This window comes from Mauremys reevesii, linkage group 19 (assembly GCF_016161935.1).
Source record: "Mauremys reevesii isolate NIE-2019 linkage group 19, ASM1616193v1, whole genome shotgun sequence".
NCBI lineage: Eukaryota > Metazoa > Chordata > Testudines > Geoemydidae > Mauremys > Mauremys reevesii.
In genome coordinates this window covers 2,427,838-3,538,872 of record NC_052641.1, presented here as the reverse complement: position 1 = coordinate 3,538,872, position 1,111,035 = coordinate 2,427,838, and the positions used below count along the sequence as shown (strand labels likewise).

At 48.0% G+C, this 1,111,035-nt stretch overlaps 8 protein-coding genes and 1 long non-coding RNA gene across 26 annotated transcripts; 3 read left to right on the top strand and 6 right to left on the bottom strand.

The window, feature by feature from the left end:
* Positions 1-16,310: 16,310 nt before the first annotated feature.
* Positions 16,311-34,692, bottom strand: LOC120386921 (alpha-1-microglobulin/bikunin precursor). The gene is made up of 10 exons (XM_039506968.1): positions 34,451-34,692; positions 32,310-32,452; positions 31,272-31,348; positions 30,388-30,501; positions 29,744-29,845; positions 24,599-24,636; positions 22,662-22,740; positions 21,848-22,015; positions 19,853-20,026; positions 16,311-16,485 (listed from the first exon to the last, which is right to left on the bottom strand). The coding sequence occupies exons 1-10, from the start codon at positions 34,568-34,570 to the stop codon at positions 16,454-16,456; spliced, it is 1,047 nt and encodes a 348-aa protein (XP_039362902.1). The 5' UTR covers positions 34,571-34,692; the 3' UTR covers positions 16,311-16,453.
* A 76,347-nt stretch (positions 34,693-111,039) lies between these two features.
* Positions 111,040-115,570, bottom strand: LOC120387025 (NOTCH regulated ankyrin repeat protein). Its single transcript, XM_039507207.1, has one exon. It carries the CDS (start codon positions 114,836-114,838, stop codon positions 114,494-114,496), a length of 345 nt encoding a protein of 114 aa, XP_039363141.1. The 5' UTR covers positions 114,839-115,570; the 3' UTR covers positions 111,040-114,493.
* Positions 115,571-174,412: 58,842 nt separating this feature from the next.
* EXD3 (exonuclease 3'-5' domain containing 3) lies at positions 174,413-755,403 on the bottom strand. Of its 4 annotated transcripts, XM_039506698.1 has the most exons (24): positions 755,291-755,403; positions 751,057-751,123; positions 647,783-647,861; positions 644,059-644,158; positions 591,418-591,482; positions 586,713-586,883; positions 583,864-584,031; positions 569,688-569,741; positions 568,738-568,877; positions 566,587-566,678; positions 548,512-548,585; positions 547,414-547,452; positions 503,148-503,314; positions 498,980-499,121; positions 498,130-498,331; positions 497,048-497,157; positions 495,405-495,606; positions 494,058-494,224; positions 492,551-492,721; positions 477,047-477,100; positions 474,502-474,633; positions 222,959-222,997; positions 192,863-192,956; positions 174,413-174,961 (listed from the first exon to the last, which is right to left on the bottom strand). In XM_039506698.1, the coding sequence occupies exons 4-24, from the start codon at positions 644,093-644,095 to the stop codon at positions 174,627-174,629; spliced, it is 2,655 nt and encodes an 884-aa protein (XP_039362632.1). In that variant the 5' UTR covers positions 644,096-644,158; positions 647,783-647,861; positions 751,057-751,123; positions 755,291-755,403; the 3' UTR covers positions 174,413-174,626. The 4 variants fall into 4 exon arrangements, with proteins under 4 accessions (XP_039362632.1, XP_039362633.1, XP_039362634.1 ...); XM_039506699.1 differs by lacking the exons at positions 222,959-222,997; positions 647,783-647,861; XM_039506700.1 differs by lacking the exons at positions 222,959-222,997; positions 647,783-647,861 and having other exon boundaries at positions 586,713-586,880.
* A 2,472-nt stretch (positions 755,404-757,875) lies between these two features.
* NOXA1 (NADPH oxidase activator 1) lies at positions 757,876-798,757 on the top strand. 5 transcript variants are annotated; one of them, XM_039506706.1, is made up of 15 exons: positions 757,876-758,113; positions 765,627-765,709; positions 775,097-775,205; positions 782,469-782,603; positions 785,251-785,358; positions 787,631-787,690; positions 788,867-788,904; positions 791,136-791,277; positions 792,810-792,869; positions 793,939-794,023; positions 794,628-794,743; positions 796,689-796,855; positions 797,836-797,941; positions 798,035-798,158; positions 798,417-798,757. In XM_039506706.1, the coding sequence occupies exons 1-15, from the start codon at positions 757,940-757,942 to the stop codon at positions 798,512-798,514; spliced, it is 1,605 nt and encodes a 534-aa protein (XP_039362640.1). In that variant the 5' UTR covers positions 757,876-757,939; the 3' UTR covers positions 798,515-798,757. The 5 variants fall into 5 exon arrangements, with proteins under 5 accessions (XP_039362640.1, XP_039362641.1, XP_039362644.1 ...); XM_039506707.1 differs by having other exon boundaries at positions 757,879-758,113; positions 796,692-796,855; XM_039506710.1 differs by lacking the exon at positions 757,876-758,113 and adding an exon at positions 762,246-762,263.
* A 3,842-nt stretch (positions 798,758-802,599) lies between these two features.
* Positions 802,600-836,831, bottom strand: LOC120386589 (ectonucleoside triphosphate diphosphohydrolase 8-like). The gene is made up of 10 exons (XM_039505998.1): positions 836,738-836,831; positions 832,748-832,879; positions 832,101-832,218; positions 829,192-829,342; positions 827,702-827,861; positions 826,488-826,718; positions 821,557-821,823; positions 819,758-819,868; positions 819,123-819,263; positions 802,600-802,851 (listed from the first exon to the last, which is right to left on the bottom strand). The coding sequence occupies exons 2-10, from the start codon at positions 832,871-832,873 to the stop codon at positions 802,660-802,662; spliced, it is 1,497 nt and encodes a 498-aa protein (XP_039361932.1). The 5' UTR covers positions 832,874-832,879; positions 836,738-836,831; the 3' UTR covers positions 802,600-802,659.
* A 14,429-nt stretch (positions 836,832-851,260) lies between these two features.
* Positions 851,261-873,809, top strand: LOC120386878 (ectonucleoside triphosphate diphosphohydrolase 8-like). 3 transcript variants are annotated; one of them, XM_039506873.1, is made up of 10 exons: positions 851,261-851,375; positions 859,532-859,657; positions 860,294-860,411; positions 861,299-861,449; positions 862,162-862,321; positions 862,967-863,197; positions 865,355-865,621; positions 867,892-868,002; positions 869,684-869,821; positions 873,215-873,809. In XM_039506873.1, exons 2-10 carry the CDS (start codon positions 859,544-859,546, stop codon positions 873,425-873,427), a joined length of 1,503 nt encoding a protein of 500 aa, XP_039362807.1. In that variant the 5' UTR covers positions 851,261-851,375; positions 859,532-859,543; the 3' UTR covers positions 873,428-873,809. The 3 variants fall into 3 exon arrangements, with proteins under 3 accessions (XP_039362807.1, XP_039362806.1, XP_039362808.1); XM_039506872.1 differs by lacking the exon at positions 851,261-851,375 and adding an exon at positions 851,427-851,598; XM_039506874.1 differs by lacking the exon at positions 851,261-851,375 and adding an exon at positions 851,816-852,002.
* Positions 873,810-883,120: 9,311 nt separating this feature from the next.
* On the bottom strand, positions 883,121-950,732 carry LOC120386571 (ectonucleoside triphosphate diphosphohydrolase 8-like). 3 transcript variants are annotated; one of them, XM_039505953.1, is made up of 10 exons: positions 950,665-950,732; positions 904,144-904,278; positions 900,951-901,068; positions 897,017-897,167; positions 894,960-895,119; positions 893,992-894,225; positions 892,716-892,988; positions 885,598-885,708; positions 884,443-884,580; positions 883,121-883,615 (listed from the first exon to the last, which is right to left on the bottom strand). In XM_039505953.1, the coding sequence occupies exons 2-10, from the start codon at positions 904,264-904,266 to the stop codon at positions 883,433-883,435; spliced, it is 1,491 nt and encodes a 496-aa protein (XP_039361887.1). In that variant the 5' UTR covers positions 904,267-904,278; positions 950,665-950,732; the 3' UTR covers positions 883,121-883,432. The 3 variants fall into 3 exon arrangements, with proteins under 3 accessions (XP_039361887.1, XP_039361888.1, XP_039361889.1); XM_039505954.1 differs by lacking the exon at positions 904,144-904,278 and having other exon boundaries at positions 950,665-950,719; XM_039505955.1 differs by lacking the exons at positions 904,144-904,278; positions 950,665-950,732 and adding an exon at positions 924,756-924,768.
* Positions 950,733-987,538: 36,806 nt separating this feature from the next.
* Positions 987,539-1,062,315, bottom strand: NSMF (NMDA receptor synaptonuclear signaling and neuronal migration factor). 7 transcript variants are annotated; one of them, XM_039507090.1, is made up of 17 exons: positions 1,062,246-1,062,315; positions 1,060,711-1,061,022; positions 1,046,829-1,046,890; positions 1,030,434-1,030,913; positions 1,021,949-1,022,024; positions 1,015,248-1,015,253; positions 1,014,436-1,014,504; positions 1,009,416-1,009,468; positions 1,006,866-1,006,955; positions 1,004,360-1,004,481; positions 1,002,822-1,002,905; positions 1,001,975-1,002,008; positions 1,001,557-1,001,627; positions 997,633-997,712; positions 996,361-996,463; positions 994,586-994,661; positions 987,544-990,401 (listed from the first exon to the last, which is right to left on the bottom strand). In XM_039507090.1, exons 2-17 carry the CDS (start codon positions 1,060,941-1,060,943, stop codon positions 990,304-990,306), a joined length of 1,737 nt encoding a protein of 578 aa, XP_039363024.1. In that variant the 5' UTR covers positions 1,060,944-1,061,022; positions 1,062,246-1,062,315; the 3' UTR covers positions 987,544-990,303. The 7 variants fall into 7 exon arrangements, with proteins under 7 accessions (XP_039363029.1, XP_039363026.1, XP_039363027.1 ...); XM_039507089.1 differs by lacking the exon at positions 1,062,246-1,062,315 and adding an exon at positions 1,061,373-1,061,534; XM_039507091.1 differs by lacking the exon at positions 1,062,246-1,062,315 and adding an exon at positions 1,061,393-1,061,534.
* Positions 990,373-1,002,247, top strand: LOC120386988. Its single transcript, XR_005589993.1, has 3 exons — positions 990,373-990,739; positions 992,199-992,355; positions 1,001,634-1,002,247. It is a non-coding gene; the product is annotated as an uncharacterized LOC120386988 (long non-coding RNA).
* Positions 1,062,316-1,111,035: the final 48,720 nt, after the last annotated feature.

The window sequence follows — 1,111,035 nt, the reverse complement described above, 5'->3', positions numbered from 1 at the left end:
AGTTGTTTGTTGGGTATAAAGGTAAGCCCATCTGGCCATGTAAGGTGTGTCTCTTTCTCTGGCACAAGCCGAGAGGAACACCCGCTCAGCTGACCGATCAATAAAGGGTGTGGTACTCGTCTTCCTGTCTCCGTGCCTCCTTGGTGTAATTAGGTAAGCTCCAGGGAAACGAGGAGGCCCTTTGGCTAACAAATGGCGACTCGCCGGGACTTCTCTCCTGTTGGGGCGCTGACCGGAGGGCGGCTCAGGAGAGTGGCCACCTTGAGCTATTGGTTTGCTCGAGCTCCGGTCGCCGCAATCGGCCGGGACGCCTCCATAGAGAACTCCAAACGACACGGAGGCAAGACAGTACCAGAAGAGGAGTCCACCTGCCAGACGTGGCCACTCCGGGCGTGGTAAGTGCGTTACCTCCTGGGTTTGATTGGGACCTTGGGCCCTAACGGTAAAGGAACCCACAAATAGGAAGGTGTGTGGGTAAAAGCTTAGGTTCAGACACGGCTAATGAATAATTCCATTAACTCCACGAGTCCGTGGGCCGTGCTGAACAATTACTGGGACTTAGAGCAGCCCCAGGGCTGGCTTTTCTTTTGGTAGGGTACTTTTGTTTCTTGTTCTATTGGTATGCTGGAAGCCAAATCGGGTCTAGGAGCGTGTGAACCCATCTTCTCTTCCCCCCCCCTTCTTTTCCGTGTGGGTAAGGGACAGTCTAAACATTCCACCTCACCCCCTAAGGGTACCCCAGAATATTATATGTACGTACATTATGGTTCTAAAACCTGCAGGTATTTAGAGAATTGGAATCTTTATACGCGTGAAGATCCATCTAAACAATGCCCATTAAAAGGTACCTTTAATCTAGATAAGATCATATATCTCAGAGGAGCTTTTAATCACCAAAGAAAAGCCTCTGACACAGTGTGAGCAATTTGTCTAGAAACGGGTTAATTTAAAACTCAGCTTCGCCCAGAGATAAAAAGAGAAAGTTGTTTTATGCTCAAGGTCAAGCAAACCAAAGGCAGTACAAGTTACAGAACTGGGATTACATTTGCAAAGCTTAACTGTTTGGTGAGATCCAACAGTCTGACTTTGTGACGGATGCCGGTGTTGGTGTGGCTTGGTGACACTGGAGAAGCCACAGGTAGCTGACCTGGACTAGAATCTCTGAAAGAGACACCGCAGGAGATTCCAGGGTGTAAAAGAACAGCCTTCCCAAGAGCGAAAGCATGTTGGAAATTCTGAACAAGCTGTATACAGGATAATCTCCCGTCCACCTATTCCCCTTTTCTGAATGTTATATACAGACGTGGCCAGTCTGGATATGTGTAAGTATGGGGCATTTATATCTTTCTTGAGTGATGTGGAAGCGTTCCCAACGCTCTCCATTGTTGTTTTATCATTTTAATGAAGCTTTAAAATTTGGTTATATGGTGTATTTTCTCTATCCTCCTGCAACGTCCTGCAGTGTCAGTTTGATCACCTGACATGAGGCATAAATTGGTAACAGAAATTTGTCACAGTTTGGTGAGCAATAGAGAATGGGGGAACCCTGTAGAATTTACACCATCTATTTGTTTTACCCTTGTTGTTTTATGTTTGTTTTATTTGGTTCTGTTGGTGTTATATGTTGAGGATTGCATAATTAAAGATGTGCCCATTCTCAGCTGCAGTAAGTCTGAGAACTGGAGAAGGGTTTAGCATTCCTCTCCACCCTGGTTGACCAGGAAGGGTGGCAGGTGAAAGGATCTACCCCAGTCGTAGCAGGACTGGGCAATAGAGTAGTTGGAGAAGCAAGTACCAGTCCTTCAGGGACTTGTTAAAATGTAACCATTCGTGCTCAGCATACCCGTAACAGCAGTGTGTTTGCTACAAGAGGCAATTAAATAGTTGCCCAGGTGGCAAGCCTCACGAGGAGGACTCGGGTCGTCTTGTGAATAAAATGTTTTAGGAAAAAACCCAGAAGGGTGGGGCAGAAGCCCATGAAGTTCAGTGCAAAAAAAAAAAAAAAAGGCAACAGACAGAGAGCTTGGAGAACAGGTTGGAAACTTTGAGGGTCTCGTGGAAGGAAGAAGTAAGTGAGTATAAGCATGGGGATTTCAAATACTCAGGAGGATATTTGGAATGGCGATTTGAATTGGTAAGTGGCTGTTGAAAGACAAAGCAAGTGATATAAGGAAAGAGCAAGTGATTTGAAGGAGAGTGAAGAGTTAACTCTGTAGTTGCTGGAGGGAATAGTAGTTGAACTTTGTAAAAATGCTAAAGAGAAAAGTTCTTGGTGTTTTTTTATTAAATGTTTGTAAATAAATTCAGGCAAAGAAATTATTAGACTGCAATCATTTGGCTATGAACAATTTTGTTAAATTAGCTAAAGAATGTATACAGTGCTGTGTAAATGAAAATTTATTAGGCTCTAAGGCACTATCAGTGGTGATGTTTTCTTTCAGTGTTTAAAAGCAGGAGTTAAAAGTAAAAGCAAGCCAGAAAGCATCTGTATTAATGCAAATTATCTAACTGATAAGGTAAAGCCACTGAAACCTGGGCTGCCTATAAAACATATACAAGAAAATATGGGGTAATTCCCCTGTTTTGCCTAAAATCAACAAGGGTATTTGTATATTTTAAGCAATAATTGACTGCCCAAAAGGGGTAGACCTCTGTTTTTGTCTTTCAGATAATCAAAGAAAACTAATGCCAGCTAAACAGCATACAACATACCATGATTTACTGGCAGAGTAAAAATTATGTTTTGTGTTCTATGTTCTGTCTTGTGGTGTCTGTCTCAAGTGGCCAGAATGTGTTTAATATTTTCATGGGATGGTCTGGTTTGAAATAAAGCAGAAGGCTTGAATTGAAATGCAGATATTTGTTTTGTTCAACTTAAAATACAAAGTGTTTGGATACATCAGAAAAATGTGATATACTAAAGTCTTATGTATTTTCTTAAGTAAAAGAAAAAAACTGCATTGGCCAAATTGCATACTAACAGTCTTTGGAAGCAAGGACATAAAAAGTTAACCCACTCCCCATATTGTACATGGGATCCTTCTGGCTACCTCAGATTTCTAGCCAGAGGGCTGGGGATGGTGGGAAGCTATTGAACTAGAGCTTGTATTAAATGAACTCCTCAAAGTGGGTGTGCTTGTCCTGGCTTGTTGTTCCAAAGCTCTGTAATAAGGTTATTTTAGTAGAAGGGTATATGTGGCATACATTAAATAATAAGACTAATGTACTGTATAACAGCAATGTGTATGTGTTCATTGTTAACAAAAGGTGTATAAGTAAAAAGTAAACGTTTCCTTTGTAGGTTAAAAAAGGAAGCCAAAAAGGGGAAAAGGAAAAAGAACGAGTTAAATGAGAAAAACTTGCTCAGTCCAAAAAAAAAAATACACTGACTTCGTTCAAGGACACTTGGCTAACAACCAGAAAAGGGGGCTGTACAATCTGCAAAGACACTAATGCAATGTGTTAGGTTTCCTTTTACACAGGTAAACACTACCCGAAGACCCTAGCAGCCCTGCCACTCCATGGAACCTGGAGACCGGATCAATGTACAGGTCCACCAACAAAAGACTGCTTTGGCTCCACGCTGGAAAGGCCCTTATTGAGTCCTGCTGATTACCAACACCGCTGTGAAGTGCCAAAGACTGACTGCTTGGGCCCATGATTCTCACTTCAAAAAGACCCGTCCACATAAGGAGAACTCTCCTATATGATTAGCCTATTCCTTCTTCTAGCTCCACTGTGCCTTCTGGACAGCAGGGAAAAAGGACAAGGTGACGTGCTAGCTAACCTCTCCCTTGTCCGCTGACAGACCTACTGTGCCTTTGAACTTTTCTAGAAGAATCAAAAACCATTACAGGCTGGTGTATTCCTAATCCCTCCCCTGTAGAATGCTGAACTACAACTGTTTGGGGAAAGAAGAAAAAAACCACTCACTCCACTGACATTGCTAAAGTCCAGGAATTCCTGACTAAAAAGGACATTGAGAACTGACCCTGGTGAAGAAACCCGAGGAATTATACACTGGCAGAAAAAAACTTGTGGGACCCATGTTTGGGAATGTGGAATTACTTGGATTTTGGGGTTTATTCTACAGGCTGCGCCCTGTGTTTTGGATAAATCCTTTAGTATGTATTGCCCTTCCTAATTGGATTTTAAATGACATTGTCTTTATCCAGTTTTCAGATCACTTTTACATACCCAGATTGCTCACAAGGGGCTGCCATTAGCTTAGCACAACAAAGAGCCTGGGTTATTTCCTCTGGAGAAAGGGGAATTGACCAGATCCCTGTGGGCTGGGGCCAATAGTGTTGCAGTCATCTGAATTATTTTTCAAAGCCAAGAATATGCTAAGAAATTGGGCCAACTAGAAAAGGCCACTAGCCTTATTTTTGAAGACAGAGATGGTATTAAATATCACTAAGACTGGGAAGGCATTGCAGTGGGATCTAGTATGTTTAGAAATCCAGGATTTCCTGAATGACCAGCTGATGGCCATTTGGAGTAATCTTGAGTACCAGACTTGGCCCACTGCCCTTACAGACACATCTGAAGTACCATCTGATCTGTGGTCATGGAAACATATTCGGACACTTTCTGGATGAAAGTGTGTACATTTACAGTGCTCCTTCCAAGCATATGGACCGGTTGGGGTGGGTGGAATCCGGCCGGGTCCATGGGGAGGATGCATATGGGACTAAATTATTCACTGAGGCATCTGGGAAATTAAACCATTGAGTATGCCTACCTGAGTTATAGTCAGTGCCCCAATCCCTTAGTTGTTCAATGAACAAGGTTCCACTCTTTTGTCCATGCATTCATTCCTGGGTTGGGGGTGACTAAGCTTAAAAGAGCAGTTGTAAATATTTCTGCAGAGCTTCATTGCTTTTTGGCCTCAAAGTGTGAGAAAACTCAGCCAAAAGGTTTGGTGAGTATTCTCAAAGGGGGGAGTTGTTGGAAAAATCATAGTGCTAATGAAGCCTTTCCGTATTAGGCCTGAGTAAACCAAAGTTATGTTATGCTTGTCCAAACTGTGTTGGAAAGCTTACAGAACTCATTAGACTGAAGGCCGTGTATCTACCTAAGTCAGCTATTTCGCTTATCAGTTTTGTTTGGCTCCCCAAGTATATGTTGGCTCCCCAAGTGTATGCAGCTGCGTTCACATGTATGCATCCAAAGTATCTAGTACAAAGGGTCAATGGATGTATCTTGTGTCCCCTTCATAATGACAAATGTATCCTCAACAGATGTATCTTGTAGCCCCCACAAAATGATATATGTATCCTGCATATCCAATTATCCCCTAACAGATGCATGTACAGGTTCTACAGGTCAACCAAATAGGCTAAGTTGTTTGTTTCGGGGTATAAAGGTAAGCCCATCTGGCCATGTAAGGTGTGTCTCTTTCTCTGGCACTAGCCGAGAGGAACACCCGCTCAGCTGACCGATCAATAAAGGGTGTGGTACTCGTCTTCCTGTCTCCGTGCCTCCTTGGTGTAATTAGGTAAGCTCCAGGGGGAAACGAGCCCTTTTGGCTAACACATACATCAATACAAACAAGATCATCCTGTCATAGAATCATAGAATTTCAGGGTTGGAAGGGACCTCAGGAGATCATCTAGTCCAACCCCCTGCTCAAAGCAGGACCAATCCCCAAATCCCTAAATGGCCCCCTCAAGGATTGAACTCACAACCCTGGGTTTAGCAGGCCAATGCTCAAACCACTGAGCTATCCCTCCCCCTGTCCTCCCACCCTTGTCTTACTTGGGATCATGTGTTCCTGTGCCAGCTCCCAGGATTGTGCTTATATTGCACCTCTGTGCTGGGGTGGACCTGAGCTTTCCTTCTGGAATGTGTTTACATGAATACCCAGGGCCTAGAACTTCCTGGGAGTGCCTGTGTTTCAGTAACACTAGCTATGCCTTTGCCAAGTTCATGTGCAGGACAATGAACTTCTAAGCAAGCATCTGCTTTATGATGATTAGCAATCCCTCGGTTAGAGGATGATCTATAACACAGATTTGTATATGGGTCCTGAGATGATTCAGGAGTCTGATCCTGGAACCGCAAATCCACCTGCAGTAGGTACGGACATTTTGTGGGAGGCCAGCGGCCTGCTGGGAGAAAGTTCTTTCTTTTTCCTTCCTCTTCTCTCTTTTCAGCTTCCAGGGCAAGGTGCTTCTCCGCGAAGCGGGCCACTGCCTGATGGAGGATACGGCGCCACTGGGGTCAGTTGGTGGCTTGCTCTTCCCAGGTTGTGATGTCCACATCAGTTTTCTTAAGATATACTTTCAGTGTGTCTTTGTAGTGTTTCCTCTGACCACCCCGGGTGAGCTGAGAGTAGAGGACTTGTGTTGGGAGGCGAGAGTCTGGCATCCACACACAACGTCCAGCCCAGCGAAGTTGGTGCTTTAGGATCATTGCTTCAATGCTGGTGACATTGGCTTCAGTGAAGGATGCTGGCGTTAGTGTGGTGATCTTGCCATTTGATGCGAAGGATCTTCCAGAGGCATCGTTGGTGATACCTCTCCAGACTCTTGCGGTGCTGTTGAATGGTCACCCAGGTTTCTCATCCATAGAGGAGCGTAGGAACAACAATTGTCTTATAGATTTGGATCTTGGTGCCCTGCCGTAGGTCATGGTCCGTGAAAATGCGTCGGAGCAATTTCCCAAAGGAAGCACTTGCACACTGGATCCTTTGCTGGATCTCACTCTTGATTTTTGCATTTTGAGAAAGTTGGCTACAGAGGTAGCAAAAGTGCTCAACTGTCTCCAAAGTCTGACCCTCAGTGGTGATTTGTGGTGGGTCATGTGCAGGCCTGAAGCAGGTTGATAGAGCACTTTAGTCTTCCCAATATTGAGTGAGACAGTCTTCACTTGAAGTCTAAAGTCTTCAGGGTGTTGGGATATCTATCTATCTACCTATCTATCTATCTATCTACATACACCCTATCTATCTGTCTATCTATCTACATTGTGATTCATATATCCATGTAATATGTTATGTTATTCATTGAGGCCTGGTATGAATGACGCGTGCTTGACATGAATGTGTGCGTTGCAAGTTAGCAACCGAAGCAAGGACTTACGGTCCAGGACTTTTAGAACTCTTTGTACAAAAACAATCTTAAGTTCTGAGAAAAATACAGAAAATCATCAGAAAAGGAAATAACACCAGCTGGACTGATATAAAATTGTATAAGAAATAGAGGAAATGGCATGCCTGGGATCATGGCAGCCCACCCAGGATTGTCTCTTTGGAATTGTGTGGGTAGAAGGCCTAGTAAACAAAGGCAAAGAACCAAGGATGCAACGAAATGGACTATAAATGATGCCTATGATTTCTGCAAATCGGTGTCGTTTATTGATCCAGAGTCCCATGTGGATATAGATGTGGTTTTCGCCAGCTCCCCGTATCTTATGATCTTATCCTGACAGAAGAAACCTTGACTGGCCATCGGGACCATTCTGACCTTTGTACTCTGGTATAGTATGTTTGGGGTGTGAATAAGGTTTGTTTTGTAATCAATAAAGAACATTTAGAGTATTATATACCAATACTGTGTCCAGTATCTGCTTGCTCCCCATCCTGTAGGGAGATCTCTATTGTGGGTCTAACAAGAGTGTCCATTACTGATCTTCAATATGCTGAAGACTGTGTCATCCTCGTGCACACTGAGAATGACCTTCAGTCCATACTGGATTTTCTTGCAAAAGGTTACCGAAGCCCAGGACTCTCACTCAATATTGAGAGGACTAAAGCTTTATGACAGGGCCTGGCTGGCTCACAGCCTGGCTTTTGCTACGTTTGGTTCAGGCCTCAGGTCCTGCTCCAGGCCCAGCACTCCAGGCTCTATCTCTGTATGCCCCTCAGCAGCACCACCTGCCTGAGGCGAGCATGGCAATGACAGGCCGGTAGCCTAACTTCAGTCCCAGGCAATTGGCTGAAGCTATAGAGAAGAACAGAATTCTAGGACACATAAATGAACACGGTTTGTTGGGGAAGAGTTAACATGGCTTCTGTAAAGGAAAATCATGCCTCACCAATCTATTAGAATTCTCTGAGAGGGTCAATAGGCATGTAGACAAGGGTGACTGTTGGGAATAGAATGTGAAATGCTGAGATTGTTTAGGCTTCTGGGACGAGCCGATTACGCTGGGAACTGTGTGTAAAGGGCTGGCCTTGGGCCCGTTCTCATCGGCCAGCTAACTGTAAATAGGATGATAAGTCAAACAGGTGTTAGGATGATAATTACCCTATGGGGTTACAGCTGCGGCTGTGTAAATTTAATTAACCAATTAGCAACTGTTTGATTGCTTGCCATAATTGTATATAAGAGCATGCTGGAAATGAATAAAGAACTCTCTGCTTATGATCACATGGGTTGTCAGACTCTGTCCATGCTCTCCTGCGATGCAACAGGTGACCCAAGTGGATATAGTGTATTTGGACTTTCAGAAAGACTTAGCAGAGGCTCTTAAGCAAAGTAAGCACTCAAGGGGTAAGAGGGAAAGTCCTCTGCTGGATCAGTCACTGGTTAAAAGATAGGAAATAAGGGTAGGAATAAATGGTTAGTTTTCAGAATGGAGAGAAGTAAATAGCAGGGTCCCCCAAGGGTTTGTACTAGGCCCCATGCTGTTCAACATATTCATAAATGATCTGGAGAAAGGGGTAAACAGTGAAGTGGCAAAATCTGCAGATGATACTAAATTACTCAAGATAGTTAGGTCCAAAGCAGACTGCGAAGAGTTACAAAGGGATCTCACAAAACTGGGTGATTGGACAAGAAAATGGCAGATGAAATTCAATGTTGATAAATGCAAAGTAATGCACATTGGGAAACATAATCCCAACTCTACATTCAAAATGATGGGGTCTAAATTAGCTGTTACCACTCAAGAAAGGGATCTTGGAGTCATTGTGGATAGTTCTCTGAAAACATCCACTCAATGGGCAGCAGCCGTCAAAAAGGCGAACAGAATGTTGGGAATCATTAAAAAAGGGATAGATAATAAGACAGAAAAAATCATATTGCCTCTATATAAATCCATGGTACGCCCACATCTTGAATACTGCGTGCAGATGTCGTCGCCTCACCTCAAAAAAGATCTATTGGAATTGGAAAAGGTTCAGAAAAGGGCAACAAAAATGATTAGGGGTATGGAATGGCTTCCGTATGAAGAGAGATTAATAAGACTGGGACTTTTCAGCTTGGAAAAGAGACGGCAAACGGGGGATATGATAGAGGGCTATAAAATCATGACTAGTGTGGAGAAAGTGAATAGGGAAGTGTTATTTACTCCTTCACATAACACAAGAACTAGGGGTCACCAAAGGAAATTAATAGGAAGCAGGTTTAAAACAAACACAAGGAAGTGTTTCTTCACACAGCGCACAGTCACCCTGTGGAACTTGGTGCCAGGGGATGTTGTGAAGGCCAAAAGTATAAGTGGGTTCAAAAAAGACCTAGGTAAGTTCATGGGGACAGGTCCATCAACGGCTATTAGGCAGAATGGTCAGGGGCACAACCCCATGCTCTGAGTGTCCCTAGCCTCTGTTTGCCAGAAGCTGGGAGTGGACAACAGGGATGTCACTCAATGATTGCCTGCTCTGTTCAGTCCCTCTGAAGCACCTGGCCACTGTCGGAAGACAGGATCAGGGGCAGCTCTAGACATTTCGCTGCCCCAAGCACGGCGGTATACCGCGGGGGGCGCTCTGCCGGTCGCCGGTCTCGCGGCTCCCCCCCACCCCCCGCGGCATGCCGCCCCAAGCACGTGCTTGGCGTGCTGGGGCCTGGAGCCGCCCCTGGACAGGATACTGAACAAGATGGACCTTTGGTCTGACCCAGCATGGCTGTTCTTATTTTCTCATGCCTGTCCTCATCCAGATTCTTTCATCTCCTGGAGCCTTTTTCCCACTACAAACAGCAAACCTTCCTAAGCTTCTAGTGTATAAAGCAGTGCACTGGCACTATTCCTGCCACTGGTTCTGCCAGTGACTTACTGTGTGCCTCAGTTTCCCCTGCTGTACAATGGGGATCATGATCCTGCCCTCCTGTGTAAAGCCCTTTGAGCTGTATGGATGAAAAGCCCTGGAGAAGAGCTAGGTGATATTATTACTCTGTCACCTGCTGCAGGTTTCCCGGCACACGAGTGATAAGTGGGGAGTGTGATATGCTCACAACACAACTCTCAGCAGCTGTGATGCTGCTCGTGCCCTCTGGTGTAAATCCCGAGCAGCAGAATTCTGGCAGATGGCGAAGGGCCCGTACAGATTGGGTCTGTGGGAGAAGGGCCCTGTCACATTCTGTCTTGTCTGGCTCAGCGAGCAGCTCCGCTCCCTCAGAGTTAGCCCATCCTATGCACTCCTTTGATCCCTCCACCTCTTGCTGGGAGGCTTTCTGCATGCCCTTGGAACAGCCCCCCAACCCCGACGCGCCAAGCTCCTTTCCTCTACTGGCCATCCTCCCCAGAGCTCAACACTGAGCCGCCTTGCACTGCTGCCATTGGCCTACACCTTGAATCTGCAGTGCAGTGTCGCTCCAGGCCTCTGGACTACTGTGTGCCCTGCCAGTGTCTGCAAATAAAAGGGCCTCCAGCTTCTGAATTCTGCAGACCAGAGAGAGAGACCATCATCTCACTGTCCACTGCTCGGGGAGCCACAGGTTTCCTTCCGCAGCCCCCAATCTGAAAACCACCAGGAAATGGGCCAAACCCCAAAGCTCCATATGGTGGGGGTTTGGATAAAACAGCAGCCAGCACCAAATCATCCCATCATGTAATTCTGCAAAATCAGAGAGAGGAGATTTTGGGGGGAAGAGGCAGGACAGGTGGTTGGAGGCTGATGCGTAGGACTGGAGATTGGGACCATTTCTATTCCCACTTCTGCCACTGACTCGCTCTGTGACCTTGGGGAAATAATTCCATTGCTCTGTGCCTCGGTTTCCCCTTTTGTGAGATGGGGAGAATACTTCCCATGCTCACAAGAGGGTGGCAGGCTAGCTCCATCCTTTCTACACCGTTTGAGATCTTCCCGTGGAAAGAGCTTGAGAAATATTAGTAGTGGGTTAAACACAACCTCAGTTCGAATCATCCCAGTTTGCCAATGACAGAGACAGCCCCGAACCAAACCTCTTACCCGCCCTCCTGTCCCTCCAGCCACAAACCCGGGTGGTTCTCATGCAAGGGAACCTGCCTCCAAAGCAATTCTGGGTTGGTTTTGGAAAAAATAGAACGGCTGCCTCAGCCCTTTAAAACGCTCTCGGCTCCTGTGGGAGGAGCATCTGGCTCATGTGCCCCCAGCCCCTTCTGGCTGCAGGGTTTTATCAGAGACTCTTTAGCAGGAGTCTGCAGGGTGACCCAGGCCCAGAGCAGGGGCTGGGGCAGGGCTCAGCTGGAATGAAATGCCCCAACAGGGAGAGGAGCCAGGCCAGCTGCTAGAGAGCAGTGTGCTCCCCTTCGGGATGCACCCAGGGCGTCACTGAGAAACCTGTTGCTTCGTTAGTTGGTTCCAGGCTGTGGGAAGCCCTTTGGTTTTTCCCATCTGGCCCAGCCTCCTGCACTCAGCTGGCGGGATCTCATCCCTGAACTGAGCCGAGGTTTGCTGTACCTGGCACGCTGCTTTCATACTCAGGACTTCCTTTCTCATGTGCAGGGAGAGCCTCTGGGGGCAAGCCGGGGAGAAGGATTATTCATCTGCAGAACTGACACCCAGATCGTCCCAGTTCACCCATTACAGAGACGGCACCAGCACTTGTTTCCACATTCACCCTCCCCCCACTTCCACTCCAGCTGAGCTTCGATGGCTCGGAGCCCAGATCCAAACCGAACTGGGGTTGGTTTGGAAAAACCAAATGGCATCTCCTGTGGTCCTGCACGGAGAGTGAACAGTAAGGAATGTAAGGTGAACAGCTGGGCAATCCCCTGTAAGCTGCTGGAGAGTGGCCTGGTCTCCAGCGATGTGGTGGAAGCCCCATGGCTAGTGTCACTTACAGTGAGATCCAGCAAAGCCTGGCAGACTACACTGGTGGGGGGGGGGGGGGGAGCCTGCCTGGTAAGAGGGCAGAATTACCTGTGAGCTCACAGACCTTGCCCCAGCTCCAAAGCTCGTCTTCACCAGAACAACTACTTTGAGTGTCATTTCCGCCCCGTGGCATCAGGGTGTGGCTGCTGCTATCTCCAGCTGAGCATCTCCTCTTTCAGTTTAATTTGAATCAGGTGAATTAGTTCGGCTGCAGTTTGCGGGGACAAGCCCTGGCTCCCGGCTGTCACTGATCTCCTGGGATCTCGAGTCTGCAGCTCGAGGGCTTCATCTGAGAAAAGCAGAGTGGGAAATGAAAACCGCGGGGTTGCTGCAGATAATTCCCCAAGCTTTAATTTCTCACCATGGCTGTCTTCGATGAAGCACTAGAACTGCCACTTTGACTGACAGGAAACAGCTGTGCCCAGTATTCAACATACCACAGTGACACCCCCTCCCGTGAGTGCTCTCCTTGGCCTGGCAGTGGCTGTGGTCCCATTGTGCAATGCCCATCCGTCTGCTGGCGAAAGGCACTGGCTTGACAGGCCAGGAGAGGGACTCTTAGGTCCCGAGACAAGGGCCCTGTGAATGGTAACGACCTGCTGCTGGTGAGTCAAAGGACGGAAAGATGGAGGAGAGCGTGGCCAGCGTGAAACCAGAACGGAGGCCTGCCCTGAAAGCTCTGCTCTCTCTGCTGGGAGATGATTAGCGCACGGTCCAGCAGGCTGCTTGCTGAAAAGAACAGAGCCCATTTAATGTCACCTGGGCACACCTCCTTCTTTCTGGGCCTCTGGAGCTAGATCGCTACCCAGCACTCTTAAACTGATTCAACTGTGTCCACACACACTGCTGCCACTCAGTCCCCAACACCCTGCCCTTGGGTCTGGACCCCCACCGCATACCTCAGCTACCCCCTCACCCCAGACCCGCCCTCCCCTCCCCCTCTTGGGGGTGCTTTTCATAGAATCATAGAATCATAGACTTTAACGTCAGACGGGACATTATGGTCATCTAGTCTGACCTCCTGCACAATGCAGGCCACAGAATCTCACCCACCCACTCCTGTAACAAACCTGTTGTCTGAGCCATTGAAGTCCTCAAATCATGATTTAAAGACTTCAAGCTGCAGAGAATCCCCCAGCAAGTGACCCGTGCCCCATGCTGCAGAGGAAAGCGAAACACTCCCAGGGCCTCTGCCAATCTGCCCTGGAGGAAAATTCCTCTTTTGCTTAGTAGATTCGCAGCCTTCCTTCGTACAAATGAGATGATTCTTGTGGTTATAACCTAGATAAGGTGAACCATGTGCAAGGCCTGTCTGTGTGTGCACAGCACCTGTGCAATAGCTCTGGTCTCATCTGCCCTGTGCAGGGCCCTGGGGACTCTGGGATTTGTCAGCCATTGGGGTGGGGCTTATTCCAAGAGCCCACAAAAAAGTTAACCTTTTTGCTACAGAATTTGCCACTCGGTGACAGCCAGGTGCCTGGATTTTGTTTCCGGCTCCCTACCCAGCCAGGACCTGCCTGCAGCTGCCTCTCTAGCTTTCACCACCCAGGGGTATTAAACAGGCTCACAATGCATATTCCCTGCCAGGGCTGGCTCCAGACACCAGCGGAGCAAGCACGTGCCTGGGGTGGCACATGCTAAGGGGGCAGCATTCCGGCTATTCTTGGGGTGGCACAGTCCAGCCGCCCTTTTTTTTTGCGCTTCAGCAGTTCGGGCGAGGCACAAGCGTTTTGGGGGGTGTTTTTGGTTTTTTTTTGCTTGGGGCGGCAAAAATGGTAGAGCCAGCCCTGCTCCCTGCCCAGTCCCAAGGAGCCAGGAAGCAGGGGCTGGAGGGCCAGAACTAAAATTCACTGCCCAATACTTCATTAATGCAGCAATCAACTTGAGTGGCAGCACCTTGCACCTCGCCAGAGCATTCGTGCACCTCCACTTGACCCTCTGAAAGGCAGGAACTACCCACCAGGCCTCCCCACTCCCTGTCACACTGGCCTCCCCTCTCCCCCATCTCCATCCCCAGCCTCCCCCACCCATCACCATCCACAAGCCCTTTCGGTCCTATTGCCACCTCCAACCCCATCCCTAATCCACCCCGACCCCATGGGCTGGGAGTCAGGGCTTCTGAGTTCTATTCCCAGCTCTGGGAATGGGTATGGGGGGACCCTGGGCTCCAGGCCTGCCTGTTACTGGCTCATGTGTGATGCTGGGCCAGTCACATTCCCTCGCTGAGCCTCGCTTTCCCAGCTGTGACGTGGGTAACCATACCCACTCCTCCCTGGAAAGCACTGTGGGGATCTAGATGAAAAGCCACCAGTGAGTCCTGAGAACAACCGGTGTGGGCTAGCGCCGCAGGCCACGCCTCAGCTGCACGGCACAAGCCCAGGTCTTCACACGCCACTGGGAAGGTTTGCTCCTAACCCAGGTGTGTGGATTGTCCTGGCTCCCCCAGTAGCAGGGCTTTGAGAGCCCGGCTCTCACTGCTGGGTTTCATTGTCGTGGCCCACAAGGTGGAAGCACCTCGAATCTCTGCAGGGTCTGAGAGTTGACAGGTCTGTTGCTCCTCTGCGGCTCTGGGCCCTGCTGGCAAGAGCTGCATTCCCACACCTCCTGCTGTGGGGCCCTGTCAGCTAGTCCCGGGGCTGTGAGCCTCTCGCCCGGGGCTTTAGAACGTGCGGGGCCCGATTCGAAAGAGCTGCCGCCGAAATGCTGGCAGCAACTGAGCTGCTGCTGAAGATAGCGGCGGCAATTCGGTGGTAGCTCAATCGGTTGCCACTGTTTCCGGTGGCATTTCGGCGGAGGGTGCGGGGCCCCTCTTCCGGACGCTGCGGGGCCCGATTCCCGGGACTCGGTGGAATCGCCCTAAAGCCGGCCCAGGACTCTGCACATTGGGCACATCACCAGGGGAACTCAGGGGCCTACAGGGTCAGGCGACAGCTGAGAGGTGTTTGGAGAATCACAGAAATGAGCTGGAAGGGACCTTCAGAGTTCAGGTCCATCCCCCCGATGCTCCAGCAGGACCAAGTCAGCTTAGCCTAGCAGTTCTCAAACTGGGGTCGGGACCCCATTGTAATGGGGTCACCAGGGCTGGCATTAGACTTGCTGGGGCCCAGGGTCGAACCTCGAGCCCCATTGCCAAGGGTGGAAACCAAAGCCTGAGCCCCACCGCTTGGGGCCAAAGCCCAAGGGATTCAGACCTGAATGATGGGGCTCAGGCTTTGGGCTTCCGCCCCCCCACCTCCCGGGACAGTGCAGCTCAGGCTTCAGGCCACCCTCCCGGGGTCATGGAGTAATTTTTGTTGTCTGAAGGGGGTTGCAGTGCAATGAACTTTGAGAACCCCTGGCCTAGCCCATCCCTGCCAGGTGTTTGTCAAACCTGTTCTTAGAAACTTCCCATGATGGCGATTCCACAACTGCCCTAGGTAATCAAATGTCAACAGCACAAAACGCTGCACTTCGGTGCACAGGCGCCGGCTTCTAATTTTCCCCAGGGGTGCTCAACCCTCACTCAGCCTCAGGCCCTGCCCCCACTCCACCCCTGCCCCCCCAGATCCCATCCTGCCTCTTCCCCACCACTTTCCATCCCCTCCCCCAAGTGTGCCCCATCCCCCCTCCTCTGCCTCCCTCCCAGCGCCTCCTGCACCCTGCGGAACAGCTGATCACAGCGAGCAGGAAGCGCTCGGAGGGAGGGGGCAGAGTTGACTGGCTGCCAAATTTAACTTCTGATTCATATTTTCTGTGTTTTACCCATTTCTCTTAGTTCATCAAGTATCTAATCAGAGTTCTGCCCAAAACCAGTGTTTTGGGTTCTTAGGGGCCTATTGCCCACTCTTAAATTAGAACGGCCTGCCTGGAACATCCCAGTTCAGGACCATGGGAAGAAGCCTGAATCCGAAGGGTGTAGGCCTTGTTCAGAAACACAGGTCCTGGTTTCATGCTAACAGCCCCAGGTCTATCAAAGAGCAGAGACTCGGGAAACAAAAGGAGACACAGAAACAGAATCTTACTCCAAGTTCTCCAGAAGCATCAAATGCTGCGCAAGGCTGGAGGTGAAACCAGGCCTGCTTAGATAAAGACCAGGAAGCGCGACTTTGCTGGCTGCACAGGACCCAGTGAAGGGAGCCTGGCAGCAGAGGGCGGTGGGGAAAAGGACTCAGAAATGATGGATGAATTGCATCAAAGAAGATGGGGAGCTGGGGGCTCTTAGTGCTGCATTGGACAGCTGATGGTGGCAGATGCTTACACACCCTGGTGCTGGGATAAGGGGAAGCCCAAGGGACGGGCACACACACTACGCTCATTTTTAGAGACATTTACTGTTCATTAAACCTGATCTACACACAATCAGCACAAACATTATTCCAAATGCTCTCCTAGCAGGGGCCTCCTGCTGGGGCTTTTTAGCGATTCCAGCTGTCACTCCCCGTCCCCGGGTCCCCTTCAGTTGGACAAACCCAGAAACTCCTCCTCTCCTATAAGAAAAGAGAGAAAACGTGTCACCACAGGCTGTGCACAGAGCTACGCACGCACTTCAGGGAGGCACCCAGAGACCGTGGCAGTGCGCATGGTGTGAGTGCTGAGATGACAGCTGGACAGGCAGCCATGGAGATTGCACCAACTGCAGTCCCACAAACACCAGAGCGGGTTGATCAATACAGACATAGAATTAGGAAACAATTTCTTTCAGGGGGTCACAGGTCTGCACCCCCTGGGAGGGTGCTTCCCAGCATGCTAGAGCCAGCGTGCTAAATAGCAGTGTGGCCAAGGGTAGCACAGACACTAGCTCAGGCCAGCCGCCTGGCTACAAACCCGCCCGGACCCCAAGCTGCCCCCCAGCCACCCTGCTATTTTTAGTGTGCGAGCTCAAGCAGACCTAGCACCTGTCTGCCAGCCCATGCTGGGCGGCACAGCCCTAGCTCCTGGGGGAGGGATAGCTCAGTGGTTTGAGCCTTGGCCTGCTAAACCCCGGTTGCGAGTTCAATCCCTGAGGGGGCCACTTAGGGATCTGGGGCAAAAATCTGTCTAGGGATTGCTTCCCCCTTTGAGCAGCGGGTTGGACTAGATAACCTCCTGAGATTCAATGCTGCTTACTGAGATCATCAGCCCCAGAGTCTGTACACTGCAGCAGGCACTGTCCCCTCCAACTGCTTCTCAGGTACTTTCAAATGTCTTCATTGTTTGCTCATCTATGGGATTTCTAATGGGCCCATCGCCATAGGTACACATGGGCAGATTCTGCGTTCCCGACTTAGACCAAACACTCTGAGCTCAAGGAGAGCAAGGCCTGAATGCCAGGGCCTCCACTGCAGAAAGGCAATAGCAACAGCAGGCTGACAGTCGCTAGGCATGTGAAACTCCTGAGCACTAGCACAGCTGCTTTCCAGTGGCTGGAGCCCTCACCCAGCCCAAGGTGCACTCAGTGGGGAACAGGTGACCTGCAGGACCCTCCCCTCCACTACAGACATGGCTTCATTAATCCTTGACTCACACAGCTAGCACAAGTATCAGAGGGGTAGCTGTGTTAGTCTGGATCTGTAAAAGCAGCAAAGAGTCCTGTGGCACCTTATAGACTAACAGACGTTTTGGAGCATGAGCTTTCGTGGGTGAATACCCACCTCGTCGGATGCAAGTAGAAGTGGGGATTCACCCACGAAAGCTCATGCTCCAAAACGTCTGTTAGTCTACAGGATATAACCCCAGAATTAGTCCTTCTTCCCACCAGAGCTCAGGGAATGCCAACGTTCCCTTGAGATACCAGCACTGGACTGGGTACCTGGCAGCTCTGGGATGTACCTGTGACAGGAGGCAGAAGCCAAGTGGTTAATGGAAACCTTTTTGCCAATAGCAGCTCAAAGCTAAGTGCATTGTGTAGCAGAGCTGTTGACACATTCAGGACCACCCCAGAGGGGAGTAGCGCCTACTGGCTAGAGTAGGGAACTGGCCAAAAAGGATACCTAAGTTCTGTTCCTGCTTCTGCCACTGACTCGGGTGATCGAGAAAGACACTTAGGAAAACACTTTCCAAGGTGGGTGCCTGCAGTGAGCACCTAGAGCCATAAACCAGGCACATTGTGACTAGAACCAGCCGGATTGTCCAGCGTGTGGCCTTTGCTTGGAGCTGCAGGGACTCAGGGCCTCTGAAATCCTGGCTGCTGCCTTAGGAGGTCTGGATTTAGAGCCTTATATATGGATTTAGATACTTAACTGTAGGCACCAACTTTGAAAATGTTGGCACTAGCCTGTCTTTGTGGCGTGCCTCAGTTTCCCTGCCTCTTAAAAAGGAGCAACCCATTCTCCACAGGTGTAAAGGACTGGTGAAAAGTGCTGCATGGCAGGAAGCAGGGCCTGCCACAGAGCCAGTCTCCGGGCCCCCTAACAAGCACAGCTGGCCTGTAGCCAACGAGAAAAGCCAGCAGACCACTCTTAAGCCCAGCAGCATCAGTTTAGTGGCTGCTCAAAGCACTCACTCCCGGCTGTGGTAGCTCTTGTTCATTGCCAGCCCTGCTCCTGCCTTGTCTCCCTCCAGGGAACCCCCTTCTGACTTCAGACTTTGGCTCTGACCCTCGGCTCTGGCCCCTTCAAGGCGCCGCCCCGCTCACGCCATCCCTCCCTGTCACTTGCTCTCCCTCACCCGTGCTTGCTCATTTTCACTGGGCTGGGGTAGGGGCTTGGGGTGCAGGAAGGGGTGAGACCTCCGGCTGGGGATGCAGGCTCTGGTGTAGGGCCAGGGATGAGGGGTTTGGGGTGCAGGAGGGGGCTCAGGACTGGGGTAGGAGGTTGGGGTGCAGGGGAGATGAGGGATCTGGCTGGGGGTGTGGGCTCTGGGGTGGGGCCAGGGATGAGGGGTTTGGGGTGCAGGAGGGGGCTGGGATGTGGGAGGGGGTGAGGGCTCTGGCTGAGGGTGTGGGCTCTGGGGTGGGGCCAGGGATGAGGGGTTTGGGGTGCAGGAGGGGGCTGGGATGTGGGAGGGGGTGAGGGCTCTGGGGTGGGGCCAGGGATGAGGGGTTTGGGATGCAGGAGGGGGCTGGGATGTGGGAGGGGGTGAGGGCTCTGGCTGAGGGTGTGGGCTCTGGGGTGGGGCCAGGGATGAGGGGTTTGGGGTGCAGGAGGAGGTGGGGAGGAGGCTCTGGGCTCCAGTTTGGGTGCAGGAGGGGGCTCAGGGCTGGGGCAGGGGTGCAGGAGGAGGTTCAGGGTGCAGGCTCCAGCCCCGGAAGCAGCTGGTATGTCCCCGCAGTCCCTAGGCAGTGGAGCGGCCGCATGGCTCTGTGCGCTGCCTCCGCTCCCAGGTGCTGCCCCTGCAGCTCCCATTGGCCACAGCACCCTGCCTGCCCCGCTGCGAGTGGCCAACCAGACTTTTAACAGCCCGGAGCCATCAGTTCCCTTTTCAACCGGACGTAAGGAAACCCTAAGCGGCAGCCAAGCTCCCCCCTCCCTTCCAGGACCTCCCACCCAGTGCGATCAGCTGTTCCGTGGTGTGCAGGAGGCGCTGGGGGAAGAGGGCAGAACTGGGCAGGAAGAGGTAGAGGGGGATGGGGGCTTGGGAGAAGGGGTGGAGTGGGGCTGGGAGAGGCAGGGCAGGGGTGGGAGCTTGGGGGAAGGGGGCAAGAGGGGGGAGGCCTGGGATGGAGCGGGGAGGTGCAGGGGACTGAGCACCCCCAGGACCCAGAGAATCTGGCAGCAGGGCTGAGGGGGTAGAGAGCAAATTTGTCTGCTGTGTCATGTTATGTCCTTCCTGGAAGAACCAACTTCCCCGAGCTGCAAATGCTGGTGGGCCGAGAGGGCCGGAGCCGATGGCTGCTGAAGGAGCGCTAGCTCTGTGATAGTAGCGGGCGCGCCGTACCGTCTGCTGGGACCCCGCAGTATTCCTTGCATTCCTTCTCCGAGTAGAACTTGTTCCCGTTGCCCTGGCAGCCTCCATAGTTGAAGGTGGTGCACTTGCCCTGGGTTGCATCAAAGGCCCAGAGTATCACTGGTTGCTGACAGGGCCCTGGAACTATGGGTAACCTGCAGGCCGCTGGGAGAGGGAGAAGGAGACAAGAGGGGAGAAAGTGGAGTCCTTCAGTTATGGGCACCGGGAGCCAGTGGAAGGAAAAGGATTCGTGCAGTGGGCAAGCAGCAGAATCTGCTACGCTGGCATATCTGGTGGGTGGAGAGAGGAGTGGGACTGTCAGGGGCAGGCTTGTCTGCACCCAAGTGGTAGTGCTTTAAGTGCACCGGGCTAGGTAAACCAGCAGAATGCCCCCCCCTCACACACACACACACACACACACACACACGTTATACTGATATACGTGTGCTTGTACTGGAACAGCTGGTCCTGTACAGGGAATTTGCCAGACCAGCAAAGCCCCCTTGGAGAGCTTATACTGGCCAAAGGATTCTTTTACCCATAGAAGTTGCAGCCACACCCCTATTTGCCAGAGCTCTGCTGGCCAAATTTGTAGTGTAGCCCTGGCCTGGGAATGGGAGTAACTATAGCAGTGTGCAGCACCTGTACCCCGCTCGAACTGCCCCACACTACAGGTGGTACCAATCTAATGATATCAGGAAAGGCCACCCCTGACCAGCACGGTTATACTGGGACAAACACCGGACCTGAGGCCTTTCTAGAGAGCCCATCACCGTAGTATCTAGGCATGTTCTCTCCATCCCCTCATGTCACTCCACAGAGATGGGCTTGAACAGGTTTCCCTCCGTTGCTCTGAGCCAGGCACAGAGGTTGGAAAGGTGCAAGACCCCACAACAGTGCAGCAGTCGGGGCACTGACACAAGAGCAAACCCACAATTCCCTGACCGCAATCAGCCAGGTTCGCCACTGGGCTTGATTGGTTAGGCCCATTGTGCCGCCTGCCCAGACACAACGTATTTTATATTGATTGTTGGTGATAGCTGTGGCTGAAGGCCCCGGGGTAACCCAGGGAAGTGACTTGGGAAGTTAACCGGGTCAGTTCTTTTATGGCGAATAGACAGAGTTGGGTGACATTTTTCAGGCAAACAGTAAATTTCACTGAAAAATGCATTTTGGGGGGTACTGAAACGATTTGCAAACTTGGGTCAAATTCAGTGAATAGTTTCAACCCCCCAAAAAAAAAGAAAGGAAAAAGGAAAAAAATGTTAGAAAACAACAAAACAATTTGTTTCAGCCATTTCAATATGAAACGTTTCCAGTTTTATTTTAAACCAGCATTTCCTTTAGAAATTTAACTAATATTAAAAAAAAGGTGAAAACCACCCAAAAATGACCCAAAATGAAACACCAAAAATAATTTCATTTTGGGTCAAAGGAATCGTTTTGTTGGATCCAAAACTAGGGTGACCAGGTGTCCTGATTTTATAGGGACAGTCCTGATATCTGGGGCTCTCTCTTATATAGGCTCCTATTACCCCCCACCCTCTGTCCCGATTTTTCACACTTGCTGTCTAGTCACCCTATGCAAAACGAATGGTTTTTGCTTTGGCCCCTGAATCACAGAAAGCAGCGACTCACTCAGTTCTAGCCACCTCTCCATTTTCAAGTCACCTCCTGCAGCCAGGCCTTGGGCATGGACACTGTTTGGTCTCATTTTGGCCCCTGACTGATTTCTCAGAGCTCTCCCCACTGCGCTGGGCTCCCTCCACACTGGCAGCACGTGAGCATGTCGCTTCCCCACAGCACTGAGCCTGGGTCACTTGCACAAGGAAAGGGCTTTGAAGCAGGAAGCCTCGACCACACAGGAAGAGCAGAAGGCTGGTGGAGCACAGATCAGAGGGACAGCGAAATCTGAGCCTGCCCCTCCTGCGCTGGCCAGGGACTGCCCAGATGGTTGCTGGGACTTTGAAGGGCTGCCCCCCTTACCCTCGGTTCTGCAGGTCTGAAGACACTCCTTTTCCGAAGGGAAGTTGTTCCCGTTCCCAAGGCAGCCGCCATAGTGGAAGGTCTCGCAGGCCATAGAAGAGGAGTTGTAGAAGAACCGAACGTTCATCCCCATGCAGGGGCCCACATCTTTATTCAGCCGGCAGAAATCTGAGCACATCAAGAGGGTTGAGCCTAGTGAGTTGCCTTTTACACCGACAGAACCACATGGCATGTGGTGGTGACATCCAGGGGCTACATGGCCGTGTCCCCTGCCCTCTGAGCCATCTCCCCGGGGACATAGCCTGCCCCCAAACCTCTGAGGAGATTCAAACATCTCCCACTTCCATGTGCTGCTCTCCCCCCACCTATGGGATTTCCCGTGGAGATCACCCAGCTCTGTGGGGCAGCGGGGGCAGGCGATGTCCCCGGGGAGATGGCTCAGAGGGCAGGGGACTAGGGACAGGTTTGTAGCATAGGGAGCTGTGTCCCACTGGAAAAGGCAGAGGGTCCCAGCTCTCTGGTGGCCACATTGCAGTTGCCAGTAGCCCTGGAAGGTCTCGAGGCAGGAGGCTTAAAGTGATAGCACCTGGCCAGTAGCCCTCGAGGCAGGAGGCTTAAAGTGATAGCACCTGGCTGCCTAGAAAAGCTATGGCAGGTAAAAATTGAGGTTTTCAACATGAATTTATTCTGTGTTTCTGCTCCCGCTGAGGTCTGTGCACAGCCATCCCTTTTCCAGGCAGATGGAGGAGGAGAGTCCCAGGGGGAGTACTCCAGCCATCCCCAGAGTGTGGTGAGACCCCATCTTAGTACAGACCTTCCTTTTTGCTGATGAGTGACGGCAGGGGACCTACAGCTGAGCCCTCTTCCTCAGGCAGGACAGCTCTCCGATCCCTCTGCACACAGAAGAAAGAGCAGCTCGTTAGGTGAGCAAGTTTCCATCGACAATGCAGTGGAACAACCATGAGCCATAAATCCCAGAGTCTCTCCTAAGATGGCAATGAACGCAGAGATTCCACAGGCCTATAAGATGGGGGACACACAACGCCCCTGGGAGCAGGCTCAAGAGGAGCGGGTCCCTGGGCAGAACATATTCTCCCAAGTGAAGGATGGGCCCGGGAAATCACTGGGATTCTAACAGAGCTTCTGCAGCCTTCTGCAGCGTTCCGCTCCCTCTTCACCCCTGGGAACGGCTGGGGGTGTCAGTCCCAGCTGGGGTAGATGTATGGGGGGCAGTTAGGGGGTGTCAGTCCCAGCTCGGGTAGGTGTATGGGGGCAGTTAGGGGTGTCAGTCCCAGCTCGGGTAGGTGTGTGGGGGCAGTTAGGGGTGTCAGTCCCAGCTGGGGTAGGTGTGTGGGGGGGCAGTTAGGGGGTGTCAGTCCCAGCTGGGGTAGGTGTATGGGGGGCAGTTAGGGGGTGTCAGTCCCAGCTCGGGTAGGTGTATGGGGGGCAGTTAGGGGGTGTCAGTCCCAGCTCGGGTAGGTGTATGGGGGGCAGTTAGGGGGTGTCAGTCCCAGCTGGGGTAGCTGTATAGCACTCTCTCTGCTCATGGCAGGTGGGCTCCAGCTGGCTGCTCAAGTCCGTACCCGGGGAGCCCATCAGACTGTACTCCAGCGGCTAGTCCATCCATGTCACAGTGGCTTGAGCAGAGCTAGCCCGGCTACTGTGCTGCGCAGAGGTACTCACTGAGCCTCTTCCTTCAGCAAACCCGAACAGCGCAGTCAGTAACGAAGCAAGCAGCTGTCGTCCATCAGGCAAAGCAGTATGTGCACCCCTAGGAACGGATTGCCAGGGCCGTCCGGGGGCGGGGAGGGAGCAGAACAAAAGCTGCAGCTTGCACTGGGTGCCCCATTAGAGGGCCCACAAGCCAAGTGGCACGACCTGGAGTCACAGTGCCAGTCAGTGAAGTTTGGCTCTGCTCTTGGCCTCTGTGATATCTTGTAGCAGTGAGTTCCACAGACTAAGTATGTGTTGTGTGAAAAAGTACATTAGGTCATCCTGCGATTTGGCAGGAGCTGGACTCCTGGGACAGGTAATGAGGCATGAGGCCTTTCACCTCTTCGTCACCTAAAAGTTACTGGCCATTTGATAGCCCCTGTTTGCCATGAGTTTGGTGGTCTCAGACCACTTCCCAGTGAGCACGTGTTTCACAAATAACCTCCACTACATCTGAGACTAATTGAAGGGCTGTTGGCACCAATTGGCACCAATTTACCCAGTGGAAGGCCTGGCCCCAAGGTTTAAACAGGCCACAGATATTGACATGCCTTCTCCCTCTTCGAAGGGGGTCCCTCTGAGTCCAGGTGGGGCACACAGGTGGACGGGGGTGGACTCCCAGCTCCAGAACTGGCTACTTGCACCAAACATGGAACATTAAAGTAAAATCAAATGCAACAAAGCGGCATCTTCATGGGGTCTTGCCTCGGCTTAGAAGCTAACCCCTTGCGCCCATTTCGTTCCACTGTACCCTAGGCTCCTTACAAGGTCTACTGTCATCACAGACACAAGCACATCAAGAGACATCAGCGCTGGTGAAGGGCCATCTGCCAAGGTGGCTGAGAAAGGCAGGCTGGGCCCTTCTGAAGAACTGCCAGCCTGAGCAGCATGCGCCTCCTTAATCCAGTGGCCTAGATACCACAACGAATGTGGAGTTCCAGACTGCACTTTCTGGAGGGATGCCTAACGCGCCAGCGCAACTCTCTGGAGACCCAGGAAATTCAGCTTGTGAGGTTCCTTCCAGCCCCATCAACTCACCTTGGGTTCAGGTTGGGTCTCACTAGGCACACATTCACCTGCACCAAGGGACAGGACAGGAGAGCGTTAGTAGGATGGGAGATGGGAGATGGAAGCTGTTGGTGGAGAGAGGCAGCTCCTAACGGGCCTGCCCAACTCTGTCCAGTTTACCTCTATCATCGCCGGACACGTGCACTCTGTCTACAGGGATAAACACTACTGACCTCCAGGAGACTCCACGCTCCCCCCCGGTCTGCATGCAGAGCGAAGCTTAGGAATCCCACCACTCTTCCATGCTATCTCCATGGCCCCTTGGTGGGGGCTGATCTGAACTACATGGAACTGGCAAGGGCAAGAGCGGGCAGAGTGAGGGCAGGAGGAATGGGCAGGTGCAGCTGGTTGGGCCCTAGGATTCTCTCCCACCACCCCAAGACCTATGTGACAGAAGTTAAGGCAGCCCCAGGCTGTAGTACCAGGCATTGCTAGAGAATAGGCTGGCAAGGCTCTCATGGACCATGCTGCGTATCTGTGTCAATACTGCCCTGTACCCATAGTGCCCATGAACAGAAAGGCTGAGACCTGCCCTGCCTGCCCCCGTCAGGAGAGTTTCCTGCATAGAATGGCTGTCATTTCCTCACGCTCCTCTCCCGGCCTTTTACTCACCCATCAGTCACCCAATTCTTACACTTCTGTTTGGATGGCATCACCCTGAAATTGCAAGCCCACCTCCACGACCACAGCTGTACAGTGCCTGGCGAGAGCAGGTTATAGAACCAGAGAAGTGAGGGGCTGGAAGGGACCTAGAGAGGCCACCTCATCCAGCCAAGCAGGACCAAGTAACCCTACCCCATCTCTGAAGGGGTCTGTCCAACCTCTTCTTAATCCCGCCAAAGACAGGTGTAACGGTGCCCCCCATAAGGCTTTATGGAATATGCTTATGATTGTATATGTGACATAACTGGAATATGTTTTAGGCTACAGATGCCATGTAACATATCTGTGTAAGGTTATGATCTACTGAATCATAGAATCTCAGGGTTGGAAGGGACCTCAGGAGGTATCTAGTCCAACCCCCTGCTCAAAACAGGACCAATCCCCAGACAGATTTTTACTCCAGTTCCCTAACTGACCCCCTCAAGGATTAAACTCAAAACCCTGGGGTTAGAAGGCTGTGCATACGTCTCTATCAGTGTTATAGAGAGCGAACAATTTATGAGTTTACCCTCTAGAAGCGTTATACAGGGTAAAATGGATTTATTTGGGGTTAGACCTCATTGGGAGTTGGGCATCTGAGTGTTAAAGACAGGAACACTTCTGTGAGCTGCTTTCAGCTAAGTCTGCAGCTTTGGGGCATGTGGTTCAGACCCTGGGTCTGTGTTGGAGCAGACGGGTGTGTCTGGCTCAACAAGACAGGGTGCTGGAGTCCCAGGCTGGCAGGGAAAGCAGGGGCAGAAGTAGTCTTGGCACATCAGTTGACGGTTCCCAAAGGGGGTTCTGTGATCCAACCCGTCACAACAGGGATTCCGCAACCTCCCTCACTAACCTGCTCAAGTGCTTCACTGTCCTAACATCCAGCCTAAATCCCCTTTGCTGCAGGTTACCCCCATCCCTTCGCAGACACTGAACTTTGTAACAGCCCTTAGCATATTTGAAGCCTGTTATCAGGTCCCCCCTCAGTGTTCATTTCTCAAGACTAAGCAGGCCCAGTTTTCTGAACCTCTCTCACAGATCAGGTTTTCTAGACCTTTCAGCATGTTTCTTCCTCTCCTCTGGCCTCTCTCCAATTTGTCCACATCTTTCCTAAAGTGCAGCGCCCAGAACTGCACACAGCACTGCAGTCGCGGCCTCTCCAGTGCCAAGCGGGGCAGGGCAGTTACCTCCTGTGTCCTTAGGGGGCTCTCCATCAAGTGATTCAAATGCAGAGTGACCATGTGTCCTCGTTCAGCCCTTCCAATGCCACAGCCCATGCCCCCCCTTGGGGCCTACGATCACACTACAGATACCCAGCCTCAGTTTCCCCTCTTGGGAACCGGGTTCAGAGACGGCTACTAGGATGATCCGAGGAATGGAAAACCTGTCTTGTGAAAGGAGACTCAAAGAGCTTGGCTTGTTTAGCCTAACCAAAAGAAGGTTGAGGGGAGATATGATTGCTCTTTATAAATATAACAGAGGAATAAATACTAGGGAGGGAGAGGAATTATTTAAGTTCAGTACCAGTGTGGACATAAGAACAAATGTATGTAAACTGGCTATCAGGAAGTTTAGACTTGAAATTAGACGACGGTTTCTAACCATTAGAGGAGTGAAGTTCTGGAACAGCCTTCCAAGGGGAGTAGTGGGGGCAAAAGACATATCTGGCTTTAAGACTAAGCTTGATAAGTTTATGGAGGGGATGGTATGATGGGATAGCCTAATTTTGGCAATTAATTTGGCAATTGATCTTTGATTATCAGCAGGTAAGTATGCCCAGTGGTCTGTGATGGGATGTTAGATGGGTTGGGATCTGAGTTACTGCAGAGAATTCTTTCCTGGGTGCTGGCTGGTGAGTCTTGCCCACATGCTCAGGGTTTAACTGGTCACCATATCTGGGGTCGGGAAGGAATTTTCCTCTGGGGCAGATTGGCAGAGGCCCCGGAGGTTTTTCGCCTTCCTCTGCAGCATGGGGCACGGGTCACTTGCTGGAGGATTCTCTGCAGCTTGAGGTCTTCAAACCACAATTTGAGGACTTCAATAACTCAGACATAGGTTAGGGGTTTGTTACAGGAGTGGGTGGGTGAGATTCTGTGGCCTGCATTGTGCAGGAGGTCAGACTAGATGATCATAATGGTCCCTTCTGACCTTAAAGTCTATGAGTCTATGAGTGTTCAAATAAAACGTCCCCCAGGCTTTCCCTTGGCCAGAAGGACTCCTCCTTGGGGACTGGGTTTATTCATATGAAATAAACTACAAATAAAACTCAAAGTTTAAGAACTCCACCTCCTGGTTTCTCTTCCTCCTCCTGGGCTCCCTGCCTAGGGCAGCTGCCTGGTCTCCAGCGTCTCTCTGCAGAAGCCTTTCATCACACACTGCAACAGCTTCCCCCACTGCAGCCTCTTGCTCTCCCCAGGCACTCCCCCTGCCCGCACTGTGCACTCCGTGGTGGCGAGCCGCCCTGGTACAGCCATGGGGGCAGTTCAGTCCCTGGTTCTTGCCTTTTCCTGCTCCACCGTGGGGGCTCAGCAGAGCAGGGTGGGGTGCGGGTGGACTGTCGTTCACCAGGGACCTCTCTGGCCAACTAGCCCATGAGGTCATGGAGGGGATTCTGGCTAACGCGCCAGTGGAAACGCATGCAGCCTCACTGGTAGGGAGTGCAAGTGGGAGTAGTGGGAGGAACTCCCCCTCCCTGCCGGGGGACTCCTGGCATTCAGGAGCTGGGCAGCACGTGTGGGGCAATGACCCAGCGGCCGAGCGAGGGTGCTGGTGACACGTCAGGGCTGGGAATGGTGACAAGGGTTCCCATTCTCCACACGAGTGGGAAATGATGCTGCTTGGGGGTGCACTATGCCTAAGCCTCCTGGAGGCCTGCAGCTGGCTGTCTAACCCACGCCCATCATCACAGCATCCGGGCACCTTTGAGCCCATCATGCGGCTCTGTTCTGGACTGTAGCTGAAGGTGCGTGGGGCCTGGGAGCCTGATCCATTCAGAGACGGCCCCGTCGCCTTGTCTCCACACAGCTCCTCTCTGCTACTTCTTACTCACCACAGAGCTCTCTTCCTTTCTCCCACTTTCCTGCCTCTTGTCCATCCCTTCAAGCCCCTGGCTGACTGCTCTTCCAGCCTGCCTGGGGCGCTACACCCCTTATTCCTCATAGTAATATTATTATGCTATGATTTTGGCAGAATTAGGATGTATTTTGTGCAAGATAAGGCATGTGAGATATCATTGGAAAGGTTATGATTTACTGAATATGATTATCCTATTTGTATGCACGTATCATTTTGGTATCTGAAGTTAGGAATATTGTTTGTGCATCTATTACAAATGTGTTTGCATTCTGTCTAGTGGACGTTCCCCAGATGTAATCAGTCTAGATGGGTGGCTGGGAAGGGCCATTAGGGAAAACAAAAGGTCTTAGAAGATGCTAATCTCCCATGGCTGCTGTGTCCCTACAGGGGCATGTGACCAAATCACCTGGTACTGGACTCCATCTTGAAATACCAGTGTTTTTCCACTGACCAGGTGTGGGAACTAAGAGAAGAGACAAAAAGGTTCCCGCCCTATACAAAAGCTATTTAAGGCAGGGGAGTGACACAATTGTGATTCTCCACTGACTTCCTGCCCAAGAAGATTGCTAGAAACAACTGAGAAACGAAGACTGGACTAGGGGAAAAGTGCTGAACCCAGGCTAGAGGGATTTCTAGCCGGTGAAATGAATACCTGGAATTTTAAGCTGCAAACAAGTGTAGCTTGCCCTCAAGAATCTCTACAAACTGCCTAAAACACAACTTAGGGTGAGAATTTGCTACTCACATCCAATCTCTTTAGTATATTAGGCTTAGATTGTGTTGTAGTTTCTTTGCTAGGTAATCTGCTTTGATCTGATTGCTCCCTCATAATCACTTAAAATCTATCTTTTGTAGTTAATAAACTTGGTTTTGTTTTGTCTAAAACCAGTGCATGGGACTCATAACTGGGGCTAGTAAGCTGTTGCATATCTTCCTCCACATTGAGGGCGGGGGGGGAGAATTTCATAAGCTTGTGCTGTACAGTTCCCTGTGCAGCGTGAGATGGTATAATTTGGGGTTTACACTCCAAAGGGGGGGGTGCATATCTTAGGAACTGTGAGGTGCCTCAGTTGAGCCTTCCCATGCAGCGAATCCCTAGATGTCAGCGTGTGTGTGTAGCTGCAGCTGGGTGTGTCCCTACCTGTCTGTGTGTTGGAGGGGGTTTGAGGGCCTGTCACAGCAATACAGTGTAAAGGGCACCCAGGCTTGTGGGTCAGGCAGACTTAGTGGTACCCTGGGGGGAACCCATCACACAGCCAGGCTGCATTCTCCCTCCCTGCTGTCCGGCTGGAGCGGACAGTGTGGTCTGGAAAGAGCGGGCGAGTCTCAGAACATACAGACCACGGAGGTGCCTGAGGCCGAGGGGGCCCTGCAGTGACACTCTGATCATAGCTGGGTTACCTTTATTAATCATGATGAAGATGGAGTCCTCAGGAATCCCCATCTCCTGAGCAAACTGCCTGAAATCCACAATAAGGCCTTCTCGCAGCTCCGGGCTCCTGCCTGGAGAGAACCCAAACTTCAGCAGGTGAGTGAGTGGTGTATGGGTTGGGAGAGGGTCTGAAATCCCACCCCCACTTCCCTCCCACAAAGCTCCTGCAGCTAAAGGCAGGCCCACTCTGGGCAGGCTTCCCCTTCCCAGCTCAGTGTGTGGAACACACCATTTAGCGAACCAGGTCAGATCTTTGCTCCATGAGCCTGTCCCCAGCAGTGGCCAAGTACTTGTAAGGACCAATATTTGTATTGCACCTCAATCCTGATGAGACGCAACCCTTGACATTCCAGCCCTGGTCCTCTCCTGAGCAGACCCTGCCAAAGCCAGACCAAATGACCCCTAATTGGGGGGATAATTGTGTGGGGACTCAGGCCTCTTGTGACCAAAGTTGGGCTGGTCCAGACTCTCCGGTTTGGAACAGGTGTTGAGCCCCCCACAGGGCAGATCACACAGCACCAGGGCAACAGCCTCACTATCACCCCGTGATGGATGCAGGGGCCTGAGCGCTTTGCTAATGGCACAGCCAGATGCCATGGTCACAGACACATACCATAGAGTTTGGCTGTAATTGTCAGTCCGAAGCTACTTTTCTTCTGCATGAGAATGATGGCGTATTCCTCATAGTTGGTGTGCACCACATAGGAGTCAATGGTCACGTCCCAGCCTGCAGAAAAGGAAATACACACACAGCCGCCAGTGGGCACTTCTCTAAACGGACGTGAATAGGGGATAATCTGCCCTTTGAAAATGGGCTAGGTGAAATGTGGCAGCTGGGCCAGGGTCCTAGCCTGTGCTATTTGCTGAACCTGGCTGCTTCTGTCTAAACCGTGGTGGCTTTCAAGTAGCCACAGCTTGAGCTAATCTGGCCTCACTGCAGGGAGCTGTCCCATCCATGCAGGGCCCCAAGGCTACCCCACAGTGTATGCGCTGCACGGACGTGACCTGATTTCACTGGCCATGATTCACTGCTGCATTACTCTCATTTTATAGCCAGGTAACTTCACTGCATCTAAGAGAGTTAAAAACCCTGAGCGATAATAAACAACTTAAACTGATTCAAAAGAGAAACTGACAAGGCTCTTTTAATTACGACTGCTGTTGGGGGATCTTCAAAGTTAGAGGAGGAAGAGATCTGAACAGGATGGCCCCTGCACTAACTTTCTTCAGGCCTTTATCCCAAAGTCTGGATTTAAATGTCCTAAGCCACCGAGCTGCTACAACTCCCATTAGTAGAGACTGTGAAACAGTCTCCACTAGATTTCCATGTTAGACTTTACTTCCCAGGTAGCTGGTTACATTTTCCTTCCCTTTGTTTCATCCCCTTACTCCTCACTGGGCTGTCATCCCTTCTCTTTTCCCATCAAGTTCTGCATGCAATGGTTCTAAGTGCATGCAGCTCTAGGAGGAAAGCAGAGTTGTCCTTCCCACACTTACTGGGGTTATAGTAGGTGTATTTTCCAGGTATGTTGGTTTTTTGGTACTCTCCAGAAACCTGCGTGCAGACACCTTGCCTGGGAAGGAGAGAGAAAACCTCTAATAACTGCAGCTATTCCCAGTCCCGCTCCAATGATGGGCCACCAGAGTTCTTTAGTCACTGTAGGCCCCAGGGCTGTGGATCCATTGGCCCTGCCCTCACCCCAGCACCCATCACAAGAACCTCCAGCTCCCCCCCACACTTTCGGCCCCAGTGAGTCTGGTGGACCTGGGCCTCCACAGATGAAGAGGAAGGAGCAGGGTGTGACCCTGCATGACTAGGATAGTGGGACAGTAACGAGCAGTTTTGCCTCCTTTTATTTTGTACTGTCATTTTAAGGCTTTTGAGGCTTTGGTGCTGGAAGCAGGGAGGAGCCCGTGTAAACATCTTTTGATGCTGCCAAGTCAAAAGGTCCCAGGCACCTTCAGTAACATCAGCATTAGTCAAAGCTAGACTTGCTCCTCAGCTGGAGTAGATAACGGGTCTGCAGTGAACTTGTGTGTCTGTCAGGGGCCCTTGAACAATCACGTGGGTAGGTTCTGAAGGTCTGTATTTCCATTGAAATCCATTCCCTCCTTCCAGGTTGCAATTCCAACCAAGAGATGCCTGGGATTCAGAATTAATTTCTCCTTTAGCTCCTTCCCGTTGTGCCCAGACTCTCCTCTCATTTCACCCCCAGATCTCAAAGGGTTTCATGAATAGGCTGTCTAGTGATACCCCCATTTTGTAGCTGGTTAATATCAGGCATAGATGGGGGAGCGCTGTGTGCAGCATTGCAGCAGGCGGTATGTAAGCAGACCCCCCGCAATACTGAATCGCAATGGGCCTGATTTTCAGGACCGTCCAACTGAAGCCAGTGGGACCTGCAGGGGGCAGCAGCTCTGAAAATCAGGCCCACTGGAGACAGCTGCAGCTCTGAGTCTCCTGGATGCACAGTATGTCCGGGTTGCGTTCCTGTGTTTTGGGTAACTGGGGAACGGTAGTTCCTGGGAGCCTACCTGAGTCTGGTGCTGGTGGTGCTGATCTGATTACTGGTCAGCCCTGGTCCCAGCACCAGCGTGCCCATGTTGAATTTATCCTTGTATTGCTTCATCCAGTTGCATGTTGTGCCGGTGGCAATGTCATACCATTTCCCATATACCTAGGAGAAAGGAAAGCACAGCCTGTGACTGCCCCACCCTGCGCCCCAGACAGGCAGGCCAGGGCCATTCCACCTCTGCTGGGGATTTGGGGAATTTTCAGGGTTTTCTGCAGAGTTTAAACTTTCATTGCAAAATACTGATGAGCTTGATCTTGTGGGGCACCAAGGGTCAGCTCAGCTGCCCAAATAGGTCTGGGAGTGACCCCCACAAATCCCACGGACTCCAGCGGGGTTAGAGACTTTTCAGGAGCAGGTCCCAGGGCTTCTGGCTGCACAGCTTTGTGAGCGTGAAGCTGCGGGGGCCAGCCTGCACTAATGACAATGCCAAGCCGGGGGAGCTGCCCCAGACATCTCCAAGGTATGTGAATTCCGAAATCTAATGATTGCAATTTAAATGTTAACATCATTAACTATTTCACTGTTGGTTGTCCAGAAACATCTGGCTAATGCACTTCTACTTGCCCTCCCAACTTAGTGTCAGACCCACTGCCTCCTGACTCCGCTGCTGCTGAACGCTAGCTGGTCCTTCCCTGCTGGGCTCAAGCTCCAAACCCCTGTTCTCACATACAGCACTGGGCCAGCCCTATAGCCATGTCTCTGACCAACAGCTTGGGCCAAGGCTGAAGAAAGCAGATGAGACAAAGTAGTTAATGCACAGTACAAAGCCTAGATCAGAGGTCCCCAGACTGTGGGGCATGCCCCCGGGGGGAGGGCAGAAGAACGTTGGGGGGGGGCAGCTGGGGCCTGGGCCAGCCCCATGGGAAGAGGGGAGGGAGCGCCACCCAGCTCTGCTCCTGGCCCCAGCCTTGGCTGCTTGCCCCACGCCCGAGGCTCCACTCCCAGCCCTGTGCCCGGGGCCCCAGCCGCCAGCACCGTGCTCAGGGCGCCTGGCCCCACCGCCGGCCGCCAGCACCGTGCTCAGGGCGCCTGGCCCCACCGCCGGCCGCCAGCACCGTGCTCAGGGCGCCTGGCCCCACCGCCGGCCGCCAGCACCGTGCTCAGGGCGCCTGGCCCCACCGCCGGCTGAGGCCCCAGCATTGGCCTCCTTACCCATATCCATGTCCCCCCTGCTCCTGGAGCTGCAGCCCCCTCCTGGCCCTGGCTCTGGGGGGAGGGGCACAGACAGGGGTAAGGGGGGGCCTGAGGTAAAACGTTTGGGGACCACTGGCCTAGATAGATACCTAGGTTATGTTTACACTACAGCCCGTGTTGGCAAAACTTATGTCGCTCAAGGGTGTGAATATTCCACCCCCCAAATGACAGAAGCATTCATGTGCACAGCACTACGCTGGCGGGAGCTTCTTCTGCCAACACAGCTTCTGCCGCTCGCGGAGGTGGTTCTGCTGTGCCAACGGAGAGTTCTCTTCCCCACCCGCGCGGGTACCCTGACTCCATGCCCCGGCTCAGTAAGCAGTCTCGTTCCTTCTCAGGGTGGCCTTTGAAAAGTTTTGTCTATTCAATGCCACTTAAAAGAAATCTGACGAGGAACCACTTGGCTCCAGAGTCTGGCACTGGTTCATGTGACAGCTCTGCCCACAAGATAGTTTCCCCTCAGATTCCCTTGACTGGTTGCTCCCACTGCAGTCTGTGCTGATTCTTTTCCACATAACAAATTGTTCCCTGTCTGATACAAATCCTACAGCCCCCCAGCCATGCACATGGGTACCCTACATGGGAAAGGTGCATTGTCCATATCTGTTATATCACCCAGACTCACTCATTCACTTCCCCCTCTGAACACACTTAAGCCCTTCCTATCAGGGTGTCTTCAGTGAGATGCAGCACCTAGCACAATACACATTCATCACAGGAGCACCCCAGCTCTGTATCCCTCTAAATTGATGTGGATCAGAGCAAGACCCTTCCAGCTCTGGCCCAGCTCTTCTTGGAAGAGGACCTGAGATGGTGATTGAAAATATTGACATTTTTAGAGACAAAACGCACTTCACTTTTCTAATCTGCTCCTGAGAGTGAATGTAAGCGCTAGAGAGTTGTTACCCGTTCAGGCTCGAAATTCTCCTGCACTTGGATATCCTGGGCTTGGCTCCCAGTCGGGGTCCCTCTGGCTGTGGGCAGGTTGGCAAGAAGGAGAAGGAAGAAGAACTCCTGGAACTTCATGGCCCCCGAGGTCGGTTGTGCCCCTCAGCTTCAGAATGGACAGACTCAGCCCTGGAATGTGGACGTTGCAAAATGTGAACTCCAAACCCCTGGCCACGGCAAGAGGTGAATGGCCATGGGTGGGCAGAGCACATCAGAGTATATCCCAGGCAGCCAATCAAACAGAGAACGCAGCCCTGATGGATCCAGATAGTGCAGGCTCGGGGAAATGGAGACTTCTGGACCAAGCTTCTGTGAGGCATCACAGAACTGCTTGCGCCTTTCAGGTGGCTGACCCAGTCACATTGTCTGGTGGGCTATTTTGCTGCCAAACAGAAATGAGCTTGTTTCCCTGGCAAAGCAGCAACAGGGTTAACACAAAAACCTGCAGCATTTTAGATGTTGTTAGCAGCAGTCACTGTCAAATACCTTTGTGTGACTGCAAGTGTCTTGAAAATAAGGGACTGATTGTCCCGGATAGAACAAAGCTTGCTCCTCACAGCTCTGCCTGTGCCCGTTGTTCAGCCCTGAGATCTCTCCATGCCCAGCTCTGCCAATGCCCCTCAGTCCTGCCCCCCTACCACCACCATGGCTGATCCAGCCCTGGGATCTCCACATGCAGCTCTGCCAGTGCACCTCAGTCCAGCTCTGGGCTTCTCTCTCAGACTGAGAAGCATGTTGAACTAAGTTGTATTTTGGTGATTTGAACCACTGTCCACTAAAGACTCGGAGGAGAAATCTTGGTGCTATTTTTGTTTTTGCCCTGAGACAGAATGTATGTTTACAAGTGCTGAGCTAAAAGGCTGGTCAGAATAACACTGTGCTGAGCCCTAAACGCCCCCTCTGACTGGGATGATGGAAGCCTCCTCCTGCCACTATGATGTAGGTGCAGTGAGACGTGCTTGCAGGAATGCCGTCCAGCCACTCGATGCCTCGGTGCTGTCGTAAGGGTCCAGAAAAGTGAGGGGTCTCCAGGAACAAAGCCAGGAGCTCGCTTTATTGGTCTGTGGCTCATGGCTCCCAAATAAAAGCCCATTGTTTAAGAAGGTCTGTGGCTCTGTATGTTATGACAGCAGGGAAGCAGCGTTGTGTCCACTTTTCAGATGGGGAAACTGAGGCACAGAGTCGTGAAGTGAACAGCCTAAAGTCACAGAGTGAGTCTGTGACAGAGCCAGGAACAGATCCCAGGTCTTTTAATCCTACACCCTGATGTTTAACTATAAGACTTTCCTTCTCTAGGACTAACCCACCATCCAGTGAACAACGGAATCATCACAGAAGAAGCCTTCTCTCCCTTGGTTACTTAAAAGCCATAGAGAATGGAAAGACAGACAACGTTTTCCATGTGTAGCTCCCTGATTGTATCTATAACTTAGATTGGATTTGATGGGTTACTGCAATCAACAAACGGCCCAACTTCCTCTTTCCTCCTCCACAGATAGAGTCAGAGATTGCGACAAACATTGTGTTTGCATCAGCTCCCACTGCAATCTCTTCTGGAAGCCATCATGTAACCATCAGCCATCATTAACTTGCTGTCAGCATGGCCACACCGCAATAAATCTTAGCAACTCACAAGGAACCATTAACTTCCAGCCCCACAGAGGCTCTTTCACTATCCTACGGTAGTAATGAAAAGGGTTTAATCCAGATCAGCCATGCAAGGCCAGGTTGACTTCATGTTCCCCTTGCTGTTCCCCATGACTGTTTGTCTTCAAAGACTGATTAACTAAACCAAACAGTGAGAGCGAAATTGCAAACAGAGCAAAGGACAAAACCAAAAAAAGTTTAAAATCACGGTTTTTAACCTCATATTTGCAAATAAAGGAGCAGAACCAAAGAAGCTGGCTGCAAACCCTACCCTGACCTTTTCCTCCACCCCCGCAGAATTTTCCAATATCATCTTCTGGATCCCAAGCCAATGGGTGTTTTGCCGGAGAGAGGCATGAGTAACCAGCTGACTTCACTCCCTCACCTTTGTACTGAGAACACCTGCAATTATTAGAGCTGAAAGAATGTTTAACTAAACACTGAATTCAGCCTTCACCTGGGATGCCATTTGCTAGTGCAAGATCTTCCACTGTCCTTCTCAAGTGTGGAGCTGTGTGGGAGAGGGCACTAGCTTCCCACACCTGGCTGCATGTCACTGGCCAATAAAGCTGAGCATATACATTTCTGTGTTGCCAAGAGTGATCCAGAAGAACAGCATGCCTCAGAGTGACTGTCAGCAGAGAGATGTTGCATTGACATGATGCTGAGGTCTATGACAACAGCCACAAACATTTGGGAGCTTCTCTCCTAAGCACTGTTTTAACAACTGGCTGCTTGTAATGGTGAGCAACTGCCTGGCCACTCCCAAATGAGCTCTGTCCTGATGCATAGAATCAGAGAATCTCAGGGTTGGAAGGGACCTCAGGAGGTCTCTAGTCCAACCCCCTGCTCAAAGCAGGACCAAACCCAACTAAATCATCCCAGCCAGAGCTTTGTCAAGCCTGACCTTAAAAACCCCTAAGGAAGGAGATTCCACCACCTCCCTAGGTAACCCATTCCAGTTCTTCACCACCCTACTAGTGAATAAGTTTTTCCTAATGTCCAACCTAAACCTCCCCCTCTGCAACTTGAGACCATTGCTCCTTGTTCTGTCATCTTCTCCCTCTGAGAACAGTCTAGATCCATCCTCTTTGGAACCCCCTTTCAGGTAGTTGAAAGCAGCTATCAAATCCCCCCTCATTCTTCTCTTCTGCAGGCTAAACAATCTCAGTTCCCTCAGCCTCTCCTCATAAGTCACGTGTGCTCCAGCCCCCTAATCATTTTTGTTGCCCTCCGCTGGACTCTCTCCAATTTATCCACATCCTTCTTGTAGTGTGTGGCCCAAAACTGGGCACAGTACTCCAAATGAGGCCTCACCTGTGCTGAATAGAGGGGAATGATCACATCCCTCGATCTGCTGGAAATGCCCCTACTTATACAACCCAAAATGCCATTAGCCTTCTTGGCAACAAGGGCACACTGTTGACTCATATTCAGCTTCTCGTCCACCGTAACCCCTAGGTCCTTTTCTGCAGAACTGCTGCCCAGCCATTCGGTCCCTAGTCTGTAGCAGTGCATGGGATTCTTCCGTCCTAAGTGCAGGACGCTGATCCCAGGCAAACTCCTTCTAAGTGCATGGACCAATCCAGCCTTGATGGAGGCCTAGGAGATAAGCTGGAGCCTGTACTTCCATGTGTCATTTTGAACTGACCTTGTTTGGAGTCTGTTATACTTGAGGAATCCAGAGATGTTCTACAAACACTAGAGCTCAATGCCTGTAGTGAAATGGAGCTACCACTGTCTGCACAAGAACAGCTGCACAATGCTGTGGAACAGGTGTATTAGCGGGGAAATATTGGTGGGCCACTTCAGCAAGTGCTTGGGGTTTTAACTTCCACATGCACACCCCCTGGCAAACAGCAGCTTGGTTCAGCATCTGACCCAAAGGGCAGCGTCTCCAAAAGCAGCCTAAACCTGGAGTGGGAATAGAACCAAAGAACGGCCAGACTGGGTCAGACCAATGGTCCATCTAGCCCAGTATCCTGTCTTCTGACAGTGGCCAGTGCCAGGTGCCCCAGAGGGAGTAAACAGGAGCATGGCAATCATCGAGTGATCCATCCACTCTCACTCATCCCTAACTTCTGGCAGTAAGAGGCTAGGGGTGCACCCAGAGGATGGGGTTGCATCCCTGACCATCTTGGCTAATTGCCATTGCTGGACCTATCCTCCATGAACTTATCTAGTTCTTTTTCTAACCCAGTTATACTTTTGGCCTTCATAATGTCCCATGGCAAGGAGTTCCACAGGTTGACTGTGCGTTGTGTGAAGAAGTACTTTGCTTATGTTAGTTTTAAACCTATTGCCTATTAATTTCACTGGCTGACCCCCGGTTCTTGTGTTATGTGAAGAGGAAAATAACCCTACATTATTCATTTTACACACACACACATACACACACACACACGGCAGTTGAGTTGAAGGTGTGTGGCCCACCATTGATTTTTTTGGTGGGTCAATGGCCCCGATACCAAAAAAGTTTCCCCACCCCTGGCTTTGGTGGGGGACCTTGTTAAAGGCTTTCTGAAAGTCCAAGTATACTATGTCCACTGGATTATCCTTCTCAACATGCCTATTGACCCCCTCAAAGAATTCTAATAGATTAGGGAGGCATGGTTTCCCTTTATAAAAGCCGTGTTGACTCTTCCCCAAGACGGCATGTCTTCCCCGAGTGCCCCTTTAGCACCTCGATTTTCAAGTGGCCCCACTTCTTGTTCAGCAGGCTTCTTGCTTCTGATGTACTTAAACAAATGTTGCTGTTAGTTTTTTGTGTTGCTCTTCAAATTCTGTTTTCACCATCTTCCACTTGAGTTGCCAGAGTTCATGCTAATAATAATAATAGGAGATATACCAATCTCCTAGAACTGGAAGGGACCTTGAAAGGTCATTGAGCCCAGCCTGCTGCCTTCACTAGCAGGACCAAGTACTGATTTTGCCCCAGATCCCTATGTGGCCCCCTCTAGGATTGAACTCACAACCCTGGGTTTAGCAGGCCAATGCTCAAACCACTGAGCTCTCTCCCCCCAAACGGTCTTAATGTTTTCTCTGAATACTGTGTGTGCCTCAGTTTCCCCTATGTATCATTCAAGTATCTAGGTGGTGGGATAAGGGTGTGTGATCATTACAGAGACACCCTTGAGGGCAGGTGTGACTGCTGAATGTCTGCCTGGGCACAGCAAATGACTGACAGTTGCTTGGCAACTGACATGGTTGCTTGGCAACTGATGGCCGGAGCCCATCCTCTGCAAAGAGCCAGTCAAAGGTGTTAGAGAACAAAGAGACCAGGTGACCTATTTGCCTGGGAAAGAGGCTGCTAGAAGGAGTCAGGGCTCTGGATCCGCCCCCCATGGGCTTTGCTGTAACTTCCTGCTCTGTGTGCTAACACAATCTGTTCTACGCTATGTTTCCGTCAACTAATAAACCTTCTGTTTTATTACATTGGCTGAGTCACTGCTGACTGAGGTGCTGGGGTGCAGGGCCCTTTGGTCCCATCCAGGTGGACTTACTGCCGGGAGCTCATGGTGTGAACAGGGGGGCTGAATGCTCCAAGGTCAGACCCAGGAAGCGCTGAAGCCCAGAAGGCTCTTGCCCTGGTGAGAGTGGCCCTGAGGGGAGACACTGTCTAGACCTGGAGTCCTACTTGACTTCATTCAGAGCGGTTCCAGAGCACCGAGCTGTGACAGCGGGACACCTCTCTTGACGCTCTATAAGGACCTCTTGGGGGCATCTCCACTGTGAAGAAGCCAGCAGTGGATGTCCTTGGGTGATCATGAACCCTCCCAATAGCAGCTTCTCTGGGCTTTTGATACTCACGAGGGATACATCTGCCAGCATCTCTGTCTCTAACCCCTAAAATTTAACAACAGCTCAGTCTGGCTGTGTAACCGTGACCTTGTCTGGGGTGTTCTGGAGACCTGTCCCTTGTACACTTGCTGAGAGTCTTATCATGATAAGGAGGAAATTAGAAATGGACAAGAGAAGACACACTCAGAACTGGTTCAGGCTGCTGACTCTGGACAACGGACTGAGATGAAAGACAGAAGTTCTGAGGAGTGCAACAAGATATCCTCAGGCAACACAAACAGGTGCTTTAGGGAATGCAGCACTCAAAGAGGAACACTGCAGAGCCAATACAATGTGTGCACAGCAAAGCTTTCTTCATGGGGCCATCTACCTCCTTCCACTCATCCCCATAAGGAGAATTGCTGTGAACACACTACACTGACCTGGGATGCAGCTCCGAGCCACCAGCCTTTGTTAGTACTGCACAATAAAGTTCTGTTTGTGAAAACCAGGATTGATTTTCTTTGCCTTACAATAGAGAGATGCAGCCCCCCTAAATGAACAGCCCCCCTCCAAAAACCCAGTGAGTAAACCAGCCAATCTGTGTGTGTGAAATAACACAATGTAACACACTGGCCTCAGCAAAGTGCGCTCTTCTGGTTTCCCTCTGCCACACAGCACCACAATGGACTCCAGAAACTGATCTTGTGTCAGGCTGCAGAAAACCAGCAGACAGCTGCCCACCTCTCCCCTCCTGCTAGGGGCAGCATATCCCTCCTGGCTTCCCAGATACTGTGCCAAACACCACATGCAACAACAACAGGAATATCTGCCGCTGTGACGGAGCCTAGCGGCATGATATCACCACCTCCCCTTTAGTCTGCCAGAGGCACCACGGACATCCTACACCTGCTTAAGTGAGAGCTACATCTTTCCTTGCTGCCGTCACTGTATGGATTCCTGAGTCAGGAAGCAAAGGGCAGCCTGGGTTCCTGAGGCTCACTGGACATTGCAATCCCACCAATGTCAATAGGACAGTCTGGGGGAAAATGTCCCTGACTGCAGTTTGTCAGAAAGTCCTGTCTTCCCAAAGATGCAGGCACCATGGACATGCCCTGCTGGCCAGCGTTAATGTCAGTGAAATGTCCATAGTGATCCATCAGCACTTCCAGACCCCTGGGGACATGCCCCTTTTTGTTCTGTCCTCAGAGGCATGGTGAGGGCAGAATCAGGCTACACGTCCCCTCTATCACCCTGCCCCGGTTAGGGAAGCCCATTTCAATCAATCCGTGCATTATCCCCTGTGCATTGTCCAGTGTCACAATCCTGTGCAGCTTAATGGCCTTGCACACCTGGATGACAACTGCCCCCACTGGAGATTTTCCAAGACCAAGTTGATTGCCCACAGAGTGATCGCCATCCAGGGCTGTTGGGTTGTGATCAAAAGCAATTTCTCCACTGTCAGAACCACTCTCACTGTGGTGTCTCTGGGCTGCAGGGTGTGGGCAAGGCTGGCACACACATCTAGATGTTCTCTCCAGGCTGGTTGTTCCAGGTTTGCATCACATCTTGGTGCTCATTTCATGGGCCCAGAACTGCCACTCCTCTGTTAGCTATGGGGCAGGGAATACCTGCAGCAACTGGCCAGTTCCATTCACTGTCTGTGTCAGCCATTCCTCAGGATCCTTTCTATATGGCCAGCTACTGTGACAGCTGCAGTGGTTCTGCACATACAAGAGAATCAGTTGCCCTTTCCTTAAAGGGGTCAAGAGAGCGCCACTGGTGTGTGCAGCATCCATGTCTTTGGTAGAGAGATGACAGAGGATTTGAAAGACAGCATGAAAAAGGAAAGGAGAGTGTCCGGATATCAGAATAAGGTGTGATTGGCAAATCAGCAGGCAAACTCCACCCCCCTAGAGTGTAGTATCCCCTCAGAATACCACAGAAAAAGCTTCTGGGCACAGTGGATTTAAACTTAAAGATGAAACATTGTAGAGGAGAGGGCCATGACCAGGGGGTGATGGGTACAGGTATCAGGTGGTGGTACCAGATACATTGAAAAAGGAGGTGCTGAGGTTGTCACATTTTGGGGTTACAAAAGCCTTGGCCAAGCTAAGAAAGAATTTCCATTGGGTCAAATCCAGGCAGGATGCAGCAAACTGATACAGGAAATGTCATGCTTGCACAGCAAAGAAGCGTTTCCCTACGGCAGGGAGTACGCCAATGCAGCAGGACCTCGGGACGGCACGAGTGGAATGCTTTGCGGTTGGTGTGCTTGGGCCTTTCCCTGGAGTGGAGTCTGGAAACCAATCTTTCCTGGTGGCCATGGACTGCTTTTCCAGATGGCCTGAGGCTTACCCAACAGGGAACCAGGAGGCTGGGACAGTAGCAGGAGTCCCAATGACTGGATTTTTCACCAGATTTGGAGTCCCAGGAGAGTTACGCTGAGATCAAGGGAGAAACTGACTCCAAAGTGTTTCAGCAGGTTTCTGAGAGTCTGTGGATCCACAAAACCCTCCTCCAAGCCCAGTACACCCCCATCTGAGGTTCAGTAGGACCTGGGGGTTGAGCTGGCTACATTGGTGGAACAGCATCTTAGAGAGGCGATTAAGAAAAAGCAGAAAGCCTACAATGAGTGGAAGATGGGTGGGATTAGCAAGGAAAGCTACCTTATTGAGGTCAGAACGTATAGGAATAAAGTGAGAAAGGCCAAAAGCCATGTAGAGTTGGACCTTGCAAAGGGAATTAAAACCAGTAGTAAAAGGTTCTATAACCATATAAATAAGAAAACAAAGAAAGAAGAAGTGGGACCACTAAACACTGAGGCTGGAATGGAGGTTAAGGATAATCTAGGCATGGCCCAATATCTAAACAAATACTTTGCCTCGGTCTTTAATGAGGATCTTGGGGATAATGGTAGGATGACAAATGGGAATAAGGCTATGGAGGTAGATATTACCACATCCGAGGTAGAAGCCAAACTCGAACAGCTTAATGGGACGAAATCAGGGGGCACAGATAATCTTCATCCAAGAATATTAAAGGAACTGGCACATGAAATTGCAAGCCCGTTAGCAAGAATTTTAAATGAATCAGTAAACTCAGGGGTTGTACCGTATGACTGGAGAATTGCTAACATAGTTCCTATCTTTAAGAAAGGGGAAAAAAGTGATCCGAGTAACTATAGGCCTGTTAGTTTGACATCTGTAGTATGTAAGGTCTTGGAAAAAATTTTGAAGGAGAAAGTAGTCAAGGACATTGAGGTCAATGGTAATTGGGACAAAATACAACATGGTTTTACAAGAGGTAGATCGTGCCAAACCAACCTGATCTCCTTCTTTGAGAAGGAAACAGATTTTCTAGACAAAGGAAACACAGTTTATCTAATTTACCTCGATTTCAGTAAGGCATTTGATACGGTTCCACATGGGGAATTATTAGTTAAATGGGAAAAGATGGGGATCAATATGAAAATTGAAAGGTGGATAAAAGAACTGGTTAAAGGGGAGACTACAACAGGTCGTACTGAAGGGTGAACTGTCAGGCTGGAAGGAGGTTACTAGTGGAGTTCTAGAGGGATCTGTTTTGGGGCCAATCTTATTTAATCTTTTTATTACTGACCTTGGCACAAAAAGCGGGAATGTGCTAATAAAGTTTGCGGATGACACAAAGCTGGGAGGTATTGCTAACACAGAGAAGGACCGGGATATCATACAGGAAGATCTGGATGACCTTGTAAACTGGAGTAATAGTAATAGGATGAAATTTAATAGTGAAAAGTGCAAGGTCATGCATTTAGGGATTAATAACAAGAATTTTAGTTATAAATTGGGGACACATCAGTTGGAAGTAACAGAGGAGGAGAAGGACCTCAGAGTATTGGTTGATCACAGGAGGACTATGAGCCGCCAATGTGATACGGCCGTTAAAAAAGCTAATGCGGTTTTAGGATGCATCAGGCGAGGTATTTCCAGCAAAGATAAGGAGGTGTTAGTACCGTTACACAAGGCACTGGTGAGACCTCATCTGGAATACTGTGTGCAGTTCTGGTCTCCCATGTTTAAGAAGGATGAATTCAAACTGGAACAGGTACAGAGAAGGGCTACTAGGATGATCTGAGGAATGGAAAACCTGTGTTATGAAAGGAGACTCAAAGAGCTTGGCTTGTTTAGTCTAACCAAAAGAAGACTGAGGGGGGATATGATTGCTCTCTATAAATATACCAGAGGGATAAATATCAGGGAGGGAGAGGAATTATTTCAGCTCAGTACCAATGTGGACACAAGAACAAATGGATATAAATGACACTAGGAAGTTTAGACTTGAAATTAGACGAAGGTTTCTAACCATCAGAGGAGTGAAGTTCTGCAACAGCCTTCCAAGGGGAGTAGTGGGGGCAAAAGACATATCTGGCTTTAAGACTAAGCTTGATAAGTTTATGGAGGGGATGGTATGATGGGATAGCCTAATTTTGGTAATTAATTTGGCAACTGATCTTTGATTATCAGCAGGTCAGTATGCCCAGTGGTCTGTGATGGGATGTTAGATGGGGTGGGATCTGAGTTACTACAGAGAATTCTTTCCTGGGTGCTGGCTGGTGAGTCTTGCCCACATGCTCAGGGTTTAACTGGTCGCCATATTTGGGGTCGGGAAGGAATTTTCCTCCAGGGCAGATTGGCAGAGGCCCTGGAGGTTTTTCGCCTTCCTCTGCAGCATGGGGCACAGGTCACTTGCTGGAGGATTCTCTGCAGCTTGGGGTCTTTAAACCACAATTTGAGGACTTCAATAACTCAGACATAGGTTAGGGGTTTGTTACAGGAGTGGGTGGATGGGTGAGATTCTGTGGCCTGCACTGTGCAGGAGGTGAGACTAGATGATCATAATGGTCCCTTCTGACCTTAAAGTCTATGAGTCTATGAGCACCAAAGGAACGTGGAGTAGCCTGGTGATGGCTGATAGAGCAGCAGTCAGTGAGAGTGCAAAGTGTACTGCAGCGTTCCTCACGTTTGGCCATGAACTATGGACCCCAGCAAACCTCTTATATGGGATTCTGAGGAGGAACAAGAGAATTTGGACCACATGGAAACCCTACAATCCAAAATTGAAGGTGCAAACACTTTTGCTAGAGAACATTTAAGGATAGTCTCTGGTAAAATGAAAAAACTCTATGGTGCAAGGTCAGACAGGGAACTGTTAAAAGAGGGGATCTGGTCAGGTGCCACAATCCTAGGGGAAGGCAGAGTAGGAGCCCTAAGCTGGATAAACCATGGGAGAGACCCCATATGGTACAGGCTTGAATAAAAAGTGGTGGAAAGGGTATAGTTGGGTCCCAAGACTATACCCAAAGTTACTCAGAAAGACCACCTGAGAAGGTAGCAGGGGCCCAGGATTTCAGCATGGCTGTCTTCACCAGCTGATGGAACTGGGGCTGGAAAAGTTGTGAGAGATGAATTTCCCATTAGAACAAAATGGGCAAAGTCTGTCCCAGCCAGCATATTTCACAAAAACCGGAGACTCCTCGAACCTCCTCTGCAAAGCAGGCAGCCTGCCAGGGTGCTAAGGGGTCCTCCCTGCCCAGAACCCCTACTCTCTCTCCCACCCATGCAGCCCCAGCCCCAGCGACTGGTCTGGAGGGTTGGAGCGGAGCAGGGCTAGACCCATAAACGCAGGGTGCTAGGCTGAGTGGGACACAGGCAGGTTTGGTTGGTGGGGTAGTGCCAGAGCAGCCATTGGCACAGAGGAGCTAAGTCCTGCCATGGCCCCTTCCCAGCCTAAACAAGCTGAGCAGGGACCTGCTGGAGATGGTTTCCTCTGGGAGGAAGCAAAGGTGGAACCGGGCAGGCTGCCTGCCGCGATGGCAGTACAGGCAGTGGAGAGCAGGGAGCTCCATGAGGAGCAGCTCCATGGTCAGGCACTTGCTACAGCTGTCTGAAGAGGAACTAAGCCTGAATCTTAGAGTCATCGACATGCCAGGGATCTCCAGAGGTCATTGAGTCCAGCCTCCTGCACTGAGGCAGGACCAAGTAAGCTTAGACCATCCCGGCCAGGTGTTTGTCCAGCCTGTTCTTAAAACCCTGCAGTGATGGGGATTCCACAGCCTCCCTGGGCAGCCTGTTCCAGAGCTGAACTACCCTGAGAGTCAAAGTTTTTCCTAACATCTCACCTAACTCTCCCTGCTGCAGACTAAGCTGATTCTGTCTTGTCCTGCCTCCAGTGGACCTGGAGAACAGTAGATTCCTGTGCTCTTTATAACAGTCCACATCTTATTTGGAGACTGCTCTCAGATTCCCATCCCATCCCCCCGGTCTTCTTTTCTGAAGACTAAGCAGGCCCAGTTTTTTTTAACCTTTCCTCACAGATCAGGTTTTCTAACCCGTTGATCATTTTTGTTGCTCTCCTCTGGACTCCCTCCACTTTATCCACATCTTTGCTGAAGTGTAGTGCCCAGAACTGCACACAAACAATGCTCCAGCTGAGGCCTCACCAGCACTGAGTAGAGCAGGACAATTACCTCCTGTGTCTTACCTACAACAATCCTCTTAATGCACCCACAATGTTATTAACTTTTTTTTGCAAATGCTTCACTTTGGCGACTCATATTCAGTGGGATCCACTATAACCCCCAGATTGGCTAGGTAGTAGTACTGCTAAAAACAGTTATTCCCTATTGTGATTGTTCCCTCCTAAGTGAAGTACTTTGCACTTGCCTTTGTTGAATTTCATCTTGTTGAATTCAGACCAGTTCTCCAACTTGTCACGGTCATTTTCAATTCTAATCCTGTCCTCCAAAGTTCTTGCAACCTCTTCCAGCTTGGTATCATCTGAAAATTTTATATCAGACTCTCCACTCCATTATCAAAGTAATTAATGAAAATCTGGACTAGTACCAGACCCAGGTGTGAAGAGGGGTGTGCCCCAAACAAGGCAAAACAGGCTCAGTTTAGTTAGTTAACCTGGGGTAGAGCTGGGGGGTGAGAGAGGCTGGTTGATAATGGAGCCCAGCGGAGAAGGAACAGGGGGAGCTGGCATAAAGCCAGGGACTTGGCTGCAGAGGCAGTAATCTGCACTTAGTCCCTAGGCGAAGGGAGGGGTGTTTGGGCAGCGACTCCCTGGGAGGGGGGCAGGTGTGGACAGACAGCTCCTGAAAGGCTCTTCTGGGACTGAGACCTAGTCTACACTACAGCATTAGGTGACCGTAAGGCAGCTTACATCAACCTATGTCAGTGTCCACACTCCAGCCTTCCTCTTGCTGACGTAAGTGCCCTACTACACTGACATAACTCCATGTGATGGGGTGCGACTCACCACTGCAGCACCTCCTGCTGGCTGTCCTGGGGATTAGCTCTGTTTGCCAGTGCACTCTTCTGGTGATGTCTTGCCACCATCACTTCTTTTGCTCCTGGGCCCAGGTCACTCCTAGGACCACGGCATTCTCTTCATGACACAGCCCTCCGGCTGTGCCACACTCTGTGCTCCTCCCTTCCGGGGGAATATCCTAGTCCCTTAGTCCTGTCACTTCCTCAGTGGTGAGTGGGGGCACTGCCCACTCCTGCCCACTACTCTGGGTCTTGGCCCAGGGACCATGTACATAGCAGCCACATGCTGTGTCCCCTCCAACACCTCAGTCTACTTCCCTGGGCCCCTTCCTTGTAGCCACAGCACTTTCTCCACCCTTGTCTCAGGGCCTTAGCATGCCAGCAGCTCACTCTCACTCCCCTGATCCTGCCCAACACCGCTCTGTCCCAGGTGCTAGCTTTCTTCCTCCTGCAAGGCAGCCAGTCCTCCCTTCTTGAGCTCCAGGGACCAACTGCTGCTGCTCTGCTCCATAGTCCTCCTTATATGGGCCAGCCCAGCCCTGATTGGCTGCTCCTTGCAGCCCCCTTCTAATTGGCTGCCTCCTGCACAGACTCCCTAGGGCTCTATTAACCCCTTATGGGCCAGTGTGGGGCCATCACACTCCACTTCCACGAGAGGGGTGGAGCCTATGTCAGTATCTGTGTAGATGCTGCCTTACTTACATCAGCTGTTGGCTGTCATTCTTGTCAATTTCATAGCTCCTTGCCAGAGGCATCATTTTGAGGGGTAGGGGGGCTCCTGACACTCCCTGAGTTTCATACAGGAGGTCTGGGAGCTCCCAGGCGGAGCTCTTCCCTTCAGCACAGCATCAACATGGGATGGGAGTTCTGCAGAGAAGAGGTGCCCAGGGGCAGGGAACCAGTATTTTATTTACAAACAGAGGCAGGGAGATTAAGATAAGAAAGGGCTGGTGATTAAATTAAGGATCTGGACATAGATAGATGAGCCTGTAAAACAGGGGGCCCTCTGCAAAGGTTTGGGGGGGGTGTTGAAGAGAGAATGCAAGGGACTTGGAAGAAATACAACCAAGCCCTCTGAGCCAAGGTTATATTCAGAAAAGAAGGAGTTTAGGGGTATAGGTGAAAAGAAGGGGCCAAAACCCAGGGAATAGAGAGGTTCCCACTCTACCTGTGGTATTTATGTGGCCCCATCACCGTAGTATCTGAGCACCTCAGAAGGTCTAAGCTATTTCTTCTCCCAGCCCCTCGGTGGGACAGAGCAGGGACGTTATCTCCATTGTACAGATGGGGCACTGAGGCACACACAGACTAAAGTCCAGACTTTCAAAGGTATTTAGGCACCTAGTGGGATTTTCAAAAGCACCTACAAGGTTAAGTTCTTTGTAAACCCCACTAGATGCCTAGCTGCATCTCTGGGTGCCTAAAAAGGCTTTGAAACTCTGTCCCTAGGCACTTGTCTGAGGTCATACAGGAAGTCCATGGGGGAAAATAGCACCCAGGTCTCTCAGGGCTAGCTCCCCATCCACTGGACCAGCCTCTCTTTGCTGCATGTTGCATAAAAGGAGGACTCAAATAGATGGGAGCAAAACCAAGAAGGGCAGTTCTCTGTGTCTACAGCAAACGGTCCCAGGAGATTGGGAAGGATGTCATGGTTGACAGCATGAAAAGCAGCATGGAGTTCAGGAAGGATGAAGAATGAGAGTCAAATGAGAGATTATTTAACCCCCAATGGGTGGCAGGTTCTGCCCCAGGCTGGGTTGTACAGTGTCAAAGTTAGACTCAGGACTCAGTTTGTCAGACCACTCTGTTTTATTAGCACAGCGCTCTGCTAATAACACCCAGATAATGTGAGCACCATGCAAGACACAAACTATCTTATTTATACAGATAAAAGGGTGAGAACTTAACAAGATAACAAAGGAAGCAGAATCTGAGAAGTTTACCTGGGCTAGGCATGCATATCTTATTTCCTTACTAACTATTACCCATCTTCTGTTAATGTTTCGCCATTAGCACCATTGTTTATGCCTAATGTTTCTTTTCCCGGCACCTGTATTTCAACATTTCTTATTTCTGCTTAAAGGTACATACAACATTTCTTTAATCTATTCTTATTTTTACAATATAATTCATTCTACTTTCACAACAGCAATGGCTGCCGTGCAATTTTAGATTTTAACTGAAAGCCATTTTGTTTTGTCATATTTTGTTCTGAGTTGGAGAAAAGGAAGGAAAGAGAAAGTGTCATCTGAGTATCAGCTGTGATTATACATCAAATTCTTAGGGTTTCAGCTGTATCCAGGCCAATTCCAGAACAAAGAACAAAAACTGCACCCACAGAGTCCATAAAGTCAATGATCAGTGTCAGGATTTGTATTATTCCCTGGGCACCATCTCTGTGCTCAGCACTGTCCAGAATATGCCAGAAAATGTACTCCCTGAGCCAATGCTATAAAATGTGTAGCCCGGGATAAGATGGCTCAGATATTTAAGTATGAAGTGTAGAGCTGAGCACTTGCTAATATCTATGAGTGGAGGCACTGATGGGAATAGAAGTTTTACTTGACTAAGGACTAGAAGATTTGACCCTCCAACTCTCTTTCAAGAGGAAGAGCTGCCCAGAGCTCCTGTGTCTGTTTATTTTCCTTTCCTGCCTTCAGTGGCCCTGATATAGCTCAGAAGTCTCAATTTTTTTCTCAACTTTAAAATGTGTTTGGTTTTACATATTCTCCTGTGAGAACTGCAATTCAGTCACTGTAGTGTTGTGTTTAAGAGCCTTCTGGAAAGTAACTAGCCTTTTAAACAGAAGTGAAAGCAGTGTTACCAGCTCTCATGATTTTGTCATGAGTCTCATGATAATTGTTTTCCTTAAAGCCCCTGCTCCTGGAGTCAAGTGACATGTGATGATTTAAGCCTTCATTCTTAAAGAAAAATGAAGTTTCTAGCCCTCGTGGCCATGGAGAAAGCTTCAAAATGTGACCCTGTAGAGGAGTGGACTCACCCCTGTGGCACCTCCTGCTGGTGACTCCTGGGAATTAGTTCATTCCAGCTCTAGACCCTCTGCAGGCCAGTGATCCACCTGTCCTCTGGCCCCCATGTCCCTCCCTGGACCCCGGTGCCCTTTTACATGGGGTGCTGCCCCCCCCAGCAGTAACCCCTTTCTCTCAGGGTCTCCCCTCCCCAGGGAACCCCCACCCTCTATCCCCACCTTGCCTCAGTATATGGCTACTGCCAGTCATTGTCTAGCCCCACGTCCTGGGGCAGACTGCAGTATCAGCCACTCATCACTGGCAAGGAGGGTTTGGACCTGCTGCCTTGGCCTACCCCTGGGCTGCCCTTGCAGTACCTTTTAGTCCAATGCTAGGCCACAGCCTGGGGCTTTCCAGGCTGGAGCTCCCCAGCTCCCTCTGCCTTTCCCCAGCCCTGCTCCACTCAAGTACCCTGTCTCTAGTGCCCTGCAGCCAAATCCTTTTCCCTCTACAGGCAGAGGGAGACTCTGTGGGCTTCTGGCTCACAGCCTCTTATAGGGGCCTGCTGGGCCTGATTGGGGCTTGGCCATAGCTGAGGCTGCTTTCCCCAATCAGCCCAGGCTTACTGCCCCAGCCTCAGCCATCTCCCAGGGCTGATCCAAGCCCCGAAGGGCAGGAGCAGGAGACCACCCTGCTACAGACCCCAGTGCGGCCCTGTGGATCCTCCCCTTAGGCTGGGGGGGGATCCGTTAGCATGGGGCGGGCTTCCGCCCGCCCCCTCTCCCGGATAACCCAATAGTACAGACCCCAGTGCACCCTAAAGATTAAAAAAAGCAGAAGGCAAAGAACAAGAACACCACAGCTATTATATTTACATAATCTCATGACTTTAAAGCTAATCTCATGATTTTTTGGTGAGTCTGATTCATGATTTTTGAACATTTGGGGTTGCAGTACTATGAAAGTGACTTGAAACTGTCAGTTTCACTCCTGTTTAAGGTCAGTTTCTAGTCTATTATTTGTAGTGAAGTAACACCCCTAGAGCTCCAGGCAGGTGCAGTATGAACTCATGGGGCACTGCCCTAGTAGGATATTTCCAAGAGTTAAATGATCTATTCCAAAGCATGGGGAACTGCAAAAGGGTGATAGAAAGTAACCTAGATTGTTCACAATTGTTTCAATTGTTGTATTCAAGAGTTAGTCGCAAAGTAAGAATATACATTAAATTTTTAAATGTAACCAGTGTCCCTTAAGTGACTTGACACAAGATGTCAGAACATAGACTATCAGGGTTGGAAGAGACCTCAGGAGGTATCTAGTCCAACCCCTTGCTCAAAGCAGAACCAATCCCTAGATTTTTACCCCAGCTCCCTAAATGGCCCCCTCAAGGATTGAACTCACAATGCTAGGTTTAGGAGGCCAATGCCCAAACCACTGAGCTATCCCTCCCCCCATTGCATGTTAGTATTAGAGCTGAGTGGGTCTAATACTTGTTTATTTTTCTTTATATAGTAATTAGATAAAGTGCTCCTGTCAGCTAATTTCCAATTTAATATCTGCAAAAAAAAAAAAAAAAAAAGAAAGAAAGAAACCCCTAGAGTTTTCAGGTACCTAAATAGCTCCTGGAGTTTAAAGTTTTCTCCCCACACCAAATCTGAAGTGACGCCCCTGCAGCTGGAGCTGTGAAACTGACAAAGGCTGGTATGCTCCCTGCTGTGAACCCTGTGCCGGGGGGGGGCTCCAGCTAGAGCCCGGCTACCCCCCGCCCCTCCCGGGCTCTCTGCTCCCTGCTGGGAGTCCAGCTGCCAGCCTGACTGTCTCCCCTTGGCTTCTCTGCTCCCTGCCAGGAGCCCAGGTGCCCCACAGGCTCCTGGCACAGAGTTCCGAGCCTGGTCTGCTGCTGGGCTCCTGGCAGGGAGTTGAGGGCCCAGAAGGAGGGCGTCAGGCTCCCAGTGGGGAGCAGAGAGACCGGGGGGAGGGGCTGCCGGGATCTCAGTGGAGAGATCTGAGCAGAGCTGAGAGCTGGGGCTCTCAGCCCCCCACATAGGGTGACCAGATGTCCCAATTTTATAGGGACAATACCGATTTTTGGGGCTTTTTCTTATATAGTCACCTATTACCCCCCACCCCCTGTCCTGATTTTTCACACTTGCTATCTGGTCACCTACCCCCACCCACTGCCCTCTGAAGTCAGTGGAAGCGCTGCTGTCGAGGATGTGCACCGCGACAGAAGGAGGGTAGCGCGGACATGAAAAACCACACTAATTACTGTGGTGTCTGCAAGTCGACCTAATGGGTCTATTTACGTTTGTAATGTAGACGTGCCCTGAGAGACAAAGGGGGCAGCGTGGGATGGAGCTCAAGGAAGCAGGGACGAGTGAAGCCCAGGCTTAGAATCAGAGAACTGCAGGGTTGGAAGGAACTGCAAGGACCATAGAGTCCTACCCCCTGCCAAGATGCAGGGTTTGTTGTGGCTAAACCGTCCAAGACAGATGGCTCCAGCCTCCTCTTGACAGCCTCCAGGGAAGGAGCTTCCACAACCTCCCTATAGGGCCAGATTAATCTTCTGTGGGCCCCAGCACCCAGACTGTGGCCCTGCCCCACACTCTGCCCATGTTCCCCCCAAGGCCCTGCCCATGCTGCGCCCGAAATCCCCCATCTCTGCTCAGCATCTTCCCTCTGATGCCAACACTTTGGAGGCTAAAGGTAAAATTCAGCGGGATCTTGATAAGTTGGAGAATTGGGCTACAGACAGAATGAAATGGAGAGAGATAAATCGTGGTGTCCCCCAGGGGTCTGTACTGGGCCCAGTCCTATTCAACATATTCATAAATGATCTGGGAAAAGGGGTAAACAGTGAGGTGGCAAAATTTGCAGACAATGTAAAATTACTCAGGATAGTTAAGTCCAAAGCAGACTGCGAGGAGTTATAAAGGGATCCCCTGCAAGGGTAATAGGAAGGGGAAAGGAATGCAGGAGAGCTGGTATCAGAGGGGTCGCCGTGTTAGTCTGGATCTGTAAAAGCAGCAAAGAGTCCTGTGGCACCTTATAAACTAACAGACGTATTGGAGCATGAGCTTTCGTGGGTGAATCCCCACTTCGTCGGATGCATGTATTCACTCACGAAAGCTCATGCTCCAATATGTCTGTTAGTCTATAAGGTGCCACAGGACTCTTTGCTGCTTTTACAGGAGAGCTGGCTGTATTTTAAAGAAGCCTTATTGAGGGCGCAGGAATAAACCATCCTGATGTGCAGAAAGAATAGCAAATATGGTAGGTGACCAGCTTGGCTTAACAGAGAAATCTTCAGTGAGCTTAAACACAAAAAGGAAGCTCACAAGAAGTGGAAACTTGGACAGATGACTAGGGAGGAGTATAAAAATATTGCTCGAGCATGCAGGGGTGTAATCAGGAAGGCTGAAGCACAATTGGAGTTGCAGCTAGCCAGGGATGGGACGGGTAACTGTGACATATGTCCAGAAAGGGTTAAACATGGTCTCTTAATGCCCCTACTCTACTTGATGACATCTTCATCATCTGGACCCATGGAAAAGAAGCCCTTAAGGAATTCCACCAGGATTTCAACAATTTCCATCCCACCATCAACCTCAGCCTGGACCAGTCCACACAAGAGATCCACTTCCTGGACACTACAGTGCAAATAAATGATGATCACATAAATACCACCCTATACTGGAAACCTACTGACAGCTATACTTACCTACATGCCTCCAGCCTTCATCCAGACCACATCACACGATCCATTGTCTACAGCCAAGCTCTAAGATACAACCATATTTGCTCCAATCCCTCAGACAGAGACAAACACCTACAGGATCTCTATCAAGTGTTCCTAAAACTACAATACCCACCTGCTGAAGTGAAGAAACAGAATGACAGAGCCAGAAGAATACCCAGAAGTCACCTACTCCAGGACAGGCCCAACAAAGAAAGTAACAGAACGACACTAGCCCAAATAAATCTGTTAGTCTTTAAGGTGCCACCGGACTCCTTGTTGTTTTTGTGGATACAGACTAACACTGCTACCCCCTGATACTTGACTAGCCGTCACCTTCAGCCCCCAACTAAAACCTCTCCATCGCATCATCAAGGATCTACAACCTATCCTGAAGGACGATCCCTCACTCTTACAGATCTTGGGAGACAGGCCAGTCCTCACTTACAGACAGCTTACAGACAACCTGAAGCAAATATTCACCAGCAACCACACACCACACAACAAAAACACTAACCCAGGAACCTATCCTTGCAATAAAGCCCGTTGCCAACTCTGTCCACATATCTATTCAAGGGACACCATCATAGGACCTAATCATATCAGCTACACTTTCAGGGGCTCGTTCACCTGCACATCTACCAATGTGATATATGCCACAGGAAAAATTAAATAAAATAAAAACTGAAAATGAAGGGTCCTATTTATACATTGCTCTAGTAACTTCCCAGCTATCGAAGTTCCCCGGCTCCTCCTTTCCACCCTTTTTTAAGACTGGCATTACAATAGCCCTTCTCCTGTCTTACGGAACCTCTTCTGTCACGAATTTGCAAATATTATTGCCAGTGGCTTTGAGATTTCTTCAGCTAATTCCTTCAGTTCCCTGGTGAATTGCATCCAGCTCTGCTGACTTGAATTCATTCAGGTTGGTCAGAAGATCTCTGAACTATCCTGAGCTGCATCCCTTCCCCTTTATTGTCTATGTAACTTCACTAGTTGGCTTTAATCCAGCTCCTGGGAAAAATTCTCTCTCTTTAGAAACATCTCTAAACTCAACTCAGACTCCAAGCAAATGGTAAGTCCATCCCGTCCCTGGTAAGGGCTGGTGTACACTTGGGGCGGTGGGCGGGGAGGGGATCGATCTAAGATACACAACTTCAGCTATGCAAATAGCGTAGCTGAAGTCGAAGTATCTTAGTTTGACTTACCTGGCCGTCCTCACGGTGGTGAGTCGACCGCCGCGGCTCCCCCGTCGATGCTGCTTACTCCTCCTGCCGAGGTGGAGTATGGGCATCGATTCGCGGATCGATTTATCGCATCTAGATGAGACACGATAAATCGATCCCCAATAGACCGATTACTACCCGCCGATCCGGCAGGTAGTATAGAGGTACCCTAAGTTAGTCAATGTTCCATTCTCCTCACTGCACTTTGCGGCATGGCCACAGGGATAACATGGTGTCTGCTGGCCAAGAGAGAACTGACTCCCAACACTCAGACCTTCCCATCAAATGCCCCTACCAGCAGCCCCCTCCTTTTCCCCGGGGGATATTTAGCAGGCGCTGGTTCAGGAGTTATGGAAATGATTTGCTGGTGACTCCGTGTAGCTGTCCCAGTAGGACGGTTCAGAGTCCAGCCTGCCCATGCTGAGGTTTCATTAATCATACTGTGAGATGAGATGTGGCTCCTCACACTGTGAAAAGAGGCTCTGGGCCTCTAAGGACACTCGCCACTGCTCCCATTTGTCCCTAATCACTGGGGTATTCAGTGGATGCTACACTAGGCAATCGGCTTCCACCACCTGGGGCCGCGTCACTGCACAGCCTCACTCTGCCTCCTAAGCCAAGACTCCTGGGATCAGTTTCTTGCAGCTCAGACCTGCTCATCTTGTGTCTCTGCTGCCTCCTGGCAGCGCAAGGACAGACATAGCCAAGATTGACAATCAGCAGGAATAAACCACAGGGTCAAAGGGTGAGGGAGCTGGAGCACTGCAGAGGAAAGTGGGTGCTTCTACTCCACAGAATCTAGACTCCAAGAGCTGAGAGTTACTTTGAACCCTGAGGTGATTCTGAGAACAGCCAGCAGGAGGATGCTGCGGTTAATGGGATAATTAGATGTTACTGTGGGCACCCCACAGCGAGGGCTCAACCGTCAGAGCTCTCTCGCATGGCCTAAGGCTTAACTCCTTAATCACTACACTGCTCATTAAACCTTTTATAATTGACTTACACCGCTAGGGACAAGCTGCCAATTGCCAAAGCAGTGTTTGTGTCCTACCCCTTAAACGCTGGCCACGGTGACTGGATGCTCCCCAACATCCCCAGCCTGCTCACAAAGCTGTTCACTCTGCTTTTAGAGTAGCAGCCGTGTTAGTCTGTATCCGCAAAAAGAACAGGAGTCCTTGTGGCACCTTCGAGACACATTTATTTACAGCCCACTTCATCAGATGCACAGAATGGAACATATAGTAAGAAGATATATGTACATACAGAGAACATGAAAAAGTGGAAGTAGGCAGACCAACTGTAAGAGGCTAATTAATTAAGATGAGCTATTATCAGCAGGGGAAAAAAAACTTTTGTACTGATAGTCAAGATAGCCCATTCCAGACAGTTGACAAGAAGCTGTGAGGATACTTAACATGGGGAAATAGATTCAATGTGTGTAATGACTACAGCCCACTTCATCAGATGCACAGAATGGAACATATAGTAAGAAGATATATGTACATACAGAGAACATGAAAAAGTGGAAGTAGGCAGACCAACTTTAAGAGGCTAATTAATTAAGATGAGCTATTATCAGCAGGAGAAAAAAAACTTTTGTACTGATAGTCAAGATAGCCCATTCCAGACAGTTGACAAGAAGCTGTGAGGATACTTAACATGGGGAAATAGATTCAATGTGTGTAATGACCCAGCCACTCCCAGTCTCTATTCAAACCCAAGTTAATGGTATCTAGACAGACCAGTCCTTGCTTAAAGACAGCACCCCAACCTGAAGCAAATACTCACCAGCAACCACACACCACACCACAGAAACACTATCCCAGGAAACCATCCTTGCAACAAAGCCTGATGCCAACTCTGTCCACATATTTATTCAAATGACACCATCATAGGACCTAATCACATCAGCCATGCCATGAGGGGCTCATTCATCTGCACATCTACCAGTGTGATATATGCCACCATGTGCCAGCAATGCCCCTCTGCCATGTACATTGGCCAAACCGGACAGTCTCTACGCAAAAGAATAAATGGACACAAATCAGACATCAGGAATCATAACATTAAAAAACCTCTCTGGCCCTTCAGTAACAGATTTAAAGGTGGCAATTTTGCAACAGAAAAGCTTCAGAAACAGACTCCAATGAGAAACTGCTGAGCTTGAATTAATATGCAAACTAGATCCCATTAACTTTGGTTTGAATAGAGACGGGGAGTGGCTGGGTCATTACACAGATTGAATCTATTTCCTCATGTTGAAGCAGCAAAGAATCCTGTGGCACCTTATAGACTAACAGATGTTTTGCAGCATGAGCTTTCGTGGGTGAATACCCACTTCTTCGGATGCAAGCAGTGGAAATTTCCAGGGGCAGGTGTGTATATATAAGCAAGCAAGAAGCAAGCTAGAGATAACGAGGTTAGATCAATCAGGGAGGATGGGGCCCTGTTCCAGCAGCTGAGGTGTGAAAACCAAGGGAGGAGAAACTGGTTCTGTAATTGGCAAGCCATTCATGTTAAGTATCCTCACACCTTCTTCTGAACTGTCTAAAATGGGCCATCTTGATTATCACTACAAAAGTTTTTTTCTCCTGCTGATAATAGCTCATCTTAATCAATTAGCCTCTTACAGTTGGTCTGCCTATTTCCGCTTTTTCAGGTTCTCTGTAGCCCATGAAAGCTTATGCTCAAATAAATTTGTTAGTCTCTAAGGTGCCACAAGTCCTCCTGTTCACTTAGCTTTTGTGCAGTTTGAGCACCCCAGAGACATTTCAAAACACCCATAATCCTTCCAGCTCTCTCCAAAGGCCTGTCCACAGCATGGTATAACAGCAGCCAGGCTTGCATCCTAGACCACAGGAGAAAGGGAGGGTCCCCTTTGCAATCCTCTTCCATTCCTCCCCAACTTACTAGGGTTATAGCTGTGTTTCTACACACTGGGGCCTGTGCTGCATTTTAAAAAGACTGCTCCCAATAGGCAGATGATTGTAGGCAATGAGTTCACATGCTCACCCCTGTCCAGAGAATCACTGAAATGTATACTCCTGGCGGAGTCCTGCTCCACTGTGCAATGCAGAATTTGCACAGAAATTAACGTTCTGCTCAGAATTTCCTTTTTCCTCTACAGAAATGGGCCACAGTGCTGCTGGCCACCAGGGCCAGCTGGTCTTGGCAGAGCCCAGCTCGCAGATGCTGCTGGATGTTGGGGGGAGGAGCTGGAGGGTACCCAGCAGTTGCAGTTCTCAGCATGCCCTGAAGGAAGCAGGGGTCATGCCAGAAATTCCACACAAGCCTGGGACTAAGCATCTATGAGTTGTGTTGAGTGTCTCATCACCATTAACCTTTTTAGTGAAGACTGAAGCAAAATACGCATTAAATACCTCAAGCTTCTTGATGTTACAGTTCTTAGCTCTGCTTTGCCACTAAGTAGAGGATCCACACTTGCCTTCATCTTTTTCTTGCTCCTAATGTATTCAAAGAACCTCTTATTGCCTTTCTATCCCTTGCTAGGTGTAACTCATTTCGTGTCTTTGCCTTTCTGATTTTGTGCTGTTCTATTATCCTCAGAAATTTATCCAGGTTTCCACTTTGTGTATCATTCCGCTTTGATTTTCAGGTCATTAGAAAGCTCCTGATGGAGCCACATTGGCCTCTTACTATATGGCCCATCGTTCCTTCGCATTGGGTTAGTTTGCAGTTGTGCCTTTAATATTGTCTCCTTGAACAGCGCTCCTCTCCTGAACTCCTTTTTTCCTTAGATTTTCTTCCCGTGGGACCTCACTTCTTCAGAGAAATATTGTTGTGATATGAATAGGGCATAGCTACGATATGTTTTATGCAAGATGGGTCACGTAAGGTATCACCGAAAAGGTTATGATCTATTGAATGTGTTTATCCAATTTGTATGCTTGTATCATTTCTGTATCTGAAGTTAGGAATATTGACTATGTAACAATTACGTCTGTGTGTATTTGGGGGAACGCCCACCAGACAGTAGGCAATCAGCCACAATGGGCCATTAGGAAGAACAATAAGCTTTGGAAGGTACTAATCTCCCGCCTTCCTGAGAAGCTCCTGGGGTTGCTGCTTTTACACTGCAGGCTCAGGTGACAGTGTCACCTGGCACTAGACCTCTATCTTGGGCTTTCAGTGTTTTTCCATTAAGAGGGGGTGGGGGAGGGCAGAATGGGAAACAAAAGATTCCTGCCTTATATAAATTCTATGTAAGGCTGGGCAGTAAGTCAATCAGGACTCTCTCCATTGCCTCCCTGTCCAAGAAGGAAGATTTCTAAAAACCTCTGAAGGGAAAGGCAGGGGCTGAGTCCAGGCTGAGACAGGGGCCCAGTTTGTAAAGAGAAATAACTGGAACTCTAAGCTACGGAAACGCTGCAACCTGCCTAAAGCAACATTTAGGGTGAGAAATTACATTATGTAACCTGTTTCTTGAGTGTATTAAGCTTAGTTTGCATGTTTTGTTTTGTTTGCTCAGTAATCTGCTTTGTTCTGTTTGCTATCCCCTATAACACATCTGGGAATCGAAATTGCATGGTGGGCCATGAATGCTCAGAAAATTGGGGTTGGAGTGTGGGAGGGGGTGAGGGCTCTGGTTGGGGATGCGGGCTCTGGGGTGGGACCAGAAATGAGGAGTTCAGGGTGAGGGAGGGGGCTCCGGGCTCTGGGGTGGGGTTGGGGATGAGGGGTTGGGGGTGCAGGAGGCTGCTCTGGGCTGGGATCAAAGGATTTGGAGGGCAGAAGGGGGATCAGGGCTGGGCCAGGGGGTTGGGGTGCAGGGAGAGGTTCAGAGGTGCAGGCTCTGAGTGGGGCTTACCTCAAGCAGCTCCCAGAAGCAGCAGCATGTTCCTTCTCTGGTTCCTACGCAGAGGTGTGGCCAGGCAGGTCTGTGCTCTGCCCCGTCTGCCGGCACCGCCCCTGCAGCTCCCATTGGCTGCGGTTCATGGCCAAGGGGATCTGCAGGAGTGGCACTTGGGATGGGGGCAGCGTGCAGAGCGGAGCCCCATGGCTGCCCTTACACATAGGAACTGGAGGGGAGCCATGCCACTGCTTCTGGGAGCCATGTGGAATGGCCCCCGACCCTGCTCCCCGGCTGGAACGCTGTAGCACCGGAGCTGGGCAAGCCTCAGACCCTACTCCCTAGCGGGAGCGCAAGGGCCAGATTAAAACAGCTGGTGGATAGTTTGCCCACCGCTGCCTTAGAATCATGTAAAATTTACTTTTTGTAGTTAATAAACTTATTTCTTGTTTATTTCAAAACCCAGTTTGTGCAGTGGGTGGGGGAGGGCAAAAAGCTGGGCATATCTCTCTCCACATTGAGGGAGAGGGCACATTTTTATGCGCGTCCGCTGTGCAGATCTTTCTATACCCGTGCAAGACAATATTATTTTGGGTTTATACCCCAAAGGAGGAGTGCACGTGAGTGCTGGCCATTCTCCTAGCTACGTCATCCCACACGCAGTTGATTTCAGTCTGTGTCTGCAGCTGGGTGTGGCCATACCTGGGGTGTGCTGGAGAAGGCTTGAGAGCCTGGCACAGCAAGAACAGGGGCAGGAAACCCAGGCTGGTGGAACGAGCAGGACTCAGTGAGACCCCAGCACTTCAGGAGTGGGGTCCAACCCACCACACTCACCTACCAGTTTGAGTTTGTTCCATCTGTCCTTATTTTGCTGCTCACTCTTTCCTTTCCTTAGACTCATGAAATCTATCACCTATCCATGCCCCAGAAGATCACGAAGGAGGCTCATGTTCAGCTGCAGGTCACAAGAAGGCCTTAGTCTTCTGACCCTCACTATCTCTCCCACTTGCTTGTTGACAACACTAGATGAGGCACTCTTGATTACCTGGAGGTTACCTGGCAACAAGATGGCGTGGGTCCAGTGTGTCGATTTGGTCACTACAAATTAATCCTGCCAAACTGGAAATGTCTCTCCCCACCAAACACCAATGCTTGGCTCAGTGATGTGGCTGACCTCACATCTAACCAATGACTGGCATTCTGCAGGAGGAGAATGCCTGAAAAATTCAAAGCAATGTGGGCTGAAGATATATATGTTGCTTCCCTCCCTTTATTGTAACCTTCTTTACTTATATTGTATATTGTGATGACTCCGGTATTTTTGTGTATCTGTTGGGTTTGGAAAAAATAGTAAATGATACATACCCCCAAAAACCACTAGATGGTGCAATAGACTAAGGCATGAGCCAAGTTCAGCAAACAGCTAGTGAAATCTTCACAATATATTTGGGGGATTTGGCAGCTTTTCCTCTCTGGGAACTGATCCCAGCTTCCCCCAAACTGTATATTATCCTTCTGTTTGCTGAACAGCTTGTGGGAACACATTCGACCCCGTAGGTTTACACAAACTCTCTTAGCAGAGTACTCGTTCCAGTACTCTGTATCTATGTGAATGGTCACCCTAAGCCATAGGGGACAGCTTCTGTTCTGTAACTGGGTGAGTTAAGGAGAAATTATTGGGAGCTGAATCTCTCATGGACGAGGTGGAGAGCATCTAAGAGAAAGACTTGGTCAACAGCTAAACATTAGATTGACCTAGCAACATTGCTCCAGGCTGAATAAACAACCAACCAAACAAAAAACACACCATGTGCGACAGATCAGCCTAATCCTCTGTGTAGACACAGCTAGGTTGACAGAAGGATTCCTAGCTACTGCCTCTAGAGAGCACCTACATCAATGGAAAGGACCCTCCATTGATGCAGGAAGCCTCTACATAGCACTACGCCTGCAGCGCCAGAGCTGTGCTGGTGGAGTGTAGACATACCCAGAGACTCAGGAGGCAGCAGGCCTAGGCCATGATTAAGCCTGTCCAGTCCTCTTTCGCACAGGAAAATACACTCTATTTGGCAACATCTGTGGACTCCAGATTGCAAAATAGCCGGGCTCCATGCCGACAGAGCGAAAGCTGTAAACTAACTGGATTGACTACAGAGTCTTATATTTACTGTTCCCTTGTCACATGTACCCATACAAATATGCAGTGCATGTGTGCACAGTCCCATTTGAAGAGGTGGTGCTCAGGTCTTCACCTGGCTCTTTGAATTGCCTACCTAAAATGTAAGATCTCGTGTGCAGTCCACCCTTTTACTGTGAGCCAAAGGCAGGGATGGAATCCATGGTCTTCACTATATGTCACATTGTCATTCCCAACATCTTCTCCCACTTACTTGAATGCACATCCCAGACAATTCCCCCACACATACGCACCATGTATAGTGAGCCAGGTCCCCACCAAGCAGTTTACATTCACCCAGTCTCCATCAATCAGGCTTCTGTGCCCAGGACACAGACTTTCAGTTATAATGTGAATAGCAGCTAAAACCCACCCTAAATCCAACATTTACAAAGTCAGTCCCTGGCTGTGGTGGACCCAGTCATGCCCCACCCTTTTGCCAAACATGGTCTTAGCAAGTGTATCATAGAATCATAGGGCTAGAGGGGACTGAATGGGTTATCTAGTCTAACCTCCTGCCAAGATGCAGGATTTGTTGTGTCTAAACAATCCAAGACAGATGGTTCTCTAGCCTGCTTTTGAAAACCTCCAGTGAAGGCGCTTCCACTACCTCCCGAGGCGTCTGTTCCATTGTCCTACTGTTCTGACAGGTAGGAAGTTTTTCCTGATATTTCATCTAAGTCTGCTATGCTGTAGTTTGAACCTATTGCCTCTTATCTTGCTTCTGTGGCAAGAGAGAATAAGTTTTCCCCATCTTTTTATGGCAACCTTTCAAACATTTGCTAATGGGGGGAGGGATAGCTCAGTGGTTTGAGCATTGCCCTGCTATTAAACCCAGGGTTGTGAGTTTAATACTTGAGGGAGCCACTTAAGCATCTGGGGCAAAAATCAGTACTTGGTCCTGCTAGTGAAGGCAGGGGGCTGGACTCAATGACCTTTTGGGGTCCCTTCCAGTTCTAGGAGATACAGCTATCATGTCCCCCCTTAGTCTCCTCTTTTCCAAACTAAACATACCCAGCTCCTTCAGCCTTTGCTCATATGGCTTGTGTTCCATCCCCCTGACTCTGGATCCTTTCCAGTTTCTCTGCATCCTTTCTATACATTGGTGACCTCCAGCTGAAGCCTAACCAGCACCGAGTAGAGTGGTACTATCGCCTCCCACGCCTTGCATGTTATGCCTCTTTTAATGCAACCTAAAATTGCATGTGCTTTTTTTTGCAATAGCATCACACTGCTGACACATGTTGAGGTTGTGATCCACCACAGCTGCCAGATCCTTCTCAACAGTGCTGCTGCCAAGCCAGTTATCTCCCATTCTCTATTTGTGCATTTGGTTTTTCTTCTCTACATGTAGCACCTGACATTTGTCTTTGTGGAATTTCATTTTGTTGTCTATAGCAGCATTTCTCAAACTGGGGTCCGCAAGGGTATTCCAGGGGTCTGATCAACTACTTCCCCTCCCTCCCAGCACCTCCTACACACCGGGGGGGAACATGCCACATGCAGGCAGTGCTGGGCGGGAGGTGGAGGAGCAGGGATGGGGTGCACTCAGAGGAGGAGGCAGAATCATGTCCGGGGCTGCCAGCACCACTGATCAACTCCTCCTCCTCCCTCCCATTGCCTCCTGCATGCCACAGAACAGCTGTTCAGTGGTGTGCAGGCAGCACTGGGAGGGAGGGGGAGGAGCGGGGATGGGGCTCACTCAGGGGAGGGGGCAGAAAGAGGCAGTGAAGAGGAGGGGCAGGGGTAGAGCAGGGGCGGGAAGAGGTGGGGCAGGGTGGGGTCTTGGGGGAAGGGGTGGAGTGGGGGTGGGGGCTGAGGATCAGGCTTGGGGCTCTGTGGAAAGTTTTAAATCAAAATGGGGGTCCTTGGGCTGCTAAAGTTTGAGAACCACTGGTCTCTAGCCCACTTCTGCAATTTATCAAGATCCCACTGATTTAGCTCTAGCCTCCAATGTGCTGGCACAGCCCCCTCCCCAGCTTTGTGTTATCTGCAGATTTGACCCGTATGCTCTCTACACCTACATCCAGATCAGGAATAAAGATGTTAAACCACATGGGACCCAGAACAGATCCCTGTGGAACCCCAGTGGAGACCTCCCGCCAATCCACCTTCATTCCATTAATCATTACTTTTTGTTTGTGGATGTTTCCCAATTGCATATCCACTTAATGGTAGTTCCGCCAAGCCCACGTTTCTCCTGCTTACTTATCAGAATGTCATGTGGGATGTGTCAAAAGCCTTGCTGAAATCCTGGTATATTCTGTCTACTGCATTCCCTCTATCCACCAAATCAGTTACCTTGTCAAAGAAGGAAATCAAGCTGGTTTGGCATGATTTGTTCTTGGTAAATACATGCTGGCTGCTAGTGATAGTCTGAAGAAGAGAAGAATGAGGGGGGATTTGATAGCTGCTTCCAACTACCTGAAAGGGGGTTCCAAAGAGGCTGGAGCTAGACTGTTCTCAGTGGTACCAGATGACAGAACAAGGAGCAATGGTCTCAAGTTGCAGTGGGAGAGGTTTAGGTTGGATATTAGGAAACACTATTTCACTAGGACGGTGGTGAAGCATGGGAATAGGTTACCTAGGGAGGCAGTGGAATCTCCATCCTTAGAGGTTTTTACGGCCCGGTTTGACAAAGCCCTGGCTGGGATGATTTAGTTGGGGTTGGTGTGACGTTCCCCAGTGTTATCTGGACCAGTGATCTGCTAGGTCACTTGACTCTGGGAGCCAACCTTACCCTGCTCTGCTGTGAGAACCCCTGGGCTGTTCATGCACAGCCTCTAGCATGTAAGCTGCTCCTTGGATTGTGCAACCAAATGACATTAACCAATATCTCCGGTCCCAGACGCAACCCTAGGAACCTCCGTCTTGCAGTGTAAAGTTATGCCTGCTGGACGCTGCAAGCTTATATGATTTCGTCAATTTAACAAAGAAATTGATATGTACCAGGCTTGTTATCCCAAGGGGAGTCTCTGACACACTTCAAACCAAATGCACTGCTTCAGGTAGAATAAACAAACAGATTAATTAACTATAAAGATAGATTTTAAGTGATTGTAAGTCAAAACATAAGTCAGATTTGGTCAAATGAAATAAAAGCAAAACACATTCTAAGCTGATTTTAACACTTTCAGTGCCCTTAAAAACTTAGGTGCTTCTCACCACAGGATGGCTGGTTGCCCCTTTGATCAGCGCTTCAGTCACTTGGTGGTGGTGTCTGTACCAGCTCAGCACCTCCACTGAGCAGCAGACCCACACCATCCTTGATGTTCCCTTTTTGTCTGACGTATTTGAAGAACCCCTTCCTGTTGTCTCTAACATTTCTTGCCAGCTGTAACTCGTTCTTTGCCTTCGCTTTTCCTGGTTGTGTCCCTGTATGCTCATGCTATTCCCATGTATAGTTCCTGGATGGATCCCTTCTGGTTTGTAGAGAGCTAAAAAGCGACTTGTGCAGCCACATTGGTCTCCTGTGGCTCTTCTTATCGTCCCTCTGTGTGGGACTAGCTTGGTGTTGAGCCTCTAGTATCACATCTTTTAGGAACCATTTGGCTCCTTTTCTTCCTGATTGGTCTTTCCATGGGACCTTGCCTGCTATTTCTCTGGGTACGTCTACACACACTATCTATACAATTTGCATAAATTTATTAATAAGAAAAAATAAAAAAAAAACAAAAAATAAACACACTAAACACATTAAACACACATTAGGTGGGGGGTCGAGTGCGTCGATTTCTGGTAGGCTGCTGCACTGTGGGCTATGTGCTATCCTCTATCCCCCGCCCCCCTCCTTTCCCCCCCGCCCCCTGCCCAGTGAGATCCCAGTGCCTGATGGGGCAAAAATGGTCAAATGTGGTGTTGGTGGGGTTCTGTCAGTTCTGGTCACTCCAACGGCAGACAAGCATTTCACTTTTTTTTTTTTGGATTTTTTTTTCCGCTGCTGGCTGGCAAGCATGCATGGCATTTTGCTTTTTTTGCTTTTTTTTGATGTGTACTAGATATGTGTGACAGAGGCGATTCAGCACAGCTATACAGCACAGCAGCATGCAGCTTTTTTTTGCTTTTGCAGAGAGATGGAGATGGTTATCAGCCACCACCTACCACCTACCATTACATAATATGGTAATAAGATGGGCATGGCTACCAGTCCTTTCCATTTGTTCCATTTGCTAGTGCCATAGCTGCTGCTGGCTGCTAAAAGCCAAAAAAAAAAAAAAAAACTGAGTCAATTCCCAGTTCCTTCCTTCCTTTAAAAAAAAAAAAATCAGTCTGCCCTAGAATATGGGCAAGTGTACTAGAGAACCACTGTATCAGAGAGAGAGAGAGAGCACAGCTGCCTGTGTCAGATCCTGCCAGAAATTATGAGCTGTATTATTCACAGGGGGTGCTCCTGCAACAAACCACCCCTGTTGATTTTTTCTTCCCTCAGCCTTCCTGGGCTACCGTATCCCCCCCCCCCCACTTGTGTGATGAATAAAGTAAAGAGGAATGGACACATAATGACTTGTGTTAGATGAGAGAGTGGGAAGGCAGCTCCAGCAGCTATGATAGTCCAGACAGGACAGTAAGGAGTGTGTAGGAGAGGAGCAGCATCCCTCCTCTTCAGGTAGGGCACTTGAATTTTTTCTTACATGAAGAAGTGGGGGGCTGATGGAGCTCAGCCCCTGTTGCTATGATGACGAGGGTTATCAGCCATACTGTACCATCTACCAGGAAAAGAGTCTGTTGAAATCCACCTTTCTGAAGTCCAGTGTCCTTGTTTTGCTGTTCTCGTGTCCTCCTTTCCATAGGATCTTGAATTCTATCAGATCATGATGACTTCCTCCCATGAACCGCCAGCTGAGGGAGGCTAGCCCCCAGCCTCGCCCTTTCTGCCCGAGGCGCTGTCCCTTCTGTGCCCCCCGCCGGGACTCTGGGAAGGCGAGCGGCACAGCCCGAGCTGAGGCCACCCCACAGGGAGACTGGAGCCGCACCGAGAGGGAAATGGGGGAGGTGCTGGGGACAGAGCACGGGCAGGGGCATGCCTGGAGGTTTGAGGAGGCACAGCTTTCCCCAGCCAATGGTACCTGCTACCCATGCTTCCTTCACCTTCACATTCTCAATGAATTCATCCCTCTTGGTCAAAACCAAATCCAAAATTGATATCCCCCAGGTTGTTTCTACACATGCTAAGACTTTGCAGGACATATTCTCTTTTGCTGTAATTGTCATCCAACAGACAGCAGGGAAGTTATACAGGTTATCTAAGCGTCTATAAAACCATATTCTGCGGAGTGCACCAGGCAGCAGGATCCGGCTGCCCTGGTATGATGTCTGCCTGAGGGTGCAGTTAACTGTTAAATCCAAGCACTGTGGGCCTTAGTGAGTCACGCTACACCAGGATCTCCTGCTCACCAGAGGGGCTATTACTGGCATCCTGCCAGGGCTCCACTGTGCTTGGCACTGCCCTACCCCCACAGAGGAATGTGGCCAAAATCCACCTCCGGGGGTTAAGCACCAGAGCCCACTCCCACCCACCTCAGTGGAAGGAGCCTCACTGGAGTCAGAGGGAGTTGAAGCAGGTGCTAAACAGGTCGAGGGAGGAACAGGGAGAGAATGTCTCTGGGGAGCTCCATTCCCGATCACCTGGAGTGAGTGCCCCACAGCCCAGTACCACCAGGGGGAGCCCCTTCCACCCAGCCCCTAGCCTAGGCACCTGGGCTGCTTGGAGCTGAACAGGAGAGCAGAAGAGACTCGGAGGAAGTGAGTGGCGGGGTGTCTGGTTTGTTACGTCTGTATGTGGCGCTGGCAGAGCAGTTCCCAGCATGGGTCGATGTACGTGCATCATCGTGAGTATGAGCTCACCTGGGTGGTTAGTACGTCCTGCCACCCACGCTGCACTGCTGCTTTCAGCACACTCGCTGGTCTGCCCCAGCTGGGAACCTCACTCCAGCTCGAAATGTAGGTGCACCTTCTGTGTCAGCACGTCTGGCTGGGTCTGTTAGTGTGTGTGTGTGTGTGTGTGTGTGTGTGTGGCAGTCGGCTCTGTGGGTTTGTGTGTGGCAGCAGGTGTCCCGATGTCTCTTTCAGAGTGCGTGTGTGGGGGGGAGGGGGGCAAGAAAACAGCTCTTTGTCTGGGCATGTCAGTGTGTGCACGGCTGCATGTGTTAGTGTGCATGTGTGTCAGGTGCCCCGTGTGTCTGCGTGTGTGAGTGACTCTTTGTCTACCTGTTGGGGTGAGCGTCCCCCTCTGGCTGGCTGGCTTCAGGGCCGGATTAAGGCAGGGGCTTTAGGGGCTGCAGCCCAGGGCCCCTGCTCAAGAAATAAATCACAGGCAGGGATCTCCAGGGTGCGCAGGCTGCCTGGCCCGGCCCCAGGCTGCTCCCAGAAGAGGCTGGCTGCTGTCATGTCTCTGCGGCCCCTGGCGGGAGTGGGGGAGGTGGCTCCGCACGCTGCCCCTGCCTCCAGCACTATCCCTGCAGCGCCCATTGGCCAGTTCCCTAAGTCCGTCCCAGCCCCAGCACTCGCTCCTGCTCCCCAGTCCCCTGCCCCAGCCCCTCCTGCACCAAACGCCCTCCCAGACCCCACACCTCCTCATCCACCCCAACCCCCTGCCCCAGATCAGAATCCCCTGCCCCAGCCCCTCCTGCACCAAACCATCCACCCCAACCCCCTGCCCCAGATCAGAATCCCCTGCCCCAGCCCCTCCTGCACCAAACTCCCTCCCCAGAAAAAGACTTGCACACGGGGGGCCCACAACATCGATTGGCCCCAGGCCCCCAGGAGAGTTAACCCAGCCGTGGCTGCCTGGGCCAGTGTCCCGCTCTGGCTGGCTGGCTAGGTGTTAAGGAGGCCCAGGTCCCCCATTCAGGGATTGTCTGTGAGCGCTGCCCCTGGGCTGGGAAGAGCCCGGAGTCAGAGCGCTACTCTCCCTGCGCCTTTCCCAGTGTCGCCTGGCCCTGCAGATGGCTCCAAACCAGCCCCACAGGCTACAGTTTTAACCCTGACATGCAACTTCTTTTTGTTGCTTTTCCTTCTGTGTCGCCCTCGCCCCTCGGTCCCCGCCCCCCCGCCCGATTCAAACCACACACACAAGTGAACTTCGCTGCATTTTCCAGCAATTAAAAAGAATAAAGCAACAGTTGTCTGCAGGCAGGGCATGGATCCTGGTGACCCTGATTTTCTGTGTGGCTGGGCAGGGTGAATGGGGCCATTGAGAACCTGACGACTGGCACCTCCAAGAAGGGATTGTCTCCCCTTCTCCCCACCCCCTGCCTTTCCCCTCCTGCCCACCCTCCTTCTCGCTTTCAATTCCTTCCCGGGGAGACATGCTCATTGGCCAAGGGCCTGAAAAGGAACAGAGGAGACAAGGGCAGGATTAAAGGCACACTGGTTAGGAACAGGCAGCCTGAATGCAAGATGCACCGGCTGGGAAAGAATGGGGGCTCAGTGGGGCACCAGATCAGCGCGCCGCCCCCCATTCAGGCCTGCCCGCATTCCTGCATCGCTAAGCAGGGCCTTTTCTCCCCACAGCCAGGCCTGCCAGCCTTGTAGTGCACCTGCCATTGCAGGTAGGCGTGGGGGGAGGGTCCTTTCTGTGCTGACTGCACATAGTCCATTGGTATTTGGGTTTATAATACAATATATGGAGCTATACCAATCTCCTAGAACTGGGAGGGACCCTGAAAGGTCATCGAGTCCAGCCCCCTGCCTTCACTAGCAGGACCAAGTACTGATTTTGCCCCAGATCCCTAAGGTGCCAGGCCCAGTGAACGCGGGGGGAGTGTCAGAGGGATGGGGGACAGAAGAAAAGGAGCAAAGACATTTTGCTAGGGAATAGTTCCCTTCCCCCCTCCCCCCACTGCTCACACGGTGACCTCTCAGCGCAGGGCCGTGCCCCCTGCCTGCGGGCAGTCACTCTGCTTCTGATGGGGACGTGAATAACATTTGCAGAGGACACCAAGCTGGGAGGGGAGGCTACCGCTCTGGGAGACAGCGTTAGACTCTGGCAAACTGGGGAAATGGGCTGAAATCAACAAGATGAAATTCAGTAAAGGCAGGTGCTAAGTACTGCACTTAGGAAGGAAAAATCAAATGCACAGCTACAAAGTGGGCAGTAACTGACGAGGCAGCAGCATTGCTGAGATGGATCTGGGGGTTATAGTGGGTCACAAATTGAATGACACCAATGTGATGCGGTTGCAAGAAAGGCTGGTGTTTGGGGCTGTATTAACAGGAGTGTTGTAACACACAGGAGGTAACCGTCCTGCTCTGCTCAGCACTTGTGAGCCCTCAGCTGGTGCATTGTGTCCAGTTCTGGGCACTGCACTTCAGGAAAGAGGTGGAGAAATTGAAGAATACACAGGAGAGCAACAAAAATGGTAAAAGATTCAGAAAATCTGATCTATGGGGAAAGGGCTAAAAAAACCTGGGCATGTTTAGTCTTGAGAACAGAAGACTGAGGGGGACCTGATAGTCTTCAAATCTGTTAGGGGCTGTTATAAAAAGGGTGGGAATCATTGTTCTCTGTGACCACTGCCAGTAGGACAAGAAGGGTGTAATCTGCAGCAAGGGAGATTTAGGTCAAGTTTTAGGAAAACCTTTCAAACTCAGAGGCGCCAAACTCTGGAACAGGCTTCCCAGGGCGGTTGTGGAATCTGCGTCCTTGGAGGTTTTTAAGAACAGGTGGGACAAGCACGTGGCCAGGCAGGTCTCTGTTTCCTTGGTCCAGCCTCAGCGCAGGGGGCTGGACTAGATGGCCTCTGGAGGTCCCTTCCAGCCCATGTCTGTGGCCTGAGGCTTGGCCTGGCACCGTGTGCCAGGCTGATCAGTGCTGAGGTGACCTGTGAAGTCCTGGGCAGGTGCTAGCAACGGAATCCCCAGAGTCTCCATTTCACAGGTCACAGCACAAAGGGATGAAATATCTCAGCTGAAGCAACAATGCGCTGACAGATGCGGGGGCCTGGCTGCCAGCCGGATGCTTCATTTACTAGCCTCCATGTAGGAGTGATAAATACTTGGGACCGAAAGGCAGCCACACAGCCTTGCCACTGCCCTCAGTCTCCTCTTGCTAGTCCAGCACCAGGCTTTGCAGTTGTGACTTAAATCAGGCCTTGACCCCAGGCCTTGGCCCCCATGAAAACCTTAGGCACTACTGACCCCCGTCCCCCACTCACAAGGCTGAGGCTGCGCCCAGTGGAGCAGTGGGACTGGCCGCAGGGACTGAGGACACCTCTAGGTCAAGGCACGTGGCCCTTTCCCTGATCCCACTGTGCCTAGCCTGGGCGGAGAAGCAGGGCTCACAGTAGCTCTGCTGTGGGAGCCCAGCGCAGTGGTGGGCAGTGCCCCTCACTGTCTGTCACTAACCCAAACCAGCACTGTCCAGGAGGAGACACCTGGCCTGTGGGATGGAGCTGCCTTTGCTGGAATCTGCTCCGTGGCTCTTGCCAAGGTGCTGAGGATCAGCAGCTCCCTGTCCTGTCCATGGTCCCAGTGGGAGGCCCTGGGAACGGAGCGGTGGTATCTGCCTACGGGACACCGTGGCAGCTGTGCTGTGCCCTTGGACAGTGGAAGGCCGAATGCTCTGGCAGGTGAGAGCCAGGAACACAGTCTGGGTTCTTCCAGGACCCCATCGCCATGGGGCCAGCTCAGCACTCAGCAGCTCCCACTGCAACACTGATGCTGAGCTTTCGGGAACCTCTAGCTGTGGTGCTCACATGCTCCCAAACAGCCAGATATTTATCCTCCCAGCACCATAGTACCTAGGCTCCACAGATCCCCCGGGGAAGGAAAGAGCCTTCACCTGACTCCCTCTACATGTCTGAGCCCTGTTCCAGGCGAGCCAGGACTGGACCTTGCTCACCTCCCTCCGACGGCACACACAGGGTCATGCCACCACACTGGCCCAGCCCCCAGTGCCCAGCAGGAAGTGCTGTACGTGTGCCCTGGGTGAGGACTGAAGCCTGCCTGTGTGTGCAGGTGCACGCCTGCCCCCTTACTGACAGGGCGAGAAGCGGCCGGGGCTGAGCAAGAGCCCTCGTCCCCCATGGGGAGCTCAGCTGCCCATGCAGCAGTGTCACCCCAGGGCTGTGTGTGCAGGGGCCGGGAGCTGCCCGAGGCCACAGCAACTGCTTGGAGGCTCTGGCAGGTGCATTGGCATCACCTGCTGGCTTGTTTTGAGGCTAAAGGAGCCATTTATGGGGCAGCAATGACAATGCTTTGCATTTCTGTGGTGCCCTCTACTCTCAGACCGGAGGGTGCTAGATGGGCAAACAGTGACGGCCAGGGCTGGGACTGCCCAACGGGGCTCAGCATGAGGCACCCAATTCCCACCGACTTGCTCCGACTCCTGTGAAAACCCCAGCCTGAGGGTTCAGCCCAAAGTAACGTGAAAAGCTGGGGAAAGGGCTCAGCTCTCCTCAGAGTGGGGCCCGAGCTGTCTGCTCGGAGCAGCCTCCCTCCCCAGTGCCAGAGCACGTCTGGCTGCGGCTAGCAGAGCTCGCATCGCCAAACCAGCTCGCACACATCTGCACTGCGCTCACGGCATGTGGAGCAGCTCGAGCAGATGCTCCCAGACTTGGCATGTGGGGGCATCCGGGCTGCACAGGCCCGCCCAGAGCTGGGGAATTACTCACAGAACTAGCCCACGCTGAAGAATGGACTTCCATGCACGGCTTCACTGCTATTGGTAGCCGGGCTCGCTAGGTGGGTTTGCCAACTTTCTAATTGCACAAAACTGAACACCCTTGCCCCACATCCTGCCTGGGGCCCTGCCCCCATCCTGCCCCTTCTCTGAGGCCCTGGCTCTGCTCACGCCACCCCCCCTCCTTCCTTCACTTGCTCTCCCTTACCCTCACTCACTTTCACGGGGCTGGGGCAGGGGGTTGGGGTGCAGAAGCAGGTTAGGGCTCCAGCTGGGGGTGTGGGCTCTGGCATGTGGCCGGGGATGAGGAATTTGGGATGCAGGAGGGGGCTCAGGGCTGGGGCAGGGGGTTGCAGTGTGTGAGGGGAAGCGGGATGTGGGCTCCAGCAGGGAGTTTGGGTGTGGGAGGGGGCTGAGTGCTGGGGCAGGGAGTGCAGGAGGGGGTTCTGACCAGGGCAGGGGATTGGGGTGCAAGAGGGGGGTTGGGGGATGGGTTCCGGCTAGACAGTGCTTACCTCAGGTGGGTCCCGGAAGCAGTGACATGTCCCTCCAACTCCTAGGCGCAGTGGCAACCATGGGGGCAACCCTCAGGTTCCACCCCCATAGCTCCCATTGGCTGCGGTTCCTGGCCAATGGGAGCTGCGGAGCCAGCACTGGGGGTGGGGGCAGCACGTGGCACCATCATGGCCACCCCTGCACCTAGGAGCCAGAGGGACATGTCGGCAGATTCTCGGGAGCCGCACAAAGCCAGGGCAGGCAGGCAGGGAGCCTCTCTTGGCCCCGCTGTGCCACCAACTGGACTTTTAGTGGCCTGGTTAGCCACCAGGGTCCCTTTTCAACTGGGCGTTCCAGTCGAAAACCAGAAGCCTGGCAACCGTGCCGCTAGGTTACAGCGAGCTTGGGCTGCCATCCCCCCCGCCATCAATGCAGACACGCCCTTGGTTAACTGCCAGAGCAAAACACCCCCAATGTCGGGGAAAAACAAGTTGAAATCCAGAGCTCTTTGGGTTCTGCACAGCCCCTGTCCCCACTCAGAGGGCAGAGGAGAAGCTTGCTGGGAGAAGCTCAGCTGGGCCCTGACTGACGGCAGCTGGTCAGGAAAAGTCCATTCATCGAACTTGAAACTTTTTGTGGGAAGGGGTTGGGTTCAACTCAACTTATATTGGGAAGGTCTCTCATGGCCAGGGTCTCTGGTCATGACAGACAGACAGGCAGGCAGAGAGACAAACAGGCGGACAGACAGGCAGAGAAATAGGCAGTCAGACAGACTGGTAGAGAGACAGGTCTCTCAGGGCCAGGGTCTTTGGTCATGACAGACAGACAGGCAGAGAGACAGACAGACAGAGAGACAGACAGGCGGGCAGAGTGACAGGCAGGCAAAGAGACAGACAGGCGGACAGACACCACCTTGCCACCTTTCCCAGACTTGTCAATAGGCCAATGGTTAGAGACAACACCTGTAATGGAGGAGGCCGCGTTTTAAGTCCCTAATCTGACTCAACAGGCTGGGGAAACTGTTGCCTGGCCAGCTCTAGTTCTGACGTTCCAGGGTTGAAGTTCTCATAATTCACACCCTGATTGCATACGGTTTTACATAGAGCACCAGAGGCCCCAGAGTTGGAGTCTGTGCTTTGAGTCTGGGTCTGCACTACAATTGCTTAGGGGTTTGGGCCGCCATACTGATGCTAGCTGTGATCTAGCTAGTGTGACTGAAGATGCAGCTACCCAGGCTAGCAGTGTGAGAAGGGCCTGCATGGTTTGTGCTGCTGTGACTTCACGGCTATACTAGCTGGGTTAAAGCTATGGTATGTCTACCCAGGCTGCAATTACCCCGCCCATTGCCAGGGAGACGTCCCTTGGGCGGGCAGTGTTTGCTGGCTGCCCAGAAGAGTTGGCAGCTGAGCTGGTTGAAAAATGAAGAATTAGTTTCACACAAAGTTTTTTAGTCATTATGGTTTTCCAAACAAGCCCATTTGCCCATTTTCCGCTTTTTAAAAAGCTTTTATTTCAGTTTCTCTCCCACAGTGTTTTATTGCAAACGTGATCAGAGCTGAGGTTTTGGTAAATGAAAAATGTCAATAACATTTTTGAAAACTGTAGTGAAAAAAAGGCTCGATTCTGTTATCAAACAGTGGGGAAGGTGGGTGTCAATAGCATTCCATGGAAAATTCCATTGGCCACTGTCGGAAGACAGGATACTGGGCAAGATGGACTTTTGGTCTGACCCAGTATGGCCGTTTTTATGTTCTTTATGCAAAAAAAAAGAGGCCATTTTTCATCCCTAAAGCTTTTTGACCAGCCTAGTTGGCAAGGAAAGGGAGGGTTAAAACACATGAGCATTCATGAGGGGGGAGGGATAGCTCAGTGGTTTGAGCATTGGCCTGCTAAACCCAGGGTTGTGAGTTCAATCCTTTAGGGGGCCATTTGGGGATTAGTCCTGCTTTGAGCAGGGGGTTGGACTAGATGATCTCCCAAGGTCCCTTCCAACCCTAATAATCTATGATTCAAATATGCCACAAGGACCAACAAATGCTGAGAGGGTAACACTGTGAGCACTGACTCAGTAGAGACCCTCAGGGATTGTGTAACACTAGGAATAAACTGGGGAAACCCACCACACACAGAGCAAGCTGCTGGAACCCAATGTCAATTTCCCAGTTACTCTGATTTACTATCTCCCTTGCAGTAGTGCCCATTCACACCAGCCAGGATCAGGACCCTAGTGTGCCAAGTGCTGCATGTACCTGAGAAAGGTGGGGGGGCAGGGATGCAACATACCTGCAAGTGATCAGAGGGAGGCTGGCAGATATCATGTGAGTTACATGATTTTTATTTCCAGGTGGGTTTCTCTAGCTCTGTAAGTACACAGGCGCACAGGCGCACACGCACACACAATATATAAAAGTTGAAGCTGCCTTAGGAATTTAGATGCTCTTTTCCTGTTAAACTCTTATGGGAGCCGGGTGTCAAACTCCCGCCAGTAACTGTGAATGTTGGCTAGTTGTCCTCTGGGGCTGGCTCTCCTGGGAATCTCACTACCAGAGGTGCCTGTGTGCCCCTTTTTGTGCTGTGTGATTGGGTGTCTCCCACAGAAGTGGAGATCAGAGAAGGCCCTAGTGGCCCAGGGGGCCCAGAGTGCAGAGCCACCAAGGAAGAATGGGAAAAGAATAGCAAGTCTTTCCTCAAAGTTTGGGCTCCTGGGCTAGATTAAATAGTATAAACTGAGCTACTTGCTTTCCTAACCCTTGCTGGGCTTAACTGGCAGTGCTGCTAAAAGTGCCGGTTGCAGGATTTGCTACAATGCTCTTTGGATTCTCATTCCAGCACAGCAGTGTTTGGGTTTTTTTACAAGGAGCCTCCTTGAATGTGCAAAGCTGAGCTGCCAACTGGCCGAGGGTTTGTCCACATGATGCTTTAGTCCACACTGGAGTGGTATAAATCCTAGTACCCACTGGCATGCTGCTCACTGACTGGCCCAGGCGCCCCCTGCTGGCACTCACTAAAAGTTCCCTAGTGCACATAATGGCGTCCTGTGTCAAACAGGCCTCCCCTACTGAGAACTAGGGAGCTTTTAGTGTGTCCCACCAGGGTCCACTCGGGCCAGCTAGTGTGCAACACACTAGTGCACAGTAGAATTTACACTCTGCAGTGCAGACTAGCACCACACATAGACAAGCCCCTGGTGTGTTTTTTGGTCACTCCTGAGTCAATAGGTTTTGAGGTCTTCAAGGGCCATATCACCACAGCCACAAGGCTCCATGACTAAGCCCATCCTGGGTCAGTTCCAGCCCATACTTTTCTTTCAACTCTCTGTGTTTTCTGAACTCCTCCAACCTCTCCAGCCCTCAGCAACTGTAAGCGGGATGGCACTGTGAATGGGGAGCAAGTGTGCCCAAGGAGTAGAAGGCTTTGGCCCAGATATTCCCTTCAAACGACATCCCCAGACTGGATTAAGGATACTGGTGTGACCTCACCTTGCAGCCCCCACAGAAGGAATTGGGTGGACTAAATGGACAGTGCCCCTCTCTATCTGAAGCCTGGCAAGGGAGGTACATGGCTCCCACTAGAATTTAAAATGAAAAGTAAGGGAGTGGAGGCTCTGGACCTGGGCAGCTTTAGATACAGTACCAGGCACGTAGGAGGATTTCCACTTCTGAGCCATGGAAGCAGAAATTGACTTTTCCTTTCCAGATTTAGCTAATATTCAGAAAGGGAATCTAGCACCTGCCTTCCAAATTTGAACACCTCAAAATTCAGGAGTGCTCAAGCTCAATTTGGGCAGCTGTTACTTCATTTCTCCCAAATCAAATATACTGATCCACTGTAACTTGCTGTAGAAAAAGTGGGATAAAATTGAGCAAGAAATGCTTCCCAGTGGTTTTTAGGACTGGAATTGCCATTTTCAACAGCCATTGCCATTTTTTTTTTCAGTTTTATTTGTTGAAAAGGAAGACAGTGCTATTGCATTGGCAAATTCCCCATAGAAACAAAGAGTGGAACAAAAGAATAATAAAGGCACCTCAACTTTTCCTCATTTATGGAGGACAGTCTTATAATACGCATCCAGATATCCTCCAACCACACAAGCTGAAAATTGTTCCACTTTACTGCAGCTCTGTAACCATATGGGAACCAATCCTGTCTGTGTTCTGTGCACATCCAAAATTCCCACTGAATGACCTGCCCTGGGAGTGAGTTACCAGTGACCCAGGGCTGGGGCAGAAGGAGGGTGCTGGTGGGAGGGGGAAGCCCAGGGCTGGGGTGGCAGGGGGTGCGGGTGGAGGGGGCAGAGCCCAGGGCTGGGGCACCAGGGGGTGTGTGGGTGGGGGGGCACTGGTGGAGGGGAAGGTGGGAGCCCAGAGCTGGGGCAGCACGGGGTGTGTTTGTGGGGGGAGAGCCCAGGGCTGGGGTGGCTGGGGGTGCGGGTGGGGTGGGGAGAGCCCAGGGCTGGGGCAGTGGGGGGTGGGGGTGTGCCCAGGGCTGGGGTAGGGGCAGCCAAAATTTTTTTTGCTTGGGGTGGCAAAAAAACCTAGAGTCGGCCCTGGCTTCAAGTTATGCCTGTGCTTACAAACCTTGCTGAATCGGGCCCCAGGCAGAGCACTGGGAATCAGGATATCTGGCTTCTAATTGTGTTCTGCCAACTGCTGCGTGAACACACGCAAGTCACATGGGGCCAGATTTTCAGAAGAGCTCTAAGACAGATTCTCAAGTGCTTGGCATCCACAGTCATATTGCTAAGAGCAGCATGCAGAGGGCTGAGTGCTTCCGAACTTCTAGCCCTTAAAGAGACACTGTCAGGGACCTGGGGTTCGCAAATAGGGTTGTGGGTTTTTTGTTTTGTTTTGGGGGGGGGGAGATTTTTAAAACATACGTGAATACCGATATTTTCATGCGTCTGTTTGTGCGCCAGTGGACAGAGTATTTCATATGGATTTGAGCTTTCTCCTACAGTCTAAACAGTGCAACATTGGGCTAGTGTGTGAGAACGTGGAAGGAAAACTAACTAGGAAGTGAGAAGGAATTTGGGTGTTGGGAAGAGCTGGGTTTTGCTGATATAGTTATACCGATGTAGTTAAACCAGCAATAACCGCCGCTGTGCCCAGTCCTAGCAGGATAAGGGTATGTCTACACTACAGCAAATACAGCTCCAGCGTAGACAGTGAAGCACGTTAGTGTAGCTGCTTCCTAAATCAACACAAGGGGGTTTCTGTCGATGGAGGGAACTATCTCGCTGAGAGGCGGTAGTTTGGTAGATGGAAGATTTCGTCCGTCATCCTGGCAGTGTCTACGCAGGGAGGAAGATCAACCTAACTACACCTGGCACAAGGTATGGCATTTCAACAGCTCTGAGCAATGCAGCACATTTATCCTGGTAGAACTGCACCCACCCTGGGGGTTGTTCTATAACTATATAAGTATAATTAGCTGAGTCAGAAATCCTACCCCTACCGATGTCACTGTACCAGGACAAACACTGTGTGTAACCCAGGCCTATGAGACACATGCAAGGTCAGCAATTTGTTGGACAAGGTGGGTGAGGTTCTGTGGCCGATGCTGTGCAGGAACTCAGGCTAGACAAACACAATGGTCCCATCTCTCATTCCTCTCGGCTAGTTTGGGGCCTGTGTCCCTCAGTCTGGGGGTGTTTGTTCCACTTTTGGCAAGCAGAGAGTTCTGAATGACAGACAGACACGTCAGCTGGTGCCTCACTAGCACAGAGCAGAGCCCCTTGCTGCAGTGACTCCTCCAGCGTACAGGAGATGGGGAGCTCCCCCCTCGCTCTGCTCCAGCCAGTGCAAAGCCTGAGTGTTTACATCTGATTTCCTAACAAAACCAGCAGCTGCGCACGTCGCTCGGCAGAAACCTGAACACTGCAAAGAACAAAATCTCCGTGGAGGAGTAGAGGCCTCGGCCACCAAAGAAAAATGAAATTAGCAACACAGGTGAAAGAAAATAATCTGCCTATGGGCTGCTCAGGGCCCTTTGTCCCCCATCCTGCTCGGACGAGGGGCTGAGAAGTGTGGCATGTCCAAACTCCGCAGCAGACACAAGCCCGGAGCCGCGAAGCCCCACATCTGGGAGCCCTGCCTTACTGGGGGAGAGACGCAGCGTGGTTTGGTTTTTATGCAGTGCTATGAATACCCCGGGCCTTTCTGCTCACTGTTTAATGGATTTGAATGTGAAAAGGTGGGGAGCTTGGGGAGAGGGCAAGGGGGAGGGGAGGGGGGCTGCCCTCTTTGTTCGGGAATGCCGCTCCCGCGGTGGATTTATTTAGCTTTTGGAGGGCTCGGGGTCTTTCTCTCTCCCCCTCGCAGAGGCTCTCTTCCTTTCTGCCTTGCGCTCATTAGCATAGCAGCTGCTCCATGAGAAGGGCTAGTCAAGAGAAAAGGACAGAGGCGTCCTGGGAATGAATAGGGGGAAAATAGCTGAAAAGGACGGAGGCTTTGAATGGGGGGGAGGCTGAAAGATGTGCTATAGCTTTGAATTTGTTCAGAGCGAAAGAAGAGGGCGCTCTCAAAGGGGCAGCCATGGAAGGGGAGGGGTGGGAGGGGCAGCCCCCCGAGGGTGACTGAGGCTGGAGGGAAGGAGAAAGCAGGAATAACAGCTAGAGAGTGCTGGGGGAGGGGGCGGAATGAGGGGCTCCAACCCTGGAGAGCAGAGTGCCTCCCTTCAGGCAGGGGAAGGTGCTGAAACCCACCCAGAGAGGCTTGTGCGCATGGCATCCACCTCTGTCAGCAGCCCTTGGGCCACCTCTGTCCCGCAGACCAGCCCCACAGGCCAAAAGGCCTCCTGCCTCAATTCGCCACTGGAGCGGGGTGCTGTTACGCTAGCCAGCTTCCCAGCAGAGGGTGCTGTAGTGTGCTTATGTGTCGGGTCTTGTCTAGGAACACGGTACCTGTGGAGGCAGGAATAAAGATGGAATGATGCACTTTCTTGGCTCTGCCTTCATGCTCACGAGTCAGCTCTCGCAGGCATGTGAAATCAGAAACTAGGACTACTGCAAAAACAAAACAAAAAACCCCAGAGAGTAAACAGTAATCCTGGCAGCACTCCTGATCCCTCTCCCTGAGCAGATGGGCAGGAAAGAGGATGTGTTCAGCAACTGGACAGTCTTTAGAGTATAATGGGAAAACTACAAAATTGCAACAGGTCTGGATAAAAGGGAAAAGAAAATAAGAGCAGCCCCAGTCTAGCAGGAATGGGCAAAGACTGTCACATGCTTCAGCAGCACCTGGAGATGTCAGGGGCAGACTGAGAGGTCAAATCCTAGAAATGCTCCAAAAACACTTTCAACCCACAAAAGATGGCATATCCAAAAGGAACACTTTTAATAATTGAAACACAAATCTGGAGAAACAACACAGCCGTATCCTGCCCAACTGTGTGAAATGGCTGACTCATGTGATTGTCAAATCTTAAAACATGAACTGATTCATGAGAGCTTAGTAATAGGGACGAAAGACTCAGGTTCTCGAATCAGAATGCATAGAAAACCCACTCTAACTCTGCCAAGAGCTATAGACCTGCATAGCTAGTGAACAAACTCCCATCCCAATGCAGAGCATAAGTGGAGCATAAGACAGAAATAATTCATCAAGTAGCACAAGGAAAGCATAAAAATACACCAAAAGTTGTGCAAAAACAAATGCACAAATACAAAGCAAAGGAAATAAGCAAAATGCAAAGGAAGACCTGTGGGTGCTGTGTGAGAAAAACGTGATACTGGCAAATGCCCTGCCTATGGGGTCATGTGTAATTATTGTGACAAGAGAAATCATTATGCTAAAGCTTGCCGGCAAGTAAAGCAAAGAAAAAAATGCACCCAATTGAGGACACAAGCAATGACTCAAAGAACGAGATTGTGCATGTGCATGACGTTAATATAGTACAGCTCAGACTAGCACCAAATGCAAAGCCAAGGCAGCAGCCCACAACCAAACAGGAAATTGAATGCCATTGAGAGAGTGGGGCATCCCGGAACGTGTGAGGCTGCAAAGACTTCCTCAGGAAGAGGAGAAAGCAAAATTGCACCCAAGCAAAGCCAGATTGAAATTAGACGCTGGAATGTTTGGAATGCCATTAAATGACAGTGTAAATTACAAGCAGAAATTTCAGGTAACACAGACAACACAGAAGCTACTGCATTCAGCTAAAGCAATTTCTAAACCTTGGACAGACAATCCTTACAATAGAATCATAGAACCACTGGGTTAGGAGAGACCGCAAGGGTCATCTAGTCCAACCCCCTGCCAAGGTGCAGGATTTGTTGTGTCTAAACCATCCAAGGCAGATGGCTCCAGCCTCCTTTTGAAAACCTCCAGTGAAGGAGCTTCCACAACCTCCCAAGGCATCTGTGGCACTGTCCTACTGTTCTTACCGTTAGGATATTTTTCTTGAGATTTCATCTAAATCTGCTGTGCTGTAGTTTGAGCCCATTGTCTCTTGTCCTGTCCTCTGTGGCAAGAGAGAACAACTTTTCTCCATCTTTTTTATGGTGCCTTTCAAGTATTTGAAGACCGCTACCATGTACCCCCTTAATCTCCTCTTTTCCAAACTAAACATACCCAGCTCCTTCAGCCTTTGCTTGTATGGCTTGTGTTCCATCCCTTTGATCATCTTTGTCACTCGCATCTGGATCCTCTCCAGTTTCCCTACATCCTTTCTAACTGTTGGTGACCAAAATTGGACGCAGTCCTCCAGCTGAGGCCTAACCATCGCCGAGTAGAGTGATACTATCATCTCCCATGACTTACATGCTATGCCTCTGATAACACAACATACAATTGCATTTGCTTTCTTTGCAACAGCATCACATTGCTGACTCATGTTGAGGTGTGATCCATCCCAACTCCCAGATCCTTCTCAGCAATGCTGCTGTGAAGCCAGTTATCTGCCATTCTGCATTAAGAGAAAAAAATAATGGGAGCAATAAAGCAAATGGAAAAAGAAGTCACAGAGCCCACAAATTGGATAAACAACATAGTAGCCATTGAGTGGCCAGGAAAGTTGTATATTTGCATAGAGCCAAGCAAGTTAAACAAAGCACTAAAAAGAGATCACTACCAAATAATTATAATTGAAGAACTATTACCTGACTTGGCAAAAGCAAAAATCTTGTCAGTACTGAAGACAAAGACAGATATTGGCAAGTGCTACTGGATTAAAAAAAGCAGCTGTTGCTCCACATTCTGGACGTTAGCAGGTAGCTACAGAGGCTTAGAATCCCATTTGGGATCAAACCTGTGATGGAAGAATATCAAAACCACCCACAAGATGTGCAAACTGGACTTGCAGGGATCAGCCCATAGCTCAGTGGTCCCCAACCTTTTCATCTGGCGGACGCCAGATGAAGGACCATGGCGGCGGTCGAGCATCCGCTGAAATGCTGGCGAAATTCGGCGGCATTTCGGCAGTGATGCCTCTTGATGACATCGCTTGTCGGTGGCAAGCGGCATCATCGAGAGGCATCGCTGCAGAAATGCTGCCGAATTTCAGCGACATTTCGGCGGATGCTCGACCGCCAGCCAGGATGTGGGCGCATTTAGATGCCCCCGCGGGCGCCATGGTGCCCGCGGGCACCGCATTGGGGACCCCTGCCATAGCTTATGACACTTAGTGTAGAGATGCGGAGGCAGAGATCATGACCACAACCTCATCTGTCTGCTACAAACAGACACAGACAAACATCTAAAACTGAATATTGTGACTGGCTGCCGTCCTACACATGGAACTCGTGCTACGACCTGACCCTGGAAAGAGAAAAGCAATACAGCAGATGCCCAGACTTAGCGATATTAAATCAGTTCAGAGACTACTGGAATTTGTAAACAAAACTTCTTCCAAGTCTCTCAGCTGTATGCGAACTCCTGAGGTGACTACTGGACAAAGATGCAGCATGCACCTGGTCACTTCAGAATGATGCAGCCATCACACGTACCAAGGAGCTGGCGGCAAACTACCCTACTCTGAAATATTACAGGTCGAATGAAGAGGTAACTGACACAATGTGATGCCAATGTGATGGGGCTGGGGACATTATTCCTACAGAAGGGACAGCTTGTAGCTTTCTCATCAAAGTTACTGTCACCAACAGAACAAAGATGCACCCAAATGTAAAAGGAATGTCTTGCAATAGAGTTTGCATGTGACAAGTTTGGCCAGGCCAGGATGGGAACCATTCGAGTAGATAGTGCTCATAAACCACTAGAGAGCATTTTTTAAAAGCTACTGCTGATAACTCCTAAGCATCTTCAGTGCATGATACTGAATCAGCAAAGCTACATCTTATCTGTATGCTACAAGGAAGGGACTGAAATGTACATAGCTGACTTCTTATCCAGAGCAGCCTTGTTGCATGAAAATACAACAACTGGACAAGAATATCAGATCCTCAACATGCTAGAAACACAGAAAACACAGAAAGATACAGAAATCATCACCCAAGCCAGATATGTGCTGATTTCACAGGAGGGGCTTGAATAAATCTGAAAACAAATGATCCGAGACAAAGCTTTACAAGTGCTAATATCTGCCATTCTGTCAGGATGGCCTGGCATCCAAGAAGAAGCCCTGCCAGCCTCTCAGGGATATTGGAACTATCAAGATGAACTCAACTACTATGTAGCATCAGATATAAAGGCAATCAAATCAAAATATCTAGATAATTGAGAACAGAACTTCATTCAAGAATACATCGGAGCCATTCTGCAATAGAAGCATGTATCTGGGAGGCCTATGATACCAAACGTATATGGGCCAAACATAACCATGGGTCTCCAAGGACGGGTGAGCAGTTGTGATCGATGTGGGGAAATGCAGGCAGCAGCAAAAGGGAAACAATGAAAATACACACCCTCCTCAACAGACCTTGGAAAGTAGGAACGGACCTTTTCACCACAAGCCACATAGACTACCCCATCTTGTAGATGACTATTCAGACTTCTGGGAAATAGATGAACTGTCAGACAATACTGCAGCAACCATCACGGACAAAGCAAGGAAGCATATCGGCAGGCATGGTATCCTGAGCTGTATAGGTTCAGAAAATGGACCCCAGTTGACTTGCAGTGAGTTTGTGCAATTTACCTGGGGATGGGAATTCAGTCATAGAATCACAGAATCATAGAATATCAGGGTTGGAAGGGACCTCAAGAGGTAATTTAGTCCAACCCCCTGCTCAAAGCAGGACCAATTCCCAACTAAATCATCCCAGCCAGGGCTTTGTCAAGCCTGATCTTAAAAACCTCTAAGGAAGGAGATTCCACCACCTCCCTAGGTAACCCATTCCAGTGCTTCACCACTCTCTGAGTGAAAAAGGTTTTCCTAATATCCAGCCTAAACCTCCCCCACTGCAACTTCAGACCATTACTCCTTGTTCTTTCATCAACTACCACTGAGAACAGTCTAGATACATCCTCTTTGGAACCTCCTTTCAGGTAGTTGAAAACAGCTATCAAATCCCCCCTCATTCTTCTCTTCTGCAGACTAAACAATCCCAGTTCCCTCAGCCTCTCCTCATAAGTCATGTGCTCCAGCCCCTTAATCATTTTTGTTGCCCTCTTGGACTCTTTCCAAGTTTTCCACATCCTTTTTGTAGTGTGGGGCCCAAAACTGGATGCAGTACTCCAGAGGAGGCCTCACCAATGTCGAATAGAGAGGAACGTTATTATTAACGATCACATCCCTCGATCTGCTGGTAATGCCCCTACTATAGAGCCCAAAATGCCATTAGCCTTCTTGGCAACAAGAGCACACTGTTGACTCATATCCAGCTTCTCGTCCACTGTAACCCCTAGGTCCTTTTCTGCAAAACTGCTTTCTAGCCATTCGGTCCCTAGTCTGTAACAGTGAATGGGATTCTTCCGTCCTAAGTGCAGGACTCTGCACTTGTCCTTGTTGAACCTCATCAGGTTTCTTTTGGACTCTAAATTTGTCTAGGTCCCTCTGGATCCTATCCCTACCCTCCAGCATATCTACCACTCCTCCAAGTTTAGTGTCATCTGAGAACTTGCTGAGAGTGCAGTCCACACCATCCTCTGGATCATTAATGAAGATATTGAACAAAACCGGCCCCAGGACTGACCCTTGGGGCACTCCACTTGAAACCGGCTGCCAACTAGACATGGAGCCGTTGATCACTACCCGTTGAGCCTGATGATCTAGCCAGCTTTCTATCCACCTTATAGTCCAATCGTCCAGCCCATACTTCTTTAACTTGCTGGCAAGAGTAATGTAGGAGATCATATCAAAAGCTTTGCTAAAGTCAAAGAACAACACATCCACTGCTTTCCCCTCATCCACACAGCCAGTTATCTCCTCATAGAAGACAATTAGGTTAGTCAGGCATGACTTGCCCTTGGTGAATCCATGCTGACTGTTCCTGATCACTTTCCTCTCCTCTAAGTGCTTCAGAATTGATTCCTTGAGGACCTGCTCCATGATTTTTCCAGGGACTGAGGTGAGGCTGACTGGCCTGTAGTTCACCAGATCCTCTTTCTTCCCTTTTTTAAAGATGGGCACTACAGTAGCCTTTTTCCAGTCATCCGGGACCTCCCCCGTTTGCCATGAGTTTTGAAAGATAATGGCCAATGGCTCTGCAATCACATCCGCCACCTCCTTTAGCACCCTCGGATGCAGCGCATCCGGCCCCATGGACTTGTGCTCATCCAGTTTTTCTAAATAGTCCTGAACCACTTCTTTCTCCACAGAGGGCTGGTCACCTTCTCCCCATACTGTGCTGCCCAGTGCAGCAGTCTGGGAGCTGACCTTGTTTGTGAAGACAGGGGCAAAAAAAGCATTGAGTACTTCAGCTTTTTCCACATCCTCTGTCACTAGGTTGCCTCCCCCATTCAGTAAGGGGCCCACACTTTCCTTGACTTTCGTCTTGTTGCTAACATACCTGAAGAAACCCTTCTTATTACTCTTAACATCTCTTGCTAGCTGCAACTCCAAGTGTGATTTGACCTTCCTGATTTCACTCCTGCATGCCTGAGCAATATTTTTATACTCCTCCCTGGTCATTTGTCCAATCTTCCATTTCTTGTAAGCTTCTTTTTTGCGTTTAAGATCAGCAAGGATTTCACTGTTAAGCCAAGCTGGTCGCCTGCCATATTTACTATTCTTCCTACACATTGGGATGGTTTGTTCCTGCAACCTCAATAAGGATTCTTTAAAATACAGCCAGCTCTCCTGGACTCCTTTGCCCCTCATGTTATTTTCCCAGGGGATCCTGCCCATCAGCTCCCTGAGGGAGTCAAGTCAGTCATATCAGATCATCAGCATATCATGGCCAATCAAATGGCAATGCCAAATCAGCAGTTAAAATTGCTAAGATTATCTTAAAGAAAGTTGAAAAAGCAAAGACAATGCCTGGCCAGCCTTTAATGGGGAAACACTCCTCTAGAAGGCACGAATAGCAGCCCTGTACAGCGCTGGACGTCAGGATGCACAGGTTGCCTCTGGGTTTGGGAAGGTTGTTCTTTCACACCTGAGTATTGTGTCAATAGCCTCAGCAGAACTACAAGCGGCAGTGGTGTAAGAAGTACCAGACAAAAAGAAGAGAGAAACACAAAAGCCAACGTCTACCATGATTGATGAGCTGAAGACCTCCCAGAAATACAATAAGGAGATCCAGTAAGAATCAAATTATTTCCTCAGCATAAATCATGCACTCGGAAACAAGCTCCACATGTTAAACAGATCAATCCTGGCTTATATAACGGCATATATTACACTGGAAACAATTATATACGCCCACTATGAACACAAGATAAATATAATGATGTGGAGGACAGTGACATACATCCGCCGCTGAGACTTGATCAGCAGGACCCAGAAGGAACCCAAGCTGATGAGTGAGGAATAGGTCTTGGAACAGACTGTCAGAACTACCCCACCAGGAGAAAGAAGTGGAAGGAAGTCTTCTGTCATCATAAGAAAGACTCACACATGCTCCAACATAGAATCATAGGACTGGAAGAGACCTCAAGAGGTCATCTAATCTAGTCCACTACACTCAAGTCAGGACTAAGTATTATCTAAACCATCCCTGACAGGTGTTTGTCTAGCCTGCTCTTAAAAATCTCCAATGATGGAGATTCCACAACCTCCCTGTGCTATATATCCCAGTGCTTAACTACCTCGACAGGCAGTTTTTCCTAATGTCCAACTTAACTTCGACCTGTCTGCAAAGTACATGCAAGACTATATAATACAAAGATATGAAATAACAACCGACCCAATTCCAGAGGAAAATGCCTTAGTTCCCAAGAAAGTTAAGATTTATTTAATTTAAAAAAAAAAGAGTTGGTGTTAAGTTGTGTTAAATGTTATATGCACACACACACACACACACACTCTTAATGGGGATATAATAGAAAGTTAAGTATGGAAGCAGGTTATGATATTCATTTTTAATTTTGCTTTCTCCAATCAATTCATAAGAACATAAGAATGGCCGTACCGGGTCAGACCAAAGGTCCATCTAGCCCAGTATCTGTTTACCGACAGTGGCCAATGCCAGGTGCCCCAGAGGGAGTGAACCTAACAGGCAATGATCAAGTGATCTCTCTCCAGCCATCCATCTCCATCCTCTGACGAACAGAGGCTAGGGACACCATTCTTACCCATCCTAGCTAATAGCCATTTATGGACTTAGCCACCATGAATTTATCCAGTCCCCTTTTAAACATTGTTATAGTCCTAGCCTTCACAACCTCCTCAGGTAAGGAGTTCCACAAGTTGACTGTGCGCTGCGTAAAGAAGAATTTCCTTTTATTTGTTTTAAACCTGCTGCCTATTAATTTCATTTGGTGACCCCTAGTTCTTGTATTATGGGAATAAGTAAATAACTTTTCCTTATCCACTTTCTCAACATCACTCATGATTTTATATACCTCTATCATATCCCCCCTTAGTCTCCCCTTTTCCAAGCTGAAGCCTCTTTAATCTTTAGCCTCTTTAATCTTTCCTCGTATGGGACCCTCTCTCAACCTCTAATCATTTTAGTTGTCCTTTTCTGAACCTTTTCTAGTGCTAGAATATCTTTTTTGAGGTGAGGAGACCACATCTGTACACAGTATTCGAGATGTGGGCGTACCATGGATTTATATAAGGGCAATAATATATTCTCAGTCTTATTCTCTATCTCCTTTTTAATGATTCCTAACATCCTGTTTGCTTTTTTGACCGCCTCTGCACACTGTGTGGACATCTTCAGAGAACTATACACGATGACTCCAAGATCTTTTTCCTGACTCGTTGTAGCTAAATTAGCCCCCATCATGTTGTATGTATAGTTGGGATTATTTTTTCCAATGTGCATTACTTTACATTTATCCACATTAAATTTCATTTGCCATTTTGTTGCCCAATCACTTAGTTTTGTGAGATCTTTTTGAAGTTCTTCACAATCTGCTTTGGTCTTAACTATCTGGAGTAGTTTAGTATCATCTGCAAACTTTGCCACCTCACTGTTTACCCCTTTCTCCAGACATTTATGAATAAATTGAATAGGATTGGTCCTAGGACTGACCCTTGGGGAACACCACTAGTTACCCCTCTCCATTCTGAGAATGTACCATTAATTCCTACCCTTTGTTCCCTGTCTTTTAACCAGTTCTCAGTCCATGAAAGGACCTTCCCTTTTATCCCATGACAGCTTAATTTACGTAAGAGCCTTTGGTGAGGGACCTTGTCAAAGGCTTTCTGGAAATCTAAGTACACTATGTCCACCGGATCCCCCTTGTCCACATGTTTGTTGACCCCTTCAAAGAACTCTAATAGATTAGTAGGACACGATTTCCCTTTACAGAAACCATGTTGACTATTGCTCAACAGTTTATGTTTTTCTATGTGTCTGACAATTCTATTCTTAACTATTGTTTCGACTAATTTGCCCGTTACCGACGTTAGACTTACCAGTCTGTAATTGCCGGGATCACCTCTTGAGCCCTTTTTAAATATTGGCGTTACATTAGCTAACTTCCAGTCATTGGGTACCAACGCCAATTTAAAGGACAGGTTACAAACCTTAGGGCAGGTCTACACTAAGGGCGGGGGTCGAACTAGGGTACGCAAGTTCAGCTACGTGAATACCGTAGCTGAACTCGAAGTACCCTAGTTTGAACTACTTACCCATCCAGATGCCGCGGGATCGAAGTCCGCGGCTCCAACGTCGACTCCGCCACCGCCGTTTGCAGTGGTGGAGTACCGGAGTCGACCGGAGCGCGCAGGCAGTTCGAACTATCGCGTCCAGATTAGACGCGATAGTTCGAACTCCGAGAAGTCGAACTCACCGCGTCGACCCAGCACGTAAGTGTAGACTAGCCCTTAGTTAATAGTTCTGCAACTTCACATTTGAGTTCTTTCAGAACTCTTGGGTGAATGCCATCTGGTCCCGGTGACTTGTTAATGTTGAGTTTATCAATTAATTCCAAAACCTCCTCTAGTGACACTTCAATCTGTGACAGTTCCTCAGATTTGTCACCTACAAAAGCCAGCTCAGGTTTGGGAATCTCCCTAACATCCTCAGCCATGAAGACTGAAGCAAAGAATCCATTTAGTTTCTCTGCAATGACTTTATCGTCTTTAAGCGCTCCTTTTGTATTTCGATCGTCAAGGGGCCCCACTGGTTGTTTAGCAGGCTTCCTGCTTCTGATGTACTTAAAAAACATTTTGTTATTACCTTTGGAGTTTTTGGCTAGCCGTTCTTCAAACTCCTCTTTGGCTTTTCTTATTACACTCTTGCACTTATGTTGGCAGTGTTTGTGCTCCTTTCTATTTGCCTCACTAGGATTTGACTTCCACTTTTTAAAGGAAGTCTTTTTATCTCTCACTGCTTCTTTTATATGGTTGTTAAGCCACTGTGGCTCTTTTTTAGTTCTTTTACTGTTTTTCTTAATTTGGGGTATACATTGAAGTTGGGCCTCTACCATGGTGTCTTTAAAAAGGGCCCATGCAACTTGCAGGGATTTCACTTTAGTCACTGTACCTTTTAACTTTTGTCTAACTAACCCCCTCATTTTTGTATAGTTCCCCCTTTTGAAATTAAAGGCCACAGTGTTGGGCTGTTGAGGTGTTCTTCCCACCACAGAGATGTTGAATGCTATTGTATTATGGTCACTATTTCCAAGCGGTCCTGCTATAGTTACCTCTTGGACCAGCTCCTGCGCTCCACTCAGGATTAAATCTAGAGTCGCCTCTCCCCTTGTGGGTTCCCGTACCAGCTGCTCCATGAAGCAGTCATTTAAAGTATCGAGAAATTTTATCTCTGCATTTCGTCTTGAAGTGAAATGTTCCCAATCAATATGGGGATAATTGAAATCCCCCACTATTATTGGGTTCTTAATTTTGATAGCCTCTCTAATTTCCCTTAGCATTTCATCATCACTATTACTGTCCTGGTCAGGTGGTCGATAATAGATCCCTAATGTTATATTTTTACTAGAGCATGAAATTTCTATCCATAGAGATACTATGGAATATGTGGATTCGCTTAAGATTTTTACTTCATTTGAATCTACACTTTCTTTCAATATAGTGCCACTCCCCCCACTGCACGACCTGTTCTGTCCTTCCGATATATTTTGTACCCCGGAATGATTGTGTCCCATTGATTGCTCTCAGTCCACCAGGTTTCTGTGATGCCTATTATATCAATATCCTCCTTTATCACAAGGCACTCTAGTTCACCCATCTTATTATTTAGACTTCTGGCATTTGTGTACAAGCACTTTAAAAACTTGTCTCTGTTTATTAGCCTGCCTTTTTCTGATGTGCCAGATTCTTTTTTATGTGACTGTTTATCATCTGATCCGGCCCTTACATTATACTCTTCAGTCCTCTGCTCCTGACTATAACCTGGAGATTCTCTATCATTAGACTCTCCTCTAAGAGAAGTCTGTGTCCCATCCACATGCTCCTCTGCAGCAGTCGGCTTTCCCCCATCTCCTAGTTTAAAAACTGCTCTACAACCTTTTTAATGTTTAGTGCCAGCAGTCTGGTTCCACTTTGGTTTAGGTGGAGCCCATCTCTCCTGTATAGGCTCCTCCATTCCCAGAAGTTTCCCCAGTTCCTAATGAACGTGAACCCCTCCTCTCTACACCATCGTCTCATCCACGCGTTGAGACTCCGAAGCTCTGCCTGCCTACCTGGCCCTGCGCGTGGAACTGGGAGCATTTCTGAAAATGCCACCATAGAGGTCCTGGATTTCAGTCTCTTCCCTAGCACCTAAATTTGGCTTCCAGGACATCTCTCCTACCCTTCCTTATGTCATTGGTACCTACATATACCACGACCACCGGCTCCTCCCCAGCACTACACATAAGTCTGTCTAGATGCCTCGAGAGATCCGCAACCTTTGCACCAGGCAGGCAAGTCACCATACGGTTCTCCCGGTCATCACAAACCCAGCTATCTACGTTTCTAATAATCGAATCTCCCATTACTAACACCTGCCTTTTCCTAGAAACTGGAGTTCCCTCCCCCCGGAGAGGCAACCTCAGTGTGAGAGGCAACCCCAGCACCATCTGGAAGGAGGGTCCCAACTACAGAGGGTCCCTCTGCTCCCATTGACTGCTCTGTTTCCCTGGGCCGTTCTTCCTCCTCAACAGCACAGGGCTGTCTGAGCGGAGGTGGGACAATTCTACAGTGTCCCGGAAAGCCTCATCAACATACCTCTCTGCCTCTCTTAGCTCCTCCAGTTCCGCCACCCTGGCCTCCAAAGCCCGTACATGGTCTCTGAGGGCCAGGAGCTCCTTGCACCGACTGCACACATATGCCACCCGCCCACAGGGCAGGTAATCATACATGCAACACTCAGTGCAATAAACTGGATAGCTCCCACTCTGCTGCTGGGCCTCTGCCTGCATTGTCTCCTAGTTAATGGAAGGGTGGTTTACAGAAAGAGGTTTTGGAATGTAGTTTGGTTTATAGGTTTTAAGGGGACTACAGGGAAGGGGTTAGGGCCGACAAGGGACTCCCACTCCCTTCCCACTCCCCTTCTAAACTCCCTTGCGAAACTCCCTGTTAGCAGCCCCTGTTCGCAAAGGTCGCTTGTGCGCGGCTTTATAAAGCCCTGGCCTGAGTGAATGCCCCGCCCACTGATTAAGGCTCAGCCAATTACCAGAGGCTTCGAGCTTTCAAACCTTCCTTTGAAGCTCACGGCCTCCAACTGCCAGCCACAGCACACGGTCCTTCAAACAAGCAAACAAACAAACAGACTGACAAACACAAGCTCAGCACACAGCAAGTAACCCCCAAACACAAACAAACACACACTCCAGACAGTCACTTACCCCACAGATGCTGTATTTGCTCCTCCTTCACCTGGAGAACTCCCTTGCGAAACTCCCTGTTAGTAGCCCCTGGTCGCAAAGCGATAAAGGGATGCTATCATAGCTAATTAGCTTCCCAGCAGGTGGCACTACACTGTGATGATGTACAGGGGCAGGTCTCGGAACTTGGAGAACTCACTTTCGGTAAGTGCTTGATGAGGGAGGATAGTAAATATGGAGGAAGGAATAAAGGGGGAATATCGCAGAGTCTTGGCTTTCTCTCTCTTTGTGCTGGCATGCAGAACGGGCTGTGTGTGGCACAAAGGATAATGCCCTGTGACTACTGTCTCTCTTTACGAGAGATTTGGAGGATATTTTCATGGGAAGGGGAGGTTTGTCACGATTCCATAACCAATGAACTGCTGCTCCCGCCTTCCCTGCCCCGTACAACTGGGGCCTGGATCAAAGGAGCGGCTCCCTGTGCTCTCACGTAGCATTGGTCTGCTGAGCCTTGTGGCAGCAGAATGCCTCCTGGGAGGGTTTACAGCCACTTAGTGGCAGCTTTTCAAAGAGTGCCCATCAGTGCTGAGTTCACCACAAAACTGAGCTCTGATTATGGGTGCTGAGCCCTTGGAAATCTGGCCTGAGCTCTTGGGAAAACCCGGTTGTGATGGGTTAGCCCCCAACTCCAGGGTGCCACCTGATATACTGGGGTACCACTGAGTCAGCCTGTTCCATCAGCCTGGGCTCCCTCAGTCTGCCCTGATGAGCCAGGCCCCCCAGCCTCCTCCAGCACACACAGGCAGGGCCCCACCCAGCGGTAGAGAGACACAGACACTGAGATCAGCTCTGCCTGGAAAGACTCAGCTCGGGGACTGCTCAGCACTCAAGTGCACACCCCCCCCCTCTGCGGTGCAAACCCCAAATTGTCTTGTCTGGCACTGCACAGAGACCTGTACGGCATCATCTCATGAAATCTGCCCCCCCCCACCCAGTGGGGAGGGAGGGAGATCTGCACAGCTTCCCCTCACCCCACCCCACCCCACCCCACCCCCGTTATGAATCACACAAACTGGGTTTTAGAAAACAAAACACATTTATTAACTACAAAGGACAGATTTTAAGTGATTATTAGGGTTAGCAAACAGACCAAAGCAGATCACTGGTCAGAGCAAATAAAACAAATGCAAATTAGGCTCAATACACTAAAGACACTGGCTACAAGTAGTAATTTCTCACCCTAAATGTTGTTTTAGGCATTTCTTTCACAGGTCAGACACCTTTTCTGGCCCCGGGCTCAGTTCTTCTCTGCTACCCCCAGCCTCAGTCCCAGTCCTTGTTTCTTAGATCTTCTCAGCAGTCATCCTGGGCAGGGATTCAGTGAAGAAGGAGCCCTGATTAACTCACTTCCCTGCCTTAAATAGGATTTACATATGGCAGGAAACCTTTGTTTCCCAGTTTGGGCTCCACCCCTTTTGTGGAAAAATACTAGCAGGTCAAGGGTCCAGTACCAGGTGACATGATCACATGACCCTGAAGTGTCAAAGCAGCATCCCGGGAAGCTTCTCAGGAAGGTGGGAGATTAGCATCTTCACCTAATGGCCCATACAGGCTGATTGCCTACTGTCTGGTGAGCCTTCCAGGTGCATACACTTTAGTAATTGATACAGAGTCAATATTGCTAACTGCAGATACAGAAATGATACCTGCATACAAATAGGATAATCATAGGCAGTACATCATGACCTTTCCAATGATACATCACGAGACCCAGCCGGCATAAAACATTTCTTAGTTATGCCATATTCCTATCATAACAATGTCTCTGTGAAGAATATGGGGCATAGTGTCACCCTGGTGTCATTGCCTTTTGTACTGTTATTGTTTTGTCACCTCTTTTCTGGTTGGGGGTGTGAATACGGGGGCACCAGAAGAGGGAAATCATTCCAGGGCTGTATTTTCTTCCCAGTCACCGTGCATTGTCACTAGAGCTTCACGAAATTCTTCCTCTAATCTATCTGTTTGTCTGCCTGTCCTTGGGGTATTTATATCATACCAAAGAGATGCTGATTGAGCACACCTGTTTACTAAGGAGGATGCTGTCAAGTAGTATAGGCCCACAATGTTGTCTTCTTCCTTGTCTTTATTTTTTAATTTATTTTTTGTAACTAAACGAAAATAAGGGAAGGTCAGAGCCTTGGGTGGTATGAACAGAGCTAGGGTGAGTTACACCTGCTGGGAATCTAGCCTGGTGTTTGGAGAAACTAATCGGAATGTTTTCAGTAAATAAATAAAAGTTTAGAGTGAAGATGGGTCTAAATTCTCTTTCCCTCCCCCAACCCTACTGCCACCCCCACCCCAAGTTCTGTTTAATCTTTTGCCTGCAACCTAAACACAACTGCATCTCAAGACATGGAAAATGCAATGGAGGAGATGCAGAACATGAAACTGACCTGATTACCCTGACCAATCTAGGTCATTGTCCAGATTGAGTGAAATCCCCTAAAAGTAAATGGTGGAAAGCAGAGGAGACTAGCAAAATCTGTTTGGTCTTAAATCAACTCATGTGTTAGCAACAGAAGGTAGGATTTTGTTTTAAATATATGGTTTATTTTAATCTTGATATTGTCCCTTTAACGTACCACAAAAAATATACTGTCCTCCTTTTTTTCCCTATTTTTATCATCGGCTTTTTAATGAGATTTCCTGGGTAAGGGAAATGATTATTAACAGACTGGCAATTAACAGGGTTCCTACAATGAAATGCTGGTGGGTTTAGAGCTCAAGTCAAATAAATGAATAAATAAACAAAGCACCAAAGTTCCAATTGAGAAAAGCTGCGTGGAGCCCAGCCAGTGTTTGGCGTGGGCCGGACATAGAAGGGGGAGATGTGAGACCTCAGATTTGTATCAAAGGTGATTCCCATTTTAGATCAGCATAAATTAAGGCCTCAATCCTGCAACAAAACCTATCTGGGAAAAGTCTGGCTCCCGTGTGGAGCCCCAATGGGACACTAGGCTCTGCTTAATCCTACTCCTTTGTATCTGACTCTGTCACTTTTTCATAGACTCATAGAATCATAGACTATCAGGGTTGGAAGGGACCTCAGGAGGTATCTAGACCAACCCCCTGCTCAAAGCAAGACCAATCCCCAACTAAATCATCCCAGCCAGGGCTTTGTCAAACCTGACCTTAAAAACCTCTAAGGAAGGAGATTCCACCACCTCCCTAGGTAACCCATTCCAGTGCTTCACCACCCTCCTAGTGAAAAAGTTTTTCCGAATATCCAACCTAAACCTCCCCTGCTGCAACTTGAGACCATTACTCCTTGTTCTGTCATCTTCTACCACTGAGAACAGCCTAGATTCATCCTCTTTGGAACCCCCTTTCAGGTAGTTGAAAGCAGCTATCAAATCCCCCCTCATTCTTCTCTTCTGCAGACTAAACAATCCCAGTTCCCTCAGCCTCTCCTCGTAAGTCATGTGCCCCAGCTCCCTAATCTTTTTTGTTGCCCTCCGCTAGACTCATTCCAATTTTTCCACATCCTTCTTGTAGTGTGGGGCCCAAAACTGGACACAGTACTCCAGATGAGGCCTCACCAATGTCGAATAGAGGGGAATGATCATGTCCCTCGATCTGCTGGCAATGCCCCTACTTATACAGCCCAAAATGCCATTAGCCTTCTTGGCAACAAGGGCACACTGTCGACTCCTGTCCAGTTTCTCATCCACTGTAATCCCCTGGTCCTTTTCTGCAGAACTGCTGCCTAGCCATTCAGTCCCTAGTCTGTAGCAGTGCATGGGATTCTTCCGTCCTAAGTGAAGGACTCTGCTCTTGTCCTTGTTGAACCTCATCATGTTTCTTTTGGCCCAGTCCTCTAATTTGTCTAGGTCCCTCTGGATCCTATCCCTACCCTCCAGCATATCTACCACTCTTCCCAGTTTAGTGACATCTGAGAACTCGCTGAGGGTTCAGTCCACACCATCCTCTGGATCATTAATGAAGATATTGAACAAAACTGGCCCCAGGACCGACTCTTGGGGCACTCCACTTGATACCGGCTGCCAACTAGACATGGAGCCATTGATCACTACCCATTGAGCCTGACAATCTAGCCAGCTTTCTATCCACCTTATAGTCCATTCATCCAGCCCATACTTCTTTAACTTGCTGGCAAGAATACTGTGGGAGACCATATCAAAAGCTTTGCTAAAGTCAAGGAATAACACATCCACTGCTTTCCCCTCATCCACAGAGCCGGTTATCTCCTCATAGAAGGCAATTAGGTTAGTCATACATGACTTGCCCTTCATGAATCCTCCTTCTTCCCTTTTTAAAAGATAGGTACTACATTAGCCTTTTTCCAGTCATCCGGGACCTCCCCCGTTCGCCATAAGTTTTCAAAGATAATGGCCAATGGCTCTGCAATCACATCCGCCAACTCCTTTAGCACCCTCAGATGCAGCGCATCCGGCCCCATGGACTTGTGCTCGTCCAGTTTTTCGAAATAGACCCGAACCACTTCTTTCTCCACTGAGGGCTGGTCACCTCCTCCCCTGGCTGTGCTCCCCAGTGCAGCAGTGTGGGAGCTGACCTTGTTCGTGAAGACAGGGGCAAAAAAAGCATTGAGTACATTAACTTTTTCCACATCCTTGGTCACTAGGTTGCCTCCCTCATTCAGTAAGGGGCCCACACTTTCCTTGACTTTCTTCTTGTTGCTAACATACCTGAAGAAACCATTCTTGTTACTCTTAACATCTCTTGCTAGCTGCAACTCCAAGTGTGATTTGGCCTTCCTGATTTCACTCCTGCATGCCTGAGCAATATTTTTATACTCCTCCCTGGTCATTTGTCCAATCTTCCACTTCTTGTAAGCTTTTTTTTGTGTTTAAGATCAGCAAGGATTTCACTGTTAAGCAAGCTGGTCGCCTGCCATATTGGTTTGTTCCTGCAACCTCAATAAGGATTCTTTAAAATACAGCCCGCTCTCCTGGACTCCTTTCTCCCTCATGTTATTCTCCCAGGGGATCATAAACTTCAAGGTCAGAAGGGAACATTATGATCATCCAGTCTGACCTCCTGCATAATGCAGGCCACAGAATCTCATCCACCCACTCCTGTATCAAACCTGTGTCGGAGCCATTGAAGTCCTCAAATCATGGTTTTAAAGACTTCAAGGTGCAGAGAACCTTCCAGCAAGTGACCCATGCCCATGGTTACAGAGGAAGGCAAAAAATACCCAGGGCTTCTGCCAATCTGCCCTGGAGGAAAATTCCTTCCCAACCCCAAATATGGTGATCAGCTAAACCCTGAGCATGTGGGCAAGACTCACCAGCCAGACACCCAGGAAAGAATTCTCTGTAGTAACTCAGAGCCCACCCCAGCTAACATCCCATCACAAGCCATTGGGCATATTTACCGCTAGTAGTCAAAGATGAATTGATTGCCAAAATTAAGCTATCCCATTATACCATCCCCTCCATAAACTTATCAAGCTTAGTCTTGAAGCCAGATATGTCTTTTGCCCCCACAACTCCCCTTGGAAGGCTGTTGCAGAACTTCACTCCTCTAATGGTTAGAAACCTTCGTCTAATTTCAAGTCTAAACTTCCTGATAGCCAGTTTATATCCATTTGTTCTTGTCTCCACATCGGTACTGAGCTGAAATAATTCCTCTCTCTCCCTGGTATTTATTCCTCTGTTATATTTATAGAGAGCAATCATATCTCCCCTCAGCCTTCTTTTGGTTAGGCTAAACAAGCCAAGCTCTTTGAGTCTCTTTTCATAGGACAGGTTTTCCATTCCTCGGATCATCCTAGTAGCCCTTCTCTGAACCTTTTCCAGTTTGAATTCATCCTTCTTAAACATGGGAGACCAGAACTGCACACAGTATTCCAGATGAGGTCTCACCAGTGCCTTGTATAACGGTACTAACATCTCCTTATCTCTACTCGAAATACCTTGCCTGATGCATCCCAAGACCATGTTAGCTTTTTTTCACAGCCATATCACATTGGCGGCTCATAGTCATCCTGTGATCAACCAATACACCGAGGTCCTTCTCCTCCTCTGTTACTTCCAACTGATGCCTCCCCAGCTTATAACAATAGCTCTTGTTATTAATCCCTAAATGCATGACCTTGCACTTTTTACTATTAAATTTCATCCTATTACTATTACTCCAGTTTACAAGGTCATCCAGATCTTCCTGTATGATATCCCAGTCCTTCTCTGTATTGGCAATACCTCCCAGCTTTGTGTCATCCGCAAACTTTATTAGCACATTCCCACTTTTTGTGCCCAGGTCAGTAATAAAAAGATTAAATAAGATTGGTCCCAAAACTGATCCCTGAGGAACTCCACTAGTAACCTCCCTCCAGCCTGACAATTCACCTTTCAATACGACCCGTTGTAGTCTCCACTTTAACCAGTTCCTCATCCACCTTTCAATTTTCATATTCATCCCCATCTTTTCCAATTTAGCTAATAATTCCCCATGTGGAACCGTATCAAATGCCTTACTGAAATCGAGGTGAATTAGATCCACTGCATTTCCTTTGTCTAAAAAATCTGTTACCTTCTCAAAGAAGGAGATCAGGTTGGTTTGGCACGATCTACCTTTTGTAAAACCATGTTGTATTTTGTCCCAATTACCATTGACCTCAATGTCCTTGACTACTTTTTCCTTTAACAATTTTTACAAGACCTTGCATACTGCAGATGTCAAACTGACAGGCCTGTAGTCGCCCAGATCACTTTTTCCCCCCTTTCTTAAAGATAGGAACTATGTTAGCAATTCTCCAGTCATACAGTACAACCCCTGAGTTTACAGATTCATTAAAAATTCCTGCTAATGGGCTTGCAATTTCATGTGCCAGTTCCTTTAATATTCTTGGATGAAGATTATCTGGGCCCCCTGATTTCGTCCCATTAAGCTGTTCGTGTTTGGCTTCTACCTCAGATGTGGCAATATCTACCTCCCTATCCTCATTCCTATTTGTTATCCTACCATTATCCCTAAGCTCCTCATTAGCCTCATTAAAGACTGAGGCAAAGTATTTGTTTAGATATTGGGCCATGCCTAGATTATCCTTAACCTCCACTCCATCCTCAGTGTTTAGTGGTCCCACTTCTTCTTTCTTTGTTTTCTTCTTATTTATATGGCTATAGAACCTTTTTCTATTGGTTTTAATTCCCTTTGCAAGGTCCAACTCTACATGGCTTTTGGCCTTTCTCACTTTATCCCTACATGTTCTGACCTCAATAAGGTAGCTTTCCTTGCTAATCCTGCCCATCTTCCATTCCTTGTAGACTTTCTGCTTTTTCTTAATCACCTCTTTGAGATGCTTGCTCATCCAGCTTGGCCTACAATTCCTGCCTATGAATTTTTTCCCCTTTCTTGGGATGCAGGCTTCTGATAGTTTCTGCAACTTTGACTTGAAGTAATTCCAGGCTTCCTCCACCTTTAGATCCCCAAGTTCTTCAGTCCAATCCACTTCCCTAACTAATTTCCTTAATTCTTTAAAGTTAGCCCTTTTGAAATCAAAAACCCTACTCACAGATCTATTTTTGTTTATCCTTCCATTTAGTTTAAACTGAATTAGCTCATGATCGCTCGAACCAAGGTTGTCCCCTACAACCATTTCTTCTATGAGGTCCTCACTACTCACCAAAACCAAATCTAAAATGGCATCCCCCCTTGTTGGCTCTTCAACTACTTGATGAAGAAATCCATCAGCTATCACATCCAGAAAAATCTGAGCCCTATTACTACTACTAGCACTTGTCCTCCAGTCTATATCTGGGAAGTTAAAGTCTCCCATGATCACACAATTCCCATTAGTATTTATTTCATTAAAAACATTAAAAAGGTCTCTATCCATATCCAAATCAGATCCCGGCGGTCTGTAGCACACTCCAAGCACTATCTCAGGGGAGGCTCTAGTAGCTTTCTTCCCCAGTGTGATTTTTGCCAAGACAGACTCTGTCTTATCCATTCCATCACTTCTTATTTCTTTACAGTTAACCTCATCATTGATATACAATGCTACTCCACCACCTTTGCCTTTATTTCTGTCTTTCCTAAACAGCACATAGCCTTCAATACCTGTACTCCAGTCATGACTACTATTCCACCATGTTTCTGTTATCCCTACAATATCTGGTTTCACTTCCTGCACCAGTAAATCGAGTTCCTCCATTTTGTTACGTAGGCTCCTCACATTGGTATACAAACATCTTAATTCTTGCTGTTTGGCTTCACTCACATTCTTTACCCGATTAGGCCCAGACGTTCTACTACCAGTATCACCTATTAGAATTGTATCTACAGTATCTTTCCTCTGTATGTCCATTCTCCTACCCACAACAGTATCCTTTCTTGCTTCATTTTCTTCCCGCTCAATGTTAAAATACAGCGTGGAGATTACCTGGACATCTCCCAACCAACTCCCCCCAATTCCTAGTTTAAAGCTCTCTTAATCAGTTGTGCCAGCCTCCAACCTAGAAGTCTATTTCCCTCCCTACTCAGGTGAAATCCATCCTGAGCGAACAGTCCTCTGTCCATGAATGCCTCCTAGTGGCCATATATCCCAAAGCCCTCCTTATAGCACCACTGCCTGAGCCATCTGTTGATCACCATAATCTTGTCACACCTTTGTTGCCCTTCTCTAGGAACAGGCAGAATCCCACTGAAGATCACCTGAGCCTCGATTTCCTTAAGTGTTTTCCCCATCCTGGCACAGTCTCCCTTGATACGTTCCAGTGAGAATCTAGCCGTATCATTCGTTCCCACATGAAGGACAATCAGTGGGTTTTTCCCACTCCCGTTAGGATCCTCTTCAGCCTACATGTTAGTGTTGTGCCCATGCAAGATGGTGCAGATAAGCCAGGGCTTGTCTCACAATAAGCATGAGCTCTGCTGAGTACAACTGAGACTTGCTGGATCAGTCACGTATCAGAGGGGAAGGCCAGATGCCAAAGAACAAGCATGTACAGTGGGGAAAGGAAAAGCAAATTCCAGAGAGGGCCCACAAGCAAGGGCAATGCGAGGCAGACAGACCCCAGCAGCAGCAGCAGCACTCCAGCTCCACAAGAGCACAGCCCCTGAAGGGATCTGCCCAGAGAGCTGCAGCAGCGTATGGGATGGGCATGTGATCGTTCACACTAGGCTCTCCGGAACCATCCCTGGCTATGGAGCGATGGCGTGTGCATGCGGGAGGCCTGGGGCAGACTGCAGGATGAGGCCTTAGAACGAGCAGTAGCCTAGCAGGGTATTTTGAGCCAGACACGGACACTGCACAGGCCTGCCTGGAAAATGTGAGCTGCCTGGTTTGTGACTCCGGGTCTTGCTTGGTTCGAAGAGTCCCTGCTTTGAAGCCTCCTGCACCCGTTTCCCAGCATGCCCATGTGCTCAGAGCCCCAGTGCTCCCTTTGAACCCTGTGATTTTAGACCAGGTCCCTGTGGGAAACATGCAGCTGACCCTCCCCCTCCCCCCCCCCACACACACACTGGGATGAGACCTTGACAACCTGTCCTGGAAGGGAACGTTTTACCTAGGATGCCAACTAATGACCAGAAGGGTTCCAAGCGTTGCTTGTGTCCCCACCCTGCTGATGGGGATGAGTCACGCTCACAGGCAGGACTGGACTAGGTTCCCCCCTTCTGCCGTGTGTGGGCACAGAAGGGGGAAGGACTGCAGGGATTGCCATGCGGGGGGAGGTGTAAGTGGAGCTGAGCTGGCCAAGGTCTCCAACATATTCCCACCCCACTGGAGCAAGGGGGGACCAGAGAAATAATTATGCTTCTTAGGCTCCAAAATTCATGCCCAGCTCTTAATCTGGGAGGTCCTAGCTAGTCTCACCTCACCGTTGTTTCTATTGCTCATACAGATCCTGGCAGCATGCTGGGCCCAGCCCGGAACAAGCCCAGAGCCCCAAGGAGCTTCCAGGCTAATCTGAGCTCTGCGGTGAGGGTGAGAATACCGACCTGGGGAGGCAGCACAGGGATGTCAGAGGGAGACGGTGACGTATCAGGGCTGTGCACGTTTCAGTGCACACTGAAGCTGATAGCAAATTAGCTCACTCGTTAGAGTCATCGACTTTAAGGCCAGAAGGGATCATCATGGTCACCTAGTGCAGTGTTTCTCAAATGCGCACTAGGGGCTTTTCTTGTGGCCACGGCTGCCTGGGCTGTGATGTGGAGGAGGGGGGTGGTTGGGCCCTGCCCCACTCTGGAGAGACAAAAGCTGGAGGAGCAGGCAGCCAGTGAGTTCCTCACCTTCCCAGGGTCGGTGGGGTCGGGGTTCAGCCCTTGGGTGGCAAGCGGCAGGCTTCAGCCATGGTGCTTCTGGCTCCGTTCCCTGGCCGTGCGGTGGCAGGCTCTGGCCCCAGTCTCACCCCTCTCCTCCATCACCGTGGCCCTTGCTACCTCCCCCAGTGCTCCCACTGTCTCTGTACCCACCTCCCCATCCAGGGCTTAATTTGTCCCCAGGCTTGCCGGGACTGAGTGAGTCTGCTGTGAAAAGTGATATTTGTGTGTTTGTTCAGATCATTTTTCACAACAGACGTACTCTAGCAAGTCTTGAAAAAAAGCAAAAGAAACAACAAGAAAAAAGACAGGAATGTGCAAAGCACCTTATTTGTGTTTCTATTCTGTTTAGGTCCAGTAAAGAATAGAATCATAGAATCATAGAATCTCAGGGTTGGAAGGGACCTCAGGAGGTATCTAGTCCAACCCCCTGCTCAATAGAGACAACTGTACATTATTTTTAATACTGAGTCTGCAAAAAAAATCCTACATAAACAAATTACGATGATTTTGGCATGTATATGTGCATATTTATTTGTTTTTCCTCAAGTTAATTACGTATTTTAGGGAAAATGGTGAGAGCAACCCCCAGCAAGAGTTGGTAGCCGCACTCTGAGGCTACCAAAATTTTTTGTTGTGAGAACCCCTCATCTAGTCTGACCTCCTGCTCAGCGCGGGCCACAGAACCTCACCCACCCACTCCTGTGATGGACCCCTAACCTCTGGCTGAGTCACTGAAGTCCTCAATCATGATTTAAAGACTTCAAGTGGCAGAGAAGTCACCATTTACACTAGTTTAAACCTGCCAGTAACCCATGCCCCATGCTGCAGAGGAAGATGAAAAATGCCCCAGGGTCTCTGCCAATCTGTTCTGGGGGGAAATTCCTTCCTGACCCCAAATATGGTGATCAGTTAGACCCTGAGCATGTGGACAAGACCCACCAGCCAGACACCTGGGAAAGAATTCTCTGTAGTAACTCAGAGCCCTCCCCATCTAGTGTCCCATCTCCGGGCGTTAGAGATATTTGCTAATAGCAGTCGCAGATGGGCCATATGCCATTGAGGGCAATTCATCATATAACTTATCAAGCTCAGTCTTGAAGCCAGTTAGGTTTTTTTGCCCCCACTGCTCCCCTTGGAAGGCTGTTCCAGAACTTCACTGCTCTGATGGTTAGAAACCTTCATCTAATTTCAAGGCTAAGCTTGTTGATGGCCTTGTAGCAACACAGATGTTTTAGGAAGGGTTTGACTGAGGAGAAGGCAGTGGTGTGGTGAACTGGAATTGGTGGGGGAGGGCACGCACTGGGACGGTATGGGATGTCCCTGTGGTTAGGCCTGGGTGTCAGGGAAGCTCTAAGGCCAGGTGTCTCTTGGACTTCCTGCAGACGGGGTTTATCTTTTTGAGGAGGTTAGCAATTGGCAGGGGAGTCCAGGCTGGGAGCCCCTCCCCCCAGGACTCCCTCCCTAGTTTGGTCTTGGGCCTTTTTCGGGAAAGAACTGAAAACGGAGCTGAGAACTAGTGTCCCATTTTGAATTGATTTGGGGCTCCTCACAAATGAGGCCCAGGATGAAACCAAGCTGGCTCAGCTCACTCAGGCCCTAGCGCAGAATGTGAACCCACCCTTTACGCTCCAAGCACCAGCTCCATGAGCCTTTGGTCTCACTTTCATAGTAGCTCAACAGCAAAACTGTCACATTTTCCACTAGTACCACATGGTGGGCATTTCCCCAAGCACTGGGATTAAGTACTGAAGGCATAGGGAAGCAGAGGCAAAAGCGTAAGCCTGGAACCATAGCTGCCTTGAACTTCTGTACTTAAACCCTCTTCCTCCCCGCAACCCTAAACAGTAGTCAATTGTGTTTTTTAAAAAGGTAACTCCTATTCTGAGCTCCAGTCTGGTGCATTATCATAGTCATACAAACTCCCAACAAAGCATCTATTTAAAATGTGCTGAATTTTGATTACAGACCTTCCCCTCTCTCTCACAGGCTTTCTTTCTCATTCATTACTTACTGTGTTAAGCTCCCTGAAATTCAAACAAAATCCCACCTCCCTTCCCCCCCCACCCCTATATGTGTTGTTTGATTCAACCCTGATGTCTAAGCTTGACGAATGAAGGGGAATCTGACAGAAGACAAAGCTGTGGGCTATGTTGACTTCCCATCACCCCTGAGGACTGGGGAGACTGATCCATCTGTTTTGGAGTCAGTAGTACAAACAAAAGCAAGAGACAATGGCAGGAAACACTTGAAAGTTCAGATTCTTTCTTTGGTTTCTCTTGGAACAGCAGAGTCTACGTAATGTGGCCGGTGGACAATAACATGCAGCCAGGGAGGCACAAAAATACCAGAAGAATGTGCTTACGACACGAAACAAAGACATTTTGGAACAAAAATAGAAAAGGGGAGAAAAAACCCTTTGGAGTTCCTAGATTTCTTGGATTTGCTTTTTATAGAGCAGAGGACTGCAAATCAACATAGCCGTGTGAAACCTCTGCTAATAATTCTGATAGAGGAAAATCTTTTATGGCACCTGATCGTGTTTTTCCTTAAAGCAGTGCAACGTAGTCTAGAAAACAACTTTCCACTCCTGCAGTTGTGATTACTTTGTATTCTCTTCCATTGCCATCTCTACAGCAAGATGCAAAACGTTACCATGATATTGTGAGTTTCTCCTGAATTTCTTGCCCATGCAGATGCAGGAGATGTGATGGAGTTTATCATGTACTGGGCCACTTTCATATTTGTTGCCTGAAAAGGTTCTATGTCCATGGTCATATCCTGCTTGCCTTATTCACACAGGTCATGCCACTGGAGGGTGAGTAGGAGCTGCAGGATCAGACACACTGCCCCACTGAACAGCTGAGCTTTACTGCCTTGATTTGGCTGTAGAGCTACAAAGCACTGGATTCAGAGGCAAGATTTACAGTGGTATAAGATATATGGTGATATATGGTAATCTGATGAGGTTCAACAAGGACAAGTGCAGAGTCCTGCACTTAGGACAGAAGAATCCCATGCACCGCTACAGGCTGGGGACCGACTGGCTAAGCAGCAGTTCTGCAGAAAAGGACCGGGGGATTACAGTGGATGAGAAGCTGGATTTGAGTCAGCAGTGTGCCCTTGTTGCCAAGAAGGCTAATGGCATTTTGGGCTGCATTATGAGGAGCATTGCCAGCAGATCGAGGGAAGTGATTATTCCCCTCTGTTTGGCACTGGTGAGGCCACATCTCGAGTATTGCGTCCAGTTTTGGGACCCCCACTACAAAAAGGATGTGGATAAATTGGAGAGAGTCCTGCGGAAGGCAACAAAAATTATTAGGGAGCTGGGGCACATGATTTACGAGAGGCTGAGGGAACTGGTCTTATTTAGTCCGCAGAAGAGATGACTGAGGGGGGATTCGATAGCAGCCTTCAACTACCTGAAGTTCCAAAGAGGATGGAGCTCAGTTGTTCTCAGTGGTGACAAACGACAGAACAAGAAGCAATAGTCTCAAGTTGCAGTGGGAGAGGTCTAGGTTGGATATTAGGAAAAACAATTTCACTAGGAGGGTGATGAAACCAGGGGGGGCAGGCAGGCACAAGCAAGCTGCTGTGCCTAGGGGGGTAATCTAGGGGCGCCCCTGGGCCGCGGGGGGGCGGGGGCGGGGGCAGGGCCTGCGGGGCAGTCGCCTGCGCGGGAGTCCGGAGGAGCCCGGGGCGCCTGGACCTGCGCCAGGCATGACGCTGGCGGGGCTGCGGGGGGCGGGCGGGGCTGGACCTGCCGCCGCGCGCACGCGCCGCAGAGCGCGAGCGCCGGACCCGCCCACCCACCCGCCCGCCGTCCCAGCCAGCGAAGCCAGCAGCCAGCACGCGCGCAGTCCTCCTGCTCATGCCCGCGGGAGTCCCCGCGCTGGCTCCGCGCGGGCGGGCGCTCGCATGACTGCTTGGGGCCAAAAAAAAAACGAGCGCCCCTGGATGAAACACTGGAATGGGTTACCTAGGGAGGTGATGGAATCTCCTTATAGAATCATAGAATATCAGGGTTGGAAGGAGATTCCACCACCTCCCTAGGGAACCCATTCCAGTGCTTCACCACCCTCCTAGTGAAAAAGTTTTTCCTAATATCCAACCTAAACCTCCCCCACTGCAACTTGAGACCATTACTCCTTGTTCTGTCATCTGGTACCTTCCTTAGAGGTTTTTAAGGTCAGGTTTGACAAAGCCCTGGCTGGGATTATTTAGCTGGGGATTGGTCCTGCTTTGAGCAGGGGGTTGGACTAGATGACCTCCTGAGGTCCCTTCCAACCCTGAGATTCTATGATTCTATATGGTGCTAGGGAATTGACAAATCCAATCCATTTCCAATTACAGTTAATGGAATAACTTCCAAGGGAGCTGAAGAGAGTGGGAGTTGCAGGAAAAGCAGCTAGCAGGAGAGTGCAGGAAGGTGGAAGGTAAAATAGGCCAGTACTTCCAATAGCAACTCTTCTGGGTGCTCAGCATAGAAACGACAGCAGTGGAGACTCCCTGGCCAGCATGTAAATAACTCCATGGCTGAGTTTGGCCCAAAGTTTTTGGCCTTATAAGACATTTGGGCTTTTAAAATGTATTTTTCTGACTGACTTATCCCAGTGCACCCTCGTCAACTGTGCCTCTCAGAGAGGAGCTAGTGGGGACAGAGCAAAGGTTATGGCTGATAACTAGAAGCCAGGATAAGGAAACTGAACTGTTATAGACAGAGGCACGAAGGGGTATGTGAAAGATGTGCCTGAGTAGGGTGAGCAGACAGCAAATCTGAAAAGTCAGGACACAGGGGGAGGGGGGGTGTAATAGGAGCCTATATAGGAAAAAGACCCAAAAATCAGGACTGTCCCTATAAAATCAGGACATCTGGTCACCCTATGCCTGAGGCCGTGGAGGGAGCTCAGGACTGGATTAGAGCTGACCCTATGATCAGCACACAAGGCCAGTGGTTTTCCAACCTGTGATCCCTGGACCCCTTGGGGTCCACAGACTATGTCTAAGATTTCCAAAGGGATCTGCACCTCCATTTGAAATGTTTTAGGGGTCTGCAGGTGGAAAAGGGTTGAAAAGCACGGCACTGGCCCACAGCTATACACTCACATTACATTTCTGCCTGGCACTGGGTAGTGACCATGGCAGTGTCCATGCGAGGCAGTTCAGATTTGCTCATACTCCAGGCACGTGTCCTCACTCCATAAGGGACAGCAGTGCATTTACCTTTTGCATTCTACATGGTCTGTAAGATGTGAAGTAGGCTAGTAGTTGGATTTGGGCATGTTTCTAAGAGCCTTGATTACAATGTGGGCTAAAGGTGCTCAGTGTGCCTCCATTTCCCTCGCTGTAGTGGGGAAAATGCCCCTTGTGCCGCAAAGGGGGATTGTTGAGCAGTATTAGTCAGGTGTGTCAGGTTTGGTACAGATTCTACCCAGTGCTTAGGCTCTGGGCCGAGCTCTCTGCCTCTCTCCCACAAACAGGAGCATGTAAGACCAAAGGCAGAAGCCAGTTCTGCAAGTGCTGTGCACCGGGCGCTCTCTGTGAAGCCAATGGGAGCGCTGTGCTGGAGAGGCTTCCAGCCTAGTCCCATTGATACGTCTGTGCTAGTGACAGTGGCTCTCATGGGTTTGGATTTGTTAACGTTTCAAAATAAAGCTGGGACGCAGGTCAGAGTCACAGAGTTTAAGGCCAGAAGGGACCACCAGCGCCCCCGGATGTCACACGCCACCGCCCTCTCCTGCACACTAACCCAGCACTTTGGATTCTTTACTCTTTTGCCCCTAGAAGGCTGGAGCTGGAGAAGGCTCTGTCCTGGAACGCCTAAGCTAGGCCTCACCAAACCCAGCCTCGGCCCCTTTGCTATTGCTAGGGGGAGCAGAGGGGGCGTCTAGTGGCAGTTTCCTCAAGAGCAGAGCAGCACCTGAGCCTGGCCACTGCTGCTTCCCAGGCGCTCACAGTCTGCGAGCACTAGCCCCATCGAATCGGCCTGCTGCTCAGAGCTTCATGCAATACAAATGCGTTGAGACAAAATGTTATGACTGATGGTTTTGGAAGGATTTTTCCTGATAAAAACAGAGGGATTAGTAATGTGCTGCTCTTCCACCCGAGCCATACACAAGGGCTGTAAGCTGCAAGCAGCCTGTGTGTAAACAGCAGACAGCAGCTGCAACTGCATGCCCAGCTCACCTGCCGCTCCTGAGGCTGTTGCAGGCTGCAGTTTCCTAGTGACCTGACTCTTTCCTGGCTAAACTCCTGGTGGCTTCAATGGAAGCAGGATTGGGCCCTAATGGTTTGTAGATGACTCCCCACACACCCAGCTGGAATGACCTGTGGCATTTTTCTATGCTACTCTTCAGCATAGCTCAGTTTCCCAATAGCTCAAGAGCCAACACCCACGCAGGAGCCATTGCAAGAACGAGCCTCATTAAGGTAGGAAGCTCTGGAGGAAATTAATTACCTGTGGACACAGCTATTGTTCCTCCTCTAAGGGTTGTGAGCTTTGTAATTAGACATTTTCAGTGCCAGCAAAATTATCATGAAAAATGCTCCAAAAGCAAAGGCCTGGTCCTGACTCAGCCAAACCAGCAATTGTCTTCCCTGTGAACGCTGCCTGAGCAAAGCTCCACAAGTGGACAACTGACGCAGAGTGGGATCCTGCTTCCATGTGCTGGGCCTTTGCTGCTCTCTCCACTCCTCCTGCCCAGGGAAGACGCTTCCAAGTGTGGGCCCAACCTCACACCATCACAGCCTACGGGTGCCCACTGGGAGCAAAGCAATGGAGTTAAGGGGCTGACCCCTTTTCAGGGGTTCATAAGTGTTTGCTCTAGGCTGAAGCCTGGGCTGCAATTAGTTTTATGCAGCTTTCAAAATAAAAATCATTTGCTTGTTGTAGTCAAGGGATTGGCAGCATTCTAGAGGGAGCTGGGGAGTTTCTGCCCCTTCCTGGCATTTAACTGAAATATGTTTCTAAATAAAACGTACAGGGTCTTACTTCATAATGCATATCAGCCTGTGCTGGTATCACACCAGTACTGCATCCAGGCTGGTAGCACACAGATGTGACCCAGACAATGCTGAATGTTTCCCAGCACAGTTGGGCAGTCAGCTTGCTAGGGTTACATATGCTTATATTGGCAAACCACGCTCAGGGCTCTGGTAACGTGCTCTCTCACCAGCCTAGGTGTGGGGTCCAAAGTTGTTAGCCTGGAGCTCGATCCGGCATTCATTGAGGCCAACAGCAAAACTCCCATGGATATCCATGGGTGCAGGATTGCGCATTTATAGAAAGATGGGGCAACCCCAAACCTGGAGCTAATCTCCACCAGCCCTTGGAAATGTTCAGCGTAGGGTCCTATGCTTTGCATGATGTATGGCCCGGTCCTGCTCCCATTGAAATCAACAGCAAAACATCCACTGACTTACAAGCTCGGGCCCACAGTTCCAGTAAGAAGAGCCTTTATCAAGACGGGTACATGAACAGATCTTGCCACAGCGCAGAGGAGCCTCCTGCAGAATCCTGAGCACCGACAAGGCCAGAAGGGCAGGGCAGGGCAGCTACACAGGTAGCTTACACCTCTCACACATTGCCACAGAACTTGGGTTTTTCCATTTAACTTTATTTTCAGCACATTAAACCCAAAACACTCTACTCTAAAGCACCCTCATCAGCCTGTGTGGCTCGGGGACAATGGGGTTTACGAAATAGCGTGCTGAGCGTTTGATGGGGAATACCTACAAGCCCATTAGCCTGATCCAGGAGGTGCTCCCATAGACTTCACAGGGGAGCGAAGGATGCCCAGCACCTCACAGGATCAGAACCTAGATACTGGGACTGAACGATGACACTGCCTTGCAACCCGCTGAATGACACCTCTGGGGTTTGTTTGATGCAAGAAGGCGGCTATATTTATTTTTCTATACAAATGAATGGAGACAGCAGTTTAATAACTGAGACATGGGATTTAAAATCTAGGGGATGTAACTGTATTGAAGCCATGGCTAGAGAAAGACAGTATTTGCTCATCATCCTTATCTAAACCAGCATATTCAAGGAATAATTAGTACAAAGGAAAATGCTACATGTGATTAAAAGAGAGAGAGAGAGAGAGACTAACTAGTTCACTGTCAGAAAATGTGACTACAATCCTGTAGCTTTTACAAGCCTGAGATTTATTCCACTCTCTGTTGCTTGGAAACACTTCACAAATCTTTATTTACTCCAGAGTTCAACAAATGTGTTGGCTTTCCATGTTCTGGGTTTTCAAATACATTCAAGGGCACTTGGATGAAAGGCAGTGTACAACACAAGCTTCTGATCAACATTTTTAACACTGGATGGGAGCAATCCCTTTGCAATGTAGCGAACTGCTTTCTTGTCCCAGGCACGTGAGGAGTTGTCACTACCACGCCTGTAACTTCACTGATGTACGTGTGGGAAAGAACAAACCAAAAAGCCACTTTTTTTTTTATAAAAAGATCAATGAAAAATTTATTTATAAATTTCTCACTCTGGGGCTACAAGTCTATATCATACACTCAGGAATATGCTGTACTGTACAGACTTTATCCAGTTAGAAATGATCATATAGTGACCCACATACAGCTTCAATATAAGCCTAAAAATTCTTAACATTAATTAACATAATTAAAAAAGGTATTCGCATCTAGAGAAAAATCTACAGAAAAACTCCTTTCTGGAGCAATCTGTGCATCAGCTTCAATGTCTGCTTATTTCACTGACATTAGCAATATATTCTTCTTACAAAAATAATAACAACAAAGATGACTGCCAAAAGGTGTCCAGTCATGCACAAAAGAGCCTCCCCCCAACCTGTCTTTTTTCTTGTACTCGCCATTTTGGCATGAAGGGTCAGCAGCACTATGAGCCAAACAAGAGGGGGGGAGAAAAACCTCATTTAAATTTGAATAAATCAGCATCCCTTTTATTTCTCAGGATAACAAAATATATATGGGGTTTGTGGGGTTGCATAGAAAATTGAAACTATAGGGACTAGGAAAGGCAGCAGCTTTTCAGTAAAATAAATTTTTTAAAAAGTGATGCAAAAATACATCAACGCACAATTTCAGAGCAAACCCCCTTCCCCAATGTACAATTTTCAAATTCTAATCATGCCTAAAGCTCCAAGAAGCTGAAGAGGAACAACACTTTTCTTAAACTCACTTAGCAATTCACACAAGAGATTCACAGTCTTAATAGGTATTTTATAAAAATATAAATATGGGTTACATTATGTTGTCTTTACAACACTGGACAGAACTCCCTTTAGAATTGGGTTTATAACCAAGATTTCTTTAAAAAAAAATCAATCTAGAACTTGGCTTTAAAATACACTATTTTTTTTAATATTATGTCATAAATGTTATGACATTATTGTGGCAAATCCATTTATTTTAAAAAAATGTGCAACCATCTGGTAACTATAATAAAACCTCATCAGAAAAGATATTGTTCCCCCCTATAACAGAGAAGCACCAACAAAAGTGCTTAACACCATCTTCAACGCTCACAGAGAAAGTTTGCAAACTAAGAAGTTCCTTGTAAATTACAGCATTAACAATAGACACTTTCAAAGGACTTTTTTTTTTAATCTGGAGCTTTTTAATCATATAAATTGTTTAAGAGAGAAAAAACTGCAGGTGAAACCATCATAGACAAAGCAGAATATTCAGTGCAATGAAAAACAAAACAAAACAAAAAAACCATGGCAGACTCAAGTTTAGTTTTAAGACTAGAAAAAATGCATATTTTCCAAACCGTACTTTTGAACCACTCACAGATAGCTTCAAACAAAACCAGGCACACAAACATCACCCACAAATATATACATATATGATAAATAGTTATAACACAACAAAAAAAAGTAGATAACTATTTTTTTAACTGTAAGGGTTTGGATAAGGGGAATAAGAGAGGATAGCGAGGAGATGGCAGTGATAAGGGTTTTTAGTGCAGACAAACAGAGGGATAAAAGATCAACAGTGGAAAGGAGACTTCTGAAATTTTCTGCATTTTTTAAAATGGATGTTGTTGTGCCATGGCAACAAAAAGCAGCATTGCAATTATATGTGCAGTCACTTCCAAATGCAGTTTAAGATGGGTTCCTCTTCTTCCTCCCTTTCATTTATATAAAGTCAGATGGAATCATTCTGCATTGAGAAGTGTTAGCCAAGTTTCACCAAAAAAAAAATTAAAAAAAAAAATAATAATCCCAAATTATTTCTCAGTAGTTTTCGGGTTGTTCTTGAAACTTTCCTCCTAGACTGCAGGGGGTGCTCACACTCTTTTTCTGTGCAAAAGCAATTCCTCTGCCTCTAGCGTTTATTTCATTTCACTTTTATTTTATTGTTTTAAATCCAGGATTTCCTAATCCCGCCAGTATTATATTTTAAAAAGAAAAATATAAAATGATCAAAAGTCTTTCCTGTGATTTTAGCAGGCCTAGGCCTAGGCTGGATCATACACTCAAAAGGAAATTTAAAAAAAGAAGAGAGATCAGGTGGGGGAAATAGTGTGTCATATTCCAATATAGAGCCTCAAAAATTAAAGATCAGTTACTGTGTAAAAACAATGGGAGAAGACTGCAAAAGAGACACTTTTACACTCTTTGCTACAGGGAAATATAGGTCAGCTTAGCCACCCACCCCACTCATGAAAGACAGAACCTTTGCTCATGCTACAGTTTAGAACTTGCATTTTTTTTGGGAAAAAAAAAAGCACCGATTGGTTTTAAACAAATTACATTTTGATCTGTTAAAAATGCTGAAATGACGTCACTTCTGAGCCAGAATACTTTAAAATCGGGGACAGCTTCCAAGGACTGACAAGCCACCAAATTTGGGGGGGAGGGGAAAATGTGAGTGCACTTTAAAGCATCTGACCAGATCTCTGACTGAAACCGTGAATACTGTGAGCGCAGCCGAGGTAGATGGCAAAAAAAAAAAAAAAAAAAAGATAGAAAAATTACAGTAGGAGAAAAAACCCTTGAAAGACAAAACCCCTTTGAAAGCAGTTAAATGGTTTTTCAGTAAAATCTTTGTGGGCCCCAGATTTCTTTGCAAAAAACATGGAGTCCAAGCAGCTTTGTCATTTAAACAAAAATAAACAATCAGCCCAACCCCCACGTCTCCCCTGGGTCCGGCGATGCGGCTGAGTGCCCGCCCCGAGTCGGCGTGTCTGGCAGCCGGGGCCCCAGGCGGGTCAGTCACTGCTCCCGCACCCCGCAGCGGCCGGCCAACCCCACCTGGGGAGGGGCCGCCCGCAGCTCGTGCCAGCGGACTCGATTTAGGAAGGCACCTTTGTCCCGGGCCAGGCAGCCGGGGCTGAGGAAGGGCCCAGCCCGCCCCTCGGAGAGGTCCCCCATCTCCCGGAGGGCCGGGTCCTGCCCCCCGCCTCACCCGCGGCAGCCCAGGGCGGCCCCTGCGGCAGCCCGAGGCTGGAGTCCGCAGGGCGCCCAGCGTGGGGCAGGACGCAGCCCCGGGCGGGGAGCCGTGTGCGTGCGCCCCGGGGCACGATCCGCTCCCCGACCCGAGCGGTCGGAGCAGACGCGGCCCCGGTCCTCGCCCCGCCAGCCCAGCCTGTCCTGCGGAGCGCGCCGCTCCCCGGGGCCCGGAGCAGCGTCACCGGCTGCCCGCCGAGTACTTGGCCTTGGTGATCAGGTAGAGCACGATGTCCTGGTGGCCCCCGAAGGCGGCGATGTGCAGCGCGCTCCAGCCGTCGCGGTTGGCCAGGCGGATGTCCGCGCCGAACTTGACGAGCAGCTTGACGAGCTCCAGGTTGCCGTCGATGACGGACTGGTGCAGCGCCGTCTGCCCCTCGGGCCCGAACGAGTTCACGTTGAACTCGCAGTTCGTCATGTTCTGCAGCAGCGACTGCAGCTCCTTGGTGTTGCCCTTGCGCACCGCCTCCTGGAAGATGCGCTGGCTCTGCGGGGCCGAGCAGGTGGACAGCTCCGTCTGGCTCATGGCCGCGGCCGGGCAGCTGGATCCGGGCGCAGCGGTGCCGGGCGGGCGCAGGTCTCCGTGCCCCGCTCCGCCTCACCCAGCTCGGCACGGGCGCTCCGCGAGCCCCAAGCTAGGGGCGGGGGCTCGGCGCGCAAGCGGGGCACCCTGCGGCTGAGAGCGCGGCCTCCGGACAAGTCCCTGGGCGCGGACGCTCATGGAAGCCAGCAAAGATCCGAGCGTGGCGGCGGCGGGGGGCCGGGGCGCGGGGCAGCTCGGATCAGGCCCGGCTAAGAGACCCCCTGGGCACCGAGCTCCCCCGCGGTACAGCTGCGCGCCCCCCCGCCGAGCGCGGCCCAGCAGCTTCCGTGCGGCTCCCAGGGTGCGTGAGGCTGGCGGCCGGCCGGCAAGCGCCCTGCTGCTGCCGCCGCTGCTGCTATCCGCCCCGGCTGCGGATCCAGCCGGAGCCCGGCTTGCCTGGCTCCCGGTGCTCGGAGTCTCTGGTGCTGCGCCCGGAGCCAGGGGGAAGCTCCGTGCTTATCCCAGAGAGGGGCTCTCGTCTCGTAGCAGATCCCCCCGGTTCCTTAGTGCTCCCTCCGGGCGAACCCCCCTCCCCTCAGCCACTTCCCTGGGCGTCTTTAGCGGGCAGGATACCCTGGGCAGCTCCTTTTAGGCAGCCTTTTATTTGCATAACAATAGCACGTCTGTGACGCTTCCCCGTATCCACAGGGGCGGGGAAGAAAGACGGTGATTGGATTCCACCCAACGGGGAAGGGGGGGATCGGGGATGGGACATTGATACATTGCAGAGGGAGGAGCTACCCCCTCCTCCCCCAGGCCCACGCTGGGGGGAGGGGCGGTGATCGATGGAATGTTGAGACATTAAAACAACAAAACAACAACCGCCCCCCCGCAACTGGCCGCCGTGGGGAGCTGAGCTGGGCAGAGCGGGCGTGGGGTGGGCGCGCTGTGCAGCACGTTGCCATGGCCAGTTCGGAGCAGCCGGAGATGCTGTTTGGGACAGAAACAGAGCACTTGACGGGCCTGGTAAAGCGTGTTAAGCGCCACAGACCATCACGTGCAGAGTGCAATCCTGAGCTACACGCCGTGCTTTCCTTTCGGTGCCCCCTAATGCAAAGGATCCGTGGCCTATGTACTTGAAAATACTCAATTCAGCTCGCTTGATCTGAAATAATCAGTGGAAAGAATTCAAACCATGTAGGATTAGTGCGCTCGCTAAAGGTAGGGGTCGCTAGTGGACAAAAATGGAAACGAGAAGGCTCTGAATTTCTGCGCTTCTCAAGGAAACAGCCTACAAAGGGTGAAATGGATAAGCAACGTGACCCGGTGTCGGTTACTTACAGTGTGAAGAGGCAAAAACTCGGACCAGGGTCCTGAACTGCTTTTCTGCCTTTGTAAAACATCAAGGAGAGTTGTAATAATTCTCCCCACACACCCAGCACACCTTTCGCTAAATAAATATCCATCAGATTTGTAAGTGACACACAACATCAATTATAAACAGGTCTACAGTTTTTAACATACAAAAATGAGGGGAGGGGCATTTATTTAGAAGATAAGACAGTCTCTTCTTCTCACTCCTTTGTTGATCGCTGCAGGAAATGGGTTCCTTTTAACCACAGACTTGTACAGTATTTTATAGGGGGGGCGGGGGGGGTGGTTGCCGTTTGTTGCTGTTGCCTGTCATAATCTCCAGATCAGCTCATTATAGTTATTCAAACCTTAGTCTTTTCTGAAAGGGAAAGGTGCCTTGAGTACCAGTCAGATGCAGATGGCGGACTTTAATACAACGAAGGAAATGCTGCCAATTTACTACTAACATATTATTTCCCAATCCTCTAAAACCAACAATCTGGTGAAGACTGAAGATTGGTCATTAAGGAGACTACAAGTAAGGAACCGCTTAGCCCCAGAAAAGCCAGGATAGGCTGTTGCACAAGATCCAGTAGAATCCTGTGATTACTCTGGTTTCTTTGGAGCACTCCCAAATCAGTGTGAGATCTCTGATCATATTAATAAAAGCAAAAATGCCTTAAGAATATGGGTGCTGAAGAGATGCTGGGGGTGGAGAAACAGGAGATTTTGCAACTAAGGCTAATGGCATTTTGGGCTGTATAAGTAGGGACATTGCCAGCAGATCGAGGGATGTGATCATTCCCCTCTATTCAGCACTGGTGAGGCCTCATTTGGAGTACTGTGTCCAGTTTTGGGCCCCACACTACAAGAGGGATGTGGATATATTGGAGAGAGTCCAGCGGAGGGCAACAAAAATGATTAGGGGGCTGGAGCACATGACTTACGAGGAGAGGCTGAGGGAACTGAGATTGTTTAGCCTGTAGAAGAGAAGAATGAGGGGGGATTTGATAGCTGCTTTCAGCTATCTGAAAGGGGGTTCCAAAGAGGATGGATCTAGACTGTTCTCAGTGGTAGAAGAGGACAGAACAAGGAGTAATGGTCTTAAGTTGCAGTGGGGGAGGTTTAGATTGGACATTAGGAAAAACTTTTTCACTAGTAGGGTGGTGAAGCACTGGAATGGGTTACCTAGGGAGGTGGTGGAATCTCCTTCCTTAAAGGTTTTTAAGGTCAGGCTTGACAAAGCCCTGGCTGGGATGATTTAGTTGGGTTTGATCCTGCTTTGAGCAGGGGGTTGGACTAGATGACCTCCTGAGGTCCCTTCCAATCCTGAGATTCTATGATTCTATAATTTGAGGAGGACTCACCAGGATAGTAAAAACATGACAAAGCCATATCCTCGTTCCTTCTGACAGTGCTAGCTAGCTATCAGTATGTTTAGTGCTTTTAAAAGCCTCACTCCTTCTCTACAAATAAAAGGTATCACTTCTCCTTATATCAGGTAATGGCAATTTTGAGATGTACCTTTGTCTTAAACATGGGTGGAGTTCTGCACTCAGTTAGACTGCTATGTGACTGACATAAGTGCCTGATCCTGGGAAGTGCCAAGCACCCAAACTCCAGGGTAAAAATTTGTAGGAACACTGCATTGTACTCCCTGTATAGCTGAGAGCAGAACCTAGCCCCATATTTTTAAATTAATGACTGCACCTTTTCTAATACATTTTTCAGCAGCAACCTCCAGCCATCAGGTATCCTCTTAGTTTTTTATAGGGTTTTTTTTTATACAGTTTATGGCCTGTGGTTGCTGGAAATTAAAAATAAATAATTCTTGATAGTTTACAGAACAAGATACACATCCTTGCATCATATGGCATGTTACAACTTGTGTCCCCTTTGAAATAGTCCTGCTGGCATTCAGATTTGTGAGGGAATTCTCTCAACTTCCAGTGTGGGGCTGCAGTCAGTGAAAGGGGAAGAAAATTTATGATTGCATAAATATCTGAGCAGACTGCAAGCATGACTCCTCATACAGACCCCTCCTCCAAACAACAGCATCAGCAAAGCCAAGACCTGGAAAAAAGACATTTGGCCATGTACAGACTGTTGGCCATCAGTGCTTTATAGCCAGGTGGATAACATGGCCTAACAGCCTGAGTCAATGCTAGTTAATATACAGATTCAGCAAACAAAAACCTGAAAATCAGATAGAGTTTCTGAGCAACATTACACTACAGACATAGCTAACAGCAAATGCAGTGAGGGAAGCACAGGCCAGGCCTGCTTTGGAGCTGTATTTGGAGCTCAAGTGAAACTAGTTGAGGGCATTTCATATGGAGCTTTCAATGGTTGAAATGTTGCTGTAGAGGATTTTCATTAGGACTCTCAATCACGCGATTAACTCAAAAATTAATCGCGATTAATTGCAGTTTAATCGCACTGTTAAACAATAGAATACCAATTGAAATGTATTAAATATTGTGGATGTTTTTCTACATTTTCATATACACCTCTACCCCGATATAACGCAACCTGACATAACATGAATTTGGAAATAACGCGGTAAAGCAGTGCTCGGGGCGGGGGCAGGGCTGCGCACTCCGGCGGATCAAAGCAAGTTTGATATAACACGGTTTCACCTATAACGCAGTAAGATTTTTTGGCTCCCAAGGACAGCGTTATATCGGGGTAGAGGTGTACTCTGTGTTATAATTGAAATCAAAGTATATATTATTTTTTATTACAAATATTTGCATTATAAAAATGATAAACAAAAGAAATAGTATTGTTCAATTCTCCTCATACAACTACTGTAGTGCAATCTCTTTGTCGTGAAAGTGCAACTTACAAATGTAGATTTTTTTTTACATAACTGCACTAAAAAACAAAACAATGTACAACTTCAGAGCCTACAAGTCCACTCAGTCTTACTTCTCATTCAGTCAATCACCAAGACTAACACGGCTTACATTTACAGGAGATAATGCTGCCCACTTCTTATTTACAATGTCACCAGAGAGTGAGAACAGGCATTTGCATGGTACATATGTAGCTGGCATTGCAAGGTATTTACATGCCAGAGATGCTAAACATTTGTATGCTCCTTCATGCTTCAGCCACCATTCCACAGGACATGCTTTAATGCTGATGACACTCGTTAAAAAAAAAAAGCGTTAATTAAATTTATGACTGAACTCCTTGTTGGGAGAATTGCATGTCCCCTGCTCTGTTTTACCCACATTCTGCCACATATTTCATGTTCTCGCAGTCTCGGATGATGACCCAGCACATGTTGTTCATTTTAAGAACAATTTCACTGCAGATTTGACGAAACACAAAGAAGGTACCAATGTGAGATTTCTAAAGATAGCTGCAGCACTCGCCCCAAGGTTTAAGAATCTGAAGTGCCTTCCAAAATCTGAGAGGGACGAGGTGTGGAGCATGCTTTCAGACATCTTAAAGGACCAGCACTCCGATGCAGAAACTACAGAACCTGAACCACCAAAAAAGAAAATCAACCTTCTGCTAGTGGCATCTGACTCAGATAATGAAAATGAACGTGCATTGGTGCGTACTGCTTTGGATTGTTATCGAGCAGAACCCATCATCAGCATGGACGCATGTCCCTGGAATGGTGGTTGAAGCATGAAGGGACACGTGAATCCTTAGTGTATCTGGCATGTAAATATCATGCGATGCTGGCTAAAACACTGCCATGAGTACACCTGTTCTCACTTTCAGGTGACATTGTAAACAAGAAGTGGGCAGCAGTATCTCCTGCAAATGTAAGCAAGCTTGTTTGTCTGAGCAATTGTCTGAACAAGAAGTAGGACTGAGTGAATTTGCAGGCTTTAAAATTTTACATTGTTTATTTTAGAATGCAGCTTTTTGTACAAAATTCTACATTTGTAAGTTCGAATTTAATGATAAACAGATTGTGCTACAGTACTTGTATTAGGTGAATTGAAAAATACTACCAGTATTTCTTTTGTTTTTTTACAGTGCAAATACTTGTAATAAAAAATAAATATAAAGTGAGCACTGTACACTTTGTATTCTGTGTTGTAATTGAAATCAAAATATTTGAAAATGTAGAAAGCATCCAAAAATATTTAAATAAATGGTATTCTATTATTAACAGTGCAATTAATCACGACTGATTTTTGTTAATCACTTGACAGCTCTAATTTTCATTAATGTACTGTAAGATTTATAGGATTTTGCTTCCCTGGAAAAGGAAAGTATAATTAGGCAGACCAAAAAAGAATACATAAAAATTAACAGCAGGGCTTTATTTTAAAGTACAACAGAAGCAGGAAGCCTGGCACACAATCAGTGAGGATACTGGATGATTCAGGTGTTAAAGAAGCACCTGAGAAACACTAGGCCATTCATGGAGAAGCTAAATGAATTATTTGCACCTGTCTTCGCTGCAGAGGACATGAGGGAGATTCCCACACATAAGCCATTCTTTTTTGGTGACAAATCTGAGGAACTGTCCCAGATGGAGGTGTCACGAGAGGAGATTTTGGAACAAATTGATAAATGAAACAGTAATGTCACCAGGACCAGCTGGTATTTACCCAAGAGTTCTGAAGGAACTCAGACATGAAATTGCAAAACTGCTAACTGTGCTATGTAATCTATCATTTAAATCAACCACTGTACCAGATGACTGGACGGTAGCTAATGAAAGATCCCTTTTTTAAAAAGGCTCCAGAGGTGATCCTGGCAATTGAAGGGCAGAAAGCCTGACTTCAGTACTGGGCAAATTGGTTGAAACTCTAGGAAAGAACAGAATTATCGGACACAGAGATGAACACAGTTTATTGGGGAAGAGTCAACACATCTTTTGTAAATGCCTCACCAATATATTAGAATCCTTTGAGGGAGTCAGCAAGCATGTGGACAAGGGTAATGCAATCGACATAGTGTACCTGAACTTTCAGAGAGCCTTTGACAAGGTCCCTCACCAAAGGCTCTTACACAAAGTAAGCTGTCATGGGATAAGAGGGAAGGTGCTCTCGTGGATTAGTAACTGGTTAAAAGATAGGAAACAAAGGGTAGGAATAAATGGTCAGTGTTCAGAATGGAGAGAGGTAAATAGTGGTGTCCCCCAGGGGTCTGTTCTGGGACCAGTCCTATTCAGTATTGTAACCGGGTCCTTTCCTGGCCTGCCTTCCTGCTGCTCTGGGCTCCTTCAATAAAGCACCTTCAGGCTTCTCTTTTGCAGCACCCGTGGTTTTTATTCACAACTAGTACCCACCACCAGCAACACTATATACAAAGTTTATAAGGCTTTCGTCTCCCCTTGGCAGGGTTTCTCCCTTCCCTCTGGAGACTACCCCTTCCCTGGCCAATCCCACCCCTTGCACTGGCTGCCAGCAGCCTTTATAGCTCTTCTCTGAGCAGGCCCACAGGTGCAGCCAGTTCCTGAGGCCAGGCACCAGCCTTTTCCCCAGCCCCAATCTTTTTCCCCTGATTGAGGCTGGCTGAGCAGGGGCTAATTAGGTGCTTGTGCACCAGCACCCTGCTACAAGTATATTCATAAATGATCTGGAAAAAGGGAAAAACAGTGAGGTGGCAAACTTTGCAGATGATACAAAACTACTCAAGATAGTTAAGTCCCAGGCCGGCTGCAAAGAGCTACAAAAGAATCTCTCAAAATTGGGTGACTGGGCAACAAAATGGCAGATGAAATTCAATGTTGATAAATGCAAAGTGATGCAGATTGGAAAAATGATGGGGTCTAAATTAGCTGTTACCACTCAAGCAAGAGAGTGTGGAGTCATTGTGGATAGTTCTCTGAAAACATCCACTCAATGGGCAGTGGTAGTCAAAAAAGCAAACAAAATATTGGGAATCATTAAGAAAGGGATAGATAATAAGACAGAAAATATCATATTGCCTCTATATAAATCCATGGTACGCCCACACCTTGAATACTGCGTGCAGATGTGGTCACCTCATTTAAAAAAAGATACATTGGAATTGTAAAAGATTCAGAAAAGGGCAACAAAAATGATTAGGGGTGTGGAACGGCTGCCGTCTGAGGACAGATTAATCAGCCTGGGACTTTTCAGCTTGGAAAAGAGATGGCTAAGGGGGGATATGATTGAAGTCTATAAAATCATGACTGGCATGGAGAAAGTAAATAAGGAAATGTTATTTACTCCTTCTCATAACACAATTGTGAAGGCCAAGACTATAACGGTTCAAAAAAGAACTAGATAAATTCATGGAGGATAGGTCCATCAATGGCTATTAGCCAGGATGGGCAGGGATGGTGTCCCTGGCCTCTGTTTGCCAGAAGCTGGGAATGGGCGACAGGGAATGGATCGCTTGACGATTACCTGTTCTGTTCATTCCCTCTGGGGCACCTGGCCTTGGACACTGTCGGAAGACAAGATACTGCACTAGATGGAGCTTTAGTCTGACCCAGTATGGCCATTGTTATGTTCTTATGTTCTTCTTATGTACTAAAAATGCCCATGACAAAATCTTAACTTTAATAAGACAGAAAATATCATAATACCACTATATAAATCCATGGCACACCCACCCACACCTTCAATACTGTGTGCAGTTCTGGTCACCCCATCTCCAAAAAGATATATTAGAATTGGGGAAAAGTACAGAGAAGGGGAACAAAAATTATGAAGGGTACAGAACAGCTTCTGTACAAGGAGAGATTAAAAAGACTGGGACTGTTCATCTAAGAAATGACTAACAGGGGATATCAGAAGTCTATAAAAACATGACAAGTGTGGAGAAGTGAATAAGGAAGAGGAAGTTACTCACCTTGTGCAGTAACGATGGTTCTTCAAGATGTGTGTGCAATGTAGTGTGTCTGCGTCCTTGCACTGCTGATTGGAGAACTTTGGTAGCGGTGTCCATTGGGCCTGCACATGCACCATCTCTCCTCATGGTGTGCCATGAAGCTAGCCAGCAAGTGGGAGCTAACCATCCTCAGGTCCTTTTCTACCCAGAATCATAGTGAGAACTCCGAAGTAGAGGGGAGGAGGGCGGGTTGTGAAGCACCCACAGAGTCAGGGACACACATCTCGAAGAACCATCGTTACTGCACAAGGTGAGTAACTTCCTTTTCTTTGAGTACTGTCCCTCAGGTGACTCCTGAGCAGTGTCCCCCTTGGAAGGCTGAGACTTCAGAGTCACGTCAGTCACAGATGACAGTTCTGTGGAGCTAAAGATGGTATCGGAGGCAGAGTCCCCAGTGATCACATAGTGTTCTGCAAAGGTGTGGGCTGACACCCACCTCACTGCTCTGCAAATATCTGAGATGGGGACGTCCTTGAGGAAGGTGACAGATGAGATCGACCTCATGGTCAGTGACCCAAGAAGGGTCACATTATGAATTTGGTAGCTGCCTGATGCAATTCAAGACCCACTTGGAGAGTCTTTGGGCTGGTTAGGTTGAATTTAGCCACGTTAGGTCGATTTTATAAGCAATGCATCTACACAACCAACCCCGTTCCATCGACCTAAAGGGCTCTTAAAATCGACTGCTGTACTCCTCCCCAGTGAGGGGAGTAGCACTAAAATCAGCCTTGCTGGGTCAAATTTGGGGTATGCAGACGCAATTTGATGGTATTGGCCTCCGGGAGCTATCCCAGAGTGCTCCAATGTGACCGCTCTGGACAGCACTCTCAACTCCGATGCACTAGCCAGGGACACAGGAAAAGCCCCGGGAAATTTTGAATTTCATTTCCTGTTTCGTCAGCGTGGCGAGCTCAGCAGCACAGGTGAGCATGCAGTCTCAGAATCACAAACAAGCTCCAGCATGGACCGAATGGGAGACAGTGGATCTGATTGCTGTATGGGGAGAAGAATCTGTGCAGGCCAAACTCTAATAAAAAAGAAGAAATGCTAATCTATATGCCAAAATCACACAGGGCATGGTGGAGAGAGGCTACTACAGGGACACACAGCAGTGCCGCATGAAAGTCAAGGAGCTCAGGCAACCCTACCAAAAGACAAAGGAGGCAAACGGTCCCTCCAGGTCAGAGACCCATACATGCCACTTCTATGATCAGCTGCATGCATTCGGGGTGGGGGGGGAGGACCCAACCACTACCCCACCACTATCCATGGACACCTGCAAAGGGGGAATCTCACGTGACAGAGAGGAGGATTTTGTGGATGAGGAAGAGGATGAGGAGGAGAATGCACAGCAGGAAAACAGAGAATCCGTTCTCCCTGGCAGCCAGGACTTTTTCATCACCTTGGAGCCAATACCCTCCAAAGGCAGGTTCCTGGACCCTGAAGCCGGAGAAGGCACCTCTGGTGAGTGCACATTTGTAACTACAGTACAGGGTTTAAAAACAATTGTGTTTAATGTTTGATTTGCCCTGAAGACTTGGGATGCATTCGCAGCCAGTACAGCTACTGGAAAAGTCTGTTAACGTGTCTGGGGATGGAGCGGGAATCCTCCAGGGACCAGGGCCGCCCAGAGGGGGGGGCAAGAGGGGCAATTTGCCCCAAGCCCCACAGGGGCCCCCACGAGAGTTTTTCGGGGCCCCTGGAGCGGGGTCCCTCACTCGCTCCAGGGGCCCCGGAAAAGTCTTGCAGGGCCGGGTGCAGGAGCTTCTTCGCTCCCGGTCTTCGCCGGCGGGGGGGTCCTTCCGCTCCGGGGCGGAAGGACCCCCCGCTGGCAAATTACGGCCGAAGATGGAGCGGGACCCGCCGCCGAACTGCAGCCCGGTCTTCGGCGGTAATTCGGCGGCGGGGGGCCCTTCCCTTCCGGGACCCACCGCCGAAGTGCCCCGAAGACCCGCGGCGGGGCCCCCCCGCTGCCGAAATACCGCCGAAGACCGGGCTGCACTTCGGCGGCGGGTCCCGCTTCGGCGGTAATTCGGCAGCGGGGGGCGCCGTGGGTCTTTGGGGCACTTCGGCGGCGGGTCCCGGAAGGGAAGGGCCCCCCATCGCCGAAGACCCCGGGCCCCTGGAATTCTCTGGGCGGCCCTGCCAGGGACATCTCCATGAAGCTCTCCTGGAGGTACTCTGAAAGCCTTTACAGAAGGTTTCTGGGGAGGGCTGCCTTATTTTGTTCTCCACAGTACGACACTTTACCATGCCAAGCCAGTAGCAAGTAGTCTGGAATCATTGCAGCACAAAGCATGGCAGGAAATGATCCTGGGTTTGGTCACATTCAAGCAACATTCGGTCTATATCTTTCTGTGTTAGCCTCAGGAGAGTGATATCATTCATGGTCACCTAGTTGAAATAGGGGAATTTTTGTAAGGGAACAGTAAAAGGACCGTGTTAATGCTGGGCTGTTTGCGCTTGGCTAAAAGGGATCATCCCTGAGAATAGCCACGTGGTGGGGGGAGGGGTGAAGGGATCATCCCGGAGAATAGCCATGCGGTGGGGCGTGGGGAGGGATGTGCTGCACATCCACCTGAAAACCACAGCCCCTCCTTTTAAATGGCAAACCCAACCGGCATTGCTTGCTATGGGAAAGGAGGGCACTGCAGTTTGAAACCAAATTCAAATTGGAACGGGTTCAGAGATGGGCTACTAGGATGATCCGAGGAATGGAAAACCTGTCTTATGAAAGGAGACTGAAAGAGCTTGGCTTGTTTAGCCTAACCAAAAGAAGGTTGAGGGGGGATATGATTGCTCTCTATAAATATATCAGAGGGATTAATATTAGGGAGGGAGAGGAATTATTTAAGCTCAGTACCAATGTGGACACAAGAACAAATGGATATAAACTGGCTATCAGGAAGTTTAGACTTGAAATTAGACAAAGGTTTCTAACTATCAGAGGAGTGAAGTTCTGGAACAGCCTTCCAAGGGGAGTAGTGGGGGCAAAAGACATATCTGGCTTCAAGACTAAGCTTGATAAGTTTATGGAGGGGATGGTATGATGGGATAGCCTAATTTTGGCAATTAATTTGGCAATTGATCTTTGATTATCAGCAGGTAAGTATGCCCAGCGGTCTGTGATGGGATGTTAGATGGGGTGGGATCTGAGATACTGCAGAGAATTCTTTCCTGGGTGCTGGCTGGTGAGTCTTGCCCACATGCTCAGGGTTTAACTGATCGCCAGATTTGGGGTCAGAAAAGAATTTTCCTCCAGGGCAGATTGGCAGAGGCCCTGGAGGTTTTTTGCCTTCCTCTGCAGCATGGGGCACGGGTCACTTGCTGGAGGATTCTCTGCAGCTTGAGGTCTTCAAACCACAATTTGAGGACTTCAATAACTCAGACTTAGGTTAGGGGTTTGTTATAGAAGTGGATGGGTGAGATTGTGTGGCCTGCATTGTGCAGGAGGTCAGACTAGATGATCATAATGGTCCCTTCTGACCTTAAAGTCTATGAGTCTATGAGCCTATGTTATGAAGGCGGAAGAAGCCAACCCCGCATACCTTAGGTTTACCATGTCTGCCTGGAAACCGAATTCTGTTGCCCAGCCATGAATGATGTGTCACCATAATGGCAGGTACTCAATATAAAAGGCAAAATGTGACTTTGTACCTAAAGCACATGTGCTGTCTGCTGTGAATTGCTTGATTCACTTTGAAAGAGTCCCCCTTTTGTTCTCAAAAATGTATCTTCTTAAATTCTACTCTCCCTTTTTATCCCCCCACAGGTGCAAATGTTTCTATGCTCCCCCATCATCTCCGTCTCAGAGGTTATCGCAGATTAGAAAGCGAAAAAAACGCACTCGCAACTACATGTTTTCCGAGCTCATGCAGTCCTCCCACACTGATAGGGCACAGCTGAATGCATGGAGGCATACGGTGACAGAGCCCACGAAAGCATTAAGTGAACATGATGAGAAGAGGCAGGATGCAATGCTGAAGCTAATGGGGGAGCAAACGGACATGCTCAGGCGTCTGGTGGAGCTGCAGGAAAGGCAACAAGAGCACAGACCACCGCTGTATCCACTGTATAACCACCTGCCCTCCTCCCCAAGTTCCATTGCCTCCTCACCCAGATGCCCCTGAACACGGGGGGTTGGGGGGGAGAGAAGACTCTGTGCACCCAGCCACTCCACTCCAGAGGGTGGCCCAAGCAACAGAAGGCTGTCATTCAAACAGTTTTGATTTGTAGTGTGGCTACAATAAGCAATGTGGCCTTCCCTCCTCCCCTCCTCCCACACACCACCTGTGTTACCTTGTCAGTTATCTCACTTTTTTTTAATTAATAAAGAAACAATGCATGGTTTCAAAACAATAGTGACTTTATTTCCTTTGCTAGCTGTGATCAAAGGGGGGAGGGTGGTTGGCTTACAGGGAATTAAAATCAACAAAGGGGGGTGAGTTTGCATCAAGGAGAAACACACAAAAACTGTCATACCGTAGCCTGGCCAGTCATGAAACTGGTTTTCAAAGCTTCTCTGATGTGCAGCTCACCCTGCTGTGCTCTTCTAATCGCCCTGGTGTCTGGTTGCTCAAAATCGGCTGCCAGGCGATTAGCCTCAACCTCCCACCCTGCCATAAACATCTCCCCCTTACTCTCACAGATATTATGGAGCACAAAGCAAGCAGCAATAACAATGGGAATATTGGTTGCGCTGAGGTCTAACCTAGTCAGCAAACAGCGCCAGCGAGCTTTTAAACATCCAAAGGCACATTCTACCACCATTCTGCACTTGCTCAGGTTAGTTGAGCTGCTCCTTACTACTGTCCAGGCTGCCGGTGTATGGCTTCATGAGCCATGGGAGCAAGGGGTAGGCAGGATCTCCAAGGATAACTATAGGCATTTCAACATCCCCAACAGTAATTTTCTGGTCTGGGAAGTAAGTCCCTTCTTGCAGCTGTTCAAACAGCCTGGAGTTCCTAAAGATGCAAGTGTCATGCACCTTTCCCGGCCATCCCACGTTGATATCAGTGAAACATCCCTTGTGATCCACCAGTGCTTGCAGCACCATTGAGAAGTACCCTTGGTGGTTTACGTACTGGTTGGCAAGGTGGTCCGGTGCCAAGATAGGGATATGTGTTCCGTCTATCACCTCACCACAGTTAGGGAACCCCATTGCAGCAAAGCCATCCACTATGACCTGCACATTTCCCAGAGTCACTACCCTTGCTAGCAGAAGGTTAGTGATTGCCTTGGCTACTTACATCACAGCAGCCCCCACAATAGATTTGCCCACACCAAATTGATTCCTGACAGACCGGTAGCAGTCAGGCATTGCAAGAATCATAGAATCATAGAATGTCAGGGTTAGAAGTAGGGTGACCAGACGTCCCGATTTTATCGGGACTGTCCCAATATTTGCTTGTTTGTCCCACGTCCCAACCAATGTTAGATCGGGACACTGGACAAACAAGCAAAGGCTCCGGAGCCCGGAAGGGCTCGCGCCCTCCCCCGCCCCGCCTCCGCCTCCTCCTCCTCCCATTGGATCCCTCCCCAAATCCCCGCCCCCATCCCCGCCCCCTCACTGCCCCATTGGCTCCCTCCCCTAATCCTCGCCTCTTGCCAAGCACGCCATGCCCAGGAGACGTAGGGGAGCGCGGGGCTGGGGTGAGTGTGAGTCCGGCCAGGCCCCGAGCAGGCAGGACTCGGGCGCGGTACCTGGAGGGAGAGTAGGGGGTGGCCCGCGGGGCCAGGCGGCGGCTGTTCTCCCCACCTGGGCAGCAGGACTCGGGAGTAGCCACTGATGCAGCTCCCACTGCCACGGGGGGAGGAAGCGGCCGCTGGCCAAGCTCGGCGGCTGCGGCTCTGGCGCCCACGAACCCCCCGAGCCCGGGCCTGCTGCGGGGACCTAGCGTACACGCTGCATCCAGCCCCTGGCCAGTCACGTCTGGGCTGGCTGCCCAGCTGGTGCAATCCCGTGGCGGAGGCATCGGCAGCCCAGCCCCGTTCATTCCCCTGCGGGACCCGAGCGGGATGCGGGGGCTGGGGCCTGCTGTCCCCACTCCGGGGCCGCCCATGGGATTGAGCCCAGGTGGGGAGAACAGCTGCTGCCTGGCCCCGCGGGCCGCCCCCTACTCTCCCTCCAGGCACCGCGCCCGAGTCCTGCCTGCTCGGGGCCAGGCCGGACTCACACTCACCCCAGCCCCGCGCTCCCCTGAGTCTCCCGGGCCTCCCTCCAGCACTTGCGGAGGGAGGAGAAATTGGGGGTGGGGGATTTTATTTTATTTTTTTTTTGCTCTGCCGCCATTTTTTTCCCCTCTGCCCCTACCCCTGCCCATCCCCCCCCCGTGTCCCGATATTTGACGGGGGTGATCTGGTCACCCTAGTTAGAAGGGACCTCAGGAGGTCATCTAGTCCAACCCCCTGCTCAAAGCAGGACCAAACCCAACTAAATCATCCCAGCCAGGGCTTTGTCAAGCCTGACCTTAAAAACCTCTAAGGAAGGAGATTCCACCACCTCCCTAGGTAACCCATTCCAGTGCTTCACCACCCTCCTGGTGAAAAAGTTTTTCCTAATGTCCAACCTAAACCTCCCCCTCTGCAACTTGAGACCATTACTCCCTGTTCTGTCATCTTCTACCACTGAGAACAGTCTAGATCCATCCTCTTTGGAACCTCCTTTCAGTTAGTTGAAAGCAGCTATCAAATCCCCCCCTCATTCTTCTCTTCTGCAGACTAAACAATCCCAGGTCCCTCAGCCTCTCCTCATAAGTCATGTGCTCCAGCCCCCTAATCATTTCTGTTGCCCTCCGCTGGACTCTTTCCAATTTTCCACATCCTTCTTGTAGTGTGGGGCCCAAAACTGGACACAGTACTCCAGATGAGGCCTCACCAATGTCGAATAGAGGGGAATGATCACATCCCTCAATCTGATGGCAATGCTCCTCCTTATACAGCCAAAAATGCCGTTAGCCTTCTTGGCAACAAGGGCACACTGTTGACTCATATCCAGCTTCTCGTCCACTGTAACCCCTAGGTGCTTTTCTGCAGAACTGCTGCCCAGCCATTCGGTCCCTAGTCTGTAACAGTGAATGGGATTCTTCCATCCTAAGTGCAGGACTCTGCACTTGTCCTTATTGAACCTGATCAGGTTTCTTTTGGCCTCATCCTCTAATTTGTCTAGGTCCCTCTGTATCCTATTCCTACCCTCCAGCGTATCTACCACTCCTCCCAGTTTAGTGTCGTGCAAGCTCCACTCGCTTCTCAGCTGTCAGGGCTGCTCTCATCTTGGTATTTCTGCGCTTCGGGGTGGGGGAAAGCAACTCACAAAGTTTCAGGAAAGTGCCCTTACGCATGCAAAAGTTTTGCAGCCACTGGGTATCATCCCAGAGCTGCAACACTATGCGGTCCCACCAGTCTGTGCTTGTTTGCCAGGCCAAGAATTAGGATTCTGCTGTATCAACCTGCCCCACTGCCACCATGATGTCCCAATTTCCACCTCCCATGCTTTCAGGAACCAGGGCTTTGGAACGGATCCCGGAGCTGGACCGCAGAGCAGCTCCGGAGCAGTGGAGCTGCAGGTTTTTGCCTGGAGCTGGACCAGAGCCAGGGCACAGCTCCAAAGCCCTGTCAAGAACGTCTGTGTCCATGTCCTCCTCACAATCATCCTCATGCTGGCGGCTCCTAGCCAGGTTCTGCACATACTGCAGGACAATGCGCGAGGTGTTTACAATGCTCACAACAGCAGCGGTGAGCTGAACGGGCTTCATGCTTGCCATGCTATGGCATCTGCACGGGTAACCCAGGAAAAAAGGTGCAAAATGATTGCTGCTGTTGCTTTCACGGGGGGGGCCAGGAGAGACGGATGACATGTACCCAAAACCACCTGCAACAATGTTTTTGCCCCATCAGGCATTGGGAGCTTAACCCAGAAATCCAATGGGCAGCGGAGACTGCGGGGACTGTGGGATAGCTACCCACAGTGCATTGCTCCATGAGTCGATGCTAGCCATGGTATTGAGGACGCACTCCGCCGACTTAATGCGCTTAGTGGGGACACACATAATCGACTGTATAAAATCGATTTCTAAAGATTGACTTCTATAAAATCAACCTAATTTCATAGTGTAGACATACCCTTAGAGCTTTCCACCATAGAGAGAAATAGTCTATGGGACTTCCTGAAGGCCTTTGTCCTATGGAGGTAGAATACAAGAGCTCTCCTAACATGTGAGGTGTGTAGTATGGTCTCCCTATTGTCTTGGTGAGGTGTGGAGTAGAAGGCAGGAAGGTGAATAGATTGATTCATGTGAAACAAGGAGGTCACTTTAGAGATGAACGTGGGATGCCACCTAAGTGTAACCTTGTCAGGGAGGAATACTATATACGGGGGATGTGCCAGCAAAGCTGCTATTTCCCCTATTCTTCTAGCTGCCATAATTGCAAACAGAAAGACCATTTTCATCTCTAGGCCTGCTAGCGAAGAGGTGGCCACAGGTTCGAAGGGGGGGGCCTAGTTAGCCCTTTCAGCGCTAGGTTTAGGTCCCACGAAGGGGAAGGAAGTTGAGGTTGAGAGAAGAGGTTTGTCATTCCCTTAAGGAACCATTTAGTGGCTGGGTGCGATAGTATTGAGCACCTAAGTTCCCTGGAAGCTGTGCAGCTGTGCAGCAGGCTATAAAGGGCCACGCAGTCACAAGGGCCTGGAGAGTTAGGGGTGGGCGGGGGCTGGCGAGGGGAGCAAGCTGGGGCGTGCAGGGCTGCCGCAGGCCTCTCTCCCAGCCCTGGAGCTCCTGACACTGAGGAGGCACCTCGGCCCCAGCCCCAGAGCTCCTGCTGGTGGGGAGAGGGCTGGGGAGAGTCGTTTGGCCCCAGCCCGAAACTCCTCATCCCCAGCCCCACCCCAGAGCCCTCATGCCCAGCTAGAGCCCTCACTCCCACACCCCAATCCTCTGCCCCAGACTTGAGTCCCCTCCCACACTCTTCATCCCAGCCCCACCCCAGAGTCTGCACCCCCAGCCAGAGCCATCACCCCCCTGCACACCAAGCCCAAACATCTTCCCCAGCCCGTAGCCCCATCCCACACTCCAAATCCTTGGCCCCACCCCCACCACATATCATCTCCATATTGGCGCACATAACAAAATTCATTCCGCACGTGGATGTAAAATATTAGAGGGAACATTGCTGAGTACCCTTCTAAGGTTTGGTGAAATGCTGTCATAACCCCAATTTTTAAGGGTCAGGACATATTCCAGAATATGTGGAAGAATTGCTGACAGCAGAGAGATCTGTTGGGACATGCACCAAATCTAGAACCTGGACCATTTCTGCAGGTAAGTGCGCCGTGTGGCGGATTTTCTGCTGTGCAGTAGAACCTCTTGCACTTCCTCTGAGCATGAGCTGTCTAGGTGCTAGAACCACATAGGAGCCATGCCTTGAGGCAAAGGATCCCCAAGTTGGGATGTATGGTGTGCCCTTTGTCCTGAGAGAGAAGGTGCGGAGTGGCCAGAAGGGAGATCAGTGGGCACATCACAAGCTGCATCAGGCAAGGGTACCAGGTCTGTCTTGGACACAGAGGAGCAATCAGAATTACACGAGCTCTGTCCCTCTTTATCTTCAGCAGGACTTTCAGCAGAAGAGGAAACAGAGGGAAGGCGTAAAGACAGTCCTTGTCCTGGGGAGAAGCAAAGCATTGCCAAGAGAGTGTCCAATCCCCCCCAACCCGGAACAGCATCATGGACACTTCTTCTTCTGGTACGTGGTGAACAGGTTTGTGGATGGTGTTCCCAACCACATGAATAAGTCATGAAGTACTGATGAGTGCATCTCCCACTGGTGGTCATGCGGGAATGTGTGACTGAGTTTGTTCACTATCTTGTTGTGCAAGCCACTTACAAGGAGACATTGTGAGAAATGCACAGTTCTGCAGTTTCATTGCCTCCATGCAAAGAGAGGGCAATCTGGCTCCTCTGCGGTGATTGAAATAACACATACAGGCTATGTTGCCCATTAGGATCTTTGTATGTGACCCTGTTATCAGTGGGAGGAAATGGGCGCAGGTGTTCCTGCATGCTCTGAACTCGAGGAGATTGATATACAGGGATATCTCCATTTGCCTTGCACTGTGAGGCAATTTAAGTGCGTGCCCCATCCTAAGAGGGATGCGTTGGTGGTAAGGAGCAACAATGATGGTTCCTGAAAAAAGGAGATCCCTTTGCCTACAATGGCTGTGTTCTTCCACCAGTCCAAGGAGATCCTGATCCAGGTGGGCAGTGACAGGGGTCTGGCCAGACTGTCCCTGTTCGGTCTGTGAACCAAGCTGAACCACAGCTGTAGACATTGCATGTAAAGTCTGGCATATGAAATCACCGCTGTGTCAGTTGCCATATGCCCCAGGAGCTGGAGACAGATGCTAGCTGGCACTTGAGGGCTGCATTGAGCTATTTCTATAACTGATACCAGGGATAGAAACCTGTCCTGAGGTAGGAAGGCTTTGGCCTGTCATGCGTCTTAGGTCAGCCCCTATGAATTCCAGGTGTTGCATTGGTGTGAAGATTGGCTTCTAGGAATTGGTCTGTAAGCCCAGCTCTGTGAACAAGTGTATCATGTCCTTGGTGGCTTGACAAGCCTCCAGAAGCAACTGGACTCTGAGGAGACAATCGTCCAGGTAAGGGTAGATCATTATCCCTTGGAATTGTAGATGGGTGACTACCACAGAGAGAACTTTGGAAAATACTCTCGGGATGATGAAAGTCCGAATGGGAGGACCCTGTATTGGTAGTGGTCATTTCCCAGAGTGAACCTGAAGAAACATCTGTGATCCAGTAGTATTGAAAGTAGATGTCTTGTGGGTCAAGGGCCAAAAACCAGTCTCCCTGTTCCAGTGACAAAATGATCATCGATAATCTGGCCATCTTGAACTTCTGAGCTTTAATGAACTTGTTGAGAACTCTGAGGTCCAGGGTGGGTGTCTAACATCCCTTCCTTTTGTGTATTAGGAAGTAGCAAGGGTAGAACCCTTTGCCTCGTAGATGTTGAGGTACTGGTTCTATGGCTCCTAACTGCAGGAAGCGATCTGTCTCCTGTGTGGTAGACTCTCATGAGAAGTGTCCCTGAAGAGGGACGGGGAAGGGTGTTGTGGAGGGGGTAGTAAGGTGAAGTGGATGGAATAGCTGGATCTGATGATCTCTAGGACCTATCTGTCTGAGGTTATGCACTCCCAGGCACTGCAGAATGCTGTCAAACAGTGGCCAAATGGGTGCATGGTCACAGATAGTAGTGGGGAGTGCTTTCGTGGAGCCTCAACCTGCCCGTCAGAAATGGACAGTGCAGCAGGAAGAGAGACAGCGAATGTATTGACCCAACTGACACTGTTACCAAAGTTCTCTGATCGGCAGTGCAGGGACACAGACGTACCTACAATGGAGCTAGGGTGACCAGACAGCAAATGTAAAAAATCGGGATGGGGTCGGGGGTAATAGGAGCCTATATAAGAAAAAGACCCAAAAAATCGGGACTGTCCCTATAAAATTGGGACATCTGGTCACCCTAAATGGAGCACTCACAGGGGCACTACTCAAATAAGAAGTTATTTTCCCCTTCTCATAACACTCGAACCAGGGGTCAGCCAATGAAATTAACAGGCAGCAGGTTTAAAACAAACTAAAGGAAGTATTTCTTCACACAGCACACAATCAACCTGTGGGACTTGTCAGGGGATGTTGTGAAGGCCAAAATGTAATGGGGTTCAAAAACGAATTCAGTAAGTTCATGGAGGATAGGTCTAGTTTCCTGGTTCTGCTGGTAGCCTAGGGGAATCTGTAGGGAAGAAGCAAGTGATTACTTACAGCTGCAAAGAGTTGGCCTCTAGGGTGGGGTGAGCTGTGTTTCTCTGCTTTGGGGTGCAACCTGCTTGGTTTCTCTCTGTTTTTGTTTCTTGTGGGATAGAGTTCTGGATTCTAAGAAATAAAATTGTGTTATGTTGCAACTTCCAGAAAGAGTATTTTAGGTTTTCATCTACCTTTTCGATGTGTGTGCAATGAACATAACATATCTAAATTCCTATTTCTCTGTCCCTGAGTTCCTTGGCAGCTCCTTCTAGATCTCTAACTGTAAAGGGCCCCCGGGGAGAGTAGTGGACCTTGAATCTGTCTGTGCTTGCAAGGGAACATAGTACATGTTACAATGGCTGCTGACTTTCTGGCTCATTAGGGCTGATGGGAGGCAGATTCTGGTCCTGTGAGAGCATATAGTGGAGAGGGAAGTGCTTCCCCATGGGGAGGAAAGGGAGTAAGCTGGAAAACTGTCGTGTACTTAGGTGTACTTGTCTCCACTGAGCTTTTTGCTGCCACCAGACCAGCTCCTTGGTTGGTAGCAATGGTGGGGGAGCTGGTTAGTGTAAAGAACAAGATGTTTTTTTCACCACAGTGCTATGAATATGGCTAGACACATGTGCATGGTCTGCTCCAGAGCTCGTACCACTAATGGCACTGCCATGGGGGTAGATTCTAGGAACAAGGCTTGGGGGCAGACACAGCCTTTCAGTTACAGCGCCTGGTGAACTAGAGACCATTTCTGGGCTGTACAGATGAGTGATCATTAATCAAGAGAGAAACCAGTATGAAGTGTGGACTATTTCTGGGTGAATATTGTCCTTTATTGCATATGTGCCTTCTGCTTGGGGTCCAGGGACAGCAAGGGGCACATAACTGGGTGCTTTGGATTACTGCGCCCACTATTTTGAACAAGCGATAAAGGTTTACAGGCAAACAGCATGATCAGAAACCTGGGATACTTTAGCCCAGTGGAATCTTGCCTTCCCTTCAGGAATGTTAATTGCTGTTTAACTCTTCATGTGCCAAAGTGTTCTGTGCCCATCTAAAAGCTCCAAGTGTGATTTATATTGTGTAGAGATGATCTAAACCAGGGATCTCAAACTCAAATCACCACGAGGGCCACATGAGGACAAGTACATTGGCCCAAGCAGGGCCAAGCGCGTGCTTGGGGCGGCGTGCCGCGGGGGGCGCTCTGCCTGTCGCCGGGAGGGTGGCAGGCGGCTCCGGTGGACCTCCCGCAGACATGCCTGCGGAGGGTGCGCTAGTCTCACGGCTCCGGTGGACCTCCTGCAGACATGCCTGCGGATGATCCACTGGAGCCGCGGGACCAGCGAACCCTCCGCAGGCATGTCTGCAGGAGGTCCAGTGGGACCGGCGACCGCCAGAGTGCCCCCCGCAGAGTGCCGCTGTGCTTGGGGCAGTGAAATTGCTAGAGCCGCCCCTGGGCCCAAGGGCCACATTACTGACACCTCCTCCCCGCCCCCACTCCACCCCTTCCATGAGGTCCCGCCCCTGCGCTGCCTCATCCCACCCCTTCCCTGCCCCCATTCCAACCCCTTCCCCGAAATCCCACCCTGACTCCGCCCTTTCTGTCCCCAGGGGGTGCAGGAGGGGTGTGGGGTGTGGCAGGGGCTCAGGGCAGGGAGTTGGGGTGTGGGGTGCAGGAGGGATGAGAGGTGTAGCAGGGGGTCAGGGCAGGGGGTCAGAGTGCAGGAGGGGTGTGGCAGGGGCTCAGGGCAGGGAGTTGGGGTGTGGGGTGCAGGAGGGATGAGAGTTATAGCAGGGGGTCAGGGCAGGGGGTCAGAGTGCAGGAGGGGTGCGGCAGGGGGCTCAGGGCAGGGAGTTGGGGTGTGGGGTGCAGGAGGAGTGAGGTGTGTGGCAGGGGGTTCAGGGCAGGGGGTCAGGTGCAGGGTGCGCCAAGCGGCTCAGGGAAGGGGGTTGGGGTGCAGGAGGGGTGCAAGGCACAGCAGGGGCTCAGGGCAGGGGATCGGGGTGCAGGAGGTGTGTGGCAGGGGGTCAGGGCAGGGGATCAGGTGCAGGAGGGGTGCAGGGTGCAGCAGGGGTTCAGGCAGGGGTTGGGGGGCAGGAGGGGTTCGGGGGGTCAGGGCAGGGGATCGGGGTGCAGGAGGGGTGCAGGGTGCAGCAGGGGGTTCAGGGCAGGGGATCGGGGTGCAGGAGGGGTGCAGGGTGCATCAGGGGTTCAGGCAGGGGTTGGGGAGGAGGTGTGGCAGGGGTCAGGGCAGGGGATCGGGGTGCAGGGTGCGGCAGGGGTTCAGGCAGGGGGTTGGGGTGCAGGAGGGGTGTGGCAGGGGTCAGGGCAGGGGTTGGGGTGCAGGAGGGGTGCAGGGTGCAGCAGGGGGTCAGGCAGGGGTTGGGGTGCAGGAGGGGGTGTGGCAGGGGTTGGGGTGCAGGATGTGGCAGGGGGCTCAGGGCAGGGGTTCAACTACAGGAGGGGCTCGGGGTGGGCTCTGGCCCGGCGCACACTCAGGGACAGGGCAGGGCTCCTGACTGCCTGCCCCTGCGCTGCTCTGGGTAGTGGCTGGAACATGGGGGAGCAAAGGCACAGGGGCGTGTTGGTGTTACTTCCGGCACCCCCCCCAGCAACTCCCCATGGCCCGGCAGGGGGCACCGGGGCCAATGGGAGCTGCTGGGGGCAGTGCCTGAAGCAACAGCAACACACGCCCCTGCACCTCTCCTCCCCCAGGTTCTGTCCGCTTCCCGGAGCAGCGCGGGGGCAGGGCAGGCAGGCAGGGAGCCGGTCTAGGTAAACGCTGGGGGAGGGCAGGGGGGCCGCAAGGAGCTCGCAGGCCGCAGAAAATAACCTCGCTGGCTGCATGCGGCACGTGGGCCGCGTGTTTGAGACTCCTGAGCTAAACTCACATTAGAGGCTGCTTGTTTTCCCCAGTGAGCATGGTGGCTGACCCAGACCACCACCCTGCCCAGAGAGGCCTCACGCAATATAATTCAGTCACAATGTGCTTTATCTAGGATCAAATCTCTTTCAAAGCAAATCATTGAATTGCTGAAGACAAAAGTGCAGGAATTGCTGACTATAAATGTTTCTGGGAACAATGTGCAAGAATGGAAACTGAACGTGGATGGAAAGCATGGGGAAAATGTACCTAAAATATTACATCATACTGAGTAACAAAACTGTGTTTGAATAACTGGTGTTTTGGCATTTCATTCTGGGGCTATCCCTATTCTTACCAACTCATTCCCAAAACAAAACATCCCAAACTCCTCTAATTCCCAGCATTAGTCACCTCTGACACCACCTCGTGTTGTTCTAATGTCTTCCATTGGCCCAGGTCTAGAGCAAATGGTGAAACCTGGGTGGGAAATGTAAAGCTGGCTACCATATTGGAAATGTCAGGTGGCAGTTATGTCCACTGAAACAGGCAGCATAAAAATACATACATCCAAATAAAGGATCATATGATCAAATCTTACTGGTAAAGACAGCGTAGTATCAGCATAGCGCTAAACTCCTGTGTTCTGGAATCACCATGGAAACAGCGCTGCTCATGCTAATGGCAGTGAGAATAGCCGAGCTGCCTGCAGGTTGCTTTCAGAGGATATTTTTCCTGCCTGGCATTGCTAGGCCAGGATTCTGTGATTAGGAGAGGTACAGTAAAAACCAGGTCAAACCCCAAATGAAATCTCCTGAACTAAATATACTAGGACCTAAACAGCAGGCTGATGCTTGGAGCTACAATATCACCACTCCTAAGACAACAACACATGTCAAATGGCCTTTCCATTACCCCAAGCCACCCGGAATGTGCTCTTCACACAGTGGAGTCGGTTGGAGTTAACTTTCTGCGACCTAACTATCCAGAGTGGGCATTGGGTGCCATGGGCACACTTGCAATGTGGTTCTCTGTGCTCTAGATCCCTTGAGCTGGATTTCCACTAGCCATCCCCACTTAGGAAGGAAAGCCCTTTTCATGCCAGAGTACTACTCAGACCATAATATGGCCTGCAAGGGGCTTGCCATAGGACCACTCAGCAAAGGAGTTCCATGACTTGGGAAGATAGCTGTAGGTAGAGGGACCAGACAGCAAGTGTGAAAAATCAGGACAGGGGTTGGGGGGATAATAGGAGCCTATGATAAAGCCCCAAATATCGGGACTGTCCCTATAAAATGGGGCCATCTGGTCACCCTAGCTGTAGGTCAGATGCAATCCAAGAAATATGTTTCCAGGAGCATTCTACATCAACTGAGATTTAGCCAGCACCTCTCAAAACTATTCCATACCCTGAGTTTTGCTGGCCATCATTGATTTCATATTGTTTGTGATTTAGCCTTTCCCACTCCTGTCTCCTCCCCACCAAGGCCACATCCCCTCCCACCCTCCCAAACACAGCATCTCCCACCCCTGCCCATGCCCTGCCTCATGAGTGCAGCCTCTCCTTCCCTGCTCCTCCCTCCCACGGCCATTCCCTCCACTCTGCTCACAAGCACGGCCCCTTTTGTGGGCATTAAGATACAGCCTTTCTTTACACCAGCACAGACTATTTTTTCCACCTGCTGTGGCGGTGGCACAGGGTTGAGTACTGAGGGAGGCTGTTGGATTTAGGACCTCTGTGCTTCATTTGCTGCAGTACAGAAGTTAGAAAGTGTGTAGTGAACAAAGCAGGTGATTGTGGGGAGAGAGAGGATGTATCCATGGTTCAGGCAGTTAATAGCCACCCTGGAGAATTTGGGTCTAGAGTTCCTGTGTGACGTTGGGCAAGTTTCTTAGACCAACTTGTTCATAGGTGGTCACCCTGTGACCCAGTGTGAGACCCTGGGGGCTGATTGCCCTGGGGGGCACCAGAGAAAAGCCTGTGAGGAAATAAATAATTCTGTCTTGAGAGGATGGTTTGAATAGTAAATGAGAGCACGGGGCCATCCATTGAAGACTGAGTGTCATAAACAGATAGTTAAGGGTTAAGGTCTCTTTTACCTGTAAAGGGTTAAAATGCAGTACCTGATGACCACCTGACCAGAGGATCAATCAGAGACAAGATAATTTCAAATCTCTGTGGAGGGAAGCCTTTGTCTGTGTTCTTTGTTAGAGAGTTCTCTTTTTGGATCTAAGAGAGGCCAGACATGTCTCCAAGTTCTCCTGGAGTAGTTCCTACTATTCAATAGTGAGTATTAATTAGAAAGGCGGATTAGTCTTATAATTTGATTTCTACATTTGCAATTGTGTGTTTGCTGAAGGAAATTCTTTATTCCTGTTTGCTGTTACTTTGCTTTTACTGAGAAAGAAAGGAGGGGGGATTCTCTCCAGAGATTGATAAGTTTAGACCCTGTATATTGTTCCATCTAGGTCACAGAGACAGTGACTTTCTTCTTTATTCTTTAATAAATTCTTTTCTATTAAGGACTTGGTTGGTCTTTCCTTGGGTGGATTCTCAGGGAAAGAGGAGGAGGGAGGTATCCCTCTGTAGAGATCTAAACTAGGATTTTAGTTTAGAGATAAATTCATGCAGGTCCCCATATTGGAACCCAACAGCTCTAAGTGGGGGTGAGACCTATGACACTGAGGATAAAACAAAATACCAAATAGTTGCTCATTAAGTGAGCATCATCCATCCTGTGCACTGAATGAGGCAGGGGTCCTATGGGAAAAAATAGCATGTGATCATGTAATTAAAAACTGTATCCAATGCATACACACCAAGGGGAGCAAATGAAGGCAGCACAGGCAATCTTAACTCTGGCATTACATCATTTTTGACTGCTTGACTTTGTTACCTTAATAATGTTCTTTGAACATAGTTGTGTGTGTGTAATAGAACTATAAATCTTAGGGGTTGTCTGCACATGGACTGGCACTGAATAACAAAAGGTGAATTTCAGACTTGTTATTTCAGTGCCTGTCTGAGTGTGGACTCTCTGAGTTTTCTATTCCGATTTAACTGAAATTGTTTAAGACCCTGAAAGGTGTGAATGACTCACCACCATGTTGGCAAAGGTGTGAATACAACTGTCATTGCTAGTGTGTGCCTTAGCGAATGCTCTTTTTCTATAGCACAGACTATGCGGGATGTGCAGCATTGCTGGCCTGTGTCGTCCCACACTCCCGTGTTCCTTTGCATGCGCAAGCCCGCTTTGCTTAACAAAGGTAACAAATACTTTTAATTGTTCCCTTTCCACCATTTCCTCTGCACAGGAGCCTTTACTGCGGAGTTGTACAGACAGGGCCTAATGCCACAGGCAAAGAATTGACGACATGCAAGTCTGGGACTGAATTAACCCCAGCCCCCTGAGCATGCACAACAGGGGTTTGGAATGAGCTCGCTTTGGCCCACTCAGGCTCCCTCCCCCAGTGGAAAGAGCCACGATGATTAGGGCTAGGCTGGGACCTGGACTCCATGCCTCTGCCCAGGAATAATGGGGACTAAGATCTCCTAACATACCCTGGTGCAGACACCTGGCCCTTTGGACTTGGTGCGCCAAAGGAAGCATGGGGGCGAGAGAACAGAGTGGTGGGGAGCGGCTGTGACTCAGCCCCTTGGCCAGCTGAGCTGGCCTGGGGTGGCTGCTGCCACTTGCTGATGGTCTAGGCCGGCCGCAAATGTTATTTCCCCTCCCTCTCCTCCTCCCCTGTCCGTGGAACAAGGGGGCAGCAAGGAGGGAACTGTGGCTTGGGGGCAGGGGGCAGATCTCTGACTCACAAAGCCTCCAGCCTGTCCCTGGCTTAGAGCCGTGTTGAAAGGCTTCCTAACCACGCTATGCAACAAACCAAACTGCAATGGTTGGGCTGAGTCTTTATACCACAGGAGGCCATGCAATAAGGAAGGAAAGCAGAAAGCTAGGCTGCAATGACAGCTAAGCGAGACAGGGTGTTTGGCATGAGCTGACTGGAGCACTGTCAGTGCTTCCCTTCTGCCTTTGAAGTGCTGCATTATTTAACCTGTGGCTCGTAGTGTGTTTCTGCTTCCCACAGATGCACAAGTTATTACATTCAGCACAGATCCACAGCTAAAGGGAAACCCCTTAAAACAGAGAATTTCCCACAGGGGTATTACTCAGGAGAAACTTGTCTCCTTCCTTTCAGGAGGTAGCAAGCAAAAGCTGGAAAAAGGGGGAAATGGCTTTTGTTGTGTGCATCTGGCGTTTGACAGACACAGTGTGAGCAGACCAAGGCCACTCTGTGATACCCAATGTGGGGAAAGTGGCACTGATAATTCCACAAACCTAGTGTTATTAAATCCCTGTCCGCTTCCTGCTGCAGCTGCAGTGAGCTGGAGTTGAACCATGCAAGCTGTGAATTCCTTGGCGCAAGGAGACCCTCTGCTCCAAAAGGGGCTGATTCTGCCACATTTTCTCTGGCTGAGCACCCGACTGCGCAAACAGTTCCCTGGAAGCCAAAGGGGCCGCTTGTGGAGTAAACTGTTACTCAAGTAAGGGTATCTGAGTCTGGCCAAAGGTGGCAGAATCAAGCCCAAAGTAAGCTCCTTCCAAGGACCTGTGTCAATCAGCTACTCACATCACCTCATTGTGTTCTTTTTCTGCCCTATCTTTAAATATTCCAGATCAGCTGATTTTGCTACAAGAAAGCTGCCCACCCTGTGATGTGCTGAACACCCTCAAATTTCCATGGCAAACATGGGAGCTGGATCTGCTTAGCACCTTGCTGGATTGGGCCCTGACTGTGGGAGTATTGCCACTGCAAGCAAACTGGGGAGCAAAATAACTAATCAGCCAGGAAAAGCCCAGTACAAATGTTAATTACTGGCAGAGGGGCTGGAATCCATGTTGGGAAAAGGCCAGAAAAAACTCCAGTTTAACACACAGCAGTATTTGAAGCTTCGATTTTTGAATGAAGGCAAACCATGTGAGGTGTTTCTGGGTCTCTCCCAAGCCCAGGTTGGCTTTCTGACACCAGTTAGAGTTCAGGGAGTTGAGAGCTGGGATTGTAGACAAACTGGTGGCAATAACTTTCAAAAGCCCAACAGACATTCCACCTCCCCCAACTCTTGGGCTTTCCTTGCAAAACCAGTAGTGGCACCCAGTGATTTATCTGTTATGCTCTAGGACTGCAGCGGGTGGGGGGATGTCACACAAAGGTCTGGATGCTGCAGACATGGGCGTGGGGGCGGGGGATGAACAGTGCACTGTGATATGGTTAGCAAATGACCATGCAAAACAACAGAGAAAAACAGAGAGTGGGAGAGAGAGACGATTCCCTGTTTAGGAAAGTTTAGCGCCAGAGATCAGGGGCCGATGTTCCCCTGGCTTCTCCTTAATCCCAGTTGCACTGACTGAGAATGTGTTGAATCCTTGGGATTAAATGTGCTTTACAACACTCAGCGCCGTGGACTGGGCGAGCTGGATTTCTGCTTGCAAAGAGCAGCAGCCAGGCACGGTCCTTTGGGGAAGGAGGCACAAGAGAGCCCAGCAACCCTCCGAGGCCTCCTTAAAGGGAGCCGAGGAACCCGGGGGAGGGGCCAGAGGCAATCAGGATGGGGGCGGGGCCCCCAGTTAATTCATTGAAATGTGTCAGAGAGAGCGTGGGAAAGACCAGAGCTTTTCTTCCCAGCGCTGGAGGAGAAAGAGAGGGAGAGTGGATAGCGATCAAACAACAGACAGGCTCAGGGCAAGCTGAGAGGAAGCACTGGGCCTAGTGCAGGAACTGAGGCAGACAGGCACTGGGCAGGACAGGGCTTCGGCCTTCCCCCCCAATCAGTCCTTATAGCAGCAACATGCAAGTCAATCAGAATTTCTGACTGAAGACGGATTTGGGAGGGGGAAGGGATATTGACTGACGCCCTGGCCCGGGGCAGGAGGCCGTCTTGGTTGCCCTGACTGAGCTCTTGGGCATTTTCCTTTGCTGCTGGTTTTTTTTCTTGTGATTTAAAAAAAAATGCAAAAACTGTTCAATTATCATTGTTGGCTGCAGGAGACAGCTCCAGATTCCGAAATCACTGGCAGTTTGCATCCCTATAATATAAATAACAAGGGCTGGAGATGGAGTGCATGGGGGGAGACAAGTGCTGGCCATGGATTTAGCAATCTAGGGGTTTACCCTGGAAGCTGCCGAGTACCCCCCTGGCCCCCTGGCTTCAATGGAACTGGGAGGTGGTGAATACCATGCAGGGCAGTGGCTTCTCATCCAATCCCTGCATCACGTTTATACAGCACCCAGTGTGAACAAACCAGCCACCTCACAGCACTGCCAGAGAATACACAGTGCGGTTCTGGGCATCAGAGCTGCTGCTGCACAAAATCCCATTCTAGCTGGAGCAGCCCTACCAGCCATATGCAAAAGGAAGAGTTCAGAGAGTACAGCCAATGAAGGGAAATCATTCGCCACTCAGAGGCCTACAACGGCCCATTGGAACAGATGGGGCTACTCAGGGAGTAAAGACTACTCACACGGGGAAGACTTTTCAGGATCAATCTTGTCTGAGTCAGGGAGTGCGAGTTCTAAACCCCGCTTAGAACCAGGCCCAGGGTGAGTCAGGCCCCAGTTCAGCTCAGAACTTCTGCATGTGCATAAATCCCACTGATTTGGGAGGAGCTGAGATATTCAGCGCCTTACTAGCTCCAGCCTAAAGTTGGCAAGTGCTTGGAGGAATCATGTGGCCAGTGCATTCCAGAGCCCTTGAAGAATTGCAGGGAAGGCCTAGCTGATACACAGCAAAGGCTGCCACTCCTGCTGCTAACCCCTTCGCACACAGAAAGGTGGGAGAGAAAGGCATGGGACAGCTTTGGTCACAGGTGCTGTCTGAATGACACTTCAGCCTTTTAAAGTCTCATGGGAAACTAGACATTGTATATTCCTGGTTACCCTGGAATCCATAGAGAGCCTGGTCAAACCCAGGCCCTGATCCTGGAAGACTCATGCACATACTCACATCAGTGGGATTAGTCACAGTGCATAAAGTTAAGCAGGGCCATAGGTGCGGATCCTGCAATGGGCTCCAAGCCAGGGGGCCCTTAGGCCTACCCGGGGACCCATGGACCCCAAGCAGGTGTCTGCACCGGCACGGAGAGGAGCCGAGCAGAGCCAAGTGCCCTCCCAGAGTGTTTGCAAACGGCCTTTCACAGCCATGGAGAGGAGACTCCTGCTTTGAAGTTTAATACATCAGGTGTTTCCATTTCCTCTCCATGGCAACAGTCCTGAGGCCACATGACGAGCCGTCTCAGTCAAACACCATCAGAATGGATTTGGCTTAGCCAGGAACAGACATTTGTCAAAAATGGTAAACAGGGACTGTTGGCACCAGTATAAATGTAAGAGAAACGGTTTCTGTTTCGGTGGTTTAATTTGCTCTGGAGTTCATGCCATATATTAGCTTGAAAATCATTGTATGGCCTGTTTAATACTCGATCCCTGACGCTAAAGGTTGATAATGGCAACCTGCAATCTGACAGCAGGAAAATGCTTCTAGGCCAGTGGTTCTCAACCTATTTACCATTGTGGGCTGCACATGCAACTCTCTATTTATTTATTTATTCTATACGTTAGGCAGGCCACATCCACACAATATATTACTACCTGCATGGCCCTGAGGATGTCACATGGTCACAGCTGTGTGCTGTTTGGGCTGCAAGTGGCCCACGGCCTGAGAACCTCTGTTCTAGGCTCATGGGCTTCATGGTTTTACTACAGTTACATATGGAGAAATCTCCCCCCTTATTCCTTGGCTAGGATCTGTGTCCAGTGGATCCTTCAGTAGCTCTCTGATCTCTGGTAGCCATGTTCAGTGGATCCCCTGGCAGCTCTCTGATCCCTGGGAGCTAGGTTCAGTGGATCCCCTGGCAGCTCTCTGATCCCTGGGAGCTAGGTTCAGTGGATCCCCTGGCAGCTCTCTGATCCCTGGGAGCAGGGCCGGCTCCAGGGGTTTTGCCGCCCCAAGCAGCCAAAAAAAAAAAAAGCCACGATTGCGATCTGCGGCAATTCAGCGGGGGGTCCTTCGCTCCAAGCGGGAGTGAGGGACCCTCCGCCGAATTGCTGCCAAATATCTGAAAGTGCTGCCCCCACCACTCCGGAGTTGCCGCCCCAAGCACCTGCTTGATAAGCTGGTGCCTGGAGCCGGCCCTGCCTGGGAGCCAAGTTCAGTGGATCCCCTGGCAGCTCTCTGATCCCTGGGAGCTATTATATAGACATCAAATGGTAACAACTTTTTGTCACTACCAGCCAGGCTGAATTCAGGGCCTTCTGAGTGGTCTCTTGAGCGAGCTAAGCCCCAGACATTGTTCATTTTATACAGGGAACGTTTGATTCCTAACCAGGCCTTTGTCCCGTGAAACCTCCATTCCAGGCTTTGCCGTGAGCCCAGGGCAAGTTAGGACAGCACTGGTCTGTATGAAGCCGAGGCGTGGCTTGTGAGGGAGATATTTCATTGCCTAAGTCAGTGCCTTGATTTGAGGCTCTCTCCTGTGCTCTGGGATGTAACCCTAACCCTCCGTCAGAGACACCCCGAAGGGAAGCCCTGACGCGGGGGCATGCTCGTGGCTGAGTGAGGATGGTTAATAGACCAAAAGCTGTTTGCGCCTGTAGTTGGCCTATGAGAAGTACTGCCTTGCCTTCAACCTAAGTACCGGGGGCAAATATCCACTTTGCACACGAAAATACCCCCACAACCAGCCACTAACTGCCCCCCCCCAGCTGGCAGCCAAACCAAGGAGAACACCCCACCCGAGCGGGTCCGCATGTCAGCACAATGTGGGGCAGCGTGCACTGCCACTGCCTCTGCTGGAGCCCCCGGTGGGTCCATAGACGGAGTGGCTCTGCCCAGCGCTGCTGTTAGCATTCGTTTAAAAGGCTGCCAAGGCCATCCGGGGACTCAAGCACTGCACCTTGTTCTTGAACCCACCCAGCCAGGAGTCAAGTAAAGGAAGCAAAAATCTGTAGCTATACGTGCTGCCTCTGCTCAGCGCTCTGAGCCCAGAGATAGTTCCCAAGGACAGGGCTTAGTCAAACCCTCTGCTCCACAGACGTGTCCCCAGTATGGGTCTGACCTCCCCCAGCCCGGCTTGAATTCAAGCCACAAAGTCACGGCATGGACAGCCAAGCTGCTCGCTCGCCGAGCCAGTCAAATATGCAGCATGGTTTCCGCTCCAGAATTCACCAGGAAGGAAGTTCGCTCGGAAGGGGATGGGGCTGAGGTGGGGGGGAGAAGGGAGGGAAGCACATTCCTGGCTGGTGAGGAATAGTGTTTATATATTCATTTGTACACTGAAGTTAGCTAGAGTGCCAAACACCTTGTCCCCATCAAACTCATAAGGCTAGGCAGGGACTACTCCAGGGGGAAACGGGACTCAAGCAGTATAAGAAGTAGCATGCAATTGGTCAGTGTTTGCAATTCAGCTGGGCAAATTGTGTTAATCAAAGCAAGGAATCCAGCTTTGGGCTGCTCACTCAGTGTCAACAGTGCAGTGTCACTGCTACACAACAGTGCTTAGTTCTAAAACAAATCTAGACCATGAACCCTGCTCAGACCCCCGGGAGGCACAGCAATTTTCAAGACAATCCCTGTCAGAATGTGGATTTCAGAGCACTTTGAAAAATCAGCTGCTCCACAGTCAGCTAGTCTGAGCCTTACGTCTACTGGTGCTACTGCCCCACTGGAATAAAAACCAGCCGGGCCAAACGGTACGGGTGAGCAATCAAGCTATTTGCTCAGTGTAGGCCAAGGAGTGTGTGATCATGGTTCTAGCTCAGGACTGGGAGTCAGTGACACCGGGTCTCAGCTGGCTGTGTCTTAGGCCTTGTCTACACTACAAGACTATTTCGAATCTACTTAAGTCGAATTTGTGGATTGAAGTCGAATTTGTGTATCCACACTAAATACAGTAATTCGAATTTCTGAGTCCACATTAACGGGGCTGGCGTCGACTTTGGAAGCGGTGCATTCTGGGCAGCTATCCCACAGTTCCCGCAGTCCCCGCTGCCCATTGGAATGCTGGGTAGAGCCCCCAATGCCTGCTGGGGGGAGAAATGTGTCGAGGGTGGTTTTGGGTAACTGTCGTCATTGAACCGTCAATCACGCCATCCCTCCCTCCCTCCCTTAAAGCGCCTGCGGGCAATCTCTTCGTGCACTGTTCTGGTCAGTGATAGCGCAGACGCCACATCACTGCAAGCATGGAGCCCGCTGCTATCATCGCCGTTTTCTCCTCCTCGCACTTTATCGTCCACCTCTTCCACAGTCAGCTGCTGAGCAATTGGGCTACTTTTCAATGGTGCTGCAAGCACTGGGGGACCATAGGGGACGTTTTACCAACATGAATGTCGGGTGGCTGGGCAAGGTTCGTCATGCGTGTGTTCTCAGGAACTGTGGGCTGCGCATATGCCTGCAGGAAGGTAGTTTCTTCCCGGACCACGAAATAACTGTTGGGGATGTGCAGACGCCTATAGTCATCCTAGGTGACCCAGCCTGCCCGCTAATGCACTTGCTCATGAAGCCCTATACAGGCGCCTGGGACAGCGACAAGGAACTCTTCTAATCCCAGCGATCAGCGAGCAGCGTGACCTGTGGCTGGTCAGTTTTTTTACAGAGAAGCTGAATGTGCCCCTGTTTCTTTACCCAGTTACTGTTGACTCTCCTCTTCGGTTACATACCCCGTTCACCCCGTTTCCCCCACTTCCAACACACGTGTAAAAATAAAATACATGTCACACTGTTACTTAAGAGAGGTTTCTTTATTCATGACTTTTCATTAAAGGCTTGACACTGGGACGCAGACTGTGTTGGCTAGGGTGTGCGCTGATGTAAAGACCGCCTCTAAACTCAAGAAATGACAGGCTCCTGCTCCTACAGCGGTCCGCAGTGCCGGAATGCTTCTTTCAACGGAGCCTGCCATCCCTCTTTTTCTAATTCTGTGTGCGGGGGGCTATGTGACCTTGTGGCGGAGGAGGACGGATACAGATTCCTCTGCTGCGTGACTCTGCGGTCCAGGACAAGGACCGCTGTATAAGATCTGTAACTGCCCTCCCCCGCTACAAAGTCACATCCCCACCGCCCACTCAGAACCTGGAAACCACCTCCCATACCGACCATGGTGCCTACTGACTGCACTGTGTGTGTGACCCGCTGCTGATCCTTCCCCCGTGTCTGTACCGTGGGAAAGGTGCCTGTCCTATGCAATTAACAACCCCCTTTCCCCCGCCCCCCATTCAAACACAGTCTTCTGTGAAAAAAAAAATCGGAAACATTAATTAACAGCAAAGTATTTTTATTACTTAAGTAGACAGTTAGGTGATGGGACTAGGATTGGGACTTGTGTGAGTCAGGAAGGGAAGGACTTCTGAAAATGTAGGGTATGAGAGCTTTTGGGTACTTGAGCACTCTGCTGGGGTGCACTGACAGTATTGACGGCCCCGGGCACCCCTCCTCCTGGTTATTTTGGGTGAGGGGGGTATGTGACTTTGTGGCAGGGGAGGGCGGTTGAAGATACACTGCAGGGGGGCTCTGTCCTCCTGCGGTCCTGCAGAACATCCACAAGGCGCCGGAGCGTGTCCGTCTGCTCCCTCACTAGTCCAAGCAGCGTTTGAGTCGCCTGCTTGTGTTCCTCACGCCACCTCTCCTCCCGTTCGCTGTGTGATCGCTGGTACTGAGAGACAGTCTCCCTCCACTGGCTCTGCTGGTCCGCCTTGGCTAGGTAGCAGCCCATACGTTCATCGACTATCTTGTCCCTTGTCTTTTTCTTTCTCCGCCTAATCTTTGCCAGCCTCTGCGAGGTGGATGCTGTGGCAGGTCTGGAGACAGTGGAAGCTGTGAGATGGGAAACAGCGAGTGAATTCCTTGCAAAGATACATTTTTGCGAACAAATAACTGAGTCTAGGCTGTCTCTGTGAATTCTGTGTTGAGACCCCTGTGCCTGGTGGGGCACAAATCATTTTCGCGATGAATTCTGGGTAAATGTCGTGATTCAATCCTTCCTCCGGGAAAGCAACGGCAGACAATCTTATCGAGCCCCTTTTCCCGGAATTGCCCTTGCACACGCCATAGCGTGGCAACCATGGACCCTGTTTTGCCTTTTGTGTATGTCACCGTATGTGTACTAGATGCCGCTGACAGAGGCGGGCCAGCAGCGCTACACAGCAGCATGCTTTTGCTTTTGCATGACAGCAGGGATGGTTACCAGGCATACTGCACCGTCTACCATACCATGAATTGGTAAGAAGATGGTAATAAAATGCTCATGGTTACCTGTCCTTTTGCACTGCACCATGTGGTGCTGTCATAAGTGCCCCTGGCCGATCAGCCAGGGGCGCAAAAGCCAAAATCGGGAATGACTTCCTGAGTCAATTCCTCCTTTTTGGTATCTAAAAATAGAATCAGTCCTGCCTAGAATATGGGCAAGTGTACTAGAGAACCTCTGTATCATAGAACCAGAGAGCACAGCTGCTCTGTGTCTGATAATACATAAATTTTGAGCTGAATGCTATTCACAGTGGGTGATCCTGAAACAACCCCACCTGCTCATTCCGGCCTTCCCGCAGCCTTCCTGGGCTACCATACCATTGTCCCACCACTTGTGTGATGAAGTCATAAAGAGTGCAGGAATAAGACACAGGGACTTGTTTGTGAGAAATGAGTGGAAGGAAGCCTCCAGCTGCAATGATAGTCCAGGCAGGACATTAATTACTGTGGATGAAGGAGACCATGATCCTGCTGCTAGTCCAGGGGCAATTGAATCTTTTCTTTACACATGAAGGGTGGGGGCTGATGAAGCTCAGCCCCCTGTTGCTATGATGAGGACGGGTACCAGCCATACTGCACTATCTACCAGGAAAAATTAGGGCCAGGCACCCTTGATTGACCTAACCGATGCTAGTACGCATGGTTACCAGTCCTTTTGCACTGCCCCATGTGCTAATGGGCTGAGGATGACAATGGATATCAGTCGTACTGCACCGTCAGCCACCCATGGTGAGGGGGGAGTGAGGATGTCATTGTTCAGTGCTGCAGCATCGCATGTATCTGCAGCATTCATTACGGATACGGTGACATGTAACAGAGTCAACACAGGACCGTTTCCCCTTTCACTTCTGGGGGTGGGGGGGGTGCGTAAATTGCCGAGCTATGCCCTGAGCCACCGCGGACACTGTGTTAGACCCTAGAAGCATTTGGAGCTCAGCCAAGAATGCAAATGCTTAGCGGAGACAGCAGGAACTGTGGGATACCTTGCGTCCTCATTCCCCCCTCCCTCCATGAGCGTCCATGATATTCTTTGGCTTTCCGTTACGCTCGTCACGCAGCTGCGTGCTGTCTCTCTGCTATGCCATCTGTCTGGAGATTTTTTAAACATACTTTGGACCAGGCGTAAAATTACAGTAATTACCCTAAATAGATGCAGGAGTCTCCGAGCGAGATCGCCCTGAGGACGGTCACTGAAGGAGATAGAGAGCGCATGCTGCGTGAAAGCTAGCACGAACCAGGGCCCGATGCAGCCGTGCTCGGGGAGGCAGTGCTCCATGAGTAATTAATGAAAGCCTCGCGCGGAAAAGTGTGCTACCACGGAGCACCCAATAAGGCAGCTCTCCCCAGGAACCTCCTGCTGATGCTTTTCGAGTAACCCCAGGAGAGCTTCGTGGAGATCTCCCTGGAGGATTTCTGTTCTATCCCCATATATAGAGAGACCTCCTTTTCACACACTTAAGATTCCTGTTACATTAATAATAAAAGTTAACATGGTTAAAGCACTTACCGACTGCTCCTTCCCCTGATTCAGGATCCGGGTTCATGGCCGGGGAGGGTTGGTAGGGGATCTCCGTGATGGTGATGAAGAGATCCTGGCTCTCCGGGAAACCAGCGTTGTAAGCGCTGTCGCCTGCCTCGTCCTCCATAAACCCTTCCTCATCTTCCCCGTCCGTGAACATCGTCGAGGAACTGTCCGTCGACACTGTCCCATCATCAGAGTCCATGGTCACTGGTGGGCCACTGGTGGCAGGCTCCGTAGCATCCGTTTGCCGCTTTGATTTTTTCGTAGCCTTGTCTGGGGTCCTTGATTTTCACGCGGAACTGCGTTGCATCCCGGCTGTATCCTCTCTCTGTATCATGGCTTTGGAGACCTTCTCGTAGGTCTTTGCATTCCGTGCTTTGGAGCGCAGCTCCAAAAGCACAGACTCCTCGCCCCACACACTGATCAGATCGAAGAGTTCCCGGTCACTCTATGCTGGGTCCCTCTTTCTATTCAGAGATTACATGAACTCCTCTGCTGGAGAGCTCGGCATTGCTGCCGGTGCTGCTGAGCTTGCCCCGATGTCCAACCACAAAATGAGATTCTAACTGTCCAGAAAGGAAAAGGAATTCAAATTTTCCCGGGTCGTTTCCTGTGTGGCTGGTCAGAGCATCGAAGCTCGGACTGCTGTCCAGAGCGTCAACAGAGTGGTGCAGTGTGGGATAGGTCCTGGAGCTACTAAGTTCGATTAGCATCCATACCTAGCCTAATTCGAGCTAGCCATGTCGAATTTAGCGCTACTCCACCTGTCGGGGTGGAGTACCAAATTCGAACTAAAGAGCCCTCTAGTTCGAATTAAATGGCTTCCTGGTGTGGACGGTTGACCGGTTAGTTCGAATTAACGCTGCTAAATTCGACTTAAAGTCCTAGTGTAGACCAGGCCTTAATCACTTCCCATTTCTGGGCTTCAGTTTCCTCAAAAGTAAGAAATGCCATCGCAATAGCTCCTTCCCTCTCTGCCAGGGTGTTACACGTTGTCACCGAGCACACAGTTAGCCTGGGGAACTCACTGCCTCACTGAGTTTCAAGTTTCAAAAAGAGATTGGCCACTGAGATGGCTGGCAAGCCAGTCCAGTGTCAGAATAGTAGAACAAGAGCTTTTCAGAGGCCCATTCTGCTCCTCAGTCTGACCTCTGGCAGAGCACTGGCAAGGGACCCTGCTGCTTCAGGGCCTGAGCCACCCTCACACAGAGGGGATCCTCAGAGGCAGATTATCTCACTGCTGCCAGCTGTAGGGTCCTTGCAGCTTCCATCCAGCACTAAGCACAGGCAGAGCCATGCTGCTGGAGCAGCTAAACTGGACTGGCCAGTCCTGGGTGCCTGGGCTGTTATGTGCTTTGCGGTATTTGGGCAATAGGCTCTACAGGAGGGGGCGGTACTATTACAGCTGGTAGCCGTGGGGGGAAGGGATTCCGACCATGAGTGTTAACAGGAGCTTTTACAAAGGGGCTTTTCAATGGCAAAAGGCCTCCCTTCCCAGGCCCAGTGCAGGGCCAGCCGTCTCTCCGCCAGAAAGGAAACAACGTCCCTGGGCAGCCAGTGTCCCTCAGGTGAGCGCCTTCCACCTCATGCCTTCATCTATGCAGCACATTCCCTAACACGCCCGGGCTGCCTTTGCCACATAGGCTCAAACAACAAAGGGCAAGGGCTCATTACCGTGCTAATCAATGTTAAACATTAGTGCGGCAGCAACAATGGCTTCAAAAAAAGCGCCGCCAATTAGGAAACCAGTATTTTTGTCTGATTAAAAAGCTGTGTTGAATTCTCTTTGATGTCTACCCGCCATTCAAACCTGGCCAGTTTATGACTTCCTGGGTGCTGCTCAAGGCCGGTTCGGCAAGGAGCTGGGCTTTGAATCCACCTTTATTGCTAGAGATAAGCTTGGCGCGCAGATGACATCTCCAGCAGCGTGGCCTTTGTGCAAGGTGGAGCCAAGCCCCCAGGCCCTGGGAGCGAGCGCACAGGTGCTCTTGCTGGGAACCTCTGCCACTGCACAGAGCCCGCAGTGCCACGCGGAGGCTTCCAGCTGACTGCAGCGGGTCTGGCTCAGCCCTTCGTGTCCTGCACTGGGAGATGTGACACTAGCACTAGCTCTGCTCATGCCAGCAGCTCCAAAAGAGCAGTGTGGCCCATGCTGCACAAGGGTGGCTCAGACTAGCCACCTGAGGACAAGCCTGCTGGACCCTCCCCCGCCAGGTCTGCGCTTGGGTGGCTAATCTGAGCCACCCTTGAGCTCACGCAGGAAGGTCTGTGCTGCTATTGTACGTGTACTAGCTCGAGCTGCCCCGTGCTGGGAATCACACCGCTCAGCCGCAGTGTAGCTGTTCCCTTGGTGATTGAGTTCTCCTGCCCCATAGACAGCGTCTTCCAAAGCCATCAGGCAGGACCACGGCCTGGCGCCAATTTAATCAAGGCACCTGACTCATCACCTGACCGTGTGGTCCCTGGGCTAAGGAATGTTTCCCATGCGCAGTTGGCTAAACGTAGTCTAGGGACTTTTCATCTTCCTCTAAAGCCTGTGGACTGGGCCTGTGCTGGAGGAAGGAGGCCAGAATCGCTGGACCAGTCCTGTGCTCTGGTCGGGCCTGAGCTGGGGGAGGGCATGTTTGTGCACAGCCAACCTGCACTGTAGCTGCCCCCCCGCCACCCCCAGAGCTTTGTGGGACTGCAAGGCTGGATAAGGAACAAATGAAGCTACACCTGTGAACACCCAGTCTTGTCCTCCTGGCTGAACCCCTCGAAGGGCCCCAGTGGGCCTGGGCACGGAGTGCAGACAAAGCAGGGCCGAACGCAGGGGCTTTCTCACAAAGTGGGCTGAACTGAACAGCAGCACTGACGCGATGCCCATTTGGTGCTGAAGTTGGAAGGGACAGAAGAAACTGGCTGCATCCTGGAGACCAGGAAAGGGACCATGCTGTCCTAGCAAAGGGCCAGCAGGTTTGGCATAATGGTTTAATCAGGCTCCTAAACCCGACAGCTGCAGAGGGCAAGCCCAAGGCTTGGGCACCATTCAACTCCCACTCAGCTTTCAGTGGGATTTGCTGGTGCCCAGGGGAATTTCACCCTATGAGGCCAGACATGTACCCTACCTCCCCGGTTCCATGGATCTGTTTGCAGGCCATGCTGCTCTGATGTTTGTATGGGGGATGCAAAGCCAATGTATGTGATAATCAGACAGCACCAAGTGACCTTGCAATGACAAACCAAGGCAGGGACAGGCACTGCACATAACCCTTCCAGTCCAGTGAATCCTTTTGCTCCACAGCAAGCTGCTAGTCACAAACATCCCACTCACTTCAAGTGTAGTGCTCCAAGGGTCAGTCCTGGGGCCGGTTTTGTTCAATATCCTCATTCATGATCTGGAGGATGGCGTGAACTCCACCCTCAGTAAGTTTGCAGATGATACTAAACAGGGAGGAGTGGTAGATACGCTGGAGGGTAGGGATAGGATACAGAGGGACCTAGACAAATTAGAGGATTGGGCCAAAAGAAACCTGATAAGGTTCAACAAGGACAAGTGCAGAGTCCTGCACTTAGGATGGAAGAATCCCATGCACTGCTACAGACTAGGGACCGAATGGCTGGGCAGCAGTTCTGCAGAAAAGCACCTAGGGGTTACAGTGCACGAGAAGCTGGATATGAGTCAACAGTGTGCCCTTGTTGCCAAGAAGGCTAATGGCATTTTGGGTTGTATAAGTAGGGGCATTTCCAGCAGATCGAGGGATGTGATCATTCCCCTCTACTCAGCACTGGTGAGGCCTCATCTGGAGTACTGTGTCCAGTTTTGGGCCCCACACTGCAAGAAGGATGTGGAAAAATTGGAGAGAGTCCAGCAGAGGGCAACAAAAATGATTAGGGGGCTGGAGCACATGACTGATGAGGAGAGGCCGAGGGAACTGGGATTGTTTAGTCTGCTGACAAGCAGAATGATGGGGATAGCTCAGTGGTTTGAGCATTGGCCTGCTAAACCCAGGGTTATGAGTTCAATCCTTGAGGGGGCCACTTAGGGATCTGGGGCAAAATCAGTACTTGGTCCTGCTAGTGAAGGCAGGGGGCTGGACTCAATGACCTTTCAGGGTCCCTTCCAGCTCTAGGAGATAGGTAGAGCTCCATACATATAACCCTGATATTCTACGATTCACTTCTAAAAATGAACACTTGCCCATACAAAGTAATTCTACCTCCCACTCCAGGTTTTTACACTAACTTCTAGAGCCACCATCTGCAGATCACAGCCTAGGCTGCTTCCACTTCAGCCATCAGTATAACTGGTGAGGTGGAAAAAAAGACGCTGCCATTCTCTTTGTGGGCCAGTCCATACAGGGAGCCAATGCACAGGTCTACCAGGGGGTTGCACAAGGATGTGTGATCTAGCAGAAATCTGGCTTCTAGCCCTCTGGGAGCTGTAAGGCCTAGTGGTTACAGACACTATAGCTCCATGTAACAATGATCTGCAACCAGGCCATTTGGCTGTGAACAGGGGAGCTGTTACTACTTAAGCTGACAGCATTAGCAGAGCCACAAACTTTTATAGGTGACTGGGTGGGGGAGGGACACAGAGCCAGCGTTTTCATGTGGGTTACACAAGCACATGCTGAATGACTGTACGGCAGTGGCTCTCAAACTTTTGTACTGGTGACCCCTTTCACACAGCAAGCCTCTGAGTGCAACCCTCCTTATAAATTAAAAACACTTTTTAATATATTTAACACCATTATAAATGCTGGAGGCAAGCAGGGTTTGGGGTGGAGGCTGACAGCTCACAACCCCCATGTAATAACCTCGTGACCCCCTGAGGGGTCCTGACCCCCAGTTTGAGAACTCCTGCTGTAAGGTAAAGTGGCTGGAAGACGGGGCTCTTATATTAGAGATTTGGATTCTCATTTCAGTGCTGCCTGATGTGGCTTTGTGCAAATGCACTTTAGCTGTGAAAAGGATGATGGACAGGAAACGTGGCACATGCTCAGTGGCAGGACGAGCGCAGCGATAGTCACACTAATCAGGGAACGCGCAGGGACCAGACGAGCGGGGCTACAGACTGGGCGGTTAATGCCCCTTCCCCAGGCCATCGTCTTGCATTCACTCAGCTCTTCCTTCCCCCCACGTCATGCCGTGACTCGGGCCTCTGCAGCCAGGGCTGCCCGCACCGCGCCAGCCAGAGCAGCACGGGCGTCAGCAATGCTTAGCTCGGCTTTCTATGGCAAGCTTTTGTTTTAGCCTGTGTGCGGCGGGGAAGAGTGCAGCGGGCCTGACCCACTCACCAAGCACATTATGCCCTGGCTGCTGGGGTAAGTACTGAGGGGGGGGGCTTGCTGCCTGTGCCCTCTCTGCCTCTCTGGGGGTGGCGAGAGGACCTGCTGTGGCTCCTGAGGGGAGGGGCTCTGGTGCCATGACTGGGGAGAAAAGGGCAGTCCCCAGGCCGCTTCAAGAGGGGGATGGCACCATGGGTTGGGGGTGGGGCCCTGTGTCATGGGGTGCCTTAATTCGTCCCCAGGCCTGACCAGCCCCAACAGGAGCTGTAAAAACTGCCTCTGAAAGGCTGTGGGAGAGATTCTGACCCAGTTATGCTGGTGTAAAGCTGGAGCCACTGCAGTCAAGTTAAAAGATTTTTCTGACGTCCCTGCAAGGCGTCTGAGACCCAGCCACTCTGGCTCTCTGTCCCAAGGAAGACAAAGAGAATTTTCTTCCAGAATCACCGAGCTGGCTTGCCAAGAAAGCCTTGTAGCACTGCCACCACGGCATTCCCACTGCGAATTTGACTTCCCTCCCTTCTTGCCCTAACACAGCCAAAGGTTTGGCTACAGGAAACAGGGTCCCCGTCTCTTACAGCTGTCCATGCCTGCACTGGGCCCTGGGCCAGACGCTGGGGTCTGTGCCTAGCAGCTCCTAGCCACGGCTTTGTTTAGTTGTCACAGACGAGGAGCTTGGCAGAGTGTGAGAAGTAGCTAAGGGCTGGTCTGCAAATGGAGAGGCACCGAAATGACATCAAGTCCCAGCCATGGTCAGCTCAGTGCGAGGTTGGGGGTGGACACGCATATTTGGGGGTAAAAGTGGCCTGTTGCAATTTACTTTACAGATTAATTCTGTAAATTCCAGGCTAGGTGTGTCCACATCTGAGCTGATCGGCAGGGCTGCTGGTGGGTGCTGAGCACCCACTATATTTTTTCTGTGAGTCTCCAGCCCTGGAGCACCCATAGAGTCAGCGCCTATGGCTGAGAACATCTGAGAACATCTGTCCTCGCCCTCTGCTATTCAACAGCTGAGCACTGCGCTGCTGTCTGGTGTTGCTCATCTCACATGAGGCTGGGTGATGTAGAGCTCAACACAGCTACAAGCATTGTTACCGGGCCTGCCGATACTTAGTCACAGAGCACCCACCCATATTCGCTGGGAGGGGGCTTCCAGCTACGATCCGTGAGAACAGTGACCTGCCTTTGGACGCAGACCTCTTCAACTATCCGCCAGGTCGCCTGACTTCCAGAGGTCCTTTGTGGTCACTTAGAAGACCACGGTGAAATCAGCTGCGATAGGCCTTAATCACTCTCTGGTCACTGACCCTATTGTCAGCCCACCAGGTTTTGACCTGCCAAGGCACCTGCCGTCATCCCTGAACCAGCGTCAAACAGGACAGGGCAATTGTGTGGCCTATTGCTTCAAAGGGGGTTTCTCTAATGCCCCGTGCTGCAGCTGCAGTCAGCTTCAGAGTGCGTTGCTTAGCCTTGACGAGTGCCTGCTGGCTTATTCCTACAGCAGGCTACCGGCTCTCCGCCTGGCCGATGAGGCTATCAAATGGCTGAACACTTTGTGCATATGCTGAAGCCCATCCCATGACCCGACCTCAGAGAAGAAGGATGAGGGAATAGCCTCACCCTCACTCTGGGGGTTTATGAGAAGGAGAATGATGACACGTCTGGCTCGTCTGCTCTGAAAGCACCATTGGTTTGATGTGGGAGGCACAGAAGGGACGTCAACCACAAGTCTCTTGCCCCGTATGCAGCTCCCCAAAGGGTAACAACAGGCTGAGGGGGTAAAATCACTGGCAGCTTTTTAGACCAAAGGCTGCTCAGAGTGGCTAGTCCCCCCCAAGCTGTAGGCTGCCCCGGAGTAGCCAAACCAACGGCATCACTGAGCCTTTGGGCCAGCTTGGCTCACCTCCCTCTCTGTAGCCCTGCCCCGCTGCAGGCTGGCCATGAATCCAGTGCTGGGCCAGAGCCTTGTGCCCCACAGGCCAGTAGGAGGCATCTGGGCACTGGCCCCACACTGAGAAGGGGCCCATTATGGACCCATCTAACCCCTCCTCACAGCTGGGTCTGGCCCCTCACCCATGGCAGTCCAGCGCCCAGGCCTTGCTGTGTGAGCACTCGCAGCCAGCAGTTCCCGCTGACCTGTAGGGCCACCCAGCAGCTGGGCTCTGCCATGTGGGCTGGGCAGGGCTGCTGGCCAGCCAGGCAGGCTCGTGGGGGGTTGCGTCCCAAGGGTCTGCCCCGCTCCCCAGCATGGCTCCAAGCAATCTCTGCCGCCCGCCACCTGTGGGGCCCCACCCACCTCCCTGGGGCTGAGCCACCTGGGACTGGGGCAGAGGTCTGGCCTGTCTCGGACAGTAGGAGGGGCTCGGGCAGGCCCCACAAGGCAAGTGGGTCCTGAGGGAGCCCAGCCTGGCCAGGCCCCAGCCTGCTCTGGCCTGTCTGATCGCACTGTTCCCGAGGGGCTGACGCGATCCCCTCCCCACTGCCCCCAGCCAGCCCATCGCTCTGGGGACCGACCCTCCCCCCTGCCCCATTTTCCCCATGGGAGCCCACAGATCTGTTTGGTGCCAGGCCCACAAAAGGTTAATGGGCCCTGGCTGTATTGTCCTGTGAGATGAGAGGCTGCAGGGCTGGGACTGACTCTTGCTCATACTAACTAGATTTGCTGAGGGCTTGACTCCATGGTCCTGTCCCTCAGGGCTGCAATTACCCACACAGCGTACGTAGCAAGGAGCCACCCGAACGGCAAGGGCACGTGTTCAGCCCTTCTGTGTCCAGATGGGGGCATGAGCACAACTCCCCTCCTCCCTCCCCTTTGAGGGGATCCCATCAGCAACTGACCCCGTGTCACTGCCTGAGAGCGGAGACAGCATTTTCGGAGCAGCAGTAAAGCCCAGGGACACCCGTTAACTACCAGCTCTGCTTCAGGGACACAGCAGAGAGGACAAATGTATCCGTCCAGCAGGCAGAGCAGGGCAGGGTCCTGTCTGATCAGCTGGCAGTTGGGGGCTTTCCAGTGTTTACCCCATTAGTTCATGCAATGGGACAAATTCAACCCACAATTTTCAATTCTACTCAACAAACTGTAGAAGGCTCAGGCTGGCATCCATGGAATCTACCAAGGAGGAAAGCGAAGCCCGTACCTTTTGCCCAGGCAACTGATTTATCACAGCTGATTGCTGCCATGCCTCACTTTCCACTGGCCAGAGCTATCCCAAGGCACTTGGGGAGTTCGTCGAAGGAAACCCAGGAGAATGTCAGACAGTTCTGTGGCAGTCATTCTAAGCACGGTCACCCTAAGACCTGGGAGACTCCGGTCCCCTATCCTGCCACAGACTGTATGTGTGTCCAGGGGCACGTCACTTAGCTGCTCTGTGCCCAAGAATGAGATAATACGATTTCGTTAGCTCACAGGGTGCTGGGTGGATAAATACATTAAAGCTTGTGAAGTGCTGTGAGCACGACTGATGAATGCGCTCGGTAAGAGATTGGGATGATTATTATTTCTACAGTGCCTTTCAGTCCACAGGAGTCCAAGCCTTTTACAAACACAGCATGCTGAAATGTGTATTATTGGCAGGGATTATGGCACCCACCATTTAAAATGCAGCCATCTCTGGGGTGGAACACAGCAGCTGTTTAACAGCATAGGGCAACACTACACAATAGGTCAGTGCTGGAAGCTAAGACAAATCTTGTAATCACTTGATACTGCTGGGAGACAGGAATGGAATTACAGACGTGGGAATTCAGCCATGACACTCAGGCACATCTCTACCTTTATTAAAAAATGCCACACGATGTTCATTATCGTACCTGGCCAGGGCCTGGCTTTTACATCTTTTCTCAAAGATGGCACCTCCAGCATCACAATTAACTTCAGCCTTGGTGCAGCACGGGGTCAGAGGACAGAATGTTTTCTCCCATACCATGAACACTGCTCTGTGCAGCACACTGGGGCTGTTTCTTGGAGGTCCCATGCAAGGTCTGACCAGTGTGAGCTGGGTTAGCCTGTGAGCTCTAGGACTGGCATCGGGCCCTTCAGAGTTCAGGTTGTCTTAGCCAGTGTTTCCCAAAGGGTTGAAAGCTGAGCCCTGCTTCAGAAAATCATGCTCCCCTTCAATCCTGCCATGTGTGGGTAAAGGCCTGCACATCACCCCGCCCTGTGGGAAACGCTGGAGGCGTGTGTTTTATAGTCATGTAATCCACTAGTCTTAATACTAACACATTGCTAGTAACTGAATAACAAGAGTTAACATCTAGCCAGAGCGTCTTAACTGTGGTCACTGCCAGACTAAGGAAAACCCAACAGCACTGTCTGCTCCGGCACTCTGGAGATTCTTGTCATTTTCTTAAAGCCACAGTAATGCCACATTAATTTATTTACATTTAGCTATATATCTATAGCTCAGAATTAGCTTAACAGCACTCTGTAAGTCTTGCCACAAGTTTTCTTTGACCCAATGACCATCGAGCTTCTATATTTGCTGTATTACTGAAATTGTTCTTGTTACTTGGAGGAATGATGAATTTTCTTGCAGCTCTTGGGGAGCTACTGTATCATTCCATCTTTCAGCTGACTCTAGCCTTGCAGGTGACGCTTGCCAATGTCTCTGATTTTGTCTAGACACTTCTCCATTAGTAGCCATGACATCAGAAGCTAGTGGTGCTACCGTTTTCCCCGTAGTGGCTTTCTGAGCCCAATTTCTACTAGTTCAGAACATATTCTATCATTTGGTTTCAAATAAGGCAGTTCATGTGATTCCCAATCATAATAATTCTTTTGATACAAACTTGACTAATATTTAGTCCTTTCCCTATAGCCTTCTTGAAAAACCCTAGGTGATCTGTTACTAAGCTTTCCGTTAGGTAACAACTGTGCAGGTGATAAACCTGCTTGTAATGGTGATGATCTATAATTTAATAATGCCAGATATAAATCGTATTTGTGTCTTCAGCTTTTGTTAGTAATCTTACTAGTTTAACACTATTTTCAGCGAGCCCATTAGCTTGTGGGTAACCTGGACTTGATGTACTATGTCCGAAATCCTGTGACATGGCAAAACTTTTATAGACTCAAAGACATTAATGTCAGAAGGTCATGATCATCTGTGTGACCTCCTGGTCAGCGCAGGCCACAGCACCTCACCCACCCACTCCTGTAATAGACTCCTAACCTCTGGCTTTTAAATCCTTGAGTGTGAAACTGAAATCTTCTTTTTGGTAAACAGTATTCCTCACATTTTTTAAGACAAACTCATAGTCAACTTGTACTCTAAGCTTAAGCTCAAAAGAATTTTTTATTAAAGCTAATGTGCTCTGATACTTCTGTTAGGGTACGTCTACACTACCCGCTGGATCGGCAGGTAGTGATCGATCTATCAGGGATCGATTTATCACGTGTAGTGTAGCTGCGATAAATCGATCCCCGATCGCTCTCCTGTTGACTGCTGAACTCCAGCTCAGTGAGAGGCAGAAGCAAAGTTGACGGGGGAGCCGCGGTGCGCCGCGAGGATGTGAAGTAAGTAATTTTAATTTGATCTAAGATACGTCGACTTCAGCTAGGCTAGTCTCGTAGCTGAAATTGCGTATCTTAGATCAATCGTTTCCGCCCCTCCCCCAGTGTAGACCAGGCCTTAGTCTATAAGGTGCCACAAGACTCTTTGTCGCTTGTTAAAAATGAGGTTAATGTTAAGGAAGGAGTGTCTGTACATCTGGGCATAGTGCTTAGTTCTTCGGTCCCTCTACTGGTTTAAGCATTCCCAGTCCAACAGGTCATTTTCAGTTTCTTATAACTCTCTCCAAGGTTTGAAGTTGGCAGTATGTTCATTCTTAGCACTCTCACACTTGTTCTCAGTACGCTCAACTTCAACACAACTGATTGAAGGGCTAGTCTACAGGACCGCGCTCCATCGCCACAGCTGGAGCTGCAGCCGGGTTGCTGTCGTGCATCTGGTGAAGGCACGCTATGCCGACAGGAGAGTGGTCTCCTATCAGCATAATTACTGCACCTCAACGAGAGCCTCTTCCACCAACATAGCACAGTGTGGACACCACTCTAAGAGCATGTCTACACTTACCTCTGGAGCGATCGATCCAGCAGGGGTCGATTTATTGCGTCTCGTGAAGACACGATAAATCGACTGCCAAGCGCTCTCCCATCGACTCTGGTACTCCACCGGAGTGAGAGGTGCAGCAGGAGTCGACGGGAGAGTGTCAGCAGTCAACTTACCACAGTGAAGACACCGCAGTGAGTAGACCTAAGTATGTCGGCTTCAGCTACGTTATTCACGTAGCTGAAGTTGCGTAACTTAGACCGATATCCCCCCAGTGTAGACCAGGCCTAAGTCAATGTAATGTACGTCGCTTGGGGGGGGGGTCTTTTTTACCCCCCTGAGCAAAATAACATACATTGACTTAAGCAGTAGCGTAGACAATCCCTTGCTACCAGCATGCTTTTTAGCAGTCCCATTGCTCGCAACATGCCTGCTTTCAAAATGCTTATTGTTAGCGTGCGTGTGCTCAGCAGCACAGGTCTCGTGTGTGCAGCACGCTCACTCACCGTACACTTGTGCTCAGCATGGTCACATGTTGCATGCGTGAGCTCCGCATGCTCAGTCACAGCACGCTCACTCTTGCCATGCTAATGCTCAGCATGCCCACTCACTAGCCGCTTGCTCTCGGCATGCTTGCGTTTAGTCAGGGACAGGGGCGGCTCTAGGCACCAGCAAACCAAGCTGTTGCCTAGGGCGGCCAAATCTAGGGGGCGGCAGGCTGGGCCGGTGGACCTGCCGCAGTCATGCCTGCGGGAGGTCCACCGGAGCCGCGGACGACCGGACCTGCCGCGGGCATGACTGCGGAGGGGGGCTCGTCTCGCGGCTCGGCTGGACCTCCCGCAGGCATGACTGCGGCAGCTCAAGCGGAGCCGCCGGACCCGCGGGAGGTTCGCTGTTCCCGCGGCTCCGGTGGAGCTCCCGCAGTCATGCCTGCGGCAGGTCCGCTCGTCCCGGGGCTCCAGTGGACCTGCCGCAGGAGCTCAACCGGAGCCGCGGGAAGAGGGGACCCGCTGCGGGACCGGGGAAGGGCGGCGCAGCACACCGCGCTGCCTGGGGCAGCCTAATTTCTAGAGCCGCCCCTGGTCAGGGAGCCGTTGTTCTCTGAAAATGGCTCCAATTGGCTGAGCTGTTGTCAAGTACAGAAACTGAAAAAGCAAACAAATGCCATTTTTCTGCTAACATAAAAAATGCTGGGAGCATTTTTGACCAGCTCTTGTGCCCCAGTGAGGGCGGATGGACGCTGTGAGAGGGATGAAGGACCAGCCCAACATGCACTTCAACTTTCAGCCTGTGGATAGTCCTAGGGACTCATCGGTTACTCTGGTGCATAACATGGCTGAGATGCTGTGCTGGCTGCGGGAGCCATCGTCCCCAGGTCGCCTACAGACCTGTTGGCAGGCTGAGTTCGCTGAGCCTAAACAAATGTACTTCACGCAGGCAACGCCCACCTTTGCTTTGTCACTTCCGAATGATTCACTTGACACCCTTATCGCGTAGTCAGTGTGTCTGGAATACACTAGCGCGTGCGCTGCCGCTGTGCTAATGACACTGGCATTTGCAATAGGAACAGAAAAGTTGTGGTTTATTTTAGCTGCACTGATGAGGAGCAGAATGGCCAGGGGCAGAGCTATTGCTCTACCCTCAGCCGGCCGGGACCTGAGCATGTTACACTTGCCTAGAAGTCGAATGCACAAGACTCTCAGGGCTGGGGTGGTGGGTTTGAGCTGGCTGCCTTGTGCTGGCTCTGGTCTCCTACTGCTGTACTCAGCTACATGCAATCTGGACCCACTTAAACCTGGGACGAGCCCCCTAAACCATCCTATCTTCCTGTATTTGAGCTAATCTCTGTTCCCAGCATGGCAGCCCCGGGGTGTGAGCCTAGGTTTGAACTACACAGACTCTCTGGAGGCCCAGGACTCAGTCTGAGCTGGGTCAACAAATCTCTTCACCCTTGCAAAGTGCTGGACAGCAGGGGGTCCCAACCTTTCCCTTTCTGAGGCCCCCTCAACATGCTATAAAAACTCCATGGCCCACCTGTGCCACAACAACTGGTTTTCTGCCTATAAAAGCCAGAGGCAGAGTTAGGGGGCAGCAAACAGGGCAGTTGCCCAGGCCTCACGCCACAGGGGGGCCCCCATGAAGCTACATTGTTCAGGCTTCGGCTTCAACCCTGAGTGACAGGGTTCAGGGCCCCCCCTCCCCCCATGCAATGGGGTTTTGGCTTTCCGCCCTGGACCCGTGTGGCTAACGCTAGGCCTGCTTGGCGGACCCCTGAAGCCTGCTCGCAGCCCCCCCAGGAGTCCCCAGACCCCTGGTTGAGAACCACTGCTGTAGAGAACCCAAGTACCATGCAGTCAGTTACATGGGGGGGGGGGTGTCTTTCAGATGAGCCTTTACAGCCCTGTTCGAGATAGACCCTGAAGCCCCCAGGGCATTTCTGAGAAAGCAGCGATGTTTCCCCCATAACTGTTGTGTGTCTTGTCTGCGGGGCTGCCACCCCCACCCTTGCAAAGTGGGGGCTGCTAGTTTGGGGCACTTCCCGCTGGGACTCACTATGGAACTCAAAGAGAAACTGGCTGTTTCCTCCACCACCCAATGGGCAATCAAGCCCCAAACGCAGTATCATCACCCCTGCAATTGTCACTGCTGCGCCGGGGAGCTAAGAGACTGGGACAGCCTTGTCAGCACGATTGGGGTGGGGGGGGAGGTCTGCAAGCTACTGAGGCCCTGGACAAGCCAAGCTGTTTGCTGTGTTCCTAGGCAGTGTGGCCATCCCCAGTCTTAGACCAGAGGAGCACGGGCTCCTTGCAAAGGGCAGGTTTAGTAATCACCAGTGGGGACTCGAACAGGGACGAATGACTAAATAAAGCCAGGGCCAGCTCCAGGCACCAGCGGACGTGCCTGGGGCGGCACATGCTACGGGGCAGCTTCCGTCCAGTCTTGGGGGCGGCACAATCCAGGCAGCTCTTTTTTTTTGCTTCGGCAGGTCGGGCAGGCTGAGCGGCTTTTCTTTTTTTTTTTTTTGCTTGCTTGGGCCGGCCCTGACTAAAGCAGCACAGGTCATTGGAGGGTCATTGCCCCAGCCGGCTCAGCACTGTGGGTGAACACTGCCTGCCCGAAGGCTGTGGCCTTGGGGGCGAGAGAGGGCGCAGTAGCATGGTGAGAAGCGTTTGGAAGACATGTCTGGGAGTGCAGCGTGAGCTGCCTGTGCAGGAATTCCACTGGCCCGTAAATGTCATGCTGAAGCCAAGAGCCCCTCAGGCCCTGTTAGCAAGAACAGCAGTGCCTGGCAGTTAACGAGGATTAAGCGAGGATTTCTGCAAATGCTCCTTCCATAAACGAGGGTGGAGCTTTTCCAGCCTGCCATGAGTGTGAGCAGCACAAAGCCACCAGTGCCTTAACGCTGAGAATAACACTGGCAGGTCACAGCTCCTCTGGCTGAGGGCCTCCCAGTGACGCTGGCACTATGGCAATGTCACGGTTACCTCTGTGCCTTCCAGTAGGGCCCCTGCTCTGGGTCCCCTAACACTGGCCTCCCGGAGGAGGCCACTTGACCACAAGGAGACTCTCTGTGGCTGGCAGGGGTGTGCCCAGGGCCCTCCTTCGCTCACAGAGCTCTGCCATTGGGCTCCCATAACTCCCTCAATTGCTCCTGAGCACCAGGGTGCGGAGCTCAGTGTCCCCCATCAGCAGCCCATCCCCCTTCCTCAGCCCTTCACCTTTGTTTTCATTTCAGTTGGCTTTGAGGACCTCCTAGTGCACTGATGAATGGGCCATTGCTGCTCTCCTGGGCAGGGCCTGGCCTGGCATCCACTTAGGGCAGTAAGCCCGCACCCCTGCCTACCTTGATGCATGCTTTGCCCATGGGCACCCGAGTAAGGCAATTCAGCCATCGGCTGGCTAGCTCCAAGCCCAAGAGAGGCTGCTGTGGAGTGCCCTCGGGCAATGGCTTGCAGGCATGTGTGGTTCGAGGGCTTTAAACTAGGTTCGACGGGGGCAGGTGACCAAAGCCCACAGGTAATTCAAAAACATGGAGGCGTGGGAGAAGGGTTGGCATTGGGGGGCAGCATGGGCTGTTATAGCAGGGATAAGGGAGAGACAAGACAGAACTGGGGGGAAATCAAATCAGTATCGTAGATGGCTGTATACTAATGTGAGAAGTATGGGGAATAAGCAGGAAGAACTCAAAATGTTAGTAAATAAGCACAACTATGACACAGTTGGCATCCTGGAGACTTGGTGGGATAATACGCATGACTGGAATATTGGTAGAGAAGGGTACAGCTTGCTCAGGAAGGACAAGCAGGGAAAAAAGGGAGGAGGTGTTGCCTTATATATTAAAAAGGTACACACTTGGACTGAGGTTGAGATAGAAATAGGAGACAGACTTGTTGAAAGTCTCTGGTTAAGGATAAAAAGGGTAAAAAACGCAGGTGATGTCGTGGTAGGGGACTACTACAGACCATCAAACCAGGTGGAAGAGGTGGATGAGGCTTTTTTTAAACAACGAACAAAATCATCCAAAGCCCAGGACTTGGCGGTGATGGGGGATTTCAACTTCCCAGACATCTGTTGGGATAATAACACTGCAGGGCACAGATTATCCAACAAGTTCTTGGAATGTATTGGAGACAATTTTTTATTCCAGAAGGTGGAGAAAGCTACTGGGGGGTGGCTATTCTAGATCTGATTTTGACAAATAGGGAGTGCAGTGGGGCAGCTGCCCCACTCCTGGAGAACAGGATAAAAGCAGCCAAGCTGGGCTGATTGGGGAAGCAGCCACAGCTGTGGCCAGCTCAGTTAGGGCCCAGCTGGCCCTGATAAGAGGGCTGTGGCCAGAAGCTGAGGGAGTCTGACTCTAGCCCTAGAGTGGGAAGGGCAGCGGCCTGGGAGCAAGGTACCTGGAGCAGAGCAGGGGGATAGGGCTGGGGAGCTCCAGCCTGGTAAACCTGCAGGCTTGAGGAAGGCCTATGAAAAAGTATTGGGGCTGCAGAGGGGCAGCCTGAGGCTAGGCAAAGGCAGCAAGTCCCAACCCTTGCCAGTGATGAGTGGCCATGACAGGCTGCGTCTGCCCCAGTGAGCGGGGGCTAGATGGTGACTGGCAGTAGCCACTGAGGCAAGATGGGGATAGAGGGTTGGAGGTTGCCCTGGGAGGGGAGACCCAGAGAGTGAGGGTCCTGTTGGGGCAAAACCCCAAGGTAAGGGGTACTGGGGTCTGGGAGGGACACGAGGGCCCTAAGGCAGGCGAGACACCGGCTTGCAGAGAGCTCTCTGGCCTGGACAAGAACTAATTCCCAGGACAACCAGCAGGAGGTGCTGTGCCGGTGAGCCTTCGCTTAGCTACAGGGAGGAACTGGTTGAGAATTTCCAAGTGGAAGGCAGCTTGGGTGAAAGTGATCATGGCACTGGTGAGACCTCATCTGGAATCCTGTGTGCAGTTCTGGTCTCTCATGTTTAAGAAGGATGAATTCAAACTGGAACAGGTTCAGAGAAGGGCTACTAGGATCATCCGAGGAATGGAAAACCTGTCTTATGAAAGGAGACTGAAAGAGCTTGGCTTGTTTAACCTAACCAAAACCAGGCTGAGGGGGGATACGATTGCTCTTTATAAATATATCAGAGGGATAAATATCAGGGAGGGAGAGGAATTATTTAAGCTCAGTACCAATGTGGACACAAGAACAAATGGATATAAACTGGACACTAGGAAGTTTAGACTTGAAATTAGACGACGGTTTATAACCATTAAAGGAGTGAAGTTCTGGAACAACCTTCCAAGGGGAGTAGTGGGGGCAAAAGACATATCTGGCTTTAAGACTAAGCTTGATAAGTTTATGGAGGGGATGGTATGATGGGATAGCCTAATTTTGGCAATTAATTGATCTTTGATTATTAGCAGGTAAATAGGCCCAATGGTCTGTGATGGGATGTTAGATGGGGTGAGATCTGAGTTGCTACAGAGAATTCTTCCCTGGGTGCTGGCTGGTGAGTCTTGCCCACATGCTCAGGGTTTAGCTGATCGCCATATTTGGGGCCGAGAAGGAATTTTCCTCCAGGGCAGATTGGCAGAGGCCCTGGAGGTTTTTCACCTTCCTCTGCAGCATGGGGCACGGGTCACTTGCTGGAGGATTCTCTGCACCTTGAGGTCTTTGAACCACGATTTAAGGACTTCAATAACTCAGACATAGGTTAGGGGTTTGTTACAGGAGTGGGCGGGTGAAATTCTGTGGCCTGCATTGTGCAGGAGGTCAGACTAGATGACCATAATGGTCCCTTCTGACCTTAAGTCGATGAATCTATGACATGATAGAGTTCATGATTCTAAGGAATGGTAGGAGGGAGAACAGCACAATAAAGACAATGGATTTCAAGAAGGCAGATTTAGCAAACTCAAGGAGTTGGTAGGTAAAATCCCATGTGAAACAAATCTAAGGGGAAAAACAATTGAAGACAGTCGGCAGTTTTTCAGAGACATTATTAAGGGCACAAGAGCAAACTATGCCACTGTGTAGGAAAGATAGGAAGTATGGCAAGAGACCACCCTGGCTTAACCAGGAGATCTTCAGTGATCTGAAACTCAGAAAAGAGTCCTACAAAAAGTGGAAACTCGGTCAAATTACAAAGGATGAATATAAACAAATAACACAAGTATGTAGGGGCAAAATTAGAAAAGCCAAGGCACAAAACAAGATCAAACTAGCTAGGGACATAAAAGGAAACAAGAAAACATTCTATAGATGCATTAGAAGCAAGAGGAAGACCAAGGATAGAGTCGGCTCGTTACTCAATGAGGGGGGAAAGACGACAACAGAAAATGTGGAAATGGCAGAGGTGAATAATGACTTATTTTTTTTCTGTTTTCACCAAAGTTGGTGGCGACTGGACGTCTAACATAGTGAATGCCAGTGAAAATGAGGTAGGATCAGAGTCTAAAATAGGGAAAGAACAAGTCAAAAATTACTCAGACAAGTTAGATGTCTTCAAATAACCAGGGCCTGATGAAATGCATCCTAGAATACTCAAGGAGCTGACTGAGGAGATATCTGAACCATTAGCAACTATCTTTGAAAAGTCATGGAAGACAGGAGAGATTCCAGAAGACTGGAAAAAGGCAAACCATAGAATATTAGGGTTGGAAGGGACCTCAGGAGGTCATCTAGTCCAACCCCCTGCTCAAAGCAGGACTAATCCCCAGATTTTTACCCCAGTTCTCCAAATGAACTCACAATCCTAGGTTCAGCAGGCCAATGCTCAAACCACTGAGCTATCCCTCCCCCCAAATCTAGTGCCCATCTCTAAAAAGGGAAATAAGGACAACCCAGGGAATTACAGACCAGTCAGCTTAACTTCTGTACCCGGAAAGATAATGGAGCAAATAATTAAGCAATCAATTTGCAAACACCTAGAAGATAATAAGATGATAAATTACAGTCAGCATGGATTTGCAAAAACAACTCATGTCAAACTGACCTGATAGCTTTCGTTGACAGGGTAATAAGCCTTGTGGATAGAGGGGAAGCGGTAGGTGTGGTATATCTTGACTTTAGTAAAGCTTTTGATACTGTCTCGCATGACCTTCTCATAAACAAACCAGGGAAATACAACCTAGATGGAGCTACTATAAGGTGGGTGAATAACTGGTTGGAAAATCGTTCCCAGAGAGTAGTTATCAGTGGTTCACAGTCATGCTGGAAGGGCATAACGAGTGGGGTCCCACAGGGATTAGTTCTGGGTCTGGTTCTGTTCAATATCTTCATCATTTAGATATTTAGATAATGGCATAGAGAGTACACTTACAAAGTTTGCGGACGATAGTAAGCTGGGAGGGGTTGCAAGTGCTTTGGAGGATAGGATTAAAATTCAAAATGATCTGGACAAACTCGAGAAATGGACTGAAGTAAACAGGATGAAATTCAATAAGGACAAATGCAGAGGACTCCACTTAGGAAGGAACAATCAGTTGCACACATACAAAATGGGAAATGACTGCCTAGGAAGCAGTACTGCCGAAAGGGATCTGGGGGTCATAGTTGATCACAAGCTCAATATGAGACAACAATGCAACGCTGTTGCAAAAAAAGCGAACATCATTCTGGGATGTATTAGTAGGAGTGTTGTAAGCAAGACACATGAAGTAATTCTTCCGCTCTACTCCACGCTGATTAGGCCTCAGCTGGAGTATTGTGTCCAGTTCTGGGCGCCACATTTCAGGAAAGATGTGGACAAACTGGAGAGAGTCCAGAGAAGAGCAACAAGAATGATGACAGGTCTAGAAAACATGACCTATGAGGGAAGATTGAAAAAATTGGGTTTGTTTAGTCTGGAAAAGAGAAGACTGAGAGGGGACATGATAACAGTTTTCAAGTACATAAAAGGTTGTTACAAGGAGGAGGGAGAAAAATTGTTCTTAACCTCTGAGGATAGGACAAGAAGTAATGGGCTTACTTTGCAGCAAGGGTGGTTTTAGGTTGGACATTAGGAAAAACTTCCTAACAGTCAGGGTGGTAAAGCACTGGAATAAATTGCCTAGGGAGGTTGTGGAATCTCCATCATTGGGGGTTTTTAAGAGCAGGTTGGACAAAAATCTGTCAGGGATGGTCTACATAACACTTAGACCTGCCTTGAGTGCAGGGGACTGGACTAGCTGACCTCTCGAGGTCCCTTCCAGTTCTATGATTGAAAACTGGGACCACTGGAAGAAGGAAGGTAGAGCTGGTCTGGGGGAAATTCTGCCACTTGGTGCCAACAGGTGGCGTAATGTGGACAGAGGGTTTTGATTTCTGCTGTCAGCAGCATTCAGAACTGCTGAGGTGCGAGGCTGGTATCTGGCCATAGATTCAAGGCACATCCCACATCCTTTCCCTCCCTCCCGCCACAACCAGCACTGCCTTAACTGGGGTAGCAAAGGGCTGGCTGAGAACACAGAGCAGCTCGCCTTTAATCGGCCCACCGTGTTCCACTGGGGCCTGACAGAGGCAGCACCACTTTGCGCAGCAAAGTGCATTCAAAGAGGGGTTTGCATACAGCTTTAACGCCCATGGCCATTGCCAAGGCTTCTGCCGCCCACCGGGAGCCTAGCTGGCACAGGGCACGGTTTCTGCTGCTGGAATGTCAGAGCCTATGACATGGTTTCTATCTAGCTTTGCTAGTGGCACAGCAACCCGGTCCGGAGCGCCAGTCCAGTGCCTCCTGGTGTCTGCTTTGGGCACCAGCACTGGTACTCTAGGGTGCATGAGTCCCTCTCCCGCAGACCCACACTGTCCAACCGTGTTGGCGATGGAGGGAGGGAGCAGGGGAAAGCTCACCAGAGACAGACAGGGGCTTCGCAGCCTTGCACGGCCACTGCACTGTGCCCTCTGAGGCGTGGGGCCGATGGTAATGTAGAGCAGGGCCTCCGAAACCCCGTATGGCCCACGGCCCCTTGAGTTACAGGGGGCGCAACTCAGAGTGCCCTTTGCTTCAGTGTTGCCCCAGTCCCTCCACGGCGGGGCAGAGCAGCTAGGGGGGGCCATGCTGCCAGCTGTGAGCCTCCAAGCCGGGGTCATGGGATGTGATACAGCTGGGTAGATATTACGGGTTGGGCTGGAGCTTGGGCTCTGGAGCCCCCCTCTCTGTAGGCTTCAGAGCCCCCCACTACAGCCATTGCTTTCCATGTCCACTGAAGGTTGGACAAGAAACCGTCTTAATCTGCAGCAAGGGAGATTTAGGTTTGATAGTAGGAAAAACGTTCTGACTCCAAGGCTAGTTCAGCTCTGGAACAGGCTTCCCAGGGAGGCTGTGGAATCCCCGTCACTGGAGGGTTTAAGCACAGGCTGGGCTAGGGTCACTGGGCCTGGACTCGATGGCCTCTCGAGGGCCCTACTGATCTCTGATTTTATGCTGAATTAGCTGGTCAGCATTTGGCTCCCACTGCCTGAGAACAAAGGCAGCGGAGCCCCGAGTAGCCGTGCCAGGAGCCTCTAGCTGTGCTGGCGGGAGCCCATTCCAGGAGGCAGGAAGGAGCAGTCACCAAGAACCTCACCACCACAAAGCCTGGGGGAAAAGACAGAGCCTCTCCTCCTAGCAGCTGGGTGTGAAGCACATTCCCCTCCTCCCACCCATCTCAGAAACAGCAAGGGGACAGTGCTGGTGGGGGCCTGTCCTTCAATTCTGGGGGGACCTGGGCCTCACCCCTGCTTATAACCGTCGCCTCCATGGCTGCCCTGTGGAATCCAACTGGAGCTTGCTGGCTGCTTCTCACCAGTCCTTTACCTGTCTCCTACAGAGCCCCGTTCTGCCAGGGGGACCACCATGTTCTGTAAGGTGACCTGTGACCCTTGGCTCTGCACAAGGCCAGGCAGTGTGGCCACAGTTGGTTCTTGGTGTGATGCTGGCAGACCAGGTCTGATCAGGGCCACAGGCCAATTCACTTGTGTATTAGTCCAAATAAAATGAGTGTAAATGTAGGAGTGTGTTCAGGTGTGAAAACTAGTGGAATGTTACTTGTATTATTTTCACTTATCTGTTCCTGTTACAGTGTAATAGCAAACATCTACATTGTGTACACCTCTGTAACTTAATAACCCATCAAAGAAATCTTGTGAAATGCTAAAGAAGGAGTTAAGGACTTTAACAGAAAATGCTAATTTCAAAGCAAGTGGCCATTATGTCTGATGGTTCAAGGTCAAAAGATTAAGTGCATTCCCCACTCTCCATCACCAAAGGAAAAGCCCACAGGGGAACAGACTTGTCTTCTGTCAGAAGATATAAGAATGGATTCAGGGAAAGATCCTTCATGTCTGGACTGTTTGGACTCTTACAGGGAAGTGTACTGGATGCAAAGCAGAGATCCCCAGAGACAATCTGGGTTCCCTGAAAGACTTTGGGGAAACCGGCAGTTTATTACATCACTGGCACCATTTGGAGTTACAAACTGTGACTCACCTGTGCATATATTTTACCTGCTTTAACCTCAATAACTCTCATTTCCCTTTCCTAGCTAGTTTACTATAGAATTGGCTGCCAGCCTTGTCTTTGGTGTAAGATCTGGAGTACCAGTTGATCTGGGGGTGACTGGTCTCTTGGGACTGGGAGAAACCTGATGTGATGTGGTTTTGGATTTAAAGAATCTTTTATCACAAAGTTGAGCTTGCCTGGGTGGCAAGACAGACTGGAGAGTCTAAGGGGACTGTCTGTGGGTAGGTCTATACTTACCTGCCGGGTCGACTAGACGCGATAGTTCGAACTCCGAACGCGCTCCCGTCGACTCCGGAACTCCACCACTGCGGCGTCTGGATGGATAAGAAGTTTGAACTAAGGTAGTTCGACTTCAGCTACGCTATTCGCGTAGCTGAAGTCGCGTACCTTAGTTCGACCCCCCACCCTAGTGTAGACCAGGCCTGTGATTCCATGGTGAACAGTTCCTCACCTCACACACACGCCCCCCTCTGGAGCTGGAGGGAGCTGCTCTGTGGCAGGAGGGCTGTGTGGATGGTTGTTCTCTGAGGGAGGCATGGACATGGCTCCATGGGTGGTTAGGGAGCAACACCCCTTCCCCCAGCGATACCAGTGCAACAGAGGACAGGGATCGGTCCCGGAACGTCTCAGATTTAATGATCTCCTTGGAGGCCATTTGATATCAGCCTGTAGGTACCATGGCCCATTACAGTATCATGAGCACCCTTTGCCCCAAACTCCCAGCCCTTAACATCAAACCAAAGTCCATTTCCTGTTAAAGCCGCAGTGGCTCATCGGGGAATCAGGATCCAGCTGAGATTCCCAGTCCCTAGTCAGGAACCCTCTGCCTCAGCTCAGCTCGTAAAAGCTTTGGCTTCCCTCGGCGGTGCCCAAAGCCTCCTTAAACTGAGAGACCACTCGCCCAAAGTGCGAGCCCTCCCAGAACACTTTGCCACACTGGGTGCAACAGTAGAAGTAAGATAGGTCCGCTTTGCCCAGCACCCCAGGCGGGATGGCTGCTAGCTGAAGGGAGGCACCTGTGGCCAGCGTCAGGGTCTCCACATTGAGGCCTGACTCCTCTAGCCACTGGCAGTTTGGATTATAAACTGGCTGCGGGGAGTCGGATTCTGAGGTGTCAGATGCTGGGTTTGTCTCTTGTTTCTCTTCAGACTTTACCAGCCAATCTGTGGAAACAGGAGAGAACAAACAGACACTGAATACTGAGTAACAAGTGTGATGAGCTGGGTTGGTGCTCAACAACCTCCCCGCATGTGACCTTTACTCTAGGTTAATCAGCCACCCAAGGAACCAGGACTGCGGGGAGAGGGCTGGGAAGTCCGTAAGCCTTTCCGATTCTGGGCTGCTGCATGGGCCGCCTGCAACTCTGGAGGCTGCTTTCAGGGTCTGTCTCTCCTGCAGTCAGGGGTGTGACTGCAGCACGGGCGGATGCCCCCAAGCTGGCTTTGATCTAGCTAGCTCTGATAACAACAGCAGTGAAGCCACAGCAGCATGGACTAGCTGCTTGAATACATATCCAGAGTCCTGGCTGGCCCTGTCCACATTGCAAGGGAATGTGCAGGCAGGCATAGCCATGCTAGCTTTACTCTAACTGGCCTGGGTAAATACAGTAGTGAAGATAAGGTGGCGCAGGCTTCAGAGCAGGGTAGAAACCCAAATATGTGCCCAGGGTCCTGGTAGGCTTGTGATGTGATTGGTAGCCCAGGCTAAAGCCCTTGCCACCAATGCTAGCCTGGCTAAGATGACCTGTGCTACATCACACCTTCCCTTGCAGTGTAGACATAGCTTACGTGTAGGGCCCCATGTAAATCACAATTTCATGGAGGGCACAGAAATTGTGGTAATGCCTCCAAACCATGATATTTACAATATATTTTAAATGGAAACTGTCTACAATGAAGTATATAACAGAAGAGATGACCTCAGCTTACAGTGCTGTGCACATGCAGGGGCAATCCCTGGAATGAGGAACAAGCGAAGCGACTAATGATGCTTAACTTTAATTCACAAATAAAACAGAAATAAATGAACATTTAGGGGATTGCAGATGTTTGTGTTTGCTGCAGATTTTAGTTGTAAAAAATCATTGACATTCAATTGTAAAATTCATTCCATGCATTCGCCTTGAAATTGATTAACTTTACTTGTAAACTTCGTTCTGGAAACTCTGTGAAATTCAAGATTTTTGCCATTTACACTGCTGTGAATTTTCTAAAAAAATAAATTGTGACTCAGCCAGGGTGTCAGTTACAGCAGCCTCTCTGGTGCTGGTTCCATAAAGGAGAACAGCTGTAGGCATGGGCACTGCTTCCTAGGCACTGGCTCCACCTCCCGCATGCTCCTGCCCAGGGGGAAGTGTAGGGTGTGTGCCCACAGCAGTGCCTACGCCAAAGGAATTCTCCCTTGGCCTCAATGGCAAGCAGGGGCCAGAGTATCATCTGCAGCTGCTCTATACTGTCTGGTATTGGGGAACTCTGCTGATTGCTATGGCCAAATGAGGACACACAGAGCCCCCAAGTTAAGCTTCAGCAATTGCTGCTCATCCAGGCGGCCTGCAGCCATGTCACTTTGGGTTGCCTGGATGTGCTTGGATAAGAAACCACGAAGGAAAACGCAGGTCCTCGTGATCAGAGGCAGGGTCTCTACTGAACCAATGGCAAAATGTGTTGCTGTGGGTCGAGTGCTCATGGCAGTGCTGTCTGTTATGTGTACTTTGAAACGGAGGTCCAAACAATTGGAGCTCATTAAATATCAGATTGCACATTCCACAAGAGGAGGGATATTAACTAATGTCTTGGATAAATGCCAGTTTGGGCAATACATTCTGTAATTCCCTCTAAAGTGTATGCGGATATGGTATCCTTCACTGATATGAGATGTTGTGTAGTTGCTGTGTACTTTCAAACTGCTGTGGCACTCCACCCCAGAGGTGGCTGCATTTCAAAGGTCACAGACAGAGAGAGAAAGCAGAAAGATTGCAAAGTATTTTGTGATCTGTGAGGATGAAAGGAGCTGTGGAAATGTTAGATATCATATGAATAGTTATCCGGATTAGTGATCAGCTTTGGAAAAGTAATTCACTCAGTTATCCTCTACACTGGATTGTTCTAGATTCAGGTCCTAAAGGCATCGGGCACTAGATGGTTTAGGGGTTGTGTTTTGCAGAAACCTAGAATTGGAGCACAGTTATGCAGCCCTCTTGTTCTTCTCCTCTGCCCCCCAACAACAAGGTGATGTTTGTTCTGAGGTGAAAGAAGCCAAAGAGACATGCTCCTCTGATTCCAGATGAGGTGATCCTGCATGGCTAGCTCCCTGGGGAGTTCAGTTTGTGCACCTGTTCCCGGCAGGCAGCTTTGGCTGGGCACTTCCTAGAATCCCATTGTGGGCACAGGGACCGATGCCAACAAAGCTACACCACCTATTGGTTTTTTGGCACTGCAGTGCAGGTTCTCATTGCCGAGGGCATGGCTGGGTCCAGGAGGCAAAAGTCCAAGACTGACTTGACTGTCATCCCTCAGGAAGTCTGGCAGAAAGTGACGCAGGAAGGCGGACTGAGTATATTAGCAGCGGCTGATTCATCCTTGGCATGGGGAGCTCTCTTGCCTAGACAAAAGTTATACAACAAAAGGCAACTTACATCTATCTAGTATGACATCATTGGGGCTGTTCCTCTCCAGGGCACGAGAGCTCCGTCAGGAGGTGTCTCAATGTTCCAGGGAGTGCAATAGAGTAATACAGGAATTGTCCTTAGCTCTTCAGCTCTGGATCTCAAAGCACTCTGCACAGAGCACTCTGTGCCATTGGCAAGTGATGAAGTGACCTGCCTGAGGTCACAAAGCAGAGCTGGGACTGACTCCTGGGCCAGCTACTCCTCCACTGGCCCATAATGCCCCGCGTGGGTGGAGACTGGAATTCAAACACAAGGCAGTGTCACCGGGGAAAAATCCTAGGGTTGAAACCAGGAGGGTTCTAGAGGCGTATGTAATATGTTCTGCAGAAATGGCTCTGAAATCCTTTGGGGATAAATTCTGTTCTGTCTCCTGGGAGCCACAGCCCAGGTGGGGGTGGGGAGTTTTAAATCACGTTTACACCCTCCAGCGTCTGTGCTGCTGTGAGGACTGCATGGCTGCTAAAGCAGCCCCAGGGACAGCCAAGAATCCCCCTGGCCCCAGCACTCAGTGCACTGATACTCCCCCTGCTGAGCCCAGCGTGCCCTAAGCCAGAAGCTTGGGGGGTGGGGGGCTGTGCCCAGCTGGAGGAATCTTTCCCCTGCCTCTTCCAGCTCCCTCTGTGGCCCAGGAATGCCCCAGAGCGGCATGCAGGAGTGGAGCAGAATCAGCTCTGTGGAAGGTCCAGACGCGGGTCCGTCCTTCGGGCTGCTTAACCCTTGCTTAGAGTCCATGGCAGGGAGAGTTCTTGATTGCCTGCCCCACAGCGCTGGGTGACCCTGCAGGGAAAGATGAAGGGCCACTGTGCAAAACTGTGTTTCAGCTCCCACCGTGCTGTGCTCGGGCCCCATTCAACAGAGATGTATTCCCAAGCCAGGGGCGCTGCTAAGCATATGCCGAGTGCCTGGCTATGTAGTGCCTGTACCATGTGTACGCAGGAGGCTGTGAATTGCTATCAGACCAGAGGCTGGGTGGTCAAAGCACACGGCTGGCACTCAAGGGCCCAGGTGCCTGGTTCCAACTCCGACAGAGCTGACCTTGGAGAAGCCAATTCCTCTTTTGTGTCTCAGTTTCTCCATCTGTAAAACTGGTGTAATAATCCCTCCCTCCCTATCCCACAATGGCATTCAGAGGCTTCACAAATTCATGTATAAAGTACATTCAGATCCTTCGATGGAAGGTGCTGGAGAAGGATCCAGTACTATTATTCTAAAATAACAGGGGTTTCTCAGCACGTGCCTATTATCCTGGCCCCAAGGTATGTGAGAGTCACGACAGACAGAGCTACCATGTTAGCAGATACATTTTAAAACGTCTAAGCACCCTGTGACCAGCTCCAAGCCCTGCTGATCAGGAAGACGGGAATGCCCTGGGAATGTATTATATGCCTTTTCTAACATCCCAGGTGGGATCGCTTTCCTAAACTATCCGACCACCACAGAAAGGAAACAAAGAACAGGGTAAATGTGATGACAGACCCTGACCAAAATGTAAAGACATGAGGGCTGTCACTCAAACCAACACCACCCAGGAAGATTTCAGGACACAGTCTATGGCTGTCTTAAGACACCCCCAGTTCAAGTCCATCCATGGAGTCGTTAAGTCAAGGCCGGATGTCTTTTGAAGGGAGCCATGTGCTGTTAAATTCAGTGCAGGAGTCACTAGGGCAGTTCTCTGACCGGTGCTATGCAGGAGCTCAGCCTAGATGATCACAATGGTCCCTTCTGGCTTTAAAATCTGCAAATCTAGGTAGGGACTTTTCAGATTATTTTGCCTGTTTGACAAGGGGCAGGCAAAGCCGAGGGAGGCACCGATTCCCCAGGCCAGAAGAGACCACTGTGAACAACTAGACAGAGCTCCTGCACAGCACAGGCCAGAGACCTGCCCCAGAGTCATTCCTACAGCAGAACTTTTAGAAAAACATCCAGTCTTTGATTTTAAAACTGCCAGTGATGGAGAATCCACTAGGACCTTGGTAAGTGGTTCTAGTGGTTAATTACTCTGACTATTAAACATTTCCCCCTTATTTCCAGTCTGAAACACAGAGTGACTGTGTGACCCAGGACAAGTGATTACTGCCCTGGGCCTCTCTTCTGCAGGATGGAGAGAATAATCCTTCCTTTCTCCTGCCCACCCTTTTTCTGTCCTGCCAATTTAGATTGTAAGCTCCTGGGGGTGGAGACTGGCTCTCACTATGTATCTGTGCAGCACCCAGCACGACGGGGCCTTGTACCTTGGCTGGAGCCAGTCTAAATGCTACTGTAATACCAATAATCAGGGGTCACCCAATGAAATTAACAGGCAGCAGGTTTAAAATAAACAAAAGGAAGAACTGCTCACACAACGCTCAGTCAACCTGTGGAATGCATTGCCAGGGGATGCTGTGCAGGCCAAGGCTATAACAGGGTTCAAAAAAGAACTAGGTAAATTGATGGAGAATAGGTCCATCAATGGCTATTAGCCAAGATGGTCAGGGACGTAATCCCACGCTCTGGGTTTCCTAAGCCTCTGCCAGATGCTGGTACTGGATGACAGGGGATGGATCACTCGATAATTGTCCTGTTCTGTTCATTCCCTCTGAAGCACCTGGCTCTGGCCAGTGTCAGAAGACAGGATAGGGGCTAGATGGACCATTGGTCTGGCCCAGTATGGCTGTTCTTATATTCTAATAATGACCAATAATAATGATAACCTCAAACACAGCAGTGTGGAGCCCCCAGCAGTATCGCGCTGGGCTGAGGACACCTGAGCGAATCACTGATTTTCAGGTCAGTGGCTGAACTCAAAAATAAAATAAAAAAAAAGACAAACTGAATTTTGGTCTGTTTGTCTCACTGAAATGAAAACCCACAAAAATGTCATTTGGGCTGAACGAGACAACATCTCAAAGTGTACGATCTGCCAAAAAAATCCACCAGCTCTAGTGCTGGGGTGTGGAAAAATCCCCTGGTTTGCCCTACGGTACTGCCCCCCTTCTGTCTTTGACAATGCATGTCCAGCCCTGAAATGCTTCAATACAATCACCCCTTTCTGTTCTTTTCTTCTCTGAAGGTACCAAGGTGTCATGGCTGGGCTTTACTGAGAGTCCCTTGAGCTTTTGTGCTCTTCCAGGAATGCCTGGCATTTCCCCCTCTCTTTGGAAATCTCCCTGTCTGTCAGCCCTGGTGCAGCTCTGCGAGCTCTCAGCCACGGGGCCTTCACAACTAGGGTGACCAGAGGCCTTATTTTATAGGGACAGTCCTGATATTTGGGGCTTTTTCTTATATAGGCTCCTATTACCACCCACCCTCTGTCCCAATTTTTCACACTTGCTGTCTGGTCACCCTATTCCCATCTCTCCCACCGGCATAGTGGATAGTGTGTGGGATTTAAAAAAAATTCTTCAAGGCACCTTGTAAAGCGTGAAGTACCAACCCCCGCCCGGCCACACTCCCCTTCCCCTGTGGGATGGGGCTGTTGGGGGGGGGGGGTCATGTTACAAAGAAAAGGAGAGAAAGGCTTGTGACACCCAGCATTTTGCCTTTCGATCGGCCCCAGCCCCCTCTTAATTGTGGTGCTTCAATGGGTTGAAAATGCAACATCACTTCAAAGTAACAATTTTTCAATGGGAGCTTGTAAAGCTACTCCCCCCCCCAATGGAATTCGGTTCAAAGGCTTTTGAAGATGCCTGTGTCCCTGTGGCAGTCTGTCTGAAAAGGCCACTGGGAGCCAGTAAGCAGGGTGCCAACTCGGCAAACAATCTTAGAAAAAAGTCACAGTGAAAAGGTCATCTCCGTGGTGGCTATGGAGAGAAAGGGGCTGGGGGAGGAGAGGGGAAGATTTCTTTAAGGAGGGATTTTTCTCCCCACTCCTTTCCTAAAGCAGGGTAAATGTGGTGCCTTATCTTGTGAGAGTGCTAAAATCCACAGCATGGCTCCAAGCTGGGGCGCCCACACAGGGAATTCTGGTTTCCAGCGATCATGTGCTGCTGCGCTGGGGCCTCTGGGAATGCAGCGTGCACAGAAACAAAGAGCCACACCTTGACTGCAGGGCAAACTGGCTGGACCCGGGCACACGCGCGTGCACGCGCACGGGCACCTTTCACAGTTCAAAGGCAGAGGACAGCTCATTGTGAGCCCCATTCGTGCTGCAATCTCCTTGGCACTGTGCATTGCTGACGCCCCGCCAGACAAGGCTGCAAATGGACGGTCTGTGGTGGGCGTGCAGCAGTGTGGCTGAGGGTGCTGGCGCCTGCTATGTATCTGGGACAGCTGTCTAAGCCCTGCGGCGAATCCCAGCGCAGAGCACTGAGACCAAGCAATGGCCAGGGGGCCTGGGAGGCCGAAGGGAGCCAAGAGCGTCATTACAACATCCCAGGAGATTCTTACAGCTGCATTTTCAAGGGACCTGCCTGTAACCAGCCATGCCAGTGCCTGGATTCCCACTGCCACCCTCTGAGGGGCAGAAATGAATTTTGTTCCCTATCAAATCAATTAGAAACGCCTCTTGGGAACTAATAATCCCATTACAAAACATCTTTAAATTAAAAAGGCCTTTTCCTCCCCTCCTCCTTCCCCCCCGCCCGCCGGGATCACTCTGGGACGACGGAGTCCAACAGCCCTTGTGCAAAGGGATTTCTGACATTTTATTCTGTATAGCCAACCAAGGGCTTCTCCCTGCTTTGAACACCTCAAAAGTGCGCTAAAAGCAGGGGTGGAATTGGGGAGTCCCAAGTAGAGCTATTCGTCCAAACTCCTCCCACAAACCAAGCTCCGCCCACTGGAGCTGCGAAAATGAGATGCTACAGACAGCACAGGGTGCACAGATCTTCACAATATGCATGCCCTTCCCCCACGCTCTTTGTGCCACAACTGCCGTGGCATTGGCAATGCTGACTTTCCCCTCAGGACACAGGTCACCTCGTGAGACTCTCTTGGGCACTGGCTGGCAGACGCCTTCACGCACACCCACTGATGTGGGTCTCATTACCCCACTGCGCACAGCAACCAAACGTCTGCTGTCCAAACTCAACCGTGCTGGCTCAGCCTAGGAAACTGAATCAGCCAAGCGATGGCCATGTCCTATGCCCATGAAAAAAGAGAAACTGACAGGACCTGAAATCCTCATTTCCCTCCAATCTTTATCTAAGAGTCTTCCCCCAGTCATCTCTGCCAGGGCTGCGACCTGGTGCTTGGGTTCCAGGATCCAAATGCAGCTGCAGCGGCTGCTCTGACACTTAGCAGCAGCAGTAAATATTTATGAGGGTAGCACTGGAACGACGGGACAGTCTCCATGACGGCAGGTGTTGCTAGTGCCGTAGAATCCAGATTAGCCAAACTGCCAGAGTGGCTCTGCTATTGGGAGGCAGTAAGTGGATCACAAAGAGACTGTGGGAGGGCTGGAAGAGTGGCACTCCAGCTTCCTGCGTCCCACTGTAACAATCTTCATGGCCTATTGCAGGGCCTCGCTTTCACACTGGCAGCAGTGCTTCATCCCACGCCACTTCAGGGGAAATGGGACTTCTTGCCGGTTGTGACACACCCAGTGCTGGAGGGAGTCAACTAATCTCCATGAAGAGGAGTTGGGGCTCTGGAGAGAGGGACATGTCTACACCTTGTGAGGACAGCTGAATGCCCAGGCAGCTCGGAGGCCGTGAGGGGTAAAAAGAAAGGTGGTTACTGTATTGTTACTGAGGAGGTTCCTTCTTGGGGAAATGAAGCCGCCCAGACAGGGGAAACAATGCTGGTGGCAATCCAACTTGGAGTGTGAGGGGGTGCTTCTCTGACCTGCTTTCTCCCCGAATGAATGCTCCCCACCTGGACAAACACATAAATAACAACCCCCTCTCACTGTTCAGCTCCAGATCCCAAAGCACTCTGCTGCGTGTGTGTGTGTGTGGGGGGGCATCATTAAGTCCATTTTACAGACAGGGCAACCAGGCCCTGTGAGGTTAAGTAACTTGCAAGTGAGTGTCAGAGCTGGGACCACCAGACCCCAGAGCCCTGACTCCTATCCCATGCTCTTTGCCCTCTGTGTAAAGTGGTGGCTAATGAGGAGCCAGGTTGGAGGCTGGCCCAGCTTGAGGGGGATTTGTCTGGGAGACGGAGGACTGGCAGGGGGAGAGCTGGTGATCAGCAGCACTGAATTCTCCCTACAGACCGTGGCACATTCTACCCACCCTCGTTAAGGATGCCAGTGGAAGGCATGAGCTGACCAGTCCCTGCAATGTCCTTTATTCACTACAGGGCACTCGGCAGAGCCAGGTCCTGGCGAGCCTGCGTGATCCCCCACACACCAGCACTGAGTTGGGCACAGGGCTGGGGAATTCCTCGTGAGAAGAGCAATGGGCCAGAAGCAGGGGAAAGGTGGTTTTCAAGGATGGGGTTTTTTAATGGGGTTTGCTCCTCCATCACTTAGGCATTTTGAAAGCCCCACCCTTAAATGTTTGCTTAGGGCAAACAATGTTAGAAACCGCGCTTTAAAAAGACTCTCCATATGTCGTGTGAGTTCCAGGCCGGGTTAGGAGGCTCTCCCAACTTGGACCCTGTCAGAGGGTATTAACATAGTCTCACTTGGGATGCTAATGCCACCCCAGCAAAGGGTCCATCTCCTGTTCTCTTCTCGTATAGGCCCACCTGTGGCAGACAGCCTGCATTCCTGCTGGGCACCAATGCTCTTGTGTCTGTACTGGCTGGGGAGCAGCAGCAGCAGGTCCCTAGGGAAGTGTGATCCTTGAGGAATAATGGACACCTGCCATATCCTGAGACACACAACGTTCTGCCAGGAGGTTCTGACATGCTCACAGCCACGCCCGGCTCTCAGGGCTGTCACCGTGAGCACTTCCCTCACGCTGGCATTATACTCCCCTGTCATTTGGCAATTAAGAGCTAGGTGTTCTGAAGAAAGCACTTGTCATAAAGACTTTGCACAAGTCTGAAAACACACCCGGGAGCATTCTTGGAGGACAAAGGTCCATGGGAAACCTTCCCTTGGTGAGAGATGGCTCCTGATAAGGGAAGTTACGAGCCTGAGAAACACACTCTATTACAGGGAACTGAAGATGCCTGATTATCTTTTCCTTCCAGATAACTGTGATAAGTAAAGGACAAAGGACTCTGGATTGTGCAACCAGTTCAACACAGGAGGGGCCAAGTTCTTAGGGCTTTCTCGGAGCTGGGTAGGACGGAGATTGGGAGCTAAGCCCTGTGCCCCCCTTTGCTCTGCTGATGCAAAGCAACAAGGCAAAAACTGGCATGAAGCAATCCAAGACTCTCCTTGCTCTCTATAGGGCTTCATGGAAGGGAAAGGGATCCTGTTGGATTCTCTGCCTTCCCCCCAGCCTCCCCAGCAAGCCTGTCTGGCACCTCCTGCCCCCAGTAAGTGAGCACAATGTTTTGTTTTGCTGGGTTTTACTCTTGCATCAGCAAAGGATACAGTTGGCTCTTGCTTATTCTCTGCTCCCCATCAGTATAATACTGATGTGATGTCTGCACGCTCTGGGAATCCCTGCCTACTACCTGTCAGCGTATCTGCACCATGGGAGAGGGAAGGGGGCTGACAGACATTTCTGCTGAACATCCAGCCTCTGAGACAGCTCTAGGTCTATCCCCAGCTCTGCCCCTGACCTGTTTTCCGGGGCAGGGACTCTCTCACTGTGTGTGTACAGCGCCTGGCACAGTTCAATGCCATTACTATTTGACATTTATATTGTGGTAGTACCTAGAGGTCTAAAACAGGCCTGGACCACATTGTGCTAGGTGCTGTATAAACCTATAGGAAAAAATGGGGCCCCACTCTCATTTGGGGCCATTAGGTGAGCCTGTAATAAATAATAATAATTCAGAACAATATATTATGGTTATGGGGTTGCTCTTTCTAGTGTACACTCAACCTTGCATTAAATGCTTATCTTTCTGAGGCAGCTTGGTCTAACGGTTGAGTATGGGAGTGAAAATCAGGACTTCTGGCTTCTACCCCTGGCTCTGCCACTCACTGCCAGACCTCATGGAAGCTCCATTGCCTAACCGTGCCTCAGTTTCCCCATGTCCAAAGCAGGGATAATAGTGCTCACCCACTTTTGCAGTCTATGGGTGAAAAAAAGCTACGTGGCTCCTTCAGCTGGAGATCCCTGAGCACTGCTCCTTGGAGTCATTATCCTAAGCCCACTGCAAATGCTCATGGAAGTCTGGGTTGTGTTACTGCATGTTCATTCTTATGTGGCAATCGGATTGGCACAACATTCAATACGGAGGGCCAAAGTGCTGGGTCCTACGCCTTATAGTGGAGTGAGCCGAAGTAGCATGCAAGGGTCAGGCATGAGATTCTGTAGCCCTCTCATGAGACCTCAAGCCTGCCTTATTTTAAAGTGACAGCTCCAGCCCAGCTTCAAGTGTAATTAACTGAGGCTCTAAACAGACTGATAACTCTTTAGCTGCAGACTTGAGTCCATGGCTAAGGAGCTGTGGGGTTCACCAAGGTGTGAGGAAGTGTCGGTGAGTTTTGTGCATTGCCCTGGCAGCCCCTAGCCTCAGAATCACTGGCCTGGCCCCAGAGAGCTTTGGTGGAGAAGGGGGTGGGATGTAGAAAGACCCCAACTCTTCCCTGGGAGACATGGGGCTTAAACCTCAGCACAGAACAATTGATAGCTGCAACGCTTTCCCTGGTTGGCTGCTTCCTCCCCCCCTTCCTGAGATCACAGGCCACACCGCAGAGTGAAGGGCTGAGAAAATTCTCACGCTGTAATCAGCAGAGCAGTGAAGAGTGACCTTAAGAAGCTGTGGGGAGGAAGGGAAAGGAATACTGAGTCACTTCTGCAGGCAAGTGAGTGGGAAACGTGCTGAACAAACAGGTGTTCAGGGTCACAGCCAGGGGAGCGCTCCTGGGCTGTATACACAGCAGCCTATCTGCAGCAACCCCATCTTAACAGTCATTTTTCCCATGCTGTTCATGTGACACAAACAAGGATCCTTCATCCACCCTCTTGCCATTTGCACTGTCCCACGCCAAGGGTGCCTTTGGAGCTCATCACACTGCACAGTGCTGTGTTCACAACCACCAGACCTTTTAATGAACAGCCCTGGGTCTCTCCAGGGATTTATTCCCAGCTCTGCTGCTACACGGAGCAAAATCCGGGCGGAACGGAAGGCTCAGTAGCATCAGCTTGAGCCTGGCTCAGTGCAGGAATCTCAATCTTGACCTGCAGCATCCTCTGCTAGTCCAGTCCTGGGCCTCCACATCACATCAATCTTGAGATGAACTATCCCTGTTTGTCTAATGTCAGAGCGCCACAGCCTCTGCCAACACCCCTCAGTGCTGTCACACAACACCCCCAGCTAGTCCAGCCCGGGCTGCCCGGAGTTCTGGCAATGCCTGCCAGTCCTGACCTACAACTCCCCACCCCTCTGCCTGCCATGCCGCCCCCGGCTATTCCACATCTGGACAACCCTTCAGAAAAGACTCCCACCCCAGCCAAAGGAACTATGGCACAATATACAAGCGAGGTGGAAAAACACCCACTGCAGATGAGGACGAGGTCACCAAGCTTGTTTTGCTACTGACCTAGAGAGGATTGGAACCCGTTAGGAGTGAATGCCAAGTAGATGAACCCATTGTGAATCCCTGGGCCAAGAGCCTTAGCCACGATCTTCCATTTCACGTTGGGGTCACCATCACTGGTAGAGGAGAAGAGCCATGGTCTGCCACCTCCTCCTCCTCCCCCTGCAATCTCAGCCATCAGAATGAGGCCCCACAATGCACTGACTTCTCTCTCTGGGGCACACCCGTCAGAGGATGACAGCACCTTATGCAGCAGCTGCAGGGCGGATGCGGTAGCTCAGAGGACAGCCATCCCCAGCTGGGCCAACCATGGCAGTACAGTCAGATTTGTCACATGGCAGCCCTCTTCACTGGGCAGCAGGTGAGAGTCACACCCCTCTAGTGAGAGAGGCAGAAACCCAGTTCTGTTCTATTACAGCTGGTTGAGCTTGGGGGGCACAGATGAGTCTCTCAGAAAGGTCTGACCTATTTCCCTTCCATGGGCTTTCAGTGAAGCTGTGAGGAAGAGGGCGGTGGAGATCCAGTCAAAACGCAACAGAGTAAGTTATTATTGTTACAAGTGCTCTGCAGTTTGCTTACACTAGTGCATCACATAGATTCAGAACTTCATAGATTCCCAGGCCAGAAGGGATCATCTAGTCTGATCCCCTGCATAGCATAGGCCACAGAACATCCCCAAAACAATTCACTGTGAACTAGAGCAGCTCTTTTAGAAAAACAGCCAATCTTGCTACAGCGATGGAGAATCCACCATGACCCTGGGTAAGTGGTTCCAATGGTTAATTGCAGCTTCAACATGCTTTACAAGTCCTGGCTCATTGCACCTCCAGCCCCCTGTGAGGCAGGCCAGTATTATTCCCATTTTTCAGATAAGGAAACTGAGGCACAGAGCAATCAAGTGATTGACCTACGGGTAGCCAGCATCAGAGCTGGAATCTGCAGCTGGTTCCAGATTCCCAATCCCGTAGCTAAGCCACTTGACCACACATCTCATATGAGCAACTGCAAATCCTGAATGTGGCAACCTCTTGTGATGAAGATTGTAATGCAAGTTGGAAACACTGCACACCAGCTATCAGCTAAGACAAAAATTCTGCACACAACATCCCCAAATATTTGCACTCTGTTCTCAGATCTAGGATACCCGCTCTGCATGCTATGAAACAGCTGTGAGCTTGAGATCCAACACGTCAGCAACACATCCATCCCAGAGTGCCCATAGCCTGGCTCTGCACGGCTTTGCAATCAGGAATAGGGCATCCCAAGGTAACAGTCTGGTCCCTCTCATATGTCCTAGCTTGATAGATCTGATCCTCCACCGTTCTCTAGCTTGGAATGGCAAAAGGAGCCCTAGACTGCTTAGGAAAATCACAGGTGCAGTACGGAAACCGGACTCCCATTTGAAGGCCAGACAGGATCTGCTGATCATCTAGTCTGACCAACTACATAACTTAGGGCCTAGAATTTCTCCCATCAAATCCTTTATCAAGGCCATAACTCCTGCTGGAGCTAGAGCATGTTTTTAAAGGAAGAAGAATATCAAAGGCCATGAAAAGATGCTACTGGGAGGCAGAACAAGGCTGGCTGTTTGTGTTTGCTCCTGTTTTGTTGTGAAGCCATTACCAGAGCTTGCCAGAATGAAGACAGTCAGACATGAATGTTTCTAAGTGCATGACATAGATGGGACACAGCCCAGGCATGTCTACAAAAGTCGGCAAAAATAGTGACCATTTTTCACAAAAAAATTCAGATTTTTAATCTAAAGTGCCCAAGCATGGCCTGTGTCTGGGTTTTCACACTGTCTGATTTCTCCTGCTACAGCCCTACTAAGATATCAACGACCAGAGCTGGCCCCATTACAGTGAGACTAGGCAAGTAATATTTTTGATGTTCCCTGGCCTGGTTAGAATGACCTATGTGATGGTCTCCCACTCCACACTGTGGCTGAAACAAGGCTGGCCAGCTGATGGCATGTCAGAGCCCAGGCTCCGCTTTAGTGTCTCTGGAAACGTGGTGACCTAGGTGCGGACATGTGTTGCCTGGCCCACGTTGCCCCATTAAGGACCCCGTTCCATCCCATGTAATTTTTAGGTATCTTATCATTTCAGTCTTGTTTTTGCAAAATCATTTTTGCAGCAGAATCCTCCCCAGTGACATTCTTGGGGTTCATAGCGATGGGGTGGGGTGCAGCACAAAACTAAGGGAAGGCACAGCTCCGTGAGCCTGTGACACCAACTCACAAACCCAAAACTGACTTGCTCATTGTTTCCCCTGTGTCATGGGTGCATAAACCACCCCTGGGAAAGCTGTGGGGCCCACCATGCTGGGAATTCCATCTGAGGCAGTTCTGTTTGGGCTTGTGAGCAATTTCTGGAAAATCTGGATAAGCCCTAAACCGACTGGATTGGAAAATGTGCCCAAACCTTGGGAAACCTGTACAAAGCCCAAGGTAAAAATTCAAATGAGTTATTATACAATGATTAATCGTCCATTAATAACACACAAGCCCGGCCATAAAAAGGAATGGAAACAAGTCAAACAGAACGGCACAGAAAAATCCCTTCCTAGAGACGTATCCAACATGGCAAGCACCAAGAGGTTCTTGTCATTCACCGCCAGGACCTCCCCCAAAAGTGATCAGCCTTAGCAAATGGCCTTTTGCAGCTTCAGGCCCATCTGGGTGCAGAGGACCAAAACCGTGCTAGCTGCAGCCTTCAGTTGCATTTCAGTCCCTCGGGCATGCTCTCCATCCATATGTGACTCACACAGATAGTTGCTTTGGCATCACATACTCCATTATCTCACTGTTCAGTCCCATAGCTGAAAACATCTGAGGAGACAGTCCCCAGCCTTGCTTGGAGAGACTGGACGGGATGCATGGGTTATTGTGGAGAAACTGGAGATCATTCTCCTTCCAAGTAACTGTGGGATGCAAAGGGATGGAGTGGCTGCTTTGTGCTGCACTGTCAGCATAATCTGGCTACAACCACAACCCAAGAAATATTGCCCCAGTGCAAAGGTGACTTTGCAGTGACACAGAGCTAATGCCGCATGCCCTCTCTGGTCCTAAAATCTATGAATCAAGCTTCCCCTAAAATCTCTCAGCCAGAATTGCTGGCATGTGATTCAGATTGTTGGCTTAGCAAAGTGAGGTCCTATGCTCAACTCAGTGGCCTTTCTCTGCCTGCCTACCTGCCTGTCCGGATGTAATGCAATAACTTTTGGACACAGCATCTGATCAGCTCCAAAATTTCAGGCATGTTCTAGGCATAGGTGCTGGAACTAGGGTGCTGTGGGTGCTCTCGCACCCTCTGGCTTGAAGTGGTTTCCATTGTATTCAGGGTTTACAGTTTGGTTCCATGGCTCTCAGCACCCTCACTCTACAATTTGTTCCAGCACCACTGGTTCTAGGAATCACTGTGCAGAACCTATCGATTGCAATAAAAAACAGAAAAGCAGATCTCCCAGACAGAAAAAAATAAAATAAGAATGGAAAGAAGGGGGGGCACAGTACGGGGGAGGGGCACCTAGGGGACACACAGAGCCCCTGGTACCTGGAACACACATAGAGCTCTGGCATGGGGAGGAATGGGGGACCCAGGCATGAGGAGAGAGCGAATGGGGGGCACAGAACATGGCACATGTGTGGGTCAATGGTATGAGGGAGGGGACACACAAAGTGGTTGCAGGGAGTCCCTGAAAGAGGGGGAGGGGAGGACACAGGGAGTTTGGTGGGGGAGAACGGGGGAATGCAGTAAGCCCCAGGTGTGTGCAATGAGCTCAGCTGGCAGAAGCAATGACCTGTGAGACTCTCTAGTCACATCCCATTCCCTGTGCATTGTGCTCTGGAGAGAAAGGGGCACCTATCACAGCATTTCTGCTTTCCCATCCAGGACTTGCGGGGAGGGACAGCTCAGTGTTTTGCGCATTGGCCTGCTAAACCCAGGGTTGTGAGTTCAATCCTTGAGGGGGCCATTTGGGGAACTGGGGCAAAAAATCTATCTGGGGATTGGTCCTGCTTTGAGCAGCAGGTTGGACTAGATACCTCCTGAGATTCTATGACTCTGAAACAGGCTGGGCCAGTCTTGGGCTACCGTGGAACAGGAACAGCTCTCAGCACGGAAAGCTCTGATAGGACAATTCCCCCCAGCCAGGCACAGTACTGGGAATGGCAGTCACACATCTACTGCATCTTCCCTTCAGCCCAAAGGTCCTTGCACTTAATCAATAGTAAATCCTTTGCATTTATAGCGCTCCAAATGGTTCACAAAATACAGGAATGATCGTTGTCTACACCCTACACAGACAGGGAAACTGAGGGAAGGCCAGGTTAAGTGGCTTGCTTAAGGTTATGCTGCAGGTCAGTGGCAGATCCAGCAATGGACTCAGATCTCCAGACTACTATTCCAGTGCACTGCCCACTGCACCACACTGCCTCTGTGTCACTCACTGAAATGCTGCCACAACTGGGGTGAAGCATGGCAGCTGTAGCCAACACCAGACCAGAGCAGACTCAGACAGAAAATGAAGAATACCTCCCCACCATGTCTCTAAGGGCAGTTCTAGTTAGACTGTAATCACTCCAGCTGCAATCTGACCCAGTTTAAGAGTAGCCATGGAGGCAGCATATGGGGCATTAGAGACACTAGCAATGAGAAGCCACTTTGCAGCCTGTGGTTGACACAGTTTGCAGAGAGTTAGATGGGGAAGTCCTTAGACTGTAACTAATGCACCTACGGGAAATCACTACACCCAGCGTTCAAAACAGCCCTCTCCACCCAGAGGACGAATTCTTCATCCTAATCATAGTGCAAAGGCAAAGAATCAGCGTGGCTGGACTACTATAGCTGTGCTTAGAGGTCCTGGAGTTTTGCTGATCAGGGTCTTTGTTTGCAAGCTCAGAAGGGCCTTGTCTATGGTGCAAGTCCATGGCAAACCTACACCAGGTCTGGAAATGCTCTTTGCTGGCTGAGCCTGATTCCCTGGCACCCCGCACCCTGTGCAGTCAGGTACACCAGCACAAAGGGGGGTGAAAGACTCTGAGTCTGATCTGGTAAAGTTTTACATGCTGCACCACAAGGTGCAGACTGGAGAATCAGACCCTTCCTGTCTACAAAGGGCTAGAATATTGTCTGTCTGGGCTGGGTTTTTCCAAAGGGGGAGCTAGCCCCCCAACTCCCATTGGCTTTGAGTTGGGTGCCTAACTCCTTTTGGAAAGCCCAGCTGTAGTTCTTGGTGCAACATTTATATTTTATGGAGCTGCAATCTCTGTACAAAGAATCTGGAAATGAGTCCTTCAATTAAAAAGGCCACACAAATAACAACGGGCTTTAGGAACGGCTCCTGCTACTATCTTCACAATACCCAGCTGCATGGAAATTACTGGGGAGAAGAGATGATCGAGGAATTGCAACATAGTGTTGACTTCACCTATTGCACCTCTGCACCTGAACACTGTCTACACACCAATACGATTGTGCGGGTCTAAAACCTTGTAACTTATTTTTGCACTGAAGTCAAATGACCAACAAATCACACACACAAAAAAGCTGCTATAAAATGTCCGCTTTAAGCACAATCATCATCCCTGTTATTAGGGCTGGCCTCTCAGCTGGTGTGTACTGACATCAGTGCCCTGCATCTGATGGAGCTACACTGATTTACCCCACCCGAGGAACTGGCCCACAGAGCCTCAGGTGGCTGAGATGTTTTACAAATTAGGAGTTGGTCCTTGGGCTATTGTAAATCCTGCCGACAGAGTGCAAAGGTGCTCCCAGTGCAGGAATACAGTCCACTCACCAGCTCAGGCAGGAACGCAACCCCCTGGCCAGGCTGCATTAACCTGTTAGGTGCCCACTCAGTTACCTGCATTATCTTCCTCTGTTAAGAGTCCACTGAGCTGCATCAGTTGCTTCATTTGGTCTTTGGAGATCTTCAAGTATTTGTCACAATTACACAACTGGCAAAAGGAAGAGAGAGGAAGATTAGCAAGAGGGTGGTAGCTGAGTCCTCTGCCGCTCTATAGCACCTTCTGTCCAAGGATCTCACTGCATTTTGCAAACCAATGAATTCAGCCTCACAATGGCCCTCTGAGGTTGGTCAGCATCATCAGCATGTTACATCTGGGGAACCTGTGGCACGGGGTCACAGACTGAGGCTGTGCCAGCACTAGGGTAGGACACAGATCTCTGGAGTCCCAGACTTTGACCCTCCTTCCTGTAGTAGAGGGCAATAGGGAAACCCACAAGAGAGTTACGAGATCGGGGGGAAAAAGCAACACCCCACCCCAACAATTGCTGCTCACACTGGCTATGCAGCCGGGGTGGCACTCCCAGCCTGCTGCCCGGGTCACCGGGCTGCCACACACTCCTCCAGTGACACTGCATCCCCAGACCAGCGTCAGCCACAGAGATGAGCTGTGCCCTGTGCCAGGCCTGCAGCAACATGCTGCCTGTGCTCACTTTGGGTTCTGCCATGGCATCCGCAGCCAGCTGGCTAGGTGGAATGTGAACTCTTAACCCTTCTCACAGTGCAGCCCCAGCCCAGGGATTTCAAGGGATCTGTTCAGGCTTCCCCAGAAGCCAGCCAGCTCCAAGAGAAGAGTGGGGTGTCTGTGTGGGTCTGGAGGGAGGTAGCTGGGGGAGGCACTCTGCCCCAGCTAGTCACTTACAGCTTCTGATCCACTCCTTGGCAAACCCAGTTTATAGCCTGAACTCTGGGTCAAAGTCTCAAGAGAAAAACTAGCTGCCCAGCTTTATTGTGTAACGCTCCCATAAAGAATAATGGACTGAGATGCCCATTAAAAGCCCATGATAGGGCTTATTCATTAAGAGCCCATAACTTAACATGGCAAATCCAGCAGTGCTCTCTAGGAATCTCCATCCTGCCCCCCCAAGAAATGAATGCCTTCACCCTTTCATGGCTAGCCAACTCCAGCCCCGCTCAGCACTGGGAGGACAGACACCTGCTGCTTCGTACCCTGGGGTACAGCTCGCGCAGCTGGGACCTGGATGCTGCCATAAAGCACCAGAAGCTGAGACTGTCTGTAAATGTCAGCAGGACCCCAAGAGCCTGAGTTACAGCTTTGAAACTCACTCTTTGCCTCTCCCTATTTGCATAAACAGGCACAGAACTGAAAAGCTTGCTGAGGTAATGAGCTTTCTGAATGGGGCACCGTTGCCTTGCAAATCACTCCTCTGGGACAGATTTTACTTATCACGAGTAACACACATGGACCTACATTCTCCAAAATGACTAGTGATTTAGGGGTCCCAATCTGAGACATCTTAAAGGGGCCTGGTTTTCAGAAAGTGCTGAGCACTGTGAAAATCGGACCCCTTCCTAGCGTGCCGGGGTTGGGCCTCAGGAAGTGAACACCACCGGGTCCCTCTGCCAAGACTCCTAGCACTGACACTGGAGGAAAAAATATTTCTCTCTCTTTTCCAGTAGGATGCGACTACAGGTAAAAATCCTGGCACAAGTGAAGTCAATGCTCAATCTCCCACTGACCTCAATGGGGCGTGGATTTCGCCCAGGGCCTTCAGTAGCGCTCTGTCGCATCAGTTTCACTATTCTCCCTTGTACTGGCAGTTAGTGTAGGTCTTCCACACAGCAAAAGGGGGAGAGAGAATCTATTTAAAACTCAGGACGATGTGACTAATGCCACAAAAATGTACAGGGGGACTCGGGTGTGATTCCTCAAGTGTCCTGTAACTCACTAAAAATCCCCACAGGACTAGGCTTCAGGTCGACCAGTCCCTTGAAAGAGCTGCAGCCAAGGCAAGTGATTAGAATGGTGCATGTCTTTTAAATGCAGCGAGTTACCTGCAGGGGCGGCTCTATGTTCTTTGCTGCCCCAAGCATGGCAGTCAGGCGGCGTTTCTGTGGGTGATCTGCCGGTCCTGCGTCTTCAGCGAAGCTGCGGGACCGGCGGACCTCCTGCAGGCATGCTGCCAAGGGCAGCCTGACTCCCACCCTCACGTGACTGGCACGCCGCCCCCCATGCTTGCCGCCCCAGGCACGAGCTTGCTGTGTTGGTGCCTGGAGCCGCCCCTGGTTACCTCGTTGGGGTCTGATCCAAAGTCTACTGTAGGAAGTGAGAGTCTCACTGACTTCAAAGGGCTTTGGATCAGATCTTTAGCACTTTTGATATGTTTGTGGAGCACTAACTGGATGTGGCAGAGAGGTCACAGCCGGGGGCTATGGTTCCCCTTCCCCATAAGTGGGAGAATTAGAGAGGAAAGTGGGACAACTATTGGTTAGAAAAAAATATACAACCACAAGCAGGGAGGGATGGGGCAGAGCTGTCCCCAGTCTGGGCAATAACTTGGCAGTCAGGCACTCCAAGAAATGACTGCAAATGACGCAGCCTGTAAAAGATCTCTGCCTTCTGCTCTCTGAAGCTGCACCTCAAGCAAAGCCTGAGACAGCGGGTAACACGGAAAGCCCCAGAGACGGCCATGCAATCGGAGATGAAAACTCTTCAGAGAACTCACTTTCCACGCACTGTGGCAAATGCTTTGAGTTCTCTGATCAGCCACTTCCTTCCAGCCCTGCATGGCTGTTTTGCAGAGTACAAGGTGCCCTGAATGCAGTCACATCAATTTCCCCCATCCCCTCCTCAGTGCATGGGTCTTGCCACATGGCTGGATCAGATTAGACTGGCTTGGAATCCAGCAGCAACCAAAACCTTTGCAAAGGAAGGAGAATGCCCCCAGGGTTGCTGGCCCATTGAACTGTGCTGTACAGGGAGGGCTGGAAGGAAGTCTCCCCTCAGACCTTGCTTATGCCCTTCAGTTGGAAAGCTGATTAGGTTATTATAATTTTAAGGCCAGATTCTGGGATTCTCCCTGGGTGGGGGAGAGAGGAAGCAGGGAGCTCCCTTGCACACCTGGTCCGTGACAAAGCTCTCACTGACTAACCCCAAGTGAGTGCACTGGGGAAGTCAGATGCCCCAAAGGGGGTGTGGCTGAGTAAGGATGGCACCGGGGCCACACCCCTTTCTGCACCAGCTAGTGGCTCAAAAAGGAGTGTGGGAACCACACCTCTGTGCCCTGGAGGCCTGGTGCAGGGAGCCTCCCACCCACTGCCAGTGTTGGGGGCTCCCCAAACCTCTCCCTACCGTGGCAGTGACTCTAGGGACCATGATAATGGCCTTGGTTTGCAAAGCTACCCAGGGTATTATCCACTGAACCCAGAGCTGTGGGAAGGGAAGAGTGCAGCCCCAGACTGCTCCTTGGGGATAACCACAGAACAGCCTGACAGGCAAGCGCTCTGCAGACGTGAGGCCTTGTATGGACTCCAATGCACACAACCTGCCAGTGCCCTGCAGCTTCGTCTCTTGTCGGCAGGCTCAGACAATGCTGTCAGCCAGTGGCCACAGGGCCTGAGAGAGCAGCACATGGACGACCTAGGCATAGCCTGGGGCCAGCTGAGGTGATGCGGCAGGAAGAGGAGCTCACTTTGAGGAGCTTGCAGGGGTATTAACCTGTCCAGCCATCGGAGGTCTCTGCCCTCCAGCCAGCCAGGTAGTGGACAGCCTTGGACTCAGCACTGATCTGCGACTCTCAGATTACAACAGTGTTATGAAATGCTGGCTTCCCATTCTGCCTGGTCCCCTCTTCTCAGGCAGGGCCTGACCACCCTTCAATACCTCCAAGCCAGCCTGCAACAGATCACTCTGCCTGGCATGAAGGCAAAGGCCACAGAGGAATGACAGCTTACAGAGCCCAGCGAATCCTGTCTCCTACACAACAAGGGCAGAGGAGGGCGCATCACCACAGTGCTTAACCCACGGCTCTAGTTCCTCATTCAACACTTGCTCACAATCTAGGACCTGCTCCTGATATTTAAGGCCTTCAACGGACTCAGGCCTAGCTACAACCAGAGATGGGAGGGGCCAGGGAAAAACAGAAACTTGGGAGGGAGGCGGGGGGACATTTTTTCCGTTTTTTTCAGAGGCCTAGTATGGAAGAACTGGACATTTTGGGACAAATGTAAAAGAAGCTGTTATATAAAATATTTTCTCTCAGAATGAGCAGTGAAAGGACTTTTAGAGTAATGTTGAAAACAATGTTCCTGCTGCCCTTCTGATGCTTTCTAACACTGGTAAGTATTGAAAATGAAGATACGTTAGGAATTACAGTATTAGAAGTAAAGAAAGTTTAGTTTTGATAAGCAAGTAACTACTGCAGATATTTCAATCTTCCCCAGAATTTGGGGGTGGGGGGGTTCTGAAAACCCCCAGAAACACACATTTCTTTTCTATGCCTTCAAAATTTTCTGAAATTTTACATCCCTAGTAATAGCACCTCAGAGACTGCTGCTTCATCTGTGACCCAACTGCTCTCCAGGGGGCTCTGCCGATGATACGGTTTGTGGGGCAGGATATTCTCAGGGAAAGGCCCTCAGCTGTGGAACTTCACACCAATGGAAATCAGATTGGACTCGAACCAGACTCCACTTACACTCCGTGTAAGACCTCCCTTTTCACGCAGCCTGATCCCAACAACTAGGGCTGGCTTGGCAATGAGGATGGAGAAAGGAGACAGAATAAGCGAAAGAAGGAAATCTAAGTAATGACACCTGATTCCGAGAGCACAGGGGAGAAAAGAGACCTATGCAGGCTAGTGTCACTAAGTATTCAGAGCCTACATACAGTACTTCATTAGCGAGAGAGTGAGATAGAAACATGGTGATGATAGACAGACAGACAGACAGACTTAATAGCCGCCTCCCCTCCTAAGTACAGTTCTAAATCAACAATTCCAGGATCACTTTTTGATGCCACACGATTTGCAAGCTGTCAGCACACATGGGAAGAGGGACCCTGCAATTTGATTCCTCATTTCTTGTTATATGCTCTGTATTAAAACATGAGGCTTCCCAATTGTTCCAGTTCTCAGATGCTGCAGAACAAGCAGCTTTCGTTCCTTTCCCAAGCATTCATTTCCCTGAAAACCTGCACAGGCTCGTTGCTTTTGGGGTTGGGTTTTTTTTGTTCGTTTTTTGGACATTTTCATGGAATGGATCTGGTGCAGTGGATGATGCCCAAGTGACTGTCCACAGCAGTAGGAACACAAATGGTCAGACGTGACCCAGAGCTCCTGCCGCAGTCTGAGAAACACACAGCCCAGGGAGGGAGTGGTGCCGTTGCAGCTGGTTGGAAAAGGGCAAAAATGCTTTGCAAAAAATTTAAGGAAACATTTTCAAATTCACCTAAATGATGTAGGAGCCTGAGCCCCGTTTTCCAATGTTACCTAAACCCCACAGATTTTCAGTGGCACTTAGGCTCCAAATGCCCATAGCACTTTTGAAAATGGTGCTTTGGCTCCTAGGTCATTTAGACCCAGATCCTCAAAGGTATTTATGCTCCTAACATCTATGGATTTCACTGGGCCAATCTGGGCCATAGGCACTTTGGAAATGTTACCCTTAATCAATATTTCTCTGTCTTTTCTTTCTTGACATTTCAAGAAATGTTGGCCAACTCAGGCACCAGCAAATGCATGGGGAGCGTGAGAGCTAAGTGTGCTCATGATTACCAACAGGAGCAAAATCTAGGTCCAGCTCTGGGCCAGGTGAGAAATGCCTGCAAGTCTCCCATTCCAAGGAACCAGGTCTGCCCACTGAAAACAAACATTTCTCCTTCACTCTCTTTTTAAAAGACTCAACCAATGAAAAAGTGACAGCGAATGCGCTCTTCCGAAACACCAGGAACTCAGGGGGGAACCTGGTTGGGAGAACCAGAATTCTCAGAGAAGCCAGGTCTGCACTATGAAGAATCACGAGGGAGGAGTCACTTCTGATTTCCCGAGGAACAAAACATAAGGCAGAGTTAAATTATAACTTCAGGAGGTTATCGGATCTGATCTTCTCAGGGTTTAACTGTCTTGAGTAAACACAGACCTTAACTCTCATGATTGTCTTACTTTTCATTTGCGTGCCACTCCTGCATTTTAACTGCATCTCTTCAAGGTGTAACCATGCTAGGGCTTAGACAGAAACTCTGAAATGCTTCTGCACAACTTGCAGGTGAGGTTGAGATGGGGCCAATTTACTGAAATGCCCTGAAAAATGTTTGGGAAAAACAGGTGCATTTTTGGCCACAGGGGAAGAGACTGTTTTTCTTTTCATTGAACATGAGCTCCGTCTGCACGGCAGCTGGGAATCGACGTGGACTCCCATCAGTATTTCCCATCTCTGAGGCCATATGAAATGCTGATTTCCAAGCTCTTGATAACAGAAGCTCTGGGCTGACTGAAGGTTAGTTAGGGTTTACTGTCTGAAGCTCAGCTCCTGCACTGTGCAAGATCAGGGCTTATGATAATCTCCAGAATCTCCAAGAGCAGAGACCTACTGCAGCTTCTTTCCCGAGAAGTTCAGGAGCCCCTCAAACCAGTTCACTCCCCTCTACCCTCCTTATTGCTCTGACACTCCTGGGTATGACACTGGGGTCCATTTACACATAATGGAGACCTGTTCTCCCACTCATGGGTTGGAGGCAAGTCCTCTCCTAATTCTCATGAATTTTATTGTGAGTTAGGCCCATCACTGGCTCCTCCCTGCCGTGGGCGAGCAGACCCCTTTGTGGGGAGGTTCTACAGCCTTCTCACGTATGCATCTCCTGCCTTTGCACACTCCACTTGCACGGGAGACTGCTGGAGCAAGGCCTCTTTTGGTTGATGCTGCCCCCTACAGGCTAGGAAATTTTCTCCTGGGCAAGATTTGCATTTGATGCTGAACAGAGCTACAAAGGCTGCTGCTCTGCAGGGCACCTGTGACTTACCTAAGGTCCTTGTATGTCTCACAAGCCGCCTTGGGACATCTGGCATGGAAGGTGCCTTATAAATTGTATTGGATTGCAACACAGCAGACAAAGGTGAATTGGCCGCATTTATTGCATTCCCTTCCTTGTCACACAAGCAGCTCAGGAAGCTTATGCCAAAGTCTGCACGAGGCAGCCTCCCTCACTATACAGCTCCCAGCTCCATCCAGAAGGAAAGAGCACCTTGTTTGATTTGTTCAGAAGGGATTACAAGGTGACTGAGCCAGATCTGTGCCTGGGAGAGCAAACAGTCAGGCTTCTGGGTGTGTTTTCCATCGATCAGTATCATTCTTCCAGAACACGGAGTGCCCCAAGTGCACACAGCACTGCACAAACATGGATAAGGAAACGTTCCCTGCCCCGAAGAGCTGCCAGTTTAAATCAGACAAGCAAACCTAAGCCATTCCACAGGTGAGGAACGCAGGGGAGGGTGGTGTACATCTAGAAAAAAGGAGATGAGGTGCTCAGAAAGGAGGCGAGATAAAGGCTCTTGGCAGACGAGTGAGAGAGAGTCTTGCAGGCGTACGGGGCAGTGTGATGGCAGCCATGGGCCTGAGGTTGGAAGAGGAGACAAAGGAGGAGGAAGGGGACAGGGCTGGGAAGAGGCCAGATCTCCTGGCTCCCAGCCCAGTGCACTGTCTACTTGTTCATCCCAGCACTTGCTGGTCCCTGCTGTTAATAGTCTCAATAAGAGGCCAAGGGCTGGATAGGCCATGGAGGAGTAACTTCCTTCCGGACTCAAGAAGTGGTCAGACCTGAAACACATTGGTGGGAGGAGGCGGCTGATGTTCCTGTTGTGAGGATATGCACAGACCGGCCATCTCTAGATTACAAAATCACATTAGCAATGATTCCGGCTGTTCAGAATGAAATCTCGCCTCGCTGTTTGGCAATGGACTAGGACTCCTGGGTTCTATCCCCAGCTTGGCCACAGATCAACTGGGTGACCTGGTGTGGCCTATAGGGGGAATAAGGTTTATCTCCTAGTCCTAGACCCTCTCTTGCTATAAGGCTACCCTCCCTTCTGCGACACCCCCACCGCCCGAGCCTTTAATGCCATGACCAACAAAGCCATCACCAGGCCCCAGCTCCCAAAGGAGTGGGGCAGGCACAGCAGACATATAACCACTTAGGGGCAAAGACAATTAGTCATCATAAACATTTCAATGAAAATGGTTTTAATATCCCCCCTAAACATGGTGGAACTCATCGAACGGTGCGGGCAACCCCCCGTCAGGAACACTGCCCCGATCAGAGCTCACCAGCCATCTCCCGTAAAGGGGTGAGATGAGCCTGTTGGGGTGGGAGGGGCAGACAGCTGCACTGGCAATGTTCTCCCAGAGCAGCCTTCTCAGCCTGAGCTCTGCTAATGGGGAGTTTTAAAGGGGTACTGGTGGGGAAGGAATGAGCCTCTCGATGGGAAAAGGACTGACTTCCCCCTCCTTGCATACGTCTGTTTTCCCTGGACCTGTTGTGCTAGGTTAGAAAAAAAACAGGGCACAGAAAAGGTGGTGCAGATATAATTAAAGCCAAAATTCATGGGAACATTCTTCAGCCCTTAATGATGATGACACAGCTAACACGAGACCTGCAATTCCGATGGGAAAATATTCAGAGGGGTTGAGACAGCTAAGGCGGAATACAACTGCCTGGTCACATGACTCTCCTCAGCCAATGGGACTGGGAAGGGGTTGCATTTGAACAGGGGCTGTCGAGCAGTTCATCAGGTAGCAAAGGGAGAGACAATGTCTCCTTTGGAGCAGCAGCGAGAGGGCATCAGTCAGAGCTGCCTGAGCGTGAGTGATGGGCTGGAGTTCAGCCTGGAGAGCTGCTTGGCTTCCCGGCACACGACACCTGCTAGAGCTTGCAGCTGCTTCAGGAGCCTCTGCAACAGCCGCACACAGCGATGAGCTGACCTGCTGACTCCAAACCCCTGACACATGCCCAGCGAATGGGCAGGAGCAGGGCAGCCAATGGCTCACCTCTTCCTCCATGCAAAACATCTCAGGTGAAGTTAATGCCCCATAAACACAAGCCCCTATAAAGCAGGGAGCGCATCATCTCCCCAGGCACCCCAGCCCTGTCCTGGGGGCTCTGGGAGCTCTCTACTCAGATGGCTGCCAGCTACTGTTAACTGGATGTTGTTCCACGGGCCGAGGGCAGACGGCAGGGGATCGATACCCTGTGGCGATTGCCAGCTGGGGCTGGCTTCACTTTGCTGATCTGAAGGTGAAAAACTCTGCCCCAAACCCCGCAGGTCTCCAGAAACACAGGGCTCCGGGTCTGGGACATGTGAGTAGAGCAGTGCCTAGAGAGAGAGGGCTGGCACCAAGCATGGGCAGAGAAATGCCGGTCGCCGCAGAGCCTTTATTCCAGGTGAGCACACAGCAGAGGAGGAGCCCTCCCTTTCTCACGCTAGGGCAGCCCTTGCCAGCTCATGCTTAGTCACCGGCAAATCCCAGGCTAGCTTCGTTCTGCCCCCTGTGAAATGGATCTTGGCTGCGCCCCTGCTGAGGCAATCCCAGACCTCGGGAGCCGTGGCAGGTGTGTGTTCCCACGGCAGCCCTGCTTCCAGCTGCCAATTGCTAGGCACAAAGGCTGAGCAGAGTGCACAGCACTAGTCCCAGCGGGCACAGGAATCAGGCACCTCATGCATGGCCTGTCTGCCTGACAAGGGCTAGGTCAGAAGCCGGGAAAGCCAAGTTTCCTGGCTTGGAAGGTGATTTTGGGGGAATGAATAATTTCCCAGCTCATTAGAAAGAGAAAAAATAGGGGTGACAGCCTTCCCCTCTGCCCCACCACAGCCTCTCAGCCTCCTCCTGTAGAAACTCCCCTTTTTTCAACCAAACCTGCTTCTCCTGACTGGCTTGCTCCATGATGTCAAAACTCAGTGTTTACGACACTGAGGTGCTGGCGAATGTGATGTCACCAACGCTGGATTGTGACACCACAGAGTGAGTCATGCAGGAGGAGTGGCTGTTTCCAGCCAGCTATCTTACAGACTCAGTGAGGATCTGGCCGTGTCACATGGTTAGTGTCTTTGCCTAGGCTGGCTGGAGCACGTCAGAGGTTCTTTAAGACCTCTGACTATGGCCACTGCTGTGAGCTCCCTGAAATCTGTTAGGACAGAGATCAAGTTGCAAGCATGCCCAGTGCAAACTAGAGATCTCCAGAAGTCTGAGCAGACTCAGTCAGAGCTGAATGCTGGGACTGCCCTGTTTAGTGCATACTGAATATGACACAGTTCAAAGGAATTAATGAGCCAAACTGAGCCAGGGGAAACACCCCCGATGGTCAGATTTTTTCGGTATATATTGGACAGGGAGGAGAATGCAGGTGAGGACGCCTTTGGAATGGCAGGACCAACTGGGTAGCTGGTTTGGTACTGGCTCTTCTGGATCCTGTTTGTGCAGAACGAAACCTACCTTCTCTCTCCCACCTGGGTGGGGAATTGACCCACAGGTTATTTCAGATAGGGAAGGTGATGCAAATCACAGATGATGTTCTTCCCTTCCCAGAGCTAAATGCCTGAACAAGTGACAGTTGAAACTTCAAAAAGCACCAAGCTTTGGATGCTCTGAGCTGGAATCCTGACAGTTTCAGTGAACTCTCCAGCTCCTCTCTGACTCACAAGGGAACAGCTCCTCTATCTGGGCTTTCATCTCAGCTCCAACCCAGGAAGCTGAGAAGCTTAATGAAAAACTTACAAGACACAACGTTAACAGCCAAACTTTCTGGAATTCTGCAAAGCTCCCAGGGGCCAGGGTGAGCTCAGCTGAAGTTCTGGGGGTTGGTTGGTTCATACTTAGGTCAAGGTTCTGGTGGTTCATATTTTAACAATCCGACAATGGCCGTCTCAAGCATTGAACTCACAACCCTGGGTTTGGCAAGCCAATGCCCCAACCACTGAGCTATCCCTCCCCCACTGAATATGAGAACCTGGTTTGGCTGGATCTACACTGGTGAAGTGTCACCTCCTTGCTCCCCCTGGGACTTTCTGGCTTGGAAAACCCTCAGTAAGTCAAAAGAAATTGTAAATGTCAAATAAGTTTCCAAGTGCAATGAATTAACTCCTAGTAGCACCTGATGTCAGCGCAACACAACAGGGGTCTTTTACTCAGCATATCTCTTTTCCTACTCACTTCCCAATCTCTTCCATTCCTTTCCTTCCCCATCATCACTATATGGCTGAGACAGATGCAATCTGGTGGAGTGATATGGAGAAAGGGCCACTCCCTGACGAATGCATTTTGCAGGTCTCATTTCAGCTGTTACAATCAATGGGCCTGCCGTTAAACACAGGGCCCTTGGCATCCAAAGCTTAATTCAGTTGTGTATCCAGATTAGAAAATTCACCAGAATGGAAATGAAGTGGACCTGAAAAGCTTGGCTAAGCTTCCTCATTCTAACAGCTCACCAGAGCAAACTGTCTTCCACTACCAGAGGCAATACAGGGAGAAGAACAAGGGTTTCTCTTGAGAGTTTGGTACTTCTGCTCCTGCTCAAAAGCAGGAAGTGTAGAGACATGGGGAAAATTAAGTCAAAAAACGGGTAACAAGATTTTACAAATTTCAAATAAAGGTTTGCGTTTTGGTTTGGTCTCAGTTTGGGTTGAAGGTTTGTGCCTGGTTTTATTTGAACTATATTGGTTTGCCCAGCCCCGTGTGTGTGCGAGTGTGTTTGTTTATTAGTGTCGGTGTATGAAAGCGTGTGTGTGTGTACCATTGTGTATATTTTCCATCACTCTTTTCCCAAGGTTTCAGCTCCTCCTTGTGACATACACAGTTCAGACAATCCCATCTTGTTCTCATAAGCTCACTGGGCCTGATTCCTGCTGCCACCATGCACCTTGTGGGGTCATTTACACCAGTGTAAATGATGTCTGCAAGTGCAGAGGAGGGAGAGTCAGCCTATGGACAGCCACTCCTTCCCTTGGAGAGAATGGCCGTCACTCAGACACGGCTTCAGAGAACAACACATTTCTGAGCACCCTGAGGTGTCTCTATTTTCCCTTTGCACTAGGCAACTTTTATCTTGAGCTACTGACATCCTGGTAGCCGGGAATTCTACAGCTGATGTCAACATGTGGCACTCAGGCAAGATTTAATACCATCCCAGTGTAGGCAGCGGTGGGGCAGTGAAGAGATGGCATGCTCTTTGCTCTCGTTTTCTCTTGTTGCTTTTAAAATGATCTTACATCTTTCCATCCCCTCTCCCCTGAAGGAGCCCAACGTGCTCTACACTGACAGTCTACATCTGACTGATCAGAGATCACATGCAAGGCTTTGCTAGCTCACCACAGAAAAGCAGCAAAGATTTGACAGCACACAACAGCTCAAGTGAACCATTGAGGACAAACACTGATGAGCATTGTATCCTGTTTGTTTATATGACAGGGTGGCCTGTGAGAGCAAGGACCAGGATTCAGTGACCCAGGAGGTCCCTTAGTCCTAAATTAAATCTGCAGGGGGAATTTAGGGAGGCAGAATGTGACGTCCTAAGCTGGAATTTGGCCAGGACTAACATCCCTATTTGTTCAAGGAACGATGGTATTGTTATGACCGTAAGAGGCAGGTCCCTGCCTGTCACTGGGGAAATGGGAGAGGCAAGGGAAAGGGGGGTTGTGTTGGGGCAGTGGTACACTATTTACTGATTCATCAGCATCGCTTCCCCCACTGGCAACCAGGCGTTCCTTAGAGGTCTCTCATGCAAGTACCGAGCTAGCCCAACCCGCTCAGCTGGTACATTTGGTGGGATCACAGCCCATGGCAATCCAGCATTCCCACTGCTTTCTCTGCTCCCTCTTCACTATTAGTCATAGGGTTCTGGAAAGTTTCTCATGCATAAGAAAGTGCTTCAACTTATATCAGCCAAATACTCCTATTGTGAGTGACCCACTCCAGCTACCGTGAAATACAGAGTTGAAACATGATGTTTCTATTCCCCTTGGAGGTAAAAGGTGTGGGAAATCAAACATATAAGGAATGTCTTTAATTAGTCTCATTTGCATAGCAGTGGGAGAGGCTCATCTGATTGCTAAAAGGGCCTCATTTGTTTGGGAGCAGGAAACAAGAACCACAGTGCATTCAAATGGAGCAGATTAGCAGAGGTTCCCTGATGACAAGATTGGGAGATACAGCTGGAGGGAGGTCATCCATGGGTCAGAATAAAGCTGGCCAGAACTGAAGGCGACATGTTGGGTGACTTTATAAGGTACCATATCCAGCTGCATTTTATTTTCAGCACTCTGAGGAATTGCCCCTTTGAAGGCATCTCCTCCTGCTTTATACTGGCTTTTTTTTTTTTTACAGCTGCCCATATCAAGAGGTTAATATCAAGAGGCCTGATCCTGTGAGGTGCTGAGCATATTCTGGGACCTACAACTCTCCGAGGTGCTCAGACACCCTGGGGATGGACATGTGTAAGAACCTAGATGGAACAGAACAGAAATGACGTCAATGGGAGTTCAGAGCTTCGGGCACCCCCCAAAAAAGTGCTCAGCACCTTGCAAGATCAGGGTCTATAGTGGTTGCTGCCCAAGTCAGCTGTGCCCTGAGAATCCAGTAGCCAAGGCAGCTGTTTCACTCAGTTACAACGTTGTTGGTAAGATCTCACTTCCGGCACACATTGGTTATTCTAGGGCTATCTGAGTGTGCTACAGGAGACACTCAGAGCAGCTAGCACAGGCCACGCCATTGTCATTCGTGAGCTTTATTTTGGGAGCTTTAGAAATACATGAAGGAACTTTGCTTTCAATGACCATAGTGCTGTTCCAGTGCTCAGAGGGTGGGGGAAGTACATGGACCTGGGGAATGGTACTGAGTTCTTTGAGGAATGCAAAGCTCTTTGCACGCTCTGTATACGTGACACCCACAATATTGTCCCTAGCCTGTCACGTTCAGACACTTGCTGAGCATGCACACAGCCTGGGATACATGGGGCAGCCCTGCCTGGCACACCCACCTGCTTCACTTTCCCCTCTCTGGCTTTCTCGTCTCATTACTACCCCTCCTTGCGGCTGGTTTATTACAACAGCATAGTCCAAATAGTCCATAACGAAAGGCCCCACCCTGCAGTCCATTCCTCACCCCAGTGCAGACAGTCACTAAAACTCCAGACATCTCATCCCTTAATGCCCTACCTCTGGCACCAGCGCCTTGGCCACACCTGGCTGGACTCACTGTCAGTCCTCCCCTCCCCTGGTACCAGTACAGCCGCCCCAGCCCTTTCAACTGAAGTGCAACCGCGCTTTACCCAGTATGAGCCCCAAAGCCTCTGCTGGGAGCATCCCTTGCCCTCTCGCTGTCTCCCTGGGTCGGGCTCTCTGTCTCCTGGAGATGGCAGTGGACAAACGTCCCCTGCCTGCAGCCCTCTTTAGCCCTTGGCACCAGCTCTCCAGCTTACAGCCAGCAGGCAAGGCCCTCTGCTGCTACTTCTGCCTTAGCCCTCTCTGGCTTGGGGACGTCGGCCAGCAAACCCCTCTTCCTGCCTGCCTGCTTCAGCCTTCCTCCAGGAACCACCGTCTGCTTCCTTCCAGGACTCCTTCAGTTCCCTGGTCTCTGGCAGCTTTCACTTCCTCTTCCTGGCTGAACCAGTCTCCTCTGATGCACTGGAACCTCCCCCTGGCCCCTATTTCACCAAGTCTCTCCTCTACCAGGTTTTGTCTTCACCGATCCTTCGTAGCCCCAAGGTGCGGCCACACTGGCGAGCTGGGAGCACTGCTCTGTCACAGGAGAGCTGGACCTACTGCACTTCATTTACTGGGGCCAGCCACACTGTGACACACACCCAATTCCTCAGTGTGCACCATGTACACACAACAGCATGCACACGCCACACATAGCCATTCCCAGCATGCACCTGCCACATGCATCCCCGTGTGCAGCACATTCATGGGTTCACGGTGCATGCCACCCACACCCAGACCCACAGAACACCCCAACCAAGCACATCCCCAGGGTGCACTGATGACACTCACCTACAGCCTGTGAAGCATGATACACTCGCGGCATGCACTGGACACCCTGATCCACAACATCCCCAGCATGTGCACCCACCACCCCCAGCGATGCTACACTGCAATCCGTGAATGAGCCAACATCCCACTGAGCTCAGAACAGAATGTATTGCTGAACCTGGCACACAGGGCTTTGTCTGACATGCCTGGCACATCCAGCAATGAAGCATTTAACCCTCCAGGACCAGATCCATGGCAATGGCATGCAGTACATTTCCATTTCTATGTATATCTACGCTATCCTGCAAACCATGCACACAGCAGTGCTGCTCACTGACCACTGGGCCCCCCTCATTCTACTGCCTTAATATTGCATTGCCTTGGCTATATAAAACTGAACTTCCTGGGCGTGAGTCTCACTGACATGAAGGATTTCATGGCAATGAGACTCTGTCCCTATCTTGCACTAAAACCACATGCGGAATTTAATTTCCAGAGGAAAACACAGATCTCAAACTGCATGTCTTTATTTTTCTGTTATTCTCCTTCTGCACACCAATAAGCAGCCAAATCAATAAGCATCCAAACTTGCATCCGTCCTGACATCTTGCCAGCTAAAGTTTGGTCCAAATCAGAACACATGCAGAACAGCTGTGGTCTAAACCCTTTAGAAAGCTGGGTCTGCAGAAGCCCTAACACAACCTTAATCACAAGAGCAGAGCCCAGCAAATGCTGCAGTGGGAGTACTGTTTGTACAGCACCTAGCACATGATAGCTGGGGCTTCTATGGGGCTATGGGAACACAAACAATAAAGGAAGAAAGAGTGTTGCCTAGCATCACCCAGGCTTTAGTTTAAAGAGTACCATGCCCCATTAGCTGTGGATGGTCATCACTGTGAGGCAGCCAGGAGGGCGGGTGAAGGGCTGGTCTCAGCCAGACTGTAGGAACATCTCGCTCTGTACTTGGTTCGAGAAAAAGAAACCAGCTCATTTCCATTCTCATTCCTGCTGCACCTGGTTGCACCCTGCCCATGCACATAACATGCCTTGCACCAGCTCAGCACGTCGCATTCATGCCCGGCTGAGAGCAACCTCATGATGCCTACAGCTCCCAGAACAGGATGGCCCTTTCCTGTGTGTGTGAATGTGCAACGTGACACCATCAAACGCTGGAAATGTGAAACACACAAGTCTGTTCCTGTCGATTCACATGACTGACAGCAGCAGGACCACCTTCAAAAAGTGTGCTGCTCTACTTGCCAGTACAGCCTGGCAGAAGGGTCATGTATCTACCGGTAATTACTGTTACTCTTAATCATGCTGAGTTTTACCTATCTAGCTATACCTCTGTGTCTGAAGACAGGGATCCGTTCTATTTAGACTGAAGATGTTCTGGCCTGGTGAATTTGGATTTGTTTTGTTTCTTCTTTTTAATACGTTTTAGCTAAAATTGACCCAGATGCTTTAGAGTTATTAATGTGTGACAAAAATCAGGGTTCTGCCCCTCAGCTCCAACTGGAAACGTTCTGTTCAGAAAACTAAAACACAACCTAAGCTCTAGTGAAAACCATTGAAGTTGGCTTGTTCTGCAGATCTCACTGAGACCAAAAGTTCAAGAATGTTGCGTACTGAGGGCACCACGACAGAAATTCTGACCACAGAAATTATGCGTCCTGGGACGCTGCAAAGCTCTGGGTGTCTTACTTCTTAAAAAATAGAAACCCTAGTTTTATTAATACTAACAGTCATAATTAATATAAATACTATCATATATTTATTTATATAACAAAACTACTGCAAAGTTCAGGTCAAAGTTCAGGAAATCAAGCTTTGAAATATCAGGTAATTCCAAAAATGAAGACTGAATTATCACCCTTAACTCTGCCCTCTAAAGTATGCATGGACATCGAACGATGGTCTCGCCTTTCACACTGTATCTTATTAATCAGATAATGTGAAGCATGATACAAACAAAACTGGAATTTCCATACAGCAGGCACATTTCTGATTACCACATAACACAGACTCTGTGTCTAACAGTCCCAAAGGCCAGCCCCCTCTGACGTCAAAAGCTTTCAGAACAGGAGCAGTGGAATTTCCCTAAAGGTGGGTGGGCCACCAGAGCCTGAATCATGGCCCCACCCCAGCATTGCCCATTCCCCCCGAAGCCCTGCCCTCACGTCACCCCATCTCCCCAAGCTCCTGCCTTCAGACCGCCCCTTCCCCCAAAGCCCTGCCCCCACACCACCCCATATCCCCGAGGCCCTGCCCTCACACCGCCCCATATCCCCGAGGCCCTGCCTTCACACCATCCCTTCCCCCAAAGCCCAGCCCCCACACCGCCCCATATCCCCGAGGCCCAGCCCGCACACCATCCTGCCCCACACCACCCCATATCCCCGAGGCCCTGCCTTCACACCATCCCTTCCCCCAACGCCCTGCCCCCACACCACCCCATATCCCCGAGGCCCTGCCCTCACACCGCCCCATATCCCCGAGGCCCTGCCTTCACACTATCCCTTCCCCCAAAGCCCTGCCCTCACACTGCCCCATATCCCCGAGGCCCTGCCCTCACACCGCCCCATATCCCCGAGGCCCTGCCCTCACACCGCCCCATATCCCCGAGGCCCTGCCCTCACACCGCCCCATATCCCCGAGGCCCTGCCTTCAGACCGCCCCTTCCCCCAAAGCCCTGCCCCCACACCGCCTCTTCCTCCCACCCCCAGTGCTGTGGCTGTGACTGAGGCAGGCCAGAAGGGTCAGGCTCCCTTTCAACCTGACTCATTACAGCCGAGTCCCCACTGGTGCAGTGACCTGTCTGGAAGGGGCAGCAGCGTGTTGGGGGGCACAAGCAGGCGCTGGGGAGTGGGAGGGGAGGGATCATGTTTCAGCTGTTGTTTGAAGTTGGGAACACAAGCTCCTGTATGGTGCAATATGGAGTTCCAAGGGGACACTCTGCCCTGCACATCTGAATTGGATCCCAGCTGATCTCTGCCTGCTGCTGTGTGTTTGCTCCAAGCTCACCTTTCCACATCAGCCAGCATGCTGATGGCAGCTGCTGCCAAGGAGCTTGTTTCCTAGGCATCGCTAAGTTGGGCGTGTCCCCCTCCCGTGTGACATTAGGGGCAGACTGGGTGTGTTTCCCTCCCACTTTGCACTGCTGTGAATGCCTGTGCAAGGTGCAGGGCAATGGGGAATCAGGCAGCAAACAAGGAAAAAACTGAAGATCCTTCTAGACACGGAAGAGGAGCCTACACCAATACATGAGCCAGGCTTTGGATTAGGCAGGGTACATCAGCGCTGGAGTCTAACGGTCTGTCCCTCTGCACCCCCAGTCAGAAGTATCTACGGCTTGGCTCTGGCATGCCCCCAACAATGCTCAGACCCCTTCGCTACAACACAGGGGTGGCCCAAAGCAGTGCAGTCTATGGCCCCCCTCATCTTGGTTAGGAGGTGTGGCCATGGACAGGAGCCAGAGAGAGCAAGACATGCTGGGACTCAGGCTCCATAGGCCGTAGCCAAGATGAGGACAGCTGCTAGGCAAATGAAGTGTAGCCCACTGGATCCTAGCGAGCGGTTAAGATGGCTCCTGGCTACGCAGAGGTTAGGCAGCCCCCTGCGTCCTGAACACAGTAACATAAAGCCTAAAGCAGCGGCTCTCAAACGTTTGTACTGGTGACCCCTTTCACACAGCAACCTCTGAGTGTGACCCCCTTCTGAATTAAAAACTCTCTTTTTTTATATTTAACACTATTATCAATGCTGGAGTTTGGGGTGGAGGCTGACAGCTCACGACCCCCCATGTAATAAACTTGTGACCCCCTGAGCAGTCACGACCCCCAGTTTGAGAACCCCTGGCCTAAAGACTCATTACTCAGAGTGTCAGCTCTTCCGGGCAGGGCCTGTCTTTCTGTTCTGCGTCTGTGCCAGACCTGTCCTGGGGCTCCTACCACTCACACAGAGAAGGCAAACAAGGAACCCAACATTTATTATTGTTATGACTCTCTCAGTGTTCAAGCCAATCTCTTGATCTTTAAGGTTTGCAGTTTGGTGGCCCTGTAACCATTCGTCTTCAGGCCTTGTGGGACGGATGGCATCAGGGGAGAGCATGGCACCTCACCCACCCCAAGTACTAGGATCCTTAGGGGTGTTTCAGATCCTGCTTTTTCTAGTGAGACTTAAACAGAAGCTGCAGTAGAAAATGGGAATTACAAAAAAAAAAAAAAAAAAAGCGTGAGAAAGGAAATGTGAGCCAGGCCCGAAGCGATGTAACCAATCCAGCAGAAACAATAGCCCGGGAAGAAAAACCAGTTCCTACACACAAGGTGGAATAGGCAGGGAGAGGGAGGGGGAAGGGCACGGAAAGGCAAACCTAGTGCACTTTCAAGCACTGCAAAACAACAAGGCGATTATTAGCCTGAGAGCTGCTAAGGGCAACGCTCCCCCCTTCCCTGGGGGCCCATGTGAAATCAAGATGGATAGCATGGCGAATGTGCCTTCCCAGACGGCAGGGCTGCAGGGCGCCCCCGGCCACTTCCCAAACTGGCTAAGCAGCTGGGGTGCCAGGATTTCTGGGGTCTGAGGGCAGATCTCCACAGCAGAAAACACCCTGCGCAGTGAGGCTTAGAGCCTGGCTCAACTCTGGTAGACGTGCAGGCTCAGGAGCCAGGACTGCTGTATGCAGCCCTGCAGCACGCTCAAGTCAACTGACCGAGGCTCTCAGACTTGGTGCTGAGGGTTTTCTTTCACTGTGTAGACGTATCCCTAAGCCGCTTGTCATGGACCTGACCGGAAACAGCTGCTACTCGTGGGCAAGACACTGACATCCCAAAGTCTCTGCCTTCCCGTCACTATGATGGGAGGTCTGGCTGTCCCTGCTGGGTAGGCGGAATGACACAATAGCTGCCCTCGAGGTCCCACCACGGGGCCAGATTGTCAAAAGAGCTCCCATTGAGGAACCTAACTAAGGGATCCGAGTTTCAAAGGGTCCCTGGGGAGAGTGTGTGTGCATGTACGTGGGTGTGCATTCATGTGCCTGTGTGAGCGTGTACATGCACGTGTGTGTGTATATGTGCCAGTGTGTGCACGAGTGTGTGCATGCATGTGTACATGTGTGAGTATGTATATGTGCATGGGCATGCATGTTCAAGTGTGTTTGAGGGTGCGCATGTATAATTGTGCATGGGTGTGCATGTCTATGTGTTCTGGTGTGTGTGCGTGTGTGTGTGTGTGTGCGCGCGTGTGCACATGTCGGGCATTGAACCCTGGGGAACAGGTAGCCCTGATTTAGGAGCCTAAATGAGTGCTGACCTCCTTTAAGCATCTGGCCCCATCTCGGGATGTATTTCTATCAAAGCAGATCATCTGCTACTAACTCCTAATGCACAGGTTTTGGGTCCACCAGGAACCTTGCTTTGGGAGAGACAAAGATGGTCCTTTGGGGAGATGGAAAGGGACACGCTGAACATCATTGAATTCTGGTGGATGGGGGGTTGGACTGGACAGAGCGTAGGAACGTCTTCTCATCAGCATGTTTCAGAAATCATCATCAATAAATGACAGAGGTGATCTGTCCACCTGTCTCTCCATGGCACATAAGCCAATAGGGTCCAGCAGAGTATAAACTGTTCGCCAGGTCAGTTAATGGGGTTATCTACTTGGTCTGTTTTTTCTTCAAGGGCCAGTAAGGATACAAACTATTGCTTCCTATTGACCTATACTCAGGACAACCAGCCAATGAGCTCCATAGATTGGCTCCAAGTTGCTAATGTTCTCAGCCACCTCCTTGAGGAGCGCCCATGGCATGTGGCGAGTGCAGCGTGAAGGCCTAGCAAGCTAGGGTGTAACAAATGCCTCACACTGGCAAACGAACTACTCCTGCCCAAGGGGGCCTTGCTATTTATCCAGTAGTGCTGCCCAAGCTTTGCCCAGCCTGGGAGTGCACTGGCAACTTTCCAGAGCCTGATGGCTGCAACGGAGCCAACTGCAGGGGCTTTCATCGGACACAATGGGCGATGGGTCTCCAAGGAAGGAGGAGGAATCTGTCACAGGACTAAAGCCAGATTTCCTCTCTGTTGTGAGATCAACCACCAACCTGAGAAGATCGACAAGACTATTGGCCACCAGAACTGCTGAAGGGGAACGCCGATGGCGGGGCTAATGGAACGTCTGGCTCTACTGATGCCATCTATATTCTTGGAGGACTGATTGTGTCCTGAAATGCCTCAACCTCCTCTTCAGGTCCAGGCTACTGGTTATTACACCAGGATTCCTACTGCTCCTTGTCAATAAATGGGAGCAGTGTGAAGTGCCTTCCTCCCTGGCATTGTCTCATCAGCACTCGCCAGGAACTCATACAGCAAGCGGATGCTGTTTGGCCATGTCTGTGCTAGGGACACTTCCCCACTGATACCATCTCCAGTCCAGCTCTGAGGTCCACAGTGCAAGGGGATAGCTGGCTGCCAGAGGTAACAGGTGTGCTCTACATGCCTGAGAAAGTCACATCGATGGATCCCCTAGTTCCCAAAGTCCTGGCTGGCTGACTCGGCCTGGGATGCTCTCCACTAAGCAGTGTGCACCACAGCTTGCTCCCTCAGGTTTATACAGTCTTGCGGAGGAGCCAGGAGCAAGCACCTGCCCCTCCACCTGCAGTTTCTGCAGCAGATCTGCACTGGCCTGGACCTCACACTGAGATTCCAAGTCAGTTGTTACCATCACTAGCCCTGCTTTTATACACAGAGAGGAGAGGGGATTCGAACAAGGTCACACAAAGTGTCACTGGGCGAGCTCAGAACAGACCTCCTGCGTGTCGATTCACAGCCCCCTGGGCTAACCACTAGACACATGGCTTCTGCGTTTCAGTCCGGAGTGAAGTCAAAGCCCAGTGGCTCACACACTCGATGGTACCTCAGCAACCAGAAGGGGAAGAGACTTTTGTTTTTAGAAGAGAAGCTTAGACTCTGTAGAAAACATCACGATATGCAAAAAATCTGCAGGGACTTTTCTTACCCTGTTGATTTCAATTGCCCCGGTCATTAGTACACACCTGCATGAATGTTTCTTCCTTGGTTTGAACGCAGAGCCCATGGCCATGGGATCTGAGCATCATTCCAGGATCCTCTCAGTTAGCTATGACCAATTCATGGGTAGTCAAATCAATGTGGGGACAGTGAAATGACATCATGTTTCCATAGACCATGCTGAGTTTGTCTTTCAGGTCAGTGAGCTGATATAAACAGCATGGGAAGGCACAGTCCTAGCCCTTCCTTCTGGCTATTACAAGCCAAGCAAGAGTTCAGCACTACACAAAAATCCTTCTGCCTCACAAGCTGGGACAGTATGCAGTGCTGTAGCCTGTCGGCCCCAGGATATTAGAGAGACAAGGTGGATGAGGCAATATCTTTTTATTGCACCAACTGCTGTTACCTCACCCACCTTGTCTCTCTAAACGAGGGCAGAAACAGCCAGCGAACCCTGCAGCGGCCAGCTCCAAAACCTAGCCAGGAGGCAGAGCTCTCTGCATACAGCAGGATTTGCTTCTAGTTCCAAGTGCACTTCTCCAGTTTTTGCTGAGGCTCAGAAGAGAGTGAGGATGTAGCTCTGTTCTCAGCAGATTTTTCTGCTTTGCCACGCTGTGAGCCCTCAGAACACTGCAGCTGGACTGCTGCTTCCCATCATGCTGAGTCGGCTTTCCAGGAGGCAGAGCTCTCTCCTCACAGAGACCAACAAAGGGGGCCCTGGATTCTCAAAATACCTGTCTGAATGCAACAGAAGACGGCTGTCCAGGATGTGTGTGTGTGGGGGGTGTTTTTAAATAATTGGAATCAGCATCTTGATAGCCCAGGGGGACCAGATGTCCTGATTTTATAGGGACAGTCCTGATTTTTGGGTCTTTTTCTTATATAGGCTCCTATTACCACCCACCCCCTGTTCTGATTTTTCACATTTGCTGTCTGGTCACCCTATGATAGCCTGAAGTTCTCACAGTTACTCCTGTAACCTGTCAATTTTAGCAGTTATTGATAACTCACACTTGGCTTGGAATCTTGGCCACACTGTGATCGGCTGCTGTGTGACTGCAGCTTGTCCGAGACACATGCAGATCCGTGACCTGGGTACCTGACATCCAAATTCAGCCCTTCAGTTAATAAAGGAATAAAGATCCGAGGGCAGGGATCCCAAATTTGCAACACTTGTGGGCTCCACATGCAGCTTTCCAGTAGCTGGAGGGTGGCATGGATGTTGCACACTCACATAATGTGGTCTACCCCAGAAATAAACCCAAATGGCCATTCCATGTGATGGGGGTAGCTGTGCCTGTACAGGGTGGAGTACGGGATCCACCTCACCCTGCTCTGCAGGGCGCTCCTTCTCCGCATGGCACTTTGGACTCGTAGCTCCACAAGTATGATACCTTGGCTCTCTAAAGACAGAGGCAGAGTGAAGGGGTCGCAGATGCATTCTGGGCTTGCAGGTTGCACTCTCAGCAGCCCAGCAAAAGTAGACTAAAAGGCAACAAGAAAACACTGGAGGCTGGGAACAATTCACAGAGAAGCCTCACAGTAGAGTTTTCCTCTGTGTCAATGGCCTGGGGAGTCCAAGCTTCTTGGTCAATGACTCCAGCTCAGCTCTGCTCAGCTCATGGTTTTTCTATTTGCTGCTCCTCCAAACTGAGCCTGGGTGGCCTCACACATCCTCAACACTAAAGCATCTCCAATTGGAGCGTTGTTCTCAGTGAGCTGGAACTGAACCCACTTCCCTCTCCCCAAGCCATGCTGTTGTCTCCGCAGCACTACTGCAGTGAGGAGAGCCAGCAGATACAGCTCGGATTCAGACAGGAGCCAACTGTGAGAAGACGCCATTGTGTGCAATCACATTTCAGAGTAGAACGGTTGCTGTCTACTGTAATACCGAGTGCTTCTCATGTACTGACCCTTGTATCTCATTTTGGAATCTCCATTTCGAAAGTCTCATTTACTTACCGTGATCAAATGCGCCCAGTTTCCGTAATATAGTATTGGCTAAAGAGTGCCATTCAGGCCAAATAACCAACCTCAACTTGAATGCAAAGGTGTGCAGTAAGACCCACAGACTACAGCTCCAAGCATGCAATTCTCCTCCTTAATCAAAGTGACTAGAACTTTTGGATCAGAGGAGTACACTTCCCGATGGGATTTCTCTGCAATGAATGTTTTGAGTGACACACTTGCAAAAGGGTTGCTTTTATTGTACACCTGACCTCAGCCCCTCGTGCTATAGAGCTTTGTGTGAGATTGTGATCATCTCCACATTTGTTGCAAGCTAATCTTTTCTCTGCCATTTGTTTCCCCATATGTTCTATCTTTGTGCCTTGGGATGCATTTTCAATTAGATGCACTTCAGTGCTTTCACTGCTTGCTGATGCTTTCACTTAAGCAGATTTCCCAAGCTCTCCCAATACCCACTCTTCTTTCCAAAGCCAGGTCTTATTTCTCATAATAACCCTTGTTATCAGTTATGCCACAACAAAATTAGTTCTCTCATCAGACCTTCTGTGAACTGTTCAAACTCACGTAAGTTCGCTTTATTCCATAGGTTGTAACATACTGGCCAATCTTCTCACCTAACACCTGGTTTCTGGTGAAAAAAACGTGCCTTTTCCACGTGACGTCCTTGTATGGGTCACAGGACCTTTGCCTCCGCCTGGCAGTCTGCAGTCCTTCCTGGCCTTGTGGACGTGCTATCGCTCTCCAGTGCCTCTGGACCTACTGTACGCAGCACTGCGGAGAATTTCACCCTCCCAGAGTTGCCAACACACACTATTTTATCAGAAGCTGGGAACTGGCGACGAGATGGATCACTTGATGATTTCCTGTTCCGTTCATTCCCTCTGGGGCACCTGGCACTGGCCACTGTCGGAAGACAGGATGGACCTTTGACCGTTCTTATGGTCTTATGAGTCTCCTGACATTTGGCATTTGCTCCTGGAGTTAAATGATTACCCAAGAATTTCAGTTTTCATTAGAAAAAAATTGTAGCTTCCTTGGTTGTGGAGTAAAGCTTAGAAACATGAGGCCTGAAGGCTCAAAACCCAGGAGGCAAATGAGCAGAACCCTCAATGTATGATTTTTTAAAAATCTTGTGGTTTTTGTGAGCCTGATGTGATCTGTGAACTCGTGGAGTTGGCAATACTGGATTTCGCTTTGATGCCACTCTGGCTGGGCTGCAGCCACCTGCTCCCGTTCTCTGCCAGGTTCCCTTCCAGACAGGGATTCGGCTGGCTTTGATCAGAGCTGTCATTTACATGTGAGACCATGTAATACCGGTGCGACACACAGGAATGACAGTATGTCAGACGGGTATTGACTTCCTACTCACAAGCCTCATGACCCAGGTCAGGCTAATACCCCTGTGCCTCATGGCAGGGCCAGTATATGCTGCTTGCAGTGGTTGCTGTTCCAGCCCTTGGTTTTCCAATGTCCCCTTCAGAGGGCAGGAGCTGGCAGGGAGGCTCAGCTGATGAGCTCACGGCTGCAATCCACGACAATAACAGGAGACTGAAGGCTCAACACAAACATGTTGTTTCTCTATCTGCTGACCCAACCATACAGCTCTGATTGTGCAATCAACCAAGCCCAAAGCCATCCTGTGGCACTCAGCACAGACGTGCTGTCACCCCCTGCCTCTAGGCCTGCCGGGTTCCCTGGAATCTCTGACTTCTCTGGGGCCACGTTTTGTGAGCTGCGGCACAGAAGGTGAAGCCCAGGAGGAGCAGGGGAAAAGGCAGCTTTAAAGGTGCATTGTGCCACCTGGATTGTGGGCTGGTACAGGAGCGAAAGTGGCTTAAATCAGAGCAGCCTTTCCTGGGTGCCCATGGGCTGTATCACAGCCCACAATGCCCAGCACTATGGCTGCTCTCCCTCCTGCCACTGGCAGAACATGCACTGGTGAGTGCAGCATAATGCAGCTTGCACTGCTCCCATGCTGGTCACCTCTATCTGCCACCGGAGCAATTTATAACTGGGGCGGCGTGGGGGGCAGAACCAGCCCCTGGACATTTTAAGAGATTGTTTCCTTGGATTAATACAACCATAGAACCAAGGCGCGTCATGAGGATAAGTGTGAAACTGACCAAATCCCCAGTGTTTTTCTCCTGTTTCTATGGAATTCTTTATATATTTCCCCACAACAAATGGTTCAGTGCATTTTTTCCTTAAAGCACCCAAATAGCTAGCAACCCACGGGCAACCCCACAATAATAAATAGGACCCTGCAATACTAAACTAGTATGTTTAACCCACCATCTATACGAAACCCTACAAGAATAAACCAATATGGAGAAAAAGGGTGCAAGAAAATACATTTCAGTTTCCAGCATCCACAGGCTGTGATTCACATATGACTGATCTCTGGCAATACCTTGAGGCATCAAACTTTGATGAGATGTCAGAGAAAGACTCCCTCTGTCTCCAACAGCTGGGGTGAGGAGAAGGAATCTAAGGGGATCTCCTAGCACAATCCCTGCCAAGCTCACAGAAAACAGATCTGCTCTCCATCCAGGCGAGCTGTTACCAGCGATGGGGCTGGAGCCAGATGGGTAGGAATGCCTGATGTCTGAGCAATATAAGCGAGACATGATGAGTGTGTGGCAGGGAAAGGTCTTGTTCCACCATGTGGGAGATGTAGAAAGAGACAGGCACGGTGCCCCAGCACGCTATTTTCTTGGGATGCTGTCGATTGAGAGGCCCAATCTCCACTGCAGAGAGAGCCGGAAGAGACTGAAACACTCACTGGAGGGAAAAGGTAAAAGGGAGAGCTATGTGGAAGCTGCTGGATCCTGCCATTTATTGTACCCCAAATCTCGCTGCCTATATAAAGAACATGCACCCAAGGAGTCCAGTCCCTGGCATTCTGTAGCAAAACAACACCACAGATCTTGGGCATGGATCCCTGCTGGGTTCTGCACCCATGCCCCTGAAATTCCACCGTGAAACTGACCCGGGTCCTGCTAATACGGTATAGCATGGCCATGCCGCAGGGTGCCCCCAGCACAGCTGTGATGGATGGCCTCTGCACCTACACCTTGCCTGACCAGCTGTGCTTGTACCAGTGCATTCTGGGAAACAGTCTTAGCTGCTGGAGTGGGGGACAGAGGCTTGTGGGGTGTCTCCCCACTGCACAGGCCTGAGGCTGGTAACCTATTTACGCAAGGCACAGGTGGAAGGACCCATCCTGACACCTGGGTTACAGCCATCTGTTGACCATGAACATCGCACTGCTCAGTAAAAACAGCGAGAGAAAGTGTCTTGGGAAGGATTTGCTCCACCCAGCCCGGCTCCGTGTGCTCCTGCAGCAGCATACGTGAACTGAGGAAGCCCCTTATAACTCCTGGTGCAGGCACTGCATAAGGCTTCAATGCCTCTGGTAAATCACAGCTTTGGGGTGCAGCACGTAGACCCTGGGTGGGGCAGCCAGGGACGGGTTAGCTAAATTGTATCAGGAGCTGTGCCAGCCCCTGGGACAGTCTAGGATTGAAAGGGCACAACGCTGTTAAAAGCCACCCCTAGGCTGCATGCACAATCCTGCCCCCAGCATTCAGGCACAGCTCTCCAGGTGCGGTGGGGCAGGAGGCTGTCGGGCCGAGTGGAGTCTCCTGGTATGACTCAGAGTTGAGTTTAGCCCATGGGCAGAGGCGGATTGCAATTTATTGGGGCCCTGGGCACAAAGAACATTTGGGTCCCCCACATCCTGGGGGCCCAGGGGCACCAGAACCAGGCCAGCCATGGCCCCCCACTTTTGAACATGGGCTCAGTAGCCTCGGGCAGGTGTGGAACAGCATTGGCATGGGCACAGGGGGGACGCTGCCTTCCCAAACGGCAAGGCTCAGGCCAGAGGGGACAGGAGGAGTGGTGCCTCACTTGGTGCACAAAGCCCAGGTGGCAGCAGGGGCAGCCTGTCACCGGGAGCAGGAAGGACCTGGTGGGGGCCGCCTGGCAGTGGGAGCAGGGCACAGGCACTGACCGAGTTTGGGTGGAGTGCGGCAGCCTCTATAGCTGAGCCAGAAGCAATGGGAGTTGCTCCAGAAGAGCCCTCCCTGCCTGTGACCTTCCCGGGGCTCCCCACTGCCTCCCAGCCAGGGCAGGGCCTCCTCTCCCCACAGAGCATGTCTGCAGGCCCTGGGAAGGGGGCAGGAAGCCAGACTGGAGCCCCCACCCTGCGTCCCACCGGCAGCAGTGTGCCTGGGGGTTGGGGACACAGGCTGGGGCCTGCTCTAAGGTCCAGGGCAGGTGGTGGGTGTGGGGCTCCCCACAGCGGCCCTGGCTCTTACCACTGCCTGGCTTTGGCTTCTGGCCTGGCCAACAGGTAGAGCCCTGGGGGAAAGAGGAGAAGCAGGGAGCGGGGCCTCAGTTCTGGCGTTGGTGGCCCCTCCACTGCTACCCAGGTTCCGGTGCTTCTGTGGAGGCCCCCAAACTGGCTGGGGGCCCAGGAATTAATCCACCACTGCCATGGGCTGTCTATTTCTGGGCTGGGGGCAAATCTGTAGCACTCAGGGCCTCCCTGGTATCATGCTGCCCTGTGAAAAAGTCCCTATAAGTCATCACAGCCAGGCCGCTGTTGGACACGCCCAGCAGAGGGGAGATGGGTCAAGCAGGCTGTGGAGAGAAAACTCCCCTCTGACCATATAGGGGGTAGGTCTGGGGTGGGGGTGAAGCTCAGTCTTAGGGTACCTGGGGGAACCGTGCACTGCCACTAGCCACACTGTCCATGAGCTTGGAGTGCCGGGCTCCAGGGCTTGCAGCTCAACACACAAGAATCCCTTGTAATTCAGCCCAGCCAACACTGCTTTGGCACGAACTGTCACTGTGGCCCAGCACTGGGCACTCTCCTTCACCATGGCTAAGCTCCTGTGCAGGACATCCCTCATAGGAAACGAATCCTGAATGAACCCTGCGCAAAAGCAACTCATATCAATTCCCCCACTTCACCCCACTTCTCGGCGGGCCTCTCCCAGCAGAGGGGTGACCTCCTGTGGACTGTCTGAATACACAGGGATTGCCTGGCTGTCTCATGCCAGCACTGAATCTCTGGCTTTACTGCAGGGACCACTAGGCAAATGGCATTCTGAGGAGTTTGCAGCCTTGGTGCAGTCTCTGTTGGTTGCAGGTTCACACCCACAACCAGCCCACTCAGTCTGCAGTTTAGGAAGCTCCTGGATTCCTCACCAACACAAAGCTCACATCTAGCAGCATCCATAAGCAATGCTTTCGATCACCTCTGGATGGTTAGGAGACTCCATCCCCTCCTGGCCTCAGTTATACCCATTGTCATAACCTCTCAGCTGGGCTACAGCCATGCCACATACCTGGGCATGCCGCCATCAGTGTTTAGGAATCTCCAACTAGTTCAGAACACTGCAGCACATCTCAGCAACGCAGCACACCTGTTCTCCGCTCCCTACGCTGGCTTCCCACAGAACAGCCAATCCAGCTGAAGGTCTCCATCCTTATCTACAAGGTGCTCCATGGGGTGAGGCCAGGATAGCGAAAAGATTACCTCCAGCTGCGGGATGAAGACTATGGCCAACAACTCCACTCTTCTGGCCCAGTGGGAGTCTCAACAATAAGAGTAAAGCTCATGTCTGCAGGAGACAGAAGCTTCTTGGGGACAGGTCCGAGAACACGGAATGAACTCCCCCAGGAGCTAACGACCATCACAAATCAACCTAGCTTCTACTGCAAGTGCCAGGAACACGTCCTGTACTGGCCTTCTCTAACATACTGTGTGTAGAGAATATATATACCTACAAATCCACCACAAGACACTCCACAGAGAACAGGGCCAGGGAATGACATTTCTCCTCTGCACTTAGGGCCTGAGCCAAAGCCCTTGGAAGTTAATGGAATCTTTGTACTGGGCTTGACTGGCCTTTGGATCAGGTTCTAAGAATTGACCAGTCGCGTCTCAGGGCTTTTCCTGCACCTTTTTCGCGGCACAGAGACCCAGGCCGAGGGGTTGCATGGCTCATCCCCAGCAGGTCAGGAGCTGCACTCCGCTGGAAGGGCACGCTTTGCGGGGTTCTATCTGGTCATTCGTCACAAAACTCAGGAGGTCTCTGGGGTGGGGAGGGAAATTATGGGAACAGGAAACAATGGGAAGGGAAAGAAAGGGCCAGTGAATTTCTAAGCGACATCCCATTTACCTGCACTGCTTGGATCTGTAGCTTGAGGAGTTCACTTTGCTGCAGAATAAAGAAAGGACGGACCCATGAATATCTGAAGTCCCTAAATCCTGTTGTAATGTGAGTAATTCAGTGTCTTTTACTGTACCATTCAAATCCAGAATTAGCCCTTCAGTCGGGCTCCAATCAGGCGAATTCTCCCATGCCTGTGCGCTAAGGGCTGCCTCCCCCAATGACCTTTAGTCATCATCAACCTATGAAGCCCATACTAGCCATCAGATGGCAAAGATGCTTGGAGTGGAATCCCCATTATCCCCTGTCAAGCTGAAACCATTTCCTCTGCAATGGGAACATGATCCCAAGGTGCAATTCCATGGCTGTTGATTTCATAGGGCATCCAGATCCCAAGGCAACGAACCACAAAGCTCTCTTCTGATAACAAATCCATGCAGGGAGCAAGGATAGGTGGCCTCCAGTGCAGCTGTCTGCTGGAGCTCTGCACTGCATGGGATGGGGAATTAGAGACATAGGAGCCAAGGTTGACCTAGGAAGGCAAATGGAAGCCAAAGGGCTTTATGGTGGAGACCAGATGTGAGCATCCACCTGGGCGAAGAAGAGGGCAATGTCTGGTCACATCCCTGCATGGGCTGGGAGCTGTACTTGGAGTAGGAATAGGGAGGGATATAGGTTGGGAAAGGGCACGGAGCCCACAGTTCCCAGCAAACCTTGCCAAACAGACCTTCTGGGGTTGGTTTTTGCTCAGGGACCAACTCATGACCTGATCCATATGCCACCAAAGTAAATGGAAAGACGCCCCCAGACTTTGGGTCTGTCCCTATGCACAGGAGCCTGGATCATATTGACACAACATTAAACCACCACAGTACTCCAAAGCTACTGAGCTCTGGGGCCCTGTCTTGCTAGGGACCTTCACTGCTCCTTCCTGAACCTAGGCAGGGGAGAACCTGCTTGATAGACTTCGTCACCAACAGAGCTTTCCTATACCTGTCCCCAAGACCTATCTCTGGGATTCCACTTGTCTGCTCACACTAGGACTGGCAACTTGGTTGGGAAAGAAGGAGGATTCACTTTCCTGGCCTGGCTCTGCTCTCTCTTACATCAGTTTTACCCAGTGTCACTTCACTGCCTGCAGAGGGGTTGTTCTGGATTCATGGAGGAGAGCAGAAAAGGGCCTTTATGTCAAGTCCCTGTGTGGTTTATCATCCTGTACAATTCAGTTCCAATTGCTCTGGTCTCTCTCTCACACTCACATACTCTATCACAGGGGTGGGCAAACTACGGCTTGGGGCCACATCTGGCCCTTCAGATGTTTTAATCTGGCCCTCGAGCTCCCGCTGGGGAGCAGGGTCGGGGGCTTGCCCCACTCCATGCAGCTCCTGGAAGCAGCAGCATGTCCCCCTCCCCACGCTGTCCCTGCCCCAAGTGCCACCCTCGCAGCACCCATTGGCTGGGAACTGTGGCCAATGGGAGCTGAAGGTGCGGTGCCTGTAGACAGGGCAGTGCACAGAACCACCTGGCCACGCCTCTGCACAGGAGCTGGTGGGGACATGCTGCTGCTTCCGGGAGCTGCTTGAGGTAAGCACTGCCCAGAGCCTGCACCCCTGACCCTCTCCTGCACCCCAACTCCCTGCCCTAGCCCTGATCTCCCTCCTGCCATCTGAGACCCTTGGTCCCAGCCCAGAGCCCCCTCCTGCACCCCCAACCCCTCATCCCCAGCCCCACCCCAGAGCCCGCACCCCCAGCTGGAGCCCTCCCCCCTCACACACCCCCAACTCCCTGCCCCAGTCCAGAGCCCCCCCCCGCACCCCAACCCCCAATTTCGTGAGCATTCATGGCCCGTCATACAATTTCCATACCCAGATGTGGCCCTCGGGCCAAAAAGTTTGCCCACTCCTGCTCTATCTCCTACTCACCCACCTGGTTGCACACTGCATCTCATGCCTACGTTAAATAAGAGCACAGTAGCCAGCCTGTGGGCAGGCTGGAAAGCGAGGAGGAAGGGAGGGTACATTCGCAGATTCATACATTTCAGGGCCACAGCGGACTATTGTGATCATAGTCTGATCTCCTGCACAGCACAGGCCTGAGGACTTCCCACAATAATTCCTACAGCAGATCTTTCAGAAAAACATCCAGTCTTCATTTAACAATCGTCAGTGACTTGGTAAATTGTTCCAGTGCTTCATTACTCTCCAGGTTAAGAATGTATGCCTTATTTCCAATCTGAATTCGTCTAGCTTCAACTTCCAGCCATTGAAGCGTGTTACACTGCTCTGTGCTAGACTGAAGAGCCCAGTATTAAATATTTGTTCCCCTGTAGTTGCTTATAGACTGTGATCAGGTCACCCCTTCCTCGTCAGCACTGTGCTGCTGCAGTTAGAGCTGGGGAGATGCAGCACTCTGCTGTGCAATGTGCCAATGAACTCAGGGAGCGGGACTAGCTTGGGCTGAACTGGCTGCCACATGAAGGCTGGGCTGAGAGACACCCCACTGTCTATCCCTCACAGGCAGCCAGATGCCTCATTCCCACTGGAAGTCAATGGACATTGTGCACCGCTCTCTCATCTGTGCCTTGGAAGGTCTTCCCCAAACGACCATCTGGACAGGAATGGTTTCATGATTGTTTCAGATGGGGCTTTCCCCTTGTGGATTGGGAAGCCAAACCCCACAACACTGTGCTACTGAGAACCAGAGCCCGAAACTGATGACAGACACAAAGTGAAACTCAACTGGTTGCAAACAGATCAGGGCAGCGTCTCTCCTCCAGCTGATGAAACCCCCAGAGCCCACAAGCAGCAGGACACCGCAGAAGCATGCTGAAATGGGAGCACTCTTCCAGTAGGGGTAAGCAAGGCTGTTGTTACTAACACAGGCAAGAAAATGTTTGGGACAGAATTTGCAAATGGGGGAGCCTAGAGCTAGGTACCTACACCCACACCTGGTTCCCACCCTCTGGGAGATGTGTTGCACAGCCCCACTGAAAAGCACCTTCACCCTGGAGTTAGGCCTTGCATCCGGATTTAGGCACCTGAATACAAGCGGATGATTTTCAGAGGTGCTCAGCAGCTACAGCTGGCTACAATGGAAGTCAGGTTTGCCCAAGGCGCAGGGCAGCAACTAGATGGTGACTCTGAGGGTCTCAATCTGCTCAGGGGACTGTGCCAGCCCTTTGGTGCTTACTCCCTATTCTGTGCCAGCTCAGCTGTCCTGGCCAGTGGGTGCCTAGGGCAGGCAGAGCCAACTCCCTGCCCACTGTCACTCTGAAAGAGAGGTAACAGCACGGAGGCAGCTGTTGTTCCTCCACCCAGGCTCTGGTGAAGCGCGTGGCCTGTACGGGGGTGTAAAGGGCTCCTTTCACCTTGCCTGCTGTGTGGGCCCAGCCAGACTCACTGCGGAGCCCAGCATGCACTGGGGATGCTCAGCACCTCTCAGAATCAGGCAGGGGGCTCAGCACCCCTAACTCACAGCGCTCGCCAACTGGCAGAACTGGGCCCTCATTTAAGGGCCTCAGAGGTGTGGCCGCCTCACTGTGCCCCCTAGTGTCCTAAGGACAGCCCTCCACCTCAGTTTCCCTTCTTATTTGGGACCCACAAATAAATTCCTCTCAGGGTTTTCCAGTCTGGTCCCAGTTCTTTCTGTAACTCTCCACCCATGTTTGTATCCATTCCACTATTGCTCTTTTTGCAACAGGGCACGCTGCGGTTCTTGTTCCCCATGTTACAGGACCGTCCCCCAGCACTCGCCAACTGGCAGAACTGGGCCCTCATTTAAGGGCCTCAGAGGTGTGGCCGCCTCACCCAGTGTCCTAGGGGACGGGGCAGGAAAAACCACAGGAAGCTTTCTGAATCCAATGCCCTGGATCATTTTTTTTGCCAGGTTCAGATAAAGATCCTCCTTCTGGGGAATGGGGTGCCCTGTGGGACTGGAATCAAGATTTTGAGGATGGGGAATGGGCAGTGGAAAAAGGCAGGAAAAATAGTAACCTTTGCACCGAACGCACTGGGTCCTGATTTTTATGGGGACTATTTTACACTCTGCTCCACTTGCTGCCATTTCACCCAGCAAAGCAGCAGAGGTCAGCTCGATAAAAGGAGCGTTTCTCTGCTATCTGGCAATCCAGCAGGCTCATTCCTGTATGTTTCCCTTTGCCCATCTAAACACACACATTCCCTTACTAACTCAGTGATGGCAAACGACAGAGTTCATGGGAGTGAATGACTCTCTCCCTTCTTATTTACCTCTCCTCAGGATGCTTCCTCACCGGCCCCAACCTCCTCCCCATGCTCAGGAGCTGGGCCCATGGTGACAATGCTATTTACTCACAAAACAGAAGCCCACTTGCCAATTTGTCCTGACAAGAGGACTGTTCACTTGCCAATTTAAACAGCTGTCCAGAAAGCTAGTAAAACCGGCTGACTGTCTGTAAATGGACACAGCATCTGGCAGGACTGGGACAATGCCGAGACAAACAGCTCAGCAATCAGGGCTTGTGCTCCATTGGTGGCAGGAGGCAGAGAAGATGCCCTCAGCTCATCCAGCTGCATGGAAAGGTCTCTCTCTTCTACTCACACCTGGGATCTTCCACAAGACGGGGCCAAATCGGCCCTGGACCAAAGAGCTGCAGGGCTCCACAGGGCAGCCACGCTGGTTGTGTTTTGCTGCTGTCAGGCCCTGATGTGCTCCTGGCACATTCCCACCTGCTTGGGAGGCAGCACCCCAGGCTGGAGCCCACCAGCTGAGGGAGTTGGGGAAGTGACACTCCTGAGGACATTTAACAGGATGCACTGAGCAACGGTCTGCAAGGGACAATCAGGAGATGGACGCCATGGGACCTAGGAGGGATATTTCCACTTCCAAGGTGGCTTTAAGTCGCCCGTGCACTGCAGCTGTCTGGGTTTGCCTGCCAGCCAGCATCACTCAGAGCAGCCACTGCACAATGCGTTCTAGTCATGGCGCCCCTCCCCTCCCCCACCCCAAGGCAAGGCCTGGACCACGGCAGGTGCTGGTGGAGAGCTCCCTTGCCCCAGGGCTATTCCCTAGGGCCATTTCCAAGGGATCAACTGAGCCCTTGGATCTATGGGCAGGAGCGGGAGAGAATGAGGCTGTGACCATGGAGGGCCTCGATCCGCCAGCCCTGCTCTGGGAAGGGGATCAGGACGTCAGTCTGTCAGCACTTTCTCCCTTCTTCTAAATCTTTCCAGGTGTTTATACTGTGCCTCTCACTGTGGCATCGGGGCTGCGCTCTGGGCGAATGACCAGCTGAGTAGCGTGTGAGGCCAGCTATTAAGTTCAGCCCAGTGGGGCAGCCCCTCCTTGGCCTGCCTGCTCTTGGCTCAGATGCAGCTCCTCTGAGCTTGCACACCTTGCCTTCCACATAGTGCTAGAGGAGTTTGAATGGGCTTTTCTCCCTCAAGGTAACTGAGCTCACGCAGCCCAAAGAAAACCCCAACCCAGCTATGCGGAATATCCTGACTGGCTGAGAAACTGACAAGAGCCAACCAGCCCCATCTCTGAATGTACTTCAGAGCCGTCTGCTTCTGGCAGGCAGGCAGTCGGGGCGTGCACACCATGTGACTTGCTCTGTCACTGCCAGACACCCAGCAAACATAGTCAGTTCCCGGGAGGCGCAGGAGCTGTTTTCCCAGAGAAAGCCAGAGCGACTAGTGGTGGTGAGGATTGTGTGGTTTCCCCTTGGCTGTGTCTCCCATTCAGCATGGCAGCCCCATTTCTCACTGCTCTTGGTGCCACCTCCCAGCTTACGTCGCCCTTCTTCAGTGAGTTGCTGATGGTCCTTCTTCACCTCATCTCTCTCCCAGAACTGTCCAATGAGTGTGGGCCCTCCCCAGAGGTGTGGGAAGTACTGGGACAGCTATTGGAATGCTCTCTTTCCCATCAGCCAGCTGGCAGCCGAGGGCCTAGCGTAGCCTCTCGTTTTTACCGGAGTCCTTTTTGGTGCAGAAGTAACTCCAGGGCATCAGCACTCTGCATCACAGCTTCCATTACTGCCCCATGCTCGGCTACCCGAGGCAGGCAGCACAGGCGTCCTGGTACTGAACTGCCAGGCATCTGGAGCCAAATTCGCTGCAGTTGTTTGGATCTCAAGTCTGCCGAACCTGGACATGCCCAGCACTCCTAAGAGTCCAGTTTAGCTGTGCATGTATTTCCCTTTGCATCTTGCATCACCCTGATGAATTTTAGTGCTTGTGACAGTAGCGGGGTGTACACACCACTGTAGGCACACTGTGGGCAGCACCTCAGTTGTTAGCAGCATCCTCTGCTATTCCCATAATGGACATCTCCTGAGTGCTTCACGATGCAGACAAAACCCACCAAGGGTCTAGTCTGAGCCCAGCAAACCCCAGTCCTTCCACTTAGCATAAACTTTACTTTTGTGTTGGATGCAGTGAAAAGGGTTAACAAGCATACATGGGATGCACTCATACACACTCACACTCACACACACACACACACTGGGATGTACTCACACGTACATACATGGGATGCACTCACACACACACACACACACACACACACACACACTGGTATGTACTCACACGTACATACATGGGATGCACTCACACACACACACATGGTATGCACTCACACACATATATGGGTTTGGACGCACACATATACACATGGGAAGCACTCGCACACGTACATGGCAATGCACTCACACGTACATATATGGGACGCGGAGGGCAACAAAAATGATTAGGGGGCTGGAGCACATGACTTATGAGGAGAGGCTGAGGGAACTGGGATTGTTTAGCCTGCAGAAGAGAAGAATGAGGGGGGATTTGATAGCTGCTTTCAACTACCTGAAAGGGGGTTCCAAAGAGGATGGATCTAGACTGTTCTCAGTGGTAGCAGATGACAGAACAAGGAGTAATGGTCTCAAGTTGCAGTGGGGGAGATTTAGGTTGGATATTAAGAAAAACTTTTTCACTCAGAGAGTGGTGAAGCACTGGAATGGGTTACCTAGGGAGGTGGTGGAATCTCCTTCCTTAGAGGTTTTTAAGGTCAGGCTTGACAAAGCCCTGGCTGGGATGATTTAGTTGGGATTGGTCCTGCTCTGAGCAGGGGGTTGGACTAGATACCTCCTGAGGTCTCTTCCAACCCTGAGATTCTATGATTCTATTCTATGATTCTATGACGCACTCACACACACACATACATACATGGGACGCACTCACACGCACACATATGGGACGCACTCACACACATATGGGATGCACTCACATATACACATGGGATGCACACACACATACATGGGGATGCACTTACACACATAACAGGGATATGCAACCACATACATATACATCCATGGGTAAGCACTCACATTTGTGGGCATACACACGGGCTCGCACCCAGACTCCTACACATTCACATGTGCACACATACACACTCACATACATAGGTGCAGAATGGGACTCCTTAGGTTAAAGTTAGGTACCTGCTAAAGCACTTTGCTGGACTGGGGTCGTGGTGCTCAGCTCCTTGCAGGATCAAGCCCTTTCTCTGCCCCTGGATATTTTAACCATTCAGGGCACTACAGCACAACTCCTTTCACTACACATTGCACTCGCAACAGATGCCTTATCCCACACCGGACAAGGGCTGTTAATCTCATTAGACTGGCTGCCCTTCTGTAAACACCCCCCCACACGCACGCACACCTACACACACTCATTAGTGAGCAGAGGAGTTTGCACTAACTGACCTGGAGGGAGGCAGATCAAAGCTCTTAGTTTGCCAACAACTATTAGCTAAACTGTCTGTGGGTTTTGGTGGCTTTGCTGAGAAGGAGGCATTCTCTGACTCAGCCCCCACTCTGCTAAGAGGTGTCCCGGGCAACACTTCCTTCTTCATTCACTGCCGAAGCACGAAGCACGGCTGTGTGCAGCATGTCTGGGCCCCACCTCTCCCTCCTGCCAAGGTAAAGGGAGCGAGTGAGAGGTCAGAGACCAGTGTCTGAGCTTTCTACAAAACCGTCACTAACAAGAATGTTGCTATCACTTTGGGAAGCCCTTGAGCTGCTTATAAACTAAAAATACTCTCCCAGGACCTTTCAGAATCTGCCCTCCTTCCCCTGGGAGCAGGCTAACCCTTGCCACGCCTTCAACAGCCTGCAACAAAGACAAGATATGTTTATTTGGAGCCCAGAATTTGGCATTCACTGTGCTGTGTCCTATTTGCTAACTCCCTTTCCTTGCTCTCTGTTTATCTGCACCTGCCTCCCACATACCTGAAGTGGTTTTCATTTAAGACTAGCGCACTGCAGCTGCTAACCCTCTCAATGACCCTGTAGAAATGCTGGTGCCATTAGATCCTTGCTCATTAATCCTTGACCCAAGGAAAGCCAGTGGAGTGTGTGCAGGTACAGTCAGACAGCACACATGGGAGCCACGTGATATACTGTGATCACCTGCACTCTGCTCACCAGCACTATGCCGCACGTTCCCAGCTCCGCGCAGCCTCGCACAGCAGCTATGGGAGAAAATAACTGAGCTGCGCCAGGAATGCCAGTGATGTGCTGCTGCCTTGTTCCGAGCTGTCTCGATTCTGGAGAGTCTCTGCCCCCCTTACCTCCCTTCTGTGATTTCCGTTCCCCCAGTATGTGGCCAGCCTGCTCCCTCCCCCGCTGGCTATAGAGAGGTGCACACATGGTGTTAGATCTCAGCAGCGTGGCTTGGCAGAGCCCTGCTGTGCCTGGGAGACAGGGACAGAGCAGAGAGCCAAGTGCTGACCGGAGGAGCACTCCGAGCTGTTAAGCAGGGCAAGGAGGGGACCCCTCCCCAGTGCCCAGCTCCCTGCTCTGGCCAGGCAGCCTGGGAAGCACTGGTGAGCAGAGTGGCTGAGGGAAAGCAGCAGCAGGCTGTGGTGAAGGTCTCCCCCACTGGCAAGGCTTCTCATTGCTTCCATGTGCTCTCCCATCCCCGTTTTCTCTTGTCTCAGACTGTAGTTCTTTGAGGGAGGGGCTCTCTTTGTTCTGTGTCTGTTCGGCACCTAGCGCTGGGGGTACTGGGCCATGGCGGAGGCCCCAGGTGCTATGGCAATACGAATTCATACACAATAATAGTAATAATGTAATCACAGGTTGAGGTTGAGCAACTTCTCCTTGAAAATGGACAGCAACAGGAGTCTACAATCCCCAGCAAATTCCAGTTCCATCCCAGCTTTTCCAGCCTGGCTCGGTTCCTTTGTGCCAGGGAGTGTTCAGAATGGTTCACTGCCTGCTTGACTAATGAGAAGAGAGATTTCCCTGGGCCACTAAAAAGAGGTCGCCTCCCGGGGCACTCCTGCCTCTGAGAGCCCTGTCCTAAGCTGTGCATGGGTGAGAGAGCAAGGACCCTGCACACCATGACGCCAGCTGGGAGCACTCTAAAGTCAGCAGCAGTGACTCTGACCTAGGCTGTAGGCAGCAATCAGGGCAAAGAGCTCTTCCCCCGGCAAAGGGCTTGGGGTTACGGAGGGGCTGCCAACGGTAGCCCACTGGAGCAATCTGCTATACACTGCTTTGTAAGCAGTACTGTGTAAAGACCATTTCAAGCAAGGCAGACAAATGGCATCTTGAACTTTTAGCAAGAAAAATTCAAAGGGCTCCAAATTACAGTATCAGCTCTGCCACCCCTTGGAAAACACTCTGCAATGTCTGCAGTGCAGAGCCAGTCTGGGATCAGCTAGCTAACTGTGCAGCTCTCAAATGAGTCTTGTGCTGCTGGTCATTGTGGCTTGACCAATGCTTTAGCATGTGAACAGCAGGTTCCCAACCACCCAAACTGGGTAACATGACGTCCCGCCATCAAATCCTCAAAGATTTCGAATGATCAGTTTCCTGCTAAAATGCATTTCCCCTTGTGCACTGTGCTGGTGGAGGAGCACACAGACACTGGGGTCTTGGCTCCGGTTTTAGCAGGATTTTTGTTTAAAAAATCACAATCGCAATCTTACACTTTCACAGAACCTTTTACCCTAAAGCAGGAGCTCTCAGGTTGTGCTCCACATAGCACTTCCAGGTGGCTTCTGCTGGGGATGTCAGAACTACAGAGGGAGCCAACCTTTGCCTGGGATTCCTCCCTAAGGCCAAGGGATTCCTCCCTGCTCTAAACCTTGTGAACAATTTTGAACACACATGGCCAGTTTCTCAGCTGGTGTAAATGAGTGTAGCTGCACTGACCTCAATGGAGTGACCCCACTTTACACCAGCTGGCCCACATCAATGCACTCACTCAGACTCAGCTAAATATTCATTGCTGAATAGACTGAGCTGCTGCCCACACTGCTCAGTTACAGAGATGTAGAAAGCAGAGAAAGGACCCAGGTGCCTCTTCCCCATCCCCTGCAGACACAGGACATTTATCATGTAGCTAGACCCTGCTCGCCCTGACAGACTGTCATCCCTGCTCAGTACCGCAGATGGACCAAAGCCTTCAAGCCTCCGGCCAACAAGCCATGTCTTCCAGAGCCCATAATGTGCTGATCAATTCACACTTGGGCAAGAATCCTCGGGTTACGTGTCTAATCCCATTCAGACCCGTGGAGACCTTTGACCAGGCACAATTGTAAGTGAAAAGGATCCTGCATGGAAGAAACCAAATTCCTTTCCCCTCTGCATTTCCTGGACTTGCTCACAGCCCACTGCTCCCCCTCCAGGAGTCACCAGCATTTCCCTAGGGAGATCAGCCTCCTGGTTCAGCCAACAGTGCCCTGGAGGAGCTGCCTCAGTGGGTCAGCACATGCTGTCAGCCGGCACCAAAGGAGCTCTCCAGGAGACATGTTATCATACACAGCCTTGTTATTAAGACCCTTTGACAGCTGTTGTATTGGAGATGGGCTTGCACACTTCCAGGGTTAGCTCTGGATCGGAGCCGTCTCTAGGATCCATGCTGAACTGAAGGCTCACGTGCCAGGAATTGTCAACCAGATTAGATGTTTCTACTGAACCCTTAGAAGAGCAAGTAGAAAACGCAGGACATTTCAATCAGGAGCGTGGTAATGCCAAGCAGCTTTCGAAAGCTCGGGGGATCTGAGATAATGCTGCTTTCACCGGTAAGACTAATGGGAGGGAAGATCAGTGACAGTACAAAGGGGAGAGGGCTTGGTATGAACGAAGGGCATTGTCCTGGCACCCTTCGGAGATGCACGAGCTCCCGGAGGCTCCACCTGAAGCTATGCTTGAGGTGTAAACGTGCATCGTATCCCTGGGAAAAACAAGTCTTAGAAAGGCTTTAAATGCTTTACCAATAAACCCTTTGGAGACAGGAGAAAGTGGAGGCAGATGATTAGTTCCTGGAAGAGGGGAAACACGTGGCAGCCCAGGTTGGCTCTGCTTTGGTGCTTATCTTGCCAGGGCATTTTGAAACCTGCTTCGCCCTATGCCTGGCAATAGGGGAGGGTTTGGGAGTTCATGGGCAGTCCCTTTACTGGCATGGCAGAAGCAAAGCACAGAGCAATGTAGGTCCTCCAGAAACAGTGATTGTTGCCTTACTTTTTAATTCAGAGACAGAGTGGTGGATTTGTTGTTTTTAACCGCATGGACAATCAGTTTTAGTGGAGATCGAATTCCGGGCAAAGGAGCACTGAATGCTCCAGGGATCAAGAGTGGAATATGGACATATTCAAATCAAGCCCAGGTTGGCAATGACCAAAAACTACGCTTGGTGGAAAGAGGGGGGCGACTCTCCAGTGTCAGTGAGAGTTGGTGTCCATAGCACAAAAACCCCATCGCAGTAGGCACTAATTGGTGATCATTTCATCAGGCCCTGAACAGGCTCCAGCTTGGGGTGCAGGCTCTGGGGTGGGGCCAGGGATGAGGGCTTTGAGGTGCAGGAGGGGGCTCAGAGCTCGGGGGTAGAGGCGAGGGGTTCGACGTATGGGAGGGGGCTCTGGGCTGAGGCAGGGGGTTGGGGTATGGAAGCAGGTACAGGGGGTACAGGTTCGGGGCTGGGGGTGCGGGTTCTGGGGTGGGGCCAGAAATGAGGGGTTCAGAGTATGGAAGGCAGCTCTGGGCTGCAGCAGGTGGTTGGGGTGCAGGGAGGGCTCTGGCTGGGGGTGCGAGCTCTGGGGTGGGGCTGGGGATGAGGGGTTTGAGGTGCAGGGGGGGCTCCAATCTGGGGCTGAGAGGTTCAGAGTGTGGGAGAGGGCTCTGGGCTGCAGCAGGTGGTTGGGGTGCAGGGAGGGCTCTGGCTGGGGGTGCGAGCTCGGGGGTGGGGCTGGGGATGAGGGGTTTGGAGTGTAGGAGGTGCCCCGGGATGGGACCGAGGGATTCGGATGGCGGGAGCAGGATTGGGGATGGGAGCCCTGTGGCTTGCCCAGGTGATTTAAAAGGGTCCAGAGTTCTCGGCTGCTGCCACCACTACCGCAGCAGCAGCACTCAGGGGCCCATGGCAATTGCCCCCACTGTGGTGGGCCTGGCTGGATTAAATGGGCTGGAGTGGGGCTACTGGGAGCACGGCCTGCCCAGGAAGATCAGGGATGGAAGAAGATCAAGGCTGGCAGGAGGAGAAAACTGGCCCCACCTCTCCTAGTCCCACAAGCACAGCTTTCCAGTCTGGGAGTGGAGCCTAAATCACAATCAGGGCTGGGATTCACATCTAGGACACAGGGTCCAGGTCCAGTTCAGAGCTACCAAACACCCTTGAAACACCAGTGTGCTCCAATCACCCTCCGTGCTCGTTTGGGCAAAGTATTCTTCCGGGTAAAGCTCTGTCACAGCCCACGTCTCATGCAGCTGACAGAAGCCACACCAGCCCTGGCCTGGCTCCCAGCTCCTCAGCCCAGCCCGCCTGAAGCTGGGCCGGAGCAGTGCATGCATACAGTGCATGGCTGCGCCGTCCATGCACACACTCTGGCCAGTGGCCATGCACAGTGTGCGTGCAGTCAGCATGGCCCTGCCTCGGGAAGGCTGCGGCTCTGCAGGAGGAAGCCAGGCAATGGCTGGTGTGGGTCTGTCGAGCTGCACAGGACCAAGCAGCACTGTGCAGCCACGCGAAAGAGGCCTGATGTCCTACTTCCACCCCGAGGATATCATCTGAATATGTTTTTCTGCAGAGTGAGGCAGAGGCTGGCTGCTGGTGCTGAACTCTGGATACCACTTCACAGAAGAGAATCTCTGCTCTGTGTGAACGGCTAAGCCCCTCTGAAAGAGCCAGAGTCCTGCCACTCAGTTCGGAGTAGTCCCCTAATGCCAGCCATGCACGCTGACAGCCTGGAGAGTCCAGCAATGCCACTGCCTAAGGGGAACCAGCTTGGCAGCCAAGCTATTCTGTGACACCTGGACCACGCCTGCTGGGAGCCGAGCTGTGCTAGCTGTTCCCGTTCAAACACGGCAGGCGTCTAGTCCAGATTCCCTGACCAGTGTAGCCAGGAATTGTGTTTGGGAACCATGTTACGAAGCCGTATAGGCCACCCTGTGGAGTGCGCTCTGCACACCTTGATTCGGAGGAAAACCCTCTCCACAGTGACGTCACACAGAGGTTTAAGACAGGAAGTGAAGAATAGCACAGCCACTGGGAACCACCCGAGGAATTTCAGGCAGGAAGGACATGACTGCTAGGAATGGAGTTTGCTGGGCTCTAGGGTCAACACCCTTCTCTAGCCAAGGGGCTCTGCTGTCTACAGGGGCATGGGGACATTGGCTTCCCCTATCATCCAGCAGCAGCTCAGAGGGAAGAGTGCCCCTCACTGAGTCACCGTCCCGGGATCAGCAGCTTTCCTGGAGCGCTGTCCCCAGGCATCATGTTGAGTGAGTTTTGGGGGGTTCTGTCATCCCAGCCCCCTGTGTTGCTCTCATGGAGGGAATTTGCTCTCTGGGCCCGCAGCTCTTGCAGTGGGAGACAGCAGGGCTCCCATTCGACCCATGGGGCCCTCCCGGCAACACCACTCCACAGCAACGCCTGCTGGCAGGGCAAGGGATCCACCCATCCCGGCTCCAGAGCAACGCTCCCTCCTGGGCACAGTGCCAGCAACTAATGGGAAAGGTCAGGGGGTGAGGAGGGCAATGGGGATAGGCACATAAAGGGCTCATTGTGCGGCCGGGCCCTCTCAGCCGTATTCATACAGGGCTAGTGGTTAAAAAACAAAACGCAGCCCAGAAATCTGACAAGACACCTCTTTCCCAGGCTGCTGTTCAATTCTAATTGAACATTTCAGCACGCTTGAGCCGAGGGACGCCTGCTTCTCAGGCCCAGACACTCAGCTGGAAAACATCCCCTCAGCCTCCCCTCCAGTGGGAACGAGCTTGCACGAGTACTGACCCCGAGAGCTGCCTGGGGCTGACGAGGCTCCAGGCCTCGGGTCCCCGTTGGGAGAGAGGGCTAATGACACTGCCCAGCCCGGGAGCAGCCTGAGGAGGGGTCAGTCTCTGGCACTCATGGGACACACACAATAAACTCCTCAGTCACCCGCAGCAAGTCTTTAGCCTGACCCGGTGCCCAGCGGAGTGATCAGGGTGGCGGGGAATCTGTGATGTGGGGGGGATGCCAAGGCGAGCTCTGCTCCTCGTTATCCAATCAATGCCTGTAACAATGTATACAACAGAGCTTTAGCAGCTGCCCTAGGGTGGGCAGCTGGCTCCCTTTTCTTAGTGATTTATATTACCCCATTGTTCTGGCGCTGTTTATTAGATGTATTACGGTAGCAGGCAGGAGCCCCAGGCCTGGCCCAGGCCCCACAGTGCGAGGCGCTGTACATTATTAGGTTTTGTAGCAGGCCACACACCAGAAACCACTCCAACTACAGGGGCTGTGTAGCCAGACCTTGCCGTTTACTTATGTTCCCTCCACCAACACCTTCAGTCCCAAGCAGCAGTGCTGGTTACAGCTTCCCCGTTGCTTTTGGCTCTTTCTCCAGGGCCTGAGAGGAACAGATGTCTCCCTTCACTGAGGTCTCTGTGAGACTGGCTCAGCTAGCCCTAGGCCTGTCCCTCACTTCCTTTCTGTGCCCTTCTGAGCAGTCGTGAGCTGATGGGCTAATGGCTCTTCAGCACAACCAGACCAGTTAATTACATCCCAGTCCCAATCTACCCTCTCTGGGGAAACCAATTAGTGCCATCTCCAGGCACTGTCACGGGAGGATTACATTAGCGCAGGGGTAGGCAACCTATGGCACGTGTGCTGAAGGCGGCGCGCAAGCTGATTTTCAGTGGCACTCACACTGCCCGGGTCCTGGCCACCAGTCCGGGGGGGGGGGGGGGGGCTCGGCATTTTAATTTAATTTAATTTAATTTCAAATGAAGCTTCTTAAACATTTTTAAAACCTTATTTACTTTACATACAACAATAGTTTAGTTATATATTATAGACTTCTAGAAAGAGACCTTCTAAAAACGTTAAAATGTATGACTGCCAAGCAAAACCTTAAATTAGAGTGAATAAATAAAGACTCGGCACAGCACTTCTGAAAGGTTGCCGACCCCTGCGTTATCACCTAGCAGCCCCGGTCATGGCCCAGGACCCCATCGTGCTCGGTGCTGTACAAACACCCAACTGCTGCTACGAAGTAGCACACAAATCATTTGTGTAATCACAAGGCCTGTACCTTGTCCTGACTCTGCATTGCCAACCTCCAATATTCATAAATCACGAGTGTCTCGCCCCCCGCAATAATCAGACTAACTTTAAACTCATGAGATGTTTTTAAAAAAATAATCAGTATTGGGTTCTTTTTCTTTGCCTGCTGGGGCTGGAGCCTTGAGGAGTCTTGTTGTCAAACTTCTGTCCACAACCAGGAGGGGTAGACGCTTCGTGTTTGTTCGTTTGTTTGTAAATGAAAGCTGAGATTATTATATAATTACATGACTCCAGAAGCTGCGGCTTTAAGGGAAACAGCAAATAGCATGAGATCTGTGATAAAATCGCAGCGTCTGTAACACAGTGACACTGGGCTACATCTACAGGGCTCAGTCTTGTGTTTCGAGAGCTCGTAAGCACCCTCTTGGTTTCCATTCACAAAGAATGCAGCACATTATTGGGCCCTGACTCCTAGTCGCATCTGAACTATTAACAACAAATAATAATAAATTAACACTAGAGCCAGCAGGAGAATTTTCATTCAAAACAAATTGTTAATAGTGAGCAGGTTTCCAGGACCATTTTCACATGCCTCCTGAAACCTCCTCCCACCATTTTCTGAAGTAAAACAAAATGGATATCGTGCACCTTTTCTGCTTTTTCGTAGTGGACAGAGGGACCCTGAAAGGTGGTGTGTGTTGTTTTTTTTAAACAAAAATGCCTAAGGCTCAGCAGAGTGGGGTGATCTGCAGAATTGCACAGCTTGGTCTAACTTCACATTCAACAAGGACAGAGTTAGGCCAACAATGAGTCATTCTGAAAACTCTCACCCTTAGGTCTCATCTAGACTTTAAGATCACGTTGACTGGAGAACTAGTGAAATGATGGCACAGCAAGAGGCGAAAGATGTGGTTATGCTGAGTTGGAGTTTGACTCACACTATTCAAAACTCTTTGTTGTTAATGTCTGTGTAACTTCAACAATTACTTATCACTCTGGAGAAAGGAAGACTTTGCTAAAGATTTAATGGGCTAATTGGCTCTTCCAATCAAGGTGTGATTGCTTACAAGGAACCGACTTCAGCAAGTGACAGAACAAGGAGTAATGGTCTCAAGTTGCCGTGGGGGAAGTTTAGATTGGATATTAGGAAAAACTTTTTCACTAGGAGGGTGGTGAAGCACTGGAATGGGTTCCCTAGGGAGGTGGTGGAATCTCCTTCCTTAGAGGTTTCTAAGGTCAGGCTTGACAAAGCCCTGGCTGGGATGATTTAGTTGGGTTTGGTCCTGCTTTGAGCAGGGGGTTGGACTAGATGACCTCCTGATATTCTATGATTCTAAGTGCTTCAGAAGAACCAGGCAAGAGCAGAGCTGACAATCCTGATATTTTTAAGATAAAAACAAGCAGAAAAAACAAAACAAAACTGATGGAGAAAAGGTGTGAGTGCTTTTTTATCCACTAGAAGGAAGCAAAAAACAGGGCAAACCCCCAATATTTTAATTGATTTGGAGGTCACCTTTAATACATAGAAATAGTACAATAATTGGTAGAGATAAAAAAAGAAGAGTTAAAACATCTGAGGAACCAACACCTATCTAACTGCCAACTCTCAGCTGGTTTTTTTTTATTATTATTATTATTTGCACAGCTCTCTAGATTTATTAAACACAGGTGGAGGCTTGAATATTAGTTGCAATAATATATTACTGTATCTGTTCCCAGACACTTAGAGACAATGAAAACACAACAACTCACATGGACTCCATATTGTGTCTATATTAATCAGTTTGTTACTGGATTAAATTATAAGACTATGCAAAGCATGTCTCTAAAAGGCTCTTTTAAAGAGTAACAGGCTGAATCCACATGAAAAGTTGTATCTCCACTTTGCAGGCCAAAGTAGCTGCCCCCAGACTGTTCTTTTGCTGAGCTATTTTTTGCCTGAGTTTCCAGTACCTGCTTGTGCCATTTTTAAGAGACAGTAACATTCCACTGCCCTGACTTCGGTAAGTAACTGAGCTGTAATGTTTTGGCACTACGTCATGTTGTTTGCCTGGGTGTATTCTGTAGGGAGCAGCTTTGCACCTGAGGCGGGATTCAATCAGAGAGGCTGTGGCAGAGAAAACCAACTGTACAGAACTTTCCCATCTTTGGAAGAGAGCTGCCGGAGTACCGCTCTACAGCACAGCATTCTCCAAGAGCTGTGTGTGCCTATGCATGGAGGGGCTGTCTGCTCTTCGAGCTGGAGGTGTGATTCCCAGCTCGCATAGACATGCTTGTGCTAGCTCTCATCACACTGTCGCGCTATAGGTGCATAGCTGCAGTAGCCCAGGCAGTGGTGACACAGGCGAGCCACCCCAAGTGCGTGCCCAGAGTCCAGGTGGGTGCCTGTGCTTTAGTGTGCTAGGTGCTGAGAGAACGAGTACGTCTGCACAAGCATCCCACCCCCAGCTCCAAGTGGAGACGTAGCTGTGTGAAGCAGAACTTTTAAGGGCTTGTCTTCACTGCAGTGCTAGCTCAAGGTAGAACCCAGCTCAACTCCTGTCCACACAATAATCTCTAGCTTGAGTTATGTGCTGCTTTAAATTCAAGCTAGCTGGCTTGTTGGGGGCAGGGCTGAAGCTTGAGCACCACTGACACTAGAGCTACTAACGCAGTGGGGACTCAGCTAATCCAATGGCCCTGTGCAGCTCCAGCACTGCTTTGCAGGTGACACTCTCAGTCGAGCTGGGCTAACTCGAGAGGAGTTAACGCCAATGTGGATAACTTGAACTAACGCAGCAGTGAAGACAAGCCCAAAGACTATTTGTGATATCGCCATCTGGTGGCTCCCAACAATATGACACAGTTGACCATTGCAATGTGTTGAAAAAGTAGAAAAACTAAACCCACCAAAAAATGAGGAAAATCCTTGAAAGCTTCCATCAAGCCTGGCAATGTGATACAGTGGCCTTTACCTGCAGATCACTGGCTCAGCTCTGGACCAGCTTGCAACCCAAAGTCATTCGCACTAGACAGTTCTTTGCTAGCCAATGTGAAATAAGATCCGGTTTCAGCCCACGCCTTATGCATAGATATCCATGTAATAAAAACCACCACTACAGCGAACAGCCCCAGCCCCTGGAAAGAGTTACTATGTAAATCCATCATTCCAAAACTGCAAGGCCCTAGAACCCTGTCCTGCCCCGTCGGGCACAGATCAGACAGTGACAGTTTGTTCCGGGGATGCAATGGGTCTAATTTAGAATCTTGGGAGGGGGAGGGTGGAATTCGGTGGAACGGGTCTCTCCTGCTCTGAGAGCATTCCATCCTCCCTGCTTGCGTAACTGGAATTAAACTCCCCTAGGAAATAGAGTTGGTCTTTCCTAATTCACCTTAGAGCTTATTAAATATTGCTCCAACACACAACAGCCCCCCAGCACAACAGGCAACTGAACTTCCCTCTCCCCCAGAGAGGCTCCGGCCCGTTCAGAGTTGAGACACACCAGTTGAGGGCACTGTGGGAGTCTTGCATTGCTGCTATCCATGCTATACCTCTTTCATGCACTCAAGACTGCACTCTCTGGTGCTAGTAATGCGGCATTTTTCACCAGCATGGAATTCCCATAAGAAAAAGAGAAAAACCACCCTCAATCTGTGCCAATCCATGTGAACAGCAGGAAGGAATCCTTCCCCACAGCCCAGGGACTCTGTGGGGTGCACAATCCCCCATCACGGCAGTTGCGCAAGGAGTCACAGGACTCCCTACATTTTTAATAAGTTGCTGCAACAGAATGGCTGGCAATACAATTGAAGAGCAGAGAGCCACAGGCCAGATCTTTACTTGGAAGCTGCAAGTTCTGTATTTGCAGGCATAATTTGCACCATTCATTTCTGTTACGATGTGACTCTGTGTATATCCTTCAGTCGGGCTATTAAGGTAGCCAAGCGAAAGTGGACCTCACTGGAAAGCAGTGGTTGTTGGTTAATTTCAACCTCACCTGTAGAGATGTTGTTGCACACAAATCTTAGTCACAATATCAGAGCTTTGGAACAGTCTCCCCAGGGAAGAGAGGTGCATGCTCCATGCATGGGCCATTGAGAACTAGGTTATGCAAATCACTGGAGGATTTACTGTTGGCACAATCCTGGGGAATGGACCCCATAGAACCTAACAGATCTTTTCCGACGCTGACTTCTTGTGTTCTGTGTTAATTTGCATCCCCTCGAGCCTGGAGGGGACAGCGAGACACAGCTTCCACCCTGAATCCCATTCTTCAGGGGTGGGAAGTTTATAACTGCACTGTTTTAACATGCACTGGACTGAACTGCAGAAGTACATCTCCCCTTAGCCTGGGCCTGAAAGCACAGGGCTGCTACTGTGGTTGTATGGCAGGGGTCCAGGGATGGGAATCAAGAGAGCTAGTTCCCAGCTTTACCACACACTTGTTGAGTGACCGTGGGTGATCTTTGTGCCTCCGTTTCCCCACCTGTACAAAATGGCTAGGGACATTTACCTGCTCCTCTGAAGCGCTTTGATGTCCTCAGATGAAAAGGCAATTTGTAAGTGCTAAGGGGCAGAGTTATTGCTGCAAATGGTCCCAGCTGTGCCTGGCTCCCACTCTCCCCTTCTCTCTCTGCCTTGGGTCATGAGTGGTTCTCATGGTCCTGGGGACACCATTGTGTAAAAGATCTGCTCCGATACAAACTGGATTAGTTCAGGGAAGCCCTGTGTCCGGTGCTCTGCCAGAGGTCAGACTAGATGATCACAGTGGTCCCTTCTGGCCTTAGAATCTGTGAATCTATAACTATAACTAGTGCGGCTAGTGCACACAAATGCAGGGGAACCTGTCGGCTGCTTTGTTACTTTCCCATCGTCGGTCAGCTCACACCTTCCTTTGCACCCATTAGTCACGACCAGCACAGAAGGAGGCTGCAGTTGACTGACATGCCGGCGAGCGGAGAGGGAGGATCAGAATTCCCTGGCCAGGCTAGAGTAACTGGGGTCAAGAGAGGGCAATACCGCAGTGCACACACGGGGCCCTGGGCAGCTGCTGAATGCCAACCTCCAACTGGTGCTAGGTACCCACCAGCTAGGTGGAGTGCAGATGGTGGGCGCATGCATCAGCATTCCCCGCCCGGGGCAGCTTGCTCCATGGTGGCCATGAGGCCAAACCCAGTGACCTCACTCATGTACTGGTCTCTGCACCCCATCATCCTGTTGCTGTTTGTTTTTAAACACCCTGCTGCAGAACCTCAGATCAGGTGACACCAGGCTGATCGCTGATTTATTTGCCAATTTCTCAGGCTTTCCACAGCCTGCCAAACCCCCCACCCCCTTGAGGAAGCGCACTCCTGATGAGAGAGTATCGGGAGTAAGAAAGAAAAGGAAACTGAGACAAAGACCCTGACATGTTCTGCCCTCCTGTCATCTTGACACGTAAGGAGGAACACTGGCAGGGAGGGAAGGGTTCCCAGAGGGTAGGTGTTCAATACCCTTCTCCCGGGCTGCTGTCACCTCCCAGTCCCCAGGGTGTGAGAATCAGACTCTTATCCCTTCATTAGGCACTAACATACTGTACTAACCTTTTCACATGAAAGCTACGGTCTGTTCTCCAACAAAAGCTCAGAGTTAGTTCCCAGGCATGGGGGGAAACCAACAATCCTGAGCAGGGGCTCTGGGGCAGGCAGGCTTTCCCTGTTAGCGCTCTGGCCAAGTGCTGACGGGAGCCCTCCAGTTCCCTCGCCCCCCTGCGCCAAGGGCTGTGTGTGATGCCTCTTTATGGGGGGCAGCACCCTCTGACAGCAGCCCTGGCCAGAGTAGGAGCCCGTGCTGATCTGTACTGACTTGGCTCAGGCTACCTCAACCCACTGAGCCAGAAGCTTGTGGTGCTATGGCTGAAAGCTGAGGCAGGAATTTGGAGGGACAGCAGCAGGGTCCCTGGTGAAGCTGAGACACATCTGTCTGGGAGAGCTGAACCCCAGTTCTAACTGCAATGGTGGGGTGAGAGGATGGGTCCTTTATTGTGAGCTGCTGGCCATGCAGATCATGGGCTTCTGTTGACTTCAGTAGCATCCCCTCTGATGCATGCTGGCTTAAGTGAGAACAGAGCCATATCCCAGAAGCTGGCTGGGCACCTCACCAGCAGAGATCCTCTCTCCTATTCCCTGCTGTCCAGTGGAGGTCAAGGGAACGGGTTACAGGGTCCCACTGGTGGGTGGATGCTGTGGTAACTGGCTTCCTAGCTAATTAATCACACAGCCAAGGAATACTGGGAACAGGCAGTTGAAGCACAGAGCCTGCATTGTGGGAGGGACAGTGATGCACTCTCCAGAGATGAGGCAGTGGCTGGGATACCTGCTGCAAGTGAAAGAATAAGCAGAGCCGCAACCTGCACTGAAGTGAACTGAGGGTTCAGGGGCTTGGCTTGTTTCTCTGAGTTGTTTTTGCCCATGTCCTCACTTCAGCCCAGATGGAAGCTGGAAGGACCAAAGCACCACACTTCTTCTGGCAATTCTGGCCAGCAAGATTCCCAGGCCACCAGATGAAAAAAAAACCCATATGGAGGCTTCCGCAGCTACTGTTCAGTGCAGCTGGGTAACTGTAACCACGCCCATTTTACCCACGGGGAACCCAAAGGCCCCATTTTCAGAAGGGCTCAGCTCCTGGTTAACCCATAAGTGGCCAGATCTTCGTGGGTGCTGAACTCTGGCGGGGAGGAACACGTCACACTGGATAGGAAATCCCTCTATGGTGCATAGCAGGAAGGAAGGTGAACACTGTTCATTTTCTGTGGGAACAGCTTTCCTTCTCAGGCTGTGTACTGAAGGTGGAAACCTGTGTATTGAAGATGTGCCTTTTTTTTTTGCTTCATGATGTAATAAAGTGGGCTCCAGAGGTAATTGAAAACAGGAGTATTTTTATGCTTTTTAAAACCTTGAACATAATCAGAAATGTCAAGTCTTGTCATCCCTGGTTTGGCTAGAGACCTCTTTGGATGACTTGGAGGAGTGGAGCTGAGCAGTTTCTCAGCCCTGAACTGAAGGAGCTGGGGTGCTGAATGCTTCACAAAGAGCTTCCCCCGGAGTGCTTGGGAACAAAAAGAGTTTTAAAGACTCTGAATAAAAATGGCTTTTCCCTTCTCACTCAATCGGGTGTCACAACCTCACTGCCTCTGCTGTTGGAAACAAACAAGTTCCCTGAGTGTCCCTAGGCTTCCAGAGTAGAGAAAACCTGAATTTCTAATGTGACAAACAAACACGCCCCCCCCCCCGGCCCTTCTTTCTTCACGATAGAGAAACAAAAAGGGCCATGATCCCATGTTATTTCTTTTGCAGATCTCCTGTAACTCACTTCTCGAGTTATTCATCTCTGTAACTGTACTTGTGTTAGCACTCATACATGATGGCAGCTTATGCTGAGAGCTGGTATCCCATACTTTAGGATGAGAAATGAGTGCCCACTATATGGTTCATTCAGCCCTTGACCGTACTGAGAAGGTAGGTTGGTGGGTTTTGTGCTGTGGACACATGTTCACTAGATCCTGGACTGAGACCACTGAGTCATTTCCCTAGGGCCAATGGAGAGCCAAGGGATGGTAACCATAGCCATAGTTTGACTTCTATACAGTAACTCCTCGCTTAACGCTGTAGTTCTGTTCCTGAAAAATGCGAAACGATGTTAAGCAAATCCAATTTCCCTATAAGAACTAATGTAAATGGGGGGGTTAGGTTCCAGGGAATTTTTTTTCACCAGACAAAAAACCATATCTTGTGTATTTATATACACACAGTATATGTTTTAAAGAAACAATTTAATACTGTTCACAGCTATGATGACTGTGAAGCTTGGTTGAGGTGGTGAAGTCAGAGGGTGGGATATTTCCCAGGGAATGCCTTATTGCTAAATGATGAACAAGCACTCGTCTGATCCCTCAAGGGTGAACACGTTGTTGTTAATGTAGCCTCTCACTCTACAAGGCAGCAGGAATGGAGGGGGGGGAGGGGAGACAGCACAGCAGACAGAGACAGACACACACCTTGTGTGTGGGAGAGAGAGAGAAATGCACCCTGCCCCTTTAAGGAAGCTGACCCACTCTTAATTCATTGTCTTTTTAAGTGGATCAGGAAGTTGAGAGAGCAGCTGCTGCCCCAGGCTCTCTCTGTCTCTCTCCATCCTTGTCCCCACCCTGCTCTATACGGAGAAGGGGTAAGCAGGGGGCAGGAGCAGGGGGACACCCTGACATTAGCCCCCCCCCCCCTTTACCCACCCTGCACAGCAAGCAGGAGGCTCGGGGAGCAGCTCCAAGGCAGAGGACAGGAGCAGCACATGGTAGTGGGGAGAGGGGGAGAAGGGACAGCTGAACTGCCCGGCAACTGATAGCCTGCTGGGCAGCTGCCGCACAGGGAACTTAGGGGACCGGGGAGCTGATGGGGGGCTGCCGGTCCACCCTGGTTCCAAGCCCCCACCAGCTAGCTCCAACGGGCTGCTCTTCCTGCAAGCAGTGGACAAAGCAGGCGGCTGCCAAACGACGTTAGAAGGGAGCATTGCACAACTTTAAACGAGCACGTTCCCTAATTGATCAGCAACATAACAACAAAACAACGTTAACTGGGATGACTTTAAGTGAGGAGTTACTGTATTTGGAGGGGCACAGGGCTTAATACCATTAATAATAGGTATAGGCCTAATTTCTGGATTTACTGATTGCTAGTGATACTTAAATTACAGTGTATGTGAAATCACAAATACAGTTTATGTTCATTATTTAATTACCCTTAATTTTTTATTTTAACCTCCCCACCCCCTGCGCCAGCTCAGCAGCTCCCATTGGCCAGGAACTGTGGCCAATGGGAGCTGAGGGGGCGATGCCTGCAGGCGGGGCAATGTGCAGAGCCACACGGCTGTGCCTCTGCCTAGGAACCAGAGGGAGATGTCACTGCTTCCCGGGAGCTGCCTGAGGTAAGCGCTACCCAGAGCCCGAACCCCCTCCTGCGCCCCAACCCCCTGCCCCAGCCCTGAGCCCCCTCCTGCACTCTGAACCCCTTGGCCCCAGCCTGGAGCCTCCTCCTACACCCCAAACCCTTCATTTCTGGTCGCACCCCAGAGCCCTCATCCCCTCCTGCACCCAACCCCCGGCCCAGCCCTGAGCCCCCTCCTGCACTCTGAACCCCTTGGCCCCAGCCTGGAGCCTCCTCCTACACCCAAACCCTTCATTTCTGGCCCCACCCCAGTGCCCTCATCCCCTCCTGCGCCCCAACCCCCTGCCCCAGCCCTGAGCCCCCTCCTGCACCCTGAACCCCTTGGCCCCAGCCTGGAGCCTCCTCCTACACCCCAAACCCTTCATTTCTGGCCGCACCCCAGAGCCCTCATCCCCTCCTGCACCCCAACCCCCAGCCCAGCCTGGAGCCCGCTCCTGAACCCCTCATTTCTGGCCCTATCCCAGAGCCTGTATCCCCTCCCACACCTCAAACCCTGCCCCAGCTGGAGCCCCTTCTCACACTCCGAACCCCTCGGCCCCACTCCCCAGGCCAGAGCTCCCTCGTGTACCCCAAACCCCTCATCTCTGGCCCCACCCCAGAGCCTGTTCCCCCCCAGCTGGAGCCCTCACCTCCTTTCACACCCCAACCGCCTGCCCCAGCCCAGTGAAAATGAGTGAATGAGAAAGGGTGGGGGAGAGCGAGTAACGGGGGGATGGAGATGGAGTGAGCAGGAGCCTAGGCCTCAGAGAAGGGGGGGCGCGGCCTTGGGGAAGGAGCAGGGCAATAGTAGTTGGTTTTCTGCAAATAGAAAGTTGGCAACCCTGCATGTTCCCCATCATGTGTCACCTCTGCGATGTATCCAGTTTCGGGGGGCAATTGATTTAGTTGGGGATTAGATCCTGCTTTGAGCAGAGGGTTGGACTAGATGATCTCCTGAGGTCCCTTCCAACCCTGAGATTCTATGATCTCTGCCCATGATGGTAACAGCTTCCAAGAGTTTCACTGCTAGTGTCACACAATACCATAATGGTATAATGTCACTCTGTAAAGTAGGGGTTGGCAACCTTTCAGAAGTGCTGTGCCGAGTCTTCATTTATTCACTTTAATTTAAGGTTTCGCCTGCCGGTCGTACATTTTAATGTTTTTAGAAGGTCTCTCTCTACAAGTCTATATATTATATAACTAAACTAGTGTTGTATTGTAAGGTTTTCAAAATGTTTAAGAAGCTTCATTTAAAATTAAATTAAAATGTTGATCTTACACCGCCAGCCGGCTCAGCCTGCTGCTGGTCTGGGGTTCTGTTCCCCTAGGCCGGCAGCGGGCTGAGCGGGGCCTGCGGCCAGGACTCCGGCTGGCAAGGGTCTGGCAGCCAGAACCCCAGACCAGCAGCGGGCTGAGCAGGGCCAGCGGCCGGGACCCCAGCTGGGAAGGGTCTGGCAGCCAGAACCCCAGACCGGCAATGGGCTGAGCAGCTCAGCCCACTGCCGCTCAGGGGTTCCATCTGCCGGCTCCTGCCAGCCGGGATCCCGGCTGCCAGATCCACTCAGCCCGCTGCCGGTCTGGGGTCCTGGCCCTGCCCACATACAGTGGGTACCTACCTTCTCCCTGGTTCTGGCCATTCTCTTCCTCTCTCTGCACTGAGCTGAGGGTGGGAGTGCACTGAGCACAGGGCTGGGGGTGAAGGGTCTGGCCAGGAGCTAGAATGAGGGAGGGGGCTTAGTTAAGCAGTCAGGTTCACTATGACTATGAAATGCTGGTCACACAAACCCGCTGAGAAACGCTGCATGAGTTTAACTCATTGTTCGGCACAGGTGCCTCAGGATCTGACAATGTGTGCAAACCCCACTGTATGCGTGGAATAAATATTTTAGCTAATATGCACTTCTTATTTACTATTTGTATTTCAGTAACATCAGAAGACCTCAAATGAGATCAGGGCCCCATTGTGCTGGGTGCCGTACAGAGAGTGAGAGACAGTCCCTATCTTAAAGAACTCACTGTCTAAATGGACAAGACACAAGGTGGGAAGGGAAACTGAGGCACAGAAACTTGCCCAAGGTCACATGGCAGGCCAGTGGCAGGGCCAGGGACAGAACTCAGGTAATCTCAGGTCAGTCAGGGAGTAGCTGCAGCCAGGTCTATACTAAAAGGTTAAGCTGACCCAGCAAAGTCGCTCAGGGGTGTTAAAAATCTCAGTCCAATGCCCTGCCCACTGGACGAATGTCCCCTCAGGAGCTCACAATGCTTTAACCAAAGGGGATGTGTTAAATCTCACAATGGTCCTGAGAAGTTGGCTTTCTCAGACCCATACTGCGGATGGCAAAACTAAGGCCCTGCAGGTGAAGCCATTTGCCCATGGTCCCACAGCTAAGTGAGGGGCACCACTAGGAATAGAACCCAGGCGTCCTGACCCCTAATAAAGAGTCCTGTGGCACGTTATAGACTAACAGACGTATTGGAGCATGAGCTTTCATGAGTGAGTATCCACTTCATCGGATGCATGCGACGAAGTGGGGATTCACCCACGAAAGCTCATGCTCCAATACGTCTGTTAGTCTACAACGTGCCACAGGACTCTTCGCTGCTTTTACAGATCCAGACTAAACTGGCTCCCCCTCTGATACCCGACCCCTAATGTTCAGCTGGCTTGCCCTGTTCTGATGCGCCACAGCATATGTTGGCAGCTTGGCACAGGACAGCCAATCTGAGACCTGAAGTGTCCTTTTAATCTAGAGGTTTAGGCCCAGATCCACAAAGGTATTTAGGCTCCTAACTTCCACTGACATCTAGGTTCCTAAGTACCTCTGAGGATGTGGGCCTAGGTTATGTCTGTCCTGGACGAGGGTGGATTTGGGTGTCTGAAAGGCCTCCCTGATGTTTGTTTAAGACAGGCTCCCATGCGGGCACCATGCTCTCTCTCTGTTTCGAATCTGCCATGGCCTTTGTGTTCCAGTCCTTTTCCCAGGCTGCTGATGCAGGTGGTCAAGGCAGGGCAAGAAGCCCGCACCCTGCAGCCCATTGCTTCCTTGAACAGGAACATCAGATGCCCCTGAGTTAGGAACCCTAGTGATGCCTTCTGGCTGAAATTACGGCCTGGCAGGATAGTTTCTTTTTGGATCAGAAATGTGTGAGAGATTCAGAGGGACATTCATGGGGCACTCTGCTTAGTTACAGGAATATACCCTATATCCTGTTTCCCTGAGCAGTAGGAGCATAGACACCAATCTCTGCAGAAATTCTCAGCCACACGTTCCAGCCCTGTGCCAAAGGGTAGCTGCATCCAGGTCCACACTAAAATGTTAAGCTGGCCCAGTGGTAACGCTCAGGGGTGTTAAAAATCCACCCACCTGAGCAATGTAGTTAAGCCAACCTAACCCCAGTGTAGACAACTATTGCCTCTTGGGGAGGTGTATTAACTACAGCGACAGGAGAACCCTGCCCATCACAACAGTGACTGGCTACACTGAAGCCTGGTTTAAGCGTAGAAATAGCCTCTGACTCTGCTCCTTTTCTTCAGAGACCCACTGCAACTGCCTCTGTCCACTCACACACAGCATGGATTCAACCCTGGCTGCATGGGCTGGTCACCTGGCTCCAGCATGAGCCCCCCTTCTTTGTGTCCAACTGTTCTGCACTACAAAACTCCCTGGGCTCCTACTGATGGGCTACGCACTGTACAGACTAGGGACCGAGTGGCTAGGCAGCAGTTCTGCAGAAAAGGACCTAGGGGTTACAGTGGACGAGAAGCTAGATGTGAGTCAACAGTGTGTCCTTGTTGCCAAGAAGGCTAATCGCATTTTGGGCTGTATAAGTAGGGGCATTGCCAGCAGATGGAGGGACGTGATCATTCCCCTCTATTTGACATTGGTGAGGCCTCATCTGGAGTACTGTGTCCAGTTTTGGGCCCCACACTGCAAGAAGGATGTGCAAAAATTGGAAAGAGTCCAGCGGAGGGCAACAAAAATGATTAGGGGGCTGGAGCACATGAGTTATGAGGAGAGGCTGAGGGAACTGGGATTGTTTAGTCTGCAGAAGAGAAGAATGAGGGAGGGTTTGATAGCTGTTTTCAACTACCTGAAAGGGGGTTCCAAAGAGGATGGATCTAGACTGTTCTCAGTGGTAGCAGATGACAGAACAAGGAGTAATGGTCTCAAGTTGCAGTGGGGGAGGTTTCAGTTGGATATTAGGAAAAACTTTTTCACTAGTAGGGTGGTGAAGCACTGGAATGGGTTACCTAGGGAGGTGTTGGAATCTCCTTCCTTAGAGGTTTTTAAGATCAGGCTTGACAAACCCCAGGCTGGGATGATTTAGTTGGGAATTGGTCCTGCTTTGAGCAGGGGGTTGGACTAGATGACCTCCTGAGGTCCCTTCCAACCCTGGATTCTATGATTCTATGAAGAACTAATCTCCCCACTTCACCCGCCCACACTGAGGCCAGTGATTGTCGTGCACAGAAGACCCCCGATGGGGGCCATTAGCACTTTTCAGCATAACAATACCAATGTCCTCAGGCTAAACTATCCTCTCCTCAGTTTCACCCATTCCTCCTCTTACAGACCTGATTCCCAGCCTCCTTGGGGTGCCTTCTGTGTATGAGTGGATGGAGCAAAATGTCTTTCTATGAGGCTAGTCCACCAGGGAGCTCCATTTCCTGTTGCTCTTTATCTGGCCAGGCATCCTGGAATGTACATATTCATGGTACTGACACAACTATTTGCCTTGTGACGCTGCCCCAACCCCAGGCATTTCAATGTGGTCTCTCACCAGCCACACTGGGGCCTGGCCTGAAGGCTGGCTTCCAGCCATGGACACGGCTGGAGCTGTTGACAGCCTCGCTCCAGCGGGGTAGCTCAGTAAGTGGCCTCCTGGGTCGCTGCTGCTAAGGCTGCAGTGGTTGAGAGTGATGCTCTCAGTAAGCACATGCTGTAACCGTAGCTGCACACATGTGCTTGGCGGATCAAGGAGCTAGCCCAGCTCCTGCACACTCAAGGAGAGACTCCGGCTCTCTCGTGCTCGTCTATGAGCTGAATACAGCACCCGTTGATGCTGAAGGTATCCGGCCTTTGAGAATCTCCAAGCTGTTCAGCAGGATCCACCTGGGCAATGCACATGGACATGATGTAACCCCATGCTCTGAGTGTCCCAGACCTCTGAGTGCCAGAGGCTGGGATTGGATGACAGGGGATGGATCACTCAAAATTGTCCTCTGCTGTTCATTCCTTTTGGGGCACCTGGCATTGGCCACTGTCGGCAGACAGGATACTGGGCTAGATGGGCCACTGGCCTGACTCAGTATGGCCGTTCTTATGCTCTGCATTGCTCCAAGCCAGCGCAACTCATCAGGGGCTCCGGAGGGAGGGGTCCAGGGAACAGGGTCTGCGCTGGCTGCCCCCTGCTGCACTCAGGAGAGATGGTGTGAGAGCTCAGTGGGACTGGGCCTTGATTATGTCAGTGCTGTTTCATGGGGCTGATGGGAGCCTCACTCCTGCCTTTCTCCTTTGGCTGGAAGTTCCTGTCGTCCTGTGATTACAGCCCCAGAGTGCTCCTGCAGCCAATCCCAGCCAGCCATGGATTTCACTGGGTTAACTGGAGCTGAAGAGATACACCACTCTAGCCCTGCACAGTGGCTACATGAATATAAGAATGGCCCTACTGGGTCAGACCAAAGGTCCATCTAGCCCAGTATCCTGTCTTCCGACAGTGGCCAGTGCCAGGTGCCCCAGAGGGAGTGAACCTAACAGGGAATCATCAAGTGATCCATCCCCTGATGCTCATTCCCAGCTTCTGGCAAACAGAAGTTGGGGACACCATCCCTGCCCATCCTGGCTAATAGCCATTGATGGACCTATTCTCCAAGAATGTATCTAGTTCTTTTTTGAACCCTGTTACAGGATTCATCCTCCCCTGCAGTGTTTATGCCGTCAAGCCTGGCCATTATTATTTCCAGGGGCAGATGTCTTTGCTCCCTCGAGTCACTGCAATCTGTTAGGAGGCTCCCAACTGGCTTGGACTGGCTTTGTGGAACCAGTGGTACCTGCACCGTACACAACAGGAATGGGCAGTTGGAGGTACAGTAAGTACCTCTGGTTTTAAGCATGGGAACTGAAACATACAAGGCAGGCTGAGCCCCTATTCAGCTCAGATTGCTCCTCCTCCAGGAACAAATAGCTGCAGCACTTTGCAGCGCTCTGTCCATCTCGCTCCCTGCCTCAGCAGTGGGTCTGACGTAGGAAATTCAAAGCAAACCTCTCTGAGGGAACTGTCCTCTTAAGACAGGAGTTGAAAGTCTGCTGTGGGAGCACTGCTATGGGAGTCTGAGCTGGTCAGCTCTAGGCTGTTGGGTCAAACCTACCTCAGCTGAGGGGGGCCAAAGGGCTGGGAGGAGAGCTGTTCCCAGTGAGCAAATGGCCACTATCCCTGAGGCTGAATACTGACCGGGCCATGGGGACCACGCTGGCCTTTTGGCCCTGGCAGGCATGCCTCAGGGGTCAGGCGCACTGGCAGAGCAGTGCAGGGGAAGCTTAGCCTGCCAATACTGCTCTGTCTGTTTTGTGTATCCCTAAAAGGCTGAAGCCCCCAAAGGCTGCCAGTCCAGGCCTTTCCCCAGCCCTCATGTTGCACGCAAAGGCGACATGAAAAGATCCACATCCAGGCCCTTGACTAGAGCCTAGCCGCTGTTTGTTTGTCAGAGGGTGGAGATGGATGGCAGGAGAGAGATCACTTGATCATTGCTTGTTAGGTTCACTCCCTCTGGGACACCTGGCATTGGCCACTGTCGGTAGACAGATCCTGGGCTGGATGGACCTTTGGTCTGACCCAGTATGGCCGTTCTTATGTTCTTATGAGACAGCAGTGTGCTTTGAGCTTTGTGACTGAGCTATTATCCAGGCCTTTCTGTGCAAGGCATGTCTGCAGCTCCCACACCAGCACCGGGCTCCCAGCCTGCGGTCTGCACTCACTCTACGAGACCCAGAAAAGCGAGAGTTCCAGGGAGTTCTGAAGCAGAACGCCCTTTGGCGGCCCATCTGCCAGAGACACATCTGCTTGCTCGTGTTTAGTCTGACTCCTCTCAGGATCGCTGCTACTCTGGCTTTTGTCTTGGCCAAAGGATCATTCATAATAAAAGGGCACCTCTGCCTCTGTGCCGTCTGCGCCCTGCTACAATTACAGAGTCCAAGTGGAACAACAGACAAGGCATCGAACATCTAGCTTGGCATGCAGCTGGGCCGCTGGAGAGCATCCAGGGCTAATTAGACGCTGATTAAAATACAGAGAGAAAGAGCAAAAGGGCCTGAGTTTGGGTTGTGAAAACACCGCAGACACCATCACTGTCTGTCACGTTTCCAGCAGCTCGGTGCGCAGTTTGTCAGCACAAGTGGGAAGAGGCTGCCTCCCAGCCACATTGCCAGGGCACTCGGATCACCTCCTGGAGCCAAGGAGCTGAGCCTGCTCCAGTTCAGTTCATTCCCTGGGGATAATCCATCCTGGCCACCGATCACCTGGCACAGTCCCAGCTAAACCCGAGGCAGTCCGGTGCTGCAGTCAATGGAGCCCATGACGCACTATGCTCGTAGTGGTGTGACCATCTCTTTCATTTGTGGGCTCTAACTGTCTGGCTGAAAACCCAGGGAAGGAATGACCTGGTCCCAGGGGCACAGAGAGCAACTTGAGGAGCCAGGGAGTGAAGAGGAGGCAGTAAGACCCATGCAGCTCTCAGGGGAGGAGAGGAGAGAGCGCTCGCGGTGCACCCGTTGGCAGCATGCATCCTTGGCTGGCAGTCAGCTGTTCATTTCCTTCTCCCCTCAGTCATGGGAAGCAGGTGCTTCAAAGGCCAGGAGCGAGAGGCAAGGGAGGCTCAGCTGCAGAAAGGGAAACGAGCTCTCAGGCAGAAGTGCAATCACCTGGCGCCTTCACCAAGGCTTGCCAGCGATGCTTTGGAAAGCACCACCAGAGCCGAGACTGGTGCAATCACACCATCCTGCCTCAGCTGAAGGTGTAAAGGCACCTTTCTCGGAGGGTCAAGGGCTGTGTGCAATGGGGTGACAGGGTCATGATCTCCCATTCATAGAGCTGTCACTCCTATGGTGAGAGCAGATCCAGAGTGCTGAGTTCTGTAGATTTGCTGCTACTAGAGATGAGGCAGTGAGTTCAGAATCCAGCCCTCCCCTGTGGACTGACCCTTTTGTAGGCTCAACCATGTCTTGATCAGGCACTCCTCTCTCTGCTGTGCTAGGTATTCTGGAGGGCAGGGGACCTTGAGGCCTGCTAGGTGGATGTACCTGGTGAGATCTCCAGGGGTTTGGATAAGAGTCTGAACTTTGGGATGCTTATCTAAACCAAACCCAAGCTCCAGTCATTTCAGGGTAAGGCCACTGTTCATTTCCAAGTGGAACAAGATGCCTGGGTACTGCTTTGGAGCAATAAGGAAAGGTCGAGCCACCAGGCAGGAGTGGGTGCTGAAGGGGTCTCTCATTTCACATGCCCCAGTAATTCTCCTTTTAGACTGGTCCTTAACTCATGTACACAGCTCCTAACCCCATCTGTACAGGGCTATTCACCCGCACCAGGAACCGCCTAGCTTAGAGACAGCATCTAGAGCAGGGGTGGGCAAACTTTTTGGCCCGAGGGCCACACTGGGGTTGCAAAACTGTATGGAGGGCCAGGTAGGGAAGGCTGTGCCCCACAAACAGCCTGGCCCCGCCCTCATCCGATCCCTCCCACTTCCCACCCCCTGACTGCCCCCTTCAGAACTCCTGACCCATCCAGCCCCCCTGCTTCTTGTCCCCTAACCGCCCCCTCCTGGGACCCCCTGCCCCTAACTGCCCCCCGGGACCCCACCCACTATCCAACCCCTATCCCCTGACTGTCCCACCCCCTAGCCACACCACCACCCCCTGACAGGCCCCCCAGGACTCCCACGCTTATCCTGTCCTCTCCGCCCCCCAGAACCTCCGCCCCATCCAACCACCTCCTGCTCCCTGTCCCCCAGGACCTCTTGCACTTTATCCAACCCCCCGGCCCCAGCCGCTTACCATGCCGCTCAGAGCAGCATGTCTGGTCGCTGCGCCACCTGGCCGGAGCCAGACATGCTGCCGCACTGCCCTGAAGGAGCGCCCAGCCCCGCCGCCCAGAGCGCTGCCCACGCGGTGGCGTGGCTGCAGGGGAGGGGGGACAGCAGGGGAGGGGCCAGGGGCTAGCTGCCCAGCCGGGAGCTCAAGGGCCAGGCCGGACGTGGCCCGCGGGCCGTACTTGCCCACTTCTGATCTAGAAAATCAAGAAAGCTGCTCAGCTGGAAAGCTCCTGAATTCCCCAACACCATCCCAAATCCCAATCCCTTCCCCACTCCCTGAACCCATCCAGCCTTTAGACTGGAGACTGCAACACTGGCCCTGCCGGAAGAGGCCTCCCCATCCAGCCCCACCAGTGCCAGACCCTGTTCCAGACACAGGAGCAAAACTCCATCTACAACTGCTGCCAACTGTGACTTTTCATGGCCGCTCAGCTGCCAAGACACCCCTTTGCTAGTGCTCTGGGGCGTGACAAACCCCTTACAGAAATAACAACACTGGGATCTGGCAGTATAATAAACGTTGACATTTAATTCCTCAAAGTCAGATTAGCAATTTCCTCTGCTGATGAACTGACATTAGTGTTAACATGTCCCCCAACAGTGTTAACTGTTGACTTACATTTGTGATCCACTATGACCCCAGAACCCTTGCCGCAGTGCTCCTTCCCAGGCAGTCATTGCCCATTTCGTATGTGAACTGATTTTTCCTTCCTAAGTGGGGTACTTTGCATTTGTCCTTATTGAATTTCATCCTGTTTACTTCAGACCATTTCTCCAGTTTGTCCAGATCATTCTGAATTTTAATCCTATCCTCCAAAGCACTCGCAACCCCTCCCAGCTTGGTATCGTCCATAAACTTTATAAGTGTTCTCTCTATGCCATTATCTAAATCATCGATGAAGATATTGAACAGAACTGGACCCAGAACTGATCCCTGCAGGACCCCACCTGTTATGCCCTTCCAGCTTGACTGTGAACCACTGATAACTAGGGCTATCAAGCAATTTAAAAAATTAATCGCGATTAATTGTGAGATGAATTGCACTGTCAAACAATAATAGAATACCATTTATTTAAATATTTTTGGATGTTTTCTACATTTTCAAATATGTTGGTTTCAATTATCCTCTAGCTGTCTTGCTTAATTATTTGCTCCATTATCTTTCTGGGTACTGAAGTTAAGATGACTGGTCTGTAACTCCCCGGATTGTGTTTATTCCCCATTTTATATACTGGCACCATATTGCCCTTTTCCAGCCCCCTGGAATCTCTCCCGTCTTCCATGAGTTTTCAAAGATAATCACCAGGGCCCTACCAAATTCACAGTCCATTCTGGTCAATTTCAGAGTCATAGGATTTTAAAAATCGTAAATTTCATGATTTCAGCTATTTAAATTTGAAATTTCAGGGTGTTGTAATTGTAGGGGTCCTGACCCAAAAAGGAGTTCTGGAGAGGATGCAAAGTTATTGTGGGGGGGGGGTTGCGGTACTGCTACCCTTATTTCTGCACTGCTGCTGGCGGCAGCGCTGCCTTCAAAGCTGAGCAGCTGGAAAGCGGCAGCTGCTGGCCGGGAGCCCCGCTCTGAAGGCAGAACCGCTGCCAGCAGCAGTGCAGAAGTAAGACTGGCCTGGGATGGTATTGCCACCCTTACTTCTGCACAGCTGCTGGTGAGCTGCTGTGTTCAGAGCTGGGCTCCCGGCCAGCAGCCACTGCTCCCTAGCTGCCCAGCTCTGAAGTCTGCACAGAAGTCAGGGTGGCAACACCGTGTCTCCTCCCTAAAATAACCTTGTGACCCCCCGCAACTCCCTTTTGGGTCAGGGCCCTCAATTTGAGAAACGCTGGTCTCCCCCATGAAATCCATATAGTACAGGGTAAAAGCACACAAAAGACCAGGTTTAACAGGGGCGAGACCGGATTTCATGGTCCGTGATGCATTTTTCATGGCCATGAATTTGGTAGCGCCTTAATAATCACTAATGGCTCAAATATTTCCACAGACAGCTCCTTGCGTGTTCTCGGATGTATTTCATCTGACCTTGGTGACTTGAAGACATCTAATTTGTCTAAGTAATTTTTAACTTGTTCTTTCCCTATTTGAGTCTCTGATCCTACCTCATTTTCATTGGCCTTCACTATGTTAGACGTCCAGTCGCTTTTGGTGAAAGATGAAACAAAAAGTCACTTAGTATGTCTGCCATTTTCACATTTTGTGTTATTATTTTTCTCCCCTCATTGAGTAATGGGCCTACCCAGTCCTTAGTCTTCCTCTTGCTTCTAATGTATTTGTAGAATGTTTTCTTGTTACCCTTTATGTCTCTAGCTGGTTTAATTTTGTTTTGTGCTTTGGCCTTTCTAATTTTATCTCTACATGCTTGCATTGTTTGTTTATATTCATCCTTTGTAATTTGACCTAGTTTCCACTTTGTGTAGACTCCTGTTTGAGTTTCAGATCACTGAAGATCTCCTGGTTATGCCACGGTTGTCTCTTGCCAGACTTCCTATCTTTCCTACTCAGTGGGATGGTTTGCTCTTGTGCCCCTAATAATGTCTTTCTGAAAACCTGCCAACTCTCTGGAACTATTTTCCCTTAGATTTGTTTCACATGGAATCTTATCTACCAAATCCTTGAGTTTGCTAAGTCTGCCTTCTTGAAATCCATTGTCTTTATTGTGCTGTTTTCCCTCCTACTGTTCCTTAAAATCATGAACTCTCTCATTTCATGATCACTTTCACCCAAGCTTCCTTCCACTTTCAAATTTTCAACCAGTTCCTCCCTATTTGTCAAACTCAAATCTAGAACAGCCTCTCTCCTAGTAACTTTCTTTACCTTCTGAAATAAAAAAAATTCTCTAATGGATTCCAAGAACTTGTTGGATAAGCTGTGCCCTACAGTGTTATTTTCCCAACAGCTGCCTGGGTAGTTGAAGTCCCCCGTCGCCGCCAAGTCCTGGGCTTTGAATGATTTTATAAAAAGCCTCCTCCACCTCTTGTTCCTGGTGGTCTGTAGTAGTCCTCTACCATGACATCATCCTTAGTTTTTACCCCTTTCATCCTTACCCAGAGTTTTTCAACAAGTCTGTCTCTCATTTCCATCTCAACCTCAGTCCAAGTATACACATTTCTTGATATATAATGCAACAGCTTCTCCCCTTTTTCCCTGCCTGTCCTTCCTGAGCAAGCTGTACTCTTCTCTACCAATATTCCAGTCATGTAGTTATGTGGGGCTAGCTTGCTGCAGTGGATTTGTGCACAGTTTGCATAGCTCACCTATTACACAGGCCCACTGAATGCTTGACCTGATAGGTTAGTTTACAAGATATCAACTCAAATATCCAATTGTCTCAGTGAAATTCAGCAGCCGAGCAACATTGATTCAAATATGCCCATTTATCCAGTGCACATTCCCACAGCTGCTGTCTGACCCATGCTCAAGGCCCTTCCATCTAAAGGCTTTTGCAAGTGCTGCTGCTTAGGCTTCTGCGTACATGGGGACAAAACAAGTGGTTTCATTCCTGGGCACTAAGCTCTCCCTGGCTCTGAATGACGACAGAGCCATATGAAATTTGGTGGTTTCTAGTCACTGTGGTTCCTGGATCATGAGCCACACAGGGTTCCAGTCTCACCATTCCCCATTGACTGAGGTGCGAATCCAAAGCCCAGTTCAGCCCAGACTGCCAAGTTTTGTCTGCTCTCACATCTGTGCAAAGCTGCAAGGTTCTCTTGCTTTCAACATGGAGCCATAATCTGGCTCAGATTGGCTTGAAGATGTCTGGGCTCTTGATGAGCTTGGGCTGGGTTCGGCATCTGGAATGAAACACAAGTTTTCCTGTGTCCGTAGTGAACATTTATGAGGTTGAGAGGCTGCCCTGCAGTCACTTGTTTCCTCAATGAATAGTTAGAGCACAGGAATCCCAGCGTCAAAGGAAGCATCTCTTCCCTCCCCCGCCCACTGGGCAAGTGGCTTTTCACAAAGCTTTAAAAAGTTCCGCTGACTTTAAGGGTTCACACACTTCCCACTTCCTGGTTTTGGCTGGGAAGGGAAGCTGAAGTACGGAAAGGCTCTAGTGAGAGTACTGATTCCTAGCCCTGAGGACACCAGGTGGTCCTTGAATATCATGGGAAAACCTCAGTCTCACATCCCCAGCCCAAGCAGATCCGCTAAATTCACATACACATCTGAAATTCTAGGGCTCACCCAAAGTGAACTAAACCCCCTTAATAATATGAGATGCAACCACTACATGTCACACTTGGGTGCATTTTTTGTCAGAGCTGTTCTTCCTTTTCTGCTCTGGTGCTTGTGAATCTGCCAAAGAGATCTGGTTTGTACAATATAGTCAATCTGGAAGTCCCACTCCACAAGCAGATGATTGTTTGGTTCTGCTCCAGCAGTGGTGCCATGGTGGGAGTTCTAGTGTAAGACAGGGCAGCCTCAGGTGTCTTAACTACAGCTGCTTTGCAAAAGACAACGATTTTTTTTGTGAGAAGACTGCAACTTTTTGTAGATAAACCAAAACCTGAAAACTTTTGATTTTGAAATTCTCTCTCGAAATGACATTGAACATTCCTGCATGGAAATGTTTCTTTGACATTTCTGGAACCAAACCAAAGTATTTATTAGTTTTGCCTTTGTTCGCTTTGAACTGTGTGTCACATGGTAAGTGGAAATGGGGACAGCCGCCAGCCACAGCTATGCCATCATTAATTAGATGCTTCCCAGTCTGATTGGGCAGGACTAAAGAGAGACAACTGGGCCTTACCGAAGGACTGAGAGCGCAGTCTGGGTATGGGGCCAAGGGCGCAGACAAGCTCCTGCAGACGGCCCTGAGCCAGGCTCTGCAGGTGGCTGGGTGCTCAAGGGGAGCCAGCCTGAGGGCCCTGGGCTCTATAGCAGAGCAGGGAAGGATGCAAGAAACAGAGCCTAGAAAGGGGCTGAGAATGGTACTCCAGGAAACCAGCCTGGGAGCCAAGTGCCCTATACCAGAGCAGGGGAAAGACTCTCCAAGGTAGCCCAGCAGGGGCTGGGAACAGGGCCCAGAGGGAGTAAAGACCCAAAGGGCTTTTTGTTCTTCAGTTGGACTTTTGCTACCCTGGAAGGGGTAATGTGTGTTTCTCATTTGATCAGAGGGCTAAGCTCCATCTCCAGCACAGACTGGTGTGTGGAAAACCAAGGGGGGAGGGAAACTGAGGCAGGGAGTGGTAGCCATGCTATGCTTACCCAGCCAAGGACACTACAGGGCAGCCATGACCTATGACATCGTGTCCTTCCGAGTCGCTGTGGTGCCTCATGGGAATTGTAATTTGGGTGCCTCATGCCCTCATTTTCTTCTATGGGCTGGGGACCCTAGCTGTACTACGTATCCCAAGATGCACTAAATCTTGCTGAACTGTTGTGGTACGTCATGGGAGATGTAGTCTGGCTGGGGGAGTCTGGCCCATAGAGGAGGATGGGAGCATGAGGCACCTGAACTACAACACCCCTGAGGCACATCAGAGGCATTGCCAAATCAAGCTTTTTGGTTTTCAGGTGTTTGTTTTCTCAACAAAAAAATCAATTTTTCCCCACAGAAAGCAGATATTTTTCATGAAAAAATTCATTTAGCTGCAAAGGCGATTTGTCATTGAAAACTGACTTTACAGATTTCTTTTGGTCGGCCCTAACATAACCATTGTGCCACCGAAGATGGTTCACAGCAAGGCTACCTGGCACACTGCTGGCTGCTGTTCCCTTGCCTATGCTAGCGCTCCGACATTCTGCTACTATTGGTGGAGCTGAGTCAGTGATCGCAACAATGGGAAAACTAGCAAAAGCAGCCTAAATACAATCAAGGTTAGGCTTTGCTAATCAGCTCCCCACAGCAGAATCTGGGCACCGGTTCTGATTGTCAAGCACCTTCCAACCAGCACTCGTGACTTGCCCAGTTATGATGCCGCACAAGTATCTCAGCCAAGGCATAACCCCAGGTAGTGCCATTCATTTGACTACAGCCATTCTCTACACAGGAGATTCTGGAGTGCTTCCAACCTGGAAGCAAAGTAGAAATGAAGACAGAGGAGCCTTCATAACGTATAAAGTGATTCACTGAGAAAAACGAGTCTGCATTGTTAATTGAGTGTATAAAATGTACATATAGTGCTGAGTAAGAGGCAAAAATTACAGCTGTAAAACTCCCCATGCAGCTTCCAAGATTCTCAAACGGGAACAGAAAATATCATAAAGCCACTATATAAATCCATGATACACAGCAACACCTTGAATACTGTGTGCAGTTCTGGTCATCTCATCTCAAAAAAGATATGTTAGAATTGGAAAAGTTACAGAGAAGGGCAACAAAAATGATTAAGGGTATGGAACAGCTTCCATATGAGGAGAAATTTTTAATCTGGGACTTTAGACTGGGACTTTTCAGCTTGGAAAAAAGACGACTGAAGGGGATACAAAAGACGTCTATAAAATTGTGACTGGTGCGGAGAAAGTGAATAAGGAAATACACAAGAACTAGGGGTCATCCAGTGAAATTAAGAGGTAGTAGGTTTAAAACAAACAAAACAAAGTGCTTCTTCACACAGCGCACAGTCAACGTGTGGAACTTGTTTCCAGGGATGTTGTGAAGGCCAAAAGGATAAGTGGGTTCAAAAAAGAACTAGATAAGCTCATGGATTTTTTGGCTATTAGGCAAGATGGTCAGGGATGCAACCCCATGCCAGAGTGTCCTGCCTCTGACTGCGAGAAGCTGGGAGTGGACAACAGGGGATGGATCACTTGACGACTGCCTGTTCTGTTCCTTCCCTCTGGGGCACCTGGCATTGGCCACTGTCAGAAGACAGGATACTGGGCTAGATGGACCTTTGGTCTGACCCAGTGGGGCCGTTCTTATGTTTGTTGAGCACTTGGCTCAGGTCACCAGCTCATTTCACATCAGCCACCAGCTGGTAGCAGTTTACAGTAATTACTAAGATCGGAGTCGGGGCCTTAGGGGAGGGAGAGTGAAAGGGTGTGTACCCCTGACTAATGCCATGAGCCATCCAGCCCTCCCAGCTCCACTTTAGCAGGCATGAAATCAACCAACATTCACTCCTTCTTCTTTGGCCCACCTGGATTTTTCTTCCCTCCCAATGTGACCTCTTTTCCTTTACCCCACCTAGGTTCCCTGCATAGATCCTCCTGATCATAGAATATCATCTAGTCCAACCCTCTGCTCAAAGCAGGACCATCCCCAGACAGATCTTTACCCCAGTTCCCTAAGTGGCCCCCTCAAGGATTGAACTCACAACCCTGGGTTTAGCAGGCCAATGCTCAAACCACTGAGCTACCCCCCAAATAAGGACCACCCTTTTTTTTTAATGAAACTCTGGGCACTCTTGTTGTTGAGCCAGCCAGACTTGAGAGAAATCCAACACCCCAGGCATATTTGATGGTGTACAGTGCTTCTGGGACAACTTTTACCAGGGCAAACCCTACCCCCATAATGCACTAGTGGCAAAGGCAGGGGCAAAGGCAGGGCATGGCAGTCAAATACAGAGCAGGAGTTTGATCAAACAACACAGGGGAGAGGAGTCACCAGGGAAAAGCGGTTGGGAGAATGGTTTTTGTTGAGGGAATCTGAGTTTGGAACAGGCAGAGAGGGCTTGGGATTAAGAGGGCATGTTGAAAATTATGTAAATTATCCTACAGCCAGTGCACTGGGCCACATCGCTTCTCTCTACAGCCCTGCTGGAAATCAACAGACCCCTGGACCATACTGATCAGAACCTCCTCCTGCTGAACCTTAACCAGGTCAAGAGAACTGCTGTATACATCCCTTTCACCAGTATTTTACCACAACATCTCGCTATACTCTGTTTGCAACGTACAAACCTTTTTATGACTGTACTGAACTGGCCAGTGCATGTGTGTTCATGCACATGTGTGTAGCACTCCCCACTGCTGGAGCCAGTCAGAATTCCTCAACTATGTTTCATAGTCGGTACCCTGCTGATAGCTAGGGACCAGTCTCCTATTTCAAGTGACAGAGCCTGTGCTGCGGGGGCAGGAGAACCTGAGCTCTCTCCCTCCTGTCACAGTGACGTCCTGAGTAGCCATGGCATGCAGCAGAGTGCAGTATGGGCTGCTACAGGAATTTCATGGATGTTTCTTTCCAAGAAAACCCAGTAAAGGTTATTTTGGTTTATAAAATGTGCAGAAAACCCAACTTGCTGGGATCCACATGGAGCCCTGACAAAGAAACATGGGTCCAATCTGACCTTTTCATGCAAGAGCTCTGCTCTGCACCACCTGCCTCCAGGCTGGATGGGATGAGCACATGCCCCCCTGGAGGCTTAGACCCCTTCAGCACTGCAGGGGCTGCGTGTCACAGGCCTCCTTCTGCAGTTGACAGAACGGCTGCTCTGAGCTTTGTATCTTGCTCCTGTGACAGCTGAAGCTGAGTGTCCACCTGTAGTTTTGCTCTGAAGAGGGCTGCAGTGCAGTCTGCTCCGGCCTGTCTCCGTGTGAGCAGTGAGTGTGCTATGCACAGCGAGGAAGCCTCTTCTGCTACCCTGGGAAAGTACGAAGTTCAGAGGATACCTTCACTCTGTGCTGAGAGCCACAAGGCGTAGTCAGCAGGGAAATGCTCGCTGAGCTTCCCCTGATCTCTCATCACCTCTGCACTTTTCAGCCCTGCTGCCTGCCGACTCTTTCATCTGAACGAGCAAGTGGCCCTTTCATCTCGAGCAAACTGCAGGGAGGTGAGAATCCACACAGCAGCTCCTCTCTGATTGCAGCAACATTTCACTCTTTGTAAACAGCGCTAGTGATTTCCATGGTACCTTGTCTGTTAATTGGATAAAAACCTCTGGGACCAAATGGCTTGTAGTCAAAACAACACCCCTTCCCCCATTTGTTCTCATCAGTCTGGGTCACTTGGCAAAACTGCTCATCTGCAAGGAACAGTTTCAGATGGGTGAGGAAGGAACATATCACTGGCCAAAGCTAGTGCCTGAACCCACCCGTAGGCACCTATTCAACGTAGTCAACACCTGCTTAGACTGCTCAGCTCCCTGAAAATCTGGCCCCTTTTACTTTGGTACCTACAGACAGGCGTAGGTTCCTAGCTCTCGGTAAGAACGGTTTGACATTTTTGGCCTTTCTATCACTGCTGTTGTGAAGCATAAGGCGATGTCAGGTTTGTTCTGGACTCACACCACTGTAAACCATTAATAATTCCACTCATCTCAATGGAGTCACACTGATGCAAACCCAACCTAAGTAAGAGCAGGACCAGCTATACCTGGGCTGGTGGATTTCTGCAACACACTTGGAAGGCCACTTTCAATGAGAATTGTCAGGTGATGCATAGATTTGCCCGCTAGAAGATACTAATATAATCATCTAGACCAGAGGTGGACAAACTACGGCCCGCAGGCAACATCCGGCCTGTGGGACCATCCTGCCCAGCCCCCGAGCTCCTGGCCCTGGAGGCTAGCCCCCTGTCCCTCCCCTGCTGTCCCCCCTCCCGCGCAGCCTCAGCTCGCTCAATGCTCTGGGGGGTGGGGTTGTGAACTCCTGGGGCAGCACAGCTGAAAAGCCCGGCCTGACCCGGTGCTCGGTGCTGCACGGCAGCGTGGCTATACTGGTGCTCCAGGCAGCGCAGTAAGGGGACAGAGGGCAGGGGAGTTCGGGGTGGTGGTTGGGGGGAAACGGGGTTGAATAGGGGCAGGAGTCTCAGGAGGCAGTCAGGAATGAGAGGAGGGGTTGGATGGGCGGCGGGGGTCCGGGGGCAGTCAGGGGACAGGGAGCGGGGTGTGTGTGGATGGGGCAGGGGTCCCAGAGGGGGCAGATAGGAGGTGGGGGCCAGGCGACGACCCCCTCCCCTAACCGGCCCACCATACAATTTATGAAACCCAATGCGGCCCTCAGGCCAAAAAGTTTGCACGCCCCGATCTACACTGACCTCCTGAGTAACACAGGCCAGAGAATTTCACCAGGGATTCTTTCAAGTAACCCAACAATTTATGTTGAATTAGAACACGTTTTTAGAAAGTCATCCCTTCTGCATTAAAGTATTCAAATCACTAGCCATACAGATATCACTAGCCATAGTCTTCAGCTTGCTAAACTCCACCACCCCAGGAAGGAAACTGAAGAAACAAAAACAAAAAACACAGGGGTGAGTGATTGCTGGACCAGGGCTAAAAGAGATTAGGCTGTAAAAGGGTAAATATCTGGGACTGAACCAGTTTCTCCCTCCTGGTTTTCACACCTCTGCTGCTGGAACAGGGCCCCATCCCCATCCTGATCCTCTAACCTCTATCTCTCCTCCTTGCTGCTGCTGCTTTATATACACACACCCCCCCTGGAAATTTCTGCTTCTTGCAAAGAAGTCGGTATTCACCCATCAGAGCATGCTGCCTCAAACAAAATGTTAGTCTATAAATAGCCCAGGATTCTTTGCTGCTTCTACAGAACCAGACTAACACGGCTACCCCTCTGATACTAGCCATAGAAAGTTGCCAGTTCTTTAACAAGAAGCCAGAATTCTCAGTAGCTCGCACATCTACCCACATAAATAAGAATAAAATTAATAATGATTCAGCAAACATCCTTAAACTATACAGCTTCCACCAGCAGAGCATTCCACAGCCAAGTTTTGCCAGTGTTGATACTCCCTAGCTAGCAGCACAAGGGACTCTGAACTGGTGAGCAGCAGAGGCTATTAATTCATAGCCAGCTGCTGGGAGCAAGGTGTGTGGTGACTTGAATTCAAGGTTACCCTTGCTGCACCTTGAAGAGACACAGAATGATCTTGTGCTTAATGAAAATTACTGGAAGGAAGAATGCCTGAATTCTATTCTTTGCTATCTGATGACTCTCTGTGTGACCACAGACATAGCATCAGCTTCCCTGTGCCTCAGTCTCCCTGGCTGTATTATACTTCCCCACACGACAGCAATGTTGTGAGGCCAAATTCGTCAATACTCATGAAGTGCTTTGAGATACTCCAAAAGGAAGAGGTTAGAGGAGGAAAGGTACCTATCTGCTGTTGGTATAACCCAGGCATGCCATTCATTCCCTAGGCTCCCTGAGATGAGGTGTCTCAGACTCTATGCTGTGCAGATGGTGAGGATGGAGGTTGAGAACTGCTTCTTCATCAGCCATATGCAAAAACCCGAAGGCATCAGGGATGGCACACTTGCTTCCCTTACGAAGGGGAGAATCCCCCAGCCAGTATCACCATTTCTCATTACCTATATCAGACTATACCAAACCCAGCACAGTACAGACAAGGGCCCTGCCCTAACAAGCGAGGCTGCACTGGGAGAACAGGAGAAGGCACAGTTTGTGGGAGGGAGAAGCAAAGGAGAAAGGCAGATGGGAGAGGAAACCAAAGAGGAGGTTGCACGTGGTTAGAAGCACAGCTGGACATTGGAGCAGGTATGCACAGAGGTGCAGAAGCAGTGACGATCTGGGGAGATGCTGGTTTAGCACAAGGCAGGACCAAGACTGAAAGAATCAATAATGCAAATATAGGCTGCACATGCCAGCAGAACAGTCACATTGCAGGAGGGAAGGCTCCCTGGCCACAGTCTCCAAGATCAGTCAGACTGGAGGCATGAAAACCACAAGAGGCCCTAAAATCAAACTCAAACCATGATCAAAATATATGTTGGGGTGACAAAGCAGGACCCAGGCCAGGCTGGATCCTAGCAGATACAAGAACAGAAGATACCACAGCTACTACCAGAGAACGCATGGGCAACCAAATGCTAGGAGCTCTTAAAATAGGGATGAAAACCTTTATAATGCAATGTCAACCAAGAGGGAGATGAGGGATTGACACTGAATACAAAATAAATATCTGGCTGGATCCTCTAAAAAGCTGTGTGAGCGTGTGAGGGTGTGTGGGACTGATGGCTCCACAACCCACTAACCTTGGAGAAAACACAATGGGTGGGATTTTCAACAGCATCTCAGTGATTTAAGAGCCTCAGTGAAAATCATTGGGATTTGCACTCCTCAATCACTTAGCCTCCACCCAATGGCTCTCAGCTTGGCTTTATAAAGTGTAAGTCAATCTTCCTCTGCAAGCCCTTCATAAAGCAGACAGATACCCTGTAGGGTCAATGTAAAGTACCAGTGTATACGTGTGTGCACACACAGACACGCATCACGGCCCAGATTCTCATCTCATTTACACCAGTGTCAAACCAGAGTAACTCAGCTGGCTTCAGTGAAGTTAGTGCAGAGACCAGTGGTGTCACTGAGTTCAGAATGTGGCCCTGAGTAACAAACCAGGCCACTCTCACCATGTGCAGCAGTATTTTATGAATACAGTCTAATAACAAGCTCGTACTGTACCCACCCTATAGACACTAAAGCTAAGCTAACAGCTAGGAGGCCGGAATGGCTCAGACCTGGCATCACCAGTCTGACCAAACAGGTTTTGTACCAAGCATAAGGCAAGTGTTTAATGTCACCCATCAGAACTTCCCTCCCCGCCATGTGAAATGAGCCAGCATTTGTTCTGGGACAGGGAGTGAATGGGATGTTGACCTAACGGGGAGCATGAGAATGGGCTGTAGGCACACTGGAGGAGGCAGAAGGGCATAAGGGAAGGCAAGCAGGTTAGACAAAAACAAAACAGTTTGTGACCAGTCAGTTGCTGCCTTCGTTTACAGCAGATGGCCCGGTCCAAGCCAGAGGTGACACTGCAAATTCAGGGGGCTTGGGAAGAAACTCAGCTGTGAAAAAAACATGGAGGTCACTTTGTACCTGGGCATGATCTGCCGAGTCAGGCCATGTCTACACTACCGGCTAAACTGGCACTGCTGCGCTCGATACAGTGGTGTCAATTTAGAGGCTCTAGTGAAGACACGCTAAGTCGATGGGAGAGCGCTCTCCCATCGATGTCTGTACCCCAGCTCCCCGAGAGGCGGCAGCTATCTTGGTGGGAGAGCTTTTCCCGTCGACACAGCACAGTGTAGACACCGCTCTAAGTCAACCATAGTTATGTCAACTTCAATTACATAACTTACATACCTGAACTAGTGTAACTGAGATCGACTTGCAGCGCTAGTGTAGACCAGCCCTTAGTGCTGCTGCTCGGGCGCAAATGCAGCCTTTAGCACTTTACACAGCCAGGCTGAGACCTAGCTACCTCCTAGCCTACAGCAGAATGTCTTGGGTCCCAGGTCAAAGACACTTACGAAGCAATTGAGATGCGGCTGAGAAAACACCAGGGGAGGACAAAGGAAGCCAGGATGAGGCTGTTTGGTCATGGTTAGCTGTAAACCTGTTGGGGTTGGCATCAAGAATCCTGGGGTGGAAGGAGGATGAATGGGAGGGGGAGTAAGAAAGGGGGAAAGGAGTGGGGGCTTAAAACATTTTCAGAAATACTTCCATGAAATCTATTTGCCTTTCTGATCGCTTTAAATTTAGTCATTTCAAAGTAAAACAACCCCTTGTCCCAGGCAATAGATCATCTCCTTCTCTGTCTTAGATCACGAGTCCTGACCCTGGAAGGAGATTTATGAATGGAATTGACTTGCTGTCATTCATGAGGTTTGTTTACCTTGTATGTGTCTAGTTTTTAGAACAAGAACCATAATGACACATAGGGACAGATCCTAAGCTGTGAGGGGATGGATGGAGCTCCACTGACTTTGATTTACATCAACTGTGATGCTGGTCCACTGGCCAAGGTTTTCCAAAGCAACTAATGATTTCGGATGCCCAACCTGAGGCACCTTAAAGGGACCTGCTTTTCAGAAAGTTTTGAACATCTGCCCTCTGAAAAATAGGCCCCTGTACAGTGCCCCAAGTAGGACATGCAAAATCACCTGTCATTCTGGAAGACCTTGTCTAAAAGGTACAAAATGGGTCTTGATGGTGGGGTTAGCGTTTCCTGCTTCTGCTGCAAATAGCCAAACTCTTAGTGAAGAACAGATTGAAAGCAGCTAATGAACCAAGCTCTCTTCAAACAAATCAGTGACTGGCATCTTCTCCTCCTTCACTCAGCCCTTGTGCCTGGTTCTCTATCTCACTCGGAGTGACCCTGCTTTCTGTCTTCCACCTTGCCTTCTTCACTTCCAGGCAATCTTCTCTCCACTCTTTCTGGTTGTTTCCCTCATGCTAATTTCCCAGCAGTTTTCATCCTTCTATAAGGGTCTCTCCCCCTCTTTGTTCCACCCCCACTTTTTTTCCTCATAACATCTCTTTGCTTTCCCAGCTGGAATTTCTCCTTCTAGCTCTTTTTACCTGGAACAATTTCTCTCTCTTCTCCCTTACTATTTTCTCCACCGTTCTTTTTCCCCTTTATTTCTCCTTCTCCCTTAGTTCTTTCCTTTCACTGTCTTCTGTTCCATCCTCAACTTGACCTCCATCTTCCCCTCACACCAGTTCCCCTCCCCATGTTCTCTTCCCGCATCCACCACTCACTCACTGCAGAAGACTCTAGTGTGAGCATTTTGCACTGTTGGTCCCATCAGTTCAGTTCTGCTGGGGGAAGCACTGGTGGGAGTGCAGTTATAAATTGTTCTAATTCCCATTTCATCTGGCCCTGTGCTGAGCAGGTTCAGTGGCATGTAACTTGAGATTCCAGCAGCTGGAATACACTAGCGTTCTCCCCATTGGTGACAGCCATACTGAGGAATTTTAAGAAGAAAGTCTAGTGGATGCAAAGCATGGAACATGTGCCAAGTCACTGAAGCTCAAGTTCTGACTCCGTTTCCCCACTGAAACCCATTCAACAGCTAGCTTTGTCCGATGAGTTGGCCCCACCAACTTATTCAGAGATTCCTCCCCACACACACTAGATGACGACTTGTGCCTCAGAAATAAATGAACTGCAGTTCAAGAAACTGAAAGCCACAAGGGCAGTTCTAGAGCTGTCCCACTTGATCAGTCAGAGGTTCCCTTGTCATTTCACTCCCCCCAGGTACCAGAGTAATTAGCTAGGACAATCTGAGGGCAGAGGGAGAGACAGACACATATTTGGTGGGAGTGGTTGGGGAAGAGGAGAAACTTGCCTTCGGTTGCTACTGATATGCCCTGGGCTCCATGAACTTTCTGGAGGGATAGAACGAATTAAAGCAAATAAACAAAGCAGGGAGTTCCCCCTCTTGGAGAGGGTCACTTGGGACGCCTGCACTTTTTCAATCCATTTCCAGTTTGGCTCCTGCTTCCGCCTTTATCTGAAACCAGTTTCCGTTGTTTATCCCCAGCGCAGCAGATTATGAATGAGACGCTATTAAAAGGATCATTCTTCTGGCTGTCAGGAACAGCAGAATTGCCCCAGCTTTAGTGTGAAAAGTCTGCACATCTCTTGGATGGAGATAAAGGTGTGTGTGGCTAGAGGAGTGTGTGTGTGTATGTGTAAGGAAGGGAATAAAGGTGTGAAATGGACGGCACAGCTATCTGCCTCCATGGATGCGCCTTCAAGGGCCTGGGATTTTTGTCACTCTGTATCCTGACTAACACCGCAGTGAAAGCCTTAGAGGCTCAGGATGGGAGGGCTGTGAGCAGAGGGGCTAGAGACAGCCAAAGCTGAAATGGTTGAAGAGGGTCAATGCTGTTTTCTTGCTCTGGAAAACCAGCTCTTACCTATTGAAATAAACAGTGCAGGAGGACAGTGGAGCGTTAGACCTGTTATTGAGCAAACAGGAAACAGCTGTATTAGATTAGTCCGGACTAATTTGGTGACTCCAATAGCCTGGGAAAAAAGCTCCCAATCCAGCGCTATTTCTTTTCTATAGAAAATCAAACAGAAAGTAAACACCCATGTCACATGGTGAGGAGAGCGCCAACATTTCCCTCACTCCCCTCCTAGGATCTGCAGGGAGGGGTTTGAGTGACAGCTCCTCCCAAAGCCCAATACCATGTGATTAATCTATGGGTCAGATAAGCCAAGGGAGCCAGTGGTTGTGGGGAGATGCCATGGCCTGTGGTGGTTCAGTGGCTGGTGTGATAGAGGCAGAATGTGATGGGCTGAGTAGGGGTCCTTCCAGCAGGGCTGGTGCCCTCTCCCCCCGCTGACCACCTGGAGATGACCCTGGGAGGAAGTGATTTGAGGAAATGACAGAAATCCTGGCCCCATCCACTAGCGAGGGTGCCTGCCCTCCAACCCCGAGGTGGTGCCCAGACGGCCGTACTGGAATTGTCACCTGAATAGCAGCAACGCCCAGGAACCTTCGCCTGCGTAGATGCCTAAGCGCTCTCCTTCTAGCTGCAGCCTTATCTGAGGCCAGTCGTGCCCCCATCACCTCTAGGCTGCCCTCTTGCATGGTGCTGTACCTAAGGCCGAGCATGGAAGCCAGACCAAAGCATCAGCCGCTAGAACACACAGAATCCCAGCTCCTGATCCTGGCCAGCTAGTTGGTTTTGTGCCGTCCCTCTGCCCCAGCCCCCAGCTCAGTCCTTTCGGTGGGTGGTGCAGGAAAGCCGAACAGTTTGTGTGCCCCCTCCACTCCCATGATCAGGAACCCCCTGCGCTTGCCAAGTGCTGACTCCTCCCCGACCACACTCCTGAGTCGCTGGTGGTGGCACACGGCAAGTGGATTCAGAAGGCTGGCTTCTCCCCTTCCAAATGCCAACCCAGGGCGCACTTGACAGGCCCCAGAAGCCCTGACTCAGCACTTTTAAGCTGCCCTGAAAATCAGGACAGGTGGTGACTCTCTCATTCCACCCTCCAGCAAGCCAAAATCCCACTTCTCGGAAGTCAGGCCTGTTTCCTTCACAGCTCCTTGAAAGAACTGGCTGTTGCCCAGCCTCAATAGATCCAAGCTGCCTCTTCAGCTCCTAGACTCCCAAGTGGCCTCTAAGAATATTTATACTGCTGCCCACACAGATTTCCCAGAGACGGTAACGTGTCTCCTCAGCGAGCTGTGCTGTGCTGGACGGCTCAGTGACGACCATATTCCCTGCTGGCCCAGTCACATACCAAGCTGCCTTGTTTCTCCAGTGTAATCCTGACTCTTAGAAGAGGCTTTTGTTTTTCATCCCTGAAATTTCTCGCCTGGAGAAGCACAACCAGAGGGTGGGGAGCAGCAAACATGTTCGTCGCTCTCCCACTTTGTCTCACAGCTGGAAAGCGAACGCAAAGTCCTGGGGTCACACATGCACGTGGCTTATTCAGACGCTTATGTATCAGCCTGTCTGAGCTTTCATTATACTGCAGCTCCAGCTGGCCAAGGCTTTGGAGTCATACCTTACTGGGATCTGTACTGAGAGCCACCAAGCCGATACGGAGAGTGAGAAGCTCAGAAGCAAGCTTGCATCCTCGCCTCTAGGCAAGTCTTTGCAAATATAACTCATCAGAATGACTCAGTTCCAACAACAGGAGTAAGAGCAAAGGAGAGAGGCAGGAGCTATCTCCTAAAGCGTCACCTGTTGACTGAGACATTAATCAAAGGCCCTGACCACTTGTGGTCATTAAAGGACCCGTGGCATTTTTCGTAAGGGTAGTTAATGCCGGTGCCCTTCAAAGGGACACAGTGTTCTTCACTGCCTGTTCTTCCCTGGGGTGTAGTGCTGCTGCAAGCTGCTAACATTGGCTGCTTTCGACCCCAAAGATGGATGCATTTGGGGTGCGTAAGTGTGTGTTTCCAAGCACTCACACCCAGAGCAGAAACCTGGTTGGAATCCTTTTGGATGAAGCATGCAATATTCCTAACAGAAATGTTTAGGCACCCCGCTGTGATTAGCTGCCTCTTGCCCTTGACCTATACCGAGTTTAAGATTGCCCGGGGGGTTCTTGCTGTCAGCTAGGGGGATTAAACACCCCATGACTGGTGGCAGGACTTAGTCAAGGGAATTTGCTCCCCTGGGTGCTTTGCTAGATTCCAGCAAGCATCACAGCCTGATGCAAAGACAGCTGAATTCGATTTAGCTTCCCTTTGGTTTGGGTTTTTTATTTGGTTAGTCAGTTAGCCAGACAAATGTGCACTGGGTTTTCAACGCTACCTGGTTTGGTGTGACGTGTACTTTCTATGGCAGTGTTGCCTTACTGCTAAGTTAAGGGTTAGGGAAGTTCTGATCTACATCTGAACTTCCTGCCTGGTTCTGAGCCCTAGAAACAAGAACCTGGACTTTGATGAAACTCAGATCCAGACCTGAGCTGTGCAGCTTCCAGGGCATTTCTCTAATATTCCCCCACAAAGGCAGCAGGTTGAAAATAGAGCATTTCCTGTCCAAGTTCATGTCTTGCTGTGACTTGATTGGTCAGATAAGAACCTTGCAGATGGAGGCAGTGCTGATCCCTCCCGCTCTGCCTGCTGTGGTTGCAGAGAGAGCAAAGGTTTCTGAGATATTCCCTGTACTTGAACTGGAAACACTGCTAGAGCCAGTAATATCCAGAATCAGGATGGTCTGTCTGAATGAGCCCTCTCTAGCGTTTCTGAGGATCGGCTGGTAATGGGAAAGGAAACCAACACCTGTTAGGTCTGTTTGTGTTACTCAGGGAGTGAACCTGCCCCATCCCCTCTGTCTGGGAAATGTTATTGCTACAGGGATATGACAAATGGCCAGGATAAAGGACAAAGCCTCTGACCAAACCTTCCCTCAGGCCTTTCCCGGAGGGCAGATAAAGTCTGAGTCACTTGTTTTCCAATTCACCTGCTTCAATCTGGGCTTCCTGCTTCCAGTGAGTCCCGCGGAGAGGCCACCAGGGAGGCTGTTCTGGTGAGACCTGTGCCTCGGCCACAAGCAGGAACATGTGGTTCCCATCCCAACACTGCAGCTCTAGAGATGTGGATTAGCACCCCAAACTCAGGATCCTCATGCAAATGGAAAGGCACCTCTTAGCCTTTGGAGAGTCCCCCCTCACTGCTCTGGGATTGCTCCTACAACCTTTCCTCGTCCTGAATACTATTGTACAGTGCATTATAGGCTGGCTTCTCACCAGTGTCACAGGCTGTGTCTCACCAGGCAACTGGCTAAAGCCCAAGAGGCTATTCTGTGCACAACACTCGAACCTCACGTGGAACTGATGAAGCACACGGTCTGTCAGCCAGCGCCTAACCTGAACGGGAATCTCAGCTTGCGCCAGTGAGGATCCCAGGGACAGTGGCCTAGGCCAGAGCGTGTGCTGAGCTCTGGGATGCTGGTTCCCACGTACTGCTATGACATAGCCAGCAGAACCCAAGAGAGAGGGAGTGAAAGAGGGGCCCTTTCAAGTGTGACAATAGAGCTTTCCCCCATCATCAATAGGCTGCAAGCTACATGCTGCGCTGACACGGAACTCTGCACAACAAAAGCCAGTGTCCGAACAAACCTTCTCAGGCACTGGGGTCCCCCGGGTGACCTGGGGTTAGCCTGGACTTTTGCTACTGCCTGGCCCTCTGGAGGAAGAATGTCCTTTTACACTGTGTGCCACGACCGGTTCCCACGGATTTCAACCTGCTCCTCTATTTATCAGCACCGATCCTCTAATCCCTTTTGTGAAGCTCTGATTCAAGCTCAGGACAATGTAGCAAAAAGGGAAGGGGGAAGAGAAACAGCCCCACTGAAGGAATTAAACCCCTTTACCTTAGCATGGCAATTCCCAGCCGCACTCCTAGGCCTCTCCCTTTGTTTGGAGAGCTAACCTGGGGAAATGAAGCCAGGAGGAATCTAAGCGGCCGGTGACTGGACTCTAGGCCGTGTTCATCAAAAGTGCCAGTTGTTTTCTCCCAGGTTAATCCAGCTTTGAGTCTCTTTCGTGTTCTTTCAGAGCCCAGCACATTCTAACTCCCAGTGACTTCCTTCAGCTTCGCTAAGAAATCAGCCCACTTGTATACAGGGCCCTAAATGTGGATCCAGGTTCCTACTTTAAGGCAACCACAGTTACAAATTTCCAGTCAGTGCAGAGCTGGGAGTAGAATCCAAGAGTTCTGACTCTCAGGCGCCTGTTCTAACCACTAGACCATAGTCCATCCTGGATAACACAATCTCTGCTAAGCAAATGTCTCGCTTCAGGAGCAGTGACAACTATACCCCAGAACATGCTTTCTGTGTGCAGACCGACCAAAGCTGGATGCTTGACTGGACACTGCCTACAGCTACCTTTTAACTAACACCATTCCTTCCCCCACTTAAACCCCTCTACTGACTCCTGTGTGCATTAACAGAGGATCCTTGAGCCCTTCCCGAGATAACTTGGGAACAAAACAGTTTCCATGGGTTGTGCTACTTACAAATGAGTGGTTTTCAACCCATTGTCCTAAATCCAATGCTGTTTTCTTTGCAAACCGCAGGGGAAAAAAAGGGAAAAGAGGAAGAGACAACCCCAAATGCTAATCTTGTTAGGTCAAACTGTTCTCTAAACAGATGGAGATATAAGGCAATGGGATTTTTGTCTTTTCTGGGAAGAGGTTAGATTTGCAGGGCACCAGAGGTCATTCCGGGCAAACTGGCAGCTTTGGTCTTTGTGTCACAAAAGCGAGCAGAAAGTAGAGTTCTAATAAATGCTCGGAGCTCAGCCCCTTATGTGGGGATCTGAGAGGCTGGTTAGGGATTTACTTGCTGCCATCATTGTCTCTCCAGAATAAAGCTATTGTGAGCCTTTGCTCCAGGTCCCACCTCCAGCAAGGCCCAGTAAAAGTTGGGAGACTAATGTGCGGAATGAAGGGCACCACGGGATGAAGACTCGGTAAAAAATCCCAGCGGTTCATTTCAGCAAAGAGCTCTACAAATGCACTTGCTCAAGGAGTGCCGTTCCCCAGCTGGAGAGTCCCTTCCTGATCGCAGCGTCGGGCTGGCCATGGGGAATGGCCAGGGAGCCACCAAAGAATTCATCCTCATTAGGATTTGCCACGGCTCCCGTGTCCACAGGCCTACGCCAGGTCCCTGTGCCGCTGTACGTACGGTATGGCCAGGCCCTGAGATGCCAAACATGCTGCTGATTTAAATAATGACCCTTAGTATGAGACCAGCTCTGCTTGAGAGCCACTCCCTCAAAGCTCAGCAGTACAGCACCAGTTCAAACACAGGGCCCCTGGCTCCCAGCACAAACACAAATGCCACCGCCCTGCACGCAACCATATGCATCCCCTAATATAGTGGGGAAAATTCCACAGGCCGCATGCAGGCAAAACCTTCATCGAAGGCAAACTGCTTCACAGTGACTGAGACCAGCTCCTGCCGGGGTTCTGCCCACAGGACAGGGCTGCAGGCCGCTGGTAGAGAAGAGTCTGGTTGTTGCACAGGGATCAACAGCAAAAAGTACCAACAACCCCCATTCTGCCTTGTCCCCAGCCTCCCTGGTGGGGAGATACATTGACTGAGAGCATCTCTCAGAATGTCTCCAAAGGCAGAACTTCTGTGGCACTCCAGCCAGTTTTAAAGCCACTCCACTGGGAGGAACCTCAGGAGGAGGGTCCTGGGGTCCCCCCTGGGGTGCAGCTCCCATCAGGAGCACAGGGAAGTGCAATCTGCATCTCCATGTGCTCAGAAACTGAGTTCATACAAGCACCTTAAGGCTGCAATTGTCAAAGGAGATTTGGACATGCAATTCCCATGAATTAATGTTAATAGGACTGGTGCACCTAAATCCCCTAGGAGGCTTGGCAAATCCCAGCCTAGGGTTCAGAAACTCCTGAGAATCTGCTGGGCAAAGCGAGCACAGCTGGCTGTGCAGTGAGACAGGCTCTCACATTAGATTTGCAGCACATGCTGCTCCCGCTGGGGTGGCAGAGGCACAAGAAAGGCTTCTGTGTCAGTGCATTCATTGCTGGGCCTGACCCAAGAGAGCGTCAAAAGGGAGCTCAGAACGGTTTAGTTTGAGGGGGGAGGTTTGTACTTTCCCCAGATTGGTTCATTGATCCCTTGCTCCTTCCCAAACTCAGCCAGCTCGAGGCAAACAGCTGGCTTAGGACGCTGGGAGCTTCAGAACCGCACAGGGAACGGCAATTATCCTGCAGCCATCCCCTCTCCCAGGCCACTTGGCTCTTGTGCCCTTGGCTGACCCTCATGCCCTGCCATTCGCTCACGAAGTGCTGACTCCAGCAGGCAGCGCCCCAAAGGAATCCCTTACATTTGCTGTCCAGATGGAGACCAGCACTACCTAGCCATAGGCTTGCCAGCTTTGTAATCACACAAACCCAAACACCCCTGCCCCGCCCCTTCTCCTCCCCACACTGCTGCTCCTCTGCCCCACGCACCCCTAGGGGGCTGTGAGGGGGCAGCAAGGAGCAACACCAGGGCTCCCTGCATCCAGGTCACTTTCCCCGCCTGAGACGCCTAAGGAGAGGGCAGGAGAGCAGCAGCTTCTGATGTCTCACAGCACAGTCCAGGTGGGGAAAGTGACCTGCATGCAGGAAGCCCTGGTGTGTGTGTGTGGGGGAACTGTGTGAGGGAGACTGTGTGTGTGGGTAAAACCAGCTAACAAAAGCCAAAGCTGCCCAAACACCAGCCATGTGCGGCTCCCACTAAACGGGAGCCATCGCACTATCTCATCCTTCACATTTCTCAGATGAACTACCAGGGCTTCAATTACATTTTTGTATGAAATTGGGGTGAATTTAAAAGCCGTTTAAAACATTTTAAAAATAAAAAATATGAAAAACGTTAATACCTTTTATTTACAGTGTCATTATCCATACTAGTCTTGCTAGTCCTTCCCCCCAGGCAGAGAGGGACAGAAACTAGGATCAGGACCAGCTGTGCCCCCAAAAGACCAGGCCAACCCTCCAAATCGGACCCAAGCCGCATCCCTCCCCAGACTGAACTCCCTGAAATGAACCAGACCCACATTCCTCCCCAGACCGAACCCCCTGAACTGAACCAGATCAGATTCGGGCTGAGGAGGGCTGGGCCAGGGGAGAGGAAGCAGTGCCAGTACCCTTCCACTTTCTCCCAATGGTGGGCGCTTTGCCCTCAAAAAGCCTCAATAGGGAGCAGTTTCTGTTCTCAGGAGAGCAGTCGGTCTGTACTGCTTTGGATCATTATCAAGCAGAACCCATCATCAGCATGAACGCATGTCCTCTGGAATGGTGATTGAAGCATGAAGGGACACATGAATCTTGGGGGCATCTGGCACATAAATATCTTGCCATGCCAGCCACAACAGTGCCATGCAGATGCCTGTTCTCACTTTCAGGTGACATTGTGAACATGAAGCAGGCAGCATTATCTCCTGCAAATGTAAAAACTTGTTTGTCTGAGAGATTGGCTGAACAAGAAGTAGGACTAAGTGGACTTGTAGGCTCTAAAGTTTTATATTGTTTTATTTTTGAATGCAGTTTTTTTTTTACATAATTCTACATTTGTAAGTTCAAATTTCATGATAAAGAGATTGTACTACAGTACTTGTATGACTTTCTTTTGTTTTTATACAGTGCAAATATTTGTAATAAAAAATAAATACAAAGTGAGTATTGTACACTTTGTATCCTGTGTTGTAACTGAAATCAGCATATTTGAAAATGTAGAAAACATCCACACATTTTTAAATACATGGTATTCTATTATTGTTTAACAGTATGATTAATCACATGATTAATTGTGATTAATTTTTTTAATCAGGCGATTAATTGTGCTTATTTTTTTTAATTGCTTGACAGTCCTACTATAAACCCAATCCCAAGGAGAATACTGCTGAAGTCTGGGGGAGTCAGCAAATGCAGCCCCTCCACTCTGCCTACTCCAGCCACAAGGATGCCCGCAAGAACCCTGTGCTCCCCCAGAGTGACACCAGCATGGCAGTGTCCCATTGCTGGGAATCCCAGCCCCGCTAGGACCAGCCTGGGAAGTGTCCCTTGAAGGATGTAGCAACACCGAGTTACTAATGGACTCTCAGAGAAAGATTCTGAAACGTGGGTGTCCGCACTTCGGTCCCTAAATCCATATACGGACGCCTAAGTAAGAAGCCTGATTTGAAATGGCCCTGACTTCACATGGGAGCTACCGTGCTCTGCGCTAAAACTCAGGCCACATATTTTGGTGTTTAACTTATAAAATCTTAGCATCCAATCTGAGCCACAGAAGTTGGGCTGTTGCCATCTGGGGATTTCAGTTCCAGCCACCTGTGGAATCAAATGCACTTGGCAAACAAGAGATAACTCTGCTCCTGACTTAGGGGAGAGCAAGGGGGTGTGTCTCCTATGCAGAAGGCCCCACACCCTACCTGACTCCTGCACTTGATTATGACTGCAAGAGAAAAACCGACCTGGCTAGGCAAGCGGCCTCTAATTGGGTTGAGATGTCACACTCTGCACATCCCAAAGCCCTCCCATACCCCAGACACTTTGGTTGCTTTACAAACAGAAGCAGAAGCATATAGTTTCCTTTCTGCCCCATCCCCATCCCACTGAATCCTGATGTTTGGAGATATTCCTAAAGGGCTCGAGCTGCGGCTACGATTATTTCTCTCTTGCTTTTTCATCGGGAGGGACAGAAAAGAAAAGTGTCAGCTCTGTGCTTAGCTGAGAGAAAGTGAGGCCCAGTTCCCAGACTCAGGGGAAGTTCTAGGCCAGGCGGACATGCCTGCCTGAGAGCAGACGTGGCCCCATGGGAGCTGAGTGTGAGAACCTGCTGATTGCTAAGCAGTGTGGGAACGTGGGAGGATGGGCAGGCCAAGCAGACTGGCTTTAGTCACAGTAAAGGCAGTGGGAAACAAACAGCCTGAGAGAGCAGGAAGGAGTGGCCAAGGCTGGGGATTTCTGTGTGCGCACGCACTGCACTACAGCAGAGCGGGGGGGCACTCGGATCAAAGCAGAGCCATCAAGAGATTCATAAGGAAACAACTAATCTGCAGGGATGCAGCATCCCCACTTCACTCACAGAGATGCAGCCTGGGGAGCTCCCTGTGTTCAAAGCTCCAAGACAGCCTGAAATGCTGCCCGGTGAGTCCACTGCTGGCACTGCCAGGGCATCAGGTGACCAGCATATAGAGAGAATTTTAATTTCTGACTCCCTAAAAACAAATGGGTGTTGCTAGAAAATGGTTTTTAGGTTTAGAAGGCCCCTGTTGTGTACTACAATATACCACAGCCCTCTGGGCAGCCTGGGCCACAATGATCTGCACACATATCTTCACCCTTTCCTCACTGCCCCCCCCAAATCAACTGCCATATGGGAGTGCAGGGGAAAGTGGTCAGACTCGGAGATTTCACACTGAAACAGGCTCCAAGGGGAACACCATGTTCTATGTTACTAGGGAAATAGTTGTGCTTTGTTACCACTGACCTTGTCTCCTGTCCAGTCTCCTGCTCTCACCTGGCTGTGCCCTGTCCTATTCAGGCCTCACTGCAGCCATCGCCGTGGTATCTACGGGTCTGTCCCCAGAAATAGGGTCTGATACAAAATAACCTGGTTGCACTTGTACAAGTGATTCAGTTTTGCAACTGACATTAAAATATTAAAGCCAAACCCTGAGGTCCTTACTGGTCCCTATTCAGAGAACCCCCCATTGGAGCTAGTGGGAGTGGGGGCTGAGTAGAAGCTGAGGAAAGAGGTTCGCCTTTGGCCTGTGGTGATTAAACCCCTTGGTGAGTGGGAGCAGCCTTTACTCCAGTGTGGTACCATTCACTCCCTGGGGCTCCGGTACAGAGACTATCACCCACTCTCCAGCTGACACGCAGGGAGCCCACATCTTCCCCAAGTGAGAGCCACACTGGAAACGTGCCCAGAGCTTGAGGGCAGTATGGTCCCTAGGACAAGCTGCATCAAACAGAGTAGACACAGTTGCTCTCATCTTTACTAGGGAAGCACCGCCCATGGAAACGAGGCCTCAGCATGCAACGCTCCCTGTTGACCCAATCATCCCTGCATGCTTGGCCCTGCAGCCTCCACAGACTCAGCTCTATACTAGAGACAAGAGCAGAGCCCTCTGGGCCACAGCCAGGGGCGGCTCTAGAAAGTAGGCTGCCCCAAGCAGCGCGGTGCGCTGCGCCGCCCTTCCTCGGTCCCGCGGCGGGTCCCCTCTTCCCGCGGCTCCGGTTGAGCTCCCGCGGCAGGTCCACCGGAGCCCCGGGACGAGCGGACCTGCCGCAGGCATGACTGCGGGAGCTGGAGCTCCACCGAGCCGGAAACCGCGGACCTCCGGCGGGCACGGCTGCGGTGGGTCGCGGGTCCGGCGGCGGCTTGAGCTGCCGCAGTCATGCCTGCGGCAGGTCCGATCGCGGCCCGTGGACCTCCCGCAGGCATGACTGCGGCAGGTCCACCGGCCCAGCCTGCCGCCCCCTAGATTTGGCCGCCCTAGGCACCAGCTTGGTTTGCTGGTGCCTAGAGCCGCCCCTGGCCACAGCCCTGCCCACCTATCTCCCAGCACAGAAGCATTTTCGTACTGGCACTGCCTTTAACCACAGGTCCCTGTGTTCATGGATAGTGATAAGTCAGGCTTACTCCATACCATGCATCTTCAGAACAGTGTAGATACAGGACAGGGAGGCCAGGCTGACACGACCCATTGCAGAAGATTGCTCTGATTACTGTCTTTCTTCCCTTTGAAATGAAGCCAGCTTTTCTCTGATATGAACGAGACAGGGGAGCAAATGATCCCATACAAAATCTTGCTTGGGAAGTATTGCTAAGCCACTCATTCCTTTGTACTTTAGCTGACAAATATTGCAGATCTTTGGCTATAAAATGCTGCTTTTACCCTTCCAAACTTGGCCTGCAAAGCTGTGTTACAATCCAGGGGATCCCTGGGAGTCCTGCAAAACCTAGTGTGCTGGTGCTAAATGTTTTCAAGATTTTCAGACTCTATTTAGACTTTGACGCTGCTGTCAAGAGGCTTAGCAAGTTGACTTCAATTGCCAAACCAGATGGCAGGCACTGGGAATGAGCTGGGCTTCTGAAAGTTAAGAAGATAGCAGAACTAGTGAGAGAGTGGAATTGGCACCCGTAGCATGATGCCCCTGACAGCTGTCCATCTGTCAGCTTGGCTGAGACAGGATACTGTGGACGGCAGACTGTGCTAATGTCAGCTGAAAAAGGTGGGGAGAAAGAGGGCAACTTCCGCAGCTTTCACTTTTCTGCCTGGATCTAGTCATGCAAGGTGCTGGGCTGGGTTTCCTGCCCCAAGCAGCAGCTCTGTGGAGCTCTGGAGAACAAGGGCAAGTTAATCAGCAGGTGGGGACGAGTGAAAACTGATGATGCTAAACGGCAGGGCTGGCATTGACTTGGAACTGCACAGTGCCAACCCCGTGCTCCCAATCTGCACACACAGCCATGTGCGACTGCACTTGCCCACACTGGTAATCTGGGACTGGGAGAAATAGGGCTGTGTGTTTTCCTCCCTCAGCTTGTTAGAGACTCAAGCCTGTCCTGGGAAGCAACACAGCTCTGGGCACAACCTGGGGCTCACATGCATAGGACCAGGAAGAGGCTGCAGTGTAGGAAAATCACTAAAGTGACAGGCATTGCTAGCTAATGAGGAACACTAGGACCCTTGGGCGTGATTTCAGACTCTGGGGATCCCAGGGGAGTAATGACTAGCCGCTGGTTTTACTTTAAATCCCTTCCGGTTTTCTCTATCTCTGCTACCCCTGCTATTATTTTTCTGTTAGTTTAATCAAATCCAATTAAAACCCCTTTCTAGCCACCCACATCTCCCCTCCTTGTAGCCCAGCCCCCTTTCTTGTCTTGCCTCTAGCAGACTTGAAAGAACGCCTGCCCTGGGCACTAACGCTTCGTCCACACTGCAGCTGTACAGGAGTCAATGGAGCCAAGTATGACCTGACCCAGTTCCAGAATAAAGATGGAGTGTAGATGGGACCCAGCCCACGTGCCTATGACTGGGTTAAAGCCCTGGACTACTCAGGGTTTTAACCCCAGTATTGTCTCTGTTTATACAACAGCTATTAACTGAGTTATACCCAGTTCAGGAGACAAATGTGGGGTACTCAAGTCTCCCACTTCAGCTGCAGTCACAGGGCCAGATCCAGTGGCCTGGCTGACACACCTCGGCTGGGTATATTGGCTGAGCTACACTGATGTTAACAGAGTGATCGGGATCTTCACCAGTTGAGGATCAGGCTTAATACTAACTCAGTGGACAGACAGATGCATTTGCAGGACACTCAGTTCAGACAACACAAAGAGCTACTGGTACTGGGTTAGCAGTGGCAGGCAACTGCAACAGCCACTAGAACAACAAGGAGTCCGGTGGCACCTTAAAGACTAACTCAACAAGTGGGATTTTTACCCACGAAAGCTTATGCCCAAATAAATCTGTTACTCTTTAAGGTGCCACCGGCCTCCTTGTTGTTTTTGTAGATACAGACTAACACTGCTACCCCCTGATTCTTAACAGCCACTAGATTTACTTTTCACATGTTGGTAACTGCTCTGGGGACAAAGGAAATCCATGTTATCAGCAAGAAGCTACAACTTCCCTGATGCTCAATAGCACTTCTGATCTTAGCCAGAGATAATAGACCAGCCAACTCCAGCCGCAAGGCACTGTGCAGCACCTTGGGCTGCAATGCTGAACTCCTGAAGTACTGTCATTTCCCTGTGGGGATTCCTCAGCTACCCTAATTGACTCATTCACCAGCATCAATTTATTCTCTGTGCTCAGGTACATGCACCAATGTATCCATGGAGAAAATATGTGAACGCACAATTATGTCTGATCATTTACATACTTAAACCACGGTTCCCACACAGCTGTAACTTCCTGTCCTGTGCATACTCTACACATACTGTTAAATGGATACCTGAGAGTAAGGATGTGGTTAGTGCCCAGGACTGGGTGCCAGGAGACCTTTGCTTCTAAACATTTTCCTGTGTGACTCTGGGAAAGTCACCACTCTGTGCCTCAGTTTCCCCTTACATATGATGGGGATAATATGTACTGTGATTGATTAGTTTGTACTACAGTAGTGCTTAGAATCGCCACATGAGATCAGAACCCCACTGTGCTAGGTGCTGTACAAAGACAAAACCATGGTCCCTCCCCCAAAGAGCCTGCATTCTAAGTAGACAAGACAGACAAAAGGTGTTAGGGGAAACAGAGGCACAGAAAGTGGAAGCCATCTGCTAGAGCTTGCACAGGAAATCAGTGGCAGAGCTGGGAACAGAACCCAGCTCTCCTGAACCTTAGCTCAGTGCCCTATCGACCAGACCATCTTGCCTTTCACTGAGGAAGAGAAACTTAAATAATGAATGTTTGTCAGGCACTTTGAGACCCTTGGATGGACACTGCTGTAGTAGGGCAAAGTGCTGTTACTTGGGCACGTTGCCCATGTTACAGTTATGGAAGGAGTCAGAGCCTTGAATTTCTTGCTTTTTGTATCTGCGTATTCTCAGCCATGGTGTTATTTCTATTTATTGCTGGATTGACATAGAAGGAACCTGTGACAAACCAGCTCAGTCCCTGAGCAATATTGAACAAAGCAGAAACTATTAAGAATCCGTCAAAAGAACCAATGATCTTAAATATACAGCCAGCTAGAAACAAGGAACGTCTCAGAGGATGACAGCGAGCAGGGTACACCACCTACGAACAGGATATTCTCCCAAATGGTACACAAAGAAATGGGGCTGGAAAGGGAGGGGCCCCTAAAACCGGTCAAGGAAAGGCCAGCTGGGACAGACAGGCTTTGCTGAGCAGCCAAGGGTTTTAGGAGATCTCCTCTGTGAAGGCATTCCATGCCAATGGGCTTTCGCTGAATATGCCTAGCCTGTCAGCCGGTGCTAAAGGACCACAGGAACTGAGCCAACCATAGGATCCAGAGACGTCAGGTGAGAGGTGAGTGTTCACATACTCAGATAGGGATTTGGAAGGGTGCTTTATGCGGGACAATAATGTGCTGTTGCCCCTGTGCTTGGCATTGAATTCCTTGGTATTATTTTAAAGGTGCTGGTGTGTTTCTCTGAGCAAGGGGCTGAGGCTCGCCCATCACTGTTCTTCCAGGCTGGTTTAAAGTCATCTAGAACCTGCAGGTCAATGAAATTAGACAAATTAGAGGATTGGGCCAAAAGAAACCTGATGAGTTTCAACAAGGACAAGTGCAGAGTCCTGCACTTAGGACAGAAGAATCCCAAGCACTGCTACAGACTAGGGACCGAATGGCTAGGAAGCAGTTCTGCAGAAAAGGACCTAGGGGTTATGGTGGACGAGAAGCTGGATATGAGTTGACAGTGTGCCCTTGTTGCCAAGAAGGCTAACGGCATTTGGGGCTGTATAAGTAGGGGCACTGCCAGCGGATCGAGGGACGTGATCATTTCCCTCTATTCGACATTGGTAAGGCCTCATTTGGAGTAGTGTGTCCAGTTTTGGGCCCCACACTACAAGAAAGATGTGGAAAAATTGGAAAGAGTCCAGCGGAGGGCAACAAAAATGATTAGGGGGCTGGAGCACATGACTTATGAGGAGAGGCTGAGGGAACTGAGATTGTTTAGCCTGCAGAAGAGAAGAATGAGGGGGGATTTGATAGCTGCTTTCAACTACCTGAAAGGGGATTCCAAAGAGGATGGATCTAGACTGTTCTCAGTGGTAGCAGATGACAGAACAAGGAGTAATGGTCTCAAGTTGCCGTGGGGGAGGTTTAGGTTGGATATTAGGAAAAACTTTTTCACTAGGAGGGTGGTGAAGCACTGGAATGGGTTACCTAGGGAGGTGGTGGAATCTCCTTCCTTAGAGGTTTTTAAGGTCAGGCTTGACAAAGCCCTGGCTGGGATGATTTAGTTGGGAATTGGTCCTGCTTTGAGCAGGGGGTTGGACTAGATGACCTCCTGAGGTCCCTTCCAACCCTGATATTCTATGATTCTATGAATGCAGTGAGGCAATCCATGCTTGGAGTAAGCGGGTACAGCTACCACTGGAACCTAATGTAAGCCAGGACTCATTTGGCTCAATACCTGAATGAATCAGAAATGATGGTCCTTGAGAACTATGACAGAATGGACATCTCCCTTGCTCAGTTCTGTATTCAGCTAATCCATCCTAACAGCTACCCCAACTTTTCTTTTCTTTTCCCATCTCCTCCTATTGGCTCATCTCACTGGCACGCCAAAAACTCAGACGCTGCACAGCTTTGATGGTGAAGACTTACAGATGTGCCTGGAGCAGCTGGGTGGTGGCTGAGCTCTATGGCATTGGAAGAGCCTGGTGAGCGGCTAGCCATCAACTTAACCAATATCAACTTGTTCTGACATCAACTTCATTCACAAATCCTGGACAGTTCTTGGGCTGAGCATTAGCTTCCCCATGTCTGCTATGAGCCCTTCTAGCTGCTCACACCTGTGGCAAGAATGGTCCTTCCTCTTTCCATTATTCTAGTACTGCAGAATCAAATAGATAAATCTCCAGCCTGTCTGCCTTGGGGGGTCACGTATGAGATTCCATCATGGTTGGCTTAGGAGAATTGCGTGAGTCAGGAGGCCTGCATAGCTAAAAGCATCTCCATTAAATTTGTTCCCATCCATTTGGTCTCCTCTGCCTTTCTGTCTTCACTGGGAGCTGGGTTCTGAAGCACTGGGTGATCCGTAGGCCAGTGCAGCAGTCCCAATTGGCTTCATATTTTTCTCTCTGCACCAGCAGCAGTTGCAACCACATGAATGGTTTGTTGGTTGCAGACGTCTGGCTTTCTTGCTACAGCATGAGCTTTTTCTCACCAGTCGCTCCCACACTACACTGTCTTGTGTCTCAAAGCGACAGTCACAGCATGGTCTAGCCTGGGAATCTGACAGTCTCTCCCTTGTCATTCAAAACAAACAGAGATGTAAAAAAGCTTCTCCGCAGCGTCCAGAGAGACGTGTGAACAAAGCAATGGAGAGATTAAGTGGGTGAAGTGCCAAGAAACCGAGATGTGGCCTACAGGAGTATAACAATAAATAAATAATGGTCATAGTGTGTGTATATATTTAACATCCTCTTTACACCCCACCAAGGGGCTTCGGAGGCCAAACACCACAATGGAAACAACCATGAGAGTAGAGTCCCAGCCTCTTAAAATACAACATATCAAAACAAACCAAGGGCCCCAGTTTTTAAAAATGCAACGAAAGGGACTGGAAGGCAAGGCAATAAATGTAGGTCAGTGGCGTGAGTTCAGACCCCCTCCAGTGCCAGGCTCACAGAGCAGACTGAGAATGAAGCTAGAGTTAACACCATTAAAGATTTTCCTTAAAGTCAATCCAGCCACTGTAGAAGAGCCAGGGCAGTTGTAAGAGAATCACAACACAGTAGCTCAGATCAGTGATCCCCCATGCTCCTGCACTCTGAGCATGCTGCACCACTCATCTTACCCTCAGTTCACACTACACACATGCTGTACCGAAGCCTCACTATAAGCAAACACAATGTTAAAATATGCCCTTGTCTGTGCACACCAGTTTTGCCACAAGAAGTGTATGAACGCAGGCAGGATCCACACTGGTTAGAAAATTTCCATTCCAGGCAACTGATCTGATGAGCTCACAGCCAGTCACTAGACACTGCGCTAGATATTTGCATTCATGCTGCAGGCAGAAATAATTGACTTTTCCACACTTTTCAGAACATCTGAAACTATGTCAGTAGGACGGGACAAAAATTAGCATTTATTCACACACAGAGTGGATATGCCTATGTCCACCCATTATATCACTGACCTTCCACCACACTGTGGATTGCAGAAGCACCAAACCGTAAGTCTGTTATGGAGGCAGCTCATGGAAAGCAGGAACCAAGTGAAAAGTATTGGTCAAGAATTCTTATCAGGCGCGGGTTAAGTGGAAGTGATCACATAAGGGAAGCTGGAGTTCGATAGCTGCAAGTGTGTGTGTGTGCACATGTAGATATACACATAGGTATGTGTACACACACCTCCACGTGGTTACATTTACACTCTTCCACATGACCATATACACATATATCCACCAGATGTGCATGCATGAGCAGGCACGCATACACACACACACATTTCCTGGAGACCAGCATTTTTAAACTACCCATTCAGTATTACATAGGTTTTAAATATGCCTTTCTAGCAGACAATTTCTCCACCACTGCCTTGAATGCATGAGATACAATCAAACAGGAAGAGACAGAAGTCCCAATCCCTAGGAGCCAGTTCTACTACCTCGACATAACTGTGTATTTTTCATTGATAATTACTGCAGCAGGATGAGGCCCATAAGGGGGTCATTTTCTTCTCCTGTATGGGAGAACCAACTTGAGACTTGTACACTACTGCACTACCTGAGCCACAGAATTCCTAGTCAGATTTCAAACTTCTACATTAAAAAGAAGTTCGGCGGGAGGTATGGGTCAGTGGTCTTGGTTTGGCTCATTACAGAGTTGGGGGCTGGACAAAGGTCAGGAGTGTTGAGATCCCAGGATTCGGGTTGGGACCATTTCTGCTATAAACATGGTTCCAATACTTCTGATTTTTCTGCCTCACTGTGTGTGAAATGTTGGAGGTCATGGAAATGATATATTTGTGATCAAATCAGGCGTGGCTTCTTCCGTATGGTAAATTTCCATCACCTGTTATCTTTAATAAACAGAATGCTGCTTTTTCCGCTGAGCTCTAAAACAGAGAAACTCTTGTCTTCTTTTATTATTTATTATTTTTCATTCTGTGAACATTTTCCCAGAGGGGAAAGCAGAAGTGACCTCCTGGAGAACCTCACTGGTGTGAAAGCATCATAAAAAGGAGAAATATCACCAGTTACCCTACAAAGCAAAAAAAGGGAGGATAACAATCACCTAAACCTCCCAGGGATGTTACATGCACCAAGACCAAAATTCCTATGCCTGGATGGCACCAGTTAAACACTTAAATATGGATCTAGGAGGGTAATATTGGGCACTCAAGTGTGAAGATGCTGGACTTCATCTCTGGGTTCTGTTTCAATCAATGAATTCCTGTTAAGATAGGAGCTTGGTGACAGTCACCTGGCTCTATAGTCCTGTTAAATGTGTTCTGTACTTTGTGTAATAAAATGCTCTTTAAGGTTGACTAGCTGGCTCAAGAGACTGTTAGTGGGATATTGTGTCTTTCATGTCTAGGTTGCCTGTGTGAGTCCAGTCCAGATACACAGGGGAGGTAAATCAGCTTTATTGCCACCCACTGGCTATTCAGTAACCCATATGAGGTGATTTTGAAGGATCTCAGTCCATGTCACAGCAGGCAGCATTTACATCACAAAAAAAAATATCCTCACAAGGTGCAGCATTGTTGGGTGTCTGCACAAAGGCCAAAGACTGATATTGGTTGCATGGATTCTGCTGTGTCTCAAATATAGGACCTTCAGGTCAGGGGTTAGTCACATCAGTGGGGCACCATGATGTACCAATCATGCCACACCTGTTAAATGGTGGTTCTCCATTCTCCAGAGCTGTCAGTCGAACACCTCTAATAGTAATGAGCTCGCTCACAAATTAAAACAGAACCACCAGTGATGTGGACTGAGAGTCACTCTCTGCTGACAATGATTATTATTTTTTCTCTTGCCTTGAAGAGGCAACTGTTGGAGCTTTGGTAAAAACAGGAGACCAAATACTCATCAGACTGCATGCTGCTTGTGCATGTACCTCGGACTCTTGTGCTGAAAGGTTCTTGCGTAACCACCTGTAGAATGCTTTTCCTTGGTGAATAGCAACAGATAACCCCTCCCTTCCTGTCTCCCTGGCAGCCATGCGCTAGGGAGTTAGACATCTTCATTCTCCAGCAGAAGAAGAACACTTACCAAACTTCACTAGTTGGCTACTCGAAGCAACAGATCCTCCACTTAGGGCAAACCACATGGAGGTTCCTTAGAAATGGAGCTGATATAGCTGAATGGGGGTGACTGCAAGAAGCCTTCATGCAGGGATCATGTAGGGTGTGCTTATCACCGAGATCAGCTGGCAGGTGTGAGCAGGACATGGTGGGCCAGAGGATAGATGGGGTCAGCCATCCTCCTCAGCCACATGATGTGGGACTGCTTAGAGGGCCATAATCAAGGCAGAAGACTTGCTTTATAAAGCACACTATCAAACAAGTGAAGTCTCTTTAGAATCCCTCCATGGCCAGGAACAAACCTGGCACCCAATCCCATGAGCACCCCACTTCCTAGCAGCAACAGAAGCTCCCACGCACAGCCTTGTGAGATCAGGCCATGGAGCATCAGATTTGGCCTGGAGATGGTGATGGTGTGGATCATTGAGTGAGGGTGACTGTTTCACTGACAGTGACAACTTCATGCCTGTGAGCACCACTCCAGAAACAGGACTGCTATTTTCTACATAACGGGAGGCTGAACTGCCCAGCAAATCATCGCACGGGCAGCTGGAATCTGTTTCATAGGGAGCTTAACACATGTTGGGAGGCTGGAATCAGAACTCAATAATCACTAAATATCCATCTTGGGAGAATTAAATGTTGGCTGACTGGTCAAGCTTGGCTCATGTGATCTTACAGGCCTGAGATGTTACCAGAACCCCCAACTGTGAGCAATTCTATTCGGACTTTACTGTTATCCAGAGTATCCCAACCACATGGCAGCAGGTTATAGGAGAAGTAAAATTAGATGATTCACCCATCCAGTCTGGGTACTTTGCCTTTTTATGTATATGATGCTGTATTATTACTTCTTTGTTACCATTCAATACAGAAACAAAGTATCAGTCACTTCACCTTAAATATGCATGGATTCTTGGTGCCTACAACCTTACTTAATCATCTAGCCAATGAAATGAATAATGACCATGCTACTTTGAAATCAGTTCTCTCTGCCCTCTAATAAAGAAAGACTTGACAAATCCTCTGTAATCATCTGTGCTTGACTGTCCTCGATTGTAAACAGATGCTGATGTCCATCATTTTCAACAGCACCAGCAGCATCTTGAGGTTTCCCCATTTGTACTAACACCTCTACTCTCTTCTGCTGTCATACTCTTCAGTTGATTATTCAACTGTTCAAAGAGCCCCTGAATCCTAGGTCAAGTTAGGTAACTGCCCTATGTGTTAGGTAGATCTGGTCCCAAATACACTGTTCTACTTGCCTATGTAGCTAATACTGATGCGCAGCAAATAGCTTCATTGGCCTGCTATGTTTTACAGGACAATTAAGGTCCTCACATGCGCCTGGAATAATTATACACAACAGGTCTAATTAAAGCTACATGCCCCAGTACTTCCTTTGACCACCTATGAGGGTCTGAGACCTTCAGGCTTCTCTGTAGACTCCTGCTTGCAGCAACAGGAAATTCAGAGGCTACAATCCTTTTTTAATGAAGTTCTTGTATCAGGTGATGCCATTGAAAGTCTCAGTAGTGAAGGCCTCTGTCCCCAGCACAAATACAGCACAGGCAGTGGCCTTACCAGCTTCTTCACCATGCTACCGCGTCTCACACCCGATCCAGAGAAACTAACTGCAGATCTGAGAGATCTACCTCCATGGCCCATTCAGCCCTTGGTCTCTCTGCTGGAATGCCAATGAGGGGGCAGTGTTATAATGGCACTTGCTCTGATGTGGAGAGCTACCCACTGGGGATTGGAATGAGACCATCAAGTCACTTTACACAGGCCACCTGTATCACATAGTAATAGCATACAGCCACTGCCAGCACTGGCTCTGCATCCCATGAGCATTCCTATGAGTCAGCCAATCCCTCTTCAAGAGCATTTCAAAGATATCTGTACATTAAGAAAAATCCCTGTAGGGATAGTTGGCTTTTATTCCCTGACTGGACTCTGCCGACCCAAATTGGACCCAAAAGATCATTGTTTGTCCCATCCCTAGAGCCGTATTTCACTGGCGTTTACAGGCAGGCTGCCGATGCTCCTCTCTTCTGTTCAGAAGCCGTTCGCCAACATTGTTTCAAAAAGGCCACTTCTGCTTTCCCATCTGGGAAAATTCTCACAGAAAGAAAAATAATAAATGAGAGACAACAAGAGTTTCTCTTTCTCTCTTTTTTTTTGGAGTGGGGGTGGGGGCAGAAATAGAGAGAAAAGCCAAGTTTTGTTTATTGAAGCTATCAAAGGTGATTTAAAATATATCCTGTGACAGACCCACAACGCCCTTCTAAAATAAACACCAATCACAGCCTTGTGGGTTGATGGCATCAGCTGATGAGCTCTCATGGGAAAAAACAGAGCAAAACAAGAACTCATCTTCTCCAACAGAGAGAAACTGAGCGAGTGAGAGGGAGCGATGGAGAACTGTTACTGAACTACACACAGAGAAGGCGCCTGGTGCGGCAGCTAGAGCCCATGTTGACGCCATCAGGCTGATTTCACCTTATGCCAATATTATCAAAGGGAAGAGAAACAATATCCATAGATTGTTTCCCTCCTAGCAACTCACACAGACTGGCAGCAAAAAATAAAAAGGCAGCCCTGACAAACCAGATTAGATTCTTTTCTTAGATGCATCCTCTGGAGATCACCCAAAGATACCCTGTCTCCTTCTATAGTCAAAAATGCAATCAACAATGTAGATGACCTATTTTTGCTTCCATTATTCCACTGTCTACCACCCTGATCACTCTCCTTTTGCTCTGTGGTCAATGGGTAACTCTCTGCACAGTTGTTGCCAATGCAGTTCTAAGAGCCAGTCTATGGAGGACACCATGGAACCTTTGTGTTTGCACCACTATCCCACAGGTCAACACAAAATCCACGGAAGATACTTGGCTTCCTTTGTCACTTGGTATGGAAGGTCATGTCCATTCCTGAGCTCCTACTCTGTAACAATTTCTGGCTGAGCCAAGGAGCCAGCTTGATATAGCATTTGGAATTACGTCTTGTTCAGCTGCCGGAATCCTAATGGTACTAGGCAGGATCTGCTCCTTATGTAAAAGACAGAACTGGCTAACCAATTTCTATGAGCCACACCAAATAGAGCATTATGTGGTAGCATGGTAGGATTGCTCAGGTTGTATATTAAATGCAGTTCAAATACTCTCAGCCACTGATCATCATTGATACAACACTAATAACAAGCCCACCACAATTATCCCAGAAACCGAGCATTAGAGATTTTGCAGGTAACTTCATGCAAATCTGGAATAGTTGCATGAAAACACGATCCTTGATGCTTATAATTCACTGGCGCCTACTGCCCAGGGAGTAGTTACCATCCTGTCTGTGATAGTGCATCACAGCTAGTTGCTGTGGGAATGATACTGACATCAGTGGATGACGGAAACATGGGGCAAGAGACATAGAAAAATTAATTTCTAAAAATCTGTTTTCATGCAAATATTCTGGTATTGTTTTAAAAAAAACACAGAGGCATGAATGAGACTCCATAATATTGGGGAAAATGCAGGAAAGACATTGTGCTATAGTCTCCCATTGAACAAATAGTACAAATGTAGACTCAGCCATAAAATCTGGATTATGGACCAGCTGCTCTAGCAACCCACTGTGAACTATCTCTGAACTTGTCACAGCTCAGATGTGGGTTACAATATGTGACAAAGACAAAAATGAAGGACATCAAAAATTATTCATGTAGAAAACTTAAAATGATATTAATTACTTTAGTATAAAGAACTTTCTATTAGATTTATGATTCCTTATTTCTGACCCAAATAATTTTTTACAATTAAAGTTAGGGGGACACCAAATGTGTGTAGAAAATAGGAACATAGGACATAGGCCTAGAAAGGTCCTCCTGGGTCACTCAGTCCAATGTCGCTGTTGCAGACAACCCTGTGATATCATCCTGTTCGTAAACGTATCACTTGAGGAATAGGTAAGAACTTTGGGATTAAAATGAGTGTCATCACTCAAAATGAGGTACCCTTGAAAGTTACGATTGTGAAATGTAATTTGCACTAGTCAGCCTGTTGCGAGGGGAGACTGGTACAAATTTGGTGTAGATTTCCAAATGGGAGGCTTTTTTTTTTTTTAATATTATTAAAGTTCCCTGCAAAGTCTCAGAAGGACCTAAAAGAAGTTAGGAATCTTTTTTTTTTTTTCATGGTTTGAAAAAGTTTTGCATCTCACTGCAAAGAAAAAGAATGAGACCTGCTGAATTAAAACCAGAGAAGATTACAGTCTGTAAAATAAAAAGGTGAGGAGTTCCCATCTGCAGTGAGAAATCATCATCATCTATCATGTAAGAGGAAGCTGGTTTGGTGGGAAAATGTTCAACTGTCAGAAGAGGAGAGAAATATTGGAACTAACCTTCTGAAACTGGAAGTCACTTTGGTGACAACTATAAACATTTCAATGAGGTCAAGTGAAAAAAGTCTGAGCCATGTTTGCTGTATCTGCACAAATGAGACCCCAAACCATCGAGTCTCCTAGTTACACCGAAGAGGAAGAGAACAGCTCTGTTTTCCTGCTGCACATTTTGGAGCCAAGAGCTCAGTTTCTGGTTCAGACACCTTTACAGCCTCCTCCTTCAAACACTACAGTGGAAACAGAATGATCCTGAAGGCCAATCCACAGGGCAATGGCAGTCCAAGCCACTCCAGTCACAGAATCATAGAAATATAGGGCTGGAAAGGACCTCATGAGGCCACTCCATCCCTCCATACTGAGCAGGATAAAGTAGATCTATTCTAGCCCATTCCTGACAGATGTTTCTCTCACCTTTTCAGGCGCAGAGGGACAGATAACAACAATAAGGGAATACTTTGACTGCTTCGGCATCATTGCCAGGAGAAAGCTAACAGTGTGATACTGCATCTTTCCAATTACAGTACCTGAACAACTCACTGCCCAATATTTCTTCCAGGTCCACTACCTTCCCAATCAAAGCTGCTACTCTGGCTTTACCAAGGGCACCAGTACAGCTGTTAGAACAACAGTCGTTTGAAGCAGTGCTTTATGCTGGTTACAAGGTGGATCTCAAATGGCGTGGGAGGGGTTTTAGTAGAGGCTGTTTTACACTAGCAGTGATATCAGCCTAGAGAAAGTATTATTTAGACACATGGCCTGATCCTCCTCTCAGGTTATGTCTACACAGGACCTGGGAATCTGTCTACCAGCTTGGGTAGACAGATGCACTAGCTCTACTCAAGCTAATGAGCTGAAAATAGCAGTATAGCCGGAGGTAGCATAGGCAGCAGCTTGGGTTACTGGCCTGAGTACACAGGGGGACCATACGGGTCTGTACTCTGATGGCTAGCCCGAGCTGCCGCCTGTGCTCCCTCAGCTACACTGCATTTAGTGCATTAGCTTGAACAGAGCTAGCCCAGCTGTCTACCTGTGCTGAGAAGCATGTTCCCAGCTGCAGTGTAGACAGAGCCTCAGAAACAAACAGAGCATTCCAAAGCATCTGATACCTTCCCTGCTAATAATCAAAAAGCCGTTTCCAACAATGAACACAGAGACGCATATTGGGGAGAATCAGACCCTCCCAACTGTATACCCATATGAGGTATAACATGCTCTGGGAATCCTCAGCTGACAGATGTTACAGAAATGAAAACCATTACTCCTTGTACTGAATTTCCTGGTTTTTGCCAGTTTTTGTCAAAATCCCCACACTATTGTTTTAATTTAATCGCATACACACACAGAGTTCCAATAAACTCAGTAATGTTGAAGGAATTTGATTTTTACCAACCCTTCTACCAAATCCATTGCGTGTACTTTGAGAAGGCAAAAGATGAAGAAGAATGTGTGGTTTGGGGAGGTGGAGAGACTTCACGTAGGTGTGGTTGAGAACAGCCCACACTGCAGCAGTGTTCTGATGGTTCCAGCTAAGATTTGACCAAACCAACAAAATATTCCCTTCCTCTTTGTAAAACACCCACCTTTCTTTGTTCTCTTTAACCATGGAACAGGGTAAACAGGGACTTTCTGGCTGCAGTGGAGTTGCAAAACAGGGAACATTTACAGCCTAATAGTTCACTTGGCTGGTAATGATCTCTGTTTTGTGCTATTTGTACTGGGTAGGACATGATGCCCCAACAGTCCTGCTGCTTTTCTGCTTGCTCCTGTAGTGAAGCCAAGATGCTGTGTTCATAGCATTAGTGTCTCCTCTGACTCTCAGGGATATCTGAGGTGTCACACACTGAACAGTGGGTGGGATTTTCAAAAGCACTCAGCACTGGCAAACTCAGCTCCCATTGGCTTGAACAGGAGCAATGCTAGACCAATGCTGATCACTTCTGAAAATCCAATCCTACATCTTCAAATGCAGAACCAAGTTAGAGAGAGAGAAAGAAAAAAAGGCTGATATCAGCATGGAGCTTCAAGAGTGAGTGAAACTGACTAAACAAAGAATTCCTCTGAATATGAAAGAAATATTACATATGGAAAAAAACATGAATGGACTGTATTGGGGCATCAGTCATGTCAATTAATTTTCCAGGGGATCTGTCATACAATTACCTCCAAATCCTTTCACAGGTAACAGTTCCAAAAAAGTGATTTCTTGTTATACATCTCTTGTGCATTAAAATTTAAATTCTCAATCAGGTCCAGCAGTTAACCCTCTGAATAAACTATTGCACTCCGGAGTGGATGATTCTGAACTGGACTTGCACTAAAGGTGAGTTATTAATAAAATAACAGTAATACTCTAAACTTACGTAGCAACTTTCATCCAAAGATCCCAGTGTGCTTTGCAAACACTGTCTCTTAATAACTTTGTGCAATAACCAATGTCATCTAATTTTACAGAAATGAGGCATGGAAGGGTGAAAAGACATATGAGGTCACACAGTGAGTCAATGGCAGAGCTTGGGCTAGAACTCATTAATCCTGAATCCCAGTATTCTGCTCTAACCCCAAGACTCAATTCAGTGATAGAAAGACTCATCAACACTGAATCTGAAATATTACAATTGCCTTTATGGAAAATAACAACCATTCCCCATATATGTGATCAAATATACTGCAAAGCTGTGAAAAACACGAGACACCTACAAAACATTATACTCTAAAGGTATCTAGAGTGTGTGGCCCTTGCTGAATGAGGGAGGGAACCGAAAATCATGGCGATCGGGGAGTCCCGGACGAATGAATGGACGGTAAGGTGGCAGGTATAAGTGGGGAGCCCCAAGGGTCGGTGCTGGGGCCGGTTTATCTAGTGTGAAGTTGGATAATCAACCTAATTAACATCTAAGGGCTAGACTTGCAAACTCTCACATAATCTATGTATTTAAAACCAGGAATTGGGTGCCCAGGTGTGGACAGCTTCCAGTTCTGCCAGGCAACATCAGACAAAGAGGTCAACTCTTAAGGATAGCCACATTTTATAACAAGTATATTAATGCCAGCAGAAAACCCCTGCTTCCTCCTTTAGCTGATGAAACACATATGGGGGAGTGGGGATGGGTTACAAGGAAGGGGAACCACACAGAGATCAGTAGACAATACCTCAGAGACCAAGGGCATACTTGTAGCAGTTGTAAATCGGTGAAATTCTACTGATTTTGATGGACAGATCTCAGTTTCCACCAGTTGAAGATCTGGCCCTGAATGTTTTAGGCCATGGTAATTGGATACAGAGTCTTCCATCTCTCTATCACTGGATCAAATATAACTGAGCTGTTGGCAACTAAAAATTACCATTTGACGAACATTCAGCAGTCAGAGTGAAATGAGCTTGGTTGTTTCCAGTCCGTTCGTAGTGGGCAACCATCTCTATTGCAAAGAACATTATGGCCCCCAGTGTTGGACGTCCCAGTACAGAGGCCAAGAGTTGGATGGCACTGGAAGCTCCAAGGCACTCAAAATCAGCTTTGGTTTAAGTTCAGCCTGCTATAGGGGTATCTGCAAATATTGTGCGGCGTCTCTCTGCCACCACATGGAGACTTTTCTCTGTGTTTATTGGAAAAGGCTTTCACATAAGGCAAGTCATGTAGGATTTTCCTGTATATCTGCTAGTGCCGGCTGGAGTTAGAGCAATCCAGAGAGCCGTAGGATGGATGATGGGCTAACGAGGGATTCATTCATGGGAGAATGAGGCTTTTCAAGCTTGTGGGACTGTGACTACACACAACCTCATCTCCAAAATGGAACATGCTGCAAACTCCTTTGGAACTGAAATGAAAAAGTTTGAGCAAACACAAATGGAGACTAAACCCAAATTATGGTAGACAAAAGGAATCTCTTCTCAGTGGACTGTTGTATGGGATGTGGCTGCTCCATATTTTCAGTTCACGTTCTGCCCGTATTTTTCTTATACCCTGGGAAAATTCTTCCCGACCCCCCAAATGGGGCGGTCAGCTGAACCCGAGCATGTTGTACAATTACCAGTGTGTGCATTTAATTGACCTATTGACTAAGCCCGTTATCTTTCCTTAGAGAAGGCAGTCCAGAATTGCACTCTCTGGATGGTTAACCCCTCGTCTAATTTCAAGCCTAAATTTCCTGATATGCCTGCATCTTTGCCATAATGAAGCAGTGGGCTTAAACTGCAGCAAGGGAGGTTTAGGTTGGACATTAGGAAAAAGTTCCTAACTGTCAGGATGGTTAAACACTGGAATAAATTGCCTAGGGAGGTTCTGGAATCTCCATCTCTGGAGATATTTAAGAGTAGGTTAGCTAAATGTCTATCAGGGGTGGTCTAGACAGTATTTGGTCCTGCCATGAGGGCAGGGGACTGGACTCGATGACCTCTCGAGGTCCCTTCCCATCCTAGAGTCTATGACTCTATGAATCTATAATATGCAAGTAGAGAAGATTTCAAATTAATTATAAGAACAGAGATTTGCGATATAAATGTGGCATCATATGGAGGAGATAGTTCCAAAAACCAGGGGCTAAGGATGCAGAGGGCTGGTCTTTGGAAATGGCCTACAATGGAGACAACATTACTAACAGTAAATTGGACAGCGAACAAAGAGGGAAAAGCAGAACACAGACATAAAGACACTGCAGTGTGAAGAACAGTGCTTTGCAGGCACAGCACCAAAGTCCCTGTAATTCTCAGGTGCACTGGAATCCTGGAGTGAGGAGTAACTTGAGAATGGTGGGAAGGGAAGGAATTAAGTCTGAGATTTTCAAAGCTGCGAGAGAGATTCAGATGCCTACATTAAAATTAATTGGAACTGTGTGCCCAAATCCCCTTGGCAGCTTTGAAAATCTCAGCCTAAATGCACACCAGAATTTTGACAGACTATTACCATATGGCAGACTCAGGGTGAGAGGCTGGCACAAAGGTCAAGGCAGGAAATGGGTACAGCAGGAATCAATCTCATCTTTTGCATGTGATTGCCTATGTATCTATGAAGCTTAAACAAATGATCCCCAGAAGGTTTCGCTAATGTCCCTAGACAATCGAGGAAAAAATATCAGAATCAAAATGTTGTATACACTGTTGTTGTAGCCGTGTTGGTCTGACAATATTACAGAGACAAGGTGGGTGCGGTAATATCTTTTATTGGACCAACTTTTTTGAGAGATAGAGACACACACAGAGAGCTGACCTGAAGACAAGTTGTGTGTGGCTCAAAAGCTTGTCTCTCTCACCAACAGAAGTTGGTCCAGTAACAGATATTACCTCACCCACCTTGTTTCTCTAGAATCAAAATGATCACCCAAGTAAGTGTCTAACCCAAAGGACAGGGAGTAGTTCATCTCAGTAAGAGTATCAAAACCATGACACTTTCTTCCTCTCTCTCCAACTACTTCTCATTTATGCATTTGCCTCAAATTTCTGACATTCGCTACCTTCACAGGAAGGCACAGGAGCCAGCAAACACAGCTGTAAACAGGGGAGTTTGAGTGGGAGTTCTGTTGGAGGAGAAGGTATTTGTATTATTTGTAGTTGTAGTTGTTTTTGTATGTGTGGAGGCTGGTAGAGGCAGTGTGCTGGGAGAGAAGCTGAGCCCTGATTAGGGGGTGGGGCTTCTCTGGCTAGGGGTCCTATAAAGGCAGCCAGCCAGTCAGGCAGCAGCCTAGACAGCTGAAACGGCACAGGAGCCAGCAAACAGAGCTGTAAATAGAGGAGTTTCAGTGGGAGTTTGGGAGAAGACTAAGGGTACGTCTATACTTACCGTCCGGGTCGGCGGCTAGCGTTCGACTTCTCGGAGTTCGATATATCTAGACGCGATATATCGAACTCCGAACGTGCTCCCGTCGACTCTGGAACTCCACCACCGCGAACGGCGGTGGCGGAGTCGACGGGGGAGTGGTGGACTTCGATCCCGCGGCGTCTGGATGGGTGAGTACTTCGAACTAAGGTAGTTCAAGTTCAGCTACGCTATTCGCGTAGCTGAACTTGCGTACCTTAGTTTGACCTCCCCCCCTTAGTGTAGACCATGCCTCAGAGAGGCAGACAGAGGAATACACAGGCTACTGAAGGGATTGTGCAGTGTTCTAGCAGTCTCTTGGTGATTGTTGGGGGTTTGTTTTGCTGTGGGTGGTGGTGTTTTGGGTTGGTTTGTGTTTCCCAGATATACAGGATTTAAGTGGGAAGCCTATGACAGATACAGAGGCAGCAGTTGTAGAGACCCAAGCAGTGGAAGACACAATGAGGATGACTGAATGTGGAAGCTGCGGCATGTACATGATCCTGGAGGGGGTACCTGAAAAGAGTTTTTTCTGCATGAAGTGCCGCATGATAGAGCTGATGGAAGAAAAGAATCAAGGATTGGAGATGCAGATGGAAACTCTGGTTGAGTTTAGAAGGGGGTTCGAGCGGATGATGGAGCAAAGACATGATGAGGCTGAAGGGAAAAGCTCAGACTTGCAGATGGAAGCAGGACCAAAGAACTCTGATGGGAGACCGCTGGGTGAGGAAAGTGAACGGTGGAAGCATGTGACTAAGTGAACCAGGCAGAGGAAAAGACGGGCCAGTGAAGGAGCAATAGAGCTCAGGAACAGGTTTGCAGAGTTGGAAAATGAAGAAGGGGCACAGCAGGTGGTCACTGAAGGTGAGAGGGCAAGGAAGAAGAGAAGAGCAGCTAGCCCTATAAGGAGAGGGGACGAGTCAATGGAGTTGACACCAAACATGAGCCCAGGAGGATATGGGATGGGCTGCAGAGGATTGCAAGGGTGAATAGGAATCGAGAGGACTTGCAGCCAGAGGGAACAGGGGATAGACCGGAGAATCGCACTATCACCAGGAAAAGGCAGGTCTACGTGATTGGGGACTCCTTACTGAGAAGAATAGACAGGCCTGTAACCAGAGCTGATCCAGAGAACAGAAGGGTGTGCTGTCTGCCGGGTGTTAAGATGCGGGATGTGGACCTGAGGCTGAAGAGGATCCTAACGGGAGCGGGAAAGAATCCGCTGATTGTCCTTCATGTGGGAACGAATGATATGGCTAGATTCTCACTGGAAAGTGTCAAAGGAGACTATGCCAGGCTGGGGAAGATGCTTAAGGAAATTGAGGCTCAGGTGATCTTCAGTGGGATTCTGCCTGTTCCTAGAGAAGGGCAACAAAGGTGTGACAAGATTATGGCGATCAACAGATGGCTCAGGCAGTGGTGGGGCTTTGGGATGTATGGCCACTGGGAAGCATTCATGGACAGAGGACTGTTCTCTCGGGATGGACTTCACCTGAGTAGGGAGGGAAATAGACTTCTAGGTTGGAGGCTGGCACAACTGATTAAGAGAGCTTTAAACTAGGAATTGGGGGGAGATGGTTGGGAGATGTCCAGGTAATCTTCACACCGGATTTTAACATTGAGAGGGAAGAAAACAAAGTAAGAAAGGATACTGTTGTGGGTAGGAGAATGGACATATGGAGGGAGGATACTGTAGATACAATTCTAATATGTGATACTGGCGGTAGAACGTCTGGGCCTAATCGGGTAAAGAATGTGAGTGAAGCCAAACAGCAAGAATTAAGATGTTTGTACACCAATGTGAGGAGCCTAGGTAACAAAATGGAGGAACTAGAGTTACTTGTGCAGGAAGTGAAACCGGATACTGTAACGCCTCACTTAAAGTCGTCCCACTTAACGTTGTTTCGTTGTTACGTTGCTGATCAATTAGGGAGCAGACTCATTTAAAGTTGTGCAATGTTCCTCTCTTACGTTGTTTGGCTGCCTGCTTTCTCCACAGCTGGCAGCCTCCCTACGGCTCCCTCTCCCCAGCGCCTCCTGCCCGCCAGCAGACTCTGCGGATCAGCCTTTCCCCTCCTCCCCCCGCCTCCTGCCTGCGGCAATCAGCTGGCTTGCGGCATTCGGGAGGCAGGGGAGGGAGGGGGGAAGTGCACCAAGTCCTCACTCCTCCCCCATCCCTCCTGCTCGGGGCAATTAGCTGGCTTGCCACGTTCTGGAGGCAGGGGAGGGAGGGGGAGCCTGCGCACCGAGTCCTCGCTTCTCCCCCCTCCCTCCTGCCTCCAAAACGCCACAAGCAAGCTGACTGCCCTGGGCTGTCTGGGCAAAAATCACATTGGGGAAGAAAGCTACTAGAGCCTCCCCTGAGATAGTGCTTGGGGTGCGCTACAGACCGCCGGGATCTGATTTGGATATGGATAGAGACCTTTTTAATGTTTTTAATGAAGTAAACACTAATGAGAATTGTGTGATCATGGGAGACTTTAACTTCCCAGATATAGACTGGAGGACAAGTGCTAGTAATAATAATAGGGCTCAGATTTTCCTAGATGCGATAGCTGATCGATTCCTTCACCAAGTAATTGCTGAACTGACAAGAGGGGATGCCATTTTAGATTTGGTTTTGGTGAGTAGTGAGGACCTCATAGAAGAAATGGTTGTAGGGGACAACCTTGGTTCGAGCGATCATGAGCTAATTCAGTTTAAACTAAATGGAAGGATTAACAAAAATAGATCTGTGAGTAGGGTTTTTGATTTCAAAAGGGCTAACTTTAAAGAATTAAGGAAATTAGTTAGGGAAGTGGATTGGACTGAAGAACTTGGGGATCTAAAGGTGGAGGAAGCCTGGAATTACTTCAAGTCAAAGTTGCAGAAACTATCAGAAGCCTGCATCCCAAGAAAGGGGAAAAAATTCATAGGCGGGAATTGTAGGCCAAGCTGGATGAGCAAGCATCTCAAAGAGGTGATTAAGAAAAAGCAGAAAGTCTACAAGGAATGGAAGATGGGAGTGAACAGCAAGGAAAGCTAATCTTCTTATTGAGGTCAGAACATGTAGGGATAAAGTTAGAAAGGCCAAAAGCCATGTAGAGTTGGACCTTGCAAAGGGAATTAAAACCAATAGGTTTTATAACCATAGGTTCTATAGCCATATAAATAAGAAGAAAACAAAGAAAGAAGAAGTGGGACCGCTAAACACTGAGGCTGGAATGGAGGTTAAGGATAATCTAGGCATAGCCCAATATCTAAACAAATACTTTGCCTCAGTCTTTAATGAGGCTAATGAGGAACTAGCCTCATAATGGTAGGATGACAAATGGGAATGAGGATATGGAGGTAGATATTACCACATCTGAGGTAGAAGCCAAACTCGAACAGCTTAATGGGACGAAATCAGGGGGCACAGATAATCTTCATCCAAGAATATTAAAGGAACTGGCACATGAAATTGCAAGCCCATTAGCAAGAATTTTTAATGAATCTGTAAACTCAGGGGTTGTACCGTATGACTGGAGAATTGCTAACATAGTTCTGATCTTCAAGAAAGGGGGAAAAAAGTGATCTGTGCAACTACAGGCCTGTCAGTTTGACATCTGTAGTATGTAAGGTCTTGGAAAAAATGTTGAAGGAAAAAGTAGTCAAGGACATTGAGGTCAATGGTAATTGGAACAAAATACAACATGGTTTTACAAAAGGTAGATCACGCCAAACCAACCTGATCTCCTTTGAGAAGGTAACAGATTTTTTAGACAAAGGAAATGCAGTGGATCTAATTTACCTCGATTTCAGTAAGGCATTTGATACGGTTCCACATGGGGAATTATTAGCTAAATTGGAAAAGATGGGGATCAATATGAAAATTGAAAGGTGGATAAAGAACTGGTTAAAGGGGAGACTACAATGGGTCATATTGAAAGGTGAATTGTCAGGCTGGAGGGAGGTTACTAGTGGAGTTCCTCAGGGATTGGTTTTGGGACCAATCTTATTTAATCTTTTTATTACTGACCTTGGCACAAAAAGTGGGAATGTGCTAATAAAGTTTGCGGAGGACACAAAGCTGGGAGGTATTGCCAATACAGAGAAGGACTGGGATATCATACAGGAAGATCTGGATGACCTTGTAAACTGGAGTAATAGTAATAGGATGAAATTTAATAGTGAAAAGTGCAAGGTCATGCATTTAGGGATTAATAACAAGAATTTTAGTTATAAATTGGGGACGCATCAGTTGGAAGTAACGGAGGAGGAGAAGGACCTCGGCGTATTGGTTGATCACAGGATGACTAAGCTACAAATGTGATATGGCTGTGAAAAAAGCTAATGCGGTCTTGGAATGCATCAGGCGAGGTATTTCCAGTAGAGATAATGAGGTGTTAGTACTGTTATACAAGGCACTGGTGAGACCTCATCTGGAATACTGTGTGCAGTTCTGGTCTCTCATGTTTAAGAAGGATGAATTCAAACTGGAACAGGTTCAGAGAAGGGCTACTAGGATGACCCGAGGAATGGAAAACTTGTCATATGAAAGGAGACTCAAAGAGCTTGGCTTGTTTAGCCTAACCAAAAGAAGGCTGAGGGGAGATATGATTTCTCTCTATAAATATACCAGAGGAATAAATACCAGGGAGGGAGAGGAATTATTTCAGCTCAGTACCAATGTGGTCACAAGAACAAATGGATATAAACTGGCTATCAGGAAGTTTAGACTTGAAATTAGACGAAGGTTTCTAACCATCAGAGGAGTGAAGTTCTGCAACAGCCTTCCAAGGGGAGTTGTGGGGGCAAAAGACATATCTGGCTTCAAGACTAAGCTTGATAAGTTTATGGAGGGGATGATATAATGGGATAGCCTAATTTTGGCAATTAATTCATCTTTGACTACTAGCGGTAAATGTGCCCAATGGCTTGTGATATGGTGAGATCTGAGTTACTACAGAGAATTCTTTCCTGGGTGTCTGGCTGGTGAGTCATGCCCACATGCTTAGGGTTTAGGTGATCACCGTATTTGGGGTTGGGAAGGAATTTTCCTCCAGGGCAGATTGGCAGAAGCCCTGCGGGGGGTTTGTCTTCCTCTGCAGCATGGGCACGGGTCACTTGCTGGAAGATTCTCTGCACCTTGAAGTCTTTAAACCATGATTTGAGGACTTCAATGACACAGGTCTGGTACAGGAATGGGTGGGTGAGATTCTGTGGCCTGCATTGTGCAGGAGGTCAGACTAGGTCATCATAATGGTTCCTTCTGACCATAAAATCTATGATTCTATGAAAGTCTATGATTCTATAATAGTCACTTTATATTGCTGGAACTTGGAAATGGAGTACTCTTCCCAGAGAGAGTGAATAGATACAAAGAGCTCCCTCCATAAGGATTATGGAAAAGTTAACTTGACCCCTTAGTGACAAATACCAACAGCATTTATGGTAATGGTTTGGACAACCTGTCGCTGTTGGCCATCCAGAGGTTATCTGTATCACTTGAATACAAACCCCATCAGAAAGGCAGTAGTGCCCAGTGGAGCTGGGGGAAAAATGGGACATTTTTTGCAAAACATTCATCCCCTTGTTTCCCCCGGGCACATACCCATGACATTTTTCATGGCAATTTTTACTTTTACAATTTTTCATCAACTCCAGAGCTGGATGAATTTTTCATGCAAACTGTGAAAAATTCATCATTTTTTTCCATTAAATGACCAAAAATTATGAAAAAGTGAAATACAGAATATTTTGATCAGCTCTGCTATTGGCATTTGTCAGTGAAACACAAGGGAAGTTTGCTACATCAGGAGACAACTGATCTCTTCTTTTTTGGGGTAATTTCTTAGTGAGATATGGCATTGTAGTTTTTACCTAGTTGAGGTAAATCCCAAGTAAAGGATATAGGGTTGATCTCAGCTGCCTACATCAAGGTAAAAACTACCTGTGATTTGTCTCCACTATGATTTTACCTCAAGATAGCTGTCTTAATGTAACACCACACCTTTCTTGCAGCGAGGACATAGCAGTGAGTTACTCTAATGTATATGCTATTTCTGGGTGGTCTCTCTTTCGTTTGAACACATCCTTGATCCTGCAAGAGCCTCCAGTAGGCCCTGCGCCTAAGCCCACTAAAGTCAAGAGAGCTCCATCCACACAGACCTTATTGTAGACTCCAAGCTTCAGTCTGGCCCTTGCTAAGAAAAACTTTCCTGGGGCCAGCATTACTCTGTGCTGGGTGCTTTGCAGTGCCACAACCTCCAGACACTTTTATAAAGTGCGATTAAAAAAACCAAAAATAAAGAATTGCTACAATGGGATTGGCATGGGAGTGTGAGCAGCATTGCAGTGATCAATCATCCCAAGGAAATGGTGCACTACAGAAGTGAGAGCAGACTTGCTGGTGACTCAAAGCACACTCAAGGCTGTACTGCAAACATCTCCGATTGCTTTTTTAATGTACAACTTGATGACCGTGTTCTCTATTCCAATGCAAAGAGAGCATGCTGTAAAACACCATATAGAATCACTGACTCATACGACCGGAAGGGACCTTGAGAGGTTTTCTAGTCCAGTCTCCTGCACTCAAGGCAGGACTAAGTATTATCTAGTCCATCTCTGACAGGTCATTGTCTAACCTGCTCTTAAAAACCTACAATTACATTCCACAACCTCCCGAGGCAATTTGTTCCTGTGCTTAACCACCCTGACAGTTAGGAAGTTTTTCCTAATGTCCAATTTAAACCTCCCTTGCTGCAATTTAATCCCAGTTTCTTGTCCTAGCCTCAGAGGTTAAGAAGAACAATCTTTCTCCCTCCTTCTTGTAACAACCTTTTATGTACTTCTCTTCTCCAGACTAAACACACTCATTTTTTTTCAATCTTTCCTCATAGATCATGTTTTCTAAACCTTTAATCATTTTTGTTGCTCTTCTCTGGACTTTCTCCAATTTGACCACATCTTTCCTGAAATGTGGTGCCCAGAACTGGACACAATACTCCAGTTGAGGCCATATCAGTGCAGAGTAAAGCAGAAGAATTAGTTCTCATGTCTTGTTTGAAACACTCCTGCTAATACATCCCAGAATGATGTTCGCCTTTTTTTTGCAACAGTGTTACACTGTTGACTCATATTTAGCTTGTGATCCACTATGCCCCTCAGATCCCTTGCTGCAATAGTCCTTCCTAGGCAGTCATTTCCCACTTTGTATGTGTGCAACTGATTGTTCCATCCTAAGTGGAGTCCTTTGCATTTGTCCTTATTGAATTTCATCCTATTTATTTTAGACCATTTCTCCAGTTTGTCTAGATCATTTTGAATTATAATCCTATCCTCCAAAGTACCTGAAACCCCTCCCAGCTTGGTATCATCCACAAACTTTATAAGTGTTCTCTCTATGCCATTATCTAAATCACTGATGAAGATATTGAACAGAACCGGACCCAGAACTGATCCCTGCAGGACCCCACTAGTCACCCCCTTCCAGCTTGACTGTGAACCACTGATAACTACTCTCTGGGAATGGTTTTCCAACCAGGTCTGCACCCACCTTACAGTAACTCCATCTAGGCTGTATTTCTGTATACAGGAGGCAAAAGGTATACATATGTTAGTGACTTCCACTCGGGGAGCGTGAAAATGACAGCACTGCGGAAGCATTGTGTGATGGGGGGGTACTCCGGAAGGAGCCATATGCTGGTCATCCCACATGAGAGTCATTACAACCATTCCACCCCAGCACAGCACCGGGGAGCGCGGGGGTACCGGACTCGATGGCCCAGCCGGTGCCGGAGTCAACGGTACTGCGCACGATCCGTGCACTGTCGTGGACGGTGCCGAAGCCGCCGCTGCTGGCTGCTGGACCGATGGCCTCGCTGTAGCAGTCTCGACAGCCTTGGGCTGAGGCTTCCGTTTCCCAGATGGCGAATGGGAACGGTGCCGGGGCTTCGGTGCCGGCTGCTTCTTAACAGTCTCGGTACCGGACCGGCCGGGGACCGCTGGAGCACTCCGCACGGAGGACGACGCCGGAGCCGGAGGAGTCGGCACCGCAGGGGTAAGCGCCGACTCCATAAGGAGCTGCCGCAACCTAATGTCCCGCTCCTTTTTAGTTCGCGGCTTGAACGACCTGCAAATGAGGCACTTGTCAGGTCGATGTCCCTCGCCGAGACAACGGAGGCAGGCGTCGTGGGGGTCCCCAACGGGCATATGCCGCTGGCAAGCCGCACAGGGCTTGAATCCCGGTGTCTTAGGCATACGCCCTCACCGGACGGGAAAAGAGGGGCTAAGCCCCCCTAATTCCCCTTAATCTACTACTAACTACTCAACTAACTCAGTTTAACAACTAACTATATACACTAAATACAAACTACAACCAAGGTGAGCTAGGTAAGTAGAGGACGACAAGCACTCCCCAGTTCCAACTGCCGTCACGGGCGGGAAGAAGGAACTGAGGAGCGGACGGGCCGGCTGGGGTATATAACTAGCGCTATAGCGGCGCCACTCCAGGGGGCGCCCAGCCGGCCCGCCGCAGTTGCTAGGCTAAAAATGTTCCGAAGAGCCGTGCACGCACGGCGCGCACACCTACATGGAATGCATAGGAGCAATCACTCGAAGAAGAATCCTGTGTTCTCTGGAGGCCACATCTTTCACAGTGTCACTATTGCAGAAGGGTCTAAGTTTTGAAAATGTTATTGGCATTCATTTTTGTATCCCTCCTCCAAGAAAGTTCCTGCAACCCCTGGAGTCCAACTATCCAGGCCTCACAAACCCTGTTTACACAAGGAGAAAAAGTGCTTTTAAAAATTAAATGAGCTCAATTGAGTTAGTTTAATAGGACTGGAAACTTCTCTTAGCAACATGTAGATATGGTTTAACACCTAACAATTCTAAGAGCTGGTCGTGTTCCCCTAATATTTCATAGCTACTGGAGGCATTGGGCTCTCAGCTGTGACTCCCTGAGCATGGCTGTATGAAGGGACCACAAACCCTATTTCAGCATAAGGGCCCAGACAATGAGACTAGGCAGTGTTACAATTAATGCACCAGCCATTCCACCAGAAGGGAAGGGAGGGCGAGACAGGCCATCTGCAATGAAGAGAAGGTTCTCAGCGTTATTTGGACACAATTATTTTGTACATTTCACGCATCACAGGAAAATCTTTCCCCGAAACAAACCGCGAGGTGCTCACTTTGTTCAAAACCCAGGAGGCCCAAGAACAGACAGTATTTCACTGGTCAGTCTCAGTGCAGTTAGCTCAGTGCTACTGTGGACACGAGGACAAACGGATATAAATTGTCAGTCAGGAAATTTAGGCTTGAAATTAGACGAAGGTTTCTAACCATCAGAGGAGTGCAATTCTGGAACAGCCTATCGAGGGAAACAGTGGGGGCGAAGGACCTCCATGACTTTAAGATTAAGCTGGATAAGTTTATGGAGGGGATGGTATGATAGGATAACGGGTTTAGTCAATAGGTCAATAACGTGCCACACTGGTAATTAGTACAAAGGGTCAATGTTGGGATACTGTTAGCCTTTTCCAGAGGGTCTCACTGGAGAGTCTTGCCCACATGCTCGGGGTTCAGCTGATCGCCATATTTGGGGTCGGGAAGGAATTTTCCTCCAGGGTAGATTGGCAGTGGCCCTGGAGGTTTTTCACCTTCCTCCGAAGCATGGGGCAGGGGTCTCTTGCTGGTGGATTATCTGCTACTTGAAGTCTTTAAATAATGATTTGGAGCATTCAACAGCAGAGTCAAGGGAGAGAATTAGTTCAGGAGTGGGTGGATCGGCTTATGTGGCCTGCATCTTGCAGGGGGTCAGACTAGATGATCATAATGGTCCCTTCTGATCTTGAATTCTATGATTCTATGATTCTTGGTGAGAGTTCCCATTGCCCAGCCTTCCCGGACACTGGGTGAGATCGGGGGATGGCACATCTACACACAAATCGCTTGAGTTAATGGGACAGCAGTTAGTTTTGGCCCAAAGGGAGTTCACACACTGTGTTGTTTTAGTAAATGACTGTAAATGGAGCTTGCGGTGCAGGGAACAGGATGGAGAGAGACGGATGGGAACCAATTCACTCAAGGTAGTGGGGGAAGAGCATCATGTTGCGCTGGTGTTAACAGGAAACCAACTGCTTCACATACATTAACACCTCATCGTAGTAACACTTCTATTGCCACCACATCCTTTAGCAGCCACATCACAGAGAGAGAGAGTGAGAGCGAGCGAGCGCGAGTGCCTCGGCTTTGCTGCAATAGTTCAACATGTCACCAAAGAAAGGGCCTTCTCCAGCACTGCAACACCACCAGTGAGAAGCAGCCCCCACTGGCACTGGGGGTGCTTCTAGATCTGTGCTGGGAAAGCAGGCTTCTGTGGTCCAAGCTTGCAGAGCTTTTATTTTATTTTAAATACCAAAGCTTTGGCATTATTGTCATTGGGACCCATCTGCTGACAACAATGGGCACCGCTTCTCTTGCCTGAGGAGTTTACAGAGCTTCATCACTTTAGTTAAGCCCCATCACACTCCTGAGGGGTAGGCCCATATTTTGCCCATGTTACAGATGGGGAAACTGAGGTACAGTGCAGGAAGTGACTTGCTCAAGGTTTCACAGAGGATCATTGGCAGATACAGAAATCCTGACTCCACATCACTTGCTCTCACCACTGGACCACACTCCTTCTCAGAGCTCAGAACAGAACCCAGCAGTCCTGACTCCCAGTCTCCTGCAGCAGTGCTCTAATAACAGGGAACAGATCTTTACAGTCTGGTCTCCTCCTACTCCTACAGTTTCCTTAAGCCTCAGTGCAAAAGTATGTTTCATGTTCCTATTTGGGAGCTCGCTGGAATGTTTTGGGCACAAAAGAGGGGCTGTTACAGTCCTCCAGAGCATCAGAGGTGGTCTACATCCTTGCCCAGAGCCGTAGGGCTCTGGATAGGCTGAGATGCAATACAAAGAGTTTCTTGACATCTGCATGTTTTTGGATGGAGTGATGACACTTGAAAGGAGTCCACTGAGAGGGGTTCTCAGTGCTAGGGGCGTACAAGAGGCGCAATGGCTGAAATGCTCTGACTGTGTCTCTGTACCACGGGATGCTGGGAATCTCATATACAAAAAGCACTTTAGTTGTGTAAATGCTAATTTCTAACCATGGGGGACACTCCGCTTGGTAAAAACAAGAACATTCAGAGTCCATCCCTAGCTCCCTTTGCACTGCCTGAAGACTGCCTCAGAACAGTGCTTCACATGTCTGTGACTGCAGGTCGAGCAGGGGTAAGTCAGGACAATCTCAGCCTTAAATCTGAATTTCCTTGCTTTTGTCAGTTTCAGTCAGGTAGCTAATGAGGTTTTATAGTGGGAATACTCACAAACCCTTCTTGGTAGCAGCATGGGAAGGTACAGCTATATCTGGAGAAGACAGCTCTAACACGACTGCATCTCCACACATTCTGCCAGGGCAAAAAGCCCAGCTCACTGGATCTCATCTCGCCTGATCTTACAGCATCTCCAGCTCCGGAGACGGCCAAACAAACATCCAGATGAAAGGAAATAGAAATGGTATCCTAAAGATCTTTTGGAACGCAGGCAGTGAAACTGCCCAGCATCTGGAGTGCAGGCAGCTCAGAAAGTAAATAACACATACAATTAAATAATCATCATCATAATTTACATGGGGGAGAGGAGATTGTGGGGCCGTGATGAGAGACAACACAGGTCTCTCCTTTGCGGAGCACCACAGTAATCGAGGAACTAACCACACATTTTAAATACTGCTGATGAGTACCCTGAACACTGCAGATGGGCATCTCCTCAATGTGTTTTTCAACAAGGAATGGCACTCAAGAAACTGAATGCTGCAGACGAAACCCTTTCTTTGGCTGTAGTGCCTCCCAGAATGTCTATTACATAACAAACCCGGATGCCAAACCCACGATCTTTTCATTTAAGTGTCTGTTGTGTTTTAAATCTGAACCAGTAGGTGAAGGGGGAAAGGCCATAGGTACAAATAGCACCCAACTCCCCTTGGAAATCAATGCATCTGACTGCCACATGTGCCTTTGAAAATCTCCCTCAAAGCCAAATAAATAAACAAACAAATAAATAAAAACAAACAAACAAATAAATAAAGCTCCCTAGCTCTTCTCTAGCACTTTGCACCGGTAGATCTCAAGGTGCTTCACAAAGGAGATCATGAATATTATCCCCATTTACAGTTGGGGAAACTAAGGCACAGAGCAATGAAGTGACTTGCCCGAGGTCACCCAGTAGGTTATGGGCAGATCCAGGAGTAGAACCCTCGTCTTCTGACTCCTAGTCTAGTGTGCTATCCCTTAGGCGACACTGCCTAAAATTGGGGGCATTACACTGGGTTGGAACAGCAAGTCAATTACCACAATGTCATTACTTGTTAAAGTTGGTCCAGTCGTAGCTTATTTAGTATGGAGATAGATGCCAGTCACTGCTCCATAGTGAAGGCTGCATGTATCCTGGGGCACTAACTCACACATATGCATGTGCCTCCCTTCTCCACAGTGTCGCCAACTGTCATGATTTTATCAGGAGGCTCAACGTTGGGTTTCTATTAGAGCTCAGCTGCTGCAATCATGTTATTACCCGAGAATCTCAGCCTCCATTTAAAAATAGCTTCTAGCCCTCACCACTCGAGAGAAAAACGTCAAACATGAACCGTAAACATTCCAGCACCAGAAGGCAACGACGAAGAACAAAACATTTCATATTTTTTAAATCTTATGATTTTTGGGGCGCTGATTTACAACTTTTTAACATTTGGAGTCTGTCTGTTATATCTGTCTGTCCCACAACTAGCCTCTTGTCTCCCTTCCTACCACTTGGGCAAAGCGCCCTGGGCATCTCCCCACCTAGCACATGAGGGGGCGAGAGACTTGTCTAATGCCACCCCCTGGGGAAAGGCACTACAGAGATACTGTGAAGCTCCTGCCACCAGCCAGACAGCTTCCCCAGGGCAGGCCCAGGTGCATGCTCACCCCAGGGAGTGAGAAGGGCCTTGTCTCCCCTACACATTCACTGGGGCTCCCTGAGCAGGGGCTGCTTTGATCCTCAGGAGTTGGTGGGGTAATGCAGGGGACAGGGAACGCATGAGAGAGAGTCTGGGGAAGAGGGTGAGGCTCAGAACCTCACACTGCCCCTTTTCCCCCATGGAGACCCCCCAGCCTCAGGTGGAAGAACTCCCTACCATTCTCACCGCCCCCCCATCCCATACTGGCCAATGCTCTGCACCTCTCAGCCCGCCCACCAATACCAGGTACCAGCCCAGGCCCTGGGCTCCGTGTCCCACAGATCCCACCCTCCCCAGTATCCGGTACCAGCCCAGGCCCCAGGGCTCCGTGTCCCACAGATCCCACCCTCCCCAGTACCTGGTACCAGCCCAGGCCCCAGGGCTCCGTGTCCCACAGATCCCACCCTCCCCAGTATCTGGTACCAGCCCAGGCCCCAGAGCTCCGTGTCCCACAGATCCCATCCTCCCCAGTAACTGGTACCAGCCCAGGTCCCAGGGCTCTGTGTCCCACAGATCCCATCCTCCCCAGTATCCGGTACCAGCCCAGGCCCCAGGGCTCCATGTCCCACAGATCCCATCCTCCCCAGTATCCTGTACCAGCCCAGGCCCCAGGGCTCCGTGTCCCACAGATCCCATCCTCCCCAGTATCCGGTACCAGCCCAGGCCCCAGGGCTCCGTGTCCCACAGATCCCACCCTCCCCAGTATCGAGTACCAGCCCAGGCCCCAGGGCTTCGTGTCCCATAGATCCCATCCTCCCCAGTATCTGGTACCAGCCCAGGTCCCAGGGCTCCATGTCCCACAGATCCCACCCTCCCCAGTATCCGGTACCAGCCCAGGCCCCAGGGCTCCGTGTCCCACAGATCCCACCCTCCCCAGTATTCGGTACCAGCCCAGGGCTCCATGTCCCATAGATCCCATCCTCCCCAGTATCCGGTACTAGCCCAGGCCCCAGGGCTCCATGTCCCATAGATCCCACCCTCCCCAGTATTCGGTACCAGCCCAGGGCTCCGTGTCCCATAGATCCCATCCTCCCCAGTATCCGGTACCAGCCCAGGCCCCAGGGCTCCGTGTCCCACAGATCCCACCCTCCCCAGTACCTGGTACCAGCCCAGGTCCCAGGGCTCCGTGTCCCACAGATCCCACCCTCCCCAGTATCCGGTACCAGCGCAGGTCCCAGGGCTCCGTGTCCTGCAGATCCCACCCTCCCCAGTATCCGGTACCAGCGCAGGTCCCAGGGCTCCGTGTCCTGCAGATCCTACCCTCCCCAGTATCCGGTACCAGCCCAGGCCCCAGGGCTCCGTGTCCCACAGATCCCACCCTCCCCAGTATCCGGTACCAGCCCAGGCCCCAGGGCTCCGTGTCCCACAGATCCCACCCTCCCCAGTACCTGGTACCAGCCCAGGTCCCAGGGCTCCGTGTCCCACAGATCCCATCCTCCCCAGTATCCGGTACCAGCCCAGGCCCCAGGGCTCTGTGTCCCATAGATCCCATCCTCCCCAGTATCCAGTACCAGCCCAGGCCCCAGGGCTCCGTGTCCCACAGATCCCACCCTCCCCAGTATCCGGTACCAGCCCAGGCCCCAGAGCTCCGTGTCCCACAGATCCCATCCTCCCCAGTACCTGGTACCAGCCCAGGTCCCAGGGCTCTGTGTCCCACAGATCCCATCCTCCCCAGTATCCGGTACCAGCCCAGGCCCCAGGGCTCCATGTCCCACAGATCCCATCCTCCCCAGTATCCAGTACCAGCCCAGGCCCCAGGGCTCCGTGTCCCACAGATCCCATCCTCCCCAGTATCCGGTACCAGCCCAGGCCCCAGGGCTCCGTGTCCCACAGATCCCACCCTCCCCAGTATCTGGTACCAGCCCAGGTCCCAGGGCTCCATGTCCCACAGATCCCACCCTCCCCAGTATCCGGTACCAGCCCAGGCCCCAGGGCTCCGTGTCCCATAGATCCCACCCTCCCCAGTATTCGGTACCAGCCCAGGGCTCCATGTCCCATAGATCCCATCCTCCCCAGTATCCGGTACCAGCCCAGGCCCCAGGGCTCCGTGTCCCATAGATCCCACCCTCCCCAGTATTCGGTCACCAGCCCAGGGCTCCGTGTCCCATAGATCCCATCCTCCCCAGTATCCGGTACCAGCCCAGGCCCCAGGGCTCCGTGTCCCATAGATCCCATCCTCCCCAGTATCCGGTACCAGCCCAGACCCCAGGGCTCCATGTCCCACAGATTCCACCCTCCCCAGTATCCAGTACCAGCGCAGGTCCCAGGGCTCCATGTCCTGCAGATCCCACCCTCCCCAGTATCCGGTACCAGCGCAGGTCCCAGGGCTCCGTGTCCTGCAGATCCTACCCTCCCCAGTATCCGGTACCAGCCCAGGCCCCAGGGCTCCGTGTCCCACAGATCCCACCCTCCCCAGTATCCGGTACCAGCCCAGGCCCCAGGGCTCCGTGTCCTGCAGATCCCACCCTCCCCAGTATCTGGTACCAGCGCAGGTCCCAGGGCTCCGTGTCCCGCAGATCCCACCCTCCCCAGTATCCGGTACCAGCCCAGGCCCCAGGGCTCCGTGTCCCGCAGATCCCACCCTCCCCAGTATCCGGTACCAGCCCAGCCCCAGGGCTCTGTGTCCTGCAGATCCCACCCTCCCCAGTATCTGGTACCAGCCCAGCCCCAGGGCTCTGTGTCCTGCAGATCCCACCCTCCCCAGTACCTAATGGGCTGGAGGCACCAAGCAGCAGGGCAGTGAGGAACCTGTTTGTTTTATAGAATACAATGATCCAGGTGCAAATCAACATGTGTCACTCCATGTTCCTGTTTTACCCACGTAGGCATGGGAAACAGGAGCCCTCTGATAAGCAGGGCCAGCCCCAATGTAATAGCTGCCCCGGTCGGTGGAGGGGGCTGAGGATAAATACACTAAAGCGTGTGAGGGGCTCAGATACAATGGTGAGGGGGGGCCATGACAGATAGGCAGGTAGATAAGTGTGTTTGGAGGTGAATGGATAACGTGCCCACCCTCTGACCCAGCAGAGTACACCATCCAGTGATGCTATGAGAGCAGAAACCCAGAGCGGATGCTCTGTAAGAAGCAGATTACAGGGGCTCAGCACGGGCCTGCTGATGCTAGCAAGGCTCCACACAGGCACAGAGGCCCTCCCACCTGGATCAGTTGGCCGGATTGAGGCCTACCTGGCTATATTTTAATCTGTGAGGCAGGGCAGTGCTATGACCTCCATTTTACTGATGGGGAACTGAGGCACAGAGAGACCAAGTGACTTGCCCAAGGTCACACAGTAAGTCAGTGGCAGAGAAGGGACCTGAATCAGGGTCTTGAATCCTAGGCTAGATCCCTAAGCATGCGGCCAACCTGCCTCTCTTCAGATCTGATTGCCAGAAGCACTCAATGACTGTTTATGATTTGTTTCAGAGTAGCAGCCGTGTTAGTCTGTATCCGCAAAAAGAACAGGAGTACTTGTGGCACCTTAAAGACTAACAAATTTATTTGAGCATGAGCTTTCGTGTTCTCCAGGCTTATAAGCTAGACCCTGTATATTTTATCCTGGTGATGTACTGCAGTAATGCCAAGAACCCTGGCTCCACTGTGCCCTCGAGGTGCTGTACACACAGAATGAAAAGATATGCCCTGTCCAAAGAGCTCACAATCTCAGTCTGAGACCAGAGACAACATGTGGACATGGCAAACAGACGAGGGGAGCACAACAAACCCGTGAGCCTGTTATGGTTAGCGGGATACGCAGAGATCACGCTGTACCAGCTGCCTAATCAGCAAGTGTGCTGTAGGCATCATGGCATAGGCAGGCTGTAAGAAGAGATTGTAATGACATGATGCATAATAACAAAGGTGCTTATTGGAAAATTTGACAAATGGGCAACTGAAGCCAGCATCGCTGGCAGAGATGGACATAAAAATCCACCTAGCCCTGCCCAATGGGAGACTGGCGCTTTAAAATCAGCCCAGCAATGCTACCAGGGCTGGGTTCTGGCAGGTGCCAGTTCTGACTGCCACTGGCTCTTCTGAATGACAGCGAGATGTTTTGGAGCTGAGAGAGAGAGAACGAGGCAGGGTTAGCTGCCTGGCAAAGAGAAAACAAAATAAAGCAAAATACAGCATTCCCTCTGTGGGGCGTGATATGAAAACAAGCCCTTGAGTGAAATAGTCACCTTGGGCAACGCCCCAGCCGCCAAGATCCAGGAGCCTAAAAGCCTTTTTCACACCAGATTTCAACCCTTTGGAAAGTGCCTGGGCGAGTTTGCAAAGGGGGCATATTCCCAGGCTCACACTCTGCTCCCTCTTTATTACTGATCCAGCTGCCTTGAAATAGGGACTTCGGGAATTCTGGTATAACTAGACTGAAATCCTGTCTGCAGCTTCTGTAGCGTGAATCAGGGAAGGGGCCTGTTTTGACACAGATGGCACTTAAAAGGCAGATCTAAATATGAGAGGACGGGCAGGTTTATGTTTAAGGGGCTATGGGCTTGATCCCGCTTCCACTCAACTCAATGGAAAAACTCCCATTGATGTGAATGGTGCAGGATCAAGCCTTGAATGAGGACTCAGGAGAGCTGAGATCAACTTTCTGCTCCGCCACAGATGCCCTGTGTGACCTTGGTCAAGTCATTTAAGGTATATTGACATGGCAAAACCACGCTGGCAACAGTGAGTCTCAGAGCCCAAGTCTACAGACTTGATCTTGTGCTACTGTGCTAAAAATAGCCATGCAGACATTGGAGGGGTGAAACCAATCAGCCTCACACCACCACTGCGCTTCCGAGCCTGCGCTCCAGCCCAAGCCCATGGCTATCTCTAGGGCTGTAGTGCAAGACCCAGGAGCCCAAGTGTGTAGACCGGCGCTCTGAGACTCACTGTCATGGGGGTTTTTTTTTGCTGTGTAGATGTACCCAAAGGGTCTGTCCTCACTGCAGAATTAACTCAGAAGCTGCTCCTAAGTTCCCTCTCATCCACACACAAACCGTTTCACCTGAGTTTGGTGGTGATCTCATAGAATCATAGAACTTAAGATCAGAAGGACCATTATGATCATCCAGTCTGACCTCCCGCAAAATGCAGGCCACAAAAGCTGACCCACCCACTCCTGAAATAATTCTCTCCCTTGACTCAGCTGTTGAAGTCCCCAAATCCTGATTTAAAGACTTCAAGTAGCAGATAATCCTCCAGCCAGCGACCCCTGCCCCATGCTGCGGAGGAAGGCGAAAAACCTCCAGGGCCACTGCCAATCTACCCTGGAGGAAAATTCCTTCCCGACCCCAAATATGGCGATCAGCTGAACCCCGAGCATGCGGGCAAGACTCTCCAGCCTGACACTCGGGAAAAAGACTTTCAATATCCCAACATTGACCCTCGGTACTAATTACCAGTGGTGGCACATTATTGACCTATTGACTAAATCGCATTATCCTATCAAACCATTCCCTCCATAAACTTATCAAGCTTAATCTTAAAGCCAGAGAGGTCCTTCGCCCCCACTGTTTCCCTCGGTAGGCTGTTCCAGAATTTCACTCCCCTGATGGTTAGAAACTTTTGTCTAATTTCAAGCCTAAACTTCCCGACTGCCAATTTATATCCATTTGTTCTCGTGTCCACATTAGTACTGAGCTGAAATAATTCCTCTCCCTCCCTGGTATTTATCCCTCTGATATATTTAAAGAGAGCAATCATATCTCCTCTCAACCTTCTTTTGGTTAAGGAAAACAAACCGAGCTCCTCAAGTCTCCTTTCATACGACAGGCTTTCCATTCCTCGGATCATTCTAGTGGCCCTTCTTTGTACCCAAGCTAGCTGGTCTGGCCTTCGGATACAGGTTAGCGCTTGGGTGCAGTTTTCACTCAGACTAGCACCCAGTGAGGATGCAGGCTAACCCACTCCAGTGCAGAGGGTCCCCCCATGTGTCTCCCACAATTAACTGGGAAAGAATCATAGAGTGACACAGCTCACTGCATCATAAAGACCCATGGGATATCCCCCATACATCCTAGCAGCATAAACAGGGAGCACAGCACCAATGAGGACAAAGTAATTCAGAGAGGGATTTGCAGTGTGGCTGCTCACATCTGGCCTAGGCCAACCCAATCACCTGAGTGAAGTTTGCATTGAAGGCATATCCTTAGCATCTCTGCGCCTCAGCTCCCCATCTTCATTTCTCCCACCCTTTGCCTGTCTTTTCTACTCAGACTGTGAGCTCAGAGCTGCACAATGGAGCCTTCATCTTGGTCTGGACCTGAAAGTGCCGTGGTAATACAAATAATAGTAATGAGCAACAATATAGTGATGGGAAGGTTTAGTTTTCCTTAGCGAGATCATGCTCAGGCCGCCTTGCTTTGCCCTGGCAGAATTAGCCAATACGATACTTATTCAGAGATATGCCTTTTCCCTAAGCTGGACCTCAGCGCAAGTCGACAGAAAGAGTAGAACTGGGGGAAAGCTTGAAGCGCTAGGAGAAGGCAGCTTTTGTTAGAGTAACCGTCTCAGGAAACCAGGCCTCTTGTTTGCTATGGCCATACACCCGTGGAGCTTTCTCCTGCGGAACACATACGCATGCAAATCCCTACTTTCACTTACAAAGTACAGTGCATGTCCTATGCACTGAGAACCCTCATGCATGCAAATATCACTGGACCGATGCACAAAGTGCCACTGTGCTGGTGCAGTTCAGGAGGCCAGTTCTGGCTGCATGCAGAGTCAAACTGAACTCAAACATTTGTGCAAGCTCAGTACAATCCTTCTGCAGCATGTCGAGCCAGCCTTAGACATGGACATGTCCTTCTAGGATGCCTGGTGTGATAATTGTATCTCGGTGATCGTTGCCGAAGATTCACGAGCAGAGTCCATTCATTCCCAGTATTATGGGAGGTTTGAAAGGAATTGGCTTTATCTGTTTCCCCCCCACCCGTCATGGATCTGCTGCTCTCTGATTATTGCCATGGGGACAGTGGGTCACCTTCGATGGATGAACTCCTCAAACCTTCCTTTTATTTGAGATACAAATCCTGAAAACATGGTGTCTGTAGACCCATAAAAACCTCCCTGGGGGAAAGATAAGAGCTGAAAGCAAATGACCTTAATGATGCTGAGAGGGATTTATGGGATCATCTTAAAAGGATTTATTGGGGATTCTTTTTTAATGAGAAAATAATTAGTAGTTTTATTTCTGCTTTTAGCAGCATTTACAGTTTTACTACCTTAAGCAAAAGGGTCGTGTGGGCTTTTGAATACAATAGTGACTTAGCCCTACCAGACAATCCTTTTCCTGCAAGGGAAAATGCATTTTAAAAAGCCCTTTGCAGGGTAGAATACACAACAGAGCCCTTGAGCAGATGGCATTGGTTAGGGCTATAACACCGAGCTGTTAACTAGCTAGTGCAAGTGTGTGTCTCAACTGCACTAAACTATTCTTCTCCTACCTATGGAGAGTGCGGAGCCCCAGTGGGCAAGTCTCAGAGTAGCAGCCGTGTTAGTCTGTATCCGCAAAAAGAACAGGAGTCCTTGTGGCACCTTAAAGACTAACAAATTTATTGTAGCATGAGCTTTCGTGAGCTACAGCTCACTTCTTCGGATGCATAGAATGGAACACACAGACAGGAGATATTTATACATACAGAGAACATGAAAAGGTGGAACACCTTGTATAAATATCTCCTGTCTGTGTGTTCCATTCTAGGCATCTGAAGAAGTGAGCTGCAGCCCACGAAAGCTCATGCTAAAATAAATGTGTTAGTCTTTAAGTGGGCAAGTCTGTATTCCACCCTGGTCCCACAGCCCCCTGGGGATATTAGTTGGCGTCTCCTTCACAGAGCGGTGGGCACGGGCATGTACCTGGCACGGTTCATCCCCCTTCCTGACACTTGCACCTTTTGCAGTGGGAGGGAGACCCTGGCACACATTTATATCGAGTGCACCAGGCTGCAGCCCCTTTTCCGGCTCCTCCAGAACCTTTCCCTTAGGTTCTGGCTGCACTTTTCCCCACACCTCCTGATCTACGCTCATTCCATCCGTGGCCCCACGAAGTCACAAGACCTCCTCATAAGCCCTCTCCTGGCACTGGCCAAAGTGGTCATCCACCATATCAGGAGGAGGATGCTGGATGGGGAGATGCTCTGTGACTGTGGGGCCTACAGTAACTCCTCACTTAACGTTGTAGTTCTGTTCCTGAAAAATGTGACTTTAAGCGAAATGATGTTAAGCAAATCCAATTTCCCCATAAGAATTAATATAAACGGGGGAGGGGGGGTGTTAGGTTCTGGGGAAATGTTTTTCACCAGACAAAAAACTATATTATATATACACACACACACACGCACACACAGTATACGTTTTAAACAAACAGTTTAATACTGTTCACAGCTATGATGACTGTGAAGCTTGGTTGAGGGAGTTAGAGGGTGGAAGAGGGTGGGATATTTCCCAGGGAATGTCTTGCTGCTAAATCAGTGGTTCTCAAACTTTTGTACTGGTGACCCCTTTCACACAGCAAGCCTCTGAGTGCCCCCCCATATAAATTAAAAATACTTTTTTATATATTTAACACCATTATAAATTCTGGAGGCAAAGCAAGGTCTGGGGTGGAGGCTGACAGCTTGCAACCCCCATGTAATAACCTCATGATCCCCTGAGGGGTCCTGACCCCCAGTTTGAGAACCCCTGTGCTAAATGATGAACTAGCCCTCAAGGGTTAATACATTGTTGTTAATGCAGCCTCACATTCTACAAGGTGCAGGAATGGAGGGGAGGGGAGACAGCACAGCATACAGAGACAGAGAGAAATGCACCCTGCCCCTTTAAGGAAGCTGACCCACTCTTAAGTGCATTGTCTTTTTAAGTGGATCAGGAAGTTGAGAGAGCAGCTGCTGCCCCAGGCGCTCTCCTCTGTGTCCCCACCCAGCTCTATATGGAGAAGGGGTAAGCGGGGTGTAGGAGCAGGGGGGAGGGGGACACCCTGACATTAGCCCCCCTTCCCCTCCCTCACCCAGCAAGCAGGAGGCTGGGGGAGCAGCTCCAAGGCAGAGGCCAGGAGCAGCACATGGCAGTGGGGGAGGGACAGCTGCTATTGCTAGCCTGCTGGCAGCTGCTGCACAGGGAACTTAGGGGAGTGGGGAGCTGATGGCTGCCGGTCCACCCTGGTTCCAAGCCCCCACCAGCTAGCTCCAACGGGCTGCTCTTCCTGCAAGCAGTGGACAAAGCAGGCGGCTGCCAAACAACTGAGGGAGCATTGCACAACTTTAAATGAGCATGTTCCCTAACTGATCAGCCACCTAACAAGGAAACAACTTTAACTGGGAGGACTTTAAGTGAGGAGTTACTGTATTTCTGTTCCTCCCTCAGGTCACGTATCTGGGCAGAGTTCTTCTGGGCCGCATCCACTAGCTTCCTGGATGCCTTTAAGGAGCAGTAGGCACTGTCCAGGGTTCTCTGCTTGGTGTCCCGCTCTGGCTCCCAGATTTTGACCCTATGACCTCACTTCTGTCTCTGTTTTTCATTAGCTGTCCCCTGACTTCATCTGAGCTCTGGACTCAGTGGCTCCTCCGCTTAGGCTGGAGAAGGGGCCTTTAGATGTGAGCAGGCTTCCAGCCACCCACTTCCCAGGAACTCAATAAGAGATGACAGGTCTGTATGCTGTGCATGGCATGTGCCCATTCCTGCTCACAGCACTGGGGTGCAATGGGGTATGTTCTGCAGGACCTGTGCTGGGGTGCAGTCCCATCACTCTCTGTTTTTGCATGCAGCACCAGCACAGCTAGTGGATCACATCACAGCCTGACACAGGGATCTGACCAGTTGTGGCAGTTCCAACACACGCTGGCCCTCAGTGAACCGAATCGTTTCCCAGTGTCAGTGACCTTCACACTGAATGCAATGGGATTGCTAACGGGCTGCTTCACCAAACCATCCCTTCCCAGAGCTCCTATGGCTCTGTAACAGGAAGAGGAGGTTGTTTCCTTACCAGGCATTTGCTGAACCATTACTGATGCTAGTGAAATTGGCCATCTGGGTTCTGGGTTGGTCTAGGTATACTTAATCCTGCCTCAGCGTAGTGGGGTTGGACTAGATGATCTCTTGAGGTCCCTTCCAGACTTACATTTCTCTGATTCTCTGATTTAAATGTATGGTTCCAACAGCAGGATACACAGTGTCTAGCACTATGATCTTTCAAGGAGCAGGATCTTGGGGATTTCTCTTTTTTCATTACAATAAAAGAGAGCTCCCAAGTCTGACATTCCAGGCCTATGTCATTAAAACACGGATGGTATCCTAGGATACTACTGGGTACTGGAAAAATTCCCCAAGCTTCCATGGGGCCAGATTGTGATCTGTCCTTCTGGGGGTGTGCGGAGGAGGGAGTAGAGGAGAGGAGGGAAATGTAAGAAATTTCTCTCCACTTGCCACAGCCAATACAAGGCCAGGGCATAGTAGCCGTCTCTGTGAGCAAGGACTGCTTGGTCTTTGCTTGCTCTGAGGGGCAACTCATCCAGCAAAGGGCAGGGAGAGTTCAAAGCACTGTCACTAGCGTCAGCAAAGCTGACTCTGGATACATATATGCAGCTGCCTCCTGGAGAAGGGGTGATTTTTCATAGGAGAACGGCACTTTCAGTTCCCTGAGGTCTCTGGCCTCTCCCTTAGCAACGTCAGTTCTTGTGAAGGAAACTTCCCTTCCAACTTGTCTGTTTGCCAAAAGGTCTCTTTTCTTCACCAGTTTCCAGAGTCCCTATGCCAGACTCAGCAGGTCACCAGTCAGGCTGAGCTGGCCTTCCTCACATCTGTCACAGTAACCTTTCCAGACCCTGGAGCTCCAGAGCTCCACATTGATTTTTATGCTGAAAAAACAACAGTCTCTAGTGCATGTTAGTGCTGGATAACAGTGCCTGACTGTCAGCTCTGGGTAGGGAGTTGACTTCATTTCTGTACAGATCAGATATAGCCTAAGTGTTGGCACAGCAAGCTTCTCCCAAGCTTCTCCCTTGCTGCTCCACTAACGACCTGGAACTCTGGAGCTCCCTGGCTTAGGCCCTTAGTCCCAGGTGGGACTGAGCTGGGCTGAGCCCTTGTTCTCATGCCCAAAGATGGATCAGACCCTTGGGAACTCTCTTTTATTGTAATGAAAAAAGAGAAATCCCCGGGAACCTGCTCCTCGAATGATTATATAGTATTTGCTTTACAGATGCTCTAGAGACACCCCTCTGGGATCAGCATCTCATAGTGCTAGACAGTGTGTATCCAGTCACTGCCCCAAGGAGCTTGCAAATTTAGCATATGTCGAGTGACAAAATTAAGAGCTCACCTCATTCTTATGTTGGAAAGTCTCTAGGGAAGGTGCCAACTTTTTGTGAAGTGTATGTACAGCAGAGTGAGGCCCTAAAACTGAGCAATGATCAGGTTTTGGCTGATTACTGTGAAATTCATAGCAGTTAGAGAGAGAAAAGACCCATTACCCCATCATATCCATCCCGTGGCCGGAGATCATAGTAGATTCAACTGGACTACACTGGAGCGTTGATAAAAGGCCAAAGAGAAGGTATAAGTCCCTAGATGATCTACCCAATATCTCAACTTGGGAAAAGTCAAGGGACGAAGGACATTACAGGATAAGTAGCTGACAGGGATAGGAGGAAGATGATACCTTCCCATAAGAAGGAACCAGACCCTGTTAGGAGGAGTCAGCCATGGATGAGAGGAGGGTTCACGCAGCTTGTATTTGAACCAGGGCTGTCTATTATTTGCAGGTAACTCACGCGATTAACTCAAAAAATTAATTGTGATTAAAAAAAATTAATCGCAGTTTTAATCACACTGTTAAACAATTGAAATGTATTAAATATTTTAGCTGTTTTAATACATTATCAAATATATTTATTTCAATTACAACACAGAATACAAATGTACAGAGCTCACTTTATATTATTTTTATTTCAAATATTTGCACTGTAAAAATGGTAAAAGAAATAGTATTTTTCAATTCTCCTCATACAAGTACTGTAGTGCAATCTCTTTACTGTGAAAGTGTAACTTACGAATGTAGTAGATTCTTTTTGTTACATAACTGCACTCAAAAACAAAACAATCTAAAACTTCAGAGCCTACAAGTCCACTCAGTCCTACTTCTTATGCAGCCAATTGCTAAGACAAACAAGTTTGTTTACATTTGCAGGAGATAATGCTGCCTGCTTCTTATTTACAATGTCACCTGAAAGTGAGAACAGACGTTCCCATGCCACTTTTGTAGCTGGCATTGCAAGGTATTTACATGCCAGATATACTAAACATTCGCATGCTCCTTCGTGCTTTGGCCACCATTCCAGAGGACATGCTTCCATGCCAATGATGTTCGTTAAAAAAAAGGCATTACTTAAATTTGTGACTGAACTCCTTTGGGGAGAATTGTATGTCTCCTGCTCTGTGGTTTTACCTGCATTCTGCCATATATTTCATGTTACAGCAGTCTCAAATTATGACCCAGCATGTTGTTCGTTTTAAGAACACTTTCACTGCAGATTTGACAAAATGCAAAGAAGGTACCAATGTGCGATTTCTAAAGATAGCTACAGCACTCCACCCAAGGTTTAAGAATCTGAAGTGCCTTCCAAAATCTGAGAGACGAGGTGTGGAGAATGCTTTCAGAAGTCTTAAAAGAGCAACTCTCTGATGCGGAAACTACAGAACCCGAACCACCAAAAAAAAAAAAAAAATCAATCTTCTGCTGGTGATATCTGACTCAGATGATGAAAATGAACATGCGTCGGTCTGCACTGCTTTGGGTTGTTATTGAGCAGAACCTGTCATCAGCATGGACTAATGTCCTCAGGAATGGTGGTTGAAGCATTAAGAGACATATGAATCTTTAGTGCATCTGGCACATAAATATCTTGCAATGCCGGTTACAACAGTGCCATGCCAACTCCTGTTCTCACTTTCAGGTGACACTGTAAACAAGAAGTGGGCAGCGTTATCTCCTCCAAATGTAAACAAACTTGTTTGTCTGAGCGATTGGCTGAACAAGAAGTAGGACTGGGTGGACTTGTAGGCGCTGAAGTTTTACATTGTTTTATTTTTGAATGCAGTTATTTTTTGTAAATAGCTATACATTTGTAAGTTCAACTTTCATGATAAAGAGATTACACTATAAATCTCTTTTATAGATTACGTTTATTAAATTAATTGAAAAATATTATTTCTTTTATTTTTACAGTACAAATATTTATAATAAAAATAAATATAAAGTGAGCAGTGTACACTTTGTATGCTGTGGTTGTAACTGAAATCAATAGATTTGAAAATGTGGAAAACATTCAAAAATATTTATATAAATGGTGTTCTATTATTGTTTAACAATGTGATTAATTTTTTTAATCATTTGACATCCCTACTTTGAACAATAAAGGCCTGAATCTGGAACTTTAATCAGAATCAGTAGCATCCTGGTCCCCCCCCTGACTTCAATGGGACTATTCAGAAAGAAAAATGATGTTCAACCTGAGTTAGAGCATCAGAATCTGGCCTTAAATGGATCGAATGCCCCGCCCCACCTCCCAGCACTGTGGCTTTCTGTGGGAATTCTGACATTTCACCAAGAGCTGGAATTAATACTAGAACTTTGAAAGCAACAACCAAGGAGCAACATTCTCTGTTATTCATAAACAATATATTTTAACTATTAAAGAGACGAACAGACACACCCAGCTGCCGTTACCCCTTGCCTGAGCGAGTTCAACACCAGATGCAAGCAGCCCAGTCTAAAGACCTACATTCCTCATTTCCTTTGATGTTTAATGAAGAAAAATCTAACTCCCATCAGAGGAGATGATGCAATTGGTTCTCCAGGTCTGGTTTGATTTAATATGGACCAGCCTTTCTGGTGAAGCTCTTTGGGAGCTTACAGACAAATCTCAGCAGCTCTACTCCAGGAAAGTTCCCTGCCTTCAGTAGCAGGATGCCCGACAGTCCCAACAGCTGCCCTTTCCCTTCTGAAATGGTTCAGATTCCACCAATGTATTTCTACTGGGCGAGATCATCAAGTGTCTTTCCTTTGCCAATGAATGGCGGCTGAAAGGAAAATATCAGCAGAGTTCATGGGGCCTGTGAGAATACTCAGAAGCCCAAGCTGCATATGCTGTGTCTTTACTGGCTTTTGCTGCTAATTGGGCACGCACTGCCAATCTGGACCGATTCCAGTCCAAAAAAGAATAGTTCCTTCTGGCTTCTTTCAAACAAGTCAAAGGTGAGATACCTTTAAACTCTGTACAACTGCTTAAAGATTTCTGCATTGTTGCACTTAAAAGCTCTAACATGGTGGGATAAAAAGGGCAGAAAAAACCACTCTCTTAGTAAAGCTCTCCCCTTGTAAAATCAGGCCACTAGAACCCGATTCCTCCCCAACCAAATCCTCATTGGCTTAGAATCATAGAATCTCAGGGTTGGAAGGGACCTCAGGAGGTATCTAGTCCAACCCCCTGCTCAAAGCAGGACCAAACCCAACTAAATCATCCCAGCCAGGGCTTTGTCAAGCCGGGCCTTAAAAACCTCTAAGGAAGGAGATTCCACCACCTCCCTAGGTAACCCATTCCAGTGCTTCACCACCCTAAAAGCTAACTCAGTTACAGTGACAATCCTTCCATTGTGGGGCTCACTGGTATGACACCTTTGCACTTCTGAGCATAGTTCAGGGTTAATTCTGCACAGCTCACGGCAGACTGGTCAATCCTTGAGCTGTTTATCTGAACCTCCTCCCCAGGACCATTAGACGTTCAGATAAAATCGAACCTGGATTCAAAGTGCCCTGGGATTTACAAAACCAACCCCTGTCTGTTGAGGTTTTACAACACAAAACGCACCCTGTTTTTTTGCCCATTTCTGCTGTTAACTGTCACTGGGCTGAGAAGTGACAACAAACAACAACGGTCCCGGCTAAGGTACAGTTACATACTGCCGGGACAGGATAATAGTGAAGATGAAAATAAATAATTTCTGATGGCTTTACACAGAAAATACATGCCCTCCATTTTTGTGACAGATAACAAATCATGCATTCTGGGTTTGTCCAGTTACTGCAACCGAGCAAAACAGCAAGCCCCAGGGTTATTCAGTATTGTCAACCCTTGTAATTTTATCACAAGTCTTGTAATATTTGGTGACTTTCTTAAAGCCCCAGCTCCTGGAGTCAGGTAACTAACCACCTGAGAATCTCAGCTTCCATTGAAAATTAAAAGTATGGTTCTAGTCGTTGTGGATGCAGAGAAAAGCCTGAGAAAATGACTCACGTGCGTCCTAAAGGGTCAGCAACCAGAAGGAAAAAAAAATCAACCTTTTAAAAAAAATCTTATGATTTTTAAGCCCATCTCATGATTTTTTGAGCCCCGACTCATGACATTGGAATGCACGGGTTTGGCAATGCTGGTTATGCATTAGGATAATGTAGAGGTGTCATTGCTGTTACTGTTGCATGAAAAGTCAGAGACAGAAGAGAATGAAAACAGATCAAACCAATTCAATGAAATGACTTTATAGTGTCTTTTAGCCAGCAGGATGCTGGTATTTTCCAGCGTGTCAGCCAGCAAAAGGCTTTAAGAGGCTGTAGGCCAGATTCTGAGCTCAATTATGTTAGTGTACATTTGAGTAGCTGAACTGGAGTCCATGGAGTTACTCTGGACTTTGACTTGTGTAGAAACTGGCTGTATGTGTGTCTCTCCTCAGCATCCAGAGGATGACGTAAAAAGCAAAACAAGGAGGGATCTGATTCTTAGAATTCCCAGCAAGCAGATGAAATAACAGAGCCATAGCACCTGCTAAACAGCTTGGGGGACACTGAAGTGTTTTTCAGATGCAGCCTTTCCAAACTGGCTAGCTAGAGCCCTAGGTGAGAGTGCTAATGCACTGTGCCCGATCACTCCTTAGCCCTCTTGCATTCTTCTCTTGGGCTCCTATTTTTGCTGTGCATGTAGGGGAAACTTTCAAAGCCCTGCATGAGGAATTTTGTGAGCAAGCCGGGTGAGTGATTTCAGTGGGAGCTGTGGCCCTAACTCTCTGTATGACACGTTGACTTTTAACCCTTCAGGGTTCACACGGCCAGAGCCTGTGCTGGTTTCTTAGCATCCCCACTCCACATACAAAATGGGGCTGCAGTGAAAACAGATGCAGAAGAGTCCTCCACATTTTGTGGGACTCCGACTCTCCAGCTCCATGTTTTATATTCACTGCCGAGCAGATAAGAATACCAGGTTGTTGTGGGAAACAGGAAGAATTTCTCTCTCATCCCATGCAGCTAGCATAGCCTCTCTTTTTTTCCATTGGCTTGTTTGATATAAAAAGATACACATTAGGCTGAGGTGGCTTTGTGTTTGTGCATTGTGATTGAGCCTCTGATAGCTCCTTCTGTATGAAGTGTCTGGATCTCGCTAGAGTAAACGTATAGGCAGCTTTACAAACATCTCTTAAAAGCCCAGAGATATTTGCATCCAGACTGTAAGGGGCTGTCCATACATTTCAGCTCCCCATCCTTTTGTGGAGGTGGGAGGCAAGCCTAGGTAATGACGGGGGATAGCAATCAGTTTTTGACCAGTTAATAAACCATTTTAATACCTGCTAATAAATAAACTGAATTATAGTCCATCAGGACTGTAAACCCTGCTTATATTCCCAAACAAAAATTGTTAACATACCTAAGACTGTTACAGTAAGTACTATCAGCATTTCATTACAGGCTAAAAAAGCCACCAAAACGTAACCATTAAGAAGAATGCAAATGCTAAATAAAGGTTATGTGTATAATGATTTGAATATCCTTACAAGTTCATAAATTTGCTAACAAAAATCTAGACATGTGAACACTAATATTAGATGTCCAAAAACAACCTTAATTCTGACTCCCTTTGTCCTTTATGTGCCACAGTTGCTGAGTCTTCTAATAGCTATTTCATAGAACAGAAAGTCAGTTGCATAAGGATGATTCATAATGTAAGTACAGAGCTGTATTTTAGGTATTATGGCCAAAGTTTTCAAATTTCAGTATCTAAAGTCAGGCATCTAAATCCATATTTAATCACCCATAGCTTCCATTGAAGTCAATTTTAACTGCAGGCACTAAGCACCTTAAAATGAGACCATTCTAATTAAGGTGTCTGGATATTAATTTATTATTATTACTACTGTGGTAGCACCTAGGAGCCCTGGTCATGGACAAAGACCCTAGTGTGCTAGGTGCTGTACAAATACAGAACAAAAAGATGGCCCCTGCCTCAGAGCACTTACAACCTAAGTGTAAGTAATGGGTGCCTAACTCTTCTAAGAATCCCAGCGTTAGAGCCCTAATTTTGGACAGCCAAGGTTGCAAGTTTGGACTGAAGATTCCCTGAAGGAACATGTCTTAGCTGCGTATCAGGGTTAGATCTCTAACAGCATTCTTTGTGTTTGAGCACATGTAATTCAACAGTCAGAATGTTAGTAATCTGCAGCGAGGTGTGTGCGCACTAGGCCTGGGTATTGTTTACACCTTCTGATGCAAGGCAGTTCTAGTTACAGTCGCAGGGTACGGGATTGTGTTTCAAGTCTTTTCCTTTTAGCTCAAGAGAGACTCAAGCCATATTTTGGTTCAGATCAGGACCCCACTGTATCCAACCCCCAAATTCGGCATGATTGTGCGCTCAGATAAACCCAGACTCAGAGGTAGTGGACAGGCCAGAGTGGGTAGGGTTGGTTTAGTAAAATATAAACCCTACCCACTCTGGCCTGTCCACTACCTCTGAGTCTGGGTTTATCTGAGCGCACAATCAAGTAAAGGGTGGTTCAGGGCATTTCATCCAGGCCAGCAAAATACAGGGAGAGACGTTCAGCTAGCAGGTTCTGGCTTGGGCCCAGCTGTGATTTCAGCATTTATCCAGTGAGGGGGATTACTTTGTTCTGCTGGCTTGTTGGCTGCGTGCACATCCTTCGGAAATTAACACCACAGAACAAGAATTTCTCATAAAAATAACAAATCATGCACAGTACCACTGCTACAGAAATGAGTGCTCTGGTGATAAGCAGCCCCAATCAATGCTGGACAACAATCAGGGATGGTTAATGCACACAGGGCTGGTTAACTGTATGGTTAATTCTAGCAAGGGCTGGTTAACCAGTCTGCATGAATATTTGTCTATACAAATATAGATGATGTAACATATGATATGGTTCTCATGCATTTGCTGGGTTTCTGTTTATGTCTTCCATCTTATGGGGCTTAGAAATCCCTTTGAGTGTGTATGTACAACTCATGTTAACAATATATACACATCTGACATGCATCTGACGAAGTGGGTATTCACCACGAAAGCTTATGCTCCAAAACGTCTGTTAGTCTATAAGGTGCCACAGGACTCTCTGTCAATATCTACACACACATCCCACAGAAGAGCAGAACCCTGAATTCACAGCAGCATCTTTAAAGTTCAGACAACACTTTATGGCGCCTGCCTCCCAGGAAGGTGCTACTCTGTGGGGAGGATGGAGACATCTGGACTTTGGGTCTGAACTTCAAAACCACCAAAAGGAACAGAGTCACTGAGGGGGAAAAAGATGATAAACACCCTGACCTGGAAGAGGAGAGGGGAGGGGAATTAAAGGGAGGGATTAGCTAGGGAGAAATTGAAGGTCATCTTCAGTGAGAAAGAAATGAGGTAACGCCAGCAGAGCCAGCTTTAAAAAAAAATTCTTGTGCTCCTCCCCATCACCCCTCCTCTTCCCTCCCCCAAAGTCCGATGAGCACAGCAGCTCTTTTTGTGTCTCCTGTGACCCAGTAATGATGAGTGTGGGAACGAGGTCTACCAGGGTACCCTGCACTGTTCTTTGGGCCTCGGTATCTGACAAAAGAGAGAACAAGTCTGGGGGGAAAAAAGCCAATGTGAAAACAGTTCAAGCTTGAGTTTTTTGAAAGGAGGAGCGGGGCTGGGGAGACAGAGGGGTTGCTGGAATATTGCTTTGCTTGTAGCTCCTTCCTCTCACTTGCTTTTCCATTTGGGGCAGAGATCAGAATTACAAATAGCAGAAATAGAGATGGGGTTTCCCTCCCCCTTGAAACATCCCAACAGAAGTCATTCCCATAAGGTCTGACACGGCTCACCTCTCCTGGCACACCCATTAAACATGGCCAGCATAACTCAGACAAATTTCAAAGACAGTTTTGCTCTACAACTCATTGTACACTTGAAATACAATTAAATGCATAGTTATGGCATAAAATAGTAAACAAAAGGACATATTAAGTCAGAGAATCAAAGATGAGTATAATCATATCCCAGTAACGCCAGGGAAGTCTGAGGAATACATATAAATACAAAATGCTCCTCATGGTAGTTGCTATGGTCACTAGGGTTGTCAACTTTCTAATCCCACAAAACCGAACACCCTTACCCCACCCCTGCCCCTTCTACGAGGCCTCACTCACTCCATCCCCCTTCCCTCAGTTACTCACAGGAGGGGGTGTGAGTTCCAGCTGGGGGTGCGGGGTGGGGCCAGAAATGAGGGGCTCAGGGTGCAGGAAGGGGCTGTGGGCTGGGGCAGACGGCAGACTATGGGGTGGGCCAGGGATGAGGGGTTTGGGGTGCAGGAGGGGGCTCCAGGTTGGGGGGTGGAGTGTGGGAGGCAGCTGGGGTGTGAGAGGGGGTACAGGCTCTGGGCTGCAGGTATGGGCTCCGGGGTGGGGCCAGAAATGAGTGGTTCAGGGTGCAGGAGGGGGTTCCAGGCTGGGCCAGGAGGTTGGGGCATGGGGGGAGGGGGAGGTGCAGGCTCCAGGAGGGAGTTTGGGTGCGGGAGGGGGCTCACGGCAGGGAAGGGGTGCAGGAGAGGGTGAGGGGTGCAGGCTCCAGGCTTACCTTGAGGGGCTCTCCGGAAGCTACAACATGTCCCTCAGCTCCTAGGTGGAGGCGCAGCCAAGCGGCTCTGCCTGCTGCCTCTGCCCACAGGTGCTGCCCCCGCAGCTCCCATTGGTCGTGGTTCCTGGCCAATGGGAGCTGCGGAGCCGGAACTTGGGGTGGGGACAGCGCACAGAGCCCTCTTGGCTGCGCCTCCACCTAGGAACAGGTCACTGCTTTCAAGGAACCACACAGAGCCAGGTAGGGAGCCTGCCAGCCCCACCAACTGGACTTTTAATGGCCTAGGGTCCGATTGAAAACTGGACACCTGGCAACCCTAATGGTCACTCTGGCTGACAATTCTGAAAGTGCTTACAGGATTAGGACACCCAACTCCCATTCATTTGGCTTTGATAATCTCAGTCTCTCTCTGATAACTTCTAAAATGTAGCACATATAATACAAGGACCGTGATTCTTCTTGAAGCTGCCCACAATCTTAGGCCTTGATCCCACTCAGATTTGTGTCCTGTGCTACTTTGTACATGTGAGCAGGCTCACTGAAGTCAAAGGCCTCACTCATGTGCACAAAGTTAACTTGGTATTTTTGCAGGAATGTGGCCCTAACGGTGAAACAGAATTTTACCACTGAAGACCTCAGTACCACAATGCAAAATCTGAACTAAAACCTTTCCTATCACACTCAATGAAGTTTGACTTTGACACTTAGTAAAGAAGCCAACTGCTGAAATTTAGTGAACATCCCAATTAAATACACCACATAACAAAACAACATTTTACATTTAGATACTGGTGCTAACATTTCCAAAAGCATCTTCATGATGTAGGAGCCCAAATCCCATTTCCAAAAATGACCTAAGCAATTAGGAACCTCATTTAAAGCCAATGGGACTTAGAAGCCTCAGGCCCAGATTCTCAATGGGAATTAGGTGCCTAAATACCTTTGAGGATCTGGGTCCTAGGGCCAGATTTTCAAAGGTATCTAGGAGTGTAAAGATGCAGACAGCTGTCTAGTGGAATTTTCAAAAAGGACCTCAGCAAGTTCGGCACCTAACTCCCATCCTATCTTCATCTAAATACCCTTGAAAATCTAGCTTTAAGTTATTTCTGCAAATGAGATTTAGGCTCTGTCTCTTTTATCCAAAAGGACCTAAGGGCGTCAGAACCAGCTGGAAGGTCAGAGTTAAGGCTGCCACCAGTGGTGAGCTGGAGCCAGTTCGTACCAGTTCGCGTGAACCAATTGTTACATTTTGAAGCAGTTTTAGAACCAGTTGTTAACCTGCTTCCCTGTGAGGGGGCGCTGCAACTTTGATGGGCTCTGGCTGGGAAGTGATGTAATTCCTCCTCTGGCCACCGGGGGCGCTGCGCTGTGGGAGCCATGTGGGCACGGGCCTTGTTGCTGCTGCTGCTCCCCTGACCCTGGGGCTCCCACTGCTGCCTGGTGGGTCCCTGGCTGCTCTGCTGGGCCTGGGCTGCATCCTGCTGCTTGGGCTGCTCCAAGCTGCTCTCCCCATGAGTACCTGCCACCCTGCCCGCAGCCAGCCCGTCTCCAGCCAGCCCCGCACTCCCTGCCTGCAGCCAGCCCCTGCCACACCCCCTGCCCTGTCCTAGGATGACCTGATTACATGAACAAAATATCAGGACACATGGGGGGGAAGGTCCGGAGCGCTGCCTAAGGGAAGAAAAAAAAAAGCCGAGCCAGAGCGCCGCACCCCCTGCCCTGCCTGCAGCCAGCCCCACACCCCCTGCCCTGTCTCCAGCCAAGCCCTGCCGCACCCCCCTGCCCTGCCTCCAGCCAGCCCCACGCCCCCTTGCCTCCAGCCAACCCTGCACCCTCCTGTCTCCAGCCCGCTCCACACCCCCTGCCCTGCCTGCAGCCAGCCCCGCACCCCCTGCCTCCAGCTAGCCCTGCCCCACGCCCCTGTGTGCAGCTGGCCCCACATCTACTGGTGCCCTGCAGTTCCCAGGGCAATAACCCTGCACACCTACTTCAATGAGGGGGGCAGGGAGCAACTGAGACCCACACATGTGCACACCCTAGGATGACCAGACAGCAAGTGTGAAAAATCGGGACAGGGGGTGGTGGGTAATAGGAGCCTATATAAGAAAAAGACCCCAAAATCAAGACATTTGGTCACCCTAGCACACCCCCAAGGAGTGGTGGGGACCCACACACGTGAAACGGAGCTCATTTCTAGATCAGGCCCATCTTTTTAAAAAAGAAATGTAGGTGGGGTTAACATACAGCTGTATTCTCCCGGACATGTCAGGCTTCTCGGTTCTTAAATCGCCATCCAGGAGGAATTTTTAAATTCGGAAAATACAGATGTATGGTAACCCTATTGGTACAAAAAATACATACTGTGGCACATCCCTTAAATCAGAACTTTTAATAGGCAACTGGTTGTTAAGATTTTGGCAGCTCATCACTGGTTGCCACTGGAATATGCTGAATGTGAGTTTTCACAGGTCTGCATTTTTAAAGAGAATGCAGGAGCTGCAAAGGCATGAGAAACTTTGGGGAGGATTTTCAGAAGGGTTCAGCACTGGCCTAACTCTGATTGACTCCAATGGGCGCACAGTTAGGCCAACCCTGTATTTATATAGTTTTAATTGGTCATTTCCATATTTTTAATGCTTTGGATTTATCAGATATAGCATTCATAGCATGTATTATTTTCTAGTGGGTAGATTACTTATTCTAATATACTTACTACTAAATTAAGTAATTTTTTGGTCTAGAAAATGCCTTTAAAAATACTAGTGTAAAGGTATATTAAAAGCAAAACAGACTCCTGCAAGCACTGGACTTTATCATATAAAACTGTATGCAGTGAAGTGTCCCAGTCTAGCTCTCACTCCATCCAGGTGAAACCCAGCATACTTTCTTTTCCCATCTCCTCTCAGGAGACCCAGATGTGTGATGCTTCTTTGGGTGTGTCTGCATGTTGACTTTAGGGTGTAAATCCCAGCTTGAGACAGACCTGTGGATGAGCTAACTGCCTTGACTACCCACCCATCTGAGATGCTAAGCACAGTCTCAGGCAGCTACCCCCTGACATTGCTCTATTTTTAGTGCATTAGCTCAATCAGAGCTAGCACAGACCTGTCTCCTCAGCAAAAAGTGTAGATTTACCCAGCTATGGCTCACAGACTGAGGGATGGGATTTTGAAGTGCATTAGCCCCAGCTGCATCTAGGAGATGCAGATCATAGAATATCAGGGTTGGAAGGGACCTCAGGAGATCATCTAGTCCAACCCCCTGCTCAAAGCGGGACCAATCCCCAGACAGATTTTTGCCCCAGATCCCTAAATGGCCCCCTCAAGGATTAAGCTCACAACCCTAGGTTTAGCAGGCCAATGCTCAAACCGCTGAGCTATTCCTCCTTAGAACTCTTCTTTGCCATGTTGCCTCCATAAAACCTTGACCATGGTTGGGCTGCTGGTGTGCAGAGGCCATTTCCTGCCTCATTGTTTATTTGCATTCCCCCATCTGTCTCATAGAATCATAGAATCTCAGGGTTGGAAAGGACCTCAGGAGGTCATCTAGTCCAACCCCCTGCTCAAAGCAGGACCAAACCCAACTAAATCATCCCAGCCAGGGCTTTGTCAAGCCTGACCTTAAAAACCTCTAAGGAAGGAGATTCCACTACCTCCCTAGGTAACCCATTCCAGTTCTTCACCACCCTACTAGTGAAAAAGTTTTTCCTAATATCCAACCTAAACCTCCCCCTCTGCAACTTGAGACCTTGTTCTGTCGTCATCTACCACTGAGAACAGTCTAGATCCATCCTCTTTGGAACCCCCTTTCAGGTAGTTGAAAGCAGCTATCAAATCCCCCCTCATTCTTCTCTTCTGCAGACTAAACAATCCCAGTTCCCTCAGCCTCTCCTCATAAGTCATGTGCTCCAGCCCCCTAATCATTTTTGTTGCCCTCCACTGGACTCTCTCCAATTTATCCACATCCTTCTTGTAGTGTGGGGCCCAAAACTGGACACAGTACTCCAAATGAGGCCTCACCAGTGCTGAGTAGAGGGGAATGATCACATCCCTCGATCTGCTGGAAATGCCCCTACTTATACAACCCAAAATGCCATTGGCCTTCTTGGCAACAAGGGCACACTGTTGACTCATATTCAGCTTTTCATCCACCATAACCCCTAGGTCCTTTTCTGCAGAACTGCTGCCCAGCCATTCGGTCCCTAGTCTGTAGCAGTGCATGGGATTCTTCCGTCCTAAGTGCAGGACTCTGCACTTGTCCTTGTTGAACCTCATCATATTTCTTTTGGCCCAATCCTCTAATTTGTCTAGGTCCCTCTGTATCCTATCCCTACCCTCCAGCGTATCAACCACTCCTCCCAGTTTAGTGTCATCTGCAAACTTGCTAAGGGTGCAGTCCACACCATCCTCCAGATCGTTAATGAAGATATTGAACAAAACCGGCCCCAGCACCGACCCTTGGTGTCCATCTGGTGTCTCTTGTCCTATACTTAGACTATGAGCCCCGGTGGGCAGGGACTGTCCCTTTGTACTGTACTGCCCCGATGGGGCACTGGGCCATGCCTAGGTCTCCTAGCTGGTACAGCAATAACAATAATAAATGTGTTGGGTGCTGTACAGACACAGAGTGAGAGACTGTCCCTGCCCTAAAGAGCTTTCAGTCTAAGCAGACAAAGGGCAGGAGGATAAACAGCAGCACCAAGGGGTAAAGTGATTTGCCCAAGGTCACACAGCAGATCAGCCACACAGCAGGGAAGAGGGCTGATGCAACGCCCTCCACATCTTAAGCTCTGCATAGGACCTATTCTGGCAATGGCCATGACAGCCTCATGTAGGCTAGTGTTAAAAAAACCTTAATGTTCCAGGGGTGTTCCAGAGGTGGACATGGAGAGGGGTTTAAATCCAGATTTATGTGGATCCAGTGACCCAGGAACTGATACAATCTGCTTGAAGGGGCTGTACCTACTCTTCCATCCCACAGCCTGGAAACAGTTGTAGGGGATGGCCTGTGCCTGGCGCCTGAGAAGTTTCACTTCTTCAAATGCCCTGCACTTCCCTAGCATAGACAGCAAATGCGGGTGAAGTTAATTTCACCCTAACAGCGAATTTGCTAATTTTTCCTATGTTTAAACAGCTTCCTTGGTTCATACCAGACTTTGTACAGGAGATTGTGATGGAGATCCCCACGTCAAATTTCATTGCACTAGAAATGTGGAGAGATGCAAAGGCCTTTTGATCATTGACACTTTCTGAAGGAGGACTGATCTGTCAGTTTGCAGTTCTGTAGGCCTGTCCTGCCACCAACTGGAGGAAAATCTCCATCCTGACACCTAACCTTCAAAATCTGGCAGTAGAGAGAGATGCATTTCATGGAGAACAAAGGGAGTTAAAATCACCACATGATGCAAACCAGTTGCAGCCTTAACTGTGCAGAAGCTCTGGGTCTGTCCATAATGCTTGCGAGTGTTAGTTCTCAGTGAATTACCTCTATGCCATGTAAGAAAAGCTAACATATAATTAATGACTAATTAGGAAATGTTTGTTGCTATTATTATTGTAATAATCCTGGTAAGGAAGGGTCCCAAACTCAGAAATATTGTTACTTTACTGTTCTGTATGGATGTCATTTCAAGTAGCCGGCAAACCTAACAATTCACAGTAGGAAAATTCAGACTTTTGTAAAAACAAACAGTCTCCTAATGTGCATGAGGTTGTTTTGTTTTGTTTTTAAATAATCTGATGCTAATGTAGTCATCCTTCATAAAATTCCATAAAATACAGGCCTCAGCAGAATTGGAGGGAAGGTTCCAAAAATCCGATTGCGATGGTTTTAGTAGCTGGCTTCTTTATAAAGAAATGGAAGCTACACTTTTCAATGCTACTGAAAGCCCCTGGTCCTCTCTAGTTCATCATTACAGCACCACAAGCTGGCCAAAACCCACCACAGATCTTCCATTCTAAAAAACAGAAGACAAAGCCATTTGGAATGGAGCTGACAAACTTCTCCATAATCAATGGATTTATTCTTCTCCTTTCCACTGGATTTTGCCAATAGATATTTGGGGTATTCATTGAAAAACTGCATTCACTTAACTCTCCTTTGACTTGCCTAAACATTGTTTTATTATGTTTCCAAAGTAACAGCCAATGCCAAAATTAGAATAAGTGCCCTAATTGGATAGTAAGTTGTTTAATTTAGCATTTCAGCAAATGGGAACCATTCTTTATTAAAGCTCTTTGGATAGTAGGAGAGTCATGTAACAGACCTAGGTGGTTAAATTAAAAACATCATCATCATATTTTAAATTCAACAGACGCTCTCTAGATCCCCCCAAATACATTACAGATGTTATCCAAAAGCAACTCTGAAGGCTTTGGGAGTGTATACACACCACTTTAATGCTTTCCATGAACTTCCATTAACTTCAAGGGACCCATAAAATAGATTGCTGATGTTTGTACTGTGCGCTGACAATGTAACATACTGTGTAAGTGGTAGGTATTATTTATTATTATTATTACTACTATCATGGGGGTATGGATCCGTGCTCAGGTTGTACTCCCCTTCAGTACCCAGCCCGTGCCGGGGAAGCTAATGACCCAACCAGCAGACCAAATTTGGTGATGAATCCTGGTCATGTGCCACCTGAGGGACATTGCACATATGCTCAAGAAGTTACTATCATTATTGTTATTGGGGAACTACGGTTTGCACGTCAAGGAAAAAATTGCTGAATATTTTACAGCCAAGACATCAGCCAGCTAACCTTTCTTCTGTCCAGCAAAAACTGCAGATACAGACCTAGCAACACAATTAGATAATTGCATACATTAATATGGCAGTTAAGTATAATCAGAAGAAACTCAGTCGCCAGAAAGTTTGGGGGAAAGTTACTAAGTAATCTGCAGTTCCAAAGTAGTTACTTGTTTTAAAGTGAATGGTATTTGGACATTTGCAACATTTCTAGTTAGTAGTGTCAAAGTTAGACTCAGGACTCACAGTTTGTCAGACCACTCTGTTTTATTTTATTTTTTGCTGCTAATATAACACCCAGATAAGAATATGAGCCCCATGCAGACAACACAACTACTTTTTTATATACAGAAAAAAGATGAGAAAAACAATATAACAAAAGGACAAGAGACAGAGACAAGTTTACCTGGGCTGGGCATTATTTTATTCCTTAACTACTACTACTATCTTCTCTTGTTGTGTTTGCATTTATAGCACCATTTTTTATATAATGTTTTTTTTTTCCTGGCACCTGTATTTCAACATTTCTTATTTCTGCTTAAAGGTACATACAACATTTCTTTAATCCATTCTTATTTTTACAATATAATTCATTCTACTTTCACAGTAGGTAGAACAGTTAGTGCATCACCTGCTTCTGCAACATGGGCATAGCCCAGGGCAGCACACAGCTCCAATCTGATCTCACAGGAGCACAGAGTCTGTGGGCCTTATTGCACACAATTCATGACTTGGAATTTAATTCTTCTCTAAAGCCCACCCTTTCCTACCGGTGTCCTACCATGTGGGACCTGCCATTCAGGAGTAGTCAGCTTTGGCATTCACCTATTCTGAAACTTGAAATCTGGCCTTTTTTCCCCATTCACATAAACAGCATGGGGGAGAGCGCAGTTCACTGGCCTGCTTCTCCCATCAAATCTTTGGGCTTTCTTCTGCGCTGGTCTTTACACATGAGACACCTTCCGTGAACTAATCCACATGGGCACTCCCCTCTCTTTTTGTTCTTGGTCACTTCATGTACCTTGCTACAAACTATGTTGCAAGTATTTTGGGGACAGACTGTTTCTTCTTGTGTCTGCACAGCACCCAGCACAACCAGTGCTATCACTGGTCATTTTAAAATCATGATGGGCAGGACTGGCTCCAGGCACCAGCTAAGGAAGCAGGTGCTTGGGCCGGCCAATACGAAGGGGCAACACTCCCTCAGGTATTGGGGCGGCATGTCCAGGTCTTTGGCGGGAATTCGGCAGCGGGTGCCTCAGTCCTTCTGTTCCTCTTTGTGCTGCCGCCGAAGAGGAAGAGAGGGAGTGAAGGACCCACTGCCGAACTGCTGCCGATCGGCCTTTTATTTTTTCCCCCGCTGCTTGGGGCGGCAGAAAACCTGGAGCCAGCCGTGACGATGGGATGTTTTTCTAAAAGATCTGCTCTAAATCAAACAGGAATTATTTCAGGAAAGTTCCCTGGCCTGTGCTATGCAGGTCAAACTAGATGATCACCGTGGTCCCTTCTGGAATCTAGGAATCTATCTTGGAGCTTGGGTATCGTGGCTACACAAACAAAAGTAACAGTAATAAATGTCTTCCAGATTTCTGTCTGTAACAGACTGGCACAGACATGGCCTTTCTCTATCCCAGTGGCCATAATTAGAAGAGCAGACTCTAAGGAAACTCAGCCATAGTCCATCTTGCTTTTTCTGTAGTAAATCTATGTGGCTCTCAGTGTTTTCCCACCATGACTTTCAATTCCCTGGAAGAGTTAACTTCATGCTCATTTGAAAGCCATGAACTATCTGTTTACTTCATTTCATAGATGGTGACTAATTCCATCATTCTAAGAGTTGACCATGATGAGAACAAGTGGAACGATCAAGAAGCAAATTAAAAATAGCCAGCATGTGGCACCGTGTCAAGGGTTCATGTTTAGATTTTTTTTTATTCCAAGTTTCTTTGATAAAATATTTTCCCATGCTGAAAAACACTTGGAATGTCCCCTTCACAATGGCATTCCTGATGGATGATCCAGGCTCCCAACAGATTGCATGCCAGCAGAACTGTATTCCCCATGCTCCAGAATTCTCACTCCCACATGCACACCTTAGAGCCGAGAAACTCGTATATTAATATGTACTAGATAAGAGGGATACGTCTTATGGTAAGAATGCCATTTTGGAAATAAATGGTGAAGAAAGGATGATGGTCTTGTAGTTAAGGCACTGGACTGAGACCCAGAAGATCTGAGTTCTAGTCTTGCCTCCACCACTGACTTCTAGCTGGCTTAAGGAGAGATTTTCAACAGCACAAATGCCTTTCAGTGGAAGTTGGATGCTTAATTGTCCTTTCTCCCTTTCAAAATATCCACCTCAATTTCTCTGTACCACAGTTTCCAATTTTCTGTTTGTATGTTGTATTCCTTTCTCCCATCCTTTGTCTGCCTTGTCTGCTTAGACTGTAAGTTCTTTGGGGTAGGGCTCTCCCTTCCTGTGTGGCTTTACAGCACCCAGCACAATGGGATCCCATATTGGTTGGGGCCAAAGCTGGTAAAAAAAAAAATTCTGTGAAAAATGTTGAAAATAGCTTCATTTGAAATTTTGTATTTTTCAAGGGGAAATTTTGAAACAAAACAAAAGTTGGATTTTGACTCCTTTGAAATAATTTTTTTTAAAAGAAAACTGATTTTTTTATTCTGAATTTGTTTCCATCCCTTTTCCCCCCTAGAATAAATGATGTCTAGGGCTCAGCTTTTTCAACCTACTTTTTCTTTTTTTCATCTTTCCTTTTCCCACTCAGTAACTTTTCAACACTTCTGCAACTTGGGAAAAGTTACAGAGTGGCAAAGTGATAGCATTTCACTTTGAAAAGTTACTGAGTGGGAAAAGGAAAAATTAAAACAAGAAAAAAGTGGGGAAAACATCTGCAATCCTAAAGACTGGATGTCATTCATTCTACTGTGTTCAGTAACAAATAAGGAAAAAAGAGGGGAAAACACATTCAAAATTTCTAAATGTAGAAAAAATTGGTTTAAAAACCCAAAATAAAAAGAAAATTTCATTTGAAATTAAATGAAACAAAAATTTTGTTTTGCTTTGTTTAGCAATTTCCCATAGGTGAAAAAAATGTCAGTTTCCTATGGAAAAAGTTTTTCATGAAACCCCATTTTTCAGCAGGAAAACATTTTGGTCAAAACATTTTAACCACTTCTACCAGGGCCAGTAGTTACGGTAATACAAATAGCAAATAATAAGCCATAAAGCAATGCTCCTCTTCTGTAACAGAGCGAATACACTTCCTTTACAAGAACCCTTCTTTTTGTTCCTGTTGGTGCAGATCCTTTTGACATAATTCAACCTCATTATTTACTAGGCTTTTTCTTTATTTTCTAATATTTTCATACAAGGATTGCCATTGAAAATCCAGCTCTTCCTAACAGTTGTCACTTAGTAGTTTGTGAAAAACTGCAGATTCCCCCTACACTGAGACCGGAAAATAGCTGTGGTCTCTCAGACATCACTGTGCAGCAGTTGTAGGTGAACTGACTTTTTAATGGTGACCACTGTGATTTTAAGTGAATTTAGTGCTGGATTGACAGGTCTTATTGTCACACCATTCTCTCTCTCTCCCCATCTCCCTCTGCTATCACTGTCCTATTTCTGTCCCTGTGATGTGACATTCCATATTCCTTATGAAAATATGGTTATGATATGAATATGACATAACTGAGATGTACTTTATGCAAGATGGCTCATGTGAGATATCATTGGAAAGGTTATGATTTACTGAATGTGATTATCCAATTTGTATGCACGTATCATTTCTGTATCTGAAATTAGGAATATTGACTATGTGTCTGTATTTCAACGATGCTACTTTGGGTGATGACCACTGCTCACACTTCAGGTAAAACAATGGAAAAGACAGACAGGGCTGATGGCCCATCAGTGAGGACAACAGCCTGTGAAAAGCTTGGCCTTCCTGTGGGCTCTCCATACTGCCAATGACTCATGGACGCTGTGATACTACAGAGTCAGGTGGTCTTGTCACCTGACACTAAACATTACCTGGGACTTCTTGTAACTTTCCATTGAAACGAGGGGTGTGAAGGATTCCTGCCTTATGTAAATCCTAGTGAAGGGTGGGAAGGAAGGCCTCTCTATGGCCTGTCTGCCCAAGAAGAAAGACTGCAAAAGCCACCTGAAGGCAAGGCAAGGGGGGAGTCCAGACTGAGACAGCGGGCCAGTCTGAAAAGGAATAGAACTGGAACTCTGAACCACAGCAACTTTGCAACCTGCCTGCAACAATATCTAGGTGAGAAATACTATCGGAAACCAATTTCTTTAGTGAAACTAGCTTAGTTTGCGTGTTTGATTCCATTGGCTTAGTAATCTGCTTTGTTCTGTTTGTTATCCCTTTTACTACTTAAAATCTGCGCCTTTTATAGTTAATACAATTTGTTTTGTTTATTATTAAACCCAGTTTCTGTAATTTCTAACTGGGGGCAGGGGTAAGAAGTGTGCACACCTCTCTCCACATTGAGGGAAAGAGCAAATTTCATAAAATCTTTGAGTTTGTACCCCTTAAAAGGAGTGAGCACCAGAGTGTTGGAGCAAGTCCCTCAGGATGAATCTTCCCAGAGCTGATCTGCAGCTGGGTGTGGCCCTGCCTGTGTGTGTGTTAGAGGAGGCTTTAATATAGGGCTTTGGTGCTGTGCTCCGGCTCCGCTCCAGCTCCAGGCAAAAACCTGCAGCTCCGCTGCTCCGGAGCTGCTCCGGGCTCCAGCTCCGGGCTCCGCTCCAAAGCCCTGCTTTAATAGCCTGGTTCAGCAAGACAGGTTACAGGGGGCCCATGCTGGCAGAACAGATAGACTCAGTGGTATCTCAGCACATCAGGTGGCTTCCTAAGGGACATAACCTGTCACAGTCCCCTTCTCCTCCCTGTCTCAAATCTCTGTCTCAGTCATATTCTCCCTGCATAGTCTCCTGTCTTCCATGTGAACCACAGCAAATATTTCCCCTACTTCTCTCTCCTGCCCCCTTATGCTCCCTCCTGCATCCCTTTACATTATTCTACACTCCTACACATATTCCCCCCCCCCCCATGTATTCACTTATTCTTTACAGTGCCTTTCTCTGCCTCCTGACAGCATCAAGGCTGCCATCTTCCCTTGGCTTCACTTCCGCGGGGACATTAAGAGATGGAGGCCATCTTTGCTAAGGGCAGCCTAAATGTCCTTCAGTCCAGGTTGTAGGGAAATGACAATGATGCAGACAGCCTCACTCTGCATTAGTTTCTGAGGAGAAGATTTTATGCCTCCACTTTGCTGCATGCAAAACAGTGTGTTGTGAAGAATGGCAAAAATCATGCTTAATCATAAATATTTCTTTTTTAAAAAGTCATTGTATTAGAGCTATCCAAGATTTGCCTCTGCAGAGCATGTTGTATTAAAGGAACATGGCAATAAAACATGAGAAAGCTTGATGAATACCAGCCAGACACCAATACCAAACACTTCCAATTAAACATTTTTAACACCAAAACAAACAAAAATGACAGAGGAAACTCGGAGGCTTGAAAACTAAAACAGTGTGAAAGTTCATGCTCAAAAATGTGATTTACATGATTTATATTCCATTCTAAGCTAACTTTGGAACACAACTTTAAGTATGTAGCCATGACTAGACCCTCCAAATATACCCACACATGCATGGGTGTGTGCATGTATGTGCGTAAGATTTTCCTTTTCTGTGGGACATGGTAAGCAACCAATTCTAGATGGCAACTTGCGCTTCTAATAGTAAACCCCTGGTTCCTCTACAAACTGCCCTCCTTCCCTCAACCACCCACACCCAGAAACAAATGTCCTCATTCAGTTGGCCTGTTACCATGACAGAGATAACTCTTACAGGCAGAGCTGGCATTTATCTTGAACAGAAAGGGTCAAATTCTATGCTCATTTCCATTTGTTCAGACACCACTGAACTGTGGCAGAATCTGGCCCTAAGTTAGAGCAGCCTGAGGGTCTGCGCCAGCCTTGGAGAAAGACTCTTTCAGGAGAAAAGCAATCCTCCCACTGGAGAGATTTATGCTTCTTTTGTCATGGGACATGTTACCATTAACCCACCCCCCCCAGAAAAAAAAGGAGGGGGGGAAGTTAGCCTTTCTGGTGGGAACACTGTACGAGCTCAGTAAGTTTCCCTTAGGGAATGGCACTAAAATATCAGAGGAAGGGGCGGGGGGGGAGAGGAAGAATCAAAAGTAAAAATGCTGCATAATTCTCCTAGGAAAAGAGCTCTTTCAACTACATTTGTGAGCTAGTCCATCTGATTGTCACAGTTCAGAGTAGTTCAGATGAACATGCAGGGGGAAGAGCAAACTGCTTCCACAGTATTTCTATCACAGCCTTATTTAAAAAATAAGTGGAAGTTCGGAGCCTGGACTGAGGGCAGGGGATGGCCTTTGAAGGAAGAAAGGCTATGGTAATGGCCAAAGGTTCAGAGTCCTCTCCAGTGTGTGAGCATGCACGGCTGTGCGTCTTAGAAAAACAGCTCCTGCTTTCACATACAGATTCTAGGCATTACACACAGGGCCCTACTTGCAGTTTGCCTTCCATGTTTTAGAATTCAGTGCTCCCAAAGACAAGTGTTTCAAAAAGCACTGAGGACATGGCAGACCTGGGAACAGAACCTTGGAATCTGGACCCCAAGCCTCGTGTTGTAATCATTGGACAAAACTCCCTGCATTTACATTGCACTTTTTGTTGCATTTCTCAGAGAACTGCATTGTAAGTGCAAGGCCCTTAGGGGACATTCCAAGACACAAGTATGGAGGGACAAAATTAGAAAGGCCAAGGCACAAAATGAGATTAATCTAGCTAGAGATATAAAGGGTAACAAGAAAACATTCTACAAATACATTAGAAGCAAGAGGAGGACCAAGGACAGGGTAGGCCCGTTACTCAATTGGGGAGGCGGGGGGCGGGGGGCAGGGGGGTATAACAACAGAAAATATGGAAATGGCAGAAGTGCTTAATGACTTTTTTGTTTCAGTTTTCACCAAAAAGGTCAGTAGCGATTGGACTTTTAACATAGTGAAGGCCAGTGAAAATGAGGTAGGCTCTGAGGCTAAAATAGGGAAAGAACAAGTTAAAAATTACTTAGACAAGTTAGATGTCTTCAAGTCACAGAGCCTGATGAAATACATCCTAGAATACTCAAGGAGCAGAATGAGGAGAGCTACTGAGCCATTAGCAATTATCTTAGAAAAGTCATGGATGATGGGAGAGATTCCAGAGGGCTGGAAAAGGGCAAATATAGTGCCCATCACACAAAAAGGGGAATAAGGACAATCCAGGAATTACAGACCAGTCATCTTAACTTCAGTACCTAGAAAGATAATGGAGCAAAAAATTAAGCAATTTGAATGCACCTAGAAGATAATAAGGTGATAAGTAACAGTGAGCATGGATTTGTCAAGAACAAATCGTGTCAAACCGACCTAATAGCTTTCTCTGACAGGGTAACAAGCCTCGTGGAGAGGGGGGAAGCAGTAGGTGTGTTATATCTTGACTTTAGTAAGGCTTTTGATACTGTTTAGGAGGAGTTGTAAGTGCTTTGGACGATAGGATTAAAATTCAAAATGATCTGAACAAACTGGAGAAATGGTCTGAAGTAAATAGGATGAAATTCAATAAGGACAAATGCAAAGTACTCCACTTCGGAAGGAACAATCAGTTGCATACATACAAAATGGGAAATGACTGCCTAGGAAGGAGTACTGCAGAAAGGGATCTGGGAATCACAGTGGATCACACTGTTGAAAAAAAAAGCAAACCACTCTGAGATGTATTAGTACAGTGGTTCTCAAACTTTTGTACTGGTGACCCCTTTCACATAGCAAGCCTCTGAGTGCGATCCCCGTAATAAATTAAAAACACTTTTTAATATATTTAACACCGTTATAAATGCTAGAGGCAAAGCAGGATTTGGGGTGGAGGCTGACAGCTCGTGACCCCCCAGATAATAACTCCTCACCCCCCGTTTGAGAACCCCTGTATTAGTAGGAGTGTTGTAAGCAAGACATGAGATGTAATTGCTCCATTCTACTCCATGCTGATTAGGCCTCAACTGGAGTATTGTGTCCAGTTCTGAGCTCCACATTTCAGGAAAGATGTGGACAAATAGGAGAAAGTCTCCATCATTGGAGATTTTTAAGAGCATACCTGTCAGGAATGGTCTAGATAATACTTAGTCCTGCCATGAGTGCAGGAGACTGGACTAGATGACCTCACAAGGTTCCTTCTAGCCTTATGACTGTGCTCTGCTGTACGTGATGTGTGTACATGAGCATGTGTGTAAACTTTTTGACTTGTGCTGCAATCAGCTGATGAACTGAAACATGAGAACTGAGTATACTAATCTTAGACTTCATAGATACTAATGTAATCATGGACGAGAAAATGATGCATCTGCTTTTAAAATATCTAAATGAGGAGAGGTTCCATTCTTTGTTCCACAACTTCAAGGAGTGATTCTGGGATGTAGTCTGAGAGACTAGGTGTAGCTTGGATCATGCAGAGAAGAGCATCAGAGTCTTACTGAATTCCTGTAGACTCACAAACAAGGACAAAGCCTCCCTTTTCTCTGGGATGCTTTTCCTCCCTTCCCACAGGCCTTCCCCAGTAGTGGGACTCGCACACAGCTCAGCCTTTCCTCTCATCCTCCTGAATTCAATTTTTCCATAAAGAAATGTTTCCCTAGGTGTGGAAGGAAAGTCTAATGGCACTGACAATCATAGAACCACAGAATCGTAGGACTGGAAGGGACCTCGAGAGGTCTTCTAGTCCAGTTCCTTGCACTCAAGGCAAGACTAAGTTTTATCTAGACCATCCCTGACAGGTGTTTGTCTAACCTGCTCTTAAAAATCTCCAGTGATGGAGATTCCACAACCTCCCTTGGCAATTTATTCCAGAACTTCACCACCCTGACAGTTAGGAAGTTTTTCCTAATGTCTAATCTACACCGCCCTTGCTGCAATTTAAGCTCCTTGCTTCTTCGACTATCCTCAGAGGCTAAGGAGAAAATTTTTTCTCCCTCCTCCTTGTAACAACCTTTTATGTATTTGAAAACTTATGTGTCCTCTCAGTCTTCTCTTCTCCAAACTAAACAAACCTATTTTTTTTTAATCTTCTCTCATAGGTCGTGTTTTTTAGACCTTTAATCATTTTGTTGCTCTTCTCTGGACTTTCTACAATTTGTCTACATCTTTCCTGAAATGTGGTGCCCAGAACTGGACACACTACTACAGTTGAGGTCTAATCAGCATGGAGTAGAGAAGAAGAATTACTTCACAGATTCAAAGGCCAATGACAGAAATTGCACTGACTGCCTTCTGTCTTTCCCTTTCTTCCTCCCTCTATCCACTACACCTTCTCAGGGAAGCACAACACATCTCAATGTCAATGTTCTGTTTTCAGCACTCAGCTCTGCATTCATAAATAGAGGAATGTTGTGACAAACAGGGCAACCTACTGCAATCTCCTGGACAAACTGTATTGAATTAAGTTAAGCCTTACTGAATTAAGTGTAAGTATTTAGGAGTTCACTGTATTACAAATGCAAATGTTTACGTATTCGTGCGGGATTGCATGGAACTTCTTTAGGAGGAACACATGATTAATGCAATCTCTGGGAAGCATTATTAACTTCAAAGAACTGCTTGGGACAACACGTGTGAAGTGAGTTTCCTAGGAGACACTTGGCAGGCCTTTAGAAGCTAAGCCCTGGAGAGAGAAACCCATTGTCTACTGATTACCTGCTCTTGGAAACTCTGGATCAAAGACCGCCCAAAATGTATAAAGGATGGACTAAACTTTGTAATGAGAGTTCTTGTTCTGAGAAAAGGGTTTTATGAACTTGAAACCAGTGGAAAACCCCTATGTGGGATTTGAAGGACTGCTCACCTGTCGGAGCCCATGCTGGAGTTGGGGTGATCTTTGGTAAACTTATTATCACGTGTGTAGGTTCTTTTATTGATTTTATGATGGTTTTCTCTGTATTGTTTTTACCTTACGAATAAAACATGCTTGCTTAGAAAGAGCTGTGTGGTAGATTAATTGTGGTAATTACACGGTTAACTATCTCTGAAGAGAAGTCAAAACAAGCCTGCTTAGGCTGCCTGTCTTTTGCTGGGGATATCACAGTGTAGGCAGAGAGTTGTGCAACCTGGAAATATCTTGGTCAAGAGGGAGAAAGATGTGTGTTTTAGCCCAGGAGAGGTGAGGCTGAGAAGCCAGAGCCTAGAGTGGGTGCCCTTGCTGGACAACAGAGGGGGAATTCAGGTGCAGTTGCTCTGAACTGTGACAAATGTATTGGAGTCAAGATAAAGCATGTGATTCTTAGAGAAGAATGATGCTGTGTTTCTATCCTTGTCAGTTAGGATGATCACTTAATTCTCATGTGCAATGAGATGAACCTAGGAGTTGGTTGAGTAGGGTTACTGCCGATGAATGGATGAGTGAATGGAGATTCGTATATTTAGTGTAGTCCCATGATTAGTCTCAGTTTACTTATACCTAATCAAGGAGTGAGCCTGCGGCCTCCTTTTTAAGAGTTGTTTTTTGTTTGTTTGTAATAAAAATAATGTGGGTGTGGATTGAGGAGACGGGAGTCACATTTTGCACAGAAAACTACAGCCAATGGAATGGATTGTCCTCTCATTCAGCACCGTGTACATCAGAAGGGCCTCTAGTGGGTCTGATTCTCCTCTGTGTAACAGTGGTGTACACCAGGAGTGACTCCGTTGAAGTCACCAGTGGGAGGAGAGGAGAATCAGGCCCACCAAGCCTAGTCTGGAGAAACAACAAGCTAGGGTTGGGCTGGTCTGTGAGTGATACTGCACACACTGTACAAACAGACAGGGCAAGCGGCACTGGGGAGCCCTTCTGGAATGCCCTTTCATCTCTGCCTGGCACATTGCATCGACTGTAAGTGCTATCTGAGAGCCCTCTACTCAAAAGCAAGGCTCTCTACAATGACAAAGAGTTAAGAAGCTCTCAGAGGCAGTTCTGTGAGAACATTTCTCAGAGGGCAGTGCACTTTATTTGAAACAATTTTCCATTCCATTTATATCTATATAATAGGAGGTGGCGCTGGGGTCCCAGTTTTCCACAAGACCCAGACTTCATTTCTCTGGCTGTGGATGACCCCCGGTCAGCTGCCCTAAGAATAACAGAGGAAAGTTCAATGGGAGAAAAAGAGCCGCTCTTTATGATGTAAACTCCCAAATGCTGTTTCATGATGCTGATGGCATAGAATTAGCACTTGGAAATTACTCAGACCTTATTTAAATGGATCCTAATATAATGAATAATAAATCAATCACATAATATAAATAGATATATCTCCCCAGAAATGTACTTCTGAGAGAATACTAGGGTTGGAAGGGATCTCAAATGGTGTTCTCCGGTTTTATCCCAGAAAGATAATTATTCATCAGTGATAAATATTGTGTTACCCAAAACTTCTTGGGAAATTATTTTTTTTCTGTTTGAAATATTTTGACAAAAATTATATATTTTTTCATTTTTGTTTATAGTTTTCCTCACAATGTTTTGAGGTATTGTCAAAAAACTACAATAGAAAGTACTTATTTTTTCAGTTTTAGGGTTCTGGTTTTTTGATGACAACCCACATTTTTAGACAAAAAATTTTTTTCACAAAAATCTCCATGTCAAAAAGCTGTTTTACACAGAAAGAGGAAGTTACTTACCTTGGGGTAAGTGGAGGTTCTTTGAGTTCTGTGTTCCACTGTGGGTGCATACATGCCCTCCAGGCACACAGTCGGAGAATTCTTGCAAAGAGTGTCTGATGGGCCATGTGTGTACCCTTGCCCACATCGTGTTTACAACTGAGGGCAAACAGAGCAAAGTGGACCAATCCTAGTTCCTTTGCTACCCACAAATCCAGTAAAGGTCTGAAACAGAGGAGAAATACAGCTAGGGACACACATCTCAAAAGGACCTCCACTGACCACAAGGCAAGTAACTTCCTCTTCTTTGAATACCAGTCCCTGTGTGTATTCCACTGTGGGTGACTGACAAGCAGTTTTCATGTAGGAGGATGCAGATGGAAGAGCCATTTGGAGGACTGCTGTACCAAACGACACATCAGTGCTGGAGTTCTGCACTGGAGCATAATGTCTCATGAACATGTGGGTGAAATTCCACTGTAGCTGCCCTGAAAAGGTCCAGTAAAGGTACTTCCTGAAGCAATGCCACTGAATTGCTTGGGCTTTTGTAGAATAAGCCATCACTCCATGAGGTGGAGGAAGACGCAACAACTGGTACAAGAGCAGGTGTGACAGGGTGCTGGGCAAAGGGTACAGGGATTCAGCCCTCTGTCAAGCCAGCTCCCATTTAGGGAAATAAATTGGCTGGAGATAATCTGGCCCTAATTGGGGAAGTAGAGACAGTTGCCATCTAATTAGCCTGGGGCTGTATAAAAGCCTCAGGAGAAGGAAGCCAAGGGGGAGCGGAAAGAAAGGGAAAAGGCAAGGAGGGAGCTAGCTCTTCCTTTCCTCCTGCCTGCAGATGGTGAAGGACCAACTGTATATAGTTCAATGGTGACTTTGTGAACGTAGCAGAGGCAGGGGCCACGGAGGCCCTGCCAAGCTCTGCTACAGCAAGATACAGTCCGAGATCCATTTAGAGATCCTCTGGGAGTAAACAGCTTGACCTTGAACTCATTCTGCTACAGCGTGAAAGTCTTGGTGATTTTCTGAGTGGTCTTGTCCTCTGTAGATAGAAGGTGAGATCATGTCGCATGCTGAGGGAATGAAGTCTCTTCTCCTTAGATGCATGTGGCTTTGTGAAAAAAAAACAGGTAAGTGGATAGGCTGGGTTATGTGAAAATCTGAAACTACTTCGGGGATGAATTTTGGATGTAGTGATATAGAGACTTTGTCCTTATGGAATATAGTGTATGGCAGATCTACCACTAGGGCACCCAGCTCACCTTCTCTGCTGGTTGATGTAATGGCCAGGAGGAATAAAACTTTCACTGATAAGTGAGACATGGAACATGTAGCTAATAGTATGAAGGGAAGGTTAGTGAACGCAAAAGTACAAGGATTAAGTCTGATGGTGGATGGCATGCACTGATGGCTGCGAGGTAGACATATAGAACTAAGGGAAAGCCCAGTCATTTTGTGAGAAAGAAGCAGCCCAAAACAAAAGCAATATTATAGAATCATAGAATCTCAGGGTTGGAAGGGACCTCAGGAGGTCATCTAGTCCAACCCCCTGCTCAAAGCAGGACCAATCCCCAACTAAATCATCCCAGCCAGGGCTTTGTCAAGCCTGACCTTAAAAACCTCTAAGGAAGGTGTCATAAACAGTTAGTTAAGGGTTAAGGTCTCTTTTACCTGTAAAGGGTTAACAAGCAGTACCTGATAAACACCTGACCAGAGGACCAATCAGGGACAAGATAATTTCAAATCTCTGTGGAGGGAAGTTTTTTTTCTGTGTTTTTTTGTTTGAGTTGAGTCTCTCTTGGGAGCTAAGGGAGTCCAGACATCTTAATCAAGTCCTCCCAGGTTTCTGCAGTATTTTTCATCTATTCAGTCTAGTGAGTATTAGAAAGGCGTACTAGTATTATAAGTTTATTTTTACATTTGCAATTGTGTGTTTTGCTGAAGGAATCTCTTTATTTCTGTTGCTGTTACTTTGCTTTTACTGAGAAAGAAAGGGGGAGCGGGAATTCTCTCCAGGTTATAAGTTAGACTCTGTGTATTGTTCCATCCTGGTATTACAGAGATAGTGTACTTTCTTTTTGTTCTTTTAATAAACTATTTTCTTTTTAGGACTTGATTGATTCTTCTCTTGTTTGCATTTTCAAAGGAAGGGGAGGGGGAGGTGAGTCCCTCTTTGTGTTGAGTCAAGGATTTGACTCGGTGTGTAATCTCTCCAGAGCAGGCTGGAGAGAGGGAAGGGGGGGAGGGGAACTGGCTGTTTCTCTCTCTCTGGTGAGATTCAAGGGGTTTGAATCTGGGTTCCCCAGGGGAAGTTTGGGGGACAGGCAGTGTGTTACCCATTTTAAACTTAACTGGTGGCAGCAGAACTGGATCTAGACTAAGGGCTAGTCTACTCTTACCAGCCGGGTCGACGCGGTGAGTTCGACTTCTCGGAGTTCGAACTATCACGTCTAATCTGGACGCGATAGTTCGAACTCCGGAAGCGCCGGGGTCGACTTCGGTACTCCACCACTGCAAAAGGCGGTGGCGGAGTCGACCTTGGAGCCGCGGACTTCGATTCCGCGGCGTCTGGACGGGTGAGTAGTTCGAACTAGGGTACTTCGAATTCAGCTACGCTATTCACGTAGCTGAACTTGCGTACCCTAGTTCGACACCCGCTCTTAGTGTAGACCTGCCCTAAGATTAGTTTAGAGGAGTCCATGCAGGTCCCCATCTTGGAACCCAAAAGCTCCAAGTGGGGGAGAAGACCTATGACATGGTGAGCAGCGGTGACGGATTTTTAAGAACCAGGAGTCATTGAGAGCTGTTTCTCCTACAGCAGGAATGCAGGCTAGAAGGGAGAGATAACCTGAAGGCAAACAGACAAGGTTTTTCTAACAAGGGATTGTTAGAAGGAATTTTCAGCTAGGCTGGCTGGAGGGAATGAGGTTTTTCTAACAAGGCTTTTGTTAGAAGAGACCCCTACTGAGAGGTACTTAGAATTTGCAAGAGGCACTTGCTAGACCGGTTTGTCTAGTTCTTGTGATTTAGTTTAGTACCCTCGGATGCAGCGCATCCGGCCCCATGGACTTGTGCTCGTCCAGCTTTTTGAAATAGTCCTGAACCACTTCTTTCTCCATAGAGGGCTGGTTATCTCCTTCGCATACTGTGTTGCCCAATGCAGCAGTCTGGGAGCAGACCTTGTTCGTGTAGACAGAGGCAAAAAAAGCATTGAGTACATTAGCTTTTTCCACATCCTCTGTCACGAGGTTGCCTCCCCCATTCAGCAAGGGGCCCACACTTTCCTTGACCTTCTTCTTATTGCTAACATACCTATAGAAACCCTTCTTGTTACTCTGCACATCCCTTGCTAGCTGGACTCCTTTCCCCCTCATGTTATTCTCCCAGGGGATCCTGCCCATCAGTTCTCTGAGGAAGTCAAAGTCTGCTTTTCTGAAGTCCAAGGAATATGAGTGGACTCAGGAGATACATGTTGCTACTGTGCCCAGATGGAAAAATGCTTCCACTTGGCTGAATAGCATTTCCTAGTGGAAACTTTTCTGCTATTATTAAGGATGATTTGTATGGTTTCAGAGCAGGAATGTTCTAGTCTTGATGCTCATCCAAAAACCAAGCCATGAGATAAAGCTCTTTGAGGTTGCCATGCTTGATCTTACCCTTCTCCTGGATCAAGAGATTGGGAAAGGGGTGGATGCTGATCAGAGGATGAGATGACAGTAATAGGAGATCTGGGAATCAAAACTGTCTGTACCAACTGGGGGTGATGAGGATGACTCATAGACTCAAAGATCAGAAGGGTCAATCGCAAAATCTAGTCTGACCTCCTGCACATTGCAGACCACAGAACCTCACTGTGACACAGGGCCAGAAAGGGGTACACAACTAGCAGGCTAATTGACCCAGATTCAACCTTTAGAGACATATTGATAGATAATGCTTGTGGTTTTGTGTGTTTACATATATATTGTTAAAGCTTGACAATGTAACCAAACAGTTCCTGTATTCTGTTAATTCAGAGATCAAAAGATGTTAACATTTAGATGAACTGTGAATGCAGGAACATCCCTGTCTTGATTTCTCTTTAAGTTAGTAGTAAACTATGTGTAAATGGCTGAAGATGGGTAATAACCTTATGCTAATCAATGTAGCTAATTATCGGTGATGCTTAGGTCTACTTCAAAGCCATAATGCTTCACCTGTTCTCACCCAAGGACTGCATACTGTCAAGAGGCTGCAAGAGAGCTATTAAAAGGACTCCTGGGCCCTGATCTTTTTTTACCTCAGATCTGCTTAAGCATCATCAGGGGAAGTTTGAGTCGCAAGACTGTGGTCTCCAGTTCCATTCTGGTTCGCCCGGCTATTGGATATTTGGACATAGGACTATAATCTAGTGAACTGATTCTGGGAAGAACTCTTTGCAACTCTAAAGTTCACCATCTCTACTTTGAAACTGACCTAAGAACTCTATTCATATTTGTATGTATAATGATCTTTTAAACAATACTCCCTCTCTTTTCTTTTTTAATAAATCTTAGTTTAGTTAATAAGAATTGGCTATAAATGTGTATTTGGGTAAGATCTGAGACATTCATTAACCCGGTGGGTAATGTGTCCAATTCTTTGGGATTGGTAGAACTTTTTATATGATGAACAAGATTTTCCGTAATCCTCATCATATTTGACTTGGCTGTCTGGCTGGAAGCCCAAGGCTGGGTTGCTTTGAGGGAACTGTATTCCTGGCTTCTGGGTAGCCAGTAAGGTATTGTGGATGCTGTTTTGTTGCTTACTTGGTGAATCTAAGTATTAGAATAACCACCAGTTTTGGGGATTGTCTGCCCCATTCTTTGAAAACAGTGTTGATGGTTGTTGCTGACCAAGCAGGAATGGGGGCAGGACACACAATGGGTACCAGGAGGGTGAGGCAGGGTTCCCTGAGGCAGAGACTCTATCTAACAAGGAAAACACTGCTAAAACCTTTTATATTATTAAAAACATACTAACTATAAAGAACTATATACAAAATGCACTAAAGGCAATCTTTGAAATATCAGATCTGGAGACTGGAGGTTCTGACCCAGGGCATGTGGTGGTAAGAAGGGACTGGAGAGGCTGCCCTTTATGCCCACAGTTGGAAACAAGAGGAGGGCAAGGACACATGTATGGACCAACGGACACTCCTTTCAAGAAGTCTCCGACTCTGGGTGCATGGAGCATGTGTGCACATCCACAGTGGAATACATATATGGACCTGCACTCAAAGAAAAAAAAAAGTTTTGATGGAAAATTTTTGAGCAGCGCCGGTGATCTCTAACTCAACAGTCTGTCCTGCCTCTGTTACATGCTTTTAAGTGACTCCTCTTATGCCAAGGGGACTGTGACTGGTGCTAATGGACACACTCCCAGGAAGGAGCCCATTGCACAATCACCTTGGGAAGGCCATTTTCAGACATGCCTTCTGAACATTAGAGTGCGATATTTTTCTTAATCTAACCACTGCCTTTCCTGGAGAAAACTTTCCCTTTCTGCAGCCTCCAAGCCTTACAAAATCACCTGGGTTCTTCATCTCACACAGAACACCACAGAATGCAAATGATTGCTTTAAGAACCACAGGGCATTTTGGTTTGTGAAATCTGAACAGGAACTTGTACATTTTGGTGGATTTCATCTAAAAGGCAGGAATTCTCAATACCACAATCAAAACCTGGAAGCAGAGGACCCAAACTAAACTGTGTAGAAGACTTTTGTGCTTACAAGTCTGAAATAATAATAGATCAAAATTACAGGAAAATCGCTTAGGGTGGAGTTTTCAAATACAGTCATTGTTGGTCTAACTCATCTCCACTGAAGTCAATGGAAGGTTTACCACTCTTAGCTTCCATTTCACTAGTATCTGTCTGGCAAGAGATGCTAAACAGCCCTTGCTCTCCACTCACTTCAGGCTTCTTTACAGGCTAAGGCTCCATGTAAAAATCTCACCTACACATCATATTCACTGTCATCCTCCTTGAGGGCTTGAAGGGCATGGGCTACATTTAACCAAAATGGCTTACATTAAAGTCTTGAGAAATAAAGCATCTAATGAGCACAACTGCTATTCTTGGCCACAGCGCTGTGAATATATCGCTTTCAGCTGGCAGGTTTTTAGTCATGAATGAATGCATTTTGGAGTCCCACCTTTGAAAACACCAGAAAAGATTCCAGTTGCACCGCAACGTGTGTTGCTTTGGTACTTGCCATTCGGGTCAATTAGCTGACTCTTTCTTTTCTTTCCCATAACCCTCTACAGCTGTCTCCAGTTTGTCTCCAAGAAGTTCTCAGAGAATGGAAACAGAATTGAGTTAATACGTCCTTCCCAGTGAACAGCCGGGAATGAAAAACAACTGTCCCTGGAAAACTACTCATCCAGGCACGTTTTATCCTCCTGATAATTTTCCTGAATTAAAACCAATTTTCTCACTAAGAAACACAGCACCTGACATTAGAAAACTTAGATTTATCACATTAAATCTGTTACACGCTTTATTAACAATTGTGTCTCACTCTTCCCCGTGTCAGCCAGGGTCCCTTCAATTCTGGACTCACTGAGCTAGGAAAGAGTCCCATCTGACCCTTCTAAGCGGAAAGGCATGGGTATTTATAGTGTGCATATACAGAGCACTTTACAAATACTTTATTCATTCTACTCTAGCTTTTCACTCATATGGGAAAATTTACTTTCATTCTACACAAACCTGGTGGAATCTCACATTTGTCACTCTGTCACGGACGCCAAAACTGCTGATTTTTGACTAGGGTAGGTCCATTTGGTTTTTGTAAGCAGCAGTAAGAATGTCTGATTCTGCTTAGGAGAAATTGTGAAAGGTAGAGTAGGAGAGAGAAAAACAAACAGAGTGAGGGTAAGAGGAAAAAAGGAGCAAAAATGGGGGAAAGAGAGAAAGTGAATGCAACACATAGACTATATGCTTTAAGACAGCCACGTGTCCCAACCAAAGGTTAGGTTTCCACTATCTTGATTACACAGCACAGGCTGTCCTCTTGCGTGAATATTTTGTTTAATTTAATCACTCTTGAAATTAACCATGTCATTAAAACACTTATTTTATGTATTAAAAATAGAGACATTAGCAAAACTTCCAACTCCACAAGATTTCTCCATCTTCTGATTGTGCAGATAATAAATTAAGTGTTGCCAATTCCAAAGCCACTTACTGGAAATACATTTCATAGAAAGGATTCTCAAAAAGGCAGAACTATACCCCAAATCATAGAATCATAGAAGATCAGGGTTGGAAGAGACCTCAGGAGGTCATCTAGTCCAACCCCCTGCTCAAAGCAGGATCAATCCCAACTAAATCATCCCAGCCAGGGCTTTGTCAAGCCAGATCCTTAAAAACTTCAAGGATGGAGATTCCACCATAGAATCATAGAATCTCACGGTTGGAAGGGACCTCAGGAGGTCATCTAGTCCAACCCCCTGCTCAAAGCAGGACCAAACCCAACTAAATCATCCAAGCCAGGGCTTTGTCAAGCCTGACCTTAAAAACCTCTAAGGAAGGAGATTCCACTACCTCCCTAGGTAACCCATTCCAGTTCTTCACCACCCTACTAGTGAAAAAGTTTTTCCTAATATCCAGCCTAAACCTCCCCCTCTGCAACTTGAGACCATTACTCCTTGTTCTGTCATCTTCTACCACTGAGAACAGTCTAGATCCATCCTCTTTGGAACCCCCTTTCAGGTAGTTGAAAGCAGCTATCAAATCCCCCCTCATTCTTCTCTTCTGCAGACTAAACAATCCCAGTTCCCTCAGCCTCTCCTCATAAGTCATGTGCTCCAGCCCCCTAATCATTTTTGTTGCCCTCCGCTGGACTCTCTCCAATTTATCCACATCCTTCTTGTAGTGTGGGGCCCAAAACTGGACACAGTACTCCAAATGAGGCCTCACCAGTGCTGAGTAGAGGGGAATGATCACATCCCTCGATCTGCTGGAAATGCCCCTACTTATACAACCCAAAATGCCATTAGCCTTCTTGGCAACAAGGGCAACCATCTCCCTAGGGAACCCATTCCAGTGCTTCACCACCCTCCTAGTGAAAAAGTTTTTCCTAATACCCAGCCTAGACCTCCCGCACTGCAACTTGAGACCATTACTCCTTGTTCTGTCATCTGGTACCATTGAAAACAGCCTAGCTCCATCCTCTGTGGAACCCTCCTTCAGGTAGCTGATGGCTCCTATCAAATCCCCCCTCACTCTTCTCTTCTGCAGACTAAATAACCCCAGTTCTCTCAGCCTCTCCTCATAAGTCATGTGTTTATCCCCCTAATCATTTTAGTTTCTCTCTGTTGGACTCTCTTCAATTTGTCCACATCCTTTCTGTAGTGGGGCGGTGGCCCAAAACTGGATGCAATACTACACATGTGGCCTCACCAGTGCCTAATAGAGGGGAATAATCACTTTCCTCGATCGGCTGGCAATGCTCCTCCTAATGCATCCCAATATGCCATTAGCCTTCTTGGCAACAAGGGCACACTGACTCATATCCAGCTTCTTGTCCACTGTAATCTCCAGGTCTTTTTCTGCAGAACTTGCACTTAGCCAGTTGGTCCCCAGCCTGTAGCAGTGTATGGGATTCCTCCATTCTAAGTGCAGGACTCTGCACTTGTCCTTGTTGAACCTCACCAGATTTCTTTTGGCCTAATCCTCCAACCTGTCTAGGTCAATCTGGACCCTATCCCTATCCTCCAGCTTATATACCTCTCCCCTGAGCTTAGTGTCATCTGCAAACTTGCTGAGGGTGCAATCCATCCCATTATCCAGATCATTAATGAAGTTGTTGAACAAAACCGGCCCCAGGACCGACCCCTGGGGCTCTCCGCTTGATACCGGCTGCCAACTAGACATCAAGCCGTTGATCACTACGCGTTGAGACTGACGATCTAGCCAACTTTCTACCCACCTTATAGTCAATTCATCCAATCCATACTTCTTTAACTTGCTGGCAAGAATACTGTGGGAGACCGTATCAAAAGCTTTACTCAAGTCAAAGTATATCATGTCCACCACTTTCCCCATATCCACAGAGCCAGTTATCTCATCATAGAAGATAATCAGGTTGGTCAGGTATGACTTGCCTTTGGTGAACCCATGCTGACTGTTCCTGATCACCTTCCTCTCCTCTAAGTGCTTCATAATGGGTTCCTTGAGGACCTTCTCTATAATTTTTCTGGGGACTGAGGTGAGGCTGACTGGCCTGTAGTTCCCCGGATATTCCTCCTTCCCTTTATACTCCTCCCTAGTCATCTGTTCAAGTTTCCACTTCTTGTAAGCTTCCTTTTTGTGTTTAAGCTCACCTAAGATTTCTCTGTTATGCCAAGCTGGTCATCTGCCATATTTGCTACTCTTTCTGCACATCGGGATGGTTTGTTCCTGCGCCCTCAATAAGGCTTCTTTAAAGTACAGCCAGCTCTCCTGGACTTCTCGTATTCTGCTGCTCTCCTTTCTTCCTTTTGTCAGGATCCTAAACTCAACCATCTCATGGTCACTGCTGCCCAGGTTGCCACCCACTTCTACTTCCCCTACCAATTCTTCCGTTTGTGAGCAGCAGTTCAAGAGGTGCATGGCCACTAGTTGGTTCCTCCAGCACTTGCACCAGAAAGTTTTCCCCAACACTCATCAAAAACTTCCTGGATTATCTGTGCACCGCTTTATTGCTCTCCCAGCAGACATCAGGGTGATGAAGTCCCCCATGAGAACCATGGCCTGTGATCTGGAAATTTCTGTTAGTTGTCTAAAGAAAGCCTTGTCTGCCTCATCCTCCTGGTCTAGTGGTCTATAGCACACGGCCACCATGACATCACCCTTGTTGCTCTCGTCTCTAAACTTAACCCAAAGACTCTCAACAGGCTTTTCTCCAGTTTCATACTGGAGCTCTGAGCAATCATACAGTAGAACTCGTCCACCTTTTCTCCCCCACTTGTCCTTCCTGAAAAGTTTATACTCATCCATGACAGCGCTCCAATCATGTGAGTTACCCCACCAAGTCTCTATTATTCCAATCACAATAGCCTTAATGTAAAGCAAACATTGTATAGAACAGATTGTAACAATTTGGTTTTGTACTGGTAAGGTTAGTTTTCATTTATAAGATTCTATGGGCTGATCCAGCTCCAGTGAGATCAATGGGAGTCTTTCTATTGTTCTTCAATGGGTATTGGGCCCAGTCCTTTATCAGCACTTGAGAATTCTCCTTGATCAATATGTTTGTTTCTCAGTGAGTAGAGGAAAGGATCCAAGCCCATATATGTCTGCAGATTCCCTTAACTTCTTTTTAGCTTTGTAATGAGTTATTTGTATTACGACAGTGCTCATATGTGCTAGGTACTATATAGATATATATAGTATATATATCTATATACTATAGATATATAGTCGGCAACCTTTCATAAGTGGTGTGCTGAGTCTTCATTTATTCACTCTAATTTAAGGTTTTGCATGCCAGTCATACATGTTAACGTTTTTAGAAGCTCTCTTTCTGTAAGTCTATAATGTATAACTAAACTAGTGTTGTATGTAAAGTAAATAAGGCTTTTAAAATGTTTAAGAAGCTTCATTTAAAATTAAATTAAAATGCAGAGCCTCCCAAACCAGTGGCCAGGACCCAGGCAGTGTGAGTGTCACTGAAAATCAGCTTGTGTGCCGCCTTCGGCACGTGTGCCATAGGCTGCCTACCCCTGATATATATAAAGATACAGTACATGCTCTGAAGCACGTAAAGTCTCTTTCCCTGCTCCAAAGAAATAATAGTCATTAAATCCTACATCTCACGTAGTTTTGGAGAAGCCTCTGGTTTCCAGTGTGTTGTTCATTATTTTTCTTTGCAACTGTAGGAATGTATCTTTTCTGCAAGGTTGTCAATATGTACAACAAATATAGGTTGGAAGAGAAAGCAGGATTTATTCATTTAATGCTGAATTTCAAAAGTGAGGTTGCAGAAAATGTTATACAGCATTTTTTGCACCATTAGTTTGGAAACGGATGTAGATAAATCTGTGCATGTCCTTAGTATAGCCACAGTTATATGCATATAAAGGTGCTTGTATAGCTATAGCTTATTACTTTAACGTAAGCTATGGCAGGTTAGTACTAATAGCTATGGTGACTGGTGGGTCCGACAGCAGTTACTTATTTGGTATTTGCTGCAATTCTGCGGAGCTCACAAAATGGATGATAAAAAGGTCAGGGTTCAGGGATATCGATGAAGTACTGTGGGGAATCTTGCAGAGCAGCTGCCCATGCTATAGCTGTTGTGTAGAATGTGTTCAGTCTTCGTGGTCCAGCAGCAAATTCACTTGGGGAACAGATAATTCTGAGCCTGTGTACATGGGGACATCCAGGAAAATTAATCGAAATTAACTAAAGGTGTGAATTCATTCAGAATTAAAGTTAAATTCCAACATGAATTAAATTAAACTGAATTAAGGCCCCTTTAATTCTGATCCAGACAGGGACTTAATGAGGATTAAGTAAAACACTTCAAATTCACATCTTAATTTGGATTAACTTTCCTGGATGTTGCCATATAGACAAGCCCTCTGTTACATGATGTAAAGGATGCATGAAACTGTTGCCTTAGGTAGGGGGCAGAGCTGCAAACAATTTCTGGGTTTCTCATTTTATGGTATCAAGTTGGCAAGAAAAGAAAAACATTCCGTAAAATGCTGTGAATTTTGTGAAAATATTTGCAGGACCAAATTCTGCCAAATCCATACAACATTCCACAGTGCACACACATACGCTTGCTGGCTGGCATGCTCTCTGTAATGATATTTATTAAACATTTGTGGATTTCCTGATTAAAAAACACGCGAAAGAGCAATGCCAAAGAGTGACTCTTGGGTGAAATTGACAAGATGCCAGAATTTGGAGAAACAGAGAGACTGCACATCCATTCCTTTGTTACCACGGCAATCCCTCCAAGTCAGGACTGAAATGCATTTGTGGGGGAAACTTACACTGACACTGCCAGCACCTATTCTAGAGATAAAGAGAGTCCTTTAGTCCTGCACTCAAGAACATTTCACCAGCACCAAATTAATATAAAACACTTCCCATGTATGTATTTTTTTTCTTTAAAATGGAATTGCTATGGTCTCTAATTTTCTCTAGACTGTAATCGTAACTGTGCAATGCTTCACAGCTGTTGAAATAGTGTGTTATGCATGGAAATGGGCTGACTTGTAGCTATAGTCCTGGTATATTTCCAGCACATACTGGAGTCATGCCATGATGCAACCAGAACACTTAAGAGCCTAGCCAGCTCTTAGATAAGGAACCCTGGTATCAGTATGTGCCTCAAAGAACTGACCCCACTTCTGCATAATGAGACATTACAAGTTTGTGTGACCCTATGCTGCATACAACCCTATAACCTCTTATATACATCCGCATGGGGTAGTGACCATTGCACCAATCTGTGTGTAGGAGGGCAGCAGTTTATAGCAGCATAATCCTTAATTTATTTCCAGACTCAGCTATCACACTTTAATGAAGGTTTTCTAATGAGCTGTTTAAATAGTAATTAGAGGCCAACACTGAAGAGGGAGATAAAGTCTGCGGGTATCTAACTCTGCAGGGAAGGACCTGATAAGAAAGAACTGAATGATTTTTCTTCTGGGATCAAATCCAAACAGCAATTATCCCCTTGATATCATGCTGCTTGAACAGGAACAGATTGAAAAAATATTTTACAGTGGCTGGTGATGAATGGGCTACTTTCCCATCATTTTACTAGAAAATGACTGTTTTTTTCACCAGAACCTTAGATACCGAATGTTTTTTCTGCATGCAATCAAACACTGCTTTTATGCTTACAAGAAGTGGAAATTTGGACAGATGACTAGCGAGGAGTAAAAAAATGCTGCTAGAGCATGCAGAGGTATAATCAGGAAGGCCAAGGCACAATTGGAGTTGCAGTTAGCAAGGGATGTGAAGGGTAGCAAGAAGGGTTTCTCCAGGTACGTTAGCAACAAGAAAGTGGTCAAGGAAAGTGTGGGACCCTTACTGAATGGGAGAGGCAAAATAGAGACAGAGGATGTGGAAAAAGCTGAAGTACTCAATGCTTTTTTTGCCTTGGTCTTCACAGACTCCCAGACTGCTGCACTAGGCAACATGGTATGGGGAGGAGGTGAGCAGCCCTCAGTGGTGAAAGAACAGGTTAAGGACTATTTAGAAAAGCTGGACATGCATGAGTCTATAGGTCCAGATCTAATGCATCTAAGGATGCTGAGGGAGTTGGCTGATGTGATGGCAGAGCCATTGGCCATTATCTTTGAAAATTTGTGGTGATTGGGGGAGGTCCCAGATGATTGGAAAAGGGCAAATATAGTGCCCATATTTAAAAAAGGGAAGAAAGAGAACCCAAGGAAGTACAGTCTCTGGCAAAATCATGGAGCAGGTTCTCAAGGAATCCATTTTGAAGCACTTGGGGGAGAGGGAGGTGATCAGGAACAGTCAACATGGAGTCACCAAAGGCAAGTCAGGCCTGACCAACCTGATTGCCTTCTATGATGAGATAACTGGCTCTGTGGATATGGGGAAAGCGGTGGATGTGATATACCTTGACTTTAGCAAAGCTTTTGATACGGGTTCCCACAGTATTCTTGCCAGCAAGTTAAAGAAGTATGGATTGGATGAATGGAGTATAAGGTGGAGAGAAAGCTGGCTAGATTGTCGGGCTCAACGGGCAGTGATCAACGGCTTGATGTCTAGTTGGCAGCTGGTATCAAGCGGAGTGCCCCAGAGGTCTATCCTGGCACCAGTTTTGTTGAACATCTTTATTAATGATCTGGATGATGCGATTAATTGCACCCTCAGCCATAGGCGCAGACTTCCACTCTACTGGTGGGTGCTCAATGTTCCCCCCGCCCCCGCCCCGTCCCGCCTCTTCTCACACCTGCACCACCCTCGCCCTGCCCCCATTCCACCCCCTTCCCCCAAGTTCCCACCCTCTCTGCCTCCTCCCCTGAGCGCAACGTGTCCACGCTCCTCCTCCCCCTCCCCCTGGGAAACTCCTAAGCTCCATCAAACAGCGGTAAGGCGGCAAGGAGGCAGAAAGTGCTGGGATGGAGGGGGAGGAGCGGGGACACAGCTTGCTTGGGAGGGGGGGTGGAGGCGAGGCCGGGGGAGCTTGGCTGACGGTGGGTGCTGAGCACCCGCTAATTTTTCCCCGTGGACGCTCCAGCCCGGAGCCTATGCCTTCAGCACGTCCGCAGATGACACTAAGCTGGAGGGAGAGAGAGATACGCTATAGGGTAGGGATAGGGTCCAGAGTGACCTAGACAAATTGGAGGTTTGGTCCAAAAGAAATCTGATGAGGTTCAACAAGGACAAGTGCAGAGGAAGGAAGAACCCCATGCACCACTACAGGCTGGGGACCAACTGGCTAAGCAGCAGTTCTGCAGAATAGGACCTGGGGATTGAGTCAGCAGTGGATCCTTGTTTTCAAGAAGGCCAATGGCATATTGGGCTGCATTAGTAGGAGCATTGCCAGCAGATTAAGGGAAGTGATTATTCCCCTCTATTAGGCACTGGTGAGGCCACACCTGGAGTACTGTGTCCAGTTTTGGTCCCCCCACTATAGAAGGGATGTGGACAAATGGGAGAGAGTCCAGCGGAAAATGACCAGGGGACTGGGGCACATGACTTATGAGGCGAGGCTGAGGGAACTGGGCTTGTTTAGTCTGCAGAAGAGAAGAGTGAGAGGGGATTTGATAGCAGCCTTCAATCCCTAAAGGGGGGTTCCAAAGAGAATGGAGCTCAGCTGTTCTCAGTGGTGACAGATGACAGAACAAGGAGCAATGGTCTCAAGTTGCAGTGGAGGTGGTCTAGGTTGGATAATAGGAAACACTATTTCACTAGGAGGGTGGTGAAGCACTGGAATGGGTTCCCTAGGGAGGTGGTGGAATCTCCATCCTCAGAGGTTTTTAAGGCCCGACTTGACAAAGCCCTGGCTGGGATGATTTAGTTGGGGTTGGTCCTGCTTTGAGCAGGGGGTTGGACTAGATACCTCCTGAGATCTCTTCCAACCCTAATATTCTATGATTCTATGTTTAGGATCAAGTGGCTTGACTTGGGTTACTAACACTCTCAGATCAGAGGTTGCCAGGTCACTGACCCTTCGCTGTTTTAAGTAAGAAGCATTAAACTTCACTAAAAATGAGTCTCTTTCCCCTAATTATCTCGACATTGTTCCCATCAAACACTGCTGCAATGAGCTGTGACATCCATGCAGGATGACATGACTCAGTCCTAAGACTCCCTCTCTGTCATCTGAAGTTGACTGTAAGTTAAATAAGCTTGAACATTTTAATCAGCAGATTTTCTCACCATTCTTCAGCCTCAGGTGATCCACTGTGCTGCAATACAAAATCATAATTTATGGCAGTGTCAAACTTGGGACGCTGCTTGTGTAGGGAAAGCCCCTGGCAGGCCAGGCCGGGGTGTTTACCTGCCCTGTCCACAGGTCCGGCCCATCGCGGCTCCCACTGGCCGCAGTTCGCTGCTCCAGGCCAATGGGGGTTGCTGGAAGCGGCGGCCAGCACATCCCTCGGCCCGCGCCGCTTCCAGCAGCTCCCATTGGCCTGGAGCAGCGAACCGCGGCCAGTGGGAGCCACGATGGGCCGGACCTGTGGACGCGGCAGGTAAACAAACCGGCCCTGCCTGCCAGGGGCTTTCCCTACATAAGCGGCGTCCCAAGTTTGGGAAACACTGCTTTATAGGATTATTCACAGTAAACAAAACAAAACAAAACAAAAAACAAAAAAAGGGAAAATGATCAAACTGACAATTTTCTACCATACTATGACAGCTCCGGGAGCTGCTAGGGGCTTGGCGCAAACTACTATTAAATTAAGCAAATCACGAAACAGTGTTCAATATAATATTCAGGGCAGATTTTCTTAGACATTTTATTACTTGTACCACGATAATGCCTTGGAGTCCCAATGGTCAGGAACCCATTGTGCTCAGTGCTGTATAGACACAGGACAAGAAGTCAGTTGCTGCCTCAAAGAGCTTCCAGTCTCAGTAATGCACAAATTCACAGAAATGTGCTAGTAGCCTCTGTGTCTGCAGAAGCCCACACACGCATGCAGCAAACATGGAATCACAAGCTTAAGGCTGTAACTCAAATAAGAAGACAAAAGAAAATTTGGAATCAAGGCACTCTCTCCATCCATCAGGGATGTCATTCCATGCCCATCGCTATTGTATCTGAGCACCTGTGTTCTCCCCATGGTGTTCAAACGTTGCAGGGGTTTCAGATGCTAGATATCACATGTGCTATGATGCCTTGACTCACAAAAGCAAAGTTAAAGACACTGGACAAAGATCATTCACCATTATCTAGTATTTGGTGGTAACACACATGAAATCAATATCCTCCATATCACTTCTGCTAACATACTAACCAGTCTATGGCTTGTACAGATCCTTGAGGTTCTGCAATACAGCCATTTTCATTGGATGGAGGGGGATGCTCCTGAGTTAGCATAATTCCCTTGATCCTGGTGATGAGGCCAATGACGTCAGCAATACTATCTCCTTTTGGCCCCCGGAGTGTGAGACTAGGGTTATGCCTACACTGCAATTAAAAACCCACAGCTTGCCCATGCCAGCTGACTTGGGTCACAGGACTCGGGCGGTGGGGCTGTTCAATTGCAGTTCTGGCTCAGGCTGAGGCCTGAGCTCTGGGACCCTCACAAGGTCTTAGAGCCTGGGCTTAAGCCTGAGCCCGAATGTCTACACAGCAATTAAACAGCCCCTTAGCCTGAGCCCTGTGAGCCTGAGTCAGCTGGCATAGGAATCTTGCAGCAGGAATCTGTTCTTGCATTAGCATGACTTGTCTGGAGGAAGGGTGTGCAGAGTGCCAACCGCTCAAGCTAATACAAGGACCATGGCAGGTCAGAGGGTGCCAGAGGGTTACACACTACAATTCCTTCTCTGGCTCACAGATTCAAAGGCTCATCCTGAGTAGTGTGCAAAGAATGGGTGCCAGGATTCAGGACCTGTTAACTCTGCAAAAGGTCACTCCCGGGAACATCTTTTAGAATCCATTGCCTTAGAACAGTTATTCCTTATAGCAGTAACACATCACAGAAACTTATTAGTCAGCTATACCACCGTCTAATAGTGTTGGCCAGAGGATGCTGGATGGGGCCCCAGGACTCAGTACTTTGCTACCTTGGAAGATTTGCAGTGAAGGGGAGAAAAGGAAAGTGTGCGCTTCAGAAAAAGACATAAAACACCCCAACCCTTGGAAACTGTCCAGCCTTCGCTGGGAAGTTGAGCCATGCCTTGGAGGGGATGGGAGTCCCCTTGGAAGATATTCAGAAATTTCAAGTCTCTGCTACTTCCTTTCACTTACAATGACAGCTAAATCCGAGAGCCGGTCCCTCACTCCCTGCATGTGACAGAGATTCCGTGCCAGCGGCTGGGAACCAGGGCTAGAGGAAGCAGTCAGAGCTGGGGAGCTCAGAGGAGAAGAGGGTGGGGAGAAGAATGGCATCCTCAAACAGTGTGTGAAATAGAAACATGTTGGATGTGTGGCAGATATTGGGAGTGCTTCCAAACTCCCACTGCAGCCAAGAACAGTCCAGTCCAATGTAACAATAGAGGGATTTCATTTCCTGAGGGCTGTTCCATCTTAGGAGGGGCACATTCCAGGTGCTACTGACATACTGGAGCAAAACCAGCCTTGGAAGCAGACTCACTTTCCAAGGTGAGTCTGCCTGTTAGCAAAATGTTTACTTTGTAAGTAACCTAGTCTGTGCATTTCACCTTGCAGTTCAGCTAGGAGTACCCAATCTCAGTGGCCTTTGAGGTAGTTTGACCCTAAACAGGTAGCTCGGCTGAGCAAGACTGCTATTCTGCAGCACTCTAAGGGAGAATTCACAAGTATTGGCGGGAAATAACTCGAAAGTCTGACAATATACTATTTTTATTGTGATGATTATGCAAAGCAATAGGGCTCACCCTCTGAGTAAACAGCTATGGTCTAATGGGTAAAGCACAGAATCAACAGTGAAGAGATACTGGTTGTAACCTTGACACTGCTAAAGACCTGGGACATTATCTCAGATCATTTAAGTGGTACATGCCTCACTTTTCCCCATTCTAAAATGAGGATTATACAGAATCATGTGCTTCACAGGGGTGTTGTGAGTGTTGACTTATTAATGTTAGAAAGGGCTTTGAGATCCTCGAATGGAAAGTACCAGAGAAGGGCAAGGGATTGCTATATGATAAGGTTTGGCATCAATGATTAGCTAAGAACGGAATTTAAATTCCTGTAGTTAACACTTGGCACAGTAAACAATGTGCCAGATAAGTATACTTTGGAATGGCGCTCACACTACAGCTGTGTTTTCTCTGGATTTTCCCTAATCCCATGGCTCTGTAATCAGGGGAACAATATGTAAGGAAATGTGTGAAGAGGATGAGAGGGACTCAGACCAGCAGCATATTTTCCTGGCCCAGCCACAGGAGGTTTCAAGCTCCGCTCACCGCTCCTGTTAGGAGATGACTTCCAGCTAATTGGCTGGTTAAGCATGGATGAGTAGACAAGGGACTGAAATCCAATGCAATTAAAGATCTAAACAGCACAACCTGAAAGCTGCTTTGACACTGACATTCCTCCCTTAATATCCCCATCAAAGGAACTAGAATGCTCACCCCCATAAACACACACACGCGCACCTCTCCCACCACAATGGATCACATAGAAACCTGTTTGTTTACTACTAGTCACGTCACTGTCTGCCCATTCCAATCAGCAGAGTAAGAAGACCCAGTGTGCTGTGTCCCTGAGTTGTTAGTAAGCAGTTAGACATGCGAATCTGTGCAAACGTGTGCACGTTGCAACAAGACGGAAACTGCCTGGCAGAGAACTGTGAAGCCTTTTATGAGTAGATTCAGAAGACAAGGTCAATGCACCTCCATGAAAAACAAGTGTCTCCAGGTGTTCATTTAAATTTCACATGCCTGGCAAGATTCCCAGCAAAACACACATGGCTTGGACTTGATGGGCCCAGAAGGTGGGACTCAGACACAGATCCAGGTAAGGCTGAACTTTGGGATGTCTCAGAGCTACAGATTCCGGTTTGACCAGACTGCTGAAAAAACCGCAGGGATCAGCCATTCTCACTCACAGTATTTCTGCTACATGAATGGCTGCTCTCGTGAGGCATCAGCTGCATGCACACCACTCCAAGCAGAACTCAGACTGGACCGAAACCACAGCAGTGAATCTGAAGCTGTTCTTTGCCCTTGCAACGTGAAGACTTTGAGAATATGGTTGTGGCTGCTCCCCAGCAGAAAGGAAGGCTGCCTGCTACAGCTCAAAGGGCACCCTACAGTCCCTTGACAGCTGGCCATTCTCTGGAGAAGCACTTTCAGGATTCTGGGTGGAGTTTTTTTCTGTCTTTCATTCAAATTGTTTCTTGCAATGATGCTAAACAGAAATACAATAGACACAGCTGAGGGCTCAGGGCTTTGGGTCACAGATGGCAGAGTCCTTCACTGTCTCTAAGCCACCAAGTCAAATAAGGGCCAGACATTTTGGGACCAAAAGCTTTGCTGTATGATGGTCTATGTGTAATGAGAAAATGGATCTTGGAAATTACCACTGATTAACAGATTTTAAGGCTAGAAGGGACTATTATGATCATCTAATCTGATCTCCTGCAGAATACATAACGAAGTATTTCACCCAATGATTCCTGAATTAAGTCCATAACTTCCAGATGAGCTAGAGTAGATCTTATAGAAAGAGACATCCAGTTTTGATATGAAGACATCAAATGATGAAGAATCCACGACATCCATAGGTAAGTAGTTCCAATAGTTAACTTCCCTCACTGTTAAAAAGAGAAAATTACTTACCCTATAGTAACTGGAGGTAGTCCAAAATAAGAGGAATATCCACAGCTCTGCCCAGACAAATACCTCCACTTGGCTAACATCCTGTTCTAGTGGATTTCTTTGTACTATTGGTAAAAATGTTTCATACAGCTTCAGAACATGACCATTCTAAGGTTGATGCTCATCCAAAAATCACTCAAAAATCACACAAAAAAACACAAAAGGAGATGGAGTGGTTAGGGATTGGGATGTCTGATTCTTCCCCTGATTCTTCCCCCAGGAAATTGGAAAAGGGTTGAATGATGATGGATCACTTGATGATTATCTGTTCTGTTCATTCCCTCTGGGGCACCTGACACTGGCCACTGTCAGAAGACAGGATACTGGGCTATATGAACCTTTGGTCTGACCCAGTATGGCCCTTCTTATGATCGGTGGTCATGATGCTATGCGGAAGTGGCTCATGAACCAAAACTGCCTAGGCCAGTTGGGGCGATGTGGATGACTCACGCCCTGTCCTGAGGAATATTCTGTAAGACCCGAGGTAGGAGTGGTTATGGATGGAAGGCATAGTTCAGATGGTCTGAGCATGGAATAAGTAGGGTATTGTCCTGAGAGTGGTGTCCTAGGTCTCCTCTGGAGCAGAATATGCTGCATTTTCTATTTGTCCGAGAGGTGAACAGGTCCCTTGTGGGGGTCCTCTATAGGGCAAAGACATTGTTCATGACAAGGTTGTATAACTCTCACTCGCGGTCGATAGCAAAGTGGCTACAGAGGGAACCCACTAGCAAGTTCTGGTTCCCTGGAAGTTAAACTGCCAACAGGTGATTTGATTGCTGATGCAGAATTCCATAGACTAACCACTTCTGCACCCGGGATGGATCTGATATTGAAGGTGGTCATGATATTGTCTGACATTATGAGGGTATGGTGACGGGAGAAAGGCCTTGCAAGCTTTTCAGACTGCCTGCAATTCCAAAATATTGACGTGAATCCTGGACTCTCGAGATGTCCAAGTACGCTGTGCTGTGCAGTTGTCCATGTGAGCTCCCTACCTAGAAGGGAGTTGTCTGTAATGACTGCCTTGTTCGGTGTGGAGGAAAGAGAGGGAACGCCTAAGCACTCCAGGTGAGGATCTTTCCACCATAGCAGAGAGGATATTTCTTTGGTGTGAACAATTACTGACACAGTTTGAAGCCACACTTGTAGGCAATGAAGATGGAGTCTGGGCAAGTGGTGTGATGCAAGTGCATGAAAACATATGATCCAGGAGGGAAACACAGATACTGACACGTGCTCAAGGGTTTCTTATGACTTGGTCTATGAGGTCGTTCTTCACCTGGAACTTGTCCATTGGCAGATAAGCTCTTGCCTTGATTTAATTTAGGGACTCTCCAATGAAATCTAAAATCTGCAGAGGTAAGGATGGACCAACAGACACTGCTTTCAAAATACTCTGGCTCTGGGTGCAGGGAGCACATGCATGCCCACAGCGGAATACACACAGGGACCAGCACTCGAAGAAGAATGGGCGCCTTACTTCTAGTTGAATTTGTCTATCTTTAGTTTCCAGCCATTAGATCCTGGATGCCCCCAGACCCTGCAACCTGGCAGTTCCATGCGGTCAGGGTTGCGGCACTGCATGGAGCAGGCAGTGCCTAGTCATGAGGGGGAAATCCCTCTAGCATAGTGAAATTCCACAGGAAAAGCTGCTTAAATGGGAGAACCACCTACATATGTCAATAGCAAAGCCCAAACACAAAACAAATCCCTTTAATATGTTTGGCAGAATCAGAGTTCAGTTTTTACCACAAGATTTCCTTTGGCCATGCTGGACATCTCAGCCATGGGGAGAACAACCCAGCCCCTTCTGTGAACAACAATCCACAGGCTGCTGTGGATACCCTGACACAACAGTGCTCAGCAGCCTACCCAGCGCCCACTTCAGAGGTGGATTCTGAGCTGTCCTTGGCTGCTCAGGTGCCAGCTTTTCTGGGCTGATAATTTTGAGAGACATTTCTATGGCACCCACCCTCGTGGTATCTCGTATCCTTCAGTAGCAGACTCCAGAGCTGAAGCCCTAATTCTAAGCCTGCATCATGTTTACAGAGGAATGTGAAGTGGCCAAACAGCTTCTCACACAACTAGCAGTGACAGGAGAGAGAAGTGACATGAGCAGGAAACGAGAAGGTAAGCATGGCATAATGGACTTGTCTTCAAGGAAAGCCTGGAAAAATCTGAGGAAATAAAAAGAGACAAGACACTGGGAATATGGAGCCAACCAACCACTCTTTTCCACTAAGACGTGAAACCCAAGTGAGGTGCAAGGGGAATCTAAAGTAAACTTACCATCAGGATACAAGGTCATGTTTAAACAGCAGTCAGAGACTACACTGCAGACTAGTGATGCCATGATCAATTTCAATTTGGTATTAGGCCCGTGATTGCCACAACTACAGAAATGCTTCAAAACAACACTACGATGTGGAAAATACTATGAGTAGGATCCCAGCGCCATCCAATCTGATGCACTTTGCATTCAGTGACCTGGGCCGAGGAAACAGGCTTCTTTTTATCTCATACTCCCATGAAACTCAGTGTATTTATAGTGAGTCAGCCGGAGTGACTGCCCTCGGACAGCATAAACAACAGCTCTGTGTGAGCCTCAGCTAGGCCCTGGATGTGAGAGAAAAGCAGGAGGAGACTTTAAAGCAAAGTTTCCTTTAATTTTTCCATGGCAAAAATCTAGCTACTCAACTTAAAAACTGAGACATTTTAAAAAATGTAACACTGCTCTCCTGTGACTTATGCTCCTGGTTTTTACCCAGATGAAGGCCAGCACAATCAGACCAACAGTTTCATGATCTGGGAATCTTTGTAGCTCAGCCATCTAGCGCAATGAACTGCAAACATCCCCTTCCCCAATTTGTTACGTATCTTCCTGTTACCTGTACTAACACCTTTGATTCTTCACAGCTGAACCAGGAACTTACACGTCTGCATAAATCCAGACAGAAGCCACTAGAAACACACGTCTTCCCATTTTAAAGTCAGAATATAACAAAACCTCAGTGAAGGGACATGACTGCCTAGATGCACTGAGCACCTAGACTGTTTGTGATAGGCACCATTTATACAAATCAAGTGCAGACAACTGCACACTGCATAGCCAGTGTTGCTCCTATCCCCCAGTTCTACGGAGGGGTGAGAAGATGGGGATCAAGGCCTGTTCGTGCTTCTGGGGCTGGGGACTGACTGGTTAAGTGGCAGTTCTGCAGAAAAGGACCTGGGGATTACAGTGGATGAGAAGCTGGATATGAGTTGACAGTGTGCCCTTGTTGCCAAGAAGGCTGGGGGAGAGGGATAGCTCAGTAGTTTGAGCATTGGCCTGCTAAACCCAGGGTTGTGAGTTCAATCTTTGAGAAGGCCATTTAGGGATTTGGAGCAAAAATCGGTCTGGGGATTGGTCCTGCTTTGAGCAGGGGGTTGGACTAGATGACCTGCTGAGGTCCCTTCCAACTCTGAGATTCTATGATTCTATATTGGGCTGTATTAGTAGGAGCATTGCCAGCAGATCAAGGGAAGTGATTATTCCCCTCTATTCAGCATTGGTGAGGCCACATCTGGAGTATTGCATCCAGTTTTGGTCCCCCCACTATAGAAGGGATGTGGACAAATGGGAGAGTCCAGCGGAGGGCAACAAAAATGATTAGGGGGCTGGAGCACATGACTTATGAGGCAAGGCTGAGGGAACTGGGCTTGTTTAGTCTGCAGAAGAGAAGAGTGAGGGGGGATTTGATAGCAGCCTTCAATTCCCCAAAGAGGATAGAACTAGGCTGTTCTCAGTGGTGGAAGATGACAGAACAAGGAGCAATGGTCTCAAGTTGCAGTGGAGGAGATCTAGGCTGGATATTAGGAAAAACTATTTCACTAGGAGGGTGGTGAAGCACTGGAATGGGTTACCTAGGGAGGTGGTGGAATCTCCTTCCTTAGAGGTTTTTAAGACCTGGCTTGACAGAGCCCTGGCTGGGATGATTTAGTTGGGGTTGGTCCTGCTTTGAGTAGGGAGTTGGACAAGATGACCTCCTGAGATCTCTTCCAACCCTGATATTCTATGATTCTTCTGCTTAGTTAGCCCAGCAAACCTGAAGCCATCTTTAATGACTCTGCACTGAACTACTTAAAGAACTGGTGGTGATTTCTCCCTGTTAGACCCCCAAAGGTCTGGGACACAGAAATACATTTCCTTCTCATGCTACTCTGACCCCAAGGAAGAGCCTGACTGATTCCAAGGAGCCCCAGGAAGTGTTCACAGGAAATATCAGGCTCAGACGGGAAAGTTGAGAAACATGGACATTGGAAACCAAACCCAGTCAGAACAATCCAGGCCCCAACATGTAAAGATGATGCAGACCGAACAGTAAGGATTGAAATCAATGAAAGGCAGGCACGGTCTGGAAAGGGCAGATTGCCCCCTCCATGGCTACACACTTCTGTATTTACTCGCTAGGATTTTGCAAGGGGACTATGAAATTCAATAGGAGTTGGGGTTCCCACTGACTTGGGATCCTTGGAAAAGCCTGCCAGAGACAAGGAAGATGAAGAATGCCAAGCAAGACAGGACAGCCCAAGGAAGGAATGGCTGTCAGCAGCACTGGGCCAGAGGGAGAGAGCTCAGCGGTTGTGCCTTCCCTGGCAGGAAGCTGTGTGTCTGAGAGGCGAGGAAACAAGAAGGCTTTGGAGACAGCAGTCCCATGCAGCTCCTCGCTGGCTTTCCCAGTGACCGATCCAAGAATGCCATGTTTACTTACAGCCTTCCTCTCCACTCAACTGCCAAGCAGCCTTAACGACCGGACGAGAACCGCTGGGCCAGGAAATGCACTGTATCACATCAGATAAAAAGGACATTACACAGGGATACCTTGCTGGCATTAACCCTGATTTACCTGGGCTCCAAGTGCTCTGCCCCGGGGCCATGGTTACTCCAGGACAAAAGAACTTTAGCTCCCTCTTGCTGTAATGAAGGCATGCACCTGGGGGAAGCATTCCCAACAGCAGCTTTTAGTTATCAGCATCAGAATTTTAACTCCATAGGGTGTTGCTGAAAGTGACATTGTTATAGCAGATGTGACTGAGTCCAATCAATGATAAAGACTTATCAGCATACAGGGCTAGAGATCTGGGTTTAAATCCTCTTATGATACGTGTGCTTGCTAGATTTTGCATTACTGCAACTGCGCTGAGAGTCTGGGGTAAAGTACAGAGATGGCCAGCAGAGTAAGATCTTCCAATTCAAGCTGGATTGATATTAAAACATTATGACAAACAGATGTATTGGAGCATAAGCTTTTGTGGGTGAATACCCACTTCGTCAGATGCATGTGGTGGAAATTTCCAGAGGCCGGTATAAATATGCAGGCCAGAATCAGTCTGGAGATAACGAGTTTAGTTCAATCAGGGAGGATGAAGCCCTCTTCCAGTAGTTGAGGTGTGAAAACCAAGGGAGGAGAAACTGCTTTTGTAGTTGGCAAGCCATTCACAGTCTTTGTTTAATCCTGAGCTGATGGTGTCAAATTTGCAAATGGTAGCCATCCTGCAGCAAAAAAACTTCAGGACCAGACTCCAAAGAGAAACTGCTGAACTTCAGTTCATTTGCAAATTTGACACCATCAGCTTATGCTCCAATACCTCTGTTAGTCTTTAAGGTGCCACAGGACTCTTTGTTGCTTTTTACACATTATGACAAAGTAGTTATTAAAATATGTGAAAGAGGTGAATGAGATTTAATCCTCTAGCTCACTGCCAGGGAGGAAGGGTAGCCTTGTAGCTCAGGCACTAGACTGAGACTCTGAAGATTAGGGTTTAACCCTTCCTGTATGACCTTCGGTGTGTCACTTAATCTCTTGGGCTTTGGTTCCTAACTGTAAAATGGGTATAGTAATCGTCCCTTTCTCCCTTGTTTATTTAGATTGTAAGCTCTTTGTGACAGGTCCTGTCTCTTATTATGTGTCTCACATAGCCCAGTAGGTCCTCAACCTCTGCTGGGGCATCTAGGCACTACCACAATACACATCAAAGTAAAATATAGACGAATGTATTGGAGAAAGCACGTTTTGTCTCTCTTGCCTTTGATTTAGAGCTGCACATACAAAACATGTCAAACAGTCAGCAAGGCAGGGCTGCAAATCTGTAGAAACAGTGCACAGTGCGGAATGCACCAATATTGAAGCATAAAGTCTTCTTCATGGTGACTTTCCAGCTAGGATGAGACTCAGAAATGCCCAGGAAAGTACCGGTTTTTCCATAAACAGCCATTCTGACTTGGTGTTCCTCAGTATGGTATATACTGTACTCAGTAAACATTATTTCAAATATAGCCCAAAGACACAATGTACAGTGCAATTGCACCCATGAGCTGACTTGAGCTGGTAATTCTGCAGCCCTTCTGTGGTGACTTCACCAGTTTCTACAGCATTTAACATTTCATTTAAATGTCTAACTCCTATGGCTGTGAAGGAAACCGTGTGTCTGTGACCTGGTGCAGTGCTGTCTGCCTGAGTCTGCGGATAGACACAGTAAAACACTAAGCGTTATGAGAGGTGTGAACTGACACATCCACCTCAATTGGTTGTTAACTCTGAAGACCAATGATGGCAACTGATAATTATTTCACTGCTGATCATTTTGGCAGATCAGCCAGCTATTCTGGGATTGTGGGCAGACCAGGAGTTATTTCTATAACTCATGATAACTAAGGCAACAAAACTGTGTAGGAGCAGAGAGACAAAAACAGCACCAATGTTACAAAAACATTAATGTAACAAAACGAAAACATTAAAATAATTAAAACAATTTCCTAAAATAGTGTTGTCTTAAAAATGTGTGGTGGCAGAAGTCTCTAGAAATTCCTTTCCCTATAAACCCCACTCACCTACTCCACTATCTTCTTCCAGTTACCTAACCTACTCCTTGCTGCTTAAACACCTGCCATATTGTCTCCTTGCCCTCTTTCTGGTAATGAACAGCTCACTGTTGGTGCTGAGTTGTCTGGAGCCAAAAGCTGAGGACAACATTTAACCATCTGAGGGAGCTATTTTAATCTGGCTGCATAAACCTGGCTGCGTTTGCATTTTACATCTAGGTCTCCTTTGCATTTACTTCCATCCTACAGTAGTGAACACTAGGACCTATTCAAAGAACGAAAACTCTTGCACATTCAAAACAAGACGTAGAGATGCAAGAGAGCCCCTTTTAAAGTGAACATCTGATGAAAATGGGTAAAAGTATTGTTCATTTTGCGTCTTTGTTAGATGTCTTTTAACTGAATTGCAAAACAGGACCCTTTCTGAAGCTCGAGGGCCCTGGCACTATTTTTTTAAATTATAATGTTTTATTATTTTTTTCAAATATAACAGATATACCAAAACACAAGATTCATCGTAACACCAAGAGTAAGTAAAGAGGGTTAGAATAAAGGCAGGGGAAGGAAAGCGAAATATCTATCTTCAGTGTCTGCATTAATCATGATAGGTCTCTAAAAAGGCAGCCCAAAGTGCTTTGAATTTTTGGGGCATTTCCTTTCTGTGGAAGGAGGACTAGATGACTAGGGGGTTGGACTAGATGACCTCCTGAGGTCCCTTCCAACCCTGAGATTCTATGATTCTATGAATGCAAGTGGTGCATGAGGAGGTCATATCACTGAGCCAGGCATGAGCGTTTGGGGATCTCTGGCACTGTTTAAAGAAGCATATTTACAAGGATATCCATCCAGCAGCCCCCTCCCACCTTATACAAGACCTGGCAGTAAAGCACAGCAGCAAAATATATCGCCACCACATTAAACACGAACTTTTGTCTTCACTTGTAAGGCCCATCAAAGCCCAATCCCACCCAATTTACCACCCTTTATATTGAGATATTGATTCCCACCTCTGCTCTTCCAATGGTACCAGTTTTCACTGCCCATGTGTTACATTTTTGAACAGTCACTTTGTGGTTTCTCTCATGCTGCTCATACACTTGCAAGGAGCTCCCTGTAACCTTCTGAAAGCCAACTCATTGTCCTCCTACAAATTCTCCCTTGCCATGATGTCTACAGAAAACCGCTCAATGGTTAGGCAGCTTGTGTGCCATGACTCCTACTTTTCATGCTGACCACGGTCATCTCACTGTTTCCTTGTTCTCCCCTCATCTGTTTGCTGTCCACAGTCTTACACTGCAAGCTCTTTGGGCAGGGAGTGTCTCTACAATATGCCAATTCGTGCCAAACACAATGGGGCCCTGCCTACTGTAATAATAATAGAATAATAATGTCCTACCCCAGCAAGGAAAAAAATTAAATCCACTCCAATTCTGTTAGGGCCCAAACCAACAGACAGTCTTTGCAGTGTGTCCTGAAGGTGAACATATTCAAGGAATTGTGGACTGGAAGCAGTGATTTCCAGAGCAAGGGATCCTCATAGTCCTACCTTCTCTTTTATACAGCCCCATGCGGTTCTTGGTGGCAACCTCACCACTACTCCAAAATGCTCCATAGATACCTCCCAGGAGCCGCAGGCGACCTCAAGCAACAACAAGGACATTGTTGACAAGGAAGAGGAGGAGGAGGAGAATGTGAGACAAGCAAGCAGAGGATCCGTTGTTCCTGACAGCCAAGAACTGCTTTTAACCCTGGAGTCCATCCACAGGACCAGCTGGCGGTAGAGCGTGATGCCAGGGAAGGCACCTCTGGTGAGTCCACATTTCCAATCAAACTGTAGAGGTTACATGCTATTATTTTTTATGTATAATCTGAACAAAAAATCAGAGGGGTAGCCGTGTTAGTCTGGATCTGTAAAAGCAGCAAAGAGTCCTGTGGCACCTTATAGACTAACAGATGTTTTGGAGCCAGGGCTGGCGCTTCCATTTAGGCGACCTAGGCAGTTGCCTAGGGCGCCAGGATTTGTGGGGGGGGGGCGGCATTTTGCCGGGAGGACGGCAGGCAGCGCCGGTGGACCTCCCGGAGGCGTCCCTGCGGAGGGTCCGCTGGTCCCGCGGCTCCGGTAGAGCATCCGCAGGCACGCCTGCGGCAGGTCCACCGGAGCCCCAGGACCAGCGGACCCTCCGCAGGGACGCTTGCCGGAGGTCCACCGGAGCCGCGGGACTGGCGGTGAAATGGGTAGAGCCGGCCCTGCACCTAGGGCGCCAAAAACCCTAGCGCCGCTCCTGTTTGGAGCATGAGCTTTCATGGGTGAATACCCACTTTCTCGGATGCATGTAGTGGAAATTTCCAGGGGCAGGTATATATATATATGCAAGCAAGAAGCAAGCTAGAGATAATGAGGTTAGTTCAATCAGGGAGGATGAGGCCCTCTTCTAGCAGTTGAGGTGTGAACACCAAGGGAGGAGAAACTGCTTTTATAGTTGGCTAGCCATTCACAGTCTTTGTTTAATCCTGAGCTGATGGTGTCAAATTTGCAGATGAACTGAAGCTCAGCAGTTTCTCTTTGAAGTCTGGTCCTGAAGTTTTTTTGCTGCAGGATGGCTACCTTTAAATCTGCTATGGTGTGGCCAGGGAGATTGAAGTGTTCTCCTACAGGTTTTTGTATATTGCCATTCCTGATATCTGATTTGTGTCCATTTATCCTTTTATGGAGGGACTGTCCAGTTTGGCCGATGTACATAGCAGAGGGGCATTGCTGGCATATGATGGCGTATATTACATTGGTGGACGTGCAGGTGAATGAACTGGTGATGGTGTGGCTGATCTGGTTAGGTCCTGTGATGGTGTCACTGGTGTGATTACGTTGTGGCTTGCAGGGAAGTGCATCGAGGGGTGTTTTTTTAATAAAAATATTAACCTTGAACAAGGGCCGGCTTTAGGCCGATTCGCCCGATTCCCGGGAATCAGGCCCCGCGCCTAAGAGGGCCCCGCACCTTAGGCACCTTTTTAATTTTTTTTTTTTACTTACCCCGGCTGCGGTCTGCTCCAGGGTCTTCCGTGGCCCCACTCCCCTGACCAAAGCGCCGGCGGGAGCGCGGCTGCCCCACAGCCCCGCTCTCCCAGCTGGGGCTCTGGCCGGCGCAGCAAGCCCTACTCTGCAGCCCCGCTCTCCCGGCTGGAGCTCCAGGCCCTTTAAATAGCCCCCAGAGCCCTGGGGTACTGGGGGGCTCCGGGGGCTATTTAAAGGGCCGGGGCTTCAGCTGCCTCTGCCACCCCGGTCCTTTAAATAGCCGCCGGAGCCCTGACGCCCCCATGCATTCCCCAGGGCTCCCGCGGCTATTTAAAAGGTCCGGGGCAGGGTAGAAGCAGGGGAGCCCAGGGCCCTTTAAATAGCCCCCAGAGCCCTGGGATAGCGGGGGGCTTGGCGGCTATTTAAAGGGCCGGGGCTCCAGCTGCCTCTGCTGCACCCCCTGCCCACAACCAGCCCCTGCCAAACCCCCTGCCCTGTCTCCAGCCAACCCCTGCAGCCCTGCCCAAAGCCAGCCAGCCCCACACACACCCCTGCCCGCACCAGCCCTGCACTGCCCGCCCTGCCTGCACCCAGCCCCACACCTCCTGCCCTGTCTCCAGCCAACCCCTGCTGCACCCCCCCTGCCTGAAGCCAGCCAGTCCCGCACTCCTCTGTCTCCAGCCCTGCCAACCTCTGCTGCATCCCCCTGCGGCCCTGCCTGAAGCCAGCCCGCCCCACACTCCCCTGTCTCCAGCCAGCCCCGCACCCCTTGCCCTGCCTGCAGCCAGACCCTACCTCCAGTCAGTCCCTACCCTGCCTCCAGCCAGCCCCATGTCCACTGGTGCCCTGCAGTTCCCAGGGCAGTAACCCTGCACACCTGCTTCAGTGAGGGGAGCAGGGAGCAGCTGGGACCCACACGTGCACACCCCCGGGAGTAGCGGGGACCCACCCATGTGAAATGGCAGTCATTAATAACCAATCAACAGCATATATGTATATAATTTTATTATTTATATAGTTATGGAAAGTAAATAATACATGGAAGAAATGAAAGGCTTTTTTTACACTTTTTTTTTTTTTTAGTCATCCCTGCCAGGGCCCCGCCGAAAATGTTCGAATTGGGCCCCGCACTTCCTAAAGCCGGCCCTGCCTTGCACCAGAAACAATGTCTGCACTGTCAATGCAACCCTTGTGCTTTGTATTCTTTACAGCTCAAACCTTGTCTTTCGGCGCATCCTCCATACTGGGACAGAGACTTTCCAGATTAGAAGGTAGAAAAAGAAGACTTGGGAGGACATGTTCAATGAATTAATGCATGCCTCCGAGAGTGACAAGACGGAGCTCAGAGCATGGAGGATTATGCTGTCCAAGAATCTGGACATGGACAGGAGAGCATGCAGGGAACAAGAGTGTGCCATGCAGGAAGAGATGCTGTGGATTATGAAGGAGCAAACAGGCATGTTGAGGAGTCTGGCTGAGGTTCAAGAAAGGCTGCTGGATGCTAGAGTCCCTCTGGAGCCAATGCTGAACCTGCTGCCATCATCGCCCAGTTCTACATCCTCCTCCCCAAAATGTCCTATGAGGCGGCGGCGGGTGGGGGCTGGAGTTAGGTATCCCTTGCACTCAATACCAGGGGAGAGGACCAGAAGATGCCCATTCCCACACCTTTGATTGCTACTGCAGTGCATCTGTAAGCAAGCTTTCCTTGTTTCTCCCCCCAGAGTGTTATCAGCCCTTTTGCCCCAGGTTATCTTACTTTTCTTTGCTGTCTCTCTGTGTTTGTGAGCATAATAAAACTTAACGGATTGAGGAGAAAAGGCTCTTTATTCATTCAGCACATGGTGGTTGGTGGGGGTGGAGTTTACAGAGGAGAAAATGCACTGGAGGGGACAATTTGGTAAGGAACCACACAGATAAGTGTCACATTACTCTGGCTCATTGCTGAAACTGGTTTTCAAAGCCACAGGGAGACGCGGAGCCCCTGGGACACAGCCTGGGTCAAGGTGTTTGCAGGAATTAGTCTCCTATGGCCCCAGAAGGTTAAATTATGACAGATCAGTCTCATGTCAGAGGAAAAGGTGAGCTAAATAAAAACAATTTCCTGTCCACTGCACCAATGCCTATTGCAGGGAACAATGGATGGTTCCCAAATGCAAACTGTCCCTGGTAACGAACCAAACATGCCAATGGGCTTCACACATCTACGCATGCAAGGAGCTATTCCTGGTGGCTGCGGATTCAGAGCGCAGCTGTGAGTCACAGGAAATGCTCTCTACCAAACTGGTCAGGAAATTTTGTTCCCTTTTTTCCCTGTTGTGATTCAAAAATTGAAAAATTCTGACCAGTTTTCTGAGAGGCTTTTCCTGCCTCACAGACTTATAACAAATGTACCTGAAAGCAAAACTAGAGAAAGGTTCAACTATTCCTAAAGTGACAGAAATCTAGCACTATTCAGTGCAGCTTCTCCATGGAAAATGACTGATTTCTACTGAGAATTATAACAGGTGGGGAATCTAAGAATGGCCTTCTTTTTCTCATCTCCTCAGACGCACAAAGCCCCAGAATCTTGCTTCCCTAAGGTTTAGGCTCTGTAAGCAAATATTTTTGACACACTCTAACCCTACTGCCAGCACAGTTCCTATTTGATTCCATTAATCTTTTCCACCCTTCCCCCCCAACCCCGTACACTTGCACAAAAGCCCCAGAAGCCCGAGAGGAAGTGATCGTACATTTGACATATTTGTTATTGTGTCGAGCTCTCTCTCACGGGGTTTGAACCCAGGCCAGGCAGCAGAAGGACGTAACCTTGAGCTGGGCTGAACCCTGCCTTTCCCAGCAATGGAAATGGGAGAGGGTCCGGAGCTGGAAAAACAAGGAGGCAGCTTTTCCCTTTCCTTTCTGCAGCAGTTCTCCCCTCCCTCCCACCACCCAGACATTCCTGTCACTGCACCAGGCGGGACGTTAGACAATTAAAACCATGGCATATTAGAGCAGAGTGAATGTCCCACCTGGGAGTAGGCGAAGTCACAGCAGCTGCTCAGAGGCCAGAAGGAAACTTGCAGGCTTGCTACTAAGGTTGATACAAGGTACTGACTCACTCACCCAGCATTAGCCAAACAGGCAACGTTTCTTCATAAACCATCCCCAAAAGTCCTTTTCCTTTAGGAAATCCCAGCAGAAATAGGCAGACATTTTGTTTTCTCTGTTATCATTATTTGTGCCAGTGGTTAATGTGAACTAAAACGGATGGCTCTATTGCCTTGTCTGTAATGGTGCTGTAAGCAGTGTGTCTATCCCACCGTGCAAGGAGCACAACACAAACACACGTTGTGATTCCTCTTCAAGCTCACAGCAAAGCCCTCCTTCGCCTTCACAAATCCCATGACCACTGTGGGCTCTGACTGGCCCCCTTCTGGGCAGTCTCAGCAGACAGAGCAACGAAGGAGCAGGTCATGAACTCTCCTCTCACCCTCTTAACTGGGCCCTCTGGGTCAAGATTGAGACATGTTGCTGGGCAGTGCTGGGGGAGCCCGCACTGCTACTGCCCATGTGGTGTGGATAAATAGAGGACTGAGGTCCTCAGGGCTGTCAATCCTGCACCTCCCACCAAAATACTGTTTACTCAAACTATTTAAAAAGAACACAAATCTTCCCTTTCTCTTTAGCGTATGCTGGACGCTCTCTGACAAATTCTGTTATAAGGGCACACTGTCTGAAGGAGCTTGTACTAAGGTCAACTAGATCTAGATGCCTTGGTGGAAACCCAATTAGGGTTCTGAGCTCACCTTGGAGGAAGTGTTATATATCGCTCTCCATCAGCTTCACCAGGACACATCAGGAGTGGTTCAATAAATACATTAATAATCAAGGACACGTCCAGCTAAAAATTATGGCTTCCCTGATGCATTTCTCTTCCAACAGTACAGATCAGTCTCCTTTCCTTCTTCTACTGAGCATGGTTAGTAAAAGCTACTTTGCCTTTATGTGTATGTTTGAGCTGCACAGAATCCTTAAAAGAGAATATACACAAGAAAAGCATCTTTCATATTTCTCTTTGCTACTCCCGATGAATCCTCCCAGACCAGCTACTTTAACTGCTGGATCGAGCGCTGAAATCATGACCTTGCCATATCCTATCACAAGTGAATGCAGGATCACAAACACACTACAGTGATTTCACTCCAGGATCAAGCAGGTAGAGAGGACTGGCTTAGAAGTAGCAGAAGTTGATAACTAGTCAATAAGGCAATGGGAGGGGAGAGGGGGGTGATAGAAAAAATGGGGAAAGAGTTGTGCTTTGCAGTCTGAGAGCTCTGAAGGTTCCCCAGTATTTAAGACCCTTTCTAACAGGTCAGCTTCTTGAACCTGGGCTCTTCTAGGAGATGGGGGACATGATGATTTACAATGGCAATGAGAGAGGGAAAACAGTCACTTCAGGTGTCAAAGATCCTCCTGAAAGATGCCCTCAACTCCCTGGACATAAACAGAGATTCAGAAAAAAATTGAACTGATCTTACTATACCCTGAATATCCAATAATGTAATTTTGCCAACGTGCAAGAAATACCTCATCAAGGTTTTGCCCAGCCTCATAACAGTGGTGTGTGTGTACCAACTGGCAGACAACTACGTGACTATGTCATGACTCAAAGATGCTTGTATCCTTGAGATTTCACACCCAGCATTAAATGGAACAAAGCCGCATTACCCATGCCCAGGCCTATTGTTATGAGGGTTCCAAGATACATGATACAAAATGAACCACCAAGGATTTTTCAAAGAAGATGCAAGAGTGGCCAGCAGTGATGGGGTTATCACCACAAAAAATACCCAGGGCTTGATCCCTCTCTGGTGTAGACTGCCATGGCTCCACTGAGCTCAGGGGAGAGAACCTTTGTTGGTGTAAATTGATATAGCTTCACTGACATTCAATTGAGCTACGCTGACTCATGCTATTTGAGGATCTGGCTCTCAGATTATGGATTAGCAGAAAACCCTGCTGGCTTCCCCCCTAGGGATGGAAAGTTGAGAGAAGGTGAGCATGCCTTACTTTACAACACAGTCACTTCTCAGTGACTTCACAACAGTCACCAGGAACATCTGGCTCTGCACCACCCTCCCAACGAGGCAAGGAGAGCACCGCATAGCAGATTTAAGATACCAGAAGTGTCAATCAGGAAAGAACTATCAGGAATGGATTAGACATATCACATAAACCCTTCCTCTCCAACGGTGTGCTCCCCCTGAACAAAGCCATCCATGGCTCTTTGCACAGCAAGGGCTGGGAAAGGAGAGAACACAGCAGATAATTTTCCTTTCCCACTGCCAGCACCTGCTTAGAAGTTGCTTTCTGGGATCTTTGCGAATAACCTTGTACCAAGGCTTTACTGTCTTGAAAGAGATGAGGATGATCATGCAGAGTAGAGGGGAAGACACCAGAGAAAGGGACCAGCCCCCTTGCTCTCTCCCTCTCTTTGTAATGCCTCCATCCCCTGTGGACACATGGCCTTTCTGAATGCTTTGGGTATGCGCAGTGTACTCAATCCCCTGAGGGCAGCGTGCGTGCACTCTCTCCCATCATACTAAAGACCAAGGGAGGAATAATATGAACATATATTTTTAGCAGCAGCAAAATTATTTCTCTTACAGAAGGAATATTTCCATGCTGGACTTTTTCCCTTCCCTTATCACAGACTGTATATTTATAGCGTGAGAATCCTACCTCACACAAACAAATGCTGCCAGGCCACTGTGCTCAGAAAGGGATCCAGTTCTGCACTCGTCTAAATGCCCCTTTTCAGACAACCCCAATCTCAGCTCCTCTCGTGGGAAACACTGAAGAACCAGATGTGTTTGGGGCACTCCCAAGAGATTTAAACCAGGGCCTCAAGCCTGGGAGTGCCTCTAGCATTGCCTGTAGGCAACTGAGCCAGATAAAAAGTCATTGGGCTAGATCCTGAGCCTCACTCCAGCAGCACAAAGCAGCCATAAAGCCGGAGCTGCAGACTGCTGTATATGGCAGGCTCGTTAGTGATGCAGAGCCACAGCAGTGATTACTACATCTCTCACCCTCCCAGCCCCTGATGTAAGGGGGACTTCATAGGGGAAAGAAAGATGGGCCGAGGCATCCCTGCCATTGGGAATTGCTGGCTGTTGGAACAGCCTCTTGGGGGGCTACACAGAGGAAAAGAACCTCAGCTGGTGTGTATTGGTGTCATGTTATTGATTTCAATGGAGCTACTCTTGTTTACTCCAGCTGGGGATCTGGCCCAGAAAATGAAAAGAAGGTGCTGGCTAAGCTTAGTTTCAGTGTCCAAACTGAGCACAGCACCATGACTAGCGGTGCTGGGCCATGAGGGCATGAAATTCCTTCCTGTTAACCAACAGCTTTTTAGTAGAACAGGAGACACGCAGTCCTACTCTACAATTTTTCTCTGGTTATTTGTCCCTATAACCAACAGGACACTGCTTGCTGTGATAGCTGGGGGTAAGAAAACTGCCACCTTGCTATAGACACTAGCCCCTGAGGCTACTGCCAGCAGCTGCCAACAGAAGGGGCACATCCCAACTCTGTACATCAGTGAACCATGGTGAGAGACTGTTTTTAATCCCTAGAAGAGGAGGTTGGGTTTACAGTTTGTCATGGATGAACAGGGGGGGAACATGTTGTAAATTACTGTGAATCTGAGATTTCTGCTTTGAAAAGGAGTGAAACAATACAATTCCTCTGGGCTGGCAGGGCCTGGGGCACCCCTCCCAAACTCAGATTTAACGCATTTCAGACAAAAAAGCATCCAATGTCCATTTCCGCACTGAACACGGGACTAGAATAGAAAGGGGGCTGCAGGTCTGGACTGGGATGCACTGGCAGCACTGTGGGGAAGGGGGTTCATGAATGGAACTGCAGGCAGAGCCTAAGAGCAGGATTGAGGTGCATTAGCAGAGCTGTCTGTGTGCTCAGGACCTGATCAGAAACAGTGAGGAACTTTAGGAATTAAGGAATCTCAAACAATCCCCAATGACTATAATTTTGTCCTCTACATTTTACAGCAGTGGCCCAATCAGTACACGGCTGCGGCTCATGTGACATCTTCAGGGCCATACAGGTAGTATATACACCTCTACCTCAATATAACGCTGTCCTTGGGAGCCAAAAAATCTTACTGCTTTACAGGTGAAACCGTGTTATATTGAACTTGCTTTGATCCGCTGGAGTGCGCAGCCCTGCCCCCCCCGGAGCACTGCTTTACCGCGTTATATCCAAATTTGTGCTGTATAGGGTAGCGTTATATCGAGGTAGTGGCGTATATTGTGTGGCTGCAGCTCACAAACACAGAGAGAGCTACATAGGTGACCCAGAATGGTAAACAGGTTGACAACCACTGTTTCACAGGCCTGCAAAGGGAAAAGGAAATTTTGGGTTACCCCGAAAAGTGTTAACACAAAAAAACAAAAGGAAAAAGAAATGGAACAGAGGCCTATTTCTGAAGCAGCATTTGACTTGACACCCTGGTGTGGTGGTAGGGAACATGCTAGTTTGACAGATACACTCCCTCCCCATATGACCCAGATGATTGGCTACACGCTACAGGAATCAAACCAACTTTTTTATCAGGTTTCTGCCTTGTTCAGCACTGGGAACAGGACTGCCCTTATCCATACGCAAACTATGCAGCTGAGTAGGGCACCAGGAAATGTGGGGCCCCAAATTTCCTGGTGCCCTACGCAGCTGCGTGCTGCTGCAGTGGCCAGCCTGATCCCCCGGTCAGCTGAGCCGGCCAGGAAAGCTGCCCCCACTCCTGCCCCATGCCCACTCCACCCCTTCCCCATAGCCCCCACCCTGGTTCCACTTCGCCTCTTCCCACCCCCACTCCACCCCTTCCCCTGAGCCAGGGCCGTCCCTAGCTATTCTGGGGCCCTATGCAGCTCCCCCATGGGGAGGGAGGCAGGCCTCCGTGGGGGGGGGGGGGGCTGGCTTAGGGGGTGGCGGGGAACTGCCCCCCAGTACTCACCGGCGCTGCGGCTGGCACCGGGTTGCTGCACTTCCCACCACCAGTGAGTGCAGGCTCGGCCCTGGTGCAGTCCTCAGGGGAGTGGGGGCAGAGCTGTAGTGGAGAAGGGCGGGGGATTTGGGGAACGGGTGGAGTGGGGGCGGGGTTGGGATGGAGGCCATGGGGAAGAGGCGGGGCAGGGGCTGGAGCAGCACACAGCTGCACAGGGCACCAGGAAATGTGGTGCCCCAAATGTCCTGGTGCCCTACGCAGCTGCGTACTTTGCGTATGGGTAGAGGTGGCCCTGCCCTGAGCTACGTCCCTGGGGACTGCAGCAGGGGTCGGGCCCACCCTGCAATCACGGGGCGGCAAGAAGTGGAGTAACATGGCCCCAACTCGCTCCGCTCTGCCGGCTCGTGCTTGGGGGTGGTTCCTCCCTGCCCCCCAAGCCTGCTCCTGTCCCCCACAGACCTTTGGTGCAGCCCCCCATGGGGGGGGGGCTGCGTAAGGCACCACAATGTCTAGGGATGGCCCTGATTGGGAGCAGCAGATCGACTACACACTGCGGCTGGGTATTTCTAAATCTGCTTTTCCTCCACTCATCCTCTGAAGGGGGAGGGAAGGCTGCTATAGACACTGTCCTCGTTTGCCCACTTCCACGCTGTACTATCCTCATGCCAAATACGTTTCAGGCCCTTTGGAATGCTCAGTATGTGGCACAAGCTCATGAAAATCAGGGTGGTCAGAGTGTCTCATCAGTCTCCGGAGAAAGGCCTGAGTGGCAGAGACCTACAAAGCACGACACAAAATGACCTGAAGGTTAGGGGGGGTGGATTTTATAAACTGAGAAACAAAGGACTGTGTTAATCTGCAGACATCAGGCCAGATTCCAGTATCCGCTACACAGGTGTAAAACTGGAGTAACTCCACAAAAGACTCCAATGTAAAGGAGAGGAGAATCTGATCCATCCTGTTTATTTCAGGCTTTTAGCTTGAAGAGCGCATGTCACCTGTGTAATTGCCAGACTGGGAAAAGGGAGGGAGTCAGCCTGGAAACACGACACAGCGCTGAGTGAACAGGATGCTATGTGTGCTACTGTTTAGAGTTCCTGAGCTTCAGTCTGCACAGCTGCAGAGTGTCAGCTGCAACAGAAACCATCTGCCTGCATGTTGCACTGGGCAACCGAGAGAGGAGAGCAGGCGGGATTTCAATGAGGAACTGGTCAAAAGGGAGCCAAGCTTCCCTTTGCAACAGAGGAAACTAGGTTTGGTGGAGACTTTATTAGGGCAGCCATCACTTCAGAACAGACGAATAGAGACTGAGCCCAGTCCAGCCCAGATGTGTATGGAGAAGGTGTTCCATCCTCTATGAGGAAGGATAAGAAAGGATCGAGACAGAGGAACCAGGACAGAAGCATTAGGAGAAAAGAAACAATTCCAGTAAACAGTCGCAGTTTAATTTATCAGGTGGAAATCCCAAAAGGAACAGCTGAGCTCATAGGAGCCAACAGATCTGCATGGAATGGATATGGGGGTCACTTTCAACTGAATAAACTGCTCTGGAAAGAGAGGATCTTTCTTTGCTCAATATCTTGTTGTTTCACCTGCCCTGTAATGGCAGGCGCTTTGATTAACGGATTGAAAGGTCACGTCCAGTAGTTTCACTTTGGCTTGGTAGTTTTCACACGAGTTTGCAGGTTGAGTTAAGGACTAGGCTCCGCCATCGTTTTTAACTCCATCTGTGAGCTCATGTGAAAACTACAAACGGCCTCGTCTTCCCTAGGATTGTGCTGTGAGTTAGTTAACCCAAGGGGGCTCAGTAGAGTTAAAAACACACCTTTATCCTAGCGAAGACATAGCCACAGTGGCAGAAAGAGAAGTGATGAATAAATATTTCTGTTCTCTATCTGGGGAAAAATAGATGATATCTCATCACATGGTGATGATAACACTCCATTCCAATAGTATCTTGGGAGGATGTTAAACAGAAGCTACTAAAATTAGACATTTTAAAATCACCATTGCCTCCAATGGTTTTAAAACAGCTGGCTGAGGAACTCCCTGGATGTTAATGTTGATTTTCAATAACTCTTGGAGCATCAGGGAAGTTACAGAAGACTAGAAGAGAGCTAATGTTTTACTAATTTTAAGGATAAATGGGGTGATCCAAGTAATTATAGGCCTGTCAGCTTGACATCGATCCTGGCCAAGATAACAGAGCAGCTGCTAAGGGACTCAATTAATAAAGAATTAAAGGATGGTAATGTAATTAATGCAAATGAATATGGGTTCATGAAAAAGAGATCCTGTCAAACTAACTTGATATCTTTTTTGATGAGATTACAGGTTTGGTGGATAAGGGTAAAAGTGTTGATGTAATATACTTAGACTTCTGTAAGGCGTTCAGCTTGGTACTGCATGACGTTTTGATTAAAAAAACAGCACGATATAAAATTAACATGGCACATATTGAATGGATTAAAAACTGGCTGGCTGACTGACTGAAAATGTAACTGTAAACAGGGAATCATCAGCAAGAGGACGTCTTTCCAGTGGGGTCTCACAGGGGTCATTTCTTGGCTATACTCTACACAACATTTTTATTAGGGCTGTCAAGCGATTAAAAAAATAATTGCACTGTTAAACAATAATAGAATGCCATTTATTTAAATATTTGTGGATGTTTTCCACATTTTCAACTATATTGATTTTAATTACAACACAGAATACAAAGTGTACAGTGCTTACTTTATATTTATTTTTATTATAAATATTTGCACTGTATAAAACAAAAGAAATAGTATTTTTCAATTCACCTAATACAAGTACTGTAGCGCAATCTCATTATCATGAAAGTTGAACTTACAAATGTAGAATTATGTACAAAAAATAACTGCATTAAAAAATAAAACAATGTAAAACTTTAGAGCCTACAAGTCCACTCAGTCCTATTTCTTGTTCAGCCAATCGCTCAGACAAACAAGTTTGCTTTCATTTGCAGGAGATAATGCTGCCCACTTCTTGTTCACAATGTCACTCAAAAGTGAGAACAGGTGTTCTCATGGCACTGTTGTAGCCAGAGTTGCAAGATATTTACATGCCAAATGGGCTAAAGATTCTTATATCCCTTCATGCTTCACCCACCATTCCAGAGGACGTGCGTCCATGCTTATGACAGGTTCTGCTCGATAACAATCCAAAGCAGCGCTGACCAACACATTTTCATTATCATCATCTAAGTCAGATGCCACCAGCAGTAGGTTGATTTTCTTTTTTGGTGGTTTGGGTTCTGTAGTTTCTGCATCAGAGTGTTGCTCTTTTAAGATTTCTGAAAGCATGCTCCACACCTCATCCCTCTCAGATTTTGGAAGGCTCTTCAGATTCTTAAAGCAAGTGCTGTAGCTATCTTTAGAAATCTCACATTGGTACCTTCTTTGCGTTTTGTCAAATCTGCAGTGAAAGTGTTCTTAAAATGAACATTTTCTGAGTCATCATCCGAGACTGCTATAACATGAAATATATGGCAGAAAGAAGGAAAAATAGAGCCAGAGACATACAATTCTCCCCCAAGGAGTTCAGTGATAAATGTAATTAACGCATTCTTTTGTTAACGAGTGTCATCAGCATGGAAGCATGTCCTCTGGAATGGCGGCTGAAGCATGAAGGGGCGTATGAATGTTTAGCATATCCGGCACATAAGCACCTTGCAATGCCAGCTACAGAAGTCTCATGCGAACAGCTGTTCTCACTGTCCGGTGACATTGTAAATAAGAAGTTGACAGCATCATCTCCTGTAAATGTAAACAAACTTGTTTGTCTTTTGGCTCTAACATTTTACATCGTTTTGTTTTTGAGTGCAGTTATGTAACAAAAAAATCTACATTTGTAAATTGCACTTTCACGATAAAGAGATTGCATTACAGTAATTGTATGAGGTGAACTGAAAAATACTGTTTCTTTTATCATTTTTATAGTGCAAATATTTGTAATAAAAATAATAATATAAAGTGAGCAGTGTACACTTTGTATTCTGTATTGTAATTTAAATAAATATATTTGAAAATGTAGAAAAACATTCAAAATATTTAATACATTTCAATTGGTATTCTATTATTTAATAATGCAATTAAAACTGAGATTAATCGCAATTACTTTTTTTGAGTTAATTGTGTGAGTTAGCTGCGATTAATCGACAGCCCTAATTTTTATCAATTACCTGGAAGAAAACATAAAATTATCACTGATAGAGTTTGCAGATGTCCCAAAAAATGGAGGAATGATAAATAATGAAGAGGACAAGTCACTGATTCTGAGCGATATGGATTGCTTGTGAAACTGGGCGCAAGCAAACAATATGCATTTTAACACAGCTAAATGTAAATACAGACATCTGGGAATCAAGAATGTAGGCCACGTTTATAGGATGAAGGACTCTATCCTAGGAAGCAGTGACTCTGAAAAAAGATTTGAGGGTCGGGAAACAGCCCAGAGACCTTCCCTTCTGGTAGAAGCCACAGTCCAGGTCAATTCCTCCTGTGTTTGATCAGGAGTTGGGAGGTTTGGGGGGGAACCCAGGCCCGCCCTCTACTCCGGGTTCCCTGTGGACTGCAGCTGTCTATAGTGCCTCCTGGTACAGTTGTGTGACAGCTACAACTCCCTGGGCTACTTCCCCATGGCCTCCTCCCAACACCTTCTTTGTCCTCATTAGCCTGGAGCAGCCCCTGCTCTGGTCACTCAGGAAACAGAAAACTGCTTATCCAGTGGCCAGTATATCTCCCTTCTACTACTCTCCTTTTCCCAGCTGGCCTGGGTCTATCACAGTATCTACATGTGGAACAAATATTTAATACTGGGCTCTTTAGTCTACCAGAGAAAGTTTTAACATAATCCGATGGCTGAAAGGTGAAGCTAAACAAATTCAATCTGGAAATAAGATGTAAATGTTTAACAGTGAGGGTAATTAACAATGAGAACAATTTCCCAAGAGTCCTGGTGGAGTCTGCATCACCAACAATTTTTAAATCAAAATTGGATGTTTTTCTAAAAAAATCTGCACTACAAATTATTTTTGGGCTGTTCTCTGGCTGTTCTCAGGAGGTCAGATTAGACTATAACAATGGTCCTTTTTGACCTTGGAATCTATGAAGTGAAGAGACCCAACACAACCCACAGAACGCACAGTTAACCAGTGAAACTTGTTGCCAGGAGATGTTATGAAAGTCAAAACTATAACTGGGTTCAAAAAAGAATTAGATAAGTTGAGGGAGGATAGATCCATCAGTGACTATTAGCCAAGATAGTCAAGGATGCAACCCCATGCTCTGGGGGTCCCTAATCCTCTGAGTGCCAGAACCTGGCACTGCTAGAGGATGGATCACTTGATGATTCTGTTCTGTTCATTTCCTTTGAAGCACCTGGCATTGACCATTGTCGGAAGACAGGATACTGGGCTAGATGGACCAATGGTCTGATCCAGAATGGCCGTTCTTATGTTCGTGGACTGGGGAGGGATCTGCATGGACCCTGTATAGTGCAGTGAATAGGGCTGGACAAAGGGCAGGGAGAGAGCTGCATGGCCCCTGCACGCCGGGCTGGATATGGGGAGAGAGTCTGCACGGCCCCCATCCCACTCAGGAAGAAGAAACAACAGGAGGAAGAGAAGAGAACTAATTCAGACAAAAGATAAACAGAGAAGCTATATAGTGAAGCCAGAAGTTGCTAATTAATATAAAATTGCCTTGGAGAGGATTCAAAGTGGAGAGCTCCCCTCAGAAACACAAGCAGACAGAGCTGGCTTGAAACGTCTGCTGCTGTGGCTCTGCATAGACAGCCTAAGCTCATGGTCAGAAATATTTGCAGCTGCTGCTGGCTGAGTCCAGTGGTAGCTGCTGCTGCTACTGACTTTTCACTTAACTCCCTGAATGTGCTGGGGAGCTGGAATCGGAGCAAGCAACCCACAAAGAGGCTTCCCTTCCGTTCCCTTCTTCTCACTAAGCCCTGAAACCACTAGCTTCAGTTCATCCAGACTGGGCTGGTCACTTACACCTTCCTGCCCTCACAGGTAGAGATTATTTATGTGTATTTCTCTAGTACCTGGGAGCCCTAGTCATGGGCAGGACCCCACGGGGCTAGAGAGCCTTTCTCCATATCCCTGGCCTGCTTTTAGCATTAGGCCATGGATGCGGCTGCTTATGGAGGGGCTGATGCGCCCAGTGTTTGGAACCATGCTACCCAGAGCTCAGGGAGGCTTTGCACAGACAAACACCCCCTCTGCTATGGGCAGTGGGTGAACGTGCAGTTGGGGAGGCTAGCCCCTCGCCCTCTGCCCCACACTTCCCCTTCCCCCGCTCACCGGAGACCGGAGAGCACACCCCCCCGCAGCCACCAGCCTTGTGTGCCCCCAGCCCCAGCGTGGCCAGAGCACCCCCAGCCCCAGCACTAGGTGGGCGGTGCATCCGGAGTGCCCTTAGCCATGGCCCCAGCTCCCCCAACCCTGGGCCTTGTGAACACTGGCCCCAGCCTCTCGGCCACACTGGGAAGGGAACTGGAAACAGGCAGATAGAGGCCTGGGGGCAGAGCATGGGCAGGGCCACGCCAGGCTGTTTGGGGTGGCACAACTTCAGTGATTTCCCTACACCCCCCCCGAATTTCCCCAACTCCCCCCCCCCCCAGTTTTGTGAACTAGTTACATGCCAAACCTGGTGACTGAACTTTGCGACTTTGTCCTCACCCACAACTATTTCACATTTGGGGACAATATAGACCTTCAAGTCAGCGGCACTGCTATGGGTACCCGCATGGCCCCACAGTGTGCCAACATCTTTATGGCTGACTTAGAACAATGCTTCCTCAGCTCCTAATGCCCCTACTCTACTTGCGCTACACTGATGACATCTTCATCATCTGGCCCCATGGAAAAGAAGCCCTCGAGGAATTCCACCAAGATTTCAACAATTTCCATTCCACCATCAACCTCAGCCTAGACCAATCCACACAAGGGGTCCATTTCCTTGACACTACTGTGCTAATAAGCGATGGTCACATAAACACCACCCTATACCGGAAACCCACTGACCACTATACTTACCTACATGCCTCCAGCTTCCATCCAGGACACACCACACGATCCATTGTCTACAGCCAAGCTCTAAAATACAACCGCACTTGCTCCAATCCCTCAGACAGAGACAAACACCTACAAGATCTCTATCAAGCATTCTTAAAACTACAATACCCACCTGTTGAAGTGAAAAAACAGATTGACAGAGCCAGAAGAGTACCCAGAAGCCACCTACTACAAGACAGGCCCAACATAGAAAATAACAGAACGCCACTAGCCGTTACCTTCAGCCCCCAACTAAAACCTCTCCAGCACATCAAAGATCTACTCTCCCAGATCTTCGGAGACAGGCCTGTCCTCGCTTACAGACAGCCCCTCAGCCTGAAGCAAATACTCACCAGAAACCACACACCACAGAACAAAAACACTAACCCAGGAAACTATCCTTGCAACAAAGCCCGATGCCAACTCTGTCCACATATCTATTCAAGTGACACCATAATAGGACCTAATCACATCAGCCACGCCATCAGAGGCTTGTTCACCTGCATATCTACCAATGTGATATATGGCATCATGTGCCAGCAATGCCCCTCTGTCATGTACATTGGCCAAACCGGACAGACTCTATGTAAAAGGATAAATGGACACAAATCTGACATCAGGAATCATAACATTCAAAAACCAGTAGGAGAACACTTCAACCTCTCTGGCCATTCAGTAACAGATTTAAAGGTGGCAATTTTGCAACAGAAAAGCTTCAGAAACAGACTCCAACTAGAAACGGCTGAACTTGAATATGCAAACTAGATACTATCAATTTAGGCTTAAATAGAGACTGGGAATGCCTGAGCCATTACACACATTGAATCTATTTCCCCATGTTAAGTATCCTCACACCTACTTGTCAAACTGTCTTAAATGGTCTATCTTGATTATCACTACAAAAGTTTTTTTTCTCCTGCGGACAATAGCTCATCTTAATTAATTAGCCTCTTAGAGTTGGTTGGGCCACTCCCACCTTTTCATGTTCTCTGTATGTATATATATCTCCTCACTATAAGTTCCATTCTATGCATTCGATGAAGTGGGCCCATGAAAGCTTATGCTCAAATACATTTGTTAGTCTCTAAGATGCCACAAGGACTCCTGTTCTTTTTGCAGATACAGACTAACACGGCTGCTACTCTGAAACATGCCAATTCAGTGACTGTTTGTTTGGAAATTTGAAATGAAATTGAAACATTAATACACACTTGAAAAGCAGATACAGTGTATGATAAATACATGTATCTGAAAGTATAATAGATTTGAAAAGTATTAATATAGACTAGCTTCCTTATACAGCCGTTGTTTTTTATGACAATGTCAGTGTATTCATTTCGGTGATGTTGGCCAACCTAATAATTTCAAATGATGATTTGTAAGCAAAGTCTAAATGAGCTCTCCCTGACAGCTAATGATGAGCTGGGGGGAAAGGCTTCAGGACCAGATTGTATTTACATTCACACCTAATCTACCTAGGTAGCCAGAAAACAGAGCTGTGCTGCCCAAGTGATAGATTTTGCCAGGGGTTGGGTTAAAAGTCACTTGAATGTGGGGTGGGGGTGGGGAATGAAATGTTGTTGTTCTTATTGTATGAGTAAAGGGCAGTAGAACTGTACCTAGCCTGTGCTGATTTGAGGGCATCAAGAGAGAGGGTGGGGACCTGTCCCTCTCCACTGTTTAAAGACAGAGCTGATTAGGCTCCATAGATAGTCTTTTATTCTGTTAAGTGACCACTGCAGCTGAAATCACTGATAATCAAGTCTAAGTGCTTAGTCCTGCTGTGGGGACAGTGTTCCTGTGGGTAGAGTGTTTTTGTGTAAGAGACAGCCCAGACTGCACTAGCAGCGAGGTTCCCCCACTGAGAGCTCAGCTGAAATCACTGAGAGCTGGTGGAACCTCAAGAGACCAACTCGCAGAGGTCACAGAGGCAGGTGGCAGCAGAAGGTGACAGTGCAGGGCCATTGGCAACAGAGTGGTGGAGCGAACGGTGGCACAACAAACAGCCGTGGCCAGAGTGAACAGTGAGCAGCTGGAGGAACGAGCAAGGTGCCTTCTTGCCCCCACCTGGGAGTTGAACTCATGTGAAAGCACCTCTGAACTCTGAGTCTCCACTGACCAAGGACAACACCGGTGAGTGGGGTGCGGTGGAGAGAAAAGTGAGGGGCACGTTAAATAAACATTTGTTGGTTGGACTATATTTTAGTGACTTTGCTCCAGAATGCTAGATTTGTGACTGGGAATGGAAACTTATATAAATGTTTCCTAGTAGGCCAAAATTTTTAAAATTACATTATTCGCCAAGGTTGTTATCTTACATTGTTGCTATCTTGAGAGATCATTATGTTGGGGAGTTTCTGTACTAAACATTTTTATTATTATAATTAATTTTTACATAAGAATGGTCATACTGGGTCAGACCAATGGTCCATCTAGCCCAGTCTCCTGTCTTCCGACAGTGGTCAATGCCAGGTGCTTCAGAGGGAATGAACAGAACAGGGAATCATCAAGTGATCCATCCCCTGTTGCCTATTCCCAGCTTCTGGCAAACAGGCTAGGGACACTCAGAGCATGGCGTTGCATCCCTCCCCATCCTGCCTAATAGCCACTGATGGACCTATTCTCCAGGAATTTATCTAGTTCTTTTTTAAATTCTGTTATAGTTTTGGTCTTCACAGCATCCCCTGGCAAAGAGTTCCCTGGGTTGACTTTATGTTGTGTGAAGAAGTACTTCCTTTTGTTTTTTTAAAGCCTGCTGCCTATTAATTTCATTGGGTGACTGCTAGTTCTTGTGTTATGTGAAGGTTAAATAACATTTCTTTATTCACTTTCTTCACACCAGTCAAGATTTTATCATATCCCCACTTAGTCGTCTCTTTTCTAAGATGAAAATTCCCAGTCATTTTAATTTCTCCTCCTGTTTCATACCCCTAATCATTTTAGTTGCCCATCTCTGTACCTTTTCCATTTCCGGTATATCTTTTTTGGGTTGAGGTGACTAGATCTGCACACAGTATTCAAGGTGTACACCTACCATGGATTTATACAGAGGCAATATGATATTTTCCTTCTTATTATCTATCCCTTTCTTAAAAAAAGCAAAGGTTTCAGAGTAGCAGCCGTGTTAGTCTGTATCCGCAAAAAGAACAGGAATACTTGTAGCACCTTAGAGATTAACAAATTTATTTGAGCATAAGCTTTCATGGGCTACATCCGATGAAGTGGGCTGGAGCCCACCAAAGCTTATGCTCAAATAAATTTGTTAGTCTCTAAGGTGCCACAAGTACTCCTGTTCTTTTTAAAAAAGCAAACAGAATGTTGGGAATCACTGACTGCCGCTGCACATTGAGTGGATGTTTTCAGAGAACTATCCACAATGACTCCAAGAACTCTTTCTTGAGAGGTGACAGCTAATTCAGACTCCTTCATTTGGTATGTATAGTTGAGATTGTTCTCCAATGTGCATTACTTTGCATTTATCAACACTGAATTTCATTTGCCATTTTTGTTGCCCAGTCACCCAGTTTTGTGAGATCCCTTTGTAACTCTTCGCAGTCTGCCTGGGACGTAACTATCTTGAATAGTTTTGTATCATCTGCAAATTTTGCCACCTCACTGTTTACCCATTTTTCCAGATCATTTATGAGTATGTTGAACAGTACTGGTCCCAGTACCAACCCCTCAGGGATACCACTATTTATCTCTCTCCATTCTGAAAACTGATAATTTATTCATACCCGTTGTTTCCCATCTTTTAACCAGTTACTGATCCATGAGAGGACTTCCCTCCTATCCCATGATGGCTCACTTTTCAAAAGTCATTTTAAATTAAATACATTTTTTTTAAAATATATATATATTTTTTAGAAATCTAGACCTGTTATGTTTTTTGGTGTAACTTGCATTATCCTTCTGTTAAATTTGCATTATCCTAACAAAATATTTACTTTATTCATATCTCTTTTATATATCTCATCGGTCCTGACACTCCCCCACCCCCGTAAATTCAAACATCCCCCCAATTTCAATTCCTGGGGAAACCACTGCACACCTTCCCCTGCCTTTGCTATCCGCCGCCCATGCCCTCTGCATTATTGTATCAGCACACCCAACAGGAGGTCAGCAAATAAATGAAGCTGCAGTAGCTGCTGAGTGTCTCTCATATGCTGTGCGATAAGGAGATTTAGTGGGGAGCGAGATGAAGAACAGCTCCAGCATCAAAGAAAATAAACTAAAGATAAGAATTAAACTCATTGTTCAAGCCCAAGGGCCAGTCAGGAACATTCTGGGCTCCTTAAGACCGGAAACGACACTCAGCGGTGCATGTGTGCACATGGTTGGATAGGCTCGATTACCAGTCAGGACATCAGCTTTACAAGTTGATTGTGTGTGGTGGGCACCAGCACTCTACTCCACACAGCCCATTACTAACAGTGCGCCCCCCCCGGGCACCTTCACACTGCTGACATTATCTTTCACTAAAACAGGTTCCCTTCCTCCCCAGTATGGAATTCCCCTCCTCTCCCACCCCGCTGAAGTGCAGAAATGTCAATATTCAGCTCTAAATCAGAGACAGTCTAAAAAAAAAAATTGGAGATATACCTATCTCCTAGAACTGGAAGGGTCATTGAGTCCAGCCCCCTGCCTTCACTAGCAAGACCAAGTACTGATTTTTGCCCCAGATCCCTAAGTGGTCCCCTAAAGGATTGAACTCACAACCCTGGGTTTAGCAAGCCAATGCTCAAACCACTGAGCTATCCCTCCCCCAGTCTAACACCTGGTGAACCAGCCAGGCCAGACACAGCTGTTTTACCCCACTGCTCAGCTGGGATTCCTGATTTTCTAAAGGGCTAAGGGACAGATCCTGCTGCTGTCGAAGACAGTGGTGAAATCTTAACCCCACTGAAGTCTATGGGAGTTTTATTGTTCACTAATATGAGGCCATGATTTCATCCTGGAAAGTTTCCCATTGACTGCAATGGAAGTACGACAGAGCTCTAAAGTATCTGCAACCAGCAGTGAAATCTATAGACCTATGACTTCCATAACATTGCCTGTTTACACCTCATACTGACAACTGGATAGTTTGTAGGGATTAGGGCAGTAAATACAATAAACCTGGAGAACTGCTGCAGGTTAAACATTATTCTTAGAATCAGTGAAATTAGTGTCTGTTTTTATTTTGTTATAAAGTCAGCATTGAGATGGGATGTATTGGATGAGGTAATTGGAAAATACCTTGTTCATCTGGATGTCTTTGACCAGAGCCTTCCATTCACTTATCATTCTAGCCAAGTGGTCTAAAATCACTGTCTGTTTTTCAGGTCTGTGTGTAATCATGGGCTATTTCTCTACTGGAGGAGCGGGACATACTTTTTATTGTCCTGATCCTTTGTACTACACCGCTACCTCGATAGAACAGCACCTGATACAACACAAATTTGGATATAACGCGGTAAAGCAGTGCTTCGGGGGGGGGGTGTGTGCACACTCCGGTGGATCAAAGCAAGTTGGATATAACGCGGTTTCACCTATAACACGGTAAGAGTTTTTGGCTCCCAAGGACAGCGTTATATCGAGGTAGAGGGGTATGTGGGATGCTGCCCAAGAAGATCTCAATGAAATTCTGCAGATTCCTCTGGTCAGTCTGTTTCATGAGAGCGTCTGAAGTAACTGGCTGGTTTGCTTGCTATTTTTGACTCTAGAAATGCAAGCGTAACCAACTTTTCAGCATTCTCCCACACCTTTCATGTGACAGCACTGTGCCCAATCATAGGACTCTGTTCTGAGGACTAAATGAATTCTCATAGTTTCACTTCCCTGGTATCCTTCTGGTTCCTTTTCATGGGATGCAAGGCCAGTTCTCTTTGCTACCCTAAAGGCTGTCTGGAAATGCATGTGACTAGTTGCTGCTTTCATTAAAATGTTGGGTTTTTTTTAAATGTGTTTGCTTTTAGTTGTCTTTTGTGGGCAAGTTATGCTGTTTGTATTACACCAAGGTGTTTGCATAATATTTACTTTGAAGTAATTGCTTTGTTTCTCTAAATACAGAATCTAATCCTTAGGTAAAGAGAGAAACATTTGTAGTTTTTGTACATAGCTTTCCTACTGCTGAAAACGAAGTTAAGATCAATATTTAAAAGCAACCAAATGCATAACTCTTTACAATGATAGGGAGAACTTGAAATCTAGTTAATTTTTAAAAATCAAGTACTATACCTATCCTGAGTCCCTTTGCTAGCTTTTTTTGGTTTTACTTTTACATATTCCTGTTTAATTTTTAAAATGTTTTCTCTAACCTGCTGCTGTGTGAAACACCCAAACAAACAACAGGGCAAACTACCTAGCAAATTAATCAAGGGAAACAGGGAAAGTGATGTGATACAAAGTGCTGTTAAATGCCCAATTACAAAATAAATAAAAGAGAAGCATTTTTCTCTAACTGTTTCACTCATAGACATCCTAGGGTTTACAAATCACAATAAGGAGTTAAAAAAATGTTCGGACAGAAGCATGAATTTTAAGTTGTCAGAGTACCTGTAATTCTAACATACTATTAAAATGCTAATTTAAAAGGCATACCAAAATTTAATACTGGTTAAAGACTCAAGGAACCCACCTTTGCAAGCAATATGGAACTCACTACAGGAAACTGCTGAGTAGAATTTTCCAAAGAAATTGCAGATAGAGGCTCTGTGTGAAGGAAAATCATGGAATTCAAACAAGCAGGAGGATTTTTCTGTGCTTCCACCAAGAAAGTCAGAAGGCCAAGAAGCAACACTCACCACAGGTGCTTACAATTTTCCTTGAAACTATTTTTCAATGGAAAACTGGGATTTCAGCTAAACAACATTCTTTGCAAAGAGTCAAATATCAGAGGGGTAGCCGTGTTAGTCTGGATCTGTAAAAGCGGCAAAGAGTTCTGTGGCACCTGAAAGACAAACATATTGGAGCATGAGCTTTCGTGGGTGAATACCCATTTCGTCGGATGCATGTAGTGCAAATTTCCAGAGGCAGGTATAAATATGCAAGCAAGAAGCAGGCTAGAGATAACGAGGTTAGTTCAATCAGGGAGGATGAGGCCCTCTTCTAGCAGTTGAGGTGTGAACACCAAGGGAGGAGAAACTGCTTTTATAGTTGGCAAGCCATTCACAGTCTTTGTTTAATCCTGAGCGGATGGTGTCAAATTTGCAGATGAACTGAAGCTCAGCAGTTTCTCTTTGAAGTCTGGTCCTGAAATTTTTTTGCTGCAGGATGGCTACCTTTAAATTTGCTATTGTGTGTCCAGGGAGATTGAAGTGTTCCCCCTCAGGTTTTTGTATATTGCCATTCCTAATATCTGATTTGTGTCCATTTATCCTTTTACGGAGGGACTGTCCAGTTTGACCAATGTACATGGCAGAGGAGCATTGCTGGCGTATGATGACGTATATTACATTGGTGGACATGCAGGTGAATGAACCGGTGATGGTGTGGCTGGTGTGGATATGTGGGCAGAGTTGGCATCGAGGTTTGTTGCATGGATTGGTTCCTGAGTTAGAGTTACTATGGTGCGGTGTGTAGTTTCTGGTAAGAATATGGTTCAGGTTGGCGGGTTGTCCGTGGGCAAGAACTGGCCTGCCACCCAAGGCCTGTGAAAGTGAGGGATCATTGTCCAGGATGGGTTGTAGATCACTGATGATGCGTTGGAGAGGTTTTAGCTGGGGACTGTATGTGATGGCCAGTGGAGTTCTGTTGGTTTCTTTCTTGGGCTTGTCTTACAGTATGAGGCTTCTGGGTACACGTCTGGCTCTGTTGATCTGTTTCCTTATTTCCTTGTGCGGGTATCGTAGTTTTGAGAATGCTTGGTGAAGATTTTGTAGGTGTTGGTCTCTGTCTGAGGGGTTGGAGCAGATGCGGTTGTACCTCAGTGCTTGGCTGTAGACAATGGATCATGTGGTGTGCCCAGGATGGAGGCTGGAGGCATGAAGGTAGGCATAGTGGTCGGTGTGTTTTTGGTATAGGGTGGTGTTAATGTGACCGTCACTTGCAAGGAGTATCTGCTTTCTATGGAAAATTTAGATTTTATGTTGAAAAACTGAACACCTGAAAACCAAAATATTTCAGTCCACAACTGAAATATTAAAATTTGGAAAACTTGCCGCAGTGCCTTATGAGAGTTGTAGTCCGGTTGCCTCATGTTCCCAATCTCCTCTATGTTCTTGGCTCTCTAGCCAGACTACATGATGCACCATGGCCAGGAACGCCATGATACACTCTCTCCAAGAGGAGAGACCATAGAGTATCACTGGATATGCAGTACAAGCAGGGAGCCCAACCTATAGAAGGGAATGGGAGCTTAAGGCACCTGAACTGAAACTCCCATGAGGCAATATGGCAGCATTTCTAAATCAAAATATTTCTGGTTTTGGATGAAATTTCTTGGTATTCAGAGTTATGCCAAAACACCAACGTTTTCCATTGGAACCTCCCTCCCGTCATTTTTGACTATCTGTAAACCTAGTTACTAATGCCTACGTACATTTAAATAAACAAATAGAGGCACCCTTAGCACTGACAAACACTTTTATGCCACTCTCCTCAGGTGAGCATGAAGGGTAATGGAAACCAGGACTGTGGGCATCTGGCTGACAGAAGCTCCGTAAACAATGCTGAATTTATTGGTGGCTTCTTTCTCTTGTATAAGTAGGAAGGATGGTCTCATGAATAGGCCATTTAATTGGGACTCTGGGGACCTGGATTCAATTCCTGGCTCAGCCACAGACTTTCTGTGAGAGCAAATCAGATAAACTACTCCATGCCTCAGCTTCTCATCTATAACATGGGGATAATACTTCCCTATTTCACAGGTGTGTTAAGGAGAAAAGTCCACTAATGGTACTATGTGGATGAGGGCCATATAGATACCTAGATAAATATTGAATGAATCTTAGCTTTGAGCAGTTTATTTTTTCAACCCTGACAATGGACTAGACTATCCACTGGTTAACAAGAAAGAGAACAACCTGTTCAAAGACTCAGCAGGCTGTGTGCTTGATGCATGACTTTACCGGGCATGCTCAGGTTGGTTACAAGACACGAGGCTTGATACTGCTTCAGAGAATGAAGCAAAAACTTTATTTAACCACGTTAAATATTTAAAAAAAAATTAAAAGGAGTCTGCTTCTGAGGCTGCTCCAAGGCTTGGAGTGTTTGGAAGGACCCACGGGAGTTGAGGTGGAAAAAGAGGCCTCACAAATGGCTATGACGGCTACACGTATTATGTGTCTGTGTCCAGAACAAACGAGAGTGGATTGTGATGGGATTTATCAACAGGAGTTGGGCTGGGACAAGTTACTCACAGATGGTGAAGCCGCATGAATTATGAAAATCATCACAAGCAAAAGCCTTTATACTCTGCCACATTACTGTGTACTTTGTATATGCTGCATATTTACAGGAAAAAAACCAATGTAGGAGTATTTAAAAGTGTCTGTTGTGACTATTTCTTGTATACTTCCACCTGTAAAGCTAAGTGCCTTAGTTAGCTGTGCAGGGCTAAGAGGGAGAACTCGGTTAAAGCTAATAAGTGTAATTTACTTCCCACGCAGCACAACCTAAAATAGCTTTTCTAGACCGAAAGATGTCATCCCTTTAAACTCCAGTATCCCAGGCCCGTTCCTGGCACGAATTGAGAGCCAGGCCCTCTTTCCACAGGACAAAACTCCCATTTACAGCCCTGCAGGATCCTGAGACATTGGACTTTAGAGTCTTGACATTTTTATGTATATGGAAAGGTGGGTTATCAGGGCAGAGTGTCTTCACTAAGTTCTTATGAGGATAATTAAAATGAAAACAAACCAAAAAAAGTAGTCTTCCAAATTGGTGTGATCCATTCAAAGAGCATGGCCAATGTGTCAGAAGATCAATCAAGCCATTTGAACTGGGATACAAAATCAAGATGAGGATTATAAATGTGTAAAGATACTGCATGTCTCTACCTATGGGGAAGACAAGCCCACCTGCTTCTGAGTCTCTCACATCTGGATTCCAGGGTTCCCATTTCTGGAGCACACTGATCAGTTTCTCTTCCTTATGAAGATACAGGTTTCCCACCCATAAGCCCTGGAAATGCCTTCCTGCTGGACCCACATTCACTACCACAAACCACAAAATACCACTGTATACTAACCTTATAACAAATAACAGCATAAGCAAGCCCCAGGGGCTAAAAGGAGCCCCCAGCTGCCCCAGGGCAGTAGGAACTTTTGGGAACTGCACTACACTACTTTTGGAAGTGTGCTCTCTCTTCCATGTCTGGCTGACCAGCATGGCTTTTGAGCATGCAATTTTGCAGAATTTGCAGCGAGGATGCGAGGGCGAGGGGGGAACAGTAATTCTCCATTATTTTATAAAAAAAAAATTAAAAAAAAAAAAAAAAAACAATACAATACACAGAAGAGTGAAGATAGTACTAAGACATCTAGTGCTTAGATAGATTACAAATAAAAAGTTTGTTTTTTTAAATATAATTTATACATATCATATATAATATATAATTTATAATTATAAAAATAAATTTAAAATTTAAAATTTAGATATTAGCATTTAAGTATTCAGTTCAATCTCATGTCAGTGAGAGTGGAGTAAGATATCATTTATAACATCATCATCTCTATCTATCTCTCATTCTCAGGAGGACTGGAGGAAGGTGGGAAGGGGAAGGATAAGAAATTAATCTGTTTCAGGGCCACACTGATCAACACACACACACAGATCACACCAGGACCTCCTCCCCCCACATCACTTCCCATAGCATTACATTGGCTGCTTGGTTTTTTTTGACTTTTTCCTTTCTCTCTAGCTATTGCTCTAAATTGAAAATGAAGATGAAATGTAATGGTAATGAAATGAATATCCTAGAGTCCTAAAGTCCCTATGTTCCTAAGCTTGAATGGACAGCTGAGTTGAAAACAATTGTTGGGCGTGATTCTGTATATGTATTTCAAAGGCAAGCAGGAAGGTTGAAGAGGGAGGAGGAGGAGGGAAGGTGGTGTGTTGGTCTGGAAAACTTACTGCGAACTGCCTCCTACTGCTGCCCCCCCTGGAAACCCTTGGTCTGTGAAACACTGATGATACAAGGAACAGGATAGAAGACTACTTGTGAACAATGTATGGCTATTTTCTATACTTTTTTCAGTCCCTTTGTAGCTGGCCTGCAACAAAGCATCCCCTTCCCATCCCCTTCAGCACACATCTGTGTCATTCTCTCTTCTCTTCATCTCTTTCTCTCTCTTTTTCTATTTTTTTCCTGTGCTGAGATTTGATTTTTTTGTGAATATGTGTGTGTTCAAAATATGAAAGGATAATGAGGAATGGGTAATTCTTTTTCCAGTGATCTCAGAACTATGGTTAAAAAAAGGAATACAGAAAAGCTTAGTGGTTTCAAATCTAGAAATTTCTACATTCCTTAGAAACACAACTTCAAAATGCACACACAAGTGCACACTTAATTTACATGCACAGATACCATGATAACTGAATGCAAAAATCATGTACTCATTGCTTGCACATTTTTGTCCAGGCAAGTCCATCTATGACAAGAGTATCAAGTTCAAAGGACATTCATGAATGAGTGAAGTCACTTGACAGAGTTGTGTGTTTCTGGAGAGAAGGAGAGTCACAAAGGATACGTCTACACAGCTGCTAGGACCGAGTCTCACAGACTTGCATTAGTGGGGCTCGCGCCAGCATGCTACAAATAGCAATGGGAATGTTTTGGCTCAGGCTGGAGCTTGGGATCTCACGTTTAGGAAGGGAGAGTGCTTCAGAGCCCAAATATCAGAGCAACGTCTACACAGCTATTTTTAGCGTGCTAGCAAGAGCCTGTCGCCCCAGGCTGTGAAACTCACTCTCAGCAGCTGTGTAGACACACCATAAGAGGCTTTGCTTTGTTTGGGGGTATTTAACAGTAAAAAGATGGTAAGTCATTGTCCTAAAACATTTCCCTAGAACTGTCTAGTCTACTTCCCTTATGTAGCTAAATATCTTCCAGTATCCTTGTTATTTACACTGTACTTGTATCTCCAACATGATAGTTAACGTACATGCATCCGACGAAGTGGGTATTCACCCACGAAAGCTCATGCTCCAATACGTCTGTCTATAAGGTGCCACAGGATTCTTTGTTGCTTCTATGATAGTTAACACTGAGTAAACTGTCTGCATGTGTTTACACAAACAATTCTCATTTTTCTTTTGTAGCAGGATTCTTGCAAGTAACTATCCCTGTCATCACTTCCATGCATCTGTCTTGCTTCTAAGAGGCTGCTCTTCTCTCTTACCAAACCAACTCTCTCAGATTTGCTCACTGAGTAATTAGATGAGTTTCAACAAACAATCATTCCCTCTGGTAATGGCAGAGTGCTAGTCTGGTATTTACCTATACTGAAAGCATCTCCTGGAAACCTCTGAGGATCATTCTAATTAGAGACCGTTTTGTTGATACATATTTACCCATTTCTTTCTTCCCCATATTATTCCAAGGGAAAGTGATTTGCATGGATGTAGGGTTTCATATCTACTCTGTGTGTCTGTGCTTGCTGCTTAGCCGCAGTCTGAAGTCAGGATCCATGGCCTAAGACACTCCAGTGAGCTGCTATTGAAATACTGGTCCACAATGTGGTACAGTGTGTTAAAATTGCAGGTGAGAAATAAGCACCAATAGCATAGAAGAGAGGATCTTGTTTTGATACGATATCCAGAAAAGAGCAGAAGATTTGTTTCCACATACAGGGTGAAATCCTGGCCACAATGAAGCCAATGGCAAAACTCCAGGGGACTTCAAACATTTCACTCAATGTTTTTAATATTTAAAATGTTTGTTCCACAAACCTGGACTCAGCCTGTGCATTTTCAAAGCACCTCATTCACATATGTGTCAAGTATCAGAGGGGTAGGTAGAAACATGCAGTATCTTTACACATTTATAATCCTCATCTTGATTTTGTATCCCAGTTCAAATGGCTTGATTGATCTTCTGACACATTGGCCATGCTCTTTAAATGGATCACACCAATTTGGAAGACTACTTTTTTTGGTTTGTTTTCATTTTAATTATCCTCATAAGAACTTAGTGAAGACACTCTGCCCTGATAACCCACCTTTCCATATACATAAAAATGTCAAGACTCTAAAGTCCAATGTCTCAGGATCCTGCAGGGCTATAAATGGGAGTTTTGTCCTGTGGAAAGAGGGCCTGGCTCTCAGTTGGTGCCAGGAACGGGCCTGGGATACTGGAGTTTAAAGGGATGACATCTTTCGGTCTAGAAAAGCTATTTTAGGTTGTGCTGCTTGGGAAGTAAATTACACTTATTAGCTTTAACCGAGTTCTCCCTCTTAGCCCTTCTAGCATGATTGTGAACCACTGATGATTACTCTCTGGAAACAGTTTTCCAATCAGTTATGCACCCACCTTATAGTAGCTCCATAGTATAGTATGCTCTGGAATTAACAACTGAAAAGTTGTTTCACTGCAGAGTAGGCTAGCTTGAAATTAGACCTTTAAGACCCTCTCAGCAAGTTTGCAGATGACACTAAACTGGGAGGAGTGGTAGATACACTGGAGGGTAGTGATAGTATCCAGAGGGGCCTAGACAAATTAGAGGACTGGGCCAAAAGAAACCTGATAAGGTTCAACAAGGACAAGTGCAGAGTCCTGCACTTAGGATGGAAGAATCCCATTCACTGTTACAGACTAGGGACCGAATGGCTAGGAAGCAGTTCTGCAGAAAAGGACCTAGGGGTTACAGTGGACGAGAAGCTGGATATGAGTCAACAGTGTGCCCTAGTTGCCAAGAAGGCTAACAGCATTTTGGGCTGTATAAGTAGGGGCATTGCCAGCAGATCGAGGGACCTGATCATTCCCGTCTATTCGACATTGGTGAGGCCTCATCTGGAGTACTGTGTCCAGTTTTGGGTCCCACACTACAAGGAGGATGTGGAAAAATTGGAAAGAGTCCAGTGGAGGGCAGCAAAAATGATTAGGGGGCTGGAGCACATGACCTACGAGGAGAGGCTGAGGGAACTGGGATTGTTTAGTCTGCAGAAGAGAAGGATGAGGTGGGATTTGATAGCTGCTTTCAACTACCTGAAAGGGGGTTCCAAAGAGGATGGATCTAGACTGTTCTCAGTGGTGGCAGATGACAGAACAAGGAGTAATGGTCTCAAGTTGCAGTGGGGGAGGTTTAGGTTGGATATTAAGAAAAACTTTTTCACTAGGAGGGTGGTGAAGCACTGGAATGGGTTACCTAGGGAGGTGGTGGAATCTCCTTCCTTAGAGGTTTTTAAGGTCAGGCTTGACAAAACCCTGGCTGGGATGATTTAGTTGGGAATTGGTCCTGCTTTGAGCAGGGGGTTAGACTAAATGACCTCCTGAGGTCCCTTCCAACCCTGACATTCTATGATTCTATGACCCAGCAGGCTGGATTCTCTTCCATGCAGCTGGGAGGAAAAATGGGGTAGCAAAAATAATCAGATGTGCACAATTCTTAGCCAAATGAGGAGCAGATACAGGTTCTGTATCCCTGACAGCACTTGAGAGAAGTTTATATCCCAACTGGGTGCCAGCTGGACTGTCCACTGCAACCACTTTTGAAATTACCTCCGAATTATAGCCAAAGCACCTCTGCAGATCAGACCCTAACCATCTCTAATCTCTGATTAATTTTTAGTCCTGCTCACCTTCCTCCCAGTCCATGTGATTTCTTTAAGCCAATGTGCTTAGATGATGTGCTGAATTGGAACGAAAAGTGTAGTTTAGTAAATTTCAATAAACATACACCTCTACCCCAATATAATGGGTCCCGATATAACACGAATTCGGATATAACGCGGTAAAGCAGTGCTCCGGGTGGGCGGGGGCTGTGCACTCCAGCGGATCAAAGCAAGTTCGATATAACGTGGTTTCACCTATAACACAGTAAGATTTTTTGGCTCCCGAGGACAGCGTTATATCGGGATAGAAGTGTATCTTACAAAACAAAGTGCTCAGTACAGACTTCATTCCACAAGCTAACAGAACAGCCCACCCTCCCTTCACAACAGCTTTATGGCCTCCAGCACTGAAAATAATCCAGCATAAACCTAAAAATATGAACTTTTCAGGATGGAGAGGTAAGATGCCAAAAGACTCCACATACACAAACAACTGGAGATTGGACTCCAAGTCAAATTTGCATTTTTCTATGGTTACCTAGTACTAGACCCAGCAATCTAATTTGAGCCACCTCTGGAATTTTTCTAATGCTGTCCTTAAGGATGGTCTTGGCATAAATCAGAGAAGTGCACATTTCCTTTCCTACTGGATGAGTTTATTATAAAAATGTGGTTTGACAACACAGTGCATTTGAAGCGTATTTCAAGGGCTGACCTGTGGACATGCCTGAGTTTAGCTGACACACTTCAACAGTGGAGGTGATCCTTAGGCACAGTGAGATGTGTGCAAGCACAATGCATCCACTCAAAAACCAGCATGCAGGAAATTAGCCAATTAGCCAGCAATGACATTTAGCAGAATTTGTACAAAGAGACACTGTTATGGACAACTAGGTGGTGGAAGGGACAGTCTTTATAATAGCCAATGGCAAGAATCAGAGGGGAAATGAGGAGGATGTTGAACTATGATCAAACATGTATGATGACCTTTTGAAAAGTTATCCTTGAATCTTGTTTATGATTAGAGACTGAATGTCAGAATTACTTAGGAGAACTTGTTAAAATATGAACAAACACTTGTTGCATAAAAACCATAGGATTTATAAATCTTAAGAACAAATTGTGTCAGAAGCTTAAATTAGTGGTACAATTTTCATCACTTTGCAGATCTCCCGATCCCCCAGGTTCCTGGGGATAGAAGCGGGGAGTATGGCAACCCCAGGAAGTGAAGCTTTTATTGCTCAGCAGGGAGCCTTCAAGACCATTAAGAGAGTTGATGGTGTGCTGTCAAGGGTGTCCTATCCAGTCCTCAGTAAATTGGTAATTAACCGTGGGAACAATTTACCCAAGGTTGTGGTGGATTCTCCATCAGTGGCATTTTTTAAATCAGGACTGGATGTCTTTCTAAAAAGTGGCTGCAATACAACCAGGAATTAATTCAGGGACGTCCTATGGCCTGTGTTAGGCAGCAGAACAGGCTATGGGATCACAGTGGTCCCTTTGGGCCTTATAATCCATGAATCAAAAGTGATGTGGAGGAACTTTAGGGCTCTCCATCATGCAGAGACATCCTGATCCTGGGGCAGACAGACATAGAGGGTTTATTACTACTTTTAATAAAACAAATGTGTTGATCAGAAAATATATGTTGTAAATCAAAATTCCATGCAGGAGACTCTTTAGGATAAGAATTGATAACTTCCAGCTCAGTATGTTTCACAAAGTTACTTTCAAAACAGTGAGAAGGAAGCTAATGTATTTGATCAGAATTCTCATTGAAGAGATTAATCAGTCGAGATTTATTCCCTCAGGAGTTGCAGATAAGGCACTGCTGGGCAATGCTAGGGGTTCTGGCTTCTGGACCCTGTCAGGAGTCTGACTTGCTGTCTGGATTTTTACTGTTGCCTAGTACTACAACAGTGGCCTAGAACTACATTTCTTGAACCAGTGTGGCCAGTGCTTCATGTCTGGATTCCTGATCTATTCCTGGCTCTGTCACTAACTTTGTAATGGGGCGCTGGACAAGTCATTTCACTTCACTACCTTGTTTTTTTCATCTGTAAAAAGGGGATGATAGAGACCTACTCAGAGGGATGCATGAGGATTAAACCATCATGATCATCTAGTTTGACCTCCTGCACACAACAGGTCACAACCTTCACCCATCCACTCCTGTAATAGGCCCATAACCTCAGGCTGAGTTACTGAAGTCCTCAAATCTTGATTTAAAGACTTCAAGTTACAAAGAATCCACCATTTACTCTACTTCAAACCAGCAAGTTCCCCATGTCCTATGCTGCAGAGGAAGACATAAAAATGGCCATACTGGGTCAGACCAAAGGTCCATCTAGCCCAGTATCCTGTCTTCTGACAGTGGCCAGTGCCAGGTGCCCCAGAGGGAATGAACAGAACAGGGAATCATCAAGTGATCCATCCCCTGTCACTGATTCCCAGCTTCTGGCAAACAGAGGCTAGGGACACCATTCCTGCCCCTCCTGGCTAATAGCCATTGATGGGCCTATCCTCCATGAATTTATCTAGGTCTTTTTTTAACCCAGTTATAGTCTTGGCCTTCACAACATCCTCTGTCAAGGAGTTCACAGGTTGACCGTGTGTTGTGTGAAAAAATACTTCCTTTTGTTTGTTTTAAACCTGCTGCCTAGTAATTTCATTTCATGTCCCCTAGTTCTTGTGTTATGAGAAGGAGTAAATAACGCTTCCTTATTTTTTTTCTCCACACCAGTCATGATTTTATAGACCTCTATCATATCCCCCCCCCTTAGTCATCTCTTTTCTAAACTGAAAAGTTCCAGTCTTATTAATGTCTCCTCATATGGCAGCCGTTCCACACCCCTAATCATTTTTGTTGCCCTTTTCTGAACCTTTTCCAATTCCAAAATATCCTCTTTGAGATGAGGCGACAACATCTGCACGCAGTATTCAAGATGTGGGTGTACGATGGATTTATATTGAGGCAATATGATATTTTCTGTCTTATTATATATCCCTTTCTTAATGATTCCCAACATTCTGTTCTCTTTTTTGACAGCCGCTGCACATTGAGTGGATGTTTTCAGAGAACTATCCACAATGACTCCAAGATCTCTTTCTTGAGTGGTAGCAGCTAATTTAGACCCCATCATTTTATATGTATAGTTGAGATTATGTTTCCCAATGTGCATTACTTAGCATTTATCAACACTGAATTTCATCTGCCATTTTGTTGCCCAGTCACCCAGTATTGTGAGATCCTTTTGTAGCTCTTCACAGTCTGCCTGGTACTTAACTATCTTCAGCAGTTTTGTATTATCTGCAAATTTTGCCACCTCACTGTTTACCCCTTTCTCCAGATCATTTATGAATATAATGAATAGGACTGGGCCCAGTACAGACTCCTGGGGGTCACCACTATTTACCTCTCTCCATTCTGAAAATGGACCATTTATTCCTACCCTTTGTTTCCTATCTTTTAACCAGTTACTAATCCATGAGAGGACCTTCCCTCTTATCCCATGACAGCTTACTTTGCTTAAGAGCCTTTGGTGAGGACCTTGACAAAGGCTTTCTGAAAATCTAAATCCACTGGATCCCCCTTGTCCACATGCCTGTTGACCTCCTCAAAGAATTCTAGTAGATTGGTGAGGCATGATTTCCCTTTACAAAAACCATGCTGACTCTTCCCCAACAAATTATGTTCATCTATGTGTATGACAATTTTGTTCTTTAGTTTCAACCAGTTAGCCAGGTACTGAAGTCAGTCTTACCGGCCTGTAATTGCCAGGATCACCTCTGAAGCCCTTTTTAAACACTGGCTTCACATTAGCTATCCTTCAGTCATTTGGTACAGAAGCTAATTTAAATGATAGATTACAGACTACAGTTAGTAGTTCTGCAATTTTACATTTGAGCTCCTTCAGAACTCTTGCGTGAATACCATCTTGTCCTGGTGACTTATTACTCTTTAGTTTATCAATTTGTTCCAAAATGTCCTCCAATGACTGTGACATTATCTGAGTAAAATATGACCATATAGATCAGGGGTCGGGAACCTTTCAGAAGTGGTGTGCCGAGTCTTCATTTATTCACTCTAATTTAAGGTTTCACGTGCCAGTAATACATTTAAATGTTTTTAGAAGGTCTGCTTCTATAAGTCTATAATGTATAACTAAACTATTGTATGTAAAGTAAATAAGGTTTTTAAAATGTTTAAGAAGCTTCATTTAAAATTAAAATGCAGAGCCCTCTGGACCAGTGGCAGGGACCCAGGCAGTGTGAGTGCCATTGAAAATCAGCTCGCGTGCCACCTTCGGCACGCGTGCCATAGGTTGCCTACCTCTGATATAGATCATTGTTGCAATCATTGTTATATATTTGCAACAAATCTAGTACAAATGTGGCATGTAAGATGTCTATGGAAAGGTTATGATTTGATGAATATGATTATGTTATCTGTATGCAAGTATCATTTTTGTATTTGAAGTTATGAGTATTGGCTCTATACCTGTATTTAAAATGTTTGTTCCTGGGGTAATGCCCACAAGGTAGTTAACCAGCACAAATTAAGTGGCTCATTGAGGAACACTTAACTAACAATGGACCATGGGAGATGCCCATCTACACTGAATGGACTGTCCTGTAGACGTTCTGCTGGGGTATAGGTAATGATTTCCTGCTGTGACTAAGCAAAATTATGCATGGACATGACTTGCCCATGTGACTCCAAACGTCCATCCTTTACCTGTAATTTTCCACTAGCTGTGCTGAGGGCTTTGTTTGAAACAATGGGTTTCCCTCCACATGGCAGAAGCTATAAACGGCCCTGGAAACACCTTCATTTGGCCTCTTTCCTCCTCTAGCCTCTGGACTATGGACTTATACTAATGGGAGCATTCTACCCAAGGGACTGAGGTCCTTCCAATGATATGGAAGCAACCAGAGACTTGACTTAAGCCAGCGGTTTACTCCATCACTGTGACAAGCCCTAACGAAGAACTTTACAATTACTGTATGTATTTGATTCCTTTAACCAATTTTAACTCTCACCTTTCTTTCTTTCTTTCAATGAATAAACCTTTAGATTTCAGATACTAAAGGATTGGCAACAGCGTGATTTTTGGGTAAGATCTGAGTTGTATATTGACCTGGGTATGTGGCTGGTCCTTTGGAATCAGAAGAATCTTATTTGAGGAGATTGGTTTTAAAGAACCACTCATCTCTGCGTCTAGTGTTTTTGGTGGTGATACAAGGACTGGAATACCCAAGGAAACTGCTTTTTATGGCTTCTTGTTAGCCAGTGTGGTGAAACAGAAGTTTACTTTTGTTGCGGGTTTGGTGTATCTCATGGGAGAATAACCTCCAGTTTTGTGGCGTGTCCGCCCTAGTTCTCAGCAGTTTGTCCTGAATTTGGTATTCTCAGTTGTGACCCACAAAGGCACGATTACAATGACACCTCAGTCTGGTACAGTTCCTCGAATTTGTCATCTAAGAAGAATGGCTCAGGTTTGGGAATCTCCCTCACATCCTCAGCCATGAAGACCAATGCAAATAATTAATTTAGTTTCTCCGCAATGGCTAAAAACCCCCATGGTCTCTGCCAATCTGACATGGGGGAAAACTCCTTCCCATCCCTAAATGTAGTGATCAGTTAGACCCTGAGCATGTGGGCAAGACCCACCAGCCAGACACCTGGGAAAAAATTCTCAGAGCCCTCCCCATCTAGTGTCTCATCTCCAGGCGCTAGAGATATTTGCTAATAGCAGTTGCAATTGGGCCATATGCTATTGTAGGCAACTCATCATACTATTCCTACCATAAACTTATCAAACTCAGTCTTGAAACAAGTTAGGTTTAACACAAGGAAAAAATCAATCAGGTTCTTAAAAAGAAAGCTCTTAATTAAAGAAAGAAAGGTAAAAATTATCTCTGTAAAATCAGGATGGAAAATACTTTACAGGGTAATTAGATTCATATAGCCCAGAGGAACCCCCTCTAGCCTTAGGTTCAAAGTTACAGCAAACAGAGGTAAAATCCTCTCAGCAAAAAGGAACATTTACAAGTTGAGAAAACAAAAATAAGACTAACACGCCTTGCCTGGCTATTACTTACAAGTTTGAAACATGAGAGACTGATTCAGAAAGATTTGGAGAGCCTGGATTGGTGTCTGGTCCCTCTTAGTCCCAAGAGCGAACAACCCCCAAAACAAAGAACACAAAACAAAGACTTCCCTCCACCAAGATTTGAAAGTATCTTGTCCCTTTATTGGTCCTTCGGGTCAGGTGTCAGCCAGGTTTACTGAGCTTCTTAACCCTTTACAGGTAAAAGAGACATTAACCCTTAACTATCTGTTTATGACAAATGGTAACACTTTTCTATCTCTATTGGAAATACCTCACCTGATGCATCCTAGGACTGCATTAGCCTTTTTCCACTGCCACAACACTTTGGCAGCTCATAGTCATTGTGGGATCGACCAATACACCCAGTAAAAAAATCAGTTATCTTCTCAAAGAAAAAGATCAGGATGATCTGACAGGATCTACCTTTTGTAAAATCATATTGTATTTTATCCCAGTTACTGTTTACCTCTATGTGTTTAGTTACCCTCTCCTTCAAATTTTGTTCTAAGACCTTGCATACAATTGAGATAATGAAAGATAACAAAAAGAAATTAAACCTTGCGCTTCAGGTTTAAACCAGTCTCTTACTTTAGAGATCATAGAATCATAGAATCTCAGGGTTGGAAGGGACCTCAGGAGGTCATCTAGTCCAACCCCCTGCTCAAAGCAGGACCAAACCCAACTAAATCAGGGTGAGACGTAATGGGAGGTTTAACTCACATCTGCTATTGTAGGGTCCCTACACCTTTCTCAGCAGCAGCTGGTTCTGGCCACTGCCAGAGACAGGATACTGGGCTAGACTGACCTTGGGTCTGATCCAGTCTGGCAATACCAAGTTCCTATGCAACAGTGCAGTGCCACCACCAAGCAGGTACAAATATGTTTGTATTTCATAACTTGTCCTTATGTGGCAGCTCAGATGGCTGTCAGTAAGAACGGAGCCATGAGAGACATTTACAACCTCACATCGCCAAGGCCTGGTCACTGGGCTTTTCCAACCATTTCCAACTACTAAGATTTATGAACAGATGAGTCTAAACTGACAGATGCATCTTGAGAAGGGCTAAGAAATTGTCGACAGCAAATGGAATGAAACTGGGTGAAAAACAGCTCAAATAGTATGTGAAATTCACTGTTTTCTTTTAAAACATCAATGATTTCCCTCCTATTTGAAAGTTAGAAGAGAACGTTTCAGAGCTTAGCTCTATTATTTTTATTCTAGAAAGCACTACACTACTTTATACTTTCTGAAAGACTGAAGTGACTTTTATCTAAGTATCCCTTGCAACGTGCACCCACACATCACATATGTTACAGTTTCAGAAACATTGTAAAATGGCAAATTCTTATTCATAGTTTTCTTTGTTTGGGTCCCCAGACATTAGTTTGAGTTCAGGAGAAGGAGGAATTTGCTCCTATGATAAACAGTAACATGAAAGACTGCAAAAATCTTGTCACGGAACAAGAAGATGTGAAGGACCAAGGTCTATCAATGCTCAAGACCCCTATAACTGAGGGATATCAGTCTTAAGGGAGGCAGCAGCCTGACACCAATGGACAATTCCTGAGTGCTCCCAAGGTAAGTGAAAAGTCCCATGGTCTGTGCCCATATTCTATGGGGAAAATGCCTTCCCAACTCCCCACTGGCTGAGGTTTCCAAATGTGTGCATATGAGCAAGAATCACCCGGTTTAAGTATCTGAACCCATTATACTCAGACAGTCATAGAATTTAAGGCCAGAAGGGACCACCAAATCATCTAGTCTGGCCTCCTGTACATCACAGGCTACCAACACCACCCACCACCCACACACTACACCCCACCAAACAAACCAGCCTGGCTTGTTTAAACCAAATGAAGTCACCAACCAAACTCTATTCATGTTTCCAGGGAGAAAACAGAGTACAGAGCTGAGGGAGAGCAGCGGGCACACAAACCAACCCCCGGCTGGGAGGTGCGATTATAGGCCTGTAAACCATCCAAGTGTCTTCTTGAATACTCTCCTTGTGGTTTACACCAGGAAAGGTCAGGCTGAGCAGGCACACTGCTATGTAATTTTCACATGAGGCATTCACCCTGGAGGGTGAAGTACCTGTATTAATTAATTAACACCTTTAAGGCTTTGTTATACTCCCACAATGACTATACCACACAAATGGAAATCTATACAACCAGAGGAAAGAGAGAGGAGATTATACTGATGTTGTAGGCACAATCTCCTGTTACCATCCCTGAAACATCACTAGGCATAACCTGTGTGGTATGTAACCTATGCAAAGGGGATAAACCATCCTTCTGAGCTAAGAAATTCTCTGACTGTGGCCTCACTTTATGGAGTAACAGGCAAAACACTTCACAGACATCAGCAGGTGCAAAGCACTGGCCCCCAAGGGACTCACACTAAGTTATCAGCTTGTTTAGCCAACATTACTATATTTACACTGGCTTTCCATTACAGTTTACACTGCACTGAAAATTGTTTTGACAACATGAAGGCTCCCTGGCCTGAGTATCTTAGTGACCTTCTGTTCACATTGACAACAACTGTGGTTTTCTCTGAAGTCTAGCAATGCTAGTCTTCTGGGGACTCCTAGAAACAAGCTCAAAACGCCTGGATTTTGAGCTTTAGCTGTCGTACCCCTTCAATCTGCAGTTCTCTTCCTTTGATCAAACTGATTTAGTCCTTTCTCCTTTAAGGCTTAACACCAGACAGCTCTCCTCCTCGGTAACTGATCAAGATCAAGAAGGTATTTAGGGTTCATTGGGATGCTTTGGGGGAAAGCTATAGGCGAACAGAAAGTACTGCACCAGGAAAATCTTTATTGTGCCGATAAAAGGTGTGTGCCCTGAGCCAAAGCACTTCAACGTTTGCTTAACTTTATCAGCAGTTCTCAGACTGTGGGTTGCGCCCACAAAGTGGGTCGTGACCCCATTTTAATCAGGTCACCAGGGCTGGCATTACACTTCTTGGGCTCTGGGGCCAAAGCCCAAGCCCCACCGCCCAGGGCTGAAGCCGAATCCTGAGGGCTGAAGCCCTGGGTAGTGAGGCTCAGGTTACAGGCCTCCCACCTGGGCCTGAAACCTTTGGGTTTCGGTGTTGGCGCCCCCTCCCCAGCCCATGGCATTGGGGCTCAGGCTTCAGTCCCCCCTCCTGGGGTTGTCAGAAGGGGGTCGTGGTGCAATGAAGTTTGAGAACCTTAAGTCAATGAGACTTAAGCAAGTGCTTAAATGCTTTGCTGAACTGCAGCCTAAATGACCATATTTGGTTGCAATATTACTACATATCGAAGTGGAAAGGGACATTTACTAATGTGACAACAAAGATTTAAGATCCTAAATCAGTCACAGAATGTAAGGTACAAAAACGCATAGACCTAAAAATGATTCTTGGCATTAGTTAAGCTATCAGGAAAACATGGCATCCACAAGCCACGTCCTGGTAGGTAAAGAAAGGAGAAAGTGAAATATCTTGTTTATTCTTTTTTTGGTAATTTTCAAAGCCTATTGTCACTGATTTGGCATCTTAAATAGTCAATTAATATAATGCATTTCTGGTGCACCAACTCAAAATGTGTGGAGAAGTGCAATGAAAACAAGCACAGAAAGAAACCAGTGAAATGAGTGCGCAATGCAGTGAAAAGTAAATGTAATTAGAAAGCTGAGCTGGCAAGTAACAACTAATTAACAATAACTAAACCCACTTTATTTTGAAAGTGCCTGGATGCTCGAAGCAGAGCAAATTCCACACTGTATGAGCCACCCTGGCAAGAGTTCAGCCACGCAGGTGCAAAGCTAGAACCACTAACAGTGGATGTTGATTGAACACAAAAAGCAAAAAATAAACCATCTCGAGAAATTCTTTTGAACTGAATACGTGAATATAAAATAGGCCTTTTCACGTTTTATTCTGTGCGAAAGGGTTGAGCTTCTATAAAGATGCCTCCTGCATATATAATAGTGATTTTGTCTATATAAAGTAACTTAATGATAGATCGTAAAAGGAAGGAATGATGGTCAAGCCCAGTGGATGATTCCTATAGAAACCATACCCTTGCTCTCCATAATGTGGGAATGTTTTGGAAGCTTTTAGCACAGCCTTGGAAAAAGTCAGTTACTTTTCCGTAACTGGTGTTCTTCGAGATGTGTTGCTCATGTCTATTCCACAGTAGTTGTGCGTGCTCACCTTGGAGTGGCGCTTGCCTGGCGTGGTATAAGGGGAGCTGCGCACTCCCCCCACCCTCAGTTCCTTCTTGCCAGACAACTTCGGAGAGGGGAAGGAGGGTGGGATGTCGAATAGACATGAGCAACACATCTCGAAGAACACCAGTTACGGAAAAGTAACTGTCTTTTCTTCTTCAAGTGATTGCTCACGTGTATTCAACAATAGCTGATTCCAAGCTGTACCTGCTGGAGGTGAGTAGGAGTTCACAAGTTCTTGGGACAGAGCACCACCCTGCCAAACCTGGCGTCATCCCTGGTTTGGGAGACTATCAGATAGTGTGAGGTGAACGTGTGAACTGAAGACCACGTGGCGGCCCTACAAATGTTCTGCATAGGGACATGGGCCACGAAGGCAGCCAACAAGGCCTGCGCCTGAGTCGAGTGCACCCTCACAATGGGTGGTGGGGGGACACTCACCAGCTCATAACAGGAGCCGATGAACGATGTGATCCGGTTGGAAAGCCACTGAGTGGAAATCGGCTGGCCCCTTGCGCGCTCAGCCAAGGCGATGAACAGTTGCAAGGACTTTCTGAACGGCTTGGCCCGCTTGAGTTAGAAAGCCAGAGCCCGCCTCACATTGAGTGTGTGGAGATGGCGCTCCTCACTAGTCACGTGAGGCTTGGGGCAGAGGACTGGTAGAAAAATATCCTGACCCATGTGCTAGGCGGAGACCACCTTCAGGAGGAACGCGGGGTGTGGGCAGAGCTGGACCATATCCTTATGAAAGACCGTGTACAGTGGCTTGGAGGTCAGGGCCCTGAGCTCCGAGACCCACCTGTCCGACGTGACAGTAACCAGAAAGGCCACCTTCCATGAGATGTGAGACCAGGAACACGTGGCCAATGGTTCAAACGGGGGTCCTGTAAGACAAGCCAGCACCAGATTCAGGTCCCATTGTGAGACCAGGGGCTTAGAATATGGGTAAAGCTGGTCCAAACCCTTAAGGAACCAGCCGGTCATAGCATGGGAGAACACAGTGTGTCCTTGCACTGGGGGATGGAAGGCCAATATGGCCACCAGGTGTACCCTAACTGACGAGGACGCCAGGCCCTGGGCTCTCAGGTGGAGAAGGTAATCAAGGATAAGCTGGTTCGGGGTAGCCGTCGGGGACATACCTTGGTTGCCGCCCACCTAGAAAAACGAGACCACTTTGCCATGTAGGAGCGGCGAGTGGAGGGCCGTCTACTTTCGAGGAGGACACCCTGAACCTGTTCTGAGCACGTCTTCTCCTTGCCAACAAGCCACTGAGCAGCCATGCCATGAGATGAAGAGCTGCCAGGTTGGGGTGGAGGAGGAGGCGGCCCTGGTCCTGAGAGAGCAGGCCCGGGCGGAGTGGCAACGGCTATGGCGGAGCCACTGCCAGGCCTGAGAGGGTCCCATACCAGTGCTGCCTGGGCCACACCGGGGCAATGAGGACGACCCTGGCTTTGTCTGTCTTTATCTTCTTCAGGACCCTGCTGATCAGCGGGAACGGGGGAAAGGTGTAAAGACGCTGGCCTGACCAGGACAGGATAAAGGTATTGGAGATAGCGCCCTTCCCTAGGCCCCCCCGGAGCAGAACCAAGGGCATCGTCAGTTCTGCCAGGTTGCGAACAGGTCCACCTGGGGAGTTCCCCACCTTCGGAAGAGCTGGTGGGCCACTTCCAGGTGTAGAGACCACTCGTGCTGAGAGAAGTCCCTACTCAAGTGATCCGCCCTCACATTCCAGGCGCCCAGCAGGTGAAAAGCTTTTAGGTGGATGTCGTGAACTATACAGAAGTCCCACAGACTGAGGGCTTCGTGACAGAGGGCAGAGGATCGAGCCCCGCCTTGCCTGTTGATATAGAACATTGGGGCCGTGTTGTCCATGAGAACCCTGACCACTCTGCAGTTCAGGTGCGAGCAGAAAGCCATACACACCAGCCGCACCGCCCTGAGTTCCTTGACGTTTATGTGAAGGGTCAGGTCTTGCGGAGACCACAGGCCTTGGGTCTGAAAATTCCCTACATGGGCCCCCCAACCCAGGTCCGATGCATCGGGCACCAACTCCAACAACGGGGCCCTGTCCCTGAACAGGACCCCTTGGAGCATGTTGCTTGGTGCGGACCACCACCGCAGGGAGGTGATCACCAAGCTCGGCACAGTGAGGACCTTGTCCATTCTGTCCGTGGCCTGGGAGAACTGCGAGGCCAGCCAGAGCTGGAAGGACCTCATCCTGAGTTTGGTGGACCACATACGTGCACACTGACATGTGACCTAGCAGCTGCAGGCAAGCCCTGGCTGTCGTCACCGGGAACCTTGCGATTGAGTTGATGAGACATTTCAGGGTCTCGAACCTGTCTCGGGGGAGAGAGACCCTGGCTGACATTGCGTCCATGAGCGCCCCGATAAACTCTATGTGTGGGACCAGGACTAACATGGACTTGGTGTTGTTTACCAACAGGCCCAGGGCGGTGCATGTGGACAGGAGGAGAGCCACGTGATCCCTCACCTGCAACCTGGAGGTGCCCTTGACCAGCCAGTCATCCAGATAGGGGAATATCTGGACCCCCCGGCACCTGAGGTAGGCCGCTACCACCGACATGCATTTTGTCAAGACCCTGGAGACAGTGGACAGGCCAAATGGGAGGACTGTAAATTGGTAGTGATTCTGTCCCACCACAAAACAGAGGAAGCGCCTGTGCCCATCAAATATGTGGATGTGGAAGTACGTGTCCTGTAGATCAAGGGCAGTGTACCGGTCCCTGGGATCCAGGGAGGGGATGATGGAGGTCGGGGAAACCATGCGGAACTTGAGTTTCACCATGTACTGGTTCAGGCCTCGCAGGTCCAGGATGGGCCTGAGCCCCCCTTTGACCTTCATGATAAGGAAATACTGGGAGTAATACCCCTTGCCCAGGAACTCCTTGGGCATGGCCTCTATCGCTCCTAGTTCCAGAAGCCTCCCAACCTCCTGCTCGAGTAGAGCCTCGTGCAATGGGTCCCCCTAGAGGGATGGGGGCAGGGGGTGGTTGGGCAGGTAGGAGGTAAACTGAAGGGTGTTACCTCGGGTGATGGTGTTGAGGACCCAGCGGTCCGAGGTGAGCCGTGACCATTCCAGGAGGAAAGCACACAATCGATTGGAAAAAGGGAGCTTTATTGGGGGTGGGTCCCTGCTGAGAACTGGCAGGGTACCCCCGAGTGTCCCATCAAAAATGCCTTTTACCTGCCTGCTTGCCCTTAGAGGACCCAGGCTTGGGGGAAAGCCGATACTGCCTTTGCGGCCATTTCCTATAGTCCCACTGGTTCTTCTGGGCGCCCTCGTATTTCGGGAGGGCAGCCTGCGCGGGAGCCTGCAGTGGCTTGAACTTGGGTTTTGCTGGAGCAGGGACATAAAGGCCCAAGGTCTGGAGGTCGTGCGGGAGTCTTTAATGCCGTGCAGCCTTGTGTCTGTCTCCTCCGCAAACAGCGCCTTCCCGTCGAAAGGGAGATCCTGCATTGATGACTGCGCTTCGCTGGATAGCCCAGAGAGCAGGAGCCATGGACACTGCCGAGACCATGGACCATGCAGCCGTGTCCGTTGCATCCGAAGTGGCCTGCAGGGATGCCCTTTGGCCACTGCCCCTTCGTCCACGAGCGCCTTAAACTCTTTTCTATCGTGCTCCCGGAGAGAGTCCTCAAACTTGGGGAGAGATCCCCAGAGATTAAACTCATAGTGACCCAGGAAAGCCTGATGGTTTGCTACTCTTAGCTGGAAGCTTGACAACAAATAAACTTTTCTCCCAAAAGCATCCAGTCTCCGAGAGTCTTTGTTCTTAGGGGTCAGGGCTGGCTGCCCCTGCCACTCCCTGTGTTGGGCGCCGGGTGGGTATACAAATACTTGTGTCCCTTAGTGGGTACAAAGTACTTGCGCTCCACTTTCTTAGAGATGGGAGCCAACGAGGCTGGTGTTTGCCACAGGGCTTTTGAAATTCTTGCCACCCCTTCATGGAGCAGCAAGGTCATCCTGCCCGGTGCTGAGGGGGACAGCACATTGAACAGGGAGTCCAAGGGCTCCTCCATCTCCTCTGCCTGGAGGTGGAGGCTCGCAGCCACCCTTTTTAAGAGTTCTTGGTGGACCTGGTAGTCCTCCTGCCGGATGGAGGGGGCGGGGCTGCAATCAGCTTCTCCGGACGGGGCGAGAAGGCTGGTGTTGGCCGGCACCAGAGGATCCACCAACTGGTCGGACTCCGGGCACGGCGCCTAAGATATAGGCGACTCCTTTCTTGGTGGTCTAGGGATGGAGGCCGACAGTGCTTCCGATGCCCCGGCCACAGAGCGAGTCCCCACCAGTGGAGCGAGTCTCCACTGGTACCACTGGGCCGGCCACGACACTCAGTGCCACTGCACTTGCTGAGGCACTGGCAGGGCCGGTTGATTGGGCTGGCTAGCCTGGCCTGTAGACAGGCGGCTGTGAGAGGAGCCCAGGCTGGCGTATGACCCACTGCTGCCTCTGGACCAGGAGTAGTGGCGGTGCCGGGATCTATGTCGACCACGGGACCGTGACCTTGAGGCAGAGGAACGGCACCAACGTCAGTAGCTGCTCCGTGAACAGTCTTGACGGGAGGACCCGTGATGGCGATATGCCGGCAATTGACGCCCGGAGCTACGGTGCCTTAGCGGAACGGTCCAAGCGGGAACGGTGTCGATGGTTGTGCCACGACCAACAGCGGTACTTCCTTCGAGATGAGGACTGTTGGCGACGTCTGCCACGGTCCTGTCGGTATTCGCTCCGCGAAGATGAGCGGTGCCAGGAGTTCCGATCGGACAGCACCCATCCAGACAGCCTGGCCGGTGTCAAGGGTGATCCACATGGACTGAGCCCTGAACGGCTGCTAGGTGGTGAGCGGTGTCAGGAACGTTCCCTCGACCGAGACCAAGACTAGGCCGGCAGCGACTGCACCTATCCCAGCAGCGGCTTGCTTCTGGAGCATGGGGCCGACATCGGCGGAGCTCCAGCCACCGGCCTGGAGGGCTTCGGGCGTAGATGGCATCCGGACATCCATAGAGACCTGCTCCGAAGGGGCTGGGCTACTCCGCTCAACGTGAGTCAGAGGCCTAGGGCCCAGTGGGGATTGAGGACTACCCGACATGGGCCTAGCCTCTATCCCAGACTTCCCTGGTGACATTGCGAAGAGGGAGTCTTTCCGGTCCTCTTGGCATGCCCCATGGAAGGGGAGCGATGCTGACTAGTCGAAGGTACCAGAGAGTCTCCACGTACTGACGCAGCGGTGCCGGGTACTGGATGGGAGCGGCGTGCCAGGGTCGGGGCCAGCGCCGACTCCATTGGGACGGCCCAGAGCCTAATGTCCCTTTCTTTTTTAGTCCGAGGTTTGAACGACTTGCAGATCCTGCATCTTTCGCTGATCTGGGTTTCTCCCAAGCAGCGCAGACAGTCTGTGTGCGGGTCACTCCTTGGCACAGAATGCCTACAAGAGCTGCATGACTTAAATCCCGGGGCTCGGGGCATGCCCTGGCCTGGGCTCACTAACTAACAAAACTTAACTGAAAAGTGAACTGACTACAGGTATTAATGAACTAACAACAGTTCTGGGGAGAAGCAGCAGCAAAGCTGGAGCTGAGTAGTTCTGACGCACCTTCACTGGCGACACGAAGGAACTGAGGGTGGGGGGCTCCCCTTATACCGTGCCAGGCAGGCGCCACTCCAGGGGTCGCGGAGAGAGTTCCCCCCTACAGGTACTGCTAGGGGAAAAACTTCCAGCACCGGTGCATATGGTGAGCACGCACAGCTATTGTGGAATACACATGAGCAATCACTCGAAGAAGAATCAAGCCAGAGAGTCTTGGAGAGCTGGGCTTATTCTGTTATTGGGCTCATTCTGTATGTGAATAACTCACATGCTTCTCACAGCTTGTTGGCTCAGGTGACATCACATTAATCCCATTGCAGCAGGAAGCAGAACTGATACATGGCTTACACAGCAATGAGAGTCTAGTAAAGGTAAAGGAATTGTGACCCAGCATGCGTCGTACTCTGCAAGAAGGAACAAATTACTTGAGACAAAACAGCACTTTCACTGACTAGCAGCTCCCAGCAACGAATGGTTGGGTCATTACACCAATTGATTCTATTGATAGCTCATCTCAATTGATTAGACTCTGCCTGTTGGTATGCATACTTCCACCTTTTCATGTTCTCTGTATGTATAAATATCTCCTGTCTGTGTGTTCCATTCTGTTTTTTGCGGATACAGACTAACACGGCTGCTACTCTGAAACCTGCTAATAGTTAGGCCACTGTTGTGCATGAATGATAACTTCTGCGTGGACTCTTCAGTAGAGATGGTTACACTAGTAAATGGAGTCTACTGTCTTGTATCTATTGGGTTTCCGGGAAACGGGGCGAGCAAAGCCCGCCCCATGCTAACGGATCCCCCCCCAGCCTAAGGGGAGGTTCCACAGGGCCTCAGAAACCCACTAACTGCGGGGGACAACTAATAAAAGAACAGGGACAGGAGTGCGGTCAAAGGGTCATAAGAAGGGAGCCTGACAGGGACACCGAGCAGAGAACCCCGGACAGCGCCCACTGCTCCTCGAAGGCATCAAGGGAGCCAGCGGACGCCGCCCAGAGGAACTCCGCCCGGAGACGTGAATGGACTAAGGATCGGAAACAAGCCCCACAGTCGCAGGAGTCTCCAGTGGCCAACCGCCTCTCCCTGGTCACGTAGATGGCCATTTTAGCCAGGGCGAGGAGGAGGTTGACCAGGAGGTCCCGCGACTTCGTGGGGCCACGGATAGGGAGTGCATGGAGAAGGAGGTGGGGGGAGAAGTGCAGCCAGAAACGCAATAGGATATTGGTGAGGAGCCGGTATAGGGGCTGCAGCCTGGCGCACTCTACGTAAACGTGTGCCAGGGTCTCCCTCACGCCGCAGAAGGGGCAGGTGTCTGGGACAGGGGTAAACCGTGCCAAGTACACACCCATGCTCACGGCCCCATGGAGGAGCCGCCAACTGATATCCCCGACGGGCCTCAGGACCAGGGTGGAGTACAGGCTGGCCCACCGGGGCTCCTCACCCTCCAGAGGTGGCAGGAGGTCCCGCCATTTGGTGTCGGGGCGGGACACGAGGGTGAGGAAGTGAAGATCGTGCAGATCGTGCAGCCGGCTTGCGGTGAAGGGGCGGGGGGGCCGGTCGGGTCCACGGGGCAGGGGCCCAATGAAGAGGTCCGGAGGGCTCGGGTAGCGGGGTGGTTACCCGTTCCAGCCCTGGGAGAGGGCTGGAGGGCTGGGAGAACAGCCCAGGCTGAGTGGGAAGCAGACTCAGCTGGGGCCAGGCCCCAATTAGGGCCCAGCTGGCCCTATAAAGGCTTGAGCCAGGAGCTCAAGCAAACAGTCTCTCTCTGGCTGTAGAGGGAGATGGGCCTGGCTGCAGGGAGCTGGAGACCAGGTACCTGAGGAGAGCAGGGCTGGGGAAAGGCTGAGGAGCTGGGGAACTCCAGCCTGGAAAGCCCCAGGCTACGGCTTAGCATTGGGCTAATAGGTACTGGGGGTTGCAGAGGGCAGCCCAGGGGTAGGCCAAGGCAGCAGGTCCAAACCCTCCTTGTCAGTGATGAGTGGCTGACACTGCAGTCTGCCCCAGGACGTGGGGCTAGACGATGACTGGCAGTAGCCTTATACTGAGGCGAGGTGGGGCTAGTGGGTGGGGGTTCCCTGGGGAGGGGAGGCCCTAAGACTGAGGGGCTACTGCCAGGGGGCAGCGCCCCAGAAAACAGGGCACCGGGTCTGGGAGGGACACGGGGGCCAAGCGGTAGTGGGACACTGGCCTGCAGAGGGCACTCCAACAGCTGGAGAGCTAATTCCCTCAGACGACCAGCAGGAGGTGCCGCAGGGGTGAGTCCCGTGGCCTTACATGTCTTTATACAAAAAGGCACACATCCGGCAAGACCATAAATTTGACATAGCTTTGTATTCTGTACCTCTGTAACTATCCGACAGAAAGCAACAATCAAGTTAGCACAATGATAACAGCAGTATTTAGAGTTTCCATATTATACTTCACAGCAGGATTTGCTTTGCACCCTGGGTTCAGCCCTGCAATTTTGCTCTCCAAAACCAACATCTCCTTTCTACATAATGGCTTGGTGCTAAACACAGTCCCTGTTCAGAGGAGTTTACAATTTGAAGGCCCAATCCCAAAAAGTGTTGAGCACCCATCTTCCATGGTGCTTAGCACCTTGTAGAGTGAGGCTTTTAATCAGTAAGTTGATGAAGGATTTGTCCCTTCCCCCTTTAAAAAAAAAAAAAAAGAGCTATATCCCCTGAATCCACATATCAAAATCAATCTCTCCCTGATAGTGAAAGTTTTCCCTGTGTGGCTGGATGCCATCTTCCCTGGGCTATTTGCTGCTGCTGCTGCTGCATTACCAATGGCCAGCTAGCAGGCCTATGGCTCAACTTACCACTGGTGGCCATCAGCCAGAGTGCAAATGGCACTGATTCTACAACTGCCGAGCCTGCTGCCACTGACAAAAACAACAGTGCCTAAGGATGTTGCTGTTGATTTTGCCCATGAGGAGCTGCCAGCCCCCAACTGCCCCCAAGCTGTGTGTAAACACTGTTAATAATTAGTGAAGACCTTGAAGGAAGCAAGGTGATGAAATCTGCTTGGGGGTTTGAATCTGCTCCCACTGGAGTAAAACCTCAGAACTACCCCTGAGTGCAGGGCCTTTGGTGAGGCACTGATGTGACAATGCTTCTCAACTCGCTTTAGTAAAAATTGAACTTGCAGAAATGATTAACTTCAAACCCTGAAACCTGCTCCTCCCCCCACACAAACCCCATCTTCAATTTGAAAAATAGATTTTTAGCCTGAAAAAATAAACCCACAAGTGCTATTTCACGGGATTTTTCGAAACCCACATTTGAACCTCCGCACCCCATCAGGAGTATCCCATCTCTGTTTGTCGCCTTTGACAGTTTGCTTTAACCAAGTATTATCTCTATCTGCACTGAGCTTCTGAAAATTGCCCCCTCCTGCCCCCACCACCCATTTCCTAGGACTGCTCCAGGGCTTCCTCCACAGTGGAGTTTTCAGAAACAGCTGAGTACAGATGCAGCCCTAGGAGCCAACAAGCAAAGTCTGCTCCAAGGCTGTAAGGCTTTTAAGCCCTTATGCAGACGCCAACCAGCAACTGTCAGGAGCAAGGAAGAAATTACCTCCTAGTTCACATCATTTTCTGTCAGGGGCTCTTGTGAACCTTCCTTCGGAGCACTTGCTACTGGTGGGTGTTGGAGGCAGGCTGCTGGACTTCCTGGCTCATTGGAGTGACCTGGTCTGGCAATACTATGTTCCTAACCTCCTCCTAGTGCATCCACACAGAGCTGCACATCGAGGGATGAAAGCCCCTCACCACACAGTCAGTACAGAGATAGCAATAACAACCTACAAAACACTGGCATTTCTCTGAATGTGCATATGATGAGGATCACAAGGTGCTTGATAGGAAGTCCTGCAGGGCCACCCTTTGGACTCATATCACTGTTTCTCATCCATCCTGTATCTTTAACAAACAGGACCCAATTCAGAATGTTTGTTTTCTCTCCCTTTAATAAATCCCCTCCGCTTCTCCCCATATCCCCCATATTATTATTTCTTGGAAGGTTTTCCTGTTTGTTTGCCTCTGATTCTTTGGGAGCAGAAGCCCAAGAGTGAATCACACCCAGTAAAATGGCAGAGAGACGGGTGACTGACATTCCAGAGCCGGCTGCAAGGAGATTGCTCCAATCCCTGTGACACTTGTCAGTGAACTCTGACCTTGGTCCTGAGGGCAGAGCGGGACCTGTGTCCTGGAATGGTGAAGGGATAAAAGCATTACTCAACCTTGACTGAGCTACAGCTGTTACTCACATTGCCACTTAGCCCAGGGAACAGCAGCCATGGGAAAGTGCTGCTTGTTACTGATGCCAGTAAAAGCCCAGCCTAGCCAACGGCCCCACCACATTTAAAAGTAATCCTAACAGCAAGGGGCCTTGGCAGGATTTCATTCAGAGACTATAACTTCTCTTCTTCCAAACCTCAGCTAAACTCGAGTGGTGTTTCACGGTCCTCTGTCCTGTAGGGTTTTTCATTTTAATTAAGGTAACTTGATAATACTGAGTGCAGGGGACTGGACTAGATCAGTGGTTTTCAAACTTTTTTTCTGGCAAGGCAGTTGAGAAAATTGTTGATGCCCGTGACCCAACACAGCTGGGGATGAGGGGTTTGGGGTGTGGGAGGGGCTCAGGGCTGGGGCAGAGGGTTGTGGTGTGTGCGTGAGGGGTACAGGGTGGAGCCAGGAATGAGGGGTTCGGGTTGGGGGGGGGCTCAGGGTGGGGGCAAGGGGTTGGGGTGCGGGAGGAGGTCAGGGCTCTGAGTTGGGGGTGCAGGCTCTTGGGTGAGGCTGGGGATGAGGAGTTTGTGGTGCAGGAAGGGGCTCAGGGTTTGGGAGGGGGCTCAGGGTGGGGGCAGCACACGAAGCCCCATGCCCTCCCCACCCTGCTTAGGAGCTGGACCTGCTGCTGGCTGCTTCCGGGGCGCAGCGCGGTGTCAGAACAGGTACGAACTAGCCTGCCTTAGCTGGGCAGCACCGCCAACGGGACTTTTAATGGCCCAGTCAGTGGTGCTTACCAGAGCCGCCGCAACCCAGTGCCTTACATTCCGCGACCCAGTACTGGGTCGCAATCCACAGTTTGAAAACCACTGGACTAGATGACCTCTCAAGGTCCCTTCCAGTCCTATGATTTGTTCCCTGAACTGGAAGATAGGATGCTGGTTACCTGGTAACTTGGACACTGACACAAGCCCAGCAGTGACAAGCCTGTGGTTTTCTTTTCAAAGCAGTGTGGTGTGAGTGTGTCACAGCTGGGTCATGGGCAGCCATACCCAGTTGTCAGAACCGGGGTCCACCATCATGGGACGGGAATCAAGAGTCGGCCGGATCAGGATACTGGGAGATCAGAAGCAGGAGACAAACTTGAGAGCAGAATCACAAATTGGTAACCAGAGTCAGGCTGGGTCGGGATACCAGGGGGTCAGAGGCAGGAGACAAACTGGAGATCAGAACCACAAGTCAGACACCAGGAGTCAAGCTGGGTTGGGATGCCAGGAAGTCAAGCGGCAGGAGCGGGAAGCACAAAGTTCAGAGCAGGCTGAATCCCAGCTGTATGAACAACTTCTTGTTCCTGTGATGGGTTTATATATAAGCTATGGACCAATCAGGACTCTCAGGATTCTGCCAATCAGGTTCCAGGACTGAAGTCCTCTGTTGGGATTCAGCTTCCACCCTAAGAACTGTTAGCATATCACTGGGTGGCAGGTTGGGGCTTCCTAGCTCCTAGGAGTTCTATGGACCTGGGTTCAAGACCCATAGTTCCCAATAGAGTGCACAGTGATGCAGCCAAAGGGCATTCCCATCCTCTTCAACCTGTCCTCACTTTGCATTGTCAGTGACATTTTGGGCTCCCACCTTTTACAGATGGTCAACAAGAAGGGCCATTAAGAGTGAGCTCCCAAGGGTATTTAAAAGTGGAAAGGATACTCTCAGCTGGTTTATGCTGCTCCTTTCACAGGCCTCACTGGGTAAAATACCAAGAGGAAGCAAGAGGCCCTCAAAGAAACGATCAACTAGCATCTAAATTCTCAGACCACCTCCTACTGGAAAGAGAAGGTGAATAACAAGAAACTGTGACCACTGGGCCACCCCCTGAAACAGGAAGAAACCTGCAGTAACAGACTGTGGACAAGAGCGATCGACTTAAACACCATGGGGTTGGGGACAGGTTATTTAGTCACAGTCAGCTGTTCCAGGGCAGGATGTCACCTTAGCCAATTGCTGGACATTTTGGGGGGCGGGGATGACTAGGAGACACTAGGCAGAACAGAAGGTGCATTCTGTCAGAAGAAGCTGGTATCTCAGACATCATTCAACATGTTAAATACTGTATTAAACTGCTCTGGCAATGTGCATACTGACATGCAGAGAGGCTCTGCCAGCCCAACACTCATTCCAATAAAAGAAGTTGCCTATTGCTCTTATTCTCTGAAGCTACCTAGAGAAATTACACACAAAAAACTACATTAAAAACATTATTACAATTGCAAAGTCAAACACTCAGGAGTTAGGAAATGCCAGAATGAAGATTACCCGTACAACCTTATTTCAACCCTCTTGTGCATAGCATTATGACAATCTTTAATTACATAAATAATTTTCTTTTAATGTGTTTTTGTGTGTATAATTTCCTAGATTTTTAGAACAGCAAATGGAAAAAATAAATAGAAATTCCATCATGTGGCATCACTCTGACATCCACATGGGTCATCTCCAGGGCTGGACCCTGTAAATCCACTGCACAGACCTCTGCCATTGATTTAATGGAGTAACTGAGAGCAGTAATAGGTTGTCATCCTCTATGTGGACCAGCAACACAAGAGGACAAGATACACACTTTGCCAGGAGGTTTCACAAGTATTTGCTGACGGTGGAGGAATGATGACACTCAAGAATCTTGGGTTCCTGCTTCTGCTTGTTCCCCCCAAGCTTAACCCCTTCAGCCTTGTCCTCGCCAACCTATCCCTGTCCCACTCCTGTCTCTTCCCTCCACATGGCCCCAGTCCCATTCACCTTGCCTACCTTGTTCCACTTTTCAGGTTCTGACCCCAACCCATTCTCTTTGACCAAACAATAGCCCTAATCTCCCCCTCTGGAGCCTTGTCGGAGTCCCAAAGTAGGGCAGATTTTCACAGGAACAGCAAAAGGCACAGCACCTATCAAGTCCTGCTCCAAAACCTGGGGGCACTAGAACTTCTCAAACAAAAGGTCACACTTTTAAAAAAAATATTGGAAAACAACGTATTATTCCCTAGCCTCTGTTCTTGGAAACAGCTGACCTGTTTTGGTTGAAACTTTACTGAAAATTGAACCTGAAGCACACCCTTGGAATGACAAATTTCTGCCCAAATGACTGAAGTAACCAAAAATAGGGTCTCTAATAGGAGAGGCAGATTAAGGTCTCCTAGGGCCCTGGGCCAGAGCAAGTGGGGAGGCCTGGCACCAGAACCGTGGCCCCACCCCCATTCTGCCCCTTCCCTCTTCGGTCCTGCTCCCATTCTGCCCCTTCATCCTGCAGCCCCACCCGTTTCACACACGGCCACCCCCTGTTCTGCCCCTTCCCCCACGGCCCTGCCCCTGCTCCACCCACAGTCCCATCCTATTCCACCCCTTCCCCCGTGGCCCTGCACCCATTCCACCCCCTTCCCCTGCAACCCAGCCCCCGTTTCACTCACGGTCCTGCCCTATTCTGCCCCCCCCACACTGCGGCCCCACCTCCTGTTTGCTCCTTTCTGCTTCCCACCAGTGCAGCCTCAAGACCGGAGAAGCTCTGTCCCCCTACCATGGCCTTGGGGCCACAGAGGGGAGTGAGAGCTCCTCCAGCCCTGAAGCTGCAGTAGGGAGTGAGAGGTCCTCCAGTCCTGGGGCTGCAGCGGGGGTCCAGAAATTGGGGCTTCCCCTGCCCGCCCCATGGCCAGTACCGGATTTACCATGGCGCTGGGCCCACAGTCCAAAGGGGACCCCCCCTCTCTTCTCCACCCCCTCCCCTGCTCTCTCCTGTGGGGGCAGAAGCTTGATGCTGCTGGCTCCTGCTGCAGCAGGGCAGGCTCTGCTGGCAGCCAAGCTCCTCCCCCACCTCTTCCCCGGAAGGTGCTACATTCCCTCCCCTCCCCCTGCCGCCAATCAGCTGTTTGCTGGCAGGAGGGAGGGGGAAGAGCGGAGCCTCAGCACACTCACCGCTCTGGGGGGGAGGAGAAGAGGCGGGGGTGGGGCCTTGGGGAAGGGGCTGGAATCAGGGCATACCCCTCCAGCTCCCTGCCGTGAGCACACCCACGACCCCAGCCCACACCCCCAGCCCTCTGCCCCCTCCACCCCTCTGCCCTGACTCCTGCACCCCACACCCAGCCCCTGCACCCTCCTCACACCTGCCCAGCCCACTGCCCTGACTCCTGCACACCCCACCTCCTCAGCCCTGACTCCTGCACCCCCCCACACCCCGCCCCCTGCACCCTCCTCACACCCGCCCAGCCCCCTGCCCTGACTCCTGCACCCCCCACCTCCTCAGCCCTGACTCCTGCACCCACACACATACCCAGGCCCCACACCCCATGCCCTGAGTCCTGCACCCCCATCCCCACCCCACCCTGAGCACCAAACAGGAGCTCCTGCAACCCCACCCCATTCCCATCTGCACCCTCGCACCAAACTGGAGCTTCCCCAAGTAAGCGCCCCACACCCAAACCTCCTGCCCCAAGCCTGAGCCCCCTCCCTCACCCTAGCTCCTGGCCAGACCTCGCACCCCAATGCTTTTTTACATTTTTTTCATAAAGCGCTCTTACCCAAAGCTATTTACAATAGTTAGCTAACGGTACAAACAATATTTGGAAAGATCATTAAGTGTCTGTCAAGACCCTCTGCGATTTTCAAGTGGTTGGTGGAAAAATAAGTTAGACTCAAGAACAATCAAGGTACCTCACTTTATTTTCATTTACTTGCTATTACTTATAGGAGGAGGATGAAGGAAAAAAAGAATGAAAACCAGGGGCAGCGGGAGGTAAGAGAGAATGTTCTTTTTCTTGGCTGGGTCCCAAGGAGGGGCTCCCAAAATGAAGCTGAGCACAGGGCCAGGGGGCCCCACTAACTCTAAATCCACCATTGGCTGTCACGTCACCTGGGCTGGGGATACTGTGTCGACTGATCCCCACAGTCTCCAACCTACCTGGGCAGTTCAGCAGACATGGCCATGCCCACTAGCTCCGCTCCGCTCCCCAGCTCACCCGACTTGCTCCACCCCCAGCTTAAAAATGATTGCTTCCCCCCTCCCCCCGCCACGCTTTGCTGGCAGCCCTGTTGCCAGGTATCCAGTTTTAGACTGGAAACTCCAGTAGAAAACGGGACCTGAGTGCTGTTGGCAGTGCTGGCTGGAAACAAAAAGTCCGGTTATAGGAGTAACCACATTAGCCTCTGCTCCTCCCACTTCCATCACCCACCCCAGAGGGCTGGAAGAGAACCTGTCCTGCTGCTGCGGGAGATGGGGCAGCTCAGTTCAGAGAGAGAGGAACAGAATGGGCTAGAACCAGGTAGGTACCCGCTCTGTGTGGGCAGCGGGGGAGGGAATGGGGATCTTGATTACCCCCTCCCCAGCCCTGCTGCGCTTGCAGTTTACCCCTGGCCCCTCCCTTGCTCCTGAGACCAAATCTAGCTCCTGCCCCACTGTGTTTTTGCCCCCAGCCCCTTTTACAATCACTCTCCAGGGGGGAGTGCCAGGCCCACAAAAAGTTAATCCGACCCTGCCCACGGCTTCTGCCAGGGACCGGGCTCAGGTACTGGGGCTTCCCTTGCCCGCCCCACAGCTTCTGGCAGCGACCGGGCTCAGGCAGTGGGGCTTCCCTTGTCCTGGGTGCTAGGGCTACCCTTGCCGACCCTGTGGCTTTAGCCAGGCTTTTGGGCTTTCGCCACTCTGCGGCAGCACCCATTTTCTGGGGCCCCCTGATTGGCCAGGGTCCAAGAGGCTTGTAGTTGGGGCAGCCCTCTCTCACTGCTCGGGCCACTACTGTAGAGAAGACTATGTGGGTGCTTTGCAAATGTCTTGGACTGAGGCCAATCTGAAGCTGGCAGCCAAAGCTGCTCTGCCCTGAACAGAATGAGACTTCACATGACTTCACACTGCAGGCCTTCTGGACTATGGCAGTGAGTGATGTAATTAGAGAGCCTCAACTCTTGTGACTATAACACAAGTCTCACAATATTTGGTGTTTTTCTTTAAGTTCCAGCTCCTAAAGTCATGTGCTTATATGATACTCTCAGCTTTCATTTAAAAAATAGCCAGTTTCTAGCCTTTGGGGTTATGGATAATAGCTTGAAAATCTGATCCTTAAAGGCTCAAAAACATTATTTTTAAAATCTCCTGATTTTTATGCCAGTCTCCTGATTGTTTGGGCCTGACTCATTAATTTTGAATGCTCGGGCTGACAGAACTAAGTTGTCCAGACATGATTTCTTGGTAAGAGCAGAATCTTTTGCATTGGTGTTGGAGGAAACAAAAAGCCAGGAGGACTTTCTAAAAATTGTATCCACTCCACGTAAAAGCAGAAGGATACTGCGGCCAGAGTGGGTTTCCTTGGCTTATGCACAACCCAAATCGCACATATACATATACTGATCATGGGAATTAAAGTTGGGATTTAAAGTACAATTCAAAGACTTCTCGTCCTTAACTCTGTCCTCACCCACCCTCTTGTTAGGTCATTCTTTCCTGACCCACCCTCCTGATAGGAGTAGAATATTCTACTCTGGCTCCACCTCCTGAAATGGGTCACACCTGTTATCCTGACCCACACGTCCCCTGCAGCATTAATCCTCCTCTCCCCATTGCTGCCCCATCTGAACATTTTGCACTCCCATTTATTTTAATGTTATCGTGGACTAGCTAAATCACTCGGTATTTGCTAATTATATTGGGAACATATTAAGCAAGGTTTTAACCTCTTGTGCCAATATTTAATTACTCAACCTTCAGAATGGATATAGTTAGACAGCTTTTCCAGACTTTGAGGAAGCAAATGATAAATTCCCCCAAATCAAAGAGTAAGCAAAGCCGTGGTGAAAGCCTCGCTCTGGTAACAAACAAAAAACAACCTATATGGTTCAAAAGCAAGATATCTTATAACCATCCTCCTCCTCCTCTCTGGTGTGCACAGAAAAGAAGTGCTTTCCTAGCTGATGATTACAGATGGACTTCAGCACAATAGAGCTGCATTATTCACTGTTCCAGGGGTAAGATAAACTGCAAGTGAACTGGAGATTAAGTATCCAGATGTAAACGAATTCATTACTATGCAACTGATAGGGCTCAGGCATACCATGGCCTGGTTTAGGGCAGGATGAAGTCAGGTTTGGATAGCTTTCTCAATGGCAAAAGAATTTATAACCTGTATTCATGGCACTCTCTGTAAAAGACCGCCTAACAATGGAGAAGCTTGGAGTCATTGTTTCTTTACAAGGGCTCACCACTATAGCCCTCACGCTCCTGCCCCCATTTTCTCCCCCAACCCGCCTGGTGACGCACCAATAGGCCTCCCTGGTGCCCTTCCCACACCCCACTGTCCCTCTGATCACACAGGAAGAATGCTGCAGGGGGAGGTGACCGCTGCCGCCGAATTAGCTATTCATGTTCCAGGCCCCCTTGCAAATCCTTAACTTCTTGTCTCTTTTTAATCTTTTTCTCTAGAGAAAGAAAAGATCAAAAGGCTTGGGGCTGATGCTTTCTGAACTAGACACTTCTTGCCATGGGAAACAAGCGACAGAGGAGGGCTACACAAAGATGCATTGGGGGTGGAGAGAGGCTTTCTTCTTGGGAAATCCTTTCTACAAGCCCTTCCCCACAACCTCTGAAAGCAAGTAGCAGCCTCCGAAACACATCACCAAGCCAGGCACTGAAAACCAAATGCCCAGTAGAGTTTTTTAAGGGGTCGCTGATTAATAATATTAATCTCCCACAACTAAGCTGGACTCCAAAGGAGCATCTGAGATGTGCAGGGAAATTCAGAGGGTGGCCTGCCGGGTCCAAGTGTGTCAAACAGCAACCAACACTCCATTGCTAGGTGTTACAGCAAGGGCACTAGGCTGGATTCGGAGCCTCTGCTCTACACCTCCTGCTTCTTCTGAGTTTAGAACAGACCTTTGGGAACAAATGTTCACAGGGAGGAGGAATGGGCACACCCACAAAAATGAAGACACGCCCCTTCTTCCCCCAAATTTACAACACCAGCACTGCTGCAAAGCAAAGAAAGCAAGGGTGAGTGTGCAGGCACCTCTGCATGCCATGCCCAGACCCGGGCACACTAATGCAGGGCTTCATCAGCACAACAGGCACCTGTACTTTGTTGCTGTACTCTTCTAGCATTACCGTGGTGCTGGGCCTTTATTTATTTTTAAGGCATGCTATAAGAGAGGCAATAGTACTTATGAGCCATACGTTCCCCATCAGCACCAACAGCCAGTGTGGAGGGGAGCTGAAAGGGCGGAGACAGGGAAAGAATGCAAGGAAGGCAAGGCGGTTATGCAGTATGCTTCCATCTAGCCACAAGTGCTGTGATGAAGCCCTGTTCCCTTTGGCTGTGGCAGGGGAAAGCTGCTCTTTGCAGCATGTTTCCCTTGAACTCCATATGAATTACACGGCATCATAAGGACCATTGACTACTCCCCTCCACAGCTTTTAAAGACTCAATAAGGGGGCTGAGAGCAACAAAAGGAAATGCCTCAGAGCAGGTGTGGGGGCAGGGAAACCCACAGATGCAGGGTCCTGCCACACACAAGACCAAGGATCTCGAAGTTTCTCTCCCAGGGTGTCCTGGATTTTGAAGCTTTTTGGCACCAGCTGTTTGCCGTCCTGCCCAGCTGCTTGCCTCACTTCTGCAAGGGGGAAGATGTGGTGAGGTGGCAGAAATCCAGGTATTGTGGATTTGCCCCAAATTAAGGATGATTTCACAGACTTTGCAGAAAGACCTGCCCCTGGACTGAGCTTCTGTGAGGTTCTAGTTGAACATGAAACTTCACCACAGTGACCGATACTTGAGACACTAGGTAGGTCAGGCGGGAAGGAATGCTGATAAATCTTTAACTTTACCTGCTGGCGAAGAGTTGTGCAGACTTGGTGTGATGAAACCTAATGCCAAGTCAAACGCGCCCACATTCAGGTTTTTTATTGCAAACCTGAAACTGTAGCAATAGGTGCTGACCCCATGGGTGTTCCAGGACTGAAGCACCATGGAGAAAAATTAGCAGATGCTGAGCACCCACCGGCAGCCAGCTTCCCTCCCCCTGCCACACTCCTGTCTACCAGCAGCCCTCACCCAGCATCTCCTGACCACTGTGGAACAGCTGTTTTGCTGCATGCAGGGAGCGCTGGGGGAGCAAAGGGGACAGGGTGCGCTCACGGGAGGGGGGCAGAACTGGGAGGGGAAGAGGCGGGGTGGGTGTGGGCGGAGTGGGGCAAGGGTGGGAAGACGCAGGGCAGGGGTAGGATCTTAAGAGAAGGGGTGGAGTGGGGGCGGGGCCTGGGACTGAGCAGGTGTTGAGTACCCCCCAGGGAAATTTGGAAGCCGGAGCCTGTGATAGCCAGGCTCAGCAGCCTGGAGGAGGAGGGCTGCAACCCTTTCAAGGATCCTGGGACCAGGTTCAGTCTTCTCTTCCTCTTGTTGCTTCTTTTGAGGGGAAGGCCTGCACTGCCTGTCTCCCCTGCAATGTATCTAGGGGTGATGCTAGCTCCCTCCTGGGGGTTCAGAGGGTGGCTGGGGGCCTGGCCTAGGCCCTGCACTCTGTGGAGGGCCTGGCCTGGCCACTATATAAATCCATGGTCACCCAATGAAATGAATAGGCAACAGGTTTAAAACAAAGAAAAAAAGTATTTCTCCACACAACGCACAGTCAGCCTGTGGAACTCATTGCCAGGGGACATTGTGAAGGCCAAAATTATAACTGGGTTCAAAAAATAAGTGATAAGTTCATGGAGGATAGGTCCATCAATGGCTATTAGCCAAGATTGTCACAGATACATCCCATGCTCTAGGTGCCCCTTAGCCTCTGGTGGCCAGAAGCTGGGACTGGATGACATGGGATGGATCATCCAATAATTGCCCTGTTCTGTTCATTCCCTCTGTGGCTCCTGGCACTGGCCACTGTTGGAAGACATTCTTATGTTCTTAAAAACTCCCTAATCGGTGTCTGTGGTGAGGGTGCAGGTCCTTTCCCCATTCTGCAGAAGCGGGAATGTACCTCTGGGCCCACTGTTGTACCTCATTCTGGGCTAGAGATGCCCCACTTAGATTATGTTAGTATGCTCCTTGGGTTCAGTCAGACACACGGCATTAGGAGGGCTCAGGCTTGTTTTATGTATTTGATGTTCCAACGTGTTGGGTCCAGTCCTGCACCTATTTTTCTCAACGGCAAAACTCCCATTAACCTCAATGGTATAGGACCAAATGCACTGGCTAAACCCCTAGTGGGAGAAGGCAGATGCCAGGATACTAGGATTCATGTTATGTAACCTGCTCAGAACATGCTGAAGTTCACCCCCATTACAGTTAAGGGGGCATCATTCCAAGTTCAGATGTAGGGATGCAACCTGTTTAGCTCCACGCTCTTACAGCCTCATGTCCCAACTATTTTATGCAGCATCTTCTAATTCAGCAGAGTGATACCAGACTAGACCCTATACTGTGTTAGACTGTACGTCCCTCGAGGCTGGGAACCATGTCACTGGTAAAGTGTCACCCACACCTATGGCTCTATAGCCAGAGCAAGCTATAGTTATTAACAAGAACTGAACCAACTGAAACTGAACACGTGGCCTTTCTTTTATCTGCTGTTTTAGAAGCTGGGTTTAACTGCTGTAGATTTTAAGCATATGTTTCCTCAGTAGAGTCAACAAATGCCAAAGCTCTCCTGAGCCAAAGACAACAGCTGCCCCTACTCACCCTTCTAGTGTGCTACTTTCACCAACACCTCCCCCCACAACTAAAAAAGCACAGGAGTTTTCCTATTATTGTACCAGCTAAGTGTTTGTGCTGAAAAAAAATTAAAACTGCCCTGGAAACAGATGCCAAATTAGCACAAGTCACCTACAAACAAAAATGCAGAAATTCTCCAGTAAAAAGATAAAATCCAGCTCAATTTGTTAGTAATTTAACCATCAGGCTGAGCTGATGGCAGGCGCAGGATCTGACGTCCGTCTCCCGTGGGTGTATAAATGTAAGATTCTTAAAAGTCATGCTTTCAGAATACTGTATTTCCACTGGGCACGAAACAAGCAGAAAATGCCTCCATCCTAAACCAGTCAAAGACTGTAAGTTCAATTAAACCATAAAGAGCTTCTCAGTTTTTCCTTAGATGGCAAAATCTCTCTCCCACTTCAAGTTTGACCTGTGACATCAACTCTTGTGCCCCTCTTGGATCCCTTTTGAGCAGTGACCAACAAATCTACTAAACTGAGGAGTGATACTGTAAAATGGACAACTGTCCAGTGGGAATAAGCATGACACTCAGATGCCTGTCTACCAGCAACCTAGACAAGGATTTTCATGCAGGTCTCCTATGAAGAAAGCCTAAGGTTTGCACAGAGCTTTGAAGACAAAGAACTTTACAAGTGCTAAGTATTCTATTTTTAGCCTCTCTCCTCCCTACTGATAACTTAGTGTTTGTCCCCAATATGTCCATGCATACAGGGAAAGGACTTTAGTGGTCCATAAGTATTTTTGATGGATGATTGTGCATCAAAAGTATTTTATCAGCAATTTGCCTTTTAAAACAAATACATTAAGAAATATGCCATGTAGTGTCTATCCAGCACTCAGATCCTGTAGCAGTTAGTGCTATAGAAAACCCTAAGAGAAATAGATAGACAGAATCCTGGTCACCTTAGTTAAAAACTAAATTTGTTTTCGCAGCTTAGTAAAAACTCCTCTATAACACTGTTGTAGGTCAGTGTGAGCTGGATCCTGGCGACTGAGTTGCCATTATGGTGATGATCTGCAGAATGAGAGGAGTTGGTGGAATACTGCAAAGAGATTTCCATTTTTTAAAACAAACCCCATGAATTCACATTCATAGAAGATTAGGGTTCGAAGACACAATAGCCGTGTCTGCACTCCTTTTATGTCTTCCCATCTCTAACAAATTAGTTTACTGGAAGGAGAACAGGAGTACTTGTAGCACCTTAAAGACTAACAAATTTATTTTAGCATGAGCTTTCGTGAGCTACAGCTCACTTCTTCGGATGCATAGAATGGAACATACAGACAGGAGATATTTATACATACAGAGAACATGAAAAGGTGGAAGTATGCATAACAACAGGAAAAGTCTAATCAATTGAGATGAGCTATCATCAGCAGGAGGAAAAAAAACTTTTTGAAGTGATAATTAAGATGGCCCATAGAAGGTGTGAGGAGAACTTAACATAGGGAAATAGATTCAATTAGTGTAATGACCCAACCATTCCCAGTCTCTGTTTAGGCCAGTGTTAATTGTATCTAATTTGCATATTAATTCGAGTTCAGCAGTTTCTCTTTGGAGTCTGTTTTTGAAGGTTTTTTGTTGCAAAACTGCCACCTTCAAGTCTGTCACTGAGTGGTTAGAGAGGTTGAAGTGTTCTCCCACTGGTTTTTGAATGTTATGATTCCTGATGTCAGATTTGTGTCCATTTATTCTTTTGCGTAGAGACTGTCCGGTTTGGCCAATGTACACGGCAGAGGGGCATTGCTGGCACATGATGGCATATATCACGTTGGTAGATGTGCAGGTGAACAAGCTCCGGATGGCATGGCTGATGTGATTAGGTCCTTTGATGGTGTCACTTGAATGGATATGTGGACAGAGCTGGCATCGGGCTTTGTTGCAAGGATAGGTTCCTGGGTTAGTGTTTATGTTGTATGGTGTGCATGTGCACAGACAATGAATTTTAAGGAAATTCTAGAGAATATTCCCAGAAATTGAATTTTGAAGCTGTAAATATGAGAATATGAATTGAAAACCTGGTTCTAACAGTTTTTCTCAACTAATCAGGGAACAGAAACATACCAATAAAACAATTCAGCAAGTCAAATTTCAGAATACTCCAATGAACTTCTTGGGCCAATATACAGACCAAGCACTATTGACTGAATCTGGGATTTTCAAAGGACCCTGAAGGAGTTTTGTGCTCTGATCCCATTGAAATGCAGTGTGAATTGGAATTGTAACTCTCACAGATCCCTTCAAAGATCCCAGACTGAAAATCATCAGAAAATAATTTCAAGTCGCATACAAATTACTGAATGGAAGAAAACTGTAAGCAGTTTGCAGGCAATTTCTGACAAGATTCAGAAGTGAAATTCATAAAGTATATTATTTTTTCATTATAATTTTCAGTATAACATCCTGAAGAACATATAGCAAGTCCCCAAGAAGTCTTGGTGTCCCTTTGAGTGTCAGGCAATATTCCTTACAGCCCAAAAATAGTATCAGCTTACTTAGCACTAACCTTCTCCCCTTTCTGATCTTAAAGCATGTACACTTCCTATGTGCCATCTATCACAAAGAAAATCTGAAGTACATATCCACAACCCCTCAGGTCTGCAGGACTTGCCCAGCCACACTGAATACAGATTTTAACAATGTACAAAGGGATTCCTCTCACTTTGACCATATGCAGGAACAAAAAGGCAAAGTAATGAATACTCAGCAACATAGGAAGAGCCTCCACCAATGCCCAAGAGGATTGGTTCCCCACAGCCTGCTTGTGCGGATTATCCCAAAGTGGTCACCTCTGAGGCCTGAGAACTGCTGCCACATCAGCTTCAGCTGTTACTGTCACTGAGTGCTGTCGCAAGTGGGGATAAGGGATAAGGCTGGAAGTTCATGCAACAACATTAGGAATTCCATTCAGATCTCCCAAAAGATAGAGCTCCTGGTGCAGATGCTCAGTAAACAGCTCTTCAAAGCATTTAAACACTCAGGATGCTAGGGAAGGGTGGCAAAATGTATGTCCAGGGCTTCTTGCCTCTTGCTCTCCACTTTGCTCATTCTCAGTCTGTCCACTTATATTCTTCCAGCAGTGTCCATCAAATGTGGCATCTGAGACTGCCCCAGGAAGATGGAAAGCCCCCAAAGTCCAAATTTCCTCCCTGCTTTGCTATTTTCTGTTTGTAATTTCATTTATTTTCATAACTATGAAACCATAAACATCACTGCAGAAGCTGAGCTGCAAGGGAGAAAGTTATTATTACAAACATACATTTTTCACTAATGGGAACTGGGAAAAAAACTGGCAGGAACTTCTTGTACTAATATGCTTTAGTGTACAGGCCTGTATATTGAATAGTTTCCCAAGGGTCTGCAGAAGGGTTTGGCTGAGTCTTATTCTCTCTTTAGCCTCCAAAACCCACGTAATAGTTCTCTTTGTGCATTTGCCACAACTGATACGGTTTTATTGGAAATGGAGCATGGTCAGTGGAGGATCAACAGGTAACAAAGGAAGACTCTTTCAAGCAGGGACCGGAACACTGAGCATTTGATTACTGGTCCACAATGCCCAAATGGCTTTGCAATATGGGAGTGAAGTGGCTCAGCACTGCCCAGAATGGAACCCAGGTCCACTTTGGGATAACAGCCTACAGAGATGTATAAACCGATGCAAAGAATGGTTATTACAGGCCCCAGACTGGGTACCTCTTTTCTTCCTCTTTCAGCTAGTATGATTTTCATCCAGTGGCAGCATTGTAAACTGAGGGCTTGTCTTTACTATGAGGGTAAGTCAACCTAAGTTACGCTACTCCAGCTACAGGAATAATATGATGTAGCTGGAGTTGATGTAGCTTAGACTGACTTACCCTGGTGTCTTCACCGCACTACGTCGACGGGAGACGCTCTCCAGTCGACTTTCCCTTGCTCTTCTTGGAGGGGTCCACTGGAGAGCGCTCTGCCGTAGATTTTGTGGGTCTTCACTAGACCCAATAAATTGACCCCTGCTGCATTGACTGCAGCAGCATCAATCTCCCCATAGTGGAGTCCAGCCCTTAGTCTTAGATGTGGCCTCACTGCAAGATTCCCTCTCCTCAGCTATAATTCTTTCATCCCAATAGCAACTTCAGAAAAATAACATGTAACAAAAACAGACAATCTCATTTTTTTCCATCACTCATTTTATTCTACTGAGCTACTGCACATAGAGTCGAATCTTTATTTTGGCTCATGTCCTCATGCAATATCATTACCTCTCTCACAAAGGAAAAGCCCTCTGGAGATTTCCAATGCAAACAGGCCCTTGTTTTATCTACAACTATTTGAGTACATGACCTCAGATAACCCCCTGGCCAACTCTGTGCCAATTTCTAACTGCAGCCATGGGAACTTTAAATACAGGGAAGATTTTCCAGCCTCTCTCAAAGGGGAAGACACTGGGTTTCTTGCTCGCTTTTGTTATTGAATGAGTACAGGTAAATTAGGGCCTTTGGTCTAAGGGAGGAAATCCCCCAGAACAAACAGTCTCAAAAGGATGCCATCAGATTGTCCCTCTGCAGCAGGAGGCTGTTCATTTAACACGGCAGCTCAACCGCGTGCCACCACTTCCAGGCACTGTCTCCATTGCTTCAGAATGCACTTGTTCAGCTTTAGGCTATTCCAAAGACAAAGTGTTGCATTTGGGCCAACAAACATATTAATGTCTAAGGCCTGGTCTACACTAAGGTGGGGGGGGGGGTCGAACTAAGGTACGCAAGTTCAGCTATAGCTGAACTCGAACTACCTTAGTTCGAACTACTCGCCCGTCCAGACGCCGCGGGATCGAAGTCCGCGGCTCCCCCGTCGACTCCGCCACCGCCGTTCGCGGTGGTGGAGTTCCGGAGTCGACGGGAGCGCGTCCGGAGTTCGACATATCGCGTCTAGATGAGACGCGATATATCGAACTCCGAGAAGTCGAACGCTACCCGCCGACCCGGGCGGGTAGTATAGACGTAGCCTAAGGCTGTGTTTGGATTATTCAAGGCTGAGGAGGGTTTTCATCTTTGTTAGTTGGCTGTTTATTTCTGTTTTTGGAGGCTGAGATGTGGTGCCTTGAGTACTGGATAGGGGTCTCAATTCCTTCCTGTATACACATCTCAATAAGGTAGTGTAATAAGGCTGGGAGTCTGAACAGCCCAAGGGATTTAGGTGCCCAGCTCCCATAGAAATTCAATGGGACTTGGGCACCTAACTCTTGTAGATTCCTTGCAAAATCCCAGCCCAACAAAATCAAATAACTAACATTGGAAGCAACAAAATGACAGCCCTATGATAGTGATAATTATCGGTCACTGGCACAGTCACAAACTGGGAACACATTTCCCTGCATTCACACTGTTATTGGAAGTAAATTAATAGGAACGAGGAGAGTCTCTCCTTGAGATGCACACACTGTGGTGGGAATGCAGGAGCAATCCTCACACTGACAAAACGGCCCAGCAATTCTGCCCACATGGCTCTCATTTCAATGAAGGATTTAGCTTGGGCTGGAGACCCACAGGGAGAGCTGATTTCCTTTTACTGACTAGTACTCCCAGAATCATGGAAAGTGCAATAGGGACATTTCCCCAGTAAGAGCTATAACATTAACAATGTAAAGGCAGCAGATTTAGAACAAACAAAAGGAAGTATTTCTTCACACAACACTCAGTCAACCTACGTAACTTCTTGCCAGAGGATGTTGTGAAGGCCAAGACTATAACAGGGTTCAAAAAAGACCTAGATAAATTCATGGAGGATAGGTCCATCAATGGCTATTAGCCAGGATGGGCAGGGATGGTGTCCCTAGCCTCTGTTTGCCAGAAGCTGGGAATGGGCGACAGGGGCTGGATCACTAGATGATTCCCTGTTCTGTTCATTCCCTCTGGGGCACCTGGCCTTGACCACTGTTGGAAGACAGGATACTGGCATTCAGCGTGTGTGTCACTGCTGGAGCCTTTCCCTGTGTGAAATTTACACCAATTTATAAATCTCTGGGGATTGATTTCACATCTTGGCTTAAACTGGTGTAACACTCATTGATTTCACATGTCAATACAACAGGAGCTGACCAATTTATGGCAGGGTTCAATGTGTCCCTCTGAGTTCTGGGGAAGGTACAGATGGATGTTACAGTGTATGGACTGTTTGCAGGTCTTTAAGCCTCATCTGATGCAACTCCTTCCCCTAGCGCTGTGTTAGGCCTTGTCTACACTGCCACTTTTTTGCTCAGGGGTGTGAAAAAACACCCCCCTGAGTGCTGCAACTTTCAGCACTGTAAAGTGGCAATGTAGACAGTGCACGAGTGCTGGGAGCCGCGCTCCCTGCACTGGAAGCTACTCCCCTCGTGGGGGTGGTTTTACAGTGCTGGTGCCGCAGCAGGGCTTTGACATTGCTAGTGAAGACATACCCTTAGTTACATTCATTTTGCACACCCACTGACTGTCAAAAAAATGCTAATTGCATTAATTCCACTTACACCTGCCTTCTGACCAACACGATGAGTAAGTTACACCACTGTTAATATCATCTTGGCATTTGGCCCAGACTCCCACGGGAGCTACCTCCACTTACCCCAGGACACTTGGGGCTGAATTTGGCTCACCTTGGTAAACTGGTGACATTCCTAAGCTCGTAGTTGTGGGGGTCATTCCTCTATTACGGTAGTGCCAGGGACTAAGGGCATGGCCCCAGTGCAAGGCATTGTACTCAAGTAAGAAGCAGCCCCTGTGGCAAAAGGCTTCAATATAAATAGAAAGAAAACCAATGTTAAGGGCCGAGACTGCCTGCAAGCTGCCTGATCAATGCGATGGCAGCCACCAGCATGCCAGTGTCACAGTTAAAAATACATTTTTGTCGGGTTTTGCTGGGAGGGAAGGTGCTTGTTGTTGCGGAGGATGCCTACACGTGGCAGGAGCCTTTCACTGCGCCAGCCTGCTCTCCCACAACTGACTGTTTTAAATCTAGGAGATTTTCTGAACAATATCTGAGCTAAGCAAGAGACTGACATTCACTGTCACTAAGGGCCACCAAACTTCAGACGTAAAGAAGAGACCCAAATGGAAGGAGAAAACCCACCTTCTTGGGAAAGCCATATTAGGAATAAGTTGAGTTGAGAGTAACGTTTTCAAAAGTACTTGAGTGACTTGGGAGCCTAAGACCCATTTTCCAAAGTGATTTAGCCACCGACTTTCAATGAGACTTGGGTTCCTAAGTGCTTATATCACTTTGAAAATGGGATCTGTGCTCCTAAGTCACTTAGACATTTTTGAAAATGTTACTCTCAGTCTATAAATATTACCATGCTATTGTTATACCATTAGAAAAAAAATAGTTATAGCTCTCATATAAGTTCAGTAATAATCCAATGTTTGAATGATTCAAGCTCTTGTGGTTTTGTTTGTTTGTCTTAGAGTAACAGTGACAGATTTTCAAAGTAATTAAACTTCAAGTTTTCTAAGGATTTCTGCCCAAATCTGCTTTATTTATTTATTATTATATAAATTTATTTGATATCCCCTACTGACACAGCTCTCCCTCTTCTGCTAAGCAACAGAATGAATTATTCTTTGCTTATAACTGAAAAAATAACCAGTCTGATCCTGCTTTGGTAGGAGAATCTGTCTCTGCCCATTCTTCCTGCCCTGGGGCTCTGGAAAAGGACATCTGCAACTTCTAAAGCTCGGTGGTCTTCAAGAGTTTGTCAGAAATCTCCCAGGAGGCCCATCATTAGCCATTTAAAACTATCTATAGTGTGGGTTTGAAGTGCAGAGTTTTACAAAGCTGTGTAGAGGTAGCTGTCAGGAGAAGCTCCTGTTATAGGCAGGGGCGCGTCACTTCACTGGGAATTCTCATTGGGGACTTTAAAGGGTCACTGAGGATGTGTTTTTGTTAACAAATAAGAAGGCAACTGAGTATTGTTTAGTATCAGAGAGGTAGCCGTGTTAGTCTGGTTCTGTAAAAGCAGCAAAGAATCCTGTGGCACCTTATAGACTAACAGACGTTTTGCAGCATGAGCTTTCGTGGGTGAATGCCCACTTCGTCGGATGCAAGAGTATTGTTTGTGATACTAAACTGAATATGAATGACACTGTATAAAGGCACGTAACACAGAAGGCATAAACCTTTGAAGTCTTTCAAATATATGTTCATTGTTTCCTGTTGTATTACCATTATTTCGTTTTTCACCTTTGGAAACTGTGATCATTGTAACAGAACGTGAACCCTCCCTCGCACCTATCATCAGTGGATCCTAAGGCAAGAACATAAGACCGGCCATACTGGGTCAAACCAAAGGTCCATCTAGCCCAGTATTCAGTCTTCCAACCGTGGCCAATGCCAGGTGCCCCAGAGGGAATGAACAGAACAGGGAATCATCAAATGATCCATCCCCTGTCACCCATTCCCAGCTTCTGGCAAACAGAGGCTAGGGACACCATTCCTGCCCATCCTGGCTAATAGCCATTGATTGACCTATCCTTCATGAACTCATCTAGTTCTTTTTTGAACCCTGTTATAATCTTGGCCTTCACAACAGTGTTCTGGTGCCTCTTGGGGGTTTGTTTTGGTTTTTGTTTCTTTGACTAACAGGTTTTCAGTGGGAAGGCTATGACCAATACAGAGGCAGCAGTGAAAGACACAATGAGGATGACCGGATGTGGAAGCTGTGGCATGTACATGATCCTGGAGGGGGTACCTGAAAAGAGTTTCGTCTGCATAAAGTGCCACCTGAGAGAGCTGATGGAAGAAAAGATCCGAGGACTGGAGATGCAGGTGGAAACTCAGGTCGAGTTTAGAAGGGGGTTCGAGCAGATGATGGAGCAAAGAAATGAGGCGGCTGAAGGGATAATCTCAGACTTGCAGATGGAAGCAGGACCAAAGAATTCTGAGGGGAGACTGCTGAGTGAGGAAAGTGGACGGTGGAAGCATGTAACTAAGAGAACCAGGCAGAGGAAAAGACTGGCCAGTGAAGGAGAAATAGAGCTCAGGAACAGGTTTGCAGAGTTGGAAAATGAAGAAGGGACACAGCAGGTGGTCGCTGAAGGTGAGAGGGCAAGGAAAAAGAGAAGAGCAGCTAGCCCTACAGGAAGAGGGGAAGAGTCAATGGAGACAACACCAAATATGAGCCCCAGGAGAATACCGGATGGGTGGCGGAGGATTGCAAGGGCGAACAGGAATCGAGAGGACTTGCAGCCAGTGGGAGCAGGGGATAGACCAGAGAATCATACTGTCACCAGGAAAAGGCAGGTCTACGTGATTGGTGACTCCTTACTGAGAAGAATAGACAGGCCTGTAACTAGAGCTGATCCAGAGAACAGAAGGGTGTGCTGTCTGCCGGGTGCTAAGATACGGGATGTGGACCTGAGGCTGAAAAGGATCTTAATGGGAGCAGGAAAGAATCCATTGATTATCCTTCATGTGGGAACGAATGATACGGCTAGGTTCTCGCTGGAACGTATCAAGGGAGACTATGCCAGGCTGGGGAAGACGCTTAAGGAAATCGAGGCTCAGGTGATCTTCAGTGGGGTTCTGCCTGTTCCTAGAGAAGGGCAACAAAGGTCTGACAAGATTATGGCGATCAACAGATGGCTCAGACAGTGGTGCTATAAGGAGGGCTTTGGGATGTACGGCCACTGGGAAGCATTCATGGACAGAGAACTGTTCTCTCGGGATGGACTTCACCTGAGTAAGGAGGGAAATAGACTTCTAGGTTGGAGGCTGGCACAACTGATTAAGAGAGCTTTAAACTAGGAATTTGGGGGAGATGGTTGGGAGATGTCCAGGTAATCTCCACGCCGGAATTTAACACCGAGAGGGAAGAAAACAAAGTAAGAGAGGATACAGCCATGAGCAGAAGAATGGACATAAGGAGGAAGGGTAGTGTAGATACCAGTCTAATAGGTGATACTGGTGGTAGAATGTCTGTGCCTAACCAGATAAAGAATGTCAATGAAGCCAAACGGCAAAAATTAAGCTGTCTGTACACTAATGTGAGGAGCCTAGGAAACAAAATGGAGGAACTAGAGCTACTGGTGCAGGAAGTGAAACCGGATATTATAGGGATAACAGAAACATGGTGGAATAGTAGTCATGACTGGAGTACAGGTATTGAAGGCTATTTGCTGTTTAGGAAAGACAGAAATAAAGGCAAAGGTGTTGGAGTAGCATTGTATGTCAATGATGAGTTTAACTGTAAAGAAATAAGAAGGGATGGAATGGATAAGACAGAGTCTGTCTGGGCAAAAATAACATTGGGAAAGAAAGCTACTAGAGCCTCCCCTGAGATAGTGCTTGGGGTGTGCTACAGACCACCGGGATCTGATTTGGAGATGGATAGAGACCTCTTTAATGTTTTTAATGAAGTAAACACTAATGGGAATTGTGTGATCATGGGAGAATTTAACTTCCCAGATATAGACTGGAGGACAAGTGCTAGTAGTAGTAATAGGGCTCAGATTTTTCTGGATGTGATAGCTGATGGATTTCTTCATCAAGTAGTTGAAGAGCCAACAAGGGGGGATGCCATTTTAGATTTGGTTTTGGTGAGTAGTGAGGACCTCATAGAAGAAATGGTTGTAGGGGACAACCTTGGTTCGAGTGATCATGAGTTAATTCAGTTCAAACTAGATGGAAGGATAAACAAAAATACATCTGGGACTAGGGTTTTTTATTTCAAAAGGGCTAACTTTAAAGAATTAAGGAAATTAGTTAGGCAAGTGGATTGGACTGAAGAACTTGTGGATCTAAAAGCAGAGGAGGCCTGGAATTACTTCAAGTCAAAGTTGCAGAAACTATCAGAAGCCTGCATCCCAAGAAAGGGGAAAAAAATCATAGGCAGGAATTGTAGGCCAAGCTGGATGAGCAAGCATCTCAGAGAGGTGATTAAGAAAAAGCAGAAAGCCTACAGGGAGTGGAAGATGGGCGGGATTAGCAAGGAAAGCTACCTTATTGAGGTCAGAACATGTAGGGATGAAGTGAGAAAGGCTAAAAGCCATGTAGAGTTGGACCTTGCAAAGGGAATTAAAACCAATAGTAAAAGGTTCTATAGCCATATAAATAAGAAGAAAACAAAGAAAGAAGAAGTGGGACCACTAAACACTGAGGATGGAGTGGAGGTTAAAGATAATCTAGGCATGGCCCAATATCTAAATAAATACTTTGCCTCGGCCTTTAATAAGGCTAATGAGGAGCTTAGGGATAATGGAAGGATGACAATTGGGAATGAGGATATGAAGGCAGATATTACCACATCTGAGGTAGAAGCCAAACTCGAACAGCTTAATGGGACTAAATCGGAGGGCCCAGATAATCTTCATCCAAGAATATTAAAGGAACTGGCACATGAAATTGCAAGCCCATTAGCAAGAATTTTTAATGAATTGGTAAACTCAGGGGTTGTACCGTACGACTGGAGAATTGCTAACATAGTTCCTATTTTTAAGAAAGGAAAAAAAAGTGATCCGAGTAACTATAGGCCTGTTAGTTTGACATCTGTAGTATGTAAGGTCTTGGAAAAATTTTTGGAGAGGGTAGTTAAGGACATTGAGGTCAATGGTAATTGGGACAAAATACAACATGGTTTCACAAAAGGTAGATCATGCCAAACCAACCTGATCTCCTTCTTTGAGAAAGTAACAGATTTTTTAGACAAAGGAAATGCAGTGGATCTAATTTACCTCGATTTCAGTAAGGCATTTGACACGGTTCCACATGGGGAATTATTACTTAAATTGGAAAAGATGGGGATAAATATGAAAATTGAAAGGTGGATAAGGAACTGGTTAAAGGGGAGACTACAACGGGTCATACTGAAGGGTGAACTGTCAGGCTGGAAGGAGGTTACTAGTGGAGTTCCTCAGGGATCAGTTTTGGGACCAATTTTATTTAACCTTTTTATTACTGACCTTGGCACAAAAAGCGGGAATGTGCTAATAAAGTTTGTGGATGACACAAAGCTGGGAGGTATTGCTAACACAGAGAAGGACCGGGATATCATACAGGAAGTTCTGGATGTCCTTGTAAACTGGAGTAATAGTAATAGAATGAAATTTAATAGTGAAAAGTGCAAGGTCATGCATTTAGGGATTAATAACAAGAATTTTAGTTATAAATTGGGGACGCATCAGTTGGAAGTAACAGAGGAGGAGAAGGACCTCGGAGTATTGGTTGATCACAGGATGACTATGAGCCGCCAATCTGATATGGCCGTAAAAAAAGCTAATGCGGTTTTAGGATGCATCAGGCGAGGTATTTCCAGCAAAGATAAGGAGGTGTTAGTACCGTTATACAAGGCACTGGTGAGACCTCACCTGGAATACTGTGTGCAGTTCTGGTCTCCCATGTTTAAGAAGGATGAATTCAAACTGGAACAGGTTCAGAGACGGGCTACTAGGATGATCCGAGGAATGGAAAACCTGTCTTATGAAAGGAGACTGAAAGAGCTTGGCTTGTTTAGCCTAACGAAAAGAAGGTTGAGGGGGGATATGATTGCTCTTTATAAATATATCAGAGGGATTAATATTAGGGAGGGAGAGGAATTATTTAAGCTTAGTACCAATGTGGACAGAAGAACAAATGGCTATAAACTGGACACTAGGAAGTTTAGACTTGAAATTAGACGAAGGTTTCTAACCATTAGAGGAGTGAAGTTCTGGAACAGCCTTCCAAGGGGAGTAGTGGGGGCAAAAGACATATCTGGCTTTAAGACTAAGCTTGATAAATTTCTGGAGGGGATGGTATGATGGGATAGCCTAATTTTGGCAATTAATTTGGCAATTGATCTTTGATTATCAGCAGGTAAGTATGCCCAGTGGTCTGTGATGGGATGTTAGATGGGTTGGGATCTGAGTTACTACAGAGAATTCTTTCCTGGGTGCTGGCTGGTGAGTCTTGCCCACATGCTCAGGGTTTAACTGATCGCCATATTTGGGGTCGGGAAGGAATTTTCCTCCAGGGCAGATTGGCAGAGGCCCTGGAGGTTTTTCGCCTTCCTCTGCAGCATGGGGCATGGGTCACTTTCTGGAGGATTCTCTGCAGCTTGAGGTCTTCAAACCGCAATTTGGGGACTTCGATAACTCAGACATAGGCTAGGGGTTTGTTATAGAAGTGGATGGGCGGGATTCTGTGGCCTGCGTTGTGCAGGAGGTCAGACTAGATGATCATAATGGTCCCTTCTGACCTTAAAGTCTATGAGTCTATAACATCCTTTTGGAAGGAGTTCCACAGGTTGACTGTGTGTTGCGTGAAGAAATACTTCCGTTTGTTTGTTTTAGACCAGCTGCTTATTAATTTCATTTGGTGACCCCTAGTTCTTGTAGGAGCAAATAACACTTCCTTATTTTCTTTCTCCACACCAGTCATGATTTTATAGACCTCTATCTTATCGTCCCCTTTTCCAAGCTGTAAAGTCCCAGTCTTATTAATCTCTCCTTAGATGGAAGCCATTCCACACCCCTAATAATTTTCGTTGGCCTTTTCTGAATCTTTTACAATTCCAGTGTATCTTTTTTTAAATGAGGCGACCACATCTGCACGCAGTATTCAAGGTGTGGACGTACCATAGATTTATATAGAGGCAATATGATATTTTCTGTCTTATTATTGATCCCTTTCTTAATAATTCCCAACATTCTGTTTGTTTTTTTGACTGTCACTGCACGTTGAGTGGATGTTTTCAGAGAACTATCCACAATGACTCCAAGATCTCTTTGTTGAGTGGTAACAGCTAATTTAGACCCAATCATTTTATATGTATAGTTGGGATTATGTTTTCCAATGTGCATTACTTTGCATTTATCAACATTGAATTTTATCTGCCATTTTGTTGCCCAGTCACCCAGTTTTGTGAGATCTTTTTGTAGCTCTTCGCAGTCTGCCTTAGACTTAACTATCGTGAGTAGTTTTGTATCATCGGCAAATTTTGCCACTTCGCTGTTTATCCCTTTTTCCAGATCATTTATGAATATACTGAATAGGGCTGGTCCCAGTGCAGACCCCTGGGGGACACCACTATTTACCTCTCTCCATTCTGAACACTGACCATTTATTCCTACCCTTTGTTTCCTATCTTTTAACCAGTTACCAGTCCATGAGAACACCTTCCCTCTTATCCCATGACAGCTTAAGGTTTAGCCGAACAGCCCCCTGTGGTGGTGGATCACTCTTGTTCCCGCACCCCACTCTCCCCCCCGAAGGAAAGAGACACACAGGGAGAGTAAGTGATTTTGCCCAAAGTCACCCAGTGTGTGAAGGACTGAGACCCAGGTAGAACCCAGGAATCTAGATTCCCAGTCCTCTGCTCTAAGCACTATACCAAACCAGAACAAATATTTTACTAACAACTCCAGAGCTAAAGGTGCAGAAAGCTCTCCACTCAGTTCAGTTAAGTCTTGCTATTCTAGATTTCATCCAGGTGATAACTTACATATATCCTTCCCCTTTGACCATATCACTTGCACTCTGTCCATAATCCATCACTATCATTTCACTCCTCTGAACATGCCAAACATCTGCCACTGAAGAAGAAAACCCCCACAAGTCCCCCCACCCCCACCCCCAGGCACAGGATGGGCACTAGAGACAGTTTTAAGGTCCAGTATTTTGAGAACAGCTAGTTCTAGAAATGGGTGTTTTATCCTTTTGGAGAATTGGGAACCCTCTTTCCCAATGGTAGAAGGTGGCCGATCTTTTGCTAGCCCTGACAGATTGTGCAACAGCAGGCATTAAGATGACACTGTGTATATGAAATCTCTTTTAATTAATGTTTTGAGTTTTGTAAATATATTGGTTATAATTTCTCTCTCTCTGAAGCCTCTTCGAGTCATGCCACTAAAGCAACTTGAGTTTACAGGGGGGAAGGAAACAATAAATAGTTCTACAAACATTGCTCAAGCAGTTTTTCTCGGAAGTGTGGGAGCTGACTGTTTTGCTGAGAATGCCTGAAGTAGAACAGAGACTGCTTCTTTCTCCCCTATTATCGTACTGGATCTACAGCGCTAACAGGAGAAAAGTCATGTTAGTGTCAGAGAAGTGAGTGGTGTGATCCCAAAAAGGAGCGTTTAACAATGCCTCCGGCTCTGTACTGCTCACCTAAGTGGGCAGCCAAGTGAGCCTGCGAGAGAAACGATCAGCCATCAGGTACTACTTCTGCGAAAAAGAACCTGGCCTAATCTGTGCAAGGCCCTGGGAATAACGGTCCGACACTTCTTAACTGAAATGACTAGGAAAGTCCTTGGGCCAAATGCCAGGCCCAAACCTCATCACTTCCTTTGGTTTGGTAGTTTATTCTTTCTTAAGGCTATTCTGGGCCTGTTTGGATTGCAGAGCAGTATTCTGCTGACATGCCAAGCCTCAGAGCATTGACGTAAACTGACCACCTGCATTTTGTTTTCCTTTGACTTGTATTGTAGGACCTGCTCCGTTCCCATGAGCCAAATTTAAAGGTATCATAAGGAGTTAGCATATACAAAATGGCCCCAGGCTTGCAGTGCAGATTAGCTTTCACTTTCACACCTCACTGGCCACAAATAAGAAACTAATCTAAATGGTGGAACTTTGCATAACCGATTATTTTCACTGAGGTAATATGAGCTTTCCAGTAAAAGCCATTATATGCTGCTGATACAGGGAAAGCCCTGTTTTGGGGAGGTATGACCTAACACCCGAACCTGGTGCAATGTGAGATCTGCCAGAGACATGGAGGGATAATGCAGGGTAAAGAGATGGGTTTGTCATCGGTAGGGAGTTCTGGATCATTCCATAGTCACAGCATCTTTTTCTCTGAATGGTGAAAAATTCATTGTGCTTTTTTACTTTTGGCTTATTACCCAACTTGTTTAAACAGTCAAAATCAGGAAGAATGCGAGAAAATATGGCAACAGCAGCAAACTAAATGAAATCAACGGTTAGCCCGGTGTGCAAAAAGCAAAACATCAGCATGTTTGGCCTTAGTGGTTTTTTACAGTCCTTTTCCATATAACATTAATCCTCAGGGATTTCAGTTTCCATGTTAACATCCCATCTGCCTGTTGTTCTCCCACATGGATCAACTCTCCCTGTCCAGCACATTATTTTACTGTCATCTGTTATATCACTTACAGCAGCTGCACCTTTTGGGAAGTACAGTAACTCCTCACTTAAAGTCATCCTGGTTAACGTTGTTACGTTGCTGATCAATTAGGGAACATGCTCGTTTAAAGTTGTGCAATGCTCCCTTCTAACATCGTTTGGCAACCACCTGCTTTGTCTGCTCCTTGCAGGAAGAGCAGCTCGTTGGAGCTAGCTGGTGGGGGCTTGGAACCAGGGTGGACCGGCAGCCCCCCATCAGCTCCCCACTCCCCTAAGTTCCCTGTGCAGCAGCTGCCCAGCAGGCTAGCAATTGCTGGGCAGTTCAGCCGTCCCTCCCCCACCCCCACTGCCATGTGCTGCTCCTGCCTTGGAGCTGCTCCCCGAGCCTCCTGCTTGCTGTGCAGGGGGGGAAAGGGAGTGGGCTAATGTCAGGGTGTCCCCTTCCCCCCTGCTCCTGCCCCCTGCTTACCCCTTCTCCGTATAGAACAGGGTGGGGACAAGGATGGAGAGAGACAGAGAGAGCCTGGGGCAGCAGCTGCTCTCTCAACTTCCTGATCCACTTAAAAAGACAATGAATTACGAGTGGGTCAGCTTCCTTAAAGGGGCAGGGTGCATTTCTCTCTCTCTCCCACACACAAGGTGTGTGTCTGTCTCTGTCTGCTGTGCTGTCTCCCCTCCCCCCACTCTACTCCACTCCATTCCTGCTGCCTTGTAGAGTGAGAGGCTACATTAACAACAACGTGTTCACCCTTGAGGGATCAGACGAGTGCTTGTTCAACATTTAGCAATAAGGAATTCCCTGGGAAATATCCCACCCTCTGACTTCACCACCTCAACCAAGCTTCACAGTCATCATAGCTGTGAACAGTATTAAACTGTTTGTTTAAAACGTATACTGTGTGTGTATATATATACACAATACGTAGTTTTTTGTCTGGTGAAAAAAATTTCCCTGGAACCTAACCCCTCCATTTACATTAATTCTTATAGGGAAATTGGATTTGCTTAACATCGTTTAGCTTAAAGTCACATTTTTCAGGAACAGAACTACAATGTTAAGCGAGGAGTTACTGTAAAGTCTCCCTGAAAGGCCCAAGCCCTGTATATGTTGCTCACTAATTTTAACTTCTATTAGCGTTTGACTGAGAATGCCTTCATATCAACAGATGAAATACACCTGCATCAAAAGACACACTATTTTGAATTATGGTACATAGCAACAAGGTTTTCTTTGATTTTGGGTATGATATACTTCATACAACCAACACTATGAGTGGTAGAAACTGTCCACTTTCTGGACAGCTGTGATTTAGTGTTTAAAATCCACAGATGAACATTGCTGTGCAAGTCCAAAGTAATAGTATTACAAAACAAATGCTCAATGCAAAACTCATGCTATCCAAAAATTACAGATCTGACAAAGTCTATGACTGGAATCAGTAGGTATGATATACTGTACTATATACACTGGCAGAACTGAGCACGGAATCATTAATATGACATGATGTGTGAATAATAAACATTATAAGGGCAACAATGGACACACAAAAAAGCTCTAAAGCTTACAGACGGAAAGAGAAATAGGAGTCAGAATTTTTACTTCTTGACATAGTCAACACACTGAACTCTGACCTTTAAGAGACACCAGGAACTAGAAACCAACAGAACTTAAACTGGCCTCAAATCTCCTGTTCTCTCATGACATTGGAGAGAAAACATAGGGGACAGTTTCTCTCAGACACATGGGAATTACAGCTGTGTCACTGCCTTCTACAGAGAATTCTGCATTTTCCTTACAGTCACTCTGTCACTGTCACCTTGTGACCTTTCCTTACTTTCTCCCAGTGCACCAGAATCATTGCTGACCAAAATACTTCACTGATCTGTCCAAAACCAAGAAAAGGGGAAAAGCCTCATGCAGAGCTCTATACAAGGAAGTTTAATTTGTGTTACATTGTGTCTCCTCTACTATGCTAGTCTAAATACATAAGCCATTTTCACTGGTTCTGTTTCCACTGGCTAAATCCAGCATATTTCCAACTGGCATTGCTCTCGGAAAAAAATGCACAACCATACCTTGAATGTATTTAGTGCAGCAGGACTAGTCTAGCTCCAAGAAATAAGGATGAGAGTCCTCAAATGAAAATATTTGCTTTGTAAGCTGAGGATAATTGAATTGTAATGGCTAATTTGGCTTTATCAGCACGCTGCATAACTAATGCTGTTATTTCAAAGTTTAATATTCACCTACAGCTTTGCAAGAGAAATGAGAAAAGGTATACAACTACACAAAACAGAACCTGGATAGACTCTCTCATACACACACACAAAAAGGATCTTCAGTCAAAACTCTGAATGGGAAATTTCACTGCAAGTGAAGCTTTTGCAGACACCGAAGAAGAAAATCTGCAACATCATATTGTCTTCCTTGAAGAAACACAGCTGATCTGCTGAATTCTCATATTTGACTTCCACTGGTCTGTGAAAAATATAAACTTCACGCTAACTCTATGAAAATAGTCAACATGCTAGAGAGACAACAGTCTGCTCATAGCTGGTAAAAGGGGAAAAAATCCCAGGCTGTCATTCTTCCCTTGCTGTGACCTTCATGCTCCACTGGATTTCTGAAGATACTGAAATCTTGGCAGGAAAGTGTACAGTCTGTGGGAACCAGGCACTATTCTCCAGGCTCGCTGCTAAGAATTAGGCCCAGTCAAGTCTTTTTTTTTCCCTTTTTTTTTTTTTTTTTGGCCTTGTGCTATACATGTAAGATAATGCAGTGGAATGCTAGTTTCACGCTGGAAATTATTCAGACCTTGTGCTCCAGGGCATAAGCTGATTGGCAGCAGAGGTCAGGAAGAGATTTTTTTCTACTTGTATATCACACTGCAGAACTGGTTGGTGCATTATGCTTCTTTCTTTGCAAGCATCAGGTGTTAATGCTGCTTACAACTTAGGTGAGGTTTTGATACACAAACAAGGAACCCCAAGGCGCTTTCTTACACTCACAGGGCTCACTGGAATCTTTATTCATTACATGTAAAGCTCACTGGAATGTGTTCCCAGTGCCCCAGAAAGAAGCAGAGGCCTTGGCTACACTGGTGCTTTACCGCACTGCAACTTTCTCGCTCAGGGGTGTGAAAAAACACCCCCCTGAGCGCAGCAAGTTACAGCACTGTAAAGCGCCAGTGTAAACAGTGCCCCAGTGCTGGGAGCTAATCCCCACAGGGAGGTGGAGTACCTGCAACGCTGGGAGAGCTCTCTCCCAGCACTGGCGCCGCGACCACACTCGCACTTCAAAGTGCTCCCGCGGCAGCGCTGTACAGCTGTAAGTGTAGCCATACCCAGAGTTGTCCCTGACTTTTCCCTCATCCTCAAATGAGCACCATTTCTGGAAGAGCTGGCAAAAGTGATTCCTATCACAATGAATTAGTGATTCCTATCACATGCTACAGCCTGAGAATAAAGGGACCTGTATTCATGACTGGTAGTCTCTAGTAGTTAGAACAGGAGACTGAGAGTCAGGACTTCTGGTTTCTAGCCCCACAGCTAACTAAATTTTTGACCCTGGACAAGGCATGTATCTTCTGGATGCCTGAGTTAACCTATCTATAAAATGGGTATGAACAACACCTGCCTATTATGAGATGTTATGAGGCTTAATTAAGGATTGTAAACCACTTGAGAACAACAAATACAGTACCTCAAATTAAGGTTCGAAATAAGTGCAATTTGCCCTTGATAAATTAGTACAAACCTGCTGTTGACTAAACATTGTTGTGTAAAATTGCTCACACTGAAAAGGAGGCCCACCTCTCAGAGACGTCCATATGGAGATTGAAGATGAAAACACTATGTAACTGCAAGGTATAATCATTGATGAAGCCTGCTAGCTCAAACTCAAAACAATCCCATTGAGATCAATTCACTCCTTCTGCTGCCCTAGAAAGAGAGAACAGTACCAGCTCTGCTTCCCAGTCAGAATCTAAGCGGTACAAGTTGCAGATTATATCTAAAGTGCAAGGCCCAGAATAAACAGTAAGAGGGACTCACCCTTTGTGTTGAACAATTACACTTTGAAGCAAGAAATCAAAAGCTCCACATTGGACAAGAATCAGACTGATTTTTCATCTCAGGATGAGAGGGTGGGAGGACTAAGCTCCTAACTCCCATCTGGGGAAACCATGAATGCTGTTAACCATAGGTCTTCTTCACCTGCAGGCGCTGACAAATTGCATCCAATGGATGAGCCTTTTATTAAACCACAGAGGGTTTCAAAGCGATATTACATTTTGCAAAGTTCTCAAGCTGGTAAAAAAGAGTGCATATGGTCTTTGTTATTTCTTTATGTACATAGTACTAGTCGCTTTACACACACAGCCCTTCCCAGAGAGATTACAGAGCCAAGAAGTAGGAATTGGAGACACAACAATGTACAGGCTTGATGGTGATGCTGCAATGTTGCGGCTTCTGTGAATTTCAGGTTTTTTACACTCTTTGCTGATCTTGTGGGTCATGTTTTAGTTAAAAAGATAACTGAGTGAGAATTGTTATTTCAAAAAGGTGGCACAGCCCCAGTGGGAGAATCCCTCTGTCCCGTGAGAAGAAGAAAGGCCTTATACAATTTGCATAATGGCAAGCACAACAGTTACATTAAAACCCCATGATTATTGCCCTTTTGTAACTTTTCTGTCAAGCCTCCCCAAGCTCAGAAAAGGGACCACAAAACAAAATTGCTCTGGTCCCGCTTCCAAAACACGATAAAATGGGGAGATAAGTACTCAGCTTACAAGTTTGTGAGAAAGGAGATGGCTGGATGTTCTCATCCTCATCTGGACCAACAGCACAACCCACATAAAAGGAACAAAAAAGCCTGCTGATCAGATTGCTGTGACAGAAGCTCATGAGAGACATGCACATTTTCAAGCTAAACTACAGCTTGAGGGATCTATATTATTACTTATCGACTAATATTGCCAGGGTTCCCAAGCTGGCTTCAAAGCTTCCTGCAAAGTGCCCCAAGCATAGGGTTTTTCATCTAATCATAAGGCCTTTATATTTGTCCCAGACAAACGGATTGCTCCGTGCCATGTTCACGCTGCAGAAATCAGAGCTTGCACATGATGAGCTTCACAGCCATGAGGTTTGTTACCTTAACCGCACAAAGATGGAAACATTTGCTGAAACTGCTGTACCATTTCACAGCTTCTAACTTGGTGGTTTCCTCTCACCCCCAGTCCCACACTAATGCCTTTCAAAAAGACTGGAGCAAGTCGCTTTGAAACTGAAAGGGCAAAGAACACTGGATATCAGATCTACAGACAATGAAATATAGCAGCTAACTCGCATCCTGCAGGACTTAGGCCAAGGTCATAAGCTAAACAGGACATCAGTAAAGATGAAGTGATTTGCTTATTGGGATCAGAGCATTCAGTGAAGGGAAAGAAACAAGCTATTAGAACATAGATAGTTGCACACTAAACAGAGGGAGGTTCTGCAGTAGGGGTCAGAGATGTGCTTTCCTTTTCTGCAGGTTTGATTTTGGAGGGGGTCTTACTTTTGTTTGTGATACAGTCGTGCCTACAAGCCCCAACTGAGATCAGGGCCCTATTGTGTTAGGTGCTGTACAAACATATTGCAGGAAACAGTACTGGCCCCGAACCGCTTCAGAGCTAAATAGGCGCAACAGACAAAAGGTGGGAAAGAAAACAGAGGCCCAAACAGGGGAAGTGACTTTCCCAAGGTGACCCAGTAGCTCAGTGGTAGAACCAGGAATAGAATCCAAGTCTCCTGAGTCCCACACAGTTATTTATCCACTGGACAATGCTGCCTTCCAAGCAGGTAGGGGGAGAATTCTTTCCACGTTCAATGGAAGAGCAACATTTCACCCAGACATTCAAATAGCAGCTTACAAGCACTTTGCCATTCCAATTCAAAGCTTGAACTTTGTATCCAAGGAGAACAAACCCAGCACATCTGGAGATGGACAGGCCCTCCTGGCTCAGAACATGTCTGTAGGCTCTCAGGCCAGCAAGATTTTACAGCCAAGTTATAAACCCTTACAGACTGTGTGCTTATATAACAAGAACAACTTTTTATCTGTTTGCTCTTGAGTCACAATGATGAGCACTTGCTGTACGAAGGTCACCAGGGCTCTGAAGCTAATAACTTCTGTTGCATATCTCCTCAGTTCATCACCATTGAAACTGCAACATTGCCTATAAGATATTGCATAGAGCAGTATTACTCACAGTGGAAAGTTTCCTGCTGCCCTGTCCTGAATTTAGCTCCACTGTCACAAGTGGTTTTTCACTGGCAAAAATTTGTTTAGTGCAGACATCATACCCGAGCCAGTAAAAGGAAATGATAGTCCTACGTACCTCAGTCCCATTGCAAAAGATCATTAAATAAACAAACTTAGCACTGTATAGTTAGAAATGTAAATGAAACTATCTGCAGCTGCTTCACTAGAGTTCATGTGAGATTTTATTGAGAGAGATTTCATAGAACCACAGAAGGCAGAGAAGAAAAACCTAGTAAGTCACCAGTCTCTGCCAGTACAGGTTTGTTCCCTACAGTACCTTTAGTGCTGTATCCAATCTAGTTTTAAATGTCCAAGCAGTGGAGTTCCTTCCCTTCAAAGATCATTCCATGTCTAGCAGATAATAATCTCACCCATCAAGGTGCTCGGGATGCTGTACAATAAGATGTTGGTGAAAGGTGGAAATGGGGTCTCAAACTTTAAAATTAATTTAGAATGTCCTAGATTTCAGCTATATGTACCTGTGTGGTCTGCTGAGGCATAATTTTACAACCTAAACTTCATAAACCTGGTTTGGTAACTGACCTTAAAAAATCCCAGGGCAGTCCCTAACAACTTCTCTAGGTTCTTCAAGATGAGCAAAGGCACCAGTATATGGATTGTATGATCTAAAATCCATCTTCTAAACTCAGAGACATGCACACCACTTCCACTCACTTCAGCTGCATATGTGTATCTGAGAGAAAAGTAAGTTGTACAGACAGGACTGTTCAAAAATATGTAGTACAGCCGATGGTCAGAAGAGACCCACTTTTCAAATGGCTGTAAATACCACATTTTTAACTTAAATGGTTAATTGCAAAGATGTTAATGTTTGGTAACATATAAGGTAATAATTGGAGACATACCAATCTCCTAGAACTGGAAGGGACCTTGAAAGGTCATCAAGTCCAGCCTCCTGCCTTCACTAGCAGGGCCAATTTTTGCCCCAGATCCCTAAGTGGCCCCCTCAAGGATTGAACTCACAACCCTGGGTTTAGCAGGCCAATGCTCAAACCACTGAGCTATCCTTCCCCCCCTTTGGTGGATTATCTCTGATGAGCTTTGAGGAACAAGGATTCTTCTTTGGTGTAAACACAAGGAATTCAACTGAAACCAGTGGAGTTGCCTCTGCTTATACAAGCAAGGTATCTGGCATGTGGGGAGTAAAACAGAGAAAAACTGGGGGACCCTTGGGGGTCTCTGATCATCCATAAAGAACGGGCCTTGAGTAGAAGCCATCTAGACTTCTCCAAGGGGGAGCTCACTGAAGGAGATCCCCGCACCTCTAAAGGCAGAACCTTCCATAGAACAGGCCTGACTAACAATACTAAGTGCTGATGGGTTATCCATGCTGGTCACACAGGCCTGAAGATGCAGTTCTCAACAGAGAGATGCAGTGGTAAGACTGAGAAAGACAGAAGGGCACTTAGTGACCTGCACCTGATGAGGGCTTATCATTTGCACAAATCAATAAATCCTTCAGAAATCAAAACACAAAGCAGAGCAGAGGAAGAAGAGCATGCAGGTGAACCTTTCCTTCAGCCTCCAGGGAGAAGTCACACAGAGGTAACTGGCATTTGCACTTGTTTTAACTGAGAAAGATCTGATCTCATGGCTGGGAAAAAGAGAAAGTCAAATTCCTCTCAACTCCAAAGAGAGCTCCGCATCCATTCCAAGGGAGCTGATAAGAGGAAGTGCACTTTATAACAATCTTGGATACCAAAGTGAACTGGTGGCTATTTGAATGCATTCCGTGTTACAAGTGGTAATTGTTACAGTGACAATATTTGATGACATTCATCAAATCATTTACAGAACGTGAGCCCAAGAGACAAAACAAACCCCTGCTCTGCGAGACAGGGAGTCAGGCAGGATGCCACATTGCTTCCTGCAACACACAGAAAATACTTATCTGTGATTGACTATCACAGCTGATAATGAACCTCCAGCTCTCTGGCAGTGGAATAGAAACTTTCTTCATCCAAAAGCCTGTAGTTCAGAGACAATTAAGCTCCATGAAGACAAGGAAGGAGGGTGATGCAGGTCAGACATCCACATTACCCAGCTGACCCTGCTGAATAAATACTACATAGTGCTTGGTATTTCCCATTTGTTACCTTGAAATCTCAGCACTAGCCTTTGCCAGACTGCCAATGGGACTTCTGTGCTATGAGGAAAGTATCATAGAATCACAGACTAGCAGGGTTGGAAGGGACCTTAGGAGGTCATCTAGTCCAACCCCCTGCTCAAAGCAGGACCAATCCCCAGCTAAATCATCCAAGCCAGGGCTTTGTCAAGCCTGACCTTAAAAACCTCTAAGGAAGGAGAGTCCACCACCTCCATTCCAGTGCTTCACCACTCTCCTAGTGACAAAGTTTTTTCCTAATATCCAACCTAAACCTCCCCCACTGCAGCTTGAGACCATTACTCCTTGTTCTGCCATCAGGTACCGCTGAGAACAGTCTAGATCCATCCTCTTTGGAACCACCTTTCAGGTAGTTGAAAGCAGCTATCAAATCCCGCCTCATTCTTCTCTTCTGCAGACTAAACAATCCCAGTTCCCTCAGCCTCTCCTCATAAGTCATGTGCTCCAGCCCCCTAATCATTTTTGTTGCCCTCCACTGGACTCTTTCCAATTTTTCCACATCCTTGTAGTGTGGGGCCCAAAACTGGACACAGTACTCCAGATGAGGCCTCACCAATGTCGAATAGAGGGGAATGATCACATCCCTCGAACTGCTGGCAATGCCCTTACTTATATAGCCCAAAATGCCATTAGCCTTCTTGGCAACCAGGGCACACTGTTGACTCATATCCAGCTTCTCATCCACTGTAACCCCTAGGTCCTTTTCTGCAGAACTGTTGCCCAGCCATTCAGTCCCTAGTCTGTAGCAGTGCATGGTGGTATTCTGTCCTAAGTGCAAGACTCTGCACTTGTCCTTGTTGAACATCATCAGATTTCTTTTGGTCCAATCCTCTAATTTGTCTAGGCCCCTCTGTATCCTATCCCTATTCTCCAGCGTTTTTACCACTTGTCCCAGTTTAGTGTCATCTGCAAACTTGCTGAGGGTGCAGTCCACACCATCCTCCAGATCATTAACCAAGATATTGAACAAACCCAGTCCCAGGACCGATCCTTGGGGCACTCCTCTTGATACCGGCTGCCAACTAGACATGGAGCCATTGATCACTATCCATCGAGCCTGATGATCTAGCCAGCTTTCTATACACTTACAGTCCACTCATCCAGCCAATACTTCTTTAACTTGCTGGCAGGAATACTATGGGAGACCATATCAAAGTCAAGGAATAACACGTCCATTGCTTTCCCCTCTTCCACAAAGACAGTTATCTCGTCATAGAAGGCAATTAGGTTAGTCAGGAATGACTTGCCCTTGGTAAATCCATGCTGACTCCATACTGTTCCTGATCACTTTCCTCTCCTCAAAGTGCTTCAAAATTGATTCTTTAAGGACCTGCTCCATGATTTTTCCAGGGACTGAGGTGAGGCTGACTGTCCTGTAGTTCCGTGGATCCTTCATCTTCCCTTTTTTAAAGATGGGCACTACATTAGCCTTTTTTCCAGTAATCCAGGACCTCCACCAGGAGTTTTCAAAGATAATGGCCAATGGCTCTGCAATCACATCCGCTAACTCCTTGAGCATCCTCGGACGCAGTGCATCTGGCCCAATGGATTTGTGCAAGAGTAGAAAGCTCTTGATTGCCTTTGCAGAAGTGACAGCTCTCATGCCAAGGGAGCACCAGAGTGAGCTCATATTCAAAGGCCATGGTCCATAAGCCAGTCAAGACAAAGTCAGAGTACATAATGTGGAGGAGACGGAGGTGTGGGGTGGTTTATAATGGTTTAAGGTCTAGTCTGTCCTTCGTTCATCCTGAGTAAACACAATTAACTCCATTAAGTTTGTTGTGGGAAGTGCAGTGGGGCCTTTTAGATAAGATCTTAAAAACTAAGTTTTGCATACTCTGTGTTCATATTGAAGATCACAAGGAACAGTAGGGTTTTGCCCTGCCGCTCTCTTTTTCTTTTTGGTTAAAAATGCCCCACCAACATGGTTATGCAGCATGATCTGCTCTGGTAGCCTGATTTCCAGAGGTCCTGAACACCTACTACTCCCGCTGGAATCAGGCAATAGTGAGGAAGTGATTCCTGTAGTATAGAGTTGTAAGGGTTTGGGTTCCCTGTAAGAGGAAAGGCCTGTCCCCTACCATGTGTGAATAAATACTGCTCTTTTACCATCATAATACACAGGTGCAGATTTCTTGTGGAGGGAGGAGGGTACGTAATGGATTTTGCTAGGCATTGCTTTATACAACATAAGGGTTTGGGTTCCCTGTAAGAGGAAATTAAGTTAGTAGTGCAACCTCAGAGACATCTGAATCTCCTCGGTTCTGTATGCAAGTCAGCACTGAAATGCCACATCCTTACAATGTGGTTAAATTTAATATAAGATATAGATGAGATCAACAGGGTGGATTAGACAGCCCCAAGAGCAAGTTGAGAAGCAGTAGGGCTTTAACCAATAGCTACTTGTAACATCCAACAAACAGATTTTGAGCTAAAATTACACAAGTACAGCAACTACTTGTAGACATATCAATGTATAACAAGATACTGCAACAATATTTAGGCAGCCTCTTATATAGAACAATATTGCACCTTATGTCCTTACCTACATATCACTATACTACAACCTTTAGTCCTGTCTCTTTATTTTATACATATATTTACCTGTGTGCTTCCATCTAAATATCTTTTCAAAAATACAAACCAGTTTGACACAAAAGCAGGGCCTGTCCCCTACCATGTGTGAATAAATACAGCTCTTTTACCATCATAATACACAGGTGCAGATTTCTTGTGGAAGGAGGAGGGTACGTAATGGATTTTGCTAGGCATTGCTTTATACAACATAAGTAACAATGATTGAAGAGCAGCACAGATTACAGAACTGCAAAGTTAAGCAGTTCTAGCACCTATATCATAAACTGGGGTATAGTTGTAGCCATGTGAGCCCAGGATATTAGCGAGATAAGGTGGGTGAGGTAATATCTTTTATTGGACCAACTTCTGCAGCGAGACACAAGTTTTAGAGCCACAGAGCTCTTCTTCAGGTCTGGGAAAGGTACTCTCAGCACCACAGCAAAATGCAAGGTGGAGCAGATTATTTAGCATAAATGGTACATATTCTAAGGGACCATTCAGGGTAGGTCGTGCAAAGTTTGTTAATGGGCCACTCTACCTGAATGGTCCCTCAGAATATGAACTAACTTCTTATGCTAAACAATCAGTTCCACCTTACATTTGGCTGTGATGCTCAGAGTACCTTTCCCAGACAGACCTGAAGAAGAGCTCTGTGTAAACTTGAAAGCTTGTCTCTCTCACCAATAAAAAATATTACCTCACCCACCATATCTCTCATAAACTTGGGAGTCAGTTTTATACCACAATTTCCAACACACCACTGAACAGCACACTAACCCACAGAAACCTTCCTACCAATGCTACAAAAAGGAGGATTCTGTGTGGACTCCTCCTGATGGTTGAAATAACAGACTGGACTTCTACATAGAGCGCTTCTGCCGACGTGCATGGGCTGAAATTGTAGAAAAGCAGCATCACTTGCCCCGTAATCTCAGCTGTGCAGAGCACACCACCATCCACAGCCTCAGAAACAACTCTGACATTATAATAAAAAAGGCTGACAAAGGAGGTGCTGTAGTCATCATGAATAGGTCAGAATATGAACGAGAGGCTGCTAGGCAACTCTTCAACACCACATTCTACAGGCCACTATCTCCCGATCCCACTGAGGGTTCGAAAAAGAAACTACACCATCTGCTCAAGAAACTCCCCGAAGAAACACAGGAACAAATCTACCCAGACACACCCCTAGAGCCCCGACCAGGGGTATTCTATCTGCTACCCAAGATCCATAAACCTGGACGCCCCATCATCTCAAGCATTAGCACCCTGACAGCAGGATTGTGTGACTATGTGGACTCTCTCCTCAGACCCTACACTACCAGCACTCCCAGCTATCTTCAACACACCACTGACTTCCTGAGGAAACTACAATCCACTGGTGATCTTCCTGAAAACACCATCCTAGCCACTATGGATGTAGAAGCTTTTTACACCAATATTCCACATAAAGATGGACTACAAGCCATCAGGAATAGTATCCCCGATAATGTCACGGCAAACCTGGTGGCTGAACGTTGTGATTTTGTCCTCACCCACAACTATTTCACATTTGGAGACAATATATACCTTCAAGTCAGCGGCACTGCTACGGGTACCCGCATGGCCCCACAGTATGCCAACATCTTTATGGCTGACTTAGAACAACGCTTCCTCAGCTCTCATCCCCTAGTGCCCCTACTATACTTGTGCTACATTGATGACATCTTCATCATCTGGACCCACGGGAAGGAGGCCCTTGAAGAATTCCACCAGGTTTTCAATAATTTCCACCCCACCATCAACCTCAGCCTGGACCAGTCCACACAAGAGATCCACTTCCTGGACACTGCAGTGCAAATAAGTGATGGTCACATAAACACCACCCTATACCAGAAACCTACTGACCGCTATACTTACCTACATGCCTCCAGCCTTCATCCAGACCACATCACACGATCCATAGTCTACAGCCAAGCTCTAAGATAAAACCATATTTGCTCCAATCCCTCAGACTGAGACAAACACCTACAGGATCTCTATCAAGTGTTCTTAAAACTACAATAGCCACCTAGTGAAGTGAAGAAACAGATTGACAGAGCCAGAAGGATACCCAGAAGTCACCTACTACAGGACAGGCCCAACATAGAACGCCATTAGCCGTCACCTACAGCCCCCAACTAAAACCTCTCCAGCGCATCATCAGGGATCTACAACCTATCCTGAATGACAATAATAAAAATAATAATAATAGGAGATATACCAATCTCCTAGAACTGGAAGGGACCTCGAAAGGTCATCGAGTCCAGCCCCCTGCCTTCACTAGCAGGACCAAGTACTGATTTTTGCCCCAGATCCCTAAGTGGCCCCCTGAAGGATTGAACTCACAACCCTGGGTTTAGCAGGCCAATGCTCAAACCACTGAGCTATCCCTCACTCTCACAGACCTTGGGAGGCAGGCCAGTCCTTGCTTACAGACAGCCCCCCAACCTGAAGCAAATACTCACTAGCAACTATACACCACACAACGAAAACACTAGCCCAGGAACCAATCCCTCCAACAAACCCCGTTGCAACTCTGTCCGCATATCTATTCATGGGACACCACCACAGGACCTAACCATCAGGGGCTCGTTCACCTGCACATCTACCAATGTGATATATGCCATCATGTGCCAGCAATGCCCCTCTGCCATGTACATTGGCCAAACCGGACAGTCTCTACGCAAAAGAATAAATAAACACAAATCAGACATCAGGAATTGTAGCATTCAAAAACCAGTAGGAGAACACTTCAACCTCTCTGGACACTCAATAACAGACTTAAAAGTGGCAATTCTTCAATTAAAAAAAAAGTCAAAAACAGACTTCACAGAGAAACTGCAGAACTGGAATTAATTTGCAAACTGAACACCATCAAATTAGGCCTGAATAAAGATTAGGAGTGGCTGGGTCACTACAAAAAGTAATTTTCCATCTGCTGATACTCACACCTTCTTGTCAACTGTTGGAAATGGGCAACGTCCACCTTGATTGCATTGACGTCGTTAGCACTACAAATCGACCCCCCCCTTGGTAAGGCAACTCCCAACTATTCATGTGCTGTAATATATATACTGCTTACTGTATTTTTCATTCCATGCATCTGATGAAGTGGGTTTTAGCCCACAAAAGCTTAAGAACAAGTACATTATCTGGTATCTGAATAGATCCATTTGTCCTGATGCAGTATCTGACCCAGATTATGTCTACACCATCTGCTCAGCACTGTGACAGTCCCATCTTATGGGTACGCCTGAACAGTTGGACCACTCATTTTCCAAGTGACTTACAGACACTGTTTCAACAACTTTTGAAATCAGATCCAAGTGAAATTCTAGGAAACCACACACTGATGCGCTTTCCCAATATTCATTGCCTTTGCTGCAAAATTTGCGAGCTCCACAGTGCTGGGAGACCCTGCTGGCTATTTACCAGAGGGAATGAAACAGAAGATACTGAAACGCTAGACTTGGCTGACTTACCCATAAGGGAATGCTCCCTTTCTAGTTAGTTTTGTATATTTCTTCCCTTCCTCTCTTTAAAACCCTGATAAGCTAAGAGATGTTACAAGTCACAAGTTTTCAAAGGAATCAATTTCAGCATGTTAATGTAATGACTGAAACAGTGAAACTGGAGAAGATCAGAGTATGGAGAAGATTGAGGCCTAACACAATCAATAATTATTTAAAAAAAACCAATCCAAGAGTATCCAATGCCAAACACAATCTGAATCTATCAGCTGGCAATGAAGTGAACCAACCTAACGGACCCTGAGACAAAAAAACCTAGCCTTCAAAACCTACAGACCCTTCCCCATCAATGTAATTAATAGTTATCAAAATAACAGAGCCATATTAACCATGCTTTACAATTAAAACAGCACATGCTAGGTAGAGAAAGGAGGAAAAAAGAAGACTATATCCATGAACATTAACGTTAAAAGAAGTTCCGAAACCAGATGCTAACACTCTTCATGTGCATCTGTGCTATTCTAACTTGTTCACCAACATTTCTAAGGGATATTAGCACATTCCAAAATTCACGCTCCTTTGTGAAACCTTTCTCAAGTCCAGGTGGGAAACCTGGGAACTCAAAGCAAGACCAAAGGATGTGAAACCCGAGTACTACAATGGTGTCAGCTGTGCACAGCTCAAGCAGTGTTGCTAATTCAGAAAGGAAGAGTCCTACCTGACAACGGCTGAAGACATCTGCAAGGGATACTTGAACATTGAAGTGCTTCAGAACCTGGAGGGCCTGCTCCTTTGCTTTTTCCGAACAGTCCACGGAGAAACACCTTCCTTCTCCTACCTGGGACTGTAGCTTCAAAAGACAAAATCACACACCAAAGAGATGTCAATCAATGCACTCACACGGCTGGGATCTGGGCTCATTCCCATATGGTAACTTTGGTTTTAATAACAAAGTTTGATGCTATTATGTTAACTCACTAAATTCAGATCTAATACAGAAGGTAATTTAACACTTAGCCATCTTTGTAAAGAGCTTTGAGCTTGTTGGAGCAATATAATGGTAAGAATATACCATACATGATAGCCAGTTTGAATTCCCCTTTAATTTAGATACACAACTGTAGTGGTGCTCTCTAGGATGACAATGGGGGATTTTATTTAACCATGGCTTTCAAACTGAGGTCATCTGGAAGACTGTGTACACTGGCATAAGAAAAAACAAGGTAAGAAATGAGAAGCTAGCACTTGACAATAGCTTGTCACCATCTCACCTTCCTAGGTTTATTTGCACTGTACCTTTTTACCTCGAGTTAACTGGTTGCCATTTAGCTTGGGCAGTGAATGTGGCCACTCCCCACACGTGTGTTCCACAGACAGATTTAGCACAGATGTTTGTATCCTGGAACACACATTTAGGGAATGTCCAGACTAGTCTTTGTAAATGTGTTAACTGCTTTGAGATAATTGTCAATCAATTAACTTTAGTAAACAAGCCTAGTGTTTACGAGTGTACAATCCTGCTGTCATTTTGTAACATACACAAGGGACGTACAAATGCTATGTATCAAATGGCAGCAGTCAATTCCCAATACAATACTCTACATCCTAAAGTAGTTACTTTCCAAGTGCTGTTCCCTCACTCTGCCTCCTACCAATGGGCCTGATCGTGAAGTATCTACAGCAGGGGTTGGCAACCTATGGCACGTGTGCCAAAGGCGGCACGCAAACTGATTTTCAGTGGCACTCACACTGCCTGGGTCCTGGCCACTGCCCCGGGGGGCTCTGCATTTTAATTTAATTTTAAATGAAGCTTCTTAAACATTTTCAAAACCTTATTTACTTTATGTACAAGAAGAGTTTAGTTATATATTATAGACTTATAGCAAGAGACCTTCTAAAAATGTTAAAATGTATGACTGGCACGCGAAACCTTAAATTAGAGTGAATAAATAAAGACTCGGCACACCACTTTTGAAAGGCTGCCGACCCCTGATCTACAGAGACAGGAGAAGTGATAAAAGTAGAGTCAATGGAAGCTCTATTTCTGTTATGACTGTAGCATTGAGCCCTAAATAACCAGACAAAGGCCGTGTCTATACTATCACTTAGGTCAGCAAAATTTATGTCGCTCAGGGGTGTGAAAAAATTATCCCCCTAAGCAACATAAGTTTCACCGGCATAAGTGGCAGTGTGCACAGCGCTATGTTGGTGGGAGAACTTCTCCTGCCATCACAGCCACCAGCACTCCTGGAGGTGGTTTTATTATGACAACGGGAGAGCTCTCTCCCGGCAGCATAGAGCGGCCACACGAGTGATCTTACAGCAACGCAGCTACATCAGTGCAGCTGCAAGCTCATTAGTGTAGACGTAGCCTCAGTATTTAAAGGGTTCTCTCATGCACTCAGCAACAAACTGTATTAACTAGTAAACCTGCAAGGTAGGTTCTATGACTACTCCAGCTCCAGGTACAAACAGAAAGTGAAGACAGTTAGGACCTTTTGTATCTGCAGTCTGGAATCCATCCTCCCCATGATCCCCAGTGGTTTTACTGCTTTTCATGAATTTGTGGGTCACAAGACAGGGCACATGACTGTCTACAATGAGTATTGTATCATTTCAATTACTGAATAGTATAGTTAAACATATCCCCCCAACTTTGCATTAACGGTATTTGGGAGGGTAATTGCATTCCGTTTCACTGAGGGATATAGGCATTTGCTATGGGGCTGAGTGCAGGGGCTGTTCTATTTATTACACACACATAAAGCAACTCAAGCTTCCAACTGGGCCTGTGTTTGGCATTTCCAGCCTATCTCCTCCAAGCCTAGAGAAAAGCTCCAGAGCATTAGAACAGCAGATAGTGTTGTCAGTACTGATACAGTCAAGAAACAGGAATCTCTTTTTACTCCTTGGTGAGAGGGATGGGAAGTGAATTGCACTGAATCATGATGTAAGCTGTACAGAGCCACTTTGTTCTGGGATGCGTTTGCTTTATTTTACATTTGGAGATGCAGTGTAATTGCTCTCACCTCTGGCTGAATATAAAGTATAAAAGACACCTATTCTCAAACCTCTGACATAGAGAGCTAGAACAAGCCTTACAAAATCCTTTATATATCAATGGCTTTCAGTACAGGAAACAGATGGAAAAAGTCAGTCCAGCTGTTGCTTTTACATTTGACTTTTCCTCTCCTCCACTTTGTGCACCCCAGTCCATGAAATGACACTACACAAGAGAAATGCCAGAAACACTTAGTACTTACTGTCTGATATGGGAGTCCAGAGGTTAAAATGACCCTTCCTTCCTGCCTGGCAATCTGGGAACAACAGAAAAGCCATAATTAACATGGGTAAAAAATAACAATGAAAAATACCTCCCAATCAGATCATATTAAAAAATGAACACATTTGGTGACACAAACTCTCACTCTGTAGGAGAGCACTTCTCTACATTCCATGAGCACCATGCCAGAAACATTAATGAAATGAGCCTCACACCCTTGTGAGATACGGCAGAGCTATTATCCTGATTTACAGATGGGGAACAAAGACACAAAGACTTGTCCAAGCTCACACAGGAAGTCTGTGGCAGAGTGTATCTCGTGACTTCCAGTCCAATTCCTTAACCACAAGACCATCATTCCAGCACAGGGTTTGCTCAGAATGATTGAGGGCCATACTCTTGATTTTCATGATTTGGTAAGATTCATTTGGAATGCTTTGGTAACAAAACAGTCTAGTGAATCTGAAACCAAGATACTTCACAAAGATGAAAACGTGCCTGATCTCTATGTGATAGAGCAGTATCCCCACATGTAAATGTACTACAGGCTATAGTGATAAAAGGGTCTACAGTGATAGAAGATTTCCCATGTAAAACCAATGAGGAGTCCTTGTGGCACTTTAGAGACTAACACATTTATTTGGGCATAAGCTTTCATGGGCTAAAACCCATTTCATCAGATGCACGTAGTGGAACATGCAGTAGGTACCTCCCTATATAGTTCCACGCCATGCATCTGATGAAGTGGGTTTTAGCCCACAAAAGCGTATGCCCAAATACACTCTGAAACATGTAAAACCAGCACCTCCCCTTAGGTACTGTATATGGATTTAAGTTTCACTGCTAACAGAGACTGCACTCTGCACTAGGAATGGGGTTACTTCTCATCTCTATGCATTCACCTGTATTCTGTTAGAGACGTTACTCTCTCTCCATGTATCCGACCTCAAGTCATTGGGGCCTCTCCTCTGGTTAGGAGTCTGGGAAGCTCCCTCTGGCTCCTATCAACACTAGTCCTTATGCTGGCAAAAGGAAATGCCTAGAGATCAACGCAATGCAGTCTCTCTTCTTTCACCCCAGAATGAGCTGGGCTGTCATTAAGTGTAAACAGGAAAGGCAAAGCTTTTGAAATTAAACTGTGTGTTTCTTAAAACCACTTCAAAACTCTCTCAGCTACAAACCACTTCATGTTCTTCTTGTGCCCATCCAGCCTGGAGAAACACATTAGAAGAGAGACAAATCCCTGAAGTCATAATCTCCCTTTGCAGTTGATTCATCCATGATTCAGCTAGGTACTATTATCATTATTAAATCGTCAGGATCTTGCCCATCACATGGAGCATTGTAAGGGTGGACTACACAGAACTTTGTTCCGAATATGTCTTGCCAGGGGGCCCTTTTTTATTCTTACCGTTGTACAGTTACTAGCTACCACCACTGCGCTGAGAGAGCACTCAAGGCCACCCCCTAACATGCTGGATGGTGGCTCTTACCGCAGACAACAAGCTCACTCTCTTAGTAAGGCACACGGCTCTAGAGAACTGGGGCCATGGAAGTGAAATCACCAGGTCAGCTCCAACTCACACTGTTCAGTGAGCCTCAGGAAATCCAGAACAGGACTGGCTGACGGTGAATCACTGCTAGAGCTTATGGCACATTAGTGCCTGCCCTGCTGGACCTTTATCGCTCAATTAAATTACAGGGATTTGCCAACAAGAGAAAAGAGATCTCTTAAATTCCTTCAGACCTATGTGTATTTCAAGATAAGTCTGAGGATTTCACAGCGGGAACACTCCATTCAGACATCCTGCTGCCAGGGTTAACTAGCTCAAGCTTGGTAAAGCCCCTTATCTAAATGGCACTGGAAAGACAAGGCAAGTCACACAAAATAAAAATAAGAAAAGCAATATTTTTTCCTGAAATGTTTGTCAGTTTTTGTAACAATGCCTGCCGGAAGTGCACACATGCCAGAGGAGCCACACAGGAGAGCACCCTTAGACGGAAACCAATGGGAAAGGTAATTCAAAGAGAATAGCATGTCCTTTCCTCTTCACAGAGAGAAATAAACAAACGTAACTCTGGTACTAACTGGCCAGGAGTCAAGTAAAAGAACAGACACCCAACTCCAGGCTGTAGCAGCAAGCTGGAGTGTGGCCAGTGCACAGCACGCTGGACTGGGAGTCAGGGGAGTCTGTTCCCAGCTCTCCCAGGGAATAGAGGGGAGACTTTGAATAAGTCTCTTCACCTCTCTGGGCCTCAGCTTCCCGCTCTGTAGAGCAGGGATAATGAGACAGACCTGTCTTTGTAAGGCGCTTTAAACTCTCTGGAGGAAGAACGCTGTATAAGAGTTAGCTACTAGTATTTATTACTTGAAAAGGCACCACACGCCAAAGGGACAGTCCTGTCCTGCTGTGGAGCTACTTTCAATGGCATTAGCTATGGAATAAGAATAGTGTTCTTCAATATGAAAGCACAACCTAGGTTTGGTAGGTGTTGTACAAGCTTCGTTGTACAGTGTTGTCTGCGCATCTCAATCCACACCTGCACCCAGTTGCTATGCCAGGCCTGAGCACAATATAGCCCTGCAAATGTATTTCATGCTAGTCAGCAACAGTCGTGAGCCTTAAACAACTATAAATACGCTTTAGTCCTGACCTGCTGTGCATTTGCTATATCCCTAACCTGCTATTCCAATCCTAAATCTCTCCTAAGCACACATTCCTGAAAATAAGCATCTGCACCAAATCATGACAGTAGTTTCATAACACTGGCTTATGGACCAGACCAAAACCACCCAACTCATTTGTACCAAGATCTCTAGAGATGAAAGGGTCTTCCTGGATCTCCTCCACCTTCACCCAGAGGCTAAGCATTGACATTCAGACCTTATTTTAATTCTTCACTTGTCTGCTCTGTTGATGTTCTCTCTGGATGGGAGAGAGAAAAGATTGTCTAGCTACCACGAGTATGGTTTAAACCATAAAAGGATAAGAAATTCAATGCTGAAGACGAGATTTACAGATTTGACACTCTGGTCTGGCCAAGCTCTGCTCAACACAATGACAGAGGAGATCACCTTTGTGCCCCTTGATCCTGGATCTGGTTGAGGGCCAGTTCAGCTGCAGAGAGCCACCTATCCTGGCCATCCCCTGACATGCTGGAGTTGCAGGGTAGGAATGGGGAGTAGGCTGGTGTACAATGGCTCCCCTGCACCAGGGAAATAAGGGGTACCCAGTTCTACCAGCTTTCTGGCTGCTTTACACCGCTGCACGCGTAATGGGGTGCACTCAGCTCTTGTGAGTGCCTCCCGACAGCTGAGTATGGTGCTTCAATCTTTTCTTGGTTCTGGCGCCCCTGTGGGTTGTTGAGCTCCCTAGGTAGGTCTTCAGTGGCTTGGTCCTCCAGCTAAGTCAACCAGTTAATAGGTGAATGGATGAACCTCTTCTGGGATAACAAAGTTCTACCAATGGTCGGCCCTCACAAAGGTCTTCAGCCCCATCTCTGTGCCTGTTTTAATTCCAGCTCCTTTCTTGGGCATTTAGTAAAGAGTCTTGTCCACTTTCCAGGACTAAGGCCACTTCCCCAGTGGCCGGTGGGGTCAGGGCTCCCCCCCCCCCGCTACTCCAGGCCTCTGCCCAGGGTCTCTATATAAACAGCTTCCCTTGATAGTTGCTGCTACTGCCTTCCCTGGGCTGCTTCCCACTTGGTCCCATCTCCTTCACTCATTACCTTAGGGTCACAAGTCTTCTGGTCCCAGCCAGGAACTGACTTGCTAACTCTGCAGCTCTGGGCTGCTGAGCCTGCTGTGCTCTGATTGGCTGCTTCCCTGCAGCCTTTCTAGGCAGGCCAGGAGGACCCACCGTCACTGCTCCTTTCCTGGGGTGGGGTGCAGTAGGATGGGGAGGCCTCCAAGAGGAGTCCTTAAAGAGCCTGGGACACCCCATCACAATACAATACGCCAAGTTATGCCTAGGCGTGGAAGGTAGCTCTGAAGAGATGATTTTGAACACACAATACTGTCCATTAAAAAAAAAGACTCCAGAAAGTTTATAGTGTTTTGCAGGATCCCACAAGCCTCTCATTGGAAATCAATGAACTGGGAAACTAACGCAAATTTCCTGTGAGATCCTGCTCCATTTTAAATGGATGGCATTGTAACACCTATAGCAAGTGCTGCCAGCAACAGGGTGATAGGTGAACCACCAAAGGGTACTGTCTGAAAAGTATCCAGACAATTGGGTTTGTAGCTACACTTCCTGAGTCTGGAGAACTGGGCAAGAAAACATGCTCTCCCATGAGATTTCTGAGACTTCCTGCTTCCAGTGGGCCAGAACGATCCTGGGGTGATCTGCATCAGGAGACAAGTTTCACTCAGGAGCCAGTTTTTATGGGTTCTTAGAATGCCCCACAAAGCAGAATTTGCAAGAGAAACAATGGTACAACCCAAAATATTGGGGCAATAGGAATTTGGCACCACTGGAGCTTCTAAACCAAGGAACAAAAAGCATGTATTGAAAACTAGGCTAATTTCAAACAGGAATAGCAGCGAAAGCACTGGGCAGCTTCCCCACGCAAGAACTGGTTTACTATCAGCTGTAAACATGATGGGATACTGCATCTTGGGGGCAAAGCTTAGCCCTCCTTAATAATGAGTAGTTATATAAAATATAAATATAGTTTATTTGTTAATATAGTTTAAATATAAATATAGTATATTTTATATAACTATATAAAATATAAATATAGTTTATATAACTACTCCTATAGTTTATATTTTATATAACTATAGGAGTCGTTCTATAATATATAAATATAGGTAAATACAGTGCCCATATTTAAAAAAAGGGAAGGAGGAGGATCCAGGGAACTACAGGCCAGTCAGCCTCACCTCAGTCCCTGGAAAAATCATGGAGCAGGTCCTCAAGGAATCAATTCTGAAGCACGTAGAAGAGAGGAAAGTGATCAGGAACAGTCAGCATGGATTCACCAAGGGCAAGTCATTCCTGACTAACCTAATTGCCTTCTATGACGAGATAACTGGCTCTGTGGAAGAGGGGAAAGCAATGGATGTGTTATTCCTTGACTTTAGCAAAGCTTTTGATACGGTCTCCCACAGTATTCTTGCCAGCAAGTTAAAGAAGTATGGGCTGGATGAATGGACTATAAGGTGGCTAGAAAGCTGGCTAGATCATCGGGCTCAATGGGTAGTGATCAACGGCTCCATGTCTAGTTGGCAGCGGGTTTCAAGTGGAGTGCCCCAAAGGTCGGTCCTGGAGCCGGTTTGTTCAATATCTTCATTAATGATTTGGAGGATGGTGTGGACTGCACCCTTAGCAAGTTTGCAGATGACACTAAACTTGGAGGAGTGGTAGAGATGCTGGAGAGTAGGGATAGGATACAGAGGGACCTAGATAAATTAGAGGACTGGGCCAAAAGAAACCTGATGAGGTTCAACAAGGACAAGTGCAGAGTCCTGCACTTAGGACGGAAGAATCCCATTCACTGTTACAGACTAGGGACCGAATGGCTAGGAAGCAGTTCTGCAGAAAAGCACCTAGGGGTTACAGTGGACGAGAAGCTGGATATGAGTCAACAGTGTGCCCTGGTTGCCAAGAAGGCTAACAGCATTTTGGGCTGTATAAGTAGGGGCATTGCCAGCAGATCGAGGGATGTGAGCATTCCCCTCTATTCGACATTGGTGAGGCCTCATCTGGAGTACTGTGTCCAGTTTTGGGCCCCACACTACAAGAAGGATGTGGAAAAATTGGAAAGAGTCCAGCGAAGGGCAACAAAAATGAGTAGGGGGCTGGGACTTATGAGGAGAGGCTGAGGGAACTGGGATTGTTTAGTCTTCAGAAGAGAAGAATGAGGGGGGATTTGATAGCGCTTTCAACTACCTGAAAGGGGGTTCCAAAGAGGATGGATCTAGACTGATGACAGAACAAGGAGTAATGGTCTCAAGTTGCAGTGGGGGAGGTTTAGGTTGGATATTAGGAAAAACTTTTTCACTAGGAGGGTGATGAAGCACTGGAATGGGTTCCCTAGGGAGGTGGTGGAATCTCCTTCCTTAGAGGTTTTTAAGGTCAGGCTTGACAAAGCCCTGGCTGGGATGATTTAGTTGGGACTTGGTCCTGCTTTGAGCAGGGGGTTGGACTAGATGACCTCCTGAGGTCCCTTCCAACCCTGATATTCTATGATTCTATGATTCCATGATCATTTACAAAGTCCTTGAGGAATCCGGCTGGAGTGTAGTGGACAAATACTAGTAAGACTTGATAGGCAAGTGAAAGGATGTGATGGTGGCCAAATGTACTCTGAGTGAGCTCACTGATAGGCCATTTGTCTTTAAATCTAATAGGCAGTTAGGATCTTGGAAAGTGGAACCTCTTCTTTTTCTTTTGTATGGAATTACAACATTTACAAGTTAATAGAAAGGTTTGAAATCCATTTGAGGGCTTCAGGAGATGCAGGGTGCACCCTTGCTGTACCCCTGAAAATGAAAAGAGGGGGCACTTGTTCACAATGTGTTAGATGGTTTGGGGGTTTCCACATTCACACTGTTGCAAATCCTTGATTCTCCATTTGTGCATCAGGTGTGTACACCTTCCATGTAACATCCTAATACAGTTGATGGCTGTCCACTGTCTTCAGTGGAAAAAAAAACCAGTCGGTTTGACAGTGGGGTCATCTATGAGGTGCTTGTTGTTTACATCAGAGCCTGCCCACTGCATCTGCCAGATATCTTCTGGGTTGAAACTGGATAACAGAAGAGCTTCTCTGGCTGCCCAGAATGGTCAGTGGGACTTAAGATGAATACGTGGTGGGTGAACAAGCTTGACATGGAGCAGGAGCTTTTGGTTAATGAGAGTCTTCTTGTACCTGTATGAAGTAGCCATCTCTCACTGGATGGTTGGAGGAGGGATGTTTGTAATGCCTGGAAGCCAAGGCAGAAGAGTGGATTTCAGGGTGCCAAGTCTCATAGCTACATTTAGCTGCATATCGACAACGTCCGTGTGCGAACTTCTTCCCCAAACCAGGTGCGCATTCCTCAGCCATGGAATAAACTAAAGCCAACATTGCCATTGGTCGCGTTTGAACACCATAACCCCACTTAGAACCTGCCAGTTTTTGGATGATACTGATGTGACACTTCATTTTCTGGCTCACCTGCTTCAGATGTTGTTGACAGGTAAGGCTGTGATTGAAAGTGACTCCTACATAGCCTGTGTTAGGATCACGGGTGAGTGCCTTGCCACAGAAATTTACATTCAGCATCCTCTCAGCTTCAGAATTGCTGAGATGGAAAGTTGACACCACCATTTTTTATGGAGTATTTTTGAGCCACCAGTACTGAAAGTAGTCTTCCATCCTCTTCAGATCAGTACTAACGGTGTCTTTGCTTCCTTGAGTGTTGCAGCCTGTGCCATTAGTGCCAAGTCATTGATATAAATGAACTTGTATATGAGTTAAAAAGGGATGATACTAGAACTGATCCCTGTGGGAGGCCATTGTGCAGACTCCGCTTTTTGTTAATCTGATTCCAAGACGGACACAGAAGCTTCTGTCTGAAAACACTGACATAATGAGTTGAAATGTCTAGTTGCATTAAAGCAGGTTGGATAGCTTCAACAGTACCTTGTGCCAGAAGGTGTCATAGGTTGATGACAAGTTGTTAAAAGCTGAGCCATTTTAAGCTTCTGCTGGAAGCAGGTCTCAATGTGTAGTCAGTGGAAGCACTTGATACCAGAAGCTTCTCTCTGCCTTGAAACCTGCTTGTTCCAGGGGGACCGTTAGCAGTCTCTAGGATGGGGCTCAGCCTCACCAGGATCACCTGCTCCAGTAATTTGTTTCTTTCACAAAGGAGAGATATGGGGCAGTAGCTTTTTGGGTCATCGGGCAGCTTTCCAGGTTTTAAAAAGACCGTTTATCATCTCCAAGCTGTTGGGAGTTTGCTGATGATGACTTCAGTGAATAGTGATGCCACCCAATTGCACCCTCTTGGCCCAATATAGTTAAGTAAGTTTGGAAGGATGCTGTCAATGCTGCTTCTTTTCCTGCTTTTTAGCAGAAAGGGCAGTACTGATCTAGGCTCTTGTGAAGGAGTGACAGACACTTGATTAAGGGGCACTTTGTGTGCTGGATTCCTTAAGAGCAGTTTTCACCTCTCTTTTTGTGAGCCTCTGATTCTTGAGAAGGGCGAAGAGAACACCAGGAATGGAAGCATTTCCACTTTTGAAGGTAGGTTTTGTGGGTACTGAGTTTTCTTATAGGTAGGACAACTGACTGGAACCGTATCTGAGCAGGTTAGTTCTGTGCTCAAGAACCATGCTCTCAGGTTCAGGGAGGAAGGGCTGGGATGGATCAGGGTCCCAGAATTCTGTGACAGAAGACGCTTCCTGAAAGGAAGGCGGAGAGGTGGAGGAGGTTCAAGTACCATACTTGCCTTGGCCAGGACAGCACTCAGAGGGTAAATCTTGCTCTCTCTTGTCATGGTTTGAGAATTAGCGGTAGACATGGGTAAACAAACAGCAGGATACGGGGCCATAGTGTTATCAGGGCATCTCCAAATGAGTTGTGGCCATGTCCTCCCTTGGAGAAGAAAAGGTGACATTTCCTGTTGTTTGGGATGGCACAGAGGTCTGCTTCTGGAATACCTCAGGTTTGGCAGATGCAGTGGAAGACAGAATTGTTGAGCTCCAATTTTTGGTCCTGATGGAAGTTTCTGCTCAGGGAGTGTGAAATTCTATTCTAGAGGCCTGGAAGACAAATTGCTGAGATTTCTATCTGATGGGAAATGCACAAGTTCCATAGCTTTAGTGACTCTTTACATAAGTACTGGAATCTTGCTCTGCCCTATCGGTTGATATGATACATTTTTGCCCTGTTGTCCAGCATTACTCTGATGGTGGCCCTGCATGGTGTGAAGAAAGGGTTGAAAAGCATATTGAACTGCTCTTAACCCTAGAATGTTGATGTGGAGCGTGACCTCTTGTGCAGACCATTTGCCCTGGACTGTGTTCCCTTGAAGATGAGCTCCCCATCCCAAAAGAGAAGCATCTGTTGTGAGGATCTTTGACATGGGGGATGTAAGAATGGGGTTCCCACACAGATGTTAAATGGATCCTTCCACCACCCGAAAAGAGTCCAGAATTTCCTAGGTATTGTGATGCATTTGAGGTGTATACAGTCTTCTGCAATGCCTGAAGTCACCTGCACAGTCTCACATGAGGTGTGATGAAAGTAGAGGCTGACACAGGGCCAAGAGCTGTAGACAGGTCCCTGCAGCTGTTTGTGGGCTGTGTTGTATCATCGAGATTAGACATGGCAGAGTGGGGAATCTCTCTTTGGGAAGATAGGCTCTGGTGATCAGAGTTTAGAGGGGCTCTGATGAAGTCTATTCTTTGAACTGGGGTCAATGTAGACTTCTTCCAATTGATGCGAAGGCCCAGAGACTGAAATAGGGCTACATCCTTGGAGGCTGCTGACTGGACCTCTAGAGCTGATCAAATCCCAAGGAGCCAATTGTCCAGATATGGGAATACTGCTATGCCCCATTAATGTAAATGGGCCACCACTGCTAAGAAAAGCTTTGCAAAGACCTTCAGGGCTGTGGAGAGCCCAAAGGGAAGGACTCAGTACTGGTGGTGTTCTGAGCCTACTATGAAGTGTAGGAAACATCTGTGGGATGGGTGAATAGCTACATGAAAGTAGGCATCCTGAAGGTCAAGGGTGACAAACCAATCTCCCAGATAAAAGGATGGGATTATGGTTGCTAGTGTCACCATCCTGAAGTGCTGGGAAAGGATACAGAGTGTTCAGGTTTCTGAGGTCTCCATTCTTTGCCCTGCTTGGAACTAGGAAGTAGTTGGAATAGAATCCTCTTCCAGTGAACTCTGGGAGAACCAGTTTGATCACCCCCAAGAGTAGGAGAGACTGGACCTCTTGTGTTAAGAAATCTTCATGAGAGGGGTCCCTGAAGAGGCATGGGAAAAGAGTGGTGGTAGGGGGAAATAGTATGGAAGTGGACAGAATATCCTACATCAGTCACCTCCAAGGTCCGTTTATCTGAGGTAAGCTGTTCCCAGACAGGGAGGAAGTGGGCTGGTTGGTTTTCAAAGAGGGGTGGATGCAATTGTGCAGCACAGGATCTGGGAAAGTAGGCTGCTTAAGGCCCTCAACCAAGATGTCAAAACTGTTTCTTAGAGGGAGGTGCAGATGATGATAAAGTAGAGGGGGAGGCGGATCTCCTCTTCTGAAAGACAGAATATCTGAGAAGAGTCTGTTTCAGATAGCACTGGAATGGTCAAGAGCCTGGGACATTTGGGACCTACTAAACCATCTTTTTGTTGAAAGGACATAAATTCCAAGAGACAGTAAGGTCATCCTTGAGTCCAATTGACCCTCAGAGATAAGGGCCTGAAATTGTTCCCTCTGATCCAGTGGCAGATGTTCAGTACAATGGGTGAACCTGGAATACTTGTTAAAATCATATTTCGCCAACAGGGCTTGCTAGCTTACCACCCAAAACTGGAGAGCAGCTCTTTCCACCCAGGATGTCTAAATGTTTGGACTCCTTATCATAAGGAGAGGGTCTGGAGTGGGTTTGTTGATTTCTTTCATTAGCTTCATCCACCACCAGGGAATTGGGAGTGGGGTGTGAAAATAAATGTTCCATTCTCTTCGATGGAATATAGTCCTTTTTATCTGCCTGCTTACAGGTGGGCTGGATTGTGGCAGGTGTTTGCCAGACTGTGAGAGTAGGCAATAACAGAGCCTCATTGGTTAGGAGGGGATTTCCCCTGAGGGGTGATATTTATAATGGCTACGAAGGAGTGTTGAGACTCCTGAACCTCTTCTAACAGGATCTGGAGGGATTCTGCCAGGCATTTCACGGGGTCTTGGATGGGCCAAAAGTCATCAGCAAAAGAGGGCGGTAGGGGCATTACTGCCTTATTGGAGATGAAGACGTGTCTTTTGATGGCTGTGAGTTTCCCTCCATTTGTGGTTCCTCAGAAATCTGAGTCGGTATCAGGGTCTGGAGAAGGGGTCAGTGCCAGAATGGTGAGCATGGTATCAGAGCGACTTGTGGAAGAAATTCTCTGACCTCAGAGCTCTGGTGCAGAGAAATGGAGGAACTGGAGTGCAAGTAGGAGGCTGTGTGCATCTCGGGGCCAAGAGGGGTCTGTCAGTATTGACACAGAGGGCTCCCTGTGCTGTCTACTAGAAGACCTCTCCACCTGCTGCTTCTTGTGCAGTACCAGTGACCCGGTACCAGAATCAGACAGAGCCTCAGATGTATCCCTTGAGTGGACCTGAGGTCTCCTTAGAGCAGGGGTCAGCAACCTTTCAGAAGTGCTGTGCCGAGTCTTCATTTATTCACTCTAATTTAAGGTTTTGCGTACCAGTAATACATTTTAACATTTTTAGAAGGTCTCTTTCTATAAGTCTATAATACATAACTAAACTATTATTCTATGTAAAGTAAATAAGGTTTTGAAAATGTTTAAGAAGCTTCATTTAAAATTAAATTAAAATGCAAAGCCCCCCGGACCAGTGGCCAGGACTCGGGCAGTTTGAGTGCCACTGAAAATCAGCTCGTGTGCCGCCTTCAGCACCCGTGCCATAGGTTGCCTACCCCTGCCTCAGAGTGAGATTTATTGGGTGATCTTCCTTGTTTCCCTGGTAGGGGAAAGAGGCTTCTTCTTCCTCAATGTCCTAGCTTCTGAAAATGCAGCTGGAGCTGCAACAGCCGGTGGAGCAACCCAGCAAGGTGATGCCAACATATGAGGTGGGAAATCGACTCCCTCCCGCCCCCGGAGCTAGTAAGCATTCCGTTACAAGGAGCTTCAGTCTCTCCATTCGAGACCTGCCTTAAATCCCATACAGACCTTAAACTGTGATGGGATATGGATGTCTCCGTGGCAGCAAAGGCAGCTCGAATGTCCATTTCTATGCGGATAAAAACCTGTGCCAATTCTGGCAGGGCTTAAATCCCATGGTCTGTGGCATAATCTGGAGTGTAATGGTCCAAAAACAGGGGACTGAAAAAAAAGGGGAGAGGGCAACCAACCCACCTTCTAAATACAACTGTTTTAAGACTCAAAGAGAAATAAAATATCTAAACAAAATAAATGAAAACTAAGAGGAAAAAACATGAAAATGACTGAGGCAGAAGCTGAGAATCAGTGGGCATGCAATCGCTCTGTCTCAAGGCACAGGCAGTCGAGAAGCAACTGAGCGGTGGTGGGCCCACACTTCCTTACATGTCCTCATTTGAAGGTATGAGGCGCTGCCCTGCGCAGGCATGGGCCTGTGCACACTGCTTTGCTTCTCTGTCGAGCGCGTCCAGACACATCTGCATCCTCTGGTAGAGCACCCATAGGGACAAATAGTCAAAGACAAAAGGAACATTATTCCAAGTGGAGATGTATTTTAAATAATACTGGGCTCAAGATAGAGTTCAAAGCCTCATCATGAATAATTCTCAAAGCGTGCAGCCCTTCCAGTGAGGTGCATTCCCATTTTGGATAGTTCCTATTCCTATCAGAAGAGTTATGCATTGGTTAGACACACAGAGGCCAGGATTCTCCTGTGTGAGAGCATTGCTCTGGGCCCATTAGTGAAAGCATTCCTGAAGCTGGGATCTGCCAGTGGTGTAGAACTGATGTAACGACTCCTATGCTACCCCCCACAGTTAACATAGAGGCCATGTGTGGCCAAGACTTCTTTGCACCTCATCAATCCCCAGTTGCTCTTAAAGACTCCTTGGGGCCCCCAGGCTGCTCTATGTAAAGCCAAGAGATCAGCTCAGCGTGCACCTGGCGCAGGATTAGGACATGCAACGGTAAGAGCCACAGCTGTGGGCTGCTCCATAGCAGCTGGGGATCTGGGCTTAGACCTCTAGACACACAGTATAAACACGCTCATAGCCTCAGACTTTAAGGCCAGAAAGGACCATCGTGATCACCTAGTTTGACCTCTTGCACATTTCAGGCCACAGAACCTCACCCACCCACTCCTGTGATAGACCCCTAACCTCTGGCTGAGTCACTGAAGTCCTCAATCATGGTTTAAAGACTTCAAGTGACAAAGAATCCACCATTTACACTAGTTTAAACCTGCAAATAACCCATGCCCCATGCTGCAGAGGAAGGCAACAAAAAACAACCAACAACCCCAGGCTCTCTGCCAATCTGACCTGCAGGAAAATTCCTTTCTGACCCAAAATATGGCGATCAGTTAGACTCTGAGCATGTGGTCAAGACCTACCAGCCAGACACCTAGAAAGAATTCTCCGTAGTAACTGAGAGCCCTCCCCATCTAGTGTCCCATCACCAGCCACTGGAGATATTTGCTAATGTCGATCACTTGCACAGCCGTGCCACAAAAATGGAGGATTTCCAAAATTAATCTTGTGCCCACACTCTAGCACAAAACAGTTATTCACATGCAAGTTAATGGCTAATCAAAGAAACTTGGAAAGGATTTATTCACTGAAAGTCGGTTTATGAGACCCTTTCTTCCCATGGTGAGCAGATTTAATTGAAAAGAGATTTATATAAGAAATTCTAATTCCTCTATATTTTTGAATTCACTCTCACATTCAGTGCAGCACATAAGATTTGAAACTACAGGTCTGATGAGACAAGTCTTGCTAGGATAGCAGCCATCCAGAAGACGACACTCTGCAGATAACTGCAGAAGACTAAGAAGCACCACCCAGCACCGATACTGGGTTTGGTGGGGAGCAGTATTTCCCAAATCAAAGGAGGGATGTTGCTCTACCACTACCACACACATTATTCCAAGAGGGTACAGTGCAAACCCATAGATTCAGGCTTGCATCTTGCTTTTATGCAACATCTCTGATAAAATCCAAAAGGTGAGACCATCCATTTAGTAATATTCACAGTTGCTTTAGCAACTGGTGCTGGAAAAACCATAGGAAGCAAATGCAAAGCCATTCAAGGGGCCTTGGTTGGCAAATGAGTTGCTAGGGTGATCTTTGCAATATGAGAGCAAGAAAGATGTACATGTGTGTATGTATGTTTGAGTAATAATATAATTGAAATAATTGTAATGGAAAAACAAACCCTAATTTTGCATGTGAATGTTGTGAGCCCAGATGACACTGGTATGTTATTGTGATAGCTTCTTTCAAACATACCAAGCCCTGATGATCACTATTCAAATCTTTCTCCTGTCCCTGGGAGAGTTGCTTGCTGACTTTCTGTGTGCACAATGTTCAGCATTAGATTTTTATTTAAATCAGGATTCTCCGATAAAAAGGGGGCAAAGATATCCATTTTTATCTCTGATTATCCAAGCACACATCAAAGTCTCTGCAATGCAGTAACTCTCCAAGGGCTTTTGATAGCAAAAGGATGTTTGCCTGGTCACCATAGAGAGTACAATCTGAAATATCCTGTCCGAGGCATGATAAGGCATCAGAAGGAAAAGAGACAGATGGGGGGAGGGGGAGAGGAGGATGAGGGATAGCTAGTGTGTTTTAATGACTCATGTAAGTCAGGGATGAGATATTAATTATTTCTTCAGAAGTTAAGGACTGCTCAGGATTCCAGCCAAGCAGACAGCCGAAGAGGAAATATCCTGTACACTAGGCCTGGTCATCACTGCATATTTAATATAGCGACACATTGTGTGGGCTGGATATCTCCATTTCTGTCATAGCAGAAATATGTGTGAAATGAAAGAGCATGTGTCTCTTTCCTCCTAGACACAGAGGGTCAGACAGAGGGGTTATGGGAGTCCAGATTCAGTGGTAGCCAACCCAGCACATTTTACAGGTACTTCCTTCTTGAATGTTCAATTCTAATTCATTTCTAGACATCCTAGAGTTGTTTAGCCAGGCTGGGTGTACCCCATGCTAGCTAGCTAGGAAGTTTCCTGATATTTTATCCTGGAAATCTTCACTCACACGCAGCACAGTCCTGCTTTGATTATGTTCCATCTGGGGTATCTAAGGAACAAGCCAGACAAATTATTTCCCTTCCTGTGGTTCTATCCCATTATAGACCAAATGCCTTCTGGGCCTCCGTCTTTTGCCCTAGCCATTATGGCACTACACCATTATAAATGCTCATAAACTATCGGTCACACCTCATGCACTTTTGTTCTCTTAATTGCTTGTTAGCTCCCAGCACTGCTGTCCATGACAGAAAAGTGCAGCTATGAACAAGCCATGAAATTACAGAGCTCCATGCAAACAGGGTTTGCTCCCATCCTCTCTCCCCAGGAAGTGGAAAGCAGAGCCAAAATGATAATGGCCAGGTCTGTGAGGCCACTTGTGACAGTAGTGAGACAGACAATGGGGTGTTAGCAAAGGCACAGGGTAAGTGTGTAGCAAGCAACACTCTCAGGCTCATTGGACACGGGAATATTAATACCCATTGAAATCACATTCGTTTAAACACTGTGCTTTCCCTACATGGTGACAGCTAAAGCGACCCAACCCAGGACTGACCTCAGCAGCTTTTCTATGGTTATCATCATTCTCTAGCATGCGGACGTCCACTCCAAGGCAGCGAAGGTGGCGCCCAAGTCCCTGCAGCATGTTATCACAGACCACGCTGAACTCCTTCGGGGAGATGGAAGGCGGGGGGCTCAAGGCCTCCATGCCTATCATTTTGGCTTGCTACAGAAAAAAAGACATACAGGAATGACTGAAGTTTGTTTATTTTATTTCTGCTGCCTGGAGAGTCCCCTGAGATACCCTCCCGTCTTTGGGAGGCTGTATTAATGTAGCAGGTAACCTATTCAGAATAATTGGGGCGACAACCCCAAACCAGCCTCCAATGCTCAGCTTTGCTTCTAGTATCTTTAAAATTAATAGGCTGGGTTGCTTGAAGACATATTTACAGTTTGTAGGTGGTTACTATACCTAGAACAGGGAATTGCTGCAGGATCCGTTATTATATGCAGTATTGCTGCAGTAGAAGAACTAGGAAATGAAATAGGCAGCAGGTTTAAGTATTTCTTCACACAACGCACAGTCAACCTGTGGAACTCATTGTCAGGGGATGCCGTGAAGACCAAGACTATAACAGGGTTGAAAAAAGAACTAAATAAGTCCATGGAGGACAGGTCCATTAATGCCTATTAGCCAGGATGGGCAGGGATGCAAAACCATGCTCTGAAGTCTCCCACGCCTCTGTTTGCGAGAAGCTGGGAATGGGCAACAGGGGATGGATCTCTTGATTACCTGTTCTGTTAATTCCCTCTAAAGCATCTGGCATTGGCCACCATCAGAAGACAGGATACTGGTCTGACCCAGTATGGTCATTCTTATGTTCTTATCTCAAATACCAGTGGGTGGTCGCTGTGGGTAAATGCTCACTTTTCAACAGTGACACAGTATGAAGATATTTACATTGTTAAATCTCTGTTACTGCCTTTTCTCAAAAGAGACTTGAAGCTCTCTGGGGCAGGGCCTCTACCACTTCGTAGGGCCCGGATCTCAGTGGGTCCCTGAACACTACTGTAATAAACATCAACAACAGTCACTTGACTAATTAATTGGATTGTAGAGGTGACAATGATGGATCCTGAGTTCACAAGTCAGGCCAAGCCTGTAAAACTTATTGTAGCAACCTTTGCAGCAATAACCCGAATATGTTTCATTTACAATATTCCCATTAGTTTAGGATGGCTAGTAAATTCTGCTGAAAAACCTTGTATGCAAATAGGAAGGTGCTAACATCAATGGCAACTTGCTATGTTGTTCGTATTTTTAAATGACATTTTCCAGCGGAGGAAATACATGCACTGACCTATGCAGGGAACTTTGAGTACTGGCACTATTGGGGTTAAACACATTTCCCCAGTAAAACAGGAAAGTGAGAAGGATTTTTGCTACCCCAGGACTAGAGAAAGGCCTGCAGACAGGCTAAGAGCCTGCTTGAGAGGTGAGGCCCATGTATAGTTTGAAGAAATTGGGAGCAATGTACAGTTCTATGAAGATGTTTACAAACCTGCTCAGAAGGTGATGGCATTTCTTGTTGATTCAGCTGCTTCTTTGCCCTGGATTTTGTGGTAGGTTTCCCCACCAGGCTCTCAGTGAGATCTGAACACAGGCCAAAGCCTGATGGATCCTCACACAGTTTCTTATACACCTCCAGCAAGCAGTACGCATCAGAAGCTACAAAACAGAATATGTCCATTAGTTTGGCTTTGACGAAAACAGAAAGAGAGGTTTTGTGATGAAAAGAAGAGGGTCTTCAACTATATAAATGCAACTACATCCAATTGCCCTTGGTAGCTGCAGGTATCTAGCACTGTATCTTACAGCCTTGTATAGATTCAGTAAATATAATAATCAAATAGGCTTTGACCCAGAATCCCATTTCATCAATCCAGAACTAGCACAAATGTGGTATCTTTCCCCTCACAGAATTCAAAGACACGGAGCCACACTCAGCCTTGACACAAAGAAACTGCAACTACCACTGCTTGAGACGTTCAATTCTAAATTGAGGATTTAGTCATACAGCCCCCATTCATGTCAATGGAAGTTGTGTGACTAAATCTCCTAGTCAGTTATGCAAATCTCAAACACTGACCTGATTGGGAGTTGCCCCTGCTTATAGAAGGGCTGAATTTAACACTGGGCGGGTACTTTTTTTATCACTCAGTGGAGTTCCGCTGTCTCACTGTGACTCATCTCTGGATTTATACCTACAGTTCACATTGACCTGCCTGGACAAAGCCCCTGTAGTATAGCTCCAAACGCCATCCATGCCCATCTTGAATTCAGTGCATCCTTGTGACATACGGGATATAACAGTGGTTTCCCAGAAAAGCTGTGTGCAGTGAAATGAGGCAGAAGGAAGTGGACTTTTTTTCCTTTTCAACTATTCAGAGGAGTTCCCATTGAGAGTATGTTTCATCAGAATAATTTGACTGGTAAAGAAATTCTTTTACCAGAGAAAGGGATAGCTCAGTGGTTTGAGCATTGGCCTGCTAAACCCAGGGTTGTGAGTTCAATCCTTGAGGAGGCCACTTAGGGATCTGGGGCAAAAATTGGTCCTGCTAGTGAAGGCAGGGGCCTGGACTCGATGACCTTTTGAGGTCCCTTCCAGTTCTAGGAGATTGGTATGTCTCCTTTAATTATTATTATTATTATTGCACAGTTTACACTCCAGCCATTAAAACTAGATCCCTAAAAGGACAAACAAAACATGTGCTGGCTTCTTTGAACAGGAACTAATCTGCAAAGCCATTTTCCCCTCTCCTGGTTAACATCTACATATCTAATGAAATGCAGGCCCATGACAGAGTTGTCCGTAGCACCTTGCTCTACAGTTACATGCTAACCAGACCTGCATAGAGGATTTGTTCCTCCCGCAGCGGCCGTTTCTCCCAGTTGGAGAGCTGCTCAGTTTTATCAAGCGGTTTCCCCAGGACATGCTGCACCAGCAGACTGAGCCCTCTTTCCGGCTGCCTGAACCCTCTGTCTCCACAGGTCTTCTCCTGTGACAGTACGTCAACTTGAAGGCTGCTCTTCCTCCAGCATTTCTGTAACTGAAGGGGGAGAGAAAGATGCAAAACATACAGATTTCAAAACAGAGCCTGAAAATATCAGACGTTGCAGTGGGGTGGAAAGTACAATCAAGGTATGTGGACAGGGAGCAACCCTAATGTAATAACCTTTCACTTCAGTAAAGGTACATACAGTCCAATCATCTCAGACAAGGGCTGGCATGGCAAACTGGATACTCGAACAGATACTGGATATTTGCTTGACAAACACACTTGTTAGAAATGAACTTGGTCTCAAAGCATGGAAGGGAAACAACAGCCTAGTTTGACTGCATCATACCTGGAACGATTTTTTGAAATTTTTTATTTGAAACTTTTTATTAAAGCAAACTTACAATAACATGTTAAACTACATTGTACATTACCTATTACTTAGTAAGGATCAAGTTCATATTCAAAGAACCTGGCTAAAGATTCTGGCTTGCTGACCGTGGAGTCCTCCTCCTCTGAGTATGCTAAAAAGGGTGACCAAATTTCCTAAGATGTTAAGAAGTTGGGTCAGGGTGTGTCTCTTCTCATGCATTTGCAAAGCACCTAGAGCAGAGAGTCCCTGAGCCAACTGAGGCCACTGGGCACTAACGCACTACAAATAATAACCACAGAACCCCAGCATCTTCCTCCCCATTTTGTTTTCTGAGCTAATGTGTTAAACAGAAAAGGTGCCCCCGGATTAGAGCAAACAATGACGATTCTGAAATGTCCCCCACTTGGTCTGAATAGAACTAAGCTTGTGACTACTTGTGGACACTAGAGTTTCCTCAGCACTTCCTGAGTTGGGATGACAACCCCAGGAGTTTGGCTAAATCCCAACCTACCTCCTTAAATGTCCCCTGCAGTTTCAAACAGATGCAATTTTTCATTTTCTTACTAAAATTACTGCATGCTGCTACACAGCTACTGAGTTCTAATCCAGAGCCAGCTGCATTTCAGTATCGGATGAATGCAAATCCTGTACTGCACTGAGTCCTATGCTCATGCTCCATGCTCTTTATAAGGAGCTGTCTATTAAATCCATAACAACTCTATGGACACTACCAAATGCTAGAATAATGAAACTTTTATAAGTTAAAGATCATTCTACAAGAATTTGCTCATAGCAAGTATGAGTGTGATGGCTGTGTTCAAAAAGCCCCTCTTGGTGAATGGACCTCTGACTCCATTTTAGTTCCTTTTATAAAGGTAAAGTGGAGAGCTATTAAAATGCCCAGCCATGTCTTTTTAGCTAATCAAAACTAAATGCTTGTGTCTCTCGCTAAAGAATCACAACACCCTAGGAACTAACGATGGAAAAGACCTATTAGGTCATCTAGCCATCTCCCTGCCAATATAGGATGCAGAAAGACAATGCTGTGAAATAATGAGAGTTATCTTCCAGAACAGTCAAGAGAAGGACTTTTGCAAATCTTCAGGTTCCCATTCTTACTTGTTTATCTACTGCAAGCAGGTCCACTATGCCTTGAACCTGCTTATCCATTTCTTTAAAAGCAGCGCACGTAGCAGCTAGGCTGTGCAGGTCTCCGGACATCCCATAACCTGCAGAGACAAAGCCTCAAATCACACAGATAGAAAAATGAGTTCTGGGTTCTGGTGCATGGCAGGCTAACCTGAGAGCTCTGGGTTCTGGTTTCAGGTGGGCTAACTCAGAAAGATATCCGTTCTGGTACTGGGCAGGCTAACCCAGAGAGCTATGAATTCTGGTATTGAGTGGGCTAACCCAGGGAGCTACGGGCTATGGTACTGGATGGGCTAACTTGGGGCTGGTCTACACTGCGGGGCGGGGGGGGATCGATCTAAGATACGCAACTTCAGCTACGCTATTCGTGTAGCTGAAGTCAAAGTATCTTAGTTCGACTTACCTGGCTGTCCTCACGGCGGCAAGTCGACCGCCGCGGCTCCCCCATCAACTCTGCTTACTCCTCCTACTGAGGTGGAGTACGAACATAGATTCGGGGAAAAATTTATCATGTCTAGACGAGACATGATAAATCGATCCCCAATCAATCGATTACTACCCGCCAATCCGGTGGGTGGTGTAGACATGGCCTTGGAAAGCTCTGGGTTCTAGTACTGGGTGCTCTCTTGATTAGCCTGGTTTGATTTCTGGTACTCAGTGGGCTAACCCCAAGCGTTCTGGGTCCTGATACTGGGTGGACTAACCCAGAGAGTTGTGGGTTCTGGTATGGAGCAGGCTAACCCAAACAGATGTTTGTTCTGATACCAGATGGTTTAACCCACAGAGTTGTAGTTTCTGGTGTGGGGCAGGCAGTGGTGGAAGCTGTTCACCCTGCTGCCTGCCATGGCAGCCATCTAATATCCCGAAGCGATAAGAGAAGAATGTTCTAAGAGCCTGTTCTAACTGGACTAGATTATACCCAACTAGGGGAAGGCCCCATGTATAGAGGGCAGGGTAGATGAAGTCCCTGTTGTTCCTATGTATGTGAAGTAGTGAGAAAGGCTAACAGTTCCTGCAGTGGAAAGCAGCGCATAGGGGAAAGCTTAAGTTACCTAGTTTAATGATGGTTGGATCTGAGAAGAGGGTCTGGACAAAGTGAGAAAGCTCCTCCGTCTCATCTGGCTTGAGGAGCTGCAGCAAATCCAGGAGGAACACCTGCTCCTCGATAGCAATCTGCAGCACTGAGACGCGTGGCCTTCCAACCATGCCGAATGATGGCCTCCACTCCATGTCGATGCCAACAACCTGGCCGGGCTGCAGCATACACAAAAGGCTTTCTTTACTCAGGGGACATAGACTGGAACAGCAATTGTGGAACAACTCCCTGGCTGGACACTCTACTCTGGACAAAGAGTGACTTTATTGCAGAATAATTACTCTGCTTTGGAAGTGCACTAATTATTGTGAATAAAGTGGCTTTTATCCAGAATACAGTGTCCCATAGGAAGTTTTTTCCGATAGTTCAGGGGTGGGCAAACTTTTTGGCCTGAGAGCCACATCTAGGTATGGAAATTATACAGGCTGGTGGTGTGGGCTCTGGGGTGGGGCCAGAAATGAGGAGTTCGGGATGCGGGTTGGGGCACAGAGGGTTGGGGCACAGGAGCGGGCCAGGGGTGCAGGCTCTGGGCAGCGCACGCAGAGCATTCTCCGACCCCGCTCCCCAGCGGGAGCTTGAGGGCTGGATTAAACCGGCTGGAGCGCCGGATGTGGCCTGTGGGCCGTAGTTTGCCCACCCCTGTGATAGCTTACTCCACAATAGCTATTCCAGTCAATCTCCGAGCCCACAGGCCTCAGAGATTTCCTACTGAAAGTGCCAGGAGTGCTCATGTATTTGATGACGAAGGTCACAAATATGCCGTTACATGACTGACATTAAAAAGCCAACAGCAGGGAGACACTTACCTGCAGCACCTTCTCCCTCCACCTCAGCATCCCTTCCCATGTCTGCAGAAAGTGAATGTTCTCCCTGGGAATGGGGAGCTGGTAATAACTCTCCTTCCTATCCTCTTCATAGTCATCCACTCGGCTCTCAGCATCTTCTACCCTGCACAAAACAAGAGCCAGCAACTTTTAACAGGGCCAGCCTAAGATTTCAGGGCCCAAGGGACATCAGAAAGTCCTAAAGCCCCTCTCCTCACATCCCTCTGTCACCTCCTCTCACTCAATCTCTCTTCTCTCTCCACTTTCTCTAACCCTTTCCTTACTCTGCTCTCTCTCTGTTCCTTTCAGCCTTGACTCACCTTCTCTCCCCTCCCACCCCCCCAAATCACCACAAAAACAACTAGTGCATGTGAGACAGAGATGGAAGCTTGGAGCATAAGTCCATTCCATCAATAACACATACACATTGGAAGCAGCCTCCAGACAAGAAAAGCCTCCCAAACCCAGACTTCTCATCATGCATTGCTCACACTCCATTCTCTTTTCTAGAACTGATGTGAACTTAAAGCCAGCAAGTGAGTTCCGGCTTCAAAGTTAGCACATTGTAAGGACTCGACTTCCAGCCCCTCACCATGAACCCAGGAATCCACTAGCTGGCATGGCCCCATCCACATGGACAGGCTGGCTCTGACCGGCTCAGGGCCCAAACCAGAGCTTTCGTTTTCTCATTAGACAGGAACAGGCAGAGAATCACAGGCTGCTCCACCTCTGGCTCAAGAGGCCTCCTCCTCCATTGAGCTTAGAGTGGAATGGCTCATAAAGGCTTCACTAACCTCTCCTTCCTATGCCAGCTTCCCCCAGCCCTTTTCTTGTACAGCTTCTACACCTGCTGTTCCCTTTGTTTCATGGAGCTGGAAATACAAAAGCCCCTAGACGGTTTTCACACTACTCCACCACCTCCCTGCACTTTGGATCCAGGTGCTAAGAACAGTGGTAAACTGAACTCACAGCCAGACTGAGATTCCCCACCTGTTTGATTCTCCCACACTAAGAATCATAGAATCATAGAATCTCAGGGTTGGAAGGGACCTCAGGAGGTCATCTAGTCCAACCCCCTGCTCAAAGCAGGACCAAACCCAACTAAATCATCCCAGCCAGGGCTTTGTCAAGCCTGACCTTAAAAACCTCTAAGGAAGGAGATTCCACTACCTCCCTAGGTAACCCATTCCAGTTCTTCACCACCCTACTAGTGAAAAAGTTTTTCCTAATGTCCAACCTAAACCTCCCCCTCTGCAACTTGACAGAACAAGGAGTAATGGTCTCATCTTCTATCACTGAGAACAGTCTAGATCCATCCTCTTTGGAACCCCCTTTCAGGTAGTTGAAAGCAGCTATCAAATCCCCCCTCATCCTTCTCTTCTGCAGACTAAACAATCCCAGTTCCCTCAGCCTCTCCTCATAAGTCATGTGCTCCAGCCCCCTAATCATTTTTGTTGCCCTCCGCTGGACTCTCTCCAATTTATCCACATCCTTCTTGTAGTGTGGGGCCCAAAACTGGACACAGTACTCCAAATGAGGCCTCACCAGTGCTGAGTAGAGGGGAATGATCACATCCCTCGATCTGCTGGAAATGCCCCTACTTATACAACCCAAAATGCCATTAGCCTTCTTGGCAACAAGGGCACACTGTTGACTCATATTCAGCTTTTTGTCCACCGTAACCCCTAGGTCCTTTTCTGCAGTGCATGGGATTCTTCTGTCCTAAATGCAGGACTCTGCACTTGTCCTTGTTGAACCTCATCAGATTTCTTTTGGCCCAATCCTCTTCAGTCCAAGACTTCAGTCCGTGTCCCAGAGAGAGGTGTAATGCAAGTGCATTAACACCCTGGCACTGTTAAAGCTTTGTGAGTTACCATGGATTTCCTAGAACAGGATCTTACACAGCACGAGTTGGTTCCCCATACAGCAGAGGCTCTTGCAATAGGTTTGTAAATGCTGTAATAGCTTTGCACTTGTGTCCCGTCAGATGATGCAATCGGAGGAAAGTAAGAATAAGAGAAAACCCAGCTATTTTGTACGTATCATGAATTTCTGGCTAGTCTCTTTCCCACAGAGACTTTAAATGGTTTATTATTTGAGAAAATATTTACTAACCTTGTGTTTCGGGGACTGTGTGACTAATTTTGTAACATAGCAGCTTGGTGCTGTGCAAACATTCCCTCGCAGAGACGGTATGTGTGCATGGCGAAGTCAATATTTGTGTAAAATATTTAATGAAGGTGTGAAATCTCGTGTCTCCGGGAATATTCTGATCTGCACAGCTCAAGAGGAGCATGTGGTAGGACCACAGCAGAGATGATGTCATCATTTATACTCTGATACCATCTCTCTTTCCCTTGTAGCGTGAACGCCCTCTGTGGGAACCTGCTGCTAGACTATTTCAATTGCTAAGAAAAGAGACGTGGCTGCATTTAGATTCAGAGCTCCATGGACTAGAAAGCACTTCACCATAGTGGATTAGGATTTTTATTCCCATTTTGCATGTGGGAAGACTGAGGTAAAGAGGGCTTCACATACCCATCCAAATACACTGAGAATGACAGAGCTGGCACATGCAGTGAGGTTACTGACATGTTAAGTTCTGATGTTGGTTTCCTGCCGTGGTACATGCCCAGAGTTTGTGGTTCTCTCGCAGGCATGGTTCCCACCTGCCCACTGTTTGGAGGCTTACACTGCATGCAAAGAAAGGTCATGTGCTGCCTGTAAGATACCATCCCCGCTTAGGGGCAGCCTCCTGCAGGCCCAGATTTCAGTGTCTCCTGAGCATTGCTGCTCTGTGCCCTGGTAATGAGGTGGGGGCAGGCTATCATCTGTCTCCTTTGGCAGAGGCTAGCGGCTGCAGGACTGATAACCTTATACAGTCCATGAGTCATCCAGGGATAGCTCAGTGGTTTGAGCATTGGCCTGCTAAACCCAGGGTTGTGAGTTCAATCCTTGAGGAGGCCACTTAGGGATCTGGGGCAAAAATTGGTCCTGCTAGTGAAGGCAGGGGGCTGGACTCGATAACCTTTCGAGGTCCCTTCCAGTTCTAGGAGATTGGATTGGTATATCTCCAAAAAGTGCAAGGCCTGCAATTGCACCCAATCTCTGCATGCATAAGTGCTGCTCTGCATTCAGCGACACAGCCTAGAGCTCTCCAGCTTTGCACTAAATGTTCAGGGCCAGATCATCTTCCTTGTGCAAAGTCCAAGTAAATGCACGGGGTGACTGATGGGGGAAAGAATACCTCTTTCCTTGGCTGCAGTGCGCTGGTAGAGCCACCAGCAGCTACTTGCGAGACCGGAGGACCGCAATAGCCTTAACTGAGGCTCTGCACCCCTGCAGGAATCTGGCTGGTGGACATGCCTCCTCCAGCCTGGCTCATATCCAAAACACCTCCCCATGCTCTCATGGCTTAAGCCCCATGGAGCACATTTTCACTGCAAATGGAGTCGTGGACACCACTGCATGGATTCTGTGCATACTGCCTCCCTGCACAGCATAACCACACCAATTCTACTCTCTTTTATATCCTACGTGCTAGAGGGAATGGGCAGGATGTGCCCCTCAGGTAGCGCCACCACCAGTATCATGCAACTTCTGGATTCTTTAAACTTAGTGCTCCCACCTAAGATTTGGCTACTAGATGTTTTGCTGTTAATTGCCTATGTCTGAAATACCTCATGTACATTGCCTGAAATAAGGGGGTAAAATATACTCTGAGACACGAGTCAGGAAGGAAAAGCAAGATTCAAGAAAGAAGTAAAAAGAGGAGGAACGCCAAACTAAGCAGCTCCTCAGCAGTTTGTTCTCAGATATTTGCACATGGATTCTTCAGAAAGTGTGTGGTGGATTTAACTTTACACTATGGACTTAACTGAACAGCTACTGGAGCTCAGACAATCATTTGCAGTAGGTCATTTATCCAAATGCAGCCTCTCTCTCTGCAGGCTGGGATTTCCCTGCATGAACTCAGCAATCCAATTTACTCAAACAGTATCGTGTCTCTAAGAGGTAAGGTACAGAACTCTCCTCCTGAGGGCACTTTAAGCCACCTTTGTGCCTCCCAGATCCAAGCTGCTCTGGGGGTCAGAGAGGTCACTGGCACAATTCAGACATTTCTGAAGTTGGTATAATCCAAACTATTTACCTCTCCTGGACCTTGAGTTTCTGAAGTTCATTGGCCACTCCATAAGGCAGGGTCTTCTCAGATAAGCTATAGCGGAGAGCCCACCTGGCTGCTGTGTTCAGATCACAGTAGCTGACTAGCAATTGGATCAGCTGCTCTTGTAGCCATCGATTCTCCCCAACTGTGTTCTGCAAGGAAGCAAGAGTAACAGAAGCTGTTGGTGCAGGTTCCATTTTCAGCACGACTATACATTTCCAAGGACAGGGTGCCCAAAGCGAGGAACTCTAGGGCTCAGGACGGGAACTGGCAGCCTGAATTGGCAGAGGAGGGAGCAGGAAATGAGCATGTGCATGTCCTTCTCACTTTACAAGTAACATTGTTTGAGCCCAGACTGCTATGTCTTACTGTTCAGGCCTACTCGTCTCCCATGCAGATGGATTGCTCTTGGGGAGCATGTGACCAGGGCACTCCAGCTCATCTGAAGACCATGGGCAGAGCAAAGAGAGGACATGTGCCAGCAGTATACTGAAGGACAATGCAATTCAGACTGGGTGATGACCAGCATGTCTGGTTCATCTCCCATACTGACAAAATAAAGCAGAGTCAGATTATCAGCTGGCTCCAGAGTCTGTTAGCTGTTTGAAACAGGATTGGATTAAGGCAGTCTGGACCGAGGCACACCATGACACAGGGCCCACAGTGGCCTCACTGGCCTCACTACTCCACTGGCAAATGCATTAGCGGGGGGAGGGGGGCTTTCCTCCCTTCCCCGGGAGGAATAGAAGGATGGGGTTCTTACCCCCACCTCGAAGCATCTGTGCTCTTCCTACAACACACAGAGGCATCAGAAAGGCCTCTCCCAGAGCAAAGGCCCTTGGGGTTAAATAGAGATGAATGGGACAATTCACCCCTCCCAGAGCTATTATCTCAGGCTGTCTGCAAACTCTGGCAAATGTCACTGCATCAGCTCCAAGTCTTCAAGCTTTTCTTCACAACCACCAGATCTAGAAACTCACTTAACGAATGAAAATGGTGACTCTGTTGTAATCACATGACTTCAGGAGCTGAGATCCTTAGCAGGGGCCTACTGAGCCAATGCCTTATCCAACCCTGCTGATAAACATCCATAATCTGCTTGGGATAACTGCTAAGCTAAACATGCTAGCTGTATTTTAAAAATCCCTTTAACATTTCATTACAGTGATTCACAGCAAAAGATGGAATATGAACTGCTTGTCTGTTACATAATGAATCCCAGTTTTACATGCAGTAAATTCATTACTGAATTAAATGGGCATTGGCAAGGAACTGCCTATCTCCATAAACACTGGGAAGTTTATGGGTCCCTTTCTGCTCTCCACTAACCACAGCCAACGTGATTACTTTGTTGTATATTAGGTGGTGTGCTCAATTTTGCCATTATTTGGAACTTGTATATTGTTTCCTAACACAACTGGGTGCAACATCCCCAGTGTGCCAGCTGTAACTGGGTTCCCCCAGAGTTGCTATCTATGCAATAGCTTCCACATGCCAGATGGTTAAAAGGGTCAACTATGTACTAAGGCACATGTAAGCAATCCATTGCCAAGGGAATCCTGCTGCTGACAGGCAGCACCTCTTGATGTTCAGAACAAGACTGGGCATATAGAACAAAAAGAGAACAGTTCAAGTTAGGACCACTGTGTCACATAGAACTCGCTCTGCAGGAGCCACAGCCTTCCTGAGGATGTGGCATTTAGCTTCTAGCATCAGTACCATAGAGATAACGAGGAGTCCGGTGGCACCTTAAAGACTAACAGATTTATTTGGGCATAAGCTTTCGTGGGTAAAAAAAACCACGTCTTCAGATGCATGGAGTGAAAATTACAGATACAGGCATAGATATTCTGGCACATGAAGAGAAGGGAGTTACCTTACAAGTGGAGAACCAGTGTTGACAAGGCCAATTCAGTCAGGGTGGATGTGGTCCACTCCCAATAATTGATGAGGCGGTGTCAATACCAAGGAAAACTGCTTTTGTAGAGAGCCAGCCATGCCCAAGATTATCTGGCTATTTGGACTCTCTCCTCAGACCCTACTCTACCAGCACTCCCAGCTATCTTCAACACACCACTGACTTCCTGAGGAAACTACAATCCACTGGTGATCTTCCTGAAAACACCATCCTGGCCACCATGGATGTAGACACTCTTTACACCAGTATTCCACATGAGGATGGACTACAAGCTGTCAGGAACAGTATCCCTGATGAGACCACAGCACACCTGGTGGCTGAGCTTTGTGACTTTGTCCTCACCCACAACTATTTCACATTTGGGGACAACTTATACCTTTCATGTCAGCGGCACTGCTACGGGTACCCACATGGCCCCACAGTATGCCAACATTTTTATGGCTGACTCAGAACAATGCTTCCTCAGCTCTCATCCCCTAACGCCCCTACTATACTTGTGCTACATTGATGATATCTTCATCATCTGGACCCACAGGAAGGAAGCCCTTGAAGAATTCCACCAGGATTTCAATAATTTCCACCCCACCATCAACCTCAGCCTGGACCAGTCCACACAGGAGATTCACTTGCTGGACACTGAAGTGCAAATAAGTGATGGTCACATAAACACCACCCTATACCAGAAACCTACTGACCGCTATACTTACCTACATGCCTCCAGCTTCCATCCAGACCACATCACACGATCCATTGTCTACAGCCAGGCTCTAAGATACAACCATATTTGCTCCAATCCCTCAGGGTATGTCTACACTACAAGACTATTTCGAATCAACTTAAGTCGAATTTGTGGAATCGACCTTATGAAGTCGAATTTGTGTATCCACACTAAATACACTAATTCGACTGTGTGAGTCCACAGTAACGGGGCCAGCGTTGACTTTGGAAGCGGTGCACTGTGGGAAGCTATCCCACAGTTCCCTCCCTCCCCGCTGCCCATTGGAATTCTGGGATTTCCCCCCAATGCATGCTGGGGGAAAAAATGTGTCGAGGGTGGTTTTGGGTAACTGTCATCATTGAACCGTCAGTCACGCCCTCCCTCCCTCCCTGAAAGCGCCTTCGGGCAATCTGTTCGTGCACTTTTCTGCTCAGTGACAGCGCGGGCGCCACAGCACTGCAAGCACGGAGCCCGCTGCAGTTATGGCCGTTGTCAACTCCTCGCACCTTATCGTCCACCTCTTCCACAGTCAGCTGCTGAGAAATAGGGCTACTTTTCAATGGTGCTGCGAGCACTGGTGGACCATGGGGGACGTTTTACCAACATCAACGTCGGGTGGCCAGGCAAAGTTCATGGCGCGCGTGTTTTCAGGAACTCTGGTCTGTTTAGACGCCTGCAGGAAGGTAGTTTCTTCCCGGACCACAAAACAACTCTTGGGGATGTGCAGATGCCTATAGTGATCCTCCGGGACCCAGCCTACCCACTAATGCCCTGGCTCGTGAAGCTCTATGCAGGTGCCTTGCACAGCGACAAGGAGCAACGTGACCTGTGACTGTTCAGTTTCTTTACAGAGAAGCTGAACCTGCCCCTGTTTCTTTACAAAGTTACTGTTGACTAGCATCTGCAGTTACATACCCCGTCCACCCCGCTTCCCCCACTTCCAACACACGTTTAAAAATAAAATACATGTTCCACTGTAACTTTACAAAGGTTTCTTTATTGATGACTTTGCGTTAAAGGGTTGAAACTGGGACGCGGACTGTGCTGGGTAGGGTGTGCGGTGATGTAAAGACCGCCTCTAAACTCGAGGAATGACAGGCTCCAGCTCCCAGAGCGGTCTGCAGTACCGGACTGGTTGTTTCAACGGAGCCTGCCATCCCTCCTTTTTGGGACTCTGTATGCGGGGGCTATGTGGCCTTGTGGCGGGGGAGGACGGATACAGATTCCTCTGCTGCGTGGCTCTGTGGTCCAGGACAGGGACCGTTGCATGAGATCTGTAACCCCCCTCCCCCACTACAAAGTCACGTACCCCCCCACCCACACAGAACCTGCAAACCACCTCCCATACCGACCAGGGTGCCTACTGACTGCACTGTGTGTGTGACCTGCTGCTGATCCTGCCCCCGTGTCTGTACCCTGGGAAAGGTGATTGTCCTGTCCAATTACCAACCCCCTTCCCCCCCTTCAAACACAGTCTCCTCTAAAAGAACATGACGGAAACAGTAATTAACAGAAAAGTATTTTTTATTATCAACTAGACAGTTAGGGGATGAAACTGGGACGGGGGCTTGGGTGAGGCAGGAAGGAAAGGACTTCTCAAAATTTAGGGTAAGAGAGCTTTTGGGTACTTGAGCACTCTGCTGGGGTGCAGTGACAGTTTTCACGGCCCCTGGCGCCCCTCCTTCTGGTTATTTTGGGTGAGGGGGGTATGGGACTTTGTGGCGGGGGAGGGCAGTTGCAGATACACTGCAGGGGGGCTCTGTCCTCCTGCCTGCGGTCCTGCAGAACATGCACAAGGCGCCGGAGCGTGTCCGTTTGCTCCCTCATTAGTCCAAGCAGAGTTTGAGTCGCCTGCTTGTCTTCCTCACGCCACCTCTCCTCCCGTTCGCTGTGTGAGCGCTGGTACAGAGAGAGGGTCTCCCTCCACTGGCTCTGCTGGTCCGCCTCGTCTCGGGAGCAGCCCATAAGTTCAGCGAACATCTCATCCCGTGTCTTTTTCTTTCGCCACCTAATCTTTGCCAGCCTCTGTGAGGGGGATGCTGTGGCAGGTCTGGAGACAGTCAAAGCTGTGTGATGGGGAAAAAGGGAGTGAATTCCTTGCAAAGATACATTTTTGCGAACAATGAACACAGTCTAGTCTGTGTCTGTGAACAAAAGCATGCATAGCACCTATCTCGTGCGCACTCCTGCTGCAGGCAATCAGAAAGCATAAACTCTGCCCCTGTTCCATCCCATCGCAGTGTCCCCCGACCCTTGGAATTCTGGGTTGAGATCCCAGTGCCTGATGGTGCAAATTTCATTGTCACGGGTGGTTCTGGGTACATGTAGTCACTCATTCCTTCCTCCGGGAAAGCAACGGCAGACAATCATTTCGAGCCCGTTTTCCCTGGATTACCCTGGCAGACGCCATAGCATGGCAACCATGGAGCCTGTTTTGCCTTTTGTCACTGTCACCGTATGTGTACTAGATGCCGCGGACAGAGGCGATTCAGCAGCGCTACACAGCAGCATTCATTTGCTTTTGCATGACAGCAGAGATGGTTATCAGCCATATTGTACCATCTACCATGCCATTGTAAATTGGCAAGGTGATGATGGTTACCAGCCGTATTGCATTATACCTTCTGCTGCTGTCATAGGTGCCCCTGGCCGAGATCAGCCGGGGGCGCAAAAGACAAAACTGGGAATGACTCCCCGAGTCAATCCCTCCTTTATGGTATCTAAAAATAGAATAATTCCTGCATAGAAGATGGGGCTAGTGTAGTAGAGATCCAGTGTTTCAGAGAACCAGAGAGCACAGCCGCTCCGTGTCAGATTATGCAGGAATGATGAGCTGCATGGCATTCACAGGGGGTGCTCCTGCAACAACCCCACCTGTTGCTTCCCTCCTCCCCCAGCCTTCCCGGGCTACCGTTGCAGTGTCCCCTGATTTGTGTGCTGAAGTAATAAAGAATGCAGGAATAAGAAACAGTGACTTGTTACTGAAATGAAATGAGGGGAAGGCAGCCTCCAGCTGCTATGATTGTCCAGACAGGACATTAAGCAGTGTGGGGGAGAGGAAAACAGCATCCTGCTGCTATGACAGTCCAGGCAGTACAGAATCTTTTCTTTACACATGAAGGGCGGGGGCTGATGGAGCTCAGCCCCCTGTTGCTATGATGAAGACGGTTAGCAGGCCGTCTACTTATGGGCTGATGACGAGGACGGGTACCAGTCGTATTGCACTACACCATCTACAGCAAGGCTGATGATGATGACGATGGATATCAGTCTTACTGCACCATCAGCCACCCATGAGGCGGGAGGGGGGAGAGGATGCTACAGTACAGTGCCGCAGCATCGCGTCTACCAGCAGCATTCAGAACACATAGGGTGACATTTACAAGAGTCAAGAGACTATTTTTTTTCCTTTTCCTTCTGGGGGTGGGGGAGGGGGGTACATTGATGAGCTATGCCCTGAACCGCCGTGGACAATGTGTTTGACTGTACAGGTATTGGGAGATCAGCCAAGAATGCAAATGCTTTTCGGAGACAGCAGGAACTGTGGGATACCTTGCGTCCTCAGTCCCCCCTCCCTCCATAAGCGTCCATTTGATTCTTTGGCTTTCCATTACGCTTGTCACGCAGCAGCGTGCTGACTCTCTGCTACGCCGTCTGTCCGGAGATTTTTTAAAAATACTTTGGACCAGGCGTAACATTATGGTAATTTTCCTAATTAGATGCAGGAGTCGCCGAGCGAGATCGCCCTGAAGAGGGTCACTGAAGGAGACAGAGAGCGCATGCTGCGTGAAAGCCAGCACAAAGCAGGGGCCTATGCTGCCAGTATTATGGAGGCAATGCTCCCAGAAAACCTCAATAAAGCCTGGCGCGGAAAATTGTGCTACCACGGAGCACCCAGTAAGGCAGCTCTCCCCAGGAACCTCCTGCGGAGGCTTTTCGATTTCCTCCTGGAGAGCTTCGTGGAGATCTCCCTGGATGATTTCTGTTCTATCCCCATATATATAGAGACCTCCTTTACACATACTTCAGATTCCTGTTATATTAAGAATAAAAGTTTACATGTTTAAAGCACTTACCGACTGCTCCTTCCCCTGATTCAGGGTCCGGGTTAACGGCCGGGGAGGGTTGGTAGGGGATCTCCGTGAGGGTGATGAAGAGATCCTGGCTGTCGGGGAAACCAGCGTTGTAAGCGCTGTCGCCTGCCTCGTCCTCCACAAACCCTTCCTCATCTTCCCCGTCCGCGAACATCGCCGAGGAACTGGCCGTCGACACTGTCCCATCGTCAGAGTCCACGGTCACTGGTGGGGCAGTGGTGGCAGGCTCCGTAGCGTCCGTTTGCCGCTTTGATTTTTTGGTAGCCTTGTCTGGGGTCCTTGATTTTCACGCGGCGCTGCGTTGCATCCCGCCTGTATCCTCTGTCTCTCATGGCTTTGGAGACCTTCCCGTAGGTCTTTGCATTCCGTTTGTTGGAGCGCAGCTCCGAAAGCACAGACTCCTCGCCCCACACACCGATCAGATCCAAGACTTCCCGGTCACTCTATGCTGGGTCCCTCTTTCTATTCAGAGATTACATGAACTCCTCTGCTGGAGAGCTCTGCATTGCTGCCGGTGCTGCTGAGCTCGCCCCGATGTCCAACCACGAAATGAGATTCTAACTGTCCAGACAGGAAAAGGAATTCAAATTTTCCCAGGACTTTTCCTGTGTGGCTGGTCAGAGCATCCAAGCTCAGACTGCTGTCCAGAGCATCAACAGAGTGGTGCACTGTGGGATAGCTCCCGGAGCTACTAAGTTCGATTTGCATCCACACCTAGCCTAATTCGACATAGCCATGTCGAATTTAGCACTACTCCCCTCGTCGGGGAGAAGTACAGAATTCGAACTAAAGAGCCCTCTATGTCGAATTAAATGGCTTCGTGGTGTGGATGGGTGCACGGTTAATTCAAATTAACGCTGCTAAATTCGAATTAAAGTCCTAGTGTAGACCAGGCCTCAGACAGAGACAAACACCTACAAGATCTCTATCAAGTGTTCTTAAAACTACAATACCCACCTGGTGAAGTGAAGAAACAGATTGACAGCGCCAGAAGGGTACCCAGAAGTCACCTACTACAGGACAGGCCCAACAAAGAAAGTAACAGAACGCCATTAGCCGTCACCTACAGCCCCCAGCTAAAACCTCTCCAGCGCATCATCAGGGATCTACAACCTATCCTGAATGACGATCCCTCACTCTCACAGACCTTGGGAGACAGGCCAGTCCTCGCTTACAGACAGCCCCCCAACCTGAACCAAATACTCACTAGCAACTACACACCACACAACAAAAACACTAGCCCAGGAACCAATCCCTCCAACAAACCCTGTTGCAACTCTGTCCACATATCTATTCATGGGACACCACCACAGGACCTAACCACGTCAGGCACACCATCAGGGGCTCATTCACCTGCACATCTGCCAATGTAATATATGCCATCATGTGCCAGCAATGCCCCTCTGCCATGTACATTGGCCAAACCGGACAGTCTCTACGCAAAAGAATAAATGGACACAAATCAGACATCAGGAAATGGTAACATACAAAAAACAGTAGGAGAACACTTCAATCTCCCTGGACATTCAATAACAGATTTAAAAGTAGCCATCCTTCAATAAAAAATACGTCAAAAACAGATTTCATTTGCAAACTTAACACCATTAATTTGGGCTTGAATAGGGACTGGGAGTGGCTGACTCACTACAAAAGCAATCTTCCCGCTCTTGGTATTGACACCTCCTCATCAATTACTGGGAGTGGACCACATACACCCTGACTGAATTGGCCTTGTCAACACTGGTTCTCCACTTGTAAGGTAACTCCCTTCTCTTCATGTGCCAGTATATTTATGCCGAATCTGTAATTTTCACTCCATGCATCTGAAGAAGTGGGTTTTTTACCCGCGAAAGCTTATACCTAAATAAATCTGTTAGTCTTTAAGGTGCCACCAGACTCCTCACTGTTTTTGTGGATACAGACTAACACAGCTACCCCTCTGATAGTTGGTACCACAGAGAGAATATCAGCAGAATGGCATCCTTATCGTGGTGACATTACATGCCTCTCTTCATAACTGCAGACATGGTGGTTCTACCAAAGAACAAAAATACTGTACAAATGGCCATATCCTACAGACCTGCTCAAAGTTTTCCAGCATGGCTCTGTCAGTTAGAAGTGTGAAAAGAACACTCACCAACCAAAATAGCTAAGCCAGCAAAAACCCTAGTGTTTTCAAAAAGTGTTTTGCCAATATAGCTTACTTTGTTTGGGGAACTGGTATAAGCTATACTAGCAAAACAACTGTTTTGCCAATATACGCTGCACCTCCACTATAAGGGTTTGTTGGAATAGCTATACCGGGAAACCCTTTCTAGTGTAGACAAGGCCACAGGAGCTAAATGTACAGATATGAATTTTTTAAGAAAGTTCCATGTTCCTTCTGCACATATACCAAAGATCCCCGCCCAGTAGCACGGCTACACCTAAACTGTATTTACAGGATTGGAATTCATTCTGAGGGATTCTCTGCACCTTGCTTTTTTACCCAGGACATGTGTAAACAAAGTCTGAACCTGTGGAATGCTGCTGGGGCCATCGGGCCTCATTCTTGAGATTCTTTTAGCAAGGAAAAGGTAAGAAGTTGTCTTCAAAACAGACACTCCTGCTTCAGATCAGGAAATAAATCTGCTGATGGCCCAAAGTCAGAAAAGGAAAAAGAAAAACACAGAGATGCAAAGGAGGTAGTAATTGGGAAAAAAGAAGAGGAGGAATCATGTTTGCAGGTGGCAAACATGAGTTAGGACAGATAGCTGCATGAAGCCAACCTCATTGCAAGTATCACTGGCTAAACCCTAATGTTGCATTTCTATGGCTCTGCCAAATGGTGAAGCATTTTTTTTTCTCATGATGGCAACATTATTTTCAACCCTCTTGCTAAGGTGAAGGGGAGACATCCAGGAGGAGACAGAAGTGAAACAGGTGTAACGGGATGGGAGAAGCAAGTGGGGAGATTAGCAGGCAAGGAAAGTCAGTGTCTATCCCGGGGGGAAAGGAGGAGAGGGTATTAGAGGGAAGAGTGATGGAGGAGGAGGAGGTGGGAGATCACAGCAGGTTTTGCAGTTGTCTCTTTGAAATGGACTAGATGACCTCCTGAGGTCCCTTCCAACCCTGATATTCTATGATTCTATGTCTGCATATTTCTGCACAGAAAGAAGGAGGGCAGGATCTTAGGGAGGGGAAAAATAGGTAATGGGGATCATGGGAGCTGTACTCCTCATGGCTGGAGAAGCAGTGCTGCTTGGCAAGGGATGGGCTTACCATGATCGGAAGGGAGAGAATAATCCCCCAGTGATCATGCACATGGGAAACATCTGAATAAAACTGGAAAAAGCAGCAATGAACCTGACAAGACTGGCCTTCACACGGGCCAGTTCCAGCACCCACTGAAGTAATGGGAGTCTTTCCATGGACCAGCATGGCTATTGGATCTTGCTCCTTTTCATCACACAGAAGACCAATCCTGTCTTAAAGCGATTATTTCTGTGGCCTCATATCCATGACTTTTTTTGATTTAGGTATTTGTAATAACTCATTTCCCCCTCCACACCCTCCCTTACTAAGCATGCCAGTCTGGATGCTTTGTCCATCTCCCATCTCTGTTACCTTCTTCTATGGCACCTTATGCAATGTGGCCCTGCTTCAGGAAAGCACTGAAGTATGTTTTTCAGTGCTTTCCTGAATTAGAACCTGAATCTCTTCCCTGTCCCGGTGTGCCAAGCCACTTCCTTATCCTCATTCAAAGTCCCTCCTGAACACTCACTTCTTTTGCAATGAATTAATAACACAGTAAGAATACAAAGTCAGTCCTTCCTCTGGGTTTCACAGTCTCTGTCCTGTCATCTCTCTGTCCGTCATTCACAATGTAACTCTTTGGACCAGGGACTGCCTTTACTTTGCACATAGTCAGTACTTAATAGATAAATATTATTGTTTCAGTGATTTACATCTGGGAGGGATGAGGGTTTTTTTAAAATGGTAACAGAATTAATCTTTTAGCCACAAGAGTGGCTCTTGAGAGAAGTTGAATTTCCTCAGAGATATTACATTTTGAATCTGCATGAAATGGAAAGTAGTTTTGGTCAACAGAAAAAAATGCATTTGCTGCAAAACTAACTATTCCACACAGGGAAAAGGCTTGCAAATGAATGACTTTGCAGGAGGCTATAATAGGGGTGTTTTGTCCCCAGAATGGCATGTGAACTGATGGAGATGGGAACATACCTCCTGGATGACATTTGCCATTACACAAATATTTCGATTTCTGTAAATGAAAACGTTTGAAGAGAAACAAGGTATTTTCCCATGGGTCTATTAGCAAACCAGACTACAATGGGTCTGTTCTGATTAATGTCAACAACGACCTGCTGCACTGTTCCTCCGAGCAAGAGAAAATTATACATCAGCAAGGCATGTTTACATCCCTTTCAGATTCCTAGACATATCATCCTACCCTTAATCCACAGCCACACACAAAAATTCCCTACACCACCATCATTAATCACATACTTGCAAAATCTCACTGTCACAAATGAGGCAAATAAGTGTTCCACAGTACAGCAGGAATTAATGACATCATTGTATGGCAAAGTCATTTCAGAAACAATTGCAAGAATAATCTAGTTACAGTGGCAGCACTGCCCCTCCGAATGATCCCAGGAGGTAAACTGAAGAAACATCCAGTATCATTCATTCTGGATAGTCTCCCTAACTTTCACAATTCTGCCTTGGGGAGCGATGGGAAGGGAGCAAGAATACTGGCTGCAGCATTTTCTCTCTGCAGGACATTTGCTGCTGAGGGCAGCCTTCACACAGGCCTAGGAGATGAGTGTTGGGACATACTTTGCTGCTGGAAATAGGAACCATGCACCTCCCAGCTCATAACCAGAATTCCACATATTCAAAGCACTTTGTAATAAAACTGAGGAATCCTCATAACCCCTCTGTGAGGCAGGTCCATCATCATTAGTATCATTATTTCACAAAGGGGGAAATGAAGGTGGACGGGAAAGTCATTTGCCCAAAGCCTCTCAGAGAGCCATCAGCAAAGCCACAATTAGAACTCGGGAGCATCTACTTCCCCAGTCTGTGCCTGTTAGGCCTCAGCTGGAGGACTGTGTCCAATTTTGGTCACAAATGGACAGAAAGGATGTAGGGAAACTGGAAAGCATTCAGAGGTGAACGACAAAGATGATCAAAGGGATGGAACGCAAGCCATACAAGCAAAGGCTGAAGGAACTGGGTATGTTTAGCTTGGAGAAGAGGAAATGAAGGGGGAACATGAGAGCGGTCTTCAAATAATTGAAAGGCTGCCAGAAAAAAGATGGAGAAAAGTTTTTCTCTCTTGCCATAGAAGACAGGACAAGAGGCAATAGGTTCAAACTACAGCACAGCAGATTTAGATGAAATCTCAGGAAAAACTTCCTACCTGTCAGAACAGTAGGACAATGGAACAGACACCTAGGGAGGCTGTGGAAGCTCCTTCACTGGAAGCCCATTCAAAAGGAGGCTGAAGAGCCGTCTGTCTTGGATGGTTTAGAGACAACAAATCCTGCAGCTCGGCAGGGGGTTAGACTAGATTACCCTTGTGGCCCCTTCTAACCCTACGATTCCTCCAGACTACACCGCCTCCCTAGCCTGTACTCTCCTCCAGACCAGGCCCCTCAAACAGCAGATCACACCCTTAGGGGACATGTGAGATGGTTCATTAGCCAGTCCTCCAGTGTCATCAGAATAGTCAGCAAAGAATTTGTCCGCCTGCTTGTGTGAGAGAGAATAAGGTTCCCAACACCACCTCCCTCCCCAGTGTCAGCACACTACTCAGGAGAGGGTAGGAGTTACCTCTACAAGAGAAAAAGTGCTTACGAAAGACTAACAGACTGCTCCATTATTAAATGAACCAGATTTCAAAGGGAGGAATATTGTGTTGCATCCATAATGTGCTGATTCAAACCCCTAAAATATGGGCCGGTGCAGCAACCATCGCAGGGAGGTAATCACAGCATCTGGCACAGTGAGGGCCTTGTCCATCCTGTCTGTGGCCTGGGAGAAATTCGAGGCCAGCCAGAGCTGGAGGGGCCTCATCCTGAGTCTGGCGTGACGGACCACATACGTGCACATCAACATATGACTCAAGAGCTGCAGGTAAACCCTGGCTGTTGCACCAGGAACTTTGTGACCGAGTCGATGAGACCTTTCAGGGTCTCGAACCTGTCTGGTGGGAGGGAGGCGCTGGCTGACACTGTATCCAGGAGCGCCCGGATAAACTTTATGCGTTGGACCGGGACTAATGTGGACTTGGTGTTGTTTACCAACAGGCCCAGGGCAGTGCACGTGGACAGGAGGAGCACCACATGATCCCTCACCTGCGACCAGGAGGTGCCCTTGACAAGCCAATCGTCCAGATAGGGAAATATCTGTACCCCACGCCGTCTGAGGTAGGCTGCTACCACCGACATGCATTTTGTAAACACTCTGGGGGCAGTGGACAACCCAAATGGGAGGATCGTAAATTGGTAGTGATTCTGTCTCACCACAAAACAGAGGAAGCGCCTGTGGCCCTCGAACATGTGGATGTGGAAGTACGCGTCCTGTATATCAAGGGCAGTGTACCAGTCCCCGGGATCCAGGGAGAGGATGATGGAGGCCAGGGAGACCATGCGGAACTTGCTTCCCCATGTGCTGGTTCAGACCCCATAGGTCCAGTATGGGCCTGAGACTCCCTTTCGCCTTCAGGATAAGGAAATAACAGGAGTAGTACCCCTTGCCCATGAACTCCTTGGGCACCACCTCTATCGCTCCTAGTCCTAGGAGCCGCCCTACCTCCTCCTCAGCAGAGCCCAGGAGGGATGGGGTAGGGGGTGGTTGGGCGGGGAGGAGGTAAGATGGAGGGTGTAACCCTGGGAGATGGTGTTGAAGACCCATCGGTCCGAAGTGAGCCGAGACCATTCCAGAAGGAAAGCACACAACCAGTTGGAGAAGGGAAGCTTTATTGGGGTTGGATCCCTGATGAGGACTGAGGGGTTGCCCCCGAGCGTCCTGTCAAAATCGCCTTTTCCCCGCCTGCTTGCCCTTGGAGGGTCCAGGCTGGGGGGCAGGCCGAGACTGCCTCTGAGGGCCTCTCTTATAGTCCCGTTGCTTCTTATGGGCGGCCTCGTACTTTGGGAGGGTGGCCGGGGTTGGAGTCTGCTGCGGCTCGAACTTAGGTTTTGCCGGAGCCGGGACATAGAGACCCAGGGTCTGGAGGGTCATGCAGGAGTCCTTCATGCCATGCAGCCTTGTGACTGTTTCCTCTGCGAACAGAGCTTTCCCATCAAACGAGAGATCCTGCATGGAAGACTGTGCTTCGCTGGACAGCCCAGAGAGCAGGAGCCATGACGCATGTCTCATGGACACCGCAGTAGCCATTGAACGTGCAGTTGTGTCCGCAGCATCCGAGGCAGCCTGCAGGGAAGCCCGAGCTGCCGCTGCCCCTTCCTCCACCAGTGCCATGAACTCCTTCTTATCGTGCTTCTGGAGGGAGACCTCAAATTTAGGCAGGGAGCCCCACAGATTAAATTCATACCGATTCAAGAGGCCCTGATGGTTTGCCACTCATAACTGGAAGCTCGAAGACGAATAAATTTTCCTTCCGAAAGAGTCCAGCCTCCAAGAGTCTTTGTTCTTTCGGGTCGGGGCTGGCTGACCCTGTTGTTCCCTGTGGTTGACCGACTCGCCCACCAGGGAGTTGGGCGCCGGGTGAGTATATAGGTACTCATGCCCTTTAGTGGGTACAAAGTACTTACGTTCTGCCTTTTTTGATATGGGGGCCAACGAGGCCGGTGTTTGCCACAGGGCATTTGAAATTTTAGCCACCCCTTCATGGAGCGGCAAGGCTACCCTACTCGGTGCCGAAGGGGACAACACATTGAACACGGAGTCCGAGGGCTCCTCCATCTGCTCTGCCTGGAGGTGGAGGCTCGCTGCCACCCGCTTTAGGAGCTCTTGGTGGGCCCTGAAGCCCTCCTGCGGGATGGAGGGAGGTGGGGCCGCAATTGCCTCCTCCAGGTGGGGCAAAGAGGCCGGTGTGGTGCTTTGGGTGTCGGCCGGCACCGGAGGATCTACCACCTGGTCGGACTCCAGGGGCGGTACCGAGGACAAGCATCTGGAGAGGGAGGCCAACGGTGCTTCTAAAGTTCTGGCCACTGAGCAAGCTCTCACTGGGGGCTGCACCAGAGGCCACGGTGCCCACTGGTACCACTGGGCCGGCCACAACGCTCGGTGCCACTGCACCTGCTATGGCACCGGTGGGGTTGGCTGCCCGGGTTGGCCGGTCTGGCCCGTTGAAGGATGGCTACGAATGGAGACCGGACTGGCGTTGGATCCACTGCTGTCTCTTGACCGGGAGGAGGAGCAGCAGTGCTGGGATCTGCGACAGTCACGGGACCGCAATCTCGACGTGGAGGACTGGTACCAATGGTAATAGCTGCTCTGCAAACGGCCTCAACAGACAGACCCACGATGGTGAGGTGCCGGCAATCAACACCTGGGGCTGCAGTGCCTTTGCGGAGACTTGGAGCAGGAGCCTGAGCAGGAACGGTGTCGACGACCGTGCTGTGACCGACTGTGGCATCCTCTCCAGGATGAGGACCGATGATGATGTCTGCTGCGGTCCTGTCGATATCCGCTCTCTATGAGGAGGAGGAAGGGTGCTGCAAGTCCTGGCCGGCTGACCGGAACCGAGCCCGAGAGTCTGCTCGGCATCGAGAGCAATCCACCTGGACTCTGCCCCAAGCGGACACTGGGCAGTGATCAGCATCGGGAATGTTTCCTCGACCAAGACCGGTACTGAGCCGGGGGTGACTGCAGAGTTCCCAACAGAGGCTTGCCTCTGGAGCATGGGGCCGACATCGGTGGCGCTCCAGGCACTGGCATGGACAAGATGTCCCGGGCTGCCTGGAGGGCTTTGTGCGTGGACGGTATCCGGACATCCGGAGAGGCCTGTTCCGAAGGGGCCGGGCTACTCCACTCTATGTGAGTCGGAGGTCTAGGGCCCGGTGGGGATCGAGGACTGCCCGACATGGGCCTAGCCTCTGTCCCAGATTTCCGTCAGTGCCGCTGTGAAGAGGGAGTCTTCTTGGCCCTCTTGGCATGCTTCATGGACAGGGAGCGGTGCCAACTGGTCAATGGCACCAGCGGATCGCCGCGTACCGACATCGTGGTTCCGGGTACCGGTTTGGAGCGGTGTGCCAGGGTCAGGGTCAGCACCCACTCCATCAGAATGGCTTGGAGCCTAATGTCCCTTTCTCTCTTGGTCCGAGGCTTAAACAATTTGCAAATCTTGCACCTCTTGCTGATATGGGTTTCTCCCAAGCAGCGCAAACAATCTGTGTGTGGGTCGCTTCTTGGCACAGAACGCCGACAAGAACTGCACAACTTAAATCCCGGGGCTCGGGGCATGCCCCGGCCTGGGCTCACTAACTAACTAAACTACGCTAACTAACTACAGGTACTAGACGAACAAACGGTTCAGGGGACAAGCTACAGCAAATCTGGAACAGAGCAGTTCTGACACACATTCACTGGCGGCAAGAAGGAACTGAGGGTGGGGGGAGTGCGCAGCTCCCCTTATACCGTGCCAGGCAGGTGCCACTCCAGGGGTCACGGGGGGCGCTCCCCCCTACGGGTACTGCTAGGGGGAAAACCTCCGGCACCGGTGCACGTGGTGAGCATGCACACCTACAGTGGAATACACATGAGCAATCACTCGAAGAAGAATCCAGATAATTTGTTTGTGTAGGTTAGTGACCTGAGGTTGTTTTGATTTTTTGCATTTTCCATAGGACCACTCCACACACACCCAAACCCACATGTTCATACGCTCTTTATTATTGGATCCTCTAAATATTTATGAGCTTTCCATGGACATTATGCTCCAAATGTTTAATAGTTACCTACTTTTTTGCAGGTAAAATTACTCTTGCAAAGAACTGTGCCAGCATATTTTGCACCTGCAGTTAATTATGCGCACAAACTCTGGCATTTGGATGCTAAAGATCTGATTTTTGCTCACAGTTTTGCACCCATAGCAAAAGGAGGCTATGCTGAGGTCCAGTTGAAAATAAGGCCCCATAATTATATTCTTGGATCCATTGTACTTACCAGCACTGAGCCTGCAGGGGTTAACCATACCCTGTGGGCTAAGGAGGCCATGCCCCCTTACCCTTGGTGGGCATGCTCCAGCTAGAGACAGACTATAAATGAGGGTAGCCCAGTTCTGTCTGGGCTGACTGGGGAGGAGAGTGGATGTGTGTTGCATGCTCCTGCCCAGAAGCTGTAGGAGCCCCAAGCCAGAGACCTGCCATACCACCACCCCACCTGTCCACTGAGGCCCATGTAGGGAGGGTGTTGTCTGAATCCTCACCTGCCGAGCACCCCAAGGAGATGGAGGACCTGCAGTCTATGGGGCCGAGAGACAGGGTAGGAAGTAGCCTAGGGGAACCAGACATTGGTCTGGTTGTGGTACCAGGAACGGAGTCAGCGTGTTTCAGTGGGATCTCTGCCAACCCAGTGGTGGGCCCACTTGCCACTGATAGGGCTTTGGGATGGCAGCTGGTGGAGTAGGGAGAGCCCAAGTCTCCCTACCCCTGACCGCCAGCTTCAGCACTGGTTGGCGGCTTGCTCTCCTTTGCAAGCAAGGCCCGAGTTTGTTGCTGAGTTGCCCCAGCCAGGAGGCTGTGGGACCCTAACTGCCTCCCCAGCCCTATTGACTCTGGCCACTAGGCCACAGTGCCCTGCACAGGAGGATAGCCACCCCAATGCCCACCTGACACCCTGTGACAGGGTGTACTTCCCTCGTGACAGACCCAAACATAATTGTGTAGGAAAGAACTTTGGTACCAAAAATACTGTATAAGGAAGCTTAAAGGAGGCATGGAGGGGTGCATGGCTAGGCACTGGGTAAGCAGAGTCCATGAGTTACTGTTTGGTTAAAACCAGGGTGGCAGGCTGCATTCCCTCAGGTCTCAGGGTGCAATCCCATGCTTCTCCCACCCGCAGACTGGGTCTCAGGATACAGAACCCTGTGTACCCACTGAGAGCTCTCAGCTGGTCCACTTGGGTTCTGCACCTGCAAATCTGTCCTTTGGGAGCTGTGACCAGTGGCGAATACAGTTACATAAACAGCCTTGTTTTGTATTGAACAGTGTTGTTTACACGTAACAGTAGGGTAGGGTGATCAGAGAGCAAATGTGAAAAATCGGGATGGGGGTGGGGGATAATAGGAGTCTATATAAGAAAAAGACCCAAAAATCGGGACTGACCCTATAAAATCGGGACGTCTGGTCACCCTACAGTAGGGACACAGCACAGAGAAAAAGGGTTCTTAAAATAACAAAACATCTGCATGCACGTCTCTCTGTGGAAGGCTTACCACCCCCTGAAAGCCAAGACAAGATGTACCTGATTCAGACCCTCCCTCTAGGTCTGCATCCCTCCATTCCTCACAAACTCCCTGACCACTGCCCCCAGCTCCAGACAGCAAGAGATTTTTAACTGTTTCCAGTCCTTCTGATCGGTGTATTCCCAGCCTTGGCAAAACTGATGTCTGGGGCCCGGGAGTCTCAGCCTCACAGCCAATAGCTCAGGTAGTTGACCTGTTTACCAGGAACTGTTTTATCTGGAGCCATTGTGTTACCTTCCTGCCTGTCTCCTAACAGCCCTGCTATTAAATGAAGCCAACATATGCAAACAGTAAATTAACCCAATACAGTCACACAGGAAATATTCCCACAACCCAGTCCCAAACAGTATTATAAATAATATACCACCACCAAACATCCTTCACAACCTCATCCTCCTCTTCAAACAGGCTGGAAATCCCACTGTACTTACTCTGGGGTCCTTCCCAACAGTCTCTCTGGGTCTCCCCTCTCAGGAGACCCCCCAACCCTCTATCCCCACCTTGCCTCAGTCTGGGCTACTGCCAGTCGTCACCAAGCCCATGCTCCCTGGGGCAGACTGCAGTGTAAAAGCCACTCATCATAGGCAAGGCTGTTCAGACCTGCTGCCTTCCTCTGCCTCCCAGTACCTCTGTGGGCCTTGGACCAGGCCCTGCAGCCTGGGGAGTTGCCAGCCTGGAGCTCCCCTGCTCCTCTGGCCTTCCCCAGCCCTGCTTCACCCAGTACCCTCTAGCACTCAGGTAGCTAGGTCCATCTCCCTCCTCAGGCAGAAGGAGACAGTTTGCTCCTGGCCCACTGCCCTCTTATAAGGGCCAGCTGGGCCCTTATTAAGCCAGCTACAGCTGTGGCTGCTTTCCCAATCAGCCCAGCTTTCAGAGCTGCAGCCCTCTCCAGGGCTGCTTTTACCACTGCAGCCCTCTTTCAGGGCTGATTTCAAGCCCTTCAGGGCAGGAGCAGGTGACCACCCCGCTACACACCTGATGTGCTGAAGCTACCTCTGAGCCTGTCTTCCCTGCCAGCTTGGGACTCCAGAACCCTGTCTTGTGGAGCCAGACATGCTAACCTGCTGCAACACAGACCAGGGTCTGAACCATGCCCCCAAAGCTGCAGACTTTAACCAAAAACTGCTCAGCAAGTCATCTATCTCCAGCACCCAGACACCCAGTTCCCAATGGGATCCAAAACCCAAATAAATCCATTTTACTCTGTATAAAGCTTATGCAGGGTAAACTCATAAACTGTCCGCCCTCTATAACACCGATAGAGAGCTATGCACAGCTGTTTGCTCCCCCAGGTATTAATCACTTACTCTGGGCTCACTAATAAAGAAAAGTGATTTTATGTAGTATAAAAAGTAGGATTTAAGTGGTTTCAAGTAATAACAGACAGAACAAAGTAAGTTACCAAGCAAAATAAAACAAAACATGCAAGTCTAAGCCTAATACATTTAAGAAACTGAACACAGGTAAATCTCACCCTCAGAGATGTACCAATAAGCTTCTTTCACAGACTAGACTCCTCCTTAGTCTGGGCCCAATCCTTTCCCCTGATACAGTCCTTTTTAACTCCAGCTCAGGTGGTAACTCGGGGATTTCTCATGACTGTCAGCCCCCTTTGTTCTGTTCCACCCCCCTTTTATATCTTTGGCACAAGGCGGAAATCCTTTGTCTCTCTCTGGGTTCCCACCCTTCCTTCTAAATGGAAAAGCATCAGGTTTAAGATGGATTCCAGTACCAGGTGTCATGGTCACATGTCCTGTGAGACCCAATGCTTTCATTCTTCCCAGCCTGACTCACAGGAACGCAGGAAGGCTTCCAAGTAAACAGAGCCATTTACAACCAATTGTCCTAGACAATGGGAGACATCAAGATTCTAATCTGCCATTAATGGCCCACACTTTGCATAATTACAATAGGACCTCAGAGTAATACTTCATATTTCTAGTTTCAGATACAAGAATGATACATCCATACAAATAGGATGAACACACTCAGTAGATTATAAGCTTCGTAATGATACCTTACAAGAGACCTTTTGCATAAAGCATATTCCAGTTACATTGTATTCACACTCATAAGCATATTTCCATAAACATCACAACAGTCTCCCACAGTATTCCTGCCAGCAAGTTAAAGAAGTATGGATTGAATGAATGGACTATAAGGTGGAAAGAAAGCTGGATAGATGGTCGGGCTCAACGGGTAGTGATCAACGGCTTGATGTCTAGTTGGCAGCCAGTATCAAGCTGAGTGCCCCAGGAATTGGTTCTGGGACCAGTTTTGTTCAACATCTTCATTAATGATCTGGATGTTGGGATGGATTGCACCCTCAGCAAGTTTGCGGATTTCACTAAGCTGGGGGCAGAGGTAGATACACTGGAGGGTAGGGATAGGGTCCAGAGTGACGTAGACAAATTGGAGGATTGGGCCAAAAGAAATCTGATGAGGTTCAACAAGGACAAGTGCAGAGTCCTGCACTTAGGACAGAAGAATCCCATGCACTGCTACAGGTGGGGGGCCGACTAGCTACGCAGTACTTCTGCAGAAAAGGACCTGAGGATTACAGTGGACGAGAAGTGGATACGAGTCAACAGTGTGCCCTCATTGCCAAGAAGGCTAACGGCATATTGGGCTGCATTAGTAGGAGCATTGCCAGCAGATCGGGGAAAGTGATTATTCCCCTCTATTCAGCACTGGTGAGGTCACATCTGGAATATTGTGTCCAGTTTTTGGCCCCCCACTAACAGAAAGGATGTGGACAAATTGGAAAGAGTCCAGCAAATGGCAACGAAAATTATTAGGGGGCTGGGGCACATGACTTATGAGGAGAGGTGGAGGGAACTGGGCTTATTTAGTGTGCTTTGAGCAGGAGGTTGGACTAGATGACCTCCTGAGGTCTCTTCCAACCCTAATCTTCTATGATTTATTTAGTCTTCTTCACTGGCTGCCTCTCACTTCAACTGGCCTCTGAGAGTTCAAGCTCAGAGTTCTGCTCTGGGTCGTTTTTGGTAGTGTATAGTACAGTATATGCTATTTGTGTAATTGTTTAGGGCCCTATTGTGTCTTCAATTCACATCCACCATGCCCACTGACATGTGCTGTGTGTATGGGGTGTGGTCCACCCCCTACTGATGGAAAAGTCACCTAGCAAGACCTATCTTTTTTGCCTGATGAAAGAATGTGGAATATTGACAACAGAACAGGTGTTCTTAAATTCACACGTGTATTAGGCAGCATGTTTGTTTCCTATTATCACTCTGGTTCCTCTTTCTTGCTTCATACTTTTTGGAGACTTGGCTATAGATGTTTTCCTTTCCAAGAATATGCTAATATGAGATTCTCACTGGATGACATTTTCTATTTTGAAAATTCTTCAAAATGCTTAAATAAAATAATGAAGGGGAAAATACTTGCCCAATAGCACTGACTCTCGTCACTGGCAGGGTATGAAAAATAGAAGCCTATGTTAATGACCAAGACTTGGGTTACAACGTTTCATTTTTATTTCACCAGTCAAGGAGCTCACTTGGCAGCAAGCCAGAGCTATAATAAGCATGTTTGTGGGATCTTTAGCAAATGGAAGGATCGGCAGTGGATATTTTTTCTTTAATCTCTCTTGGTGCATTTAAACTCCTGGTGCTTTTTGTTCTGTTGAAGGAATGCTTGAGAGGGCAGACTGAATGAACTCTGAAATTCACACCCTGGCAAATTGGACTGATTTCCTAAATCCATAATTACAACATTCCTCGGAGACACACATTCTTTCAGAGCAAACAAACAAAGATTAGTTTCCTGGTTTTTTTGTTTTGTTTTTTGCTTCTAAACAATCATCTGTTTATGTGGTTCTCTTCTTGGCACCAAACTGGTGAAGTAATCTTGCCTAAAAGTATAACGCAGCCAAACTATCAACTGAAAATAGCCCAAACTCCTTTATGAAATGCATAGGATTCGCACAGTCCTGTCACAATCCAGTGTATTTCTTGCAGAAGCACTCAGATAGGTAGGGCTATGAAATAATCCAGGATGATTATTGGATGACTGGACTGTTTTACTGCTGGAGGAAAGAGAATGCAGGGGAGAGGGCTGTGTGTGTGTGTCTGTCTGTGTGTAAAATGTTGATAACATTGAGCAAAGGTAGCTCTGATAACCAAGTGCCTCTTCTGGGCACATATAATATAGTTATAAAGGACTAGATTGTAGCATTAAGACCCTCCCCAAACTGGGGGGTAGGTTAAGATATGTGCAGGGTGCCTCTAGAGCTCTGGGGAAAACATAGGCTTTGGCAGCCCCTGCTACACCTTTTTATGGTACAGGGAGCACGTCCTCTTTCCTCTGCATTAGCCAGTATGGAAGAGTGGGCAGGCCCATGACCCCCCACCTCTTGTGTGCATCTCCCTGCCTCCTTTGGGAAGTCTGGTATCACTGTGGCTCCTAGACTCCCATTGTCTTGGTGCAATGGGAGCACAAAGACTTGGGTTTTTCAGTCATCCTGTGGATCGCTGTGTTTTCACGGGTTAGGTGGAGTCCAGTTTAGATGTGTAGTACAGGTTACTATTTAGAATGCAGTCCTATACTCCAAAAATGGGGGATTAGGAGGTTTTATGCCTAGTAATTTTCATCTTTTTGGTTATAGCTGTAACTGACATATTGCTCTGGCAATTGCTGTTAGTAGGCGGTGACAGGCACTGAGGAAACAAATACATTCATGAGATCCTCCACTTGGCTTTAATGGCCCTTGGTCCTCAGTGTGCTTCTGCTTCTTTTACATCACCCTGAAAATCTTGGGGTGCTTTGCACTTCGTATTGTAATATTCACAGCAATTGTGCTCCTTATATTTAGCTAGCTAACAAGTTCCTATGTGCCCCTGCTGTACAGTTTCTCAGTTTGCTGAGAGTTGCATTTGTTAATCTAATACTGACCCTACTGAACCTGTAGCCATAAGCCAATTACCTTCTTCTTTACACAGTACAAAATCGCTTTCTGGTGAAGGTGTGCTTTCAAAGGCATGTTTATTAGTGACCAAAACCTGTACATACTGTTTAGCAGCAATCTAGCCCCACTAGGTTAGGGGTTTAGGGTTAGAAAGCTGATGTTGCCTCACCAAAAAACATTTTGGAACAGTGTAAAGAGATTTTTCTTTCCAGTACATTTTCTCCCCAGCTCTCCTCTCACTCCTGCATGCTAATGGATACATGAATTAAGGAGCTTTGGCCAATGTTTTCAAAGCTGAGGCGTAGGCAGTTAGGTGTCAATATCCCCCCCAAAATGCAAGTTGGATGTCTAACTCACATTGAAAATCCTAGCTAAATAAGAGAGGGATGATTTTAAAAGATATTGTGCAGCTGCAGCTCCCAGCTTTGTAGCTGCTCAGAACCTTTGAGAACCACCATACTCCCCTTCTCAAACCTTTTGGCATTCAGTTTTGAAAATGTTGGTCATTTTTCCTTTAAAACGTTTAATGGTTCCTGCTCCATTACCCCAGCCTCACGTTAAGTCATTAGCTCGTTTGTGCCTCATGACAACTGACTGCTCTGGAAATGCCTAGTTTGTTGTCAAAAATACAAACCATTATAATTAGGACTGCCAGCTCTCTAGTTATTTTAACAAGCAATCCCTCATCAACCCATACAGCAGGTATGTTTTGGTATTTACACTTGGTGACACAAATCATGTTTTGCCAGGTCTTTTTGGGGGGCAGAACATGCCATTTGTCAACTTTTCCCATGTATTTCCCCCACAAACAGCTTCAGGTTTCTTGAATAAGAAGGTCCAATTTCCTTTAGACCAATAACACTAACATTATTAAGTATCAGAGGGGTAGCCGTGTTAGTCTGGACCTGTAAAAGTGGCAAAGAGTTCTGTGGCACCTTATAGACTAACAAACGTATTGGAGGATGAGCTTTCGTGGGTGAATACCCACTTCGTCGGATGCATGTAGTAGAAATTTCCAGGGGCAGGTATATATATGCAAGCAGGAAGCAGGCTAGAGATAACGAGGTTAGTTCAATCAGGGAGGATGAGGCCCTCTTCTAGCAGTTGAGATGTGAAAACCAAGGGAGGAGAAACTGCTTTTGTAGTTGGCTAGCCATTCACAGTCTTTGTTTAATCCTGAGCTGATGGTGTCAAATTTGCAGATGAACTGAAGCTCAGCAGTTTCTCTTTGAAGTCTGGTCCTGAAGTTTTTTTGCTGCAGGATGGCTACCTTTAAATCTGCTATTGTGTGTCCAGGGAGATTGAAGTGTTCTCCTACAGGTTTTTGTATATTGCCATTCCTAATGTCTGATTTGTGTCCATTTATCTTTAAATCGAGGTTTGTTCCTGAGTTAGAGTTACTATGGTGTGGTGTGCGGTTGCTGGTTGCACACTTTCACAGGCCTTGGGAGGTAGGCCAGTCCTCGCCCACAGACAACCCGCCAACCTGAACCATATTCTCACCAGCAACTACACACTGCACCATAGTAACTCTAACTCAGGAACCAATCCATGCAACAAACCTCGATGCCAACTCTGCCCACATATCTACACCAGCGACACCATCACAGGACCTAACCAGATCAGCCACACCATCACGGTACATTCACCTGCATGTCCACCAATGTAATATACGCCATCATACACCAGCACTGCCCCTCTGCTATGTACATCGGTCAAACTGGACAGTCCCTCCGGTAAAAGGATAAATGGACACAAGTCAGATATTAGGAATGGCAATATACAAAAACCTGTAGGAGAACACTTCAATCTCCCTGGACACACAATAGCAGATGTAAAGGTAGCCATCCTGCAGCAAAAAAACTTCAGGACCAGACTTCAAAGAGAAATTGCTGAGCTTCAGTTCATTTGCAAATTTGACACCATCAGCTCAGGATTAAACAAAGACTGAATGGCTTGCCAACTACAAAAGCAGTTTCTCCTCCCTTGGTGTTCACTGCTAGAAGAGGGCCTCATCCTCCCTGATTGAACTAACCTAGTTATCTCTAGCCTGCTTCTTGCTTGCATATATATATCTGCCCCTGGAAATGTCCACTACATGCATCCAACGAAGTGGGTATTCACCCACGAAAGCTCATACTCCAATACGTCTGTTAGTCTATAAGGTGCCACAGGACTCTTTGCTGCTTTTACAGATCTAGACTAACACGGCTACCCCTCTGATATTTTACTGCTGTCAATATAGAAAGCAGATTGTAATTAAAGATTAAGTGATGCTTGTCCCCCAGTATATGCAGATGGACCTGCTTTCTGGATCAGACCCAGGTACTGTGCTCAGCAAATTGCGTCAGTTTTCAGTGCCCATGATGTTATGTCAGCTATAAATAAAGAAATGAAACTACTCACCAAATTTAACTGGAAAAATTAAAGAAAACTATTTCTGAAATCTCTATAACACCAATGTTTCAGCAACTTCCATTCCCCTGACTTCTGTGAGCTCCTTCACGTTTCAGATTGAACCTATTTATCACACTCTCTCCAAAGTTCTGTGATACTGAGTAATGTATACACGAGAGACAACAAACAAAAGCAGAGAGATCTTCATGGTTGTTGCTTCTGCCACACTTCCTCCACTACTGGGCTTCTGGTCAGTTCATGATAGTGTCACAAGTCAGACACGAAAGGCGGGAAGCAGAATGAAAGGAGTAGTAGCAGCAGCGACGGAAAATTTGAAACAGCCTCTGCAAGCGGGGAGATACTGCCAGCTCTCAACTGGTATAGGGCAATGATCTCATTCCTAGGTTCATGAGATTTTGGACTTTAAATCTGTCACAGATCCAGGATTCAATATTGCCCGTTCTGTAACTCCCCAAGCGAGGGGAGAATGAGAAAGAAACCCCCCTTTTTCACGTTTTGTAAAAATGGCAGCTGTTTAAAAGCTGCTCCAAGTTTTGGAATGTTAGAAGCAGCTCTGGTGCAGATGGATTAACAGGCAGAGTGTATGCAAGGAGTCAAAGCTGACTGATAGCTGTCACATACACATAGACACACTGTAGTCACAGCTACATAGATCCTAATTGCAGATCTGCAGCTGGTGTAAACTGTCACTGTTCCACTGGTGGAGCTATGACAATTTACACCACTGGAGGATCTACCCCATTTATTTTAAGGTCAGAAGAGACCATTCTGATCATCTAATCTATCTTTCAGGAAGACACCCAACCTTGATTTAAAGACTTCAAGTGATGGAGAATCTACCATATCACTAGGTAAACAGTTCACTCAAATACATAGTAAAAATAGATTCGCTAGAAGACAGGTACAGAAAGACATCAATATATCACTTGATAACTATTCCTTGAATGACACTATAATTTGCTTAATGCCTTGTAGATCTTCAGTTCCTTGCTCCAGTATGTCTGTTAGTCTATAAGGTGCCACAGGCAGGGCCAGCTCCAGGGGTTTTGACGCGCCTAGCAGCCAAAAAAAAAAAGAAGCCACGATCGCAATCGCGATCTGCGGCAATTCAGCGGGAGGTCCTTCGCTCCGAGCGGGAGTGAGGGACCCTCCGCCGAATTGCTGCCGAATACCTGAAAGTGCCACCCCCTTCCGGAGTTGCCGCCCCAAGCTTGATAAGCTGGTGCCAGGAGCTGGCCCTGGCCACAGGACTCTGTCACTTTTTACAGATCCAGACTAACACGGCGACCCCTCTGATACTTGAGTTCCTTGCAGTATATCAAAGGGAATTCAGGTCAACTAAAGTGGCTGACAGAAGCCCGAATGGAGCATGTCTACAAACTGAGCCTGTGACCTCTTGTTCTCATTAGCCTGTTATCATGGCCAAATAACTTAAGTAATAGCTTTCTGCCTATTTCAATTCCCCTCATAGTTTCAACAGGATTCTTCCTCACTTCCTATCCTGAAACCACTGTGGGTTGTTGTCCTAGAGCAGACTGGCTGTTGCATTTTAACTCCAGGGATAGCTACATTTCAATGGAGGATGAAGAGGTCCCTGTAGATCATTTGGGATTAAAAGGGATTAAAGGATCTTTAGCTAAAGGACTTTGGGATCTTTGGAGGTGGAAGGTGTTCTATAAATATGGGGTATTATTCTCTAAGATGTTTGAAAGACAAGCAGATAAATAATAAGGCTCCTTCATTCAGGTCTTGTTATAGTCTAAGAAAATTTAAACCTGTGGTCTCAAATTCTGACAATCATTAAAGTGTGTTTTAGATAAAGGAGGGTACATGGTCCATGCTTATTTCTGAATATTATCTCACGACTTCTATTGGAATAGCATTTCATATGGTCTAGATCTTGGTGTTCTGGGTAGTTTTTTTGTTTTACATTTTGTGGTTACTTCATACTGTAAAGTCACATTAGTAATAAGCCTAGAATTTTTGTGGGAACAGAGTTATATAATTGCAGCAAATCCTAGCATCTGACCCCAGGGCCCTCAGAGAACAAGGCTTATAAACTCAGCATGTTTGATTTTCATGGTCCAAAATTTTAAATAAATAAATAATTTCTCTCATTGTCACAGCTGGGAAAGGAGACCTGATTAGCTGCGGCTTCTTCCAGAGCTGAACCTGGCTAACAGCTGGCTCCAGAGTCCAGTGTGCATTACTATTAACACTAGACTAGGGTAGGCTGAATGTCTGCAAATCAGAGGTCTGAACAAATGTACTCTTGTCGGTACTCTAGGATAGTACAGCAGTGCACACCAACTTAAAAGTACACAGTGCTGCCAAGCATTAGCTAACCTAAAACAGGAAAGGATGATGAACTACAGCTTCCCAATGGGTGCCTAATAAATCAGTGAAATAATTTAGAAATGCCAGTTCATGGTCTGAATATAAATTTTGCAGGTGTTTCAGTTTTGAGAAACTAGGCAATGTCCTTTCCCATGAAAACATCTCTTTAGCAATTAGTACAGGACATCTTTCGGACAATGTAAAAAGGCCCTGATCATTTAAGCTCATAAAACATGCCAGGGCACTATTTTCAACCTTGACAGCCTGGCTATGTTCCATTGGACAATTATATTCTGCCAACATTAAATACACTGACTAGTTTCAACTGCATCCACCGCTATTGTTAGTTACAGGTAGTGTTGCTGTGTACTGTTATAAAGTTACACCATTCTAGCCCACAGGTGAAGGGATTTCATCAATGGGAAAATGACACAAAGCTCTATCATGCCTTTTTGGATGAACATAAACCTAATTCAACTACTCAGCATAGAAATGTTACGTCACCTGGCCACCCAAACGTGATATACTGCCAGCGCCATGAGGACAGGGAGCTCCAAGGTTCTGACTTTCAGTTTAGATCATGGCTGTTGCATTGAACTGCTCACAAAATAGTTTTTAACCCCATGGAAACTTTCAGCTTCTCAGCAAAAAATCAAAATGCAACATTTTTTGGAAAAACAACAAGGAGTCCGATGGCACCGTGAAGACGAACAGATTTATTTGGGCATAAACTTTCGTGGGTAAAAAACACCTCACTTCTTCAGATGCATGGAGTGAAAGTTACAGATGCAGGCATTATATAATGTGTGGCAAACTGCCGGCACTATTATGATGGGTCTCGCACTTTCTCTTCTTTGGGGGAGGGGGGGTTCAGGGCACCATTTCTTGCCCCTGAATTGGAATATTAATTGCCCCACTAGTGTCTTTGAGGAGGGGAGTGGAGAGGGAGGGACCTGGGCCCGCCCTCTACTCCAGGTCCCAGCCCAGGGGCCCTGAGGATAGTGGTGAACCACTTGAACTGGCGGTTCCTTCCCCTGGGCTACTTCCCTCTCCTGCCCTTCAGCTTGTGGGGGGGCTTCCTGCCCTCCCTCTGCACAAGCCAGGTGCCCCTTACCTAGGGTCTTGGACTTCTTAGCCCACCGCAGCACTCCTCCAAACTTTCCTCTGCTTTCTCTTCAAACTGTTCTGTGTTCCAACTCCTTCAAACTGTTCTCTGCTCCAATACCAATCCTTTCTGCTCCAACTCCCACACTGTCTGATTGAAGCAGGGGTTTTTATCATGTGACTGATTGCTGGTGCTCTAATTGGCTTCAGGTGCTCTAATTGCCTTCAGGTGCTCTAGTTAATCTACAGCAAACTTTCTTCCCCTTACAGGGAATAAGGCTCCCTTGTAACACTCTCCTGCTGCCTTCTGGCCATGCTGTATCACATATCCCCCCACACCCCGCTCAACACCATGGGGTTGGGCTACTTGGGACGAGAGGCAGTGTTGTCGCGATAGGCCATCAGCGTTGCCATGTTGGCTTCCAGCCCTATGCTGTACCCGGAAATGGAAGGGCTGTAGGGATAGGAACCACCTAGTCACTCTTGCGTTCTTCTCCTTGTTCCTGTGCATCCACTGGAGCGGGGCGTGGTCTGTCACAAGGGTAAACCGCCGCCCCAGTAGATAGTAGCAGAGAGTCTCCATAGTCCATTTTACCGCCAGACATTCCTTTTCAACAACAGCGTACTTTTGTTACCTGGGAAGGAGTTTCCAGCTGAGGTACAAGATTGGGTGTTCCTCCTCCCCTACCATCTGTGAAAGGATGGCTCCTAGCTCTACCTCTGAGGCGTCTGTTTGTAGGATGAATTCCTTCTCTAAGTCTGGGGCTATGAGTACTGGATGGCAGCATAGGGCTGTCCTTAAATCTGCAAATGCTTCTTCTGTCGTATCAGTCCACTTTACTATCTCGGGGCCCCGAGCTTTTATCAAATCCGTCAATGGCCCTGCTCTTGTGGCGAAATGAGGGATGAATCTCCGATAGTATCCTACTATCCCTAGAAAAGCTCTGACCTGCTTTTTGCAGACTGGTTGAGGCCAACCTTGTATTGCCTCCACTTTGTTCCATTGGGGTTTTACCAAACCTCTCCCAACTACATACCCGAGGTATCTGGCCTCAGCTAGTCCTATCACGCACTTGAGAGGGTTAGCAGTGAGGCCGGCCTTCCGCAGGGCATCTAGCACTGCTTCTACTTTTCCTAGGTGTGTTTCCCAGTCAGGGCTATGGATGACTATGTCGTCTAGATAGGCAGCGGCATACTTGGCATGGGGTCGCAGTAACTTATCCATAAGTCGTTGGAACGTTGCAGGGGCCCCAGGGAGTCCGAAGGGAGGACAGTGTATTGAAACAGGCCATCGGGTGTAGAGAAGGCAGTCTTTTCCTTGGCATTCTTAGCCAGGGGAATTTGCCAATATCCTTTGGTCAGATCCAGAGTGGTTAGGTATCGGGCCTTGCCTAACTGATCAACTAGCTCGTCAATGCGTGGTATCGGGTATGCATCGAAGTGGGATACTTCATTCAATTTCCGGAAGTCGTTGCAAAACCTCAGGGTGCCATCAGGCTTGGGGACTAGGATGATCAGGCTGGACCACTGACTGTGGGATTCTTCAATAACCCCGAGTTCCAGCATCTTCTTCACTTCCATCCTAATTTCTTCCCTTTTAGCTTCCGGTATTCGGTACGGTCTTATTGTCACCCTTACTCCAGGGCTGGTGACAATATGATGTTGGACCAGTGTCATACGGCCCGGTTGTGTACAGAACACATCCTGGTTCCGGTGGATCATCTCAATGACCTCTGTTCGTTGTTCTGGGGTTAATTCAGGAGATATCTTTACCTGCCCCTATGGGTCGTCTGTCTGGGGTGGAGCTCCTTGAATGACCAGACACGTCTCTCAGTCACGCCAGGGCTTCAGTAAGTTGACGTGGTAGATTTGCTCTGGCTTTCGGCGGTCTGGTTGTCTGACCTTATAGTCCACCTCCCCAATGGCTTTCACTATCTCATATGGTCCGTGCCAGCTGGCTAGGAGTTTGCTTTCTGCTGTCGGCACTAGCACCATCACCCATTCCCCCGGCTGAAATCTCTGTACTTTCGCCCGACAGTTGTAATATGTCCGCTGGGCTTCTTGTGCTTTTTCCAAATGTTCTTGTACTATAGGGGTTACTCGAGTTATTCGCTCTCTCATCTGTGTCACGTGCTCAATGACATTCTTTCCTGGGTTGGGTTGTTCTTCCCAATCTTCCTTGGCGATATCTAATATCCTGCATGGGTGGCGTCCGTATAGTAGTTCAAAGGGAGAGAAACCAGTGGACGCCAGGCGGACTTCCTGTATAGCAAACATTAGATACGGTAGAAGGGTATCCCAGTCTTTTCCATCCTGTGCACTGTGTACTTTTAAGTTCCGGATCATACTTTTAAGGGTACGATTAAACCGTTCGACCAGTCCATCTGTTTGTGGATCGTAGACTGAGGTCCGAATGGCCTGGATGCGGAGTAGGGCACATAAGTCCTTCATTAACATAAGAACAGCCGTACCGGGTCAGACCAAAGGTCCATCTAGCCCAGTATCTGTCTACTGACAGTGGCCAATGCCAGATGCCCCAGAGGGAGTGAACCTAACAGGAAATGATCAAGTGATCTCTCTCCTGCCATCCATCTCCATCCTCTGACGAACAGAGGCTAGGGACACCATTCTTACCCATCCTGGCTAATAGCCATTTATGGACTTAGCCACCATGAATTTATCCAGACCCCTTTTAAACATCGTTATAGTCCTAGCCTTCACAACCTCCTCAGGTAAGGAGTTCCACAAGTTGACTGTGCACTGCGTGAAGAAGAACTTCCTTTTATTTGTTTTAAACCTGCTGCCTATTAATTTCATTTGGTGACCCCTAGTTCTTGTATTATGGGAATAAGTAAATAACTTTTCCTTATCCACTTTCTCAACATCACTCATGATTTTATATACCTCTATCATGTCCCCCCTTAGTCTTCTCTTTTCCAAGCTGAAGAGTCCTAGCCTCTTTAATCTTTCCTCATATGGGACCCTCTCATTAATTTTGACATGAACGGGGTTCCTTGGTCTGTCAGGATCTCCTTAGGGATGCCCACTCTGGCAAAAACCTGTGGTAGTTCTTTTGCTATTGCCTTGGATGTGGGGTTTCTTAAAGGAATGGCCTCTGGATATTGCGTGGTGTAGTCAAGGATGACTAGTACGTTTCGGTGGCCCCGTGCCGATCTTTTCCACTATGTCCATGGCTATCCTCTCGAAAGGGACTTCAATAATAGGCAAAGGTACTAATGGGGCCCGCAAGTAAGGTCGGGGGCTATGCAACTGGCATTCAGGGCAGGAGGCACAATAGCGCTGGACTTCTGCACGTATCCCTGGCCAATAAAACCTTCTTAGGACTCTATCAAGTGTCTTGTCTACTCCTAGATGTCCCCCAAATAGATGACTGTGAGCTAACTCTAGTACTGCCCTTGTGTGTTTCCGTGGGACTAAGAGTTGCTCTACTTCTTCCCCTCGTATTTGCTCTATCCTGTACAAGAGATCGCGTTTGAGCACATAATATGGCCCTGGGCCTTTGATCTTTCCTTCCACAGGTACACCATTTACTTCCACTATCTCCTCCCTCACATTCGCATATAGCGGATCATTGGCCTGGTCCTGCCCAAAATTCTCACGTGCGGTACCGATCTGACCTAATTCTAGGGGGCCTATTTCTACTCATCCCCCTGGGTTGCTCCCACTTGTGCTAGGAACCGCCTCCGAGTCCTCCCTGGCCTGAATTATCTCCTGGCCTCCTGAGCAGGTTCACCTACCCACAAGGGAAGTTTTTTGATTCTCTGCTAGAATCCTGGTCCCTAATCTTTTATCTGCCCTCCTGTCTCGCCTAGACTTTCGGGGTTTCCCAGGGGATGAGAATAACTCTGGAGAAAATTTGGCAAACATTAGGGTGAGGCTATCTGTAGGTGCCTCCGTCTCAGCCTGGGGGTTGCTACCCTCCCCTGGCTGTATTGGGGTAAGCTAGCTCTCAAATCCGGGGAAGTCCCTACCAATTAAGACAGGGTAGGGGAGCTTGGGGACCACCCCTGCAGTAACCCTGGTAGTATTCCCCTGGATCTCAATCCACACCGGGATTGTGGGGTAAAAATTCACGGTGCCATGAACGCACGTTACCCCTGTGTTTTTGGCCCGGGTTAGTTGGTCTCGCGCCACCAATTTGCCCGAGACCAGCGTGACAGCACTCCCAGAATCTATTAATGCTATGGTCTTAATACCATTCATTTTTACTGATCTTGTATACCCATGTGAGGTCATTGTGACCTCTACCAGGCCGATTAGGCCACATTGCTCCCCGTAATCCCCCAGATTACACTGCATAGGTTCTTCCCTGTTGGGGCATTGGGCTGCTATATGCCCCAATTCCCCACACTCATAATACCGCCCCCTTATTCCGGTTGTCACCCTCTGCCTGGGGCTATTTGGCCGGCCCCCCACCTCTCTTCCCAAACCCCCAGGTCCCTTCCTGGCCTCGAGCCATTCCTCGGTGTCTTTCCTCCCTGTTACAGTTCTCCTATAGTTCTCGACAGTCCGGGGCCTTGGGTTTGGGGTTGGCTTCCTGGATTGCCGTGTCTCCCCGCCTGGGGTCTGGAACAGTTCGCGGGCTGCCAGCTGTCTTTCCACGAGGGAGACCAACTCATCATAGGTGGAGGGGTCATTCTGGCCAACCCAAGCCCGAAGATCTGGTGGTAGCCCCCTCATATACCGGTCCAGTACCAGGACCTCCATCAACTTCTCAGAGCTGAGGGCCTCAGGGTGCAGCCATTTCCAGATCAGGTGGATCAGGTCAAACAATTGCGATGGGTGTCTTGTCCTCCGTATACTGCCACTCATGGAACCTCTGGGCTCTCAATGCCGTTGTTACTCCGGATCTGGCCAGGATCTCTGCCTTCAGCTGGGAGTAATCTGCTGCAGTCTCTGCAGCCATATCGTAGTAGACCTTCTGGGCCTCCCCACACAGGAATGGGGCAAGGATACCAGACCACTGATCTCGGGGCCAGGCCTCCCGCAGGGCTGCTCTTTCAAAAGCCAGGAGGTATGCCTCCACATCATCCTCCCGTGTCATTTTCTGTAGGCAATGGCTGGCCCGTATGGTCCAGGTCCCTTCCCAGTTGCGGTTCAGTTCCATAAGGGCCTTCATCTGGTTCACCAGGTCTTTCAGCAGGGCTCGGTCCTGAGCAGCCTGACTCATCAACGGATGATTAGTCTCCTGCTGTATCCGAGTCACCTCCTGTTGGGCGGTTACTTGGACCCGGGTAGCCTCCTGCTGGGCCACAGTGGCTTGTATTAGGGCCTTGACCACGTCGTCCATCTTAAGGACAGGAGGGTTTGGCTAACCCTGGTTTAAGTCCCCAGCGCGCAGATCCAGGCCCTGACACCACGTGTGGCAAACTGCCGGCACTATTATGATGGGTCTCGCACTTTCTCTTCTTTGGGGGGGGTTCAGGGCACCATTTCTTGCCCCTGAATTGGAATATTAATTGCCCCACTAGTGTCTTTGAGGAGTGGAGTGGAGAGGGAGGGACCTGGGCCCGCCCTCTACTCCAGGTCCCAGCCCAGGGGCCCTGAGGATAGTGGTGAACTACTTGAACTGGCGGTTCCTTCCCCTGGGCTACTTCCCTCTCCTGCCCTTCAGCTTGTGGGGGGGCTTCCTGCCCTCCCTCTGCACAAGCCAGGTGCCCCTTACCTAGGGTCTTGGACTTCTTAGCCCACCGCAGCACTCCTCCAAACTTTCCTCTGCTTTTCTTCAAACTGTTCTCTGCTCCAATACCAATCCTTTCTGCTCCAACTCCCACACTGTCTGATTGAAGCAGGGGTTTTTATCATGTGACTGATTGCTGGTGCTCTAATTGGCTTCAGGTGCTCTAATTGCCTTCAGATGCTCTAGTTAATCTATAGCAAACTTTCTTCCCCTTACAGGGAATAAGGCTCCCTTGTAACACTCTCCTGCTGCCTTCTGGCCATGCTGTATCACAAATGACACATGAAGAGAAGGGAATAATTTTTGGTTAATTCCGAAATGTCACTGTTGTGCTTCTTGGGAGTCATAGTCCAGATGCCTCACGCCCTAATTCTCCTGTAGGCTCTTTGTCTGGACTGTATCGCCTGTTATGCAACAGTCTTCCCCTTGCTGTGCTGCTCAGTGCACCATGAGAGCTATAATCAGGTTTGCAGAGCTTGGCCCCTGCGGAGGAGGCACCTGAACTACATCTCCCATGTAGCACTGCAGTAGCACTCCCAAATTTAAATTTTCAGTCAAACATCTTCAGTATGCGTGTGTTGTTTTTCAGCAAAAAGTCAAAATTTTCCATGTGGGGCAAATGGCTGATGCTACTGTGGTGGGTCCTGCACTTTTTCTTGGTGTGGTGGGTCAAGGCGCCGCCCCTTGCCCCTATTCTTATGTGTTGTGGGCTCCGCTAGTGCCCCGGTGGGCAAGAGAGGGAAGCATGGAAGGGGCCCAGGTCCACTTTCCTGCTCCGGGGCCCAGCCCCTTCAGCGTTGTGGGCTGTTTATCCTCTCTTCCCTTGGGTAGGGTTTCCCTCAGTCCTCTGTGTGACTGGTTAACAACAATACTCCTCCAAACTCTAGTCAGCTCTCCTTCCCACTCTGTCTGACTGAAGCAGGTTTTTTTTAATTAGGTCTTGGGTGGGGCTTTAATTGGCTCCAGGTGCTCCAATTACCCTGTAGTAACCTTTCCCTAGTTCACAGGGAATAAGGCCTTGATCATCCTAGGGTTTATATACCTCTCATCTACCACTCCCCTGCTGCTCTCTGGCCCTGCTGTATCACACACTGAAAACAAATACTTTGTGTGAAAAAAATTCATTTAGTCAAAACCCCAATGTTTAGAAGGGGTCAGTGACAACTCTTGAGTTTGTGCTGAAAAATCTCCTGAGAATAACAATACAGAAAACAGGATTTCTGAAACATGCATTGAGCACATTGCTGCTTTGACCTTTCCTTTGTTTAGTACAGACCTGCTGTTGGCACTGTGAAGCAGAAGCATATCTACATGTGGGATTATTTAGGTTTCCCCTCAGAAGTACGGGTACACACTCTAGCTTCTTTAATGTGATGCCAAAGACAGTAATCACTGATAACCATAAGAGTCAGGGCTGATAACAGGCACGGTTAAGCAGTACTGCTGTGATTATTATTTAGTTGTCAGAAAGATATAAATTGGCTGCAGAAACCAATGCGTACATTTCCTTCTAGATTCAGAGAGTACAGCGTTTGCATATCCTCTAGTTTAGAGATGTACATTCATCATTTAGTGAGGCCTTATTTAACTCTTGATGTACAAGATAGATTCTGCTATGGTACTGGTAGGTGGCTCAGCGCCTGGAGTAGGTACAATCCTTCAATGAGACTGTATATATAATGCACACATTCTCCATGAACTGGCTGATACATTTTTGTAATTTTATACCACCTTTTTTCTATATGTCAATGTTAGATAATGGAAACAAAGACATGAATAATATTGGGTTTAACAAGTATCATGAAGATACCTTCATTTCAAATACAAACGTAAATTCAGAGGTTTTTGCAAAGATGATGATTACCAACTGTGGCAGAGCTCTGACCTAGCACCTGTGGGTCCTGCGCTTCTAGGCGGTCTATGCTAGCCTCAGTGGCTCACTGTGACCCTCCACGTAGCCCTTCTCTCTCTAGGGCCAGGGTTACAGTCTACTGAGCCCTTTTCATCATAGGCTGCAAGGAGGTTGGTGAGAGAACTCCCACAGTCTCTGTTCAGCCTCCTGTCCTGACAGGGACCTGACTTCCCCTTCCAGGAGCTGTTCCTGTAGTGGTGGGTTGGGGGGAACCCGGGCCCGCCCTCTACTCCGGGTTCCAGCCCAGGGACCCTAATGGTAGCAGTTGGTGGCAGCCGACCTTTCACTGCCAGAGTTGCTACATTTCCCTGGGCCACTTCCCCACAGCTCTCCTGCTTCTCCCTTCTTCACCCTTACCTTAGGGCTCCCTTAACGATGGTTTGAGGGTGTCTTCAGTAACCAGCCCTTCAGCCGCACTTCCTCTCCTCTGGCTCCCTGGCTCTCCTCTGCCTGACTGGAGTGAGCCCTTTTTATAGCAGGGCCTTAATTAGAGTCAGGTGGTCACATTAACTGAATGGCCTCACCTGACTCTTTACAGGTTAATTAGAGTCAGGTGTTTTTCATTAGCCTGGAACAGCCCCTGCTCTGGTCAGTCAGGGAACAGAAAACTGTTAATCCAGTGGCCAGTATATCTGCCTTCTGCTATTCTGCTGTACCCAACTCGCCTGGGTCTATCACACAATCCATTACTAATCTTTCATCACGCTCTGATTTGGCAAGGTATTTGAGCATGTCTAACTTTCAGCATCTGAGTAGGCCCACTGAAGTAAAGGGGAACACTCACATGTTTAAAATTAGGCGCATGCTTACATACCTTGCTGATTGAGGGCATAACAAGATCAGGTAACTGAGGCCATGTCTACACTATAGAATTAAGCCGACTTAAGTTACGTTGACGATCATAAACCACTGTAATTACATCGCTTGTGCATGTTCACACAGTTGGTGCTCTAGCACTGTGTTGGTGGAGCATGTCCACAGTTGGTGCTCTAGCACTGACAGAATGAGCAGCACACCGTGGGTAGCTATCCCACTGTTCAAATGGCCACTTTCTCCCACTAGGAGTTCTGGGAATGGATTACAGTGCTGTCATAAACAGATAGTTAAGGGTTAATGTCTCTTTTACCTGTAAAGGGTTAAGAAGCTCAGTAAACCTGGCTGACACCTGACCCGAAGGACCAATAAGGGGACAAGATACTTTCAAATCTTGGTGGAGGGAAGTCTTTTGTTTGTGCTCTTTGTTTTGGGGGTTGTTCGCTCTTGGGACTAAGAGGGACCAGACATCAATCCAGGGTCTCCAAATCTTTCTGAATCAGTCGCTCATGTTTCAAACTTATAACTAATAGCCAGGCAAGGCGTGTTAGTCTTATTTTTGTTTTCTCAACTTGTAAATGTTCCTTTTTGCTGAGAGGATTTTACCTCTGTTTGCTGTAACTTTGAACCTAAGGCTAGAGGGGGTTCCTCTGGGCTATATGAATCTGATTACCCTGTAAAGTATTTTCCATCCTGATTTTACAGAGATAATTTTTACCTTTCTTTCTTTAATTAAAAGCTTTCTTTTTAAGAACCTGATTGATATTTTCCTCATGTTAAGATCCAAGGGGATTGGATCTGGACTCACCAGGAATTGGTGGGGGAAGGGAGGGGGGATGGTTAAATTCTCCTTATGTTAAGATCCAAGGGGTTGGATCGGTGTTCACCAGGAACTTGGTGAAAAAGCCTCTCAAGGCTGCCCAGGGAGGGGAAGGTTTTGGGGGGACAGAAAGTGATCCAGACACTGAAATTTCTGGATGGTGGCAGTGTTACCAGATCTAAGCTAGTAATTAAGCTTAGAAGTGTCCATGCAGGTCCCCACATCTGTACCCTAAAGTTCAGAGTGGGGGAGGAACCTTGACAAGTACATCATGGGGGTGGGATCATGAGGCAGTTTTCTCCATCCCATAATTCCAAGGGCTTCCAACTACATTTTGTGATGTTTTTCAACTACCCCTGTAAACTTTGCACCTGCCATCTCTCACTGAAAGAACAGATCCTGCACTGTTTACCAGTCTTGTGATAAGCATTATGAACACAACATGGCTGGTTGTAATGAGCCGGTGTGGCTCCACGCAAGCCCGGAGGGGGAAGAGCCCGTCCAGAGGCTGGAGTGGGCGGAGCTAGGGAACTCTGAGCCCGCCCCTCAGAGGGTCAGGCAGCGATCTGGATGTATAAAGGCTCGCCCTCAGAGCTCAGTAAGGCCCCAGCCGCTGGAGAGACCGGACGTCTCTAGCCTAGCCCGTGACTGGGAAGACCCCGCAGCCCAAGGCCTGCCCTGCGCCCGCTACCCAGAGGAGTTGCCGGACCTGCCCTACACCCGCTACCCGGAGGAGTTGCCGGGCCTGCCAATCGCACCCTTCCCCGAAAAACCCATGGTCCTGGATCCCCCAGTGCCCAACACCAGGACCCAGGTACAACCCAAGGGGGAGTGTGGAAGTAGCCCGGGGGCAGCCGACCCTAGTCTGGCTGCAGCACTGCCAGAGCCCATGTCGATGTGTTGCGGCCAGGATCCCCACTGACTAAGCAGCGGGTCTTCTGCCACTGCTAGGGCCCCGGGCTGGGACGCAGTGGAGTGGGAGGGCGTGTGTCCCCCCTGCCACCCAATTCGTGGTGGCAGTCTCCCCCTCCCCCAGGCCTGAGGAGGCTTGGGCTTATTATTACTGCTCAGCCCTGCCCGAGGGCCTGAGCCCTTGACTCACTGGTGCCCGCTCTGACCCAGGGCCTGGGCCCACAGTGTTCCAGTTACTGCAAGGGCTGCCGAGGGAGACCCCAGCAGACAGACTAATTCCCCTCGACGACAACTGTGTGTGGTGAGCCAGTGTGGCTCCCCACCACCCTGGAAGGGGTCAAGCCCCGGCTAACCCTTGTACACTGATCCTGCCGTATTTGATGAGCTGTGAATCTGAACAGGAATCCGTGGTGCCTGCCCTGCTGTGTGCCATGGAAGGAAACAATTCAAGATTGATGTTGGCATTCACGGAGCAACTACACACATTGGACCATTGCTACCAGACTCTGGAAACAAGCACTGAGTGGTGGGATTGTGATGCAGGTCTGGGATGGCAAAGCAATGGCTGATCAACTTTTGTATGCGCAAAGCCACCTTCCTTGAACTGTGTATTGCAGCATGTAGACACCAAAACGAGAGCTGCCCTAACAGTGGAAAAGCGAGTGGCAATCACTGTGTGGAAGCTGGCAACTCCGGACTGCTACCGGTCAGTCATGAATCAGTTTGGAGTTGGGAAGTCCACTGTGGGCGGTTGTGGTGATGGAAGTGTTCATGGCCATTAATCGCCTTCTGCTGCAAAGGACTGTGACTTTGGGCAATGTGCAGGAAATAGTGGATGGCTTTGCAGCAATGGGATTCCCTAACTGCGGCAAGGGGATAGATGGCACGCATATCCCAATTTTGGCCCCAGGCCATGTTGTGACAGAGTACATCAACAGAAAGGGATACTTCTCTATGATAGTGCAGGAGCTAGTGGATCACTGGGGTCATTTCACTGACATCCATGTGGGGTGGTCAGGGAAGGTGCTTGACACTTGCATCTTCAGGAACATCGGCCTATACAGAAAGCTGCATGCAGGGACGTTCTTTCCAGACCAGAAGATTCCACTAGGGGATGTGGAAATGCCCATAGTGATCCTGGGAGACACAGCCTACTCCTTAGTCTCGTGGTTCATCAAGCCTCACACCAGAAACTTTGACAGCAGCAAGGAGCACTTCAACAACAGGCTCCTAGGTGAAGAATAACTGTAGAATGTGCATTTGGCAGATTAAAGGGTCGCTGGTGCTGCCTTTTTGGCAGGTTAAACCTCAATGAGGAAAATATTCCCATGATCATAGCAGCCTGCTGGTGCTCTGCATAACATTTGTGAAGTCAAGGGGGAAAAGTTTCCCCAGGGGTGGAACACTGATCTGTATCACCTGGCAGATGATTTTGAGCACCCAGACACCAGGGCTAGTGGGTGGGGGGGAGGGGGCACGCCGCTAAATGGAAGGCTATTCAAATCAGGGAGGTTTTGAAGCAGCATTTTGACAGTAATGTGTCTTGCTGCAATGCATGCAGCCAGGCACTGTTTACTTGCCACCCTGAATGACTCTTGTAATGATTCCTGCCTGAGCATTAATTGTAGTCTGAAAATGTGCTGATTGCCAATGTGTATGAATTTCTGCTGAAACCACCCTGTATAGGTCAAAAATAAAGAATCATTGTCTTTGTAAGACTAAATTTTTATTAAACAGCAATACACAGATTAACATTTCTTACAAGGGACATGACAGTGAGCAGCTGTGTGTAAGTCCAGTTGTCGTTATGGAAAATGTCCCTAGGGGTGAAGTGCCAAGGATACTGCGATGGGCTGGGAACATGTGAGGAATGTGTGTGGGGAGTTTGAGGACGGCACAGAAAGCAGTTCTGTAAGGGCTGTAGGCGGAGTCGAGCAGGCACGTGTTCCAATTGCAGCACAAAATCTCTGATTGGTCCTCTATGAGCTTTATCGTCTTCTCCTGGCCCTCAATTATCTGTTCTTGCCCATGTCTCTTCTCCTGGCTATCTACTTCTAGTTTTTCATTTATTGTCTGTCTCCATGCTCTGTGCTTGCTATCAGCCTGATCAGATGATTGCAAACGGTCTGGGTGGTTTCAGAAGGGGATCAGTACAAGCGCCTAGGGACACTATTCTGAATACTGACACCATTTTCCACAGACGAGGGTGATCGAAGCTGAAATCACACTACTGAGGGTAACCGAAGATGCAAAGGTGCATCTCCTGCATGTGGCTTCAGACCAGGTCTGCATGCTGCTTGCCTGTGTGCTGCTTTGGTTCCTGCAGAAGTAAATGCTGATTAGCGCAGCAAAGTTTCCTACAACAGGGGAAGAAACACAGCAGCTCCGCCAAGGAACCTTCGGCAGAGGATTGCAGAGTACCTGCAGGAAAGTTTCCAAGAGATCTCCGTGCAGAATTTCCAAGAGATCTCGGTGTACATTAACAAACTTTTCTGCAGGGCCTCCACTGCATAGCTACACAGGGGAATACAAAGCAGGTGCAAACAATATCTAGTGTTGTTAATTTCAATCCCACATGCACCATTTAACAAAATAAAGAACTCCTCTACTTCATGTCACCATGCAGTACCAAAGAAAAATGAGTACTTACTAGAGCTCCCTCTCCTGCTTCAAGCATGTCAGAGCCAGACTGCTGGAACTGGCTAGACCCATCTGGAGTTAAAAAGAGGTCCTGGCTCTCCACACCACCAGATGAGCCTACTGCCTGTTGCACATCCTTCTCCAACTCAACCTCCTCATCCACGGGGTTTACTCTGCTGGCCGCTGCCTCCAGTCCCCCCAAAGTATCCATGGGACTCTTGGCAGTGGAGGTAGGGTCACCACCAAGGATGGCATGCAGCTCCTTGTAGAAGCAGCATGTTTTCAGCACCAAGACAGAGGGACGATCGGTCTCCCTTGCTTTCTGATATGCCTGCCTCAGCTCCTTGATCTTAGCATGGCATTGCTGCATGTCCTTTTCATGCCATGCCATGAGCAATCCGTTCATAGGTGTCAAGTTCCTACGGCTGGATCAGAGCTGCGACTGCATAGTCTCTTCTCCCCACAGACCCAACAGATCCAGCAACTCCAGTGTACTCCAGGCGGGATCACATTTGCTGCAGAAAGCTGGCATAGACAGCTGGGAAGATGCAATGTAAGCTGTCCACCCCGAGCAAACATGAAGAGGAATTTCAAAAATTCCTGGGGTTTTAAAGGGAGAGGGGTGCATGCCTGTGTACCTGGCTACAAGGCAGTGGAGTAGGAACTGCTGACAGGAGCAATCATGATGGGCATTGTGGAACACCTCCTGGGGGCCACTTAGGGTGACACAAGCAAGCACATTGTCTACAATGACACTGCATTGCTCTAACTTAGTTGCAAAAAGCTCTATGCCACTCATCGAGGTGGTTTTATTATGTCTTCATAGCAGGAGAGTTAAATCAGCAGGGGGAGCATTGTTGTGTATGGACCTCCACTGTTTTGTCAACAAAACCTGACTTTTGTTCTCGTGGATAGTTCTCTGAAGATGTCCACGCAGTGTGCGGAGGCGATCAAAAAAGCAAACAGGATGTTAGGAATCATTAAAAAGGGGATAGAGAATAAGACTGAGAATATATTATTGCCCTTATATAAATCCATGGTACGCCCACATCTCGAATACTGTGTACAGATGTGGTCTCCTCACCTCAAAAAAGATATTCTAGCACTAGAAAAGGTTCAGAAAAGGGCAACTAAAATGATTAGGGGTTTGGAGAGGGTCCCATACGAGGAAAGATTAAAGAGGCTAGGACTCTTCAGCTTGGAAAAGAGGAGACTAAGGGGGGATATGATAGAGGTATATAAAATCATGAGTGATGTGGAGAAAGTGGATAAGGAAAAGTTATTTACTTATTCCCATAATACAAGAACTAGGGGTCACCAAATTAAATTAATAGGAGCATGTTTAAAACAAATAAAAGGAAGTTCTTCTTCATGCAGCGCACAGTCAACTTGTGGAACTCCTTACCTGAGGAGGTTGTGAAGGCTAGGACTATAACAATGTTTAAAAGGGAACTGGATAAATTCATGGTGGCTAAGTCCATAAATGGCTATTAGCCAGGATGGGTAAAGAATGGTGTCCCTAGCCTCTGTTCGTCAGAGGATGGAGATGGATGGCAGGAGAGAGATCACTTGATCATTGCCTGTTAGGTTCACTCCCTCTGGGGCACCTGGCATTGGCCACTGTCGGTAGACAGGTACCGGGCTAGATGGACCTTTGGTCTGACCCGGTATGGCCATTCTTATGTTCTTATGCTTTGTTGACAAAACTGTGTAGTATAGACAAGGCCTGAGGTGGCAGAGGCAGGGAAACTCCCTACCACATCTTTAGACACTTCATAATATGGTTACAGACCTAGAGATGCATAGGCACTGATTCCCACTCTACACGGGGTGTGTGTGTGTGTGCTCGACCCCTCCTCCGCCCCATGCCCGCCCCTACTCCACCACTTCCTCCAAGCCCCCACCCTGCCTTTTCCTGCCCCTACTCCACCCCAGACCCCACCCCCACTTCACCCTTCCCGCAAGCCCCCACCCTGCCTCTTCCCGCCCCCGCTCTAATGATGTTTGAATCATTACTATCTATTGTACCATGAGACCCAGAAACCATAAATACCTTACATTTATATAGTAAACCAGCTGAAAATTCTCAGGACAAAGAAGATGATTTTCTGACTGTGTTTACTGGTGGCCCTTGACAGTTGCCTTAGATAATTAAATAAATATCTGTAACTAGATAACCTCAGTATTTGCAGTGTTCAGCGTGTTTCCTACAGTAAATATAGAGAATCACAAGAGAAGACCACATAATCTTACCTATTTACTCTAGGTAAAAATGGCAAGTTTTTAAAAGCCAATGCATAGACACATACACACCCCTCACCACACGTAACTGTGCCACATGTGTGTAGTCAGTTCTGACAAAGCTAAAAAGCTGTAATACTGTAACATATTGCAAATTCTTTTAACACCAGAGTGGGATATTTTTAAATGGTCTTAAAATGAGGTCCACACAAAGAAAGCTTTAAAAAATGGTAAGGGAGCATTTCACACTCACCTGAACATGATCGGCCCAATTCTCCTGAGTCATGGTTTTCTAAAAAGACCAAAAAATCTCTAAAATATGTTTTTAAAGCATATACACATCAAGTGGAAATTTAACACATAGACAGCATTTATGACATAGGAATGCAATCTGGTATGCACTGAAAATCTCTGGGTTCTCATATATCATCATGAAGGGCACATTAGAAAAATATTGCTTAGATTAGTTAATTCAGAGAAATGTTTGAGTACGGCACAAGGTTATTATCCAAACCTCAATCTGCACTTACAATATGAAGGCCACACAGAATCCTATCCAGATCATACTGAAGCTTCTCATATACCTTATAAAATAGAGATAGTCCAACCAGGCCTACTTTGTAGTGGGTGCAAAACTACAGATAACTTCCAACTGCACAGGTAGGTAAGACTGCTGAAAACTGAGACATTGCTGAACTCAGTAAAGCAACAGAATACTTAAATTTCATGATGCTTTTAGCACACCCAACACAATCTCCCAGAAACACTGGAGATGCCTCCATGCCTATTCAGGCTGCTGTTGAGCAACTGAATACTGCAAAAAACGTTCACATTGGTACCACGGAGAAGCGGCCCTCTAAAACATGAGTGTGCTTATATTCAGGGAATTAATGAGCTTTGCACAGGACAAATGGAAGGTACCCTTCCCCTGAACACCAGCCTTGTCTTTGTTAATGTACTTAGGATGACTACACTGCCAAACACGGTGGATCAGTTCTGTCCTCCCTGAGACCCAAACCGTTGATTGGGAGAGCACCTCTTGCAGTTTACTGAACACCCTTAACTGCCACTGAAGTCAGTGGGAGTGGACGGCATTTGGTGCCTTGCAGGACGGGTCCCTATCATAAATATAATAGTATAATAAAATATACCCATAATTCTGCACTAGATTTATCAGTCTATAATATCTCAGTCCAAGCACTCATAAGAGTCATTTGAGTCTCAATGCCTTTCTGCATCACTACAGCATGACTACACTCTGCTTGCATACCAACCTCACGTTTCCAGCATCTCTATTTTATTGTTCAAATCACAACAAAAATAAATCCATACGTACATTGTACAAACATACCTCAACAAACCTCTTGTAGAAGAGATATTTCAGAGATCCTAGGTGTCGCTGATTTATGACATTTGGACAGAGAGCTGAAACAAAAGAAAGGTCTTTAAGACAACACAACATATGAACTAGCTTGAAGCGTTCTTTTCTAGACAGTACTTTTTTTCTCCCCAATATAAAAATCACTTTAAATGATGCAAACACAGAAAGACACTATCCACACCTGAAACAAAGAGGGCCAGAAGCATCCTGGCCTTGCCTATATTAAAACTGCTAATTGTGTTTAAAACCAGATTAGCATTTGTAGTGTAAACAAGCCCATATATATATTTTGCAATTTGGCATGTGCTACTACAGGCAGTTTTCTGCTGCTGCTGCTTCCTCTCTCTCTCACTCTCTCATTCTCTCTCTCTCTTTTTTTTTTTTTTTTTTTTGAGGGGGTGGTGAGAAAAATCATTTAAGCCTTTGCAATATATATACTGGACATAACATATATCCTAAACATCCAGGACACATTCCCATATAGATGAAAATGTACAAGAATTTAAAAGCTGGGGAGCACAAATTCAAAGAACAAATTCAAAAGAAAATAGAATTATTAACACCCCAAGCAGAAAGTCATAGGTTTGCAATAGATACACTACACACATCTTTGATGCACCAAGATGTTCCAGTAGCAAAAACAAGCTAATACAAAAGAGTAAAGTCAAGGGGTACATTTTCAAAAGTGCCCAAATGACTTAGGCTCCTAAATCTCATTGCCTTTCATGAGATTTAAGGTCATAAATCACCTTTAAAATGTGATTTAAGCCTTGTCTACACTACACAGTTTTCTCAACAAAAGGCACCTTTTGCTGACAAAACAGGGAAGGTGTACACTCTACAAAGCTACTTTTCATGGCAAAACTCTGCTGTTTTGCTGAAAAAATATAACCACCTCAGCGAGAGGCATTGAACTTTTTGCAGCAAAGTTAAAGCGACAAAACGTCAGCATAAACACTGCCGTTCATTATATCACCAGAACTGGCCTCACGCAGTATCCCACAATGCCCATCTTGACCTCTCTGCTCACTCTTTTGAACTCGGCTGCCCTGCATCTAGCTATTATGTTTTTTGCTAAATTGGCATAATAAATAAATAATAACAACTGTAATTCCCAGTTCTTATAGAATCATAGAAATTTAGGGCTGGAAGAGACCTTGAGAGCTCATCTAGTCCATCCCCCTGCACTGAGGCAAGACCAAGTAAACCGAGACCATCCCCAACAGGTGTTTGTCCCACCTGGGCATAAAAAGTTCCAAAGATGGGGAATCTACAACCTCCCTTGGAAGCCTGTTCCAGAGCTTAACTACCCTAATAGTCAAAGTTTTTCCTAATATCTAATCTAAATCTCCCTTACTGTAGATTAAGCCCATTACTTCTTGTCCTACCCTCAGTGGACATGGAGAACAATTGATCATCCTCTTTACAACATCCCTTAACATAGTGGAAAACTGTTATCAGGACCCCCTCAGTCATCTTTTCTCAAGATTAAACATGCCCATTTTTTTAACCTTTCCTCATACGACAGGTTTTATCATGTTTGTTGCTCTCCTCTGGACTCCCTCCAATTTGTCCACATCTTTCCTAAAGCATGATGCCAAGAATCGAACGCAGTACTCCTGTCGAGACCTCACCAGAGCCGAGTAGACTGGGACAATTACCTCCCATGTCTTTTACATATGACACTCCTGTTAATATACCCAGCATGATAATAGCGTTTTTCACAACTGCATCACATTGGTGGCTCATTTTCAATTTGTGATCCACTATAACCTCCAGATCCTTTTATGCAATACTACCACCTAGCCAGTTATTCCCCATTGTGTAGCTCTGCATTTGATATTTCCTACTTAAGTGAAGTACTCTGCACTTGTTTTTATTGAATTTCGTCTTGTTGATTTCAGACCAATTCTCCAATTTGTCAATTCATTTTGAATTCTAAGCCTATCCTCCAAAGTACTTGCAAGCCCTCCCACATTGGTGTCACTCACAAATTTTCTAAGCATATTCTCCACAGGGGGATCCCACTACATATGCCCTTCCCAGTCTGACAGAGAACTATTGATAAATACTCTTTGAGTACATTTCTTAAACCAGTTATACACCCACTGTATAGTAATTTAATCTGGATCACATTTCCCCAGTTTGCTTACGAGAATGTCATGTCTAGGGCCCTACCAAATTCATGGCACATTTTGGTCAATTTCATGGTCATAGGATTGTAAAAATCATAAATTTCATGATTTCAGTTATTGAAATCTGAAATGTCATGGTGTTGTAACTGTAGGGATCCTGGCCCAAAAAGGAGTTGGGGGTGGGGGTGCAAGGTTATTGGGAGGGGGGCGTTGCGGTACTACACTTCTGCTCTGCTGCTGGCAGCAGCGCTGCCTTCAGAGCTGGGCAGCTGGAGAGCGGCAGCTGCTGGCCGGGAGCCCAGCTCTGAAGGCAGAGCCGCTGCCAGTAGCAGCACAGAAGTAAGGATGGCATGGTATGGTGTTGCCACCCTTACTTCTGTGCTGATGTTGGCGAGGCAGTGCCTTCAGAGCTGGGCACCCGGCCAACAGCCACCGCTCTCCAGCTGCCCTGCTCTGAAGGCAGCACAGATGTAAGGGTGGCAATACTGCGATTCCCTAAAACAACCTTGTGACCCCCCCTGCAATTCCTTTTTGGGTCAGGCCCCCCAATTTGAGAAACATTGGTGTCCCTCATGAAATCTGTATAGCATAGGGCAGGGGTCCTCAACCTTTTTCAACAAGCTATATAAACTCGAGGGCCCGGGGAGTGAGGAGAACACGGGGACTCTGGGCCGGGAGGGATGACCCTTGGGCAAAGGCAGATCGACTTCTATTGGGGGGGAGGACTGGCAGGGCTTGAGCCACCTCTGCACAGCGGGGTTCAGGGAGGGAGCACCTCCCCACACCTGTCTGGGACATTGTGGGGGGCTGAAACCAAAAATCTTACTCAAAAGGGGGGGACTCAGCTCAAAAATTCTGAAAACTGCTCAGGATGCGGGGAGGGGGTAGCCAGGGGCTGTGTGCAGGCAGGGGGTAGCTCAGGGTGCGGGCAGGGGGCAGCTAGGGTCCGTGTATGGGCAGGGGTTTAGCTCAGGGTGCAGGCAGGGGACGGCTGGGGCTGTGTATGGGTGGGGGGAGCTCAGGGTTCAGGAAGAAGGATAGCTAGGGGCTGTGTGCCAGAAGGGCTCCCCCTGCAGTGGCTGCTCCCCAAGGGCTCTGCTAGCCCCAGAGCTGGGTCCCCCCACCCAGGCGGCTCTTACCAGTTGCCTGAGCAGTCAAAGAGGGCCAGAAGCCACAACCCCGGACACCAGCAGCAGATGGGGGAATGCCACGGCTGCCCACTCCACGGCACCACCAGCCAGAGGAGCAGCTGCCCCGCACTGCCTGGCTCTGGCTTCCCACCTACAACCTGGCCAGAGGGCTGGGCTGGGCCTGAAGAGGCCTGGGGGAGAGGAGAAGCTGTGAGGGGGATGGAGCATCCCCCAGACTGCCCCACTCTGGGAACGGCACTGCAGTTTGGGGGGCCAACACCCTTGTTCTCCCCCAGCTTCTGCCCACGGGGAGCACCAGGGCTTGGAGCTTCAGTCCCACATGGCTCCCAGCTTCAGCAGGAGGTGGGGAACCCTGGGGCTTCCGGCTTCAGCCGCACGCTGCTCCTGGCTTTGAGGGCAGGGGGCCCCCGCTGGTTTCAACCCTCCACATCACTCCTGGCTTGGGGAAGGGGGCGCACCGGTTTCAGCCCCACGCCACTCCCAGCTTCAGCCCTGCAAGGGGGTGCTGGGGCTCCTGACTTCAAGCCCACAGGAGGTGCCAAGGTTCAGGGCACCGGGTGCCAGCCACGGGGCCCTGCAGCCTCCCTGAAAAGGCTCACAGACCCCCAGTTGAGGGCTGCTGCTATAGGGTAAAAGCACACAAAAGACCAGATTGTATGCAAAGAGATCAGATTTCACGGCCCGTGACGCGTTTTTCATGGCCATGAATTTGGTAGGGCCCTAGCATGTGGGACTGTGTCAAAAGTCTTACTAAAATCAAGATATAGCACATCATCTGCTTCCCCCTTACTCCTAGCCAGTAACCCTGACAAAGGGCTTGGCTACACTCAAAACTCCAAAGCGCTGCTGCGGGAGCGCTTTGAAGTGCGAGTGTGGTCGCGGCACCAGCGCTGGGAGAGAGCTCTCCCAGTGCTGCAGATACTCCACCTCCCCGTGGGGATTACCTTACAGCCACGCTCCCAGCGCTGGGGCCCTGTTTACACTGGCGCTTTACAGCGCTGTAACTTGCTGCGCTCTGGGGGGTGTTTTTTTACACCCCTGAGCAAGAAAGTTGCAGTGCGGTAAAGCACCGGTGTAGCCAAGATGGCAATTGGTTTAGCATGATTTCTTCTTCACAGAATCATGCTGGCTATTCCTTATAACCCTGTTATCCTCCAAGTGCTTACAAGTTGGGGGGAGACGGTCGGGAGAGGTCCTAGTGCTCTCCACGCCAAATTTTCACATTGGGAGTGAGGATGATTCAAACTAGAACAGGTACAAAGAAGGGCCACTAGAATGATCCGATGCTCTTGCAGGAGGTCAGACTAGATGATCATAATGGTCCCTTCTGATCTTGAATTCTATGATTCTATGATTCTATGATTCTAAGTTGATTGATACATTGTTTTAGTAACTTTAGGCTGACTGGCCTTTAATTCACTGGGTCCTGTTTGTTACCCCTTTTAAAAAGAGGTGCTATGTTTGCTCTTCTCCAGTCCACTGGGACATTCACTTATTGTCCAGGAGTTCTCAAAAATAATTGCTAACGGTTCTGAGATTTAGATTCAGATTCAATTTAAGTACCCTAAGATTAATTTTCATCAGACCTTGCTGACTTCAATATATCTAACGTACCTAAATATTCTTTAATTTGTTCTTTCCCTATTTTGGCTTGTGTTCCTTCCTCCTTGTTAATATTAATTGTGTTGAGTATCAGGTGAGCCATAATCTTTCTGGTGAAGACAGAAGCGAAACTGGCATTAAATAGCTCAGCCTTCTTGATCTCACCAGTTATTAGCCCTTATTCCCTAGACACTAGAGGACCTATACTTTATTTCATCTTTCTCTTGCTCCTAATGTATTTAAAGAACCTCTTCTTATTGCTTTTTATGTCTTCTGCTAGTTGTAATTCCTGTTGTGCCTTAGCCTTTCTGATTTTGTCCCTGCCTGCTCGTGCTATTCATTTGTACTCCTCCTTAGCAATGTGTCCATGTTTCCACATTTTGTAGGATTCCTTTTTGATTTTCAGGACGTTATAGAGCTCCTGATGGAGCCATATTAGCCTCTGTGACAGACCCAAACCAGTGGGGTACAGGAGTCTGGTCCTATTAGTATCCAGGAAGTGGGTGGGTGAAGCCCGCCCACTGCTAAAGGACCTCCCCCCAGCCTAAGGGGAGGATCCACAGGTCTGGGATACTAACTAAATACGTGGGACAACAAATGAAAAAAAACAGGATCGGGAGTGAGGTCATAGGGCTAAATGAAGGGAACCTGATGGGGACACCGAGCAGAGAACCCCGGACAACGCCCACTGCTCCTCGAAGGCGTCAAGGGAGCCAGTGGAAGCCGCCCAGAGGAACTCTGCCCGGATGCGTGAACGGACGGAGGAGCGGAAATAGGCCCCACAGTCACAGGAAATCCCGTCGGCCAACCTCCTCTCCCTGGTTTTATAGATGGCCAGTTTGGCCAGGGCCAAGAGGAGGTTGACAAGGAGATCCCGCGACTTTGTGGGGCCACGGATGGGGAGTGTATAGATAAACAGGTGAGGGGAAAAGTGCAACCAAAAACACAAGAGGAGAGCCAAGAGGAGCCGGAACAGGGGCTGCAACCTGGCGCACTCCAAATAAACATGTGCCAGGGTCTCCTTCACGCCGCAAAAGGGGCAGGTATTGGGGACAGGGGTAAACCGCGCCAAGTACACGCCCGTGCTCACAGCCCCGTGAAGAAGCCGCCAACTGACATCCCCGGCGGGCCTCGGAACTAGGGCAGAATACAGGCTGGCCCACCGGGGCTCCTCACCCTCGAGAGGTGGCAGGAGGTCCCGCCATTTTGTATCAGGGCGGGACGCGAGGGTGAGGTAGAGAAGAGTGTGGAGCATGAGCGTGTACAGATGTTTTCTTGGCGCGGTCTGGAACAGAATCGGCTGCAGATCGGGCAGCTGGCTCGCCGTGAAAGGGCAAGGGGGTCGATTGGGTCCACGGGGCAGGGGCCCGATAAAAAGGTCCATGGGGCCCGGGGTGGAAGGTGGGCGGGGCATGCCCTCTCGCAGGACCCGGTCGAGGTAAACCTGAGCAGCGGGCAGTAAAGCGGCCTTCACCTCCTGAAGTACGCGCCGGGAGGTACGAGGGCTGGAGAGCCCCATGCGCTGAGCGAGCGTCAGGGGATCCAGCCAGTCTCCCCGGTCGTAGTCCAGGAGGTCTCCGACCCTGGTGACTCCTGCCAAGACCAGCCTCTGGCGCACCGCGCGGGACTCCGCCACCTGCACATGGAGCTGGGGGTTGTGTAGCAGGGGCTCTGCGAGGAGATCAACCCCCACGGTGGCCGCCACGGACCTGGTCATCAAAAAGAGCTTCCAGGTCCGGAGGAGGTCTTGGTAGAAGACCGGCAGCCCAGAGAGGTCTCGCGGAAGACCTCTCGGATGGAGATAAAAGAGCTGCCGGTACAGGAGTCTGGTAGAGGGCAAATATACTGGTCACTGGATGAGTAGTTTTCTGTTCCCTGAGTGACCAGAGCAGAGGCTGCACTAGAGTAATCAGGAACCTGCTAGAACCAATTAAGGCCGACAGGCTGATTAGATCACCTGCAGCCAATCAAGGCAGGCTAATCAGGGCACCTGGGTTTAAAAAAGAGCTCACTCCAGTCAGGTGAGGAGGAGCCAGAGGAGGGGAAGTGTGTGTGAGGAGCAAGAGGCACAAGGAGCTGAGAGTGAGAGGGTGTGCTGCTGGAGGACTAAGGAGTACAAGCGTTATCAGGCACCAGGAGGAAGGTCCTGTGGTGAGGATAAAGAAGGTGTTTGGAGGAGGCCATGGGGAAGTAGCCCAGGGAGTTGTAGCTGTCATGCAGCTGTTACAAGAGGCACTATAGACAGCTGCAATCCACAGGGCCCTGGGCTGGAACCCAGAGTAGAGGGCGGGCCCGGGTTCCCCCCAAACCTCCCAACTCCTGATCAGACACAGGAGGAGTTGATCCAGACTGTGGGGAAGATCACTGAGGTGAGCAAATCTGCCAATAAGCGCAGGACCCACCAAAGTAGAGGAGGAACTTTGTCACACCTCTTACTATTCTTGCTATCTTTCTTTTGCACAGGGATAGTTTGTAGTTGTGCCTTTGATACTATCTTCTTGAAAAACTATCAGGTCTCCCAAACACCCTTTTCCCTCAGAATTTCTCACCATGGGACCTTACCTACCAGTTCTTTGAGTTTGTTGAAGTCTGCTTTTTTTGAAGGCCATTGTCCTTATTCTGCTGTTCTCACTCATTCCTTTCTTTAGAAACATGACATCTTATAATTTCGTGATCACTTTCACCCAAATTGCCTTTAGATTTGCAACCAATTCCTCTCTGGCACTCAGAATTGAGTCTGAGATGGCTGCCCCCTGGTTATAGAGCACTTTTCATCAGCAGATTCCCAAGCAGGTCAATATCATTATCCCCATTTTACAAATGAGGACACAGACACAGAGAGGTAGAGTGACTTGCCCATAGTTACACAGACCAGTGACAGAGCAGGGAATTGAACTCAGGTCTACTGAGTCCCAGCACAGTGCCCTCTCCAAGATAGCATAAGACAATCTATTGCAGTGGCTCTCAAACTTTTTTTTTTTTACTGGTGACCCCTTTCACATAGCAAGTCTCTGAGTACGACCCCCCCTTATGAATTAGGAAGCAAAGCAGGGTTTGGGGTTTTATAGATTCTAGGGCTGGAAGGGACCTCGGGAGGTCATCGAGTCCAGTCCCCTGCCCTCATGGCAGGACCAAATACTGTCTAGACCATCCCGGATAGACATTTATCTAACCTACTCTTAAATATCCCCAGAGATGGAGATTCCACAGCCTCCCTAGGCAATTTATTCCAGTGTTTAACCACCCTGACAGTTAGGAACTTTTTTCTAATGTCCAACCTAAATCTCCCTTGCTGCAGTTTAAGCCCATTGCTTCTTGTTCTATCCTTAGAGGATAAGATGAACAAGTTTTCTCCCTCCTCCTTACGACACCCTTTTAGATACCTGAAAACTGCTATCATGTCCCCTCTGTCTTCTCTTTTCCAAACTAAACAAACCCAGTTCTTTCAGCCTTCCTTCATAGGTCATGTTCTCAAGACATTTAATCATTCTTGTTGCTCTTCTCTGGACCCTCTCCAATTTCTCCACATCTTTCTTGAAATGCAGTGCCCAGAACTGGACACAATACTCCAGTTGAGGCCTAACCAGTGCAGAGTAGAGCGGAAGAACGACTTCTCGTGTCTTGCTCACAACACACCTGTTAATACATCCCAGAATCATGTTTGCTTTTTTTTGCAACAACATCACACTGTTGACTCATATTTAGCTTGTGGTCCACTACAACCCCTACATCCCTTTCTGCTGTACTCCTTCCTAGTCTCTTCCCATTCTGTATGTGTGAAACTGATTGTTCCTTCCTAAGTGGAGCACTTTGCATTTGTCTGTATTAAACTTCATCCTGTTTACCTCAGACCATTCCTCCAATTTGTCCAGATCATTTTGAATTATGACCTTATCCTCCAAAGCAGTTGCAATCCCTCCCAGTTTGGTATCATCTGCAAACTTGATAAGCGTATTTTCTATGCCAATATCTAAGTCGTTGATGAAGATATTGAACAGAGCCGGTCCCAAAACAGACCCCTGCAGAACCCCACTTGTTATACCTTTCCAGCAGGATTGGGAACCATTAATAACTACTCTCTGGGAACAGTTATCCAGCCAGTTATGCACCCACCTTATAGTAGCCCCATCTAAGTTGTATTTGCCTAGTTTATCAATAAGAATATCATGCGAGACCGTATCAAATGCCTTACTAAAATCTAGGTATATCACATCCATCGCTTCTCCCTTATCCACAAGACTTGTTATCCTATCAAAGAAAGCTATCAGATTGGTTTGACATGATTTGTTCTTTACAAATCCATGCTGGCTATTCCCTATTACCTTACCACCTTCCAAGTGTTTGCAGATGATTTCCTTAATTACTTGCTCCATTATCTTCCCTGGCACAGATGTTAAACTAACTGGTCTGTAGTTTCCTGGGTTGTTTTTATTTCCCTTTTTATAGGTGGGCACTATATTTACCCTTTTCCAGTCTTCTGGAATCTCTCCTGTCTCCCATGATTTTCCAAAGATAATAGCTAGAGGCTCAGATACCTCCTCTGTTAGCTCCTTGAGTATTCTAGGGTGAAGGCTGACAGCTTGTGACCCCCCCACCATGTAATAACCTCGTGACCCCCTGAGGGGTCCTGACCCCCAGTTTGAGAGCCCCTGATCTATTGTAAGCGCTTTGGAGAAGGGGCCATACTTTCATTACGTGTTTGTACGGTCCTGGGCCTGCTCCATGGCTGAGGTTCCTACGCATCAGCACAAAGCAAATCCTGCATCTTGGCAGGGTTAGACTAGATGACCCCTGTGGTCCTTTCTAACCCTATGGGTCTATGATTCTTATAAATACTCCCTCCCTCAACTAGGGTGACCAGATGTCCCAATTTTATAGGGACAGTCCCGATATTTGGGGCTTTTCCTTATACAGGTGCCAATTACCCCCCACCCCATCCCTATTTTTCACACTTGCTGTCTGGTCACCCTACCCACAAGATATATCACTGGATGTGTATTATTACAAAATCTTGCAGTAGCACCAAAATGGGATCTAGTCTGGATTGCATTTCACATTTGGGATAGACACAAAAGTGGAACCAGGAATTCTACCCTTCCACCCATCTTCATCATTTGGTAGGGAGGAAGCCTGATACTAACAGCCAGAAAGCAAAAACAAATGTGATGTCCTCTTTACATACAGGGTTTGAAATGGACACACACACTGCACTGGTGTTACATGGTCTGTGGGTGTCTTTTGGGATGACAGCTCTTCGGTTCTGTAGATCTGGTGGTTGACTGTATAAAACTGACAATGCACTGCATTCCTTCTGATTCACTATTAGGTCCCACTCAACACTGCCTTTACACTACACCAAGAGCCTGATTCTCACTTGCACTAACTTGATTCCCACTGCTCTTGAAATGGTAAGGGGCCTTAGTGTAAATGAGAACCAGCCTCCAAGAGCTGAAATCTTCGGAAATAAGAGAACTAAAGCCTCTACCTTCTGTACTATGGTCTATTTGGAGGAGGGAAATATTTGAGATCCATAGCACTTTCTGATGAGAAGAGTCCCTCATGCAGATTAGGGTGAAGTGGCATAGAGTACAGCTGGATAGGATATCCTTTTAGTGTAATTTCCAGGATCCATTGATTTTACATAATTTCATTCCATGGTCCAAAGGAATAGGAAAAGCAGTCTCCATAGGGGAAAGGGAGCAAAAATTCACAGACTCTTGGAGGCTCTTGACCATCCCATTAAACTTGTAGTCCAGACACCAGCCGGGCCTCCCAAGAAGGCACTTAGATGACAGCCTAAAGAAAGAGTGCCACACGGTGGGCTTCTGGCTCATCTGACAATGTGGCAAACTCTGTTTCAGAACAAGAAGGGACAAGTGGGCTTGGCCCTAACAGAGTGCAGAAACCACGAGACCTTTGGATTGCTCCAGAGTCCTCGCACTTCTGTCTCCTCCCTAGATTAACTAGGGCCCTTTAGGGGTCATCTTCAGCAGTAGCTTGTACTTCAAAGGGGAAAAAACACAGTTCTTTGGAAAATGACAAGGGAAGGGTCAAGGACAGCAGCATGTCCCAAGCCCAACTCTCCTTCAGCAGCCTGAAGGGACTGAGTGGTGATTTGGCCTACACCGTATTTCATATCCTACTGGGGAGAAGGTGGGTGTACAAGCCAGTGGTCATTGCCAGGTAAAAGCTCCTGACCTTCTGTGAGAGGCTCACATCTCCTAACAATGTGAATGCACACAGGCAATTTTCATAGACAATGTTGTACTGGTATTTGACAATAGGGCTGAGACATGCAGCAGGAAAATCATCCACAAGTGGTGGGAAACAATGGTTTACAACCCCGGGTGATCTAATTTAATGGAAGAGCATATCCTTCTACTCTGCCTGCACACAACTGAATGATATTTGTGGGAACAAAAGTTACTTTGCCTATCATCTTCCGATAGATCAGGCATTTTCTCTTTAGTTCTAATATTACACTCATTCACCTGACTCCAGAGTAACATCCTTTGAAAATACTTAACTCAAAGAAACCCTGTGAAGTACAGGTAGAGCTTACCATGGTGGCTGTCCTCTGGTATGCACTGCATTCTCGCAATGTCTAAGGATGGTAGTGACATACCTAAACTAATGCACAGATTTCTGAGCAGCCCTCTTCTGCCCTCTACTGTTTAAATACATGAGAAATAATCATTCTCAGTATATATTGTACACTGTTATCTCTAGGGCTTAAAGGTTTGTACAAAATGCAATTCAGGATTAAATCTAAGGGAAAAACTGGTGGCAAAAAACACAAAAAATAAGCCAGCAACAGTATTCTTGCCAGCAAGTTAAAGTATGGATTGGATGAATGGACTATAACGTGGATAGATTACAGGGGATGCGAGGCTGGATATGAGTCAGCAGTGTGCCCTCATTGCTAAGGCAGCCAATGGCATATTGGGCTGCATTAGTAGGAGCATTGCCAGCCAATCAGGGGAAGTGATTATTGCCCTCTATTCGGCACTGGTGAGGCCACATCTGGAGTACTGCATCCAGTTTTGGGCCCCCCACTACAGAAGGGTTGTGGACAAATTGGAGCGAGTCTAGCATAGGGCAACGAAAATGATTAGGGGGCTGGTGCACATGACTTATGAGGAGAGGCAGAGGGAACTGGGCTTGTTTAGTTTGCAGAAGAGAAGAGTGTGAGGGGATTTGATAGCAGCCTTCAACTACCTGAAGGGGGGTTCCAAAGAGGATGGAGCTCGTTTGTTCTAATAGATTTATATGTAGAAGGGATTCTGCACGAGACCAGCAGCCCTGGATAGCATGTGGATGGATGCATGTGTGCCCCCCATCCCAACAGTGAGGCATCTGTAGTGATGGTTAGTGTCGGCGTCTTCTGAAGGAAGGGCACTCCTGTGCACACATTGGCTGGTTGTGTCCATCAGAGTAGGGAGTCCTTTATTTTGTCTGGCATCGTAAGACACTTGTTTATGCTGTGTCTGTATGGGACATAATTCATAAGGAGCCATCCTTGCAGGCAATGCTTGTTTAATCTGGTATGTCTGACGACAAACGTTGTGGCTACCTTGTGACCAAGAAGTTGTAGGCAAGTCCTGGCTGATATCTGTGGACTGTTTTGTGCCGTGGATATGAGGCTGGTGAGAGTGAGAAACCATCGCCTTGGTAGAGAGGCTATGGCCTCGGTAGAATTGAGATGGGACCCAATGGACTCCAACTCCTGCACTGGAGTCAGGGTGGACTTTTTGGTATTTATTTGGAGGTCCAGTCTTGTGAAAAGGGTTACCATCTGTTTGGTGGCTTGTATTGCTGCCTGCTGTGTTGATTGCATAGCTGCGCAGGCATGCTGCAACCACGGCCAGTACCTTCAAAAACACTTGAGGGGAAGTAGAGAGGCAGAAGGGAAGGACCTTTTATTGGAAGTGGTCCTGTCCGATGTTAAAACGGAGAAATCTGCAATGAGAGGGATGTATTGTTACATGAAAATATGCATCATAGAATCATAGAATATCAGGGTTGGAAGGGACCTCAGGAGGTCATCTAGTCCCAGAGGTCGAGGGACGAGAACCAATCCCCTCTTTCTAGAGCTGGAATTATGGTGCGTAGTGTGACCATCTTGAATCATTGTGTTTTGACAAACTTGTTGAGTCATTGTAGATCGAATATTGGTCTCCATCCACCGGACTTTTTCTTTGTGAGAAAATAGTGGGAATAAAATCCTCTCCCTCTGTGTTCTCTTTGAAAGGGTTCTACTGCTCCTAGCTGCATGAGGTGGCTTACCTCCTGGTACAGTAGAGACTCTTGAGAGGGATCCCTGAAGAGGGACAGGGAAGGAGGATGGGTAGGGGAGTTGGGGAAAAGGGGGGGGAATGGAGTAACCAGTTTGTACAATTTCTAGCACCCATTTGTCAGATGTGATGGTCTTCCAGATTGGATAAAATGGAACTAGACGATATCTGAATGGTTGGGAGAGAGATGGTGTCACCAGCACAGATAGAACTCGGGCTCTCATGCCCTCAACCAAGGCTTCAAATTTGTTGTCTGGAGGTTGATGGTTGGGACGCAGCTACTGAAGAAGTGGATTGGCGTCCCCTCAGGTGCCTGTGTTTGTGGGCCTGTGACTCAAATCACCATTGTTGTTGTTGTGAATACATGGTCTGGCAGTAGTGTTGGGGTACATTTCTCTGTTTTTTCTTGGGTTTGGGTGTATAGATTCCCAAGGATCAAAGTGTCGCCCGTGAATCCTTGAGCAAGTAGAGAGAGTCATCTGTCTTCTCGTCAAAGAGTTTGGGACTCTCAAATGGGAAATCCTCAACTGTGGATTGCACCTCCTTAGGAAAGCTGAAGAGATGGAGCCATGAGGCCCTTCTCATCACGACAGCCATCGCCACTGAACTTGCAGTGTCCACAGAATCAAGTGTGGCTTGCATGGCTGTTTTGGAGATGAGTTGTCCCCCTGATACAAGTGCTGTGAATTGTTCTCTCTTGTCCTCAGAAATAAAATCAGTCAATTCAGACATCCTTGTGTAGTTAATATAGTCATATTTTGCCAGTAATGCCTCGTAGTTGGCTATACGGAGGTTTAGCGTAGCCGAGGAATAAGCCTTGCGACCAAAAAGATCAAGACTTTTCCACTCTTTGTCGTGAGGTGTGGTTTTGGGCTGTCGTTGCCTCCCATGTTCCTGGACTGCGTCCACCACTAGGGAATTGGGCGCTGGATGTGAAAAGAGGAACTCTGTGCCTTTGGCTGGTACATAATATTTTTTGTCAGACCTCTTGCAGATTGGAGGAGCAGTGGCAGGGTTCTGCCAAATGGTTTTGATGGGGTCCATCAGCGCATCATTCATAGCGATTTTGGATGAAGCAGATGTATGCAAAATGTCCACTAGTTTGTGTTGTGTCACTTGGACCTCCTCAAGGGAGATATCCAGGGAGCTAGCCACGCTTTTAAATAGATCCTGGAATAGTCTGAAATCATCCCCTATATTATGGGGAGGAGGCATAACAGTGTCATCTGTGGATAGTGATGGGAAATGGGTAGGTAGTGCCCCTTCCATGATCAGAGGTTCTTCCTCATCTTCCCCCAGTTCCCCTGCCACCATCAAAGGTCCAGGCACAGGTGACTGCTGTGTGCCAGGTCTGGATGCGGCAGGCAGTCCCTGTTGTGTGGGGTATGCCACCTACAGGTTCCAGTATGCCCATTGGGGTGGGGGAGGTATGGGGGCCCCCTCAGGGCTGGCCATACCATTGAAAATACTCGGAATCAGTGTAATATGTCCCCTGAGGGGGTCCTGAGTTAGTCGGTTCATGGTAGAGATTGTGATGGGAGATCTCCTTGTCCTTCCTCACTCTCATCCTCCTCACTCGAATAGGGAGGAGTGGATTGTATTGGAGACGCGAGGAGACTCGGTGCCAAGGGTGACATGTTCGCATTGGTGCTGATAATAGGGGAGTCAGGGGCAGAACCGACTAAGAGACCCTTTTGTCGAGAAACTGCTGTGATGTCTGTATCACTGTATTACTGTCAGTGCTTGGAGCTGCTCTTTATAAGCTGGTGCTGAAGGCTGCACCACTGTGTGCACCGAGCGTGTCTCTGAAGGAGCCGCCATCTGTCCTGGTGCCATGCCGTTGCGTGTGGATCGCAGCTTTGGTATTGGCAGTGCCGAGGCATTGGGTTCAGATTTCCCCTTAGTGCTTCTGTGGGAGCCGGCTCTTTTAGAGTCTCTGGCTCTAGAGGTACCGGCGGTGCCGGGTGGTCCCGCTGGGTCGGCTGCCAGTGCTGAGTGTCCTCTTGCAGAACGGCACTTCTTGGCCGATTCCTGCGTTGGAGACATAGCTGCCGGCTTTTCTGACAGTTTGCTCAGATGCATGGATTGAGGAGGGACCCCTGTCAGAAGCCGTGGTTGGCGAAGTTTCACCAGGAGGGCTCCAGGCTCAGATGCAGGTCTGAGAGACTTCGCCATAAGGAGGAGCTTTAACAGTGAATTTCTAGCTCTTCTTGTCCCGGCAGTGAGCTTGAGATAGTGCTGAGACTTCTGAGTTGTGTGTCTTTCACCTAGGCTGCAAACACGCTGATCATGGCCATCTGAGACAGGTATAGCAAGCTTGCAGTTGAGACATCCTTTAAAGCCCGGGAAACCAGGCATTCCTGTCAGTGGGGGCTTTCACCCTCAGAGCAGCTGTGTATGCGGAGGTTCAACTGAAACTTCTCCCCAGCGGGTAGTTCAAAAGGAAAGGAAAAGGAAAAAGGGGTTGGTTTTGTTTTGTTTTAAACTATGGTGACAGCGATAAAAGAAAAAGGAAAACAATGTAAATAGCTGCTAACGAGGAAACTAAGTAACTAACTGTTAAACTAATTAACTACTAAGTAGGGAAGCACTGCTGATTGCTCCAACTCTGTAGCCAAGGGCAGTAGGGAAGGAACTGAGTGTGGGGGTCGTGGGGGGGTCGGTAGCACAGCATCAGTTAACTGCCTGAAGCAGCAGGAGACAGGGACCACGCATGTGCGACCCAACCGGGCACTGCTACCAAAAGTCTCTGAGTATGAGCACAGGGGTGCTCCAACACCTAAAATGGAGCACCCACAGGGACAGCACTCAAAGAAAAACAATTCCAATTAAATCCTCAAACACCGCAAACACCTGGCAATGCATGTCCTGACTTGCAGCATGAGCTCTCTCTGGAACATTAGCCTGCGCATGTGCACAGAATTTCAGGGTGTACTTACTGATCTTTACAATAAAAAGAAAATTGATCAACGGTTCAAAGTAATTCTTCAGTTATCTGTATGTTAATACCCACAGGTAAATTCAAGGGCCGATTTTTTTAACTGAGGCATTGTTTTTATCGTGCACTAACAATAATACAAATAACAGTATTACAGATCAAGCTGGTGGCCAAATCTCTTTCACACTGCAGGTACCTTGCTGGGGAAAAGATGAGGTAAACTTTGGAAATATGAACATACATTCGGGCAGCGCATTTAAAGTCCCACCCGGGATCCAGAGATAGATCCACATGGGAAGTTCCATTAGAACAGGCAGACTCCTTCAAACTGCTGGAGTCTTTCAAGGTCACTCATTGCCCTGGCGGATCCACCTACCCGATCTGCTCTACCCCCACAATCTCTTTTTGCAGAACCACTGGTACATACCCTACAGTCATTAATACAGCAGGCGCAGCTAGACAGATCTGGCAGTGTATGAATAAAAATCCTGGAGAAGCTAAAAACTCACCAACAGGAGATGACGATAATAATGATGCTTTGTAGTTATACTGTACAGTGTTTTATACCTTCAGTATGATATATAAACCTTCATAATTAAACAGGCACTATCAACTCCAAAAGCACATTTTTGTCTTAACATTTTTTTCTTACTGTTACAAGTAACATCTAAGGTTAAAGGAAACAAAGCTCTGCTTTTTTCAGTTTGCTTGCTCTGTGCTTTGACAGCACTTTATGCATGGACAATTTCACCATTTCTCCTGTACAGTCAGTTTTCTCTGTGAGTGGGTCTTTCACGGGTTTGGGAGAGCAATTCCTTCAACTTCCTTTGTAAACTGACAGGGGACGTACGGCCTAGTGGATGTCCAGGCTTACGAGGCAGAAAATCCTCAGGTCTAACCCTGGGTGAACCATCAACCTGTTGCATGGTTTTAAACAAATCTCTTAATTCCTCTGTGCCTCAGTTTGCCCACCAATACAATGGGAATTAATTACAATTACATGCTCCAAGGGAGGGTTTATGAGGATAATTCATTTATATTTAGCAACATTTAGGAGAAGTGAAGATGAATATGCAACGCAGTATCACTACAAGATGGAATGGAATTCACAGCTTAGGTTAGCAAATAACATTCAGTTCCAGAAAACAGGGAAATATGCAATATTTAGTGGTCCCGATGGAGTGAGGGACCTACATCGGATACAAATTATAGGGGGCACCTAAGGATTTCTGCCAAGAGTCATTACTTGTTAATGTCACAATGCAAGGAAACCTAACTCATCTCCCAGTAATAATCAATGCAAAATGTTAAAGAGAATGGATTTCAAGTGACATTTAGGAGTGAAGCAGATCCCTTACAAGGATGTAAACTGTGTTACTTCTCCCGTAAGGTTGCAAGAGCCCTTTAAATTCCCTTCAGCAGCAGCCACTCCTATTTCACAGGAAAGATACATGTGTCTCCTTCTTCTCATGGTTTATCTCTTTTAAGCTGATGGTCTTGTAACTCACAAAGTCAGAATCCCCAAATGAGTAATAGCAGCAAAGAGTCTTGTGGCACCTTATTGACTAACAGACGTTTTGGAGCATGAGCTTTCATGGGTGAATACCCACTTCGTCGGGTAATGTGTAATGTGTGGCCTCTTATGTGAGCCCGATGGAGCTAGTACTCAAAACTGACCATCGCATGTTTATGCAGAACATTCTGAAGCCAAGATTTATGTCATATCAGCCTATTAGTCACCAGCATCTAGTTCTTCAACAACAGAAAGTGAAAATTTCCTTAATTTATGTGCTTTGTTTTTAAACAACATCAATTAAGCTCCAAATGACAGCAGACATTCCTTGCTGGACATGTGGGAAGACAGATAAGCTTTATCTGTTGTTCACTGGAAAGGTGATTAAATGATTTAGTGTAATATCACATACCTGGATCTAGGTTATATTGTTCTAGGAGCCTGAAGACCAGTTTGCTTAACATTTTATGGTTGAGTTTGTTAGGTCGTAAACCTTGATACTGCCTGTAAACAAAACAAGCAAAGCCAGGAAGAAACATCAATGCAAGCAGATAAGATACTTCTCCCTTTTAATAGCAGGGATGTTGTCTGTTTCTGGGTGATGGTGACAACTTCCTTTCCCTCCTCATCCATCAAAGCTCAGCCTATACCATTCTTTCCTCCAACTGGGTCTAAATTAGCTGTTACCACTCAAGAAAGAGATCTTGGAGTTATCGTGGATAGTTCCCTGAAAACATCCACTCAATGTGCAGCAGCAGTCAAAAAAGCAAACAGAATGTTGGGAACCATTAGGAAAGGGACAGATAACAAGACAAAAAATATCATCATGTCATTATATAAATCCATGGTACACCCACACCTTGAATACTGTGAACAGTTCTGGTTACCCCGTCTCAAAAAAGTTCTATTAGGAATGGAAAAGGTACAGGGAAGGACAACAAAAATTACTAGGGATATGGAACAACTTCCGTATGAGAGATTAAAAAGACTGGGGACTCTTACATTTGGAAAAGAAACAACTAAGTAGGGATATAATAGAGGTCTATAAGATCCTGAATGATGTGGAGAAAGTGAATAAGGAAGTGTTATTTACTCCTTCACACAACACAAGAACCAGCGGTCACCCAATGAAATTAATGGGCGGCAGGTTTAAAACAAACAAAAGGAAGTACTTCTTCACACCACGCACAGTCACCCTGTGGAACTCATTGCCAGGGGATGTTGTGAAGGCCAAAAGTATAACTAAGTTCTTTTGGCCAAGATGGTCATGGATGCAACCCTGTGCCCCAGGCATCCTAAGCCTCTGACTGCCAGATGCTGGGAGTGGATGACAGGAGATGGATCACTCAATAATTGCCCTGTTCTGTTCATTCCCTCTGAAGCACCAGGTATCAGCCACCGTTATAAGACAGGATACTGGCCTAGATGGACCAGTGGTCTGACCCATCTGGTCGTTCTTACTTTAAGGTAAGTGCTGTTCTTTCCATCAGTTAGCTGATACTCATGTCTTCATCAGTCTCCAATTCTCCATTCAAGGGTTTTAAGAGTTCATGTCAGTACCTGATTTCCAGCAACCTGGTATGTAAGACCCACTCTGCTTTTATTAGCATTGTATCTGCTGCATATATGCTGTTGTTTTGATTGCACTGCTGATGCTTACTTGGCATAAGCCACTTTGGTGAGAGGTGGTTTATAAATTAAAAAAACAACCCTGATAATGTCACTGGAAAAGAAATGATGAGTATATATATTTCTTGTTTTTTGCCACTGTATCATGGGAATACTAGACACACACGCATGGAGTGAGTGCAAAGGCTTTTTACTTTGATGAGGACTATCTGCAGACGGCTCCCTCACAACTGCACTATTTCCCGGTTTAGCACTGCTATCTGAAGCTGATGGAAAGGGAATTTTCAGTTGAAAATTCAACTGAAATCAGGGTTACCAACTGATGATCCTTATTCCCCTCCCCACATCTCACTGCCAGATATGCACAATGGATATTGCGGCACCAGAGTCAGGCTGTTGAGGTCTCCTGGATAAGATCTACTGCAATGTTTTCATGTTTAGCCTCACCGTGCAAAGTGCTCAGCCCCTGCCACTTCCAATGACATCAATGAGAGTGAAAGGTGCTCAGTGCCTCATAGGATAAGGCCTTTCGAGAGACCAAATTTCACAATTACCAGAATTTTTCCCTTCTCTGATGGGAAGTTACTATACAACTTTTAGCAATTTACTCCGTGGCTTTCAACGTGTTATTAGTGAATAAAGGTAATAAAGGTAATAATTGGAGATATACCAATCTCCTAGAACTGGAAGGGACCTTGAAAGGTCATTGAGTCCAGCCCCCTGCCTTCACTAGCAGGACCAATTTTTGCCCCAGATCCCTAAGTGGCCCCCTCAAGGATTGAACTCACAACCCTGGGTTTAGCAAGAAAGAGCACTAGAAAACATATTGTCCTTACCTGATAGCTATTTAGCACCTGCTCATAATGTCATATAATATTGTATGCTGTTTGGATAGAAGAAGGACAAAACACTGGAAAATAGAATAATCTTCTACCTTGAGATGTCTGTAGTATTAAAACTAGGTTCACACCACATATCCAGGGTCTGCAAGAGTTTGCGCTGGAGATCAGGATATTCTGACACATAAGCCTCCACTAGGTTAGTCTTCTCTTGAAGTAGCAATGGAGTGCACATCTAGGAAGAAAAATAGTTTTGACTTGTAAAGCATTACAGAGACACTGTCCTCTATACCTGGTGCAGACTGCTTCCCATTGCATTGGCTCAGCAGCACTGGAGAGGCAGAGCCAAGTCTCCAGCCACTCCCAGCTTACAGGCACAGGAGCAGGAGCTGTCCAATTTTGCTGCTGCTCAGAATGTGAATAGTGAGCCTTATATGCCTGCATGGGTGCTCGGGATGGGCAACACTCTAGCTCGAAGTCTTCTATACTGAGGTCTGAAAGTGCTTGAGAAAAGTGTTCCAAATTGCTTCAACGTTAGAAAAATATTTCTATATCCAAATATGCCGAAAGGGAGTTTTCTACACAGAATTTTCAACACAAATATTACCAACAACATTACAAACCTTTGGCATTAGAATTTATTTAACCCAGGCCACCTCTTACCACCACATAGGTAGAAAATACCTCAGTTATCTTCCTACGCCCATTATTCTGAATGGGGAGAGCAGGGGAGGAGATGGCATTATTTTTGCATTTAATAAACCTTATTACAGACACAATAATTTGCAAAACAGAATCAACACAGCTGGAGTTTCAGATTCCAGTTAGAAAAATATTCTATTAAGATGGAATGTGGTATAAAAAAATCTTTCAGTCACTTCACAGGATGAACCAAAATTTTTTGCAGCTCCCTAGCAACTTCTTGCAAATTAGATATTAGTGTATAGTACTGGTATATAACTTCCACTTTTGTGCAAGACTGTGTGTCTTGTTTATCAAAGGATACATCTGATGATAGAGAAGACTACAGGGGAAACAGACTTACCTTCTCCACATCTAGATCCAGCTGTAATTTTAGCTTTATACTCAGAATGGCTGCCTAGAAAACACAAAAGGTAGAAAATATTTCTGGTTGTAGTGGAGAATGTGTGTTTGGGAGAGCTTATAAACAGATGTGTTTCTAAACTGAAGTATACACATTATACACATGAATGATTCTATTTATTGTTATATTTTGAATGTGCTAATTAAATGCAATTGGCTGCACAGATTTGATTTTAGAAATCCACAAAAACACTATCAGTGGCATTACATGTTTTAAACTGTATTATACCTCAGAAGAAAAATTCTGAGATCAAGCACTCTATTAAAAAATTTAGAGCAAAAAACCAGAGTCTCTAGTCAAGTGTTTGGAAAGACTCAACTGATAGGTAATTTTCTCCAGGAATATAAATTTTAAAATGGAACAAAAAAGGATATTTGTGAGTTAACTTGAACACAATTCTTGCTGCTTTTAAATTTTACAATGCAGTTATGTTTTGTGAAAACATCTCATTCATAAATGTGAATACAACTAAAAATCAGATTTTTAGGTTCAATCACTTAAATGTAGCTCCACATATCCTGATATGATATATGATATGAATCACAAATAAAAGGATGATAATAATTATATTGTGCCCTTTTAAGCTGTGTTCTGAATGTTGATGAACTAAGTCTTGTAATCCCCGTGTGAAGTTCTTCAGAAGCAGTATCCTAATTCTGCAGATGGGAAAGTGAGCCCTAGAGTGGCAAAATGATTTGAGGAAAGTCACACAAGCAGTCAGTGGCAGAGCTAGGAATAGAACCAAGATCTTCTGCATTCCCATCCTGTATTTTAACCCCAAGAACTTGCTTCCATCCTGGCTTCAGTTTCCCTCCTCTACTAGGTGCAACCCCACCATAGTACAATAAGGTGATGCAAAACATTGGATAACTGTTGCTCGTGAATTCAAAATCAGTACAGCCATACCATTCTGCCAAGGGGTTGCTAAAACATGTTCTTCGAGGCCTGATTCAGCAAGGCACAGAAATAGTCCTTAAGCCCATCCCTATTCAGCAAATTACTTAAGCACGCACTTAAGTCTCAGGCCTTGTCTACACTACCAGGTTTTGTCGCCAAAACTGCCATTTGTCGACCCAAACAGTGAGTGCATACACACTGCAAGGTGACTTTTGTTGGGGAAAATGCCTGGTTTGGGTGACAAAATTCATCCACCCTCACGAGAGATTTAAGTCTTTTTCCTCTACATTTTTGTCAACAAAATGCAAGTGTAGACACCATGCTTCATTTCATCGCCTTAACTGACCTCCAGGAGGTGTCCCACAATGCCCATCCTGACCCACTCTGGTCAGCAGTTTGAACTCCACTGCCCGGCAGCCAGGTAAACAACCATCCTCCCCTCCCCCTTAGAAGCCCCAGGAATTTTTGAAATTCTATTTCCTGTTTGCTCGGTGTGGAGAGATCTCATCGCATTTTCCCAGGTGACCACGGCAGCTTATGCAGCAAACGCTCTCCTGCTTGGACCACTGCAGACCTGCTGGATCTGCTCAGTATATGGGGAGAGGAGGCTGTCAGAGCCATAACTAGCTATTTTTGCGCCCAAGGCAAGAATATAAAATTGCGCCCTCCTGCTTCCATATAATTTCATAGTAGTTATTTTGTAAAAAAATAAATACATAAATAAAAAAGGAAAATACGTAAATATCAAGAATAATGATAATAGAAAGTTTATTTATTTTAATCAAAAGATCCGTTTGAACTAGGAAGTCTTCAGAAAAAAAATATTGTTTGAAACACCAACAATCAGAGCTTTTGTTTCTGTTCCCAATTAAATCATGAGCTTTTGTGTTCGGACTATGAACGACTGTTCTGTAAGAAATCAACAGAATGGGAAGTTTTAAACTATGCACCACGCTTTTCATGACCTACACAGCAGCAAGGCTGCTGTACTTAGACAAACACCGCAGGGAAGGCTGTTCTGTTTATTTACATTTTTAAATAGAAAACAGTTGTTTTTAGTTTCATTTTTCACCACCTCCATCGCCCGTTCACTGCTGGAGCGGGCGGGCACCGTTGCTTTTTCCTCCCATATGTCTGGGGGTTTTCCCTTCCCTAGGACTGACAGCTACCCCGCCCTTCGCTAGAAACATGTTTTTAAATGCGTTGGTGTTTAAGCAACTGTCTCGGGGCGGTGCAAGTGCGCCAGGGCAAAGCCCAGCCGGGGAGCAGCTCTGATCGCTTCAGCCCCCAGCCCGTGCCCAGGGAGGGGGTGCCTGAGCCGGTGGGTGGAAAGGGCCGGGCAGGAGCAGCAGACAGAGGCGGAAACGCCAGAACCAGCCCAGTTCACTCTCCGAGCTCCCAGCCTCTCTGCAATCCGGCCCGAGCGGAGCAGGGGGATCTGGGGCGCTGCAGCCTGGAAGCGGGAGCAGTGCCAGTGCAGCGCCCTGCTGGGGCACCACGCTGGGGACACACTGCTTAGACGAATGCAGCCAAGTTGCCCCCCCACCCATTTGTAGACTCCCCTCCAAACCCTGCCAGGACCCGGGAGCCCAAAGCCCCCCGGAGCTGGCTCAGCCCCCAGCCACTGCGCTGTGATCTTTGGCCAGGCCGGGAGGGAAATAACATGGCTGCTCCCAGAGCACCTTGCCCGCTGCCCCGGGCCCTGAGTGCTGTAGGCCCAGCCTGGAAGCTGCTGCGCCGGGGTAGTGCAGGGGTGCTGCTTACATCTGGGCCCCGCTCCTAGTTCCCAGCCATAGCTCAGTGCAGCTGCGGTGGCAAAGGACGCGGAGCTCCATGATCTGCACTGGGCCTGCCTCTGGCTCCTACTAAAACCCTCCTGGCGGCCAGGCTCGTCCCCTGCCAGCCCCGCGGCTCGGGCCAGTTCTCCAGGGTTGGGGCTGGTCTGGGCTACAATGGACTAAACCCTGCCTGGTTAAGCCAGAGGAAGAAGCCCCAGGGCACAAGCTGGGCTGTGCTGGGGTTACCAGGTAGCGGCTCTCCCCGTTCCCCCTCCCGCCCTGGGCTGACTCAGGCCAGGAGTCAGGCGGAGACACGGGCAGTGGCTGGGAGACTGCCCTGGAGCCAGGGGCTGGAATCACTGCAGACCAAGTCCTGGTGCACGTGGAAAGGGGTTGCTGGGGGGCTGCAGGTATCGAGGCTGCTGTTCTCCAGGCAGCCGCCCACAGGGACACACGCAGGGAGGGAACAAGCCCAGTTGGGGAGGGAGGCGAGAAAACCAGTCTTTTTCTGCGCCCCTCCGCTTTGCACGCCTGAGGCAAGTGCCTCACTCGCCTCGCCCTTGGTACAGCACTGGAGGCTGTGCAGTCCCAGCTGTGCTTGAGCCATAGGAATTGGGATACCTACAGGCAGATTTCTCGAGGCTTGAGCGAAAAGGGCTATAACTGGGACATGCTGCAAGTGCAGAGCAAAGATAAAGGAGCTGAGGCAGGCGTACCATAAGATGAGGGAGGCAAACTGTCGCTCAGGTGCTTCTCCTAAGACCTGCTGGTTCTATAAGGAGCTGGATGCTATCCTTGGTCGCGGCCTCACCTCCATTGCCAAGAGCCCCGTGAATTCTTCAGAGGGCACAGAGGCGGCAGAAAGAGGACCTAACCCGGAGGACAAAGTTATTAATGAAGAGGTGGAGTTAGATGAGGATTTGCATCTCCCAGCAGAGTCGCCCAGTAGGGCAGGCAGGCAGCCAGGAACTATTCTCCACTCCAGAGGTGTGTAGCCAGTCTCAGCAGCTGCTCTATGGATGAGACTCCTGGTAAGTGGCTGTGGTTTGTGTAGTGTGGAGGTGGGTTCAGGCTATAGAAAATGTGGGAGACTGGCTGTGTTTGTGTGTGCTGGACATTTCCCTGTGCAGCTAATCAGTACGGCGGAACAGGGTATTGATGAACGCTGAGATCTCACGGAATCCTCCAGAGAGATCTCCAGGAAAGTTTCCTGGAGGTACTCAGTAATCCTCTGCTGAAGTTTCTGTGGCAGAGTAGCTTTGTTCCTTCCCCCATTGTAGGAAACTTTCCCACACCACTCATCAATCACTCGTTGAGAGACCAAAGCAGCACATAGGCGAGCAGCAGAAGGAGCAGGGCAGAAGCCACAAGCACGGAGTAGATATATCCACATTTCCCTGCTCACCCTTAGCAGTGAGATGTCTGCTAGAATTACCTCCGCCTGTGGAAAAGTGTGGGAGAATTTTAGAATTTGTTCCCTAGAATGCTGCACCACAACCCTTGCAAACAGTATGTGCTCTTTTCCACAAGTGGTGTAGCCCCCTCCCCGCAGCTCCCTTGCCAACACTCCCCGTGCTTTGGCTGTTTGTGGAGATGTGTGCCTGGCTAGGGTCAGTGAGAAAGTGATGGCAATGTTGCAAAATGTGTGTTTAACAGAAATATTTCAATGCTGTGCATGAATTTAACAATCCCACTTCTGTGCATTGTCCCCTGTGCTTCACCAGATGTGGCGTTCAGGAACACCCCATACACCCCGGCCAAGCAGCTCCACCAGATAAGAAAGCGTCCAAGATGCAGCAAAGAAGACATGTTCCGGGAGGTCCTACAGTGCTGCAATACAGAAAAAAGGGAACGAAAGGAGTGCTGGGAAGCCAAACGGTCGGACAGAAAAAAGAATCACGTGTTTGTTAAGGACGCTACTGAGAAGATGACTAAAGTAATGGGAGAGCAAATGCAGATGCTGAAGTCCTTAATAATGCTGTAGATGAGCAAATCAGTGCTCAACCTCCACTGCAGCACATTCAGAATTCTTTTCCAAGTCTCCCCCAAACTCCGCTCGCACATTCCTTTCCACCTTCCAGGGCTTCTCGGTTTCCCCTTCACTCCACCTCCTCAGACAACTTTCACAATGATAGCTGGACCTAAACACAGCCGTGAGAGTCTGCCCTTCCCTGGCTCCTCCTTTCCCATCAAGCATCTGTGTGTGCTGTTTCGTGTGCAATAAAAGCAAACTTTTATAATGGTAAATCATCTTTATTTTTTTTCTACAAGGTGAGATTGCAGGCACTGCTAATACATGCACAGGCATTGTAATCACTTTACTACAGGAATACAAGGCCCCAAATGTCACCATTGCCTCCTAGGAAAACTATATGTAATGTAACACTGAACATGTAATGAAACACGGATTGCGCCCTAGTAAAACTACATGTAACGTAACACTGAAGCAGCTCCGACAGAGATATATGTTACTGGTGGTCATTATCAAAGTGCTGCCTCAAAGACTCCCTGATTCAAATAGCTCCCCATGGGCTCCTCTGACAGCCCTGGTATCTGGCTGCTCAAAATCAGCGGCCAAGCGGTCTGGTCTCAGCATTCCACCCCTGAGCAAACCTTTCACTCTTAGCTTCACAGAGATTATGCAACATACAGCATGCAGCTATGACCACAGGAATATTATCCTCAGTGAGGACCAACCTGCCATAAAGGCATTGCCAGTGTGCCTTAATCTGCCAAAAGCACATTCCATTGTCATCCGGCACCTACTGAGCCTGTTTTTGAACTGCTCCTTCCTGTTGTCCAGGTGTCCTGTGTAAGGTTTCATAAGCCATGGTTGTATGGGGTACGCAGGGTCCCCCAGGATCATTATGGGCATTTCAACACTCCCCATTGTAATCTTCTGGTTAGGAAAGAAAGTCCCTGCTTGCAGCTTTCTCTACAGACTGGTGTTCCTGACGATGCATGCGTCATGCACTTTCCCAGATCACCCCATGTTGATATCAGTGAAACACCCAGGGTGACCCCAAAGCACCTGCAACACCATGGAGAAGTACCCCTTCCTATTGATGTACTCCACTGCAAGGTGCTCTGGTGCCAAAACTGGAATATGTGTGCCATCTATCACCCCTCCACAGTTTGGGAAACCCATTTCTGCAAACCCATCCACTAATTCACGTACATTTCCCAGAGTCAAGGTCCTTCGTAGGAGGATGAGATTTATTGCCCTGGACACTTGCATTAACGCAGCCCCAATGGTCAACTTCCCCACTCCAAATTGATTTGAAACTGACCAGTAGCAGTCTAAAGTTGCCAGCTTTTGCCACACACAGCAATTGCCACATGCTTTTCTACCAAGAGGCAGATCTGGGGTGAGCTCCACGCACAGTTCCAGGAAGGCGGCTTTCCACATCCAAAAGATCTGTAGCCACGGCTCATCATCCCTCATCTGCATGATGATACGATCCCACCATTCAATGCTTGTTTCCCGAGCCCAAAAGTGAGGTTCTACCCTATGCACCTGCTCTGTGAATGCCAAAAACAATCTAAATGCCCCTATCCATATCCCACAGAATGTCGGGCGCCCGCAAGTCTTCTTCAGTTAGGAACTTCACGATTAACTGCACTGCCATCCGTGATGTCTTCATGACAGTTAACAAAGCATAAGAGAGCCATGCGGGATCCATCCCTTCTCACAAAGATGCCAGAGTGCACAGCATAGAAGGCCCGCTGAAAAATGCCACGAAAGAAAGCCGGAAGCCCATGGAGTGCTGGGACAGAAAACAACGCATCACGGGACATTTAGCATTGTCCTAAGATGTGCCGTGATCTGCTCCGTCGTTCCATAACACCTAGTGACAGAAGGACTGTGGGATAGGTACCCACAGTGCATTGCTCACACTGTCAATGATGGTCCCCTCACTGTGGATGCGATCTGCCAACAGAGGGAGCAAGTGTGAACATGAAATTGCAATTTTTATTATGTCGATTTTTGGATGTCGACATCAAAGAATCATAGAATCATAGAATATCAGGGTTGGTAGGGACCTCAGGAGGTCATCTAGTCCCACCCCCTGCTCAAAGCAGGACCAATTCCCAATTAAATCATCCCAGCCAGGGCTTTGTCAAGCCTGACCTTAAAAACCTCTAAGGAAGGAGATTCCACCATCTCCCTAGGTAACCCATTCCAGTGCTTCACCACTCTCTGAGTGAAAAAGTTTTTCCTAATATCCAACCTAAACCTCCTCCACTGCAACTTGAGACCATTACTCCTTGTTCTGTCATCTGGTACCACTAAGAACAGTCTAGATCCATCCTCTTTGGAACCCCCTTTCAGGTAGTTGAAAGCAGCTATCAAATCCCCCCTCATTCTTCTCTTCTGCAGACTAAACAATCCTAGTTCCCTCAGCCTCTCCTCATAAGTCATGTGTTCCAGCCCCCTAATCATTTTTGTTGCCCTCCGCTGCACTCTTTCCAAGTTTTCCATATCCTTCTTGTAGTGTGGGGCCCAAAACTGGACACAGTACTCTAGATGAGGCCTCACCAATGTCGAATAGAGGGGAATGATTACGTCCCTTGATCTGCTGGCAATGCCCCTACTTATACAGCCCAAAATGCCGTTAGCCTTCTTGACAACAAGGGCACACTGTTGACTCATATTCAGCTTCTCGTCCACTGTAACTCCTAGGTCCTTTTCTGCAGAACTGCTGCCTAGCCATTCGGTTCCTAGTCTGTAGCAGTGCATGGGATTCTTCCGTCCTAAGTGCAGGACTCTGCACTTGTCCTTGTTGAACCTTATCAGGTTTCTTTTGGCCCAATCCTCTAATTTGTCTAGGTCCCTCTGTATCCTATCCCTATCCTAAAGCATATCTACCACTCCTCTCAGTTTAGTGTCATCTGCAAACTTGTTAAGAGTGCAGTCCATGCCGTCCTCCAGATCATTAATGAAGATATTGAACGAAACTGGCCCCAGGACCGATCCTTGGGGCACTCCACTTGAAACCGGCTGCCAACTAGACATGGAGCCATTGATCACTACCCGTTGAGCCCAACGATCTAGCCAGCTTTCTATCCACCTTATAGTCCACCTTATAGACATCACTTTTGTTGACACCAATTGGTAGTGTAGACATGGCCTCAATGAGTTAAGTCTCAAATTAAGCACATACTTAACTGATTTGTTGAAATGCTTTTCTTGGTTTTATGATTACCAGTGTTAGAAACAAACGAACAGAAGGCCCTATTGAAGGGTGTACTTACAAAGTCCAGCTCTTTGAACAGAAAGGACAACATCAGACAGTATCAGCATGTTTACAATCTGAATAATAATGGAAGAGATAAGCCTAACTGAGCTAAAGATGTGACTGACTTGGCTGTTGTATCTATTTTAATATTTATTTTGTTATTGCGATGTATTGTTCAACTCCACAAAAAAGTTTTCTGTAAAATGACCCCATTTTTAATATTATTTTTACAGAGGATAAGATCTCCAGGGATGTAACAACTCATTCATGACTAATTTTGCTGTCCGATAACAGGTCTATCAGCATATAGATTACGTACTTTAGCTGATAATTAAAGATACACCCCACCGTGGTAACTGAGTATTTCTCCATCACACAGCTTTGTGCATACTCTACTCTGGACCAGGAGTAGCCAGAATAACTGGAAACTAGTAATCATGTTAACTAAGTTGTAGAAACCTCAGATCAAAGTTGGATCAGAAAGGCAATAGCAATTCCAAATCCTAGCTGCCTTCACCACTCCTCCAACTGTTAAGCAAGACCAACAACTACCTTTTATAAATGATCCCCTCAGCACATTATCCGGGAACCCTAAAATCTTTGTAATGTCTGCACACACAATGCATTTATTAGGAAGGCCTCTATATGCACTCTGAAACCAATATAACCCACATGTAAAATGCCTCTTACAATTCTGAATATTAGCATGTGCTGCCTTTTCTGCTCCTACTAATGCATTCCAATTTCCAGTATGAATAAAAATAACAGCAAAGAAATAACCCAGACAAGCATTTGGGCTACATTAACTACCCCCCTCTCCCACCCCTCCCATTCACTTCCACAGTGGATCTAATTAGAAGCATGGGAAAGGTTTATGCTTTTCTTCCATTTCCCTTCCTGAGCCTATGGAGGGGCAGGTACGTGATGAGGACTATGTACTGACAGGGGTGCCTGATACAGGAAAAAGGGTAAGATAGGAGGAAAAGGTGATGACCAATGGTCTGATTCAAAGCCACTGAAGACAATGAATCCTTTTATTGTCTTCCAAGGGCTTTGGGTCAGGCTCTGCTTGAGCAGCAGTCAGAATAAACACTATATCTGGACAAAACACAAAAATGATCCAAGGTGCTATTCACATGGGGACAGATGCCCACAGCTTGCCCTCAGTTAAGACATTCTTTGTAAAATGGCTACCATCTCCTATGGTTCTCAGTGGGACTCAGATGACAGGCAAAGATGACCCTGTTTACTGACTCCTCAGTGTTCTTCTCCACCTCATCCCATAGGGGGCCGTCATCTTCTCTGAGCACAATTTGGAGGTGACCATTAGGAATGATGGGAGGTGGGGGGGAGGGGGACATTTTGAAAGAGGATGATTTTTTGTTTATCTGAAGAAGATTTTATGTGTTAGCCTTTACTGATGGGAAAACTTCCAGCTATAAACAAACAAACAAACAAACAAACACATAAGTCAATCAATCAATCATTTACCAATAAGTGCAAGTATTTCTCTTCAGATATTACCTGTTACTCCAGATCTACTCAAATAGAGGGGGAAACTCAGATGTGTGCGCGTGTGAGCACACACATGCACAGCGTAGTGCAAAGCACAGGAGGGATGGGAAATCAGGTGTGTGCACATGCAGGGGACTGTGGAGAACATGATGGAGGAGAATCGGTTTGTGTGTGCAGAGGAATCTGGAGGACAGGAGGGAGAGAGAATTTGGATTGGAAACCTGTGTGTATGCACATGTACATAAGCGTGTTGGAATACAGGAGGGAGGGGGAAACTGAACCGAACACTGGCTGTTTTGTGCAGCTCCAATGACACAGCACAGCTTTAAACCCAGTTTAACTAGTGAGTATGTCTGGCCAGGCTACTTTGTAATGTATCTGAGTAGCATAAAGCATCAAGAGTGTATCTGTGAATCTGGCCCTAAAAGATTTAAGGTTATTAGAATTATCCAATTAGAATTATCACATGATAATATCCTCATTGAGTTTCTTATTTTTTGTTCACGTATTAATTTTTTAATTGTAAAAAGGAAATTTCCACACAAAAACTATATTAAAATGCAGTTAACAGATCAGTGATTTAGGGTAAAATGTGCACAAAACAACCCAGGAAAGTCCGAGTTAAGATTAAATTTAAAAGCAATCCAAACATATTAAGGTCTGGAAAGTCAGCTAGGGAACCCAAACAGCTCTAACGCTGCCCTATAGTGATACCATAGCAAAAGAACAATATAATGTATATTCTAACATCAGTTGAATCTAATCAATTTAAGACTACAAACATGAATATGCCACAATCACAATCATATTAGGCATCACTAGAGGGCTGAGTTAAGGTAGTCTGCGTGCCTGAAATGTGAATTGCTAGACCCTAAGCATGTTTGGATTTATTTTGAGTTCATTCCTAACTCTGAATTTCCTGGGTTTATCATGCTTTTTTTTTGAATAATTAAACCATCCCAGAAATGTACTTTACTCTAAATTACTGACGTAATCTCAACCCTAACCCTGTGTTAATGCAGTTTTTGTTTGAGAACACTAAGATGGGTGTATTTAAAATAAATAAATGGTATATTTTAATGCCTTTATCACCTAATTCCTAATTTTAGCAATTAGCCCTAGATATAATTATCAAATCTGTTTCTTTTATTGAAAACTAGCAAATATTAGCTCAATTTAACATATTTACAAAATCCATTTTCTGTACAAAAACAATAAATACAGAAGGAGAATGTCATTTATTTGTTAAAAATGAAACGCAAAAATTATCTCCCCATCCCTGCTAAACCTAAGCCCCAATGTTCTTGTATAAAAAACAAACAGAACAAGAAAAAAGTCCCTAGATTTCTAATGCAGAGAGAGCTTTGAGTGGGAGTTCTCTCAAGCCAAGGAATATTTCTGGTTGTCAGAGGCTAAAAAGATTATTTATTGTTTCCTTCCTAAACCCAGCTCCACTGCCACCTGTTCAGAATTTAATATAAAGCTGTTAAACAAAACCAGAACTTTGATGCTAATTGCGAAAACAAGTTTCACTGTATCTGACCCTAGAAGCACTTACTACTGATCCACAAGCAAAGGAATTTGATTTTTTTTTAGCACAGCTATCTTTTTACCTTTATAAGCTGTTTAAAAAATGTAAATAAAATAACTTAGTGGACAATAGAGGGCATTCATCCCACAGAAAGACAGCCGCTACCCTTAGACATGAAATATCGCAGCACATTAAGTCATGAGACCCCGCTAATCAAAGCTGACAGGGCACTGAATGTGGTTTCTGCTGAGACTTAGCGATATCATGGGGCACTGAAGCATGCACAGCCTGCCAGACTGCCCCTGTTCATGTGACAATAGCTTTTATTCGCTGAAGGGGCCTGCAAGTGACAAGAGTCTCCTTTGTCTTTAGATTCCTGCATTTGGAGTGCAGGAGAGGTTCATTCAACCAGCCCCAGACACTCTTTGAAAGGCTGAAGTGTAACATAAGATGACCATGAAACACTAGCTTGCCTTCTGCCTACCCCTCATTCTTCTAAAGCACAGCCTGGCCTATTCAGCGTCTCTTCACAGAATAGCATCGCACTATATTAGCCTCTGGTCTGCTGAATTCCATCATTGTTTAAAAAATACCGGCAGCCATCTTGGTTTTCATAAAGCCATTCACCAACATCGAAATGGAGAGCTCAAGAAAGAGAGTTCTGAAAGACTACAATACTATCAGCGCCTTGGAGTCCTGCACAACACATGGTGTGCATGACATTTTGTCCAGGTTCAGCCTGAACACAAAATAGTCTAATACACTAACATTAGATTGCTCAATGTACAGTTTAGGGTGACTACTGAAACTCACCTTGCAACTACGCTTGGCTCATGAAAGCAGCTGTATAAGAAAGAGAAAATATATCTAAAGGCACCCCAGCTGAAACTGTATAAATAGACATTTTAAATCCCTCTGTTTAGATACTAGCCCCGTTACCAAACAATAGTATACACTCTAATTGTCAGCTTTAAAACCCTTTTTTGTCAACACCATAGTACTGCATTCCATCAGCAGGTGCCATCAACTGCATTCACATCACAATGGATACACACCCAGAAACTTGCCACACAGACACTTCTGCCTTTTTCCTTAACTGTCACCTTACTTACAGTCAGAAAAATAAAGCTCCCACTATATGTTTTGGGAGCAGTGGTGCCATCCAGTGGCCAGTGAGGCTCATCTCATCCTCCCATACTCAGAGGGGTGCCTCACAGAATGCATTTACTACCTGCGACTATTACAGTAGAACCTCAGACTTACGAACATGAGAGTTACTAACTGACCAATCAACCACACACCTCATTTGGAACTGTAAGTATGCAATCAGGCAACAGCAGAGACCAAAAAAAAAAAAAAAAAAAGAAAAGAAAAGAAAAGAAAAAGCAAATACAGTACAGTATTGTGTAAACGTAAACTATTAAAAAATAAAGGGAAAGTAGCATTTTTCTTCTGCATAGTGAAGTTTCAAAGCTGTATTAAATCAATGTTCCGCTGTAAACTTTTGAAAGAACAGCTCTAACATTTTGTTCAGAGTTATGAACATTTCAGAGTTACAAACAACTACCATTCCTGAGGTGCTCATAACTCTGAGTAGCAGGAATTATTCACATCTGTGGCATCTGCCAACAAAAGGGTGCTATCTCCAAATAATTCAAGATTTATCTTCCCATTATTACTTTTTATATCCCCACTACTTTCATCCATAGCCACAGTGTTCTATTAGCACTGGAGGTGACAACCCAAAATTCACAAATCCCAAGAGAATGCTTGGCTCAGCTGCACAAATTACTGTTATTCTGACAGACAAATTGGTTCAGTCTTTGAGAAGCTCTAATATTGAAGGTCATGGGTGGGATCAGATCAGCTTTAGAAGTAAATGAGATAACCAGCACACCAGTCTCTAGGAACATCAGGGACTTCATTGTCTGCAGAGACACTGTTCTCTTATGCAATTTGTGAGAGGTGGGACATGAACACATGAGGCAAGGATGCATTGTTCACATGAGAATATTAAATGTGTCCGGTGGACTAAAGGGAGTGTATTTCTGTGAAATAAAGACTGAAATGTTGGTGCCCCATTCTACAGATAACCCTTAGGGCTTAAACAAGGGGTTGGAAAAAGCAGAGAATAATATCAAATATTTAGAAAGATTTCAACCTTCTGAAGACTTAAGGTGGGACAGAAGGGGGCGAAGAGGCTCACATCTGAACGTTTGTTACTGCCCCACCTGAAAGGAGCCCTACAAGAGGTTACAGTAGAATCAGCACAGTATAGACATCCTCGCCGTTGCTTGCAGCAGAGGCCTCATAGTCGTAGTGCCAGGATTGTCTGTCACATTCTATTACTCTACTCTGTCTTGGACTGTACGGGCCAGGACCTGCATTTGTTCTTTTGGTAATACTATAATGGGGAGGAAGATATGGGTAAGGGAAATGAAATAGCTCTGATATCCCGTGGACAACCCTGAGAAAAAACACTGTATTTGGTTCTTCTTCTTAAGGAAAAAAGGTTATGAGCCAACTCTTCCTGCCCGAGAAGTGCTCAAGTCAGGGAAAGGACCCTAGAGAAACAGCTTCACAAATAATTTGGAGCTTTCCAGTTCAAAATGCTTGAAAGAATCTGCATTTCCAAAAGATAGCAGTGAAAAACTCATCTGTATCCCTGGAGCCTCAAATGTCTAGCAAAATCTTATTTACAATCACACTTGAAATTAGTCAAACACCTTGATTCAGTAATCCCATGAAACAGATAATCTGTCTGGTAAGATTTTCAGTCAGGTGATATATACCACAAAAGATGTCCCTCACAATATTCCATTTCTGGTCAAAACCAGGACATGTGGAATGGATATTTTTTTTATTTTATTAAGCACCCAAAATAAAGTACCAAAAAATTAACCAAATTCTTGCAAAACTCACAAAGAGAGTTGGGTTTGACTGGAGCTGTGTGCTCTCCCAGTATGAGGCATGAGGTTGAAGGAAGAGTAAATAAGTACCACCAAGTACAACGATCATACTAAATTACACCACGCACAGGCCTTGCTGCCATTATGAAATGTAATTTACACAGAAATATAATGAAAAACAGGCCCAGACACTAACAGGGAATCAAAGCTCTCAGTGTGAAAATCAAGTTGAAAATCAAGACCCACCTCTTTGTACTTGCCCTTGTGGTAAATGTGACGGACATGTCCAAGCAAACTGTTCTGGTCTGCTGTATGTAGCTGAAAAATGCTGATCAGCGGGTCAAGGAGATTAACTTGGCTCTGGGCTAGTATTCTGAACACTCGGGTCTGGAGCTTCTTCAGCCTCAAGCCAGACTAAGAAATCAGAGTCAAACACAGGTTTCATAAAGATCAACATAATTCAATGACAGTCCAAAATGTAGCTTTTTAAAACATCAGACAAGGCAACCCATTGGAAAGGGGTTCTCCAGTTCCTCCTTGGATTTTGACACAGAAATCAGGGCAACATGCTACACACATCACATCACAGTGGCTAATTAAAACAACATTAAATGTTGGTGGGGTAGAACTTGGAGAAATCTAAGCATGGGGAACACCCCTTTTTGCTAACAGAACTTCTTGCAATATTCACACCTCCAACTCAACACGGGAGTTAGAAACCAGGTCAGAGGAGGTACCTTTTGTAGTAAGTTCCCACAGCAGAAACAAGCCTCCAGGCTCTTGCATCCACCAGCTCTCCACAGGCAACCCTTCCCAGCCATGCATGAGAACTCAATTTCATTCCCAGTCTTGTTCCCAGGTCATAGAATCATAGAATATCAGGGTTGGAAGGGACCTCAGGAGGTCATCTAGTCTAACCCCCTGCTCAAAGCAGGACCAATCCCCAACTAAATCATCCCAGCCAGGGCTTTGTCAAGCTGGGCCTTAAAAACCTCTAAGGAGATGCCACCACCTCCCTAGGTAACCCATTCCAGTGCTTCACCACTCTCTGAGTGAAAAAGTTTTTCCTAATATCCAACCTAAACCTCCCCCACTGCAACTTGAGACCATTACTCCTTGTTCTGTCATCAGGTACCACTGAGAACAGTCTAGATCAGTGGTCCCCAATGCGGTGCCCACGGGCGCCATGGCGCCCGTGGGGGCATCTTAATGTGCCCACGTCCTGGCCCCTGGGAGAGCACACGCCGAAATGACGCCGAATTTCAGTGGCATTTCGGCGGGGACGCCTCTCGATGATGACGCTTGCCGTCGACAAGTGACGTCATCGAGAGGCGTCGCCCCTGAATTTTGGCAGGGATGCCTCTCACCGACACCGCTTGCCGTCGACAAGTGACGTTATCGAGAGGCGTCGCTCCCGTATTTCGGCGGGGACGCCTCTCGATGATGTCGCTTGTCAACAGCAAGCGGCATCATCGAGCGGCGTCCCCGCTGAAATGCCGCCGAAATTCAGCAGCATTTTGGCGGGTGCTCCGCTGCCGCAGTGGTCCTTCGGCTGGCACCCGTCAGCCAAAAATGTTGGGGACCACTTGTCTAGATCCATCCTCTTTGGAACCCCCTTTCAGGTAAAAAGAACAGGAGTACTTGTGGCACCTTAGAGACTAACAAATTTACTTCAGCATAAGCTTTCGTGGGCTACAGCTCACTTCTTCTTCTTTCAGGTAGTTGAAAGCAGCTGTCATATCCCCCCTCATTCTTCTCTTCTGCAGACTAAACAATCCCAGTTCCCTCAGCCTCTCCTCATAAGTCATGTGTTCCAGCCCCCTAATCATTTTTGTTGCCCTCCGCTGGACTCTTTCCAAGTTTTCCACATCCTTCTTGCAGTGTGGGGCCCAAAACTGGACATACTACTCCAGATCAGGCCTCACCAATGTCGAATAGAGAGGAATGATCACATCCCTCGATCTACTGGCAATGCCCCTACTTATAGAGCCCAAAATGCCATTAGCCTTCTTGGCAACAAGGGCACACTGTTGACTCATATCCAGCTTCTCATCCACTGTAACCCCTAGGTCCTTTTCTGCAGAACTGCTTCCTAGCCATTCGGTCCCTAATCTGTAACAGTGAATGGGATTCTTCCGTTCTAAGTGCAGGACTCTGCACTTGTCCTTGTTGAACCTCATCAGGTTTCTTTTGGCCCAGTCCTCTAATTTGTCTAGATCCCTCTGTAACCTATCCCTAACCTCCAACATCCTGGAGCGGCCTTGAGGCAAAAGGATGGTGTCATGACACAGGGACACAACTACTAATACATACTTTCATACATGATCATTCCATTAAAACTTTGAAGTTCTTTACTCTCAGTCCTGTGTTTGATTCAACTACAACAGACTGTAATGGCAGAAAATAGAGATCTTGGGGCTCTGAATGGAGAAGCTGAACTTGCAAACTCAGGCACTTGGAATAAAAATGAAAAATGAAACAGTACAAAGACAAAACCACCTAAAGTTCACAGGGAGCAGTATAGAGAAAGGAAAAATCTCAAGGTATCAGAATGCAACAGGGCCAAGGAAATGGATGAATTATTACTTTGATGACCCTACAACTTCAGCTTGATCACTCCATCTACCGGGAGATTCATATTGTTACCACTTTCAGCACTTTGAGTGATAGAAGCTGCTACCACATGGACAGAGTTAAATAATCATTCAGTAATTGTCTTCTATGTGCAAAACTGGAAGAGCACACAGTAATTGGGCTTATGGGATGTTGGTTCCAATGGGAAAGCCTCCAGCAAGGGGAAAGACCGAAAGGTCCATATTCCAGCAAGGCAGCTTGATTTGGGGAGATAGAAATCCCAGGCAGTGGGAGGAAATGGGAACGTATTTCAGCAACATTGGTGTCGCTTCACTTTCAGGACAGCATCACTGGACATACTACCTCAGTATGAATTCCATCAGCAGGTCACATTATGTTTGTGGGTGCACTAATAGAAAGGAACTGGACTATGGAATAAAGTGATTGGAGGAGAGGGAGGCACTTTGGGAGCATGAAAATCCCACTCTTTTCTCCAGGCTCTGTCTCTTTCTCTCTCTAACCTCCTGAACAGCAGGATGTTCCTTTATCCAAAGTTGCAACTCATTGGTGATGTAATACCCCAGGGAGTGCCCTTTCCCCTTCCAGTCACTGCTGCTCTCCAGCATGTCCAGGAGTCCGGCCAATGGGTCGTCCAGAGCTGCAAAACCCCGCCTGGTTTCCTCCTTGAGCTGCTGAGATACAAAAATACATTGTCATGTACAAATAGATTAGTGAATCCTCCCTTCCCTCAGCACAACACACAGATTTTTTTATTATTATTTAATTTAATCTATTCAGGGAGGTAACTGTTGCTATTCAACCACCATCTCTGCTTCTAGTGACTTTTCATGTCATTAAAGATTCCTTCATGGCCCACTGCACCTCAAACCCAATGGGAAAAGCAGCAATTGCCAACATTAATTATCCCATAAAGACAGAGAAGTTGTTCTGCAGGACAGACAAAGGGGCTTAGGATTTGGGGGAGGGGGTGTTATTGGAGAAGTGGTGACAGTAAAGGCAGGCAGGTTTACAAACCCTATTATCTGCACTTCTAATATACCTACAGATAAGAACACAGATAAAAAAAAACCAACTCTCCATTCCTGCACTGCAAACGTTTATATTCATCACATAACCGTTGCAATCACAATTATGCAACACCTTACACTAGAGTGGAAAACCCTGAGACTAAAATAGTTAAGTATTTAAATACAGGATAAAACATTTAGCATCAGAAACTTGTTGAAAACTCAAATTGCCTTATTTGAAATCCAATTTCCCCTTCTCCAAAGAAGGGTGAGGTATTTGGTTTAGGCTACCATTGCCATTTTATAGTGGACATCTCATTAAAGTTATAAGATAGAGTGCTGAAAAGCTTGGAACATGGAAAAAATATGCTATAAATCTAAGGAATTTCAGGGTGATCTGTTTAGAAAAGTTAAGGAACTGAACGCTCACTTTGTGAATGTTAATAGGCAACTTACTATCCATCTGGTCTAAGTGATTAATTAACAGTCCTGGGCAATATCTTTATAATGTTTACATTAGAGGGTAGTTTCCAAGGAGCTCAGAGGGTTGGCAGGGAAAAGAAGTGGCATCCTTCAGTAGCCCCACAAGTACCTTTCACCACATGGTACATGCATGGAGCAAGGGGAGAGCAGAGACAGAAGAGAAGAATTCAGTAACAGCAGCTGCTCTCTTTTTTCTGGCTAAGAGGCAAAATCTGAAGGATGCTGTTTCCTGCTTGCAGCAAGTTTTACTAATTTATTCTACATGATGATCCCAGTTGCAGCTTCCAATGGAAACAGTATAAAAAAGACTGAAGAATGACATGGAAAACAAAAGAACAGCTAGAGAAAATATGCCAGTCAGGTTTCTTCCTTTTTATTCATCTAAAATATGTATTGGAAGACAGTGTGATTTGCCAGTAATTTTCTGTATCCCCTTTCATGCTGGAAAACCTTGAGACTATAACAAATATAAATCTGTTTCTCTTTACTGGGTTATCAACTGCATCAAGAACAATGCTGATGACTAACAAAGATGTGTGTTCAGACAAAAGTCTGCTAAGCTAAATCTCCCTAAGTATTTTTCCCTGTGGCAAGAGATCGTGATGTCAAACACAGGACTCTAACCTCACTGCAAAATTCAGCAGAAGGAGAAGCCAGGCTACAGTGGAACGCCAACCACAAATATCTGACACAACAGCCAAAGGAAAACAAAGCGACTAGCCAAGTAAACTGCACTATGTATAAATGGTCTCTTTTTTTCAAAGCCCCACTTCAGCACATTTGGAATTGAACAAGAGCTTTCTCCGCACAGCTCAGCATCTCCTTTGGCTGGAGTCAGAATCCGAGCTTTGGCAAGATGCACTACAGAACACAATGGCCTTGTAAGAAAGAAAGCCCTCACTCACACACATATCTCAGAACAATTTCAAAACTGGCAAGAGCAGCAATGACAATATGTCTGGATTGATTTTTGATTACGGATCACTTAGATATTCTAAGCAGTGGGAAAATCTCTCTTTAAAGTCTGCTAATGATCTAAGGAAATGATAAATGGCATGTAATGTACAGAAAGTATTACCTGAATGAATATCAGAAATCAGAGATGAAAATACCTGTTAGGTCACCATGCTCATCACTTTGCCAGCGCAGGATTCTTCCTTAAGTACATTTGCAATTATGTGGCAAGTCTAGCAATGATTCGCATAACAAGGCTTCCTTGGGAGAGTATTCCACAGCCTAATAAACCTCATAGTTAAGAAGCTTTTTGCTGATGTCCAGTCTATTTTCTTTTGCCCATTATTCTGAGTTACAAAAGCAAAGAACCTTCTGCTAATCCTGCTGGATTACTCAAAAATTAAGTTTATTTCTCTTCTATGTACAAATCATTGAACTCTCTAAACCCCAGAATTGGAGTCCTAGCCTAATGTAGAGATCTATTTTTCAATCAGTGGGGTGGAGAGGGGGGGGAGGTTAATGGAAGTGATTAACTCTCTTTAGCATTAACAGGAATCACGTACATAAGCCTGTGCCAGGTTGAAGCAATAGGTGTCTTGGTGAAATCAATGTACCTAATCTTTAACTTTACTCATTTACTGTAAATTCAAGGTTAGGGTCACTTTGCTTCAAATTATTTTGTCTGTAACAGTGATGATGTCAAATGGTAGATAGGGATGGGGTGAGTGGTTACAAAATCAGGGCCTTATTCTGTTCTCAGATGAATGCACACAGTTTCCCTTGGCATCAACACGGGACACAACTGTATATCTGAAGGTAGGAAATACCCCCAAAAACTAATTAGTACTCTTGCATGGCAGCAACCTGATGACAGCTGAGGGAGAAAAGTAAGAGTGAGTGAGTGAGTGAGTGAATGTGTGTGTATGTAGCAACCTGATGACAGCTGAGGGAGAAAAGAGTGTGTGTGTGTGTGCGCGCGCAGACATCAAGAGTACAGTCCCCACATTAGAATCACTTAATCATTTTACCCCCTCACTGTCATTGCCATGCTTCCCTGTCGCACCTATACAAATGACTTTTCTCCTGATCTGCAGGCCCATCTTTCAGTTTAAGAGAGAAGTGGTTCATCTGCATTGGCAGATACGGAGAGTAGTGTAGTGAGTGGGATCCATGTGGCTGTGCATGCCTGTCGTGAGCCCGCACGTTGTGTATGATGAACATTTACTATGTAAGGGGGTCTGTCTTCCTTTTAAAAATTCAGGAGCAGTTCACAGCAAATAACCTGAAATCACATGCATTCCTGGGATGATGCAATTTGAGAGACTTGCTGAATAAGTTATGTAGGCTGGGATGAGTCATGGAGACCCTTAAGTTACAAAAAAGATGTGATACAGTCTGCCCAGGACACTTTAATGGGAAACTCTTTTTCATAATATTTTGGTTTGCAATCCATCCAAATTCCAGTTTGCACAGTGAATAGCTTTTGATTATTATTTTTCCCTGTTGTTGTTCTGGTGGAATGAACTGTCCTCAAACCCTAACAATTAATGTTTTTCTCTTGCTCTAGCATAACTTGATAGAAAGCCTCAGTCTTCAGAATTGCTGAGCTCTAGTCTGTGTCAGTAATTGACGATTCAAAAAGATACCTCTCGATTGTTGTATTTCCAGCTGTTCAATTACTAAGGCTGGGGGACCGCAAGCTAGAAGAGCTGGAAGGTCTCAATTCTGGAAGGGGGGAGGGATAGCTCAGTGTTTTGCACATTGGCCTGCTAAACCCAGGGTTGTGAGTTCAATCCTTGAGGGGGCCATTTAGGGATCTGGGGCAAAAATCTGTCTGGGGATTGATCCTGCTCTGAGCAGGGGGCTGGACTAGATGACCTCTTGAGTTCCCTTCCAACCCTGATATTCTATAATTCTATGAAATGCACCAGTCAAGTATGATGACCAAGCAAATCTGACAACTAGGCTGTAGCACACAGGCTATGGTCCTTTGCGCATACTAGCATATAGTCGATTGGGTATATTCCACACAACAAAATAATATTTTGCATGTTCCCAGGTATTTCAGAAAAACATTTATGCTATTAACCTGGCTGCAAAGCAGAGACTGCTAAGCATGGGAAGCTAAACACTAACCAGTTATGTCTAATTTTTTTGTTAATTTTCTGAGTTCCCAAATTTAGATGAAGTATGTATCATTCCCTTCAAGAAATCTATACATAGCACCTAGAAAAAAACATAGGGCTGTTTAAAAATATATCAATAATTTCACAGAGACACTATCCAACCAAACCACAGCACACTGCTCCAAAAATGAAAAGACATCATGAAATATGAAGGCTTAAATATTTATCCACTTAGCAAAGAACCCCCACCCCACCATGGGAAGATGTGCTGGCAATTTCAACACTCTCTTTACCAGGTGTAAGGATGACAGGGTACTTTACATCTTCATATTTCTTACTCTCTACATTAATTGGACAAAAAAATGTTTAAAATAAAAGACTGACTTTGATTTTTTTTAACAACTCAGCCTGTCTACTGCAGCTCTTGTATGCGTGTCCCACGACTGCTGAACACTGGACAAGGCTGCCTTTTATTTTCCCTTCACACTGCAGATCCGTAGGTCCTTCCCCTATGTATTGGAATTGAAAGCAATCCTGAAGAATTGCGGGTCTGACCCAAGAGCTCTGAGGCTGGACATGTTTTGCATACCGTTATTAGCTCCAGTGTGAAGGGGAGGTTCACTATACAGCCTTACCTTGTTCATCTCTTTCTTTGTCCAGAGGGACTGAAGGGTTTTCAGCAATAGAAGTGAGTCCTGGCCTGGAGGGGGGGGGGGTGGAGTGAGGGAGAGGGATAGGGGAGAAAAACAAAACAAAACAGATTTAGTGCTTCTGTACAGGCAGTCCAGATACACTGGGGCACTGTTCTGCTGAAGAGAAATAGGCCCCTCCATGCCACTGTTTGAAACCACCAACCTTCCAACTGTCATTCAGGATTAAAGTGCTAAACCCCCTCACTCTGGAAGCCTAACAAAACCACAACAGACATCATCCATGCACAGCTTTAACTAAACACCCACAGACACGTAAACGCTTATTCGGTGCAAAGCTCTCTGGGTGTATTTACAACGAAATCATGTCACCACTCTTCAGCAAATATGACTGGACTGATCTCTCTCATTTTTGAAATACAAAACTGTACAGTCCTAGAAGAGTTTGTTTCATGCTTGGTTTAGAAAGGATTATCAATGCTTTCTGAAACTTTCACTGGAATAGATGGACTAGACCTGGGCTTGGACCTCATCCCAGCACTCAGACGAGAGACAGGAGTGGGTGAATTTGTTTGGAAACCGCCTTAGTAATTGTAGGAGACACTCTGTCAGTTGGCAATAATTGCCAGGCTGCTGTGCTTCAGCTATACTTGTTTGTGTTATTAGATTAGGCCCAAGGTTTATGGTGATCCTGGCAAGGCATAATTTAGTGGAGGATGAAAGAGGATGATATACCCAAAACCCACAAATGCAATGCAGACTAAAATTATGGGAACGTCATCTGGGCTTTTCCATTGCTTTTACAAACCAAACCAATAATCACAGCAACTTTTTAAGCTTTCTTGATAAAAAGTATCATCAGAAAGTTTTAAAAGTAGATTTTGTAACTACTTGAAAATTTAAATTAAAATCCCTTATTATGCATCAAGCCAGTCAGAATGGGGTTCCGGGAACTGTCAACATTTAAGCATATTTAATTTAAAAGGCAATACAATTCTCAATATTGGTCTCTGAATGTTTCATAAGCATATTCTTACTCAATTCTACATCAATTAGAACATGTTACGGGGGAATTTTTTGCTAAACTCTGAAGTCCAGAATGTAGTCTTATTAAAAATAGACTCAGGCTTCTTGGTTAATTAAATAAACTTAAAAAAGAGAGACAATTAAACTACCCTGTCTATGCTATATATAAAACCTGAATAACTGACTTCAAAATGTGGGTAGACTTGAATCTGATTATATCACTTCGGCCAACAGAAAAGCTACCTCAAGTGCAAAACTTTTGCCTCAACTCAGCTACATTATAAAGTGTGATAATTATAGAATATTGTAAGAAGCCAGTAGATTGCATGTTGAACTGACAGCATTGTATCACTTGTTCAGGTATTTCTACCATGCAGTTCCCTCTAGGAAATACCACAATCAGCTTGACTTGGTCATATTTACAATTCATAGCATAATATTTTACATCATCATTGGGAAAGTCAAGCTCCACAACAATTGTAGAGCCACTGACTTTTGCAAGAATAAAAATGCATCTTTTACACACACGCACATGCAGACACACACACATAAACCTCTCCCACTGATTTCAAAGGGGAGGTGTGCCCACGTGAAAAGTCAGTATATAGCCCAAAGTGTTTAACAGAATCCACTGCAAATCTGAACCATTATTAATGTGTGGAACACTTTGGGATGATATAGAAAAACTAAGAGTTATGACTTTGCATAAGGCCAACTGTTAAACCCATTACAAGCTTTCTAGACCTCTGTCATCAAAACAAGTTCCTTCTTTGGTGATTTTCCCCCCTAATCTTTTCACAGTTGAAGGGAAATCCCACCCAAATCTTGTGACTGCTTGAATACAGAACAGGACAGAACGGCAGCAATGCAAATAGTCTCTCCAGTCCACTTCCAGTGGTGCAGCATTGTCACCAGCTCTTCTGAAAAACATATGCTCATTTCCTCAGATGCAGGATAAATGCTACAATGCAATCACACGTGTAAACCAATTTAAAAAAAACAATTAAAGAATTTTAAATGGGATGTATACAACAACCAAGTGTCACCCCTGGAGCTATCACTCCCACATTTGCTCCCTCCCTGTCTATCCTGCTCCTGCATAACCACAGCCCTGGTGGAACCCAGGAATTCAACAGACTGCAAGATCTTCCCAGCAGTTACTCCTCCTTTGAAAAAATTAGATAAGTTCATGGAGGATCATGGAGGATAATGGCTATTAGCCAAGATGATCAGGGATATAACCCCATGCTCTGGGTGTCCCTAAACCTCCAACTGCCAGAAGCTGCGATTGGACGACCAGGGAAGGATCACTCAAAATTGTCACTCAAAATTCCCTCTGAAGCACCTGGCATTGGCCACTATTGGAAGACAGGATACTGGGCTAGATGGACCATTGTTCTGACCCAATATGGCCATTCTTATGTTCTCCTGGCTGTCCAGAGCTGCTGTCAAGACACAGTTCCAGGCAGCCAGGCTACTTCTTGTCTGTCCTGTCTTCCCACACTGCTGGCAGAGAAAAAAAGAGGTGGCAGTGGAGGCTAGCACCGGCTACAGCAGTCTCTCTTGCTGCCAGAAGGTCTGGTGGGAGAACAGGGGAAAACAATGGGAGAGAGGGAATGAACAGGGCCAATTGGATAGGAAAGGGAAGTGGGGAGATGGATTGGACAAAGAGGTACACATACAGGGTGTGTGTATGTGGGAGAGCACAATAGTGAGAAAGAAACAAAACTACAGTTTCTCCCCTGGATAGCAACCACACTCCAGCTCACTGCAGGTCCGTGTGTCTACATCCAAGAAAGAGGCAATTCCTGCTTGATTCCACTGAACAAGGAATGATATATAGAAATAGGTACATTACACAAATCCTAATTCTCAGCAGCAGTCCCCTCCTCTCCCCTCTACAACCTCATACAGACATAGGGATGTCAATGAGAACATTCGATCAAGGTTCAGTGAATATATCATCTACTACCCGGTGTCAGACAAAAGGACAGATTGGTGTGGGAGGGGCACCAATGAAGCTCAGAGGCAACACCCTTTGCTGCCCAGCCCCACTGCAATATTCACAAGGAAAAGCCAGAGGGTGTTGGAGTTTGTACTGAACTCTGCTTGGACACCCTTATCTGTCCTATCAGCCTTTGTGTAAACTGGGGAATGGTCCCGCTCCTGTGGAAAACTTTCCTGGTTTATACACAACCCTGGTGAAATGGGCTGGCGAAAGGATCTGAGTCCTCGCTCCCACTCCCTTTACCCAGAGGCCTGTCTGACCTTGAGGGCTCCCCTTTCACTCTCCTGGGTGGCAGAGCCCTCGGAACCCCAAAAAGGCTGGGCCCAGAATTTCTGGGGGGCTCAACCCGCCACCTTGTCGTGGTCACTTAGGGCAAGTGTTTGAGTGTCCCCACTCCAGGATGCTCTCTCTGCTCTGGACGCTTCTCTGACCCACTGATCATTACATACAGTTCAAAGCAAATACAATTTATTAAACAGCAATCAATTAAAAAAAATAAGGAAAAATGGGGAAGGTGAAAGGAAAACCCGTCACCCCGCTCTGTGGCCCGGGGACGTCACAACCAGCATCTCTGGAACATCAGGGCAGTTCACAGTCTGTCCCTCACACGGCCCAGCCCCCTGCCCAGGCCCTGGCTGTGCTGCAGGGACGCTGCGGGTCAGACACTTGCTCTGGCGGAAGCCACACGCCTTCAGGCTCTAGGTGGCAGAACCCTTCTTCCCAGCATCAGCCCCCCTGTCAGGGTTACGATCCCCCCCAAGTCTGACCTGCAAGGCCTCTTGGCTGGGGGCATCTCCCAGTGCTGGGTCTGCTGCCCAGGGTCCCCCTCACCCTTCCCAGCTGCTCACCACATCCGGCTCCGGACGGTTCCAGCTCCATCTCCACTCTGCCTCAGCACTGCTGCTGCTCTGCCTCTAGCCTCTTGGGCTGCTCCTTTGGCTCCTCTGGCCCTGGTTGCTGCAGCTCTGCTCCCAGCACAGGTCTGCTCTCTGGGCTGTTTCTGTGGCTCTGCTCCCAGCACTGACCTGCTCCCTGGGCTGCTTCTCTGCTCCCCAGTTCAGCTCGGGCCCCTGCTCTCTCCTTAGCTCGGCCCAACTCTGTTCCAGGGAATTCCAGCTCACCCAGAGGACGGGACCCCCCAGGCCTCCTGACTCCCTCATTAGCCTGCCCGCCCTGTCAATCAGGCTGACCTGGAGCATTGGCCTCTCCCCATTGTTCCTGGGGACTGTCAGTCTCAGGGTCCTGATTTCCCATTGACCCTTCCCCTTTCTCTTGGTACTGGGAGCTAGCCAACCAAAAAAAACCATGAGTTTTAGTAAAGGGCCAACAATCCCCTAGCATTTGGCTAGGAAACATGATATAAATTTGAGGTTCTTACCTTCTCCGGCTACTGGAAGGGAGGAGGAGCTGTCTGTCTCCTCTTCCACAACCAGAACCTCTGGGAGCGGGGCGGAGGTCTCTCCCCCACCCCCCTGGCTGCTGTGAGGGGTGGAGAGATGTCTTAAATATTTTCCCTCTCCCTCCATGGTTTGGCACTTCTCCTCTGAGAATACCTCTAGTGCCTATCCTTGCTGCAGCCCATACATTTCACAAGCAGCAGCATGAAATCAACACTATTCTTGACAGAACAGTGTCAATAGTACTGCTGCCACAAGGTTGTCAATAACTGCCCATGCGGGGGTCTTGTCAGTTTCATTCTGCTGTGTGCTATGAACAGCACAAAGGGAGCAGCAGCACAGGAGCTGGATGTCTGCAGATTCAGGAAGACCATACGGCATCGCCTCAGGTTTCTTTTCAACCAGACTAGCTATTTTTCAAATAAAAATTATATTCTAGAGAAACTGATGGCTTGCTATGGAAAGTTCCCCACTAACTACTAGCAAGTGGGTTTTTCAAGTTCTGAATTAGATAAACTAATGACACAGGGATGGACTCACAAGAAATAGGTGTGAGAAGATGGTGTGGGAGAGCTGGAAGAGGTCTGCACTCTTTAGGGCTGGTCTACACTGTGGGGGGATGGATCTAAGATACACAACTTTGAAGTATCTTAGTTCAACTTACCTGTCCGTCCTCACGGCAACAAGTCGACTGCTGTGGCTCCCCTGTTGACTCCGCTTACTCCTCCTGCCAAGGTGGAGTACGGGCGTCGATTCGGGGATCGATTCATCGTGTCTAGACTAGACGAGACACGATAAATCGATCCCCGATAGATCGATTACTCCCCCCCGATCCGGCGGGTAGTGTAGACGTGGCCAAAGCCTCCAAAACATGCATGCCAATGAGAAGAGTGGGGAGCAAAGTCCAGTGTAGCCAATGAGACCATGAGTTTGTGGTCAAAAGTCCCAGAGAGGCCTGGACTGGTGATCTACTCTACTTCCCAAGGCAGAGTAGAGACAGCAATATCACGTAAACAATCACTGCAATGGGCACTGATCTACATCCTCATTGGCAGGATCCACAGAAGTGCCAAGCTCTGAGGGCATTCCAGAACCTCTGAGCCTTAGAAGAGGTCCCACAGAAAAAGGCTGATGTACCTTGGTGGAGCCCTGGGAAAGAAGCATACTGTATTCTGCACCTGCTCATTGCATGCGCAAACAACCTGGCTTCCCCTCTGGCCCCTTCCCCAAACACTACATTCATGTTTTACTTTTTTTTTTTTACAGTAATTCAATAGCATTCAACATTTTTAATTAAGAAAATAAACCCTCTTCCTTTGTCCAGTAATAAAAGGGGGTGACTGTAAATCCAGTCTTTCCCAGTTCTCAATGTCTGTGGTTGCATTTAAAAACCATGAAAACCACAGGGTTTATATTTTTAAGTTGGAAAAGTGCCTCTCAGGAAAGCCAGAAACTTCTTTCTATTTATTCTCTTTTTTCTTTTTGCATAGATCATTCAGAACACATTGTGATCACGACAAAACTGGCACACACAGGCTGGTGAAGTAAAATGATGGTTTGCTCATGTGCCATCTCAAAATTCAATTACATTATTCACCAATTTTACTGAAATGTACTGGCAACAGAAATCCATTTTCTAACCAAAGCCACTCGTGTATCTTGCAGGAGAAAATGAGATGTCAAACCCCAAAGAAGAAATTCACCAGTGAAAAATCTCTCTGTGGTTTTCCTTTGTGTCAAGAGCCAATAAATGCCACACAGCCTGAGGCCTGGAAGAGTTACAGTCAGCTAATTAAAAGAAACTGAAAGTAAGAGAAAGAAGATAATGTGATTGAAATTTAGGATTCCATCAACCAGTCAGTTACAGCTGCACTTTATAGCTGGAAAAGGTCAAGTTCTATTTGTCAATGCTCAGGCCTTCTCTAAGGCAATGTTAACTAACATCTCTAGCCTGAAAAATGGGCAGGCTTTCATTTTTTAAATATTAAGTGTTTATTACCATGTCTAACAAGAGGCAGATAATAAATATAATGATTTCCAAACCAAATCGACCCATCAATTAAGTCATAAACAACCTTAACTCTCCCCTTATGGTTTTTGCCTAAAATAATACTAAAACCCAGGAAACAAGCCTATCCTGAATGAACATCTTCAGTTTATCAGAATGATCATTTGGGACAATTCTGCAAAAGAAAAGAGGGTTGTAAATATTTAAATATCATACTGTGAAGCTGTACGAACATGTCAGCAGCATATCTGGAGCTAAGAACTCAATCAGTAGTTCACAAGCTAGGAGGTGCAGGGTTGTGGGCAATCACTCACATATCCCAGACACAAATGTACAAAACCAAAGCCATGGTCTCAACGGCCTTGATTCCACGTTCAAAGTAATAAACAGCTTAGATTTACTGAAGTCTTTATCAAAACCTGATTTGTCAACAGTCTCCCAGCAAAACATTTGTATCCTGACACACAAGGTACGCTGGATACATAAAGTGGAAGGTTAGTGGGTTCAGGGACCAAGTTAAAATTGTTTGGGTGACATTAAAGATAAATTTCTATCTTTTCTGATGATCAGATATTGTTTTTTAAGATAACATTAACTTTGAATTTTCAAACTAACACTGGGGATTAAAAAAAAAAAAAAGATACAAAGTTCCTCCATAAGTAATGGATAGATATTTACAACCTTAAAGTCATCAGCCTTGCCTATTCTTAATGCGTACATCTCACATAAAGAAACTTCAATTTAACCACATACTGGTTGGAATAATTAGCCTCTCCATCTTTACTACACTGTGTAAAGGGATTCTTTGAGCTTGTGAACATGATTTTACGGGGAACTGCTCTTGTCATCGTGAATTCCATACTTTTCTTTAAAAGCAGCAAAGAGTCCTGTGGCACCTTATAGACTAACAGACATTTTGGAGCATGAGCTTTCGTGGGTGAATACCCACTTCATCAGATGCATGTAGTGCAAATTTCCAGGGGCAGGTATATATATGCAAGCAGGAAGCAGGCTAGAGATAACGAGGTTAGTTCAATCAGGGAGGATGAGGCCCTCTTCTAGCAGCTGAGGTGTGAAAACCAAGGGGGGAGAAACTGGTTTTGTAGTTGGCAAGCCATTCACAGTCTTTGTTTAATCCTGAGCTGATGGTGTCAAATTTGCAGATGAACTGAAGCTCAGCAGTTTCTCTTTGAAGTCTGGTCCTGAAGTTTTTTTGCTGCAGGATGGCCACCTTAAGATCTGCTATGCTGTGGCCAGGGAGGTTGAAGTGTTCTCCTACAGGTTTTTGCATATTGCCATTCCTAATATCTGATTTGTGTCCATTTATCCTTTTCCGTAGAGACTGTCCAGTTTGGCCGATGTACATAGCAGAGGGGCATTGCTGGCATATGATGGCGTATATTACATTGGTGGATGTGCAGGTGAATGAACCGGTGATGGTGTGGCTGATCTGGTTAGGTCCTGTGATGGTGTCACTGGTGTAGATATGTGGGCAGAGTTGGCATCGAGGTTTGTTGCATGGATTGGTTCCTGAGTTAGAGTTACTATGGTGCAGTGTGCAGTTACTGGTGAGAATATGCTTCAGGTTGGCAGGCTGTCTGTGGGCGAGGACTGGCCTGCCACCCAAGGCCTGTGAAAGTGTGGGATCATTGTCCAGGATGGGTTGTAGATCCCTGATGATGCGTTGGAGGGGTTTTAGCTGGGGACTGTATGTGATGGCCAGTGGAGTCCTGTTGGTTTCTTTCTTGGGTTTGTCTTGCAGTAGGAGGCTTCTGGGTACACGTTGGGTACAGGCTCTGTTGATCTGTTTCCTTATTTCCTCGTGCGGGTACTGTAGTTTTGAGAATGCTTGGTGGAGATTTTGTAGGTGTTGGTCTCTGTCTGAGGGGTTAGAGCAGATGTGGTTGTACCTCAGTGCTTGGCTGTAGACAATGGATTGTGTGGTGTGCCCGGGATGGAAGCTGGAGGCATGAAGGTAGGCATAGCGGTCGGTAGGTTTTCGGTATAGGGTGGTGTTAATGTGACCATCACTTATTTGCACCGTGGTGTCTAGGAAGTGGACCTCCCGTGTAGATTGGTCCAGGCTGAGGTTGATGGTGGGGTGCAAGCTGTTGAAATCGTGGTGGAATTTTTCCAGAGTCTCCTTCCCATGGGTCCAGATGATGAAGATGTCATCAATGTAGCGCAGGTAGAGAAGGGGCGTCAGTGGACGAGAGCTGAGGAAGCGTTGTTCCAGGTCAGCCATAAAAATGTTGGCATATTGTGGGGCCATACGGGTGCCCATAGCAGTGCCACTGATCTGGAGATATATATTGTTATCAAAGTTGAAATAGTTGTGTGTGAGGATAAAGGCACAGAGCTCAGCCACCAGTTGTGCTGTGGCATTATCAGGGATACTGTTCCTGACAGCTTGTATTCCATCGGTGTGTGGGATGTTTGTGTAGAGAGCCTCTACATCCATGGTGGCTAGGATGGTGTTTTCTGGAAGGTCACCAATGCATTGTAGTTTCCTCAGGAAATCAGTGGTGTCACGGAGATAGCTGGGAGTGCTGGTGGCATAGGGTCTGAGTAAAGAGTCCACATATCCAGACAGTCCTTCAGTGAGAGTGCCAATGCCCGAGATGATGGGACATCCAGGATTTCCGGGATTGTGGATCTTGGGTAGTAGATAGAATAACCCTGGTCGGGGCTCTAAGGGTATATAGGTGTCAGGGTAGCAGCCGTGTTAGTCTGTATCCGTAAAAAGAACAGGAGTACTTGTGGCACCTTAAAGACTAACAAATTTATTTTAGCATGAGCTTTCGTGAGCTACAGCTCACTTCTTCAGATGCATAGAATGGAACACACAGACAGGAGATATTTATACATACAGAGAACATGAAAAGGTGGAAGTATGCATAAAACAGGAAAAGTCTAATCAATTGAGATGAGCTATCATCAGCAGGAGGAAAAAAAACTTTTTGAAGTGATAATTAAGATGGCCCATAGAAGGTGTGATGAGAACTTAACATAGTGAAATAGATTCAATTAGTGTAATGACCCAACCATTCCCAGTCTCTGTTTAGGCCAGAGTTAATTGTATCTAATTTGCATATTAATTCGAGTTCAGCAGTTTCTCTTTGGAGTCTGTTTTTGAAGTTTTTTTGTTGCAAAATTGCCACCTTCAAGTCTGTCACTGAGTGGTTAGAGAGGTTGAAGTGTTCTCCCACTGGTTTTTGAATGTTATGATTCCTGATGTCAGATTTGTGTCCATTTAATTCTTTTGCGTAGAGACTGTCCGGTTTGGCCAATGTACATGGCAGAGGGGCATTGCTGGCACATGATGGCATATATCACATTGGTAGATGTGCAGGTGTACGAGCCCCTGATGGCGTGTCTGATGTGATTAGGTCCTATGATGGTGTCACTTGAATGGATATGTGGACAGAGCTGGCATCGGGCTTTATTGCAAGGATAAGTTCCTGGGTTAGTGTTTATGTTGTATGGTCTGCGGTTGCTGGTGAGTATTTGCTTCAGGTTGGGAGGCTGTCTATAAGCGAGGACTGGCCTGTCTCCCAAGATCTGTGAGAGTGAGGGATCATCTTTAAGGATAGGTTGTAGATCTTTGATGATGCGCTGGAGAGGTTTTACTTGGGGGCTGTAGGTGATGGCTAGTGGCATTCTGTTATTTTCTTTTTTAGGCCTGTCCTGTAGTAGGTGGCTTCTGGGTACTCTTCTGGCTCTGTCAATCTGTTTTTTCACTTCAGCAGGTGGGTATTGTAGTTTTAAGAATGCTTGATAGAGATCTTGTAGGTGTTTATCTCTGTCTGAGGGATTGGAGCAAATACGGTTGTATCTTAGAGCTTGGCTGTAGACAATGGATCGTGTGGTGTGTCCGGGATGGAAGCTAGAGGCATGTAAGTAAGTATAGCGGTCAGTGGGTTTCCGGTATAGGGTGGTATTTATGTGACCATCGCTTATTAGCACAGTAGTGTCTAGAAAATGGACCGCTTGTGTGGATTGGTCTAGGCTGAGGTTGATGGTGGGATGGAAATTGTTAAAATCACGGTGGAATTCCTCGAGGGCTTCTTTTCCATGAGTCCAGATGATGAAGATGTCATCAATGTAGCGCAAGTAGAGTAGGGGCGTTAGGGAACGAGAGCTAAGGAAGCGTTGTTCTAAGTCAGCCATAAAGATGTTGGCATACTGAGGGGCCATGCGGGTACCCATAGCAGTGCCACTGACTTGAAGATATATATTGTCCCCAAATGTGAAATAGTTGTGGGTGAGGACAAAGTCACAAAGTTCAGCCACCAGGTTAGCCATTAGTTTTTTTTCCTCCTGCTGATGATAGTTCATCTCAATTGATTAGACTTTTCCTGTTGTTATGCATACTTCCACCTTTTCATGTTCTCTGTATGTATAAATATCTCCTGTCTGTGTGTTCCATTCTATGCATCCGAAGAAGTGAGCTGTAGCCCACGAAAGCTCATGCTAAAATAAATTTGTTAGTCTTTAAGGTGCCACAAGTACTCCTGTTCTTTTTAAGGGTATATAGATACCCTTTTCTTTGTAATTATACACATATTCATATAAATACATGTAACAAACACCTGAAGCAAGACATTTTTAAAATATTTGGGCAATTTTATAAGAACCAGCATTATACTTCACAATATACGTTTTGAAGCCCTGCATTATAACCACATTTAAGAGCTCGCTAAGAGAAAGCAGACATTAAGAGGAAAAGCAAACAAGCGGTAGATGAATTTTGGATAATTTGAGAGACTGGAGAAAAGATGAATGTACAAATACCCAGATATAAGTATACTGAAGGGAGTGCTGTGCTTTATAGGAGGCTTATTAAACAACTCATTACTACTGGATTTTACTCAGACATGTAGGAAAAAGAAAAAGCACTGCCAACATGCAGACTAGCTAGTGGAATGGAAATACATACCAATCAGAGATTATGGTTACCTAGCCGAAAGGATCATAGTTTATTGATTTTTAAAGTTAGGGTCTTATTACTGCAATACTATTGGATCCTGCTACACCCTCCTTGCTTTGTGCTGAAGGCTCACTGCCTCACAAAAGACTCTGTCAGCTTCAGTATGAGCATGAGGAAGTCCCTGAGGAATATAGGAGGTAAATGGGGAAATCCTTCAGAAAACAGTTAGAAGCTCAAAGGAAGGAGACCACTCACTGCCCAACAGCTCTGTAACATGTTCCTGAGAACTGGGGATTCTCTGCTGCTTTTAGTTTTTTCCAATTCCTTTTGCAAAATTTATCATGCTTCAGCACTAGGGGCATCCAATTAAAAATCAGACTTATGGCCAACTACCATAACCCTCTTCTGGTTTAACGCTTCTCTGACTGCAGAGGGAAGGAATGGGGCCAAGCAATCAGGGAATCAGAATAAGCAATAGAAGTAGGCGGAATTCAGTCTCTGAATGGCAAAGGTTTAGCCCATCAGGATTTAGGAGAATCTACAGCATTGAGAAGCGGGTTTTTCATTACTATCATTCCATCTCCTTCAGACCAATCAACTAGGCATTCTCCTCCTAAGAACATGTGTTTTAAATGACATCTAATGGTATAGCCATAATTTCCACATACTTTCCGAACAATGCCAGGATCACATTTCCTACTTTATTCACAGTGAAATGCAACCCCTGCTTATTTTGTATTTATGCTGATACAACAGTATAGCTAAAATCACCACTATTCATTTTCTACAACTGTACAGTCATTTTTTCTCTTAATATTTCCATTCTGTTCACTATCCTGAATAGACAACTCATAGAGCACTTTACTGAATATAACATGGCATCATGTGGTGTAGTTGTGTACAAGGGTTGGTGTGGTAAGTTACAATCTGTAAAAATATAAACAAAATAAAAATACAGGTTTCTAATAGGAACATTTTTTATAGTGATCAAAAAATAAACATATCAAGAGGTAATGGAAGAGGCAGCGTTCCAAAGCAATGATGAACTCTATCATAAAGATGAGTAATAAAGTAAGGAAAGTTACTAACATGAAACTGTCATTGTCGCAGGGTAGGTCCACCTGTACAGGGTATGTCTGTTTGTGAGAGAATTAAAGTAGAGCTTGGGAGGCCTAAATGTCCTAAGAGCAGCAAAGAGTCTTGTGGCACCTTACAGACTAACAGATGTTTGGGAGCATATAGAGTTAGTCTATAAGGTGCCACAAGACTCTTTGCTGCTTTTACAGATCCAGACTAACACGGCTACCCCTCTGATACTAAATGTCCTAGTCTCCCAAGTCACCACAACAGCTCTGGCTCCTTTGGTTTGGGGCAGCATGGCTCAAGTCACTAGGACCACCGTTCTAGGTAGTGTAATACGGCCTGGTGCCTGGAGTCAATAGGACTATCCATTTGTGTCAGGGCAGTGTTCCCTAGTAGCCAGAGCAACAAGATTACCCTTTTGTGGCAGGGCAGTGTTGTCTAGTGGCCAGAGTCAATAGGACTACCCTATTGTGGAAGGGCAGTATGGCCTAGTGCAGGGGTGGGCAAACTTTTTGTGCCAAGGGCCACATCTGGGGCGGGGGGAATTGTATGCAGGGCCGGGGCAGGGGGCTGAGGTGCAGGAGGGAGTGCAGGGTGTGAGAAAGGGGTGCGATGTGCAGGAAGGGGCTCAGGATAACGGATTGGGGCAGAGGAGAGGTGCTGGGTGCATGAGGGGGCTCGGGGCAGGGCTTGGGGTGGAGGAGGGATGCGGCAGAGGGTTGGGATGCAGGAGGGGTGCAGGGTGCAGCAGGGAGCTCGGGGCAGGAGGGGTGCGGGGTGTACGAGGGGGCTCAGGGCAGGGAGTTGGGGTGGAGGGGTGCAAGGTGCAGGCAGGGGGCTTAGGGCAGGTAGTTGGGGGGTGGAGTGCAGGAGGGGTTCGAGCTCTGGCCCAGCGCCGCTTACCTAAAGCAGCTCCGGGGTGGCAGCGGTGTGCACCGGGGCCAGGGCAGGCTCCCTGCATGCCTGCCCTGGCCTCAGCCCCGCACCACTCTGGGAAGCGCTGCAGCCCCTGGGGGAGGGGGGGCAGAGGGCTCTGCATGCGCTGCCCTTGCCGCGCCTCCAGATACCTCCCCCGAAACTCCCATTGGCCTCGGTTCCCCATTCTCAGCCAATGGGAGCTGCGGGGGGCGGTGCCTGGAGGCAAGGGCAATGCACGTGGAGCCCTCTGCCCCCCCACTCGAGGGCTGCTTCTGAGAGCAGTGTGGGACCCACAACGCAAGGGCGGGCAATCCCGCGGGCCAGATCCAAAGCCCTGAGGGGCCGGATAGGCCCACGGGCCGTAGTTTGCCTGTCCCTGGCCTAGTGCCTGGAGTCAATAGGACTACCCTTTTGCAGCAAGTGTGGCTTAGTGGCTAGAGTCAACAGAATCACCCTCCGGGGCAGGGCAGTGTGGCCTAAGTGGCCAGAGTGGGGTGGGATACCACCCACGGGTGGGCAGCAGGCTGTATAGGGGGACCTGGGCCCTCCTTACTCCACCGGGTCTCAGCCCAGGCCCTATCTGTTGCAGAATTATCTGCCACTGAGTCAGAGGGTATCCTTCTGAAACACACTGAGTCAACCAGATCAATGCTTAGTCCCCTTGGGCTACTTCCTACCCATTTTTCCACGGCTGGTAGTCTTAGGGGTTCCGTGGTCTCCTCTGTCTGTGGCATCAGGTGGCAGGTGGTCAGTTGGAGCCGCAGCCCGCCTGGCCTCTGCATCTGTGAGCGCCAGCAGTCCCTCCACAGGAGTCTGCAATGCAATTCTGTTCCCTTTGGCGGCCAGCCCAAACTGAGCTGAGCTGCTCCCTTTTATATCCTGGCTCCAGCTGGACCATGCCCAACAGGGACGAGGGGGCATGGCCTTCTTGGCCCTCAGAATGTGATTAATCCCCGCTGAACCAGTGCGGAGTAGGTACACCCCGTCACGGTCATGCTCAGAGATTCCAAGGCTAGAAGGGACCGTTGTGATCATCTAGTCTGATCTGCATAACACAGACAATAGAACTTTCTCAGAATAATTCCTTTTTGAAATAGGTCAGTGTTTCTCAACGAACTGTCTGTGAATCGGCACTGGTCCCTAAGATCTTCCTGACACAGGTTAGGAAGGCAGCAAGCTGGTCTCTGGCATCAAAAAGGTTGAGAAACACTGAACTAGAGCATAAGGAGTGCATTGCCTCTGCAGAGCCACAACCTTGGAGTACACAAGGAGACTCAAGTTCTCCAACTGTTCTTATCCGAAAGTTCACTCTGCATGAAGAGACTCCATTAACCTTCTGGTCCCTTCTCATCACAGACTGTGTGTTCTTGAGTCCCAAGACAGAGTGATTCTTCCTGGAACCATACTGTTTCCATTTAATATCCACAAACAGCACCACCAGTTCTCTTGATTTCTCATAGCAGTTTCCTTACGATGCATCCTCCCCTACCCCCTTCTCTGATGTTTGGGAAGTTTCAAAAACTGCCTCTCCCTCAGTGGCCCCACCCCCTCCCACACATTCTTCACACAGCTAAAAATACATCAATAGGTTCATTGCCACGAGGATGTTATATAAATACAATGGGATAGAAAAGGAGGTGGTCCATGCACTCATGAATGGAAGAGGAGATGGTCTCTGGGACGGTCTTTCTACTAAGATGTAGCCCACACTCCAAAAAGTCGGAGACCTCTGGCTGTCTATAACGTAATAATCACCTAATGTATGTACAACACGTTGCCAGTGGGAATGTCAGATAATTTTAAAGGAATATTTTCCAAATTCCCAAAGTCAGTAGAGGCTAGTTACTAGGAGCCTGGTAACTTTGAATTGTACAGAATAGCTGTTCCTCACCCCTCAATGTTTATTATGAACTGCAGAAGACACACACACACAAAGATGAAATCATACAAAATGAGTGATTACTTATTTTCAGAAGCAACAAACTTTTTTCTTTAACAAAAATATTAGAATTTACAATATTTTGTTACCAAAGAGCAGTTTTTATTTCTTAAGGTTCTCTCCCTGAAACCCAATAAGACAACTATGCCTTTCTAAAATATATAACTATGCTGACATTAATTGGATCAGAGCAATAAGAAAAGAAAATGAAGTAACAACACGGTTAGCAAACGGAGGAATCATTCTTTATTAGGTATTTCTTGCTCCACTCCATCCTTAGGCTCAGTCTTCAGTTACAATTTTCTAAATGACAAGTGTTTTGAAGTCTACCACAGTTCGAAAGTTGTAGCTGAAGTTGGAGACGGAGCTTGAGGATGAAGTGAAGCCAGAAGTACCTAATAAAGGAAGACCCCTCCGTTTGCTAACTGTGTTGTTACTTTCGTATTCAGGATTAAGCAGATCTAGTGTTTCTTACTGAATTTCTCTGGAGAAAAATTTGCGACATTCAGAGAAATTCCTCAGAAACAAATGGTGGCCATTTGCCAAAAATAACCCTTCATGTGATCAGTACATTCTGCAATGTCTCTAAGAGTTTGTCATGTTGACTAGATGATGGCAAAGACCTAGGAGAAGTCAGAATTTGGAGACAGAGACTGGGAGACAAAAGGGTGAGGGTGGAAAGAGAATGGAGCAAAGGGAAGAGAAAAAGGGGGTAAAGACTGGTGGGGGAACAAAAGGGTAAAACAAAGACAGCATGAGGAAGGCAAACAACTGCAGTAAAAGACGGAAGGGCTAAAAGGGAAGAAAATATGGGAGAGTGAGTCAAGGGAGAAGCTTCTTATAAAGACTAAGCTGTTAAAAACACACATTTGAAGGCAAAACTCATCTTTCCTGGGGGGAAAAAAAAAGAAATCCATTCCTCTCCAATGGAAGAGTCATCTATTCCTCAGGCAAAATGCAACCAACTCTTCAAAAATGCAAGTTGTGAAAGCAAAATGGCAAACCAGACAATTATGCAAATAAATATCTAGTTCTTGGTGAGTCGGAAGTTTTGTGTTTTTCTAATGCAACATCCCAGTTAAAAAAAATTCCCATACTTTAAATGGAAATGGAATGAAGACATTATTATTTATTAAGTAATAAATATGCAATAAATAATAAAAAGACAAATATGCATCTGATTTAAACACATAACCATTTTTTGTTTTCAAAATGGCTAAAACTTTTTTTTTTTTTAAATACAGGCCAAATAAAATATTATTCACATAAAATTAAAGGCTAATTCATCTGGTCAGAACTTCTCTCCCAAAATGAAAATGTTGTCAATGAAGGGAAAACTCACTGTTCACAAAATACCCCACTTTTACTGAGAAAAGTACAGTTATTTTTTATAGTTAATCACTGTTAACTCAAGCGATTAACACAAAACAAATTAACTAGATTTTTTTTAAAAGTCGCCCTTAGCAGTTTTAATCACATTGTTAAACAATAATAGAATATCAATTTAAATGTATTATAAATATTTTGGATGTTTTTCTATATTTTCAAATATATTGATTTCAATTGCAACACAAAATACAAAGTATACAGTGCTCATTTTATATTATTATTTTTATTACAAATAGTATTTTTCAATTCACCTCATACAAGTACTGTAGTGCAATCTCTTTATCATGAAAGTGCAACTTACAAATATAGAATTATAGAATTATTTTTTTACATAACTACATAACCAGGAACCGCAAACTGCAGCCACTGGGAGCTGCAGGGGACCAGGTCTGTGGACAGTCAATGTCAGCAAAATGTCTCGCGGCCCGCAATCAGATTACCCTGATGGGCCACATTCAGCCCACGGGCTGCAGGTTGTCCACCACTGGCCCAGGCTGTTTATGGCCCCGCCCCACTTGAAGGCCACTAATACCCCACTTTTTTTCTTTGCTTGGAAAAGTCTATAGCAGACCAAACTGCGAGGAGGCATGGCCTCCCTCAGAGGCGGAAACTGAGGGAAGGCCATGCCAGATTACAGTGTTCTATTATTGTTTAACAGTGCGATTAAAACTGCGATTAATCGTGACTATTTTTTTAATCTTGCAATTAATTTTGATTGTTTTTAATCGTTTGACAGCCCTAATTTTTTATTCAATTTCAAAACTTTAAAAATCACACAAAAACTAAAGCTCGAGGGCCTCTCAAGCCTTTGAAGAGGTGTTTCTTATGTTTAATGAAAGTCCAAATTAATAAAATGAAGCAAAAAATTTTTACCCTAAAAACACCTTTAATCTTTTCATAGTAAACTGCAAAATTCATTTTTTCTTACATAAGGAAACAACCTTACCAAAAAATGTCCCACTAAGAAGTCTTTTCTAAAGGCACGACACTTTCCAAAACACCCACTTCATAAAGCCCCACAAAGAACATAGCAATACAATATTTACTTATTTTAACTCTCTGTTTAGTGACTTTTTCCAATGATACTTTTAAGCAAAAGAAAAAAAAATGCAGGGTGGGGGGGGACTTTTCTCTTCCTGCAAATGCCCCTTGAATGATAATGTTGACGGAGGGAGGAGTGGGATGGGGGATTATATTTCTGAAATAACAGATGGGGCTATTTGTTTAAGAGAAGGGCTATCCAAATATCCAGACCCTCATCTAACCTCAGCAGTGCTGTTTCTTGCTGAGCCTTGTTGCATCTCTGATTATCTAAGAATATAGGCAAGTCAGCCTAATCACAATATTAGTAAATTTTCCTTTATTTCATTAATCATGGTTTCACAGGACACAAAACAACAATAGAAAAACACAACCCAATTATGGAAAGCCAACAGTGTCTTCCTGCAAGCCCATGAAACCTGGTAAAGATCAGGAAAAATTATGAATTCTAAAATTAATATATAAACAGTTTCTTTTCTTATCCTAAATATATAATTCTTTCATAGTCAATGGTGCTGAGAATACCACAATAAATGGACAGCAGGAGAAGCGGCAGACTGGAACTACGTTTACAGGCTTTCAGTTAGGTTCCTAAACACTTTGGAGTTCAGAGGGAAGGATCAAATGCAAAATAATTTCAGAAAGTTTACCAATTTCCTCCCTTCCAAGCATCTCTGGAAATGCCCAAATCCTAACACTAATAGCCTTTAACTGGTTTTGCGTAAATACCAATTCTTCTATGTAAACCAAATTGTCCATAACTTCCATCCAGGACACACCACACGATCCACTGTCTACAGCAGGGGTCGGCAACCTTGCAGAAGTGCTGGGCCGAGTATTCATTTATTCACTCTAATTTAAGGTTTTGTGTGCCAATAATACATTTTAACGTTTTTAGAAGGTCTCTTTCTATGAGTCTATAATATATAACTAAACTATTGTTGTATGTAAAGTAAATAAGGTTTTTAAAATGTTTAAGAAGCTTCATTTAAAATTAAATTAAAATGCAGAGCCCCCACCCGGACCAGTGGCCAGGACCCGGGCAGTGTGAGTGCCACTGAAAATCAGATCGTGTGCCACCTTTGGCATGCATGCCATAGGTTGTCTACCTCTGGTCTATAGCCAAGCTCTAAGATACAACTGCATTTGCTCCAATCCCTCAGACAGAGACAAGCACCTACAAGATCTCTATCAAGCATTCTTAAAACTACAATACCCACCTGCTGAAGTGAAAAAACAGATTGACAGAGCCAGAAGAGTACCCAGAAGTCACCTACTATAGGACAGGCCCAACAAAGAAAGTAACAGAATGCCACTAGCCGTCACCTTCAGCCCCCAACTAAAACCTCTCCAGCACATCATCAAAGATCTACAACCTATCCTGAAAGATGATCCCTCACTCTCACAGATCTTGGGAGACAGGCCAGTCCTTGCTTACGGACAGCCCCCACAACCTGAAGCAAATACTCACCAGAAACCACACACCACACAACAAAAAACACTAATCCAGGAACCTATCCTTGCAACAAAGCCTGATGCCAACTCTGTTCACATATCTATTCATGTGACATCATCACAGGACCTAATCACATCAGTCAAGCCATCAGGGGCTCGTTCACCTGCACATCTACCAATGTGATATATGCCATCATGTGCCAGCAATGCCCCTCTGCCATGTACATTGGCCAAACCGGACAGTCTCTATGCAAAAGAATAAACGGACACAGATCTGACATCAGGAATCATAACATTCAAAAACCAGTAGGAGAACACTTCACCGTCTCTGGTCACTCAGTAACAGACGTAAAGATGGCAATTTTGCAACAGAAAAGCTTCAAAAACAGACTCCAATGAGAAACTGCTGAACTTGAATTAATATACAAACTAGATACCATCAATTTAGGTTTGAATAGAGACTGGGAATGGCTGAGCCATTACACACATTGAATCTATTTCCCCATGTTAAGTATCCTCGCACCTTCTTGTCAAACTGTCTGTAATGGGCTATCTTGACTCTCAGTACAAAAGTTTTTTTCTCTTAATTAATTAGCCTCTTACAGTTGGTAGGGTAACTCCTACCTTTTCATGTTCTCTGTGTGTGTATATATATCTCCTTACTATATGCTCCATTCTATGCACCCGATAAAGTGGGCTGTAGCCCACGAAAGCTTATGCTCAAATACATTTGTTAGTCTCTACGGTGCCACAAGGACTCCTGTTCTTTTTGCAGATACAGACTAACACGGCTGCTACTCTGAAACCTGTCCATAGTGAGGACTTCTATTCAGTGATTTGATGCTATTTGGTTCTGGTTCGAAGGGTATATCTAAACTTAAAACACTAACAGTGTACAGTCTCCACTGTCAGGCTCTGCTCAGGCTCGGATGATATTGGCAGAGTTACGTGAAGGGAGAGGAGTAATCCACATTGTGCCTATTTGGTTCTACCTTCCCTCTCTAACCAGCATAACGGGCATCTCACCCTGGGGTTTGGGTTTTTTTAAAACAAATTGTTTTACAGTTCCTAGTAAACTGGCCAGATCCAGATGTTTTAGAATTTTAAAAAATGGAAAAACTCCAGCATTCTGATTCTGACATGAAGTATTTCTAGATTTTCTGGTATTTGTTCTTCCTAGAAAAAGATCATCATAACAGTTAGTGTCCTTTTCTTAACACATTGACTAGAAGGCCAAAGCTGTCACCTGTAAGAATTAACATTAGGTGTTACAGAGAGCATTAGTCACTTTGGAGTTAAGGATCTAACTAGCTTTCCTAGTAAAAACCATGATTTGTTCTATCCCCTCTCCTGGCAGTCGGTGACTGGAGCTGAGTTAATGATTTTGGAGGTACTTTAACCTTGCATTGCTATTGCTAATGTTGTGTGTTAAATGTTAATTTTACTTTGAATGTCCTAGCTTTCCAATATTTGTAGGGCTTTGCCCCTCTCAGGGTCTGATTCAATGCCCACTGAAGCCTGATTTCACAAGGCCCTTCAACTGCAATGTACTCAGTTCCATTCCACTATGTAACAGGTATATATTTACAATCTTAACTCCAGTCCATCAAAGATCTTTTGGCTTGTGAATTTGCTATGGGAAACGTCTTGGAAAACTGAAATGGATGATTCCTCATTCTTTACCTTTATGGGCTTTTTTTAATTACAAATGGAAATACGGCTCAAATTTTGAACTAGCGTCAAATGAAGTTTTTACAACGGAAGATACTTCAATTTATTCTTCTCCTATTTTGTGATGAGATGCTGAACAGAATGTCCTAAGTGCAGTGCTGCTATATTTTCAAGGATGTTACTGCCACATTCTCTCCAAATACATTATGTTTTGTTTATTTATTCACCAACTTGCATCTAAACCAGTGGGCAAAGATAAAAGGAGTACACAGAAACTCACCAGCAATGTTTCATCTCTCATTCTCAGGTATCAAAGTGTGGACTCCTTAGCCATGCCTGCCTGTGCCCCATAGACTGTTCTGCTTGCTTTCCGAAAGGTCTTCTGGGAGGCTGCCATTTTCCTCTTTCAACCCTCAGAACTCCAGATTGTCATTAGCCATCACCGTTCCACCTTGTGGAAACTCATGGCGATCAGGGGAGGTCCCGGATGACTGGAAAAAGGCTAATGTAGTGCCCATCTTTAAAAAACGGAAGGAGGAGGATCCGGGGAACTACAGGCCAGTCAACCTCACCTCAGTCCCTGGAAAAATCATGGAGCAGGTCCTCAAGGAATCCATTTTGAAGCACTTAGAGGAGAGGAAAGTGTTCAGGAACAGTCAGCATGGATTCACCAAGGGCAAGTCATGCCTGACTAACCTAATTGCCTTCTATGAGGAGATAACACTGGTCTACAATTTTTGAGAAGTCCTCTGCATCAGAGATAAAATGTGCTATTTATTATGTATTCTGATGTGCTGAATTCAAATATGGCAATTAAAACAACTGATTGGCTACTGTTTCTAAGATATTTAAGTTTTTACATTTTATGTCTATGTATATTGTGTAGATAGTAGAGTTTTAATCATAAATTGTAAACCTAGGTCTTTTCATGTGTTTATGGTTGCTTTACATGATAATATTTCACCTGTCCTGTTTATGTAACACTTTAAAATCAGCAAAAGGGTTATATAAATAAAATTTATTATGAAACAAAAGGCAAAAAACTATTATGTACATAGTTTAGTCCTATTCAGTGTCTACTCGGCGCTTCTTGGCTTGTCTCTTGCATTCATTAAATGGAGCATCTCTTATCACTGTCCAGCAACAGTCTGCAAGCATTGATGGGCTCCATTTGCCCTGATAGTGTTTCTCCATTGTTGCAATGTCCTGGTGAAATCGCTCGCCGTGTTCGTCGCTCACTGCTCCGCAGTTCGGTGGAAAAAAATCTAGATGAGAGTGCAAAAAATGTATCTTTAGTGACATGTTGCAACCAAGGCTTTTGTACGCCTAGAGGAGGTTTTCTGTAGTTGTCTGCCTTGTTGTTTCTGAGAAAATTTATTGCCACTAACTGGAAGGCTTTCCATGCCGACTTTTCCTTGCCACGCAGTGCATGGTCAAATGCATCATCTTGAAGAAGTTCACGAATCTGAGGACCAACAAAGACACCTTCCTTTATCTTAGCTTCACTTAACCTTGGAAATTTTCCACGGAGGTACTTGAAAGCTGCTTGTGTTTTGTCAATGGCCTTGACAAAGTTCTTCATCAGACCCAGCTTGATGTGTAAGGGTGGTAACAAAATCTTCCTTGATTCAACAAGTGGTGGATGCTGAACACTTTTCCTCCCAGGCTCCAATGACTGTCGGAGTGGCCAATCTTTCTTGATGTAGTGGGAATCTCTTGCACGACTATCCCATTCGCAGAGAAAACAGCAGTACATTGCGTATCCAGTCTGCAGACCAAGCAAGAGAGCAACAACCTTCAAATCGCCACAAAGCTGCCACTGATGTTGGTCATAGTTTATGCACCTCAAAAGTTGTTTCATGTTGTCATAGGTTTCCTTCATATGGACTGCATGACCAACTGGAATTGATGGCAAAACATTGCCATTATGCAGTAAAACAGCTTTAAGACTCATCTTCGATGAATCAATGAACAGTCTCCACTCATCTGGATCGTGAACGATGTTGAGGGCTGCCATCACACCATCGATGTTGTTGCAGGCTACAAGATCACCTTCCATGAAGAAAAATGGGACAGGAACCTTTTGACGGTCACGGAACATGGAAACCCTAACATCACCTGCCAGGAGATTCCACTGCTGTAGTCTGGAGCCCAACAGCTCTGCCATACTCTTGGATAGTTCCAAATCCCTGACAAGGTCATTCAGTTCACCTTGTGTTATGAGGTGTGGTTCAGAGGAGGAGGATGGGAGAAAATGTGGGTCCCTGTGACATTGATGGTTCAGGACCAGAAGTTTCATCCTCTTCCTCTTCCTCGTCTGACTCAAGTGAGAACGATTCTGGTGCATCAGGAACCGGCAGTCCTTCTCCGTGGGGTACTGGGCGTATAGCTGATGGAATGTTTGGATAATGCACAGTCCACTTTTTCTTCCTTGACACACCTTTCCCAACTGGAGGCACCATGCAGAAGTAACAATTGCTGGTATGATCGGTTGGCTCTCTCCAAATCATTGGCACTGCAAAAGGCATAGATTTCCTTTTCCTGTTCAACCACTGGCGAAGATTTGTTGCACAAGTGTTGCAGCATATGTGTGGGGCCCACCTCTTGTCCTGATCTCCAATTTTGCAGCCAAAATAAAGGTGATAGACTTTCTTAACCATAGTGGTTATACTGCGCTTTTGTGATGCAAAAGTCACTTCACCACAAACATAGCAGAAGTTATCTGCACTGTTCACACAAGTACGAGGCATCTCTGCTCATTTTGGCTAAACAGAAAAACTAGAGCCAATCAACAAATTTAAGCATCATTTTCGTTCTCAGTGACCCAGAATTAGTAAAGTTTGACAACATTTATTTCAGAAGCATTTTGGCTGTAGAGCAGTGTAACGAGCTCCATGGATGAGGAGAAAGCAGTGGCCATGTTATTCCTTGACATTAGCAAAGCTTTTGATACAGTCTCCCACAGTATTCTTGCCAGCAAGTTAAAGAAACATGGGCTGGATGAATGGACTATAAGGTGGGTAGAAAGCTGGCTAGATCGTCGGGCTCAACGGGTAGTGATCAACGGCTCCATGTCTAGTTGGCAGCCGGTATCAAGCGGAGTGCCCCAAGGGTCGGTCCTGGGACAAGTTTTGTTCAATATGTTCATTAATGATCTGGAGGATGGCATGGATTGCACCCTCAGCAAGTTTGTAGATGACACTTAACTGGGAGGAGTGGTAAATAAGCTGGAGGGTAGGAATAGGACGGAAGAATCCCATGCACTGCTACAGACTAGGGACCGAGTGGCTAGGCAGCAGTTCTGCAAAAAAGGACCTAGGGGTTACAGTGGACAAGAAGCTGGATATGAATCAACAGTGTGCCCTTGTTGCCAACAAGCCTAACAGCATTTTGGGCTGTATAAGTAGGAGCATTTCCAGCAGATCGAGGGATGTGATCATTCCCCTCTATTTGGCACTGGTGAGGCCTCATCTGGAGTAGTGTGTCCAGTTTTGGGCCTCACACTACAAGAAGGATGTGGAAAAATTGGAAAGAGTCCAGTGGAGGGCAACAGAAATGATTAGGGGGCTGGAGCACATGAATTATGAGGAGAGGATGAGGGATTATTTAGTCTGCAGAAGAGATGAATGAAGGGGGACTTGATAGCTGCTTTCAACTACCTGAAAGGAGGTTCCAAAGAGGATGGATCTAGACTGTTCTCAGTGGTACCGGATGACAGAACAAGGAGTAATGGTCTCAAGTTGCAGTAGGGGAGGTTTAGGTTGGATATTAGGAAAAACTTTTTCACTAGGAGGATGGTGAAGCATTGGAATGGGTTACCTAGGGAGGTGGTGGAATCTTTCTTCCTTAGAGGTTTTTAAGGTCATGCTTGATGAAGCCCTGGCTGGGATGATTTAGTTGAGGATTGGTCCTGCTTTGAGCAGGGGGTTGGACTAGATCAGGGGTAGGCAACCTATGGCACGTGTGCCGAAGGCGGTAGATGAGCTGATTTTCAGTGGCACTCACACTGCCCAGGTCCTGGCCACCAGTCGGGGGCGGGGGGGCCTGCATTTTAATTTAAATTAAAATGAAGCTTCTTAAACATTTTAAAAACCTTAGCTACTTTACATACAACAATAGTTTAGTTATATATTATAGACTTATAGAAAGAGACCTTCTAAAAACGTTAAAATGTATTACTGGCACGCGAGATCTTAAATTAGAATAAATGAATAAATGAAGACTCGGGACACCACTTCTGAAAGGTTGCCGACCCCTGGACTAGATGACCTCCTGAGGTCCCTTCCAATCCTGATATTCTTTGATTCATGTGGGTAAAGCACCCTCCCTCATCAAGACAAATGCCAATCCAGACAGCAGTGGTTAATCTGCTTTTACCCTTCCCAATCCAAAGAGCCAAAGCCATGTGGTAGGTTTTCTGCAGTGACCTGTTGCTTACCCAAGTAAGCACATTTTCTTTCAAGGGAAGAATTTAATTGGAAGAAACACTGTCAGCCCCCAACAAGCTGCAAACTGAGTCTTATTTACATAATGGGAAAGGTGAACCAAAAAGCTTAGACAAAAATAATTTAAAAAATTACAGAAGTCGGAGATAGAAAGGACCTACTAGACTGCCCAGCCCATCTGTCTGCCAAATGATTAGTAGACTCTCAGCCCGGTTCCCCTCTCTGCTTTGCTAATGAAATTACCTCGATTTACACCAGTGTAAGTAAGAATCAGGTCTTCCAAAAGTAGACTGGCACTACAAATCATTGTATTTTAAAAGAAAATATTAGAAAATTATTTCCTCCTTTATTTACTCACACCCCAAAGTTGCTATTTTCCCCAGCAACCGTGAATGACAACATCTCACACAGGGTATTATTGGCAATACTGCTGCTTGAGCCGTTCCTGGGTGGGATTTTCAGAAGTGCAGTGGGAGTTGGGGACCTAATGTTAGGAATGTCATAAACTGCTGCAGGATGCTCAGAGACTCTTGATGGCTGATTTTTCCAGATACAAAGCTTTCCAGGTCACCTTTTAATAATTCAGCCAAGAACCAAATTCATTTTCACAAACAACCGCTTCTCTAATATGAGTTGTGTGCATTACAAATAAACTCAGGCTAAAATTTGTCATTTAGATAATACTTTAGATGACTAATTAATTTGCCTCTGAACTGTCAGGATTCCTGGTAATAGGTACAGGAAGACCAAAGAGACAGAGATTAGGTAAAAATGGCAATGTCCATTTATTTATGCAAGGCAAAACTGACATGTTTACCCCTTTATCTGAGGTAAAACTGGAAAGCTCTAGTGCCCACCACACATGATGCTTGTAAAGTTACAGCCCACATACTGGAAGCTGAAGTACAAAAGAAAGGATACCTGTCAACATACCACTGACACATTTCTAAGAGGATTGTTGGTTGCTATGGTAAATGGGGAGGGTTATGAGACTGCCTGGTTACAAGTATGACTGACGCACATCTCAAACAATTGTTCTTTTCCTGTTCCTACGACAAAAACAGGATGTTGAGAGGTGTTTATCTGAATGAATAAGATAAGCAAGCACTCTGACATTTATGGGGCAACATTCCCTCCCCCAACCCTAAACTATCTAGTGTTATTATATAAAGTATGGAACCATGGTTTCCCCACTAATAACGAAGAAACTGCTCAGAAAAAAGTATATGATCCATGAGCACCATGGCTGTTACTACAAAATAAAAGCATTTTGGATTAGACCATAATATGCAGATGTTCCAAGATTTTTTCCCCAGGAAAATGCAGTCCTCTTTATTAAAGATTGTTCAAAGAAAATAAATTTGTTTTAAAAGCAAAGTCTGTATGTACGTCACTTCTAGAGATTACAGTCCTGGCCTCTGTGGTATCACAGGGCGGAGCCTGTCACAATACCCCACAGAACAGACTGCTTTACAAAGGAATTTGTGACACTGAATTAAGCTACTGTAACAAAGTGAGAACCTCATATTAATTTGTGATACCCTGACTCACACTGAGTAGTACCTTGCTTCTCCAACATTGATTTCAGAGGGACTACTGGAGGGGTAAAATATTACCCAGTGAGAGTAAGATGTCACAAGACTGCTGGGTGTTGTGCTCATCGCCCAAAGTACTCCCAGTACAACTCTGGTGGTAGTAAGCTTCATTGTACACCCAGCAGTGTTTGCAGGAACTAGTCCAAAAGGGAGGGAGGCAAAGGAACTTTCATTTAATCTGAGCAACCACCAGAGAAACTCTGGGACTTAGAATGACTTCAGTACTTGGAGCAGCCCTTACCATCTCAGCATAATTTCAAGATGAATTACGCAGCTTAGCATTAATGTATGAACACTATACATATACACTGAAGCTGCTATATCTTTAAAACATATTGTTCCTTGTCCTAGATATTCTACTTCTGTCAGGCCGATCAGCTTTTCTGATACTTGCGTCTTTCAAAAGGCAAATAACATTGTACACAGGTCAAGGCTTATTGAGCTATTGCAAAAATATAATCAAAACATATTCTGAGCAAACCAAAAACACTAGATACTTACAGCCCTTAGAGCTCACACTTAGTCTTGTCTACACTGTGTCTACACTGTGACAAGTGTAGTGCAGTGTAGACACTTAGTCTCAGAGTGCTGGTGCTTGTTATAACTGCTTACTTCCACTTGCAGTGAACATGCTTCATCATCTTTCTCTAACCACCCAACACTTCTCCTTACCTCTTCCCTTACTTTCATTGTTGTTGGGGATAGGTGCTCACCTGCTGAAATTCAAAGCTGTAAGTGCCAAGAAAATAAACTGACAGCAGATGCACAGGACTGTTGAGCCACCTCTTAGCAACCTATTTCTCCTCTCCTGATCATGTGATATATGGGCAACACTACTGGCTAGAAAATGCAAGGTACAAAACTGGCTTTGTAGCATATTAAGAACATAAGAACAGCCAAACTGGGTCAGACCAAAGGTCCACGTAGACCAGTCCTGTCTTCCAACAGTGGCCAATGATAGGTGCCCCAGAGGGAATGAACAGAACAGTTAATCATCAAGCGATCCATTCCCTGTCACCCATTCCCAGTTTCTGGCGAACAGAGGCTAGGGACACCATCCCTGCCTATCATGGATAATAGTCATTGATGGACCTATCCTCCATGACTTTATCTAGTTCTTTTTTTGAACCCTGTTATAGTCTTGGCCTTCACAACAAACTCTGGCAAGGAGTTCCAAGGTTGACTTTGCGTTGTGTGAAAAAATACTTCCTTTTGCTTTAAATCTGCTGCCTATTAATTTCATTTGGTGACCCCTAGTTTTTCTATTATGAAAAGGAGTAAATACAACTTCCTTTTTTACTTTCTCCACACCAGCCATGATTTTATAGACCTCAATCATATCCCCCCTTAGTCTGTTTTCCAAGCTGAAAAGTCCCAGTCTTATTAATCTTTCCTCATATGGTAGCCATTCCATACCCCTAATCATTTTTGTTGCCCTTTTCTGAACCTTTTCCAATTCCAATAGATCTTTTTTGAGATGGGGCGATCACATCAGCACGCAGTACTGAAGATGTGGGCGTACTATGGATTTATATAGAGCAGTGGACACCAACCGGTTGGCTGCAATCGACTGGTCGATCCTGAAGCCTCTGCCAGTCCATCGCACTCTCTGTCCGCTAAAAGTCTGGCAGTGCATGCCTGCCCTGGCCCCACGCCACTCCTGGAAGCAGCTGGCTGCTGGCACATCTCTCCGGCCCCTGGGAGGAGAGATGAGGTGGCTCCATGCACTGCCCCGACTCGCAGCACCGTCCTTGCAGCTCCCATTGGCTGGGAACCAGCCAATGGGAGCTGCAGGCGTGGGTAGTGCATGGAGACCCGCTGCCCCCATCCCCCTCAGGGGCTGCAGAGACTTGCCGCAGCACCTCCCAGCCAGAGCCTGCACCTCGACCCCCTCCTACACCCCAAACACCTGCCCCAGCCTGGAGCCCCCTCCTGCACCGAAACTCCCTCCCAGAGCTTGCACCCCTCACCCCTGTACCCGAACCCCGGCCCCAGGCTCAGCTAATGCACACCCCACAGTTGAAAATGTTACACTGATTTGTGACAATCCTTGAAGGATTTTGGATCTATAAACCACAAATGACACTGATAAAAAGTAAAACTCATGAAATGTTCAGTGGATTCTATGAGACTAGGTGCAGTGTGACTATATGTCCCCTGCACCAAAACTCCCTCCCACACCCCATCTCCATCCCAGCCTGGTGAAAGTGAGTGAGGGTTGGGGAGAGCAAGCGATGGAGGGAGGAGGGAATGGAGAGAGCAGAGCAGGGCCTCAGGGAAGGGGTGGGGTAGATCCTGGGTTGATCTTAAATTCAAAAAGTGATCTTGTGCATAAAAAGATTGGAGACCTCTGTATTATGGTCACTATTACCAAGCAGTCCAGCTATATTCAACTCTTGGACCAGATCCTGTGCTCCACTTAGGACTAAATCAAGAATTGCCTCTCCTCTGGTGGGTTCCAGAACACTAGGAGGGTGGTGAAGCACTGGAATGGGTTACCTAGGGAGGTGGTGGAATCTCCTTCCTTAGAGGTTTTTAAGGTCAGGCTTGACAAAGCCCTGGCTGGGATGATTTAGTTGGGGATTGGTCCTGCTTTGAGCAGGGGGTTGGACTAAATGACCTCTTGAGGTCCCTTCCAACCCTGATATTCTATGATTATATGATTCCCCTCTATTCTGCTTTGGTGAGGCCTCTTCTGGAGTACTGTGTCCAGTTTTGGGCCCACACTACAAGAAGAATGTGGAAAAATTGGAAAAGAGTCCAGCAGAGGACAACAAAAATGATCAGGGGGCTGAAGCACATGACTTATGAGGAGAGGCTGAGGGAACTGGGATTGTTTAGTCTGCAGAAGAGAAGAATGAGGGGCGATTTGATAGCTGCTTTCAACTACCTGAAAGGGGGTTCCAAAGAGGATGGATCTAGACTGTTCTCCATGGTAGCAGATGGGAGAACAAGGAGTAATAGTCTCAAGTTGCAGAGGGGGAGGGGTTTAGGTTGGATATTAGGAAAAACTTTTTCACTAGGAGGGTGGTGAAACACTGGAATGGGTTACCTAGGGAGGTGGTGGAATCTCCTTCCTTAGAGGTTTTTAAGGTCAGGCTTGACAAAGCCCTGGCTGGGATGATTTAGTTGGGTTTGGTCCTGCTTTGAGCAGGGGGTTGGACTAGATGACCTCCTGAGGTCACTTCCAACCCTGAGATTCTATGATTATATGATTCTGAGGTGACATGTACCCAGTGATTATGGTGATAGTTGAAACCCCCATTATTACTGAGGTTTTTATTTTAATAGCCTCTCTAATCTTCCTGAGCATTTCACAGTCATTATCACCATCCTGGTCAAGTAGTCAGTAATACATCCCTACAACTATAGTCTTAATATTCAAGCATGGAATTATAATCCAGAGAGATTCTATGGTACAGTTTGGTTCATTTAAGATTTTTACTTCATTTGAGTCTATGCTTTCTTTCACATATAGTGCCCCTCCCCCACCAGCACAACCTCTTCTGTCCTTCTGATATATTTTGTACCCTGGTATTACTGTGTCCCATTGATTATCCTCATTCCACCAAGTTTCTGTGATGCCTATTATATCAATATCTTCATTTAATACAAGGCACCCATCTTATTATTTAGATTTCTAGCACTGATATCTAAGCACTTTAAAAACTTGTCACTTTTCACCTGTCTGCCATTACATGATGTAATTGAACAGGACTGTATTTGACTGTTTCTCATCAGATCCTACCCCTATTTTATCATCTTCCATCCTCTCTTCCTTAGCAGGACATAGAGAATCTCCATTAATAGATCCTCCCCTAAGTGATGTCACTTTCAGGTCCAGCTCTAGGCACCAGCAAAGCAAGCACGTGCTTGGGGCGGCACAATTCCAGGCGTGGCAATAAAGTGGATAGCCCTCTCTCTGTTGCTGGACTTCTGCCTGCATTATATTTTAACTCCTGAATCTCGTTCCTTTGTTGTTCTTTTGTTTTTGGCTTTAAGTTTAAAGAAGTTTAGGAATGTTAAGTGTATCTAGCCCCGCCTCACACTTCCCCTGTAAACTCCCTTGCAAAACTCCCCTGTTAGCCGCTCCTCTGGTCGCTTAGGAGAGGGCCCCCTGGTTAAGGGTTGATGGGTGCTAAAAGGTTTAGGAATCAAAACCTCACTAAGACGCTCTCAGCCTTGCCTAGCAAGCTGCTAGGCTCAGCACACACACGGTATATTTCAGTCAAGCAGCAAGCACACCACAAACACACATACTACAGACAACAAACTTACCCCAGGGCTCACGTAATTGCTCCTCCTTCACCTCACAAAACTCCCCGGTTAGCTGCTCCTATTCGCTAGCTATTATTAAATAATAATGCAGGAGGGTAGCTAATTTAAATTCTGACTACTCTCATCTAACCCAATATTAACTCTCACTTCATATAATCCTGGGCAAAGTGAGGAAATAAGCCTTCCTCAAGAGCAGGGGTTGAGATTAGCACAGATACCTCAGAGATAGTCACCTAAAATAGAGGTAGTTTGGAGAGAGCTGGAGTAGACAGGATTATATACAGTGGTTGAAGGAATGGGGGTACAGCAGGTGATCTGACAAGGTGGATAGGAGCAGTGTCTGAAGTTGAGATGGCCATCTTTGTTTTGGACAGGGATGGGGGGACTTCAGAGGGCAACAGCTATTCAGAGCACAAGGATTTACATCAGCCATGCAGATGACAGAGAAGAGAGAGCAGAGCACATTTCAGCATCATTTCTTGAGAGTGCACTCTGTTAACACGGCAATACCCAAATCCTGGGCTAAGAACCTCCTCAGCAGTAAGTCTTCTTCCTATAAACATCTCAGCCTTGGGTCTCTGAACAAGAACAGTTATTATCTTGGAATCAGGTACTATGCAAGTAAAACTACACAGGGGATTCTGCATTTCATCCCATTCTGCAGGAGAAGGCTATAAGGCACACAGGCATCCTGAACACTTACAAAGCACCATGTGGACACAATAACCTCGTAATGTCAAATGGCAAGGGAGTGCTGAGGCCTTACAGGGATCTGTTGGGTCTGACATGTATATTCTAGTTCATCAATGAGGCTATGGCTACGCTTAGCACTTCAAAGCGCTGCCACGGCAGCGCTTTGAAGCGCTAAGTGTAGTCAAAGCGCCAGAGCTGGGAGAGAGCTCTCCCAGCGCTGTCCGTACTCCACCTCCCTGTGGGGAATAACGTACAGCGCTGGGAGCCGCGCTCCCAGCGCTGGGGCTTTGCCCACACTGGCGCTATGCAGCGCCGCAATTTGCAGCGCTGGAGAGGGTGTGTTTTCACACCCTGCTGCAGCGCTGCAAATTTGCAAGTGTAGCCATGGCCTGAGTGTCATCTGAGGTCTCAAATAAAAACCAGTATCACACTGGTCATCAGTATCATTGTGAAATGTATGTACAGATACTATGTAAGAAGTTACATATCTATACTGAAAGTATGTTCTTAAAGTCTGTGCCTGGGGGTTAATCATCCGCAAAGGTGACAAATGGGTTTTCTGTCAGACAAAAGATGTTTATCCATCTATCTGTTTACATGCACATTGAGAAATGTCTCACTCACAATGGGTCTCTTATCACCAGTCTGAACTGAATGCAAATGAAAGATTCTGGGGATTTCAGAAAGAAACTAACAGGAAGAGAAAAGCAGGAAGGAGGAGAAGACTTCCTCTTAAGGTGCACTTCAGAGGTCTGTTTAAAGTGACCAGATAGAAAGTGTGAAAAATTGGGACAGAAGGTGGGGGGTAATAGATGCCTATATAAGAAAAAGCCCCGAATATCGGGACTGTCCCTATAAAATTGGGACATCTGGTCACCCTAGGTCTGTTCCACTACATTTGGGAGGCAGAGAAGACATTTGGGCATCATTCACTGAGAAAGTAAAAGGACAGTGATTTAACTTCATGACAAAGGCAATGTTCTAATTTTTTCCATCCATGTGCGTAATGAATTTTGTTATATGCATCAAATTATCAAGGTAAAGTGTGGATGTGCGCCACCAGTAGAAACAAAAAACCTAGATATTGTGGAAGAAAAAACAGTCTTCACTCTTAGGTTGTTTGCAATACAACAGTTTATTCTCAAGCAATTGCAAGGAGGAGAGTGCACAGGGACAGGGATTCCCCCTTCCTAGTCAGGTCTCCGCCAGATAAACAATTAGGGCAAGCATTTATACCTTGGGTTGCATACAATAATGATCAACAGCCGTATCTTGTTTATACATATTCCTTCCTGATAGCTTACTTTCTCGGCAGTTTCTGCTACAGTCTGCATTCCATTCTTATCTAACACAAGGTTAAAACAGTATTTCTTAGAGTTTTTTCCACTCGCTTCCCACTCGCCCAGGCCCTGCCTTAAAGTCTCGCGTTATTAGAGTTAGTGTTAGCCTGACTCTTGTTCTATTCCTAGAAACTAAGATATCTGAATTTAAATTCCCTTTATCCCTTTTTCCACTTCCACACTATAATATATATTTTATAACAGGGGGTTGCAGACAGGGGAGTCTGAGAGGGAGTTTGACAGAGGGAGGCTTACGATGGTTAGGAAGACCCGCAACACCTTTGCCAGCACTGCTTGTCTCCTCCACCTGTGCCTGTAGCCAGACAGAGCATGGATGCTTCTCCCCAGATCCTGGTGTGGTTCTGCAGGGACTGTAACTTGCAATTTCCACTTACTGATATCCAGGCGGGGGGTGGGGGATCCAATGTGAAAGGTGCCTACTGGTGGAATCTCTCAGGCAGCAGGTGGGAGAGCTACAGGAGGAGGTGGCTAGGTTGAGGAGCATCCGAATCCATGAGCAATTCCTGGACAGTGTCCATGTGGAGACAGCTGAGGTAGCTGTTCCAGTACACAGGACTGCTGACACACCACTGGTAGAGGAGGAGCTGGCTCAGGGTGGACACTGGAAGCTGGTTACTTCTGGCAGCAGGCAGTGCTCCACCTCTGCTCCGAACCCTCCTGCTGTGGTAATAGGTAACCGTTATGCTCTTCTTGATACAGGAGAGAAGGAATCACCCCCTACAGTAAAGGAGGAGAAGCCTCGTACCCCTAAGGCTGGGAGGTCTGCTGCCACCACTGCGAATAGGAAACATAGGGTAGAGGTGGTCGGAGACTCTCTGCTGAGGGGGACGGAGGCGCCCATCTGTCGCCCTGACATTTCATCTCAGGAGGTATGCTGCCTGACGGGGGCCCATATCCGAGATGTTACAGAGGCATTGTTGAGGATTATCCAGCCCTCTGACTACTACCCCATGCTACTCATCCATGTGGGCACAAATGATACTGCAAGGTGTGACACTGCGTGGATCAAAAGTGACTACAGGGCTCTGGGAGTACGGGTGAAGGAGTTTGGAGCGCAGGTGGTATTCTCTTCAATTCTTCCTGTCAAAGGTAGGGGCCCAGGCAGAGACAGATGCATCATGGAGGTGAATGCCTGGCTGCGAAGATGGTGTCACCAGGAGGGCTTTGGCTTCCTCGCCCACGGGATGCTATTTGAGGAAGGACTGCTAGGCAGAGATGGCGTTCACATTTCGAGGAGGGGAAAGACCCTATTTGGAGACTGACTGGCTAATCTAGTGAGGAGGGCTTTAAACTAGGTTCGACGGGGACAGGTAAGCAAAGCCCACAGGTAAGTGGGGAACATGGAGACCTGGGAGATGGGTCGGAAATAGGAGGGAGCGTGGACTATAATGGCAGAGAGAAAGGAGGATCAGGGCAAAACTGGGAGGCAAGATCAAATCAGGATCTTAGATGCCTATATACAAATGCGAGAAGTATGGGTAATAAGCAGAAAGAACTGGAAGTGCTAATAAATAAATACAATTATGACATTGTTGGCATCACTGAAACTTGGTGGGATAATACACATGATTGGAGTGTTGGTGTGGATGGGTACAGCTTGCTCAGGAAGGATAGACAAGGGAAAAAGGGAGGAGGTGTTGCCTTATATAGTAAAAATGTACACACTTGGACTGAAGTGGAGATGGACATAGGAGATGGGAGTGTTGACAGTCTCTGGGTTAGGCTAAAAGGGGTAAAAAACAAGGGTGATGTCATGCTAGGAGTCTACCACAGGCCACCTAACAAGGTGGAAGAGGTGGATGAGGCTTTTTTTAAACAACGAACAAAATCATCCAAAGCCCAAGATTTGGTGGTGATGGGGGACTTCAACTATCCAAATACATGTTGGGAAAATAACACAGCGGGTCACAGACTATCCAATAAGTTCTTGGACTGCATTGCAGACAACGTTTTATTTCAGAAGGTTGAAAAAGCTACTGGGGGGAAGCTGTTCTAGACTTGATTTTAACAAATAGGGAGGAACTCGTTGAGAATTTGCAAGTAGAAGGCAACTTGGGTGAAAGTATCCTGAAATCAGAGTTCACAATTCTAAGGAAGGGTAGAAGGGAGTACAGCAAAATAGAGACAATGGATTTCAGGAAGGCGGATTTTGGTAAGCTCAGAGAGCTGATAGGTAAGGTCCCATGGGAATCAAGACTGGGGGGAAAAACAACTGAGGAGAGTTGGCAGTTTTTCAAAGGGATACTATTAAGGGCCTAAAAGCAAGCTATTCCGCTGGGTAGGAAAGAGAGAAAATGTGGCAAAAGACCAGCTTGGCTTAACCAGGAGATCTTGCATGATCTAAAAAATAAAAAGGAGTCATATAAAAAATGGAAATTAGGACAGATTACAAAGGATGAATATAGGTGGCCATCTTACAACAAAAAAACTTTAGGACCAGACTCCAAAGAGAAACTGCTGAGCTCCAGTTCATCTGCAAATTTAACACCATCAGCTTAGGACTAAACAAAGACTGTGAATGGCTTGCCAATTACAGAACCAGTTTCTCCTCCCTTGGTTTTCACACCTCAGCTGCTGGAACAGGGCCCCATCCTCCCTGATTGATCTAACCTCGTTATCTCTAGCTTGCTTCTTGCTTGCTTATATATACACACACCTGCCCCTGGAAATTTCCACTGCTTGCATCCGAAGAAGTGGGTATTCACCCACGAAAGCTCATGCTGCAAAACGTCTGTTAGTCTATAAGGTGCCACAGGACTCTTTGCTGCTTCTACAGAACCAGACTAACACGGCTACCCCTCTGATAGAGGGAGGCTTTTTTTTTGAACCTGATTTCTCAACCAATCTGAAGGCATAATGTTGAGTCAGAATTTGTTGACCTTCTTGGCACAATGCTTTTACAGTGATTGTCATTAACATCTTAATACTTTCTCTCTGCGGGTCTTTATTGTTACCATGATATTCCCAGAAGTTTCTGTACTTAGTAAAAGATATGTCACAACACTTGTTAATAACACAGACTATTGTGAAGACTGTGATAGCAATCCCTGTATTTTCTCTGGCTTTTCCCTCCTGAGGAGGATGACAGAGCTCTGAAGAGCTGTATCCTGAGGTAAATGATTATGTTATTTGTTATTAAACTACATATGTAATTTTAATTTACAAATCTAAAAAAATGTAAAGAATAATTAGGCTTCATAACACCTTTCCAAGACAGGTAAGCATTATTCCCCTTCTACAAATGAGGAAACTGAGGCTTGGGGAAGTTAAGTGACTTGCTCTAGGTCATGCAGTAAATCAGGTGTAGAAATGAGAACAGAGACCCAGGGCCTGATTCTGATCTCACTTACACCACACTTGCATGAGTGTACCTGCATTTACTTCAATGGAGTTACTCCTTACTGACTCAGGTGTGAGATCACAATCAAGCCCCAAGAACCTCAGCTCCTAGTTCCTTGCTGTAACTACTAGACACACTACATAGTTAGTTACTACTTTGACAGATTACAAATTGATGTTTCACAGCATAGACCTGACCTCAGGATTTCTAATAAAAAAGCAAAATGTGCTTTGGTTTTCCTGAGAGAGAAAATGCATCTCAGTGGGGAAAGGGAAGGAATTACCCATATGAGAAAGTGGATTTCTACCTATTTTGCCATATACTTTGTTTTCCCACTTGGTGCATGTATTCAGGTCTCTATCAAAGTCACAAAATGGAAACCTAATAATTGTCTGTGGCTTGGCTGGGTGACAGCTCAACTCCCAGCCTTTAATTCTAGGAAATGAGTGGACACAAGTCCTTGTAACAGCCAAAGGCCTCTTCTTTCAATCTGATTTGCTGTTTGTCTTGGAAGTGGCCAGGTTAGTACTGGTTGCTTCATACTACAACTGGATGTGGGATGGACAGAGAGAGAGAAAGAGACAGAGACCGATATAGAGACACAGAGAGACAAGGATAAAAGAGAGGAGAATGAAGGAGAGACTCAGCCAAGCCAAACAAAGATTTGCTTGAATGATTACATCTGTTGGAGAGTCCCCAGCTTGCTCACTTCCTTGCTGAGGAATTGTTTTAATTCTCCTTAGGAGGTTTCAAAAATTCCCAAGGAAAGCTTCACTGTATTCATTAAAACTCAGAGCTGGCTGAACTTCTGTTGTGCTGAGTTTCTAGGATCCTGCTACATTCATTGCAGCAAAACCTGAAAACTACCTTGTGCGAAATTTTTCTAAGGTAAAACAATGTAGAATGAAGACACATAATAATGCTTATTTTAGTTTAGTTGGCCCAGGAAAAATAAATAGTTCTAACAGTTTTGATCATCATGTCTGGTTAGCTGACTGCAAGGAATGTCAAGAACAGAATGGAAATGGATAACAACAACAACTAGCTCTTATATGCCTCATAAAATTTAAAAAAATCAAATGCACAAGTACATAATGAGGTAAATACATTACACACCAGATTCTCAGGTAGTGTAAATAGTCATAGCTCCATTTAAATCAAGGCACTTACCTCACCCATGACTCCAAGTCATCACTACATCCCTAGTCACATGGTTTTTCACTTGCTCCTAGAACAGGAGTGGGCAAACTATGACAAACTCCAGAAGTTTTAATCTGGCCCTCAAGCTCCCGCCGGGGAGCGGGGTTGGGGGCTCCTGAAAGCAACAGCATGTCCCCCCCTCCGGCTCCTACACATAGGGGCAGCCAAGGGGTTCCCCATACTGCTCTCACCCCAAGCACTGCCCCCGCAACTCCCATTGGTTGGGAATCGCGGCCAATGGGAGCTGCAGGGCAGCGCCTGCGAATGGGGCAGCATGCAGAGCTGCCTGGCCGCGCATCTGCGTAGGAGCTAGAGTGAGGACATGCCGCTGCTTCTGGGAGCTGCTTGAGGAAAGCGCTGCCCAGAGCCTGCAACCCTGCACCCCTCCTGCACCCCAACACCCTGCCCCAGCCCTGATCCCCCTCCTGCCCTCCAAACCACCAGTCCCAGGGCGGAGCACCCCCCTCATCCTCAGCCCCACCCCAGAGCCTGCACCCCCAGCCAGAGCCTTCGCCCCCTCCTGCACCCCAGCCCCCAATTTCATGAGCATTCATGGCCTGCCATACAATTTCCATACCCAGATGTGGCCCTCGGGCCAAAAAGTTTGACCACTCCTGTCCTAGAATGTACCTCTGGTGGTGGTATGAATTGTCAGTAGGGTAAATAGAAACCTCCCCCCCACACACACACGCGTGCACACACACACACGCACACACACACACACACACTTACACTTACTTTAAAGGAAAATGGTTCTTATGATAAATACAGAAACAAAAAAAATGTAGGTAAGTAAATATATGCAAACAGCATGTCTTGAGCTAGCCAAACGGAATCTGATTCCTTGCTGGAAAGGATGCATTTTTCTCCGAAAGGGGAGGAATAGATGAGACTAATGGGATTTATTTCAGGTAATAAATCAAATCGGGGAACAAACGGGATGTGTCAAGTCTTTGGTGGCTGTCAGAACCCTGTAATCTGACTAGCTATGCCTTGGCCCTTTCAGTCTATTTTCTCTTGGAGAAACTTAAGGTCTGAGCTGTAGCAAACCAAGTAACAGAACTGACTCCCCCTTCCACATCTCCTCTGAATTTGTAACACTGCATTGATCATTATAAAAATGAAAATGTCTTAGGGTTGAGTGACCCACAGAGCTTCTCAATTCTTACCTACAAAAGGAGATACAAGTAGTTACACAGAGAGCTTCAGTACTAAGTAGGAAGACTTCTTCAAAGTGCACTACTTCCACAGTCTGCAGAAACATGTGCTTGTGCCTTGCTAGCAACTCTATGGATTTCTATTTCCACAGTATTATTTACCAAATTTGAGGGTTGAGGGGAGGAAATGAGTTGTTGTAAAGATGCTACTGACAGAACTAGGAGCACAGAAAAGCCACAAAAAGACTGGGACAAAAACTCACATTAAGAAACAAAGATACAACTCTGTGGTTTTGAAGCTGGCCATCTCCCCACCACAACCACATGCACTGTTGGCATGCCACAGGTGCACACCACATGAGAAAGTGGAAATGTGATTGCTAGGGGAGGGCTGGCAGTCCTGCATCTATAAAACATTCATCCAGAGGTGCATTTATGCCTCTGTTACATTTTTCAAAGTATGTTTGAACTAACATCTTTGGAGATATTTAATCTCTTTGCTGCTGTCAGGAATTTTTTCCTCATGCCAGCACTAACCACCATCTCAAAAAACAACCCATACCTATGTCCTCACTTCAACATTTCCCATTGTGTCAGGCCTTCTATGTATCTATATTTTTGGCTGTAAGCCTGTTAGAGCAGGGACTATCTTTATATTTCTGTATTCTACAATCCATGGCACAGCATCTCTCATATGTGCCAACAAGAGTTTTCTACAGAACAAACTCAAGTGACTGGCCCGTCTCAATACACCAGGGACATTCCAGCTGCAAAGGGAGCTTACTTCCCCAGATAGGCCCATTATGCAGTACTGGTCAGCCTGTGGTTGTGGGAGTCACAAGAGGGCTACACAAAAATGTAGAAGCCTTCTCATCAGGAGTAAAGTCGCAAGCTCTGTAGTACGGATGCAAACTGAGTGGGACCCGTTTTTTAAAGGTCATCCAGATTTTTATTTTTAGCCATTTGCACAACATTTGAAAACTCTGAGTCTCTGTAAAATATTAACCCTATCTTTGAGATTGGTGGTCCCTTCTGCGTACCATGTTGCCCCACCCCTTGAAGAGCTGTTTCCATTTTCTCACAGCGGGAATCATCATATTAAACACTAAGCAGCTGTATCTAGTGACCTTTCCACAATGAGAATGAAGGGAATTTTTCTGGAAATAAGGTTCACTGTCCAATGGTGGAAGCAACTGAGATCAATGAAAAGATGGTTGTAGGGCAGCCATAATAGTCAGTGAAAGGCGGCCACCCAGGCAGTGCCTAGCTGGCCCAATGAGAGACACCCGACTAATCAGGGAGACAAAAGGCCATCCAGCCCCTATCAGAGAGCAGACAGAAGATTCACTTGGGAATATTAGCTGAAAAAAAAACAATCACCATCAAAGAGTCACTTACTGGTTTCTGTCTTGGGGAATAACATTCATTTCCAGTAAGTGCAGTCCAATATGGAAAAGACTCTCTGAACAACAAAGCATGAGAGCCCTTTATGAGTCATAACAAGCAGCACATTTTTATGAAAAAGCAACAGGCCAGCATAAAATAAATCAGTGCTTTTGATTTAACAGTGAAACTACACTGAACCCTCATCCTCCCACCTGCTGCGAATCTCTGTGAGGAGAAAGATTTGGCTTCATATTTACCTAACTTGTCTGTCATTCCCAGCTTCACTCTGAACTGGCCTAATGCCCTGAGGTTAGACTGTAGAACTCCGTCAGCTTTTGCACTCATATGACTTAAGAAATGGAATGTGGCCTTTTTCCCCAGAAGCCCAGAGTGAGAACATCATAAAAGCTGAACTTTAGCTCCTTTTTGAGCAGGCAGCACAATAGCAAGGAGGATGCTGTCAATCCCTGGAGGCTCTGCCACTGAAAAATATCACCAGTCTGAAGTAAAAGGTCAGTAGTTACTTAGGATTGCATCTCTTGCTTTCTTCAATTTTTCCTCCTCCGTCAAAGGCAAACAGTTAAACATTCCCCCCTCCCTCTTTCTCAGAAATGCAGGAAGGAAGTGCTTGCAAAATAGTTTCATTTAAAAAATTCACAATCACATACACACAAAGAGCAAGCACTGGCTTAGAACCTGGACAGAACTAGTTGTGTTTCTACAGCCTCATAGTTCTTTAGAAATAAAAATGAAACTTGATTATAGCAGTGTCATTCCCCTTGCCCCAAGTACAGATGGAGTCCGTGTTTCTATTCTATTACACTATTATTTAAGTGTAGCTACCTCACATGTAAACATTTGAAACTGGTTGTTGCTACAGTCACTTTCTTGTGCTCCTACAGAGCACCAATAGCTGGGTATTCTTTTTAAACTGAAGAAATCGCAGCCCATCTTGTGGAGAAGGTCTATGGAGTAGGAGGGAGATGATAAACAGCCAACATGTTAACTGTTAAGCTGTTATGCTGATAATAGCCACTGAAGAGGACTAACAACCTGAGGTGTGGTACAAAGATACATTTCTGGTTCAAATCTGGCCCTTCTCAGTAGTGACCAAATTCTGTACCAACTGTTCTAACTGCTGTTTAGTTACTTGTGTCCAGTTTATTGCTGCAAGTGTCTATGACACACACAGCATCACTTCAATTTGCAGTCCATTTTCCCAGTCTAGTGGGGACCTGGCTGGATGTTGCTCAAGGCCATTTTGGTACAGCTGGGATTAGACAGGTATTCTGAAATCCACTAATCTTATGCAGAAGAATACGAATGGAAAGAGGCAGCTGTGGCCTTTCATTTTAGCTACTTCTGCCATACACCAGGTAGCCAGCTGATGGTCCTGCTGGTGTACAGACCTTCAAGCAATGAAAAGATATTCATGGAAGAATTCTCAGATATTGGTGGTTTATGGTCTGTGTCTTCGGGCATATCCTAAACATAAGCAGTCAGCCCTTTTGGCTGGACCAACTCATTTGGGAGTTTCAGTGCATTGCCTATTCCACACCAGCATTAGCACAACGGCTAGTCTATTTCTTCAAGGCCTCAGAGACTAATGAATTCCATGGATTTCTGTTTTTCTTATTGGTGCTGAGACATCCTGTCTTCCCCTTCTAACCAGGATTATGATCCATAACTGCTGTTAGAAAAGGCTCTCAACTCCCCGACTGCTTCATACACTTTGTGACCATGAGAACTGATGACTGTCATTCCCTGGAGATAGTGCATCTCTGTTGCTTGCAGTTTGTTCAGAATGCAGCAGCACTTTGGCTCAGTGGTTTGAGTAACTATGATCATGTTACTCCTGCCCTGCGTTCCTCACATCGCTTGGCTAGAATGTGGTGGACTGATTTCAAGTTGGCAATGAGACATTGTCAACAAATCACATTTCTGCTGATTCCCTTTTACCCATTATTATCCTAAGTACTGCTTCGATAACTGTAACTGAAAAAGAATGAAGACAAACCTTTTTTTCACTTTATTTAGGAACACAGGAATTGCTAGACTGACTCAGACCTGAGGTCCATCTAGCCCAGTATCCTGTCTTCAAGAGTGGCCAGAAGGTTCAAGAATCCCTACAGTAGGCATATTTCTGCAATTATAGCATTTTGCGTATTGCCCATTTTCATGGCTGTATAGTCAGTTTAATAAAGCAGGGAGAAGAAAACATTTACAAAACAGGGTTGTAAACCAACATGAATTGACCAGGGGCTATGGCTGGGTAGGACCCAAAAATACTTTTTACTACATTTTGAAATTGACATGATTTCAAACTGACACATTGTTTCTTACAGCCCTGAAGGCTGTACAATCCTCTAACCACCTCCTCCACTCTCATCCTGATGGCTATCCATGCTCTGATGCCTCTGTATATTAGGGATTTTACTGCTATATTCCAGGCCAGTATTTGGGATCTTGGTGCTGAAGGCCATGGAAACTGTGTGGAAACTGCTCCTCTATGCAGACAGTTGTCTCAGTTCATTTTCCCCCACTAAAGAAACACCTTAAGATTCCTTTTGCATTTCAGAGCAGTCTCTTTTATTAAATTACAACTATCTGATGCCATATTTCACTTTCTTGCTTACCCCAATCCATTTAGCCTCTTCTTTAGTTACTGTACTCTTTTAATCAGCATCATCTGTATGTGTTTTAAGAGGGTTTGAAAAAATATATTGTTATTATTTGTACTGCAGCAGCACCTAGAGACCATAATCGGGATAGATAAGGGTCAGGGCTGGATTTAGGAGTGCCATCACAATGTCAACTATATGATTATCTAGCCCAATTCTACTATTTTTAGCTGTCAGTTGCCGGGGGGGAGGGGTTGGCAGCTGGGAGTCGCAGTATTCTGGGCTATTTTGCTGCCCTGCTGCCACTCGCCGCACTGCTCGGATGTTCTTGGGAGGGAGGGAGCCTCCTGATCTGCCCCGCCCCCTGCCAAGGTACCTCACACACCGCTTGTCTTACGTCGTGCCCCCTGTCCTTAGGTGACATTTGCAGCATGCATACAATTCTTGTCAGAGGAAGGCAGAATTCTTTTTCTGCAGAAAATATGCTGCAGTTCTGCCTTTTGCCCACCAGATGCCACTGTGGGCTGGGAGGCAGTGGCAAACAGCTAGCAGGTGGGTAGCGGGTGTACTTTTTTCTCAAGTTACAAGTCACATCAGCGTTCTTGGAGCCAGGTTAGGAGGCAGAGAGGGCCACACAGGGCTGCTGGGGGGGCGGGGGGGGTCCACAGGGCCACATGGGGACTCTAGAGGGGGGCTCCAGGCAGGGCCACATCGGGAGGGAGGCGGGCCACTAATGATGCTGTGCCTAGGGGCGCGTAAGGTTCAAATCCAGCCCTGATAAGGGCCCCAGTGTGCTAGGTGCTGTACAGACACAATGTAAGTAGCAGGCAGTCCCTGACCCAAGGGCTTACACTCCAAGACAAAACACCACAAGGAGATGAAACAAACTAATGGGGGAGAGTGGATGAAAATCCTCTAAGCCAGGCTCAAGGATGCTTTAAGCCTGGGCTAGCAGGATATAGGCATGAGCTCAGGTTTTGCTTCAGCCTGCTTTGCAGTGAAAACTCAGGCTAATCAAGACCAGGGACTGTTAGTCCTCCAATGCTATCCCACAATTCCATCTGAGCTGTACTTTCTTGTCTAATTCCTGCCTTATTCCACACTATATTTTAACCCCATGTTTGCCTGCTCTATTTCTGCTACACTTCCACAGAATCAGAGATGCCATCCCAGATGCATTTGCCCATGCTGCCAGCTGGTCAGAAGCTGACACCAGCCTTCTGGTAAAGCTGTGGTGTGATATCAGTAAGACCCATAAGAACACTTCTGCACAGGAGCTCAGGAAGGACAGACATGTTCTCTCAAAATACACTGAATAAATTTATAGAGTGGCCCAGTTTAATGCACTGCTAAGAATCCTGCGATATCCTGCCAGAAATCCACCCAGCACACAGCTCGTACAGCACCACTTTAGACACAGCCACACAGTTCTGGCATGGATAGGACTTTCCAGTGGGGATGCTCCACCTGTGCTAGACTAGCCTTGGTTAGACTAGCCTTGGCTAACTTTTTAAAGTTGTAAGCCAGGGGTTGTCAAACTGGGGGTCGGGACCCTTCAGGGGGTCACGAGGTTATCACAGGGGGGGTTGTGAGCTGTCAGCAACCACCCCAAACCCCGCTTTGCCTCCAGCATTTATAATGGGGTTAAATATATAAGAAGTGTTTTTAATTTATAAGGGGGGGTTGCACTCAGAGGCTTGCTGTGTGAAAGGGGTCACCAGTACAAAAGTTTGAGAACCACTGTTGTAAGCCTTTTAATTGTTTTATCATTGGGTACAACCACCCTGATCTCTTCAGCTGGGGCAGGGGGCTTTATACTTAAAACAGTAACATAACGGGCTATAACACTTTGGCCTAATTTTGGTCGATGGGTTTAGCGTGCATGTGCTGGGTGGTGTTGGTGACCTGGGAAATACAGGAGGTCAGACTAGGTGATTTGGTGGTCCCCTCTGGCCCTAAACTCTATGACTCTACCTAGGCCAGTGGGTAGAAGAGGCAGGATTCTCCTATACTACCTAGGGTTCAGTAATATATAACAAGGCTTTAGAGTAAAGCCTAAACAAACTGCCTTCTACAAGTCTAACCTGGAATTGTCTCATCAACACAATGAACCCATTCTCTGAGTATGGCATGTACAGCATCTATTCACGTTTTAGCATTATTTAGCCAAATTTAGCCACCAGAAAATTTAACTACTGCCAGTAATACATTGGGAACATTGTACACAGAATTGCACTGAAAATGTTTAATAATGATGGCTCTTTCAGAAAGAACAAACAAAGACTGATGATCAACTAAAATTCAGTGGTCTCATGGAAAGAAAGACACCCTAGTTCAGAGGTTCTCTCAAGAAAAATTTTGGTGGCCTCAGATTGCGGCCCCCAACTATTGCTGGTGGCCACTCTGACAATTTTTCCTAAAATACTCAATTAACTTTAGGAAAAACAAATAAATATGCATCTATACATATCCAAATCATTGTAATTTATTTATGAAGGGTTTTTTTGCAGACTCAATAATAAAAATAATGTACAGTTTTCTCTGTTCTTTACTGGACCTAAACAGAATAGAAACAAATAATGTGTTTTGCATGTATTTGTCCCTTTTTGTTGTTGTTTCTTTTGCCCCTTTTGGTTGCTTATTTTTATAAGACTTGCTAGCTAGTAAGTCTGTTTGTGTGAAAAGTGATATCTGTATTTTGTTAATACCACTTTTCACAGCAGCAGACTTGCTAGCTAGCAGGGAGGCAGTGAAAAGTGATATTAACAAACATACAAATATCATTTTTCACAACAGACTCACTCAGCCCTAGCAAGCTGGGGGCAAATTAAGCCCTGGATGGGGAAGTGGGTAGGGAGGCAGCTTGGGGCCAAGGGTGATGCGGGAGGTGAGTCCAGGGACTGGAGCCCTGCAACTGCACAGCCCGGTAAGTCCGGGGCCAGAGGACATAGTGGGGGCCAGGGGCAATGTGGAGCGGGGGGTGAGCTTGGGGCCAGCAGTCACTGCCAGATGCCTGGGGGCCAGGGCTGATTGTGTGGCCCCATGGGTGGAGTCTAAAACCCTGCAGATCGGGGTCAGAACACACAGCCAGAGCCCAGGGCCAGAGGAGGCACTGGGGGAAGTGGGTGAGCCTGGAGTGAGGGCTCAAAGCCCACGGCCGGGGGATGGAGCCTGCTGCCACACAGCTGGAGCCTGCCACTCACCACCCCAGATCTGAAACCCAAGCCCCGCCGCCTGCCTGCTCCTCCAGCATTTCTGGCTCCAGAGGGGGACCGGGCCCAACCCCTACTGGCAGCCCTGGTAGTGGGGCCACTACTTTGCTCCCCCCCCCATCACCACCAAGGAGGATGTGGTCACATGAAAAGCCCCTGGTGGCTGCATGCAGCCACAGTGGCCGCATTTGAGAAATGCGGCCCTAGTTGATTTTCTTAGCCCCTTGCACTTGAATTCTTTTCTCCTACACTAAGAACAGATGCTGAAGTTTTAATATATTCAAAAGTAGTTTTTCCCCTAAACTCAGATTTACCCAAATGGTCCCGATTTTCCTCAGCAGACCCCTGCCTAGCCTTGATTAGCAGATCTCTTATAGACTCATAGACTTTAAGGTCAGAAGGGACCATTATGATAATCTAGTCTGACCTCCTGCACAATGCAGGCCACACAATCTCACCCATCCACTTCTATAACAAACCCCTAGCCTATGTCTGAGTTATCGAAGTCCCCAAATTGCGCTTTGAAGACCTCAAGCTGCAGAGAATCCTCCAGAAAGTGACCCGTGCCCCATGCTGCAGAGGAAGGCGAAAAACCTCCAGGGCCTCTGCCAATCTGCCCTGGAGGAAAATTCCTTCCCGACCCCAAATATGCCGATCAGTTAAACCCTGAGCATGTGGGCAAGACTCACCAGCCAGCACCCAGGAAAGAATTCTCTGCAGTAACTCAGATCCCATCCCATCTAACATCCCATCACAGACCGCTGGGCATACTTACCTGCTGATAATCAAAGATCAATTGCCAAATTAATTGCCAAAATTAGGCTATCCCATCATACCATCCCCTACATAAACTTATCAAGCTTAGTCTTAAAGCCAGATATGTCTTTTGCCCCCACTACTCCCCTTGGAAGGCTGTTCCAGAACTTCACTCCTCTAATGGTTAGAAACCGTCGTCTAATTTCAAGTCTAAACTTCCTAGTGTCCAGTTTATATCCATTTGTTCTTGTGTCCACATTGTTACTAAGCTTAAATAATTCCTCTCCCTCCCTAATATTAATCCCTCTGATATATTTATAAAGAGCAATCATATCCCCCCTCAATCTTCTTTTGGTTAGGCTAAACAAGCCAAGCTCTTTCAGTCTCCTTTCATAAGACAGGTTTTCCATTCCTTGGATCATCCTAGTAGCCCGTCTCTGAACCTGTTCCAGTTTGAATTCATCCTTCTTAAACATGGGAGACCAGAACTGCCCACAATATTCCAGATGAGGTCTCACCAGTGCCTTGTATAACGGTACTAACACCTCCTTATCTTTGCTGGAAATACCTCACCTGATGCATCTTAAAACCGCATTAGCTTTTTTTAACGGCCATATCAGATTGGCAGCTCATAGTCATCCTGTGATCAACCAATACTCCGAGGTCCTTCTCCTCCTCTGTTACTTCCAACTGATGTGTCCCCAATTTATAACTAAAATTCTTGTTATTAATCCCTAAATGCATGACCTTGCACTTTTCACTATTAAATTTCATTCTATTACTATTACTCCAGTTTACAAGGACATCCAGATCTTCCTGTATGATATCCCGGTCCTTCTCTGTGTTAGCAATACCTCCCAGCTTTGTGTCATCCGCAAACTTTATTAGCACATTCCCGCTTTTTGTGCCAAGGTCAGTAATAAAAAGGTTAAATAAGATTGGTCCCAAAACTGATCCCTGAGGAACTCCACTAGTAACCTCCTTCCAGCCTGACAGTTCACCTTTCAGTATGACCCGTTGTAGTCTCCCCTTTAACCAGTTCCTTATCCACCTTTCAAAGGAGACCTATATTACTCCAAAAGGGATTTATGTTAAATGTAAAACTGACTGTTGATTTAAGGCCTGGCCTGACAAAAGATGCATAGCACATAGTACTGAGAACGTAGCTAAATGTTGCAATGTAATTTCTGTCACAAAATTAGAAGTATGGAGCTTTTATGAAGCAAAATTTCATAAATGACTCTCCTAACCCTTTCTGAAAGATAGCCACTGCCCCCCTTACCAGGGATGAGGTCTTCAGGTTCTCCACCATATTTATTCCTTCTTTTAAGATGCCACACTTCAGCCATATATACCATGGTTCTCATCCCTGCCCTGCTCTGGAATCCATCTGTATTACTGCTTGAACATCTGGCAGGGACATTTGCCCTAGTAATATGATACTGACCAGTCACCTTCTATGCATAGGTACTTCTGGGGGAATTCTGCGCCACTGCGCAATGCAGAATTTTGCAGAAATTAATGTTGTGCATGCAGAATTTCCTTTCCCCCACAGAAATTGGCTGCAGTGCTGCTAGCCACCATTAGGGGCTGCTGGACCTGGCAGAGCCCAGCTCGCACATAGAAGACACTGCTGTGGGAAGGGAGAGAAAGCTAGTGGATTCCTGACAGCTGCAGTTCCCAACATGCCCTGAGGGAAGGAGAGGGCAGCGCGCAGGAAACTCCATGCAAACCTCGGACCGAGCATCAGGCTGTTTCTTCCTCTGGATCCCTGGGCTCTCTGGGTGGAGGGGGGTGTCTGGGCTGAGAAGTGGGGCACAGCTGGGCTCTGGAGAGGAAGGGTGTGAGTATCTGGGCAGGGGGCCCCATGGCTGGGAGGGGGTTCAGGTGTATTGGCTGGGGGGACTCCACGGTTGGGCTGTGTGGAGGAAGGGATTGTGGGTGTCTGGCCCCCGGCTGGGCTTAGGGCAAAGGGGCAGAGAAACAGGAACTGGGTTGTCATGGGGTTTCTTTAACTCTCTACTCCTGGGGGAATTTTTGTGTGTGTCTGTATTGTTAAACATAGTTGCTGACAGGTATTTTAAAATAAATTACCAAAATACACCTCTACCCCGATATAACGCAACCCGATATAAACGAATTCAGATATAATATGATAAAGCAGTCAGTGCTCCGGGGGCCGGGGCCGCGCGCTCCGGTGGATCAAAGCAAGTTCGATAAAATGCAGTTTCACCTATAATGCAGTAAGATTTTTTGGCTCCTGAGGACAGCGTTATATCGGGGTAGAGGTGTAATTGAAACTATGTACTGTTATTTTGACAAATAATATTTGTAGAATTTTTAATTTTTTGGCACAGAATGCCCCCAGGAGTAACCCCTGGAGCCAAAGGCACCACTTCCATTGTGCTTCTGACCAGAAACTAAGCTTGGTCATTTTCTTGGCCTAAGGCTGTATAAATTCTATTGACTTTTGGCAATGTAGCAACTAGTTTATTAAGCAAATGTTATTCCCTTTTTTTTTAAAGTGTCCTTTAAAGGAAAATTGTAGTGACCAAAACATCTGGTTACAAAAGGAAGGGAAGAAAGTACTGAATAATCTCCGGTCACATGTAACTCACAGATTAATCTGGTTTGTATGTGAATTCCAGTGGTTTGGGATCATACAGCCTCCAAACTGTTTATGTGAGACATGTGTTTTTCCTGTTGCACTGCAGTAATTGTTTTGCTGGTCTGGGTGATGGATGATGGAGAAGGTTGTGTCTGGAAATGTGCTCAGAAGTTGACAGGAAGCTGAGAGGGCCCTTGCCAGCACTTCCTTCCTATAGATGAAGGGAGGAGGGAATGGGGAAAAAACTTGGCTGTCTCTGACCCTGAGAAAAGTCTAACCATTTCAGATGGATTACATTAAAATATTTTAATCTTTCTAAAGATTAAAGTATCCTTCTTCTTTAACTCCCACCTAAGTGGTAGGCTCAGTGGGGCTTACGAGAATTAATTGTATTGAGGTCTTAAAAGTTGCAAGGCAGCTGTAGAATCAGAATCAGGTGTTGGAAACTGAACAAACGGAAAGCAGATTTCAGAGATTTCCAAATAGATTGTCAGCCTTATTTGCAACAAAGCTGGCAAACCACAGGAACATAGAGATTTCCACAATGGATCAGACCCAATGTCTATCTAGTCCAGTATCCTGCATCTGACAATGGCCAGCACCAGACGGAGATGTAAGAACACCCCAGTAGGTATATGTGGGATATCATGCCCCCATGAAGATCTCATCCTGAAGCACAGGGTTTAATATCCCTCCCCAAATTCTGTTGTCATTAATTATAGCAACTTCAGATATTATTGAGCTCCATATAAATACCCAAGGCCTTTTTAAATCTTGTTAAGCTTTCGCCCTCAATGAGCAGCCCAGGAGCATTCTGGCCAACCATTCCACCTCTCTCAATGGAGACAAAAAAAGATTTGCCTAAGGAGTTTTCCCTTGCACAGAGTCATCCTAGCACGTATTGTCAAAGACACTAAACTTTTCTCCCTCACACACTTAATTCATCCGCCCCCTATAACCTCCTACCATGGAGTCATCTTCCATCCATATCAACAAAAACACACAGAGGACACTCAAGAGTGGGAACTCTCTCTCCTCTAGATCAGTGGTTCTCAACCAGGGGTACACGTACCCCTGAAGATTCACAAAGGTCTTCCAGGGGGTACAGCAACTCATCTAGGTATTTGCCTAGTTTTACAATAGGCTAAATAAAGAGCTCTAGCAAAGTCAGTACAAACTAAAATTTCATACAGACAATGACTGGTTTATACTGCTCTATATACTATACGCTGATATGTAAGTACAATATTTATATTCCAGTGGATTTATTTTATAATGATATGGTAAAAATGAGAAAGTCAGCCATGTTTCAGTAATGATGTGGCAGTGACACTTTTGTATTATGTCATGTCTGATTTTGTGAGCAAGTAGTTTTAAAGTGAGGTGAAACTTGGGGGTACATAAGACAAATCAGACTCCTGAAAGGGGTAAAGCAGTCTGGGAAGGTGGAGAGCCACTACCCTAGATCAAGAACTGGACGCATATTAAAGAGGGGGAGGGGACCTCTCACTGTTCCTCCACATCCTAGAGGGAATTTTTCTAACATTTCCCACTGTTGCACCACCAGGTCCGCTCCGGTAGTCACAACAACGGTAGGAGCACTAGTGCAGAAAGGGCTCAGGCAGCCACGAGGCTTTTAAGCACTATGTCGACTTCCCCTGCTCCTTGCAGGTCTGCGTGATGTAGTGCTGATAGTGGCCACCAGCACCTTGTCTACATGAGGATTTTCACTGTCACTATCAGAATGATAAAATTTCCTCACGTAGATAAAGTCAGAGACAGACAAACCAACCTAAACAACAACAAAAAAAACCCAAATCAAAACAAACAAACAAAAAAACCCAGAAAGAAACAGACTCACTATTCCTCTCAAGGAAAAACCAAAAGAGCAAGTAGACTGAGCTTTCACAACAGCCTCTTCTTTGAAAAAGGAATCTGACCAAAAAAATAAAGCTCCTCATCCACAGAGAATTGGAAACAATGAAACTAGCCCTCATATCAGAATAAGAACAGCTCTTTACACATCAAAATAAGTGCACAATTGAATAGGCGTCCGACACTTTATAGTCAGTGCTTCTAGGTTCATAGAGTCCAATGCCAAAAAGGCCAAATGTGTTCTTCTAGCCTGACTTCCTGCAGGGGAGGGATAGCTCAGTGGTTTGAGCACTGGCCTGCTAAACCCAGGCTTGTGAGTTCAATCCTAGAGCGGGCCACTTAGGGATCTGGGGCAAAACTCTGTCTGGGAATCGGTCCTGCTTTGATTGAGCAAGGGGTTGGACTAGATGATCTCCTGAGGTCCCTTCCAACCCTGAGATTCTATGATAACATAGGCCACAGAGCTTCCCTGAAATAACGTCTGTTTGAATTAGAGCAGATCTTTCAGAAGAACATCCAATCTTGATTTTAAAATTTCAAGCAAATCCACTACAACCCTTAGTAAACAGTTCCAATGGTTAATTGGGACATGATGCCATTGGTTTTTTTATTACACATTTGCTGCACATTACTTTGTAATCTAACTCTTTCGTTAGAAGGATAATTACTGCTGACACATGACTGAATAACAGAAAAACTAGATGATAGATAAAACTGAATGATCACTTGTATAAGGCATTGGAATTAAAACCGCATATTCTTGTGCATAGATGGGGGTTGTTGAAACAGTACACTTGTCAAACTTTTTTTTTAAATCAGAGTCTAATTCCCAACATTCTGACAGCTGACTAGTCTCAGAGAAAAAACAATGAGGAGTCTTGTGGCACTTTAGAGACTAACAAATTAATCTGGGAAAACTAAGAAATTTATTTGTTAGTCTCTAAAGTGCCACAAGGACTCCTCGCTGTTTTTGAGGATACAAACTAACATGGCGACCACTCTGACACTAGTCTCAGAGAGTGTTGAAGGTCCAGTCACCTTCATGGTACATTGCAAAATCATAGATGCAAGATGCATTTGACTGGTTCAGCACTTGATTCACTGTTTTTGTTTTATTCCTGTTTGGTGTTTAATTTTCTGACACTACAGAAATTAGTAAAACATGCACAAAGCAAATCTTGCTGACCAAAACGTTACAGATAGATCTGAGTGCCTGCACAGGCAGAAAACTCACCATCAGTGTGGTCACTTGGGCTGCTCTCCTGATTCATCCTTTCTAGATGGACACCAAGTTAAAATGTTGAGCTAAAATGGTGCACTCAGTGCTCTCAATTCTGAAAGGAAAAATGCAGAGTTACTGACAAAGAAAATACTAAGTTTGCACTTCATAAACTAAGGGGTGATTGACCCTCGGCAAAGTGGGGGAGAAAGTGCCCTGGGATCTATTTTCTCATAGAAACTCCAGCACACAGTTTAAAGGATGAGGGCCCCTAAAGGTATATCTGCACTGCAGCTGGAAGATGTAATTCCCTACGTGGGTAGACATAGCCATGCTAGTTCTGCTCAAACTAAAAATAGCAGTGTGGCCATGGTGGCCCAAGCAGCAGGTCATGCTAGCCACCTGATATAATCCTACCTGACATGAATTTAGGCAGCCAGCTAGTGCCGCCTTGGCCATGATGCTGTTTTTAGGCACTACCTCAAGCAGAGCTAGTGCATGTAGATCTAGCCAAGCTAGGAATCACACCTTCCAGCAGCTGTGTAGACACACGCTGCATGAGGAATTATTCATCTAAACCCACAGTGGAAGATATCACCTCAATTATTCCTGCATATTCAATAATGCAGCTTGATTTCTACATCAACGTAACATTAAGTTTTAGGTTCATATTTCACAGACCTCAGTGTAAGTCAAAGCCTCATCTTGAATGTTATCTATTTGTCCCTGTTAACAAAATCAAAACCTACATAACTTTCCAATTTTGCAAACTGTTGATACCAAAATCATGTTTGCATCATAGTTACACTGCCCCACTTCCTTGTTTGCTCACCCATCCATTCATTACATCTTGGCTGTGGCTGGGAATAGAACCCAAATCTCCTGAGTCCCAGTCCAGTGCCTTAACTACATCCTTCCTGCTGACTCACATTAGAGGATTGTTTGTCAGGAAATTCCCCTCAAGAATACCCAGATTTAGTGTTCTTGCAAACAGCAATGCACAGAATAAAAATATACTAGGAAAGAGAAGGGATTTAAGTTTTTGGATAACCTGTTAAAGGCTTACTTCAGGTCTGTGTACTTTTTGAGTGTTATAAATACAATCCATGTGAAGTGAATGGTAGTCTCATGAGCACTTCAGAGGACAATATGCAACTGTAGAAGATGACTTACCCCAGGGTTCTAGTGAGATATACACATCACTCTGAGGGTGTCACTCACACAGTTTACACTGTCACCAGAAACTGTCAATAAAATTATAGTCTTCTATTGCAGATGGATAAAGCTGCTCCACACAAATACATACAGTGTATCTTCTACACCAGGGGATGGATGTCTGACCTGGGAGCGCAGGAAGTGTGCTACCTGCCAGGGGCCTGTATCCAAGACATTACTGAAGGACTGCCGAGGATCATCCGGCCCTCTAACTACGATACCATGCTGCTCATCCATGTGGGCATTCATTATACTATAAGGTGTAAGACTAAGCAGATTAGAAGTGACTACAAGGCTCTGAGAGTTAGGGTCGGGGAATTGGAGGCACAGGTGGTGTTCTCATCAATCCTTCTGGTCAAGGGTAGGGGTCCAGGCAGAGACAGACACATCCTGGTGGTGAATGTATGGCTGCACAGATGGTGCCACCAGAAGGGCTTTGGCAACTTCTTTCATGGGATGCTGTTCCAAGAAGGACTGCTAAGCAGAGATGGAATCCACCCATGAAGGAAAAGGAAGAGTATCTTTGGACACTGACTGGCTAACTAGTGAGGATGGCTTTAAACAAGGTTCATCGGGGCAGAAGACAAAAGCCCACTGATGAGTCCAGAACATGGAGACCTGGGTGAAGAGTCGAAATCTGTGAGGAAAATGGACAATTATAGAAGGGAGAAAGTAGAGACAAGAGGGAATATAAATCTAATGAATATCTTAGATGTCTGTTTACTAACGCAAGAAGTATGGGAAAAAACAGGAAGAACTAGTGAATAATCACAATTATGACATAACTAGCTTCACAGGATGGGATAATTCATATGACTTGAATGTTGGTATTGAAGGGTACCACTTGTTCAGGATGGACATGCAGGAAAAAAGGGAGGAGGTGTTGCCTTGTACATCAAGGACATATACACTTAAACTGAGGTCAAGATATAAAGTGGGAAGCAGACCTGTTGAAAGTCTCTGAGTGAGGATGAAAGGGGTAAAAAAAAAAAAAAAAAAGTGATGTCATGGTATGTGGTCTACTACAGGCCACCTAACCAGGAACAAGAGGTGGATGAGGCTTTTTTTAAACAACTAATAAAATCATCCAAAGCACAGGACTTGGTGGGGACGGGGGATGTCAAGTGCTCACAGATCTGTTGGGAAAATAATACAGCCAGGCACAGATTATCCAATAAATTCATGGAATGCATTCAAGACAGTTTTTAGTACAGAAGGAGAAGAAAGTGATCGGGGAGAAACTGTTCTAGATTTGATTCTGAGAAATATGCAGGAACTGGTTGAGAATTTGGGGTAAGGCAGCTTGGGTGAAAGTGATCATGAAATTACAGAGTTCATGATTCTAAGGAATGGTAGGAGGGAAAACAGCAGAATGAAGATAATGGACTTCAAGAAGGCAGACTTTAGCAAACTCAAGGAGTTGGTAAATAAGGATTATAATTCAAAATGATCTAGACAAACTGGAGAAATGGTCTGAAGTAAATAGGATGAAATTCAATAAGGAGAAATGCAAAGTACTCCACTCAGGAAGGAACAATCAGTTGCACACATACAAAATGGGAAATGACTGCCTAGGAAGGAGTACTGCAGAAAGGGATCTGAGGGTCATAGTGGATAGCAAGCTAAATATAAGTCAACAGTGTAACACTGTTGCAAAAAAGCAAACATCATTCTGGGATGTACTGGCCGGAGTATTGTGTGCAGCCCAACAGAGAGGGGTGGCACGTCCAGCTCTTCGGTGGCAATTCGGCAGTGGGTCCCTCACTCCCTCTCAGAGCAAAGGACCTGCCACCGAATTGCCGCCGAAGACTGAAGCGGAGGCAGTAGAGCTGATCACAATCGCAGCTTTTTTTTTTTTTTTTTTTTTTTTTTTTGCTCATTGGGGCGGCAAAAACCCTGGAGCAAGAAGCAATGGGCTTAAATTGCAGCAAGGGAAATATAGATTAGACATCGGGAAAAATTTCCTGTCAGGGTAAGCACTGGAACAAATAGCCTAGAGAGGTTGTGGAATCTCCATCATTATAAGTTTTTAAGAACAGGTTAAACACCTGTCAGGGATAGATAATACTTAGTCCTGCCTCAGTGTAGGAGACTGCACTAGATCTATCGAGGTGCCTTCCAGTCTTATGTTTCTATGATTCTAATGGCTCTGTGTAAATATATCACACTAAGATGTGACTTCCTGCTCCCTACCGTGGTTCTGTGACCCCCAAATAGGTTGGCAGCACAAGAATGCAAGGATGGGAGGATCCCATTAATCCTCTCTAGAAAATAGTGACATAAGTACATTATTAACCAGTCCAAGCAAACACCCCCACTGAAATGGCACAGGACCCTCCGAGGAATATGGTCTTATTTAGTAGTCAGTGGCATGAGGTCCAGTGGCATAAGATCCAGACTACAGTCACTGGCACAAACACTGAGCATTTGGGCAGATTTTCGGAACTCTGACAAGATTTCTTTCAAATTCCTTTTTGAATTTAGCTGAGTAATTCCAGAAGTCCAACTCTGTAACAATTCTTACCTATTGGCAATATTCTTTCAGCGAGCAGCCATTTTAGGAAAGACCACTGCATACAATATCAGGAGTCACGTTCAGAGATCTATAGAATAGTTTTTAAAATGACATTTTCAGCTCCTGCTCCCCACAAATACTTCTTCTATTTGTTAGTCGGAACCCTGAGAATATCCCACTGTGGTGACTCGTGAGAGGGGCACAACGCGTCAAGTGACCCTCCAGCAGGGTCAGGTGCCCACAGCAGCTGGCCCAAGTGGGGAGAGGAAGGAGTGGTGCCAGAGCTGGAAGGGAAGAAGCAGGACCAGAGCCTCCCCTCTTTCAGCAATTCTGCCTGGGACGCTGCCCGGTGCAGTTCAGTGGCTGACTGGGAGAGTGCACCTGGCTGCGGCAGCAGCAGGCTGTCCCCCATCTGGGGACAGGAGCCGACTCTGAGCATGCCAGGGAAGGCTCAGCCACTGTCCTGGAAGCCAAGTATTGTGAGATGGGGAGAACATGGGGGCCCCTGCTGGGAGTGGGGTGGAGTCACATGGGGAGGTCATGTGGGGAGGTCACATGTCCTCCCCTTTTAGCTGGTGCCCCCTTTGTGTCCCTCCAAGGAGTCACCTACCAGGGAAACTCGTACTGACACTGCTCTATAGCCACATTGTCTGCTGAGAAATAAATGTCTCTCATTTTCACTTAGGTGTCGATCACACTGCTTCTGCTGCATTGCCAGTGTGTGAAGAAACAGACTGGGAATTAGCGCCATGCAGAGCACTAATCAAATCCCATTGTTTTGTGGGTCACGTATTATGATTTGTGGAAAATGCCTTTTTCTTGGATACTTTCAGGAAAAACAGGCAAGTCATATCTCCATTTTCGCTACTGCCTCAAAACTATGTAAAATAGGATGGAACTTGTCATTCTACATATTCTGCTTGGATTATTTTTATTGCATAGAGCCCTGAGAATCTAGCCTAGTAAAACAGTAATCTAAGAAATTATTTAACATACAAACTCTTCACATTTGGGCTGCACACAATGAGACTAGGTATCCCGACGTAATGTGATGTTTGACATGTTTAGCTTCAGTGCAAAGAAGCTATACAGTTAATGGCATTCCCTCCCCCCACCGCCTTTTTCCGACCGTGACAGCCTGGGGAACCCTGCTTTTTGTACAATACCTGTTTTTAGTTTCCCTCTGCAGCCGTTTGCAATTTTTCACGTCATTGACATTAAACGGACAGGTCCCATAATTCATTAACATTTCTTGGCAGAAAAAAGAACCTCTAGACACTGCTTTTATTTTTGTTGAACAGTAAAAATCACAATTTCTCTTCTGTTTGTGGTTTCTTTCTAGCCTGAGGTTTTTAAAAAAAAAATTCTCTCTTTTACATCATATTAGAGTAATTTTGGAGTGGATGTTAAATTTAGTTCAATTGTTCTCCATGCAGAGTGGTATTATCTCATTTCTCACTACACGTCTGCTATTTTTACATTCAGGCTTGAGTTTGATTGCGCACAATGGGTTAGTCTAATCAACGTCTGAGCCTAGTATGTCCAGAGGAAAATGTCTCTGTCTTTGGTCTTGCATAGAGCTCAGTTCCAACAGACTTCACTAGTTTTGCAGTGGTTAATAATGACACATTAGAAACAGACCATTGTCATCGTGTACATATTGTGTTTGAGTGTCTTCAAAAAGTTCCTTATAAATAAAGCTATATGGGAAAGTTAGAGGAAAAGAATTCCACAAACAGCTTCTTCACTGCAGAGTTTAACCAATGATTTCCCCACTCCAACAAGTATCTCACTGGAAGCTACCAAGAAACTGTCACCCTGCCGGTCTGTTGGTGTTGTGAGAGCTATAGTTCATGGCTGTGAGACCACTCCAATTACAGGTTTTGTTCTGGATTTTTTAAAAAACAAAATGTCATAATGAGTTTCACAGTAATTTAACCAATCAGTTTGCAGAATTAAAATGATTTGAAGTCAGCTGCATGAATGCTTAGCTCACCTGACAGCCCCAGGGCTATGAGAGGGGAGGAAGGGAGTGCTCCAGCTGTGAGCCCCACATGGGGCTGACAGTTCAGACTGTCAGTGCGGGGCAACAGGGCTCCAGTGATGTAAATAACACAGTGTCAACACTGACACTGTGTCACCCTAACTACACTGACTTAAGTGTTACACTTCTCTCGGAGGTGGAGTTATTAAGAAATTCCACCACGATTTCAACAGCTTCCACCCCACCATCAACCTCAGCCTGGACCAATCTACACGGGAGGTCCACTTCCTAGACACCACGGTGCAAATAAGTGATGGTCACATTAACACCACCCTATACCGAAAACCTACCGACCGCTATGCCTACCTTCATGCCTCCAGCTTCCATCCCGGGCACACCACACGATCCATTGTCTACAGCCACACACTGAGGTACAACCGCATCTGCTCTAACCCCGCAGACAGAGACCAACACCTACAAAATCTCCACCAAGCATTCTCAGAACTACAGTACCCGCACGAGGAAATAAGGAAACAGATCAACAGAGCCTGTACCCAACATGTACCCAGAAGCCTCCTACTGCAAGAAAAACCCAAGAAAGAAACCAACAGGACTCCACTGGCCATCACATACAGTCCCCAGCTAAAACCCCTCCAACGCATCATCAGGGATCTACAACCCATCCTGGACAATGATCCCACACTTTCACAGGCCTTGGGTGGCAGGCCAGTCCTCGCCCACAGACAACCTGCCAACCTGAAGCATATTCTCACCAGTAACTGCACACTGCACCATAGTAACTCTAACTCGGGAACCAATCCATGCAACAAACCTCAATGCCAACTCTGCCCACATATCTACACCAGCGACACCATCACAGGACCTAACCAGATCAGCCACACCATCACCGGTTCATTCACCTGCACGTCCACCAATGTAATATACGCCATCATATGCCAGCAATGCCCCTCTGCTATGTACATCGGCCAAACTGGACAGCCTCTAAGGAAAAGGATAAATGGACACAAATCAGATATCAGGAATGGCAATATACAAAAACCTGTAGGAGAACACTTTAACCTCCCTGGCCACACCATAGCAGATCTTAAGGTGGCCATTCTGCAGCAAAAAAACTTCAGGACCAGACTTCAAAGAGAAACTGCTGAGCTTCAGTTCATCTGCAAATTTGACACCATCAGCTCAGGATTAAACAAAGACTGTGAATGGCTTGCCAACTACAAAACCAGTTTCTCCTCTATTGGTTTTCACACCTCAGCTGCTAGAAGAGGGCCTCATCCTCCCTGATTGAACTAATCTCGTTATCTCTAGCTTGCTTCTTGCTTGCATATATATACCTGCCCCTGGAAATTTCCACTACTTGCATCCAATGAAGTGGGTATTTACCCACGAAAGCTCATGCTGCAAAACGTCTGTTAGTCTATAAGGTGCCACAGGATTCTTTGCTGCTTTTACAGATCCAGACTAACACGGCTACCCCTCTGATAAGTTGATGTACTGGCTGACTTACATCTGTGGGATCCTAATTGTAGTGTAGACACTTGGCCCTGGTCTACCAAGGGGTGGAATCGATCTAAGTTACGTAACTCCCACGTAGCTGAAGTCGACGTACTTAGATCAACTTACCATGGTGTCAACTGCTGCGGTTCCCCCTTAGACTCTGCCTGCACCTCTCATGGCGCTGGAGTACAGGAGTCGATGGGAGAGGGCTCGGGGGTCGATTTATCGCATCTAGACTAGATGTGATAAATCGATCCTCGCTGTATCGATCGCTGCCTGCCGATCCAGCGGGTAGTGGAGACATACCCTTAGACGTTAGGTTGACTTAAGCTGCCTTATGTCAACTTAACTCTGTAGTGTAGATCAGGCTTTAGTAGCACCTGAGGTCATGACTAAGGCTACGTTTTAGTCATGGGTACTTTTAGTAAAAGTCATGGACAGTAAACAAAAATTCATGGCCTGTGACCTGTCCATGGCTTTTACAATATACTCCTATCTAAAACTTGGGCTGGGGGTTTGCAGGTGTCCTGCGGGGGGGGGGGGGAGCAGTCCAGGGGTGCCGTGTGTGCGGCCCAAGACCCCCTGGGGGGTGGCAGCCAGCACCCTACAACCGCCACTGGTGCTGGGGAGGTGTGGAGGGCGGAGCACAGCCCAGGACCCCTGCTGGGAGATGGGGGGGGGGGTAGGATCTCTGTGTGTGCTGGGGGGGGAGGGTTGGCGGAGCTGGTAGGCTCCCTGCCTGGCTCCGACCGGCATGTCCCTGCAGCTCTTACGGGGAGGAGTGGCCAGTGGGGCTCCACACACTGCTCCCACTACAAGAGCGAGCTCCGCAGCTCCCACTGGCCGGGAACCAGTCAATGGGAGCTGCGGGGGCAGCACCTGCGGGCGTGGGCAGCACGCAGAGCCCCCTGGCTCCTCCGCCTAGGAGCCCCCTCCCACACACCCAAACTGCTACTGCCGGCTCGGGCAGCCTCCGAGTCAGCACCAGCCGCTGCAGAAGTCATGGAGGCAGGGGCAGCTCCAGGCACCAGCACACCAAGCCACGGAGGGGGCTCTGCCGGTTGCCGCGAGGGCGGCAGGCAGGCTGCCTTTGGCAGCGTGCCTGCGGAGGGTCCGCTGGTCCCACGGCTTCGGCGGACCTCCTGCAGACAAGCCGCCGAAGGCAGCCTGCCTGCCGTGCTTGGGGCGGCAAAATACCTAGAGCCACCCCTGCACGGAGGTCACGGAAAGTCATGGAATTCGTGACTTCCGTGACCTTCATGACAGACAGCCAGCCTTAGTCATGACTAATACTTAGTCCTGCCTTGAGTGCAGGGGACTGGACTAGAAGACTTCTTGAGGTCCCTTCCAGTCCTACAAGTCTATTATTCTAACACAATACAGGGAACTGAAGGGCCTGTTTTCTTTTCAATGCTATCAGTGCAAGTAGGGTCACAAGCAGGAGCAAGCAAGAAACAGGAGGCAGGCAGAGAAAAACAAGTGTTGCTTTTTCTTTGACATTTTTAAATACAGTGTTGCCAGTTCTTGCAATTTAACACAAGTCTAATATTATTTCGCGGGTTTTTTTAAGCCACAGCTGCTAGACTGAAGAGACCACATGAGACTCTCTTCTTCTTTTTTGTAAACAAAAGTAAATTTCTAGTCCCCTTGATTGTGAAGAAATGGTTGAAAAGGTTAATTGAATGTAACCTAAAAGCACAGAAACCAGAATAAAAAGTAGCCAACATTTATTATTTTGAAAAAATATCATGATTTTTAATAATAATTTCAGTTTTCCTTTAACTGCTCCATCATCACCTAACATGGAAGGATATGGAGCCAGAGGGGCATCCAGCACCACTCAACACATCCCAGAAAGCACTGGACCATGAGTATGGAAGGCGGGGATGGGCAACAGTCCTGGAGGTCCATTTTAGTTAAAGCAATAGACATGCACATCTTTCAGGGTCCTGGCAAAGGCATTATGGGTTTGATCCAAAGCCCACTGAAGTCAATGGGAGTCTTTCCATTGATTTCAACAGTTTTGGAATTATGCCCTATGTCATAGTTCTTCATTGCTGTAGTTATCCAAATGTCATCACATTTTTTGGTATGTCAGTATAGTTACCCGTATATTAAGCCTATCTCCAGACATTTTCTTTGACCAGTTTTATTTATCAGAAATACATGGGAGTGTGTATATTATATCTTTCATTCTAAAAAGGGTATGAAATGCAAAAGGCAAGTTCAAACTGTTCTCACTTGGCCAACCCCCTCTATACATAAATCTTAAAACTACACAGAACCCTGTATTTAATTTCTTGACAGCAAGGGAGAAAGGAACTATCAATATCAGGGTTAAAAAGAAGTTTGAAAGCAACACTGTCTGAATTCTGTGCAGAAGGAGCCCCAGGCAGTTTCATTTCTTTTTCAATGGTCTGGAATGTTACTTGTCTGCACATAAAACTTCATAGGTCCAAAGTGGATTGGCTGAGATGCTCACATCTGACCCACCCAGACCCAGCTTGCAGAGCATTCCAGAACACAGCAGCATAGCAGAATCCAAAACATTTGCTCTATTAGTGGGAGCATGTAATGCCAGAACTGTCAAACTAAATGGAGGAGGCTTCTTTCAATTAAACATATCATTTAGTTTATTACAAATCAGTCTAATGAACAGATCCATCACTCTCTGTCTCTGTTTTATACATACAGCTTTTATAAAGTAATTATGTTTTGGATTGTTTTGAAATGTAAATTACCAGTTAATTATAACAGGATTCAGCACTAAACAGACCAAGCGTGGTTGAAGTCAGTGGAGTTATACCATCTCGATGCACTCTCCAAGGAACATGCATTAAGAATACACAAATTATGTATCTGGTATCAAGGTAATAAATCTGAGCAAGCTCTTTGGGACAATAATGTCTTCATGCCTGTGTGGATAATGCCACATTGTGGGTATCAACAGAATACCAATAATAAAGAAACAATAACAAATCTACAGAAATGACTTTTCCAGTTACATATGCCAATGCCTAATAGTCTAGCAGAGGTTCACATCTGACCATTCATACATTCAGAATCTGTAATTAACTTTGCAGATCACAAGACAGCAGCCACATGCTGTATGACCCACTCCAGAGCGGTTGAGTTACTCAGCATTAGAGAGGCAGCGAGGTTAAAGGTATCCACTCTTTTCCCTCCCGCCCAAGATAAACAGATCACGGGTACTATCAAACTGAAGCAAATTTAATGGCATATCACTTAACTGATTTTCCAGAAATGAAATAAGGAAGGTTTATTCAACGGGTTGATAAAGACGACACAACCCTGCTCGCAAAAGATAAATCTTTTCCCAGCTGGGAAAATGCTCTAAAATGATGACTTCTGGGAGAATCTTCATTGCTGGAAGGATACAGACCTTCTGCAATCTTTTCCTCACAAAAGCTATGGTTTGAGGTAAATTCTGACTCTGAATGCATCTTATACCTGAAATCTTTTGACAAAATTAGCTTTGGGCTCTTTCCTCGTTAGCCTTGAACAGCTGAATACAGCTACTGAGGAAGATATCATCTCTGCCTTTCAAGTCTTGTCACAAACCAACTTTTAAATCTACCTATCAGACAGTTTTCTTGCTCATGTCCTGGAACCCATGTTTAAGAGCTGATCTAAGAAGGGGCTCATTTGCACCCGGGGAAAGGGAAGTTGTCATTGGCTGGGGAACATCTGCCTCTTCTACATCAGATGTAGGTTTAATTTGAGCTATTTTGGAAGGATCTTCACCTACCATCACCTCAAAATGTAGGTAGTGCCTGTACAGGAAATGCCTCCCCTACTATAGGAGCCCAGTCCCCACAGAGAGCCTTCTGCTTCATCAGGGCAGGGGGATACATACAGCCAGCTGAAGTAATGAGTTTTTCCATCCAAAAAGGCAAAGGTGATTCAGCCACAGGTCCTAGCCTTCTAGGTTTCCCCTTCTATAGAGAACTTGTAAAGCACTTTGCCAGCAGCACAAGCAGTTACACCCTGAAAACTCCAATGACCAGGCTCTGTTTGCTCATCTTGCTGTTTTTTCAAGTTAATCAGACTTGGTCCCTTAGCATGTTTGCTCGGGAATAGCAAGTAGAACTGAAGGGGACCAGCTGAGAGACAGGGGAGGGTTCCTAAGTCAAAGGATGTTTTCTCAGTGTCCAGGGTAGCCATTTCTTACCCTGTGTTAACACAGAGAAAGGATGCTAGCTCTGGACCACAAGCTCCAGAGCTGCATCACAGGTCTCTCTTTGTTCTGGAAAGAGGCAGAGGGGCAGTGTCTGTATGCTGGTCTCCAGCACCCTCTGCTGGCTAAATATCACAGACATTGCTCAAAGTAGAAAATCCATTTGACAAACAACTACACCGCTACCTGCATATAATGCCACCCAATATAACACGAATTTGGATATAACACGGTAAAGCAGTGCTCCGGGGGGAGGGGGGGGGCTGGGCACTCTGGTGGATCAAAGCAAGTTCAATATAACACGGTTTCACCTATAACGCGGTAAGATTTTTTGGCTGCCAAGGACAGCGTTATATCGGGGTAGAGGTGTACTACAGTGAGTACAGGAACTTTTAGGGTGGAAAGCCCATCTCCCTCTAGCCCTCCCACACCTTCCTTTCTTTTCTGAACAACTTCACTCCTCAAAGTTGTTCTCTTCAAATATTTTCCCAACTGTTCCTATAAACTGACACTAATCACAGATAGTCCTCCTTGCCCTTGATGTTTCAGTCCACAGATTAAATACACTATATTACAAAACCCATTGGACTTTTCAATTGTTCTCCAGGTCCACTGAAGGAGGACAAGAAGTAATGGGCTTAATCTGCAGCCAGGGAGATTTAGATTAGATCAGGGGTCAGCAACCTTTGAGAAGTGGCGTACCGAGTCTTCATTTATTCACTCTGAGTTAAGGTTTCGCGTGCCAGTAATACATTTTAACGTTTTTAGAAGGTCTCTTTCTATAAGTCTATAATATATAACTAAACTATTATTGTATGTAAAGTAAATAAGGTTTTTTAAATGTTTAAGAAGCTTCATTTAAAATTATTAAAATGCAGAGCCTCTCCCCCTCCCGCGGAACCGGTGGGCAACACCTGGGCAGTGTGAGTGCCACTGAAAATCAGCTTGTGTGCCGCCTTTGGCATGCGTGCCATAGGTTGCCTACCCCTGGATTAGATATTAGGAAAAATTTCTAACAATAAAAGTAGTGAAGTTCTGGAATAGGCTTTCAAAGGAGGCTGAGGAATCCCTATCATTGGAGGTTTTTAAGCACATTTGCATGCTAACATTGAGAATGCTTTTCCAAGTGATAGCAGCCTTTCACAAAAGTACTAGTGAAAGAGGGATTTTATCATTAGTCTAACAATATTTGTTTTTTTCCTTAAAGACAGGATTTTTTCCTAATGTCATGTGATTATGCAAGAATCTCAGCATTCTTTTAAAAAAAATGTTTCTACCCTTTATGCTTTACAGAAAAAAATCCTGAAAACATGAACTCTAAATTCTCGCTGGGTGTGCGGGAGCTGACCTGCTCTTATCTGCTGTCCCAGTGGTGCCTCAAATTTTCAGATGCCCTACGCAGCCGCGTATGCTGCATATGCTTAAGGACGGCCCTGCCCAGACACCCAGGGCTTTAGTCATAAAGGTAACATGTAATAAAAAATATACTGCAAAACTACATGAGTACTTACTCCATGCCATACAACACAGTCCTCTTCGGCATTCAGAAGATCATTTTAATTTTAGATTCCTTTAATGGCCTGGATTATTATGCATCCTTAGATAACATAAGAGTGCCTACCTGTAAAACTGTGGTAGGATTTAATTAATTGCAGTTGTGGTTATTACATAGCCCATATGGCGGTGGTGTTGTCAGTCAGCACCTCCACGCACTGACCTTGCAATATTGTAAGGAAGGTCTGGCAGGCTAGTCTCACCACTCTGAGGTCCTTTATACTGATGTGGAGCAGGATCTCATACTGTGACCACATGCCCTGAATCTGTAGGTCTCCTAGGTGTGCCCCCCAACCAAGGTCTGATGCATCCATTACTAAGGTGATGGATGGTTATGGGGTGGTGAATGGGACTCCTTCCCAGACCATGCGAGGGTCCAACCACCATCCTAGGGTGTCTAGGACTCATGACAGTACTGTTACTATCGAGTGTAGACTGTCTCAGTCTGGGTGATAAGTTGAAGCAATCCATGCCTGGAATGGTCTGAGCCTCATCCTGGCGTGCCTAACTACATAGGTGCATGTCGCCATGTGTCTCAAGAGGCTAAGGAACATCCTTGTGGTCGTGGTAGGTTACTGTCTGAGAGTTTGAATGGCGTTTGGAATCTGGGTTCTGGCAGGATGGCTCTTGCATGAACCAAGTCTAGCACCGCTCCAATGTATTCTAGCCGTTGGGTGGGTGACGGCGTCGATTTGTCTACACTGAGGAGGAGGCTCAGGCTCTGGAAGGAGGGGCTCCACCTGCTCCCTGGAGTGCCCCTGCAGGAGCCAATTGTCTAAGTAGGGGAACACCCTCACCTATCTCTTTCGGAGAAAGGCTGTGTCCGCTGACATACACTTGGTGAACACCTGGGGGGCTGTTGATAACTCATACGGGAGCACCATGAACTGATAATGTATGTGATTGACAATGAACCTCAGGAAGCGTCTGTGCGCCGGCGAGGTGGCTATGTGAAAGTACGCATCTTTCATATCGAGAGCAGCATACCAGTCCCCCGGATCCAGGGAAGGGATAATTGTGCTTAGGGAAACCATGCGGAACTTCAACTTTACCATGAACTGATTGAATCCTCGCAGGTCTGAGACGGGTCTGAGACCCCTTTTTGTCTTGGGAATTAGGAAATAATGGGAATAGAATCACTTGCCCCTTAGCTCCTGAGGAACCTCCTTCACCGCTCCCATGGCGAGGAGCACCTGCACCTCCTGGATACGGAGATGCTTGTGAGAGGGGTCTCTGAAGAGGGACAGGGAAGGGGGGTGAGAGGAAGGGGAGGAGCAAAATTGGAGAGAATATCCCACTTCTACCTTGCAAAGAACCCAAAAGGTCCGATGTTATATGGAACCATGCATGGTAGAAGTGGGACAGACGGTTCAAAAAACAGGGGGAAGGATACATAATTGTGGCTGGTACACCGTCCTCAGGTGTCCCTTCAAAACCCTTGCTTGGGTCCCAACAATGGATTGGTCGGGCCCTGCCCTTAGCCTGAGGGAGGATTGGAAGGCCTATGCCTGGAATTCCTGCCCCTCCAACGGTAAGTATCCTGCTTCAGGAGGGGTTGGTATTGCCTCAGAAATTTCATCGTTGCCCTGGAATCCTTAAGGCTGTGAAGCCTTGAATCTGTCTGGTCTGAAAACAGCCCCGCACCCTCAAAGAGAAGGTCCCGCAGGGTCTGCTGAACTTCCGTGGGAAGCCTGGACGCTTGGAGCCAAGCTATTCTCCTCATGACCACCCGAGACGATGATACATGCGGCGGAGTCGGCGGAGTCAAGTGAGGCCTGCAGGGATGTCCTGGCAACTGCCTTCTCCTTCTCGACCAAAGCCGAGAACTCAGCTTTTGACTCAATGGGGAGTTACTCCTTATATTTTGACATGGAGTCCCACATGTTAAAATGATACCTACTGAGGATAGCTTGCTGGTTAGCTATCCTCAGCTGTAGACCCCCTGCGGCATAAATTTTCCTGCCAAAGAGGTCCATCCATTTGGCCTCTGGCCTTGGGAGCCGGTGCCTGTTGTCCCTGATGCTCCTTCTCATTCACCACAGAGACCATTAGGGAGCAAGGGTGTGGGTGGGAGAGCAAGAATTCATAACCCTTTGAGGGAACAAAATATTTTCTTTCCACACCCCTGGCAGTTGGTGGAATGGAGGCTGGAGTCTGCCATAGAGCACTATAATTGTTGCCAATAGTCTTAATTACCGGCAACGTCACTCTGGAAGGACCCTCCAACTTAAGAATGTCCACCATCAGGTCCTCTGACTCAATGATTTCCTCCATCTGTAGGCCCATATTACGGGCAATGCGGCGGAGTCGGTCCTGGTGGGCCCTGTGGTTGATGGGCAGAGGACCTGAAGCTGACATTCCTGCCGCTGCCTCATCAGGCGAAGACAAACAGAAGGCCAGTGGAGGCACAGGGTCATCATGGCCCATCATGCACTTAGGTTGGTCCTGGGTAGCATTGGTGTCAAATGGCTCAGTGTGGTCCAATGGGACCTGAGATGTGGGTGGATCTGGGTCCGGTTCCAATGTGCCCTCTGTAGTATGTGGGGGCGGTCTGGATAGAGCCACCTCAGTAGTATGAGGGGTGGTTCTGTCCGCAGGTGACTGTGCCCAGTGATGCCCCGATGTAACTGACCTAGAAACCCTGGCAGGGGTACCCTGGGCCTGATGGTAAGCCCAGGGGGTCCAGAAGGGCCATTGTGCAGTGGGTGGCCATTGTGATTGCAAGGATGGACGAGTGTGCCTCCAACCTGTGCCTACTACACCGTGAATAGTAGGAGCTGGCCTCGGAGTCCAAGGATCCTGAGGGTGTCGACCACGGCGGACAGAACTGTGGAATGGAAGACTGCGAACAGGGAGTTTCACAAGGGAGTTCTCCAGGTGAAGGAGGAGCAAATACAGCATCTGTGGGGTAAGTGACTGTCTGTAGTGTGTGTTTGTTTGTATTTGGGGGGTTACTTGCTGTGTGCTGAGCTTGTGTTTGTCAGTCTGTTTGTTTGTTTGCTTGTTTGAAGGACCGTGTGCTGTGGCTGGCAGTTGGAGGCTGTGAGCTTCAAAGGAAGGTTTGAAAGCTAGAAGCCTCTGGTAATTTGCTGAGCCTTAATCAGTGGGCGGGGCATTCACTCAGGCCAGGGCTTTATAAAGCCGCGCACAAGCAACCAGGGAGCTTTGCGACCAGGGGCTGCTAACAGGGAGTTTCGCAAGGGAGTTTGGAAAGGGAGTGGGAAGGGAGCGGAGGTCCCTTGTCGGTTCTATTCGTGCCCCTTTAGTCCCCTTAAAACCTATAAACTAAACTCCATTCAAAACTTCTTGCTTTAAACAACCCTTTCATTAACTAGGAGGCAATGCAGGCAGAAGCCCAGCAGCAGAGTGGGAGCTATCCAGTTTATTGCACTGAGTGTAGCATGTATGATTACCTGCCCTGTGGGCGGGTGGCGTATGTGTGCAGTCGGTGAAAGGAGCTCCTGGCCCTCAGAGACCACGTACGGACTTTGGAGGTCAGGGTGGCGGAACTGAGGAACTAAGAGAGGCAGAGAGGTATGTTGATGAGGCTTTCCTAGACACTGTAGAATTGTCCCACCTCCGGTCAGACAGCTCCTGCGCTGTTGAGGAGGATGAAGGGTGCAGGGAAGCAGAGGAAAACCTTCCCATAGTTGGGACCCTCCTTCCAGATGGTGCTGGGGTTGCCTCTCGCACTGAGGTTACCTCTCCGGGGGAGGGAACTCCAGTTGCTAGCAAAAGGCAGGTGTTAGTAATGGGAGATTCGATCATTAGAAACGTAGATAGCTGGGTTTGTGATGACCGGGAGAACCGTATGGTGACTTGCCTGCCTGGTGCGAAGGTTGCGGATCTCTCGAGACATCTAGATAGACTTATGTGTAGTGCTGGGGATGAGCCGGTGGTCGTGGTACATGTAGGTACCAATGACATAGGGAAGAGTAGGAGACATGTCTTGGAAGCCAAATTTAGGCTGCTACGGAAGAGACTAAAATCAAGGACCTCTATGGTGGCATTCTCAGAAATGCTCCCAGTTCCACGCACAGGGCCAGGTAGGCAGGCAGAGTTTCAGAGTCTCAATGCGTGGATGAGACGAGAGGGGTTTACGTTCATTAGGAATTGGGGAAACTTTTGGGATGTGGGGAGCCTATACAGGAGAGATGGGCTCCACCTAAACCAAAGTGGAACCACACTGCTGGCACTAAACATTAAAAAGGTTGTAGAGCTGTTTTTAAACTAGGAGATGGGGTAAAGCCGACTGCTGCAGAGGAGCATGTGGATCGGACACAGACTTCTCTTAGGGGAGAGTCTAATGATAGAGAATCTCCTGGTTATAGTCAAGAACAGAGGATGGAAGAGGAGAATGTAAGGGCCAGATCAGATGATAAACAGTCACATAAAAAAGAATCTGACACATCAGAAAGGGGCAGACAAATAAACAGTGACAAAGTTTTTAAAGTGCTTGTACACAAATGCTAGAAGTCTAAATAATAAGATGGGTGAACTAGAGTGCCTTGTGATAAAGGAGGATATTGATATAATAGGTATCACAGAAACCTGGTGGACTGAGAGCAATCAATGGGACACAATCATTCCGGGGTACAAAATATATGGGAAGGACAGAACAGGTCGTGCAGTGGGGGGAGTGGCACTATATGTGAAAGAAAATGTAGATTCAAATGAAGTAAACATCTTAAGCGAATCCACATGTTCCATAGAATCTCTATGGATAGAAATTTCATGCTCTAATAAAAATATAACATTAGGGATCTATTATCGACCACCTGATCAGGACAGTAATAGTGATGATGAAATGCTAAGGGAAATTAGAGAGGCTATCAAAATTAAGAACCCAATAATAGTGGGGGATTTCAATTATCCCCATATTGACTGGGAACATTTCACTTCAGGACGAAATGCAGAGATAAAATTTCTCGATACTTTAAATGACTGCTTCATGGAGAATCTGTTACGGGAACCCACAAGGGGAGAAGCAACTCTAGATTTAATCCTGAGTGGAGCGCAGGAGCTGGTCCAAGAGGTAACTATAGCAGGACCGCTTGGAAATAGTGACCATAATACAATAGCATTCAACATCCCTGTGGTGGGAAGAACATCTCAACAGCCCAGCACTGTGGCATTTAATTTCAAAAGGGGGAACTATGCAAAAATGAGGGGGTTAGTTAAACAGAAGTTAAAAGGTACAGTGACTGAAGTGAAATCCCTGCAAGCTGCATGGACGCTTTTTAAAGACACCATAAAAGAGGCCCAACTTCAATGTATACCCCAAATTAAGAAAAACATGTAAAAGAAGCAGAGAGATAAAAAGATTTCCTTTAAAAAGTGGAAGTCAAATCCTAGTGAAGCAAATAGAAAGGAGCATAAACACTGCCAAATTAAGTGCAAGAGTATAATAAGAAAAGCCACGGAGGAGTTTGAAGAACGGCTAGCCAAAAACACCAAAGGTAATAACAAAATGTTTTTTAAGTACATCAGAAGCAGGAAGCCTGCTAAACAACCAGTGGGGCCCCTTGATGATCGAGATACAAAAGCAGCGCTTAAAGATGATATAGTCATTGCGGAGAAACTAAATGGATTCTTTGCTTCAGTCTTCACGGCTGAGGATGTTAGGGAGATTCTCAAACCTGAGCTGGCTTTTACAGGTGACAAATCTGAGGAACTGTCACAGATTAAAATGTCACTAGAGGAGGCTTTGGAATTAATTGATAAACTCAACATTAACAAGTCACCAGGACCAGATGGCATTCACCCAAGACTTCTGAAAGAACTAAAATGTGAAGTTGCAGAACTATTAACTAAGATTTGTAACCTGTCCTTTAAATCGGCTTCAGTACCCAATGACCGGAAGTTAGCTAATGTAATGCCAATATTTAAAAAGGGCTCTAGAGGTGATCCTGGCAATTACAGACCGGTAAGTCTAACGTCGGTACCGGGCAAATTAGTCGAAACAATAGTTAAGAATAAAATTGTCAGACACATAGAAAAACAAATTGTTGAGCAATAGTCAACACGGTTTCTGTAAAGGGAAATCGTGTCTTACTAATCTATTAGAGTTCTTTGAAGGGGTCAACAAACATGTGGACAAGGGGGATCCGGTGGACATAGTGTACTTAGATTTCCAGAAAGCCTTTGACAAGGTCCCTCACCAAAGGCTGTTACGTAAATTAAGCTGTCATGGGATAAAAGGGAAGGTCCTTTCATGGACTGAGAACTGGTTAAAAGATAGGGAACAAAGGGTAGGAATTAATGGTAAATTCTCAGAATGGAGAGGGGTAACTAGTGGTGTTCCCCAAGGGTCAATCCTAGGACCAATCCTATTCAACTTATTCATAAATGATCTGGAGAAAGGGGTAAAAAGTGAGGTGGCAAAGTTTGCAGATGATAATAAACTGCTCAAGATAGTTAAGACCAAAGCAGACTGTGAAGAACTTCAAAAAGATCTCACAAAACTAAGTGATTGGGCAACAAAATGGCAAATGAAATTTAATGTGGATAAATGTAAAGTAATGCACATTGGAAAAAATAACCCCAGCTATACATACAATATGATGGGGGCTAATTTAGCTACAACGAGTCAAGAAAAAGATCTTGGAGTTATCGTGGATAGTTCTCTGAAGATGTCCACGCAGTGTGCAGAGGCGGCCAAAAAAGAAAACAGGATGTTAGGAATCATTAAAAAGGGGATAGAGAATAAGACGGAGAATATTTTATTGCCCTTATATAAATCCATGGTACACCCACATCTCGAATACTGTGTACAGATGTGGTCTCCTCACCTCAAAAAAGTTATTCTAGCACTAGAAAAGGTTCAGAAAAGGGCAACTAAAATGATTAGGGGTTTGGAGAGGGTCCCATACGAGGAAAGATTAAAGAGGCTAGGACTCTTCAGCTTGGAAAAGAGGAGACTAAGGGGGGATATGACAGAGGTATATAAAATCATGAGTTGTGTGGAGAAAGTGGATAAGGAAAAGTTATTTACTTATTCCCATAATACAAGAACTAGGGGTCATCAAATGAAATTAATAGGCAGCAGGTTTAAAACAAATAAAAGGAAGTTCTTCTTCACGCAGCGCATAGTCAACTTGTGGAACTCCTTACCTGAGGAGGTTGTGAAGGCTAGGACTATAACAGCATTTAAGAGAACTGGATAAATTCATGGTGGTTAAGTCCATAAAAGGCTATTAGCCAGGATGGGTAAGGAATGGTGTCCCTAGCCTCTGTTTGTCAGAGGATGGAGATGGATGGCAGGAGAGTGATCACTTGATCATTGCCTGTTAGGTTCACTCCCTCTGGGGCACCTGGCATTGGCTACTGTCGGCAGACAGATACCTTTGGTCTGACCCGGTACGGCCATTCTTGTGTTCTTATGTTCTTATGCTGCGCAGAATGAGGCGTCTGTTGCAGAATCATGCACTAGATCATAATGAAAAGAAAAGGTGTGTACCGAACTCCACATAGCCACCTTACATATGTCTGCAAGGGGTATGTCATTGAGTATGGTGACAGGTGATGCTTGTACTCTCGTGGAATGGGCCCATACCACATCAGGTGGGGACCATCCCATTTGTTGATAGTAGAGTGTAATGCACCCTGAGACCCACTTCGAGATTATCTGGGTGGAGATGGCCTGCCCTTTAAGTCTCTCCGCTATGGCCACAAATAGTCTAGGACAGAGGTGGGCAAACTACAGCCCATGGGCTGAATCTGGCCCATCAGGGCTTTGGATCTGGCCCGCGAGATTGCCAGCGCCGCGCCACTCCCAGAAGCGGCCGGCACCATGTCCCTGAGGCCCCTGGAAGGGGGAGCAGAGGGCTGTGTGTGCTGCCCTCGCCTGCAGGCACCACCCTCCGCAGCTCCCATTGGCTGGGAACAGAGAACCGCGGCCAATGGAAGCTTCGGGGGAGGTACCTGTAGGCGAGGGAAGCACACGGAGCCCTCTACCCCTCCTCCCCAAGGGGCTGCAGGGACGTGGTGCCGGCCGATTCTGGGAGCAGCGCAGGGCTAGGGCAGGCAGGGATCCTGCCTGAGGCCCGCTTTTCACTGCTGCCACCCCGGAGCCGCTCAAGGTAAGCGGCACGAGGCTGGAGCCTGCACCCCGAATCTCTGCCCTGAGCCCCCTGCAACACCCCTCCTGCACCCCAACCCCCTGCCCTGAACCCCCTGCTTCAGCCCACACCCCTTATGCACCCCAACCCCCTGCCCTGAGCCTCCTCCCACACTCTGCACCCGAACCCCCTGCCATGAGCCTCCAAACCCCCTGCCATGAGCCCCCTCCTGCACCCTGCACCACTCCTGCACTCCAACCCCTTGCCCTGAGCCCCTTCCTGCACACCACACACCGCGCTCCCTCCCACACTTTGCACTCCCTCCCGCACCCCAACCCCCTGCCCCAGCCCTACATTCATGGCCCTGCATGCAATTTCCCCACGCACATGTGGCCCTCGGGCCAAAAAGTTTGCCCACCCCTGGTCTAGGAGACTTCCAGAAGGGCTTCATCCTCTGTAGGTAAAAGACTAGGGCCATACAGACATTGAGAGAATGAAGCTACTGCTCCTCATCTGAGGTGTGGAGTTTGGGAAAGAAGGCTGGCAAATGTATGCATGGGCGGCGAGTTGTATGGGCCCATGGTGCCTGGGCTCCTGCAAATTCAGGGCCCAGGGGGCCCGGCTCCCCCAATGTTTGGGTCTGGGTCTCTCCCCTGGCCCCACCTGCCTCTTCCCCCGAGTGTCCCTGCCTGCCCTGGGCAGCAGGCAGCTGCCCCCTGCAACTCTGTGCTATGCTCCCTCACTGGCCACTGCCGGCTACAAGGGAGTGGCGGCAGGGGCAGGCTGAGGTAGCTGCTGCACCTCCGGAGGGAGGAAGGTGGGAGGAGGCGCATGGCAGCCCCTCCCCCCATGACAGGCAACTCCAAGTTGACCCTGAGGGAGGGGGCAGGCTTATCCTTGCTGGACCTCCGAAGCAGCAGCCTGGTGGGACTTAAGTGAGTGTCGTGCCAGGGAGGAGCCTCCCCCTCCCCCACTTCCCCTAAAGAGCTCACTGCTGCCAGAGGGGAGAGGGCTGGGGTGAGTTCTCTTCTCTGGCCCCCAGCCCCGGAGCAGCCTGCCTGCTGCACCCCAAACTCCTCATCCCCAGCCTAGTCCTATGCCCCGCATCCCAAGCCTCTATCCCAGCCCAGAGTACATACCCAGCACCCAAACCCCCCTCCCGTACTCAGCACCCCAAACTCCCTCCCGCACCTCAACCCCCATCCCAGTCCAGAGCCCGCACCCAGAACCCAAATTCCCTCCCAGAGCCTGCACCCCTCTCGCACCCAAACTCTTTCCCAGAGCCTGCACCCAGCACCCAAACTCCATCCCAGAGCCTGCACCCGTCCCGCACCCAAACTCCCTCCCAGAGCCTTAGGCAGGTGTGGAGAGAGGGGCGGGACTTGGACCCATTCTGGGCACAACAAAAATTATACAAACTTGCCGCCCCTGAATGTATGGGTTGGTTGAGGAGGTAGCAGAAACCACTTTTGGTAGAAATTTGGAATGCAAGCTCAGTGAAACTTTATCCTTATGAAACGTGGTAAAAGGGAGGGTGCCATCATGGCTCCCAGTTCACCAACCCTCCTTGCAGAGGTGACAGCCAATAGGAAGGTGATCTTCATGGAAAGAAGAGAAAGGGAGCAGGAGGCTATGGGTTCAAAGGGAGAATTCATTAATGACGTAAGGACTAAGCTGAGGTCCAACTGAGGAATGATAGGTTGGATGGGCGGGTATTTACATACAAGATAATTCCAGAACTGGGCAGTCAAAGGGAGGGTAAAAACTGAATGACGGTGGAAAGCACTAATAGCTGCTGCATTCACCCTGATGGAGCTGAGAGCAAGTCCTGATGCCTTCAGATAGAGGAAACAGTCCAACAGCATCTGGATGCCAACAGTGTCAGGGGCAAGATCTTTCTGTCGGGCCCAAGAGGCAAAGCACATCTACTTACCTTAGTAGGATCACCTTGTCGAGTCCTTCCTGCTATTGGAGAGGACCTCTCATATTACTGTTGAATATTCTCGTACTAATGGAAGTGTCCATCCAAAACCAGGTTGTGGATGAGGGATCTGAGTCTGCCATTGTGTTGTGTGAGCAGTTCTGGGAATGTTGGGAGTAGGAGTGAAGGATGTTTCAACATGCAGAGAAGCAGAGGAAAACAGAACTGGCAAGGCCAGAATGGAACAATCAGGATGACCATTGCCCTCTCTCATGAGAGTTTGTGAAGGATGCGTGACATGAATGGTAGAGGAGGAAAGGCATAGTTGACCTGGTCCGACCTGTCAAAGACCAGGGTGTCACCCTGCGAATGGGCACCATGTCCTCCCCTTGAGCCATACTGAATGCACTTGGTGTTGGTGTGAGAGGTAATGAGGTCCCTGATCGGAGTTCACCATGGACCAAAAATGTCTGCAATTACCATGTGGTCAGTTGCAAAGTTCCTGCTGAGAACATCAGCCATAATTTTCTTGGTCCCAGACAGGTAGGCCACCAACAAGAGGATACAGTTTGCAACACACCATTTCCAGAGATGCAGAGTTTTCGCACACAGTGCTGGGGACCTTGTGCCTCCGTTCTTGTTTACTAAGTAAACCATAGTGGTGTTCTCCAACATGACAGCTAGTCTGCTGAGCCACTCCTGAAATTGATGATAGATGACGCAGCAGCATCCAGCGGAGCCAATGCAGGAGGAGTGCATGATTCGGAGACCAACAGATCCAGGGAACAATGAGACTTCTTCTCACTCTTGTGGGCCTTGGGATGTTCTCCTCCTCTGACATGGATGGTACAGCCTCTTTCTTGGATCTGGAAGAAGACTTACTGCCATGCTTATGTGCATGCTTCCATGTTTCACAGCGAGGCCCAGGCGCGGGGGCCATAGCGCTGGCACCAGTGAATCCAGACTGTGACTCCGCAGTAGGAGGCATACTCCTGGTCTGCTCAGTGTACAGGGGGCATTCCCCGGCCATGATCTGACTATGGCCTCATGGCTACAGCCATGAGGTGAATCTTAAGGCATAGGGCCTGGTCTTCCTGCGTACAGGCAGGAAAGGAGAGTCAGATACTGCACCTGGACGCAATGTGGGTGAGGGGTGGAGAATTCCCCCAACCTCCCAAATAGCTGTACAGCTAGTGGGGTGTTCATGGGAGCTCAGAGCCCATTTTCAGGCAATGACGTAATTTTGTTTTCCAGATGGCAGTTCTTGTCTAGTATTTGAGCTATATTAATATTATTCACGTAAACTACTCCACAGAGTTGGAACAGAGCTATGGAAGTGTCCACTGGAGAGAGCACAGGAAAGAAAAAACACTACTGTAGAGAACCGTGCTACTGTGCACAATATTAAAAAGGAGATGCCTTCAGAGCACAGTGTGTTCAGTCATCTCTTTATTAAATCCCTGACTAATTAAACAATCTTCTTGTCAAAGGGGATAGTCATTGTTTCTGTGACTAGGGCTCCGTAAATATAATGGGATAATCTGCCTTTCTCCCTTTTCTCCAATTCCTCTAAACAGCTGGGTGATGCGCCCCCTGCCCTACAGGAAGTCTCCACTCATCTGTCATTCTTCTCTGTCCAGCAGATCACTGCTGCTCCAAGCAGCATCAGAAGCCAAGCTGAAGAAAATAATGCCTCAGATACACATGCAATCAATCTGTTACCAAGCCACTAAAGAGTTCCTCAGTCTTTGAGCAGCTGAGAGAACAATTAGCAGGAAAGATGATGTGGTTCCTGTAAGGGGAACATAATGAAGGCTGCGTTGATCTACAAATTGCAAGGGAAAGTCCCGAAATACAAGCATTTGCATTAAACACTTTTGACTTCACCACCAAGTAGGAAAGAAGTTTAAAATGATAAAAGCAAAAGCCTTTATATAAGATGGCACCAAGCTCACTGTTCCACTTGCATGACTGTCTGTTACATTACAGGTCACTAGCTAACAGTTAAAGACTCAAAGAGCCACATTTTCAAAGATGATCTCCAATTCTGGGAGCCCAGTGTCAGCATCACAAGATTGATTTTCAGAGGCGTTAAATATCCACAATTCCAATTGGCTTCCCCAGGAACTGTGGGTATCCAGCACCACTAAAAAACAGGACCCATTGTATATTACTCAAAATTACAGATCAGTTTTGGAAATGTGAGCCTTTTTAAACCAGAGTACTTTCTTGCAGCATGAAAATTTAAAGATTTGCCAACATGCACTTCATACCACATTGCTTACATATGGCAGAGTAATATGCCCCTCTTCAGCAAATCCTGTGACAATTCTGCTTTTGGATACTCCTGCTGAGGGAATCCACTGACTTCCAGCTGTCACAGTTCAATTATCATTGTTTTATTATAGAAATAATAATGTTAACAGCCATTAGTTGTCCTAGTTAACAACGTCTTTCATGAGAGTTTCTGTTTGTCTACCAGGGCCGGCTCCAGGCACCAGCCCAGCAAGCAGGTGCTTGGGGCGCCCAACAGAGAGGGAGAAGACTGAAGTGGCGGCAGTAGAGCTGATCGCGATCGCAGGGCGGGGGGGGTGGGTTTTTTTTGCTGCTTGGGGTGGCAAAAACCCTGGAGCCGGCCCTGTGCACTATACCGAGATAGTAACATAAAGAGCAAGATAAGTTAAGAGTTTCGTGTAAGAAACTTAAATATACAAGTATTTAGAATTTGAAAATCCAAACGTGGTATTCCAAAAATAAAATGACATCACTTTTAAAATATGCAGACTTTGGACAATTATTACATCCAGAGTCTTGGGGAATGAGAGTCTGGGATTCAAAACAGGGATGGACAGCCCTCTTTTGAATACCAGACTCTCAGTCCCAAGGCTCCAGAGGTAGGAATTGTGCAAAGGCTGCATATTTCTTTCTTAAAGCTAACTTCTAATCACCCCTTGCTGGTTGCAGCAGAGCTCACAAGAGAGTAGTATTGATGACAACATATGTCTCTGCAATCAGAACAATTTCATATGAAACCAGAAGATACATCAAATCCCATGTCTTCAGGTTTTATTACAGCAAAAGAGCCAAAACTTCTGTGTGAGAAGTAAACAGAGAGCGAGGAGGAGATCAATTAGTACGTGAAGAGATGATCAAAACACCCTGGTGTGAGCAAAACAAAAATGATCTACGAGGCTCTACAGGCTTTTAAGCTGGGCAACATACTAGAAGCAGGTCACTGATAAGGTCTGATCTAGTGTTTATGTGGGATACAAGGGAGATTAAATGATAAAGACCAAAGGAGGCACACTAGACACATAAAGACCCTCACTAGCATTCCAGGAAATATCAAAAACAGACCTCATCTACACTTAGATGAACACAACTAATTTAGATGAACACAACTACATTGCCGTAGCTGTGCCAACCTAAACCCTGGTGTAGATGTAACTAGGTCAATGGAAGAGTGCTTTCATCAACCTAGCTACTGCCACTTGCGGAGGTGGATTACTTACAACAACTGAAAAACCACTTCTCTCACTGTAGGAAGAGTCTACAATATAGTGCTACAGTGCGGTAGCTGTGCCACTGTAGTGCCCATAATGTAGTCATGCCCTAAGAAGCTGGAACAGAAAGGTTTAGTGCAAGTAGGCCGCTAATTCTTTCTGCACCTGAGCAGCTCTATCCACAAGTTTCAAAGAGCCACCCCTGTACTCTGCCAAGCAAACTAAGCACCTGTTTTATCTCCAGAAGCTGAGTTTGTGACTAAAACGCTAATCTGAAGAGCAGCAAAGAGTCCTGTGCCACGTTATAGACTAACAGATGTATTGGAGCATGAGCTTTCGTGGGTGAATACCCACTTCGTCGGATGCATGTCAGAGGGGTAGCTGTGTTAGTCTGGATCTGTAACAGATGCATGTCATGCATCCGACGAAGTGGGTATTCACCCACGAAAGCTCATGCTCCAATACGTCAGTTAGTCTATAAGGTGTCACAAGACTCTCTGCTGCTTTTACAGATCCAGACTAACACGGCTACCCCTCTGATACTAATCTGAAGAGTAAGGCAATAGAGTGAGAAAACCTTATCCTGCAACAGATCCACTGATACCAATATACCACCAGAAGGATGAGTTAGAGCTATCCAAGCCACGTGACAGTTAGGATACTGTGACACAGAGCCCCATTTGTGGTTCACTACTCTGTATCAGCAACTCTTTGTCTGACCAGCCTGGTCGTCAGGCAGAGACAATGAAGGTATATTTACTTAAAAAGTAAACAAAGCCATCAACATAGTGAGTGGGGGAGAAAGTCTGTGACACATTGGCGATCAATATCATTGTAAAATGTATGCATTAACACTATATGAGGAATTATGAATACTCACTGATATTATGCTTAAAGTCTGTGCCCAAACATACGCAGAAGCAGGTTTTCCCCCAGACAGGAGGAAAGGAAACTACCTGTCTCCAAGGTAAAATAAGCATTTTGGAATCAAAACAATGGAAGCCGAATTTACATACAAATCAGCAGGGGGATGGAAACTCCACAGGAAAAAAAACAACAAGAGGTCCTCCCGCATCTTGAAACAGGTAAATGAACTCTGAGAGACATATGGGGAAACAAAGAGCCATGTTGGATCTTTCATATCAGGAGACAATGGAAACTAGCACCCTGTACTTTTGTTGAAGGAACTGACTGAGAGAAAGTCAGCCATGGCTGAAGAAGAAAGATTGGTAAGCAGAGATCCTAGTTTTCTGTGATTAAAAAAAAACAAACAAAAATCTGCATTTTCCCCCAATTAAAATGAAATGCTGAACTTTAGTTTCCCTGGCCACAATATATATAGGTATCTGTTGAAAACAATGTTTTACTAATATAATTACAATTTTTAAGCTGACAGCCAGAGCCCCATCCATTCTCTGATTATCCAAATTTTTGACGATCTGGTCTGACCCCATTCTCAATTAGACTGGATAACTGGGGTTCCACTCTATATGTTTTTATTTTTTCACAAAACTAGGATCCCTGTTGGTAAGAAATCTACCTTGAATAAAGGCCTGGTCTACACTATGCGTTTAAATCGGTTTTAGGAGCGTTAAACCGATTTAACGCCACACCCGTCCACACTAAGAGGCCCCTTATATCGATTTTAATGGCTCTTTAAATCGGTTTCTGTACTCCTCCCCGACGAGAGGAGTAGCGCTAATATCGGGATTAACATATCGGAATAGGGTTAGTGTGGCCGCAAATCGACGGTATTGGCCTCTGGGCGGTATCCCACAGTGCACCACTGACCGCTCTGGACAGCATTCTGAACTCTGATGCACTGGCCAGGTAGACAGGAAAAGCCTGTCTTTTCAAAAACTTTTGAAATTCATTTCCTGCTTCCCCAGCGTGGAGAGCTCATCAGCACAGGTGACCACGCACAGCTCATCTGCACAGGTAACAATGCAGTCTCCTGAGAATCGAAAAAGAGCCCCAGCATGGACTGCACGGGAGGTACTGGATCTGATCGCTATATGGGGAGAGGATTCAGTGCTAACAGAACTGCGTTCAAAAAGACAAAATGAAAACGTATTTGAAAGAATTTCTAAGGCTATGACGGATAAAGGCCACAGCAGGGACTCACTGCAGTGCAGAGTGAAAGTTAAGGAGCTCAGACAAGCCTACCAGAAAACCAAAGAAGCAAACGGAAGGTCCGGGGCAGGGCCAAAAACATGCCGCTTTTACGCTGAGCTGCATGCAATTTTAGGGGGCTGCGCCACAAGTACCCCACCCCTGTCCGTGGATTCCGAGGTGGGGGTTGTAATCTCTGCCATGGCTGAGGATTATGTGGACGGGGAAGATGACGATGAAGAAGAGGACGAGCTAGCAGACAGCACACAGAACTCCGTAAGCCCCAACAGCCAGGAGCTTTTTCTCACCCTGACGGAATTACCCTCCCAAGCCACTACCCCAGACAATGAAGCCATGGAAGGGACCTCTGGTGAGTATACCTTTGCAAATATCAAACATTGTTTTTTAAGCAAGCGTTTTTTAATGATTGATTTGCCCTGAGGACTTGGGATGCATTCGCAGACAATATAGTTACTTAGAAAAGTTTGTTAACATGTCTGGGGATTGAGCGGAAATCCTCCAGGGACATCTCGATGAAGCGCTCCTGGAGGTACTCCAGAAGCCTTTGCAGAAGGTTTCTGGGCAAGGCAGCCTTGTTCCGTCCACCATGGTAGGACACTTTACCACACCATGCATGTAGCAAGTAATCAGGTATCATTGCATGGCAAAGCATAGCAGCGTATGGTCCCGGTGATTGCTGGCATTCAAGAAGCATCCGTTCTTTATCTCGCTGTGTTATCCTCAGCAAAGTGATATCGTTCAGGGTAACCTGGTTGAAAATCAGGAATTTAAGTAAGGGGGATGGCCATTTTCCTACTGGGTTCGTGGACTGCAGCAGCTTAAAAAAAAATCCTTTCCTGCACGTAGCCGCGGGGAGGAGGAGTGAACGGCCGATGATCTTGTTCGTGTTGGGTCAGCGGGGATCTTCCCCAAGCTACCAGCCACGCAGTGGGGGGGGGGGGGAAGGGTGTTGATTAGCAGGGAGCTAGCATGGTATTAGCCATGCGTTGGGGGGAGGGGTAAATCACTGCAGAAGCCGAAAGACAGTGGCTTACCATGGCCGCATGCAAGCTGAATTCTGATGCCCGGACCTGTGTCTGTGAGATCTGTAACCCCAGAGCTGCAGGCACTCAGTATTAAGATGAAAAATGCGACCTTGTAGGGAAATCACATGTGCTATGTAAGGTGAATAGTGCTGTTCACTGTGAAAGAGTATAACCATTGTTCTGAAAAATGTATCTTTTTAAATACTTCTCTCCCTCATGCAGCTGCAAATTTTTCAAGCCTCCCTGCTCCATCCCAAAGGCTAGCCCAGATAAGGCGGAGGAAAAAGAAGACGCGAGATGAAATGTTCTCGGATATTATGGAAGTTACACGCAAGGAAAGAGCTCATCTGAATGAGTGGAAGGATGTGGTATCAAATTACAGAAAAGATGCCAGTGAACGTGAGGACAGGCGGGACACCCGAGATGAGAGGTGGCGGCAGGAAGACCGGCAGGAAAATCAGTGGTAGCGGGATGCAACTCTGGGGCTGCTACGTGATTAAACTGACATGCTCCGGCGTCTGGTGGAGCTTCAGGAACGGCAGCAGGATCACAGAGTGCCGCTGCAGCCCCTGTATAACCACCCTCCACCCTCACCATGTTCCACATCCTCCTCACCCAGATGTGTAAGAACGCGTGGGGGGAGGCTCCATGCACCCGCCCACTCCACCCCCTTGGACAGCCCAACCAGAAGGCTGTCGTTACTGTGAAATTTTTTAAGTGGCCTTCTCCATCCCTCCTATCCTCCTCCCAAACCACACCCTTACTTCTCTCCCTCTTTTTATAATGAATTAATAAAGAATACATGATTTTTAAACGAGAGTGACTTTATTTGCATAAGTAAGCTGTACTCGAAGGGGGAGGGTGGGTTGCTTACAGGGAATGAGTCAATCAAGGGGGGTGGGAGTTCATCAAGGGGAAACAAACACAGCAGTCACACCCTACCCTGGCCAGTGATGAAGCTTGTTTTCAAAGCTTCTCTGATGCGCACCGCTTCCTGGTGTGCTCTTCTAATCTCCCTGGTGTCTGGCTGCGCGTAATCAGCGGCCAGATGATTTGCCTCAGCCTCCCACCCCGCCATAAAGGTCTCCCCCTTACTCTCACAGAGATTGTGGAGAATACAGCAAGCAGCAATAACATAGGGGACATTGGTTTGGCTGAGGTCTGAGCGAGTCAGTAATGTGCGCCAGCGCGCCTTTAAACGGCCAAATGCACATTCTACCACCATTCTGCACTTGCTCAGCCTGTCGTTGAACAGATCCTGACCACTGTCCAGGCTGCCTGTGTATGGCTTCATAAGCCATGGCATCAAGGGGTAGGCTGGGTCCCCCAGGATAACGACAAGCATTTCAACATCCCCAACTGTTATTTTCTGGTCTGGGAAGTAATTCCCTTGCTGCAGCCATTTAAACAGAGTAGTGCTTCTGAAGACGCGAGCGTCATGAACCCTCCCTGGCCATCCCACGTGGATGTTGGTGAAACGTCCCTTGTGATCCACCAGTGCTTGCAGCACCATTGAAAAGTACCCCTTCCGGTTTACGTACTGGGTGCCCTGGTGCTCCGGTGCCAAGATAGGGATATGGGTTCCATCTATCGCCCCCCCACAGTTAGGGAATCCCAGTGCAGCAAAGCCATCCACTATGGCCTGCACATTTCCCAGAGTCACAACCTTTCGTAGCAGCAGCTTAGTGATTGCTTTGGTTACTTGCATCACAGCAGCCCCCACAGTAGATTTTCCAACTCCAAATTGATTCCCGACTGACCGGTAGCTGTCTGGCGTTGCAAGCTTCCACAGGGCTATCGCCACTCGCTTCTCTACTGTGAGGGCTGCTCTCATCTTGGTATTATGGCGTTTCAGGGCAGGGGCAAGCATGTCACAAAGTTCCATGAAAGTGCCCTTACGCATGCGAAAGTTTCGCAGCCACTGGGAATCGTCCCACACCTGCAACACAATGCGGTCCCACCAGTCTGTGCTTGTTTCCCGGGCCCAAAATCGGCGTTCAATGGATAGAATCTGCCCCATTACCATCAGGATCTCCAAAGCGCAGGGGCCCGCGGTTTGAGAGAATTCTGTGTCTACGTCATCATCACTGTCATCGCCGCGCTGCCGTATCCGCCTCCTCCTCGCCTCGGTTTGAAGGTCCTGGTTCACCATATATTGCACGAGAGTGCGCGAGGTGTTTAAAACATCCACGATTGCAGTATTGAGCTGAGCAGGGTCCATGCTTGCTGTGTTATGGCATCTGCACAGTTCACCCAGGAAAAAAGGCGCGAAACGGTTGTCTGCTGCTTTCAGGGAGGGAGGGGTGAGGCTGTACCCAGAACCACCCGCGGCAATGATTTTTTCCCCATCAGCCACTGGGAACTCAACCCAGAATTCCAAGGGGCGGGGGAGGCTGCGGGAACTATGGGATAGCTACGGAATAGCTACCCACAGTGCAACGCTCCAGAAATCGACGCTAGCCTCGGACCGTGGACGCACACCACCGAATTAATGTGCTTAGTGTGGCCGCGTGCACTCGATTTTATACAATCTGTTTTACTAAACCGGTTTCTGTAAATTCGGAATAATCCCCTAGTGTAGACGTACCCAAAGACTGTAGCTTGTTAAGATAGGTCTTAGCCATTAGAAAGCCTATTTTTACTTGTATTTGGCTGTAACCATTTTTATCTTTATCCCTTGTACTTGAACTCACTTAAAAACTCTCTTTATGTTAATAAATTTATTTTACTTTTAATCTAAACCAACCCAGTGGTGTGTTTCAACTGAAGTGATTGTTAGCTCCAATTAAAGTAATAAGTGATGTTTCGGTCTCTTTAAAGGAGCAATGAACCTTCTTACTTGTCTGAGTGTTCCAGGTGAGGACTGGACATTTCAGGGCAGACAGATTGGGGAAAACTCGGGACTTGGAGTGTGTTGGAGTCAGCTTGCAAGTAGTAACAAGGCTGGTGGAGGCTAGGGTGGGGCTCTTGTGTTACAGGCAGGCTGCTGGGGTCAAGGTGTTGAACCAGGGCTCCACAGCATATAGACACTCAGGTATGTCTACACTACATGTAGACACCCACGGCTGGCCCGTGCCAGCTGACTTTGGCTCGTGGGGCTCAGGCTGCAGGGCTGTTTCATTGCTATGTACACTTATGGGCTTGGGATGAAACCCAGGCTCTAGGACCCTGCAAAGTGGGAGGATCCCAGAGCTCAGGCTGCAGTCTGAGCTGGGAAGTCTACACTGTAAGGAAAGCCCCATGCCCCCAACTCAGTGCTGTGGATTTTTCTTTGCAATGTATACATACCCTTAGGGAACTGCATGCTTATCTGCTGGCTGTTGATATCCGAGCTGGAACACTGCCACAGAGCATTTAAGCACCCAGAGTTAAAGGGCAGGCAGTAACACAACCTCTCACTGGTCTAAGTTGAACCCCAAAATGTCACATACTACTTCTAGTATGGCTCCTAAGAGTGTGACTGCCTCTCCACGCCCTGATTTCACTCAAGAGAATCTTATGAGCCAGAAATTCAGATGGGGATGCTTCTCCTCTACATAAGAACATAAGAATGACCATACTGGGTCAGACCAACAGTACATCTAGCCCAGTATCCTGTCTTCTGACAGTGGACAGTGCCAGGTGCTTCAGAGGGAATAAACAGCACAGGATAATTTTGAGTGATCCATCCCATCATCCAGTCCCAGCTTCTGGCAGTCAGATGCTCAGGGACACCTCAAGCATGGGGTTGCATCCCTGACCATCTTGGGTAATAGCTCTTGATGGACCTATCCTCCATGAACTTATCTAATTCTTTTTTGAACTCAAGTTATATTTCTGGCCTTCACAGTATCCTTGGCAATGAGTCCCATAGGCTTACTGCATGTTGTGTGAAGAAGTTCTTCCTTTTGTTTGTTTTAAACCTGCTGCCTGTTAATTTCATTGGGTGACCCCTGGCTCTTGTGCTATGTGAAGGCATAAATAACACTTCCTGTAGTGAGGCGGCCTGGCTCCCGACGGCCCCTGAGAGAGGAACCAGAACAGCCACCTCAGTGGGCGGAGCCACCGCCACCTGTTCCCGCCCCCCGGAAGTCAAGGGGCGGGACAGAAAGTATAAAAGCCCGGCCTCAGCACTCAGTTGGAGCCCAGCGGCCGGAGAGGACGGACGCTCCTGACCGGGCTCCTGCCGGACTGAGCCTGCCCCGAGCCAGGTACCCTGACGCGGACGGACCGAGCCTGCCCCGAGCCAGGTACCCTGACGCGGACCGACCGAGCCTCCCTCGAGCCAGGTACCCCGAGGTGGACTGGCCGAGCCTGCCCCGAGCCCGGTACCCCGAGGAGCGGCCCGAGCGGCCCCCTGACCCAAGTCCGGAGGAGCAGCCCAACCTAGACCGCCTTCAGCACGCCAAGGAGCCCATGGTGTGGGACCCCGCTGCCGAGCCCAGCGACGAGTAGGTACCCGAGGAGGGGGAGATGGAGTGTAGCCCGGGGGTAGCCGACCCCTGTCCGGCTGAGGGCACCGACGTGCCCATGTCAGTGTGTTGCGGCCAGGATCCCCACTGACTGGAGCGGATCCACGCCGCTGTTAGGGCCCCGGGCTGGGACACAGTGGAGTGGGTGGGTCTGTGTCCCCCCTGCCACCCCACTCACGGGTGGCAGACTCCCCCTCCTACCAGCGGTCAGGCAGAGAAGCCTGCACTTACCTGCTGTGGCTCAGCGCCTAACACAAGGACCTGAGCCCCGGTATTGTTGTGACTGCTCAGCTCCTGCTACAAGGACCTGAGCCTTGAACTATTGGTTACTGCCCCGCCCTGACTAAGGGCCTGGGCTCCCTGAACTAGTGTTGTAGCTCAGCTCCTGCTACAAGGACCTGAGCCTTGAACTATTGTTTATTGCCCCGCCCTGACTAAGGGCCTGGGCTTCCGGAACTATTGCCGTAGCTCAGCTCCTGAGACAAGGACCTGAGCCCCTGGGACTATTGTTTGTCGCCCCACCCTGACCTAGGGCTGGGGCTTACTGACTATTGTTGCTCAGCTCCTGGGACAAGGACTTGAGCCCCTGGGACTATTGTTTGTTGCCCCACCCCGACCTAGGGCTGGGGCTTACTGACCATTGTTGCTCAGCTCCTGATGCAAGGACCTGCGCCCTGAACTCTTATTGTTGCTCAGCTCCTGATGTAAGGACTGGAGCCCTGAACTATTATTGCTGCTCAGCTCCTGCTGTAAGGAGCTGAGCCTAGAACTGCTGTGTTTGGTGCCCCGCCCTGATTGAGGGCCTGGGCTTAGCTTGTTAACTTTGTTACTGCTCAGCCTGCAGGAAGGATCTGAGCTCCCTGGACTCTTGTGTGCTGCCCCGCCCTGGGCTAGGGCTTGGGGCTTACTGACTTTGTAACGGCTCAGCTCTGGCTGCCAGGACCGGAGCTTAGAACTGGTTTGCTGCCCGCCCTGAATGAGGGCCGTGGCTTATTGACCGTATGGGTGCTCAGCCTGCGGGAAGGATCTGAGCCTAGACCTAGTGTCTGCTGCCCCGCCCTGACTGAGGGCTGGGACTCATTGCAGTAACCGTGTGCCTTCTGTTCAGCCCCTGCTTGAGGGGCAGAACCCCAAGACCTTCAGAACCCGGAGACTGATTTTGGCCGTGTAGTGAGGCGGCCTGGCTCCCGACGGCCCCTGAGAGGGCACGGCCCCAACACCGGACTATTACACTTCCCCAATCACTTTCTCCACATCATTCATGATTTTACTATCATATCCCCCTCTTAGTCATCTCTTGTCTAAGATGAACAGCCACAGTCTTTTTAATCTCTGCTCATATGAAAGCTGTTCCATACCTCAAATCATTTTTGTTTCCCTTCTCTGTACCTTTTCCAATTCTAATCTCTCTTTTTTTAAATGAGACAACCAGAACTGCACGCAGCATTCAAGGTGTGGGTGTACCAGGGATTTATACTGTCGCATTATGCTGGGATACAGCACAGATGTGTCTTTTACTGAAGGCAGAGTGAAGTCCAGGAGGAAATACATACAGTAGAAAAGTCTGTGTTTTACTTTCCATCTGGTTTAGGGCTGCTGCAGGAAAAATTGCGGAAGTATTGTAAATGTTTTTATTTTAGTCTATCACCAAGAGAAAGATTATAGTGCTATGCTTCAATTAGTAAGTGCCCCTCATCTCAATCCAAGTTAAACTCAACAAGTGTAAAGGAGACATCCCAAAAGAAATCTACCAGAGAAAAGCCAACATGATGTGATCCTAACATCGTGTAATTACAAAAATGTCCATATTTTTAACAAAGCAGCCTATATGAAATTAGCCTTAAGGCTTTTCTTCCTGCTTTCTCCCTTTTCTGTTTTTCTCTCCCCTCCTCTATACCCCTGCTCCAGCCTCATTGCTGCAGCCAAGTTTTTAAACAATACACATGGAAAAGCAGCTTTCAATCTGTTCCTGGAATGGCTAACTTAATGAGGCCACATGGCATCCCAGGGCACTCTGGAGGGAAGGGTTCAAAATGCTTATTAGTGCAGGCTGTACTGCTTTAAAAAAATGTAAAAAAATGTGTAACTGGCTAATGTGTCAGCTTCTTCCCCGCTGCTGCCCAAAGAAAAGAGCATCCATATTATTTAAAGAATGAAGCGGTTATGGAAAAATAGAGAGATCCATTTTCCTCTCCAAATTTAAAGATTTATGGAACAATACAAATCTCTTGCAAAAAGCAGAAGACTTTTGCAAGTATCAAAATGCTCAAGAAACTATTGCCTAAATACCTGTTTTTCCTGAGGTATATTTTCCAGATGGTAAGAAATCAAAGTTCATTTCAAATTACAACAGATTATAAACAGACTTGCATTCATCCCAAACTGCATATATTAAATCTGTTTGGCCCCAGTGACTTCAAATTCTATGTGGCAGACTGAAGGAGATGCCAATCATGGGAAAACTCTACACGCAAACAGAAATGTGAGGTTATTGCTTCCTTCTTCAGCAAAGCAGAAAGACACGCTCTCCCATTTGAGGGTGTTACGACCCCAGTGTTTCGCACCTTTTTTCTCAGGGCTAGTCTACACTTGAACTATCGCGTCTGATCTCGAACTCCGGTACTCCACCTCGGCAGCTGGAGTTAGCAGAGTCGACCTTGGAGCCGCGAGTTCGGTTCCACGGCGTCTGGGAACTAGGGTAGTTCGAATTCAGCTACACTATTCACGTAGCTGAATTTGCGTACCCTAGTTCGACCCCCATTCTTAGTGTAGACCTGCCCTCAGAAAAAGAAGTTGCATCTATTTACAATTTACATTGTCCTCTATGTTACCATAAATACTGAAGGCTACTGGTGCTGCTGCCACCAGTAACACGAAAATTGCTTTTCCAAAAAAATTTGGTTCGATTGCTGAAAGAAGAAATTTTCCTTATCTGTAGTAGCTGTAAGTATAATATCATATATGTAATATGAGCTAAGTATTATTACATATTTTAAAACTGCTATGTTAAAAATATGTTAAAAATGCTATTAAAGTTGCATTTCAAGGATGCAAAGGTTAAGAAATATGCCTGTGACACCTTAATTTTCATTCCTTGGGCATATAATATAGTCTTTAATTATATGGTCACATATAATTTTTTTGTACAGGACTCTTGCCTTATTTAGTGCACAAACACTACCAAACCAAAATGCAATACCATCTTTTACACACGGTTCTCTTGCAACAGCAGAACCTACTGTATTGGCGACAAATGAAACAGAAAACTGGGAGGACTTTCTAAGGTTTAAGTCTCTTTCCAGTAAATGCTCTGAAAACTTTTCATGTTAACCCTGTGAAGAAGGTCCTCCCCTGGAGAAGCATGTTGCCTCATTACCACCTGAAGAGGGTAGCACCAACTTACCTTTGCAGAAACTTGCAGAAGTGCATTGTCACTAAGCTCACTCACTCTATGAGCTGATCATCACAAAAATGACCTGTCATGTAAAAAACTAGAATCTGTTTTACAGTAGGGGTGCAGTTAAGCATAAGTAAAGGAAAAAACTAACCTTCTGGCCTAGTCTCAGAGCCCTTATGAAAATCTCTCACTGACTAAGGAGTGCATGAGTAGGCCCCAAGTTTGTAAAAACAGACAGCAAACAGGCACCTTTTCAGGCAAGTCAGCCCACTGACAACTAGTAAAAGTAAAAACTGGTTACCTACTTTTTCGTAACTGTTGCTCTTCGAGATGTGTTGTTTACGTCCATTACACATAAGGTGTGCGCACGCCGCGTGCACGGACGTCAGAAACTTTTTCCCTTAGCAGCCCCCGGCGGGGGGGGCCCGCCAGAGTGGCGCCCCGCGCTGGCGCATATATACCCCTGCCAACCTGACTCTCCCTCAGTTCCTTCTTGCCGGTGACTCCGACAGAGGGGAAGGAGGGTGAGAAGTGTAATGGACGTAAACAATACATCTCGAAGAACAACAGTTACGAAAAGGTAGGTAACTGTTTTTTCTTCTTCGAGTGATTGTTCACCTCCATTACACATTAGGTGACTCACAAGCTTAACACAGGAGGAGGGTAGGAGTAATGGAACAATTGATTGGAGCACAGCCCTGCAGACAGCCACGTCCTCTCTGGCCTGTTGATGGACCGCGTAGTGGGCTGTGAATGTGTGCACCGACGACCAGGTGGCTGCTTTACAGATCTCCTGGAGCGGAACCTGCGCCAGGAAAACTGTCGAAGATGCTTGAGCCCTAGTTGAGTGAGCGGTGATCGTCGGGGCTGGCACCTTGGCGAGCTCGTACCATGCGTGGATGCAACCCATGATCCACGATGATATCTGCTGTGCCGACACAGGGAGACCTTTCGTTCTCTCTGCGAAGGCGACGAACAACTGTGTCAACCTGCAGAAAGGTCTAGTTTGCTCCAGGTAGAACATCAGGGTCCTACGGACATCTAGAGTATGCAGGCTGCGGTGACTCGGGTCCGTGTGTGGTTTGGGAAAGAACACTGGCAAACAAATGTCCTGCACCATGTGAAATTGCGAAACTACCTTAGAGAGGAATTTAGGATGTGGCCTAAGCTGCACCTTGTCTTTATAAAAAATTGTATACGGGGGTTCCAAAGTGAGGGCCCTCAGTTCTGACACCCTCCTAGCAGACGTAATGGCCACCAAAAACACCACCTTCCAGGCGAGGTGCTTGAAAGAGCAAGAGACTAGGGGCTCGAAAGGGGGTCCCATGAGCTTAGTCAGGACCAGGTTAAGGTTCCATGGAGAGACTGGCGGGCGCGAATAGGGAAACACCCTCTCCAGCCCCTTGAGGAACCGGCCTACTATGGGATTGGAAAACACAGAATGCCCAGACTCCCCTGGGTGGAACAACGAAACGGCAGCCAGATGTACTCTAATCGAGGGGACAAGACCTTGATGTTTGAGGTGCAGCAGGTATTCCAGTATGACTGGGACAGAGGCCTGAAGAGGATGTATGAGCTTTGGTTCCCACCAGCAGGCGAACCTCTTCCACTTGGCGAGGCATGTCGCCCTAGAGGAAGGCTTCCTACTACCGAGGACAAACCTGAAGGGAGCACTGACTCTCCACAGCGTTCAACCACAAAGATTCCATGCCATGAGATGCAGAGATTGAAGGTTCTGGTGAAGCAGGTGTCCGCTGTCCTGCATGATGAGATCTTGGTGCAGGGGCACGGCAATCGGGGTAGTCACTGACAGTTCCAGCAAGGTCGTAAACCAGTGCTGGTGTGGCCAAGCTGGTGCGATGAGAATCATCACCGCCTTGTCCCTGCGGACCTTGAGGAGGACTCTGCCAATGAGCGGAAGAGGTGGGAAGGCATACTTCAGACTCCCGCCCCACGGAATCGTGAAGGCATCTGCCACCGAGCCCGGGCTGTGGTTTTGGAAAAAACAAAACTGAGGGCATTGGCTGTTGTCTTTGGTGGCAAAGAGGTCCATTTGAGGAAATCCCCACCTCCGGAAGATTGATTGCAGGACATCCAATCTCAACGTTCATTCGTGCATTTGATACGACCTGCTTAGGATATCTGCCAGCTTGTTTCATTCCCCTGGAAGGTATGACGCTACCAGTTGCACAGAGCGGGCTATACAAAAGACCCACAGGAGAAGCGCCTCGTGGCAGAGGGGAGAGGAACGGGCTCCACCCTGCTTATGTAAAACATGGCGGTAGTGTTGTCTGTCAAAACTGTCATGCTGTGCCCTTCTAAAGTAGCGTGAAAGGTCTGGCAGGCTAGGCGAACCGCCCTGAGTTCCTTTATGTTGATGTGGAGCGACATTTCGTCCCTGGTCCACAAGCCCTGCGTCCGTAGGTCCCCCAAGTGTGCTCCCCAGCCAAGGTCTGACATATCTGTTACCAGCGTCAGGGGCGTCAGGGTGGGTTGCAGTGCAGCGAAGGGAATCCCTTCGCAAACTACCTGCTGATTGAGCCACCAGCGCAGGGAGTCCAAGACCTGGGCCGAGATTGTCACTACAAGGTCCAAGGGGTCTCTGCCAGGGCGATACGCCTGGGCTAGCCACAGTTGCAAAGTTCTGAGCCTCAGTCGAGCAGGTTTGACCACGTGAGTGCACACCACCATGTGCCCTAGGAGCTGCAGGCAGCATCTGGCTGTCGTAGTGGGGAACCTCTGCATTGAGACTATGGCTCGCTGGATGGCCAGGAACCTGGATTCTGGGAGGCTCGCTCGTGCCTCTACCGAGTCCAGGACTGCCCCGATGAAGTCCAGCCTTTGTGTCGGTATCAGGGAGGACTTGGGCACATTGACTAGGAGACCTAGTTTGTGGAATACGTCCAGTGCCATCATCACATGGGAACGAACCTCCTCCTCGGACCGACCTACAAGGAGCCAATTGTCTAAGTACGGATACACTCGCATTGTCCTTTTTCGGAGAAAGGCTGCCACCACTGACATACATTTTGTGAATACACACGGGGCTGTAGCCAGGCCAAAAGGTAGGACCATAAACTGGTAATGGTGCTGGTTATAGTGAATCATAGGAAACACCGGTGAGCAGGTTGAATGGCGACGTGAAAGAAGGCATCTTTCATATCGAGGGCAACGTACCAATCCCCCAAATCCAGGGACGGAATAATAGAGCCAAGGGAGACCATGCGGAAGCGGACCTTGACCAAGAATTTGTTGAGTCCGCGCAGGTCTAAAATGGGCCGAAGGCCCCCCCCCCCCTTGCCTTGGGGATAAGGAAATACCAGGAGTAAAACCCTTTTCCCCTTAGGTCCTGAGGAACCTCCTCCACAGCCCCCGCCTTGAGAAGGGCCTGAACCACCTGCATCAGGAGTTGCTCATGAGAAGGGTCCCAGAAGAGGGACAGGGAACAGGGGGTGGGAGGGAGGGGATTAGGAGAACTGAAGCGTGTATCCCACCTTCACCATGCGTAGGACCAAATGGTCAGATGCTAAATGGGACCACGCACGATAGAAGTGGGACAAGCGGCTCAGGAAACAGAGGGAAGGATCTAGTAAGTGGTTTGGTGTGCTGTCCTCAAGCGCACCTTCAAAACCCCTGCTTGTTGTCAGGTAGTGGCTTGCCCTGGCCGTGGCCCTGGCCCTGGTTAGGCGTGTTATTCCGCCTACGCCTGTTGTCTCTGCCCCTTCTGCGGTAAGGCTCCTGCCTGGGGCGAGGATGATATTGCCTTTGCTGTGGTGGTTGGGGCTTGAAGGGTTTCCTCTGCATCGCTGGGGTGTGCATCCCCAATGACTTAAGGTTTGCCCGGGAATCTTTAAGGTTGTGCAGCCTGGCATCCCTTTAGTCCGAGAATAGGCCGGACCCTTCGAACAGGAGATCTTGGAGGGTATTTTGGACCACTGGCGGAAGGCCCAAAGCCTGCAGCCAGCCGAGCGTCTCATCACCACTCCCGATGTGATCGTTCTGGTTGCTGCGTCAGCTGAGTCAAGGGAGGCCTGCAGAGAGGTCTTGGCTACCGCTTTTCCCTCGTCCATGAGGGCCGTGAACTCAGGCTGAGAGCCCTAGGGTAAGAAGTCCTTAAATTTGGAGACTGCTGCCCAGGAATTGAAATTGTGTCTATTCAGGATTGCTTGTTGATTCGTGATCCTCAACTGGAGGCCCCCAGAGGAACAGATCTTCCCGCCGAATAAGTCTAAGCGCTTTGCCTCCTTGGCTTTAGGGGCCGGAGCTTGCTGCCCATGTTGTTCCCATTGGTTGACCACAGAGACGACCAGTGAACAGGGTGTCGGATGACAGACGAGGAAGTCATAACCTTTGGAAGGGGCAAAGTACTTCTTCTCTATGCCCTTTGCTGTCGGCGCACTGGAGGCTGGCGTCTGCCAGACTGTCTTATAATTAGATTGGATTGTTTTTATGAGCAGGAGCGCGATTCTGGAGGGCCCTTCAGGGCTTAGGATGTCCACCATGGGATCCTCCTGCTCTACCATCTCCTCCGCCTGCAGGCCCAAATTCTGGGCTACCCTGTAGAGCAACTCTTGGTGTGCCCTATGGTTGATCAGGGGAGGCCCTGATATTGCTGTGCCCGCCACGGCTTCATCCGGTGAGGACGAAGAGGTTAGAGCCTTCTGCACCTCGTCCTCCAACCCTTCCTGTGTCTCTTCGCAGGTTGGGGGCTCCTGTCCGACTGAGCATGTTTGAGACAGCACCGGGCTCGGTGCCGCTTCTGCTCTCCCGTGTTCTGGGGCATCTGGTGGCCTGGAAACTGTGGCCTCCTTGTGTGTGGAGGGGCGTCCATCCGGGGAGCAGGACCAGTGCCCCGAGTAGCCAGACCTCGAGGTTCTGGAGGGGGGGCTGTTGGTGATAGGCCCATGGTGTCCAGAAGGGCCACTGCCCTGGCGGGCCCCACTGGGGGTGCCATGGAGTTTGGTGCTCTCTGCTGACCGGTGCCCTGCAGGCATAGCTAGAGCGGCCCGAGTTCACCTCAGATTCCACAGATGGCGACTTTGAGGGCCACGGCGGTGCTGTGGAATGGTGCCATTCAGGGTTTGGAGAACGGTGCCTCGTCGACCGGGATCGGCGCCTCGTTGACTGGGACCAGGACCAGGAACAACAGCTAGTGGCTGGGCCCGGGGACCGCAGCCTTGCAATGCTTCAGTGCCAGCCCAGAGATGGTATCGGGGATCGCCGCGCCGGCGGGGCCAGTGCCAAGCACTGGCTGGGGTCCGATGCCCTCGAGGCCGCTGAATCAGGGACAGCTGAGAGTCCACCGAGGCTGAGCTCGACCGGGACCGATGCCGGGAGCAGTGCCAGGATCGTGACCTTGATGAGCACACCATTGCCAGTTTGCCTCTGGACGGCAGTCTTGGCAACAGTGCCGGATGCTTCTCCTTGGCAGGGAGGGGGCTCATCGCGGACAATTCAATGAGGTCCTTTGCCACCTCAAAGGTGTCTGGCGTGGAGCTCCTCCAGCCCTTCCTCCTCACTTGAGGCACTTAGCCTGGGGCTCGACGGGCCCTTCGGTGCCGGAGCCACCAGTGCCGGGGCCTGTCCTGGGGCAGCACTGCCCTTTTGCGCCCTCTATTCCTTCGTTGGCGCTGCCTTCTTGTGCGGGGAGTGCCCTCGGGTCTTATGCTGGCCCTTCAACTAGGTCTGCGAAGTCGAACGGTGCCGGGGCCGGTCTTGCTGTCTCGGTGCCCCGCCAGTGCCAGATCACGAACTGAAGTCAGGGTACTCCGCACCGAGGACGCCGGTGCCATGGTCAGATGATCCGAAGTCGAGGGTTGCAATGCAGTCTCCATGAGCAGCTGCTTGAGGCGAAAGTCTCTTTCTTTTTTGGTCCTCGGCTTAAAGGTCTTACAGATTTTGCAGTGCTCCGTCTGATGTGATTCCCCTAGGCAATGGAGACACGAGTTGTGGGGATCGCTAATAGGCATAGGCTTGCGGCATGTGGCACAAGCCTTGAAGCCTTGGGTCTGAGGCATGCCCCGCAGCCCAGGGCTGGTGTTGGAAAAGCTTCCAAACACCTAGAACAAAGAAAGCTTAACTATCTACTAACGATAACTGTTAACTACTGCTAACTATTAAGAACTGATAACCGCTAAACGCTAACAACAATGCTAAGGGACACTCTCAGGCAAGAGAGAAGAGCTGTTCCAACGCCGCCACAGACGGTAAGAAGGAACTGAGGGAGGGTTCGGTCGGCAGGGGTATATATGCGCCAGCGCGGGGCGCCACTCTGGCGGGACCCCCCCTGCTGGCCCGACGGGGGCCGCTAAGGGAAAAAGTTTCCGACGTCCATGCATGCAGCGCGCACACACCTAATGTGTAATGGACGTGAACAATCACTCGAAGAAGAAAAGTCTAATATTTGTGAGGGGAAAAACATTTTCATCTATCACATTTCTCATATTCTCAGCATCATGGGACCTTTCCTTCACTATCTGTTATTTACAAGTATCAGATAACTTAATTTCTCCCCCCACATGCTCCTTCCTTTATTACTGTAGGAAAGGTAAATCAAATAAGTGAGCTTTGCATCTTGTTCTTAGGAAGGCAGGAATCATTCTCATTCCAACATGTTCCAGGAATACTCTGTCCCTCACAGTTATGAGTCACACCTTTGGGGCTAAGAGTTCCATAGTTGCAATGAAAATTAGGTGTTGTGAATTGTCATGCTTGTATAGAGGATGGCTATGTTTATATTCCAGGGCAAACATTCAAAAGAGTGTAGCACTGGGGTCATATGCTTTCAGTGGCCTGCCAGGGTTATTAGACAAGCAGCTGTATTCTGATCCAACTACAGCATCTTCAGGGCCAATGGGTTCATACGTAGATTCAACAAATTGAACGTCCTTACCACCAAATTCAGGAAGTTGTTATTGACAGGTTAAGTCAATAAACCATCACATCAGATCTGAATCATGGGAGCTAGACATGCTAGGGAAGAGGGGGAAAGGGTGACCCTCCAATAACTTTGCTGAATCTTCTGTACAAACAGATATTTTTCAGTAAATATAAAAAGTTCAATTTTCTGTTTTCTTTTTACACTGCCCAAATATGCCTTCCACAGACTAATGCAGATTTCAAATACAAAACTGACTAAGACTACCATGAAAATGATGGCGGGATCACAGAAATCAGAAATTAAACAACAAATTTATTGATGAGGATCACTGGAAATTACTACATACCAATAAGCCCCCATTTCCTGCATGGTTCTCTAGACAAATATAAATCAAAAGCTGAAAGCCAAAGTGATACGTTAGAAACATTTAACTATCATCTATTGCACATAAATATCATTTTGACTATGGCTAAAATTTATGGATTAGATCTGAATTTTTTAAAAATTAGGGAATATATTTTATTAACCATCTGTGCATAACATGCTATAGAGCCTGTTTATGACCATTTTCACACATCTACAATTTTCCAGGATTATCGTTACTGTACAAGAAAAGTAATATTTGACAATCTCTGTCCTCAGCTATATTTCACATATCTTATAAGCAAACAAGATATTTTTTAAATGCACTCTCTGATACTCAATATACTTTGGATAGTGTTCTTACATAATTAGCTCACGAAAGCTCATGCTGAAATAAATTTGTTAGTCTCTAAGGTGCCACAAGTACTGCTGTTCTTTTTACATAATTACTGTTTGACACCATCCAGAAACACTCAGAAGACCTCTCATTTGAAACTTGAATCACCAATACAAAAGGTTCACTGAAAAGCAAAATACTAAACCAGAACTTTTAAATAGGCACTGAAATTAGGAAATCAGTTCTATAAACATAAAGTATCTGAAAAGTCCATTGATTATTGATAAATGCAGGACTGCCAATTACAAAATTCACAGTCTCCAAATTGTAGCCATTTGTCTTCCAAAGTTACATCAAAACTCTGATTGCATTACTCTGGAATTTAACTCCTTAAGATGCAAACAGAAATACCCTTAGCTGCAACTTATAAAGAATAACAAAGTGTTTAAAAACCTTATTTCTCAACAAAAATTCTGTAAGAGTCTTATAAAGATGTCAAGTATTTAACTCTCAAGAGATTTAGCAATTGAACAGCAGCTTCTCAATAGTTCAAGTTTGCTTGCTCCCATTTTTTTTATCTGACACTGTAAAAAGGAACTCTAGCTGGATGGTATCCCTCTTGCCTTTCACGCAGTTGAACAGCAGCACCCACCGCTAGTAGTAACAACTTACCTTATAGTCTGCAACCCATCACGTCTCCAAATCATTTTCCTCCCCAGAATAAATCATCTATTCAGTGGACAATGCTACAGCACTCTACTGAAGATGAATGTCCACTGATGTAAGTAGTGGTGTGGTTCATCAGAGAAGTCACTCTGTGCCTAGTCTGGTAAATGTTCTCTTGTACACTGCTACACCCTTTAAACATAAAAGCAGGCATCCAGCCAAACAGCATATTGAGAAAATACCATGTAAAGGTAAAAATAATAATAAATAGTTAAAAGTAATCAGGCTGATTATTAAGACAAATCAAAACATTCTCATTAGCTCCTTCGGAAATGTCTAAACCACTGTGAGCACTTTTTCTAGAGACAGAGGAAGTTTTTCACAATGAAAAATTTGAAGTTAAAAACTGACAACAGGCTTGTCTGTCATCCAACAAAGACATTTTTCCCTCCTCTCAGTAATAATTATTTCCATGTGATGGGCTCCAATATGAAAAAAAAAAATTTTTGGATGAAGACCGTAAAGGTAGATTAACAGGTAAGGAGCCTGAAGTACTCAAGGAAGATGTATGAATGTTCTCATGGCACTGCTAAAGAATAAATATCCTCAAAATCCACTATACACATAAATAACAAGAGAGTTACATAGCCAAAGAGAACAGAATAATTCTAATCAACTAACCATCATAAAGACATGCCTTATAGGAGATTATTTTTTTTAAGTGTGCATTTGCCCCCTTTCATACCTCACCATTCTTAGCTGATGGAGTAACAAACACAATATAGCACTTAAAAGCAATCATAAATCTAAACTAAAACAACGTAGAAAAAGATCCAGAATGAATGCCATCTCCTGGGCTCTAAAAATATTGAGCAATTTTGTCAAAGGTATGTAAGCACTGATGCCTTACAGTGCAACAATATTTTAAACTCCTATGCAAATAAGACTTGGTCTACACTACAGACTTATGTTAGTATAACTATGTCTCTCAGCTTAGCGACATAGTATATACTGACCAAACTCCTGGTGCAGACAGTACTCCGTTTGGTGCAGACAGTACTATGTCAACATAGCTACCACCTCTAAAGGAAGTGTAGTACCTACGCCGACAGGCAAAGCCCTCCCATCAGCGTGTGCAGCATCTTCACGAAGTGCGACAGCGATGCAGCTACATCACTGCAGCGGCGCTGTTGCAGCACTGTATATGTAGACAAGCCCTAATTATAAAAATTCTGAATAAGCATAACTTTACAAAAATAAAGCATAACAGATAATACATGCTATACTAATCACATAATTTTAATAGCCACATCCCCATGAGAAAAGAAGAGTATACAGCTCTGTTGGAGAGACGACACTTGGCAATAGTATATGGCGGAGATTGGGGGGGATTCTTACACCAATAAAAAAAATCCCATTGACTTCATTGGGCTTGAATTGGTCCCAAGGAAAGCTTAAACTAATGGTGTTCCTTCAAACCACATTTATTTCCACCACAGCCAATCTGGGAAATAGGTAGAGTTTATTGTCTTAGGAGGGCTACAGCATAAATAATATTTAGCCTTATTTCTCACACCAGTGGATGTTACACCATCAGTACCTGCCCGCTAGCTCTACTAAACTTTTACTACTTCCTACACCCATGAAATGGGAGCAGGGTGAGACTGACTGCCTTCGTAAAAACATAATGTAGAATAATTCATCTGGAAAACACCTAATACATTCAGTTGGAGTTTTTGTTGGGGAGGGGAAAGTTTTCATAGAAGTAAGTGCCAGCAAATGAGAAGAGGGAGAACATTCCACCTTTCACAAACATGCTTCCTGAAGTACTGCTAAACGAAATCCCTCTCACCAAGTGTACCTAATACAAGGGGGAGGTGATGTGTTTAACAGACCGACACTGCATTCTCATGGTCACAACTACACATCATCTAGGGGTTCCACCTCCAAGGCACAGAAAAACCAGTTGACCTGTGGATGGGGCCAGGACCCAGGGCTGGAGGCAACCATGGGGAGAGTTCAACTCTCAGAAAGTTATGCGAAACTTGGAGGGACTCTGGGGCAGGACTAGGGTGCCACTTCCCTATTGGCTGGTGTCTGCCCCTGGCACATTGCATGCACACAGTGCGAGACTCAGGTGCAGGCCAGGTGGTGACAGAGCACCTTCAGCTGTGACATGCGCAGCCGGTAGTCAAGATCACTGCGTGCATGGCCTGTCTCAGACGGAAGCACAAGGTGAGTCAGGGAGCATATGCAGACCAACAGACACTACTTTCAAATTCTCCAGCTCTAGGTGCATGGTAAGCATGTGTAACCCTCAGTGGAATACAGTAGAGACTGTTACTTGAAGACGACAAAATCAGGCCAGTCCAAAACTGGCCAGGTAGCAACGCTAACGTCATCCTTGTTTAGGCCAGTAGAGATGTTAAGGGCACTGAAGTAAAAGACAACTCTGCCACAGTAAAGTAAATCCCACAGTTATTATAGGTAGGGTTGGTAACACTGCCTATTATTAAGGTTGAACAACACTTCCCATTACAGGACTCTGTTTTCAGTTACTATAACTGTCTAGGCTGAATTATCCATGCAGAGTATCAACCTCATGCTGAACTTTTCTGGAAAATTACAGCCAAAACAGTTCTGTCGTTTCCGAGAACAAGGCGTGGTTAGATGTTGATAGATGTTTGGCTGTGTGTGTGTGTTCCCTCTGTGTGCTGCCCTGCGCAGACCTCGAGCGAACCACCCAATGACCACAAGATCCATTAAGGAATGAAGGCACCCAGCCAGGTTTATTGTCGATGAAGTACATAGGGGCAGCCAGGGGGCTCTCTGCACACTGCCCCCGCCCCAAGCGCTGCCCCCCGCAGCTCCCATTGACCAGGAATCGCAGCCAATGGCAGCTGCAGGGGCGACGCCTGAGGACGGGGCAGTGCGCAGAGTCACATGGCCGGCGCTGTGCCTCCGCGTAGGAGACATAGGGAGGCATACTGCTGCTTCTGGGAGCTGCTTGAGGTAAGTGCCACCCGAAGCCTGCACCCCTGAGCCGCTCCACCCATGTCCCAACCCCCTGCCCCAGCTCTGATCCCCCTCCCACCCTCCAAACCCCTCGGTCCCAGCTCAGCGGACAACCTCACCTTCCCCCCATCCCAAACCCAGGTATTGGCTGGCAGAACCAGTTGGCATAGCATTTGTATGTTTTCTTGCCTACTTCTAACTACCTCTGGCATTCTTGGTGTATTTGCTGGCTGTGGGCCACGAGTTCAGTAACAAAGGGCACTGACAATTCAGAGGGGATCTCTGGACAAGCACGAAGATGGAAAACATAGTTAGCAAAGAAGAGAGTCTGCTTGGTGGAGGCATGTGGCATTGTTGTAAGCAAATTCAGCATGAGTGACAGCCAATCATCTTGATGATAGTTTAGGAAGAAATATCCTGTTCAATTACCCAATTGACCCACTCCACCTGTCCATTGGTGCCCTGGTGCTGTTGAGGTTAGGGCCTCGATAGTCAGGTGGCACAGAGATTCTCACCAGAAGTGGGAAATAAATGGGGATTCTTGGTCAGATACTGTAACCCAGGGTGCCTGTACTGAAGAGGCTGCTTGGAGATTAGATCTGCCGCAGGCCATGATTATGACAGAACCCCTCCTGTCACTGTAGTGAGCTGTGCTGTTGTAGCTTTTTAAGAGCAGACATAGCCAAAAATGGGGGTTATCTGGGCTTAGGGAATAGTGGGTGGGGGTTCCCCAGGGAGGGAAGACCCTAAGACTGAGGGGGTTCTGCCAGGGGGCAGCACCCCAGGTAAAAGGGCACCGGGTCCAGGGAGGGACATGGGGGCCAGAGGACTGGTGGATCACTGGCCTGCAGAGGGCGCTCCAGCGCTGGAACAAGCTAATAGCTGCAGCGGCACAGCAGCCAGCAAACAGAGCTGTAAACGGGGGAGTTTCACTGGGAGTTCTGTTGGAGGAGCAGGTTTTTGTGGGAAGGCTATGACCGATAGAGAGGCACCAGTGAAAGACACAATGAGGATGTCTGGATGTGGAAGCTGCGGCATGTACATGATCCTGGAGGTGGTACCTGAAAAGAGTTTCGTCTGCATGTAGTGCCGCCTGATAGAGCTGATGGAAGAAAAGATCCGAGGACTGGAGATGCAGGTGGAAACTCTGGTTGAGTTTAGAAGGGGGTTCGAGCAGATGATGGAGCAAAGACATGAGGAGGCTGAAGGGATAATCTCAGACTTACAGATGGAAGCAGGACCAAAGAATTCTGAGGGGAGACTGCTGGGTGAGGAAAGTGGATGGTGGAAGCATGTGACTAAGAGAACCAGGCAGAGGAAAAGACGGGCCAGTGAAGGAGCAATAGAGCTCAGGAACAGGTTTGCAGATTTGGAAAATGAAGAAGGGGCACAGCAGGTGGTCGCTGAAGGTGAGAGGGCAAGGAAAAAGAGAAGAGCAGCTAGCCCTACAGGAAGAGGGGAAGAGTCAATGGAGACAACACCAAATATGAGCCCCAGGAGGATACGGGATGGGTTGCGGAGGATTGCAAGGGTGAATAGGAATCGAGAGGACTTGCAGCCAGTGGGAGCAGGGGATAGACCAGAGAATCACACTGTCACCAGGAAAAGGCAGGTCTACGTGATTGGGGACTCCTTACTGAGAAGAATAGACAAGCCTGCAACTAGAGCTGATCTGGAGAACAGAAGGGTGTGCTGTCTGCCGGGTGCTAAGATACGGGATGTGGACCTGAGGCTGAGAAGGATCCTAACGGGAGCGGAAAAGAATCCGTTGATTGTCCTTCATGTGGGAATGAAGTATATGGCTAGATTCTCGCTGGAACGTATCAAGGGAGACTATGCCAGCTGGGGAAGACACTTAAGGAAATCGAGGCTCAGGTGATCTTCAGTGGGATTCTGCCTGTTCCTAGAGAAGGGCAACAAAGGTGTGACAAGATTATGGCGATCAACAGATGGCTCAGGCAGTGGTGCTATAAGGAGGGCTTTGGGATGTATGGCCACTGGGAAGCATTCATGGACAGAGGACTGTTCTCTCGGGATGGACTTCACCTGAGTAAGGAGGAAAATAGACTTCTAGGATGGAGGCTCGCCCAACTGATTAAGAGAGCTTTAAACTAGGAATTTGGGGGAGATGGTTGGGAGATGTCCAGGTAATCTCCACGCCAGAATTTAACATTGAGAGGGAAGAAAACAAAGTAAGAGAGGATACAGCCATGAGCAGAAGAATGGACATAAGGAAGAAGGGTAGTGTAGATACCAGTCTAATAGGTGATACTGGTGGTAGAATGTCTGTGCCTAACCAGATAAATAATGTCAGTGAAGCCAAACGGCAAAAATTAAGATGTCTGTACACTAATGCGAGGAGCCTAGGTAACAAAATGGAGGAACTAGAGCTACTGGGGCAGGAAGTGAAACCAGATGTTATAGGGATAACAGAAACATGGTGGAATAGTAGTCATGACTGGAGTACAGGTATTGAAGGCTATTTGCTGTTTAGGAAAGACAGAAATAAAGGCAAAGGTGGTGGAGTAGCATTGTATATCAATGATGAGGTTAAATGTAAAGAAATAAGAAGTGATGGAATGGATAAGACAAAGTCTGTCTGGGCAAAAATCACATTGGGAAAGAAAGCTACTAGAGCCTCCCCTGAGATAGTGCTTGGGGTGTGCTACAGACCACCGGGATCTGATTTGGAGATGGATAGAGACCTATTTACTGTTTTTAATGAAGTAAACACTAATGGGAATTGTGTGATCATGGGAGACTAACTTCTCAGATATAGACTGGAGGACAAGTGCTAGTAATAATAATAGGGCTCAGATTTTTCTGGATGTGATAGCTGATGGATTTCTTCACCAAGTAGTTGCTGAACCAACAAGGGGGGATGCCATTTTAGATTTGGTTTTGGTGAGTAGTGAGGACCTCATAGAAGAAATGGTTGTAGGGGACAACCTTGGTTCGAGTGATCATGAGCTAATTCAGTTCAAACTAGATGGAAGGATAAACAAAAATAGATCTGGGACTAGGGTTTTTTATTTCAAAAGGGCTAACTTTAAAGAATTAAGGAAATTAGTTAGGGAAGTGGATTGGACTGAAGAACTTGGGGATCTAAAGGAAGAGTAGGCCTGGAATTACTTCAAGTCAAGTTGCAGAAACTATCAGAAGCCTGCATCCCAAGAAAGGGGGAAAAAATCATAAGCAGGAGTTGTAGACCAAGCTGGATGAGCAAGCATTTCAGAGAGGTGATTAAGAAAAAGCAGAAAGCCTGCAAGGAGTGGGAGACGGGAGGGATTAGCAAGGAAAGCTACCTTATTGAGGTCAGAACATGTAGGGATGAAGTGAGAAAGGCTAAAAGCCATGTAGAGTTGGACCTTGCAAAGGGAATTAAAACCAATAGTAAAAGGTTCTACAGCCATATAAATAAGAAGAAAACAAAGAAAGAAGAAGTGGGACCGCTAAACACTGAGGATGGAATGGAGGTTAAAGATAATCTAGGCATGGCTCAATATCTAAATAAATACTTTGCCTCAGTCTTTAATAAGGCTAATGAGGAGCTTAGGGATGATGGAAGGATGACAAATGGGAATGAGGATATGAAGATAGATATTACCACATCCGATGTAGAAGCCAAACTCGAACAGCTTAATGGGACAAAATCAGAGGGCCCAGATAATCTTCATCCAAGAATATTAAAGGAACTGGCACATGAAATTGCAAGCCCATTAGCAGGAATTTTTAATCAATTGGTAAACTCAGGGGTTGTACCGTACAACTGGAGAATTGCTAACATATTTCCTATTTTTAAGAAAGGGAAAAAAAGTGATCCGAGTAACTATAGGCCTGTTAGTTTGACATCTGTAGTATGTAAGGTCTTGGAAAAAATTTTGAAGGAGAAAGTAGTTAAGGACACTGAGGTCAATGGTAATTAGGACAAAATACAACATGGTTTTACAAAAGGTAGATCGTGCCAAACCAACCTGATCTCCTTCTTTGAGAAGGTAACAGATTTTTTAGACAAAGGAAATGCAGTGGATCTAATTTACCTCGATTTCAGTAAGGCATTTGACACGGTTCCACATGGGGAATTATTAGTTAAATTGGAAAAGATGGGGATCAATATGAAAATTGAAAGATGGATAAGGTAACACAGAGAAGGACCGGGATATCATACAGGAAGATCTGGATGTCCTTGTAAACTGGAGTAATAGTAATAGAATGAAATTTAATAGTGAAAAGTGCAAGGTCATGCATTTAGGGATTAATAACAAGAATTTTACTTATAAATTGGGGGCGCATCAGTTGGAAGTAACAGAGGAGGAGAAGGACCTCGGAGTATTGGTTGATCACAGGATGACTATGAGCCGCCAATCTGATATGGCCGTTAAAAAAGCGAATGCGGTTTTAGGAAGCATCAGGTGAGGTATTTCCAGCAAAGATAAGGAGGTGTTAGTATCGTTATATAAGGCACTGGTGAGACCTCATCTGGAATACTGTGTGCAGTTCTGGTCTCCCATGTTTAAGAAGGATGAATTCAAACTGGAACAGGTTCAGAGATGGGCTACTAGGATGATCCGAGGAATGGAAAACCTGTCTTATGAAAGGAGACTGAAAGAGCTTGGCTTGTTTAGCCTAACCAAAAGAAGACTGAGGGGGAATATGATTGCTCTTTATAAATATATCAGAGGGATTAATATTAGGGAGGGAGAGGAATTATTTAAGCTTAGTACCAATGTGGACACAAGAACAAATGGATATAAACTGGACACTAGGAAGTTTAGACTTGAAATTAGACGAAGGTTTCTAACCATCAGAGGAGTGAAGTTCTGGAACAACCTTCCAAGGGGAGTAGTGGGGGCAAAAGACATATCTGGCTTTAAGATTAAGCTTGATAAGTTTATGGAGGGGATGGTATGATGGGATAGCCTAATTTTGGCAATTAATTTTGGCAATTGATCTTTGATTATCAGCAGGTAAGTATGCCCAGTGGTCTGTGATGGGATGTTAGATGGGTTGGGATCTGAGTTACTACAGGGAATTGTTTCCTGGGTGCTGGCTGGTGAGTCTTGCCCACATGCTCAGGGTTTAACTGATCGGCATATTTGGGGTCGGGAAGGAATTTTCCTCCAGGGCAGATTGGCAGAGGCCCTGGAGCTTTTTCGCCTTCCTCTGCAGCATGGGGCACGGGTCACTTGCTGGAGCATTCTCTGCAGCTTGAGGTCTTCAAACCACAATTTGAGGACTTCAATAACTCAGACATAGGTTAGGGGTTTGTTATAGAAGTGGATGGGTGAGATTCTGTGGCCTGCATTGTGCAGGAGGTCAGACTAGATGATCATAATGGTCCCTTCTGACCTTAAAGTCTATGAGTCTATGAGTAATTCCCGGAAGACACCAGCAGGAGGCGTCGCAGGGGTGAGTCCACTCCTCTATACCTTCTTAAAACCAAGATTTTAAAAGTAGTCAATTTTTTGATTTACAAGAGTTTGCCTACCAACTTTTATCTAAAAGAGAATTTCTAGGAATTCCCAACAAAGAAATTGTTTGAACAACTAATTTGTGCAATTACTGCACAAATGCTTATTTCTCACGCACAGCTTTATACAGAGGGTCTACAGTGTATCTATATGCTTCTGAAATTCATAAGCTACAAATTGACAGACAATCCAGTAAGTTTTTGGAAAGTGTAGGGGACAATTTCCTGGTCCAAGTGCTGGAGGAACCAACTAGGGGCAGAGCTCTTCTTGACCTGCTGCTCGCAAACCGGGAAGAATTAGTAGGGGAAGCAAAAGTGGATGGGAACCTGGGAGACAGTGACCATGAGATGGTCGAGTTCAGGATCCTAACACAAGGAAGAAAGGAGAGCAGCAGAATATGGACCCTGGACTTCAGAAAAGCAGACTTTGACTCCCTCAGGAAACTGACGGGCAGGATCCCCTGGGAGAATAACATGAGGGGGAAAGGAGTCCAGGAGAGCTGGCTGTATTTTAAAGAATCCTTATTGAGGTTGCAGGAAAAAACCATCCTGGTGTGTAGAAAGAATAGTAAATATGGCAGGCGACCAGCTTGGCTTAACAGTGAAATCCTTGCTGATCTTAAACACAAAAAAGAAGCTTACAAGAAGTGGAAGATTGGACAAATGACCAGGGAGGAGTATAAAAATATTGCTCAGGCATGCAGGAGTGAAATCAGGAAGGCCAAATCACACTTGGAGTTGCAGCTAGCAAGAGATGTTAAGAGTAACAAGAAGGGTTTCTTCAGGTATGTTAGCAAGAAGAAGAAAGTCAAGGAAAGTGTGGGTGCCTTACTGAACAAAGGAGGCAACCTAGTGACAGAGGATGTGGAAAAAGCTAATGATTTTTTTGCTTCTGTCTTCACAAACAAGGTCAGCTCCCAGACTGCTGCAATGGGCAGCACAGTATGGGGAGAAGGTGACCAGCCCTCTGTGGAGAAAGAAGTGGTTCGGGACTATTTAGAAAAACTAGACGAGCACAAGTCCATGGGGCCGGATGCACTGCATCTGAGGGTGCTAAAGGAGTTGGCGGATGTGATTGCAGAGCCACTGGCCATTATCTTTGAAAACTCAAGGTGATCAGGGGAGGTCCCGGATGATTGGAAAAAGGCTAATGTAAAGCCCATCTTTAAAAATGGGAAGGAGGAGGATCCGGGGAACTACAGGCCAGTCAGCCTCACCTCAGTCCCTAGAAAAATCATGGAGCAGGTCCTCAAGGAATCAATTCTGAAGCACTTAGAGGAGAGGAAAGTGATCAGGAACAGTCAGCATGGATTCACCAAGGGCAAATCATGCCTGACTAACCTAATTGCCTTCTATGACGAGATAACTGGGTCTGTGGATGAGGGGAAAGCAGTGGATGTGTTATTCCTTGACTTTAGAAAAGCTTTTGATACGGTCTCCCACAGTATTCTTGCCAGCAAGTTAAAGAAGTATGGGCTGGATGAATGGATTATAAGGTGGGTAGAAAGCTGGCTAGATCATCGGGCTCAACGGGTAGTGATCAATGTCTAGTTGGCAGCTGGTTTCAAGCGGAGTGCCCCAAGGGTCGGTCCTGGAGCTGGTTTTGCTCAATATCTTAATTAATGATCTGGAGGACGGCGTGGACTGCACTCTCAGCAAGTTTGCAGATGACACTAAACTGAGAGGAGTGGTAGATACGCTGGGGGGTTGGGATAGGATACAGAGGGACCTAGACAAATTAGAGGATTGGGCCAAAAGAAACCTGATGAGGTTCAATAAGGGCAAGTGCAGAATCTTGCACTTAGGACGGAAGAATCCCATTCACTGTTACAGACTAGGGACCAAGTGGCTAGGAAGCAGTTCTACAGAAAAGGACCTAGGGGTTACAGTGGACGAGAAGCTGGATATGAGTCAACAGTGTGCCCTTGTTGCCAAGAAGGCTAATGGCATTTTAGGCTATATAAGTAGGGGTATTGCCAGCAGATCGAGGGACGTGATCATTTCCCTCTATTTAACATTGGTGAGGCCTCATCTGGAGTACTGTGTCCAGTTTTGGGCCCCACACTACAAGAAGGATGTGGAGAAACTGGAAAGATTCCAGCAGAGGGCAACAAAAATGATTAGGGGGCTGGAGCACATGACCTACGAGGAGAGGCTGAGGGAACTAGGATTGTTTAGTCTGCAGAAGAGAAGAATGAGGGGGGATTTGATAGCTGCTTTCAACTACCTGAAAGGGGGTTCCAAAGAGGATGGATCTAGAGTGTTCTCTCAGTGGTACCTGATGACAGAACAAGGAGTAAAGGTCTCAAGTTGCAGTGGGGGAGGTTAAGGTTGGATATTAGGGCTTGGCTACACTTGTGAGTTGCAGCGCTGGTGGAGGCTTTCCAGCCCTGCAACTTAGTAACTGTCCACACCTGCAAGGCACATCCAGTGCTGCAACTCCCTGGCTGCAGCGCTGGCTGAACACCTGGTCTGCTTGGGGTGTAGCGAGTGCAGCGCTGGTGATCCAGCGCTGCTCGTCAAGTGTGGACACACACCAGCGCTGTTATTGGCCTCCAGGGTATTAGGAGATATCCCAGAATGCTTTTAAGTAAATTACTCTCTTTGTTTTGTTATGCAGCCTCTCTTTGTTTTGTTGTGAACTCTCAGCTGCGGAGCTCCCGGAGCTGCTTATCTAAACAAACACAGCTCCTGTTTGCTGTGATCAATCTGTAAGTGACTGTGAACAATCACATGAGATAACCCCCTGCCTACCTCATTCACAGGGGTTGAGTGTTTGTTTGATGAGAGAAAGGTAGGGGGGGAAGAAAGGGAGTCCGTGCAGCTTATCTGGTCTGCAGGCTGTTTGCAATTAAGAGTAAGGGGTTGGGAAAATTTTCTGATTTTCAAGGCAGGGAGCTAATACAGTGTCAGCTCCAAAAATCCACTTTCTCTCTCTCTCCCCCGCTCCCTGTCACAATACACCCCACCCCCCTCTTTTGAAAAGCACATTGCTGCCACTTGAACGCTGGGATAGCTGCCCATAATGCATCACTCCCAATAGCGCTGCAAATGCTGCAAATGTGGCCACACTGCAGCACTGGTAGCTGTCAGTGTGGCCACACACCAGCGCTGTTCCTACACAGCTGGATGACCAGCGCTGTAAACTCCCAGCGCTGCAACTCTCAAGTGTAGCCAAGCCCTTAGGAAAAACTTTTTCACTAGGAGGGTGGTGAAGCACTGGAATGGGTTACCTAGGGAGGTGGTGGACTCTCTTTCCTTAGAGGTTTTTAAGGTCAGGCTTGACAAAGCCCTGGCTGGGATGATTTAGTTGGGGTTGGTTCTGCTTTGAGCAGGGGGTTGGACTGGATGACCTCCTGAGGTCCCTTCCAACCCTGATATTCTATGAAGAAACACACCAGGAGCTAAAATGAGTTTCCAAGAATAAAAACAGCTGGTAAAGAAACAAAAGCCAAAAATTCTTCCTGGCTGCTTGCTTTCCTCCCCCCACCCCCTTTTATTTTTTTCAATTTAACTTAAACCAAATGAAAAAAATCTGTTTGGAACCCAACATGTCTCTAACTGAAAATGTGGTGTCTAGCCTAAAAACAGAGGCTGTTGGACATCATGCGAGTATGAACAGGATTCCCATAGACCTGCTGTTTCTCAAGTCCTTAATGTGGTTCAACTCAAACAAGTGGTTTTAGGATTCCCAGTTAAAAATCTGCAATCTACATCTGCAATTCATTGGAGTTTCTTAATTTTTTTTTATCTGTTTAACCAATGTCATGCAATCCAGTAATAATCAGTTACTGATCCTGCAGGAGTCCCCACTTCCACTTCCTAAGAAGAGCTCCCTTGGCACTGGTAGTCAAGATGTGCATTTCATCAGCACTGGTTTGCCAGAATCAACAAACAGTATCTGATAAAAGTAATGAAAATGCTTGGCAACCCAGGATACATAATTATGAGACACAGTCTAGGAATGGCAGAGACAGTACTTCTAGCTTTGTGTGTAGTACAAATCATTTCGCCCATTTCCTACAATACTCTAGTCACATTACATTCAGGGGGAGCTCTTATGTTAAGAAGGTTATACAATTATGTTTCAAAGAGAGGTGGCTTAGAGCCAGTGGTTTTAATTTTATTTAAAAGAAAATGTACAATTTTCATCTAACTGCTGGGAAGAAATGGCTGTGTTGGAAACAGCACTGGGGTAAAACTTTCATTGAAATATGCCAAAAATCAGGCACTCAAATGTCAGCATTACTGGCTGCTGCACATCTAATCAGCTGGATGCAGTGCTAAGAACTAACCCCAGTCTTGCTAGTAAATCTCAAAAATTGTTTTGTGGGAGCGGGATAGGGTTTAATATTTAGTTCTTATAAAATACATTACATGATCAAAGTGCTGTAGCAAACAGAACCTTCACATCACTCTTATGAGGCAGATAGATAATTATTAATGTCCCTGCCCCATTAACCATTTCAATCTTCCACTGTAATGGGAACCATATATAAAACATTGTGAGAGTTAAAGGTATGCATTGCAAATTATATATCTAAAATCAGAAGTCCCCAAAGCACATTTTTATAGTGCTTATCCCCTTAGCATCCAAGTGACTTAGAAAGAAATCCTATCATGTGGTATATAATGTGTCTTTATTGCCATGTCCATCCTGTGTAGAGGGTAAGGTCCTTGGTGAAGAGACCATGTACTCCTCCATATTTTGTCTAATGCCACTGCTATGATTAAATAAATTGTCATAAGATTCATAACTAAAATACATTTGGAGACAGTGTAAAGGGTCCCAGTAGTCAGAAAGAACAAGCTATAGCAGACATTCCCTCCATGTTGTCCCAATTTAGATTAAGTTGTACATTTACGAGGAATTTTTAAAAATTCCTTACATTGATCGTGCTGCCATCACTCTTCCCTAGCAAGCTTCACTGTCCCAGAACACAATATAATCCCAATATGAATTCCAGCAAAGGGGCACAGTAAACTCTACAGGGCAGGGACTGTGTTTTCTTATACATCCATATAGCACTTAACCCAGGGGTCGGCAACCTTTCAGAAGTGTGTGCTGAGTCTTCATTTATTCACTTTAATTTAAGGTTTTGCATGCCGGTAATACATTTTAACGTTTTTTAGGTTTCTCTCTATAAATCTATATATAATATAGCTAAACTATGCATTGTAGGTAAAATAAACAAGGTTTTCAAAATGTTTAAGAAGCTTCATTTAAAATTAAATTAAAATGCTGATCTTAAGCCGCCAGCCTGCTCAGCCTGCTCCCGGCCTGGGGTTCTGTCCACCTAGGCCAGCAGCAGGCTGAGTGGGGCCTGGGGCCGGAACCCCAGCTTGCCAGTGGGCTGAGCAGGGCCGGCGGCTGGGACCCCAGCTGGCAAGGGACCAGCAGCCAGAACCCCAGACCGGTGGCGGGCTGAGCGGAGCCAGCACCCCAGACCAGCAGCAGGCCGAGCTGCTCAGCCCGCTGCCGGTCTGGGGTTCCATCCGCTGGCTCCTGCCAGCCAAGGTCCCGGCTGCCGGGCCCGCTCAGCCCGCTGCCAGTCTGGGGTTCTGGCTGCTGGCCCCTTGCCAGTTGGGGTCCCAGCCACTGGCCCCGCTCAGCCCGCTGCCAGCCTGGGGTCCCGGCCCTGCCCACATAGAGTGGGTACCTACCTTCTCCCTGGTTCTGGCCCATTCTCTTCCTCTCTCTCTCTCTCTCTGCACTGAGCTGAGGGTGGGGGTGCACTAAGCACAGGGCTGGGGATGAAGGAGCAGGCTGGGGGTTGAGCTGGGTGTGGAGCACTTACCTGGGCAGCTCCCATTTGGTGCAAGGGGTGCAGGAGCTCCCATTTGGTGCTCAGGGTGGGACTGTGGGGGGTGCAGGAGTCAGGGCGTGGGGGGTCGGGAGGCTGGGTATGTGTGGAGGGTGCAGGAGTCAGGGCAGGGCGGATGGGGAGGCTGGGTATGTGTGGAGGGTGCAGGAGTCAGGGATGGGGTCATGAGGGGGATGCAGGGAGCTGGGGTGCAAGGGGGTGCAGGGGTCAGGGCAGAGGGCGGGAGTGGGCTGGGATCGGGGGGGTGCTCCCAGCCCCCTATCCTGAGCGGCTCACAGCAGGGGCGTATCCTTCCAGCCCCCGCTCCTACCCCCCTTCCCCAAGGCCCCACTCCTGCCTCCCTTCCCCACCTCCTTACCAGTCTGAGCAACGAGGGCGCTGGGGCTGCTCTTCTTCCCTCCCTCACAAGGGCCATCGGCGGCAGGGAGGGAGAGGAGGCGGGGCTCAATGCAGCACGCTGGGGGAAGAGGCGGGGGAGGGGGAAGCTTGGCTGCCGGCGGAGCCTGCCCTACAGCAGCAGCCGGCAGGACCAAGCTTGCTTCTGCCCCGTCCCTGCCAGAGAGAGCGGTAGGCAGGGGGCGGAGAAGAGCGGGCTCGGTCGGGCAGCATTTTTAATGGCACGCTGCTGCCTGCCGGGGTCCGGCTCAGCCCACTGCCGGGGTTTGGCAGCGGGCTGAGCGGGACCCCGGCAGGCAGCAGCGTGCCATTAAAAATCGGCTCGCGTGCTGTCTTTGGCACACGTGCCATAGGTTGCCGACCGCTGACTTAACCTATTTAGGGCTCTACCATAATATACCGTATGACATCGGAGTATCTAGATAACTCTCATGTCCTTGACCCTTGACAATCTGGCTATAGACCTAATTTTGGCACAGAAGTGCACTGTTTGTGCTGTCAAATGATCTCCTACTGACGATGGATAAAGTTCCAGTGTCCTTGCTAGCATCATTACATTTATCAGCTGCCTTTGATAGCACCAGTCATAAATGTTGCTGACTCATCTATGGAAAGCTCAAAACAAGTAGCTGTGAGCAACTGCTCTTCTTCCCTGAAGGGTCTCCAATCCAATATACTATTCTGTCACTCCTTCTGTTCCAAATAGATATGAGGCCACTGGGAGGGTTAGTAAGAAGACATGGGATGTAGTGATTTCTGTGGGCTGATGACACCTAATTGTATGTGTCTAATTCTCAAACTTGGACAACAATGCAGTTCAGCACTTCCACCAGTTAAGACTGAGGCATGATTGAGAGCAAGCTGCCTGAAGCTCAGCTCAGCAAGATTGAGGTGGGGACAACAGGCTGGAGGAAACAGTCAGAGGAGATGGTGGTGGCAACATCAGCCCCTTTAACTGAGCCACTGTTTCTCCACTGGTCATGAAAATTCTCTATTTAGGGATGATTTTAAATGGAACTGGTCAGGAATTTTCTGTCTGAATGATTTTCTAATAGAAAACGCAGTTTCTAAAAAAAATTGATGCCTCATCCTCCCTAGCTAGACTACACCTACCATGATACACCCAGAATCATATGATTCCCCTGATGCATCATGCAGCTCAGTCAGCAGGGTCCGCTTTGCAGTGTGGAAAATGTAGTCTTCCAGACAGGCCAGCCCACAGGAGAGAAAGAGGGAGATGATGGGCTTTACAGCGGGGGCTCAAACTACAACTCCCATAAGGAAGAAAAATGCTGCTTAATGCTAATTTGCCCTGAAACAAAGATTTTTTGGCCAATTCAACAAAACAAAACATTTTGATTTTAGAAATATTGAAATGTTTCATTTCAACTGAAAATGCTGAAGTGTACTGACATTTCTGAATCAAAAACTTTTCAAATTTCTGTTCTCTGAAAAATCTCAGAATTTCATCTTTTCATACTATTTCAGGACAAACACAAATGTTGAAATGTCGGTAATTCCCCCAAGATGGAAATTCCAAATTTCACTCAGTTATAATTTGAAATAAAAACATAAGAATGGCCCAGCTAGCCCAGTATCCTGTTTTCCAGTGGCTAGTGCCAGATGCTACAGAGGGAATGAATAGCACAGGGCAATTTTGAGTGATCCATTCCCTGTTCTCCAGTCCCAGGTCTGGCAGTCAGAAGTTTAGGGGCACCCAGAGCACGGCATTGCATCCCTGACCATCATTGCTAATAGCCATAGATGCACCTATCATCCTTGAACTTATCATAGAATCATAGAATATTAGGGTTGGAAGAGACCTCAGGAAGTCATCTAGTCCAATCCCCTGCTCAAATTATCTAATTCATTTTTTCTGAACCAAGTTATAAAACCAGACTGCTGTTAGATGATCATATTAAAGCAGTAACCATACCAGCTTTTTCCAGCTGTATCTGATGAGAAGGATGTGACCTTTTCTTTTGTATGTTTCCCTTGTATGTCTTCCCCATATCATAGTCACTTCAAGATTATTTGATACACTATTATTTGACACAATATTGCAATACACTCTATATGGGGCTATACCTTAAAACTATTGGGAGACTGAAGCTGGTGCGGACTGCAGCATCCTGCTTATTGTGCAGGACATATCACGGGGAGTACATGACACCAGTGCTGAGATGCACTGGCTGCTACTGGTCTCAAGGTAGAGTTTAAAGTGTTGGTTATGACTTATAAAACTCTACATTGCCTGGAGATCAGGGATCACTTCTCTCCCTAACATACTGCCACAGCTGCAGTCAGCGGAGATGCTCAATTTGGATTCCCTTATTATAGAAGATTATAGAAGCCCTCACGGAGGGCTCTGGGATTGTGGAATCCTCCCCTCAAGCCCAACACATGCACACACACGTGTGCGCATACTGACTTCCTGGGCATAATGCAAAAGGCATTTATTTGACAGGGTCTGGGGTGGGAAGAGACAAATAAAAGGTATGATCCAAGGGGATTAAAGGCATGTTTTCTAGCTTTCAACTATTTGCTTACTGAGTTTAATTTATTATATATAGATGATTATTTAATGCTCCTGGGTGCTTATGTGCATGTAATGTTGAACTGATAGGACACATACCGCAACTTGTATGATTGCTTTTAAGATTGCTGCTTGTCTAGAGCTAAAATAAAAGTGTTAGGTGCCACGAGGGGAAAGTCAATACACTAGAACCTTGATTCCCAAACCTCGTTTACCTGAAAGAGTCACATCCCCTGATCTCAGCTAAGGACAAGACAACTTCAAATAACAGATGGTTTCTTGTAAGAGAGTTAATTAGGTAGGGTGTCCTGGAAATTCTGCTTAGACTCATAGAAGATATGGGTTGGAAGAGACCTCAGGAAGTCATCTAGTCCAACCAGACCAACCCCAACTAAATCATCCCAGCCAGGGCTTCGTCAAGCCTGACCTTAAAAACCTCTAAGGAAAGAGATTCCATCACCTCCCTAGGTAACCCATTCCAGTACTTCACCACCCTTCCAGTGAAACAGTTTCTCCTAATATCCAACCTAGACCTCCCCCACTGCAATTTGAGACTGCTGATCCTTGTTCTGTCATCTGCCATCACAGAGAAGAGGCGAGCTCCATCCTCTTTGGAAGCCCCCTTCAGGTAGCTGAAGGCTGCTATCAAATCCCCCCTGACTCTTCTCTTCTGCAGACTAAATAACCCCAGTTCCGTCAGCCTCTCCTCCCCCTAATCATTTTCGTTGCCCTCTGCTGGACTCTCTCCAATTTTGTCACGATAAAATGCCCCCCCACACACATGGGGTCCCCTGGGTAAGCAGCAGCGTTATATATAACTAATGGCTTTATATGCATTGGGAAGTATCTTGGAAAGGGTTAAAGGTGTAAGAGTGGAATGGAAGATTCCTTTGCAGGTTACAGGAAGCCGAAGCGGGAGGAAGGGAGAAAGGAAGGGGTTAACTCAACGATCCAGCTGGGCCCAAAAATAAGGAACAAAACTGCAGCCCAAGGCCAGCGCACACAAACAAGCTCTCTGCTGCCAAACAGCCAGAAGCCTGCATATCAACCCCGGCCAGCCGTAAAAAAAAAAAAAAAAACTACACCAGACAGAACTAAAGAAATGGCAAAACCAGTAAAATTGCAAAACCCAGTGAGTTGAAAAACAACAGTCTTGCGACCCTGAAACCAGTGTGTTTTGGGGAACCTAAGGGAGTTGCGGAAGACCGGTTTGGACTGGTACTGAGAGCATGGGGGGCAAAGGTCCCTGGACAAAAACGCTCCTGGAAAAACCTAGGGCTTAAAACCCTCCCAAAAGTTGAAGCAAGTCGGAGATTTACAGTGGACCCTAGACAACCTATGCACAGGGCAGAACTCTCATCTACCCTTCCCCCTCTTCTTCTTACGTTACACCCAGCCTTGGCCAGCCTTGGGTTGTGCCTGTGTAAATATGAAAGTGGGTTAGGGCTTGGGCACTAATGCTTTCTTCCTCCCTCTAAATGATGTGGGGTGCACCCAGCACTCACCACGGTTATTTAATTAATAAAGCTTTAAACTTAGTCACTTGGTGTGCTCCTTCATCTCCTCCCCTAAAGGTCCTGCAGCCTCAGCCTGATCACCTAAAGCCCCAGGCAGATTGGTATCATAAATCTGACACATTTTTGATGGAGAAGTGGGGAGGTGGGGGGCTCTGAGCGACCACCAACTGTTCTAACCAGCTGTATTAACGAATTGTGTCAGTATCAGAGAGGTAGCCGTGTTAGTCTAGTTCTGTAAAAGCAGCAAAGAGTCTTGTGGCACCTTATAGACTAACAGACATTTTGGAGCATGAGCTTTAGTGGGTGAATACCCACTTCGTTGGATGCATGTAGTGGAAATCTCCAGGGGCAGGTATATATAAGCAAGCAAGAAGCAGGCTAGAGATAACGAGGTTAGTTCAATCAGGGAGGATGGGGTCCTCTTCTAGCAGCTGAGGTGTGAAAACCAAGGGAGGAGAAACTGCTTTTGTAGTTGGCAAGCCATTCACAGTCTTTGTTTAATCCTCAGCTGATGGTGTCAAATTTGCAGATGAACTGAAGCTCAGCAGTTTCTCTTTGAAGTCTGGTCCTGAAGTTTTTTTGCTGCAGGATGGCCACCTTAAGATCTGCTATGGTGTGGCCAGGGAGGTTGAAGTGTTCTCCTACAGGTTTTTGTATAATGCCATTCCTAATATCTGATTTGTGTCCATTTATCCTTTTCCTTAGAGACTGTCCAGTTTGGCCGATGTACATAGCAGAGGGGCATTGCTGGCATATGATGGCGTATATTACATTGGTGGACGTACAGGTGAATGAACCGGTGATGGTGTGGCTGATCTGGTTAGGTCCTGTGATGGTGCTGCTGGTGTAGATATGTGGGCAGAGTTGGCATCGAGGTTTGTTGCATGGATTGATTCCTGAGCTAGAGTTACTATGGTGCGGTGTGCAGTTGCTGGTGAGAATATGCTTCAGGTTGGCAGGTTGCCTGTGGGCGAGGACTGGCCTGCCACCCAAGGCCTGTGAAAGTGTGGGATCATTGTCCAGGATGGGTTGTAGATCCCTGATGATGCGTTGGAGGGGTCTGAGCTGGGGACTGTATGTGATGGCCAGTGGAGTCCTGTTGGTTTCTTTCTTGGGTTTGTCTTGCAGTAGGAGGCTTCTGGGTACATGTCTGGCTTTGTTTCCTTATTTCCTCATGTGGGTATTGTAATTTTGAGAATGCTTGATGGAGATTTTGTAGAAAACCAATCCATCATATGCAGTGATGAGCTGCCAAAATCATAACAACCGGTTCCCTCCTCACCCCAGGAGGGATCATGGCCCCCCCCACACGTTCTTTGACGCCTCCCCCCCCCTTTTTTTTTTTAAACACACACCTGACTTTACAGTCAGATGTGTAAAAACCTGCCACCGCGCCTGGACCCGCTGCGGGCTGCAGCCTGGCCCGCCGCTGCGCCGGACCAGCGCTGCGGAGCTGCAGCCCGGCCCGCCGCGCCCGGACCCGCGCTGCCGGAGCTGCAGCCCGGCCCGCCGCCGCGCCCGGACCCGCACTGCCGGTGCCCAGCATCTGGGTAGGTGAGGTCACGGCCGGAACCAGGCGAGCCAGAGCCGGGCGGCCAGGGCCGCGGGGCGGGCCGTGGCCAGAGCCGGAGCCGGGCGGCCGAGGGGAGGGGGCGGGGGCGACGGGGCCGGGGGGGGACGCGGAGCCGGGCGGCGGGGGGGGGGACGTGGGGGCCGGGGCACACCGCCCTCCTCGTTCCCTCTACCCTTACCTCAGCGTCCTCTTCGGAGCCTCAGCGGGAAGCCTGCTTGCTTCTCAGCCCTCCCAAGCTTCCCGCGGGAAGCAGGGGGGGAGGAGAAGCAGGGCGGAGCATTCGTGGGAGGAGGTGGAGGCAGAGCTGAGGTAAGCTGGGCCACAGCAGGGAGCTCTTGTTAAATTTAAATGCCCTTTTAGAACAAGTTCTCCCACGCGGGACAACCGGTTCTAAAATGGCTTCTAAATTTAGCAACCGGTTCGCGCAAACCGGTGCGAACCGGCTGCAGCTCACCACAATCTCAAGTGCAAAATTTTTCAGTGCATTGGCCCACTATTATTCAAAGTATTGCTAATGTTTCTAACTGTATTGTGTTTAATTTTTCATGAATTACATCCAATGTTTTTCTCCCATTGGTGCACACCCAAAGAAGTCTGAAGTATAAAGAACTATGGGCTGGAAGAATGGACTATAAGGTGGACAGAAAGCTTGCTAGATCATCAGGCTCAACAGGCAGTGATCAATGGCTCCATGTTTAGTTGGCAGCCAGTATCAAGCAGAATGCCCCAAGGTTGGTCCTGGGGCTGGTTTTGTTCAATATCTTCATTAATGATCTGGAGGATGGCGTTGACTGCACCCTCAGCAAGTCTGCAGATGACCCTAAACTGGGAGGAGTGGAAGATATGCTGGAGGGTAGGATACAGCGGACGTAGACAAATTAGAGGATTGGGCCAAAAGAAATCTGATGAGGTTCAACAAGGACAAGTGCAGAGTCCTGCACTTAGGATGGAAGAATACTTCTTTAACTTGCTGGCAAGAACACTGGAGACGGTATAAAAAGCTTTGCTAAAGTCAATGTATATCACGTCCACCGCTTTCCCCATATCCACAGAGACATTTATCTCATCATAGAAGGCAATCAGGTTGTTCAGGCATGACTTGCCCTTAGTGAATCCATGTTGACTGTTCCTGATCACCTTCCTCTCCTCCAAGTGCTTCAAATCGGATTCCCTGAGGACCTGCTCCATGATTTTTCCAGGGACTGAGGTGAGGCTGACCGGTCTGTAGTTCCCCAGATTCTCCTCCTTCCCTTTTTTAAAGATGGGCACTATATTTGCCTTTTTTCAATTGTGCGGGACCTCTCCTGATCGCCACGAGTTTTCAAAGATAGCGGCCAATGGCTCTGCAATCACATCAGCCAACTCCCTCAGCACCCTCGGATGCATTATATCTGGCCCCATGGACTTGTGCATGTCCAGCTTTTCTAAACAGTCCTTAACCTGTTCTTTCACCACAGAGGGCTGCTCACTTCCTTCCCATACTGTGCTACCCAGTGCAGCAGTCTGGGAGCTGACCTTGTCTGTGAAGACCAAGGCAAAAAAAGCATTGAGTACTTCAGCTTTTTCCACATCATCTGTCACTAGGCTGCCTCCCCCATTCAGTAAGGATCCCACACTTTCCCTGATCTCTTTCTTGTTGCTAACATATACGTAGAAACTCTTCTTGTTACCCTTCACATCCCTTGCTAGCTGCAACTCCAGTTGTGCTTTGGCCTTCCTGATTACATTTCTGCATACTCAAGCAATATTTTTGTACTCCTCCCTGGTCGGTCCAAGTTTTTGCTTCTTGTAAGCTTCTTGTAAGATCATGACTTCGGTGCAAAATCCAGAGGAATGGAGGTATTTCTGTTATGCACTGTCCTACATGGGCCTAGAGTCCCTCACTAGCAGGATTACAGGCTAAATAGGAAGACCGCCACAACACAACAGGAAGGATCTAGGGCATCTCTTTATTAATAATGGTGGACTGGCTGATATGAGTTTACATTCATGGACTCTGTCAGGCAGGATTCACTGGGCGGCATCAAGGACTGTAAGTAATGAAAACAGCAATGGGATATGGAGCAGAGTTTGTAGGTGAAGACAAGAAGCCTGAATTTGATACAGACGGGAAGAGGATGGGTGACTTGAAGAAACAAACTGGGGAGAGATTACTCTTTTCCAAGCACAAATATTTGAAATAGCAGCAAAGAAAATACTGAAAATGACTGGTAGAGCAAATTGCTTTTTTCCAGTTTACTCCAGTGTGAAAAATATCCAGCAAACTGTAATGTTGAATCCAATTAATTTAAGTATAGCAGGAGTGCCAACAGCTATTTGTTTTGGTGGGTTCCCATATGCTGTAACACACAGGAATACAATTTCTGTTCCTACCAGCCTCTAATGTGATTGTAGGTATGCTGTGTACCTAGCACTTTGAAATCAGAACAGCTGTGTGAGAAGCAGCTGTAGGAAATTCATGGGAGGCCAAGAGCTTCCATTTCACTGGTCACCTTATGGCTGTTGCCACAACACCCAAGTAAACAAGATGGCAACAAACAGATACACTGTTTAATCTAGAGATTTGCCCAGGGGTAGGCAACCTATGGCACGCGTGCCAAAGGCGGCACGCGAGCTGATTTGCAGTGGCACTCACACTGCCCGGGTCCTGGCCACCGGTCTAGGGGTCTCTGCATTTTAATTTAATTTTAAATGAAGCTTCTTAAACATTTTAAAAACCTTATTTACTTTAGATACAACAATAGTTTAGTTACATATTATAGACTTACAGAAAGAGACCTAAAAATGTTAACATGTATTACTGGCATGCGAAACCTTACATTAGAGTGAATAAATGAAGACTCGGCACACCGCTTCCGAAAGTTTGCCGACCCCTGGATTAGCCAAACATAGACCCACCCCTGTCCCATTTAAAATGCCCTTGCCCTCCTTATCTCAAAATAATGGTTTGTCCCAACATGGGAGACTATATCACATTGAATTTAATGGCCTCTCAATGCAATTCAGTCCACCACAGAAAGAGCAGGAAGGAGATTAACTTTACCCTGGAGAAGTTACTCACATTTAATATTTTCAAAAAAGGTATAAAACTTCATTTTGCTGTTCCAGGCTGGCACCAAAGCTCAGGGCTAGATAAAGGGTATGTCGTCTCCACTGAAATTAAAAGCCTTGCACTCTGGCTCTAGGACTCTGCGAGGTGGGACGGTCCCAGAGCTTAGCCTGGAAGTCTACACTGCAATTAAAGCCCCGCAGCCCGAGCCAGCTGGCAAAGGCCAGCCACAGGTGTCTAGCTGCAGTGTAGACAAACCTATAGATACCAGTATCCAATACAATGAGCCCCTCTCTCTCAGACTAAAGGATCAGATAAATAAATCCATGAATCTGAGGCTATGTCTACGCTACCATGGTAAGTGGGCCTAAGTTACGCAACTCCAGCTACGTGAATAACGTAGCTGGCATCGACGTAGCTTAGGTCGACTTACTGCGGTGTCTACCCCGCGCTGGGTTGACAGTACACATTCTCCCATCAACTTACCTTACTCTTCTTGTTCAGGGTGGAGTACCAGGGTCAACCAGAGAGCGATCTGCAATCAATCTGTTGGGTCTTCACTAGACCCGCTAAATCGACCCCCAGTGCATCGATCGCCGAAGCGTCAATCCAGCAGTAGCATAGACATAGCCTGAGAGTCATCCTTTATGCAGTTTGGGCTTCTGAACTTGTCTTCATGTAACAGGTGATCAGCCAAGAAAGGTCCCCTCCTCAGGGCAAAGCTTCAAAAGGCTGAGGTCTTGCCTAACCTGAAGGGGCACATTTACCTACACCTCCTCCAAGAGATCTCCTGGGACACCTACTTAACTTTGAAAGCTCATTCTTGTCTAGCCTATTGTTTCTAATAGTCCTTTGAAGCTCATAACATTGCTCAGGGTTTACATTAGTCATGTCTCCCCTACACAGACATTACCTACAATCCCACAATAATACATAAACATTTGCATTTTTAATACAATGAACTCCTAAGATACTTAAACTTAATTCAATAAGGTCTGCCCCGGATATTGCAGAAAATGGCCATATCTGTCACACATCCCATATATTTAAATGTCTGGAAGCTGGTGGGCTAGCGTTGTCTATGGAGGGCACTGAATTCTCTAATTTGGTCCCCTTTTGGGTGGACCAGAGCCATGGTCTGTGGCACTTTAGGACAGAGTGAAAGGTTCATCTTTATGAAAGTAGATGTTTGTTTATTTTTTTGGAACCCTCCTTTACTTTTCTCTGGCTTCTAAAATAGAAAAGAAACTGTAATGCTTTTTTAAAAATCATAATGATCCCTCCTGGCCTTAGAATCTATACATCTATGAACACTTTGTACATGTGCCTTGAGACATCTAAGTAAGCAAAAGTAAAACACAATTTAGTGACAAATAAATAGATGTTGCTGCTAGCTTTGCCAAACTGCATGCACAGTTCTGGACTGGCAAATTAACCTGGCTTTCTGAATGAAATTTGAACCTGGGTAGCTCTCCAAACTATTAGTGTGCATTCTCAATCACACAGATGTTTGGCTCAGGAGACGTTTATCTTTATTTCCCATGAAAGTTTCTGTGGCTTAGAGGTTGGCTGAGAAGCAGGAGTGCAGAAAGCCAGGTATGGTGCAGGTTGCAGCCACTAAAGAACTCTCTTCCCATCCCCCACAATGTTAATTTTAGCGCTGGTTATTTAACAGATGGAGAAGGTTCAGTTGTTGATAGGATGCTAGCTATCATCAACCATTTTATCTTAGCAGCTATCACTAACAGCATTACTCTCTAGGACATCTGCTCCAGTCAAGGAAGAGAACGGTGAAAGCGTTTTGGATAGCATTAGTACAAAGAAGGCACAGCTGCTGAGCGTCTGTATATCTCTTTATTCTTCCTTTTATACCATTACCAAAGAGTTTGGAAAAGAGCCTTCAGCCTCTGATATTGAGGCACACACTGGTGCAGATTCCTCTAAAATGAATGCTTATGTTTGTAAAGGAGGTAATAAATGTCAAATGAATAGGGGAGCATGTGGTGCCCATGCCACCAACATGGATTGTCATTTAAATACTTTCTAATTAAGAGAACAATGGAAGCATGTGTCTGGGAAGGACTTAGGGGAGTGAAACACTCTTAACCTCCCTCAGCTGTTTGGCCAAGGGCTCTCCAGAGAATTCTACAGAGTGGTGGTCAATGAGATAAATAGATTATCAGGGGAAGCTGCATAAACATGTGCCTGTTGCACCCAGAAATACAGATAAGGAAGGAATAAACATTTCTGAAGCCCTGTGACTAAAGAATCATAGAAAGACCTTATTCCAAAATTTCCGCCATCTCAGGAACTCAAGAATATTTTTAATCTTCTGTAACCAAAGCTTAAGAAAGCAGGATTTTGTTTCCCACATTATTATGTAGGAAAGCTGCACTATATAAAACTACTCTTGAGGGAATTCTGTGCCAAAAAAATAAAAATTCTGCACACAATTTAAAATTCTGCATATTTTATTTGTCAAAAATATCATCACATCAGTTTCAATTATTTTGGTAATTTATTTCAAAATATCTGTCAGCAAGTATATCTGTAATAATATAGTCAACAAAAAAGATTCTCTGCAGCACCAGTTCTTCAGGGAAAAATGAAATTTTGCACAGAACATTAATTCTACATACATTCTGCATTGCACAATGGTGCAGAATTCCCTCAGGAGTACAAAACAGACTTGGTAACTTTTAAGTATTGGCTAGGTAGCTATCATACACTTTCACTTGACTTAAAAAGGGCACTACCAAACATTTAATAAAATTTTAACTGCTCCAATTTAACTGCTTTATGTTTACAATGCAGCAAAACATTTGCTTAATTTTCAACTTACTAAATCAAACTTGATGTCAATGCTTGAGGTTAAGCACATGCTGAAGTGCTTTGCTACATCAAGGCCCAAATATAGGTAATATTCTCCATTAGAAAACTATTTTCACTTGGTCAAAGTTGAGGTCCAAAGAACATATCTGAGTTGACTTATCCTTTGAGTGTAGACCTCCCCTAAATGTTTCTCTCTGTTGCTTGAATGTGGTAATTACATTTTTTTTTAAATTCCTCTTTTCATTTCCACCCCAGATGTATGCTGTATAACCTTTGACAAAGGAAACGAGTAGGACTGTTGTCTTTATAAAGAGTCTGGATGTTTCTTTAACCTGAAGCAATATAGCTGGATATATCTGCTGGAAGCCAGCCTCACCTGCCAAAGTAGGGAAGACTTAAGAAGAATTGCATTAATTTTGTTACTATGCAGAGGGATGAAATAGAGATGGATTAAACCTCCCTTCCAATCCCAAAGATGTTAAGAAAGATCTACAGTTCTCATCATTCTTAAATTTTCTATATATTTATTTACAAACTCTTCATGAGACAATGAAACATTATTCTGTGACTGCCACAAAAATTCTCCAATCAAGAAAAAATATTTACTTGTATGTTAGGATATAGATATTCAGGCCTGTCTGCAAAGGCCTATACTTTAAGAATTTAGGTGTATTCTTATCACTTAGCTAGTTATAGAGGTATAAAAGAGAGAATCAAAATCACTGTCTCCCGGTGAAAGGGCCTTCTCTTACTGTGACAGTCTGAGGCCTGGTTCTTAGGCTAAGGCCTTCAGCTAAGCAGCAGAGGCCAGCCATAAACTGGGAAGTGTATGGTCATGTCCTCACATTCTAAAGTAGTCACACTGAAATAAGGTGCTATTGGGCTGTTAGGAATACAATCCTGCCCTGATATTCTTATCACCTCCAGAGAAAGGGTAGAGCCTAGAAGATGTAAAAGGAAACTTAGTTTGATAGCATCCTGTCTGGCAAGAACTCACTTATCAATAGCTGGGATGTGAAACCCTCATTTCTGTGTTTTTCTATCACTGTAGTCTCCACTTCCCTATTGTTTGTCTGTATGATCTCTGTCTGGTTCTGTGATTGTTTCTGTCTGCTGTATAATTAATTTTGTTGGGTGTAAACCGATTAAGGTGGTGGGATATAATTGGTTAAATAACCATGTTACAATATGTTAGGATTGGTTAGTTAAATTTCAGTAAAATAATTGGTTAAGGTATAGCTAAACAGAACTCAAGTTTTGCTATATAGTCTGCAGTCAGTCAGGAAGTAAGGGGAGGAACAGGGACTGGGGGTGGGGGAATTGGGATCATGTTTTGCTAAGCGGGGGGGATGGGAACAGGAACAGGGACACAGGCAAGGCTCTGTGGTATCAGAGCTGGGAAGGGGGACACTAAGGAAGGAAACTGGAATCATGCTTGCTGGAAGTTCACCCCAATAAACATCGAATTGTCTGCAGCTTCGGACTTTGGGTATTGTTGCTCTCTGTTCATGTGAGAAGAACCAGGGAAGGGAGAGGGTGAAGGAATAAGCCCCCTAACATCTTGGTGCCGTTGACTCGGATAGGTGAGTGGCATCCTGTAAGTCCCCCTCCCCAACAGTCTGCACAGCTACTTGGATGGGGTATAGCGAACTCTCGTGATGTTAGTTGCAGGTTCTGGCAAGCCAGGGTAAAGGATTTTTTGGATAAATGGATAAGGAAGAACCAGGGCCCATACCAGGTGCAGGGGTCAGCCTGGGATGAGTTTAAAAAGGAAATGGAGGAAGTGTTAGGGGACCCATAGGGATGGGGGGTGGCTGAGGAGCCCACCCTTCTTTGGTATATGGGTAGTGGAAGAAGGTCCCTGCCCACTGGCACTGAAAGCCTTCCAGGGAAAGGAAGCACTTCAGTCCACTTGTGAGAGGTTTGAAGTAAGTGAAGCATTATGGAAAGCTGCCAGTAATCTTTCAAGTTTGGTGCTGTTTCAGCAAGGGCTGCTGAAGGGTTGTAAAGTAGTTGGGGTGGTTAAAGATAATTTGGCACAACAGGGTTTACTGTCAGGGCTTGGCTACACTTGCAGATGTGTAGCGCTGGGAGTTACAGCTGTGTTCGTACAGCTGTGTAGGGAAAGCGCTGGTGTGTGGCCACACTGTCAGAAGCAGAGTTAACAGATCACCTTTAGAGACAGGAGCTGGGACTTGGTCCTGGGAGAGTGGAGGAAAAAAAGAAAAGGTTTCAAAGTGAAAAATGGTAGAGTTTGCAGGAGCAGGTAACAACCCCCACTCTTCTCCCACAGCCAGGATGAGAATCTAGGGGTAAGAGTTCCCAACTGTTTCAAGCTGGGGAGCCTACTCTTGGTTCAGAGCTAACTATATCCTTTTCTTCTTTTCCGTCTTCTTTCTCTCAGTTTACTTAATTTGTTGCGGGTAGCCAGTACTTTAAACTGACCTAACAGGCTTAATTGGTTTCTTTCCACCTCTTCCCCTTGCCTTTCCACACTTTTGTTTTTCTGAAGTTTTAATGGAGGGTATTTTGGATACTTATGTGAAATGTTTTGTGTTTTGTTTTATTTGGGACAAAGTATAAGGGAGGTCTGCTGTAGTCCACTGGAATTTTTGGAGTAAAAGATCCATGGGCAGCCATGGAGACAAATGTTTTACTGCCTTTTGAACAGTCTCAAGGTAAAGACAGCATAGGTTAAGGCAGCTGTGTAGCAATAATTGTACTTGGTGGCTAAGTTGTTACAGACAAAGAATTAAATGTAGGAGTAAGTACGTGAAAAGTTACATATATCTTTTGCAAAAATTGATAATAGAGGGTTTGGAGCAAAGTAAACATTTGGAAGTTGTGAAGATGTTAAAGGTGACAATTGTGTGTTACAAGAAGCAAGTTTTTTGTTTGATAATAAAACCCAGTTATATAAATGTAACTGTATGCGCAACTCTCTGCACTCACATTGGATGGAAGCTTGGTAATTAAATTATGCTATGGGGTCAGGTAGAGTGGCTACTACCATCACTATGCTTCTGTCCCCAGAAGCCTTTACAGCTATTCTAAGGGGAAATCATAGAATCATAGAATCTTAGGGTTGGAAGGGACCTCAGGAGGTCATCTAGTCCAACCCCCTGCTCAAAGCAGGACCAAACCACACTAAATCATCCCAGCCAGGGCTTTGTCAAGCCTGACCTTAAAAACCTCTAAGGAAGGAGATTCCACTACCTCCCTAGGTAACCCATTCCAGTTCTTCACCACCCTACTAGTGAAAAAGTTTTTTCCTAATGTCCAACCTAAACCTCCCCCTCTGCAACTTGAGACCATTACTCCTTGTTCTGTCATCTTCTATCACTGAGAACAGTCTAGATCCATCCTCTTTGGAACCCCCTTTCAGGTAGTTGAAAGCAGCTATCAAATCCCCCCTCAGTCTTCTCTTCTGCAGACTAAACAATCCCAGTTCCCTCAGCCTCTCCTCATAAGTCATGTGCTCCAGCCCCCTAATCATTTTTGTTGCCCTCCGCTGGACTCTCTCCAATTTATCCACATCCTTCTTGTAGTGTGGGGACCAAAACTGGACACAGTACTCCAAATGAGGCCTCACCAGTGCTGAGTAGAGGGGAATGATCACATCCCTCAATCTGCTGGAAATGCCCCTACTTATGGGCCCTTTCCCCACAGAAATGGTCTATAAGGGACTGCTGCAGGCAGCAGGCGGAGGAATAATCTGATCAAAATTATTTCACTATTGGATAATGTAATCAAAATCACTAAAGAAATGTCAGGGGTTTCTAATGGGACTTAATTTGGCTGCCCCTGTCTGTCTCTGGCTGTACAAGATGGAAGTGTAATCGGGGTACAGTTGTGTAAAAAAGAGTACTCACAGTGCAAGGGATGTTAGGCAAAATAGAAATTTGTGTGTGTGCACGGCAAAAAGAAAAGGAAAAGGGGAGCAATAATGGGAACACTGAGCCTTGGGGTGGCTCTGGGGCATCAGACTGTCACTTTGGGAGTGCATTAAAACTCTGTGGGCACGGGGAGGCAGTTACACCTTGTGTAAAATTAATATGGTTAATATAATGTTATGGAGATTAAACTATTTCCCAGGACATGTGCAGTGTATATTGGAAAAGAGGTAAAAGAAATGCAAACAAAACATAGTACTTAATTAAAATGCTATTAGGGCTCCAAAAGGAGCCACAAGAGATTGTGCTTTCTTTTTCAGACCTCTGTGTGTTTTGGAGCAGGAGATGAAAGTGAAAAGTAATCAGAACTCTGGTGGAAGTGGAATGTGTCCCCTTTTAAGACAGTCTCTAAGCTGATAATAGCTTTGGATCCAGAGGCAAGCCAAGAAAGCCTCTGTGTATATGCAAATTACCTCACTGATGGGGGAAAGAGGAAACTGCCCATAAGTAGCAGCACAAAGAGCCTGCAAATAATGAATACATCTGGTCAGCAAACAAGCTACTAGAAGACTCAGATTATGGCCCTCCAGCAAAGGGAGGTGAAAAAAATAAGTCAAGCCTAAAAATAAGGGGGACAGGTTAACCCAAAGGGGTGTGTGTGTGTGTGTACAGAGCAGAAATCTGAAGCTGTCTTTCAGCTATTACCTGAGAATAAATGCGAAGTTTTGTACAGCACGGCAACTATTGCAAACCTGGTCTGTTGTACAAGAGGAGAAACTGAGGCACACCACCTCATAAATTTCATAAATGACCAGTGAGTGGGGTAATTCACAAGCCTGACTATAGAACAAAATAAGGACAGCCTGGAGGTAATTCTTCTGTTTTTCCTACAATTAGCAAGGAAATTTGTAAAAGGAATTGGTATTATTATTAAGCAATAATCTGTCCCCACCAGGGGAGTAGAAATTGTTTTTTTGTTTGTTTTTCAGACACTCTACAAGCAAGCTGGTGCCAGCGGAAGAATAACCCAGAATACCATGGATCTATGTTTTGTGTTGTTTGTCTGTGGTGTTTGTCTTGTTGCTAGCATGAGGTGGGTGGGGGATGGCTTCAAAAAGCTGCCCTAGGGAGGAATGTGTATAGGAATGCAAAATGCTCAACGAGGAGGCCAGCACCTGTGTAATAGCTACCATGGTGCCTGGGGCAACTAAGGTGGGCCCCACAAGCCCTATGGGAATAATGAGAAGGGGAGGAGCTCACTGGGAATCAATGGAGGGGTGTGTAAAATGGCATAAATCAAAGAAGATGTTTGGCTGTGCCCCTCTCCTATGACTATGGAGGAGCAGGATCAATGGCCTACGGCAAGGGGTAGACAATTGGGTGTACTGTGTATGAGGTGTTTTGCTGGAAATGTACATATTACAATGGGGCACAATTACACCAGCCCCCAACCAAACTACACACATCTACACGCTGCTATCTGGACTTTAGTGCACAAATGGATCTGTAAATCTTATTGCTGTGAATAATCAAACCGGGCATACTGCCTGATTCCATACCAAGTGGTTAAGTTGGTTTGGACAATAACCCATTTCTCTGTGGACATTCAATGGACTTATGATGTGGACAAAAGCATGTAAAACCTGCAGGGGCAGCTTGTTGCAACTGCCAGCAACTGGACACATTAAGATCTTGACCCTGTCAAAGGAGAAGAGGCAGTGTTCTGGTCGTGGCTCGGATGTTGGACCATACTGCAGTGATCAGGACTTGGTGTTGCTGTGAATTGTGTATTGTTAACTGAACTTGTGTTACGTTGCATATGGAGATAACCTATAAGTAATGTAGTAAGCCCTCCCCACCCCACAGTATACTAAACAACCCAGACCCAACCTTCTCGGGCCCACTATAATGGGAAGTCTGGAACACTAATTGGAATAGGTGTGGTATGCCCGTACAAGAGAAGGTGCAGGGCACTATACTACACAAGGGGTAGTGAGACAAATGGAATATCGACACCTTCCACCTTGATGCCTGGCCCTATCAGGAAATGTGTCGCCATATGTCCTATGCTTTTCCAGGGATACCTGGGCAGGAGGATCCCAAAAGAAAAAGAAAAAAAATGGGCGGAGTGTTAGGATATAGATATTCAGCCCTGTCTGCAAAGGCCTATACTTTAAGAATTTAGTGTATTCTTATCACTTAGCTAGTTATAGAGGTATAAAAGAGAGAATCAAAATCACTGTCTGCCGGTGTAAGGGCCTTCTCTTAGGGCTGGTCTACACTACGGGGGAAAATCGATCTAAGATACACAACTTCAGCTACGTGAATAACGTAGCTGAAGTCGAAGTATCTTATATCGAATTACCTACCGTCCTCACGGCGCGGGATCGATGTCCGCAGCTCCCCATGTCGACTCTGCTACCACCGTTCGGGTTGGTGGAGTTCCGGAGTCGACAGGAGCGCGTTCGGGGATCGATATATCGTGTCTAGATGAGACGCGATATATCGATCCCCGAGAAATCGATTGCTACCCGCCGATATGGCGGGTAGTGAAAACATACCCTTACTGTGACGGTCTGAGGCCTGGTTCTTAGGCTAAGGCCTTCAGCTAAGCAGCAGAGGCCAGCCATAAACTGCGAAGTGTATGGTCACATCCTCACATTCCAAACTAGTCACATTGAAATAAGGTGCTATTGGGCTGTTAGGAATACAATCCTGTCCTGATATTCCTGTCACCTCCAGAGAAAGGAGGTTCATGCGAGAAGGACCAGGGAAGTGAGAGGGTAAAGGAATAAGCCCCCTAACAATGTAAAATCAGATTAATTTAGTCTTTGCATGGACAAAGTCCCTTCCATTCTCTGTAGCAAGAGAGAAATTTATTTGCTTTTTTAAAACACATTTCAGTGGCATTTAGATGCACAGTGGTCTCTGATTGCTAAGAAAATAATCGGTGGCACGAGTTGTGTTTTACAGCTGTTTTTGTGGGTTTTGGTGGGAGGAGGCCAGAAGAGAAGTGGAAAATGTTTGCACTGCATTCCCCTTTTAACCATAGGTTTTCTGACAAGTGCTTTAGGGCACATGGCAGCCAGAAATTGGCTCCTTGATTGTAAATTCCCAACAGCTCATTGGGAAAACTGCTATAACAATTGTACAGGAAATAGAAAACAATTTTATATATATATATATATATATATATATATATATATATATATATATATATATATATATATATATATATATGGTCTGAAGAATTTTTGCCCCTTTAAACTACTTAGTGTTAATTATTCAGTAGCAATTATGGCTGTCAAATTATTTTAAAAAATTAACCGCAATTAATCATGAGATTAAAAACAATAATCATGATTAATCGCAGTTTTAATCGCACTGTTAAGAAGTAATAGAATACACATTTAATTATTTTTAATGTTTTCTACATTTTCAAATATATTTCAATTTCAATTACAACACGAATACAAAGTGTACAGAGCTCACTTTATATTATTTGTATTAAAAATATTTGCACTGTAAAAAAGATAAACAAAAGAAATAGTATTTTTCAATTCACCTCATACAAGTAGTGTAGTGCAATCTCTTTATCATGAAAGTGCAATTTACAAATGTAGAATTTTTTTTTAACATAACTGCACTCAAAAACAAAACAATATAAAACCTGAGCATACAATTCCACTCAGTCCTAATTCTTGTTCAGTTAATCACTACGACAAACAAGTTTGTTTACATTTACAGGAGATAATGCTGCCCGCTTCTTGTTTACAATGTCACCTGAAAATGAGAACAGGCATTCACATGGCACTGTTGTAGCCGGCACTGCAAGGTATTTACATGCCAGATATGCTAAACATTCGTATGCTAACTTGTTTGTCTCAGCAATTGGCTGAACAAGAACGAGGACTGAGTGGATTTGTAGACGCTCAAGTTTAACATTATTTTGTTTTTGAGTGCATTTATGTAACAAAAAAAATCTACATTTGTGAGTTGCACTTTCACGATAAAGAAAGTGCACTGCAGTACTTGTATGAGGTGAATTGAAAAATACTAGTTCTTTTGGGCATAAGCTCTCGTGGGCTAAAACCCACTTCATCAGATGCATGCAGTGGAAAATACAGTAGGAAGATATATAAACATGAAAAAATGGGGGTTGCCATATCAACTCTAATGAGACTAATCAATTAAGGTGGGCTATTATTGTCGACACATATCTATTCAAGGGACATCATTATAGGACCTAATCACATCAGCCACACCATCAGGGGCTCGTTCACCTGCACATCTACCAGTGTGATATACGCCATCATGTGCCAGCAATGTCCCTCTGCCATGTACATTGACCAAACCGGACAGTCTCTACGCAAAAGAACAAATGGACACAATCAGACGTCAAGAATTAGAACATTCAAAAACCAGTCGAAGAACTCTTCAACCTCCCTGGTGTAGCCTGATTTGGGGTGTGTTGGTAATGTTGATTTAATTTATCCACTTAATTTAATTAATTTTATTAATAATTTTGATAATTATTGTGGATATTAATTAGTATGGGTTTTGGCTCGCCAATTTGTTTGATCAGAAGATAAAGTTCGTCCTGAATCAGGCTTCACAGAGTTTATAAAAGGAACTTTGGGGGTATGACAGGAAGCTCACACGGAGACAGATATCGTCATAAAGACCTTTTATTAAAATCAATGAAATAGTGAGCAGGTGGTAAAACAGTTAGGATTACAGAGTTACAAGTATCACAGTCCTTTAAGAGATATATCTATGGTAATATAAGATTGTGTGCTGTAAAGTTGATTAATACTCACATTCTGTTTTAATAACCTGGTGTTGGCAGATACAGCAGCACTGCCTTGGGCGTTTTCAAACCTCTGGCAGAGGAAGCTACTGCAGAGTTGTTTACTCTCTGGCTTAACCTATTAAGCTTTACTAAAATAAAATATAAGGAAAACCAAGTCCCTTTAAACTTACAGTTTGAAAAGAAATAAAATATGAACTATTAATAGTTATTAGCCGCCGTAGACGGGTAGCATCGATACGTAGTTGAAGGTGGAGGCAATGAAGAGTAGACAGGAGCAGATAGGTGGGTAGATTGCCTGCCTAATGGTGAGCTGCCTCACCTTTTTATAGGGCATTAGTCAGAAATCCTTCCTCTTATGCCCAAATTTCATCCTTCCCCCACGGAAATGTTACACTTACCCCATAGGCCAGTATGTAAGTGCATATGGATGACAAGTATGTACGCATCTGTAGTGTACTTGTTAGATTTGTGGGCAAAAATCCCCCTTTTCCACCCTTTATTGTTATTGGTTCAGGCAAAGGTCTCTAGACATCTGCGTGGGTGTTTTGTCTAATTTTACTTTTCTGGGTAAGGGTCCCAAAATGTGTTAACTTCGCATTAGCTTAACATACAGGGTTTTGGCCTGTAGGTCTCCTGCATTACAGCCAAACTTATTCTTAATATAAATCTATAAGCCTATTAAATCAAATACTCAAATTTATAAGAAAGATATATTTATACAGACCAGCAGATTAATCCTTAGGGCTACACTGGACACTCAATTACAGACCTAAAAGTCGCAATTCTTCAACAAAAAAACTTCAAAAACAGACTCCAACGAGAAACTGCAGAATTGGAATTAATTTGCAAACTGGACACCATTAAATTAGGCTTGAATAAAGACTGGGAGTGGATGGGTCATTACACAAACTAAAAACTATTTCCCCATGCTATTTTTCCCCTACTGTTACTCACGCCTTCTTGTCAACTGTTTGAAATGGGCCATCCTTATTATCACTACAAAAGTTTTTTTCTCCTGCTGATAATAGCCCACCTTAATTGATTAGTGTCATTAGAGTTGGTATGGCAACACCCATTTTTTCATGGGGGGGGGGGGTGTCTTCCTACTGTATTTTCCAGTGCATGCATCTGATGAAGTGGGTTTTAGCCAACGAAAGCTTATGCCCAAATATTTGTTAGTCTCTAAGGTGCCACAAGTACTCCTCGTTCTTTTTGCTGATACAGACTAACACAGCTACCACTCTGAAACTAGTTCTTTTGTTTATCTTTTTTACAGTTCAAATATTTGTAATAAAAATAATATAGAATGAGCTCTGTACCCTTTGTATTCTGTGTTATAATTGAAATCAATATATTTGAAAATGTGGAAAAACATTCACAAATATTTATAATAAATTTAAATTAGTATTCTGTTGTTTAACAGTGTGATTAAAACTGTGTTTAATCAAGTTTGCTTTTTTAATCGAGTTAATTTGTTTTGAGTTAATCGCTTGCCTCAACTGTGATTAATTGACAACTCTAGTAGCAATATTTTTTCTCCAGACAGAATAAGTATATCTCCATACTGCTCTTTGGATTTAGTCATTGGCTTCTATTTGGGACTATGCTGCAATATTCTCTTCTCTGATTTAGTCCTTTCCTATTATTATGTCTGTTAGTGTAGCACCCAGAAGCTCCTATCAGGATCTAAGCCACATTATGCTAGGTAGGGCACAAAGACAAAGAGGCATAAAGAGACTGCCCTTGCCTCAAAGAGATTAGAATCTAAGGCCCTGATCCTTCAGCAAGCTGCAAGCAGGCATATCCACTCCCAAAGACCCGCTGAGGTCCACACAGGTGCAGAGGTCTAGCCAGACTGGAGCATACTGCAGGACTGGGCTCTAATTTAAGAGAAGATCCTAAAAGTGTATATAACAAACAAATGGAGGGAAAGGAGGATGCTGATGGTGGGAGGAAAATGTGGTTACACAGACTAGTTGTATGCACAATTAGATAGTTTCAAGTCATTTAATTTTATTTTTCAATTATAAATAAATCGAACTATAGGTGGGGCTAAGGGACAACCTTAATTCTGGCATTTCCTAACGGCTGAGTGTTCAACTTTGTAATTTTAATAATGTTCTTTTAACGGGGTTATTTTGTGTGTAACATATTATTAAATCAGCGATCACTACTGGTCACTTTCCTGATCGGTTCCTAATTTACTATAGGTCTCCAGTGTATTAGTATAGAAGATGGATTTTAAAAAGGAATGGGAGAAATTTTATGGAGTAGTTCAGTGAGGGTCTTTTCTATATATATAGGCAGCATGGAAGAAAGGCTGAAGGAACTAGAAGAAGTGGCCAAAGGGGTGTTTGAGGCTGGCATTCTTAGGGATTGCATTGCTGGAGAGAGAAGATGTACAGCATGATCTGAAGAACTATTCCTGATCTCCTAGAATCTTGGGCCTGATATGGAAAAGGCGCTTCCTCTCATAGAATCTTAAATCATAGAATCATAGAATCTCAGGGTTGGAAGGGACCTCAGGAGGTCATCTAGTCCAACCCCCTGCTCAAAGCAGGACCAAACCCAACTAAATCATCCCAGCCAGGGCTTTGTCAAGCCTGACCTTAAAAACCTCTAAGGAAGGAGATTCCACTACTTCCCTAGGTAACCCATTCCAGTTCTTCACCACCCTACTAGTGAAAAAGTTTTTCCTAATATCCAACCTAAACCTCCCCCTCTGCAACTTGAGACCATTACTCCTTGTTCTGTCATCTTCTACCACTGAGAACAGTCTAGATCCATCCTCTTTGGAACCCCCTTTCAGGTAGTTGAAAGCAGCTATCAAATCCCCCCTCATTCTTCTCTTCTGCAGACTAAACAATCCCAGTTCCCTCAGCCTCTCCTCATAAGTCATGTGCTCCAGCCCCCTAATCATTTTTGTTGCCGTCCGCTGGACTCTCTCCAATTTGTCCACATCCTCCTTGTAGTGTGGGGCCCAAAACTGGACACAGTACTCCAGATGAGGCCTCACCAGTGCTGAGTAGAGGGGAATGATCACATCCCTCGATCTGCTGGAAATGCCCCTACTTATACAACCCAAAATGCCATTAGCCTTCTTGGCAACAAGGGCACACTGTTGACTCATATTCAGCTTTTCGTCCACCGTAACCCCTAGGTCCTTTTCTGCAGAACTGCTACCCAGCCATTCGGTCCCTAGTCTGTAGCAGTGCTCCCTTAGGTTTGTTTCTGGCCTGCGATAAACATAATGCTAGATGTAATGTACTGAATGGTTGTGGGTCCTAGCAGAATCAGTCTGAGACAAGGAGACTGTGCGGTCAAGCTTTATTAGGGCTTTGTAAATCAGCTCCAGAACTCTGAACTGGGTCCAGCAGTGGACAGAGAGCTAGTGTGGGTCAGGCTTCAGTAGTATAACATGCTTTTGTGCATGCTTACCATACAAAATTAAAATGAGCATAAACTAGTATAGTAAGTCTTTAAACCAAAACTAAACCTCTTTCTAAAACACATGCTGTAGCTGAAACATGCTGGATGATCATAATGGTTCCTTCTGGCCTTAGAATCTATGAATCTAGTCAAATCCAAAGCAGTATTTCTCAAACCTAGCAAAGGTACTAATCCCCACTGAGGGCTGTGTCCAGGACAAGTTTACAATTTCAGGTACTTTTGCGGTAGTCCTCTCTAAAAAAGTGAGTGTATATATATATATTTAAAAACACCCTCAAAAACTGCAAGATTAACTCAGAACTTACCAAAAAAGAGTCACATTTGAGTTAAGACTAAGCATGGAAAATGTAAGGCCAAAGGTGAATTTTTCATAAAGTTATAAATGTGAAAAACCCTGGAAACTATTTGAAACCTCAGCTACAGCAGTCACTACTGAATAAGCACTACAGTAAAGCTTTTCCTGATGCAAATTCTATACTCCATGCCAAACTGCTTAAAGCAAAGGCCCCCAAACTGCAGAGCAGAGGAATTTTTGGGGTGGGGTGAGGGGCACACAGCTGAGGCCCGGGCCAGCCCCCACAGGAGGTGGGAAGGGAGCGCCTTGGATGTTGTACTCTGTATGATTTTATGAAAGTATGCCAATGAGTGTGAACATAAAGTAACTAAAAATATCCTTCATGCAAAGGGCCTCTTGTAAGGTATCATTACAAATCTTATAATCTACTGAGTGTGGTCATGCTATTTGTATAAATGTATCACTCTTGAATCTGAAACTAGAAATATGAAATATAACTCTGGGGGCCTACTGTAATTATGCAAAGTGTGGGCCATTAATGGTGGTTTGGAATCTTGATGGCTCCCATTAGCCAGGACCAGCTGTTTTACTTGTAAGTCTTCCTGTATGTGTGTGTGCTGGCAAGTGGGTAATGAAGTCTTACAGTGACTTGATCATGTCACCTGAACTGGAATCCATCTTTAACCTGGTGCTTTTCCATTGAGAAAGAGGGGGTGGGAACCCAGAGAGGGACAAAGGATTCCCGCTTTATGCAAAAGATATATAAGTGGGTGGAGCAGAACAAAGGGGGAGCCATCATGAGACATCCCCTAGCTACCAGCTGAGCTGGAACAAGGGCTGTACTATGGGAAAGGTGTGTCTCTAGACTAGGAAGGTGTCCAGTCTGTGAATGAAACTTATTGAAACATCTCTGAGAGTGAGATTTATCTGTATTCAGCCTTTTTACTGTACTAGGCTTAGACTTGCATGTTCCATTTTATTTTGCTTGGTAATTCACTTTGTTCCGTCTGCTAGTACTTGGAACCACTTAAATCCTACTTTCTGTATTTCATACAATCACTTTTTACTTATTAATTAACCCAGTGTATGTATTAATACCTGGGGGAGGGGAGGCAAACAGCTGTGCGTATCTCTCTATCAGTGTTAAAGAGGGTGAACAATTTATGAGTTTACCCTGTATAAGCTTTATACAAGGTAAAACGGATTTGGGGTTTGGACCCCATTGGGAGTTGGGCATCTGAGTGTTGAAGACAAGAACACTTCTGTAAGCTGCTTTCAGTTAAGTCTGCAGCTTTGGGGCACATGGTTCAGACCCTGAGTCTGTGATGGAGCAGACTGCCGTGTCTGGCTCAACAAGACAGGGTGCTGGAGTCCCAGGCTGGCAGGGAAAGCAGGGGCAGAAGCAGTTGTTGGATCACAGAACACCCCTTGGGAACCGCCCTGTCACAGCACCATCCAGGTTTGCTCCCAGGCCCAGCTGCCAGCCCCATGCCTGGGGCCCTGGCTGCCAGCCGAGGCTCCGCTCCCGGCCCCGCCCCCAGCCTCAGCCCCTTTACCTCGTGCCCCCCCTTATCCCTGTCTGCGTCTTCCATCCCCCCCGCCACCCACATCACCCCCTCCCGGTGGGTGGCGGGGGGGGGGGATGGAAGACGCAGACAGGGATAAGGGGGGGCACGAGGTAAAAAGTTTGGGAACCACTGGTTTAAAGTAATGATTAGATAATGAGCATGGAGAAATGGCTGTAGGGAAACACAGCAGCTACTACACAGCAATAGCTCACACTTTGATAACATTTTTATTAAGAGATAACCTTTTTTTCCCCTTATGTGCTGCATATCTTTGACTTCAAACTAGTAAGTGATCAAAGGGGATCTCTATTCATGTTTCAGCCAAAGGATGGCAACTCTTGTGAAGTGTCACCCAACTTATTCCTCCCCACTGGAAGTTCAGCACTTGTATCAGCAAGTCCTGAAATAAAGCAGAACATGAATCTGTTTCCGTCTAGTTCTGGCATAAGAGTGCTGCCATCTGAGCCAGAGCTCTTATTCTGTTACTTTCTAATAAATAGCTTTTAAGTAATATTTCCTTTCTGGGTGTTCTTCCAAACCGCCCAACTCCCCTTCCTCTAAAGAAACCAAATGTATGTAATTCTATCTAAGAAGTTAGACTGCTCCCATCAGTACAATATCTGAGCAACTAATAGTCGTTGATTTACTTTATCTCTTGGGAGGAAATGCTGTAAAAAAAATCAACAGACTTAAATTAGCATTTTTATTATAGCAAGACCGGGCTGCCATGTGAAGGGTTTGCAGATACTGCCATTACAGCTAGCTATTCTTAACAGGTTTTCAAATTAACTAAAAATATGTCTTTCAGACTGGAATTCAGCCCAAAGTCTCTGCTGAAAGCAAAGTTCTATATGCGCTGCTTTTCTCTATAGCAAGGTTTCATTTCTCAGGGTAAGTTGCTTAGAATGTATTGATATACTCAGAGTAAACGGGTATTACTTTAGATTAAAAATATTTTTATTACTCATCATATAACAGCAAGAACACAAGAATGGATTTGTCTAATATAATATATATTTATATCTGAAATAGTGAGACTTCAATTTAACCTTTTTCATTCACCCCTCCACCCAAAGAAAAATCACTTAAGACCCAATCATGCAAAACCTTACACATACACACTGTGAGTAGCCCCCTTTATACATATACTCAAGTTTTGCAGAATCAGGGTCTAATCTAATAGGTCTTCCAAAAGACTTTAGTAAAGGACATTTTTTATTTCTGTTTTGGAAAGTTCCTTTATGTCTCCAAATCTATGTTATTCAATTTACCTAAGTGATATAATATGCATAGTTAATGGCAGTCAATGTTAGCAATAAGACTAAGACAGCTCATGCCTTTGGTCTTAATCTAAATGCACATATGGTACACAGAAGACAATCCTAGCATGTTATAAAAGTAGGTTTAACATTAGAGGTTGCAGTATAACACCATATCAAGGTCAGCTATTTCTAACCTGGCATTCTAATCTCAAACAAAAGATTGGTTCAAAACTATCATGTCATATAAACTGAAGGTTACCTCTGCAGTTGATAAACAAAGAGAAGAGATATAACTCACAGAAACAAACCCCAAGCACCACAAATGAAGTGGTAGAAGTGTACATTGCAAATCAAATCTAAACTGTGCTCGTTCGGTCCCTTGCCTCAAACCCCTGCACAAACAATCCAGGAAGTTTTTGGAAAGTGTAGGGGACAATTTCCTGGTCCAAGTGCTGGAGGAACCAACTAGGGGCAGAGCTCTTCTTGACCTGCTGCTCACAAACAGAGAAGAATTAGTAGGGGAAGCAAAAGTGGATGGGAACCTGGGAGGCAGTGACCATGAGATGGTCGAGTTCAGGATCCTGACACAAGAAAGAAAAGAGAGCAGCAGAATACAGACCTTGGACTTCAGAAAAGCAGACATTGATTCCCTCAGGGAGCTGATGGGCAGGATCCCCTGGGAAAATAACATGAGGGGGAAAGGAGTCCAGGAGAGCTGGCTGTATTTTAAGGAATCCTTATTGAGGTTGCAGGAAAAAAACATCCCGATGTGTAGGAAGAATAATAAATATGGCAGGCGACCAGCCTGGCTTAACAGTGAAATCCTTGCTGATCTTAAACGCAAAAAAGAAGCTTACAAGAAGTGGAAGACTGGACAAATGACCAGGGAGGAGTATAAAAATATTGCTCAGGCATGCAGGAGTGAAATCAGGAAGGCCAAATCACACTTGGAGTTGCAGCTAGCAAGAGATGTTAAGAGTAACAAGAAGGGTTTCTTCAGGTATGTTAGCAAGAAGAAGAAAGTCAAGGAAAGTGTGGGTGCCTTACTGAACAAAGGAGGCAACCTAGTAACAGAGGATGTGGAAAAAGCTAATGTACTCAATGCTTTTTTTGCCTCTGTCTTCACAAACAAGGTCCACTCCCAGACTACTGCACTGGGCAGCACAGTATGGGGAGAAGGTGACCAGCCCTCTGTGGAGAAAGAAGTGGTTCGGGACTATTTAGAAAAATTGGACGAGCACAAGTCCATGGGGCTGGATACGCTGCATCCAACAGTGCTAAAGGAGTTGGTGGATGTGATTGCAGAGCCATTGGCCATTATCTTTGAAAACTCATGGCGAATGGGGGAGGTCCCGGATGACTGGAAAAAGGCTAATGTAGTGCCCATCTTTAAAGAATGGGAGGAGGAGGATCCGGGGAACTACAGGCCAGTCAGCCTCACCTCAGTCCCTGGAAAAATCATGGAGCAGGTCCTCAAGGAATCAATTCTGAAGCACTTAGAAGAGAGAAAAGTGATTAGGAACAGTCAGCATGGATTCATCAAGGGCAAGTCATGCCTGACTAACCTAATTGCCTTCTATGAGGAGATAACTGGGTTTGTGGATGAGGGGAAAGCAGTGGGTGTGTTATTCCTTGACTTTAGAAAAGCTTTTGATAAGGTCTCCCACAGTATTCTTGACAGCAAGTTAAAGAAGTATGGGCTGGATGATTGGACTATAAGGTGGACAGAAAGCTGGCTAGATCGTTGGGCTCAACGGCTCCATGTCTAGTTGGCAGCCGGTTTCAAGCCGAGTGCCCCAAGGGTCGGTCCTGGGGCCGGTTTTGTTCAATATCTCCATTAATGATCTGGAGGATGGCGTGGACTGCACTCTCAGCAAGTTTGCAGATGACACTAAACTTGGAGGAGTAGATACGCTGGAGGTTAGGGATAGGATCCAGAGGGACCTAGACAAATTAGCGGATTGGGCCAATAGAAACCTGATGAGGTTCAACAAGGACAAGGGCAGAGTCCTGCACTTAGGACGGAAGAATCCCATTCACTGTTACAGACTAGGGACCGAATGGCTAGGAAGCAGTTCTACAGAAAAGGACCTAGGGGTTACAGTGGACGAGAAGCTGGATATGAGTCAACAGTGTGCCCTTGTTGCCAAGAAGGCTAACGGCATTTTGGGCTGTATAAGTAGGGGCATTGCCAGTAGATCGAGGGATGTGATCATTCCCCTCTATTCGACATTGGTGAGGCCCCATCTGGAGTAGTGTGTCCAGTTTTGGGCCCCACACTACAAGAAGGATGTGGAGAAATTGGAAAGAGTCCAGCGGAGGTCAACAAAAATGATTAGGGGGCTGGAGCACATGACTTATGAGGAGAGGCTGAGGAAACTGGGAGTGTTTAGTCTGCAGAAGAGAAGAAGGAGGGGGGATTTGATAGCTGCTTTCAACTACCTGAAAGGGGGTTCCAAAGAGGATGGAGCTAGACTGTTCTCAGTGGTACCTGATGACAGAACAAGAAGTAATGGTCTCAAGTTGCAGTGGGAGAGGTTTGGGTTGGATATTAGGAAAAACTTTTTCACTCAGAGAGGGGTGAAACACTGGAATGGATTACCTAGGGAGGTGGTGGAATCTCTTTCCTTAGAGGCTTTTAAGGTCAGGCATGACAAAGCCCTGGCTGGGATGATTTAGTTGGGAATTGGTCCTGCTTTGAGCATGGGGTTGGACTGGATGACCTCCTGAGGTCCCTTCCAACCCTAATATTCTATGATTCTATGAAACCAAATTATCATCTGGTACTATTATCTGTGACTGCAACTCTCTGAAGCCAACCCAGACATACTGACATTCTGAAAGTAAGAGCATAGGGTGACCATGTTGTGATGGGTTGGACCCCCCTCTTGGGATACCACCTGATGTATTGGGGTTTCACTGAGTCCACCAGCCTGGAGTCCCTCTCCCTGTTTTGTTGAATTAGGCTCTCCAGCCTCTTGCAGCACATACACACAGGTAGGGCCACACCAGCTGCAGACACAGACTGAAGACAGCTCCGTGTGGGAGGATTCACCCAGCACTCACGTGAACACCTCTTTTGGTGAATAAACCCAAAATAATACTGTCTTCCGCTGTATAGAAAAATCTGCACAGCACAAGCTCATAAAAATTCGCCCTCTCCCTCAATGTGAAGAGAGATATGCACAACTTTTTGTGCCCCCCCCCATTAGAAATTGCACAAACTGGGTTTAATAATAAACAGAACAAATGTATTAACTATAACAGGCAGATTTTAAGTGATTATAAGGGACAGCAAACAGAACAAAGCAGATTACTGAACAAATAAAACAAAACACGTAAACTAAGCTTGAGTCACTAAAGAAACAGGTTACAAAATGTAGTTTCTTACTCTAAATTTTATTTTAGGCAGGTTGCAAAGTTTCTGTAGCTCAGAGTTCCAATTATTTCTTCTTACAGACTGGATCCCTGTCTCAGTCTGGACTCACCCCTGCCTTTCCCTTCAGGTTAGTTCCTTTGTTCATTCAGCAGTCCTTCTTCTTGGGTAGGCAATGGAGGAGAGTCCCAATCAACCCCCTACCCAGCCCTTAAAAAGGGTTTACCTAAGGCCGGAATCCTTTGTTTGAGCCCCATCCCCCTACAGTGGAAAAGTATCAGTAGTGTCCAAGGGGGTATTTTTCATCAGGTGACATTATCACCTGACCTTGTAGTGTCAATGCAGTATACCAGGAAGCACCTCAGGAAGGTGGGAGATTAGTATCTTCAGAGTTCTATTATCCTTCTTAAATAGGTCATTCAGGGTGATTACTACTGTCTGGTGAGTGTTGCCCCCAAGTACACACACAGTTGTAATTGTTACATAGTCAATATTCCTAACTTTAAATACAGAAATGATACATGCATACAAATTGGATAATCACATTCAGTAAATCATAACCTTTCCAACTATATCTTACATGAGCTATCTTGCATAAAGTGTATCTTAGTTATGCCATATTCATATCATAACCATATTTATATGAAGAATATGGGGTGTAACGTCACACATGTATCTCAGAAAAACAGAATTATCCCCATTTTCAGGACGTCTCCTGTGCCTCAGACAGTTTTACGAAACAGTCTGGTTATGATTTTTGTAACCTTGCACAGGTTTTTGTAACCACCTGAAGGAGCTGCTGGCCAGCTTAACCAGAAAATAACAGACTTTCAGAGCATCCAATGATTCCCCCAGCCTCTGCACTTGAGAGCCTGGTCTACACTAGCATTTTTTCCTAAACTCTTTCCCCACTGTTTCTACTCGGTTCAGCTCCACTGGTGCTTACCACTTACACTTATGCTTCATAAGTATAAACAAGGCAATCGCAGGCGCCAAAGTGTGAACTACTCTATAAATCTATTCAGATGAGATGATGCTTAACGTCACAGCAGGGTCTTCAAGCCCTATCTACACTAATGAATGGTTCACTCCACTGGTGGAAGCAATGGTTGGAATAGTGTAGATACAGTCATATATTCTGAGTGGAAGAAAAGTGCAAGGAGAGTGATGACTTTGCTGTTGAAAAGGAGGTGGCAATACCCTTCTCCGTCACCCACACCCCATTCACTCCAGTTGATGCTCACCAAAGCCATCCCCTGAATTCACTTCCTCCCTCCCCACCCTGTGAAAAGTTTTTTTTACGAAAATGTGGTCATCCTATCATGACTTAAAACAAACCTCAAAACATGTTTAGCAATAATTCTTTAGGATCTGCCAAACAGATTTCCACAGTCTAAGGGTCAACCTAATTCACCTTCTTAAGCTATAAAATGGAAAAGTAATTACCCATTATTCCTAAGTCTACTGCATCTTGAAGACTGCAAATGTAGTTTAATGAGGTACTCAACTTTCACAGTAACTAAATTAATACAGCACAGCTTCCCAAACCCAGTATCTCCAGTTTAAAAATGCATACTAAAAACCATGGTATAAAAGAGTCCCAGCTGTACAGGATCGTTTATAGAATGCAAAGTTTACACAGACGGGACATATCACACACCCCATTATGTCTCTATCAGCATACCAGCCTTTGCAAATCTGCCCTAAATAAAAACAAAATTGACAACACATTGTGTTTGAGGCCAGCTGGGCTGCATACTCTGAGCATTGATTTGGCAAAGCTTAGATTGTTCTTTGCACTTCTAACAAACATCTCGCTTACAAATGGAAAATTTGCTAACATTTTTAAACCTTCTTTAACGTTCAAATGTGATTAGGAACCTGTTCGGCTAGGTCTCCTGGAGGGATCAACTCATTGGCCACCAAATCCATGGAGACAAAGCTCTAGATTACTTAGAACCTAGTGGAATATCACACAGCTTTCTTAGGAGCCAAAGGAGAGACAAAGACTGACTTTGTGCATATTTTAGCCTGTGTACATTACTGTGCTAACCCTTTACTGACACATCAAAACATGATCTTAAACAATCTTAAAACTCTTATTGTTACAAACTATCTTAGGTGGACAAAGATACGATTGTCAACATATGGAAATGTTTAGGAAATGTTTCCATTTTCTGTCCAAGTACACCTCCACCCCGATAAAACGCTGCCCTCGGGAGCCAAAAAATCTTACCACGTTATAGATGAAACTGCGTTATATCGAACTTGCTTTGATCTGCCAGAGTGCGCAGCCCTGCCCTCCTGGAGCGCTGCTTTATCACAATATATCCAAATTCGTGTTATATCAGGGTAGAGGTGTATTCTACAGTCAAATACTGTAGAATACAGTAGGCAAAATGTATAGCAACTCGGTGTTCTACACAAAGACTGTCAGCAAAAGTTGCTTTATTTAGCTTATAAACAAAGTCCATTTGTCCTTTTCATGACGGAGCTTTTGAAAGATGCTGGATGCATTATGGCAGGTAAGAAACAGCAAAGTACATGTAGACTAAAAAATGAATCACAAACTCCATCCAGCATATATGATGGAAAAATTCAGTAAAGCACAATTTTGCACAAACAAAGGAAAAAGCTTGGCTATACATTAAAATAATAAAATAAACTAGCAGCTATATCTGAAAAGATCTGGGATGTATTCCTTGGATAATTTCTCAGTTCATAAACTTTTCCATCAGGTTTTCTAGTTTCTTTTCACTACCTCCTGGATTTCTGGGCTGATATTTTATCCAGCAAATGGGTCATAAATGTAGTATCCCAAAACAAATAGGATTTATAGCAAACATACTTTAGGACTTCTACTAGCAAATCACTGCACAAGAGAAAGAAACACTTCACCCTTTTGTCTGCGGTTGCGAAAAACCAACCCAATGATTTTTCTTTTTTCTTCCCCCATTTTTTGAACTTCTGTATAACTTTGAAATCGTAACATAAGTTAACATATATTTGAAAGAATTGTAATACCAAAAACTTTAGGATCTAATTTCAAGATGTGAAAACTATATTCTAAAAAGTTACAAGGGATATGATCATCAATATTTTTGTTGTGTCTCTTAAGAATCAATTAGAAAATTACTATAGAGAATGGGTTAGAAGCCTAGAGGGAAAGAAGGGAATATCACAGGAAACAAGGGCAGGGGTAGGGGATGGAATCAACTCTCAATGGATGTTGAAAAGGGAAGTGGGGTGGAGTCGTGAACTGTTAGTGGGTTTAGTTTGCTAGAATCCAGAAACTACTGGAAACTATGGTAGGCATATTATATAAGGCAGTCTAGAAACTAGCTTTTTCCCCCCCATCTTCAGTCTTCACAGTATTGACTTTATTAAGTAATTGTTACTCATTCTGTAGAAAACCTGAAAGTTATTGATCACTATTACAAATAGGTGATTAGTCTTTAGTTAGTACCAACCGTCAATGTATGGATTTATCTGATTCAACATGCTTCAAACTGAAGGAAGTAGACGAGAACAAAAGATTAAATGGACAGAAGTATGAAAACAGATAAAACCTCCACAGTAAAATGGAAACATTATCAAGAATGATTGAGCAGTAAGACAGAAGCAATGTGTGCTTAACTCAAGAAATGCAGAAAATTGGTTTCTTTGGATCTTTCAAGAACAAATGTGCAAGTGAACGAAACTTTGTCTTTAGAACTTGAAGAGCAGAACACTTATGAGCATGATGACCTTTCTGATGTCACTGTTGTCATTTAAACACAGCTGTGATGACAATTTAAACCTCTTCCAAGCCTTCCAGAAGCTCTTCAGCATGTCTCTGATCATCTCTCACACCCAAAAATAGCAAAGATCTGTTAGCAAACATGCCATGACAATCATTGCAAGGCAAAGATTGAAATTAAGAAGAAATCTGCAACCTTGTTTTATGCCAACATTGCCTTGAATGTAGCACAAAATTAGGAATGTAAAGAAATGTCTGAAGCAGTAGATCCTGGATATACTCTTCCAGACAGGACAAATTTACAGGTCAACTAAGAGATCCTACAAAGGAAGAAAAGAGGAAATGTAAATCAAGGATTAAAAGAATCAACATTAAAACAGGAGTTTCGGCAGAACATGACAAATGATCCCATAATGGATACAAGCATCAATAAAAGCTATCAATTTAATGTTATTGTTTCTCCATCTGAAAAGAAACGCACAGAATATTCTGCTTCAGTTTCTGAAGATGCTATCTAACAATACAGAGTAAAGGAGACCTTTGCTATTTGCTAGGTCATTGGAAATAAAATGAAAAAGATGAAATAACTTTTCAGGTACCATCAACCTAAACTTTAAACCTTCCTGAGAAAGAAGTACCACATACAGTCACAAAGTGCACTGGCCAAGTTCAAAACTACTTCCACAACTACCTTAAGACTAATGGCTGGATGATATAAAACGTAGAATGAATGCCCCCAGCTTCTCAGTAACACTTGTTGGAATTCTCAGAAAGATGAGGTCTCTACATTTGTAGCTAACTACCATAAAGGTCTGTTGATATTTGCACTGAGAATAATAATGAATTTGTTAAAACACAGAATTCAACATGGGATGAACTCTTCAGAGAACAGATCTAAAAAAATTATTAAAGTTAAAGTTTAAAATTAAATATACACAAGTTAAGAGAGAAGGTACTGTACATCTGGGGTCAGGCTTGAGTTATGAAGGATTACAGGTATCAGTTGCAAGGATGAAGAGATACATACATATCACATAACCAGCACAGACCCAGATTAGGGTGCAAGAGTTTTTAAAGTGTCAGTAGATAAGTGGGCTCGGGTACGCCACCCATGGACTGTATAAGGAGTATCAGTGTAGCGAATAAGTACATGGGTAGGGTGCGTCCCTTGGTTCGTCAGGGAAGGAAGTGGGTTATTTCCCTGGTTGGCGGTCTCAATTACTCAATGTGGTATTGACGGTGTCCTGTGACATGTTCCGTATAAATGTCTCTGGACCACCTGATGGTGTCAGATACCATGAGCTGTCTCATGAGCCGGGCGTGGCATCGACCAACTCCGCATGCTCTCAAAAACAGCTCGTTGTGGGGGTCCCATGAGCCCAGAGCTCCCACGATCAGGGTGTGTATCTCAACCTCATAGCCCTGGGCTCTCAAGGTCTCGGCCAGCGGGGTGTACTTCAAAGCCTTCCATGCTCGGGCCTTGTGGAAGGCCAGTGACCTGTTTTCAAATGGCACCATGACGTCTACCATGAGGACCTTCTTCTTTTCTGCATCTGTCACGACGATGTCGGGTCGCAGTCTGCTGTCTGTCCGGGGATGGCCGAGTCGAGGGTGATCTTCACCCAGGGACGGCAGGATGGCTTTCACCAGCCTGGACGGTGTTGTGGCAGTGCCGCCAGGCTCCGGAGTGCTGTTTGCATCCACTACTAAACTACAAAACAATTGAAAGAAGCTCTGAAGGGGCTTGAAATTACCAACTGACTACTGTCAAGCTATCAGTGGAAATCTGGCTTGGTCTGTTAACACCAGTACTAGACCCATACAAGGATAATATCAAAATATGAATCAAAGAAGCTATGAAAACTTTCAGTTGCTTAGTCAATGTGTCTCATCTCAAATACTAAGGCAGTATGCTGAGCCCCAAATAGGTGGAGGTGGCTAAAATATGGCTTATGGAATGTAGCCCTGAGTTCCTTTCTTCTCTTCCAGCATTCAGAATTGAAAGATCCAGATTTTTATCCAACATATATATTTTAAAGGAAGTTGGATCACAATTTGTTGCAACAAAATGGTGGAAAAGTTATGAAGGAAAATTGTGGAAGAATAAAATTTAAATTTTGTCAGTTTTTAAAAGACCTGTGCTTCTGTTCAGCCAGCTCAGCATTGATTGAGCACAGACGAAGAACATTCAGAATGGTTCTGGCAAAACCAGTAGGGGAACAATGGCCTTGAAATAACATATCCAAATATTAATAATTTTGGCTCCAAGAGTTTTGGATTGACCTTTATACATTTTGGCATGGGGTAAAACTGATGCCCATTCTGAGCTAAATTCTGTTCTGGTGTAGGGTTTATTGCTGAGCTGTAACTTTCCATTTGCTCTTTCAAAGTGCACAGGTAAAGTGATTAATACTTTACAGCAAGCTGCAGGGTGACTGTATTTCATTTTGCCAGTTCTATCAATATTGTTAGCCGCACTTGATTTTATATGTTTGTTGAGTACAAACGAGAACTGTATTATTATGAGAACAAAGGAAAACAAAAAACCCAAGCAAGCCAACGATTACCACATTTTATGTCCTCTATTATAAGGCACCAAAATAGAGAAGGTAACAATCTGTCCTGGGATACATACCAGGCAGTGATTCTGTCAAGGTGCTCTGTGGACGTCAAACTGCCTGTATAGAACATGAATGACACTAAACCCCTGCCTATGGATTAAGTATGGAGTCCTCTCTTGCTCAGAATATGTGCTTTATATTTAATGTTTAAAGCCTTAAATTTTAATTATAATTAAAAAAATTCCATCAATATAAAATAGTGAATACAGAAGACAAGTTAACAAAAAAAAAGTATACAAGACAGCATGAGAACAGGTTTAAAGAGAAAGAATATTTTTACATCATCTTCTTGGGTAAGTTTAAAGAATTTTTGATGCTGGGAACTATATGGCCCAGAGGGATTGGTAATCAGAGAGAAAATTGAAACCTCTAAATTGAAATCCAAACCATGTCAACAGTGGCCCCAAACCATTATCTTAACATCTGCGAGCTGTTTGGTAACCTGTGTGAAATGAGTTAGATTTCTTAGTGTCCACATCACAGTCATTAATTGGCAGCATGCTGACAGTCTAAACCAGTGGTTCTCAACCTTTCCAGACTACTGTCCCCCTTTCAGCAGTTTGATTTGTCTTATGTACCCCAATTTTCACCTCACTTAAAAACTACTTGCTCACAAAATTAGACAAAAATACAAAAGCGTCACAGCACAGTATTACTGAAACATTGTTTACTTTCTCATTTTTACCATATAATTGTAAAATAAACCAATTGGAATATACATATTGTACTTAATTTCAATGTGATACTTGAGCCTGTTTTTCACTTGAGAGCTGTGTCATTCTGGGAGATAGTGAAGCAATAAAGTTTTTCTCCACATTGAGTCTATTTCTACTCCTTGTCTTGAGGCAATCATAGCAGAAAATGAGACTTCACAAAGATATGTTGACCCAAAAGATAACAGAACATCCAAAGCATGGCTCCCAAGGTCACTGTACTCTTTCTGTTCTAACCACCAGAACAAGAGTAGTGTGGAGTCATTTATCTTAATTTGCAGACCATGGTCTGAGGACAGCAAAAGAAGATTATCTTGCTGACTGGCAGAGAGGTTGCTGTTGCTAACATCTGACAAAATGAATGGGTTTCTCACTTTGTCAAGTTGAGCTGAGTTTTGTTGAATGTTGTGGAAATATAACTTCAACTCACACGTCTAGTAGGCCAAATTATCTACATATGAGTGCTTTTGTAGAAATAGCTGAAACTTTTTTTTTTTTGTCATTTTAATCTAAAAAATCTATGGCTTACTTGCATGCACAAGGTGTTGTGTCTTCAAATGTCATAGCAAATGTGCTGGCTTCAAACAGTTATTTGATAGAGTTTCTCCATAAAGGAAAAACAAAGCTTTAGGTGGATTGTCACTTGCCGATGTGAATCCAAAAGCAACAGATTCCCCGCAGAACTGATGATGGCTTTTTTCCCAGTCATCTTCAATTTCTTACACTGTCACCATTACCACTGCTTCCGGCTCCTCGTTTTAAAAATCAATCAATTTTTATATCACAAGCACATACACACCACGACAACTTCAACCTCACTGCACCCATCAATAAAGGACATAAAACACATGTAATACCCTGTGTATATCCACTTTACATTACCCAATAACATACAGAGCAAGTCATTGCCTGTATGAAATTTTAGTTTATGCTAACTTTGCTAGTGCTTTTTACATAGCCTGTTGTAAAACTAGGCAAATATCTAGATGAGTTGACGTACCCCTTGGAAGACATCTGTGTACCCATATAACAATAGTGAACAGCTGGTAAGTGGATTAATTTAATCTTAATATCAAGCATTCACACAATGTTTGGAGGGGGTAGTTTAGTTAAGAAGGGATCTAAAGAAGGAAGACTTGATGAAAAGTCTAGTGAGCTTGAAGAGAGTAGTTTTCCAATATGTTTTATTACTTTTTTTGAGAGACATACTTCATTCATGGGAAAGGGTTTGGGCAGAGATTGGAGGCCAACCTGCAAGAAAATAAAGGAAAGAAACAAAGCACACAAGCCTGGCTTTCTGCCTTTCAATCTTCAACTACAGTTGGTCTGTGAAAGAAGCATTTGCAGCATTGGCTCATCCAGAGAACTTGAAAATGTTCAGCAATGTCTTGGAAATGAAGGGACCAGCTTCCTTTTCCACAGACTTCACTTGTTTGTGTATTTTTAACAGTCCTCTGAAGATAATTGGACCATTTAAGTTCTGTGACTAATGTTTGCATGCTTGCTGCCAAGGACTCAGTATTCTTCACCCCACGGTTTGTCTGATCTTTGGGAAGATGTCCTCTTCCAGTATAACAGTGCATTTTGCCAGGCCTTTTAGGTAGATGGACAACAGATCCACTGGCTCTGTGAAGGAGGGAAAAAGCATTGGACATGTTATTCCTTGACTTTAGAAAAGCTTTTGATGCGGTCTCCCACAGTCTTCTTGCCAGCAAGTTAAAGAAGTATGGGCTGGATGAATGGACTATAAGATGGCTAGAAAGCTGGCTAGATCATCGGGCTCAACGGGTAGTGATCAATGGCTCCATGTCTAGTTGGCAACCGGTATCAAGTGGAGTGCCCAAGAGTTGGTTCTGGGGCCGGTTTTGTTCAATATCTTCATTAATGATCTGGAGGATGGCATGGATTGCACCCTCAGCAACTTCTCAGATGACACTAAACTGGGAGGTAGATACGCTGGAGGGTAGGGATAGCATACAGAGGGACCTAGACAAATTAGAAGACTGGGCCAAAAGAAATCTGATGAGGTTCAACAAGGACAAGTGCAGAGTCCTGCACTTAGGACGGAAGAATCCCAAGCACTGCTACAGACTAGGGACCGAATGGCTAGGAAGCAGTTCTGCAGAAAAGGACCTAGGGGTTACAGTAGACAAGAAGCTGGATATGAGTCAACCCCTAGTTGCCAAGAAGGCTAATGGCATTTTGGGCTGTATACGTAGGAGCATTGCCAGCAGATTGAGGGATGTGATTATTCCCCTCTATTCGACATTGGTGAGGCCTCATCTGGAGTACTGAGTCCAGTTTTGGGCCCCACAATACAAGAAGGATGTGGAAAAATTGGAAAGAGTCCAGTGGAGGTCAACAAAAATGATTAGGGGGCTGGAGCACATGACTTATGAGGAGAGGCTGAGGGGACTGGGATTGTTTAGTCTGCAGAAGAGAAGAATGAGGGGGGATTTGATAGCTCTTTTCAACTACCTGAAAGGGAGTTCCAAAGAGGGTGGATCTAGACTGTTCTCAGTGGTAGCAGGTGACAGAACAAGGAGTAATGGTCTCAAGTTGTAGTGGGGGAGGTTTAGGTTGGATATTAGGAAAAACTTTTTCACTAGGAGGGTGAAGCACTGGAATGGGTTACCTAGGGAGGTGGTGGAATCTCCTTTCTTAGAGGTTTTTAAGGTCAGGCTTGACAAAGCCCTGGCTGGGATGATTTAGGTGGGGATTGGTCCTGCTTTGAGCTAAATTCTGCTAAATTCACAGGGGGTTGGACTAGATGACCTCCTGAGGTCCCTTCCAACCCTGATATTCTGATTCTAACAGCTTCTTTCTTTTCCTGCCATGGATTATTTAATCTCTAAGGAGACCATTTTCTTGGACTGTTTAGGATAACCCTTCCATATGGAACTGGACCGTAGTGCAGACTCTTTAAACACCAGAGGGACTCCTTGTGGGTTGGCACCCATATTCATTCTGGCCTCTCTACACATCACCACACAGAACTATCTCAACACTTTAGGCAGGATCCACTGCACTGACATCAGAGGAAGAACAAAGGAGGTCCTGCGGGCTGACAACAGCACAGCACAAACTGGAACCTCTGAGACAGGAACTGCATCTGTTCCTTCTTTTGGCTGTATTCACCTCATCAAGCTGGCAGCTTGGGGAGGAGGGAGGGAGGAAATGGCAGAAGCAGGGCTTCTGAACTCCTTCTCCATGCTACTCCAATATATGGGAATGGTCAGGTGACCTCTTGCACTGCTGGAGAGAAAGGCCAATTCTAGGTTTCAAATTGTCAGGCACAGCTAATTTAGAGTACCGTTTTACTCTATTGGACCAGTGCTAATTCTCAGTTTTGCACCTATATGCAGATGTCTTAAGAAGCTGCAACTTTGCTAACTAAATATATATTTATTCAAGAAAAAAGAACATCGGTAATATCCAATTGATAAATTCTGGGAAAGCAGGAGGTCTGCAAAAAGGACTGTTCCACTGTCTGCGGGGGAGTAGGAAGGAAGGAAATGTGAATTATAAGCTTCAAAATTCAAAAAGATCCATTTTTTAAAAGAAAGGAAATTAGATTTAAGTAGAAAAGGCTATGCTTAATATCACTGCATAAGCTGGGAAAAGCTAGAAAATTCTATGCTAAGGATAACAGTGTATCCTCACGTCACATTGTTGGGTCTTCCTCCACAATGGTGAAGGGAGTAGAGGCTGAAAAGCCCATCTTTGACCGATAAGTTTGCATCACAACCTTCACATTATTTAAAGAGTCACAATTTGGTATTCACCTCCATATAGCTCACCCTTGGCTTTTCTGTAATGGGACTAGGGATGCAAATATCGGTTTAAAAAGTTAACCAGTTAAACGATTAAAATTATATTGTCTAACTGGTTAACCATTAACTGACGTAGCTGGGGTTCCACCGGCATGGCTGGGGCTGGGGTCCCTCTGGCCAGCCGGCCTTCTGCCGGCCCAATGTGGCCAGGGTCCCTCCTGCTGGCCCAGCGCGGCAAGGGCAGGGGTATCTGCTGCTGGCACGGAGCCGCTGGGGTTAATGGTTAAGGTCGGTTAATTGGTAAGCCTAATGCTTACGGGTTAACCTTTTACATCCCTAAATGGGACTATTAAAAATCACATATTTTTGCTTTTAAAAAATAGTGGTAACTCATAACTGAGCAGAGACAAAGACTCTGTTGATACAACAACATGTGGCTTAAATCTGAAAGGAGAAAGAAAGCTGTTCTGTTAAACTGACAGCTCTACACACAGGGCTTATATTTTAACTGGTGTAATAAATCATGGAAAACGAGTTCTGTTTGGCTGAAAGAAGCATTTATTCGGACAGGGAACAAGAGTGTTTTAAAATCACTCTGGACACTGTACACAAAATTATTTATTCATTTTACTTTCTTTAAATATTTCCCAAAAGTTTTGCATTTGTTCTGCTTAGAGCTATTTACTCTTTGGTATTTAATCTATTCCATGTCAGGCTGCCAAAACCATTGAGCTCTTATCTAAACAGCTCCTCTCTACTCGTGGTGGGGGTTAGATCTCACTCAAAGGAGCATTGCTGGTGACAAGAAAGCAGCTCACTCAATTTGCATTATCACATTAGACCCTGCCATTTTCCTGAACTAATCCAGATGAAGGACCAACATAAAGTCCATGTTTTCCTCTAACCAACAGCCAATCCCTCTCTTCCTCTCCTGATTTCCCCCCTTTTTACTAGCACGTGCCCTATTTTCTTCCAAATAGCTTTTAGCACATTTTCTTTTCAGACATACATTCTTATTTATGTATAAAACTTTGTGCAGTGGCTGCCGCTGCCTGTGCACATCAGCACAGCATCTTAATACGCAGGGTGTACTGAAAGCAACAAAAACACATGAGACTCAAAATCCTTAGGCACTGGTTATCCCAGTAACTTTAAAGAGGTGCTCAAGAAGTTACCATCATTACACCATCCTTGGAACTCCACCAGAAACACCCCCATTGGTCTCTAGATCCTAAACAGTTGCACCATTGCTGATGTATATTAAAAAATGAGGAGAACAACTTGGCAGAACATTCTAAGCACAATACTGAAATGTAACTGGAGATGGGACTAAGGACTGTAGCAATCTGTTTAAATAAAAATCAGATGGTACCTGGAACTGATTACAGCCCTCAAGGAAGGAGGATGCTGGAGCATATTAATGACATTTAACACTCATATGTCATTGTTAAGTTATTGGCTAACACATGCAAACATATCATTATACAACTCAGATGAGTCTTCAAAGATGCAAACCAAAATATAAACTGTGCCATAAAACTAAATTAGCCTTTCCAGTTAGTTTGTGGAACTGAACTGTGAGAAAAAATATTGTAGGAGACAGTATGCCACAGAAGAGAAAAGTATTTCATACAAGCATCTGGGGCTTCCCTTGACCATCTTGTATGGAGAATCATACTGCATGATTTTGTTCCACAATGCCCACCTGGTGTGTGTGGTAAAGTAGGGAGAAGATGAGTAAGTGTGACATGGCATAGTATGCAAGTAAGGGGAGAATTTTTGAGATACAAGTTTTTGTCATTCAAATTCTGTAATCACTGATGGGAATCATGAGGGTAAAGCCCTTCAGAAAGAATTAAAACCACCCCCTTCCTACCCCTAAGTGGGAATATGATATAAAAATGTCACCTCAGAATCCTATCTGGAAAATCTGTGCTTATGCCATTTCATGTTTGCCATTCTGGCACAAAAGATTTTTTTCTTAGAAGATGAAGATACAATGATGATTGTAATACTACCATCTAACATTTACATGTTGACACTACCTTTCATTCTGGAATATCCCAAAGCATTTCAGAACAATATATACATTATTAATTTTGCCTCTCACTGAAAAGCAGCCATCTCTGGAACAAAGCTAAGAAGCTGTTTATGAGTTCAGAACCCCAAGCTTTTAACACAATTGCAGGAATTAAATGCTTTTAAAGCTCTGGCCATGGTCTTCGACTGCCCTGAGCAGGAGAATTCCACTTTGCAAGACTGGCCAGTTGAGTCCCTGCTAAACAGGGATTCAGTTCCATCAGTTCTTGGCTCATGCCAATCAACTGCATGGAGGTCTGTGTGAGGGGCTCAAGACCCCATCCTTCCAACAGTTCAGTAGTCAGTCACATCAGGGGTCAGCTCCTGCTTTCCTCCCATTGCCAGCATCTGATCAGTGGAAGTAGGGGAGGACTTGTGGACAGTAAATTCTCTGTCTCCCCTCCCCTCCAAATTGCTGCACTTCCTGCCTACAATGATTATGGAACAGTACTAGAGGGAGAGAAGGCATCTGCTAGAGGCCTCCCATTCTTACAGAGAAAACCTGGGGAAAGCAGGAGAGGGGAGGGGATAGGGTGGGCAGTACTTCATCTTTAAAAATTAGTCTGCATCCCAAAAATAAAATTACAGACCTGTAGTATTTTAGGAGTTCACAGCAAATGACAGAACTCTTTAAGGCATAAAGCAAAGAACGATCTGGTGGCTAAAGCACAGGATCTGGAGTCAGGAGATATGAATTCCATGGTAGGTTCAGAGACGCATGTCCTCAGTGACCGCAGGCAAATCACATAACCTCTCACCATCTGTGTAATACAGATAACACCTACTTCTTAAGAGGCTCTGCTGAAAGACACTATGAAGTAGTGTGGCCCAGCAGACAGGGAAGAATGGGGTTCTGTTCCCAGCTTTGTCACTGACCTATTGTATGATTTAGGCCAATTCACTATCTCTTTCTGTACTTCAGTTTCCCCATCTGTAAAAGGAAATAAAAATATTGGCCCATCTTTGTGAAGTGCTTTGAGGTCTGTAGATGAAAATGGCTATACAGCAACTAATGAATATTACTGAAACTGGAGAGGGAATTTACAGTTACAGTAAAGCAATGCACTGAAATTGAGATTTATGGTATACAGCCATGGGTCTGGTATATGAAGTAAGTGCCATTTACTTAAGTAAGACTACTCAATCTGGGTATGATCCAATGTGAATTATTCAGAAACTGTATCAAATTAAACTGAGTGGGTATGAATTCTTTTTTTTTTAAATCAATGTCAGTAAGTCAGAGTATAGTCACAGAAAAGCCATGACTCCTAAATGCGAATAAGGCTGGTCTTATGAGACAATAGCTAGGAAATTCAAAGCTAAAGCAGATTACTTCCCTTTATTTTAAAGCAGGGGTCGGCAACCTTTCAGAAGTGGTGTGCCGAGTCTTCATTCATTCACTCTAATTTAAAGTTTCGCGTGCTACTAATACATTTTAACGTTCTTAGAAGGTCTGTTTCTATAAGTCTATAATATATAACTAAACTATTGTTGTATGTAAGGTAAATAAGGTTTTTAAAATGTTTAAGAAGATTCATTTAAAATTAAATAAAATGTAGAGCCCCCCCGGACCAGTGGCCAGGACCCAGGCAGTGAGAGTGCCACTGAAAATCAGCTCGCGTGCCGCCTTCGGCACCCGTGCCATAGGTTGCCTACCCCTGCTTTAAAGTATTAAAAGAACAAAACACAAAATCCCACCCCTCACTGGTAAGAGTTAAGGAGGGAGCACTTGTTTTAATTTTGATTTTCCTAGCTTTTGCCACTTTTCTCAACACTTCAATAATACTTAACACTATAAACACTTTTCAATTTCAAAGCACTTTATGCACATTAATTAATTCATTCTCACAATCTCCTTGTAAGGTAGGAATTATTATCCTGCATATTATAAATGGGAATCTGAAGAAGAGACATTAAATGAATTGCCCAAAGTCATAGAGGGAGTTAGAGCTGGGATTAGAACCCAAGAGTTAATGGGGATGGTTTTTGGTGCTCTATACTTAGAGGATTTTTTTTTTATTATTATTTTTTAAGAAATGGTGATGGGAGCATTAAAAAATACAAAAGGAACTGTAACAGCTCTCAAGTGAACACATGTATGGGGTCATGCCAATCCATAGTGTAACAACACTGATAAAAGCATATTATTTAGGTAATTAAACCCATAGTTAAGAAAGTGTGATAGTTTGCTGATAGACTGCTAGTACCTCCCACACAGAGTATGAGTGATATCCCAGAGCCTAAACTTTGTACTCTGCAGAACATCAAATTAAGAATTATGTTTACATCAGTATCTATCTCTCTAACAGAAATGTAATCTTGCTAATGCTGATCTGTGTGGCAGTCCAAATATTTTTAATATGCAAGCCCGCCCCCTAGTGAAATTAAAGATGAAGTTTTAGAATATGTACAGTGGTGACTGTGCTCAGAATGGAATCAGATTTTTATGGCATTTCTAATAACTATGCCAAACTTCATTCCCACTTGAACAACAGGGAAAAATAAATCAAATAGAGCTAATTTGTGAATTACTCCTTTGCAAATGTCTTTGGTTACTTTTTAATCCACAGGCCCTGCTGGGGGGATGGCTTGGTAGTCTAAACTTCAGATTAAAAATACCTACAACCACACACATACAGACTTGAAACCAAAGCTCCAATAGCTCAGTGTTGCCCTTCCAAGGCAGATAAACTGAGTTCTACACAATTTACCAGGGCTTTGGAGCGGAGCCTGGAGCTGGAGCGCGGACCAGTAGGTTTTATGCCTGGAGCTGGAGCAAAACAAAAATGTGATTGCTCCAAATCCCTGCAATTTACTGTGTCTATGAGGAACTGGAGTGAGGTGGTCATTTTGAAAAGACCTTATAAACGGATATCCTATTTGCTTAGCATGGACATGTGAGATCCTCTAGGCTTCTCTAGTTGGGCTTCTACTCTGTTCAAAGGAGTCTGAATGTACTAAATATGGAAATTCCCTCTAATATTCTGGATCATGAAATGAAATGGCATGCTTCAGACACAGATGAATCCAACCTTTGCAATGCCAATGGGAATCACAAATGAAGTCCACAGATCAAAAGGCATAGGAACCTCCCAAATCTGTTCCCAGTTATGACTGCTATACCATAAAACACAGCTTGTTCGAAAGGATATCACCAGTAAGAATGGCCATATAAACAATAATGGTGGTGAGCAAGTTCTTGCTACAAGCTTTCACAGCTGTGACTTTGCCGATGTTCAGGTTTGCTTTAATGCATCTACATGAACAAAATATGCTAGCAGAACACCTTGCAAACATGCTACATGTGCTTTCTGATCTGGTGCAGTCCCATCATGAACAAACTTTACACTAGACAAGTCATGATAAAATTGATCTTCAGAGCAGAGTTTATTTTTTAAATTTCACTGTCAAACTATGAAAACAGAGTCATTCAGCTTGCAAAACTACCCATCAATATTAGCTTAAATAAATTTAGGTCTAGTGGACCAGCAAACTTACCCAGGAGGAGGACAGGGCATGTGTTGCCTGTTCAGTGATGACAGAATAATTCCACCTCTGTATACCACTAAAAGGAATTAAACAAACCTGTTAGCATTTACTCATTTCTCTACATACTTAGTCCCTAATTCAGGACAGCCCTTAAACACATGTACAAATCCCACTGAGGTCAATGGAATTTAAGCATATGCTTAATGTTAAGCAAGTACTTAAGTGCTAACCTGAAGAGGTTAATTGCTTTCCTGAAATGGGGCCATAAACACTTGCTAACATCTCTACAACTTACTAAATGCAAAATCTCCACTAATGTAATATTAGGGTTGCACAGTTAAATTCACTAAAGAGTGAAAAATGCAAAAGTTAAGCATTTTAAAAGCAATGTTAACTGGGCCATATTTCCACATCCCACATGGACCACAGCTTAGCAGAGAGACCATCTCCCTCCCGTTCACACTCATGTAATGTCCCTCTGGCAACTGCAGCAATTGCTTATCGGAAAAAATATTTTTCAATTATGTGGCGAATTATCATCAAACTTCTCACGGGTCTCTTTCCCTCTGAGGGCTAGCTATAACATGCCTTGCATCGAGTTTGTAACACTGATCATTTCTGAGTTGAAAGTAAAAAAGCTGCAATTCTGTCCCGTAATTCAAAAAGACAAAATCAATCCATTTCCAAGAAAATTCCCCTTTATTTCCAAAAATGTGAAGTTTCAATCCCAAATGGATACAATCCTACTTTTGTTTGTACAGTACTACAGTTTGGCCCTCAGGCACTACCATAATCAATATGATTATTAATAGTTTCCCAAAAGTTATAAGCCATTTTATATCTGACAAAAAACAAAGTGAGTCAGTTGTATCCAGCAAACATTTAAATGTGCATTTTGCAAGCAGTGGAAAATTCCTACTGTGCTCAATCCCACATGCATTGATTTTGTTATTTTCCACTCAATTCTTTTTCCAACTTAACAACTCCTTCCTTGAGGAAGACTACTTTTAAAAGATCAGCAGTGGAAAGACAGTCTCCTGAATGTTCTTAAAGTGAGAATTTTTACTTCAGAGACACATAACCCAAACATGACTAAAAGAATTCACTTGAAACTTATTTTAAGTAATCACCTCAGAACATATACCAAGCATGGAAACTCTCAGTCCAGAATGAGAATTTTGGGGAAAGATATGAGCAAAAGAAAATACAGGATGATAATGAAAACCTTTTGCAACCTTAACTGTTGCTACCAGAGAAACCACAGCCTTACACTATATCCTGGTGAGTTTCTGGAGACCGTTATTTACCAGCTACTCCTCTCATCCGATAAGCGGATGAAAGAGCAAGACATGCATGCCAGAAATTCATGGTAGCAAGGTTCAATAGGGTATGCCTACAGTCTAGTTACTATACATCCCATCTATAAAACGTATCTGCACAGCTAGGTTAATGTGCCATTAAGTGCACTGTGATATGTTCACCCAAATGTCAACAATGTCCACAAATAAATTGCACTGTAAGACTGTAGTAAAGAACTTCAATGAGAGCACAGAGTATGTTAACAAGAAAGGAACTGCTCTACAATGTCAGTACCCTCATATTTACATTTGGTCACAGCTGCATAATGAAGAGCAGGGGCTGATTAAAAGAAAAAGAGCACATGTACACATATGTGAAATACCAGTTTATCCCGTTTCTATTATATGAAATATCTAACAAGCACCTTGATTATTAGAATTCTAATGTGATATATACCGAATACAGTGATCATGTTTCTATTCTCACATAGGGCTACCTTTTTCCAAGGGCTATGCTCATTTCATCTTTGCATTTCACCTTTAACGCAGTTCATCTTAAGGACTAACAAAAACTGTTAAGTGTCTTTAGAAAAGAAGCTTTTTGTGGCATGGAGGTACACAAAACCTTCAAAGCAAAACTTTGTGGGGTTTAGGTTTCCTTCTCTGAACTCACAAATGAGTTCTGTGCATAATGTTAATCTGACGCAGTTTCAGATGAGCTGTTCAAACCCTTCCCCTGACTAAATATGTTAGAATAAAAACAGATTTTTTTTAACAAAAACCTGTTAAATTACTGCAAGTGCAAAACTATAACAAAAAGTGATTATAAAACTATCTGTGCACCAGGTGTGCCAAATATGGCTCCTTCTTCTGCACATAATTACTGCAGATTCTATCTCCCATCTACAAAAGACTGTCTGAGGAACTTATATCCAGGCATACATTGGATTTTTGGGATGCATTTCACTATATATTGGAGTATCTTCTTGTTCCCTGTGTGTAACTGTTAGAAAAAGCACTGGAAATTACCCATGTTACCTGTTGTCTGACCATAAGCAAGTCACTTCCCTCAGAGTAAAAAAATGGATAACAAGCTGTCTAGAGTACCTGGCAGGAGAACTGTGAAGCGTTTTGAGATGTGAGGTATTATATAAAAGGACAAAGTATTATCACTAATAAAGTCACTGAACCTTATCTGATTTTTTAATAAAAACCATAGCTCTGGCCCAATGGCATTAAAAAAAATCAGCATTTTAATTTTTAGAGACTTCCATATGCGTCAAAGATTTCTCTGTTTCTGAGACAATGGTTATTCTGTCTTGGAGATGACAGCACAGAAAAGATAGTGTGAAACACTGCATTGATCACTTGCATATACTGTTGTTCAGCAATGACAAGATTCTGTCATGACAATGGTTTATATATTGATCAGATGGGGCAGATGTGTTTGTTTTTGAGGAATTTCAACATAATTCATAAAAAGTTCTATAATGGGACAGCTTCTTTGCATCTACTGCTCAGTTTCAGCATTTGGACACTACTTTAAATCTTGCAATGTGTCATTAATTCTATGCTTTTCTGCCGGCATAATTAAACCACCCCAATGAGCAGTGTTAGCTATGCTGGCAGGAGAGTATCTCCTGCCGACATAGCACTGTCCACACTAGCACTTTTGCCGGTGACACTTATATTGGTCAAAGGTGTGTTTTTTCACACCCTTGACTGGTTTGCCAACAAAACTGCTAATGTAGACGAAGCCTATTTCTTCCTATTTAAATCCCTGCATCTTATGATTAGCACAATAATATTCCCGATAACATCACCTGTTTTGCACTCCTTATTCTGCCTCAACTAACTGGAATGCTATCAGTTGAGGCAATCTCTTTTTTAAACCCGCAACTGTAAATCTTCCTTTTCTCCTTTCTAAAGCATTCTGTGATGCTGTGTAAGAAGGATACTACATAAATGTTGAACTGTATATGGTCTTACATTGGGCAACTCTCCTAGCTCTAGTGCCATACTGACATCTAATGGCAGCGCTGAAAATTGCAAATTCACATCACTGCTTAAAGGAAGGTACATCACTGTACCAGGAAACGAGGGATTGATGGTAGTGATATATTTCCATCATTTTATTTCAACAACCGCTTACAGGTGAAGGGTCATAATAAACCCAACCAGAGATTACAACATAAAAATATTGACCATTAGTGGCTTTCTGTGGTAAGAATGGGAAACTTCATGAATTTAGCTAGTAGTGTGTTAGCAAAAAGCACTGCTTGGCAAGTTTCATTAAGGCATCAGTTGCCAACTAATACGTCTCAGTTCTGTTTTACAAAACCAAACTATCCCCACAACCCCTCAAAAAGAACAGGTCGGTTCCTGTTGTCTCCCGAAGCTGTTTTTGGTCTCCAAAAACACCAAAGTCCTTTGGCCACTATCGTATGTTCAATAGACATTGTATGTTCAGTCTCCCCTTTTTAAGTCTCACGTTTGTATTCACCAAGCGAAGCCCCAGTGAGAAGTTTGTGACGTGCTTAATGTTGCGCAGACTGCAAGAGCCCAAGTGCCCGCTTAGCGCTGGGGTGGAGGCAGGGGCTGGCCAAAGCCCCAGAACCCAGTCACGGGGCGGCGCGGCGCGGCCCGGCCCAGGAGCGCTCGCACCCCGCTGAGGGGTCCCGCCAGCCAGCAGCGCGCGGATCCAAGCAGCGCAGGCCGTGGGACGCCAGGTGCGGGGGGCGACGGACCCAGCACTGCCCGGACTCGGGGGGCCGCTGGGACCTGCCGTCCCTGGGGCTGCGCCCGCAGCGAGCTGCTCCCGGCCTCTCACAGAGACGAGCCGCTCCCTGCTCTGCCCCCAGCTCCAGGCCGGTCCCTCCGCCAGGCAGGGTCTGGGCTCCGCGTCCCCGGCCCGGCCCATGGCGGGAGCTGCTCCGGCCACTCACCTCACAACGCGCCGGAAGCCGGTAACAGCGAGCGGGCTCTGTGGTGCGGCGCCCAAATCCTTCCCCGCAGCCCGGCGGCGCGGGTTCCCTGTGACACACGCCGCAGCGCCCCCTGCCGGCCTCAGCTTGGGGGCCCTCCCACAACGGTGCAGAAACGTGCCGGGCTGAATAGCGCCCCCAGGCGGTGTCTGCCTCGTGCCCGCGTCCCAGCGGGTTGCCCGGGGGCTGGGGCGTTCTCCGGGACCTGCTCTTTAGCCTCAGGCCCCACCTTGTACCGCGCCTTGTGTAGATATTTGGATTGGGATAGAATCAGAAGTTTATCTTATCTGCCATCATTAGCTGTCAATATCTAATGAGACAAAACTTCACCTCTCATCCCATGATTACTTAGTTTTCTTAAGAGCCTCTTGTAAGAGACTTTGCATAATTAGCACAGGAAAAATATAAAATTCTGATATAAGATGTAAATACAGAAGTATGGCTTCCAAAAGCTGCTAATCAACAGAACTGTTTTCTTGCCAAAAAGAAAGGAGAGCAGCAGCAGTTCTCAGGTGATGCTCTGGCACACCAGTGATTTATGGAATTCCTAGTCTGCAGAATTTTTGTAAAATGAGCAATAAGTGATTGGGGTGTATTTGACAGGATATGGCCCCATAGAAAGATCTATCTCTTATCTTATAAAGTGCCCCACAAAATGACTCAGTTGAAGATCTGCTATTTGACAGAACCTGTTGCTACAGGCACAGGAAAGAAACCTTCCAAACAGCATGTAAGGAGAGCTGTTCTTCCTCTCCCTGAAAAGAAAATGGAGATGGTTCTTAATTGTAAGTGGGCTCTTGATTCTGCCATTCAACCCGAATATCCCCAGAAAGAGGGACTAGGACTTGACTGTCATTCCAAAACACTAAGTAGAGGAACCCACTGATTCACTAGGCCACAACGTCATTCAATACAAAAAAGCTGCACAAACAGGGAGACCTATTTGTACCCTTCTTGTCCCTAATCAAATTGGCTTTTTGTTTCTCAGAACACACACCCACTCTTTGCAGCCACATACTCTAGGTGGATTCAGCAGGCTTACAATTTGTGGGGGTCTCTCCAAGTAAGAAAATGGCTCCAAACTGGCAAAGGAGCCAGGACTTGTCTTCCTCTGGTCCAAATTCCAGAGAGGAAGATTGGGCAGTGAGCAGGGGCGGCTCCAGGCACCAGCACGCCAAGCGCGTGCCTGGGGCGGCAAGCCACGAGGGGGCGGTCTGCCGGTCGCCGCAAAGGCAGCAGGCAGGTTGCCTTCAGCGGCATGCCTGCAGAGGGTCCACTGGTCCCGCGGCTTCAACAGACCTCCCACAGGCGTGCCGCCGAATCCGCGGGACCGGGGACCTCCCGCAGGCAAGCCGACGAAGGCAGCCTGCCTGCCGTGCTTGGGGCAGTGAAATACCTAGAGCCGCCTCTGGCAGTGAGTTACCTCTCCTACTGCTGAATTAGCTTAGTAACTGTTTATCTGCCTCTCCTTCTTGTGCTGCTGAAAGAGGTTGCTGTGTTATCCCACCCTCTGACTTCACCACCTCAATCAAGCTTCACAATTATCATTGCTGTGTACCAGTATTAAATTGTTTGTTTAAAACTTATACTGTGTGTATATGTGTGTGTGTATACATATCAGTATCGAAGAGCCATCCTCCAGGATCTATTTCAGGCTGCTGTGTGTCTCTCTTCTCTTAACAAACCTTGAGAGCTTGCAGGTGAGCAAAAAAAAAGAAAAAAAAAAAAAAAAAAAAATATAGGAAGGAATCTTGTGTTTTTTTTTTTTTTTTGGAAAAGAGATGGTTTAACTCTGAATGGAAGTGGGAAATCTGCAATTATATTATTTCTAGGAGATTTTCTAGTTATTATTATTTGAATATATATATATATATATATATATATATATATATATATATATATATAGTCTTTTGTCTGGTGAAAAAAATTTCCCTGGAACCTAACCCCCTTTATTTACATTAATTCTTATGGGGAAATTGGATTCGCTTAACATTATTTCGCTTAAAGTCACATTTTTCAGGAACATAACTACAACGTTAAGCGAGGAGTTACTGTATTATATTGATATGATTTTTTTATTTTTGACTGTGTCCAGAAGCTTACCAGGCTCTTCGCAGAACACAGAGAAAGGCATAGCACCTGGCCAGAAGTGCTTACTATCTAATTTCATGCATTCCACCTTTTCTTTGTGAAATTCAGTGAAATACTTGGAGTACAATGCAATAGGTGAACAAATCTGTGTTTTATATGCTTTATACAGATTTGAGGCCAGACCTGCATTCAATTATACACAAATGTGTGCAACCAAGATGGCAATCTCACTATCTATGTTCAGGCAGAGATTAAACAGTCTCCTCTGTCAATATTTAGGTTGACTCCACCTACTTTTGCTCATTTCCTTTAAATCTTTGTGTTTCTGAACCCATTGAGTAATAAAGGGAGTATTTAGCAAAGTATGTCTTAGAGGCTGCTGAACTTCCTTGTTAGCCCTGAATTCCAGGCAGGTGCACCTGTCTGTCAGCAAAGAGCTGGGTGAGGCTTTAGGCAGCTGCCAAGATATCCAGATCCTGAAGGATTTTAGAGAGAAATCTGTGTGTAAACAGAGAGAAAATGGCATATCGAGACTTAGTGAGAGGCTGGCATGAAGGAATTCTGGCTATGGATAAGGGTGACTGGGACTCTGCCTTGAAAATCTTCTCCAGTATCGAAGAGCCATCCTCCAGGATCTATTTCAACATAGGCTGTGTGCATCTCTTAACAGGGAACCTTGAGGGAGCCTTGCAGGTGAGCAAAAGAAAGAAAAGTAAAGCAAGTCAAAAATATAGGAAGGGAATCTTGTGTTTTGTTTACTTTTATCTGGGAAAGAGATGGTTAACTCTGAATGGAAAGTGGAAATCTGCAATTATATTATTTCTTAGGAGATTTTCTAGTTATTATTATTTGAATTACCATAGCGCAGATAGAATGGGGAAAGAAAATTATACTTTGCTACTGAACAAACCTTACAGAACATATTTCAGAGGAATTTATGGTTGCCTGATATTGGACAAATCTAATTCTGTTCCTGCTCATGAGTCCGAGAACAAGCCAGATTCTCTTACATTCTGTTTCTCCCCCTTCCTCAGTCAGTAAAGACCTTGATCATTGAAAACTGTGTCTTAGATTTATATATGATGGCACATCTAAGTAAACTCTGGTGGTTTTTCCAATGTAGCTATGAATTAATAGTGGCTCATTAATGGTAAATGTATGTAATTGTCACAGTGGGTTACACCCAAGAGGCCAATCTCAGGTCAGACACTCCAAACTAGTGGTATATTCTATAATTAGATATCACCAAAACAATAACAAATCTGTGCTCCTGGTTTACTATATTAGCCTCATCCTGCAAAGTAATTCACATTGGAAAACATAATCCCAACTATACATATAAAATGATGGTGTCTAAATTAGCTGTTACCACTCAAGAAAGATCTTGGAGTCATTGTGGATAGTTCTCTGAAAACATCCACTCAATGTGTAGCGGCAGTCAAAAAAGCAAACAGAATGTTGAGAATCATTAAGAAAGGGATAGATAATAAGACAGAAAATATCATATTGCCTCTATATTAATCCATGGTACGCCCACATCTTGAATACTGTGTGCAGATGTGGTTGCCCCATCTAAAAAAAAATCTATTGGGATTGGAAAAGGTTCAGAAAAGGGCAACAAAAATGATTAGGGGTATGGAACAGCTTCCATATGAGGAGAAATGAATAAGACTGGGACTTTTCAGCTTGGAAAAGAGACGACTAAGGGGGGATATGATAGAAGTCTATAAAATCATGACTGGGGTGGAGAAAGTGAATAGGGAAGTGTTATTTACTCCTTCTCATAACACAAGAACTAGGGGTCACCAAATGAAATTAATAGGCAGCAGGTTTAAAACAAAACAAAGGAAGTATTTTTCACACAATGCACAGTCAACCTGTGGAACTCCTTGCCAAAGGATGTTGTGAAGGCCAAGACTATAACAGGGTTCAAAAAAGACCTAGATAAATTCATGGAGGATAGGTCCATCAATAGCTATTAGCCAGGATGGGCAGGGATGGTGTCCCTAGCAGAGACTAGAAAGTGGGAATGGGTGACAGGGGATGGATCACTTGATGATTACCTGTTCTGTTCATTCCCTCTGGGGCACCTGGCATTGGCCACTGTCAGCAGATAGGACAGTAGGCTAGATAGATCTTTGGTGTGACCCAGTATGGCCATTCTTATGTTCACAGAGCCATAGGCAGTGCCCTTGGGCGCTCCAGTCAAACTTACCACCCAGACAAACTGGACTTAATGATGAAAGGTTATTACAGCCAATATTCACCACACATTAGGTCAGGGGTGGCCAACTTGTGGCTCTTCAGAAGTTAATATGCAGCTCCTTGTATAGGCACCGACTCCGGGGCTGGAGCTACAGACACCAACATTCCAATGTGCCAGAGGGTGTTCACTGCTCAACCCCTGGCTCTGCCACAGGCCCTGCCCCCACTCCACCCCTTTCTGCCCCCTCCCCTGAGTGGGAGGCACTGATCGGTGGAGCTGCCAGTGGGTGAGAGGCACTGGGAGGCGGGGGGTGGATCTGATTGGGGGCTGCTGACGTATTACTGTGGCTCTTTGGCAATGTACATTGGTAAATTCTGGCTCCTTCTCAGGCTCAGGTTGGCCACATGTGCATTAGGTTCTTTCAGCCCCAAAAAGCCAGTCACATACCTCAGGTCAAGGTATACTCCAGATCTTACCTAAGACAGTGCTGAGAGCCAATTTCTTTCATAAACTAAAGATTTATTAACTAAGAAAAGAAAATGAGAGTTACTGGGAGATTAAAGCAGATAAAATACATTACAGGTGAATTAGTGTTTGTAATGCAAATGATGCAGAGACATAATGTTTGCTATTTTTCTATAAGTTCCTCAGGGTTTCCTAAAATGGCTTTTGGGGACCCCTGTCTTGCATCTGGAACCCTCCGTCAGCATTCATATGGATTAGAGATGAAGGATCGCTCTCAAGCCATTTTCCTGGCAGGTGTTTCTATCACAACAGCGTTTTCCTCTTCGGAAGAATGGGCAATGTAGACAGTTTGTGAATCTCCATTGTCAAACCAATGACCCTTGCTTTGAAATCAGGAAGCTTCCTAAATTACAGTTCTAAAGCAGTTTTCATTAAGCTTTCACATCAAATGCATTCTTATCTTAAAACGAACACACTTTACACTAGGATTATCTAATTACCGGAGAGTACATACTGGGATAGGCAGAAGCACCTCTTCATTAGCTTTTACATTGTCTATGTATTAAGTAAATTCACACCTAAACAATAAATACAGGCTTTTTGACCTAATGTGAATTAAGTAGACTCATACAAAATGCAAAGGTAATCATAGAGTTACAAGACATGAAAAAAGATATAGCCACAGTTACCCTAATATACGTCAAACAGGATATAGATCAGGGGTCGGCAACCTATGGCACACGAGCCGATTTTTAATGGCATGCTGCTGCCTGGAGTTCCAGCAGGCAGCAGCGTGCCATTAAAAATCCCGCCCAGCCTGGCCCGGCCTGCTCTTCTCCGCCCTGCGTTCTCCCGCCCGCCGGGGCAGGGGGCAGGGGGCAGAAGCAGAGGCGTGCACCTGGGGTGTGCTGGGTATGCCCAGGCACACCCTAATGCAGGGGTGGGAAAATGGCCCCACTCTCTTGGCACAGCAAGCCGCAGGGTCCACGCTCCCAGGCCGGAGCGCCCGGCCAAGCGCAGCAAGCCACCGGCCCCTCCCCCGCCTTCCCTGGAGCCATGTCGATGCGCACGCAGCGCTCTGAGGGGTGGGGTTGCACGCTCCCGCAGGGCAATGTTTCGCTTCGTGGGGAGACAGACACACTCCCCCCTCCCCTGGAGCCATGCCGCCGCATGCACAATGCTCTGGAGGGCGGGGCTGCCCGCTCCCGCAGGGCAGCATCTCTGGCTCTGTGTGGAGCAGAACATGCTGCTAGCAGCCTCATGGTAAGGGGTCCAGGCCTGGGGTGGGGGCATTCAGGGGAAAGGGAGCAGGGTGGGTTGGATGGGGTGGGGTCCCGGGGTGGTGGTTAGGGGCGGGGGGTCTCTGGAGGGCGCAGTCAGGGAGCAGGGGGGGTTGGATGGGGCATGGCAGTCCTGGGGTCTGTCAGGAGGCGGCGGGTGGATAGGGGTCAGGGCAGTCAGGGGACAGGGAGCAAGGAGGGTCCTGGGGGCAGTTAGGGTGGGGGTCTCTGGAGGGTGGTCAGGGGACAAGGAGCTGGGGGGGTTGGAGGAGTTGGGTGTTCTGTGGGGGGCCTGTCATGTGGCAGGGGTGTGGAGAGGGGTTGGGGCAGGCAGGGAGCAGGGGCAGTTGTATGGGTCAGGAGTTCTGAGGGTCCTGTCAGGGGGTGGGGAGCAGTTGGATAGGCATGGGAGTCCCGGGGGTCTGTCTGGGGGCGGGGGTGTGGATAAGGGTCGGGGCAGTCAGGAGACAAGGAGCAGGGAGGCTTAGATAGGGGATGGGGTCCTGGAGGGCAGTTAGGGGCAGGGGTCCCAGGAGGGGGTTGTCAGGGGACAAGGAGGGGGGGTGGAGGTTTTGAGGGGGGCAGTCAGGGGGCGGGAAGTAGGAGGGAGTGGATGGGGGCAGGGCGGGGGCAGGGCTCCCTGGGTGCACACCCTAATGAAATGTGCTGTGCACGCCTATGGGCAGAAGCTTGGTCTTCTGGCTCCCTTGCCTCTCCCCGCCGTGTGCTGGGTTCCTGCCCCTCCTCCTCCTCTCCGTCCCTGCCTCCCTGCCGGCTGATCAGCTGATGGCCCTTGCGAGGGAGGGGGTCAGGAAGGAACAGAGTCAGCCTGCTCGCTGCTGCCGGCGGAGGCAGAGAAGAAGCGGGGGCAGAGCCTTGAGGAAGGGGGTAGGTGGGTGGAATAGGGGCATATCCCCTCCAGCCCTCTGCCCTGACCCCCCCCCCCCACACACCCAGCCCTCTGCCCTGAGCTCTGCAGCCCCGCACACCCCCCAGGCACCTGCCCTGAGCCCTGTACCCCCCTCATACACACCCAGCCCTCTGCTTGACTCCTTCACCCCCCCCCCCACGACCCCAGCCCTGACTCCGGCACCCCCCACACATACCCAGCTCCCCCCCCCCACCCTGACACCTGCACCCTCTCACATGCCCCCAACCCTCTGCCCTGACTCTTGCACCCCCACACACATACCCAGCCCCCCCATACCCTATGCACCCCCACATCCTGACTCTTGCACCCCCACATCCCCACCCCACCCTGAGCACCAAAGGGGAGCTCCTGCCCCTGCCCCGCATTCCCACCTGCACCCCTCGCACCAAATGGGAGCTGCCCAGGTAAGTGCCTCACACCCAAACCTCCTGCTCCAACCCTGAGCCCCCTCCCTCATTCTAGCTCCTGGCCAGACCCTTCACCCCCAGCCCTGTGCTCAGTGCACTCCCACCCTCAGCTCAGTGCAGAGAGAGAGGAAGAGAATGGGCCAGAACCAGGGAGAAGATAGGTACCCACTGTATGTGGGCAGGGCTGGGACCCCAGACCAGCAGTGGGCTGAGTGGGTCCGGCAGCCGGGATCCTGGTTGGCAGGAGCTGGCAGATGGAACCCCTGAGCGGCAGTGGGCTGAGCCACTCAGCTCACTGCCGGTCTGGGGTCCCGGCCGCTGGCCCCACACAGCCCGCTGCCGGTCTGGGGTTCTGGCTGCCGGACCCTTGCCAGCCGAGGTCCCAGCTGCAGGCCCCGCTCAGCCCGCTGCGGGCCTAGGTGAACAGAACCCTAGACAGGAGCAGGCTGAGCAGGCCGGTGGCATAAGATCAACATTTAAATTTAATTTTAAATGAAGCTTCTTAAACATTTTGAAAACCTTGTTTATTTTACAATACAACACTAGTTTAGTTATATAATATATAGACTTGTAGAGAGAGACCTTCTAAAAAACATTAAAATGTATTACCGGCACGCGAAACCTTAAATTAGAGTGAATAAATGAAGACTCAGCACAGTATTTCTGAAAGGTTGCCAACCCCGGTATAGATGGACGAAGACAATCTACATATACTAGCAACTTAACATTTCATTTTAATCTATTCTAACAATTGAATTGTCTATATACACAATAGTATCTTTTAACACCTCTTTGAAGTCCACTCACCAGTGAATTGCTCAAGGGCTCTGATCTTAACTGATCTGTCAATGTCACATTAATGTTAGTTGGTCATTTATACTCTCCAATGGAATAATTTCACAAATATTGCATTTTTACAGGAATTCTCTCTAGGTCTCCTGGCCACAGTCGAGTTTATTTTGTTCTAGATGTCTAACAGTGTAAGCATATGCAGTGCTGGAATGGATAGTGATGGGTTTAGAAGGAGCCCTGCAGCAGCACAGGTCCCCGGAATAATTCTGCCTGACTCAGCAAAACTTCTTCTAAGAGGAGCAGCTGAAGTGGGGCTCTGTCACTCTTTGGAGGTGGACAGTGTGCTTCCCTTGTGCCATCTTAGTTTACCTGGCCAGTGCAAGGGAAAAAGGAAAAAGCATGGAGAGTCTAGACTAGCACCAGGGGCAGCTCTAGCAATTGCGCCACCCCAAGCAGGGCGGCATGCTGCGGGGAGCGCTCTGTCGGTCGCCGGTCCCGCGGCTCCGGGGGACCTCTTGCAGACGTGCCTGCGGAGGGTCCGCTGGTCCTGCGGCTCCGGTGGAGCATCCACAGGCACGCCTGCAGGAGGTCCACCCGCGCCGCGGGACCAGCAGACCCTCCGCAGGCACGCCTGCGGCAGGTCCACCAGAGCCGCCTGCCGCCCTCCCGGCGGCATGCCGCCCCAAGCGCGCGCTTGGTGCAGTGGGGTCTAGAGCCAGCCCTGACTAGCACAGTTTGCATTTCTCTGTGTGATTGTCATGTACCCCTGTAATGGGATTCATAGACCCCATCCCTGGGCTAGCAGAGAAAGAACTAGTCCTTTGTCTAAGGAAGGGCCACATCTGTTTATATTGATTGCAAGAGAACACACAATGGGGTAGAGACAACTGGAAGGGAAGGGGTGGGCTTGCTCCTGCTCTATAATAAAAAGTCAGTTGCTGAAAAAAGCAGAGAGGAAGGAGGTGTGTAATGGGAGAACAGTGCCTCTTTGAGGCTGAAGGTATATTTTACTCCAGTGAAGGGAGAAGCCTGGCTGGAAGGGCTGTGTGGGCCCTGGGAAGGGTGAAGGGACAGAGCCATGAAGTCCTGCAGACCAGAGAAGGAACTGATTGTGCTTTGTGTGGGTCAAGTGAATGTCTGATATTTTCTTCTTGTAGGTTAATACAACAATGTGGAAAAACTGAGGCAGAGTGGTGTACCTCATGGAGAGCTGCAGTGACCCTCTGAAAGCCCCACATGGGTGTGCAAATTCAGGGAAGGGAGAGGGCCAAGGAGCCTTCCTGACCTTATAGCCCTGTGTAGTGTGAGGGCAAAGTCTGGCTTGGGTCTGTGCTTTTCAACAGCCTTGACACAGCTCCCTTTTCAAATGCACACCGTTCCAGTCTAAACTGTGCACAGAAAATCCAGGATTTCAGGCCTCATCCGTTCTCATCTGCATTTCACTTATTTAAAATCACGGTAAAGGAGATGCACCCCTTACTTTCCAAAAACACATACTAACTAAAATAACCTTCCTGGATGGGATTCTGCTTTGACACCCACTGCCATGAATTAAGGTTACCACAGCTATTCAATGGCTTCCTTTATTCATCTGGGAAGTAGGCCCATCTGTGGGTTTAAGATAAGCAGGAATACTGACTTTTATATGTATGGTGAGGACTCTTTCCACTTTCTCCTTCACATCCCCCACTCTCCATCCTATCGCCACCTGCTTTCAATGATCCCCTCTCAAACCAAGTAGTTCCCAAAATGATTCTCCCCATAGCTCACCTGTGTCTGCTCGCAGTGGCCAAGAACAGGCTATACAAGGTGCTTCCAGGTGTGATCAGCCAATTATGCTTCAGGCAAATAGGCCTTCAGATTCCTGGAGCTGCGTTACACAATCCTGATTCCTAACAGCGTTATTTTAGGAACATTCCATCACTCTCTTCTGGGACTGGTTCTAATCTGCAACATATCATTTTGATTGTTCACATGCATTCTCCCGCACACAGGAACTGCTCCTGGGTTTCAGCCACCATGCCTTTCCATAGCTCTAACAAATGCCTTGCAATCACATCTGTCAGGCACTGGCTCTGTTATCTGGTTTAGCTAACTTTTGTCATGTCTGTATTTTTCTTCTTAGGCCTTTGATAAAACAGTTACCAAGGACAACCATCTAGCCGTTGGCTTCTTTCAAAGAGGGTTTGTCTGTCTGCAGTTAGAAATGTAAGTGTAATGCTTGTTCATTTCACTTTTTGCCTCTCTTTCTTTAATGATATTTCACCTTTCTGAAGTACATTTTGTCCAGCGTTCTCAATGCACTTTGCAAATATCAGTTAAGCCTCGGAAGATCTTTGTCAGTTAGGTCAGTATAATCTCCATGTTACAGTTGTGGAGGCTGAGGTTTAGAGAAGGGAAGTGACTTCCCCAAGGCCTCACAGTGAATCAGTGGCATAGCAAGGTACAGAACACAGACTCTGATTACCATGCTGCATTATATGTGTACTCAGACACCCCAAAGGCAAAAGTTAATAAACTTAAAGACCGTATAACTTGTAGACATAGCACATACACCCTCTCGAAAACTCTGGTATCTGGGTCCATCCAGAATCTTCCAGCCATTGAGCAAAGACCAGAAACATAGAAGTCACCATAGTAAATCAGACAATTGATCTATCAAGTCTGGTATCCCGCTTCCCCAGGAAAGACTGTTTACTATGGCTGTCAATTAATCGCAGCTAATTCACACGATTAACTCAAAAAAAGTAATCGCGATTAAAAACATTAATTGCAGTTTTAATTGCACTGTTAAACAATAGAATACCAATTGAAATTTGTTAAATATTTTGGATGTTTTTCTACATTTTCATATATATTTTATTCTGTGTTGCAATTGAAATCAAAGTATATATTAATTTTGATTACAGAAACCTGGTGGAGTGGGGACAATCAATGGGACACAATCATTCCGGAGTACAAAATATATCAGAAGGACAGAACAGGTCGTGCGGGCGGGGAGGCGGATGGGAGGAGTGGCACTATATGTGAAAGAAAATGTAGAATCAAATGAAGTAAAAATCTTAAATGAATCCATGTGTTCTATAGAATCTCTATGGATAGTAATTCCATGCTCTAATAAGAATATAAAAGTAGGGATCTATTATCGACCACTTGACCAGGACAGTGATAGTGACGATGAAATGCTAAGAGAGATTAGAGTGGCTATCAAAATAAAGAACTCAATAATAGTTGGGGATTTCAATTATCCCCATATTGACTGGGTACATGTCACCTCAGGACGAAATGCAGAGATAAAAAATTTCTTGATACTTTAAATGACTGCTTCTTGGAGCAGCTGGTACAGGAACCCACAAGGGGAGAGGCAATTCTCGATTTAGGTCTGAGTGGAGTGCAGGATCTGATCCAAGAGGTAACTATGGCCTGGTCTACACTACAAGTTTATCTCTAATTTAGCAGCGGTAAACCGAATTAACCCTGCACCCGTCCAGACAACGAAGCCCTTTATTTCAATGTAAAGGGCTCTTAATATCGATATCTGTACTCCACCCCGACGAGGGGAGTAGCCTGAAATCGGTATTGCCATTTCAAATTAGGGTTAATGTGGCCGCAATTTGACGGTATTGGCCTCCGGGAGCTATCCCACAATGCATCATTGTGATCGCTCTGGACAGCAATCTGAACTTGGATGCACTGGCCAGGTATACAGGAAAAGCCCCGCAAACTTTTGAATTTCATTTCCTGTTTGCCCAGCGTGGAGCGCTGATCAGCACAGGTGACCAAGCAGTCCCAGAATCAAAAAAGAGCTCCAGCATGGACCGTACGGGAGATACTGAATCTGATCTCTGTATGGGGAGATGAATCTGTTCTATCAGAACTCCGTTCCAATAGACGAAATGCCAAAGGATTTGAAAAAATCTCCAAGGCTATGATGGACAGAGGCCACAACAGGGACTCAACATAGTGCTGAAACTTAAGGAGCTGAGACAAGAGTACCAGAAAGCCAAAGAATGAAATGGACACTCAGGGAGGGAGGGGCGACTGACGACTGTAGCTATCCCACAGTTCCCACACTCTCCAAAAACCATTTGAATTCTTGGCTGAGCTCCCAAAACCTGAAGGGTCAAAAAAATTGTCGCAGGTGGTTCAGGGTATATGTCGTTGCCCCCTCTCCCCCGCGTGAAAGCAAAGGGAAAAAAATCCTTTCTCACCTTTTTTCGATGTCACCGTATGTCTACTGGATGCTGCTGGCAGACGCGGTGCTGCAGCGCTACACAGCAGCATCCCCTTCCCTTCCCTTGCCTTGCGGACAGCACACGGTACAGTAGGACTGATATCCGTCATCGTCGTCCTGTGAGTGCTCCTGGCTGGCCTCAGTGAGGTTGGCTGGGGGCGCCTGGGCAAAAATGGGAATGACTCCCAGGTCATTCTCTTCTTTAAGCTTTGTCTAATGGAGATTCACTCCTGCCTGGAATATCATAGCAGCTGGAGGCTCCCCTCCCCTCCCCCCTTTGATCTCTGCTTGCTGAGGCAATAAAGTCAGTGTTGTTTCGTATTCATACATTCTTTATTACTTCATCACACAAATTGGGGGATAACTACCATGGTAGCCCAGGAGGGGTTGGGGAGGAGGGAAGCAACAGGTGGGGTTGTTGCAGGGGCATCCCCTAGAATGGCATGCAGCTCATCATTTCTGCAGGATGTCTGGGGCTCTGACCCAGGGCGGCCGTTTGCCTCTCTGGTTCTTTAGTAGGCTTGCCTGATATTCTGGGCAGGATTGACTCTCCATTAGACAAAACTTAAAGAAGAGAATTACCTGGGGCGTCATTCCCATTTTTGTCCATGCGCCCCCGACCAACCTCACTGAGGCTGGCCAGGAGCACCCATGACAGCAGCAGATGGTACAGTGTGACTGGTAACCGTCATTGTCAACTTGCAAAAGGCAAGGGGATGCTGCTGTGTAGCGCTGCAGCACCGCGTCTGTTAGCAACATCCAGTAGACATACGGTGACAGTGAAAAAAGGCTGAACAGGCTTCATGGTTGCCGTGCTATGGCGTCTGCCAGGGCAGTCCAGGGAAAAGGGCGCGAAATGATTGTCTGCCCTCTGCCGTTGCTTTCACAGAGTGAGGATTGAGTGACGACATTTACCCAGCCAGAATCACTCGCGACACTGTTTTTGCCCCATCAGGCATTGGGATCTCAACCCAGAATTCCAATGGGCGGGGGAGACTGCGGGAACTATGGGATAGCTATGGGATAGCTACCCACAGTGCAACGCTCTGGAAGTCAACGCTAGCCTCGGTACATGGACGCACACTGCCGAATTAATGTGCTTAGTGTGGCCACGTGCACTCAACTTTATACAATCTGTTTCCAAAAACCGGTTTCTGTAAAATTGGAATAATCCTGTAGTGTAGACATACCCTAAAACAGGACCGCTTGGAAACAGTGACCATAACATAATAACATTTAACATTCCTATGGTGGGAAGAACACCTCAACAGCCCAACGCTGTGGCATTTAATTTCAGAAAGGGGAATTATGCAAAAATTAGGGGGTTAATTAAACAGAAATTAAAAGGTACAGTGATTAGAGTGAAATTCCTGCAACTTGCATGGACACTTTTCAAAGACACCATAATAGAGGCCCAGCTTAAATGTACACTCCAAATTAAAAAACACAGTAAAAGAACTAAAAAAGAGCCACCGTGGCTTAACTAATATGTAAAAGAAGCAGTGAGAGATAAAAAGGCATCTTTTAAAAAGTGGAAGTCAAATCATAGTGAGGTAAATAGAAAGGAGCATAAAAACTGCCTAATTAAGTGTAAAAATGTAATAAGAAAAGGCAAAAAGGAGTTTGAAGAACAGCTAGCCAGAAACTCAAAAGGTAATAACAAAATGTTTTTAAGTACATCAAGAAGCAAGAAGCCTGCTAAGCAACCAGTGGGGCCCCTGGACGATCGAGATACAAAAGGAGCACTTAAAGACGATAAAGTCATTGTGGAGAAACCAAATGAATTCTTTGCTTCAGCCTTCACAGATGAGGATGTTAGGGAGATTCCCAAACCTGAGCCAGCTTTTGTAGGTGACAAATCTGAAGAATTGTCACAGATTGAAGAACAAGTCACCGGGACCAGATGGCATTCACCCAAGAGTTCTGAAAGAACTCAAATGTGAAATTGCAGAACTATTAACTATGGTTTGTAATCTGTCCATTAAATCAGCTTCTGTACCCAGTGACTGGAAGATAGCCAATGTAACACCAATATTTAAAAAGGGCTCTAGAAGTGATCCTGGCAATTAGTTGAAACAATCATAAAGAATGAAATTGTGATACACATAGAAGAACATAAATTGTTGGGCAAAAGTCAACAAGGTTTCTGTAAAGGGAAATCATGTCCTACTAATCTATTAGAGTTCTTTGAAGGGGTCAACAAACATGTGGACAAGAGGGATCCAGTGGACATAATGTACTTAGATTTCCCTCACCAAAGGCTCTTGCGTAAATTAAGTTGTTATAGGATAAGAGGGAAGATCCTTTAATGGATTGAGAACTGGTTAAAAGACCGGGAACAAAGGGTAGGAATAAACGGTAAATTTAAAGAATGGAGAGGGGTAATTAGTGGTGTTCCCCAAGGGTCAATCCTAGGACCAATCCTTTTCAACTTATTCATAAATGATCTGGAGAAAGGGGTAAACAGTGAGGTGGCAAAGTTTGCAGATAATGCTAAACTGCTCAACATAGTTAAGACCAAAGCAGACTGTGAAGAACTTCAGAAAGATCTCACAAAACTAAGTGATTGGGCAACAAAATGGCAAATGAAATTTAATATGGATAAATGTAAATAAATGTACATTGGAAAAAATAACCCCAACTATACATACAATATGATGGGGGCTAATTTTGCTACAAACTAATCAGGAAAGAGATCTTGGAGTCATCGTGGATAGTTCTCTGAAGACGTCCATGCAGTGTGCAGCAGCAGTCAAAAAAGCAAACAGGATGTTAGGAATCATTCAAAAAGGGATAGAGAATAAGACAGAGAATATCTTATTGCCCTTATATAAATCCATGGTACACCCACATCTTGAATACTGCGTACAGGTGTGATCTCCTCATCTCAAAAAAGCTATACTGGCATTAGAAAAGGTTCAGAAAAAGGCAACTAAAATGATTAGGGGTTTGTAATGGGTCCCATATGATGAGCGATTAAAGAGGCTAGGACATTTCAGCTTCAAAAAGAGGAGACTAAGGGGGGATATGGTAGTGGTATATAAAATCATGAGTGATGTGGAGAAAGTGAATAAGGAAAAGTTATTTACTTGTTCCCATAATATAAGAACTAGGGGCCACCAAATAAAATTAATGGGCAGCAGGTTTAAAACAAATAAAAAGAAGTTATTCACACATCGCACAGTCAACCTGTGGAACTCCTTGCCTGAGGAGGTTGTGAAGGCTAGGACTATTACAGAGTTTAAAAGAGAACTAGATAAATTCATGGAGGTTAAGTCCATTAATGGCTATTATCCAGGATGGGTAAGGAATGGTGTCCCTAGTCTCTGTTTGTCAGAGGGTGGAGATGGATGGCAGGAGAGAGATCACTTGATCATTACCTGTAAGGTTCACTCCCTCTGGGACACCTGGCATTGGCCACTGTCGGTAGACAGGGTACTGGGCTGGATGGACCTTTTGTCTGAGCCAGTATGGCCATTCTTATGTTCTTATGTTATTTGCACTGTAAAATGATAAACAAAAGAAATAGTATTTTTCAGTTCACCTCATACAAGTACTGTAATGCAATCTCTTTATTGTGAAAGTGCAACTTACAAATATAGATTTTTTTTGTTACGTAACTGCACTCAAAAACAAAACAATGTAAAACTTTAGAGCCTACAAGTCCACTCAGTCCTACTTCTCGTTCAGCCAATTGCTAAGACGAACAAGTTTGTTTACATTTACGGGAGATAATGCTGCCTACTTCTTATTTACAATGTCACCAGAAAGTGAGAACAGGCATTTGTATGGCACTTTTGTAGCTGGCATTGCAAGGTATTTACATGCTAGATATGCTAAACATTTGTATGCCCCTTCATGCTTCGGCCACCATTCCAGAGGACATGCTTCCATGATAATGACGCTTGTTAAAAAAGTAATGCATTAATTAAATTTGTGACTGAACCCCTCGGGAGAGAATTGTATGTCTCTGGCTCAATTTTACCCGCATTCTGCCAGATATTTCATGTTATAGCAGTTTCGGATGATGACCCAGCACATGTTGTTTATTTTAAGAACACTTTCACAGCAGATTTGACAAAACACAAAAAAGGTACCAATGTGAGATTTCTAAAGATAGCTACAGCACTCGACCCAAGGTTTAAGAATCTGAAGTGCCTTCCAAAATCTGAGAGGGATGAGGTGTGGAGCATGCTTTCAGAAGTCTTAAAAGAGCAACACTCTGATGTGGAAACTATAGAACCTGAACCACCAAAAAAGAAAATCAACCTTCTGCTGGTGGCATCTGACTCGGATAATGAAAATGAACGTGCATTGGTCAGCACTGCTTTGGATTGTTATCGAGCAGAACCCATCATTAGCATGGACACATGTCCCCTGGAATGGTGGTTGAAGCATGAGGGACATATGAATTTTCACTTCTCAGAGTTCAAGCAGCAGAGAGTGACTGTTCCTTCTTGTCAGGGGTTTATATTCTCTTCCCCCAGAGTTCAAGCTGATGGGATGAGTTAACCCGCAGGTCTACTCTCCCTGAGTGTGAGGGGAAGCAATTAACAGTCTTTGTTCTTTAATGTTTCAGTGAGGCTGGCAGACCAAGTCATGGTACAATGTATTCAGATCAATTCACTTGGGTATTATTATAGATCAAAGTAATGGTTAGATGAATGAGTGTATTGGGTTTTTAAACTTCATGAAAACCAATGGGATGTTATTTGCATTGTTTTCACTTATCTGTTCCTGTTACAGTGTAATAGCAAACATCTACATTGTGCACACCTCTGTAACTTAATAACCCATCAAAGAAATCTTGTGAAATGCTAAAGAAGGAGTTAAGGACTTTAACAGAAAATGCTAATTTCAAAGCAAGTGGCCATTATGTCTGATGGTTCAAGGTCAAAAGATTAAATGCATTCCCCACTCTCCATCACCAAAGGAAAAGCCCATGTGGGAAGAGACACTGACAGCTTTATGTCTGCACTGTTTGGACTCTTACAGGGAAGTGTACTGGATGCAAAGCAGAGATCCCCAGAGACAATCTGGGTTCCCTGAAAGACTTTGGGGAAACCAGACGTTTATTACATCACTGGCACCATTTGGAGTTACAAACTGTGACTCACTTGTGCATATATTTTACCTGCTTTAACCTCAATAACTCTCATTTCCCTTTCCTAGCTAGTTTACTACAGAATTGGCTGCCAGCCTTGTCTTTGGTGTAAGATCTGGAGCACCAGTTGATCTGGGGGTGACTGGTCTCTTGGGACTGGGAGAAACCTGATGTGATGTGGTTTGGGATTTAAAGAATCTTTTATCACAAAGTTGAGTTTGCCAGGGTGGCAAGACAGACTGGAGAGTCTAAGGGGACTGTCTGTGATTCCGTGGTTAGCCTGGTAGAGTGATCCAGGAGTTCACATTTGTTACTGGCTTGGGGAAATGTAATTATAGACCATACCACCGGTTTGGGGTGTCTGCCCTTGTTTTCTGACAGTCTGCCCTGAGGTAGGCACTCACAGTCATGAGCCACCCAGACAGCGTGACAGTTTCACAATGGCTCCTTTGTGGGTCTTCTTGGTGGGCAGAACCTAACACCTTCTGTAGGAAGCCAGTATTTCTACATTAATTAATGCTCCTTTCTGTTTGATGATTTACACAATTACATCTGATTACAATGCAAACACCTCATACAATCTTATGTACCCTTACGGGGTACAGATGTTATAAGTAAGATTAATACATGCAGCATCCTACAAGCCTTCATAAAGTCTAAACAATAAACACATTCTTATAAATCTAAGTCGTATTTTAACAATACTAACACACAGGTGAGTTAGACTGGTTTCCAGCTGTGCATCTGTCAGTGTTCAGTGAGGCCTGGGGCCTTGGCATGAGCTGGCATCTGGGCTCCTAGCAACACATACCTCACTCCCCTTCCCCCCGTCCGTATTATGATTTTAGTTGTCCCCATCGGGTGACCTTTGTGTCTCTGTGGCCACTCCACACTCACACCTTCTCTTCAGGAGGGTGGCCATTGCCATTCCTGTCGGTCAAAACGGCTAAGCCAAATTCTGCTCTGAACAACACTGGGGTAAATTCAGAGTAGAGCTGGTTGGAGGAACGTCGGTGGAATCATATTCTGTTAGAATGTACTGTTCCATTGAGAAGTTCATTTAGGAAGAAAAGGGGGAAAGGTTTAGACAATGTCAAAACAAAACATTTCAATTCTTCATTTTAAAAAGACTATTCATTTTGATTTTTTTAAATTCTGTATAGAAATTAAATGTTTTCAGCAACTTGAAATGAAACAAAAATTCCTTTGCAGAGAACTTCACATTTTTCAAATTTGGAATGAAGTCAAAGTTAGAACTCTGGAATTCATTCTCCAAGCAGAACTTCCATCCTCTGCACAGCTCTAATTCAGAGCAATTCCATTTGTAGTCAGTGGAGTTCCTCTGTATTGATACATACATTGTTCAAAAAAGATTGATTGTCAGGGTTTGTCTACACAGCAAAGACAAACCCCCAGCTGGCCCCTGGGGGAGGGATAGCTCAGTGGTTTGAGCATTGGCTTGCTAAACCAAGGGTTGTGAGTTCAATCTTCTAGGGGGCCATATAGGGATCTGGGGCAAAAATCTGTTGGGGAATTGGTCCTACTTTGAGCAGGGGGTTGGACTAGATGACCTCCTGAGGTCCCTTCCAACCCTGATATTCTATGACTCAGGCTCATGGGGCTTGGCCTGCAGGGCTATTCCGTTGCTGCATAGACTTCTGGGTTTGGCTACAACCTGAGCTCTGGGACCCTTCCACCCCATAGGGCCCTGGAGCCCAGACTCCACCCCTAGCCCATAAGTCTACACTACAGTTAAACAGGCCAGAATCCAAGACAGCTGGCACAGGCCAGCTGCAGGTTTTTCTCAGTCCCTTCCCCTTTAGTTGGGAATTGTTGTCCAATATCAGCATTACCCTTCAGCGCTTTCTTTTTCTCTTAAATTTCTGCAAGGGTAAAGCTAGGGTAAAATTGCAAGGGATCCCAATTCCCAATTCCCATAATTGGAGCATAATGTGAAGTTTCTACAGTTAGCAAGGAACTGTTAGTCTTTCCACTTTCTCCCATCTCCTCAGTATCATGACAGCATTTTGGATGTCAAAAGTTAACAGACTCAGACAGTGGGATAACACCAGATCATCATGGAGGAAAAGGAAACAATAGTCTAAATTTAGGGATTCCACATGTTTCTCCAGTGAAGTTTCCTCTAACCCAGGCTGCTGGGAAGAGAAGAATCCTCTTTGGTTCCTGAGCTTGATACTTTTCCCTGCAAATTTGGGGATTCAGTTCTCATCTTTATCTCTATCCTTGTGCACTGCAGGTATGAAGAAGCTCTGTATGACTTCAGAATGGCCCTCACTCACCTGAGAAATAACCCTTTCATTGACTACAAACAACTGGGACTAAGGCACATGCTCTGTGCCTGGGAGGTGAGTTTGTGGGTGGGTAGAAGATAGGTCTTTACTTATCAAGAATGGAAAGCCAACCAGATGCTTTCCAAGCTGTGTCCATCATAATTTCCGTGTTTGACAGTAAAATCCTGATGTCCAGATGCATATGAGGATATCAGTGTGCTGCCAGTCCAACTTGCACAATATTAGCACTGCTTTGGAGCTTACCCGCTAGCTTGGGAAAACTGGGAGAAAGTGGTCTAATTCCAAAATTCAAAGAATATTTGTATATTGAGAGAGTGAGATTGTTGAGTTGCAGTTAATCCAGTTAAGGAGTAGAGAGTGGTTCCTGAGAGGCATGGGTTTTTCCTTAAATTTCATCCCAGTAGAATCCATATCAGTATTGCAATGAGCTAAAGATGCCATCTTTGGCCAGACTGAGGTCTCTGTAGAGATCCCTTGAGACCAATACCAGTGTTGTGCATAAATTTTGAGAATGGAAGCATGAACAAAAACCACATATCCATGTTCCTGTACACAGAAATGTCACATTAACTGCTGCTTATCACAGGTCCACCTGCCACGGATTCACAGGGCTGGTCTATGCCCCACGCTGTAACCCACCCCTTGGGAGTGACCCTTTAGTGGGCTGGGCCCCAGGGAACCACACAGTTCCACAGAGCAGGCTGTAGTCTCTCAGTGGTCCCTGTTTCTTTCCATGGCTATCTGCAGCAAATCCAGCCAAGCCAGATGCCTACAGGAGGCTGGTAAGTTTGCCAACCCTCCAGGGTTGTCCTGGAGTCTCCAGGAATGAAAGATTAATCTTTAATTAAAGATTATGTCATGTGATGAGACCTCCAGGAATACATCCACCCAAAACTGGAAACCCTAAAGGTTGGTACTGTAGCCAGTCAGAGCACAAGGCTCACAGTGAGTACTTGCAGCAACACAGGCAGCCTTTTCAAAACAAGGTAACAAATTTATTAATCACCTGGCTACAGAATCTGAGAGTTCTTAAATTAGCACAGGAAAGTAAAAGTTAAGGCATAGTCTGTCCTGGCCGCGCCAATGCAATGAAAGCTGTTTTCAACTCCCGTTCTGGCTCTGGTTCTTTGCCTTCATTCCATATGAGAGCTGCTGAGTCCCTCCACAGGGCAGCCCTTATTCCAGCCACCTGACACCTTTTTGCCTTTGTTCTCCATCTGAGTTCACATGTTCTGCCTGGGGGGCGGAGTTCCTTCTATTAGGTGTCAGCCATTCAGTCTTCAGGGTGGGGCAAGGGGTGGGGGTGGGGGTCTCATTGTCTCTTCACATCCTCTATTGACCTGGATTAGTTTCAACCTGTTCTTTAATGACCCAGCACAGCAAAGTGACACACATACCTCATAACTCCCGAGCTGTTCCAGAAGCGGTGTTAACCCTTTTGCACCCACAAGGTAGCAATGCAAAGTATAGAAGGAAATGGAGACACACATAAATTCCTAGAAATAGGACAGAGAATTCCCATTTCTTCACACATCCCATGGATCTAACTGGAAGACATGGCCCTAAGAATGCAAACTTTGAACAAATCCCAAGTGGTAGTTTACAAGGCCTTGTCTGCAACTGGTAATGTTATTGGGCACATTCTTTTAAACTCCCAATGTTCTGTCCAATAATTATAAATATAAACACAACAAAAATTATTGCTGCACCATATAAAAGAAAGACAATTTATACAACACTGGAAATAATCTTAATGTCTGTGTATGTTCTTTACTCAGTGTATATATTGGGGATTCTATCCCATGTGTCTGATGTGATGGGTTGTTGCGAGTTCCCCCAGCTCATGCACAGTGAATTCCTGTTTACGCCTCGCTGAGGAATTAAGGGACAGAGGTCACAGACTAGTGCAGTCTGTGTGACAAAGGGGTTTTGAGAAGTGAAAACATTTTAAACACAGATGCAGCTGTTGTACAGGGGCATATTTTTAGCTAGTCTCCTTTACATTACTTTGTTTCCTGTGTCCTGAGTCTTTTTGGATGCACTGAAAATCAGGTAGAAAAAAGAGATAGTTTAATACTTAGACCCCGAAATATGAAAAGAGGCATTGTGTGTCTCCAGTCAGACAGGTCCCAGAACCTGTCAGGCAACTTTATTTATGCATGTGCTCCTTAAAATGCAATGCGCTAAAGCTGCTATACAGCAGCAGTGTGACTTTATGGATCTCGCCCTGCATTTCCTTCCACTCTGTTGTCATGCCTTTGAAAACAAGGGGTATACCTTTTGAAAGGGCAGGGCCCCAGGCACATGATCTGAAGGGTGGCTGGGGGAATGGGATTGGGGCACACACTGGCAAGCACAAACATTTATTCATGAAGCATTCTTTAGAAGATATCAAGAGGTGTATTCACACCATGTTGACCCTCTAATGTCCTCTGAAAAGGTTTCACATTTTGCAAAAAATGAAAACAAAATCCCATTGGAGGATTTCACCATCAGCACACATGTATGTTCCCTCCAATGGGGATGATGGTGATAAATCATCATTTGTGATTAATGATCTAATGATCTGCTTTCATCTGAATATCTCAAAGATCTTTACAAAAATAAGGGCTAAACCCAGGTCCCACACAAGCTAATGAGTTTTACCACTGAAATCCATTGGACCATAGTTTAGCCTTAATTAATCCCCACAACACCTCTGTGAGGTGCGTAACTATTATTATCCATGTGACAATAACAATGAGGAATAGGACTTAGTTCTTCTGGCTCCTAGTCCTATGATCTTACCGGAAGACCATGGCCCATCTCAAGTTATGTGCTTATTTTCCTCACATCAATTCACTGCTCCAGCATCTGCCACTCAGACAGGGATTTCCCTACAACCACCCTGATGCTCCCTCCCACCCCGCCACCCCGTTTTGTGAACTATTTACATGGAGTGTTGCCAATTTAGTGATTGTTTGGAAATTTGAATTGAAATTGAAACATTAATACACACTTTAAAAGCATATAAAGTGTATGATAAAATATGTGTGTCTGAAAAAATATTATAGATTTGAAAAGTATGAAAATAGACTAGCTTCCTTATACAGCTGTTGTTTTTTATGACAATGTCAATACATTCATTTTGGTGATGCTGGCCAACATAATCATTTCAAATTATGATTTGTACGCAAGTTCTAAATGATCTCTCCCTGACAGCTAGTGATGAGCTGAGGGGGAAAGGTTTCAGGACCAGATTGTATTTACATTCACACCTAATCTACCTAGGTATCCAGCGAACAAAGCTGTGTTGCCAAAGTGATAGATTTTGGCTGGGGTTGGGTTACAGATCACTTGAATGCGGGGGTGGAATTTAATGTTGTTCTTATTGTATGAGTAAAGGGCAGTAGAACTGTACTTAGCTTGTGCTGATTGAGGGCATCAAGCGAGAGGGTGGGGACAGGTGTTTTGCTTGATGGTCTGCCTGGGTCACAAGTACTATTTGACCTGCCCCTCTCCACTGTTTAAAGACAGAGCTGATTAGGCTCCACAGATAGTCTTTTGTTTTGTTAAGTGACCACTACAGCTGAAATCACTGATAATCAGGTCCAAGTGCTTAATCCTGCTGTGGGACAGTGTTTCTGTGGAAGAGACAGCCCAGTCTGCACTAGCAGCGAGGTTCCCCCACTGAGAGCTCAGCTGAGAGCTGGGTGGAACCTCAAGAGACCAACTCGCAGAGGTCACAATGGCAGGTGGCAGCAGAAGGTGATGGCGCAGGGCCATTGGCACAGATTGATGGAGTGAATGGTGGCACAATGAACAACAGTGGCCATAGCAAACAGTGAGCAGCTGGAGGAACGAGCAAGGTGCCTTCTGGCCCCCAACCCTCATGTGAAAGCACCTCTGAACTCCTTACCAAGGACAATACTGGTGAGTGTTAATGAGGCTGTTAAGAATGCTGGAGATACAACACAGTTCGTGTGAACACACATGGCTGTGGCATCATACTTTCTACTTAAGCAAGAGATACCACACTCTACAAACTGGAGGCCCAATGTTAAGTGCATTGTCACTTGTTAATCCTGAAGTTGAACACTGGTTCTGAAAAAGACCACCAAATGCTCACTATCTTTCTGCAAGAAACTCAACTGGCTGGCTAGAGGCATGCAGTGCAACAGTGAAAGACTCAACAGTTGAAAAAGTGAAGAACACTCTTACCACATTCAAAAAATTTGCATACATAGCTGATGAATGCACTGATGCAAATGAGCATCAAGTATTAAGTCATTGTGTATGTTATCTTGATGTCAGGGGAAGGCCAATAGATGCATTTCTAGATGTTCAAGTTATAGAAGACACATCGGCTGCATCTGTGACAACCCACATCTTAGAAGAGTTAAATGCTTGTCAGTTGGACCCCAAACAGATGGCTGCTTGTGCGTTTGATGGAGCTGCAAACTTCTCTTTCAGAGAAGTTTGCAGCTCCATCAAACGCACAAGCCTTTTTTTACTCGGAGAAAAGTGTAACCCTAATCTCTGCTATACACACTGTAGAGAACTGTAGACTCTTCAAAAGACATTAAAAAAGCTATAAATTTAATGCCTTCATTATAGTCTTTTTTCAGCAAGAGTCCAAAAAGACTGAATATCTTGGAAAATATAGAAGATACACTGGGACTGAAGTCCAAATTAGTCCAACCTGGGAAAACCCTCTGGCTTTCTCATGAGCGATCCTTGGCTGTTGTCTTAAAATTACTCCAGCCGTTATTACTGGCTTTGGAAAGTATCTACTAAGATGGGATGGATCTAAGTAGGGAGGCTGGTGGATTACTTTTGCTACTACATTCAGAAGACTATTGCCATTCTCCCTCTTGTAAGTCTACTGTTGAAACCACTTGGGTCATTAAACAATGCCATACAGGCATCTGCTACAACAATAGTAGATATTTGTCCAGCAATAGAAGCGACATTTGGATCAATCAGAGAGCTATCCATTGAAAAAGTACTGGAAGAAGCAAAGACTTCAGTCCAGAAGTTGACTAATGAAGGGATTTATATTGAATCCTTAAGTGAAGAGGACAAGAAGTGTATGTTAAGACAAGTGAAAAAATACTCAGACTTGATTTTTAAAAATCTACAACAGTGACTTCTAGATTCTACTCAACCTCTACGTAGCTTTTACAGATCCCTGTCCTATAAAACACTGACAGTTGAGTGGAGTGAGGCACTACCAGCAATGGGGCTGCCATGGGCTCAGGATAGAATAGAGAATTTGAACACAGAATGGAATATCATACGACGAATGAATGAAGATTTGACTTCAACTTATTTTTTATCATCACTAGTGGCTCGACCCGATCTTTGTGCTATGTTTCCTGGGCTGAAAGAAGTAGGAATTCATCTCTTGCTACTCCCAGTCACAACAGCTACAGTTGAGTGTTCTTTTTCATCATTGAATAGAATTTTATGTTCTGAAAGAAGTTGTTTTCTGCTTGATCATGTGAATGAACTAATGAGCATATCAATTGAAGAAATGGAAATACCGAACACACGAGAAGCCATCAAAGATGAATACATTGCATTCAAGAAGTTCACTAACAGAATTGTGCAAAATTATAACAAGAAACCAAGAAGGATGTAGATGTAATGCTTCATAGAAGGCTTGAGTAGCCAACTTTAATTTGTGTGATGATTTTAAAACATGAGTTAAATCTAATAAAATGGTCATGAAACATTTTTCCGTTTTTACTGTGGTGCCATACAGCTCACCTTCACTCTCGCGGTCTCACCCCTCATCGGCCCTGACTTCCCCCCTGTAAATTCGAACACCCCCCCATTTCAATTCTTGGGGAAAACACTGCGACTCGGACATCTCCCAAGCTCCATTCCCCTTGGTGCCACTGTCCAACAAGCCACTGCTCTGTCCTCAACTTAAATGCTAGCTGAGGGGGATCTTCTGGTCAACTTTTCCACCATGTCTTTTTCTTCTTTCTTTATCTATTAGAAGAACAATAGCATTACAGTCTCTCACCTCTGATCAGGAGGATGGGCAGTAAACTATTGAGGCAGGAGCCAGTGCTGCTCCTTGGGTTTGCCAGCAATGCACACTCCTAGGGAAAGCAGGTAATGCTCTTCATTCTTGTGGCCTCCTTAATGCTGCTTATCTCCACTAGCCCAAAGGTTACTTCCAGATCACAGACACAGACCTACCTTTTTATATCCTGGGCCCAGCTTTTCAATGGGGGCACCTAAGAGTTACATGCAGGTCTCCCATTAGGATGCTTACATTGCCTCTTAGGCTTGTAAATGCCAATTTAATGAGCCTAGAGGTTGATCTGAGCACCTGAATGTGGGCATTGGACACCTTGTTAGGAAGCCAACATTTGATAATGTGTTCCAGGTGTGTTCCATTATAGCGCTGGCAGAAAGCCAGGAAACACGCACAGGGAAAATGTTAGAGCCACTGGTGCCTAGATAGGGACTAACCTACAGTGCCTCATATGTTGTCAGAGATGATCCTTCTTTGAGAACACTTCCTCTTTTGTGCCTGTAGGAAGGCAGGGAACTACGGAAGATTTTGTTACGGCCTAGCTTAGGCGGTTTCGCTTTCTCAGCGCTCGGTTATTGTAGGGCCGGCATACGAGTTCCAACCTGCCATAACCGGTTAGGACCGCTGTGTGGAAAGCTCCTGGCTGCTGGCCACAGGGGGCGGCCCCGGGCGGTCCCGGAGGGTGGAAAGTCCCTGTTGCATTATGCATGAGCAGCTTTGCTATTGGTTTTATAAAATGGGCCTGTTTTGTGCCGGCTTTTGGACTCCGTACCAGGCCGAGCTCCAGGGTGCTGGGTTCCCCGCCTCTGTGACGGCAACGCTTGGAGTCCCCGTTGCGGGTGTGTCATTTCGCCTTCATTAAAGCCAATACTCGCAGAGTGTGTGTCGGCCTCGTTCTTGCAGAGCACCTTGGGAGGGCCTAAGGCCTCCATAGAACCTAACAGTGCCCCATGTACCTCTTTGCTTCCAGCACCCTGGTGGCTAGTCCTGATCTGACCCAAAGGCTCTGAGCCTGCGGTATGCAGCCTAGCAGCACAGCTTTATGTAGCACAGCGTTTATTTTCTCTGAGATCCGTATGTGAAGTTTTGTAAGGTAGCTCTCGCAGCAGCATCCCTGTGATCAATTGCAGAGGAAAGGCTAAGCTGGTTGCTGTGTCTGTGATGCTCTGGACACGCCTTTCTGTTTCACATGTGTTTCTGCACTTGGTTGGCTTCAGTGAACTTCCCATTGTTTTGATTCCCTTGAGTTGCTGGTGAGAGTCTCATCCCCTTACTGCTGGTTTTAGGTGCTGTACAATACTGCAGCAGTGCAGTGCCGGCTTGGGCTGTGGCAGGAAGCTAGAATAACCCTGGAGGAGGCTATCAGACAGAGGCCTGAAGGAAGAACCACAAGCCTGGATGTTGCCCTTGAGTGGGTGCAGGTGAGACTGACTATAAATAAGGTTACAATTTAGTCATGGAGGTCGCGTAGGTCACAGAATCCATGACTTCCAGTGACTGGTGGTTGGGAGCTGCAGGATCCCCCGCAGTCTGCAGGGGCAGGGAGCTATGGGGTACACCCACCACCTCTGGCAGCTCCCAGAGCTCGAAGCTGTCACTGGTGGAGGGGGAATCCCCGGAGCTCCCAGCCACCATGGGCAGTGGGAGAACTCCCAGAGCTCCCAGCCACCATGGGCCCCTGGAGCTGCAGGCAGCAGAGGAATCCTGCAGCTCCCAGCTGCTGTGGCAGCAGGGAAACCCTCAAAATCCCGGCCGCTGCAGGCGGTGGGGAAACCCCCAGAGCTCCCAGTTGCCATGGGTAGTGGGGCTCACGGAGCTGCTGGAGGCAGGAGAACCCCCAAGCCCTTGGGCGGCAGGGGAACCCCTGAGTTCCTGACCGCCATGGGCCCCTGGAGCTGCAGGCAGCGGGGTACCCCGCAGCCCCCAGCTGCTGCAGGCGGCTCCTAGCTCCTGTGCAGCTGCCCTGCTTCAGGCAAGGTGGGGACGTGCAGATCCCCATTTTGTCAGGGATATCTTTAGTAAAAGCCAGGAACAGGTCAGGGCTTCCATGAATTTTTCTTTTTTGCTCATGACTATTAATAACAATATCTGTGACAAAATCTTAGCCTTAACTATAAAGGGTTAAACCCTGGGGAATTGAGTCCTGGGGATACATTTCATAGGGCCCAAGTTAAAAAGTCTCCACCTGGGCTATGAGCACTCCAAAGATTGGGGTGTTCCAGCTGTTCTGTCTGCTCCCGCCTGCCACCTGCCTACAGTGCCTTTCCCTTCAAAGCATAGAAGCTGTGATAGCCTGTCAGAGCAAATGTCCATCTACTTTAGTATCCTGTCTCCATGACTACCAGCTGCTTCAGAGGAAGGGGAAAGTAACACCATAGTCGACAGTTATGGAATAATCTGGTCACAGGGGAAGTTCCTTCGTAGCTGCTGCCGGTTAGGGATCTGCTTATGTTCTAAAGCAGTGGTTCTCAAAGCTGGTCTGGCGCTTGTTCAGGGAAAGCCCCTGGTGGGCCGGGCCAGTGTGTTTACCTGCCATATCCGCAGGTTCGGCCGATCGTGGCTCCCACTGGCCGTGGTTCACCGCTCCAGGCCAATGGGGGCTGCAGGAAGCAGCGCAGGCTGAGGGACATGCTGGCTGCCCTTTCTGCAGCCACCATTGGCCTGGAGTGGTGAACTGCAGCCAGTGGGAGCCACGATCAGCCGAACCTGCAGATGCAGCAGGTAAACACACCGGCCTGGCCCGCCAGGGGCTTTCCCTGAACAAGCGCCAGACCAGCTTTGAGAACCACTGTTCTAAAGCACAGTGGTGTTCTCCCCTATAAAATGCTTTTAAAAACCCTGTCGAATGTAACTCTGGATCCAGGAGCGGCACCAGGGTTTCTGGCACCCTATGCAGAATTCGGGGGGCGGCATTTTGTGCGCTCCCCACAGGGCACGCGAGAGCTTCTGGTTCTTCTCCCGTCGCACCGCCGAAGAAGGACCCTCCGCCGAAATGCCTCAGGCAACAGCGGCAGTCATTGAGCTGCTCAATTGCCTGCCGCTGTTTTCCGTGGCACGTCAGCAGAAGGTCCTTCTTCGGTGGCGCGATGGGAGTGGAACCGGAAGCTCCCGTGCGCCCCGTGGGGAGCGCACAAAATGCCACCCCCCGAATCCTGGTGCCCTAGGCGACCACCTAGGGTCGCCTAATGGAAGCACCGGCCCTGTCTGGATCTTCTTATTGTCCATAAAAATGGCTAATCTTTACCCTCAATGATATCTTGTCACAATGAGCCTCAGAGGTTAATTACTGGTTAATTCACGTTAAGCACAGTATTTCCCTTTATTTGTTTTAACTGTGTTGCTTTTTGATTTCATATCTTGTTCTTGTATTATCAAAGAGGGTGAACAAGAGCTCCTGATTTACCTTTTCTAGACTGGTCATTATTTTGTATACCTCTGTCATGTTTCATCTTACGCATCTGCTCTCCAAAGGAAACAGTCCCAGTCTTTTCATTTTCTCCTTGTACAAACCTCTCGCCACGCTGCTAATGACATTTAAGACCTATCCCTGAACTCCTTTCATTTCTGTCATGACTTGTATGAGGTAGAGTGACTAGAAGCTAACATAATATTCCAGAGGAGGCTGCACCATTGATTCCCAAAATGGCATTATGCTATTTTCAGTATTATTTTCATCCCATTCTTTGTACTTTGGTAAACATTTATTTGCTTGTATTGGGATCTGAGTGCTAGACTCTAGTTACAATTTATAGAGAATAATAAAATCGAGGAAGATCAACAGGAGAAGCAGATTAGAGATTTATTTAGCAAACCTTATTTCACGCTCTCCTTTCACCCCTCCCTGGTATCTCCAGAAATCGGCTTATGCCCAGAAGTGTGAACTATCTTAGCCTCTACACGTTGGTCAAGTCCAGATCACGCTTTTTCAAGTCCATAATTTCTGCCACACTGAATTCCCTGGTTTGACCACACCCTATGGGGAAGCAGTATTTACTTTTCTCTTTTAAATGTTAAGCTGTGGTTAATGATATCTAATGTCCTTGGTTTGATCTCTTCCCCTCACTGTAGAATCATCTCTTTCTGGAGCCCATACATGTTCCCCTGGGGGAATTTTTCAGACCACGAAAGGAGGAAGTTGAGCAGCTGGATTCAAAAGATTTCCTGGGTAAACCCAAGGTAAGGCCCCCTAGGTTGCAGAAAGGTCAATCCTAGTGTAAGAATGTTAGCATGGGGCCCTGATGACTAAGGTCAGCAATGAGCAAACTAAGATCCAGGGCTCTGGTTGCTCCTGAGAACATTACTGCTGGGGTCCTCTACCAGCCACAGCACTGACAGCCTCCTGAGAGTAACATTGCTTGGGCCCTCTGCCAGCCACAGTGCCTTGGAAATATCAGCTGAGATTCTTTAGACCCTAAGTGCAATAGCTCCATTGTTAGGAACCAGTCTTTCAAGTTTTCCTCTGTTATTTTTCTGGCTTTGAGTGTTTTCCTACCATCTGTCCTTGCTTGGAGCAAGGTGAATTTCACAAGCGGAGGGGAATAATCAGGACTCTGTTGGAAGCATTTTTGTCCATAAGGAAGGTGCTCCTCAGTGGTTGGGCTTTTTATATCCAGGATAAAATTATTTTGAAATTAAATAGTAAATAAATACCTAGCTCTTGTGTAGTACATTTTTTCTGAAGATCACAAAGTGCTTTACAAACATTAGTTATTTAATCCTCCCCTTCGCTCCCAGCAAAGTGAGGGTTATTGTGTCCATTTTACAGAGAGGGAAATTGATGAGACTGAAGTTACAGGATTGTTTGTGAGTGGAAGGATGTTGCAGGAAATATGGGTCATATGGAACCTTACTATCTGCCTGTTAAGTAGAAGGTGGTGCATAGTTGCACTTCCTGAGGAGCAGAGCAGGGACCAAATAGTAACTAGGAGCTTTTCTTCACTGCAACAGTTAGCTTGATTTAATACACGCAAGTGACTCCACTTGACTCAGCCTAGCTCAAGTGAGAGTGACCCCACTGCAGAACAACACTCAAATTACACAGAGTGATTGGATCAGCAGCACAGAATGAGGCCTGGTCTATGCTGAACAACTATGTCGATCAAGGGCATGAAGAAGCACACCCCGTGTAGACACAGCTAGGTTGAAGGAGAGCTTTTCTGTTGACATAGCTAACAGTGTTTGGGGAGTAGGGTTTTTATATCGACAAAAGAACCTCTTCTGTCAGCGTAAGCTGCGTTTACACTATGGGGCTATGCTGACGTAGCTATGCAGGATAGTCTCTGTAGTGTAGATATATCCTGGTTGGATTAGCAGAGTGGATTAGCAGTTGATGAGTTGTTGTAATCTGAGTTGCTGCATCCCCGCTGCATAAGCAGCACTCCAGCTTCAACCCACCCCCCTGACAGGCCAACTCTCTCAAACTTAAAGTACCACTTAGCTCCAATTGGAGATTTGGGTGTGTGGGTGAGAGTCAGGCTGGGGCAACACTCGAGTTACACTCTTGGCACTGTAGTGAAGACAGTCACAGTTTGGGCTCTGCTTCTCCCTCCCTTCTTGGGGAAAAGTCAGCTGCACTAGCCTTCTTCCTGGCACAGCACACTTCCCTCTTTGAGCTGGCTCAGCTGCACTGGCCGGCATGTTGCAGGGAGATGCCTACTGCCCACCCCTGCCCATTCACTCACTGCCCACCTGTGTGAGTGGGAATAGCAGCCTGGCACCCACTGCTCCACTACATTGCTACCTTCCAGATGAGCAACAAGCAAAGGGCTTCTTTCCTTCCCTGCCCTTTGCGAATGCCCAGTGAGAGACATGATCTGGCCCTCTGTAAATAGAGCATGACTCCACACTGCTCTGTGTGCTGATACCATTTTATCTTTGCTGATTGTGAGCCTCCGAAAGTGCTCATCAGGTACTTAGGGAATCCTTAGTTTTGTCATTATGCTGAAAAATTACACTTTCAAGACATGCGGGCTCACCTAACCAGTCCCACAGGGTTTGACCCTCTGAGCTGAAGCAGATTCCCACTTGTTGTGGGATGACTTTTTTGTTAATTGGTTAATGCCCTTCAGAGAATATTAGCAGGTCATCAGAGGATTTCTCTTCTCATTTCTCTGACCTCTGCACCCTTTGGGTAAGTGTCACAGGCCAGGAGCCTCTTGAGTGCAGAACAAATGAGTGGTTGTGCTCTCAGATTCACCCACAGACATGTAGGGAACCAGCATGGCAAGAGCTAGAAAACCAGACCCCTGGAGTAGCTGGGGTTACTGCCTGGACTCAGCTCTGCACTCTCCATTGTGTGCAGTGACTTTTTGTTAAGCTCTGCCACTTGGTGCTAGGGACTCACTCATGGGAAAACCAGGGTGAGTGACTGATTCCCAGAGGCAGTTTTAATGGGGCCTTGCTGTTCCTTCATGTGATCCAGAGTCTGATCTGATCTGTCCTCTGTCAGGTGATCTCCTCCGTCATTCCCAATGACGAGTACATCGGATTTGAGCCTCTCAGGCCACAGGTGAGTGCAACAACTGATGGTACTTGATTTATGCATGGTAAGGTCATGTAATGGCATCATTGTCATATAGCTCCACTTAGGGTCCCCAGCCAAGATGTCCATCAGGATGAGAACCTGTCATGGACTCCATAATATTTTAGTGTAGCTGAGAGGTTTCCTTGGGGCTCTGAGTCCCGCACGTCTCCCCCTGCCTAGCAATTCCTACCCTCTAAGTGCCATATCACTGCAGATATCCTTCCACCCCTCAGACCCCATCAGTTGTGCTTCATCATTGGCCAGAGGGGTCAGATGAGGCACATAAGTATCTGCCCCCTGAACAGAGCGTTCTTTTCTCTGCACTGAATTAAAGCCGCTGCAGCAGAGTCAGGGGCGGCTCTAGGCATCAGCAAAACAAGCTGGTGCCTAGGGCGGCAAAATCTAGGGGGCGGCAAAAGGCTGGGGCCCCAGCTCATCCTGCCGCTGCGAGCGGGCCCGCCCCCGGGGTGGGGGGTGGCAGGCTGGGCGGCGGACCTGCGGCGCTGCATGAGCGGGTCCTGCGGGGGGGAGCGGGACGACCGACCTGCACGCGCGCGCATGACTGGCGCGGGCGGCGCCGACCCGAACCGGCCCCCAGCCGGCCGAGAGCCGAGCCCAGCCAAGCCGGGACCAGCAGTCCTCTGCAGCGCAGTCCCGCCTGCTCTGCCGCTGCGGCTCCAGGGCCTCCTCGCGCATGACTGCTGGGGGGCCAAAAAAAGGAGCCGCCCCTGAGCAGAGTCTATGTAATGTTTAACTCACTTGCCCAGCACCACTACAGACCTATCCTCCAGGGCAGTGGGGTGCACTGTCATGTGAATGTTAGGAGCAGGGGAACGTGCAAGTAGGTTGGTCTCTACTGGGTGGGGTGGGCAGAGAAGAGGGGGCTGCCAGCACTGCTCAGCAGTGTGGAGTGGCCTTGATGACTGTCCCTAGAGTGGTGAATGATTGCATGACAAGTGTGGACAGGAGAATAGGAGGGAAAATGTCAGAGACTGAAACTCTCGCTCAGACTCTGCATTACTGCCTGATACAAGCTATTACAAATCATTGTGGGGAAGTTCTCTGGCCTATGTTATAGAGGAGGTCAGCCTAGATGATCACAATGGTCCCTTCTGGCTTGGAATCTGGCTCTATGAAATAGACGCTGTTGTTTCTCCACAGAGACAGGGCTTTTACGAACCCAGTGTCAATGCTGTGCGGTAAGTGACCAGTCCCGGATGGCTTTGCTCTTCTGTCACTATTTCTCTTCATGGCACCTTGTCTTGGCCCCAGAGGTTTTGGTTTGAAGACTCTGCAGTATCCCAGTCCCAGAGATCCATCACTGAGGAGAAAACGCTGTGTGTGTGAAAGACTTGTGTGACTGTGTTAGCCATTGTAGTTAATAACAATAACACCTGGCACTTCTATAACACCTTGCAAGGATCTCAAAGCCCTTTGCAGACATTGATTAAGCCTCACAGCCACCCTATCAGCCAGCTAAATACCATGTCACAGGTTGGGAAACAGACAGAAAGAGAGGTTAGGTGACCTGTTCAAGGCCACATAGTAAGTCAATGGCAGCACCACTGCTGGAACCCACAACTACCTACTCTCAGTTTCCTGGCTCTAGCCCCCAGGACAAGGCTTCCAAATGCTCCTATCAGCACTGCTGTAACTGGGGCCAAATTCAGCCCTGGTCTAAGGAGGTGCAGCTCCATTGACTTCCCTGGGTTTGTGCTTCCAATAATCCAGGGCTGAATCTGGCCGATTGTTTTCATCTCGAAAAGCTAGAAGGTGGTTCAGGAATAGGGTTGCCTACTGTCTAATTGCACAAATCCAAATACCTGTGCACTTCCCTCTTCCCTGCCCCTTCTCAGAGGCCACACCCTGCCCCACCCCTTCTCTGAGGCCCTGCCCCCTATTCACTCCACCCCACCCCCCTCCATCGCTCGCTCTCCCCCACCCTCACTCGTTTTCACAGGTCTGGGGCAAGGGGTTGGGGTGCAGGAGGGGGCGTGGGCTCTGGGAGGGAGTTTGAGTGCAGGAGGAGGCTAAGGGCTGGAGCAATGGGTTGGGGTGTGGGAGGAGGTGAGGTGTGTGGGGTCCAGCCGGGAGGCGCTTACCTCAGGTGGCTCCCAGAAGTGACCGGCATGTAGGGTGACCAGACATCCCGATTTTATCGGGACTGTCCCGATATTTACTTATTTGTCTCACATCCTGATATTTTGCACTTCGGCGCACAGGCATGTTCTTCTCCAAAAGTTCATGGATTATCATCTCTGAGAGACCATAAATGTGGTAACTGCACCATGGAGACACAGCCCAAGGCTACTGCTGCCTATGTGGGGAGATGTTCACAAGAGAAGCTTTCTCGAGTTTACTCAGCTCACAACTGAGAGTATATGGCGAGGGAGGATCACCATGTGAGAGGAAGGATGGGTTCATGGAGTGAGCTCTGAAGTGAGACGCTAGATCCATAACCCTCTTGTCATTGGACCTTGGACAAGTTTAGGTGTCTAACTGGGAGTGGAGCCACAGTGAAAGTCCAGTCCCAACTGTAGGTTCTGAGCTCTTCTGAAAATTTAGCCCTGAGCTCTTCTGAAAATGTGTTCCTTGATCATTCTTTGCTTTAGTTCCTCGTCTGCAAATGGGGGTAATGATGCTCTCCTACTGCACAGCGGTGTGGGAAGGAGACAGTCCTTGATGGTTGTGAGATGCTTGGATGCTATGGGGATGGAGGCCCGTAAGTGACTAGATGGACAGAGTAGAAGGGTGTGGCTTTCCTCAGACCCCAGTAAAAAGGCAGGTTCTCCAGCAGAATGCAATGGGGACTCCACCCAGAGAAGAGTGGCACTGTTCCAGGGTGCATTGGCACCTGAGGAGCGGTGAATGTCCTACCACTCTTTATGTTTCAAAGTGCATTGACAGAAGAGCCAGTGGATAGGTCACAGGATGGCAATGCCCATTCCTAGCCTGAATGTCTCCAAGAAGGGTAACCAGAGGAGCAAAGAGAAGGGAATCCCATTAAACCCAGTGGTGTCCACACCCCACAGTGCAGGGGCGGCTCTAGGAATTTGGCTGCCCCAAGCACGCCGGTCCCGTGGCTCCGGGGGACCTCTTGCAGACGTGCCTGCGGATGGTCCGCTGCTCCCGCGGCTCCGGTGGAGCATCCGCAGGCATGCCTGCGGGAGATCCACCGGAGCCGTGGGACCAGCGGACCCTCCGCAGTCATGCCTGCGGGAGGTCCACCGGATCCGCTGGTCCCGCGGCTTCGGTGGACCTCCCGCAGGCATGCCTGGGGAAGGTCCGCTGGAGCCGCCTGCCGCCCTCCTGGCAAAATGCCGCCCCAAGCGCGCGCTTGGCGCGCTGGGGTCTAGAGCCGGCCCTGCCACAGTGGGAGAGTGACAGCCCCAAAGGGTGCTGAGTAAAGCTGTTATTATTTTTTCTCCAGAGACCGCAGCTCAGGTTACTATCGAGTCGTGACTCATTATTACCCTGAGGACTCTGAGGAGACGGCAGTGAAGAGCAGCACCATCATCTTTGTACTAACTAAAGGGGCAGATGGCTGGGCTACCGCCATATGTGATGGACAGGTATGTGGAACTGACAGGCTGCTGCTCCTGCCTCTAGCACAGCATCAGTAGACACTGCAGCACTCCCTGCCAGCTGGGGCTTACTGAGGCTTTAATAGGATATTCCTTTGGCAGCTCTCAGGAGCTGGAGCACCCAAGAGGGTGGGATATGATGGTACCTTCTCTGAAACTGCCAGTTCACTTTCATGGATTGGACACTAATAGCAGCAGCTGTTAAGGGTTGTTCAGGGCTGTTCAGATCTCATTGACTTTTCCCCGTCACCTCTCTAATTCCACTGGCCAGTAAACTGGAGACCTCAGCTTTTTCTGATCCTTATCCCTTCCGACACATGTGGATCCTCCATAGGGATTATGCAACTAGAAAATTCGGTAAGAACCACTAGCAGGGGCACAATTCACACCAATTGTGAAGCCTCACCTCCTGCAGCATAAAGTGCACAAGAAGTGTCTAGGGTTCATCCAGTGGCCCTCTCGCAACTGCTGTATGGAAAGCAGGGTCCTCAGAAGGGAGAGCAATGTGCTGCTGTGTCCCCAAGTGGGCGTCACCACCCACGTGCAATCCCCAGTGGGCCAATGTAAACATTGCTGTTTATATTAGAATAGAGGCCAGGAGCCCCGTCATGGGCCAGGATTGCTCTGTGTAATGACCTGTACTAACTCAGAATAAAGAGACAGTGCCTGCCCCTGAGAGCTTACAGTCAAAGTATAAGGCAGAGAAAACGTGTGGGCCCAAAGACAGATGGGGGAGCAGAAAGACACAGTGAGATAAGACTGGTCAGTCTGACAGGCAGTGGTCTCAGCACAACCAGCAGTCTAACCATTGTCAAGTTTTCTGGTAGGCATCACAGCACAGGAGAGTTATAAAGAGGAAACTGAAGAAAGAAACTGTTCTCAGTGATAGAAGATTACAGAACAAGGAGTAATGGTCTCAAGTTGCAGAGGGGGAGGTTTAGGTTGGACATTAGGAAAAACTTTTTCACTAGTAGGGTGCTGAAGCACTGGAATGGGTTCCCTAGGGAGGTGGTGGAATCTCCTTCCTTAGAGGTTTTTAAGGTCAGGCTTGACAAAGCCCTGGCTGGGATGATTTAGTTGGGTTTGGTCCTGCTTTGAGCAGGGGGTTGGACTAGATGACCTCCTGAGGTCCCTTCTAACCCTGAGATTCTATGATTCTATGATTCTGTGGAGGCAGCTCCTCCTGCATGTGAGGGGCAGCATGGGAGGAAGCACAAAGGTTCCTCTTTAGACGTTAACAAGTGGGAGAGGAAGGCTGGTGGGGACAGGCTGTGAAGGGCCTTGAAAGCGATGGCCAGTAGTTTGCGTTTGTGATGCTGGAGAAGAGTGAGCCAGCAGACAGAGTGACCTGGTCAGAGTGGCGTGCCGGGAAATGACACATGCCACAGGGGTGTGAATGACTGAGGGGCAAGGTGGGGTTGTCAAGGCCAGTGAAGAGAATTCCTGCACTGGGCAGAAGAGTGTCTGTTTCAAGTGTGCCTGGTCTCACCCTGTTTTCTGTTCTGCTCTGTGTTTCCCAGAAACTGCGTATACCGACCTCTCACCTGGAGCCTGTTTATGCCCCCAAGGCTGATAAGTGGGTAAGGGGACAATCTTGTGACTATGGGATGGGGAAGGGAGAGAAAACACAGCCAGGCCACTGTGAGTGGCAGGGCTCTGAACCACAGAGCAAGGCAGTGGGCTCTCTCTTCAGACTCACCCCATGCATAGGTCCAGGGCTTTCAACCAGCCAGGGACAATGGTAAATCCAAGCAGCAGGCAAAAGGTGGATTTTTTCCACAGCTCTGATGTGTTTCCTGCAAAGTCTAAGCTTCCATTTTGGAAAAAATCCATTTCTTTTACCCCCTCCTCCTAACAGTTAGGACCCACCATATTGTACCCAATGCAGCCTTGCTCTAATGGCTTGACCCGGCTGAAAGCTGTCTCCACTTGAATCCTCCAGCAGACAAGGTGTGACTCACACCCATGCGCCCACTGCAATGAGCAGGGAATTTCAGAGCCCACTTCAGTTCTGACATACTAGTGGCCTCTAGTGAATGAACTTCCTCTGGTCCTGCTTTGAGCAGGGGGTGGGACTAGATACCTCCTGAGGTCCCTTCCAACCCTGAGATTCTATGACTCTGTTATAATTTATCCTATGGAGTTGGTAGGGTTCCCTGCTGTAAACCTGTTCAGTGCAGAACTTTGGAGCTGAGTGAGGGGCAGACAAGCCCTTGTGTCAGAGGGATCAGCCGTGGAAATCCCAGTGAAGACAGCTTCCATTTTTGGTCAGATGGGGAAGTGGCCATCCCCAGACTAAATGTGGGGTTGGGATCCCAGAGAGGTGAACAAAGCAAACAGTGCAGCAAAATAAAACAAACCTATATGGGTACCAGGTGGGTAGCCACCCTCTGGAGGAGCCTGAGTGCTCTACTTCATACCTGAGTTAATGAATTAGCCATCCCTGAGGCTCTGCCCACCCTTAAAGTCATAGCCTGAAATCTACTCAGTGATGCAAACCAGCTGCCACCTGCTCCTTCCGGCCAATGGGGAACGAGGGAGCTGATTTCCCAAAACTCCAGTTCCTTAGAACTGTTCTGCTCGACATTGGCCTCAGCCATACTCTCCTCACGTGTTTGATCAGTTCGTTTTCATTTTGTTCTCTTGCAGAAAGTCAGTAATGGGATTCCTCTTCCCCCCATTAAAGTGCCCCCCAACCGGCCCCATGTGCAGGAAATGGACTGCCAGCAGCAAGGTAAATCCTGCTTTCTGGGACTGAAGAGGCATGTGGGGGTAAGGATCCCAATGGGAGTTGTGTGGGATCACCCGCCAGTGCCCCAAAACACCACTGCGCTAGGGAACCTACAATACCAGCAAGGCTAGCTCCCCACTTGCAGCATGTGGTTACTGGCAGGGACTGACTGTGCAACCCAAGAGTACCCTGGTAGCAGGGTAGATTCTGTGTGTCAGGGATGACTGCACACACTTTGCTCTGCTCTGGCCCACTCATTCTGCTCTGAACAGAGACTGGGGACCAGGACTGTGTCCAAATAGAAATGAATTGGTTGGCAGGCACCTGGTGATTCAGAGCTGGTGTCCAATAAATGCAGCTGCTGCCATTTGTCACTTGCCCCCCTTGCTACGGTGACGAGGGCAGGCAGGGCTCTATATGCCAGTCCCTGAGAGGGGACGGATGGACAGCTCAGGCAATAAAATTGGTGGCTTCTCACGCTGCCTGGAGTCCCTCCAGATGTGACTCAGTGGGACCCCCCAAAGTTGTCCAACCCCATCTCCCCCAAAGAGGCCCTGGCGCCCTGCCCATTGTCATGATGGCTGTTTGGCAATGTTTTGCTCTGCAGGACCTGCTGAAGGAGAAGACACTGCTGCAAATGATGCTGATCTGCAAGCAGACTTGCAGGTGCAATGTTCCCCAACGTCACAAACCATTAAGGCTATAGAATCACTGGTGCCAAAGGTAAGAGTGGATTCAGCCCAGTTCCACCAAAACTCCAGAGCCACCCCAAAACTTTGGGGCTCACTGGAAACAGGGCCGGGTCTGGCTTTTTTGCCACCCCCCCAAAAAAAAAGGGGGGGGGCCGCCAGAGCGGCAAAGCAGGGACCAAAAAAACCAACAAAAAAACCACGGAGCGGCCGAAGCGGCAAAGCGGCGGTGGGGGGGGGGGGAAATGGACACAAAACAAAAAAACCGCACGGCTGGAGCGGCAAAAAGTGGGGGGAAAAAAACCTGTGGCGTGGCCAGAGCGGCAAAGTGTGTGGGGAAACAGCGCAGCTGGAGCGGCAAAGCGGGAGACGGGGACCGGCGCGGCTGGAGCAGCAAAGCGGGAGGGGGAACGGCGCGGCTGGAGCGGCAAAGCGGGGGACGGGGGAACGGCGCGGCTGGAGCGGCAAAGCGGGGGACGGGGGAACGGCGCGGCTGGAGCGGCAAAGCGGGGGACGGGGGAACGGCGCGGCTGGAGCGGCAAAGCGGGGGACGGGGGAACAACGGCGCGGCCGGCAAAGCAGGGGAAAAAAAACCCAAAAAAACCCTACAGGGTGGCCGGAGCCAGGGTGCAGGGGGCTCCCTGTGCTGCAGAGTGCACAGGGTGGAGGGGGAGGGGGAGGGAGCCGGGGGGAGAGAGAGAAGGGGGGTGGCCAGCGCTTCAGCAGGGCGCTCGGCGGCCCCGACCACCACGCCGCCTGCTGGGAGGGCTCTGCGCCGCTCCAGTCGGCTGGGAGGGAAGGACGCGGGCTGCCCTGCCGAGTTTGCTGCAGGTCGCTCCCCTCCTCCGCGCCGCTGCCCCCTACAGGGCAGCCAGAGCAGCGAACAAGAAAAAAAAAAAGCAGCCATGCCGCCCTAGGATTGGGCGGAAAAAATGCCACCCGTAGAATCTGCTGCCCTAAGCATGAGCTTGCTCAGCTGGTGCCTGGAGCTGGTCCTGACTGGAAAGCCTTTTCTTCCAGACCAGTTTCCCCTCCCCCCATCCCAGAGAGATCCTAACTCCCAAATGGACTTTTGTCTGTTACTCCTGAGTCCTTGATCTTCCTCTTCCAGGCCCATACTGTTGCTCTGTGCTGTTAACAACCACTGTGTTCTATCACAGAGAGCACTGCATTTCAGGGGTCAGTGAAATCACCTCTGTATCCTTTTCCTACCTCACGTGGGACTTGTGCCTACAGATCCTTTGTCAGAGGCACCTGCTGGTCAGGTCACCAGTAGCCGCACTTCATTTGGCATGGCCACTAGACTCCCTGTGATTTTGGAGTCAGTGCTGTGCCAAGCTGCATGGATTGGCAGCTGAAATTTCCACAAGAAATTATGGGACCTGGCGGCATCACAGTAGGGACATGTTTGCATGATAACACAGGGAGTACCTGTCTCCCCTCTGGCATAAGCAGAACTCCTGTGCTGATTAGATGTGTCTGAGTTATAGGATTCAGATCCAGACTCTTCCTTGGGGAAAAATGGAAGTGTTTGGATCCAGGGTTTTGAGAAATGGGCCCCATATGTGAAATACACATATGGATCCTGGCTCAGATTTTATGCCACATGGAGTTTGGTGGCACTGAGGTTGGCATTTGGGTTAGGCCCCCATTCTTGACTCTGGGTATGGAAGGATGGGTTAGTGGTCGGGGCACTGGCTGAGATGTGTGAGACCTGCGTTTGGTTCCTTGCTCCACCAAGGACTTCCTGGGTAAGTCACCTCATGTCTCTGTGCCTCGGCATCCCAGCTGTAAAGTGGGGATAATAATATTTCCCTACGTCACAAGGATGTTGTGAGGATAAATACATTAACAGATTGTAAAGTGCTTTGAGCTCTGCTGTTATAAGAATAGGCATTATTGTTATTCTGATATTTGCTGGTGAAATTGCTCTAACCAACCCATCCAGAGCAGATTCTCCTTTGCTCCCTGTTTGTCAGCAGGTCCCACTGGCTCAGGACAAAGCATCCTCCAGCAAGAACAGATCCATCCTGCTGAAAGTCCACTGTGACTATACAGTTAAAGTGAACAAGGCCCTGACCCTGTCAGACCTCAGGTCTCTGCTGAGGGAGACGTTCAGCCAGCAGGCAGAGCTTGGGAAGCTGAGGTAGGCTTGGTCACAGACTGGAAATAGGGTCACACTCTGGCTACCCTGAGCTGGTGCCAAAGGCTGAGTTGGAGTTTCGCCTTCCTGGTGAGCTGCAGCTTTCCTCTTGCCATTGCAGACAAGTCATTGCAGTTCTCTGAAGAGGTGTTTGCCCAAGGAGCTAGGCATTAAGACCATGTCTGCTGTCCATGTTGTTCTCCTCAGGGCCTTTTGTCCTTCAACAGGGCTCAGGCAGTCATAACCACAGTTCACAAGATGAGTACATACAAACCAACACTGAGTCCCCTCTCCCAACTGAATAGTCACACAGAGCCCTGTCCCCTGGATATTCCACCTCATTGCTTTAGAGCACCACACTGATTCCTTGGGGACAGGGAATGTGTGAGTAGGGAGGTTTCACAGGACCAAAGGAGTATGGAACTGCACCAGCAGTAGTGAAAGCAGGGGAAATTTAAGGAGAAATGCTATTGTAGACACCGCTGACCTAGAAATGATTTTCTCCCAGCCAGCACAACATTTAAGGCACTCCAGGTTCAACTCAGTTGCACTTTGTGTGGCCAGTTTAGAGGTCTTGTGTAAGTCTAAAGCAAAGTGAAATTTTGTCTACTGGAGCTGGAGGGGTAATTTCATATGCGCTAGCTCTGGTTGAGCTGGTGTGCTAAGAATAGCAGCGTAGCCAGCCTAAACATTCTGTGTTCAATCCCGTCTGAAAACCTAGGTACGTATTCAGGGCAGCTAGCCCCTCCCACCCCGTGGCACCACAGCTACACTTCTCCTGTTAGCACGCTAGCTCGAGCACAGCTAGCGCAGGTCTGTCTGCCTGAACGGGGAATTACACCTCCAGCTCCAGCACAGACATACCCTGGAGTTCCTGGACTGACATGGTTAGGGAATCAGAGGGAGATGCAAGTTGCACAAGCTTAGATTCACCTCTAAATTTGGCCCTAGTACGTTCTCTCTGACCTCCTCTCTTACTTCAGCTGCAGACTTTCAGACAGCAAAGAGTTAATTGTGATTTCGGGAGAAGAGGAGCTGAGGCAGATGTGGCAGCAGGTGACAGATGGGAGGCTGACACTCTGGTGCCAGGTACGTGTCCCTTTGGGATGCTGTGCTACCTCACTAGATTCTGGTTTAATTTCTGCTCTGCTGTGCGGTTTACAACATGGCTTTGTCCCATAGGGCACAGATGCCTGTTCAGACAGACCCGTTCTCTACAGGATGGTAGCACACCACGGTTACACGGCGCAAAGGCCAGAGGATCTGGAATTCAGTGAAGGAGACACACTGGACATTCTCTCCGAAGGTAGCTTTCTAGTTCTGCCTGAAGTTCTTTGCCGGGCAGCTTCAGGAGTCTGTTTGCAGGGAGGAGATGGGGACAAGGGGGGGAACAAAAGGCTTCCTAACAGTTAAGCCACTAGGCCTTATGGGGGACTGACGTGCATGGGCCTATACTGGCCCTTTGAGCAGGGGTGAATGTCACCCTTAGCAAGGCTTGTGTCTCCCTGGTTAGGCAATTCAAGGGATTGCTAGGTCCTTACCCTGTTCCTTTGTATTTTCCCAGTGAATGAGGAATGGCTTGAAGGCCACTGCAATGGCAACTTTGGCATTTTCCCCAAGTGCTTTGCTGCTCAGGCCAGCATTGGGGCTGCCTGCCCTTAGAGAAGAGATGCTTCTTCCTGCCAGACTCCACAAGAAGCCAGCTGGGCTGGGGACCCCACCTCACCTTACTCATGTCTCCCAGAGAACAGGAGAAACTTGCGCCAATTCATTCAGGTCTGACCATTGCCAGCCTTGCTAGGTATTTAATGAAGCTGCCTACACAAGATGCTTCCCAGTGCGGGACCCCATTATCCAGAAACCCGGCAGGATTAATTTCTGTAGCAGAAATAGCATTTTCAATGGCATGTGTCTGGCCTCAGTATTTCCCAATAATAAAAGTGAAATGACAGACAGGTCTGGCTGGGGAGTGGGGCTGAGGTGGGATCTGGGTGCAAGAGAGAGGGTGGTGTCTCATGAAGGTCACTCTGAGAGGTGTTGACACCGCAAATGGAGTTTTCCCATCTCAGACCCAGCCACCAGCTCTTTCTGTAGCAAGAACTTGGGGTTCAAAGGCGCAGATTAAGTGGTCAGAAGAACCAGCTCCTCCAGAAGAGGGAGCCTGGCTCAGGCCTTAATCCCCACTTCCCACCAGGTGCAATAAAAGTGGGGGAAGCTGGACCTTGCCTGTCACTGGATATGCCCACGCTGCCGTTAAAAACCCATGGCTGGCCCGTGCCAGCTGACTCGGGCTAAGGGGCTGTTTGAGGGTGGTGTAGATATCTGGGCTTGGGGCAAATAAATAGCTCCTTAGCCCGAGTCCCACGAGCCTATGTCAGCTGGCACAGGCCTGCTGCGGGGGTCTAATGGCAGTGCTAACAGACCCATTGAGGCCAGAATGTGGGAGGCAACATGCCACCCAGTGGACAGGGAGGCAGGCTTGATTTCCTGGGCTCCATGCAGTGTAAAAACAGCGCTGTTCTGGTTGGGGAGCATTTCACACTCACTTTGCATGGCTGTAAATGAGTGCACATGAATGAGGCATAGGGTGTGTGGCCCCTCCAAGCCCCATGGATCTACCAGAGGCAAAGGGCCTGTGCCCAGACATCTTGGGTTGTGGGGATTGTCCCTGGTGAGGTGAACACTGGTGTCCCAGTGAGTTCCATGAAGTTGGGCCACAGCAGGGAGCTAGACCTTGAGGGACTGAGCACTGGGTTGGAGGGAAGGAATGCAGGGACTGGGGATAAAGAACAGGGTGGGGGAGATGGGCAGGTGACAGGAGCTGAGGCATTGTAGGTAGGGCAGCCAGAGAAACAGGCCTAGCGAAGCCCAGAGGGATCAGGGAGAGCCAGAAGAAAGAAGTGGTAAGTGAAGCTGAAAGGAGCCATGGGGGAGCTAAGAACACAGAGAGAGCGGGGCTCATGGGAGTAGATAAACATAACCTGGTGGGGGGAAGGAGGGTGACCTAGAGTCTCTACTTTGCAAAAAGGGTCCTGTAGTGAGCCGGTGTGGCTCCCCGCCGCCCCGGATGGGGAAAAGCCCGTCCGGAGGCCAGACTGGGCGGAGCTAGGGAACTCTGAGCCCGCCTCTCAGAGGGTCAGGCGGTGACCCAGAAGTATAAAGACTCACCCTCAGAGCTCAGTAAGGCCCCAGCCGCCGGAGAGACCAGACGTCTCTAGTCTAGCCCCAGACTGGGAAAACCCCGCGGCCCAAGGCGGCTGTCCGGGCCTGCCCTGCGCCCGCTACCCGGAGGAGTTGCCGGACCTGCCGATCGCACCCTGCCTCGAAGAACCCATGGTCCTGGATCCCCCAGAGCCCAACACCAGGACCCAGGTACAACCCGAGGGGGAGTGTGGAAGTGGCCTGGGGGCAGCCGACCCTAGTCTGGCTGCAGCACTGCCAGAGCCCGGGTCAATGTGTTGCAGCCAGGATCCCCACTGACACAGCAGCGGGTCTTCTGCCGCTGCTAGGGCCCCGGGCTGGGACGCAGTGGAGTGGGAGGGCCTGCGCCCCCCTGCCACCCAATTCGTGGTGGCAGTCTCCCCCTCCCCCAGGCCTGAGGAGGCTTGGGCTTATTATTACTGCTCAACCCTGCCTGAGGGCCTGAGCGCCTGACTCATTGTTGCTCCGTCCTGACCCAGGGCCTGGGCTCACAGTGTTTATTTCAGTTACCGCAAGGGCTGCCGAGGGAGACCCCATGGACAGACTAATTCCCCCTGAACAGCAACTGTGTGTAGTGAGCCGGTGTGGCTCCCCACCACCCTGAAGGGGGTCGAGCCCCGGCTAACACTTGTACCGGTCCCAGGAACTGCAGGGTGGTTCCTAGGCACCAGGCCCCGGGGCTCGCTCGGCCCATCAGCTATGTGGTACATGAGCCTCTGGGAGCTCACTCAGCCCCCACTGCCCTTGGGGAGCTCCCTTGCCCTCCTTTCTGCCTAGCCTCTCACTTGGCCCAAGCCTCTGGCGAGTTGCTCAGCCCATCAATCCTTCATAGCCCTCACCTGGCTCAGGGCCATGTGAGATCACACACCGGCTCTGTTGTGCTAGGCCTCCCAGCTGGGACAGGTTTCTGGGAGGTTGTGCAACCCATGTACACCATGGAGCCTTTGCTGGCATGGGTCTCTGCGCAGTGGCTCCGTCCCCTCACCCTGCAGCTCACTGACACTGGGCTCTGCACGGGGCAGGCTCTTTGATGACACAGCCTCTCAGCGCTGCAGGGTGCTTACCTGGAACAGGCCGAGCAGGACACTCCTGCCCTTGGTCCAGGCCTCTGTATGCTGCCTCAAACCCTTACCCACCTCCAGAGCCACTGTCAGGCACAGCCTCTCTGAGTCACTCACAGCCTGTACCTGGCATACCCTTTGTAAGGTCACTCAGCCCCTTGCACTGCCTGGCCCATGCCCTGCTGCCACAGCCCTGGCTAGCCCAGGCACCTGAGCTGCAGCCTGGAAAAGGAAGTTGCCAGCAGGAGGGCTCCTTGTTTGGCTCTTGTTCCTCCCCTTATACCAAAAGAGCCTGAATTAATTAACTTTTAGGGGGTGCTGTAAAAACCACTCCTCATGAGGGCTGAGGGGGTGGCTGGCTGGCTGGAGTGGGGCGATGCTCTCTGTTGCTGGGAATTCCTGGATGGTCCCTTGGAGTTGGTTTAGTTGGGTAGGAACCTGTGATGCTGTTGGAGGGAGTGTTTTTGTGAAGAGGTGTCTATGTGCCTAGAGCTGAGGTTCTGGAGTGGGGTGGTGGGTTTTATTTAAATCAAATCTATATATATGGGGCCAGTGGAAGCAGCCTTTGCAATGTTCAGATCAGCTGCTCATTATTTTCTTTTCTCTGAAATTCCAATAAATATTTCTAAAATAACTGACTTTGATCCTGAGACAAAGTGGTCCAATGAAAGATATTTCCTTCCCCAACTTCTGTTGGTGCGTGAGACAAGGTTTTGAGCTGCACAGAGCTCTTCTGCAGGTCTGGGAAGGTACTGCCTAACATGCACAAAGAAAACAAAGGAGGCAGGAACAGTTGATCCCACAGTGTGGGGGGGAGGGCAAGGCACTGAGAAGGCTGTTGTCTTCTTGCCAGAGTGCTACCACATATCTGCGGACATCATTCCGGGCTCAAAAGGGCTAACAGACTACATGACTTAAAGGTACAGGGTCCCATCCTGATCTGCCAGAGCACACGCCTTCCTCGCACTCAGGATCCATGCCTACATGCGTGGCTGGCCCTCCTGCTGCTGCTGCAAGAATCTGTCTCCGATCCAGCAGTGAGAGTCAGAGGGCGCATTAGCATCATCCAGCCTGACCTCCTGTATAACACAGGCCGTCCAGACACACTCCTGGACTCCGGCACTGTACCCATGGCTTCTAAGTGAGCTAGAGCATGTCTAGAAAGACAGCCAGTCTTGACTGAAAGATGTCACCCGATGGGAAACTCCCCCATATATTTAGGCAGTGATTAATTATTCTCCCTATTTTAAAAAAATGCCGCCTTTCTAATTCGAATTGGTCTAGTTCAGCTTCCAGCCATTGGCTCTCAGTCATCCTTTGTCTGCTCGGTTAAAGAGACTTCTCTGATCAGACCTCTTCCCCCAGGAGATAGTTCTAAACTCTGATCAGATCCCTCCTTGGCCTTCTTTGGAGGGAGGTGTTCACTGAGAGGAACCAGGCAGGTATCCTGAAGAGATGGCCAGTGCCTTGAAGGCCTCCCAACACTTGTGCCACTTCTCCTTTCCTGGGTTGGTGAGAGGGACTCTCCGTCCATTACTCGGGCTGCTAAGTGGGATTCCAGAGGCACTGGATGAGAATGGCCACCAGTGCCACTGCAGCGGTCAGGACAATAAAGAAGATGGCGGCTGCCCAGAGCCCACGCTGCTGCCCTTTCACTTGTTTGGGGGTCTCTGCCGGGATCATGTTGGTGAGGTTCAGCACATAGCCCAAGGTCCAGCCGATATCTGTATTCGCAGCCTGGGGAAAGAGCAAGTGAGCACGTTAATGTGCTGGCAAAGTACTTGGAGTCTGGAGCCCCTACTGCCTCCAGAGCTTGTGGGGGAGAAATTCTTGTGCCTCTCTCTGCAGGTTCTGGTCCCTGAGACCAATACAGTCCAGCCTGGTTAGCCATGTGCATCAAAGATGTATCCCCATGCAGGAGTGCTGTTACCATGGCTCTGCCCAAGGTCACTGTGCTATACAAATGCAGCCAGCAGGAGCCAGCACACCAGGAGCCTGGCATCCCCTTCTGATCCCCCCAGCTCCTACAGGGGCAGTAGAAGTGGTGCTCCTCCAGGAGTGAAAGTAACTTAAAGGACTTACCGGTACGCTGGAATCCTGAGCAGAGGGCATGGCCTCAACTGGAAGAGGCGTGGCCTCAACCAGAAGTGGGGCCTTTAAATCAAGATTTAAAGGCCCAGGGGCTCCGGCTGGGAGCCCCAAGGCCTTTAAATCACCCTGGAGTTACCAGCTGCAGAGGCGGCTGGGAGCCCTGGGGCTCCGGCCGCTGCGGGTAGCCCCGGGCCCTTTAAAGCACCGCCCGAGCCCTGCTGCCGGGGCCCCAGGATAGCAGCGGTAGGGCTCTGGCAGTGATTTAAAGGGCCTGGGGCTCCATGCCCTTTAAATCACTGCTGGAGCCCTGCCGCCACTACCCCAGTGCTCTGGCAGCGGGGCTTGGGAGGCGATTTAAAGGGCCCAGGGCTCCAGCCGCTGCAGGGAGCCCCGGGTCCTTTAAATCACCAGCCTGGGGAAGCTGGTACAGGACCAGACCGGCTTACTTTCACCTCAGTGCTCCTCTCACAGGGCCGATTCAGCCCTACACAGACATACATTGCTAGTGTTCCCCAATGCAGCTCTCCCAGCATCCCTCCTGCTGCCCCATTCTTGGATTCTGTACCCTGAACTGGCCATTACAGGCCAGCCCTCATTAACATTGTGGCCTAGGGCCTTTGGGGTCACAAGCAGTGACACTTCTTTGGGACTGGACATTGCAATGATTCAGAAGCAGACCTTGCCCCTGCAGTGACACCTCTGATGATGATTTAGTTTTAATCTCCCCTTACAAATATGCCATCATTCTCCACACTTCCATCCCCCCACAATGTCCCTGTGACCTCTGGACTACCTCAGCCAGCTGTGACAGAAGCCTGCTGTTAAACCTATCTGACTCCACTGAAGTCCAATGAGGTTCATTTGGATTTATGCCAGTGTAAAGGAAAAAAGAATTTGGCCCTGTGGTCTCTAGGGAACGTGTGGTGAAGCCATGTGGCCACTAGTGCAGAACTTTCCATGACAGCACACCATAGTCTGCTGCTACCACCGAAGATCTCCTCTTCCTCTCACAGCCAGGAGGAAGGATGTAGCTGCAATCAAGCCTCTTCAGGGCTCAGTCCTGCTAAGTGTAGCCGCCTTTGGTGTGATGCTGAGTGCCCTTGATTCCCAGGCAAACCAGTCTGAGTTGAGGGCACTCGGAACTCAGCAAGTCAGATTCTTAGTTACCAGGTGCAGGTGAATAGCCATTTGCATTAGTGGGCAGGGCCAGCCCAGAGCATTTTGACACCTGAGGCGGGGAGCTCAAATGACGCCCCAATACCGCCTCGCTTGGGCCAAAACTTTGAAAGGTCTAAATTCTGCCTTCTTCCTGTTCTACTCCTCTCATGGTACTGCTCTGCTACCTACCCCAATAAAGGAGAACTAACAACTTAAAATGCCTTGTTCAAAAATTTTAAGTAACACTTACATTTGCTGTTCAGGTGTTTGAAAGTTAACTTCTTGTCTGCGTAGTAAACACTGGCATTTTTATCTGTTTGAATAGTCAAAGTGGTGCTTTCCGTGCCTTCTTGGTTGCAAAGATTTGAACTGCTTCCTGAAGGTCCACAGTCTGGGCCAGCTCATGCTCTATTGAGATGGTTGCAAGGCTGACCAGCCTCTCCTGTGTCATTGTGGAACGTAGATGTGTTTTTATTAACTTCAGTTTGGAGAAGCTGCTTTTTTCCACCGGCAACTGTTACAGGAAGTGTTAGAAGTATGCACAGAGCAACAAAAGCATTTGGAAAGAGGGTGGTCAACTTATTTGTGCACATATATTCCAGAACAGGCTTTGGAGTTGATCCTGCTGAAGCAGCAAAGAGTCTTGTGGCACCTTATAGACTAACAGACATTTGGGAGCATGAGCTTTCGTGGGTGAATACCCACTTCATCGGATGCGTGTAGTGGAAATTTCCAGGGGCAGGTATATATAAGCAAGCAAGAAGCAGGCTAGAGATAATGAGGTTAGTTTAATCAGGGAGGATGAGGCCCTCTTCTAGCAGCTGAGGTGTGAAAACCAAGAGAGGAGAAACTGGTTTTGTAGTTGGCAAGCCATTCACAGTCTTTGTTTAATCCTGAGCTGATGGTGTCAAATTTGCAGATGAACTGAAGCTCAACAGTTTCTCTTTGGAGTCTGGTCCTGAAGTTTTTTTGCTGCAGGATGGCCACCTTAAGATCTGCTATTGTGTGGCCAGGGAGGTTGAAGTGTTCTCCTACAGGTTTTTGTATATTGCCATTCCTAATATCTGATTTATGTCCATTTATCCTTTTATGGAGGGACTGTCCAGTTTGGCTGATGTACATAGCAGAGGGGCATCCACCAATGTAATATACGCCATCATATGCCAGCAATGACCCTCTGCTATGTACAATGAGGAGTTTTGGAATATCATACAACATCCCAAATATACTGCTGTGTTCCTTGAGCTGCATGAAACGTTCTTCAACTGACTATATTGCACAAATAGTACCTGGGTAAAGAATTCAACTTTGAATTGTTGTTTGGGGTCTCTTATGGGATTATCCCATGCCTCGTAATCAAAATGTCTTCTTCTTCGGTGACTCTTGTATTCTTGAATGGGTGGGAAAATAGCTTCAGTATGAAGTTCCTCTGCCAATTCTGTGCACTCTTCAGAACATTTTGAAATCCCTCATTTGATCGGTAAGACTGTAGGTATGACTTTGCTTTGTCCAGTTGTTCCATTGCTCCAGATATATCAAGATCAACACCTTGGAGTCTCTTGCTTACAACATTTATTTCAAACAGTATGTCATGCCACAACACTAAGCCACACAGAAATTTGAAGTTATGTATGTTTCTGGTGATTCCATTTCCCTCTGCCATTGTTCTCCCATGAACAGTTCCTGTCATAGCATTATCCTCCATAATGGCAACTATGGCATCATCTATCTTCCCAATTTGGTGTTTGATAGGCTTTATCGCCTCCACTCAACTTTCCCATGGTGTGGCACTAGTGACTTCAGTGTCAGAGAGGATGTTCCCAGATGTTGCTTCAAAATTTGCCATCAATGAGTTGATGCAGAGAAAAATACATAGATGCTTTGAATTATATTAAAAAATTCAACAGACTCACTAGAAGCTGATGCTGCATCACTGACCACCAAGTTCAATGAATGAGAATTGCATGGGACAAAAAAAGCTCGAGGGTTTAACTCTTCAATCCATGTCTACACTCCTCTGTTTGTTCCTCTCATGTTGGCACCATTATCGTAGCCCTGACCTCTCATGTCAGCTATTGCAATCCTGTATCTTCCAGCTTTTTAAGAAGCACATTTGTCATACCAGCTCCTGTATTATCATCAATGTCAATAAATTCTAGAAAATACTCTCTGACAGTCATCATTGCAGGGACATTTTCACTAGGTTCTGTTGTTGTTACAAAACGCACCATTAAACTCATTTGTTCTGTATGGCTGATGTCAGGTGTGTAGTCCAGAATAATATCTTGCTGACTTCAGATCTGCCACAATCTTCTGTTTGACTTTTGTTGCCAGTAACTGCATGATCTCATTTTTAATTGTTTTTCCAAGGTAGTGGTGTGTGTACATTTCTTGGGTGGTGACTCTTCTTAAATGCTCCAGGAGTACAGCATCAAACTCAGCCATCAGCTCTACAATTGTAAAGAAGTTTCCATTGTTTGGCACATACAGCTGATCTGAAGTGCCACGCAGTGCTAAGTTTTGGGTAGCAAGCATTTTCACAATGGCAATGAGCCTTTTCAGAACAATTTGCCAGTAAAGAAACTCTGATGCAATCATATCTTGATGCTGATCATCTATGGTGGCCTGTAACCTCAAGCTCTTTCCACCTATGGAATGTTCTCTGGTGATTTTCTGCCTTCTCATGGCATGCCAAATTTCTAGCCAGATTTTTTCAGTCCTTTGTTCCTGTAGAACCCAATGTGGCTGGAACATTAGACTGGAAGAGTTTGCAACAAAACCAGTATGCGGCATTCTGGGGTTTGGAGTACCTAAGCCATGGCCTCTCCACTTTGTCACCATTGGGGATTTCACACCAGTAATGTGTTGGATGGAAACTTCTATTTTCATTGTCTTTGGGGAACAAGAAGTTTTTCACCTGCTGTGGCCCATGCAGTACAAGGAAGTCCCTCAGGCTACTGCTCAAGTCGGTCCACAGTCCTGGATCATCTAGACTTAGGAACTAAACTCAGCAGCAGCTGTTTCTTGCGCTTCCACCACACTCTTCTCTGATCTATTCTTTTCTTCAGGAATGTGCATGGTTACATCCATTTGAGATGGAGATATGGATGCTGCAGTAGCTGCCAGGTCACCTGCACTCTGACTAACTGGAAGATCAGGCATCTCCTCACCACTCACATCCTCACTGGGGCCAGAAGGCTCAGTGTGAACATGTGTGTCTCTGTATCTCAGGAGAGCTCCTTCCTGCTTAGATAGAAAAGCTTCCTTTGCTTTCTTTCTTTTTCTGAATGCTGCCCCAGAGGGGCATTTTCTTCTTTCACTCATGACTGCTGTTCTGTGCCAGCTAGAGTGGCTCTCAACACTCAATTGAAGGGGACAAATAAGCAGGCTGATAGCAGGGCCTGAGTGAGGGAAGATATCAGCGTCTTAAGGGCCTAACTGGCCCCCACTACTTCAGTTAACTGCCTGTTCTCCTCAAGTGGGTTCAGGGAAGCAGCAGGAAACAGGAAGCTCCCTGAGAAGCTGGTGGGAATCAGTCTAGGCTCCTGGGGGTGCTAGAGAGGTACATAAGAGGCTCCTACTCCTCTCTCTCTCTCCCTGTAGTTCCTGCTGCTTTCTGTTATTCCCTCTCACCTTTTCTCCTGCCTGCCTGTTATGTCTCTTGTGCCCTCCTTCCTCCAGCACAGCACTACACCATCTCTATGCATCTAGAGCAGAGAGAATACATATGCACCAGCAGCAGACAGAATTTTCTACACTTGGGTCCTAGTGGCGCCCTCCCACAATCTGGCACCTGAGGCAACCGCCTCAGTTCGCCTCAGGGTAAGGCCAGCCCTGTTAGTGGGCATAATTCTCACTCTGTGTAGTGATAACTGTGGCTGTCATAAACAGATAGTTAAGGGTTAAAGTCTCTTTTACCTGTAAAGGGTTAACAAGCTCAGTAACCTGATGAACACCTGACCAGAGGACCAATCAAGGGACAAGATAATTTCAAATCTCTGTGGAGGGAAGCCTTTGTCTGTGTTCTTTGTTTTGAGTTCGTTCTCTCTTGGATTTAAGGGAGGCCAGACATATTCTTCAAGTTCTCCAAAGTTTCCTGAAGTATTTTCTTCTATTCAGTATAGTGAGTATTAGAAAGGCGAATTAGTCTTATAATTTAATTTCTGCATTTGCAATTGTGTGTTTGCTGGAGAAATATCTTTATTTCTGTTGCTGTTACTTTGATTATTCTGAGGAGGAGGGAGGGGAAGTCTCTCCAGTTTTTATAAGTTAGACCCTGTAAATTTTTCCATCCTGGTATTACAGAGATAATGTACATTCTTTCTTTTAATAAAATCTTTTCTTTTTAGAACTTGATTGATTTCTTCCCTTGTTTGGATTTTCAGGGGAAGGGGAGGGGGAAAAGTGAATCCCTCTTTGTTTGATTCAAGGAATTTGAATCCAGGTATCTCTCCTAAGGACTTGGAGAGGGGAGGGGGGAATGAATTATTTCCCTTTCTGTTAAGATTCAAGGAGCTTGGATCTGTGTTCCCAGGGAAGGTTTGGGAGGAATGGAAAGTGTACCAAAACACTATATTTTTGGTTGGTGGCAGCTTTACCAGATCTAAACTAGGATTTTAGTTTAGAGGAGTCCATGCAGGTCCCCATCTTGTGAACGCTAAAGTTCAAAGTGGGGAATAAACCTATGACATGGTAGGCAGTGGTTGGGATTTTTTTTAAGAACCAAAGCAGAGAGCCATTGAGAGCTATTCTCTCCTTCTAGAGCAGGGAGGCAGCCTGAGAAGGAGGGGGGGTAGAGGTATTCAGTTTCTAACAAGGTATTGTTAGAAGGAGTTTCTAGCAGGGCTAAGCTGGAGGTATTAGGTTTTTCTAACAGGCTTTGTTAGAAAGGACCCCCACTGTGAGGTAATTGGCAATTGCTAGAAACAAGTTACAAAACCAGATTTTCTAGTTTCTTGTGAGCCAGCAAACAATCAGCAAAACACCTTTTGCAAATGAAAAGTTTTGTTTCTTTTTATTCAGTCGTGAATAGAAAGGTTAGGAACTTGTAATCCAAGCAACTGAACCAAGCAACATAGTCAATTCCCTGACTGCAGAGGGGTGTGGCCAGCACCAGAAGGCACAGAAACATGAGTAACAGTGAAACAGTTGACAAACTCGACCTGGCCAGGCTGGAGGCTGCAGAAAAAGACAAAGAACATCAGAGACGAATGGAACTATTTAATGCAGAAATGGCCAGGGAAGAAGCTGCCCACAGGAGACAAATGGAGTTAAAAGAGAGAGAACTAGAAATCCAGAAGCAGGCTCTGGAATTAGAGAAGGCTAAGCAGAATGTTCCTGCCAACCCCAACAACCCTTCTCCAGGCACTGTTCCCCACCCCAAGATATTTCCCACCTACAGGGCAGGTGATGACACTGAGGCCTTCTTGGAAAATTTTGAAAGAACCTGCCATGGTACAGCATCCCTGAAGACCAGTACATGATAGAGCTGAGGCCACGGCTCAGTGGACCCTTAGCAGAAGTGGCAGCTGAAATGCCTAAGGAAAACATGAACAATTATAAACTGTTTCAAACAAAGGCCAGAATCAGGATGGGGCTAACACCTGAACATGCCCGTCAGCGGTTCAGAGCCCTAAAATGGAAACCAGATTGGATCATTCCCCAGACACGCCTACTACATTGACAAAAACTGGAATGCATGGATATCAGGAACAAAGGTTCAAAATTTTGAAGAGCTGCCACTCCTGATGAGAATGGAACAGTTCTTAGATGGTGTACCTGAGCAAATAGAACGGTACATCCTAGATAGAGAACCCAAAACTATTACCAAGGCAGGGGAGATTGGAGCCAGATGGGTGGAAATAGCAGAAAAGAAAAAAGCTACCATCCAGGGGAGCGAATATAACAAGGGGCAAACTGACAATAAATCCTACCACCGGGGGCCACCCAAGACCCCAGCTACAACCCAAGGAAAGCTTCAGACTACCTCCAGTCCCACCTCACCAGTCTCCAGCAACCCACCTCGACCTAGTGACCCGTCAGCTTGACGATGTTTTAAATGTAATGAACTGGGACATATAAAGGCCAACTGCCCCAAGAACCCCAATCAAGTACAGTCCCTTACACCATCATCACGCCAAGGATCCCCAGGCCCAGATATCTCTCAAATACCCCCGAAACACAGGGAAACCTTGAGAGTGAGCGGGAAGAAGATTACCGCGTGGAGAGACACTGGGGCACATGTGTCAGTTATCCACCAGTCCTTAGTGGACCCAAAATTCATCAACCCAGAGGTCAAAATCACAATTTCTCCATTCATGTCAAAATCTGTAACCTTACCTACAGCTGAATTGCCTGTCCAGTACAAGGGCTGGTCAGGAAAGTGGACTTTTGCTGTCTATGACAGTTATTCCATCCCCATGCTACTGGGGGAAGACTTGGCCAACCATGTGGAGCTGGCCAAGGGGGGGGGAGTGGTCACCCGCAGCCAGGCCAAACAAGCTTCCACTCCCATCCCTGTTCCTGAGCTGTCCACCAGGACCCCGTCTGTGTTACCAGAGACCCAGACAGAGGTGGTAGAACCGGATCCCATACCAACAACTACAACAGCCATAGTACATCCAGTCCCAGAACCGGAACTGGAAGGACAACCAGCGGCAGAACCATTGCCAGCACTGACACCAGCGCTTGCAAACCCGTCTCCAACCCCATCGCCAGAGGGCGCCAGCGGGCCTGAACTGGCAGAAGCAGCAGACAACTCTACCCAAGAGGCTCAGCCAGAGCCTGAAATATCTCCTAGTGCACCAGCGGAGAGCAGTTCACAGTCAACGGAAACAACCTCATCACCTACATCGCTTCCGGAGGGACCAAGCCCAAGTCCACAGTCTAAGGAGGAACTGGTGTCTCCAGCCTCAAGGGAACAGTTCCAGACTGAGCAGGAAGCCGATGACAGCCTTAGGAAAGCTTGGGCGTCGGCACGGAGCAACCCACCACCTCTCAGCTCTTCTAATCGATCCCAGTTTGTTGTAGAACAAGGACTTTTATATAAGGAGATTCTTTCTGGTGGACACCAGGAAGGCTGGCATCCTCAAAAACGGTTGGTAGTTCCAACTAAGTACTGGGAAAAGCTCTTAAGCTTGGCCCATGATCATCCCAGTGGTCATTCTGGGGTGAACAGAACCAAGGACAGGTTGGGGAAGTCCTTCCACTGGGAGGGGATGGGCAAGGACGTTGCCAATTATGTCCGGTCTTGTGAGGTATGCCAAAAGGTAGGAAAGCCCCAAGACCAGGTCAAGGCCCCACTCCCCATAACTGAGGTCCCATTTCAGCGAGTAGCTGTGGATATTATGGGTCCTTTCCCAAAGAAGACCCCCAGAGGAAAGCAGTACATACTGACTTTCGTGGACTTTGCTACCAGATAGCCGGAAGCAGTAGCTCTAGGCAACACCAGGGCTAAAACTGTGTGCCAGGCCTTAGCTGACATTTTTGCCAGGGTAGGTTGGCCCTCCGACATTCTTACAGACTCGGGAACAAATTTCCTGTCAGGGGCCATGAAAGACCTGTGGGAAGCTCATGGGGTGAATCACTTGGTTGCCACCCCGTACCACCACCAAACCAATGGCCTGGTGGAGAGGTTCAATGGAACTTTGGGGGCCATGATACGTAAATTCGTAAATGAACACTCCAATAATTGGGATCTAGTGTTGCAGCAGTTGCTGTTTGCCTACAGGGCTGTACCACATCCCAGTTTAGGGTTCTCACCATTCGAGCTGGTGTATGGCCACGAGGTTAAGGGGCCATTACAGTTGGTGAAGCAGCAATGGGAGGGGTTTACGCCTTCTCCAGGAACTAACATTCTGGACTTTGTAAGCAACCTACAAAGCACCCTCTGACACTCTTTGGCTCTTGCTAAAGAAAACCTAAAGGATGCTCAAGCAGAGCAAAAGGTCTGGTATGATAGACATACCAGAGAGCATTCCTTCAAAGTAGGAGACCAGGTTATGGTCTTGAAAGCACAAGAAGCCCATAAGATGGAAGCGTCATGGGAAGGACCATTCACGGTCCAGGAGCGCCTGGGAGCTGTTAACTACCTCATAACATTTCCTAATTCCTCCTTAAAGCCTAAAGTGTACCATGTTAACTCTCTAAAGCCCTTTTATCCCAGAGAATTACAGGTTTGTCAGTTTACAGCCCAGGGAGATGACGCTGAGTGGCCCGAAGGTGTCTACTACAAAGGAAAAAGTAATGGTGGTGTGGAAGAGGTGACCCTCTCCACAACCCTGGAACATCTACAGCGGCAACAGATCAAGGAACTGTGCACTCGCTTCGGCCCTTTGTTCTCAGCCACCCCAGGACGGACTGAACAAACATACCACACCATTGACACAGATAATGCTCACCCAATTAGAACCCCACCCTACAGGGTGTCTCCTCATGCCCAAGTTGCTATTAAATGGGAGATCCAAAACATGCTAGAGATGGGTATAATCCGCCCCCTAACAGTGCATGGGCATCTCCAGTGGTTCTAGTTCCCAAACCAGATGGGGAAATACGCTTTTGCATGGACTACCGTAAGCTGAATGCTGTAACTCGCCCCGACAACTACCCAATGCCACGCACCGATGAGCTATTGGAGAAATTGGGACGTGCCCAGTTCATCTCCACAATAGATTTAACCAAGGGGTACTGGCAAGTACCACTAGATGAACCCGCTAAAGAAAAGTCAGCTTTCATCACCCATGCAGGGGTGTATGATTTTAATGTGCTTCCGTTCGGACTGCGAAATGCACCCGCCATCTTCCAAAGGCTGGTAGATGGTCTACTAGCAGGATTGGGAGAATGTGCAGTTGCCTACCTCGATGATGTGGCCATTTTTTCTGATTCCTGGCCCGAACACCTAGAACACCTGGAAACGGTCTTTGAGCGCATCAGGCAGGCAGGACTAACTGTTAAGGCCAAAAAGTGTCAAATAGGCCAAAACAGAGTGACTTACCTAGGGCACCAGGTGGGTCAAGGAACAATAAACAGTTTGGGCCCAGAGAGGATGCAAGATGGCTTAAGGGGAACCACAAGGGATGATAGGAATGGAAGGAGCTTGCAACCAGGGGGGACGGAGAATAGGTTAGAGGACCGCACTGTCCCCAGGCAAAGGCAGGTCTATCTGATTGGGGATTCCATACTGAGAAGGTTGGACAGGCCTGTGACCAGGGCCGATCCAGAGAACAGAAGGGTGTGCTGTCTACTGGGTGCTAAAATACGGGATGTGGACCTGAGGTTGAAAAGGATCCTAAGAGGAGCAGGTAAGAACCCGTTGATCATCCTTCATGTAGGAACGAATGACACGGCTAGATTCTCGCTAGAGAGGATCAAGGGAGACTATGCCAGGTTGGGTAAGACGCTCAAGGAAATTGAGGCTCAGGTGATCTTCAGTGGGATCCTACCTGTCCCTAGGGAAGGGCGCCAAAGGGGTGACAAGATCGTGACGATAAATAGTTGGCTGAGGGAGTGGTGTTACAAGGAGGGCTTTGGGATGTATGGGCACTGGGAGGCTTTCGGGGACAGAGAACTGTTCTCACGGGATGGGCTCCACCTAAGTAGGGAAGGAAGTCGAATTCTAGGAGGGAGGCTGGCTCATCTGATTAAAAGAGCTTTAAACTAGACATTGGGGGGAGACGGTTGGGAGAGGTCCAGGTACTCTCCACGCCAAATTTATACATTGAGAGTGAGAACAACAGGATAACAACAGATATAGCCAGAGGGGGAGGGTTAGGTATAAGGAAACGGATACTAGACCGACAGGTCATACTGGTAGTACTGTGTCCCTACCAAGTTGGGTGAAAAGGGTGAGAGGAGCCAAACAGCAAAAATTAGGATGTTTGTTCACCAATGCGAGAAGCTTAGGTAACAAAATGGAGGACCTGGAGCTCCTGGTCCAAGAATTGAAACCGGATATCGTAGGAATAACCGAAACATGGTGGAACGGTAGCCATGACTGGAGTACAGGTATGGAAGGGTATGTGCTGTTTAGGAAAGACCGAAACAAAGGTAAAGGTGGGGGAGTAGCATTGTATGTCAATAATGAGGTGAAATGTAACGAAATAACTAGCAATGCAATGGATAATACGGAGTCTGTTTGGGCAATGGTGACATTGGGGAAGAAAACTACTAGAGCGTCCCCTGGGATAGTGATTGGGGTGTGCTATAGACCGGGATCTAGCCTGGATATGGATAGAGAGCTCTTTAATGTTTTTAAGGAGGTAAATACTAATAGGAACTGTATGATCATGGGAGACTTTAACTTCCCGGATATAGATTGGGAAACAAATGCTAGTAATAATAATAGGGCTCAGCTTTTCCTAGATGTGATAGCTGATGAATTCCTTCATCAAGTAGTTGCTGAACCGACGAGGGGGGATGCCATTTTAGATCTGATTTTGGTGAGTAATGAGGACCTTGTTGAGGAAATAGTTGTAGGGGACAACCTTGGCTCGAGTGATCATGAGCTAATTCGTTTCAAAATAAATGGAAGGATAAACAAAATTGCATCTGAGACTAAGGTTTATGATTTCAAAAGGGCTAACTTTACTAAATTAAGGCGACTAGTTAGGGAAGTGGATTGGACTAACATATTTAGGGATCTAAAGGCGGAAGACGCCTGGAGTTACTTCAGGTTGAAGTTGCAGGAGCTGTCAGAGGCCTGTATCCCAAGAAAGGGAAAACGGTTCGTAGGTAGCAGTTTTAGACCGAGCTGGATGAGCAAGCATCTCAGAGGGGTGATTAAGAAAAAACAGAAAGCGTACAAGGACTGGAAAATGGGAGGGATCAGCAAAGAAACCTACCTTATTGAGGTCAGAGGGTGTAGGGAAGCAGTGAGAAAGGCAAAGAGCCGGGTGGAGATGGACCTAGCGAAGGGGATTAAAACCAATAGCAAAAGGTTTTTTAGCCATATAAATAGGAAGAAAACCAAGAAGGAAGAAGTGGGACCGCTTAAAACTTTTAAACGGAGTGGAGATTAGGGATAATCTTGGCATGGCACAATATCTAAACGAATATTTTGCCTCGGTCTTTAATGAGGCTAATGAAGGGCTAAGGAATAGTGGTAGAGGGACTGACGGGAATGAAGATATGGGGGTAGACATTACGGTATCTGATGTAGAAGCCAAACTTGAACAGCTTAATGGAAGTAAATCAGGGGGCCCGGATAATCTTCATCCTAGAATATTAAGGGAATTGGCGAGTGAAATTGCAAGCCCGTTAGTGATGATTTTTAATAAATCTCTAAACTCGGGGGTTGTCCCGTTTGACTGGAGATTAGCTAATATAGTTCCTATATTCAAGAAGGGGAAAAAAAGTGACCCAGGTAACTACAGGCCTGTTAGTTTAACATCTGTAGTATGCAAAGTCATGGAAAAAATTTTAAAGGAGAGAATGGTTACGGACCTTGAGGCCGATGGCAACTGGGACAAATTACAGCATGGTTTTACGAAAGGTAGATCGTGCCAAACCAACCTGATCTCCTTCTTTGAGAAAGTAACAGATTTTTTAGACAAGGGAAATGCGGTGGATCTAATATATCTTGATTTCAGTAAGGCGTTTGACACGGTACCGCATGAGGAATTACTGGTTAAATTGGAAAAGATGGGGATCGAAATGAAAATCCAGAGGTGGATAAGGAGCTGGTTAAAGGGGAGACTGCAGAGAGTCGTATTGAAGGGTGATCTGTCGGGTTGGAGGGGGGTTACCAGTGGAGTTCCTCAAGGTTCGGTTTTGGGTCCGATTTTATTTAATCTATTTATCGCTGACCTCGGAACCAAAAGTAGGAGTGGGCTGATAAAGTTTGCGGATGACACCAAGTTGGGAGGCATTGCCAATTCGGAAAAGGATCGGGATATCCTCCAGGGAGATTTGGATGACCTTGTAAACTGGAGTATTAGTAACAGGATGAAATTCAATAATGAGAAGTGTAAGGTTATGCATTTAGGGATGACTAACAAGAATTTTAGTTATAAGCTGGGGACGCACCAGTTGGAAGTAACGGAGGAGGAGAAGGACCTAGGAGTCTTGGTTGATCGTAGGATGACTATGAGTAGGCAATGTGATGTGGCCGTTAAAAAGCTAATGCGGTCTTGGGATGCATTAGGCGAGGTATTTCTAGTAGAGATAAGGAGGTGCTAGTCCCGTTATATAAGGCGTTGGTGAGACCTCATTTGGAGTATTGTGTGCAGTTTTGGTCTCCCATGTTTAAGAAGGATGAATTCAAACTGGAACGGGTACAAAGAAGGGCCACTAGAATGATCCGAGGAATGGAAAGCCTGTCGTATGAAAGGAGACTTGAGGAGCTCGTTTTGTTTTCCTTAACCAAAAGAAGGATAAGAGGAGATATGATTGCACTCTTTAAATATATCAGAGGGATAAATACCAGGGAAGGAGAGGAATTATTTCAGCTCAGTGCTAATGTGGACACGAGGACAAACCGATATAAATTGTCAGTCAGGAAATTTAGGCTTGAAATTAGACGAAGGTTTCTAACCATCAGAGGAGTGCAATTCTGGAACAGCCTATCGAGGGAAACAGTGGGGGCGAAGGACCTCCATGACTTTAAGATTAAGCTGGATAAGTTTATGGAGGGGATGGTATGATAGGATAACGGGTTTAGTCAATAGGTCAATAACGTGCCACACTGGTAATTAGTACAAAGGGTCAATGTTGGGATATTGTTAGCCTTTTCCAGAGGGTCTGGCTGGAGAGTCTTGCCCGCATGCTCGGGGTTCAGCTGATTGCCATATTTGGGGTCAGGAAGGAATTTTCCTCCAGGGTAGATTGGCAGTGGCCCTGGAGGTTTTTCGCCTTCCTCCGAAGCATGGGGCAGGGGTCGCTTGCTGGTGGATTATCTGCTACTTGAAGTCTTTAAATCATGATTTGGAGCATTCAACAGCAGAGTCAAGGGAGTGAATTAGTTCAGGAGTGGGTGGATCGGCTTATGTGGCCTGCATCTTGCAGGAGGTCAGACTAGATGATCATAATGGTCCCTTCTGATCTTGAATTCTATGATTCTATGAATAAACCCCCTACAGGCCAAGGTGGAGGCTATCCAAAAGTGGCCTGTCCCAAAAGAAACAGGTCCAGTCCTTCTTAGGCTTGGCCGGATATTACAGGCGATTTGAACCACACTACAGCCAAATCGCTGCTCCACTAACTGATCTAACCAGAAAAACACAGCCAAATGCAGTTAAGTGGACTGATGAGTGTCAGAAAGCCTTTACCCAGCTTAAGGCGACGCTCATGTCTGACCCTGTGTTAAGGGCCCCGGACTTTGACAAACCCTTCCTAGTAACCACCGATGCATCTGAGCGTGGGGTAGGAGCAGTTCTAATGCAGGAAGGACTGGATCACAACTTCCATCCTGTCGTGTTTCTCAGCAAGAAACTGTCTGAGAGGGAAAGCCACTGGTCCATCAGTGAAAAAGAATGTTACGCCATTGTGTATGCCCTGGAAAAGCTACGCCCATACGTTTGGGGACGGCGGTTCCAGCTACAAACCGACCATGCTGCGCTAAAGTGGCTTCATACTGCCAAGGGAAACAACAAAAAACTTCTCCGATGGAGTTTAGCTCTCCAAGATTTTGATTTTGAAATTCAACACATTTCAGGAGCTTCCAACAAAGTAGCTGATGCACTCTCGTGAAAGTTTCCCACAATCAAATGGTTAAAAAGTGTTCTTGCAAAGTGAAAACTCTTGTTGTTTACATACTTAGTAGTATATGTAATAGTGCATGTGCTTTATTAATCTGTTTATTTTACAGTTCTAAAAGGAAATCACCGCCAGTGTGGTTCCCCCACTGTCTGCGATTTGGGGGGCGTGTCATAAACAGATAGTTAAGGGTTAAAGTCTCTTTTACCTGTAAAGGGTTAACAAGCTCAGTAACCTGATGAACACCTGACCAGAGGACCAATCAAGGGACAAGATAATTTTAAATCTCTGTGGAGGGAAGCCTTTGTCTGTGTTCTTTGTTTTGAGTTCGTTCTCTCTTGGATTTAAGGGAGGCCAGACATATTCTTCAAGTTCTCCAAAGTTTCCTGAAGTATTTTCTTCTATTCAGTATAGTGAGTATTAGAAAGGCGAATTAGTCTTATAATTTAATTTCTGCATTTGCAATTGTGTGTTTGCTGGAGAAATATCTTTATTTCTGTTGCTGTTACTTTGATTATTCTGAGGAGGAGGGAGGGGAAGTCTCTCCAGTTTTTATAAGTTAGACCCTGTAAATTTTTCCATCCTGGTATTACAGAGATAATGTACGTTCTTTCTTTCTTTTAATAAAATCTTTTCTTTTAGAACTTGATTGATTTCTTCCCTTGTTTGGATTTTCAGGGGAAGGGGAGGGGGAAAAGTGAATCCCTCTTTGTTTGATTCAAGGAATTTGAATCCAGGTATCTCTCCTAAGGACTTGGAGAGGGGAGGGGGGAATGGATTATTTCCCTTTGTGTTAAGATTCAAGGAGCTTGGATCTGTGTTCCCAGGGAAGGTTTGGGAGGAATGGAAAGTGTACCAAAACACTATATTTTTGGTTGGTGGCAGCTTTACCAGATCTAAACTAGGATTTTAGTTTAGAGGAGTCCATGCAGGTCCCCATCTTGTGAACGCTAAAGTTCAAAGTGGGGAATAAACCTATGACAGTGGCCAAGGTTGGAGACAGCGACCCTGGGAGGAGTGGCAGTCGCTGCCAGCTGGCTGCACAAGCCGAACCAACAATGTCTCTTTACCTTTTGGCGGAAATGGATGTTGCTCCACATTTGTTCGTCAAATTTGTAGCCCTCGTGTAGCAGTGTCAGGATGTAAAAGGCCGAGGGGCAGTAATTGTGTAGGCGCCCGTGACTCTCCTCTTGTGGGAAGCTGGCCTGCAGCTGAGAGAGCCAGTGGGACAGACAATGCAGATAGCCGTTAGCAAGGGCCCTGCAAAAAGCCCACCTTCCCCAGTGGTGGAGCAAAGGGGAACAAGCAGGATACAGTTCTATGAAACAGCTGAAGTATCTGTCTCCATTGCTTAGCCAGCAGAACCACAGCTGGGGCAGGAAGCCCAGACCCAAGAGCCTTTTTAGCAGTGTGCTGGGACTTGGCCAGTATCTTACACTGAAGCTGAGATCCAAAGGGCCTGACACTTTTTGCAGTTCAGATCTGAGACCCCTGCACGCCTCCTTTCCCTCCCACTTCCTAACCTATCAGTCCCTGCACACTGCTAGGACAAGCCTTTCTGCCAGGATGTGAGGAGTGTGATTCCTACCTGCTAATGAGCCTTCAGAGCTCCTCTGCTTTGAGGCTTGTCGTGCAACTCTGGGGCTTCACAGGATAATAGGCAAACACATGCTGAACTCTTGGCTGCTACCAACAAGAATCTTACCTCCTTCCAGCCTTTAGTGCAGAAGCCCCAGATGGTGGCATTGATGACACTCAGGGGCTGCTCGTTAGTCAGGTTCAGAAAATGGAATGTGTAGTAAAATCCAGAAAAGGCCTGTGCAAGAAGAGGAGAGATTAAATCTGTCTCCTCCCAGAAAACACTGCAGAGGATCATAACAACAATAATGAGCTTTCCCTTCTGGAGAACTCTTCATCCAAGGGGAACCCCAAAGTGTTTCATGGCAGTAATGAATTTCTCCTCACTCCACGTCTGAGGCAGGCCAGCATTATTAGCCTCATTTCACAAATGAGGAAATTGAAGCACAGTGAGGTGAAATGACTTGGCTTAGGTGACAATGATAGTCAACAGCAGAACCAATAGTAGATCTCAGGACTGGGCACTAGAGACCTGAACCAATGCCTACAGTACTCTATGGAAAGTCTCCCAGCAATGTCATTGTGGTCTCAACTGGCATCAGTATGTAATCTACAGTACCACATGGTTGGATGCGTACAAATTCTGTGATTGTAGGTGCAAAGCGAAGTTAATACTTTTGCAGTCTGGGCATGGTTAAGGTGAAGGGCTATATCACAGCTGAATTATTTTTGCATTTGTGAATGTAGTGTGAGATCAACAGCATAAGAGACTGACATTCTTTTGTAGCCATAGACTGGCTACAGTCTGGGCAGCCAACATGCAAACTTTCTTCCTCCTACCCATGCCAGTGTGCCCGAGCTGCATCTTGGGCTAAACTATACCATCAAATTGCCTGAGTGGGTGTGTTTGTTTTTTTTACACATTTAAATTCTCACAATTTTATTTACAGCCAGAGCTGGCCTAAAAACAGAGGGGCTGAGGTGTGGATTTCAGGGAAGATTGCAAGATTTTGTTTCAATTAAGTTAATAGACTTTAATATCTATTCCCTGACCAGGTCTAAGCACAAAGTGGCAATAATCCTCTTTGCTTAGCATGGAATTTCTTTTGTTTTTGCTTCTGTTGTTGTTTACTTGGAAAAAGAAAACTAAGAGAATTGTGACTGATCACACACGGAAACGAAAAACGCTCCCACACCATACTCCAGAGTGCGATGGGCGTTATGGAGATGCATTGACAAGAATGAACCCAATAACAATTAAATGTGTAGTCAAATCCATGCGCAGAGCGCCTCTGGAGGCCCTTATGATCACAGATGGAGATATGATACAACATGGTAAGCTTCAAACATGCATGTGCAGATTGGCCTTGGCTCTAGCACAAAATTGGGGCAGCTGCATGTGTCCTGTACTAAGGGCTGCTTTGAAAGTGACCCTCATTCCTCAGCTGTGGTTGGCAGTGCATAGCCCCCATAAGTCATGCTAATGGCACAACTCCCTTGAGGCCCTTCAGTGGCAGGAGTGTTTCCCAGGGCAGACAGATCACAGGAGTGACCCCGGAGGATTCTGCTGGAAGGTGGAAGGCAGCGTTATTACATTAACAGCCATGAATGGCACACAGAGCTGGGATGGGGCGAGTTTGTTTCACTCTGCTCGTGACCCGTCCTCCCCTCTGGGGAAGAACAGCCCCTGCACATAGGCCCAGCAGATTTTCAAACATCTCCTCCATAGCTTCATGGGTCCTAATGGGGATCTTGGCATTTATCCCAGGTCAAGTTTAGCTGGGGGTTACGCGCACACAGTGATACAGCCTCCCTCCAGTTTAGCTATTGCCTTCTCTATCTCCACAGTCCTGTTGTGACCAGGCAGTACAGTGTGATTCCCACCAGTGTGGTAGTCTGCTAGAAGAGAAGGGAAGGCTCCCTTACGAAGAACTGCCCATGCCCCGGCGGCTGGTAGACCCCGTTGAACCCGCACGTCCTGTTGGCCCCACAGGCTGTGAAGTTGAAGAGTTTCTGGATGGCACTCCTGCACTCCGCTGGGGCTCCTGTCCCCCGCACCGTGAGGATCTGGCTGGGGTCATGTGCAGCTGGTGCCGGGACGCAGGGACTGTCATACAGGGCAGCGGCAGTGACGTTCTCCTCATATCCCTTGGGGTAGCACGGGTGGGAGATCTGCTGAGAGGTGAGGTTCTCCTAGAGAGAGGGGAACCCATTAGCAGCTCTCAGGCTAGGGATAGCAGCCAAACCCCTTCCCTCCCTACCTCTTCCCCATCCCCTCCAGCTTGGCACTTCTGAAAGAGTGGCAGCTAAACCCTTATAGGAAAGTCCTATAGGATTTAGAAGAAAACAAGAACTGTCCTATGGGTTTTCTTATCCATCCCATTGTATTTGAGACTGCAAACCCGATCCTGGTATAGAATGCCCATACAAACCCCACTCTGGGTATCTGACCATCTCTCTCACTAGTGGCAGGCCAGGCTCTGCCTGGCCTCAGATGTGACACACACATGATGGCAAGGAAGTCAATGCTCCTTTGGCACCTCACCCTACTCTGCTTTTGTCACATGCTCCTCCCAGAGCTCTGCAGCCCCAACCCACCCAGGTCTTCATCTCCACTCCACTCCCCAATCCTCCATGCCTCTTTGGGATCCAACCTCACAGCTATCTGTGCAACGTCAGGACCCAGATCCCAGAGTCTTGACCCTGCACGTCTTCACACAGAACACGGGGGGGCGGGGGGGTGCTCAGGGCTGTTGTACTTCAGTACAAACAGGGGTATGAGTGAACTCAAGCCAGCTACCTCTAGCTGTTGCCTGTGCACTGAGCAGTGCTGAGTTACCCCCTTGCACACCAGGTCCCTTATGCAAGGTAAGAAGAGTGGACCGAAGCACCAGCCTGGCAGACCTTCCCCTTAGGCCTCACTCATCCCAACACCAGGACTGGGCTCCCCTGCTTGCCACTTCTTGTGTGGATGTCTCTGCACAGCCCTTCTCATGTGCCCTGCATAGGACACAGCCCTGGGTGTCAGAGCCTGGCGGAGCACGGGACAGTCTCTCTGATACCAGAGCACTGCCCAGGTTGGGGAGTTTCAAGGGAAGAAGTAAAGTAACATCCATGGCTTCTTGCTACTTCCATCTGAAACACATGGGTGGAGCCAGGCTGTCAGGGGAAGGACTTCAGGAGTAGAAAGGTGACACATGGTGGGCTGCTGTCCTCCAGCGTACGGGTGGAAAATCATTGCCGCAGCCTATACAGCTCCCCCATTGCTGGCTGCATGGTGCAGCTACTGTGGCATGCGAGGGGTTAATACAAATCCCAAGGCAGAGAGCGAGAGCTGTTGTGTAGCTGACTGGGCTACAGGATCTGCCCCTATTGATCTCCCTGGGTGCTGCTGCAGATTGTTAGCACAGTGTCAAGTCCAAGGACTAGCCAGCAAGAGGGGTGGGGGGAAGATGGAGTCATAATCACGTAACTATGAGTCACACCCTCAGTCTGTGATAGCTGGGAGTTTCCAGGGCATAGGAGACAGAAGGGGAACCCTGCCTCACTGGGGCTTTTCTCTAGTACTTGCTCAGTTTCACAGATAAAGTCTTTGTTTTGCCTGGTCTATGCTCTAAAGAAAAGCAGTTGGCAAAGAGTCCCTGTCCACCCAACTTGACAATCTCCTGCTGCTCTCAGAGATTTTCATACTCTGCTCTGGCAGGTCAGAGCCATTTATAATTTGGTGACCCATTTGTTGATGTACACAGGGTCTGCATGAGCTCTAGCCTGACATCTAGGGATGAGTTGGTGAAGACGACTTCATGAACCAACTTTGTTTGCGTGGACACACGCACTCTCCCATGGCACACAGCAGGCTGGGCCTGCTTTGCCCAAATGATCACTTGGGGCTGGTGTTGGATCACAAGTCACTTTGTTATTGGAGGCAGGGGTAATACAGGGTTGTTCAGGGGCGGCGCGTATCAAAGGTAGGGGAAGGCTCAGCCTAGCCAAACTGCCTGCATGGCCCCGACCACACTCCACCTCCAGGACCCCTCCTGCTTCCCCGTCGTTCTCTGCTGTGGGGCCCAGGCCAGTGGCACTGGAACCAGGGGAGTCAGGGGGGCCATAGCCCTCCCACTGTCGCTTGGCCTGTCCACTTTTCGCTGGGGCAGACCCTGCCCCCTTCCCCTCCTCTTCCCCACGAGGCCCCACATCCCAGCTAGGCCAGCGTGGAGCCCAGCTGGGGAGCCTGGGCAGCTCTGGGGAGCCGCGGCAGACCCTCCACCTTCCCGTGGTGTGGTGGAAGGATGGGGGCAGCCCCCGGCTCATGTCTCTGGCTGCCTGGGGCAGGGCGGGGTCCGTGACTCCACGCCGGCTCCTTCAGCTACCCATGTGGCTCTCCCCGACCTGGCTCCAACTGGGGCGGGTGGGGCCTTGGAGCTGCAGCCCAGCCATGATAAGAGCCATGTGGGCATCTGTGAGGAGAAGTGGAGTCGTGGACCCTCCTCCTTCCCTGGGTAGGCGGGGAGCCTTGGGGACGGGGACATGGGCTGGGGGCTGCTCCAGCCCCCCACACCGCAGGCAGGTAAAGGGTCTGCTGCAGCTCCCGCAGCTGCCTGCCCAACTCTTATCATGGCCAGGTTGTGACTCTGAGCTCCCCCCCTTGCCTCCTCCAGCCGGAGCCGGGTCAGAGAGAGCTGTGCGGGCAGCTGTGGAGAGCCAGGGTTCCTCCACCTGCCCTGCGTGTGGAGCCTGGGACAAGGGCAGGGGGCTGCCTGCCTTTGCCTCCACCTCGGGCAGGGGCCCTTGGCTCCCCCCACCCATTTTTGGGAGGGCTCTGGTGCCCTGGCTGTGGCTAGTGGGGGCCAGCCTGCAGCCAGGGACTCTGGGCGGCTGGAGCCGGTGCTTGTGCCACTCGCCCACCTTGGGATGGGGGCCATGCTGCCCGTCCTCCCCGCGCTCCAGGGATCGGGGTGCTGCCCACCTGCTGTGCTAGGGACCACGATCAGCTGCCTGCTTGCCTGTCCGCCTGCTGCTCTGGGGCTCGGGCTGGGGGCAATGCTGGCTGCCCGCCCACCAGGGCTCCAGCAGGGGAAGGGGGGTAGGATGGATGGGGCCCCAGGCAGAAGGAGCAGGCTGGCCGGGGACTAGCCTCCCCAAGACCGTGGTTCACCTGCCACCCATGCGGTTGTTATCCTTGTTGTATGAATCAAGAGGGGAGCCAAAACCCAGGGGAGTTGAGAGATGGTGGGGACAAGTCTCTGGTGGTGTGGGTGCTGCCTAAGAGTCTCAGACACCATTTGGTTTTTCCTCTCTCTGGTGTGTAATAACAGACCTTATTACGATACAACTGAGAGTCTTGCTGCAGACCAACAGAGCTGAAGTCACTGATAGCCAGGTCTAAGTTATTATACCTGCTCTGGGACAATGTCTCTGATGCAAGTGACTGCCCAGTCTGCATTAGCAGTGACTCCCTGCCGCCCCCCCACCCCCGCACTAACAGCTGAAAACACTGAGAGCTGTATTAAGTGGTCATAGAATATCAGGGTTGGAAGGGACTTCAGGAGGTCATCTAATCTAACCCCCTGCTCAAAGCAGGGCCAATCCCCAACTAAATCATCCCAGCCAGGGCTTTGTCAAGCCTGACCCTTAAAAACCTGTGGTGGCCTTCAAGACATCCCAGAGGGTGCAGATTTGGATGGCAGTGAGTGGCCAGCGGAGTGGCTGATGCCAGAGTGAATGCCTGGACAGTGGAGAGAGCAAGGGGCCTTCCCCTCTCCTCCCCACCAGCATGGGAGGTGAATGCACACAGATACACCTCTGAACTCTGGATCTTCACCGACCAAGGAGAACAACTATGGGTGGGGAGTGGTGGAGGGAGAAGGGAACTCCCTGACTGGATGACAAACTTGAAAACAGATAAATAAGAAAATGTGACTCACAAACACTGGGACTGGCATAAATTCCAGACAAATAATTGTTGAGGCTAAAGTTTGAGAAGCTGCTGTACATTTTCATGAATACGTTTTCATGGATAAGCTGGTGGGCCAAGGAATACAGTGAGCCACAAAAAACAGCAGGGCAAGGCCACTACATGTTAGTCAACTATTGCTTGATTCATCCAGATTCAGTACATGCCAGCCTGCAACTTTTTAAATATTTAATGGAGGGTTCTGCACTCTTCTGCTCTTGCCCCTGTCCTGTGCCTGATGTGCGGCCAGCATGCATTTATCATTGCATTGGAAGCAGTGCAGCAGGTGTGTGCTGCGGGGACACAACTGCTGTAGTTAGCCACATGGCATGTGTGTGTCACTCTGCTCTATCCAGACAGTAGAGCAGCAGAGCAGGGGCATTTCACAGTGGCATCTGGAGGTTTGGCAGCTGTCAAGTGTGCACCTCCCTTGGAGACTTCTGGCACTTCAGCTATTCTCTGCTACCAATCATGGTTCAGCTGACCTACTGCCCAGAAGCAGGAAGCAAGATCTCACTGGAGAAAGACTCCTCTGGGGTAGAGAAGAGACTGGGTATCAATTTTAGTCCCGTGAAAAATTTCAGTGAAAATGAATATTTTTCAGATTTGAATGAAAAAAGCCCAAATTCCCCAAACTGATTTTTTTTTCCAGTTTGTAGCAGCTAAAAACTGAGGGGAAAAATCAGTTTTTGTGTTTTTTTTTTTTTTTTAAGGAAAGCCTCCAATTTTCTGACAAAAAAACTTTTTTTTTTCATGTATGTTCCATTTTATCAAAGACATTTTTCATCCAAATTTCTTTTTGATTGAAAATTGTTGAGCAGGTCTATCGGGGTTGACTATAAGATAGTGACCTACAGAAAGTGAAGGGGAAAATGCTAGTGCCTCGTACTATAATTATTTATACCTTCCTTAGGGCTGCCAGCAGCATCTTCAAGGCCTGGTCTCGCCCGTAGCAGAGGTAGCTGTGGGTATAAACGGAGTAGTTGGTCCCATACAGCCGGAAGACGACTTCGGTGCTGTTGTCCTCAATGGTACCACTGGGCTGAAAGGTTATTTGGGTTGAGGCTCCTCCAAGATCCAGAGCTCCCAGAACCTCAGCTGACTGAGGCCGTATCCATTTCCCTGCAAAGGAGAACTGCCCCCACCAAACACTAAGGATTAATTCAGGCTGAAAAAATCCAAGTTATAATCACTTATTAAAGATTTTGCATGTAAAGTAAACTTTGTGATGGCCTCCTGGATGCCATGTCCATATCTAGCCACACCTTCAGTGGCAGGGCATTGATCTCAATGCCCAGCCAAGGTACACAGGGCTAGATCCTCAGCTGCATGCCAGCTCCTCTTGCTGTACATCAGCCTAGATCCACTGACTGCAAAAGAGCTAAAATGATTTACGCCACCTGAAAATCTGGCCATATGAAAGCACCTTCATAGGCCGCTTTGCATGGTTTCTTTGTAGGTGATAGCAGCAGCAAAGGCACCCTATAGGAGTAGAAATATTATGTTCCAAAATCTGTAAGGTTCCAAAACTGACTGAGAGGAAAAGCACCTCTGGGTTTTAAGTTGAAAAGGAAAACAAATTGCATGAGTTTGTTACAAATGTCAACACAGATATAAGTAAAGAGCAAACCTTCACTACTGCACTGGGCCGAGGGGGCGGAAACGCTAACAGGGTTCTGGGGACATTACCTTCCTCCAGTTATCTGAATAAGGCCTTCTGTTGCATACAAATGCCATGGCTTGGCACAGGACAGGGCCTCCTTGAGTCCAAGCACCCCATGGATGCAATGCTGACTGCAGCTATAGCCATTTAAAGGTTTTCCTGTTGTGGAAAGACACCAGAGCCCTCCTATCAAATGAAATGCCAGCTTCCTTTGTGAGAGGTTTGCTCCCATGCCAGGGGTGTCAGGAAGCCAGCTACCAGAGCACTGGATTCTCATGTGGTATGGGAATTCCCAACTGGAGCCAAGACAGGACAAGCCAGAGAAGGGAGCATGTCTGGGAAATGAGTGGGGCTGAGATGACCTGCCATGTTGACTCTTCGTCCAACCCATTTTCCACAGAAAAGGAGCAGCCCAGCCAGCCAAGGTCACTTCCCCCCTCTGCCCAGGCACTGACCTTGATGAGCGTCTCCAGCAGGTAGTTGATTGTGATCCAACCAAAGGATCCTTCCTCATTCCCAGTGAGGATCCGAGCGCCACGGAAATCTACAGGGTACTGCCGGATGGTCTTGGAGACCTCTGCAAAGACCAGGTCGGCTTTTGTGCTGTTCTGCTCCCTGCGAATGGGGAGGGGAGAGATTCCACTGGGCCCCTGATGGACACAGCACAGCATGCATGGTGGCTGCAGGGGAGGAAGAGTTGCCCCTAGCATACAGCACTCCGTTGTGGTTTCAAGGGATACTGACATTAATGTTTACTGCAAAGCGTCAGGGATGCTCAGGAGAAGGGTGAGAAGCCTCCTCCATCTGGTTACATGTCTCTTCTCAGGAGGACAGGGGGAACACAGGGAGGATCTAGAAGATCAATCAATCATGTGTTACTGAGAATGGAGGGATCAGGGATGCCCTAACCATCTCCACTGAGCAGTGTTGGTTTGTACATGGATAAAGAGGTGAATGGTTAATCTATCAGCTAGCAATAATGGCCACCTCCTACCTCACGGCCACTGCCATACCCTCCCTTTCTAGTTGTTGATCCCTAAAGTGGGGTGAAGACCTGCTCCAGCCCTGACAGGGTTGGAACCAGCCCTGGGAGAGGGCTGGCAGGCTGGGAGAACAGCCCAGGCTGAGTGGGGAAAACAGCCACAGCTGTGGCCACATCCCAAACGGACTCAGCTGGCCCTATAAAGGGACTGCTGGGCTGAAGCAGTCAGTCTCTCTCTGTTTGTAGAGGGAGACGGGCCTGGCTGCAGGGGGCTAGAGACAGGGTACCTGAGTGGAGCAGGGCTGGGGAAAGGCAGAGGAGCTGGGGAGCTCCAGCCTGGAAAGCCCCAGGCTGTGGCCTAGCATAAGGCCAACAGGTACTGGGGGTTGCAGAGGGCAGCCCAGGGGTAGGCCAAGGCAGCAGGTCCAAAACCAAACCCCTTTGCCTGTGATGAGTGGCTTGTACTGCAGTCTGCCCCAGTGAATGGGGGCTAGATGGAGACTGGGCAGTAGCCAAGACTGAGGTGAAGTGGGGATAGTGGGTGGGGGTTCCCCTGGGAGGGGGTGACCCTAAGACTGGGGGGTTACTGCTGGGGGCAGCACCCCAGACAACAGGGCACTGGGTCTGGGAGGGACATGGGGACCAGAAGACAGGTGGATCACCGGCCTGCAGAGGGCGCTCCAGAGCTGGAATGAGCTAATTCCTGGAAGTCACCAGCAGGAGGCGCCGCAGGCGTGCGTCCACACCTCTACAATCCCCCACTCTCCTCTCCTACAGCTGCTGGTTTCCCCATTGGTGGGGCCTCTGCCAGAACCACCCAGCATGGACCGTAGGAGTTCCCAGTGCCTCTCCCCCATTCCCAGCTCCATTGCACTCATTGGCGTGTATTCACTATGGTCTCTAGAGCACAGGCCTGTGTGTGGTGGGAACCGGCTTTTCCCTCCTCACAGTCACGCCCGGTACCTCAGCAGCCGCATGCCCGCAGTAGCGCCCAGGTAGGTGGGCGTTTCTCTCTGTTGCTCCGCAGGGATGATCGTCATGGCCTTGTCCAGACAGGCCCTCAGGCTGGCTCCAGCATTAGCAGGGTTTTCAGCGTAACTGGAGATCCCAGGTCCTGGAATAAAGCATCTCAGTGAGAGCCTGAGCTCAGCCAGGCACCTGAGACAGGGACTGGCAATGCTGCCAGGGCCTGGCCTCAGAGGTGGATTAGGGGTTTGTGGGGCCCTGGGCCAGAGCAAGTGGGGGCCCTTCCGCCTGCAGTCCGCTCCCCTGCTTCCCCCTGGCACTCCTGCCAGGGAGCTGGGATGGGGTGTGGGGGCTTCCCCCACTCCAGGCAAGAGTGCAGGGAGGGCAGGCAGAGGGGGGCAAACCCCCGTGCCCCGACCCCACGCCCCTGCATGGGTGGGTTGGGGCATGGAGGCACTCATTTTTCTGGGAGACCCCAATTGGGCACGGGCCCTGTTGTCTCAATGGCTAATCTGGCACTGCCTGGCCTGATACCCTGGGGCTGGAGAGCTCACAGCGAGGGTCAGACCCTGCAAATATTGGATCGTTCAGCACAATGGAGCTACCAAATGGAGCTGAACAGGAAGCAACAGCCTTGTCCCATCCAGTCACGGAGCTGAATCCAGCTCTGAGGTAACCAAAGCAGAAGCATTATGATGGTGACACCAGGACTGAATGTGTCCCATTCTCTCCAGCAGCAAAAGTGAGCCCAACAAGCTCTCCCATTGGCTGGTGAAGCTCTGGGCTGGTACCATTCTTCCCCGGGGATGTTCTTGCTGAGGCAGTTTTCAGAGCTGATTGGGCTGCAGGTCACAGCACCTGAAAAGACGTCGGGTAGCCAAAAAGAGCCCAAGGCAGAGCTCCTCACCTTGGAGGAGAGGGTAAAGCTAGGCGTGATTATCACACTCATTAAACCTGCACATGATCTGTGCAATTGGCTGCATTGCCATCTGGCTCTGGTAAATGAGTCCACTTGTTGGGGTGTCTCCTTGTTTATATAAGGAGGAGAAAGGCAGGTGTTAGCTTTGCAGTGAAGAATGTACAGAGTAAATATGCACAGGGGCATGAATAGTTGTGTTCATAATGGATGTGACATAGCTGTTTGTTTGCCTCAATTAAAATCTCATTCTGTTTTCAGAGTGGTAGCTGTGTTAGTCTGTATCAGCAAAAAGAACAGGAGTCCTTGTGGCACTTTAGAGACTAACAAATTTATTTGAGCATAAGCTTTTGTGGGCTCCAGCCCACTTCATCAGATGCATGCAGTGGAAAATACAGTAGGAAGATATATATAAGCTTATGCTCAAATGAATTTGTTAGTCTCTAAGGTGCCACAAGTACTCCTCATTCTTCATTCTGTTTTGAGATTGTATTTCTGGGATTTCATCTTGATGAGATTAGCTCAGCCCCTCCCACTGGCCGAGACTGGAGCTGGAATGGGTATGTCAATATTTATCTTCCCCAGATTCCAATGGACCAACAGTTCCACTAGTTCAAGGTCACTCACACTCACAGGACCTTTGGTTTGTGCTCACTTAACCAATAACTTGGTTCCCTGTGGCCTTGGAGCCCTGTCTTTTATCCAGAGTTCTAAAGCAGAGGAATCTATGTGATACCATCAGTGCTTCCCTGTGCTTCATTCTAGGTTCACCCATGCACTGGGCATGGTCCATGCTGATTTCAGCTACTCAGTTACCCCAGGAGTGCTGGGCTAACACTCGCTGTGCTGCTCTGCCCACCCCAAGGGTTCTCTTTTAATGCTGTTAAAGCCAATCTTAGTGCTAAGCTTCCCACTGGTCCCTGTGCTGCCACCCCTCAGCCCATAGGTGCCAACTTTTCCCAGCACAGGTGGGTGCTTTCCCCCAGCCCCGCCCTGACTCCACCCCTGCCCCACCCCCTCCTGGCCTGCCCCCATTCCACCCCCTTCCCCAAAGTCCCCACCCCAACTCCGCCCCCTCCCTGCCCTTATTGGACTCCTTCCCCAAATCCCTGCCCCGGCCCTGCCTCTTCCTGGAGTGCACTGCGTTCCCCTTCCTCCCCCCTCCCCCCCAGTGCTTGCTGGGGCGAAACAGCTGTTTGGTGGTGGCAAGCACTGGCGGCTAGGAGGAGAAGCAGGGATGCAGCGCGCTTAGGGGAGGAGGCGGAGTGGAAGTGAGCTGGGGTGGGGAGCTGCTGGTGGGTGCAGAGCACCCACCAATTTTTCCCCATGGGTGCGCTAGCCCCGCAGCATGCACAGAGTTGGTGCCTATGGCTCAGCCCTGTGCTGCAAGACACCTCTCTGTCCCAGTCTTGCCTCACCTGGCTCTGCTTACACATCTCAGCCCTAACTAGCAGCAACCTCTGGGTCCTCACTCAGCTCTGCTTGTGCACCTCAGTTGTAACCGTCAGCTGCCCTGCTGATCCACTTATGTGTCCCCTCCCCCCACAGCTGTGCAAATGCCCCTCAATCCCTATCTGCAGCCCCCCTGCTAACCCAGCCCTGGGCCTCTCATGCCCAGACTGACCATTGTGTCAAAGCTGAACAGTGATTTTGGGATATGGACAAACATTGAGGGGGCTGGGACTGAGAACCAGCAAACTCATTTCACTGATAATCCAGCCCCATGTAAAGCCAGGCTGTCCAGCTAAGTGACTGTCATACTGTCCTGCTTAATGCTGGGTCTGTGTGTATGGAAATAACCTGTGGGTAAAGTCTTCCCTTTGCGCTAGGTCGCTCCCCCAATAAAGATGGCTTCTCCAGTGTCACAGACACCTCAGCAACCAATCAAGGCCTTTCTTCCAAGCCAGCTCTCCCATTCTGCAGTACGCCCAGCACGGAGCCTAAGGGGAGAGCTCAGAGAGGAGAAACAGGAACATCTGACCACACTGACCTTGCACGGTGCAGGCCTCAGCCTGGCTGACGATGCCGGTGCCATTCTCTTTATCCGCTGGCCACTGGTAGATGTAGAGAGCCGTGTGCGAGGAGCCGGCGTCAAACACCATCCCATACTGAAGGGGGAGCCGGGAGGGGACATGAGGTCAGAGAGCACTTTGGCTTTGGGGATTTCCCAGCTGTCCCCCGGGAGGCAGCATGGAGGGGGTAGCTGGGGCCCAGCTTCACCTTGCAGGATAATACAGGGAGCTGGTGGGGACTGGCAGGCAGTGGAAGTTCAGAGGCCGGGGCAGAGACTAGCCAGTAGCAGCTGTGTAAAGACCCCCAAGGAGCAGCATCAGGGATAAAAGCCAATATGTCTGGCTGGCTCTGAAACCACAAGCTCCTGGTGCGTGAGCTAACAGGGAAGCCTTTGTTGGTGCTTGGCAATAGGAAGATTTTGTCTCCTGTAAACCAAGCGCTAGGAGCAGTGCTGTGCCTCTGCATTGCCCAAAGTACTAGCCATGCCGGGCTATGGGGCTGTGTACAGGCATCGCCCCCACCTCACTGACAAACCCCAAACGTGCCCATACCTCCTGTAATGGCCTGAGCTTAACTCTTGATGGGGCATTGGCTGGATACCTGAGCTACAGCCCCAGCTCCTACCTTGGTACCTGGAGGCAGATAAACATCCTTCACACCCACAACCGCCAGGATGAGAGCAATGATGCCAGAAACAACAATGACTGCCAGGAGACACCCAACAGCAACTGCCTTGGGACTGCATCCCATGGTGACCTGCAAGATGAAGGACCCTGGCTGAGATCGGTCACATCTTTAACCCCAGCACCAGCCTTGGCAGGTATCACAAGCCAGAGAACTTCCCAATCGCCTTCCTGTTTGTCCAGCTCCATATGATGGGTCTTGTGAGGCTGACAGCCCCAGGTGGGCTTGAACGAGCTCCCCTCAGCTCCCCAAAGCTCTCAGATTCTCCAGGGGGCCCTTCGCTCACAGTCTGCTGGCAGACACCCCCTTCTTCCCACTTCTCAGGCCGCAAGTCACAGGAGCTTCACAGCCTGGCATTTCTAGGCCAGTGTTTTCCACCCCCCCATCCTGCTGCCCCATCACTTCCCCTCCCCCCACAGTCTGAATATTGCCTCTCACTTCTGCTCTCTAAATCAAGGAGGAACCCCCAGAGCATTGGGGCACTGGGTCTGAGCGACTCTCTGAGCCCTTTGGGATTCCCCATTCTCATGCACCTGGCAGAATCAATAAATCAGAGCAGTGAGCAATGGAGGAGGCGCGTTAGACCATCATGGCCAGGCCTTCCACTTGGGGCCCATGTCGCACCTTCTCTAGACTGCTCTGCTCACTCTAGATTGAAATGTTCCAAATGCAGGGCTGGTCTGGAAAGGGTCCGGCTCCTGCCTTGCCAGAGTGGGGGAGGGATGTGAGCTAACTCACAGTTGGTCCCCCAGCCAGAATGGGAAGATGGCCCTGTCTGTGTCCCTGAGTTACCATCATGTACATACAGAGTGAAATCAAGAGGTGGGTGCATGGTTGTAACTAGAAAGGGTCAAAGAGGAAGACATGTAGGCCCGTTCCCCCTTACACTTCCCAAGATAATCATCCTCCCTCCTTGAGGGTTACATGGCTCAGACAATTGCAGGCTGTCAGGACCTCATCCCAGATGCATCTCATTATTCACTCAAGCTATAAGTGCTGTAACAAGGCCAGAGTTGTGCTGCACAGCAGACCCTGGGAACCCCCAGAAGCATCACTAGACTCCGGTAAGGCTGCATAGCCATTATCTGTCATGTACTCTGTTTGTGTGTGATCCAGTTCCCCGATGAATTCAGAGTGGGTAACCAAACACATTTGTTTCTGTACATAGTTATTGCAGAAGGACATGGACCAGTCCCAGAAACACATCCTGGCCACCTGGCCCAAAGAGCCATGCAGTGCCAAAGGATAGTCCGAAAGTCAACAGGCTGTGCACTAGAGCATGTGTGATGGGACACCTTTCCTACAACCTCAGGGCCCAATCCAGCAGAGTGCTGAGAGCCCCCAGGAAATCTTACAGATCTGCACCTCCCACTGATTGCAAGAGGTGCTCAGATCCTTCTAGGATCAGGACCTAAAATTCAGTGAGAAATCACAGCAGTATAACCAATGTGAGAAAATGACAGAGTCTGGTTTTATCTGTGCAATGGCCTACCCACCTAATACATGCAACAGCTGAGTAAAGACACTATGTTGTGCTACCTCCCCTCCCTCTCTGCCCTCCAACCCACTGCGTAGGTTCTGCTTGGTCAGGAGTTGGGCTGGAATAAACAGAAACAGAAAAGCCAGCAAGCAGGATGGGTGGTCCTAAGGCCACAGATCCCCTATGTTCAGTTCTCAGCTGAACCACTGACTCCCTACATAATCTTGGCCAAGCTACTTAATCTACTCAGTGCCTCTGTTTCCCTGTCTGTACAATGGGGTTAGTGCTCCCGATTGTTGATGATGAGGTGCTCGGATACTATGGTGATAGGAGGTCGACCTTTTAAATCTAATACTGCCCAGCATCAGATGCAACCATTGGAGATAGGTTCCATTAGTAGGAGTTCACAGTTGTTCCCCCGTTTTGTGTTTTTTGCACTTGCTGTTTACTGAACGTACATAGCATTTCACCGCACAACAGGGCGCGAAGCACAGTGCATTTTGCTGTATTGTCTTGCTGGGGGAAGATGGCCTTAGAATATGTGAAATACAGTCAGTACAAGCGTGCTGTGGTCAGGTTTTACTGCATACTTCTTGGAAGAGAGGATGTCATTGGCCAAACCGTTCCCATTGCATAGAGCTATAGAGTTCGGATGTTAAGGCCAGAAAGGACAATTGTGCTCAGTGCCTGAGCTCCTGCATAGCACAGGGAGTGAGCTGGCACACATGGAGCAAATAATCAAGCAATCAATTTGCAAACATCTAGAAGATAATAAGGTGATAAGTAACAGTGAGCATGGATTTGTCAAGAACAATTTGACAGGATAACAAGTCTTGTGGATGGGGGGGAAGTGGTAGATGTAGTGTATCTTGACTTTAGTAAAGCTTTTGATATTGTCTTGCATGACCTTCTCATAAACAAACTACGGAAATACAACCTAGATGGAGCTACAAGGTGGGTGCATAACTGGTTGGAAAACCATTCCGAGAGAGTAGTTATCAGTGGTTCACATTCACAGTCATGCTGGAAGGGCATAACGAGTGGGGTCCCACAGGGATCAGTTCTGGGTCCAGTTCTAGTCAATATCTTCATTAATGATTTAGATAATGGCATAGAAAGTACATTTAGAAAGTTTGAAGACGATACCAAGCTGGGAGGGGTTGCAAGTGCCTTGGAGGATAGGATTAAAATTGAAAATGATCTGAACAAACTGGAGAAATGGTCTGAAGTAAACAGGATGAAATTCAATAAGGACAAATGCAAAGTACTCAATTTAGGAAGGAACAATCAGTTGCACACATACAAAATGGGAAATGACTGCCTAGGAAGGAGCACTGCGGAAAGGGATCTGGGGGTCATAGTGGACCACAAGCTAAATATGAGTCAACAGTGTAACAGTGCTGCAAAAAACCCAAACATCATTCTGGGAAGTATTAGCAGGAGTGTTGTAAGCAAGACCAAGAAGTAATTCTTCCACTCTACTCCATGCTGATATGGCCTCAGCTGGGGTATTGTGTCCAGTTCTGGGTGCCACATTTCAGGAAGGATGTTGACAAATTGGAGAAAGTCCAGAGAAGAGCAACAAGAATGATTAAAAGTCTAGAAAACATGACCTGTGAAGGAAGATTGAAAAAACTGGGTTTGTTTAGTCTGGAGAAGAGAAGACTGAGGGGGGACATAACAGTTTTCAAGTATGGAAAAGGTTGTTACAAGGAGGAGGAAGAAAAATTATTGTTCTTAATCTCTGAGGCTAGGACAAGAAGCAATGGGCTTAAACTGCAGCAAGGGCGGTTTAGGTTGGACATTAGGAAAAACAACCACCCTGACAGTTAGGACAAGCACTGAAATAAATTGCCTAGGGAGGCTGTGGAATCGCCATCCTTTGAGATTTTAAAGAGCAGGTTAGACAAACACCTGTCAGGGATGGTCTAGAGTGATAATACTTAGTCCTGCCATGAGTGCAGGGGATGGGACTAGATGACCTCTTGAGGTCCTCTCCAGTCCTATGAGTCTATGATTCTGTGATTTCTGCAGCAGCCTTTTACCCAGCTGACTTGTCAGCCAAGCTCTTTCCTAGACTCTTTCCATCTCTCACAGCCTCCCTATAACTAAGCTTTTCAGGCCACACTCTGCCCTCAGCCACACCCAGTGAAGGCTGCACTGGTTTGCACAGGGATGGCTGACCGCACCTAGTATTGCTAGCCCACTGACGACGCACAGCAGGGAACAGAACATGCACTCTCCCTTAGCCGGGCTGGAGCTGTGGTGCTAACTGGAGAGCAAAGTCCCCAAGCTCAGACTCTGATACACAAGGGAAGCAGGGCGGCTGGTTGAGAAGGGGAGGGTTGTACAGAGTCACTGTTCAGCCCAGAACTGCACTTTACAGGAGCTTCCCAAGCTGCCCGACTCTGCGAGGAACGCCCCCCCCCCCGGAAGCCCTCGCACCTCACCTGCGCTGCCGACAAGGAGACCTTTGGGCTCACACAGTGGTGCTTCTCTCCTGTGCTTGCATTAGTCCATGCTGCTGGGGCAGTGCAGTGCCGTGTGCCTGGACAGAGGCTGCCAGCACCCAGCACACCCCAAGGGAAAGTCCCCTCCCTATGGCCCACAACCAATCACCTGCCCCCTGGAAGCAGGCCAGGGGCCCTGACAGCCTCTCCCTGTCAGGCCAAGGTGACGCAGCAGGTGAGGGGATGGCTGGACTATTTACCTACAGAAACAGGGCTTTGGTTTTAACCGCGTCACTGCTGGAGGAGGAGCCAGGCAGCAGGGCTAGGGGAATCTCACTTTGTCCTTTGGATGCTGCCAGGCCTGATCCAATCCGGAGCCTCACCTGCAGCAGGAGGGGACATTCTTGTGGAAACTGCTCCGTGGGTCCCTGCACTTTCTGACAGCAGTGAAAGGGCTAACGTGGCTATTCCCTGAATCAGCTGTAAATGTGCTAGCCAGAGCGGGAGGTTACCCTGCACCACTTACAAGAATCCCAGGGCCTGGGGGGCAGGGAGCCCCTGTGGAAACAATGTTCGCTCAGGACTCCAGAGTGTCTTCAATCCATATTAAGTTGCAGGCCCAGTGCTTTAAAAGAGGCCTCCTGCCTCAGGCCCTCAATCTGTGGGGCAGGATGATCTGCTGTTGCTGGACAGTGCAAATAGAGAGATAAGACCTCAGTCCCAAGCTGCTATTCAAGTCCTGTCTTCTCCCTCTCCCCCAACCTCTGCCAATATCTCTCAGTCCTGACTTGCAGCCCTCCTACCATTGCTACACTCTCCCTCCTCCTGCCCCACGCTCTGCCAATGCCCTTCAACCCCAGCCTGCAGCCTCCCTGCTATTCCACTGCTAAGCCTTTTGACCAGAGATTGCACCTCATGCTGTGTTCAGGGTCCCCCTGGCTTTGCTAGAGGATTGAGGCAGTGCAGCCCAGTGGGCAGAGCACTTGACTGAAACTCAGGAGACCTGGCTTCACTGTATGGATCTGCTGTGACCACGTTTTCTCTGTCTTCCTTCCCATTTCCTGCCTATTGACACCAAGTTCTTCAGGACAGGGACTGTCTGTGTCTGTGCAGAGCCTGCACAAGGGGGCCATCATCTTCCTTGGGGCCTCTCGGTGCCCTGTCACTATTATTGCTAATCCCCGAGTGCTCACGGGCCTACAGAGTCATTTCCCCTTCACCAGGGCACTAACCCCAAGGTTGGCTGCTAGCCATTGAGGAGGCAGCTTCATCCAAGCAGCACATGCTTCTGAGATACTGTGTGTGTGTTTGTGTGAGTGCGTGCGCTATAGCCAAGCAACACCTTGCCAAACAGCAGCCAATTTAACCCCTCCACTGCTAGATTCTCCTTCATGCTCCATTGCCAGCAATGGACCACGCTGGTGCATTCGCAGGGATGTTCTGTCACATGTACCCAGCATGTCTGGGGACTGTGAGGATGACCATGGTGCAGCGAAGATCCGGTAACTGCCATAGGGCCCTTCTGCAAACTTCAGGGCTGGGTGAGAGGTGGAACTGGCACTTCCTGCCTTTCTCTTGCCACTCAGCTGTTGCCCCTCCTGTCTCCTGGCAGGGTGGAGTAGTTCCCCCACTCACCATGAGACTCTCAGCGGGAGATGTACTCAGTGCTGTCACTGCTCACCCTCAGGTGTGCCGGAACTGTAATGTGACCCCCCCTGCATGGCCTCCCCTTTCTCAGGGCCCTGTTACATTCACATTGTTGCTTGGAGGTGGTCTCTCTCGCAGACGTGCACCCTCAGACCACAGAGCTGCAGGGTGGGAGGGTAAGGGGGTGCTGGCTGAGTGCACGTGTGTGTGTGGTGGTGGGGGTGTCATTCCATGAGTTCCAGGCCCCATATCCCCTGCGCGATTGCTTTGGGCTATGTGGAAAGTCAGGTGCTGGAACAGCAGGGGCACAGGGCAAGCCATGTGAGCACAGAGCTGGATTCACAGTGTTCTGGGCACAAGCTGGGTACACAGCTGCAAAGGGCATCATCGATCTGGAAGAAATGACCAGGCAGGAAGCAGCAACCCATCCAGAGCAGATTTGGGCTCCAGGAGCCCTGCCACAGAGGCTACCTGCCCAGGAGATCATGGTGGAGGAGCCCATGCCTTGGCACACAGGCTCTGGGAGTTGGCCAGCTGTGCAGAAGACAAGTACCTCTCTGGGTGGCTGCATGGAATTCCTCAACAGCCGTGAAATAGCCAGGGTGCAGAAAACAATGGGTTGTTAGAAACAGATGTGGATCTCCTATCTTTCCGGAGTTCTGTCCTGTGGTCATTGCAAATAAACCTGGTTCCATGGTTGCTTCAACACTGCAATATATCACCTGATGCAAAATACCAGCTTGGACACTGCTGGTACTTTTCCACTGGAAACAAAGGCTTCTCGCTTTATATAAATTCTATTTAAGGCTGAGAGGCAAGACCATCAGCACTCTCCCGTCACTGCCTTCCCACTCAAGAAGAAATACTTCACTGCTAAAAGTAGTTGAAGAGCCAAAGGAACTAAGTTGAGGGAAAGACAAGGGCTGAGTCCAGACTGAGACAGAGAAAGTCTAGTCTGAAAAGAGAAATAACTGGAACTCTAAGCTACAGACACTCTGCATCCTGCCTAAGTCAACATTTAGGGTGAGAAATTATGTTTTGTAACATGTTTCTTTAGTGAATCATTAGATCAGTGATCATTAGAAACATAGATAGCTGACCGGGAGAACCGTATGGTGACTTGCCTGCCTGGTGCGAAGGTTGCGGATCTCTCGAGGCATCTAGATAGACTTATGTGTAGTGCTGGGGAGGAGCTGGTGGTCGTGGTACATGTAGGTACCAATGACATAGGGAAGGGTAAGAGAGACGTCCTGGAGGCCAAATTTAGGCTGCTAGAGAAGAGACTGAAATCCAGGACCTCTGTGGTGGCATTCTCAGAAATGCTCCCAGTTCCCTGCGCAGGGTCAGGTAGGCAGGCAGAGCTTCAGAGTCTCAGTGCGTGGATGAGACAATGGTGTAGAGAGGAGGGGTTTAGCTTTACTAGGAACTGGGGAAACTTTTGGGATACGGGGAGCCTATACAGGAGGGATGGGCTCCACCTAAAGCAAAGTGGATCTCGACTGCTGGCACTTAACATTAAAAAGGTTGCAGAGCAGTTTTTAAACTAAGATGGGGGAAGCTGACTGCTGCAGAGGAGCATGTCGATCAGACAGAGACTTCTCTTGGAGGAGAGTCTATTGATCGAGATTCTCTAGGTTTTAGTCAGGAGGAGAGGATGGAAGTGTGAAGTTACTGTCTATATGGTTTTATAAAAATATGCTAATGAGTGAATATAATGTAACTGGAATATGCCTTATGCAAAAGGTCTCTTGTAAGGTATCATTACAAAGCTTATAATCTAGTGAGTGTGATCATCCTATTTGTATAAATGTACCACTCCTGTATCTGAAACTAGAAATATGAAATATAACTCCGAGGGCCTATTGTAATTATGCAAAGTGTGGGCCATTAATGGTGGTTTGGAATCTTGATGACTCCCATTAACCAGGACAATTGTCTGCAGATGGGTGTTTTACCTGTAAGTCTTCCTGTATACCTGTGTGCTGGCAAGTGGGCAATGAAGTCTTGCAGTGACATGTGATCATGTCACCTGAACTGGAATCCATCTCTAACCTGGTGTCTTTCCATTGAGAAGGAGGGGGTGGGAACCAAGAGAGGGACAAAGGATTCCCACCTTATGCAAAAGATATACAAAGGGATGGAGCAGAACAAAACAGGGAGGAGCCATCATGAAGAATCCCCTAGCTACCACCTGAGCTGGAACAAGAGCTGTACCAGGCGAAAGGATTGTGCCCAGGCCTGGAAGGGGTCCAGTCTGAGGGGAAGAAGAAGAAGGAAAAAAAAAAACACAACACTTACTGAAGCATCTCTGAGGGTGAGATTATCTGTATCCAGTTTGATTAGACATAGATTTGTGCATTTTATTTTATTTTGCTTGGTGAATTACTTTGTTCTGTCTGTTACTACTTGGAACCACTTAAATCCTACTTTCTGTATTTAATAAAATCACTTTTTACTTATTAATTAACCCAGAGTATGTGTTAATATCTGGGGGAGCAAACAACTGTGCATCTCTCTCTCTCAGTATTTAGAGGGCGAACAATTTATGAGTTTACCCTGCATAAGCTTTATACCAGGTAAAACAGATTTATTGGGTTTAGACCCCATTGGGAGTTGGGCATCTGAGTGTTAGAGACAAGCACACTTCTGTGAGCTGCTTTCAGGTAAACCTGCAGCTTTGGGGAAAGTAATTCAGACCCTGGGTCTGTGTTGGAGCAGACGGGAGTGTCTGGCTTAGGAAGACAGGGTGCTGGAGTCCTGAGCTGGCAGGGAAAGCAGGAGCAGAAGTAGTCTTGGCACATCAGGTGGGTAGCTCCTAGGGGGTTTCTGTGATCCAACCCGTCACAGGAAGAGGATAAAGTAGGGGACAGATCAGACAAGAAACATTCACATAAAAAAAGAATCCGATACTTCAGAAAAGGGCAGGCTAATAAACAGTGACAAGTTTTTAAAGTGCTTGTACACAAATGCTAGAAGTCTAAGTGATAAGATGGGTGAACTAGAGTGCCTTGTGATAAAGGAGGATATTGATATAATTGGCATCACAGAAACCTGGTGGAGTGAGGACAATCAATGGGACACAATCATTTCAGGGTACAAAATATATGGGAAGGACAGAATAGGTCATATGGGGTGGGGGAGTGGCAATATATATGAAAGAAAATGTAGAATCAAATGAAGTAAAAATCTTAAGTGAATCCACATGTTCCATAGAATCTCTATGGATAGTAATTTCATGCACTAATAAGAATATAACAGTAGGGATCTATTATCGACCACCTGACAGGACAGTGATAGTGACTATGAAATGCTAAGGGAGATTAGAGAGGCTATCAAAATAAAGAACTCAATAATAGTGGGGGATTTCAATTATCCCCATATTGACTGGGAACATGTCACCTCAGGACGAAATGCAGACACAGTTTCTTGATACTTTAAATGACTGCTGCTTGGAGCAGCTGGTACAGGAACCCACAAGGGGAGAGGCAATTCTCGATTTAGTCCTGAGTGGTGCGCAGGACCTGCTCCAAGAGGTAACTATAACAGGACCACTTGGAAATAGTGACCATAACATAATAACTTTTAACTTTCCTGTGGTGGGAAGAAAACCTCAACAGCCCAACACTGTAGCATTTAACTTCAGAAAGAGGAACAATGCAAAAATAAGGGGGGTTAGTTAAACAGAAATTAAAAGGTACCGTGACTAGAATGAAATCCCTGCAAGCTGCATGGACGCTTTTCAAAGACACCATAATAGAGGCCCAATTTAAATGTATACCCCAAATAAAAAAAAAAACAGTAAAAGAACTAAAAAAGAGCCACTGTTGGTTAACAACCATGTAAAAGAAGCAGTGGGAGATAAAAAGGCATCTTTTAAAAAGTGGAAGTCAAATTGTAGTGAGGTAAATAGAAAGGAGCATAAACACTGCCAAATTAAGTGTAAAAATGTAATAAGAAAAGCCAAAAAGGAGTTTGAAGAACGGCTAGCCAAAAACACCAAAGGTAATCAAATGTTTTTTAAGTACATCAGAAGCAGGAAGCCTGCTAAGCAACCAGTGGGGCCCCTGGATGATCGAGATACAAAAGGAGCACTTAAAGACGATAAAGTCATTGCGGAGAAACTAAATGAATTCTTTGCTTCAGTCTTCACGGCTGAGGATGTTAGGGAGATTCCCAACCTGAGCCGGATTTTGTAGGTGACAAATATGAGGAATTGTCACAGATGGAGGTGTCACTAGAGGAGGTTTTGGAATTAATTGATAAACAGTAACAAGTCACCAGGACCAGATGGCATTCACCCAAGAGTTCTGAAAGATCTCAAATGTGAAATTGTGGAACTACCAACTATGGTTTGTAACCTGTTCTTTAAATCAGCTTCTGTACCCAATGACTGGAAGTTAGCTAATGTAACACCAATATTTAAAAAGGGCTCTAGAGGTGATCCCGGCAATTACAGACCGGTAAGTCTAACGTCGGTACTGGGCAAATTAGTTGAAACAATCGTAAAGAATAAAATTGTCAGGCACAGAAAAACATAAATTGTTGGGCAAAAGTCAACATGGTTTCTGTAAAGGGAAATCGTGTCTTACTAATCTATTAGAGTTCCTTGAAAGGGTCAACAAACACATGGACACAGGGCTGCCCAGAGAGGGGGGCAAGTGGGGCAATTTGCCCCAGGCCCCGGGCCCTTTTGGGGCCCCCATGAGAATGGCTGAGGCTCCCGCCCCAGCCTGACCCCGTCTCCGCCCCTCTCCCGGAGTCTCAGCGCATCCAGGACAGTCCCTGGACAGCTGCAGCGTGGCTCTGGCGGGGCCCCTGAGCTCTGCCCGGCTCAGAGCCGTGAGGTAAGGGGGCGGGGCTGCGAGCTCCAGGCTGAGCCCAGCTCCCTCCAGAGCCATGCTGCAGCTGTCGAGGGAAGCTGCTGGATGTGCCGAGGCTCCGGGTGAGTGGGGAGCTGGGGGTAAGAGGCTGGGGCCGGGGGAGTTGGCTGAGGGGCAGGGAGTCCCGGGGACAGTCAGGGCACAGGGAGGGGCAGAGGTGGTGAGGACGGTCAGGGGACAGGGAGCGGGGGGGTTTGGATCATGGGCATTCCGGGGGTCTGTCAGGACTCAGCAGGGGGTTGAATAGGGGTTGGGGCAGTCAGGGGACAGGGGTGGGGTCTCTGGGGGATGGTCAAGGGACAAGGAGCAGGATGGGTCAGGGATTCTGAGAGGGGTGGGCAGTCAGGGGGCAGGAAGTGGGTGGGGGTCGGATGGGGGCATGGCCAGGCTGTCTGGGAGGCACAGCCTTCCCTACCCTAAAGCTCATTCAGCAGTTTGAAGCTTGCAGAAGAGCCAAGCTGTTAGCTTTTCCAGTAGGGCTACCGTCCCTTTCACTTCTCAAATGCCAAATTATAGTCTATATTTAATTTCAGTGCCATAGGGAGATTCATGTCAGGGGAAGGTAGCTTCATTTAAAATTAGCCACTGGGGGAGGGATCACATGAGAAGAGCAATATCAGAGAAAGCGAGATCAGAAGATATATACAATCATAGAATTCAAGATCATTTGAGGAACCCAGATGCCATGCAATCCGACCACCTGGAAATCCCTGCCCCACAACCGATCCCCCACCACCCCACCAGAAAACCCTGGCCACTGCCAATCCCCCCTGGAAAGGATGGCAGTCCTACCTCCGGGCAAGACCCGAAGCTGGCCCCTTCTGGAAAACCTGGACAATATCCTGCTAACAACCCATTGTACTAATTATCAGTCTAATACACTTATTGACTATAAATCTTAATTACTTATCTATTCTTATCCATCCTCACTATTTCTAAACTTATCTATTCCCTTTCTGTAACCTCTGAGTCCCTTCCTCTTCTTTTTCTTTCTACTCTCCTTCTCCTGACTGACAATTTACTCAATTTCCTCCTCCACTGTTTGATGGTTTCAAATTTCCTAATCTGTCCTCCTATATTCTTATCCCGTGTTTATATCAAATTGTCTATTTAAATTCTCACTATCATATCCTAATTCCTATCCTCTCTCTTATTTATTAATCCCTCTCATTCCTCTCCTTCTTTCATTCTCTTCCTATCCTTGGGTTTTTTCTTCTCTCCTCGCTCCTCTCTTTTCCTCTTCTCATTTCTTTTCATTTCTCCATTCCTCCATTCCTTCTTTTGAGGCTTCCTTCTTCCAGTCCTTGGATCATTTAAACATGCCTCCTTAAACTCAACACACTATCTACCAAAAACTTCTACTAACAAAATACTTATCCTACAGCCTCCCTACCTCTCCCTCCTAGCTTAGACATACCTAGCCAACCTAGCACCTCCCATCCCCCCACCGCATTGCCTACACATACCCCACTTCAACCTCCTCCATTTCATCCTCCTCTCATAGGTCCTTCTCTAGTCCTCCTCCTCCTTGTTACACTATTGTCCTCTCTCTCCTCTACTTTAACCTAGTCAAATGCATAAATTCCCTAAATGCATTCTTACTACTCCCACTCATCCTTATTCCTATACCCTCACACTATCCTTTTTCCACCTCCCTGGAACCCTTTTTCATATTTCCTCCAATCCTCCCCCTCCGGTCATCCAATCATTCCTAAACTTTATCCCTCTATCAGGATATCTCTGGTTCAGGATAAATAGATAAAATAAGAAATTGAGGAACTGACCCCAGAACTGGTACCCCCCTCCAACCTCCTTCCCCCCCTTTCCCCTCCACCCTCTGCCCTCCCCCCTTTTCCCCTTGTCACTCCCTATCCCTTCTCTTTTTTCATTTTCAAATCCCCATCTTTTTCATCATTTTCAATAAATTCACCAGTAAATCCTCACTCAAATCAAGAAATCAAGATATATATGAAAAATATACATTTCCCTTTCTCATGCTGTCTAAACTTCTAAAAGATCAGGTAGGAGAATTTCAAGATCCCCTTTCTTTCCCTGTAAGATCCATTTGCCTGTAATACCATAACCGCCTCCCATGACCTCTCTCCTTTAAAATTTTTTATTTTTTTTTTTGTCCTTTTTTTTGCAACCTTTGGATGTTAAGTTACCCGGCCACTTCTTGCCTATAGTTTTACTATTAGCTAATCTCCAGTATTACGAATATAACAAACTAATTAGAATTTAGAAATTCATTAAGATTTATTAAAAATGTAAAAAATTTTGCATTAAAATTTCCTCATTCTAGATTTATTTTTATTAGGGGATTTAATATCCTATTAGCTGTTCAAGTTTGGCTTCTACCTTGTTTCGTTTAGCTCTCTTTCTACCTCTCTTCTCTTATCTTCCATCCCATCATATCATATCTCCCTTTTCATAACTTTCCCTTATCCCCTCATGGCAAAATAATCAATATTAATATCAATATTATGTTATTTCCTAATATCCCCAATATTTATAAAGTTTAAATCCTTTAAGCGGTCCCTCCTTTTCTTCTTTATTTTTTTCCCTCTTAACCTTTTTTCTATTATTTTTATTCCCTTTCCTTTTTCCTTCACCCCTTTCTCTTCCTTTCTTCTTGCCTTTCCTACACCTCTTCACTCCTCCTGGTCTCTTTCTCAGGTTCCTTCTCTCTTTTCCACTCTCCACTTTCTTCTTCTTTTTCTAATCTTTTTTAATCACCCTCTGCTCATCCTGCTCATCCCTAAGCCTCTAAAACTAAACTGCTTCGAGCTTTTTCCCTTTCCTCTCCTCCTGACCCTTTCTGCTCCAACAACTGCAACAACCCCAGCCAGGCGCCATCTGCCTTTAGATCCATGTTAGCGTCATCTCAATCCAGATCCCTAAATTAATTTAATTTAGTAAAGTAACCTTTTGAAATTGTATACCTTATATTCCCAGATGCAATTTGTTTATCCCTTCCATTTATTTGATTTAGATTACATTCATTGAGCCGATCCGAGGTCTCTCACCCATCCAACATTTCAACAACAAGGTCCTTGTTACTCACCAAAAATCAGATCCTAAACTCCCCCAAATCAAAAGCTGGCTAACCCAATTACTTGTTTCAGAACTATCACGCTATCACGTCTAGGAAGCTATTATTATATAATAGCATTTGTTATATAATCTATTAAATCCCTTAAATTAGTTAAATCTATTAGTATTTATCTCCTTAAAAACATTAAAGAGCTCTATTAAAAACCCAGGCTAGATCTAGCACATCCATAGCACAGCAGTCAGCCTATCTCTATCCCCTCTATCTATATCTCTAGTAGTTCTCTTCCCAATTTCCCCAATGTCCATTGCACCATTGCATCCATTTTATTGCATTTTATTTATATATTATACATCATTATCACCTCATTATTGATATCCCCTGCATCTCACCCTTCACCACTTACTCTACCATTCCATACCACCTCCTCTCATGTACCTACTCCTACATTGCACTCCAGTTATTCCAATATCCGGTTTCAATTCTCCGGTCGGACCACCAGTTCCTCCCTCCTCTCCAGTTCCCTTCTTTTTCTACCTAAGCTTGCTAGCTTTGAACAAACATTGCCCTGCTTCCCTTTTTTTCTTCTCTCCTTTTTCACCAACTTACCAGTACCACAGTAGGGACAGTGACCTGTAGTATCCCCCTCCGTCCCCCCTCACCCCCCCCTCTTCCTCCGGCTATATCTGTTGTTATACTTATGTTGTGTTTACTACTCCGACTGTATCCCATGCAGCAGAGCACCTGACTCTCCCAAACGTCTCCCCCAACCTTCCCAACCCTACCAAGGGAGACCCCCCCCCTACATTCCCTGAGGCTCCAGAGGGGTTAATTTGGTGGTTCTCAAACTTTTGTACTGGTGACCCTTTCACATAGCAAACCTCTGAGTGTGACACCCCCCCCTTATAAATTAAAAACACTTTTTTATATATTTAACACTATTATAAATGCTGGAGGCAAAGCGGGGTTTGAGGTTGAGGCTGACAGCTCGCGAGCCCCAGTAATAACCTTGTGACCCCCTGTTTGAGACCCCTGGGTAATTGAATTTTAGCACCCTGTGTCCATTCACATGTATGTGCTATTTTGAACATTTCAGTTTTCACAACATAGGCTCATCCCAGATTCTGGAACAAGCTCAAATGCTCAGTTCGTGGAGTACGTACATAGTCTATACTAAAGACAAATCCACAGTAACCGTCTCCAGTTTGTGAGGGACCCCATGGAGCCAGTCTCTAGGAAACAGATAAATGCATGAAGGTTAAGTCCATTAATGGCTATTAGCCAGGATGGGTAAGGAATGGTGTCCCTGGCCTGTTTGTCAGAGGATGGAGATGGATGGCAGGAGACAGATCACTTGATCATTACCTGTTAGGTTCACTCCCTCTGAGGCACTTGGCATTGGCCATTGTCAGTAGACAGGATACTGGGCTGGATGGACCTTTGGTTTGACCAATATGGCTGTTCTTATGTTCTAACCTAAATGAACCCAAAGTTATGGAGACAGATATGAGTCAAGGAAGCCAGCAGAGTATCAGAAACCTGGGAAAATCTGACTGAATGGGCTCAGGCATTTGGTCGCAAGCTGAGGTGGTTCAAAAGTTTTGGGTTATTTTAAGCAGAATTTTTTTATTGTTTCTTTAAACAATCAAACACAGCAAGCAGCAAATATTTGGCCACACACTTCTGAAACCCCAAACCACGTTCAGATTTTGGGGGGACTAATTTCAGCTTTTCAATTAAAAAACCACAACAAATTTTGAAGGAAAGCAGACATTGTCCATGTTTTTTTTCTGCTTTTTAAAAGCCCCAGTTTTTGATCCAGAAAAAGTTGACGGAAAATATTTGTCCAACCCTTTTAATGAGCTTTAGTGCCTTTTAGCACTAGCTGATGCTGAGAACCAGTGATACCTTGTAAAGAAGTTCTCTCAAAACTGGGTTTGTGCCAAGATGTAGGTGGTTTATTTTTCCCAGGGACGCCCATGGGGTGGGAGCAAATGGGGCAATTTGCGCCAGGCCCGCAGGGGCCCCCACGAGAATATAGTATTGCAAATTTTTTTATGGAAGGGGCCCCCAAAATTGCTTTGCCCCAGGCCCCCTGAATCCTCTGGGTGGCCCTGTGTGGACAAGGGGGATCCAGTGGACATAGTGTACTTAGATTTCCAGAAAGCCTTTGACAAGGTCCCTTACCAAAGGCTCTAATGTAAATTAAGTTGTCATGGAATAAGAGGGAAGATGCTTTCATGGATTGAAAACTGGTTAAAAGACAGGGAACAAAGGGTAGTAAAAACCCATGAGCTTTCGTGGGTGAATACCCACTTTGTCGGATGCATGTAGTGGAAATTTCACCCACAAAAGCTCATGCTCCAAAATGTCTGTTAGTCTATAAGGTGTCACAGGACTCTTTGCTGCTTTTAATATAGAGATGCTAACTTTGCCTTAGCTTAACATACAGGTGGGTTTTTTGTTTTGGGCCTGTAGGTCTCTTGCATTACAGCCAAACTTATTTTTAATATAAAAATATAAACCTATTACAATACATCAATGTAAATGGTTGGACTCACGCCTGCAGCGCCTCCTGCTGGTCGTCCGTGGGAATTAGCTCAGTCCTGCATCCAGAGCGCCCTCTGCAGGCTGGTGGTCTGCCTGTCTGCTACTGCCCCCCCCCCCCGTGTCCCTCCCAGGACCCCGGTGCCCCTTGAACTGGGTCTCCCCCTCCCAGGGGAACCCCCACCCCACTATCCCCACTTTGCCTCAGTGTTGGCTACTGCCCAGTCTCCATCTAGCCCCTGTTCACTGGGGCAGACTGCAGTATCAGCCACTCATCATCAGCAAAGGGGGTTTGGACCGGCTGCCTTGGCCTACCCCTGGGCTGCCCTCTGCAACCCCCCAGTACCTTTTAGCCTATAGCTAGGCCACAGCCTGGGGCTTTCCACGCTGGAGCTCCCCAGCTCCTCAGCCTTTCCCCAGCCCTGCTCCACTCAGGTACCTCTTGTCTAGCTCCCTGCAGCCAGGCCCATCTCCCTCTAGAACTAGAGAGAGACTGTTTTCCTTCTGGCTCCCCTGGCCTTCTTATAAGGCCCTGTTGCTCAGTTTGGGGCATGGCCCCAGCTGCAGCCACTTCCCCAATCAGCCCAGCCTAAAGCCCCTTCCCAGGGCTGTTTTAAAGCCCCAAAGGGCAGGAGTGGGTAGCCACCCCGCTACACACCTCCCCCCTCAAAACCCCCACCCCGGCCTGTGCGACCCAGAGGTGTCCCGCCAGCCGCGTCCGCTTCTCCTCACTGTCCCTCAGTTTGAAGGCCAGGGCTTCCTTCTCCTGGTGGGCTTCTTGGAGCTCTGCTTGTGCTGTCCGCTGAGCCCGCTCCGCGGCCTCTAGCCGCGCCTGCAGGTCCTGGTCCTCCAGGCAGTCTTCCTGACCCTTCACGCTCAGGGTCTGGGTTCCCACTGTCACCTTGTCCACCCCCACCTGGGTCCCGGCCTCCTGCTGGGCCCAGTCCATTTGGGTCTCCTTGTCAATTACCTCCCTGGCAATGGTCTGGGTCTGACCCTCTTGCAGGGTCCCCACCCTCCCAGTTGAGGTCTTCACCACCTCCCCTGGGTGGTCCACTCTCTCGGCTGCCTCCAGCTGCGTTGCCCTCCCCACTAGGGGGCAGTCTTTCCTCAGGTGGCCCAGCTCCCGACAATGTCAACAGGCTCCCCACCTTGGCATTGCCTGGGCCTCCTGCTTCTTCCCATTGTCCCTCCCTGGGCCAACCCTTCCTGGGTTGCCCTGGGTCGTGTTCCTTGGGGCCAGGCAGTCCTGCCACAGGTGGCCCCACCTCCCACAGGTCCAACACCCCCGCAGCCGCCAGGGTTCCCTTACCCAGCGCACCGTCTGAGGGACTGGGTGCTGTCCCAATCTGGGGTGAGGCACCCTGCCCCCAGCCCCATAGGCACAGTCCCGCTTTATGTGCCCTCTCTTGGCACAGACGTAACAAGTCCTTAGTTCTGCCCTAGGCCTCCTGGCCCTAGAGCCGGGCTCCTCCCTTGGCGGTTCCTCCTGAACGCCTGCCGCAGGAGCTTCCGCAAGGCCCGCTGTTCCTCCACCAGCTGGGCCATCTGTCCTTGGAGGGCCCATTACACCTCCCGCAGTCCCTGTGGGTCATCAGTCCCCTTCCACTGGGGTGCTGACTCCAAACCCCACCCATGGACAACGCCCAGAGTCTCAGCAAAGAAGCCCCCGGTGTAACAGGGATCCATCACCCCCTGCCTCAGTTTCTCCACCTTCTCAATGTCCAGGCATTAATTCCACTGTCCTTTCTCTAGCCCCTTGTGTCAGGGGTGGACTGCTATACCCACATTCTCCACCACGTGTAAACGGTTGGACTCACGCCTGCGGTGCCTCCTGCTGGTCATCCTTGGGAATTAGCTCAGTCCAGCATCCAGAGCGCCCTCTGCAGGCCAGTGGTCTGCCTGTCTGCTACTGGCCCCCGTGTCCCTCCCAGGACCCCGGTGCCCCTTGAACTGGGTCTCCCCCTCCCAGGGGAACCCCCCACCCCACTATCCCCACTTTGCCTCAGTGTTGGCTACTGCCTAGTCTCCATCTAGCCCCTGTTCACTGGGGCAGACTGCAGTATCAGCCACTCATCATTGGCAAAGGGGGTTTGGACCGGCTGCCCTCTGCAACCCCCCAGTACCTTTTAGCCTATAGCTAGGCCACAGCCTGGGGCTTTCCACGCTGGAGCTCCCCAGCTCCTCTGCCCTTCCCCAGCCCTACTCCACTCAGGTACCTCTTGTCTAGCTCCCTACAGCCAGGCCCATCTCCCACTAGAACTAGAGAGAGACTGTTTTCCTTCTGGCTCCCCTGGCCTTCTTATAAGGCCCTGTTGCTCAGCTTGGGGCATGGCCCCAGCTGCAGCCACTTCCCCAATCAGCCCATCCTAAAGCCCCTTCCCAGGGCTGTTTTAAAGCCCCAAAGGGCAGGAGTGAGTAGCCATCCCCCTACACACCTCCCCCCTCAAAACCCCCACCCCGGGGAATCAAGGGGCCTTCTGGCCTGTGCGACCCAGACAGAAGCAAGCAGGTTAGTGCTATAGGCTACCAGCTGCATCTGCACTAGCAGAGTTTGAGAGCTATGCTGCTGTAGCTAGGAGCCGGGCCCAGCTTCCCAGTGTGGACAAGACCTGAGTGTTTGCAGGAGGAATTTCTCTGACTCTGTCCTGGGGGGGGAACAATTTGTCCCCATTTAACCCAGACTGCGCGTCTCTCTTTGGCATTGAGAAGGGTCTATTTACAGTTGGACAATGGTAAGGAAAAGAGCGAGAGGGGATGGGAGGGAGGAAAACAGCAGGGAACTTGGCAGCGTAAAGAAAAGCCCCTGGCGCTGAATCTCAGAGCCCGAGTCAACTGAGCGGGCCTTACCAGAGCCGTTTGGGCCGGGGCGGGAGGCTGGAAACCCGGGCGGGGAGGGTCTTGGCAGTGGCTTTGCTTTCGCTTTGCTTCTGCGGAGCAGGAAGCAGCAGCCGAGCAGAGCGGGGTCACCGGGGCGCCAGCGCTCGCTCCTCGGCGATCTGCAAAGCCGCAGCCGCTGTTGTGGGGCGCGCAGGGATGCCCAGGCCCCTGCGCGGCGGGGCGGGCTGCCTGCGGGGCAAGGCGGCCGGGCTGTAGGCTCCGCAGCGGGAGGCGGCTGTCCTGGAATCCTGCGCGGCAGGTAACGCGTGACCCGGGGGCTGCTCCGCGTCAGTGTCGGTGCCTGGCCCCGCGCTGCCCAGCAGAACGGCGGGAGGAGCCCGGGGAAGTTCGCTGAAGTGCAGCGGGAGTTGGGCATGTGGCTCCCTCCGGCTCCTCTGAAAACCTCACAGACCTGCCGGGCTGGATCCGTCCCAAGGCCACCTCGCCCTGTGTCCTGGCTACACAGGCACCAGGGCTCCCGAGGAGGGAGGGGCGAGAGCCCTGCAGCAGGCAGCTGGGGGATAATCTGTCCCCCACGTTAGTCTCCAGGGGACCGGCTCAGACCTGGAGCCAGACACTGTACTATCCCCGCCAGAATGTTGTTAGCCATCCGTCCTGTTATCCTGTAACTGCCCAATCCCCTTTTGAATCTTGCACTGCCCTTGTCTGTATTGTGGTAGCACCTAGGAGCCCCAGTCATGGCCCAGGACCCCCAGTTTGCCAGGTACTGTACAAGGAGGCAGCCTCTGCCCTACAATTGGCCTTGTTGATTTTCTGTGGCAGGGAGTTCCACAGTCTAGCTGTGCACTGTGTGAAATAGTATTTACTTCTATCTGTTTTGAATTTGCCACCTTTTAACCTAGCCTATATTACATTTAAAATTCAAGACTGGATCTCTGTTAGATCATCTCATCTCTTTCCCTGGGGCCAGTTCAGGGCTGTTCCTATAATTCACCATTTAGGGAGTTTGGGGGTCTGATGGGGGGCCTGTCTCTGCCTCATCCTCTTCCCTGCAGAAACCACATGGACTCCACCGGGTGTGTGCTCAGTGAAACTTTATTTCGATTCCCTTTCACCAATATCACCCCAATCGCCCGGGCTCCTGCCTGTTTACACTCTGCAGAGCGTTAGGACCTCTCAGCAGGATGTGACGGGAACAGAGATCTCCCTACTGAGGCCTCTGCATGGCTAGACTTAGCTAGCCCTGTTCCTCTTTCTCTCCCCTGCACGTCCTTCCTTCCTGTGCCCTTTTTATCAGCCCAGGGCTCATGGAGCCAGTTGAGTTCTTACCCTCCCAGCCCAGCAGCCTGACTGGATCATTACCCCAAGTTTCTCCTGGGGCACTAATTCACCTCTCAGTGACCAGAGAGCAGGCTCACCTTTGAACTCCCTGCACTGTCACAGGGGGCATCATTAGCGCTGAGGGAAGCTCTCAGGCGTTACCTTTCCTGGGCTTTACTCAGGGTATGGAGAGAAGAAAAATGATGTAATGTGAACTGGGTGAAGTGAAAGAGAAGCCACATCACTGCATGTTTCCTGCAGCGTATCCTTACTGTGCCGCATTCTCACCACATCCTACCTCCCATCTAACGTCCAGCCTCTAGTGCCAGTGAGAGTCCAGAGCACATGGCAGAGGATGCTGTTGTTGCACTTTGGTTGTAGCACAGGCAATACAGCCCGTTGGGCACCCCAAGGCCCGTCGATGCCCAGCTCATGCAAGGGTTAGCCAGATCTAGACATCCCTAGAAGAACCTGCCCTTTGGCTCCTCTGGCCTGGCTCCCTTATGGCTGTATTCTCAATGGCCCAGTTAGTTTCCCTGCACAGCATCTCATTTCCTACTGGGGAGGTGAGCAGGATGGGAGGAGCGGGAGGAGCATGTGGAGACTCTCTGCCCGCGCTGCCTCTGGCTGCTAGCTGTGGGGGGGGGGGGGGGTCAGTTTTGGGAGGTGGATTTGGACATGCCGAACAAGCTTCACACCCGGACCATGCTCAGACACATCACTGAGAGCTGCCATTCCCAGTAAGGCCTGGCCTTGGGGTGGGGGACCAGGGAGGTTGCCCTAGGGTGCCAACAGCTGGAGCAACATTTGGCCAGGCTGGCTTTTGTTTTTTCCCTCCTTGGGTGGTAAAAGGTCTAGGGCTGGCCCTGTTCCCACGTTCGTCAGCTGCCCAGCACCTCAGCAGAGCATGGGCCAAGCTCAGCCCACGTGTCAGTGGGCACCATTCCCATTGTCTTCAGCCTCCACTTAACCCTCCTGGCCGTGGCTGGGAATTCCTCTTCAGTACCCTGTGCAGTGCCACCAGGGTGCTCCCCTGGGCTTTGGGTCAGGCTAACGGAAGCTGCTGGCTTGTGGTTGGTATGTGCCTTCCTCTGCTGCCCTTGGTACAATCCCTCTGCCAGGCCCCACACTTTGTGCGAGCCAGTGAAAAAGGGACTTCTCCCGATAGTTCCTGCTCAGTTTTAACTGAGGGAGCCCAGGGGTCTGCCCAGAGGGGAGAGCATTACAGTGTTTTAGATCCTGCTGTGGGGTGACTGTTGGTAAATGCTGGCTTTCTAATGCTGACAGCTACTGGTGAACTGGGACTGATGCCTGCCTGAGTGCGATCAACATTCCCCCAAAGTCTGGGGGCTATATAGCTATTTATTTGGATTGCGGTAGTGCTAGGAGGGCCCAGTCCAGATCAGGGCTGTGTTGTATCAGGCACTATACAAATACAGAGGAAGACTTAGGTGTAAGACCTGTAATTCTTACACCCTACAAAGGCAATCAACACACAGATGTGGGAGAGAGGGATTCAGTCAGATTGTGGACCCAAGATTTTGGCCAAGGTCCATTTCTGAAATCCGTTTACTATCTCGTTTGCGAGGCCTTGGAAGAAGGGATCTTATGTGATTGCTCTTTCCAAGCACAAGAGAAATTGGCCTCAGATTTTTGTCCCAGTTCCCCAAATGGCCCCCTCAAGGATTGAGCTCACAACGCTGGGTTTAGCAGGCCAATGCTCAAACCACTATTTCCCCTCTCCCCCCAGCAGGGTGCAGCCACACTTGTCACTGCAGTGTACTGTAGCCACATGAGGAGCAGGGGGAGGCAGTATGAAAAAGCTGCTAAAAATAGCAGCCTAGACATGGGAGTCCCAGCTTGGGCATGTATAACCGGGTAGGGTACCTGCCATGGGGGTTCAGGCCTGTAGGGAGCTCTACTCTTCTCACCTAAGCTGTGCCTCACTGTCTACACTCCTATTTATACCCGTGCTAGCTTGGCACGCAGCTGTCCTCTACATACTATCCTCTACATGCTGCCATAAGTGTAGACGTACCCTTAGGCTGTGGCTTTACTTGGAGCTGGAGTGTGATTCCCAACTCGAGCAGACATGCTTGTGCTAGCTCCCATTGAGCTGATGCACTAAAAATAGTAGTGTTGCCACGGTAGCACTCACTCAGTCCCGGTGGGAATGTCCTCGGGTCGGCTAGCCTGTGCTCCTGCTCACTGCTGCCTATGCCACCACAGCTACAATACTAGTGTTAGCAGGAGCTTTTTGACAATATAGTTTTGCGTTGAAGAATGGGTGAGTCATCAAAACCCAGCGTTTTCATGGGGAAGGGTGGGTTGTGATAAATTGCTCAACTCAAAAGTTTTTCAGCAAAAAGTTTTGAAACTGTAGATGTTTCATTTTGAGATTTTTTTAAAATGAAAAATTCCGGTTTTCCTATTCAAAATGTCTTTTGGCTTTGTAATTTACACTAAAAAAGGGTCAAAACCAAACTGAAATTTTTTACATTGTTGAAACAAAATGGTTTTATTGACCTGAACTGAAATTGTTTTCAGATTTTCAGGTCACACAAACATTCAAGGTTTTGACTTTTCATCCTGATTCAGAATGCAAAAATATTTCTTATTCCTGAACATTTTTGCATGACAGGAGAACCATTCCCTATCCAGTATCAGATGGGTAGCTGTGTTAGTCTGGATCTGTAAAAGCAGCGACGAGTCCTGTGGTACCTTATAGACTAACAGATGTATTGGAGGATGAGCTTTCGTGGGTGAATACCCACTTCGTCGGATGCATGTAGTGGAAATTTCCAGGGGCAGGTATAAATATGCAGGCAGGAATCAGGCTAGAGATAACGAGGTTAGTTCAATCAGGGAGGATGAGGCCCTCTTCTAGCAGTTGAGGTGTGAACACCAAGGGAGGAGAAACTGGTTCTGTAGTTGGCAAGCCATTCACAGTCTTTGTTTAATCCTGAGCTGATGGTGTCAAATTTGCAGATGAACTGAAGCTCAGCAGTTTCTCTTTGAAGTCTGGCCCTGTAGTTTTTTTGCTGCAGGATGGCTACCTTTACATCTGCTATTGTGTGGCCAGGGAGGTTGAAGTGTTCTCCTACAGGTTTTTGTATATTGCCATTCCTAATATCTGATTTGTGTCCATTTATCCTTTTATGGAGGGACTGTCCAGTTTGACCGATGTACATAGCAGAGGGGCATTGCTGGCGTATGATGACCTATATTATATTGGTGGACATGCAGGTGAATGAACCGGTGATGGTGTGGCTGGTCTGGTTAGGTCCTGTGATGGTGTCGCTGGTGTAGATATGTGGGCAGAGTTGGCATCGAGGTTTGTTGCATGGATTGGTTCCTGAGTTACAGTTACTATGGTGCGGTGTGCAGTTGCTGGTGAGAATATGCTTCAGGTTGGCAGGTTGTCTGTGGGCGAGGACTGGCCTGCCACCCAACAGGGGCGGCTCTAGGCACCAGCAAACCAAGCTGTTGCCTAGGGCGGCCAAATCTAGGGGGCGGCAGGCTGGGCCGGTGGACCTGCCGCAGTCATGCCTGCGGGAGGTCCACCGGAGCCGCGGACGACCGGACCTGCCGCAGGCATGACTGCGGAGGGGGGCTCGTCCCGCGGCTCGGCTGCGGGAGCTCAAGCGGAGCCGCCGGACCCGCGAACCGTCCGCAGCCGTGCCCGCGGGAGGTCCGCTGTTCCCGCGGCTCCGGTGGAGCTCCCGCAGTCATGCCTGCGGCAGGTCCGCTCGTCCCGGGGCTCCGGTGGACCTGCCGCGGGAGCTCAACCGGAGCCGCGGGAAGAGGGGACCCGCCGCGGGACCGAGGAAGGGCGGCGCAGCGCACCGCGCTGCCTGGGGCAGCCTAATTTCTAGAGCCGCCCCTGCCACCCAAGGCCTGTGAAAGTGTGGGATCATTGTCCAAGATGGGTTATCCAGTTCTCATGAAACTGTACCTACCCCCGGGCAGTTATAGCTCAGGGAGATGACCGTGTTGTTTGTTTGGATTGAATTGAAATGGGGGGGAATTGGAAGCATTTTTGAAATCCTGTGTGCATGTGTGTTGCTTGCTGACCTGTCTCGGTGGACTGCTTTTCCCATGCTGCACCATTGAAAAGAACAGACCTCTCAGCTGATGTGCAGCAGCGAGAAGACAGACAGGGGCATTAAAAAACAAATGGCAAGAACACGGCCAGTCTCTTCTGAAATGTTTTCATTTTCTTTTGGATTCAGATAATGAATATTCCCTTCGTGCCTCAGGAATTGCTTGTTTCCCTCTTTTTCCTTTTCAATCACATTCCTTTCCCTGCCTAACCCTTCCCTGCTCTTTACCTTGTTGGCACGGGGCAGTGTGACCAGTCTGGCAGAGAGAACAGAAAGACCAGAGTGGGTTGACTAGTGATGAAATTACTTGAACACAAGATCTCAAAAGAAAAACCCCACCACCTGTCTACTCCTGAGGGAATTCTGTGCCAAAAAATTCAATATGCTGTGCACAATATTTTAAAACTTTGCAAAATTCTGCCTATTTGTCAAAAAAAACTTTATAATCACACCATTTTCAATTATTTGTTGACAAGTAATTTGAAATAAATTACCAAAATAATTGAAAATGGTGTGATTATATTGTTATTGTGTTTCCATGTTATTTTGACAATTAAAATATGCAGAACTTTTCAGAATTTTACATTTTTAAATTTTTCGGTGCAGAATTCCCTCAAGAGTACCAGGGTTCTGTGTGGCGCAGTCTGATTGTGGGCAGCTCAGTGGGGGGGTCTGGGTGCCGGGGGGGAATCTGGGGCGCAGGGCTTGGTGCAGGGTTCTGGGTGTGGGGGGAATTGGACTCTGCAAGGGGGGGCAAGATGAAAGTGGTTAGGGCTCAGTGTGGGGAGGGAGTGGGGCTGGGTGGGAGTCAGGATGTAGCTGGTTGAGGCTCAGTGGGGTGGGGGTCCGGGTATGGAGGGGCTCCTGATGCAGGGGGTGAGGCTCGGCGTGGTGGGGGTTTGGGGAGCTCGGTGGGGGTGGTTCAGGGTGGACGGAGGGGTCACTGTACAAGGAGCTGCTTCCCTTCTCCACTCAACCCCCATGCATCTGGACCCCCCTGCACCAAACCCTTCCACTGAGCCTCTCCCCACTCCCAGAACCTTCCCGCCCCCCCCCCCCCCAAGGTGCAGAGCTTCCTGCAGCCAGGGGAAGTTTCTGGGGCTTGATCTGACCCAGCCCCGTCTGCTCCGGGCAGGGAAGGGGGAGGGGGGACTCTGTCTCCGTCCTCTTCCCCAGCTGTGACTAAGGCTCCTGGGTTGCCCGGGCGTCCCCAGACCCTCCTCCAGCCAGTGATTTACCTCTCCCCATGGCTGAGCTGTGGAGATGCCTGGAGGGGTGAGTGAGCACTGGTGCAGCTTCTCCTTCCCCACAGAAACCATTTTCTGCAAGGAAGCAAAGGGATTCTGCTGGGGGCGGGGGTCCTGCTGCGCTGCAGTAGCACAGAATTTCCCCAGGAGTAACTTGTCCAATGACTATTCACAAGAAATAATTGGCTTGAAACAGTGCCATACGGCACAGCTGAGCTTGCTGGCCTCACCCACCCAGACAACACCTGGCACCCTTAATGCGAGAGCACAGAACTAAGCTCCAGGAACTCCCAGGTTCACCTTTTCCCTCTGGGGCCTGGAATGTTTAACCTCTGAATCCATTTGTAAAATGAGGGTTCTTCTCTCCGTACTGCATGTGTGTGTGTCTTAAGTTATGAATGATGTAAAGTGCTTTCTTTGCATGCATGTCATTACACTCCCAAGCCTCTTTATTTTTCTGTATTAAATATATTTTAAACAAAATCAAACCTGTCCCCATCCCATAGCCCTAGATCCAATGTGTGTGCCCTGTCTCCCACCAGACCCAAACAGCTCTGCTAGTCTAGAAGGGGGAGGGGCAAGGAATGGAAAGTGAATCTAGAAATGGTGCAGGATCTTGCACTTCAACTTTGGGTTACAGTCTGGATGAGACTGTCTGCTAACTAGGAGAGCAGAACCTGCCATGGGGTCAGAGATGATGGAGTTGGACAATGGGGGTGGCATTGTGATTGGCTGTTCTGCTCAAGTTGTTATGCCAAGGGCCTACCGCAACTTGAGCTGTGCTCTGCATGGTGTGGCATGGAGCAGAAGTAGCAGTCACCAGCAGTTCAGCCTCTCTGGGCTGGGCCAGGCCTGCATATTATGTTATTTGGTCTTATGGGAGCTCTTTCCTCTCTGAGCCTCCTCTGCTCCTCCCTGCACCAAAGCCACCACCAGGGTCATCTAGTTTGCTGTACCATCAGGATGTACAATTGCTCAAATAATGTATGCTTGTGGAGCTGAAAACAGACTCACTGCAGCGGTGACAGGCTCAATGGGACGTGTTAGCCACCCACCGCCCTTGTCCTGAACTCTCTTTAAGAGTAAACCCAGGAACTGGATGGAAAGCAGGAAGATGGGATGTGTTTGTCTTGACACAGCTTCTGCTTTGCTCACAGATTGGTGCAGAAATGTTACGGCGGGATGTCAGGTGCCTTCTTGCAGTGGCTGCAGCTTCAGGAATAGCTACTCTCATCCTCATCCTTGTTCAAGTGAAGGACATTTATCTGCCTGCAAGAACCAAGGTAGAGTACATTGCCTGCAATGACTGATACAGAAACCTCCGCCAGCTGTGTGGATTTGATAGCCTGTTAGAAATAGTATCACACCCTTTTCCATGTCCCCAGACCTGCTGTGTGTCTTCCTGTCTGTTAGTGGTTCTGCTGTGTAACTAAACTAGTTTCTCTTGACTTTTATTTCTACTTTCTCTTTTCCGATCTCATGAGCATCTTGTATGTTTCCTCTCCTCTGTCCTCCTTCCCAGGGTTTCATGTTCCTTCCCTGTTGTCTCTTTCATTCTTGCTTTTCTAAGACTGTTGCAAAACTACCACTTCCTGATATCCCAGCCCCCCATAGCTGTGAACAGGCCCACAGGTTTGAGCCATTCCACGTGTGTCTCCAACTCCTGAGAGCTCTGTGAATGCCACTGCAGGGGTGTGAGACTTGCTGTTTCACACCTCACTTCCCTTTCCACCTCGGAACTTTACCAAACTGCAAAACCCAAGGGATAGAAACAAAGGCCTGGTTAAAGCCGGGCTGGAAGGTCAAACTCTTGCTGAAAGTGCAATTCTTTGTATGCAAGAGTTGAGAACACATACAGCAGCCCTTGTGCAGCAGTGAGCGCTCTGTGACGCCATCTTCCCTCCCGGCTCCCCTTTCAGTATGGGATGGTGTTTGACGCCGGCTCCTCGCACACGGCTCTCTACATCTACCAGTGGCCAGCGGATAAAGAGAACGGCACCGGCATCGTCAGCCAGGCTGAGGCCTGCACCGTGCAAGGTCAGTCAGATGTTTCTCTCTCACCCTTATGCCCTCCACTTGGTTGTGTCCATGTGCCAACAAATGTGTGTGAAATGCTTCTGTCAGGGGCAAAGGTTGCTGTGCTATTTACTGCCCTGCACTTACATTACCCCTCAGGCCTAACAGCACCTCCTGCTGCCTGGATCTCTATGTTACAGGGATAGCAACTGGGCCCCATTCGTCTCCGGTGGGACTCCACAGAAGTCAGTGGAGTTGCACCAGGCATGAGTTTGGCCTTTGCTATTATAGGTGCAGCACAAGCACATATATTACAGGTGGACGTTGGTCCTTTAGCTACCTGCAATATAATGCAGTGGACCCCAGGGAGCAAAGGTGGAAGCTGAACTGTCCACCACATCTCTGTGCCATGGAAAGACCTACAAATCCAAAATGGGAGAAGTGAGTGTGACCCCCCCCATCCCTAGTCTGCTATCTGGAAAGCAGGGGTGACACCCAGCTGTACTGTAAAATGCAGTGAGCCTGGGGGAATGAGAGGTCCCCAGCGCAGCCCCAGGCCCAGTCACCCCGACCTTTGTCTGCATTCAAGCTCTGTGTCGTAGTAACGGGCAGACCCAGGATGCATGGGTGTCCTATGGCCCAGCCGCCAGGCAGGAGCAGCCTCTCCCACAGTGCTCTGCTGCAGGAGTGTCATTTGCTATGGGGCAAGGAGGGCAGTTCCCCCCAGACCTTGGTTGGCCCTCCGCAGACTTTTCCTACATCTATATGCTCCTCTTCCCTGCATGCTGATGCCAGCAAACAACTGACCCTCACTCTGGGCTCTCCAGCCCCAGGTGCCAGCAGTGTTGCCAGTCCCTGTCTCAGGTGCCTGGCTGAGCTCAGGCTCTCACTGAGATGCTTTATTCCAGGACCTGGGATCTCCAGTTACGCTGACAACCCCACGAGGGCCGGAGCCAGCCTGAGGGCCTGTCTGGACAAGGCCATGACGATCATCCCTGCGGAGCAACAGAGAGAAACGCCCACCTACCTGGGCGCTACTGCGGGCATGCGGCTGCTGAGGTACCGGGCGTGACTGTGAGGAGGGCAGCTCCGCACAGGGAAAAGCCGGTTCCCACCACACACAGGCCTGTGCTCTAGTGACCGCAGCACTGGCCTCTTGTGGGGCTGAAATGATGAGGCAGTGATGGCTTGGTGGTGAAGCCTCCGGTTCATCATAGGCACAAATCCTGCAGGGCTGACCTGGCCCTTCCTCCCTCCCCAGTCACCCGCCATTCGCTGGGGGAGTCTTTGGGGACAGACCTCAAATCCATGCTCTGCACAGGTGGTAACATTTTCCATGTGCCTCTGTCACACTCATGCAGCTTGTTCACCTACTGCTTTCCCTCCACTCCAGAGTGGGCTGCATGTCAATGGGGCGCGTGTGCATTGCTAAACTCCTGGGGGCGTGGGGGTTGCAGGACCAGTCGGTCTAGGCAAGGCTCTTACCATTGGGGCACCACCATGGCAATGTGAGGAGATGCAGTTGACATTTTCAATGTAAGTGCCAGAAACTTTGTAATTAAGCATTAACTACATTCCTGTTCTGTTACTGGCTGACTTGATGGAGTGTCAGGAGCAGGGACCCTTTTCTCACCCACTTCGGCACCTCCAGGGAAGATGCTCGTGTTCAGGTTTAGTACCCCTCTGGAAGGGATTAGATTAGGCAGTCACTGTGCATGCCGCACCATATCTGTCAGGAGCCCAGTGGAATCTCTCCCCTCCCCATTCGCAGGGAGCAGAACAGCACAAAAGCCGACCTGGTCTTTGCAGAGGTCTCCAAGACCATCCGGAAGTACCCTGTAGATTTCCGTGGCGCTCAGATCCTCACTGGGAATGAGGAAGGATCCTTTGGCTGGATCACAATCAACTACCTGCTGGAGACGCTCATCAGGGTCAGTGCCTGTGCAGAGGGGGAAGGGAAGGGAGTGACCTTGGCTGGCTGGGCTGCTCCTTTTCTATGGAAAACGGATCAGACGAAGAGCCAACATGGCAGGTCGTCTCAGCCCAGCTTATTTCCCTGACGTGCTCCCTTCTCTGGCTTGTTCTGTCTTGGCTTCATCTGGGAATTCCCATACCACATGAGAATCCAGGGCTCTGGAAGCTGGATTTTGAGTCTCTGACACCCCTGACATAGGACCAAACCCCTCACAAGAGGAGCTGGTGTTTCTTTACTTAGGAGGGTGCTGGTGTCTCCCTGTCAGCTTCAGGCAGCAACTTCCAGTAGCTTCAGCTGCAGGCAGCAGCACTTCCATGGTAGGAGGGATTTGGGGAGACCATGGCCCATGACAGGCCTCAGCTTTTGGATGAGACAGATGTCTAGTTAAGGGGCAGAAAAGACACCCCCTGAGTGGCAGCTGGTCTCCTAGGCCCCACATCCCAGTGCAAGAGTCATGGACACTGATTAACAGACATGCTTCCTTGCTCAGCCTGTGATGCTGCTTTCCTATGGAGATGAGCACTCTATCCCCTGACCCTCCAGTGACACCGTTCTTAACTCTAGGCACCAGCAGTGAACCGATTCCATGTGGTGGGGGCAGTTCTCTTTCACAGGGATGTGGATACACCCTGAGGCCGCTGCAGTTGTGGGAGCGCTGGATCTTGGAGGAGCCTCGACCCAGATAACCTTTCACCCTGGTCGTGCCATCGAGGACAACAGCACTGAAGTCCTCTTCCGGTTGTATGGGACCAACTACTCGCTTTATACCCACAGCTACCTCTGCTACGGAGAAAACCAAGCCTTGAAGAAGCTAATTGCTTCCCTCAGAGAGGTATTCTCCTGAATCTGCCCATTCCCTCTTCCCCAGGCCAGGGGCTCCCTGAGTCTGGTAGCACAAGCACAACTGTAGTGGGATGCGCACATGGCCCTATGGAGCTATTGCACCTTTGGCTGCAAAAGGCAAAGCTAGTAATAACTTGGCACTTCATATAATGAGATCCGTCCCTGCCAGCTCCTTACCTCTATTGCTCCCCGCGTGGGAGGTGTTAGCCCTGTGCTGCAGAGATGGCAACACCTTAAAATATTACCTCTGATGTTGGGTACCCGCTGGAGGTGCCTCTGACCTGGTTTTCAGAGCCAAGTGGCACCTGCAGCTCCCACTGACTAGAACTGGGGATGCCAAGCACCTCTGAAAAGCTGGCCTGAGGTGTCTCAGGTTGGGCAACAAACATACTGGCTGTTTGCGAGTAGCTGCTGTAAGAGGCTCATCCTACACTCCAGGAGGAGTCTGTGGCCCAGGTGGCATCAGAGCTTGAGTTCTTGTGGTGCTTAACTCCCCTGGCTGTAGGCAGGGATGTGTGTGCAGCACAGAGCTTTACCCAGCTCCGTGAATACCAGCAGCATAGCAGGCTCTGCATGGCCCTGTGCTGTTTAACTTCCATAGCAGATCTATGGGCCTCCCTGTGCAGGGAGCTGTGATCTGACTGCGCAGGGGCGAGTTGCAGGGAGACTAGATGCCCTTTCAGTCTATCAGCGGGTTTCTGTAGCAGGGCTCTGGTGCTGGGGCACGTGCATGCGACTCTGGGCCTTCTTTCGAGGCTTTGGCTCTGCACCTGAGACAGCTGACCACAGCTCACGTGGCAGCTTGGAGGCAGCGTTTCCTAGAAGAGGGAGCCTGCTCAGCTGGGACAGACAGCAGTGTCAAGGAGGGACCGAGCAGGAGCTCTTGGCACTAGGCAGGCAAAAGGTTTGGCAGGAGATTCCTGCAGGGACAGGTTAGCAGTCTAAACAGGGAGAGGCGGCCGATGGGAAGGTGCGGCAGAGTCTGTGAGAGACACGGCCCGCTGAGGTGACACTGAAATTCTGCTGCTGGTTGGGGAGCCAGCCCACAAGCTGTCCCCTGGCTTGCTGGCTCCAGTTCGTTACAAGTTGGGTGAAAGAATGAGAAGTGCCGGGCAAAATGTCCGAGTGTGCAGAGTGTTTTTGTAAAGATGAATCAGTGCCTGCCCTTGGCTTTTGGCTCTTCCCCACCTGTGCTCTCCCCTTTAAAACAAGCTGATCTAGCACACGGTGACCTGACAGGAAAGAGAAACCCAGCGTGAGATTGTCCATTCAGCTGCACACGTGCAAACTGAGGGGGAGGTATAGCTCAGTGGTTTGAGCATTGGCCTGCTAAACCAGGGTTGTGAGTTCAATCCTTGAGGAGGCCATTTAGGGGTTGGGGCAAAAATCTGTCTGGGGATTGGTCCTGCTTTGAGCAGGGGGTTGGACTAGATGACCTCCTGAGGTCCCTTCCAACTCTCATATATTCTATGATTCTATGAAACCACAGGAGGATCCATGGCAAAACTAGTGCCCTTCCTGCCTGAGGATCTCCATTGAGGAGGCTCTGGATGGTCCTGAATCTCTGTGGTCGTCCATAGAATATAATGTGAATCTTGTCTTGATCTTTCGTCACGTGGGAATGAATGTCTCCCAAAGGAGCGAAGCCGGTGGGGTGCAGGACTGTGAGCCAGTGCGGGCGCAAGGGGAGGAATGCAGAGCACTGGTGCTGAGGGTTGGTCCTAGTCCAGCCCTCGTTCTGCTGAGTGGACACAGGGGCTGTCAGCCTGCAGGAGCAGAGCAGGGGGGGCTGGTCAGACCCTTCTTGATTTTTTTCCCTTCCCCATCCGACAGTTTAATTCCTGCAGCCGGGTAAGGAGGGAAAGGAGATCACTGCTTGGAATGGGCCCAGAGTGGGAAGGGAATGTTTCCCTCTGAGAGATTAGCAGGCTCCTCAGCAGGATTCTGGAGAAAATCCAGTGCGCATAGGGATGCGCAGCATCTTGGGGCTGCCCTCTGCTTTCTCCGCTGTGGGATGTTCCAGACTGCTAGGGGGTGTGTGTGTGGGGGAGGGAGTGGGGGTGTGGGTGGGGTGGGGGTGTGTGGGGACGGGGGTTTGCCTGCTATCCCTAGCCTGAGAGCTGCTAACGGGTTCCCCTCTCTCTAGGAGAACCTCACCTCTCAGCAGATCTCCCACCCGTGCTACCCCAAGGGATATGAGGAGAACGTCACTGCCGCTGCCCTGTATGACAGTCCCTGCGTCCCGGCACCAGCTGCACGTGACCCCAGCCAGATCCTCACGGTGCGGGGGACAGGAGCCCCAGCGGAGTGCAGGAGTGCCATCCAGAAACTCTTCAACTTCACAGCCTGTGGGGCCAACAGGACGTGCGGGTTCAACGGGGTCTACCAGCCGCCGGAGCATGGGCAGTTCTTTGTAAGGGAGCCTTCCCTTCTCTTCTAGCAGGCTACCACACTGGTGGGATCTGGGTTCTGAGGGATCTCATGCTGGCTGAGGGCCCTTGTACCTCAGGGGGAGGGGGGGGGTGCTGTGGGGGGAAATTCCCATTGGTACTAATGCGAGTGAATGTCTGAAAGCCAGGACCAGCCCAGTGCACAGAACAAGCGGCTGCTATGTCTCTTGTGACACTTCCTTCCAGCATATGGCATCTTGGTGATCTCGGGCTGGGGGCACATGGGGCAGGGCGTGGGGCGAGTTGCAATTTGTAACTGTCTGTAAACGTGGGAAAGTGAAGTGGATGTGTTGTCTACATGGGCAAGTTGCAAAGATTCAACTCTAAATCAACGTGTGTAAAGCAGTGCCCATACATGTGAGGGTTCTTAGAGCACGTCTACATGGCAATACCAGGGGTGACTGCAGCACAGGTGGCCATAGCTGTGATAGTTTTACCAGCGTTAGAGCGACTACAAATAGCAGAGTAATGAGGCCACACAGGCTTCACAAGCGCACCAGGGACTCAGGGTTTGTCCTGCTACCCTGCGCTGGACCCCCGCTGCTGTGTCTACCCTGCTTGTTTTAGCCATGCTAGTGTGGGTGAAGCTAGTGCAGGTAAATCTGCCTGAGATTACACTCCTCAGCTTGCAGGGTAGACATCCCTCAGTTCAAACCAGGCTACATTTCGGTTTCACCTACGTTGATTAGGAATTGGTGAAAACGAAACCAAAATAAACATCTTTCGAACTGCAATCTGAGCATCCGCTGACCTAGCTCTGTTTAAATTCTCACTATACATTAAATTCACACAATGTCCCCATCCAGATGAGGCCTTAAGAAAGGAGGCAGCTCTCAGCTCTGCAGCACTGGCACCACCCAGACATGCCGTGGATATGTGAATAGGCAGGTCACATGGACCTTCCTGTCCTCACACCTCAGTTCTGAGCTACAGCACTCGGCTCCTAATCCAGTGCCCCTCTTGTCTGGAGACAGACTTCCAGATGCTGGTGGTGCTCGTGTGGCTTCCACCAAAGGGATGTGGGACGATACCCCTCTGTCCCCACAGCGTGAATGTTGGAAAATGCAGGGCCGGCTCTACTGTTTTCGCTGCCCGAAGCAGCGCACCGAATTGCCGCCGCAGACGGCGGGGGCAGCCCGTGTGCCCTTAGGGCGGCACGCACGTTTCCGCCGCGGTGGCAATTCGGCGGCAGCAAGACAGAAGCTGCACCGCTGCGGACAGCTAAACATAGAAGCTGCCGCCGAATTGCCGCGGCGGCGGAAACGCGCCTGCCGCCCTAAGGGCACACAGACTGCCCCCCCTGCCCGCGACGGCAATTCGACGCACTGCTTGGGGGCAAAAACACACGGACTGCCGCCCCTTGCAGATTGCCGCCCCAAGCACCTGCTTGGAATGCTGGTGCCTGGAGCCGGCCCTGGAAAGATGGGCTCCACTATCCCATACCACGCCAATCCCAAACCTCCCCAACCTGCATTTCGTACCTAGGGAGACGTAGCGCATGTTCCTGAATGTCTGTGCCCAGGATCTGGGTGGCTTGGTGCCTCAGTCCATGCTGTCTCTCAGGGACAGTCACGCTTCCCTGAACTCCCCTTTCCCCCAGCTCCTGTTATTTCCCCGCTCCCAGGCCAGTGCAGAGACTATGGAGGTGTTGGACTGACATGTGCCCATTTCTCCTCTTGCCCATCCATGCACCCATCAGACTATATTCCAGTGCTACCTCTGTCTGGTGCAAGCTGCATCTCATGAATGTAACCCTTGTTATTTAGATCTTATCTACAGCTCTCTGTGCTGGGAAAACTAGTGGGGTTCCCTGGGCTCAGTTCTTTGAACTCGCGAGACACTAGGAAGCTTGGGCTGTCCTCTCTGCCCCGTAGGCCTTGGTGATAATACTGCCCTATGAGCATGTGCCCTGGGAAGTCATGCTTCCAGCCATGGGCAGTGGCTCAGAGTGTGTTCAGATCCCTAGCTAGTTCGGTCCCTGCTATGAATGGTCCCACGCCCATTGCTCTGCTTCAGGCACTGTTCACTGGCACTAATGTCATGTCCAGAGGAGTGTGGGAGAATCCCCCCTAACACCCTGCTGCCTTTCTGTGGCTGCCTCCTTTCGGTTAGGGGAGATGGAAGCAGGTTTATGGAGCCTGCAGTGAAGAGTTGGGGTGGCTGAGGCCATTGGCCTGCAGAGAGCTTGTCACTGAGGGCTGGCTGCTTGGCTAACCTGCTTTTTTGTTGTAAGGCCTTTTCCGGATTTTATTCCGTCTTCCACTTTCTGAACCTGACCAGTGGGCATCCCTTGAGTGACGTCAGTGCCACCATCGAGCACTTCTGTGCTAAGGACTGGAAGGAGGTGAGACCCCTGGTTAGCAGCCGCCGGTGCTGTCATGTAATGCCTGAATCTAGAAGCAGGGGGAAACTGGAGAACACACGGGTACCATTAGCAGGCTGGGATTCTCCTTCCCTTGGGATCTTCTTGTGGGGGAGCCTTGGCTTGGGCAGAAAGATGGGGGACAAATCGTTAGATTTTGGGTTCTAAAGTCTTCTGGGACTTCTGCCCCCTGGGTTTTCTGGAGTTCAGCTGGCTCGTTGTGCATCAGTGGTCTGCAGAGGATTTCCCAATGGTGCGTGTAACTGCCTCTGCTGCGGTGCTGAATTATTTATCCATCTCCAAGCAGTGATGCATCTTGCTAGGTTCCCAGGGGTTTAAACCCCAGCTCCTCTCAGTGCCTTGTGCACTATCTGGCTGAGGGGTAAATTCAGCCATGATCAGATCTGCTGATGTGTGGGCAGCAAACTGAGAGGAAAGAAGGAGCAGTGGGAGCTGCAGAGAGCAAGGAGAGAGGGAATTGCAAAGCGCTGTCTATAGCCGGGAGAGGAAACAGCCCAAGGCGACAGAGCTGGAGCCAGCAGTGGCTGTGCTGGCTTAGTAAAAGGAGTCACTTTCCATCCTGGCTCTGTCATGTGAGCCTAGTTACTTGTGTGAGGGACCCAGGGCCATGCCATAGGGAAGCTGTGGCAGCGGGACTGGGAGGGGAGGCCCCTCTGTGCGGCTCTGTGTTCTGAAGGGCTCAGAGCTCCTGCACCAGAGCCATGTCTCCTGGTGACTGGAAGCAGCGAGGATAAGCATGCTGTAGGAGAGACCTCCCCTGGAGAAACCCTCTGGCCTGCTGCTCCTTCTCACGCAAAACCTGGGTGACAGATTCTTCACCCTGCGCTCTCAGGATGGAGACTCGGCCGGGCCCAAAGTCCTGAGGGTCCCAGTTATCCCAGTGGCAGAGCAGAGGGTGAGTGCAGGGTAGAGCAGTGAGGGGAGTGGGGCTGCATGCCTAGGGGTCAGTGACAGCTGCCCTCTCGAGGTCCCCAGCTTGGATCTGGCCCAGGTTGGTAGTGACTGGAATCTAAAGCACAGTGGGTGCCTCTGCCACGTGCCTGGCTTGGAGCTGAAATATCAGGTCTGTGGGTGGGGCCAGTGGGGTAAGGGAGCCTCTCTGACCTGTGGCTCGCTAATTCGTCTTTGACTACTGCAGTAAATATGCCCAGTGGTCTGTGATGGGATGTTAGATGGGTTGGGATCTGAGTTACTACAGAGAATTCTTTCCTGGGTGCTGGCTGGTGAGTCTTGCCCACATGCTCAGGGTTTAGCTGATCGCCATATTTGGGGTCAGGAAGGAATTTTCCTCCAGGGCAGATTGGCGGAAGCCCTGGGTTTTTCTTTTTTTTTTTTTTTTTTTTTTTGCCTTCCTCTGCAGCATGGGGCACAGGTCATTTGCTGGAAGATTCTTTGCACCTTGAAGTCTTTAAACCATGATTTGAGGACTTCAATGGCTCAGACACAGGTTTGATACAGGAGTAAGTGGGTGGGTGAGATTCTGTGGCCTGCGTTGTGCAGGGGGTCAGACTAGATGATCATAATGGTCCCTTCTGACCTTAAAGTCTGATTCTTTCCCAGAGTAAAGTTACCAATGGGCTAACGGGGCATCTCTATATGGGAACAGCAGGTTTGCACTGACCCTGGCCCCCCATGTCCCTAGGTGCAAATGGTGGATCCTGGCATGAACAAGACCCGCCTGCAGGATTACTGCGCTGCCAGCACCTACATTCTCACCCTCCTGCTGCAAGGCTACAAGTTTGACAACCAGACATGGAGCAACATCCATTTCCACCGGCAGGTAGGACATCTCCCTGGCAGGGTCTGCTGCGCAGCCTGGGTCACGTCCCTGGAGCGGGTCGGTCCCCAGCCTGCCTGAGGGAAATCTGCCCCATCAGTGCCCAGCTGAGGGGAAATGGAGCTAAAGGGCCTGTGCAGTCTTTACCCTGCTCCCCCTAGCCCAGCATGGGCACTGGAATAGCTCTCCACTTCTTCCCTCCCTCTGGGGTAATGCAGCCTGCTGGGGTTCTTGGCATTGAAATCTCAGCATTGGAATCATAGAATCATAGAATCTCAGGGTTGGAAGGGACCTCAGGAGGTCATCTAGTCCAACCCCCTGCTCAAAGCAGGACCAAACCCAACTAAATCATCCCAACCAGGGCTTTGTCAAGCCTGACCTTAAAAACCTCTAAGGAAGGAGATTCCACCACCTCCCTAGGTAACCCATTCCAGTGCTTCACCACCCTACTAGTGAAAGTTTTTCCTAATGTCCAACCTAAACCTCCCCCTCTGCAACTTGAGACCATTACTCCTTGTTCTGTCATCTTCTACCACTGAGAACAGTCTAGATCCATCCTCTTTGGAACCCCCTTTCAGGTAGTTGAAAGCAGCTATCAAATCCCCCCCTCATTCTTCTTTTCTGCAGGCTAAACAATCCCAGTTCCCTCAGCCTCTCCTCATAAGTCATGTGCTCCAGCCCCCTAATCATTTTTGTTGCCCTCCACTGGACTCTCTCCAATTTATCCACATCCTTCTTGTAGTGTGGGGCCCAAAACTGGACACAGTACTCCAAATGAGGCCTCACCAGTGCTGAGTAGAGGGGAATGATCACATCCCTCGATCTGCTGGAAATGCCCCTACTTATACAACCCAAAATGCCATTAGCCTTCTTGGCAACAAGGGCACACTGACTCGTATTCAGCTTTTTGTCCACCGTAACCCCTAGGTCCTTTTCTGCAGAACTGCTGCCCAGCCATTCGGTCCCTAGTCTGTAGCAGTGCTTGGGATTCTTCCGTCCTAAGTGCAGGACTTTGCACTTGTCCTTGTTGAACCTCATCATATTTCTTTTGGCCCAATCCTCTAATTTGTCTAGGTCCCTCTGTATCCTATCCCTACCCTCCAGCGTATCAACCACTCCTCCCAGTTTAGTGTCATCTGCAAACTTGCTAAGGGTGCAGTCCACACCATCCTCCAAATCGTTAATGAAGATATTGAACAAAACCGGCCCCAGCACCGACCCTTGGGACACTCCACTTGATACCGGCCGCCAACTAGACATGGAACCATTGATCACTACCCGTTGAGCCCGACCATCTATCCAGTTTTCTATCCACCTTACTGTCCATTCATCCAGCCCATACTTCTTTAACTTGCTGGCAAGAATACAGTGGGAGACTGTATCAAAGGCTTTGCTAAATAGCACATCCACTGCTTTCCCCTCATCCACAGAGCTGGTTATCTCATCATAATCACTGGTGCCATCCAGGGGCTGCCCAGCTACATTGCACAATCCAAATTATACAATTGTGCCAGTCTGGAAAAAAGTTGCATTTTATGTCTCTCTCTATCTCTCCCCATAGCCAAAGAAATAAGGAACTGAAAAGGCATTTGAGTTACTCTGCCTGCCCCAGTTCTCCTGCAGCCACTGCAGGTCTGTTCCCTTCCCTGGGAGTCTATTTGTGCAGTCTGGTGCAGTAGCCCATAAGGCTTGTCCCTCCATTACACTGTCCATTACACTGTCCCTCCATTACACTGTCCATTACACTGTCCCTCCATTACACTGGTTCTCACGTAAATCCAGCCATGTGGCAGGTGAGCCTGGCACATGAGGTCTGAGAGGCAGTCAGGTCGCAGGAATCCAAGCCCCCCAATCTGGATTATAAACCCTGCAGATGGTACGTGCTCTGCATGTCAGTAACCCAGCCCTGATAGAGTGCAGAAAAAGGGCCTTAAATATGTCCTCCTTCAGGGAGGCAACGGCTGTCATGGTAAATGGAGTCACTGTGAGTTGGGTCCTAATAAGGGTCGGAGTAGCTGGTTCCCATGCAGCTGGATGGTGGCTTAAGCTAGACACGCTCAGTCTAACCCAGCCCCTGTATCCTCTGTAGCTCTGTGGGCCTAAGTATTGCTGCAGCAGCATCCCTGCATTCTATGCAGATCAGAGACTAGGATGTGATGTGTGTGTGCTGGAGGATGGGACAGATTATCTCCTCACTGCCGACTACCAGGTTCTTGTCCCTTCCCTTGATACATCTGATGCTGGCCACTGCCACAGACAGGGTACTGGACCATATGGATGTTGGCTCTGAGCCAGTTTGGCAACTCCTGTGTTCTGTTCTGAGGCAGCTCAATGGAGACTGTATGAATGAAATCTGAAAATCAATGAACCAGTCCCGTCACTCTGGGTTTGCTGAGATTCCATTCAATTTTCCTGATGCTGTCTCGAGCCCCCTGATTTTGCACTCACATGGCAGCACTGCATTTGAAGCTGTCAGGCTAGGTGGGAGGTTTTGGTACCTGGAAAGGCCTGGCAGGGTTTGGTGTTGTGAGAGAAACACATTAGCTGTCTGCTTCTTGAAATGCTCCCTGATGAAACTGCTGATGTTTCACTTGCCACCTTTAAGTTTCAGAATTAACAATTCCTTGAGATGAATGAGGCAGGTCATGGCTCTCTGCTTTCATCTTGAGCTGTCTGCAGGCTCACAGCCAGCACCACTTACACGCTTCTCATTTTCTTCCCTACTGTGGGGGCTACAATGCCCTTTAGTTGTTAAAGTTGCAAATTTAAATTCTAGAGCACAATTTCACAGCAATGGAGGATGGGGGCAGGTTCTGTGCCTGGGGGAGGGCTCTGGGGTGGGTTCCGGTGCCAGGCGAGGACTCCAGACCAGAGCTCCGGGGCCAGGCGAGAGCTCCAGGCCCAGGTGTGGGTTCTGGGGCAGGTTCTGGGGCTGGATGAGGGCTCCGGGACCGGGTGTGGGCTCTAGGGCAAGGCGAGGGCTCCGGGGCCAGGCAAGAGCTCCAAGCCCAGGTGTGGGCTCTGGAGTGGGTTCTAGGGCAGGGCGAGGGCTCCAGGGCCGGGTGAGGGTTCCAGAGTTGGGTGTGGGTTCTGGGGCCAGGCGAGGGCTCCAGGGTGGGCTCCAGGGCCGGGTGAGGGTTCCAGAGCTGGGTGTGGGTTCTGGGGCAAGGCGAGGGCTCCAGGGTGGGCTGCAGAGCTGGGTGTGGGTTCTGGGGCCAGGCGAGGGCTCTGGGGTGGGGTCTGTGGCTGTTGAACAGCAGAATGACTACATAAGAACCAGTGCACTCGGTATTGCTGTAAATCACTGAAGAAGGCTCTGATTCACCTCCTTCCCTGCCCAGCACTGAGTGCCCGCCCCTTGTGAGTCCATACAACTTCTCTGCTCTCTCCTCTCAGGTGGCTGCTGTGGATGTGGGCTGGAGCCTGGGCTACATGCTGAACCTCACCAACACAATCCCCTTGGAGGCTCCCAACCGCGTGAAGGGGCAGCGGCCTGACCTGTGGGCAGCGGCTGTGGTCACCACCTGCCTCACGCTGGCCATGATCCTCTGGACAGGCCTGGCCCTGTGCTATCAGTGGCCCTCTGCCACCTATGAGACTATGCTGTAGCTGGCCAGTGCTCCTCGGGCTGGGGCACTGCTGCCATCAGGAGCCACACATGGCTTTCCCCGGACATCACGCAGTCCTGTGTTTAGAGACGTTCGTGGCCTTGCAAGCCAGTGCCCCTACTTGCTGCTGGAGGCAGGGTCTGGGAGAGAAACCCCTCCCCAGGGAGGGTGGGAATGTTGGGTTTGAAGGACAAATGCCACCTGTTGGCAAATTGGTGACACTTTTCAGTCAAATCTCAGCCCTGTGAGCTGTGCTGGCTTCCTGCTCTCCCCCCACCTCGCTTTCCAGTCAGCAAGGCCTGCTGTGCAAATAAAGGCTACCCTGAGGAGGTGCTGCTGTGTCCTGCAAAGCCCAGTTTGGGGGGGGGTGGCCCAAATGGTTTGTGGGGGAGGAGCTTAGTCTGTAGTGGGTGTCTAGGCAGTGGGTGGTGGCAATGGAAGGGGTGGAGAGGCTGGTTTACAGGGCTTGGGGAGGGGTGGTTGTGGGTGTCCTGTCTGAGCTTGAGGTGACAGGGTGGCTCGGGGAATACGGCAGAGAGGGTGAGTGGTGTGGGCAGGGGCCATGTCTTACTGGATTTGGGGTGCAGGGGGAAGCTGGAAGGGTGCTGGGGTTGGGACTGGTGAGGCAAGAAGTATTGGCTACAGTGCCAGGAGACTCCAGTGCCAGCTGGAGCAAAGCAGAGTCTCCTCCTGGTCCAGTGAGCACCAGCCAACATATTTGGAAGTGCCTGGCTGCAGGGGAGCTGCAGCAGCTCTGCAGAGGCAGGGACTTGCCCTTTGGCTGTCACCAATGAGGGGCTGGTTGTGGCACACAGGGGTGTCGGTTACAGACTGGGTGTTCAGGCCAGGCTCCAGACACTGCCCTGGCTCAGGGTTACAAAAGGTTAATATGGCAGGGGGTCAGACTCTTTACCCTGGCTTATACATGTGTAAGGGAGAGAGAGGAGAGGCAGGCACAGGTGCCACATGGGAAAGCCACCCTGGCATGTGAGGCTGCAAGTTGTGGGCTGCTGTACAAAGAACTCGATTTCCCATCAAATCCAATCAGACTGGGTGCCTCTTCCCAAGCTGATCATTGTGCCACCTTGTCACTGGCTCCCAGCCGACCTGTGACAGGCCCTGCTAAAGTGAGTGCCCAGCCCAGCTCCCTCTCGGGATAAGTGAGTGCCCAAGCAGCAGGACACTAGTTAATTACCTGGATCTTATAAAGGGTTATGGGGACTCAGGCAGGTGAGAATGCCCAGAAGAGGCCCCTGGAGAAAGAATTCCTCAGGGCAGCGAGCTAGGAATCTACCCCTGGTGGCCTGTCCTAGGGAACAGAGGTGCTGGGCAGAGGAACTGTCCCCAGAATGCAGAAAGAGAAAAGGAGAGGACTTCTGGGGAAGAGTGGGGACTGGTGAGGAAGCCCAGTGGGAAAGGAAGCCAAGAATAGGGTTGCCAGTTTGGATGGACATGTTCCTGGAGGTTTCATCACATGACATAATCTTTAATTACCAATGAATCGTGAATTCCTGGACACTCAACAATCCTGGAGGGTTGACAACCCAAACCAAGGAAGAGTGTTCCTGGTGTGAAAGGCTACAAAAGCGAAGGGGTATGAAGGCCTTGTCTCCATGGAAGGACTTCACCAGGTAGCGGTAGGCTCCCTAACTGAGAGGAATTATATGCTGCTCTGAGGAAACCAGGGACATTATGGTTTAACCTCTGTGTGGCCCTTGACCCAAGAGGACCGAGGCCCTTCCTGAGCTGATGACAAGTGGCCCTGACTCCAGAGGAGGGCTCTGAATCATGAGGGGCTCACTAGTCAGGGACCTGGACATAAGTGGAAATGTTGGACTAAAGTTAACGCAGCCTCTTCCTACTGCTTAGGATACTGGATGGAGCCTGTTTGGGTAATGGTTTGCCTTTGGGTTAGATAAACTAGGCCCCTGAAGGGACACTGCTCACTATACATCTGTCTCTTTAGACTTATTGAAAGTCCATTGGGGAAACTGAGGTAGAGATGTAATTATGGTTCTGCACAGGGTGGGGGGGCTCCAAGTTTGAGGGCCCCCAGTACAGACTTCCAAATAACTCACTAAACATGCTTGTAAATAAAATAAAAATCCTGCACTTGCCAGTTCTTTCTGGGTCCCCCCAACACATTCACAAGCACAAACTCTGAGGGGCTGGACATTCCAGCACAGGGGCTGCAGCATGTGGCTACTGCCCCACTGAGGCAGCCAGAGATGCAGTGTTCTAAAGCCCTGGCAATTCCAGGCCTTTGCATGTGGAGTTGAACCTCTGAACAATGCAGTGGAGGTGGATGTAGCTTGTAAACAACTATGCCAACTGGACTAAGTAGATATGCATCAGTGACTGCCTTGTAGTTAAATGTAATGGCCCAATTAGGTGATTATTTGAGGGAGCTGGAGCAGTTTGGGTTCAGGAGTCAGTGTAAGAATAGTGCAGGTGGGTAAAGGACTCAACCATCCTTTGTGATGAAGCCCCCTAAGGTGTGTATGTCCTGGCTGATGAACACACAAGGTGTTATGGATCTATATATATATAGAGAGAGAGAGAGAGACCGACCTATCTCCTAGAACTGGATGGGACCCTGAAAGGTCATTGACCCCAGCCCCCTGCCTTCACTAGGCAGGACCAAGTACTGATTTTGCCCCAGATCCCTAAGTGGCCCCCTCAGGGATTGAACTCACAACTCTGGGTTTAGCAGGCCAATGCTCAAACCACTGAGCTATCCCTCCCCTCTCTACAGCTATTAAACCCTATGGGCTATAGGCTGCAGGAACCTGGGACTGCTTATTTCTGCAGCAGCATCTCTTCTGCTGCTGCTTAGGGGCTATTAAAGAGGCAGTGGCACATGCTCATGTCATGCTGGACGTCACCTTGGAGAGGAAGTTTTATTCCACTCCGAGGATAAAATCAGACTCACAAGTAGGGCCTGGATCTCCTTTCATACAGTCTGCATCAGCTCTTGTGTGGGTGGGGGGCTGATGCTGGGATTGTTCCCCAGCCTGTCTGCTCTCCCTTGCACCCCAGCTTTTAGAATGATGGTAGGAAGAGCCCCCTCCCCTTGAAAGTCCCATAGAGAGGTCACAAGAACCCAGTAGGATGGCCAAAGCTGGGGGCATAGTTCAGCTCACATCTAACCCATCACTCATGCTGACACGCTACTGTACCTTGTGATCAGGTTCTCACTGAGCTCCCAAGTCATCTTAGAGCCCCTGAGAACTCTGCAATAATATTAAGACCCACGGCTGGGTTTTCTGCTTCCTGTAGCAACATTCTTTAGACTTTGCAGGGTCTTTCCCAACACCGCCTCTGTGACGTGTTGGGGTTCCACCTAGACCAGTGATGGTTTGTGTCACTGCCTGCCTGGCATAACTCTGGGTGCCTTAAATGCTCTGTTTATGCAGCTCACTGCCTGGACACCAAGAGCCAGCAGACAAGCGTGCAGGGCACAGCCTGATTTCTACCCCTGTTAGTGTTTCAAAGTGACCCAACACTCTCAGTCCTAAATTTCCCAGAACTGTTTCCCTGATGCGCCCAGCCCTCTCCTGGGACACTCACTGAAATGATTACACTTGCTGCTCCTGTAAAGAGAGGAACTGCAGCTTGGTCTCTTGCCTGGTGTTACAGTCCCTCCAGTTCAATCAAAGCACCGGACTGGTTTAGATAAAAAGTAAAACAGTTTATTCAGTTACAAAGCCAGGTTTGAAGTGAGTTCAAGGACAAAGATAAAAGGGCTACAAGAAGCTAAAATTTGGCTTAACAAGTCAGTCTTTGTTCAAGGTAATTTCCTCACCAAGCTTCCTTTTCCAGGGATGGCTGGCTGGCTCTGAGCCAGGATCCCCCAGAGTCCCAGGTGCTGGTTTGCCTTGTCGCCTCAGGTGAAGGATAACGGAGGGTTCTCTGCTCCTCTCTTATAGGGCAGTAAAACCTTTGAAAAGTGTCTCTCACAGGTCACTGACCCTGCTGCCAGAGGCAGGAAGGCTCCCTGTGGGTGCGGGTTCCATCTCCTGCAGAGCTTGTTACTTGCTCTCCCGATGGCTTTGTTTGCCTGCCACGCAGATGTGCTTTTCTTTGTCTTTGGTCACACCTTGCTCCAGTTATATGGACACCCAGTCAAGCTAGCGGAACCACATTCCTTTTTTGAGGGAGGGGGGAGAAACCGGTTTATTAGCTCTCCTAGACATGCCTGGTTTAAATACATTTGAGTCATGAGTCCAGCACCGCTGTATAAGTTTTTGCAGGTTGATCATACAGCCATCAGAATATTACTGATAGGGCTATGGTGAGTAGTTGTCCAAGGGCATATTTCATGCCACCTTTTGGGTAAATATCATGACACCAGCGTGTTAGGTGTAGTGTGTATGTCGGGCCTGTTGAGTAGCTGACACAGAGAAGTGACCCACCAACGGGCCGCTGGGTGACAGCTATCAGGACTTCAGTGTTCTTTGTCCGGGGCCACGCACCTCCTCTTCCTTTGAATGTGGTGGCCTGGTATAGCTAGTACTGAGTGCACTGGGTCTTAGTAGCTCCTCATGTTTGGCTCCCAGAAATCGAACAAAGACTGAACTTGCTGTGCTATGCTACGTGGAGGGCACACACAGTGTAGTGATTCATGGGAGTGCAGCAATTTCAAAGGAATCTTGCAAGCAAACAATTGTCCACACAACCAACTGTCATAGGTCTCACCCCCACTTGGAGCTGTTGGGTTCCAATGTGGGGACCTGCCTTGGTTTCCCTCTAAACTAAAATCCTAGTTTAGATCTAGTAAAAGCTGCCACCACCCAATCAGGAACGTGGATTGGGACACAGTCCTTCCCCAAAATCCTTGGGGATCCCAAGAGCCCCAAATCCATGGAGTTCTTACACCCAGGAGAAATAAACCATTCCCCCCTGCTTCCTCCCCTTCTCTTTTCCTAGGAGAGACACCGGGATTTAACTACAGAGGGATACCTCCCCCTCCCCTTTCCCTGAGAATCCACCCAAGGAAAGACCAACCAAGTCCTTAATAGAAAAGAATTTATTAAGAATAAAAAAAAGAAAGTCACTGTCTCTGTAACCAAGATGGAACAATACAGGGTCTAAACTTATTAATCTCTGGAGAGAATTCCCCCTCCTTTCTTTCTCAGTCAAAGCAAAGTAACAGCAAACAGGAATAAAGAATTTCCTTCAGCAAACACACAATTGCAAATGTAGAAATCAAATTATAAGACTAATCCGCCTTTCTAATTAATACTCACTATTGAATAGTAGAAACTACTCCAGGAGATCTTGGAGACATGACTGGCCTCTCTTAGATCCAAAGAGAGCTCTAACAAAGAACACAGACAAAGGCTTCCCTCCACAGAGATTTGAAATTATCTTGTTTCTGATTGGTCCTCTGGTCAGGTGGTCATCAGGTACTGCATGTTAACCCTTTACAGGTAAAAGAGACCTTAACCCTTAACTATCTGTTTATGACACCAACAATATACAATGGTAACAGCAGCTTGTATGTTCTTGTATGTGGAGTGTAGTCAAACCAGAAGGAGCTGGCCCTGACCTCCTCAATGTATCAGCAGCAGGGCAGCTTTCCTGGGCACTGAAATTATTTCAGAATCAATCTCTTGGATCATGTAACACAGAATATCATTTAACCTCCACCCACCCACCCATCCAAACCAACTTCACAGACATATTCTTCACACTTGACCATCCTTAGGATCAGCACCTGCCGTGGGTGACAGAATTCCCTGAACAGAGCCATCCCATGTAACGGGCAGCCCTGGCCTGCCAAAGGGGCTAAGTGGAGGTGCCTGCAATGCCATTTAAAAGAGTGAGTCAGCAAAGCCAACGCCACTCCTGAGTTCTCATCGGGGTCACCAACAGTGCAGCAGATGATTCCACGGCTGCCTCAGCATCTTCACCTTGGCAGGCCCAAAGAGGCCCAGAGAGGATGGGGCAGGCTGGGTCCCCCTGCTGTGGACTCCTGGGTTTGGAGAGCTGCAGGGGATTTTGCTAGAAGTAGCTCTGAGACGGCCACAGTTTGGAGGCCACTACTCTCTGAGCAGCAGTAAGAAGCCTTCCCAGGCAGGGGCGGCTCTAGGCATTTTGCCTCCCCAAGCACGGCAGGCAGGCTGCCTTCGGCGGCTTGCCTGCAGAGGGTCTGCTGGTCCCACGGCTTCGGCGTGCCTGCGGGAGGTCCTCCGAAGCTGCGGGACCAGCGGACCCTCTGCAGGCAAGCCCCGAAGGCAACCTGCCTGCCGCCCTCACGGCGCCGGCAGAGCGCCCCCCGTGGCTTGCCGCCCCAAGCACGCGCTTGGCGTGCTGGGGCCTGGAGCTGCCCCTGTTCCCAGGTGGCCCTTCAGCACGACAGCACAGTGAGCCCACCCCCTGGGGATCCTTGTGTTGAGATTTGTGCACAGCAATTACTTTTCTTCAGCTCATCCTTGTTCTTAGCTAGGCTGTTGGTCCAAGAGCCATGCAGATACAGACACACCCATGACCCTGTCAGCCAGTCTGGGATGGGATGGTGATTCCATTGATGGCTTCCTTCTGATCCATTTAACAATGATGACACATTGCAGATGTGCAGGGCGCTCTGGAGCCAAGCAGCACATGCACCTTGGCAAGACGAGCTTCCACTGCTGATTGCCCTGGGAAGGTTTGTAGTCTTTCTCATCTCTGTGAAAGCAGCAGTTCATGACACCCAGCTATTTGCCTGCAGTCCAGACTTCAGACTGAGTTGAAGCCAGGAGGTGCCATGTCGGAGCTTTTAGATACATTTATTGGTTCATGTTTTTATGCCTCGGAATGACAGGCATTTACTTTCACAGACCACATCACAGTTTCTCTTCTCTGCATGTAAAAATTAGTTTGCTAATGAAATAAAGTAGGAATAAATGCAAAGTCTCTGCGCTTTCTCCAGAGAAAGTAAAACCCAAAGGCTAGCACTAGCAACAGAAATATTGATTAGGAAACAAATCACAGAACTTGACAAAAAATAAGGTAGGAGATGGAAGACAGTGATGGAGTCGGTGTTGCAGGCAGAGAAGAAATAGGATGAAATATACTCCAGTGCATGGGTCAGGGAAAAACTTGTATCCCACTTGAGCCCTGGCTGGATTTCTTTGGTGCAGAGACCTTGTTCCCATTGGAACTATCAAAGAGGCTAACCTTCAAACATCCACTCGAGCAAAATGCCCATGGCTTTCATTACTGATGCATTTAAAGATTTTTGGGGAACAGTCCTCCCACCCACTGGGGGAGCAAGCAGAGGGAGGGAAGCTACTGGGGATGAACGGGATTTGGGTGGTATACAAGGGTGGAACCAGGCCAAGGAACCACTGAAGGCCCCAATTATCCCTCACATCCTGAGGAATTCTCATCTCCTCACCCTCAAAGGGGCTCCTGGGAAAACCCCCTGGGGACTGAGATGGGAACAGACTCCCTTTGGGAAGACTCTGACTGTTATTCTGATATAGCTGCTAATCCTCACTAACACTTTAACACTCAGTTCGCCTTTTAATTAACGTGCCAATTGATTAAATCCATAAGGTAAATTGCAATGGAAAAGTCTCATTAAAATTATATCAAATGCAGGATTGGGCAGCTGTCAGCTCTAAATTTACCAGAGACCAGAGCTAGGGCTTGGATCTCATTTAACCACCGCAGACTCAGGTGATGCCTTCCTAACTGCTAGGGTGGGTCTGCACTACCTGTCGGTCCTGGCGAAGCCTGGCATGGCAATGTATAGCCCTTAGCATGAATTACTGGACCCACAGTGCAAGGGAGGGCTAGCAGCATGAGTCCCTCAGCAGCCCAGAGTCCCTACATGTGGGAGCAGAAAGCGAGAGACGGTTTCACAGGCCTGCCCCTCCCAAGAATGTTTGTTAAAAACCAGTAGCTAGAGCCATTCAAGACAATGTATGTATGTAACCTGTGGTGGGAGAGCATGGGACTCATGTTAGAGCTCAGTGAATAACTGACTTTTTTCAGATCTCTGCAAGTTCCAAAAAATTGAAAAAACCCACAAAAATACGGTTCTGCTCGAGCTGAATCCAAAAATTCCAGTGGCTCAAAAATGTCCATTGTTTGGATTGACCCCCAAATGCTTTGTTTTCAGGCATTGTAAAAGGGCTAGATTCTCACAATGGCCATTGGAGGAGAACACCTTCTTACAACTTTTAGCCCAGGAGTTAGGAGAACTCCACTTGAGGTGGGCTAGAGATTTGAACTCAGGTCTCCCCCCTTTACAGGGAAGGTCCCTAGCCACCAATGCAGGACTCTCTAGGTAGTGGCTGCTGAACCTTTCCCACTGTGTATAAATATTTATTGGAGCAGGGACTCGAGTCTCATCTATGGCTAGATGAGTGCCCTAACCACTGGGCTATGGAGTCAGTCTGTGCTGGTCTCACCCATTGACTATTCAAGGATAGGTGGCCGGTGACCAGGTAGGTGGGGGAGGCTAGCCCCTGACCCCACCCCTTGTGCCCAAGGCCCCACCCCTCCCGTTCTGCCCCCCTCCCCTGCAGGATCCCAGAGCACCGCTGCCAGCCCCAGCGTGCCGGGCAGCACGGCCCTAGCACCAGCTGCCTGGAGTCCCTGCAGGAGGCAGGCCAGCCAGCTCCAGCCGGGCAAAGCACTGGGAACCACAGGAGGGGGCCTGGCTTGGAGGTGGAGCGTGGGCGGGGCAACACAAGGCTGTTTGAGGAGGCACAGCCTCCCCGTGCCTACGATACCCGCTGCCCATGTTATTCAAGTATGTTGTACAAAGTGACAGTGTTTCATAAGAACATAAGAATGGCCACACAAAGCGTCCATCTAGCCCTGTGGCCTGTCTGCTGCCAGTGGCCAGTGCCAGGTGCTTTGGGGGAATGAATAGTTTCAGCAGGAGAGACTGAGAAAGTCCCACACCAAGATATCCTGTAGCCTGGTGGTAAGCAGACTCCTCTGTGAGCAGGAGACCCAAGTGCACTTCCCACTCTACAGCAGGCAGAATTGAACTTGCATTTCCTACCTTGCAGGGAAGTGTGCTGACCACTCAGTGTAAAGGTGGTAGGAAGTCAGATCCTCTTCCAGCTGTCTGGTGAACACTGCTTAAACCCCTTGGGACTCCAGCCTGATTTTATTTTTGTTTTGGGCCCAAATTATGCAGCAAATTTGTGTCAAATTCACAAATAGTTTTGGGTTGATTTTTCAGCTAATAAACCACATTTTTCTGAAAAATAGTGCTTCGCTCTACTCTTGCTCCCTCCACTGATTGGTTCATGCGAGAGGCTTGTGAGCCTGCTACTGGTTGCAGCTAGGGGCACTAAGGCGAGATTTTTACGGGTATTTAGGCACCCGAAGATGCAGTTAGTCACCTAATGGGATTTTCAAAAGTTCCTAAGCCCCTAACTCCTATTGAAACAAGGGGAGTTCATAAGAACACAAGAACAGCCATACTGGGTCAGACCAAAGGTCCATCTAGCCCAGTATCCTGTCTTCCGACAGTGGCCAGTGCCAGGTGCCCCAGACGGAATAAACAGAACAGGGAATCATCAAGTGATCCATCACCCATTCCCAGCTTCTGGTAAACAGAGGCTAGGGACACCATCCCTGCCCATCCTGGCTAATAGCCATTGATGGACCTATCCTCCATGAATTTATCTAGGTCTTTTTTAAATCCTGTTATAGTCTTGGCAGTCACAATATCCTCTGGCAAGGAGTTCCACAGGTTGACCGTGAGTTGTGTGAAAAAATTTAAGTTAGGCACTTAAATACTTTTGAAAAAAATCCCACTAGGTGCATATCAGCATCTTTAGGTGGCTAAATACCTTGAAAACTCCAGCCTCAGGGGTTACTGGCTCCTACTCCTCATGCAATATAGGGCCTAGTTTAAATCTTGCTGTGGGGTCAGTTATATTCTGTGGGTCCCCGCCCCTCAAGTCTCCATTTAACAGGGTGTCTAAGGCCTCTCATTAGTGGAGGGTACGAGATGCTGGAGCCCTGGCCATCTGCTCCTGCTGAATGGCTCCTACCACAGGATGTATATGAGCAAGCCGACGAGGCAGAAAGCCAGAGTCAGGACAATGAAGAAGATGGCAGCGGCCCAGAGTCCATGCTGCTGCCCTTTCACTTGCTCCGGAGCCTCTGCCGGGATCATGTTGGTGAGGTTCAGCATGTAGCCCAGGGTCCAGCCAATGTCCGTGTTTGCTGCCTGCTCAAGGAAAGAGCACCTTGGTATTAAGGGGATGTCCAGTCCTCAAGAGCTGTGCTCTGCTAATAGGAAGGGATAGCTCAGGGGTTTGAGCCCTAGCCTCCTAAATGGCAAATTATGAGCTCAGTCCTTGAGGGGGCCACTTAGGTATCTGGGGCAAAAATCTGTCTGGGGATTAGCCCTGCTTTCAGCAGGGAGTTGGATGGATAGATGACCTCCTGAGGTCCCTTCCCACCCTCATATTCTATTATTCAACTCCCACAGGGAGACAGGGATGCCCAGATTCCTGATCTGCAGTGTGCATAGTCTGCTGCCTGAGAATCACTGGCATGGGCATAAGGAACAGAAGCTGTGGCAGCAAAACACCTTCCTAGCCCTTGGCTTCCAAACCCTCCCATGGGGCACAGGGGAGTCTGGACCCTCTTTCTCATCATTGTGGGTCCTCATCATAAAACCATGTCATGATTTTTGCCACAACTGTGCACAGTCCATCAGCACTCGCTGAAATGCAGCAGGGACCCAGAATCACAGGACTGAGGAGTACTGGTGGAGTTCTCAGGGTGGGAAGCCAAGGATTGCAAGCGAAGGAGTGGAGGCAGGTCAGGACTGAGGTGCACTGGCAGAGCTGTGGGCTGGAAGAGCAGGAGCATAGTCACTGCAGTGCATCGTTAAGGCTGGAGAGGAGCAGGCATGGACTAGCAGGGTGGCAGCCATGCCCTTCATCCCCAAAGGTGAGAGCACCTGTGCCACCAACTGAACCATGCTGACTCCAAGCAGGTTGACGTGCGATTCTTCCTCCTAGCCTCTGCTCTTGGACTCTCGCTTACCTTCATCTGGAACTTGATGCTGCTCCAGCTGGTTTGGTTGAATTTGTAGGCATCAAGCAGAAGCACCAGGATGTAGTTGGCGTTGGCACAGTACTCTCGCAGCCACTGATCTTTCTCTTTGGGGTAGCTGGATTTCAACTGGGGGTAAACAATTAGCACAGGGGAGAGAAGGGACATTGACACCAGCAGCGTGACAGGAGCTCTGAGCCTACAGCAGGGGCAGACTGTGTCCTGGCAGCTCCCTGACAGTCTGAGGTGTGGAGGGAGGGATTGATGGCCACATCTCTCTGGGGTACAGAGACAGGTGCTTGCTCATGGACCAGGCAGCTATTTCCAAGCCCTTCAAATGAGCTGTGATTGAGCAACTTGTCTGGCTGCCCCACCCCAATGTTAATCATGTACAACATGGCCATGACCTCATTCTCTGTCCCCAGCCGGACCCATGTCCAGTCTGTCTCTCCCCAGCCAGGGGGCTGTGTGCCCACCCCAACAGCACCCTCCCTTCTGTAGGCTGGATCTGCGCTGAGAGCGTCCCTGTGCGCCAGGCCAGATGGGGGGCTGTACAGCACAGCAGCTGGGTACATGCGACCTCAGCAGTGAAAACTCCTCTGGTGCTGACTGGCTGTTCCCACTCCTCGGCCCTGCCTGGGGGTGACATTGGTCATCCTGGGGAAGCTGCCAGGAGGGAGATGGTGCTTTGGGTAGTTCTGTCCCCTCCCCTTGATTTAAGTTAATGGCTTGGGACCATTTCACTCCTGATGGTGGCCAGCTGGGAGCCCATCAGCATGGCTTCTGGCTGCCACGAAGGGTACCCCGGAGTGACAGGATGCGCTGCCTCCCACCAGAGTGGGAGTGTGCTGCATCCACAGAGCTTCAGGCTCCTGCCAGCCTGGGGAGAGTGGCTGGGCCTGGGAACTGAGCCTGCACCCCTGTGGGCAGCTCAGAGCAGAGATCACTGGCCCTCTGACCATTGCCAGGGCATTGAGCTTTGTGATACCACCTCCCCCTTCAATAATCCTGGCCTGCCTTGGGCTGTGGGGCCTCCCCTGGGAGACTTCCCTTCCCCCTCCCCTCTTAGGACCCTTTGCTTTGCAATCCCCACCGATGGCCCCTGCCTGTTCCCCTGTAGCCTCCATCCCCCCTCACAGCACGTACGTCTGTCCAGTTTCTCGCACAGAACTTCTGGACAGTGTCCTCGACAACGGCCAGGGGCTGCCCACTGGTCAGGTTGAGGAAGCTGAAGGTGTAGTAAAAGGCAGAGAAGGCCTGAAAAGCAAGAGACCAACAGGTCAATACGAGGCCTGAGCATGGCTCTATTGTTGGCTTGACTTTGAGGAATATGATCCTGTGCATTAACCCCGGCCTGCAGGCTGTGCTCTACCACTTCTCCCTTTTACCAGCTCAGGGAAATCCAGTCTAGGATTGCCACCTTTCTCAGGGCTGGACCCCTGAGGCCCCGCCCCCATCACAGGCTCCTCTCCCTCCCAGCCCCAGAGGTGCCACGTCTGAGGTACATCCTAGGGGTAAGTGCAATGTGCACACCCACGAGGGGATTTTCATTTACAAAAGCTCATTTGAACGTCTTCATTTTTACACACACACACACACACACACACACACACACACTTGCTTCATTAGCAAACCCGTTCTGGGGAGCATAGGAAGGGAGCTCCCCCTTTTGCACATACATCTGGGGTGAAAGGGAGGAATCCTCGCTATATTTACATGGATGTTCCGACTGGGGGACAGAGTCCACACAGTGGGAGTGTGAAAGGAAGCAGGACAGAAGGAGGGAGGCATAGCTCAGTGGTTTGAGCATTAGCCTGCTAAACCCAGAGTTGTGAGTTCAATCCTTGAGGGAGCCATTTAGGGATCTGGGGCAAAACAAAAAAAAGTTGGGAATTATTCCTCTTATGAGCAGGGGGTTGGACTAGATGACCTCCTGAGGTCCCTTTCAACCCTGAGATTCTATGAAACAGGTGCGTTTCATTTGCTGCACACCTGCCTGAGAGGAGAAGAGCACTTCCTGCAGCCTGTCAAATTCCACACTGAGAAACTTTCCACAGTTGGGTGGTCAGGAGTGGGTGGGACAGGGAGGAGCTGTAGACTGTGATTGGCTTGGCTCTGTCCCCCTCCTCCTGAGAGTAGCTGGCATTCACTGTGTAAGCATCTGTCAGTGAGTTAAATTCAAATCAGCAGTGAGTGGCTAGGACGGCCACTGTGGAAAACAGATTTAAAAAAAAAAAAGGACCTTGGGGCTTGTGAAATGGCCCCTGTCACAGAACAAAAAAATGGCCCTACTGGGTCAGAGCAAAGGTCCATCTAGCCCAGTATCTGGTCTTCTGACAGTGGCCAGCGCCAGGTGCCCCAGAGGGAATAAACAGAGCAAGGAATCATCAAGTGATCCATCCCCAGCTTCTGGCAAACAGAGGCGAGGGCCATCATTCCTGCCCATCCTGGCTAATAGCCATAGATAGATCTATCCTCCATGAATTTACCTAGTTCTTTTTTGAACCCTGTTATGGTCTTGACCTTCACCACATCCTCTGGCAAGGAGTTCCACAGGCTGACTGTGTGTTCTGTGAAGAAATGCTTCTTTTTGTTTGTTTTAAACCTGCTGCCTATTAATTTCATTTGGTGACCCCTAGTTCTTGTGTTATGAGTAGTAGTAAACAACACTTCCTTATCTACTTTCTCTACACAGGTCATGATTTTATAGACCTCAATCATATCTGCCCTTAGTCATCTCTTTTCCAAGCTGAAAAGTTCCAGTCTTATTCATCTCTCCTCATACAGAAGGCCGTTCCATTCCCCTAATCATTTTTGTTGCCCTTTTCTGAACCTTTTTCAATTCCAATATATCTTTTTTGAGATGGGGCGACCACATCTGCACGCAGTATTCAAGATGTGGGCGTACCATGGATTTATATAGAGGCAACACAATATTTTCTGTCCCCTTCTTAATTATGCCCAGCATTCTGTTCGGTTTTTTTGACTGCCGTTGCACACTGAGTGGATGTTTTCAGAGAACTATCCACAATGACTCCAAGATCTCTTTCTTGAGTGGTAACAGCTAATTTAGACACCATCATTTTATATGTATAGTTGGGACTATGCTTTCCGATGTGCATTACTTTGCATTTATTAATATTAAATTTCATCTGCCATTTTGTTGCCCAGTCACCCAGTTTTAAGAGATCCTTTTGTAGCTCTTCGCAGTCTGCCTGGGTCTTAACTATCTTTAGTAATTTTGTATCATCTGCAAATTTTGCCACCTCACTGTTTACCCCTTTTTCCAGATCATTTATGAATATGTTGAATAGGACTGGTCCCAGAACAGACCCCTGGGGGACACCACTATTTACCTCTCTCCATTTTGAAAACTGACCATTTATACTTATCCTGTTTCCTATCTTTTAATCAGTTACCAATCCATGAAAGCACCTTCCCTCTTATCCCGTGGCAGCTTACTTTGTGTAAGAGCCTTTGGTGAGGGACCTTGTCAAAGGCTTTCTGAAAATCTAAGTACACTATATCCAATGGAGCTCCTTGGTCCACATGCTTGTTGGCCCCCTCAAAGAATTCTAGTAGATTGGTGAGGCATGATTTCCCTTTATTAAAACCATGTTGACTCTTCCTCAACAAATTATGTTCATCTATATGTCTGACATATATTGTTCTTTATTATAGTTTCAACCAGTTAGCCAGGTACTGAAGTCAGGCTTACAGGCCTGTGATTGCCGGGATCACCTCTGGAGCCCTTTTTAAAAATTGGCATCACATTAGCTATCCTCCAGTCATCTGGTACAGAAGCTAATTTAAATGATAGGTTACAGACTAGTTAGTAGTTCTGCAATTTCACATTTGAGTTCTTTCAGAACTCTTGCGTGAATACCATCTGGTCCCGGTGACTTATTGCTGTTTAATTTATCAATTTGTTCCAAAACCTCCTCTAATGATACCTCAATTTGGGACAGTTCCTCAGATCTGTCACCTAAAAAGAATGGCTCAGGTCTGGGAATCTCCCTCACATCCTCAGCCATGAAGATTGATGCAAAGAATTCATTTAGTTTCTCCGCAATGGCCTTATCGTCCTTGAGTGCTCCTTTAGCACCTTGATCGTCCAGTGGCCCCACTGGTTGTTTAGCAGCTTCCTGCTTCTGATGTACTTAAAAAAAAATTTTGCTATTACTTTTTGAGTCTTTGGCTAACTGTTCCTCAAATTCTTTTTTGGCCTTCCTAATTGTATTTTTACATTTCATTTGCCAGCGTTTATGAACCTTTCTATTTTCCACACTAGGATTTAACTTCCACTTTTTACAGGATGCCTTTTTTGCCTCTCACTGCTTCTTTTACTTTGTTGTTTAGCCACAGTGGCTCTTTTTTGGTTCTCTTACTATGTTTTTTAATTTGGGGTATACATTTAAGTTAAGCCTCTATTATGGTGTCTTTAAAAAGTTTCCATGCAGCTTGCAGAAATTTCACATTTGGCGCTGTACTTTTAATTTCTGTTTAACTAACTTCCTCATTTTGTGTAGTTCCTCTTTCTGAAATTAAATGCTACAGCGTTGGGCTGCTGTGGTGTTTTTCCTGCCACAGGGATATTAAATTTAATTATATTATGGTCACTATTACCAAGTGATTCAGCTATATTCACCTCTTGGACCAGATCCTGTGCTCCACTCAGGACTAAATCAAGAATTGCATCTCCTCTGGTGGGTTCCAGGACCAGCTGTTCCAAGAAGCAGTCATTTAAAGTGTCAAGAAACTTTATCTCTGCATCCCGTCCTGAGGTGACATGTACCCAGTCAATATGGGAATAATTGAAATTATTATTGAGTTTTTTAATAGCCTCTCTAATCTCCTTGAGTATTTCACAGTCACTATCACCATCCTGGTCAGGGGGTTGGTAATATAGCCCTACCATTAGATTCTTATTATTAGAGCATGGAATTTTTATCCATAGAGATTCTATGGTACAGTTTGATTGATTTACGATTTTTACTTCATTCGATTCTATGCTTTCTTTCACATAGAGTGCCACTTCCCCACAAGCATGACCTGTTCTGTCCTTCCGATATATTTTGTACCCTGGTATTACTGTATCCCATTAATTATCCTCATTCCACCAAGTTTCTGTGATGCCTGTTATATCAATAGCCTCATTTAATATGAGGTTCACCCATTTTATTATTTAGTCTTCTAGCATTGGTATATAAGCACTTTAAAAACTTGTCTCCTTTTAGCTGTCTGCCATTATACAATGTAATTGAGTGGGACTCTTTTTTATTTGATTGTTTCTGGTCAGACCCTGCCTGTATTTTATCATTTTACATCCTCTCGTCCTCACTAGGACATAGAGATTCTCTATTAATAGATCCTCCCCTAAGGGATGTCTGAACCACGTGCTCCTCCGCACCTGTCGGCTTTCACCCAGCCTTTAGTTTAAAAACTGATCTACAACCTTTTTAATATTAAGTGCCAGCAATCTGGTTCCATTTTGGTTTAGGTGGAGCCCATCTTTCCTGTATAGGCTCCTCCGTTCCCAAAAGTTTCCCCAGTTCCTAATAAATCGAAACCCCTCCTCCTTACACAATCATCTCATCCACGCATTGAGACCCTGCAGCTCTGCCTGTCTAACTGGCCCTGCGCGTGGAACTGGGAGCATCTCAGAGAATGCTACCATGGAGGTCCTGGACTTCAATCTCTTACCTAGCAGCCTAAATTTGGCCTCCAGGACCTCTCTCCTATCCTTCCCCATGTCACTGGTACCTACATGTACCACGACCACCAGCTCCTCCCCAGCACTACACATAAGTCTATCTAGATGTCTTGAGACATCTATTATTATTGCCGAAACCCAGACTGTCTGAGTGAAACTGAACGGGTGGCAACCCTAATCCCATCCCCTCTTTGTGACTGTGTCCCAAGGGGTAATATGGGGCTAATTGAGCACATGTTCTTATGTAATGTGCTTTCGCATTACTGAGCTGTAAGTGCTAAGCATTAATGTTGCCATGGGGAGAAGGAGATGCTTTCCAGGTTTAAAGGGATGAAGGGGAAGGCTGGTTGAAACTCTTCTGTCAATAGTGTTTTGTGACAGAAAATTGGGTTTTAGACTGAACACAGTTTTTCATGAAGAGTCTCTGGTTTCCAGGGAAAATGTTGACTTCTGTTGAAAAAACAAATGTAACCCATGTGGCTAATAGGAGATATCTCTTTAGGAGACCTGTTGGGGGGTGGGGTAGCAGTGAGTTGTGTCTGGGTCATTGTTGCTAGGCGGATTTAGCACTCCGCACCCAGAAGCCTCTGGAATTGGGTGTGGTAGTTTTGGGTCTGCTCCAATCATTCTAATCGTTCCCTGTTGCTGGGGTCAAGCTCCATGAGGGCAAGGGGCAACTTTTGTGTAAATGTGCTAATGGGGACGAAGTTGTTTCTGTTTTTCTAGTCTCAGTTTTGTATGTTCTTGTAACAGGGTTTTTTCAAAATCAATATACTTTACTGAGTTAATCAGTTAGTTGACTGGCTAACAGTGATGTCAGCAGAGGAGGAGGAAGAGTCTGCATGGATTCCAGCTGAAGATTCCTGCAAGCAAGTGGAGGGAAGATGTTGCTTTTGACTCAGCAGACTGTGTAACTTTGGTGATCAGAAACTCAGGTGAACTCAACCTAAGCTTTTGGGAACTCTGAGGGCTTGTCTTCACTACGGGGTAAGTTGACCTAAGTTATGCTACTCCACCTACATGAATACCTAGGGAGGTGGTGGAATCTTCATCCTTAGAGGTTTTTAAGGCCTGGCTTGACAAAGCCCTGGCTGGGATGATTTAGTTGGTGTTGGTCCTGCTTTGAGCAGGGGGTTGGACTAGATGACCCCCTGAGGTCTCTTCCAACCCTAATATTCTATGAATAATGTAGCTGGAGTCGATGTAGCTTAGGTTGACTTATCCCGGTGTCTTCACTGCGCTGTGTCAAGGGGAAACACTCTCTGGTCGACTTCCCTTACTCTTCTCAGAGAGCTGGAGTACCAGGGTCGACCAGAGAGTGCTCTGCTGTCGATTTAGTGGGTCTTCACTAGACCCGCTAAATCGACAGTGTCCCCAGTAGTGGAGATCAGCCCTGAGTTTCTTCTCAGTGTGTTTCTGTGGGGACTGATCTATTTAGATTTGTTTTCTTTATTTATGTATAACTGTGAAGATAATGTATGTGGATTATAAAATAGCCATGTTATGTTTTAAAATCTAAGTTATTATTTATTAGGTTTCTTTACAAGATTTTATAAAGTAGGTACTTAGTTAAGTTAATTCATTTTGGGATTTGAATGTGGGGAGATTGACCCTGTGCAATCTCCTGGCTGAAAATCCTTAGAGGCTGAATTCTGGGTCTCCAGCTGCTTTTCTGCGTGAATTGGGGTTCGTTTTTTTTAAGCACTGGAGAAAGGCAATGAAGTGAACTCTAGCCCACCCAAAGGTTACACAAACACCCACAAACTGGCAATTTTGATTCAGAAATTTGCAGTGCCTCATGGGAATTGTAGTTCAGGTACCTCATCCCCTTTCTCCTCCATGGGCTGTGCAACCCAGCCAGCCTACACCTCCATGGGACTCCCATGATGCACCAGCAAGATGGGGAGACGATGGGATGGGAAATGTTAGTCCAGACAGCCTTGACAGGAGAATGGGGCATGAGGCACCTGAACTATAATTTGCATGTCGCAGAGGATGTGGTTTAATGTTGACCAAGCCAAATGAAATATTTAAATTTGCTTCCACAAACTGAAACAAACAAACAAACAAACAAACAAACGCCTCCAAAAAAACCCCCAACAAACCCTGGGAGTTTTTAATACAAAGTTGAAATTTTCCCTAGAAAGCTCCTCTCCCTTCCATTTTCCTACCACTGCTAGTGAAGGGTCACCCTGGGCCAGGTCACCAGTCCATTCTGAAAAGCGCTATGATTTCTGTTTTGCAATACACATTCCCTCTCTGTACTGGCACATAGGAAGCTGCATTCCCTTTGCTCAGGGCAGCAGCCAGCCTGAAATGCCCCCGGGTCTGGGGGCATGCACCTCTCACCCGGGTATCAGCTGTGCACAGTTGTCTGAAAGGGCTGGTTTGGGTTTGCTGCATCTGAGTTTGGGGCTCTACCTCAGTCCTGGGCAATTAGGTGCTGTGAGGGAGGCATGCTCAGCCTCTCTGAAGGGGCACAAAGGGTCACCCGAAGAGAACAAGGGGTTAGAGATTGTTCAGAAGAGGGGTCAGAGAGGATTTGCCTTACAAAGAACTCCCCGTTGACCAGAGGCTGGTAGATCCCATCGAATGTGCAGGACTGACTCTGGCCGCATGCCGTGAAGTTGAAGATCTGTTTGATGGCCATACGGCACTCGGTGGCATTCCCTGTGCCCACCAGCGTGGCATTCCAGGAGGCTTGGGACGGGGTCTGTGCCTGAGAGGCCGTGCAGGGTATGCTGTGAATGGAAGCTGCTGTGGTAGTTTCCTGGTATCCTTCAGGGTAGCAGGGGTGGTTAACGGAGCCCTGGACCCCCATGTTCTGGGAACAGTGAAATCACATGGTCATTCGTAGACTGAAGACTCATTCCTATCCCCTGCCCTCATTAAATATGCTGGGGCATCCCAGCCTAAGGGTAGGAATGTACTGGGAGTCAGACAGGACTGGCAGGCAGCTCGGTGAGAGGTTTTCCTTTTAAGACCACTGGCCCAGCTGCTGGGGCTTCTTCCTATGAAGTTGTATTATCATCAGATTTATTGTTGGCTTTGTCAGCCCCAGACCTATCTGTGTGTCTGCAGCCCCCTGCTCTCCCTCTCATGCAAGCCTCTTGTGGCTCTGGATGCACGCTGAGCTGCATGGGAGAAAAGTGCAGGGGCTCCTATAGGCTACAGGTGTTGCCAAGCCTCAGGGACCCAGCAGCCTCCCCAACTCATCTGGCAAAGTGCAATTCAGGTCCTTCGGCATTGCGCACAAACCCTCATGGCCATGTGGCCTCTGAGGTGAGCGTGACGTGATCCCCACTGAATCCCTATAAATCAGGAGGCTGAATGGTAGACAATGCTAGAGTCTCTGAACCCTGGAAGTGTCTGCAGCCTTGACAAGCCCCCCGCCCTGGCCCTAGCTCAGGGTCCCCACAACGCGTAGGTACCTCTGTAGCCACGACCGGAGATGGAATCTCCTCCTCCTCCCTTGTACATCTCAGAAGGGCAGCATCAATCAAACCCCTCCTGTTCTCCCCACTGTTCCTGCCTTACAAGGCCTCCATCAGCCAAGCCCCTGCTTCTCTCCTCATCTCCCAGGGATACCTTGAAAACTTTCCCAGCTTCAAGCCTCTGCTCCCCTCCTCTCCCCCATGCTCCTCCCAAGGCCTGCGTTATACCAGATGCTGATCCTCGCGACCCACCCCCCAGGCCCCGCGGAGCCTGCTGCAGGTGCTCAGCCCCCTCTGATGCTGCTCCCTGTGCTCCTATTTGCATTGAATAGAAATAAAATCCTATTGATAGAATGGGGGTAGAGTCAAACTTGCTACCAAACGTTCTCTTACTTCTGTTATTTTCAGGATTAGCTGCTTCAGCGCCTGATTCTGTCCATAGCAGAGATAGCTGTGTGTGTAGATAGTGTAGGTAAACCCATAGAGCCTGAACGTAGAGGCTTTTGTCTGGTCCGTAATTGGACCAATGGGGATAAAGCTGATTTGGGTTGATGCTCCTCCGAGGTCCAGTGCACCCAGGATCTTGGCTGACTGAGGATGGATCCAGTCACGTTGTTTGGGAGAGTACTGCCAAGACAAAACAGGGATCACATGGAGAGACAGTCCAGTCTTGAGTTATTTCTATGGGATGTGGGCTGTAAGAACTGGTATAAAATCAAATAGAATTGAATCAAATAGAATAAAACAGAAGGGGTTAACTGCACTGCAAAAGTCACCTGACTACAGAATCTGAAAATATAGTCTCTGAAAACTCTTGGAACTGAAATTTGATCTGGTTTCACCCAGGAGTGACCCTTGATTTCCGTTTAGTGTTTAACGGGGAAACTTATTTATAATTTTTCCTTCTCTTTCATCTGTAGGCTTAATAATGGCAGGTTTGTTTGTGTCTGTGTCATCTGATACGTTCTCTGGGATAATTGCTGTACTGAGGTGTCAATAGCTTATTGGTCATGGGGTTTTTAAACTATAACATCATCTGAGAATGATATTACATCATACTGGACTACTGGGAGCTGGCTAGCTTGGAGGTTGATTCTCTAATAGGATAAGGAATCTTTCACCCCTATGTTCCTAGCAGTAACCAGTCTGAAAGTTGTTACCATCTGACGATGGCTACCACCATCTGCTTAGTGTGGTAGCCTCCATACAAAGTTAGATAGTTTCTATCCAGTCCTTCCTGGGCATTATCATTGTGGGCTGCTGTCAAGTACCTTTCATCAGCCTGAATTAACTTAAGCATTTAAGAATCTAAAATAATAACAATAGCAGAGATGGGTGTTTCCATCTCCCACTAACCACACCTTGGTGAAGGAGTCCAGCAGATAGTTGATGGTGATCCAGCCATAGGCTCCTTCCTCTTCCCCTGTAATGATCCGAGCCCCATGGAAATTCACAGGATACTGTTGTATGGTCTTAGCGACTTCATTCAGGACCTGGTCTGCAGCTGACTTGTTTTCCATGCTAAAGGGTGTGCAAAGGAGAAGAGTCACCAAAACAATGGACTCAACAGCACTGAGAAAATGCAAGGACATTCTATTCATAGACTTTGGATTTTTGCAGAAAACATTCCACACTGCAGGAGATTGGTAGTTTACACATCTCTTTCTGCTAACTGAACCCAAACTGCATTTTTATCTTGATTTGGAATCACGTAGATAAAAGCAAGGTAAAAATAACACTGCTCTCCTTCTTTCATGGAACATCACCTCAGGTTCTCTATATTTGTTTCATACCATCTGTCTTTATTTGCTTTAAGTATTTCATAGATTTGTAGATTTTAAGACCAGAAGGAATCATTATGCTCTAGTGTGACCTCCTGGATAGCACAGATCCTAGAATTCCTGCATCAAGCCCAGGAACTGCAGCTGAACTAGAGTGTCTTATTTGGAAGACATGCACCTTGGTTTGAAGACTCCAAGTATTGGGAAATTCATAGCTGCCAAGGCCAGAAGGGACCATTGTGCTCATCTAGTTGGACCTCCCACGCATCAGAGGCCACAGAGGCCATGCATCAGAGGCCTCACCCACCCACTCCTTTGATAGACCCCTAACCCCTGGCTGAGTTACAGACGTTCTTAAATCATGATTTAAAACTTCAACCTATAGTTATAGTCTAACCTGTTATAACACAGGACATAGAATTTTCCTGAAAAGCTTCCTAGGTCATATCTTTCAGAGACACATCCAGTCTTGATTTAAAAACGTGTAAGTTATCAGCTTTGCTGAATTGTCCATGAAGTGTCAGAGCTAAACCAAGATGTCTCACAGCAGCAGACACTTGTTCCCCATTTTGAACCTAGATTTTGTGGCAAAGTAATGGAGCAAAGGACAACCACAGGACTATTACTAGGGTGCTGTCCATCTGAGGGGGAACTCATTAAAGGCTGTAATTACACTGTCTATTCCCAGACAAAATCTTTAAAGACAGCAAACTCATTGTAATGTTATGGTTATAAAAGCCTGTGGGAGAACGGATGTTCCCATGGTTCGGGTGCTAGCCTTTGACTTAGGAGACCTCTGTTCATTTTCCTGCTCCACCACAGCAGCAGTCCTGTGTGACTCTGGGCACGGCACTTAGTTGCTCTGGGCTCAGTTCCCATCTGTACAGTGGGGGTAACAGCATGGTCCTGCCTCGTGAGGATAAATACATTAAAGATTGTGCAGTGCTCACGCAGTACAGTACTAGGGGCCATGTATGTCATTCCAAATTAAGGATGATGCTTTGAAAGTAACAATTCAAAGTTAAGGTTCCACAAAATCCTCTATCCCGGCCCCGCACCTCCCACTACCACCACTACCTGCAGGGCTGGCTCCAGGCACCAGCGAAGGAAGCAGGTGCTTGGGGCAGCCAATGGAAAGGGGCATGTCTGGGTCTTCGGTGGTGGGTCCCTCAGTCCCTCTCTTCCTCTTAGAGCTGCAGCCGAAGTGCCACTGAAGAATGAAGCGGCACGATTGAGCTGCCACTGAAGTGCCGCCAATCGGCTTTATCGTTTTTCCCCCACTTCGCTGCTTGGGGCGGCAAAAAAGCTGGAGCCGTCCCTGACTACCTGGGGTCTGTTCAGCGAGAGATGTGGCTGGGTGGTATCATTAACAGTGAACTTCTCCCGCCCCCTGCCACATCCAGGGCCAGAGTCCCAAGGGCTCAACATCCCCAGTCAGGGCCATGTTTTCTGGAGAGTTCAGCACCCAGCATGCACCCAGTGTGCTGAGCTCTACTGAGGATCTGGTCTCTTTCTTCGGTGCCAGAATGGGAGGTAAGGATGCCTGTGAGTGCTGAGCCAGTTGTAGCCATACTGGGCTGGGGGGTGTTGTCACCACAGACAGCCTTTTGTTTACCCCAGAGACCCTGTGTTATTACCTCAGCAGCCTCATGCCTGCTGTAGCTCCAAGGTAAACTGGTACCTCCCTCTGTCTCTCATCAGGAATGACCTTCAGGGCATCCTCTAGACAGCTCCGGAGGGATACACCAGCTTTGGGAGGGTCACTGGCGTAGCTCGATATGCCAGGTCCTGGAACATAGTTATGTTGATAAGAGTGACTGGGGATTGGGCAGGGTGCAATGAGAGGACGTAAGGGGCTGAGGCCTGGTACCTCATGGGAGTGTGATGGGTAACCTGCCTGTGAATCCCTCAGTAACCACATCACTCAACTCTCTGCTTCGCCTCCTGAAGCATGATCATTAGATGGAAGGAGCCAGGTGGCATGCAGGCTGTGCTGTAGTGGGCAGTCTCTCACTCCAGGCCAGGAGACAGGGACCTCCTTCATGTTGGCACTAGGCAGCACATGCTGGGTTATTCTGGAAGCCAGGCAGCCAGGCAGAATCATAGGGTCTGCTTGTGTCCAGAAGCCTCAATAATGAATCCTCTTTATTTCCATTGCAGACTAGCCCCGGCTCCCCTCTACTAGGAGGTAAGATCACAGGAGGTCATATTGTGCCTGTATGGCACACTTCTGTGCTGCAGGGGCCACCTGTAACCTTTCAGTGCTTCTCACCATGCCAGCACAGTACCCAAACCTGTGGTCAAAACTCCTACATAGGAAGCTCACAGCAGAGATACAGGCCGCAGAGTCCCAGCTCAGCAGAGGCATCTGCGTTCATTGGCCCCCATTGCAGCCATTTGTTCGTGGAGACCAAAAGAGGAAAAAGGCCCAGAAAAAAAAAGCAGAGACACTGGGTTGTTTCAACCTCCCCAAAATAATACAGGATAAGTTTAGCAACAGGTGAGCAAGCAAAGACTCCAGGGCCCAGCCCTGCCTGCTAATGGGAAGCCTGGGATTTCTGCTTGACTCAGCCTCCCTTTCCAGCACCACTCAAAAACTGACATCGGGAGATCTCATTTAAGCTGGGAAAATTATTGCACAGTGAGAGTCCCTCCTGCAGGGAAGTGGGAAAAGCCCTGCAGCAGCAGATGAGCTTTGCTCTACCGATTACATTCTGGCACAAGATCTCATGCCATATTGCCCAGGGGACTGGTGGAGTGGTGCATTGAAAGCTGTTTTTGAAGTTGTAAGTGATCACTTTTAGTCCTCAGGGGTTTTCCTGGTCCTGCTTGCAGGTTAGAGGGCTCTGTAAGGAAGTGTGCAATCTGACTCTTCAGCAGTCTGTCTGCAAACACCCAGCCTACAGTGAGGTGGAGTGAGATGTGTTTACCTTAGGGAACAGGCTGCTTTATTTGCTCTTGTTCTGGGGTTCTTGTGTGCTATTGTTCTGAATTCTAAGAAATAAAGTAGTGTTATATTTAGGACTGTCAAGCAATTAAAAAAATTAATTATGATTAATTGCATGATTAATCGCACTGTTAAACAATAATAGAATATCATTTATTTAAATATTTTTGGATGTTTTCTACATTTTCAAATATATTGATTTCAATTACAACACAGAATAAAAAGTGTACAGTGCTCACTTTATTTTTTATTACAAGTATTTGCACTATAAAAATAGTATTTTTCAGTTCACCTCATACAAGTACTGTAGTGCAATCTCTTTATCATGAAAGTTGAACTTACAAATGTAGAATTATGTACAAAAAACTGCATTCAAAAATAAAACAATTAAAAATTTTAGAGCCTTTAAGTCCACTCAGTCCTACTTCTTATTCACCCAATCGCTAAGACAAAGAGGTTTGTTTACATTTGCATGAGATAATGTTGCCCGCTTCTTGTTTACAATGTCAAGTGAAAGTGAGAACAAGTGTTCTCACGGCACTGTTGTAGCCGGTGTCGCAAGATATTTACGTGCTAGATGTGTAAAATATTCATATGTCCCTTCATGCTTCAACCACCATTCCAGCAGACATGCGTTCATGCTGATGACAGGTTCTGCTCAATAACAATCCAAAGCAGTGCAGACCAAAGCATGTCCGTTTTCATCATCTGAGTCAGATCCCACCAGCAGAAAGTTGATTTTCTCTTTTGGTAGTTTGGGTTCTGTATTTTCCTCATTGGAGCACTGCTCTTTTAAGACTTCTGAAAGCATGCTCCACACCTCGTCCCTCTCAGATTTTGGAAGGCATTTCAGATTCTTAAACCTTGATTCGGTTAGAAATCTCACATTGGTACCTTCTTTGTGTTTTGTGAAATCTACAGTAGAAATGTTCTTAAAATGAACTTGTGCTGGGTCATCATCCAAGACCTCTATAACATGAAATATATGGCAGAATGCGGGTAAAATGGAGCAGGGGACATACAATTCTCTTCCAAGGAGTTCAGTCACAAATTTAATTAACATTCTTTTTTTAATGAGCATCATCAGCATGGAAGCATGTCCTCTGGAGTGGTGGCCGAAGCATGAAGGGCCATACAATTGTTTAGTGTATCTGGCACGTAAATACCTTGCAATGTCAGCTACAAAAGTGCATGCAAATGCCTGTTCTCACTTTTTGGTGACACTGTAAATAAGAAGTGGGAAGCATTATCTCCTGTAAATGTAAACAAACTTATTTGTCTTAGCGACTGGCTGAACAAGAAGTAGGACTGAGTGGACTTGTAGGCTCTGAAGTTTTAGATTGTTTTGTTTTTGAGTGCAGCTATGTAACAAAAAAAATCTACATTTATAAGTTGCTCTTTCACGACAAAGAGATTGCACTATAGTACTTGTATGAGGTGAATTGAAAAATACTATTTCTTTTTTTTATCTTTTTACAGTGCAAATATTTGTAATAAAAATAATATACACTTTGATTTCAATTACAACACAGAATACAATGTATATGAAAATATAGAGAAACATCCAAAATATTTAATAAATTTCAATTGGGATTCTATTGTTTAACAATGCAATTAAAACAGATTAATTGCGATTCATTTTTTTAATCATGATTAATTTTTTTAGTTAATCCCCGTGAGTTAACTGACTAATTGACAGCCCTAGTTACATTGTAACCTTCCAGCAAGAGCATTTTAACTGCTCTGTGTGTGTGTGCCATGAACATAAAAGCTGGCAGGGTTCCTTCACCACAGTTGCAGTGAGCGCTAGCAGGTTCGGGGGAGACTCTGGAAATCCATATCTTCATTCCCAGTGAGACGCAAGACTAGAAGCCAGGGGTTCCTCTCTATCTTTTCCCTCAAGGGTAGTGGTAATGTTCCTATCCCCTGCTCAGCCAGAGCAGAGGAGGAAAGGTTGGTGATTACCCTCTTGGAATGCAGAACTCAGTGATAATTCCTGCATTCCAAGGGGGTTTTCACAGTGTACCTTGCCTCTGGTGGTACACTATAGTGCACTCTATCACTATAAGAGGATGAAAACCTATGCAGATGCCATGAAGCCATCCTGAGCTTCCACTCACAATAGAAGGAGGGTCACTAGAGGTGGGTTCTGTTGTCCCTCCCATTATAAGTGAATCCAGACAAGGGGTGAGGGATAAGTGCTGTGGACTCATCTCTCCACGCAGTGTCACTTCTTTGGCTGAGTTGCCTGTGTCTATAGACAAATGTGGCTAGCTGTGATGCACCCCAAAGCGCTGCGATTTTGGAGGCTGCCCTGAAAAGTTCCTCCCCAAAGCTCAAGGTCAGGTTGATTTGCTGTGGCCAGAGGCTGTGCATGGTGCCAGGGAGCAACTGGAAACAGGAATCCCTTGACTTCAGGCAACCTAGATGCAGCAATTCTTGCTGTAACTACTGTGCTTCCCCAGTGTCAGTAGGGCACAATCGTCTTCTGTAGAAGAGACATGTCCACCAGACTCTTACACTTCATCCAACATTTCCACCACCTAGGTGCCAGGCTGCATAAGAAATCTCAGAGGAGTTCTGAGCCCATGGTGTTTCCCTCACAGAGGGGCAGGAATACTGACCTTCGACATTACAGGATAACGTCTGGCTGACCACTCCGGTGTCATTCGTTTTGTCAGATGTCCACTGGTAGACGAACAGGGAGGTGTGGGATGAGCCTGCGTCGAACACCATCCCGTACTGGAAGGCATAACCAAAACATGATGGGTCTGGTGAGCCAGAGCAGAAACTGGGCCCTTTCATCCCCCTGCGCTAATGTTTGCTCAGGGGCTGAATAGGTCAGTGAGAGTTAGAGGCATGTGCTTCTGCTCCTTAGCCAAATGGGCCCTCTGATGTCATAGAATCATGGAAGATTAGGATTGGAAGAGTCCTCAGGAGGTATCTAGTCCAACCCCCTGCTCAAAGCAGGACCAACCCCAACTAAATCATCCCAGCCAGGGCTTTGTCAAGCTGGGCCTTAAAAACCTTAAAACCTGTGCCTCAGTTGAAGGTAAAGTAGAAACAGGTAGGTCCCTTGAGCATGTTGCCTCAGCTAATGTACAATGGCTAACTCCACTGAAGTCAATCAGTTTCCAGCCCTGCCTCTGCAGTCCACAGACTGATGATAATTTACACCATCAATGCAACTGCATTTTCTTTGTTGAGGTTTTACTGAGCTTTTATTTTCTATGTTGGTTTAATGTTCGTCAGTGTGGTTCAAAGATGCCATATTGACAGCCCTGGGCCTGAAGAGCTCACCCCACAAAATACAGGTTACAATGATGTAAGCTTCCCCCGGCCCCGCCCTTCCATGTGCCTCAGCCCTGTACATGTCTGGGGGTTGGGGGAAGGTCAGTCACTGCAGTGCTCATTGGGAACACACAGTGCACTGAGACCAGAATCCAGAATTTCTTCTCAGCAATCTTTCCCTCAGTGACTGCACCAACAATCCCATCCTGCAGCATTTTCAACATCACAAACTCAAATCTGTGCAGTCTTATGTCTGTGGCATCTACAGAGGCTCTGACGTGTTACAGGACTTTGCTGTGGGCAGAGGTTTCTCAGAACTTTTCAGAGCATGGGTCACAACTTACTAGAGATTCCCAGACAAACACTATGCTAACACAGAGTTAAGGTTGAGAATTCATATGAGTAATTTAGGGTAAAATACATCACAAGGATTGTGTAAGTATTCCCAGATCCAAGCATTGTAACCTTAACTCTGAATTTCCCAGGTTTATACTTAAAAGAAATCTAAATATGTTAAGCTATGAAACTGCACAATTTGGGTACCCACACAACCTTAACTCTGCCTTTATGTGACACCATGTCAGATCCATAGGAGTATGATGCAGGCATTTGAGTATATGTGGAACCACAAGAGATTAACTAATTTGGAATTATGGATTTTCTTTTTCTTCCCCCCCCTCCTCGTGGTGAGCCACAACTGGCTCCTCTAGACTCCTATCTCAGGGACACTTCCTCTGATTCACAATCACCCAGACCACCTGATCTCCCATTTGCTATCTCAGGGATCACTTCCCCTCCCATTCATGGTTATATAACATCTATATGGCAACTATGACAATTGTTTACATGAAAAAGTAATATTTGGAAAGTCTTTAGGCTGGGATTTCCAAAGAGATGTAAGGGACTTAGGTGGCCAAATCTTGAAAGTCAACGGGGGCTGGGCACCTGAGCTCTCAGAAAGTCCCAGTTCAGATATACATTAAGCTGTATGTTTATGGGCTGTAGCAGCCGGAAACAAGGAGACTTAGGCTGTGTCTACACGGCCACTTTCAGCTCTAAAACTTTAGTTGTTCAGTGGTGTGAATTAAAACACCCCCGGGAGCGACAAAAGTTTTAGCGCTAAAAAGCACCAGTCTAGACAACACTTTATCGCCAGGAGCCGTGCTCCTGTCAATAAAGCTACCACCCCTCATTCGGGGTGGTTAATTTTTATCGCCGGGAGAGCTCTCCCCAGCGATAAAGCATGACTACACTGCCCATGTCACTGCATTGCCACGGCCATGGCCACGCTGTAATGTGGGCAGTGTAGTCGTACCCGTAGAACCACGTGAGCAGCCACCTGTCTCTGCAGACCACTGCTGGAGCACTGCTGTTGTAGGATCAAGTGGAAGGAGGAAGGAAATTTGGAGTGAATGAAAATGATCTCTCACAGAATGTCTACTTCTGACATTCCCCCAGAGTGGTAGCAGAGTAGATATGGCCACCTTCTACCCTAGCTTTCCTATCCAGAGAGTCTCATCGGGCTTAGGGTGAACAGACATCCTGATATTATTGAGACCATCCTGATATATTGGGGCTTTGTCTGATATATGCAACTATACTCCACAGGTGCCAACTTTTGTCGGCACATGTGGGTGCTCACGCCCCTGGCCCCACCCCCAGCCCCGCCCCAACTCCGCCCCTCCCTGCCCCTATTGGATCCCTCCCCAAATCCCCACCCTGGCCCCACCTCCTCCCCCAAGTGTGCTGCATTCCCCCTCCCTCCCAGGCTTGCCGCACGAAACAGCTGTTTTGTGGTGCAAGCGCTAGGAGGGACGGGGGAGAAGCAGGACCCAGCGGTGCGCTCAGGGGAGGAGACGGAGCGGAGGTGAGCTGGGGCGGGGGGACAGGGTGGGGTTTTTCCCCGTGGGTGCTCCAGTCCTGGAGCACCCATGGAGTCGGTGCCTATGCTATGCCCCTCTCCCCCCCAAAAGTCCCAATTTTTCACACTTGCTATCTGGTCACCCTAGCTGAGCTTGCACAGATTTAAACAGAAGGCTGAGCACATAATGGTCCATCTCCATGTTAATTTCTGGGCCTCCACCAAGTCTGTCACAGTGTAAGAGTCCTTTTGAAAATATGCTGGGATTCAGCATTGGGATGGGTCCTTAGTTTGTAAAGGCACAAAATGATGTTCTCTTCTTCCCAGGTGGCCCAGACAGAGGTCTTCGATTAGAAGTTTGTAGAGTGCCTAGCACAATGAAGCCTTGATGCTGACTGAGGCCTTTCATTCCAACAGCAATAAAAATAACCCTGCAATTTCTTGTGTGATCTGTTGTATTTTTCAAACACATGTGGGGTTCTGCCAGTATTTCACTTTTTCTTCAGTATGCAGGGAGGTTGGGAAGTCTATACCTGCAAAACTATGGCAATGCACTTTTGCTTGTTGCTAAAAATATTAACTTACACAATTTTTGGTAAACTCTGAAATTTCCAAGCACCCATACAATGCTACTGGCCTCTGTATTCTGTAGCTCAGGGACTCACCTTGTTGTTAGGTGCAAAGGAAACATTTTGGATCCTCACCAGGCTGAGAATGAGGACGATGAATGAAGACACAGCCAGCGCTACCAGAATGGCAGGGATGTAGCGTCTCAAATCGATACTCATTTTAAAAGTCACCTGCAAGCACACACATGCAGAAAAGTAGAAGGGCAGTTCAAAGGGTTGGTTGGATGTGGCCACGGGGGATCATTGCTGTTTAGCAAACCGCAAAGGTTTCCGAGCTGCAAAATGCGGACCATGATTCTGACCTGCTTTGTAAAGTGCTTTGTGATCAATTGATGCTGTAGAACAGCTAGGGTTTATCTTTATCCCTTAAAGGCAGTGTTCCCCTCTGGCCATTCATGGGTCAGCCTCTGTTTTTACATTTGAGGCTTATTTTTGCAACTGGACATTTTGGAGACATACAGCTGAGAAGTCCATTCTGATCCCTGGCCCTGAGCCCTGTGCTCTGCCCTACCATTGCTAAGTTGGACTTTATCCTCAAATCAATGAAAATGCAATGCAGAAACTACCACTGTAACTGGCATTAACTGGCTGCTTCAGCAGAGGCTGAACTTCCCCTTCCACTGTGACCGTGGACTCCTCAGCCCGGGAAACTGGCTATTAGGTGTGGGCTGGCATGGGTGAAGTTTGTGCTTCCCCTGCCAATGTGGCACTGGTTGTTAGCATTAATGGAAGGGGCAGCGTCCAAGGCTGTTTGACCCATGCATCCCCCTGCACTAAAGGCAGCAAATGATCTCTCATAAAGGTTTAACAGCTTGGAGCCTAAATGCAGCTATCACAAGACTTAATACCATGGAAAGAGCTGGCAAAGGTTTGCCAGCTTCCAGCTACCTTATCTCAAATACAGTGTGACCTGAAGAAAGATGCATCTAGGGCAACCCTCATACACAGTGAAGAGAAGAGTTGAACTCAAACCTTCCCCTGCCCCCACAACCAAGCAGCTCAGCTGAAAGCTGAAGGGCAGGGATATTGTCTTGTGAGGATCTCAGAGCATTTGCAGAGCAAGGCAAGGGCAGAAGGTTTTTAATATTGCCCAAGGAACTCCAGGTATGAAACAGATTGTGCTGTTAAATCCATCAGATCCCACATGACTGATGATGATGATGACTGTAGTAAGATGAGGCCCTGAAACATAAACCCTTGATATCGGAGGCCTGGTATGAAGCCTGAGGAAAGGAATGGTCAAGGCTTTGTTAACATAAAGCAAAGTTCAGCTGTGAGCCAGAGGCAGGCCCTGCTCACAAAAGTTGGCAAAAAGGCTGCTAATTGGATGTATACACATATTCAAAGGATAAACGTGGACCAGGATGGCACCAGAACAGTCACATTCCGCAGAAATAATGAGGAACAGGCTGACCCATCCTAAAAGACAGGGTCAAAAGGACAGACTCGTTTGTTCGAACCAACATGTACCAGGAGAGAGGCAGCACCACAACACGCAGAGGGGTTGTACTTGTTAGGAGTGATGTGTAACTTGTTTGTACCTGTGTATAAGAATGCAACTCTGAGTGGACGTCTTTGTCCGGCCTAGGGGGCAGTGGAGAGTCCAGCCACTGACTGAGCCGGTCCATTGTCAGGGGGCACAGATTCGTAGTATGTCCTGTAGAGTCTGTGGGGAACTATTACTGTGCTTCATTTGACAATAAACCTGGCTGGGTGCTTTCGTACCTTATTAGAGTCTGGGTCACTGGGAGTTCTCTAGGGGTCTGCTGTGCCAGCGATCTGCAGAGCCAGGGCAGGACACAGAGGGAACACACTCACGCAGCCGACTGTTACAACATTGAACAGAGCAGAGCACCACACTGGTGACGTCTGACAACAATGACAGTAGCTGGATTTATTTTGAAGGGAAAGCCACAGGGGAGGCCATCGGGACAAGGGAAAATTGTATGGAAATATATTGAAATTTTGCTAATACTCACCCACGGAGGATCTATGGGAACAAGGTGGTGACCCCAGTGGGAACTGTTATGGGAGGCCTTGTGACGGCAGATATTTCATTTAGTTATTTATTACCCTGGTCGGTAGGCATCTGTCACCATGGTAGCGAGGGGTGCTTTCCATGCCGTGGAATATGTCATTTCAGGCAGGTGGAGAATCAGACTTCGCTCCCCTAGAGTCTCACAGACAGAGGGTGGGGAGGGACTTGGCCATCTGGCAGAGCCACCAGGATTCATTGTCTCACACTCAGCATGAGACCTGGGTACACCGATGTTTGGCAGCTCTTTATAAATTGGCCAAATCCACGCTGAACATGACCGGAGGCAAATGTTCAGTCGGACACGCCCTTCCCTGGACAAACCATCTTGTGCAGCCACAGAGCTACGTGCTGCCTGCGGTGTGCTGCAGGTGAATCATTACCACCACTGTCTTATTATTGTCTCCCAATCACTCTCTCTTTCCTTGACTCTGGAGGGGAGGAGAGTTTGCCAGCGTCTGAGATGTGGAAATCCCATGCCTGGCTGTTCTGAGATCTGGTCTCAGGGGTCACCTGGAGGGATGCAGCATCATGCTTCAGGTTTTCCACTCCAGAGGGTTTAGAGGTGCGGAACCTTTCCGGATTTAAGGCAAATTGTTGCCGTGGGGAGCCAGTGGCAATGAGAACTTTGCCAAGGGTCTCCCTTTGAAGATGGGTTGTGATTATGCTACAGCACTTGGCCTTGGCCAAGACAGCCTGTATTATCACCCTGGGTGGAGAAAAGCTTCCTGCAAGGGCAGCACTCTTGTGTACTAACCCCACTGACTCCTGCAGAATGACTTCATGGGAGTAAATAGCCTTTTCCCCATTTCCTCCAATAAACTCCCTCTGGATCCTTGTAAAGTGAACTGTACATTCCAGAGGTTAAATTATAACATCTCATTTGCATCCCAGGTGATAAGGAGAGGTAATGATTACCTTTAATTTCCTAGTAAAGAGAGTCAGCAATGTGTTCCTATTTCAAGCTTCATATTGACCCTTCTGCTTATGTCATGTGTGACTCAGAAGGGTTTACCCAGAGTCTTTCTGCACTGGGGCCGTTCTGAGACACCATCTCTGCATCACTGTTCCCAAACTTTCCAAGCTCAGCCCTTGCTGTGCCTGACACCTCCCCTCTACACGTGTTGGCTTTAACCCACCATGGTGCTTGGGCTAACCCATGTCTCATCTCAAGGCCAAGACCATGGCCTTGTCTCCATGTTAGTGCACAGGCTGGGGGAGACACTAGCAGCAGTGCATTGGGGCTCAGCACAGAGGATCCTCAGGAATGCTGTGAGGGGAGCCTGCAGAAGGGTACCATACCAGTGTCTGAGACCTGCTGGCCTGCATGACATCTGATTCAGCTGCCATTTGACAGGAATACATACATGCATCTCACACACAGCAGGGACAGGAATCCCCTGAGGGGCTTGTCTGGTGAGGAGCTGGCAGCTCTGTGATGGGACAAATTTACTTTAGCACAACATGTGCTAATTCCAGAAGGGCCCCTCAGGTCTCAGATGTGCCTGATGGGCTGTTCCATGAGGTGTATCAGGAATTCAGATTCATTCATAGATTCCCAGGCCACAAGGGACCACTGTCATCATCTAGTCCAGTGGTTCTCAAACTATTTACCATTGTGGGCTGCATCCAGAACTACCTGTACAGCCCGGAGGATGTCACATGGGCTGCAGCTCTGTGCCGATTGGGCCACACGTTGAGAGCCATTGGTCTAGTCTGACCTCCTGTATAACACATACCAGAGACCTGCCCCCAATCACTTCTAAAGCAAAGCTTTTTTTAAAAAGCCAGTCTTGATTTTAAGATTGTCAGTGATGGAGCATTCACCGTGACCCTTGGTAAATTGTTCCAATGGTTTATTACTCTCAGTGTTAAAAATGTCTGCTTAATTTCCAGTCTGAATTTCTCTAGCTTCAACTTCCAGCCATTGGATCATGTTAGACCTTTCTCTGCTAGATTGAAGAACCTGTTATTAAATATTTGTTCCCCATGTAGGTACCAATAGACTGTAATCAAGTCATCTATTAGCCTTCTCTTTGTCAACTAAATAGATTCAGCTTCTAGAGTCTGTCACTCTAAGGCAGGTTTTCTAATCTTTTAATCATTCTTATGGCTCTTCTCTGATCCCTCTCCAATTTATCAACATCCTCCTTCAATTGTGGACATCAAAAGGGGACACAGGATCCCAGCAGTGGTCGCACCAGTGCCAAATGCAGGGGGAAAATAACCTCTCCACTCCTACTTGGGATTCCCATGTTTATGCATCCCAGGATCGCACCTGCCATTTTGGCCACAGTGTTAGACTGGGAGCTTGTGGCCAGCCGATTATCTATCTCAACCCCCAAATCTTTTTTAGAGTCACTGCTTCCCAGGCTAGAGTCCCCTGGTCTGTAAAACATTCCTTGTTCCTAGTCCCAAAGGGCAATACACAGTTGGGGGCCTTGGAGCAGCTGGTGTGTTCCACAGTATTATGTATATGAGAAGTAAAACAGAAATTTGGAGTAGTGACACTACAAATGAGGCCTTTATATATAAATAGCTGGACAAACATGGTCAGTACAAGGAAGAGCCTGGCTTGGAGACCGAGATGATGCTTTCAGCAGCCCCATAGCACCTCCCCTTAGAGGAACCAGATTATATGACTTGTCCAAAAGGTAGCACCCTAGCAGCACAGCATCCCTTACCAGTGTGGGGGCATTGGGAAGAGTGCCACTGACTGAATCACCCATGCACACCTTTTCCTAAAGGGGTTCCATGGAATTTTCCCACTCAAGTATTAAGACCTAACCCAGTTTGGCTGATGAGATCTGATAAGATCACAGCCCGAGGTGGTATCTCCTTAAAGGTGGGGCAAGAGAGAGATGGTCTGGAGGATCTTACTTTCCTAGCACTGAGGTGAAACACAGTAACAGAATGGATATCCAAGGCACCAAAGCAATACAAAGCAGACTGAGTGTGGGTGATGTGTAGCTCTGCACCCAGAGTTATCTCTGTTCCTTTGTCCCATTTCTGTTCCCAGGCAGAAGTGCTGATTTTTTTTCTGATTAGAGATGTTTAGTCTTTTAACTTCTTCTTGTCTTGAACAAACCTTTGCAAAATTCAGGCAGAAATTTTCAAAGCTACTGAAGGGCTCGGGATGCCCAATTCTCAATAACACTAATGGGAATGGAACTGGGCATTCAAATCCCCTGGATGACTTTGAAACCCACCTGTATTCTCCATGGGCTGGGACAGTCCCCAGTGGAGTTCTGGACAATGGACAAGCCAGTCCATAACATGCATTACTGGGACCTGGCTATGCTGAGTGAGGCTCTGGAGAGGAAGGCTATTGGAAGCAAAGTCCTCGAGCAGAGCTATGGAGCTCCGTCGTCAGTGTTCAGCTTCCCAGCAGTGTCCTCAGTCCTGGCCTAATAGGTGAGGTGAAGTGACTTGCTGAGTGGAGCCCACCCCTTAGCCCTCCATCCCCCTTTCCTTAAACCAAGATGCGTTTTTGCATGTTAAAAAGACTCCCATATATGAAAGCAGCAGAATCTGTTTTACCAGGCTCCTCTGGCTGCACTATCCCTGAGGAAACTTCTACCAATGGGTGACAAGTGCACACTGAGGAGCAGGTGAAGCCATGGGATGGAGAGGTGTGTGTGAGAGGAACTTGCAGTCCGCTGTTCATCAGGCTCTTGGATCTCCTGTAGCAGTGCAGCAACCTGACGCTGGCAGCGGCTAATAGCTGATGGTTCAGAGGACAGTAAAGAGTCCTCACAATGTACCAGCCAGTTGTGCAGGGGGGATGAATTCCTTCCAGACACCTGCTGGTGACTGGTTCACTCCCTGGTGAAATGTATCACACTCTGCATCTCTACAGTACAGCCAGTGCCAGCCAGTTCCCTTTTAACATCCTGTTAGATAACCTGACACTGTGCCCATGTGGCAGGGCGTTTCCTTGGCTGACCTCATCATGCACATTGAAGGGCAGTATACTCAGTAGCCTCTTACCGTGACCCTCTTTCCCTACTATTCCAACTCTGAACCCTGCAGTTTATTCCTTTCAAGGTGCACTGGGGTGTCTGATATACTAGAAATATACTTTACGCTCTCTCTCTCGCTCTCTCTCCTCATGCACCCTATCTATCTATCTATCTATCTATCTATCTATCTATCTATCTATCTATCTATCTATCTATCTATCTATCTATCTCAGGGGTCCGCAACCTTTCAGAAGTGCTGTGCCGAGTCTTCATTTATTCACTCTGATTTAAGGTTTCGTGTGCCAGTAATACATTTTAATGTTTTTAGAAGGTCTCTTTCTAGAAGTCTATAATATATAACTAAACTTTTGTTGTATGTAAAGTTAATAAGGTTTCAAAATGTTTAAGAAGCTTCATTTGAAATTAAATTAAAATGCAGAGCCCTCTAGACCGGTAGCCAGGACCCAGGCAGTGTGAGTGCCACTGAAAATCAGCTTGTGTGCCGCTTTCGGCACCTGTGCCATAGGTTGCCTACCCCGATCTATCTAATACATACATGCACAATCCAAACTGGATACCTGAATGCAATGGGGAACATTTAATACATAGTACTTTTGCATAAATGAGTTTCTGGAGATGCAGCTTACATTAGTTCTCCAGACTAAATGATACCAGCAAAAGGATTTTTTGCTCGTATAACTGCATCTGCACAAGGGTTTTTGATGGCACAGCTATATCAAATGGGGTCTGTGTGATATTTTTATACTTCTTGCAGACATAGCTATGACAGTACAATTTCTAAGTATAGAGCAGCCTCAAGTAAATTTCTTGATAATTTTGCTAGGATGATAATTTCCCCAGGCAAAAACTTTGTTACTAAGTTTTAGGGTTGTAAATATATATTGAGAAAATGATCTTATGAGGAAGTTGTAGATATAAGAAAAACAAGTGGTTTGAAAGCCAGGAAATTCTCCGTGAAAATGAAAATAAATGTGAAATATGCAGTATTGGTGTAGCCATGAGCCCAGGATATTAGAGAAACAAGGTGAGTGAGGAAAAGATCAACCTCCCTGGGCAATTTATTCCAGTGATTAACCACCCTGACAGTTAGGAAGTTTTTCCTAATGTCTAATCTAAACCTCCCTTGTTGCAGTTTAAGCCCATTGCTTCTTGTCCTAGCCTCAGAGCTTAATGAGAACAATTTTTCTCCCTCCTTGTAACAACCTTTTATCTATTATTAACCTATTATCATGTCCCCTCTCAGTCTTCTCTTCTCCAGACTAAACAAACCCAATTTTTTCAATCTTCCCTCATAGCTCATGTTCTCTAGACCTTTAACAATTTTTGTTGCTCTTCTCTGGACTTTATCCAATTTGTCCTGAAATGTGGCACCCAGAACTGGACACAGTACTCCAGTTGAGGCCTAATCAGTGCGGAGTAGAGTGGAAGAACGACTTCTCGTGTCTTGCTTACAATACTCCTGCTAATACACTCCTGAATGATATTTGCTTTTTTTTGCAACAGTGTCACACTGTTGACTCATATTTAACTTGTGATCCACTATGCCCCCCAGATCCCTAGTCAACATACAGTTCCCTAGACCAGGGGTCCCCAACCCCCGGGCCGCGGACCGGTACCGGTCCATGGCCTGTTAGGAACCGAGCCGCGAACCGAGCGCACAGCAGGACATGAGCGGTGAGTGCACAGCAGGACATGAGCGGCTAGGACATGAGCGGTGAGTGAGCTAGCAAAGCTTCATCTGTGTTTAGAGCCGCTCCCCGTCGCTCGCATTACTGCCTGAACTCTGCCTTCTGTCAGATGTTAGATTCTCATAGGAGCGCGAACCCTACTGTAAACTGCGCATGCGCTGGAGGGAGTTTTGCACTCCTTATGAGAATCTAATGCCTGATGATCTGAGGTGGAGCTGAGGCCATGATGCTAGCTCTGGGGAGTGGCTGCAAAAACAGATTACATTAGCAGGGGTTTCACTGCACAGAGACCATAATAAATCAATCGCTTGCAGACTAATATCAGAACCCTATCAGTGAGTGGCAAGTGACAATTAAGCTGCATCTGGTGGTAGGCTTTATAGTGGCAAGTGAGTTGATGTACTTCAATTGTACAGCTGCATCTGGTGGCAGGCTTTATAGTGGCAAGTGAGTTGATGTACTTCAATTGTACAGCTGCATCTGATGGCAGGCTTTAAATCAGAATCCGGCACTTATATTAGTCCACACATGGCCCGCCCATTATTTTATTTACCACTTCCGTCCGTGCCTCTTTCCCGCACAGTTTTGGTAAGCCCACAAGCTAACCCTGGCCAAAATGAGTAAAAAACAAACGTCGCTGCAAAGCTTCTTTGAAAAGGGGGAAAGACCCAATGATGAGACAGCAGAAGACTCTAAGATGGCCAACAAAAAGAAAGCTGCATTTAAAAGAAAATACTAAGAGTCCTACATAAATTACGGGTTCATTGCAACAGGTGACTCACATTCTCCACGCCCGCTTTGTATAATATGTGGCGACCGGCTATCCAACGAAGCCATGAAACCTTCAAAACTGCTTCGTCACATGGAGACCAAGCACCCTGCATTAAAAGACAAGCCTTTGGAGTTTTTCAAAAGAAAAAAACGTGAACACGAAGAACAGAAGCAATTACTGAAGGCCACCACTTCATCAAATGTGTCTGCACTCAAAGCATCATTCTTAGTGGCTAACCGCATTGCTAAAGCTAAGAAGCCCTTTACTATTGGTGAAGAGTTGATCCTGCCTGCTGCTAAGGACATTTGTCGTGAACTTTTAGGAGAGGCTGTAGTTCAAAAGGTGGCATGTGTTCCTCTTTCGGCTAGCACCATAACTAGACGAATTGATGAAATAGCAGAGGATATTGAGGCACAGTTGTTAGAGAGGGTGAATGAGTCACCGTGGTACACAATCCAGGTTGACGAGTCTACCGATGTTGACAACAAGGCAACAATGCTTGTTTTTGTGCGATATATTTTTCAGGAGGATGTGCATGAGGATATGTTATGTGCACTTTTGTTGCCAACCAACACCACAGCTGCAGAACTATTCAAGTCTTTGAATGATTACATGTCAGGAAAACTGAATTGGTTATTTTGTGTCTCTATATGCACGGACGGAGCAGCTGCCATGACTGGACGGCTTTCTGGTTTCACTACTCGGGTCAAGGAGGTTGCTTCTGAATGTGAGTCTACGCACTGTGTCATCCATAGAGAAATGCTAGCTAGCTGAAAAATGTCATCTAAACTTAACAAAGTTTTGCAGGATGTGATTAAAATTATCAACCACATTAAAGTACATGCCCTTAACTCACGTCTGTTCGCGCAGCTCTGTGAGGAGATGGACGCAGAGCACACACGTCTTCTCTTATACACAGAAGTGAGATGGCTTTCTAAAGGTAGATCACTGGCCAGAGTTTTTGAGTTACGAGAGTCGCTCCAGAGATTTCTTTTAGAAGAACAGTCACCATGGGCAGCACATTTCAGTGACACAGAATGGGTCATAAAACTTGCTTATTTGTGTGACATATTCAACCTGCTCAACGAACTCAATCTGTCACTTCAGGGGAGAACGACAACTGTGTTCAAGTCAGCAGATAAAGTGGCTGCATTCAAAGCCAAACTAGAATTATGGGGGCGACGAGTGAACATTGGGATTTTTGACATGTTTCAAACATTAGCAGAGATTTTGAAAGAGACTGAGCCAGGGCCTTCTTTTTCCCAGCTGGTGCATGATCACCTATCTCAGCTTTCAAAAGAGTTTGAGCATTACTTCCCAACCACAAAAGACCCCCGAACTGGGAAGGAATGGATCCGCGACCCATTTGTGAATAAGCCAGGTGAATCGACTTTATCCGTGCTAGAAGAGGATCAACTGCTTGAGATCACAAATGACGGTGGCCTTAAAAGTATGTTTGAGATGACTTCAAATCTCCATACGTTCTGGATTAAAGTCAAGGCGGAATATCCTGAGATTTCCACAAAAGCAATGAAAAGCTTACTTCCATTTTCAACATCCTATCTTTGTGAAGCAGGGTTTTCTGCAGTGACAGCAACCAAAACGAGATTACGGAGTAGACTGGACATAAGCAACACACTTCGGGTGTCACTGTCTCCCATCACCCCCAGATGGGACCGTCTAGTAGCAGGAAAACAAGCTCAGGGCTCCCACTAATTCTGCATTATGGTCAGTTGTATAATTATTTCATTATATATTACAATAATAATAGAAATAAAAGTACAAAAATAAATGTAATGCTCTTGAATTGTCCCAAAACCATCCCACAGGTCCGCGGAAATTTTTTTTCTATGAAACCGGTCCCTGGTGCCAAAAAGGTTGGGGACCGCTGCCCTAGACCACCTAACACCCAGTTATAAACTTGTAGTGACATTCTTCCACTGGCCTTCTCTGGTGATGAAAGAATATCACTGTCTCAAAAGGTGAGCTCAGTCACGGCACTGAATTTCTCTGCACTGACATCAATGAGGGGAATGCTCCAGTAATTATTCTACCCAAGTGTGCCACAGGGGTTAACATTACCATGCTTGCAAACAGTTCCACAGGATGTCTAAAAGACCATCTAATGCTCCACGATGAAGACTATGGTCAACAGTTCTGTTCCTCTGACACAAAGGAACTCTCTACAATAAGGGTAAATCTTGTTCATGTGGAAGCCAGACCTTTCTTGAGGCTAACAGAGGGAGTTGTCGGGTAAGTCTTGCCCACATGCTCAGGGTTTAACTGATCATCATATTAGGGGTCGGGAAGGAATTTTCCTCCGGGGCAGATTGGCAGAGGCCCTGGAGGTTTTTCGCCTTCCTCTGCAGCATGGGGCACGGGTCACTTGCTGGAGGATCCTCTGCAGCTTGAGGTCTTCAAACCACAATTTGAAGACTTCAATAACTCAGACATAGGTTAGGGGTTTGTTATAGAAGTGGATGGGTAAGATTCTGTGGCCTGCTTTGTGCAGGAGGTCAGACTAGATGATCATAATGGTCCCTTCTGACCTTAAAGTCTATGAGTCTATGAGTTTGCCTGGGATCTGTCCGAGAGGAGGTACGCTAAGTGCTCCATTAGGGGGGCTGTGTTGGTGAGTATCCGAGTGTCTGTTGCAGCGGACAGTTTGTCCGTGTGCTTGATTGTTTGATTATTTGTTTGAAAAGTGTGATTTGGGAATGCTTTGTTCCAGGTGGGCCTTGAGTGCCCCTACTGTTATAAAAAGGCAGTCAGCAGCGAACCAGCTGAGCGGCAAACAGCGGGGGCTAACGGAGGGAGTTTGCCTGGGAGTTCTCCTGGGGAGTGCCCACTGAGGCTTTCATCTCGTGGGCTTCTGTGAGTTGCTGCAACAGCGGAGGAAGCTCTTAGAAGGGAGAAATTATGGAAGGTGAGCGTTCAGCTGTTGTAACCTGCACAGGTTGTGCCATGTTTGTCTTTCTTCCACAGGACAGAAGCGACTTTGTCTGTACAAAGTGCAAGCTGGTCTCCATATCAGAAGAGAAGGTTCGAGGTCTGGAGAAACAAATATCGACCCTGTGCTGCATAAGAGAAAATGAAGATTTCCTGGACAGACATCAGGCATAGGCAGCAGGTTTGTATAATTTTTGGTGGTGCCCAAAATGGTGGTGCCTCCCTCCCACTCCTGCCTTGTAAGCCGATATACGTATTTTATTAAATAGTGTAAACATGGACTGGAAGCCGTAAGCATTTAAGTTTCTCTTTAGTGCACGTCACTATCAGAAAAATCCATTGTTGATTATTAGTGGTCCTACAAATCAAGAATTTGTTGCTGGGATAAAATGAAGCTACAACGCGTCGGCGCCACAAGATTACAAGGGTCAATTAAAAGTGGAAAGTCAGAAGCAGCACTTGCCTACTTCAATATACGGGATTAAATTTTGTAGGAATGTTCTTCATGTTTTCTCTGAATACTGTGTGGGTGCCTCAGCTTCCCCTGCAAGGTGCCAACTGACGGTGTTGGGGACAAAGAGATCAGGTGGCCTCCTTGTCCGGAGGAGACACAAAGGCCAGAGGAGGGAGTGTCAGTTTGGAGCTGGCTAGAGAAATGGGGAGAGACCCAGAACTTGGACAAGATGGACCTGACTGAGGGGTCCTATTTTCTGTACCTACAAGATCTGTTTTTGACTGTGATCCTGTCGTCTAACAAACCTTCTGTTTTCCCGGCTGGCTGAGAGTCACTTCTGACTGCGGAGTTGGGGTGCAGGGACCTCTGGCTGCCCCAGGACCCCGCCTGGGCGGACTCGCTGTGGAAAGTGCACAGTGTGGAAGGGCTGAATGCTCCGAGGTCAGATCCAGGAAGGTGTAAGCTTCTTGCCCTGGAGACAGTCTGCTCAGAGAGAGGAGGCTCCCCCAGAGTCCTGACTGGCTTTGTATGGAGTGGTTCCAGAGTATCCCAGCATCCCCTTCCACACCATGCGCTTCCCGGAAGTCCGCACAGGCACTGACACTCCCTCCTCTGGCCTTTGTCTCTTTTCCAGGCATTAGGAGGCCACATGAACTCTTTGTTCTCCAACACCTTCAGTTGGCAGCTTGCAGGAGAGCAGCCCAGGCCATCAGTTGCTCGGAGACAGGGTTTCGGCCATTCTCTGTGCAGACAGCATCACACTGGCCCTCTAGGCTCTACAACAATCACACCCCTTATCCCACCATCTAGATCCTTGAGAAATGCATAGGGGAAACTGAGGCACCCACACAGTATTCAGAGAAAACATTAAGAACATTCCCACTTCGTAACACCTGTATACAACTAGTTATATACTTTAAAGGGTGTAAAATAATCAAGTATTGTGCTAAACACAATGATACTAGTTAGTAGGGGAAGCAAAAGTGGATGGGAACCTGGGAGGCAGTGACCATGAGATGGTCGAGTTCAGGATCCTGACACAAGGAAGAAAGGAGAGTAGCAGAATATAGACCCTGGACTTCAGAAAAGCAGTGGGGAGGGGATTGCGTCAGCCCCTCGGGAACAGTGCGATCAGACAGGCCAGAGCAGGCTGGGGCCTGGCCAGGCTGGGCTCCCTCAGGACCCACTTGCCTTGTGGGGCCTGCCTGAGCCCCTCCTACTGTCCGAGACAGGCCAGACCTCTGCCCCAGTCCCAGGTGGCTCAGCCCCAGGGAGGTGGGTGGGGCCCCACAGGTGGCGGGCGGCAGAGATTGCTTGGAGCCATGCTGGGGAGCGGGGCAGACCCTTGGGACGCAACCCCCCCACGAGCCTGCCTGGCTGGCCAGCAGCCCTGCCCAGCCCACATGGCAGAGCCCAGCTGCTGGGTGGCCCTATAGGTCAGCGGGAACTGCTGGCTGCGAGTGCTCACACAGCAAGGCCTGGGCGCTGGACTGCCATGGGTGAGGGGCCAGACCCAGCTGTGAGGAGGGGTTAGATGGGTCCATAATGGGCCCCTTCCCAATGTGGGGCCAGTGCCCAGATGCCTCCTACTGGCCTGTGGGGCACAAGGCTCTGGCCCAGCACTGGATTCATGGCCAGCCTGCAGCGGGGCAGGGCTACAGAGGGAGGTGAGCCAAGCTGGCCCAAAGGCTCAGTGATGCCGTTGGTTTGGCTACTCCGGGGCAGCCTACAGCTTGGGGGGGACTAGCCACTCTGAGCAGCCTTTGGTCTAAAAAGCTGCCAGTGATTTTACCCCCTCAGCCTGTTGTTACCCTTTGGGGAGCTGCATACGGGGCAAGAGACTTGTGGTTGACGTCCCTTCTGTGCCTCCCACATCAAACCAATGGTGCTTTCAGAGCAGACGAGCCAGACGTGTCATCATTCTCCTTCTCATAAACCCCCAGAGTGAGGGTGAGGCTATGCCCTCATCCTTCTTCTCTGAGGTCGGGTCATGGGATGGGCTTCAGCATATGCACAAAGTGTTCAGCCATTTGATAGCCTCATCGGCCAGGCGGAGAGCCAGTAGCCCGCTGTAGGAATAAGCCAGCAGGCACTCGTCAAGGCTAAGCAACGCACTCTGAAGCTGACTGCAGCTGCAGCACGGGGCATTAGAGAAACCCCCTTTGAAGCAATAGGCCACACAATTGCCCTGTCCTGTTTGAAGCTGGTTCAGGGATGACACCTTGGCAGGTCAAAACCTGGTGGGCTGACAATAGGGTCAGTGACCAGAGAGTGATTAATGCCGATCGCAGCTGATTTCACCGTGGTCTTCTAAGTGACCACAAAGGACCTCTGGAAGTCAGGCGACCTGGCGGGTGGTTGAAGAGGTCTGCGTCCAAAGGCAGGTCACTGTTCTCACGGATCGTAGCTGGAAGCCCCCTCCCAGCGAATATGGGTGGGTGCTCTGTGACTAAGTATCGGCAGGCCCGGTAACAATGCTTGTAGCTGTGTTGAGCTCTACATCACCCAGCCTCATGTGAGATGAGCAACACCAGCCAGCAGCGCAGTGCTCAGCTGTTGAATAGCAGAGGGCGAGGACAGATGTTCTCAGATATTCTCAGCCATAGGCGCTGACTCTATGGGTGCTCCAGGGCTGGAGACTCACAGAAAAAATATAGTGGGTGCTCAGCACCCACCAGCAGCCCTGCCGATCAGCTCAGATGTGGACACACCTAGCCTGGAATTTACAGAATTAATCTGTAAAGTAAATTGCAACAGGCCACGTTTACCCCCAAATATGCGTGTCCACCCCCAACCTTGCACTGAGCTGACCATGGCTGGGACTTGATGTCATTTTGGTGCCTCTCCATTTGCAGACCAGCCCTTAGCTACTTCTCACACTCTGCCAAGCTCCTCGTCTGTGACAACTAAACAAAGCCGTGGCTAGGAGCTGCTAGGCACAGACCCCAGCGTCTGGCCCAGGGCCCAGTGCAGGCATGGACAGCTGTAAGAGACGGGGACCCTGTTTCCTGTAGCCAAACCTTTGGCTGTGTTAGGGCAAGAAGGGAGGGAAGTCAAATTCGCAGTGGGAATGCCGTGGTGGCAGTGCTACAAGGCTTTCTTGGCAAGCCAGCTCGGTGATTCCCTCGGCCTCTCCTCATCAGTCATGTGCTCCAGCCCCCTAATCATTTTTGTTGCCCTCTGCTGGACTCTTTCCAATTTTTCCACATCCTTCTTGTAGTGTGGGGCCCAAAACTGGACACAGTACTCCAAATGAGGCCTCACCAATGTCGAATAGAGGGGAATGATCATGTCCCTCGATCTGCTGGCAATGCCCCTCCTTATACAGCCAAAAATGCCATTAGCCTTCTTGGCAACAAGGGCACACTGTTGACTCATATCCAGCTTCTTGTCCACTGTAATCCCTAGGTGCTTTTCTGCAGAACTGCTGCCCAGCCATTCGGTCCCTAGTCTGTAGCAGTGCATGGGATTCTTCCGTCCTAAGTGTAGGACTTTGCACTTGTCCTTGTTGAACCTTATCAGGTTTCTTTTGGCCCAATCCTCTAATTTATCTAGGTCCCTCTGTATCCTATTCCTACCCTCCAGCGTATCTACCACTCCTCCCTGTTTAGTGTCATCTGCAAACTTACTGAGGGTGGAGTTCACGCCATCCTCCAGATCATGAATGGCGTGAACATGAACATGAGGGGGAAAGGAGTCCAGGAGAGCTGGCTGTATTTTAAAGAATCCTTATTGAGGTTGCAGGAACAAACCATCCCAATGTGTAGAAAGAATAGTAAATATGGCAGGAGACCTGCTTGGCTCAACAGTGAAATCCTTGCTGATCTTAAACGCAAAAAAGAAGCTTACAAGAAGTGGAAGGTTGGACAAATGACCAGGAGGAGTATAAAAATATTGCTCAGGCATGCAGGAGTGAAATCAGGAAGGCCAAATCACACTTGGAGTTGCAGCTAGCAAGAGATGTTAAGAGGAACAAGAAGGGTTTCTTCAGGTATGTTAGCAACAAGACAAAAGTCAAGGGAAGTGTGGGGCCCTTACTGAATGAGGGAAGCAACCTTGTGACAGAGGATGTGGAAAAAGCTAATGTACTCAATGCTTTTTTTGCCTCTGTCTTCACAAACAAGGTCAGCTCCCAGACTACTTGTCATAAACAGTTAGTTAAGGGTTAAGGTCTCTTTTACCTGTACTGGGTTAACAAGCAGTACCTGTGGACACCTGACCAGAGGACCAATCAGGGACAAGATATTTTCAAATCTCTGTGGGGGGAAGTTTTTTTTTTCTGTTCTTTGTTTTAGAGAGTCTCTCTTGGGAGTTAAGGGAGTCCAGACATCTTAATCAAGTTCTCCCAGGTTTCTGCAGTATTGTTCTTCTATTCAGTCTAGTGAGTATTAGAAAGGCGAACTAGTATTTTTTTTACTTTTATTTCTGCATTGGCAATTGTGTGTTTTGCTGAAGTAATCTCTTTATTTCTATTGCTGTACTTTGCTTTTACTGAGAAAGAAAGGGGGAGGGGGAGTTCTCTCCAGGTTTATAATTTAGACTCTGTGTATTGTTCCATCCTGGTATGACAGAGATAGCGTACTTTCTTTTTTTGTTCTTTTTAATAAATTCTTTTCTTTTCTTTGGACTTGGTTAATTCCTTCTCTTGTGGAGATTCAAGGGAATGGGAGGGGGGAAGAGTGAGTTCCTCCTGAGGTTGATTCACAGAGTGGAATTGGTGTGTATCTCTCCAGAGTGGCTAGGAGAGAGGGAGGGGGGAAGTGGGCTGCTTCCCTGTGTGTAGAGATTCAGGGAGATTTAATCTGTGTTCCCCAGGGAAAGTTTGGGGAAACAGGCAGTGTGTCAGACACTTAGAAAACTGACTGGTGGCAGCGTATCAGATCTAAACTAGGATTTTAGTTTAGGGGAGTCCATGCAGGTCCCCATCTTGTGAACCCAAAAGCTCCAAGTGGGGGAGAAACCTGTGACATTACTGCACTGGGCAGCACAGCATGGGGACTAGGCGAGCAGCCGTCAATGGTGAAAGAACAGGTTAAGGACTATTTAGAAAAACTGGACATGCACGGGGTCTGCAGCTAGTCAGCAGTGAGATGAGGAGACATAACTGGCACCTTAAAGCACCTTTACCCCCCCTTCCTTCACAAGCTGCACTAAGCAGTTTCACAGCCCCGGGTGCAACACTGAGGGGGGGTAAGTACAGGAGGGGGGGCAATAACTCAAAGTCGCTCCTTTGCTTCCTGGTCCTGCTGCTCCCTCAGCCCCCTCTGCTGAAGAGAGACCAAGAGAAAAAATCATCCCCCCCTCCCCTTTTCCTTCCTTCTCCACCAGCACCAACTGGGCTTCAGAGCCCCCTTACCTGCCACGCACAGGGGCGGCTCTAGGCTTTTTTCCGCCCCAAGCATGGCAGGCAGGCAGGCTGCCTCTGGCGGTTTGCCTGCGGAGGGTCCGCTGGTCCCGCGGCTTCCGCACGCCTGCGGGAGGTCCGCCGAAGCCGCGGGACCAGTGGACCCTCTGCAGGCACGCCGCGGAAGGCAGCCTGCCTGCCGCCCTCGTGGCACCAGCAGAGCGCCCCCCGTGGCTTGCCGCCCCAAGCACGCGCTAGGCGTGCTGGGGCCTGGAGCCGCCCCTGGGCCGCGTGGCCACCTTGCTCTGCGGGGGGCTGCCGGAGCCAACGGGCCTGCTGCTCCTCAGTCCCCTGCTGCACTGGGGGGCTGTGCTGACACCCCTCCCCCTCCCAGCAGAGCCCACCCCGGCTCAGGGGGCCGGGCAGTTGCGGGCGGGCGCCTCCTCCTCCTCATCCCCGGGGATCCTGGGAGCCCGGCAACCAGCCGACGCTGCCTGCAGCCCCGGAGCCAGCGAGCAGGGCTGAGGATGCAGGAGGGTGGTGCGGAGCGGAGAGCTAGCTGGCGGCCACATGTAAAACCCGGCTCCAGACTCCAAGTCTGGAGCCCAGTGCTGGCTGCCTGGAAAGGCGCCGATTTTGGAAAATGTGCTCAGAGGGGAGCAGCCGCTTCCCCCTCTCCCCCCCACTATGCTACTGGGTGCAGGGGATGCTCTGGGGCGGGGCGGGGAGGGCAGGGGCCGGTGCCCGCTCCAGGCAGGGCCAGGGGAGAAACCCAGCTCCAGATATTGGTGGAGCACAGCCCTCAGCCCTGAATATTCCTGGTGCTCGGGCACCTCCAGCCCATATAACCTGCCGCCTATGACATCAGGATATGCTTCTACGGGCACAACGTTTTGAAGAATCAGAGCAGGCTGCACAGAGGGGACTGAGGGATGATGAAGAAATTTGTCAGCATGTGAACTCCAGGAAGAAGAAAGAGGAGCATCCATGTACCAGCAATGGAGATACAGATGAGCAACTGTTTTCATGTTCTTTCCACAGGTACTAATGCAGAGAGTGGACTAGATGATACATCTGAGGGAAGGGAGCAGAAGGAGACTCCACCGATTGGAAGGCACGAGATGCACTGTCCTAGGGATGGGGGTTCCACGACCACCGCTCCCAAGAGAAGGAGGCAGGTAGTGGAAGTCGGGGACTCCCTCCTCAGGGGGACTGAGTCATCTGTCTGCCGCCCCAACTGAGAAAACTGAGAGGTCTGCTGCTTGCCAGGAGCTAGGATTCACGATGTGATGGAGAGACTGCTGAGATTCGTCGAGCCCTCAGATCGCTACCCCTTCCTGCTTCTACACATGGGCACCAGTGATACTGCCAAGAATGACCTTGAGTGGGTCACTGCAGACTACATGGCTCTGGGAAGAAGGATAAAGGAGTTTGAGGCACAAATGGTCCATCCTCCCTGCGCAGGGAAAAGGCCTGGGTAAAGATCGTCGAATTGTGGAAGTCAACGAATGGCTACACAGGTGGTGTTGGAGAGAAGGCTTTAGATTCTTTGACCATGGGATGGTGTTCCAAGAAGGAGGAGTGCTAGGCAGAGACGAAGAGAGGGAAGAGCATAGTGGGATTGGAAGGGAAAGGAAAAGAGGGCTGGGCCAGGCTAACCCAGCCACTTCCTAGACTCAGCACATGGCCCCAGTGGTTTATGCACCTCTCAGTGGGTTCCACACAGGGCAGGATCTTCTCCAGCTGGGTTAGACTCCACCCAGCCCCAGCTACAGGACCCAGCAATCCACTCTCCCCTCTGGAATAACAGCCTACTCCTGGTATTAGCTAATGGTGTAAAGCCTGTAGCTAAGGTGAGCACAGTCTGTGCTGAAGCTTCAAATTCTGCTGATGTGGCGGGGTTGTCACAGTTGTATATGTTCTTTTCCTTTAAAAAAGTGCTAGGAAGTTACTAGGTTAGGTTGTTTGGGGGCCAGATTCACAGTAGCCCCAGCAACCTTTATTCTGCCCGCTGGGGGACTGCTTTATGATACAGCTTTTCATTACCTGAGCGCATACTAATTTTTTCCACAGGACGTCTGCCTCATTCAGTGAGCAGAATGGATGCAGAAGGGGGTCACATTAAGGTTACATGCATAATGGTAAATTTTGAGTGCTTGATGCCCCAGAAATAACATTCTTTTAACAAAGTGTTTGGTATGTAATACTATATATATACATATATCATGACAGGATCAGGCCAGATGGCTACAGGAGAGTGATAGAAGGCAGACATAGCCTCAGATTAAGCAGGTCCCTTTTCCCGGGGTACAGTCAGGAACTTGCTGGAACCAATTGAGGCAGGCAGGCTAATTAGGACACCTGGAGCCAGTTAAGAATCTGCTAGAATCCATTAAGACAGGCAAGCTAATCAGGGCACCTGGTTTCAAACCACCTCACTGCAGTCAGTGAGTGGCATGCGAGGAGCTGGGAGCAAGAGGCACAAGAAGCTGAGTGAATAGGCGCACTGCTGGAGGACTGAGAAGTACAAGCGTTATCAGACATCAGGAGGAAGGTCCGGTGGTGAGGACAAAGAAGGTGTTTGGAGGAGGCCATGGGGAAGTAGCCCAGGGAGTTGTAGCTGTCACTCAGCTGTTACAAGAGACACTAAAGACAGCTGCAATCCACAGGGCCCTGGGCTGGAACCCGGAGTAGAGGGCGGGCCCAGATTCCCCCACAACTCCCTATTTGATATAAGAAGAGTTGAGCTGGACTGTGGGTGCCACCAGAGGGGAAGGTCTCTGGCCTGTCCCCCGACCCATTAGGTGGGCCAGCAGAGACTGCGGGGATTGTTCTCCTCCTTTTCCCCATGCTGGCCAGTGATGAAGTTAGCAAAGTGAACCTCAGGTTCGTGCCACTAACAAAAGGAGCCAAACTGAGGACTGCTGAAAACCTCTGAGGCGACAAATCCGCCAGGAAGCGCAGAACCCACCAAGGCAGAGGAGGAACTTTGTCACAATATATATTTGTAACCTATGTATCTAAAAAAATATAAACATATTTTAGTGATTATCATGTTGATGCAAATGCAACCTTAAAATAATTTTTCTAATATCCAGTAAGAACCTGCCAACTATGATACCAACAGATGTTTTCTGTTTTTCTAAACCAAAGCTCAAAGCACTGGCATTATTTGGGGGTAATTAAACTCATTGATGTGCATCATCTTAGTGTTACTTTAGCTGTATGCAAGCTGTAATAACATTGATTATGAAAGTCTCACATCAGCTTTCCCAAGGGAAAACATGCCAACCTCAAGCTGCAATAGAATGATGCACTGTACAGAGCTTGGGCGTAACCCTCTGAATGCTGCAATGGCTCCCTCATTTCTCCACCATTGCAACTAGTGAGGTCATTCCAACCCTGAAGCTCGACAGTGCTTACAGCACCCCACGGCAGTCTGTATTCTCTGTATAACACGGCTCTGTTAAACTTCTGGGATCAGACTTCTCTCCAAAGGTTGACAAGTGCAGTGCTGTCATGGCTACTCTTCAGTACAACTCTAGCAACTTGACCTTCCAGGCTTGAATCTTTGTATTTACACTTTCATCAAAGTATAAAAGTTCCAGGCATTCCCTATGACTCATGCCTGCTCGTCTGCAGAGTCCAAGCTAGGGGGGAGAAAGCAGAGATTTCAAGCAAGCTGTGGGTAGCAAGAGGGTCTGAGTCTCCTCTCTGAACATGACTTTTGCACTACTGTGATTTCCACTACTTTAGTTAGTCCTAATTTATCCAGCGCAGCCAAGAGGAGAATCAGGCCCTTAGTGTAATGCCTACAAAGCCTCTCTGACTATCTTGGCTGGGCCAGTGATAAGCAGAGACTTTTTCTCTTCACCTTCTTTTTTCCACCTACTCCCCATGTGACACATATAGATAGCAAATACACCTGGAATATGCTATTAATAACTATAGGTCTTTCTGGCCCTTAAATCAGAAAAGCTATCACTCTGTTCTCCTACCAAGGACTCAACAAGATCACAAGATATACCTTTCTTTACCCCATCTCTATTCCCCCAGGAATAGGAAACGGGCTGTTCAAATGAAATCTTCAGACTATTGGTAGGCTTTTGGTCAAGAGTCTCTCCTAATGTATATGCAAAGGGAACGGTCTCTTCCTCTGTCTAGCTAAAAAGAACTCTCCAAATGTTGGCAAACAAGGGTAACATCCTGGTGACCTATGCAGAATGAACCATTGTTTCCTGTAAGTTAATCAATTTTTAGAGAGGTGTAGAGAAACTGTAAATTTATACTTGTTAAGAATAACTTGTTAGGTGACCTACAGACCTACTCATCTCTCAAAGAGTATATATCTATAGAGAGACCTTGTATACAGATATAGATATATATCGCCAATATATTTTTCACTCCAAATTAGTAACAGTCCAACTGATTTGACCATTTGGCCATGCTTCCCGGCAGCCAAGGGGAGTCCTACTGACTCTGGCTATTCGGCCACGCTTCCCGGCAGCCAAGGGGAGTCCTACTGACTCTGGCTATTCGGCCACGCTTCCCGGCAGCCAAGGGGAGTCCTACTGACTCTGGCTATTCGGCCACGCTTCCCGGCAGCCAAGGGGAGTCCTACTGACTCTGGCTATTCGGCCACGCTTCCCGGCAGCCAAGGGGAGTCCTACTGACTCTGGCTATTCGGCCACGCTTCCCGGCAGCCAAGGGGAGTCCTGTTGGGGCCGGCCATTGGACCACACAGCCCTGAGGCTGAGGGCAGCCATATAGATTTAACTGCGGAACTACCACACTCTTATCCCTGCCCCCCCGCAGGGTGACATGGTGTACTTGCCCCGCAACACATGGTGGAGAATGCAGGCAATAGTTGGGACCTGCTAACAGGACCCAAGTGAGGGGAGACCACCTGAAGTAAGCATAGGGTTCCCCCGCTTGTTAACCGCTGTAAAGCAAGATGGAGATGGACAAACTAGTGAAGTGGTTGTTAGAGAACCAACAACTACAGGCGACTCAGAAGCAGCAGTGCCAAGCGTAACTGATGCAGCAGAGCAACTGCTGATGCATGAGCTGGCTGACCAGCACTAAACTCAGCAGGAGCGATTGGTGCAGCAAATGGTGCAATTGTTGCAGACACTGGAACCCTAACCTGCCAATCTCCCTATGAGACTCACAAAGATGGGTCCCTGAGATGACCCTGAGGCCTTTCCTGAACACTGGGCCACTCTGCTGGCCCCCTACATGATGGGTCCAGCCCAGACTGCATACTGGAATCTGGACACTCTGGGTGCCCTTGAATACAGAAAGGTAAAGGTGCTATCTTAGACTGGGCAGGCATCAGTCCCAAGACCTACCACCAGTGTTTCCGCCGGGAATGATACCAACATTCTGGGAGTCCTAAAGGAGGCTGGGCTCATGGCAAACCTGGCCAATGGGAGGTGACGTACCTGGGGCACATAGTGGGTGGTGGGAAGCTGAGGCCCCTAGTAGATAAGGTACAAGCCCTAAGGGACTGGCCTGCCCCCATGACAAAAAAGGCAGGTGAGGCAGTTCTTAGGGCTGGTGGGGTACTACTGCTGGTTCGTGCCTGATTTCACAATACTAGTAGCCCCTTTGTCGGACCAGACTAAGAACTTGCAACCGCAGAAGGTCCGGTGGTCCGAGACATGCAAGGTGGCCTTCCACACACTGAAGGAACGGCTAGCACAGGAACCAGCTTTAAACCATCCTGACTTTGATACCATTTGTCCTACAGACGGATGCCTTGGAAACCGGACTCAGGGCAGTCCTCTCACAAGAAACCAATGAAGAGCACCTGTTTCTATACCTGGGCTGGAAACTGTTCCCCAGGGAGACTCAATATTTGACCATCGAGAAAGAGGTGCTAGCCGTGAAGTGGGCAGTGGAGGCCCTGCATTATTACTTACTGGGAAACTCCTTCCAGCTAATTACAGACCATACACCCCTCCGCTGGCTCAATAACATGAAAGACACCAACACCCGGATCATATGTTGGTACCTCTCCCTACAGCCATATGATTTCTGTGTCTTCCATTGACCGGGAAAGGCACATGCCAATGCAGATTTCTTTTTGAGGTGGAGTAGGGAGGAAGACAAGACAAGTGAGACAGGGGTGTACTTGCCCCGCATTGGAGTGGAAGGGGCTAAGCCAGAGCTCTTAGAGGCCCTCAACCCTGCTGGGCATGCTCCAACCAGTGCAGCAGTATGAAATGGAGCAGCTTAGCTTAGTCTGGGGCTGACCACCAAGAAGGATGGGCGCATCTCGTTGGCTCCAGCTAAGGAGCAGGCAAGATCCAGGAATGCGGGAGCAGGAGACACCAAGGCCCAGGCAGGCACCTAGGTACCTGTGGCTGCCCCAGGGAGATTGCGGTTGCCACCCAAAGAGCCCCGAGACTCCAAAGACACTCTGACTTCAACTGCAGGAGTCACGGTAGGAAGTATCCCAGGAAGTGACTAGCCAGTGTCCCTGCAGCAATCGGCATGTTGCGGGTGGATTCCCCGCCAACTTAGTGGCAAACCCGTTCGCCACTACCAGGGTGGGTGGGACTCGAGGGAGCAGGGAAAGCCCAGGTCCCCCTACCCAGCTGCCCCTGCTTCAGGGGGGTGACCCACCACACCCCCTCCTGATGACTCTGGCTGTTGGGCCGCATTTCCCTGCAGCCAAGGGGAGTCCTATTGACTCTGGCCATTCGGCCAAACTTCTCTGCAGACAAGGGCAGTCCCATAGGCGCTGGCCATTGGACCACACAGCCCTGAGGCTGAGGGAAGCCATATAGACTTAACCGCAGGGCTACCATGCCCTTACCCCATCCCCAGGATCATGGGGTGTACTTGCCCTGCAACAAGAAGCTATAAAGGATTTGGTTGTTTTTTTCTCTAAATGTTTGCTATACTCTAGAAGTGATATGAATTGTATGGCACCAGAAGGAAAAAGAATATTGAAAGATAGCAGCACTTACCTGATGTATACATTTGAAATAGTAAAAGAATTTGCTTTAAAAAGGGGAATTCCAATGCATGGTCTATGTTAACAGCAGGGCCGGCTCCAGGCAGCAGCCGAACAAGCTGGTGCTTGGGGCGGCAGATTCCAAGGGGCGGCATCCCGCCAAATCCTTTTTTTTTTTTAATGCTTCCAGGCTTGCGCCGCCCTTGCAGGTTTTTTTCTTTTTGGTTTGCTGCTCCTGCCGCCCTGTAGGGGGCGGTGGCACAGAGGAGGGGAGCTGCTGGGAGTGGTGCCAGGTCTGCAGCAAGCCCAGCACGCAGCCCACGTCCTTCCCTGCCTGCCCCCCAGAGCGGAGCCCTCCGAGCAGGTGATGTGGCGGGAGGGGCCGCATGGCGAGCACCTCGCATAAGGAAGCCCTGGCGGCCCCCTTCTCTCCCCCCCCTGGGGTGTGCATTCCGCTGCCCGGGGTCTGCAGGGCTGGGAGTCCTCACGCTCCCGCTGCCCCACAGGGATTTTTTTTGTTTTGTTTTTTCTTCCCTTCGCTGCTCCCGCCGGCTGGGCAGTTTGTTTCGCACCCACCCGCCCTTTGCTGCTCCGGCCGGCAGGTTTGTTTCACGCCTCCCGCCCGTGCTGCTCTGGCCGGCTGGTTTGTTTCCCGCCCCGCCCCCCCTTCATTGCTCCGACCGGCTGGCAGGTGTCCTTCCCCGCCTTGCTGCTCCGGCCGGCCAGCAGGTTGGTTTCCTGCCCCCCCGCCCTTTGCTGTTCAGGCTGGCTGGCAGGTTTGTTCCCCCCGCCCCTTCGCCGCTCCGGCCGAGTGGCGGGTTTGTCGCCTTCGACTCTCCCCACCCTTTGCTGCTCTGGCCCCCGCGCAGGTTTTTTTTTTTTTTTTTTTTGCTTGGGGAGGCAAAAAAGCCAGAGCCGGCCCTGGTTAACAGAGAAATAAAATCCTTGAAATGAATAACACATAAAAAGCTTCCAATAAGAAAAGGATCAGAGAAAAGTATTTACCCTGTCACCAACTACTGGATATCAAAACTGAGAAAACAGAAATCTGAGAACTCATTTGGCAAGTGTCCAATGGAAACCAAGTATCAGGAGGTAGCCGTGTTAGTCTGTATCCACAAAAACAACAAGGAGTCCGGTGGCACCTTAAAGACTAACAGATTTATTTGGGCATAAGCTTTTGTGGGTAAAAAACCTCACTTCTTCAGACAGATCTGAAGAAGTGAGGTTCTTTACTCATGAAAGCTTATGCCCAAATAAATCTGTTAGTCTTTAAGACAATAGAAACCAGAGGATTGCCCCGTTCAACATTCCCTGAAAGCCAGGTATAAAACTGAGGTCATCATGGGGGAGCTCAGAATTTGCTGAACCTGTCAAAGAAGCTATTGAACCAATAAAGTGTTACCAGACACTTGACAGCCTCTTCCCCACCCCAAGGTCACAGAACTAAGAAAAGGAGTTAGCTGACCCCACAAAAGAAGTTGCAGAATCCAGAAGTGCCACAAGACACTTGGACCAGCCACATGGACAGACTCCCCCCATTCCAGGACTAGCAGGCCTGAGAAAAAGTGATGAGATTTCATTTCAGAAACTGTTTTTCTCTTTCTGTTCTTTAAAATAGGTAACTGAAAGTTCCCTTGTTGAGTCTGTATTCTTTCTAGGGAGGTCCTAAGGAACCATATTTTGGATTTTAACAGAGCAATGCTGTCTGCACATTTCTTCTTTATAAGTCCAAGTAGATTGGCCTAAGAGAGCCTCAAACCATAACTTTAAACAATAGCTTTTGATGTTATAAACTAGACCCTCTCAAACCAAGCACCAGAAATAGTATGGGCCACATGGCTCAGAGTGCCCTAAGACAAACACATCCTTACTCCTTGAGAAAATTACTTGAAGTGTAATAAATGTATCAGATATTCTGAAGAACTGATAATTGAAGATTACAAGTAACAATAATAAGAAATCTTATAATAAAATACAGAGCTGGTGGTATTGTAAAGAAACCTTATTGAGGACGCAGGACCAAACCATCCCGATGTGCAGAAAGAAGAGCAAATACGGCAGGCGACCAGCTTGGCTTAACAGTGAAATCTTCAGTGAGCTTAAACTCAAAAAGAAAGCTTACAAGAAGTGGAAATTTGGACAGATAACTAGGGAGGAGTATAAAAATACTGCTCGAGCATGCAGGGGTGTAATCAGGAAGGCCAAGGCACAATTGGAGTTGCAGCTAGCAAGGGATATGAAGGGTAACAAGAAGGGTTTCTACAGGTATATTAGCAACAAGAAGGTCAGGGGAAGTGTGGGACCCTTACTGAATGGGGGAGGCAACCTAGTGACAGATGTGGAAAAAGCTGAAGTACTCAATGCTTTTTTTGCCTCGTCTTCACAGACAAGGTCAGCTCCCAGACTGTTGCACTGGGCAACACAGCATGGGGACTAGGTGAGCAGCCGTCGTCAGTGGTGAAAGAACAGGTTAAGGACTATTTAGAAAAATTGGACATGCACAAGTCCCTGGGGGTGGATGCACTGCATTTGAGGGTGAGAGGGAGTTGGCTGATGTGATTTCAGAGCATTAGCCATTATCTTTGAAAATTCATGGTGATCGGGGGAGGTCCTGGACGATTGGAAAAAGACAAATATAGTGTCCATCTTTAAAAAAGGAAAGAAGGACAATCCGGGGAACTACAGACTGGTCAGCCTCACCTCAGCCCCTGGAAAAATCATGAAGCAGGTCCTTAAAGAAGCCATTTTGAAGAACTTGGAGGAGAGGAAGGTGATTAGGAACAGTCAACATGGATTCACCAAGGGCAAGTCATGCCTGACCAACCTGATTGCCTTCTATGATGAGGTAACTGGCTCTGTGGATATGGAGAAAGCAGTGGATATGATATATCTTGACTTTAGTAAAGCTTTTGATATGGTCTCCCACAGTATTCTTGCCAGCAAGTTAAAAAAGTATGGATTGGATTAATGGAGTATAAGGTGGATAGAAAGCTGGCTAGATTGTCGGGCTCAATGGGTAGTGATCAACAGCTCAATATCTAGCTGGCAGCTAGTATCAACCAGAGTGTCCCAGGGGTCAGTCCTGGGGCCGGTTTTGTTCAACATCTTTATGAATGATTTGGATGATGGGATGAATTGCACTCTCAGCAAGTTTGCAGATGACACTAAGTTGGGGGGAGAGGTAGATGCCCTGGAGGGTAGGGATAGGGTCCAGAGTGACCTAGATAAATTGGAGGATTGAGCCAAAAGAAATCTTATGAGGTTCAGCAAGGACAAGTGCAGAAGAAGGAAGAATCCCATGCACCGCTACAGGCTGGGGACAGACTGGCTAAGCAGCAGTTCTGCAGAAGAGGACCTGGGGATTACAGTGGACGAGAAACTGGATGAGAATCAGCAGTGTGCTCTTGTTGCCAAGAAGGCCAATGGCATATTAGTAGGAGCTGTATTAGTAGGAGCATTGCCAGTAGATCGAGGGAAGTGATTATTCCCCCCTATTTGGCACTGGTGAGGCCACACCTGGAGTATTGCATCCAGTTTTGGTCCCCCCACTTCAGAAGGGATGTGGACAAATTGGAGAGATTCCAGTGGGGACAATGAAAATGATTAGGGGGCTGGGGCCCATGACTTTCGAGGAGAGACTGAGGGAACTGGGGTTATATAGTCTGCAGAAGAGAAGAGGAGGGATTTGATAGCAGCTTTCAACTACCTGAAGGGGGGTTCCAAAGAAGATGGAGCTAGGCTGTTCTCAGTGGTGGCAGATGACAGAACAAGGAGCAATGGTCTCAAGTTGCAGTGGGGGAGATCTAGGTTGGATATTAGGAAACACTATTTCACTAGGAGGGTGGTGAAGCACTGGAATGGGTTCCCTAGAGAAGTGGTGGAATCTCCTTCCTTAGAGGTTTTTAAGGCCCAGCCTGACAAAGCCCTGGCTGGGATGATTTAGTTGGTGTTGGTCCTGCTTTGAGCAGGGGATTGGACTAGATGACCTCCTGAGATCTCGTCCAACCCTAATATTCTATTCTATTCTATTCTATTTTGGTGATTTGTATTCTTTCTTCATATAATTGCTGGTCCCCAACACCTATGCTAATTGCTTGCAAGACTGCATGTGTATTTTGTGTTCATTACATGTCCAGGTTTGGTGCATCTAAACATGATCTATAAAACTGTTGATTATAGAGCTATGTGAATTAATAAATCTGAGTGGTTAAAAATCTCAAAGTATCCATGCATGCAAGGGTAAAACTCAAGAACCCTACATTCAGAACTCCCTTAATTGCAGCTGAGCAATGAAAAAAAGGGGTGGGGCATAGATAGTGAATGGTCTTGACTTGCGAGACATATTTTTTCCATTCTTCTACCACCTCTTTAGGGTTAGTCACCATAGAGTTCCCATCCATCACACAAAAAGTTCTTCACTTCTTGTGTTTCACTCCATTTTTTGCCAACCCCAAAACCAATTTCCTACTGTCTTGCATCCGAAGAAGTGGGTATTCACCCACGAAAGCTCATGCTGCAAAACGTCTGTTAGTTTATAAGGTGCCACAGGATTCGTTGCTGCTTCTACAGAACCAGACTAACACGGCTACCCCTCTGATACAATTTCCTGCTGTCATCTTCCTCTTTGTTTCCTTTTCAGCCTCTATTCTTGTCTCAGCAACTGCCTTTTTAGGCTCCTTTTACCTATTTGTATGCATGTTTGATTGTTTCATTATCACAATCTGCTGCTTCAAACTCTTTGAAAATACATATCAAGCAAAGCATGTGGCCTCTTGGGACCCCGCATCCCATGCATCTTAGGGGGGCATCCTATATCCCTCTTAAGCAGTGAGTAGTAAGAGGCAACAAGTCCCACAGTATTCTTGCCAGCAAGTTAAAGAAGTATGGGCTGGATGAATGGACTATAAGGTGGATAGAAAGTTGGCTAGATCATCGGGCTCAACAGTAGTGATCAATGGCTCCATGTCTAGTTAGCAGCTGGTATCAAGCGGCGTGCCCCAAGGGTCGGTCCTGGGGCCGGTTTTGTTCAGTATCTTCATTAATGATCTGGAGGATGGTGTGGACTGCACTCTCAGCAAGTCTGCAGATGACACTAAACTGGGAGGAGTGGTAGATACGCTGGAGGGTAGGGATAGGATACAGAGGGACCTAGACAAATTAGAGGATTGGGCCAAAAGAAACCTGATGAGGTTCAATAAGGACAAGAGTCCTGCACTTAGGATGGAAGAATCCCATGCACTGCTACAGACTAGGGACTGAATGGCTAGGCAGCAGTTCTGCAGAAAAGGACCTAGGGGTTACAGTGGACGAGAAGCTGGATATGAGTCAACAGTGTGCCCTTGTTGCCAAGAAGGCTAACGGCATTTTGGGCTATATAAGTAGATCGAGGCACGTGATCATTCCCCTCTATTCGACATTGGTGAGGCCTCATCTGGAGTACTGTGTCCAGTTTTGGGCCCCACACTACAAGAAGGATGTGGACAAATTGGAGAGAGTCCAGTGGAGGGCAACGAAAATGATTAGGGGGCTGGAGCACATGACTTATGAGGAGAGGCTGAGGGAACTGGGATTGTTTAGTCTGCAGAAGAGAAGAATGAGGGGGGATTTGATAGCTGCTTTCAACTACCTGCAAGGGGATTCCAAAGAGGATGGAGCTAGACTGTTCTCAGTGGTAGCAGATGACAGAACAAGGAGTAATGGTCTCAAGTTGCAGTGGGGGAGGTTTAGGTTGGATATTAGGAAAAACTTTTTCACTAGTAGGGTGGTGAAGCACTGGAATGGGTTACCTAGGGAGGTGGTGAAATCTCCTTCCTTAGAGGTTTTTAAGGTCAGGCTTGATGAAGCCCTGGCTGGGATGATTTAGTTGGGGATTGGTCCTGCTTTGAGCAGGGGGTTGGACTAGATGACCTCCTGAGGTCCCTTCCAACCCTGATATTCTATGATTCTATGACTTTAAATGCTAAACCCTTCATCATGCTAATGTAGAATGTAACTACCCACACCTTGCTGTGCCCTTAGTCCTGTACCTAGGCAGAAGTTGGCAGTCAGCAACAGTTTCTCATTGTTTCAGGATCACAGCTCCCTGTTCTCCCTGATCCACTTAATTATCTCTCTTTATGTCATGCAAAATGTCTTTCCTGTGTGGTGTCAGATCGGGTCTTTCTGCATAACCTCATCCGGATGAGTACAGAAAGTGCCAAAGGGGAGAGCATGGGAGCTTTACTGCTGGATGGAGGAAGCACACTAGTGTCTGGACAGTTATTTCTAAAGGAAACTATGCCCTATTCTAATTTACCAATGAGATAAGAACCATGTTACAAGCTCTAATGGTTATCCAGGCCAACCTGGTATCAGAGCTGAGTTCTCTATTCTCTTTTTTATTGTCATTAAAGTGTAGTATATGGAAATTGGCTACACACTACAAAGCGAGGAAGGCAGAAAAGAAAACAAAAGAAAAGAGCAAAGTAGCAAATGAAATCTCCCTACTCTAACGAGCCACATAACCTCAGTGATGTTAGTGTGCGGCTGAAGCCACGTGCAGCTGTGTGAAAGCTAAAGAGAAGATAAATTAATGAGGGCATCTATTATTCTGATACAGCTCAAGTCCAAAATATCTATAAATTAGGGAAAGTTTCCTGTAGGTTAAAGGATTGTTTTAAAGAAGATTACACTAAACTGCACACAGAATACGAGTGTCCACATGGGGAGCTAGTGCGATATAACTATTGCAGAATAATTCCAGGCTATTTCCCCATGTAGACAAGCCCTGAGAGATGTTACATTTTCCCTACACATAGAGTTACTACATGCTATAGATCTAGACAAGCCAGTCTGCAAGAGATCTGGGATTACAGGTATATCTGGAAGCCCTAATCCCCTGAGGAATTTGAGATCCCAGATAAATGTTTGGTTAAAATATCTTTTCGGTTATAAAGAAATCTGTTAAATTATACATCCAATTTTTCTTTGTTGCTGCAATGGACACGGGACTGCTCTGTATTAATTTATCAATGATACACTGTGAGACCTGGTTATTGGGATGTTCATAGTTTGACTATATTGAGTTAAATCAACAAGACTGTTAGGAAATAAACAGGAATGTGAAAAATGGCACAAGGTAAGACATCCCTCAGCAGCCCCCGAGGGTGGTTACAGGGTAATGGCAGAACCATTGGCTCTGAGGGGTCTGGCTCAACCTTCCGCTGAGCCACAAACAAGCAGGGCCAACAGCTGGGAAACCAAAAGAACAGAGAGCTCTGGATGGACAAAACGTGGCTCTTTCCAGGGGAATGTAGTTGTTGGGGAGGGGCTGTCCAGGCCAGCACCCAGGACCCATTGGTCTGCCTGGCCCACCATCACAGGATGGTTTTGGGTACGATAGACAAGTACACAGACTGTTTTAAAGTCTCTCTCTCCAAATGCTTTATTCCTACTGTTAAATAAACAATCCTTGGGTGTAAGGAATGCCTGTTTACTGCATTTCCCACTGCTCACAGACTCCTGAAGGGAAGAACCACAGGCACTTAACCCAGCTGGACGTGCCAGGTAAGCCCAGTGGATTTGCAGGGTGTGTAACCCAGGGTTTGGTTTAAGAGCGAGAGAATCAAGTGATTCCACAGTAGGGTAGGTAAAAGCTTGATGCCTGACACCTGAGTGGGCCACTCAGAGAGACCAAAGAAGGGACAGAGATGCTGCTAGCCCTGCAGCCATGACAATTACCTTGTGTTATGACTAGAAATGGCCAAGTGGAACAGGGCACTACACTGGAACGCAGGACATCTTGTTAGTTCTGACTCCCCTACTTATGGGTAGCTTTGCTGACAACAGAAAAGGGAGCAGGTTTCACCATTTTATTTCCTGATTTCTCTCTCTTCTTTTATGAGAAGAATAATTTAAAAAGAAATTCCAAGGAGCTCATCAAAGTATCACTGATGTGGAGTCTGTAACTGAGAGACATGGTCCCTCCTAAATCACTGAGTGAGTGGTTACACAGCAAGCCAGCTGCTAGGACCAACAAATAATTATTTCATTCAACTACTTGCTCCCGCTAGTAAAAGTGTCTAGCACACGGTGGGGTGGTGTAAAGTGCAGTAAAATGCTTGTATGAGTTCTGCATGCAAGATGTTTATACATGGCCCTTAATCCTAAAGGGCCAGATTGGGAACTCAGTGAGCAGTTACTCGCCATAGTCATCTCATTGACTTTAATGGGGCTGGTTGGCCCAAAGAGCTTTACAAATGTGTATATATGTATGAATCATTTCACCCACCTCGGAAATGCAGCCGCTTCTGGAGAGGAAAATGCGAACCAGTGAATGGACAGTGATGGTCTTTGATATTTTGTAGCTTAGCTGTTACGAGTAGTTTCCCTCTACTGGAGGGAAACCAGTAGATTCTGGCTTTCTGTCTTGTTCTAAAAGAAACTGCCTAATTGTCTTTTAGCTCACTTTTCAATCACAAATGCTGCTTGGTATCTTTTGGCAGAAAGTGAGAAGCAGTTTTCACTTCAGTAGAAACAGGCAATTTCTTAAAAACAGCTGTGAAATTTGAAAAAAATAACAAGGAGTGTCTGAAACCTGGGTGGGAGCAAATGAAATCTCATGTCTGCAAAAAAGTTTTGAAAGTTTCTTGAAACATAGGGAAAAATTTGTGAACATTCCTTTTCTAAAATCTAAAATCTCAACGATACATTTTGTTGAAAAATGGGAATTTGTAAAAGTTGACCATCTCTGCTTTCTGTCTGAGATTTTCAAAGCCACCCACATGGCTTGCTTTTAAAAGGAACTTGGTGTCCAAATACCTGAGATTTTGCAAAGTGAAAGCACAGAGTTTTGCCCAATGTCAACACCTCGAACAACTTAGGTGAGTTAAGCGTGTGTGTGACATGAGTAGACTAGACATGTTGTTAAGATAAATTACAAGATGTAAAGGAGGCCCGGAGAGCAGAATGATGGGGAAGCTGACAGAGATATACTCAGGGTTGTTTAGTGTCATGAACTCTAAACTATTGCCTGTGTGGTGACATCACAGGCTGCTTGACACCACACCCAGCTGTACACCTTACCAGACACTGGACTAGGTTACTTTTTTATAAACAGGATTATGGTGTTGCTCTTGGCAGGCTTGCAGGTTTCATAGCATGACTCAGCCAGGAATGAGTCTTAAATATACTGTCGATTGCAACAAGATAAACAAAGACTATTGGCTAATCATGCTGTTCCTCGTTCAGGTGAGGAGGTGTTTTTCATACTTTCTAAACATTTTCACAGCAGGATCCGACCAGGCAAAGGCAGCCAGTCAGGTATGCCAGGGTAAGGGAGTCGATGCTAACTCAGGGTAACCAATCTCTATTGCCACCACTTCCCCATGCCAGGATTCTGTTTGGTGTACACAGTAATACTCTGCGGTTCTCTCCTTTGGTTTGAATGCTTTGATCAATTCTGGTCATCCACTGACCCACAATTTCAGGATGTAGCTCAGCTGGGACATCAGAAAGTGCCCACTTCTATATTTTAATCAAAGTCAGGAAAACACTTCATCCCAATTAGTGTGTGGGGGCTGAAAGTTCCAAGATAAAAAGGGTGGGGGAGGAGAAGGGAAAATAATGAAGCATGAGTGACAGAAATGGGGGAAAAGACCCGGGGAATATAGGGTGATGGGGATGGATAACTATGGGGACTGTTAATGTGACACAGAGTTGTTCATCTTGCAGGTACTGCTTCGAAGCTGGCTCCATTTAGTAGTGCATGAAAGTTATAGCCTTGCAATGGGCTGTATGAAACAAACTGGTGATGTCAGTCCAATTCTGCAGGCTCTTCTATAAGCTCATATTCACACATGCATAACAGTCCTCAAAGTGGGGCCGACTCCATTCAAAATGGCACATTAGGACAGCTATGCAGTATGTCCAAGGCACATGTGCTGGAATACGCTGAGAAAGCAAAAGGCTCTGGCTTCCCAGATATGGAGAGGTTTCAGCCCCAGGGTTCATTTACTCAGCTGGGCTGAAATCCTGGTCCCACTGAAGTCAGCTGAGCTGCTTTTCATAAATGTACACTACTTTGTATACCTGCTGGAATAAGCCACGTATAGGAACCTATGCAGCTAGAAGCCTAGAGGCAGCTGTTTGGCTACTGTGTGATTCTAAACACAATCCAGAGAGATGAAGCTAGCAGCACTCATCTGAATTTGGGACACTCCAGAAGTAAGTGGCTAGGACCCTACGACAGATGTGGTTATTTCATCTGCGCATCCCTTTCACATTGATAATATTTCAAGATTGGATTTTTTAAAAAGACATGTTCTAGTTCAAAAGGAATTATTTGGGGGCTGGTTTCTGGCCTGTGTTATTCATGAGGCCAGGTTAGATGATCACAATGGTCCCTTCTGGCCTTGAAATCTATCAGTCTATTTGTCATTGTCATTTGTTATCCAATGTAACTCCATGCAAGTTACCAATGTAATGTAAATCAGAAATATTCTTGGTTTTGTTTGATTTGCATAATGTCCAGTGGATAGCTCAGTGGCTTGAACATTGGCCTGCTAAATCCAGGGTTGTGAGCTCAATCCTTAAGGGGGCCATTTAGGAATCTGGGGCAAAAATCTGTCTGTGGATTGGTTCTCCCTTTGAGCGGGGGGTTGGGCTAGATGACCTCCTAAGGTCCCTTCCATCCCTGAGACTCTATGAGAGAGAGAGAGAGAACACCATGAAGTGGAAATCGCTCTTTAAAATGTGGGACACATGGCAGGCAACAACCCAAATATCAGCTTGAGATTTTCCAGAGAAACGCAGCAGCACAGAGGAAGTGGCCAGAGCCAACAAGCAGACAGTCTGGTGAGAGGTGCCAGCTCGGACTGCAGGAAGAGCAGGGCTGGGAGAGCAAGAGCAAGAGGGCTTGGGGACCTCATCATCGGAGGAGGAGGGCTGCAGGGCTGTGAAGGGGGGAGCAGGGGTCTGGATGGCACTCCCACTTACAGGGCACTCCACAGCCTGGTAGGACAGCTCCTAGCAAGCAACAGTAACTTATATCTCTGTGTGAGCACATGTAACAAGGGGGCTTGCCCATAGGGGCTGGAGGCCTGGGGCTAGCCAAATCTGATTCCTAAAGAGGCACACCTGGGTTCAGCAGGTCATTCCCTATAAAAGGCAGCAGGGGCTGGACAGAAGGGCAGTATGTCATGGGAAGTTCCCTGCAGGGGTTTGGAAGTCAGAGCTAGAGACTCAAGGTTCAGAGCAGGAAAGCCAGAGAGTCAGCTGAATTGGAGACTACTGGGAGTGAGCAGGCTCCAGCAGAAAGACCTGGGCTGTGGGCTTTCCCTCCTGAGACTACAGGCAGGAAAAGCTTGGGAGGGTAAGACATAGGGACTGTGTTGTAGAAATTTGAATTTTCTTTTGGAGCTTTATTTATTTATGTGACCCCTGAGAAGGGGTGGTGAATGGACAAGGCAAGTCTGTGTGGAGTCTGGTTAAGAAGACCCTGAAGAGTGGGAACCAGAGGCTGGGTGCTGCAGGGCAACCTCTGGCTGTAGGGGGGTCCTCAGGTCATGGGCAGCTTTATTACAATATGGAACGGTGGGTCCTTCAAACAGACAATGCCGTTGGTGGGAGGCCGGAGTAAAACGTTTGGGAACCACTGGAATAAGCCAGCCCAGCTCAGGCTAAATGTTCCCATAACAGAATGAGAAATCCCTTCCCTGCCTGGAAATCCAGGCCAGGATTTAAGATACCTGGTATGATAACACTAACCATCTCCAAGTGAGTTTATTTAATCCAAGAGTGAGTGACCCACGGGCTCTGTCTGTGTCCAGCAGCCTCAATGACAAATCCACTTCATCTTCATTATAACTCGCTCCTGTCTCCTCTTCCCCATGAGGGGCACAGCAGACACAGTATGGATGGATAAACTAACTTGCAGAGCTGGAGCCTAGCATGGTGTGACTGCAGTAGCCACAAACAGGCTATGAGAAATGGAGGCAATGAGAATGTAATGAATTTCCTGACCCTGTCTAGCGCAGATAGGTAGGACCTTTGGTGGTGTTGCTTCAGCCAAAGATTTGCATCTGTCTTATAGGAAATACTAATATCAATCACTCACTCTGCTTGCAGGTTCAAGTTGTGCTCAGCAAAGAAATAGCTAGGAAGCCTGTCCTGGATATGGTCAGCGAAAGGAGGCAGATTGTAGACAACAGCAACCTATATGTGGCCCTAGGCATGTGCTGAACTCTGATGATACTGATCAGTGGTTCAGAGACAGAATCGCAGCCAATAACCCATTCTGCACCCACTGGTAGGCCTGCATACAGTGCATGGTGCACATTATCCTGTCCTCACAGCCCACAGCGATACTAGCTGAAAGCACTGGTGGCTCTAGGGAGGGTTGCACCAGCACCATTTAGGTCTGGCCTGGCAGTGAGTGGCATGCAATGTGGTGCCTGGGGTCCCAGCACCACGCAGGTTTGACACAGCCATCCCACATGACGGAGGGCGAGTGAGCCAAGGGCGAGTGAGTGACATGGCGACCTAGTGCATGGGGTTGCAGTGCCATTCACGTTTGGTGCCTGCCACGCCAGTGCGGTGAGCGACAGGCCTGCCCTGGCCGTGCCCAGATCCCACTGTTGCTGCTGCTGACATCATCGTGCTGGGTCCAAGGGGACCCATCAGGCCAGGAGCCTGGAGGTAGGAGTGGGGTTGGGAATAATGCTTCCACTGGCAGTGGGCCAGAGCTCAGGAAGAGGTGGAACAGGAAGCAGCCCCCTAGCCACACATAGGGCACAGACTTGTGGGGAGGTCAGTGACCCCACTGGCCTGGGCACTCTCTGACCCAACATCCACCTACTGAGCCCCCCACTCCTTGGTCTATTGTGCACCCATTGAAGCGGGAGCTTGCATCCGCCTCTGGATTAAAGAGCTCTTTTCCTGCATGTCATTTCTGCTTTTCGTTTTTTTCTCTGTCACGTGTAAAGAGAATAATGACCCGAAACGAACAAAACAACCCACCTCCATTTGCAACAAGGGAAATGGGGCAGCTGCCAGAGTTACTAATCCTCTGCAAACAGGAACTCAGCAAGCCAAGAGTCACAAGCTCGAGTAGTGAAAGAGATGCACAGGGAGAACCTGCTTCCCACCCACCATTCACACAGAACCTGGGCACCAGTAGCCAAGATGCCCAGTGCAGGAAATGTGCATTTGACACACACAGAAGTTATGTTATGTGCAATAACAAGCACCACCCCTGCGTAACGAGCGGGTCTGCTTCTAGATGGATATAGTCAGCAGTATGGAATCAAAGCAGAGACTTTCAGCTCATAAACCAAAACCCCTCCTACTTGAGCTAACCAAAGAGGCCTCACTGCTTTAGGATCACCCACTAGAGCAGTGGTCCCCAACGTGGTGCCCGTGGGTGTCATGGCGCCCGCCAGGGCATCTATGTGCGCCCATGTACTGGCAGACAAGCATCTGCTGAAATGCCACCGTGAAGCAGCGTCATCCAGAGGCGTCGCTGCCGAAACGCCGATGATTTTCGGTGGTATTTCAGTGGTGACGTCTATTGACGTTGCCGCTTCTCGGCGGCATTTCGGTGGATGCTCATCCACCGGCCCTGGTCCTCGGTGGCTCATCCTCCGGTGCCCGCCAGATGAAAAAGGTCGGGGACCACTGCACTAGAGGGACACAAGATTGCATGCACTGAGCTAGAAGTCTAAACATGCCTCTCTTTCATTCTGGGGTGAATGGAATACTGTCCTCCTAGATCCTGCTAATATAAGCCTCACTGTTTGTTACTGTCAGTGTCAAACCAGAGAAGGGCAACAAAAATGATGAGGGGTATGGAACAGCTTCCATATGAGACTGGGACTGTTCACCTTGGAAAAGAGATGACTAAGAAGGGATATGATAGCGGCAGGCATGAAAGTAGAAATAGGGACTTACCAGTACGGGGCTGGGTTGGGGCCGGCTCTGGCCCCCAGAAGGGGTGGGGCCTCGGGTGGAAAGGGTGGGGATGGGGGATCAGTGCCCTCTCCCTCCCCCGCCAGAGTAGCAGCGGCAGCTGGGGGCTCCTGCAGCAGTTTAAAGGGCCCAGGGCTCGGCCGCCACTACAGCCCCAGCCCTTTAAATAGCCACTGGAGCCTGCCAGGGCCCTGGGGTAGCAGCGGCAGCCAGAGGATCCGGCAGTGGTTTAAAGGGCCGGGGCCGTAGAGGCAGCGGGAGCCCCGGGCCCTTTAAATAGCCCCCGGAGCCCTGGGATAGTGGTGGAGGGGCTCCAGGGGTTATTTAAAGGGCCCAGGGCAGTAGAGGCAGCGGGAGCCCCGGGCCCTTTAAAGAACCCTTGGAGTCCCGCTGCTACCCCAGGGCTCCGGCAGCAGATCTCTGGCAGCAATTTAAAGCGCCCGGGGCTCCAGCCACTTTAAATTGCCTCCTGGGGCAGCCAGGCCACCCCGGTACGGTGCACTGGCTCTTGCCGGTATGCCGAACTGGGGCATACCAGCTTACTTTCACCTCTGGACAGAGGTCTATAAAATCATGACTGGTGTGGAGAAAGTGAATAATGAAGGGTTATTTACCCTTTCACATAACACAAGAACTCGGGCTCACCTAACGAAATTAACAGGCAGAAGGTTTAAAACAAACAAAAGGAAGTTCTTCTTCACACAATGCACAGTCAACCTGTGGAGCTCATTGCCAGAGGATGCTGTAAAGGCTAAGACTATAACAGGGTTCAAAAAAGAATGAGATAAGTTCATGGAGAATAGGTCCATCAATGGCTATTAGCTAAGATGGTCAGCGATGCATCCCCAAGCTCTGGGTGGCCCTAAGCCTCTGATGGCCAGAAGCTGGGACTGTATGACATGGGGTGGATCACCCACTAATTGCCATGTTCTGTTCATTCCCTCTGAAGCACTTGGCATTGGTCATTGGCCAGGAAACTGGGCTAGATGGGCCATTGGTCTGACCCAGTATGGCTGTTCTTGGGTTCTTAACCACAACAATGCTGAACAAGGAAACTGAGATTCTACATACACGAGGGCTGGCATTTCCAGAAGGGCTCTGCACCTGCAACCACATTGTCCAAAGACCTCAGCATGTTCTGTGCATGTTTAGTGCTGAGTTCATTTGAAAATCTGGCCCAGTTATAGGTGATGACTGAGTAATGGAAATCTGGACCTGCAGAAAGAGCCTCTTTTCATTTCAAGTTCCCTTTGTGGCTCCTCCATAACCACAGCACCACCTCCAGGGGGGGACAGTATAATGGGGTGCCATGGCAGCCTGCCAGTCCCTTAGTGGGTATGGTGTGTTTCAATAACTCTGCTTTCTAAGGCACAGGCTAACAGCCAGGAGCTCCTGAAATCAATCCAGACTCTTATTCCTGGGGGAATTTTGTGCCACTGCGCGTACACAGAATTTACATCCCCACAGATTCCTTTGCTTCCTCACAGAAAAATGACTTTCTGACAGGGAAGCTAAGGGAAGCTGCAAAAGCGGTCATGCACCCCTCCGTCACAATGCAGGTACTTTGTTTCAATCACCTGGAGCAATTGGCAGCGAGGTAAGTCACCGCAGGGCTGGGGATGCCCCAGCTGGTGGCTCCTACCCTGTGCCGGAATCAGCAGCTAGTCCCAGCTGAGCTGGAGGGAGAAGAGAAAGGGGCTTCCTCTTCCCATGCAAAGAGTGGCTGGGACTATGTCAGACCCACCCCTCAAAACCTCACCTGGCTGCAGGAAGCTCAGCATCCTCCCCTGCTTCCTTCCCCTATCTCTCCTCAGCCGCAGGGGAAGGGTCACTGTACAGGGAGCTGCTCCCCCATCCATCCGGACCTCCCATACCTGCCTCCAGCTGACCTCATCCTGTACACCCACACCCCAGCCCTCCATACCCAAACCCCACCCCACTGAACCTCAATCCCTGCATCTGGAGCCCCACTGCAACCAGACCCCCTGCCTCCAGACCCCCACCTCTGCACCCAGAACATTCCATTGATCTCCTTGCACTCAAACCCCCACCCTGATAAGCCCCACCCTCCTGCACCCCCCTGAACCTCCACATCCACTGACCCCCAGCTAGCTGCACCCAGACCCCCAAGCCCCACTCCCTCAGCACCCAGACTCTCCTGCTGAGACCCCACACCCAAACCCCCCGCTGAGCCCCAACCACCTTCACCTGGAAGCCTCTGTAGAGTCCCATTTCCCCTGCACCTGAAATCCCCCAATGAGCCTCTGTGCATCCAGATCTTCCCACACATAGACCCCACACTGAGCTGCCAGCACCCATATTGTCCCACACGGAAGCCTCACACCCCACACCTGGATCCTCCCCACACTGAGTCCCTTCACATTTGGATCCTGCCTGGTTGAGCCTGCCTTCCCCACATCCAGTGCACTTGGCACAGAGGGGCAGGGCCGCAGGGTATTTCTGGGGCAGGACCAGCCCTTGTGCTGTGTCAGGGTTAGGTGCAGCATCACCACTGAGTCTGTGTCATGGGGGAGGGAAGGGGCTGCAGGGTGATCTCTCACCTTCATGCAGCCAGTGGCTGTGCTCCCATTGCCATGCTAGTGTCTCCGCATTTATTTATTGACAAATAAAACTTGCAGAATTTTTAAATATTGTGTGCAGAATTTTTAATTTTTTGGCACAAAATGCCCTCAGGAGTAGTCAGACTCTGCCATGGATTTCCTGTATTGTCTTGGACAAATCAGTGTTCTCTGCCTTAGTTTTTCCATCTGCCAGATGCGGGTGCTTAGCTGCGCTTCCTTGCAGGCTGTGGGTGAGCATTAATCCGGTGATGGGTCTGAGTGCACACTACATGATACGTAACATAATGTGGCTGCCACTTTCTCTCCCCAGACCTTACTATCATAATCAGTCTGTATATCATGGGAGCATCTTGAGGCCCCAACTGAGATCAGGTCTCTATTGTGCTAGGTGCTATAGAAACATATGGTAAGAGGCAGCTCTTATCCTGCAGAGCTTGCAGGCTAAACAGACAAAAGGAAGCAATGGTTCAGTAACTCAACCAAGTTCACAGGGGAGTGTCAGAACCCAGATCTCCTGCTTTCTTGCATAGGAAATCATCTGCCAACTTCCTAACTGCTGCAGTGGCTAGCACAGTGATTATCAGCAGAGAGTCCCTGCTGGTGTAACCAGGGGGCTATTTGCAGGGCACGCACTGTGGGGGCATCTGTGAATTAGCTCCCCCTATCAGCCTGAATCTGATGACTTGCCAGGCATGCTACAGGCCTTCTCTTTTTTGCAGGCCATTTGAAAATGAGGGAGCATGATGAGTGCCATGAATTGTGGAGGGGAGGGTAATTTGAGCAGTTAGGCTGCCTGTTTAGCTGGTTGCATAAATCCACATAAACAAATAATAAAACAAAGCAGGTGTCCTCCTCAGAGGTGGTCAGGTGCCCCCCCTCGCCCCTGGATCCCGGCTCTGCAGAACCCCCAATCCCACCCACCTCCTCAGCCAGAGGAAGTGGGGGAGAGTCCCTTGGAGAACTGGTTTGTCAGCCATCAGGCAGACACGTGGCTCTTATAGTTGATGATTTAACTATAACATAAAGGTCAGGCAGTCTAATGATTCCTGATGAATCAGAATGGGATTCCTATGAACAGGTGTGTGTGATGTGGCACTCTGACTGTTTGGCAGCTGATTAGAAAGCAGCCTTAGTGCTTGTACACATTAGCGCTTACTTCAGTATAACCACCGCCCCCAGGCCACCATACGTTACACAGACCTCAGCACCAGTGTGGACAGCGCTCTGTCAGTGGGAGAAGCTCTCCCGCTGCCATAGCTACCGCTGCATGGGGAGGTGGAGTAATTATGCCAAGGGGAGAGCTCTCTCCGGTCGGCATAGAGCGTCTGCACTAGCAGCGCTACAGCGGTGCAGCTACATCGGAACAGCTGCTGTCGCAATTCTAGTGTAGACCAGCCCTTAGTAATTTTCCTTTCTAAATCTGATGCTCTTTCTGATCTCTGGTGGCCTTTTGCTGATGGCTTTTAACTCTCCATGGGGACAGGCCCTGACATAAGGCCTGTCCCAGCAGTGCCCTCGAATGCATCCTCTGCTTGTCATGCTGGGTAATATTTCTGCTTTGACCATGCACAGCTGATCTCTGGCGAGCACCTTTTTGTCTAGCTGACCTGCAAGCAAGAGCCACTGTGCTTTGCTCTACACTAGACTGCACCCTTGACCAGGCTGATAACGAGTCTGGGCCCTGCTGACCCCAGCGTCAAGGAGATGGAATGATGGGTGACAGCAACTTACCATCTCTCCTCAGTGCCCCTCATGCAGCTCAGGCCCACCTGCAATTTTACCCAAAGCCTTTAAGAAGGCTAAGGCACTCGACTACATGCCTGAAAGCTGTGGGGCTGAGTCATGTTTGACCTCACCCTGAAAGGACCACCTCTCCTTCGGGTAAGGGCAGGCAAAGGCTGGCCACCTCACTCCCGTGTGTGCTCTTGGCTGTGAAACTGTGGTGCCTTAGCGGCATCAGCCTGTGCGCCATTAGCGTGTGGGAACTTGGACTTGACTGACTTTAAGAGGGGGAGTGAAGGGGATCTTCAGGAAGAAGGGCATACTGTGGTTCTGAGTGGGTTTCCTTGGTGTTGGAATGGGATCCAGATTTATTTAAAAATAGGCCTGACCCCAAACCCTGGAACATCCACGATCCAGTTCCTGATCTGAATGTAACAGCTGCCTTCTATCATTCGAATAGGCTAAGCACCTAGACACTTGTCCCTGAATGCAGATTCCGAGGAGCCTGGAAAGGGGCTGCATCGTAGCTGGTATGTTTGGTCTGCACACTAGAAATCAGAGCGTGGCAAAACTGAGTCACCTTGTTCCCTGCAGGACTGACAGTGGTGCTGCTTTGTCTGGACGACCTGACATGAGTGGTGCTGACCAGGCCTAGGTTGACCAGATGTCCCGATTTTATAGGGACAGTCCCGATTTTGGGGTATTTTTCTTATATAGGCTCCTATTACCCCCCACCCCGTGTCCTGATTCTTCACATTTGCTGTCTGGTCACTCTAACTGGGGCTGCGCTCCGCAGTGGAAGCTGTTTCCATCTCTGCGTGCAGGGGGTGTATTCAGTATTTACATTTACAGGAGGGTTCAAGAGGCTCATTCTCTAAGCAGGCCTGTGGGGGAGTGCAGCTGATTTTCTCACAGCCCTGCATTCACCTTGTGAGTTCTGGTTCCCTCCACAAATCAGACTAACCCTTGGTCTGCCTGATGTCAGAGACGTATCTAATTATGCTGATTTTTTCCCAGCAATAGAGAGGTTTTCCAGAGACACCGAGCCTGATTCTTGACTGAGTCATCATTTTCAGCAGCACCCTATGAGTGTAAAAAGCTCCCTTTCTGAATTAGTTGTGTCTGACGCCGCTTTGCACAAGTGGAGATGAGAGCAGAGGGCAGGGGCGGCTCTAGGATTTCCGCCGCCCCAAGCAGGGCGGCACGCCGCGGAGGGCGCTCTGCCGGTCGCCGGTGGATCTCTCGCAGACGTGCCTGCGGAGGGACCCGGGGCCCCTCCGCAGGCACGTCTGCGGGAAGTCCACCGGCGCCGCGGGACCAGCGGACCTTCCGCAGGCATGCCTGCGGGAGGTCCGCCGGAGCCGCCTGCCGCCCTCCCGTGGGACTCCGCCCCAAGCGCGCGCTTGGCGCGCTGGGGTCTGGAGCCGGCCCTGGCAGAGGGTGCAAAGCAGCTGGAACAGGCCCACAGTGTTCTATTTGCACGGGACGTACCTTTTAAGAAGGCTTATGCTCCCGCAACACCCTAGACTTTATAGTCAGCCCTTCATGAGTGACGCATTTCTTCCTGTGCATTAAACTCAGCCCAACTCCCAAAATTTGCACCTGGGTTTTGATGCCCTGCAAAGATCAAGGATCTTTTACTAATACTCACAGGCTGTGGGTTCATGGATGGAAAAGGAGGGTTCAGCAAAACCAGCTTCTAATAGTGTAACAGCTCCTGCCCCTCCCTCTGGCACTGCACCCCAGAGTAAGCACTGGGCATGAGTGCAGCCCTTGCTTGTTCTGCTTGTGCCTTCTAGGCAGGAGGTGAAGCATTAGCAACTTAGCCCCAGTGTCAGGAAGATTCCGTCTCTGTGCTCTGGATGGAGAGGAGAGGCCAGGGCCATTCACTTGTGCTGAAGCCCAGCATAGGGCCCTGTTCTGGCCTAAATCTGCCTAGAAGACTTTCCTCACAGCCCTGGACTTTTCCAGGCAAAGTGGTCACGGTCCCCTTGTCTAAATGCCTAGGTACTGCTGGGGCTAGTAACTCTGTGTAACAAATCCCTGAGGCGACTTTGCTTGTCCTGAGCAGCCAGATCCCTGTAACCATTTAATCCTCCCAGCCTATCAGGCCAAACATCAGCCCCAGCCCCAGGTTAAGAAGCGTAAAGTGTTTGGAGCTGACATTTTATCCCATGCCACTAGCACCCGCTGAAAACTCCAGCAAGTATCTTGGAAATGTCAGCTCAGGGAAAGCCAACATAGAGCTGGAATGCCTCCTGTCTAGAGGCTCCAGGAAGCAGAAAGAATGGAGAGGTGAGGCACAGCCTGACTTAGGGTATGGCTACACTACCCGCCGGATCGGCCGCAGTGATCGAGCTATTGGGGATCGATTTATTGAGTCTAGTGCAGATGTGATAAAATCAATCCCCGATCACTCTTCCGTCGACTCCGGAACTCCACTGCAGCGAGAGGTGGAAGCAGAGGTGATGGGGGAGCGGCAGCAGTCGACTCGCCGCCGTCCTCACAGCCAGGTAAATCGACCTAAGATACGTCGACTTCAACTACGCTATTCGCATTGGAGACCTCGCCTTAGTGTTAGGAGCGTCAGTCCGGGCCACCACGTCAGCACATATGGGCAGGCTGCTGGAAGCGAGGAGAGCTACATGCCCAGATGATATGCAGGGAGTCACAGGAACATTATTATCATTGCTCGCATTGGTTCATTGCTGGTTTGACACAGTTACTTGTGTCTGGCCCAAAAAAGAATCTGTGGCTGAGCCTGTGCTACAGTCTGCATTTGGCCTGGCTAAGGTAGCAGACCCTGCTCCCTGAAGTGGTGGTTGGTTTGGGAGGGGCTCTTACTTCACTGGTGCCAGAGTGAAAAAAAGAACAGCCCACTGTCTTTTGCTCTCAGAAGAGCACATTCTTGCCTGGAGTGCTTGACCCAGCCCATAGGTGGGTATGAGAGGCCAAGGTCTCTGTCACATGCCCTACAAAACCCTGTGTGAGTACCAGGGACAGTCACAATCAATGGGGAACAGAGACTGCTTCCTCCACGCACACCAGGGATGGGGCGTAAGTCCTCTCAAAGGGGTGGGGAGGAGTCAAAGCCCCGATACATTGTGTTCCCTGTGCATCAGCCTGTGGAGGGAGCTGGGTGTCACAGGAGCCGCATGAGCCAGGATGTGCATTACGTGCCATCCTCCTGTGCAGCAATCGGTTCGCTGAGGCACAAACCTCCCCATGTTTCTCTTGGGGAAGCTGGGCTCTGCACGGCCCCTTACTCAGGGTTGTGTCTAAACAACATAATCAAGCCTCTAGGTTTTTTATATTTACTTGGCAATGTTGGCCCTTAAGTACATGCATTGCAGCTCCCATGTACTGCCCCTGGAGCCAGCCAGGCACCCTTAGTGGTTAACATCTCAGGATGCAGAGACAGAGGAAACATGGCAAGTCCCCTGCTCCTCACCTGGCCATTAAGTAATTTCTGGCCTCAGAAAGCTCCACCTTGGAATAGGAGCCCTTTACTGACTTGCTGTCCGGAGTCTGCAAATGAAGGAAACAAGCAAACACACTTCTTCCTGTTTGTAGCTGATGGTAGCCATGCCGTGACCCTCCAGACCTCCCCTGAGAGTGACCTGGGGACCATCCTGATCACGGGCGCTTTGAAACCAGACAAGAAGGGACCACAGAGAGGACAGATTTCTTTACACAGTATTCTGCTCCAGCAAGGAGAGAGACATTTTTCTAGCGCCTCAGCCTCTTCCAAGAGCATGCATGGGCTGACACTCTGGGTGGAGTGAAAGGAAACAAGCCCTGAACTATTTCATTGTGTGACACTGCACAGACTGCAACTCCAGTGTGGGAGAATCTCCGTGGGGAGTGCAGTTGTTTGGAGATAAACATGGTTCCTCTGGACGAGGAATGATTCCACTGTATTCATGCCACTGAGCCATAGGATGCGAAATAAGCAATGAAATGCTGCTCTATACTCCTCCCAAGTGTGAACACAGCAGGATGCTGGGTCTGAGCTGTGATCCTGGGGCACTAAAGCAAGTCACTTCTTTGTTGTGCTGCAGTATAACAAATCACTGCACAGAGCATTCAGAAAGACAGAAAGAGGTTCTCAGCTTACCTTTGCCTTTGCAGCGCAGTACTGGGAAGCACAGTCCGCCCTGCGAGAGCTGACAATGCACAGCTGGAGAATCTGTTGGCAAGTAAACACAGCGAAGTTTTAATCCAACTCTGCAGCTGTACAACGTGGATGGCACGTACAGAGTTACTCGGCCAATCAGCCCACCCTCTGCCCCCACCCCCATGGTAGTATCTTTACTTGCCATACAGTGCTGGCCTGACACACCCCTTTGGCGTATCTTTCCTGCCCCGTCTGTTTATTAACAGGCAGGTCTCTTTCTGCTCCTGTGATGACGCTTCTCTGAAGCATGTCAGCTCACAATAGTTTCATTTGCAGAAGAAAACCCCACGATTTCCTTGAGAGGTTTACAATGAGATGTTTGTTTTCTTTGACTCTTGCTGTGTGTAAATGAGGTGGGTGAATGTAATGCATGCAACAGCAAGGGGCTAATCGCCTCATGGGAACCCAGGCACAGTGCAGCCAAGGGCTGGGCAAGCTTTCCCTCACGGACCTGCCAATGCCTCTTTGCTGACCCACCAGCCTTGCTGGTCCAGTGTTCACAGTCCCTCCCATTCCCCAGAGCTCTGCCAGCTCACCTCTGTCCTGACCTGCTGTGCTGTTCACATTCTTGGTCCCATTCAGCAGACACTAATGCTGCCAAATAGCGCATGTAACACCTGCCTATGGGGCAGACTTGTGGCTGCCCCAGTCCACTTTCCACTGTGAGCTCAGCATGCACTGAAGTGCCAAGGGGCTTGGTACAAAAAGGGGCCTTCGATTCAGGGTTGCAATTGCTAACTCCTGGGCACCCTGCGGCCTAGGGGACTCTACTGCCCGGCGTTAGACACCCAGCCTCCCGACATAGTGCAGGAGCTGAGGCGCTGGAACAATTTGTGGAGTGGGGGCTGAGAGCCACTGAACCAAACTGTAAACCCTGAATATGATGGAAACCACGTCAAACCAGGGGGTGCAGCCGAACCCCCAGCACCCCTAGTTCCAGCAGCTATGCACATGGGGAGGGTTAGGCACCATAGAAGCCAGCACAATGAACAGAGAGTTGCCTAAACTAGCCCATAGGAAACGCCAAGGAGAAGGGAGAGTTGTGGCCTAACCCCCACCCCCCAGAGCCTCTCCTGGAGTTAAGCACTTGAGCCAGGTCAGCCCTTTCTTGCAAGGAGCTGTGGTAGAGACCCCTTTTATAGCCCAGTGGTTACACTGCTCATCTCCAGGAACTGGGCTCAACCCCCCCGTGCTGATTCAGAGCAGGAAATCGAATGCAGGTCTCCCCGCTCCCTGCTGAATACCCTAAGCCTTGAGCTAGAGTGTGTGCGGGACGGACTGCCTCCTCTTTAGCTGTTTTGTGCGGGGCCCAATCCGGAAGGCAGCCTCTGAGGACGCTGACTGGATTGGGCCCCGTAGGCAAGATGGGCGGGGAACACCTGTCTTGAGGATCCTGCCATGGCTTAGGCACTGAGCAACTGGATGGGTCAGAGCTGGGGTTTTGCGCATGCCCACTGGCAGAAAGTTAGGTGCCTAAATCCCTTTGTAGACCTAGCCCTTGGCCTCTCTGGATCCTTTTTTGTCACACGTGGGTGGTAATTCTTTCTTCCTCCCCTTGGCTGGCTGGGGTATTTAGCTGGTGAGCTCTTCGGTGAAGGGGCTGTCTCAGTCTGTGTGTGTGTCTCTGATCTTGGCTGGAGCTTCATACAAACAACAATAATGCATTCACTCTTCTCTTCATTGCAGTGGGACGGTACATTTTCTAACACGCCTCATTCACTTAGGCTGGTTGCCTGCCACAACCTGAGTTCATTGCTACTCACTGAAATGCTGAGGGATGATCCCAGCAAGCTGGAACGGCAGCACTCACAATGGAGTCCAGAAACCTGTGATGTGTGAATTTTAAATTTCCAATTTATACTAGCAACAACTGCAGCATCGGACACTTCCTGGGAACAAATGAGCCATTGGGGCCAAACTCACAAAGTTTATTGCCCTCCCATCCCAATAACAATGTTGCTCCTTGATAGCTATTTGCTTCGCTGGAGTGTGTCACCCACAAGACTCCACGTAGTTGTCAGGGTGGACGTTAGTCACATAGGACCTCATTCTTCCAAAGATGTAAGTCAAGAGAAACCCCAGGGAATTCAGTAGGGTTACACCAATGTAGAACAGGTGGGAGGTCAGAATCAGAACAAGACTCTAATCAGTGTGAATCCTACAATGAGCATTACTTGTGCCTGAACAGTAGTAAGAAGATGCAGTATTGTCTGTTGGATTAAGCACAGGCTTGGAAACTAGGGACTCCTCAGTTCAAATCTTTGTGCTCACATGCACTGACTGCTATTGTAGTTTAGGGCAAGTAACTCACCCTATCTGCCTCAGTTTCCCCATCTACGAGGTGACTATGACAATATTTATTTACAGGGTGTTGTGAGGATTAGTTAGTTACCTTTACTGTTGACACTTAAGCCAAGAAAGATTTTCAGGCTTGCCTGGGAGCCAGACTCCTGTGGTGCTTCACACGTAAGATGAAGCTAACTTTAGAGGGTGGAATTTTACCAAGCAGTTGCCCTTAGCCTAGTCTGAAAACTGTTGTAGGAGGTATTTTACCAAACTATGGAACAGATTCTACAGTACAGGGCACTTTAGAAATAGCTGAAGAGAAGACGAAGTGTGAATCAAAAAGAGGAAATAGATAAAGTCCAGCATGATGTACAACAAGGGTGTAACTGCCCCATAATCATAGGGGAAGTAAGACCATCTACAGACTGGACACAGACTGCAGGCGAAGGTCTTTCACAGCTGTTGGTAACTTACATCTCTCTGCAGAACCATTCATCAATAAATCCAGTCAAAGCTGACTCAGCCGAGGTTTGTTATTATTGCACTAATCCAAACTCGAGAAAACCCTTCTCACTAGACATAGAATCAGAGTTAAAACCAGTATCAGTATCAGTGAATTGGTTTTTTTATTATTGACAATTCATTAATGATCAATATTGTGAAGTGCTATGTAAGCACTGAGGATCTAATTCATCCCTGGGGGTAACTCCAGTGACTTCAATGCAATTACACCTGGGTGAATTTGGTTCTGAATATTATTGAGATCTCCTGACACTGGCAACACTCCCCACGAGAAATAGGCATAGAGAGAACAACTCTCTCCTTCAGAGAGCAGCTCCTTTCAGAGATGCTGGAGGCAGACTACTGGCTGGACCGGATGCTGGGGAATTGGTTTTGGAAAGGGCTGGTAATAAGGCTTTTTTAGTCTACAAATTGCTAAGGAAGCTCTGGAATCGAGATTGTTCCTAGCTGGCACTAACCTTCCTGCTCAGCACCTATGTCTAGTTGGGCTGATCTCAGATACAGTCCTCGGTGAGGTCACTACCTCAACCAGCTTAGCATGCTGGGCTGATGGCAAAGCTCAGGCCCATGAAAGGTTATTGGCTCAACAGCTCTAACATGCTGGAACTGTGCCAAAGCACAGGCCCCTGTGGGTATGTTTGCAATGCAGTTAAAAACCCACAGCTGGCCTGGGGCAGCTGACTTGGGCTAAGGGGCTGTTTAATTGAGGTGTTCATGTTCTGGCTCAAGCTGCAGCCCAGCTCTAGGACCCTGTGAGGTGAGGGCCACAGAGCTTGGCCTGCGGCCTGAGCCTCAATGTCTATACAGCAATTAAACAGCCCCTTAGCCTAAGCCCCAAGAGCCTGAGTCAGCTGGCATGGGCCAGCCATGCATTTTTAATTGCCGTGTAGACTTACCCTGCCTGGTCACTGGCTCAGCACCTAGAGTTTGCTGGACTTATGTGAAGGCCCAGAATTCAGCAAGGCCTCTGGACCAGCACCTCTATCGGACTGGGATGATGCCAAGGCACAGGACGGTGGGAGATTGCAGGCTCAGCTCCTCAGTCTTGCTTGGCAAATGTCAAAGCAGGTGCATTTGTGAGCTCCTTTGCCCACGACCTCAGCTTGTGGTGTGGCGGGATAGCCACTGTGCCAGCAGGTGTTCAGCACCTCTAGCTGCTGGGTGATAGGCAGCACGGGCTCTTGTGAGGGTTATGGGTTCAGGGACAGAGAGCCCTCCTGTAGCTTTGGGTTTAGGCAAATTCTGATCTTTTACACTTTAGTTAATGTTCGGCTGTACTTTGAAACGATAAAGCATTGTGTAAGCAGCAGCTATTGCTCCTCATCATTCATATTGAATGGTGATTAAACAATATTGCACGAGGAAACCCTCACACTAGTGACAAAAGCAGAGTAAGTGGCAGCACAGCCCTCCTGGGTTTGGCTGGGGAGTCCCTAAAAGCAAACTGGTGAATGGAGAGGTCTCAATTCTATCACATATGCCTGTCACCTCCTGGCTGGTTGTCAGTGTCACCCACTCAGGGGGCACGCCGTCCCCCTTGGAATGAGCTGCCTGCAGCATAGGCTAAGCTTGCTAGGTCTCCCAGCTCGGGCAGTAGAGACTTGGGCTTAGATCCATTGGTCTCCAGTTTAGTCCCTAATGCTAATGAGCCACTCAGGGGATGCAGCACCAGCAGAGCACTTGCCGGGGCAGGATGTAGCAAGGGATCTCTGGATTAAAGGACTTTGGGGCCAGAAAGTGTGTGTGTGTGTGGAAACATTGTACGTTAGCAGAGTTCTCAACGCTCTGTTAAGGTTGGTCATTGGACCACATACAGCTAAACCTGTTATTAGGCAACAGTCTTTAGAAACTGCTCCATGGAATCTTCATAGGTAGTTGGTCTGGAGATCATCTTCATAAAGCAACGGATTTGGTCGGGGATTTGCATGCTCCCAGAAGTTAGGCTTCTTGCCAAACACTGGAGTGCAGGCAGTGCTACTAGTCAGAATGGGAGTCTGGCCTAGTGGTTGGAACAGATTCGGCGGGCAGAGCCAGAGTCATAGTCAGGAGATAAGCCAAGTCAGAGTCAGGAGTTCTGAGGAAGGCAGAGACTAGGGCAGGAGCAGGGTGGAGTGGGAGCAGGCACAGGGTGGAGTAGGGCTGGTACAGGAAGCAAGTCTGGCATAGCTGCAGGCGTGGAATGCATTGAGCAGCCACTGGGCTGCTGTTACTACAAGGCTAAAGGGCGAGCTGTTGGCCATTCTGTCCAATCAGGTAGCACGGTCACTTAGTGACCCTCTATTGGGCCCAGCCAAGCTCATTAGGTTGCTCAGTGACCATTCCCAGAGTCAGCTGAGTTCCTCATAGACTCCTTGACTTTAAAGCCAGACAGGATCATCTAGTCTGACCTCTTGCACACTGCAGGCACAGAACCTCACCCACCAACACCTGTAACAGACCCCATACCTCTGGCTGAGTTACTGAAGTCCTCAAATCATGGTTTAAAGACTGCAAGTTACAGAGAATCCACCAGTTATACTTGTTTAAACCTGCAAGTGACCTGTGCCCTATGCTGCAGAAGAAGGTGAAAAAAACCCAGGGTCTCTGCCAATCTAACGCAGGGAAAATTCCTTCCTGACCCCAGCTATTGCGATCAGTTAAACCCTGAATATGTCAGCGAGACCCACCAGCCAAACAGCTGGGAAAGAATTCTCTGGAGTAACTCAGAGCCCTCTCCATCTAGTGCCTCATCTCCAGCCACTGGAGATATTGCTGCTAGCAGTCGCAGATCAGATACATGCCATTGTAGGCAGTCCCATCATACCATCCCCTCCATAAACTTATCAAGCTCAGTCTTGAAGTGAGCTGTTTTGCCCCAACTGCTCCCCTTGGAAGGCTGTTTAGAACTTCATTCTTCTGATGGTTAGAAATGTTCGCCTAATTTGAAGCCTAAACTTGTTCATGCCCAGTTTATATGAATTTGTTTTTGTGTCCACATTGGTGCTCAACTTAAATAACTCCTGTCCCACCCTGATATTTGTCCCTCTGATGTATTTATAGAGAGCAATCACATCTCCCTTCAGCCTCTTTTGATTGAGTCTCCTCTCATAAGACAGGTTTTACATTCCTATATCATCCTAGTAGCCCTTCTCTGCACCTGTTTCAGTCTGAATTAATCTTTCTTAAACACGAGAGACCAGGCTTGCACACGATATTACAGATGAGGTCTCATCAGTACCCTGTATAATGGCACTAACACTTCCCTGTCTACTGAAAATACCTCGCCTGATGCCTCCTGGGACTTTTTCATGGCCACATCACATTGGTGGTTCAGAGTCATCCTGTGATCAGCCAATACACCCAGATCTTTCTCCTCCTCTGTCACTTCCAACTGATAAGTCCCAAGTTTATAACAAAAATTATTGTTATTAATCCCTAAATGCATGACCTTGCACTTTTCACTATTAAATTTCATCCTATTACTATTACTCCAGTTTACAAGGTCATCCATATCATCTTGTATGATATCCCAGTCCCTCTCTGTATTGGCAATACCTCCCAGCTGTGTCATCCGCAAACTTTATTAGCACATTCCCACTTTTTGTGCCAAGGTCAGTAATAAAAAGATTAAAAATCCCAAAACCAATCCCTGAGGAACTCAACTAGTAACCTCCCTCCAGCCTGACAGTTCACCATTCAGTATGACCCGTTGTAGTCTCCCCATTTAACCAGTTCTTTATCCACCTTTCAATTTTCATATTGATCCCCATCTTTTCCCATTTAACTAATAATTCCCCATGTGGAACCATATAAAATGCCTTACTGAAATTGAGGTAAATTAGATCCACTGCGTTTCCTTTGTCTAAAAAATCTGTTACCTTCTCAAAGCAGGAGATCAGGTTGGTTTGGCACAATCTACCTTTTGTAAAACCATGTTGTATTTTGTCCCAATTACCATTGACTTCAATGTCCTTAACTACTTTTTCCTTTAATTTTTTTTCCAAGACCTTGCATACTAGAGATGTCAAACTAACAAGCCTGTAGTTACCTGGCTCACTCTTTTTTCCCTTTCTTAAAAATAGGAACTGTGTTAGCAATTCTCCAGTCATACGGTACCAACCCTGAGTTTACAGAGTCATTAAAAATTCCTGCTAATGGGCTTGCAATTTCATGTGCCAGTTCCTTTAATATTCTTGGATGAAGATTATCTGGGCCCCCTGATTTAGTCCCATTAAGCTGTTCAAGTTTGGCTTCTACCTCAGACGTGGTAATATCTACCTCCATATCCTCATTCCCATTTGTCATCCTACCATTATCCCTAAGCTCCTCATTAGCCTCATTAAAGATTGAGGCAAAGTATCTGTTTAGATATTGGGTTATGCCTAAATTATCCTTAACCTCCACTCCACCCTCAGTGTTTAGCGGTCCCACTTCTTCTTTCTTTGTTTTCTTCTTATTTATATGGCTATAGAACTATTGGTTTTAATTCCCTTTGCAAGGTCCAACTCTACATGGCTTTTGGCCTTTCTCACTTTATCCCTACATGCTTACAAGAAGTGGAAGATTGGACAAATGAACAGGGAGGAGTATAAAAATATTGCTCAGGCATGCAGGAGTGAAATCAGGAAGGCCAACTCACACTTGGAGTTGCAGCTAGCAAGAGATGTTAAGAGTAACAAGAAGGGTTTCTTCAGGTATGTTAGCAACAAGAAGAAAGTCAAGGAAAGTGTGGGCCCCTTACTGAATGAGGGAGGCAACCTAGTGACAGAGGATGTGGAAAAAGCTAATGGACTCAATGCTTTTTTTGCCTCTGTCTTCACAAACAAGGTCAGCTCCCAGACTGCTGCACTGGGCAGCACAGTATGGGGAGAAGGTGACCAGCCCTCTGTGGAGAAAGAAGTGCTTCGGGACTATTTAGAAAAACTGGATGAGCACAAGTCCATGGGGCCGGATGCACTGCATCCAAGGGTGCTAACGGAGTTGGCGGATGTGATTGCAGAGCCATTGGCCATTATCTTTGAAAACTCATGGCTATCGGGGGAGGTCCCGGATGGCTGGAAAAAGGCTACTGTAGTGCCCATCTTTAAAAAAGGGAAGAAGGAGGATCCAGGGAACTACAGGCCAGTCAGCCTCACCTCAGTCCCTGGAAAAATCATGGATCAGGTCCTCAAAGAATCAATTCTGAAGCACGTAGAGGAGAGGAAAGTGATCAGGAACAGTCAGCATGGATTCACCAAGGGCAAGTCATGCCTGACTAACCTAATTGCCTTCTATGAGGAGATAACCGGCTCTGTGGATGAGGGGAAAGCAATGGATGTGTTATTCCTTGACTTTAGCAAAGCTTTTGTTATGGTCTCCCACAGTATTCTTGCCAGCAAGTTAAAGAAGTATGGGCTGGATGATTGGACTATAAGGTTGATAGAAAGCTGGCTAGATCATCGGGCTCAATGGGTAGTGATCAACAGCTCCATGTCTAGTTGGCAGCCGGTTTCAAGTGGCGTGCCCCAAGGGTCGCTCCTGGGGCCGGTTTTGTTCAATATCTTCATTAATGATCTGGAGGATGGTGTGGACTGCACTCTCAGCAAGTTTGCAGATGACACTAAACTGGGAGGAGTGGTTGATACGCTGGAGGGTAGGGATAGGATACAGAGGGACCTAGACAAATTAGAGGACTGGGCCAAAATAAACCTGATGAGGTTCAACAAGGACAAGTGCAGAGTCCTGCACTTAGGACGGAAAAATCCCATTCACTGTTACAGACTAGGGACCAAATGGCTGGGCAGCAGTTCTGCAGAAAAGGACCTAGGGGTTACAGTGGATGAGAAGCTGGATATGAGTCAACAGTGTGCCCTGGTTGCCAAGAAGGCTAACCGCATTTTGGGCTGTATAAGTAGGGGCATTGCCAGCAGATCGAGGGACCTGATCATTCCCGTCTATTCGACATTGGTGAGGCCTCATCTGGAGTACTGTGTCCAGTTTTGGGCCCCACGCTACAAGAAGGATGTGGAAAAATTGGAAAGAGTCCAGCGGAGGGCAACAAAAATGATTAGGGGGCTGGAGCACATGACTTATGAGGAGAGGCTGAGGGAACTGGGATTGTTTAGTCTGCAGAAGAGAAGGATGAGGGGGGATTTGCTAGCTGCTTTCAGCTACCTGAAAAGGGATTCCAAAGAGGATGGATCTAGACTGTTCTCAGTGGTAGCAGATGACAGAACAAGGAGTAATGGTCTCAAGTTGCAGTGGGGGAGGTTTAGGTTGGATATTAGGAAAAACTTTTTCACTCAGAGAGTGGTGAAGTACTAGAATGGGTTACCTAGGGAGGTGGTGGAATCTCCTTCCTTAGAGGTTTTTAAGGTCAGGCTTGACAAAGCCCTGACTGGGATGATTTAATTGGGAATTGGTCCTGCTTTGAGCAGGGGGTTGGACTAGATGACCTCCTGAGGTCCCTTCCAACCCTGATATTCTATGATTCTATGATTCTATGTTCTGACCTCAATAGGGTAGCTTTCCTTGCTGATCCCTCCCATTTTCCACTCTTTGTAGGCTTTCTGCTTTTATTTTTAATCACCTCTCTGAGATGCTTGGTCATCTAGCTTGGTCTACAACTCCTGCCAATGAGTTTTTCCCCCTTTCTTGGGATGCAGGCTTTTGCAACCTTGACGAGAAGTAAATCTAGGCCTCCTCCACCTTTAGATCCGCAAGTTCTTCAGTCCAATCCACTTCCCAAACTAATTTTCTTAATTTTTTAAAGTTAGCCATTTTTAAATCAAAAACCCTAGTCACAGATCTATTTTTGTTTATCCTTCCATTTAGTTTGAACTGAATTAGCTCATGATTGAACCCCCTTCTAAACTCAACCAGAGTTTCCACCTGCATCTCCAATCCTTGGATCTTTTCTTCCGTCAGCTCTATCAGGCAGCACTTCATGCAGACGAAACTCTTTTCAGGTACCCCCTCCAGGATCAGATGCCACATCCAGTCATTGTCATTGTGTCTTCCACTGCTTGGGTAACTACCACTGCTGTCTCTGTATCTGTCATAGCCTTCCCACCTAAATCCTGTAAGTCCGGGAAACACAAACCAAACCAAAACACCACCACCCACACCAAAACAAACCCACAACGAGCACCAAAACACTGCCAGAATGCTAATACAGTATCTATTTTTAAGAAAAGGAAAAAAGTGATCCAGGAAACTATGGCCTGTTAGTTTGACCTCAATTGTATGCAACAATTTTTGAAAGAGAAAGTAGTTACGGGAATAGAGGTAAATGGTAATTGGGATAAAATACAATATGGCTTTCCAAAAGGTAGATCATGCCAGACCAATCTGATCTCCTTCTTTGAGGAGATAACTGATTTTTTTAGATGAAGGAAATGCAATAGATCTAATCTACTTGGATTTCAGTAAAGCACTTAATACAGTTCCTCATGAGAAATTATTAGTTAAAGTGGAGAAGATGGGAATTAATATGAGAATTGAAAAGTGGATAAGGAACCAGTTAAAAGGGTGGCTACAATGGGTTATACTGAAAGGCGAACTGTCAGGCTGGAGGGAGGTTACTAATAGAATTTCTCATGTTGCTAACATTGTTGCAAGCATCGCAAAGCATGTTGGGGAGGGTCAAAGGTGTGAGTGTGGAGTGGAAGGTTCCTTTGCAGGTTACAAGAGGCCAAAAGGGTCGGGGGGGAGAAAGAAGAGGGCAGAGAATGGGTTAACTTGACACTTCAGCTAGCTCAGTCTGAAGATAAAATGCTGACTCCAGCCAACTCAAGGCCACAGCATACATCTGATTCTCGGATGCCTGCCAAGAAAGACAGGGGCCTGGATTCCACCCCGACCAGCTGTGAGAAAAGAGGATTCAGCTGAATAGACTTGCAGAGGCAGCCACAGAGAGCGAGACAGTGAAGGCTGGCGAGGGGAAAAACAGACTCTCGCATCCCTGGAGCCTGTGTGTTTTGTGAACGCTGAGGAGGCTACAGAAAGCCGGTTTTGACTGGTACAAAGAGCACCAGGAACAGAGGTCCCTGAACTAGATGCCCCCAAAAGAACCCAGGACTTAAAACCCTCCTGAATGCTGAAGCAAGTTGGAGATCACAGCGGACCCTGGACAACCCATGCACAGGACAAGAACTCCCGTCCACCCCTTCCCCTCTTCTTCTTACATTATACCCAGGCTTGGCCAGCTTCATGTTGTGCGTGTGAGAGTATGAAAGTGGGTTAGGGCTGGGGTACTAATGCTTTCTTGCTTCCTTTGACTGACGTGGGAGTAGTCCCACACTCACTGCTATTATTTTATTATTTTATCAATAAAACTTTAAAATTTAGACACTTGGTGTGCTCCTCCATCTCCTCCCCTAAAGATCCTGCGGCCTCAGCCTGATCACCTGACACCTCAGGCAGATTGGTAACATAAATCTGTCACAGAACACTAGATAGGGTGGGATCTGAGTTATTACAGAGAATTCTTTCCTGGGTGCTGGCTGGTGAGTCTTGCCCACATGCTCAGGGTGTAGCTGATCGCCATATTTGGGGTTGGGAAGGAATTTTCCTCCAGGGCAGATTGGCAGAGGCCCTGGGGGTTTTTCTCCTTCCTCTGCAGCATGGGGCACGGGTCACTTGATGGAGGATTCTCTGCACCTTGAAGTCTTTAAACCACAACTTGAGGACTTCAGTAGCTCAGACATAGGTCAGGGGTTTGTTACAGGAGTGAGTGGGTGACATTCTGGGCCTGCGTTGTGCAGGAGGTCAGACTAGAAGATCATAATGGTCCCTTCTGACCTTAAAGTCTATGAGCAATTCTCTAGTCATAGGGTACGACCCCCAAGTTTAGATTCATTAAAAACCCTTGCTATTGGACTCTAAATTTCATGCACTAGTTCTTTTAATATTCTTGGATGGAGATTATCCAGGCAATCTGAGTTAGTCCCATTCAGATTTTTGAGTTTGACTTCCACCTCAGTTGTAGTAATTTCTACTTCAATACCCTAGTTCCCATTAGCCATCCAGGCGCTGTCCCTAAGCTTTTAATTAGCCTTATTAAAAACTGAGGCAACGTATTTGTTTAGGTGTTGGGTCATGCCTAGATTATCTTTAATCTCCACCTCATTCTCAGTGTTTAGCGGTCCCACTTCTTCTTTCCTTGTTTTCTTTTTATATATGTGGCTCTACACCCTTTTACTATTGGTTTTAATTTCCTTTGCAAAGTCCAACTCTGCTTGCTTTTTTTTGGCAGGTCTCACTTTGTCCCTACAGTTTCTGACTTTCCTTGCTGATCCGTCCCATCTTCCATTCCTTTCAGGCCTTCTGCTTTCTCTTAATCACCTTTTGAGATGCTTGCTCATCCAGCTTGGTCTGCAGCCCTTCCTTATGAAATCCTTTTTCTTGCTTGGGATGCAGGCTTCAGATACTTTAAGTCAAAAGTTGCAGAAACTAACTCCAAGCCCCCTCCACATTCAGATCCTTGAGTTCTTCAGTCCAGTCCACTTCCTTAACTAATTCCCTTAATTTTTTAAGTTTCAGAGTGGTAGCTGTGTTAGTCTGTATCAGCAAAAAGAACAAGGAGTACTTGTGGCACCTTAGAGACTTGAGCATGAGCTTTCGTGAGCTAAAGCCCACTTCATCAGATGCACGCAGTGGAAATACAATAGGAAGAGAGAGAGAGAGAGAACATGAAAATATGGGTGTTGCATATCAACTCTAATGAGACTAATTGATTAAGATGAGCTATTTTCAGCAGGAGAAAAAAAAGTATTTGTAGTGATAATCAGGATGGCCCATTTCAAACAGTTGACAAGAAGGTGGAAAATTAACATGGGGAAACAGTTTTTAGTTTGTGTAATGACTCATCCACTCCCAGTCTTTATTCAAGCCTAATTTAATGGTGTCCAGTTTGCAAATTAATTCTAGTTCTGCAGTTTTTCATTGGAGTCTGTTTTTGAAGTTTTTTTGTTGAATAATTGCGACTTTTAGGTCTATAATTGAGTGACCAGGAAGGCTGAAGTGTTCTCTGACTGGTTTTTGAATGTTACAATTCTTGACGTTTGATTTGTGTCCATTTATTCTTTCCAGTTTGGCCAATGTACATGGCAGAGGGGCATTGCTGGCACATGATGGCGTATGTTCCACACTATCAGAGGCTCGTTCATTTACCAATGTGATATATGCCATCATGTGCCAGCAATGCCCCTCTGCCATGTACATTGGCCAAATCGGACAGTCTCTATGCAAAATAATAAATGGAGCTTTCTTCCTCAAAAATGATTTTGGCACAAACAGACTCTGTCTTATCCATGCCATCACTTCTAATTTCACTACTGTTTACACCTCATCATTAAGATACAATGCTACTCTACCACCTTTCCCTTTATTTCTGTCTTTGGTGAACAGCACACACCCTTCAATACCTGTCATGAGTACTATTCCACCATGTTTCTCTTATCCCTAGAATCATAGGAATGGAGGGGACCTTGAGAGGTCATCTAGTTCAATCCCCTGTATGTAGACCATTCCTGACAGGTGTTTGTCTAACCTGCTCTTAAAAATCTCCAATGACGGAGATTCCACAACCTCCCTTGGCAATTTATTCCAGTGTTTAACCACCCTGACATTTAGGAAGTATTTCCCAATGTCCAACCTAAACCTCCCTTACTGCAGTTTAAGCCCATTGCTTCTTGTCCTATCCTCAGAGGTTAACGAGAACAATTTTTCTCCCCTTCCTTGTAACAACCTTTTACATAGTGGAAAATTGTTATGTTCCCTCTCAGTTTTCTCTTTTCCGGACTAAACAAACAATATTTTTTCAATCTTTCCTCACAGGTCATGTTTTTTAGAACTTTAATAATTTTTGTTGCTCTTCTCTGAACTTCTTCCAATTTGTCCACATCTTTCCTGAAATGTGGTGCCCAGAACTGGACACAATACTCCAGTTGAGGCCTAATCAGCATGGAATAGAGCAGAAGAATTACTTCTTGTTTCTAGCTTACAACACTCCTGCTAATACATCCCAGAATGATGTTTGTTTTTTGCAACATGTTAACTGTTGACTCATATTTAGCTTATGATCCACTATGACCCCCAGATCCCTTTCCGCAGTACTCCTTCCTAGGCAGTCATTTCCCATTTTGTATGTGTGCAACTGATTGTTCCTTCCGAAGTGGAGTACTTTGCATTTGTCCTTATTGAATTTCATCCTATTTACTTCAGACCATTTCTCCAGTTTGTTCAGATCATTTTGAATTATAATCCTATCCTCCAAAACACTTGCAACCCCTCCCAGCTTGGTGTCATCCACAAACTTTATAAGTGTTCTCTCTATGCCATTATCTAAATCATTGATGAAGATATTGAACAGAACTGGACCCAGACCCAGGGCCGGCTCCAGCTTTTTTGCCACCCCAAGCGTCGAAGCAGGAAAAAAAAGATAAAGCCGCGATCGGCGGCACTTCAGCCGCACTTTGGTGGCAGCTCTACCGCACCACTTCATTCTTCGACGGCAATTCAGTGGCAGGTCCTTCACTCCGAGCGGGACTGAGGGACCCGCTGCCGAATTGCCGCCGAAGACCTGGACGTGCCGCCCTTTTCCATTGGCCGCCCCAAGCACCTGCTTCCTTCGCTGGTGCCGGCCCTGCCCAGAACTGATCCCTGTGGGACCTCATTCGTTATGCCCTTGCAGCTTGACACAAAGCTTCAGGTGAATCACTATTTGCAGCTGTGAATCCAAAAGCAATGGATTCCCTGCAGAACTGATGATGGCTTTTTTTTTCAGTCATTCTTCAATTTCTTAGTTTTCACTGGCAGCATTACTGTCGCTTCCAGCTCCTCATTTTAAAAATCTATCAATTTTTATATTGCAAGCACAAACACACCATGACAACTTCAACCTCATTAACGTGCTTGAACTCATCAGTAAAGGACATAAAACACGTCTAATAATGTGTATATACGCACTTAACATTATCCTATAACATACAGAGCAGTATAAATTAGTTATTGGCTGTATGAAATGTTAGTTTGTACTGACTTTGCTAGTGCTTTTTGTGTAGCCTGTTGTAAAACAAGGCAAATATCTAGATGAGTTGACGTACCCCCTGGAAGATCTCTGCGTACGTGTACCCCTGGTTGAGAACCACTGATGTAGCCAATCAGGCAGCCTACTGCAGACCAGCTGCACTCATGAGGTTGCCCTGAGACTGGCTGTGCCACAAAGCATGATCTTGACAAACCTTCACCAGATAAATTCATGGAGGACAGGTCCATCAGTGGCTATTAGCCAGGATGGGCAGGAATGTTGTCCCCAACCTCTGTTTGCCAGAAGCTGGGAATGAGTGACAGGGAATGGATCACTTGATGATCACCGGTTCTGTTCATTCCCTCTGGGACACCTGGCATTGGCCACTCTTGGAAGACAGGATACTGGGCTAGATGGACCTTTGGTCTGACCCAGTATGGCCATTCTTATGTTCTTATGTTCACTCATTACTGTGTAATCTGAACTTGTCCAACAGTTCCAGACTGATCCCTGCACTCAGGGGCATAACGGCCATTTACCAGTGCAAGGGGAGCAGGCCACAGAATCTGCCTCTGATATCCTGACTGTCAAAGAAGCTGAGCAAGGAGCTCAGCTGCTACACACCACTAAAAAATCAGATTGTTTTTAGGCCTTGTCTACAATGGGGATTTCAGGCCAGGAGGCTTGTCAGGGGTAGCTGCCCCAGAGCAAATCCCAGGTGTAGACAGGATAAAAACCTACAGGTTGCAACTGACACTGTGCAGTTGGCTGCTGCTGGAAACTGGGATAAACTGCATTGGTGCCTTTCACAGATTATAGTACCTTTGCTTGCCTACCCTGGGGGTTTGCACACATGCAACTAGACTAGTCACCAGTAGGTTTGCCAGCTCTCTAATTGCACAAAACCAAACACCCCTGCCCTGCCCCAACCCCACCCCACCCCACCCCTTCTCTGAGGGCCCTCCCCCATTCACTCCCTCCTCCCTCCCTCCGTTGCTCGCTCTTCCTCCCTCACTTTCACTGGGCTGGAGCAGGAGTTTGGGGTGTGGGAGGGGAGGGCTCTGGCTGGGGGTGTGGGCTCTAGGGTGGGGCCAGAAATGAGGGGTTCAGGGTGTGGGAGGGGGCTCTGGGCTGGGGCAGGAGGTTGGGGTGTGGGAGGAGGTCAGGGCTGTGGTTGGGGGTGCGGGCTCTGGGGTGGGGCTGGGGATGAGGGGTTGGGGTGCAGGAGGCAGCTCAGGGCTTGGGCAGGGTGTGTGTGTGGGGGGGTGCAAGGTGCGGGCTCCAGGAAGGAGTTTGGGTGCATGAAACCTTAACTTTTTTAAGCTTTAAGAGCAAGGGGGGTGGGATTGCTCAGTGTTTTGAGCATTGGCCTGCTAAACCCAGGGTTGTGAGTTCAATACTTCATGAGGCCATTTAGGGAACTGGGGTAAAAATCTGTCTGGGGATGGATCCTGCTTTGAGCAGGGGGTTGGACTAAATGACCTTCTGTGGTCACTTCCAACCCTGAGATTCTGTGATAATAAGCTTATTTACAGTTAAAGTTACTATTCATTTTAGTATAAGTTTTCGGTATAATTTTGTTTTAAAAGCAGACCTAGGGCTGCCTTCTCTTTGGTCACACAGGCTGTTTTTGCTGACAGCTGCAAAAGCCTGCTGTTTTCATACTATGCTTACTAAAAAATAACCATGTTAGCCTAAAACCTAGAAAAAAATCTTTTAAAATTGTTTGTTACTAGAAGCTTATGGTATTAACTTTTAATAAAACCCCTTTGTAAAAAAAAGTAGGTCTGATTCTTTAAATAAGAATGTAAGCAGAGTCAGGATGAGCTCTACCCTGACATCTGGTGGTGAATTATGGGGAGTGTGGAAAAGAACTTAGGGGGCTGATCTTGTTTGCATAGGCACACCCACTCCACCTAGCATGAGTCCACGGCAGCCCAAAATGGTCACTTTGACAGCTGTGGGATCCCCAATCTCTCGGTTATTGGGGTAGGAGGAATAAAGTGTTGTTTCCCTGATTACACTGGTCTACAATTTTTGAGAAGTCATCTGCTTCAGAGATAAAATATGATATTTATTATGTATTTTGATGTGCTGAATTCAAATATGACAATTAAAACAACTGATTGACTACTAACATATTTAAGTTTTTACATTTTATGTCTATGTATATTGTGTAGATAGTAGAGTTTTAATCATAAATTGTAAACCTAGGTCTTTTCATGTGTTTATGGTTGCTTTACATGATAATATTTCACCTGTCCTGTTTATGTAACACTTTAAAATCAGCAAAAGGGTTATATAACTAAAATTTATTATGAAACAAAAGGCAAAAAACTATTATGTACATAGTTTAGTCCTATTCAGTGTCTACTCGGCGCTTCTTGGCTTGTCTCTTGTATTCATTAAATGGAGCATCTCTTGTCACTGTCCAGCAATAGTCTGCAAGCATTGATGGGCTCCATTTGCCCTGATAGCGTTTCTCCATTGTTGCAATGTCCTGGTGAAATCGCTCGTCGCTCACTGCTCCGCAGTTCGGTGGAAAAAAATCTAGATGAGAGTGCAAAAAATGTATCTTTAGTGACATGTTGCAACCAAGGCTTTTGTATGCCTTGAGGAGGTTTTCCACCAACAACCTGTAGTTGTCTGCTGTGTTGTTTCCGAGAAAATGTATTGCCACTAACTGGAAGGCTTTCCATGCCGTCTTTTCCTTGCCACGCAGTGCATGGTCAAATGCATCATCTCAAAGAAGTTCACGAATCTGAGGACCAACAAAGACACCTTCCTTTATCTTAGCTTCACTTAACCTTGGAAATTTTCCATGGAGATACTTGAAAGCTGCTTGTGTTTTGTCAATGGCCTTGACAAAGTTCTTCATCAGACCCAGCTTGATGTGTAAGGGTGGTAACAAAATCTTCCTTGATTCAACAAGTGGTGGATGCTGAACACTTTTCCTCCCAGGCTCCAATGACTGTCGGAGTGGCCAATCTTTCTTGATGTAGTGGGAATCTCTTGCACAACTATCCCATTCGCAGAGAAAACAGCAGTACTTTGTGTATCCAGTCTGCAGACCAAGCAAGAGAGCAACAACCTTCAAATCGCCACAAAGCTGCCACTGATGTTGGTCATAGTTTATGCACCTCAAAAGTTGTTTCATGTTGTCATAGGTTTCCTTCATATGGACTGCATGACCAACTGGAATTGATGGCAAAACATTGCCATTATGCAGTAAAACAGCTTTAAGACTCGTCTTCGATGAATCAATGAACAGTCTCCACTCATCTGGATCGTGAACGATGTTGAGGGCTGCCATCACACCATCGATGTTGTTGCAGGCTACAAGATCACCTTCCATGAAGAAGAATGGGACAAGATCCTTTTGACGGTCACGGAACATGGAAACCCTAACATCACCTGCCAGGAGATTCCACTGCTGTAGTTTGGAGCCCAACAGCTCTGCCTTACTCTTGGGTAGTTCCAAATCCCTGACAAGGTCATTCAGTTCACCTTGTGTTATGAGGTGTGGTTCAGAGGAGGAGGATGGGAGAAAATGTGGGTCCTGTGACATTGATGGTTCAGGACCAGAAGTTTCATCCTCTTCCTCGCCTGACTCAAGTGAGAATGACTCTGGTGCATCAGGAACCAGCAGTCCTTCTCTGTGGGGTACTGGGCGTATAGCTGATGGAATGTTTGGATAATGCACAGTCCACTTTTTCTTCTTTGACACACCTTTCCCAACTGGAGGCACCATGCAGAAGTAACAATTGCTGGTATGATCTGTTGGCTCTCTCCAAATCATTGGCACTGCAAAAGGCATAGATTTCCTTTTCCTGTTCGACCACTGGCGAAGATTTGTTGCACAAGTGTTGCAGCATATGTGTGGGGCCCACCTCTTGTCCTGATCTCCAATTTTGCAGCCAAAATAAAGGTGATAGGCTTTCTTAACCATAGTGGTTATACTGCGCTTTTGTGATGCAAAAGTCATTTCACCACAAACATAGCAGAAGTTATCTGCACTGTTCACACAAGTACGAGGCATCTCTGCTCACTTTGGCTAAACAGAAATGTGTCCCTTTGCAAAATCAAACATTGACAAATAAAAGAGCACGACACTGTATGATTTCTAGAGCTGATATAGGGCAATTTGTTCAGCAGAGTTATGTAAGCTTCGTTATGATTGCATCATCCATGACGTCTAGGAATAACATGATGCAATTCATATAATGTATGACGCAATACCAGCTTCAGATTGCATCATTCATTGTTTTGCCTAAAAAGCAAGTACTGTCCAAACCCAGTCATAGATTTATTCATAGATCAAGTCAAAGATGTATTTTAGTCATTTCTGGTTTAAATTGAGATCCCTTCCCTTTATAACTCACTTATCCTCCGCTATTCCCAAGTCAAGGGTCGTATATACTGACCCAATAGCATATCTTGAAAACTAGAGCCAATCAACAATTTTAAGCATCATTTTCGTTCTCAGTGACCCAGAATTAGTAAAGTTGGACTACATTTATTTCAGAAGCATTTTGCCTGTAGAGCAGTGTTATGTGAACGAAGGACTATGAGGCTGTTTTATGACAGAGGGTCTGACCATCAACTAAATAGCACTCGCTAGACAAGGGACATGGGTTCCAAAACCCAGTGAATTGAGAGAGGTTAGGGACAGAGGTGTGTATCTGATGGGCTGGGCCCTGCCCCTTTTGAGGGTTTAGCACACCAATTGCATCTTCTTTGCTCTCTCCACTGTTAAACAGCAGTGCTAATTTTGATTCCATTAGGAATCTAGCTAGAGACTGTTGAGCTGAATTCACTTTGGGCTAATGGTGCACCAGCACTGAGGCTCCCCTACTACAAGCTGAAATCACTAAGCTGACATCACTGAGTGCTGTGTTAACTAGTGGGGGAGCCTGAAAATATATTGCTAAGCAGCTGGCAGAGCAGTTTGCAGGCCAGTTGGAGTGGTGAGTGCAGTGGAGCTGAGCAGTTTGCGGGGATGGCTGGTGGAATAGAGCAGCTAGTGGAGTGGAGCAGCTTGTGGGACGGTTGGGGCGGCCCATGGAACAGCGAGTGGAGCAGAGCGGAGCAGTTTGTGGGGACAGCTGGAGGAGCGGAGCAGAGCGGCTGGTGGAGGACAGCTGTTTGTGGTGAAGGCTGCAGCAGACCTCCATGGAGAGGCGAGGCAGTCGGCCTTGGCCCATGTAAGGTGCCCCTTAACACCCCGTGTGCCCCCCCCCCCAATTCCACCAGGGTAAAACTCTGCAGATGAACTTTTGAACACTGGGGTGGCACTGACCAGGGACAGAGACTTTTGGGTTGTTGGACTTTGGGGTGATTGGACTTAAGACCCTGAGGGGAAAAGGACATTGCCAAACGTACTTGGAGGTGGGTCTTTTGGTTGTAGCTTGTGTTATAATCCTGTTTGTGGTGTTTCCCCAACATGATGCCACATTGTTTCCCTCCTTTATTAAAAGGATTTTGCTACATTCGGACTCTATGCTTGCGAGTGGGGAAGTATTGCCCCCTAGAGGCGCCCGGGGGGTGGTAGGTAATTGTTCCAGGTCACTGGGTGGGGGCTCGAGCCGGTTTTGCATCGTGTTATTGAAATGGAAATGGCTTCCATGTAGGTGGTTACTCACTCAACTATCCGCCGGGCCTCCGCTCCGGTTCCTCTATCCGGCGCATACAGCGTGGCGCTGGCGCCATAGGGGCCTTCAGTTCCTTCCCCGCGGCTATTCCCTTCCTTTCCAGGGCACAGAGTTTCCACGCTATACCGGGAGGTGGGGTCGGGGAATGGCCAGAACATTCCCTACGACCTTCGAGTCTGGGGCGGGAAGGAGGGAATTTTCTCTGGATGAAAGGATTAACACAGAACCCCGGCGGTGCGCTGCTAGTGGGTGCTCTGCGTGGGGGGTGGAATGAGGTGTGTGGGACTGCGGAACGAGCGTGATGAGGCCGAGGCTCGTCTGATCTTTGGGGAGTGAGAAGCGAGCGATGAGGCATGTGCTCTGTCGCAAAGCTGTGCGGTGACTGCTGCCGGCAAGGGGATGGGGTGGGGAGTGAGGAAAATGGCCGATGGGGAGTAATGCCGAGTGGAGTGGGGAGGAGTCGAGGCGGGAACGCGAGCCAGCGTAGGGCTTCTGGTGGGTGTGGTCAGGTGGCGGGCTGCTTTCAGGAAGTCAGGCGCGGGAAAGGTCAGGCGACGCGCGCCAGGCGAAATAGCGCTGGAAAAGGCCTGGGCGCCTGAAAGCGGGGGCAGCCGCTGAGCAGCTGCGTTGGAAGCGCGCGCGCCAAGGAGCCCTCCCGAGGTGGGCGGCGAAGGCGAAGTGGGGTGGAGAGGAAGAAGTGAGTGTGGAGGTGAGCTTTGTGGGGGCGCTGGGGAGGAGACCTTTGAGAGGGCGGGAGCCGCGGGCCCGCCGGGGAAGAAGCGCGGGGGGTGGGGGAGGGGCTGGGCACCAGGGTAATGCGGAGGAGAGAGCAGCTGGGAAGGGCGCCGAGAGGAAGGGTGGAGCAGGAAGGGGATCAGGGCGAGGGAGGCTCGAAGGTGTAGCCAGGGGAGGGAGGAGGGAGCGCTGAGCGAGAGCGGGCAGTGAGGCATGGCGGGTAAGGGGGCGAGCGACAGACAAGTGGACAAGATCGAGGAGCCGAGATCCCAAGCGGTGCAGAATCGAGGACGCACTGGGAAGGTAGACGGCCCATGGTGGAGCAAGCGAGAGAGGGGCAGTGAGGGGGAGGTGCCAAGGGGAGACGAGAGCGCTGACGCACCAGGGAGGCGAGCGAGGGGTGTTGAGAGGCTGAGAGGTAAAGGGAGAAGATCGACTGCTTGCAGGGGCTGGGGCCGAGGAAATTCTGTTGATGTCTCTCCTGAGCGTGGTCACTTGCAGAGGTTGCTGCCTGCAAGCGGAAGGTTTTCACCTTTCTGGCTTGTTGAGCACTCTGCGCTTGCACTGCGGAGTGCAGTCTCTGCGCGTTGAGGTCACTCAGGAAAGGTCTGAGGTGCAGCCACCGCAGGCCAGGGTGATGGAGCACCTCGAGCACGAGGGGCGAGGTCCGCCTGCAAGAGGAGGCCGAGAGGAGCGGCGAGGGCGAGAAGCAGCAGGGTTCTGAGCGAGAGCCCGGATCTTGAGCGACACCGCGGGAGAGATCGGCGAGGGGGCTGAACTTCCATGACCGGAGAAACGAATGCGGAGGGGGAGAAAGGGAAGGAGGGGGGGAAGCAGAGGCTGAGGAGGTGGACGAAGCATTGGGGAAGAGAAGGGATCCTGAAGAGGCATCTGGGGGTGGGGAAAGCCTGTGGCATGGAAAAGATGGGGAGCAAAGCGAGAAGGACGCCCGGAGAGGGGCGAAACCTTGACGGCATGAGAATGAGCGGACCTGCTGAACCCGGAAGAAAAACGCCGAGCGCGAAGCCGAGACAACAGAAAGGCCAGAGAGCCTCGGCAAACAGACCTGAGGAGAGAGCCGCGCCGCTGCCTGGCAGAGGAGAGAACATGGCTGCCTGAAGTGTTGTGTTGAACAAACACAGCGCTGTGGCCGTGTTGAGGAGAAGCCATGAAGTGGAAAGCTCGCGTGTTGCTCTCAGGACTCGAGCGTTGGGGAGGAGGAGTCTGCGTGAGAGCTCCTGGAGGCCCTGGGCTATGTGGGCTCCCCGGAGGCCCTGCTGGCACGGCGCTTCAGGTCCAGGGAGTGGTTGCTCTCCGGAGCGAGGCCGTCGAGGCGAACGGATGAGCTCTGGGGGATGTGCGAGGCCCGAGAGCCACTCCGACCGACGTCCAGCCACCAGTGGGGGTCCGGAGCGCGGCGGCCACATTTGGACACCCGGACGACGCCAGGGGTGAGCGGAGGCGCCAGGCGGCGCGGCGGCGAGTTGTCGGCGCGTGGAGTCGGGCGCGAGGCGGAGGAGGCGGAGCAGGGCGGCCGAAGGCGTTGTCGGAAAAGCCTGCGCCAGGGAATGAGAGCCAGCCGCTCCCAAGAGTGGGCCTCTTGTGCTGGAACCAGAGTCTAGGAGGGGAGGGCGAACTCCAACTCGACGTTGTGCTGGCGCTGAGAGACGGCCTTCTTTGGACTGGAAGAGGAGGGACTGCCCGCAGACTCGCCAGAATGAGGTAGAGAGGTGTTTATGTCGAGCGGCGGAGGCCGCGCAGTGCGGCAGGAGATATGGGTAGGCGTTGGCGAGGGCGGCGGCGGCGGACGGGGCGCGCGGCGCGCTGCGACGCGCGCAATATGCGCCGACCCGGCGGCGCGAGGCGAGGGAGCGCTGAGCGAAGGGTGCGCCCAGGATGCGCCAGGAAGCGAGCGTCCGCGCCTGTAGCGTGGGGACCAGGAGGCCACATGAAAGGATGGAAGGAGGGCCAGGGCCCATCATCCAGTCTCCAGGGAGGAGGGGGCAAAAATCTGCCTGAGGACTTGCAAGGGAGACATTGAGCTCCTGCCTGAGAGGGAGGGATGAGAGAAGGGATGGAGGAGGAGGGAAGGAGGGAGAGTCTGCTGGGAGGCACCTCTCCCCTCCTGCTGTCTGGGCACCTCTGCTCTGGGACCTGCCCCTGAGGACAGAGCTCGAGAGAGAGGGGACTTGGGAGGAAGAGGAGAGGGGGGTGAGGGAGGGAGGGTGGGAGAGGAGAGGGGGGCCTGGGAGGGGAGGACCCGTAGGGAGGCGAGACTGGACTGCTGAGTGACCAGCTGTCTGGGGGAAGGAGCTGAGAAAGGAAGGATGGAAGGGAACGGAAGGAAGGGAATCGTGAGCGTCAGAGGGGAGCGTGCGCCCGGCGAAGGGCCCGGGAGGGCCTTCGGGAAACCCCTTGGGTGGGCCGCTGAGGGCCCTGGCCCGCGGGCGCTCGCCCGCCCGCCGCCGATTGTTAGGCGGCGGCGCCTGGGGCCGGCCGCCTTGAGTTGAGGGCGGCCGGGAAGGGCGGGAAGGGGGCGAAGTAAGGTGGCCTGAAGGGAGGCGGGCGCCATGCGCGGATCGCGGGCCCCGCCGCGGATCGCCATCAGTCTTATCTTTCTTTTCGAAAATCCAGTCAGGTGCTGAAAAAAAAACTCCTGGAGCGGAAAAAGACCCGAGGACTGGAGCAGTGCTGGGCGCTGGATGGACCTCCGTGACTCCCCCTGGCGCTATGGTCCTGCCCCGTTACCCGCTAATGGTCCGCTGGTCGAGTCACTCCTTCGTCGCTGCCAGCAGCCTTCCTCCAGAAGCCAGCTTCTCTTCTCCAGCCGCGCTCCCGGCTAGGCAGCTGATTTGGCTAGGAAGCCCAAGATGTTGAATGTATATTTGGTTGCAGAGCCCATTGGTTAGGAGTACGCTTTGAGGCCATTTGCTGGTTTTTCGGCATGCGCTTGGGTCCATGCGCTTGCTTCAGCTCGCTTTGGGCGCTGCAGCTTGGGCGGTCGCGCTTCCAGGGGGCACTGCGCTCCCTGACAACTAGAGATTGGGCTGACAGGAGGGATGGCCGGGTGATCCGGCTCCGGGTACCGGGGACAGTATTCTCGGGGTCTTAGGGGGATTACAGAGCGAGGCGGGGACGGATGAAGGCTGGGGCGGAAGGGGACCTGTGGATGGACTCCACGCGCGATGAAGGGGCCGCCCCGTCTCCCTCCCCTCCCACCTCCCACTCTTGGACTTCTCCCCCACGGGCTCTTGATGGGGGGAAGAAGGTCCTTGAGTCTTGAGGTCGGGTCCTGGTGCCAGGAAGCAGGTCCCATCGGGGCGGGGCTGCCAGAGTGCACCCGGCGCCACCGTCAGGGTGAGGAGGACCCGCGGACCGCGGCCACCTCCTCCGGGCCCGGCACCGCGGCCCGGCGGGCGTGACCGCGACAGTGCGGCGCGTGCTGGGCGGTGGTGGAGAGGGCGGGGGGGTACGCCCTGCGCCCCGCGGTGGGGGGTGCACCGACGCGCGGGAGGGCGGGGGCGGAATCCCCTGGCCCTGTGACCCCGTTCCCCCCGGCCCTGGACCGCCTGTGTCATGTTCCGCGGCGGACCCCCCCCAAACCCCGGCGCTGCCGGGAGAGCCCCCGGGAGGGGAAGCGATGGCCAGGAGGAGGCGGGGGGTGTGGCAGGGCGGGCGCCGGGCGGGCAGGCGGGGTGCCGGGCCGGGGCGTGCCGCCGGCCGGCCGGCGCGTGCCGGGCGGCCCGGCGGCGGAGCTCGGAGGCGCGGCGCGGCCAGCGCGGGCCCCCGGGGCCCCGGCGGACCGCGCGCCCCGGCGTCGGCCGGTGCGGACCGTCTCGGCGGCGCCGAGGCTCGACGGCGGGCACGCGTGAGAGGATGCAGATCTGCGTGCCGGGACGGTGCGCGCGTGCTGCGCGCGTGGAAGCGACGTGCGCCTGTCGTGACCTCTCTGAGTGGTCCTGGCCTGGGCGTGCTACGATCGGTGACGACCCGGCGACTCGGGAGCCGGGCCGCGACGGCGACCGCACCCGGACTGGCGACCGGCGGCGTGACCGCGCGACGGGGCGGCCCGAGGCCGACGTGGTGGTGTGTGAAGCGCCGGTGCTGGTGCGTGAGGACGGCGCCGACCGCTGCGAACGCGGCCGCGCGCGCGCGGGCCCGGCGCTGGGGCCCGGGGCCGAATTGACCAATGGCGGTGCACCGTCGCTGACTTGAGAGTCCGCACCGAGCGCTGGCCGCGCGGCAGCGGTAAGCTCGGCTGTAGCTCGTCATGGCGTCGCCAGCGCATGCTTCAGCGTGCGGCGCTCGGGAGGCTGTCGGCCTTGGCGCGACGGTCGTGACTCGACGCGCCGGGCGCCGATGCGGCGCGGTTTTCGCGGTGCGGGTGCAGCGCCGCCGCCCAGCCGGTTGCACGGCCGGAGGCGGGACGGCGGTCGTCTTTGTTTGCTTGTCCGTCGCCTCTCTTGGCGGGGCGCTTTCGAGACGGACGCCGGTGGTGTGCCGGTGTGGTGCCGGCTGCAGCTGCGGCTGCGGCGGGCGCGCGAAGCGGGCGCGCCGCGCGTCAGGGCAGTCTTGGCGCCGGTGCTGGGTGCGGAGGTTGAGAGCCGAGGGAGGATGGAGTGAGGACCGCGAGTCCCGCGTCCCTCCCTCCTCCGCGTGCGTAGGCTTAAAGCGAAGCGCCGTGGGGCACTCCCCCCCCCCGCGAGCCGGAGGAGGCAGCCAGGCGGGGTCACTGACCGGCATGACCCGGCGGCTGGCGCGGCGCCGGCCGCCCGCAGGGCTTGAAACCCGCCGGTCCGCGACCGGCGCACCGGGGCGTCTCTAACTCCCCTAAACTCCTACTCCAATATAAAACTAACTAAAGAACTAAGAAGAAACTAACTAAAATTTGATAACTATATGATAAACTAAAGAAGGGAAAGCTAAGCAGTGGAGGAGGAGAGGACCAGACACTGTCCTTCAGGCGGAACGGAAGGAAGGAAGGAAGGAAGGAACTGAGGGGCCTGGGGGGTATATTGGGCGCCGCGGCGCCGCCACTCCAGGGCCCGCCGCGCGCGGAGTTGCTAGGCTAAAATAAAAAGAAGAGACGCCGCGCGCGGCGCGCACACCTACATGGAATGGATAGGAGCAATCACTCGAAGAAGAACCCCTGGATACTGAACCCGGCCCTTGTTGCTGCCAACTCAGAGGGGCAGAAGGGTTCCAAGAATAAGGCAGTTAAAAGGAAGGTGGAGGGAAGGGGAGGGAGAAGAAAAGGGAGTTGGCTCTTGTTTAAAATCTTGGGCCTCTAGAATTGGCTCAGGAAAATAAATTTTGTAATGCGGTTGTAAAACAACCGCTGATTGGCCCAATCCAAAGGCTACGATAACCAGCCTGAAAGTTTCTGAGCTGTGCTGTTGCCTCATTTTACAGAAAAACAGCAAGGTAAAGATCTCTCTCTCTCTCTCTCTCGCTCTCTTTGATTCAACCACATGCTCTTTATCTTTCCTTTGTTCTTTCTTTTAGCCTCTCTTTTTTCTTAATCTACCCTGATACTGAAGGCTTTTTTATTATGTGCTTGCTAACTTTCCATTGTAAACCTAGCTTTTAATGTTCTGTAGCCAGTTTTTGGCCACGTGCTTACTAAACAGGTTTTGTTTTAGTTTTTAATATTGTTTAATGCTTTTTTATCATGTGCTTACTAAATTTCCTTTTTAATCCTGTTTTTATAGCTTTTAATGTAAGGTAAAGAGCCTTGGGACTACAGGATTGGTTCAACAAGTGCATTCTGTGACCTAACTGTAAAACAGCCTCTGATTGGTCCACCGAAAGAAGCTTCCCAGGAGCACGGCCCCAAACAGCTGTCATTTCACTACCAACAGTCAATGGGGTAGGATGTTTCGCTCTGCCTGTGTTCAGTAACCCCAGCATTCTATTCTTTAATAACCTGCCCTTTACCAACAGCAAGCCTTACTCACTGTATCTAAGCACAAACACACAGTGGGGTAAAATGTTTCACTCTGCCTCTGTTCAGTAACACAAACACGCTATTCTTTAATAACAGAGCTCCTTACTCAATCACATCCAATAAACTTACCCAAACGTCTCTCACTCTAATCTTTCAATGTATGAAATTTTCTATTCTTTTATAGCATACCTTTACCAGCCACCTTTTTGCAATAAACCTTACCCAAACTTTAAACTTCTCTCACTCTAGTCTTTTAACCCTTTTCGCTCACAGCTCTCCTCACCCCATAACCTTGCTCTCCCTTTTTTTCTCTAAACCTTACCCCAACTTTCTTTTTCAGCTTTAAAACTTCTCTCGCTCTAGTCTTTCAACCTTTTTCTCTCAATGTATCCAAGCACAAAACTTCCCCCATTCAAATACACACAAAAATAAAAATTTCAAAATGGCGGATGGTGCCAAACTTTGGTGCCAATGGAAACGGGGTGGAAAGGCAGGACCAAAGCCCCACACAGGACATGGAAACCTGTCAAAAATGCATGGCGATGAACGCTATCGAGCCGTATACTACTTTGGGGCTTTAGTGGGGCTGGACCCCAGCAAAAGTTACAGCTGGTTGCTGATTCTCCCACAGAGGCTTTTCCAGCAGCTGAGACCAGCTAGCACAGGAGAGTGCTCCACCCCTGCACATTATTAGATGGGTGACAGTAGAGTTGTGATGGGGCAGTCTGCCTCTTACAGGCAGTACTGCCTACTGGTCAGTCCTCCCCAGCACACGACATGGCCCTTTGACCATTTGGGGGGGGGTGATACACAAAGTGTGAGGCGCTATCAGGAGAGAGGAAAGTGGTCCCTGGAAGAAGTTAAGGGCCCAAGACCCGGAGCCTTGCAAATAGGAGACGGGCCCAGCATAAATGCTGCCTCCTTTTTTCATAGCAGGGCAGATGCCTACACACATGAAAGGAGTAAAAAGGTGCCTGCAGGGCCCTGAGTTATCAGGGTGCAGCCAGGGAACCCTCTGAGCCTGAGAGCCAAGTGAAGCCAGCTGAGGGTGATAAATGGCAACCCAGCTCAAGGTGGTGTTCTGGGGCCTCCTGGTAAGAAGAGGGATAATAATTGCTTAAGTTCCCCGCAGGGCTGGCTCTAGGCACCAGCAAACCAAGCACGTGCTTGAGGCAGCACAATTTCAGTGGCGGCATCCCCGAAACTTTTTTTTTTTTGCTTGGGGAGGCAAAAAAACTAGAGCCAGCCCTGGTTCCCCAGCTGTAGGAGGAGGGCTGGGGACTTCTGCCCTAAGGAGAGACAAAGACAGAGCGAACCCCAAGGGGACTGGGAACAATGCTTAGAGGGCAGGCGACAGCAGCAACTTTTGTTTATTTGGGACTTATTGTTTATGGCCCCTTTTGTCTGAGGCTGTGTGACAAACAGGCCCTAATACTCTTCATATTATTGAGGCAAGAGTGGCTGAAGTTAGTGGCTTCCAGAGAAGGGGAACAGAGGCAGGGAGTATTTGCAATGCCTCCCTAAGCACAAGGTGCTACAGGACAGATATGCCTCATGACAGAGGTATTTCTCCATGGCCAGAACACAAAGGAGCTGAGGGCAGCAAAGAATGGGCCCAACGTCTTAGAGCTGGGTGTGGGCTTAGATAGGGTGGTTAGACAGCAAGTGTGAAAAATCAGGATGGGGGTAGGGAGTAATAGGCACCTATATAAGACAAAGCCCCAAATATAGGGACTGTCCCTGTAAAATCGGGACATCTGGTCACCCTAGGCTTAGCCCGCCTTGCAGAGTCCCTGTTTTCCTTTCTCTGTTGTGGCAGTTGTGTTTGTGCAGAGTGGAAGTGCTGCTATTGCACTGTAGTTCGGTGTTGCTGCTGGAGGCGGTGCACCTCACACCATCTAACAAAGGCAAAAATTAAACTCTCTAACAGAATTTCAGATCTTCCAGCTTCTTGTGCCTTCACTAATGAAACTTCCCACATCACCTTGGAGCTAACACACCAGACATTAAAACTTCAACTGTCCCCTCCCCAGCTTTGCAGTGACCTGTCGCCTTTTGCAATAACCCAGGAAGACAGAAGAGCTCACCAGTATGCCCAGAAAGCCAAGAACTTGGCTGTGGTGCAACAGCTGTGTGCTGTATTACTCTAGAACAGTGGTTTTCAACCTGTGGACCTCTAGGGGGTTGTAGACTATGTCTAAGATTTCCAAAGGGGTCTGCACCTCCATTTGAAATATGTGTAGGGGTCTGCAAATGAAAAAAGGTTGAAAACCACTGCTCTAGCAAGCTGCCTCAGCCATTCAGTGGATTAGTGGTATGGATGAGTCACCAAATGGTAAAAGCAGCTAAGAATGCTTACCCCCAAATGGTAAATAACCCTCAGGATGACCAGTTTAAATTACTATAAAGCAAAAGAACCTTGAAAATGGAGAGAGAGGAGCCTGTGTTTGGAGCAGAGCCTGGAGCACTGGGCCTGGTGCAAGACCTGAGGGCTGGGCCTGAGCCAGAGGCTGGGAACGAAAGTCAGGCCATGCATTAAAGCAGACGCTCACAGGTTCACTGCCCAGTACGTTAACTTGGCAAAGCTGTTGCTAGTGTCCTAGGCACTAGAGATTTACATAAACATATTCCCACTAGTAGCAATACATCCCAATGTAGCACAAGATGGAATGGTTTGACAAAACAATTAATAGGGATGTTTTGTCCAATATTTCAGGAACAAGGGGAGGTAACAGACAGATGTCAGGAAATATGTCTGGTGGCCTCTAAGCTGTGTTTGTTAGTGGTTTTCGCCTTAATTCGTTGTGTGGCCTAGAGGATGGCAGAAACTCCCGCTGCCGACTGAGCCATTCCTTGCTACTAGGCTAGGGTGACGATATTTCCCAAAGGGAAAATGGGACACAGCACAAGGCTAGGGCGAGCCAGCCTGCCCCCCAGCACAAGGCTGACGTCACCGCTCACCAGAGCCCTGCCTGCCCCTGGTGCGAGACTGGGGTTGCTGGTGTCCCCTGCGCACATTCCTCCGCACCCCACTTTTTTGACACCAGTGGTCATTTATCCTGTTTGCTCTTGCCAACTGATTAAGTTGGCAAGAGCAAATGGGACAAATGCCCATTTTTGCCAAAAAAAAGTTGGATCAGCTGGAACAAGGCTTAAAAAAGGGATTTTCTCGGCCACAACGGGACGTATGGTCACCCTATACCAGGCGCTCATGTGTTAATGTACCTGTAACAATGGAGCCAGGGCACTGAGAGTGTGTCTAGGGGGAAATGAACCTGGCCGTGTGCCTTTGGCACTGAGCTGTAGCTGGGGCCTTTCTTCACGAGTAACACTGAAGTGCAGCAGGGCAGCAGACTATCTACTAGCAACATTGAAGCTGCAAGGACAGAAGCACAGAGCAGCCTAAGCAGCGCTACTGAGGCAGTAACATTCCAACCTCCAGCACTTAACCACAGTGGGTGGTGCTAGCCATGTCTGCTGAGCCAGCTATCTGCACAAAGCAGGACCGCACACACGCACGAGCCAACTGACAACAATGTTTGCCTAGGGGTTAGTGCTGTCCACTGACCGAAGGGAGTCCTGGGCATGATTCTTAGTCCTGGCCCCTCTTTCCCTGAGTTGCAGGAATGGGGGGCTAGTTTCATTCCTAGCTCTGATTTCTGGCTCTGAGGCTATCAGGGAGTGGGATGGTGGTCAGACAGCACCACCAAGTGAGTGGAGTGTGAATTGTTGGTTTAGGAAAGACAAGTCTACACTAGAGACGTGGGGAATTAGAACAGGAGGGCTCCAGGGGTTTCTATAAAGGAATCCTCTTGTATTGTCACTGCAATCACCTTGGACGTGGGGACAAAGAAAGTGAAAAGCCTCCTTTGGCTGAACGGTCAAAAGATGTCAGGAGGATGCAGCTAGGTACTTTGGTTCTGAAGAGAATCACCCACTTGGAGCTGTTGTGCAGATGAGAAGTGCATCCATCTCTGCCAGGAGAGCCACAATGGCTGTCACAGCTTAGCCCTTCACATGGCCATGTGGTTGGTAAAAGGACCAATGCTTTTCTATAGATCGTTTAATGCTGTCACACAACAGCTCTGGCCCCTGGGACCCAGCACTCCGGCTTGTCTTCCCCCCTGTAAGAGCCCTGAGTTTCTGCTTCCGCACTTCTTTGCCTGCTGCAATTTTAGAAATGTTAAAAGTCTTTAAACTCTCACTGGACACCAAAGAGCAGATTTGTCAAGGAGCACTTGGTTATCGTGTTAGTAACCAGACAGAGAGGGGGGGGGGTATGAAAAGAAAAAAGCTTTTCTCATGCTTTCCCCAAAATGTCGGTTTTAATTAAATCACATCTTAAAACCTATAAACTTTAATGTATTTGAAACATGGTTATCATACACAAAGCAGCAAATCGTCTCAAAGAAACGTGTGATCAACCCAGTGGACATGGTAGATCTAGCCCACGTCACAGCAAATCTCACTTGGAAGGAGGCCACTGTAACCAATCGCAAACGGCATTTAAGGTGGGGGCGGGGGTGCTCAGAAAGATTCTTCTTTCAGCCTTTTAGCAGATCTGCCCTGCTGGCTCAGAGCCCAGGAGTCCTTTGAAACGCAGCTCGAATCCCCCACAGAGGCAAGACCCACACTTCAAAACTCTCCACTAATTTTGGGTGCTTTAGATCTTCCGTAGCCAACTTGTGCATCTGAGCTGTCTCACGTTGGGCACTCGAGAGCAGCAGTGGCTGTTTTTGGAAATTTGGGATGAAGAGTTTGGAGCACTCTGCATGGGACTGATCCAACTGTAATTTCCAGTTGAAATGGGATGGGGAAAGGAAAGATTGTTCCTCCTCTCCTACACTAACTTCGGATGTTTTTATGACATCTCAAATTTGAGAATTAATCTCTGGAGTGGTATCCCTTGAAACCTTCCACTCTGCCTCACTTAAGAGTGAGCAGGATGTTTGAAGGGGGAATGCAACCTCTGTGTTGGAGTTTGAGTCAAAACTCCAGCTCCCCCATCTTCTATTCAATTGTATGTGAATCCCAACTCCAGCAATGTGTTCTTCCCCGGAGCCAGAGGCCCGAAGGGTTTAAAGCCAATTGCCAAAGGGCCTGCGATGCAAAAACACCGAACTTTTCTCCCCCTAGGGAGAGCGCTGGGTACATCAGTAGAACTCCACAGATTGATTTGCACAGCCGTAGGCGAAAGGTTACATTCAAAAGCCGAAAAAACATGTATATCACATGGGGAGTGGGAACAGTGGAGAAGAGACAGGCACATTATTGCTATATAAACTCCAGAAGGAACTGGGGAGTCTCATGAAGGGCTCACAGTTGTACACAATAACAAAACTCTCCAGCAGCTGCTTGAGGTTCTATGCAAAAGTTTTCATGTAACAGAAACCCAGACACAGCTCCCATTGAAGTTGATGGAGAGACTTCCAATTAGTTTAGTGAGAGTTGGACAGGGTCCCAGCTGCAGAGGGACCAGCCAAATACTGGGACCAGTTAAAGACACCACCACTTTGCAACACAGAACATAAGGAAGAAAGGCTAGAGTGCTAACAGAATGGTAACATCACTTACCAAAGGTAAGAGACCCATAGATGTTTTACCCATCTTTTTCCTTTCATCGGTCAATTTTAAATATATTCTAAAAGCAATGTAACAGCAATCATTATTTTTTAACTCTGACATTTACTAAATATTTAAGGAAAAAGCCATTTAATTTCCCTTCACATGGGTTCTTAGAATTTAATATCCATTATTTTCACCTCTAAATTCACTATTTCACAAATCCTCTCCCATGTATCATATGTCTGAATCAAAACTTCCAGTCGTCTCTCCCCAGCACTGGTAAGAAACCGCACTCTAGTTTTTATACCCAGGGCCCTGACTCCGATCTCACACTACTTAACATCACTGGTTTCACAGCAGGTTTACAGTGATGTAACTGAGATCAAAATCAGGCTTGTCATCTCTAAGTCTCACACGTATGCATTAAACTCCCAGGAGCGAGACAAAGCTATCAGCAGTCAGACCGACCCATAGCTGTGGGTGCACTGGTTTCTGATTGCTGTTGGCTTGCACTTCCTCATCCAACAGAGCAGCTGGAGGAAAATTCATACTAGACAATGGTGTCTCATTCAGACCCCCAAATCTAAGGCTGTAGGCCCCTGGCCGCCTGTCTCCCAGCGGGCGAGCTCCCTGGTTTAATGATTTGAGGCTGCAACAAACCTAGGCTTCAGCAGACTTTTGCTGCATCAGTCCAGGCCTCCCATAACAAGTCCAGCCAGCAGGGTTTGAATGAAGGACATTCTGATTCTGATCACGACCACGCCTAGAGTTAAACAATTATTTTAAGAGGCAAGGCAGGGACAAAATGACTAGCCTGTTTCTGGGCTGACATGTGCATGTGCTACTCTCATTTAGTGCCAAGCTAGATTTGCTTGCAGTGATCTTTGCCTCCCGTAATTTTTGTTTAACTGATGGGAAACTGATTCAAAGCAGACCCCAGCCAACACTAGGCCAGAAGGGGCTCCCATTTATAGCCGTGCAACTCATCTGAACTCGTGTGTCGGGGGAGGGTTTTGGAGAGGATTTTACCCAGCATCCTCAAAATACACTGATTTGTGATCTGGGAAGGGAAGGGACTTCCTCAAAAATCTCTGACGCATGGTTCTGGCAACTCCTGCCAATGCCATTCCTGTTATAGTGACCTAGAAGGGTTCCTTATTGTGCAACAAGCCACCTTGTATTGGACCCCCAAATAGTGAATCCCAAAGAAATGTTCAGGCCCAAGACGGGCCCTGCTGTGGTGGTGCATGGTTAGTTAGGCTGAGTTAAGAAGAGGAGTTTGTGGCCGTGTCTTCGGGTTTGCCTCCTCTGGAGACACATCACCATTCTGTGACTGGACCATTACGGTGGAGAGGCCAAGGAGGCACTAAGAGAACTCTTGCAATCTGCTGCATGGAACAGAGCAGATGGGAACACGCATCACACACACACAAAGGGAGAGAGGCAGCCTGTCTACAAAAACACATGGATACTGCACACATCATCTCCTTCAAGAAGCATCACGACAGGCAGAACTGGGTTCAGACAAGCCCCAAACAAGCAGGAGGGGAGGCCCAGGCCGAGGCGAGCCAGAAGAATTTATTCATTCTGGAGTCTCACCGAGGGAAGCAGAAGCCCTTGGAGACAAAGCTGGGCTGAGTACAGACTGCAGGAGCTGCGGCTCAAACTACTCCTGAGGCCCCTGGCTAGGGATGGGGGAGAGGCAGAGTGTGGTGGGCTCTCCTGTTCGTGCACAGTGGAACCCTCATGTGGCAGCAGGGCGGGCGGTTGGTTGGTTTCCCACACACAAGCTGCACTGTAATGACAGTGGGCCTGCCTACCAAAGCACCCCACCCACCCCCCGTTAGTGGGGGCTGGTAGCTGCAGTGGGAGTGGGGTGGCATTCTATGGAAACCCGTATCTTGGGCTTTGTCTGTACTGCAGACCGTACAGTGGCACAGCTTTCCCATGTAGCCACTCTGTGCTGGTGGGAGAGAGCTCTCCCGCCAGTATCATCAAATCACCCCCACGAGCGGCGGTAGCTATGTCAGCGGGAGAGTGTCTCCTGCCAGCATATCACTCTCCACACCGGCACTTTGTTGGTGAAACTTATGTCAGACAGGGCTGGTTTTTTCACACCTATGACTGACAAAAGTTTTCCTAGCAAAAAGTGTTAGCGTAGACAAAGCCTTAGTTTCCTATTGGAAGCAGCTTCTGCAAGACTCCTCCCTACTTCTCCATCCAGGGCCCAACAAACTTCTCTCTGCTCCTGCTCAGCCAGAGCGGAGGAGGAGGGGGAGATGACAATCCCATTAGAAGCTGTACTGAACATTTACATGGGAGCTGATAACTGTTGCATGCACTCAAACTCACTAGAGTGGAGTGATGTTTCTCAATAAACTGTGTCTACCATAAGTCTCCCCAGTTTACCATGTGTCTACCATGTGATCTTTGTTAAAATTTCCACTGCCCTAGCTCAGGTGTATTTCCACTGTGCTAGCAAAAGAACAAGGGCCAGAATAACCTGGATGCTGGCATTTTACCAGTTTCATCCAGCCCCTGATCACAGAAGGTCTAGACCAAACAGGTGTTAAAATACCTGTGGTTGGGTCTATAGTATCACACACCTTTTGGTGGAGCTGAGCTGCTGTAGCATAATGGTAGGAAATCTTAACAAAAAGCTCCCTGTAGACAAGGCTCTTAAGGACTGAAAGCCAAATGAAAAGTAGCTAAGCAATTAGGGACTTTTGCCTCATTCCACTATCAACTCTGTCCACATATCTATTCAAGTGACGCCATCATAGGACCTAATCACATCAGCCACCATCAGGGGCTCGTTCACCTGCACATCTACCAATGTGATATATGCCATCATGATGCCAGCCCCTCTGCCATGTACATTGGCCAAACCGGACAGTCTCTACGTAAAAGAATAAATCGACAAATCTGACATCAGGAATCATAATGCTTAAAAACCAGTAGGAGAACACTTCAATCTCTCTGGCTACTCAGTAACAGACTTAAAGGGGGCAATTTTGCAACAGAAAAGCTTCAAAAACAGACTCCAACGAGAAACTGCTGAACTTGAATTAATATGCAAACTAGATACTATCAATTTAGGCTTAAATAGAGACTGGGAATGCCTGAGCCATTACACACATTGAATCTATTTCCTCATGTTAAATATCCTCACACCTTCTTGTCAAACTGTCTTAAATGGGCTATCTTGATTATCACTACAAAAGTTTTTTTCTCCTGCTGACAATAGCTCATCTTAATTAATTAGCCCCTTAGAGTTGGTATGGCTACTCCCACCTTTTCATGTTCTGTATATATATCTCCTCACTATATGTTCCATTCTATGCATCCGATGAAGTGGGCTGTAGCCTATGAAAGCTTATGCTCAAATAAATGTATTAGTCTCTAAGGTGCCACTAGGACTCCTGTTCTTTTTGCAGATACAGACTAACACGGCTGCTACTCTGAAACCACTATAAACAGAGTTGCACTACATTTATTAGAAGTGGGCTCCACCAAAAGCTTCAAATAGCAATTATAAATAAGAGTACTGTTAGAAAGGGGACTAATTTGGGGAACAGATTGCATGGCTTAATACAGCTTTATAGCTAAAAAAAAAGTAAACTGAAAAGAACCATTTTATAGGTGCAATGACACACTCTAGGATGTGAACATCAGTCAGTAAACATACCTCCGGTATCTCATCGTGCTGCAATGGGTACACAACAGAGCATGACAGTACAAGGCCTATGCACTACCCAAAACCCATTCCATAGAGCTTAGGTGGGCTTGAAGTGGTGCATAGAACTGAAGTTGGCCCTCTGCATAGGGTGGATTTCACCGTGTGTGCATATGATATACTGACTGATGAATGCAGGCCCCACTGTGTGCAACTGCTGACTTGTTGGTTCCAATGGAAGATGTCACATTCTATGTGTTTTCCTCTAAAGCCTAAATAGCTATAAAGTTTTTCTTCATCCTATACTCTGCTGACTCCTTCCTGTTTCATCAGGCATTCTAAAGGATCAGCCGGCTAGAAGTGGATGAAAACACAATTTCTTCCTTTCAAAATTAACTTGCAAAGTGATATTAGCACAAAAGGTTTTAAATAGTTGATAGGCAGGAGGTATAAAATCCCCATAATGTCCTCCCAGTTATAGCTTTTAGAACATTTTTTCATCCCTTTAGTCAAATGATCACTGCAAATACAAGAATCTGCTCATGTCATAATAATATAAAACTACATGGGATGGATCTTTGGAAAAGAGAGAAATGCATTCATTATTTTCAATATACTACACTATACAGTCAATTGGACCAGTAAAACAGTCTGAAACAGTCATTCAAACTCACATCTCCACATAGGATAGGTTATGCAACTGTACAGTCTACCTTTCCACTGCAACTCTAGTTCTAGAAGTGCTCAATCATAATAGATATACAATAGTTATACAGATAAATTACCAAAGTGTCAAAGTGTATATATATTAAAGGCCCTTTCAGAGTCACATAGTATTTTCACAATGCTACATTTATGCTATCACATTCACTGAAGTGGGGCTTTACTTGAGACGAGAGAGCATTTTATCATTCTTCACTTAACATTGTAAGCAACAACCCAAATCACGAAAGCAACCTGGAAAGTGACAGAATCAAATATGGATGCGTTTTTGCATCAACATCTTAATGCTGTCACTGTCATTTCATTTCTAGGCTGTCATAGAATATCCAACTCACACCTCCTCCTGACGCAGCAGAGAGGTGATCACATGCCAAATGTTAGTTCAGTGACATATAGCTTTAAAAACATTTGCTGTGACATTTTCTTCCAAAGCCACCGTAGTGATGCCAAGAATCCTTTTAGTCTGAAAATCTGAGCATAAATCAACTAGAAAAAGAATTGCGCCCCCAATGCCCAGCAGCTAGCAGAGCATCCTGATGGCTGCCTGGAGAAGCAGAGCAATGTGCTCACCTTTCTCAAGCTGGGACCATGTCATTCGCAAGCAGATATTGATGAATTATTTGCTTCGGCATGGTGATTTCTAATGATCGGAAACTCTCTCTCCCTCTCCCCCACTACTAACTGTACGTGGATTATTTCATAAAGATTTGACATAAAAGGTCATTAATGTACATGGGTCAGAAGTTTTAGCCAGTGCCCTGCTCCCTAGTATTACTACAACACATGGGCAGGAAAGAGAAAGGGGATTTTCCACAGATCAGAACTAACTTTTTTTTTTAAAACAATTCAAAAGAAGGTTTATACATATTTTTTTTCTGCACTGCACAGCCAGATACTTTTACAAATGAACACATCAGGAGCCCAAGCTAACCCTCCATGGTTATTCTCCTGTATATTTTACCTCTCTGAAAGAGAAAGGGTATAATCGCCCCAAATGGCCAGGGTGACCTGTGCAGACTGCAATAATATTTAGCCTCTAGACATTCAGGAGACTAGAAGACTAAAAAAAAAGTCAAGATATTCCACAGTATATCCTTAAAGATATTCAGCACAAATCCAGATTCAAAAACCATAGCTGCTCACAAATGAGAGCTATATAAGCTGTTTGTCTCAGACAAAGAGGATTTGGAAGGGAAAGCTGAGAACTACAAACGGCTCAATAGATTGCTGGAAAAAATTGTGGTTTGTAAGTCAACTGGCAACTAGATGAATGTGGGAAAGATTCAAAATGCTACTAACCAATGCTACATACTTCAAGAAGTATTTCATTCTATTAATTCAAACACCTAAACCTCCTCGGAGGATTTCTCATTCTCAAATAATCTTCTGTTCCATCCTGCAGTCTGCAAGAAGAGCTCACCTTTCTAAAATGTAGCAATATACTGTGAACAATTAACATGGCTATTAATTTCTACTTCATTATTATATCTTAATGAAACTGACCAAGATTCCACTCAGTCATGTACTGTATTTCTAACCTAAACTTTCAGCAAAACTAAAACCATACAGTTTTGCAAGTAGCAAAGATAAAGTAACAAAGTTGTGTCTAACTGGAGGGGCAATATACATTCATAAGAACACATACAATTAGTGTAACACAGGTACTCTGAAATTAAAAATAAAACCAAAACCAAACAGGACTGATCAATGCAGCAGACATGCAGGGTCTGCTAAGTAACATTAAAATCATATTGCTGGTGATTAAATATGTCTACAGAAGATATATTACGATTTCGAATATATTTTCAAGCAGACTAAAAAATACCTCATCTATTGATTATTGATGTGTTATTTGTAACTAATTAAATATTGGGAGGGTTTTCCCCTCTGTGTATAAAAATTGCACTTCTTTTCTATTAAACCAAAATATGTTAAACTTTAATTCTGTATTTCAGTGTGTATTGACATTAGGTTGCTGAACTTTGCTGGTCAAAGCTTGCAGGATTAAGTATGGCATTCCTTGCCTTCCAACATCCCTAGCACAGCAAAGATTGCCGCTAGGGAGCGCCCATCAGCACAATGTCCTTCCCGCGCTGGGCTTCAAGTCACTGCTTTACTATAGTGCAAGGATTGTTTGTTTTATTTTTTTATAAGAAAACCTGAGCTTTAAATGTCTTTAAAAGGACCTGGAATTGATTCTGGCCCATCATGACCTGAAACAGCTCAGTCCTGCAAGGAAATTTCCCATTTGACACAGCTCCCTCTGAGAGACAAAGGCTCTGCGGGCGGTGTCTGCGGAGTCAGACCATTCCTCTTCAAGTCTCTGTCTTTACTCAAAAGCCTTTTGTCCTGACAGCCCGTCCTTCCATCCCTTCAGCACTGCTGCCTCCTGCAGGGCTCCCCGTGCCAATGAAAAAAGTCTCTGCCACAAGCATGACTTGTGAGACACTGGTGATCACTCTCCTCCTGCAATAACTTCTCCAGCTCATAAAATGTCATCATAATCCAACAGTTTGGAATGCTGGCGAGTCTTCCAGAGGCGATAAAGACGGAAGTCAAAGTAAGTTTCAATCATTTGCTTCCCTAGGATGAGAACCAAAACAAAGCACAGAGGTTACCCCAGAGATGCATTGGGCAGAGCAGAGACCAAGCAGCCTGCAGCAGCCAAAAAGATTGATTCTCCCTGTTTCATGGATGCGCACAGGAGAGTCTGTCTGAGTCTCATGTAGGGACACTGCTGACAGCTGTCACTCACTCAGGGCATCACTTGCCCCATCTGAAAATAACCATAAAAGGTGTTGCCTTGACAACCCCCAAAATGAGTGATCATATTATTCATACTCAACACTGGAGAGCCCAAGCAACAGCAAGGCGGGCCCCCCCTAACAGCCTGCCGGTGCGTGCCCATCCGCACCCAGAAGGTGAGATACAGCTCTGTCTCCATGTCCCATTCTGTTCTTGGCCTCTCTGCACAGACTGCCAGCAAAGGTGACAATCAGTGGCTGCTGAGAGTCACAGTACAACTCACTCCAGCTCTGGGAGACACTAGCTAGAATGACGGCAGGGAACACGCCACTGGCCTACTGGGAAGTTATGGACCAAAAGAAGGTACAGTCAGACCTGTCAGACAGTAACAGAGGCCCTTCTCCTTCATGCTTATGAGATCTCCAATCTCCATGGCTGCAGTGAGTTTGATAAGGCAAAAGATCACTTTAGCTACCCAGATCTGTCTTTTGCCAAAGTGAAAAGTTCAGCAGAACACTTTGGGGGAAAAACGTGGACTTGGGTGGTTTCGCTACTGGGGTGAATCCTTTTTGCACCTGCTTGACTGAAGTATTTCACTAGGACAGTCACTTTACAGAAATCCTGCAAATGGAGGTGGCCAGTGTAGCTTCACAAAACCCAACCCCCCACAAAGCAGAAGAAAAACAAACAATTCTAGATTCTAAAAAGCAAAACAGAGGGAGGGGCTTTTCTCTTTTACAGCTGATTAAGGTCAGTTTGAGATGTCTGCATGACAGGTAGCCAGGGATTAAAGTGGTTACATTATGTGTCCTAGATTTATTGAGATGAAAAAATTGCAATGCAGTCTCAAGCCTTGCTCTCCTGCAGAGCCAAGAACCGCTCTGCTGGGCACCACATACAACATTTATTGTTTGCAGAAAGCACAATCTTTTCTGTTGAATTGATACAATTAACTCTCTGCACAAGGCCATGCACCACCACTGCATGGTTTTGTTGTGGATCTTAGGTATGCATTTTGAAAATGCAAGGCCCCTCTTGGCAAAATGCTGAGGACTCTCAACTCAAGTCAGTGGGAGCTGAGGATGATCTTGTTAAGGGCAAACGGGGTGAGGGTGCTCAGCTTTTTGCAGATTGTAAGCTCTTTGAGGGAGGGACTGTCTTCTTGTTCTGTATTTGTACACTGCCTAGATTCCTCCATGCTGCAGTAACACAAATAAATAGATCTAAAATATGCGGACACAGTACCACATGGTAAAATATTAGTTACATTAGGGAAGATGGGGATCAGTACAAAAATTGTAAGGTGGACAAAGAACTGGCTAAAGGGGAGAAGGCAACAGGGTATGCTGAAAGATGAAGTATTGGACTGGAGGGAGGTGACTAGTAGAGTTCCTCAAGGATCAGTTTTTGGACCAATCTTATTCAATATTTTTATTAATGACCATGGCACAAAGAGTAGGAGTGTGCTAATAAAATCTGCTGAAGGTTGGGAAGGGTCAATATAGAGGAGGATCAGATTTTTATACAGGAAGATCTGGATAACCTTGAAGACTGGAGTGGCAAAAATGGGATGAAATTCAATAGTACACATTGCAAGGTCATGCACTTAGGGTCTAATAAGAATTTCTGCTACAGGAGGAGGAGAGAGAGCTGGGTGTTGGGTCAATCACAAGACTACTATGAGCCACCTATGTCATGCAGCTGGACAAAAGGCAAATGCATCCTTGGATGTATCAAGCACGGCATACCCAGTAAAGACAGAGATGTATTAATGCCATCATACAAGGCACTGGTAAGACTTTGTTTGGAATACTGTGTACAATTCTGGTCACCCAAGTTCAAGAAAGATGAATGTGAACTAGAACAGGAGCAGAGAAGAACTACTATGATCAGGGGGATGGAGGGCCTATTTTATCAGAGGAGACTGGAAGAGCTTGGCTTGTTCAGTCTAGCAAAAGGAAGACTGAGGGGCATATGATTGCTCTCTCTAAATACATTGGGAGTAAATGGGGGGGAGGGGATAACTCAGTGGTTTGAGCATTGGCCTGCTAAACCCAGGGTTGTGAGTTCAGTCCCTGAGGGGGCCATTTAGGGATTTGGGGCAAAAATCTATCTGGGGATTGGTCCTGCTTTGAGCAGAGGGTTGGACTAGATACCTCCTGAGGTCCCTTCCAACCCTGATAGTCTATGATTAAATACCAGGGAGGGTGAAGAGCTACTTAAGCTCAAGGACAGTATTGGCACAAGAACAAATGGATATGAACTGTCCATGAACAAATTCAGGCTGCAAATTAGAAGATGGTTTCTAGCCATCAGAGGGAGGAGGTTCTGGAACTGACTTCTAATAGTAGTTGTGGGGGCAAAGAACTTAATTAGGTTTAAGAAAGAGCTGGACAAAATTTATGAGTGAAATTGTATGATGTGGTTGCTTGCAATGGGGGGTAGGGCTCAGCAGCCCTGGTTTTCAGCCAGCCACCATCAGGGGTTAGGAAGGAATTTTTCCACCCTCAGTGCAATCTGATTTATTTTAAACCTCCTTCTGCTGAAGCATCTGAGATGGCGACATCTGGAGATGGACACTGGACAGGAAGCACCAGGGCTCTGAGATGGCATCAAACATTCTCTCTTGCAGGTGCTTGGCTGGCTGATTCTTGCTTACATACTCAGGGTCTAACTGATTGCTATATGGGGGGGTTGCCTTCCTCTGCAGCATATGGGTGCAGGGCACTTGCCATGATTATCTGGGTGTCTCTCACTCAAGCACTGGTGCACCTCAGTCCCTGCTATTCTCTGCCTGTGGCACAGAAGTCTAGTCTCCTGGGGGCTGGACTATTGGGTCTTGCTTCAGTTGATGGGTTGAGTGTGCGGGTGCTGGGAGGTGTCAATGGCCTGGGATATCCAGGAGGTCAGACTAGATGATTTGATGGTCCCTTCTGATCTTAATCGCTATGATTTTGGCAATGGCAAACCACAGTGGATAACTTCAGCAAGGACAACAATGCATCCCTTGTATTTATGACTGGTTAAACTGTGAAAATCTACCAAACAGAGCAGGTGGATAGAAGCCACAAGCCAGATATTAACCATACAAGGAAAGAAACGGTGTCTACAGCCTCTAAAGTCTTTCAAATTACAGACAAGAAGAGACTATGAAAAGATGGTTCACACTCAGCTCTCCTGTTAGCATGGGCAGTCTGTTCAGAACTAGTGCTGTTGTTTAGCATCCTCTGGAGGAGAAATACTCATATGCATCATTAAGGAAAAGATTCTACTCTCAGATGTGCATGTGCTTCTGTCCTATTGACCTCAGCATGCTCTGGTAACTTACCGAATCTCCTAAGCTACCTCTGCCCAGAAAGGTCAGTATTAGTTCCACGTAGAACTGGGCAACATTTTTTTAAAGAAAAATTTATTTGAGAAAAAATGAAGTTTCTGCTGACTTGAAACTATTTGCAAATTTGACACAAAACTTCAGTCAGTCACAAAGCAGCCAGAGAAAGAGGTTCTACTTTCCCACCCCTTAAGCCCAGTGGCTAGGGCACTCACTTCATGTAGGAGCTCAAGGTTCAAGTCCTTGCTTTGGCACAGACCTGAAATGGAGTTCTTTTGAGTCACCAAACATTTTGAAAATTTCAGATTCGATTCAACCCAAACTGATTTTTTTTCAATTGTTTGGAACTGCCATCAAACCAAAACATCAGTTATTAGCTCAGCTCCTGTTACAGGCCCTTTTTGTTGATCTGCATTAGCTCTGGAGAGTGCTGTCCAGCTACAAACACAATGATGGGTACAACTGAAAGGCAAAAAAGGGGAGGAAATGTGAAAGGGGAAAAGCCGGATCAGGAGGAATTCACCTTACAAATCAGTGATAAGGTCGTCACAAAGAGGGGAAGGTTTCAGTGACTTGGCTTTTTGGGGCAGGGCTTCCGGAAGTTGAAGAGAGCGTCTTTGTGAAAGGGGCCCATGGAGGAGGCAGTGAAGCTGGAGGAGCACACCCTCGCATTTATAGCAGAAGAAATTACCTTGAGCTGAAAGTTCCAGTGGCGACTCAAAGACGACCCTATAAGGATTCATTAGGTTTTTCAGATTCTGAAATAGCTGAAATGAGACGAGATTTAAAAGTTAGTAGCTGAATCAAGAGGCACTCCAGGTGCTTCACATTAACCTGATGGGCAGGCAGGGGCAATGGGGAACGAGAGAACTCAGCACTCTTCAGAGCAGTCAGACTCAAATCCTTGGGTCAGCCCCGTCAGGAGAACAGCTGGCTCCCAGCCTGGTCGCTAGGCCACCCAGCAAGCTCAGCGAGTCTTCTCCAAATGACCATGCTTCCTGATCGGGCAGGGGGCCAGCAGCCTGCTACTTGAGCCTTGCAGTGGCAGCAGCAGAGTGGCTGCTCAAAGCATGCCATGCGGCAGCTGTGCTGGCTTCCACTTCCTTCTCTAGCTCTTGCGCTAGCCCCTGCTTCCAACCCGATTCCTGTCCATCCCAGTCTATGCCTTGCCTCCTTGCCCTGACCTTTGGCTTGGCTTCTCGCCCCTGACTCTGGTGCCAGCCTCCGACCGGTAGGTGACTCCTGGATCTATGCTCACTATTATGCTGAACTGCCACCACAACCACTAGGCAAGGTCCTGCTCCACCCATACCCCAGCAGCTCACAGCTCCTGTGCTGGACAACAGGAGCCAGCGCACACAACCACTGGAAGAATCCTGCCTATAAGGGGCAGCTGAATACGGCTGTGAGTTAGGTGCCCAACTCCCATTGGCCCTACTTCCCTTTGAATATCCCAGGCTAACCCGATCAGCCCTTTTGGTTATTGGTAGGGACAAAAGGTGGAAAAACCTCACTAGACAGTAGCACTGCTGAAAAGGGCGTGTGTGTTATAGTGGATCACAAACTGAATATGAGCCACCAATGTGATGCAGTTGTGAAAAGAGCTAATATTCTTGGGTGTATTAGCAGGTAATTGTCCCACTCAGCATGGGTGAGGTCTCAGCTGGAGTATTGTGTCCAGTTCTGAGCACCTGACCTATGGTCATGTTTAGTCTTGAGAAAGGAAGACTGAGGGGGGACCTGACAACCCTCTTCAAATAGGTTAAGGGTTGTTATAAGGAGGAGAGTGATTAATTGTTTTCCACATCCACTAAAGGTAGGACAAGGAGTAATGGGCCTAATCTGCAGCAAGGGAGATTTCAGCAAGGTTAGTTATTAGGGAAAACTTTCTATCTAGAAGGCTAGTTAAGCACTGGAATAGGCTTCCCAGGGAGGTTGTGGAATCCCTGCCACTAGAGGTTTTTAAGAACACACTGGACAGACACCTGTCAGGGATGGGCTATGTTTATTTGGTCCTGCCTCAGCACAGGGGCTGGACCTGATGATGTCTCGGGATCCCTTCCAGCCCAACATTTCTATGATTCTCTGATCTTTGTCTATGGCTGCAAGGAAGGGTCTTATGCTCCCAATTGTCACTTTTCCTGAAAGGCATTCACAGGCCAAACTGAACAGTCCCTTCCTGCCTATCTCCCACCTCTAGTACCCCTTCCTGCCTATCTACTGTATGGCCCACAGGGTGGCTTATCCTTTCAAAGACACACACTAGCCGAACTACTCTCTTCATGAGGTGAGATGTGCAGCACATGTCTGCAAAGCAGGCAAATCCTTAGAGAAGAGGGGCTGGGAAAAGGGCATCATGCCCCTCAATATTAGAGGGGAAAGCCCTTTAATCAAATATCCCAACTCTGTGCCACACCAGCTGGCCTGCCCACAGAGAGCTTCTGGCCATGGCCAAGGGCCACCTACCTTCTCCCCATTGGGGTTTCCCAGAATGTAGCAGCCCATGATGTGAATGACATTTGGCTCAGGGTTGATTTTGCTCATCAGTCGGCTCAGCCGCTTCCAGAAGCTGGAAGTAATAGGAGGAAACAAAATTACCATTTAAAATCCACCCCCTCTGCTGAGTCGGGCACCCTGGCATTGGACACATGTTGTTCAGGGAGACCAAAGTGGGACCACCCTGGAGGAGACACAAGTCTCTCTCCCTGAGCTCATTTGCAAGATTTTCCATGGAAATCTCCCCGCCTCACCTGTTCCATGCACGTAAGGTGGGCTGAACCGGTCTGCAGCAGCACAGGGCACCTGCACTCACATGTGGTGGGTTGTTGATGCTCTACCAGGATGGCACAGTACTGAGCTCCCAAAGCAGAGCTTGGTCAGTTGATTGTTGTGAATAATACTTGCTGCAAGCATTGGCATTTCCCCCCACAGAATAATTCTTTGGCCACTCACCCTCAGCTCTGCCTCTGCCAAGCAGGGCAGTACAGGTGGACTCCTCTTCCCTCAATACTGGTCCCAAACCTTTTAAATTTTACATCTTCATAGTTGCCAGGATTTTTAAATACACTTTCCTTAAACCTTTTCCCTTCTGATTTCCTCTTTTCTCCCCTTCTCCCATTCCTGACATTTGTGCTGCATGATATTACCAGCACTGACATTTAAAAAAAGACAATGTAGCATCGGTTCATGCTGAGGGCAATAAAGCAGCAGAAAGTGGCTGTAGAGAGTAAAGGCCCAGTCAGAGAACCCCAGTCGACAAAGTGAGAGACTCGAGGAGCTCAAGCTCGTCTGCTTAACAAAGAGAAGGTTAACGGCTGACTTGGACACCACCTAGCTAGCTATGTGGGGAAGGAATATTTGATAATGGGCTCTTCAGTCTAGCAGACAAAAGTGTAACAAGATTCAATAGCTGGAAGTTGAAGCCAGACAAATCCAGACTGGAACTAAGGTGTACATTGCAATAGTGAGGGGAATTAGCCATTGGAACAATTTCCCAAGGGTCATGGTTGATCTCCATCACTGACAATATTTAATTCAAGATGGGATGTTTTTCTAAAAGCTCTGCTCTAGTTCAAACAGGAATTCATGCAGGGCGGTTTTCTGGCCCATATTACGCAGGAGGTCAGACTAGATTATCACAATGAATATATGAATAAAACTTTAGCCTACCCACCCCCGTTTACATTAAATAGACCAGAGAAAGGGCACCCAGGCTTGGGAAATAACAAAGCGACTCACAGGATCATATCTTCCTCCTTCTCCACTTTGGCAAAGGTGGCAACTTTATTCTTCAACAAATATAAGTGGCCAGGACCTCCCTGCATGGAGAAGAGAGAGAGAGACGGTAGCACACCACGCTGCCCTGGCCTCAGAGAAATGGACTGGCTTTTCCCATCTCCAGTGACTAGGCTTCTGTGGGACAGTTTGAGAAGCACTGGAGGTGGAGGAGGCAGAGCAGACACTCTCCAGTCTGTGACACTAAAATCACAAAGCAGGTTGGACTTTGCTCCAGGCAGATGGATAAACAGCCCTGGCCTCCACTTCTCGTCTTAGGTGGGATCTTAGCCTCAGAGATGTTGGTTAACTGACTGGCAAATATAGTGGTCAGGGTCAGCTGTGTGGCTCACGGATGTGCAGCATTCTGACCCTATGGTGCTGAAGAATTCAAAGGGCACCTGTATCCATGTAATAAATAAGTTTTCACTCGGTCCTTACTCAGAAAAAACTCCCATTGACTTCAATTGACATTTTCTCGAGTAACAACTGAGTGAAAACTCAGCAAAGGCTTCAGGATTTGGCACAATCTGCCCAGGAGCAGCATTGGAGGCAGTCTGCACCCCCAGATCTCTCCCTGTAGATGGCCAGCCAGCTGGGAATGGAGCCCTGGCTCAGCCTACATTACACCCCTCCCCTCTGGAGCACCAGACACCCCTAGGGGAGCCATTAGAGAGCCATCCTTGTGCTCCGGACAGTGCCGGGGCTACAGCTCTGCCCAGCTCTTACACGGACACATGCAGGGGGGAAGGCTCCTTATGGCCACTGCTTCCCCACTGTGAACCTGCAGCAAGGCTGCACAAAATCCTGCCCTGAATTTGGTGTGAACTTGGTCACGTTTTCTGCTGCTGTCTCATGTGAGCACCACCCCTGGGTTCCGGGAGCACGGCTGCTACCTTAGGGACTGCTAAATAATTTTCAGCTTTCAGGTTGTCCACAAACTGTTCGCTTAGAATATTCCCTCTTTGCTATGCATGAGGAGTGATTGGTTGCCTAAATCACATGGTATTGTTTCTTCTTCCTGACTGGATGACTCAAACGGCTGAGACAGGAGAATAGTGAATGGCAACAGATGCAGTTCCCAGTATGAATTTTCAGCCAAATAGCCTCATGTGACAGACCCAAACCAGTAGGGTACAGGAGTCTGGTAGAGGGCAAATATACTGGTCACTGGATGAGTAGTTTTCTGTTCCCTGAGTGACCAGAGCAGGGGCTGCACTAGAGTAATCAGGAACCTACTAGAACAAATTAAGGCCGACAGGCTGATTAGATCACCTGCAGCCAATCAAGGCAGGCTAATCAGGGCACCTGGGTTTAAAAAGGAGCTCACTCCAGTCAGGTGGGGTGGGAGCCAGAGGAGGGGAAGTGCGTGTGAGGAGCTGGGAACAAGAGGCACCAGGAGCTGAGAGGGTGAGGGTGAGCTGCTGGAGGACTGAGGAGTACAAGCATTATCAGACACCAGGAGGAAGGTCCTGTGGTGAGGATACAGAAGGTGTTTGGAGGAGGCCATGGGGAAGTAGCCCAGGGAGTTGTAGCTGTCATGCAGCTGTTACAGGAGGCACTATAGACAGCTGCAATCCACAGGGCCCTGGGCTGGAACCCAGAGTAGAGGGCGGGCCCGGGTTCCCCCCAAACCTCCCAACTCCTGATCAGACACAGGAGAAGTTGACCCAGACTATGGGGAAGATCACTGAGGTGAGCAAATCTGCCAATAAGCGCAGGACCCACCAAGATAGAGGAGGAACTTTGTCACACTTAACACTTAAATTCTTGTAAGTTTTAAAATATATAAAACACTTTCCCCAGTAGCCACCCCTATACTTTTGAATAGTAAACAGGATACCCCCACAGATCATAGCAAACTGAACTCTGAACTTTATTCATGCACATGGGGGGAGGGATAGCTCAGTGGTTTGCGCATTGGCCTGCTAAACCCAGGGTTGTGAGTTCAATCCTTGAGGGGGCCACTTACAGATCTGGGATGAAAATTGGTCCTGCTAGTGAAGGCAGGGGGCTGGACTCAATGACCTTTCAAGGTCCCTTCCAGTTCTAGGAGATTGGTATATCTCCAATTATTATATTTTCTTATATTTATAATCAGAGTTAACTATTTAGCCAGCTCTGCTCTTGAAAGACCCAATAACATTTCTGGATTAAAATCTTCACAGTGTAAATATGAAGATTGGGGAATAATAAGGGAGACCAAGAAATTCATCTCACTTGGAAACTTTATCTGAACATTCAGGGATATTTTCCCATCAAGAAGGATGTTGATAAATTGGAGAGAGGTCAGAGAGGAGCCAGGAGAATGATGAAAGGATTAGAAAACCTGCCTTAGAGTGATAGACTCGGGGAGCTCAATCTATTTAGCTTAACAAAGAGAACATGGGGAACAAATATTTGATAATGGGCTCTTCAATCTAGCAGACAAAGGTGTAACATGAGCCAATGGCTGGAAGTTGAAGCCAGACAATTCAGACTGGAAATAAGGCCTACATTTTTAACAGTCAGAGTAATTAACTATTGGAACAATTTATCAAGGGTTGAGTTGGATTCTCCATCACTGGCCATTTTAAAATCAAGACTGGATGTTTCTCTAAAAGATCTTTTGGGGAGCTTCTCTGGCCTCTGTTACACAGGAGGTCAGACTAGATTATGACAATGGTCCCTTCTGGCCTTGGAATCTATGAATCTATCTAGTAACCAAGTATCAGAGGGGTAGCCGTGTTAGTCTGGTTCTGTAGAAGCAGCAAAGAATCCTGTGGCACCTTATAGACTAACAGATGTTTTGCAGCATGAGCTCAGGTGTGTAGATATAAGCAAGCAAGAAGCAAGCTAGAGATAACGAGGTTAGATCAATCAGGGAGGATGGGGCCCTGTTCCAGCAGCTGAGGTGTGAAAACCAAGGGAGGAGAAACTGGTTCTGTAATTGGCAAGCCATTCACAGTCTTTGTTTAGTCCTAAACTGATGGTGTTAAATTTGCAGATGAATTGGAGCTCAGCAGTTTCTCTCTGGAGTCTGGTCCTAAAGTTTTTTTGCTGGAGGATGGCCACCTTAAAATCTGCTATTGTGTGGCCAGGGAGGTTGAAGTGTTCTCCTACAGGTTTTTGTATATTGCCATTCCTAATGTCTGATTTGTGTCCACTAGTAACCAAGTGCAGCCTACACAAAAATGATAAAGTCATTGAATCACTGACTGGTATTGCTGCTTTAAGGATCTCTGATGGTGTGGGGTAGGTAAATGATAGGCAAACAGAGGCCAGGAGGCATGGAAAACCATCATTACTCTAATTGTAGAAGACACATTTATATGGATTGTGAGAAAATCCACAGTTATGTCAGCAAGGATTAAAAACAAAAATCTCAAAAGTTTGGTTGGATTGCAACATTCCTGCTCCAGAGCATGAGAAGACTCAGCAGAAACCTCTCTTTGGGCAAGTCACTCCATAACTGCTCACGGCAAGGTCTGGTGCTGGCCATTGGCAGGGACAGAAACCCTGGCCTCATCCAGTATAGAAGTTCCTATGTTCTTGTATTAACGCATACTGCAGGATGCTTTATGAAAGTAATCAATAACTATCAAGCTCCAAATCCCTGCCCCTTTGTCTGTGAGCTTCCTTCTGAAGTCAGATTGCGTGGATTTGCTAGAAAGCTGTTGAAAAGCTGCCAAACCCTGCATTTGCTGCACTAAACCAAACGTCCTTTGCTGCCATCACAGCAAGCTGAGGATGCTCAGAGGTCAGCAAATGGGAATTTAAAGATGTGATTGCTTTAATAAAAGCCTGCTACAGGCTGGCTTTGGAATATTGTTTTCTGGAGTTAATTTGTTCCTGGAGAAAATATTGGCTTTTAACAAAGTGCCAAGGGCCCCAATGCCTTTCACGTACCTGACAGAAAATCAGCATCTTCCAAATCTTGCAGCCTTTCTGATAAATGTTAAGCTTCTTCTCTATTTCCTCTGCAGAAAACAATGAAGGGAAGAGACGTGAGCCACACAGAAGGTGAAACACTGGCTCTTCTACAGAGATTTTCACTGGCTCTCATTTGTGTTTATTCTGTAAAACATCATGGGTCTGACTTTCAGAGGCTCTGAACACCCACAGGCCCCACTGATTTCAAAACAGGCCCCAGACTTTAGAACTTTGGGAGTCAGGAATCCATAGTTTTTCCCAATGGAGGCTGGATATGATAGAACACTGGATTACAATGAAACCCCCATGCACTCAGCTGCTGGAGAGCTCCCTGTTACTGTTCACATGAAACTCTGAGTGGGGGAAAAGACAAAAAAACCCAACACTCACGTACCTAGAATATCTTCAAAGGTGGCATGTTCATGATCCTGGAACCGAACAGAAAGGATGTTTCAAACCTAGGTGCTGCTAGATACTCATCATTTAAAGAGATCTCCTCATGCGACAGAGAACAATGCTACACTAGGTAAGCATGTAAGTTGAGATTCAATTAAACCAACTGGTGGTCTCAGTCAACATCACAAGCATCATTGCCCTTATGTTAAGATCCATGTGTGACAATAAACAAAAGCTTTGTAAGTTACAGGAAGCAGGTGGACTTCAAAAAGTAAATACTGCACATTGTTTGTGCGTTGAATAGGGAAATGTGTTGGGTGAGCCCAGGACTGAGGTCCACTGCAGAGATATGTGGAGTCCTGAACTGTCTAGGAACGGATCAAATGCAGCAAGGAACGGTGTAGCCTTCCAACACACAGAGCTCTGCTAATGTGCCTCGGTCCTGACCTGCAACCTTGACTCTATTCAACTCCTGGTGTCACATAGCATGGACGCTGTTCCTCAGTCCCAGCTCACAGCCCCCTTGTTATTCCAGTCCCAGGTCCCTAGACACATGCTTCTGATAGTGCCCCTCATCCTGTCCTACAGCCACCCCACTATTCCAGTCCTGGGCACCCCACAGAGCTCTGCCAATAAACCTGAATCCTGACCTAATATGTCTGCTGCCAAAATACTGGGCCTCTCTTGAGCAGGTATTTGCCAGCTTTGCTCAGTTGTGTGATCGTTCTTCTGAGACATTCTGATGCCATCTAGGGACTAGGATACAATCACTAAACTCATTTCCACATATGAGCCAACCCAACGTTCCAGTACCCAATGAACATGCAAAGAGCTAGGCTACTCACGTAGAGAATGGGGATGATGGAGGGGTCATCCCTGCGGATAATCGTTGGGATGTACTCAGCTTTGGGGACCTTGGAAGAAATAAGCTAGGAACAGAAATGAGAAATAGAAATGGGTCATGAGCAGAGACACAAAGGGACTGTGGGCAGGCACTGTACACTGGGAATGATGCTGTCTGCATCCTTATTCCATAAGAAGTCTCTGTAATCCCTCTGGATGCAAATATTTCTTCTTTCAGGTCAGAAATAAGCTGCTAAAAGAGGCTACAGTATTTCTATTCTCTCTCTGAACTGCAGAAAGCAAATAGAAGGGACCCTGGGCCCAGCTAGTCCCTCCATGTCTAGAAAACAGTGGTATGGCCTAAGACAGCCAAACACATTATGCAGTACGGTTCTGATTGCAGCAAGGGCCTTTGCTTAAAGGCACCCTCCTGACATGGCATCAACTAGACCATCAAGCCAAAATTCATAACTGGTATCTGGGGAAAGCTGGGATTCCTCCCCCTGCTGGTAACTAAAGTGAAAGCCTGCTCAGCAGGAATATCCTGGCCACTCCTCTGCTAGGCCCCCTCTAGCCCCTGGGCTCCTTGACTGCTCACTTCATCAGCCTTTTGCATCCAGGCTGTAGCAAGGGAACAGCTCAGCAAGCCAGCCATCATCAGCACTGAGGGAGGCTAGTCAGCTGCACCAGTGAAATGTTAACTAAGGAAGTGCCTGGAGCATCAGCCCAGTGACAAAGCTCAGTGGGAGCACACCCCATCGTGGCTCTGCTGACAACTCAAGTCCCTCCTGACTTAGACCCAGACAGTAAGTTAAAGGAGGATCGGGTCCCATATTTCCACTTCCTGTTAAACCTGTGGGGAGATGTCTTACCCTGACACCCCCACCCCTTGCACTAGGGAAAAAAAATCTGCCTTGGTGGGCGGTGCCAGAGAAAGAATAAAATGGAGACGTATACGGAGTATTAGCAACCCAATGGCAGGCCACAGCGGGGCCCATTCAGATGAAGCATCAGCAATGCCCTAATAATGGTGCTGCTGCCCAACTTGCCACTTGAGCAGGGGTCACACTCAGAGTTCTGTGCTCAGGTTTTGCTCAGTCAATCGTCATTTGCCTGCGTGAGGGCTAAGGAAGGACGTCAGATTTGACCCTACGTAAGGACGTCACTAAACCAGACCAGCGAGAACAGGAGTAAAGAGGAGGGAAGGCTGAAGGGCCTAGCCTATAAGAACAGGTTAAAGTACACAAATGGCATCGTGGAGCTGCACTGTACAAGTCAAATGAGGAAGGGGGGGTGTTTCTAACTGCCAGCCCTGCACGCTCCCCCTAGAATCTGAGAACCAAGCTGGATAATTTCCTTTCCATGCCTCATCACAAATGGCATCCTCCCTTGCCCCCGAGTAGCCCCAAGAGAGATCTGAAGAGCTGTGAGGCGGAACTGGAGCTTCTGCCCTTCTTCCATGAATATCCTAATCAGCAGCTGTGACAAGATGAACGAGGTGCATGGGCAAGGGAGGGTGGGGGGTGGGAACAGCCCTCACCATTATTTTTGGTGGAATAAAGTCATCTCCATCACACGCCATAGCTTCAAGTTCCTTCTCTGTTTCCCAGTTCAAGTCAAAGTCATCATCCAGAGCATAGCAGTAGTCCTGAAGATCATGGCCTGCCAGACAACAGCGGGACAGAAGCATTATACCAGGCACCAGGCCACAGGGCTTCTTGCATTCTCCACCCCATCCTGTTGGCAGGGTGACTAACTTGTTCAATTTATCACACGCCACCAGACTTACAATCTTCATTCCCAAAGTGACGAGAGTCACCACAGGGACCGTTCCAAAGGGTTCAGTGCTTCACCCCTAATCTCCGGACCATTTAACCAGACAGATAACTGGGGGCCTGACTGCAACACACATAGCCAGAGCCACGCTGGCCTGAATGCAGCTAGCATGACTATACGTAGTGGTGAAGCCGCAGCAGCATGGGCTGCAGCGCAGCCTGTACCAGCTCATCCAGGGCCCTGGGAAATGACTCGGGTAACTAGCCCATGTTGGTGTCCGGGCTGCTGCAACGTCACTGCTCCAGGAACCCGAGCTAGCTTGATGAAAGCGAGTGTGGGTCTGTCTACACATGCTACAGTCCCACACCCTGACTGCAGTGCTGACATACCCTAAGAAAGAGCAATAATGCACAGAGCTCCCTTCTTTCAGAGGCAGTTTGACGGCAGTGCTCCCTGGGACACAGAAGTGTTGCACTGCATTCAGTCACTCCGGAGTTACTCAGTCAGTGCTAGATTCAGCTCCACATGCTACCCAGACTGAGCTGGAATCCTGCGGTTCAAGAAATGATGGAGTTTGAATGGGCGAGTCGCAGGCAGGTTGTGGCAACGTGGCACCCCAGGATTCAGAGTTTCTTGGCAGGTCAAAGAAACTCATCAGACTTTTAGGACCTACCAAACTGTAATGGTGCAGCCCTCTAAAGTCACTGAGCAGCTGTCCCAGAAAAACCTAGCAGGCCTCAATCTGCTCCCATAAATCGCTGCCTCAAGCTGTTTGATGCTCCTTGGGGAAAACATACTTCAAAATCAAAATAAAATAATAGCACACTAAAGGCTAAGAATGGTTCCTGAAGCCAGCGACTCAGGCACTGTTAAGCAATAGAATCATAGAATATCAGGGATGGAAGGGACCTCAGGAGGTATCTAATCCAGTGCTTCTCAAAGTGATGGTCCGAAGACCGGTGCCGGTCCGCGGCGAGCTTCCTCATAAGAGTGTCGAGTAGGATAATAATACGGCACCGGTCCCTGGCACATTGGAAAAAAAAAATTGCCGGTCCCCCACATCAGCTAGCTTGAGAAGTACTGCTCTAGTCCAGCCCCCTGCTCAAAGCAGGACCAATCCCCAACTAAATCATCCCAGCCAGGGCTCTGTCAAGCTGGGCCTTAAAAACCTCTAAGGAAGGAGATTCCACCACCTCCCTAGGGAACCCATTCCAGTGCTTCACCACCCTCCTAGTGAGAAAGTTTTTCCTAATATCCAACCTAAACCTCCCCAGGCAAGAGAGCCAAGCCCCCAGTGCTAGCCAGAGGGTCAGTGACAGGTGCAGAGGAGAACATACCCCTTCTGAAATGCTCCCTTTCCATTAGTGGCTGAGATGGCTGGGGAAGGGGTGGAATTCAGACTGCCTGGGAACAATCAGGTCACGTTTTGAACCTGGTCCTTCTAGTGCTTTCCCCACCCACCCTCTCCCACAATGCCCTCTGGCTTTGGAGAGTTGGTTCCTTGCTTATTAGTTTAATGATTAAACAATATGATCCACCCTTAGAACAGCAAGGCCCAGGCCTACCCGACCATGAGAACAACTCCCCTAGCCTGGAACATGTCAGTGATCTATAAGAATCCAGGGGCTTGCAGTGGTTTCACCACATTCTGGACTATTTCTAACATGCCGAGGCAGAGAGAGGACACTGGGGATCCCTGGGGGACATCTGCACCCTATGCAGGGCGTTTACACAGTGTGGGGCAGGTTACCTATGTGAAACCTCTGCAGGGCCATGGGAGACCAGGTCCCCCCAGTAGACCATCTCTGCTGTAAAACTTTAAATCCAGATTGTGCCACCTGCAGAGCTGTTAACCAAAGACACATCTCAAGGGTCACCTCTCCTGTGCTCCGAGTTCCTGCCAGCCTGGGATAGGCAGGCACTAGGTGTTTGGCCCTCATATGCCCCAGCCTGCTTCACTGTGATTGATTAACCCCTGGAGTGCTGACGTGTGTGAACATGGCAGTGCAGTGCAGTGGTTAGCCCTCATGGAACATGGGAAGTGGTGACAAGCCTATAGGCCACACTTTGTTGGGCATTCATTCTGCAACTAAAGAGCACCAGAGGTAAGGCTAGATGTGCATATGTGGAGTGTTAACTACTTCGCTCTAACAAAAGGAAGCAATCACAGGGGGCCAGAAGGATGGACAGTTCACTCGTATGAGATTCCAATCAATGCCTTGGTTGGCAGCTTTGGCCATGGGAAGAAGCTCAAAGGGCTCAGAACTCACTTTCTCGAGAGTCATGGAAGGAATCAGCTTTGATGGGAGTTGGGTCGCTCCAGGACCTGCTGAAGCTTCTCTCTCGCCGCTCACCAAATGCTAGGATAAAACCAAACCGGGACATTAACAGACTCCAAGGCCACTGCTGCTCTGCCAGCAAAACACACAACACCCAGCAGGGTTCCATCAACGCTAAAGATCACAAACACACTTGCATATTTGTTCTTCCATGTGACAAACAAGTGCCCAGCCTATGGCTGATGGGATACAGGTGTCAATTTCTGCACACAGGTGTGTGCTGGTGAGTGAGACACAGAAGAGGAATTTGGTAATCTGCCCCTAAACATTATTGCTCAAACTTGAATTTATTAATTATAGTTCCAACATCTCCATGCACATGCACTATGAGAGTATGAGAAGATCTTTATTATTTGTTGGGGTGTTTTCCAAGATGTGGGGGCCTCCTTTGGGGGAGATGTAAAGGACTAGCTAGGAGGTAGAGGGACACATATAAGCCTCACAATTGTTCTGCAGCCTCAGCTTTCATTTTTAAAACATATCTCTTGAAAACATGACCTGAGTGTTATCTGCAATGTTGTCTGCCTGAGTCTGCAGAGAGCCTGAAACAATAGCTCTGAGATGAGGTGCCCCAATTCCATTTCAAAGGGGCCTAACTCGGATACCAGTAATGCCACTTCAGATGTCACCACTGTTCATTATTACACTACTTGTCAAAGGAAATGTCTAGACTGCTATCGGGGGCGTGACTGCAGTTTGATGTGACACACCCAGACTAGCTTTAATCTAGCTAGCTCGGGTGCCAAAGCAGCAAAGCTGCATCAGCGCAGGCTGGACCCTAGGTAATTTCCCAGGGGCCTTTGACAGTCTCATAGAGCCCACACTGAAGCGCATGTTGCTGTAGCTTCACTCCTCTGGTAAAAGCTAGGTTAAAGCTAGCTCAAGCATGTCAGCTCAAGCGGCAATCACTCGCCCGCTGCAGTTAGACATGCCCACAGTGTGTACAAAAGGAGAGGAAGGGTCATACTGGGAAGACACACCCTTCTCCTAGGAGTGGTGGTTCATTCTCGGCAGGCATTGACCAGCAGCACGACAGCACCAAGTGGGAGCACAACTGGTGTCACCTGCCTGAATGGGAGCTCAGCGATCGAGAGCTTAGTAAATCCTGGAGGACTGTGTGCAGCGCACTCGATTCCTACCCCAATGGCAATGGCCTCCCTGGACAAGGAGCAAACTGGACCAGGCCATGCAGGGGTGTCACACACGTGCTGGGCTGAGGGGTGAGCTGCCCTTGCTGATAGGGCTTGGGGGCTGGCAAGAGAAAAGTGTGGCAGCGTGACTGCCAAGGGCACTACTTCCCCAAGCGTCGTTCGACGTTCCCCTTTGCTGCTGACTAGCTCACCAGCCCCTAAAACCAGACACCCTCTTCTGCCTCTCCCTGGCCCCCATCTCCTCCCTTCCACACATGGCCCACTTGGTCATTCTCTTTTCCTACTCCACCCCTACCCATCTCACACCTCTCCTTGAGAGTCTGGGGCGTGGGGATTCATGGGCCCCCGCCGCCACGGTGCGTACAAATGGCCACTACTAGGGAAGGGGAGGGTGAAAGAAGGGGCCAGGAGTCTGTGCCCAGCTTCTGAGCTGCAAATCAGATTGCCTTGGTAATTACAGAGAGAACTGCTGGCCGCGGGACAGGGTCCTGGCCCATATGTCGGCCACCCTGTCTGTAGCCCTTACGGTCACCCTGCAGGCCCCATGGACAGAACTCTCTTTATTTAAGCGCAAACTATCGCGCTCCCCAGCTGCCAGAGCCCACTAGTCACACTACAGTGGCAGAGTTGGGTTAGCTTAAATGTGGGCAGGCAGGAGGTGAGGGCAGCAGGTAGGGGGTGGGGAGCAGGATGGGAGGAGAGAGGTGGGAAAGGGACAGCTCAGCCCTGTGAAAACACAAAGCCTCCCGGGTTTGTAGCTATGCCCCATGAAGCAGTGAGAAGCCTGGCAGCCCTCATTACGCGCTGCATCTCTCTCAGAGCAACTTAATTAGGGAGTCTAACCCTGTAGTGCAGTGCAGCCCTCTTATGTACCATCTCTAGCATCAGTGAGTACAGGAGCCACATTCATCTGCATCCCACACAGAGCTGGGGACCCCTCCTGACTGCTCCTGCATGGCCCTGACAACAACGTGGACTCTGCACGCTGGGACGCCTATCCAGTGAGGGGAAGGGGTCTATGTCACGTCACACTGCCTGCTATGCTATGCTATGCCACGTCACACAGTTAAAGGCCAGTGTCGTACATTGGTGTGTATGGAGGCTTGGGGGACCAGCTGGCCTCTTCTCTACACACACAGTGTGAGGGAGGAAAACCTCTTCTCAGCGCCTGTGCCAGGTGCTTTCCAGCCCTCTGCTTACAACAGACAGCAAAACAATGACTAATTACAGAGGAGTCTGGTTCCTCAGCTCTGTTCTCCAGCCCCATGTTCCACTGGCATTAACTCTCTGCCTCCCATCTCCCGGCCATGCCTTGTGGCTTCTTACTCACGTTGCGCTTTCACCCGGCGACTCCCCACCATGCGCAAATGCTTCCGAAAATTCCTGAAAGAAAAGCAACACAAACCCAGTGATGAGCGCTGGGGTTAGCAACCAACTGGCCCAAGCAGAAGCAGCGAGGGGAAGGTTCCCGTTTTCCAGGCATTTAAATGCAGTCACACAGGGCACAGCAGAACTCTCAGAGCAACTCCAGCTGCATTTGTTCAGTGGCCAGGGTGTGGCTTGTCTGCCAGCTGAGGGGAGCGGCTGTGTTCCCTTTCGATCCCTGTGCCACGGGGCTGCTGTGCATCAGCCATCCTCACGCAACCTCCTCCGGGCTGTTGCCTCCACTCTCCCTGATTCACACTTCCCCACCTACCTTCCCACGGCCCCAGAGCATGCTGCCCACCTTAGCTGGCAAAGGGCTCGAGGAGCTGTTAACTCTTCCCATCCACTTGGAAACCAAAAGCAGGTGTTCCACTCCTCCCTGCCCCAGACAGTACAGCAGGAGTGCAGAGGTCCTCTTCACCCCCCATACTCGTGCCACACTCACAGCTCTGCCCATTCCCAAAGCACATTTGGGGGTGCTTCCAGTGCTGACATTCACTGACGTTAGTGACTTGAACGCTAGGCAAGCGGGTTCCTGCACTGACCCCCCAGGGGCCTCCTCCATCTGTAAATTCCACTCCAAGGTACAGGGCTCACTGATCTGGATTGCCCCTCAGAATGTGACCGTCATGAAGCAGGAAGGTTCCCCTGGGGCAGGTGTTTTGCCTCTACTTGCTAATAGTGCATCTCTCAACAGGTACCTTTCTGCCTTGGATTCACAGGCCAGGGGATGGGTGGAGACACAGAGGAAGCAGAGACCCCAGAGGGAAAGGATGCCGCAGGATGGCACCTTGATACATAGCAACTGCCCCCAGGAAATCACCCCAGACTCAGTTCGATACAAATCAGACTTGACTGTCAGCAGCTTCCCGGAGGATACAGTGCCACAGCCCCCGGCAGGGAGCCTCCCAGCCCAGGACAATAGTGGGGCTCACGCTGGCGCTCTAAATAGCTGTGTAGACAGCACTTTAATTACAGCTCGAGTGGGGGCTGAGTTTGGGAGCCCAGCACCCTCCCCAGGCTTCAGAGTTCAAGCCCCAGCCTGAATCGCAACTTCAAAGCACTGTCTACACAGCCATTGTCAGGGCACTAGCATGAGCCCCACCAGACCACCTCTATCGGCCCAGGCTGGCAGCTTGCTGCCGCGGGCTGTGCAAATATACCCTGAGAGAGACCACGGCCGAGGCCCAAACACAGATGGAGCCCCGAGGGGACGCTGCACCATCTCTAGGTTCCCCGAGACTGACAGACTCACACCCACTCACCACAGTGGGAACTCAGCAATATGTCAGAGATGGCTCAAAGGGGACTCAGCTGGTGTAATTCATACATGTGGGATGGGGCAAAGAAAAGCCTCCATCCTACTTCAACTTGCTTCTCTATCTGGCTCCTTGATGTGTAAATTACACTCATCTGGCACCTGGCAGGACTGATCAAATTTACCAGGAAGTCACAATATTCACTATCATGGGTCAGGCCACTGGCCCCTTTTAGATGGGTATCCGGTCCCCAGCTGAGACCTAGACTTGTGGCTTCCTAAACACATGCTGCCCCTGGCTATTGTGCAGTGCTCTAGATGGAGTGGGGGCAGGATTCCTTCCTGATCCCTGTGGCAACTGGCCAGTGCCCAGCCAGAGGTATCAGATCTGATTACAATTGAGATGTCAGCGTAACGTGTCATTCTTGAAAGGAAATGGGCATATTTCTGGAAGGGAGCCCAGCAAAATGCAACTTTCAAACCTACATTGTACCAGGTTAATGATGAAATGTTTGCATTCCCCTGTTAGAGCTAACATGCTAATCTCAACCACCCAGGCTGCTGTAACCAGCTTTGGCATAAGCAAAACCATTCCCTGTCAAATGCTCCGCTCCTCTTGCAGGGTGGACCCAGCCCCGTGGGAACAGGGCTCTGCAGTATGAGAGCATTCTCTCACTGTGCTGAAAACAACAAGGACAGCATGGTCTGTCCCTAAGTGAGAGCTCTGGGCCGCGCTCCAGAGACATCCCCAGAGCAGTGCTGAGAGCAGCACTAACGGGCTCTCGGGGGAGCTGTATCCCACTCTCCAGAGCTGGAGGGAAGGTCACCATGACACAAAGCCCGTGGGAGATCAGGAGAGAGTAAACATGGGAGTAAAAGGATCCCTTCCCCCGCCCCTCTAGAAAGAAACGCTCTGGGAAAGGAGTGACATGATCCCATCTACTAGGCCTCTCCATCCTTACTGATTTGTGCAACTGTGTCACTCTGTCTCGCGTCTGACCTCTGTCCTTATCCATAAGGAGCAGCCAAAGAGCCAAGGAGCAGCAGCAGTTACCCTTGGAGGAGATACGATGACCCACCCAGGACTCATGTGACGAGGGGACTTGGGGCAAATTACTAATGCCTGCACTCACCAACACAACACAATCTGATCTTTTAACTTGTCAAAAATCTTTTCATCCATCCAAATGCAGAAAGCAGCAGTTAAGTTAAAAATTGAAAGAGGTGCTATTTGTTATTTCTCTTCCTAAATATCGCTCCTACTGCTGCCAGCACCAACTTTCCACCACCGTCTGTACAGCCGCGATGCCATACCCCTGGGAGGCATTCCATCCAAAAGATTCTTGAGACAGATGCAGCCCATCCCGGGGTACAATTTCCTACACTACACAGCAGGCAGGTCTGTCTGGATTGAGGAATTTGCATAGAATCATAGAAGATTAAGGTTGGAAGAGACCTCCTTCCCTTTTTTAAAGATGAGCACTATATTTGCCTTTTTCCAATCATCCAGGACCTCCCCTGATCAACACGAGTTTTCAAAGATAATGGCCAATGGCTCTGCAATCACATAGCCAACTCCCTCAGCACCCTTGGATGCATTGCATCCGGCCCATGGACTTGTGCAAGTCCATCTTTTCTAAATAGTCCTTAACCTGTTCTTTTACCACTGAGGGCTGCTCACCTCCTCCCCATACTGTGCTGCCCAGTGCAGCAGTTTGGGAGCTGACCTTGTCTGTGAAGACAGAGGCAAAAAAAGCATTGAGTACTTCAGCTTTTTCCACATCATCAGTCAGTAGGTTGCCTCCCCCATTCAGTAAGGGGCCCACACTTTCCCTGACCTTCTTCCTGTTACTAACATACCTGTAGAAACCCTTCTTGTTACTCTTCACATCCCTTGCTAGCTGCAATTCCAGTTGTGCTTTGGCATTCCTGATTAGACCCCTGCATGCTCGAGCAATATCTTTATACTCCTTCCTAGTCATCTGTCCAAGTTTCCACTTCTTGTAAGCTTCCTTTTTGTGTTTAATCTCACCGAAGATTTCTCTATTAAGCCAAGCTGGTCATCTGCCATATTTGCTATTCTTTCTGCACAACGGGATGGTTTGTTCCTGCGCCCTAAATAAGGCTTCTTTAAAATACAGCCAGCTCTCCTGGACTCCTCTGCATGCTCAACAGAAGCACTTTTATTAGGAGAATCTTTTAAATACTTTAGCTTCTCAATCAGATCCCTTCTGCCGCAATACAGGACCTAAACCCAACAATCCTGACATTTAACTGTGCAACCACCACGGACTCCTCCATTCCCCTGCAGTTGCTGCCTGAGGCAATCTCAAGCCCCAGGGTTTCACTGGCACATACCCCTTTTAACGGGGACATACAATGCCAAGGTGCAAGTCCAGTGACTGAGGCAGTGTTTTTGCCAATGCACCAGACACATTGCCATGGTTAGCGCAATGCTGCAGCTCCAATTCCACTGCTTAAATTCTTACACCTCCTCCTGACAGTGGAAAGGACTCTGGGGTGAGCCTCTGAGATGGAGGAGAGGCTAGGATTGAATAGAGAGCTCCACTTCATGGCACTGACCCCTTAGTTCAGGGAAGGCAGCAGAGTTAACTGGGGCACTAAGAGCCAGAGACAACCACAGGGGCCTGGCTATGTCCTGCAGCCTCAGTAATGAATCCACTTCATTCATTGCAACCACATCCTGTCTCTGCATTCCCTCTTGTGGTGGAGAAAACTGACTTGGACCCTGCAACCTGCCCTGATCCCGAGGGTCCGTGGGAGGTAAGGAGATGCATTGCATACTCCCACAAAGACCTCATCACGCTACCCTCCATTTACTCTCTCCTCTAACAACTCAGGGTAGGGCCCAGTAACCGAATTACCTGACTGTTGTGTACATCCATGGCAGGTGCACAGCTCAAATACTGCCAGGCTTGATGAACAATGAAGACTCTCTCTTTTCTAACACAGTCCTATCGCCATCTAGAGAACTCTGAGCCATCTCCTTTTTAAAGAGACACTGCCTAGTCATTTATAGGGGCTGTAATTCTCTCTCCGTTCTTTCCATTGCTGATAAAAAAAGAAAACTCTAGACACTAGAAAATGCCTTCTTTTCCCTGCCAATTTCATCCTTTTGTGTTGCAGAAACATTGCTTTTTTTCTCCCTCTGTTTTGAATAGAGCTGCAGTGAATATGGTTGTTTTTAACAGCAGTCATAATGCAGAGTCTTATCCTGCCCATCCAGCTGCCAAAAATACACATGTGCTGGTACATTTGTGACATTAGAAAGTTCAACAACTGTAAATGGAAATGACCTGCCAGGCATTTAACTGGCCATTATCACAAAGAGTTACTGAAGTAATATAATTCATTGCATCTGTAAGTTATGCACCTACATGATTACATATCTGAGCTTTAAGAGCCTGTCTGTTTTGATTTGGAGCTTAAAGTACTTGACAGTGTCCCTTTAAGAAGGCTGGAGACTGGCTAGCTTGCTTACCATAGACTCATTGCCCTGCAGACTTTCAGCATGGCCACCACTAGCGTCCTCACTAAAACAGCAACACAGACAAAGGACAACCACGTTCAACATCATCAAGGGTCACTGATGACACCCGACGGGCCCATGCAATGCCAGGCAAGGTTACAGGAAAACAGGCCCTACCTCTGAATAACAGCTGCCGAATCATTTTCTCGTTTCCGTCTCTTCCTCTCTGCGTAGCCCCTGAATGCCCTGGGAAACCATTTTAAGCCATTAACCAACTACACAGCTTTGAACTGAAGACGACATGAAACAGACAGACAGAGAGAGCAAGTTCTCACCAGACAACAGAGAGACCCTCCCAACACACAGTCTGGCTCTGCGGAAGAGACCCAGGCCACATGGAACCATACAGAAGTCAGGGACTGGCTGAGAAGAGACTATCAAACCATTGTGTACTGGTTATTTACAGCTGTTACAGGAGGCTGGGAAGGTGGCTGCTCCCAAAGCTAGCACAAGGATACCCAAAGTATGGCCTGCAAAATGGCTGACACTAGCCCTCACTCTTAACATGGCGGTTTGGACCTTAGAGACTACAGATCCAGCATGCAACGCCCAGGGGTGCTGGAACAATTTGTGGAGGGTGGGTGCTGAGAGCCACTGAACTAAACTGTAAACTCTCAGTATGATGGAATCCACTTCAAGCCAGGGGATGTGGCAGCACCCCCTGCATCCCTAGTTCTAGCACCTCTGGCAACAGCTGTTCTTGCTTGGATCAAGTTAGGGCAAAGCATGCTGGGACCTGTAGTCTCCAGGTTAGAGATGAGGGTGACTGAAATCTGTTCTATTTAGGCATCCAGGTGCAGCCATCAATCATCTGACAAGATGACTATGCAGCCTTCAAGCAGGGGAAGCCCTAGAGAAAAATGAGATGGCGGAGGGGTTCTGTTCAAGACGTCAACAAACAAGGAAACAGAAACAAAGGCCATACTTACGAGATGCTAGAGATCCCAGGAGAAGCGGAGAAAGGAAAAGAGAAGAGACATGCATTAGTGCTCAGCCACTGCTGGGCATTCTGCATATTGAACCCACGGGTCTTAATCAGAACCTGCCAACCAGCTCTGATCAGGAAGTGTTTCCCCTGTGTAGGCTCATATGCCAGACAAGCGATGCAGGGCCCAGTTCAGGAGGTGGGTGAAAACTGTTCTCTGGTCTGGACCTCTTCCACACGTCAGCAACTAGCTCCTCCTGTACCGACCCTACTCCTCACCACTTCCCTGGGCGTCTACCTGCCATCAGAGAGCTGGCCCCTGACGTTTCTCACATGGCTTCAGGAACATCCCAGGAAAAACTTTTGGCTTCTTTTCAGAGCTGGAATTATCCCCTTAGTACCGAGGTGGAGAGAGGATCAGAGTGCAAGGATGGGGCATGGGCAGGCATGCTTAATGATTAGAGTTGGGAGTCAGGGGCCAGAGCCAGAATCAGGGTCAAGACAAAGGTATGAGCCAGAGTTGGGAGCCAGGGGTGTGGCATAGGGACCTGGAGCAAAAGCAGGAACCAGGGGCAAACGCAGATGTGGGATAAGGACAGTGGGAATCAGGAACAGCCAGGAAGGCAGGCTCAGGAGTTAGGCCAGTAGGCACAGTTGTAGTGATTGAGCAACTAGGTGAATTCCTGGCTGGCTGCCAGACAACTTCCTGTGCCTCCTTCTGGTTAGCGTAGAGCATCCAGGCCAATCGGTGGGGCTGGACATCTCCTCCCAATCAGGAGCTTTGTAGGTGGAGCCCTTGGTGAGCTAGAGCTCCGCTAGTCCCCTTCTCCAGTGGCTCCAGTGAGATGCTGAGTGGCAGCCATAGTCTGAGCATGGCCTGCATTCAAAACCCATGATCCCTCACATCACCGCTCTCCCACCCTGGGTGGTAGTGGGACAGGTTTCCCGGGGCAATTTTTGTGAAAGGCATTTACCAGGTCAGGGGCATGGATGTTCTCCATCGGTTCCTAGCAGCTTTCTTCAGGACTGTACCCTTCCCAATCCACAAGATACCAGAGTATCCCCCCATCTGATTCTGGCCTCAAGCATCTTGTGGACAATATACACATAGTGGCATAGTGGGGGGGCATAGAGTGAGGATCGATGAGGGAATGGGTCCTGAATGTAGAGTTTCAGAAGAGATATGGAAAACGATGTATTCAGAGGGAATGTATTAAGTTGAGTGATGTGACTGGGTTAACTTGCAGGTGAGCTCAGTAAAAGTCAAGGAAGTAGAAGTCCAATTTACTAGATAGCCTTCCACATATAGGTGTTTCATTAAGAGCCATATCCTCTGGTCTACTGAAAACGCAGGCCCCCCTGTTATCAACAGTCCCATATTATTTGTAGCACTTCTTGGTGTCCTCCAGGTGAACCTTTAGGTAATCTTGGGTTTGACATGTCTGTTGTATTCAGCCCAGGACTGCTGGGTTTGAGAAGCTGTGGTAGCTCCGGGTAGAAGGGTGGAACCCTTAGTTTGAAAATAAAGGGCTTTGTTCTCTAGAGGGGTGTTCTGCGTTATTATACGTGAACTCTGTCTCAGGTAAGAACATAACGGCATTCCAGCAAGGACCAGCCATTCTGGTGGAAGTTTATGTAGCATTGAAGATACTGCTCCAGGATCTGGTTGGTTCTGTTTGACAGTTGTCTGGGGGTGATGGGCAGAGGAGATACAGGAGCAGATACCCAAAATCTGGAGAGCTTCTCGCCAGAAGCAAGAAATATATTGAGTACCATGGTTAGAGATGATGCTCTCCGAGAGGCCATGGAGGCAGACAACTTGATCCACCCAGAGCTGGGAGGCCTCCTGGGAGAGGGTAGACCAATGCAGGGGACAAAATGAGACATCTTTGTGAAGTAGTCCATGACTGTTGGAACAGTCATGAACCCACTGGACTCTGGTACTTCTACTACAAAATCTGGGGCAATGATGTGTAGGGGCTAGGCGGTGTCTCGAGGGGTTGAAAGAGTCTGAAGGGATTATTGTGTTGTATCTTGGAGTGGGTGCAAATATTGCAAGAGAATACATAGATCTGTACTGTAGCCCTCATGTGAGACTACCAAAAGAGATGAGAGACTAGGCACGAATGTTAAAGTAGCCAAAATGTCCTGTCAGGTGGGAGTTGTCACATACTTTTAGGGTTGTAGTCCTCAGAGGTCCAGGGGGAATGTATATATGCCCTTTCACATAGGTTATCCTACCTTGAACATTGTGGGGTTCCCTAATTATGGCTTCCTGTTTATCAGGAGGAATCCCATGGGCTGACGCTGATTGTGTGCGGGTTAAACAGGTATTGGCGGGGAGCCATGCCCAGAAAGTTATGAGAGTTGAGGATGCAGGAAGTTTTAGGGTTTGAGTCCTTTGGATCAGTATAACATTTTCCCTTCTGAGACAGGGCATTGGCTTGCTATTTTTGGGTCCTGGACAATAGGAGATTACAGAAGCACAAAAAGAATAAGGCCCACTGACGTTGGTAGAGGGACTTAGCCCTATGCTAATAGTCCAGGTTCTTATGATCAGTGTACACCTGGACAGGGTATTGGTCCCCTTCTAGATAAGTGGTGCCACTCTTCAAAGGCAGTCTTAACTACCAGGATTTCTTTGTCCAAAATTTCATAATTTTGCTCCATGTGTGTGACTTTTCTGGAGTAAAAGGCACGTGGATACAGCAATAATTGAGGACCATATCTTTGGGATAGCACTGCTCCTATGGACAAATTGGAAGCATTCATTTCCATCATGATGGCTTGCGCTGTATCTGGGTTGACCAATAAAGGAGTGGTGGTAAATGCGAGTTTTAATTGCTCAAACTGCCCTGCTGGGCCTCGAGAGACCAAAGGAACCTGGTGTTTCTGCAGAGCAGAGTGGTGAAAGGGACAATCCATTTGAAAACCTTGGGATGAACTGCTGATAGATGTTTGCAGCCCCCAGAAAACACTGTAGGATACAAATGTGCCATGGTGCTGCCCACGTGAAGACTGCCTTTACCTTGAATAGGTCCATTTCAGTATCAGTGGGGGATTGGATGAACTCCTGGAATTCTTTGGAGGACTGATCAAAGGTGCATTTTTCTAGTTTAGCACAGAGGCCATGTTGGCACAGCCTCTTCAGGATGGAATGGATGTACATTGTGTGTTTTTCAGCATTGTTTGAAAAAATAAGTGTGTCATCCAGGTGAGCTACCCCATATTGGCCCAGAATGTCCTGAAGAACGTCATTAATAAAATGTTGGAACATTGCAGGCATGCTTGTCAAACCACAGGGCACCACGAGATATTCAAAGTAACCACAAGTTTGAAAGGTAGTCTTCCATTCATTCCCAGCTCTAACACATAATAGATTATATTCCCCCTGGAGGTCTAGTTTTGTGTACTCCCAAGCAGTGCCCATGTAGTCCATTAGCTTGGGGATCAGTGGTAATGGATATTGGTCTAATAATAAACTGATTCAGTATCCAATAGTCCATGCCTAGTCAGAAGCAATCACCTTTTAAATGCGTGAAGTTGACTTATGAATAAACCGATGGCTAGGTTCTCCTAAAAGGTAGCTGTGCAGAGCAGATAGTTAGGGTTCAGACATGGCATATGTATGCCTGAACAGAACTTTTACCCTGGGTTGTAGCTTGATTGCGCAATCACAGTCCCTGTGCTGGAGAAAGGCATCTGCATTTTTTCCCCCTCATTGTAATCACTGTTTTTGGGTTGAAGTTAAGGACTGGGATCAGCGAGAAAGTACTGTATGCTGCCCATTTCCTGGGATCAAGCAGTGCTACTGGTAGAATTCTGAGAGAAAGCTGACTTTTAGTTCATGCCAGTGGATACGGGGGTTGTGGAGGGCCAGTCATGAGATGCCCAGAATCAGTTGGAAGTGCTGGGAATAGATGGCACTGAACTGTAGGATCTCTCAATGTTCTTGGATAGGAACTTCGATAGGGACAGTTTCTGTGGCCACTGGCTTGGAGGATAAGAGGAACCTGTCAGTTATCACCTGTCAGACCTATCACTTCTAGGTCTGGACCACAGAGTGTAGTGACCAGGTGGCTTCTGCATTGATAAAGTTGTCTGCTGCACCCAAGTCAAAGAGGGCCCACCACACAAGAAGTGGTTGGGGGTGTCCCGGGATTCATAACTCAAGTGGTACTTGTGGATACAGTGCCAATCGCCGGGAGCCAGCACACCTTCTTGTCAAGACCTCAGTTCAGGGATCAGGGGACCATTCTGTCAGGGTGCCCAAGCTAGCCCTCTTCACCTAGCCTGGGCTAGCTTGTTTCACAGATTCCTTCAGGCTGGGTTCCTCATGGGGCAACTCGAGATAGCATGGCCCAGCTTGACACAGTGGTAAAACAGGCATCACTTGCAATCCCTCTCTTTAGGGGAGAGTTGTCAGTGCACCAGGTCGACTTGGTCTAGATAATACTTAGTCCTGCCATGAGTGCAGGGGACTGGACTAGATGACCTCTTGAGGTCATGTCCAGTCCTATGATTCTATAATTCTACTTGCATTGACTCAACTGGCGGAGCAGAATCCCATGGGGAGTGGTTGGTTGATATTGCCTGCTGGAGGGCATCCCAGTTTGACCGAGGACTGCTAGCTCCCAACAGGGTGGAGGCCCAATCCAACAGCTCTCCAGTCAGCAGGCTGACTACCTGGCCCACCTTGGCCTCGTCCAAAGAGTATGTCTGCAGATGAAGCAAGAACAAGAGCTCATGAAGTTCAGGAAGCCTTGGGATTTAGAGCAGTTCCCATCAAAGCATTCAGGCAGTGGAACAGCAGGTCCCAGCTTGGGTGACAGCACAGTCAGATGGACCCTGCAGCACAGCGTTCTCTGCTTGGAGTTGATGGGCTTGCTCCCACAATGCCCAATTCTCAGCAGCCAGCTACCAGCTCTATGCCTGCAATGCTCAGTTGCCTGTCTGAAGGCAGATCACCTGCTTGTGCAGAACCGATGGCCCTGGCGATATGGGAAACTCCAGTGGGTCCATCCTCAGCTGGGACCACTAGGAGTAGAAGATAGTGGCCCAAACAAGCTGTAAGGACTGGGACAATGGGCGGTCAGGCGTAACGGATAGAGTTGGGTGCCAGGAACCGAACTGGGTGTCAGAGACAGTCAGAAGACAAGCCAAGGGTTGAAGTCGGAGTAAGAGTCAGGAGTGAGGGATCAAGCCAAGTTGGAGTTGATAGCTGGGCCTAGGGCACAGGAGCAGGGACCTGTAGCGAGACAGGAAAGCAGGAACCACGTGCAGATGGGGATCTGCGGCAAGGAGGGCAGGAACTGGTGGGAAAGCAGGGCTCAGAAGTCAGGCTAGTAAGCTGGGTCCATGCTGGTAGACAGCCTTGGAGTCACTTAATTACTCAGGCAACTTCCTGTGTCTCCTTCTGACTTGAGTAGTGTGTCCAGGCCATTTGGTGGGGCTGGACAACTCCTCTAATCAGGAGCTTTGTAGCCGGAGCCCTTGGTGAGCTAAAGCGCTGCTAGGCCCCTTCTCCATGGGCTCTGGTGAGCTGCCAGGTGGCAACCGTGGTCTGAGCACTGCCTATGGACCGGGTTTGAGACCTGCAATCCCTCACATAGAGAGGGGGAGAAGAGGGAGCAATGGAAAGGGAACAGAAGGGGACAGTGAAGATGGGGAAGGCACAGCGGGAGAGGCGCAAGAGCATTAGAGTGGGGAAAAGGCTCCCTCAGTTTCCCTCTCCATCACGTTGCTGTCACTGGAATACTCTTGTTATTTCAGCCTAATGGGAAACACTTCAGGGATTTCATTAAGGAAAGAAAAATGTTCCTGTCAATGGCATTAATGGGAGCATTTCCAGCTTTACTTGGCCTCCCAGTGACAATTTCCTCCCAACACACAACAGTCTGGGGGCACCTGAGCCCAAGTGCAGGCTGGGAGGGGACAAAGCTGCTCCTAGTTCAGATCTGATCTCTCCACTCAGGTTAGTTCATGTCTTTGTCTCTCTTGCTCAATCGCAGCCCTGCACCAGTGTTGTGGAACCCAGGGTCTCCCCCCAGCAGTGACAAGAGCAAAAGCCACCTAGTCCCATGGCCTCAGCTGAGGTGGCAAGAGCAAAAGAAGCAACTGAGAAGTGCCTAGGCTGATACTCCTGCAGGAATAACATCACAGACAGCTCTCTCCACAGGCCACAAGCCAGGGTGTGCTGCCCACACATCAAGCAGAGGGAGCACATAATAAATTAGAGCGCTAATCAAGAAAGAAGTTAAAGTGGGGGAATGAATGAGTCAGAGGGTGTGTCCACACTACCACGTAAGTCGATCTAACTTACATTGCTCAGGAGTGTGAAAAAGACACCCTCCCACCGACATAGCTTCCGCCTCTTGCGAAGGTGGAGTAATTATGCCGACGGGAGATATAGTAGACCTAGTACAGTAGATCTAAAGTAGACCTGCCCTGAGTAAACAAGGGAGAGTGAAGGAATGACTGAAGTAGTGAATGAGCCTGAATAAGCAAGTAAGTGAAGACGGGAGTAAGACAATGACTGAGTTAAGGACTAAGTCAACACTCACCACCCAGCCCACCCAAACATACCATCGTGCCATATATAGAACTTGACTGTCCAAAGCTCTGATATCCTAAGATGCAGTCATGCATGGGCCACACACTAACTATGAGAAAAGAGGTTGGTGCAGCAACAGCCATTTCACTTACGCTTGCATAGTTGTAGTAGCAGTTTGAAAACTGAAGAGGTTCTCCTTGGGGAACCAGGTCCGTATGGGGACATCATCTGGAAGAGACAGAGCTAAAATTGAGTGCCAGCCAGACATAAATGGGTTTCACACAGATGTAGTTAGTGATAGGGACATCCTTCCAAAACAGTCTCCCACTGCATCTCTTCTCAACAACCAAACACGCTTGAAGGCTGGCAATTTCTTTCCATTCATAGGAAAGAATCCTGAACACAATTTGCTGCTATTTCCATGCCAGCACAAATTCTCTTTTACCTTCTGTAGTAATGTGAAAGAACAGCTGAGCTTGAAATACACATGAGCCTCACCTGTACTGTGCCCTGTGCTAAAAGGGACATTAGATATGTTTGTGCATGTGTGTATGTATGTGCACATGTAACTGCCATGGACTGTGCTGTACCTTCTCCAATGTGTTTACCTGATGGGTTACTCTGAAGGGAAACTATCAAAGGGAGAGAGATGCCTCTTGACATAGGAAAACTGGGAAGCAATGTCACCAGTTTTAGGCCATGTATATCTGGATTGTCCTCCCTTTAGAATTCAGATGGAACATCCGATAGGGAGACTGGAGGCACCTGAGACACCCCAGCACTCATTTGGTGCCTCTGTGTATAAACTATCCTGCACCAACCAATGGCTACTTTCTTCCCAGCTCCCTTGCAACAGGACATCAATTTCCGCACCATTGCTAATGACTAAGAGCTTGCAACAAAATCATTACTGAGCATTGAGTCTGCTTGTCCCAGAAGCACAAACAGGAAACCAATGCAAAATGGAGCACAGACCTTAAACAGTTTATATCTGTTTGTGATCTTTGAACCCACAGCCGTCAGGTGGGGCTCTGAATTCCTGCCTATCCCACAATTAGATGAAGAGCTCCCACTGAGTAGATGCCTCAGGGACTGATAGTGTGATGGATTGTGATTATGCTATGGAGGCTTTCAGCTCTAAGTCACTGGTTCAGATTCAAACCAGGAAAATTATGGGCAACAGTCAATACCATCCGACAACAGCTCTGGGAATAGCCTGGATGAAGGGAGCTGCTAGTCTCCATCTACTTCCCAGTAAACAGGTCCATATCACAAAATACATTAATTGCCCCCATTGCTCTCCATCCTCAGCAGAGAGAGTGAACAGGAGGATTGAGCTATACTCTCACTCCTTAAAGAAGTCAGGCTTGAGGCGCAGTGGCATCCGGGAAGCATCTGCCATGCTTGCTTGGTAATTAGAGAGCAGATTTCAGACTCCAGGGCTTATCTGGCAGGATAAACTTTAATTTATAAGCATGAAGTTCTCCCTCTCTTAAAGCAGGTCATCATCCACCCAATCTGAGAGTTGCAGTGTAAACTGAGAGTTGTAAATATCAATCTAACCAAAAAACAACAGAGGTGCAGTGCTTTTCCTGGAGTTTAATGATCAGTTGCTATAAGCAGATGACCTAAATTGCAGCTGGTGGATCCACTTAGTCGGTAACCCCCATGAAATGACTAGAGCCAGTGCAGTTGTTGCTATTGTATGGTGAAAATTGGAGGATGGTCATAGGCACAGGGAATTATTTAGGGGTGATGTTGTCTGAATTGGCAATGATGTCCTCTGTATTAGCCAGCCAGATTGCCTGAAACATCTCAACATTTCTTTCAGTGGCTGTATCACATCAGCAGCTGCACAAGAGACAAGAGCCCCTAACCCTCTGGAATGGGGCTCAGATACCAAGGGGATGGGACTGGTTTAGACTGAACTGTAGGCAGCTTTATATATATATATATTGCAGCTTTAATTCACACCATGAATCCCTACACTGCAGGGCAAGATCAGCTCTAAAATTCAAGCCTTTGGGGAAACGAGGGAATATATTTCTTGCTTCCACTCGTTGCTAGGGGCACAGTTCCAATAACTTTTGCTCTTGCCACATGTGAATGATTTGCTATGCAACATTTAATGTAATCTGTTGCATTTCCACTGTGTAGCCATGGGTTTGCCTTAGGCTGTAACACTACAGTACAGGTGTGAAATTCTAGACGGCTAGGGCTACACCTACACTACAGCATTTACAGCCACGCAGCTGCGCCAATCCAGCTTGTTGTGGAGATGCTCTAAGTTGATGGGAGTGAGCTCTCCCATTGGCTTAATAACTTCTGCTTCCGCGAGAGGCGGTAGTTTTGTCGCCGGGAGAAGCTCTCCCACTGACATAGGGCTATCTATGCCAGGCTTAGGTTGGTGTAACGTACATTGCTCAGGGGTGTGGATTATTCACACCCCTAAGCGACATAAACTATACTGAATTAACCTTTAGTGTAGACAAGATCTGAAAAGGCTTTCAGGATGTGGTGCCAATATGTATAATGGGGTTTGATCATTGAAGGTTTTGGCAAGAGCATGATAAACTGTCAAATTAAGAATCAACCATCAAAAACTAGGAGTGTCAAATTTCCAGAAATTTTGAAGGTATGGGAAAAAAGCAGGTTTTTTCCAGGGGAGTTCTGGAATATAATAGAAATTTTGGTAAAAAAAAAACCCCAAAATATCTGCAGTAGTTACTTGCTTATCAAAACTAAACTTTAATTTACTTCTTTAAGAATGAGAAATGTATTATCTATCATTTAGTTAGAACATCAAAAGTACTGTTTGGTGTACTTATGTAAGCAGAGTCTGAGTCTACACACACTACTGGTGTTTGGAAAACTTTAGCGGGTAAGCACATACGAATACGTGAATGAAAATAACTCGACTAGTTCGACGAATTTTCCACCGTCCGACGGCGCCGCGGCTCAAACTCCTCTCGCTCAAAGTCGACTCTCCAACCTCCCCTGTGGAGTGGAGAGTGGAGTAGCGCCCAGCGCTTGACTTTATCGCGTCGTCAGATCAGCGCGAAGTAGTTAGAACTCTCCGACCGAACTCGCCGCGTCGACCCGGCGGGTAAGTGTAAACGTGGCCTCTGAATGAGCTCTCCCCTGACATCTAGTGGTGAGCTGTGGAAAGGACTTTGGGAGCTGATCTTGTTTGCACAGCACACCCACCCTGCCTAGCATGACAGGACTGCTTGCCCAATTGGTCACTTGTGGCTGGTGTTGGATCCCCAGTCTCATTGTTATTGGGGCAGGAGTAACAACGGGTTGTTACCCTTGTGTGAATCAAGGGCAGCAGAACTGTACTTGGCATAGCCCGACTGAGGGACTCGCCCTCATAGAAATGGAACTTGCGAGGCAGGAGACATGGGCCTCAAAGCCCGGTAAGTTGAGAGTGGGTGGGGACAGGTACTTGTGTCTAGTGGTGTGGGTGCCACTCTATAATAACTGAGCTAATTCAGACTCTATTGATGTCACTGATACCTAGGTCTAAGCATCAGACTTGTTTTGAGACAGTGTCTCTGATTCAAGAGACTACCCAGTGTGCACCAGCAGTGAGGCTCTTCAGTAATGGCTGACATCACTGATAGCTGTGTTAAGCTGTAGGACCCAAAACCATCCAGGCGGCATAGCAAGTGGCTGGTAGGGTGGCCAGCAGAGAGGCGTGGAGATCAGTCGGCAAGGCGACCAGCGGAGAGGCGTGGTGATCGTGCGGGCAGCCAGCAGAGACCCTGGCAGGGAGGTGTGGCGATTGGCCAGCAGGGCAGCCAGCGAAGAAGTGCTGTGTTCGACCAGCAGGGCAGCTGGCAGGAATGAGCGGAGCACTGATCGGCCAGCAGGGTGGTAGCGAAGAGGAGCAGCAAGTGCCTTGGCAGTGGATCAAGTAAAGTGCCTTCTTACCCCGCCCCCTTCCACCCAGGGCAGGAAGTGAACTCTGCAGATGCACCTCTGGGTCTGCACTGACCAAGGACAACAACTGTGAGCGGGGTGGAGAGAAGGGATGGGCATGTTAAAGGGACTTTTGGTTGCTGAACTTAAGAACCTGACAGAAAAGGACACTGCCCAACTTATTGGGGGTTGGTCTTTTGCTCATGATTTATGTTTATGAACCCTGTTTGTGGTGTTTTCCTAAATTAATGCCAGGTTAATTCCCTCCTTTTCTTAAAAAAATATTTTCTCCACTCAAACTCTGTGCTTGCAAGAGGGGAAGTATTGCCTCTTAGAGGCGCCCAGAGAGTGGTATGTTACTGGGTGGGGGCTTGAGTTGGTTTTGTGTTGTATGGTTGAAGAGAAACCCTTAGATATTGAACCCAGCCCCTGTTACTGCCAATTCCAACAGGTAGAACGGTTACACTTATTAAATAAGTAAAATTATTTAGTTTCTATTTGAATAATAATGACGAACATATCTAGTATTAGGGATGGGGTTGCAGCTGCACACTAAGGTCAACAGGAAAAATATATAAAAAGTTGAAATAGAAAGCCTCAATATTGTTGGAAACAAAAAGGAAGGTTATGTCCTTTGGGCTCAGAAAAATGTATGTAAATAGCGCTGACTTGACATTATCATGCAGATACAGAAGAAATTCGTGCTTGTGGAGAAAAAGCCCAGAAAATTAACATTTATAATTTAGTTAAAGTACAATATTAAGGACCAAGAGTAAATGTGTATATATATCCAAACTTTATATTAGTAACACCAGATTCTTTAATAGTGCATTATCATATATGCCATATGTGTTGAAATTGTAGACATAACTAGCCACCCAATGAACCAGTATAATATAATTTAAATAGTAGCTAATGTATTCTGGGAAATGCTAGCATAGCTCAAGTTTTTCTTTCTTTCCTTTCTCTTTCACTGGTCATTCCAAGAGAAAATATTCCAGGTAACAATTTCTTTTCAATTTTTCCCAAGATTTCAATTTTTCCCATACCAGGCCTGGGGGGGGGGGGGGGAGCAGCAAAAAAAAAAAAAACCAAAACCAACAACAACCCTGAAAAAACCCTCTGTTTTTCCCCCAAAAAAGTTTCCAGTTTTTGCAGACCCTCACATCTCTATCAAAAACCTGTTACAAGGTGCATATGGAGCATGCTATGAATCCTATCACACGCACACAGGACAGCTGTTGGCTGTTTACACCAAGGCAGTGTTTGATGTGAACTTTCAGGCTGTGGGCCAAGTCACGGGACCCCTCTCTACAAAGAACACGAGTAGATCTCTGAATTGCAGAATGAGGCACAGATGAGCAAGCGACTGAGGTTTCTGCCTGCCATTGAGACGGCAGCACAAGAAGTGAAGGAAGCCAACTGGCCTTCAATAAGCTCACACATAAGTGAGTAAAACTGTGAAGTGATGAAAATGAAATGAAATGAAGTGGGTTGTTTTGCTGAGGTTTGCTGAGGTTTCCTGCATCCCTACACACATGTGTGTAATCATTACTCAGGTAAGCAGTGCTACTCACATGAGAAAGCATTATTAATGTAAGGGTTTGCAAGATCAGGCCCAATGCCACCCAGTTGGTTCTAGTTCTTCTGAGTAAACAGTCATTACTTTTCTTATTCTCAGAAGTAGAAAGAAAGGTAAGGTTGCCATTTGTTTGTTTTTTACAAGAGGACATTTAGGTTGCATAAATGAAAATATATATTAAAGTCTAAAAAAAAGAAAAAAAAAATGAAGGAAGAAGAGAAGAGAAGGAGAAACAATCTTCCATTTGTTTTTTTTTTTTTTTTTTTTTTTTTTTTTATTTTTTTTTTTTCCAACAAGTGATGTTGATAACTGAATTTTTCCTACCTACACCATTCCCATGCTTTGTGTATTGATTGTTGTATTGATCTGTCTGTATTATTATTATTTCTTTAGTATTTTAAAAAAAAAAAAAAAATAAATTAAAAATAAAATATAGTTTTTTATTTTTTTCCCCTTTACCTTACACTTACAGACACATATTTAGCAGCATACTCCATGACACCCTGACTATAACCAAAAAATCCCAATCCCCAATCTGGGCTCTCACTCTGATAAGACCAGCCACAGAAACTACATTCTTATTGTGCTCTCACACAACCCTTCTCTCTGTCATTACACACAAAACAATCCTTTACCAGGGCAGAATCATGTGCAACAAAAATGAAGGAAAACTTCTCATTTTTTGTACTGAAGAAACCAAAATAATAAATTAAGGCCAACATTTTCAAATGTGGGTTTTTAAGGTTAAGCATAGATACCCATATGATAGACACCAAATAAAAGTGCCCCTGGTTTTCACTGGCCATGGATATTACTGGGAGCTGTGGTGTTCAGCACCTTGGAAAATCCATGGATTTTTCTTTACAATAGCCTACGTATGAATTCTGGTGCCTAACTTCAGGCACCCAGGTTTGAAAATGTGGTCCCTCGCCTAATCTTCATGACATTTTACATGCACACAGATAAGGGTATGATCCAGGGAAGTGCCATCATTTGAGCTCCCTTGTATTTTCTTCTTGCAAACAAGACCTGAGCCCTCCTGTAGTTAATCTGACTCCTGTCTCTTAAAGTCTGTGCTGTTTGTAAAAAAAATAGTCAAGAAAACAACATGCGCACCTGTCATAGGTTTATTCCCCACTTTGAACTTTAGCGTCCACAAGATGGGGACCTGCATGGACTCCTCTAAACTAAAATCCTAGTTTAGATCTGGTAAAGCTGCCACCAACTAGAGATTCCAGTGTCTAGTACACTCCCTGTTCCTCCAAAACTTTCCCTGGGAACACAGATCCCAAACACCTTGAATCACAACACAAAGGGAATTAAACCATTCCCCCACCTTCCTCCCCCTCCCCTAGTCGTTGGGAGAGATACCTTGATTCAAACTCCTTGAATCAAAACAAAGAGGGATTCACTTTTCCCCCCTCCCCTTCCCCTGAAAATCCAAACAAGGGAAGAAATCAATCAGTTTCTAAAAAGCAAAGGATTTTATTAAAAGAAGAAAGAAAGAAAGAAAGAACACTAGCTCTGTAACACCAGGATGAAAAATATACAGGGTCTAGCTTATAAACCTGGAGAGGCTTTCCCCCCCTCCCCATCCTTTCTCAGAATAATCAAAGTAACAGCAAACAGAAATAAAGATATTTCTCCAGCAAACTTACAATTGCAAATGCAGAAATTAATTATAAGACTAATCCACCTTTCTAATACTTACTATACTGAATAGTAGAAAATACTTCAGGAAAACTGGGAGAGCTTGAAGATATGTCTGGCCTCTCTTAGATCCAAAGAGAGAACAAAGACCCAACAAAGAACACAGACAAACACTTCCCTCCACAGAGATTTTAAATTATCTTGTCCCTTGATTGGTCCTCTGGTCAGGTGTTCGTCAGGTTACTGAGCTTGTTAACCCTTTACAGGTAAAAGAGACCTTAACCCTTAACTATCTGTTTATGACAGCACCTTTGCCACACAGTCAGACATCTCCTTTCTTACTGGCATAGACTAGATAAAGAGATAGACATACAAGTATTGCATTAAATGTAACACACACACAGCATATGTATTGAGGTGTAAAATGTAATGAAAGCTTTAGATATTAAAGAAATCAAAGAATTTCTTAGCCCCAGATGAGGACATTATATATCATTTTGCCCGAAGATGCTCATGGTGTGAGCATGAGCACTGGCGAGGGAAGAAGTACAATTTGATATCACTCTGTCGTGTCCATAGAAAGGCACTGTATGGTGTCATTCTGCAAGGGAGCACTGAACTGTGTCACTCCACCTACAATAGTGTTTCCAGGCAGGGGCGGCTCTAGACATTTCGCCGCCCCAAGCACGGCGGCATGCCGCGGGGGGCGCTCTGCCGGTCACCGGTCCCGCGGCTCCGGTGGACCTCCCGCAAGCATGCCTGCGGAGGGTCCGCTGGTCCCGCGGCTCCGGTGGACCTCCCGCAAGCATGCCTGCGGAGGGTCCGCTGGTCCCGCGGCTCCGGTGGTCCGCTGGTCCCGCGGCTCCACCAAAGGACCCTCTGCAGGCATGCCACCGAAGGCAGACTGCCTGCCACCCACCCGGCGACCGGCAGAGCGCCCCCTGCTGCATGCCGCCCCAAGCACACGCTTGGCGTGCTGGGGCCTGGAGCCGCCCCTGTTTTCAGTGTTTCCAGTGTCTGCCCAATGTAGCATCCATCAAAGACATTTTACAGCATCACCATGCAGAGTTTATGGGGTGGTGCAATAGGCTTCCTTATGGACACTCTGTGGCATTGACTAGTGCTGCTGCTGCCAGGCTGGGAGCTGAGCTAACAGCAGGACTCCCACTGGTCACACCAGGAGCGTTTAAGGCTGGGTGCTATCCACTCTGAGGAGCTTGCTGCTGCTGCCAAACAGAAGATCCCAATAGTGCATCCTCCTGACTTATTCTATGCTCACTGTTTCGCCACCTCCCTCTGCCCAGTGCTGGCACCACATACTAGGAAAGGACTCAACAGGAAGCCCAAGATACTGGTTCAACTTCTCTAGGCCAATCACTGTTCCCTGGAGATTCATTTCTGAAGCCGGGAGAGAGGTGCAGCAGTCCATATCAATAGGAACCATTGTACCCTTTGTGCACACAACATCCACACTCACTTACCAGACACTCGATCAATACTATACATCCTCTCCAGCTTTTTCCTACGCCATCCTGTCTCGCTGGTCTGGTGCTGCTCCAGGTCAAAGGAGTGCTGGGAGTGGGCTGCCAACCGAGCACAGGTTGGGCACTCCTTGGAGCCCTGCCGACTGCCTGCCCAGCCTTTGCAATGCCTGCTAATGTTGTGAGAGCTGCCAGCACTCTGCAGAGGCTGGCCATGGTGGCAGTCCTCTCGGCCAGTGCCTTTCATCACCACCAATTCCATGCTCTCGTTCTCATGGTCCGCCAGCATCGGCCTCTCACCGGAGATAGTGTACACCCGTGCCTTCGGCCCCTCGCTCGGGATCTTCTCGGCCTGCTCCTCAGAGAAGTTCCTCTCAAACTTGCCATCTGAGATGACGGACAGCCTGCGCTTGTTCTGAGCTGCCTGCTGCATCTCAGGGGAGTCTTCCTGTCCAATATAGGAGTCCGCTAACAGGTGATCTGAAACAGAGGGCACACGTGGTATTTATTGCTTAGACCCGTGGCTTACCCCAGGCACTGACATAGTAGGTGCTATGGAGCTGTAGCCTGTGTTATCTGTGTAGAAGGGGGAGAAAGAGAGGAGGGCAGATACACCTGTGAAACTAGGCACTAGAATGTGTACCCATTGCCCTCGTAAATCTCGACAATTGGTGCTGAAACAAGAGGCATTTCTTGCAGTTGTGCCTATTTTATTTCCTTGCAAACATCCCAAACACAAGAAAGGGCTGGAAGCTGACAGCAGGGGAATGAACATCTTCATGGTCTTGAACTTGCAAATGCTTACTCCCTGGGGCAGTCCTCACTCAGCTGAGCAGTCCTATCCACTTCAACAGAGCTGCCCACCTAAAAAGGGGCTACTTAGGTGAGGAAGGTTTGTAGATAGGGCCCTGACTTGTGGAACAAACACCAAAGGCATGCCTGCACCCAAACACATGCCCAAACCTTTCAGCCTATTCCCAGAGAGCACACCCCAGCAATGAGCATGGGAGAGGGAGGAGAGTTGAAAGGGCATTCTGAATAATGGCATGCAGACATGTACAGACCATCCAACTTGGCTCTGGTACTGCCACAATGCACATGGCTTCAGACTGTTCCCAGAAAGCAGGGATTGCCTAGGTCAGGTGTATAGGCATGGGCACCCATATTGGCAGAGTATATGTCCTCTGGACTCTGGGAACAAGCTATTGGTCTGGGCATTCTTCTTGCACTAAATTTGTTTTCTGCCTCTGTTATTTAAAAACAAACGGAAGGAGAGGAGGAAGCATCAGAGATTTCAGGCTGATTTTCTGTATGCACAACAAATCCAAAGAGGAATCAATCCCCAGCTGGGATGGGAACCCTTTTCTAGGTGACTCCACCAGCAAGTAGTCATCACTGTTTGTAAACCATGTTTGCATCCCTACAAAAGCTGCGCTGAAACGAAGAAGCAATGACTCCTTGCATGGAATAAATGTAGCCAGAGCTGAGAGAGAGAGAGAAGCCCAGCATGTGGAGGGGAATTACAAATGTAATCTCCTTTCAGAGCACATGCAGTAAGTCAAATGCCAGGAAATCTCTGCATTATTCTTAGCACAGCCCCAACAGCTGTCTCCACCCATCTGCCGGCCCTTCTTTCTTTTCCATGACAGCTGTTTAATCATTTTGTGGGGGTTTGGGGCAAAGGAGGTGTCTTCCCTGCCAATTACTTTTTAATGAGTCCCCTAGCAGCTTCCCAACTGAAGGAAGGGGACACGCACGGAGATATTAACATCTAACATGGATAATAAAAACCAAACCCAAACCTTTGCTTCATTAGACTTTTAATTAAAATGTTTCCTCTAGCTGCTAAGCTGGGAGTAGAAAGAATCTCTAAGAGATTTCAGGATCCCGGCCAGCCCTGTAACTATCCTCCAGAGAGTGCAGGAGCTGGCCTGGATGAATGGTGGAGCCTTAGGACAAAGACTGGCTGTGGGGCATCTGCAAATAATTCTGCTCCATTGAATCATCCACCTCATTTCCTCATCCCTACACTCAGCCCCACTTTCCTTTCCCCTCCATTTGGTCCCTCCATCTGATTGGGGGAGGTGCTCTTGTGCCAGTGACACAGGAGGAGAATCCTTCCAAGCTGTGCCTATTCCCTGGCTCTCGGACTAGAGGCAAGTGTGGATCCTGCACATGCAGTGAGGACTAATCCTGTATGGTTTGTACCAAGGGCTGAACACTGAACCCAGCTAAGGTGTCTGGTATTGAGCACACACTACGTGAGCCTCAGCTCCTTTCCCTGCTCCATGGGAACACAGCACAACAGAGGAAAATGTTTCTGGGGGGCCAAACTGGTCATCCTGCTCATGGCTATGGGTTGAAAAGATGGAAGGAACAGTTCAGGTTGAGACCCATCCAGTTCATTTCACTGGTGACTTGGTGAGGCCGCAGGGATAGTACAGTGTTCCTGCACCCAGAGGCAGCTGTGATTATCTTTTCATTGCATTCACAGGGAATGCCTCTACCCTCTACTGCTACAGTCAGACATGCACCACGGCTAACAGCAGTATCGTGGATAGGACCTCCATCACCAACAGCACGAACCCCTACAGCTCGAGTGACAGGAGTCACTCCATTCGCTGTAGCTTGTCACTCACAGCTGGCTCCTTTTTCCCTGGGTTCAGACAGGACTGGGAGACATGACATCCCACACTAAGCTGGTTTAGCAGAAGCTCACAGACTCCACAGTGGCTTGTGTCACTCTTCACCCCTAAGAATGCAGCAAGACACCAGAGAAAGGAGCTCTTACACTGCAGCTATCCATTTCTTCTCCAGCTCCACCTCCAGCAGTGATCCGGAGCCAGCATGCCTTCGGCAAAACACCACCCCTCTGGCTTCTATTCCACCCAGACTGTACAGCACTCGCAGCTTTGGCAAGGGCTACACCCACCAGATCCTGTGTTAAAAGCTCAGACCAGTGCTAGGCATGTACCTCTCTGTGTTACACGTTAGTACCTGCACAACCACTACAAGATCTATCAGGGTGCACTCAAACTAGAGGAATCGTGATACATAGCAAAACACAGACATATAGATACTCATGGCCCATCCAAAGGTTATCTGCATGGATTAAATATCACATGGATTAATGTCAGTTACAACACAGAATACAAAGTGTACAGTGCACACTTTATATTTATTTTTGATTACACATATTTGCACTGTAAAAAAATTTATTTGTCAATTCACCTCATACAAGTACTGTAGGGCAATCTCTTTATCATGAAAGTTGAACTTACAAATGTAGAATTATGTACAAAAAACTGCATTCAAAATTAAAACAATGTAAAGCTTTAGAGCCTACAAGTCCACTCAGTTCTACTTCTTGGTCAGCCAGTCACTCAGACAAACAGGGTTGGTTACAATCTGCAGGAGATAATACTGCCTGCTTCTTGTTTACAATGTCACCTCAAAGTAAGAACAGGTGTTTGCATGGCACATGGCATGGTAGCCAGCGTTGCAAGATATTTATGTGCCAGATGCGCTAAAGATTGATATGTCTCGTCATGCTTCAACCACAATTCCAGAGGACATGCTTCCATGCTGATGACGTGTTCTGCTTAATAATGATTCAAAGCACTGAGGACTGACGCACATTCATTTTCATTATCTAAGTCAGATGCCACCAGTAGAAGGTTGATTTTCTTTTTTGGTGGTTTGGGTTCTGTATTTTCCACATCAAAGTGTTGCTCTTTTAAGACTTCTAAAAGCATGCTCCACACCTCATCCCTCTCAGATTTTAGATAGCACTTCAGATTCTTAAACCTTGGGTCGAGTGCTTTAGCTATTTTTAGAAATCTCAGATCAGTAGCTTCTTTGAGTTTTGTCAAATCTGCTGTGAAAGTGTTCTTAAAATAAACATGTGCTGGGTCATCATCTGAGACTGCTATAACATGAAATATATGCAGAATGCGGGTAAAACAGAGCAGGAGACATACAATTCTCCCCAAGGAGTACAGTCACAAATTTAATTGACACTTTTTTTTTTAAATGAGCATCATCAGCATGGAAGCATGTCCTCTGGAATGGTGGCCAAGCATGAAGGGGCATACGGATGCTTAGCACATCTGGCGCGTAAATACCTTGCAACGCCAGCTACAAAAGTGCCATGCAAATGCCTGTTTTCCCCTTTCAGGTGACATTGTAAATAAGAAGCAGGTAGCAGTATCTCCCGTCAATGTAAACAAACTTGTTCGTCTTAGCAATTGGTAGAATTAGAAGTAGGACTGGGTGGACTTGTAGGCTCTTAAAGTTTTACACTGTTTTGTTGAGTGCAGTTATGTAACCAAAAAAATCTGCATTTGTAATTTACACTTTCACGATAAAGATATTGCACTTCAGTACTTTTATGAGGTGAATTAAAAAATACTGTTTCTTTATCATTTTTACAGTGCATATATTTGTAATAAAAAATAATATAAAGTGAGCACTCTGCTTACTTATAATTTAAATCAATATTGAAAATGTAGAAAAACATCCAAAAATATGTAATAAATTTCAATTGGTATTCTATTGTTATAAGTGCGATTAATCGCGATTAATTTTTTTGAGTTAACTGTGATTAATTGACAGCCCTAATCACATCCTTATGATATTAAATTAATTATATACACTTCATTGGTAGGCCCACCCTGTGTGTCTGTCAGACAGGCCTGCATATTGGTGTTAATAGTGTGAATTTCTAAGCAGTCTCAAATTCTGATTTCAGAACTTCAGTTATTGACACTGCAGTCTGTCGGGTTACTCCAGATTTACACCAGTGTAAATGATGGCAGAACTGTCCTGACCAATGATTCAACCTGTAAACTGAAATAATTGTGGAGTTAAAGTTCTTGTGAAAATATTCCTAGTTCTAACTACTTAAAAAGTGTGATGGAATTTGTTAAAGTTGTAACTGGAGGGATGGATGGATTTTCCTATGTCTGTTCCATTTCCCTGCTTAAAAAGTGATTTGACTTCTAAAGAGAAAGGAGTTTTCACACAGAAATACTGTACATCTCTATAGGCCACCTCCATGTGCTGCCTCTCTCAACCAGTTGGGTGGCTAATTATTTCTCTTCCTAGCCAAATGCTTAGCATCTTTCATAATTACACGTAGGAAAAACAATTTCATGTGCCAAGGGAATAGGAACAGTCAGTTAATTCTTTTTCAACTGAAAGTTTAAATCCACAAAGGAAAGTTAATAAAAATGTAAAAACTGGTTTTTTTCCCATGCATCCATCAATTACATGAAATCACCACCCTCCTCAGAAATGAATCCACGCTCATTACAGGTATGCCGAGTCTGTGTGCTGCATCGTTCCTCCTGCTACGCATCAGTAGTCCTGTGGCTGTGTGTGCTCACTGGCCGTTTGAAGAGTCCATCTTGCAGCTGCAATCCTGTTACATCTTCGTCTCCGTTCCTTGAGGGATGAGGTTCAGTTGCCAGGCCGATGAGCACTGTGGTGGCTTTGGCTTGGTTATGACAGAGTGCTGGGTTTATGGTTTGTTCCCCCAAGGGGAGCAAGTCAGAGCTGATATAGGAGGCAAAGCTACTTCCCTCCAAAGCTGAATAAAACATTAGCTGTGGTGATGTTCACTGCAGGGAGCAGAGAAGCAACAACTAGGAGCTTTTTTGGAACAGCTTTCTAAGAGTCACCTGATGCAGATCTCTGTTAACACCCTCTTCCTGGTTACTGCTGCTCAGTTTCATTTCATCTCCACGTTGTTCTTGCCACCTCTCCCACAGCCAGCTGCTCCACCAACAGCTATGCCAGCCCCAGGGCAGGGACTCAGGAAACCTGGCACTGTGCCCTCCTCTCTCTCTCGGCAAATGGGACTGGTGCAAACTGACTTGTTAATCACTCTTGTTCTCCCTCCCCCCCCCCAATAAACGCATGCCTATAGAACAGGGTCGGCAACCTTTCAGACGTGCTGGGCCGAGTCTTCATTTATTTACTCTAATTTAAGGTTTCGCGTGCCGCTCATACATTTTAACGTTTTTAGAAGTTCTCTTTCTATAAGCCTATAATATATAACTAAACTATTGTTAAAGTAAATAAGGTTTTTAAAATGTTTAAGAAACTTCATTTAAAATTAAATTAAAATGCAGAGCCCCCCAGACTGTGAATGCCACTGAAAATCATAGAATCATAGAATCTCAGGGTTGGAAGGGACCTCAGGAGGTCATCTAGTCCCACCCCCTGCTCAAAGCAGGACCAAACCCAACTAAATCATCCCAGCCAGGGCTTTGTCAAGCCTGACCTTAAAAACCTCTAAGGAAGGAGATTCCACCACCTCCCTAGGTAACCCATTCCAGTGCTTCAGTTTGGCTGTCTGGTAACACTGACTGGTATGTAATGGCATGACACATGGAGTTTGAATCTCAGGGCCAGACCTCAGTTGCTGTTCATCAGCATCGCTCCATGGCACTTAGCAGAGCGATGCCAGTTTACACCAGCTGAGGATCTAGCCTTCTGCCTCCACGTCTAGCTGTGCTTGGCCACTCCTGCAGAGATTACTGACACCAGGTAGTGTCAGTTGTGGTGGGTTTTTTAATGGGGATACTTGTCTACTGGGAACAAGAGACTACGAGGCCTCAGACCAAAAAGCAGATGGTAACAGATGTTACTTAACTGCCCACAGGAGCTGGATCTGAACAGGCCATCAAGAGGCTGAAGGTTCAATATCCCATTATCAGCCCTGTGATCCATCCAGTCTCCCAGCCCACTAGCGTCGGTTTATTCACTCCAACACCTTCCTCAGAAGCTTGGAAATGACCCTTCTTTCCATACTGGTTTTGCTCATTCCTATCTGGCAAAGAGTGGTCTTTCTTTTTCCAATTTGCATGGAACACAGGCCCCCACAGCTGTCACATCACGAGCATCACTGATTAGACATTGCCTGTGACACCAGCATAATTCTGTGAATAACATTGGTTAACCCATTTGTGATCTCTTGACTGGATACAGAAACAGAACAAAAAAATACTTCTGTCACTGTCAGCGCAGTCTGGATTTTCACCAGCTAAAAATCAGATACTTAGACTCCAGGGGACTTTCTTGGCATAAAATAATTTTAAAACACTGTAGGTCAAACTGAGTGCATGGTCTGACCCAATGACATGTTCCTTTAAATGCCCTTTTATTTGACAATGTCTCTGTAAGAGAGGAAAACAGCATTACCTTGCCCTTGCCTTCTTGCACTGTTGTACTGACTCAGGACCAGATTCTCAGCTGGCTGTCACCAATTTACATCAGCTGGGGATCTGGCCCCATATAGCAGCCCTCTGACTTCAGTGAGGCTGCACAGGTTGTATGTCAGAGCAGAATTTGGCCCACTGAGTGAGGACAGGAGGAGATAAAAAGGAGCAAATCTATTAGCAACCAAAGTGAGGATGAAAGTGTCCTGGATCCAGAATCCCAAACCCAGCACTGGAGACAAAGAGATGGGCATCTAGATAAACCCCACCGTCTTAGGGAGCAAGAGGAAATAAACTATCACCTCAGATTTCAGAAGATGTGTGTTTCCTTTTTTTGCAGTTACGCTTCTCTGGCTATTATATTTCTCCAGCTATATTATAGCTTTGCCATTAAATGAAGGGACAGCTATTGCCTCTGGGCCCTTAACATTGTGAGATGAGAAGGAACAACAGGGTTTGAGAACTTGGATTTGCAGCTTCTTTCAAAAATGCATCCATGCGGTTCATGTTAGGGCAAATGAATGTTCATGAGTTATGGAGATACAGACTGGATCTGAAAGAATCAGGCAAAGTGATGGGGACCAGTCAGAACTGGGCAGAATGTGAACTGAGCAAGTTTCCCTCAGAGAGCTCTGGGAACACGTTTCAGTCTTGCTTGACACACAATGCCCTCTGCAATTCTAATCTTGAGATATCATACATCTCTGCTGATGCCCCTCAATCCTGACCTGCAACACGTGTGGTCATCCTCTTCTGGGCTCCCATGAAGCTCTGCCAATGCATCTCAGCCACAATGCAAAGCCCAAGGCTATTTCAATTCTGCTCCTCCCAACACTGCTAATTCATCTACATCAGGGATCGGCAACCTTTGGCACGTGGTTCACCATCCCAGGCCAAAGGGGGCTGCGGGAAGTGGCGGCCAGCACATCCCTCGGCCTGCGCCGCTTCCCGCAGCTCCCATTGGCCAGTGGGAGCCATGATCAGCCGAACCTGCAGACACGGCAAGTAAACAAACCGGCTTGGCCCGCCAGGGTGCTTACCCTGGCGAGCCGTGTGCCAAAGGTTGCCAATCCCTGATCTACATCCTGACTGGCAACACCCTTGCTAGCCATGCCTGGGCCTCTGCTGAGTGAAGACCAACAATGGCTTCGAGGAAATGTAAGGCCACCTGACAACAGGAAGGTGGCTTCACTTACTCTTGTGTGCTGGAAGAGCTCTCAGTGGAGGAGACAGACAATGAACTGAAGCTGTTTCTGATAAGGTTGCCTGTGCATCCATAAACTTTCAGTCTGCTTGCCAATATTCATTATAATAGAATAGCCTCCTGCACTAAGACAAAGACAAAATGATCTGGAGACAAGTCACTGCCACCTAACACAGGATTTCCATGTTAGCACCAGAACCCCATATTCCTCTTCCCACTACATGCTGACCGAGGTTGACATGGACAGCTCTCCCCCTGGAGCCTTGGTGCATGAACTGTTGGAAAGAGCAGAGCTCTGCCTGTCTCCTAAACTGCTAAATGATCAAAGAAAAAGCTCAAAGCCTCAGACTGAAGTTCTTCAAGCCCCACAGTGTGCTGCTGGTACCGAGATAAGCATCCTCTCAGTACTGGTGTCCATTGTCTCACACTTGCATCCACTTTTCTTCTTCAGTCTCAGAGGGTTCAGAGCACCATGAAGTTTGGTTGCTTTGATAAACCTCAACTCTGCAAAATTGGACTGGAAACCTCAGTAGAAGAGGTTTTCTTCTGTGATTTCCAGTAGTCTCTGCTGCTGTTAAGCTATGAGGAGCTTGAAACAGCCTCTCACTCATAATATTTCAGTGTTTTCACTTCAGCTAAAACCTAGTGCAAAAAATAATTAAAGGAAAAGTGACTGAATGTTTTCTGACCCTTTAACAAAAAAAAAAAAAAAGAAAGAAAAAGCTTAGTTCTCATTTTGGGTGATGACTCACTTTGGTTTTTGTTGTAGGCAAACCAATTCAGCCAGCCCTACCTCATATACTAATGAAACCGAGTTTCAGCCAAGGTCGGATTAGCAGCTCTGACCCTAATCCTTTCATTTTTGCAGCACTGGGCCTGTGTTGTATTTGATGGAACTTCTGTTAAACAAATGGGACAACAAGAGTCTATAATAAGGGTGCTAGTCACTCTGGAGGGGCCTGTTGCCCAGATGTGCCTGATGCTAATGACATACCGGTAAGTCCATCTTCCCTTGCTTCAAGGGCCCTCTCCTTACACAAGCAGCTACCTGGGCCAGCTTCTTTACGAAGGTGGGAAACTGGAGAACTGGCTCCTTCACAGACACCATCCCAGCACTACTTACCTTCCTCCCAGAGCTAACAACCCTCTGAATTCACCCAATGGAACAGAAAGAGAAGCTGTCTGACCCAGAGCTCCTTCCTGCCCCCATCCCAGAGAAAGACCTCATGAAAAGCACTGCACTGTGGGGAATTGCTCAAATGCTTCCCCCCTAATTTCTACTTCTTTGACTGGGACATGCCCTGGGTTTGTTCTCTCTCACCCTCACATCAGACGACTGTAGGGAAGCCTGCACCAGGATCTCACAGAAGTCCAGTCCCCCAATGTCACAGGCAACTCTGCCATATAATCTCATTCATAAATTTTTCAAGCTCCACCGTAAGGCTAGCTAGGTTGTTCCCCCACCACCCATCTCCCATCGGGAGGCTGTTCCAGACCTGCCTCCTATGATGGTTAGAATCCTTCTCTTTCCCACCTAAAGTTATTAATGGCTAGTTTGTACCCACATGTTCTTGTGCCAACATCTCAACCTGGGACCTCCAACACTGCTGCTGTGTGCCTCAGGGAAAAGGGAGTTCTGGGAAGTCTAGAGGCTCTCGCCCCTCCCCCCCCCCAGAATGGTAAGACTTAGAATGATTATTTCTTTACTACTTTGATGTGTGCAGCCTTTAAACTCTGCCTCGGTGTGTGACTGTTGATTAATATAGTCTTTTTCCTACTCTCCCTTGTGGATTATTACCCGAGAGGACAGCAATCTATTCTGCATTAACTCCACTCCAGGAACTCACAGGAAAAGCCTCCAGCTGGTACCAGTGAGCTCATCAGGGTCAGTGGCTTTTGAGGTTCAAAATGCTAGTACAGCCCACAAGATGTTACTCATCATGGAAGCCTTCCTGTACCAGGTACCTCCTGACTGATCGTGATAATCAAGGGGTGAGGTGGAGACACAAAGAGGAGAACAGGTTGACCAGAGAAAAAGAGAGAGAGAGACACACACACACTATATTCTCAGCCATGAGGCTATGCATGAAGTTTACATTAGGTCAGCCAGCATGGGCCCAATCTTTCCTCATAGCATCCAAGGACCACCAGAAAGATATCTCAGTGGACCACAGGGATGCAGAACCTTCATCCTCTACCAATAACACATCAACAGAACAGCTGGCCTATTCCAAAATGGCAGCAATGGCAGAAAAATGGCTCATGTTCCCATGCCTACAATAAACAAATGCCGCAAAAAACCCTGTAGAACAAAAATGTTAAGTGGTAATAAACACTCTCCACTCCTCCAACAAAAATCGTTCTTGCCAACATTACACACTGCAGTACTCTGCAGACTCCTGTCTGCCTATACCTAAGACTGGAGTTTAATTCCATAGGGAAGGAGGAGACTACCTACCATTCATAGCTTCAATGACTGAGGGCTGGGCATCCATCAACTGCAGAAGCATTGAAAAATAGCACCCCAGCCAAAGCCTTCCAAATAAATCACAGCTCGCCAAACCATTCAGACAGTGGCAGCTGGCCCATCCTGCTCATCTACAATTGGTTTGCAATGATTTATTGCATCCCCAGCTCCCTGCCCTATCACACACACAAACTCTCCAGACACATGCACGTGAACACACACACACTCCAAAGGCAAAAGCTACCTATGAAATACAACAGATTATCAGGTCACTGGTGCAACATGAAGCAACAGTTTGGAACTACCAAAGCCACAGGTTCAGCCACTTTCCCTCCCCAGCATCTGTCAGCACAAAACCAAAAGGGAATATCAGTGTTAGATCATGGGGTGTGGCACAGGTGGAATGAATTCAGAGGGTGTCAATGCTGCTGGCATCTCAATGGAGGAGCTTGTGTCTGGATGGGGAGTCTCTGGGGCTCCAGCTTTCTGCCTCAGAGTTGAAGGCTTAGCTGCACCTGGCAAAAGAAGAGGTGTTCCAGCTGGAAGACTCCTATCTGCTTGCCCTTCAGCATGAAGTCTGCACCATTGCCAGCTCTTCCTCCTTCAGAAGAAGAGGAACCTCTGTCCCCAGTGCTTCTAGGGGAATGAGGTTCCTGCTACCCAGAGAGCTGTAAGGCTTCTGTCACTGCTGTATCTGAGTGCCTCTGGCTCCCCCAGACTCTAGTGGGGAAAGGCAGGATTGGTCTGATCCTAGGGACAAGACGATGTCCCTGCCCTCCTGGGACTCCATCTGGGGTAGAGGGGGGTGAATTTAGGAGAGAGAGCGAGCGCGCGAGCGCACGCAGGGGCCGATTGGAGTGGATATAAAGGTGGAACGTAGGAGGAAGGACAGAGGAGCAATTTAGACTGAAAAAGGGGGGCAGTTAAAACAACAAGAGTCAGTTAGGCAGAACAGTGAAAATAGAGTGAGTTACAAGAGGAAAAAAAGAGGAAGAAATGGAAATTCAGGTGACACAATAAGTGAAAAATATAATTTGTATAGAAAAATCTAGAGCCAAAATATTGCAGTGAAATACACATTCATGTTTCCCATAGCTGTCAGGAACCCATGCTGTCTCTACCAGAGTTCCTGAAAAATATATATGAAACATGAATGCATATTTCAAATACTTCAAGTCCTGAAAATAAACTCCAGGTTAGCCATCATCTGATCCATTCTGTGATGTCACGACCATCCCCACAAAGTGATTGCTCTGTTACTGCTCTGGCACTAAACAATAGGATCAGGCTAGTGAGAAAGGAGGCAGTTTCTGATCAAACACAACAATCTCTGTAACCACAAAAAAAAACCAAACAAACAAACAAATCAACACAATCCTAGTAATCAGCGCTCATGAGAAAGGAAGCACAGACCAACTGCACAGCTATTTCAAGAGAATGGATGAAAGATGGCAAAATTTGTCAGAGTTTGCCAGCGCTCTTCAAAGAGCCTGGACTGTTGGAGTGCATGTCTTAAGGCTGAGACGAGAGCTGTGTCTGGAAGAACACATAGGCAGGAGAGCATTGGAAATTTTCTCTCCTGCAGAAAGAAGCTGCCAAATTCCCACCAGAGGGGAAACAAATGAGGAGTATGGTTTGCAGATGGCAAAAATCTATTCACCTCCAAAGCCAAGACATATCTCAGGCACTGCCAGCCAGGAGAATGAGTCCGGGTGCTCAGGAGAGCTCCTGTGCAGGGAGACTGGATGAAGGCCCCTCAACATAGCTGGGGGGAAAAAAATCTATAATTGATTTGATTGGGATTTAAATGGGTAACAAGAAGGATTCTCCTACTTCTGTTAAGCAAGGGTTGAAAGAGATGCCTCAGCTCTCTCTCAATCTAGCACTGTGCTACTAAAACATCTGGCCAGCAGCATGTGCATGGCTGTGAGAGTCCCCTTGTCAAAGGGATACCCAGGTGGATTAGTACAATGGGTTCTGTGAAACAGTATGTCTTAGTTGAGGATTTATCATACATGTGGCCTCTTACCATTCAGAATCAGTCATATCCCAGTGAGTGAAGGAGTGTAAACAGCAATGCCCGTTACTGACGCTTCAAGGAACTAGAATACCATGGGAAGTTAAGCGGTGACGCTGCATGCACAGCTAGTCTACGTAGCCAGGTGTTTCTATCCTCCCTACCCTATTACCCACAGTTGTTTTGTCTGGTTTTAAATTAGTCGATAGACTATGTTAGGGACTGTCTCTCACTATGCATTTGTGAAATGCCTAGCACACTGTGGCCTGGATCCTGATTGAGGCGTCAGGGCACTACCACAGCATAAATAGTCAATAATAAAAAGAGCAACCCATGATCCCTTTTTATAGCACCAGTTTTTACACTAGAAAGCCTGCAGGTCTCACCAGTTGATGACTCTCAGTGTGCCTGTACATATACAACACAGCTGCACATATAGTGCACACACACATGCTGTGCAATCACATACACACGAGGCTCAATCCTGCAAGATGATGACCACTCTGGACCAATCCAACAAAGCAATGAAGTATAGGCTGGGGCACATGACTTATGAGGAGAGGCTGAGGGAACTGGGCTTGTTTAGTCTGCAGAAGAGAAGAATGAGGGGGGATTTGATAGCAGCCTTCAGCTACCTGAAGGGGGGTTCCAAAGAGGATGGAGCTCGGCTGTTCTAAGTGGTGGTAGATGACAGAACAAGGAGCAATGATCTCAAGTTGCAGTGGGGAAGGTCTAGGTTGGATATTAGGAAACACTACTTCACTAGAATGATGGTGAAGCCAGGGCCGGCTCTACTGTTTTTGCCGCCCCAAGCAGTGCGCCGAATTGCCGCCGCGGACGGCGGGGGCAGTCCATGTGCTGTTAAGGCGGCACATGCATTTCCGCCGCAATTCGGCGGCAGTTTGTCTTCAGACGGAAGACAGAAGCTGCGTCGCCGTGGACAGATGAACGTAGAAGCTGCCGCTGAATTGCCACCGCCGCGGAAACACGCGTGCCACCCTAATGGCACACGGACTGCTCCCGCCATCCGTGGCGGCAATACGGCGCCCTGTTGGGGGCAAAAACACAGACTGCTGCCCCTTGCAGATTGCCACCCCGAGCACCTGCTTGGGATGCTGGTGCCTGGAGCCGGCCCTGGGTGAAGCACTGGAATGGGTTCCCTAGGGAGGTGGTAGAATCTCCTTCCTTAGAGGTTTTTAAGGCCCGGCTTGAGAAATCCCTGGCTGGGATGATTTAGTTGGTGTTGGACTAGATGATCTCCTGAGGTTTCTTCCAACCCTAATCTTCAATGGAATAAATTAAATGGCCCACATTTTGCACCCACAAAATCCCTTCTGCATTTAACAGAATAACCTTCCTACTGTCATGAGTTTTGTTCCATCATATCCTATGGAATATGCTAAATTATATAGAATGCCATAGGATGATTAATAAATCTATGGAAAAAAAGACTGCATTCTCTATTATATGCTACAAGCTTTTAGACCAATTTCTATTGAACCCTATTGATTTAGTTCCTATTCAAGTCTAAGATTTTTCCATAAGGGCTCCAGGCAGAGGTACATTTATTTGACCCTTTCACTGTCCGATCCATGCCCACAGACAGATAGTTTCACAAACACTTGGATTTGTCCCCTCAAGGCTAATATGGGCCCAAGAACATGGGAACAGAAACAGGAGACCATCTTTCTGAGCGTGCACATATACATGTTCCAGGTTCTGAGAATAACGAGCCTCCATTAGTTCCATTTTCCCCCATGCACAGTGATGCTGAGCATACTAACACCATCATTTCTTCGTTATTCCTGCTAGGTCTGTGTCAGGGCAACTGTGCTGAAGGCACTTGCCTGTTCTCCATAGCATGCGGCATTGAAGCAGACATTACTGATCTCCTCATGGATCACAATGGTCCCTTCTGGCCTTGGTACCTATGAATCATCGAAACCCCAGAGACATTTTGTCTGAGACTATCATACCTAACAAATACAAAGGGACATCACACTCTGTGAATGGGGAAGAGAATATACAGCAGGAGGGGCATTGTTTTAAATCAATATACTTCAGCAGGCAGACCAATTCTGTAGGTTGTCAGCACTGACTAAGCAGGGAGTTATCTGGCTGTCTGGCACAAGCTGACATTATTTTATACATCTGGGGCAAAAGATATTTCCCCACACATGCAAAATGTCAGCTGTGTTGCTGAGGCCTCAAATTGCAAATGCTAAATTTTACATTCTATTAAATAACTTCCTCCCCCGTGGAGGAGCCTGATGTTTTCCTGAGGGTTTTTAGTGGCTGCACTGCTAGTGAAATGTTTTGTATCGACAGCTCTGGAGCCTCTTGTCTTTCTCTCAGGGGCGGCTCTAGCCATTACGCCGCCCCAAGCATGGCGGCACGCTGTGGGGGGCGCTCTGCCGGTCGCCAGTCCCGCGGCTCTGGTGGACCTCCCGCAGACATGCCTGCGGGAGGTCTGACGGAGCCGCCTGCCGCCCTCCCGGCGACCGGCAGAGCGCCCCCCCTCGGCACGCCGCCCCAAGCATGCGCTTGGCGCGCTGGGGCCTGGAGCCGGCCCTGCTTTCTCTACAGAACAGGGACGCCAAAGGGAGCAGCTGGGCAGGCTTCTCCCATCAAAATGCCTCAACACTGATCTGTAGGGATGTAGCAAAGGGGCGTGGCCTCCCTCGGAGACTGTCAGTGACAGAGAGTCACACCCACCAATGCGGGGAGGGATAGCTCAGTGGTTTGAGCATTGGCCTGCTAAACCCAGGGTTGTGAGCTCAATCCTTTAGGGAGCTGGGGCAAAAATCAGTACTTGGTCCTGCTAGTGAAGGCAGGGGCTGGACTCAATCACCTTTCCAGGTCCATTCTAGGAGATAGGTATAGCTCCATTATTTTTTTTTTACTTGCTTACAAGTGACCACCTCTAGGGGTGTCTACACTACACAGGTGTGTTTTTATTTTAACACATTAGCTAACATGCTAAAATCCTAGTGGAGATGAGGTAACTGTAATTTTAACACACTGGTGAAGGTAAAGCCTAGGGGTGAGCCTGGAGCTTATCTCAGCCAACGAATATGGGTGAACACTACACTGCCTTGCCTGCCCTAGGGTTTTAACATATTAAAACAGACCTTTTCTCCAAGTGAAGACAAGGAAGCACCAGCTCAGTCTCCTTGTGCATTTCAGACTTTACACTCTCTGCTGAGACCTCCTTCAAGGGAGGCCAGCTGTCATGATGGTTTTGTGATATGGCACCTGTCCTCTAAGAACAGAACTTATATCCCCAACTCACCAAGTGCAGATTATCTCAGCCTTTTCTTCTAAAGTGCTTGAACATTGGGCTCCAAGGGGTGGGGCCCTCTCCTCTCAGGTGCTGACACCCCACGCTGACTCTTTATAAGAATAGGGCATTTAGTATAAAGTCCACTGTGACACAGGAGCACCACCCAACATCAGTATAAAGGTCACACAAGATTTCTCTTACCTGAGCCGTTTCTGCCCTCAGGGTGGTTTTGTGAAAGATACTCTCCAAAAGCCTTTGCTGCCCTGAAAGTCCAAATGCCAGGGAACACACAGCAGCAGATACAAAAAGAGAGGAGTAAAGGTTAGTGTAGAAACAGCTATTTGCAATCACAAAGAGCATTTTAATGAGTGCTGTTTCCCAAAAGTCCCCTTGTTCCTCCCTCTACTTCCAGCTGATGCCAACACAAGTATACTATGATGGCTAGGGGTGCCTCCACTTGTATTGGTCTGGAACATCTCTAGGAGTGGGGTGGAAGTGCAGCTCCATGGTTTGTTCAGCCTTTGGCCTCTGGTGAGACTGCAAACAAGGGGACCAACTGTTATACAATATGGTCTTGTTTTTTATGACTTGGAAACCTGACCACTGGGAACTGGGCTGCACTGCCTCGTTTCCGAGAGCTGCCGAGTGGCCCTGAGATGGCTACCGGCTTGGGTCAAATTCAGACTGGCAGCCTAGTGGAGAGAGCCTCTACATTCCAGTCCCAGTCAGTCAATCTTCTGGTCCTTTTTCTTTATGTTCCAACATGTTAGCAGCCCCAGCTCCTACAATATGAATAGCCATCCATTCACCTTACCCCAAGCTATGGGGCACCCATTACACTTCCTCTGGTGCTACTGAACAGGATTGTTTAAGAGGTAATTAAGACCAGTAAAAATAAACAAACAAGCTCATGACAATAATTATATTTACAACAAGTAGGTAGCAGAGTAAGGAGGTGAGCTACAATGGGGACAGCTCTCTCTCTCTCACTCTGCTGGAGTACTTTTGTTATCTTTCTCCTTCAGAGGTGCTTGACCTCAGAGTAAGCCTCTGCCTCTCAAGGTGAAGCTGCAGTTGCTGCCGTGAGAGGCTGCTTGTGAAAGCAACAGCACTTGTGCTCAAATTTACACTTACTCTCAGCTCCTGACTTCCCTTCTATTCTGCCACTTGATGACAGGCCAGTGCAACAGCCCTTCACCCAGGCAGTCAGGAGTTTTCCTCGCTGCACATATACACAATCTCCCCAGGGTGTATTCACAAGTGTGCCCTGGCATAGGTAAGAATGGAAGGCCCATTTGTGAGCCGCAAACAATATAACACTGGGAATGGAGACTATCAGAGAAGTAAAGAAGGGAAGCGATCTGATTTCCCCAGGACTAATAACTTCAGCATTGCAGGATGCAAAATGTATTGAGCTGGAGAGCTGATTCCACCTGTGAAAGCAGCAGGGCTTTGTTCTCTGCTTAGCTACACATAGCAAACGTAGTGTGCTAAGGCTTTGATATGGTCATCCACCCCACACACTTGTCTAGTCCAAAACCTGGATGTTCCCTTGAGACAGGCTTGTTTTGGGGGCAGTGCTCCCCTCCTCTGCCTCCCTGAACAACCAAGTACAAAGCAGAGCACCCACTGCAGCACCCCTTAGGAGAGTGCAGCATGCCTTTGTTACAGTGGGGGGCTGGAGCCCCACTCCATTGTCAGGGTAGCATTCCAAGGGGCACCACCAGGAAGCCACCCTTGCACTTGGGACATTCCTAGATTTCAAGGCTGAAGAGACTATTGTGATCATCTGAGCTGACCTCCAGTATAGCACAGGCCAGAGACCTGACCCAGAATTGTTCCTAGAGTAGATCTTTTAGAAAGACATCCAGGCTTGATTTAAAAATGGTCAGTGATGGAGAATCCACCAGAACCCTTGGTACATGGTTCCAGTGGTTAATTACTCTGACTGTTAAAAAATTATGCCTTATTTCCAGTCTGAATTTGTCTAGCTTTAAAACTTAGGAGGATGCAGGGGCTGCTAATGTGACTGACCCATGCCTCGGGCAAGGGTGAAAGTAACATAAAAGGCTTACCGGTACGGGGTCCAGCTCCGGGACCCCGGAAGGGGTGTGTGGGGGGGGAGGGGTCAGCCTCCCCCAGCCAGCCCTTCTGCACTGCCCAGCCCAGCCCAGCATCACCCAGGGCTCCGGCAGCAATTTAAAAGGACCCAGGGCTCTGGCCACTGCTGCAGTAGTGGCAGCGGCAGCCAGGAACCCCAGGCCCTCTTAAATCGTAGGGCCCCAAGGCAGCTGTCCCTTTTCCCCCTCCCCCCACCCCATTGGTGACCCTGGGGGGGCAAACGGGGCAGCGACGTTAAAACGCTGCCATGGCAGTGCTTTAATAGTGGCTGTGTACAGACCCGTACCGGCCCGTACCTGTCCACTTTCACCTCTGCCTCAGGGACATAAGAACATGAAAACAGCCATACTGGGTCAGACCAAAGGTCCATCTAGCCCAGTATCCTGTCTTCCGACAGTGGCCAGTGCCAGGTGCCCCAGAGGGAATGAACAGAACAGGGAATCATCAAGTGATCCATCCCCTGTCACCCATTCCCAGCTTCTGGCAAACAGAGGCTAGGGACACTATCCCTGCCCATCCTGGCTAGTACCCATTGATGGAACTATCCACCATGAATTTATCTAGTTCTTTTTTTGAACACAAGCAGGGTGAAGGCTCCTTGTGCCCTCCCACCCCCTTGTGTACCCATCCAGGTATCAGCCACAATACAGCCCTTGCATTATACAAGTCCCAACTTAGGAACCTGATCCCAGGAATCCTTACTCATACAAGCAGTCCTTGTTCACATGGTGTCAATGGGTAACTCACACGAGCAAGGGCTACTTGTGCAAGTAAGGATTTGCAGGGTCAGGCCCCTAGGGTGCCATTCCTTTGTATACACGTAATGAGGCTTCACATGCATGAAATGAAGAGACCGCAGGGTTAGTTGGTTGGTTTGGTGTGTATCACAAATTCTTCCTCTGCATCATTCCATGTAAATGATCTATGTGGGGAAATAAGATCTTATCAGTTCCCACATGAGTTATGCTACATGTGCATGAGGTTTTATATAAACAAGGAATTTGGAATTCAGATTAACTTTAGTTTCCTATTTATTCCAAAGATGTAAGTGCACCTCAATCCAAATCGGTCTCCCCAGACATCTTTGCTGATGCCCAGTATTGATTGTCCATCTGCCCTAAAATCTGAGCTGGTCCCATTCATTATCCTTTGAAGAATTTGCATACTATATGCTGAATGCCAAATGTGGCAATATCTCAGAATTTTCTCTCTTCACTTGTCAACTACAGTCTAGACAAATTCTTTTTCATTTCTTCAGGCCCAAATTATGAGCAGCCCCTGCCCAGCTGCTGAGGGATGAGTAAAAACCTCCCCACGCCGACTGTTGCATGGGGCAAATCTGAGGAACAGTCCCTGTGCTGTGCTCCGAAGACCTCACCCCAAACATCTCATCTTCTCCAGCAGGAACAGAAGGGGCGACAGCATAGATCCCATGGTATCTCACATGAGAGAGATGATTACTCAAAACACAGGTGATCATTCAAAACCACCCTCTGGGATTTGCCAGTGAAGGAGGAAGAGAACCAGTCAAGAACGGTGCTGTCCACTCTGGGCTGGGTCTGCAGACACATCAACAAAATGTCACAGTCCATGGTATCAAGCACTTTGGACTGACTAAAAAACAACATGGACACTTGACCATTGTCCATCACCAGATTATCGACCAGTGAGACTAGAACAATATCAATACAATATTCAGCCATGACTACAATATTGCAGCAAATTCCATTGCAAATTCCTGTCTGTCTAATTTGCTGTCCACACTAACCCTTTGGTCTCTTTCTGCATTCCTGCTTTCTGGTATCGAATCCCTTCTCATGGATTCAGTTTCAGATATTTCCCTCAGGTGTATTAGCTTGCACTTTGCCAAGCTCCATCTCATGTAGCTGTCCTTATGTCTAATCTCTCTATGCCATACCCTTTGTGTTATTTTTGTGCCCTCACCAGTTTTCACAGCTATTCCAGTTTAGCACCATCTGCAAATGCCACTGATGCACTAGGTACTCCCTCCTTCAGAACATTATCGTATTTTTCCATGTATAAGACGTCCCCATGTATAAGACGCCCCCACTTTTCTAACCCCAAATACAGGTTTTTGTTTTTTTTCTCCCCTGCTTTGCCGCTCCGGCCATGCCCCAGGTTTTTTTGTTTTGTTTTCTTTTCCCTCCAGCCGCACTGCAGCTGTCCCCCCCGACTTTGCTGCTCAGGCCCAGGAAGAGGACGCGGAGGTAGGGGTAGAGGGAAGGAGGAGGGCCGTGCGCCCGGCTGGTCTCCGGCGGCAGCCCTGCCCGGCTCCTGCCGCGTCCCTCCCCGGCCGCGCGACTCCTGCCGCCCGGCTCCCCGGCTCTCCCGGTCCCCAGCTGCCCGGCTCCCCGGCTCCCCGTGTCCCCGGCTCCCGGCCGCCCGCGTCCCCAGCCGCTGCTGTGCCCGGACTGCACTACCGGAGCCGGGCAGCCAGGGACGCGGGGAGGCAGGCAGCTGGGGAGGCGGGGAGCCGCCCGGCTCCCCGGTCCCCAGCCGCCCGGCTCCCCGTATCCCCGGCTCCCTCGGTCCCCAGCCGCCCGGCTCCCGCGTCCCCAGCCGCGCTGTGCCCAGACCGCACTACCGGGCCGGGCAGCTGGGGACGCGGGAGCCGGGAGCGGGCGGCTGGGGAGCCGCCTGGGGGTGGGGAGTTCGGGTGGGGGGTGGATAGGGGTTGGGGGTCAGAGGGCAGGGAACAGGAGGCTTACTTCCGTGTATACGACTACCCTCAATTTTTAGGCTAAGGATTTTAGGAAAAAGTATAGTCTTATACACGGAAAAATACGGTAATTGGGAAGTTAAGTTAGACCAGACCTACTTCCAGTCTCTGCAGCAGGCAGTTCACTCCTCAGTACCCTGCAGCATAGGCATGTGCAGCACATTTCATTAGGGTGTGCACCCAGGGAATTTTTTTTTTAAAAGGCCAACATTTATTGAATACTCAATCAAAGGACATTTTTAGTTTGATGAATAAAAATACTTAACTAAAAACATTTTTTTTAAACTAACAACTAAACTTTACTTAAAAAATGAGACAAAATACCAAATTTTTGCTGTAGTGATAACCTGGCATATACAAAGATACAGTCAATTTTCATTATCTTTATCTTTAACCAGATAATGAGTTAACTCAAATTGATCAAAACTGACTAAGGTTTCTTCATCTTCCTGTCCTAAAGAATGAGATGTTGCACACCAGGTGTTATGGACTTAAATGCCTCAATCACATCATTGTAATTAACTGACTAAGTCAATTCTTGTTCAATGTACAAAATCATGAGTGAGTCGAGGCGCTGTCGGGACAGTGTACTTCTTAGTTTGTTTTTTACATGTGCTAGTTTTGAAAAGGCTCTTTCACATGAACAGCTTGTAACAGGTAAGACTGGAAAGGATTGAATAGATTTGTAAAAGGCCTGGAACATGGAAGACCGAGCTGATTCCTTTAGCCAATCAAGCCACTCTCTGGTGGTGTTCATAGTGCTACCTTTAGGAACAGATCTGTTATAACCCTGAAGCAATCCGACTTCAGCTTCCAACTCATCCAAGAACACTTTAAATTTGTTGGCAATGATTTTCATATCGTCCCTGCCAATGTCTAAGTTCAGCAGTTTTCCCATTGCAGTCACAATTTTACAAGTCTTCTGTTCAAATCGCTGGTCAATGCTGGTAATCACTGAGTTTAAGAGTGGGTAAAATGAAGTTATTCTCTCCTGCTCCTCTTTTGTAACAAAGTGACGCTGGGACTCAAACGCGTCATCAGTACAAGTGGACGTTTTTCTCTTCTTAACTGGGGGAATCAATAGATCATTCTCTACCCACATTTTCACACTGTCATTAAAAATAGATTGAAAATATTCTGGGCCACTTCTCATTGCAGCCAAAGAGTTATGCAAGCTTTTCACCCCTGTCATTGCAGTAAGTTAGTTGAGATCTGGCGCTTGAAGAGCCTTACTCACTTTTACCACCATCTGGAGAATAGGGTGCATCATGTGAAGGGCAAAGATGAACTTGAATGAATTTAGTTCATGGATAAGGCCCCTGGCTTTTATTTTAGCATCAGCAAGGCGAGTTGTTTCTATAATCTCTTCTAAAGCTTGTAAAATGATGGAGTAGTTTTGTTTTAGAGCAGCCACTGCTTCTGCTCTGCATGGCCATCTTGTGTTTGACAGTGACTTCAAAGTCTTCAACTGGGATCCTACTTCTTGTGAAATCTTCTCCATTACTGCATGTTGCACAGGAATCCCCTCCATGAAGGCATAAAAAGTCTGAACAACAGCAAAAAAAAATCAAAGACGGTTCTGTTTTATTTACTTGAAGTGCATGATCTACTAGGACGAGGGTCAAACAATGCGCATAGCAGTGTACATAGAGTATTTCTTTCTTTACATTTCATTTGAGCTCCCACAGTACATCCAGACATACTAGATGAACCATCAAAACAGACAGACATCACTGATGACCAGTCAATTTTAAGAATGCCGAGGACATCATTTAACTGGTCAAAAATAGACTGAGAATCAACTGTTAGTCTCTGAACAGACACAAAATGTTCAACTGGACTATGTTTTTCCATTGTCAAAATACCGCACCACAATGGACATCTGTTCATGGTGTCCACAGTCAGTAGTGTCATCTGCAATTATTGAGACCATTCTTCCATTTAGTGAAGACACAATCTTTTGTTGCACAACATTGTGCAAGGCCACAATTAAATCATTTTGGATGCAATTACTCGGATAGGTAGCCATTACAGGGTCATATTTTTGGAGCATATTGACAAGATTTTAGAAATAAACCATTCTCAAAAGTGTCAGCTTTTTCATTGTGACCCCTGAATGGTCTCCCACCTTTCGTCAAACACAGAACTATGTCAATCAGTCGCTCCATTACACTTCGGTTAGGGCACCATTCTTCTTCTTGTTTAGACACATAAGCCTGCTTGCCCTCATCCAACAATACATCAATAGGTTTCCCTTCATTAAAACTTGACCATGAAGAACAGCTCAACACATGAGATTTTGACAGTTGGTGGTTTTTTAAACTTTCGTTAGCCCTATGCCAGTTTGTAAATCCCTTATTAATAAATGCTGGATCCGTGTGACCTTTGTTTCATGCATCATTAGAGGAGAAGCAATGGCAGTAAAAGCAAAATGCTGCATCCTTTGATGGGCTGTATTCTGACCACCTATACTTTTTCATACCAATCGGACTGAAAACTTCTTTGTTTATTCCCTATTTTACTACCTTTCCAGGCCATTCCACGTTGATGCCGGTGAAATGTCCCTTGTGATCCACCAGTGCTTGCAACACCATTGAAGAGTACCCCTTGCAGTTTATGTACTCGCTGGCTTGGTGTTCCAGTGCCAAGATAGGGATATGGGTTCCATCTATCGCCCCACCACAGTTAGGGAATCCCATTGCAACAAAGGGTACGTCTACACTACGGGATTATTCCGAATTTGCATAAACCGGTTTTGTAAAACAGAATTTATAAAATCGGGTGGAGCGCGGCCATACTAAGCACATTAAATCGGTGGTGTGCGTCCATGGTCCGTGGCTAGCGTCGATTTCTGGAGCATTGCACTGTGGGTAGCTATTCCCTAGCTATCCCATAGTTCCCACAGCCTCCCCCGCCCCTTGGAACTTCCGGGTTGAGATCCCAGTGCCTGATGGGGCAAAAATCATTGTCGCGGGTGGTTCTGGGTAAATGTCGTCAGTCACTCCTTCGTCTGGGAAAGCAACGGCAGACAAGCATTTTGTGCCTTTTTCCCCTGGATTGCCCTGGCAGATGCCATAGCATGGCAATCATGGAGCTTGTTTTGCCGTTTGTGACTCTCACCGTATGTGTACTAGATGCTGCTCACAGAGGCGATTCAGCAGCGCTACACAGAAGCATGCTTTTGCTTTTGCATGACAGCAGAGATGGTTACTAGCCATATTGCACCATCCAAACCCTTCCATAAATTGGAACTGAGGATGATCATGGCTACCAGTCCTTTTGTACCATTTGCTGCTAGTGCCCCTGGCCGATCAGCCAGGGGCGCAAAAGCCAAGATTGGTTACTAGCCATATTGCACCTTCCATCGTTTTGTACCATTAGCTGCTGTCATAAGTGCCCCTGGCTGATCAGCCAGGGGCACAAAAGCAAAAATTGGGAATGACTCCCTGAGTCAATCCCTCCTTTTTGGTATCTAAAAATAGAATCAGTGCTGCCTAATATAGGCAAGTGTACTAGAGAACCACCGTATCATAGAACCAGAGAGCACAGCTGCTCTGTGTCAGAGCCTGCAGAAATTATGATCTGTATGCTATTCACAGGGGGTGCTCCTGTAACAACCCCACCTGTTGATTCCGTTCTTCCCCTCAGCCCCCTGTTGCTATGATGAGGATGGTTACCAGCCATATTGCACCATCCATCCACCAGAAAAAATTAGGGCCAATAGGCTGATGATGAGGATGGATTTCCAGCTTATTGTACCATCAGCTGAGGCTGATGATGAGGATGGATTTCCATCTTTTTGTACCATCAGCCGCCCATGGCGGGGGGGGGGAGCAAGGATGCTGGTGTTGAGTGCTGCACTATCGCGTCTATCTGCAGCATTCAGTAAAGATAGGGTGACATGTAAAAGAGTCAGAGGATTGTTTTACCTTTCGCTTCTGGGGTGGGTGGGGTGGGTGAGTAGATTGCCAAGCTATGCCCTGACCCACGGACACTGTGTTTGACCCTAGAAGCATTTGGAGCTCAGCCAAGAATGCAAATACTTTTCGGAGGCTGCAGGAACTGTGGGATAGCTTCAGTCCTCCAGTCCATGAGCATCCATTTGATTCTTTGGCTTTCCGTTACGCTTGTCACGCTGCAGTGCGCTGAGTCCCTGCTATGGCGTCTGTCTGGAGATTTTTAAAAAAGGATTCTGAATTTCATCTTCTGTAACGGAGCGCTGATAGAACGGATTTGCCTGCCCTTACAGCGATCACATCCGCATGGTCCATGCGGGAGCTCTTTTTTTATTTTGATTTCGGACTGCATCACCACCCGTGCTGATCGGAGCTCCACGCTGGGCAAACAGGAAATATTCAAAAGTTCGCGGGGCTTTTCCTGTTTACCTGACCACTGCATCCGAGTTCAGATTGCGGTCCAGAGCGGTCACTGGTGCACTGTGGGATAGCTCCCGGAGGCCAATACCGTCGATCAGCATCCACACTAACCCTAATCCGATATGTTAATACCGATACTACCGTTACTCCTCTCGTTAGGGAGGAGTACAGAAACCGGTTTAAAGAGCCATTAAAATCGATATAAGGTGCCTCCTAGTGTGGACGGTTTTGGCGTTAAATCGGTTTTACGCTCCTAAAACCGATTTAAACGCCTAGTGTAGACCAGGCCAAAGCCATCCACTATGACCTGCACATTTCCCAGAGTCACTACCCTTGATAGCAGCAGATCTTTTATTGTGTGGGCTACTTGGATCACAGCAGCCCCCACAGTAGATTTGCCCACTCCAAATTGATTCCCGACTGACCGGTAGCTGTCTGGCGTTGCAAGGTTTCACAGGGCTATCGCCACTCGCTTCTCAACTGTGAGGGCTGCTCCCATCTTGGTATTCTGGCGCTTCAGGGCAGGGGAAGGCAAGTCACAAAGTTCCATGAAAGTGCCCTTATGCATGCGAAAGTTCCGCAGCCACTGGGAATCGTCCCTCACCTGCAACACTATGCGGTCCCACCAGTCTGTGCTTGTTTCCCGGGCCCAGAATCGGCGTTCCACAGCATGAACCTACCCCATTAACACCATAATGTGCACACTGTCGGGGCCCGTACTTTGCGAGAAGTCTATGTCCATGTCTATGTCCTCAGTCTCGTCAGTGTGCTGCTGTCACCTCCTTGCCTGGTTTTGCTTTGGCAGGTTCTGGTTCTGCATATACTCCCGGATACTGCGTGTGGTGTTTACAGTGCTCATAATTGCTGCGGTGAACTCAGCGGGCTCCATGCTGATGATGCTCATTAAAAAAATAATGCATTTATTAAATTTGTGACTGAATGACTTGGAGAATTTTATGTCTCCTGTTCTGTTTTACCTGCATTGGGCCATATATTTCATGTTATAGCAGGCTCGAATGATGACCCAGCACATGTTGTTGATTTTAAGGACACTTTCACAGCAGATTTGACAAAATGCAAAGAAGGTACCAATGTGAGATTTCTAAAGATAGCTACAGCACTCGACCCAAGGTTTAAGAATTTGAAGTGCCTTCCAAAAACCTGAGAGGGACGGAGCATGCTTTTGGAAGTCTTAAAAGAGCAATGCTCCAATGCAGAAAATACAGAATCTGAACCACCACCACCAAAAATCAACCTTTTACTAGTGGCATCTGATTCAGATGATGAAAATGAACATGCGTCGGTCCGCTCTGCTTTGGATTGTTATTGAGCAGAACCTGTCATCACCAAGGACGCATGTCCTCTGGAATGGTGGTTGAAGCATGAAGGGACATATGAATCTTTAGCACATGTGGCACGTAAATATCTTGTGACGCCAGCTACAAAAGTGCCATGCAAACATCTGTTCTCACTTTCAGGTGACATTGTAAACAAGAAGCAGGCAGCATTATCTCCTGCAAATTGTAACCAAACTTGTTTGTCTGAGGAATTGGCTGAATAAGAAGTAGGACTGGGTGGACTTGTAGGCTCTAAAGTTTTACATTTGAATGCAGGGGGGGGTTGTACATAATTCTACATTTGTAAGTTCAACTTTCATGATAAAGAGATTGCGCTACAGTACTTGTATGAGATGTCTTTTTCAATTCTATTTCTTTTGTTTTACAGTGCAAATATTTGTAATCAAAAATATAAAGTGAGAACTGTACACTTTTTATTGTCTTGTAATTGAAATCAATTTGAAAATGAAGAAAACATCCAAAATATTTAAATAAATGGTATTCTATTATTGTTTAACAGTGCAATTAATCATGATTAATTTTTTTAATCGTGTGATTAATTGCAATTAATTTTAATTGCTTGACAGCCCTAAAAATAATCTGAACTCTATTGCCTTCTGCACTGTCCATTTCTAACTACATCACTTCCTCTCTTCTTACCCCACTATTACCATCACTGGGATTTAATGCTGTGCCTTAGAGCTTCAGAGTGACAAGCTGCTTTAAGTCTATTTGTCAGCGCAGCATCGACTGGGCTCTACAGAGAACTCCGCTATAATTTTTTCTAGCAAAAAGAGCCTGCCCCGGGTTGATATGAAAAGTTCACTTCCTCCAATCTGCTTAGCAGTGAATGGCTAAAACTGGGGAAGCAGCCAGTGCTACTAATGGACCTATTCCCTTTATGATTGTCCACATAATATCAGCCCAGCAGCCACTAGGAAGCAAAAGGCAAATATCTCTAGAGGGCTGCAGCTGTGTTTGCCACACAGCAGGGATGGAGCCAGCTCTCTGCCATCTTCATGGCCAATATTCCACAGTCAGTTTAAGATGTGAAGCTCATCTATATTTAAAAAAAAAAAATCCCAAGTCCAATTAAGCAACAGACAAGTTTTTCAGGATCTCCCAGGAGCCATAAGAACGGCCACACTGGATCAGACCAAAGTATCCTGTCTTCTGACAGTGGCCAGGGCCAGATGCTTCAGAGGGGATAAACAGCTTCTGGCAAACAGAGGCTTTGCCTGCCCATCCTGGTTAATAGTCATTGATGAACCTATTCTCCATGAACTTATGGAGTCTTTTTTGAACCCTATCTTGGCCTTCACAACATCCTCTGGCAAGGATTTCCACAGATTGACTGTGCATTGTATGAAGAAATACTTCCTTTTGTTTGTTTTAAATATGCTGCCTATTCATTTCATTTGGTGACTCTAGTTCTTGTGTTATGAGGAGTAAACAATAATATTTCCTTATTTACTTTCTCCACACCAGTCATAATTTTATAGATCTCTATTGTACCCCTCTTAGTCGTCTCTTTTCCAAGCTGAAAATTCCCAGTTTTATTAATCTTTCCTCATAAGTCTTACCATATTAAAAGGTAACAGGGATGGGCAATATATGCTCAAATTCTATAGCATGGATCAAGTACTAAGAAAAGAAAACCTTTCAAAAGGTAAACGTAATGGCCTGAGACATTCCAAGAAATAGGGATATTTGGTAGGTTTGGCTTTTCACAGGATGGCTTTTTTATTACAGGGGGAATTGACGATCACCTCACTGGGAAAACTACCACCAGCCGTGTGGTCAGACATGCAGAGGCAAACCAAACCAGGCAAACTCAAAGTATTTGCCATTTACAAGGATTGAAAGGATCCACTCTGATGACTAGCTCATTAAAACATTAAACCCCTGCCTCAGTGGGGCTGGCATTTGGCAGAGGGCATAATAAGCAATACCAATTGATGATGCTAACAAAGCTGGGGAATATTCCCTGGGTAGAACCTTCACAGATGAATTAACTCTTTGAAGGTTGTTCATTTGAAAACAGTTATATGACACTTGAGAGAATTGCAAGGTACAATCGTATGTGCTAGCATGTCAGACATTTAGGAGTGAACTTTCAGTTTTGCACAGGATAAGCAAATATTTATCATATATTAGATATTTTTCAAATATTAGCCATATGTGTATAGGCATGGCCGGCTTTAGCCCTATTCCATCAATTCCCCCGAATCGGGCCCTGCGCCTAAGAGGGCCCCGCGCCCAGTGAGAATCCCTTCCCTGGCTAGGGGCACCTTTTTAACTCACCTGGCGGCGCTCCGGGTCTTCAGCGGCACTTCGGCAGCGGGTCCTTCGCTCGCTCTGGGTCTTCAGCGGCACTTTGGCGGTGGGTCCTTCAGTGCCACCGAAGACCTGGAGCGAGTTAAGGACCCGCCACCGAAGTGCCGCCGAAGACTTGGAGCACTGCCCGGTGAGTATAAGCCCCACGTGTTTTTTTACATTTTTTTTTTAAGTCATCCCTGCCGGGGCCCCGTTGAAACTGTTCAAATTGGGCCCCACACTTCCTAAAGCCGGCCCTGTTACTGTGTATGTCAGCATTTCTAGACTGCAGACGTACAATGTAGTTTCTACTGCAAAATGTTCCTACTCTAAGTAGCCATTAGTTACATTCCCTACAGAAGGATTGTTCAGAGAGAGAGATTCTTTCTATTAGCTTAATGCACCCATACTAAATGCAGCGTGAACTGCACTGTTCATTAGTCCTTAAGGTGCTCACTCACACATACAGTAACCAAAGGGACAGTGAGATTTTGCCCCACAGGGTGTTTCTGAGGAACACAAAAAGTTATGTCATTATATATGTAAAATTCATACACCAAATGTGATTTCCTGATTGCAAATCAATGCTATTAAACATTTGTTTGTGTTATTCCCATGAGTAATTTTTTGACAGGCCTCCCGCTAGGCAAGTGGTTCCTTACACCTCATGTCATTTGCTATTTAAACCCACTGGAAAGCCAGAATAAAGCTAAAAATAAATAAGCAGTATTCTCCACTGGAGCCTGCAGGTTAAAGGGAGCAAGGAAACCAGCATCACATTCTCTCCCCACCCACACAAACAAGCCTGATTGTCTTGTCAGTTTAGTTTGCTTTGCAGGGATATTACCTTGTCTGGAAAAAACAATGACACATCTAAAGTGTTTGCATGTTCGGTGCAAACATTTTAGATTTTCTGAATTTCACCAGAAAGAAAGAGAGGAGACAAATGCAAACACCTGCAATACTGAGTCTCATTATACCCCCCCTCACACACACACCCTGCCCTCTGCAAATGCCCAGATTTCTTCTACACTGACATTTGTAATGCAGTTAGCCAGTCAGACTGCACACCCCAGGCAGCACGTTGAATTGGGTGGGCATTTCGCTTAGCAAGGCAGTGCCAGAATCTTCTTGGGTAGTTATTTTTATCGCACCCTTGCTATAAGCTTGTCTAGACCGAGGTTCTCACTCACCTAACTTTAGCTGCTACAGAAGATATAGCATCATTCCTCAGAGTCTTCCTTCTGGATACAGCTGTGCCCATATTCGCTGGGAGAAAAGCTTTGGAGGCAGCATTCATTGCACAAAACCTCTGCCCATAACGCTGAGGGGAACTAGCGATAACAAAGAGACGGCCAGAAGTCCAGCAGTAAGCCCCGATCTGCTGCTTTATTCCTCCTGTCGCGGAGCCATGTGCACTCAGCATCCCAGCTTGGCATTCAAGGGGCCAAGCGCTGCCATGGCCCAGGATCTGTATTGCCTCCTGCCATTCATCTCCTGGCAGCCTGCAGGAGACGCACAATAGACCCGGCTCTTGCTAGTGAAACGCTTCAGCAAACCGCTGTTTCCCCGTTTGCTGCCTTCTCCTTGATGGCTGCAGGAGGCTGGGAAATGGGAGGGTCCAGCTCCCCGCCCCCCGTGCTGACATCATGGAAGGCGTGTGAAGGGGGGAGAAGGGCAAGGGGCGCTCAGCAGCGAGAGGAGAAAGCTGGATGCGACTCAACGGCACCGAGGCAGCCAGCTAGGGGCAGCGCAGGCGAAAGGCACCTGCACCTGCTCCAGCGCGTGTAGCAGCTCCGCGCACCCCGGCCCCGGGACAGGCCCCTGCTCCAGCGCGTGCGGCAGCTCCGCGCACCCCGGCCCCGGGCCAGGCACCTGCTCCAGCGCGTGCGGCAGCTCCGCGCACCCCGGCCCCGGGACAGGCCCCTGCTCCAGCGCGTGCGGCAGCTCCGCGCACCCCGGCCCCGGGCCAGGCCCCTGCTCCAGCGCGTGCGGCAGCTCCGCGCACCCCGGCCCCGGGCCAGGCACCTGCTCCAGCGCGTGCGGCAGCTCCGCGCACCCCGGCCAGGACAGGCCCCTGCTCCAGCGCGTGCGGCAGCTCCGCGCACCCCGGCCCAGGACAGGCCCCTGCTCCAGCGCGTGCGGCAGCTCCGCGCACCCCGGCCCCGGGACAGGCCCCTGCTCCCGCGCGTGCGGCAGCTCCGCGCACCCCGGCCCAGGACAGGCCCCTGCTCCAGCGCGTGCGGCAGCTCCGCGCACCCCGGCCCCGGGACAGGCCCCTGCTCCAGCGCGTGCGGCAGCTCCGCGCACCCCGGCCCCGGGACAGGCCCCTGCTCCAGCGCGTGCGGCAGCTCCGCGCACCCCGGCCCAGGACAGGCCCCTGCTCCAGCGCGTGCGGCAGCTCCGCGCACCCCGGCCCCGGGACAGGCCCCTGCTCCAGCGCGTGCGGCAGCTCCGCGCACCCCGGCCCCGGGACAGGCCCCTGCTCCCGCGCGTGCGGCGGCTCCGCGCAGCCCGGCCCCGGCACAGGCCCCTGCTCAAGCGCGTGCGGCAGCTCCGCGCACCCCGGCCAGGACAGGCCCTGCTCCAGCGCGTGCGGCAGCTCCGCGCACCCCGGCCCCGGGACAGGCCCCTGCTCCCGCGCGTGCGGCAGCTCCGCGCACCCCGGCCCCGGGACAGGCCCCTGCTCCAGCGCGTGCGGCAGCTCCGCGCACCCCGGGACAGGCACCTGCCCAGCCGGAACGGGGCAATGGCAGGGCCGCCTGAGCCCCAGCGCTGCGCGGTGGCCTTTAAAGGCTGCTCACGTGGGGGGAGGGCTGGAGCAGGGGGTTTCAATCAGCCCATTAGAAAGCCAGGGGCCAGCTGTGAAATCTGCCCCCAGCTCCTGCCTTGTGTTTCTCTCTGTGTGCAGGGCTTTTGCAACTGGTACGAGCTGTGCCTGCCTCCCCAGCGAGCGCCTCCCTTCCTAGGGCAGGCTGGTAAAGTCATTCCTTATTTTTAAACAATCCCCTTTTTAAAGCCATGCTGAAGTCATCCCCACATCAAAGTAGCCTTTACAGCACAGCAGCGTAGAGGGTCTGGCTGCTGCCTGGGGACAGGCCTTTTCCCAACCTGCAATTCCCGATCAGAGTGGGCCACCCAAATCCACACTCCGCTCTGAGAACCAGCCGCTAGGCTAGAAGCCCTTGACCTTGAAAAGAAGGAGGTGAGGGAGCTACAGCCTGAGCATAAGGTATTTTCACAAACAAGCCCACTGAAATACCATTTATATTCTAACCTATACTGCTGCCCCTACTCAGTCCTACTGGGGAATTCGCCTTAGCCCTGTGACTTCCATAGTAGCAAGCTGCCTACCCCATGCCAGCGTCCAACCACCTTACTCCTAATGCTCTGCAAGGAATGATGTGATCTAGCTAACACAGGCAACAATAGTACTGGAGATGAGGTGGCCTGGGCTTCAGCCCAAGCTAGCAACCAGAGTATGTAGGCAGGGCCTCCAGCCGATTGTAGCCTGTGCTGAAGCCCATACTACCACGTCTATCTACACTACTATTGTGACCTGTGCCTGCACTAGTCACACCACCACTTCCAATGAAGTGAAGTGCACTTGCAAAGGTGTGTTCTTAACTGGGGTTAGCTTTAGGCTGGGACCTGAGCTGCTAACCCAAATTTAAAAATGGAGTTTTGTGTCTTCATTACTATTTTAACTCGTTAACTTTTTTTTTCTTTTTCGCAGTGTAGACATACCCCAAGGGCTGGCCTTGCAAAGCATTGAGTGCTCTCAACTCCAGTTAAGTTCAGTGACAGCTAAGGGCTCCCAGCATCTCAGCGGGAAGTGGGGGGGGGGGGCTTTCCTGGACAAGGGGCTGAGCTAATGGTGGCTTCCTCACAGCCACTCTTTGACTGTTCCATGCCACCTCAGCCACTCCCCCAGCACTCCTTTATACCACCACACACACCAGGTCCTGTGTATGTGAGACAGCCTGGGGATGCCTATGTCAGGGAGCTCTTCTGGCCCCACAGTAGCATAAAGGGGTCTCAGCTGGGGACAGAATCTGCCCCAGTGGATTTGAACTCTTTGTTGCGTTTAGGGTGACCAGACAGCAAGTGTGAAAAATCGGGACAGGAGGTGGGGGGGGGGGGGGGTAATAGGAGCCTATATAAGAAAAAGCTCCAAATATTGGGACTGTCCCTATAAAAATCGGGACATCTGGTCACCCTAGTTGTGTTAGGGGCAGAGGGAGACACACTGAAACCCTAACAAGGTGAAATCAATGCAGAGAGATTCTAATTGCCATCCAAACTGCTAACCCAGGACCTCCTGCTCTCCGTGTCCCCCAGTCCACACCCCTCACATACCTACAAGATAAACTCATTGGGGTATGCACATTTTTATGTAATTTGCATTATTATGACACAATAATAAAGAAAAGAATACGTGATCACTAGTTAAAACATCACCTGTTTATCTGGCCACAAAAAGGCAAATCATTTTCCATTCCCGCCTGAAATTCTTCATACAAATTAATGGCAGTTTCTCCATGCAACTAATCTGATTCTCCATTTACTCCTACTGGTTTTACACTGGTGAAACTCTGCTGGTGTTAATGGAGTTGCCCTCTCTTTACTCCACTGTAAGTGGGAGGAACATCAGGCTCAATGGTGGGAAACCACTTCAGCATTTTTCTCCTGTAAAATGGCCATTTTGTTGCAAAAACTGCAAAATTTCTCTACAGAATCAATAATTATTGCCATGAAAACATTTATTTCACTTGAAGGAAATGGCAGCCCTTTACCCCAGGCTGTAATTCATGAATTTTCAGAAAAATATCAGCTTCTGCACATGAATTTACCCACAGGCAGTAATGGCTTCAGGTCTTGGTGATGTGAATAAATAGATATTATGCCCTTCTGCAGCATATTTCTATGAGCTAGTTCAGTAGTAGTCACTTACATACTAGGGAAGAATATTTCCCTCCATTGCAGGAATTTCTGGGTGAAATCCCATGGCCTCCGGCAGGTCAGATTAAATGATCAGAAAGCTCCTTCTGGCCTTAAATTCTATGAATCTTTATATCATCTACATTTCTGAAGGCTCTTTACAAACATTAATATCTATCATTAATTCTCACACCCTCAAGCTGTGATGCATGGGTAAATTTTGTTATCTCCATCTAACAGACAAAAATGAGCTTGATATGACAACATGCTGAGCACCCACAAAACCAATTGTAGCCAGTTTTCTAGCCACTAGGTGTCACTGTTTTAGTTAAGCTTTTGGCACCGTTTCAGCCCATCTGTGTGACATTTGCGTCTCTCTGATCAGGCCCCTGAAGGGCTGGTGAGATTTACTTGCGGGGGCATTCTATGTCAAAAATATTAAAATTCTGCACACAATATTTTAAAATTTTGCAAAATTCTGCAGATTTTATTTGTCAAAATAACACTATATAATCATGCCAGTTTCAATTATTTTGGTAATTTATTTCAAAATACCTGTCAGCAAGTATGTCTGTAACAATACAGACACACAAAAATTCTCCCAAGAGTAAAGTTAAAAACAACCCTATGACAACCCAGTCCTGTTTCTCTGCCTCCTTCCCCCACAGAGCCCAGCTGGGTGGCCAGACACCAGGGCCGGCTCTAGACCCCAGCGCGCCAAGCGCGCGCTTGGGGCGGCGTCCCGCGGGAGGGCGGCAGGCGGCTCTGGTAGACCTCCCGCAGGCATTCCTGCGGAGGGTCCGCTGGTCCCGCAGCTCCGGTGGACCTCCCGCAGACGTGCCTGCGGAGGGTCCGCTGGTCCCGCGGCTCCGGTGGAGCATCCGCAGACGTGCCTGTGGGAGGTCCACCGGAGCCGCGGGACCAGCGGACCCTCCGCAGGCACGTCTGCAGGAGGTCCACCAGAGCCACGGGACCGGTGACCGCCAGAGCGCCCCCCCGTGGCATGCCACCCTGCTTGGGGCGGCGCAAATCCTAGAGCCACCCCTGCCAGACACCCACAACCCCTGTCCCTCAGAGCCCAGCCGCAGGGGCCCCCAGGCCAAATACCTGCACTCCCTCCTTCGCCCCACTCCCCAAGCCCAGCCACGGGGCCCCCTGGCCCAGATACCCGCAACTCCTTCCTCCCTAGAGCCCACCCATGGGACTCCCCTGACCCAGATACCCTTCCTCCTCCCCACCCCAGAATCTAGCCGTGGGTCCCCCACTTGCCCAGATACTCACACTCCCTCCCTTCCAGATCCTAGCCGTGTACAGAATTGTGCCCCATACGGTTCCTGCTTTATAAAATCAAAGTATGGTTGTATTTATAGGCAACAGTCTATACAAATATTTTAAAACTTTAAAACATCCAACTAGTTAAAGGCTGAGTGAAGCACAGTTTCCACCATCGCCAGCCCCAAATGGTCAGAAATTATGAGTCAGGCCCCAGAAAATCATGAGATTGGTGAAAAATCATTCAATTTTTCAAAAGTAATAAATTTGGGGTTCTTTTTATTTGTCTGTTATTTACTGAGCCATTAGGTTACACTCAGGTCATCTTTTCCAGCTCTTCTCTGCAATTGTGAGGGCTGGAAACTTATTCTTTTTTAAACTAAAAGCTGAAAACTAAAAGCTGTCATAATCACCATCTTCCAAGAGGTGAGCTTTAAGAAAACTCCAAACATCCCAAGACTTGAAATAAAATGGGAAGAGTTGGCAATCCTGCACATCTCCTTTCCATCACTCTGGTTCTCATTGCTGCCTTCTCCCTTTGTACGTATGCTGTCTGTTTAGATCAAATTCTCCAGGGCAGGCACCTGGCAGAGATGCTGTGCTGTGCCTCCAGGAGGTTCAGTACAGAAAGGCGCAGCCCAGGGAGGGCACAAGTGGCTTTAAACCACTCTTGACTCTTCTGTTCTAGGGTGCTCTGTGGTCCAAGGCTGCTCTATTTTACCGCTTCCACCCCCACCACTCCCTCACCTGCTTTGGGCTCGTCTCCAGCTCTGCCTCCTCCCGCTCCCAGCCCCAGGGGCACTGGAACAATTTGTATAGTGGAGGTGCTCAGAGCCATTGAACCAAACTGTAAACCCTGTATGTGATGGAAACCACTTCAAGCCAGGGGGTGCAGTAGCACCCCTAGTTCCAACATCTATGCCCAGCCCCATGCCCTCCCAAACTGAGGGCCCTGCACAGGGCAGCCTGCAGCTGTCCTGCATAAGGCTTGTGCCAGGGGAATTCTTGCCTGGCTGGCAAAGGGGCATTTAAAGCCCCTGTACGCTGCTGTAGCACATAGCAGAATGCCTCCCACTATTCCTACATGGCACACAGATAATAGTGGTGTGCTGGGCCTCTGATGATTTCTCTGCTGGGCTCAATAGTGGCACTTACCTAGCAGGGAAGATTAGTTCTCTCCACTGTAGGAAGCACTTGGTGAAATTCTAAGGCCTGTGATCTGCAGGAGATCAGACTAGATAAGTGGTTCTCCATCATTGGATCCCCCACCCGCCATCTAACTGGCATCTGGCCAGAAGCTCCTTCCCATTTAGCAGCATCATCAAGGAGAAAAAAAACAACTTTCACACTGTAGCCTGGCCAGTCATGAAACTGGTTTTCAGAGCTTCTCTGATGTGCAGCATGCCCTGCTGTGCTCTTCTAACGGCTCTGGTGTCTGGCTGCACGTAATCAGCAGCCAGGTGATTTGCCTCAACCTCCCACCCCACCATAAATGTCTCCCCCTTACTCTCACACGTATTGTGGAGCACACAGCAAGCAGTAATAATGATGGGAATATTGGTTTTGCTGAGGTCTAACTGAGTCATTAAGGGGAAGGCTGGGTCCTCAAGGATAACTATAGGCATTTTGACATCCCCAACAGTTATTTTCAGGTCTGGAAAGTAAGTCCTTTGCTGCAGCTGTTCACTGAGACCAGAGTTCCTAAAGATGTGAGTGTCATGTACCTTTCCTGGCCATCTCACATTGATTCATAGAGTTTAAGGTCAGAAGGGACCATTATGGTCATCTAGTCTGACCTCCTGCACAATGCAGGCCACAGAATCTCACCCACCCACTCCTGTAACACACTCCTAACCTATGTCTGAGTTATTGAAGTCCTCAAATTGTGGTTTAAAGACCCCAAGCTGCAGAGAATCTTCCAGCAAGTGACCCGTGCCCCATGCTGCAGAGGAAGGTGAAAAACCTCCAGGGCCTCTGCCAATCTGCCCTGGAGGAAAATTCCTTCCCGACCCCAAATATGGTGACCAGTTAAACCCTGAGCATGTGGGCAAGACTCACCAGCCAGCACCCAGGAAAGAGTTCTCTGTAGTAACTCAGATCCCATCATCTCCTAGAGCTGGAAAGGACCTGGAAAGGTCATTGAGTCCAGCCCCCTGCCTTCACTAGCAGGACCAAGTACTGATTTTTGCCCCAGATTCCTAGGTGGCCCCCTCAAGGATTGAACTCACAATCCTGGGTTTAGCAGACCAATGCTCAAAACACTGAGCTCTCTCTCCCTCCCCACCTGTCCCTTGTGATCCACCAGTACTTGCAGCACCATTGAAAAGTACCCCTTGCAGTTTATGTACTGGCTGCCAAGGTGGTCCAGTCCCAAGATAGGGATATGGGTTCTGTCTATCACCTCACCACCGTTAGGGAATCCCATTGCAGCAAAGCCATCCACTATGACCTGCACATTTTCCAGAGTCACTATCCTTGATAGCAGCAGTTCAGTGATTGCGTTGGTTTCTTGGCTTACAGCAGCCCCCACAGTAGATTTGCTCACTCCAAATTAGCAAAGAATCCTGTGGCACCTTATAGACTAACAGACATTTTGGAGCATGAGCTTTCGTGGGTGAATACCCACTTCGTCGGATGCAAGTGGTCTTACTTGCATCCGACGAAGTGGGTATTCACCCACGAAAGCTCATGTTCCAAAACGTCTGTTAGTCTATAAGGTGTCACAGGACTCTTTGCAAGTAAGTCTTACTTGCATCCGACGAAGTGGGTATTCACCCACGAAAGCTCATGTTCCAAAACGTCTGTTAGTCTATAAGGTGTCACAGGACTCTTTGCTGCTTTTACAGATCCAGACTAACACGGCTACCTCTCTGATACTTGTCACTCCAAATTGATTCCCGACTGACCGGTAGCTGTCTGGCGTTGCAAGTTTCCAGAGGGCTATCGCCACTTGCTTGTGAACTATGAGGGCTGCTCTCATCTTGGTATTCTTGCGCTTCAGGGGAGGGGAAAGCAAGTCACAAAGTTCCATGAAAGTGCCCTTACGCATGCAAAAGTTCCGCAGTAACTGGGAATCATCCCAGACCTGCAACACTATGCGGTCCCACCAGTCTGTGCTTGTTTCCCGGGCCCAGAATCGGCGTTCCACAGCATGAACCTGCCTCATTACCACTATGATGTCCAAACTGCCAGGCCCCGTGCTTTGAGAGAAGTCTGTGTCCATGTCTTCATCACTCTCGTCACAGCGCTGCCCTCACCTCCTTGCCTGCTTTTGAAGTTTCTAGTGCTGCATATACTGCAGGATAATGCATGTGATGTTTACAGTGCTCATAACTGCCGTGGTGATCTGAGCAGGCTCTGTGGTATGGGGTCTGCAAGAGAGCAGGAGCAGAGTGGCAGTGGAAGCAGCCGTTCAACTATGATGGTTTGCAGCCCTACTGCACCGTCTGCTGCCAGAGCAGGAAAATAGAGTGGAAGTGGTCATTCGATGACGACAGTTTGTAGCCCTAGTGCACCATCTGCTGCCAACAGCACCCAGGACACAACAGCGGCGGCTGAGCTGAGCGGGCTGCATGCTTGCCATGGTATGGCGTCTGCGTGGAAAAAAGGTGCGAAATGATTGTCTGCCATTGCTCTCACGGACGGAGGGGCGACTGACGACATGGCTTGCAGGGTTGGCTTACAGGGAATTAAAATCAACAAAGTGGGTAGGTTTGCATCTAGGAGAAACACACACAACTGTCACACCGAAGCCTGGCCAGTCATGAAACTGGTTTTCAACGCCTCTGTGATGCGCAGCGCACACTGCTGTGCTCTTCTAATCGTAAACAGCCTAGTCAGCAAACAGAGCCAGCGAGCTTTTAAATGTCCAAAGGCACATTCTACCACCATTCTGCACTTGTTCAGCCTATAGTTGAACTGCTCCTTACTACTGTCCAGGCTTTATGAGCCATGGGAGCAAGGGGTGGGCTGGGGTAGGTGTGACCGCGCAGTGCTGCTGGCTGGGAGAGCAGCCTGAGGCAGAAGCCTCCAGCTCGCATGATATTCCAGGTAGGACTGAATCTCCATGAGACGAAACTTAAAGAAGAGAATGATCTGGAGTCACTCCCATTTATGTCCAGGCGCCCCACCCGACCTCACCGAGGTTGGCCAGGAGCATCCACGTCTGCCCAGGTGCCCCGACCAACCTCACCGAGGTCAGCTAGGAGCACCCAGGAGATGGTGGCTAGCAGTCGTATTGCACTGTCTGCTGCTGCGAAGGCAAGGAGCTGCTGCTGTGTAGCAATGCAGCACCGGGTCTGACAGCAGCACCCAGGAGACGTATGGTGATGGTGAGCTAAGTAGGCTCCATGCTTGCTGTGGTATGTCATCTGCATGGGTAACCCAGGAAAAAAGGCAAGAACGATTGTTTGCCATTGCTTTCACAGAGGGAGGGAGGGAGAGGGGGCCTGACAACATGTACCCCAAACCACCCACGACAATGTTTTTGCCCCATCAGGCACTGGGAGCTCAACCCAGAATTCCAAGGGGTGGTGGAGCCTGTGGGAAAGTCGACGCTAGCCTCGTTACTGTGGATGCACGCCGCCGACTTAATGCGCTTAGTGGGTACACACACTCAATCGACTGTATAAAATTGATTGCTAAAAAATCGACTTCTATAAAATTGACCTAATTTTGTCATGTAGACATACTCTTAGTATAGGATGTGTACAGGGATGTGAATGACATGTCAGGGTCATCAACCAGCCCCTGCTGTGTGGAACTGTTAATCTGGAAATCTGATGGATTCTCAGTAAAGCATTAAGCAAAACTGGAAATGGGACATAGTTGGGAACACTGCATTGAGTTCAGACAGAGCACCATGGATTGCTTCAAATCATCTGCACCATGGATTGCTTACAAATGGCAGGGATGGAACCACTTGCGTGTGGTAGCTTGGATCCATCTGCTGGCACACTAGGCAATGCAAGTTCTGCTTACTGGTGGCATGATGGGATTCATGATATAGCTTGCTCTGGGCAGGCTGGCATGTTAACTGCTATTATGATATGCCCAGCTGGTCCCATTAAAAGTCGCAAGAACCACAAGACCCTCCCAGACTGTCCTTATCTCTCCTTCCCCAATAGAAGAGTTGCCAATTACTGAGTGACATTCTATGGCCAACTAAATGATCGTAATGATCCCTTCTGGTTTTAAAATGTATGAATCTGTGACATGATTTATGCTGGCTAAGTAGACAGTAAGATGAAGACGGCTGCAACTTTCCCTATAAAGATATGAAAGGTATATACATGTAAAAGTTGTGCGCATTTGATTATATCCTTCTGCCCTCATTCCACGCCTTCAGGTTTAGCTTGTCTTTTTAGATTGCAAACTTCTCAGGGCAGGGACCATGTCTCCATATAGGTTTGTACAATGCCTAACCTAATGGGGCCCCAATCTTGATTGCAAACTGTAATATCAATATAATAAATAATAACTATGGTTTAATTATGAGGCCTTCATTCTGATTGTTTGTGAGGGATTATTTCTATGCTCCAGCTGCTCTTGTACTTTGTTAATGATATCTGGATCCAGATCAAGCACCCCAGTTGGGAATACAGTACATGATTTCAACGAGAACAATAACTAATTAAGTCTATCTCAGTCATGAAGAACGGAGAAAAAAAAAAAACCCTTCATAGAATGGGAGCAAACTGAATATCAGAGAGATCTGAATGTGGGCAGATAATTTGAACTATATTTCATGGGAACATTTGCTGGGGTAAGTATGGAAAAGGCTGGCAACTTCACATATTCTAAGTATCATGACCTCTTTCACCAGGGGTTGGGCTCTTGCCAGTGCTGATCACAGAATCATAGATTCATAGGACTGGAAGGGATCTCAGGAGGTCATCTAGTCCAACCCCCTGCTCAAAGCAGGACCAATCGCCAACAAAATCATCCCAGCCAGGGCTTTGTCAAGCCTGACCTTAAAAACCTCTAAGGAAGGAGATTCCACCACTTCCCTAGTTAACCCATTCCAGTGCTTCACCACCCTCCTAGTGAAAAAGTTTTTCCTAATATCCAACCTTGTTCTGTCAGCCTCCTTGTAAGCGGGGGCTTACATTTGTAAGTTGCACTTTCACAACAAAGAGATTGTACTATAGTGCTTATATGAGGTGAATTGAAAAATACTATTTCTTTTATCATTTTTACAGTGTAAATATTTGTAATAAAAAATAACATTCACTGATTTCAATTACAGCACAGAATACTATATCATAGAATCATAGACTTTAAGGTCAGAAGGGACCATTATGATCATCTAGTCTGACCTACACAATGCAGGCCACAGAATCTCATTCACCCACTCCCGTATCAAACCTGTGTCTGAGCCATTGAAGTCCTCAAATCATGGTTTAAAGACTTCAAGGTGCAGAGAATCTTTCAGCAAGTGACCCGTGCCCCACGCTGCAGAGGAAGGCAAAAAAAAAAAAACCCAGGGCCTCTGCCAATCTGCCCTGGAGGAAAATTCCTTCCTGACCCCAAATATGGTGATCAGCTAAACCCTGAGCATGTGGGCAAGACTCACCAGCCAGCACCCAGGAAAGAATTCTCTGTAGTAACTCAGATCCCACCCCATCTAATGTCATATATGAAAATGTAGAAAAACATTCAAAATATGTAATAAAATTCAATTGCTATTCTATTGTTTAACAGTGCTATTAAAACTGCAATTAATCACAATTCATTTTTTAATCGCGATTACTTTTTTTGAGTTAATCATGTGAGTTAACTGCGATTAATCGACAGCCCTAGTCACAATTGACCATGCCTAACTGAAACCATGCAAAAAATACCCCGTAAATCGAGGTGTGACTGTATTTTGCATTTGTCCTTATTGAATTTCATCCTATTTACTTCAGACTTTTTCTCCAGTTTGTCCAGATCATTTTGAATTTTAATCCTATCTCCCAAATCACTTGCTACCCCTCCCAGCTTGGTATCGTCCATAAACTTTATAAGTGTACTTTCTATGCCATTATCTAAATCATTAATGAAGATATTGAAAACAACTGGACCCAGAACTGATCCTTCTAGCATGACTGTGAACGGTTTTCCAACCAGTTTTGCACTCACCTTATAGTAGCTCCATCTCGGTTGTATTTCCCTAGTTTGTTTATCAGAAGGTCATTCAAGACAGTATCAAAAGCTTTACTAAAGTCAAGATATATCACATCTGTTTCTCCCTATCCAAAAGGCTTGTTACCCTGTCAAAGAAAGCTATCGGGTTGGTTTGACACGATTTGTTCTTGACAAATCCATGCTGATTGTTACTTATCACCTTATTATCTTCTAGGTGTTTGCAAATTGATTGCTTAATTATTTGCTCCATTATCTTTCCGGGTACAGAAGTAAAGGTGACTGGTCTGTAATTCCCCGGATTGCCCTTATTTCCCTTATTATAGATTGGTACTATATTTGCTCTTTTCCAATATTCTGGAATCTCTCCCATCTTCCATGACTCATCTATCTCCTCAGTCAGCTCCTGGAGTATTCTAGGATGCATTTCATCAGACCCTGGTGCCTTGAAAACATCTAATTTGTCTAAGTAATTTTTAATTTGTTCTTTCCCTATTTTAGCCTCTGATCCTACCTCATTTTCACTGGCATTCATTATATTAGACGTCCAATCACCACTAACCTGCTTGGTGAAAACTGAAACAAAGAAGTCATTAAGCACCTCTGCCATTTCCACATTTTCTGTTTTTGTTTCCCACCCCCATTGAGTAATGGGCCTATCCTGTCCTTGGTCTTCCTCTTGCTTCTAATGTATCTGTAGAATGTTTTCTTGTTTCCCTTTATGTCTCTAGCTAGTTTGATCTCGTTTTATGCCTTGGCCTTTCTAATTTTGTCCCTACTTGTGTTCGTTGTTTATATTCATCCTTTTTAATTTGACCTAGTTTCCACTTTTTGTAGGACTCTTTTTAAAAAATTTTTAGATCATTGAAAATCTCTTGGTTAAGCCACGGTGGTCTCTTGCCATTCTTCCTATCTTTCCTATGCAGTGGGATAGTCTGTGCTTGTGCCCTTAATAATGTCTCTTTGGAAAACTGCAAACTGTCTTCAATTGTTTTTCCCCTTAGACTTGCTTCCTTTGGGATCTTACCTACCAACCCCCTGAGTTTGCTACAGTCTGCCTTCTTGAAATCCATTGTCTTTATTTTGCTGTTTTCCCTCCTACCTTCCTTAGAATCATGAACTCTACCATTTCATGATCACTTTCACCCAAGCTGCCTTCCACTTTCAAATTCTCAACCATTTCCTCCTTATTTGTCAAAATCAAATCTAGAACAGCCTCCCCCTAGTAGCTTTCTCCACCTTCTGAAATAAAAAATTGTCTCCAATACATTCCAAGAACTTGTTGGATAATCTGTGCTCTGCTGTGTTATTATCCCAACAGATGTCTGGGTAGTTGAAGTCCCCCGTCACCACCAAATCCTGTGCTTTGGATGATTTTGTTAGTTGTTTAAAAAAGCCTCATTCAACCCTTAGAATCATAGAATCATAGAATCTTCTTGGTTAGGTGGTCTGTAGTCATAAGCACAGACTTTCCCTCTGCCCAGTGGGTGCTCAACCCCACCGCCTCTGCCCCACCTCTTCCCACCCCTGCACCACCCTCACCCTGCCCCCATTCCACCCCTTCTCCAAAGTCCCTGCCCCCTTCCTGCGCCCATTCCACCCCATTCCCCCAAGTCCCTGCCCCTGGGGGGGGGGCTGGGAAGGAAGTGCTGGGAGGGAAACGGAGGATGGGGGCACAGTTCGCTAGGAGGGGGGAGCTTGGCTGCTGGTGGGTGTGGGGCACCCGCTAATTTTTCCCCATGGGTGCTCCAGCTCCTATGTCTGTAGTAGACCCCTACCATGACATAGCCCTTGTTTTTTACCCTTTTTATCCTTACCCAGAGACTTGCAAGAAGTCTGTCTCCTATGTCCATCTCAAGCTCAGTCCAAGTGTGTACATTTTGAATATAGAAGGCAACACCTCCTCCCTTTTTCCCCTGCCTGTCCTTCCCTTCTATACCAATATCCCACCAAGTCTCCGGGATGCCAACTGTGTCATAGTTGTGCTTATTTACTAGCATTTTGAGTTCTTCCTGCTTATTCCCCATACTTCTCGCATTAGTATACAGCCATCTACGATACTGATTTGATTTCCCCCCAGTTCTGTCTTGTCTCTCCTTTATTCCTGCTATAACAGCCCATGCTGCCCCCCAATGCCAACCCTTCTCCCAGGTCTCCATGTGTTTGACTTACCTGTGGGCTTTGGTCACCTGCCCCCTTTGAACCTAGTTTAAAGTCCTCCTCACTAGGTTAGCCAGTCTGTATCCAAATATGCTCTTCCCCTTCCTCGATAGGTGAACTCCATCTTTGTTTAGCAGTCCTTCTTCCTGGAACAGCATCTTGTGGTCAAAGATGCCGAAGCCCTTCTGGCGACACCATCTTCCCAGCCAGGCTTTCACCTCCAGGACGCATCTGTCTCTGCCTGGGCCCCTACCCTGGACCAGAAGGATCAAAGAGAACACCATCTGCACTCCCAACTCCTTCATCCCTAGTCCCAGAGCCCTGTAGTCACTTCCAATCTGCTGAGGGTCATACCTTGCAATATCATTAGCACCAGCATGGATGAGTACCATGGGGTAGCAGAGGGCTGGATGATCCTCGGCAATCCCGCCGTAAGATCTCAGATATGGGCCCCTGGCAGGCAGCATAGCTCCCAGAATGCCATGTCAGGGTGACAGATGGGTGCCTCCGTCCTCCTCAGAAGAGAGTCACCAAGCATTACTACCCTGTGTTTCCTCCTGGGAGTGGTGGCTGCGATCCTCCCAGCCTTGGGGGTACATGGCTTCTCCTCCACCACCATGCCTTGAATACTGCATGTAGTGCTGGTCGCCCCATCTCAAAAAAGATACATTAGAATTGGAAACGGCACAGAGAAGGGCCACAAAAATGATGAGGGGAATGGAACAGCTTCCATATGAGGAGAGACTAAAAAGACTGGGATTGTTCAGCTTGGAAAAGAGACGACTAAGCAGCAGCTCTTCCGTGGTGCCAGGCCCTGCTCTAGTAGAGTCTGCGCCTGCCTTGGCTGTTGACTACGTCCTCTCTGGCTCAGAGTACCTGATCTGAAGCCAGAGCCACCTATTGCAGCCCCCTTCCCCAGCAAGAGGGGCCTGGGGGTGAGGGAGACCCCATGCCAGGAAGCAGCTCGGTCAGGGCCTAGCATTCCCCACAACAAGGGAGAGAGAGGAGAAATCCCTTCCCTCCACACACTTGGGGGTGGAGGTGGGGAATGGAGCAGAAAGTCCTAGTGGGGACTCTTTGGGATGCTACTCCAAGTAAGAGAAATGGGGATGGGGAGACAGACCCCGTGAGGGTTGGGAACAGCATGGGGAGGGGGATTCCCATGGAGGAATGAGAGGAAATGCAAAGAGAGAGAAGCCCTAGTATGGAGACCAGTCAGAGAGACCCCAAAGTGGAGAAGGAGAATAAGGAGAGAGAGATTCCAAGTGGGGTAGGAGGACGAGAGAGAGACCCTGATATAGGGGGAAAGGCCTGCAAGAGGGAGAACCATAGGAGAGACCTGTTCCCAGAGCGCGTAAAGGAAGCCGTCTCCCCACTCATGTAGGAGGTGATTAAAGGGGGAAAGCAAGTTGGATGAGCACCTGCAGAAAGAGAGAGCCCAGAGCAGAGGCCAGAAGCAGGCAGAGACACCAGCAGGGAAGAAGAGGCGAGAGACCTCAGTTGGGAGACTCAAGAAGGGGTCAGGACTGGGTGGGGCAGCGGCTAATAGGGCAGCCAGGGGTGGGAGAGTGAGGGAAAGGAGAAAAGAGGAACATAGGCAGCAAAATGAATCAGACCCTGAACGAGACAGAAGAGGAGTGAGGAATGAAAGATGACTCATAGACTTTAAAGCCAGAGGGGAGAGCTATGCCCATCTATTCCAGGAGTTTGGGGCCACAATGGCTCTGCCCCTCCCATGCTGCTAAATGGGAAGGAGCAGGCAAATCACCTGGCTGCTGATTACGTGCAGCCAGACACCAGAGCGGTTAGAAGAGCACAGCAGGGCATGCTGCACATCAGAGAAGCTCTGAAAACCAGTTTCATGACTGGCCAGGCTACAGTGTGAAAGTTGTTTTTTTTCTCCTTGATGAAAACCCGCCCCCTTGGTTCACTCTACTTCCCTGTAAGCAAACCACCCTCCCCTCCCCTCTTTGATCACCGCTTGCAGAGGCAATAAAGTCATTGTTGTTGCAAATTCATGGATTCTTTATTAATTTGTCACAGAAATGGGGGGATAACTGCCAAGGTAGCCCAGGAGGGGTGGGGGAGGAGGGAAGCACCAGGTGAGGGAGGGGAGGAGGGAAGGACATGGCCACACTGCACTTCAAAACGTATTGAAGGCCAGCCTTCTGCTGCTTGGGCAGTCCTCTTGGGTGGAGTGGTTGGGGGCCTGGAGGCCCCCCCCACCGCATTCTTGGGCATCTCGGTGAGGAAGCTATGGAACTTGGGGAGGAGGGCGGTTGGTTACACAGGGGCTGCAGCAGCAATCTGTGCTCCTGCTGCCTTTCCTGCACCTCAACAATATGCCGGAGAATGTCAGTTTGATCCTCCAGTAGCCTCAGCATTGTTTCCTGCCTCCTCTCATCACGCTGATGCCACCTATCATATTGTTCCCGCCACCTGCCCTCACATTCATTTTGTGTTTGCCTGCACTCTGACAGTGTCTGCCTCCATTCATTCTTCTGGGCTCTTTCAGTGCGGGAGGATTGCATGAGCTCAGAGAACATTTCGTCGTGAGTGCGGGTTTTTTGCCTTCTAATCTTCGCTAGCCTCTAGGACGGAGATGATATGGGGAGCATTGAAACATTTGCAGTTGCGGGAGAAAAAAAAAAGGGAGAGTAGTATTTAAAAAGACACATTTTAGAGAACAATGGGTAGACTCTTTCATGGTGAACCAAGTTGTTAACATTACATAGCACGTGTGCTTTCTTTACAAGGTCGCATTTTGCCTCTTATATTGAGGGCCTGAGGGTTTGGTGTGAGAGATTACACAAGCAGGGCCGGCGGGCAACAGAATTTGGCTTGCAGGCAGACATGGTAAGCCACAGCTTTTGGCTTCTTTAAGCTTCATAACATGTGGGAATGGTTTTAAACAGCAGCACCCTCCTTTCCCATACCAATGGGTTGGCCATTTAAAAGGAGGGGCTGTGGTTTTCAGGTTAATGTGCAGCACAAACCCAACTGACCCCCACCCCCCCCAACACACAAATACACATAATTCTCTGGGATGATCACTTCACCCCTCCCCACACTGCGTGCACTTTGTGTGCACTGCTGCAAATGCCAGGAAACAGTTTCTGAAACTATCTTCTCTTTAATGCTCTTTGCACACATGCCCATTACACATAATGGAACTCTGAATTGCGGCTGATTTGCTTTGAAAGAGGAGAAAATTGGATGAGACAAGGTACTTAGCGGAGCTGTCTGCAGAATAAAGTGCTTCACAGAAAACATCATAACAACCTAACAAGTGTCCCCGATAGCTGCATTTTCCATGACATACTGGAACAGAGCAAGGAAGAAAGAGAACTGCCCTCAGGTTTCCCAAAAGAAGAGGGGCAAGTGGGCTGAGAATTCAGCTGGAAGGAATCAGGTTTATACCTTGGTGTGGGGGGAGGAGTTTATACCCTTGCTCAAATGAATCCAAACACCCAATGCAGAACAGCCAAGTCTGCAGTTTCCTTCCAAAGTCACTGTGTTTCCATCCAAGCCCATAAACCAGACCATGGTCCTGGACCTCAGCAACAGTTTTGGCCATGCTACCCTGGGCTTTATGTTTATAAGAAAAGACCACATCAGATGATTCTGGTCCTAGTAGCATCTATTACCATTTGAAGAGGTGGCAGATGTCTGGCATTCAGTCTTGGTACTTGCCCCAGGGCACTGTGACACGTGTATACATATTTAAATAAATAAATAACTAAAAAATTATCTAAGAAAAGGATTAAGAAGGCCCAAAGCCTCCTTCACTTTCCAAGCCACGTGAAGACAGGGAGCAGAGTTCTCAGGTTTTCAAGGCTGAGCGTGAGACACTGGACTGTTTCTTGTTGTAGACTGTTGCCATACATGAGACACAATAGCAAGAATAACGGAACAGGAATAAGGTAGGTACATTTCTGCAACCTCATGTGTAATACTCTCCAGCACTTCAGCATCTCTGAGGTTGGTAGTCTACAGACGTTAATTCTATTTAACCGTGCAACCGTCCACACCAGGAAGCTAATTAGTTCGACCTAAAGGGCTCTTTAGTTTGAATTCGGTACTCCACCCCGATGAGGGGAGTAGCGCTAAATTCGACATGGCTATGTCGAGTTAGCCTATGTGTGGACGGAAATCGACCTTAGTAGCTCCGGGAGCTATCCCACAGTGCACCACTGTGTTGACGCTCTGGACAGCAGTCCGAGCTCAGATGTTCTGATCAGCCATACAGGAAAAGCCCCGGGAAAATTTGAATTCCTTTTCCTGTCTGGCCAGTTTGAATCTCAATTCCTGGTTGGACATCGGGGCGAGCTCAGCAGCACCGGCAACAATGCAGAGCTCTCCAGCAGAGGAGTCCATGCAATCTCAGAGTAGAAAGAGGGCCCCAGCATGGACTGACCGGGAAGTCTTGGATCTGATCGCTGTGTGGGGCAATCAGTCTGTGCTTTCAGAGCTGCGCTCCAAAAAACGGAATGCAAAGACCTACGAGAAGGTCTCCAAAGCCATGGTACTCAGAGGATACAGCCGGGATGCAACGCAGCGCCGCGTGAAAATCAAGGACCTGAGACAAGGCTACCAAAAAATCAAAGCGGCAAACGGACGCTCCAGAGCCCAGCCCCAGACATGCCGCTTCTACGAGGCACTGCATGCCATTCTCAGTGGGTCTGCCACCACTGCCCCACCAGTGACCGGACTCTGAGGATGGGATAGTGTTGACGGGCAGTTTCTCGGCGATGTTCGCGGATGGGGAAGATGAGGAAGGGTTTGTGGAGGACGAGGCAGGCGACAGCGCTTACAATACTGATTTCCCCGACAGCCAGGATCTCTTCATCACCCTCACAGAGATCCCCTACCAACCCTCCCCGGCCCTTAACCCAGACTCTGAATCAGGGGAAGGATCAGTCATTAAGTGCTATAAACATGTAAACATTTATTTTTCAAAAAACAGGAATAATAACTATATGAAAAGAAGGTCAATGCATATGGGGATAGAACAGAAATCCTCTTGGGAGAGTTCCACGAAGCTCTCGTACAGGTACTCGAAAAGCCTCCGCAGGAGGTTCCTGGGGAGAGGTGCCTTATTGGGTGCTCCATGGAAGCACACTCTTCCGCGCCAGGCTATCCTCAGGTACAGTGGGAGCATTGCCTCCACGAGCATGGCAGCATAGGGCCCTGGTTTGTGCAGGGTTTCATGCAGCATGAGCTCTCTGTCTGTCTTAGTGACCCACCTCAGGGTGATCTCGCTCAGCGACTGCTGCATCTAATTAGGGGAATTAGTGTAATGTTACTATTGGGAATGCTTCACTTTTCCTTTGCATAACACTAAGCATTGTTTAACAGCCACGTGGTGGAGGCTGCAGAGGGGAAGCATACAGGGATCTTTCCCGGGGACAGCCGCGAGGGGGTGGAACAGGGTCAGAGTTTATGCTTTCCAGATTGCCTGCAGCAGGAGGGCACTGCTATACATTAACTTTTAAGCAGCCTAAAGTTTACGGCTTACCAGGCCTGGCTGCTACACGGATTCTGCTGTCCTGACCCGCTTGTCTGATCTCCAGTGCAAGACCCCAGGCAATGAAAGCGAATGCCGAAAATTCAAACTTGTCCTGAGAGCGCATGAGATAGGTGCCGTGTATGGTCTTGTTCACAGAAACTGAGTAGACTGTGTTCAGTGTTCGCAAACATGTATCTTTGCAAGGAAATCACTTCCTTTTTCCCATCACACAGCTGCGGCTGTTTCCCGACCTGCCCCGGCATCCCCCTCACAGAGGCTGGCGCAGATTAGGCGGCGAAAGAAAAAGACTCGGGACGAGATGTTCGCTGAACTGATGGCCTGCTCCAGAGCTGAGGCGGCCCAGCAGAGCCAGTGGAGGGAGACCCTCTCTCAGTACCAGCGCTCACACAGCGAACGGGAGGAGAGGTGGCGGCAGGAAGACCAGCAGTCGACTCAAACGCTGCTTGGCCTAATGAGAGAGCAAATGGACACGCTCCGGCGTCTTGTGGATGTTCTGCAGGACCACAGGCAGGAGGAGAGAGCCCCCCAGCACTGTATCTGCAACCGCCCTCCCCCGCCACAAAGTCCTGTCCCCCCCTCACCCAAAATCACAAGAAGGAGGGGTGCTAGGGGCCGTGAAAACTGTCACTCCACCCCAGCAGAGCGCTCATGTACCAAACAGCTCTCATTCCCTAAAGTTTGAGAATTGCTTCCCTTCCTGGATCACCCAATCCCAAATCCCAGTTTCATCCCCCAACTGTGTAGTTGAGTATTAAAAATAGTTTGCTGTTAATTCCTTTTTCTGTCATGTTTCTTTGCAGAAGACTTTGTGTGAAGGGGGGGGGAGGGGTTTGTTAATTGCATAGGACAGCCACCATTACCAGGGTACAGACATGGGGGCAGGATCAACAGCAGGTCACACACAGAGTGCAGTCACTAGGCACCCGGGTCACTCTGGGAGGTGTCTGCTGCCCCAGGTCAGTCTGGGAGGTGTATGCTGCCCCAGGGTCCTAGCGCCTGGCATCCAGAAATGGCAAGGTCAGGCTGCCCTTACCATGCCCTTCCACCCTAGCCATGAGCCTCTCCGATGCCCTGAGCCCCAGCCAGAGCCATCATCCCCTTACACCTACTCACCCTTCCCACACACCCCTCACCCCTTCCTGCAAACCTGCCCCTTCCTGCACACCCTCCTGTAACCGTCCTCCCCCCAGAGACTGCTGTAGGAGCAGAAGCCTGTCATTCCTCGAGTGTAGAAGCGGTCTGTACATCACTGCACACCGTACCCACCACAGTCTGCATCCCTGTTTGAACCCTTTAACGCGAATTCGTTAGTAAAGAAAATTTTGTTAATTAACAATGTTCCAATAACTTTATTTTTAAACATCTGTTGGAAGGGGGGAAACCTGGTGAACGGGGTATGTAACCGCTGAAAAAAGTCAATAGTAACTGAAACAGGGGCAGGTTCAGCTTCTCTGTAAAGAGACTAGACAGTCATAGGTTACCCTGCTCTCTGAGGAACCTAGCTTTCAAAGCCTCCCGGATGCACAGCGCTTCCCGCTGGGCTCTTCTAATCGCACGGGTGTCTGGCTGAGCGTAATCAGCAGCCAGGCGATTTGCCTCAACCTCCCATCCCGCCATAAAGGTCTCCCCCTTGCTCTCACAGAGATTGTGGAGCACACAGCAAGCTGCAATAACAATGGGGATATTGGTTTCGCTGAGATCTGAGCGAGTCAGTAAGCTCCTCCATCTCCCCTTGAGACGTCCGAAAGCATACTCCACCACCATTCTGCACTTGCTCAGCCGGTAGTTGAAGAGTTCTTTGTCACTGTCCAGGGCGCCTGTATAGGGCTTCATGAGCCAGGGCATTAGCGGGTAGGCTGGGTCCCCGAGGATCACTGTAGGCATCTCCACATCCCCAACAGTTGTTTTGTGGTCCGGGAAGAAACTACCTTCCTGCAGGCGTCTAAACAGACAAGAGCTCCTGAAAACACGCGCGTCATGAACCTTGCCCGGCCACCCGACGTAGATGTTGGTAAAACGTCCCCTATGGTCCACCAGTGCTTGCAGCACCATTGAAAAGTAGCCCTTTCTGTTAATATACTGGCTGGCCTGGTAGTCCAGTCCCAGGATAGGGATGTGAGTCCCATCTATAGCCCCACCGCAGTTTGGGAATCCCATCGCGGCGAAGCCATCTATGACGACCTGGACGTTTCCCAGGGTCACTACCTTTGAGAGCAGTAGGTCAACGATTGCGTGGGCTACTTGCATCACAGCAACCCCCACGGTAGATTTGCCCACGCCAAAGTGGTTCGCTACTGACCAGTAGCTGTCTGGCGTGGCAAGTTTCCAGAGGGCTATGGCCACTCGCTTCTGCACACTCAGGGCTGCTCGCATCCGGGTGTCCTGGCGCTTCAGGGCAGGGGACAGCAAGTCACAGAGTTCAAGGAAAGTGCCCTTACGCATCCTGAAGTTTCGCAGCCACTGTGATTCATCCCAGACCTGCAGCACTATGCGGTCCCACCAGTCCGTGCTTGTTTCCCGGGGCCAGAATCGCCATTCCACAGCATGAACGTGACCCATTGCCACCATGATCTCTGCGGCGCGGGATCCCGTGCTTTGTGAGAGGTCTGTGCCACTCTGACACTTCATATCCTCACCACGCTGCCGGAGCCTCCTCGCCCGATTTCTCAGCAGCTGACTGTGGAAGAGGTGGACGATAAGGTGCGAGGAGTTGACAATGGCCATAAGTGCAGCGATGATCGCAGCGGGCTCCATGCTCGCAGTGCTGTGGCGTCCGCGCTGTCACTGACCAGAAAAGTGCGCGAACAGATTTCCCGCCGGCGCTTTCAGAGAGGGAGGGCGGGAGTGACGGTTGAATGACGACAGTTACCCAAAACCACCCTCGACACATTTTTCCCCCAGCAGGCATTGGGGGCTCTACCCAGCATTCCAATGGGAAGCGGGGACTGCGGGAACTGTGGGATAGCTGCCCAGAATGCACCACTTCCAATGTCGACGCTTGCCCCGTTAGTGTGGACTCACAAAGTCAAATTAGTGTCCTTAGTGTGGATACACAAATTCGACTTCATAAGGTCGAATCCACAAATTCGACCTAAGTTAAATCGAACTACTCTTGTAGTGTAGACATACCCTAAGAAATGAGATTCATAGATTTTAAAGCCAAGGGGGACTATTACAATCATATAGTCTGACCTCCTGTAGATCACAGGCCACCAACACCATCCAGCACACTAGCTGCACACTAGCCCCGACAACCAAAATTAAACCAAAGTATCACAGCCGACAGGAAACTAGACTATTCTGTGCCACAGGCAGAGAGCAGGAAGGACCAAGGTGAACCAATGGCAGGGTGTAATGGGACAACGATTCACTGGTGCAGCGCCTCCTCTGGTCATCCTGGGAATTAGCAAGCCAGCCTCCGGAGCGCCCTCTGCAGGCCGGTGTCTTACCTTGCCGCTGGCCCTGGTGCCCCTTCTGCCAGGATTCTTCCCCCTGCAGTACCCCACAGTCTCGCTGGGTCTCCTCTTCCTGGGGAGCCTCCAACCCTCTATCCCTACCTCACCTCAGTCTTGGGCTACTACCAGTCACCATCTAGCCCCCACTCACTGGGGCGGACTGCAGTATCAGCCACTCATCATTGGCAAGGAGGGTTTGGACCTGCTGCCTCTGCCTACCCTTGAGCTGCCCCTCTGCAACCCCAGTGCCCTTCCTGGCCTTTAACAAGGCCTTCAGCCTGGAGGTTTTCCAGGCCGGAGCTCCCCAGCTCCTCTGGCCTTTCCCTAGCCCTGCTCCACTTTAGGTCCCCTGCTCAGCTCCCAGCAGCCAGGCCCGTCCCTCTCCACAGCTAGAGAGAGACTCACAGAGCTCCAGCCTAGCAGCCCTTTTATAGGGCCAGCTGCGGCCTGATTGGGGCGTGGCCCAGCTGCGGCTGCTTCCCCAAGCAGCCCAGGCTTACTGGTTCCCATCCCAGCCCTCTCGCAGGGCTGTTTTAAGCCCTTAAGGGCAGAAGTGGGGTTACTGCCCCACTACACATGGAAATGGTTAAATGAGATAATCCTGGCAAGTGACCTGGACCCACATGCTGCAGAAGAAGAGGAAGAGATGAGATCTAGGGAGAGATGGGATCCATCTGACGAAGAGAGGGAAGAGCATCTTCGCAGGCAGGCTGGCTAACCTAGTGAGGAGGGCTTTAAACTAGGTTCACTGTGGGGATGGAGACCTAAGCTCTGAGGTATGTGGGGAAGTGGGATACTGGGAGGAAACACAAGGAGGAGGGTACAGCAGGGGAGACCTCCTGATTCATATTGAGAAAATAGGGCAATCAGCTAGTTATCTTAGGTGCCTGTACACGAATGCAAGAAGCCTGGGAAACAAGCAGGAAGAATTAGAGGTCCTGGCACAGTCAAGGAACTATGATGTAATTGGAATACTAGAGACTTGGTGGGGTACCTCACATGACTGGAGCACTGTCATGGATGGGTATAAACTGTTCAGGAAGGACAAGGGGGGGAGAAAAGGTGGAGGAGTTGCACTGTGTAAGAGACCAGTATGATTGGTCAGCACTTCAGTATGAATCTGGAGAAAAGCCTGTTGAAAGTCTTTGGGTTAAGTTTAGAGGCGAGAGCAACAAGGGTGATGTCTGCTATAGACCACCAGACCAGGAGGAAAAGGTAGATGAGGCTTTCTTCGGACAACTAACACAAGTTTCCAGATCACAGGCCCTGGTTCTCATGGGGGACTTCAATCACCCCGGTATCTGCTGGGAGAGCGATACAACAGTGCACAGACAATCCAGGAAGTTTTTTGGAGAGTTTTTAAGGCCCGGCTTGACAAAGCCCCGGCTGGGATGATTTAGTTGGGTTTGGTCCTGCTTTGAGCAGGGAGTTGAACTAGATGACCTCCTGAGGTCTCTTCCAACCCTGATCTTCTATGATTCTATGAACTCCCCCCGCTCCCCCGACACACACATGCACAGCCCATAATACTTCACCCAGTAAATTCTGCACCAAACCCATAACTTCTGTTTGAGCTAGAGCAGATCTATTAGAAAGATATTCAATTCTGATTTAAAGATTTCAAGTGATGGATACTCCACCACATTTCTTGGTAAGTTGTTCCAATGTTTAATTGCCCTCACTTAAAAATCAGGGCCTTATTTCTAGTCTGAATTTGTCTAGCTTCAGCCTCCAGCCATTGGGTCTCATTGTGCCTTTTTCTATTAGAACAGGGTTGAGCAAACTATGGCCCGGGGGCCACATCCGGCCCTTCAAATGTTTTAATCCAGCCCTCGAGCTCTCGGTGGGGAGGAGGATCCAGGGCTTGCCCCACTCTATGCGGCTCCCAGAAGCAGCAGCATGCCTCCCCTCTGCACACTGCTCCCGCCCCAAGTGCCGCTCCCACAGCTCTCATTGGCCAGGAACTGTGGCCAACGAGGGAGCTGCAGGAGTGGCACCTGTGGACAGGGCAGAATGCAGAGCCACCTGGCCACACCTCCACATAGGAGCCGGGGGGCGGGGGAGGAAATATGACACTGCTTCCGGGTACTGCTTGAGGTAAGTACCTCCCAGAGCCTGCACCAGTGACCCTCTCCTGTGCCCCAGCTCCCTGCCCTAGCCCTGATCCTCTCCTGCCATGAGCCCCTCAGTTCCAGCCCAGAGCACCCTCTTGCACCCCCAACCCCTCATCCCCAGCTCCACCCCAGAGCCCACACCCCCAGCCGGAACCCTTACCCTCCCCGCCCCTCAGCCCCCCGCCCCAGTCTGGAGTCCTGTCCCACACCATGAATGCCTCATTTCTAGCCCCACCCCAGAGCCCTCACCACCTCCCACACCCCAACCACCAATTTCATGAGCATTCATGGCCCACCATACAATTTCCATAACCAGATGTGGCCCTCAGGCCAAAAGGTTTGCCCAGCCCTGTACTAGCGTAATGAGCCATCTACTGTCAGAAATCTCTTCCCAGTGTAGGTACTTGTAGACCGTGATCAAGTCACCTCTCCAGGGCTGGCCTTAGGGATGGGCGCCATGGTCAAGAGTCAAGGAGCAGGACGGGTCTTGTGTGAGGCTGTGAAGGGAGCTCGGGGCAATGGGGGGGAGGGGAGAAAGGCAGTGCTTAATTTCTGCTGGGGCTTGACAGTTCAGAGCCCTGGCACATCTGGGCTCCCAGCCAGCAGCTTCCACTCTCCAGCCACACAGCTCTGAAGGCAGTGCCACTGCCAGCAGCAGTGCAGATGTAAGGGCGTCAACACCATACCATGCCACCCTTTGAAGGCAGCGCTGCTGCCAGCAGCAATGCAGCCTTCAGTGCAGGTGCCCGGTCAACAGCCACCCCGCCAGTGCTTAATTTTGCTGGGGCTTGGGCACCTCTTTCATTGTGAAGGGCACTGGGGGAAGGCAGCAGGGCCCAGGAGTGACGGGGGCAGGCAGCGGGGGCCAGGGATGCCAAAATATGAGTTTGCCCACGGTGCCATTTTCCCTAAGGCTGGCCCTGAGTGTGGCCACCAGAACTGGGCACAGTACCTAGTAATGGTCTCACTGATGCCATAGACAGAGGTAATATCATCATACCTGCATTGGTATCAGTACAGTTGTGGTGAGATGAAGGTAACTATGGGCCATGAACTAGGGCCATTGTTTGTAAACAGGTGAATAGCCAGGGCAGAGACTCAGCAGGATAATTAGTTAGAAAAAGTGGAACAGTTTTAGCAACAGAAGCAACTGGTGACTTTACCCTCATGAAAAATGAATATGTTTTTCCTTCCAGTCTATTTTTGTGCTACACTGAATTTCATTAATACAACTCTAAAAGCAGCAAGAGGCAGACAGCCCCCCCCCCAACACCCTTTTGTAGTCCTCCCATAGGACAGCGCTTGGCTTTCTTGTGTCTTCTTTGAAGTGTGTCTCAGCACTTCTGCAAACATACCCACCAGCTACAAGACCAAAAGAAGGATCTCTCAACAGCCCCACTGCTAATGAGCTTCCAACAGGGGATGCATATACACTAGGGGCCCCACTATGCAAGGGCAATTTTGTAAACATTTCCCGTCATCGCTTACACAGATTTAGGTATGATCAATACAGTGATTACAACACCAGCAGCACCCGCTAGGGCCCTGTTTGCACTAGGTCTCCCAACCTTGCTAATACCAGTAGAAATGAAATGGAGTTAGCAAAAGGGGGGGAACATTTTGAAAAGCTGCCCTACTGTAGATAAGTCCATTTCACAATTAAGCACAGCAGCTAAGCATTGCCTAGCACCGTTTAGTCCTGAAGTTTTTCTTTATGGAAACATTAGCCAGCCTGGGTTGTGTAAACTGGTACTGTGCAGCAGGGCCGGCTATAGTTTTTTTGCCGTCACAAGCAAACCCCCCCGGAATGCCGCCCCTGGAATTGTTCCACCCCAAGCACGTGCTTGCTTTGCTGGTGCCTAGAAGTGGTCCTGTGCCTTTCAAACGGCTGTGCCCTCACGGTGACTCCTAAGGGTGCAGCTACGTGCACCTCCTTAGGGCAGCATGTCGAGCACGCCCCCTCGCGTGGGTGGAAGGAGCAGTGTGGCTGGGGAGGCACTGCTTGGGTGACTAGAGTAAAAACACACCAGAACCTTAAAGTACCTTAAAGAGCCTTAAAGTACCCAGCTCTCTTCTTTCCAAGCACTGCCTCCCACCGACACTGCTATTTTAAGCAGTTTAGTGTCCCACTGGTGGAGTCTTTTCCCACCATAGGGAAAGGCTCCAGCAGCAGGAAAAACCTTTGGCAGTGAGGAGGCGGCAGGGAAAGGCCATGGCAGCAGGGAAGAGCTACGGGGGAGGGGGAGGTGACGGGGAAGAGCTGCGGGGAGGGGAGGCGACGGGGAAGATCTGCGGGGAGGGGAGGCAGCGGGAAGAGCTGCGGGGAGGGTGGCAGCGGGAAGAGCTGCGGGGAGGAGAGGCGGGGAAGAGTTGTGGGGAGGAGAGGTGGCGGGAAGAGCTGCACGAGGGGAGGCGGTGGGGAAGAGCTGCGGGGAGGAGGCGGCGGGAAGAGCTGTGGGGAGGGGAGGCGGGAAGAGCTGTGGGGAGGAGGCAGCGGAGAAGAGCTGTGGGGAGGGAGGCGGCGGGGAAGAGCTGCGGGTGAGGGGAGGCGGCGGGAAAAGTTGCAGGGAGGGGAGGCGGCAGGGAAGAGCTGTGGGAGCGGAGGCAGCGGAGAAGAGCTGTGGGCAGGGGATGCGGTGGGGAAGAGCTGTGGGGAGGGGAGGCAGCGGGAAGAGCTGCGCGGGAGGGGAGGCAGCGGGGAAGAGCTGCGGGGAGGAGGGGAGTGACGGGAAGAGCTGCGGGGAGGGGAGGCGGCGGGAAGATCTGCGGGGAGGGAGGCAGCGGGGAAGAGCTGCGGGGAGGGGTGGCAGCGGGAAGAGCTGCGGGGAGGAGAGGCGGGGAAGAGTTGTGGGGAGGAGGTGGCGGGAAGAGTTGTGGGAGGAGAGGCGGCGGGAAGAGCTGCGGGGAGGGGAGGCGGCGGGGAAGAGTTGTGGGGAGGAGGCGGCGGGAAGAGCTGCGGGGGAGGGGCGGCGGGAAGATCTGCGGGAGGGAGGCGGCGGGAAGAGCTGCGTGGGGAGGGGAGGCGACGGGAAGAGCTGCGGGGAGGGGAGGTGACGGGAAGAGCTGCGGGGAGGGGCAGGTGATGGGGAAGATCTGCGGGGAGGGGAGGCAGCGGGAAGAGCTGCGGGGAGGGGAGGCAGCGGGAAGAGCTGCGGGGAGGGGAGGCGGCGGGAATAGCTGTGGGGAGGGGAGGGGACGGGGAAGAGTTGTGGGGGAGGGGGAGGCGGCGGGGAAGAGCTGCGGGGGAGGGGGAGGGGATGGGGAAGAGCTGCGGGGGAGGGGGAGGCGGTTGGGAAGAGCTGTGGGGTAGGGGAGGCGACAGGGAAGAGCTGCGGGGGAGGGGGAGGCGACGGGGAAGATCTGCGGGGGAGGGGGAGGCAGCGGGGAAGATCTGCGGGAGGGGAGGCGGGGAAGAGCTGTGGGGAGGAGGCGGCGGGGAAGAGCTGTGGGGAGGGGAGGCGACAGGGAAGAGCTGCAGGGGAGGGAGGCGGCGGGAAGAGCTGCGGGGAGGGAGGCGACGGGGAAGAGCTACGGGGGAGGGGGAGGTGGCAGGGAAGAGCTGCAGGGGAGGGGGAGGCGGCGGGGAAGAGCTACGGGGGAGGGGGAGGTGGCAGGGAAGAGCTGCGGGGGAGGGGGAGGCGGCGGGGAAGAGTTGTGGGGGAGGGGGAGGTGGCAGGGAAAGGTTCCAGCAGCTCCCTGTTCCCCGAACCTTTTCTCACTGCTTCTGCCCCCGCCCCAGGCAGAGCCTTTCACTGCCACTTGTAGCTACACACCCGAGTGTGGACATGGCCTGGTTTTCACCGCAGCGTGTAGCTACATGACTACGCCAGTGCAGACAAGGCCTAAATCACAAACCCAGGCACAGCTCCTGGGAGCAGGCAGGGGTGTAGTGTGATAGCAGGTGCACACCTGGCAGAAGAGTCTGTGCAGTTAAGATTGGCCGACACTTTCCGTTTTAAACCTTGTTTTCAGTTGCTCAGAACTTTGCCATATTTTAACTGTTTGGGCTGAATTTTCTCAGTTATGGTAGATTTGTGGGTCCCAGTGGATAAACAGGTGCAGAGGGGGAGGACGGCATGGGTGGGGGGTGCGGATAGGAGCCAGGGCCTGCGGATCCAGAGGAGCAGGCAGGGAGGGAGACAGGAGTGGTTGAGTAGGAGCAGTGGGGGGGGGGTAGCAGGATTTTTGGGGTGGGGGGGCTGGTTAGGAGTGTCGGAGGAAAGGACAAGGAGCCAAGGTATGGTGGGAGGGGCGCACAGAGTAGAGATGGAAAAGGGGAGGAGCTGGGGTGGGGAGTGGAGAACAGCAGATGGGGATGGTGGCAGGAACCAGGGAGTGGGGGTGGATAGAAGCAGGGCTGGCCCCAGGCTTCAGCTCAGCAAGCAGGTGCTTGGGGCGGCCAAGGGGAAGGGGGTGGCACGTCGGGCTCTTCGGCGGCGGATCCCTCGGTCCCTCTCGGAGGGAAGGACCTACCGCCAAATTGCCGCTGAAGAAGAAAGCGGCGCAGTGGAGCTGCCGCCAATTGCGATTTTTTTCCCCACAGCTTGGCGTGGCAAAAACCCTGGAGCCGGCCCTGGACAGAAGGCATTCTCAACTCACCATCACTGACTTCACTAGAGTTTTTCCTAAATACAAATTAAGGATCTCAGGAGCTCAGAAACCTGTCATCCCAATATACTCATTGTACCCTTTGAAAGCTGAAGGGAGATAGCATCATTTGCTGCACCTTCTTATAGCACTGCCCACGCAGAATACTGCTGCAAACTCAGCATCTCTTGACATGTATGAATGTATTTGCAAAAGCATGTGACTAAACTGCATTCAGACATAAAGATGCAGTTTTCAGTTTCCTAGCATGCCAGACTTGCACTAGCAAATGGAGCCTCAGGAGACTGCAAATGGTCAGCAAGGCCAGAGTCTCTGTCTCAGCACAAGGACCTGCATGTGTTATGTGGGCCATTCTGCTGTATAGTTATTGAAAGCATATCCCCTAAATGTCAGCTTGTGTTGCAAGGATAATAACTGTGTGTGAGACTTTTTATTTAACTGCAAATTAGGAGCCTGGATTGAAATGCTTCATGTCAGAGTTAGTGGAGGCTGCACTGACACTGAAAAGCTGGGGGACACAAGCAAAGGGAGGCTTTGGTTATTTCTTTAAAATCCTACTGTGGTTTGTTTTCCAGAATAAAAGGTAATAATTGGAGATATACCAATCTCCTAGAACTGGAAGGGACCTTGAAAGGTCATCTAGTCCAGCCCCCTGCCTTCACTAGCAGGACCAATTTTTGCCCCAGATCCCTAAGTGGCCTCCTCAAGGATTGAACTCACAACCCTGGGTTTAGCAGGCCAATGTGCAAACCACTGAGCTATCCCTCCCCCCTAAAAGAAGTGATACATAAAATAAAAGGACTGGGGCAGTCCGAAGTGCGCTGGCTATAGCAGAGAAAGACTTAACTATCACACTTCCTTATTGATGCATTCACTCACCTGAAAGAAACTGCATTAAATAAAAGAAATCAACCAAAGACAATAGCAACCTGCAGGGGCCTGGGTTTGAATATAAAGAAGGCTCATGGTGCATTTCTCCCATCCGTCTGTCCTTTGTCTGCATTTTGTCTTTTAAGAACCTGACCCTACACCTCACAGGACTAGGCCCAGAGCTTCAAAGGGTATTTAGACCCTTGACTGCCACCTGAATCCCTTCTGGGACCTGGGCCATAGTCCTACTAACCTCAATGGGACTACTCACCTGGCTAAGGACCACTCCCCAAGCATGGGTGTGCAGAACTGGGGCCTTGCACGACAAGATCCCTGGGACAGGGGCTAGGCTTCCTACATGTGTCCAAAGCGCACAGTACAGTCTTGGGAGCTATATTAATTAATTAATTAATAGGAACTGGCTAAATCCTAATTATTTTGCTCCATCCAGCTCCATTCACCTTAATGTAGGGTAAAAAACCACACGGACACACATACACCAGGGCTAGTGTATCAGGACAAGAGTTCAGGAGCCTGATTCTCCACTAGTGTAAACTGGTATCGGAGCCACAGGGATTTACTCCAGCTGAGGATCCGGCCAGGCTCTCCAAACAAGGAGAAGTCATAGTTCTACCCAGCGGTTATCTTCATCCCTGGAGCTCACACCCAACCCCCATCTCTGTGCTGCTTCCTGGGATGTCCATGAATGACTTTACAGCCACACAGCCATAAATAATAATATTCACACAAAGCACTAATATAAATAGATATAAAGCACTTTGCAAACCTGACCTAATGGACGTGTGTTTGTACACACGTGCACATCCAACCAGAGGGAAAGCAGTAAATGCTCTAAGTCAAACAGGAGTTATTTCAGGGACGTTCTCTAGCTTGTGTTCTACAGCAGATCAGATTAGAAAATGAAAGTGGTCTCTTCTGGCCTTGCAATCTATGAAAGCAGCACCAGCACCTCCCTACATCTCCCAGCAGGTGAAACATCCAAAGTCACTGGGCTTGTCCTCACTAGAAAATTGGGGTGTGTTAGCTGGAGGAGTTGTGTTTACTAACCAGTTAGTTACTTTGCAGCCAGTGTTGGCAGGAACCAGTTGTGTAAGTGTCACTGTGACAGGAACCCTGTGTTGCAGCCTGGGACTGTGGTACCGCTGTGCTCCCTGAACTCTTCCCAGCCTGGGCTGTCTCTCACAATGCCTTGCTAGTGACCCGCAGCAAACCCCTCCAGATGCTATCACTCAACACAGCTGCATGTGGAGCCCAACACCCAGCTCTATTGCATGAATGCTCCCAGGGTCACTCATGAATCACACAGAGAAAGCAGCAAAGAGTCTTGTGGCACCTTATAGACTAACAGACGTTTTGGAGCATGAGCTTTCGTGGGTGAATACCCACTTCGTCGGATGCATGACAAAGTGGGGATTCACCCACGAAAGCTCATGCTCCAAAACGTCTGTTAGTCTATAAGGTGCCACAAGACTCTTTGCTGCTTTTACAGATCCAGACTAACACAGCTACCCCTCTGATACTTGACACAGAGAAAGGCACCAGCCAAATTCTGCCCCCCAGCTCGCAGAATTGTACCCCAGGATTATTAATAATTGGTTCACCACTTCATCAATGGAAAGTGGCTATACACCAACCTTTGCAAACCTGAAAAGATTTGCCACACACTTCATACAAACTCACTGGTAAAGATAAACAGTAAAACAAATATATTGACTACAGAAGACAGGTTTTAAGTGATATTAAGTGATAGGCCAAAATTCAGAGTTAGTTACCAAAAGAAAAGAAAATATAACCACACAGTCTAAACTCTCAACCATATTAGACTGGGCAACATCTAGCTTAAGCAGTTTTTCTCTCTCCACTGGATACTGCAGTGCCTAGTATACAGATTTCACCCTTGAAATCTGGGCCAATCCCCTCAGTTGGAGTCTTCAGAGTGTCCTTGTTGCTTGCAGCGTAGTGGGTGAAGGAGAAAGGCCCAGCACGTGGCCACTATGTCTGTTTTATACCCTCAGTTCTATGTGCTTGGGGAGCACAAGTCCAGGCATGTCTGGGGCATTGCTGAGTCTCCAGGCAAGGTTGAGCAATTCCCCTGTTGTGGCCTCATGCAGGTGAGTCACTGAATTGTAGCTCCCTTGCTGGACAATGGCTTTTGATGGCTGTTTGACACCCTGCCTGGGTGTTGGTTATTTTCCTTGCTGTTGCCTCTGGGGAGATAATATCTGGCTGATTCCCCAACTTACATAATTCTCATAACTTCATACACATTAATGATATACATATATGGATAGAGAAATGACTTTCAGCAGATCATAATCTTTCCCCTGATACCTTACAAGACATGTTTTATATGTAAGATCATGATTATATAAAAATGAGGACTATGCGGGGGTTACAAGATGCTCCCCCAAGGTATAGAATGTCACAGTCGCAGATTCACAGGGGCTCAGCCTTTAACCATTCTCCTGGGAATATCCCTTTAGGGTATTGTACCCAGGGATCCACACATTGTTCGACAGGGCAGGCCAGTGGCCTCCACAGCTCCAGAATTGGGTCTTTGGACTCCAATCCCTGTCTCTCTCCATGGCTCCCTGCAGGAAGTCCAGCCAGACTCTTTCAAGAGACTCTTTTCACTCCTTTGGGGCACAGTGCTCTCGGCACCAGGCAGCCTTTTCAGAGCAAGGCAACAATGTATTAGTCACCCAGAGTACAGAAGCTGAACGTCTTTGGATTGGCATGAAGGGGCAGGCTTAGGATATGCCTCCTGTTGGAAGAAGCTGTGGCTTCGCCATTCCCCAAGCCCTAACCTCACTCTCTCTGCCCCCTTTATCAGTCTCAAGTGAGCTGCTGTGTCTCTGTGAGCCCGGTTCTTGACGCACATTCATGACATCTGTGTGACCATTGTCCTTTTGCTGCAAAACCATGCTGGGCTTCCATGTGCAGCTGTCTGAGCTTCCCATGGTTACGCGTCAATCGTTGGGTAACTGGAGTCTTTTCTGGATCCTACACTGAGATGTGTGTTGTTCTAGCCAGCCCTTGATGGCTCGTTCATATCACCCCAGACAGCTACAGGACACAAACTCCTCGTGCCACCTGGTCTGCCCTAGGAGAAGCATTTTAACCCCTCTGCACTCACAGGGTAGCAATACCAAGCCAAATGGGTCAATTCCATGCACATAGCTGCCTAGACTCATAGACTTTAAGTTCAGAAGGAACCATCATGATCATCTAGTCTGACCCGTGCACACTGCAGGTCACAGAACTACATCAGTCATAAAACTACCACAGAAAATCCCCACTTCCATCACAGTAACAGCTATGGCACCCGTTGAGTCTACCTACAGCCAACTGTCACAACGTTAATCACAACAGTCCCTGTCCACAGTGACAGCTAAGTTAACACAGCTCCTCAGGAGCATGAGCTAACACTGGCTTTGTCTTGTGAAGACATTGCCCATGGAAGTAATGAAAGGGCTTCATGTGAGGAAGGTCAGCTCTGGAGGTGCAGTAGGGGCTTGGGCTGATTTCCCTCCGCCCTTTTACCCAGTATAGTGGTAGTTCCCTCACAATGATTCTGCACTCTGCCAGCCTGCCTGTCTGCTGGGGAGGTGGGTGTGGTCCTGAGAGCTCTTACAGAACAACAGACACACTCTGCTCTCTGTCTTTCTCCAGAATATTGAAGTCTGTCTTTCTTTCTTTCCTTCCTTCCTCAAATCCATCCCTCATCACCAAGTTGTCTGTCGTACTTTCCACACATATAAGGCAAACAACACAATTTCCAACTGCACAGACTACAAAGAAATAAAGAACAGATATAAAATTTCTTTGAGAAGGCAAGCAGAGTGTCTCTCTTGAAGAGCCTCTATCCTGAATCCCCCTCGCAGCCCTGCCCCACTATCTCGCCTCCTGCAGACATGCTGCCTACATCTAAAGGTGCAGTGTGTTGCTAATGCTCATGATCGTGTCATGAGATTCATGATAAATTGTTGTTTCCTTAAGCCCCAGTTCCTGGAGTCAAACGGAGATGTGATGATTTCAACCTTCATTCTTAAAGAAAAAATAGTTTCTAACCCTCATGTCTGTGAAGAAAGCTTCCCAATGTGACCCCAGTGAACCCTAAAGGCTCAAAAAGCAGAAGGCAAAGAAAAAGAACACTACAGCTATTATTTGTACATAATCTCATGATTTTAAAGCCAATCTCATTATTTTTCATGAGCCTGACTCATGATTTTTGACCATTGTGGTTGGCAATGCTGAGTACGCAGAAACAAAATCATATCTGTGGTGCACTGAGGGCTCTGTTGGAATTGCAAGCCATCGCTTCAAGAGCAAGACAGTTTCCTAGGCTTCTCTGAAGGCTAGGAGGGCTCAGCATCAATGTTTGCAGTCATCAGGCTGAAAAGAAACGGATTAAAGCAGGGTGTGGTGAGTTGTGCCTCTCTGCTCTAGAAGGCAGCCTGCTTTGTCTCTCTCTGTTTTGGGTTCTTGTGTGTTATCATTCTGAATTCTATGAAATAAAGTCAGGTGACTTTGCAATTGTCCAGCAAGAGCATCTATGTTGTTATCTAGTTTCTCTGTTTGCATGGTGTGAAACATAAGGATACCCATCACTCTTACTGTGTTCATTTCCATTGCCGGTGACTGACTGGCGACTGGGTTCAGGCAGGATTATGAACACAGCATCCTTGTTCTGCAGCCCACATGGCCATGCTAAAGATCAATCTACCTGTCACCACATCAACGTGATTCTGATGAATGCCGATTGCAGCAGTCGGTAAAGTGGGTTTGACGTGTAGAGAGTGGGCAGCTACTGTACAATACAGAGATTGCTCCAGACACAGAGAAGATAGCGTGGGGCGGGGAGGAGGGGGACACCAAAGAGGAGACGGTAGACGAGTACTGAGAGTATGATCCACAGTGACTAGCTGCAGCAACATAAGCTGATCTATCCAGCTGTAAGACTCATCTGAAGACCTTTCACTTTCCGTGGGCAGAAGGAAACCATTTGTAATGATCCCGGCAGGGGAGACGAGATGGTGACATGGAGGGGAGTGGAAGGGGTCGTTGTGCTTTGCCATATGTAGAATGTGTCAGTCTGTCTGTCTCCAGGGGTTTCCATGGCTCCCCTCACACAGCAGGAAAGCACATCTGAGTAAGAGAGACAGTCCTCCCGTGCCCATGCTGAGGTTTACAAGAGACCTATTCTGTGGGATCTGTCATCCCAGGGTAGTGGTGGTTATTTACTCATGTCCTGGGGCTCTCTGTCAATACAGATGAAGACCAAACCACTGCCCTGGGATCACACTGCTCAGTGAGCTGGGGAAAGCCGACAGCCTGGCCTGGGCTCAGAATATTTCTCATGGCCTGGTACTCATGAAAGGAAAGCAAATCTGCGAGGCCAGGGCAGTGGGACTCATGCTCCAACAGGAGTTCTGCACACAGACCCAGGACTGTCTGCCACTCTTAGATATAAATAGGACATAGCATAACATACAGCCCTTGTCCCAGCTGCAGTACCATGCACAGACGCAGGCCAGCAAATAGCCCATGTCCAGACACAAATGTGCAAGGAAAAATAAATTCCAAGGCTGCTGCAATTAAAATAGACTGGAATACAGGAAAGACCTTGCTAGTGTGTGTGTGCACTAGGGCCTTAGCTTCTGGAGTCCTGTGATATCTGCTTTCATTTAAAACAAACTAGGTCCTGAGCCTCCACAAGTGTGAAGAAAAGCTTGAAAAGCCTGACCCCTGTGGAACCAATGCACTGACATCTACCAGTCAGCATCCAGCTGAAAACAACAGCTCGGAGAGGGGGAGCTGCCCCATGCTTCTCACTGGGAACCCATCCCAGGATTTCTCCAGGGGGCTCTTCCAGTGTCCGCCCCCCCAGCAGGGAACTGTGTGGGTGTGGCAGGAGGAGCGCGCAGCAGGCCAATCCCACCCCCGCACTCACGTAGAGATGCTGCACTGCTGGAATACATACCAGGGCGCTGCTGTCTCTCTACAGGGAAGAGAGGTGCCTTGCTGCTGTTATGCAAGTGGGGGACAAGGTGCCCAAGATGCTAGCTCTGCCTCCTGGGAGAGGACGAGGCCCCGCTGCCCTCACCAATCCATGTGGGGTCGGACCAGAGCCACAAGGGCTCCATGTCATGGTGCACCAAGGGCCCTACATGGCCTCAATATGGCCCTGGTACACCAGAGACCAGAACAGCTGGGCTGGGCCTTATGGCCCGTGTGCAGCTCTTGGTAACAGAAACATTCGGCAACATTTCACTAGGAAATGGCAACAAGGACAGATGTGATTTTGGCGCAGGCGGGTGCTGTTTGGTCAGCCTCTCCAGTGGGGCAGTGGGGCACTTTGCAGGGGGTAGCAGAAAGAGCCTGAGACATAAGGCCTTGTACCAGAAGCCTGGTGTGAGCCCTAAGGCCTGAACAAAAGTAGTGCGCAAGCTTGGCTGATAAAAGCGAAGTTAGCAAGAGCCAGGCTGTGCGCAGAAGTCAGGCTCTGCCCGCGGGCCGGCTCTCAGAATCTGGCAACGACAAGGCTGGTATTGCAAAAACCTCACGCGTTCCTACGAAGGGCTAGTCACAGGACACTCCTGCAAGTACATTCCAGAAGGGTGGTACCAGAGCATCCTGACACCGCATATGGTACAACCCCCACCCCGAAGGTAACGAGAACACACTGACCCCTCAGGAGGACAGTGTGATGCATAGAGTGTTTTGATCAAATCCACATGTACAAGCTAACCACACCGGGGGCAGCAACTAACTACGTCAGAGGGGGTGTATCAAGAGGGGTCTCAAAGTCCAGCTGAGTGGGGAATAGAAAGTCCCACCATTCACTGAGCTGCGTCCATTGTCACGGCATACATGCATTGAGTGTACTTGTAGCACGTATAGGGCACCAAAGCCCTGCTTCGTCGACGATAAACCTGACGAGTTCCTTCCCCATGAATGGGGCTGTGGTTATTGGGCAGTTTGATGACGGTTTGCGGTACCAGCTGTCTGCTCCAGGAGCCCGGCTCTTTTCTGCTGGAGGCTAGCAATAGACACGCCCAGCTTTGTGACACTCAAGTCTTCTGGCCACCTACACTGCACACCGATTTGCTGCCTCCGGGCACCCCAGTTCAACACCCTCCTAAGCACACAGCCCTGAGACGGGTCTCTAGTAAAACTACACTGAGCCTCTGGTAGTTGATGGTCAGAACCAGACGGAATATACCAGCCTGGGTACATTTGTGCCACTCATAGCTACAGTGGTGCAGTCGCACCAGGACCCTCAGGGTTATGGGGGCCCACCCAGCAGAGGCCTTTCTATCTTAGGCACCATCATGGTTACACCTATAGGCAGACTAGGCAGCTGCCTACCAGCCAGGGCTCTGAGGAGCAAGAAGCAGCCTCTGCCAGGCTGCTGAGGAAGTGCTCCTGCCCTCTGCCCAGCTCCCCAGCCCCATTGCAGGTAAGATCAGAGCTGTGTCTCACGTACTGAGGGGCTTGGGTGAGCGCTGCCAGTGCTTTACGTTAGGGCCCAGCTCACACCTGCCAATCCATGCCTGCCTCCCTTCCCCGCCATAGGCTCTGCAGCCCAGGCATCCCCTGTCAATACCCTGGCCTTGCACTGTGGCCACCCCACACTATGAGCCTAACAGCAAGGAACTCATCCCCAAAGGTGCAGAGGGTGGATTGGGGGGTGCTGTGGGGAGCCAGGCAGGGCGTGTGTGCTGGGAGTGGCAGGTGTGTGTGGGGGGGTGCATGTGTTGTGGGGAGGGCAAACAGGGCATGCACGCTGGGATGGGGGTGTGAGGTACATGTGTTGTGGGGGGGCCAGGCAGGGCACAGGGGATGGGAGGGTGCAGTGGGAGGCCAGGTAGGGCGTGCGGGATGGGATGGGGGTGCAGAGTGCAAGGGGCTGGGGCAAAGGGGTGCCTGGGTCCTGCTGTAGCTGAGCTAAGCAGCTCCAGGGGAAAGACTAGGGGGAAGACAGAGGGCTGAGCAGCAGGTCCCCAACCCCGAGGAGGGAGGCCAGGGGAGTGTTGCTAGGAAGGCAGATGGGGAGTGGGTCTCTGGCCCTGTGGATAGAGGCTAAAGAGGCCTGGAGAGGGTTGCAGGGGCTGGACGGGCAGCAGCCCCTGAGGAGAATTAATCTCTTTACTCTGTTAGAATGTGTGTTTCCTAACTAGGCTAGATTCACTGGTGCACTCTAGCTCCTATGCAACATTTTGACAATGGAAAACCATTGTCAGCCTGGTCTGATCAATCAGTTAAATTGCGTTTATGAAGTGGCCCAAAAGTAGCTGGAGCATACCAGAGAATCTTGCCCCATATGGACAGCCCTATCAGAACAGCGTGTGTATCTTCGAGGTACTGTATTTAAAGGAAGTTACAGAGCTGGTGAAGGCTGGCTCTTTATCTAGGTCAGGCATCATTTCTGTGCTCCATAAGCAGACAGACCATTAGTCCCTGACTAAGCTATTAATAGAACATCAACTAGGTATCATGATCTGTGAAAAGTGCTGAGGACATAATTGCTGTAATGGGGGTTGTTTGTTTAATTCAGGGTTTCTCAAACAGGGGTCACCGCTTGTGCAGGGAAAGCTTCGGGCAGGCCGGGCCGGTGTGTTTATCTGCCCCATCTGCAGGTCCAGCCAATCATGGCTCCCACTGGCCACGGTTCGCTGCTCCGGGCCAATGGGAGCCACTGGAAGCGGCGCGGGCCGAGGCACTTACTGGCTGCCGCTTCCAGCAGCTCCCATTGGCCCGGAGCAGCGATCCGCGGCCAGTGGGAGCCACGATCGGCCAGACCTGCAGACGGGGCAGGTAAACACACCAGCCCAGCCCGCCAGGGGCTTTCCCTACACAAGCGGTGACCCCTGTTTGAGAAACCCTGGTTTAATTGTATGGCAGCATGGAGCCATGTGTTTGGTTTCTGTAATCCAGAGACCACATTTTCAAAAGTGGTCTCTATCTTTGCATTTGGTGCCCAGCCACATGATTAGTGATTGCAAAGCAAATGCTGTTTGTGCTCAGATTGCAAGTTTTTCCACACGCAAAATTGTGGGTTGCACAAAGGCCCTCTAGGGATTTGCTGTGCTCCCATCTGGTGCTCCAGCTAACAAAGGCCCATTAGTGCTAATAGCAAGGCCAGGCCTGGGCATACGGTGCAGTGGGAACAGGTTTCTATCCCAGGGCAGGATGTGCAGAATGGTGGCCAGTGAGAAATCCTAGACTTGTTACAATAGTTTAACCTTAGGGAGTTGGGCTCCCCTCGCCTGCAAGAGGAGGGGGGAGAGAGCAGAGGAACAGAAACATCAATCACAGTGAAGGGGTATGTCAGGCATATTTACTTCAAACGAGCCTTCACAACCCCCATATTTCCTGGCCAATCCTCAGTGTACAACATATAGCTTGCAGAGTGGATTGTCAATGAATTTTCTAATGGGAAAGATATATTGGTCTAACTTATGCCAGCGGGCAGAGTGGTGGGTGGATTACAGAGCACCTGCCTAGCCTCAGGACTGGCATCTAGCTAGTATTGTCAGTCCCACATTTCTGCTGTTTTCATGATTGTTGCCGGCATGAAGAATGGCTGCAGCGCATCAAATGGGGACCCAGGTGCATGCCACTGACAGAGCTTTGTGAGGCATCACTCACCCTGCTGCAGGAACATCAATCATCCTTCCACAACAGGGCAAGGGGCAACTCTAAAACAAGACTGCAGGGCCTAAGGAATTATTTGATGCCTCAGGACTCCAGGTTCACATGCAGCAGCAAACACAGCCCTCCAAACAAAAGATTTATTCCCTTAGAAACACTGCTCAGGATTGCCAACCCCAGAGTTTAAAAATCATGAGGCAATTCCCAAAACATTATGAGATTGACTTAAAATCCTAGGGTTTAAAAAACGGGTTCTTTTTATTTGCCTTCTGGTTTCTGAGCTTTAGGTGAAGTTCGGGTCACATTCCAAGCTTTTCTCTGCAACTGTTAGGGCTAGAAACGTACTTTTTAAAAATGAAAGTTGAGAGTCTCTTTTGATCACATGACTCCAGGACCTGGGGCTTTAAGAAAAGCACCAGATATTGTGAGACTCACAGAGAGTTGCCAACACTGTGTTACTCATTCCAATTCTTTGATATTAAAAAGGAATCTGTGTTCTTCCTCAATCCTGAAGGGGGTCCCCCCTGCTCCCAAGACAGAGCAGCTGAATGGGAGCAGGAAATTGCCAGTTTATTTCCATGTACACTGTAGCACAGGGGTAGGCAATCTATGGCACACGTGCCAAAGGTGGCATGAGAGCGGATTTTCGGTGGCACTCACATTGACCAGGTCCTGGCCACCGGTCCGGGGGGCTCTGCATTTAAATTTAATTTTAAATGAAGCTTCTTAAACATTTTTAAAACCTTATTTACTTTACATACAACAATAGTTTAGTTATATATTATAGACTTATAGAAAGAGACTTTCTAAAAATGTTAAAATGTATGACTGGCATGCGAATCCTTAAATTAGAGTAAATAAATGAAGACTCGGCACAGCACTTCTGACAGGTTGCCAACCCCTGCTGTAGCATTTGTTATTTTCCAGGTGCCCAGGACAGCACAGTGGTATCCTTTGCCTGGTGCTTTGAAGAGGCATAGAACAGGACAGGAGGGGAAGAAGGCAAGGAACACAGTGAGCTAAGCCAGGGACAGCAGGAGTGGGGCTTTATGGAAGAATGGAAGAGAAGTAAGACATCAAATCAGAAGACTGAAGGGATGGCAGCATAGGGTCATAGATTCCAAGGCCAGAAGGACACTGTGATCATCTAGTCTGATCTCCTGTGCAACACAAGTGACAGAATTTCTCCCAAAATAATTCCTGTTTGAACTACACAATATCTTTAGAAAAACATCCAAATCTTCATTTCAAAATTGCCAGTAATGAAGCATAGTTAATACCAGTCGCAAGTGTTTTATGTCAAACAAACAGGATATTGGTTTTTGATGTTATCACACATTTGGTTGATAACGTAACCATAGTGACATAACAGACAGACTATTGTAAGGCATTTGACTGGTAAAAATATTAGCCTTACACAAAAATCAAGGTAGCCACATTAAATGGATTAAAAACTGGCTAACTGACAGATCTCAAAAAGTAATTGTCAATAGGGCATCATCATCTGAGGGGGGTCTTTCTAGTGCAAGTGACAAGGATATGTTCTTGGCCCAATGCATTTCAAGATCTTTATCAATGATTTGGAAGAAAATATAAAATCATTGCTGGTAAAATCTGCAGATAACACAGGAACTGGTGGAGTGGGGCAGATCAATTACACAGAGCAATCATTTGAACAATATGCATATTAACACAGCCAAATGCAAGGTCCAAGGTAAATCTAGGAGCAAGGTCACACTTACAAAATGGGAGACTGTAACCTGGAAACCAGAAACTCTGAAAAGGACTTAGGGGTCATGGTGGATGACCAGTTGAACATGAGCTCCCAGTGTGATGCTGTGGGTAAGAGGGCAAATACAGTCCTTGTCTATATTAGCAGAGGTATATCAAACAGGTGTAGGGATTTGGTATTACCTCTGAATATGGCATTAGTGAATGGAATATTGTATCCAGTTCTGGTGTTCACACTTCAAAAAGGATGGTGAAAAATTTGAAAAGTTTCAGGAAAGAGATACAAGAATGATTCGAGGTCTGAAAACCTGACAGTTTTTGCAACTGAGGGTATGTCTACACTGGAGTAGGAGGTGCAATTTCCAACTCAGGGTTGGAACTCACTAACTTTGATGGAGCTAGCATGCTAAGAGAGAGGTGTAGTCATGGTGGCCCGACAGGCTAGCCACCCTGAGTACGATCCCATCCAAAACCTTAGGGCTGCTAGCCGCTCATGCCACCACAGCTACACGTCAGTTTTAGTGTGCTAGCTCTGACTGAGGTAACGTGGATAAGGCAACCTGAGATGAACATTACACTTCCAGCTCCAATGTAGGCATACTCTAAAGAGACTCAGCCCATTTAGTTGATCCAAGAGAAGGCTGAGAGATGACTTGATCACAATCTACAAGGACCTACATGGGAAAGACATTTCTCATCGTAGATGGCTCTTTAATCTAGCCAAATAGGATACAATGGCTTGAAACTGAAGCTAGAGAACTTCAGACTAGAAATTAGGCATAGGCTTTTAACAGTGTTACTCGGCCAGAACATCCCTTCCTCCCCTGACACACACCGCCACCTAAGCACTGCCCTGGGAGAGAGGCCGTGGAGGCTGTGTACAATGGCCCTTCAGCCAGTGAAAGTTTTCCCAGTGGCTGCAGTGCATTTACTGCCCCTGTGAGCCACCAGAGCAGAGGCAGCCCCCAAGTCCCCAGGCTGATGCAGAGCACTGGCTGTTAAGTTCCCATTGCAATTCAACAGTATTTTGTACCCACTTTGCTGCACACAGTGGAAAATCCAGCCCCTGTCTGCGATGAACAGCGAGGTGGGGGCCGATAGCCACACAGCTGTCTCAGACTGCATGAGCCTTTGGAATTTTTCTCTCCCAAGTGTCACCTTACTCCCCGCACACAAATAGCTTCTCTCCTCAGGGCTGGCCCTACAGGCAATGACAATAGCACCCAGAAGGGAGAGCAGCTGCTGCAAAACCCCTGCCGCAGTCCTGGGTTAAAGAGAGTTGAAGGAGCTAAGAGGAGTATGGGGGGGCGGGGTAGAAGCGATGGGAATCGTGCCATAAAGCTGAGCTTGTAATTCTGAGCTGCAATGCTTGCATCTGCATGGGCTGGAGGGAGTTCTTTCAGAGCTGTGCAAAAAGAAACAGTCTCCATCCCATCTCTGGGCACCCTGACAATGTAATTCCACAATAAATGCAAATACGATGGACTGCCAGTCCCCTATCTCATAAGCCAAGGAGAGAAAAGGGGCGTTGCAGGCTCTGGCAGACCAGACTGTAAAGCTGAGACCACCCTGCCAGTCACCCACTTCTGTTTATATCAAGGGGGTGCCAGTCTGAGAAGCGCCAGTAATTTCAATGGCAGCAGCATGGCAGGGAGAGAGGCAGCTCCCATATACCCAGGTTCCTTGCCATTTAGAGCTTTATAGGTTAAACCAATCCTCCAATTCCTCCCAGAAGCCGATTCACAGCCAGTGCTGAGAGGCAGCATTGCCTAGTGGATTGGGGCACAGGCCTGGGAGTCAGGAGACCTGACTTCTGTTCCCAGCTCAGTCACCAGCCTGCTAAGTGACATTGGGATGGTCACTGCCTCAGTTTCCCCTCCTGATCTGTTTAGATTGTAAGCTCTTTGGGGCAGGGGATGAGTGTTTATTCAGCCCTAGAACATGGGGCTTTAGACATTTCTGTAATATACACCATAACGCTAAGTGCCGCTCCTGGCGTGAAACTCCCTTCACTTTCTGCGAGGCTCTGCAGCATAGCACACTGCAGCAGTCTAACCTCAAGGTAGTGAAGTGAGAGCTCACACGCTTCTTGCCAGTCCCAAAGGAAGTAAAGCACTCGGCCACAGCTGCAGCTCACAATCTGTAGACACATCTAAGTTACGTACCTGTGTTAGAAATGGCACTGATGCTCCCTGGGTCAGATCTAGCATTTCACCCATGGCTGAGGCAGGTTTTAGGACCCTGACAGGGCAAGCACAGGGATTGCGGGATGGGCTCTGGCCACTTCGAAAAATTCAGCCATAAACCATGAAAGACTAAAAGCTCCAGCTGTCACTTTTCGTTACAGCTCTGCACACCAGCCAGCCCACTCAGGCCAGACGTTAACCCCTTCCTCCCTGTTTCAAATGGAGGGTTCCAGTTTCCCAAAATAATCAAATTACAAAACAAATAAAAGAGATGACAGCAAACAGAAATGGCACCTCCTGTCTCAGTGTCCCTCAGCAGAACACCAGCCGAAAGGCCACCCTGGGGCGCCAAGGAGAGCACCCTGGGGATTAAAGCATGGAGCACGGAAGACAGCTTGAGGCAGCCGGCCAGGATGGGGTCTGTAAGGGAGGGCAAGCAAAGCACTAGGCTATTACCTGCTTGCCCTGGCTTGGTCACAAAGTGAAATGACTCTGGGAGGTCTCAATCTAGTTCCCCAGGGGACTTTTGTGCGACCCCCAGTTTGGCCCAACATTCCGCAGTTGGGGTGCCCGAAGGGGTCACTGCTGAGCAGTGAGTGGTGCCCGTCTCTCCCAGAGGCTGATCACAGCACCTCTGCAGCACTCCTAGCTACCTGCCAGCTGGTGTGGCACAAGCCCAGTAATCCAACCTCAGTCCCTGGCAGAGCAGTGCCAGCAACCCTCAGCAGCTGCTATATAAAAACTCTGTGCTGAGCCTGCATTTTTAGCTTGACCAGACACATCCTTCAAGTTCATGGCATGACCTAGTTTAGCAAAGTGAAGCGGCAGATCCCGCAGGCACCTGCATCTCTAGGCCACTGTTCCATTTTGTCCTTGCTAAATGTGCCTGCTTTGCATGAGAGCAAAGGGCTGTGCATCACCAGATGCCCATGTTTTCCCCAGGGGGCTCCCTTCACGCATGACCTGACGTTCAGTAGATGAACTGTGCTGTGGCCACTGTGAGAACCCGTTGTCTCCCACTAGAAAGATCTGGAGGTGCATGGCTGTGTTATCCCCTCCCCTGCAGAAGACCCTGTATTCACCATGGATGTGAGCCGGTGCTAGGTGCCATCAACTCTCACAGAGGCCAAATGGAGTTGAGAGTGAGCAGGCGAAAGCATTATCAGCCTTTCCCCTGTTACTTACGGGATCTCCCCCCCAGCAGCCATTGGTATGGTATGGGCCTGCTCTTGCGTCAGCCGGCAGCAGGATTTGAGTCTCCTGTTGCTGATGAGGCTTTTACTTTGCTCCCTATCAAGCCAGCCATTCACAATGAATGTCAATTTCCATCTCAGCCATCCAGCCCCAAAGAGTGCTGTAATGGCCAGATTTCCAAGAGAGCCCAGCATATTGGTTGCTGAGCCCTTGAAACACCTGGCCACAATTGCGTTGGGTGGCTGAAAATCTGCATCAGAGTTTCATTGAAACTCTGGCCTGAAATGTCAAACTTATCCTGCCCACCACTGAAGTGCAGCCACCTCTGAGGTGGAATGCAGCCGCTGTTTAACACCATACAGCAACACAATGTAGCAGTTTAGTAAGACTAGATGTGGAGAAAAACACTACAGTATCCCGTTGACAATGCAGAAGAACCAGTAGATAGGCAGGACATAATTAGCCTAGCAAGAATTTGCTCAGGACAAAGGAGCTATGTGACGCTTTCAAGAAGCCAGGGTGGTAATACTCACTAGGGGAGGGGAATGGCTGGGAATCAAGAGAGATGGGTTCTAGCTTGAGCTCTCACTCTGGACAACCTCAAGAGAGTCACTTCCATGCCTCAGTTTCCCCATTTGTATTTGGGGATAATAAATACCCACCTCCCAGGCAGGTTGAGAGCTTTAATCATTAATGCTCATAGAGTAATTTGAGATCCTGCAGCAGGATGCACTTGAGGAACAGGTACCATCAAACCCTTCTTCTATAGCACGCGTCACATTCGGTATTCCTAATCATGGGTGCCTTCCTAGGGCAGCCTGCTGAGGGCACTGCCAAATCTGCAGGCCATTTCCATGCAGCCTCCTCCAGCTGGCAAAGCATGGAGACAGGTGTGATTCACGGGACCTGCTGGGGTGCATTTAAAGGGAGTTTAGCTCTTTGAACGAGGTGTTTATCTGTAACTGGAGGAGGGAATTGCAGGCAGGTCCTTGGAGCCTGAGCAACTTGTATGGTGTGAAAGCCTTCCCGTGGTTGTGTGGCTGGTAGCTGTCTGCCAAGGACAGTGACTCATGCTGCACCTTCTGCAGATGAAATCCTGGCCCCAGTAAGTCACTGGGAGTTTTGTCACTGGCCTCCATGAGGTAAGGAGTTCAGCCTCCTCTCCTTAAAGGTTGCCATGTAGTACCTCCCCTTCGGTAACAGAGCTAGGGTCCCTCAGTGCCAGGATTCTTTGTAGAAAATAACCCTGTGTGTTGAGCCTGTGTCTTTGATCTTCAGCTCAATTCCGTGCTGGCTGGAGGCGCTGGCTTCTTTGACCGCCCACCAGCTGGGGGGAGCAGGCCCCACCCAGAGTCTACTTCCCCTGAAGAGGATCAGAGCCAAAAAACCTAGATGAACTGAATATGGGAGACAAATCTAAAGTGTGGAGGGTGGGGCGACAGGTGTAACAGGAGCCTGGCAGGGGGAGAGCCCCACAGAGTACCCAGAAGACTGGAAAAGGGGAAATATAGTGCCAATCTATAAAAAGGGAAATAAGGACAACCCAGGGAATTACGGATGAGTTAGCTTAACTTCTGTACCAGAAAGATAATGGAGCAAATAATTAAGCAATCAATTTGCAAATATCCAGAAGATAATAAGGTGATAAGTAACAGTCAGCATGGATTTGTCAAGAATAAATCGTGTCAAACCGACCTGATAGCTTTCTCTGACAGGGTAACAAGCCTTGTGGATAGGGGGGAAGCGGTAGGTGTGTTATATCTTGACTTTAGTAAAGCTTTTGTTACTGTCTCACATGACCTTCTCGTAAACAAACTAGGGAAATGCAACCTAGATGGAAAACCATAAGGTGGGTGCAAAACTGGTTGGAAAACCATTCCCAGAGAGTAGTTATCAGTGGTTCACAGTCAAGCTGGAAGGGCGTAACCAGTGGGGTCCTGCAGAGATCAGTTCTGAGTCCGGTTCTGTTCAATATCTTCATCAATGATTTAGATAATGGCATAGAGAGTACATTTATAAAGTTTGTGGATGATACCAAGCTTGGAGGTGTTGCAAGTGCCTTGGAGGATAGGATTATAATTCAAAATGATCTGGACAAACTGGAGAAATGGTCTGAAGTAAATAGGATGAAATTCAATAAGGACAAATGCAAAGTACCCCACTTAGGAAGGAACAATCAGTTGCACACATACAGAATGGGAAATGACTGCCCAGGAAGGAGCACTGCGGAAAGGGATCTGGGGGTCATAGTGGACCACAAGCTAAATATGAGTCAACAGTGTAACAGTGCTGCAAAAAAAAGCGATCATCATTCTTGGATGTATTAGCAAGACATGAGAAGTAATTCTTCTGCTCTACACCATGCTGATTAAGCCTCAGATGGATTATTGTGTCCAATTCTGGGTGCCACATTTCAGGAAAGATGTGGACAAATTGGTGAGTCCAGAGAAGAGTAACAAGAATGATTAAAGCCCTAGAAAACATGACCTATGAGGGAAGATTGAAAAAAACTGGGTTTGTTTAGTCTGGAGAAGAGAAGACTGAGAGGGGACATGATAACAGTTTTCAAGTACATAAAAAGTTGTTACAAGGAGCGGGGAGAAAAATTGTTCTTCTTAACCTGTGAGGATAGAACAAGAAGCAATGGGCTTAAATTGTAGCAAGGGTGGTTTAGGTTCAACATTAGGAAAAACTTCCTAACTTTCAGGGTGGTTAAGCACTGGAATGAATTGCCTAGGGAGGTTGTAGAATCTCAATCTTTAGAGGTTTTTAAGAGCAAGTTAGACAAATACCTGTCAGGGATGGTCTAGATAATACTTAGTCCTGCCTTGAGTACAGGGGACTGGACTAGATGACCTCTTAAGGTCACTTCCAGTCCTATGATTCTATGATTCTGATTGCTCCTGGAGAGAGGGAGTCAGGGGACACTACCCAGGTGCAGGAGTGAATCATGACCAGGAACACGGCCCACTGCCAGAGAGCCTCCCGGGATGAGCTGCTGCAGGGCTGCACTGACAGCTTCAAGGGTGAAGAGTTATTTTCCCTTGGAGAGGGCCCCGTGGATTCTTGACTCCAGAGTCTTGCCCTGGTAAATTCCTGTTTAGCTACAGAACTCTCCCTCCATCCCCCTCCCCCCAGATCTTCAAACTCCCCAGCAGAGACTGGCAGATCCCCACGCCCCAGGGTGAATTCACTCCATCCATCTCCCAGGGGTTCCAAGGGAGCACCTGAGATGCCTTCCTCCTTTTGCAGATCAACACCTCACCCAGCCAGCCTTTCAATCCTTTAAATGCATCTAGCAAGCATCTATGCAAATGCATGCTAGATGCATTTAAAGGGTTGCAAGGCATCTCCTGCTGCCCAGCCAGCTGGCTGAGACCTAACATGGGGGCCAGTCGTGCACCCAGCCAGCTGCCTGCATGAGATTGAACACCAGGAGATGGGGGTGACTTTTCCCCTGGAGTTATCAAACGTGGATCAGCACAGATAATACCTCTTTGCTGCTTGCTTCCCCTCTCCCCCACTATATTCTCTGGGGCCGCTTGGCCTTGCCAGGCCATCCTGCTGAAAGCTCTGCAGCACTGCTCTTAGTTAAAAGCTTGCCATTTTTAGCAATAACCCTGAGCAAAGAGAAAGGGGATTGTGATGACAACTCAACTGCTTGTCTTGTCTGAGCCAGGGCCAAGGGCAGGAGTTTGAGGGAAATAGGAACCAATCCACACGGTCATTCCTTGCACTGGACGGGAGAGCAAGGCCTTGCACCATCATTTCTGTGCATCACTGCGCTTGTCCCCACAGCTCCTCACTAGCAGTAATGTGTGTCCAAGACAGAATCTGGTCTCAGGTTCCTTCCAGCCCTGCCCTAGCTAGGAAAGATTGGAAATGAGTCTGTGTGAGAGCTTTGCAGCCCAAAGTGCTGTGAATAAACAGACATGCCAGAGCTCTGCTGCTGTGCGGGTTCGCCCGTCACTGAACAGCTTTCAAACGACACAAGCACCAGAACTACCAGGAATCTTGTTATTGTTGAGAGAGGCCTGGCAAACAGCTCATGGAACTAGCCCCAGCATTAAAGAGGGGAACAATAATTTAGCCTGAGAGTTTGAATTTATATGGCTGCTTCTATGCAAGGATCTCAGCCTCACAGGCAGCTCTGTTCTCAGAGAGGGGCCTGGGAGCCCAGGAGCAGCCACAGCAGGGAGGTTTTCCTGGTCTGCTGCAGTTTGCTGTCACTGAACAGTAACCAGAGTGTGTCCATGCTGGACTCCACATGCCCAGAAACAGCCTTCGCAGAGCTGCCCACCTGTGCGAGCTCGGTGCACTCCACAACAGCACAGCCAGTGTGCTCCCACATTGTCAGTGCCAGCCGCCCAGAGCCACTCTTATCCAGACTCCTTGTGCTGACACTCTGTCGCCAAGGAACAGCCTGGGACAATTCCCATTGCCAGTCAGAGAGGGCCTAAGGCACAAGCAAAGCAGGATGCTGCCAGTGGCACACCCCCCCAAAGGGGTTGGTGGGGAGACTCATAGACTTTAGGGCCAGAAGGGACCATCATGATCATCTGTCTGACCCCCTGCTCAGTGCAGGCCACAGAACCTCACCCACCCACTCCTGTAACAGACCCATAACCTCTGGCTGAGTCACTGAAGTCCTCAA

Excerpts from the sequence above, each read along its gene's own strand:
- LOC120386921 (XM_039506968.1), bottom strand. The coding sequence starts at position 34,570 with ATGAAGTTCCAGGAGTTCTTCTTCCTTCTCCTTCTTGCCAACCTGCCC. Across the intron at positions 29,846-30,387 it reads AATTACAGCCAAACTCTATG|GCAGGAGCCCGGAGCTGCGA; the intron begins GTATGTGTCTGT and ends GGTTCTCTCCAG. Across the intron at positions 22,016-22,661 it reads ACTCATCAGCAAAAAGGAAG|ATTTCTGCCGGCTGAATAAA; the intron begins GTCTGTACTAAG and ends TGATGTGCTCAG.
- LOC120387025 (XM_039507207.1), bottom strand. The coding sequence starts at position 114,838 with ATGAGCCAGACGGAGCTGTCCACCTGCTCGGCCCCGCAGAGCCAGCGC.
- EXD3 (XM_039506698.1), bottom strand. The coding sequence starts at position 644,095 with ATGAATCAGGAGAGCAGCCCAAGTGACCACACTGATG. Across the intron at positions 492,722-494,057 it reads TGCCATCACCTTCTGAGCAG|CAAGCCAAAATGATAGGCAT; the intron begins GTTTGTAAACAT and ends TTTTTTCTGTAG. Across the intron at positions 174,962-192,862 it reads AACAGAGGAAGATAATGCAG|ATTGGCTGGTAAAGTCTGAA; the intron begins GTAACTGAGTGG and ends CTGTTTCCACAG.
- NOXA1 (XM_039506706.1), top strand. The coding sequence starts at position 757,940 with ATGGCATATCGAGACTTAGTGAGAGGCTGGCATGAAGGAATTCTGGCT. Across the intron at positions 765,710-775,096 it reads GTCTGTCTGCAGTTAGAAAT|GTATGAAGAAGCTCTGTATG; the intron begins GTAAGTGTAATG and ends TGTGCACTGCAG. Across the intron at positions 775,206-782,468 it reads ACATGCTCTGTGCCTGGGAG|GTGCTGTACAATACTGCAGC; the intron begins GTGAGTTTGTGG and ends TGCTGGTTTTAG.
- LOC120386589 (XM_039505998.1), bottom strand. The coding sequence starts at position 832,873 with ATGGGATGCAGTCCCAAGGCAGTTGCTGTTGGGTGTCTCCTGGCAGTC. Across the intron at positions 821,824-826,487 it reads TGCTGGCAGCCCTAAGGAAG|GAGAACCTCACCTCTCAGCA; the intron begins GTATAAATAATT and ends CCCTCTCTCTAG. Across the intron at positions 819,264-819,757 it reads GCACTAAAGGCTGGAAGGAG|CTGCAGGCCAGCTTCCCACA; the intron begins GTAAGATTCTTG and ends TGGCTCTCTCAG.
- LOC120386878 (XM_039506872.1), top strand. Across the intron at positions 860,412-861,298 it reads TGAGGCCTGCACCGTGCAAG|GACCTGGGATCTCCAGTTAC; the intron begins GTCAGTCAGATG and ends GCTTTATTCCAG. Across the intron at positions 869,822-873,214 it reads ACATCCATTTCCACCGGCAG|GTGGCTGCTGTGGATGTGGG; the intron begins GTAGGACATCTC and ends CTCTCCTCTCAG.
- LOC120386571 (XM_039505953.1), bottom strand. The coding sequence starts at position 904,266 with ATGAGTATCGATTTGAGACGCTACATCCCTGCCATTCTGGTAGCGCTG. Across the intron at positions 895,120-897,016 it reads GCAGGCATGAGGCTGCTGAG|CATGGAAAACAAGTCAGCTG; the intron begins GTAATAACACAG and ends CACACCCTTTAG. Across the intron at positions 883,616-884,442 it reads GCATCAAGTTCCAGATGAAG|GCAGCAAACACGGACATTGG; the intron begins GTAAGCGAGAGT and ends TTCCTTGAGCAG.
- NSMF (XM_039507090.1), bottom strand. The coding sequence starts at position 1,060,943 with ATGCTGAGTGCACATGGCTCCGCGACAGGAGGAATAAAGCAGCAGATC. Across the intron at positions 1,002,009-1,002,821 it reads CCATCATCCCCATTCTCTAC|GATCATGAACATGCCACCTT; the intron begins GTGAGTAGCCTA and ends GTTCGGTTCCAG. Across the intron at positions 996,464-997,632 it reads AAGGAGGAAGATATGATCCT|CTTCTGGAAGCGGCTGAGCC; the intron begins GTGAGTCGCTTT and ends TATTACTTCCAG.